This window comes from Marmota flaviventris, chromosome 14 (genome assembly GCF_047511675.1).
Source record: "Marmota flaviventris isolate mMarFla1 chromosome 14, mMarFla1.hap1, whole genome shotgun sequence".
NCBI lineage: Eukaryota > Metazoa > Chordata > Mammalia > Rodentia > Sciuridae > Marmota > Marmota flaviventris.
In genome coordinates, this window is record NC_092511.1 from 20,666,315 (window position 1) to 21,715,438 (window position 1,049,124).

The following is a 1,049,124-nucleotide window of genomic DNA, read 5'->3' on the forward strand; positions in this document are numbered from 1 at the left end:
ACCATCTTATACCCTATTTTTAAAATTTATTTTGTTTGCTATTTTTTCCTATCAGAATATAAGGTCCATGGTGGCAGAAATTTTTTTGTGTATCCCCAGCACCTAGAAGAGTATCTGGCATATATTGGCACCTACTAAATTTTTGTTGAAAGTCATAATGAAGATGGGCACAGTGGCACATGACTATAATCCTAGTGGCTCGGGAGGCAGGAGCCAGCCTCAGCAAAAGTGAGGTGCTGAGCAACTCAGTGAGACCCTGACTCTAAATAAAATACAAAAAAAGGGCTGGGGATGTGGCTCAGTGGTCAAGTTCTCCTGAGTTTAACCATTGGTCTCCCCAACCCTCAAAAAAAAAAAAAGGTCTAATGAATGTCTCAGTAGGCTATAATCTATTAAGTCAGAAAAAGACTTTGAATGCTTATCAATATATAGCTTTGCTTAATAAATATTTGTTGAGAAAGCTATATTCTTAAGGAAGAGGACATTTTACAAGGGGACATGGTATAAGAGCAATGGTACAGAGGTAAGGAAGAAATATTTGGGGTGGGAGGAGATGTCATTTGGATTATTGTAGAAAGTTCACTTTAGGATGATAGAAGACAGTGAGTTTAGAAACATAAGTTGCTATCAAGTTGTAGAGTTCATTGACAGATTTCAAAGGCTGCTTTGTATCCTGTAGGCTACAAGAAGAGTGGCTTTAAGGAAAGGACTACTTAAGATCACTAATCTGACCAGGTCATAGTGGCATGTACCTGTAATCCCAGCCACTAGGGGAGGCTGAGGCAGGAGGGTCATAAATTCGAGAGCCAGACTCTGTCTCAACATTAAAAAAAAAACAAAACCAAGGGCTGGAGATGTAGCTCAATGGTAAATCACCTCTGGGTTCAATCCCCAGTACAGAGGGGAAAAAAAGAACAGGAGTCTGGTAGCAGGATTCCAGATGAGACTGGACTGGGGAAACAGGAGGGGAGGATCACAACTGTTATGATCTGGAACTCCCTTTAAGATTTCGAAAGGAAAATCTTAAAGCTGTGAGAGCTGACAAGAAGGGACAAATAAAAGAGCCATTTTGGGGAAAAAAAAACTAATCAGACCTTTATAATCTGGATTTGGGGAAAACAAATCCACAGCCCAGTGATGCTTGGGTTTTGAGTTTCATTATCTTGGAAGTAGCAATAACATTAACAGAAATAGCGAAACTAAAAGTTAACAACCCATTTACATCAAGATTATGAGTTGAAGGGGCTGGGGATATGGCTCAAGCGGTAGCGCGCTCACCTGGCATGCGTGTGGCCCGGGGTTCGATCCTCAGCACCACATACAAACAAAGATGTTGTGTCCACCGAAAACTAAAAAATAAATATTAAAAAATTCTCTTTCTCTCTCTCTCTCTTTAAAAAAAATGATGAGTTGAGATTTTAGAGTGTGGTTGTGAGGCGAGTGGATGACATTGAGGCGTAGCTTGACAGCTGAAGCCAGGGTATAGACTGGACCTCTGAAGAAGAGAAGAGAGAGCACACACAGACCAAGCATGCAGAATCTCTGCAGTCAACTGTTAGAGAAGGAAGAGGTGCCAGGAAGCGACCAGGAAACTCATATGAGATGTAGGCGAGCCAGAATAATGCAGACCCACAAAATGAGAAGGCAGGAAAGTAATGGGGTTAAACAGGAAGGACAGAGTGATGATCTAAGGCCAAAGTCTCCTCCCCAAGCCTAGCCTGATGATTTTCACTTCACTTAGCCATTCTACCTGAAACTCTAGTTATTCCTCTTGTGTTAGTAAGAATCAAGAGGGTGAGGTATGAGTTGCCTTTCTCGCTATAATCTAAATTCTAGTGTTGATTCTGATTGCTTTCCACCTAACCTTTAGGGATGAGATCATCTATGCAGCAATGTTATTTATTAGAAGCACTGAAAGGAAAGGAAGTGAGAGAGTTAATTTTGGAGTTCTGGCTGCTTGGGGAGGACTATGGAGATCATTCTGGATAGCCAGAGGATAGCACTGGGTAGGGGAATAAGAAAATGAGGTTCTAGAGGGCTGGGAGAAGGATGCAGAAAGAATGTGGAAAAACATCAGTGAAAATTTGCAAATCGTAGAGGAAGGGCTTACTTTTCCCCTTCTTCCTAAAGACAAAGTAAAAAGCAGCATCTCTATTTTGGGCAGGGCGGGTATTGGGAATGGAAGCTCTCTGCTACTGAGCCACCAGTTCTTTTTACTTTGCTAAGCTGTCCAGGCTGGCCCTGAATTTGACAATCCTCCTGTCTCAGTCTCCCAAGCAACTTGGATTACAGGCATATGCCACTATGCACAGCAACTTCTCTCTGTAAAATTGGGAGGATACCACACAGAAAGAATTATTCCAATATAATAGTGATAATTATTATACTGCAGAATTCCTATATACCAGGCTCTGTTCAAATTAAGAAGCTGGTAACAACCCTAAGAGGTAAGCACTGTTATCTTCATCTTACAGGTGAGGCAGATGTGCTATTATCTTGGCCTCAGGTCTGCAGCTTCTAGGGTTGTACATTGGAGAGGACAGAGAAAAGAAGTAGCTTCTTTAGCTAGAAGCCTTCCACCTCCCACCCCAACATAACTGGCCTGGGAAGGACAAACAAAACTAAGCTGGGGGGTTTCTGTCACATGGAGAACACAAGCCTTCCTGAGGGGGCAGGGAAAGAGGGACATTCCCTGACATCACCCATGAGAGAACATGAATATCATCTACGGCTTTGGTCTGTCTCTAGCCATAGATTTTAAACTGGAAGGGAGTTGGTGTGTATAAGGAAGAATCATGGTATAGACACTGAACTTGGAGTCAGGAAACTTAGGTCTGGACTTCACAGGTGACCTTGAGCACCTGTAAATTCCTTTGGGCCGCACTGGGCTCAATTATAAAAATGAAGGCATTGGGGTAGAGTTAAACCTCTGAGGTCCTTTCCAGCTTAAAAACTGTATAATTTCCAGAACCTGGTTGTTGGGTGTGACAAATTATGATCTCTCTCTCCCACCACATATGTTCCAGAGCGTGGTGTTTTGGGTATAAATATGCCAATGTCTGCTGTCTGTACGTGTGTGTTCCAGCTATATGACTACAACTTTTTGTTTGTGGGTAAACAAGGGATGCTTCATGGTTTTCTTCAGGAAAGACCAAATGGCTCTGGGAGGCAGAAAACTCTACGATCAGTGATTCAAGTCATGGTGAGAAAGCAAATGATTCCAAAAAAGGTTTGAATCTGTAATCATTCATTGTCAGTTATTTTTGTTTTTCTATTATTTTTGCAACCAAATACAATTAAATCTTGACATTAGTCCTGTAAGATGGCACAGGTTTTTACAGAAGAAGCAAACGAAACTCAGGGATTAAAGAACTTGTTCAAGATTACACAGCTCATTAGAGCCAGAGCCAGAACTGAGATCTCATGCTGTTGAAACCTGGCTTGTGTGTTCTTCTCAATACTATGTGGGGTGTGAGAAGACAGTCTACGCACGGGACACAGTTGGAGGGGCCGTGGTTTTTAGAAGGCAGAGTGGAGGATGCTCCAGCCAGTAAGCTGCAAAGTGGATGCCAGGCTGACTTGCCTGCTATGTTCCCACTCTGCACTTACTGGCTGTAGCATCCTTTCATTCAGAGCAGAGCCTCACATGACTTAAAGATAAAGGCCATTTTTAGGAGCCATGAACTGGGATTAATTAGAATGGCAGAGGGCAAGGATGAGAAGCATTAACTTTCTAGAGTTGACTAACTTTCTCCCAGGGCTCCCGGCTATAAAATAGGGATGTGATCATACCCTCACACAGAGTTGTGAGGATCAAAGGCAATGATTGGGTTGAAGTGCCTCTGAAAAGTCACATATACATTTGCTCTTTCATTCAACCAATCAACATTGATTGAGCACCTACAATATCCCAGGGATTGTTAGGAACTGGAGGAATATATATATATATATATATATATATATATATATATATATATATAAATATACATATAAACAGCTCAGAATCACATTACATATTATCTCTCTTCTCATCCTCTTTTTGTCCCTTCTTGTCTAGGACCAGATAATGGGAGATGGGCCCCGTTGTCCTACCCAATCCCCCAGCTTCTGTCCCAGAGAATTGCAGCTATGGCTAAGCCTCCAGGTTTAAATTCCATTGGCAGAGAAATCCCTCAGCTATAGCTCACTCAACAAATCATCCATTCACTTCCTCTGAGCCAGGCAAGGTTATAGGTGCTGGGGATACATGGTAAATGAACAAAGTCCTGTCCCTTGTAGAGCTGTCAACTGGAAAGTTGGGCCTTAAATCAACACCCAAATAAATATATACTCACAAATCATAGTGAAGGTGGCATGAGGTGGGGAGGGAGGAACAGAACCCAGTTTAAAGGCCTCTCTTTGGAGGCATGAGAATAGTCTGTGGAGGAGCCCTCTGGGCAGAGGAAACAGCTCTCTAAGTCAGAGGCCCCTGAAGTAGGAAGGAACACAGTGTCTTCAAAGATGTGACAGGAAAGAAGTGGGGCAGAGCCCACAGCAAGCAGGACGGTGGTTCTCCATGAGATTGGAGTAAGAGGTAGGGGCAGGCCACTCTGGGTCTTGGGGACAGAGGTACGGAATCCACTGTAAGTATACTCTGCTTTGAATGCCTTCTGCTCTCTCTTCCCAATGCAGTGAAGAAATGAGTTGGCTTGTTCAGTTCGATTTTACTGGCCTTTGCTTCTGATGAACAGTTAGAGATTACATGGAGAAATCTGGCATAGCACTAACCACCAAAAATAGTCAACATTAGGTCCTCCTCATTTGCCAAGTCACCTTGAAACTCATCTGATCCAGAGCCAATGGAACTGGATGGGTGTAAAGGATTTCACCCCCACTCCTTGTACTGATCACAGATCTATAGCAATAAATTCACTAATTCACTGTCATTGTGCCTGCTGCATAGGGACTCAGTTTGCTTAGATGACCTATGTCAATGGGGGTAGTGTATTGACTTACCACTTAAAACCTAGAAGAGGAGGTAAATACGTGCAAATAACTGTAATAAATAGAAGAATGTCATAAAAGCCACAAGAGTAGTAACGGGCAGTTATTATGGAAATAATAAGACTCTTTCAGCCACTGTGCTCTCCTCTGCAAAGGAAACCAACACCACAAACACTGCCTCCCTTAGGGGATCACAGGACATGAAGCCAGAGAGAGACAGGGGCTCACTGCCTGCAAGTGGTGATGCAAAATGGTACTTTTGGTGCTTGTCTGGGAAGAAAGTTAGCAATATGGAATAAGAGTTTTGAAAAATATTCTATTTGACCCAAAAATTTCATTTCCAGGAATCTATCCTTAGACAAAAATCAGATTTGTTCAAAGATTTATGCATAATTACATTATGGTACATCATCATGATGGAGTAGTATCTGAATAAAGTTTCAGAAGCAAAGTGGTGACTTTTGGCAAGTCTCAAGATATCATTTTAAAGAGTTGTGCCAACGAATCGTTACAATGTAATAGGATAAATGTTTTGCCAGATGACGATGAAATGGGAACAACTGGGGGTGAGAAGAAAGAAGTGTCTCAGGAACTGACTTTCGAGGTGACTCTCAAATGCTGTGGAGGGGGTTCCAGGTGGAAGGGAAAGGACCAAGTGGCCACCCCCACATTCTGAGGAATGGGAATGTAATACACTTCTTGAGAAGGCTTGCAGCAGCCATACCTCTCATCCGTCGCCTTGCCAAGCCCGTTGTCTTCCTGTAAGTGAGTTGGAGCACCAGGGTGGCCATCAGTATGGGTGACGCCCTCCCACTGGAGGAGGAATGCGGCAGCAGGCTGGGTCGCCAGGGGCTAGAAGCAACGCTCAGCCCAGGGCCTGCGGGTCAGGCCTCCCGCGAGCGAAATAAGTCTCACGGCCAACGTGGCCTCTCGGTGTAGCTCTTCCTGCAGCGCCAAAAACCACCCGCAGTCTACTACCCAGCGCGCAAGCGCAGTGGGCCGAGGAACGGGCGGTGTGAAGTTTCACACCTAGAAAGATGGAGGGTGAATGAGGCCTACCTGGTTTAAAAGCCCTACTGGGAGGTAAAGGGCCAAACCCAGCAGGGAGAGGGCACAGAGCTGGAGCTCCCCTTCTGCTTGGTTCTCCCTGCCACAGGTCTCCCAGGCCTCCCGCCCTGCTCTCTTTGGTCCTGTCCCTGGCTCCCTCAGTCGGCCTCCCCCGCAGCAACCCCTTTCGGATCCCCTCTCTAGCCCCTGAGGCATCCTTCTGCTCTGTCCCCTACCTGGTTTCTAAGGGGCAGAGATGGGGTGGTTTGAGGGCCAGTGGCTGCGGGTGGGGGCGGGGGAGGACAGAAGTCCCTGGCCTACCTGCAAGCCCCGCCCTCTGACCCTGCATTGGGACACCTGCCCTCCTTAAACAGTGGAGGATTTGGTCTGAATTGTTTCTTCCTTGGCTGTTGTGGATCTTCCTGATTCTGGACCCAATCTTTAAAGGGGTTGGGGCCACCCTGGTCTTTCAAACTTAGTCATCATGAACTTGGACATGAGTGGGGCTGTTTACTTAAGGTAATAGGAGCTCTAGACAAAATCAGGTCCTTCCATGGCTTCCTCTACTTGCTTATGCCTCTATAGTCTGTGGGGTCGCTGGAGGTCTGGGTAGATGGGGGATCCTGAGAAATGTAAGGGAACGATGTCTTCTCTTTAAAATTCCTTTCTGATCACTTGCACTCTCCTGGTAGTCAGAGTATCAGCTCACTACTGTCTTATTCTTGTCCCTTTGGCCCAGAGTATGGCTCATGTGGATGAAGCAGCCCGCAGGTTGTCCAAAACTGGGACAAGTCTCTATGCAGTGCTGGAGCTTAAGAAGGGTGCCTCACCTGAAGAGATCAAAAAGGCCTACAGGTTCAGACCCCAGCTCTTTATTGAACCTTGAGATTTCCCCCACTTAATCCCTGTTCTTTCTACCTTGATTTCTGACCTATTTGTAAACCCCCCCCCCAAGAAGTCTTTTTTTAAATATTTTTATTAGTTGTTGATGAAATTTTTTTATTTAACTATTTGTATATGGTGCTGAGAATCGAACCCAGTGCTTCACACAAGCTAGACAAGCACTCTACCACCGAGCCACAATCCCAGCCTCCCCAAGAAATCTTTATTTGAGGGACAAAGGAGGCTATCAGCCTCTTTAACATGACATGAGAAAACTTTTAGACCTTGACTACTTACCTCCATCCTTCATACCACATCTCATGCATTCCTCTGCACTAGCTAGAAACCTATCCCTGCCATTCATCCTAACCTTCCCTTCCCAGCCATTCCCTATCTCCTCCCTACCCTCCTTTTGGGTATTGCCTGGGTAGGAGACTGGCCTTGCAGTATCATCCAGACAAGAATCCAGGGAACCCTCAAGCAACAGAAGTCTTCAAAGAGATCAACACAGCCCATGCTATACTAAGCGACCCTAAGAAGCGGAAAATCTATGACAAGCATGGCTCATTGGGAATATACCTGTATGATCACTATGGGGAAGAAGGAGTCACATACTATTTTACACTGAATAGTTGTTGGTTCAAGGTACACAATTTCTTCCTAGTCTCTGACCCTCTTATCAGACAAAAGTTTCTATTGTCTCATTTTCTGGGTGTGAGGAGGAAGGAAGGAGGGGAGCTTGAGTGAAATACAGAAGAACTGCTGGATTGAGGGCTATATTCTACCTTTTAGACACTTGTCCTCCTCTGTGCACTGCTCACTTGTTGTTGTTGTTGCTGCTGCTGCTGTTTTTGCTGTGGAGCCCTACAACCACCTTCTGAGGAGACGAGTAAGAGGAAATATCAAAAGAATGTCCGTACTCAGCCTAGGAGAGCAGGTGAGGACCATAGGCTGGGACTGAGGTCAGATCTGGATCAGGAATGAAAGAAATGGTTGGGGGTAAGAAAGACCTGTGAAAATGGCAGGTCAGCCTCTAAATATGGCAGTTTCGAGTCTGGAATTGAGGCAAAGTGAAGAAAGGGAAGGCATTTGATATTTTTCTGTGGACCTCATGCCACAAACTGACAGCTTGAATATAATGTTGGCCTCTCCTGACTGTTAAGCTAAGGAATGAGGTGGGAGAACAATAGCTGAGGACAGGTTCGAGGTTGTAGTTTATTGTATCTGCTCAAAAGAAAGATGAGCTGAGGTTGTAACTCTTGTGCAAAATGAAGAATGACATGTCTGAGATGATTCCTACCCCAAATTGTTGAAACTTTAAAATGGTGGATTGGCTGAGGTTTACACCAGTGCCACCTTGTGATGCTAATGAGTAACTGCAAGGTAATGGTTTTCTCATCTGTATATTAAAAAATCGTTAATAGGAGGACACGGTGGCGTACCCCTATAATCCCAGCAGCTCAGAAGGCTGAGGCAGGAAGATCGCGAGTTCAAAGCCAGCCTCAGCAAAAGATAGGTGCTAAGCAACTCAGTGAGATCCTGTCTCTAAATAAAATATAAAATAAGGCTGGGGTTGTGGCTCAGTGGTCAAGTGCCCCTGAGTTCAATCCCCTGTACCAAAAAAAAAAAAAAAAAAAAACAAACAAACAAACAAAAAAAACCAAAAATGATACTAAATGTCTACATATATAAATATGTGTATAATTCCATCATAGGAGCAAGAAATAGCTCTTCGGATGATGATGATAGTGATGATTAATAAAATATGAAGAAGATTGAGGTATGTACACTGAAAAGCAGCAATAATTAAAGAAGAGAAGCATATGAGCTAATTTGAGATGAGTCCTTGGTGGAAAGTTTATATCTTTATAGCATGGGCTCCAGGTGTTTATATCCTTACATAGAGGGTTTGCTTTAAATTCTGCATGATTTTTCTTTGTGATTAATAAGGTGCCAACTTCTTCTGCCATTAGGTGCTGGCCCAATTGAGGGTGCCCTCTGCTACCCAGTCCACTGGACATTGAAGAGAGGAGCAAGTAGCCCTGTCCTGATGTTGACCCCAATTTGACTCCTCTTATAAGAACCTCTACATTAAAAGCATTGATAATGTCCATCCCAGTAAGAACACCATTGCTGCCCTCTATGGTACCACTAACTCTGGCCATATGGGGTCTCTCAGCTACTCTTCATTTTAGCCCCAGTCCTACTTTTAATCTGTGAGAGAGCAGCCCTCCCTTCCCTACCTGTATGAGGTCTCAGGCAGTGATGGCAGACTTTTCCTGAGGATTCTTTTCCCAATGACTGCCTTGGCATTTAAGCCAATGTCAGGCAGGACCCTGAACCACTTGCAGCATCTTCACCAAGATTCTGATAGTAGAGCATGGTGGGTCCTATTCCTGGAGCTGCTGCACCAGTTAATCCTTCTTTGCTGCAACTCGTAGCATCAATCAGCCTCCTTTCTAAGCCAATACATTCTCTGAGGCTGGTGCCCATACCATGGGATTGCAGCCTCATCTATGCCACCAAAAGTCAACTTGGGAAACACATGGGTGCATTTGAGACTTATGGGTAGCCATCCCATCATGGATTCTCCCTGACATCACTTACCAGCACAGCAGCCATTGTTAGCCCTGGTTCATGGGGTTGACTGCAGTCCCCATGACAGTGCCTGCTTGCCTCTGTCCTTCACCAAATCTTGTGCATCTTATACATTTTGTTCTTAAATCAGGGTCTGAAACATGATGGGAAAAGCTTGTGCTTTACAATTGTTCCTTCCCCACTCTTGCCTCTTTGGCATCCTCTCCACACCACTTATTTCTCATCCATGCAGGGTCAGGGGCGAGGCACTTCTCTTCTCTCCCTTACTGGGGAATATCAGTAAGGGAATATTAGTAAATAAAAGAACTTTTGTGCAATCCCAGTGCATGTGTTGGGCCCGAAAAAAGACAAGTTGTGCCTGTAATAGAGAAAACGGCCAATTGCTGAAAAAGACAAGACTGGTGCTTGCATCTGGGATGAGCCCGGCATGGGAAGTAGAGTCCAGGACAGCGGTGGAGTTGGGGCCAAAGTTTCCCAGAACCTAGTGACTCCGACTTCGTCAGAGCTCTAAGATTTCCCCGGAGACTGATTCCCTGGTGCCCAAAATAGGTCCCTGGCATTCGGATCTCCCAGCTTCTCTCAGTTTCCAAGCAAATTTAAAGTCTTTGGAGTGGCCTTAGTGATGTGTTTGTGGACCAGAATCACACTTCTCCAGGGGCATGCTCATATGACCTGGTGCAGCAGCCACCTCTAGCCTCTGTAGCTGCTTTCCTAGGGTGACATAAAAAAAGGGCTGGGCAAGAACAATCACAGGCCTGAAGTTTGGGACAAGAGGCTATCTCCCTAGTCTCTGGTGCCTCTCTTCTGAATCACACAGTCTTGCGGAGGAGTGTCAGGGTCACTGGCTAAGCCTGAGGAGAAGACTGTAGATCCAGCCAGGTCTTTCCTCCCACCCTGAGCCATGTGTGGTGCTTCTCCCACAACCTGATTTAGAGACTGCCACTGACTGTATGAAGGGGCCATGCCAGAGCATAGGGGTCCAGGGCTCACAGGAGCCTTCACAATGAGAGCCAGTGAGGAACCCACACCTTTGCTGGTCACTACAATCAGTAGTGACACTTGCCCCGGTTGTTGCTCCAGGGAGTCACCCATTCCTGAGTGAGTCAGGGTCACTTACTCGGCTGACAGCTGTGGCTCGCCTTACATGAGCTAAATTGGGAGTAGGAATGTCACACAGATGCCCCTTGTCTCCCCACCCCCACGATAATATTAATCTCCTCTCTGGGGAGCAAGGGACAAACAGTGCTGCCCAGAGTGAACGAGAGTGGTTTGGGGAACAAAAGGAGAATCACCCAGGGAGGGAAGGATAAAGCTACATGTGCCTGGCAGGGACACCAAGCAAAGAGCAGACGTGTCTGGAGACAGCCAGGACAGGACGAGTTTCAGAGGAAGGGACAGAAGATAGAGCTGCACTATTTTAAGAGGGAGCACCAGAAGGGAGCATAAGAACCCACAGATAGTCTGAGGTGAACAAGGGAGTGTCCAGAGGCAGTAGAGAAGGCCAGGACCAGGGCCGCAGCCAGGGCCAGCAGAGCACTGAGGGGATGAACTTCACCGTGGGCTTCAAGCCGCTGCTCGGGGATGCGCACAGCATGGACAGCCTGGAGAAGCAGCTCATCTGCCCCATCTGCCTGGAGATGTTCTCCAAGCCCGTGGTGATCCTGCCCTGCCAGCACAACCTGTGCCGCAAGTGCGCCAATGATGTCTTCCAGGTGGGCTCAGGGCAGGGGTGGTGAGGAACCCCAGAGGGTGCTGGGCAGAGTGCTCTGGGAGGTGGGTGGGGCCATGGTGGCTGAGGAGCAGAAGAGCTGGGGTCCTAGGATCCCAAAGTAAGCATGAGTCAGCATTTGCCCTGCAGGCTGGCAAGCAGAGCCTGTGCCATAGTGGCTAGAAGGCTGGCATCCACAGGGGACAGCGTACCCAGCACAAACTGGGTAGAGGTGGTCTCACACTGGCCTCTGTGGGAGCCGCACTAAACTCTGCATTCAGTTTGGGGTTTCAGATTTCGAGATCCTTGTGGAAACTCCAGAGAAGAAATCAATGAAATGCTGAAACATTCAGAATGAAATAATAAATCCTGTGACAAAGCCCCAAATAACACCAGAATTACAGTAAAGCCCAAGGCATCAGTTTTGGGGGACAAAGTTTGACCTAATGACAGGATGCTGGGATTTCTCCCCAACTTCAGCTCACACCTGTGACCCTTCTAGAGGCCTAGAGGCTAACAACTATTGAGGTCAAGACTTACCACACAGACAGAAGGCAGAGAAGAAATTCCCCAAAGTGCAGCCAGTTTTGGTTCATCTTTGGTCATAGAGCATAGTTGAGCAAAGTCACAGATATCATTTTGGTACTGATTTCAAAAATAAAAGCAGCATATACCAGAATGGTTTATAAATGGAGGTTCAAGTACAGATCAGAGGTTGGGGAGAGTGATGGGCAGTTTATGTGTGTGTGTGTGTGTGTGTGTAGATGCATGTGTACACCCAAAACTTTGAAAATGAAATGAAAACTCTTTTCTAGATAAGAGCCATTTGGCTTAGTATGCATTTCAGTGATAAAAGCATCATAAATAAGTATTCTTTAATATTGTTAGTATGAGGAAATGTGCCAAGCACACAAGTAAATTTTTTCTTTTTCTTTCATTCTTTTTTTTTTTTTTTTTTTTTGTGTGTGTGTGTGTGTATATTGTGAGTTGAATTCAGGGCCTCAAGCATGCTCTATCATTGAGCTGCACTCTAACCCCAACACAAATGATTTTTTTTTTTTTTGTATCAGAGATTGAACTCAGGGGCACTTAACCACTGAGCCACACACACACAGCCCTTTTTATTTATTCATTTATTTTTATTTATTTTTTGAGACAGGTTCTCATTAAGTTGCATAGGGCCTCCCTAAGTTGCTAAGGCTGCTCTCAAACTTGCAACCCTCTTTTCTCAGCCTCCTAAGTTGTTGAGATCACAGGTGTGTGAAGTGATTTTTTTTTGTAATTTATTTTTTAATTTTAGATGGACACAATATATTTTTTATTTTTATATGGTAGCTGAGGATCGAACCCAGTGCCCCATGCATGCTAGGCGAGTGCTCTACCTTTGAGCCACAACCCCCGCCCAACCCAAGTGATTTTTAACTTAACTAAGAAAATACTTATCTTTTAGGTTCCTTGGGGCAGATGTTTGGGGAAAAAAATGGACTAACAAACCAGGCCGTCACACATTGTTGCCATCTCCACTGGGTGTCCACCAACCTGAAGTCTCTCCTGCTATCTTCCTGTTGAGACCCCTTCTCATCTCCTTTTATTCTGAGTGTTCAAATGTGGCGTCATTTAGCTCCAGAGCCATGCCTTTCCCTCTCGGGGGGCCTAGACTGAATGCTATGTCCCCTCACCCAAGGCTTCAAGTCTTGTCCACCACCTTGGTATTTCCTTTGGTCTAACTAACTCTCTGAACATTCTTCAGGCTGAGATGCCTGGGAAGGAATTGCAGAAAGACTTTGTCACCCTTTCTTAGGAATTTATAGTGAAACATCCTCTCTTCTAATGAACCTGAAATATATGAACCAAAGAGAAGTTTGGAAAGTTAACATGTCCTCTAAAAAACTGGCCAGCATGTTAAAATACAAATCATACAGTATTATCTGACAGTAGGACCCATGAAAAGAACCTGTATACAGAGGCAAGAAGAAGTTGAAGTGTCCTCCATTATTGGAGGCAATCCTCTGTATAAGGAGCACTGTTTGGGTTCCAAGAAGCTCTAGAATACTGATATGGGCCCAGAGAGACTCGGAGATGGTCTGGGTCAAACCCTATGCAATATCAGGACACATTGGTTTGCTTCTGTAGTCCCAGCTACTTGGGAGGCTGAGGTGGGAGAATTGCTTGAGCCTAAGAGTATGAGGCCAGCTTGGAAAACACAGCAAGACAGTGGCTCAAAACCAAACAACCAAACAACCAACAAGCAAGCAAACAAAACTTGTGCTGACTCTTTGGGAAGTAACATGATTCCTAGGACTCAGGAATGGTTCTATGGGTCTGGAGTGGTATACAGCATTGGAAATGCAGAGCACCCCTGGACCCTCCACAGAGAGCAGAGAACATCTGCCTTCCTTGCTGCTTTATTTGGGAGGGCTTGGGGGAGGCTGACCCAGTTACCCAGCTGCAACTATGTATATGCCTCCTGGCAGAACTCAGCAGATCTCTGTCTGAAAGATGAGCATATTTAGTTTTTTCACACATTGCCTCCACATTTTGACAACTCCAGGCATAATCAGATTGTTTTCTAAGTATGGCGACAAGAATAGGACTTTGAGTTCCTCTATCTTCAAACCACTTAGGAAGAAAACCTTTAGAACATTGCCTAGAAAGTTAACAGTTATGAAAGTGACACCAGTACACCATATTTAAACTTTCATATGTACATTTCTTCCAAGCACCATAGGAGTTTATATCATGAAAAATGAATCTGCTACTTACCTCAGTCCCTCAGTTCTCTTCACCAGATAGAAGCAACCATTACCAACTTTCTTGGGAATCCTTCCAGGAAATGTTCACACTTAGGTCCATGTTTGCACATATAAACATACTTACACTGGACTAATGGCCTTGTTCACTTTGCCATGTTTGTTCCATAACCACACATTCAGCTCTCTGCTTTCCTCTTTTTTTAATATTTTTTTAGTTGCAGATGGATACAATACCTTTATTTATTTGTTTATTCATTTTTTTATGTGGTGCCAGGGATCAAAGCCAGTGCCTCACGCAAGCTAGGCAAGTGCTCTACCACTGAGCCCCAGCCCCAGCCCTCTGCTTTCCTCTTGAATAGCTGTCTGATGTTCCATTGCAATGACTGGACCACGGTCTATCTAATCCATCCTCTAGAGCCTGTAGATGGTTTTCAGCTAAAAACTTCTATGATAGACAACAAATGGGAATTGGGGGGAAATGTGACCTTGTGAAATCAGGTTTGCTAGACAGCCAGGAAGAAAACTTTGAATAAAACATTTAGTTGAAAATGTTGAACAGGATTAAGGATTTGGGAGAAAATCAGCCATAATCCCCCTTTAACGAATCTAATTTTCTTCTTCTCCTTCTCCTTCTCCTTCTTCTTCCATATTACTTTCAAGTCCTTATCCCCACACATATTTTCACATAGTTACCATTATAATGTGACTACTTCTCTTTAGAGCTGTAACACATCTCTCTTTCTCTCTGAACTGAAACAGAAAACAGTAAAATATGACATTAACGCTCTCTAATTTCTCCCTCCCTCTTTCTCTGCACTTGCACCCACTCAGCTACCGAGAATTTTGACTACAGCAAAGCTGTTGGTGTGGGAATTTGACACAAACATCTTCCCATGTGTTTCTGTATTTGTAAACTCTATTCGCGTCTGAACTACTTTAAAGCAAGCCTTCAGTTTATTTTTGTATCTGCCCCCACTTTACTGTGGGCACTTACTTGTTTGAGCTACAACCTGTTGTAGCTCAGCAGAAGGTCTTGTAAGAAGGTTGCAGCTTTTATGGAGGAGGTTCTGCTACAGAGGGACTTGTAGAGAGGAACAGCAACGAAGAGACCTCCTTCTCCAGAAAAGGGTGGTCCAACAGAGAGAAGACCTCGGTTTCACTCCAGTCCTCTTCCAGCTATCAGTTAATTGTCTGGACCTGTTGTCACCAGGTAGAAGCCTCCGGTGAAAATCCCACCAGCCTGTCTCCTGGATCCCACGTACCTGCTGCCCAGGTCACTAGGACTTCTTAGCTCTGCCTTGGGCAGGTCTCTTGTATGAGAAACTGGTTCACCAAAATTTTGTAGTTGCGTTAACCCACTAGCAGTGCTCTCGGTCTAACTTCTGTAGGGAATAAGATTGGTTTCATGGGAACAAAAACCTAGACTGAAGTTTAGCACTCCTGGCACCACTGTCATTGGCAATTTGACACATGACACAAAGCAAGAGGCTAGCTGGGCACAGTGGCATACACCTGCAATCCCTGCTACACAGGAAACTGAGGCAGGAGGATTCTAAGTTCAAGGTCAGCCTGGGCAATGTAGTGAGATCCTGTCTCAAAATAAAAAGGGCTTGGGCTGGGGTTGTGGCTCAGTGGTAGAGCACTTGCCTAGCATGTATGAGGCACTGGGTTCAATTCTCAGTACTGCATGTAAATAAATGAGTAAAATAAAGGTTCATCAACATCTAAATTTTTTTTAATAAAATAAAAAGGGCTCAGTGGTAGAGTACCCCTGGGTTCGATGTCCAGTACAAAATACAAACAAAGAATAGCCTGTTTACACATCTTTAGATTAAAAGGGTATTTTAAAATGATTTTAACAACCCTTGTAATTCTACCAATCTGCTTTCACAAATTCAAGAAATATGATTTTTTAAAGGATTTTCCATTCTGTACCCAGCATTCTCACTTGGCCTCCTTTTCTGCTTGTCTGTGGTCCGTTTGGTAGCAGGATTCAGTTTGTCACCCTGTGAAGGGGCAGAGGCTCTTCCCTAGACTTCAGTCATGGCTAGCCCTCTTCTCAAAATCCCTGTTAAAGCTGCTGCTCAGCTTTTACTGAAACCTGGATTCTTCCAAGGCTTTGCAACTTTTCTCCAAATGTCTGGACTTCTGCCCACCACATTCCTGTAGTTTCTCCAGTGTGTTCTGAGGTCTGACTCACAGAACCTGCCTGGTCCACCATTCCTCACTGGCAGATCATCAGGTTGGCCTTGCATCCTGGGCCTGTGTCCCACATTAGCCTCTCCCTGGTCAGGTAGAGAAGAGGGAAAACATTCTGAAATAAGTATGGATTTCCCAAATTAGTAGCAGTTACAGAGATCTTCCTGGATGGAACATTTCTACCAGAGGTTATGGAACCTACAATAGAAGGCACCAAGTAGCCTACAAGAGACAGCTAATGGCATGGATGCCAGCTAAAGCCTGAACAGAGCTAGAATTAAATTCACTTGTTTCTTATTGGGGGTGGTGGTGTTAGGGATTAAACCCAAGGTATCATACATGGTAAGCACATGCTATGCTGCTGAGTTGCACCCCCATCCCTGTTCCATTCCATTTTATCCTTCACAGTGAAGAACAAACAGTTATTTCATGCCCTGTGGTTCTGTGTGATCTTTATTGTTAAGGTCTAGATTAGGATTGTTACTATTTCCTTTGTGTTTACACAGTGATTTATAATTTATAGAGTACCTTTGCAGACAGGATTCCATTTGAATTAGATAGAATGGATCAGAGAGAGAACACAGGAAGCAGGTTACGGTCACACAAACAAAGAGATAGGGTAGGGACATAAATCTAAGTGTTGAGTTCTGTTTCCTAGAGTGATAGAATTTCCTCTAAACATCACATTGTTGGCACATAAAAATTTTACTTTCTGGGGCTGACTCTCTTGTCTAAAGGTAATATTTAAGGAAAGAACATACACACAATAAAGCTTATCAGTTATATTTTGTCTTGAAATAGGAAAATAAACAGAAGCAAAATGTAAGATTTTGCTAACTGGAAATTAGTTGGCAGAGAGATTTTTAGCCCAGAGTAGAGACTGTTGACTATGAAGATATAGTAAGGAGATTATCATCACTACCCTAGAGCCCAAGATTCCTATTTGTGATGAGAAAACAGACTTACAGTCAGAACAGAGAGTAATTTCTTTTTCTTGCCATGGAACTATTCGTCAGTCTATGAAATCTACGGATCCATTCCAAGACCGATGTTTTTAATTGCATATATATAATATGGTGTTTATATGGGAAACTAGTTGCATTAGAATGCAGAAGCACCCTCAACAAGGGTGATATTGCTGCCAAAGAGGCAAAACAATCTTATGCTGTTATGTATAAAGCACACAAAAAAACATGCAGTATATAACCAGTGGATCTGTGGTGTAGACATTTAATGGGGCAAGAGGAGCTATTAGGAGAAAAATGCCTAGCTGGGTGTGGTGGGAACACCCCTGTAATCCCAGCAACTCAGGAGGTTGAGGCAGGAGAATCACAAGTTTGAGACCAGCCTCAGCAACTTAGCAAGGCCCCAAGCAACTTAGTGAAAACCTGTCCCCAAAAAATAAACAGAAAGGACTGGGGATGTGGCTCAGTGGTTAAGCACCATGAATTCTATCTCTGGTGTTTAAAAAAATGTCTAAACAGAATCTTAGAGAGGGCAATAAAGAAGGAGGTTTGGAAGCAGGTGCAGTGGCAGATACCTATAACCCTAGCAACTCAGGAGGCTCAGATGGGAGGATCACCAAGTTCAAGGCCAGTCTCTGCAAATTAGTGAGGCCATAAGCAACTTAGCAAGACCCTATCTCAAAATAAAAAATAAAATAGGCTGGAATGTGGCTCACTGGTAATGTGTCCCTGGGTTCAATCCCAATACAAAAAAAAAAAAAGGAGGAGGAGGAAGAGGAGGTTTGGGAATTACCAAATTGTTTATGTGCTTCTTTTTAAAATTTTTTTTTAATTGTTGATGGACCTTTTTATTTTTATTTATTTGTATGTGGTGCTGAGAATCGAACCCAGTGCCTCATGCATGCTAGGCAAGCGTGCTACCACTGAGCCACAACCCCAGCCCCTGACATATGTGCTTCTTGATGAACCCATTAAATAATGAGATTTGGCAGTGGCCTAATAACTACTGTAATTTAGAAGTAGTTTAAGTGTAAACTGCTTTTTGAGATTTCAGCAACAACTGTAACATGATATGAAAACAACTGTGATTTCTGTTGGTGACAAAGTCACAGGTGCTGCTAAAACTCCTGTTTTGCGCCTGCATTCATCACTGAGGGAAATGCTCCATTTCTGCTAAAGATTAATGAAAATAAAGATGTAATTCTTCTCCCACCCAAGTTCATAAACTCCCTGAACTCCATGGATCTTTTGGTGTCTGTGGCACCCAAGTTAAGTACACCTGTGTTGGGGACATCAGTGTCTTCCCAAGTACCCTGGCTTGCAATTCCAGAGTTGTCTTTGACTCCCTCCTCTCCCCAACACCCCAAATCCAAGTGACTGACCATTCCCACTGATCCCATCTCTAGCCTCCCTCATCTCTCTAGTGCTGCCATCCCTCTAGTCAGCCCTGTGGCTGACCTTGACCATGGCACTTGCTTCCTAGCTGATCCTTGCCTTTAGCCTCTCTCTGTCTCATCTATCCACATTACTTCTGTTTGATTAATATTTACCACCTTTTCACTCCCAACTTAGAAACCCAGCCTACAAAATCAAGTTCACGTCCTCACTCTGTTCAAAGTTTTCCACGATAAACCCATCTTTCCAGCTTCCCCCATGCTCCTCTGTTTGTAACCTGAACTTCTACAGTCCGTCTGCTCCTGAAACTCTTTCCAACCTACCATCTCTTGCTGTCTACCCTGATTTCAAGTCCGTTACAAGTGGCATCTTCTCTTCATACTAATATTCTTCTAGTTGTGTCCCCTGAAGTATTTTGTCCTGTTGGCACCGTTAATATGGCATTCTAGTGCCCCCTTTTATTTGTGTCACGTCTGAGCATTGCATTTTTTGTTAAAGGAAGGATTTTTTTTTTTAAATACCTTTATTCTATTTATTCATTTGTATTTGGTGCTGAGGATTGAACCGAGGGCCTCACATGTGCTAGGTAAGCACTCTACAGTTGAGCTATTGCCCCAGCCCCGAGTTTTGCATTTTTTAAATTAAGGGAGACCCCACCCCAAATCCTCATAGAAAATTTTGAAATCATAAAAAAGAAAAAAGGGAGAAGGATGAGACCCACAACACTACTACTCAATAACAATTACTTCAAAACTATTTAGTTTTTGTTTTATATACTTAGTCATTTGTAGCATATACAGAGAAACTTGGGAAATGCCAATGAATACCAAGAAGAAAAAATTGAATCACATGTAAATTTATACTGTATATATAGATTTGTATCTTTATTTTAGTTTTTTAATTTATTACTTTTATTTTTGGGTACTTGAACCCAGGGGCATTTAACCACATCTCAGTACTTGACTATTCTATGTACATTATATAAGATAAATTCCACGACAGTTGTCCTTTTGTATCTGGTTTATTCGCTTAGCAGAATATCTTCAGGGCTGGTCCATGTTGTAGGCTGGATCCTGATTACTTTTCTCTCTTAATTTCTGCTATAATCGATATGGCTTTTAATAGCATCATCCATTCTACTGTGCCAGATGTGGGAGGATTCTCTGTTAAAAATGTTGTTTGATTCCTCTCCTTAATTCTGTTACCTCTGTTTAACTCTCCAGCTGCCATCACTTAGATCTCTTCTTCAATTAAATAGACTAAGTTTTCTTCATTTCTTTACAAACATTAGGTTGAAGTTGTATTGATCCTTGAGAATTTCTTCTTCTGGAGGAGTCCTTTGTCCTTTGGGCTCCTCTTTGAATAGGGGGTTGTTTTATCTGCTCCCCCCCCAACCCTGTGAATTCTTTTTTTTTTTTTTAAGTGAGAGTGAGATTGAGCTGGGGATGTGGCTCAAGCGGTAGCAAGCTCGCCTGGCATGCGTGGGCCCGGGTTCGATCCTCAGCACCACATACAAACAAAGATGTTGTGTCCGCCAAAAACTAGAAAATAAATATTAAAAAATTCTCTCACTCTCTCTTAAAAAAAATAAGGTGAGAGTGAGAGACAGAGAGAGAGAGAATTTTTTAAATATTTATTTATTTTTTGGCGGACACAGCATCTTTGTATGTGGTGCTGAGGATGGAACCCGGGCCCACGCATGCCAGGCGAGCACGCTACCACTTGAGCCACATCCCCAGCCCAACCCTGTGAATTCTTGACTCACCCTGAGTGTTTACCTTGTTTCTTTTGCTGTTTCAAATGCAAACAGGCTAGCTGGCCGGATATTGTCATCAGTTTGCAATCTCTGTTTAGTCATTTGGCTTCTCTGGTCAATAGAGGATATGACCTGAATTAATAGGTAGCTGAGGTCCCATTTTGGCTATGTTGTCTCAGAATGTTTTTCACAGGGAATCCAGTGAACCGTCTCATGCACAGATCCCTGGGAAGTGGTCTCCCCCATGAGACCTTTCCTTTTCTTCTCACAGACAAGCAGGTCATTCTGGTTGAAATCTCTGCCCTTGCATGCAACACGGTACCCAAGGTTTTGATTTGATGGGTCATCTTCTGTTTATATAACTTAAATAAGTATGCTTAAATAACTTCAATCCACAGTTGCATAGATGATTTTCATCTTGTGATTTCTTTCCTCTGTGAAGGACAGCTATTTAATTCTTCAGAGTTCCAGAGTGCCTGAGTTCAAATGTCATCTCTGCCACCTTTAGCTGATATCCACATGCAGTTTATCTAACTTCTCTGGGCCACAGTTTTCCCATCTTTGAAATGGGGCTAGTAGTAATGCCTGCTTCAGAAAGTTGATATGAGAGCAAATCTGACATAAAGTAAGTCCTCAATAGTTGTTAGTCACTGTCATTACATTTCTTGTAGGGGTAAATGGGTGAATGTTCATCTTTTCACTATCTTTACAAGAAGCTCCACAGGATGAAATTCAATAACATTGGAAAAGTCCAGGGCACGGTGCTTGACACATACAAATCCTCAAAACAATGGTAGAATGTTAAGTAATGAGTCTCCTGCACCTGTGTCCCAGGGAGAGGACAGGTACAGGGAGGAATGGAGGTGGAGAAGAGAAGACATTCCAGAGTTTGTCTTTGCTCTAGGCTAGATTGAGGTCCCTTTTCCTCTCTTCCAACACTTAGTGAGCACCCCTATATCCAACTATGTGCAAATCAATTGTGAGTAATATCTTCCCAGGAGCTTGCAGCCTTATTGTTCTTTCAATACCTCCTTATCCACTTGGATTCTAAATATTGATAGGTAATTTTATTAGGCAGACAAAAGTCTGTGATCATACTCTAACACATTCCCTAAATTAAACTCAACAATAGTCATATAATCCTAGTTACTGAGAAGGAAAGATGCACAATTCCAGCCTTGGATAATCTCAAATTCCAGGCTTATGATGGCTAAAGTGTTAATTTCTTATAACTCTCAAGAAATTCTAAGAAAAATGTTGAATGCATAGCACGTGTCAGTTACTCTCCCCAAGCTAAGCTGTCCACTTCACATGTTGGGGCCATGTTTCCTGCCTATGACCCTTGCCACCGAAGGAGCAAACAAGTCTCCTGACTTGGGTACACCTTGTGTGTGATGGGGTGCTGCTGTGCACACCAAAGAGGTCCTTCCAAACTGGTCTTCCAGTGGTGAGTTAGGATTTAGAGAGTTTCAAGGAACACATTTGTAAGAACTACATCTAAATATGCAAAGTCAAAGGTGATTATTTTCTCCATTTCTCTCTAGGAGTGAATGGCCTTCCAGCTGGTCAGGTTGAAGTGTAGCTCAGTGGCAGAGCATTTGCCTGGCATGCACAAGGCTCTGGATTCAATCCCCAGAACCAAACCAAAACAAATAAAGTCAGGCATGCTGGTACGTGACTGCAATCCCAGTTATTCAGGAGGCTGAGGCAGGAGGATTGCAAGTTGGAGGGCACCCTGGGCAACTTAGCAAGACCCTGTCTGAAAATACAAAAAATAAATAAAAAAGACTGGGGGTGTGGTTCAGTGGTAGAGAACCCTGGGTTTAATTCTGAGTACCAGGGGAAGAAAAAAAGAGAAGAAATAACAGTGGCTTGAAGAAGGAAAAATATGGATGGGTAGTCTAGGACTGCTTCGTCAGAGACCTGCTTCTTGATTTTTTTAATATTTATTTTTTAGTTGTAGGTGGACACAATATCCTTATTTCATTTTTATGTGGTGCTAAGGATTGAACCCAGGGCCTCACATGTGCTAGGCAAGCGCTCTACCACTGAGCAACCCCAGCCCTGCTTCTTGATTTTGTTGTCATTCTCAACCTGTGTCTACTACCTCATGGCTCAAGATAGCTGCTTCAACTTGACCCATCCCATCTTCATTCCAGGCAGCAGGGAAGAAGAGGGAAAGTAGGACATGCACCTCCCATTAAAGATACTTCCTAAAAATTGCACCAAACATTTCTACTTACCTCCTAGAACACAGTCACTGGCCACATCCAGCTGGAAGGGAGGCTTGGATATGCAGACTTTATATCACTTATCTTGCTAAAACTCAGGGGCTCTATTGAAGAAGAGGTGAATATGGGGGAACAATGTGCAATCTCTGCCAGTCTTTCATCTCTACTTCTCTCCACAGAGTGATTCTTTTCTCCTTCCGGTAGACCGGCCTACTCTATTCATAGTTTCTGACTATCACACTTTCTGGGATGGCCACAGTGTACACTCTTAGCTCCACCCACAAGCCTTCTTGGTTCCAAAGCAGCACATGATGTAGCTAGCTCCGTCCCGGGTCTTAATTCCAAGTTTCTGGGAGAACAGTTGATTGGTCCTCAGCTCTGAGCCAGTCACCTCTGGTGGGCATGGCAGGGCACTCCCTTTTAGAATGGGATGGAGCAATTCTCTGGTAAGCCTGCTTTCCCTATGATCATGCCCCTTGCACTAGGTGCAAGTTGTCTGCTTGTCCTCAGGGCAAGGGTGCATTGTTGTTGTTGTTGTTATTATTATTATTATTATTATTTTGGTACTGGGGATTAAACCCATGGGCACTTTACCACTGAGCTATATCCCTAGTCCCTTTTATTTTTTTTATTTTGAGATAGGTTCTCACTAAATTGCTGAGGTTCTTGCTAAGTTGCCCCAACTTGCCACACTCTCACCTCAGCCTCCTGAGTCACTGGGATTACAGGTGTGCTCCACCTCACCTGGCTAAGGGTGCATTTTCTTCACATACTTAACCCAGAACATAGCAACTACTTGGCATACTCCATATATAATGTAAAATGAATAATCCAATTTAGTTTTTAACTACACAGGTTGAATGCTTGACAAATTTACAGAGTAAAAAAATAAAAAAGTGCCAGGGGCAGCCCAAGAACCAGGACTCCTGACTCCCAATGCCTGAAGTGACCTTCCAGAATGACCTGGTTAATTATGGTTTATCTGCCTCATTGTTCAGCACTTGCATTGTGTGCACCCCTGCCTAAGACTGCAGAGACTCTCCCCAGACATGGCCCAGAGGGTCCTAGTCTAGGGAACACTGGCTGCATGGCTCAGCCTTCCTACCAAAGCTTTGAGCTGAGCCCCTCTGCAGAGATCTCATCCTCACTCGGCCCTAGCCAAAGCTGCAGGGATGTTCAAGGAGCTGGGCTGAGTAATGAGACAAAGGCCAGAAACCAGCTTCCTGGCCACCTTTCCCTGAGCTGCTTCCAGGGGAAGCTCAGCCATAGTAAAAAAGAGCTAATGCCTCCCCAACCACCACTGTCCTACTCCCCAGCCCCCAAGACCCTTCTTCCTTCCTCCTCCAAGTTCCTGCACCCTCACTGTCCTGTTCTCTTGTGCCACCTATCTTCACAGGCCTCGAACCCTCTATGGCAATCCAGGGGCTCCACTGCTGTGTCTTCAGGAGGCCGTTTCCGGTGCCCATCTTGCAGGCATGAGGTGGTCCTGGATCGACATGGTGTGTATGGCCTGCAGCGAAACCTGCTAGTGGAGAACATTATAGACATTTATAAGCAGGAGTCTTCCCGGTAAGCTGTTAGGGACTCTTGCCTCTCACCTCTCACAAGATCAGGGCCAGGGACTCTGCCAAGGAACCCATCAGGGCCAGAAGGGAGGGAAGGGAACAATCAACTGCCTCTTCAGTTTAGAGAGGAGAGGCCTGGATCCACAGAGGGGAGGGACTTGGCCCAGATCATGCTGGGATGGCAGACTCTGATTCCCTGGTAGTACTTCTCCTTCACCCTCTCCTCTTGGGGTGGGGCTGGGAGTCTACCAGCAAGACCCTTGACCTTGCCAACCCTCCATGACTTCCTGTCCTATGGGACAGTCTTGCCCCCTGGAATAGAGACTTGTCTTGGATCCAGGTCTCCTCTACCTCTTAGCCACATCCCCTCCCCAAATTGACATGGAAACCACTTACCCACCCACAGCACAAGCTGCAGGGAGATAATGGCAGTTGAGTGGAGACTCAACACTCTGGGCTCACCTCCCTGGCCCCTGACCCTCACTGCCACCCTGCTTGCTCCCCTCAAGGCCACTGCACTCCAAGGCTGAGCAGCACCTCATGTGTGAGGAACACGAGGAGGAGAAGATCAATATCTACTGCTTGAGCTGTGAAGTGCCTACCTGCTCTCTCTGCAAGGTCTTTGGTGCCCACAAGGACTGTGAGGTGGCTCCACTGCCCACCATTTACAAACGCCAGAAGGTATCAAGCAGGGAGGGGAGTTTGAGTGGGAGCTTAGGACAGGGTCAGCCTTTTCGCTCCACTTGCTTGTGCAGTCTAGTGGATCAGGCTAACGGCGCAGTTCTAGGCCTGACCCTGCTTGGCCCGGAGTAAGTTACTTGACCTCTCTGGACCTCACTTTCCTCAATTATAAAACAGAAAGTGAAAATACCTACTTTTGAAAGCTGTTATAAGCATAATATTAGATAATGGATGAAAACAGATTTCAGTGTGGTAGACTAGATATGCTCAAGGTCCCCTCCCTATCACACATCTAATTTCTGCATAAAGCATAATTTTAAAATTAGATTGGTTGGCACATAGGAAGTGAAAGGAACCTCCAAGTGGAGTGGGGCAGGGTGAGGAGGAGAGAGTCAGATGAAAACAGAGCCCTTGGCAGCCAGCAAAGAAAAGACACCATTTCCCAGAGGGTCGATGCTGGCAGTGCCACTGAGCTTGACAGAAGAGACGATGCCTTCAAATATCTAAAAGGTGGGGGAGCTGCCTCTAAGACTCCCAAGACCCCAGGTTAAACTGAAACCCTGGAGCTAACATCATCAGCTGCCACCTGGCCTTTGACGGGAGCAAATGCAAATTCTGCCTGGAGGAAAATATCCTCAATTTAGCACTTAGGTTTTGTTGATTAAGATCAACAAAATATTAGTTTAAAATTGAAGATACACAGAAGAATGTACTCCATGAGTGAAGTCAGCAGAAACAAAAATTATAATTCAGACCCTTGAGAAATTCAGATATTGGAATTATTTTTATAAAATATTTCTTAGTTGTTAATGGACCTTTATTTTATATGTGGTACTGAGAATCAAACCCAGTGCCTCACATATGCTAGGCAAGCGCTCTGCCACTGAACTACAACCCCAGGCCCAGATGTTGGAATTATTAAAGAATAGAAAGTCACTATGAATAAATGCTTTTTAAAAGATGGGATATTTTTAAAAAGCAATTATAGAACATTAAAAGTGACCATGCATATCTGACAAAGCACCAAATAGAGCTTTTATAAATTAAGTTACAATTATTTAAATAAAACATTCAATGGATGAATTGAATGAAATCTCTCTGAAGAGAGAATTAGTGAATATGATAAAAGGACTGAAAAAAACGACTATAATGTAGCACTGGGAGGTGAGAAGGTTGAGGATGAGAAGGCTTAGCATAAGTCTTATCAGAGTCCCAGGATGAGATAATAAAGAGACTAGAGAAGAGGCAATATTATCTGAAAGGATATCACAGATTTTTTTTTCAGAACTAATGGAAGACATAAATCTACAGATTAAGCACCAAGTCAGTGCCTGGCACATGGCAATATTAGGAGAATGTTTATTCCTTTTTCATTTGGTGGTGGGACTCTCCTCTCTACCTTCTTCCAGATTTCATAGAATGCGTCTCCATACTTCTTAAATAGTTTCAAGCCTCCTAGATCTTTGATGTAGAGAGTTCAGTCTTCTAGGCAGCACTGGCTGGGGGTGACAGGGATATGACTGCAGGACAGGTTCTCCAGCTCTAAGAGCTGACCCTTGTGTGTGGTAGAGTGAGCTCAGCGATGGCATTGCAATGCTGGTGGCAGGAAATGACCGTGTGCAAGCAGTGATCACACAGATGGAGGAGGTGTGCCAGACCATTGAGGTGAGCCTGGGCTAGGGAGGGAGGAGAGGACGGAAAGTGGCTGGCCTGGAGACCCCAAGCTCCAAAGATAGTTTTTCCTCTCTGATTGCTGGTCAAATTGGCAAGACAGATTCTGGGCTCCTGGAAGTGGTGGAGTGTGCTTAGGCTGCTGGATTGAATCCCAGATCTGTTGCTCACTAGCTCTGTGACTTTGGCCCAGTTATTTAACTTATCTGTGCTTTGGTTTTGTTTTTAATTGCATAAAATAGTGATGATGATAATGATATACTGGCTGTTTCATTGGGTCTTTTTTTTTTTTTTTTTAAGTGGTGCTGGGGATTGAACCCAGGGACTTGTGCATGCAAAGCAAGCACTCTACCAATTGAGCTATATCCCCAGCCCCTGACTGGCTCTTTTGTGAATTAAATGGAATAATGCCAATCAAAACCAAAGCCAGGGATATAGATAGCACCCAGGGAAGCTACTTTGAGATGTCATGTTATCTAAAAGATCTGGGTTGGATACTGGCCATGCCCCTAACTCAGGTATAGCCATGGTCAGGTCACTTTAATTCTTGGCTCTCTCTGAGTTCCGTTAAGTGGGGAGCAGACGAATATCCAGCTCTCCCAGCTATAGGTCTTAGCCACACCTTCCCTCATGCTCGGGGTCTTTCAGGACAACAGCCGCAGGCAGAAGCAGTTGCTAAACCAGAGGTTCGAGACCCTGTGCGCGGTGCTGGAAGAGCGTAAGGGCGAGCTCCTGCAAGCGCTGGCTCGGGAGCAGGAAGAGAAGCTGCAGCGCGTCCGCGGCCTCATCCGTCAGTATGGAGATCACCTGGAGGCTTCCTCTAAACTGGTGGAGTCAGCCATCCAGTCCATGGAGGAGCCGCAGATGGCACTATACCTGCAGGTTGGCCCCGGGGGAGGGCGGCAGCCCGGCACAGTGGCTGAAGTCAGGGGGGCATTGGCACCTGGAAACCCAAATTCAGGTCTTATCTCTTGTACCTATTTGCCCCCACGAGCCTGGCCAGGTCACTCCCTCTGCGGTCGCTTTCTCCTAACGACTTGTGACATGCACTAAACGACTTGTGATATGCATTCCCACCTACCCTACAGGACTGTGGTAAGAATCAGAAACTGGGCTTTGCCGGGGCTGGCCCAGCACTTACTCTCACCCTCTTTTTTCTTCCCTGCAGCAGGCCAAGGAGCTGATCAATAAGTAAGTAGGCTCCGCGGGAAGGGAAAGGAAGTGGCCCAGCGGATTCCTCTGGCACTGGGAGGGGCTGAGGGTACCTGGGCGTTGCCCGCTGAGCAGCTGTGGCCACCGCAGGGTCGGGACAATGTCGAAAGTGGAGCTAGCGGGACGGCCGGAGCCAGGCTACGAAAGCATGGAGCAATTTTCCGTGAGCGTGGAGCATGTGGCCGAAATGCTGAGGACCATCGACTTCCAGCCGGGTGAGGGAGCCAGGGAGGGAAGGAGGGACTGCACTTCCACAACCTCAGTATGGGGGTGAAGTAATATGATCTCCAGAACAGCAAGGACTCCACCTCAATGGCTTTCTTTCCTCCCAGGCGCCACTGGGGAAGAAGAGGATGAGGAGGTGGCGCTGGACGGGGACGAGGGCAGTGCAGGACCAGAGGAAGAGCGACTGGACGGGTCAGAAGGTGAGAGTGGCGCAGAGGGGCTTGGTGCGAGGTCTGGCTGGCACTCTCATGTTCCGTCCTCGGGTGATTGCCTTCCCAGCCACATCAGGGCTCACCGACAGCCCCCAATAAAGTGCCATCTAATCCCAATGCTACAAAAGAGCTCCCCCTAGCGTGCAGAAATTAACGCTCTTTCCCCCCATTCATTCTGGGGCTCTACGAGATCGGGTTGAGTTTGCAAGAAATCCGGTGACTGCGAAAGGCAGTGAGCCGAGCTTCGGGGCTACCATTGTTCTTTGAGACACCCGCCCATCGAGCTTTCTTTGCCTGGCACAGGGCTGCACTGACCCGAGCCCACGCGCACGGAACCTGGCGCACGGAACCTGGCGCCAGCGTCCTGGAGTATCTGCACAAAGACCACCGCCGCCACCCACTTTGGCGCCAGGCGCCAGGGGAGGGCCTCAATAAAGGAATTTTGCGTCCCAGATGCGTATCTCGTTTCGCTGCCTACTCCCCCATTCAGGGCTCTGGAGGCGACCTCGCCACCAACGCGCCCTTCCCCGCCTGAGATCACTTGCGGGGCAAAAATGAAATGAACCTCTATTTGAGCACCTCCATGATGCCCGACGCGGACTCGTGAGCCCAATGACCTGGGGAGAGGGTCGAGGGTAGCATGGTGGTTGCGGGATCTCTGAATTTAGGAATTTGGGGGAGGGGGAGGTAATGGGACCCCCTAGAGACTTGACTGAAAACAGTTCTCCCTGACCTTCTCCCCATCAAGATTGGGGCCTCTCCTGCCTCTCCCACGGATTCCCTTCTGTGCTTGCCCGAGCCCCCACGACAGGAGTCAAAGGCTCTTAAGCACTTTTATTAAAAAATAGACAAGCAGAGGTGCTCAGAGCGTCTCTGGGCCACTCTGCATCGCCGGACTGGGTTAGTTCCGGTCGCGCACCTTTCAGCCTCGGGGTGGGGGAAGGGGTCAAGGTTTTCGCAGTCCGGGACTGGGCGGCTCACTTGCCCACAGAGTCGAATATGATGCGGTTTTGCTCCGCACGCTCACGTTGACTCTGCGTCCGGGCCAGCTCCAGCAGGGTCCGCAGCAGGTGGAATGTGAGGTCGATGGACAGTGGAGGGTCGTCGCGACGCGGCCGCTCGCCTGCAGTCCCAGATCCCCATCGGGTGAGCCCAGTGCGGCGCGGGAAGCGCTCTGCCAGTAGCAAGAGAAGAGCGCGAGCCCCACCACCCTGGTTCCGCGCCCCGGCGCTCCATCGAAGACTCGGGTCTTGGACCTCGGTCCCAGCTGCAGCCGCCGGGATCCATTGGCTGCCCCCGGGACGCAGCTGGGCCAGAAGCAGCAGCGCCACCAGCAGTGCCGCGCGTCCCGCTTGCTTCATGGTGCCACCGGCCCTAGACACACGGGTTGCGCAGGGTGAGGTGCGCCTGGGACAGCCGCAGGTGGTGTGACCCTTATCAGCGCAAGCCCAGCATCCCCGCCAGGACCCTCCAGCTTCTGCCCAGTGCCCCAAGTCTGCCTCCCAGCCCCAGCCGCTGCGCCAATCCAGTTCCACCCCTCTCTCCCTTCTTCCCCGCCTCCCGGAGGGCCGCGGTTGGTGGGCTGAGCACTGAGTCTTGGTGCTCAGAGAATCTAGACGGTCGCTCCCATTCACTCACAGGTTATCGGAGAGTGTCTGCCTGATACAAGACGGAGCTCCAGTCTCTGTCCCTCGGGCTGGACTGAGGGCTCCTTGGGGAGCACAGGGTCTGTCCCGGGACTGCCGCCAGCCTTATATAGCGCTAGGACAGCTCCGACTGACGTCAGCCAAGAACATGAACTGATTGTAGAAGCAATGACAGCAACTTTGAGTCCAGAGGTTTCGAGCCCCCAGAGCGGTGCATTTCTTGACATTTGACTTAGTGTCCCTAGGGCTAGCACTGGAAGCAGCATTAGATAGAATTGGAAGAGTGAGAAGCCGGCTCCTGAAGTCTGGGCCATGAAGATTGCTCTACGACTTCTCCCTGTCTAGAACAGATAGCAGAGACTAGAGCTGGTCGCCACATCACACTAACCTGGGTTCCTGGCCTCTGGCACACAGAAGGGAGGTGGGACCGTGGAGCTGTCTATGGTGCTGACCCTGTCTTTAGACGCGAAGAAACTGGCAAGAAGCCTGGGGGAGAACTCTGGGATGCTCAGATCCAGCCCCTAGCCCATTATCAGGTTGTAGACTGGGGGAATCCAGAACCAGTGCTGGCACTCAGCCAACACTATAGGCAGCCTGCCACAACTTAAGTATCCCCGGACTCTTGACCTTATTACAGCCCTGGAATCTAAATTCTACAGCTGTCTGAGCACCAAATATGAGGATTTCTGGCTGGGCCATTTGTTTCTGAGTTTCTTCAAAGTGGAAGTTTAACAAATACCAGTTTTTCTCCCAGAAATCATAACAGCAGTATTATGCCTTTGCCCCTGTAGTTAAGATCAGTAGGCAGGAAATAAGAAAATTGGGTTCTCTTAGACAGGTTACCTCACTTCCACAGACCTTAGCGTCTGCATTTGTAAAAGACTTGGAGGATGTAGGCTTCTTTCCATCAATAGCTATTTTTATAGTTTTCTCCTGGGTCTTACTCCTGACCTCTGCATGTTCCAGATTATGTATTTAAAACATTTACTGAAGCACAATAGAGTTTGAAGGGATCCCAAAGAGCACTAGGGTTGGGAAGGGCTATAGTAACAGACATGTCAATGAAAAGTTGGCATGAGTGGGAATAAGACTATGTCATGTGCCATAAACAATGTTTCAGTCAATGACAGACCACATACATAATGGTGACCCTATAATATTGTAATGGAGTTGGAAACTCCTATCCTACCACCTAGTGACATGGTAACTGTTGTAACATCACAGCACAATGCATTAATCCTATGTTTGTAGTGATGCTGGTGGGAACAAATCTACTGCATCACCAGTTGCTTTAAAGTATAGCATGTATGACTTATGTGCAGCACATAAAACTTGATAATAATAATAAAGACAATATTACTGGTTTATGTATTTACTCTACTTTATCATTATTTTATGACTCAAAGTTTTTTTTGTTGTTGTCTTTTTGGTACCAGGGATTAAACCCAGGGGTGCTTAACCACTGAATCACATTCCCAGCCCTTTTTATTTTTTGACACATGATTGCTTGCTGAAGTTGGCCTTGAACTCCTGCCTCAGCCTCCTGAGTTGTTGGGATTACAGGAATGCACCACAGAACCTGGTTTTTCATTATTTTAGAGTCTTCTCTAATTTAGGAAAAAAACCTTTATGTGGTGTTAGACGGGTAGCAATCCTCATACATCTCATATTTACCATGTCTCTTCTCTGCATCAAGAGGCCACATCAAGTGACTGATCTATACCACCTAGGTTTGTGTAAGTACACTCAATGATGTTTGCATGACAATGAAATTGCCTAATGATAGTTCTCAGAACGTACTGTTGATAAGCCTTGCATGAATGTATTATAAAGGGCTAGTGATTTTCAGAAGCAGTTTACAGTTTAAAATGAAATGTCCCATTTCAGAGTGCTCATCTCATCAAGTTTTGACCAGCACTTCCACCCCCATGGACATTGATATGCCCATTTTGAGGAGACTGTCTGACAATCCCGGGATCATGGTGAATCATTGCAGGTGGCAATGATGAAGCAAGGCAGGCTAGAACTGATGTGCTTTCCACGACAGGTAGGAGTTCCAAATGACAGCAACACACTGGACAACAGCCAACCTAGGAACAGGAATGCATTGTGAGGAGGGAGACTAGGAAGCATGGAAGGGGGAGCAATGGAATAGGACAGGGAGAGTGCAAAGGAAAAGGAGGCAGCATTCTGAGAATTTCCAGATTTGAGTCTTCTTCCTCCAGCCCCTATGGAGGGACTACGTGGCTCAGACCAGAACTAGCTTAGATTCTCATTCTCTCCCAGGGCCCTGAATTCCAGATGAAGGTCTCAACAGTTAAGAACCCAGCAGTTCTTGTCAGGCACAAGTCTGTTATTCATAACCTGTCCAGGCCCCCTCTAAATACATTTATCTGTCCATCTTGTACCAACTGAGGAGAGTCCACCTTCCAAAAAATTTGCTACCTGTGTATAAAATAGAACCTTTTCTTGTTTGCTTTTTGTAGTGCCAGGGATCAAACCCTGTGCACACTAGCCAAATGCTCTACTAGTAAGCTACATCACAAGCCTTTTAAATATTTTTATTTTGAGACAGGGTCTTATTAAGTTGCCCAGGCTGGCCTCAAGCTTGCAACCCTCCTGCCTCAGCCTTCCCAGTCACTAGGACCTTCTTTATTTTAACTTGACTTTGCTCTAGTTTCAAAGACTGCTGCAAAGGACACTTATGTTTAGGAATTGGTTTGTAAGTAGGTATTCCTTTAGCTATGCTATCCATGAAAAATTTGACCATGTCTTCTCGGAAGAGTTTCAGAGTTTTTCTGTTTCCAAGATACCTCACCTGCAAGCATTTTTAACAACTCATTTTGAGTTCCACACTATTTTTTATTGTCTCTCAGCAATGACCTTTATTATTAAAGCAAAATAATGCTTTGCAGTAAACTAACCTGACAAAGCCTTTAGGTCTACCTTTCTGTCTAACCTAGGATGCAGCACCCCAGTGAGGCACTGTCTCTGCAGATATGCCATCAAAGGTGGAGAGCTCAGGTGGGATGGAGACAAGAGTTGTAGAAGCAGGATCCTCCATAGCGAGATGATAGAAGGTCAGTGGGGGACACTCTGGAACAGTTTCTGTAAAGGGCCAAAGGTTATGAATAAAATGCTTGGAAGTCTGAAGAGTTATGACCAGAGCAAAGTATACTGGTGGAGATCTAAAGGAGGTGAAGGTTGAAATGAGAATCATTTTTTTTCCAATTGTTGGTAACATGGATCTTCCCTGAAGGGTGGGGTGGGGGTCTGTCATACCTGTAATGCAGGGGGACTAGGTAGAAGTTGGCTAACTGCACAGCAGGCCAGAGCTACAAAAAGAGAAGGCAAAGGTTGAATGGCTTCCTCCCCAACAGGACTTCCAGACTCACTGCCTCACCTGGCCCTGCCCTGACTGCTGCACACAAGAAAAGACTAGAAGTTAGTGTTTCTCTGAGCATGGGGCCTGCAGGGGGAATGAGTAATCCCAAGGGAGGGATTCCTATGCCAGGTGAACCCCAATCCCAGGGCATTTCTGGACTTAAGGGAGCAGGAAAACAGACAGAAGGGGTCAGTTCTTACATAGTAGTTGGTGAGGAGGGCATCAGGATAATCCTGAGGAGACAAAGAAGGAACAAATTCACACTTGCACCTCTAAGTGGCTGCCACCCCCCCAACATGAATATCATACACAAACTTCTGTCCCAAGAGCACACCTCTAGCCCCACACTCCCCTCCCTTCCTGGCTCTCCCTGCCTCCACGTTTTCCTGGGGTTGCCAGCCTACTAGCCACAGACTCACTTACCCTCTGTAATTTGGCCCAATTATCCTGGGCTGACAGTCCATTGAGTGTCCCCATCAATGGGAGGAAGCAGCCTAAAAAACACGGGGCAAACCCCCCCTAGGGAAGAGAAATTAAAGCTCTGTGAGTACCCCATGTCTTAACCCAGCTCAGCCTTCCCAACACCCTTTTCCTTCACTCACCTGATCCAACAACATCTTCTTTAGTGCATCCACCTTGGTGGTGCCAGGGATGAGCCGGTCCAACACCTTGTACCAGCCTCCTAGTACAGGGGCCTGGAAGTCAACCCCAGATGGGGCCACAGGATGCAGTGAGGGGGCACTTGATTTTTATACCACAAAGTTCTTCCCCCAAGTATCAGAAACCAAATCTCAGGGGAAGCATACACTGAGACACTACGAGGGCTGCAGGGTGACCTAGGTGTGACAGGCCAAGGGAAACTACAGGATGGCAAAGAACTAGACCTCTAGTGAGTTCAGTGCAGCCTTACTGTGGGCAGAACTTACCACAAAGCCACAGCCCAGGGACACCATGGTTAGGGTTCGGCCTGTCTGGTGTTCCTGCAGACCCCGCCTCTCCACCAGCTGCTGTGAGATAATGTCACCTAGGCCCATCAGGGACCCTGTGCAGGGTACACAGATGTTGTCAGGATAGCTCCAAAAATTTAAGTCTGCTGACAGAATGAGGCTCTGGCACTCTGAGCCCCAGGACTTCATTCTGGGCAAATGACTAGCCCCACCTGCTACCACAAAACCGCCTATTCTTCAAGGATGGTGACACCTCATGTATATCCTGAGTAGGCCAGAACCCAAGAACTCTGCACTGAGAGGCAAAGGGAGGTCAAGTCAGGAAACAGCAGATAGAAGAAAGAGAATTTAAGGTCCTAGGACTGAAAATCATAGACAGAATTAAAAGGGCCTACTAGATCATTTCTTTTCCTTTCTTTCTCTTTTGGTACCAGGGATTGAACTCAAAGGCACTTAACCGCTGAGCCACATCCCTAGTCCTTTTTTTAAAAAATATTTTTTAGCTGTAGATGGACACAATACCTTTATTTTGTTCATTTATTTTTATGTGGTGCTGAGGATCAAACCCAGTGCCTCGCATGTGCGAGGCAAGCACTCTACCGCTGAGCCACAACCTCAGCTCGGTATCCCTAGTCCTTTTTATTTTTATTTTGAGACAGGATCTCACTGGGTTGCTTACAGACTCATTAAGTTGCTGAGGCTGGCTTTGAACCTATGATCCTCCTGCCTCAGCTTCCTGAGTCACTGGAATTACAGGAACGCACTACCACATCCAGCCTAAAAGATCATTTAATCCAAACTCCTTATTTTATTTAATACTTATCATTTGCTAAGTTTAAACTGAGTTAAAATAACATTACTTTATTGTGTAAAGTTATTTTCATCTATATTTTTTATTTTAAAGTAAGTATTAGCAAAATGCAACATGGGAATATAAAATAAAAGCCACCCACCTCATGGTCACCTAATAAAACCCATCTGATCCCAAATCCATTATTTTAGAGGTAAAGAATCAAAGGTCTACCATCTCAAATAACCTGTAACTGAAGAGGCAAGCCAGAACGAGGAGGCTTATATGTTCTTTCTAGGACACTGTACTACAAATAGATCATGTATAGAATAATAAAGAACCCTGTTTCTTTCTCCCTCTGCCCAATGCAAGACTTAGCCCACAGCCTTCACCTTGGTCTTGGGATCTCTATTTGCAGAACACAGCAAGGATAACTCTTTTCTAAGACATTAGTGCTCAAATGGTCCTGGGTGGGAAAATGATTGAACTGAAGGAGTTCCCAACAAGAAAGAGTCCTGGCCACCTTAGCACTGTCAAACCCAGACTTCTCCATTTGTACCCTCAGACTGAGTTGGCAATGGGTATTAGAGCCATTTCTCCCCAGGCCTCTGCTTCTGCTTCCCCCTTAATTATACAGACACTCCGATCCATGCAGCCCCAGTGAGACATCCACACTCAAAAACCAAGACAGAATCATCATTGTTTACAGAGCCCCCATCAGTTATGATGGCGTGATGGTTTCTAGCAAACACACACTTATAGGGGCCGCTTGGGATTGACCATCTGATCTCCAGCTTGCCCATCTCTCTCACTGAGTAATGAAAGTCCCCTCCAGCCACAAAGCCACCACTGTCTCTATGCCCTCAATTAGCACTGGGCAAACACATCCTGCAACCCTGTTCCTTGGCCTGGAACTGGCTCTGACGTCCATGCTGGCTGCGTGCTCAAGGCTCTGCTCTTCTCTACCACCCTCTGCACAGCCCTGCCCTAGCAGCCTGGTCAGAGGCAACAGGGGAAAGCTGGGGGCTAGGGCTGGGGACAGGCATCCCTAGATGATCTGGGCTGCTGACCACTGAATACCTCTGGTCCCCAAGGTACAAACTATTTCAGATCAAGGCACCCCTGAAACTTTCAGTCATTCTTCCCAGAATACTGGTAGACATAACCTCCTCAAGGGCAAGCACAAAATCCTAGACACTTTTGTTTTCTTATTCCTCACCATACTTAACAGAATCCCTGGCAATTGTACAGAAATAAATAAAGGAAAAACGTCAAAAGCATGATCCCAAACAACAGGACTGCTCTGGGAAAGGGCATGAAGATCCACGTGTTGGAATCAAGGTGTAAAAACCACAGGGAAGTGAGGGCTTGCTCCCTGCTCTCAAGTAGTGAGCATTTAATTCACTATGCCTTCCCCCAATGTGGGGGCACTGGCTGTGCTCCCAGGAAGGACAGGGAGTTTCTGCAGCCATGCATAAAGGGAGAAGTGACCCTGGGAAGACCAAAGGCACTTCTTCAATGAAGGCACTAACAGTCTGACAGTGGACTTTGGCCAGATGGTTACAGATAACAATGAATGCTCACATAAATCTCACAAAAGGTCTGGAGGTAGACGGTCACACATCCAACTAAGGTGTGTGACTCAGTAAGGAATAGAACTGGGACAAAGCCAGGCCAGGAGAGCAAGGAGGCCAGCATTCCAAGTAGAAGCTGAGACAGGCTTGGAGGTCAATGGGCAGCCATGGGCTCCTGTGGCTGCTCCTCTGCAGTGGTTCCTGTCCAAGCAAGGTCCCAAAGAGTTTACATATAAGAAATGCTTCCTGGGGCTGGGGATGTGGCTCAAGTGGTAGCGCGCTCGCCTGGCATGCGTGCGGCCCGGGTTCGATCCTCAACACCACATACAAACAAAGATGTTGTGTCCGCCAAAAACTAAAAAATAAATATTAAAAAAAAAAAAAAGAAATGCTTCCTAAACGAATGCATTTCCTGTTCTTACTCTCCAGTATTCAGCACCTTTGTTCCTTGTCACCTTGTGGGGAGGGCAGGCAGCAATGCTCCTGGGGAAAAAAATTGTTAAAGAGAGGTATATATTTCCACTCTTCATGACTTGCTGACAGTCATCTGACAAGCTAAAGGCAGAGTTGGAATGAAAGTCCAAGTTCCTGAGCCCATAATCATGGGAGCCCACAGCCATAGAGAAATATGGATTCTAGGCCCCAAACTGTGCACATCAAGTCCGAGGGACTACCAAGCGACATGGCAACAACAGAAATGAGTAGGCACTATGGCTGTACAGCCCCTTCCAGGTCTTTCAAATAGAACAGCACCCAGAAATTCATCTTCTGCCCACAGATGATCAGGGACCTGGACCTACCTACAGCAACTCCAGCATGGTCTAAGGCTTTGGTCCAAACAAAGAGAAAGACCTACATTTATGGCTCAAGTGACCCTTTGAGCAGGAAGGAGTCAGATATTCAGATTCCTCATTTCATCCTTCTCAACCCAAAGCCCCAACAGACCCCAAAACCCCAGGCTCTGGGAGACCCGAGACATATTTTGCTAGTTTTGAGCTTCTATGATCTGGCTCCCTACTCCTTGGTCTTGGGATTTGGGACTAGAGGGCTGCAGGCACATAATGCCCAGAGCCCTGATGGGGCAGGGCAAGGGGCTGCTGGGCCGTGATGCCCAAATGCCAGAGCTGGGCACAGAGCCCAGCTAACAGATGCTGGTGCAGGTGTGACATCATGCCCTTGGGTAAGTGCCAGTTCTCATGCCGTCACTCCCTGCTAGAACCAAGGGAAGGAGGTAGGAGAGCCTATCTCTGGGCATAGATCTACTTGGGGTCATCCCCTGCCCATTAGTAAAAAAGTCCCAACTTCCACACCTTCTTCCAAGGTATATTTTGTTCCTCCACTGGCTTTTGTGTTGAATCTTATGTACAAGAAAATAAAGCACTAATGGAAGATGAGAAGACAGGGGGACAGGAAGTAGCTTCTTGGAGTGAAAGTGTGCCCTTGAGCACAGGAGGCTGGGTTGGCAGATAGACACTACTGGCAGGGGGCCAGCAGTACTGCCTACTCAAAAGCTTCCTTAACTACCTCCCTGGCTGGGGTAGGGACTTGACCCTGGGTAGGACAGAGTACATCATCTGGGATGGGTCTGAGGGCTCTCCTCACACCTGGCCTTAGCCCACCCTTCTGCTGGAAAACAAGACAAAGTGGATGGTTCTGATGCTTGCCAGATGTCTAAGCTCAGACCAGCTGGGACAGCACTCAGCATCCTAAGGACCCCATAGTCTCAAGTGCAGGGCAGTGCAGTAGGTAGTACTCTAGGTTCTAATGACAGCCCTACAGTGACCATATAAGACCTCAGCACATGTCACTCCCTACTCTTGCCTTAATTTCCTCTTCTGTAATATTGTGGGTAGGAATGGTCTTTAAGGCCTGTTGAGCTCTCACATCCTGGCTTAAGTCAGACTTCAGGGAAACCAGGGTCTACAGGAGCTCAGTTGCTCTCATAGTAGTACTAGGGTGGCCTAACATGAACAGAACTGGGCCCCGGGCCCACTGGAGACTGGAAGGGCCCTCAAGAAAGAAAGGGATAAGGCTGACTCAGACTCTACAGAACATGCAGCCAACCTTTCCCTAGGCTGCCCTGTTCCTGACTCTGGCTTGGCCAAAACTGGTGTATTAGACACTTCCGTTGAACTATTTCAGATCTTGGCTCACCTATCTCTTGGTCCAGCCATCACTGTAGTTCAACCTAACAGACCCTTGCTTCGGGCCCATGCCATACCTGGGGACTCACTGTTAATGTCTTCAGTGACTATGCTTGTGTAACCTGGTAGTGGAAGGGGAGCTAACACTTCCTAAGGTGACACTTTGGCCAATGTGAGATTGGAGCTAGGGAATAAAGTTCTCTTCTTTTCTCCAAAAATGACTATTCATCCAGACAGTCCTAAGAAGCATTTCAAAGAGGTTCTTAGTTCCAAGAGATTGAGCCACAGTGAACAGAATAGTGGACAATTTAACAATACATCCTTATTCTGGTTCTCCCTCTTTTCCTCTGTGGGATTACTTTCTACTCCCTAACAAAGTACCTGCACATAAGTTTTCTGCTCTGCTTTTTGGAAAACCAAGGCTAACATACTATTCATGAACAGATTTATGGCAACTGGGACAAACTCAACCCACTATAAAAAGAATGGCTTGTTGTGCTTGGGTTGACTCATAGAAAGGATCAAACCCCTTGAGCCTTGAAGTCTGTTGTGGATTTTTAAAAGAATTCCACATTGATAATCCTTACACTGACCCTGTGAAGTCCTAAATCCCTTAAAAAAAAGAAAAAAAAAAAAAAACCAACTCTGTGTTAAGGGCTAACTTTAAATAGATCAACTCAAGTTCTAAATGAGGAAACTGAGGCCCAGTGAAGTTTATTGGCTTGTGCTAATTAAAGCAGTTATAAAGTACTATGGTTCTGATTTTCATATCTTGGTCTTTTTAACTCCAATTCTGAAATCTGTTTTCCAGTGTGATGAGCTAGTCCATGGGACCTTAGGAACTAATTGTGCTGGGGTCCAAATATGGCTCAGTGAGCTAAACCTACTTCCCATCTTCATTTATAATTTGGTCCCAATATACCTAGCAGCAGGGATAGACTGCAAGTTTGGGGAAATTTAAGAAAAGTGCTAGGAAGCTTCAGATTGTTTCAGGAATGAGTTGTCAGCATAGATTCAGGAAGATTGAGGTTGTGAAGCCAAAGGACTCTAATACCACCACATTTTTGCATTTGGGACCCTTTTCAGCTTTAGCTCCTGTCCTTGTCAGCTGAAAATTCACTGGGTATGGAAACACAAAGGCTATCATTCCTTCCTCTCTATTCTTGATGACCACAAGGGGGAATCTTCTATCTGGCAGTTATGGGACCTGAGGGAATTTGAGGCTGGGCAAAGGGCCCAACGTGTCAGTTCCCATCACAGCCACACAGTCCAGCATGAGTCATGCAGGCTGATGGACACTCTGAGGACAGGACAAGAGGTCTTTGGGCAGAGGAGGCTGAAGAGAGGCCCAAGGAGGGGCAAAAGAGTCCATCCTTCTCTTGGTCAGTCACACAGAGAAGTTGCAAATTTTTATTTGAGTAATAGGATACCAGTTCCATCTTAACTTTCAGTAGTGCCCTATCCCTTCTAAAACTCTTTCTTCTCAGAATCCCACAGTCCTCACATAGGCAAGGCCTCATCTTACCCTGATCACTGTTTGCACTGCCTGATATTTTCCCTTCTAAAGCTTATCTCTGTGTTATCTCCTTGCGTTAGCTAATCTGCAGAAAGAAGATAGTAACAAATGTAGGGATATCCTTGGGTTACCTTCATGAAGTTGCTATCCAATCACTGGATTAGAGTAAAAAATCCTTGGTTAGAACGGTATTTGGGGATATACACATAGGTAATAAACAGTAAGAAAAGCAAAAGAATGATATAAACAAAACTCAGAGTTCTCATGGAATACCTGAATTAGGGAGAGTGCCACAGAAGATGCCAAAGCTGAGTACTGATACAGGAGTGATCAGTTTTAGTATAATGTAAACTTCAAATGTATATATTTATTCTGGCGCATATTTCACAATAAAAATGCTAAGAAAAATAAACTGGAGTCTTGATATCAGCACTTACTGGGTATGTAATCTAATCTGGAGTCAAGTAATTCTAACTCTGAGCTTTATGGAGCCCCTGTGGTACGATGCATATGAAAGTGCTTTGCATTCTATAAAATGTTAAAGGAGGGGCTGGGATTGTGGCTCAGCTGTAGAGAGCTTGCTTAGCACGTGGGAGGCCTTGGGTTCGATCCTCAGCACCACATAAAAATAAATAAAATAAAAATATTGTGTCCAGTTACAACCAAAAAATAAATATTAAAAAAAATTTTTTTAAATGTTAAAGGAGTGTTTTAGTTTTCCAAGCGGGTTTTCCTGTAGCAATGTTTTTATCCTTGAGATCAACTGCTCAGCTTTTTGAGAACTTTCGTATCCTACTTTACAGTTAAGCCAATTATGCATAACCCGTTAGAATAGCTTTGGGGACTCGTACTGACAGAACAGATTGAGATGAGAGTCAACACTTCCGGGAGGCTAAACAGAAGCAGGAAATAAGGACAGTACCTTGGAACGCACCCTTCTCCCTAATCAGCCTGCTCTGTTCCCACTTTGGTTCCCAGACACTCACCAGCCGTCAGGACCTGGACTTTCCACGGGTGAGCAGCCAGGGCCCTTTGGTACGCCCGCCAGAGTGCCATGCCTTCTGTCAAGTCAAGAGGAAAGGGTCACTCCCACTGCCCTACCCACGATGAGAAAGACACCTGACATTTCCCTCGCACCCACTCCCTCTTTCCACTTCTGATACATCGGGAAGGGGCAGAGGCTTCCGAAGGGATGATTCCTGACAGTGTCGCCTTAGACAAGTGGAGAAGAGGCAGACTGTGCAGCTATGGACACCTAGTGGCAGCCAGCCCTAGTTCTGAAACAGGGCTGGGTGGGTGTCTCCAGCCCCGGCCGAAACACTCAGAGCAGGCTTTTTCTAGCTTTCACTTTGAGCCAGGGTCCTCCGAAAAGGAGACCCGACAGACTCCAGATTCAGACTTAATTGAATTAGCCCGCATTCCTCCCGAGTGCAATTCCAACTGGAAACAGGACCCGTCGTTGCCTGGGCCTGGAATGGTCACGTGCCCTATGGGGCACTGCAGGTGCGCGGCGCTGGGAACCAGCGACTGTAGATCACCAGCCACTCACCTGAACCCTAGCTCTGCGCGCCGCAGGGCCTCCCGCGTCACCTGAGACAGCAACTTCCGCCGCAAGCACCGCCCCTTCCGCTCGGCGTCCTGTGAGCCCTTGCAGCAGGCGCAGGACTGGAATGCCACCGGGCCACGGAATCCCATGGAGAGCATCTCTGCTGGGTCACCCACTCTGTGAGCAACCCCCTCCGGGGGACAGCGCCGAGCGTTAGCATGGGGTTCGCCAGCCATTCTGCCCACGAGGTTCGACCTCTGCCTCGTCTCTCAAGCCCCGGCTTCTATGGGGTCTTGAGGGACCCCGCTTTACCGCCCACAGGGCTTTCGCAGAGCTGGCCAAGGTCCTGACGTCCTTCTTAAATCTCAGGAGTGGTATTTTGGAAACAAGTATAGTTCAGTGCGAACGTGCGTTATTTTTTGTCTCTAGGTTCTTCATTAGCCTAGCTCCTGAGTGGGGAGAACTAGAACTGTTCAGATTTGTCGTCTTCATAACTAGTTGAGTGTTTTGATCACAAAGTCCCTTTTGGAAATGCTGCGTAAGGATGACTTCCATGGAAAGCACGGGAATTACAGAACTTCTGGAATTAGTTTAGGTACTAACACGCCTTGATCCTTACTAGACTTGCACTTCAGTTTCATCATCTGTAAGAATGATGGGGTTACACTGTTTGAATCAAACTGGGATCCTCAGTTCTAGGGGATGTTTGTGGGGTGGGGGATGGGAGGAAGATTATCACTAGATTCTTCTACCTAAAATGTTTTGTTCTTCAAAATATATACTTCTAGAAAGTTATTTTTAACAAAGGGATTCATGACTATTTGGAAACCAATAGGGAAGGTGATCTTTTAATCCCCTTCCAGCTCTAACATTCTAAGATTTTGTGAAAGTAGTGTAGAATTCTTCCTAGGGTGGTGGGAATTTCTACAATATGCCTGGCAGGGAATTCAGCAGGCTGTGCCTTTGCTTATCTCCAGGTAGCTCACATTTCAGGAGGCAGACTTGCAAACTCTCTACCTGCCTACCTCCAGGCCCGGTTTACTCAATTCCTATGATTAAAGCAGGGGAATCCTCTCTCAAACACCGGAGAAACAGAGTAAGGATGCAAGAAAACTCAATGTTACAAACATTTAACCAAAAGCTTTCTATATACAAAACACCATGGTAGAGTGAGCTTACACTAGCAAATTTAATAGGAGACTAAATATGGTAGTTTGGGAAGTTATATTCTCAAGTCAGACTGACTGAGTCAAAATCTCAGCACAAGTACTTTGTAGTTACCTGACTTGTTCAGATTGCTTAACCTCAGAAACTAATTTTTAAGTAAAACAGCAATACCAGACTGGGGTTGTAGCTCAGTAGTAGAGCACTTAGCTAGCATGTGTGAAGCACTGGATTTGACCCACATAATAAAGCCATTAAAAACAAAAACAACAACAAAACAGCAATACCTACCTTACAGGACAGAAATATGCCAAGTACCCAAAATATGAGTGCTTAACATTTATCTTTTTTCCTCCTTTCTTGGAAACACATGGGAAGAATGTTTTTTGTTTTTTTAAACGGAAACTCCTTAGTCAGGGTGAAATTTCAACTTTTTTTTTTTTCCAAGCAGTACTGGGGATTGAACCCAGGGCCTTGCACATTGCTTAACTCTTGCTCCACCCCCAGAGCTACACCCCTGAGCCAGGATCTTGAAGGATGAATAGATTAAGTTGGAGACAGAAATGACAGTACTAGAGAAGGCAATAATGTGAACAAAAACACGAAGATAAAAAGGTGCAGGAATGGAGTATAAACTATATATATTGAAAGGATAGGTTAGAAATTAAGTGGCCTAGAGACAGTGTTTATGGGAAAGAAAAAGATCAAGACCTGAAAGCATCATTCTTATTTTCTTTTGGAGGTTGAGATTAGGGCTGACACTCAACAGCAGGAGCAACTATGGCTGGCACCAACCTACAACCTAACTGTATGTATCACCACGTCCCACATTTTCTATTACTGGAAATAGAAAAGGGGCTGCTGAATAGCATCAAGAGGTTGCTCTGTAGAGCAAAGCTTCTCTTAGTGCAAGGCACTTTCCTGTCAGCTCAAAAAGCAAAACTGGTACAACTTGAGTTGGGTTACAATAGGATGGTGCACACTTGGTGCCTCTGCACTGATGTGAGTTATGATTCCTTGGCTGCTAAGGAACCTGGGTTTTCTGTTTTTCTTTTGTATAGGACAGGGACTGAATTACTCACTTGATTGCCTTCTTAAAGGTTTTCTGATATATGATAAATTGACTAAATTAAACAGGAAGAAATTTGTTCCCAGATATATGACCAGTTTGGAGCATCAGAGGTCTTTGTTTCAGGAAGACACTAAGCTCTACTCCTTCCAACAGGCTTCCCCCTCCCCATTCCTTTAGGTCATCTAACTACTTCCCTCCAAACCACAGCCATTATTCCTATGCATCTTAAGTCTATGGTTTTCCTATTCTACCTTGCAGGGATCAATTCGTGCTTAGGAGGCAATATCATAGTCACTACAAGTCTACAGTATCCCACAAGAGGACTCAATATCAAGATAATACATTACTGTACTTATTATGTTCTAAACACTTCCTATACGTAAAGTTTAAATAAACGTTTTTAATAAGTCAACAATGTGACCATATCATGAAGGATCAAGAATCATGACGTGTAAAAGAATGGTTGAAATAACTGAAGATATTTAATCTAGAGGAAAAATACTTGGGAAACACATGATAGCTATTGTTAAATACTTAAAAGGGCAATCACAGGGAAGAATGTCTAGATTTCCTAATACCCATAAGTAAAATTAATAAGAGGTATACTCTGACTTGATATAAAGGAAGATTTTTAAAACACGACTGTCTAGGAGTGTTCAAGTAGGGTCAAGTGACCAATGATCAGGAATATTTCATAAGCAGGAGCAAGTAAGAGCTAAGCCACTGTTCTACTGGTAGGGTGTTTGTGGTGTTCTCCAGTTAAAGAAGTACTATGAGCAGCTTCAGTCCAATAAATTACTGTCACTCCTCTTGGGCTTATGTGTTGGTTACTCTAAAGAGGAAGTTTGGGAAGGCAGTAACATTGGATCCTCGAAGACAGACAGAAGCCTTCATGCAGATAAGTCTTTGTGATTCTCCAAACACCCACTCACAAGTGGTCTCAAAAACACCCAGTACCTTTACTTAGCTTTACCCACTTCACAATATGCTCAATATGAGCAATTGGACTCCCAAGCCTATGTTAGGCCTGAGTGTTACTTGTGAGCCATAGTTTTAGGCTTAAAAGCCTTTGTGGGGGGAGAGCCCCCCTGCCCGCAGGGGACTGTGACCATAGAAGTCAGTAGAAGGAGAGGGATCTAAGGAGTCCTGGGGAAGCAGTACTAAAGGTCCAGTCCTAGTGCCATCACTGTCCAGGAAGGCCCCAGTTCCTATGGCTCTGCGCATGGAGGCCATTTGTTCTTGGCAGATTTCATTCCAAGGGTCCTGTGTGGACTAAGACTAAGGATTGGACAGAAGGCGATGACTGGCTGGAGGGAAGCTGGGCCCTTTAGTTGGGGAGGATGATTGGAACATAGCACTGAAGTGTGCTCGGCTTTCAAGCTGCATACGGTGGCCCAGTGGGGAGGTGAGTCCACGGACAAAATGGATCCGAACCAGCCCTGACTGCCCCCCAGATACCAGCCATCCATAGGAGTCCAGGTTTGGGCTGAAACGTACCTATAAGAATAGAAAACAAGAGAGAGGCTCACAGGTGATGTTTTAGGGCAACTCTTAGCTCTGTAAGCAAAAAAAAAAAAAAAGTCACAATCTGAGAAGGCAGGACTATAATGGGGTGAGAGAGGTAGGAATAAGAAGCCAATGAATGAGGTATGTCTACTATATTCCAGAGGAGGTTGCCAAAGCTACTTCTCCTCATTAACCATCTATATTGCCTTTTTATTTCCCATTTCATTGATCACAGACCCAAAGTTGGGGAAGAATGAGTGGAGGGTGGGGAAGATGAGACAAGGTTCTTACCTTATGAATAGCCTCTAGCTGCAACCTGTCCAGGCACAGCTGAGAATGCCCTTCTCCTTCCTGCATGCGCAGCATCGGTTCTCTATGGAGCAAATTGTGGAAGGAACCCTGGGGATGGAAGTGGGACAGGAGAGAGAAAGCAAGCAGCTCCTTAATTTTGCATGTTTGTGATGGAACTCCTTAGGATTTCCTATTATACAAGGACTAAAGTTTTCTACCTTTTCTAATACTACACCCTATTTTCCTGGACTTGACTTACCAAATCTGTGTCTTGAAAGAGCAAGTAGTGATGGTTGACAGTTTCAGCATAAGTTCGAGCTGTGGGAGGATTGGGGACCCCAGATAAAGCAGAAGAGTGGTCTTGACCTTCAGGACTGTCCTGATATGGCATCAGATCAGCTTTATATATAGGCTAAAAAGGAGACCATAAGATTAAGTTGTATAATGCTGAAGACAGAGCTGGCAGCAGTGGCACATGCCCATAATCCCAGCTACTCAGGAGGCTGAGGCAGGAGGACTACCAAATTTGAGGCTAGCCTGATCAACCTGAAGAGACCCTGTCTCAAAATTTAAAAAAGGGCTGTGAAGTAGTTCAGTGGTAGAGTGCTTATTTAGCATGTGTGAGGGCCTGGGCTCAATTCCCTGTACCAAAAAAACAAAACCCCCAAAAATCTGAAGATAGAACAAAAGTAGAGGAAATTGGTTAGAGGCAGGAAAGTCTTAATAATGGAAAAAAGTAGTATGTTTAAATATATGCTCAAAAATAAATAAATAAATGCTCAGCTGAAATAGAATAAAAAAGATTAGGGCTGGGGTTGTGGCTCAGCGGTAGAGCGCTCGCCTAGCACGTGCGAGGCCCTGGGTTCAATCCTCAGCACCACATAAAAATAAATAAACAAAATAAAGATATTGTGTCCAGCTACAATTAAATAATAAATATTAAAAAAAAAAAAAAAAAAAAAAAGATTGAACATAATTCTGTGCCAAGACTTTCAGGGACAATGTCAGGGCTTGGAGACTAAGTACTAATTTGTATTCTACAAGGAATTGGGAGGGCAAGTGGTTAAGATCCAACAGACGGTGTTGCTGTTAGATGTTCATATACGTACAAATCTTCGCTCTGCAGGTCGCTTGACATTTATTGGGTTCGATGCCATATCAGGCAATATAGCTGCAATGAGTTCCCCAGATATATCTCCTGCAGCTATTGTCCCAAGCCAGTCAGATCCTGAAAGACTCTAATAAGAAGAGACAAATTTCATTAACTTACTCATTTCTATGAACTGATAATAAGTCTACAGTCAGAGGACAGAGAGAATGCAGAAACAAAACTGAGTTTACCATAACCCATGTCCCTGATGATACAGTTGCCATATATCTGAATTCTCCTTCTCCCCAAAACCATTGTCACTTCCTGACTACCACTAAGGAATAATAATAATGACTATCCTTCTGTGTAATGAAGACTGCAGAAGACAGGCTCACCCAAACAGTGCCTTTTCGAGGAGCTGTGAAGTAGGCCTTGAAGCCAAGATAACCAGCATCAATATAATGAATTCCACAAAGTCCATAACTGTATGAGAAAGAGAAATAAAATAAAACCTTCCTTTTTTAAGATTAGATTAATATCTTCTCAATTCCTTCCCAAAATCAAACTGCCTCAGCAAACCAGCTCAACGTATCTCTCCCCACAACAATCTTGCATGCCATGCAGCCCAACCCTTAGGGTCTGGCCCCAGAGTTCTTCCTATCTCCATCTTGCCGTACGAGGCATAGCAGTTGTCCTGAGCCACAGTGACACCATTGTAGGGGACCAGCCAGGCTAGCTCTGTACTCAAGAAGCGCTTGATAGAATTTATTGGTTCATAAGGTCGTCGAAGGTCCCAGAATTTGATTTTCCGATCACTTCCCGCGGAGACTAGGAAATGACTGTAAAGATGGGAGAAAATCAAAGCTAAACAAACCTGGAAGAGTTAGCCTGCCACAGTTTTCATCTTCCCCCTCCACAGATCTTCTATTCTATACCTGTTAGCTTTGCACCACTGAAGTGTACGTACAGCTTGGTCATGGGCTAGGAAACACTGGAAGGGGTAGAGCTTTAAGGAGCCATCAGAGAGCCGTATCCGCTGAAGGGGCGAGTTAGTGGGAAGGTTCCAGAAAACCACCATGCCTGAAGTAGGAATAGAATGGGTAGGCATTAAAGGCACTTTCTCACTACTTTGTTCTAATTTCTTTCTCTGGGGTCCTAGGACCCTGGTCCTCTAACCTCAGATGCAAACTGCAATGGAAGAATGTAAGGATCATAATAAGCTATTCAATACTAAAACTCTATGGTTTTAAGACTCAGTCTGACATTTTTGTTGCAATTTTCATCAACAAAAAGTAATAGCATAGCCTGGAATCTGCAGTTGAGAGATAGGCTGAATGTTCTTAATAACTCTACTGCCTATTAAATCAAAGTAAAGAGTTTTTTTTTTTTTTGGTTGTAACTAGACACAATATCTTTATTTTATTTATTTATTTTTTATGTAGTGCTGAGGATCGAACCCAGGGCCTCCCACGTGCTAGGCAAGCACTCTACTGCTGAGCCACAATCCCAGCCCCAAGAGATTTTCTTTAAAAGAAGCATAAATACTCTAGGAAAGGGTTGGTATATTAGAGCTCAGGGGTCAAATACAGCCGGCTGCCTGCCTGTTTTCCCTAACAGTTTTTTTTTCTTTTTTTAAATATGTTTAGTTTTTAGTTGTAGTAGTTGCACACAATATCTTTATTTATTTATTTATTTTTATGTGGTACTAAGGATTGAACCCAGGGCCTTATATGTGGTAAGTGAGCGCTCTACCACTGAGTCACAATCCTAGCCCCTTCCCTAACAGTTTTACTAGAACAGTCACACCCATTAATATACCCAATGTCTATGGCTGATTCCATGTTATAATTTGCAGAGTTGAGTTTCTAACAATGGTCAGCCTGTTTACAAAGCCTAAAATTATTACTACCTGAGTCTTTACAGAAAATATCTGCCAGCCAGGCATGGTGGTGCATGCCTGTAATCCCAGCAACTTGGGAGGCTGAGGCAGGAGGACAGCAAGTTCAAGGCCAGCCTTAGTAACTTAGCAACCAAGAGCCTATCTCAAAATAAAAGATAAAGAGCTGGGACTGTAGCTCAGTGGCAGAGTGCCCTGGGTTCAATCCCCAGGAGATATATATATGTATATATATATATAAAACATATATATGTATATATACACATATATGTATATATATACACGTTTATATATATACATATATGTATATATGAAAATTATCTGCCAACTCTGGTCTAAAACAAGAATAGACAAGGAGACAAAAGCAACAAAATGTGGAGGAAAAGAAAACAAATAGACAAACAGAAACTAATTTGGCAGACCCCAAATAAGCTGACCCTTGACAATGCTGGCAAAGGAAAAGGTACTCAAAAGTATAACTCTGATAAAAATAAAAGACAAAGAAATAAAAATCGTGAAAATAAAAACTGGGAAAAATATTGGTAATTAAAACCCATTTTATATGTAAACTCAGGGAATGTAGCACCCACGAATCTTTCTCAAGAAAAAATTGACAGTGATTTATAGGTAAGTAATAAAAATAATTCAGTAATGACAGGGAGACAATCATTAAATCACTTAGGAATTAAGATACAGAATAGCATGAAGCAAGTTCATTAACAACTTAAGAATACTTTCACAGAAGAAAAACAGAAGATGGAAAGAGGGATAGTAAAGGAAGTTCAGTGCTAATTTTCTTATCTTCCTAGAAGAAAGTATACTGAGGATGTCTGAATAGGAAATTGTTATTTAGAAACAGCTAATAATTCCAACTTAATGTTATTCATCATCTTTTTTCTTCTTTTTTATTTTTATTTTTTTGATACTGGGGATTGACCCCAGGGTGCTTAACCACTGAGCCACATCCTCAGCCCTTTTTACATTTTACTTTGAGACTTGCTAAACTGCTGAGGCTGGCTTTGAACTCTCCATCTTCCTACCTCAGACCTCCAAGTTGCTGGGATTACAGCTATGTGCCACTGTGCCCAGTATTTTTTTATTTTTTATTTTTAATCTTAAAAATAACTTTGAGGAACTAATGTCTCCTGTGGTGAAGAAAGATTTATTAGGAGTTAGCTAATCTTTCAGCTCAATTTCAGTGTCTTTTTTAAAATAAACTGTAGTTAAATTTAATACCTTCAAATTTAAAGTAGCTTATATAGTATGAGCTCATTTTTTATAAAATCGTCTTTCTTTTAATCTTTGTATATGCATAAAGAACTGTATGAAATTATGTTCATCTACTCTTATTTTTTTCTGATTAGAAAAATTCTATTCAAAAATCTATCTCTTTTTTTACATTTCTTGAATATTTGTAATTATACATAAAATGCCCAGTTCTGAACCAAAAAGCAAGCATATATGACAAATTTAAAGAGCAATAGCACGCGCGTGTGCGCGCTCTCTCTCTCTCTCTCTCTCTCTCTATATATATATATATATATATTTTTTTACCATTATAATATCCAGCAGCCAGGTGGTGGTGGGGCCTGGTGGGCATCCAGGCCAGGCTAAGGCACTGACCACACTCAGAGGGATCTGAAGCTTGCATAGATCCCACCTGAAGGGTTGCCACACATTGTACCTGAAGGGACAGAAGAGAATGGGATTAGGGTTAGGGGTACCTACTGTTTATAACAAGGGCTCAAATTAGTGTTTAATTTAGCAGGAGGGGGTACTTTTCAGAAATAGGGGACACACTGTGGAATTAATAAGATAAGGCTTTAAGAAGATGGAGTTTCAGCTAAGGTAGCAGGTTCCTCACTCACCTTATAGATGGCGGGCTTCATCGCATCTGTGAGGGAAGAAGAGCAGTAGCTGATGCTTTGGATCCACAAGTCTGAGCTTCTACTCAAGCCTTGCTCTGAGATCAGGACCCCATCCATGCTTTGGACAATGACCTTCCCACGTCATTTATTCAGAAATTTCTTTTCCCACCATCAACTTTCTGACCCTACCTCCATCTGCCCCCATCTTCTTTCTTTCTTTCTTTCTTTACAGTTGACAGTACCCTTCCTCCTATCAAAACCATAATCCTTCCACTCTGGTCTCATCCTCTCTCACCATTTCCAGAACTTTGCTCATTTGGTTATTCTTCCTTTCTTCTGCATTATCCACTTGCTCTCCACCTACTGGGTCATTCCCACATTCCCATGTAAATGCCCTATAGCCTCTTCTATAAATAAATAGACAAAACTTTCTTTTACCCTTTAATCACCCCAGCCAGCACTCTCAATTTTTTGTTCCCCTTCATAGTCAAATTTCCTAAAGGAATTGTCTACAATGACTATCTTCATTTACTCACTTTATATTTCCTCCTCAACCCACTTCTCTACCAGACCAACAAATATGGGACCTTCTCAGGGCTCAAACCTAGGTGCCTTCTTCTTTAAATACTCAGTACTATTGAAATACAAATAGAAGCTATCTTTCCTTGACCTATTCCTCTGCTTTCTCAGCTTTAACTCTAATTCTTTCCCTCTCCTCACAGTCAAAACCAGGCTGTGCATGTGTACGTGTGGGAAGTGGGTGGTAGTGGTGAGGGCAGGAGGGATGAAGTCAGAGGGGAGATGAGCCCCATCTGTCAGCCTCAGCTTTTAGCAGCTCTTTACACAGCCAATTAGGGGATGAAGCAAAAGGGGGAATAGCCTAAGGATAAAGAAGAATAGCTTAGAGGGTAAGAGAGGAGCTAATGTGCTAAAAGACTGCAGTTACGAGCCTGAAAAAGGAAAAGCAAGCTCAAGAACAAATGAGAAGTCACAGTGGGGGTTTGGACATGAGTAAGTAAGACTTTGTGCTAGAGACTGAACCCAGAGGAGTTTCAGGGGAAGTGGGTATGCCCTATGAAGCTCTGGCCATTGCTACTGCAGCCCCATTCTCCTTGCTGAATTACTTACCTGGGGGTTGCTGAGCCAGCAGGGCCTCAGGATGCGGCAGACTGAATAGCAGCACCTTCCCATCTGAGCAGGCAAGAGCCAAGAGACCCAACCGAGGCAGGAGAGGAGCCTAGAGGGCAAGACCAGATCTGTGCTGAGGCTTGCTGCCTTCAGGAGCCTCTCAGAAAACTTTTGAGGTTCTGGTCCCTGGGATACGACACAGAGTTGCTGGAAAAACACTGTCTACCACACTCCAACCTTCTTTCCTCCAATGCTGAGAACTCCCAGAGTCCCTATTTCCTAGCTACAAGTCCCATGGCCAACTCATAGTCAACTGGGAAGTACCTTTCGAAGGGTGCCTGGAAGTTCCCATGCTCCACTGGGGCAGAATTTGAGGTCCCAGATACAGCCGTGATCACAAGCAATCCCATAGACAAAGTGGGCCCTGTTGCCAGGACTGGAGAGAGAAAGCACGTGGAGACAGTAGGTAGGAAGGAGGGGCCTAAGGCTGCCAGAGCTGTTTGAGCCCAATTCAAGCCCTCCGTCCATCCTTCTCTCTCCCTCACATACCCACCCATGGCAGTGTCCCAGCCCCACCTCACCAGCTTTCTTGCTGCAAAGTCCCAAGGCCCCAGAGCTGCAGCAACCCAGGGCCTGAATGAAGCTGACTCAGTGGGTGTGTCTCATTCATATCAGGGCTTGAGAAAAGGGCAACATATTGCGAAGCTGCTGACCCCTCTGGCACTGGGCACCAGTCTAGAGCCCAAAGTGGTCCCCCTGTGAAGAAGGACACATCCCAGCGCTCTGGATGTGCTGTGATTGAGCTAAATCTAGAGAAAAGTCAAAGAGAGAATGGAGAAAAAAGTTAATAAAAGGTAATGACAATAGAATGGGAGCTCTACCTGGAGTATGACCTGGCTTAAGCAAGGACCTGAAAATCAAGAAGGTAAGCACAGTACTTAGCTACCACTTGTACCTCCCTCCTTTCTTTCCCAAACTCTTTATAGATCTAGCTCATCTTCAAAGATGAGAGGCTGTTGATTCTGGTTTACTGCAATGTTCTGTCAAGGACTGAATACTTGTGACCTTGTAAGCTGGCTTGACTCTAAGTCTCCTTAGCTTCTCTCAGTCTGGCTGGCAGCACTGAGCACTAGAAATTAGACAAGATTGATCAGCTCCAGCTAGAACCTCTATTCTTAGGACCAAGTAGACCAACTTCAGGGAAAGGGAAGGGCTAATGTGTCATCCCTTTCAAAAATTTATCTTCCCTGTTTCCCAAGAATCAGAAAAAAGGTTGAGCTGCAATCATCACCTGTTTATTCGGTACAGTGTGCCATCCTCAGGAAGCCCTTCACGTTGTACAGAAAATAGCGGAGACTTCTCCTCCTGGGGCAAGTAGGGAGCTGCCTCACTGGGGCAAGACAAAGGAAAGAGCCTGAATTTGGATGAGTTTCACCCATCCCAGGATTCCCACCATAAACCTAGAATCCTCACTCTTCTGTCTCCAGTCCTTGTCACTCCTCCTAGGCTTCAGAAATGTCACTTCAACTTACAGTTCAGATAACAAGTGCCACTTCCAGGCTAGAGGAATCCATTCAGCAAACTCCCAGAATGAATATTTCTGTTCTCGGCTGGTGAGAGAGAGAAGTATCAGTGGAGGAAGAGAGAGATTCTCTAGCAGCAACTCTAACACAACTCTCTTAGGATCAGAAATGATCTGTTGTCTGTACTGTCCAATATGCTAGCTGCTAGGGGCAAGTGGCTACTGGGCCCTTGAAATGTGTCCAGTGCAACTAAGAATTGTAACTTTCCAATTCATTTTGTTTATTTATTTTTTTGTGGTGCTGGGGCTTCATGTATGCTAACCAAGTATTCTCCACTGAATTACACTCCTGGCCCCTCATTTCATTTTAATTGAAGAGCTCTAGAGCTCTTGCCTTTGTAGTAGTGCTTTTTGGTAATGAATATCATCACCATGCTCTGCCCATGAATGCTTCTATCTTTTTAGATCATCTTTGCATTCCTCTGTCACCCCTCCCCCCACAGCCTCTGTCCCCAAGTCTCACAGGTCCTTGGTGAGATGGAGGCACTTCCAAACAGGGGCCATGATGTAATTGGGTAAGCCATTGGGAGCCACTCCCCGGCAGTGTGGCTTCTGCTTCTGAGGATGAAATGGGAGAAAAATTAAAGGGAGAGAATTTTCTAAGCTAGAAAAAGTCCCAGAAGGCAACTTTCTTTCCTAATTTTTGTTTTCCTGGCATTAAATACCCCACAACCACTGCCCTATCAGCATCTTAAAAGATTTGTGTTTCAACCACTAAAGGGACTTCTCCACTTCTGCTCCTACTCCTCTATTAGAACTGCATGTTGTGCTGTCTATTGTCTGTTCATCTTCCTTATCATCTCCAAGGCATTTGGATTCAGAGGACTCCCATATACTTCTTAAAACCTTTGCTCCATGGGACAGTCAGCCCCTATTCCCTCCACCTCTCTAATATATTCTTTTTAGGCTCTTCCTCCTCTGATGGAACTGGTCATTGAGGGTATTCTCTATATACATACTCTTGGAAACTTATCTCATGTTCCAGGGCTTAGATTCACCTTTATGTCTAATTATAAAGTTTACATCTCAGTAAACATAAAACTGGCTCAGACCCAAGTTTTCTATAAGTTCTAGATCTATATGATATTGGGGTAAGCCATATTAGCCTGCAGCAAAAGAAAAATCAGTAATCAGTTAACAAAGTTCTTGTCTTTCCACATACACAACTGAATACTCTTGAGGCCACTGAATTGTACATTTTTCAGTGGTTAAAATGTTAAGTTTTTTCTTATGTATATTTTACCACAATTAAAAAACAAACAAAACTCAGCATTATTGTTGGCTCCTACCAATTTTAATCCTATTATCCTCTCTAGTTTGATCTCCCTTAAAATTTTATCCAGGCCCTATCCTTCAGCTGCAATATATTTATGGGAAAACCATTATTTCTGACAAGTTTGTATTCACCCTTCAAGACCCACCTCATTATCATTCTTCTATGAAACCTAAACAGTTCATCACCCTCCCACTATATGCCTAAATCATTTTGTTCACTCCTGGTATAGCACGCACTGTCGCACTGTACTGCAAACCTTGTGAGACAGGGCTCTCATTCATGTCTATGCTTCCTAGCAGACAATATTCAGTTAAAAATAAACAATCTTGCTTACTATACCCCTTGTCCTATAATCTTACTAATAGCTCAAAGGACTTCCTAATAGTCCCTTTTCTTACCTATCTTGTCCAACATAATTACTATCCTTTTAGGTATCTGGCTAACCCCTTAAAAATCCTATTCTCCCATTCACTTTCTTGTCCATTCAGGTTACCCCTGAAGTGGATCCTCGTGGGTTGCTTCGGGGTGCCACAGGCTCAGGGTCAGATGAACTCTCACTTGGAGCCTCACTTTCTTCCCCCTCTTCAGCCTCAACCTGGAGCACAAAGTCTTCATCCTGTGCAGCAGTATTCTCCTCTCCACCTTGACAGATTGCCTGCTGCTGGCTCTTCTTCGGTTTGGTAGGGCTGCCCACTTTGGGGCTCTTAGGACAGGAGACTGAAGCAGGCAGGGCTGAAGAGAGTTCTTCAGCCAGTTCCTGAAGATACAGAAGTGCCCTGTGGGATAGGGCAGAGTCAAAGCCATTCTTGTAAACACTTAACTGCGAACCCAGAAATCCAGACCTGGTTGATTCTTATCTCACTGGATCCTCCCAGTAACACTATGAGGCTGCTATTAATTTCCCTTTCCATGTTGACAGATGAAGAAACAGTAACTCAGGAAAATTAAGTGACTTGGCAGAAAAAAGTCAGATAACAAATGTAGAATCTTAACTCAGATCTTCCAAGCCCAAATCCAGCGCACTTTTCATCTACTACAGTCAAAGAATATTTAGGGCAAGGGGAAAGAAAGGAAGGGCACATAAATAATGAAATAAGCTGGGTGGTAAACAGCAATGAAGAACTGGGTGAAGTCTGTGGAAAAAAAACTGTGATGGAGTACAAGGTACAGAAAGAAGCCTCTTGAATTAAAAGAAAAAAAAAAAAAAAGAAATCAGCAAAAAAAGCTGCTGTGCTGAGAGCTAAAGGATTGCCCGTGGGCTGGGGTTGTGGCTCAGTGGTAGAGCGCTCGCCTAGCACGTGCGAGGCCCTGGGTTCGATCCTCAGCATAAATAAATAAAATAAAGGTATTGTGTCCAACTACAGCTAAAAAATAAATTAAAAAAAAAAAAAAAAAGGATTGTCCATATTCCTATATCCCCGAGTTTAAGTACCACCCCTGCTTACCTGATACCTACTCATAGTCTTCCCATCTCTCCAACATCTGTCCCACTCCTATCCCTTCAATCACTACCCCCCTCCACCAAGCTGTTCCCCACAATCCTTACACTTGGGCAGCCCTTCGGCGGGGTCGTTCCCCAGAAGGGGTCTCAAAGTCCTCAGGGGGCCTCTTTGAAGGTGGAGACTCTGGCTGATCTAGGCCTTTTGACAACTTCAGCAGTAGCAGGTCTCCTTTGGACTTCTGACTTCTTTTCTTAGGCATGGGGGCAGATAGAGGGTTGGATTGATCTAAGAGACCGGGAACCAGAGGGGCTGATGGAAGTTTACGCTGTTGGGGCCTTTTGGGGCCTTTTCGTGTCCTACTACCTCTCTTCCGGGCAGGCTTTGAGGCCCTAGGCTTTGAGACCTTTGACATCTCTGAAGAAAGATCTGTAGAGAAGAATATGGGTTTGTGAGATGAGACCAGAACTCAAACCTCTTTGGAATAGATTATACTGCACTCAGATTTGTAAAATCCTATGAGCTCAAGCTGCTCTCTTTCATCTTAAGCTAAGTATAGGGAGATGAAAAGATGAAAGGAAAAGGTACACACCTTGCTGTTCCAGTCTGGAGAGGCTCTCTGGCTCTGGAGGAAGACTCCTCTCATCAGGAGAATCCTCAAATCCAGGCAAAGAGGGAGGCAATGACATCTCTATGGAAGCCTCCACACTGGTAGCTTCTGAGGCCTTGACATCAAGCTGGTTTAGCACTTCTCGTCCAGGAGAGTCTACCACAGTCATGCTTCCCACGGGGCCGGCCTCCCCCAAGGCAACACAGCCGACCCCATAGGTATCCATCAGCACCCCCCAAAATGGCTGCACCTACATACAGAGACACACCAATGAGCAAAAGGCAAAAACTGTTTGTATAGTCTCAGATTTTTCTCTTTTCCTGCCCTTTATTCCCTTATCCCACAACTAGAAACCCAAGCTCCCTGATCATTCATTCATTCAACAATAATTACTAAGCATCTTCTATGGCAGGCACTGGTTATATGACAAGACAGACAAGGTCCTTGCCCTCATGGAACTTTCATTCTGGTGAAGCAAACAATAAACAGTCTACCATTTATCAGATGCTTACTATGTACCATATATAAGAGCTTTATATACATTATTTAATTTAAAGCTCATACATTTTTCTGTAAGAACACTGCAGTGAATGCACAATTAATTAACCCCTCACCTTGAAAGCCAATAAAATGAAATATACATGCCCCACCAACCTCATGCCCAAATAGCAAGAAAATAATGATTATGCATCTAGGGAAGGGTAACAACTTTCTATAACAGACTACCAAGAATAGCTGCCACTCCAGGCACAGAGATACATACCTATAGTTCCAGCTACTTGGGAGGTTGAGACAGGAGGATCACTTCAGCCCTGGAGTTCAGGGCTGGCCTGGGCAACAGAGCAAGACCTGTGTTTCATAAAGCAAAACAAACAAAAAGTGAAAAGGATAGCAGCCAGACACTATAAAACTTGGACCAAACTGAAGGATGATGCCTAGAGCTAACATCCATTTCTGTGAATACTAGTGAAGGTACAAATTCATTTGAGAATAAATAACAGTTCTCTGGAGCCTGGTTATCAATCTTTCACTTGAAATGGAGAAGGGGGTTAGATTAGGAAACAATTAAGGAACATCCTATTACATTAAAAGACCATTTCCACATCGAAGAATGAACTAAAACTAAATTTTCATAAATATTTTCTTTGAGCCCAGAAAATCAGATGTGCAACCATGGCCCAAAGTAGGCTAAGCAGAGGGAGGTAATGACACTGACCACCAAACCAAAAACGTGAGCAACACAGAACTTTGCAGAGGTCCAGTTTTTTGGCAAGAATAACTTGCTTGCCTGTGACAAAAGGAGACATATAGTTTAGCTACATATGGACCTATGGACAGTCCTAAATGATGTACCTAAATGATATACCTAAATGATGAAGAATTCATCACCAGTAGAAAGTACAATATACAAAATAAAGTTCCTATTTGTCTCCTTTGAATAAGATAGTTTAAACAGATTGTAAACTATAACAATAGCTAACCCTCTAACTCAGCTGGTGAGGATATAAGGTAACACCATGTTCCAAAGATACTTTATAACAGTGTCAAGATACATACATACAGTGAGAATCAACTCATGTTGTAAGTAGAAGCCCTGACAGAACTAACCCATTCAAAATAAATAATTAGCAAAAAGGATCCAACTGAGACCTATGCACAGATCCTACAGAAAGAATTAAAAAAAAACACACACACACAAATAAAGGTGAAAAGTACTCTTTTGAAGAACTGCTCAGGCAAACAAAACAATTTCCAACAAAAACTTCCATACTTTCAAAAAAACCCCACAAGACTATGGAATCCAAGAAAAGAAATCAAAGAAGAGATAAAAAAAAAAACAGAAATGTAAAAAGTAACCTGGCAACCAGGTGTGGTGGTGCAGGCCTGTAATCCCAGTGGCTCGGGAGGCTGAGGCAGGAGAATCATGAGTTCAAAGCCAGCCTCAGCAACGATGAGGTGCTAAGCAACTCAATGAGACCCTGTCTCTAAATAAAATACAAAATAGGGCTGAGGATGTGGCTCAGTGCTCAAGTATCCCTGAGTTCAATCCCCGATTCACCCCACCCCAAAAAGTGTTTCATTTGTAGAACTAAAAACAGAGTATAGCGGGCTAGGGATGTGGCTCAAGCGGTAGCGCGCTCGCCTGGCATGCGTGCGGCCCGGGTTCGATCCTCAGCACCACATACAAATAGAGATGTTGTGTCCGCCAAAAAACTAAAAATAAATAAATAAATATTAAAATTCTCACTATAAAAAATAAAAACAGAGTATAGCATACACATTTTTAAAATAAATAAATTATATACATATAAATTTTAAAATATAGATAGATATATCTTGGTTGTACTAGGGTTTGAACTCAGGGGTTCTCTATCACTGAGCCACATCCCTGCCCTTTTGTATTTTTGTTTTATTCGGAGACAAGATCTCATTAAGGGCTGAGGCAGAATCAGACTTGTGAACCTCCTGCCTTAGCTTCCCAAGTTGCTGGGATGAGGGTATCTGGCTCATAGTGTAATATATTGCTTCCAAAATACTTTGCCACAGAAAGCTCAATTCGTGTGTGTGTGTGTGTGTGTGTGTGTGTGTGTGTGTGTGTTTGCTGGGATTTGAATCCAGGGCCTTGTGCAAGCAAGGTAAGCACTCTACCAACTGAGCTATATCCCCAACCCAGGAACCTCAAAATTTTTTTTTTTAAGATCACACAATAAAAGTCTGAAGACCATGCAAAAAAAGAACAGAAGGGGAGGGGGGCATGTTGGCAGGAAGCAGAAACAAAGATGACAGAAGCAAAATTTTTTAAAAACACATGCATCATGATAATAAATATGTATCAGTAAGTTCATCCATTGAAGAATAAAGATTCAAATTGATTTAAAAAGCCAAATAACTATATGCTTTACATGATACATCCCAAACAAAAGAACTCAAAAAGGTAAAAGTAAAATGATAAAATTAAAATATATAGGGCAACTGGGCATGGTGGTGCACACCTGTAATCCCAGAGACTCAGGAGGCTGAGCAAGATCACAAGTTTGAGGCCAGTCTCAGTAACTTAGGGAGACCCTGTCTCAAATAAAAATAAAAAGGTCTAGGAATATAGCTCAGTGATAAAGTGCCTTGGTTTAACCCCCAGTACCAAAATAAAAAATATATGTGTGAGCCAGGTGCAGTGGCGCACACCTGTAATCTTAGCAGCTTGGGAGGCTGAGGCAGGAGGATCATGAGTTTAAAGCCAGCCTCAGCAAAAGTAAGGTGCTAAGCAGCTCAGTGGTTGAGTGCCCCTGAGTTTAATCCCTGGTGTCTACCACACACACACACACACACACCCAAATATCTGTGTATGTATGTATGTATACATAATATGTGTGTTTACATATACATTATGTAGGGCAAATATAAGCATAGAGAAAACAGGAGTTTTGACGGTTAAATTCAATGGAAAAATATTAAATGGAAGAGAAAGTGGAATATTTTATAATGAACATAAATTCAAATCATATAAAAAGATAAAAATGTTACAAACATTAAATAACGTAACATTCAAATATATAAATCAATATCTTCAGAAACACACTAACAGCTTCTTTTAATTATTGACCAATCAAGTAGATAAGGACAGATAAAGGTGAATAAAATAACCATTGACCTTTATATTGCTAAGGTTCAATTGCAAAGAACAGAATTCTTAGGGTGGGGCTGTAGCTCAGTGGTAGAGCGCTTGCCTAGCATGTGTGAGGTACTGGGTTCGATCCTCAGCACCACATAAAAATAAACAAATACAATAAAAATATTCTGTCCATTTACAATTACAAAAAATAAAAATAAAAAATAAAAAAGAACAGAATTCTCTCTAGTCTGTTCAAGCAGAAAAGGATTCAGTATAGTCTATCAGTGTCTTCTCAATACCTCTCCCAGTGCCACTTCTATACCAACAGTCTATTAAGTGGCTCACCTGCAGCTGCAGCAGCAACACCTACTCTAGATTTATTGAGTCAGAAACTCTGGATGGGGCCAGCACTTTGAGTTTTAACAAGTGCTTTAGGGGATTCTGATGCATGTGCATTTCCAAATCCCTTGCATAAGTGACCACTGGGACAGATGAGGGAAAACACTAAGGAACAGAAGTGCTTGTCAAATTGGAAAGTTGTTTTTACAGCTTTGGGTTAAAAAAACCAGACAGCCTTCCCTGTGCCATGATGGGGAGCCACCTGCTGAACCAAAGCACTTGCCACAGCTGATGGCACCACAGACAAGCTGCCTCTACAATAACGAGAAAGTGACTAAATGAAGAAGCCACTTCTGTCTCACCCAGAACCAAGCACTGCCACAATCTGCACCAGCAAAATGCATGCCTCCTTAGCCTGCCTCTCCCTCCTCTAAACTCAGGTCCAAATCCAAGCTCACCAAGGACACATTTGTTTTGCGAATGATGAATCATATTCAGAATCTTGAATGCAAAAAAACTATAGGAAATACATTTCTAGGTTTCCAGGCTCTCAAGTGGAAGTCGTTCATTCTCTCAGATCCCATTTACTTCAAGGTAGAAAGCAGGATCAGTGTCTTCTCAATTCCTCTCCCAGTGCCACTTCTATACCAACAGTCTTCCCTCTCCTTTGAAACTCAAAACATTCAGCTAAACCACTGTTACTCACTCCACTATCACACCCTGAACTTCATCAGTACTCCATCTCTTAACCTTCAGAATTATCAAGATATCCCACTGGTGTGTGTGGGGTGGTCACAATCTCCCATCATTATACTAGACTACTACTACAATATCTATTCTTCAACTCTATCAAGACACAATCCCTTATCTCTCCAGTTTCTCCCTAGGTCTGCCAGATCCAATCTAGCTTAAATCCCTTCATTTCAATCAGATTCTTATTGATATTAAGAATTTCGTTTCTTTTTGTCTTTTTATCCCATAGAACTAGAAAAATTCAAGCCCTGGATGAGCCAAATCATCCTTTTTTCTCCATTTATACACCTCAGGCATTGGGTATTAGCAACCCCACTTTCTCTCATCAGTTCCCGTATGTACTCAATTCTGATTCCCTGGTTTTCCTCAATTCTGATTCCCTGGTTTTCTGCAGATGATGTTGCTTCTGATTTCTGAACAAACATCAGATGGAAAATACTTCCATGTCCTAAGTAATCTAATACTTCCTACACCTGATGTGCTCATCCCACTTGTGTTCTAGCCCTATTTCTCCCCCCCCCAAAGGAAACTTGAGTTAGTTTATCCTCTTCCTTTCCACTGGTTCCTTCCAAACAATGTTTAAGGATGTTTATGACTCTCAACTTACCACACACAAAAAGCTATCTTCAAAACATATTCCTCCCAACTAATATCCCTCACCTCCCTCTCTCAAACTTTTTTTTTTTTTTGGGGGGGGGGCAGGGAGTACAAGGGATGGAACACAGGGGCACTCAACTACTGAGCCACATCCCCAGTCCTATTTTGTATTTTATTTAGAGATAGGGTTTCACTAAGTTGCTTAGCACCTCATCGTTGCTGAGGCTGGCTTTGAACTTGTGATCCTCCTGTCTCAGCCTCCCAAGCTGCTGGGATTACAGGCATGCGCCACCATGCCCAGCTTCAGCCAAACCTTTTTTTTTTTTTTTAGTTGTTAATGGACTTTTATTTTATTTGCTTATTTATATGTGGTGCTGGAAATTGAACGCAGTGCCTCACACCTACAAGGCGAGCACTCTACCACTGAGCTACAACTCCAGCCCCTAGCCAAACTTTTAAGTTGACTGTCCTTGGCACTTTAATTTCCCTGCTTTATCCTAAGTAGGCTATTGCCCCTAGCTCATCACTAAAGCAAAAATTGTCAATAATTATTGTATCATTCATCCAATGAACACTTCTTAGCCTCTTTAACTTGACCTCAGCAACATTGACTGACTACTTAACATTTCTTTCTTGAAACAGTTTCCTTCCCTCTTCTTTTTCTCCTCCCCCAGCCCTTCTTTTCTTTCCTTTTCCAGTCTTGCTGAGTTGCCAAGCTGACCACCTGGCAGCCAACTCCTAGGCTCAAACGATCCTCCTGCCTAAATCTCCTGAGTATATGAGGTTACTGGCATGTACCACAATGCCAGGCCACCAGTCTCTTTTCCTTTGAAACAATTCAAGAAGAGCTACCTTCCAGATTTTTACACATTTTCCTCAATCTTTTAAAGTTGCTTCATTCACACCTGTTTGGCAGCTTTTTTGTTTGTTTGCCAACTCACCTCTTTTGTTTTTTCAAAATATTCAATTAGGCTGATTTCTTTTTTAGAATTGTTTTTTTTTTAACATTTATTTTTTTTAGAAGTAATTGAAAAAAAATGAAAAAAAAGAAGTAATTGAACACAATACCTTTATTTTATTTATTTTTATGTGGTGCTGAGGATCCAACCCAGGGCTTCCCACGTGCTAGAGCACTCTACTGCTAAGCCACAACCCCAGTCCCTAGAATTGGTTTTTTACAAAACTTAATTGATACAAAATACTTATAAATTATATGTGTAAAATATAAAGAATAGCAACAAAGCAAACACCTATGTATCTACCATGTTTCAACTTAGTTTTAATAGAAACAATAACTTTTTCATACTAAAATTTCCTTAAAAGCCTGGTGTGGTAGTGGCAGAGTCCTGTAATTGAGAGGCTGAGGCAGGAGAATAGCAAGTTCAAAGCCAGCCTCAGCAACAGCAAGGCTAAGAAACTCAGTGAGACCCTGTCTCTATATAAAATACAAAATAGGGCTGGGATGTGGCTCAGTGGTTGAGTTCCCTTGAGTTCAATATCCCAGTCCAAAAAAAAAATAATAATAATTAAAAGTCAAATATATTCAACATTTACATAAAGACAAATCATCTCATGCACAAGGCCCTGGGCTCAATCCCCAGCACCACCAAAAAAAAAAAAAAAAAAAAAGAGAGAGAGAGACATCATTTGACATTTTAAATAAAACCAATACAATGACTCTTGATAAGCATATAACTCTTTTTCGGGCAGCAAAGTAACTAGGCAGTCAGGAGAAAAGTCCACAAGCTTCAGAGTGCCTTAGACATCTGTCTCTAGACTTTAGAGAGGAAATGGAATGAGAGTTACCAAAGGAAACTAGTTAAATGAAGGGCAGGTTTTTTTAAATATTTATTTTTTAGATATAGGTGGACACAATATCTCTGTTTTATTTTTATGTGGTGCTGAGGATCGAACCCAGTGCCTCACGCATGCTAGGCGAACGCTCTACCTCTGAGCCACAACCCCAGCCCCTGAAGGGCAGTTTTTAAAAAATAACAAAATAAGCCAGGCACAGTGGTACGTGCCTATAAAATCCGAGTGGTTCAGGAGGCTGAGGCAGGAGGATTTTGAGTTCAAAGCCAGTCTCAGCAACTTAGCGAGGCACTTAACAACTCAGCAAGACCCAGTCTCTAAATATAAAAAAGGGCTGAGGTTGTGGCTCAGTGGTTGAGCACCCCTGGCTTCAATCCTCATTAAAAACAAAAACAAACAAACAAACAAAAAACACCTATTTATACCTTAAAGATTTTCCATATGAATACATACACACTGATCTTTTTTTTTGTTTTTGGTACTGGAGCTTGGGATTGAACTCAGGGGCACTCAACCACTGAGCCATATCCCCAGCTCTTTTTTTTTTTTTTTTTTAATTTAGATATTAAAATATTAATTTAGGGCTGGAGTTGTGGCTCAATAGTGGAGCACTTGCCTAGTATGTATGAGGCACTGGATTTGATCCTCAGCACCACATAAAAATAAACAAATAAATAAATAAATAAAGGCATGCTGTCCATCTACAACTACCAAAAAAAGAAAAAGAATTTTTTTTAAAAAAGCTAACATTTGAAAAAAAAAAAAAGAGAGAGAGAGAACCCACTTATATCCCACCACCAACTGTATATCAGTACCTATTTTATCACACCCTTGCCAATTCCCACCACCCCCCTCAGTACTGGGGATTGTACCAGCCCACTTACCACCTAGCTACATCTCCAGCCCACTTTATTTCTGATACAGGGTCTTGCTAAGTTGCCAAGGCTGTCCCTGAACTTGTGATTCCAATGCCTTGGTCTCCCCAGTTGCTGGGATTACAGGCATGAGCCACCATGATTAGCTTTGCCAATCTTCTTAGTGTTTGACAATCTGATAAGTTAAAGAATTCTTCTTCTTGTAATTATTTGCATTGTTCTGATAATAACTGAGGTTAGCAACTGGTTATTTTTGTTTTTGGAACTGAAAATTAAACCCAGGATCTTGCACATGCTAGGCAAGTACTCTAGCTACCAATAAGCAATGCCCTTTTTATTTTATTTTGAGACAGAGTCTCACTAAGTTGCCCAGGCTGGCCTTGAACTTTCAATCCTCCTGCCTCCACATTCTGAGTAGCTGGGATTACAGTCATGTGCAACTATATCTAGTTAGCAACTTATTTTTACATGTTGGACATCTATATCTTTTATGAATCATCTGTACATATAAATTTACATATATTCCTATAGGATTGTCTTTTCCTTATTTATCTGTGAGGTGTTATTTATGCTGCGAATGTGTTCCTCCTGTATAATTTTTACTTTTAACTCTGTTTACATTACTTGCTAAACTGGTTTTCAGATTTTATGTGTTAAACTCCTCAATCATCTCTTTTATGATTTTTTAAAAATTTTTTTTTTTAGGTGTAAATGGACACAACACAATGCCTTTATTTTTATGGGGTGCTGAGGATCGAACCTGGGTCCCACCTTGCTAGGAGAGCACTCTACCAATGAGCCACAATCCCAACCCGATCTCTTTTATGATTTCTTTTTGTGTCTTTAAAAGGCATTTCCTACCTCACTGATACATTTTCTTCTAATTATTTGTCTAGTTTTGGATGTTACATGTGTCTTCTTAGTCCATCCAGAATTTTCATATAAAGGTGATAGGAGTATGAAACATTTATACTTTAAAGTTTCACAACAAAAAAGAGTTTTACCAATCTCATTCACTACTGTATCTGCAACTTGGTGGGGTAAATGCAATAATTGTCCCTTAACCTCTGTCAGTTGAATGACTGACTCAACATTCTTCAGTTCTCATGAAGGCAGCAGTAGTGTGTAGTGTAATTTCCATTTATTATTTTACAATACAAATTTTGGACACACGGTAAAGGAAGAGATGTTTAGTCAATTCATAGTACAGTTTTTGCATCCCAACCTGTCTGGTTTTCTTGCTGCTCCAGGATGCCAAGCTGACCTTCCTTCCCCCCAGAGGAAAAAATAATTAGATAATACTGTACCTCAAGTATGGAAATTAAAACATACTAGTTTAATACACTGTTTACCAAAGTATTCTTATGGTGCAACTGGTGGCATGCAAGATGATTTTAATGGTATGCAAATTAACATTTTTGTTTTTTTTTAACTTGCATAGAAAACTGTAGCCCACGATTTCAGTACGTATTTAAAGTTTAAAAATAAACCAATTTAAATGAAACTATTATGAAAACAACAGTACAGCTGATAAGGATGGCAAAAACAGTGATGTTGGCAAAGGAATGACTTCAATTTGAGTAAAAATACGCTGGGGCCAAGAGGTTTGGTCATATTTTACACTCCTCCAACAAAGTGAATTACTTATGGTGGGCTAAAGTCACCACCTGTGTTCCCCCCAGCAGATTGCAACGTGCCACAAAATAAAAGAACTAGACAGGGAAACATAACTGGCCCTTGGCTGCGCCAATGGGGTTACAGCGCGCGGGGCACAACCCCCGGGGTTAGAAAGAGCCTCCTCGAGCAAGAGGCTGAGATACCGCAGGAAGAAGCGACGGATTGCAGCCACCATAGAGGCCGCCTACATCCCGAGCCCTGGCCGTGGCAGTAGCTTTCGCCACCTGCCTGTGCGGGAGGAGAACCCTGATTTCCCTAAGACTTGAGGACTACTGTAGGTCCGCTAGTCCAATGGACGCGATGTAAGAAAGCAGAGGCTGGGACACGGGCTGCAGCGTTACGCACAAAGCGTGAGGAAAGGGCAAGACCCGGGGCTTGCAGAGATGGGGATGCTCGATGGCCACAGTGGGCAAGGAGGTAGGCACGGTGGCTTTCTGTAAGAGCGCAGAGGCCGGAGGGCGCGCTGCCGTGCGCAGGGGGAGAGTAGAGTCAGGACTTCGTCCTTAATACCCTAGTGCTACCGCAAAAGAAGGGGAGGAGTAATCGCTGGGTCCCCCACACACCCCGCTGCGGTACACTCACCCCGCCAAAGTCCTTCCGGAAGTCCAAGTTCGAAGATGGCGCCGCCTGTCTGGTCGCGGTTTTATGACGAATCTCTTAGCGGCTCTCCCTCGCTACTACCCCCACCCCCCGTCCAGGCTCAAGGTAAACACGCGCGCTCAGCCAGGAGTTGGTGCCGGGCTAGGCTTTTCCTTAGACTTTGAGTTCCATAATGCAGCGCGCTGGTCGCCGAGTCCTCGGCGTGGGCGGGACTCCAGTGCGTCTTCCGCCGCGCAGGGCCGCTGCAGAGCCTTCTGGGAATTGCAGGGACAAGGGCCTGCTCGGCGCCTGCGCAGCCGGGCGGGCTCCCACGCCGCCGAGCTTCGCGCCCGAGCACTGTATCCGCCCCTTCCGCACAGACTAACAGGCCTGTGACGCGAAGCACCCGGCTGCGTCTGAGAGTCCAACTGCAACCCTACACCGTCCGAGCCTGGACAGAAATGCGGAGAACAAGAGACCCTCGCCCCCGGCCGCCAGCGGATGAGTCTGGTTTCTACCACTAGTGAAGTCAGGGATGCACCCGAGACAGGAAGAAAATGAAAGGGGGCTAGGAAAGAGGACAAAGAGGAGTAAGAGCAGTGAAAAGTCAGGCCTGGGACAGGGAGGCAGCTCGGTCTTGTGATTCAGAGGCTTTGCCCCACTCCCTCATTGAGTGGTGTAATGCTGTGGAAAAAGGTGTGCATCAAGTTTCTGTCCTTTCCAAAGCTATTTAAAGCCGCATAAATTTAACAGATGTCCACACACCCAGGAGAGAGCACAGGAGATATCGACATGGACAGGAAGAAGTGGAGTCAGCCAAACTTTCTCTTCCCAAATAATGTCGCCAATTAAATTTCCTTCCTTGCACAAAACATTTAAGAAAAGTATGGGAGAAGCTGGGCACCATTGCTAATGCCTGTTGTCCCAGCTACTCTTGAGGTCAAAGAGGAGGATCGCTTGATCTAGGAATTTGGGGCCATTCTGGGCAAAGTAGCAAAACTGGTCTTATTAAAGAAACAAAAAAATACTGCAGGTGTTAACTAAGATCTAAATAAGGAGACATCCGTTCTACTCCTGTTTCACTCTCTTAGAGGCCAACAGTCTTGAATGGGTGTCTTCTTTCTCTTAGGTGTTAGCTAGCTCTTAAACCCTTGTGTGATGGACAGCTCTGTTTCTAATATTTAATTCTATAATGAACAAATCTGTCTTTAAATCCCTGCTGCCTCAGATTTGGCTATCTTTGACTTAAACCATTGTGAAATCTTTTTAAAATGAATAATCATTTATTTTTAGAACAAAACAGTCATATGGCTAAAAATTCAAGATACAAAAGGGTATAAAGTGTCTTCAAACTGTCTCCAGCCACACAGGCATTTCTTATTATCTGTCCAAAGCGTTTTACTTTTATATGTATCTTTCCCCTTTTTTCATTCAAACAGCAACTAACTACCACATTGTCCTGTATCTTCTTTTAACTGAGTGTATTTTATAGATCTATTTCTGTACATTAAAACCTTCTGCATTCTTTATTACTGCCCAGGATTTAATTTTTTGAATGTAATATGGTTTAATTAGTACATTACTGATTCTAAGGGATATTTAGGTGGCTTCCAATCTTTTACTGTTATTATCAATGCTGCTGTAAATAACTTTGTATCTAAGTTACTTCAAACACCCAAGTATATGAGTAGGATGAATTCTAGAAATGAAATTGCTGGATCAGTTTTTTTTTAATTTATTTGTTTGGTACCAGGGATTGAATCCAGGGGTGCTTAACCACTGAGCAGTATGCCCAGTCTGTTATTTTGAGGCGATCTCACTAAGTTGTTGCTGCTAGCTTTGAATTTGGGCTCCTCCTGCCTCAGCCTCTTGAACTGCTGGGATTACAGGGGTGTGCCATGGCAACAGACTTTATTTATTTATTTATTTAAATATTTTTTAGTTGTCAAAGGATCTATTATTTATTTATATGTGGTGCTGATGATCTAACCCAGGGCCTCATACATGCCAGGCAAGTGCTCTACCACTAAGCCACGACTCCAGCCTGGCCTTATTTATTTTTTTGTGCTCTGCTGGCCCTCAAACCCAGTATCTCATGCTATGCAAGAGCTGTGCCACTGAGCTACACCCCCAACCCTGAAAAACAATCTTTTTTTTTGTTTTCTATTTTTTTTTTTTTTTTGTTGTTAGTTGTGTATGGACTTATTTTTTTTTTTAAGTTGTTTTTAGATGGTGTTAGCATTGAACCCAGTGCTTCACACATGCTAGGCAAGCACTCTATCACTGAGGTACAACTCCAGCCCCTGAAAAACAATCTTAACTAATATATTTATTTCTCTAATCTCTACTAGTATCTTTCTAAAGCATAAAACTGACTCTGCTTAATTTTGATGACTGATTTCACACTTGAAAAGAAAAAAGAAAGAAAACGGGAAGCCCCCCCCCCCAAAAAAAAAAATCAAGACATGCTCATTGTAAACCATTGGCAGTAACTAGTGACCAATTCCTGAAAATTGGCAAATAAAAGGAAAAACTTAAGTATTTATCCTGCCTTTCCAGTATGAACTGTAGTTCAGAATAACTAACTGATGAGAGGTAGTTCTTTATAGATTATCATCCAGTAAACAAGCAAAGAATGATAGAATAATCACCATTTTGCATCTCCCAAAGAAATTATTCAGGCAACAATCATCAGTGGATGAAACCACTAAATGAAAGGTTTGGGGAAAGCTTTAAAATGCCTGGACCCAATCATCACTGAACATGAAACAACCATTGTTTGCTTCCTGATGAGATACAATATAAAGCATACAGAACCACTTATTACTATCCTTACCCAAAAAGTTGAAATAGAAACAGAGCAGAGAATAAATTAATACTACATGAAAGCAAATAAATACAGAATGCGGAACATTTTATAATGATAACTGACTGGGTTTCTATAAGTCAATACCATGAGAAAAGCAGGACTTTTTTTTTTTTTTTTTTAATGCTACAGATTGAACCCAGGGCGCTATATGTGCTAAGCATGCTCTCTACCACTGAGCTACAACCCAGTCTTTTTGTTGTTGTTGTTCGTACCTTTTATTTTTATGTCATGCTGAGGATCAAACCCAGTGCCTCAAATGTGCTAGGCAAGAGTTCTACCACTGATTGAACCCAGGACCTCATGCAAGCTAGGCAAGTCTTCTAGCATGGATCTGTATCCCCAACCCTTTTTATTTTATTCTGAGATAGTCTTAAAGTTACCCAGGCTGGTCCTGAACTTGTGATCTTCCTACCTCAGCCTCCCAAGTCTTTGGGATTACTGGCATGAAATTGCACCTGACTCGGTCTCCTTTTGTGATGCTTGAAAATTTTTAATAAAACATGCACACAAATGGATAACTTTCCATTTTGAAGCTAAGCAGTGATTCAACTCACAGTCTAGCCTCAATTATGGAGCTCTGTCATGCTTAAGCCTGTTCTAACCTCCTTATACACTACTTGACTCTTAAATTGGCAACTTGTTATAAGGCCAGTTTTTGTGTTCAAGCAATCTCCTCCATTAATTTGCCTTCTGATTGTTTTCCAAATGGGAAATGACTTAACCTTTCAAGGATTGGGTTGAATGTTACTTGTCAAGTCTTCACCAACTTTGCTAGACCAAATAGCATCATATTTTGCTGTTTCCAAGGAATTTTGTTCATACTACTAGTAGAATTTATCTCACACTGTAGATATGATTTGATTATCTTCCTACCATCATAAAAGTTAAGTCTTTGGATTTAGACTGCCTATGATCACATCCTGGTTTAGCTGTTTGCTAGCTATACTACCCTGGACAAGTAACTTTCTATGCCTTAGCTGTGTTGCCTCCTATTTTCTCAACTATAAAATATCATTTATTTCTTGGCAATGTATTGATTTTTCTGAGTAGGTGATAAAGGACTCAGAACAATTTCTGATACACATTGAGTACTTAACAAATACTAACTTACGGGCTGGGGATGTGGCTCAAGCGGTAGCGCGCTCACCTGGCATGCGTGTGGCCCGGGTTCGATCCTCAGCACCACATACAAACAAAGATGTTGTGTCCGCCGAAATCTAAAGAATAAATATTAAAAAAAAAAAAAAATTCTCTCTCTCCCCCTCTCTCTAAAAAGAAAAAACAAATACTAACTTATTACTAAAGTTAGGACTCTTATTTGTCCATGTGTTTCTCTCCATACCTAGTTCAGTGTCTGACATGAGATGCTCAATATTAATGACTACAGATCATAAGGTTTTGATCTCCATAAGGACCCTCACCTTCGCCTCAAATCACTGGCAGTCACCTGAGAGGGTCTCTACAAAGGCCTAAAGTTATCAGCAGGCACAGATTCTTATCTTAAGTGTGGAAACACTAAAAGAAATACAAAGGAGCAGAGTTGTTGAATGTAGGGCATATACTATTTATTGAGCCAGTGTTTCCCCCTCATTGGTCACTGCTCTTGACTCGTAGGACAACAGGAACAGAACTGCAAGGGATCATGCCCAGCTCTGTGATCACCAGATCCACAAGCTCTGGGGGAGTCACATCATAGACCAAATTCAGCAGCCGTAGAGATGGGTGGTTTTGCCAGTTAGCCAGGGCCACATGTTCTCCCCGCTCACACTGCAGATCATCAGGGTCATCTGCAATGGGAAGTACACTCATTTTATCCATTTAGGAAAGAAGTTGTGGTTTAGTTTCCCCTTTACCTCTTTTCTTGGGTGCTTGGAAGCTTCTCTTATGCCCTGCTTACCTAGCTCATTAGAGACGAAGGCATCAGTTTGCACACGCTCACAGAACTTGTATGTTTCACAGCAGACCAGCACTGGGACGTTATGGGCTCGAGCCACCAAGGCCAGCTGTGCTGTCCCCACCCGTGACATCACAGATCCGTTGGCCAGGAGTGCATGAGCTCCCAATAGCACCTTAGAAACCTGTTTGTTTTCAACAGTAAGGAAAGGGAAGAGAAAAAATGCCATGTTATATCAATGCAAAAAGTTCCCCCATTTCTGCCCAGGACAGTAACAAATCTTAATGCTTGCTGTTTTTGGAAAACACCTAACTATTGATCCACCAAGCCTCCTACAGGAAATCTAAACCTTAAGGTTAGTTTTGTTCTGTTGGTAGCTGCCAGTTTAATATAATGTTCTTGTAATAGCTATATTATATTAGAGCATACTACATTATACTAGAGCATCTAGTAAGTATAAACAGGTTTATATTATTTTTTTGGACATAAAACCTTTATTTTATTTATTTATTTTTATGTGGTACTGAGGATAAAACTCAGTGCCTCATACATGCTAGGCACTCTACCACTGAACTACAACCCCAGACCTGGGCTGTGCTATTCTAATGTTTTTAAATAACTAAGTCTAAAGAAGGTGGGATTATGTCTATTTACTACACCATTTTACCTCCGACCTTGGAGTCCCTTTCCTCTACCCTCACCTCTGGGAGCACATAGGAGGCAGCAGGAATCAGCAGGTAGGAGGCAGGGACCCCAGCACGGACCAGAGAACGTAGCATGTGCCTTCCCTCTAACCGGGGCCGACTGTCCACCACTACCACCCGAAACCGCCGGCCATTGGACCAAGCCTCCTGAAGAATTCCTGATACCAGAGATGAGCTAGAAGGGATGCAGAAGAGACTCAGTTATAAAAAGTCACTAGTTTTCAAAGGCAAGAGGATAATCCTATCTTCCCACCATTCCACTCCCCGGTTTCTTAGTCATGGAATTGGATCATACCATCCATATACCAGAATCACATCTCCATTATTGATTTTCTTGTAGGCAAAGCGTGAAATTGCCTGAGCTGCAAGCACAATCTTCTCTTGCACATACCGATCAATGGCTGCTCCAAGTTCTGACTTGGCCTAAGTGGAGTATGATGTTTAGAGAACAGGAAATGGATACATTTCTTCCTCTAATTGTCATCTGGATGCTTGAATTTATGTATAATAATGGGCCTGAAGGGAGCCCACAGGTAGCACAAGTAAGAGATCCACCACCTCCTTAAGCCTTGCTTAGAGGTGGCCTGTGCTGGCCTTCCTGAGTGTTCCAAACATGCTTCTAAATCATAACTACAGGTGCATGCCTCTCCCATTCCTCCTGTTCATCACCTCTTCTTCCCGCTTGGAGCTGCTCACACTGGTGATTTCCTTGTTGAGGAACTTAATAGCATTGTACATGCTCGCAGACAGGGGGCGGCACTGAGTCAGGAAGCTGAAACAATAACACCTCAGTTTGTGCAACTCGTTAAAACTTAAAAAGCTGTCACTTTTTTTTTTTGGAAGATTCTTAGAAAATAAAACAGAACAGAAAGTGAAACAGAGTAGAAAAGCAAGAGAAAGAGGACCTGCAAAGGCCTGGATGAAATGGGAGTGGACTTGTAGTGGTTATCCTTACCTGATATAGGGTTTTAGTTTATTCACAAGATCCCTTGAGAGCTCTTCATTGGGAGGTGTTGTGTAATCCTGAATCACCTATAGAGTATACAAACTGATCAGCATAGTGTTCCTCAATAAAGATCTCTGAAAGGGACGTCAGGGTAAGCTTCACTGAGGAAAATGTTCTGAGGGTGGGAGTCATTCCCTTTTCATCTAAGAGATTACCTTGGGTGAGAGAAGCTGGGGTAGTTTGGGGGGTTATAAGAGAACAGGATGGGCATACCTGCTGTAAGGCACGAAGCAGGGCAATACACCGGGCATTGGAGCCACTGACCAGGCCCTGGGAGTACTGCAGGCCGAGTCGCACCATGGCTGGGTGGATCACAGAGGATGGGATGCTGATGGGATGGCGGTGTCACATACTTTGCAAGGGAACTTGAGCACCTATTGCCCCCTTGCCCCTGATGAAAAGGAACTTTCTTCGCTAGTAGACTCCCCCATTTCCTCTAGAGTTTTGTCTTGAGTTCATATTTCCAAATATCCCATCTCAAACTTCCAGTCTTTTAATGACTGAGTTACTAAACCTCAGATTTAAATGTTATGACACAGGATCCTACCTCATATACTGGGTCAGGAAGTTTTGTCTGCTGTACTGGGGTAGGTGGGAGAAGAGACTGACTTTGGATCCATAATCCTTTCGTGTAGGAACCTTGACAAAATAGGAATAGGACCAATGGCCCAGAGTTTAAAACAATGCGATGAAGCTGGGAAGCAAGTGAACAATGACACTACTTTGATCAAAGTACCCATCCCTTCTCCAGGGTCTCACTTTGCCCGGAACAATTTTCCTCCCTCAGCCCTATCTACACATACCAACCTACTTCTTACCTGTTGCCGCTCTGTTTTTTTAACAAGCCTTCTCAGAAGTGTGGAGTCCTCAACCTGAGTGTGCTCTGGGAGACGCTTTACTCCTAAAAAATAATGGCTGTTTTCAAGATATAATAGGCCTCGAAATGGGTAATTTACTCTTAGGGCATAAGGCACATCAAGAAAAATAGGATGTAGGGGCACGGAAAATAAAGTAGAAGAAGAAATAGGGAAAGGATGGGATTGATGGAAGAATTTTGAACTTTGGGTTCCAAGGTGAGAATGGGAGGAGAAAAGTGTTTTACAAGGGGAAGCCTTAGCTAGCACAGAATTAGGAGCAAGAGATTTTGAAATGAGGGAAAAATACCTGAGGGGATTTCTCCAGCTGTGCTGGGACAGGTCTGAGGAGGTGGCCCTCCTTGTTCCCCTTTTCTTGCCTGTTTCAGGGCCCGCTCAGCCTCCTGTTTAGCTCGCCGCTCAGCACGAAGTTCAGCCTTACTCCGACCAGCTGGAACTTTCTCCCCGGGAGTGCCCCCCAACTGAATGCCAGTTCCTGGCAGTTCTCTGGTTGTGCCTACTAAAGGTAGAAGGAAGAAGTGCCCAAGCCCCAGACAGGTGATATTTATATCCTAACCAAAACTTCTCTTTTAATTTATCTGAACCTTTTCACTTTGCATTTGCTCAAATCAATTTTGTGTCCTATCACATCACCACCTCCCTCTAACCAGTTTCATACCCCAGCCCATTAAAAAAGACCTCGTACCTTGACACTGTGCTGTAGATACAGCACAGCCAGTTTCTGGTTCTGCCCCCTTGTCCTCCTTCCGTCTCTTCTTCTGCTGTTTCTTTTCCTTCCGAAGCTGCAGCTTCTCTTCTTGGGTCATCTCCCTCCCTGCTGCCTAAGACACAGACATGGGACATTGCTCTTCACCCAACAGTTCCAATGATGAACCAACACTCTTGGATATTTAGAAGATTCCCACAAGGTTAGGTACCTAAACCTCTCTCACTTCCACAAGCTAACTTTTACAAGCTTACATCCCATTCAGGGATGGAGGTTTCTCCTCAACTATCAGACTGAAATACCATTAGGCTCTGTAAAAATTTCGCTGTTTTAACTGAGAAACTGAACGGGATGGGAGATAGGGCAGAACGAAGCAGACAGTCCTGCGTAGCATTTGACAGGCAGCTTGGAAGGGCACCCTCACTTACCCCAGGTCTAGGCGAAAGTTCCGCCTTCATTCCGGATCCCGAGTCTGAATTAGAAAACAGGTCACAAAGTGAGCCAGAGAGGCTCCGAGAGGGTTTGGAGGGACTCGCACTCGGCGCAGCTGGCTGCTGGGTTGGCATGACCACGGCTCCGCCGCCAGGCGCGAGGCAATCCAGGGATCCGCGTGGGGACGCACTGCGCGGCAGGATCAAAGGACAGACGGGGTGGGAGGAAGGAGGAGTCACCCACCCTTCTCACGGGAACCAGCCGGGACGCAGCGTGGGGCTGCACCCGAGACTAAGCCAGAGGCCGGCGCGGCACCGGAACGGAACGGCAGGGCCCAAAGGAGCTCAGGGCCCAGCACTAGCCGTCCGGAGCTCGTCGGCTTGCGTACCAGTTGGTGCGCCCGGCCCTTCGCTCACCCTCGAGAACTGCCACAGCCACCGCAGCCATCGCGGACCGTCCTAGGCTCCGCCCACCGCAGTCACCCGGCTTGCTTCGCCTAGCTTCGCCTACACTGGGACTACAGCGCCACCTGGGCTGGAGGTTCCACCACCGACACCCACTACGCACGCCGCAGACGAACTACAATTTCCGGAGGTGCATCGGGTCCCGCCCCGGACTACGGGTCGTGATGAGGGCCGTCTCAATTCTGGGCTCCCGGTCCTGACAGCCTCCTCCTGCCTATAGACTACAGTTCCCAGAATGCTGGGGTCTCTACGCCCAGAGCCGACGTCCTACCGTCTTACCACCAAGGATCCCAGGCCCCCCAAAATGGCGAGTGAAGCCGCGGGGACGTACTGACCAGCGGAGGCGAGCGTGGAGAGCCGCTGAGGCCCTCACAGTCCGGACCCCGGAGGGGCCCTGCCATAGGGAACATGCACTTTTCCATTCCTGAAACCGAGTCCCGCAGCGGGGACAGCGGCGGCTCCGCCTACGTGGTGAGGAGCAGCCAGAGCTGGGCCGGGGCGGGGATAACGGGCCGGAGCTCTGGGAGCGGCCTCCAAGGCCTGGCAGCCACTCTTCGGGCCAGATCCACGGTCGCTACCACACTGGGAGCGTTTGTCGTGTCTCAAATTCTTGTAGAAGTCGCCCCAGCTCCAATAGGTCCTTTGTTCGACCAGTCGCCTCCCCTTGTTAGGTTGTGGCTGCTCTGGTGGGCGTCTCAGGCCTGTGGGGAGGGAGACTGTAACACAAGTGCCCCAGTTTCCCCAGGCCCTTCTGCTTTCCCTGGGGAAAACAAACTAGCTAATCTTCAGGGGATCTCCGTGCGTTACTCTGAATGAGCTGTGCCGGACAACTTCCGGCTAGGGTTCTCAGATGTTGCCAGGACTGCCACCCTAAAATGCCTGCCTACTTTTGCGTCCTCAGGCCTATAACATTCACGTGAACGGAGTCCTGCACTGTCGGGTGCGCTACAGCCAGCTCCTGGGGTTGCACGAGCAGGTGGGACTAGCACTCCTGCCTGAAGGCAGCTTCCAGCTCTTGCCTGCACATGGACATCAATATCTCCATTTTTTGCTTCATCCGGTTCCTCTTTAATCACTGCCAAAGGGAGGGTGAAGTGCTTTATCTTTTCGTCTGACATTTTCTGGGAACTCCCCAAGGAACTTCATGTTTGCCACAATAACTGCTCCTCCCTATACTTATCATCCTGCTTCCTGCTTTTCTGTACCTTCTTTACTGTTCTTTTAGCCTTTGCCTCTGCATGAAAAAACAGAACTCTCCCTATCTACCAAAGCACATTCCTTCTGTCATCTGAGCTGCAATTTTAAATTCTTTTTCCTGCTTATACAAACCATTCACTGATTTCCTTGTGTGTTCCTTGGCTCATTTCAATGTGTATAGCTGTTCCAATTATTCTTATATGTGTGCTACGATGTATTTCTGCCTTCCTTACCAGATGGTGAACTCTGTATGTAACTCAGTAGAGTGGCCTGGTTCTACTGATAATTAATTGCACAACCCCAAGCAAGTTACCTAATTTCTTTGAACCTCAGTTTCTACAACTGAAACATGAATTTCTTGATCCATAAAGTGTCTTTAAGTTCTATGCTACTTTATGAACTTACTTAGTTATGGCATAACTATTTGTGCACATAAATGTCCCTGAAAAGCCCTCTGCTTCCTGTGAAGGTTCAATAAAATCTTGCTAGATAATAGAGGGGTTCCCTTTAGGACCTTTTTCCACACAAACCCTCCCCACCGTATGAAGAGATTGACTTATACACACTAAGATAGAAAAGAACTTGAGATGCTAATTCTGCCAAAGGAATTATTTCCCAGTTGACCAGAGTAGATATGGTGCACTCTGTCTCAACAGCTTCCTTCATTTTCTGTGTTTACAAAAGGGTTGTATCTCTTTCTCTATATAGCTTCGGAAGGAGTATGGGGCCAATGTGCTTCCTGCATTCCCCCCAAAGAAGCTTTTCTCTCTGACACCTGCAGAGGTAGAACAGAGGAGAGAGCAGTTAGAGAAGTACATGCAAGCTGGTGAGTGATTGGTGGAACTTTAGATTATTTTGAGATTATAGGGAGAAACTAAAAACAGCTGGCTCTGTAAAAGTCCTACATTAATTTCTACATGTGAGAAGCCTCTTGTCTGATATGTTATTTAATGTTAAGAGCAAAGTAAGGGGATTTTTAAGTGTATACTAGCAAAGCAATTTGGGCACTAACACCTATGAGAAATACAAGTATTACACTAAATAGTCTTAAGGCAGTTTAGTTTGGTGGGGAGAAATTAATTTCTATCTGATGTGCTTTAGATTAACATCATTGTTATTTCCCTAGTTCTATAGACTGGACTCAACTAGATGGCAGCCAAGGGTGGGGCAGGTGAAGAATTTATGCAAACATTGAGTGAGGTGAGGCCAGCTGGGGGATGTGGCAGGCCACCATCAGCCCAGGAAATGGGGTCGGGGGGGACCTACTAAGAAGAGGATTGGGGGAAGCCAATGAATCCTAAAATACTAGAACATCATTCTCTTGTTCCCACAGTTCGACAAGACCCACTGCTTGGGAGCAGTGAGACCTTTAATAGTTTCCTGCGTCGTGCACAACAGGTAAGGTTTTAAGTGAGACCTAGATTTAAGGGAAAGATTTGCTGGAGGGCCATGTCATTTTAATGGTATGGTTCAGAGGAGTCATTCTGGAACTTTGATAATGGAATGGAGTGTCTGCTGTACCACTGAAGTCAAAGTCAAGGAAAGCTCAACCTTTGTTTAAGCAGCTGAGAATGAAACACAAAAGGGGACTAGAAATAGAGAGTTGCAGATGGAACAGAGCTGGTCTGGGGACAGGTGTTAATAAGGCAGAGCTTCCCAACCTCATGTATGCTCACACAGGAGACACAGCAGGTCCCCACAGAGGAGGTCTCCTTGGAAGTGCTGCTCAGCAATGGGCAGAAAGTTCTGGTCAACGTGCTAACTTCAGATCAGACCGAGGATGTTTTGGAGGTAAGGTGCTTTTTCAGCACTGCCCCTGCACCCTCTGCACCCCAGGTCCTGGGCTTGGGGAAGACTGGGACCAGCCAATAGGATGAGCTGTATTTCCTGTCCCCAGGCTGTAGCTGCAAAGCTGGATCTTCCAGATGACTTGATTGGATACTTTAGTCTCTTCCTTGTTCGAGAAAGAGAGGATGGAGCCTTTTCTTGTGAGTCTTTTTAGACTTTACTACTTCATTGTGCTTCCAGTAGTGAGTTTCTGCCTCCCTGTCACCCCTTAGAATGGAACATTTTCTCATGGTGCTTCTTTCTTGTTTCCTTTTTTTTTTTTTTGAGGTTCATCACATTTTTCCTTTTTAATCCATAGTTGTACGGAAGTTGCAAGAATTTGAGCTGCCTTATGTGTCTGTCACCAGTCTTCGGAGTCAAGAGTATAAGATTGTGCTAAGGAAAAGGTCAGGGCTGGGCCTGAAAGTGGGGACAGTGCTGAGTGTGATTATTGGGCCATATATGGAGACAGAATAATCCAGACAAGGGAGTAGTGCCATGTGTTTATACCAGGCCTCCCAAACTTCCTCTCACTATCTCACCATTAGCCTGAGAGTTCCAGATTGCTCCTGTTTTGCCCCATTTTTCCATTATATCTATTGCCTTACCCCAGCTTAGCCCCATTACCCCTTTCCACCCCTTGGCCTCACAGTTATTGGGACTCTGCCTATGATGACGATGTCATGGAGAACCGAGTTGGCCTGAACCTGCTTTATGCTCAGGTGAGCTTGGAGCTGCATCAGAACCCTTGCCCTGAAAATGATTCTAGTGTCCTACTTGCCTAAGAAAATATTTGTCTTTGTTCTCACTTCTTAGGGATATTCCTAGAATACTGTCAGGGCTCTTGAAGCAATCTCTAATTCTCCCTACTTTTATTATAAGTTGATAGGGTCAAGGTCTCTCTTTAAAGAGGTCACTCAAGTGTGGGGCTAAGGTCAGACTCAACATTTCTAACTCAGGACACTTTCCTGGGGGGTGGGGTCACTGACTGGAGCCCCCACCCCATCCCTTGTTTCAACTGTAGACTGTGTCAGATATTGAGCGTGGGTGGATTCTAGTCACCAAAGAGCAGCATCGGCAGCTCAAATCTCTGCAAGAGAAGGTCTCCAAGAAGGAGGTGAGCTCTTCCTGGCTGTCCCTGCATGGGATTGCATAATCTGAGCCTCCACTCCCCCTTCTAATCCAGGACACATGCTGACATTTTTCAGTTCCTCCGGCTGGCTCAAACCCTGCGGCACTATGGCTACCTGCGCTTCGATGCTTGTGTGGCAGACTTCCCAGAGAAGGATTGTCCAGTGGTGGTGAGTGCAGGCAACAGTGAGCTCAGCCTCCAGCTCCGCCTGCCTGGCCAACAACTTCGCGAAGGCTCCTTCCGGGTCACCCGCATGCGATGCTGGCGGGTCACTTCCTCTGTGAGTAAGGTGGGAGGGAAGGCTTCCCTGGGTCGGGGTACAGCAAGCCTTCAGCTTCAAGGATGGGCTGCAGTGGTTTGGAAGAGGTAGCCTAATTCTCTTTCCTCTCCTAGGTGCCACTGCCTAGTGGAGGTACAAGCAGCCCAGGCCGGGGCCGGGGTGAGGTGCGCCTGGAACTGGCTTTTGAATACCTCATGAGCAAGGACCGGCTACAGTGGGTTACCATCACTAGCCCCCAGGTGTGAGACTACCCTCAGACCTCCTCTGGAGCCCCTTAGATAACCATCTAGGGCTTCCAGGACTCCATATGAGTGGGAGCCCTTGTCTTAGGGTGCTGGGCTCAGGATGAACACCTTAGTCAACAAGCTCTCTGCTCTCAGGCTATTATGATGAGCATCTGCCTCCAATCAATGGTAGATGAACTGATGGTGAAGAAATCTGGGGGCAGTATCAGGAAGGTAAGCAGCAAGCAGGGACCAGGCAGCAGAGTGTGGGGACAGCACTGAGTGTTATGCTCTCCCTACCTTTTGTCCTGAGGTTTCTCTTGAGGGGATATAATTAAGATTCTGACAGAAGTGATCCTGACTTCTGTGACGCTGATCAGCATATTGAATTTTTGTCCCCAGATGCTGCGCCGGCGGGTAGGGGGCACCCTGAGACGCTCAGATAGCCAGCAAGCAGTGAAATCCCCACCACTGCTCGTAAGTATCACCCCGGGTCATTACCCTGGCTTCCAGACTTGCCTTACCTCCCCCAGTGAATCTGATACCTCTGCCTCCTCTTCCCCAGGAGTCACCTGATGCCAGCCGGGAGTCCATGGTCAAACTCTCAGTGAGTTCACAGGGTTGGCGAGGTTGGTGTCTGTAGGAGTCCTTCAGGCTCAAGCCCTCTGACCCTCACCCTGCCTTTGTTACAGAGTAAGCTGAGTGCTGTGAGCTTGCGGGGGATTGGCAGTCCCAGCACAGATGCCAGTGCCAGTGACGTCCACGGCAATTTCGCCTTCGAGGGCATTGGAGATGAGGATCTGTAATCTCCACTGCTTGGATGTCTACCCCAGAGGAATTTACAGAAATGTGCCCTGTGCCCCCAAGCTAGGGGGAGTTTTTTCCTTTTCCTTTCCTATCTCTCCTTTTCCTTCTTGGCCAGGGGCCTCCTAACCCATTTTCCCTCCCTGCCGGGCTGGCTGCACAAAGAACTGCCCTCTTTTTTCAGAGCAGGCCCTCGATGCCAAATTAACATTTAGTATTTTGCACAAAGTCCAAGGGACCATGGCTACCTGCCTTGGGGAGGAGCCAGAGCTCCCCCTGGTCTGCTTCTGGCTTCTTAGGGCCATGGGCAAGGGGATGGGCAGAGGTCTATGTATGGTCTGGCCCAGCTCCTCATCATTAAACTCAAGCCTGACTGCTGCCTACCTCTGGTTCCCTCTCACTGCCCCTGCTGCCCCCATTGCAGCATGGACTACTGTGCAAAGGACAAGGCCAAATGCTTGCCATTGCCAATTCAGCATAGACATGGCTTTGTTAGTGTTTCCTTTATTATAAAGCACTGAAATAAGTTAAATAAACAGGTGGGAGGCTGGGCAGTCCCCAGCCAGTTCTTCCACAGCCCCTGAGAGCAGTGGAGGTGAATACAAGGCCCTTCTCACTGAGCTCATGAAGTGCATCAGTCAAGGCAAGGCCCCCTGGTCCATATGGGCCCCTACCCAGAGAGTTTGGGCTGGTCCATATAGTGCCTAGGTTAGTCTGTGGAGCCCCTGGCCAGCGGGGGAAAAAAGGAGAAGTTGGCTTCTGTTCCATCTGTATAAAACGCAGGAGGAGCAGGGCTAATCCATAGGGGCCCTGGGGAAGGACCTAGTTCAAGGTGAGTCTGTATGGAGAGCCCGGCTACCAGCAGTGCCCAGGGCTGTTGGACCCCGAGTGCTCAAAACAGAGGGTGGGCTGTGAGGTGGTGCCCATCCCTCCGTGGCAGAGAGGCCAGGCCCTCCTGCCCCACCATGGCCATGCACCTTCTGGTGGCGCTTGTAGTTGTCCCAGTGGCCTGTGGTATAGGCGCAGGTGGCACAGCGGAAGGGTTTCTCGCCTGTGTGCCGCAGCATGTGGCGTTTGAGGTTCATGCTCTGGTTGCAGCTGTAGTTGCAAAGGCTACATCGAAAAGGTTTGTCGCCAGAGTGGATACGACCATGACGTTTGAGGTTGGCCAGGTTACCACAGGCATAAGGGCAGAGGGGGCACTTGTAGGGCTTCTCTCCTGTGTGGACACGCTGGTGCCGTTTCAGGTTATCCAGATGAGCAGAGGCATAAGGGCATCGGGCGCAGCGGAAGGGCTTCTCACCACTGTGTGTCTTCATGTGCCGGGCCAGGTGGTTGGGATAGTGAGTGGCAAAGGGGCAGAGGCTACAGGCAAAGCCTTTGTCACTGGGGCCCTGGGGCACCCCACTGGCACCCCCTCCAGCCTCTCCTCGCATGCAGCGCCCACACATGGCAGATCCCAGCCGACTACCCTCACCCTCCTCCAGCTCTTGTCCACAGCCCCGGCAGGTCCAAGGGAACAGCAGCTCTGGCAGTGGTTCTGATCCAGTCCCACACAGGCCCTCCCCTTCACCCTGCAGCTGCCCACAGTCTGGCAGGAAACTGGCACCACCTGGTGGCACATGGAGACTCAAATCTGGAAGGAGCAGAGCGTCTGTGGGAACAATGAAATTTGAGCTATTAATCTAAGTACCACTAGTGCTCCCCACCACATCCTAGGATCTTTAGTCTCTGGCTTTTTACCTTCAGGTCGCCGGGGCACTGCTCCCTCCTGCTCTGTGGGACTGGGAGGCCGGGTTGGTCGTGGAGCACAGCAGCGGAAGCCACAGGTCGGGCAGGGAGGAGTGGGGGGCCCTGCATGGGTACGCTGATGCCGCCTCAGGTTGCCCAGGCTGCTGCAGGCAAAGGGGCAGTGGGGACAGCGGTAGGGCTTCTCGCCAGTGTGGGTGCGGGTATGTCGTGTCAGGTTGACGAGCTGGGCGGAGGCGTAGGGGCAGCGACCACAGCGGAACGGCTTCTCCCCGCTGTGTGTCTGCATGTGCCGCTTCAGGTGGCTCGAGTAGTGGGACACGAAGGCGCAGAGGCGGCATGAGTACAGTAGCCGTGGGGGCAGCGGGGGCCCCCCACCCGGCCCTCCTGCCCCACAACACGGCCCCTCACCTGTCAGCCCCCCACACAGCTGGCAGGCTGGGCCTGGCCTCTCACCCCTGGCCTCCCCTGGACCCCTGGCTGGCTCCTCAACTTCACTCTCAGCACTTAATGCTCGGCCGCCCCCAGACTCGTCGTCGCTCAGCCCGTAGGGAAGCCCAGGCCTGGCCCCCAGAGAGTCTCCTGGCAAGAGATACATAAGAAAAAACATCAGTATGGGGTAGGACCAGTTCCAAACTCCCTTTTCCACCTATGGTCTCATTTGCTTAGCCCCACCTTTCTCTTGGCTTTGATAATCCTTTTAGTTCTCTCCTAGGGATTTAAGGTCTCCCTTATAATGCCTCCAGAAAATTCAAAATGAATTGTCTACCTCTGAGTCTGCACTAACCTAATGTCAATAGAGTTGAATTGAATGGAAAGATCAAGGGCTCACAGTAGATTGCAAACTGAGATGATTAAATAATGTAATTAATCCTTGAATAAAAAAGTAAAAATAGGTCTCAGGCAGGACCTGGGACCTTTTTCTACTCTATTAACTTCAAGTACAGAGTTAATTATAAAATAAAACCAAAAAGAGGCAAAATTTGGAGAAAAGCACAAACAAAGAAAGTAATGTGCATTATACTTAAGGGATAGGTTCTCTTTTACATGTGTTCCTTGAACGATTTTCAAAATATCCTTCATAAGTGAGTGGGTAATGTAATGTTAGGGTAGGGTGAGGCTAAGATCACACAAGGAGGAAGGGTACTTTAAGGGCAGAAGCTAAGAACTCAGTACAAAAGGAGCTTGAGCTGCAGGTGAAACAAAGTTAAGAGCAGACCTAAGTACTAACTAAAATGATTATTAGAGAGAAGGCTTTCCCAAACCTCTTTACAGTACCCACACAAGGAATGGGAGGATATTAAAAGAGTATTTACCACCTTCCTCATACTATCTTTGACCAGTCTCCAGAACTTCTCAGCAAAGGGATGGAAGTAAAGGAAGTAATAGCTCCAAACTAAATCAGCCTTGGGTTGTGGCAGGAAATGGTGTTTTGGTCGCTGACACTAAACCCTACCTAACCTGTCTCCTAAAGGGCTACTGGCCCCAGCGGCTACTAGTCCTTAACCAAGTCCCTAAAAAACCCACCTTCTGAGTCTCTCTCAAAGCCCATGAGCTGGTCGCTGTTGCCGTCACCTTCCTCCTCCTCTTCCTCTTCCTCCTCAAACTCCAGATCCTGGCCTAGTAGCAAATCACTTTCCAACACCAGTGCCCCGGGTCCTTCGTCGAGAGTCTCTTCTGTATCCACTAAAGAAGGGAGGGGGCTTATGGATCTTCTCTCCCAAGTGGTGCCCATCGTCCGCACCCAGGGAACCAGCCCTCGTGGACGGCGCTTCCCGTACTCGTTGACCCTCTTGGGTTCCCTTAGTACCTGAGTGGGAAGCTAGGAGCCCAGATCGCCCGCCCCATCCCTGAGGAGGCCCCCTCCACCCTGACCTGAGCCCACTCCACTGACCCCACCCCCGCTCCTCCCCCCAAAGCCCCTGACCCCTGACCTTTGACCCCCTCGCATTTCACGGGCTGCGGGTGGCTTTGCTTCCTTCGGGGCATCGTGACCGGCTCCAGCCCGACGCGCCTCCGGCCCCACGGCCACCCGGCCCCGCCCCTCCCAGCTCGGCCCCTCTGCCCGCCCCTGCTCTCAGGGCCCTCGGGCCGCCCCCATGCAGAGGCGCAGGCCCTGGGCAGCCCCCGGCCCTGGCCCCGGCGCCCAGCTCAGGCCGCTCCCGCCGCCGCCGCCGCTTCCATTCATGGAGCCCCCTACCCCCCTCCGGAGACCAGCTGGTACCTCCGTACCGGCTTCCGCTTCCGCTGCCGAACAGCCGCACGGGAGGCGTAGTCCGCGGGACGCACAGTGGCAAGGATGGCTTGGCGTGACCGGGAAGTGATTGTGACGCGCCGCGGACCAGCCAATCAGCGGCCGCAGAAACCGGGCCGGCCAGCCGGGCAGGAAACGCCCTGCCTCTTCCCGGGAGAAACTGGGAAGTCATTCCGACTCCAGAAGGCTGTTGGGGCGCGCGACGTCAGACAGGCCTGCCAGGCAGGAGCTGGCTCCGGAGTTAACGCCCGGCCCCTGTTCCCCCTACCCATGCGCGCGACACACAAGCACGCGCGCAAACAGGGAGGAGCTCGCTAGATGCTCCGGGTGCGGCCGTGTCTCAGGCCATGGCAGCAGGAAAAAAAGGACACCAAGGGCACAATTAGGTTTTGGCCTTTAGTCTGAAAAAGTGTTGATTGAAAGTGTACAACAGAGAGCGGGTGCAAGCGGCTGGGGGCCATGGCGCCGCCAATAAAAAAGAATGTCCTTAAATAAAGTGTTCACAGAGTAAAAACCAGAACCGCCAGTCCTTCCCTCCAACACAACATGAGCACAGGCACAGAACCGGTGATGAGCCCGAAGGAGCAAGGAGGCTGGGGAGGACAGCAGAGGCTCCCGGACTGCTGTGCGGAGGGAGAGCCCTCTTTGGAACAGGCTGGCCGAGGAAAGCTACCCAGCTCCCCCTGCACACCTCATACCCACTGCTAAGGCTAAAGGAAAAAGACAAAACTCAGTCTCAGGTCCGGAGGGCTCAGAAAACAGTCTAGATGGGCAGGGATCTAGATGACTGCTAGTCCCGCTTGGCCTTCTTCTTGTCACTGTTGCCATTCTCTTCTGCTCCCTCAACAGAGAGCACCTCCTCAAGTTTCCGCTTGCCACTCTCTGGCTGAAGCTCTGCTGTGTTTCGGGGCTTGAAGCAAATGATGATGCAGGTCATGTTGTCACACCCTGTACCATCCCCAGAAGTGTCTGGTGCCAGGCACTGATCCAGCAGCTACAAAAGGGATGGGGCAACTCAGCCACAGGATTTGAACACCTTCCTGGGAACCTACAATCCCACAAGAGGGCTGGCACTGCTAAGACTAAGGTGCCAGAAGGAATGGAAAGGACAACAGATGTCATGAGGTATAAAGCTAAGTCAGGGACGTGAGGGAAGGTAGAACTTTCTAGTCAGGATCTGGTGCCTATCAGTAATTAATAGTTCTCCCAGGGTCTGGTCTTAGCCCAAGTGAAAAAAAGAAAACCTTGGCTGTGCAGATCAGCACCTTCTCTTCTCCACCCTTAGACTCACCTCTTCCACGATAGATGACAATAACCGAAGCTCCCCATTTTCATCACGCTGGCTGATCTTTGATTGAATAAAGTCTACAACTTCCTGGCTGCTCATCACATTCCTGGGGTCAAAAACAATAGTCAAAATCTTCTTTGATCCCACCAAGGCAGAGTAGAGGAGTGTGGACAGAGGCCAAGACCCAAACTAATGTCTACAACTAAAGAAATTCTCCTCAGCTCTGCCTTGTCTTGGTCTTGACTCACCGAGAGATCTCCTTACAGCAGCTCTGAACCCTACAGAAGTATCGCTGCAGAAAGAGCATGTGGAGGGCATTCTGCCAGTGCTCACCAGATTCCATCACAGGCAATGACCATAAATTCATGGTCATCTGTGAGAGTCAACACCTTGATGTCTGGAAGGGCTGAAATCATCTGTTCCTCAGGTGGCAGGTTCTTGTTTCTCTTGTAGAAATGGTCTCCTAAAGGAAAAAAGGGTTGGCTGGCATGTAATTTGAATACTTTCCACAAACTTGTGTTTTGAATGTTAAACCTGTCATTACCATTCATTGTTTTCATAGTTCTACAATCCAGTGAAATGGAGAACTGGGTTCTAGTTTTTCTAGTTCCAGCCTTATGGTTGCTGAACTCTTAATTCTCACTTGTCTTTTTCATCATCCAGAAAGTATCAAGATAATGATATCTCCCTTAGCTATTTCACAAAGAAAAATTTAAGGACAGAGGTAGAAGATGTGAAACTACTTTGAAAGATCCAATGGCTATGAAGATTAAATAAAGTTCCCTACTAGGTAGTCTGAGACTGAAAACAAAACCCCAGAAGTCTTTCCCCAGTTTCTTGGTCCTTACCAATAGCTCTGGAGAGGTTCAGGCCCCCATTGACTCGTCCATCCATGGTGACCTTGCCACCAGCATTCTTGATGCGTGCTAGTTCCACTTCATCCTCTGGTTTGTGATCATAGGACATATCTAAAGCTTTGCCAGCCTCAGACACCACACAGCGAGAGTCTCCTGCATTGGCTACAATCAACTGCTTGCCTCGTATGAGAGCCACCACCGCTGTCGTGCCACTGTCAGAGCCAGGCTTAAGAGGAAGAAAGGAAGCATTATTGGAGCTTTAGAACGACAGTCCCTCCTTGGTGCACTCCTGGCCAGTCACCTATGCTATAGAGCTTTAATAAACAGGAGAAGCACAGATTTCATCTCTCCAGAGATAGCAACATGTTCCCTCCCCTTTTTTAGATAATTCTGCCCAAAAGATTTTACTACCTAGTTCCCCTTGAAGAATAAATCCACTTGACCACAACTGAAGATATCAAAGACATCATCTCAAAATAAATATTAGAGGATCTGCATCTGCCTCTTGGCTTTTCCAGACTCACTGGTCCCCTCCCCACACACCTCCTCTTTGCCTTCCATCCCAGGCACCATCATTTCTTCTTCTTCCTCCTCCTCCTCCTCTTCTTCATCATCATCATCCTCTTCAGCCTCCTCAGTGTCATCTTCTTCTTCCTCATTTTCTGCCTCCTCACTGCTGTAGCCATCCTCTTCTTCACTACATTCCTGCCAGGAGGAGGATCCCAGGCTGCTGAACTGGGATGATGCCCTGCCCCCCTACCCCCACTCATACACAAAACACCAAGAGGCCCTAACTCAACATAGACCCTCAAAACACTGAAAAATACAACTGTATGATCAAGCAAATCTGTGGGGGAGAGGGGGCCCTCAGATGAATGTAACTGATATCCTGAAGTATACTCAAGCAGTCACCACCAAGAAGTCCTAGGAAAGGCCAGGGCTGCCAAAAAGCACCTTCCAGGCAATATGGCCAGAATATAAATTATCCAGAGAAGGAAACACCTAAATATCCAAAGTAACAACTACCTTCTTGTTCTCTCTAGGAGACAGACTCTGAAAGGCCAGAACTAGATCTTTCTTTTATAGTATCAACAAAGGAAGAGATAAGAGGGCTAATGGTACATGCCTTCAAGGGTAAAGCTTAGAATACAGTGGGTCTTGGGGGAAGAGTTGAAAGCTACAATGGTAATCGAACAAGCCCTCTCTTCAACTTCATCATCTGCCTGCCCTCACAGGCCCTTACCTCACTGTCTTCCTCTTCCTCCTCCGCCTCATCTGACTCATCCTCACTGTCCTCAAAGAACTTGGACTTAGCAACTCGAGGCAGCTTGTCAGAGGCTGAAGAGCAGGAAGGCCCAGCCTCACCAGTGGGAGTGCCAGGCTCACCAACTTGGCCTGCCTCAGTCCCACGTTCGGAGTTGGAGGAAAGGCCTGTGTGGGCCTTGGCTGTGGGGCCATTTTCCTGTGATGGAGTTTCCCTAGATGGGTCCTCAGGTCCTGCCTCCCCATTGAGGCCCTGGGACCCTGGTTCCTCGCCTGTCCCAGCTCCAGATTTGCTGTGGGGAGGGCCCTTGTGACAGTTCTGCCCGTAGCGTGTCAGCAGTTCTTCAATAGTCATGGTAGCCTCTTCATGCAGCAATGCAGCCTCCTCATTGTCCACTGCAGGGAAGAGGCTATATCAGAGCCCCCATGCCAGACTTCTCATGGGATAAGTCTCTCTCACTACACCAAGATATCCTCACAGCCTGAATTTCAACTTCCCCACAACCTCCCACTCCTGAGGCTCCTTTCACTTATCAGGTCTCAGAAGAACATCTCCTAGCTTCCTTCTCCTCCACAGACCTCTTTTGGTCTTTGTCTTTTATCTGCTTCTTAGTCAAGGGAATACTAGTTACTGTATTTCCCCTCTCATTTTCGTTTGTTATTGTTAAGCTGAAACCCCTACTATTCTGTCTGAGAACCCAATAAGCCCACGATGCTACTTTAGGCCTAGAGTCCAGGCTTAATTACTGGCTACTGGGGCTAATGATTACTCCAGTCTTAGAAAAAAGGTCACATAAATAACAACAGGAACCATGAAGACCCATCACAATGCCAAAAGATAATGTATATAAAAATGCTTAGAATTATGATACTAAGCACAACAAGATTAATTCTCTCCCTCCTTTTCAAAACCACATGTAGAACAGGAGAACACCATAGGGTTCTTCATTGTGAGGACTCCCCAGATCCCTAGGAAGCCATTCTCTCTCAGAATTGATAATGAAATGCTAATTTCCTTTCAAACAGAGTATGCCACACTCACCATCATCTTCATCAGCTACTTTTTCTTTTTCATCTTCATCCTCAGTGGGTCTCCCAGCAATCTGTGCCAACTCCTTAATGACTTCCTCAGTGGTCAATTTGGCATCAATAGCCAAGAAGGCATCTTCTAAAGCCTGAATATAAGCAAAATGTTATGAGGCAAGTACACACTGGGAGACACCCACAGATATAAAATAATTCAGAGACCTAGGAATAAGAAGGCAGACTGAATAAGACCCAAGTGGGAAAAAACTTCCTTTAGGTAGGCACATAATTCTTTAAATAAGCAACAGGTAGAAGTCAAAGAGAAAGGGAAAGCCAAGGGTTAGAAAACAAGGAAAAATCCATACAAGTGGCAAATGAACAGTGTAAGAAGACAGACCTTCTGTAGCTTGCCTTCCTTATAGGCCTTCTGATCTTTGATGATATCAGGAAGATATTTGGCACAGTACAAGGCAACTTCCTCCCCTAGAAGAAAGGTTAGGTTATCCAAAGTACTGCTTACCAAACACAAAGTGATATAAGTCACACATGATGGCACTTGCCTATGATCAAACTACTTGGGAGGCTGAGGCAGAAGGATTGCAAGTTTGAGACCAGCTGGGGCAACTTATAAGACCCTATCTCAAAATAAAAAAAGGCTGAGGGATGTGGCTCAGTGGTATAGCACTTTCCTAGCATGTGCTAGGCTCTGGGTTCAATCCCCAGTACTACCACCAAAAAGAAAAAAAAAAGTGAGCCAGGCACAGTGGCACACACCTGTAATCCCAGTGACTCAGGAGGCTGAGGCAGGAGGATCGCAAGTTCCAGGCCAACCTCAGCAACTTAGCAAGGCCCTGTCTCAAAATAAAAAATAAAAAGGACTAGAGATGTAGCTCAGTGGTAAAGTTCCCCTGGGTTCAATCCCCAGTACCAAAAAATTTATTTTAAAAAATATATATTTATATACCATACTAAAGTAAACTCCAAGGGTAGAGGGGAACCAACATCTTAGCAAACCTAAAACCCATTTGAAGAACAACGTTTGGGAAGTTCTGACACAGAAAATGAATTTCACCAACACTGCTCTCAGGGGTACATTAATATAGCCCCTGTCTTTTCTTACCTGTACACTTAGTTCTTCAGTTAAAAAAAAAAAAAAAAAAAGATAAATGATAATTTAGGAAGAGGATATTTAGATGAATTCAAGAGTGGGTATATTATTAACCAAACAAATACCCTATATGGGGAAAGGAAATGGCAGGGAAAAAAAATACCAGGCAAGAAATGTTATCAGGGTTAGAACCCTGGAAATAAAAAATATAAAAAGCTCTTCTTGCCAAGTCAGTCTGCAAGTCTGGGAATTGGTGATCCTACAATGTTACCAATATGATCTGCTAAAGTTACCTCCATGTCCATCGTAGACAGAGAACATGGCTGTCTCACTATCCAATTCAGGTATACAGTTGTGAGCATCCTAGGAAAAGAACATAATCAGCATGTCTCAAGATCAAAGAACATTCTTCCTCATAAACCTCAGATCATAAAAATTGCCTTTACATCTTATATCATGAACCTGGCTGGCCTAAATGGCCTAGGAAGAAGGAAGATGTAATGATAAAATACGAATACAAAAGAGAGATTGGGAAGGAGGAAAAGTATGGAAGGGGAAACAAAGGAAGGGAAACAGAATCAGATCACTGTTTCTACAATCTAGCAGCCTCTGCCTAAGAGATCACAGTCCAAATAAGAGAATATTTAGCTCCTCTAACCAAGACCTAACCATTTTGGATTTGTGAGAATTATAGGAAGAATCAGGGGGGGAAAAAAAGAATATTTAAAGTTATTTCCAGACTCATTCTTTGAGAAATCAGTGACCTTCAAGGAAGAAAATATTAAGTCAGCAAAAACAGACAAGGCCTTACCAACTGAAAAGTTTCTAAGAGAATCCTAAAACACTAAAAGTCAAATAACTAGAAATTAAAGCTATACACATACTTACACACACACACACACACAGAGTTATCAAACTGTTTTGCTGGACACAGTGGCACAGGCCTATAATCCCAGCAATTCAAGAGGCTGAGTCAGAAGGATCACAAGTTTAAGGTCTGCCTCAGCAACTTAGCAAAACCGTGTCTCAAAAATTTTAAAAATGAAAAACTATACTATGTTTAGTCCTTGTCAACTAGAATTTATAACACCCCCTACCTTCAGCCTTTCCACCTCCTACCCTTGGGTATACCACCTAAAGAGAAGCTGGTAATGGCCTTGCCACACTAATGTTTTGTTGGAAGGCAAAGTTGGATGAAATTCTAAGATCTACATAAAAGTATGCGGCAGCTTACTTTGCCCTTTCCTGAAAACAATCCAACCAGGCTGGAATATGGCTCAATGACGGAGTCTTGCCTAGCATGCATGAGGCTCTGGTTTAATCCCCAGCACCACTTAAAAATAAAAAAAAAAAGGTAAAGAGTTCACAATATATTGTGATAAAAAGAAAAAAAAAAAATTAAAGGTATCTGTATGTGTATATCAGCATGGAAGCTCATATATCAAACAATGGAGAATAAGATTTTGGTAATAATTATTATTTTCTACTTTTCAACATGTGTTTTCAGCTTTTTGTAAAATAAGCCACACTGTTCCATTATAAATAATCGTAAAATGAACCTATGAACTGGCCTTGAATCACCATTCTACTACATACGATTGGTTATCCCTTAGTATCCATGTCAGACTGATTTCAGGATCCCTTATGGATACCAGAATCTGTAGATGTGCAAGTCCTTTATACAAAATGGCACAGGGGATGGGGTTATGGTTCAGCAGTAGAGTGCTCGCCTAGCACATGTGAGGCCCTGGGTTCAATCCTCAGTAGCACATTAAATAAAATAAAGATATTGTGTCCAACTACAACTAAAAAATAAATATTAAAAAAATGGCACATAATTTGCATATAGCCCATACACAACCTCCTGTTTACTTTAAATCATTTCTACATTACCTATACTAACAATGTAAATGCTATGTAAATAGTTGTTATACATGTTCAGTACAACCACATTTTTTTCTGAATATTTTTGATCTAAGATTGGTTGAATCCACAGATGCAGAACCTATGGATATGGAGGACAAACTATTCTGTATGATCTCTGGCCAGCTATCTGTGGTGTGCCTTAATTTTATTCTCTGTAATATAGAATAACAACATCTGCATTTCTTACGTTATTGTAGGATTGTTGTGAGGATGATCAAAAAAACATGTAAAAACCTTCTTAAACTGGAACTTGCTTTTAAAATATATATCCTACTTTGAAATTTAGCACCTGGTTCACAATTTTTTCTCTACCATTTTTCTCAAAGAGAAATGACCACAATCAAGATTCATCTTATATAGAAATTTTCTCACTTCCTAGAACTATTCCACATTACTCTCTCTTTTACTTCTTGGTGAGGTTTTATTTTTTAATTTTTAGTTGTAGACGGCATAATACCCTTATTTTTATTTATTTTTATGTGGTGCAGAGGATCGAACTCAGTGCCTCACACATGCTAGGCAAGTGCTCTATCACTGAGCTATAACCCCAGCCCTCTTGGTGAGATTTTAATCTATATTCTCACTTGGAACAATTCCATCTTCTCAGAGCACTTCAATTTCCCTTCACATCTGTGTTTATGACCTTTACCCTTGGCTTTCTCTGTCTCTTTCTGAGCCAGAGCCAAGTACTTCAACACTGTCACTTAGCAATCTAGAATAACCCCACCAACTGCTTTCTTTACCCTTGAATCAGAAGGTATTAATCACTAAATATTACTACTCATAAAATGCATGAGATCATGTTGACTGTGACCACCACTTCTAGTCAACATTTTTTCTTATTCTGTAGTGACTCTTAGTATACACAGCCAGTTGCAAACTTTTCCCACTCCACTGAAGTTCAATGGTATTATACTCCAGAACTACCTCATCTTCCCCATTCTACCTCAAAGCTACTTTGTAGATTTATCTAGCCTATCATTTACCTCTGGCTCCTCTCTTCCTAGATTAACATTTTATACCTCTAATCTAAAATTTTTTTAGTCAAGATCTTACTTTATGAGAAGGTAATAATCATAACAGTAATCCAAATAGCCCTTTGGCCTTGGATTCTAGGAGAAACTGGTTATATATCTCCAATTGCCTTTTTCTACAGGAAATCTCTTCTCTACTTCAAAGTTCCTATAAACTCAGAACTCAAACCAGTTCTTTCTCTACAGCTCTTCTTCCTTCCAGTGGATGGGGGTAATACCTAATAACAGTTATCCTTAACTTCCTGGCTGTCATTCACCATTCATCACTGAGACTTCTGAATTTTCCTTGATAGATTTCATCACATAGTTTCTGAATTACTTTCCTTTAAGGCACTTAAGCATGTTCCTATCCATTTTATAAACTAATCTCTTAATTCCCAAACACTCCCCAACTACTGCTTTCTTGACACTGACACTCTCTTCCCTCCCCAGCAAAGTAGAAAGCAAGTCTACCTAGTCATTTCCTCCTATCCCTCCAAATATTTTCTTCTCCCATTTTTCTATTATACTCTTTTCTTACATCACCACCTCCAAGAGACCTTTCCAAATCACACTAATGCTTTAAACCCTTTTTGTATTTCTTGCCTCTCCCAAAAATGAGCATTCAGTAGATGCTACCTTGTATTGTCAGCTAATATTCCATGGGGGAGAGAAGGAGTCCTAAGTCCAAAACTGGATTTAAATCAACATGAAAGCAAAGGCTATATTTTAAATCTATAACTCTGGGGCCCTTATACCACTGCAATACAGCAGACTTTCTATCTCTGCCCAGGATGGGGCCATAGTTTAGGTATGGTTTGCTGCCCAGAAGTTCATACTGAAGGCTTAGACCCAGTATAGTGGTAAACCTTAAAGAGGTGGAGTCTAGTGGAAGGTAATTCGGTCATGGGGCTCCATTCGCCAGCAGGAGTGGGTCAAATCTGGTAGGAGTATATTAGTTCCTACAAGACTGGGTTGTCATAAAAAGAGGGAGCCTAGCTAGCCTCTCTGATCTCTTTATTCCTGTCTTGCCAAATGATCTCTTCTACTTGTGCTCCTGCAAGCTGCCTCACCAGAGCCAGGCAATTCAAGCACCATGGTCATGAACTCTATAACTGTGAATTAAATAAACCTCTTTCTGTGTGTGGAGAAGGGTACTAGGGATTGAACCCAGGGTGCATGCTAAGCAAGTGCTCCACTATGAGTTACATCCCTAGCTGTCCTTTAAATTTTTATTTTGAGAAAGAATCTTGCTAAGTTGCCCAGGCTGGCCTTGAACTTGCAGTCCTCCTCTCAGCCTCCTGAGTAGGTAGGATTACAGCCAATGCACCTGGGTAGATCTTTCTTTATAAAGTATCCAACTCCAGGTATTTTGTTGTAGTAACACAAAATGGACTAAGACAGATGATGAGTTCTCAACTGTCCTAGGACAACTACCTTAATGAGGCCCGCCCCTTCATTTCCTAGCTATATCCTTACACAATAACCACTATGATGGTCTAGAAGAGACTCACCTGAGTCAAGGCTATTAGGCCTGGCCTTGATGAATCATATCCCACAGCCCTTCTAATCTCCTATGCAACTAAACATCCAGGTTATATTCCCTAATGCCAATCTCCTCAAGTTACAAAAAAAAAAAAAAATGCTCCTGTTTTCTCAGAATCAACCACTTTGATTTATGACACATACATTTATCTAATCTTTACATATCAAGATAAAAGACTTGAAGACAGTTGGAAAGGGAACTACGTTTTTGATTTAAAAAGTCTTCCAAAAAAAAGTTATGTGAGGGCTGGGTTTGTACTGTTTGGCCCTCAAAAAAGAAAAAAAAAAAAAAAAGAAAAAAGTAACAACAATTGTTAGTGAGGATGTGGAAAAATTGGAACTTTTGGAAACTGTTGGTAGGAATGCAAATTGGAACAGCTCCTGCTGAAAACATTGTGGCAGCTCCTCAAAAAATTAAAAATAGAATTATATTATGATGCAGCAATTCCACTTCTGGGTAGTAACCCCCCCCCAATTTGAAAATGATATCAAAAAGATTTTCTACACCCGTGTTCATAGCAGCTTTATTCACGAGCCAAAAAGCAAAGGCAGCCCAAGTGTCCAACAACAGATATGGACAAAATATGACATAGACATGTAATGGAGATTATTCAGTCTTTGTTTTTTGGTACTAGGGATCGAACCTGGGGGCCCTTAGCAACATCCCCAGCCCTTTTTATATTTTATTTTGAGGCAGGGCCTCACTAAGTTGCTCAGGACCTTGCTAAATTATTGATTCTGAAATTGTGATCCTCCTGCCTCGGCTCCTGAGCAACTAGGATTACAGGTGTGTGCCACTGCACCTGGCTCTCATTCAGTCCTAAAAAGGAAGGAAATTCTGACACAGGCCACAATCTGGTCAAACCTTGAAGAGAGTATGCTATATGAAATCAACCAGCACAAAAAGACAAATACTGTACAATTCCACTTATATGAGGTAGTTAGAAAGTCAAAATCACAGACACACAAAGTAGAATGATGGTTGCCAGTGGCTCAGGAAAATGGGAAAGGGGAATCATTTAATGCGTACAGTTTCAGTCTTGCAAGACAAAAAGTTTTGGAGATTGGCTGCACAATATCAATGTACTTAACACTACTAAACTGCATATTTTTTTAAGTAATGAAGGTGCAAATTTTGTTATGTATATTTTTACCACAATTTTAAAAAAACTAGCCAGGCCAGGTGATGCAAGCCAGTAATCTCAGCAACTCAGGAGGCTAAAGCAGGAGGATCATAAGTTCAAGGTCAACCTCAGCACCTTAGCAAGACCCTATCTTAAAATAAGAAATAAAAAGGGCTGGAGAAGAAGCTCTGTGGTAAAATGTCCCATGGGTTCAATCCCCAGGACCAAACAAACAAAACCTTTTAACAAAGAGAAGCCTACTCAGATAGCTTCATTGGTGAATTCTTCCAGATTAAAAATAATAATAATAATAATAATCATTAATATAGTTGGCTCTCTACATCTACAGGTTCCATATCCCTGGATTCAAATGACTGTGAATCAGAAAACTATTCAGAGAAAAAAAAATTCATCTGTACTGAATATATGTAGACTTACTATATTAGGTATTATAAGCAATTTAGAGGTGATATTTTGGTATCGACAGCAGCTCCTGGAATATATCCCTTTTGTGAATATCAAAGGACAACTATAGCAGTTCTTCCAAAACAGAAAAGGAGGCAACACTTTTCAATTCATTCTATGAGGCCAAATTATCCGGATATCAAAACCAAACAAACATATCATAAGAAAACTATAGACCAATATCTCTTATGAATATAAACATAGAAATTCTCTTCAAAATAGTAGCAAACCAAATCCAGGAACACTTAAAAAGGATTACACACAATGACCAAGTAGAATATGTAAGGTTGGTTTAACATGCAAGAATTAATATATATCATATCAACAGAATAAAGAAGAAAACCACATGATCTCTCTTTTTGGCAGTTCTAGGAATGGAACAACCCCTCCCCTCCGCAACACACACACACACACACACACACACACACACACACGGGCACTCTACCGCTGAGCTATATCCCTAGCCCTTATCATTTTTCATTTTGAGGGTCTCATTAACTTTCAGAGGTGGCTCCAGAACTTGCAGCAATCCTGCCTCAACCTCCCTGAGTCACTAGGATTACCACATCATCATCTCAACAGGTAAAAAACATTTGACAAAATTCAATGCCCACTCATCACAGGAGAATAAAAGGGAATAAAAGAGGACTTTTTCAGCCTGTTAAAAAGAGTTCATCTACAGAAGCCCATAGTTAACACACTAGCAAAAACTTTCCCCCTAAGATCAAGAATTTTATCAAGGATGTCAGACTTTCACCACTGTACTTGGAGGTCCTAACAAGGGCAATTTGGAAAGAAAAATAAAAAGCATTTATTTAGATTGAAAAGAAGAAAGTAAAAGTATTTGCAGATAACATGATCTTGCATAGAAAAAAAAAACAGGAAATCATGTAAAATCAACTATTAGAATTAATAAATAAGTTCAGCAAAGTTTCAGAACATAAAATCAATATACAAAACTCAATTGTGTATCTATCCACTAGCAATGAACAATCCAAGAGGTTAAAAAGCAAATTTATTTATATAATAGATCTGAAAAATCTAACCAAAAGATCAAAACACCAAGAAATAAATTTATATGGGCTGGAGTTGTAACTCAGTGGTAGCGTGCTTGCCTAGCATGTGTGAGGCCCTGGGTTCAATTCTCAGCACCACATATAGATAAGTAAATAAAATAAAGGTCTATCAGCAACTAAAAAATATCTTATTTTTAATTTTTAAAAATATTTATTTATTTATTATGTATCTTTAGTTTTAGGTGGACTCATTATTTTGTTTTTATATAGTGCTAAGGATCAAACCCACGCATGCTAGGCAAGCACACTACCACTGAGCCACAACCCTAGCCCAACTAAAAAATATTTTTAAAAAAGAAAGAAAGAAAGTTATGTCCATCACCACAAAAAAGGGAGGGGTTAAATTTAACAAAAGAAATAAACATGAACTCTGAAAACTATAAAGCATTGCTGAAAAAATTACAGATCTAAATAAATGAAAAAACAGTTCATGTTTATGAACTGGAAGACAATATTACTAAGACAATAATACTACCCAATTGATCTACAGATTCAGTAGAGTATGTCAAAACTCCAGGTACCTTTTTGAAAAACTGACAAGCAAATACTATTGACATGAAAATGTAAGGAACCCAAAAAAGAAGAAACAAAAATAAATTTGGAACACTCATACTTCCCAACTTCAAAACTTTCTACAAAGACACAATGATCAAGATTGTGTGGAATTTGCATAAAGCCATATAGATCAATGAAACTGAATTGAAAGTCCAGAAATAAGCCCTCATATATTTATAGTTGATTGATCTTTTGACAGTGATGCCTCTAAAATCCAAAGAGGAAAAATAAGTCTTTTTACCAAACAATGCTGAGACAACTAGATATCCACGTGGGGGGCGGGGGCAGTTGGATCACTTACTTACGCCATACGCAAAAATTAAATCAAAACAAGATCATAGTTGTAAATGTAAGAACCAATAATACAAAACCGTTGGGAGAAAACCTAAGAATAAATTTTTGTGACTTTGGTTTAGGCAAAGCTTTTTTTTAGATATATATACCAAAAGTACATAAGACAAGGTGGGGGGAACAGTTAAGTTGGGCTACATCAAAATTTAAAACTTCTGTGCTTCAAAGGACACTATTGAGAAAATGAAAAGGCGATCCAAAAAATGGAAGAAATATTTGCAAATCATACACTTGAGACTTGTAACCAGATATACTCTTACACCTCAATCCAATTAAAAATGAACAAAGACCTGTAATCTCAGCAACTCGGGAGGCTGAGGCAGGAAGACCAAAAGTTCAAAGCCAGCCTCTGCAACTTAGCGAGTCCTTAAGCAACTCAGCGAGACCTGTCTCTGAATAAAATATAAAAAAGGGCTGGGAATGTGGCTCAGTGGTTAAGCACCCCTGGATTCAATCTCTGGTACCAAAAAAAAAAAAAAGGGACAAAAATCTAAATAGACATTTCTCCAAGGGAGCTATACAAATGGCCAATAGGCACACTAAAAAACAATGCTCAAACATCAAAACCACAATGAGATTTCACTTTATATGCACTAGAGTAGCTATTATAAAAAGACAAGTATAGGTGAACATGGAAAAAATGGCACACTCATATATTACTGGTGGGAATATAAAATGGGGCTGGCCACTTTGGAAGTTTAGTAGTACCTCAAAATGTTAAATGTGTGCTTACTACATGGCTGTCAAAGGGGTAAAAAAATGAATTTTTTCTCCTTATTTACTCTACAAGGCAAAATAATTGTGACCTCAAGGTTTTTCCCACTTACCAAGCAAGTAGTCCTTAGGCAGTAGACATTAGCTGAGTGTTCTCTAAATCACCTCAATTCTGACACTGTCTACCTAGATGGAGATGGCATCAGATCCCTCAGGGTGAGGGCACAGTCCTACAAAATTGCCCCCCACTCCTAAAACCAATCACAAACCCCAGGTTGTTTTACTTGTGCTTCAGATAAACTGGCAAAAAATCTAATTTTCTACTCTCCCTTCCTTGGATTAAAATAATTTGCTAAAGTGGCTCACAGACCTCAAGGAAACACTTATATTTGCTGGTTTATTATGAAAGATAATACAAAGAGAACTTGTGGCACAGTGATGCACACCTATAATCCCAGCAACTTGGGAGGCTGAGGTAGGAGGATCACAAGTATGAAGTCTGCCTCAGCAACTTAGCAAGATCCTGTCTCAAAATAAGAAAGAAAAAGGACTGGGGACTAGCTCAGTGGTAAAAGCTCCTGGATTCAAGCCCCAGCATTAAAAAGAGAAAAAAAGGGGCTGGGGTTGTGGCTCAGCGGTAGTGCGCTCGCCTAACATGTGCAAGGCCCTGGGTTCGATCCTCAGCACCACATAAAAATAAATAAAATAAAGCTATTGTATCTAACTACAACTAAAAAATATTTTTTAAAAAATAGATGAAAATACGTATAAGACACTGATGTGGGAAGGTGAGCATGCCACCTTCAAGAATCTCACATTCAGGTACTCAGAAGCTCCCCAAAGCTCTCCTTTCAGTTTGTTGTTGTTGTTGTTATTTTTAAGAGAGAGAGAAAGAATTTTCTTTAATATTTATTTTTTAGTTCTCGGCGGACACAACATCTTTGTTTGTATGTGGTGCTGAGGATCAAACCCGGGACACACGCATGCCAGGTGAGCGCGCTACCCCTTGAGCCACATCCCCAGCCCTCCTTTCAGTTTTTAATGGAAGTTTCATTATATGGGCACTGTTGATTAAATCACTGGCCAAGGGTGCTCAACCTGGGGCTGGGGAGGTAGCTCAAGCGGTAGCGCGCTCGCCTGGCATGCGTGCGGCCTGGGTTTGATCCTCAGCACCACATACAAAAAAAGATGTTGTGTCCGCGGAGAACTAAAAAAATAAATAAATATTAAAAAAAAAAAAAAAGGGTGCTCAACCTAAGTGGTAGTAGCTCTACTTGGAGGGTAGTCACCAGTCAATTCATTAGCATATAAAGTCACTTTGGTGACTTTAAAGATTTTAATGGTTATATGTCAGGAGACAGGAAAAGACCAAATATATATTCCACAATATTACACCCGGCAATTCCAGTCTTAGGTGTATACCCAAAAGAAATGAAGATATATTTTCACAAAAATTTACTCATTAATGTTCATAATATCATTACTCCTAATGGCCAAAATATGGAAATCCAAATGTCTCAACTGTCATATGGATTAAAAAAATTATGTACACACATGCAGATACGGTGGTGTATACCTATAATCCCAGCAGTTTGGGAGGCTGAAGCAAGAGAATCACAAGTTCAAAGCCAGCCTCAGCAACTTAGGGAGGTCCTAAGCAACTTAGTGAGACTATATATATATATATATATATATATATATATATATATATATATATGGCAGGACTGGGTATGTGGCTCAGTGGTTAAGCACCCCTGGATCCAATCCCAAGGGGAAAAAAAAAAAAATTACACATGAACACACACACCCACACCCACAAAGTAATATTATTCAGCAATAAAAAAATGAAGTACTAATCAAATCATGATACAACATTGACAACCCTTAAAATGCTTAGTAAAAGCAGTCAAGTATTAAAAGTACATATTGCTGGGTGTGGAGACACAGGCCTATAATCCCAGCAAGCAATTCAGGAGGGTGAGGCAGGAGGATAGCAAGTTCAAAGCCAGCCTCAGCAACTTAGGGAGGTTCTAGGCAACTTAACCAATGGCACTGATTTCAATTCCTGGTACCAAAAAAAAAAGGGCTGGGAACATGGCTCAGTGGTTAAGCACCCTTGGGGGTTCACTTCCCAATATCCAAAAATAAATTTTAAAATTAAATAAAAAACAATAAAGCACATATTTATCATTCCTTTTAGATAAATGTTTAGAATAGGTAAATCCACAACAGTCTACAGAAAGCCATCAAACATCACGGATGTTTTAGATTTACTTCCAAAGATTTGTTTCCAGAGAGCACAAATGTTAAGAGCAGCTTCGGGGACTGGGGATGTGGCTCAAGTGGTAGTGCACTCGCCTGGCATGTGTGCGGCCTGGGTTCGATCCTCAGTACCACATACAAATAAAGATGTTGTGTCCCCCGAAAACTAAAAAATAAATATTAAAAATTCTCTCTCTCTTGCTCTCTCTTTAAAAAAAAAAAAAAAAAAAGAGCAGCTTGGGAAGCTGAGGCAGGAAGATCAAAGTTCAAAGACAGCCTCAGCAATTTAGGAGAGCCTGTCTCAAAAATAAAAAGGACTGGCGATGTAGCTCAGTGGCAAAGACCCTGGGTTCAATTCCAGGTACCAAAACCAAGAACAACAAAGACTCACTCCAGCCCATATAAATTTTTGTTCTTTTTGTTAGATTTTGCAGATCTATTATATAAATAGATTTGTTTTTCTAACCTCTTGGATTGTTCATTGCTAACGGATAGATACACAATTGAGTTTTGTATATTGATTTTATTTCCTGCAACCTTGTTGCACTTATTTATTAATTCTAACAGTTGATTTTACAAGATTTCTTGGGATTTTTTTTCTATGCAAGATCAAGAAGGGATGGAGAGAAGCAGAAAACACATAATGCCAGCTATGGATGGCTGCCTCAAGAAAAGGTGTAAAACAGTTCTAATACTGAATCTATGCATCAGTCAGAATATTAGAAACCTTTGTAAGGTGTACTGGTATGATAATTTTACCTTAACTAACTCATTAGGACCAATATATACAGTAAACAGACTTAATTAGTGGAATTAAGTTTCTATAAGTTAGTAAGAAACGGAGCACACTGTATGTATGGTTAAAACCATTGAGCTATATCCCCAACTCAAAAGTATACTTTCTGAAGAAAAGATTCACTTAAAAGGATACAAGTCATAGTTATTTTCTTACAATAGCAAAGAAACTATGTTATACTTTAGGGAGAGAGAAAAGGAAGCCAGAACAGGATCTCAAACTACTTCAAAAGAACATAATTAGGTATATTTAACTATTCAAACAAGGGTGGGTTCAGAAATATCACATTAGAAGATTTAATGCCATCAGTTAACCCTCAGAAGGAAGACTAGGATCCAAGAAATAGTCTAACAAGATCTCTCTCTACTCACCAGGAGAAACAAAAACAAATAGAAATGGCCAGCAGAGAAGCTGAAGCACAGAAACCCTGGGCACAGGACCTAGAAACAGAATATCCATGCAACTCAATTCATAAGGAAAACTAGGGGGGTGGGAGGGAAAGAGCTCCAAAGAAATGGAAAAACCATTTCCATTCCACAGAAGGAAGTGGAAAACTTGAAGAAAAAGCCTTGCTGAGGATATTCATCTTGAATCTCAAACAGAAAATGCCATAGAAATGGAACTTGCAGACTTCCCACCCAAACCTCAGCCTTACATTTAGGCTTTCCCTTTTAAGCTATATCTGGACACTTTAACTCAATTACATTTACCAAGCACCCCCTTATACTGTGCTGGCTGGGAAATATGAATTTTATGCTTCAGTCTGTCACATATGATGTCTAGTAAGTGGCTTGAACAATTTTGATCCTTTAGACTCTTTCCACCAAGGCACAAGTGTCCTAATCTTTCTGGGACTCAATTTCCTGGCTGTAAAATGTGGCAACCAAACCAGATGGGAAGAACTATAGGATTCCCTCCATTCTTGAAATTTTATACCTAATGACAGAACTATTATCAAAGTCTATGTGGGTATAAAATTTTGAGTCCAAGAACAAACCATTTAAGTCCACACTGTCATTCCAGAGCTAACCACAGGGAGGAGCGAGGGACTTGGAAAAAAATTCCCAAGGGAGTTGGTATTTGACTATTACCTGAAAACTAGTAAATCAATTCCAGAGAGAGAGCATTTCTCTAGCCCCTCTACCTAGACCTCACAATGCGCTCCACAAAGGTATGGATTGTCCGTCTTTCTCCCCCTTCGTTTCTACCAGTTTTTCCTGTTCTTTGTAATTTGACATCCATTTCTCCAACACTACTCTTTTTTACGTTTCATTTTTCCAAAGTGAAATTTTCTTAAAAAGAAAGAAAGAAAATTTGTTTTCAGTAGGTCGTGACGAAAAAAAAAATTAAATAATTTAAAATCAAAGAAACTGAACTATAACAAATGCAGGCAAACGACAAGTACTGAATAAGTTTTAGAGAAATCCCGAGAAAAAGAAAATTCCCAAGAGTAATAAAAAAGTAAGTCTAGTGATTGACATAATTTGTTTTCCAAAGGTCCTAAAAGGCACCCAAAACAGAGTACAAAAAAGTGACAAGTCTTGGAGGTCAAGCTGAGTGTCTGAAATTAACGTGCGATGCCCAAGGCCAGGCGATTTAGGTGTTAATAATGAGAGACTTTTGCCCGGCTTCCTTTCACTGTCAAGTTCCTCGCCCAAAGAGGCCTCCACATCACATATTTTAAAAATAAAAAATAAAGTCATTCCCATCTATTTGGCTCTTCCTGGAAAAACAAACGAATAAAGAGTCCCTCTTTCCATCTTTACTCTAACACAAATCCTCACACCACTCATGAGCCTGGAAGGCTGGGTGGCACGAGAGGATGGCGCGAAGACGTGGGAGAGAGGGCAGTTCAGTGAGCGGAAGGTGCCTCTCCCCACATGGCAGAGCCCTTGCCTCCATTGGCCACCGGTCCACGGTCCCCAAGCACGGAGGTCCCTCTCGGCCCCGATCTTACGCGCGCTACCGCTCCCCAAACTGCCGCGGCCGCAGACTCTCGACTGGAGACCCTTTCCCGAGGAGGACCCCATCTCCCCGACTCCCTTTCTCCGTCTGGTTCCCGCCGTGCAGCGGCCAGCCTATGGGCCCCTGCCGCCTCACCTCCATGGAGACGCGCCAGCCTTGCATGGCGGAGAAGCCATAGGGCAGCGGAAGGCGCGGGGCGCCGACCCCGTCCCCAGAACACTTCACCGTGTTGGGCTGGGAAAGGTAGGCACCCATGGCGGCGGCTGGCCGGCGGCCTCGGGGACAGGCGAATGGGGCGCGACCCGAGCCGGCGCTGGAGCCGGAGCCCCGGGGTCGCGCGTGGCAGAAGCGGGCCCGGCTGCGGGGCCGACGCAGGGTGCCGGTGAAAAGCGCGAGGCCGGCCAGGAGGCGGTAACGGGACGGGAGTAGTGAGGGAGCGGAAGCGGAAACGGCCCCGCTCCAGACCCCGCCCGGCCGGCGCGGCGCGGCGCGGCGCGGCGCTGCAGGCAGTCATTTCCTTAGCAACTCGCCCCGCCCGCGGGAACAACGGCCCTCCCAACCGTCGCTCCCGCGAGACTAGCGCGGCCACGCCCGCCAACGGCCGCGGCCCGCCTCTCGCGGTTAGGGGAGGGTGGCTTGTCTCATCTAGCTGCCACCCAGTTGCCCCCGCCTTGTTCCCTGGTCTTGGCCCCTCGGCGTTTTATGTGAAGCTTCTTTGTGTCTGATGCGGCGCTTCCGGTCCGTCCTGCAGCGTTATCAGCCTTGTGGTCCCCGCCCCTGCGCCCTCAGCCTCGGCAAACCCCGCCCGATTCGGTTCAATTAAAGTTGACTAGTGTTTGTTCCGAGCTTACGCGGTTTGGGGCCAGGCCCTGTGTGAAGCCTTTATGAGAAGAATGTGAGTCTTCTGACAAAGGAAGATGAAGACCTCGATCTGTGTCATAATTCGAGTTAATACAATATAAAAATATTTGGTGCAGACCTCTGGGTGAGAAGAGATCAAAGAAGGGAGGAGGAGCTGTTCCTTGGCGGATTAAAAAGATTGAGACCCCAGAGAAAGCGCCTCAAGATTGCCTTATGCCAAGGGGAAAGGGAGTAATGTTAGTGTTGAGGGAGTGAGGAAAGAATATAAACTTCATTTGGGGGGAAGCTGACTAGCCTTTGGAGAAGGCTAGTAATATTAGATAGGTCTAGAGATGGTCATAAGCGCCAAAATAGGTAACTTGGACTTCATTGTCATCCATGCGCAATCTTTTAGGATCCTTGGTCTAGTCTTTGTGCATAGCGTACACTGAAGAGAGAATCGGGACTGTAATTGGTTCAAGGGCTTTTAAATGTGAGATGAGCTGGGACTGGGGTGCTGGCAGTTTGCTGCTGGAGTAGATAAAATGAAAGGAATAAATTAGATAATAAATCTAGCTGATAGTAGATTGGATTCAGGGGATGGAAAGGGAAAGGAAAAATTCTCCAAACTATGAGAAGATCCATTTATTTAAAATACAAAACTAATCATGGCCTCTCCCTCTTGCTCTTAGATAATCTAGATTCCTTAATTACTAGCAAATCACTAGAATGGACCTTCTAATGAGATTTCTTAACATGGTTTTACAAGATCGTTTATGCTTGAATGGATTCTATAGTATGTCTCTCCTATTTCCATTTCCCTACAACTTAGTGCTTCAGCACTTCTGCTGTGGGTGCCTTCAAACCCATGCTTTCTCTTCTTTGCTTTCCCCCTTGGAATACACCTCTTCACTGACCCTACTTGGCCATCACTTTCTCCAGTAAGTCTTCTCTAATATCTCTATTAGTTTAGATCCCCACTTCTCTTTCCTGATAGATCAGACCCTAGTGTCCCAGTATACCTAACACAGTTCTTGTATATGCTTAATAATAGTTGGGTGAGGTATGTATGCTGGAGATTGAACTCAGGGTCCCATGCATGCTAGGCAAATGCTCTACCACTGAACTACACCCCCAACCCATCAATAATATTTAAATATTTATTGAATTAATGAACAACACCAAGGTTTTGGCTCTGACAAAATTTGGAGGAGCCATTAACAGAAAATAGTGCAGTTGTGGATGAGTGTGTTTATTTCAGGAGAAAACAGTGGGTTCAGTTTAGGGTAACATATACAAATATTGAAAATATTAGATTGGGGCTGGGATTGGGGCTCAGCCGTAGAGCGCTCCCCTAGCATGGGCGGGACCCAGGTTTGATCCTCAGCACCATCTAAAAGGCATTGTGTTAAAAGAAAATATTAGGTTGGAGTTAGGCCAGGAGAGTAAAGTTTTGTTTTATTTTGTATGTTTTGCCACATTCCCAGTACTTTTTGTTTTTTTTAAGACAGGATCTCACTAAATTGCATAGGGCCTGGCTACAAAATCTTTACTGTTGGTTGTGATGTGCTGAGTCTGACATCAAACTCGCAATCCTCCTGCCTCAGCCTCCCAAATAACTGGGATTAGAGAGAAAATATTTTAATGAAGCTTACAGGTGTCATGAATGGGGATAAAATCTCTGACCCAAGCAGGAAATTTCTCTGCTGCTGCTACTTTTTCTTTTTTGGTTTTTGATTTTCCCTAAGAATGGAATGCGGCATTGTGAAAACAGCATGAGTTTTGCCATGGATCACCTATGAGACCTCTTTAACAAATTACTTATTCCCTCTCAGGCTGAGTTCCTCATCTGTAAGACAACATCTAATTATCAAAATGGCTTTAAAGATAAGAGCTTAATGTAAAGTGCCCAGTTCTTCCTAAATGTCATATTGTTAGCAAATGACTACCATTTATTAAGTAGCCATGAACACATGCTAAATATGGAGTAGAAATCACATCAGATTATTCTCTCAAAAAAATAGGAGACGGCTTGAAACAAAATGGAAGAAAAACAGACAAGAAAAAAGTGGAAAAGAAAATAATGATGAAAAGAAAAACTAAGACACTGGAAAAGTAGGGTGTCAGAAACTAAATAAATACTAAGGGGGCTCATGAAAAGCTGCGGGGGGAGACAAAAAGAATCAGATGATTATCCTCCTACCCCTAAACCCATTCATTTCTTCCTAAATCACTACAGAACACTTGCCAAAACACAAAACAGATTTCATGTATTGAATGGGGTATGGGGGAAGGGGCACAAAATGAGACATTACACACAGATTGATAGTCCTTTAAAATGAGCTGCAAAAATCTAACTAATCAAATGTTCTTAAGGGGCTGATCTGAGAAAAAAAAAAAAAAAGTATATCTACAATATATACCATATTTGATCAACAGCAAAGAATGAAGACATGGGATTGATTTGTTGTGGATAGGAAATAACCAATTCCTACACGTATTCACAATATTATCTGAGTATCACTTTTGCTTTATTAAAATCACTAGATAGTTTAGTAGCCATTTCTTCAGACTGATCGTTCTATCAGGTAACTGACATACTAATCATTTTAAAAAACCTTTTTTGTCTGTTTCCATTTGCCTCTCATGAGAAAAAGGAGAAAAGATGCTTTAAGACAGTGTTTTTCAAACATAAAGGACTGGGAATTTAGCTCAGAGGTGAAGCTCTTGCCTAATGTGTGAGAACCTGAGTTTCATCCCCAACACAACAACAATAATAAAAAAAAAAAAAGCAGAAAAGGAATCATGAAAACTTATAACATACATTTTCATATCCCTTGGAATTCAGGGGACCCCAATCTAGACAATAGTGCCTTTAAAGCTAAAAGTTTTAGCTTTCAAGTATAAAGTGATACCAATTCAATTATAAATGGAAACAGACATCAGGATCACTCAAAAATAAAAAATGTTAGTTCACATGATCCAAAATATACTGATGTGCTTATATTTTATTTATTTCTATCATACTTACATTTGTATTATAAAAATTAAAACATCAACCAGACATGAGGGTGCATGCCTATAATCCCAGCAACTTAGAAGGTTGAAGCAAGAAATTCAAGGCCAGCCTCAACAACTTAGCAGACCCTGTCTTAACATTAAAAAAAAGGGGGGGGCTTGGAATGTAGCTCAGCAGTAAAGGGCTCCTGGGTTCAACCCCAGTACCACAGACACAAAAGTTAAAAGCTTTTAAATTCTCATGGAAAATTCAAGGTGTCTTGAAAATACAAGACCCTCAGTGGGCAATAAAACAGATTGAGAAACATGACCTGCATATGAAAAATGTTATCCGAAGAGTGAGAAAAGGGTGAGAAGGTGAGATGGTGATTCTCCCTAGCTAACCCCAACTCCAGGCTTTTCTTGGGATTCCTACTTTTTGTTGTTGTTGTCGATGGTGTTACTGGGCTGTGAGCCCAGGGTGTTGCAAATGCCAAGTATGTGATCTACAACTGAACTACATCCCCAGCTCTACTTCTGTTTTTGATCCTTCCTTCACATACTTTCATAACTGATTACACTATTCATAATATATTACCTTTGGAAATTCAGCAGTTTGGTTTGGTCTAGTTTAGTTGGTGGCATTGCTGGGGGTCAAACCCCTGCACACTAAGCACATGCTCTACCACTGAGCTATTCCTCCAGACCTCAGCAGTTTTTGTTTGTTTGTTTTATAACTTTTCCTCAGAGAAATAGCAATTTTGATACTGTATCCCTCCCTGGAATGATTAAAGGTGAAAGACTGATCACAGAGTCCATTTCTTAGGTTTAGGGCTAATCTTATCTTCCCCTTTGTATTTACAAATTTTAAAGAGATGGTGTATTGCATATATTTTTACATTTTCTGTATTCTGTAACAGCTTTGAAAACCCTTTGAGAGGGAGAAAGACTGCCCCTCCCAGGGGTAGACAGTCCTTAGAGATAACAAAGAACTCATCCAGGAGCATGCCTTTGATATACAATTTGACCAATCTGGAGCTAGACCTCCTTTATCTGGTCTTTACACTCCAGGAGCCAATATTCTTCTTCCCTAATCATCCCAGGCAATTAGGGAGTACCCCAAATGCTTAGAACCAGTCCTATAAAATCTTTGCCTTGCCCTGCCTTGCCTTTCCCTTAGAACTGCAATAAAGGCTCTGGCCTATACTTTCCCCTTGCTACTGTCCTTCTACCTAACCAAACTGTGGCATTTTCCCTGTAAGACTGCATGGCATGTGGCACCTCCTCTCTAGTACCTGTGGGTATAGAAGACTTTGTTTTCTTGTGCCTCACCTGTGTCTCCTCTTGTGGTCACACCTGACTGACAGTCACCTAAAAGAACATAGAACAGGTATCCCAAAATTGAGACTTTGAACTCAGAGAAATGTTATATTTTATAGTTGCATTGTCATATTTCTAGAAGATGAGACATACATCTTGAAGCAGTCTGTTTACTCAGGGAAATCATTAGAATGGACCCTGTAAAATATATAAAGGAAATACCTTTTTTAATATTTATTTTTTAGTTTTAGGTGGACACAATATCTTTATTTTATTTTTATGTGGTGCTGAGAATCGAACCCAGTGCCTCATGCATGCTAGGCGAGCGCGCTACCACTTGAGCCACATCCCCCACCCAAAAGGAAATATTATCCTAAAGAAAACCATAAAAGGATCATTAACCCACATTCACATATGTCAGCTCAATATGCTGGAGTGTTATCCATTTCAATAACATAAATTTTGTCCATAGCAGGATTGTGCCCTTGCGGGGAGACATCATTTTTTTTTTTCCAAAATAGGGACAAAGACAGAAATGTTTTTTTAAAGTCTTAATTTTCTCTTAGGTATCCTATGTATTTTTTATCCAAGTTTGTGCACAGGAGATCACATGTTATCTGAGAGACTGAGAAAAGGGTGAGAAGGTGAGATGGTGGTTCTCCCTAGCTAACCCCAACTCCCGAGGAGAGTGCCAACCTAATTCCCACACTTCATGCAAGAAGACAGACTGGCTTGGACCACTAGTCTCTCACAGGAGGCATGCTATAAAGTCAGATTATCCAAACACTGGAAAGTGTCAGCAATTCATAGGATTGCATTGGCCAGGCCAAGGTAGAGATAAGTGTTCCCCCTAAGGAAAAGTATGGTCCCTTCATTAGACACTGTAGAGTGGAAATAAGCAAATTATGGACTGAAAAACAAAAAAGTATCTTTCAGATGGCTGGCTGTCACTGGCATTAACTTCCAAGGTGTACCACAGTCTGGAGATTCCTGGTGGGAGTAGCAGGCAGGGTGAGCCAGCTCTGTTATCAGGAATCTGAAGAACAGCCACTTCTAGTGGCAAAAGTGAGCTATTCTTTGCTTGTTGTGTCTGGCCTCTATGTGTCCCTCTCCTCTCATCCCATACTAAGTAGGAATTGAACCTAAGGGTGCTTTACCACTAAGCTATCCCAGCATGCTCTCTGTCTCTGTCTGTCTCTCTCTTTTTTTTTTTTTTTGAGACAGGGTCTTGTTAAATTGCCCAGGCTGGCCTCAAATTTGCAATCCTCCTATCTCAGTCTCTCAAATTGCTGAAACTATAGGCCTATGCCAGCCACCACACCTGGCACCTTTCTGTCTTGTTAAATGGAACAGCCTGAACTGAGCTGAGTTTTGGGGAATAAGGTGAGAAGATGGGGGCTCAGTGATAGCATGTGCAAAGACTTGGATTCAGTCCCTACCACCAAAAAATTAAAAAGTGAGATCTATGTCCACTGGGGTAAGGAAGAGTTGGTATGAAGCCCAGGAGAATCAGTGGTCTGGAGCATGGCAAAAGTGAGAGTAATTTCCAGGGAGGATCTGTGGTCCACTTAACCATTTCCTAGGGACTCCTCATAATCTCTGAGTAAAAGTATTCCTTTGCTGTATAGGCCCGTGAGAACTGAGGGCATATAGGCTGAATCTGGTGGATTGGCCCAAGAGAACCCTATTGTGTTACCTAGCAAAGTTCTGTTGTTTTTTAATGGTTATCACTAGGGCAAAACGTCTTAAAACTGAGGGTCACAGTGAAAAAAAAATACTATAAAAAGGTCTGGGGTTGTGGCTCAGTGGTAGAGCCCTTGCCTAGTATATGTGAGGTACTGGGTTCGATTTTCAGCACCGCATTTAAATAAATAAAGTCCATTGACAACTAAAAAAAAAAAATGACCTCTGAAGCCAATGACTTGCCTCTACAATCTGCTAAAGACTAAATAATAGTGATGGAAAACCTGTCAGCTGGAATCCTCTACTGGGTCTACCAAATGGCTTCTTATCCACTTCACATGTCAGTCTATCTCCTGGCTTCTGTCAGTGATGGCAGACTGACCTGCCACTCTGTGTGTTTTTAACCTTACTGGTTATAATTTAAAGTTATGTAATACAACAATGCAGCTACACTTTTAGAAAATCCAACATGAAAGTTTCTTTTAAAGAAATTAATTTCTTAATATCTATTTATTCATTTGTTATTTTATTTATTTTTGCTGGTACCCAAGAGTGTTCTACCTTTGAGCTACATCTCCAGTCCTTTTTATTATTTATTTATTTATTTATTTTTAAAATTTTGAGACAAAGTCTTGCTAAGTTGCTGAGAGTTTTGTAAAGTTGCTGAGGTTGGCCTTGAGCTTGCAATCCTCTTGCTTTATCTTCCAAGTCACTGGGCACCCTATATCAGACCCTTCTTATTTATTATTTTGAGACAGAGCCTCACTGAGTTACCTAGGCTGGCCTCAAACTTGCAATCCTTCTGCATCAGCCTTCTAAGAAGCTGGAGTTACAAGTATGTGCCTCTCTGCCCAGCTACCTCTCACAGTGTGTGTGTGTATGTGTGTGTGTGTGTGTGTGTGTGTGTATACATACTATTAGTTGTAGATGGACACAGTACCTTTATTTATCTTTATGTGGTGCTGAGGATCGAACCCAGGGTCTCACCCACATGCTAGGCAAGTGCTCTACCACTGAGCCACAATCCCAGCCTCCCCCTCACAGTTTTAACGTTCACATTTACTATAAATATTATAAAATCTGGAGTTATCAGTGTTTGTATCTGCATCTTGAAAAGATCTCAGCTTTAACTACCTCTCATCTCTCTAATCTTATTATGATTATTTATAGATGTAATTTCAACTTTTAAAAATTTTATTGTGCTAAAATATAAATAACAAAATTTACTGTTTTGTTGTTTGTTTTTGTTTTTTGTTTTTTTTTTTTTGGTACCAGGGATTGAACTCAGGGACTTGTCCACTGAGCCACATCCCCAGCCCTATTTTGTATTTTATTTAGAGACAGGGTCTTACTGAGTCACTAAGAGCCTCACGTTTGCTGAGTTTCTGGCTTTGAATTCACAATCCTCCTGCCTCAGCCTCCGGAGCCACTGGGATTACAGGCATGCACCACTGTGCCTGGCAAAATTCACTGTTTCAACCATTTTTAAGTGAATGGTTTAATGACCTGAAGCATATTCCAGTTGTAGTACAACCATTTCTGCCATCCATCTTCACACATCTTCAGAACACTTTCATTCAAATGGGAATTCTGTACCCATTAAACAATAACAGACATTATTATTACTCTGTGTGTATATGTGAATGCATGACCAATGTGATTCTGCAACCTGTATACTCAGAAAAATGAAATATTATATCCCATCTGATTCAAATGTAAGATATGTCAAAATCATTGAAGTGTCATGTGTAACTAATTAAAACAAATAAAAATAAATAAATAAATAACAACTCTGAGCCAGCCACAGTGATACACACCTGTGATACCAGCAACATGGGTGGTCGAATCAGGAAAATTGCAAGTTCAAGGCCAGCCATGGCAATTTAGACCCTGTATAAACTTTTTAAAAATATTTACTTTTTAGGTGTAGTTGGACGCAATACCTTTATTTAATTTATTTATTTTTATGTGGTGCTGAGGATCGAATCCAAGCCCTCACACGTGCTAGGCAAGCTCTACCGCTGAGCTACAACCCCAGCCCCAAGACCTTGTATAAATTTTTTTTTTAATTGTTTCAAGAGCTGGGGATGTAGTTCAGCAGTAAGGCAACCCTGGGTTCAATCCCTAGTTCAAAAAAGAAACAACAATGACAACAACAACAACAAAACCCAACCCAAACAATAACTTCATTTCTCACTCCCGACTCCCACAAGCAACCACCACTATCTTTCCTTCCTCTTTTCCCTCTCTTTCTTCCTCCTTCCATCCTTTTTTTCTTGCTTGCTTTCTGTGCTGGGGATCAGACTCAGGACCCTGCATGCTAGGCAAATGCTCTACCACTGAACCACATCCCCAGCCCACCATGATACTTTTTATGAATTTTACTAATCTAGGTACCTCATATAAGTGAAATCATACAATATGTATCCTTTTGTATTTGGCTAGTTTCCACTTAGCATACATCTTTAAAATTCATTTATATTGTCCATGTATAAGAATTTCATTCTTTTTTTAAGACTGAAGCCTGTGGAAGTTCATCACACCTGTAATTCCAGTGGCATATTAGACTGAAACATTGAAGGATCATGAGTTCAGCGCCAGCCTCAGCAACTCAGCGAGGCCCTAAGGTACTCAATGAGACCCTGACTCTATAAATAAAATGCAAAAAAAGGGCTGGGGGTGTTGCTCAGTGGTTAAGTGCCCCTGGGTTTAATCCCTGGTAACAAAAACAAAAAGAAAAGAAAGACTGAATAATGTTACAGTTTCTCTCTCTCTCTCTCTCTCTCTCTCTCTCTCTCTCTCTCTCTCTCCTACAAATACACACATGTGTGCACTAATTTTTTATCTTCTTTTTTTGTTTTTATTGGTGTTTTACAGTTTGTACATAATAGTGGGGTTCATTTTGACATAATCATAAATGCACATAGCATAGTTTGCTCATTTTCAATCCCCAGTACCTCCCCTTTCCCTTCCTTCAACCCTCCTGACCCCTTCCTCTGTTCTACTGGTCTTTCTTCTATTATTTAGTGTTTTTTTTTTTAATTGGTGCATTACAGTTATACATGAAAGAGGGAGTCATTGTGATGTATTCATACATGCATCTAGCATAAATTGGTCACTTTCATTCCTCAACTGCTCCATTACCTATCCCTTGTTTATACATTTTATGTATGCCACATTTTGTTTATCCATTAATTTTTTGATGGCCATTTGGGATATGTCTACCTTTTGGCTATTGTGAATAACGCTTCTGTGAACAATGGGATACAAATATCTGCTTGAATCCCTGCTTTCCATTGTTTTAGGTGCATAGCCAGAGTGGAATTACATAGATCATATGATGACCATGTTACTTTACCAACTCCTCTTAAGGAACTCATTTTTTTAAATATACTCTCACTTATTTATTTTTATGTGGTGCAGAGGATTGAACCAGGGTCTCGGACTTGCTAGGCGAGCGCTCTACCACTGAACCTCAGCCCCAGCCCTAGTTCTCCCTTTTCAATCAATATTTGTTAAAATCTTTTCATTAATCTCTATATTCACAGTTATTTCTTTAACCATACATCATCTTCCCTTCCTAATAATAGTTCTTCCTCCCCTCGAGGTCCCAATGTCTCTTGATATCTATCTCCCCACCCCCCCTCACTCCCCCCACCCCCCCTCACTCCCACCCTCACCCCATCCCCCATGCTGGGCACTGAAAGATTTTTCTCTTAATCTCTTATTGTTTTCAACAATTTCATTATTATGTGCCTCAATGTGGTTTCCTTCTTTGTTTCTTCTGTTTGAGATGCATTGAGATTCCTGAAACTGTGTGTTTCTCAGATTTAAAATTTTAAATTTCTATTTTGTGTGTGTATGCTTAGGGTTGAACCCAGAACCTAGTGCATGTTAAGCATATATTCTGTCACTCTCAGTTACACCCTCAACCCCTCCAATTTTAAAGTTTTTGACTACTATTTCTTCAACTATATTTATGACCTTCTCATCACTATTTCTGAGACTATAGTTGCATGTAGGTTAGAAAGCTTGATATTGTAGCATTAATACTCCGATGATTTTTTTCAGACTTTTTTCTTAACCTCTGTGAGTTTCATTTTGGATAGTTTTCATTGTAATGTCTTTGAGTTTACTAATTTTTCACTCTGTAATATCAAATCTGCTGTTAATCCCATTCAGTGTTATTTTCTTTCATTCTGTGTGTGTGTACACGTGTGTGTATGCATGTGTACATGTATGGAGATGGGTCCCAGGGCCTCACAAATGCTAAGCATGTTCTCTACCATTGAGCTACTCCCCAAGCCCTTTCATTTTTGATATATTAATCTCTAAAAGTTCAATATGTGTCTTTTTGTATCTACCTTTTTTGTTGTTACCATGCTCATGCTTTCCTCTATCTTCTTGAATATAAAAATATGTAATAGCCATTTTTTAATCCCTTAGTTGTTTCTGGAATTTTATTTTGTTAATTTTCTCATCTGTATAATTTCTGGGTTGATTCCTTTTTTCTCCTTGTTATGTATTATATCTTCCTGTTCTTTGCTTGCCTACTAATTTTTTTAAAACATCTTTTTAGTTGTCGATGGACACAATAACTTTATTTTATTTATTTATTTTTTAAATGTGGTGCTGAGAATCAAACCCAGTGCCTCACACATGCAAGGCAAATGTTGCCACTGAGCTACAACCCCAGCCTCCTGCATAGTAATTTTTTTTTAATATTTATTTTTTAGTTTTCAGTGGACACAACATCTTTATTTTATTTTTATGTGGTGCTGAGGATCGAACCCAGTGCCCCACACATGCCAGGCGAGCGCACTACTGCTTGAGCCACATCCCCAGGCCCTGCCTAGTATAATTTTTTATTGAATAACAGATATTGTGAATTTTTCCTTTTTGCTCAGAAACAGTACAATCTTTTTAAGGCTTAGATTTAAGTTTTGTTAAGATTTGTTAGGTTGATTCACACTAGAACAAATTTTACTCTTCTACATGGGCACTACCCTTCTGAGGACTCCATTTGATGCCCTACGCATTAGGAAGCCTCTGCTTTCTGGCCAATGGGAACACAAATTATTCCCTGGCTTTCATGCATTCTGGAAGAGTACTCCACCTACTCTTTTTTGTCCCAGACTTTGTAGTTTTCTCACATGTAGGTTTAGCTCAGTACTCACACAAAATCTTGAAAGGATTCTTCTGTGGGTCTTCATAGTTCTATCTCTGTATAGCTCCATCCATTCTGGTAATTCTCCCCTGAAAATTTTAGTCACCTGAACTCCAGAGTTGATCTTCTCAACACAGTGAGTTTGTCAGGCTCTGTTAGGGTTGTTAGGTTTCCCACTTTCAACACAATGGAAATGGTGGAGGGAGGGGAGAAAAGAAGGAAGGAAGAAAAGAAAGAAGGGGGTTGATCCCAGGGACACTCTATCACTGAACTTCATACCTAGCTTTTTTTTTTTTTGAGAAAGGGTGTCACTAAGATGCAGAGGCTGGCCTTGCACTTGCAATCCTCCTGCCTCAGTCTCTCAAGCCACTAGGATTACCTGCCTGTGCCACTTCACTCAGTTTACAACCTTATTTTTATCCTTGAAGTTGAGCAAATATTCCTTTCATGTGCTGCATTGTGTGTCTTAGTCCATTTTCTGTTGTTATAACTGTATACCCAAGACTGGGAAATTTGTAAAGAAAAGGTTTATTTCTTACAGTTCTGGAGGCTGAAAAGTCCAAGGTTGAGCAGCTGCATCTGGTAAGAACCTTCTTGTTAGAGCAGATTGTATGCTGAATCCTGAGGTGGTGTATTGCATCACATGGTGAGAGGCCTCATCCAAAAGAGGAAGCCAAATTGATTTTTAAGACAGATTCACTCTCAAAATAACCCATAATGAGGCGTCATTACTTAAGCCCCTTTAATAATCTTACCTAGTGCCATCTCTTAATATTTCATAATGGGGATTAAATTTCAACATGAATTTTGATAGGGACATTTAAACCATAGCAGTGTATATTTGTATTATTAGTCCTAAAGGCTTACTTTTAATTTAATAACTTACATTTAATAACTAATGTCTTTTGTCAAGTGTCCCTGAGTTCAATCTCGGGTACAAACAAAACAAAACAAAACAAACAAACAACAAACAAAAACAAAAACCCCACAGATGTATTCATTTACATGGGGAACAGATAGTTGAACTTGGTCTAAAGTGAAGCTACCTACAGCTCTGTTTTCTTCTGGAGACGGCATGGAAGAATCTGTTTCTTTGCTTTTTTCCACTTCAAGAGCTACCTGCATTTCCTGGCATCACTTCAATCTCTTGCTTCAATGGTCACATATTCTTTTTTTCTGTAGGCAAAATTTCCCTTTTATATGGACATTGGTTACTTTTATTTATTGATTTTATTTTTTTGCCACTCAGCACTAAACCTAGAGGAGCTTTATCACTGAGCCACATCCCCAGCCCTATTTTGTATTTTATTTAGAGACAGAGTCTTACTGAGTTGCTTAGCGACTTGCTTTGACCAAGGCTGGCTTTGCTTTGACCAAGGCTGGCTTTGAACTCATGATCTTTCTGCCTCAGCCTCCCAAGCTGCTGGGATTACAGGCATGTGCCACCATGCCCAGTTCCCAGTCCTTTATATTTCTTATTTTGAGACAGAGTCTTGCTAAATTCTCAGGCTGGGATCCTCCTATCTCAATCTCCCAAGTTTCTGAGATTATAGAAGTGTGCCACCACACTTTTGTTTGTTATTATACTGCCTTCCATGATCAAAACTAAATCAATATTTGTTTAATAAAATTATCATTTTATTCAGGGCAGACTCTGATCATCCAGGATAATCTCCCTGATCTCAAAAGTCTTAATTTAAACATGTGCAAATCTCTATAAGTAACATTTACAAATTTCAATGATGAAGGCATGGATATCTTTGGGGCTTATTATCCAGCCCAACATACCTTCCCAGGTATTTTTTGTCCATGAGGTCAATCAATCCTTTATTCATCTTATGTATAGATGCTCCTCCACTTATGATGACATTGCATCCCAATAAAACAATTTAAGTTGAAAATATTCATAAGTAGAAAATGCACTTAATACACCTGACCTATCAAACATCAGTTTACCAAAACTGCATGTTGTCTGCTCTCATGATTGCATGGCTCACTGAACTGCCCAGCAGATCACTACCCTGGGAAAAAATAAAAATTCAAAACATGAAGTACTTTTTTACTAAATGTGTATTGTCATTTGGTACCTTTGTAAGAAAATATAAGGTGAGCCAGTGTAAGATGGAGACTATCTGTACTTCATATATCTGTTGTTGGGTTTGTCAAGAAGTTACACAGATATATTTTCAAATAAATATGAGCTCTTTAAGGAACTTTGTCATATTTGTTTGTTATTGTACTGCCTTCCATGGTCAAAACTAAATCAATATTTGTTTAATAAAATTAAAATTTGCTCTTTGATTCAGGCCTGGCAGGACAGCTGTAAATTGTGAAATAATGGAGTCTTAGACTACTAATGATAAAAGGAACTCCAAAGCCCTTTCCTTAAAGTCTGAATCTGTTTTTTCAGTGAACCATTTTAGATTTAGGAAAGTTGTCTTTATTACTACAACAAAGGTAAGTTAAGTATGTAAAGCAAATTAAAAGGTTTACATTCTGGGTTTTCTTTTGGTTTGGTTTTGGTTCTGGTGATTGAATCCAGGGCACTTTACCACTGGAGTTACATCCCCAGTCCTTTTTATTTTTTATTTTGAGACAGGATCATTTGACTGCCGAGGCTGACCCTTGAACTTGTGATCCTTCTGCTCCAGTTTCCTAAATTGCTGGGATTATAGGCCTGTGCCACTGCACCTGGCTGCATTAGGGTTTTTAGCCCAGAAAAAACTGTGGAATGACCTGATAATTTTTTTAAACTTACAACATTCCTGTGAAGCAAGACAGGTGTTACCTTTATGCCTATAAAATACAGAAAAAAATAATAAATGATTTTGAGTCTAACATAATGGAACACAATTAGGGAAATCATATCATCTCAGTGAATTCTTAATTTAGATGGGACGTGTTTATGAGATTTTTTTTTTCCTCTTCAGTGACCCTATTTATGTTTATCTTGGAATTTGGCTCAAAAAGAAAGAAGTTGGCTCAATTCTTTATTAAATATTATGATATGACTACCATAATAGAGCTAAACATGTCCCCACTTAATAACTTAAAATATGAAGCTGAGAGGCCTAAAAGATGAGGCAGTGCCCTAAGGGATCATTCCTAGACAGGGATCAGGGGTGGAGTAGGTGATGGTTATGACCCTTCAAACTAATAGAGTCTGGCTACCCGTATCAAATAATTCGTAGACAGAAAGCCAAGTCTCTTCCCACTCCCACTCCTGAGATTCACAATTATTTGATCCAGGGAGGGTCTTGGGGATGTGTATGCTTTGGAGCACCTTAGATAAATTCATAATTATTAAGAGATCTAGGTTTCTCTAAGTTGGATGTCCTATAGGAATATAAATGCCAAGCTTGAAGTAAGGAGCATTTTGATCATGTTTTCAATTTGAAGATACTCTTTTGAAAGAAAGGATCCACACCATATCCCTTGAGGGATGATTAGATGAAGATATAGTTATTGAGTCTCATATTTAAAAAGAAAAGCTTAGGGGCTGGGGTTGTGGCTCAGGGGTAGAGTACTCACTTGGCACCTGCAAGGGCCTGGGTTCCATCCTCAGCACCACATAAAAATGAATAAAATAAAGGTATTGTGTCCAAATACAACTAAAAAACCAAATATTAAAAAAAAAAAAAAGAAAGAAAAAAGAAAGGAAAGCTTAAGTGCCGCAGTCTGGCTGGGCACAATTCAGGAGCCTCTTGTCAAAAGAAACAAACTTTATTTTTAGAACACACACACCACACCACACAGCTCCTCAGGAAAAACCCTCAGAGCCCAACTGCCACCACCGGCTTCCCACAAGCCTCTCTTAACTGCTTCACTTTTTTGAAATTTAAAGCATGGTGAATTCGCTGCCCTCCTGCCTGCTCAAATACAGGGCATGTTAATATTTGAGATCCTGTCTCAGGATCCCAACTATCAACTGCGGGGGTTGGGAGCCTCCCAGCATATGGAGGTGGCGCTGTTGGCTGGACACTTACGCTCTCTGGTGATAGAAAGGTGTTAGTAGCAGTCTCCTGTTGTAACTTTTCCCCTGATGGCTTTTTCTGCTCTAAACTTTCTTCCTCTGTCTGACTAGCTCGAGAGACCTTCTCTTTTACTTGAATCTTTTCCTCTGTCTGACTAACTTGAGAGACCTTCTCTTTTACTTGAATCAATATGTCTTCTCCTTCCTCTACCATTGTCTGAACTGAAGGCTTTGGACTAAGCAAACAAGATACGAACGTCCACAATGGCAATGTGCCAACTGGCAGAGTCCCTGGGCTTTTCTTTTCTATTCTTTTTAAATCTTCACCATGATGGTTCCATTGTGATATATTTAACAACTCCTCCTTAAAAAGCCATGGGCTACATTTTTGTATTGTATCAACGTATGCCCTGACTGCTCTTGATTTTACTGGGACTTAAGTAACCAGTTTTTGCAATTACCCTGATCTATGGAAACCAAGACCCTGAAAGAGTCTGTATGGTTTTATTGGTGCATGTGATTTTCACACCACCAGATTTACTCATTATTAATTTAATGATTTGCAGTAAAAGACAGGTATTGTGGTGTATACCTGTAATCCCAGTGACTTGGGAAGCTGAGGCAGGAGAATCTCAAGTTTAGCAATTTAGCAAGGCCCTCAAGCAACTTAAAAAAAAGACCTCTCAAAAAAAAGAGGAGCTGGGGATGTGGCTCAAGCAGTAGCGCGCTCGCCTGGCATGCGTGCGGCTCAGGTTCGATCCTCAGCACCACATACAAACAAAGATGTTGTGTCCGCCGAAAACTAAAAAATAAATATTAAAAAAAAAATTTAAAAAATGAAAAGGAAGGGAAGAGAGAGTTTTAAGTCAGAACTATTCACTGGTTCCAAAGCTATGAAGATCATAGAGAATAAAGAATGAGAAAGAACTGGGCAAGGTGGTGCACACCTGTAATTCCAGCAACTTGGGAGAATGAGGCAGGAAGATTGCAAGTTCAAGGCCATCTTCTGAAATTTAGTAAAACTCTGTCTTAAAATTAAAAATTCAAAGAACTGATATGGCTCAGCTATAAAGCACCTCTGATTTCAATTCCCAATACAACATACAGGCCAAAAAAAAAAAAAAAAGAATGAGAAATATCTTTTGGAGTAGATCTAATAAAATTAGAGTAAAATTTGAGGATCAATAGGATGAAATTCACATTGTAGGGAACTGGGAAAACAATAGGATTTTCCTAATATATATAATCAGTTCTTATAAGCCAGTCAGAGGGGAATCAACTCAGTATAAAAATATGTAAAGAACTTAATTTTTTTTTAATACTTATTTTTTAGTTTTCGGCGGACACAACACCTTTGTTTGTATGTGGTGCTGAGGATCGAACCTGGGCCGCACGCATGCCAGGCGAGCGCGCCACCGCTTGAGCCACATCCCAGCCCCATGTAAAGAACTTAAACAGGGAAGGAACTGAAGGAGGAAATATAGTTTCACAACAAAAACATGAAAAGATATTTCACTTCACTTATAATTAGCCACAACCCCAGCCCACATATTGTTATATTTTTTAAAAACTTTTTTAGTTGTAAATGGACAGAATACCTTTATTTTTTTATGTGATGCTGAGGATTGAACCCAAGACCTCACACATTCTAGGCAAGTACTCTACCATTGAGCTACATCCCTAGCCCCTCACATTGTTATTGGACACCTTTTGAACAATTTGGCAATATCTATTCAAATTTAAGAAGTTCTTAGTTCATACCCTGTCTCCTCAGGAAGTGAAGATTTCATTTTGACCTTTTAATATCTCCTTTTAATCTTCCTCATTAACTTTCAAACAGGATGAAGCATTTTGGATGGGGGATTAGGGGTCCTGATTGGGTTGTTATTGATCTGATAAATGCACACATTCCAGACACACACACATACACACATACACACACACATTAACAAGCAGGGTGCTCAGTACAAGTCAGCATGTATTAGCTCTTTAATTTTGTCTTGTTTTTAGGTTATTTTTTAGAGAAGTTTTAAGTTCACAGCAAAATTGAGAGGAAGATACAGAGATTCCCCATGTACCCCTGCCCCTGAACATCCGTAGTCTCTACCATTACCAATGGTCCTTATAAGAAGGTACATTTGTTCCAATTGATGAACCTATATTGACACATCATACTTAAAGTCCACAATTTACCTTTGGGTTCTCTTTTTCACATTCTATGGGTTTGGATAATATATAAGCGTATAACATCATTATGGTATCATACACAGTATTTTAACTGCCCTTCAAATGTGTTCTGCATATCATACCTCCTCCTATCTCCAAATCTTTGGCCACCACTGATCTTTTTAATGTCTTCATAGTTTAGTGTCTTCTAGAATGTCACATGACTGGAATTACACAGTATTTAGCCTTTTCAGATTGACTTCTTTCACTTAGCAATATGTTGTAATTGGGATTTCTCCATATCTTGATAGCTCATTTTGAAAAAAATCAGTGTATAATATTCCATTGTCTGGATATACCACAGTTTATTTTTCCACTCAACTACTGAAGGACATCTTCACTGCTTCTAACTTTGGGCAATTATGAATAAAGTTGCTATAAACATTCATGTACAGGCTTTGACGTGAACATAAGTTTTATCTCTTTTGGGTAAATAATAAGGGGGTACAATTGCTGGATCATGTGATAAGAGTATGTTTAACTTTTGGTTTTGATTTGGTGCTGGGGAATTGAACCCAGGGTATTGCATGTGCTAAGCAACACTCTACTGCTGACCTGTGCCACAAACCCTGAGTATTTGGTTTTGTAAAAAATCACCAAACTGAACATAGTTCAACTCCACATTATGTACAATCACAAAAATGGAAAGTTATACTCCATGTATGCATGATATGCCGAAATACATTCTACTGTCAGGTATAAGTGAAAAGAACAAATAAAAAATTTAAAAAATAATGATAATAAAAAAAATCACCAAACTGTCTTCCAGTGTCTATCATTTTGCATTCCCACCACCATAAATGAGAGTTCTTGTTGCTCCACTTCTCCACAATTTTTGGTGGTGTTAGTGTTCTGGATTTTGGTCATTCTAATATGTATGTGTTTTTATCTTTTGACTCAGTAATTACATTTGTAAGAATGTACAAAAATAATTTTCACAAGCAGGCAAAGATGTATGTAGCAGAATATTTCACTGCAGCTTTATTTATAATAATAAATGTTGTAAATTACTCCAATATCCACTAGTAGCTATTAAATGTTGGCACATATGGGCAAGGGATTACTTTATTAGTAGAGTAAAAGTCTTGAAATACTTTTTAGCGGTATTTGCATTGCACTGAAAAAAGATGAAAATATAAATTGAAAAAAATGATGTAATATAAGCTTGTTTTCATTTTATATTATATATATATATTAATATGTACATAGAAAAAGAAATGGAGAAAATATATATCAAAGTTTTAATCATTTTGAAGAATTAGTATTACAAAAGATTTCACTTTCTATAGTAATTGTTAATATTTATATGATTTTTGTGAGGATTAAATGAATTGATACATCATAAGGCAATTAAAACAGTGCCTAGCTCACAGAAGCTACTGTCTAAATATTATACTGAAACATATATATTTGGTACTGGGGAGTGAATCCAGGGGCACTTAACCACTGAACCACGTCCCCAGCTCTTTTTTATATTTTATTTAGAGACAGGGTCTCACTGAGTTGTTAAGTGCCTCACTAATCTGCTGAGGCTGGCTTTGAACTTGAGATCCTCCTGCCTCAGCCTCCAGAGTTCCTGGGATTACAAGTGTGCCTGGCTGGTAAATGCATTTTTAAGCCCGTTCCTTGCTGTCCTGGCTGTTCCCAAGTCTGCCCTACTTGTTTCAGGAAAAAGTTATGGCAGATTAACTTCAAGAACTACATCACTACACCATTATCATCAGAGATAGCACAGTTGAAATTCATGCAGGGAGGATGCAAAAGAGCAAAATTCCCATGGTACATCTTTGTGGAATATCAGTTTTACTGCAAGATTTGGAAGACATGAATTTACTTGATTTCCAGGGTGGAGACTTTCAACCCTGGAGATGAACTCTCAGAGAATTCAGATGAGACAGTGGCAACAGAAAAGCCAAGAAAACATCAGGAAAGCACAGAATTGTTTTTGAGAGCTAGAAACATGCTTCCCTAATCATAGCTATCATCCTATAATGAATTTGAGGGAAATGAAGAATATGTCCCTTGTACTCCAGGTGCCTGAACTGGTCCATTGGGGCCCCTTGCTTCTAGACATCACCCTCTAATGCATGAATGTAGAATTTTTTTCTTTTCTTTCTTTCTTTTTTTTTTTTTTTTTTTGGCAGTGGGGCTTTAACCCAGGAGCACTTTACTACTAAGTTATGTTCCCAATCCTATTTTTTTTTTTTTCATTTTGAGACAGGGTCTGGCTAAATTGCTGAGGTTGACCTGGAATTTGGTATCGTCCTGTGTCAGCCTCCTGAGTCGCTGGCATTACAAGTGTGTGCCACCATGCCTGGCTTGAATGCAGAATTTTAACAATAGATTTAAGACAAACTTGAAATTCTGTAATGTTGGAAAATATATTCAAGTTTTCTGTTGATGAGATTTCTTGAGCTGTTAATGCCCTTATTGATACAAATGGCCACATGTCCATTTTGTTTATAACGTCATGTTTCCGATCTTTCTGGGAAAAAAAATGCAAAAGAAGGTCCATAACTTTCATTATATTTATAAATAGACGTTTTGAGTCCTCTCAAAGGTAAAAGAAGGAGGAAAGATTATTATTATAATTGATTTTAGTTGTAGGTAGACACCGATACCTTCATTTTATTTTTGTGTGGTGTTGAAGATGGAACCCAACGCTTCACGCATGTCAGGAAAGTGCTCCACCACTGAGCCACAGCCACAGCCCAGGAAAGATTAATTTTTAAAATAAATACTTTGAGGTGAAGAAAAGAGAAATTAAGTGTTTGCCAGATTTCCTTTCTCCCGGTGAAGTACCATTAGAGATTCTCTTTAAGGACGTGAAATTTAGTGATTATGACATTCCCGAGTTCGGATGATTGATTCATCCTCCTCCCTTCATAATACATTTCTAATGGCAGAACCAACTTCCATTCCTCAGGCACTGCGTTTAGTTTTCACAGATTAATGACTCACGCAGAATCTATCATCTTTTCATTCCATTTTCGCGCAGCTAATCAAAATTCTTTCCAAATAGCTTTTCAACGAAGACTTTGATGAATCTGTTTCGTATTCTCGGTTTATTCTCCACCCTCCGTATCAGGGATTGAAATTAGTGGCACTCTACCACTGAGCCACATCCGTAGCCCTTTTTGAAACAGGGTCTCGCTAAATTGCCAAAGCTGGCCTCGAATTTGCGGTCTTCTTGCCTCCGCCTCCCGAATAGTTGGGACTACAGGCGTGGGGTACCACTCCAGGCTACATTTATCAATTTAATTTCTTAAATACTATAAGGCCTCTGATTCTTCTTCTTCTTCTTCTTCTTCTTCTTCTTCCTTCTTTCTTCTTCTTCTTCTTCTTCCTTCTTTCTTCTTCTTCTTCTTCATTTGTCAACTATCAATAAATAATTTCAAAGATAACTTCAATGAATTCATTCTTGTGAGGACCAAATGAGATAACATCTGTGAGAACCTCTTGCAAAGTTTTGGCAAATAGTGTTATGCAGAGAGTTAATTATCAATTTTCAACGTTGTGATTTTTTTTTAAAGCTTCCTGAAGAACTAGTGTCCAGTTGCACTGTCCCCAAATAGTGAAAGTGGGTGGGCTCTTCCCTCCGATGAAAGCTATGTCTTTTGATCCTTTTGTCTTTCCGTGAGATTAGAACTGTCATGGCGCCTTCAAGAGGAAGAAGGCCTTCCCCTAGTCCAGCACAATCACTGGGGGGCACCTGGACTGGGCGGAGGGGTGGACAGCGAAACAAGCTTCGGTTGGGACTGAAAACACCGAAACCTCGGCGAGGCTTCTGCGGGAGCGACGCAAGGGGAGGAGACCCGGCTGAAGATCAACCTGCGAGCGACCGTCTGGGGCACCGCCCCCCACCGCCCTGTCCAATGGAAACCTGGCGGCGGTGCGGCACCGCCCATCTGTTGGTCCGGACGCCGCGAGGGCGGGGCCCGCAGTTCGGTTGCGCTGCGGAGCGCAGCTGTGAGGGAGTCGCTGTGATCCTGGGCCGCGGAACCCGAGCTGGAGCTGAAGCGCAGACTGCGGGCGCGGAGTCGGGAGGTGAGCGCCCGGGGAATGAGGCCCGGGAGGGAGGGGCTCGCGAGAGGACAGAGGGGTCGACCCCGAGCCCCAGGACCGCCGTGCTGCAGGCGGCCTTGCTCACTCGGCAGCCAGACCCGGCTGGGCCCGGCCCTCCTGAGCGAGGGGCCGCCTCGGTCCCACTGTCGCTGCCCGCCCGCTCGTCTGCCCGCCCGTCCTCCCTGGTGTGGCGCCGGCGGCGGAGGCGGCGGCCCAGAATTCTGCGGGCGCGGGTCGGGAGACCCCAGCGTTCGCTTGGAACTCCGGCTGCGAGAGGCGGGGCCGGCGGCGGGGGCGGGGGCGGGGGCGGCAGTCGCGGCCCCGCGGCCTGCGGAAGGAAGCGCCGAGTCCCGGCCTGGCCTGCTCGCCGGGCGGTGCGCCGACGGCGCGGGGGCGTGGCCTGCGGCCTGACGGCGCTGCGGGGCCGGCCTTTGATGAGGTGGCCGCTGCGCGCTCCCCGGCCCTCCAGGCAGGACTCCCTCCCCGGCCGCCGCGCGCTTCCTGACCCTGGCGGGGCGACCTGTTGGAGTGTGAAATTCTGAGGGCCATCTTCCACCTCGAGCTTGCTTTATTTCCGACCGTACGGTTCTGCGGGCCTCAGAGGTTTTCTGCAGTCTGCTCAGGGTGAGGACTGCTAAGGGGTCTGTGGCTGAGGGCGTTGGAGAAGTTGACGTACCGAGAGCTTGCAGTCTAGTAATGAAAGGCCCCGGGAACAACTTTGCAGGACTGCCAACGCTGAGCGAAGTGAACGAACCGTGTGCCTCAGGGTGGCTGAAGGCGACCAGGAGAGCCTTGCGATCCGCCTGTGATCTTACTGAGCCTCTAGATACCCCTGAGCAGAACCCCAGTGTTGCAAAGGTTTCTTTATCAATAGGAGGGGCACTGAAGGATCTTGGGGTTTTGCCCTCGTGTTCCTTACAGGGGCAAGACTGGGAGGAAGGAGACAAGCACATTCCTGGGGCATCTATTTCTTTGATGACGGTTTGGTTCCTCCTCTGGTGAAACCCAAGTGGATTAGTTGTCTGTGCCCTGGGTCCAGAAGTTTCTTCAGATCCCATTGGCTGTATACAGCCTTTCTGTATTAAAATTCCATTAGTATCTCCTATTGTAATCTAGTAATTTTACTAAAAGATAGACACATTCAGCTGCTTTAGGAAGTAACTGATACAGATGTTCTTACTGTTTTCTTATTTTCTGGGGAAGAAGAAAAACGATCTCTAGCCCAACTTTTCTAGTTGATTACTAAAACAACAGATACTATAGTAGCTTTCTAGGCTGACTGAGTTGAATCTCTCTAGGATAGGCAAGGACCTAGAAATTAATATAAGAATATCTTGTCAGATTGTTTTTTTCTGTAGTGCTTTTTTGCTCCTTGGTATTCGCTAGAATTTCATCTTATAAAAGTCTCCTGACTTGTGCTAAACTTCCTTGTACCTTGGGGGAGAGAATGGACAGAAGTGAGAATCATTATATCTTTATTTTATATTTATATTTATATTATGCTGAGGGTCGAACTCAGTGTCTCATGCATGCTAGGTGAGCACTCTACCACCTAGCCACAATCCCAGCCCTAAAAGATTGATGTTGACTGGAGGCTTCTGGCATTCTGAAATGACTTTGAGGTGCAGATGTACTTTCCAGGATATTACTTTCATACAGGACAGCAATCCCTTAAGCCCACAGATTCAACAGCCTTTGTTCTTAGAGGTGAAGAATAATATTCAGTGATTGTCCTGTGACTTTTTGCATGGGTAAATGACTATCTTTTTCCTTCAAGTACTGTACCCCTGAAGAAATGTTATATTGTATAACACTTTTTCCTATAAAAGTTAGGTCTTGAGCTTTTTAAATTTTTATTTATTACTTTTAGTTGTAGATGGACACAATACATTTTATTTTATTTTATTGGTGGTGCTGAGGATTGAACCCAGTGCCTCACATGAGCCACAACTCCAGCCCTGTCTTGAGTTTTTTGTTCCCAAAATAAATACCTATGTTAGATCCAGTGCCCAGAGAATGGACACTTCAGAACCTTTGAGCAATGTGAATGAAATGAAAACTAGAAGTTTAAAGTCTTAGATCTGCCTTGAATTTGTGGCTTCATAACTGTAGACATCTCATTTATTTTGTTCACTGTTGTATCTAAAGCACCTGCCCAGTGTGTGATCCACACTAAGTGCTTACTAAACATTTGTTGAATAAGTAAATTTTTTAAAATGTTGCTAACCAATACCCATTTGCCATACTCTCACATCATAGGGAAGGTCAGGTCATCAGGGATTCAGTCACCACTGCCCTGGTGAGGTCATCAGGGATTAAATCACCTGACCTAAAGGTAGTCTCACCATGAGCCAGCAGGCTTGTTCTGTGTATAGGAGGGTTTGGATAGTGGATGCCAAGGTTAATTCAGCTGGCTAAATCAGCTAAGGGTTTCAGCTGGATATGTTGGCTGGGGGTGGTACAGGTTTAGCCTTAAGGATGGTTCAGTAGAACATTTTGGAGTCTGGAATCATCTGTCTGAATATCACCTATGTATCCTGGTTCTTGAGCACAGGGCAAATAGGGATATATGGGAATTCAAAGGGAAGCCTGTTGGATGAATATTTGCTGAGAAGGAATGGAACATCTGATTCTGCTGTTCTTTTGGACCTTACTAAGTGGGGTTATGCTGCCATAAGTCTTGTGTTTGTCACTCCTGAGTGAGTCATCTTCAACTAAGATAGCTCCCTTTCTGTAGACTGGAGTTAGAGTAGTTAATTTTTCAGTGTTTAGATAGGAGTAATTCTGATTTTGGATTTAAAGGAGACAAGGGGAATTACTTGTTTTATATTTCTTTGAACCTGCAGATGAGATTATTAAGGTTATTAAATGTAGATCCATCTTTTTTTTCTTTGGTACCAAGGATTGAACCCAGGAGCACTTAACCAACAAGACACATCCCCAGCCCTTTTTTTTTTTATTAGAGACAGGGTCTTGCTGAGTTGCTGAGGGTCTCATTGAGTTGCTTAGGGCCTTGCTAGGTTGCTGAGGCTGAGTTTCAATTCGTGGTCTTCCTGCTTCAGTTCCCAAGTCACTGGGATTACAGGCTTGCACCACCATGACCACCTTGTAGATCTGTCTTGACCTTCTCTGCCTTCTCCCTTTGTCCTCAACCAACCAATGCAGGCCTGAGTGTTTGTTCCAGCATGTCGGAGGGGGAGTCCCAGACAGTACTCAGCAGTGGCTCGGACCCAAAAGTAGAATCCTCATCTTCAGCTCCTGGCCTGACATCAGTTTCGCCTCCTGTGACTTCCACAACCTCAGCTGCATCCCCAGAGGAAGAAGAAGAAAGTGAAGATGAATCTGAGATCTTGGAAGAGTCACCCTGTGGGCGCTGGCAGAAGAGGAGAGAAGAGGTACGATGATAATGTTACTCTTGGGATTGTAAATTCTAAGAGAATAAGGACTGGTGGAGCAATCTCAAAGGGGCAGATCAAACTTTAACAGGGATTAGGGGAGGATCATATGGAGTATTAAAATAGAGAAGTCATGGAGTAACTTGAATTCTATTTGAATTGCTTCTCAGGTAAATCAGCGGAATGTGCCAGGAATCGACAGTGCATACCTGGCCATGGATACAGAGGAGGGTGTGGAGGTTGTGTGGAATGAGGTACAGTTCTCTGAGCGCAAGAACTACAAGCTGCAGGAGGTAGGTGATGGTGAAAGGATGCCACTGAATGGTGCTAAAGAGGAATAGATGTCAGGCAGCTGGCTATGAGGAGAGCATGTTGGGGGTTAGACCATTTCTGGGGAGGAATGGGAACTGGCTTTTTAGAATTATTACAGTGATTTGTGAGCTCCATTATCCCATTGTCTCCCTTGTTCCAGGAAAAGGTCCGTGCCGTATTTGATAATCTGATTCAGTTGGAACATCTCAACATTGTTAAATTTCACAAGTATTGGGCTGACATTAAAGAGAACAAGGCCAGGGTAAGAATGTTTTCCTGGTATTTCCTGAGTTTAACTGCAAGATTCTAGCTACATTTATTGTTCTTTTTATGCTCAGTGATTGAAACTGAGTAGTTTTGAAACAACTGGAATCAGCTGCTGTGGTGGTGAGAGTAGGGCTTCAGCTGCCACCCATGCCGGTTATCTGGATATAGATGGAGCAAAAAGAGTGAATTTTTGCTTCCTTCATCCCATAGGTTTTATTGCTGAGTAGTTTTCATGGTGCTATTCAATCTAACTAAAGAAACAATGCTAAGAACAAAAGGAGAGAAAGTTGGAAAAAAATTACAAATTTAATATATATCTGTGTAAATATTTTCAGGTAAGAGATCATTTCTACTGTAAAGCCTTATAATGAGTGCTTTTCTTCCCCAGGTAATTTTTATCACTGAATACATGTCATCTGGGAGTCTTAAGCAATTTCTGAAGAAGACCAAAAAGAACCACAAGACCATGAATGAAAAAGTATGAAGGGAGGGCCAAGTTTTAGGCTGGTTGGGGTTTTAAAAGATTGTATTAATTATAAATCTGATTATGGAGGTTATGGAAAGATGGAAAGACTGGTGGGAGGGTTAAGAGAGGGGGTTATTGCTGACCTTTCAACCAAATTCTCTTCCAGGCTTGGAAACGCTGGTGCACACAGATCCTTTCTGCTCTAAGGTAAGTAATATTTGCTTAGTTTCTTTCCCATATTTCCTAATGTAGTTCCTCCAGATTGTAGGGTACTACTCTGATGTTCTATTCTGCCTTTCCCCACTTTGACTGATACACTGTCAAGATTAGGCCCCCTACAAGTTTTGTAAAGGGTTTCTCTTATTGTCCTAACTGCAACACTATCTCCTGCCTCTTTCTCTTAATGCTTATACATCTATTTAAATCATCAGGTATAATCAAGATTCAGAGTTTGGGGATTATCTTTATGGTGGTCAGCAGGAAACCTGGCCCTTGCTTCTCTTAACCCTTGGGTTCCCCTTGCCCTTAATTTCCCAGTGGCCCCTCTAACAGCCCAGTGCCCCCACAGCTACCTGCATTCCTGTGACCCCCCCATCATCCATGGGAACCTGACCTGTGACACCATCTTCATCCAGCACAACGGACTCATCAAGATTGGCTCTGGTGAGGGGAGGGAGAGGTTCTGGGCAGGGGAGCCTCGGGAATTTGGGAACTAGGGGGTAAGATGAAAAGAATGGGAGAGAACAGCAAAATTCTGAGATGTGGGCTGGTGATAATAGATAGGATCTTGCTAGAGATACTACATAGAGAGCAGCTAATTAGTGGAGATGGGATAGAGTATATAATTTTGTACTTTTTTCGGAGGAAGATTGGGGTTAATACAGAAATATTGATAGGAGGTTGGGAAAAGGCAAGAAGTGGATGTGAGATCTGATTTGAGCCCCTGGGCCCAGACCCAACCATAGGAGGTTCCGGGCTGTGCCTGCTGTGAGTGCTTTCATTTGCTGTGTATCTGTGTGCAGTGTACATTTCCGTGTGTTGTGTTTATGTATCCATTTGTCTGGGGCTTGGCTGCTCCATCGCTCACAACTTTTCTCTGTTTTCCTCCCTCCCGCTTACGGGCTGCTCTGTTCCCAACAGTCTTTCATAGGATTTTTGCTAATGGTGAGAGCTCCCTCTGCCCCACTTGGGGCTCTGTTTGTGCTCCCTTTGCTCCCTGTGCGGCTGCCCAGTGCATGCAGTCGTGGGAGCAAGGCCTGGTCCCCTATCTCCCCTGCCTAATTTTGCCTGCTTAGCTTCTGCCCTGTCAGCCTTCTACCTGCTTGCCCCTCCATAACCTGCTTGTTTCCTGTGGATTCTGCCTGGCTGGACACTTACTCCTAGATTCATATTCCCCCTCATCATCAGGCTGGTTCCCCAAATCATGCTGTGCTCCCAGATTCTCTGTGACTTGTAATCATTGTTATGATTGGAGTGAGTCCAAATCAGGCCTGGCCCTGGTTCCTCGTGCAGCCCTGTAGCAGGTAGCGTTGAGAAAGAGAGTAGAACAGGAGTCTAAAAAGTTTTGGTGGACTCAAAGTAAAACTGATTCAAGGGTATTGATTTAATTCTGATTCTTGAGTTTCTGGCAAAGGTGGGTAAGAAGGAGGCTAGCTCCTCCTCAGTTATATTTATTGCTTCTTCACCATTTTTATCCAAGTTCCTAAGGTCTCCAATCCTCTCAGATTAGGAAGGGCTGCCTGTTGTTTTATGTTAAATTGAAAGGTGGATGAAAGAAATAAAACTGAATATTTTCATGGTAATCAGAGATTAGATAAATTTGGGACTATGGGAAGATGAACAGGTCACAAGTGAAAAATTTCCCTTAGATATGTTACTTCTTGACTAGCCCCAAACTAGTGTCTGTTAATGTTATCTGAATCCTTTGTTGTTCCTGAGTTTGGGTCCTCAGATGTGAGGAAAAAGGGGGAGGTAGGTAGAGTCCATGTATGGTCTGTAGTTCAGGATGAGAAAGGGGATAGGTTTGTGTCTGCTAAGGGTTAGAAAGGAGACTTCAAAAAAATTTGGCTTTTGGGGGCCTCTCTCTCTGGAGTGAGACTATGCTTTGTTGATGGTGGTCAGATTATGGGTATCTTCCATACTCCCAGTGGCTCCTGACACTATCAACAATCATGTGAAGACTTGTCGGGAAGAGCAGAAGAATCTACACTTCTTTGCACCGGAGTATGGAGGTGAGGCATCCTGGCTTCTCTGTCCTGTCCTCATGCCCTGGTGTTTTGCACCTTATAACCTGAGGTACAGTGGTAATACAACCAAAACTTATATAGTCTACTTTACTAGCATACAATTATGTTTAAAAGGCCTATCTGCCACCCCTTGTCCTCAATCCTCTGTTTCACTAAGTCCTTTCTGTTTTCTTAGAAGTCACTAATGTTACAACAGCAGTGGACATCTATTCCTTTGGCATGTGTGCACTGGAGGTGAGGAACTAAAGAGGGAGGGGGGCAAAAAGAAAGGGTGAAATTAGAAGACAGAAGAGGGAAATAGAGGACAAGGAAGATGCTGATCTTGAGGGAGTGACTGTGGGAGCACTGAGGTTCTTAGGTCTCTCCTTTTCCTTTGGATTCCTCCTCACTGCAGATGGCAGTGCTGGAGATTCAGGGCAATGGAGAGTCTTCATATGTGCCACAAGAAGCCATCAGCAGTGCCATCCAGCTTCTAGAAGACTCATTACAGAGGGTAAGGCTCTTCAGGATTGCTGCCTTCTTAACTGACTTTCAGGTGTCTTCATATTTTTTCTTCACTTAGACTCTTTGAGCAGGAAAACATAAAGCAGAAAAAGACAAAAATGTAAAATTTCCCTAAGAGGTGTCTACCTTGTTTTTGTATACATACAACAGGTTAGAGCTTAAGATGGTAATATTGGGGTTAAAAATTTTATGTTAATTGAAGTGTGTCTAAATGGAGGTAAACTAATTTGATGGTTACTGTACACAGTTGCTAAATTCTCTTGACATTTGAAAGCAAAATAATCACTTTAAATTAATCAAATCAGTCATTTGGGGATTTCATATTTATAGTTTTAGTTAGAAGGTTCCTGGAAATAATGACCTATTGAAAGGACCTAGGGAATACGAATCTGTAGATAGACTGACTATAATAAGTAGAAGCTGGACAAGAAAGTCCAAACAAGACTAGTTTGTAACTCATTAGAGATAAATATAACGGGGAACAGGAAAGGAAAGAAGAAAAGCTAGAAGTCTTGAGTGCAGTGTGAAATAAGTTTCTAGTTCACATTGTGGTAGAATATTCAAGTGAAAAATTAGGTATCAGATCTTATTGGCCTTTAAGACTGAAAGTAAGAAAGGTTATGTCATGGGACCTCCAGGAGGTAAAAAAGGATTAGCATGGTTAAAGAAAGCATGGGAAATCCAGTGGATTTCAGTGATTGTAGTAGACAAAAAATTGTGATACTAGGCCTGGGAAATAAAGTGAATATTACCACAATAGGTAAAATTTGGGAAGGGAAAAGTTGAAAAATATTTAAAAGATTGTGGTTCGAGAATAAAAAATAATTAAGACCAGAAAGACAGTGAATGATATCTTTTGATATACTATCTTATATTTTCAAACCCCTTTCAAGTACATTTGTCAGTGTTTTCTCCACAAGTGCTGAACACCTAGTGTGTGCAAAGCCTTGTAATGAGAGCTTTAAAGATGAACTTGGTGGGGTGTTTGCCAGATGCCTGCTCCAGTTCTTAACTCTTTTTTTTAGGAGTTCATTCAGAAGTGCCTGCAGTCTGAGCCTGCACGCAGACCAACAGCCAGAGAACTTCTCTTCCACCCAGCACTATTTGAAGTGCCCTCACTCAAACTCCTTGCTGCCCATTGCATTGTGGGTCACCAACGTGAGTCCCCTTGAACCCTACTAGGAATTTTCTTCCAACTCTCACTGGCATGCTCTCTTTCTTCTATTTCCAAAGAGATTCTTTGGCCCTGTGCTTCCATTCCACTATTCATAACATTCTACTCCATCATGCCCTCCAGACATGATCCCAGAGAACGCTCTGGAGGAGATCACCAAAAACATGGATACCAGTGCTGTACTGGCTGAAATCCCTGCAGGTCCAGGAAGAGAAGCAGTTCAAACTTTGTGAGTAACCAACTGAGAGGGTCTAAAAGGGACAAATGGGTCACTACCACTCTGAGGATCTGTAAAATGCTCGTTCTCAGGGAAAGGTTGAGTCTGCTGTTTTGCTTGTTCCCTTACTTCCATTATCTTTCTTTTCTTCTTTAGGTATTCCCAATCACCAGCTCTGGAATTAGACAAATTCCTTGAAGATGTCAGGTAAGGGAAGAGTGAGGCAGGCTTCCTTAAGGACGCAGGGGCAGGTGTCCTAAGGTACTCCAGAGCCCCATGTAACCTGTCTTTACCTCTTTCCAGGAATGGGATCTACCCTCTGACAGCCTTTGGGCTGCCTAGGCCCCAGCAGCCACAGCAGGAGGAGGTGACATCACCTGTAGTTCCCCCCTCTGTTAAGACTCCAACACCTGAGCCAGCCGAGGTGGAAACCCGCAAGGTGGGGGCTATGTAGGTGTGAATGTGTCCATGGTCACTGGGGAAGGGGCAGCTCAAATAAGCCTTACCCATTAGAGAAAAAGTGTGTGTTTCTGTCCTCTGGTCATCGTGTCGTGTGGCCTATGAAGGCTTCCAGGTGTGACTGCTTTCTATTCCAGTAATTTTCCTGTCTTGTTGTGTCCTAGGTGGTGCTGATGCAGTGCAACATTGAATCAGTGGAAGAGGGAGTCAAACACCATGTAAGGCTCAAGGCCAGGACTGCACAGGACTGGGTGGGCAGAGGGTGGAGGAAGAGGAGCCTTATTTATTTATTTATTGGTCTTGTTCTCTAGTTAACACTTCTGCTGAAGCTGGAGGACAAACTGAACCGGCACCTGAGCTGTGATCTGATGCCAAGTGAGTCTCTCCTTTTGCTTGGAGGATGGAGGGCCTGTGAGCTTTATCTTTAAGGGACATATTCAGGGGTGGGAAGATGACAAGTCAGTAAAATATTGCTCCCACAGAATAACTGTCTTAGCCCCTAAAATTTGAAGAGCTCTGTGTCCCTTCCTACTATACTCAGCCCTCCTGTTTCTTTGTCAGATGAGAACATCCCAGAGTTGGCAGCTGAGCTGGTGCAGCTGGGCTTCATTAGTGAGGTGAGGTTCCTGCCTACCTTCCTCTACCCTGGCTGCCTCCCTGCCTTCTCTTATCTCAGCCCACCTCACTGAGCTCCTCTTCCCAGGCTGACCAGAGCCGACTGACTTCTCTGCTGGAGGAGACCCTGAACAAGTTCAATTTTGCCAGGAACAACACCATCAACTCAGCCGCTGTCACCGTCTCCTCTTAGAGCTCACTCGGGCCAGGCCCTTATCTGAGCTGTGGCTGTCCCTGGACAAGCTGCAGCCCTCCTGCCCCTCCCCCCAGTCAGTATTACCCTGTGAAGCCCCTTCAGTCCTTTATCATTCAGGAGGGCTTTAAGGGCTCCCTGGTTCTGAGCATCGTGCTCCCCTCCCCCTTTCTTCCTCCCCTCTGCACTTTGTTTACTTGTTTTGCACAGACATGGGCCTGGGCCTTCTCAGCAGCCGCCTTTAGCTGGGGGCTAGTAGCTGACCTGGCGGCTCCGCCCAGCCTGTGTGGACGGGAGGCCCATGGGCACTGGGGGAGCCGAGTTCTACAATCCCGCTGGGGCGGATGGGCGGGAGAGAAAGGTGGTGCTGCAGTGGTGGCCCTGGGGGGCCATTCGATTCGCCTCAGTTGCTGCTGAAATAAAGTCTACTTTTTGCTAAAACTGTCGTGTGTTTGCGCCTCCCAGGGACAGTGCAGCAGATTGTGCAGCCGCCCATTGGGCGGGCCTCAGGTGGAGGGGCGGGGCCCAGGTAGAGCTGCCTTGGGGCTGTGGAGGCTGGGCGTCAGGTGGGGGGGCGGGGCTGAACTCACGGTTGGCGGGGCGGGGCCAGACCCAGGTAGAGCCGCCGGGCGGCTACGCAACCCACGGGATGAAGTGCTACCGCCTCTGCGTGTTTGGTAACTTCCGCCCCTCCCCTCGGTCCCTGAGACCCCTCAGCCTGTCCTACAGGCGACAGCTGGCCCTACGTGCCACCTGCCCCTCCGGGTTCAGGTCTGCCCTCCCCCTGCTTTACAGATGCAGCCCGCGGGCCCCGGCGGCTGATGCGCGTGGGCCTAGCGCTGATCCTGGTGGGCCACGTGAACCTGCTGCTGGGGGCCGTGCTGCACGGCACTGTCCTGAGGCACGTGGCCAACCCCCGTGGCGCTGTCACACCGGAGTACACCACCGCCAATGTCATCTCTGTGGGTTCAGGGCTGCTGGTGAGAGCCTGGGGGGGGGGGGTCGGGACAGGGTGGGGGGCGGGTAGGGAGCGACATGCAGAGCGCCTGTGGGCCAAAGGCTTGGTATCTTCCGCAGAGTGTTTCCGTGGGACTTGTGGCTCTCTTGGCATCCAAGAACCTTGTTCGTTCACCACTGGTGAGAGGGGACTTCTGGAGCTTGAGAGGGGTAGGGCGGAGGAACTGTCTCAGCTTTTTCAATGTGAAGAAGGAGCCTCAAATAGAAAACTGTCTAGTTATTGGCAGACTTTGCTAGGCCTAGGCTGCTCACCATTATTAATCTTCTGCTCTGCCAGCACTGGGCCCTGCTGGCCCTGGCTCTAGTGAACTTGCTCTTGTCTGCTGCCTGCTCCATGGGTCTTCTCCTTGCTGTGTCACTCACTGTGGCCAATGGTGGTCGTAGACTTATTGCTGACTGCCATCCAGGACTGCTGGATCCTTCCATCCCACTGGACCAGGGGTCTGGTCACACGGACTGCCCCTTTGACCCCACAAGAATCTATGTGAGTGCTTTCTTGCCATTCAGAAAGCCTTGGTCTTGCCCTTTTAATTTCCTCATTTGCGGCTTATGTCACATTTCCTTTTAGCCCTCATCCTTGCTTTCTGCTTTTAGGATACAGCCTTGGCTCTCTGGATCCCTTCTCTGCTTATGTCTGCAGCTGAGGCTGCTCTATCTGGTTACTGCTGTGTGGCAGCACTCACCCTGCGTGGAATTGGGCCCTGCAGGAAGGAAGGGTTTCAGGGGCAGGTAAGGAAGAGAAACCGGAAGGGTTCACTCAATACAGCCAGTCTGTGTTACAAAGGAGTTGATGTATCATTCAGGGCCATGGTACAAACTCCACCCTCTCCTGCAGCTAGAGGAACTGACAGAGCTTGAACCTCCTAAATGTAAACAGCAGGAAAATGTGCAGCTACTAGATCAACATCAAGAAATCCAGGAGTCACAGAAAACCTGGGTTTAGGACAGGTAAAGGGCCCTGAGAGTGGGGGTCTGGGTTAGAGAGGGGACATGGAAGTGTTCTTGGGACCAGGGCTAGTTCTTTACTGTGCTGCTCCTCTCTCTGACCTGGATTGGTTCTTCCTTTATCAGGCAGGTGATGTTCCAAGGCTCAGTCCACAAGTGTTTTCCACTAAACAAGGGGCCCTGACACCAGGATGGTATCGATAATTGTAATAAAGAACTTCTCTTTTTTCTACTTGGTTATAATTCTTTTTTTGGGGAAAGGGTACTGTGCTGGTGTTGGGGGTGATTCATCAAAGAATACAGTGGTATCAATTTCTTACAGAACTTTAATGAGGGAGAGGCCCAAACCCTTCCTCAATTTTACCAGTCACTGAAAGGAAAAGCTGGTGCTGGGGAGCCCTCCACACCACTGACTGATGAATTTCAGCACATCCTGGCATACTGGGCTGTGGGAGGTCTGTGAGTAAAGGGAAAGAACATCACAGAAACTCATTAGAGCTGGTACATTGGACATCAGCTTCATCTCCGTGTCCTGGGGAGCAAATGCAGGGTCTGCACCTATCTTCTGAAAGAATCCCAGCCTTTCCCAGCCCCTCCAGCAATGCTGTTCTCCCTGCCTGCTTTCAAGTTTCCCTCTCTAACCTTAATAGCCATAAGAAACTTATTCCAGTTGTCCTTGTTAGCAGCCTTCCCTGGACGCTTAAATTCAATTTTGTTCCTCAGAATGGGGTAACCTGTGGGAGAAGAGAAAAAGAAGAACTAGAGTTTGAGAGAGATTGAAGAGGGTGGAAATAAAGAGAAGCCTGGGGATAAAGATGGCTATCATTTGTCTTAGGTGCCCTTTACTAAATTAAAGTGAAATGATGCTTTTTTTTTTTTTTTTTTTTTGGTTCCAGAGATTGAACTCAGGGGCACTCAACCATTCAGCCACATTCTCAGCCACATTTTATATTTTATTTAGAGACAGGGTCTCGCTGAGTTGCTAAACGCCTCGCCGTTTATAATTTATTTATATGTGGTGCTTTAAACTCGCAATCCTCCTGTCTTAGCCTCCAGAGCTGCTGGGGTTATAGGTGTGTGCCACTGCGCCTGACAAAATAAAGTTTCTTGATCCTTCTACTTTCCCCTCCATAGGATAAGGGGGTGCTGTGGGGTTCTATACCTGTGATAAGGCAGGGAAGTGCCCGAACTCCAGTGCTTGCTGCCACTAGGGAAGCCTCATAGGCACCACGCTCATCCCGAGGCAGAACCTGCTCCAGCCGCTGGTCCATTGAGACTGTGAGTACCCAGTCTCGAACCTCTTCTCTCTGGGCTTCCTGGTGGGGACAGAGGGAGCAAGAGCTTCACAGAGGGTAGGGCAAATGGCTCGGGGGATGGGATTTCCTATACCCTCATCCTGTACACCAGCTTTTCAGCCATAAATGATCCTCCTTGAATTGAGGGACAATAATGAGAGCTGAGGTCCTACTAAAGATGGCAACCCAAAGCTGTCCTCCTTTCTTCTATACCCTAGCCCGTTTTTATTTTTATTTTGAAATAGGTTCTTGCTAAGTTCCCCAGGATGGTCTCAGACTTGAGATCTTCCTGCCTCAGTTTTCCAAGTTGCTGGGATTACAGGTGTGTTGCTGGGATTACAGGTGTGCGCATCCCTGTAGCTTTTTTTTTTTTTAATATTTTTTGGTTGTCCATGACCTTTATTTTATAATTTATTTATATGTGGTGCTGAGAATTGAACCCAGTGCCTCACACATACTAGGCAAGCATTCTACCACTGAGCCACAACTCCTGCCCCTGTCCTGCCTTCTTAATGCACTCCTTTGTTGACACCTTCCCATTTTCCAACCTTGCACCCTTACCGGTATGTGCTGCTTGGCTGGTAGTGGCACCTCAAATGGAATGTCTGTATCCTGAAAATCAGAGTGGTCAAGGGCATCCAGAGTCCCTTCTTCGATAGCCTATGGCACAGTGGACACCATGACATAAGTACAGCTTGTGACAGGCAAAGCCTCCCAACCTCTGCACATGATTCCTTACATCGGTAAGATCCAAAAAGCGGTTGAGGAAGATGAAGGCCATGTTCTCCCAGCCAACTGCCTATGGCAAAAAAAAAAAAAAAAAAGCAAATGGGAAAGAGCAAGCTGAGCTTGGATGCCACTGGATACAGGGACACACTGCAAGCAGATATAAGAGACCTGTATCTACCCCACACTCAGTTTAGCTCAAGGGATATTCTCTATCTTCCGACTCTGTTCTAGCTTCAGCCCCACCCTTCCTTGTTCCAGCTCACCTGGGCAGCAATGCCTGCTTCATAGAAGGCCTTATCTGCAGGTAGTAGCTGGGTGTGACGCAAGAGTGAAACAGAAAGCCTGGCAGCCACAGTTTCCTAGAGATTGAAAGCAAAGCTTTAGGATCTTGGCACTAGTGGCTGAGCTACCAGATGAATGATCCTGTAACTAATAGCCACAAAACTATAAAACCAATAATCAGTGTTAAACTGATCTGTATCTCAAGCTGTTTGGCTCTTAGTTTCTTTCACTGGCACAACAGAACTGGGCCTAGATTATTTCTAAGCTTCCTTCCATTTCTAGAATTCTGTCATCCAACTATATGAAATAAATACACAGCAAATTATCAAAAATAAGTCAAACGTGTGTATACATGGTGGGGATGTAGCTCAGAGGTAGAATGCCCCTGGTTTAATCTTTAGGACTATAAATAAATAAATGAATAAGTAAATAAATAAAATAATGTGTGCATTATATGGGTTGAATAAAGAAATCATAGAATTTGAAGGTTTAAACATACTAAAACTGTACTGGGGATGTGGGTCAGTGGTAGGGTGCTTGCCTAGCATGGGTCGGATGCTGGAGATCTAACAAAAAAATAATCTGAAGCTGTATGGGTCTCAAGCCCTAAGAAGGTCAAGACAGTATGGGAAGAATACCCACTTCAGCAAAGGTTGAAGACTGATTTATATAGAAGAGGGGAAGTCCAAGAATCTAAGCTCAGGAATCCAGAACTTGGATTCATTCAGCTTCATAGGTTTGAAGATCCCTGCACCTCATCTCCCCGCACTGCATCTCACCAGCTGTTTGATGCTCTGGGCTGCAGAGCGAGTGGCGTAGTAATGAGCAATCAGCAGCATCGTTTCAAACTCCTCATGAGCTGGAGAGTTGGCCTCACTGGATTTCACCAGGTTTTCACACTAGGGAAGGAAGAGAGTGAGGCTGGCTCAGGGGTCAGAGAAGGGCCAGTGTGACAGAGAAGTCACTGATGGCTACCTGGACAGAGGGGGGTAAAATACATCTTGAGAGTAACAGTTTATGGTTTATGTGCATGAAAGAAGAGACTGGGATGGGGACAGGTGGAGGAGTTTTGGCAGTATTAGGTAGGGATTGAACCCAGAGCCTTGCACATGTTAGGCAAGTGCTCTACCCATCACATCCCCAGCCCAAGAGAAGCCCTTTTACTCCATTGTGGACCCAACTTCCTCACCAGGTTAAAAAGGACATCCCGAAGATCGGCCCAGCTATGATAGGCCTCAGCACTGTTGGTCCCAGGAGAGCTGACCATGTCCGTGAAGATTCTTTTGTAGATGTTGAAGTTCTAGAGGTTGAGGGAGAAGGGGGATCAGAGTGTGGGGCTCAAGCAAGAGAGAAAGTCAGTGGAAGTGGAGCCAAATGGAGGAGAGTGTTTATGTGTGGGGTTTTTCTTGGGGGGGGGGTACTAGGGATCAAGCCCAGCCAGAGGTGCTCTACCACCGAGTTATATCCCCTGCCTTCTTTGCTTTTTATTTTGAAACAAAATCTCACTAAATTGCTGAGGCTGGCTTGCCTCAAACTTCTGATCCTCTTGCCTCAGCCTTCCAAGTTGATAAGATTGTAGGTGTGCCACTGTGCCCAGCTGTGTGTGTAGAAGCAAGGGGACATTGATAGAGAAAAGTGCTGATTATGTTAAGAGAGAGAAAGTAACTACTTATAAGCTGGAACTCTTGAGTTTGGGAAAATACATGAATGAAAATGCAGTCATAATATTAATGGACTAATATTCTAGAGAGCTGTGTTTCTCTGATAGGAGGGCAGTGTTTATTCTCTGAGGAAAGTCAATAAGTAAGCCTTGGAGGAGTGTGCAGGACTCCTCTGAAAGACAGGTCCTTGGGTACAAAGAGCACAAATAGCTCATTGGATGTTTCTTCAAAGGGTAAGTCTTCTTGAGAGGTTACACATCAGGAGAGGTTGGATGGGGACTCTGGCCATGATGTTCTCAAAGGGCAGAATCCTTTGAGAAGACTAGTCCCTGAAGGGATGGGTAATTCTAGAGGAAGAAAGAATCCCCTGGTGGAAACATTTGCCTCAAGGAGAAGGCTGGTACCTGTGGATTAGCAGGAGCTCCATGTTGCACATAGAGAGCCAGTGCCTGGGCAGAGCCACCCTCCCGGATCAGGTGAGTTGCATACAAAGCCACGTATTTGTGCAAAATCTTGTAGTTCTGTCCAGGGATGGAGGAAAAGCACAGGTGAGGGTAGGAATTGGTAAGACAGGCAGGGAGGAGGTGGTAACTTAAAGCCATGGACTTGTTTAGGAGGCAATGGGCATATGCAACTCTGACTCCAATATCAGAATATGAGGCAGCATCAGACTGTACTCTCTGGTTCTGATTAGGATCTCTGGAGATTAGATTCTGGTAGAGGTGAGAGAGGCAGCTCTGGAGCTGGCAGAAAATCAAGGGAATATGTAGAGAGGAGCTGGAATGGGGAGGAGAGAGGAGCACCTGCTTGGTAGCTGTTTCAATGCATTTGTCCCACTGGCCCTGCTCCACATACAGGTCCAAAGCAGCAATCACGTCCACACCCACCAGCTAGAGAGTAATGCAAAAGATAGTTCAGAAGAGATGACCAGAGGGAGAAAAGAAAACTTCTCACCCACATTCTGCTTCTAATCTTTTTGTTGATTTTGCAACACTGGGGATTGAACTCAGGCCTCACATGCTAGGCAAGTGCTCTACCACTGAGCTAACCCTCCAGCCCTGTTTCTGCATCTTGTCTCTCACTAACTCTTCAAGTCTCACCGAGTCCACTTTGCCCTGGTTCTTGAGGAATTCCTTATAATGCTGGTCCACATAGTCTTCATACCTGTGAAGATGGGAAATGGATAGAGATCTCAAGCTTCATTATCTTGGGATGAAACCCTCCCCCAAAGAATGTTTTCCCTGTATTTACAAAAAAAAAAAAAAAAGTAAAACAATTTCCCAATGAGAAGGGGTCATGAGCTTACCGGGGATCTAACTCCTTGGCCACACGCTTAGCCTTGTTCCACTCTTCACCCTCAATGAAAGCATCGATTGCTTCCTTGACAAGGTCTAGGTTCAGATAGAGCTCTGCAGCCTAAACAGTGGGACATCAAAGTGGAGACCATCTTTCCCCTGGACTCCCTAGTTTCTTCTTGGTGAACTCTCCCTCATTGCCCCAGAACATTGCTGCACCTGCCAGGAGGCCCACCTCACACACCTGGGTGTGATGTCACCATTCCACTGATCTCTGTGGACCTGTTTCTTTTCAGTCCTAGCACTCTACTTACTGCACTGTGCTTTCCAATTCCAATCAGCTGGGGTCCTACTGCCCGAATTACTTCCAGACTGCGCTGGGGAGGCAGAAACTTGATGGAGAGTTCAGCTGCCTGAGTGGTTGAAAAGAAGATGGAAATGAGTAGGAGAAACAAACACTACTAGGGCTCCTTGGTCTCACCCCTTTCATACATTTTCCCCTCCAGATGCCAACTTTCTCTCTTGTGTTCTCCTTCACCTTCTACCTTCCTGGGCAAAGCCTGGTTCATGACTTTTTGGTTGGCCATCAGTGTACTAATCTGTTCTGTTCTGTTCTGCCTACTGTAACTCTTCCAGACACTTCCTTTGCTGTCTGAGGTCACTGCATTTGGTGCTGGTACCTGTGATAAAGTGGTTTCTCAAGTTCTTTGTCACAAATAGAATCTTGGTATTATGGTATAGAGGGAAATAACTTCTGAAATGAATAGTCCAGGCATTCGGCAATTATTTGTGTTGGGCTTTTACAAGCCTCAGTTTCTTTACTTACATGCACTAGATTTTGAAGATAGTACAAAAAAAAAAAGAATTAAATCTCTTAACAATGTTAAGCTTGATGAGTATATGTTGAAGTGGCAATATTTTAGATAAATTTGGTTAAATAAAATATATTATAATTATTATTTTTTAACATGGCTTCTAGAAAATTTAAATTATATATGTGGCATACATTTGTGACTTACACATTTCTAGCAGACAGTGCTGGTCTAGATGATTTTTTTTTTTTTTTTAAGAAAGAGTGAGAGAGAGAGAGAAATTTTTTAGTGTTTATTTTTTAGTTTTTGGCGGACACAACATCTTTGTTTGTATGTGGTGCTGAGGATCGAACCCGGGCCGCACGCATGCCAGGTGAGTGCGCTACCACTTGAGCCACATCCCCAGCCCCTGGTCTAGATGATTTTGATGATTCCTTTCAACACTTAAAACTCAGTCATTCTATAAATTCAAGCATCCTAGAAGGTCACTCTCTTTTCAGTGTGAGATTGATATCTTTCCCAGATTTTAATTTCCACAAGATGCAGTTTAGCTACAGTCTACCCCCTGCTCTTTCCCTCACCTATTCTTGCCTTTTTTGGCCTCACAAACCCTTCAAAGTTTAAACAGTATTTCCCTCCCCCACCATCCTCTGACTAATCTGAAGAAGGGCAAGTCATGAAAAAACCCCATAAACAGTGCTCCAGAGTAAAACACAACAGATATTTATAAATACTTGCAGATTAAAATTGGCTAGACTCTCATAACTCATCTTCAGCCATCTTTCTACTTCCTTTGTTCAAATTTCTAGGGGCTATTCAATGATGAGACCTCAGAAATCTAAGAGACATCTTGCAGGGGCATCATCACACCAACATTGAATTTAGAGGGACAATCTCAACTGTCCATGACTCCTAGTACTATACTGTACTGTATCTGAGGTACATTCTTTAAACTAAACATGCATCCTGATTGTGATTATATGTGTGATGGTTATTTTATGTGTTACCTTGGTATACGCAGTGTCCATATCTGGTCAAACATTATTTTGGGTATTTCTATGAGGATTTTTTTTTTTTTTTTTTTTTCTGAATTTGTTCTTTTATAGATAGTAGAGTGTATTTTGTAGAGTGTACTTTGACATATTATACATACATGGAGTATAGTTTCCCATTCCTATCGTTGTATGTGATGTGGGGTTAACTGGTCATGTATTCATATATGAACATAAGAAAGTTATGTCCAATTCATCTACTGTCTATGAGGATGTTTTGGGATGAGGTTAACATTTACATTGTAAAGCTGACTGCTCTTCCTAATGTGGAAGACCACAATGAAGTGAAGACCTGAACAGAACAAAAATCTTGGTCCTTCCCCATGTAAGAGAATTCCTCCTGTCTGGACATCTTTGAACTGGGAAATTGGCTTTTTACTGTTTTCAGACTGGAATTTACACACTGACACTTTCTGCATCTGGAGTCCAGACACCTTCAAACAGGAACAACACCATCTGCTTTCCTGGGCTTCCAATGTGCCTACATTGGAAGTCTACCCTGCAGACTTGCCTACTTCCATAAAATTGTGTGAGCCCATATCTTATCTCTCTCTCACATACACACACCCTATTGGTTGTTTCTCTAATATTATTTGTCTTAGAATTAGGGAAATGTACTGGACTGGCTTAATCTGCTGGAGGGTTCTTTTCAGGAGCTCTTGGGGAGAAGAGGCGGAACCCATGTTTTTGTCATGGCCTCTCTCTGGCCATGAGTCTGGACTTGATTTTCCAGTTCTGGCCCACAGAGATCTCACCTTCCCTGAACTCTACTTTAATTCATATCCTTTAGTCTCTTCTCAGGTACAATATTAATTAATTGAGCCATGTCTTCCTCTAACTTCTAATTTCTGGCTTTCAGAGCTCTGTCTCACACCCCCTCTTTATCATCTTTATAGGTTCTGGCTCTAAGATACAGCAGGCCCTCAACAGATATCCGTTATCTGACTAAAAACAGACACAGGAGGATCAAGAATGTCTGAGAAGGTGAACTGAGCACAAAAGGACCCAGGGAAAGGAGAGCAGGAAGGTCTGGCGCCCTCACCTTCATCCAGCACTTCTCCATCAGGCTGCTGCTCCCAGAGTCCCGCACTTTGAGGTAGCAGTCGACTGCACGGCTATACTCTCCAGCCTGCTCCCATTGTCGAGCTTGTTCCACAAGTCCCTCCACGCCCCTGTGGAGATGAGAGGGCACGGTCTATCCTGTGCACCTCATGACCTCTATCATCCAGCACTGCCAATGTTGCAGGGACTTCATGCCAATGTTGCCAGGCTTCATACCTGGTCCCCTTCTTTGTAGCTTCCCTTTCATATTCTTCCTGCAAGGCCTCCAACTGACCAGGTACATAGTCCTTGCAGATCCGAAGAGCATCACTCCATAGTCCAGCTTCCTATTCAGAATTTCAGGTATCAGGAGGGCAGAGGGAGGTATGGAAGCATCCTACTGTCACACAAGGACCCACTGATTTCCTGGCCCTCTCTTGTTATTATTTGTCTTCCCACTTCTCCAATCTTTTAGTACCAGGGCCAGCATGGTTCTCTATGGTCTCTCATACTCTTTCACCCTCCCTTCGTGGCCCCAAATCCAGTATCCCACCTTATAATAATTGAGGGCAAGGCCTGGTCTCTGGGCCCGAAGCAGCAGCCCTTCTGCTTTCTGAAAGTCCTTCTCTTCCAAGGCTCCCCGGGCCTGTCCTACAAGCACCTCCGCAACACTGTCTGGGTCATGGGCCTCGGCCACACGCTGAGCTGCTTCCCAATCCTGGTTGTGGACAAACCTGCCCCATGGGGAGACAAAAGAGATACTGAGTATAAGACTGAGGCCTTAATAGCAGGATAGAAACAGCAATGTCACTGAGGGGGAGTCAGATTTTTTGGTACTGTTTATTGGTCTGAATGAAGGTGAAGATGACCTGAAAGATCCTGGGGCTATGACTGGGAGAACAGGATAAGGAATTTATGGGGTAACTTACATGAGGACTGCCTCCTTGGGTTTACCAGCTCTGATGAATTCCGCTTCAGCCTCTTCAAACTTACCCTATGGAAAAAGAAAGGGTAGCCACATGTGATGAAAGGATGGCTGGCATTATAGGTAGCCAGGAGATAGGAGTTTGAACATCTGGCATCAGTGGCTAGGGGCAGAATAGAGTGGCAAAATCATATCCATGCCAGGTGTGGTGGTGCATGCCTGTAATCCCAGTGGCTTGGGAGGCTGAGGCAGGAGGACCCTGAGTTCAAAGCCAGCCTCAGCAACTCAGCAAGGCCCTAAGCAACTCAGCAAGACCTTGTCTCTAAATAAAATGTTTTAAAAAGGCTGAAGATGTGGCTCAGTGATTAAGTACCCCTGGGTTCAATCCCCAGTATAAAAAATAATAACATCCATACCTCATCCTCCAGGTACATAGCATATCTGAGATGAATCTCGGGGGTTTTATGCTTGAGTGCTAGCCGGGAAAGCTCAAAAGCAAACTCAAAGGAGCTGAAAAAGAAGGTACAGACAGGGTTTGCTTACTTAATACTTATAAAAAGCAAGAGAAAACAGAAAAAGACCAAGAATTGACAGGAGAAAAAGGGATAGCCTTTTAAATAACAGATATGAAGTGATAAGAGAATCATGGAGAGATATAAAAGAAGACAGACTGGCAGCCCTATGATGATTACATCACTGTCACCATGGATCCAGAGGTACCTGGACAAGTCTATGCTTTCCCTGAAATCAGTAGGAGGGTGGGTAGACAAATAGGAAAGGCAGAGGCAAGGAGGGCTCCTGCTGCTCCACACCCTCTCCTGAGCCCCGTCACATTAGCAAAAAAAAAAAAAAAAAAGATGGCTTCTCCAAAGACAAGCAAGACTACCCTCAGTGATCTGATTCTGTTCCTGGCCTTTGTAACTTTTGCTTAAGAAAAGCTCATTTTGGGACTGGGGTTGTGGCTTAGTGGTAGAGTGTTTGCCTAGCATGTGTGAGGCACTGGGTTTGATTCTTAGCACTGCATATAAATAAACAAAATAAAGGTCCATTGACAACTAAAAAATATTAAAAGGAAAGAAATAAGCTCATTTTTCTGGGCACAGTGGCACATGCCTATCTATAATCCCTGCAACTCGGGAGGCTGAGGCAGGAGGATCATGAGTTCAAAGCCAGCCTTAGTACGTTAGCAAGTTCACAGCCAGCCTTAGCACGTAGTAACTCAGTGAGACCCTGTCTCTAAATAAAATGTAAAAAAGGGCTGGGGATGTGGCTCAGTGATTAAGTGCCCGTGGATTCACTCCCCAGTACTAAAAAAAAAAAAAAAAAAAAGAATATTTCATTTTGCATTTAACAGACTCACACTTCCATTATCCAGAACTAAGTTACTGCTCAGTGCAGTCCCAGCTTTCAAATTGCTCCCTTTCAACCCTTCTTATAACAGCCAAAGATGAAACACTGAGTCCCCAGAAAATGGGAGCAGAGTTACTAATTTATTCTTATTGTTTTATTGTATCCTTCCAAGGATCTCTCCTTACCACATTTCTTCATTCTTGCCTCAGCTTTTGGAAATATTTCTCAGTTAAACATCTATTTTCTTTCTCTATGTAGGGGCTCTGATTGGGATGGGGCCAATGGAGGATAAACTTCAGGCCTTACCAATTGTCAGCAGCATGGTCAATAGCAGCCTCCAGGAGTCCCAGCTTGTTAAGCAGTCTAACTGCAGCCTCTCCTCCCAGGCTCTTTGCCCAAAGGTAGGCCACATGTTTGTGGGCATTAGCTCCACCATGAGCCTTGGCCACCTGCAAAACAATGTCACTGGACAATCCCCCACTGCGGAGTATGCTCCCTTCTCATCTCTGACCTCCTGACCTCAGCTCTAATGAGGATAAGGTATATATTCTAAACCACCAAAAAAAAAAAAAAAAGGTCTTTTAACTTGAGTTGAAGTGCTTAGGGACCAAGGTTGGGCTTTAGGAAGTCCACAAACCTTTAAAATTGTAAGTGAAATTTTGTGTATACAGATGTGAATATGTTTCTGGCAAAAGAGGTTCTGGTCTTCATTATAATTTCAAAGATGCTATGACCAGTTTAGAATTAGTCACTTGAAAGTGGAAAAGAGGAATGGTGGTATCCTGGTGTGGCATGTACTCCTTACCCGGTAGGCCTCTTCCCAAAGCCCACTGGAGCGGTACATGTTCACTGTTGCCTTCCATTCCTGGGCCTCAAGGTAGTGGTACTCAGCTTCCTGCAGTCGGCCTTCAGCCTCCAGCTCCTGCAGGAAGATAGATCAGGATAGAGAGGAGGCAAGGAAGCCTGGCTGGAGAAGAGCTGGGCAGGACCAAGAGAAGGGCTCACCTTGCCCAGATGGAGGTGTGTGTCACTGAGTAGATCTGGGTGGTGCTTCCCTACCAGGCGGATCATGTCATCATACAACTTGTGTTTTTTGAACATGGTGATGGCAAGATCAGGCTCTTCCACTGTCACATACAGCCTGGGGACAGGAGATACACCAGTGGCCTCCTATATAGATGCCTGCTGCCACTGCTTTTGGGCAGAGGGCAAGTATCCTCAGATCCCATCATCCCTTTCTCTGGCTCTGATGCCTCACCTCTCGGCCTCACGGTACTTGCCCTGCTTCTCCATTTCCTGGGCTTGTGTGATGTACAGCACAGACACATCTTCTGGTCTCATGCACTTCATTGCTAGCTGTGCAGACATATAGATCCTGGGTAGCCTCAGGAGCCAATTCCCAAGGGAAGCAGGTCTTCGGGGGAACCTGTCTGCTCAGGAACTCTGAACTCTACCCACAGTCACAGGAGTTTGGTTACCATTCATTCTAGTCAATTCAGGGAATTCCAAGTTCATAAGAAGCAGAAGCAAACTATATTCTGCTAAAATACATTTTGAGATCTTTTCAGGAGAGTTTGTGAGGCTTTGTACTGGGGAGCATGTGCTCCAAATTTTATGTTCCAACTGTCCCCACTGAGCTCTAGAGTACAGGCAAAAAACAAAGTTACAAGTGACCAAAGCTCAGATCCCAAATCCACCTGCTCTCTTATGAATTATACTCAGGGTCAGGAGCTTCTCCTCATCTCTTCTTTCCCCTTGATTAGGGAATAAAATTGTCCAGACTATATTTTGGAACTCTTTCTCAACTTTCCAGGAATCTAGTGAAGGAGGGAGATCAAGTGAAAGAGACCTAGTGAAGGAAATCAGGGACCAAGGAATGAGGCAACAAAATCACTAAGAAGCCTTCTCTCATCATGGATTTCACCCATTTTCTACCTTGTGGGCTTGCTCCCAGCGGCCAGCCTGGGTGTACATGTCTATGGCATCTTTGGTCCGGTCTCCCTTCGTATAGAGCTCCTCAGCAATCTGCAGTTGGAGAGACAGATGCAAAAGGTCAGAACAACAGAGTTAAAGCAGCTTTTACAAAGAAGAAACTAACTCCAGATGGGTTGATAGAAAGACTTGGATACTATCTTATAATAATAGAGAAGAAAGAATAAGTATAGATGAATTGTACCACCTACTATTTAGAAAAAAGACCAGCTCAAAGCAGTATGAGAACAATGCAGTGGAATTTTAAAGGGCCTCACAATTCTGCAATGCAAGGCAATTCTTTGTAGCTATGCTGAGTTATTCATAAAGAATACTCATGCTGGCACAGGAAGGGTTAGAGATCACCCTGTACATCTGGAAGGAAGGTCTGTGTATGCTGGGATGAAACTGGGGAAGTGAACCATTTTTCTTCCTACTTATCATGGTAGTGCTGTTTGGGTCCCAGAAAGAAGGATTTGGCAAACTGGACTCTACTTCCTGTTCTGGGTGCTCCTCTTGTTCCCCTATATTGCATTACCTCAAGCTACAGAAAGGACTCTCCCTTACTTCATACTCCTGCAGAGATGCATAATGCTGGGCCACGCGAGGATAGTATTTGGACGCAGTGTTTCGGTCCTGTAGATCTAATATATAAATTGCCTTCTTCCACTGGCGGGCACCCAGGGCAGCTTCAATTGCCTTAATGGAGCACCTGGCATAGTAGGGAAAGACATAAATATGTATGAGGAAAGAGGAAGATGAATGGAAGTAAAGAGCCCCCTCATTTATTTGCAGTACTAAGCACTGAACCTAGTGGTACTTTACCACTGAGATACACTACCAGCCCTTTTTTTGTTTTTATTTTGAGATAGGGTCTCATAAGTTGCCAAAGTTGGCCTTGAACTTCTAATTCTCCTGCCTCAGCCTCCCAAGTCACTGGGATTCAGGTGAGTGCCAATATACCCAGCTAAAGTGCCCCTTTAAGCACATGCCAATCTTTTTTTCCCCCCTGCAGTGCTAGAGATCAAACTTTTGCACATGTTAGGCAAGTCTTCTACCACTGAGCTACATCCCCAGTCTCCAATTACATTTTGAGATCTTTTCTTCTAGACTGTGGTATCCTCCCCTGCCCCAGTGCTTCTCACTTCAGGCCCAAATCTCTATTATACTTCCATGCTACCATACCTGGCTTCAATGTAATGATTAATGGCTGCATCAAGCTGCTTCTGTTGCACCAAGTGGTCCCCCCATGCCTCCTCTAGTCTCACCACCTCCACTGGGAAGGCCAATCGAGCCAGCTCTACCGCTGTCAGGGACAGAGACACACTGGGCTCAGAATTACAGGGATGGAACACAGAAAAATAGGACAGGGAAATGAAGCATGGAGAATGGGTAAGAAATGGAGAATTGAAGCCAGTCAACATTAATAGATACTCCAAAAGAGGTGCAGGAAACTGGGTGAGCACAAGTGTACAACAGTAAGGGACAGCTTATACCTTTCATGAATGCATTGCCTTTACAGTAGCACTCAAGGGCCCGCTGTGGATTTCGAATCTTCTCAAAGAGGTCACCTGCCTATTAACACATAGGAATGTGTTAATAGAAGGAACGCACCCCAAGACTCCTCTGGGTGGGAGATGTGTACACAGTGCAAATGATAAGGTCTAGGAAAAGGAAATCAGCCCTACCCTTTCATAGAGCTCCCCCTTGATGAGAGCTGTGGTGATGTGCTCCACCAACTCTGTGTTGGCCAGTAGCTCCTCCCGGGTCAGTACCAGCCGAGCAGCTTTGGCAGGGAGTCCAGCTTTGAGATATAGGCTGATGGCTGCTAGTCCATCCCCTTGGCTCTCCTGTAGTTCACCGGCTCGCTCCTCTTGCTGTGTGTCCATCAGCCACTGGTAGTAATCCCGGCGTAGTTTCTCCAGGGCTGGGTGTCCCTGGATATACACAGAGGAAAACTAAAAGTCACATCCCTCCTTCTTGCCCTTCTGCTTTTCTTGCCTCCCCAGTCCTTCTGTAAAAGTGGAAATCTTCCCAAGTCACCCATATCTTTATTTGGAGGGTAGGGAGGATGGGGTACTTTGCCACTGAGCTACATCCTCAGCCTTTTTTGAGGCAGCATCTCGCTAAGATGATGAGGCTGGCCTCAAATCTGCAATCCTCTTGCCTTAACCTCCCAAATGGCTGGCATTACATGCATGAGCCACTGCACCCAGTCCCATGGGCCACCAGTATCTCAACTTCTTACCTTGTCAGGTCCCAGCCCCAACACTATTCTAGTTCCTACAGTCTCCTTGACAAAAGGAGGTTTCTGAAATTGGTGGGACCAAATTCTGAACAACTGTGGAGAGGACAGAATAATACCTTAGCCTCAGCCACAGCGATACACTCATCCCAACGATGAAGCTCCTGGTACATGTCCATAGCCTCCTCAACCGCATTCTAGGGGAACCAGGCAGAAGAAGGGACACCAGAAAGATATGAGGGTCAAAAACCAGTGTTCCCTGGTCAGCCTGTTTAAGATGCCTGGCCACGAGGACTAAGAGCCTCAACCTTTACTTATTGAATAAACAGAGGTAGATTTCTCTTTCTCTCTGTTTTGTTTTTATTTGTTTGTTGTGGGGGTCAAACCTAGGACCTTGTGCTACTAAGCACATACTCTACCACTGAGCCACACTCCTAGCCCCAGAGTTGGATTTACTATGAAACTAAAAGAAACCTAAGTTTCTTGTTTTTACAGGACTCCTTATTTCCACAGAATCTTCAAAGGCAATTTTTCTTAAAGAGGGCTCCTCAAATTGTATAAGTTGGGGCCTCACAAAGCCTGACACTACTCTTATACATAAGAATTGCACAGAGAAGCTCTTGAATAGAGGGAACATTGTAGATTGTTTATGAAAGGAAGAAGAAATTGAAGACCTAAGGAGGAAGTCTGTTGAGATTAAAGACTAATACAAAAGAAGGAAATAAGGAAGGAGGGAAATTAATTCTATAATCCTCTAGAAGTTCTTCCTCAAACCTCTGGGGAATGCTAGTCAGTCAGTTCTCTTTCCTTCTCTGATTTTGCCTCCCCTTTCCCCCTTAGATTCTCTCTTCTGTCCTGTTCCTCTTTTCCTGTTACCTGTTCTAGAAAGATCATTTCAGCCAGTTTGTAGTTCTTCTCCAGCATGGCTAGACGTGCTCGGACCTGATAGAAATCTGTTCCTTCTCCACCCTGCAGGGAAAAAGAAGGTTTTTGTCGTTCTGTCTGTGTGGGTTGAGACAGGAAGGCAGGAAAGACACAGGATGATACACTTGAGGAGCAGTTCCAAAATGGTCCAATTGAGGGTAGAGGAGGGATGGACAGGGTGAAAGAAACTAGGGATAGCTAGAAAGTTAGGAATCACGGGAGTGAATATTAAGAAATCTCAGCTTGGGAAACTAAATGAGTCAAGAGAATAATACTTGCATATTCCCTGGACACCTGATCTGCAATCTCATTGGTCTCATGCAGGAACCGGGCTTTTGCTACATGGCCCAAAGCAGAAAAGCACCTACAGCATGGAGGCAATAATATTAACAGTAATGTTATCACACAACTATCAGTAAGCCACTGGTTCAGCAAATACACACTGAGCATCTACTATGTACCAGGCACTCTTCTTGTCACTGGAGGCCCAATGCGGGAATAAGGAAGATGAAGGCCCTACTCTCAAGAAACTTCCATTCTAGTATAGACAAATAATAGTAAACAAAAAAACAAGGAAAAGATGAAAAGTAAGAAACACCAGGGTGATTCTGTCTTTAGTAACTGAGTGAATGATTTAAGTTGGTAGTCAGAGTCTGAAAAGCTAATTTTTGAGCTGATAATTGAGTATGAGAAAGAGCTAATCATGGCAAGATGGGGAAAAATCATTTCAGGCAGAAGGAATAACTAGTGAAAAAGTCCCTAAGAATAAATATGGATGCCAGTGTGGCTGGAGACTAATGGGCAAGTAGCTAATAGGCACAAGAAGAAAGCAGAGGCTGAATATTTGCAGGGCCACAGAAGTCTGGTTTTTGTTTTGTTTTGTTCTTTATGGACAGCATACCTTTATTTTATTTGTTTGTTTATTTATTTTAGAATTTTTCTGGCAGTTGTAGATGGACAGAATGCCTTTATTTTATTTATTTATTTTTTATGTGGTGCTGAGGACTGAATCCAGTGTCTCACAAGTGCTAGGCCAGTGCTCTGTACTGAGCTATAGCCCCAACCCCAGGAGCCTGGGTTTTATACTAAGTATTAACAGTAAGCCAGTGGATCAATGATGGTTCCTAGCCAAAATAGCAGCTGACATTTATTGAGCACTTATAATACTATAAGCTCTTTGCAAGATTCTCTCATTTGTTCTGTTGTTACCATTCTTCTTTGCCATTCTATGAGGTAAATATTATTATTATTTCTATTTGACATATAGAAAAATAAAGCACAGGTTTTGAAAGGGTAAATAACCTCTCTAAGGTTACACAAGCTGGTAAGTGGAAGGGAGGTTTGAACTCAAGGAGGCTAGAATCTAAAGTCTTATTAACTCCTCTCCTGGAACATCAACATACATGGGACTGAAGGGTTTGAGTGTTAAAAACTCTTAAGGGGAATCCAGTTGCAAGAAGGGGAAGCAAAAATAATAAAAGGTATTCCCTTATGGTCTAGGATGGTAGGGTGTTGGGAATAAATGCCCCACAGAAGGGCTCTCGTACTTGTTGGCAACAGAGAGAAGCAAGCCTACACAATGGGCAGGAGCAGCCCATGGGTAAACTGCTCATGGGGTCAGTCCCTATGAACCCCATATCAGGCTAGCTGCCAGGCACCTCAGTTCTACACATCTGCATTACCTCTCAGCAATGTGTAGCTGCCTTGCCTCTAGGGCCAGTTTACTCAAGGTTTTCCACATTGCCTCTGTTTCTGGGGTCATTTCCAGGGTCTCCAAGAAGGCTGTTGCCCTGAGAGAAAAGAAAACACAGGATAAGGAAGGAGGGCAGGATCTAGAAGACACAGAGGAATACTGGTGCTGGGGCATAGGGAGGGAAGAGGCCAGGTAATTATTCACCCTATTTACCCTTCTCAGACCCAGACTCTCCCACTACCACATTAGTTATCAGTAGCCTCTTACCGGGTGTAATTGCCATCATCAATTGCTGTTCCAAACTCAATAAGGCCCTCATCCAGCGTGTAGGCAACGGTAGTCACACCTTCTGTCACCATCACCTCTGTCTTTCCCCCGCCCCGCTCCAGACCTATAACATCTCCCTGTAAAAGTTCATAGCCCCATCCCCCCAAATTCCAGGTTAGTGTTTCCACCAAATCAACTGCAGAACAGACCCACCCTCACCCAATTGTAGTCCTCACACGTGGAGGGAATTATACTTGTCCTTGTTTTCCTAATCTTTTAGTTTCTACCAATCAGATAAAAATGCCTTATCTATGCAGTATCCTTGGGTTCAAAGTGCACTCACAGATGCAACAGCACCAAAGCAAAGTCTGGAGGTAAGAAGACAAAGTATGGTATCTGCTTCTTTAGGAATACCACAGACTAGGTATTCTGTTTTATTTTTGGTACCAGAGATTGAACCCAGGGGTGCTTAACTATCCCCAGTTATTTTTCTTTTTATTTTTTATATTGAAACAGGGTCTTGCTAAGTTGCTTAGGGCCTCGGTACATTGCTGATGTTGGCTTTGAACTTGTAATCCTCCTGTCTCAGCCTCCCAAGCCATTGGGACTATAGGTGTGTGCCATCATACCTGGGTTGAAATATACTTTTAATGGAATATACTTTTTAATGCATTGTTGAGTTCACCTGAAGAAATCACTAAGAATATTCCCTACCTGTATCCTACCTAACCCTCTCAAAAAGAGATCAGACAGGAAAACAAAATTTGATATGATAAAAGTCTGAGCAGGAATAATGGAAACTGAGCAAGGGGGAAAGTGAAGTTGCCCTGAAGGCAAACACAGTATCAGGAAAATAAAACTAGAGCCCTTCAGTGGAACATGGAAGCTGAAAGAGACCTCTCCTTAAATGTGGGGTCCACTCTTTAGTGAAGGCAACAAAACCAAGTGGTACAGATAATTAACATGCTGATTCCTGCAAAAGCAAACGTGAATTATTTCTGATAGAAAACATGTCCATGAGTCCAAAAACTTGTCTCAAAATCCCAAAAGATTACACTGAATACATGAGCTCACAACTAAAATATCACCAAAATACAAAAAAAATTATGAAAGAGCAAATGGTAATTAAATAGCAGTTTTAGACCTTCAAGAATTTTAGATATTAAAAATAGCAGTTATAGATAATGCATTGAAAAATTTTTTTAAAAAGTTACAGATTATAAAATAATTATGAACTAAGTATGAAATGCTTAAAGACCTAAAAGACAGAATGGAAAATTAAGCAAGAAATAAGAGATTAATGCTAGATATGGTGGTGCACACCTATAATCCCAGCAACTCAGGAGGCTGAGGCAGAAGCACTGCAAATTCAAAGCCAGTCTCAGCAATTTAGTGAGGCCCTAAAAAACTTAGACCCTTTCTCAAAATAAAAAACAAAAAGGGATGGGGATCTAGCTCAGTTATAAAGTGCCCATAGGTTCAATTCCCAGTTTTAAAAAATAGAAATAAGAGACTATCAAAATAGTAAGGCAGATTAGAGAAAGAACCAAACAAAATTTTATGAAATATTTAACTTCTGAAGTAAAACTTCAATAGATGGTTTAAATAATAAATTAGACAAGAATGAAAAGTGCATTAAAGAATTGAAAGGTGGGTAGGTCTTAAGAAATTATCTATAATGTAGCATGGAGCTACATTCAGAAGAAAGGAACTATGAAAGAGAAGTTAAAAAAGGAAAAAAGATAGAATAAGAAGGCTAACATATGCCCAATAAGAGTGCTGATAAAGAGACTAGAGAAAGGGACAGAAGAAGCAGTGTTTGAAGAGATAATAGCTAAGAAATTTCTAAGACTGATGGATAAAAATACATATATTCACAAATACACGAAGCACAATATATATCAAGCAGAATTAATTTTTAATAATTTATATCTAGGTGACTCAGCAAGTAGAGCTTGTACTTAGCATGAATGAGACCCTGAATTCAATCCCCAGCACTGTGGAAAAAAAATTGTATTTAGCTGGGTGTGGGGTGCATGCATGTAGTCATAGGTGGATCATTTGAGCCCAGGGATTTGAGGTTAGCCTGGGCAATATAATGAGACTCTGCCTCAAAAAAAGAGAGGAGCATGGTGTCACATGCCTGTAATCTCAGAAACTTGGGAGGCTGAAGCAAGAGGATCACAAATTCAAAGCTAGCCTCAGAAAATCAGAGAGGCCCTATCTCAAGATCAAAATAAAAAGAGTTGGGGAAATATCTCAGTAGCAATGCATCAAATTCAATCCCCAGGAACACCCCCCACACACACACACAAAATAATAATAAAATAAAATAATAAAAAGGGCTGGGGATTTACTCAGTGATACAGCACCTTAGGGTCTATCCCTACTACTGCAAAAAAAGACAGTGGGAGAGAAAAAATTTGTATCTAGAGACGCTGGAGTGAAACTTCAAAATATCTAAGAAAAATAAATAGAAGATTTTAAAAGCAACTAAAGAGGAGCTGGGGCTGTAGCTCAGTGGTAGAGGATTTGCCTACCATGTGTGAGGCACTGGATTTGATCCTCAGCACCACATAAAAATAAATAAATAAATAAATAAAAGTCCATCTACAACTTAAAAAAAAAAAAGCAACTAAAGAGAAAAAACAGATCACCTATGCAGAAATGGCTGCTAATAAATCTGTCAGAATGACAATGGAAGTCAATCATTGGGATAACATATAGAAAAGGTTAAGAAAACTTAGAACTGTCAACCTAGAGTTGGGTGCTGAGTCCAAGTGTCTTTTCCAAATAAAAACAAAATAAAAACATTTTCAGATAATAAAAAACTGAGTACTTCTCATTTTTAAAAAATTTCTTGTCTTTTGCTAAAGAAATTTTCACAAATTTCTAAATGATATTCTTTAAGAAGAAAAATAATTCCAGAGGGCAGACTGGTACTGCAAAAAGAAAAGGTGAACACAAGAAACTGATACCAGGATGATAAATCTATATTCTACCTGTACAAATAATATCTAATTTGGGGATTAAAAAAAAGATTAGAACTAAAATACTGGACAATAATTGCAAAAGCAAGATAGGTTGAAGTTAAAGCCTTTTAAAATCCTTGCATTATTTTCAGGGGGGAGAGGGTTACATGCTGATTAATTTGCGACTTTAGTGCTGATTAACTTTATACTTTCAAGGGTAATCTCTATAGTACTAGGATGTATAATCCCCAAACCCCAAAGTGAAAAAAGCGTATTTTTTTTTTTAAAAAAGACAAATTTTAGATTTCCAGTCTGAAATGAGGCAACAAAGTAGAAAAACAGAGAGATAGAAAAAGAACCAAAACAAAGCATCAAGTCTCTATCCACACTCACACCATCATACATACTAGCCTAGCACAGGGTCCCATGTCTCTTCTCTGTTCTCATAGATTCCTCTCAGATTTTGGAAGATTACTGGGTGTATATGATGTTTTGATGGGACAGCAAAGAGAGTTTTACTTGCAATCTGAGATAGAAAGGAATTCTGATGACTTAAAACATTGAATGAACACTAAGGGAACAGCATAGAGCCACCCTTCCCACCAGGGATCTATCTTCCAGCCTAGAGAGAACTCAGTGAAATCCCAAGTCCACTATAATGAGGAACCGTATACCAAGGGTCTAACATAATATCAGGAAACTGAATAAGGATAGTTTTGGAAGCCAGTCCATTAATGGGGATACCTGCCAACTGCATCAGAGATTATGGATGATGGGCAGAGAAAATCAAGTAATCTTTATAGTCTCCTCAGGGCTCTAATTAATAAGCCTGACATAATGTCTGAGGTTCCCTTAGTGTCAACATACCCTGATAGAGGACATGGTAACCCTTTCAGGTGCCTCAATGTTGTACCACACACACAAGCTGTTTCGGTTCTGGGCTACCAGCACATCACTCCCAGGAACCCACTGCACATAGGAGCAGAAGTTGAGGATCATTGTCTTAGTGCAGCTGTCAATATCATACAGATGCAACTGAAAAAGGAAGAGGCAAACAGCATAGTTAGAAGGGGCTATAGGGGAATCTTTTTCCCTTATGATAAAATGATCTGACCTACCAGTCAGGTACATGCTGAATTTCAAAGTTTATTGATCTATCCCTTAAAGTTTATGCTGAATTTGTATATCTTGACTCTGGCCAAATAAGAGATGACCAAAACAGTAAAGATATACATCTAAGGAGTTAAAGTTCGGTGAAGATCAGATTTTCATTCTCAGAATAACTCTGGGCCAGAATTACCAAAAGGAAGGACACCAGACAAATTAGGTGATATGGAAATTTGTAATGTGACTTTCACTGAAATCAACAATCACTAGATTGTTTCTTTGACTCCAAGGTTGAATACCTTGGTGATGTCATTCAAATATACATACACATACATAAAATTTCTTGTCTTTTGCTAAAGAAATTTTCACAAATTTCTAAATGATATTTTTTTTAATTCCAGGGATCAAACCCAGGGGTGCTTAACTAATGAGTCACATTCCTTTTATATTTTGAGACAGGGTCTCCCTGAGATGCTTAGGGCCTTGCTAAGTCACTAAGTTGCTGAAGCTGGCTTTGAACTTTCGATACTCCTGCCTCAGCTTCCACAGACACTGGGATTACAGGTGTGCACAATCGCACCCTGCTGGTAACATCATATTGAGAGGAGAATCAATAAGGGATTAGGAGGAGACTCAAGCCAGCTTCAATGTCTTCTGGAACGTGTGGCTGAAGAGCACTAGAGCAGCAAGTCTAGGCAAAGATCAGCTAGGCACCAGGAGGAGGAAAGCAGACAGGGAGGTTTCATGAAGACATAAACTTGTGACTAGTAAGAGAGAAATCAGCTCTCAAACTCCCCTCTTGATTTGGTTACCATCATAATACAGTCTCCTCGAGGGTAATATAGGACAGTCTGTGATTCTAAATACAGAGAATATTGATTCCTCTATACCTTTTGCTATGCTAATGGCAAACAGAACAAAGAAATTATGCCCCATCTTGCCCCCACCCAACCCTGGAAACAGCTTATCTCACACCCTCTATGGGCCAGCCAAGGCCTAAGGCCAAAGTAACCCTTCTCACACGAAGTTTCCGGTCCCTGAAGAGGAGTTTGTGCCCAGTTTCATTAAGTTCCAGCCAATCCACACGGCTCTCATGGCTGATGGTACCAATGTTATAACCACCAATCAGATCCACTATAGAGTAAAGGAGAGAGGGGTAAGAAAGATTCCGCATAGTCATATACCAGGCAAGAGGTAGTAGGTAAAGGTCTGGTCTTAAAATCATATGTTGGGCTTTAAGAATGTTACATCATGGCTGGGGCTGGGGCTCAGTGGTAACACTTGCCTCGAATGTGTGAGGCACTGGGTTCCATCCTCAGCACCACATAAAAATAGATAAATAAAGATATTAAGACATGTGTGTGTGTGTGTGTGTGTGTGTATATATATCTATATATCTATATATATATATATAGATATAGATATAGATATAGATATAGATATAGATACATACATACATATATATATGTGTGTGTGTGTATGTTAAAAAGAGAGAATATTACATCAGTCTACAGTGTGTCACAAGGAAATGCAAATAACCAATACAGTAAATTGTGCTAGGATGCTTGAAAAATTATCTAGTATTATAGATGGTTTTGTTTCACTCTATAGTTAACTCAAAAGGTCCAGATCTATCAAGGAATGTGATTCCTCTCTGGAACTCCTGCATTTTGCCTCATAAGATCAGAACTACTGTGTAAGCAGTTTCTACTGCTTATGAAATCTTCTGGAAGGCAGCACTGAGCACATTAAGGATAAGCCAGTTTTTGTATACCAATGAGAGAAAGCTAATGAATGAAATGAACTGGATGACCAGATTTGCTCCAACAAGTTACTTGCACATTTGTGTGCCTATGGTATAAGAGCTCTGAAGGGTAAAGAATGGGAAAAGCACACATACAAAAGTAGGAGAAGCCTGTGACTAAAGTTAGGCTGCTCAGTGCAGAGGATTAATATTTTAGTTTTATCTGAGTATTACAAACAATATTAAAAAAATGATCACATCTAAGGCAGACCACTCAGGGTTGGCTGAGATGCTTTCAGAGTCTCCTGATCAAAGCCATTCACATCTCCTACTGATATACATTATTAATGAGCAATGTGCCTGCTTTTGTTACATAAAAAGACCAAATGTCAGCTAATGTATATTAATGGGAAGATCAATTTAAAGGAAATTTTCTTTTAATTAAAAATCAAAATGATCAAGTCATGTTTTAATGCCCCAAACACAAGTAAATCATAGAATGCTAGAACTTCATGAACCCTGATATCGTATACAAAATTACGTGTGTACATACATTTTTCTCATAGAGGGTCATTATTTTATTAAACACTCAAAGGGGCTGGTGACCCAAATATGTAATAGAAGAACTCTGTTGTTTTACATACATTGACAATGAGAACTAAAGAGTGACTGGATTTCTATAAAGTCTCATAGCTTATTATTATCACTAGAATATTGGGCCTCTTGAACTACATTATTGTTTCCATTATAGATATTTATATTTCTGAGCTCAGGAAGCTGATGTGAAATATTCATGAAATGTAAAACTACCTTATGAATAGGCCCACATGTATATGGAAACTTGATTTATGAGAGAAATGGCATTACAAATTAGTGGGTGAAAAATGGACTTTCAATAAATGGTTAAACATATGGAAAAAAACAAAATTAAATCTACCCACATTATACATAAAAATAAATTCCAGGTGGAAAGCAAAATTTAAAAATCTTAAAATACAGGAGGGAATAGGGAAGAATTTCTTAAATAGGACCTCAAAAATCACAAACTATTTTTTTAAAGTGATCAAATAGACTACATTAAAAGTGTCTGAATGCTAAAACACTCAAAGGAGAAGAAAAACAAGCCACAGTGCAGACAAGATATCTGCAATGCAAATAACCATCAAGGGTTACATATGCATATTCAAAGAACTTAAAAATCATTAAGGAAGAGACAACTTGATTTTAAAAATGGATAAGGGATAGGAACTGGCAGTTCACAGACAAAGAAATCCAAGTGATAAGTTAATAAATGAAATTAATAGAAGGAGATATTGTTTCATATACAGAAGTGAGCCAAGTTATGAAGTCAGGCAATTTCAGTATTGGGGAAGAGACTGAACAATGGCAACTCTAATTGCTAGGGTGAGAATACATTGGTACAATCTATTTGGAGAGCAATTTGGAAATATTTAGTGAGTGAAGATACATCTCCTCTATGATTCAGCAATTCCATTCTAGGTATAGATCTTAAAGAAATGAATCACTGTAATAGTGAAAAATCAACAACTTAAATGCCCAACAATAAGAGAAGAGATAAAAGATATAAGGCAAATGTAACAAAATGTTAGGATTTGACAGAACTGGGTATGGGTAAATAAGTAATAATATCATTACTATTAATAGCTAAAACTTTTATGTGCTTATTGTACATCAGTCTGAGTATTTTTCATATGAAGTAGGCACTATTTTTGTCCCCATTATTGGATAAGGAAGTTGAGGGACAAAATGGTTAAGTAACTTAGGTAAGATAACACAAGTAGCAAGCAGAGAAGTGGGATGGTTTGATTCCAGAGCCCCATTCTTAAATATATATTGTATAGGTATGTTATTCTCAAATTATTCTTGAGACATTTCATGACAAAAAAATATAAAGTAAGATTTATAATTGCAAAATATAAAAATATAAAGTAAGATTTATAATTGCAAACACTTATGAAATGCAAAAAAAAATTCTGTCATTATTAGTCACATGGCAAACTATACAAAAAAAAAAAAAAAAAAAATAAGGACTTTTCCAGTTCTAAAAAGTCTATGATTCTGGGGCTGGGATTGTGGCTCAGAGTGAGAGCGCTCACCTCGCACGCATGAGGCACTGGGTTCAGTCCTCAGCACCACATAAAGATAAAAATAAAAATAAAGATATTTTGTCCACTATAACTAAAAAAATAAATATTAAAAGAAAGTCTATGATTCTGTAAAGTCTAAACAGGAAAACTTATAAATTTTCTAATAGTTCTTCTTTCCAATTTGCAGGGTCTAAGATATATCTCTAGAGAACACAATAGTTATATGGGCAGGTTTATGCAATAAGTACCCAATTGTGTACATCTAGACAAGGTATAGAGACACACATATGGACTCAAACATTTCACACAATCTCTGTAAGAATGGGATTACATATTTACCTGGTGCCTTTGACTCCTGGATTCTCCACTGAATACAATCCTGTGATATGGAAGTGTAATACAAACATCTCTTTTGTTGTTGAAAGTATGATAGAATCTTACCTATAGCAATAGTCTTAATATCAACAAGATAAGCCAGTTTCTTATTATCTTCCATTCCTCGCTGGTGCCTCTCATTAATACGGACACTGAAACATAAGGGGTGAGGTAAAGCAAAATGGGCTTAGTTGGGGATTTTATTGAAGCCTTTGAAGTACCACATGGGATGGTTTTTAGAGTAACCCGAGGACACAGAATTTAGAAGTCCAAAAGAAATCCTTTTGGCTTGTAAGTATTCAAAGAACCTCATGAGATTACCTGATGAGGTGAGGGTTCATGAATTCAGTGCGTACAGAACCTAAGGTGTCATTACTCCCATATTCTACCAGGGTTAGCTCTCCAGCATTGAAGATCATGCATACCTAGGAAGAATGGGAAAGGAAGCATGAAGAAAAACAGTGGAATTAGGTGTACTGTATTCACAGTGACTCCCACTTTTCTCCTTGCTATCTCACTATCACTTGCCCTTCTTCTGACACAGGACCTAGAAGGGGGCTAATCAAGATGGTAACAGTGAAATCAAGCTCTACTCACATTCTCATTTTCAAAGAAATATTTCTCATTGCCACCAGATCCCTGCCAGGCTACCTGTGAAGTGGAGGAGAAGACATAAGAATGTAGATAATTATCCAAGGTGAGGCTGAAAGAATGACAGGTGGGAAGCAGGGAGGTCAAATTTAGAGAGGCTTTGGAACCATGCAAAAGATGCTTTGTCAAATTTTGCTTTGGTACCTATGTTTCTGAGAAATGGTATAAAAATAGTCCAACTGTGGAGATTCTTAATCACTCCAGAATTCTAAACCTCTCATTCCTGAAACCAGGTCCCCAGAATATTAGAGTTTCCTGTGGAGTTCCTACACCAAGGGGCCTGGTCCCCAGGAGGAAAAAAGCCAAGATGCCCCATTACCCACCCTTCCATTCTTGGTTCCTACCTCACTGAGGCGATTAGTGTTCAGGTCTCCCAGAAGCAGTGTGTCTGACGTGTGAGCCACCAAGTAACGCTCCTTTCCCAGGATTTTCACTTCTTCCACCTCATAGCCATAGTGTGACTTGAGCACCACCCGTGTTCCTGATGATAGGTTCTTCACAATCACCTTGGTAAGGGACAGGTCCGAGCTCCTTAGGCTTCCCCAGGCCAAAAGAGGTGTGAATGTGTTGTGGTCTTTGCCCACCTCCATAGTGCTGAACATAGCTAATACCTTGTTTCTTCACCTGGCCTAGGACATTGTTGGCAATGATGATACCTTACATTTACACAGAGCTTTAATATTCATGAAATGCTTTCATATATTATCTCTTTTGCTACTCATAATACATATAATTCTGAAAGTTCCATTGGGTAAAACCTATCACTATGTTTATATAGCATTTTGTGGAAACTTTTATAAGAGTTTGAGAGTACTGTATTATATTCTCATATAATAAGTTATAAGAGAGTACTGTATTACTTATTATCATTATTAGGTACTAAGATTTTAACCCATGGGCACTTTACCACTGAGTCACATCCCCAGCCCTTTATATATTTTTTTTAATAGTTGTGGATGGACATGCCTTTATTTTGTTTATTTTTTTATGTGGTGCTGAGGATTGAACCAAGTGCCTCACACATGTGAAGCAAGCGCTCTGCCACTGAGCAACAGCCCCAGTCCTTATTTTTTATTTTGAGACAGAGTCTTGCTAAGTTGCTAAGGGAGTCTTCAAACTTGCAATACTCCTGCCTCAGTCTCTTGAGTTGCTGAGATTATGAGTGTATGCCACTGTGTCCAGCATGTACTTTTTTTTAATATTATTTTTTGATACATGTCCTTTGCTATAATGATTTTTTTTTGAAAGGCTAAAGAATTGCTAACATTTTGGCACATACTATCACTCAGCCTTCATGTACATATAAAATATTTATTTATTTATTTAGTTGTAGATGGACACAACACCTTTATTTATTTATTTTTTTATATGGTGCTTAGGTTCAAACCCAGTGCCTCACAAATGCCAACCAAAGTGCTCTACCCCTGAGCTACAACCAGCCCTACAATGATCTCTTTAAGAGAAAATATCTTACAGATAATTATATTTATATTCTCAATGCCTAATGGTGCTAATACATAGGATAGAAAGAATAAAATGTTTCTGAGACACTAAAAGAAAGAGGGAACCAGTGAATAATAAATGAAGGAAAGAACAGAGGTAAAGAGAAAAGTAGGCTGGGGAACGACAAATTAACTTGCAACATCATACATGAGCATTCATGGGCCCTAAAACAACAGAGTTTACTTGTCCAGTTTATAATGGATAGGCAGCAACTATTTTAAACAAGGAAGATGGAACTGGCAATCTCTGTACTTCTTAAGCCTGGTGCTTAAACCTCTTCTTACAATATGGTGGTGGGAGAATTATAGCAGGAAAAGTTGCTAGTGAGTTTCCCTGACACATTCTATCCCTCAGAATAGCTCTGTCAGATGAGTGAAGCTTAAATTTGACACTGTGGTTGAGGCTAGCAGGCAGGGAAGTGTTAAAAAAGTGAAAGAGCCAAGCAAGATCTTGGTGTTCACCTGGCTAGGTCCCACATATGTTAACTCGAACTTGTTCTTGTAAATACTCCTTCGAAGACAGCAGTCAAACTGTTCCACCCCACCACAGAGTGTGCCCTAGAAAGGAAAGTGACAGTATAAAACATAAGACACACAGTACACTGGCATGGAGAGGCTATCTAGAGACATCCCCCAAATCTATGCTTTAGAATCTAGAAAAGAGTTGTTACAAAAGGGTTGGTGTGTTTCAGAAGTCCAGAAGAAAAGAGGCAGCAAATACAGGCCTCCAGGACATCATACATGCATGGAATAATGAGGGAGAAATAAGCCCTGCCTACCAAACTCTGTCCTTTGGAGCCTCTGAAAAAGGATATCTCTCTCTCTCTCTTGGCTTTAACACCAGATTTTTAGATTGGAATCAAAAGGAAAGACGAGATTCTCTAGTGCCAAGGGAGAGTGTTTTAGGGTAGGCAGGATTTTTTTCCTAGTTTGGAGAAAATCACCAATCCAGAAAGGGGCTACTAGTAACATACTGCACAAAGTCTTGAGCCATCCCGCTTCCAGGCCAAGGCAGTGACAGTGTACAAATTGGCAATCTCCTTGGGCTTGGCTTCTTCCCAGATGCTTCTTCGAGGGCTCCAGTTGAGTACCCGAAGTCTGAAATGAAGTATGTGACTTTTAGAAGAGATGAACTTTGAGCAAAAGGGTGAAAATAAACTAGTAACTGAAGGAAATCAATCTTGCTATATCAGAGAAGAAAGGAAATCAGAGAATAGACAAGCTAGGCAGTCTACTGAGGGAGGACAAAAAAGTGGTAAAGGAAGTTGGGAAAAATCAAGGCAAAATGTAATGGAATAAGAGTGATGGGAGTGGAGAAAACAACAGATGAGGGTAGGTAAGAAAAATGAACAGTCAGTAGTACAGAAATATAAAAAGGGAAATGGAGAAATGGTAGGAGTAAGGGAAGAAAGAAAAGAATATGAGCAGTTACATACGATTGAAGGAGATAGAAACCGAGACTGACAAAGCCAGGGTAAATCATGCTCCCAAGAAGTGATTGGTCCCAGACCCTAGCTGTTTATCTAATGTTAACATTTACTATATTAATTCATTCATTTCTTCATTCACCAAACATTGACTGTATATCCTGCACTAGATGCTAATCTAAGCACTGGAGATAAGAGGGTAAGTAATAAGCCCTTCTCTCAAGGATTCTTCATTATAGCCACAGACACAAGCAATAAACTATAATATAATGTGATAAACTCTAAGCCAGTGGTCTGAAAGGAGCAATGGAAACACAAAGAAATAGGAAATGATTCTGCTGTAGAATCCCAGGAAGAGGCACAGAGACAAAACACAAGAATGGTACATTTTAGAAGTGCCAGTATGCCAAGGCATGATAGAAACAGGAAGGGGAAAGAGCATGATTTATAATCTGAGAATCTCCTTCAACATATACTTGATTCTGACTAGTCTCTTACTCTGGTTCAGAATAATTTGACTACAGCAGAGGGTTCACAGGAAAAGGAGGCAGAAGATGACACCAGAAAGCCGACCTACCTGTCATAACTTCCAAGCACAACGGACTGACCCCCAGGACTTGCTGCAGCTGTGGTGAACTCCCGCTCTTGAGGGTCACGGCTATAATCAAAAGTCTGCAGCACATGGCCTTCCTTTCCATAGGCCACAATCCTCCGATCACAGCCAGCAGCTACAATGCTGTTGGTGGCCCAAGCCAAGGCATAGGGTGGGCATGGGTGGTTAACCAACTTCCCCTAAGATAGAAGTAGAGGGTTCTGCCCTGAAATTCCTCATTCTCAGTACCTCATAACCCATTTGACCATCCTACCCTGTAGAAATATTTCTTCCAATATTTTCCCACCCCAACACATCTTAATCCTGAAGATTCCACAAGTTACCTTTCTGTCTCACATATATACACACAACATATAAAGTTATGGCCTTGAGTTCTAGGCCATATTCACAAAATAGTGACATGCTGGAGATCTCTAATATGCACCTAGTAAAGCCATATAGGGGAGATGTCTTACACATTAACCAATATAGTCTAGGCCCACAGAGAGCATATGGTTCCTCCTTTTTTTAGGAGGGCTAAATTTAGTTATTATACGAGTAATTATAAGGTAAATGATTCAAACAATACTGAATTATACAGAGCAAAACATCCATGTTGTCCTTTTCTAAACAGTTAACTTTTTTCCTATGAATTTATATATGTAAATGAGGATAATTTTCATTTTTCTTTCCCCTCAGAGTCTTATTTCCCTTTGCCTTAAGGTTCTCCAGACCTGAATCATCCCTTCTTATAAATAATAAACTCCAGCTTTCTGAACATGATTCTTCTCTGTGGCCAGATCCAACTCTTTCTCTCCCTGAGATCCTGAGATCTCATCCTCCAGCCTCTTCCCCTAGTGCTTCAATCTTAGTGCCTTAGATGTCCAGTCTCCTCTAGGAGGGCTCCTGAAACTTCCTTTAGTCCTATTCCAGGGCATCCTTTATTTATACCTGTGACTCTCCGGAGCCTTCATCATCAAAGAAATACCTAACGATGGTACCATCTGCATGACCAGAGAGAATCCCTTTCCCAGAGCAACTAAAAAACAAAGAGAGAAAAGGAGTAAAGGTAAGAAGTAGAGGAAGAGGTTATTCTGTCTCTCCAAGAAAGTTCTCTTCTCTGTCAAACCCTATTCTACATGTGGTTCCATATTTCACACTATGATCTCCCAATCTAGACCTCCAACAGCTTTATCCTGACATTTCTAAGCCCTCATGATATTCTCTTTCTTACTCACTTTGTTGTCAGTGACACAACATAAGAATCCGTCCCATAGATAGTAGATGATTTATTAGTTTTAGTGTTTGCTAAACGAACCTGAAAATGGAAGAATGGATACAAGTCTGGTTAGGCAACTTTCAATTTCACCCAGGCCCTAAGAAAAAAAACAAAATGCACAAAACTGGTCCCTATGTATTCTCCACCCCCAACACACAACTTGGTCTGAAGGGAGAAAATGAATCATATTTCTCTTTCCAGACCCATTATCTCCACCTACCACTTCTCTCGTGTCTCCCTTCCCTCCTTTACCTTGCCTTCAGCCAGTCCAAAGACAATGATGTATTCTGCAGGCCACTGCAGACAAGTAACAGCACTCTATGTGAAGAAATGGTGAAAAGGGTAACCCTGCTTTTGTGGCTTAGCACAACCTGGCCACCCCACCACACACTACCATCCCAGTCTTCCACAGGGAAGGAAAGAAGGGGATACAACTGGGCTCATAAAAGGAAAGCAAACGAGCTGCCAGGCAACCTTCATCCTTGCAGTAGGAAAAGTCATATTGACATGTTATAAAATGCCAACTCCCGGTTACATTTACAAGCAGATATATCAATATGTTTTACTCAAGTTAAGCTCCAGGGACTGGTCTGAACTTTACCGTCTGGATGAACTTGTTGCAGATGACTTTCTTGTCACCCCTGCCAAATAAAATGAGAAAAACATTAAAAACCACTTCGATACTGGGTGAAGTATGGAAGTGACCCATACCTGTAATCCCAGCAACTTGGAGGCCGAGGCAGGACAATAAGTTCAAAGCCACCCTCAGCAACTTAGTGAGGCCCTAAGCAACTTAGCAAGACCTTGTCTCAAAATAAAAAATAAAAAGGGCTGGGGATGTGGCTCAGTGGTTAAGTGCCCCTGGGTTTCATCCTCAGTACCAAAACAAACAAACAAACAAACAAACAAAAAAAAAAACACAAAAAACCCACCAAAAACCCACTTCCATATATAAATTGCCAAAAATGATGCTGAAGCAAGGAAGGAAAGACCAGATAACTTTCCTGGTCCTAGTGTATCCTGCCCTCCCTGGAGGAGTTCTTAAAGGAGGCATGAGAGAGACCCTGAAAAGCTCTGGAACAAAACAGCAAAGAAAAAAACATCACACTGGGTGTCAGGATCTCATGGGGCCTTCTGGTGACCTTAGACTCATTACTCCAGGATAGGATTGCAGAACACACAGGACAAAGGTACTGAAGCAATAGCAACAGACTCCAGAAAGTCTCTGCCTTCCATGCCTGGCTTTTGCTCCCCGTCCTCTCTATTCTTCCCCAACTGAGGCATTTTTCATGCCTTCCCTTTCTTTTCTGGGCCATCCCATGCCCCAATCTCTGCCCTCACCAGTCTTCTCCAATCTTGTAGACATAGATGATATTGTCAGTTTGTCCTATGGCAATTTTAGTGGAATCAGGAGAAAAAGCCATGCCCTTTACCATATAGCTCTTCCTGCCATACTAAAAGTAAAAAGAAAAAGATAATGAGTATACATGAAAGAGATAAGGAGAAAATGTACATGTTTGCTCCAACAGGCTCGATTCATCTTGAGAAAAAGAAGGATAGGCCATTTCCCAAGCCGACGGCTAGGAGGTAGGTTAAGAAGTTTTCCAGGTTTGTAAAGCTACCTCAGTGGGTTAAGGTATACACAAGTACTCTTCACCTTCATGTCAGCTGGTTTGGTGGAGAATTTATCTCTCCGCTCCCCATGTTCATCATACAGCAATACCACTCGGTCCACTGTGCAGACAGCAAATTTGGCATTGTTCTGGGACCAGGCCATGCAGGTCACCTTTGCAGCTCCATCCTGTAGAGGCAAAGGGATAAAAAATAAACACCAGGTGCTAGTCTAGAATGCCAAAAGTGTTTCCCATTCCCTTAGTTTTATTATGATTTTGGTCCATTTTCTTCCCATCACAGTGTTTTCCTTAAAATAAAAAGACACATGTGTTCCATTCTGGTTTCCAAGGCTGTCAGATCCTGGACAATGTGCTTTTTTTTTTTTTTAATGGATACAATACCTTTATTTTATTTTTATGTGGTACTGAGGATTGAACCCAGTGCCTCACTACTGCTAGGTAAGCACTCTACCACTGGGTTACACCCCCAGCCCCAGCAATGTGCTTTTAGACTCATAATACAAAACATTAAGTCACCTATACCAATCTATCCCTGCAATGGCCTCCTTGTTCCCTTATATCCCAGGACTGATACTGAAATAAATTTAATTGGTCTAATAAGTTTAGTCTTTAGCTACTTATTAATTAATGTTTTTGAGCACCTACTGAGAAAAGTAAAACACACCCAGCCCTAGGATCTCATAAGATGATATGAAATGGAAAAGTCCCATAAGAGAAGTACATACAGAATGCAGTAATAATTTGGAGAAGCCCAAGATAATTTTATGCCGAAGTGGTCAAAATTAACTTTGAAGAATGAATGTAGTTGAAAGGGAAATTACCTGGAATAGAATGAAGAGCATGAGCAAAGGTGAATTCTGGATGAGAAAAAGTAATTTAGTTTAGATGAATAGAAGAGACAAGGCAGGAAACAGACTGAGGCCAGATCAGAATGGATCTTTGAGGCCAGGCTAAGGAGTTTGAGTTTATTTTACAGGAAAGGGAAAGACAGAGAAAGTTTTGGAATGGGAAGTTACATAATTAGAGTTGAGACTTAGGATGAGCAATGCCACTTTTCCCCTCCTCAACCACTTACTTCACAGAAGCCCAAGTTAGAAGTGATCAGCACCTAATGGATTATTCTTTTCATGTCTAACCCTCCCACCACCAGCTCTGGTCTTCTATTTTTCTATCCCTAAGAGTTTTCCTCCTTGAAATAAAAATTAAAATAGGGCTGGGGATATAGCTCAGTTGGTAGAGTGCTGAGTGCCTGCCTTGCAAGCACAAGGGCATGGGTTCAATCCCCAGCATCACAAACAAAATAACCTAACTTTGGGGCTGGGGTTGTGACTCAGCAGTAGAATGCTTGCCTAGCACATGTGAGGTCCTGGGTTTGATCCTCAGCACCACATAAAGATAAATAAAATAAAGGTATTGTGTCTAGCTACAACTAAAAACAAAATTAAAATAATAGCTTCAATCCTGTTGTGATTAATTACATGGAATCTAGATCTCTGGCTTAACACATTGTCAATTTTTATTCCTAACCCACTTACATCCAATATTAGGCTTTTTTGACCAAACCCCAAAGTAGAGCCAGAAAATAGTTACACCACCACCACCACTGTCATCCTCCAACTCTTCATTACATTAGGTTAGAAGTGCTGAGGACAATTCATCAACTTTAGCTGATTATCCTGCTCCATGGCTGTGCCTGATCCTGGGCATGTGGCCCTACCTGCATCATGACATCATCTTATTTTAAGAGATTGAAGGAGGAATCCATTTCCAATTTTTCCATTAGGACAAAGCAATTTTTAAACTATAGATTCTGGGGCAACTTACTGAGTAAGAAGCACAACTTTCTTTTTTTCTAATTTCCTTTTTATTTTCCAAATGCCGCATTCTCTGTGAAGTACCATAATCAATTAATTCTCCTTCCTCTCTCTCCTCCTTCCTCTCTCCCTTCCTCCCCTGCCCCCTCTCTCCCTCTTCTTCCCTACTAGAGATCAAATCCTGGGGTTCTTTACCATTAAGCTATATCCCCAGGCCTTCTTTATTTTTGGTACTGGGGATTGAACCCAGAGATACTTCACACTGAACCACATCCCTAGCCCTTTTTATAATTTATTTACAAACAGGGTCTCACTAAATTGCTGAGGTTGGCTTTGAAATTGCAATCCTCCTGCTTCAGCCTCCAGAGCTGCTGGGATTACAGGTGAGCACCACCACACCCAGATCCTTTTTTATATTTGACTCACTAGGTTGCCCAGTTTAACCCTGAACTTGTGATCTTCCTGATTTAGCCTCCCAAGTAGTTGGGATTACAGGTATGCACCACCATGCCTGGCTAATTCTTTTTCCACATTTTGTACCCCACTGGACTGTTGTAGGATTAAGGGAGATAGAGAATAGAACAATAGCAGCTAACTTGTGTGTGTGTGTGTGGGGGGGGTGCTGGGGATTGAACCCTGGGCCTTGTGCATGCAAGGAAATATATTTCCCAGCCCTAAGCAGCTAACTTTTAACAAGCACTTCCATAGAGTAGCATTTTAATAAGTGCTTCACACACATTATCTCATTTTACCTCACAATTCCAAGATAGATGCTGTTAATGCTACTTTTACAGATGGGAGAAATTGAGGCACAAAAAGGCTAAGTAATTTTCCCAAGTTTATATACACAGTTTGTAGGTGGCAGAACCAAGATTTAAATCTATGTATGTCTGACTCTATAATCACAATGCTAACATCTTTAGTTATGCTGCCCGGGTGTATATTGAGCACTCAATTATGACAGATATTCTTACTGGCCTTATGGTAGCCCTTTCAATTCTGAATGTTCTCTCTTGTGCATCAATTTGCACACTGCTTTTTTTTTTTTTTTTTTTTTTTTACAGTTTGCAATGCTCTTTTGTGTATATTACTTCATTAACTCTCACCCAAGTCCCTAAGTTTGCTAGTATTGTAAGCTGGTGGAATGCTCAGAAACTGCGTGATAAGGCCTAAAGTCAGAGGTCATACGGCTAGATTAGTAATGGAACTGGGACTTGGATTCTGGTCTCTTAACTCCAAAACCCACCCTTTGTCCACCTTGTTCAGGGTTCCTTCCCTAGTGCCCAGCCTCTATGAATTGGAGGCGACGAAACTTCATGATCAGAATGAAGGTTCAATCTTCCACCCTTCCCTCTTTCGGGTTTGCACCTAAAGCGCTTATTTCCTTCTGTGTAGAATTATGTTCGTGGCCTACACGTGCAGATCTCCCTCTGGAATGAGGCTCTTGAAGGCAGGGGCAGCAGGGCGCGTGATCATGGATTCCTTAGAGCCCCAGCACCGAGCCTGCTGTACAACGGATTATGAAATGTACGGAAAGCTACGGTGATTAGCGGTCCACCTCGCCTACTGAAGGCTGTACAAACGGAGATCGCTAGATCCTTTACAGTCTTCTGCGCACGGCAGGCGCTCATCATTATAAACTTCAGTGCCCCGACTTTTATCGGAACGCACTGCGTCCGGGGAAGGGAAGAGGCACGCAACTCCTCACCTGAGGGCTCAGCAGGGTCCTCAGGTGCTTCAGCTGCATGACGCACACCTGTCTCTCAGAAGCTACAGACAGCGACAACTCCAGCGGTTACCTGGACAACCCGCCAAGCAGCCGAAGCGACTACGCTGACGCGTACGCGACCGGAGCGCCGCGCACGACGCAAGGTCACGAAATGGATTCTCGGCGAAGCAAATAGCGTGCGCAAGCGCAGTGAGCTCTTGGGCGGGTCCGAGAGGAGTCTTGACGAATCCTCTCCTCAACCAATCCCGTTGCTGCATGCAAACCAAAGACCAAGTCCCACCCACAAGCCTTCAGCAAGTCCCCGGCTCGCAATCATCTTGCTCTTTGATGCATTTCAGCGTGGCTGAGAGTGTTTTCCTCAAATTCTCGGGGTGGGTGAGGCGGGCGGGTGGTGGTGGGGGCGAATAGGACAAAGGGCATTCGATGGAACTAAACACAAATAAGTAACCCGACTTGCACAGGATGTGTCTGCATGGTACTGGGCAAAATATTAATCATACATTATATTGTTAAAGCTCAAAGCTACCTTTTAAATAGGATCGCATTATTCTATTTTATATACCCGGAGACTATTAGGGGTGTCCCTTGCTCAAGTTAACACAGCCAGTAAGGGGTCGGACTGGGACTCAACCCAGAAATGGAAGATTTAAATACTCTTTATATTCCTTCTGGAGTCTTAGCTCACTATCTCCATGCGAGGTCACTCTAGCCTGTAACACTCCTGTCCCAAGAAATGATGGTTTCCAGAGTCTGAGGGAAGTGTTTTAGAACCAGTGGCCAGGGAAATGAAAGATGCCCTACTTGGGCACTGGATAATGGTGAGTTCAAGATTGCTGCTTATATAAGGATGTTTTATGTGTCAGACCAGAGCTCTCCTGATAGGTTAAAGCTTGCACACCTGGGGTTGGAGATTGGTTAAGTACAAAAGGTACTGATTTCTTGATCTTTGTTAGGATTAGGGTGCCTTTCAAAATTTTTGGTTTAATTTCTTATAACACATCAGAGAGATCAAAATGCAGTAAAGGAGTTGCCTCCTGTGGAATGATACAAGGTTGAGTAGATTTATAACTCTCCTGAAAGTGTCACATGTTCTCTTCAGACATATTCTGGGCTCAGAAGCCTCTCCTCCACAGTGGTCACCTGTGTCAACAGGTATTTCTCTTACTCCCACCAACTCCTTCTTGGAAAATAGGGAAGAGTAGAGGATAGCCCCTATTTTCACAGGAAACAAATGCATCATAGAGCCAAAATTATAATTCTTTTGGCATGGAACCCCCCTCAATTTTATTTCTAAACTCCTCCTCTGAATATGGTGGCAGGTTGTGTAAATTTATGCATTACAATTATTACTGACTTTGAATGAACAAAGGTAGAGATGGAGATGAAAGGAAAGACAAAGGCAGGAAGAACAGGCAAAAGAATGTACAGGATAGGAGAATGCAACACAGAGGGATCCATTAGTGTAGCTGCTCTTTCATTAGTCCCCAAGACACTGCTCAGTCTTTTATAGGGTTGACAGAGGAGTAAACAGAATTATGATGTAGAGATGGGCCAGCGATGTAAGCAGTGAAGATGACAAGGCTACTGGCTCTGTCATATGACATAACTTAATTTCCATTGGCACAGGAAGAATTTTGTCTTTTCTAGTATTCTCCCTTCTCATTCAACAAAGCAAAGAAACTGGGGCTCTAGTTTTCTATGCCCCTTCTTCCTGGTCTCTCTGCACTCATTTCAGACCAGAGAATTAAAGCAAATGCCTCACAATACATCTGCCCCTGTCAAGTTGGTGATGGTGTGAGATGCCCATGTACAGTCAAATATAAGTGACGAGGTGTGGAGATTGTCTTCAGCATACCATAGAATATAAACTGAGCTCCAGTTTGTTCAAGAACCTTTATTGGAAAAATGTCAAAGGAGTGAGGTCACCAGCAGCTGGAGGGGCTGCCAGGTGAGGAGGGAGCACCAGAGGCTCCATGGAAGACATTGGAGTAGTGCAGTGCAGCATCTGCCTCTAGTCCCAGGCAATTCCTGTTATTGGTTGGGGGAGGGCTAGTACCCACAGAAACACCCCTCTCTAAGGCCCAGAGGCAAGATGTGAGAGCAGCTGGGGATGCCAAGAGTCCTGATGCAGGTGAAATGGGGCCCCTATTTGGGACCTAATGGGAAAGGATTGAATAAATGACTCTCCCTGGGCCTGGGGTATAGGAGATGCTTCATCTGATATCCGCTCTCTAGGTCCGGAGGTGCAGACTCTAACCGACCTACCTTCTGTCCCTGCTCACGGTGGAAAGAGGATAGGCACCAGCTTGAGATCATGGGAGTGTGTTACCCTCTAGAGTCTTGGTTAGATCACCTTTATATGCTCTCCCTGACCTCACCCCATCCCCATCCCCAGGTTGTTACTGCATCTTTCTTCTAGTTCTGTATCTTCACTCACACATCTTCACTCAAACGTCAATGGTGTTGATGGATGATGATTTTTTCTGTGAAAGAAAGTGGCCTGGGTCTTTAATTTCAGCAAGGTAGTAGATGCCATCCTTTCTCTTTGGCCTCCTCCAACCCAGACCTTCCATTCTCCCCTTTTTCCTGCCCCTCTTTGGTCTCATCCCTTTCCCTGGCTGCTCCTCTGGGCCCATATTATCCTTCCCACCTTCATTGGCCCAATATCACCTGTCTTGTTCCCACTGGCCTTCCCTGAGGACTCTGTTCTGGCCCCTTCCCCTTCTCCTTGGGGTTGTTGTTGGAGTCATTGTCCTTGATGATGTCATACTGACGGCAGAACAGCCCGATTACAGCTGAAACACAACAATACCATCTAAGCCTTGATGGCAACCTCTCCACTCACAACCTTGAGAGTAACAACATACCCATACAACCTCTAGAATATCTTTGGATTCCTGGTGTCCAGGCAGTCTTTGTCTCTGGGCTCTCAACAGCCTCCTCTCATTCTCTTTAAACTTGTCCTGATGATCCTCCCTCAAACAAGCATCTCCCCATGTCACTTTTCCCATTCCATTTTCTCCTAACAGAAAAACCTTCACCACCTCCCCCCTTCACTGAGTCCCACACCCTAAGTACTTGGTCCTCCAACCAGCAGCTTACTCACCGGCCCACATGAGCAACACCACCACGATGATGACCACTTCACCTGTCTGCAGTGGTCGCTCTCCATCCAGCCCCTCCACTGTGATGTCACCTGAGAAGACAGAAAACAGACTCCAGAGTTACAGAGGAATCACTAAAACTGCAGAATGGAGATGCTGGGGATTAGAATCAGTTTGGACCCATCATAGTGTGGACCCTGGAGTTGTAAGGTAGCCTATCCCTGGGAGGAAGCCATTGATGGACAGGTGGTTAGAGATCAATAGTCAGGAGGGCTGCAGGTCAGGTACAGAACTCACTCAAGCAGGCTGCAGCTGAAATGACACGAGGTTGGGTGAAAGGAAGCTTAGAAGCCCTTCCCCCAAAGAATTCATTAGCAGTGCGTCTATACCCAGTCCCCTGCCCACCTGCTTTTCCTTCCTTTCCTGGCAGTACAATGAATAAATCATCCCTCTATTCATCTAAGCTAGATGATTGCTTGCCTTGGGGAGCAAATATGAGGTTATAAGCCAGGTAAAAAGCCAAAGAACTCATTAGCCCAGACCCTCACCTGGGCTGGAGCTGTTGGAGGGCAGTCGGTCAGAACCCTTGAGAGTTCGGAAGTGCACCCGGGGCCCTGGGGGGCTCTCTCCCCGAAGGCCAATGCTCCTGACCTGCACTGTGTAGTCGCTGTCTTCAGCCAGGCCCCAAAGGGCACAGGCCCTAGTGGTGGTGTTCACCTCCCGGATCACACGCTGCCCAGGGCCATTCTGCCGCTGCAGGGAGATGATGGGAGAGGAGGGCAGCCTCACCCCAGTTCCTGGCCACAAGGCTTAACCAGGGCCTCCGGACTATCCAAGCACTCCAAGGGAGTAGGGTGGAAACGGCAGCGTGAGCCAAGAAACACCAGCTCCCAGATTCCCCCACCTCTGGGAGGGGATTTAAAGGGTGGATATAATGAAGGAATGTGCAGAGATCCAAGGACACAGGTCGGGGAAGCTGAAGGGTGATTCATACTTGCTGGGAAATGGAGTAGCCAATGACGATGTTGCCTTCCGGGACGTCCCAGGACACAGTGGCCGAGTTGGCTCTGAGGTGAGTGACCGTCACATTCACAGGAGAGGGAGGTCGGTCTGTGGGTGCCCAGTGTTAACAGGTTAACAGGTTTCACTCACTCACAGCTCCAGCTGACCTCACCCCCATTGGTCTTTACTCACCTGCTCGCACAAAGCCCAGGTCACAGCTGACCAGCAGGAGGACCGTGGGGCTTAGATATGGGGAGAGAGGCATCAGCGAAGCCATGGTCCCCATAGTCTGTTGAGGGGGCACTGGAGCATCCGCTTAACATCCAGGCGGGGCTCCTGGAAGAGGCAGGAGTTGTGAGGGTCAGAGGCTGCCCAGAACGCATGGTGGGCAGCAGCTCTCCTAGGCTTCCCACGGCCCACAACAGCCCGGTTTTCCGCTCGCCTTCCCCGCCCCCGCATAACCCGCGGCAACCCCAGTGCGCGGTTCTCCCTGCCCACACCCACCTCCGCCGGTCCTCGCGATGGGTCAGGCCTCCGGGGGCTGCTCGGTGCCCAGGGGGCGGCCCATCCTCCGATTCTGGCGTTGCCCCTACCCCATTCCGGCACTGGCCCTGCGAGGCCGGCAGCGCGAGGCCGAGTTGCCGGCAGAGGACAGTGGCGGAGTAGGCACGGCTGCCGGTCTGCGGACCCCAGAGTCCGCGCGGGTCGCGCGGTCTGTCCCAGAGCTGGGGGCGTTGCCGGCGCGGCCTGGCCGCTTGCCTGGGTCCCCGGTGCGGAGGGCAGTGCGGCTCCCTCCGCCGGCCCCTGCAGCGGGATGTGACCGTCCCGGCCAGCCAGCCAGCCGCCGCCTTCTGCAGAGCTGGCCCCGCGCGCTCCGCCGCAGCCCGTCCGGGACGTGCGGGCCCGCCCCGCCCCGCCGGGGTTCTCGCCGCCGTCATCCCCCCTTCGGCCCCCCCACCCCGGTTCTCTCGGGGCTCCTCCCACGACCCTCCCAATGGCGGCCTCCCGGGCCCCCAATCCCTCCTCCCCGGACTCAAGCCGATGATCCGGCGGGGGCGCGGGAAGAGACGCAAGTGCGAGGGTCTTGGGCACCTGGAGAACCCCTCCTTCCCGGGGAGGAATTAGCCAAGTTGGGAGGAGAGATTCCACCTCCGGTGCGGGCGGGGACTGAGAAGAGCAGTGATGGAGATAATTGTTTCAACAATCTATTACTTGTAGACTGCGTCAGCTTTTTAAGTCTCATTCATAATCTTATTTGATTCCCTTCGCTTTCTCATTCATTCTTTCATTTATTCAGCAAATATTTACGAAGTATCTCCTATGTGTCTGGCATTATGTTAAGACCCAGAGATGAAGAGATTGGTCTTAGAGGGAGAAGTAAAGAGCAAAGACTTATGGCTGGCTGGCTATCTCTGTCTCTGTCTTCTCTCTCAAATCTTCCTGTCTCTTAGTTCTGCCACTTTCTGTGTGGTTTTAGAGAAATTGGTTAATCTGCATCTTAGTTTTTCCACATATAAAGCAAAGCATATGAAACCTAATGGGGTTGTTGTGAGGATCAAATGAGACAATATTGGGGAAAGATCTCTCTAAATCTTATAATAGTATGTGAGTGAGTGTTTATTTTTGATTTGCACCCTGTTAGTTGTTTCATTCATTCAGGAAATGAAAGTCCCTAAATTATTTCATTCTTTGGCCTAGTATAATATCTGGAGATTTTAGGTGTATCAGTTCAGCCAACTGTGTGATTTTAAGCAACTAACTGTTAACTGAACTTCTCTGAGTCTGTTCCATGATTTGAAAAACAAGGATGTCAAACAATATTGACCTTTTTTTTTTTTTTTTTTTCCTTTTCCCAGTCCTGGTGATTGAAGCCAGGGACACTACACCATTAAACTACACCCCAGCTCCCCCAGCCTCCCCCCACACTTTTTGACAGGGTCCTGCTAAGTTGCCAAAGCTGGTCTCCGACTTGTGATCCTCCTACTTCAGCCTCCAGAGCCAATGGGATTACAGGCATGCACCACCATGCCTGGCTTAATATTGATTTCTTAGTGTTGATATATCCAATGAGATACTGTATGTAAAAAGTGCATGGCTCAGAGTAAATAAATGTTGGATAACATTGTATTTAGGGCAGAGTCTTTTGTTCTCATTGCAGTATTTCTATTTCTGAAGCATTCCCCCCGCCCCCATACTCAGTTCAGTTTGTGCACACCTGGGGCTCTGAAGCTTCTGTTGCTTTCCTTTCTGAGAGGAGAGGTAAAAATGGGCTAGTAGAGCAGGAAAGAACAACAGAGTGCTGAGCATGTGATCAAGCCATGGCCCAGGTCCTCTGACTTCTGCTGATCCAAGGACCCTGACCTCTGGCCTCTTGGGGCATCCAGAGATTGCCCAGAGATTCTCTCTGGACTGGGTATTGTCCTGCTCTCCCAAGCTTGAGGTCTTCTAAAGAAGACAGCATTGTATCTAAAGGGCAAGAGTAATGAACCTCTGCTCTTCCTCTTCTGAAAATATAGAAGGGGCTGGCAAGTTTTGGGTGCATACAAAGAGGACCCCAGAAGCTCCCCCAGAGTGCTCGGAGCCTAGTAACCAGGAAAGAGTGGTGTAGCCAGAGATGCTGGGGGAGGTGCTCAGAGAGGCCAGGGTTCTTGGGTTAATCATCTCTGTGGCTCAGATAAAGCCCTGCCAATTGGAAGCAGAGTCATTATGACCAGAGGGGTTTGTGTGGCTGAAGAGGCAGGCAGAACAGTGTGTCCATATTATAGGACCATGCCAGGCACAAAACGGTTTCAACACGTGATTGAGACCCCAGAGCCTGGCGAGTGGGAGGTGAGACCCTTCTTGATATTGGTCTTCTGCACTGACTCCTTTCCCTCCACCCTGGGTTTCTGCCCGCTCCTTTTTCCTTCCTATTTTCCCTTCTGATCTTCCTTCCCTAATAGGCTCAAATAATCAAGAGAAGGCTAAGGTCCTGGTGTGTGAGTGTTGGGGGTGTGTGTGTGGTTCAAACACTGTCTGCTGCCACTCCTACCTCCAGCGCAGCAGGCATGAAGGAGGCATTGGCTTCCTGCCCCATCCTTATCCCCTTCCTCTCTAGTTGTCTGGGTATGAGGCAGCTGTGCCAATCACAGAGAAGTCAAACCCACTGACCAGGGACTTGGACAAAGCAGATGCCGAGAAAATTGTTCGATTGCTGGGGCAGTGTGATGCTGAGATCTTCCAGGAGGAGCGGCAAGCCATGCCCACATACCAGGTGACCCAGCCCCAGCCCCTGGACACAGTTGATAAAGATGCTAACCCCAGCCCCCTCTCAGCCTCTGCCCTCTCAGACAATGGCTCCTGATTTTGGAAACCCCGAGAACCCTCTCTTCTTCCATCCTGATCCACTGACCTCCCTTTCTTGGCTTCTGATTCCTGCCTCATCCCTGTAGAGACTATACAGTGAATCAGTTCTGACCACCATGGTGCAAGTGGCTGAGAAAGTTCAGGATGTGCTGAAGGTACTGATGATTTGTTTGTTCCCTGCCTACGCTATTCCGTTTCCCTCTTTCTCTTTCTTTGGTCTCCATTTCTTATTTTATGGATCTTAGTTGTCCATTCTTTCAGTCCTCCCTCTTGGATCCTTATTGTAATCTTATTAATCAATAATAATAATAATAATAATAATAACTATTAACTGCATAATACTTTATAATTGACCCTGAACTTTCACATCCATTATCCACACAAAGACTTGTGAAGTTGGTATTACTGTCTGTTTACTTTCAGATGAAAAAGAAAAGACTTAGAATAATCACAGTAGTTTGCCCAAATGCTAATAATTATTGGATAATACTGCTTTTAAGTTTTTATTTGAATGATAAAGCTGCTCTCAGCCCCTTCTAGAATAAATTATGGACTGAATAAATAGCTATGTCAGAGATGGGAGTCAAACTGAAGTTTCTTTCTCCAATCCAGTGTTCCTTTGACTATACCACATAGCCAATGTTGTGTTCAGTTTTGTGATACAAGGAGGGATAAGGAGTCCCTTGAAGTCCTCTTTCATTAATGACAAAGAAAAGAAAGTGCTTCCCTATATTCCAGCTGGGTCCTGGCAATCTAGATATCTTTCCTTCCTCAGGAGCCAGAGGAAGCGCTGGTGGTACTTAGTGGAGGGGGCACCTCTGGCCGGATGGCATTCCTCATGTCAGTGAGTACCCCGTTCCCCAGTTTTCCTTCCTCTCTCTCCCTTCTGCAGATGATTCCCCAGGTCCATGAAGGTCATCATAGCTAAGTTTCTAGGTGGACCCTTCATTAGACTTGGGCTGCATGCCTCATTCTCTCCTCCAAAAGTTAGATCCCACCATGGAGTCCCATTTCTCCTGAGCCCATTGGAGACCCACCATTCTATTGGTAATGTCTCTACATCCCATGCATCCCTAAGTAATCATCTCCAACTAGCATCTTTAACTGGCAGATTCCAAGTAGGAATGAGCTAAGCACTGGCCTAGGAGATAATTATACAGTTTTTACCCTTTAGGAATTGAAAGTCCAAGTTACTTGTTCCTTCACTGTCTTTACTTCTTCACATATTCTCCCTGTTGACAGGTCTCCTTTAACCAGCTAATGAAAGGTCTAGGACAAAAACCTCTTTATACCTACCTCATTGCAGGGGGTGACAGGTAAGTCACTTTGGCCTATAAATGTTTCATTTGGCCTGAATATGTGTTATTTTAGAACCTGAATTTGAATGACTTTAGACAAAGATTATTTCCAAAATACCTCAGTCCCCAGCATTCTTTATTGCCTTACTTTTGGCCTACTTTACATACTTAGGTTACCTGACTGACCTTTGTAGGTATTTGAGTGTTTCAACTCTATGGAGTGTCTATCATGGTGCCCAACAAACAGTAGGTGTTCATTCAATGATTGTTTTCCTTCATTCCCTTCTCTCAGCATAACTTGCCCTAATAAGCCATAGACTTCTGCTTTACAACCAGTGCCTCTGACCTTAAGTCTGCCCTTATAGGTCTGTGGTGGCCTCTAGGGAAAGGACAGAAGACAGTGCCCTACACGGGATTGAGGAACTGAAGAAGGTCTGTGCTTCCTACTAATATTCAACCAGAGACCTCTGTCTGTTCCTTCTCATGGGGACATAAAAGCCCCAACATTCAGATCAAGTCTGTCCTGGCCCCGATAAGTAATATTATTATTGGGTGGGCCCAGGAGTCCTCCCAGTTATTTACCTTGCTCATCTTCCTGCCTGCCCTAGGTGACTGCTGGGAAAAAAAGGGTGATCGTCATTGGCATTTCAGTGGGACTCTCTGTAAGTGTGAAGGCAGGTTGAGTGGATCAATTTTACAAGAAGAAAAGGGATGGGAATGGAATAGTATGGAAGGTAGACAATGTGGGTGCTAGAAAACAGAAAATTTGCACAAGGAATTTTAATTAGTTTTACTAATTTAGATCCAGTTGTATGAATGTGGGAGGAGGGAAAAGAGATCCTATCTCAGAATAACTGTGTATTGATCCATCATCAATCAAAATATATGGACTAGTCCAGGGGTCAGCAAACTATGCTGGCAGTCAATCTAACTAGCTGCCTGTTTTTGTAAACAGCTTAACTGGCACATAGCCACTTGTGTTTTCATACAGTTTACAGCCTCTTTTGTGCTATAGCACTAGGGATGACTAGTTGGACAGAGATCATAGGGCCCACATAGCCTAAAGTATTTATTCCCTGGCTCTTTTCAGAAAAATATGTCCCTTGGGCTAGTCCTTTGCTACATGAACATTAGTCCTTGTACCAACAACATCATCACCTGGAATTTATTAAAAAATTCAGGATCTCAGATTCCAGCCAGGACCCACTGAGTTCAAATCTGCATTTTAACAAGATTCTCTAATAGTTTGTTTGAGAAGCACTGAACTAGGGACCCCAAGGTTCCTGTCAACTCCACAGCTCTCAATCAGAGAGAATTCAGTGAGCAGAAATCTAGATCCCAGCAGTGCATGCCATGGAGGGAGGCATACAAGGAGAAGAGGATACTGACTTCCAGAAGCTTGCAGTTTAGTTCAGTAATTTCCAAACTTTACAGAATAGAAAATTTCCTTAGAAAAACTTACTAAAAATGTAGGATCCTTAGGGTATCTGTTAAAAATGTGCCTCTGCTTTAAATTTGGATTTTTTTCTTTTTGTGATACTAGGGATTAAACCCAGGGCCTTGTGCATGCTAGGCAAGCACCTTCCACTGAGCTACATCCCTAGCCCCCAATTTAGGATCCTCTTAATCACTAGGAATCTCCCTTTTGAACAAGCATTCTGGGGGATTCTGATGCATAGGGGCCTTGGGGCAACACTCAGAGTAACCCCCTCCTCATGTCCTCCTCTCTCACCACCATCAGGCTCCCTTTGTGGCAGGCCAGATGGATTACTGCATGGACAACACAGATGTCTTCTTGCCTGTCCTGGTTGGTTTCAATCCAGTGAGCATGGCCAGGTGAGCCTTTTGTAATGACTGGCCAGCCCTGGGGGAGGTTGGGGCCGACATGCCAAAGTCTATAGTACAATTACAAAAGGAGGACAGATGGAATAGTTTTGTTTGCCAAATCTCAGAATACTAAAGTAAATATGGGGTACCCCTAAGTTTATGAAGTTTTTTTGTTGATTGGTTGATTGAATTATTCTCCCCTGATTTCAGAGAGGATTGAAGGCAGTTTACAAAGGTTACATAACAAATACAAAAGTTGGCATACATTCAAAAGAAGGATTGAAGAGTTAAGGAAAACAAGGGCGAGCAGAAAAATTGGGGTGAGGAGAATGCATACCACAAAGATCTGTGCTTTTATTTAGGGTGAGCACCAAGGGTCTTTTCAAAGTTGCAGATGCCAAGTGGCACCTACTCCTGTTTATTCAGCTCTCTTATTTTCATTCCCAAAATTTCTCTTCATTCCAGGCACCCTTTTGTTCCTCTCTGGCTGTTCAAATCCACCCCCCTCTTCCTTCCCTGAGAGCCCTGTGCTGTCAAACAACCTCCCTCTTAGTCTTTATCTAAATGGCCATTTTGTCTGATATCAGAGAAAGTTAACTAATAGTGTGCAGATGTGGTTCCAGACTTAGGGTGCCTGGGTATTAACAAACGAGAGGGAAGAAAATTCTTAGCCCCTTGTGTTAGAGATCTGATTTTATTGATTTGGAGGTAAAGCCCCAAAATGTCCATTTTAAACAAGTGTCCCTGGAGATTCCACTGTACAGCCAGTTTTAGAGGAATCTGCTAAATAAACTCATGGAGTGGGCCACCTGATATGACTGAGGGCTTCCTGTCACTGAAAGGATCACAACATTGGCTTTTTGATTATTTTAGAGCAGCTTTGCATGTTTTGTGGTGGTCTTGGGGAGGCAAATGAGTTGGGTACTTTTGGAGGTATTTTTCCAAGTTTCAGACTCTAGATTCGTAGTATAATTCCTACAAAAGGTGTAAATGAGTCTGAGATACTCCTAACCCTGATCCTTTTCATGGAGGACTTTCCTTCACCAAAAATATATCTGCTGCAGTGGATGCTAATTTCAGGTCCTGTGACTAAGTGAAATGAAGAATTTCAAACAATGTAGGCGTGGAGATCTTCCAGTTGTTCCTTAAATCAGTGACTCCCAAACTTGGCTGATCTTCAGAGTCATCTGAGAAGCTTTTAAAATATACTGATTTTTGGGTTCTGCTCCAGAACTGTTGGTTCTGAATCTGAGGGTGAATATGACATCCAGAAATGGATAATTATTAAAAACAAAACTCCCCTGGTGATTTCAATATCCAGCCCAAGTCTAGGAGTTTGAATTTTAAACCACACGATATAGACATTATTTCACTTCTTTGCTTAAGTCTCCTCTTTCTTAAAGATTCTAGGAAGTTTTAGAAATAGCCTGAGGATAAATGATTGATAAGAAATAACTTTATGCAATGGATATGAAATACGTAAAACTTGTCTGCTTTAGAAGTCACAAAAGAGGTGCAGGAGGCAGGAGGATTACAAGTTCAAAGCCAGCCTCAGCAATTTAGCAAGACCCTAAAACCCTAAGCAATTTACAAAAGTCCCTGGGTTTAATCCCTGGTACAAAAAAAAAAAAAAAAGAAAAAAAAATTGAAAAGAAGAGAAGGAGAGGAAGAGAGAAGGAGAAGAAGAAGAGGAGTTATACAAAAGAAAAAATATATCAAAATAGTTCAAGAAGGAAGGGAATCTTTGCAGGGATTGATGATAAGGGGAAGTTAGGGATGCAATGTGCAGAAGTGACTTTTTGAGGTCCTGTCACAGTAGGTGATTCACAAATTGTTCCCTAGCAAGTAAATACAGGAGATACTCATTCTTTGACATTCTATGATTTGTAACTAAGCAGATAACAAGCCTGTAGCTCTCTTATCTCATTAACACATTGCTTTGTTCTTGATTAATTTATTCAAGGAATGCCTGCCAATTGTCAGGTGCTATGTATGCTTCATACCTTGCAGCTAGCCAAGCATGGTGGCGCTTGTCTTCTACCCCAGTGTCTTGGTTTGTCTGGAGAATCATAAGTTCAAACCTAGCCTGACTCTGTCTCCAAAAAAAAAAAAAAAAAACAAACAAAATTACAGTCTTATTGGCACACACCTGTAATTCCAGCAACTCCAGAGGCTGAAGCAGAAGGATCTCAAGTTCAAGGCCAGCGTCAGCAATTTTTCAAGGCCCTAAGCAACTAGCAAGGTCCTATTGCAAAAAAAAATAATAATAATAATAAATAGCTGGAGGGCTGGGGATATAGCTCAGTTGGTAGAGTGCTTGCCTTGCATGTGCAAATCCCCAGCACCATCAAAAAAAAGAAAGAAAAGGGGGTGGTGGGGGTTTGGAGATATGGCTTAGTGCTTAAGCAGCCCTGGGTATAAATTCCTAGCACCCCCAAAAAAACAAACAAACAAACAAATAGTGTCTTGTAGCTTGGTTCCCTCACTATGGACTTATCCCTCCCTCCTCCTTTGGAAGGATTTCCAGAATGTATTTCCAGCAACGGGAAGGGCTGCTAAAGGACCCTAAGATAGAAGGCAATTCTGACATTTGGCGATGGGCATTCCCCTAGTGGGCCACAGAGAGCAAGGTTAGGGTGGCCATGGCTGTGGGGCTTATGGCAGTGGGGCTGATGCTAGGGCCAGGATACAAGGTTCTTGTCTCCTGCTAGAACTTTAAACTTGAGTATTAGCTTTGCTCTGCTAAAAACTTTGCTGAAAGTATTATTAATCCTATCCTTGGGGTTCAAGGACACACTACCCCATGAGCTCCAAAGCATATCTCTCTACAAAGTTGTTGACCTCTGACTCCAATCTTAATGTGGTCATTGACCCTGACTCCCAATGGAAGCCCTGCCTTTAGATCCTCACAGACAATTCTTCTACCTCTGTGTCTCTCTGGACTCCAGAAATGACCCCATTGAAGACTGGAGTTCAACATTCCGGCAAGTAGCAGAGCGGATGCAGAAAATGCAAGAGAAACAGGAAGCTTTTGTGCTCAATCCTGCCGTAGGGGTATGGCCTCTCTCTCCTTTTTCTATGCCCTCCCTCAAGCATCTGGGAATTGCTGCTTAGGGCCTCTGATTTGTGGTTCAGTTCATCTTGCTCAAATTCCTGAGGTATCGTGTGTCATCTAGCATGTTTTAAATGAAATCCTATTTTCATTTTGAGGTGTTTTATCTTTATTCCAACTCTGATTCTCAAATCAATAACTATTAAACACTTCAGTGATCTAGGGTAGCTTTTTTCTATCTGGGTACAGACAGCCTGGTCTAGCCATTGTTGTCTCATTTAGACTCTTTCATATATTTAAATTTCAAATATGGGATGCTGTTCCAGTCCTGTCTTTCTGCATCCTCTCCAGGATGGAGCAGGCCTTAGCCTCTGGGCTCCTATTTAATTTTTGTCTTTGATTTGTTTTCCTCTTTTCTGGGTTGCGGATGCATCCTACTGGTACCATCTACCCTTATTCTGGCCTTAGCCAAAGCCTTGCCATTGCCTCCCTCTGCCTGTGGTGGGCACATTTATGACATTCTCCTTGATCTTCCTTGTGTGAGATAAGAAGAGGAAATTCCATACCACAGAAGATTTCCACCACTTTCTCTCTTCCATGCTCATCTCTTTCCTCCACTCTACGGGCTCTCAATCTTCTTTTCTCAATCACTGCTTTTTAAATTATCTTTGCTGTAGTTTTTGGAATGCTGTGTTACAAATCGATACTATTGCAATGGCTGCTTCATGGGTTTGTCCAAAGCATGGGAACTGTGACATTTGGGTTGACAAACTACCACAAAACATGGTAGTGGGAGAAGTGGGGAGAAAGTTTCATAAAAAAAACATCCTCTGAAAAAACCCTTGACTCAATTCAGAAGAGACCTCCTCCATGAGAATCCTGAAGCACCACAAGGATGACCAGAGGTAGCCTTTTCCCTCTTTCTTTCAGTTAAGCCTACCCAAGCATTCCTCTCCACAACACATTATTGAAAGCATGTTCAGGGACACTAACCAGAGTGCATCCCCAAGGTCTTTAACCAGGATACATGCTCAGAGGTCACTAACCAGAGTGTATGCCCAAAGTCATTAACCAGGGTACATATCCAGGGGTCACCTACCAGAGTTCATGCCCAAGGGTCACCAATCACATTCCATGCCCAGAGATCACCAACCATATTCTGTGTCCAGGGTCACTAACTGGTGGACTCCAGGTTCCTTCCTCTATCAATCCCTTCTGAGTATCATTGCCTCCTCAGCCTGAGGGTCTCAGCGGTTCCTCCCGGATGAAAGGGGGAAGTGCCACCAAGATCTTGCTGGAAACCCTGTTGTTAGCAGCTCATAAGACTGTGGACCGTGGCATTGCAGCATCTCAAAGGTATGAAGGATCTGGGCAAGAGATAGATCACAGTCAGCTGGACGATGGAGGGGGAAATGGGAGGACCAGGTCCAGAGGTTATTAACTTGGGCATGATCCAGGTCATACGGGCTGGAGACCATCCCGTTATGGCCTCCTTCCCTAGTCTCTAGTCTAACTCCCAGATGGTTCACTTACTTTCTCATCTACTCTCTGATCCCATCCTCCCCCAAAGCTCTCTTGATGCCCTTACTCCTCTCTCTGCTCTTTAGTTTTGTGCCCACCTCACCATGGACCAGCAGCTTTAGTTTTATGAGAATTGTGCCTTTCCCTAGATGGGGTGGGGAGTACCTAAATTTTCTTCTGAGATGTTGGGCCCTCCTGGGAACTGTTGACTTTTCTTCTAGATGCCTCCTGGAAATCCTCCGGACATTTGAGCGGGCTCATCAGGTGACCTACAGTCAGAGCTCCAAGATTGCCACCCTGATGAAGCAAGTCAGCACCAGGTATTTGGATTTGTGTTTCGAAGGGTCATCCTAGGAGCAGGGGAGAGTAGGGAATCTGTGAGATATGCTAACATAGGGAGGTGAATGGATCTACCCGAAGGGTCGTGGTTGACTCTTGTTTGTTTACACCTATGCTCTTCCATGTGTATTTCTGACCTCTGGTGATCACTCATGTCCTGATCTCTGATGCATTGTCAGCCTGGAGAAGAAAGGCCGAGTGCACTTGGTTGGCTGGCAGACCCTTGGCATCATTGCCATCATGGATGGAGTAGAGTGCATCCACACTTTTGGCGCTGGTGGGTTCCCAGTCCCAACATTCTTCCTGATTCCACCTGACTCCAACTAATTTGTCCACTATCCAGATATTTTCCTGTCAACCCATGGAAGATCTCACAGAGGTTCCTCAGTGTCCATCCTGCCCTACCTAAATAGGCATTTCAATCAAATTATTCGTCCTTTCCATCCCATCTCAGTCCCTGATCTCTCAACTCCCACCTCTGCTCATGACTATGGCCTCCCACATGGGTAACTCCTCACCCACACCCCACTTTCTGCTTTTCTCCCAGCTCCTAAAGCCTAGAGCCTTCCTTTCCTATAAACCCCATCACTTCTCTTTGTCTTTAAACTTTCCAGATTTCCTAGATGTCCGTGGCTTTCTTATGGGTGATCATAGTGACATGTTTAACCAGAAGGCTGAGCTCACCAACCAGGTCAGAGGAAGACAGTTGGAGAAGTTGTGAATTTCACTGGTGTGCAGGGGGAGGGAGAATAGGGGAAGGTGAGGGTGGAAGTGAGAATACAATGGGATAAACTGTCCAGAGAAGGGAATATGGATTAGAGGTCACTAGGCTTTGAGGCAGCTTGGGAGGTGTGGACGGCTCTGGTTTTACTTCTTAAAACCTGGCTCCAGTCCACTGATTTGCTACATCATCTTGGGCAAAAACACTACCTTTTTGAACCTTGATTTTTACATCTGTAGTCCAAAGGGCTGCACTCGGTGTCCTCTAAGTCCTTTTCAGTCTTGTGCTCTAGAGTGTTCTCATGGAAGGGACTCTCCCATCATCTTCTGCCCCAGGGTCCCCAGTTCACCTTCTCTCAGGAGGACTTCCTGACTTCCATCCTGCCTTCTATCACGGAAATTGACACTGTGCTCTTCATTTTCACCCTGGATGGTAAGAGGGGAGGTGGGAGTGAAAGGGTGAAGGGCTGGAAGTGGTAGGGTAGCAGAGAAGCTGTCATTTCTCTGGATCTTAGGACACCTGTTAAGAGGGAGGGTTGGGGTGAGTGTCCTGACTGGAGCTCAGGGTGGCAGGAAGGAGAGTAGCACATCTTTCAACTCTGATGCCCACCCCTAGACAACCTCATGGAGGTGCGGACACTGGTGGAGCAGGTGAAAGAGAAGACCACTAACATCCAGGCCCTGGCACACAGCACTGTGGGGCAGTCTCTGCCGGTGAGGCTCCAGCCTTGAGGAGGGGACGTTGGGTGGCAGTTATAGCCAGGCCTTCCTGGACATGCTACTCACTCCTGCTCCTCTCTGTTTACCTTCAGACCCCTCTGAAGAAGCTCTTTCCCTCCATCATCAGTATCATGTGGCCACTGCTGTTCTTTGAATATGAAGGAAACTTCATCCAGGTAAGGGGGATGAGAAAGTAATATCCACAATGAGGGGATAAAAGAGGGAAGGATTCCAGAAATTGAAAACCCAAAGCAGGAGGAGAGCAATATCTAGCCCCCCTGCCAATTCAGCCAGGCAATTCTTGAGTTACCAGGTCACTAGACAGAGTTTCCAAGGCAAAGAGCTACTGGGTTCAGCTCCCTCTAGGAACATGCAAAACGGGCAGGATTACTTAACAGATGCTCATTTATCCTTTGGGACAGGTTAATTGTGGATACTCTAGTTATCATCACAATCTAAAAACCTTTAGGGCATGGCTTTTTGGCAAAATATTCTATGCTGGACTTAGTGTATATATTGCATTGATATGGTCCCCTGCTTGATAATGAAATTATAATAAAAATTATAATCAAGGACAAACACTGATAATAATCATAGAAATAATAATCAGATTGTGTGTACTTTGCATTTTAGTTTAGAATGGGCATCAGGAAAACTGGGTGCTAGTCCAGCTCTGCTGTGTAAACCAAGGAAAAAAGCAATTTTACATCGCTGGGTCTTAGTTTTCACACTCACCATCTGCCCACTCTCCATGGGGCAGACCCAAGACCTTGGTGGGTTGCCCTGGAGGGATGTGGTCTCTCATCCATTATTTGAACCATCTCCTTCAGGAAGTTTCCCCACTTGACCAGACACAACTGGCTGCTGCCTCACTGGACGAAGAAGTCTATGGAAACTTTTTTCCCCTGAGCAGTTCTCATTCTAATGTACATCTTTGTCATCTCCTCCAAGTGGTGTGCATTTGTTACCTCTCTGCTTCTTGTCATGCTTCCCACATTCATTGTCTCCTGTGAGATTTGCCTGTCTTCTAAAAAGTCTTCTCTAATTGATCTCATGTCACCTTGGCCTTCCTTCATGTTCTGTACCTCTCCACACTTCTAGGCTCCTTGATGGCATCATAATCCCTAATACACAAAGTGCAAAGTTTCTTGTTCCCTCACACCCTTTGAACATTGGGTAGCATATCTAAAGATATGTATTGGCCATTTGATCCTTTTTCTTTTAGTTCTTCTTCTCTTTCTAGTATATTCTCTCATTCTTTTTAGGAGTTGTTTATTTTCTTTCTGATTTGTAAGGAGATGTATAGACCAAGTAACTATTTTTTTCTGTTTTAAAGCTTTCCAGCTTATTATGTTTCTTTGATTTCTATGTTTTTGATATGGAGATAAGTTATTTAAAATTTTCTGTACTCAAATCTATCCACTTTGTCTTTGTTAGTTTTTATCTTTCTCTAGATGTTGAGTTTACCTTTCTAAATGGATTGGAATTGTTTAAAAGAAGGAGGCTTCCATTAGGGCTTGTGAATCTTTAGTAGTAGAAATATTTTTTTATGTAAACTACACTCAGATTTTTATTTTGAAAATTTCAAACTTGGAGAATAATTTGCAAGAATAGCTCAATGAACACTCACAGGCTTTTCCCTAGATTCACTAACTCCTCTGGCCACATTTGCTTTATCTCTTTTCCCTGAATTGTTTGAAACATAGCTGGAGCTATGAGGGCACGTCACCCCAATTACTTTGGAATGTGTCCCCCAAGAACAAGGACATTTGCAATATAAATATGATACAATTATCCATTCAGGAAAATGACCGTTATTGCACTTCTATTAACTCATATCCAAGCTATATTCAAATTTCCCCAATTATCACTGTATTGTTTTTATTTTCTGATTCCAGGATCCAATCAAGGATAATGCGTTGCCTTTATTAATCAGGTCTCTTTGGTTTCCTTTGATAGTCCTCAGTTTTTCTCTTTTTTGATTCTTATGACAACGGCATTTTAGAAGTCTAAAATGTCTTTAATGTCATTTCTCTCTCTTTTTTAACTTATTTACTTATTTATTTAGTTTTTGATGGTTTTTATTTTATTTATTTATATGTGGTGCTGAGAATCGAACCCAGTGCCTCATACATGCTATCCAAGTGCTCTGCCAAGGAACCACAACCCTAGCCCATCATTTCCAGAACATGCCTCATTTTGGATTTGCCCAACTGTTTAGTCATTATATTCAGGTTGATAAGAGTACCCACAGGTGGGGTTGGGCCCTGTCACATCAGAAGCAACTGATATCAGTTTGTCCCTTTACTGGTGAGGCTACATTTGATCATTTGGTTAGGAAGATGTTCATTAGATTTCTCTGCATCCTGTTGGTCAACAATCTTCACCAGTAGTTTTAGCATCAACTGATGATTCTTGGTTGAACCAACTATTGTGGTTTTAAACTGGTGACTTTTTATTTCTATCCCTTCTAGGTATTTTCATTGGTTGGCATTGTTCTGTAAAGAAAACTTTCTCTTCACTTTGCACCCAATCTGTGTGTGTTTAGTGTCATTATGGACTCTTAAATTTTTTGTTTGTTGTTGTTAAATGCATGTGTATGTGTGTCCATGTGTGTTGAGGTACTCAGGGCCACTGAGCTACATCCCCAGACCTTTTTATTTTATTTTGAGACAAGGTCTTGCTAAGTTGCTCAGACTGGCTTCAATCTTGGGATCCTTCTGCCTCAGTCTCCCAAGAGGCTGGGATTATAGGCATGTCCCGCATTAAATGTGTCTTAATACATTCCTGTTGTTACCTGTTGGTTTGTGTGTGTGTATGTTTTATTTTGTTTTGATTTCGGTACCAGGTATTGAACTCAGGAGCGCTTTACCATTGAGCCACATCATCAGCCCTTTTCATTTTTGAGACAGGTTTATGCTAAATTGCTTAGAGTCTTGCTAAGTTACTAAGGCTCCAACTTGTGATCTTCCTGCCTCATCCTCCCAAATTTCTGGAATTACAGGGGTGTGCCACCTCACCCAGCTCATTTCTCTCCTTTTTTTTTTAATTGGAGTGAAGGGCACTGGGGATTGAACTCAGGGGCACTTAATCACTGAGCCACATCTCCGACCCTATTTTGTATTTCATTTAGAGACAGGGTCTCACTGAGTTGCTTAGCACCTCACTTTTGCTGAGGCTGGCTTTGAACGTGAGATCTTCCTGCCTCAGCCTCCTGAGCCACCGGCTTTACAGGCATGTGCCACTGCACCCCGCTCATTTCTCTCTCTCTCTCTCTTTTTTTAACTTATTTAATTATTTATTTAGTTGTTGATGTTTTTATTTTATTTATTTATATGTGGTGCTGAGAATCGAACCCAGTGCCTCATACATGCTATCCAAGTGCTCTGCCACGGAACCACAACCCTAGCCCATCATTTCTCTGTTTTTTTAAAAAAAAAATATTTATTTATTTTTTTAGTTGTAGCTGTCAATACCTTTTATTTATTTATTTATATTTTTAAGAAATATTTATTTTTTAGTTGTAGTTGAATACAATATCTTTAATTAATTAATTTATTTTTATGTGGTACTGAGGATCAAACCCAGGGCCTTGCATGTGTTGGGCAAGTGCTCTACCTCTGAGCCACAACCCCAGCCCCCATCATTTCTCTCTCTTATTTATTTATTTATTTATTTATTTTTTATTTTTCAGCAGACACAACATCTTTGTTTTGTATGTGGTCCTGAGGATCGAACCCGGGCCGCACGCATGCCAGGCGAGCGCGCTACTGCTTGAGCCACATCCCCAGCCCCGTCATTTCTCTTTTTAATGCTCAAAATTTGAGCTCATTCAGGTTGGTTCCCTGGGGCATGTTTATATCCATATTTGAACATTCTTTGTTGTGTTTATTTTTGCAAAACAAATACAAACTGCCACCACCAACAACCAAAAACCTTTCTTAAGCCAAGGGTGGCATACCTTTTATATCTTTCCTGTTTTGCTTAACAAGATATTCTGAAAATGATTCCACTGCAATTAAAGCTCTCTTTCTCGTTGGTATTTAGCTTTTTGGTATGTGCCCATGTATAATAGTTTGCCCAGCCAATCTCCTGTATAGGGCATTTAGGTTGTTTACAGTATTTTGCTATTGCGAACAATGATGCAATGAATGTGCATGTATTTTTGTAGTCTTACAAGTCTTTGGGGGGATAAATTCCCAGAAGTATTAGAACTGGGTCAAAGGGTAAATACATATGTAATTTTGTTAGATACTGCAAAGTGATCCCCTATAGGAGTGTACCATGTTGCTTTTCATGCCAGCAGTGCTTCTTCCATGTAGCTTCTCTGAGAGTGTTAGTCAGATTTTCATCCCTGTGACCAAAATACCTGACATAAACAACTTAAGTAAGGAAAGGTTTATTTTGACTCACAGTTTCAGAATTTTCAATCCAAGGTGAACTGGCTCCAAGGCAGAAATCTGTGGAAGAATTTGGCAGAGGAAAGCTCATAGCAGGGGGAATCAGATAAAGAGACAGAGGGAAGACTCAGGGACAAGATATAGTCCCCAAGCACACCTCCAGTGACCTACTTCTTCCAGCCATGCACTGCCTGCCCACAGTTTCACCTCCTTCCAGTAGTTCATTCAAATTATTAATCCACCCAATGGATTAATCCACTGATGAGGTTAGAACCTTCATGAGCCAGTCATTTTCTAAAAGTCCTTCCTCTGAATATTGCTGTACTGAGGACCAAAACACAAGAATTTGGGGACTTTTCAGATCCAAACCATAATAGAGAGTACTATCCAGATTTTGCCAATATGATAGTTAAGAAATATCATTTCTGTGTAGTTTTCATTTGTATTTCTTTTATTATGTGTGAAGCTAAGCACTTTTCACCTGGTTAAGGGTCTTTAGTGAATCTTTTTTATTCCCTTTATGAATTGCATGTTAATGCATTTTACCTCTTTTTCTGGTGAGCTTTTAATCTTTTTTGGAACCCGACTTTGAGATAGATATATATATATATATATATATATATATATTTTTTTTTTTTTAAGAGAGAGAGAGAGAATTTTAATATTTATTTTTTAGTTTTCGGCAGACCAACATCTTTGTATGTGGTGCTGAGGATCGAACCCGGGCCGCACACACGCCAGGCGAGCGCGCTACCGCTTGAACCACATCCCCAGCCCAACTTTGAGTTCTTTATAAAGACATTAGCCTTTAAAAAATATATATTTTAGTTGTAATGGGCACAATACCTTTATTTTATTTGTTTATTTTTATGTGGTGCTAGTCATTGAACCCAGTGCCTCATGCATGCTAGGCAAGCACTATACCACTGAGCCACAACCCCGGCCCCAAAGACATTAGCTTTTTTTTTGAAAAAAAAATATTTTTTTTTAGTTGTTAAGGTACCTTTTATTTTTTTATATGTGATGTTGTGGTTCGAATACAGTGCCTCACATATGCTAGGCAAGCGCTCCATCACTGAACTACAACTCCAGCCCAAAGACATTAGCCATTTATTTCTGATATATATTGTAAATATTTTCTCTAGGTTTTAACCATGCAAAAATCTTTAATTTGGGGGGAGGAGGCTGAGGTTGTGGATCAGTGGTAGAACACTTGCCTAGCATGTATGAGGCACTGGGTTTGATCCTCAGCACCATATAAAATAAATAAATAAAATAAAGGTATTGTGTTCATCTACAATTAAAACAATGTTTTAAAAATCTTTAATTTTTTTGAGGTTGACCTGATTAATCTTTATTTTAGTCTATCCTTTCCTGAATGACTTGGGATACTACCTGTATCACATACTCAATTTCCATATTAATTGGTCCATTTCTGGACTTTCTGTTTTGTTCCAGGGGTCAGTCTATTGAAGTGCTGGTACCAGCACATTATATATTTAATAATAGAGACTTTATAGTATGTTTGTTATCAACTAGGGATACTCCTCCCTTCATTACTATTTAAAGATTTTCCCAGTTATAATTACAGATTTATTGTACTTTATAAACTTTAAATGAATGTATATCTAAATTATGTAAAGTTTAAAATGTTTTTGTGTTAATCATATAAATGGTTAGTGGTACAAATGGCTAAGAACATAACTCACAGTTAGCTGACCTCTGTCCTACAGGGCAGTGTGATATGTAGCCATAGCATGAATGCTAAATAATAGCCAGCCTTGTGTTGATTGGTCAGAATGGTCAGATTTCTGTTTTTGTATTCAGTGTCCTTGGCATGCACTTGTTAAGTGTTTACAGTATACCCTCTTCCAGGATTTTGTGTGACTAGTTATTTTAGGGGTTCCAGAATAAAAAGGAAAATTCGTAGTGATGTCTTGTTTCCTCAGCCTTCTAGTACTGTGTGACTCCTTTCAACATGTTGGTTGGATCCCTGTTGCAACAAGTGCAGTAATAGATAAGGGACACAGCGTGAACAAGATATCCGGGCTAAGGTCAAGTAGCAGTTGATACAGTACCTGTCCATACGTTTTAATTTTCAAAATGCTTTCACATGCACTCTCTCATTCATCTAGGAGATGATTGTGGCAAAGTAGGAAATACCTTCATCATTGAATCACAAGACCTGGATTTAAGTCCTGATTCTGTTTCACTATCATATAAGCTTATCCAAGTTAGTTTACTTTTGACTTCTAGTTTCCTCATGGGTAGAAATGGGATAGAAATACCTATTCCAGCCAGGCATAGTGGTGCACGCCTGTAATCCCAGCGACTTGGGAGGCTGAGGCTGGAGAATCAAGAGTTCAAAGCCAGCCTTAGCAAAAGCGAGGTGCTAAGCAACTCAGTGAGACCCTGTCTCTAAGTAAAATACAAAATAGGGCTGGGGATGTGGCTCAGTGGTCAAGTGCCCCTGGAATTCAATCCCCAGTTCCCCAACTCAAAATAAATAAATAGATAGATAGATAGATAGATAAATAAATATCTATTTCCTAGAGATAATGTAAGGATTAAACGAAATTCATTTTTCAACAAACATGTATTTATTAGGAGCCATGTGTCAATCATTATCAAAAGGTCTGGGGCTCCGGAGCAGAATTAGACACCATCTCTGCCTTCAGGGAAACTGTGGCTTAGTGGATGAGTCCCAGGACTTATATCCTCCCTTTTCTGGTACTCAAGGAGCAAAAAGAAATTTTTGGCAAGAGCAAAACCTACTATGGAAGGACTCAGAAAAAATATTTGCCCAGGGTTTAAAAACACAAATGGGTACAGCTGTTAGGTTTGCCTGAGATGTTCTGGTTTACACCCATTATCCTAGTATTTAAACCCTGTGCTGCTTAAACAAGTGATGTCTGTCTTTTAGTTCCTGGTTTTCCACCCTTAGGTCTTGTCTAGTAATGCAGCCCTTTCTATCTTGCAGCTCTCCCATCTTCTAATTTTCCATTTCCCCATGTGTCTGCCATTTTTAGAAGTTTCAGCGTGAGCTAAGCACCAAGTGGATACTGAATACAGTGAGTACAGGGGCCCATGTTCTTCTTGGGAAGATCCTACAAAACTACATGTTGGACCTCCGCATTGGCAACTCCAAGCTGTTCTGGAGGGCACTGGCCATGCTGCAGGTAAAGTGATGGGGTCGGCCTGGCGTTAAAACCTAGGCTGCCATTGGAAGGCATTTTGCAGAGGCAGAGAGATGTGTAGTGGTAAGGGCTGATTTTTCTGCTTTGTGCCTTTCCTCCTCCTTGTGTCAGATGCATCCCCCCCCTCTGAGTGTGTGTGCACACATTGGTTCTTGTTTGTGAAACAAAAACTAGTAGGCAAGATTCTTTTAGCTACAAGTATGTAACACAAACCCCATTCATACTGGTGTAAACTAAAGAACGCAAATGATTGCTCCTATAGATGGAACAGTCTAGGGCAGCCAGATTCTCTGATGGTGGGACTGAGAAACTTCACCTCTTACCTCTACTTTCTTCTGTTGCTCTCATTCTGGGACAGATCTTCTCCAGTAGGTGGCAAATCGACCATAAGTAGTACCAGCCTGATATCCTTGCCAGTTTAGCAACCCCAGCAGGAAAAGACTCCATCTGTCCTGTGAGACCCACAAATGCCTGGGGGAATGCTCTCATTGGCTTGTCTTTGGTCCCCTGCACACCCCTGAACCAATCACTGCCCAACCTTATTCGTGTGCTTTCCCTACAACATGGTGATGGAGGAAAGGGTGGGAGGTGAGCTTCAATCAAAACTTCTGGCCTGAGCAGGGGAAAACCATAGTTCTCCAGAGGAAAACAAGATGCAGATTCCAGAAGGAGGAGGAACAGACGCTGAGCAGCTAGCATGAGGGATGACCTTGAAAGTAAAGTTGCCAGTTTTAGCAAATAAAAATTCAGGTCAACCAGTTAAATTTGAATTTCAGATAAATAACGAACACTTTTTTTTTTTAAAATAAATGTTCCATGCAGTATTTGGAATGTATATGAATTTTTTTCCCATTATTTCACATATAACTGAATATCCTATATTTCTGTTTGCTAAATCTGGCAACCCCATGTGAAAAAAAAATCAATATATCCAACATTTAATGAGCACCCATTAGGGTCCTGAAACAACCCATGGACCTACTGAAGTCCAATAGAACTTCAAAGAAGATGGGGTTGGTTTGCACTGTAGCCTCAGAAGGCTTCATGGAAGAGGTGATATTTGATTTAGACTTGGTGGTTTTGACTTGGATAGTTGAAAGGCAGAACTTATTCATATTAGTAAACACATTAGCCAAAGGTCAGAAGGAGGACTAGGTGTGCTATGTAGGGAACACAGACATGACTAGAGTGGAGAGTAACTTTACATAGTAATGAGGCATTACAAAGGAGCAGGAAGAGAAGGGATTGTGAAAAGTTAAAGCCAGACAGGAATTTGGACTTGCCAAATATTTGTAGATTTGTACTGTCCAAAACAATGGTCAGCAGCCACGTATGGTTATAGAACATTTGAAATGTGGCTAGTGTGAATTTTTAATTTTATATAAAAATTAAAGTAGTGAAATTTTTCTTTCTTTTTTTGGTACTGGGAATTGAGACCAGGGTTGCTTAGCCACTGAACTACATCCCCAGTCCCCCCTTTTTTGTAAGTTTTATTTTGAGACAATGTTAGGGCCTTGCTGAGTTGCTGAAGTTGGTCTCCAAGTTGGAACTCTCCTGCCTCAGCCTCCCAAGTTGCTGGGATTACAGGTGTGCACCACTGCATCCAGCTGAAAATTTTTTTCATTAAATGTAACATTATTGTGTTTGTAGGATTGAACCTCACTTTTTAGCCTTGCATATCAAGCACTCAAATTGAGATGTGTTGTAATTGTAAATAAACCCCAGATTTCATGGGGCTGGGATTGTGACTCAGTGACAGACCACTTGCCTAGCACGTGTGAGGCACTGGGTTCAATCCTCAGCACCACATAAAAATAAGTAAATAAAATAAAGGTATTGTGTCCACCTACAACTAAATTTTTTTTAAATAATAAAAAATAAACCCCAGATTTCAAAGATTTATTGCAAAAATATCATAAAATATCTCATTCATAGTTTTTAATATTGCTTACAAGGTTGAAATAACTTTAATATGTTGGGTTGAGTAAAATGTATTAACAATGATTTCACTTTTTTTTTTTAACGCACCTATTGGAAAACTTAAAAGATTCATATGTGGCTTGCATTTTATTTCTGGCAGTGCTAAGCTAACAGAAGGATACTGACAAAATGGAAGCATTATTTACTGATCGCTAGACAGCAATGTGCAGGGTGGATTTTATTATGAAAGAAACTGGAGGGAGGGAGTTCAGTTTAAAATTGCCTATCTGTGGGGTTGCTGGGACGTGATCGCAGAACTAATTCATCATTAATTCCAGTTTAACCCAACCTCATGGCCCACCACCAACTTCTTTTTTTATTTTATTTTTTAAAATACATGACAGCGGAATGTATTACAATTCTTATTACACATATAGAGCACAAATTTTCATATATTTGTAAAAGTATGTTCACGCAAATTCTTTGTACATGTACTTTTTTTATTACAATTTTTATTACACATATATACCACAATTTTTCATCTCTGTAAAGTAGGTTGACACCCAATCCGTGTCTTCATACATGTATTTTGCATAATAATGTCCATCACATTCCACCATCCTTGCTAATCCCCTGCCTCCTTCCTTTCCCTCCCTCCCCTCTTCCCTATCTAGAATTCATCTATTCATCCATGTTCCCCCTCCCTACCTCATCATGAGTCAGCCTCCTTATATCAGAGAAAACATTTGGCGTTTGTTTTTTTGGGGGGATTGGCTAACTTCACTTAGCATTGTTTTCTCCAACGCTATCCATTTACCTGCAAATACCAGGATTTTATTCTCTTTTATTGCTGAGTAAAATTCCATTGTGTACATATGCCACATTTTTTTAATCCATTCATCCACTGAAGGGCATCTAGGTTGGCTCCTAGTTTAGCTATTGTGAATTGTGCTGCTATAAACATTGATGCATCACCCACTTCTTTAGCCCAGTTTTTCTTTACATTTGGGGATTTCAGGATTGCCCAAAGGGACAAGTTCCCTGTAACCTCTATAGCCAGTATTTAGGATCCTAGTCTCCCAATTCCCCAGTTCTTTCTTCTCTCCATTCTTAGTTCCCTTGGTCTTCTAGCCGACGCTGATCTTAACAACTTCTTCAACAGCGGTTCTCTGGGCAGTCCAAGGCCCGATGCATTGAGAGTCTCCTCCAAGCGATCCACTTTCCTCAGCCACTTTCGGATGAAATTCGGGCTGCTCCCATCTCCTGCCACATCCAGGTTGCACAGGAGAAGGAACAGGTAGCCTGCCCTCTGCTGGTGACTCAACAAACACTGAGTACTTTTAGTATGTCAGGAACTTTGCTTAATATTTGGTTTACAAAATTCAGTGATATTCTGCTGAGCCTTCTCTCCAGGAGCTCCCCATTCATGGGGAACATGACAGTGACAAGTGATAACAGAGGTGTGAAAAATATACCAAAAAGGAATGCTCCCTTCTGGCTTGGAGGGGAGTCAATAAGAAGAGTGGGGTCTTTGAGCTGGATTTTGAAGGATGAACAGTTTACTGGGTTAAGATGAAGTTTTCTTTCTGCTCTTTTTTTTTTTTTTTTTTTGTGGGGTGGGTGGGTACTGGGGATTGAACTCAGGGGCACTCAGCCACTGAGTTACATCTCCAAACCTATTTTGTATTTTATTTAGAGACAGGGTCTTACTGAATTGTTTAGCACCTCACCATTGTTGCTGAGGCTGGCCTTGAACTTATGATCCTCTTGTCTCAACTACTTGAGCCACTGGGATTACAGGCATGGGCCGCCACACCTGGCTTCCCTCTGCTCTTGAGCCACCTCATTACCATTCTCTAGTATTGAAAACAACCTATTTTTGCATCCAGCCTGATGGATGCTCTAGCTTCTCCAGGGTTCTTCCTTAGATGATTTCACTTTCTCTATCTTTACTTCTCCTTGCCTCTTCCCCACAGGTAATCCCTGTAGCCTTGCTGAGCCTTCTCTTCAGATGCTCCATCCCTGAGGCTCAGGCACACCTGGCTGCAGCTCCCTCTGTCTGTGAGGCTGTCAGGAGCGCCCTTGCTGGGCCAGGTCGGAAGCGCAGGACAGACCCCCTGGAGTCTCTACAGCCTGCCCTGCAGTGACCTGGCATTTTTGGGTGTGAGGGAACCCAGCCCAGCTGAAGGGGACTTGTGCCAGCAGCACATGTGGTAGGAGGAAGAAATCCAGTTTCCAGGGGCACCAGCAGCACTTGGTGGGGAGAAAGATTTTCTCCATCTCAGGGGAGAAATTCTTGCTCTTGACTCAGTGTCTCTCACTTTCACTGGCTTTTTCTGATTTTAGAAATAAAACTAAATTCCTGTTTTGGAAAGTTATCCATCAAAGTCAGTAAGTCAGACTCAGTAGACAAGGGTGGGACAGGATGACTGGCTTGAGTTGGTCCTAATGGCAGATTTGATTTTTTACTGATTTGTCCCATTCCTTTGCCCCCTAGTCCAAACCTCTTCCGACATCCCTGTATTCCCATCTGCAATAGGCAGGCACGCCTGCACACGTTTGTGACAGACACACAAACAAGGAGAGGTGGGAAGTTTTAGGTAATTCCAGGGAGAGAGGGAGGGAGTTGAGTCCCTAGCATAGGTGTCGCGATGGGGCAAAATTGCGATGTATGCAGTCGAGGGGAGAAATAAAGAAGGTCCACGTGCTTCTGCCCCTTTCAGTGCTTTATTCACTCAAACTACTCAATGCAATTTCACTCTATAGGTTCTTTAATATATATATATATTAGTTTTAGGTGGACACAATACCTTTATTTTTTATTTTTATGTGGTGCTGAGGATCAAACCCAGTGCCTCATGCATACTAAGCAACACTCTACCACTGAATGCATCCTTGTTTCAGCTGGCTGAATCCCTGTTCATCAGCTCTATTATTTATACTAAATTTGGGGGCTTTTGACCCCCTTTCAATCCTTATCAGCTACCACCGGGTTTCTCCATGACATCATTTACCCTGGGGTCAGAAACATCTGGTCTGGTGGTCTCCTCCCTGATCTTTCCGCCTTTCCCTTTTATCAGGAGAGGACAGCCTGCCAGGGGCTTTACTCTGTTTATCAAGGTGAGCGGAAATAACTTGTTTGAGGTCATACTGGAGGGCTCTGTGGGTATGCCTGGTGAGACTGCAGGTTTCAAACTGCAGTTTTTAAAATGGAGTTGCTTAGGCTCAGGCCTAAGGCAATCCTCACAATAGGTCACCCAGAAAAAGGCAATCCCAATTAACGGGGTCCTTAATACTGGAATGAATTCGGCATCCTCACATGAGACCCATTGAACACTAAAAACCTCTGTAGTCTGTATTTTATTTTAATTAGTTTTTTTTTTTTAGTTGTTGACAGACCTTTATTTTTATTTATTTATTTATTTATATGTGGTGCTGAGAATCGAACCCAGTGCCTCACATATGCCGGGCAAGTGCACTTCCACTGAGCCCCAGCCCCAGCCCCTCATTCTGTATTTTAGACTTCAGCTGTTGCATGTTTTGACAAATCAAAGGTCCCCCTTTCCTTCCAGATCTATGCCAGCTCTTCAGTACCTGTGACATATGGCTCCAATGGCAGAGAGCTGGCTCTCCCTTTTGGCAGAGAAATATCCACATGATGGACACCCAATAATGCTCCTGAAGATAAAACCTCCCCTGAGGTCATCAGAGAAGATATCCAGATTTCTAGAGCCCCAGGAAGAGCATGCTTGATCCTATAGATGATGCCAACATGTACAGTAGCCCACTCCTACTTGTGGCTGGGAGATAGTACAGGATTAGATTTCCCCCACACTGGATGCAAGAAAGCTCTAGAAGCCTCCAGTTCTTTGACTTGCCAAGTTCTTGGATAGAAGAAAGATATCAAGTGAATTTAATTCTTAAATAGTTGGATGTGATATTCAGGTATTATGAACAAAGTAGAGTGTGTGCCTTAACCTTGGGAGACATTGGAGGCTAGACATATTCTGGCATTGCAGAGGACAAAAAGATGACTAAGCTCTGATCCCTATCCCCTTAGAAACTCACAAGCACTATAAGCAATTCTAATATAAGACAGTTGAAGTGGATTGGAACAGCAGGGTAAGTACAGAGAGCTGCCAGAATTATTTTGGGAGATTACAGGGTAATCCAAGAATCACCAAAAATTTTGGAAGAAAGGAGGTTAGAGTGGGGTAAAGAAACAGTCAAAGAAAACCTGGGAATGTTTGAGACTTCCATTGGAATGTGAATCCTGTATCAGAAAGTCAGATCATTGTCAATGGAATTTGGACTCAGAAGAGCTAAAATAAAGATTCAAAGATTTGTGGGGGCTGGGGATATAGCTCAGATGGAAAATTCAAAGATTTGTTAGAATTGCTTAAAGGTAAATGGTAGGGTGACAACTTTTAACATGATTTGGAGAAAACAAACATCTGGCTGGGTGTGGTGGTGCATACTTGTAATCCCAGAGGCTCCAGGTGGGGGGGGGGGGCGCTGAGGCAGGAGGATTGCAAGTTCAAGGCCAGCCTCAGCAATTTAGTGCTTAGTGAGGACCTAAGCAGCTCCACAATGACCTAAGATCTCCACAATGATTGGAATATGCCAAAGGGTCATCAGAGCCAAGGAGAAAGAGCTCCTAATGGCTAAAGTTGGAATGATGGAGCAACAATACAATATAACTTTGTGGACTATAACACAAAGTTATAAAAACAAATACACACAGCTTCATACCCATAAAATAAATGACGGAATAAATAGAGTGTGGTGAACTGAGACAAACCTTTCCTGCACAAGAATTCCAAATAATACAAGAATCTATGCCCCTTTCAGGAAATGGAGCCTAATCACTCCATACCCCCCACACCTCCAGTGTGGCTTAAAGGAAAATAGTGGAAAAACCTGGCAAACACTACCCTCACTAGGTAATCAAGATGAGCATCACTGCTGATATTGTACCTCCTTATATGATGTAATGAGACCATCATGCCACCCTGTGGTATTCTTCCCCCCCCAAAACACATAACCTCAGTCTCTATGTATAAGGAAAACATCACAGAAATCCAAATTGAAGGATATTTTACAAAATATCTGCCTGAGGGCAGGGGATATAGCTCAGTGGTTAAGCACTTACCTAGAAAGTGCCAGGCTCTGGATTTGATCCCTAGTACTGGGGGGGGGGGGGCGGGGAGGGGAAGGACTAAATGCAATGTGGTAGCCTGCAGTAACCCATACCTGTAATCCCAGTGACTTGGGAGGCTGAGGCAGGAGGATTGCAGGTTCCGGGCCAACCTGAAAAAGCAGGGGTGGGTGGGATGCAGCTTAGTTGCAAAGCGCCCCATGGGTTCAATCCCAAGTACCACATACATATAAAAAGCAATGTGGTACCCTTTGTTGGTTCCTGGACAGATAAAGATATTAGTGGGAAAATATAAAATCAAAATGAAGTCTGAAGTTCAATTAATGGGTAAATGTCAACATCATAGTTTTGACAAATGCACCAAAGTTATGTAGTATTAGCATCAGGCAAGAAAGGTGAAAGGGATGTAGGGACTGACGTACTATCTCCATAACGCTTCTGTAAAAAAAAAAATACTAAAATTCCTGACTACATTAACATATAATATATGGGAAGGGGTAAATGGAGCTAAAATATTTTAAGGGCCTTGAATTATCCATCAGAGGATAAAGGTTGGATGGGCTTGGCAGCACACGCCTGTAATCACAGTGACTCCAGAGGCTGAGACAGGAGAATCGAGAATTCAAAGCCAGCCTCAGCAACAGCAAGGTGCTAAGAAACTCAGTGAGACCCTGTCTCTAAATAAAATAAAAAATAGGGCTGGGGATGTGGCTCAGTGGCCAAGTGCCCCTGAATTCAATCCCTGATACTTCCCCCGAAAAGAGGATAAAGGTCTTGATTAAAACTTTGATAAATTAAGTGTGCATATTGCATTTTTAAAGAATAGCTACCAGAGTGGGTCACAATGGCATATACCTGTAATCTCAGCTACTCTGGAGGCTGAGGCAGGAGGATTACAAGATTAAGGTTAGCCCAGACAATTTATCAAGACCCTGTTTCAAAATAAAGCAAAATAAAAAGGTTTGGAGATGTAGCTCAGTGGTAAAGCACCCCTGGGTTCAATCCCTGGTCCTGGGGGAGGGGGGAGATTTCCACTTGGATTTGTGTAGGCAGAGTACTTGCCTAATATGTGGGAGGCCCTGAGTTTGATCCCCAGCACCATGGTGGGGCGGACAGGAGAAAAAGAAATAGCTGGGCACAGTGGTACTTGGCTGCAATCCCATCTACTTGGAAGGCTGAGACAGGAAGATCGCAAATTGGAAGTCAACCTTGGCAATTTCATCTCAAAAATAAAAATTAAAAAGTGGCTAGGGATGTAACTCAGTAGTAAAGTGTCTCTGGTAAAGTTCAATAAGAGAAAGAAAGAAGGAAGGACGAAAGAAGGAAGGAAAAGAAAAAGAAACCCATTAATAGTAGCATTGGCAAACTTTTTCTATAAAGCAATAAATAGTGAATAGTTTGGTCTTTGCAGGCCGACAGCCCTGTGTATCTACTTGACTCTGTTGTAGTATGAAAGCAGCCATAGACAATATATAAAATGGGCATGATGTATGAAGATACGGCTTTGTTTGCCAAAACAGGCAGCAGGCTAGGTTTAACTCACAGACCATAGTTTGTTAACTCCTACATGAAAAGAATAAAACCAGAGTGTCTAATTTCCAATTAGTAAAGGGGAAAATGGAGTAATTTAAAAATAGTCATCTAAATACAAAGCAAGAAAGGAGAGAAAAAGAAACAAAACAGGACAAGCTAGAAAGTACAAAGTAAGATTTTGATTTGGTATTATAGTAATTGCATTAAGTGTACATGGATTACATGCTTTAATTAAAATCATTTTTGTTCTTTTTTTTATTAGTTGCTCATGACAATACAATGATCTTGACATATCATACATTTGATTCAAATGCATTTTTTGTTCTTGATATGTCTCTTGTAATTAGCATATATTTAGATTTTGTTTGTTTTATATCCAGTATTTAAAGGATATAGAAAGATTGAAAGTAAATAAATGGAAAAAAGAGCCAGGTGCAGTTGTGCACACCTATAATCCCAGCAACTCAGAGAGGTTGAGGCAGGAGGATCACAAGTTCAAAGCCAACCTCAGCAATTTAGCAAGTCTCTAATTTAAGACAAAGTGTTTCTAGAGAGAAAGAGGGTCTTCATAGTGATAAAAGGTTTAATTCACCAGGAACATATTATAATTTAAAAAATAATTACAAATAAATAAAATAAAATCTAAAGATATCAAAGAAGAAATAAATCCATGCAAATGATTTTACATATCTGTCTTAGTAATTGATGGAAAATCAGACAAAAGCTTAGGAATAATATAGGCTTGAGCATTAAGATGAGAAAAATTGAATAAATGGACACATGGAAACATTATTTCTATCACCTGCAGAATATAATTTTTAATCATGTAGATTTTTTTTTTTTTTTTTTTGCTACCAGGAACTCAACCCAGGGGCATTCAACCTCTGAGCCACATACCCAGTCCATTATATTTTTTATTTTGACACAGTGTCTCACTAAGTTGCTGAGGTTAGCTTCAACTAAGATTACAGGTGTGCACCACTGTAACCAGCTAAACGTGTAGAATTTTTAAAATATTTTTATTAGTTATTGATGGACCTTTATTTATTTATATGTGATGCTGAGACTTGAACCCAGTGCCTCGCACGTGCTAGGCAAGCGCTCTGCCACTGAGCCACAACTCCAGCCCATAGAATTTTTATTTTTAATTTTATTAGTGGTACTGCGGATAGAACCCGGGACTCCATGCCTAGTAGGGAATCCACAACGAGGTACATGCCCAGTGTGATAAGTAAACATTTAAGACATAAATAAAATATTTTAACATATATATTATATTGGCTCATTTTGTATTACCATAACAAAATACATGAGGCAGGCTACTTCATCAAGAGAGAGCTTTATTTGGGCTCACAGTTCTGGTCCGAGGTTGAGGGACCATGTATCCGGGATGGCCTTCTTTCTAGCAGTTCTGATGTGGTACAGGGTATCACATGGCAAGAGACAGGGAGCATGTTTGTGTGTGCAAGGCTATTTTGGCCTCTCTCTCTATTCTTGAAAAGTCACCAGTATTCAATGGGAATTAAATTTTAATGCATGGGAGGAATTATCCTTTTGGGGACACACTTTAAGCCATATCCAAACCATAGCACATATGTAGCAAGGTACTGGTCAAACTGCACACATATGTCTAAAGAACCCCAAACTATACCTTCAGACCTCATCTTCTATTGAACTCCAGGCTGCATATTAACTAGTACCTGCCACATTTTTTTCCCCTCCTACAGTGCTGGGGATCAAACTCAGGGACTCTCACATATTAGGCAAGCACTCTGCCACTGAGCTCAGTTTACATAACAGATCTCATTTATATATATATATATATATATATATATATATATATATATATATATATATGTATATATATATATATATTTTTTTAAAGGAGAGGGAGGGAGGGAGGGAGGGAGGGAGAGAGAGAGAATCTTTTTTTGTAGATGGACACCACACAATGCCTTTATTTTTATGTGTTGCTGAGAATCAAACCCAGGTCCCGCCCGTGCTAGGCGAGTGCTCTACCGCTGAGCCACAATCCTAGCCCATCATTCTTATTTATTTTTAATTGATTAATTATTTTTTTATCAGAGATTGAACCCAGGGTGCTTAATTACCAAGCTACATCCCCAGTCCTTTTTATTTTTTATTTTGAGACAGGGTCTCTCTATGTTGCTGAGGGTGGCTTTGCACTTGTGATCCTCCTGCCTCAGCCTCCTGGGCTGCTGGGATTACAAATATAGCACCATGCCCAGCTCATTCTTTAAAATTATAGTTCTCATACTGACTGAAGAGTATTTTTTTTAAAGAGAGAGTAGGAGAGAGAGAGAGAGAGAGAGAGAGAGAGAGAGAGAGAGAGAGAGAGAATTTTTTTTTTAATATTTATTTTTTTAGTTCTCGGCAGACACACCATCTTTGTTTGTATGTGGTGCTGAGGATCGAACCCGGGTCGCACGCATGCCAGGCGAGCGCGCTACCGCTTGAGCCATATCCCCAGCCCTGAAGAGTATTTTAAGACCATATTTATTTAATAACTTTCTTCATGATGGGCTTTCAAAGAATATTATTTAAGTTGCCTTTGTAGACTGAAACTCTTTAAGAGACCATGTCTGAATTCTCAAACAGTGTGTTAGTGGTTAAGCATCCCTGGGTTCAATCCCCAGTACCAAATAAAATAAAATAATGTCTGCTATTCAATAGTTCATTGGATTGATTTTCTAAATTAATGTTCTCATAAGAAAAGAGAATGTTCAAATCAGTTTTATTAATCTTAATTATAATAAAAACTGATTCCTTATAAATTTTGTTTGCAGTGCATTAACCTTAGAGAAGCCAGTCACCTCTGAGGGTAAAATAAGTGATGGTAAAATAAGTGATATAGACTTGAAAATGAGACCATACGTTCTGGGGTAGAATGATCCTCTAAAATTATTTCATCTCCCTCTGTGACATTTCTTCTGTTTTGGTACAACAGCAGCTAGGAAATGTGTCAAGCCATGGACTCAGGAAATCATGTTCTTCAAATTTTCTGAAAGTACCTACTTCAACTATCCTAGCTTTCTTAGATTTATTTGACCCTGCATTTTTGTTTTGTAAGTTTTATTTTAATTAATTAATTAATTTATATTAGAGCATTAAAGTTGTGCATAGTAGTTTGGAACATATGACCCCACACCTGACTCTTTAGGGAGTGATTGGCTTGAGAGAAAATGTCTGTGGGGAAGAACAAACCACTTGGAAGATCTGCTCCTTTGAAACTCTGCCTCATTATACTCTACATAATGACAAGTTGTCCAGCCTAATCCTAGGAGAGTGGTAAATGAGTCCTTCCCTGTTCTTTGACTGTCACAGCAGAGCCCTGGGCAGTGCAGGAAGGGGCAGCAGATGGTGTCAGAGCATGCACATTGGCTGGATCCTGTCAGATTCACCTTGGAATTCCTATTGTGATGTCATATGGAGGCCCAGTCTTGAGGCAGAAAACTTTGGTTGAGAAGGGCATGGGGTTGAGTAATGGCGCCAATTTGGGGACTGGCTATTCCACTGCCACCATATCTCAGCCTTCTACTATTATTTAGTTTCCTTGTTAGTGGGGTCTGGGTACTGTTTTCTAGGTGCAGGGGTTGGAAGCAGGTGGCAGCTGAGACAGACTCAGAGGTATGTGATGTAACTCTTCCTTGAAACTCACTGCTCCTTTCTGTGGGCTGTGGGAGGAATTGGATAGAGGGGAGAGGGGAACTGAGACAATGCCTATGAATGTCTTCCCAGAGATTACTACAGAGCCTTTACCCTTCGATTCATTTTAACAAGATAGTGCACCTTTTATATATGGCCATGTGCTAACATTGAGGAAAAATAAAACACCATCCCCACTCTCCAGGAGCTTGAGATGAAGTGGGGGAGACATTTAGACAGATACATGACTTCAAGGAAATAGAATGTTACAAAAGAGAGGGTGCTGGGGCCCTAGCTCAGCAGCAGAGCACTTGCCTTATATGTGTGAGCCACTGTGTTCAATCCTCAGTACCACATAAAAATAAATAAATAAAATAGAGATATTGTGTCCATCTACAATTTAATTTTTTTTTTTTAAAAAAAGGAGTAAAGAGGGGGTGAGGGCTGGATGAGTGACTCACACCTGTAATCCTAGCAGCTGGGGAGGCTGAGGCAGGATTGCAAGTTCAAAGCCAGTCTCAGCAATTTAATGAGACCCTAAACAACTTAGCGAGATTGTCTCAAAAAAAAAAAAAAAAAAAAGAGAAAGAGAGAGAGAGAGAGAGAGAGAGGAAAGAGGTTTGACTATTGCTGAAGACATGGGAGGTAGGCTAATCTATAAAATCCCTTCTGGAAAACCTCAGGGTGAGTTGTGCTTCAGAGGAAAGGTAGCATTTTGAAGGTGAATGTTGTGGATGGAGGAGGGAGGAGGGTGATGTAAGACTCTTTTCAGGAGGGAATAGACTGGGGAAAAGCGTGGGAAGGAGAAAAAGATTGATGTGTTTTAGAAGAGATGAGGACACTAAACTGAAGGGCATGTTGAAGTTCAGAGAATGCAATGAGAGAAAAGGGTAGAAAGTGGACAGGGTTTTAAATGCTGGTTGAATATTTTGCACAAACATGATTGTATATACAATTAAAAGAAATTTTAAAGATTTTTAAAGCTAGGTAAAAATGCACTTAAATCTGCATTTTAGAGCAGTGTTTCTCCAATTTTAATATGCATACAAATCACCTTGGGGAGGGCTTATTTAAAAAAGTATGTTCTGATTTAGTTATTCTGGTGTAGGGGGTTGAGATCCTGAATTTCTAACAAGCTCCCAGGTGATGCCGCAGCAGTTGGACAGAGGACCAAACTTTGAGAACAAGGCTTTAAATATCTCCTGTAAATTTATGGTAGTTTTCTGACATAGATAAGTTATGTTAATGGTTGGTGGGAAAGAGGGAGGAAATAAAATGATCAGAGCAGGAAGAAGACATGGATTCATTTCCCAAACACTTATCGCCCACCTCCACCACCATATGCACTCCTCTAGGCATGATGGGTACAGCAGTAAATGGAAGACACAAAAATCTCTGCTCGCAGGAACAAATGAAAGGGAATGAGGAAGAGAGGAGAGTGAATGTTTGGTTGTGGGAGGTCGGAGGTGAGGCAGAAGGAGAAGGGACTAAACATTTTCCTGATGCAAAGAGTTAATTATAAATGTTATCATTTCTTATAAGAACTGCATTAATTTAGTGTATGGCTTGGTGTGTATAGTAAGTGCTTCACATATGTTAGGAAATGAATAAATTGCTTCTCAATTTTAACCCTGAAAGATTGTCAAGATCATGACATTTTAATTTTTGTTTGTTTGGGTTTTTTTCTTTTCTTTCTTTTTTCCTTTTTTTGGTATCAGAGATTAAACCCAGAGGTGCTTAACCAGTGAGCCACATCCATAGACCCCCTCCCTTTTTTTTTTTTTTGAGACAGAGTCTTGCTAAGTTACTTAGGGCCTAGTTAAGCTTCGAGGTTAGCTCTGAAATTGTGATCCTCCTGCCTCAGCTTCCTGAGCCGTTGGGATTATAGGTGTGTGCCACCATGCTTGGCAAGATCATAACATTTTAAACATGGGAACATTAGGAGTGCAGTGGGGTGCAAAAAATGATCTATAGGTTGAGTATACTTTATCCAAAATGCTTAAGACTATAAGTGTTCTGGAATTTGAAAGTTTTGGGGGATTTTTGAAATATTTACATAAACATAGAGTTATCCTAGGGATTGGACCCAAAGCTAAATAGGAAATTCACTTATGTTTCCTATACATTTTATTCACATAGCCTGAAGATCCTTTTATACAATATTTTAGATAACAAAAAGTTTCATGGTGTGGAATTTTCCACTTGTGGCATCACATTGGCTTTCAAAAAGTTTTATATTTTGGAGCATTTCAGATTTGGGATTTTCAGATTAGGGATGCTCAACCTGTATGACATTGGAAGTGCTTATAAACTTTAGGAGATACTCATCAGGTGTCTCAATTAATCATTTAGACCTCTGATGTCCAATATAATATCCTCTAGACACATTTAAATTGATTAAAATTGAATCAAATGCACTAACTATACTTCAAATGCTCACATGTGTCTAGAGGCCATAATATTGAACAGGATGGACATAGAATATTTCCATCATCATAAAAAAGGGCAATACCAGCATAGATTGTAGATGTTGGAGATAAAGATGTATTGAGTCCCACATAGTGGTGCTGTCTGTAATCCCAGCAGCTCAAGAGGCTGAGGATCACAAGTACAAAGCCAGCCTCAGCAATTTAGCAAGGCTAAGAAATTTCGTGAGACCCTGCCTCAAAATAAAAAGGGTTGGAAATGTGGCTCAGTGCTCAGTGGTTAAGTGCCCTGAATTCAATATCTGGTATCAAAAAAAAAGTATTAGATTGTTGCTGAAAGCTTGATCCTTGTCTCCAATGCCAATCCAATAACAAAGACACAGTTTTGAGAAAAAGGAGAAAGAAGGTTTATTGCTTTGCTAGCAGAGAAACACAGAGGATGCCAGTCCCAAAGGCTGTGATTCTTCTCATCAGCAGGAACAGGGAGCTTTTATAGAGGTGACTAAAAGACTACATTCCCACATGTCTCTGTCTGGAGTTGTAATTCACTTGTTTATTTGGGAGATAGTCATTTCTGAGATCTTCTGGTATCATCCCCAAAGTCTGGATTACTTTGTTCCTATGGTAGGTGTGTACTCAAGGAGAGATAAATCTGCTTAGGTTGGTAAAGAAAGGTAATCCTGTTTCCCTTAAGATTAGGGAGGAACAAGAGAAAGAAACTTTCCATTTTAAAAATAAGTTGAAGTGGCAGAGCAGCGAGGGCTATATTCAAAGCATAAAGTGGACCACTGTTACAGGACCACAAAGTCTCAAAGTCTTTTCAATTTCCTTCTCCAACACATCTCTCAAATACAGCAATCCAGATCTAGTGTTACTCTTTTTTTTTTTTTTTTTGGAGGGGGGGAGGTGGGGGTGGATAACAGGGATTGAACTAAGAGGCACTCAACCACTGAGCCACATCCCCAGTCCTATTTTGTATTTTATTTAGAGACAGGATCTCACTGAGTTGCTTAGAGCCTCACCATTGCTGAGGCTGGCTTTGAACTCTCTCCATCCTCCTGCCTCAGATTGTTATACCAGATTCATGGGACCTCAATAGACCTCCAAGGAGCCGAATCAGATGCAGTCACACAAGAGTCTTTATTGCAAATTCGAGCCTGGACTCACAACTGTTTCCACGCAGCGGTCCCGAGGAGTGAGTCCAGGCCTTAGTTCAGTGAGGATTTATAGGTTTTGGGGGATACTCTATGCGTCACAGTATCACACAGCAAATCATTTCACACCGCAGGAAAATCAAACAACAACTCTTAACATTGATTAGCACATTCATTGGCAAGAACAAGTCAGGTAAGGGTGATTGATTAGTTCAAATGGTGGATATGTTTAAACTGATTGGTTTAGGCCTCCAGTGGTTGCAAGAGTGGATATACTAAACTGCAGGGTTTCCTAATCATGTTATCAATCACCAAAACTACTAGGAGGGCTGCCTGGCATTCCAGATATCTTCCCTGTCTCACGCTGATTGGTTGTTGCTGTAGGTCATTACAGTCAGAACTTAGGCCTCAAGCATTCTTTGGTCTTTCTAGGAACTTGCATTGCTGAGTAAAGAACCAACTTCTGGCACTGCAGTCAGAGATATCTGGCTCCTCAGGCCTTTCCAGTTATTCACGGATAAATGACTCAGCAGGGTAACTATGTGCCTAGTAACACTGTGGGTTTTCCAAGAACAAGGGTCCCCTCAGTTTCTCAAGATCATCGCCTCAACCTCCCTAGCCACTAGGATTACAGGTGTGCACCACCATGCCTGGCTTTAGTGTTACTCTTAACTAAGACTTTATTCTTTAACTATTTACAGTTCCCTAACTGGTTTCCTGTGAACTTTTTTTTTTTTTTTTTACAGCTTAGGTTAGACCCTGCCCTTACAAAACAAAATGACATACACAAAATCCCCAAAGCCAATACTATCACTCTGCTACAAGTAACTAAGTCTCTTAGTACCTCACTGCTTACAGTAGCATTTCTTAACTTTTTTTGGCAGTACTAGGGAATGAATCCAGGGATGCTCTACCATTGAGTTACATCTCTGTTTTATTTTTTACTTTATTTATTTTTTTTAGTTGTAGATGAACATGCAGTATCTTTATTTATTTTTATATGGTGCTGAGGATCGATCCCAGTGCCTCACACATGTGAAGCAAGTGCTTTACCACTGAGCTACAGCCCCAGCTTATTTTTTACTTTTGAGACAGGGTCTTGCTAAATTGCCCAGGCTGGCTTCAAACTTGTGATATTCCTGTCTCAACCTCCCAAGTGACTGGGATTATAGGTGTGTACCACTATGCCTGGCCTTGAATTTTCAATAATACTGAATAATACTGAATTAAATATTGTCTTGATTACTCTATCTCAAAACAAAATAAAAGAGGACTGGGGCAATAATAGCTCAGTTGGTAGAGTGCTTGGCTCACATGCACAAAGCCCTGGGTTCAATCCCCAGCACAACATACACAAAAATAAATAAATAAAAATAAAAGGACTGAGGATATAGCACTCTATCCCATCCCTTTCCTCTAGCACTATCTATTGAAAAGATCAGCATTTTCTCATTGAGTTACATTGGTGACACTGTCATAAATCTGGTAAATGTATATGTGTGGATCTATTTCAGGACTTTTTTTTTTCTTAGATTGGTCTTTATCTTTTTACCAAAACCTCCCTGTCTTCAATATTGTAGCTTTGTAGTGTCTTGATATTTACTCCTATAAGACTTCCAACTTTGATCTTTTTTAATAGGTCTGGCATTTCCATAAACATTTTGGTCTTGTTAATTGTCACACATAGCATGTAGGGGATTTTGATTGAGTTGCATTGAATTTATAGTTCAGATTAGGGATAACTGACATCCTAAAAATGAGTTTTCCAGTTCATGAATGTGTTCGTCTTGTTTATGTACTTCTTGATTTCTCTCAATAATATTTAGCTGTCAATAGATGGTTTCTGTAAACTATATAGCAAATGATTTTTTTTTTATTTTTAAAATATTATTTATTTATTGGTGGTGGGTGGGTACTGAGGATTGAACCCAGGGGTGCTTTACCACAGAGGTACATCTCTAATTTTTTTAATTTTTTATTTTAAGACAGGGTTTTGCTAAGTTGCCAAGGCTGGTCTAAAATTTGCTTCAGCCTCCCAAGAGTCTGGGAATACAGGCTTGTGCCACAATACCCAGAAATTTTTTTTTCATTTTTAAAGGAAATTTTCAAACAAATCAAAAGCACACGAAAGTGTATAAATGAATCTCAATGGCAATTGTCCAATTTCAACTCTTTTGCCACATTATTTTGAAGCAAATTTCAGATTATAAAATTTCATTTATAAATGTTATAGTTTGTGTATCTAAAAGATAAAGGCTCTCCAAAAAAGCTTGATCAAGTCAGATGTGGTGATGCACACTGATAATCCCAGGTACTCAAGTTCCAGGCCAGTCTATGTGACTGAGTGAGACTATCTCAAAATTTTAAAAGGTGTCAGGGGTGGGGTGGGGTGGGGTGCAGGGGTGGACAGAGATGAAATTTAGCTCACTGGTAGAGCACTTGCTTAGCATGTGTGAGGCCCTGGGTTCAATCTCTAGTACTTCAGGGAAGGGAAAAAAAAAAGTACCTAATAAGTCAGGTAATGGTTGGTACCTGTCTATAATCCCAACTACTTGGGAGGCTGAGTCAGAATGATCTCTAAAGGCCAAGAGTTTAAGGCCAACCTGAGTAACGGTGAGTGTCTATCTCAGAACAAAACAAAACCCTGAATTGTAATACCATTATTACATGTTAAAAATTAACAATAATTCTTTAATATCATCAAAACCCATCAGTATTAAAATTCCAATTGTCTTATAAGTGACATAAATTATTAGAGTCTGTGTGACTCAACACCACATATTAAGATTGTTTGGTGCCGGATGTGGTAGTACACATGTGTAATCTCAGCAGCTTTGGGAGACTGAGGCAGGAGGATCACAAGTTCAAAGCCAGTCTCAGCAATTTAGCTAGGCCCTAAGCAATTTAGCAAGAAATTGTCTCAAAATAAAAATAAAATAAAATAAATAAAAATAATAAAAAGGGCTGGGGATGTGGTTCAGTGGCTAAATGCCCCTAGATTCAATCCCCAGTACCAAAAAAAGAAAGAAAAAAACTATTCATGCATTTCTTTCTTCTAATTTTTAGATACTCCATTTTTCTATTATTCTTTCCATCAAAGTGTTGAGGAAATACATTGTTGGCCCCTAGATTTTGCAGTCAATAGTTTACTGGTCAAATGTCAAATGCACATGTTGTCATTTGACAGGTTCTGTTGCTTTTTTTTTTTTTTTCTAATTAGGTGGTATGGTTAGGATGTGGTGTATTCCTGCTTAAATATCTGTTTTGAAATTTGGTTAGCAAAGTAGCAGCATTGGGAGGTAGGGCCTTTAGAGAAATTTATGTCTTTCTCACTAGACTGGATAAATTCTCACAGGAATGAGTTCTCACTCTCTCAGGACTGATTAGCTATCAGGGGAGTTACCCACCCCCATCTGCTCTGTGTTTCTTTTCTACATACATCCACTTGCTCTTCTGCCGTGAGTTGAAGTTGTATGAGGACTTCACTGGAAGCTGAGAAGATGCTGACACCATGCTCTTGGACATCCAGAACTGTGGGCCAAAATAAATCTCTTTTCTCTATAAATTAATCAGTCACATTTATTCTGTTCAAGTAACAGAAAATGAAGTAAGACAGTGGGGAAGTTGTATCAAACATATCAGAATTAGTTTTTTGGGGGAAGGATTAGTTATCTGAAAGGTGATGATAACATCAGGAGGTGGTGTGGATTGGTGTGGATTCTTAAATGTCATTTTCTAGATAATGCTGAAACTTGGAAGTACAATAAATTTTTCTATGTTGATCTTCTACCTAGAGGTCTTGCTAAATTTGTTTATCAATTCTAATTATTTATCTGTAGGTTTTTGAAAAATATTCCATATAATTGTATCACATATAAATAACAATTTTATTTTTCCTTTCCAATCCTTATGCTTTTTCTTTCTTTCACCTTGTTGAATGATTGGGACTTCCAGTACAGTGTTGGATAGTACTGGTATAGTGGAGATCTCCTTTTTGTGTGTAAAGGAAAGTTTTTAATAATTCCCTATTTATATATAATGTTGTTATACATTTTTTCAACATTGTCAAATTAAGGAAGTTCCTTTTTCTATTTTGCTAAGAGTTTTAGTATGAGTGTTAATTTTTTCCTTTTTTAAATTTTAAAATTTTAGTGCACACCCATAATCCCAGTGACTCGGGAGGCTGAGGCAGAAGGATTACAAGTTCAAAGCCAGCCTTTAGCAAGGCCCTAACCAACTTTGCAAGACCCTTTCTCAAAATAATAAGTACAAAGTGTTGGGGATGTTGCTCAGTGGTTAAGCACTCTTAGATTCAATCCCTAGTACCAAAATTAAATTAAATTGACATTTTTATCACTTTATAAAACGCTTATGTTTTATTAAGTACTTTTCCTACCTCTATGGAGATGGTCATATGGTTTTCTTTGTTAATTCTATCAATTTGCTGAATTAAACAGAGATTTTAAAATAATAAACCGGTGCGTGTAGTGGCACACGCATGCAGGAGAACTGTGAGTTCAATGCCAGCATCAGCAAAAAGCAAGGCGCTGAGCAACTTAGTGAGATCCTGTCTCTTAACAAAATACAAAATAGGGCTGGGGATGTGGCTCAGTGGTCAAGTGTACCTGATTTCAATCCCCAGTACCAATTAATAATAATATATAGATAAAATAAAATAACAAACCAACTGTGGGCTAGGTAGTGGTTTACACTTCTAATCTGAGCAATTTGAGGCAGAAAGATCACAAATTTGAGGCACCTAGATCAACTTGGAGAGACCCTAAACAACTTAGTAGACCCTGACTCAAACTAAAAAATAAAAAGGGCTGGGGATGTAGCTCAGGAGAGTGTTGCTGGGTTTTAGTCCCCAGTATCCACCTCCTGAAAACAACAACAACAACAAAACAACAACAACAAAAACCCAACTGTGAATTCCTAGAATAAATAAAACACTTTCTTGATGTCATTCATAATATTTTTTATATGTTACTGGATTCAGTTTGCTGATATTTTGTTTGGGGTTTCTGCATCTATGTCCATGAAAAAGATTGACCTGTAGTATTCCTCTCTGGTAATGTCTTCATAAGATTTTAGAATCAAGGTAATCCAATCCTCCTAGGAGCAGAAGCAATCCCTCTTTTTCATCTCATTACAATAACTGATATCTCTAATCATTCATTAAATTCTAAGTTTTTTTGACGTTCAAAGAAACAAAAATTTTCCATAAAACACAAGAACATGGACACAACTCAGCCAAGTTATTTGCCACCTTTTCATCTTTGTCCAATAATCTGTTGCTCATTTCTATCTGAGAAATCATCAAGAATGGTCTTTACTGTCCATATTTCTTTCTTTCTTTTTTTTAAAGTTTTACATGAAGTTTAGTATCTTTTTTTTAAATATGTATTTATTTTTTTTTAGGTGTAGATGGAACAACACAATGCCTTTTATTTTTATGTGGTGCTGAGGATCGAACGGGGTCCCGCCCATGCTAGGCGAGCGCTCTACCGCTGAGCCACAATCCCAGCTTCTAGTGTCCATATTTCTGTCAGCATAGAAATATGATGCTGATGGAAGCTTTCTCTACAACTCTTCTACTTTTTCTTTCTGAACTCTCAACAGAATCACTTTTGTAGGTCTATTCATATCAAAGTGGAATTTTTCTAGCAGGAACTTCAGAACTCTTCCCACCTCTTCCTATTACATACTTTCAGGTATTCATTACCCTGGTACACCTACTTGAAAACCAATTTCTGTCTTTGCATAAGTTCCTATAACAAAATGCTAAGTGGCTTACAAGTAACAGAAATTTATTTGACATACTGTGGAGTCTGGGAAGTTCAAGATCAGGGTGCCAGCATGGTGAGGGCCCTTTCTTAGTTGTTGACTGCCTACCTCCTAATGTCTGTACATGGCAGAAAGGGTGGGGGATAACTTTGGAATCCACTTTATAAGGACACTAATCCCACCTCATGACCTAATCACCTACAAAGGACCTACATATTAATAATATTACCTCAGGGCTTAGGACTTAAACATTTATTTGGAAAGCAGGGTGGGGAAGCATAAACTGCTGATCCATTGCAAAGTCGTCCATCATGTTGAGGAAATTTCTTTCTATTCCTAGTTTGTTTACTATTTTTATGTGAATGGGCCAATCATATTTTCCCATTTATATTATAATATTACATTGATTTTTTTTTTACTTGTCAATGGATCTTTTATTATTTTATTTATTTATTTATATGCGGCCCTGAGGATTGAACCCAGGGTCTCACGCATGCCAGGCAATCGCTGTACCATTGAGCCACAACTCCAGCCTAGATATTTTTTTTTTTTTTATGTTGCATTCTTGGAGTAAATCCTGCTTTCACAATTTCTATTCAACATTTTTCTGGAAGCTTTAGCCAGATCAATTAAACATACTATGTAGTTTGCTTTTTATTCTATTTCTCTTTGTTGTTGTTGTTTATTACTCTATTTCACCTTCAAATTTGAAGGGTAATTTCACTAGTATAAAAGTCTAGCTGGGCATGGTGGCATACACCTATAGAATACCAGCAACCTGAGAGGCTGAACCAAGAGGATCACAAGTTCAAGGCTAGCCTCAGCAATTTAGCGGGGCTCTCAGCAACTTAGCAAGAACATGTCTCAAAAAATTAAAAAAGGAATGGGGATAGAGCCCAGTAGTAAAGTGCCCCTGGGTTCAATCCCCAATACCAAAAACTTAAATAAATAAAATTAAAATAAAAGGGGATTGATGGGGATGTAGTTCAGAGATGAAACACTTGTTTAATAAAAAAAAAAAAAAAAAAAGTCTAGGTAGGTATTTATTTTCTTTTAGCACATTAAAGAATATAATTCTGTTGTTTTCTGTCTTTATTTTTTTTTTAATTTATTTTTTTAGGTATAGTTGGACACAATACCTTTATTTATTTCTTTTTATGTGGTGCTAAGGATTGAACCCAAGGCCTCACATGTGGTAGGTGAGCACTCTACTGCTGAGCTACAACCCCAGCCCCTGTTTTCTGGCTTTATATAAATATAAATTATATACACACATATATACATATCTATATATACATATATACTTCACTCTCTCTCTATATATATGTACATATACATTTCACATCAGTGGTAAAGAGTTTTTAAAGAGGTGGTACAAAGGTTATATAAAGGCATATATGTAAAATGTATATATCATATATGTGTGTATGTATATACTCTAGTATATGTATTTCATACATATATTCATAATTTTTAAGTATATTAATCTGCATTGATGAACCCAACCAAATTCCATCTTAAGCTTGGGAATCATCTTGTTACAAAGTTATAAAAAGTTCATTTCTTTTTTACTATAAAATACTAAGATTTCTATTTGGCCTGACAACCTGATGTTTAAACTTGTTTGAAATTCCTGCCCATGCTCTGAACTCACCCATGACTGGGTCTCCTTGACCAGATAATAACCCTCTCTGAAACCTCAGCAGTGCCTCATAAATTCTCATGTTGGGATCTGAATTTACCCCTACCTTGAAATATCATGCCATGTAGATCATTAATCTGCTATCTGCCCTTGTATTGTTTGCCAGAACCCTGTTAGTTACAAGTTCCCAAGACACCCCCCTTTGTAACTTTTTGTGCTATATAAACCTCTTCTTCCCTGAGAGCTGGGCTGATCTCTAGCCTGGTTTTGGGAGACAGTCGCTGGCCAGCCTTCTTTGTGTACACAATATAAGCTTGCTTTAATTTGATCTAAAATTGGAGTTGGTGGTCTTTTCTTTGCCTCGTGGTTCAACAGCATTTCAAAATTGGTTTTCCTTTTGCCTCTTATTTTTAATCAATGGTCCATTGTGGACATAAGTTCTTAAATAATATATTAAATAATATATGACTAAACAGAAAATCAATTAAAAACTGTCTAAAGGTTCAAAATTACCATTGCAGCCAGAAGGTATTTGGCTGAGTGATAAATTGTGTTATTAAGTCCTGAGTGTTAGTGAAGTCCCCACTAAATGTTGTGTAGGCTCTTTTGATACTTTCAGGAGACTGATGCCTAGGTTTAAAGAGAAGAAATAAGTGCTTTATTTAAAATGGTAATAAATGTTATTACTGTCTTTGAAAAGACCTGTATCACCTTTGCAAAAAACCTAGAATTTACCCACCACTCTTGGGAAACTATGACCTGTAGAACAAAATTAAAATTCTACTATTAGGCACAATCTTGCTTCTACCTACCTTTTCAGCCTTATCTCCCACAACTTAGCAAAAGTGCACCTGACAACTGTGATATGTTGATCTTTTCAGTGATTTTCCCATTTGTCCGCAGTGATCTTTTTTCACCTAAAAATCTTCTGCTGATTCTTCAAACTCTACTACAAAATGGAAATTTATTAAGTAATTTTTCCTTTCTCACAAGAAGCTAATCACTCTTCTCTGCATTCCCTAATTTTTATATTTCTGTTATAGCACTTACACATGGTATTTTAACTTATTTGCTTAGATGTCTATTTTCCTTACTAACATAAGTTAAAAAAGTATAGGAATTATATTTATCTTTGTAGTTCAACACCCGGCTTAGCAAGTACTCAAAAGTCATAATTAAATAAATAAGGTGGTAATTAATTATATGGTTATAGATGCCAGCTGTATCAATATCTGATATATAAGATATATTAATATCTGCTATATGTGAGATGTGCTGTCAATAAATCTCCAACCTAGAACATAACCCAATTTTATTTTTTTTCCTTTTGTGCTTCTCTAGACTTCAAACCAGCATAAATTGAAAAAGATCCAGAAACCCACAGGTCAGAAAAGTCCTATCCTTTACTCTTCAGTTCAAGGCTAATGATATATCAACTGTGGATCTGCTTTAAATAACAGATAGAGGGAGGTTGAAAAAGAGAATGTAAACGAAAGGAGTGTGCCTATTCTTTCTAGCATCTCCACTTCCAATGAGACATAAACAACTCCATAATTCCTTCCATGATGGCTTTCCTCTTGCTTCCTTTTTTCATCTACTTTTATGCAAAGCCCAGTATGGGAAAGAAACTTGGTCACATAAGAGAATGGACAAAGACTCACTACTAAGAGTTTGGTGAGGGAAATTTCAATATATTTTTTTTACTAAAAGTTTGGTTCTTGTTCTGGATGCCAATCCAATGATGAGAACACAGTTTTGAGAAAAAGGAAAAAGAAGTGTTTGCTACCAAGGAGAAACACAGAGACTCCTATCCAAGAGGCTGTGAGTCTCCACATCAGTGGTAACAAAGAGTTTTTAAAGAGGTGGTACAAAGGTTATATTTCATGTGTTCCCTGTCCTGGGTTGTAATTCACTTGTGAATTTGGGAGACAGTCATTTCTTAGATCTTCTGGCACTATCCCAAATCTGAATTACTTTGTTCCTGTAGTGGGTATGTGCTCAAGGGCAGATAATTCTGTCTAGGATTGGAAAGAAAGCTAATACTGTTTCCCCTTAGATTATGGATGGGAGTTTAGGAATGACAGACAGAGAAAAGAAAGAAACATGTTTTTTAAAAATAATCCACTGGTGGACATGGTAGCACAACCTGTAATCCCAGAAATTTTGGAGGCTGAAGCTGGAGGGTTACAAATTCAAAGCCATTTAGCAAGGCCCTAATCAATTTAGCAAAAACCTTGTCTCAAAAAAAGAAAAAAAAAAATGAGCTAAGGATGTGGCTAGGAACCTAGGAACCTAGGAACACCCCTAGGTTCAATCCCTGGTAACAAAAATAAATAAATAAATCACAGGTGCAGAGCAGCAAGGACTGTATTCAAACATGAAGTGGACCTGTTAAACCTTTATTTCCCTACCATAGATGCTGGGTAGACTCCTTTGAAGGAAAAGACATATCATCAGGACCTCTGTTTTACCACTCCAATGTCCTATTCCCATGGCTATTCCTCCTCTTCCCAATGGCTGACATCTACTACATAATGAAGGCAACATCTTTTTTTTTTTTTTTTACTTGAGATCTGATCTCTACCACTCATTAACTTTATAACCTTGGGCATGACTTCACCTTTGTTTCCATATTTGCAAAATGAGGAGTTGTGCTAAATGATATAAATAGTCACTTTGCTAATAGATTCTTCACTCCTATTCCCAGTTCCACAGTTGGAAGAAAACATCAGGATGGATTGCATTGAAGCTAATCCAACATGGTGAGTGAGTGAAGCCTGTCTTCAGCCTGTACTAATGATAAATTATCTTAATCATAAAATTTAGGAATACATACCTGAAATGCTAACTTCCTTCATTGTAATCGTTGTCTCCTTTCTAAGTTGTTTCTTATTGTTTTGCTTACTGGTATTTTAATATCACTTCAATTATACTGATATATTCTGTTACATCTAGTGTTTCAGAACTCCCTGTGAGCTGGACCCAGGAATATATACTCTGGTCAATGGGCAAGAGTCTTCAACATATCTTCCAACACTTGGAAAATGCAAGGTCAGGGAACATAGTTTCTGGGTGGGGGATTGAAGATGGTAAAGCATTTGAAAGGATTTAAGAGGGAGGAAGGAAGAGAGTAAAGGCGGGAGGCAAAAGGGAAGGAGAGTCTTAGTTCTGGCAGTGAGCAAAATTCTGGGTTCAAACTAGTTTAAGGATCATATCTGAGTAGAATGGGAATGTTGTTTCTCTTTGTCCTGGTGGAAGAACTCTTTGCACATGTAAATGATGTTGGGGAAAACAACTTTTCCCCCCAAAATCCCCCCTGAAGCCAAACATATTTTTCATTTTCCTCTTCTGATTCCAAAGCAAATAATTGGAAACTTGTCTCTTTATTTCTTAGATCAAGTCTTATGGAACTGGATTTGCCTGAACCCCAGGATGTGACTTCTTCCTCCTCCTCCTCCTCCTCTATCCTTGTGGCTCAGGAGGCTGTTCTACCCAGTTGTGACTGTATGAAGGCAGAACTTTCTACTGACAATGTTATCTCCTCTGGATCATCAAGCACCAGCTCCAGCCTGTCTTACCTTCCTATCTTTTCTGAAGGAAGAACTTGGCAATTCCAGAGCAAAGGTTTACCTGTTTCTCCTCAAAAGCAATCATCTGTATTCAGGAACCAGGACACATCCCTGCCCCCTTTTTGGCTATCAGAGCCTGAGAAATCAGAACTTTTTCAGAATTTGGCAGCTCTTTCATCTCTGCAGCCTCAAACTTCTTTTATTAACTCTATTTTTGAATCCCAAGGTCACTGCAAACAACAACAGAAAACAAAAGATAAGAAAAGGAGCAAGAGTCATTTGGTAGCAGATGAGGGGCCAAATTCGGTTTCAGATGAGAGACCACAACTCCCAGGTTGGGCTCCACTCCAGCTTTCTCCTTTGGCTAGAGGAGAGCTAGAAGGGCATATGTCTTGGAAGGTCTGTACTTTGCAGGAACAAATAGTGCCCTCACCTGTGAAGGAATCATGGGCAATGCTGAATTATTTAATACAAGCAGGAGTCCCTGGACCAGAGAATACCCAGACTCAATTATCTATGCCTATTCATCAAAGCACTGAGCAAAGTACCAATAATAAATCCCCAGACCTTCCATCATTTCAGCTCCATGTGAACATTGGTGTGGAATCTGGATTAAATAGGACAGAAACAAAAATTTCACAGTCATTTATCTCAAATAAGCAGTTACAACCTGTGGATGATCCCCAAATTCTTGAATCTAAGCATTTAGTTAGGTCAATGGGCTCTCCACCTCCCAGAAGTTTAGGAGTTAACATAATTCAAGAAGAAGCCACTTTATTGAAGAAGGACCCAAAGCATGTGCTAGAGCTTAGTATAGAACAGAGAGTCATAGGTCTTCCAGAAAAAAGGATACAGCAGCATAAGACACAAGTGACTGATGTGGAGCTGACCCCAAGGTTACCATATCAAGTCACAGATAACCTAAAGGTAACTCCATTGGCATTGCTTCAGGTCATGAATTCAATGGGAATGATCCCAGAATCACATTCAGATGTGATAGAATCTATGAGTTTGTTTCCACAGCTGCCAAATCAAGTTGTAAAACCAATCCAGCCCAAGGAAATAATGAGTATAACCCCCAAATCACCAAATCAATTAATCAAGTCAATGGAGATAACCCCAAGTCCTCAGCAACAAGATGTGGAATCAGAGAGGATGAACTCAAGACGGAATCGGGTCCCAGACAATGTGAAGATAACTCCTGTAGCATTGCTTCAAGTCATGGATTCCATGGGGATAACTAGCAAATCACATCCACATATCATAGAATCCATGAGAACGATCCCAAAGCCACAACATCGAGTCATAACATTAGAGAAGATGGACACATTGTTGGACCAGAAAACCATAAAACCAGAAGAGATGAGTCCAAGGCCACAACAGACAGTGATGCAAACTGTAGAAATGAGTCCAGGGCCACAGCATAAAGTCATGGAGTCAGTGAGCATGACCCCGGGGTCACAAAGTCAAGCCATGGAACAAATGAAGATTACTCCAGAGCCAGTACATCAGTACACAAAACCATTGGAAACTGTCTCAACACCATTACATCAAGTCATGGATTATAAGAAAGTAACTCCAGTGGTGTTATTACAAACCATGAATGCCATGGGGATAGTTCCATTAGCACAGCCACATGTTACAGAATATGGGGGTTTGACCCCAGATTCACAGTCTCAAATTACAAATTTGACCCCAAGGTCAACTCAACCAGTTGGTTTAACTTCTTCCCTTAACCCTCCTACAACTCTTGCCCCACTAAAAGTTGTAGAATCTGTGATTTTACCTCCAAAGCTACCACCTAATATCACAAAATCAGCAAGAATGATTCTAACACCATCATATCAATCTGTACGTTCTGTAAAGGTAACTCCCGTAGCATTGGGGTTGCCCTTTGGAATGATCACAGTACCACAGTCACAAGTTATAGAATCTCAGAGTTTGACCCCACAGCCAATATCTCAAGTCAAGGAATCTTTGGAATTGACTTCTGGGTTACAGAGCCAAGTGCAAGACTCAGTGAACATGACTTCACAACCACAGCATCAAGGCACAGAATCTGTGTCGTTAACTTCAAGAACATCTCATCAGGTCATGGATCCTTCAAGGTTGAGCCCATGCTGTCAAGTCCTGGAATATTCAGAGATGAGCCCAAGGCAAAACCATAAAGTAACAGAAACTATGGGGTTGACCACTGACACATGGCTAAAAATGAGCAAGTCTATACAGCTGACAGAGTCACACCATCAAATAATGGAATCTTTGGGGACAATCCCAGGAAAACCAGGTCAAGGTACAGAATTTGTAGGAATGAACCAAAAGCCACTGCATCAAGTCACAGAATCTGCTGTAATGACTACTACATCATTGCTTGAAGGTGTGAAATATATGGAGGTGAAGCCAGTGTCACAAGTTAAGATTGTGGAGTCTATGAAATTATCCCCAGAATTGCAAGATTTAAAATCTGAGAACCTGGTCCTAGGACCAAGGTTGCAAAGTATGAAATCTGTAGATACAACCACAGGTTTAGTTCCGCAAGTGGCAAAATATGGACAGCTGACACCAACTATAAAATCTACAGGCTTGATCCCAGAGTGTCAATGGCAGAGTATAAAATCTGAAGAGTTAACCTCCATACCACAGCTGCAACAAGGTGAGAAATCTATGCAGTCAGCCCTAGAGTCTCTGCCTCAAGATATGGAATCTATCCAACTCGCTCTAGGACCACAACTGCAAAGTGTAAAATCTGCTGAATTAACCCTAGCACCACAGTTGATAAGTAGGAGATCGATAGATTTGAGCCCCCATTCACAGTTTCAAGATAGAGATTATGCTCATTTGGACCTACCACCAGAGTTTAAAGATACAAAAACTGTGGAATTGACCCTAAAGACACCACTGGAAGATATAAAATCTATGGAGCTGACCCCAAAACCATCAGTACAAAATATCAGCTCTGAGAAGACAGCCCCAGTAGCATTGTCTAAAGATGTAAAAACTCCCCAAATGGTAGAATATAGAAGAGTAATTCCTGAGTCACAAGTGCAAAGTGTGAAATTTGGGGAAGTGATCCCAGGTATACAACTTCAAGCAGTGAAATCTGTAGAGTTGAACCTCAAACCAAATTATCAAGCCCTAGAGCCTGAAAGATTGACTCCATGGCATCAAGTCTCAGAATATTTAGGAATGACCCCAGAGCCAGAACATCAAGGCACAAAGGTAAAACTTACCTCTGACATTTGTCACCAGGTAGGAGAATCTGTTGGGTTGACACAACCATATTTAGAAATTACCCCAGTGCCATTAACAGAATCTATGAAGATGAGTCCAACATCATTCAAAGACACTTGTAAGACTGTGTTCCAACTTGTAAAAGTGATGGAGGAGACTCCAGAACCACAACACACAATAAAACAATCTCTGGACTTGATACCAGGATCAGAGGTGCAAAATGTAAAATCAAAGGTGTTGACCCCAGAGCCACAATCCCAAGGTAGGAAATTTGTTCCTCTAAATACAAAATCACATTCAGAAGTTACCAAATTGTCAGAGATACCCTTAAAGGCAGAATCTGAAGATGCAGAAACCATGGGGTTGGTATTCTCTCAAGATGATAAGACCCAGAGGGCTGTCCCAGAACTATATTCTCTGGGGTTGACTCTAGGATCAGAAATACACTATGAAAAATCAGGGTCATTACCACAAAATTTGAAATCTGTTAAATTAAATTCTGAGCCACCCCCACTAGTGGTTGGATCTAAAACTTCAATTACAGGAACAAAACCATATCTTAGAGATTTGATCTCAGGGCCACAACTCCAGGGAGTAAAGTCTAGGCAAATTGATCCAGAGTCTCAGTGGAAAGGTGCAAAATGTGTGTATTCAGTCCAACAGTCAACTACCAGAGTGGCAGAATCTGAGAAGCCAAAACCAGAGCCAGGGATACAAGGTATATTATTGGAGGAATTGACTAAGGGGGCACAGAAACACAGTGTGAAATCTGCATATTTAAATCTAGGCCCATGGCAGCCAAGTGTCAAATCTTCTGGATTGACTCCAGGTCCACAGTTGCAAAGTGTTAGATTTTCCAACTTATCTCCAGATACACTTCTTCAAGAAGAACCTATGGATTTACTCTCAGGGGCCCCACATTATGGTGTGAAATCTGATGAAATGACCCCAGGTTCCCCAGTACAAGAAATCAAATTGTCAGATTTTATCACAGGGACAAAGCATCAAAGTGTCAAATCAGTACCACTGATTCCAGAACCACAGCCTCAAGGTGTGAAATCTGTGGAACTAAGCCCAGGACCAAGCTTGCAAGATGTCAAATTTTCTGATTTGATCCCTGAGCCAAAGCATCAAAGTTTCAAACGTATACAGTTTATACCAAGGGATGAGCTTCAAGATATAAATTTTCTAGGGTTTGTACCAGAATCATCTTTGCAGTTAAGCCAACAGCCACAGGTTGAGGATATGAAATCTGTTATGTCTACTGAAGGATCACAGTTTTACAGAATGAAATCTATGATATTGACCTCAAAACTACAAAGTGAAAAACCTGAGGAAGAAAATCTAGAGCTATGGCAGCAAGATGCCAAATTTTCTGGATTGACCTCAGGGCCAAAACTTCAAGGTGTCAAATTTGGGAAGCAAACCCCAGGGTCAATGATTGAAATGACTCCAGAGTTAGGGCTGCCTGATTACAAATTAGCAAATGTGTCTTCAGGGCTTCAAGACATTAAACAGGTTGGGCTTAACATAGGGCCATGCCTACAAGATGTTAAATTTTTGGATACAACATCAGGAACTCAACCTCAAAGAGTGAAATCTTCACAGTTAATCTCAGGGCCACAGCCTCAAGGTGGGCAAATTTTGGAGTTCACCTCACAGCCAGAGAGGCAAGGGTCTAAACCAGAGTTGTTAGTACCAGAACCACTGCTTCAAGATGTAAAATACGTAACAATGAACCAAGTGCCACACTTTGAAGGTGAAATTTCTTATAAATTAGTCCCAGAGCCACAAATAGCATATGTAGAATTTATGGAGTTGATTCCTAGGATGCTGTTATCAAGTGTAAACCATTATGAGTTGGCCAGAAGACTACAGTCACAAGGTATAAAATCTGAATTAGTCCAAGTACCACAGTTGGAAAATGTAAAACCTGTGGAACAGACTCCAGTCTCAAAGCTTCAAGACTTAAAATCTGAGAAACCAATCCCAGAAACACAGCTAGAAGATAAGATATCTGTGGAACTAGTCCCAGGGCCACATTTGGGAAATACAAAATCTGTGCAGTTAACACCAAAGCCAGAGCTGGGAAAAGTCAAATCTATGGTGTTAACTCCAGGGCCACAGGCAGAAAGTGTGAAACCTAAGGAGCTCACCCTAGCTTCAAAGATTCAGGTTTTAAGATCTGCATTACTACCTTCAGGACCACAGTTGGAAAATATAAATTCTGTGGTCTTAATGCCAGAACCATGTCAGGAAGGTATAAAATCTATGGAGATAACTCCAAGTTCTCAAAAGGAAGGTGTGAAACCCATAAAGATAACCTTGGGACCACAGACAAAAGATTTCAACTCTGTGGAATTTGCCCCTTATTGCAAGGTTGAAGATGTGAAATCCATGGAGTTGACTCCAGGTTCAAAAATTCAAGATTTGAAAACTGTGGAGTTGGTCCCAGGTATACAGAATCAAGATATAAAAGCTATGGAATCAAAACATGGCTCAAAGATGCAAGATGAGAATTCTGTGGCTTTTGTACCTGAGCCATTGCTTCAAGGTGTTAAATCTATGGAGATTTCTCAACAACCTGAACTGCAAGGTATTAAGCCTAAGGAATTGGCTTTAGAGCCACAAATGCAAGATTCCAAATTTGTGGAAATTACTCCATGTTTTAAGATACAAAATTTTAAATTTGTAGAGGAGACTCCAGATTCACAGCTGCAATATGAAAAATCTGTGAAGTTGACTCCAACAGTAAAAAGGCAGGTGAATGTAACCAGAAGAGAAGGAGTTCAAGAAGTAAAATCTGTGGACTTAGCCACAAGGCAACAGTTTCAAGGGATGGCACCTGTGGATTTAACTCTTGAGCCTGAGCAGGATGACCAGATATTTGTAAATTCATTGGAGAGAACATGTGTGGATTTAGAGCAACCAAAAAGGGGATCTGAGTCAGAAAGTATAATATCTTTGAATTTAAAAGGGCCCAAATCTAAAGGTATAAAATCTCTAGACCTCAACTCCGAGCTACCACTGAAAGATACAAAATCATTTGAACTGGCTCCAGAACCAATTATTCAAGATGTAAAAGAGAGAGAGTTCAAATGTGAACCTCAGCTGCAAAGTATAAAATCTTCCAAGTTGACCCCAGGACCACAGTTATACCAAGTGAAACCCTTGGAGTCAACTTTAGAGCCACTGCTTCAAGATGCGAAAATTGTGGAGTTAGACAAAGAGCTGCAGTCTGAAAGTATAAAATATATTAACTGGATACCAGAACCAGAGTACCAAGGTGTGAAATCTGTAGAATTAAACTTTGGGTCACAATATCAAAGTGTCAAACCTGAAGAATTAAAAACTTCAGAAGTGATGCCATCTGAATTGTCTATAGGGCCAAAATTTCAAGGAGCAAAATCTGTGGAGCTTAATCATGAGCCACAGTTGCAGTGTATAAAAACCTCTACACTGACTCCAGGACCAGAGGTACAAAAAAGGAAAATTTTTGCATCAACCTCAGAGCCACAGCTTCAAGGTGTGAAAACTGGGGAAATACACCAAAGGCCACAGCTTAGAAGTAGGAAATCTGTGCAGTGGATACCAGTACCTGAGTTCCAAGGCCTGAAAGCTGTAAGATTAAATCTTGGGCCACTATCTCAACATGTTAAATCTGCAGGATTGAAAACTTCCATAGACTTGAAAAGTACAAAAGTATGTGAACTAACTCTAAGGCCAAAACTTCAAGGTGCAAAATCTATGGACTTTAACCTTGGGCCTCATGGTCAGTGTCTGAAAACTCCTGAGTTGTCCCCAGGACTAGAGCTGCAAAAAGGAAAAAAATTTTCAACCTCAGAGCCACAGCTTCAAGGTGTGAAAGCTGTGGAGTTAGACCAAGGGACACAGCTTGGAAGTAATAAGTGTGTTCAGTGGATTCCAATATCTGAATTCCAAAATATGAAATCTGTGGTAAATCTTGAGTCACAATCTCAGAGTGTCACAGCTCTAGAGTCAAAATCTTCAATACAGTTAAGAGATGTGAAAACATCTGATTTGACTCAAAGGTCAAAGCTCAGAAGTATACAACCTTTGGAATCACTCCAGGAGTATCAGCCTCAAGACTTCAAATCTATTGATTTGAGATCTGAGCTGCAGTTGAAAAGTACAAAATCACGTGACCCAACCTCAAGGTTAAAACTCTGTGATATAAAATCAATGGTGTTCAAATCTGGCCTTCATTTGCAAAGTTTAAAATCTTCAGAGTTGACCTCAGGACAGCTGCAGGAAGTGAAACCCTTGGAGTCATCCCCAGGAACAGAACCTCAAGGTGCGAAGTCTCTAGTGTATACACAAGAGCCACAACTTTCAGGGGTGAGATCAGAGATAAAATGTCAAGGGCCACAATTACAAAATGATAAACTTGTAGAGTTGAACTCTGTAATACACTTGAAAAGTATGAAATCATCAGAATTGGCTCTTCAGACAAAGCCTCAAGGTATGAAATCTGAGGAATTCAACTCTGGGCCCCAGAGGCAGAGTGTAAAATGTTCTAAGTTGACACCTGAGACAAAGTCCCAATATATGAAAGGTACTGAGTTAAGCCCTAGTTCACAGTTGAAAGGTATACCATATTCTGATTTGACAGAGAGAACCAAGATTCAAGGTGTCAAAGCTATAGACTCCAAACCTAGGTCACGTTTGCAAGGTCTAAAATCTAATGAGCCAATACTGAGGACAAAACCTCAAGAAGTAAAATGGGTGGAGTTGAACTTGGGCCCACAGTTGCAAGATGTGAAATCTTCTAAATTGATCACAGGAATAAAGCTTCAAGATGTAAAATCTATGAATTTCAGTTCCAGACCACACTTACGAGGCATGAAATCTTCTGAAATGATCACAGGGAGAAAGCTTCAAGATGTGAAATCTGTAGAATTCAAATCCACTCCAAAGTTGAAAAGTGAGAAATCTGATTTGACCCTGGGGAGGAAGCTTCTAGGTATGAAATCTGTAGCACTAGACTCAGACCCCCAGTTACAAGATATGAAATCTTCTGAGCTGATCATGGGTATAAAACTTGGAGGTATAAAATCTGTGGAGTTCAGTTCTAGAAAATTCCTTAAAAGTATAAAATCTTCTGAGATGATACCAGGGACACAATTTCAAGTTGTTCAATCAGTGGACTTCAACTCTGGATCACAAATACAAGGTGAAAAATCTTCTGAGTTGACTGAAGGGATGGAATTTCAAGATGTGAAGTCTGTGGAGTTTGACCATGGTTCAAAGTTACAAGGTGTGACATCTGAGTTAATACCAGAAGCAAAGCTTCAAGGCGAGGAATCTGTGAAATTCAACTCAGGCCCCCAGTTGCAAGATGTGAAATTTTCTAAGCTGATCCCGGGGACAAAACTTCAAGATATTAAATGTAGAGGGTTCAGTTCTGGACCATACTTACAGGGTGTGAAATCTTCTGAAGTGATCCCAGGGTCAAAGCTTCAAAAAGAGAAATCTGTGGGATTAATTCCTCAGCCACTGTGGCAAGATGTGAAATCTCTTGAATTGTGTCTAAGTAAGGTACAAGATAGGAAATCTTTGGGGTTCAACTCATTCCCACAGTTCCAAAATAAGGAATTATCCAGGTTGACACCATGTATGAAATCTATGGAATTTAACCCAGGAGTAAAGCTCCAAGGTGTGAAATCTGATTCCATAAACCTTCCAATAGAGGTCAACCATGGCTCAGAATTACAGGTTGTAAAACACTCTGAACTGCCATTGGAATCAAAGATTCATAGTGTGGTATCTTCTGAATTCAGTACCGGAAATCAGCCAAAAGATGAGAAATCTCATAAATTGAGTCAATGGCCACAGTTTCAAAGTGTAAATTTTATGGTTTTCAATCATGAGCCACATTTGCAAGGGGTAAAACCTTCTACCCCAGATGAGCAATCTCAGAAATTCAAGCATAAGCTTAAATTGAAAGGTGAGGAATCTTCAGAACTGAATCAAGGGTCACAGACTCAGTATAAAAATTTTATGGCATTTGACACTGGGCCACAGTTAGAAAGTTCAAAATCTTTTGAATTTATACCTGGGTCAGAGCTTCAAGGAGTAAAATCTCAGATGTTCTGCTTTGAACCACATTTTCAAGGTGTGAATTCTGTATCCCTTCCAAAGCCCAAACCCCAGTGTGAAAATTCTACTGGGTGCCACCCTGGGCCACATTTTCAAGGTGTGAATTCTGCATCCCTTCCAGAGCCCAAACCCCAGTGTGAAAATTCTATTGGGTGCCACCCTGGGCCACATTTTCAAGGTGTGAACTCTTCTTCTATTCCAGGGCCCAAACCTCAGTGTGTAAATTCTATTGGGTGCCACCCTGGGCCACATTTTCAAGGTGTGAATTCTGCATCCATTCCAGGACCCAAACTTCAGTGTGAAAATTCTACTGGGTGCCACCCTGGGCCACATTTTCAAGGTGTGAATTCTGCATCTCTTCCAGAGCCCAAACCCCAGTGTGAAAATTCTACTGGGTGCCATCCTGGGCCACATTTTCAAGGTGTGAACTCTTCATCTGTTCCAGGGTCCAAACCTCAGTTTGTAAATTCTATTGGGTGCCACCCTGGACCACATTTTCAAGGTGTAAAATCTTCTGAGTTAACTCCAATTGCAAAATTTCAAGGTATAAAGCCTTGTGAGTTGAATTTAGAGAGGGAAAAAACTATGATAGTTAACTCTGGACTACATTCACAGGATTTGAAATCTGAACTGACTCCAGGGTCAAGGTTGAAATCTGAACTGACTCCAGGGTCAAAATTTCTAGGTTTAGCACCTATGGAATGCAGCCCTGGACCACATGTACACTGTGTAAATTCTTCTAAATTGAATTCAGAGCCAAAATTAGAATTTATAAAGTCCATGGAATACAAACATGGGCCAGTATTGCAAGATATTACAACTTTTGAATTGACTTCAGGAATAAAAATTCCAAGTATGAAATCTGAATTTCACCTAGGGCCAGAGCAACAAGGCATAGAATCTGTTGTATTCAACTCTGTACAACATGTACAAGATATAAAATGTGAATTGACTTCAGGGACAAAGTTCCAAAATGTGATACCAATGGAGTTCAACTCTGATCTTCAACTTCAAGGTACAAATTCTTCCAACTTGAATTCAGAATTTGAATGCATAAATTTTAAGTTTAGTCCAGGGCCACAGGTGCAAACCATGAAGCCCTCTGAACTGAATCTTGGGTCAGAATCTCAAGGTACAAAATCTGTTTTGTTCAACTCTGGGCCCTACTTGCAAAGTATGAAATCATCTGAGTTAACTGCAGAAACAAAGTTTCAATTTTCGGAGAACCAACTTGAGTCAGGGCAGCAAGTTGTACAATCTCTGTTCACTTTGGGTCCTCAGTTAAATGGTATGCAATCTTTACACCTGCATACAGATGTACAGTCTACAGAGATGAGTAAACAGCCATTGCCTTTTGGCGAGAATTCTGTAAAATTGATTTCAGGCCCTGGGCTGCAGGACTTGGAATATGGGGTATATGCGGTAGAACCACGTTTTCAAAGAGTGAAATCTGTGGAATTAAACACAGAGTCACATCCTCAAGGTATGAATTCTGAGAAGTTGCCTTTACACCTCAAGCATCACAATATGTTTGCACCAAAGCCATATTGTCAGGCTATGACATCTCTGGAGTGGAAACCAGGGCCACAACTTCAAAGTGTAAATTCTTTAGGGTTGACATCATGCCTCAGTTCTCAATGTGTTAAATCTGTGATCTTCACACCGAACTCAGGTTTTCAAAATGTAAAACCTGTGAATCTGAGGCCAAGGTCCCAGCAATATGAAGATATGGACTGCCAAGAGTTGAGTTTAGGTGTAAAATCAGTGATGTTGACACCAAAACCAAATAGTGAGTTTCTAACAGGACCAGCATTGGCTAGTGTCAAATTTTCAAATTTGTTTCCTGAATCACAGCAACAAGATGTGAAAACTTTGGAGTTTACTCCAGAGCCAAAGTTGCAAAGTATAAAACATCTGAAATTGTCTTCAGTGTCTCTGCAGCAAACTGTAAAATCTGTGGAGTTAGCACCAAAGTCACTGCCTCAAAAACAGAAATCTGGTAACCAAACTCCAAGAAGTGATCAAACCACAGAATCCTCTGAAGTTATCTCTGGCCCAGGGAAACAGATTGTAGAATATTCAGAGATGATCCCAAAGCCAAAGCAGCAAGTCCCTACAACTGTGAATTTTAATTCAATATCAATTTACCAAGCCCCAGAATCTTCAGAAATGACACAAGAGTTGGCACAAAAAGACACAGAAACTGTGGAGAAATATGTGGGACTGATCTCAAAGCCAACAGATAAAGCCACAGAATTTTCAGAAATGCCTCTACAGCTAGATCTTCAAGTACCAGAATCTGTTGATCTGGCTTCGGTGCTAAGGGATCAAGGCTCAAGATCCTTAAAATTAACCTCAGAGAAAAGCTACCAAATCCCAGAAACTCTGGGGATGCTCTCTCAATCATGGCCTCAAGTTAAGGATTTGGGGGAGTTATATATAAAACCATTACAGCAAGTTATAGAACCTGAAGGAATGATCCAAGAATTCAAGCATCATGCTACAGAAGATATAGGGTTGATCTGTGAAGCAAGGTTGCAAGGGAAAGAATTTCTTGGAACAACCCCAAAGACAATAAGTCAAACTACTGGATATGCTGAGAAATCTCCAAATCACTATCCTCAAACCTTAGAACCTGTGGGGATAATCTCTGAGAAAAGAATGCAAAGGGAAAAAACTGAAATATCATTGCCAAAGCCATCATATCATGTCCCAGATTCTGCTTCAGGGATGACACCATGGCTAGGACACATTCAAGGTCCTGAATCTGTGGAGCTTACTTCTGAGGAACCTATGGAATTGACCCCAAAGTCACAACATCATGTGGGATCTTTAGGAATAACATTAGGGTTAGGAGATAAAGTCCCAGAATCTGTAACTCTGATCTCTAAGCCATCACTGGAAATGGAGGAATCTTTAAAGTTGGCTCCAAAGCAAAAAAGTCAAGTTGTGGGACATGCAGAATCTATAGAGCTCAACTCTGAGACATGGCAGCAAGATAAGGTATCAATTGGGCTAACAAAGTCACAGAATCAAAGAAGGAAAAATTCAGGGATAGCTCCAGCAGGACCACCGAGTCAAATTATAAAAGGTAAGAAGATTAGTCCAAAACCACTGGATCAAGTCACATCACAGATTCAAGTTGCTCAGTCAGTAGGGGTGATGCCAGCAGCTCCCCGCAAAGTTGTTGAATCTGTGAAAGTGACCCCTAGGCCACCACTTCAACTTGCGGAGTCTGTGGCAACACCAGGGCCAAAACCTCAAATGGCAGAAAATATTGAGTTGACTCCAAAACATCAAGATGTAAGATCTTCAGAGTTGATCTCAAGCCCATGGTTACAGAATATGAAATATAAGGAATTAATCACAGAGCCAACACATCAAATTTTGGAAAAGACTGTGTTAACCCCAGGGCCATTGTATCAAATTGTAAAATCTGAGGAATTAGCACCAGGACCAGTTCCTCAGGTTGTAGGCACAATAGGAGTAGCCAGGGGATCAGAGATTTATGTAATGGATTATTTGGATTTAGTCCCAATGCCATATCTTCAAGAACTGGCACAACCTGTAAAATTAACTCCCAGGCCAAGTATTCGAGTGATGTCTGCAGAATTAGCCTCAAAACAAACATCTCCATTTGAGGAACCAACAATATTGAATCATGAGCAAAAGTTGACGCCTGCAAAATCCACAGAGATAAAAACAGAGTCTCCTAAAGTTATGAAATCTGAGGATTTGAATCAAGGACAGATGTGTCAAAATTGGGACTCTAAGGAATCAATGTCAGAAGAAGAGTCACAAGTAAGTGATTTTTTCTTAGAGTCCCTAAACAGCTCTTCAACCCCACTCATTTCAAGTTCTGTCAAAACATCTGAATTAGGAAGCCTTTGGGGTTCTGGGATCTCAGAAGTATCAAGAGCTTTGGATATGAAGAACCTTGGGACATATATTTTGCAGCCTGAAGAGTCCTATTCTGACTCTGTTATGATGCAGTCATCATCTCTTCTCTGGGACCTTCAAAATGAACCCTCTGATAATACAGTGGACATTGTGGAAACCCCACATCCTGAGACTGTGGGAGTGGATATTACATCTAAGAATAAAACTAAGAAGAAGCAGATGGAGAAGTCAGAGGACTCACTCCAGAACCATTGCCAACATCCATCACGAAGCCGGAGATCACCATCTGGGACTTTCCAGGGAAGATCAGGGTCTCAAAGAGGTTCTGCTCGGCCTTTCTTGGGCAGACAACAGAATGTCTGGGAGAATCATGTTAATAGGCAGCGACTACCTAGAAAATATCTCTCTGCTATGCTAATGCTAGGGAATGTCTTGGGGACGACTATGGAAAAGAAGCTTTGTTCTCGAATATGTTTAGCAGAAAGAGCCACTACAGATATCTGTAAGTCTATTCAGAATTTATTTGGGGTTCCAGCTGAACTGATGGAATTTTCCCAGAGCTTGCTAGAGAATGGTCCATGTACTATTTCACAGCCTTCAGTGGTCAAAAGTTACATTCAGAGACATACTTTATGCCACGGTCCTGATCAAAGAGGGACTCTAAGGATGTGGACACGTGGCTCCATGGCTTCCATAATACGGCAATACTCTGGGACCAGATTGGGCACAAAGAAAACAGATTCAAAGCTCAGTAATATATCCCAGGAAGTCACTCAGCATATGCCTATCTTATGTGCCGAGGGCCAGCTTCCTGCCCTAGCAAAGTCAGAGTCTTCTATCAAGATATATTATAATAGGGAGGATCCTATTTCCCAGGAAGAGAGTGAAAACACACAGAGTGATTCACAGAGAAGAATTTTTAAGTCCCAACACTCCTTCAAGCCAAGTTATCTTTCTCCAGTCAAGACTGACTTTTCAGAACAGTTTCAATTGCTACAAGAACTGCAGCTAAAAATAGCAGCAAAACTCTTAAGGAGTCAAATACCCCCCAATGTGCCTCCACCTCTAGCTTCAGGTCTTGTCCTAAAATACCCTATCTGTCTACAGTGTGGCCGATGTTTAGGATTTAATTGCTGTCATAAAATACATACCACTTTTGGGCCTTATCTTCTTATCTATCCACAGATCCACCTTGTAAGTACTCCTGAAGGCCATGGTGAGATTCGGTTGCATCTTGGCTTTAGGTTGCGGACTGGAAAAAGATCCCAAGTTTCAAAGTATCATGGAAGAAGCAGACCCATGACACCAAATAGTCCTATAGCACCATCAAAAAGGAAAGCTAAAATTTACACTCCAGTTTCTAAGAATCCTACTCCCACGAGAGATTTCCAGTCTAGAGCTTTCCAGTCCCCTGCTCCTGTACAAGTCTATAGCAAACAAAGGCAATGGGGTAGCCCTGGTCTAGTAGGAAAGACAGAAATTGGAGAGTTTGGGCATTATGAATTGTCTCATGTGCACTCCCTATCAGAGAGTGACTCTGTAAGCTGCTATCAGGATGAAACATGGGCTCGAGTGAGAACCAAAAAAACCTGGGATTCAAAATTTCCAGTGAAGAGAATCAACAAAGGAACACCAAACACAAACAGTGGAACCACAATACAGAGTCCCTCTAAGGAATCCCCAGCCCCTTTAAAAAGAAAGAGGACTGTAGTAGCTCATACAAGTTCTGCTTCCTTAAAAAGACCAATTAAGAAATCCCCCCAGCCCAAGTTCCTGCGACTGCTCTTTCAGGGCCTCAATCAGGCATTCCAAACAGCATGCAGAATGATAGCTTCTTTTGGACAGAAGCCTGAGGACAGGAGCAGGCCAGATGATTTGTGGTCAAGCAAAAGCTATGATTCAAAACAAAAAGCCAGGGACTACTGTTTACCAAAAGATAAAAAAGGAGAGAGGACACCAGTTGTCAAGCAAAGGCCACCTAGTCCAAGCACTAAGAAGGAGGACATATTGTTGGAGGACACAAACCAAAGCAAATCAGCTCAACAGCCACAAACAGAGAGCCCTTGCCAATCCAGACCTCTCCAACTGCCCAAGCCCACAGTGTCCCAAAGAGAGGTCACTTTACAAACTGTTACTGTCAGGCAGACTTTGGGTGTAGTTCAAAATGACAGCAGCAGCAGTGCCAAGAAAACCCTCCATAAAGATGAAATTTCCAGTCAGAAGTCGAAGAATTTGCTCAAATCCGAAAGCGGACTTCAGGTGAAGAGAAACGCGCACAGTTACCATAACGGGAAAGGCCCTCACAAGGAGGCCAGCTGCCACCAGGGGGACAGAACCCTGCGGAACGCCCCTGAGAAGAGCCAGCGCAGCCCTTCGGACAGAACCCTTTCCAGTGTCTCTGAGAGGAGCCATCAGGGACTCTCAGAGGGGACACATCGCAGTCCCTCGAAGAGGAGCCATCACGATGCCCCAGAGAGGAGACGTCACAGTCTCTTAGACGGGAGTCATCAAAGCTCCTCAGAGAGGCCACCTCACAGTCCCTCAGAGAAGAACCATGTCAGTCCCTCAGAGGTGGTATGTCCCAGTCCCTCAGAGAGGAGCCGTCCCAGTCCCTCAGAGAGGAGCATTTGCAGTCCTTCAGAGAGAAAGCAGCATAGACCTTCAGAGAGGAGCCATCGCAGACCCTCAGGGAGAAAACATCACAGTTCCTTAGAGAGACCTCGAAGTACCTCAGAGAGGAGTCATCGCACTCCCTCAGAGAGGAGCCGTCGCAGTACCTCAGAGAGGAGCCATCCCAGTACCTCAGAGAGGAGCCGTCGCAGTACCTCAGAGAGGAGCCGTCGCAGTACCTCAGAGAGGAGTCATCTCAGTACCTCAGAGAGGAGCCGTCGAAGTACCTCAGAGAGGAGCCGTCAAAGTACCTCACCCAGGAGCCATCGCAGTTCCTCAGAGAGAAAACGTCACAGTCCCTCAGAGAAGAGGTGTCGCAGTCCCTCAGAGAAGAGGTGTCGCAGTCCCTCAGAGAGGAGACTTCGCAGTCCCACAGAGAGGAGCCGTCGAAGTACCTCAGAAAGGAGCCCTCGCAGTCCCTCAGAGAGGAGCCGTCGCAGTGCCACAGAGAGGGGCCGTCGCAGTCCTCGCAGTCCCTCAGAGAGAAGACGTCGCAGTCCCTCAGAGAGGAGCTCTCGCAGTCCCTCAGGGAGGAGCCCTCGCAGTCCCTCCGAGAGGAGCCGTCGTCGCAGTCCCTGCGAGAGGAGCCGTGGTAATTTCTCTAAGATATCCTTTGGCAGTCCCCCTGAGATAAGAGGACACAGTCCTTCTGGGAGAACCCATCACAGTCACTTTGAGATGAGGCAACACAGGCCCCCTGAGAGGAGCCAGTATCGCCACCCTGAGAGAAGTGATCACAGTACCACTGACAGGACCTGTCACCGTCCCTCTGAGAGAAGTCAACGTCGTCATTCCAAGAGGAGACACCGCAGTCATTCTCAGAGAAGACACCGTGGTCACTCTGGGAGGAGACACCGCGGTCACTCTGGGAGGAGACACCGCGGTCACTCTGGGAGGAGACACCGCAGCCACTCTGAGAGGAGACACAGCAGCCACACTGAGGGAATCCATCAGAATCTCCCCAAGGAGAGGCTCAAGCACAGCTCCCCTAAGGAGAGGCCCAGACATAGTTTGTCTAAAGATTCCAAGAATTACTCAGCCATGCCTCCCGCAGACCAAAACGAGAACTTCAAAAGCAAGACGAGTTTGGAGGCCCGAAGCTAGTAGATGAGGAGAGCTCTGCCCCTGTTATAAATCGTCTTCCTTAAATTTTCACCCTTTCCTGGCTTCTTTCCTGCTCAGCCACTGCCTCCAATTCCTGCACCCTCAGCAATGAAAGGGCTGCTTGATCTCTCTACCTGGGGGAGGGGGACAGAGAATGAGTCTGTAATTTCTCTAAGATCAATAAAGGGGCAATAATTGATCTCCATGTGCATCTACAGGACCACGACCGGGGTGGGTGCGGAAAACTGGGACAAGTGTTGTCGTGCAAAGGGACTGAGCACCGGGCGGGAGGCCCGGGGCCGGCTGGTCTCCAGACCCCGCCCCCTCGCTCCAGCCCCGGGCCCGCGTTCTCCCAGGCCCCGCGCCGCAGTGGGGGGTGGGGTCTCCGGAACCGAGGGGGGCACGTCACATGACTCTCCAGCCGCAGCCCCCTCGGAAGCTGCTAGGCGGAAGTAGACGTTCAGAACCGGGCTAGGCGGCGCGGAGGCCACATCCGGGAGAGGCGAGGAGAGCGGAAGTGGCGTTGGTCTGGCCGGAGCCCTTGGGTGAAATTGTTAGGCGTGGAGAGGGAGTGATGTCTTCCAGACTCGGTGCAGTCCCCGCTGTGAGTTCCTTGGGGTGACCATGATGCTTTAGAGGGAGCGCTGTGGAGCCAGGAGCACGCGGCCCCTCGCTTTTGTCCTGTGCTCAGAGTTGGTTTTTATCAGACCCCATCGTAGGCCCCACCCTTTTAGATCACATCCACCTGCCCCCCTCTTCTTTCCCCACTTTTTTTGCTTGTTCCCCACCTCCCTGGATTCAGTTCCTCTCCAGATTGCCATTAGTTTCTGTTTCTTTTACATCCCACAATGCCTCCCATAGCCGTTGTCTTTTTTCGCCTCCCTGTTAGAGCCTCTGCCTGGGACAGAGCTTTGGGAATGGGGGAAGATGAAGGCGCAGGTATTGTCACCCGCCTGTGCGTTGTAGGAAGGGAGCACCGTATACTTTTTCTGAAAAGTGCTGCCTTTTTCCGTTTGAGGTAGTTGCCCCGGGAGAGCCTCATTTCTTCTGGGCACAAGGGGGAGTCATCTCTTTGTGGTCGAGGTCCAGAGGACCCTAGCCCTCACCCTGTGCTTGTGATTTGCTAGACCCCGGGACCCACGTCCTTTAAGCAGCAGAGGAGCACCAGGATCGTGGGAGCTAAGAAGTAAGTGAGGTTTTTCTGAGGTCTTTTTATAATTGTGTCGCCAGAGCTGACAATTGGATTGATGAAAATATCCTGTATCCGCACTGCCCAGTATCATAGCCACCAGCCACGTATGACTTTTAAGCACTTGAAGGTGTAACTAGTGCAACTAGCAAATGGATTTTAATTTTTATTACATTTTAATTAACCAAATTTAAATAGCCACCTGTAGCTAGTGGCTACTGAATTGGACAGTGCAGGTCTAAACCTAGTGTAGTGTAGTGGAGGAAAACAGCTTGCAAAAAAAAAAAAAAAAAAACCAAAACCAAAAGAACAAATTATAATAAAACTAGAACATATGATTCAGTGGTAGTCCAGCATTTCTCCCCACATGAAATTCGTGCTCATAAATACATTGATGATCTTGGAAGGAAGAGAAAATATGGTTGGGGGAAATTCTTGTATTTTCAAACTATTTGGCTGCAAGTCTGGCTTATTATTTTGTATGCTGAATGTGCTAAGTTTTTCATAGTTAAAAGAAAAAAAATTGAGACTCTCATTAGATGGATTAATTCATTCAGATAACATTGACTAAATGTCTGCTTTTTTGCCAGCTGTGTATTTAGATATACAGAAATGGAAAACAAAAGTAGAAATCCAAAGAGGGGATTTGCAAAAAATCAACAAAATACGGTGTAATAACTAAATATTTTAAAGTGAGAATTTAATATAGCTGTTAGGAAAAGGGAGTGATAGTCTGAAAGGGAGCAATAACCACAATAGATCATCTGTAAGCATAGGCTTGAAAGTGGAGGAATGATGCAGTTAGCCAGGATAAAGGATTTTTCTGAAGAGAGAACAACATTTGAATAGGTAAAAAGTAAATGGGATAGCAAGGTGTTCTATATGACTGGAATGGAGAATGGGGTGGAGTGGTCATTCAAAGAGGTTAGCCAGATCATGAAAGGTCTTTTTTTTGGGGGCGGCGGGGGGAGGATACCCGTTATTGAACTCAGGGGTGCTTGACCACTGAGCCACATCCCCAGTCCTATTTTGTATTTTATTTAGAAACAGGGTCTTACTGAGTTGCTTAGCGCAGGCTTTTGCTGAGTCTGGCTTTGAACTCGAGATCCTCCTGCCTCAGCCTCCCGAGCCCAGCTTGAAAACAAGCCTTTTTTAACAGCATGCTCAGGTGTTGGACTTTTATCCTGGAAGGGAAAGGTCACTCTGGTAACTTTATGTAAGATGGATTAGGAAGTGTGTTGGAAAACTGGTTCAGAGGCTATTTTAAGAACAAAAGAGAGGAATGAAGAATATGTGGGGAACAATACATAGGAAATATACATGATGATATAGGCTAGAGCTAATCAAAAGAAAGACAGGATGTCTGTGGGTTTCTGGCACTGGCAAACAGCTGAAGGTTGGAGTAATTCACTGAACTGGGAATTTCTGAATGAGGAGCAACATTTGGAACAAACATAAATGGATATGGACCTCAGGTGAAGGGCTGGTCTGAAATGAAAAATTGAGAATTATTCGCTTTAAAAATTAACTGAAAACATATTTTCTTCTACAAAATGAGTATTCATGATATCTTCTAGGGAATGTGTTTAAAGCAATATTTCTCAGTGTGTACCTTGGTTCACCCAGGGATGATTCTTAAAAAGTATAAACATGGATGGGCTTCCATCCATTAATCAGAATCCAAATCATTGGGATTAGGGTGTGGGAATCTTTATTTAACTAGCTTCTTTAGAAATTGTGAATTTGAAGAAACAAAGGTGAGAAGAGACTAAAAAAGAGTAGAGGATGAAACCATGGAGAATATTAGCCTTTATTTTAATTTAATTTTTTTGGATTGAACCTAGGGGTGCTTAACCACTGAGCCACATCTCCAATCCTTTTTATTTTTTGAGACAGGGCCTTATTAAATTGCTGAAGCTGACTTTGAGCTTGAGATCCTTCTGCCTTAGCCTCCCAAATTGCTGGAATTACAGAATTGCTGAGAATACAGGCATGCACCACCTGGCAAACCAGCCTTTATAAAGATTTTGTAGAATTAAAGAAGTCTGCACACTGGGTGCAGTGGCGCATGCCTGTAATTTCAGTGGCTCTGGAGGCTGAGGCAGGAGGATCATGAGTTCAAAGCCAGCCTCAGCAGAAGCGAGGTGCTAAGCAACTTAGTGAGACCTTGACTTTAGATAAAATACAAAAAATAGGGCCGGGGATGTGGCTCAGTGGTTGAGTGCCCCTGGGTTCAATCCCCCTGTACCAAAAATAAATAAATAAAAGTCTACAAAGAGTACTGGGATGAACTAAAATACTTTTTTTAGTGAAATCTAAATATTTACATGTAGAAGAATGAACTAGAAGGTCTTAAAAATTCTTATAGATCAGAAAAGGGTTGAAAATTGGCTTAACTTTTCATCTTTGTAATCAGAAGCAGAGACTTGCCACATTGGTGATAAATTATAAAATCACCATAATTATGATAGCCATTATATCATAACAAAGCTTTTTCTTGTTATGTTTATGGAAAGGGAAGTTTGAGATTAATCTGGTTTCAACAAATGGTCAAATGTTCTGAATTGATAGTATAAAATATTTAATGGTTTTTGTTGAGTCCTTTACAAACAAAAGACAGACTTAGAGACAGGGATTCCCTAGCCATCATGACTTAATCTCCAGTATATTAATCAAGTTGATCATATGATCAACTCTGGATCTTTTACTGTGTTCATGCTTATTCATGAGAAAAGATATATGTATTTCTGTGTCTTACACTAAGAAACTTGTATAGATGGGGCTGGGGATGTGGCTCAAGCGGTAGCGCGCTCACCTGGCATGCGTGTGGCCCTGGTTCGATCCTCAGCACCACATACAAAGATGTTGTGTCCACCAAAAACTAAAAAATGAATGTTAAAACTCTCTCTCTCTCTCTCTCTCTCTCTTAAAAAAAAAAAAAGAAAAAAGAAACTTGTATAGAGTTTCCTGAGAGTAGTCACATGGGACTTGGCTGTTAATGGCTGGTTGGTACAATCAAGTCTTTATTGAGTAGTGATTGATCCCAGTGTTTAGGATGGTGGGTTTCAGCCCTAAAGGACTGCCAATTTCCATTTGAAGTATAATTGATATAAAATAGACTGTACTTATTCAAAGTGTACACTGTGAGCTGGGGGAATATCTTGGTGGTAGAACATTTACCTAGTGTGTGGCAGACTCTAGGTCTAGTCCTTACAAATAAATAAATACTACCTTACAATCAGTTTGTTTATAAAATGCATCTCTGAAACCATCATTGTAGTCAAGATAACAAACCTTTCTATCTAACCCCAAAGTTTTTTTTTTGTTGTTTCCCTTTGCAGTCCATTTCTTTCTCTTCTCCCATCCTTAGGCATTACAGTCCTATTTTCTGTTTATGTACAGTGGTTTACATATTCTAGAATTTTATAAAATGAAATCACAGTGATTCTCTCTCTCTCTCTCTCTTTTTTTCTTGTACCAGGAATTGAACCCAGGGTTGCTTAACCACTGAGCCACATCCCCAGCCTGTTTTTACTTTTAAATTTGAGACAGGGTCTCACTAAATTGCTGGGGGCCTTGCTAAGTTGCTGAGGCTGTCTGAACTTGAGATCCTTCTGCCTCAGCCTCCCAAATCACTGGGATTGTAGGCTTGCGTTGTTGTGCCCATCTCATATGAGTCTTATATGGACAAATATTTCCATTTTACTTGATTAGTACATAAAATAGTATCTCCCATCCTAGGTTGACTGGATTATGTGGCAGAGTATGTTTATCTTTTTATGAAACTGCCTATGCAAAATAGTATCATTTACATTCATACCAGTAGCATAAGAATTGATCCTTTTAATTTTAGCTAATTTAATAGTTGTATAGTGATGTGATTTTAATTTTTGCTTTTTATTCATTTTAAATGATGTTGAGCATCTTTTCATGTTCTTGTTGGTCATTTGTTTATCTTCTTTTGTAAAGTATTTACATCTTTTACCCATTTTTAAAAAATGGGGTTGTCTTTGTTTTAATATTTTAAAAAATCTATACTGAATATAATTCCTTTGTCTAATAAATGTGTCTTGACAAACAAAATCTGGTTTGTTTTTCATTCTCTGAGTGATGTCATTTGAAGGACAAAAGTTTTAAAGTATCATTAAAAAATTGTTTCATTTGCCAGGCATGGTAGTATTCGCCTGTAATCCCAGCCACTCAGGAGGCTGAGGCAGGAGGATTGCAAGTTCTAGGCTAGCCTCAGCAACTTAGTGAGGCCCTAAGCAACTTAGTGAGACCTTATCTCAAAATAATAAGTAAAAAGGGTTGAGGATGTGTCTCAGTGGTTAAATGCCCCTGAGTTCAAGTCCCAGTACCAAAAAAAAAAAAAAAATTGTTCATTTATGTTTCTTGCTTTTTTATTCGCTTTAAGAAACCTTGCTTCCCCTAATTGCAAAGATTTTCTCCTATCTTCTAGAAGTTTTGTAGGTTTTTATACATAGGTCTTTGACCCATCTAGAGTTAATTTTTGTGTGTGGTGTGTGGTGAGGGTCAATGTCAATATTTTTACATTAGTATATTCAACAACTGTTGAAAAGACTTTCCTTATTGAATTGCTTTGATACCTTTATCAAAAATCACTTGAAGCCGGGCATGATGGTGTACACCTGTAATTCCATCTTCTTGGGAGACTGAGGCAGTAGGATCACAAGTTTGAGTCCAGCCTGGGCAACTTATCAAGAACCTCTTCCAAAAAAATTTTTTTAAAAAGGTCTAGCTACACCACACACATACATAAAAATTCAGTTGCATAGAGCTGGGGATTATAGTGCATTGGTAGAGTGCTTGCCTGGCATTTGAGAGGCCCTGGGATCAGTCTCCAGAACCTAAAAGAAAAAAAAAAAAAAATCAGTTGAACATGTATCTGTATAGGTCTGTTTCTGGATAGTTCTTATTCTGTTCTGTTAATGTTTAGAGTTAAGTCTTGAAATTAGATAAGGCAAGTCTTATCTCTTTTGGCATTTAAAAAAATAATTTTAGTTATTCTAGGTTTTTTACATTTTTATATAAATTCTAGAATCAAGTTGCCAGTATCTATAAAAAGAAACATGTTGAGTATTGATTGGTATTATATTGGATCTAGAGATTCATTTGAGGAAAATGCCATTTTAACATTTTTCTTATTTATGAGCATGAGGTACTTTGCCGTTCATTTAGGTTTTCTTAACACTCTTGGCAATGTGTTGTAGTTTTCATAGTAAAAGCCTTTGGATGTCTTTTGTTAGATTTGTTAGTATTTTATGTTATTGTAAATGGTATCATTTTTACGTCACTTTCTAGTTGCTTGTTGCTAATATATAATAATTGACTTTTTTTTCCTTTCCTTTTCTCCCCCTTTGTTACTGGGTATTGAACCCAGGAGCACTTTACCACGAAGCTATATCCCCAGCCCTTTTTGTTGTTGAGGGTCTTGCCTAGTTGCTGAGGCTGACTTTACATTTGTGATCCTCCTACCTCAGCCTCCTGAGTTGCTGGGATTACAGGCCTGTGCCACTGTGCCCCACTTAATAATTGACTATTGTATCTAGCTTTGTATCTTGCCACTTGGTAAATTCCCCCCCCCCTTTTTTTTTGTGGTGCTGGGTATTGAACCCAGGGCCCTGTGCATATGAGGCAAGCACTCTACCAGCTGAGATATGTCCCCAGCCCTGCTAAATCCCTTTATTAGTTCTAGTAATTTTTTCAGATTCCTGGTATTTTTCTTTGTAAACAGTCACATAATCTGAAAGTGTGGACAGTTTTACTTTCTTCCTTTTGATTTTTTTTCCTTTTTGTAACCTTATTACAGTGTGTTTCAACATGAAATAATCTGATCCTTGAGGTTTTTTTGTTTTTTTTTTTTTGAGAATTTGACAATTTCAGTTTAATAGCTGTAGGACTATTCAGATTTCCAGTTCTTTTTTTTTTTATGTCATTTTAATTTATTGGCAAAGAGTTATTCGAATTATTCTCAGTACTTTAATGTTCATATGATATGTGATAATAACCTCTTCAATTTCTGATATTACTTATGGTATCTTTTTTAAAAAATTTGATCAGTCTAGCTATAGGATTCTCAATTTTATGATCATTTCAAAGAACCAGATTTTCCCTATTGTCAGTTTCCATTGTCTAGACCATCGATTTTTCATCTTTCCTTCTTTGTTTTACTTTGTTCTTCTTAAGTTATCGTAAAGTTAAAACTTTAGTTATTAATTTTTAGTCTTTCTAATACAAGCAGTCAAAACTTAAGTTTCCTTCTAAGTACTTTAGTTTCAGCCACACTTTTTTTTTGTACCAGGGGCACTTTACCACTGAGCCACCCCAGCTCCCCAGCCCCCCAGCCCCCTCCCCTTTTTTTAAAAAAATTTTTAAATTATAGATGGACACAGTATCTTTATTTTTTTGTGGTGCTGAGGATCAAACTCAGTGCCTCACATGTGCAACGCAAGCGCTCTACCACTGAGCCCCAGCCCTCCCCAGCCCTTTTTTTACATTTTATTTAGTGACAGGCTCTTATTGAGTTGCTTAGTACCTTGCTGAATTGCTGAGGCTGGCTTTGAATCCTCCTGCCTCAGCCTCCTGAGCTGCTGGGATTATAGGCATGGGCATGCGCCACTGTGCCTGGCTCAGCCACACATGTATATAAATTTTTCTTGTTTCTCCAAATATTTTCACATTTCTCTTGCAATTTAATTTTTGACCTCTAAATTATTTAGGAGCAGATTATTTAATTTCCACATAGTTTTATTTTTTAAGTGTTTTTCTTTTTTTTCAGTAGTTTACTATTATTGGTTTCTGTTTTCATTTTGATGTGGTCAAAGAATGCAATGTTATTTTCATTCCTTTAATAAAAGTTTAAAGTTTATGGCCCAGCCTGTAATCTTTCTTGGTGTGAATGCACAATGCATTCACTTGAAAAGAATGCATATCCTGTATGTTGGATGTAGCATTCTATGAATGTTAGTAACTCAAACAAGGTGGCTACTAATGTAGTTTAGTTCATTTATGTGTTCACTGAATTTTTGTCAAAATTCTACCAGTTGCTGAGAGGAGAGATTAAAATTTCCTAAAATTGTGGAATGTCTATTTTCCCCTTTAATTCTGTCAGTTTTTGATTTGAGTACTTTGAGGCCCTATTATTAGGCACTTACAACAGGTAATTATGTCTTCCTGATAATTTGACATTTTTGTCATGAAGTGTCTATCTCTGGCAATCCTGTCTGTCTTGAAGTCTGTTTTATATGAAATCAAAATAGCTACTCCAACTTTCTTATGTTTGCTGATTATCTGGGATAGGTTTTTTAATTAATTTACTTTCAATCTGTCTATGTCTGTATTTAAAGTGTGCCTCTTGTAAGCAAATATATTAGTAGGGTCTGCCTTTTTATTGATTATTTCAATCTCTGATTTTTACCTGGAATGTTTAGACCATAAGCATTTAAATTAATATCGGTATATTTGGATTTAGGTCTGTTCATATATTATTTGTTCTCTTTCTTGTTTTTTTCCCTTTGTTGTTCTTTCAGAGTATTTGAGTGCTTAGTGTCCCATTTAAATGTATTTACCATAACTGGGTTTTTGTCTATGTCTCTTTGTATTTTTTTAAGTGGATCCTTTAGGATTTATAATATTCATATTTATCCTTTAACAGTCTATTTAGATTTTATATCTAACACTTTGCTTAATTGCAGAAACCTGGGCTGGGGGTGTGGCTCAAGCGGTAGTGCACTCGCCTGCCATGCGTGCAGCCCAGGTTCGATCCTCAGCACCACATACAAACAAAGATGTTGTGTCCGCCGAAAACTAAAAAAAATAATTATTAAAATTCTCTAAAAAAAAAAAAAAATTAAAAAAAAATTGTAGAAACCTTACAGCCATATAGATTCTTTTAATCTTTTGCCCACCTCCCATTATAGTATAGTTGTTTTATGTATTGTACCTACATACCATATATTGAAAAACTCTACAAGATAATGTTAAAATTTTGCTTTAAAATTTTAAAAATATTTACCCAGTGTTTACCATTTCTGTTGCTTCATTCTTGAAAATCCAAGTTTCTCTCTGGTATCATTTTTCTTTGGCTGGAATTTCTTCAGCTTTAGCATTTCTTAAATCTCTTAGTTTTTATTTATTTGAAGAAATATATATATATATATATATATATATATATATATATATATATATATATATATATTAGATAACTTCATTTTATTTGTTTATTCTTTCTTTTGTGTGATACTGAGGATCAAACCCAGGGCCTCACATGTGCTAGGCAAGCATTCCACTGAGCCACAACCCCGACGCTGCCCCCCCACCCCCGAAATATTCGTAAGTGTATTTTCACTGAATGTAGAATTCTGAGTTGACAAATCTTTTCTCTCAGGATCTTACAGATTTATTTATCTATTTATTTATATTGGTTCTTTTTAGTTATACATTGCAATAGAATCCATTTTGACATAATTATAAAAGCATGGAATATATCTTGTTCTAATTCAGTCTCCTGTACCTCTCCTTTCCCTTCCCTCCCTCCACCCCCTGGGATCTTACAGATATTGTAGCATTGTCTTCTGGCCTCCTTGATTTCTGTTGAGAAATCCATAATGGTGTGAATCTCTGGTCCCTGTAATGTAAGATGTTGCTTTTCTGAAGCTTTTCTCTAGATTTATTTTCAATCTTTACTTTTAAATAATTTTGTTTGATTAAGATGTGTCTGTGTGTGTTTTCTTTGAGTTATCCCACTTAGTGTTTGTTGAGCTCCTCGAATCTTTTAAACTTATGTCTTTCATTAAATGTGGGAGGTTTTTTATCATTAGTTTTTCCAAATTATTTTTCTTTCTCCAAGGAGAAGAGAAGGTATCTCTTCTCCTTGAACCGTAGCTACACTTAAGTTAGAACTTGGAGGTTGATCCACAGGTTGTTGGGTCTGTTCTGTGAACTGTTTTTTTTTTTTTTCAATTTCCTTTTTCTCTTTGTTCTTCAGATTGGATCATTTCTATTGCTCTGTCTTCAAGTTCACAGACTCTTTCCTCAGTCATCCTCATTCTGCTACTGAACCCATGCAGTGAGTTTTTATTTCAGATATTGCATTTTTCAGTTCTGAAATCTCATTTGATTCTTTTTTATGCTTTCTGTTTGTTGATAATTCCTGCCTTGTCTTTCATTTCATGTGTATTTTCCTTTATAAGCAATTATAATAGCAGCTTAAAAGTATTTGACAGTTCTGGTATCTGTGATGATCTATTCCTTTGAGAATTACATTTTTCTGGTTTTTTGTGTTGCATGATTTTGGAACTTATCTTTAATATTGTGAATATTATTTATATAAACTTTGGATCCTATTGTAATCTTTTGTAGGAATCTTGCTGTTTTTCTTTTAGCAGGCAGCCTGTTTAGGTTCAAGCCCTAAGTTCTGCCTTACCTTCTGAGAGCAATGGTTAAAAATCTCAAGTTTTGTCCTTTACATTTTTGCTATGATGTAAATGGGGACTCATCTCATTCACAATAGCCCAAGAGTTAGTTTGAGATTTCTTCAGGTGTCTCAGATTGTCAGTTCTCTAGGCTTTTGCTGCATTGTTTTGGGTCACTTAGTTCAAATTTTATTTCGGTTTTCAGTCTTTACTAGACTGATTTTAATATGCCTCTCACATATCTTGCTAAGGTTAGGCTGTGATTTGTATGGCTTCAAATGCAGAATTATGGAATCGCCTTCTGTGCCTTTCTTCTCTCCAGAATTTTCCATACTCTTGCCAACAGGGACTCCTTTTCCTGATTATGTAACCAGAAAGTTGGGGTTTCTGTTGGAATTTAAGCTGCCCATACTGCTCTGCACATAGGCCCAGCATTGTTGCAGAGTCATGAAACAACTGGGAAACTCATTTCACATAGGTAACATCTCTCAGTTTTTACTCCCCTGCATAATCCACTGCTTTTGTTTAATATCAGAGTCCAAAGTTTATCAGTGTAATCAGCAGGAAGGATGGGCTGTAGTGAGCTTATGCTACCATACCAGAACCAGGACCACTCTATTGAATTTGTAATACGGGACCTCGCGCAGAGAACTGAAAATTGTTCTTCCCTACTCATAGGATACTGAAGCCATCTTCTTTTATGTTTATGCTGATTTCCATCCCCTTCCTCCCAAAGGAAACCATGTAAATAGGTGTCATGTTTGTCCTTAAATATTTATGAATCCTTTTAAAACTGGAAGAGCTGCTTCATATATGTATTTATTTTTAATTTACTGAGATGACATTGTAATAGATTCTGTTTCTTTTTTCATTCATCAGAGAATGCCTTTTAGTTAAATTCTGTGTGTAGAATTGGCTTATTGTATCTGACAACTACATAGTATTTCATAATTGGTATCTATCACATTTTATATATTTTCCTAAGGAAGGTCACCTGGGATAATTAACTTTCATTTTCTACTCTTACAAATGTAAGGTATGTGTGATTTTTTTTTTTCTCCTCCCCAAGATTGGGGATTTAACCCAGGGGTGCTTTACCACTGAGCTACTCCTTAGTACTTTTTTTCTTAATTTATTATTTTGAGAGAGTCTAAGTTGCTATGGGTCTCACTAAATTGCTGAGGCTGGCCTTAAATTTGCAATCCTCCTGCCTCAGCCTCTTGTCACTAGAATTACAGGCATGTGCCACCATGCCCTGCTTATTAATTTTTTAGAATATTTTTAAAATTTTTGATGGACCTTTATTTTATTTATTAATTTATTTATTTGTGGTGCTGATAATTGGACCCAGTGCCTCAAATATGCTAGGCAAGTGTTCTACACTGAGCTACAGCCCCAGCCCCTCAGTAATGCTTTTCAATTGATATACTCACTAGTCTTAGATTTAGGAATCTAGATCTAGCTTTTTATCAGGAGTCTCTAAACAGTGTAACTCAGGTAAGATAGCATTTTTTTCTTCAGCTGCAGAAGCTAAGCATTGTGTTGCCAAGTTAAGACAAGGCAGCTCTCATTATGGTTTATAGAGGAGACTGAGCAATAAGGAAGATGGATCAGATTAGTGTCTACAGACTGGTTTTTTCCCTTTCTATTCTCAGAGATATCCTTTAGTTACTGTCCCTCTAGCAGAGAGAGAGGGAAACTTGGACATATCTGGTTACTGATCTAGGGGATCTGAGAGTCACAGAATACCCAATTACATTGCTTAAAATTTCTTTTTCTTAGATAAATCCAGGAAAGAATTTCTTCCTTCTATTGCAGAATGGACTGCTTACTCTTTTTGATTATAATGAAGTATAATAATAATTATATATGTTGTGTTAGACTGATCAATGTAATTTTTAGATTACAATTTATAATTTTTTTAAAAAATTAGCCTTCTTTATATATATATTTTAGTTGTTGATAGACCTTTATTTTATTCATTCATCTATGTGCAGTGCCGAAAATCGAACCCAGTACCTCACACATGCCAGGCAAGTGCGCTACCACTGAATCACAGCCCCAGTCCCAAAATTAGCCTTCTTAATAAAATAAAATTAGCTGCCTTAGTTTTTTGCACAAGTAACCGACTTGATTATCTTCCTATGATAAAATAATTAATAAGGGTTTTACTCCAGACCCTCGTTGGTACATGATTTTTGTGTCGTGTTAGTAGCAGGACCCAGTGCTCCATAAAGGATAATAGTTTCCAGTACACTATCCCTCACGATGACTCCTTAAGCGGCTCATCATCTGCCTCTTCATGTGAACCAGTGAGTGATTTTCCAGCATCCTTCCGAAAATCTACCTACTGGATGAAAATGAGGAGAATCAAACCAGCTGGAACGTCTCGTACTGAAGGTATCAGAATTAATGTCTGTTTCCAAAGGCAGTGTGCTCTGAAGTTATATTTTGAGATAGTTGCTATAAGTGATTCTTTTTTTTTTTTTTTAGTTAGGCACAATACCTTTATTTTGTTTATTTTTATGTTGTGCAGGGGATTGAACCCAGTGCCTCACACATGCTAGGCAAGCGCTCTACCACTGAGCCACAACCCCTGCCCTATAAGTGATTTTTAAAGTATTAAATGCCACAGACGTTTAACCTCATTAGTGATTAAAAGATTTTAACGTGGTAGGCTATTGTGTACTGTTAGCTTCATGAATTGTCTAATAGAGTAAAATACTGCTGACTCTACTCTTCTAGTTTAAACTTCAAATCAGCCTTCTTCTCTATGGGATTTGAACTTCTTTCCTGTGTTCTGGTTTGCTCTTTTTTTGCGGATGTAAGGGCTGGATAAAGAGTCATGGTAGTATATTCTAGAGAGTCACAGTCACAAGTGACTGGTAGTAGCTCTCTATCTTGAACAGTTCTTCTACTTCAGTGATAGCCTCAAATCAAGAAACAAAATATTTCCTGAAGACTTTTTTTACTCTTAGGGTAGAATTGATGATTCCAGAGTGGAGGGTCAGTCAGTTAATTAGAAATTACACCAGCTTTCCTAAAGATACCACAACACTTCTTTGAGGCCTGCATTCACTAGTGATCTTTCTCTTTCATAGTCTTGTGAATGATGTCTTGAAGACAGGCCCAGAAGTTCATTTACAAACTGTACTGAGTTGGTGTTTTGTTTTTGTGTGATATTTCAGGGTCAGGTGGAGCATCAGCAAAAGGAAAAAGGAAACCCAAGCAGGAAGAAGATGAAGATTATGGTGAATTTCCTCAGAAAAAGCATAAGCTTTATGGTAAGGGGTTCATTTTGCTACTTTTTCCTTGGGTCACTAGGCTTTATTCTTCAAGGATAAAAGAGAATGAGACTTTGGGGGCTGGGGTTGTGGCTCAGTGGTAGAGTGCTTGCCTAGTATGTGTGAGGCACTGGTTTGATTCTCAACACCACATTATAAATAAGTAAATAAAACAAAGGTCCATCAACAACTAAAACAAAAAGAGGGAGGTTTGGGCCTTTGTTGTCTTTAGGACCCTTTGAATTTGGGGGTGGGAGTAGCCTCATCCTAACTTTTGTGACTTAAAGGAGGCAGGCAGTTGAATGAGTGGGGTTTTGTGTCCAGGTGAAGGGAAGGGAAGAGATTTTGGTGTTAGGGAGGGGTTAGTAAAGGTAACATGTTGAACTCCATGTCTCCATCTTATGTCAGGGAGGAAGCAACGGCCTAAAACTCAGCCTAATCCCAAATCCCAGGCTCGTCGTATTCGGAAGGAACCACCAGTTTATGCAGCAGGTATGCTTTCTTTTGGAAGCTTTGCGGGATGTAGTATAAACTCTGGTTTATTTTTGTTGTCCATGAGGAGTGATGTACTCAAGCATTTCTTAAGGAGGCATTTGTTAAGTGTCTGTTTTGGAAAAAGATAACTTTTAGAAGTTATATACAGGAAGAATCTGTATATAATAGCCAGGAAGGGGAAAAACCATTTTATGACACTTTTCCTAAATTGTGAAATTATGATTTTTGTTTCTTGAGAATACTGCAGATCACAAAGTGTCATTTTTCTCTCCTTTGTAGGCAGTTTGGAAGAACAATGGTACTTAGAAATCGTGGATAAAGGCAGTGTTTCCTGTCCTACCTGCCAGGCAGTGGGGAGGAAGACCATAGAGGGTTTAAAGAAACACATGGAAAACTGCAAACAGGTTAGATATCTTGTGGCATTTCATAATGGTTAGGACTTTTTCCCCAAAATTTAGACCTGGTACTGTGTATAATATGTTGAATACAGAGGGTTAGGGGGAAGCGTTGTGTGGCAGAGAGAATGTAGACTTTGCACTTGACAGACTTGGGTTTGAATCCTCACTTAGTTATTTGTTAGTTGTGGCATTTAGCTTTTTATATGTGGACTTTAGTTTCCTCTTTTGTAGAATGGAGAAAAAATAACTACTGTGGGTATTCCATGTGTGGATAAGAAAGAAGTAATGCATGCTAAGTGTTTAGCCCACTGCATAGCAATTTGTGGTATTCTGTTTCTCTGTTGAACAGTGGGGTACTGAGTACTATGTTTTTCTTTTAGGAAATGTTTACTTGCCATCATTGTGGGAAACAACTTCGTTCACTGGCAGGGATGAAGTATCATGTCATGGCGAATCATAATAGTTTGGTAAGAGTGTCTTCTCTGTGAGCTCATGTGGTGTATGGATATCTTTTATTAGGTGAGTGTACATATCTCAGTGCAGGTGATTGAGGTTCTGGGACCTCATAGGTGTGTAAGAAGACTCTATTCAAGATTTATGCACAATGAAACCATGGAGGTAGACCGTAGATACTTGTGTGGGTAGGTTATCCCCAAAGGCTCATATCCTGGGAGGAAGAGGCTCAGACTCTTATTTATATTCTCTTTACTTCCTTTGTCTGTCTAGAAGATGGAGAAAGCTAGATCTTGGAGAAAACCAGAATATTAGCTTAGCTGCTAGTCCAGTTCTTCATTTTCTGTGTTTCTTTTGCTGTCTGGCATTTCCATGAATCATCTACTTATTTGCTTCTCTTGATTTCTAGCCCATTTTGAAGGCTGGAGATGAAATAGATGAACCAAGTGAGAGGGAACGGCTTCGAACAGTCCTAAAGAGACTGGGAAAGCTCAGGTGCATGCGTGAGGTAAGAGCTCAAGGACAGCAACTCGTCCCTGGAGTCCCAGGTCATTGTCTTTCTTTTGTTGTTCTCCATTTCTCCTTCTTTTCCTTTATGGACTTCCTAGTTCTTACAGCATATGATGGCCCCTGCTTCTCTAGGTCTCTTGAATTCATTTATAGTTCTTTATTTTCTTTCTCATCCCCCAAAGTGCCTTCCTCTTTGTTTAGAGGGATTTCTTTACCAACTTTTTTTTTTTTGTGTGTGTGTGTGTGATGAAGTAACCTCACTGTGATGAACAACTTTAATGTTGCTGGCTGTTTGATATTGGGGTGGGGTTGGATCACAGACCAAGCAGGAAACTATGATACAAAGTAGGTGCCTGGTTATAATTCAGCAAATGCCAACTTTATTAGTCAGTTTTTTACTGCTGTGACTAAAAGACCTGACAAGAACAATTTTAGAGGAAGAAAAGTTTATTTGGGGCTCACCATTTCAGAGGTCTCAGTCCATTCCTTGGGGCTCAATTAAGGCATGGTGAGTGTGGTGAAGGAAGGTAGCTCACATGATGATCAGGAAGCACAGGGAGACTCCACTTGCCAGATACAAATGTATACCCCAAGTGCATATCCCTAATGACTGTTCTCCTCCAGGCATACCCTATCTGCCTTCAGTTCCCACTCAGTTAATTCCATCAGGGGATTCACTGGTGGGGTTAAGGCTCTTATAATCTAATCGTTTCTCCTCTAAACCTTCTTGCAATGTTTTACACGTGAGCTTTTTGGGGCACACCCAAATTACAACACTAAATAAACTGATTGAATATCATGGCTCACAGATAGGACATCCAGGGAAAAGGAAGGATTGTACCAAGGGGAAATGTTGGAGAAAGTCTTATAATATCACAGTGTTTTTTTGTATTTTCTGGTGGTGAATGGTTTATAGCTTTTTATAAATTTAGGGATCATGTCAAAAGATGTAAGATTCTAGCTGGGTGGGACAGCATGGCAGTTGCCTGTAATCCCAGTAGCTTGGTAGGCTGAGGTAGGAGGATCACAAGTTCAAAGCCAGCCTCAGCAACTTAGCAAGGTCCTAAGCAACTTAGTAAGACTGTGTCTCAAAATAAAAAATATAAAGATCTGGGGACGTGACTCAGTGGTTAAGCACCCCTGGGTTCAATCCCTGGTACCAAAAAACCCCAAGATTTTAGATTCTAATGTGGGTCTGTTTCCTGTGTTCAGAGTTGCTCCAGTACCTTCACCAGCATTATGGGATATCTATACCATGTTAGAAAATGTGGCAAAGGGGCTGCAGAGCTGGAGAAGATGACCCTGAAGTGTCACCACTGTGGAAAACCATATAGATCGAAGGCTGGACTTGCGTATCACCTGAGGTCAGAGCATGGGCCTGTGAGTATTGACTCCTCTCTAGACCCTTTTTTGGGGTTGTACTTGGTGGTGTGTACCCCTGCCTCTTTCTGTATATCTTGGTTTGTCCTTTTGTGTCAACTTTTAATCTTTGAATGCTTTTGTTTTCTCTTTCTAATTCTTTTTCTCATTCTTATTTCTGACATTGGGACATTATTAGGTTAGGGAAATGAAAATTCAAAGTATAGTCCAGAGCTGGAGATGTTGTTGCTCAGTGGTAGAGTACTAGCCTACCATGTACAAGGCCCTGAATTCTACCCTGGTACCACAGAAAACAAAACAAACCAAAAAAACTAAAGTATATTTAAGGAAGAAGTGAATGTTTTTTATTTTTCCTTGGTACTGGAAATTGAATCCAGGGGGCTTTTTCTATTGACCTGTAGTCTCCTGCCCTTTTTATTTATCTATTTATTTTGAGATAGGGTCTCATTAAGTTGTGGAAGCTGGCCTGGAACTTATAATCCTTCTGTCTCCCAAGTAGGTGAAATTACAGGGATGCACCACCGCATCCAACTTTATTGTTGCATCTTTTAAACTAAAAGCATTCCCCTTTAGTTGGAAATTTTTTTGGACTCTGACCAGCTTGTCTCTATTCTAATTTTTGTTTTGTGTAAATGTGTGTTGACTTTTTTCCCCAGATTACATTTCCAAGCTTCCCTGTTGTGTGTTTTTGAGAGTCAGGTTTATTAAGATATAATTTACATATGGAATATTTGCCTTTTTTTTTTTTTTTTTTGTGATGCTGGGGATTGAACCCAGGGCCTTGTGCATAGGAGACAAGCACTCTACCAGTTGAGTTGTATCCCCAGCCCAATATTTGCCTTTTTAAATGTACATTTAGGAGTTTTGGCACCTGCATTCATGTAACCACCACTGAACTACAGGTCCAGTGTAGTTTTTTGGTACTGGGGATTGAACCAGGGTGCTGAGTCATATCCCCAACCCTTTTTATTTTTTATTTTGAGACAAGGTCATACTAATTTGCTTAGGGCCTTGCTAAATTGCTGAGCCTGGCCTAAAACTTGTGATCCTCCTGCGTTAGCCTTTTGAGCCATGGGATTACAGATATATACCATGACTCCCAGCAGCCCTTTATTTTTCATTTTGAGAAAGGATCTCACTAGTTGTCAAGGCTGGCCTCAAACTTGGAATCCTCCTGCCTCAGCCTCCCGAAGTCACTGGGATTGTATACATATGCCACAGTACTTGGAGATAGTTTGTGTTTAGTGAAGTGTCTGTTCAAACCCTTTGATCATTTTTTGGGCAGATTTTGGGGGATTTTTAAATTGTTTTATTAAGTTGTAAGTATATTTAGTTATTCATATATTCTGAATTCAAGTCCCATCAGATATATCATATTTTACAAGTTTTTCAAATAACAGAATTTTACATTTCAATAAAGTTCAATTCATACTTTTTTTGTTTTTGTGGGTTTTGTATTTGTTTATCTAGAAAATCTTTTCTTTTTCTAATTTGTAATTTTCTGCTGTTGCTGTAATTCACCACAAACTTAGTGGCTTCCAACAACACAAATGTTTTACATTAGTTCTTTAATTATTATTATTATTATTTTTGGCATTGGACATTGAACCCCGGGGCGCTTAACCACTGAGTCACATTGTCAGCCCTTTTTTTAATATTTTGTTTAGAGACAGGGTCTCGCTAAGTTGCTGAGTCTAGCTTTGAACTTGCAATCCTTCTACCTCAGCCTCCCAAGCCATTGGGATTACAGGCATGCACCACCATGCCTGGGTCCCCTGCCTCTTCTGCTGTATCTCTCCTACTTAAAATCAACTGATTATGGACTTGAATCACATTTATATAGAATTCCCTCTTATCATCACCTAGATTAGTTTGATTGATTTATGACATTAGCCTAGCCAAATTGACACTTTATAATCACAAAAATTGTTTCCCACAGTTTCTTCTAGAATTTTTATAATTTAATATTTTACAGTTAGAACTGTGGTCGTTTTGAGATAATTTTTGTATATAGTGTGAGGTATGGGTTGAAGTTCATTTCTTTGTATATGAATGTGTCTTGATTTTTGACCACTTTTACTTAATACAACAGAATAGATTTATTTTATCCTGATAAGAAACTTTTTTTTACCAGTAAAGTATGCTCTAATCTGGTGGGCTCAATGTTAGTGGTAAAGTTAGTAAATAGCTCTTTTGCTACTTAAGGCAGAATGGACAATTTTTAATTGCTGGCCTGTGTTTTGTGTGTCTCATTCTTGCAGATTTCCTTCTTTCCAGAGTCGGGACAGCCAGAGTGCTTAAAAGATATGAGCCTGGAGTCAAAAAGTGGGGGGCGAGTTCAGAGGCGTTCTGCCAAGATAGCTGTATACCACTTGCAGGAGCTGGCCTCTGCTGAACTGGCCAAGGAGTGGCCTAAGAGGAAGGTGCTTCAGGACCTGGTACCTGATGATCGAAAGGTGTGGTAGAGACTTGTATTAATTTTGGAAACATGTTTAATATTGTGTTTACTGTATAGAGAAAATCCAGTGTACTTAAGTTCATGATAAGCAACATTTAGCTTCTTTACCCCTGGAGTTGGAGTATATCTGATTCAGCTTAAGTGTTTGGGGTCAGGTAAGGCTTAGCATAATAGTCTGTTTCTGAAGTTTCTCAAGTAGCCCTCTTAATTTTGTATTACTTCCAGAGAGAACCTGAATTCTCAGATTAGATTTTTGCTTAATCTTTGTCTAGTATGTTTCTGGTTTGTTAGTTCAGATGTAGTAGTTTATGTTTAGTTTAGGTAAGTGGTTTCAATTTGGTTTTGTAGCACTAGAACTCCCTGCCCACCAAATAAAAGTTTATGCAAAATACCAGTATATAAGCCGGGTGCAGTGGTACACACCTGTAATCCCAGAGATTTGATAAACTGAGACAGGAAGATCATAAGTTCAAGGTCAGACTCAGCAATTTAGTGAGGCCCAAAAGCAACTTAGTGATACCTTGTTTCAAAATAAAAAATAAAAGTGTTGGGGATATGGATCAATGGTAAAGAACCTCTGGGTTCAATCTCAGTACCCCCATCCCCTGTCCCCCCAAAAAAAGAAAGAAAGAAAAACCACCAAAGCAGTCCATAAAATAACTTAAAAGCAGATCTGCTCTGGATAAACTGAGGGTCATGAGCCCAAAATTTATCTATTTGGCCTTCCCTTTTATACTTTCATTATTCCCCTACCTGACCCCTAATATCCTTTTGAGGGATGCTAACCTGTTTGAAAGTCATTGGATTAGAGTAGACCTTAGAAGAAGGAGCATCAGTCAAGAGGAGACAGAGGCCATAGACTCTGGGATCATCAGGGAACAGTTTGAGGGCATGTACAATATACAGTTAAGGTCTTGTTACTCTCCAGAGTATCATGAACAGTTTATATTTGGCCTAGGACATTGACTTATGTGACAGGAATGTTATGTCTTAGAAGAAATAAAGTCAAATCCTAGAATCTAACACACCTCTGTTTTGGTCAAAAAACCAGTCCTGTCCAAGGAATTGGATCTTGTTTTTAATATCAGAGCATCCTTTTTTGTTTCAAACTTACTTCTTTATTTTTTTTCCTCTTGCTACAGGCTATCTAAATTCAGTTTAAATGTGAACTTTGCACAGTGATGTGTATCTTGTGATATTACAGTCAAGTTTCACTGAACCTGGTATGTGGTAGGGAATTTGAAATAAATATTTAATTCATTGATAAGATTTAATAGTCTTATTTAGCAGATACTCTCCTAAAATCACAAAACAGTTTTATATTTTTGACAGTTATGGGTAAAGGGCATTATTTTATTTTATAGCATAAAATTTAATTTTGAATAGATAATATATATTCTACTGGTTCAAAAATTAAAATGATGATAAACATTGAGCTATACCACTCTCACCCTCTTCTTGTTATGATTACCTCTTCTGATTGGCTTCTTGTGAATATTTCTAGTGTTTCTAAATATACATGTAAGCAATATGTATTTTCTCAAAAAAATTATTTTTTGGTACCACAGATTGAACTAGGGGCACTTAACCACTGAACCACATCCCCAGCTCTTTTTTTCTTTTGAGACAGGGTCTTGCTAAGTTGCTGAGGCTGACCTTGACCTCTTTAAGTTGTCTCAGCCTCCAAGTTGCTGGGAATATAGGCGTGTGTCACCACACCCTGCTCAAAAGTTTTTAGTTTTGAAATAATTTTTAGATCTATAGACCAGTTTCATAGTATAGAGTTCCCATGCACTCTTTTTTTTTCATTATTATTTTTTAGTTTTAGGTGGATACAATATCTTTATTTTTATGTGGTGCTGAGTATTGAACCCAGTGCCTCATGCATGCTAGGCGAGCACTCTACCACTGAGCCACAACCCCAGCCCGCCCCCCCCCCCCATGCACTGTTTACCCAGCTTCCCCTAATGCCAACACCTTAAATGGCTATGCCACAGTATCCCACATTTTATTTAGTTATTATATCACCTTAGTTTTCTTCAATTTATGGTTCCCCTCTTTGTCTCTATGTCCTTGATGCTTTTAAAGAAGACTGACTGGCTGTTTTATAGAATGTTTCCCCACTATGGATTTGTATGCTGATTTTGAAAGATCAGCTTGAGGATTATATTTTTGGCTACAATATCACCCAGGCAATATTGGCCTTCTTCATGCATCATTTCAGAAGGTACATGATATTGATATGTCCTTTTTTTGGTTCAGGGATTAAACCCAGGATCTCATAACCACTGAGCCATATTGCCATCCCTATTTTTTAGGTTTTATTTTGAGACAGGGTCTCGCAAGTCTGTAGGGCCTCAATAAGTTGCTGAGGTTGGTCTCGAACTTGCAATCCCCCTGCCTCAGCATCCTGATATGTCTTTTTATTGACAATAGTAACTAATCAATTGGGTGAGGTGTGTTTTTCAGATATCTCCAGGGTTAAATTAAATAATCTTCTCCTTAATTAGTGGCTATTTTGTGGGGAGATTGAGAATATGAAAATAACCTGTATCTTATCATACTGCCCACTTATTAGTTTATACTAATGATTTTTGCCTGTAACAAGTATTATTATAGTATTTACCTAACGAAGATTTTTTTTTGTTTCCATAATTTCTTCTACAATTATTAATTAAAATTTATATCATTATAGTCTTCATTCATTATCTCTGGGGGATTGATTCTGGAACCTCTCAGTTACCAAAATCCTTGAATGCTTAAGCCCCTTACGTCAGGTGGCATAATATTTGCATAGAACCTATGTACTTCATCCTATATACTCTATTTACTTATTTGTTTTTTAATTATTTTGGTGCTGGTATTGAGCCCAGGGGCACTTAACCACTGAGCCACATCCACAGCCCTTTTTAATTTTTATTTTGAGACAGGGTCTCATAAAGTTGCTAATACCCTGGGTAAATTGCTGAGACTGGCCTCAAACTTGACATCCTTCTGCTTCAGCCTCCTGTAAGCCCCCTTGCTGGGATTACAGGCATACACTACCTCACCCAGCCTCCTATAACTTTAAATCATCTCTAGACTAGTTATAATACCCAATACGGTGTAAGTGCTGTGTAAATAGTTGCTATAGTATGTTGTTTAGGGAATATTGACTAGAAAAATGTCTGTACATGTTCAGTACAGATGAAATATTTTTCTGAATATTTTTAATCCATAGTTAATCGATTCAGCACATGCAGAAGCTAAGGATGTGGGGGTGCCAGCAATATACTCATAGATACTTAATTTATTATTTTGTATAATTCAGTGTATTATTTATTTTGCCGCTCAAATCGTCCCAGATTTAGGTACTTTTGAAAGATATTTCAAGTGGGCCCCTGTGTTTCTTTGACATTCCCCTATCATTTTTTTGAACAGTTTTAAACTTTTTATACTATGCTCAGCTTGCATTTTTCCTGCCCCACATCTGGAATCAACCATTTTCCAAGGAACACTCCTTCCTTTTTAGAGATTGTGTTTATAAACTAGACTTTAGTGTTAGGTGTGCTCTTTCCTACTGGGCTTTCATTGTTTCTGGGCTTTCTTGGTACCTAGAGCTAAAAGGTATATATGTTTGTATATTTGTGTATGCACAGAAAATCCATGTTTATTTCTATGCCTATCTGTATGTATATTAAAAGTCATAATACCTTTAATTCCAGTCAACACCTCAAATTTCATTCTAGTTTTCCTCTTCCTTATTTGTTACTCCTTTGTCCAAAAGGAGTTTTTATGAGATGGATGATCATATGTCTATATTTCCCTCTTTTTTGTTTTGCACTCTGCTCAGATCTGACTCTTGTTATGTCCAGTATCATTACACATTTTCTCAAATCTAGTATGACATCCAGTAGTTTCAGAATTGCTGACACATTCCCCTGTAGAGTAAAAGAATTACTGGAGAATGTTTACATGCAGTTTTTTCACCCTTAGCCTTATAAAATATATAGTAAAAGTACAGTTTTCCAAATTTGCTTAGCTTGATTTTTTTTCTTCCTCACCCCCTTCATTATGCTACTCATTTGTAATAGGTTCATGTTTTATTCTATTATATTTGCGTTCTCCCACTTTTCCCCCTCTTCCTCAATTTAAATCATTTATTTTTGAAGGTTTGTGTAATATTACCATATTTCTAAGTCAGACTTAAAAAAGATATACTTCAAGGAGAGTCACTACTCCTTCCTCCAACTATTCCATTTCCATTTTCCTTTTCTTTCTGTCTGTTCCCACCTACCTTCAAAGATAACCAAACCCATTAGTTTCTGCTTATTCTTTCTAAGCATTTTAATGAGATGGATGATCATAAGTCTATATTTCCCTCTTTTTATTTTTCTGTGTCTCTTTGACATTCCCCTATCATTTTTTTGAACAGTTTTAAACTTTTTACACTTTTTACACTATGCACACTATGCTCAGCTTGCATACCTACTCTGTGCTCTGGTTTTTTTTTTGCACTCTGTTCTATTTCACTCTATAATATATTCCTAGAAATCACTCCATGTGTATTCACAGAGATTGTCCTCATTTTCTATTCTTTATTTCTTTTTTAGTTGTAGTTGGACACAATACTTTTATTTATTTTTATGTGGTGCTGAGATCTAACCCAGGGCCTCGCATGTGCTAGGTGAGTGCTCTATTGCTGAGACATACCCCAGCCCCTCATTGTCTATTTTTAAGTGCTACTTAGTACATAATTTTTATAACTAAGGTCGTTTATTGTATAAAAGTAATACTTATATAACAAGTATTCCCCTTTCACCATAAAAGAATTTTAGATGGGCTCATTTGTACTAGCTGCTGAGGAGAATAAATGCTTATAAATAATACCTACTCTATGCTCTGATTTAGCTTTACCAGGGCCTCTTTCAGCTACCTTCTTTCCCCCATTACCTCTCTGGGCTTTGATTTGCTTTTCTCAGAGTTCCAGTTCCTTTTAAGATACTTTATTGTTGAATCATGGAGACTGCTTGCCAGAAGTAAAGCTCTTACCCAGGTGGACTGTGCAGGAACTGTCTCTGCAGGTGCTGTCTCTGAAAGCTCCACTTGCAGTTGTTGTACATGTAACTCATGTCAAAGTATGTGAAAGGAGGTCTAGAAATTATTCTGCTTTTGCAGATAAGCAAAGATTACATGTTATGTTTTCTGGTTTCTTTGCATCTTTTAGATTGAACTTCAGTTGTTTTGTTTTAGAATTTAAAAAATATCAAAATTCAGCATGTTATAATTGAAGAATAGAAATACAGATTAAGGGCTGGGGCTGTGGCTCAGTGGTAGAGTGCTCGCCTGGCATGTGTGAGGCACTGAGTTTGATCCTCAGCACCACATAAAAATAAAATAAAATATTGTGCCCACCTATAACTAAAAAAAAAAGAAAGGAAATACAGATTAACAGAGGAAAACATTAAAATCATCCCAAATTTGATTACCCAGAGAATACTACTGTTAACATTTAAAAGTTTATGGCTTCTTTTTATCATCTACATATTTTTCTGTTGAAAGACTATATGAATACATCTTTATAGTCCTGTCTCTTTTTTCCCTTCTTTTTCGAGGTACTGGGGATTGAACCTAGGGGTGCTCTATCATTGAACTACATCCCTAGCCCTTTTTATTTTTTGAGATGGTGTCTAATAAAGTAGCCTAGGCTGGCCTGGAACTTGGGATCCTTCTGCCTCATCCTCTTAAGTAGCTGGGATTATAGGTGTGCACCACTGTGTTCAGCTCCTTGTGCGTGCGCTCTCTTTCGCTCCTCCTCCCTTTGTCGTCCTCCCTCAAATATTTTATTTCTATGTATATGCTCTGCAGCTTTAAAAAAAAAAAAAGAACAGAAAAATGTTTTAACAACAGTGAAGCTTTATATCCAAAAGTCTTCTAAGCCTAAATAAAGCCACTTATATTTGTCAGTTTTGGGAACTTTAGAGGGTCTTAACATCTTAGATGTTTTTCTATATGAAGATAAACGTGGATTACTGAAATATATAACCTAAAGAGGTGGGTGTGAAGCTTTTGGGATATTTTCATTGGGAGTTGCAGTCCTGCAATAAAATGCTTCTTATCTTCTAGTTAAAATATACTCGCCCTGGGCTACCTACCTTCAGCCAGGAAGTACTACACAAATGGAAGACAGATATCAAGAAGTATCATCGTATTCAGTGTCCTAACCAGGTAGTTCTTTCTCTTTCATTAATTCAGTAAATGTTTCTGAAGCGTCTGCTCTTGTTTTCAATTATTTATTCCTTCATAACAAAGCCCTTGAACTGTAGTGGCTTAAAATAACAGTTATTTTTATTTCTTCACAATTCTGTAAATGAATAATTCTTGTCAGATGAGCAGGCCAGTGCTTGGACTGGAATGTCCCAGATGGCTTCTTTGCAGTTGCATTCAGCTGGGAACCTGGCCTTCCATCTGGCCTCTCTTTTTAGCAGGATAGTGGGACTACCAGCAGGGTACACAATGACTATTCTAAGAACAGGAAAGCAGAAGCTGCATATCTCTGAATGCCTCACTTTAAATTTTCACAGCATTACTTTCATGGCATTGTATTGGTCAAAAACATCACAGGGCCAACCCAGACTCAGAGGGAGGGTAAATAGACTGCACTTCTTGATGACAAGAGGGGCAGAGATTTTTTTAGCCATCTTTAAGATTGTAATCACAACTATATAAGCAATACTTAGAAAGAAATAAATAAAAGGAGTAGGAGACACATTTGCACTACATAAAAAGGATTTTTAAAAAATCTAAACATGGAATTTTCTGTATTTCTGTTAAGTATCACAGAAAATACTAGGAAAAGAAATGGATTAAACTTTCCTGAACAATTTATTGACTTTCTTTTCTTTTTCCCTTTTTTTGGATCCACCTGTAGTCTTGGAGATTATATCCAGGGCTTCATGCATGCTAGTCAAGTGTTCTTCCACTGCACTATATTGGCATTCCTTGTTTTCCTTCATGCTTTTGTGACTCACATGTGGATTCATTTTGTGTTTGTTTTGGGGCACTGTATATTGATCTTCTAAATGTACAGTTGATCGTATAAATGGCCAGATTGCTAAGAGAAGGATGTTTTTGGTGTAGCCTTCACCTTATTCTTTTCTTTTTCAGGGTTGTGAGGCTGTCTACAGTAGTGTATCTGGCCTTAAAGCTCACCTAGGCTCTTGTACATTGGTTTGTATTTTTTAAAATTAATATTTTAATATATCCTTTAAAATAGTCTGACATGGAAGAGAACTCAGTTTAGGTGAACAGCTAGTCATCCTGTTTACTGTTATCTTCAGAGGCTGCTTTAAAGGCTTCTGTGTTGCAAAGATTCTTGGTCTCATATTGGATGGGATTCCAGGGTATGCCCAAGACACAGAGAAGACATAGCTGTACGCCATACTAAATAAAGGAATTTGGAGAAAAATACATGAGTTCTGAGTCCCTACCAGAGATTCCCTCTGAGCCTCTCCCACACTGGACCTGTTCTGTCTTATTGGACCTTAACTTTCTGGGGAAAAAAGCTACATGTACTTATCTGGATTGGTGAAGATCTTCCAAACCTATTTGAACTATATGGCCTCTGGGGATGGGAGATGGGATAGGGTGTCAGACTAACAGCCATTCACCTCACTGAATCTTTTCCATGTTGACCCAGGTGTCCTACAACCCACGAGCCATGGGAAATGCTGCTACTTTCCAATCTCATTCAGAAGTATCTCCTCACACAAAATGAGCACCATGGAAACCTGAAGCTTCAGGAGGGGAGAGAAGTCTCAGTTGAAGCCAATAAGGGAGTTGTAGGCATCCCAACCAGATCTGTCCAGGAATGCTTAGGAGTTTGTCATCTTGATCCTAGTTTTTGAGTCCTTAAACTAGGCATTATGGATGGTATTCTTCTAATTCTGGATTTCCAAGGCACTCTTTGCAGCAGTGGATTATAGTGGGAAGAATTGCATATTGGTGCTTCTGGTGAACTTGGGGAGTTTGCTCATTTGGGGGAAGAACAAAAGAACCTGAAAGTGAAGTGAAAGGAACCTGAGAAAGTACAAAAATGTGGCATGGTACATAATATAGACATCAGGTCTTGTTGAAGTTGGAGTAGGTGTTTGTATAGAATTGCATTAGTTCAGATTTGCATTGGTGAGAGTCTAAGTTGGTTTTCCTAAACATACTGCTGTTTTGGATCTTTTCCTTTGCTCTAATAATATCCCCCTTTTCATCTCTAACAATCCCTGCACATAATCCAGGTGTGTGTTCCTGATTTTACCAATAACTTTATTTTCTTTCTCTTTTGGAAATAGGGAAACTTTGTGGCTGGAAAATACAAGTGTCTTTTATGTCAGAAAGAATTTGTGTCGGAGAGTGGTGTCAAGTATCACATCAACTCTGTCCATGCTGAGGTGAGGTCTCTGCTTTCCCATAGTGGTTTTGTAATCCTATGGACCTGATACGTAAGCCGCAAGAGAGGTGGACTTTGTCCCTGATTTTATGGTCTAGGAGTGTCAAAAGAAAGTAACTACGGTACCAACTGAGACACTAAAGCTAAAATACTCTCTAAAATTAGACATAATTGTGTTTTTCTATGAAAATATATGAAATCACTATAATTGAGAGCATCCTTAAGCTCTTCTCTTAAATCCAGACAGATCAGGAATTGGGGAACTATGTTGAATTCACATGTTTGACATTATTGTTTCAAACAATCTCCATACATACTGTTATGCTTTCTGGTATTCTAATGTCTATTGGCAGCCTATTTATTTATTTACTTTTTTTGTGGTGCTGGGAATCGAACTCAGGGCTCATTCATGCCAGGCAAGCACTCTACCACTGAGCCACATTCCCAGCCCTAGCAGCCTATTTTTAATGCTGTTCAATATACTGCATAAAACAGCTATAAAGGAGGGCTGGGGATGTGGCTCAAGCGGTAGCGCGTTTGCCTGGCATGCATGCGACCTGGGTTCGATCCTCAGCACCACATACAAACAATGATGCTGTGTCTGCCGATAACTAAAAAATATTTATTAAAATTCTCTCTCTCTCTCTCTTTAAAAAAAAAAACACAAACCAACTATAAAGGATTATTGCAGATTCCATATATCATGTTAAGTGTAAATGATTCTTTTGATATGTATCTCTAAAAGATAAAAATTTTTAAAAACATATATCCACAAACATCATTATGCCTAAGAAGAGTTACAGTGATTCTTTAGTATCTTCATATATTGAGTCATTATTTAAATTTCCCGTTAATTGTCTTGTTTTTTCCCTTCAGAATTGGCTTATTCAAATCAAAATCTAATATTTGGTCCATATACTGCAATTTTTTGCTTTTATCTAGAGCATTTGCTATTGTAATAGAAATGGAATGTGAGCCATGTATATAAAGTTTTTTAGCAGCTGCATTTAAAAATATATAATTAAAACAGGTAAAATTAATTTTAATCCAGTATATCCACAATATTATTTTTAATATGGCCATCAATTAATAAATTATGAATGAGATATTTTCAGTTTTTTCATGTGAAGTCTTGAAATTTGGTGTTAATTTTTCATTGAAAGATTATTTCAATTTGGACTGACACATTTCAAGAGCTCATTAGCTACATGTGGGCAGTGGCTGTTCAACCATGCAGGTTTAGAAGCTTTTTTCTGGTTGCCATTTACTGGTTGGAGAAACTAGATCATTCATATTCTGGATTTTGCTGATTGCATCTTCTGGTGGTATTCTTCTATCCTAGCTGTTTCATATAAATTGATAGTTAGTTCTGGAAGATTGATGACATCACTGATTAGATTCAGTTCTTTTTGTATTCTTTTACATTTTTGGCAAGAATACTTTCTAATTTGATTTCATATCCCTTACCCATTAATTTTTTTAATATTTATTTTTTAGTTACAGGTGGACACTATCTTTTTTAAATTTTTTATTCTAATTTGTTATATATGACAGCAGAATGCATTATAATTCATGTTACACTTATAGAGCACAATTTTTCATATCACAATATCTTTATTTTATTTTATATGGTGCTGAGGATCTAATCCAGTGCCTCACGCATGCTGGATGAGCTCTCTACCTCTGAGTCACAACCCCAGTCCTACCCATTAATTTTTTAAACTGAAGCTCAGAGAGGTTAAGTAACTTGCCTATAGTTAACATAACTAAAACAGAACTGGGAATTGCACTGAGGAGCACTGGCTGCATAGTTCATGTTCTTGGCTGGTGTGGTGGTGCATGCTTGTAATCCCAGTGGTTTGGGAGGCTAAGGTAGGAGGATTGCAAGTTCAAAGTCACCTCAGCAATTCAGTGAGGTCCTAAGCAACTTAGTGAGATCCTGTCTCAAAAGGAAAAATAAAAAAGGCTAGGGATGTGCCTCAGTGGTTAAATGCTCCAGAAATTAAATGGTTAATTTCTGGGGTCATTCCTCTGTGGCCCACCCCACCCACACCACACAAAAAAATCATGTTCTTGTTCACTACACTGTCCATGAAATAAAAATCTTCTGTGGCTCAGTGCTTTACATCTCATCATGAGATTTATATAAAAGAATGAAATGGATGGGATGATGCTCAATAAAAAGACTTTGTAGATCATTTATTAAAAGTACCCAGAATTGGGGCTGTAGCTCAGTAGCAGAACGCTTGCTTAGCACGTGTGAGGCACTGGGTTCGATCCTTAGCATGGCATAAAAATAAACAAATAAAATAAAGGCATGCTGTCCATCTACAACAACAACAAAAAGTATCCAGAATCATGTATTAGGTTTCTTCAATTTAAAATATAAAGTTCTGGGGTTGTAGCTCAGTGGTAAAGTACTTGCCTCCCACACATGAGGCCCTAGGTTTGATCCTCAGTACCACATAAACATAAATAAATAAATAAATAAATAAAAATAAAGTATTGTGTCCATCTATAACTAAAAGAATATTAAAAAAAATATATATAAAGTTCTAAGGTATGACTCTGTATACCTGTTTCTTCCTTACTATTTTATGCCCTAACCACGCTTTTTCTTTCATTCTTCCTATACCCCTTCTGTATGTTCTTTCTGTGTTTCTCACTAGATGACTTTTCTGTTCTGCCTCTCTAGGATTGGTTTGTTGTAAATCCAACAACCACCAAAAGCTTCGAAAAGCTGATGAAGATAAAGCAGCGGCAGCAGGAAGAAGAAAAGCGGAGGCAGCAGCACAGGAGCAGAAGGTCTCTTAGAAGGCGGCAGCAGCCTGGCATTGAGCTTCCTGAAACTGAGCTGAGTCTTAGAGTAGGGAAGGATCAGAGGAGGAATAATGAGGAACTGGTCGTGTCGACCTCCTGTAAGGAATCAGAGCAGGAGCCAGTGCCCGCACAGTTCCAGAAAGTAAAGCCCCCAAAGACGAATCATAAACGAGGAAGGAAATAGGCAGTCAGTGAAAGTGCTCCTAGGAGAGTGAATGTGATGCTCTTGTCACAGGGAACTATGTGGGGAGGCCTGAGTGGTGGGGCTGAGCGAAGATGCTTTCAGCTATTCGTGTAAGGCTGTGACTTTCTCAGCTCCTTTCTCCTGTGTAAATTTCATTGTCTTCTCTACTAACTCACTTTCATTCTCCCTCTTTCCCCTTTTAGTAGGTTTTCCTACTATTCCTCTTTGGAGTCCTCTTGTTTTTCTCTTCTCTTGCCCAAAGAGCTCCCTCTTAAGGCCAAGTATATGCCCCTCTTGCCCTATTCAAGATTAAGAAACCTGTTTGGTTGTCTTTTCCTTCCTGGGGTTTGAATGTTCTTGGAAGCTCCATTGATTTAGTAGCCATTCCATCATCTAGCTTATAAAACAATTCCAAACTAATTTTTTAAAACCATACTGGTTTATCATTTTGTATTTGTGATATTGTTATAGAAGCTAGAACTGTTGTCACTTATATAGTAGGTTACCCTGTCCTCTTGGGAAGCAAAACTTTATGGAGGCTGTTGTGTGTCCTCAATATGGTTTTAGGATTGAAAGTAAGAAAAGGACTTAGCAAGAAAAAGCTAGAACCTCCCTCCACTGGTTATACTGGGAAATCTTTCTACCAGGTAGCAGTGACTACTAACTAGACCCACAGGCATGAAAAGCAGCCTTAGGAGTAATGTGGCTCAAACATTAAAATGACTAGAAAGAAAAAAGTAGAAGCAATAAATACTGCTCCAAACTTTCTGGGGCCTGAAGTCTCATCTGTTGCAATGATGCCCTCCTGAAGCTTGCTTTTGCTCCCTTGATTCTAAGGATTGAGAAATGTCACAATGCCCCTGACACAGTAGCCTACTGCTCCTGGTAATGCCATTAAGATTGGAAATCATGGTGCACATTCCTTCTGCCCTGGATTTTACCTCACTTGTTAGTCTATAATCCTGCTAAGTCCTCATCCATTCCTTTAGACAACCCTGTGTCTGAATTTTCTGAGAATATTGTCCTTCTACCCTCTTTTATATATGAAGTTCTATCCTCTTTATATTCTGACACTTTGACACCAGATGTAGATATTAATCTGGAGCTGGAAAGTAAAGTTCTTTTTCTGTACCTCATACTTACCTGGTAATGTTTAATGGACTCTTCCCCTTTGAGGGTGGCTTTCTCTGGAGCATTGGTTAGAGCAGCATTGTCGTGTTTCTGGATTCTCTTTCCCCTTTTGCATAAAATGTTGGTCTTATATATTCTTGCCTATTTTGTGGCATATGCCACTTAAAAAATTAGACTTGATGTGGATGAATACTACCTTTCAAATTCTGAAGGCTATTACCACCCTTTAACTCTGTTGTTTGTGCTCCTCTGAATAGCTTTAACATGTGGGCTTTTGTGAAGACCACTTTCAAACAAGGAGCATTGAAACCTGAATTAGATACTGCCAGAATAGGTAGTTTTGAAACAAGTGAAGGAAATGGAATGTCTACACTACATTTTTATCCTTAAAACCTTTCAGTAGATGAGGGTTGTCAGGGAGGAGAAATGAAGAAGCTATGTTAATTTCTGGTGAGTAAGACTTGGGGAATGTTTGGCAATGACAAAAGAAATAAATGGCTCTCACTTAGAATGATGTTTCCAGTTGTTTTTTGATTTCGACCTGGACCTGCTGCTTGACTCTTTGCTGGTGCTGTATGTGGGGCTAAGAAGATGGCTGGAGGTGGGGATGAGTCTGAAATAAGTCCATATGCAATTGTCTCAGTAGTTCTATAACTCCTCAAATGAAGAATTTGAGGCTAAAGTGAAATGATACAGGAAATATATTGTCCTGTTTCATCCAGGCCCCTTGTTGCACTCCTATTCTGTTTGCTTTTCAAGGTTGAGGATCAGCAGGAGTCAATATAGATCATCCTCATTACACTACTCAGTTTTTTAAAAAAATTCATTACAGTAACTAAGTTTGGCGGTATTGAGTATATCTAGGATGTTTAGTAGTATAAACTTTCATGCTCAATTTTGGAGTGTTAATTGGCCTAATCACTTTGAAAATGATTTGGCAATATCTAGTAATAATATAATCCTGAGGCTGAACAGCTTCGGTCCTGGGTATATATAGAGAAATTCGTTTTGCTCACTTTAGCAAGAGAGTTGAACAAGGTTGATTATTGCAGTACTGTTTACAATAGAGAAATATTGAAAATGTGTATCAGACTACCTATCCACCTAAATCTGCTCTCATCTTCTGAAGTTATAGGCCTGTAGGACAAATGGCTAGACTGCTTTTTCCACTTTCCTGTCTTCTGGCAGTAAAGGGCTTGCCAGTTGAGTTCCCTCTGTGGAATTTGAGTGTAACCTTCCAGGCTAGCAGTTTGAAGACAGTAAGTGTACCTCTAAGCTCTCTTCCCCCTTCTGCTATCTAGACACAGATGATGTTGGGGAGAGCACAAAATGGAAGATAGTTGACTCCCTGAGTCACCCTGTGAAGGAGAATCATTTGCCAACCAAGAACATTTATCTGAGACTGTTATGTAAGCAAGAAATAAATGTGTTTTTGAGACATTATACATTCTTGGGTCTTTTTGTTAGTCTACTATAATATATAACCTTGTCCATCAAGAAGATGGATAAATTGCAGGGCAGTTACACAGTGGAATGCAAGCTATAAAATTAGCAAGGGCTTCTTGTTATTATGAATAATTATCTCAAAAGTGATGTCTGGTTAAAATAAGTTACAGATACTTTGTACTGATTACATAAGGTTTAAAAACATGGAAAACAATGTTCTACAGTATTTATTGCTATAAATATGAAAACATGCACAGGAATGTTAAACACTATATTTGGGATAGTGTTTCTGGAATCTAGAGGGACTTCAACTGAATTTGTAATTTAAGGTAGTGACTTGCAGTTTTCTATATATATTTTTTTATATTTCTGTAATATTTAAAAGATAGTTGATACCAAAAAGAATACTGTATTCTACCTCCTCTTTGTTAATTTTTTTTTTTTTTTTTTTTTTTTTGTGGTGCTGGGTAATGAACCTTACCACTAAGCTACATCCCCAGCCCTTTCTTTATTTGTAATTTTTGAGATAGGGATCACTAAATTACCTAGGCTGGCCTTGAACTTGTGATTTTTTTTTTTTTTTTGATACCAGGTATTGAGCCCAGGTATTGTAGCTTAACCACTGAGCTACATCCCTAGCCTGTTTTTTTTTTTTTTTTTTTCGTTCGTTTGTTTTTTTAATTTTGCAATAGGATCTCATTAAGTTGCTCAGGGCCTCACTTAAATTGCCGAGGCTGGCTTTGAACTTATGATGCTCCTGCCTCAGCCTCCTGAGCTACTGGGATTACAGGTGTGAGCCACTGCCCTGGCTTCTTGTGATCATCTTGCCTCAGCCTTCCAAGTATTATGGGATTATGGACAGTGCCACTGTACCCAGCTTACTTCCTTCTTAAAAGGGAACCCTTAAGAAATTTTACTTCCGTTTTACCTTAATCTTTGATTTTCTTTCACCCTCTAGTCACTTCTTACCCAGCAAAAGGCACCACTGTGTATCCAGAAGCTGCAGTCCAAAACATACTTTTTGTCTCTTAATAGCTTCATCTTCTTTTGCCTATATTCTTTAATCATTCCCCAACTATACTTGGGCCACATGCACCTTTCTGTTCTTTGTACTTAATAAGATTTTTCTGATTTTAGGGCCTCTACACTGTTACCTCTGCCTGGAATGTTTTCTTCCCCAGTTGTTTGCACTGTAGACTTTGTTTTATCATTCAAGTCAGCCTAATTTTTATCTTGGACACTTTGTATAATATAATCACCCTGTTTAATTTTCCTCAGATAAAAAGTAGATTGACATCTTAGTTGGCCAGCCTACTGCTCATATTGGGGTATGAATTTCAAAGTATTTTACTAGGTTAGATTCACCCTTACATGTCAGACCCTTGTTCTGAAAGGAATGGCCATGAACAATATATTAAATCCATTCTCTGGAATGATAATAAAATACTGAGATCAGATGGAAGTTACCCACTCCTGAATGAAGATACTCAGGACTGCAATGGCAGAAATGAAATTAATAGCAGAATAGTATAAATGCAAGATCCTAATAAGTATTTTCTAACTATCAGCCTGAGAGATATGTCTTCCTTTTTTTTTTTTTTTTAATATTTTCTAGTTGTCAGTGAATCCTTTCCTTTAAATGCGGTGCTGAGGATCGAACCCAGGGCCTCACATCTGCCAGGCAAGTGTTCTACCAGTGAGCCACAACTCCAGCCCCTTCCTGGGGTTTTTACATCCACAGAAAATAGAGCTTTCAATTTGTCTTGAATCCCATGCCTACAAGTTTAAACTGTCTGTATTTTGGCTCACAAGTAGGGATATTTAGGTGAAGGCAACTACATGTGTCTAAAGTCCTAATTTCTGAATTAAAACTAGTTTTATTATTTGCAAACTAGTATAAATAAAACATAGAAGTGGAAAATAAGAGTGATGAGGGAAAAAAAGTCCAGTTATTGGAATAATAAAAATCAGTGTATAAATTATAAGTAGGCTTTTATTTTTAGTAAAAACATTGTTTAATAATAAACTACATACTTAATAAAATGTTAAAACCAGAAGTTAAAGGCATATTGAGGAAGAATTTTTAAAAATTTAATTTTAAATGAATTTATTTTACATATGAATGAACCCGAAAACTCAGAAATTTTGAAGTTTTTCTGGAAAATATAAAGTTGATTATATTTTCCATTAGAGAAGCAATGTTAAAATATGGGATCATCTCCTATATGTGCAAGGATTCACATTCCAATAAATCACTGGTCTAGCCTCAGTCAAATGCAAAAAATACAATTCCTCTAAATGAAAGTCTACACTAATTTACAATAAGAGTCCTAGTTCTAAATGAGCATAAATATATGGAACATACACATTACGAAGGAACTTTGTGTACCACAAAGTACATATGTAAGAGAAAACACATGACCTGAAATACTTAGAATTTTTGTCATCTTAGAATTTCAAATGCTGCTACAGAAAATAAATGGAACAAGACTCAAAAAAGAAAAAAGGTATCCAAATATCTTAACACTTTTAAAGCAGTATTTTAAATTAGTCTTTTAAGGTAGTTGTATTTTTTGTATTTATGACAGACTGAGGCTAGACCAGTGATTTATTGGACTGTGAATCCTAGAACAGAGTATGATCCTATATTTTAACATTGTTTCTCTACAGGAAAATATATTCAACCTTGTTTTAGAAATTGTAGTGATGAGAAATCTCAAAATGATTTTCCACAACGGATATTTTAGCCTAATAATCTGCAATCCAAAAGCCTTCCTAGTACGTTTATGTAGTAACTAAGAGTATTTGCTCCAATTCTTATTTCATGTTATTTTAGGAATTACTTTGGATTTAATTATTGCTTTGGTGCTGATAGGGCTCAATGTGGTCTTTGTAGCACCTTCTTCTTTTGGGCACCAGTGAGGCTTTGCTTGCAGTCTTTGCTTCCCCCTGATTAAGCATTCCTGATACCACTGTTCCTGCTCCAGCTGCTGCTTCTGGTTTTCTAACTGGCTTCGAGCAGCCTTCAACTTCTTGGATACCTCAAGTAGCTGCAGTAATTCCTCCTGTAACTGTAGGTTCTCTTTGTAGACCCCACGGCAGAACTCAAAACTAGACTTCTGTGCTATGGACTCCAAGGTCTGTGCCTTAATAAATTTTTTTCTCTCTCCTGACTGCTTCTTGTATGGATTAGTCAGTTGCTTCTCCAGGAGTGCTTTTTGCTGGAGGAACTGCAAGTGTGCTTTCTGGTCCTTTAGTGGTGTTTCAGCTTTGATTTTCTCTTTCTCCTTTTCTAAGGACTCTATTCTCATGTCCTGTTTCTCCTTTATTTTTGAAATGGCCTTCAACTGCTCTTTTAAATTGGCTTGTGTCTTTTCCCCCTGCAGTTGTTGTGCTTTAAGGTCTGAAGTTTGCTTTGCATATTTGGAGGATAATTCTTGTCTCCTTTTTTCTATTGCCCCACATTTTTGGAAATACTCCTTCCAGAGGTCTTCATGTAGCTGTCTACAGTGCTTATTTTTCTGGGCTAGGTATTCCAGAAAGAATTTGCTGTCAGCTTCAACAAGTAACTTTTCCTTGTGTAGTGCTCTGCATTCCTCCAGTACCAGGTCCCTGTGAATTTGAACTTCTTCCGTTTCCTTGTTTAGCTTCTTCAGTGCCAACACTGTCTTTCCTTTAACCCTTTTCTCCCACTTTGTTAGCTTGTCTGGTGTGAAAAATTTATGTAACATACTTAGATACGCTGATGTATGAGGACTCATGTGGGTCTCAGCAAACCTGAAGAACAAATGAGACATTTGTCAGTTCTTAGTGACAATTTAGGAAATAAAAATAAACAAAACCCCCACAAAATTGTCCTTTATTCCTAAAAAAAAAAAACAAAAAAAACTCTTCCAGCTCCTATTATATTCCAGACACTATGCAAGTTATGGAGGAAACAACTAAGTGTAGAGATCAGTAATGTAGCTTATAATCCTCAGAGATGTATTCCCTACAGTCCCGGGAGGTATTAGGTCAATTTTACAAAGGAGAAAACAGGTTTAGGAGTGTAAGTGATTTGCCCAAGACTTAATGCTGTTAGCAAGTGGCAGAGCTTGGGTATGAAATATTGACTTTAGGAGTTACAGAACACTGTAGAAGCTACAAAGGGTCAAAGAAACAGACAGGTTGATGGGACTATGAATAATTTTCTCAGCTCTTTGATCATATTTCCCGTTTCCAAGAGCCCTTCCGTGCAAACGAAGCTACCTCTCTGTATACCTACCTGCTCCCGGAATCCAAGTGTTCACTAGGGCAACTCTGTAATTCAGTGAGGGTGACTGCGGAAGATCGAGCACTAGTGTCAAGGGTCCGGCGCGGTTCGAAGCTTTCATATACTGGAGGTTCTCGTGATCGTTTCTTTCGGTGGTCAATGAGACTCTGCAGTACCCGGCAACTCCGGAGATCGCACACTGCCATACTTGTGGCTGGTACAGATATTAGCAGTTTAAGCACCTCAGGGGACAAATGAGGCCTAGCAGCCGCCCCTCTAGCAGTTTGGTATCCCGCTGCTTTGGGGCAGACAAAGAGGTGCTCGCTTCTCGTTTTCGAACACCGGGAGTCCTGCCCGTGAGATGCCATCTCCTCTAGCCCTCCTGGGACTAGGGCTGTGCCCCTCTCAGTTCCTACTCGACGACGTCAGTGCCCTCCTCCTGGCTACCTCCAGTCCTCCTCTAGTTTGTCCAACGTCCCCACCTCCCCGCCACTGTCATTAGTTGGCTCCAGCAGGGTCGGACGCACAGAACACGCCCTCACGTCGGCCCAGCACCTCAGCCCTCGGTTTTCTGCGAATTGGATTCTTTGCACAATCGCAGTCTCGAACATCGCGGAAGACTCTCTAGGAGGGCACCGTCTCTATGGTGGGGTGGGCGGGGCCAGGGGAAAGATGGCGGCGCCCGTGGCAGCGGCGGATTCCGGGACTTCGGGAACTCCTAATCTCCCTGTGTGTCTGTTGGTGCTGGGAATGGCAGGTTCCGGAAAAACCACTTTTGTACAGGTGACATATATGGCACGGTCTTTGTAGGGGCGCACGTGAGGTTGCCTGTGGCGGGTGGAAGGCCAGGGAAAAAGGGAGGTCTCTGGGTATTTGGAGGGTGCTGGCGCGTGGCTTTCAGGGGACTTCCTATCTACTCCATTTCTTTCTTCTGCGAAGTCTCAGACCCTAGCCTCCACCTGCGTACCTCAGTGCCTGATTGGTTCAGTTTATCATGTTTTAAATTGTCCTGCTCATAAAATTGCCAACTTTTTGAAGGCCGGAACTTATGAGTAGCTAGAGATTAATACACAGCTAGCACAGGTTTTCAGTGAAAAGTTGCCAAAGCATTATTTCTTGTGCACCTCATGTTCTAAGCAGTGAAAATGAAGTTGACAAGGTTCGTGCTCTCATGTTGTTAACGTTTTTATGAAGAAGAAAACCGTAATGTGCATCCATAAGTGATCTAGAGCATGGGAGGCACTGTTCGATGGGTGATAGGGTAGCATTTGAAATGAGAATTGAAGTTGTGGGGTGGACACAGCTTGTGGATATTTTAGGTAGAAGGAAATAGTGCCGAAGTTTTCAGGTAGAGTGGATGTAAGAGTGGAAGTTCTCTCTGGTTCCCCTTACCCCTTTCTTCATCTTCCTCCAACCCTCTGCATATGTCTGCAGAGGCTTACGGGACACCTGCATAGGCAAAGCTGTCCACCTTACGTGATCAACTTGGACCCAGCTGTGCACGAAGTCCCCTTTCCTGCCAATATTGGTGAGTAGACCGTCCCAAAACTTGTATGAAGTGCCTCAAAGAAAATTAAAAGCTTCCATCCTGAAAATCTCAGTGCCTTCAGTTTCCTTCCTTCCTTCCTTCCTCCCCCCCTCCCCCCTTTCTCCTTTGACTTGATTTCTTGGAGTCCCTAAACAAAAAAAAAAACAAAAAACAAAAAAAAAAAATTTTTTTTTTATACTAGGAATTGAACCCAGAGATGTTTTACCGCTAAGCTATATCCCCAGCTCTTTTTGATACAGGGTCTTGCTAAGTTGCACAGGGCTTTGCTAAATTGCTTGGAGCTTGTGATCCTCCGGTCTCAGCCTCCAGAGTTGCAGGGACAACAGGCTTGTGCCACTGTGCAGGGCTAGGCTTGTTCCTTATTCACGTTTTTCTCTGTTTACTCCTTCCTCTTTCCTACATTTATTTGTGCCCTTCCCATTCATCTTTATCCCTCCCCTCTTTCTAACCCTAGTGTGCCAGGTTATTGTAATTTGGGAAAGTGAAATGACACAAAGTCAGTCCATTGGAAAAAAAAAATTCAGTTTAATAGACATCTATATCATAAACCTTTCAGTTGACTTTAGTACATAGACCTTTTCCACTTAGTTCCTTTTCTCAGTTTATCAGAGTGTACGAATTATTTTGCTATTGTTCACTCACTAATCTGTAGGACCTTTTTTCCACTCCCAAAGTTACATGGGAAAATGTGTGTATATATGCATCTGTGCATTGTTCTGAGGAGAGGCTCCCAATATTCATCAGATTTTTAAGAGGAGTTTGTGACTATACAAAAGATTAAGAATAGATGTTGGATGTGGTTGTGCACACCTTTGAACTCTGTAACTCAGGAGGCTGATGCAGGAGGATCACAGATTTGAGGCCAGCCTGGGCAACTTAGCAATAACCTTTCTCAAAATAAAAAATAAAAAGGGCTGGGTAAGTAGCTTAGTGTGGAACACCCCTGGATTCAAGCCCAGTACTAAAAAATAGAAAAAGAAAAAGAAAAAAAGAGAATGGGTGAGTGGTCCAGTGTGATGATTCTTGATAAGATCCAATAGTTCTGATTTTTAAGCTATTATTGTGTGATAAATCTAATGCTCTCCCTTCTGATGAAGCCAGAATTTGACAGGCTGGTAGGCGAGGGTCAGATCTGAGAACAGAGGAATTGAAATGTTAATTCCTTCAGAGCCCTTCCTCCACCCTATCTAGATAACCTACCCCTGCTCCAACCTGTTGCTAAAGTAACCTGTCCCAGGAATTGCCCTTCCCTACAGGGAGTTATAAATTTGTAAATTAATGTGTCCTGGGCTGTTCCATCTGCTTCTCACCTTTTGGTCATCCCACCTAGAGCATCTCTTGGGCCTAGTTACTTACTCTGGAAAGATAGAGATAAGGGAAAGAGAGCAGGAGAACAAAGGAAATCTAGGACATATAAAAAAGGCAGAACTGCCTGGCTTCTTGGGAAGTGGGATACCAGTATACCAGCTATGGCCCTCTTCTCCCTCTTGGGAAAAGTCTGTGTTACCACTTTTTAAATAAACCTTGTATTATATGCTTGCCTTGGCGTGCTTCTCTAATATTTTACTTCAACATGTGAGGGAGCAGTGAGGCAACCAAGGTATCACTGTCACTTCTTAATCCTATTAAGCTTCTTGACCCCAAACATAACGTATAGAGGAAAACTTTATATTAAAAAGCAGATATGATTTGGAGAAGAGTTGGGGAAAACATTTCTTATCTTCTCACTTAAAGGGTAGAATTTTAACAGTTGATGGGAGAAAACTATAGGCTGGTGGTTAGGCTTAGGTAGTTATTAGTGGGTTCATTTTTAAAAATCTTGTCTGTATTGTCTTTGTCACCAGGAGGCAATTAATTAGTAACAAATGTTTTTTTCTTGACTTTAGCTTCTCTTTTTCTGGGCATAGGATTACTGATATTTAAATCATATAACTTTTCACCTTGTTTAAGTCTATCTCTACCATAACTTGAGAACTCCTAGGTAATGTTTTTCATGGGTTACTTGGCAGTTGTCTTTTGTAAGGAAGGAAACTAGGATAGAAGTAGAGAAATTAAAAAAAAAGAATGTGGAAGAAAAACTCAAAAGGTTAATTTTAATTTCTTGCTGGTAGGGAAGGTGCTAATAGGGCAACTTTTGTCCTTGTATTTTATCTTCTTATGGTCTTCTTTTCTAATCACAATTCGATGATCTTATCTTTAAAACTTAGAAAATATTTGAGAGAAATTTTTTTTTTTTCAGAAATGACTTGAGAGACCACATTCACTTTTTTTTGTATTAAGTTTCAATTAATTCTTTTCTTCCCCCCATTCAGATATTCGTGACACTGTGAAGTATAAAGAAGTCATGAAACAGTATCCTTTTCTGTGGCTACTATGGTGTTGACCCATTCCTGACTCCTTGCTACGTGTTTTATGGTTTTGAGAGTTTTTTTTACATTTTCTTGTTGAAATATATAAGTAAAAGCATTGATTGTTTCAAAGTCATTTATTTCCTTTCTTCGTCCCTCCCTCCCTCCCTTCTTTCCTTCCTTCCTTTTTGAATCCTGGGGCACTTAACCACTGAGCCACATCCCCAGCCCCCCTCCACCTTTTAATATTTATTTTTTAGTTGTAGTTGGACACAATACCTTTATTTTATTTTTTTTAGTTTTTTATATAGTGCTGAGGATTGAACCCAGGGCCTTGCACATGCTAGGTGAATGTTCTTCTGCTGAGCCCCAGCCCCAGCCACTTTTTATATTTTATTTAGAGACAGGGTCTCACTAAGTTGCTTAGGGCCTCATTAAGTTGCTGATGCTGGCTTTGAATCTGCAATCCTCCTGCCTTAGCCTCCTAAACCACTGGGATTACAGGCATGCTACTGCACCCAGCTAAAGTAATTTTATTAGGAAGATGATTTTTAGGGTTTTTGTTGTTGCTGTTTGTTTTTTGCAGTGCTTGCAATCAAACCCAGGACCTTGTATGTGCTAGGCAAGCACTCTACCGTTGAGTTATATTCTTAACCCCTAGGAGGATGGAAGATGAATAAAGGAGAGGTATTGTAGTTGATTAGAAATAACATTTAATCTTATGATTTCAGTTTTCTTACCATCTCCGAAGACCACAGACTATTGTAATTAGAACAGAGAAAAATGAGGGGCTAGCTAGCACCTCCTTGGGTCCCACAAGGTGGCTTTTGCCTTGGAGGAGAGATACATTCATTGATTACTATCTCTTCAGACTGGAAGGCTCAAAATGAGTATGTTTAGTGGAATTAATTCTTAGGACCTTGCTGTGTGAAATGTGTACTCTCCTTATAAGTAAGTCTAGGTAGGAAGATTAATTCTAATCGTCTTGATTAGTTGCTTGATTAGTGAGGATCAGTGCAAGGAGTGTTATGGAGATGGTTTTAATGGCCAAAGACAGTAGGCTGTCACTGCCTGATAAATATGTTTATTACATTTGGATCACTTTGCTTTCTTCATCTTTCCTGGCCATCCCTAAAGTGATAAATGAATGGGAAAACCTTGATAGCAAATGTTTACCTGTTAGACTAAGGTTATATGATCATCAAGGATTACCTTGCCAGCTTTAATTAATGGAACACTAATATAATGCTGCGTAGGTAAATAATGCTCTGGTTATGAACTTTATAATCTAATCTGTGCATTTGAAATCCTCAACTGAGTGTCTAGATATGGCCTTGGGCCCAACGGTGGCATAGTGACCTCTCTCAATCTCTTTGCCACCAGATTTGATCAGGTATGTCTGTCTTTACATTTATAGACATTGCTGTATAAAAAAAAAATCCTGACTCTTACATGCCTTATCTAGATCACATTTCAGCAAACTTGAACAGAAAAATAGAAAATAAGTTAGCGTTTTGGTAGATAGAGAATTAGTCTATGAGAGAATGACAAGTATTGTGAGACAGTTCTCATTTAATATTTGTGACAGCCAGCAAAATAGATCTGACACCTGGGTTCTTTTCCTGATCTTATTGGCTTATTGTATTACCCTGAAGATGAGATGAGGTCTGGGGAGTAGAATGGGCTACCAGGCATGGAATGGCAGATAATGATGCTTTTTACTTGTGACAGATGAGTTTTTTAATAATCATTAGGTTTTTTACTCTTATGAGATAGGCCATTGACATTTGACCAGAGCCACCTACTATTAGTCTCAGATACTCAGGAAGCTGTGGCAGGAGAATTGCTTGAGCCTAAGAGTTTGGGGCTAGCCTGGGTAACACAGCAAAACTTTCTTTAAAACAAAAACTGTTTTTTTTTTTTTTTTTTGGACCAGAGTGCCAAGATGTATAACTTGACCGTGACATGTCTATAATTAAGCCTCTCAGGTTCCTTGTGTTGTGCCCAGAATGTTGTAGTGCTGGTGATGTGGCTGTGTTTCTTTGGCTCAGTGAGTTTATTAGTTGGTGTCCTAAGAATGAGAACAGATTCAATAGGGATGTTTCCTATGAGGTGTGTCACCCTGGAAAGGCATATGATTTTGTGTTGAAATCAGTTCCTGTTGTAATTGGTATGTCTTCCTTTTAGGTGATGAAATTTATTGAGAAGGCCCAGAACACATCTAAGTAAGTGATTTCAGTTGAACACCTATTTATTATTCTTTAGTTGACATATTTCTAGGCTTTTGAGAGGATCTGGGCTACCATCAAGCTCTGAATCGATCTTAAGATGAAGTCATTATAAGAGGGGAAAAATAAAAAGATCTTGGAATGCAAGAGAGGCACACTGTCCCTCTCTTCTCTAAGAGGACTCACTCCCTTAAGAGTGTTCCCTTTCCCTTTTCCTATCCCTTCAATAAATTCCTGCCTGTTACAAGTAAATAGGGCTGGGGATATCACTCAGTGGCTAAGCAGCCCTGGGTTCAATCATCCCTGATGCCAACAAAATAAAACAAAGGGCTGGGGATATAGCTTAGTTGGTAGAGTGCTTGTCTCATGTGCATAAGTCCTTGGGTTCAATCTCAGCACCACAAACAAACAAACAAAAAAATAGCTTTATTGGAATACAATTCACACATTACCTAATTCATCCATTTTCAAGTGTATAATGCAGTGACTTTTAGTACTCACAGAATTATGCAGCCCTCATCATACTCAATTTTAGAACACTTTTAGCACTTCAATAAGATGCCCTATATTGTGCATTTCTGTTTCTGCATCCTCACTCTCTCTCCCCAACAGTCTCCCATTCCCAAGCAACCAGATGGTTTCCCAAGAGATTTGCCTTCTGGTTTGAGTCTCTCATTATTAAGTGATGTGTTTCTGTAATTATCAATTTCCCCTGTGATCCTTTGCTGCACTTCATAGTCTTTTGCTTCTGTTCATGTAGCATGAATATTAGACATGGAACAAAGTCTGGAGGAGTGTGGTATGCCTTATTAGTTGAGGACTGTGGCAGGAAATTAAACTTTGTAGTGTACAAAGGTTATTCCAGTCTTGGATCACCAGATATCATTGGTTTTTAATTTTTATTTTATGTGATGGAATATCTTTTAGCAATGTGCAAGTACAACACTTTATTAATGGTCTTTCTTGGCATAGATATGTCTTGATTGACACACCTGGGCAGATTGAGGTGTTCACCTGGTCAGCTTCTGGGACAATCATCACTGAGGCCCTGGTGAGTATTCTGGGTCTTGTTGATGAGAATAGCTAGAGGGCTAGACTGACTTAGCATCTGTTTAATTGCCTGGGACTGTACTTGAGGAAATTGCAGAAGCTCTGAACGCTAAAGTAGTTCTCCCTCACTGAGATAGGTAGGGAAAGAGCTCCCATGCCTATTCCCAGCCACTTGGGAAGATGAGACAGGAAGACAAGATGAGAGGATTGCAAGCGTGGGCAACTTAGTGAGACCCTGTCTCAAAAAATAAAGTGGGGATGTAGCTCAGTGGTAGAGCACCCCTGGGTTCTATCTCTAGTAATGCCATAAGAAAAAAAAAAATATGGGAATAGGTCATGAACTCTTTGACGAAGCCTTTAATTATTTTGTGGCTTTAGGCATCCTCATTCCCAACAGTTGTCATCTATGTAATGGACACATCGAGAAGTACTAACCCAGTGACGTTTATGTCGAATATGCTGTATGCCTGCAGGTAACTGATTATTGGTGGGCATAGTGTTCCATCAAAGTATGCGGCCTCCTCTTCCCTTCTGCCTTTTTTGTTTTTTAAGTCCTGGTTGTTCACTCCTGAACTTGTGCTTATTTAGATTTTTCTGCTCAGTTGAGTGGCTGTGAATAGGGGCCAGGTCAGAGAAGAAAAAAGGTACATGTGCTATTGGCATTCTCTCTCAGCTCCTTTTTATCTTCCTCCCTTAATTGTTACAGAAATAGGTGCTGTATCTGAAACTCATGGTAGTTGTTCCAAACTTTGTGGTAGTTGCTCCCAGTTGAATGAAATCCAACTCTGAATAGATATGAGCCTTTTGGTCTGAATTATGCTCTTGTGTTTTATAATAGGTACAGGGAAATGGTAGCATTAGGTGATACTATAAATGAAAAGGTTTTTCTATAATTCAGAGTGCAAGGTTTGCTGCAAATGTTGTACCATTAGGAGAGGAAGGATTTGCTCACTAGACTATGTCAATGCATTAAGGCTGAGGAGCAAGGCAGACTGTTATGAAAGCTTAGAGAATTAATTTTGGAACTACACAGAAGCCATCTACCAACATTTGTCCATCTGATATTGAGTAGAAATGTCCATTCTTGTTAAATGCTAGAAATCTTAGAATTGACAGTATTATTTCATTTTCATACTAATTGTTTGAAATACAACCATTTGATTAGCCTAATTGTGATAATCTGTTCACAATGTATATGTAGATCAGAACAGCACAGGGACTGGGAATGTAACTCAGTGGTAGAGCACTGGGAAGTCCCTGGGTTCAATCCCCAGCACTGCAAAAATAAACAAACAAGTAAATAAATAATAAAGATCTGCTCTTTCCATGTATTTTATTATTTGTACATCTTAAATATATATAATTTTAATTGTCAGTTATGCCTCAATAAAACTGGTAAAAATATTTAAAAAATTTTAATGTGTAATACAATATTTGTAAGTTTCTCCCTCAGCTTTGAGATATGAATAACAATTAAAAATTGTATATATTTCATGGCATTGGAATTAAAGGAGACAATACATATAAAAGTACTTAGCATAGGGCCTGGACCATAATAAGGTATTAATAAATGCACATTTGCTCCCCTGGAAACAAAAAAGACAATTATCTGGTAAACAATTAAAACCAGGATCAACAGCAATGCATTATTACTCTGAGAGTGAGTGCCTTCGTTCGTGCGTGTGTTGTTGCTGTTTGCTTGACATTGCTGGTTGTTTACCTCTGCAAGAGACTATGTGAATGCCTTGTTTTTACATCTGCATCCATTCTCTTTCTCTTTATGTAGTCCCAACAGACTGACACCAGGCAAGCAAGAATTTACGTGCTTTAATTAATTCTGTCTCAATGTTTGATTTTCAGCATCTTGTACAAAACCAAGCTGCCTTTCATTGTGGTTATGAACAAAGTAAGTGAATCTTCCATATTTTGATTTCAACATGTCTTTCATTAGAACCTTGTGGATTTTAGGTTTAGATGGGTGAGAAGAAGGATTATTTAGGTCCTGGAGGACAGATTCAGGTTTCACTGAAACTGGGTCATAGGCACTTCTAGGAAATAGATTCAGTCAAATGGAATGAATGTTTATGATATTGGCTCTTATCCAGAGTGATTTTGGGATAGAGTAGCCCCTCAGAGCTGTGTAAATAAGGGAGACACAACCAATCTATTGACGTAGCAGCTTGTTTTACTAGAAGAGGAAATGGGGAAGGCAAAGAAAGAAAATGCATGAATGATATGCTCTTGCGATCACCACTTGATTGAAGAAATGATTTTGCCATTATCTAGTATATAACCTCATCTCTGGTTGCTAATAGTTGACTTCTTTCTGGTACAGACTGACATCATTGATCACAGCTTTGCAGTGGAATGGATGCAGGATTTTGAGGCTTTCCAAGATGCCTTGAATCAAGAAACTACATATGTCAGTAACCTGACCCGTTCAATGAGCCTGGTGTTAGATGAGTTTTACAGCTCACTCAGGGTAAATTTTTTACCTCTGGATCTTACTGACATTCTCTTCAGATTATTTCTAGACCTATAGAACTGTCTTTGAACCTAGCTTAGAAAAGAAGTTCATTACTTTCTGAAAAGTAACTTTTAAAGCATTGTTCATTGAAAACTGGAAGTTGTGGGCTGGGGAAGTAGCTTAGTAGTAAGTAATTATAAGTAATTCTACTTATTCCATAGTAGAATTCTTGCCTAGCATATGGATTCATGAGGCTCTGGGTTCGATCCTCAGCACCACAAAAACAAGACACAAAAAACTGTGGAGGTTTACAAGATAAATAAGAACCCTACCTTCAGAGAGTTTTGGGTCTAGTTTAGGATAGAAGACTTTATATAGAATTAAAATATTGTAGTAGATGCCTTGGAAAGTTTAGCCTGATTCTTGTGAGGACAGATCAAAATGAGAGACTTTGGAGGGTATAGAAAGGATAAGATTTATGTAAGCTAAAGTAGGTGTTGGTTGCAGAGTATGTTGATTGCCCAAGCAATCAATCAGTGGTTTGATTTGGTTTGTTAGGGAATAAATCATAAGTCCTGGTCCTTGTTATGACAGTTTTATGATATTTGAATGAAATAGGGCACACCATTTAAAAGTATAAAGTAGTTTCCTCAGTGGTATTTATGATGCTTTTTGGCAGGTGGTGGGTGTCTCTGCTGTTGTGGGCACTGGCTTCGATGAACTCTTTGTGCAAATTACCAGTGCTGCAGAAGAATATGAAAGGTGAGAACAAAGGAAGGTTCTAATGACGACATTTTTTAAGTAACCCACAAATCTGATGATAGCAAGTTTTGCCAGGTAAAGCTTTTCATCATGTATGCAGTATGTTTGCCTTGCTTATGTGTACTGGACCTGACCATACCTAGGAGTAACAAGTCTCCATTAACCTCTTTGAAAAATAGAAGTATAATATCTTCACTGTATTGGCTGATTAAGAGGCAGGGGTCGCCAGTCTTTTTCTGTAAAGAGTCAGTTAATAAATAATTTAGGCTTTGTGGGCAACTAAACACTTCTGCCATGGTAGGACAAAAGCATCCAGAGCTAGTTTATAAATGGTCAGTGCTGTCTTCATGGAAAACATTATTTATGAAGTCAGGCATTGGGCTGTGTTTGGCACTAAAGTCCCTGTGAGATTTATTTGAGGAAATATGTGTAAATCCTTAGCACAATTTTTGACACATATTTCCTAATAAATGGTTGTTATAATTATTGTCATTGTTAATAGTTGAATTTCATTTACCTGAAAGAAAGGGAGTGGTCAGAGCACCTGTACACATAAGGCTGTGGCTTGATAGGCTGCTTGTTAGCATTCTCCTTTGGCTTCATATATTGTAATATACTGACAACCACATAACCACATTGTCAGTTTCAGACATATTTTCATTTCAATCATCAGACAAGGGTGTGTATGTTACCAAAGCCTCAGGATAGACTCTTTTCTGTATCCTTTCATGTTGTGATTCAGGTACATCACTTTGTTATACATTGAACTTCTCGAACAAAACAGGCCTGTCGTCTTTTACACATCTCACACATTTATCTCAAATAAATGTTAAGCTCCTCAGTCCTGGTCTTCTCAGTGCTAAGCTTTGCAGCCCAGCAGTCAGGAGTTCATTTCTTTCCTCAGTTTTCAGCATGGGGTAGTTACCTTGGCTTTAAATTCCATAGGGATAGACTCAATGACTTAAGACATGGTACATTGGATGTTCAGTGATGTCAGATCTTAGGACAGAGTCATAGGAAAATACAAGTTATAGGGGTTGGGGCAGGCAGGTTGGATTATTAAGCAAAGAAATTTAGAGTGTTTTTCTTTCCAGGGAGTATCGTCCTGAATATGAACGTCTGAAGAAATCGTTGGTAAGAAAAGATGCTGTTGCACATGCCTATAATCCCCAAGCTTGGGAGGCTGAGGCAGGAAAATTGAAAGTTCAAAGCCAGCTTAGTGAGGCCCTGTCTCAAAAAATAAAAAATGGGTGGCTGGGGTTGTGGCTCAGGGATAGAGCACTTGCCTAGCACATGCGAGGCACTGGGTTTGATCCTCAGCACCACATAAAAATAAATAAATAAAATAAAGGTATTGTGTCCAACTACAACTAAAAAAAATTTAAAAAAATAAAAATAAAAAATGGGGGACTGAGATTGTGGCTCAGCAGTAGAGTGCTCACCTAGCATCTGTGAAGCACATAAACCTTAGCACCACATAAACATGAATAAATAAAATGAAGGTATTGTGTCTAATTACAACTAAAAAAAATAAATATTAAAAAATATTTTAAAAATGGGCTGGAGATAGGGCTCAGTGGTTAAGCACCCCTGGATTTAATCCCTGGTGCTGAAAAAAGAAAAAGTGTATATTTTAGGGCCATTAAAAAAAAAAAAAAGAAACAAAAAACTGAATCTGAGTGCCTTGGTACATACCTGTAGTCCCATCTACTGGGGAGGCTGAGGCAGGAGGATTGCTCAAGCTCAGTAGTCTAGGCTAGCCTGGGCAGCATCTTTTTAAAAAACACAGAAAAAAAAAAAAAACTTTAATCCTCCTGACATCAATGCCACTTTTTTTCGGGGGGCGGGGTGGTGGTGCTATCCTGTGTCTCTTATTTAACTTATTTTTCCAACTTTATTGAGGTATAATTGACTAATAAAATTTCAGTGTATCTTTTAATCCTTGTTAGTCCTTTTTGGTTGTATTGGTTTTGTTTGAGACAGGGCTTCACCATGTTGCCCAGCTGGCTTTGAACTTTCAATCTTCCTGCCTCAAACTCCTGGGCTCAAGCAATTTCCCGTCTCATGTAGCTGGGACTATAGGTGTAGGCCACTGCATCAGGCTTTACATACTTAAGTTGGTAAATTTGTGTTTGTTTGTTTGCAGAAAGTTCCCTTAGTTATTTTTGTTTGTATTGGAATTTTTTAAAATGAGATTTTTCCTGTTGCACTACAAATAAGCCCTTCTTATACCCCACCTCCATCCCTACTCCAACATAAATTTAAAGGCTACTTGTAGAATTTTGCCTTTGAAAAGAAAGGTGGCTCACAACTCTTCTAAATGGCCAAATATCCTGTCCTAAGAGACTACCTGGGGTCCTTCTTGCTAGGTCTACTAGGAGGTTCTTTGGATATGTTTTTGTGTCTTAATTTCTGAATTCTCTAATCCAGCCTGAAGAATAACCTACTCTGAATTTATGCTATCCTCTGGGCTCACATTATTCAGTGTTTCTGCCCCTATGTCAGCCATCCCTATTTGCTTCTAGAATTGTATGATTTTCTGTCCTCACTTAGAAGTCTGGCGTCTAATTTGGCTCCTGTTGTGGTTTAGATTAGGTGTTCTGCAAAAGTGTGTGAGTTTAGAGGTGAAATGATTGGGTTAGGAAAGTTTTAACATAATCAGTGCATTGATTTGCTGATAGGAATTAACTGTAGGCAGGAAGGGTGTGGCTGGAGAGGGTGGGTCACTGAGGGCATGCCTTGGGGGTATATATTTTGTCCTTGTTGAGTGGAGCTCTCTGCTTGCGAGTTGTAATGGCCTAAGTAACTTTCCTACATCACACTCTTCCACCTTGGAATTCTGCCTCACCTTGATCCCAAAGAATGGAGTTGGCCTTCTGTGGACTAAGACCTCTGAAACTGTGAACCCCAAAATAAACTTTTCCTCCTTAAAATTGTTCTTGTCAGGTATTTTGGTCACAGCAATAAAAAAGCTGACTATAACAGCTCCTTTTTAATTTCATTTTTTGGTGCTAGGGATTGAACTTCTTGTACATTAAGCATACACTTTGTCATTGAACTTCCACTTCAGCAGGGATCCTCTTTTAATGTGATGACATTTTCCCCTATGTATATAGGCCAGTGCACAGAGTGAACAGCAGAAAGAACAACTGGACCGCCTTCGGAAAGATATGGGCTCTGTAGCCTTGGACACAGGGACTGCCAAAGGTATCGGAAGAGCTCTTGGTATCAGAAGTAAAAGGAAAAAGGAGAGTGGACTTATTTTTTCTATTCTGCAGGAATATGCCTATGTGAGAGGGAGAAGGTGAAAAGGATGATGGAAATATGGAGATAGTTATTTATTTACAAATGGCTTGGAAAGGCAAATACCTGAAAATTGTATTAGAAGCTATTTCAGATCTCTACCACTTATAGCACTTAAGAGTTTCTCCTTTAGGAAGTTGTTATTTCTTGATTTTGCTTTTCTTTGGCATGATAACTGATGTTTGCTGTGACTTTTTTTTTCCTACAATTTTAACCACTTTTCCCAATTCTTTTTCAAGTTTTTCTTCTTTTTTTAAAAAATATTTTTATTAGTTATTGATGGACCTTTATTTATTTATTTATATGTGGTGCTGAGATTTGAACCCAATGCCACATACATGCTAGACAAGTACTCTACCACTGAGCCCTAGCCCCAGCCCCTCCAGTTTTTCTTGATATAATTTTAGATTTATAGAAAAATCGCATGAATAATAAGTAATTGCCCTAATTCTTCAATCAGATTCCCAAAATTTAACGTTCTACTACATAACTTTTTATTATTTTTCTGTGTGTGTATACATATAGCATTATATATTATTATATATATTATATATAATATATATATTATATATATATATATATATATATATATATATATATTACATATATATATTACCTTTTCCTGAATCATTTAACTTACTCTTAAAGATGTGATGCTCTTACTTTAAATAGTATCTGTTTCCTAAAAACAAGGATACTATTTCATATAACATCAGCACAGGGGCTGGGGATGTGGCTCAAGCGGTAGCGCGCTCGCATGGCATATGTGCGGCCCGGGTTTGATCCTCAGCACCACAAATAAAAATGTTGTGTCCACCAAAAACTAAAAAATAAATATTAAAATTATTAAAAAAACAAAATAACATCAGCACAGTAATAAAAAAATTAGGAGATTAATATTGACACAATACTATTATTTCATATATAGACCTTATTTAGATGAAACCATTTTCTCTTTCAAGCAGGAGAAAATCCTACATGTGCATTGCAGTTAATTCTCATGTGCCTTAATCTTCTTTAGTCTAGAACGGTTCCCTATTCTTTCTTGTATTTCATGACATTGTCTTTTTTTTTCCAACATAAAGTATCAAATATAGGGCCTGATCCACACTAGGCAAGCACTCTATGGCTGACCTACATCCTCAGCCCTGATAGTGATAGTATTTAAGTATATAGGACAGTTGTCTTATGGAATGTCCTTCAATTTGGGTTTATCTGGTATTTCTTAATGATATGATTAAGATGGTTAATTAATGGCAGAACCTTATAGTAGTGAAGTTGTGGGGTTTTTAATGTTTTCATTAGTGCATTGTAGTTATACTTAATAATTGGTTTTATTTTTTTTGGTTTTTAAAATAATTTTTATTTTTTAAAAGTAAATTGTACATTACAGGAAAAAAAAAAACACACACACACACAAGCAAAGAACAAAGTCATCCAGTCACAAGAAGCTTAGTTGGACGTGTCCCTCTAGGTTGTGTGCATATACACACAATATCCCATTTTGTGTGATTGAGATTGTGGTGTGTGCTTTTCCACACATCATGAATATTCACCAATAATTGGTTTTATTTTGACATAATCATAAATGTATGTAGTTTGCTCATTTTCAATCCATGGAAGTTGTGTTTTTTAATATATCATGTGAGGACTCACATGTTATTGTAGGAAGTAGAGTCTACCAGGTTTTCTCATCACTAAGCTATTATTTTTTCCGTTTTTTTTTTTTTTTTTTTTTTTTTAAGAGAGAATTTTTTTTTTAGTTTTCGGTGGACACAACATCTTTTTTTTTTTTTTTAAAGAGAGAAAATTTTTTTAATTTTCATTTTTTAGTTTTCGGTGGTCACAAATCTTTATTTTATTTTTATGTGGTGCTGAAGATCGAACCCAGAGCCCGGCGCGTGCCAGGCAAGTGCTCTATCGCTTGAGCCACATCCCCAGCCCAATTATTTTTTCCTTTGTAATAATAATTTTTGGGGTAATGCTTTGAGACTATGTAAGTACTCTTAATTTTCAAATGTTCACCCATTAGTTGTTTTTCTTTGTTTTTAATATTTTTTAGTTGTCAATGAACCTTTATTTTATTTATTGATATATGGTGCTGAGAATCGAACCCAGTGCCTCACACATACAAGGATTAGTTTTAATATTACTGTCATCTGTGACATGTTGCAAGTACTTTGACTATCTTTAACAATTATCTTTTGACTTTTTTCATGGTATTATTTTATCATGTAATAATTTTTTTTCATGGTATTATTTTATTATGCAACAGTTTTTGTTTTGATTTGATGGAGTCAGATCTATTTCTCTTTATTGTTTCTGGATTAAGTCCTAGTTAGGAAGTCTTTACTTAGTCTACACTAAAGGAAATTTATCCATGTTTATTGTAGTATTTAGATGGTTTCATTTTCTAAATTTGATTTCTTACTGGTGATGGTATGAAGCACACCTCTCTGTGTATTTTTTCATCAGTAGGTATATCTGCACTATTGATTTAAAAATCTACCTTTTTTTTTTTTTTTTTGCCTGTGATTTGAGATGCTACTTGTATAATATGCTGAAGTGTGATGTGCTCTTGGCTGTTTCTGAACTCTATATTTTTTCCAATAGTTTATTTACTTATATACCTCTACTATATTGTTTTAACTATGTAGCAAGTTCCCCATGTGTTTCCCTAGCTATTTATTATGTTTTTTTTTTTTTTTTTTTCCCATAGGCATTTTAGCTTATGGAAACTTGCCTAGCTCCCTAAAAAAGTTTTTTTTTTTTTTGTATTAGTATTGTATTATATTCATTATTTCAGCAAGAACTTACATTTATATGATCTTTAGACCTACCTAAGAACAAGAAATGTTTTCATATTTGACAGACCTATTTGTGTCTTTCAAGAATGTTTTAGTGGTTTCATCAAGTATGTGTTGGATATTTCTTGTTAAATTCATTTCAAAGGTTTTGTCTTCTTTGTTACATTGAAAATAGGATTTTCTGAACCATTTTGTCTTCTATTTGATGTATGTTTGTGTATAAGAAGGCTTTTGATTTCTGAATATTGGTCTTTTTGTCCTGCTACTTTTATTGAGTTTTTTGCTGTTTGAGTTAATTTTAGTTTTATCATTGACTCTCTGGGGGTTTCTAGGTTGGTGCTTAGCCACCTACCAACAAAAACTCCTGGACCACCCTCTAAGTGAGTGTGGTACAATGTGTTGAAGCTCAGTGGGATCAACTTGGGTTGATTTTTTTTTTTTAACATTATGCTCCATTTAACATTTATTTCGGTAATAAGTTGGATGTACTTTTATTTTTTCTTTGCACTAGCAATACTGGCATTTTTTCCCCCCTCTGGTATATATTTGTTAAAGCAGTGCAGTTTCTGTTTGTGAAAGTATTGGTTGATGTCTGGTAGAAAAAAATCAAAGCTGGAAATTGGGTTTACCAGTTAACATGAACTCACCTGTGCCATCCTTTGCAAACACCTCAGAATCACGAATTTCTGTGTGTCAGGGGCCTTCAGAATCACTCCTGAGTACATGAAATGGCAAATGATACATTTGTGGCTACATAGGATCTGCTGTATTCAGCTAAGCTGTTCAAGGTTAAGAGAGTTTCAGTGGGTCATTTGAGGAAAGTCACAGTATAATTGGATAACTCTCAGTTGGGCACAAAATGAGCAATTTTTAAAAAAATGTTTTAGATGTTGATGGATCTTTATTTAATTTATTTATTTTTATGGGTGCTGAGAATCGAACCCAGTGCCTCACACATGCTAGGCAAGCACTCTGCCACTGAGCCACATCCCCAACCCCAAAATGAGCATTTTTTGTCAGCCCATCTTATCTTCTTTTCAGGGCCATAGGCCCCTTGAGATTTGTGTCCCTCAATATTGCTGCCTTCAGCCACCCTTATTCCCTAGTTGAGCTCTTAAAAGCCTCATAGGCTCCTGAAGAGAGAATGATTCACCCCACAGGCTGAATCCCTGTCAACATACTTAATTAACTAGACTTTCTTCTGATTATTGGGGCTCAGCCCTTACTAGTTTCTCTGAGTAGGAAATTTTACCTCTATTAGTATATTTGATTTTCCATTGTTTATTTTCCCTGCCTTTCTTGAATAATAGCTAGCTTCTCTTCTCTGTATCATTCTGCCCTGTATTTTCTTCAGATCCTCTCTGAACTTATATTCCACCAGGAGACTTCCTTAGCACTCATATTTTCACCTTGAGTTATCAGCACTGGATCTGCTCACATGTCTTTAGCCTTCATAGGAAAAATCATTACCCTCATCCAAGCTGTGAGCTAGTGATAAAAAACACTGCTGCTCCTAGGAAAAGTGTCTTGGGTTTTCTTGAACTAAAAAAAATGGAACTCCTTGCACTCATGAAAGTACTTGGTGAACTAAACTACTATAGAAATGTTAAGTGTGGTTAATAGTACATTTAGGAGGAGCATAATCCTGCATTTATGTTTATCATGAACACTTTGATCTTATCATTATAATCAGTTACTGACTGGGCATGGTGGTGCATGCCTGTAATCCCAGTAGCTCAGAAGGTAAGTTCAAAGCCAGCCTCAGCAACTTAGTGAGGCCTTAAGTAACTCAGAAAGACCCTGTCTCCAAATAAAATATTTGAAGGGCTGGAGATGTGGCTTAGTGGTTAAGTGCCCCTGGATTCAATCCCTGGTACCAAAACAAATATATATGTGTGTGTGTGTGTGTGTGTGTGTGTGTGTGTGTGTGTGTGTTACTGATTCAGAATCACTCTTTTTTTAAATTATTATTATTATTATTATTTAATATATTAATTTTTATTTTTACGTGGTATTGAGGATCGAACCCAGGACCTCACACATGCTAGGTGAGCGCCCTACCACTGAGCCACAACTCCAGCCCCAAGAATCACCTTTTTGAAGAGACACTTATACTTATCAGTAGGTGTTTTCACTCTAGAGAGCAGATCTCCTGTGTTGGACCCCTCTGACTTAATCCTGACTCGAGGAACCTTGGATGAAGAGGATGAGGAAGCTGACAGTGATACTGATGACATTGACCACAGAGGTAAGAAGTGGCTGAGGTGGCTCATGAAAAAGAATAGCTGCATTGTTTGCTCAGGAGTTTTTCATTGTTAAGAGAGGTTGCTAGTAAAGAGGGAAAGAGGAGACAGTAACGGATGCAGTACTAGCAAAGTTTCCTATATTAAGTCTAGGAAACTTTAGCCATTCCTACTGAATGGCTAAGATAGAGCTGACTTCGTACCTTTTATTTGTGTTGTGTCTTCTTATCCTTATGTCCTAATTCAGTTTGAAGAATTCAGGATTTTGGCTAGGATTGTGGCTCAGTGGTACAGTGTTCGCCTAGCATGCATGAGGCACTGTGTTCTTTCCTCGGCACCACATAAAATTAAAATAAAGAGGGCTGGGGTTGTAGCTCAGTGGTAGAGTGCTTGCCTTGCAGGTGGAAGGCACTGGGTTCAATCCTCAGTACCACATAAAAATAAAATAAAGGTATTGTGTCCATCTACAACTAAAAAATATTTTTAAAAAAGATATTGTGTCCACCTAAAACTAAAAAATAAATATTTAAAAAATAAACAAATTCAGGATTCCTTTTGGTTGCTATTAGTTTCTTTTGTTTGTGGTGGAAACCAGGACTTTGTACATTCTAAGCACCCACCGTACTATATACCCAGCCCCACGTTTTAAGAATACATAAGGAAGTCTTAGCAGAGACCTGAACAGTCAAAAGTACTCTTAACAGTGAGCATAGAATGGGTCTAGAAGCCCAGTTCCACTTGGTATAGTTTTTAGGATTGTTGCAGGATATAATTTGTTAAACAGCTCCAGGATGTAGGTCCTAGCTCCGACAAAGAGCAAACCTTTTTACTCTCAAACTGGGAGCTAACATGAACACTGCTTTATTAAATCGGATTTATTGAGATGGAACTTACAACCAGTAAAACTAATCCCTTTAAGTATATAGTTTGATGAGTTTTAGCAAACATTTGTCATTACTATGATAATTAAGATACAGAGCACTTTTCTCTCCCCCAAAAGTCTTCTCATGGCCCCTTCCTTATATTTAGTCTCCTTCCCGAATACCTAGTTCCTGGCAACCACTGGCTAATTTCTGTTCCTATAATTTTCTTTTCCAGAACATTACATAAATGGAATCACAATAGTCAGTCTTTTGCAATAAATTTTTTCCACTCAGCATAATAAATTTGTGATCTTTTCATAATGCTGCATATATCAGTACAGCAGTATGTTCTTTATTTTATATATATTTTTTGATACCAGGAATTGAACCCAGGGGTGCTTAACCATTGAGCCTCATCCCCAGCCCTATTTTGTATTTTATTTTGAGATAGGGTTCACTGATTTGCTGAGTGCCTCACAAAGTTGCTGAGCTTTGAACTCTCAGTCCTCCTGTGCTGCTGGGATTATAGGCATGTGCCACTGCACCCGGCTATATTTGTTTATTTATTTTGCTGAGAAATATTCCATTACTTGAATTTACTACCATTTGTTTATCCATTTGGGCCAACTGGAGCTATTATGAGGTAAAGCTGCTATAAATATTTTGCCACTAAGTGTGGTAGTGAACACTGGTAATCTCAACAATTCAGGAGGCTGAAGCAGAAGGATCCCAAGTTTGACGTTAGCCTCAGCAATTTAGCGAGATCCTCAGAAACTTAACCCTCTCTCAAAAATAAAAAATAAAAAGGACTGTAGGTGTAGCTCAGCTCAGTGGCAAAGTGGATTCAATCCTTAGTATCAAAAAGAAAAACAAAACCAACCAACCAAACAAAACAAAACACCATTTTACAAGTAGTGTTATGTGGACATGAAATACCTATGAAGTGAGAGACTTCATTTAGCCACTAATATATAAGGGAGCTCTTTTCCCTTCCCTCCTTATACTGAAGCTATACATTTTGGCAACATGGTAAGTAGAGCATGCTTCTGGGAGACATTTTCTTATTGTGAGAAGCGAGCACCTTAGTTTCTTAGAAATGAAGTATTGTTTTTAATGGGTAGGTGACAGGAGCTCTGATCCACTAATCTACTCAGAGTTTTAAAAGAATCATCCTTCTTTTTCCCTTGCAGTTACAGAGGAAAGTCACGAAGAGCCAGCATTTCAGAATTTTATGCAAGAATCAATGGCACAGTACTGGAAGAGAAACAACAAATAGGAGATTTTAGGAAATTTCAGTTGATTCTAGAAGTCCCAGATTCTGGGACTCCATATGAAGAAACTATTCTTATCGCTGATTCAGGACTAGGATGAAGAACAATTTTCTTCAGAATAGCAGAATTTTTCTTTTGAGAGAATCTTATGACTCAGAAGAAGTCAGGGAGATGATTCTTGGAGCTGGCACGTAGATATGTCAAGTCTGCCTTGGCCTTTCACTTACATTTATGCAAGGAAGGATATACTGACTGCTTTTGGAAGCTGACATGCCTTCAAGCCTAAGTTTTATCATTTGAACTTACATACTTCTGCTGGTGATAGAATACAGAGAGAACTTATCCTGGCAATCACTTTAGATCTTAGCCTCTACTTCCCCAGCACCATGTCCTCAACTTATAACCTGAGTTGTTCTTTTAGTAGAAAGGGAGAGGGACACATAAGCTTGTCCAGGGTAGCAGTGGAGTCTTCTTGGCAAGTCAGTGTTGTTATGAAATATGTCTCACACTAGTAGCTCATTAGAGGACACCAAGTTTGTTGAAAATGGGTAGAACGTAAGATTTCTGAATAAGAATTCTCTTAAATGGTAACTTGGATAGAGTTTCTAATTATAACTTTATTCTAAGCCTGCCTGCCTGTCATGATTTCAAATTAGAAAATTGTATAGTAACAAATAGATTCCCTTGTAATTAAGGCTTAAATTCACATGTCTAAACCTGCCTGTTAAGGGGGTGATATTTACTGAAGCTTCCCACATATGCATAAGTGGAAACCAGGTACAGAGTCAGGCCCTGTTTGTATTGACTTTGAAGTTAATGCAGAGTATCCTTGGAGACTTATTGAAAGGCTATAGACTTTAGTCAGGTGCACATTCCATGCATAACAACCATTATAAGGGTTTGGCTGCTGACTCATTGGTTCTCAAGAGCACAGTCTCTGGACCACAAGCATCAGAATCACTTGGGAAATTGTTAAAGGCATCTCAAAACCTACTGAATTTGAAGCTCTGGGAGTGGGGCCCAGCAACTTGTTAATAAGCCCTCCAAGTGATTCTGATGTACATGAGTTTGAGAAACACCTCTCCAATTCAAACAGCCTGTGGTAATTTCAGGCTGGGTGAATCAGGTACCATCTTCATATGATTTACTTTATCAAAGTAGCCTAATTTAAACAATAAACCAACAAAAGTTATCTTACCATTAACTACTAAATTTAACTACTAAATTTCAATATTCTGTTCTTAGCAGGAACCATTGGTCTAAAAATTTGACTGGTTCTTTCAGGGGAAACCATTAATAATAAAACAGTCTTGATTTTTCTCTGTAGTGCCTTTGATCACATTTTCTTCCTTAAAAACTAACCTGTTTCCTTTAGGCTGTCAGCTCTATAAAGGCAAGGACTGTCTTAATCATCTTTGTATCCCTTGCATAAGACCAACATATAACAGGTGCTCAATAAATGTTTGCTAAATGAATGAATCAAGTACCCAGATGGCAATGTGATTAATAAACAAGGGGAAATGAAGTTAAGACTAGAACAGGAAGGCTTTAGTTGAGTGTACTGACTTATAATTAGCAATAACTTATAAATTATTTAACAGTTAAAATATAACCACATTTTCTTGGCATTCACATCTTATTCTCTGCCTGGGACACTTAAGGCACTTAATATACTAATGAAAGCTGTATCTTAATTTTGGTCTCTTAAAGGAGTGGTCTAAATTTTATAAGATTTGTGTTCTGCATTAGATAACCAAAGCAGTTTATTTAACATGCTGGTATCCATGACCAAATTATTTGCTTTTATTCCTAATCACTTCATTGCTACATCATTGATAAATATGGGTTGAGACAGCAACCATATGTGTTGGATGAGTAATATCAGTAAAGTTCAGATTTGATGTGAAGTTGAAAGGTATATATTATTTTTTTTCAAGGCTGCCCATCTTTATTAGCAGAAGCACAATGTGTAAGTTTGGAACTCTGGCAGTGCAATGGACCACTGATGACCAAGCAGATAGAACAAAGGAAATAGGCAAAGTCAATCCTATTCAGCCAAGTTTGCTTCATTCACAAAGGAGAAAATGAAAGGAACAACTGGAAAATAAATGGTGAAAATACTGGGCTGGGTGATGAGAGCCACAGCCGAAGGGGCCCCAGCAAACTTCCAGCTGCCAGCTGATGATTGGCTCACAGCAGCCCCAGCAAACTTCTAGCTGCCAGCTGATTGGCTCCTCTGCAGTGATGCTCATTGGGCTGTTTCCCCGCCCTTTCAGACCAGGGAGCTGCTCATTGGGGGACTTTTTTTTGGTTCCGCCCATGCAACCCAGCCAATCGGCCTCAAGCGCAGGAGGAGTGGGGGGGTGGACATTGAGAGGCTTGTGGGAAGCCCGCGGTGGCGGTTGGGCTCTGAGGGAATTCCTGAAGAGCTCATGTGGTCTGGTGTGTGTTCTAAAAATAAAGTTAGTTTCTGCTTGATAAGTGGCTCGTGAATTGTACCCAGCCATAAAATAAAGGTATTTAACAACTAAAAAATATATATAAAAAAAAGTCTTGAGTCAGTAGAAATATCAAAATAAAGGCAAAAAGGATGAGAATCGATGGAATAGGCAGGTGAGATGATAGGGCTATTTGAATAAATTAAAACGCTGTTACATTACCACAGACCTCTGATTTTATAAAAGACTTCATAGACAGCAAAATCACTTTACAAAGATTAATGATAGATAAGTTTTGCTGTGTTTAGTTTCCTATAAGGAATTGGTACTGGATTCCCAATGACTTGAATCAAAAGAAAAAGTGACATCTGATATTGGCATATATTCCTGAGTCTATCCAAGTACAGTGTAATAAACATCTCAGTATTCCTCTGTGCAAGGTAGGTCAAAGTGGTATGAGTTTTCTCAACTGTGCAATAGAAATGGCTGCAGAGAAGCTAAGAAACATGTAGTTACATAGTAAAGACAACAATCGGGGTCAGACTTGATATATATTACCATTGTGATCCATGTGTGGCTTTGTTGTAGACGAAAACTATAAAACATGGTACCAAAATAAAATGCAACCTTTTTTTTTTTGGTGAAATCCTGTTTCTCTGAAATGAGGAAAACCCACTGTGTTTAAGAATCAAATCACTGTTTATAGAAACAAATTAGACTACATCAAGGTTTTCTGTTGGATGTTGTATGACTGGACTGAAATGTCCCTCTTTCACTTTTATATTTTCCTCATCCTCTTCTTGCAGTGCTGGTTGAAAACAGGGGAGGACCCCATGAGGCTGTCAGTGGAGTGGGAACCATAGCTGCTGTCTGAGTCATCAGGGCTCTGAGGTATTCCAGCTTCACTCATGCCTGACATGGGCTCCTCAAAGACATCACTGCCCAATACACCATGGCCAGAGACATTGCCTTCTTCACTCTCTTGGGGCTCCATTTTCACATGAGCCAGGTTCCAAAGAGGAGAGGCATTTACCTCTGCACCTAGAAATGTAGGCAAAAAACACACACCTAGTGGTAAGCCACCAAACAAAGGAGAATGAATATCCCACCAAGGGTCCACTAATGTACTTTGAGCTCAGTTTTTTCACTCTAATTGTGTACTTGGCTGGAGAATGTGGTTGTTATTCTCTGCTTCAAAATGTCAAAAATATCTTCCTTTCTTATTCTTCTACCTTACCTTTATCTAACCTACTTGCATTTTTCCCCAAACCAAGGAAGTAAAACAATACAGGTGGAACAATCCCCTGCCTTGTCTCAGTGGCACGAAGGCAGACCTTGTTCAGTTCATTACTTTCCCTGTCCTTCCTTCCTTCCTTTTATGGGGCTGTCTTATGCCTCTTCCTTTTGTTTGGGTGCCTCTGATGCTCTCTAAGACTATGAAAACTTATTGATCACTACAAAATGCTGAAAGCAGTTCCCTTCCTCTTTCCACTGACAAGAGACATGCTCCCTGTGTCTTTGCCTGTCTCCCACCCCATGTATTCCAGCAATGCTGTTCTGTGATCATTACTTCTTCTATGGTGAAAGGCTCTCTTCCCTATATTTTCATGCTTGTATGTTTGTTTTTATTTTGTGGTACTGGGGATTGAACCCAAGGGCACTCTACTACTGAGTTACATCCTCAGCCCCCCCCCCCTTTTTTTTGAGTCAGGTTTCACTAAGTTGCTGAAGCTGGCCTTAAATTTGTAATCCTCCTGCCCCAGCCTCCTGAGTTGCTGGGATTATAGTTGTGTGCTAGTGTGCCCAGCTATTCCTGACACTTCCAACCAAAAGTATGGTCTTAATTCTATTTGGGCCACATTTGAGGATTTGTTATTTGAGTCAGTTGAGCATTGATAAAGTGACTGTATTTGTAAATAACTGAATGCCTAGATTAATTTCCAATTTAACTGACTCAAGTTATGGTACTTAAGGTAATCATAGCATTTATTTGGAAGAAGAGGCCATCTGCCTCTAGCTTGGTAGCCCTGTTTCAATCTCCAATTTCTTGGAGTATTCTAGCAAGGAAACTCAAGTTTATCCATCTATCTGGCAGCCTCCTGATTCATAATTACAAGCATCAAGAAGGACTAACACAGAAGACTAAAGAAGGGATATCTACCCAATCAGTAGGATCAGCTAAATCCACCTTGGTCAACAGGACAACACACATTGCATCCATACTCTAACTGGATGGATTTTTTAAATTTTGGTTTTGATGTTGAGGATTGAACCCAGGGGCACTTTACCATAGTTACATCTCCAACCCTTTTTGAGTTGGGGTCTTGCTAAGTTGCCAAGACTGATCTTGAACTTGTAACCTGTCTTTGGGATTATGGATGTGCACCACTGTGCCCACCCTTGAGATTATTTTATAGAATACCTATAAAGTTGTGCTAGTCCTCTGCTCACTAATTAGAAGAATTTTGCTATCTCTAGATCACTGAAGCTATATTTGTTTTAGGACTTTCCATTCTGCTCACTCCTATTTTTGTTCTCCCACCTGATTCCAAAATGCCACTAAGTTCTCAGATTGGCAGATCTCCTAGAATCAAAATGAGTATGTTGATTTCTCTTACTTGAAGCCTGTGGGGAAGCTTCCACTTCCAGATTAGATGGGAAGCGCTCACTCTGAGCCCCGAGGACTCCCATGGGCAGGGACTGGTCTCCAGAAGCAAGGTCAGCCTCCAGTTCCTCACTGACAGGAAAGGTGATGTCACTCACAGGTTCCTCCTTGATCTTCACGGGTTTAGTGTCCTCTGTGGCCTTCTCAGGATTGACAATCCTTTCATATTCTTCAGAGAGTTGCTTACTAATCTGTTGGCAAGCAAGAGTTAATTTTCCAAGGATATGTTAGAAGCAAGTTGGAGAGTCAACTTGCAGCATCCCATGGAAAAGCCAACAGAATATAAGTTAACAGATGAGATTTAAATTTCCGCTGCTAGGCTGGGCATGCAGCTCAGTTGGTAGAATGTGCAAGGTTCTGGATTCAGTCTCTAGCAGAGTATAACAGTTAACAACAAAACAATTTCCACTGTCAATGGAGGGAATCTATTTAAAATAGTAAGTTCCAATTTATGTGGCAAAGATGTATGTAGAAAATTTGTCAGAAAATTGTGTATCATTAAATGGAAGTTATATAAAAGCAAAACACTAAACAGACTGTTTTACAGGTAAATCAGAACTAGGATAAAAGATTACATTTTTGTCTACAAAAACTAACAATTGACACTTATACTCTGGGTAGATAGTGAACAATGTGGGAAATCTGTATTGCTTAGCTAAGTCTGTTGATTAGTGTTAATAATTAACAATTAAATTTTAGATTTGGGGAAACTTGAAACAATGCTTAAGGCTCTAGGGGTTGGAGAAATATCTGTAGTCTAATAAAAACTGGTGCCCCCATTCTGAGGGCAATATCACCTCACCCTGTCTTGTTTTTCATAGCACTTAATGTTACTGAAATCATTAGTTTTTTGTTTACCTGCCAGATTCAGGAACTTGTTAACTGCCATATTCCACAATGTCTGACTCACAATAACTTCAAGAAATTTTTGTTGAATAAAAAAATGCTAACCACATTCTCTCAGACTCCATATCCTTGTGTATAACTTCTTCCAGAGGAATTATCAATGAACAGGGCCATCCTTGATTTAAGGAGGCTGCTGGTACCTGCCAGGTCAGTGATGAGGCCAATGGAACACAGTGAGGGCCATGAGAACAGTGTAAGTTCACTGTTCCCAGATCCTGTGCTCTATACTCCAGAGCAAATATTGTGGGATCCTGCTGAACACCCCTAAGCTGGACCTCTATGCCCACTTCTCCACCATGTCACCTCACCTGTAGCATATAACTGTGATAGTCCTTGATGCGGTGTTGCCAGAACTTCTGGAGGGAGAGTACACTGCCAATACCCACTTCATGGAATACCTGCTCCATAACATCAGGGAAAGGAGTGTGTCCCAGCCGGGCTTCCCGATCCACAGCAAAGCGCAGCAACTTGGTGAACTTAAGGCAATACTCATGTGCCACATCAGTTAGTGTTTCCAGGACACTTTCATTAGCACATTCAAAGCCTGCATGAGCCAGGATTGTAGCCACTGCCTGGTAGAGGAGCTGCCGACAGGACTGCCAGCTGAGTTCAGTCACAGGTTCCCCTTTCCCACTGAAAGTGAAGACACAGTAGTGTTACAAGTGACCTATCCTGTTTTCCTGGAGGTTTTACAATTCTAGTCCAGTCACTAGCCTACATTTCCAAGGAAATTCCATCTAGGTATGCAGCTCAGTTTCATCCTGCTCTCAGGGCATGTCTCAGCAACCCTATTACAAAGTTTGAACAGGGAATACACGTTTATGATAAGCAGTTCAAAGGTTATCTAGTAAAAATGAAGCTTCTTCTCCTACCAACTGCTCAATTTTGATCACTTCTAAGATTCATTTTAATAGTACAGTTCAGATACTGCTCCATGAAACTCCAATTATTTCACCACAACGTTAGTTTCCTGGGTAATATTTGTTTTTGTTTTTGTACTGGGGATTGAACTCAGGGATACTTGACCACTGAGTCATATCCCAGCCCTATTTTGTAATTTTAGAGACAGGGTCTCACTGAGTTGCTTAGTGCCTCACCATTGCTGAGGCTGGCTTTGAAATCACGATCCTCCTGTCTTAGCCTCTCAAGCCACTGGGATTATAGGCGAGTGCCACCACACCTGGACGTTCTGGGTAATATCTGAACTTTCAGAAGTGCATAGTTCCAATTAGAAGATTCTTAAACAATTATAAGAGAAGCTCTTTAACTGAGATGTCAAATCAATTTTATAAAACCAATTTAATACACACATACCTAAAAAACGTTTTCAACCTATCCTATGCTATGAAATGGGTAGGGTCCATATTATTACATTCCTATTTGTCAAGTACGGAAACTAAAGTCAGAGAGGATGACTTGCTAGAGGTTGTTTAGGTATTGTTACTAAAATAGTGGAGCTTCTGATTCCAGATCCCATATTCTTCATATATTTGCCCCTAACCATTATGGCAAAAATGTTAATTTTTTCCCCCCAAAAAAGCTGTCTACTTGACTAAAAATAACTTTTAACAAGCTTTTAATAAGTTACTGACCCCGAAATTTCCCATCTTGCTTCTGTCCCTCTTTGACAAAGGAATTTTTTGTATAAATAAAAATAAAACACAGCATAAAAAACCATTAGTTCTTTGTCCATACCTGGCATATGTACATTGTGCCTGAAATATCCATTTTACTATTTTCTCTCTAGTAGCAACTACTGCAATTCACATAATAGTTTTTTTTTTTTTTTTTTTTGCGGTGCTGGGGATTGAACCTAGGGCCTTGTGCATGCAAGGTAAGCACTCTACCAACTGAGCTATATCCCTAGTCCTCATAAAATAGTTAAAAAATATAAGACAACCAATGGCCAAGTAACCCATTTAATATTTCCATTATCATCCCCATAACCAGGCTAAAAACCTCAGGAATGACTAAAAAACAGCTAGACCAGTATCACTTTACTTGATTTACTTGATTTACATGAACTTTTTTCAATAGAAAAAAATTGGCACCCTATAGCTGATGCAAATTATTTTTGTTATATAGTTTTTCCAAATATGCATAAAACAAAAATAAGTATAAACTTTTAACAATTACAATTCTCATTAACGATTAAAATAGAAATTTGACACACAACTACAAGAGTAATGGTGCACACCTGTAATCCCAGCTACTGGGGAGGCTGAGGCAGGAATATGGCCGGTTTGAGGCCAGACTCAGTAACTTAGTGAAACCCTGTCTCAAAATAAAAACTTAAAATGGCTGGGGATGTTGTTCAGTGGGAAAGCATCACTGGGTTCAATTCCTAGGACAAAAACTAACACCCCCCCCCAAAAAAAAAAACCCAAAACCAATAACAACAACAACAAAACTCTACAAAATTATAAATGAAAGCATCAATTTAATATGATGGTCAAGTAGAAACTACATTGCCTTCAAAATGTGAATTTGGTACTGATTGCTACATAGCAGGTTTTTTGATAGTATTCATGTTAGTTTGTGCCATATATGGAATAACACAGTTATCCCCCTCCCACTTTCACTATCCAGTGATGACTGGCATATGTACATTGTGCCTGAAATATCCATTTTATTATTTTCTCTCTAGTAGCAACTACTGCAATTCACATAATAGTTTTTTTTTGTGGTGCTGGGGATTGACAGAACCTTTAATTACACAATGTGTTTTGCCATCATATGGCCTGACTGCAATCCTTACATATTTATTTCTGTTTTTTTTTCTCATTAGTTTGGGACAGTTAAAATAGTAACTATTGGGCTAGGGCTGTGGCTCAGCAGTATCGCGCTCACCTAGCACGTGCAAGGTCCTAGGTTCGATTCTCAGTTGAAGTAAACAAAATAAAGGCATTGTGTCCAACTACATCTAAAAAATTAAAAAAATAAATAAAATCCCCCCTCTTCTTCCTGATGGGGAGAGTCACAGCCTTTGGGACAGGAGTCCCCTGTCCCACTGACCCAAAGGGGACTGTTTCTCCTTAGCTAGCAAAGCAATAAACCTTTAAAAAAAAAATAGTAACTATTGAGCTGGAGTTGTAGCTCAGTGGTAGAGTGCTTGCTTAGCACATGTGAGGCCCTGAATTCAGTCCTCAGTACCACATAAAAATAAAGAAAGAAAATAAAGGTATTGTGTCCATCTACAACTAAAACATATATTTTTTAAAAAAACAGTAACTATCATCACGAATAGGCATATGTAATAAATGATATATGTAATATTCTTGTCAAACATCTTTAACCTGAATTCAAACTTGAGGATATAACCAGCAAATCCAGTAAAGAGGACATTCTACAAGACCAATGACCTGAACCTGTAAAGATAGTAAAGAGCATAAAAATCATATGCAATGCATGAATCTTTGAATTGGGGAAAATATATCTATAAAAGATATTTTGGAGACAACAGGAGAAATCTAAATCCGGACTTTTGAAACAACATTATTTAATGTTTATTTACTTTGGTGTGGTGATAGTATTGTGCTTATGTAGGAATATTCCTTTATTCTTAGGATATGCATGCTAAAGAATTCAGGGGTGAAATTATTGTGACATGTAAAACTTTAAAACGTTTGGCATAAGCAGTATGTGTATGTGCATAACATGTATTTATTGTGTGTACATGTGTGTATACAAATGTATACATACATAATGTGAGAAACTTAATATAGTAAAATATTAATCATTGTTGAATGTAGGGAAAGAGTATTTGGATGTTTGTTGTACTACTATTTGAACTTTCCATAGGATTGACAAATTTAAAATGAAAAAGAAAAAAATTTGAAATGAAAAGAAAAAATGTAACTGGCATTCTGAAATCTAGTAGTAATGCTAGATTACAAAGCAGTCATTCAGAGGATCTGGACCAGAACTTCTCAAACTTAAATGCCTATATCAATCTCATGAGAATCTTGTTAAAACTGCAGATTCTAAAAAAAAAAAGAAAAAAAAAACCAAAAAACTGCAGATTCTGATTCAGTAGATCTGGGTGGGATCTGAGCTTCTGCATTTCTAAAAAGCTCCCAGGTGATGCTGATGCTCCTGGTCTTGGACCAGATTTTGAGTAATAAAGATCAAACATTTTGGCATTATCGTTTCTTAAACAATGTTATCAAAATGAAAATACACAATTTAAAAATTCTTCTATAGACTTGCAGATTCCTAATAATACGAGAATAAGTCCATAAAATCCAATTTGAAGCTAAACCCATAATATTCATTTTATATTAAATAAACTAGACTCTGAAGTCTACAAGGCCAGGGCCCTTTCTACATACCAGTGTATTATCTTGCTCTTAGTAAAGCGCTTGGCACATAGTAGGCACTCAATAAATTTCTGTTGCGTCGGAAAGTCTGTAACTACAGACTCTGGATTCTGAAGATACAGGTTCAAGGTAGACACTTCTCACTAATTGGAGGAGCAACCTTGGCCAAATCAATCACTCTTATCCTCAGTTTCTTCATGTAGAAATGGAAATTCTATTATAGGCTTAACAGCATTGCTGGGAAGATTACTTGAGAAAAATAAGATACAGCAAAGTTTTGCCTTACCGATAAAAGTCACTCTCTGGGTCACTGTGCCGGATCTGGAATGGTGCATTGGGATTCTTACAATCTAAAGGTAGGAGATCATCAGGTAGAGGAGGTGACCCAGGGCAGGAGGGAAGAGGTTCACTCTCCTCAGTCTTTACACCTTCCATCTGCTGTTGATTCTGGGCTTGAGCAGCAGCAATAAGGTTGCGAAGACGTCGGTTATGTTGGATCAACTGAATGGTATGGATGGTGAGGCTGCATGGCTCTGAGGGGATGTCTAACATAGTGGGGGGCTTGGGTTTGTTGGCTGAGGGTTGGTGCAGGGGTGGGTCATGTACTTCTACCAGACGGAATTCCCGTGGGAGCAGATCAAAGGAACTTCTGTTGGTCTGGCTTGAGGACATTGGTATCTCTCCCCAGTATCTCAACATTTTTGGAATAAGATGGGAAGAGCTCTCAGGTTTAATGTAGAAGCTATCCTAAAAATAATGTTTAAATCTCTGGCAACTGTAGGTTATAGGCTTCTATAGTGAAAGATATGAAGTCTAGCCAATTATTTACATAAAAAGCAAGTTAAGAACACTTCAAAAAATGTCAGTATTGGCAAAACTGTAGGACCAAAGATGTTCTCCCTGGAGAAATGAAGAGAAATAAAACCATTAGATGTAGACAAAAGACAATTCCTACTAGACTGAACCACAAGGTAGAATCTGAGTTATTAGTAAATTAAGAGCTGCAATGGTGTCTGGGACTTAGTAACCATGTTTTCTATTTCATTTCACTAACTCATTACCAGAACTACCATCATGACAAATTCTAAACAATTTGCAAGGCATGATACTTAAATATGAAACCTGGAGTATTTCTCAGAACATTTTTGACACGCTAGATCAATAGGAGGAAGGAAGTAGTAGGAGGGGTTCTTTTTGTGTGTGTTAAGCATGGTAACATTTAACTGATCCTTGTGGGAAACTCTGTGAACATCTAATCTAGTCTCATGCTTTCAACTTTTGACATATCTAGGGAAGAATGTAAGATCTCTCTGCTTCTCATTGATATCCCTTACTCTGGTCTCTCTTTGTATTTAATAATCACACTGCAGCTAGAAAATCTTTTAAAAACTCAAATTTAATGACTTCCCATTGCCCACTGGAAAAAGTCAGAATTTTTTTGGCTTACCAATCAGCAAAATTCACAATCTGGTTTCAACCCACCTTTCTAGATTCATTGCCCATACGTCTCTTCAAGTTTAACAAATATTTATTGAATGTCAGGCATTATGTGAGGAAATGAAGACCAATAGTGCAAGTTCTCTGTCCTGAAATGAGAGAGAGAGGAACAAAATGATTGTGTTAAGTACTGTTCTAAAGACATAGACCTGTTACAGTAGAAGCCAAAAGAAGGAGCTCCCTGAACTAAATGGCCACTTTAATTCTAACAATATCATACTACTCAGTTTTTTTTGAAAACGCTAGGCATTCCCACAGTTTTGACCCTTTAAACTGTGATCTCTCGCAGAAATGCTCTGCCACACAGAATACAAGTCCCTAGCAGACTTGTATTCACCCATTAAGTTACCACCTTCCATCACTTCCCCAATACATATCCCTAATACATATGCTAATGTTCATTGCATGCCTCTATCACAGCCTTTATCCCTTAATTTTAATCTGTATTTAATCAAATTTGTTCTCCCACGTATGGGAGATTATGGCTATAATTTGGGTACAGTGTCTGGCATTTATTGATACCTTATTATGTGCTGGACTTCACCTTTATTATTTACTTCAATTCTCCCTAGAACTCTACAAAGTAAATGCAAATATCCCCATTTTTCAGATGCGGAAGTTGAGGCGGAGTCTTGTGCAATGTCACAAATACGGAAGGTGAAAGATCAAGACAGTCTCCAGAGTCGGCACTCAACCACTGAACTATGCTATCTCAATAATTCATTTCGGAAAGGAAAAAAATGAATAAACGAAACAACCACCACCAAAAATCACCCTCTTCCCTAACGTCACCGAAAAAACTAGGAAGGACAGGTACCGAACCTAAGGAATGCCCAAGTTCCTCCGGGGGGGCTCCTCGGTCACCGTCAGCAGGCGCAGGCGCCAATCACAGGATCCGGGGGACGCCTGACGAGAGGGCCGCCGGGAGATGGGCAGGTGGGGGTCTGAGCCCAGACGAAGAGAAGCCACAATTCACTGTCGTGTTCCAGGAGCCGGCTGGGTGCCTGTCCGACTCCGAGAGGTTGAGCGAGGGTCGGGTCAGGTCCGGAAAACTGATTTGTTGCTTAGCGGTCCAACACTGTGCCGGAAGTGCTTCTATCCTATCAGGCTATGCCACAGGAAGTCATTACAATCCTGTTGCAACCTCTAAAGATGTCCCCATTCTGTAAGGCACTACGACAGCCTTTTCCTGTCATTATGACCTGCCTGGGCCACGCACCCCTTTACAAAGCTCTGGGACTTGACGGAGCAACCGAATCATCCCTGCCCAGAGAAACCGCTTCGAGTTGGGACGAGGGCGACACGGTCAGGAACGTAGAGAGCGAAGGGTGAGGATTCCTAGGAACATATTTCGACATCGCACTCGGTTAAGGATGGCAGATATTCCCTCTCTGTCAGAGCCTCCAGTGTCGCTAGAACTGAGTGGCGACTTTAAAAAGCCAGCCCTGCCGGCGACCCCAGCAGTGCGGAGTAAGGCTCCGACCGCCAGTCCCGCAAACCCTGAGGAGGTGAAGAAGGAATGGCCCACGGAGCCGCGGGACTCTGACTCTACGGAGCCCGACGTTCCGCCTCGGCGGGACAGCGGAGAGACTAGGAGTGGAGAGACTAGGAGTGTCCAGGAAGAGCAGCTGCGTCCCCCCACCGCGGTTTCCTCCCCTGGCGGCCCGGCTCGAGCTCCGCGGTACCGAGAGCCGCCGTGGGGCAGCCCAGCCACGGCCCCCTATAGCCTAGAGACCCTGAAGGGCGGCACCATCCTGGGCACCCGTAGCTTAAAAGGGACAAGTTGCTACCTTTTTGGGAGGCTGTCTAGCTGCGACATGTGCCTGGAGCACCCTTCGGTGTCTCGGTACCACGCGGTGCTCCAACACAGGGCGTCCGACCCGGACGGAGAATGCGACGGCCACGAGCAGGGCTTCTACCTCTACGACCTGGGAAGTACCCATGGCACGTTCCTCAACAAAACTCGAATCCCTCCCCGCACCTATTGTCGAGTCCATGTCGGGCACGTTTTCCGCTTTGGTGGTAGCACCCGGCTCTTTATCCTGCAGGTAAGTAGAAAAACCTAAAATTGAAATCTCGAGTCTTCACCATGCTGGAATCTTGAGCTTCGTAAGCTTTGGTTGAGGAAGGGTATTCTCCCAGTCAGCAGTGACAAAAGTGGAGAAATCAGTCTGCATCCTTATTTCCGGACCTTTCAACTTACTGCCTTATTTCTGAAAGTAACTCATTCTTGAACTCTAAAAGTTTGTTTTGTTTTTGTTTCGGTGTGGTTCATCAGGGACCAGAAGAAGACCGAGAGGCAGAATCCGAGTTAACAGTAACACAGTTGAAGGAACTGCGCAAGCAGCAACAGATGTTGTTGGAGAAGAAGATGCTAGGAGAAGATTCAGATGAAGAAGAGGAAATGGATAACACGGAAAGGAAGAGGAATACTAGTAACCAAGATGATGAGATGGGTTGTACCTGGGGAATGGGTAAGAAATTAAAATTGCTGCCTGAGGTTAATATTTTGAGTTACTAGTGGTGCAAATTTAATTTTTTTTTTATATATATGACTTTTCATTACTCCTTGAACTAGGACAATTTGCACACCAGGTACCCAAATTCCAGAGAGTCATTACATTTACTGATGTTAAAAAGGATTTAAATCAAAGACACTAGGATGTATATATACACACCCCTCCTCCTGCCCCACTCCCTTTCTGGGAATTGAACCCAGGTGCACCAAGCTATATTCCCAACCCCCCCCCCCCACCCTTTTTTTTTTTTTTTTGGTGTTGGGGATTGAACTCAGGGGCACTCCACCACTGAGCCACATCCCCAGCCCTATTTTGTATTTTATTTAGAGGCAGGGTCTCTCTGAGTTGCTTAGAACCTCTCCATTGCTGAGGCTGCCTTTGAACTCATGATCCTCCTGTCTCAGCATCCCGAGTGGCTGGGATAGCAGGTAGGTGTGGTGACCCCTTTTTATTTTTAGATAGGCCACTTGTTTGGAATCCTCCTGCCTCAGCCTCTCTGAGTAGCTGAGATTACAGACATGTCCCACTGCACCCTGCTTCTGTGGCTATTTTAAAAATGTGGTTTTTTTTATACATCTTTTTTTTTTTTTTTTTTTTTAATTTTTATGTGATGCTAAGGATCAAACCCAGTGCCCTGCGCATGCCAGTTGAGCACATTACTGCTTGAGCCACATCCCCAGACCCTGAAAATGTGTTTTTAATTCACTTTATGTTTGAAACTTCCAGAGCATACAGTTATGCTCAGGTGAAAATTACATTTTTCACCATTTAAAGATATATATAAAGTGGGCTAGAGTTGTGGCTTAATGGTAAAGCACTTGCCTGGAATGTGTGAGGCCCTGGGTTTGAGCCTCAGCACCACATATAAATAAGTAAAATAAAATGAAGGATCCATTGACCAACAAAAAATATTTAAAAAGAAAAAAAGATATATATATTAATTACTGACCTCATTGCTATTCAATTATCACTGGAAGAGGTGTAACTACATTCAATCAAATAAAATAGAATGTTATTCAATGTAGAATATTCTCTTGAATTTTTATAGTTTGTTAAAATACCCCAAAAGGTAAACCATCATTAGAGAAAGCTGGTCCCTTAGCCAAAGGAATGAATTGAATTTCCCACAAACACTGTCATTTTAGAGGATGGATATTCAGACAATAGGACTATAAAAAAAAGAGAATATGTCCTTAACGTGTAGGACGGAGCACAGGGTAAATATTCTGAAATTATTTGTGCTAAGTGCCAAAGTTAGGAATCACTAAGGGAGCAGTTACTGAGACTTCCATATACCTTTGCTATCTAGCATGGTAGCTACTACCATATGTGGCTGCTTGTAACATGTAACATGGTTAGTACAAATTTTCAAGTTTTGTAAGTGCAAAATTACACTGGATTTCAAACACAGTGTGAAAAAAGAATGTAAAATATCTTGGTCATGATAGTCTTGTTACATGTTGAAATGACAGTAATTTAACCTGTTTCTTTTTATTTTTTCAATATAGTTAATAGAAAATTTAAGATTAACATATGTGGCTTTCTGTTGAACACCACTGATTTCTTAGCTTCTTGGAAGACTTTATAAGTTTATAAGCAGAAGGGTTTTTGAGCTGGAACTTAAAAGAAAGGAAAAGTAGCTCCTATGAAGCTGAGTGTTAGAATTGGTACTCAGAGTAAGGACTGAGGATTTTAAGGTAGTGAGTCTACCAGTCTATTTGACAGATAGGAGAAGTACTTAGAAATTATATTAGAGATAAAAATATTAGACCTGAGTTTGAGAGAAAGAGAATGCCAGGCTGAGGAACTCAAAGTGTGGTAGGTAAATTTTGCCTTTAAAATAAGTGATGGAAAAAAATTAAGGTGCGACGGAAACAAGCTTTGACTTGTCATATAATTTAGAAAATCTGAAGATACTCATAGTGCTGGCTTTGTGGCTATTTCACTTCCCACACCCAACTAAACTTTCTTTTCATCACATATAACTATATCTTTATGTAGAATAAAAGAATATTGGGTATATTTCAGACAATGTCCTCTCATGTCTCATTATTTTTCCATTCTTTCTTATATCCTGCAGGAGAAGATGCTGTAGAGGATGATGCAGAAGAGAATCCCATTGTCTTAGAGTTTCAGCAGGAAAGGGAAGCCTTTTATATAAAGGACCCAAAAAAGGCTCTCCAAGGTTTCTTTGACCGAGAAGGTACGTAAACAGTTTCTGACTTAACAGTAAAATGAACTTCAAACTTAGAAATGCTTTATTTTATTTGCTGTCTTCCTTGTTCAGTTCTTGCCCTTATCGTCAGTTGCTTCAGGCTTATTTTTGGTTTATTGGTTGGTTGGTTTGTGATGCTGGAGATTGAACCCAGAACCTCATATATGCCAGGCAAGTGCTTTACTACTGAGATATACCCCCAGTCCCAGGTTTATTTTGAAAATAATAAAAAATCTTGTTAGTTTTTCTTCCAATCTTAGAAAAAGAAAGTACTTTTTTCTTAACTCATTTCATTCTTCTTAAAAGATCTTGGACTTTGTTGATAGGGAAATTGAGCCAATCCCTTATAATTTTTTGTTTCTAATGCACCTGATCTTCATAGTTCTTAACATGGATTTCAACTTAATGTGATTTTAAATGTTTCCACAGAAGATTGTTTCAGTAGAGGTACTTTAAGAGAACATCTAGGGGCTGGGGGTATGGCTCATCGCTAGAGCGCTTGCCTCGCATATGCAAGGACCTGGGTTCGATCCTCAGCACCATATAAAAATAAATAAATAAAAGTTATTGTGTACAACTATTAAAAAAATAAAAATAAAAAGAGAACATCTGTGTATATTTATATGTGTGTTATGCATATATGTATATTATTTTACATGCACATGAACACACATACACAGAGTCATTCCTGTGCATCCTCAGGGATTGATTCCTCCTCATCAGGATACCAAAATCCAGTGATGCAAGTGGCATGGTATTTGCATATAACCTACTCCCAGCCTCCCATGTACTTTACATCATCTCTAGATACATACAATATCTAATATGTGTAAATGGTTGTTATACTTATTGTTTAAGTAATAATGACAAGAAGAACAAGTCTACATGTTCAGAACACAATTTTTTTCCCTCTGAAGATTTGCAATGGATTGAATTTTAATAATATGATATATAATCGTGTGTGTGAGAGAGCGAGCTGGTTGCTTTCTATACTTAATATTTATGCTTCTAAAAATGAACTGCAACAAAAGAACTTAAATCTACAACTTATAGAAAGTGTGAAAACTACTATGGAGTGAACAAAACTGTGTATGGAGAATTGGTTTATTTTTGTTTGATTTTTAGTGGTACTAGGGATTGATCCCAGGGCCTTGCATATGCTTAGCATGTCATCTATTGCTAAGCTGCCCACCCCCCTAGCCCAAGTTGATTGTTTTGATATGAGTTTTCGTTCCTCTGTATCATGCTCATTCTAGTTTTATTATCAGATGGTAATCCCTAGGAATGAGAAGTAAAATGTATTGAAATTTAGTATTCAGTGTGATATGGAAATTTGATTTCCTCATTTAACCTTTGCCTCTCTTATTGTATCAACCCCTAATTTTTAGATCCTATTTTTAAAATTATATTTCTTCCACAGGAGAAGAACTAGAATATGAATTTGATGAACAGGGACATAGCACTTGGCTCTGCAGGGTGAGGTATGTTCTTTTTTAGTAATATCTATTTCTGAAAAAGGGCCAATTTCAGGTTAATTTATGGTTGTAGATAACAACCCAAAGAGTAACTTTAGTCTGAATTTTAGACTATTCCTAAATTTGTGCCTTGATACTATAACTACACTTATGATATTGGAAGGGGGATGAGATTTGTAAGAGGTAGAAGGAAAAAAACTTGAAGTCTAACCTTGGCAAGATAGAACAAAATTGAGAGATTGAAAAGCCATCTAAAAAACATGACTGTCATCACAGCATATTAATTGTTTTCATATGAATTGGAGCTTTAATTCCCTCAAATTCCCCCAATGCAGATTACCTGTGGATGATTCAACTGGGAAACAGCTGGTGGCTGAGGCCATTCACTCAGGAAAGAAAAAAGAAGCAATGATTCAGTGCTCACTGGAAGCTTGCCGGATCCTTGATACTTTGGGATTGCTGCGGCAGGAAGCAGGTCAGCATATGGGGGTCATTTTTCTTTAAAAAGGAAAACTTAAAAGGCAATAAAATCTCTTTTCAGGAGGAATATGTAAATTGTATAGAATGTTTTAAAGAAAAAATTCCCTATCTCAGTATCCTAAGGTAGCTACTGTTTATGTTCTTCCAAACATATTCTATACATATGTGTTTAGAACTAGAGCCTGCTGAGGTTATAACTCAGTGGTAGAGTGCTTCCTAGAATGTGCAAAGCCCCTGGGTTTGATATTTAGAACTTAAAAAAAAAAAAATTAGAACTAGACTCTCTAATAAGAAACATACACTTGTCATCAATGCAGTCTTGTTACTTGTGCTTTTTTTTTACTTTCTTAACATAAGAATGTGTCATGGATTATTTGTATCAACACAGTAGATTTTCCTCATTTAAAAAAAAAAAGTGGCTAGCTGGGTGCTGCGGCACACTCTTGTAATCCCAGCGACTTGGGAGGCTGAGACAAAGGGATCACAAGTATGAGGTCAGCCTCACCACTTAGCAAGGCCCTCAGCAACTTAGTGAGACCCTGTCTCAAAAAATAAAAAGGACTGGGAATGTAGCTCAGTGGTAAAGAGTCCCTGGTTAAATCCCCAGTACCAAAAAAAAAAGTGGGGGGCTGGCTATACAATCATTTATTAATGAGGTCTATATTATATTTTCAAATATCCTAAAATTAATTAATTTTTTTTTTTTTTTTTTTTGTAGTATTGGGGATTGAAGCCAGGGGCTCTTAACCACTGAGTCACATCCCCAGGCCTTTTTAAATGTTTTATTTAGGGACAGGGTCTAGGTGAGTTGCTAAATTACTGAGGCTAGAGATGAACTAGCTGTCCTCCTGAGGCTGGTGATGAACTCACTATCCTCCTGTTCAGCCTCCCAGCAGCTGGAATTAAGGCATGTGCCACTGTGCCCAGCTTCCAAAATTAATTTTCAACATTGCCAAGTAACTTATGGCTGTCTTTATTACAATAAAATGTACCTGTTCCCTGCCCTAATCCTGTTCATTTGTCGAGTTTTTCAACTTTTTTCAGTCATTTCTTCTGGCACTTAAAAAATACCTGTATTTCCAAGAAATAAGAATATAGTGTTTTATTTTGAGTCACTTATTTTAGACATTACCTATTGACTCCATTTAATTATTCAATATTTATTTGATTATGTTGATACAAATAATAGTCAGAGCTCAACAGTTTTGTTTTCCCTAAAGATAATGTTTATGTTTTTTTTTCCATGTGTTTGGATTTGTTTTTGTTTTTTATTAACCTCTTTCCCATTCTTCTCATACTTTTCAATAGGCTTTCAATATATTTTTTCACATTGTTCAATCATATTAATTATCAGTTCTGAGTATTTTTTGAGACATTCCTTCTGAAGAGTACTACTTTCCTTCTTTTAGACCTTTAGGCATATTGCTTTCTAGATCTGCTGCAAGACTGTCACCTGAGACTTTGACTTGCTATCATCCTTGAGGATTTCCTCTAGGATTGGATTTTCTGTTACTTAATTCTCATATTTCTTGGCTTATTCCTTTGTTTTAGTGGTCTTTTTCTCATTTATCTTTTTCCTTTTTTATGCTGATTTTTTTTTCATTACTCACTGATTTTTAAGAGCCTTTTGCTCAGTAAACTGACCATTTGTTTTAATTTTTTTTAAACATTTATTTTTTAGTTGTAGTTGGACACAATACCTTTGTTTTATGTATTTATTTTTATGTGGTGTTAAGGATCAAACCAGGGCCTCGCACACACTAGGCGAGTGCTCTACCACTGAGCCCCAATCCCAGCCCTGTTTTATTTATTTTATTGTTGTAAAATGTACATAAGAGGGCTGTATCTTAGTGGTAGAGTACTTGCTTAGCATGTGCAAGGTCCAGGCTTCAATTTCCTGCCAAAAAGTAAAAAAGTGTATGTGTATATACACGTGTATATGTGTTTGTGTGTGTGTGTGTGTTTGTGTGTGTGTGTGTGTGTGCACGCGCGCACGCGCACACACGCACATATATATATACGTATATATGTATGCACACACATACACAACATAAAATATACCATTTTAAATATATAATTCAGTGGCATTAGGCGTATTCACATTACAACCATTACCACTGTTCATCTCAGAACTTTTTAATTATTTTGTGTTGCAACTGTACCAAGTTCTTTTTCCTCTCCAGAACCTTGAGAACTACCATTCTATTTTTCCCTGTGTGAATATGACTACTTTAGGTACCTTGTATAAATGGAATCATAGAATAAGTGTCCTTTTGTGTCTGACTTATTTTACTTAGCATAATGTTTTCAAGGTTTAGCCCTTTTTTGTTTGTTTGGTTGGTTGTTGTTTTTTTTTTTTTTAGTGTACCAGGGATTGAACTCAGTGGCACATCCCCAGTCCTGTTTTGTATTTTATTAGAGACAGGGTCTCACTGAGTTGCTTATCATCTCATTTTTGCTGAGGCTGGCTTTGAACTTTTGATCTCCTGGCTCAGCCTCCTGAGTCGCTGGGGTTACAGGTGTGCACCACTGTGCCCAGCTAGCCCTTTTTTGTGTGTGTGGGTTGGCAGCTTGTGGAAATCCTGTTTAATCTGCTTGCCTTTTTTCTCTTTATAAAATTTATTTCATTATTATTATTCATTATCATTCTTTCATTTTATGACCTCTAGTATCTCGGAAAAGGAAAGCCAAGAACTGGGAAGATGAAGATTTTTATGATAGTGATGATGACACATTCCTTGATCGCACTGGCCTTGTGGAGAAGAAGCGTCTTAACCGAATGAAGAAGGCTGGGAAGATTGATGAGAAGCCAGAGACCTTTGAATCACTGGTAAGTTTTACTTATAAAATTAGCTGTGGTAGCTTGTTTGTTTTGTTTTTGTTTTATAATCAATGCATTATAGAAATCTCTTTTGTGATAATTATAATTTTAAAGTAGTGTCATTAAAATCTATAATCTATAAATTTAATGATAACAAACACTAGTCTTATCCAAGATGTTGGAAAGAAAAATATGACTTGCTGCTAGAAACTTTGCTCCAGGATTATATTAATCCATTAATGAACATTTTTTTGAATATGATATTCCCCAAAAAGAAAAGAAAAAGTTCCAAATTAGGGCATCCAAGGTGAAATTGACTTTAGGACTGTGGTAGTCAAGAGGAATCGAAAGGATTTTGAGAAATATAGTATAGTGTCAGTCTGGAACAGTATATCTTTCATGAAATTATCATAAGGTGTGGTATGCATTTAACACTGTGTAGTAGAATTCAGAGCTTAAAACATTATCCAACATCTATCTGTTCTTTCGATTCATCAATGAAAACAAATGCCTAGAAGTGCTTCTTTTGAAGTAAAATCTGAGTTACTTATTCTGTTTAATTCTGAATTCTTTCATTTAAAAATTAATTCAGCTAGAATTAAACCAGTAAAAAGTAATAAGGATCAGATTTTGCTGGCCTTTTGAACTAATCCGCTTAAAGCTTGTAGTAACAATAGTGAAAATAGGAGGATGATAAACAATTGCAAAGAGGGAAAACATTTGCTAACCCTGTTGATCTGGATGTTACAGGTTGCAAAGTTAAATGATGCTGAAAGGGAACTCTCTGAAATTTCTGAGAGGCTCAAGTCCTCAAGCAAAGGTAAGGCTGTCATCAAATATTATTGAGCACCTAGTATATATACTGCATTGTGTTAGGCTCTGGTTAATAACATATATAGAATATGAAGGTTTTCTAAGGAGCAGTATAGTATAGCATTTTGGAGCTAGAAGGAACATTGTAAATCGTTTGGGCTAACCTCTTTATTTAACAGTTGAGTAGAATGAAACTCATTCTAAGTCACTTCCCAAGGTCACATAGCTATAATCTGTTTTCTTATTCCTAATCTCAGTAATGTTCTCTAACTAGCTTTATATAAGTGATTTTTCTCTAGAAATTTTGGCTGAATTTAAAAGTATTTGGAGTAATCTGCCTAAATATGTATTATCCCTTTCTTGGACAGCTCTGTCAGAGTCCCCACCTCAGGATTCTTTAGATGCATTCATGTCAGAAATGAAATCAGGGAGTGCATTAGATGGTGTGTCCAGGAAGAAACTTCATCTCAGAACTTTCGAACTGAGGAAAGAACAACAGAGGCTTAAAGGGTTAATAAAAATTGTAAAGCCAGCAGAGATTCCAGAACTAAAAAAGTAAGTAATCCGTTGATATTTGGAATTTTAAATAAATGTGGTGTTTAATACCCTGAATTTCTCTTTTATCTTCTTAAATAATTATTATAATTATAGAATTTTTTTTTTTTTTTTAAGCTGTGCTGGAGATTGAACCTAGGACCATCATGCATGCTAGGCATGTGCTCCCATATCCCAGCCTAGCACAGAAAACCTTAAAGCATTGGTCTTATAGAGTAACTAAAACCCCATTTAATTTGTGAACTATGGATTGTTGGAGGATTTTCAGAAGAAACTATGTAGATTCCTGATTCACTGGAAGGCTCTAAAGTTTTTTACTTCATCTTTTGCTGCACAATAAACTTTTCATAAAAACAACATGCACAGAAACCAATTTAAGACCTGTGAGCCTTACACATAATGCACACCTGTAACCCCTATTTGGGATACTGAGGTAGGAGAAGTTCAAGTTTGAGGCCAGCCTGGAAATTTAGTGAAACCCAGTTTCAAAATTAAAAAGAAAAAAGAAAAAAAAATTGGGGAGGAGGACCTGGGGATGTGGGGATACAGCTTAGTGTTAGAGCAGTTGCCTAGCATGCACAAGGCCCTGGCTTCAATCCCAAGTACTGGAAAACAAAAACAAAACTATGAATAATAAATAGATAACCAACAACCCAAGAGAAAAATAGGGAAAGGATATCAACCAGCAGGCCTCAGAAAAAGAAATACAAATTATTCCTAACTATATGAAAATATGTTCGACCTCACTTGTTGTAAGAAAAATATAAATACTACAATGTAACACATTTTTTATCCATGAAATTCACAAAAACTCAAATATACTGTGCCAGTGAAGCCATGACTAAAAGACATTTCTTGAAAGGCAAATTATTATTATTTTGTTATTTTTTTTGCTTTGTTGAAAGGCAAATTGTGATTTTCCCTATACAGGGCAAATTGGCAGTTTCTATCCTGGTTACAAATACATATGACCTTTGAGTTAATTATTATTAGATGTAATTATAATTTCTAGAAATTGGTTCTTTACATTCTTAGGAAATGAACAATATATATTGTAGCATTATTTATAGTAGTAAAAGATGAGAATCTACCTAAATATTTATCAAAGGGAATGGGCTAACTAAATTATAATATACATATATAATTGAATATTATGTAGCTGTAAAAAAATAGGCAACTAAGTAAAATGTGGAAACATTGTCAGATATATTAAGTAACAGAAAAATGTGCATCAAGGATTGTCTGTGGTAAAGAAAGAATACATCAGTAGGCCATTGCTTGATTATATATGTATGATCTGTTTAGGTCAGGTTCTCTAAAAACAGACTCTGAGATAGATATTTGTATGCAAGTGATTTACTGAGACAGTGCTCTTGGGAGAAATTTGTAGAGGAGTGAGGGAGCAGGATAGGTAGAGGAAGAAGCTGGGCAAAGAAGTAGTTTCAAGAGCTGTAATGGCATCACAGATGCCTTAGAGACTAAGAGCTTGGGCTTTTATACCCGCCACCCAACCTTTTATTGACGATGGATAGTTGAGAAAGGACACACAGGAATTCTGAGAAAGGTGCAAGTGTGGACCTTTAGCCATCAGTGTCTGCAGTACCTGGTTGTCCTCATTAAGAAAATCTGAGAAGGATTCCAGCAGCATATGCTACTGTATATCTGGCAAGATTTATAAAAAGCTGATAACAAGGGGTTGGGGTTTTGGCTCAGTGGTAGAACACTTGCCTAGCATGTGTGAGTCACTGGGTTCAATCCTCAATTATTTATTTTATAAAAATAAATAAATAAATAAAGGTATTGTGTCCACAACTAAAAACATTTTTTTAAAAAAGCTGATAATATGCAAATATGGTACAACAAAGCCCACTATTTTGAATAATTAATATGCACCAATAAAGAAAAAAAGGTTTCAAGTGCTTTGGTACACACCTATAATCCCAAATACTCAGGAGGCTAAGGCAGTAGATTACAAGTTTAAGTCCAGCCTGGGCAATTTCGCAATAAAAAAGTATTGGAGATGTAGCTCAGTGGTAGAGCACACCTGGGTTTGATCCTCAGTAACTCTCTGCCTCCCCTCTCAAAAAACTTTTTTTTTTTTTTAAGAAGCTGATAACATAATTGACTCCTGGGAATGGGAACTACAGTGGGTGGGGGTCAGCAAAAAGAGAGAGACTTTTCACAATATATATACCTTTATATACTTTCTGAGTTTTGAACCAAGTGAGTATACTTTCTATTCAAATATATTTATTTTAAAAAGAAAATCCTATGTCAAATATCCATACTGCTGTAGGTCTAAATTTATTGTAATGTGGTTACAGTTTTAGTTTTAAATATTAAATAGCTGGAAAATTAAATATCATACTAACAACTGGAGATGTGGCTTAGTGTAGAGTGCTTGCCTAGCAGGATTGAAGTCCTGAGTTCCATCTCCAGCATTGCCAAAAAAAAAAAAAAAAATAGTATTATCATCATATTATCAGTTTTGTTGTAGTGAAACTATTTCTTAATAAAAGCAAATCTATCCCTTGGGGGTGGGGAGAAACATCTCACTATAGATGTGTGAATATTTCTTTGGGTACATTAGGCATATAGTAGGCAAAGGTTTAGATGCCCTTTTTATTAGAAAAACCCCAGTTCTAACAATGAATGTGGAGAGAGAGAGAAGAGGGAGATACCTATGATGAGGGACCCCAGGAGCTGGACCCTGATTTACTTCTGAAACAAATGGCTGGAAGTTGTGAAGTAGGATGTAGCTTGCCATCTTTCTCGTTTTTCTTTTCTTCTTTCTAGTTGTAAATCTGGGGTTAAACCAGCAGAGCTAGGTTAGAGCTCACTAGATTAGCCTGGACAAGGGCTTGACACAGCCACTTTTCATAATCAGGAATGATGATCTTGTAAAATAGTTTTACAAAATTTTTTTTTCTTCTAATGTTGGGAATTGAACCCAGGGCCTTGGGCATGCTAGGCAAGTACTCTACCACTGAACTATATTTCCACCCCCTCCCATAGTTTTAAATTGAGTCTGTACATGTCATTCTTGACATTCTTTTCTCAGGAGTGATAAATCTTGGACTTGGATGCTTCTAAAAACCACAGAGAAAAAGCCAAAAGCACAAATTGGCTAACATTTACTAGACATTGAACTCAGTGGCACTCAACCACTGAGCCACATTCCCAGTCCTAGTTTGTGTTTTATTTAGAGACAGGGTCTCATTGAGTTGCTCAGTGCCTCACTTTTGCTGAGGCTGGCTTCAAACTCGTGATCCTCCTGTCTCAGCCTCCCAAGCCACTGGGATTACAGGTGTGCATCACCATGCCTGGCTTACAAATTGTCTTTTAATTCCTATATTTATCATTCTTAAGAACCAGTTGAGGGGCTGAGGTCGCGGCTCAGTGGTAGAGCACTTGCCTAGCATGTGAGAGGCACAGGGTTCGATTCTTAGCACCACATATAATAAATAAAGATCCAATAACAACTAAAACAATTAAAAAAAAAAAAAAAAAGAACCAGTTGAAAATTGTTCAATTTGTGTGAATTTTTTTTTTAAAGAAAAATCTCTTCCTTTAAAGGAAGGAAGCATAATCTAGAAGTGAATTTTGTTAACTTTGCATTTGGGAAAATTATTGGGTTAGATTAATTCAAATTCATTTGGAGACATCTAGAAGATTATCAAGTCATTTCTAAGTCAGATTTTGAGGATAATTTATGAGTGAGAGAGTATGTATAGGGGCTGGGGAACGATCCAGTCTTTCAACTTGACAGTATTTAAAATTTTATTCTATATGGTCTCATTAAATTTTGAAAATGTAGAATAGATTGTTATAGAAATAAACAACCCCCAGGAGCACAGTTCAGGTGGGATCTCAAAAAGTAGTACTAGCTACATGGGTTCATCCACTTCTGAAGGTGGTTAACTGCAGGAAGTTTCTTGTTTTCATTAGTTAATACTATTCAATATAGCACCCAATAGGTAGGTACATGTATTATTAAAGCTAAAATTTCTTTTTTTCTTCTGTTTTTTGTTTGTTTTTGTGTGTGGGTTTTTTTGTTTTTTTTTTTTTTTTTTTGGTTTTGTTTTGTTTTCAATACTGAGATTGAACCCAGGGGTGCTTTACCTCTGTGCTACATCCTTGGCCCTTTTTTTTTTTTTTTCAATTTTGAGACAGGGCCTTGCTAAGTTGCTGAGGCTAATCTCAAATTTGTGATTGTCCTTCCTTAATCTCCCAAATTGCTGGGATTATAGGTATGTGCCACTGTATCTAGCTAAAATTTCTCTAAATAACATTAATTGTTCAGTTTTTCAGTTATACTAGCCACATTTCAGGTGCTCAGTAGCCACATGTGGCTGGTGTCTACTGTATTGGATAGTGCAATATAGAAAATTTTCATCATTGCAGAAAGTTCTGTTGGACTCTACTTTAGTTTGTCAGTAAATACTTAAGTCCCTCATCCCTGTGTATGAAATTTGTAACCTGATGGCATTATATAGGAATATCTACATATTAAAAGGTACCTTCTCAAGCCAGGTGCTATGGTACAAATTTATAATCCTAGCTACTTGGAAGTTTAGGTCTTAAAGTAAAATAAAAAGGGCTGGGGATGTAGCTCAATTATGGAATGCTTTCCTAGCATGTATGAGGCCCTGGTTCAGTCTCTGGTAACATACCCACACATACAAAGATGGAAAGACAATAAATTTGTGAATGTATGTATAGGAGAAAATAAATAAAGAGCTTAGTGTTATCCATAGATTTAGGTATCTACTGGAGATCAGAGAGGACTACTGTGTAGTGATTCCTAATCCTAATCACAAATGTCCAGTTAACCAGTATGACATCTAAATTACCTAACTTAATGATGGTGAGAAATAGGTTCCACAGAGTTAGACTTCCTAGGTTTAATTCTCAGCTCTAGCAATTACTTTTTGGGTATTTTGAGGCAAGTTAATTTACTTCTTTGGTCATCACTTTTTTCATTTGTAAATTGGAGGTAATGAAGATGCAAAGATTAAATGGATAGCACTTAAAGTGCTGGTATACATATATTATTGACATGATTGTCTTAAGTTTTACTATTTCTGTTGTGTCTAGCAACTATTCATAACATTGTTTTTGTAAATAAGAACTCAGGGGACATATGCAGGGTAAACAAATTACTTGTGAGTTTAATTTCACCTTGATCATCCTTTAACTTGTTAAGTCAGCCCCTTGGGTGGTGTTCTGAGCTAAAAGACATGTTTCTGCTTCCTCTGGAGGCTCCCTTCTTGTTGGTGGTCTGTGTGGTTGCCTGATTTCTCTTTTCTTTCCCTTCTTGGCTACTGGCCTAGATGCTCTCTAACTTCTCCCTCCACTTCTCTCTTCAGAGTTGAATTTCCAAAGTTTCTACCTAACTCTGCCTCCCAGACTTATCCTCCAAGCAACTCCTAGTTGTGATCCTCTCTCCTGCTCTTTCACTTCCTTTGAGCCAGTCTTTGCACATCCTCCAGACTAGCCCAGTCATTTAATAGCTATTAAATATCTGCTATTTAATGTAGTAGAAAAACATCTGTGTTATTACCTTTCTCTGTCTATGAGGCTTATAGGGATGGGTGCAAAGGGTCATGATTTAGCAGAGGGTATTTCAGGGTCAGGCAGGCAGGATTTTTCTGGTGGTCATAAGAAGGGAATGGGTTCTGACTCTGATAGGGAGAAAGGTGGTGAAGCTGGATCCCAAGAATGCCACTAGGGAAGGGGACAAGACTTAATTCAAAGATGGCAGGCAGCAAGTGAGCTTCAGAATAGGCCAGGGTAGTCAGTTCCTCATAAGGTCTAAAAGTGTCAGTCCTGTCCTTATATTCCAGTTTGCAGGAGTGTCCCATGGTCCAGGTGAAGGCAACATGGGGCTTTTTTCCCTGGTCTAGTTTGGTTCTTTTAAGTTTTCCTGTTTCCTTAAGCCATCTCCTCATTGCCTTTGTGACCTCTGCTTACTTTCCCCTGTGTCTTCATACATCTTCTAATTATTGCCTTTGCCTACCTCTCATTGTCACCTTTGCTACTCTGACAAGTTCAGTGTCTTGTTAACTGCTGTCTTTTTTGTTTTTACTGTTCTCTTCCTTCTCTTTTCTAATTTCTTCTTTTTTATTCTTTTTCAGCTTTACTCTCTTGGGCTTGGCTTTTATAACCATCTCTAGCCAATTAGAATGTTGACAACCTCAACAGTTGCACTCTCTTAATTATGCAAGCTATCCTACCTACCCCCAACCTATGCACACACTTCCTTTTTTTTTTTTTTTAATGTCTTTGCTCATAGCACATGGTTATGGTTAAGTGTGAACTCTGGATAAGTAAAGTAAGTCACTTCAGAGATTGGTGGGAAATAGGGCTTTACACCGTAGATCCATCTCCTGCCACTTAATGGAAATGGGGTCATGCTTAATGTATTCTCCTTTACCAGTGACCTTTGTACTGTAGTCGTCATTTGATGATGACTGTAGCATGTTGTAATTTATTCATCTAAGGGAGCAGTATCATCTTGCCCTTAATAATTCTGTTCATGATAGTCAGCAATGTCATTGTCCATTCAAACTCTGCTTGCCTGAATACCTCCTTCTTGTTGTATGCTCCAGATACTCATTTTGTAGTCACTTTTGTTTTACCAGCAGTTTCTTTGTCAGTGTTACAATATTTATAGATAAAACCTTGGACTCACCAGAATAGATATGTATAATTGTTCTTTCTTCCTAGGACTGAAAGTCAGACTACAGATACAGAAAATAAAGCTAAGAAACTTACACTGCCTCTCTTTGGTGCTATGAAAGGAGGAAGCAAATTCAAGTTAAAAACTGGAACAGTAGGGGTAAGTTGTGAGTCAAGGTAGAGTGTTATTTAACTGGTGAGTTATCCCTGAGCTAATTTTTATTTTACAAGTGCAAATGACTCATTACACCAGTGTGTTAAAAAGGGTTATGGGTTTGGTATAGTCATATCTTTCCCAGAATTTGCTTGTTAGCTTTTTCTGTTCAATTTAGAATTATAAGAATTGGCAAATTAATTCATACCAGTCAATTTGTAAGTAACTGATTTGTAAATTCAAGTAATAGTTTGTTAATTTCAAATGAATATTGGGTTTAGAAATAGATCTCTTACACTGAATGCTTTTTTTTTTTTTTTGGCGGCGGGGGGCAGGGGGAGTAGGTGCAGTAGAGATAGGGTTTTGCTAAGTTGCCTGTGCTAACCTTGAATTTGTGATCCTTCTGCCCCAAATTTCCAAATACCTGGGATAACAGGTGTGCACTACCACATCTGACTCAGTTAAATGTTTTTAACCTGGTGAATGGATGTAATAGTCAGACTCAAATAATATTTATTAGGAATGTAACGTATATGCTTGTCTCTGCCATATGATTTTCCATACTCTGTTTAATCCTTCCAATACCTTATAACTTGTGGGAAATACTATGTCTTAAAGAAGAAAAACCAGGCAAAATACCATATAACACTATCAGATCCATCTTTTATCCTAAGTTTTATGATCTTTCTACTCTTCTATAATGTCTCACTGATGGTTGTTTTTGCTTTACATATATTCCTATTTATAGATTTAGCTTTTAAAAGTTTTTTTTATCACTCTAAAGAACTGAACCTGTGGGGTATTAGTTTGCTAGGGCTGCTATAACAAAATGCCACAAAATGGGTGGCTTAAAACACAAAAATTTATTTTCTCACAGTTCTAGATGCTGGAAGTCTTAAGATCAAGGTGCTGACAGTTGGTTTCCTTCTTGACTTGCAGATGGTTGCCCCCTCTTGCTGCTCTTTCACTTGATAGTCCCCCTGTGCATTTGCACTTTTGGAGTATCTTCTAGTGACACCAGTAATATTGACTTAGGGCCCTGTCCTAAATGCCTCATTTATTATGTTTAAATACAGTCACATTCTGAGGTCCTAGGGATTAGAACTTCAAAATGTGAATTTGCAGGATATGGAAGTAGGGAGGATTCAGCCCATTAATACCTTGTATTGGGATATACTGCCCTCTGGTGGCAGAGATGAAGTCTCAGCTATGTGTACTGAATGAGTTGTGTGGTTTATGGAAGAGGGAAGCTTTGGGGTAGGGGCAGTGTTTATGTTTTAAATAGAAGAAAAATGCTTTCCTAAAATGACTTTCTTAGAGGATTACCAAACTAAGTTATATATTTTTTTAAAAAGATATAAACAAGGTATACTTTGAAACTTCTGTTCCACAAATATGATCAACTTTTCCTAATAAGTGCTCATATTGAAAGACCTTGATTTAAACGTGCTTTTCTGGATATGGTGGCATATGCCTATAGTCTCAGCTACTTGGAGGCTAAGGCAGGAGGATCACTGGGAGCCCAGGAGTTCTAGGTCAGCCTGGGTGACATAGGAAAACAGTGTCTTTAAAAAAAAAAAAAAAAATTATGTTGCTTTATACTTTAAGAAATGTCTTCCTATTCTTCAGGATCAGTTTTACTGTTTTACAAGTCTTATTTCCTTGAAATTACATTAAGTCTAAAAGGAAAAAACAGTACGATGACTTCTTTCTTGGGAATGTGTGTCTGATTTACTCCCTAGAAGATTTTGTAATAAATTAGGGTCCTTTAATATTAAGAGGTCAAATATGATAGAATTCCTACAGCTATTGCTCCTCTGGAATAAATGTTTTAATTCCCTCCAAGCTGTTTCAAATGTTTGGTATTTAATAATCTTTAGCCTGTTCTCTCCCCACCACTGCAACCCACATTGCTGGGAATCAAACCCAGGGCCTTGTACATGCTAGGCAAGCACTTTACCATTGAGTTACACCTCAGTCCTAAAAATGTTTTGATCCTATAAACTAATAAACATACTTGTTAAGGGTCCATATATGGATACCATTTTATGTGAAAATTTCACTTCCAGCCTGCTTTTGCAGGATTTATCAACCTAGAGAGTTAGACATTCTATGCATTTAGTTTAACCTCCTGGAAGAAATTTGCCTCTTTTTTTATCATTATGTAGAACTACACATTTGTGGTTTTGTTTCCCTCATAGAAATTGCCCCCCAAGCGTCCAGAACTCCCTCCGGCTCTAATGAGAATGAAGGACGAGCCTGAAGTAGAAGAGGAGGAGGAAGAAGAAGATGAAGAAGAAGAGAAAGAAAAGGAGGAGCACGAAGAGAAAATGGAGGATGGAAACAGCAGGTTGCCACAGGAGATAGAACCAGAAACTTCAGTGCAGGAAATGAGTTCTCCCACAGATCTCACATGTTCTAAGGAAACAAAAAACCATGGTAATATCTTTCTCCACCTGGTGCTATTCAGAGGGCCAGTTGTATTACTTATGGATAGGGTTAAAAAAGCAAACTAGTTCTTGTCTATGAGTTTTGACGTTATATATTTGAGACACTGACTCTGTACTAAGGAAATGTAGTTAGTCCTCTTCCTTTGATTGCCAGTCATTATTTATTCTATTGCATATTAAAGGGAAGTATTTCCAGTGTGTTCCAGAATGATAGAGGATTGAAATCTGTAGATTCTGTCATCACGGCTGCTGAGGAATGACCCTGAGCTGATGCCACTTTAGAGGTGGAGGGCAGGGGAGAAGTGTGAGTGTTGGGGCCTGATTAGGTGATCTCAGGATGAATCTCCCCTTACTCATTTTTCTCCCCACCCTTAAACGAGGCTAAGCCTAATGAACTAAAGTTCTCAACAAGAATCATGCCTTATTCATTTTTTTGTCTATAGTATCTAAAAGAGAATCTGGCACATAACACTCACCCTCATGAGAAAAGATTTAATGAAAAATATTGAGAGAGGGAATTGATTAATTTGAAAATAATTTTTGTGATTATGAAAAGAATATTTATGCATTTTAGAAATTTTAGATATAAAAGTCCAAAGAAGAAAAAAGAAATCTTTCCAAATCTCATCTCTAGAAATTACTATTTATCTTTTAGTGCCTCTTATTCGTTATTAACTGTAGGAGTTATTTTCCTGCAGGTTGCCAAACTGTTTAGCAAGATTAAGATCTCACAAAAAATAGGGAATGTGAGGAAAAATAAACACTGGTGTTAAATGTGTGTGGGAATGTGTGCATATCTACTTCAGAGAGACTACACTGGTGTACTTACAACAGTAGGCCTGGGGTACAGTCTTCCTCTTGAGTCACCTTCAACTGTGTCTGAGGAACAGAAAAGTTACTGTTTCCTCACCTATTTGCCTTCTTTGTTTAGTTGTTGGCAAAATACTTGCCTTTTTAAAAAGATACTTATATGTAGTTTTTTCTGCACCTGGGACTTTGGGCCATACCAGTAGGAAGGGGAGCAATAAGTATTATATTTTGTTGTTTAGGGACCAAAGTATACCTGTGTATGAAAATGGCATAGGTTTTAAAATCTGGTTTATAAATTTAAATTGGTAAATCCGTGACTGCGAGGGATTGTTCCAGGCCTTTTTTTCCTCTAGTTTTTTATTTTTACAGCATGAGGATCCTATTTTACATGCTATTTTATAGCCTGTTTTTTCCCTATCTTAAAATGTTTTTTATTTAATTTTGTTTTGTTTTGGTATCAAGGATTAAACCCAGAAGTGCTTAACTACTAAGCCACATCCTCAGCCCTTTTTCTTTTTTGAGACAAGGTCTTGCTAAGTTGCTTAGGGACTCAGTAAATTGCTAAGACCATCTTTGAACTTGTGATCCTCCTGCCTCAGCCTCCCAAGTCACGGTATGGCAGGCATGTGCCACTGCACCTATCTTAAAATGCTATTTTTAAATGTTGTACTTAGGGGTAGGGCATCACTTGGATATGTCATAATTTATTAACTTTTACTTATTAAACATACAAATCACTTCTTAATGTTTGCTATTGTAAACACTTAATCTTGGTGCTTGACACTGGTTTTTTAAAAAAAAAAAAATGTTCCTGGGAGTACAATTTCTACACCAAGAAATATGTATATTTTTAAGGCTTTTGGTAAGTTTTGCCAGTAAGTTTACCTCAAAGTTGGCTGGGTTTTTTAAGTGGAAAATTGGTCCTGTTAGATATCTAGAGAGATACAACTAACTCATTAAAGTTAGTTGAAGCTGCCAGGCACGGTTGCACATGCCTGTAATCCCAGCAGTTTGGGAGGCTGAGGCAGGAGGATCTCAAGTTCAAAGCCAGCCTCAGCACCTTATTGAGACCCTCAGCAAATCAGTGATACTCTGTCTCTAGATAAAATACAAAAAAGGGCTGGGATTTGGTTCAGTGGTTGAGTGCCCCTGGATTCAATCCCCAGTACCGAAAAAATAAAAAAAGTTAGTTGAAGCTAATGACAATAAAACTAGATTATCATATATAGGCATAGATTCTTTTGCTTTTTGTTTGTTTGTTTTGTTTTCTTGTCTGTCCACCATGAATTAAATAATAACAGTAGGCTTTGGTACTGTTTTTTGTAGAAAACATGTCTCAAATCAGCCACATGGAACAGAAGAAAAATTATCAAGAGATTAATGAAACATCTTCATCATGCAAAGAACCATCAGGTAAGTAGCATAGCAGACTCTTTTGCCTCTCTGTGCGCAGATACATCCTAACTTTAAAAAGAGGGGTTGGCAGCTGACCCTAAGGCAGCATAGGAAATGGCCATATAGATCCTAGGTAGGTGCAACCACCAGCACCCTGAATGAAATTGGAGTATGTGAAAGGTTTGTGTTTGGTGCTATCTCATGTGCCTTTTACTCCTCTTCTCCCTGTCCTACAAAGCACCTGATGTCTTGATGCTTCCCTCTAGCCATACAAAGCCTACCCCAATTTTACATCTCCCAATTGAATATGTCTTACTATGGAAATGATTCCCAATCTATTAAATTGCTTGAAAGGTTGGCAGTGCTGAGGATTTTTGTTGGGAATTGATCACATAGACATTCCCTGCCTCACATATACCCAAAATCCAGACTCCTAAAAAGAAAGCAGGTTCAGCATTAACCACACTATTTGTACAGTAGAGGCACAGTGAGCCTGGTAAAGTAGGATTGCTTGCTGGGTGCAGTGGTACTCACCTGTAATCCCAGCAGCTCGGGAGGCTGAGGCAGGAGGATTGGGAGTTTAAAGTCAGCCTCAGCAACTTAACGAGGCCCTATGCAACTTAGCGATATTTAATATTTTAATGAAATATTAAAAAAGGACTGAGTATGTGTCTCAGTGGCTAAGCACCCTTGGGTTCAATCCCTGGTACAAAAATAAAAAAAGGGCTGAGGATATAGCTCAGTTGCTGGAGTGCTTGCCTCACATGCACAAGACCCTGGTTCAATCCTCAGCACCACAAAAAAAAAAAAAAAAAAAAAAAAAAAAAAATTAAAAAATATCAATAAAAGAAAAGGGACTGCTTTTATCTGGTTTTACTTATAATGGTTAAAATGTGGAATAATAGAAATAGCCTCATCATCCTCATCATACCTCAAGCTTGTAGCCTTGTTTTAAAAACTAGGGATATCAGTGAAAGAAAAATGCTCTCCTTTTAATGTTTTTTGTGTGTATGTGTGGCAGGGGGATGGGTACTAGGGATTGAACTCAGGGGCACTTGACCACTGAGCCACATCCCCAGCCCTATTTTTTATTTTGTTTAGAGACAGTGTCTCACTGAGTTGCTTAGTGCCTTACTTTTGCTGAGGCTAGCTTTGAATTCTCTTGCCTCAGCCTCCCAAGCTGCTGGAATTACAGGCACAAGCCACCATGCCAAGCTCCTTCATTTTTATAGTAGTAGATTGTCACTGATGTTTTCTTCAGTAATTTTAACACTGTCTTAGGAGAAGATCTTTCTTTGTCTATTACTTTTTCAGAAAATAGTTATTATCATTTTTCCCCCTTAAATTAGCACCAAAGAATGAATATGAGAAAAGCAGAGATGAATTGAAGAAAAAGAAAGCTCCTGGTCCAGGCAAGGTAAGTACTTTTCTTTGAAAGTTGAAATGAATGCTCTTATGACAGACCACATCTAGGAGTGTGAATCTTTGGAAACTGACAGAGTTCCCAACAGCCTTAGCCTCCTCTCCTAGAAATCTGAACTCTTTAATTTTTATATTTTTGAATTCTGTATTCTTATCTCCATTCACCCTATTCCCTATAACTGCTCATATACATGCTACTTTTTTTTATATTAATTTGTGAATTTTTCTTCATATCCTAATATGCTATACAGACATTTGAATAACATGCTATTTTCATCTTTTTATTACACAAAAGATATAAACACACTCCATTCTGTATCTTAATTTTTTTTTTAATCTGTCATGGAAATCATTCTTTATCAATATATCAAGAGCTTCTTAGTGCATGAATATACCCTGTTTAGCCAATACCCTTTAGATAGACACTTGAATTGTTTCTAGGCTTTCATTACACCAGTGCTATAGTGAATAATTTTATGAATACATAATATTATATGGATATGCTAAGTTCCAAGAAGTGCAATTGCTGGGTTGTGTTGGCAGGCCCAAGACACCTCTCTGTAATTCACAAGAGGTCTCACAGGACTCAACATATGGTTGTATTTGCAGCTATGATTTCCTACAGTAAAAGGATACCAGGCACAGTTGGCAATATGAACAGGGTTGGGGTGGAATCTGGGGTAAACTAAGTATAAGATTTGAATGGTCCTTTTCAGTGGAGATACACAGGACATGCTTAATTTCCCAAGCAATAAGTTGTAACAATTGTGAAATCTTGCTAACTAGAGAAGCTTGTTAGAGACTCAGTACTATTTTTGGTGGGAATGGATCATATAGGCATTCCCTGATTGGCATGTACCACAAATCCAGACTCCCAGAAAGAAAACAGATGTTCAGCATAAACCACATTGTTTGTATAGTAGAGACACAATGAGCCACCCTTATCAGTTAGGGTAATAGTAATAATCCTCCAGAAGCTGGGTGCAGTGGCACGCGCCTATAATTCCAGCGGCTCCGGAGGCTGAGGCTGGAGGATCACAAGTTCAAAGCCAGCCTCAGCAACGGTGAGGCGCTAAGCAATTCAGTGAGACCCTGTCTTTAAATAAAATACAAAATGGGGCTTGGGATGTGGCTCAGTGGTCAAGTGCCCCTGAGCTCAATCACCAGTACCAAAAAATAATAATAATCTTCCAAAAACTCAAGTTCCAGACACCAGCCAAAGATCAATCCTATAAGCAAGCTTTCAGAGAATAGCAGTTATTCTTGCTCTGTTAATTCTTTTTTACACTTAGGTCAAAAGGCAAATGCCAGATTTCCCTCTCCAGAAGTTATTTTGTTAAGCACTTATATCTGCCGTGTGTTTACTGCCCCTTTTAAAAAGCATGACATCACTCTCACTAATGAAAGCTCAGCTTGTTGAGGCTTTATGAGGAAAAAAAAAAAAAATCAAGACTCAGACAATGTTCCCCCAAATGGGTTATTAATGGCCACATCATTAATGAAAACTGTGCTTAGTTTTTGTTTGCAAACAGGCAACTATAAAGCCAGTAATTTATCTTAGAGTTAAAATTCTTTTGAGTAAAATAGTCCATATTTTTTTTGCAGTTTCCCCCCACACTTTCTTCTAAATATCCCGAAGATGACCCAGACTACTGTGTGTGGGTTCCACCTGAAGGTATAGTTTTTAAATTTTTTTTTTCCTTTCCTCTTAGATTTCTTTATGTATTTGAATAAGTCATACATGTTTAAGGTTCAAAATAATAGTTACAAGAGTATGTAGTGAAGGTTTCCCTTCTGCAAGAATAGGTAGATTAAAAGATCTGAGAAGACATATCAACTAAATATAATCTGTGCACCCTGTCCTTACTTTAAAACAGCAAATAGCTGTTTTAAAAATTATGAACCAGCTAGATAATTTTGAACACTAACTGGATATTTGATAGTAAGATACTAAGAAATTATTGATTTTTTTTGTTTTAAAAGTGAATGATATTGAGTTACGTTTTTTGGAAAAAGTCCTTATATTCTAGACAAATATACAAAAGCATTTGTAGATGGAATGACATCTGGGATTTACCTTAAAATAATCCAGATAAGCCAGGCACAGTGGTACACACCTGTAATCCCAGTGGCTTAGGAGGCTGAAGCAGGAGGTTCGCTATTTCAGAGCTAGCCTCAGCAAAAGCAAGGTGCTAGGCAACTCAGTAAAACCCTGTCTCTAAATAAAATACAAAATAGGGCTGGGGATGTGACTCAGTGGTGGAGTGCCCCTGAGTTCAATCCCCATTACCAAAAAAAAAAAAAAAAAAATCGAGAGAAGGTACTGAAGGGGGGGGGGTAAGAGATAAAGCAGGATTGGCCACATATAATAATTATTAAAGCTGGATAAGAGGTAGATGGGGCTTATTATATTTTTCTATTTGCTTTTGCATATATTTCAAATTTTCTTTATCAACAGAAAACAAAGTCTTCTGTCTGTGCCTCAGCTACTCAGTTTTTTCCTCTAAAAACAACAAAATATTATCAGTTTCTTAATAATTCCTATATATTAAACAAAATGCCTATATAGACAATAAAACACATATTTCACCACTTTGCACAAGTGGAAGCATCTTCTACTCCTTGCTATTTTGTGCTTAGCACTATATAGAAAGCCTTCCATAATTACTTACAAATTTATCATTTTCTTTTTACATGGCAGCATAGTTTTTTTTTGTTTTTGGTTTTTTTAATGGTGTGGCTATACCTTTACTTATTTAAATACTGTGTTTCCAGTCTTTTGCCTTTATAACAACTCTGCAATAAGTAACCGCTAATATAATAAGTGAAGTATAGAGGTCCATTTATAGAAAAAACTAATATAAGTTAACATACTAGATCACAGTTATTTTTAAGATATTATAAATTGTATTCTATAAAGACTACCAATTTTGTGTTCATACATGCACACCTAGGGCAATATATTAGATGCTTATTTCTTTCTTTTTTTTTTTTTTAAATACCTACCATTTATTTATTTATTTTAAAGAGAGAGTGAGAGAAAGAATTTTTTAATATTTATTTTTTAGTTATCGGCGGACACAACATCTTTGTTTGTATGTGGTGCTGAGGATCAAACCCGGGCCGCACGCATGCCAGGCGAGCGCACTACCGCTTGAGCCACATCCCCAGCCCCAGATGCTTATTTCTTCATATGCTGATTATATGTTGTGTTTTTTATGGATGTTATTTTTGTTTATTTATTTATTTATTTTAGTTGTGAATGGACACAATACCTTTATTTTGTTTATTTATTTTTCTGTGGTACTGAGGATTGAACCCAGTGCCTCATACATGTGAAGCAAGCGCTCTACTACTGAGCCATAACCCCAGCCCCTATGGATGGTATTTCTAAGATACTATAATCAGAAGAAGTTTAGTTACTAGAATGTTTGCTTCTTATCTACTAACAAATGTTAGGGTAGACATGAAAAAAGGACTATATTCCAAAATTGTATACAAAATGTAAAGTTTCTATCATGGAAGGAAACCTCAATATTTATTTTACTTAGGCCTACAAATATATGAATATCTTTTTTCCTCTCAACTTTGAAAGAGTAAATATCTTTCTTTTTTATACTTTGATTTAGGCCAAAGTGGAGATGGCAGAACCCATCTTAATGACAAGTATGGCTATTGATTACATCAGAGTCCCAGAGGAAGATCTTGTGGACTATGTGACATAGAGTATTTGGAATAATATGTGAAGTTGAATGGCCAGAGAAGTTCAGATGATCTTATGTAAAATCTGGTGACTGACTTTTTCTTCCATGCTCTTGGCTTCTTGAATTTATCTTGTTATCCAGTTCTCCTGATTTGGGAATTTATGTTTAAAAGTATTTATGTTTGTATGTATATGTGTGTGTGTGTGTGTGTGTGTGTGTGTGTGTGTGTGTGTGTATGAAGGGAACCATATATTTTGAGAAATAGTAAAGTGAGAAACAGGGACGCTATTATAAAATGAAAAGTCAAAGTGCCCCTAATACTGATTTAAGATGATAGCCTGTTTGATTTAAGATTTAGGGACTGTGGGTTAGAGTTGTAGCTTGTCTAGCATGCTTGAGGCCTGGGTTCCATCCCCAGAAACACAATTTTAAAAAAAGATGGAGAATTGTGCTTTCCTAAGCATTAGGCTATGTCTGGCAGTTAGGGTGTAGAATTCACTAATATTGCTTCCTCAGATGTGAAATATGAATATTTCATGGATCTGACTCTGGATGTCCTTGTCATTCTTAGAACTAAATTTAGATTGACAGTGAAAGTTTCCTACTGCCTCCAACCCTAATCCTCCCTCTACATTTGAGAATAGACCCTGACTTATCAGGACAAGGTTAACCATAGCACCATCTCATATACTCGGGCCCCAGTCTGATAAAAACTCAGCCCATTGAATATCTTGGCTCTGACTAATCAATTAGTCATCCTCCTCTTACAGAAGGGTGCAAATATTGTTATGGAATGAAAAGTTGAATGTGTTCCGCCCAATGTGTGTTTTCTCACCTCTGTGTTTTCCTCTTGGGAACAAAGAAATGTAAAAAGATGTCTTACTCCACCCCTTTTCCCCATGATTAATGCCTCACTTTACTTCCATAGATAGAAAGCGGGAAAGTGAAGGGATGCAGCAAGGTAGAGAGCATTTGGGTTAGGCTTAAGGCAGACATTGGGGAGAAATGCTGTGGCCCAGCCAGAGAGTGAATGAGACTGGTTGCTTTTTTATAATGGATTACGCAGTATATACAACAGTAGGCAGGAAGAAGTAATGAGCCATTCCAGTTACCATGACAGATGGGGGAAGTTCTGGTCTATTAAAAATAAGTCCTTCATCTTTCAAAAGGGAGTGTTGGTACTCTGAGAAACTTACTTTGGACTTCATTCAGACCAATAGGGAGAACTGATTGATGATAAGAAGTGTCAGGAATTTGGGGGCAGTGTTCGTGACATTTGGATTAAAACAATGGACAGAGGTCTGAGCCACATCAGTGGTCTTTGCATATGAAATTCTATTCAAACACAGTTGTATGTGTGAGCCTAATATTTGAATGGTAAAAATATATCTGCTCTGGGTGAAGTGAAGGTGCAGGGATTGGAGCTACTACACACACACATCCTCTCCTCCAGTGACCCTAAGGAATCCCAGGAGCTATAGGAGGATAGACAGCTTTAGGAGGACAGATTTCTAAGGTTCTGGGAACAGCAGGTATGCTTTCGTGTCTACAGACACTGAAAGCAAGTGGGATTCCACATGCCAAAATAAAATCTAAATATGTAATTTGTGGGCAGTGGACTTGATTTAAATGACCTACACATGTTTCTTAGCTGCCTTTTACTAAATAGAGACTGGGAATAGGACTAAATTCTCTGAGTCTCAATTTTGTTATCTCAAGCAAGGCTAGCAAAGCTTCCTGCTCCTAGAACCTCAAATGTACTTAAGGATTGGATGAGATGATGGAGGTGGATTTAGTAAGGGACTTTATAGATGTTAGTAGTTGTTATTTTAAAAAGGGGACACAAGCCAGGCATGATGATGCACACCTGTGTAATCTCAGCAACTCAGGAGAAATTTAAGTTTTTAGTTACAGTACTTGGATCTTAACTGCAGACCAGTTGAAGCAGAATCCCTGAGGTGACCCCTTCTACAAGGGGTCTCTGATGTACAACCCAGGGTGACAAACCTCAAGAGTACTTTTTTCCTACAGCCAATTTTCTTCTGTAAGGGCCAGGTATTTTAGGCTTCGTAAGCTGTATGATTTGTTGCATGCAACTACTCAGCTCTGCTTTTGTAGTACACTTGTAAATAGCATTAACAATATATGAGTGAGTGTGACTTCTTTCTAATGTGTTTATTTATAAAAACAAATAGCAGGCTGGTTGGCAGACCCCTGGTCTAGACTGATTCATCTTCAAGGTCTTATTTGGTTCAAAATGTTCCCTTATACCTTTTTTTTAAAAAGCGTGTCCCAGTTCATGCATATTTGGAAGATTTGTATTCAGAATACCAATTATCTCCTCCTGAATATATGGGTTGCAGTTTATGGTTACCAGAAGTTAAAGTAAACCAGTCTCTGCCACGCGACCAGCGCGAGCTTCATGAAAGAAGGTTCGGTTCATAAGAAATTGCTAATGAGTTTTAAATTAAAGAGACAGACTCTCATTACCTTTAACACAGCTCCAAGATGGCTTCTCCTAGCTCCCGCCTCTAGCCACCTAATGCGGTGGTGAGGTTTACAGAAGAGACTAGTGAGAGAGGGAGAGCATGCCAGGGAGTGAGATTTTATTGGAGAACAAAAAATTCCAGGGAAAATCCCATCCATTGAAGGTTAAGGGGGGCAGCATCCCAAGGTCAGGGGCGGCGATTGGGTCTTCAGGTCAGTGGACAGGCACGTCTCTGCACAGACAAGCCCTCGGACCTGGGAAAGGGTGGGGAAGGCTTTTAACACTGCTGTGTTTAAGCGCCTCTCACCCTCCCTCTTGCCAGGGAGGTAACTCAAATGACGCGCAAAGATCGCCTCCCACAAGTCTCCTTTTCTCAGAAATAAAAGTAAGGTTATTTAGTCATTAGAAAAAAATACTTGGTCGCATCAGGAACACAATAGTTAACTGCAAGCAGGGTGTCCCTAGTCAGCTGTCCTGGACAGGAATTCTGAACCTTGAATTCTCCACACTCAACCTATAGTGTGGAGAAAGAGTGAAAAAAGGTGAGAAGACTCGGGGACCAGTTAGGAGCCAGTGGCAGCAGTCCAGTTGAGAGATTATGATGGCTTGAATTCAGTGGAGATCGAGAAGGAAAGAGAGACATGGATCTTAGCAATATTTTTAAAAGTAGAATGACTTAAGTTGAGTGGTGGGGGGGTTGTGTAGGGTAAACGAAAGGAATCCAGGAAGATTCCTAGGCTGCTAATTTCCACATCTGAGTGGATGATGGGTCATTCATTGAGGGGGGAAATAAGAAGGGCTGGTGTAAAAGTGGAGGGGTCATGAATTCAACACTTTGAGGCACCTAAATAAAATGTCCACCAGGCAGTTGAATACATAGGCCTGGATCTCAGAAGAGAGGGCCTAGGAGCAGTTATGGCTGTCCAACAAATGAACCTCAGCATTGGGATGGGGAGATCCAGTAGGATTCATTAGAATCTAGGTGACCGACAGGAATTATGCAGAGAAACCACTGTCTTGGGCAGCTGATCTTCCTATCTTGGTGCAGGGAACAAATTTTTTTCCTGGTTATAGGTACTCATTTGTTGTAAGAAAAAGATAAAGTGTGGTACCATGTGAACAGTGGAGAAAAAATGTCAATGTATGTATTTAACATCAAAATAAGTCTCTTGATTCACTATAGGAATTAGGGGCCTAAAACTTACCTAAAAGGTCAAAACTTTTCTTAATTGTTTTTTATTTAAAATTTCCAAAAATAGCTAAGATTTATTTAATGTCCCCAGTGTGTCAACACTATGCTAACTGCCTGTATGATTCATTTAATCTTAGATCACTGAAGTAGTTCTATAGTTGAGGAAACTGAGGCCCTGAGAGTTAAGACTTGTCTAAGGCCACTCAGTAGTCTGTGAATTAGACTGAAGCCCAAACAGTCTAATATCTAAGTCCGGCTCTTAACCCTCCAGTACATTGCTTTAACATTTTTAATATACTGTATTTTAATTTTTTTAAATATTTATTTCTTAGTTTTAGGTGGACACAGTGCCTTTATTTTATTTTTACGTGGTGCTGAGAATCGAACCCAGTGCTTCACACATGCTAGGCAAGCGTGCTATCACTTGAGCCACATCCCCAGCCCAATATACTGTATTTTTTACAGAAGTTTTAGATTCACAGCAAAGGTGAACAGAAAGTACAGACTATTTCCATCCATGCCCTGTGCCCCACACATATAGTTGTCCCAGTCCCCACCAGAGCCTGCATTTGTCACACTCAAACCTACACTGATATGTTATCACCGAAACTCCATAGTTTACTTTAGGGTTCTCTCTTGGTGATGCACATTCTGTGAATTTTGATAAATGTAAATGACATGTACCCACTATTACAGTACCAAACAAAATAGTTTCACTGCCCTAAAAGTCCTGCATGATCCACCTGATCATTTTTCCCTCCCCACCAATCCCTGGCAACCACTGATCTTTTTACTGTCTCCATAGTTTTGCCTTTTCTAAAATGTCATATTTGGGTATTACCTTAATTTTTAAAAATTCCCTGAATAATTAAACAGGCCTCACAGAACATTCTTTAACCTTTTACTAAGAATATTTTCTTTTCTGAAATAATATTTAGTGAAGAGGTGCTTGCTTCAGTACCATATATACTAAAATTGAAATGACACAGAGATTAGTATGGCCCCTGCACAAGGATGACATGCGAATTTGTGAAGCATAGCCGATGAATTTGAAGACATGGTGGCTGAGAAGTGGCTCATTCCTGATGACTATAGGGTCAAATATATCCCCAGATGTGGTCCCCTGGATAAATGGTGAGCTCTGCATTCATGATGGCTTCCACTGTGTTATCCCTTTCTTAATCATACCAATAAATAATTGTTGTAGCCAAGAAAAAAAATAGAGAAGAAAGTATTAAAAGAAGCATAGTCATTTTAAGGATATTTAGAGAAAAGAGAAGAAATGAAGCATGTGTAAAGAAAATTCAAGATATAAAAACCTTAGCATCACTGGGCACAGTAGCACATGTCTGTAATCCTAGTGACTCTAAAGACTGAAACAAGCAGATTGCAAGTTCAAGGTCAATCTCAGCAATTTATGAGGCCCTAACCAACTTTGTGAGACCCTGACTCAAAAGGTGCTAAGGGTTATGGTTCAGTGATTGTACATACCCCTGAGTTCAATCCTCAGTTCCCCCCACCATATGCACACACACAAAAACTTAGCATTGCCATGACGTGAATACTGGTAAGGTCCATTTATTTCAGTGGAAAATTGGGATCTCATCTTGGGAATGGATCACTTCAAGTCCCATCTTCATATCATAAGCACAGACTTTGTCATTGTATTGTAAAGTAACCCCTTTCCTAATTTAGAGACCTGTTCTGTGTGGCTTCACTGCTTAGTAGCCTCTTGACCCAGAGCACAGCGTGAGAATAGGCTGGGATGATGGGAGGGATCTTTAGGATCACTCATCACACCACCTTGGTCTGCAGAGGAAGAGACCTGGGCTCTGAGAAGCTGTGGCTCACTCACAACTGCAGTCCCCATCTACTCTCTCTAGCGTAGCTGGAGCTGGGTCACAGTAGGCTTTCCCTCACCCAGAAACTGGAGATTAATGTGTGCTATGCTTGTCTACTAGAACATTTGAGAGGATCAAATAATGTACATGAAGACACTGAATACCATAATTTGCTGTAAGGTGTGTCTCTTGCATTTGCCCTCCCCATCTTTTTCTTTTATGCCTTTCCCTGGGGGTTAGGAGTGATTTTCCCACTGCCTTCCTCAGTCCTCCCCTCCAGGTATATACAGGGTTACTGTGGGCATTTGAGGTCTCTTTTGTAATTGTAATCAGAGTACATTTTCAAAGTATTTTTTAGAGAGAGAAGATCTTACGTGACATTCTTTTAGGGCTATGTTCAAATATATAGTCCCTTAAAAGGATCACTACTACGAGGTTTTTGTTGATTTGTTGTGTCTAAATTTTGTTTTCTTGGACACAGCACTCCTCACCAAGTGGAGTGGCTTTGGGTGACTTCAGGGCAGGAGTATCTAATAACAAAAACATTAAGAAACTAGTGAAGTAGAAAGGCATTACCAAAACTTTGGGAAGGGAAAAGCAGAGTAAAGAGATCAGCTATAAGACTCTTGCTAGAATTAAAACACCTTGAGAACAGGGACTCTTGCTAGGTTTTTTGCATTCAATTAATGTTTCTTGAATGCTTGCTGTGAATATTTTCCCTGGAATTGTCCCAATTGTTTAGGAAATATGAAGCCTAGCTATCTCCTTGAAGTCCACACCCTTACCCATTACTACTTCACTGGAACTGGAACGAGTTAGCCATTTTTAGAAATATGACACAATTCCCAACTGACTTTGAAGCTGTTAGCCACAGTCTAAGGATCTGTTGCTACTATTGAAATGCTGCCACCTCCCGGATAGGGTGTGACAAGTGGCCAGCAGCTGTGGACGGATTCCTGAGAGAGGGAACCAGAGGGACGCCTGCCAGCCCTGTGGCAATCAAAAGCAGGAATCAGTCTTGGGTAGGGTGAGGGCTGAGTTCCCATACAGGATTTAGTCCAACCAAATGCTGGACTGCTGGGAAATGACACAAAACTCTGACTTTTGGTGTTAGGAAGATGGGTCATAGCATCAAATTGGTATGGTCCCTTGTGACTGGCTATTCAAGTCCTGAGAATCCTCACTTGATGTGGGCATTGACAAGATTTTTCAAGACAACTTCTGGTGCCTGAGCAGACTTTGCTCTGCTTTGGGTTTAGGTGTTTGGTACACCATATTCCAGGGTGGAACTGAGACTAATTCCATAGGAGACCAGAAATTTTTCTCCCCACTATGACCTGGCATTGATGATGATGCAGGTCAGAGGACTCAGCACATGATGGGACAGTGATTCTCACTAAAGGTAGCTCTGCCTTCATCTCTCAAGTCTATTTTAATTTCTCTATGTAGAGGTTTTACATTTCTTCCTTTGCATTGCCCACTCTTCTAATCCGAGCTCCCCTCACCTCTTATAGGTCTTCCTTCCTGGTCTTTACCTAATTAGCTCTCCTCCACATAATCTTAAATACAACCCTGAGTATAATGCCACATTTTGAAATCTCTAAAGGTTTTCTAGTATCCAAAGGGTGAGATCTAATTCCCTTGTGGCTTTAAATTCCCTTATAGAGTTCCTGTCCCTTTGGGTTCTATCCTTAGCACCTCCACCCCCAAAAAACAAATGGAATTAATACATTGATTCTTAAATCTCTTTCCCAGTGATTTTGGAATACGTTGAGAGCAGAGTTTTAGGTTTACAGCAAAATGGAGTGGAAGGTTGAGAGATTTTTCCATGTATCCCTGCCTTCACACATACTTAGTCTCCCATTATCAACCACCCGCACCAGAGTGATACATTTGTTATAATTGGTGCACTTACACTGACACTTGGGGTGATGACCCGAAGTCCATAATTTATATTAGCGTTCACTCTCAGTGTAATATCCTATGAGTTTGTACAAATGTTATGCCATATATATACCATTATAATATACAGATACAGTTTCACTGCCTTAAAAAATCTGTTCTATTCTTCCCTCCCCCAGATTTCTTATTTTAAAAATGTTCAACCTTGAGTCTCACTTCCTTTAGGAAATTTCCCTGATCCCCATGGTTGTCACCAATCCCTCTCTCCTACCAGTCCTGTAGCACTTTATTTCTACTTCTATAATAGTCCTTACTCTAATGGCTTCATATCTGTTAATTATGTCTGTTGCTGGGCATGATGGCACAGGCTTGTAATTCCAGCAACTCGAGGCTGAGGCAGGAGGATCACAAGTTCAAAGCTAACTTCAACAGCTTTGCAAGATCTCTGTCTCAAAATTTAAAATAAAAGGGTCTGGGAATGTAGCTCAGTGGTCAAGTGCCCCTGGATTCGATCCCCAATACAAGAAAAGAAAAAAAAAATACATTTAAACACACACATGCACATATAGTTTGTGTATGTACGTGGATTATTTACATTTGTAAGTTTTATGAGTTCTTGAGGACAGGACCACATATTTCATACCCCACTCTGTGAAACCTAGTAGTTTACAAATAGGCCCTTAGTTAACTGTTGGTTTCAATGGGCTGGGGAATTGGAGGACAGGTTCTAGTCCTTTCCTTTCCTTCTCTTGGATTTTCCTATCAGAGAAAAGACACATCACAGTTGCCTTCAACTCTTTCCTGGACAATTTAGGAACTGACTGTTTTAGCAAGATAATCCAGAGGCCTGGATTCTTGTCCTACTTGGGGCAAGGAACTATTACTTCCCATCAAGTAGTTCTGGATTTCAGCATCTAGCTTTCACTTGGGTTTTAAGTCCTCTGCTCGCCCTGGGAAATCTTGATCTTTGGCTTGGGTCTCCTCAGGTCTGCCATTGTCACATACACCCCTTCAGAAGACCATGCAACCATGGCAGAGAGTGACCATACGAGGGCAGTAAAGACCTGTTACTGTGCAACGAACTTGCACATGTGGCTGAAAGATGATAAATAAATGTTTGAAAATGGAACAAAGAGTAAAATAAAATCAGAAACACAGGATTCCGAAGGAGTCAAGGGCAGCAAGCTGATTCAGCTCAACAATGTCTCCCTGGACCCAAGACCTGAAGTAGCAAGGTAGCCAGGGACATTGTTAAGGTCTAAAGGCTGCTTTCCAAATCTCTTCCCAACCTGTTGTTACTGTGATTAGTTACCCCTTGAGAAAGTCGTTCTCCAGTTATGATTCAAATATTTTGTGGAGGAATTAGGATATCACCTATTTATTCCTTATATCCTATATTGCAGCTTTATAGTTTACAGAGCATTTTTAAACACACATTTTTTAATCTGAATCTCTTTTATCAGTTTTGAATGGCAGAAAGAAGAGATATTATCACTGAAGGAAAAGGGGATTGGGAACATGAATTGACTTGATCAAAGGCATACTGAATTTGTGGTAGAACCAAGTCTAGATGAGTTTCTTTAACTGCAGAGCATCTGCTTATTCCTTCTAGATTTCAGTTGTCCATGTTTGGAAGCTGAGGTTTGCTTGTTTTATGGTGCTATTGCTCTACCACTAAGCTACACTTCTAGCCCTGTAAGCTGAGTTGTTAAGAGCAAGGACTTCATCCCTGTCTGGTACCCCTTAATCTTTAGGGCTAGGACTGAGTGTGTTACATAAGGTCTGTCCCTTAGGATTCTGATCCTATGATTTATGTCTTGTCCTCCATAATTCAATGATTCTTTGACTTTAAGGCACAGCTCTGACAAAGATAGCCTTGGCCTTTAGTGATACTACCAGCTGAGCATTTCAACAAGGGCACCCATTTGGCTGGTAACCTTTCAAGATCCATCCTTAATGATGCAGGGATGGTGATGGAATAGAACATATTAAATATATATCAAAACACACACACGATTGCTAAGAATGAGATCAACTTTTAAAGTGAGTCTATTTAAGGAAAACATTAAGTAAATAATAGTATGGTGATATGCAAAAGAAGAAAGCATGAACTTGCCAATGACAAATTCAAGGAATTGTGATGAAGTAGGAAGATACAACAAAACTAATTAGTCACAAAAATAATTCTAAGTTTGGCTCTGTCATACTTAAGCCATGTAACCCTAATGAAGCTGCTAACCTTAAATGAGCCTGTTTCCTCATTTATGAAGTCGAGAAAGAATTCCTACCCTCCTTCCCTTGGAATGTTGTGAAAGCATGTTAAAGCCTGGAATGTACCAGGCTAATGTCTGGTGCTACTGATATCCTAAGTCCTTTTTACCCACATTTTTCCAGACCTCCTCTCTGCCACCACAGATTATGCCTCCCACCCAGCCTCAATTTCCTGGAAGCCCAAGGACTGATTCCAGTTCAGTTTGTTGTCTACACCTGGGTTTGCTATTCTGAAGGTGGGGAGGAGGGAAGGGCTGGAGAAATGCTGGAATCAGTCTGGGAACAAGTCCCAGCACATGTCACTGTTTGCTTTGTCATCCTGATTCAATGACCTCATACTAGGAAGGGAGGAGCAGCAGGAGCTGTTCAGTTCCAGATACCTAAGGCGGCTTCTGACATCTACTGTTTTCCTTGGCATGAAAGAGCAGGCACTGGGCTGTGATTTTTTAAGGTCTGAGCTAATCTGGGAAGTGAAGAACAGTACCTCCTGCAGCTGACCAGACTCCTCTTCTTGGGAGTTGCTTTGAACAAAGGGGTAGAGGGCACTGGAGAGGCATCAGAATCTGTGCTGTTGCTCCTGCCCCTTGGAGGGACTCCAGAACACAAGGTCTATTCCTACATTTTCATCCGTCTTAGTACTACCTGAGGTGAGTGCTAAGAATGGGCATATTGCCCAGTTAAAGGAGAAAGAGCCTGGGGCTTGGACAGCTACTGAATTGTTTCTTAGCCTGATCCTTATAGGATAGCCAACAAGCATTCACAGAGGCTCCAAAGCCCTTAGAGGCCAGAGAGCATCCTCATCCTCATGGGCTCACACATTCACTGAGCAATTTGACAGCATTTACTATGTACCAGGCCTTTTGGAGAAATGAGGCAGTCACGGTTTTACCACCAGGATCCCTTATCCCACCCCACCTGGCACCCTGGGCTTAATTGAGGTTTAAATAATTTTGTTGGCTGAACAATTTGGCTTCGTTAATTATTAATTTCCAGGTTTTTGATAATCAAATATTTGCATAACTAAAAATAAATGTTTCAGATCAAATTTTGTCTTCATTGGATTTACCAGCTATTTTTAAAAGTAGCTGGCAAGCCAGGCTTGGTGGTGTATGTCTGTAATTCTAGCTACTTAGAGGCTGAGGCAGGAGGATCTCAAAATTTGAGGCAAAAAAAAAAAATTGAGGCTAGCCTGAGCAACTTAGTTAGGCCCTGTCTCAGGAAAAGAGAGAAGGAAAAAAAAAAAAAAATCTGGGGATGTAGTTCAGTGGTAGTGCTCTTGCTTAGCATGCATGAGGCCCTGGGTTCCATTCTCCAGTACCACACACACACACACACACACACACACACACACACACACACACACAGAGCTGGTAGAATACAGGGGAATGAGTTCAAGGTTTTAGAGTCTTCAGCTGGATTTTGAGGGGTAGATAAGAGTTCATAAGTAGAAAAAAAGAGAACACTACAAGCAGAGGGAGCAGAATGATCCAGGTGCTAGTCCCAAAACCTGTCCCAAGGCCAATCTGTTGTATTGGACTGTGTCTTGAGCTCAAAGGCGTTGAACATTATATAATGTATTTTGTACTGGAGATCAAACCCAAAGCTTTGCACATGCTAGGCAAGAGCTCTACTACTGAACTACATTCCCAGCTCTTTGAGCTTAGTGATTTAGAAACCAGAGTTTAGAATAGAATTGATGAGGGTGGAGATGAGAACTGGAAATCTTATGGTTAAGTGTTCCAGTTTTTCCACATCATCGTTTTGAGAAATGGAGGCAGGAAATCCCATTGAAGTCCCTTTGGTTCCCAAGGGCAGAGGCGAAAAGAATATAGCAAAGGGTAAGCCAAAATTTTGCCCCAGAGCTGGCCTCAAAACCTGTCTCCCATCTGACTGCCCCACCCCGTAGCTCTAAGAGCAAACCATTTATTTTGTATGATTTTAAAAAACTGGCTCATCTCATAAATGTTCCAGAGTCAGAACAGGCTGTGCCATGGCTGAAATAAACCTGCTGAACAAATAAACAAGACAGGCTGTGGGCTGGGGAAAGCACTAGACATGGGCCCCATCAGATCCGGACCTCAGCAAGGCTCTCCTGAGTCTGGGCCTCTGCTTCTTCCCTTTAACAGAAAGGGTGAGATTTTGGGGGTCCCTCCAGCTCTGTGCTCTAGGCAAATCATAAAAAGGAGAGAACTATGAGCCTTCTTCAGAAGCCTCCTTCCTTCCACATCAGGAGGCTAAGGGCTGAAGAGGGGAACTCTTCATGAGCAAACATTGGAACCAGAGCTCAGCCATTCTCTTGTTCATTCATCATATACTACCTGAGAGTCTAGTCCCTGCTAGGTGCTGTGCTGCCCTGTCTCTCAAGGTACATACAAGGAGTCATAGTTGGGTTAGCAGAAGAGAGAAGACTGATAGTTCCTTACACACACCTACCTCTTGCCCCCTGTCCCCGTGCTTGTTCCTGCTGTTCCCACTGCCCAGATTGCCAACTCCTCCCTTCTCCTTCAATCTCAGTTTAAATGTCATTTCCCTGACCACATTATATATGGTAGGGTACCCCATCTCCCCCGTCACTCTCCATCACCCTTATAGAATTTGCAGAACTTTGTAAGTATATATGTCTGCCTGTGTAGTTTGTCACTTATTTTCCATCTTTCTGGCTAGAATATAAGTTACACAAAGGCAAGGATTCTATTGTGTTTATCACTTCTGGACTCTAAGCAGCATACATTTATAGAGTACATGAACAATTTCTTGGCAGATACCATGTTTTTTACATAGACTTCTTCATTTAGTCTTCTTAACTCCAAGAAAGAAGCATTCTTTTATCTTCTTTAGAGTGAAGTTCATTAGAAGCCTCTGGATGGATCTTGCAGTTAGAAGATTGAGAGATTGGGTTCAAACCTCCTCTTCAAGTTGGGACTGTTTTTACTTCACCAAACTGCAGGGACAGATAATATGAGGCTCTGAGCATGGCATCTGAGCTCTATTTTTTTTTTTAGAAAACAAAATTTTTTTTCAAACCCAGGGGGCACTCTGTCACTGAGCCACGTTCCCCCACCCCCTTTTTATTTTTATTTCTTGGGACAGGGTCTCACTAAGTCGCTTAGGGCCTTGCTAAATTACTGGGGCTGGCCTCAAATTTGCAATCCTCCTGCTTCAGCTTCCCAAGTTGTTGGGATTACAGTCATGCACCACCACACCCAGTTTATTTTAACATCATTTTAATTTACCTAAAAGCTGCAAAACCAGTACAAAGAACTCTAATGTATTCTTCACTCAGGTTTACCAAATGTTCACATTTTGCTACATTTGTTTTAATAACTGAGTGTATATATACATATTTATACTTATTTTCTTTCTTTTTAACCATTTGAGAGTAAGTTGCAGACTAGCAATTCTTCCCCCTTAAATATTTCAGTGTGACTTTCTCAAGAACATGGATACTTTCTTACATAAATCAGGGAACTTAACATGGATATAATGCTATTACTTAATATATAATGCATAGTAAAGTTCATTCAGTTTTCCAATAATGTTCTTAACAGAGATGGTCCAGGATCCAATCCAGATCACACATTCCATTTAGTTTCATATCTCTTGAGTTTTTACCATAGAACAGTTAGTTCCTCAGCCTTTCTTTGTCTTGCGTGACATTGATATTTTTCATGAGTACAGGTCAGTTCTGTAGTATGCTTCTTGGTTTGGTTAGTCTGACGTGGGCTCACAATTAGATTCCAAGTTAGGCATTTGCTGGCAGGAATCCCACAGAAGTGATGTTGTATTCTCAGTGTGTCATATCAGGAGCCATATGATGTCTCTGTCTTGGGATTGATGATATTAACTTTGATCACTTGATTTAGGAGATGTCTGCCAGGAAAAGTTACTCTTTCTTCTTATAATTAGTAAATAATTGGGTGAAGGATTATTTAAGGCTGTGAGTATCCTTTCCTCATCTAACTTTTACTTCCATTGATGATTCTTGCTTGAATCAATTATTAGTATGGTAGTTGCAAAACAGATCTTATTTCTGATTTTAAGGCTGATGTCTATCAGGATAAATGGGTAGGATGGAAGGGAGGAGGGAGCAAGAGACCTAATTCTAAAAACACCTGGTTTCTCAAATGTCTACTGAAATAGGAAGTGACTGATATTAATTTCCTACCTTACTAAGTAAAAAGTGAAAGAATGACATGGGATTTTTCATGAAAAATAAAAGATGTTCATTACTAGCCAGGTGCTGTGGTACTCGACTGTAATCCTGCTGAGGCAGGAGGATCATAAGTTCAAAGCCAGCCTCAGCCACTTAATGAGACCCTAAGAAACTTAGCAAGACCTTGTCTCAAAATAAAAAAAGAAAGCGGGGCGGCCGGGATTGTGACTCAGTGATTAAGTGCCTCCTGGGTTCAATTCCTGGTACCTCTCCCCTGCAAAAAAGAAAAAAGTTCATTCCTAATGGAATAATGATTTCCAGTTTTCAAGCACAGAATAACTCCCACACACCACACCAACCATTTAGAATTCATTATTTGTCTCAGTCCTCACAAAAACTCTAAGAGACTGTATTGTTGCCTCTGATTTATAGACAGGAAACTTAAAACTCACTCAGAAAGTTTTAAGTGAATTTACCTAAAGTCATACGGCTAGAAAGTGGAAGAGTCAGGATTCAAATCAAGATCTATTGGGCTCCAAAGCCTTTACTCTTTTCCCTAGGAAGAAGTCTTTTTGTGTCATGGTAGTCAGTCTCCATACATTCCAGGCAATGCCAGTTTCCAACTGTTTTCCAGCCTAAGGGTGAGTTATGCTGCAAAAGGGAATGTTAAATATGGGGGTCTGAAGCCTGCAAAGAGGCAGGTGAGGCCCTCAGTATAGTTAGTTATGGCATCAGCCAGGTGGCTCCTGATTTACAGACATCACTGCTCCCTGAGCAGCCCCATGGCTGGCAGTGGTCTGAGAGGACCTCCCACCAATTCAGCTATGACCCCCTGTAGCCCAAGTGGCAGAGCCATCCCTAGACATTGACTCATCAGTTCCCCTTGCCAGGTACTGCTGCATCTCCTGTGCTTAGAAAAGCAGGAAGCTGAACTCTGACATTTTAGAAAGTCTTTGAACAGTAACCTTGATTGAGGGGATTTTCCAGTTAACCCTGGAGAATTTCATTTAACCAAAGGCTTACTGTATTCTTGTTCTTTGAAATGTGGTAATTCATGTACACTGCGTGTTTATGATAATTCTCATTAATCAGTCAAGTCAACCAAAAGTGATTTCTTCACCAGTTAGGATACACCATAGAACCACAGAAATACCAAATTTAAAAGAGCTTTGAGACTCATTTAATAGGACTCTTCACTGTATAGGGGGAAACTAAGGCCCAGAGAGGGGATAAAATTCATTCACATTTATATAGCCTATTACTGGCACAACCAGAACTAGAAATTCTCAGTTCAAAGTGCTTTCTGCCACATCAAAAAAAATTTTCTTTAAAAAATGTTTTTGTAGTTGTGGATGGATTGACTGCCTTTATTTTATTAATTTATTTTTTTATGTGGTGCTGAGGATCAAACCCAATGCCTCCTAGGCAAGTGCTCTTCCACTGAGCCACAACCCCAGCCCCCCCCACATCAAAAAATTTTAAGTTCAGGGTTTCCTGCAGGTTGAATTTAGACTGCAACCATGTTTTGTTTGGGTGTCATAGTATTTTGGAAATTGGGAGGTTTCATGTAAAAATCCAAATTTCGTGAGTTTTTGTTTTGTGTTAAAAGTAGGAAATATGGCCACACTGGGCCTGATGGCAGTGGAACTACTCATTCCCCCTCTAGACTGAGGCACTAGAGTCTAGAAGCCACTTCCTATCACTCCCTGTCATCGTGCACCTGATCTATTTCATGACCCACCTGACCTACTAAGCACTGGAATTTGGCTTCTGTGCTTTCTGGTGAAGGGTGCTCTTTGGTTAAAAAAAAAAAAGGAGGGGGGCTAAAGTGAGTCAGATTGAAAAACAGGGAAGATAATAAGAAATTAGAAGCTCTTGATATGGAAGTGATCTATGTTAAAGGATGGAGAAGCTGTGGGCAGAAAAAACATCCAGGGAGCTACTGGAAGGAAGAGATGGATGCCAGAGATCCCAAAGGAAATATAGACAGGATTTGATGCCTGCATGCAGGTGGGAAGAGAGGGAAAGAGAAGAATCAAAGCTGATGGAACCTTTGTGTTGGATGATCAGAGGAATGGTTATGGCCCAAACAGAAAAGGGAAACCAGGAGGGAAAGCTGGTTCGGGAAAAATAAGAAACTCATTTTTAGGTATGTATTATTGGAGATGACAATAGGGCTTACATTTAAAGTTGTGCAGTGGGCAACTGAATTTGAGACTGGAATTTAAGAGATCAGAGCAGGTAACCTAGAGGATCTAGCTGAGCCCATCAAATTCAGTGTGATCTCTTCTGAAAGGCAGAAGGCCAAGAACAGGGAACTCAGTGCAGCATGATGAATACTGGAAAGTGGCCACTGTTTAAAAAATCACAGAACAGCAGGAGGAGCCAGCAACAGATAAGGAATCCGTGAGGCAGGAAGAGATTGAGGTTGGGGTATCACTGTAGAAGACATAAGGCAGAGATAAAGAATAGAAACATAACCAGAGAGTATCCTAGAGAAAATGGAAGATCTAATTAAGGTGGGAGGGAGGTATGTTTGTAGGTTGTGCTTTGTAGGAGTCATGGGGGGCAGTGAAGTGGCCCTCTTTTAATAACTATGGAAAAATGGGGGAATCAAGATCAAGTAGATTTCAAAGGCTGATTCTCATATTAGCTACTCTGTATGTGCCTGGGAATGGGCTCCTGACTTCTCACTCATTATTCCAGAGATAGCTCATCTCACATCATTTCCTTAGTTTGGACTTAACTCTGTCCATTTTTAAAAACATTTACTTCTTAGTTATAGGTGGACACAATATCTTTATTTTTATGTGGTGCTGAGGATCAAACCCAGTGTCCCACGCATGTGAGGCAAGCACTCTTCCTCTGAGCCACAATCCCAGCCTCTGTTTTTGTCCATTTTGACAATGAAACAAAATGCTTTATACTGGGTCCTTTATAAACCACAGAAATTTACTTCCCAGAGTTCTGGAGGCTGGAAAATCCAAGATCTTAAGGCACCAGCAGATCTGGTGATCTGGTGAGGGGCCATTCCTCATAGATGGTACTTGCTACGAGTCCTCCTATGGTAGAAAGGGCAAATAGGCTCCCTCAAGCCTTTTTTTTTTTTTTAATAGGAGCACTAATCTCATTCACAGAGGGAACACTTCTAATCTGATCACCTTCCAAAAGTTCCCTGCCTCTTAGTAATGTGGGGGTAGAAGTTAGGTTTTAATATGTGAACTTGACAGTGGGGAGGGTGAGGATGCTCTCATAGACCATACAGCTTTAACTAAAATATGCTTGCGCGCGCACACACACACACACATAAACACACACACACACACTGGATGTTGCCCATTCTGAGGGGCAGCAAATTATGTGTAATTTAAAAGATGCAAACTAGGCCTCTTCCCTTGATAGAGGACAGTTAAAAGATGCCTTCCCTTGTACCAAATTAGTCATGTGATGAAGCTTTATTATTAGAATTTCCATTGCCGTAAACACAGTAGAAGTTCTGGGATGTCAAGATAGGTGTTAAATTTGAACCCAAGTCTCTTGGAATCCTAATGTAGGGTCCTTTCCACTACTAGATGCCAGCAGGACCCTGGTAGCAAACTAGCATGGAAACCTGGATATGGCACTACCCTTAGGAAGCAGTGTACAATCTAATCTTCACTTATCCACTTGCATGTGAAATGCTTGCCCATAAAAATACATCTTTAAAAACACACATTGATTATAATGAGGGAGATCAGAGGGTAGGGAGAGAAAGAAGAGAGTAATGAATCTGGGTGGGATGAAACTCCCAAGAAGAGATAGATGTATGCAGTACCTGGGACTGAGCTGCGGCTTTTAACCTGGAGCCTCGGATCCCCAGGGTTGGATGGTCCAACTTCAGGAGTTGCTCACACCCGAAATTACAAGCATCATTGTAGTGACTTGTGTGCATGTGGGTTGCTGTGGTCATTTTCTAGGAGCAGGGCGCATACTTCATCAGATTTTCAAAATGGCCCTTGCCCAAAAAAGTTGAGAACCACTGATGCGGAAGCATGTACAGCCCCTTCCTGGATTCAGAACACAATGGCACAGTTTATACCCGGTGCCTGTCATTTTTTTCTAAATTCTCGCCTAGAAATCTATTCCAACTAGACTCTTTCTACCCAGGGGGGAAATCCCTCCTCCTGAAAGCCTATTTTTAGGAAAGCCTAGCCGAGTGACTCCCCGCAGTCGCAGGGGTGCTGTGCAGGCCAGAGGGTGCCCGTGGCCCTGGAAGGATCAGCAGCGCCAGAGGGGGCTGCGGGCGAGCGGATGTCACGGCTTACCTCAGAGCCCGAATTAGAAGCCTGAAAAAATCACAGCAGGAAATAATGTGGTGCCTAAAATAGAAGCAGCAACTGGGAGAAAGGCCGGGGAGTAGGTGGCATTTGAGGCTCCTGCCGCGTCCCCCCAGCGGCTGCCTGACGAGCAAGCGCCTCGGAGGCGTGAGGATGTCACCCTGCTAGAGGAGGCCGCCAAGGCCCAGCCGCTGTACTTATGGCTGCTGGAGGAGGGGACTTATTACAGTCACACTGGCAGGTGCCCCGCCAGTCTCCTCCAACCTTTCCCGCTCCCTCCACCCCTCCCCCACCGTTCCTCCCACTGCCTTCTTCCTCCCACCACCTTCCCTTCAGCCCCTTCCTCCTCTCAACTTCCCACCATTTCCTCCTTCCCCTCCCTACATCAAGCCCCTCCCTTTCTTCCCTGTCTAGCCTCTGCCCCCTCTGCTCTAGGCTGCCAGGAGGCCCTTGGTGCACCCTAGGCAATCAAAAGTCACTTAGCAGCAGCTTCACCAAGGTCAGCCTCCTCTCCTGACTGGAGTAATTCCTCCATCATCCTGCCCTCAGCACTCTTGCCACCTCTTTGGGAGAGGCTGGCAGGGCTAGTATTCCTTCCCTGGGCTCTTGCTTCAGGAAGGAAGAGAGAAAGCCCAAGCTTGCCTGCTGACCTGGGCTGGCCACAGGATATCCCTCAAATAAGTACACTGGTTGGGTGTGAGGTTTGCTAAGCCAGAGGCACTCTGTTACCAAGCTGTCAAGGGCAAAGGGCAGTGGACAAAAATAAGGAGGGCCAGCACTTAAGAGCTTACCCATAATTCACTTCAGTTACTCCTCAGGACACTATGAGTTAGGAATTTCTATCATTCCTGTTTTACATATGAAGAAAGGGCGACACAAAAAGATGAATTAACATGGCATGTTCATAAAACATGCTGGTGGCCAGGGATGTTTGACTGCAGCATCCCTAAACATCCTACTGAACTTGAACAGACCTGTCAGCTTAGTGCTTGAATTAAGCTTCTCCACTTAGTGTTCTGCTACTCAGCTTTTCTAAAAAGTAATTGATAGCTTGGAAATTTCAGATTTTTTTAAATCCCATATTCCTGTATTCTTATTTTTACCTCCTGAGTATCCCCCTGCACCACCACCACCCCAGCTGTTTTCTACTGAAAACAAGCTCTCTCGGTTTTTGCTAGTTTGAGATGCTGTGAGTCCTCGGTACCATCTGGAATGGAATGGGCATTCATTTGTGCTTGAGTGCACTGCCCACACACATGTGTTCCACTTGTTTCCTCTGCCTCATGCCTTTCTGTCACTCTGGGGTTAGTGGTTTATGATTTACCAAACATTCATAAAGAGGTATGTGGCTAATGTGGCATCACACAAGCATTGTTCCCTGGAGTCTAGATATTATTGGGATAAATGGTGAGAAAAAATGACTGAGATTGTGGGTAAGGGTGCAGGGACCTCCAAAGACTAAAAGAAATGCCAGAATAAAAAATATAGGGCTAGGGTTGTAGCTCAGAGGTAGAGCACTTGTCTTGCACATGTGAGGCGCATTAAAAATATAGTTAGCATGCATTAATATGTCCTGAATGCAAGGTTTTGTTCTATATATTTTATAAGAATTATCTCACATAAATGATAATAAGAATCCTGTGACATGAGTATCATCACCATTTGACAGAAAACTCAAGTCATATAAAGCTTAGAGCTAGGATTCTGATGCATTTAATCAGCCCACTAATTGCAAACAAAAACAGGGTGCTGTTTTTTTCGTTTTTTCCCTCCAAAATAGAAATATCTTTGTCTTTTTGCTAGCTTTGAAAAGGTTTACATGCTCACTGTGAAGAATTAAAATGATACAAAGTACATAAAGAAAAAAATAAAAGCCTTTCTCCATAAGCCCCCTCCTCATGGACCCACATTTAAAGGTTTCTGATATTGCCATTGTATTGAATCGGGGGATCAGAAAGGTATAAACATAAACATTTTGGCCATATACTGAAATAGACAAGTTATTTTATTTCAGCCTTGTAAAATGAAAGGTAAGGATGTAGTAATAGGCTTCTGTATTGCTGGTGACAGTTTAATTAGTACAATTTTTTTTTTTTTTCCTATACTGGGGATTAAAACCAGGGTTGTTCTACTGCTGAACTACAGCCCCAGCCCTTTTCATTTTGAGACAAGGTCTTCCTGAGTTGCCAGGCTGGCCTAGAACTTGTGATCCTCCTACCTCAGCCTCCTACCTCAGCCTGTTGCTGGGATTACAGGCATTTCCACCAAGCCCTGCTAATTAGTACAACCTTAAAGCAATTTGTTAATATATATTGAGTGACTTAAAAATATTCATACCTTAAAAAATTCATACCTGATACTTTATACCAATTCTACTTATGAGAGAGAGCCTATCACAAAGAAATAAATAAATGAAAAGCTAATATGTAATATTTTCATATTCAAAATTTTGGCATAACTTCAATGTCCTTCAAAAAGAGAATGGTTAAACCAGGTGCAGTGGCACATGATTATAATCCCAGCAGCTCAAGAGGTTGAGGCAGGAGGATTGCAAGTTCAAGAGCAGTCTCAGCAACTTAGCAAGGCCCTGAGCAATTTAATGAAGACTGTCTCAAAATAAAAAATAAAAAGGTCTAGGGGATATGGCTCAGTGGTAAAGTGCCCCTGGGTTCTATCCCCAGTACCAGAGAGAGAGAGAGAGAGAGAGAGAGAAAATGGTTAAATATGTCATAAAAAAATTAGAGCCCTCTCCTTGCTAGAATAACATGCAGTCATTTAAAATGATGTGTAAAGACTCTAATAATATGATGGAAATGTTTAGAATATAAAGTCAAATAAAAAAATACACAGCCTGGTACTGTGGTAATATACCTTTAATTCCAGTGACTTGGGAGGCTGAGGCAGGAGGATCGAAAGTTTGAGGCCAGCCTAAACAGATTAGTGAAGCACTGTCGTAAAACAAACATGAAAAAGGCTGGGAATGTGGAAAAGTGCCTCTGAGTTCAATCCCCAATAACAACAGCAACAACAACAAAAATACACAGACACACAGAAACACACACACATATTTATACTGCATGATTAAAATTGTATAAAAGGAAATAACAGCAAAATGTAGAGTCTAGGGCTGGGGCTCAGTGGTAGGGCACTTGCCTGGCATGTGTGAGGCACGGAGTTCGATTCTCAGCACCACGTATAAATACATAAATAAAATAAAGGTCTATCAACAACTAAAAAAAAAAGAAAAAGAAAAAGAAATAATAGCAAAATGTTACCAGTGATTGTATTAGTATATGGAGACTAATGTGGTTTTCCTTTTTCATTCTTTCTGTAATGTGGTTTATTTTTGTAATAAAAATTATATCTGCTTAAAGACTGGAAAATAGATGGAAATTATCAAAGAACTCTTATTTCTTCTCTCCTCTCTGAATCTGAGATTTACTTCTAAAATGAAACAGATTAGAATTAGATGACTTCTAAATCATGCCAGCTCTAATATTATAGATTTCCTGATAGTCAAGTGACTCCCTCTGTAATTGATTTAGAGTCAAAATTCATCTCACCATTATGTACAATAATGCACCAATAAAAAATATTGAAAAAAAAACAAAGTCAACATTCAAGCTACGTGCAGTGGTGTGCACTTATAGTCCTAGCTACTTGGGAGGCTGAGACAGGAAGATCCCTCGAGCCTGGGAATTTAAGACAAGCTGGGCAGCATAACCAAGCCCCATCTCTTAAAAAAATAACAAAAAGCCAAAATTCAGTCACCACACTGAAATTGAACAGAACAGAGTAGAACTTGTTCTGTGACCATTAATTTAGGCTCTGCCTACCTTTATCAGAGTATCCATTCATTTAAAAAAACCAGAAAGTTGTTTGGATCTGCATAGAGGCTCAATCTAGGTTCAGTGTTCCCACTAGAAAGACATTTTTTTTTTCCTTAAAAATAAAGATATCTTTTTCATTCCCCACTGGGAAGGAGAGACTCCCAAACTTGGCAGTCCCAGAACTGGATAATTGGGGCAGTGACTTCTCAGCTTATCCTCATTTTGAGGGACTGTGTCCCAGCTTGGCTCTTTCATTCCTCATTCTATGAGCTGGAATACCAAAAAAAATGGTATGTGAGGCTCCCATGGCCCTGCCTTGCCCACTCCTCTGCAGTGGCAAGGGATGGATGGAAACTGTTTACTAGGTGGAGAGCTCCTTGAAGGTAGGGACCAGGGTTTTATTCTGGCACCTGAACATGGAATGAATGAATGGGTTATCAACTAAGTGTGAAGAAGCCCATTGCATGGGAGATCCAGTAGGAGTTCCATGTATCTATGAAATAAGTAAGGCTAGCAGTCAGAAGAAGTATATTATGAGGTCACTGATCTGGAGGAGTTGGGGATGGGAATGTGTTTGGGAAGGCACAAGGCTGGCACAGACTTCGTCAGAGCCCTGAAAGGGGCTGAGTGGGCTCTGACTCAGCTCCATGAGTCACTCACTGTACTGCTGTCTCCATCCTCTGGGCACATCCTCTGGACCATTGAGCTCAGCCTTAAGTGGAGGAGGGTGAAATTTGGGCCTGCACTTCCAGATGAGTCACCTAGCTGAGCTGGAAGGAAGGGGTTGAAGCACCACCCTCCTGTCCCCCATCAACACCTGTGCTTCCTCAGGGGTTCTCATGCAGACTCAGACCTCATGAGTAGGTTCTAGTTGCTCCATTAATAGCCTACCTGGCTCTGTCACACTCCCCTGCTCAATCTGCATAATTTCCATGGTGCCCTCACAGAGTTGACTCCTGGGATTCTCGTGGGCATCTCAAGGGAGCTTATAAAGAACTTTACATGGCTGCCTCATACCACTTGTCATTCTATATTCTTTACCTCCCCCCAAACCTTTTCAGTTTGAAAAGCAGTTTTATATTCCTTGTCTCATTGATTCTTCTGAGACCCTGGGCAGCAAATACCACCATTCTACAGGGAAGAACATGGAAGCTCCAAGAGGCACAGGAACTAATGAAGGGATTCATGAAGGGCCTTGAAGGGCAAAGGCATGCCACAGAAAGGGCAGAGCTGGCCAGTGGAACTTCCAGGCATTGGGTTGGGCAGTGGGCTGGGGAAGAGGGACAGTGCTGGCCATTCTGTGTCATGACAAAAAAGATAGCTGATTGGGAGCAAAAGACAGATGAGGTACTTTGTCTTTTCCTTATGATGAAAGGGAAGCCATTGCAGGGAGCAACATGGGTTTTAAAAACTTGTCTTGGGTGGAGTGTGAGCAGGGAATTGGAACAGGGCCAGCCAGGAGCTGGCTCCACAGTTCAGGGAGGGGCTGGCCTGGTCTGCCTGTGGGCAAGTGCAGAGGAGTCGGGAAAGGAAGGGGGAAGCACTCAGAGATCTTCTGGAGGCTGGCCAAGAAGGCCTCTAGGCTGGTGTCACACAGGCAATTGAAAGTAGGGGTCTAAGGCTGTTACCCCTGAATAAATTATATATATTTATTCCACTATAAAGGCCCTGGCATGCTAAGTAGGATACAGTCCACATGCAGATGTGATTGTATTCAGTCAGGGGATGACAATGACTCAGGGTAGAAGGATGGTCACTAGGGCCACCAACCCCAAGGAGCTGAGCAAAGGCAGGTGCAACCTCTGTGACAATGCTCCTAATAGGGGAAGTCCTTTTGTAAAGTTAAAGCACCTGCCCACCCATTAAAAGCCCTATAAAGGAGACAGGTGACTCTTGCCTCTTGGTGGCTCAAGAATGAAACTATGTTCTTGTTCCTCCCTCCACCCAACGTTGGGCTCCACAGATTACCACCCAGGAATGAGGACATAGCCCTGGCAGATAGGCAGGCAGCCAGGAAGGGGCCTCTTGGGAGAGTTCCTAGAACTTCTGGTGGAGTGTGGCTCTGGATGGTAGAGATAGGTCTGGGGTCCTTGAGCCCTTTAGCCCAAGAGGGTTGGGGAGGGGTTAGTATTTCCAGATAAGACCAATAAAAATAAATAAGGCCAATAAAAATAAAGAACAGGGCTGGAGTTGTAGCTTAGTGGTAGGACACTTGCCTCACAAGCATGAGGCACTGAGTTGGATCCTCAGCACCACATAAAAATAAATAAATAAAAAATACTGTGTCCATCTGCAGCTAAAAAGAAATATAGAACAGACACCTAGTTAAATTTGAATTTCAGATAAACAACAAATAATTTTTATAAGTATATCCTAAATATTCCATGGGATATACTTATATCAAAAATATCTGATGCTTATCTATCTAATTAGGTATGTGTCCTTTATTTGTATTTACTAAATTTGGCAACCCATAAGGGATGCCTTACTACTTCTGCATCCCAGGGCCTTGGGAATTTTTCTCTGTCTAGACCATGGAAATAACTAGCTTATGCATGTCCTGGAACTTATGTGGGCTTCAAGGTCACATTAGGAGACAAGCCTGTCTCTGATGGCCTTTCAGTTTCTGGCTCAGCCTAGCAGTCATCTTGTAAACAGCAGTCCACTTCACGCTTTGACTATAACCCTTGCTGCTCTGATACTGTGGCTTATTTTTAAATTAACATTCCCCCCATCCTTTTCCCTCTCCCCCTCCCTACCCACAGGGGAAGCAAGATTAACCTTCCTGTACTAGGCTGAGTTATCTGTCCTGCAGCTCACAAACCACAGGAATGAAGAAATCCAGACTTTGGGGCTGGCACCTACAGATCTAAGAAACAGCTATCTCTCAAGTCTACAAATGAATTATAACTCCTGACAGGGTACAGCTGGAGTGTAGCCTTTGTATCCCCTCTTTAAAAGCCCACTGTTCCCCCCAATACTTAGAATCATAGCCTCTGGGAGAGAAGCCCATTTTTTTTTTCTTCTTTTGTACCAGGGATTGAGTCCAGGGATGCTTAGCCACTTAGCCACATCCCCAGCCCTTTTTATTTTTTTATTTTGAGACAGGGTCTTGCTAAGTTGCTTAGGACCTCGCTAAATTGTTGAAGCTGGTTTTGAACTTGCAATCCTCATACCTCAGCCTCCAGAGCCATTGTGATTACAGGTGTGCGCCACTGGGCCCATCTAGAAGCCTACTTTTCTAGCAAAGCAATAAAGCTACTTTTTCCTTTTTCTCAAAAACCTTGTCCTTGTTATTAGGTTGGCATCAGGGACAAAGACTGAGCTTTCGATATCAATCTAACCCATGCTACTGTGGCCTTCCACAGTAGATGGATGAATAGCTGTCACCTCTGATCATGATCATGTGACCTAACAAAGAGGGGATCAAGGTTCTCTTTCTCTAGCCAGCAGCATCTGCCAACGTGTCACATCCTGGCCCTGTAGGTGGCCCAGAAGCCTGTAGCCATCATTCAGTCAGAACTTATACCAAGGTCCAGTTCAGAGGGCTGTGGAGGAAAAGGGAGCTGGGCTCTGTCCTGAGTCTATGCAGTGCAGATCATGGAATTCATTTGTTAAGAGGCTAGCTGTCAGGAAATAGCAGCACCACAGCTTGGCTAGACCCCGCAGAGTTCAAGGAGTTTGCGTTCTAACCTCATTTGGATCAGACCACATTGGATCCTCACCATTTCATTGTCCCATGAGCAAAGATGATATTCCAGTTGCATGATGCATGATCTGAGACTGACAATAGTTAAGTCTTCCCCTGTAGTCACAGATCCTAACACATGTGAGCACTGAGGCTTCACCCCTACTCAAAGGAAAGTGATTAAGGATGCTGGAACTCCAAGGAGCCAGTTGATGCCCTGGGTGGAGTTTCTTGGTTTCCACGGTAGGGTACAGCCCTGAAGTCCTGCCAAATGGGGTGGCAGACCTGTAATCCTAGCAACTCTGGAGGCTGAGGCAGGAGGATTGCAAGTTGGAAGCCAGCCTCAGCAACTTACTGAGACCCTGTCTCAAAATAAAAAATAAAAAGATCTGGGGTATGGTTCAGTGGTTAAGCATCCCTGGATTCAATCTCCAGTACCCAACAAGCAAAACAAAGAATCAAGCTGAAAAACCCTGCCCTGGCTACCTGCAAAAGACAGAAGGCCAGCAGTTCCTGTGTGTACATCTGATCTCTACCTGTCCCACAGGTGAAGTGGACAGCTGAATCTTGATGAGGACCTGCCTGGGGCAGCAGGACAGAGTGCTATGAGAGCTGTGAGTGGGGAGGGAACCTGGAGTAACTGAGAGGAGGGCACCAAACCCACATTCCTCCTGCTCCCCAAGGGGAACCCAGGCTTTCAGTGCTAAGCGCAAGAGCAGGTCAACCACAGCAGAGTCTGTGGATGTTAAATAGACTTTGAAGAGGAAACAGAGGAGTGCGCGGCAGATATTGCAGAGGTAGAGTTGTATGTGTTCATTCCACAAATATTTCCTGAGCATCCGCTACATGCCAGACACCATTCTAGATACTATGGAATCTAGCAATGAGCACTGATGTCTCACAGACAGTCCTCTTGCTTGAGAGTTGACTGTTTTGACTCCAGCCAATGTAATGTAAAACCCAGACCCTTGACAATCTTCCAAAAAAAGTATTTTCTCACCAAACATGGAGCAGAGGGTTAATTTTACTGAAGATTTACTGGGTCATGATGACAGGCAGTTGCTCCTCTCACAGCCTGGCTATGAGGTCCTTCTCCCAAGTCTCTCTTGGCCAAGGGCAGGGGGGAATCACCTCCCCTCCTCCAGCTCTAGCCCCCCTCCAGCAGTTTGCTTCACAGAGGTCTGGTGGTGTTCAAAGGGGAAAACATTCCTCTCTTTGCTCTCTCACAGTTGGAGTCAGAAGGACACAGCTTCTTTCCCCCACACTCCTCCTTTCGGATATAAGGCCATTGATCATATCCCATTTCTGCTTCTGGGGTGAAATGAGTTCACACCTAAGAATGGTTGTACCCATAACATTCTAGAACAATGGATTACATCAATCAGTGATAGCACAGCTTCTACCTCACAGTGTTAGGTCAACCAGAAAACCAGGCTCCATGTTTTAGACAGGTGGGGCGGGGGAAGTGTTGAGCTGCTGCCCTTTTATTTTGGATTGGATATACTTTAGCACCTCCTTCTCACTCTTTTGTTAATAAAATAAAACAATAAACACACACTGCAATAGAAGAACACTGACAGCCTGTGTTTATGTGTTTATGTTGCGTCTGTCTCTAAGAAGCTGCAACTGCTATGTAGATTTTCAACAAAATGAGTTTTCCCTCAGTGTTGGGGGGTATGATAATTAAGAACAAAACAAAACAAAAAAAGGAGGGCAGATTCTTTCAAAATATGTCTTTTAATTCTTGCTCTCTTCCTTTTTCTTTCCCTTTCTCTCCCCACTCCTCACCCCGCCACCCCTTAAAACAGGCATTGACCTGCTTGCGGCCATCTCTGACAAGGCCTAGACAGAGAAACCAGGTTCTGAAACTCTGTTCCCCGTAGGGAGATTCCATCAGAGTCAGCACACTGCTCTTTCCATCAGTTGTTCCCAGTGGCTTTGTTCTTTTGCTCTGCTCTTCTCTCCCAGAAAAGAACCTCAGGGTGAGTAGAACCCCCTGAACACAGCACCTGGGGGAGGAACATGTAAATTAGGAGACTAAACTAGAGAACAGGAGATGAAAGAAAACTAGAGAATCTGTGTGAATCTGGAAACAATCCTCATCTATACATTTTAATCAGAAATTCAGTCTCTTGGCTGAAAGTAACAGAAACACAACTCTTATTAGCTTGAGCCCCAAAGGAGAAGGTGTTGGCTCACATAAGCTCACTATGGACACAGCAAGGAAGGAATGACCAGGTTCAGGACCCAGCTGTCCTCTGATGTGGCAGTATCTAATCTGACTTTAAATGTGGAAATGTGGATACTAATGCTACTTCTCAAAATCCAGACTAAGGAAACATACTGGAGGATGTTACTTGAAGTATTATTTATAGGGAAAAATTAGGAATAATCTAAATGTTCATGTTTAAGCCATGGCACATTTTGTACTCTGAAAATGTGGAAATTGTTCAAAAGAATGAAGTTATGTACTAACTTAAACCCCTAAGACATCTTGGTAAATGAGAAAAGTAATTTGTAGAATGATACATACAATATGGTCTTGCTCAAGCATCAGCAAAAACAAAAACAAAACCTTGAAATAGTACTAGATATATCTATATGTGTGCTTGCAACATATATTTTTCTTTTCTTTCTTTGTACAGTGCTGGGGATTGAACTCAAAGCTTTGTGTGTGTTAGGCCAGTGCTCTACCACTAATCTATATAATTAGACTTGTATTTTATTTTGAGACAGGGTCTCATTTTGTTGCATAGGCTGGTCTTGCACTTGAGATCCTCTGCCTCAGTCTCCTGAATAGCCAGGATTATAGGCCTATGCCACTCCTCCTGCTTGCAAACATATCTTTCTAAATGAATGCAATGCACAGAGAAAGGTCTGAATTCACAGATCTTCATTTCCTCCAAACAGGTAAATTTAAGGGGTTGGGACTGAAGCAGACTGTCAGGTTAATTTTTATTTTCTTTTAATTTTTTAAAATATTTATTTTGTTTTAGTTGTAGTTGGACGCAATACCTTTATTTTATTTATTTTTATGTGGTGCTGAGGATCAAACCCAGGGCCCCACATATGTTAGGCAAGCGCTCTATCACTGAGCCACAACCCCAGCCCTCTTTTAATTTTTTTTTTTTTTGGTGCTTGGAATAGAACCTGGGGCCTCGTACATGTTAGACAAGTGCTCTACCACTGAGTTACATCCCCATGTCTTTGACTTTTTTCAATGATAACATATCCATTTATAATTTATATACGTAATTAATTTTTAATTAATTAATTTTAAAAAATTTAAAGGAAAAAGATGTGGAAACTTTCTGACTGGATCGGCTTGGGTCATCTGACTTTTCCTAGACCAATCAACTACAACCAAAGGGCCACTAGAGTTTGTGATTGCCCAAGCTGTTTTATAAGCTGTGAACTCTGGTGCAATACACAGATTGGCAGCTCCCAGTGACATGCTTGAGTGAGTGATATGAGAGCAGTTCCCCAAGAAAGGGAATAAATATCAATAGGGAAAGCTTTTGGACATCATTGTTTTCATAAGTTTATGCGTCATCCAAATCCAAAGTATTTTGTTCAATATATTTCTATTACAATACAGGTGGAGCATCTCTAATCCAAAAACTTTTAAATCTGAAATATTCCAAAACTCTGAAACACATCACAGATTGTCCACATTGGTGGCCCAGTGACTTATGACTCAATGGTGCTTCCTTTCTAGGTGACAGGGAGTTTGCAAATGCTCCCCTAGCCCATGTCAGAGCCACTGGGCAGCAGTGGGAGACCAGCCACTATGCAAGAGAAGATGGTGAGAAGGGCAGTTCACCCAGGGCTGGTTCATCAGAGTCTTCTCTCATCCGCAAAGTCTGTCCCTTATCTGGGGGTGAGCACGTCCTCTACTATCCATCACCTTGTAGTTGTAGAAGTATCAGTCAAAACTTTTCTGAGGAGGCTCACCATGAAGAAGAGCAGAGTCCCAGGGACCAAGCATTGGGAGCCCCACAGAAAGCGGGGCAGGTTTGTAAAGAGTCCAAGAAAGGAAGAAGGGTGGTCTGAGGGAAGAAGAGAGGTTGAACCCAGGGTCTCCCACATGCTAGGCAAAAGCTCTACCACTGAGTGACATCTCCAGTTCTTAACTCTGTGCTTTCATTCTCATTCTTGCACCAGCCCCAGTGATCACCAGAAACCAGGCTGCATTTTTCAAGTTCGATGGGTTTTCTAGTCAGAGAAACTGGGGAATTTTAGGGCTGGGGATGTAGCTCAGTGGTACAGCTGTTGCCTAGCATATGTGAGTCCCTGAGTTCAATCCCCAGCATTGAAAAGAAAGAAACAAACTTTGGAATATTAAATGCAACAACCAAACCCATTTAGGTGCTGAACCTTGGGCTGGGTTTGACTCAGTTGAATTTCCCACAGGGAACCAAGGGGAAGGTGAGAGGTGTATGACCTTAAACTGCAGTCTCCAAGCAGAGCAGATTTCAGTCTGCATTTTTAGATTATACCTTCTCTTTATTCCCCATCACCTAACCCCTTACCAGCCCTGTCACTGAGCGATTTCACTCCTACCACTGAGACCCTACACCAACATCCATCTCCATCCCTCGCTGTAGTCATATTTCAGCATTTATGAGTGTCTTCATTCATTTAATATCAAATACCGACTATGTGCCACATACTATGCTGTACTGATGTTATAAGACACACCATCACCCTCAAGAAGCTTCCATCTACCCAACACCCAACTCAAGGGACCACAGAGGTCACCTAAACTCATCTGGGTGACCTAAAGATAGCGTTGCACTCCTTTCCAGAAAAAAACACACATGCACAGAATATTGCCTACACTTAAGGGTGGCACCAATGCCCTGGAGCCCATTTATGATTGGAGGGTCTGTGTACTCCACATTGAAAACACTTGATATAATTCAACCCTCTCATTTGACATAATCAAAATGGACTTAATTATCTGACAGAAAAAAAACTTAGACCTAGAGAGGAAAATGTCCAAGGTCACACTGTGGGTAAGGTGCTGAGTGAGTCCCAGAAGCCAGGCCTCCTGGCTCCCCAGATGCTGCTCTACCAGGCTTTTCCCATCCCTTGTTGGTTAGGAGAAACTGGATGGGGGAGTGCGAGTGCCCTGTGCCAGTCCCCTTTCCAGCTGCCATGCCTGGGATTGCCAAACCTATAGCCTCCCTTTTCCAGCACCTCTCTGACACCTCTGGGAGGGGCCAGTGGCCAGGAACTCCCTCAATAGTGGCTTTGACCCTGACCACCCCAACTTGTTACAGACGTCAGGGGAAATGCTCTAGAGTGAACAGGATATGTTTTCCTACAAAATCATTTATCTCATCAGATAATTTGCATACATGTGGGGACATAAATGTCATTCCTTGCCCATTTCCTCCCTAAAGAAAAGGGTTCCCATCACAGCTTTCTTCTAAGAGAGGAGGCCACCATGCAGGCCGAGCTCCAGCTCTGGAAGATGATGCCTTCCTGATGGGGGTGGGGACTGGGGGATGAGTGCAGAGGTGGGGCCAGAGGTTAGTCAAGGCACCCAGAAGTGATCTGTAATAAGGCTCCTTTCTCGACCTCTCTTTTCTCAGGGCTTGGCTCCTAGGAGAGTCCCAGCTTTAGCTCTGGCAAATGACCTGCTCCTGTTACCCCAGGACCCTGGGTATCCCACGTTGTTCTTTATTGCACTTTCTTGGGGCTTAGTTATTGAATATTCAGTTGCTACCAAGGAGGATTGAGGCTGTGCATGGTGGCATACACCTGTAATTCCAGCTACTTGGGAGGTTGAGGATCCCAAGTTCAGGGCCAACCTGGACAACTTAGACCCTGTCTCAGGGGGAAAAAAGAAAGAAAGAAGGAAGGAAGGAAGGAAAAGGGGCTGGGTTCAATCCCTAGTACTAGGTGGAAAAATAGTAGGAAGTGCTTGTGCTATGCTTCAGACATTGATTTAAGTATGCTACATGTGCTGAAAATTCACTTAATCCTCACAGCAATCTATAGAAATTGACTCTTATTTTTCCATTGTCCACATGAGAAACTGAGTTTTAGAAAGGGTAAGTAATTTGCCCAAAGTCACACAGCTGGTAAGAGGCACTGATAGACTTTAAACTCAGTCTTTCTGGCTCCAATATCTAGGACTCTAAGTACTATGTCATAAGAGAGATATTTCGAAGGTTGCAAGTCTCTTTTAACCCCTGAAGGCAGTGTCGTACTGTAATGTTGGTGTGACATTTAAGGTCCCTTATGATCTTCTTCCATGATCCACTTGTGGAAGCAGCAACGAACATGCGGGGCTGGTCCCCACAAAGTTTCATTTGCTCCAACAGCACTTTTTCATTTCTCTGTTTGAAACTTTTCTTTAGCCTCTGAGCTTCTAACATGTTTAGTTTGAGCAGGGCAGGCCCTTCTTTTCTTCTTTCCCAAGGTGGCTTTTATCAAATTGTCCCCTCTAATTATTGGTGAATAATAATTAGAGGGGATAATTTGATAAAATTGTCTCTTATTTCTAGGTTTCACTTACTTCCAAGGGTTGGGTGTCTATCTTACTCATGTCAGAATTCTTAGCTTTAAGTCTAGCGTCTGACATGTGGAAAATACTCAATAGATGCCTGTTATGTACAGTAAACAAAATATGTTACAAAATAATGTGTTCATATGCTAAATACTGTGTAACATATACTATGTATACTGTACATAACCCAAAATATTAGTTTATTAGTGATTTTTTTTCACAGAATTTTAGGGGTTACTGATTTTTACTTCTTTGCTTATATAAGTATATTTTCCATCATGAACATGAACTACTTTTGTAATAAGAAACAATGCATTATTTAAAAATTGTTGGTATATGAATAATAGCTAAGATTTATTGAGCACATACTACATAAAAATTAAGAGCTTTGCCAGGCACAGTGGTGCATATCTGTAATCCCAGCAGCTCAGGAGGCTAAGGCAGGGGGATTGCAAGTTTAAGGCCAGCCTCAGCAATTTAGCTAGGCCCTCAGCAACTTAGCAAGACCCTATCCCAAAACAAAAATCTAAAAAAAGAGTTGGGAATGGCTGGTACAAAAAAAATACATGTGGAAAATACTCAGGAGATGTGGCTCAAGCAGTAACAAGCTTGCCTGGCATGTGTGGGGCGCTGGGTTCGATCCTCAGCACCACATAAAATAAAAATAAAGATGTTGTGTCCACCAAAAAATGAAAAATAAATATTTAAAAATTTCTCTCTCTCTCTCTTTAAAAAAAATCTATTAAAAAATACATTAAGAGCTTAATGCATACTGTCTCTAACCCTTACAAAAGTTCTCCTAGGTATGTACTATTGGTATTATTACCATTTTACAGATGAGGAAACTGAGAGGTCAAGGTTATAGGATTAGTAAACAGTGAAGTTGAGTCCTGGTCTGTCAGACTACAGAGATGTACCACAACCTCTCCATAGACCAGCCTCTGGTGGAAGATGGGTAGATGACTAAGTTTCTCTCTTTTTAAATATCATCTTTTAAATTTTGAAATAATTTCAGATACAAGAATAGTACAGTGAATTTCTGAATATCCTCCCAATTTCAACAGTGGTTAATATTTTTTGCCACATTTTATCTCTTACTTTCTCTGTTTCTCCATGTGTACATATTATTATAACAGCTTGATTGAGGTATAAGTCACATGCCATATAGTTCACCCAAATTATATAATCCAGTGGTTTTTAATACACTCACCCAAATATGTGCGACCATCACCACAGTCCCATTTAGAACCTTTTCATCACCTCCAGAAGAAACTCTGTACCTTTTAGCTATTACTTTCCTACACCCCTCCACCTGAGCCCTAAGCAACTGCTAATCTACTCTGTCTTTATAGATTTGCCTATTCTGGAAATTGCATATAAATGGAACCATATGTCATCTTTTATGACTCACTTTTTTTCACTTAGCATAATGTTTTCAAGATTCATCCATAACGTAGCATGTACCAGTACTTTATTCCTTTTTTATGGCTGAAAAACAGTCCCGTATATGGATATATCACATTTATCAGTTGATGGACATTTGCGTTGTTTCTACATTTTGGTTATTGTAAACAATGCTGCTCTGAACATTTGTGTACAAGTTTCTGTGTGGACATGTTTTTCATTTCTCTTGGGTATATAAATGCTGGGTCACACAATATCCATGCACACTTCAAGCCTTGTCCATTGGCGGGGTGCTGAGGTCAAGTCGCTTGGCTGCACAGGTAGGGGAGAGACAAGCCCTGGTCTCTGCCCACCTTCTGCAGCCACAGGATCCTACGGCAGGACGCAGGGAGGGGACACGGGCTGTGGAAAATTCCTCACCTGGAAGATTCACTGGGAAGTGCCAAAGCAAAGAAAGAGGTTGTATGGGCTTCTTCTGGGGCCTTTCCCAGGGACACTAAGGGGCCAGCCATGCAGGAGGGAATGAGCCGGCGCGGACGCAAGCGTTTCCCGAACCTTCTCTGAAGACTCCAGGCCTCTCCAGACGAGCGGGCCTGGGAAAGCCGCAGCGAAGGGTGGGGGGTCGGGGGTCGGAGGGTGGCGAAGGCTGGTGGAGCCCGGAAGGCGCAGCCTGGCTGGGAAGGGCTGGTGCAAACGCTGCGGCTGCGTTTGCTGCAGGACACACGGAGAGGCGGCGAGGGAGAGGCGGAGGAGAGGCCTGAGGGGGGAGGCTGCTGGCTCCCGGGCTCCCAGCTAGAGGGAGTCCCTTCCAATGGGGCTTTGGGGGTTGCTGGTGGTTGGGGAGAAGAGCCCCGAGAATCTTCCTGCTGCCCCCCAGCTCCTGAGCTCTGCCCGAGGGAGGCCGGAGGCTCCTTGGTCCCTCTGTGGCCTGGCCCTTGCTCCTCTCCCTTGCAGGTGACAGCCCTGAGCCCACTCCTGCCCAGTTTACAGTGTAGGTGACAACGGCCACCTTCAGGGAAGGGCAGGACCTCCATGGTCCAGCCATCCAGATGTGAAATGGGCATGACAGGCAGTAAAGGTGAAGTGGCACCCCTTTCTCCACAGAAAAGCCCTCTTCACCATGGCTGATTTTAGGACTATCAGCAAAGAGTTTCTGCAAAAGAGTTCAATGTAGATAAACTTCCTATTTTCCTGTCGCCCTGTTTACTTGGCCACTGGCCGGGAAGATACCAGCACTCCAGGTGCTGGACACCCCCTTACTAGTCTTTCACAAACATATCCAGTATAGTACTTTGTAGAAATGTGCAAACAAGGCCTCTGGCCTTGAGCTGGGCTTCACCGAGATGTCTACATTTTTAAGATAAGTTACAACTGGGCTCCATGGTAACAGCTGGAGGGGGAGGAAAGAAGGAGAGAAGAAGCTCTCCCCTTCTCAGGTGTTGTCCTTGAAGGGTTAACTTGCCCAGAACAGTGAGAGAAAAAGCTGCTTTTATGTGAACTTCTGCAGACTGTGAACTTCTGAGCCCCTCCCTTTACATGCTGGGTATAAAACTCTGAAACTCCCTGAACTCGGGGTTCAGGGGATTGATTGATTACAGCAAAAGCTGTGTCCTCTGAACCTGGCTGCAGCCAAATAAAACTGTTTCCTGCTGTCTTTGGTGCCTTGCCTCGTTTGTCCCCACAACAAAAGGAGCGTGTGCTCCGAAACCTCTGGGACCCGTGGCCATGCACACCCCCACCTGATGACCTGCAGACAGGTTTTCTTCTGCCCTCACAGGGTTTTGAAGTTTGGAAAAGTTCACATACAAATCAAGATTTCTGATTTTTCTGGACAAATAAAAAGATTTGGTAACATCCAGCTTGTGTTTCACTCGGCAGCCATTGCTGAGCCAGGAAGCCTCCCGGCACCTGGCAGTTCCCACCCTCCTGTTTGTTTAAACTCTCTGGTCCAGGGCCTGTGAGCTCCCTGGGTCCTCACCACCGCCCTGGGGGACGACAGAAACATTAACTCCAGGTTATACCGGAAGAAAGCAAGGACAGGTAAGCCACTTTGCCCAAGTCACAGCCAGGAAGAAGCAGGGCTGGACTCTTCATCATCCGCCTCCCTGGTCCTTCCTCTTGGCACTCCCCTCTGCTTTTGCTTTTCATTTTCTCTCTGAGAGCTGGTCCTTCCAGCAGCAGTTGGATGGACTGCAGATGTGACCAGCAAATGACAACGCCTTAGTGTCAAAGTGTGGGGCCTTCTAGGCCATTGCAGAGTCCTGAACTAGGCCAAATAGCTCTTAACTGAGACTCTGGAGAGGCACTTTCCCAAAGCATGAAGCAGGAAGGCTTAGTCAAGGAACCCACAGTAAACTCAAGCAGGCAAGAGGAGCTGGGCACCTCTGTAAGGAGACCCGGGCTCTGGTCAGCCTCAGTGGTGTTCTCCCTTCCTGGCTTCCCTCTTCTCATGGAAACCGAGGGAGAACAGAGCCAGGACCTCCTTAGTTTCTAATCACAGTTCAGTCCAGCCAGGCTTCCTTGAACAAACTCTGCTGGTCACTCTTTCTTACTTTCTCTTCTTGGAAAGGCTTGCTAATTCATTTCCTGTGTGGGTTTATCAATACTCCCTAGCAGTTTCTAGAAATGAATCAAGGAACAGTATCTTAGGTCTCAGAAAGTTGGTGGGAGCCGGTGGAACTGCTTTCTAATAGTTCAGCCATCTACGGCACTCTACAGTTTATAAGACCCTTTCACATCCATGAGTATTATGTAGTTCTCACAACCTTCTGAGCCAGATAGGAGTAATTTGTAAGCATGGTTCATATAAGTTAGGGCACAGAATTCTCAGTTCCTCTCAGTCCTGCTACTTACCTTGAGCAAATTCAAGTCATCTTATTTTTCTTTTATTTCCTCATTGATTAAAACAACAACAACAACAACAAAAAACAACAACAACAAAACATAGCAATCTACCTGAGGCAAGTCCACTGTGTTTTGTATTTCCAGGGAGTGCTGTTCATATCAGATATCATGTGATTGGTTCCCTGGGATTGTGCCATGGGTGGAACTCCTCTAATATATATCATGAGGATTAAATGCCATAATTTATGCATTAGAACAAGGCATGGGAGACAGTAGGTGATCAACAAATGCTTATCAGGTGAGTGAACTCACTCAGTCATGATGGATTCTGAGGGACACTCACAGGAAGAAGGAAGTAGTACTGGCTCCCTGCGGCTGTTGTTGCTTTTCCTGCCCACTTTTCTGTTTCTTGCCAAGTTGCCCTTTGTCCCAAGTCTCTGGATTCCCAGCCGGCTGGAGGCACAGTTATCTGTGGAGCCTGGAGTGCTGGGTCTGGGCTGTGTAATGACCAGCCTTCCGCTTGCTTGAAGTTTCCGCTGGGGAGCTGGAAGCCACAGAATCCAGATGGCTAATTGCTTTGTGCCTGTTTCTGCAAATCACAGTGATTCACTGTCCCTGCTGAAAACATGCTCTCTTTTCAAAGATTTAATGGTTTCCAAAATTAATTTAGCCTCATCTGTTATCCCCCTGCCCTTCTGCACTGTCCCCTCCCCCCAAAGCTCTCCTTCCTTTCTCCCTGCCCTCCCCCCAGGATGGAGCTTTCTGTTCCACAAAGCTGGCTTTGACTCTGAGGGCCCTTCCAGGGTCACCTGAGCACAAGCCCAGTGTGGAGCAGTTGGCTGGAACCCCAGGAGGGAAGGGCTGGTGCCAGTGGCACACTTACCTCCCACCATCCTACGTGCTCGGGCCACCCAGACAAGATACCCCCAGACAAGAACTCTAGCAGCGCCCTGTTTGCATTGCTTCACTCCTAAAACTCCCAAAGAATCACCTGTGTTTTTACAAGTGAATTCTTGTTTGTTTTTTTTGGAGACACATTATGTGTCCAGGAGACTTTGGCCAGAGCTCGACTAAGAGGGCAGAGGTTCAGGGAGTCTGCCTCCTCTCATACTGACTCGCTTCCTGATCATCTTGGGGCTTCTGTTCTTTCCCAGTAGCATAAATATTACCTTCCTCCAACTTCTGCTCCCTGTTTATGTATTTGATAAGCATCTATTAAGCCTCTCTATATGCCAGGCATATGCTAAGGACTGGGGATACAGTGGTAAAAAAAAATGTAATCCTGGTCCAGTGACTCAATCTAGAGAAAGAAAAGGCTTGAGATCTACAAATCTTTCTCTCTGTTATTCTACTGGATTTTGCTTTATATATTTCAAGGCTGTATAGTTAGTTAAGCACATTGAAATTACCAATTATGGGGCTGGGGTTGTAGCTTAGTGGTTGAGTGCTTGCCTTGCATGCGTTAGGCACTACTGGGTTTGATCCTCAGTACCACATAAAATAAATAAATAAAACAAAGATATTTTTTAAAAATCCCAATTGTACCTTCTTGGTGAATTACTGCTTTTATCAGCATGAAGTGTCCCAAATGCTTTTTACCTTAAATTCTATTCTATTTTGCTCATCAGCAGGGGGCTGGTTAGATCAATCATGATAGATATCCACAATGGAGTAGTATACAGTTGTGAAAAAAGAAGAGATAGCCCTATGTGCTATTTAGAATGATTTCCAGCATGTTATTAAGATGAAAAACAGCAGGGTGGAGAAAATATGTATCATATTCTACTGTTTAATTTGTATGTATGCGTATATTTGCTTATATACCAAAAAGCAGAAAAAATCATAATATCAAAAGAAAATTGTGAACCCAGGGTTTTAGGAGGCTGGGGCAGGAGGATCACATATTTGAGGTCAACCTCCACAGTTTTGCAAGGCCCTAACCAATTTAACAAGATCCTGTCTCAAAATAAAAAATAAGAAGGGCAGGGAATGTGGCTCCATGGTAAATCACCCCTGAATTCAATCCTCAATACCCGCCTCCAAAAAAAGCAAATAAAATGAGAGGGTGAGGAAACAGGAAGATGTTGGTTAAAGGGTACAAACATTCAATTATAAGTTGAATAAGTTTTGGAGATCTAATGCAGAGCATGGTGACTATATACAGTAACTTATTAGTTTTTGTTGGTGGTGATGTTTTAGTTTTGGTACTGGGGATGGAATCCAGGGGCACTTAACCACTGAGCCACAAGCCCAGCCCTTTTTATTTTTTATTTTGAGATAGGGTCTCACTAAGTTGCTTAGGCCTTACTAAGTTGCTGGGGCTGGCTTTGAACTTATGATCCTGCTGCCTTAGCCTCCCAAGCTATTGGGATTATAGGCATGCACCACCATGCCCATCTAAAATATTGTAGTGTATACTTGAAATTTGCTAAGAATAAATCTTAAAGGTTCTTATCACACACAAAAAAGGGTAATTGTTAGATGTTAGTTGTGTTAACTTGATTGTAGCATTCATTTCAAAATATATATGTAATTATGTATATATATATATATTTTTTCACCACATTGTGTGTGTGTGTGTGTGTGTGTGTGTGTGGTAGTGGGAATTGAACCCAGGAATGCTGTACCACTAAGCCATATCTCTAGCCCTATTTTGGGGGGGGGCATTTACTGGTACTGGGCATTGAACTCAGGGGCACTCGACCACTGAGCCATATCTCCATCTCCAGCCCTATTTTGCATTTTATTTAGAGACAGGGTCTCACTGAATTGCTTAGCACTTTGCTTTTGATGAGATTAGCTGAGAATTTGTGATCCTCCTGCCTCAGCCTCCCAAGCTGCTAGGATTACAGGCATGTGCCTCCACACCCGGCTCTCTAGCCCTTTTTATCTTTTATTTTGAGACAGGGTCTTGGTAAGTTGCCTAGGCTGTCCTGGAATTTGTGATCTTCCTGTCTCAGCCTCCCAAGTAGCTGGGATTATAAGTATGTGCCAGCCTCAAATCATCATTTTATTTACCTCAAATAGATACAGTTTTTTGTCAGTTATGCCTCAAATAAAATTTGAGGGGAAGGGAAAAAAACATAAAAAAGTTGCTCAGGAAAAATTTTTTAAAATTTAGAATTTTCACTTTGAGAAGTGGCAGACACTGGACAGAAGAGTCAGGGATAAAAGACTGTTCTAAATAGATAATTTTACAGATTTGACATTGAATTATGTGTATATTATATATGACTATAAAATAAAATGGAAAAATTAGTTCTTAAAAAAGACAATAATAACTATGTAAGAACTTGGTTTCGAAACTCAGAATTAAATTTTAAGAGGTTCTAAAACACAGTACTTTGATTGTATGACTATTGAGGGATATACCCTGTGGGACAACAAATAACCCAGCAAAAAAATTTCTCCTTTTATCCAGGTGCATGGGGCATACTTGTAATCCCAATGGCTCTAGAGGTTGAGGCAAGAGGATCGCAAGTTCAAAGCTAGCACCAGCAACAGCAAGGTGCTTAGCAACTCAGTGAGACCTTGTCTCTAAATAAAATACAAAATAGGGCTGGGGATGTGACTCAGTGGTTGAGTGTCCCTAAGTTCAATCCCTAGTATCAAAAATAATAATAATACTCCTTTTAAAAATCATATTTTTAGAAACATTATTGACATTATAATTCTGAAACTATTATATACGGGGCAGATGAAACAAATAAGCAATTATTTTAACATTATGAGGATCCAAGATTTTCAGTGTAAAGAAAAAGAGATATAGGGCTGGGGTTATGGCTCAGCGGTAGAGCGCTCACCTAGCACATTCAAGGCCCTCGGTCCAATCCTCAGCACCATATAAAAATAAACAAAATAAAGGTATTGTGTCCAACTACAACTAAAATAAATAAGTAAATATTTTTTTAAAAAATGAAAAAAGAGATATAGAGAGAAATCAAAGTGAAGTGAAAATCTCAAATATGAATAGGAAATATAAGTGTGGACTTGGGATCAGTTTAAAATAACCTATTTCCTAGCAGAGTCAATTGAGAAGACCTGGAAACAATCATCAGTCTAGTAATAATGAGCACTCTCTAGCCCACAGATTGTGGTTTCTAAATTCCATGTCAGATAAAAGGACCAGGGCTCCCTGGGGAAAATTTTCATGCTTATCTGATGTATTATCTTATCCTGTGTGTTACAGGATACAAATGTGAAAATTTTGTGAAACCAGATAGAAGGAAGTTGCCAAAGACTATTAGGATCAAAAGAACCTCGCACCAACTTGTAGAGGCTCCCATTGCCCAAAGATGTGATAATTAAGCATCGATAGAATGATAACTATTGCATTATTCAGAATAGCCAAGATATGGAATGAACCCAACTGTCCCTCCACTCCTCCCTCCCTTTTTTCAGTCTCTTTCTCCATAGATTGTTACTTTAACTCTTTTAGCTGTTTTCTTCTGATAATTTCTGCTGGGTATCAAACTCAAGGCCTTGCACACCTTAGGCAAGTGCTCTCTCTACATCTGAGCTGGACCTCCAGGCTGCATATTTCAACATATGCTTATACTGATATATTTCTCCATACCTCAGGAGCACAGCTCTACCATGGTGTCTGATGACCTTGCATAGATATCCAAATAGTCCTGTTTGTTAGTCAGCTTTTTGTTGCTGTGACCAAAGTGCCCAACAAGAACAACTTAGAAGAGGAAAAGTTTATTTTGGCTCACAGTTCCAGAGGTGTAGTCCCTTGTCTGCTGAGTCCATTGCCCTGGGACCAAGGTGAGGCTGAACGTCGTGGAGGAAGGGCATGGTGGGGGGGTCCTGCTCCCTTCATGACTGCCAAGAAACAGAGGGAAGGAGAAAAGGACCACAGGGAAGATGAACCCTTCCAGGGCACGCCCCCAGTGGCCCACCCCTCCAGCCACGCCTCACCTGCGTACAGTTACTACCCAGTCAAGTCAGCCCATTCAAGCGAGGATGGACTGATTTGGGTATAGCTCTCATCATCGAATCATTTTACCCATAGACATTCCTGTATTAACATGAGAGTTTGGGGGGACACCTCATACCTAAACCACAATTTTTATCAGGGGCAAAGAACTGAACACAAATAATGTGAGACTTGGTGAGATACCGTGTGATGGTCTCAGAACACAGGAGGGTAGGAGACTAGTTAGGAGCTGCTAAGAAACCATGTCCCACCCACCTCCTATCTTCCCTTCCATTTTCTTATTGCCTTCTGGATTTTGAAGAGATATGAGACTTTCTGCCCTTCCTCTCCCCACTTTAGGTAATTAGTTTTTTCACATTCTTCATGTTCTCTAGTTTCTGTTAGGAAAAACTTGACACAGGTGATGCTGTTTTGAAACATGTCCTCCATCTTAGAACAAGAGTCCCCTCCTGGTCACTCTGACTCAGCCTGACCTAAACCCCAGACAATACTCTACCTTCATACAAAGAAAGGAAATTGTTACCTGGGACTGGAATCCTGAAAACACCGGTTCAGCATGGAACAGTGATCACTTCAAAGAATGGAGGTGATGACCATAGGACCCTTCCCTGACAACCGCCTAACCACAAAAATTCCCCCACCCCCAATAACCACTCCAGGCCAGAAGCAAAAGACAGTCTCGGTCTCTACTAGGCGCTCTGCCACAGGTTTGTCCTGAATAGACCTAAGTCACTGTTGAGCAGTCTCCTCTCTCGTTATTTCTTTCATTTGCTTCTTTCCTTACCATTTCACCATTAATGATTTTATATTTCCTCATTCCTTGAAAATTCTCATCCTTTATCTTTTTTTTTGGAAGAAATGGCTTTCAGACAACCTTTCTACTTTCTCCAGAATTTTGTTTTGTTTTGTTTTGTTGTTGTTACTAGAGATTAAACCCATGGGCACTTCACCACTCAGCTACTTTTATTTTTTATCTCCAGTTCTTCAAATTTTTTTTTTTTTTTTTTTTTTTGGAGACAGGATCTTGCTTCAGGGCTTGCCACATCGCTGAGGCTGGCCTCAAACTTGTGATCCTCTTGCCTCAGCCTCCGAAGTTCATGGGATTACAGACATGACTTCTGGATCTCCAGAATTCTTATTACAGGAATCCTGAGGGCTGGGGTGTATGTTGCTCAGGGTTAAGTGCTAATCTAGTATGTGCAAGGCCTAGGGTCCATACTCAGAGCTGAAAAAACAAACAAACAAACAAATCTTAACATTTCCTTTTTTTTTTAGTTGTAACTGGACACAATATCTTCATTTTATTTATTTTTATTCTGACCAATGGTACAGAATAGAGGACACAGAAACCAATCCACAAAACTACAACTATCTTATATTTGATAAAGGGGCTAAAAGCATGAAATGGAGGAAGGATAGCATCTTCAACAAATGGTGCTGGGAAAACTGGAAATCCATATGCAACAAAATGAAACTGAATCCCTTTCTCTCGCTATGCACAAAAGTTAACTCAAAATGGATCAAGGAGCTTGATATCAAATCAGAGACACGGCATCTGATACAAGAAAAAGTTGGCTACAATCTACATACTGTGGGGTCGGGCTCCAAATTCCTCAATAGGACACCCAAGAGTAGCACAAGAGTTAATAACTAGAATCAACAAATGGGACTTACTCAAACTAAAAAGTTTTTTCTCAGCAAAAGAAACAATAAGAGAGGTAAATAGGGAGCCTACATCCTGGGAACAAATCTTTACTCCTCACACTTCAGATAGAGCCCTAATATCCAGAGTATACAAAGAACTCAAAAAATTAAACAATAAGAAAACAAATAACCCAATCAACAAATGGGCCAAGGACCTGAACAGACACTTCTCAGAGGAGGACATACAATCAATCAATAAGTACATGAAAAAATGCTCACCATCTCTAGCAGTCAGAGAAATGCAAATCAAAACCACCCTAAGATACCAACTCACTCCAGTAAGATTGGCAGCCATTATGAAGTCAAACAACAACAAGTGCTGGCGAGGATGTGGGGAAAAGGGTACACTTGTACATTGCTGGTGGGACTGCAAATTGGTACAGCCAATTTGGAAAGCAGTATGGAGATTTCTTGGAAAGCTGGGAATGGAGCCACCATTTGACCCAGCTATTCCCCTTCTCGGTCTATTCCCTAAAGACCTGAAAAGAGCATGCTACAGGGACACTGCTACATCGATGTTCATAGCAGCACAATTCACAATAGCAAGACTGTGGAACCAACCTAGATGCCCTTCAATAGACGAATGTATAAAAAAAATGTGGCATTTATACACAATGGAGTATTACTCTGCATTAAAAAATGACAAAATCATAGAATTTGCAGGAAAATGGATGGCATTAGAACAGATTATGCTAAGTGAAGCTAGCCAATCCCTAAAAAACAAATGCCAGATGTTTTCTTTGATATAAGGAGAGTAACTAAGAACAGAGTTGGGAGGAAGAGCATGAGAAGAAGATTAACATTAAACAGGGGTGAGAGGTGGGAGGGAAAAGGAAAGAGAAGGGAAATTGCATGGAAATGGAAGGAGACCCTCATGGTTATACAAAATTACATACAAGGGGAAGTGAGGGGAAAGGGAAAAAAAAAAAAACAAGGGGGAGAAATGAATTACAGTAGATGGGGTAGAGAGAGAAGATGGGAGGGGAGGGGATGGGGGATAGTAGAGGATAGGAAAGGCAGCAGAATACAATAGACACTAGTATAGCAATATGTAAAACAGTGGATGTGTAACCGTCGTGATGCTGCAATCTGTATACGGGGTAAAAATGGGAGTTCATAACCCACTTGAATCAAAGTGTGAAATATGATGTCAAGAACTATGTAATGTTTTGAACAACCAACAATAAAAATTAAAGGATAAAAATCTTAACATTTCTTTTTTTTCTTTTTTTTTTTTAGTTGTAGCTGGACACAATATCTTAATTTTATTTATTTTTATGTGGTGCTGAGGATTGAACCAGGGCCCCGCACATGCTAGGCAAGTGCTCTACCACTGAACCACAATCCCAGCCGAACACTTCTTTTTTTATCCTATTTCTTTTGTCTTTCTTACTATGACTTAGGAGGCTTCTTCATTTTGATTTGGAAAATCACTTTGATCCCATACCTCAGAAGAGCTGAAGAATATAAAAGTGCTTGACTACCCCAAAACTGTCTCCTCAGCAAAGATACCCTAAACCCATCTTTCAGTCATTGGTTCCTTTTGTTTTAGTGGCACCCTTTTGTGGTGTGTGAAAAGGATCACAGGGAGCTGGCTCTTTTGGCTTGTTCTTATTTTTGCTCTCTGTATAAGTAGGAAACTGCCTAAGTCTAGAAGTGGTTCTTATCTTTGCTGGTTGAATCTGCCAGGCCTTTCCTTGTCTTGAATGCATGAGTTTGACAGATAGTATCTATTGATTTCCTGCATGATAATTAAAATTTTAGTTTCTTACATTTTCCCTTTTTCATAGTCCTATGTAAGTGTAATATGATTTTTTAAATGAAATAACTAGTCAATGTTTATGTTTTCATGACTTTAAATATTATTCACTGCCAAACAATGGCATCGTATACCTGTATTCCTTCCAACTTTGTGTTTTTCCTGCAGTTAATAGTTATCACAATTTTTCTTTTGCTTCCCTTTAAAAATAGCTATTGATAATATATTTGAATTCTCTAAGTACATCTGTTAAATATCTAGCAAAGTTTTATTTGTTCATTTGGTACTGGGGATTGAGTTCAGAGGTGCCCTACTACAGAGTCATATCCAGGGTCTAAGTTGCTCAGGCTGGCCTTGAACTTGCAATTGTTCAAGCCTCAGCCTCCAGAGGAGCTGGGATTATAGGCATGCACCACCATTCCTGGCTTCTAGCAATTTTTTTCCCCCAAATGTTCAAATGTGTCAAAAAATCTATCACTATCCCGTCCCCACACACCCCATCACAGGCACACAGCTGGAGGCCTCCTTTCCAAACCTACTGTCATCTTGATCCAATTTGCATGGGTTACTCTACACCTGGGGCTCAGGTGTCATCTTAGGACTTCTCATCAGTGTTCCCTTTGGGTTGCCACTTCGTTTTCTGGAGCACCTTTGTTCCTTGTTCTTGGCTTAGTCTTTCATTTCACTGAATCATATATCTCTTACTATCTTCCTAAGAAAAGCTGTGTGGGAGGTAAAATTTTTGAGTTCTTACGTATCTGAAAATATCGTTATTCCATACTTATCCTTTATTTGGCTAAGTATAGAACTCTAGGATAAAAGTGATTTTCCCTCAGAACTTGGCGTGCCCAGTACTACTTTCCCCAGCATCATGCACTGCAGTTAAGATGTTTGATGCCCCACAGATTCCTCCTCCTTCAGACATGACACGATTTTGCTCTCTAGAAGTTAGGTTCCCATTATCCTGGCATGCTGAATTTATTGCTTTGGTATTTTTCCCCATTGTATTGAACATATAGTGGGCACTTTTAACTTGGAGATTTATATCTTTCACTTCTGGAAAATTTTCTTTTTTTTTTTTTTTTCTTCAGTGGAATTGGAGATTGAACATGGGATGTCTTATAACTGAGCCACATTCCTAGTCCTTTTGATTTTTTCATTTTGAGACAGGGTCTTTCTAAATTGCTGAGGCTGGCTTCTAACTTGTGATTCTCCTGCCTCAGCCTCCTAAATCACTGGAATTATAGATGGGTATCCCCACGCCTGGCTTTTTTTTTTTTTAATATAGAATTTTCTATAGATGTTGGAACTCCTTGAATCCTAACACTCTTTCCTAGGTTTCATTTTTTTTTTAATTGTTTTATTCTGCTTTCTGGGAAGTTTTTCAACTTTATTTTCCTACGGTTTTTTGAATCTTTTGTTTTAGCTACCCCATTTTTAATTTCTCAAAGGTTTTTATCATCTTCTAATCATTCCTTTTTCCCCACCAACCTATTCTTTTTACTTTTTTTTATTTCCTTTTTTCTTTTTGACCACTGAGTCACATTCCCAGCCCTTTTTATTCTTTATTTTGGGACAAGGTCTTGCTAAGGACCTTGCTAGGACCTTGCTAAGTTGCTGAAGCTAGCCTTGAACTTGCAATCCTTTTACCTTGGCCTCCTGAGTTGCTGGGATTACAGGTGTGTTCCACTGCATCTGGCTTTTTTCTTTTTCTTTTGGTACTGGGGATTAAACCCAGGGCGCTCTATTTTTTGAGACAGGGTCTCATTAAGTTCTTAGGCTGACCTTGAACTTTCAATTGTCCTGCCTCAGCCTCCCACGTCTCTGGGATAATAGGTGTGCTCCACTGTGCCTGGCCATCCTATTCTTTTTCATAGATGTGCATCTTCTTTTAGATCTCTGAAGCTATTAGTTAAATACATACATAAAACTTTGAAAATATTTTCTTCTCACATCAGCTCTATCTCCTTTGAATTCTTAATTTTTTTTTCCTGTTTGCTTGTTTTGGTATCTCTCTCTCTCTCTCTCTCTCTCTCTCTCTCTATATATATATATATATATATATATATATATATATATATTTAACTTGTAGGTGAACACAATACCTTTATTATTTTTATGTGGTGCTGAGGATGGAACTCATGTCTCACACATGTGAGGCAAGCGCTCTACCACTGAGCTACAACCACAGCCCCTGGTATCTCTCTTTCTGTGGGATACTTTTTACCAATGATTGGTGATCCTGTATCTATCCAGTCATATGGAATATGATTGGCACCTCTGTGTGGGGGGCATGGTTTTGATTGGTGGGCTTTATACTCAGTCTGGTTCATTGGGAAACCATAAAAATTAAAAACTTAGAAGAGTTTTATCTGGGGTTAGTAAGTTTTTTTCCCTCCAATCTGACAAGAAATGTACCCACCACAGGCGCTCGGTGAGTGACAACTTCCTGATGTGTCCCAAGTGGTTGGCCAGGAAGTGTTTGCCTTTGGTAGGAGAGAGGAGTGTGCTCTCCAGGTTCTTCCTCATTTTGGACAAAGTGCTCAGAAGCCACTCTGGCTGCAAAAAGAGATAGAAAGATTCCTTCAAGGGTGGATGTGGTTAGTACTTGTCTCCTCATCACCTAGTTAATCCAAATGTGATGGAGACTTGGTAGGAAGAAAAGAAAGCAGAAAAACAGATAAAACAAACAGAAGGAAAATAATAGGGAAAGAGTGGTGATGATATTAATAAGAAGGGTTATAATTAATGATGATAATAATTACTTGCATTAGCAAAGCACTTCCACATGCTCCATCTCATTTATGCAGTATGTATAACAACCTAAAAAAGTTTATATTTTTAAAAAATGTATATGTTCTGATGATTTAAACTATCTATGGTTAAATTGACTTTAGTAGGTTCTAGAACTTGCTTATCATCTGCAGCTTTGGTTTGGAGAGACTTGTTCCAAGTTTCAAATAACAATTTATCAATGGAAACCTAGACCATGTGGAAGTTCAGGACTGCCTGAGAGGGTAGGGCCCACCAGGGCTTCTCTGAAAAAGGAGGATTGCTCCACAGGCCTTGGCATGACGTCTCCTCTGCGCCAGCTGTGGCGCTGAGTGCTGGGGCAATGTGAAGACAAGTCAGGATGGCCCCAGCCCAATGAGAGGATCTAAGAAGAGTGCACTTGGTGCTGCCAGCTGGGTCAAGGGGAGGAATCTCAGAGAAGGCATTTAATAAGGCATCTCTCCAGCAGAGAAGGAAGGAATGTCAGCTCACAGTCTGAGGTTCAGTTCCAAGATTGGGTGGCCCCTCGGATTTGAGCTGTCATGGCAGAGCAAACTGCTCACATCATGAGTCACGAAACAGAGAGGACTGAAAGGCTCCCACAATCCCTATGAAAGGCGTCTCCCTAAGGAAGAGGCATGGTCCCACCTCCTAAAGGTCCACAGATCTCCCAATGGTGCCATGTGGGGAACAAAGTCTTTAACATGTAGGCCTTTGGGGAACACACCTCATATTCAAATGATTATAATAGCATAGGGCATTTAGTGCACAGAACATCATGGGCAAACACACGAAGGTATGATGAATAATCTGATATGGACAACTCATAGTGACATTCCTGTAGTGGACATGACAGTTGTTACTACCCAGCAAAGAGTCCTGCTTCTTTGGGTATCAATAGACTGACTTTCTGTGGGGGACCCATTTCTCCCACGATTTGGGTGGGAGCGGGTGCATAACCCAGGTCTGACAATTCATCAGAGAAATTCACTCAGGGATAGACACATGGCCCAAGCTGGGCCAATGAGAGGTGGACTGGGACTTCTGTTGGAACTGTTGGAAAAGAAGCATGTTCTCTCCATGTCAGGATTGTAAAATAATTATGGATGGATGTGAAGGAAGTATCCCAAATGTTGACATCAATTAATTCTGGGTGGTTAGATGATTGGAGATGTCTCAAGTTTTCACATTTACATATTATTTATATTTTGTATAAAGTAGGCTGCTGTTGTTGTTTTTGGTTTTGGTTCAGTCTGGGGATTGAACCTAGGATGCTTTACCATTGAGCTATATCCCCAACCCTTTTTATATTTTATTTTGAGAAAAGGTCTAAGTTGCTTAGGGCCTCATTAAATTGCTTAGGGCCTCACTAAGTTGCTGAGGCTGGCCTTGAACTTGTGATCCTCCTGTCTCAGTCCCCCAGCTAAAGTAGTTTATTATGCTTGTGTTAAAATAGATTCTATGGGCTGGGATTGTGGCTCAGTAGAGTGCTCCCCTAGCATGGGCGGGACCTGGGTTCGATCCTCAGCACTACATAAAAATAAAGGCATTGTGTTGTGTCCATCTACACCTAAAAAAAGAAATATTAAAAAAATATATTCTAATGTTATAAATGGTTATTTTAAATATATTTTTATAATCTATTATGAATAGTATAAATATGTGATAGTGTATGCTTATGCTTATATTATTACAGAAATAATATTAGTGTAATTTTTATGTTAATATAAGACAGAAGTATTTTAACCATCAAATGTCCACTTTTCCTTCCCTTGGTTCCTGAAACCTGTCACCCTAAGCCTGGCAGGGCATGCATTCTTACTCAGGGAGATCCAATTTTTTATGACAACTTGTTCAAAAGAAAGCATTTTATCTTTTTACAATAAAGTATTTAGGAAAAAGAAACAATTCAAAGTAAAACATTTAGAACCCAAGAGTTTATACTGTCAGCTTGCTTTGGGAAGGAATGGCATCTGGATAGGGTTGGTGCTGGCCTTCCCCCCTCACAGAGTACAGTGGGAAGATTCTGCTCTCATGGAGGGCTGTGGCAGGGACCAGAGATGGCTAGGCCAGTGTCACCTGACTTTGTAGCCTTTTGAGAGGCAGCTCAATGGGTTCTTTTTTTTTAATATTTATTTTTTAGTTTTAGGTGGATACAATATCTTTATTTTATTTTTATGTGGTGCTGAGAATCAAACCCAGTGCCTCACGCATACTAGGCGAGCACGCTACCACTTGAGCCACATCCCCAGCCCCCTCAGTGGGTTCTTGAACTGGCTTGGATGCTCTTGGTAACCCTGCCATGGAGAGGAATAGAGTATAACTCCCATCCACCTGTTACCTGCCTTCAAGGTCTAGGTCCTTCTAGTTACCAAACAGGAAGAGCCCCAGCACTGTCCTGGCCTCCCTGGGTTCCTTCTCCCGGGGTTTGTGAGAACTCCTGGATATTCGAATACTGCCAGTCACTCCTGCTGGCTCCTGAGGAAACAGCCCCTGCCTGAACTCCCCATGGCACAGCTTGAACAGAACTTCCTACCTGTGAGATGCCACTGCTTCCCACAGCACACCACCTTTCACCAGACACCAGAGCCCTGCTCCACACCTCCTCACACCACCTTGCCTCCTTCCCAGAGGAGGAGGTTCCCATTTTATCCTTGTATAACCCAAAAACCTATTAAAATATTTTCCTAAAAATAAAAGGGATTACTCCCTTGAGCAAGTTACTTCCACCTCTACAGGAGACAGGGGAATTAGAATAAAAATCCAAATCCCTGCAGCTTCTCATAGCAAGCGGTTTGTCCCCCTTTTGTACCACTGTTTTATTGTTGATGTTTTGTTTTTTAAAACAGCAGAGGCCACTTTCTGCTATTTACCTATTTAGAATCCAGAGACAAAGCTTGAAAAGGGGGCAAGGGCTGGTTTGGGGGGTTATGGGAGACACTCAGGAGGAGGGAATGAGGTCAATGGGCACAGGAGTCAATAGCTTTTTTAAACTGGGAACTTTCCTTTTGGGGTCAGATGCAATGATTAAGGTCCAGGTGTCAGCTAGCTCTGGGATCATGAGCAAATCTTGGAAGCATCTGGAATAGGTGGACTTTCAAGCCTCTTCTAGTCTGAAAACTGTACACTTTGTGAAGCCTTTGCTCTCAGGTGTGGTTTCCACCTGCCTCTTCCTGGATTGCATCAGTGCTGCACGAAGATTCATTCCCCACCTCCATGGCACCCACGCTCCTTCCTCCCCCTCCCAGAGCTCTAGATAACATCCTTTTGTTCTCCCTGTGACTCCACACCCTTGGGGGCAGGGAATGAGGAAACCTCCAGGGAAAGTGCTGCCATATCTGATAGAGGGAGGAGAGAAGAGGGGCAGCCCTGTGCTGTGTGCCTTCCAGGTAGCTTGTTCCAAGGGCCACCACCAGTTCAAGAGGCTTTTATGGGCTGCCCTTCCTGCCAGCCGGGAGGGCAGATTTTTATTTTGGGGATTCAGTAAGGATTTTTTCCCTAAGGAATTCTCCAGTGAGGGGTTGGGTACCTTACAGTAGCTTCATAGCAGACTCAAAATTGGGCTCAAACTCCTTAGGAGGGCATCCAGGATTCTGCAGAATCTTGTCCCAACCTTCCTTGCTAATCCTCTCCGCAGACCCAAGGAGCTCTGCCTACATAGAACCACCTACTATTTCCCTGGATATGTCATTCATTTCCATGCCTCTGTGACTACTTTGCATATGCAATTTCCTCTGCCTGGAGTGCCCCCTGTCACTTCTTGTCTTAAAGAACTCCTGTTCAGCTTGGCATGGTGGTTCCTACCTGTAATCCCACCTACTTGGGAGGCTGAGGCAAGAAGACCACAAGTTTGAGGCCACCCTGGGCAACTTAGTAAAGAAGCCCTGTCTCAAAGTAAAAAATAAAAAAGCTCTGGGGGAGGGGCTGGGGTTGTGAGTGCAGTAGAGCACTCACCTAGCACGGGCGAGGCCCTGGGTTCCATCCTCAGCACCACATATAAATAAGTAAATAATTAAGATATTGTGTCAACTACAACTAAAAAAAATAATTTTTTTAAAGGTCTGGGAATGAAGCTCAGTGGCAAAGTGCCCCTAAGTTCAATCCCCAATACCAAAACAAACAAAAACGTTGATTCATGCTTTAAAACCCTGCTTAAAATTCAGGTCCCTCTTCAAAGCCTTGCTTGACTCCCCAGACTGGGTTGATTGTTCTGTGCTTCAAGGAATAGGGTTCTTTTCCTGGATCATTACCCATTAGGGCAATTATTAGGATTTGCATGCTTATCTTCCTCCTAGTTGCTCCTCCAGGGCAGGGACTGTGTCATTTACCTTTTGCCAACCTAGTACATAGTGCCAGGCCCTAATAATTCCTTAAGTAATAGTTATGGAAGGATAAACACTACTTCTTTTGGATTTGTTTATTTTTGAGTAGCATTAAGAGAATGCTTCTGTCACTATGGATAGTCCTTGGCTTACAGTGCCATCCCTCCAGATGAGTCATATAATCATGAGTCTATGTACTCACACAGTATCAGTATGGTACTCCTCAGGTAATCCTACATCTAATTTCTTTTACACATTAATCCTATGGGTAGTTGTTGTTACCATCATAAAATAAGAAGACTGAGATGCCAAGAGATGAAGCATCATGCTTAGGTAACAGGACATGGTCCCCAATGATGGAGGCCAAGTATTTTGGCTCCAAGATTAGTGCTCTTTTGCCTACCCCAGAGATTCTCAATAATAATCTGCCTTTGAACCAGCAGATTAGCATCACCTGGAAACTTGTTAGAAATGCAAATTTTAGGTGCCACCTCAGACCTATCAACTAAAAAACTCAGAGGGTGGGTCCAGTAATGTTTTAACCAGGCTACAGGTGACTCTCTTGCAAATTCAAATTCAAGAATCTTGGCCCATATCACAGGTGCACCAGTGGTTGCCCAGAGCCAGGGGAGGGCGCTCCAAGGCAAACTAACACCCCCCGAAACAGTCCTGGCAGCCAGGATGGAACTTGTTGGACAGGTTGGAAGGGGAGGAAAAGCATGGACTGAGAGTTAGGAGCCAGAGTTCTGGTCCCACCAGTTCTGCAGCTATTGCTTGGTGATTTGAGGCACATTATTTAATATTTAACCTCTCTTAACCTCAGTTTTCTCATCTGTAAAATGAGGATGTTGATGGAATGTTCTTATTTCTAATTTCCCTTTAGATTCTGATATTCATTTCTTGCTTGGAATAATATATTGTCTGTACCAAGAATGGAATGAAGAGAGAGTGTGGAGTGTGACTATTCATTTTTTATAGATTTCCACTCCTAGGCTTTTTTTTTTTTCCTCCCAGTATTGGGTATTGAACCCAGGCCTTGGGATGTTGGGCAAGTGCTCTACCAACTGAACTACACCCCCATACCTTTTTATTTCATTTTGAGATATTGTCTCACTAAGTGGCCCAGGTTGGCCTCAAACTTGGGATACTCTTACCTCAGCTTCCCAGGTAGCTGGGATTACAAGTGTGTGCCACCATGCCTGGCCGAGTTTTTCCATTTTTGGAAATGGACAGTCTGGGCAGGCTGATGCAAGCTAGCTGGGCAAGTCACCACTTCTTTGGGCCTCAATTTTATCATCTATAAAATGGAAATATTGTTTCAGAGGTCCTCTGAGATCTCCCAGCTCTAATGTTCTGAAATTCTAGGGTCCATTCTGGCTAAAGTGGAAGGCTCAAAGGTTTTGCTTGTCACCCCACCCATGCCTAGGAGGTGGGAGGGAGTACACTCTGTCAGGACAGTGGGGTGGACTCTGGGGCAGTGGAGGACTTTTCCTTCATGGACTTGAACTTGAGGACAGCCTACTAGGTGGAGCCTGGCTGGAAGGAGTGAGGTAGCTTCCCTGAGACTCTGGCCTCCCTGAGTGGTTGCCTCACAGGCTGTTAACTAACCCTCCTTACCACTTCCTGGGGTGGGGAAGGGCAGGGCAGATGGGTAGCAGCTGATGCAACAGGCACACCAGGCTTGTGTTGTTCTTCGAGGACAAAGGCAAGGTCAGTAGGGGCGAGCCAAGGAGGGCTGCAGCTGCAAGGCCCTGCACTTAGCAACTTCAGCTTCCTCTTCTGTCCTTGACCTTCTTCTTCTCTCCTTATTACTGAAATGGGGCTCACCCTCTGAGCATCAGAGCTGATACATGATATTTTATGTTAGGATTTGCCCTCATTCATCCATTTGCGCTCTTTAACCTGCAGCCGCAAACAACAGCCTTGCCCGCTGGGAACATAGGCTGTGGGGGTGCCCAGAGTGGGATGATAGTTTTCAGAATCTGCTCCCACCAGACCATGATTCCCATGAACTCTTCCAGGAGGAAATAGATCCAGCCAGGAGGATCAGAGAGTATCACAAGATCCAAAAATGCTCTCTGTATGGCCAAAGCCTCAAAATATGCCCAGGGGGATGGCCATTTCCATTCAGGCCCAGTCTCTCCAATAGAAAGGACACTCTAGGCTACTTTCCCATCTGCCAAGAATTAAGATGCCTAGAACATGTAAAGTCTTCTAATATTTTAAATTAAAATAAATTCTGTAGTAGGGAAGACATAGTGCATCAAGTCCCTGACAAAAGGCAAGTTGCTAAATATCACACTGGAGCCAACTGGATAATAAGAACTATTCTTTCATCATAAATTACAGAGAACTTAGCTGAGGCAGGAGGATCACAATTTAAATGCCAGCCTCAGCAACTTAGTGAGACACTGTCTGAAAAAATAGAAAGGACTGGGGATGTAGCTCAATGGTAAAGAGCCCCTGCATTCAATCCCCAGTAACAAAATACATAAAAATTATAAGCCAATTACAAAAAACTTTATCTTACTAAAACCATACTTTATTTTTTATTATTTTTTTTAACATTTATTTTTTAGTTTTCTGTGGACACAACATCTTTCTTTGTATGTGGTGCTGAGGATCGAACCCGGGCCGCACGCATGCGGTCTATTTCTATCTCCATTTTACAGATGCAGAAACTAAGGCAGAGAGATTTGAGTAAGTTGCCTAAAGATGTGCTAACCTGTTCCCTGGAGCCTGGATCCTATTCTCACAATCATCAGAGAAGCCCACATATACAAATATGTGGGATACAATCCTCCAGATCACAAAAGGATTCACCAGAATATTCTCTAAACCCTAAATCTCCTATAACTTTAATAAATAAAAACACATAATTTATTTATATTTTTATTTTATTTTTATGTGGTGCTGAGGATCGAACCCAGTGCCTCATACATGCTAAGCGATAGTTCTACCTCTGAGCCACAATCCCAGCCCCCATAATTTATTTTTTAAAGTTTCTTAATGTCCACCTTTTAAAGGATATATATATATATATATATACACACACACACACACACACACATATTTTTTTTTACTATAACATACAGAATTTTGCTCTTCATGGGAAATCTCACTCCTAAGCTTTTCACTGAATCAGTTAATTTTGATATGATAATTCTGGCAATAATTAGTTAATGATTAATTTTTTTATTGGTATTGAATAACTAAATTTAGAAAGGTGCCTTCGGCAAGGTAGTTTATAATTTAAGTATGAATTTTATAATTATACTTTCATTCGCATATAGTCATACATAATCAAATTTAATCAAATGGACAGCCTGAAAGAGTCCAATTATAGTATTAGTGTGATAGAGCAGGAGTTAGGGGCTTTCTTCTTGCATCAGCCTTCAACTTGATTTATAGATGTTTTATCTCATTAACCTTTAAGTCATAGAGGTAATTAGTGACTCTGGGAACAGCAAAATGCACTGAAGCAATCACGTAGCTCTTTAACTTTACCATGCACCAGATTAAACCGGACCCAATTATTCCAAATCATGGAAGGCATCTTTTGAAAGGATTTGCTTCTTTTTTTTCCAAATGGCTCACTGTATCAAAAATCAAACTTGATGTAGACCCTGATTTCCTCTCCTAACTGCATACCATATTGCATTAAAACCATTTAAATCCTTCAAAAGTACCTGCTTTACAGAGAGAAGAGATGCAGAGTGTTGTGATTAACCCTGTTTGGATCAAGTTTTTCCAGGACCCCATGGAGAGTGTCACTCTGAGGACAGCATTGCCTGCCTTCCACCTGCAATTAGAGATCAGGGAAGCTGGATGGGACCCAGCTGCTCAGGAGGCCTCCATCTTGAGGTTGGAAATATCCCTTGGGTACTAGCAAGACTTGGAGGCATTCTTTCCTCTTCCTTTCCCTGTTCCAGCTTCTGAGACTTAAACCTTCACACAACTGAGACAGGGACCAAGACCCTGAGGTCTGAGTAAATACAGCCTTTCTTCTCTCCCAGCCTTTCATGGGAGGGTTCTGAACTGCTTGGCTCCCCACTTTTTGTGGCTGGATTAAGATGATGGTTAGTATGGAATGTTGATAAAAATCTACCAGGCTAAATTAATCTGCAGAAGGAAAAGCAGGACCCTACTTTCTGGATTGAGGATGGGATAGGTATATCTAGCTGCCAAGGGGACTTTGGTTCCTAAAAATGGCCACCTCTTCAAGGCACTTACTGAAAACTAACATTATTTTAGGGCATTTGGAGTTAACTTTGTTTTGAGTAGAATACCACATGAAAGTGAACCTTCATAAGGGAGAAAGAAGGCTCCAGTTTATTCAAGTTACAGTTCTAATAATTTTCCAAGACAGGAAAATGATTTGGGTAGAAAAACAAAACAATGGCTTATAGTGTGCTTCTCAGAATTCTCGTGGTCTTAGAGTAAGTCTATGAAGTTAGGGAGTAGAAGGATGTGATGTTATCATGGTGGGGGCTTTGCCTGCCCCACACTTTTGGGTGAAGCTGAGATTTCTTTTGGGTGATTCCACATGAAGAGCAAACTCCAATGCTGAAGGCAGGTGACACCAAATTTTAATTTCTTTTTTTGGTTTAGTTTGAAAATGATCTACGTTGTTAACATATAGAAGAGTTTTTGTGTGGGTTCTTGCTCTTTAAGTGCCAAACTGCTGTTCTAATGCCTTTTGACAGATCTCCAGCTGAGTGACTCAGCCCCAGTCTCATGGACCCTCCACAGGCTCTCCCTCCCTCAGGGATGCAGGTGTGTCCCCACTTGGGGCAGAGGCCAGGAAACTAACCACAATCTCCTGGCTATGAGACCAGGCTCCTGCCTTGAATGGCAAAACAGGGTGAAACACAGGCAAGAACCCAAACCACAGAAGCTCAAGTTAGGTCACTCTTGTGAACACGACAACTCCTTGTCTCTTTAGGTCAACAAAGTAAAACACAGGCCTATTTGAAAATGATTTTAAAGGACTGAGTGCATGACTGTGGCAACTTGCTGACTGAGGAAATTAATTGGCCATTCTTTCTCACAAGCCAACAGAGGTACTGGGGTATATTCACATGGGTCTGTAGCAGGAGAGTTGAGTACTTGGCACTTAAGTCACTTGTTCTATAAGTAACGAGCATGATGTTGATTTCTTGTTTCCTAATCACATGCACCTGGCAACTTGGGAGAATGCACCCTCATCAGGAACCATCTTTCAAAGTCCCAAGAGAAGCTGCAGAGGATTCTTTTTTTTTTAATATTTATTTTTTAGGTGGACACAATATCTTCATTTTATTTTTATGTGGTGCTGAGAATCGAACCCAGTGCCTCACACATGCTAGGCGAGCACTCTACCACTTGAGCCACATCCCCAGCCCTGCAGAGGATTCTTTAGGATTGTCCCTCTGTGGGACCAGGCTTTTGGGGACAGTTAAAAATGAAGTGAGGCTGGTCGCAGTGACTCAGGAGGCTGAGACAGGAGGATCATGAGTTCAAAGCCAGCCTCAGCAATGGCAAGCACTAAGCAACTCAGTGAGACCCTGTTTCTAAATAAAATACAAAATAGGGCTGGGGATGTGGTTGAGTGCCTCTGAGTTCAATCTCTAGTACACTCCCGCCACTCACCCCCCCAAAAAAAACTGAAGTGAGGATCAGGCCAGTGGAGAAGAAGAGTAGTGGAAAATAATTGTTTTTAAATGGTTATTCTTGGGAACCCTGTCATGGCTGGAGTGGTAATTTCATTTTATCTTAAACATGGGATCCAGCCCAAGGTGGAGGTAGATGTGTCCTTGGGAATGCACAATTACTGTCTCTTCTGTTCACTGTGGGAACAGCAGTCTTATATTCACAGTATATTTTTCAAAATCATTAGAAAAAAAGACCTAGTATTTTGAAGAATTTGTCAGAAATCTATGGCCCTATTTTTTCTAAGGCATGATGAAAATGGGTATAATTTGGCTGAAATCCTAAATTTTTTCAAGTTTATCCAGAGAGTCTGCATAATATAATATAAAGAAAAAACAGAGATACTTCCTTTTCTAGACTGGAATCCCTGAGGTCTAGGAATAACGATTACTTCAAATACATTCCTCCAAGGTTAGTTAATAGTAACACTGTTGTTCTTTGTAGGATTTAACATTTGCCCAACTCACTTATTTTTTATTTTTTGGTATCAGGGATTGAACCCAGGGGCACTTATCCACTGAGCCACACACCCAGCCCTTTTTTATTTATTTTTTTTTAATTTTGAGATAGGGTCTTACTAAGTTGCACAGGGTCTTGCTTAGTTGCTGAGGCTGGTCTTGAACTTGTGATCCTCCTGTCTCAGTTTCCTGAGCTGCTGGGATTATAGGTGTGTGACTGACTCAACTCACTTATATCAAAAGGAATTTGGACTTAATCCACAAGAGCCATACTGGTTGGCTTTGACCCTTATATTGTTATATTGACATCTATTTTGAATGCAGGGGAGGACAAGATTATTCTGAGTGTATCGAATTCTACCCAGTATAAACATGATTTAGGCAGGGTTCATGGAATCACCCTACAGACCATATGAGTTATTTCTTAGCCTGGAGCATCTCTGGCCACCCACTTTTTCACTGGTTGGCCACCCACTTTTTCACCTGGTCCTTATAGCAGAACTGCCCGAGAAGGCCAGTTTATTTATTTATTTATGGCAGTGCTGGGAATTGAACCCAGGGCCTGTGCATGGGAGGCAAGTACTCTACCGACTGAACTATATCCCCAGCCCCTAGGCCAGTGTATCTCTGTGGCTGCTTTTCCATGTAGCCTTTTTAAAATAGTTTTTCATTTTCCTTCAAACCCAGAGCTTTGTGCATGCTAGGCAAGCGCTCTACCCCTGAGCTACATTCCCAGCCTCTTGTATGTAGCCTTTTAATATTCACAGATGAGATGACATACTCTTGCCTGTCATGGCCAAGAGTTCTGTTCTCTACAAGCATAAGGACCAAGCTTGTCTTAGACGGGGGCAGGAAAGACTTCTGTTCTAGTGGTTAGCATCAAGCAGTGGTGATTTCTGGCCCTTCACTTACCTCAAGCTCTGGCTCTAGAAATTGGACTCTTGTCTATTTATTTGACAGATATATTTAGCACTTATTATGTACCAAGCACTGTATCAGGCTAAAAAGTATAGTGGTAACTAAAACAGATACCCTTCTCTTATATTCCACATTAGTGAACTGAGGTTTGTTCTCCCACTGCCAAGTTTCCATCTTTGTTAGCTAATCAGAAAGCAACTTCTTCCAGCCAGGTGTGATGGCACAAGCCTGTGATTCCAGTGACTTTGGAAGCAGGAGGACTGCAAATTCAGGCCCAGCTTTGGCAACTTGGTGAGAATGTAACTCAGTGTAAAATAAAAAGGGCTGAGAATGTAACTCAGTGGTAAAGTGCCCCTGGGTTCAATCCCCAGTACAAAAAAGAAAAAAAAATAATTTCTTCCATAACAATACTTCTCAAACTTTAACATGTGTTCAAATCATCTGAGGGCTGTTAAAGTATAGATTCTGATTCAGCAGGTCTAGGGTGGAACCTGAAATTCTGAGTTCCCGGAAAGATAAGAAAGAGTTCCCAAAAGATACTGATGTTGCTATCTGAGATTCCCCTGGGATTATACTTTGAGCACTAAGGAGTCACAGCCAGCAGCATGGGCAGCATCTACTAACGTTTTTTTTCATCTACTAATTTAATGGAAAAGCAGAATATCAGGTCTCACTTCAGAAACCACTCATGGTGACCCTTTAACAAGACCCCAGGGTTTGAGAAACCCTGATCTAGAACATGATTCCCAAAGCACATAGCATTATGAATTGTCCCCAGACCATCCCAACCTGACTGAATTGTGTCATCTGGAGATGAGACGCCAGGTGATTCTGATGGGTACCCAGTTTGAAAACAAAAGCATTTTAAGAGGAAACTTTTCTTGGTTTATGGGACCTCACAAAGTAAACAGCCTTAGAAATGATTTGATGATGGTACTGGGGTTGGGGCTCAGTGGTAGAGCACTCGCCTAGTACGTGCAAGGCGCTAGGTTTAATCCTCAGCACCATATAAAAATAAATAAATAAAATGAAGGTATTCTGTCCAACTACAACTAAGAAAAAAAATTTAAAAAGAAATGATTCAATGATATCGTGAGCTCTTCTGAAGTTTCACAAATCCCACTCTAAAAATGAAAGGCCAGGGCCCCCACTCAGCATCATGGGGCTAGTAAAAAGTGGCATCAGCCTTTAGGTGGTTTTTAGTTTTCATTGGCAGCCTCTCCTGCTGCTGAGGCCCAGCCTCCCACCCACAGCAGGAATGCCTCTCCTTGACCATGACCCCAACGTTTTCCTCCTTGGGTTGAGCAATACAGGCCATTACCTCTAAACTGCCACACCCTCACAGGTGTTTTATTTCGGTACCCACATGCTAGTCTCTCTCATTCTTGTCACTGACCAATCAAGCCACATGTTCACTTGGTTGACTTTCCGCAAAGACTGATTCTGTCAGCCTTTGATAGTGTTTGCGGCTCTTCCTGAAGCAGGTGAAGCATGTAGGTGGGAAGGGTGTCTGATGAAATTCCATTCATCTTTCCAGAACGCAATTACACTTCCTGCTTTCGGTCTTCTGTCTCAGAACTTCTTCTTTTGCTAAGGGTTTCGTAGCCTTTTAGAATATATGTGAGTACTACTCTTTGCTTACAGCTTCAGGTCTTCCTCATTCTTTCAAATTGGCCACTTTCCCCACTTTCCTCCCTTCCTTACCCAGATAAATTGCTGCTCATCATGCAATGTGAATTAAATGGACACACCTGGAACTTATGTTGTATGATAGTGGTCTTAGCTTGGAATCCATGAATCCCTGGCTCAGTACTTTTTAATCTTGCCTATACTTTTGAATCTTCTGGGAAATTTAAAAAACTCATGGGGGCTGGGGACATAGAGCAGTATAAGATCACTTGCCTCGCTTGCATGAAGCCAGCACCACAAAAACAAACAAAACTGATGTCTAGAATTCATTTATATTAATTGGAGAAGCCTTGGGGTTAGGAAGCAGGCATGAATAATGTATAAAGTTGCAGTCAAGGTTGAGGACCACTGGAAAGTGCAGGTGCCAGGCATGTGGTGCACGCCGGTAATTACAGTCACAGGGGGAGCTGAGGCAGGAGGAGCACAAGTTCAAAGCTAGCCTCGGCAACTTAGTAAGACTCTGTTTCTAAATAAAATATAAAAAAAGTCTGGGGATATGGCTCAGTGGTTAAGTGCCCCTGGGTTCAATCCCAAGTACTGAAAAAAAAAATGCAGGTAAAATTGTTTGTGAGTGGCTTTCTGGAAAAGCTGACCTAGAGCTTTTATTAATTTATTTTTTGTGGTACTTGTGATTTAATCCAGGAGCATGCTACCACATCCCCAGCCCTTTTCATTTTTTATTTTGAGACAGTGAGTGAGTTCTGCCATTAACATAGACCACTTGTTTGTGTCTTTCCACATGTCAGAATTGTTTTATGTAATTTTTTTGTGGTGAAGGGATCAAATCCCAGGGCCTTATGCAAGCTAGGCAACCACTTTACTGTGGAGCTAAGTCCCCAGGTAACAGTGGTCTACTTTATGTGCTTTGAATAAGCCCTTGCTGCTCTGCCACAGCAACTTATTTTAAAATGGACATGTTCCTTTCTCTTCCCCTCTCCTCCTCCCTAAGAAATAGAATTACCTTTCATCCTGGGCAGAGTTGAGCACAAACCCACCACAGGAATGAAGTAATTCAGACTTTGGGAATCGCACCAGAAGATTTCAGAAATGACTATCTCCCAAATTAACAAGTGAATTACAACTCTGGACAGAACCCGTGGAATGTAGCTTTTGAATAACCTCTTTAAAAACCTGTTCCCCCATGAGGAGAATCACAGCCTCTGAGACAGGAATCCCCTGTGCCTCTCCTTTGCTAGCAAAACAATAAAAACTTCTTTTTCCTTTTTCTCACATTGTGTCCTTATTATTAGATTGGCATTGGGGACAAGGACCAAGCTTTTGGTGACACCCAGGTCCATAACTTATTGAATATAAATTCACAAGTTATTTTCAGTGGTGGCAATTCATTGAATAATTGCGGGTCACCTGATAGTCATAAGCTGTTCTCCAGTAAAATACACACCGTTAGCGCAAAAGGACCAGGCCAGATGCAAACTTTATGGATTGGCTCAGCCCAGCTTTTATTTAGGAATGAAATGACGCCTCTGATGGACCACTTTCCTGGTGGAAGATGAGCCCCTGGCTAAAGGGGGGTTTAGGGCCAGTTTAGGGTGGGATCAATGCTTTGGTCTCAGAAACTGTCATTTCAGACTTGATGGAAATTTCCTCCTTAGGGCCTGTCTTGTCACTGGGAAAGAAAGTGACCCCTTCATTCCTTCTCCCTGGGCCACATTATTTGGGGTTTGTCTTTTTCCATATCTAACACACACACACAATTTGTACCTTAAGGTTGTGCCAGGCAGATGGTGGTTGTTTACTTGTACAAACAATGTGTAGTTATTCTATCTTGGCATTTTTGCTCAAAATGGAGTAGCTTGTGGCAAAATACTGCTTTACAAAATGGAGTCACCTAGGGTAGGAACAGCCTGAGAACTACTTACTGTTCTATATATCATGGAGTAACTCAGAGGAGGGCATATCCAGCTATCCACTTGTAGGATCTCATTAAGTTTCTGAGACTTGTCTCAAATACAAGATCCTCCTGCCTCAGCTGCCCAAATCCCTTGGATTACAGGTATGCACCTCCACACTCAGCAGGAAGAAGTTACTTTCTGATCAAATAATGAAGGTTGAAAAGCCAAAGCTTTTAGCAAATTGTCAAAGGCATCTGCGACACAACTCTCCATCCTTTTCTCCCTCTCAAAAAGGTAATAAACATGAAGAATTTGCAAATTGTTAAGGAAACACCAAATAAATGTGTTAACTATTAAACAGTCATTAATATGCACAGCAGGGAAATGACTATGGGAGGGGGGCCTTTGGGTGAGATTGGAGAGTCACTGCCTCCTTCCTAATTAGGCAAGAAAATGGCATGATCTCAGATGCTGCTACTACAGAGTCTGAATGCATCTCCTAACTCTTAAGGCTGCACACAGAACTAAGGCCTGACTCCCAACTCTACAATCCTGGTTCCCTGATTACCTGGTCCCGGGCCTTCCTTTCTAGTTGACCTGCTTCACTTATTCCCACTCTACAACAGAAAGATGCTCACAGTCTATTTTCTAGGTCTGTCTGTACTTTTGCTTTTGTCCTGTCTGTTCTTCCCACTAGGTATGGTTGAGGAGACAAAATGACCTGAGGCAGAGTTCCCTGGTGTAAAAGGTGGCCAGTTCCTACTTGTCAAAATTGTGAGTAGGACAGCATCTTTGTCTTAGGAGGTCCTGCCTGAGTGGAGTAGGAAGTGATATACAGAAAATCAGAAGGCCTTAGATCCCAGAGTAGGGAGCAGACTGGTGACCCCAGGAGCACAGGGAAGCCAAGCAGGTACTCTGAGGTCAGAAGGTACAGGGTCAGAAGATTCCCCAAGGGTACTGACACCCAGCAGGCCCCAGTGAAGAGAGATGGGCCAAATTGGGAAGGGGGCAGATGATGAGAGCACTGAATGTCCACTGAGGACATCTGCTACACAGAGATTGAACCGGTGGGTGGCCCCAGCTTTCATCCTTATTCCTTCAGGAAGTCTTTGCTGTAATACTAAACAATTGAGGTAGAGGATCTAATTTTGATGATACCTGATCTGCCTGGAGGCAGCCGAGCTTGTAAAGGTTCAACTCTCTGCAGGAAGCCTGGGCTTCTCCCACAAAGTCACTCTTCCATCACTACCCATGTTCCCAGGTCCCTGGGATAGGTTAGAAAACCAACATTACTAACACTATGGCAAGAGCATGGATATGCTCCCTGACTACCAGGCAGGCAGGATGTAGGGGTGACAGTGGGCTGGACAATGGGCAGTCAGGGTCCTACCAGCACAGCAGAGGGAAAAGGCACAGGCTCCAGATCCCTGGGCTTGAATCTCATCACTAAGTGATGGCAACAGTGTCTGACAACATAGTGCAGATGCCTGGCCCCAGAGTGGGTGTTCTCTTCCTTCATCTGCTTCTCTGGGCTGGGAATCCAGGCTGAACAGCTACATCTTTTCCTCCCTTTGGCACCCCATCTCCCAAAGTTGGTGCTCCTCCTCTAAGGCCTGCACCTTTTACCTCTGGACCACCACAGTACTGTAATGGTTCTGCACTTTTATAAGGTACAGAGGGCTCATTATGTAAGTTCAGGTGAAAAAAATCATGAATTACATTTGTATTAATAAACATTTTAATTAACACTTACCAGCTGCCAATAGTGTGTTAGGTGTAAGTAGCAGGTGGATGCTGCATGAACTAATGAAACTAGAAAGCCATCACCTCCTTTCCACTTTATTCAAGAATTTAAACCTGGCATTGTGGTGCAAGCTGGTAAACCCAGTGACTTGGGAGGCTGAGGCCAGGAGAATCACAAGTTTGAGGCCAACCTCAGCAATTTAGCAAGGCCCTAAGCAACTTAGTGAGACCCTGTCTCTAAATAAGATATAAAAAGGACTGAAAGCTGTGCATGGTGGTGCATGCCTTAATCCCAGCAGCTCGGAAGACTGAGGCAGGAGGATGATGAGTTCAAAGCCAGTCTCAGCAAAAGCAAGGTGCTTAGCAACTCAGTGAGACCACTTTCTCTAAATAATATACAAAATAGAGGGCTGGGGTTGTGGCTCAGTGGTAAAGCACTCGCCTAGCACATTGGAGACCCTGGGTTAGATCCTCAGAACCACATAAATGCACAAATAAAATAAAGCTATTGTGCCCAACTACAACTAAAAGATAAATATTAAAATAAATAAATAAATAATATACAAAATAGAGCTGGAGAGGTGGCTCAGTGGTCGAGTGCCAAAAAAAAAAAATAAAAAAATAAAAAAGGACTGGAGATGTGGCTTAATGGTTAAACATTTTTAGGTGCAATCCCTGGTACCAAAAAAACAAAAACAAATACAAAAAACCAGTTCACATGGTATCTTTTTTTTTGTAAGTATTTATTTTTTAGTTGTAGATGGACATAATACCTTTATTCTATTTATTTATTTTTATGTGGTGCTGAGGATCGAACCCAGGGCCTCCCACATGCTAGGCAAGTGCTCTACCACTGAGCCACAAGCTCAGCCCCAAACATGGCATCTCTTTTAAAAGTATTTCCTGAACTATGAAACTATTAACAGTATAAAATATGTATCTTGTGTGCCATTTAAATGTAAATATTAATAACTTAATATTTGATGCCTCTCATCTCAGATTTATTCATTTATTTGTTTGACAAATATTTGTAGATGTGGCAGACATTGTTCTAGGCCCTGGAGATACAGCAGTGAGAAAAAAATAGACAAAGCTTCTAATCTTAAGAAGTTATGTTTTGGGCTGGGGTTGTGGCTCAGTGGTAGAGCACTGTGAGGCACTTGGTTTGATTCTCAGCATCACATAAAATTAAAGAAATAAATAAAATAGATTGTGTCCATCTACAGCTAAAAATATTTTTTAAAAGTTCTGTTTTGATGGACACAGACAAAAAGGAAACCAACAAGTACACAAATAAAATTAAATGACAGTAAGTGCTTTTGAATAAAAATATAAAGCAGAGTAAGTAGAATAGGAAGTTGGGGGTAGAGTTCAAGAACTGCTATTTTACGTAGGGTAGGTAGAGAAGTCCTCACTGATGAGTTGACATATGAGTGACAGGACTTACTGATGGATGTGAGATAAAGAGGTGACAAGTTGTTTTTTCACTAGAACTAGAATAGAATTGTTACATAACTGAGGTGGAAGAAGCAGTAGAGGATGCAATACAAGTTTGAAAAATTGATTTTGGACACGAAAAAATCATAGGTGATGCTCTAAACTTCATATGGCAACATGTTGGGACCATAGTTATAGAGAGTATCTCTTTCTGTGAGTCTGTCCTCATGCTTTTGCCTCTGCCTTTCCATGGAAACCACTCTTGTGAAGACCCCCTGACAGCTGCCCTGCCAAATCCCATCTCAGGACTCATATTTTACTTGATATTCATCAGTATCATTTTACACAGTTGTCCACTCTCTTCTCTTTGAAACGTGCTCTTCACTTGGTGTCTAATATTCTTTCTATGGTAAGGCAGTGTGGGAAGGAAGTTGCCCAGAGTGGGAACTATGGCAGGGGTTGCAGGACCCTGTGTGTGTGTGTGTGTGTGTGTGTGTGTGTGTTGCCTAAAACTTTGAACTAGAATCCAGGGCAATGGGACTAGAAGAGAGTGTGGCCATAATGTATTGTAGAGCTTTTGGCAACCATGGAGTCCAGGATTCTGAGAATATCTCTTCAGAAGTGTAGCTTCATTTTATTTTTATATTTGGTATCAGAGATTGAAGGCAGGGGTGCTCAACCACTGAGCCACATCCCTAGTCCTTTTTTAAATATTTTGTTTAGATACAGGGTCTTGCTGAGTTGCTTAGGGGTTCACTAAGTTGCTGAGGCTGGCTTTGAACTTGTGATCCTCTTGCCACAGCCCCCTGAGCTGCTGGGATTATAGGCATGCACAAGCACAGCTGGCTGCAGCTTCATTTTATACTGTAAACTTCTGAGTTAGATTTAATAAAGATTCCATGATTTTATTTTATTATTATTATTTTTTAAAATATTTTTTTGGTTGTTGATGAACTTTATTGTTTTTATTTTTATGTGGTGCTGAGGATCGAACCCAGTGCCTCACGCATCCTAGGCAAGCATGCTACCACTGAGCCACAACCCCAGCCCCTCCACGATTTTAAATAAAGTTTAAAATCAACTAATCTAGCTGGGCACAGTGACACACACCTGTAATCCCAGCAACTCAGTAGGCTGAGGCAGGAGGATTGTTAAGTTTGATGCCAGCCTCAGGAACTTAGCAAAACCTTAAGCATTAGCGAGACCCTGTCTCAAATAAAAAAGGGGTTGGGGATGTGGCTTGTGGTAAAGCACCTCCAGGTTCAATCCCAAGTATACCCCCCACCCCACAAATCTACTAATTTAGTCCAATGGCTGTGTATTAGAATGTATCTTTGAGAAGGAGGCGGAGGGAGGAGGAGAAAATAGCACACCTTGGGGAAATAACTGATTCCAGGTTTGGTTTAGGGGAAGAAAGGGAACATGTCAAAAGAACATAGGATTAGCTGTAAGAGGCTCCTAATGATCAAATTTGGGGAAATCTGAGCATCAAAAAGAATAACATTTTGGATGATTATAAAACAATGAGTAAAAATCTACTAAGATGATACTAAAACAAAGTTAAAGGGGAAGAATATTTTTGTCACCATTGAAATCAACTGTTCATACTCTAATTATTGATAAAGACAAAAAATAACTTACTTTGCCTTTTTAGGAGGATCATTCAGCCTCAGGTAATGGTGGAAAGTTTTTCTCTACAGAAACAAGCCAACTAATAAAGAAGAAGGAATGATAGAAATTAAAAAGTCGCCATTGTGCACCCCCAAATGAAATTACAGAGTGAAGAAAGGATCATAAATGAATGCTTAAAGCCATGAGATTAAAATTTGTTGTGGAAGAGAATATTCTTATATACCAAGGTATTACTCCAGAGAAAACAGCAAAGAGAGAAAGAATTGTATTGGATAGCATCTCCTATTAAGTCCCCTTATTCTAAGCTGAATTTTCTTTTAAATAATTTCATTGCTTTCAGTCAAGATAATCCATGAAATAAAATCTTATTTTATAGGTCTGTAAAACTTAATTAATAAATTAAAACAGATTAGAATAAAGCCCCAAGTCCTGATTATTAGTTGGGAAATGAAGTTACTGATGAGGTCCCTGATGTTGGAGGAACCCAGTTCCTTGCAGAGACACGAAGAATTAATGATGACAAAGTGGTAGGTCTCCATGACTAGCAGGAAAGGCACCGGTGTTTGTAGTCAGGTCTAAGATCTGGGTTTAAATTCTGACTCTACTATTTACTAGTTTTGTGGTATTAGGCAAGTTATGAGAGTGCACCCGATCACAGTTATTCAGCCCTATTGCCACGCACTGTGCTCGGTGTTTGGATACGGCAGTCAAGGATGCACAGGGGCCTGCTCTCCTGGAGACCCGACAAGTAATTCAGGAATAGAAGGTACTCAGGTGCGGTTCCTGACTCCAAAGGGACTGAGAATAGGTCTCAACAAGATGGATGGAGATAGAGTTGAGTAGGAGGAGGCTTTCTAAAAGGGGAAAACATTTTAGTGAAATACGTGGGGGCTGTTGGTCTGCTGATAGTCCACGTAGCTACTGAGGCTCTAAAGCAGGTGGTTCCCATTATTTAACGAAACAAGTAAGGAAAGCGCCTAATTCTGACTGGGCGCGAACTCTGAATGCTAATGAGGGCCATTTCCAGACAGTGGTTCGAACTTCTACTAAAACACGTAAAGAACAATCAGCCTGGGCTGGGGTTGTGGCTCAGCGGCAGAGTGCTTGCCTTGCATGTGTTGAGGCACTGGGTTTGATCCTCAGCACCGCACAGAAATAAATAAATTAGCTTAGTTTCCATCCGAAATTAAAAAAACCCAGCTTTTCCCCCACATCTTGGAGCCTGTGGAGGCCTGCTGGGAAAAGGACTTCTAAAAGGCAGATATGTCTGGAAAGTTGTGGTGCTTTTGCTGGCTATAAGCGGGGTCTCCGGAACCAAAGGGAACACACAGCTCTTCTAAAAATTGAAGGTGTTTATGCCAGAGATAAAACCGAGTTCTACTTGGGCAAAAGATGTGCTTATGTGTTCAAAGCAAAAACAAAACACAAAAAAACACAGTGACTCCTGGTGACAAACCAAACAAAACCAGAATAATCTGGGGAAAAGTAACTCGTGCCCATGGAAATAGTGGCATGGTTCGGGCCAAATTCCGAAGCAACTGAAATGCTGTGTGATGCTGTACCCCTCAAGAATGTAAACTAATGGAAAATAAATAAAGATGGATTTGTGCTCTTGTATTTAAAAAAAGAAGAAGAAGAAGAAGAAAGAAGAAGAAGAAGAAGAAAGAAGAAGAAGAAGAAGAAGAAAGAAAAAGAAGAAAGAAAAAGAACAGTTAAAAACAAACAAACAAACAAAAAAAACAACAAAAAACAATCAGCTAAACAATGTGCGGGTTCCAGGTGGGGGCGTAGCTTCAGGCAGCTCCTGGAAGTCCTCTTCCGGAATCGGCCCATGCCCCGGAAGCAATTGTTAGTTGGGCGCTTTGCGCGTCACGGAGACCCCAGGGGTGCGGTCGCCATGTTCCTGTCGGTGGTCTCCTGTAAGTGCTCCTGGAGGTGGCGGCGGGGGCCTACGGCGAGGGCGAGGGGGCCGTGAAAGGGCCCCGGGAGGATGAGGGGCGGGGAAAACGAACCGGCCGGGATGTTTCTGGTTCGCGGCGGCCTCACTGCGCGGCTGAGTAAACTGCTGGGGTCTGCGGGACTAGTCTGGATTCACTTAGCGTTTGCGGGACTTTAGAGTCTAGTCAGGAGGCGTGGGGCGCTTTCCCTCAGGTCTCTGTAGGGATGTGTCAGAAGAATCACAGGACGTCCCGGTTGGGAAGGACCTCAGAATTTCTAGCTCACATATTTCGTGCCCTAAAGGTGAGGAAATCAATCCCGAGAGGGGCAGTAGATGGCCCGAAACAACACACCTGGGCAGTGGAAGCAGGCTCCCGAGTCAGTGCTCCCCTGCACCTGGCTGGCTTCTTGTTTAGACTTAGTTTACCAACCCACCTAAAATGACAGTTGTTGCAGTTGCACAGGTTGACTTGTCAAACAAGACGCTTGTTCCATGCAAATAATTTAAACTTTAAAAGGGGGGAAACAATGAAGTAGATGCGACCTTGGAAAGATTTAAAACGTTTCCAGTCCATCTGAAATGATGGTACAAAGCATTATATTCAGAATAGCGTTGATCTGATTGGCTCTTTTACTCTTTCAATAAAATGCTGTCGGGTTCTCAATATCTAGGGTGAAAACGATGATATACTTCATGAATTAAATGTTTTTGGTTATTACTGACGTTTGCATTAACTTTGCATAAGATAATAAATTTGTGTTTTTATTTTCTCTTCCAACCTTTTCTCTACACATACACAAAAAAGTTGCCAAGAGCAAGTCAAAGTAAGTAAAAGTTTTAAAATTGAGCTTTGCTTGTTTATGTTAGTTTTTTTTTCAGTTCAGTTGCTGCTAATGTATCCATATATTAAACATTTAATCTTGATTTTTCTAAAAGTTGTTTTAAGGGTTATTTGTTAGATTTTTGTTCTTATGAGCTCTTTTAAAAAGTGCAGATGTTTCTGTATTTATGATGTTGTTACCTCTGGACAAACTTGTTGTTAGTGGAAAATATTATAGCCAAAAATGGATTTAATACACCTCACCTACAGAACACTTGTGCTGCCTGTGTGCTGTATCTTGCTGCTTATTGCTACCTTAAGAAATGATCAAGATTTGAAGTTTGGCTTCTACTGAATGCTCTTCTTTCATATCATGGTATAGTTGAAAAACAATAAGTTGAGAACCGTCTTTATTTCCCTCCTGTCCAATGAAGCAGCTTCTGTGAGCATTCCTTTTTGCTTAAAGCAGCTTTCATGTCTTTTCTAGGCCCAGGGTTTATGAGCTTATTTTCTTGTTTCTAAATAAACCATTGGTGTGCTGTTTGGACTATCACCATGTTTTCTGTTTCCTCAAACTGGAGACCAGGGGCCATTTGTCTGAATCTAGCAGAATAAGTTGTAATCTGGTTAAATCACAGGGCCTGTTTTATGAGTTTTGTAATCTTTAGCATTCATGGTATAAGCACTTTAAAAATAGTAAAGAGTAAAGATTCCATGATACCACAGAGACTAGAAATAACAGACTGGTATTTTAAGATAAATTTTGTAAACAATAACTGAAGGTTTTCTTTTAAAAATAAAAATTCTAAAGGCTGTTTTAAAACAGCCTTTTAAAACAGTAAGATGTTAGCTGAGCATGGTAGTGCATGCCTGAAATCTCAGCAATTTAGGAGGCTGAGGCAGTTAGGATTGAAAGTTCACAGCCAGGCTTTGCAATTTAGCAAGGTCCTAAGCAACTTAGCAAGAACCTGCCTCAAAATAAATAAATAAATAAAAGTAGCTGGGGATGTCTCTCAGTGGTTAAGTGCTCCTGGGTTCAATCTCTGATTTAAAACACAAAGCAACTCTTAAAATTAGTTTTTTAAAAAAATTAAAGTTAATGAAAAACATGTATCTAAGTGTTTTTCCCCCCAGTACTTTTTATTTTTTTTATTAAAAAAAAATTTTTTTTGTAGATGTAGTGGACAGAATGACTTTATTTTATTTGTTTTATTTTTATGTGGTGCTGAGGATTGAACTCAGTGCCTCATGCATGCTAGGAAAGCGCTCTACTGTTGAGCTACAGCCCCAGCCCCCTTTTATTGATTCACAAAGTTTTTCCTACAGTGCTTCTTATTGATTCACAGAGTTTTTCCTACAATTCGTTTATGTCAGAATTTCCCACTGCTACATTCTGTAAGAGTCCCATGCCTTTGGTTTTTGTTGAGGTATTCCCTGCCTCTTGCGTTCTTTATATCTTGTGACATTTGCCATATATGTATTGCCTTTAGACCCTATACACCAACTCAATTTTCATAGCATACCTTTATTTCCTGGAGGACATAGACAGATACAGCTTTATATTTTCCATAGTGCTTTTCTCAGAGTAAGCACTTGATTGAGATTTATTGTCCATCTTAACTATAATCAACAGATGTATGCCTCTTTGGAAGTACCGTGTTGAACTTTGAAAGCAATGCAGTGATGTGGAACGTAGTCTAAAATTTATTTTGAAATTATATGAGAAATGACATGGTCTACATAGGGAGACAAGACACATGAAAAAGTTAGTATAGGAGAGTTAAAAGGTCTTTATTGCATGGACTTCATCCTTTGGATGACTGTAACTTAAAGTATGAAGGGACAAAAGGTTTGCTATGTAAGTGATATAAAACTTTCTGTTTCTTTATTTTGTTCCTTCCTCATTGTGCTCTTATCACTCATACTCTAGAAGAGAGGGCTTTTATGAGACAACCATTTTTACAATTGCCTCACTTGGTAACTGTGATCATCAGTACTTTTCTATTAATACCCCCTCCTCATGTGTTCCTCATGAGAGGTGGATGTCTGAGGTTAGTTCCCCAATGTGGCTTGATTGTTCTTACTATTTTCATAAGTCATTACCAAATCACTGTGTTAGATCAAACCCCCCAATTCAAACCATTGAAACTGCTCTATGGGAAACATAGGCTGTGTTAGAACCAAACTTTCTCAGGGTCAACTAATGTCCACAACTGATATAACTCCTCAAGCTTCTCAAAATGTGCCATCCACTTATGACTGAGTTTAGTCCATTTCCTCAGCTTGTAACAGCTTACTTTTTAATCTTAGAACCCTTCTGGTGAAAATGGTGAGCCAAGCTGGGACAGGTTTCTCCTTCAACGCCAAGAGAAGCCGACTCCGGGAGAAACTGACTCTTTTGCATTATGATCCACTTGGTAAGATTCAGAGAATTACTGCACCGTAGATTCAGATGCTTTTAAAGTCTGTTGCCTTGGAATATACCAGGACACAAAGCCAGATTAAGCCCTTGTGCTCTTGACACTAGATTCAAGTTTAAATAGAATATGTCAGGGAAAATCTCCAGGAGGAGATAATTAACTAAAGACATGAAGGTAGGAAACCATCCATGTAAAGAGAATAGGCAGTATCCTGCTAGAAACAAAGAGAGTGTCTTGAGAAGGGGAAGGTATGGTCTGACAGTGGCAAGTTATAGGGTCTAGATGTAAGTTAAGGGAATGTAGTATCTTTTTTTTTTTTTTGATTTTGAGAATAGGAAATGTTATTTTCCATTTTGTGCCATCCATTAAAAGACCATCATGCAATTTTAAATGGTGTGTATTTGTCTAAAACAGACTTGTATTCCCAAAGCCAGATAATCTGCTCAAACCTGATTGCTGTTGGTGGAAGCCCATCCTGTTTCTGCATTTGATGTGAAGGTTTATGCCAAAACAAAAGCCAAAACCTGGCAAGCAAAAATTTTTTTTGTTTGTTTGTTTTGGTATTGGTTATTGAACCCATGGGCACTCAACTGCTGAGCCACATCACTAGCCCTTTTCTTAATTTTTAAATTTATTTAGAGACAGGATTCTCATAGATTGCTTAGGGCCTTGATAAGTTCCTGAGGCTGACCTTGATCTTGTGATCCTGCCTCAACCTCCCAAATTGCTGGAGTTACAGGTATGTGCCACTACATCTAACCATAATTGCTTCTTAATAATATTGACAAAGACTATGTTAATGTCAGGAAGTGCTTTTAAAAAGTTCTGAGAAGTCCATTTGTCAGCTTAAAATTGCTTGAGTTCCATTTGTTAGTAGAAATACAATTTCCTGCTCATATTGCTGATCATTCATTAACATAATAAAAAAGGAATTCTAGTTTTATACCTGAGAATTAGGAGTCTGAATATCAGGATGATTCCTCATGTGGTAGAAAAATTAGTAGAAGAATAGTTTGATAGCTAGATTAGTGTTGTGTTTTTCTGCCTGATTTCTTTGTATTAGCTGGTGAAAACTCAAAAGTGGTGAACTTTATACTGAAGTAATTTTATTGTACCATGTTAACTCCTTTAGAGTTTATTTTTTAGGAACTTGCACACTACTAATAAATATTGATTGAAAAACCTTTTGCAATAATAGGATGAGAAGGTTTTGGAGTTTTCATCCTTAGTGTGGAATAGGTATCGGGAACTTATTTGTCACATTGATTTTAAGTTTTAAGATTGGGAAAGAGGGCTGGGATGTAGCTCAGTGGCAAAGCATCTCCCTTGCATTCGCAAAGCCCTGGGTTCGACCCCAGTTCCAAAAAAGACAAAAAAAAAAGAACCCCACCAAAAAAAAAAAAAAAAAAAAAAAGATTATAGCCATAACTAGTTTTGATCATAAGTTCAAAAAATGGGAGAAAAGACTTGTATATAAATTTTAGATACAATTAGGACTTTCTAATAAGGAATGGTTTGAGCCTTGATAGCACAATTTTTGTCTTTTCTGAAGAAAAGTATGTTCTGGGATAGTAGACTACCTGCCTTTCTGTCCACTTATTGGATCCTTTGCAGACTTTTGTGATGAAGATGTTTGCCTTGGAGCCTGTCCCATTGCCCAGGGTACCTAATAGCTTGGCAATTTTCCTAGCATATTTTACTGACATGAGTTAAGTTAGTTTGAGGATAATGTTTTGTTAGTTTTATGAAGGAAATCAGGTAAGGAAATAAATATTCCCAGTTATTTGAGCATTTTCTAGTAAACTCTTTGGCAAGAACCAGCTGTATCTGCTCCTGTCCTTTCAGACTCAACTTTCCTAATGTAAAACTAGATGCTAATATCCAGGGAGGAAGGATTAAAGCTGAGGCCTAAGCTTATTAAACTTTGTTTATCATAAAGAGAATGAAAACTTGTCAGTTTTAATTCCTTGGTTGACTAAACAAGACGATATAGACTTTAATTGAAACAGAATAGATTTAGGTTAGCTGTAGGGGAAGAACTTGACAGATTCATTCTTCTATGAATTAAGCAACAAATATTTTGACAGAAAATTTATGTTTATGGTTGTGGATAGCATTGTGTCATTTCAGCTCAGTTAACACATATTGAGTCCTTCTGTGTATCTGGAAACAACTCTATAAGTGAGTTGGAGTTCTCTCTCAGGGAAAGAAATAGGATAGAGTATTTTGGGAAATTTGTCCAGGGACTCAGAGCTACAAATGATGGAGTCAAAGTTTGAATCCAATGATTCTAACCCCAATTCCCTGTTCTTTCTGTTATAGGGAGCCAGTTTGATCTTTCTAAACGTTTAATTTTTTAAAAAATCAGAACTTTCCCCTGTGTTCAGCCTAGTATCTAAGATCATGAAGCCTCACTGTGATTCCTGCCACCTATCACTTTTCCTGCTTTAGTCATCCAAATGCTGCTGCAAATGCTGCTCCTTTAAGGGCTAAGTTTTACTCTGTTGGGCCTTCTGTCACTATTACTTTCACCTTAATCTTTAGGTTCTTAAAGGGTTTATTGGAAATTCATACGGGTACCTCATGAGTACTAAATCAGGGATTCTTTTTTTGTGTGTGTGTATGTTGGGAATTGAACCCAGGGACTCTTAACCATTGAGCCACGTCCCCAGCCCTTTTTATTTTATATTTTGAGACAGGGTCTCACCAAGTTGCTTAGGGCCTCTCTAAATTGCTGAGGCTAGCTTCAAATTTATAATCCTCCTGCTTCAGTCTCCTGAGCCACTGGAATTACAGGCGGGCACCACTGTGCCTGTCTTTTTATTTATATATTTTTCCTAAGACAGGGATTCACCCTCTTGCCCAGGCTGTCTTTGAAAATGCAATCCTCTGGCCTTAACTTCCTGGAGGGTTGGGATTATAGACAAGTGCATCTCATACTTTTGTAAACTTTGCATTGTCTAGCACAGTTCCTTGGAATAAAATGTTTGTTCTTTTGAATTAAAGGAATTAGTACAGTGAATGAAAGAATTTTCCTGAATAAAACCTTGTTGTATTAATCTTATTTGTTCCTTGCCTTGGTCATTTAAATAATCTCCTGATTGCTTCTCAGTGAGATAAGTCCCCTGCCTCCCTTTGTTTTCTTTTTTGGTGGTGCTAGGGATTGAATCCAGGACTTTGCAGATGCTAAAGTACTCTTATCACTGAGCTACAATGCCAACCCTCCTTTTAGCTCAACTTTTGCCTCCGTGAAGAAGAACACACAGAAAATATTTCTAAACAGCATTATTTTGGAAAGTGTGTTGTGTCTTTACTAATATCTTGTAGTGCTTTGTAGGTCCTCCTTAGAGGAGTGGAGTCTTAGGAGGAGCAGTTCTACTTATATTTTAGATGATATGAAGTATGCAAAAAATATCCCATATATACAATGTCTGTATTATGTAGTATTCTTACTCATTTCTTAGGTGAAGTTCTGTTGACTGGTTAATGGTTTTTAAATTCAGCTGCCTTTTAGAATTGTCTAAGGAGTTTTTAAAAATGTTGTTTTCTAGTCCAATTCTAGCTCTACTGAACCAGAATTAGTGTAGGGGTAGAGGTGAGAAACAAGAATGTATTTTAAACAAGCTACTTAGCTATATTTTTTTATAGTTATAGGTGGACAGTATGTCTTTGTTTAATTTTTTATGCAGTGCTAAGGATTGAACTCAGTGCCTCATATGTGCTAATAATAAGCAAGTGCTCTGCCACTGAGCTACAGCCCCAGCCCTATTTGGCTAATTCTTAGTCACACTTTGGGAATCTCATATACAGAGATTCTGTCCATTGTGATAAAGAAGAAGAAAATACAAAGCTAAAATTATTTTGTATGGTAGAGACTATTCGGGAGTTACTAGGTCACATTCCTTGAGTTCCTGAATCTTCCTTGGGTGCATTGCCTTTTTTGGCAAAGAGGAATCAAGTGGGGTGAGTGTAGGGGGAAGTGGTTAGAAGTTAATGGTGGGTTCTAGGGCATTAGGGGACTCTGGAACCCTTATTTTCCTAGCATGTAGCGTGTGCGCACGCGCCAGGTTTCTGTTCTCGCAACTAAAAGGCTCAGGGGTCACTCCAGTTAAACTGGGCTAATCGGGCTGCACAAAATAACCATACAAGAGACACAAATACCTTTTTCTTTGGGGTCGCTGTGATGGCTCCTCTGACCTTAAGGGTCTGCAGAAAGAGAGAGCGCACGCGCTGACCCCTTTTATTGAGGAGAAGCTATTCAAATGAGGCAAGGGGTCAGGTTTCAGGGGGCTGAGTCTATCTTCATGATGTCCACTGTCAGCAGGTTGACTGACACCTGGGTAGGCCATACCCAAGGGCACAGTAAGAGAAGGGGACACACACAAGGCACTTCCATGGAAGATTCTATCCTAAACAGGACAAGGGGTAATATTACAAAGGAACAGGTGAGCGTAGCTTCACCCATGGGGCTGTAGCAAGCACACCCATGCACGATGACAACGACCCTTGTACCCAAGAAGGGTGGGGAAAGCTCTGCCACATTTCTGTGACTGAGCCCCTCAGCACCCAGCCGGGGAGTGTAACTCAGTCACTTGTAAGGTTGGTCTCCCACGTGTGTGTGTGTGTGTGTGTGTGTGTGTGTGTATGTATGTATGTGTCTCACTGGGTATGAAATCTAGGGCCTTGTGTCTGTTATGCAAGTGCTCTACAACTGAGCTACATCCGCAGGTAGCTACCTGTCTTTTATCCAAGAAGATAGGGATCCCCCACCCCAGGGAACTATATTCTTGTCATATTTACAATGTTGAGATTTTGGTTATAATACTTCATTACTAAAGTAAGATGTTCCTATTTGGGTTTATTAGAACAGCTCTGGAAAGTAGAAGTACCGTGGTATTTACTCTTTCCATTAGGCTGCCTTTTCTTCCTTGTCCTGCTCAGTTCTTGCTGCTCTGGTTCTGAGTCCAGCTCCCAGCCTGCTCTTGCTTACTTCCTCCTGGAGTGGACCTCAGCTGGTGAAGACATTGAGTGTTTCCCATGTTTGTCACTTTCTTTTTTAATGTGAATATTTCACACTGATTAAAGTATGACCTTGTGGAATACTAAGGAAGCTACTAATTTGCTGGTGAGTAGTCTTTCCCTCCAGTCATTTCTTGACTCTGGAATTGAGGAACTGAGTTCGCAGATCACCTTCAAACTCATGACAGAGGAATAGTAAAATGTGAGAGAGGAGAGGTCTTAATGGCCTAATAACATATTTTTATTAAAAATGATGATGATGCTTTTTAGTTTTCCTCTACAACCCTTTTTTCTCCCCCCACAGTGAAAAAAAAAGTCCTCTTCACGGAACAGAAAAAAATACGCTCTCTCTGAACAATGGATTGAAAATGAACTTGATTTATAAATGAGAAGACTGAGGGCGGGGATACTGATTCAGAAATCCCACAGCTTGTAATAAAAGAAGAGGAAATGGCGTGGCATCACTGCCTCCTGTGATTTCAAGGCCATTGTGAAGGGAAACAATGCATTGAAAGAAAGTTCTTCATATTAGGACAGACATCGTTGCTTCACATTTATTTATCTTTCTGGATATTTTTATAGCCCTTAATAAAAAATATTAAAATAGCCTGTGCCATTGTGTCTTAGTGATGTTTTCCCCTCCCATTTGAAAATTTAAAAAGCAACCACATTCTTAAGAAAAAAACCATTGTTTCATTTAATAGAAGATATTTTTCCATGGTGAGACTTATGCAAGAACTTCTAGATTGTTTCTTGTATTTTATAGAATAGACAGAGCAGCACTCCAGGTGATCTTGAAGACCCCCCCTCCCCGTATAATAATGGAATTGGGTGACAAGGATGAGCAGGAAGGACAACAAAGGAAACTAAGATAACTTCTGTTTGTGATTTGTGCTTATATAATTAGGAAAAATGCCATTGGTCCGTATTCTCAAGTCCAGATCACCAAAGCAGTACCTAGGATTTTTAGACAGTTTCAGACTCCTTTATCCCCTAGATCTCTTTTCTTGCTTTCCTTTTTTTTTTTTGGGTGATACTGGGGATTGAACCCAGGGCACAGTGTGTACTAGGCAATTGCTCTACCTCTTGAGCTATGTTCCCCAACCCTAACCTCCCCCTTTGTTTTTGGACTGGGGATTGTACTCGCGGACACTTTACCACTAAGCTATATTCCCGGTCCTATTTATTTTGAAACAAGGTCTTGCTAAATTGCGAAGACTGGCCTCCTGTCTCAGCCTCTTGAGTCACTGGGAAAATAGGTACGCACCACCATACCTGGCCATTCCAGATCTTAAAATTTTATTTTGGGACAGGGACTCACCAGGTTGCCCTGACTGGCCTCAAACTTGGTAATCCTCTTGGCCCAGATCCATATATTTTCTTGCATAGGCTACTGTTACCCTCATATTTTCAAAACACTCCAGTTTTCTCCTTTATTTCTCAAAATTCTGGCTGAAAGGATTATTATTACTTTTTTTTGTCCCCTCCTTTTCTTTGAACTTTGCTGGTTCATATCCTGTCCTATCTTAAGCACTTGTATGGGAGACAGATGAGTGCCTGCCCTGTCCACAGCATTGAGAAGCAGTGCTGTTCCAAAGTAGCAGGTGTTCCCTCCCTATGGCCCAATCTGTCTCTAGAAGAAAACCAGGCACAGCTCTCTGGAAATGGAATTGGATGTGAACAGTTGTTGAGTCTTAAGGGCTTGTGGCATTATAGTCAGTCAGCTATTTTATGGCATCTTTTGTTAAAGCTGTGGTTCAAAGCAGTAACAGGTGAGATCTCAGTTATATTTAGATTGAAACTGTACACAATAGAGTCTTGGGTTACAAGAGAAATCTTACATGATCCTAACTAAGCCATGTGAAGGATTTGTGTCATGCATGAATTGCTTTAAAAAACAAAAAGCCTTAACATCTGACCTAACAAATGTGTATTCAGCCCTTAAGCTGAACGAGGCCCACAGGGTGTTTACATTAAAAAAAAAAAGTTGCTGATATATAAACAATATTTCAATAAATATGGAAACTTTTGGTTTATGTAGAAAACCGGAAGTTTGATAATACTTGAGCTAAAGAATGAGTATCGGCCACCTCTTTTAAGTACTTGGGAGATTGAATCCTTATGCCTTTTCTCCTCATTGAACATTCTGTTCTCTGGCTCTAGAGGCTGGTATCCACCACCCCTGCTGTATGGTGCCACAGAAAATTATCAGTCTACAGGCAATAGAATATGCTGGTCCTGAGTAGCGATAAGTTTTACCCAGATCCTGATTGTGGAATCTAATTATAGTTGGTTCTTGTGAATGTATGAAAAGCAAAGGATCATCCTTATAAATAAGTAAATGAAAACTTGAATGTGATTCCTAAATGAACATAATATTTACAAAGAAGAGAGAGGACATTTTCTAGTAAGTGTTAGCTAGGAATGGTCACCTCAGGTACATTTTATTTCCAGGTATCTTTACTTGAGGGATAACAGTAATCAGAACAGAGTAGGAGGAAGGTCTTTTTTGTATGGATAAGATGACTGTGTTCCTGCAGCTTGGACACTGACTGCTGCGATGAAATTGGATCTCCTGAGCATTTCTTCCAAGGACAAATTTGGGTAATAAGCCATGTAGAAGGCCAGAGCTCCCACAAAGCTGTCACCAGCACCCTGTAATGAAAAACACAGTTGTGAAGATAAGCATGTAGTCAACCTGTTGCCCACACTGTATAGTTTAAAAACGTAATTTTAGAATAGTTTTAGATTTATAGAAAAGGGACAAGGACAGTGGCGTTTCCATATATCCCGCACACAGACCTGTTAATATCTTAATGTGGTACATTTATCACAATGATGAAATGGTACTGATATATTAACTGAACTCTATTAGGATTGTGTTTTTGCTTCATATCCTTATTCTGTTGCAGGATCCCATTTAGTTGTCATGTTAGACTCCTATGGGCTGACAGTTTCTTAGGTGGTTTTGATGACTTGGATAGTTTTGAGGACTGATTAGGTTTTGTAGAATTTGTCTCATTGGGATTTGTGTATTTTTTCCTCATGGTCAGGCTGTGGCTATAGTTTTGGAAGGAAGACCACAAGAGTAAAGTGTCATTCTCATCGTATCAAGGGTAGATACTGTCAATATGGCTTACCACTGATGATGCTAACTTTCATCACTGGGCCAAGGTTTTGCCACTGTAGTCACTTTGTTCTCTCTCATTATACTTTTTTTTCTCTCCCTTTCTTCCTTCCCTTCTTCCTTTGTTTCTTTTTGTCTGAACTGAGAATCAAATCCAGCTTTGGCTAAGTTGCTGAGGCTGGCCTCGAACTTGCAATCCTTCTGCCTCAGCCTCTCCAGTTGCTGGGATTACAGTCATGTGCCACCACACCCGGCTTAAAACAATTTAGATGTTATTACTTGATGATATTAATATCAATTTAGATGATATTACTTGAAAAATTATTCTGGTATTCAACAGATTCAGGGGGCACTTTCCAGTTTTCCCATTTGCTAGTTCTTTAGACCCAAGAGTTTTCATGACAAATCCCGAGGCTGTTCTTCAGCCTTTACAAAGAGCCTTGATTGGCATGAGATTGTTTTAGTTGCAGCTGAAGTATTCAATGAGCTATGTGCCCAGCACAGTGATGGGTACTAGAAAAGAAGCAAAATCCACTGTGGATCAAACACTAAACAGTGGCAGAGCTTATAAATGCAGTTGGATTTTAAGAAAGGATTTGAATAAAGCCTCCCTGAAGGGAGTCCTTATAGAATGAACCAGATTTCTAGATAGAAGGCAGGCCTTGAAGAACAAAGACCCCAGAGGCGGAAGGAACAGAGTGAGCTCAGGGAGTGGCTTTAAGGAGAACCACATTTCCCTTTGTTTACATAAAGCAGTCAATATTACACTTGCCAAGGAGTCATAGCAAAGCTTACATAAGTGTTTCCTGCATGCCTCAGTGCTGCACAGTGTTCACCACTCTTGTCTGAAGGATGCAGTGAAAAAAGATATGATTCCTAACTGACCTCCATTTCAGCATAGCAGTAGACATGAGAAAGGTCTGAAACCAGAGGAACTCTGAGCTGCATGGAGGATATATTATGAAATACCATTAGAAAGTCTTTGACCTACAAGAGATGGACAACACTACAAGATATGAATAGGAGTGGCAAACTCTTAAGATTCTAAGACTTTATTTCTCCTCCTTAAATTATACACAACTAAATTCCAGGTAGTCAAAAGGTTAGATATAAAAAATAAAACAGTAAAAATAATAAGATGAAAGTTTAGGTGAGTATTTGTATAACTCTAGGAAGCAAGGCCACAAGTAAACTAGTAAACCCCAAAATTCATAACAAAAAAGGGAAGTATTTTAAATTAAAAATTATATGTCCTAAGACACTAAATAAAGTCAGACGTACAAAAGCACAAATTTGATGAAAATTCTTCCAATACACATGACATCTCTAATGGTCAAAGAACACCTTTCAACTGCTTGCAAAAAGATACAGACATGCAGATTCAGAAAAGGAAATGTAAACAGTAAACAATAAACACATGAAAATGTGCTCAATGATTAGGAAATGTGTACACCCTTTAATTTGGCAATCCTGCTTTGGGGACTTTCCAGCAGAAGTAAAAACTCCTGTATTTGGGGCATAATTAGGGGTATATGTACAAATATGCTTATTGCTGCACTGTTTTCCAAGGAAATCACTGGAAATAGTCAATGAAACAGGAGAATGGATGAACAGACTAGTAGATTTTTAATTTGGAAAAGTATGCAATTATTAATAAGAAAATGTCAGCAATTTGGAGAAATGTCCTTTAGTTAAGCCAAAAAAGATATTTGAGCATAAAAGATATTTTCCCATGGAGGGAAAAAAAAAAAGGAAAAAAGTAAAAAAAAAAAAAAAAAAAAAAAAGTCTTATGAGTATGTATGTATTTAAGAATATAGAGAATGAGGACAAATATGTATCAAATTATTGTATTTTTTCTTATTTGCAAGGTATGGGGGCAGTATTTTTCCCCTTTATATTGTTTGTTATAAGCTTGTACATTTTTCAAAAAATTTTAATAAAAATGTTTAATGACTAGGTAAGCCATGCCTCTGTGCCTCCCTCACCTTGACCTTTCAGCCTGATCAGAGAAGAGCACAGGGCCGAGGGGAAACATTCTAGCATCATGGACAGGAATTAGTTTTAAATATTTAAAACTAATTGTTAGATAATGGGATATTTATTTGGCTATAGAAAGTTTAAAAATGTATAATACCACATGTTCTCACTCATTTGTGGATATGAGTAAGTCAATCTTGTAGAAGAAAGGAATGGAATAAGTGGTCACTAGGGACTGGAAGGGCAGTGGGGAGGAGAGATGGATAGAAGTTCAGTAGGGGTTCAAATAACAGAATGGAGGAATTACTTCAGGTTCTTCTTTGGCATAGTAGGGTAACTAATCATTAAAACAATATATATTTCAAAATGACTAGAAGAGTATCACATTCCCCAGCCACAACAATGATGCATAGTGGAAGACAAGGCAAGCTTATTACCCTGATTTGACTGTTACACATTAGGTACATGTATTGAATCACTATAAAATATCCCATAAAGATGTGAAAATGTTATGTCTCAATAAATCAGATTTTTTTTTTTCTTTTTTTGGAGTGTACCAGGGATTGAACTCAGGGGCACTCAACCACTAAGCTACATCTCCAGTCCTATTTTGTATTTTATTTAGAGACAGGTTCTCATTGAGTTGCTTAGTGCCTCACTTTTGCTGAGGCTGGCTTTGAACTTGTGATCCTCCTGCCTCAGCCTTCTGAGCAGCAGGGATTACATGTGTGCGCCACTGCGCCTGGCTCAGAATAATTTTTTTAAAAGTTAAAAAAAAATTACATCAGTATCTGAAAACATTCTGTATAAAACATTCAATTGCTTTTCACTATTGCTAATGCCAAGGAAGCATAGTGTTTAGTGGAGGTGTATGTGCTGCAAGCATCTTTAGACAACAAGGATTTTTACAACTTGATTTCCCTTCATTCTCAGTGCTACACAGTGCTGATATAAATTGCAAAGATAAATTCTTCCTGTCTTAAAAATGAGGGGTTTTCCCACAAAGAAACTCTAGACTAGATGTTTTTACTGGAGAGTTCTTGCAAACATTTAAGCACAAAATAATATAAAGTCTATGCAAACTTTCAGAAAATAGAAGAGTCAAGGGAATATTTCCCAAGTCATTTTATGAGGCCAGCATTATTACTGTGATACCAAAATCAGACAATGGCATTGCAAGAAAAAAGAAAAAACAAACAAACAAAAAACCAGATCAATATCCCTAATGAACAGAGATGCAGAATCTTAATTTTTTTTGGCAAAATGAAAAAAATATGTGTGTATATAGATAGATATAGACATATATGTACTTATATGTCTATATATAACTATATGTAACACATTATTATTAAGTAAAATTTATCCAAGGAATGCAAAATTGATTTTTAAAAAGTCAATATAATTCAATATATTAAAAAATTAAGAGTAGAAAAGGCATGTGACAAAATTCTACATTCATTCATGAAGATAATTCAGGAAATTTAGAATAGAAGGTATAACTTGATATTCTTGACAGCACTTATGAAAACCTACAGTAGATCATATTTCATGAGAAAGACTTGAGTTTTTTTCTCCTTCATATTGGAAAAATTCCAAGATGTCTGTTCTCACTACTTCTACTGATGTTATACTGTATTCCCTAGGCAGTGCAAAAAGACAAGGAAAAAAGGTGTACAGACTGGAAAGAAAGAAGCAAAACTTTTTTTTTTTTTTTTTTTAAGATGGCATAGTGACCTATGTAGAAATCCTAAGAAATCCAGTTAAAAAGGTACTAAAAATAGTCAGTTTAACAAGGTAACAGGGTACAAGGTGAATATAAAAAGTCAATTCTGTTTCTGTATAGTGCACAATAGATCAAAATTCTCAAAACTACCATTTACAATAGCATAAAATATGAAGCATTTAGGACTTAATATAAATGAATATGTGCAAGATAGAGAAATTAGAGAAAATTTAAATGAATGGTGAGAGATTCAAGGATTGGAAAATCATGGATTTAATAGATCAGAAAGCCTGGGGGTGGAGCCCAGAAGCCTGTGTTAACTAACAAGCCATCCACACAATTCTGACCTCTCTGCTCAAGTTTGAGAAACTCCGGTTTAGAAGACATGGATTGTTATTAAGATGTCAGTTCTGCTCAAATTGATCTGTAAGTTCAACACAGTTCCAAAATAATTCCAACTGACAATTGTTAGAAGTTGAAAAACTGATTTGAAAATTTATATGGAAATGCAAAGGACCTAGAAGAGTCAATGTTGAAAAAGAACAAAGTTGGAGAATGTAACATTGATTTCAAAACTTAACAGAACCTACAGTAATCAGATAGTGATATATTAATGTAAGGACAGACATGTTGATCACTTTGACCAGAGTCAAATATATCCACAGATTATTTGATCAGTTTATTTTCAACAAAGGTTTCAAGGTAATTGAATAGAGGAAAGGACAGTCTTTTCAACAAATGGTGCTGGAATAAATACATACCTACATGTAAAAACACAAACTACTCAAAATGAATCCATAGACCTAATGAGTAAACAACAAAACTTTTAGAAGAAAACAGGACACAATCTTTGTGACTTTGTGTTAGGCAGATTTCTTAGAAAACCAAAATACAAAAAAAATTAAAAAATGATAACTAAAAGATAAAAAAGTTTGAGAACCTGTTTCATATGAAAGGAGACTAAAACAACAAAGACAATTAAATGTAACATATAATCTTTGATGGGATCTTGGAAAAAAAATCTAAAGAATACAATTGGGACATTATGGGATTATGCACATAAAGATCATTTCAGTGTTAAATTTCCTAAATTTGATAACCACATTGTGGTGCTGTTATGTTCTTGTCCTTGGGAGATATATCCTGAAGTATTAAGAGGTAAAGAGTCATGATGTCCACAATTTACTCTCAAATGGTTCATAAAAAAAAAAAAAAAGTGTGTTTATATATTTTGAAAGACAGTAATAAAATAAATGTGGCAAAATGCTAACAACTAGTGAAACTTGGTTAAGAGTATCTGGGATTACTGCAACTTTTCAAGTTTTATCTTTTAAAATGAAAAACTATTAAAGAATAAAGAACTAAAAGAATCATCATCAGTCATTCTTTGTGAATTTGCAAATGGGCTAATTTTTGTCTCTGAATGATTTCTCTCTTTTTAAAGATCATGTGCATATCTGCTACAAGTCAGTGTGAAACGAACTGAGAAACCTCCTGCTCATTTGGGACTAGCCCATCTCACAGAGGAGTCTCCTCTGCAACTCAGGACCAGGCAGTGGCACCCACCTGCAAGTTGAGGGGACTGAGAAGAACACTTCCTGCTGTGACAGTGGATGCAGAAAAATGAGATTAGAGCTATTAGTGGCAAGTACAGCTGTGATGGTAGGAACATGCCAGGACTACAGCTAGTTTCTTTTGTTTTTTACCAAAAAAATGGAGGTGAGGCAACCCCCATGTGTTAAACTCTTAGGAGAGATCAGACATCTTGTCTCTATCTTTCCTTGATGAATCCTTAGAGTTACAATGCCTTATCAATACTGCACATTCAGTTAATTCTTGCTGAGGAATTACTCCTAGTTGCCTGGTCTTGACCTCACCAGAACTGAAATGCAGGGGGTTCCATGTTTTTTTCACAAAGAGGCAGCAGTTGGACCATGAAATTTCCAAACACAAAGATGTAGAGTGGCACCTGGTTGACGGGGCCATCAGGTCAAAAACATGAAGGCCCATCTGAAAAGCCCCATTATATCTAATAATGGAAAAGCTCCTTGAAACTGAATCATGAAAGGAATCGAAAAGTCCTTCTACTCCTTGCAGAGGAGTGGAAGGTAGGTAACTTTTACTCTTTGCTCTGTAGTAGGAAGCAACCTAGGTGGTGTGTGTGTTTGTGTGTGTGTAACTTCATTTCTTCTTTATGACAGTCCCACTTCCCCTGAAATGACACTAAATTATTTGTCCAGGATCACATCAGCTAGTTAATGGCAGAGCTGCAACCTGCATCCAGACCCAGCTGACTCCATGCTCTGTTAATATTATACCACCTGTAAATGTTTGTTGGAGGCAGGCAGCAGGGAGGAAGGACTAAGGGAAGGAATCACCAATCTCTTTAAGTATCTTGCATCTCTTAATATTTCTCAGGATCCTGAATACCTTGTTCTGTGTGTTTTTTGTACAGGTCTGTGACATGAGACAGTTTGAAAACTCTCTGTCCCCTGTGTCTCTCCCACTGCCTTTCCCAGTGCTTTGAGTTGACCTGACATAGTGGTTCTAGTTCCTCCATGTGTTCTTCCCAAGATCTCTTCCAAGGTGGCCCAGCTTGAACCACATGTTACTTTTCTGTTAGTGAAAATGGAGGTTAGGTTGTCATGGCCCAGAGTTCCTTGATAGTCCCATTGTTGAATCTATTTATACCACAAGGCTTTCGAGTGCTATTGATTCACATCTTCAGTATAACTATTTTTATACATTGGTATGATTTTTTAAAATGGAAAGTGCTTTAAAAGTGGAAGCTGTATTGTATCACTGTGATTTTCTTGTAAGTAAAGTACTTTCCAATCAATCATTCTTGGAATAATGGAACGGTTCTCATTGATACAACATGATGGTTTTAACCTTTTACTGAAAATTATTTTTGTGCCAAAAGGGGTAATGGCATAATCCATTTTCTTTCAAACAATTAACCATGTGGCTACTATTCATCACCTTCTCAGAATGATTTCCTCTTAAGGAAGAGCTGCTCTCACAGAATGGATTCTGAAATCCTTGCTTTCCTGAGGCCTTCATACTCCTGGGTTCTGAGAAGCTCTGATCTGTGGTACTCATGCAGGCACCTGGAAAGGACAGCAAAACATGCCCCATGGCATGCCAAGCCATCTAGTGGGGTGAGTGGAGAGGCGGGTTGAGGCAGTCACCAGCAATGGTGGGGCAGGGATGACACTCAGGAGCAGCTGGAGAGATGACTCCAAGGGTAGAAGCTAAGAGATGGGAGCTCCTAAGGATAGCACCCCAAAGCCAGGGTGTGGGGTTAGGTGGGTATCCTCTGCTGCTAGCCCCCAAGATAGTGTTACCATGGAGATAGGACATTGTCCTGCCCTTTCTTCTTCCCCCTATTAGACTATCAGTGCCCACCTCCCTATTCCCCCTCATTGCCCCTTGCCTTTCTGGGGCCCTTGTCTATGACCATGGTCTGAGCTCTCGCTAAAGGGACCATCCCTTCTTATCACTCAGGGCTTGGCTCTCAGGTGAAAGAGAGAAGCATACTGGTGCTCTGTGGAGCTGGGCAGTAAATGCTTGAAAATAGTGGAATGTGCTACCTAGCATGGCATGCCCACGTGTTAGTCCAACTCCCAGTGGTCTGCGGTGGCTCTTTTTTCTGAGGCCCTACTCAGTCAGGCTCTCCTCTGGGTGCTTCCCATGTTATTACCTTTATTTTTCACAAGGACTCTGTGAGAGGAAGAATTGTGGTGAATGGTTCTGCCAAGTGGCACTATAGGAGGGTACCCAGCTGAGGGGGTGAGCGTGTGCCTGTGGGACATGCTTTGCTCCCCAAGCTGTGAGCCTACACAGGAGTGTCTTCTGATGGGTACAAAGTGCTATGGAGGCCAGCAGCACCCCTGTGGGGTCTTTATATTAAAGGCAAGAAATGAAATCCAAGGTTAAACAAACTGTCCAGTGTAAAAGAAAAGGTAGTAAATGGCAGTCAAGATTTGTACCAATGTCATCTGTGAAAGTCCAGCAACAGAGCAGGCGGGAAAGCTATTTTGAGGATAAGAGTTTGGGATTTTGGGCTACTGATCAATTTTTCTCTCTTCCTCACTTCCTCTCTTTCCTCACTTCCATGCCTAAAGCCTTTTCAATGTTTCTCGTCTTTCTTAGGATAAAATTTTAGTTCCTTAACATGGCACACATAGCTCCCTGAACCACTTTTCCAGTTCCACTTCTTACTTCCTATTCACTTGTGGGTCTTTGTTCATGGAGATGGCTCCACACACTCTTCCCTGGACTAACTCCTATACTTGATTTCTAAGACTCAGGCATTAGCTTAATCATTACATATTTATTACTTGGCACTGTATTCAAGGCACTGTGTTTTTGCTGATCCCACCAGTCTAGGTTAGTTACCCATTTCCATGTTCTCTGCCCTCCTCTCCAAAGGTAGGAAAACAGACAGTCTTCATCACCTCCACATCCCAAGACCCACTGCCATCCAGCCCATGGCTGAAATACGTGCTGACTGAATTAGACACTGTCAGGAAGGATGCCAAGTGATCAGATGAGAAGCACACTCTGTCCCAAGAACGCCCTGTAGGAGGGAGGGCAAAGGACAGGCTTGTGAAAGTCCTGGTTGGCCAATTCCAGTTGATAGAAACTGGATGAGTTGGAAGGAATGATGGGCATCAAGGGTAGCTGGGAAAAACCCCATGTGATGAAAATCCCCAAGGTGAGATGGTGTCAGGCGGCACAACAGACCCCAGACGATCTTGCAGGAGTGATGTCATCGCCCAGGCTTCACTTGTTAGGAATCTGAGCCCACGCGGCATGATTCAGAGCCCACACTGCCAAGGGACCCTCACAGTTAAAGCCCGTGCATTCCTCCCTGATGTCTTCACACATTCCATTTGACAAGCAGACACCACTTTCTTTTCTTTTAAGAACCTCTCCCTGCACAAAGCGATTCAGAGCCTGCACTGCGGGCCATGGATTGCTCAGCCAGCCTTGTGGTTTTAGAAGTCAGAGGAAAGCAAATGATGAAACATGACTAAATCCCAAGCCAACACACTGTTTTTTCTTTAAAAAGGATCTTGCAAGGGGTTCAGGAAACAGGGAGAGAGTGAATGTAAACTGCCAGGGTCTCTGGTACCCTCCACCACCATGCTGGAGCCTTGGATCCCACCTAGAGGGTCAGCCTTGCTGTCTACACTGGGTTTGGGTTAAAATTTCCTGAGGAAAGAACAGTTCATGGAGGGTTATGTCAATTGCTGCCATAGCTCACCCTTAGGCTACTCTGGTGGCCAGTCCTGCTCTGATATGGTGTCCAAATTCTAAGAAGGGTGTCTGCCTTGTTTCTGGGTGCAGGAGGCTGAGGCATGATTATCTTGATTGGGCCTGAAAAGTAAAAGTCACTCTTTGTCCTCAAAGGGTTCATTCCTCACTGGCAAGAGGTATGGGAGTCATGAACCTTGAGGAGGTGGCAGAGAAAGAGCTTTTAAATCCTGTTTCTGTCCCTTTTTGTTAGCTCTGTCATATTAAGAATGGCAGATTTGGGCCTGGGTTGTGGCTCAGTGGTAGAGCGCTTGCCTACCACTGGTGAGGCACTTGGTTGGATCCCTGGCACCACATAAAATAAGAATGGCAGATTCCCTGCAGTGAAGTCCCCCTGTTATTTATTATTATTATTTTTTAACGAGGTGCTAGGGATCAAACCCAGTGCCTTATGTGTGCTAGGCAAGTGCTCTACCACAGAGTCACAACCCCAGCCCTGTCATTTTTAGTTCTATTCACACAACTGGGAAGATATTTTCTCAACTGGAACAATGTTGCAGATGGTTTAAGGACAGACAGACCTGGTTTAAGTCCTGATTTTACCACTTGCCAGCTGTGTGACCTCTGGCAGGTTACTCAACCTTTCTGTATCTGTTTATCAGTACAATGTACCTTAGAGGGCTGCTGTAAATACTGAATTAGATAATTATGTCAAAGGGCCCAGCACAGAGCCAGTGTGCAACAGGGGTGGGGTAGACTAGGTGGTACCATCTCAGAGGCCCCTTACTTTGCTCACAGTTTTAGAGTGAAGGCCTAGGTCTGAAGGGGCCAGACAGGGTTCTAAGGAACACAGGGGCTACGATCCTAGGACACCATCTGAAGGATCCTAGGGCAAGGGGACTGGCTTTCTGTTCCTGGCTTGGAGGAGAACAAGGGTGGCCAGGGAGAAGCGGAAGACAGTATCCTGTAGCCTTTGATTATAAGGGAGGCCAGACTCCTGAGAGGTCCATCAGTGGTCCTCTGTATGTGCTTGGATCTCTGAAATCCATTCCCTTATAGGCCAGGGGACATACTCTGGGGACCTTAGAGGTTGTGAGGAGGAGACTGAAGTCATGTAAGGTAAAAAGTATAAAGGTTCCTTTAGTCAGTGTGAGACTGGGGAAGCCTGGGAAGTTCTTGCTTTCGTTTGGGGACAAGGAGCAGAGAGTGAGCAAAGAGAGGCTCTGAGCAGAGGCACAGAGCTGGGTTGGGTGGGGCTGGGGACTGCCTGGGAGGGGGGTCACCCTCTGCTAGGAGCCCTGCACCTGCCCTGCCCTGCCCTGTTCTCTACTGTCAGGCTGAGGGCTAACACCCAGGGAGGGGTAGTGCTGAGCCCTGAGGGTCACAGGCAGGCTGAAGGGATGGTGTGAAATCAATGTGATTTTGGAGGGAGATTCTTCTAGCAGTACTGGAACCTGAGGTCAGGGCTTTTCCCGGTTAGTGATGGACATCAGGCTATCTGATCCACCTTTTCCATGTGACCAGCCTCACCACTCACCCCAGGGGTGAGCAGGAAGGCCCTGCCTACTAAGGCCTTTATTTCATCAAGGGTGTGCATTTTCAATTGAGGCCACATCTCCAAGGGGGCAGAAATCGGTAAGAGGGTGAAAAATTTTTTTAGTTATTACAATAATTTGTGGCTTTCAAAGAGTCACAGTATACAGCTGTATGTGCATGCCTCTCTCTCTCTCTGTGTGTGTGTGTGTGTGGTATTTGTGGTATTAATATTTATGGGGGAAGAAAGAGGGCAATTGGAAAAAAATCTTAAAAGGCTCTTTGGGGTTGGAGTGGGATAATAATGGTAAAAAAAAAGAGGGGGGGCTAGGAAACACTGAAGTAGAGTCTCTTGTTCCAAAGAATTGTCAGTGGCCCAGTCAGGTCTTCTGGCACACAAAGAGGTCCTAACCAGCAAGCTCTGTGTTGCAAGGCATACAGGGCAGGTGCTAGTGGCCCTTGCTTTCTTTCCACTGAGCCTGTAGTTCCCACATCTCCCAATCAATTCTTCTCCTGTTTGTCTCAGTTTATAGTCTCCACCTCCCTGGGCAAGGCCCAAGCCCCAGTGTGAGGAATTTAGCAAGAAGATGAAGACCAGGGTGGCTGAGTACCCTCCCAAGGCAGGAAAGGGCAGAGGATGCCTCCTGTGCAGATATGACAGAGGGTTCGCTGGTGAACAGACAGGCGACGCTGCTTACACAAGAGCCCAGTTCCACAGCTCACACCTGAATCTGTCCGTCTTATCAGCATGTATTTATCTCATAAAGATGAGATCACATCCTTCCCCAACCTCCACCTTCCCAAACCAGCATAGTTTATGACCATCAAGATGGACAGTGAGAATCCAGATTTCATATCATTATTGTGTAAGTGCTGCTGATTTTCATTCTAAATAAATCTGTAGGGAACATGACAAACTATTATGTCACAATGTCCATGACTTTGCCTTCTACTGTCAGCCACTTTAATTATGATAGTTAAATTTCAATTATTAGGCTGAGATAGTCCATTTTTAAAAGTATTCTAATTTGGGCTGGGGATGTGGCTCAAGCGGTAGCGCGCTCACCTAGCATGCGTGCGGCCTGGGTTCGATCCTCAGCACCACATACAAACAAAGATGTTGTGTCCGCCAAAAAAAAAAAACACCTAAAAAATAAATATTAAAAAATTCTTTCTCTGTCTCTCTCTCTTTTAAAAAAAAGTATTCTAATTAATAGAGTAAACATTCTCTGACTTGATATATTTTAAATAATCAGTATTTCAAATTAATCAAGTATGAAATATGCAGCAATGTTTTGGTATTATTTTCATTTGTCTTTTCAGTACGCATAATTTTTTTTCCTTGCTATACAATTTACTGGTTATTAGGTTTTTTGTTATTGTTGCTGCCAGTTCCAGGGACTGAACCCACAGCCTTGTGCATGCTAAGCACATGCTGTACCACTGAGCTACATCCCCAGCTCCCTCCAAAAAGACAAGTTGGAGATATAATTCAGACCATACAAGTCATCCGCTTAAAGCATACAATTCGGTGTTTTTAGTACAGTCACAGGGTTGAGCAACCATCACCACAATCTATTTTAGAAATTTTCATCCCCCCTAAAAGAAACCTCATGGTCCTTCATTCTTCCCTCTACTCCCAGCCTAGCAACCACTAATCTACCTGCTGTCTCTACAGAGTTGTTAAATAGACATACATTTTTGAGTAAAATCATTTCATATTTTAATTCTAGAGTTAACCAATAGCATACTATGCCACAATTAACCAATAATTTAACCCTAATTAACCAATTATATTCATACCTAATCTCTTGATTTTAGCTGGCACTTTGTGTGAAAAGTGAAGCTGATACTGGCCCAGTGGGAACTGCTCCGTGTTACTGAAACTTCATTCCTAATAAGCACCGAGGCAACAGGCTTAGCTTCCTTCTTGCTCAGAAGTGTTCACCAAAGTTTTCAAATTAAATTATAAATGCATCAGGAGCTTGCTGTTTAACAATTCCTATGGTGAAATTGTTTGTAAAAGCTAATCTCTGAGGTAAAAATCAACCCACATTCTTCCCTAACAGACACATTAACTGGTCTGGTTTATAAATCTCAGTTCTATAGATTTGGTTGGCTCGAGGATTTTCTTTTCAGTTTTCTGTAATGATTAATGTGTAGCAATAAACTTCCTTCTTAAAGGTCAAGATTCCCTTGCACAGCCCTGTAGTAGATGGTTTCTGGAGAGACCATTCCAGGGCTGCTATGAGCCATGTATTGGGCACGAGAGCCTCAGCATTCACACAACACTGTCTGCCCTCACTGATCCTCAGAGCTTTCCTGAGACTCAGAGAAAACAGCATGTCTGATCATGGCTATATTTCCTAGCCTCTTGCAGTCACTACTCAGGCAAAGGTTTTCTCTCAACTGGTGAGCTGAAATGGCCGAATCTGAGACCCATCATGTCCAGGACACTATGGAGACAGAAAGGTGGATCTGGCTGACAGGCCTTTTCCCACTCACATCCTTGAATGTGATGCTGGCACCACAGAATACTGCCTGCAGAGTGATTTGACTTTCACGTTTACAGAGCACTTTCTGGTTTACCGGGCATGTTTGCAGATGTGATTCAATTTGAATCTCATTACAATCCTGTGAGGTAGAAGGGTGAATCTTTCATTTTCCAGATGAGAAATCAAGTGTAAGAAATGGCTTGAAGACATGGTGAGATGGCACAATTAGGGTGCCTTTGGTGGAAGCATAGTCCCATTAACTGTCCTCTGGGGAGGCCATAAACATGTCTTCCATGTTTGCCAAAAAATATTTTGAAACTTTTTTGGAATACCATCAAAAATTGTAGCATATCTTTGAAAATCCTTCCTGGAAGCAAACCTATCTTCTAAACCAGAGTTTCTCAAACTTAAGCAGAGAGGTCAGAATTGCATGGATAGCTTGTTAGTTAACACAGGCTTCTGGGCTCCACTCCCAGCCTTTCTGATCTATTAAATCCAATGTGGGGCCCAGGAATTGCACTTTTAATGAATTCTCAGGTGATACAGATGCTGCTATTCTGGGGTGTCAGGGGCCATACTTTGAGAACCACTCTCCAGAGGAATTTATTTCTGGAAAGACTGAATCACTTGAAACCAAGTCTAGTGATGTAGAATCAAGCTAGGGAGTCCACCACTGACCCCAAACAATAGGCAACTGTAAGGAGCAAAACTAGCCCTGGTGGAAACCTGAATAAGGAGCTTCAAACAGGTTCTGAACAAAGGCAGCTGGATAGAACTAAATGTGAAGCTCCCGGGACTGCTTTACAGGGAAGGACACTGGTGGATTTGTGCCAAAGGGTTCCTGTGAACCATACACAACAGTACATTGTTCATATCTATTTTTGATTTTCCAGCTTTGGAAAAAGACACCATGGAAGCGACACATTAGAGAATCAGTATCCAGGGGAATCAACAGCTCATGACAGCAGATAAGCAGGCAGAGGTCCTTCCTCGACTGCAAACATGAAGGGAGTGGAGCATGACGGGAAACCAACTCTTTTCTCCCCTGGCTTTTGCTGTTGTGATTAAGACTGGAACGAGTGAAAAAGTTCAAATTCAGATGCCATTGATAAACATGTAACATTTTATGGGGAAAAAATCCCAGTGGAAAAGAAAAAAATGAAATACATTAATACTTAGGCTGGGAGAAAGTCAATCTTTCATGTCACAGCAGGGAAAAAAGAGGCGGAGGAATGCCTAAATATTGGTTCTATTTTAATTTCAACTCTACATTACATTAAACTCTCCTTGTACTCCTCTTTAATTTACAGCAAATGCTGACACAAATTGGTGTGCCTTTTCTTCTTTGACATCAGTATTCCTCTTGAATTATGTATTTCTATCCAGAATGAGGTTTATGGGGCTAAAGTATTCTTTCATTTAGATAGATGAGAACAGAGAAGGATCAATGGGAGGTCAAGTGTAAAATCAAAGTAAGGTGGGGCTGAGGTATGTTCAGGGCACCATTTCACTGCCCACAGAGACTGTAAGTGGTATTAAAAATGACAGTGGCCTTTCCATTTTCAATATATTGATTAAATTTCAACTACTGTAGAACAAGAAAAACTCTGCCAACCTTCATCCCAGAGCTTTCAGATTCTCATGTATTAGTGCCCTACTAGTATTTAGTAACCATTTGCAAGAGTACAGGTAATCACAATAATCGCCCCACTGGGATTTAATCTAAAATTGAAACAAAGACAAAAAAACTTCCTGTTGGATACAGTGTGTTTGGCCACCTCACACTTCACACATGGGGCACGTGGCTGTGGTGTTGACTGCATCAGAGATCTGGCCCCACTGTTGGTGAAATGGCTCCTGATCCAAGTTAGCCAATGGTTCATACTGACAGAGGCCATTTGCTGGCTCCATCTGGGCCTGCCTATGTCCACTCAGGTCCACTCTCAGCTTCATCAGCTGGTGATGGCCTCTGAGCTGGTCAGTCACACCAGCACTGATGTAGAGTGTTGTGATGAAGCTGTTTTGAGCTAACACTTGAATGCTAACGACTTCATAAAAAGGCAGACGCACTGTCTCCTATCACTGAATGATATGCAAAGCAGACATGCCTGAGTCAACTCCTTTCTTCACTTCATTTCCCCTCAGCCAAGCCTGGGTTCCCCACTGTAAGCCATCCTCAGTTATCTCTGAGAGTCCTCCCTCCATTTAAAAATTCCACCCATCACCCACTCTATTCCAGGAATAGGAACTGAGGAAAAGCTGTTTACATGCTGCCTGATAATTTTAAAAAGGAGCATTTCATGTTTTACTTACAATTATATTAGCATTGTAAAAACCTCCCTGTCAATAAAACATTAAAGCTGAAACGGGCTATGCCCAGCAACCGTGTCATGATGTCACTTCCTCACTGGTTCATTCCTAGTTGGGCCAGTGGTTGGCCAGCTCAAAGAACATATGTGGGACACTGTCAACCTGGAGTGGGTAGGCCACACATACTCTGCCTCCTCAGGTTCCCAGGCAGGGCCTGAGTGGCAGTGCTGGCAGGCGCTGCCCTCAGCCACAGCCCTTACTCTCTGCTGTATGGCTAGCCATAGAGGAAGATGGCCCCTGGAGACTGAAAACTGTCTCAAACCCCCATTCTGCCCAAAATGTCTGTGGCGGATTAATTTATTCTATAATTAATGAAAGAGAAATGGAATCTTGAGTATGAGCTAAAAATGGAATAAAAAAGGGCCCATTCTTCAGGCAACATTAATGAAAGCTTTGTGTATAAATAACTTAATATATCGGTGAATAAATGGCACTTAAAACTAAAAGGTCTGTTAGTGATTCACTTGTTCTAAAGACTGGCCTTGCCTTCTGTGGTCAGCAATCTTTTTTCTTTGTGACTCCACTCTTTAGACAGAAAATAGTTAATCCAATATGATTTAGTGTCTTACAAGATTTGCTAGAACATCTTCTGCCAAATGTTCATCTTTTAACAGCTGCTTTTTAATTTCAGTGAGAGGTACTTGAAATACAATCATTGTTTTCTGTGAAAATTCCATGCTAGATAATATAAAGCTACAGATTATTAAACAGCAAAGGCATTTGATAACATTAGCACCAACCGCAGGTTCCACTTCTGCTGATGCACAGAGTTTTGAGTAATTAGTCATTGCACAATATTGTATTTATATCCTTTTCTGCTTGAGCTGTTAGGCCACAAAATCAGCAGGCAGTTGCTATTATAAAAGGGTTCTTTGGGTTATTTATAATGTTTCTGCTTTCTTAAAGTTGCTGCTTCACTCTTGGGTCTGGAGCCAGGTCCACACTGTGAAAATGAAGGAAGGAACTGAGCAATTGTTCTGTGACTCTAACTGTCCTGAAAGTTGATGTGGGTGATTCACAGCAAACTGTATGCCTTGGCTGGCACACCTGGTATTTTTATCTACACAACCCAAATTCATCACATGCTGGCCAATCTGTCACTTCATCGGGAAGGAAGCATAGTTACGTGAGGCCATGTTTCTATTGACAGTAAGCTAGCATCTAAAGCGTGTGTGGTACGGCACAGTATCTGAACTGCGTCACACTGCAAAAGCTTCCTTCAAATGTTATCACTTTATGTATGTATGTATGTATGTATGTATTTGTTTATTTATTTATTTATTTGCTTGCTTGCTTGCTTGCACTGGGGATTGAATTGAGGGATGCTGAACCACTGAGCCACATCCCTAGCCCTTTTGTAATTTTAGGCCTTTAGGTCCTTGCTAAGTTTCTGAGGCTGGCTTTGAACTCAATCCTCCTGTCTCAGCCTTCCCAACCTCGGGGGTTACAGGTGTGTGCCACCATGCCTAGATTGTTACTTACTTGAAATGAAAGCTATATTTCTGCTCCAAATTCTTGTCTGTTATGCAGATGAGTGATTCCCCCAAATGGGGAGGCATGTATATATATATGCCCAGTGGAAAGGCATGTGGAAATTGCCTGAGATTTTTATCTTTTGTAAAATATATGGGTATCTCCCTGTGCTACCTGCAACCACTGATGATACTCACAATGGAAACAGTGGTTCAGGAGGCTGAGACAGGAGGATCATGAGTTCAAAGCCAGCCTCAGCAAAAGTGAGGCTGCCAAGCAACTCAGTGAGACCCTATCTGTAAATAAAATACAAAATACGGCTGGGGATGTGACTTAGTGTTTGAGTGTCCCTGACTTCAATCCCTGGTACCCACTTCCTCTCCTCAGCGCCCCCAAAACAAAAATGTGGAAAAACACTGAGACTGCCAGAATATTTGTTTGTTTTTTTAAATTTTTTTTAGTTGTACATAACACAAGACCTTTGTTTTATTTATTTCTTTTTATGTGGTGCTGAGGATGGAACCCAGGGCCTCACACGTGCAAGGCAAGCGCTCTACCACTGAGCCCCATTCCAGCCCCCAGAATGTTTGTTTTGAACATGAAATGACCACCTAACTTAGTCTCCCTCCTCCCACTTTTTTTTTTTTTTTAAAGGAAATGAACTACTGTGCATCTTCTAAATTCTTAAGAGCTCTCATACCCTCTGCTCAACATGCCCATTGCCGCTTCTCCAGTCTAGGCTGCCATCATTTCCTACCCAGATCAATACTGAAGCCTCTGGCCTGTTTTCCCCGCCTCCAGTCTCATAATTTCCAATTTCTTCTTTATGCTACAGCCACATTAATCTTTATATGAAGTTTAAGTAGGACCCAATCTATCCCCTGCTTAAAATCTTCAATGGTTCCCCCTGCCCTTAGAAGAAAGCATTAACCCCTAGTGTGGAGGATGTGTGGACTGAAGGCTTCACAACCCATCCCTGTCCCCTCTCCACCTCACCCTTCTGCATTTAAAAAAAATTTTTTTTTAGTTGTTGGTGGACCTTTATTTTATTCATTTATTTATATTCAGTGCTGACACTCAAACCCAGTGAGTCACACATGCGAGTCAAGTGCGCTACCACTGAGCCACAACCACCACAGCTCCTGCATTTTTTTCTTGTATTCTGAACTCATTCCAGTTAGAGCTCCTCCTACCTTCCAGGTGTGTGATGAGCTGCTACCACTCTTCCCGGCTAGCCCCTACCAAGCTGCCTCTGGCATATCCCTCTGCCCACCCCTTCCTTTCCCCTCTCAAGCAGCTTCCCTGGGCTCCCACAGCACCCAGGGGCATCCCCGCCTCTGCACTTCTCATTCTGACCCTGTGGGCTGCATAGTCTTCTAGGTTCCAAGCTCTCTGTGGCTAGGGGCTATCTTACTACACCTGTTACACCAGCCTGTGTCCCACGTGTGGCGTGCAGAAATTTCAAAGTGCGCCGAATAAATGGGTTCATAGTAGGAGCTCATCACCAGATTGCCATACTTTCCTATAGAGGAACTTCTCATTTCATACCCCCCACCAACCCTTTTCCTTTTCTTTTATTTCTTTTCTCTCTGTTCGCATTACTGGGAATTGAACCCAGTGCCTGGCACATGTCAGGCAAGTGCTCTACCATTGAGCTACAGGCCCAGCCCTTATTTTAAGAGTCTTGCTAAATTGCCTAAGCTGGTCTTAACTTACAATCTTCCTGCCTCAGTATCTTGAGGAAGTTTCCATTTCTTTTATTTTATTTTATTTTTTAATCTGTTTGATGAATTTTTTTATTAGTTACACATGGCAATACAATGATCTTGACAATTCATACATTTGAATCAAATGGAGTATAATTTCTCATTTTTCTGATTGTACAAGTTGCAGAATCACATTGGTTATACAGTCACCTATAAACATACAGCAATAATAATGCCTATTTTATTCTGCTGCCCTTCCTATCCCCCCTTCCCCTCCCATCACATCTCTCTACCCAATCTAATGTGACACACTTCTTTTTTTTCCCTTTTTTTAAAAAATATATATTTTTAGTTATAGATGGACAAATACCTCTGTTTTGTTTATTTATTTCTATGTGGTGCTGAGGATCGAACCCAGGGCCCCTGCATGTGCTAGGCGAATGCTCTACTGCTGAGCCACAACCTCAGGAAGTTTCCATTTCTTAAAAAACTGTTTCCAGCTCTAGAGGCACATTTTGTTAAATGAATCCTGGAACTCCCATAATGCTCTGAGAATAAGATGACAGGCAGCCCAAGAATCCTGTCTGTGGTCATTGGATGCGATGAGACCCCACTTAACCTCCTCTTTCAAGCAACGTTGTGGCCTAGAGACCTGAAAACCCTCCAGATGCCCAGGATGAAACAGAAACCTCATCACTGTAACTATGCCTAACTAGAGGATTTTTCCAGAATCCAAAAACAAATATGGAACCAAGAGGCAGAAAGCTAAGTGCATGAACTATGGCTGTCCTGGGGGGTTGTGGTCTTTATAATCTTAAGGCTTGGGTTTTAATGCTCATGGACAGACAGAGGTGGGTTTCAAGCAGAGTGAGATGCTACAGTCAAGGTTCCTACAGAAGCTGGTTCTTTGGGACTAGTGAGGCAAGCAGTAAATATATGTATTTGAAGCAAATTATAGTCACTTATAATGAGGTCTAAATGATTAGATTTCTAAATTCTAACACTAAAAGTTAATACAGAGAAGGACAAATAGAGAAGGAGGATTTTTCTAACTAGGAACAGGAAAGTTATTTAGTAGTTATAAACATAGTCTTTCTTTTTTCCAGTTTTGGTTTGTTTTGACCAAGAGAAGAAAGGAATATAAAGATTTTAATTTTTAGAGAATCTCTCAGGGAAGATATACTCTGGACTCCTTCTATTCCCAAATCAAATACCCTTTTCAGGGGTGGACCATTGTATAAAGCACTTTTCTTTATATATTTTGAAAGGAATAGAAGTAGTACGAGGAAAGCAAGAGAGACTCGCTTTAAAGATTTAAGCTTTTAACTCTATTCCACTGTATTCTGTGCACATACAAACCACCACAAACACACACACAAGGTATTTGTGCCACTAACAGGTCATTCAAACACAGCACATGTCATCAGGACAATTAACACACAAAGTGCACGTCACCAGCCTACAACCTGCACCGCTAGGTTCATACAAAGGGCAGGCTGATGTCCAGCAGGCTGTGAGCCACATACCATTCTTCCATTCCCTTGCCTACTTCCACCAGCAGTGATGGGCACTGGGGCCAAGGGGACAGTTGGATTCCAGGTAATTTTCTCATCTCCTCATAGTTTCAGGTTTCCCCAGGAGACACCTACTCTGTGGAAGACACTTGGAAGACCTACAGCAGAGTCCTGCAGGTCTGTCTCAGGAAGACTACTTGAGCAGCCTAGGAAAACAGGCAAGGAGCTGACCAAAGGCTCACTGCCACGCTGTCACACTGAGAAGTGGGGCTGAGGTGTAGGGTGCGAAGAAAAAAAGCCCGATCATGGATGAGCAAGCAAGCTCTGCCACATCATGCCTTCCTGTTGGGCAGAGGGACTACTTCCTGCCCAGGCCCAACTCTTATCTAGATTCAGATGTTTCTCTCTTGACTTTTGCTAAGGCTTAAATTATTGTTCCTTCACTTCCATGCCCCCTTCTCCATGGCCACACGCTACCTTTAGTTTTATGTCATATCTGAGTCTGGAAGTAGGACCAGTGCCCACATCTCTTCAGGGAGCCCTAGAATGTAGGGTACTGGGGACCTGTAAATGCATATCCAGTCCTGGGGGACAGTACTTTGGGAAAACAGAAAAAAAAAATACCCTCACATTTGGCCTTGGTTCAATTCTTCCAAGTGAAGATGACATTTCTGGTAAGCAATTACAATTAGATTTTTAGAGCCCTGGGTTTTCAACTGATCACATGCAGGAATAAGAAAGATAATTTCAAACATTGAATTCTGCCTGATTAGCTAATAAATGAGGTGATGTGCTGATGTGGAAGTAATGTAATAGAGCCAGCACGGCCCCCTGGGCATGGCAGATGTCTTGTGCCTTGTCTATCGCCTCCTTGGCAATTACCTTGTCCTCCACCCTTTCTTTACAGTCAGTGAACTTCTCTTTGCCTTCTTCATCTTTTCTGGCAGCCAGTGTGTGCAGAGTTTGCACAGAGTTTTATGATATTATTCCCAGGGCTGGGAGGGCTATTCCAGAACCTCAGTTGAGTTTTCTTTGTTCTCTGATGCCAAGTTCAGAGGTGTCATTCATTTTCTCTAACTTCTTCTTCTTCTTTTGGCCTGGCCTTTATAAAACTGCAGGTAAAACAATCTGAAGATATGTTTTCAAATGGAAAATGGGGGAGAATTACTTCATTTTCAAATCACTTAAAAAGAGTGTTTGTACCTCAGATTCTTCTTTCTCTAGGCATCTTAAATGTGTAATGTGAGGAATGTAAACAGCCCTGAAGATTCTAATCCACTGAGAAAACTGAAAAGTGACTCTTGTGCTCAGACTAGTTATTTTCCCAGAAGGAAATAGAACTCTTTCTTTATTTACAGAGAGCCATTATTGTAGACTAAGCATTGTTTTCAGCACTGAATTTCCCCAAAAGACTCTCCAGGCTAGGCTTTGAGGATGGGTAAGAGTTTGCTAGACAGGGTAGTGTGAGTATCCCCCCCGCCCCCCTCCCCCAATTAGAAAGCTAGTTTGGAAATGTTAAAAAAGAGGATCACATTGTCACTAGGCTTTATAGTTAGCAGTTCAGGTTCCTAATTAAAGAAGTTTAGTGAAAAGATTATTTGATTATAGTCTTTCAAAGTAGTGTCTCTCTCTCTCATCCAGTGACAAGAATGAATGGAGGGGCTGGGGCTCACGAGTAGAGGGCTTCCCTAGCATGCTTAAAGCCCTGGGTTTGACCCCCAGAACCACAAACAATTAAAATACATAAATAAAACAAATGAGTCCTGGGCTGGGGTTGTGGCTCAGCAGTAGATTGCTTGCCAAGCACTTTTGAGGTCCTGGGTTTGATCCTCAGCACCACAGAAAAATAAATAAATAAAATAAAGGTATTGTGTCCAACTACCACTAAAAAAATTAATATTTAACAAAACAAAACAAAAACCAAATGAGTCCTGTCATCCATTGATGTACCTAATTAAAAAAAAAAAAGAAAACAAATGGATGTGAATTGTGCCAGAGTCTTTGCTCTCTGGAATGGGCACAATCCTGCCACACCACTCCCAGGTATTCCAGCCCTTTCCCTGTGGAGAGAGAGGCTGGAGTGGAATGGTGATGGGACCTGAGTGTTCTCTGGCTCAGGTAATGTCCATTCTGCCAGACAGTGGGTGGAGCAAGTTCCTGGTACAAGTTATCTAGTAACCCCAAATGGTCCACATAAAATAAATAATGAGATATCGCAAGACACACTGATGAGCTAACATTTACTGAGTGCTTACGTGAGCCAGGCACTGTTCTCAGGGTATGCGTGGATTATTTAAGTGAGTTCACAGGGTACCGTATAAAGTAAGCAAGGCCTTTTCAAGATCTGGCAGCTTCTGAAGATCTAGAGAAAAGGAGCAATTATAGAAGCCTGTATCATGACAAGTGACAAGAAAGTCAGTGCTGGAATGTCAAATCAGAGAGAGTGTGAAGGCTAGGCAGACTGTCACCAAATCAAGAAGCAGAGCAGTGAGGTAGAAAGTACATGGCAGTTGGAGTCAGTCAGACAGACAGGTAGACCTAAAATCAACCCTGGCTCTGCCACTCACCAATTGTATGTCCCCAGGCAGGTCATATAACCAGGAGTCAGTTTCTTCCTCTCTAAAACAGGCAAGAACCCATCTTGCAGGGTTGTTCTGAGAATGGGAGGAAATGCCTGAGAGTCCAGCCTAATTCCTGGCAAGTAGTACCCAGCTTTTATTATCAGCCCAAAGAGTCCTTGTGTTCCAAGGATGAAGGAATTTTAGAGGTCACCCACTCCAGAGAAGTCACGTTTGGAGGCAAACATGAACCCCAAACATAAAAAGTCATTTGCCCAAAGCAACCTGGCTGGTTAATGTCTAAGTCAGGATTAGCACTCAGGACACCATCTGTCCTTAGCCACAGGGCTGATAATTACAGCTGAACCATTTCAAACCCTTGAGACATTTAACTAAAAAGGTGACTAGGCTGATCCTGTTGGTGTCCCTCTGATTGTTTTCTCCTTACAGGATAGGTGATTTTCCAGCATTCACATTAGTCACTTCCAAATGGGTTTACTTGCTTCCATTTGTGCATTAGTCTGTTAGAGCTGCCAAAACAAAATGCTATTCTTAAGTGGCTTAAACGACAGTACCTTTTTCCCTCACAGCCCTGGAGGCTGGTAAGTCCAAGATCAGAGTGCTCATTCTGAGGCCTCTTTTCTTGGATTGCAGGTGGTCACTGTCTTGCTCTGTGCTCACATGACTTAATTGTTTATTTTTCACATGTGTTTATTGGACCAGGATGCCACCCTATGACCGCATTCAACCTTAATTACCTGTGTCTAGCCCCTATCTCTGCATACAGTCACACTGGAGACAGGACTTCAACAAGTGGATTTTGGTGGGGGCACAATTTAGTCTATAGCATTGTGTCTTGTGTTCTCCCTCCCTCCACAGCCATTCCACTCAGGACTGTTTCAAATAGGAGGGAGCTGAAAGGTGAAGCAGATGTACTATTAGGTGCCTAAACATGAGGTACCGAATGCTGGGCATGGTGGCGCACACCTGTCATCCCAGCTGCTTGGGAGGCTGAGGCAGGAAGGAGCACCAGATCAAAGCCAGCCTCAGCAATTTAGCAAGGCCCTAAGCAACTTAGACACCCTGTCTCTAAATAAAATATAAAAAAGGACTGGGATATGGCTCAGTGATAAAGTGACCCTGGGTTTAATTCCTGATACCCAAAAAACAAAACAAAACAAAACAAAAGTACCTAAAATTTAAGTACTTAAAAATGAGGCATCATCTCTGGGCTGATCCCCTTATCAACTCCTCCTGGTTACCTATTAATCAAATCCAAGAGGTGTGGCAAAAGCCAAAGTTCAGATGGTTCAATATATTATTAATTGTGAGAATTCGAGTTGAAGAGTTAAACTGAGGTATATAAGTAGATTCATTCAGAAGGAAAATTTGAACATGAGGAAAGTTTCTCTGAAGATCAGTCATACATCTGAATGATGAACAGAAACAGTGAAGCTCTGACATTTATTCTGATATTTCCAAGGGGAACTGTATATAGTAACATATTTTTGAGGAAACGTCTTTCTTTAGAAAGATTAAGGGGAAAAAAAACTGTCAAGTATGTAGTGAAATATCCAGATTTAAGAAGCCTCCAGGGTCCTGAGGATGAAGGTAATGCAGATCAGTTTTTTTGGTATCAGGAGTCTTTCCATTTTAAGTTGTCCTAAGTCAAAGGGCTACTCAGTCCAGTCACAGAGAGGTTTTGGAATGCTTGAGAGGTTCCTTGTGAGACCAGGAATAAACTGTGACCAGTAACTAGCTCCTTTGTGAAGATAATTTGTGAAGATAATGCTCAGCACACACTTGGAGAAATGATCTCACCCATCTTGTTTGGCTATGTCCCAAAGTCATATTTACTCCAAGTTACAAAGTAATACATGAGAAATACAGGCTTATAGAAAAACTCATAGAAAGCAGAAGTCCTCCTTTATCTTTTCTTCCCACCAAATTATTCCCCTTCCCATGAAAAATGATCAAAACAGTTCAGTGAGGTTTGTTCTAGATTTTAAAATATGCATTTACTTTTAGATATCTGGAGAGTTGCTTTTAAATAAATGGCACCATACTATGAATATTTAACCTTCTCACACTGATGATAATGTAGACCTATCTTCTCAGTTTTTCCTTTATTACAAAGTTGAAACCAACATTCTTAAGCAAATATTTGTATATGTGAACATATCTGTATGATCTCTTAAAAGGGGATGTACTAGGTCAAAGGGAAAATATATTTTAAAAAATTATATTCTCAAATTGCTTTCTGGAAACAAAATGCTTTCTGGACCTATATTTGCATTAGAATATATGATATGAAAGTATGTGTTTTTGATCTATTTGCAATTTGACATTATCAATCTCTGACTTTTAAATTTCTATTTTCTTGTTTATTTTTTTGTACTAGATTGAACCTGGAGGCACTTTACCACTGAGCTTCATCCCTAGTTCTTTTTATTTTTGATTTTGAGATAGGGTTTTGCTTAATTACTCAGGTGGGTCTTAAACTTATGATCCTCCTGCCTCGGCCTCCTGAGTCACTGAGATTACAGGAAGGTGCTGGTTTAGCCTTTAATTTTTGCCAACCTTTTGGGCATTAAAGTGGATCTCACTGTTATTTTAATTTGTATATTCCTGATTTTTAATAGTTCAGCTGGCCTCATTTCTTTACAATTTTATATTGATTTTTCTGTGAATTGACTATTTATATTATTCTAGAGAAATATTTGATTTTTTTGAGTTGTAACAGCTTTTTGTAATAACACACATTAATCCCTTAATGTTGTAAATATCCAAATCTGTTGTTAGTAGACATTAAATGACAAGTGGAAGTGCATAGAAAAAAAAAGGAAGGATTTAAACCAAAAGGTTAACAATGATTACATCTAAGAGATAGGACCTGATTATATGACTTTCCTCTTTTTTTTTTTGATTAATAAGCACCTTATTACTGTTTTAATTTCTTTCATTAAAATGGCTATTTCTATTCTAATCATATTTCTAAAGATGAGCAAATTGGTTGAATCTTTATTTTCCTGAAGGTGTTTCTATCTAAGATACAGTTTCATAATGCCCTGTAAACATCACATGTATATGTAGTTTGATACGTTTTTTGCATTTGAAAATATTCTGTATTGTAAGTGGTTTTACACAAATACTGAGTAGTAAAAATTTTACAATTACGATAATGCAATTAAAAGTTTTAACCAAACAAAAAGTGACTTGCACAAGTTAAGCAGTGAGTCTTCTGAGATATTTGTAATAATATAACCTGATGATTCCATAATTTTCTCTATAAATAATTTTCAGGTTTTTTTCCTTCATTAAGACAAATTTTCTGAAGTTCCCTCTCTTTCAATTTATATTCCTTGTTTAAAACCAAATATTAACTGTCTTGGTTTCCATACCTTCTCTTTATCAAGTTTTGCAAAAAATATTTTATTTCTTGCTCTTCTGAAAATTCTTGGTTTTGATTAGAAGCCATACCAATAAAGACTAGGTTTCTATAGATCTCTAACATCACATCTCCATATAAAGTCTGCTGAGAAGGGTCCAGGCATTTCCATTTCTCTTCAGAAAAATCAATGGCCACACCCCTTAATGTCAATAGTTCCATTTCTTGGCTTTCCTGCTTAGTGTTCCCCGCTATAGTCTTTTTCAGCTCCTGTGTAGCACAGAAACCTGGGGCTCCAGATCTAGGATAGTAAACAGAAATGGATTCATATACGACTTTCCTCTTTATCTCTTTTGTGCATGTGTTTCCTTTCCTCCCTTGAACACAAGAATACATTAATTGCACAAGCAAAAAAAAATTTCAACAAAGCAATTAGTGTGGTAAAGGAAATGGTGAAGCTTTTCATGACAATTGTAAATGCAGATTTATTAAGAAACTTTGAGTGAGGTGGTATCGATGGAGTAAGTATTCTAATGTAACAATAGTTACTTCTTTGACAAAAAATTGATATGGCAGCTAAAAATTAGCCTTACTACTTGTAGTTACCTATTCACATCCAAGATTCTATCATTGTTTACCCATGTCATTTTATTCTCCCCCCCAAGTATCAGTGATCAACAGTGAGGGACACCCAAACATCTTGCCAAGTTTCTGGACAAAAATGTGCACAGGCTCTATACAAAGACAAAATGGCTTCTGAGTCACCAGCAGCCTTCAAAACCCTATTAATTATTAACAAATGCAAAGAAAGTGCATGCTGATCAGAAAGAAGGAAGTAAGAGGGAGGAAATGTGGTCTGCTGGGGAGACACAGTGCCCATGTGAGATCTCAGAGTTAAATACTATTTAATATGGAATTAAATAGTCCTCCCAGCAGACAGGAATGCCCCCAATTGCCTGGGTTGGGAAACACCTCCTAAGATCACTTAAGGTTATCAGTTCTTATTACATGAGGCAATACCAGTTTGACCTTCCACTAGCACTAGTGGCACGGGTGCAGGGTAGGAGAAAGGTTACACTGAGATGGGAATAATGAGCCAGGCATGTTGGCACATGTGATCCCAGCAATTTGAGAAGCTGAGGGAGGAGGATCACAAATTCAAGGTGGCCTGGGCAACTTAGTGAGGCCCTGTCTTAAAATAAAAATGAAACAAGGCCTGGTACTGTAGCTGAGTGGTTGAGCCTTTGCCTAGCATGTATGAAGCCCAGTACTAGGTTCAACCCCCAGTACTGGGAAAAAAAAAAATGATGGGAATAGTGACCCCTCAGATGTTGGGCTTTCACAGACTAAATTGTTACTAATTGTTACTAAGAGGTGAATCCTTGGGAATCTACCCTTAAGAGCAGCCTAGATGGCCAAAGGCCAGACCCCAGGGAATACACCAAAAAGGAACTAACTTGGAAATCTGTAGGTAACCTGCCAACCTGTGATCATCTCATAAAGTGCTTTCCCACAACTTCAACAGAAACTGTCTCCACTTCCTACTGGTGGAATCTCTAAAGCAAATTCTCAACCCTGACTATTCCTCGGAGGCAACCAGGCAGCTCAGCTGATGTTCCTAGAGCCTCACCAGCAATTCTGAATACTACAGGACTCAAATGTAATGGATAGAAAGACAGGTAAATAAATAGGGAAGATGAATCCCCAAAGCTCCTAGCTTTTGTTTACTTTCAGCTTATTTATATATCCTGAATTATGTTGCATTACTATAAAGCAAGCAACACTTGAGAAGGCAGATTTAGCATATGGGTTGAATTCTTGAAAGGACAGTGTTATTGTAGATCCTAGGACTTAGCCATTTACATATAGAAAAGCAATTTATATATCATGAATTTTACAGAGCTTATAGGGCAATATAACTAATACTATATTATACTACCATGATAATCCTAAAATATTATTACCATGCCTAAGTCTGTATGGTAATGCATACAGAATGTACATCCAGTATAATCCCAAATACAAGAAGGTAAAGCCTTTAGGTTAGAAAGAACAGAGTGAGGACATGAACACCCTGTCACTTTGAGGCGAAGATCCAGATAACATATAGAAATGGGAAAGGAGATACATCTGTCATGTCTTCCAAAATGAGCTGAGGACATCTGCAGCTTCTGCCATCATCTCACTGTAGCACAACGGCAAAAACAGATGTAAAAATAGAAGTGATATATTCAACTATTAACAGTGAAGCAAAACTGAATATAGCAGCCTGCAGCAGCACTGACGTAAAATGGGGAACAGCTTCTTCTGGGGCAGGCTGTCTCGAGTGGACAATGTGCCAACAAACTAATGATGTTCTCTCCATCCGTGTCATCCCTGACGTCTTCAGAAGGGATGAGGAGGAGGAGACAAGCGAGAAGGTCACAAACTGACTGCAGCAAGTGATATTCTCCTGACTGCAAAGTGAAGGAGCCCATTTGTTGGGAAGGAAACCCCTCCCCCTGGGAGTGCACCACCCACTGCAGCGCCTCCTAATGAAGTTCATGAAAGCTGTGTGCAGCCTGCGGGAGCTGCAGTAGGGAGAGTGCTGGACACGGGGACAGGAGAGCACAGAAACAGATGAGGGAGATTCTAGAGCCAGGAAGTGACCACGCTGGTTTCCTGTCAGTGTCACCTCTGCTCCACTGGGGAGGAAGCTGGGAGCCCATTTGGCAGGTTCTGCAGAGCAGTTCACAGGAAGAGAGGAAGACCCTCTATCAGGAGAATATTTTCATTAACGGAGCACCTGGAGCTTTCTGGTTGTTTATTATTACTTGACTTTATTTTTTTCTAAATTGAGACATCATTCATATATCATAAAACATGCTCTCTAAACATGTATACTTGAGAGTTTTTAGCATGCCACGAGACTATTCAACCATCACAGTAATTGCAGAGCATTTTTTATCACCACAGAAAGGAACCCTTACCCATTAATAAGTCACTCCCCCAACCTCTCTAGCTTCAGTTTACTTTCTCTTTCTATGGATTTGCCTATTCTGGATAGTTCATATAAATGGAATCATACTGCATGTGGCCTCTTATGCCTGTTTCCCCCACTTATCATGAGGTTTTCAAGATTCATCCATGCCATAGCATGAATTAGTACTTTATCCCTTTAAAGATAATAACTTATTATCTAATAATTTAGCCAATAGACACTGGCATCTGGCACATTCACAATGTGGTACAACTTCTATATGTTTTAAAATCTTCCCATCACTCCAGAGTAAAACCCCTTACCCATTAAGCAGTATCTCCCCATTCCCTCCCCTAGCCCAGAAACCACCCATCTCTGGGCTTTACCTATTTGGGGAATTTCATATAAGTGGAATCATATAATATGTGACCTTTGTGTCAGATTTCACTTAGCATTACGCTTTGAAAGTTTATTTTTTTCACAACACATGTTAGGTATTCCTTTTAATTGTCAGTAATATTCCATTGTATAGCTATATCACAATTTGTTTATCCATTCATGTGTGGGTGAACACTGGATTGTTTCTAATTTGGAATAATGCTACTATGAATATTTGTGTACAAGTCTTTATGTGAATACATGTTTTCATTTCTCTTGGGTATATATCTAAGAAGTAGAACTGCTGGGTCATATAACTCTCTATATTTTACTTTTCCAGGTACTTCTGGGCTGTTTTCCAAAGTGACTGTATTATCTTACACTTCTACCACTACTGTATAAGAGTTCATATAAATGGAATTCTCCAAATCTTTTTTTTTTTTTTTTTAAAGAGAGAGGGGAGAGAGAGAGAGAGAGAGAGAGAGAGAGAGAGAGAGAGAGAGAAAGAGAGAGAGAGGGATTTTTTAATATTTATTTTTTAGTTTTCGGCGGACAACATCTTTGTTTGTATGTGGTGCTGAGGATCGAACCCGGGCCGCACGCATGCCAGGCGAGCGCGATACCGCTTGAGCCACATCCCCAGCCCTCTCCAAATCTTATATAACATTTATTACTGTCTGTTTTTGACTTTGGCTTTCCTAGTGGGTGTGAAGTAGCCTCACTGTGTGTTATTTTTTTGTTTTAAAATCAAAGCCACCCCTATACATAGTTTAAAAAGATAAGGCTCAAGTATAGATGCTCCATTCCTCTCCATTTCCATTTCCACAAGGCACATACTTAAAATTCTTTCAGTGGTTTCTTCTGGTATTTATCTTATATTTCTTGTATTATGCTTCCACTGTTATTTTTAAATCCATTTTAGATACTATCTCTTGACTTCCAACTATGAAAGATGAGCATTTATTTTACATGCACAAAAACACATATACTCATTTTATCCTTCCTTCTTTGCAGTATGATTATAATCTTCATTTTTGGTTAAATCAGTAATTGGCATTTACATTGTTATGATTATGCATTTATAGCCATGTGATGTACAAAGATTCTACTGTACTTAATCATACTTTTTCCCCCTTAGATTTCAGATGACCTAGGAGGAAAAATCTGCCTCATGTTTTCTATTTCCTCAATTTTCTACATACCAATTACAAATTCATTTTCAAATTCTGCAAGAAGACTAAAATCACTCTCTATATATTCAAACACATTGGACGTTCTATTTCTTTCTTTTTGGGGTGAACATGTAGCCAAAGCTCATTAGTATTTGTTGAAGGAATGAATGAAGATAACTAGCCAGAACAAAGACCTAGAGCCAGAAAACAACAACAACAACAAAAAACTTAGACATTACTTCTTCCCCCCCTCCTTCTGGGTTACAGTATTTACAAGATGGGTTCACTTTAGAGGTGAGAGATATTCCAGGCCCATAGAAGTGACTGGACTTGCCAAAGCGTGAGAACAAGAGTTCAGAAGGAGCAGGGCTGGAACATCAGTCTTCTGGGCCTTAGAGCCCCTACATCAGGTTGCTTCCACAGAAAAAAAGGGCATTTATCCTGAAGCGGATGTGGACTTTGGATCTTTATCCTTTAAATATATTCAATTTCCTGAAACCTAAAAAGTAACTGCTTGTGCTAAGAATCCAAAAGAAAGGGCACAAAGAGTATTTTCATAATTTGTAAACCCTCTTAGTGCTCATTGCTTCATTTAATATCCTCAAAGCTATAATCAGTCAAGATCTATGAAATCCAAACTTTCCACATGTAATTACTCTGAGGATTATTACTATTAATTTGAATTTGAATATTGCCAAGTCTAGTTACTTCCTAAAAAAGTCCCATGCCCAAGCAGTGCTGCGCATGATTGTGGCAGGTATGAATTGCTTTGGTCTGACCAGCATCTACTTCCCCATCCTCGGATAAGAGTTCTTTGATTTTTATTTGATACCAGGGATGGGGTATTTGATACTGGTGTGGAACATGATGTCAGCATAGAGCTGCCATGGATCATATTGGGAGAGGATCTGCCTGAGCTCAAGGGCCACTACAAAGAAAGAAGAACTGACAGGGATAGCACATGAAAAAGTCTCCATACCCTGCTGCGTCTTCAAACTTTCCAACAGTGTGCGCAAATAAAATCCTGGATTTGGATTGTGCTTCTGCTGCTTACAACCAAAAGGAGTAATGACTTACACAGACACTGTAAGGAGAGGCTGAGCCACTTCTGTGTATCAACCTCCCAAACTCATGTTTTGAGACAACTGGGACATTAATTTCATATTGATTTCTTGTACTTATATTTTTCTAAGTGTATTTGTTTCTAATACATCATCTGCTTCCCCAGGCTTTTTTTTTTTTTTTTGGGTAAATGATCCACATTTTAAAGTTGTGTCTCAGCATAAAAACAACTCAGAACATATTTTATAAATTATCACATATAACTTCCTTACAAATAAAAACCCTAACATTTTTCTTTTTCCTCCACTCTAGTTTCTTATCCCTAAATTTACTTACTTTTCCAAGTCAGCTCTTTTAAATTTTAATACTAGACAATTCTTATTTCCGTAGCTATAGGGGAACCACACATCTTTGTTCTAACTGGTTTCATTCCTACTTTGTAGCCATGACTTTTCCACTCAGCATACTTGTCCCTCCACAGTGTCTTATACAAAAAATGTCCGGGTGGATTCCACAGACTGTCTTTGGAACACCTAAGGCCTATGATTAAAGTAGGGGTGAGGGGCTCCAGCCCGGCTTTCTCATCCTCCAGGCACTATCCAGTCATTGCCAATGATGTAGGATTATACTTACTTATAAGATACAGCTATTTGTGTACTGTCCAGAGTCCAAGCTTCAGGATAGAATTCACCTGTTCATTACTAATGCTGAGCACCTAGCATATGACTGGCATGTGGTATTCAATAAACATTTATTAATTGAATAAATGAAAATAGGCAATACAGGTATAATTTTACTGATATTCTGATTTTATGGATAAGGAAACTGAGGCGCAGAGAGTTTTAGTGACTTGTATAAAGTTCCACAGTGAGTTAGAGAGGGGTTAAGATACAGTTCTCCTGCCTGGTTGTTCTTCTCTTCTACCACATCACTTCCTGAGCATATATCCCATTATCAAAAAATTCAGGTATAATATCTTAGTTATTAAATAAACGAAGATTTTCAAGTGCCCAAAATGATTCTTAAAGTTTAAGACCTACCGTGGTATCCACAGCCTTGACCTTTTCTGTGGGAATGTGCTTTGGGACAGGTTCTGTCTGGGACAGCAACACACATCCTTTGTCCCCCAAGGTGATGATTACAACCTTGCAGCCCCTTGCCAGGAGTACCATTGCAGCTTTCCCAGCCTCTTCTGGGTTGCCCACCGTGAGGCCTGTTAAAGTCTCAGCCTGGAACACACAAAGGAGAAGAAACAGTGGTGAGAATGAGTAACTCAGATCCACTTCCAGATTTGCTTTACTTAACACAAATGCAATGGGAACCTTGATGGATACCAGTACAGGAAAATAAACAAGACAGAACAATAACAATGACAACCAAAACTAGCTAAAAGACATTCTTGGGATAATCAGGGAAATATGAATGTGGCTCAGATATTACATGACAGTATAGAATTATTGAGAATTTTTTTAAGCGTGATAGTGGTATTGTGGCTCCCTATAGGAGATGCATACTGAACTTACTCTCAATGAAAACACAATTCTTGTTTTTAGTTACTTTTTAATAAAAACAAAACCCAAATATATCCTGGGGAGGGAGAAGCAAACAGCAAAATGTTAGTACCTGTGTAGGTGGAGTGTTCACTCTATTACTCTTTCAGCTTTTCTGCTCATAGAATAATTTTTATGAAAAAGAGAACAAAAGGAATTCTACAAATAGAAGAAGGAAAGATGGGAAAAAGAAAGAAAAGAAAGAGTCATTGCCAATGATGTAGGATGAAATTGTACATATGTACATATATATATATATATATATATATATATATATATATATATATATATATATATTTTAGCATCTAAGGATATGATTCTTCCAGGTGTCTCCTGGGCCATGATGCCTTTCTCAGTTACTAGTTAACTGGTTACTAGCCTTCCCTGGCTGCAGACGACTCACTATTTTTGCTCAGTTGTTTCTACTGGAGCTGCTGAAGGCAGAGAAGAGAGGCACCGATGGCAGAAGCCCTGGCATTCACTGACTCTGTCTGTGACCTTCCCTGGTCACTGACAATCTGCAAAATGGAGGGCAGGGGTGGGAGGGCTTACACAGGATCAGTATTTCTCTCTCAGAATATAAAAGGCCTATGATTAAAGTAGGGGTGAGGGGCTCCAGTCCTGCTTTCTCAACCTCCAGGCACTATCCAGTATCTCCAAGGAATCTCTCTGGTTCTGAGATAGGCAGTTTAAAAACCACTAGAGGAATCACATGGTACTTTTTGACTCAGAAAGTAGATAACCAAATTCTCTGTTTTTGCTATTACAATTTAACCATACACTACCTCTTCTGGAGAATGGATCTGTCTTCTTTGGGTTTGCTCATGTCCAAATCAATGCTTTTTGTCATCTATAAATCATTCCACAAGTGTCTGCTCATCCTGAGTTTGCATTTTCCCAGTAGTACAGGTTAGCACACGCTTCACCAACTTGACCATGGACCCCCCTCTTACCATCTTTTGTGTAGACCTTTTTAGTCTGGGTTGGTTATACTTTGAGGTCTTCCTTTCTCCCCACTACTGGGGACCAAACCCTGGGTCTTTTTTTTAAATAACTTTTTTTAGTTATAGTCAGACACACACAATACCTTCATTTTATTTGCTTATTTATTTTTATGTGGTGTTGAGGATCGAACCCAGCACCTTGCATGTGCTAGGTGGTAGTGCTACTGTTGAGCCACAACCCCATCCCAAATCCAGGGTCTTACATGTGCTACGCAAGTACTCTACCACTGAGCTACATGACCGGCCCTTTTTGTTTTATTTTGATACAGGGTCTCACTAAGTTTCCCAGATTGGCCTTGAATTTGTGATCTTCGTCCCTCAGCCTCCTGAGTAGATGGGATTATAGATGTGCGCCACTGTGCCCAGCTTCTGATACTATTTTTTTTTTTTTTTTAATAAATTTTGCATTGGTTTTCCTTACTGGGATCACTTACATCTATTGAGTTGGATGGTCTCTTTTCAGAAATACCAACTTGTGTCTTTAAAAACTTTTTTTTAATTTAAATTTAATTTTTGCAATACTGGGAATTAAATCCAGGGACACTCTACCCTTGAGCTATATCCCTATTCCTTTTCATTTTTTGTTTTGAGAGAGGCTGTTGCTAAGTTGCCCAGGCACGTATCCAACTTGTGATCCTCCTGTCTATCTCCCAAGTAGTTGGGGTTATAGGCAGGCACCTCTACTCCTAGCCTTCTAGAAACCTTTTAAAAAAACTACTGTTTAGGGCTGGGGTTGTGGTTCAGTGGTAGAGCATTTGCCTAGCATGTGTGAGGCACTGGGTTTGATCCCCAGCACCACATTAAAAAAAACTAAATAAACTAAATAAAGGCATTATGTCCACCTACAACTAAAAATATTTTTTAAAAACCAAAAACTATTGTTTAATGAAAAAAATCTTTTAACATAGGAAATAATGCAACCAGCATCCATTTACCTACCACGGACTTTAACAAATCTTAACATTTTATTTGATTCAGATACATTATTATTATTATTATTATTAGGGATTGACATGCTAGCAACCAGGGCCTTGCACATGCTAGCAAGCAGTCTACCAAGCTACATTCCCAGCCCAAGACAGTTTTCTTTAAAGAAATTAAATTATCTCTCACATAATATTGTTTAACAAATATTTTTCTCTTGTGTTGATGATATGATTATTCTTGTCATTTACATTTAATCTCTTTTTCCCTCTGATCATTTAAAAATATTTTTGTTTTTATTCTCAGTTTTATGCAGTTCCATTAAAATGTACCTGAGTAGAATCAGATTTGTTTATTTTACATGGCACTTTTTTTATATGTATATATATATATATTTTGGTTGTAGGTGGACACAATACTTTTTATTTTTCTGTGATGCTGAAGATTGAACCCAGTGCCTCACACATGCCAGGCCAGCGCCCTACCACTGAGCTACAGCCCCAGCCCTCCATGGCACTTTTATACACTTTTGACCTGGGGACTTGTGTCTTTTCTCAGTTTTAGAAAGCACCTTGCAGGTTTTCCTCCAGTATTGCTTTTCTTGAGTTCCCACAGTTCTCCTTTTACTCCAATTAGATGCAATGGGACCTCTCAAACCTCCATCTCTCTCTCTAATATTCTTCTTTAATATTTAAAATATTTTTCTTTCTGCCCTGCTTTCTTGGTGAACTGAATTTTCTATCTCTAAGTGAATGGATTAAGAATCTTCCAATTCACTATTTCCTTATTCCAATGTGTTTACTTATTTATTGCAGTTCTGGTGATTGAACCCAGGGCCTCATATATACTAGATAAGCGCCCTATGACTGAGCTACATACCCAGTCCTAATGTTTGTTTATTTACTAATTTATTTGAATAATTTTTAGTTGTAGATGGACACAATACTTTGTTTTTATTTGGTGCTGAGGTTTGAACCCAGTGCCTCACACGTGCCAGGCAAGTGCTCTACCACTGAGCCATAACCCCAGCCCACCTAATGTTTATTTTTTCATGAATGATGTAAAATTTTTTTCAGTGACCACTTTTGTTTTCAAGATGTCTAATGAGTTGTTTCTCATATTTACATATTATTGCTTTGATTCTGTTTTTCTTTCACAATTTCTTCTTCAACAAACGTTAATCATGTTTACTTTACAGTCTTTCCTTGCATTGTTTTATTATTTGAATTTCCTCTTCAGACTGCCGACTCTGCTGGTTGCTGGTGTGTCTGCTGCTTTGTGCGCAGGCTCACTCTCCTTGCTGTCAGAAGGAGAGTCTTCATAGTTCACCTCCCACCTGGCCCATCTCTACCTTTCTAGAGGTTTTAGGGTTCTATTTATCAGGCGTCCAAGGATCTCAAAACCAGAGCAAGGTATTATACTGGTCATAAAGAGTTCCTGCTTTTCAGTGATTGGGACATTGACAATGAAAACTCTTAAGTCATTGTTGGTTTCCCTCCTCCTCAGAGGCAGTGTCTCTGTCCTCCTGTCACCTCTGGTGGGAGCCTTAAATATATTGTAGCCTTGTGGAAGGGGTAGCAGCTTCTTCCACCTCTTATTGTTCACAGGCCAGCCAGGCCAGCATGTGTGGTTTCCAGCTATGGGCACCACTCGTCTCCCCATGTGGTCCACTTTTAGTGCTGGTTACCTAAGGATGTGAGATGCCCATCACTCTCCCAGCTTCCCGGCTTCCTGTACAGCACACCAAGGGCTGAATGCTCTGTGAAGCTGTTATAATTTGATCTGTAGAGTTATTTAATCTTATTTTGAAGCTTCTGAGTATCTTTTTATTGTTTTTGTGTGTGTGGTGCTGGGATTAAATCTAGTAGTACTCTACTATTGAGCTATATCTACCCTTTTTAATTTATTTTGAACAGGGTCTTGCTAAGTTGGCCAGGCTGGCCTCTAACTTGCAATCCTCCTGCCTCAGTCTCCAGAGTTGCTGGGATTACAAGTGTGCCCACTGTGCCCAGCTCGTTGTTTCTTCTCTTTCCTTTTTTAAAAAATATTTTTATTGTAGATGGACATAATAACTTTATTTATTTATTTTTTAATGTGGTATTGAGGATTGAACCCAGTGCCTCACACATGCTAGGCAGGTTCACTACCACCGAGCCACAACTCTAGCCCCATTTTTAAAAAAATACTTATATATCAATGATTTAGGTTTGAAACAGAGGCAATATCTTAAGCATGAATGTACATTATTAGTGAGAATTATTTGAATCAATCTATAAGAACATTAAAACTTTTAAAGTTTTTCTTTTTTTTGATAGAATTTTTGAAACTAATTTTCTTAAAGACCCGTGTTCATGCATTTAATAAGCATTTACTAGGTGCCAACTTTGTAAGGTACAATGTAGCAGATGTTATTTTCCAAAGATAACCATATGAATGTTGTGCATGCACTTTTTACACTAATACAATGCAGTCTTCTGTTTTGAGAGGTGGGGTACCAAGGTGAACCTTCCTTCTTCAACCAACAGAATGGGACAGAATGATGCTGTGGGACTTCTGAAGCTAAGTAAAAGGACATCATGACTTCTGTCTGTTGCACTCTCTCTTTCTCAATGCTGGGATCTGGGAAAACAGCTACCATATTGTGAGGAATCCCAGGACACAAGGAAAGGCCATGTATAAGTGGCCCACAGCCCCATCATGCCCCCAGCTAACAGCCAGCACCAAACTGTCAAGCATATGTGTGAAAAAGACTTCAGATAATTCCATCCCTCAGCCTTTGAGTCTCCCATGGAGGGCCCAAGCATTATGGAGCAGAGATAAACCATACTGTGTTCTGTCTGAATTCCTGATACATGGAAACTACGAATGACAATAATTATTGTTATAAGCCAATTCATTTGGGGGGGTAATTTATTACTCAGCAATTGATAACATATACACATAGGGATGGCTACCGGGGATACAAGTGAATAAGACAGGTGCCCTGTCCTCATGGAACTTGTAATTTAATGGAGAAGATAGGAGGACTGAATAAATAAATTTAGGCCGTGATGAGTGTTTAAAGAATACCTAGAGTGCTGTGTAAGTATCTAGCAGGGAAATCTGAGCCAGTTTGGCAGTTGAGGGTAATGTAACCTCTTATTGTGAAATGGTCACTCTCTCCCACAATTCCTTTTTCTTAGTCCAATGCCTCGCTATGGTGGTTGCTCGAAATATTGCATAACCTATTGTGGTTTGTTAAATTAGTTTCCATGTAGCAGTCTTCTTTTTTGTGTCCTCTATGTTCTAAAAGATGAAATTATCAAAAAAGCAGGTCAAGAAATCCTAGAGACTTTCATTCAGCCTTTGAACTAAATGGCAAATGACCTTACAGTTCATTAATGACGTTCTCTATGCGCATGTCGCATTTGCCAATGTGTCTGCAGGTCCTGCATCCCAATCATGGGAGAGAGCTCTGGTCTAATGCTGTCTAACCTATAAAAAGGAGGAAATACTGAATTTTCTTCCTAAAAATACTGACAATAGCCTCATATCAACATACTGGGAGAGATTTTGTGCAGATGTGTACATTATGACCCTCAGATGGACTCAGAGGCTGCTGCCCTCATGCAGTGGCCCCCAAGGACTTTGCTGCGGCATCATGAAGAACCTTTGTCCACCAGTGCTGTCATGGGGTCTCACCATAGAAGGCAGCAGTCACGCCAGGAGTTGTATACTAACTAGGGTCATTAGATAAAATACAGGAAGCTCAGCTAAATCTGAATTTCAGATAAACAACCAATAATTTTATAGTGTAAGTATGTTTGGTATATTATTCACTGACTATCTGAAATTCAAATTTATCTGGGCATCTGTATTTTTATTTGCTCAACCTGGCAACTCTAATGCTAATTAGTTCACAGAATATGAAATAATTAGAAAAGAAAACAAAACACCAGAGTGTGAGGGCAGGGAGGGGACTAACTAACGGGTTTGATAAGTACCACATTAAGGAGGTGACTCAAAGAATTCCCCCAACCCCCAGAACTTACTGATTTCCTTTTCTTCACACCCCAGCAAACTGAAAAATCTGTGATCATTATGTCTAAGACACTTGTGATCCAATCGACGTAGTTCATCCTGCCTCTGCTTTATCCCCTTACATGCAAGTCTTCCAGTTTCTCAAAGAATGGCCACCCCAGTTCATCCTTACCTCGCTTTCATTGCAGCAGAACACGTCCGAGAGGCTGTAGAACTTCGGATCCAGGTCAGCAATGGCAGGAGCTGGATTGAACAATGTTTTCACTACAAAGGAATGGGAAAGAGGTTTGATGGTTATCATTTTTAACATGGTGCATTTACAGACATTTGGTAGGACAAATCCCTGATTGCAATCATGTTTGCATTCATCTGATTAAATATCCATTTAGTACAGATGTGGAGAAGTCTGAAATCTCAGTCTCCATGATAGTTGAGCACCAGTGCCTTCTTATTTCTATTTCCTCTACTTTTTTACTTTACTTTCAGCTTCAAGGGCAAACATCAATATTTACAGCCAAGGTGATCACAGAGTTAAGGTAAGGGCAGGGAAAACATTAAAGAGGAATAAAGATGTTGTGGCATGAAAGGTTGTGTATGAGTGTGAACAGGTGGGTGAAGATTTTTGTGGGTTCCTGTAAGTGCTTAGTTGCAAGGCTAGTTCATAAATCCATTTTCTAGGAAAGAAAAAAGAGATCACAGAAAAGCAACAATGAAGAGTTCAAAATTTTCCTGAATTGAGTAGAATGAGGAAACTCAGGTACACATGTATATTTTATATACCCCTGTGTGCTTCCCAAATATGTTACATCACACAGACACACAGACACACACACAAGCTTACGCTTTTGGCTTTTGTGAGCAATCTGGGAATGTTAAAAAAAAAAAAAAGGATTGCGAAAGGAGGAGAAATTAAGTCAGAGGCTGAGTGGTGGCTCAGACTAGGAGGTGACTCGAGAAGGATGGGTGGAGATAACTATAGTGGGCAAAGGAGAAGGTCACTGCTATCACAGTGAGAGAGAAGTGCATTTTTTACAAGAGGAAAACAAGGCCGAGAGATGAGATCCTGTGTGGAAGGCCCTCCCTGGGATGTCATCTGGCAGGGCCCCTACCCAGGGTCCTCTGACTTTAAGTTCAGGGTTTGGTCCTCTCTAAAATAGCTTCTGTAGGCCAGAACTCAACTCTAAGAACTCTAAGCAATACATGCCTCCAACCCCAATTCACCATATCTTGAAATAGCCTTTGGTGTAAAATTTTAAATTATTTTAAAGTCTTCAGAAATTATATTTGCACGAAGAACCTTCTTTGCCACAACTCAGGTACATATGTGTATTTTATATGCCTCCCATATATATCCTGCAGTACACTAAACTGGACTGGCTGGTTTTCTTTTCCTCAACCCAGGTCCACTGTCTATAGATGGGTAGAGTAAATTCCACTAGTTGCGGTTCTCCAAGATTCTTCCAGAACAGTGGCTTAGAAACCTGGCTGCCTATCAGCATCAGGGAGAGCTTGCTCAAGTGCATGATTTCTTTTTTTTTATTTCTTATCAGCTTTATTAAGGTGTATTTAAGAAATGTACATTGTGTGTATTTTGGTGTACAATTTGATGTTTTTATTTATGTATATATTGTTAAGTGTTTATATCAGGTTAATTAACATATCCATCATCTCACATTTTTTCTAACAGTGAGAACATTAGGATCTACTCACTTAGCAGTTTTCAATCATTAAAAAAATGACATACTTAGTTAACATGCTATGCAATTACACTCCAGAATATTCATATCTTTTAAAAATTTTTATTATTTATTCTAATTTGTTATATATGACAGCAGAATTCAAGTGCATGATTTCTGGACTCCACTTCAAACCCACTGAGTCAGAATCTCTGGGGGTAAGAACACGGTCTCCAGGTGGCTCTCACAGAGCCGCTTGGAAGTGACCTATCCCACATTCCTGGAAAGATGCTAATGAGCATGTGGCTGATGGAAAGAGTCCACCACTGCAGCCCCATGAGGCTGCCTAGTCTGCACCCTCCTAGGTCTTATATGATGTTTTGGTCCAGCCAGTGATCTTGTCCTGTATGGGCTAACACTATTTCCACATTTTTGTTATTGTAGATTCCATAATGTCCACCCACAGAAATCCTATTGTATATTTTTGGCAGTTCAAATTTTTGCACATGGCTATTGTGCAACTTCAATTAGAAAATGGACATGAAAGCCCTGGATAAACTGTAAAGTGTTGTACAAATGTAAAGGATTATCACTGTTATTATGTTGTCCTTTACACACAGCCCAACACCCCCGCCAGTCCACCCATCCCTCTGCCTTCTGTGTAGCCTGGCAACAATCTCGCTCATTGGCTCTCTGGCTTCTGCGATGTCTTGGAGATGTCAGTTATGCATAAAGGTCCTCATTGTCCAGCATTTGAACACACCCACTTACTTTTTAGGTTTTCTGAACAATATATTGTTCCTTATTTGCCTCACAACCACCTAGGGTGATCTTCAAATTGGTACTCATTAGCATCAGAGCACAGGTTAGAGCAAGGTACCAGTATGGAACAGCAGGGTAGAGTCATTTCCTTTTTCTTCCCCTAAAAGATGCCTGATCTAGCAATTCCTTTTCTTCCTTTCTTTCTTTTCTTTGTACCAGGGATTGAACCCAGGGGTGCCTAACCACTGAGCCACATCCACAGCTCTTTTTATTTTTTGAGACAGGGTTTTGCTAAGTTGTTTAGGGCCTTGTTAAGTTGCTGAGTCTTGTTCTCAAACTTGCAATCTTCCTGCCTCAGCCTCCGGAGTTGCTGGGATTACAAGTGAGTGCCACCACACTGGGCTAGCAATTCCTTTTCTAAATCTATGCTCACAGAAATCTATAGGTATTCAAATATGATACACAGTGATGCTCATGGAGCTCTGTGCTAGAAAAATACAAAAAGAAACCTACACATCTATCAAATGGATTGGTTAAAATTATGACATATTCACCTGATGTAATTCTCTGCAGCAGCTAAAAAGAATGAAGTAGCTCCTTCCTTTGTGAGAGAAAGATTTTTATAATTTATCCGTATGTGAAAAAGGAAGGTTTCTACCAACTATTCATTTTAAATAAAACACATAAAAACATAACTACATGGGGCTGGGGTTGTGGCTCAGCGGTAGAGCGCTTGCTTAGCATGTGCAAGACCCTGGGTTTGATCCTCAGCACTACATATAAATAAATAAATAGAATAAAGATATTCTGTTTAACTACAACTAAAAAAATAAATATTAAAAAAACAACTACACACGTAGTTACATTTCTATACTTGCATAAAGAGAAAAGTCTGAAGTAATTAGTTATAAAAGGTTAATTGGAATAAATCTGACTGTAGATTAAATGTTGTACATCATGCAGTTAATCTTCCATCAAAAAACAGGTACACTGTTAATGAAATGATATAATAGCTGTGTTGTGCAGTGGAGGGTAAAGAGTAATGAGTTGGGGTACAGATGAAAAAAACCCTGGTCATGTCTTGACATTTGTTGAAGCTAAATGAGAGCACATATGGACTTACCAATATAGTATTCTATATCCTTACATATTTGAAATTTTCCACAATAAAAACAATTTTAAGCTGGGCATGGTGTTATACACCTGTGGTCCCAGCTATGTGGTAGGTTGAGGTGGAAGAATCACTTAAGCTCATGAATTTGAGACCAACCTGGCTACCACAGTAAGAACCCCATTTCAAAGAAGAAAAAAATATTTAAAAACCTCACAAATTTTATTTTATGTTATTGTTTTGTTTTTAGTTATATATGATAGTAGAATCTATTTTGATATAATTATACAAGCATGGAATATGTCTTTTTCTAATTAGGACCTCATTATGTGGATGTACACGATGGTGGGATTTACTGTGGTGAATTCATATAGGTACATAGGAAAATCATGTCAGATCCACACTGTCTTTTCTTTCCCTATCCCCCCATCCCTTCCTTTCATTCCCCTTTGTCTAATCCAATGAACTTCTATTCTTATTCTCCCCTACTTATTGTGGGTGAGTTTCTACATATCAGAGAAAACAAGTGAACTTTGGTTTTGGGTTCTGGCTTATTTTACCTAGCATGATAGTCTCCAGATCCATCCATTTACTGTAATAAAATGTAATAAAGTCATTCTTCTTAAGGGCCAAGTTTTGTGTGTGTGTGTATGTGTGTGTGTGTGTGTGTGTATATATATATATATATATATATATATATATATATGCATATATATATATATATATACACACACACACATATATATATATATATCTCACATTTTATGTATCCATTCATCTGTTGAAGGGCACATAGGTTGGCTCCATAGGTTAGCTAATTGTGAACTGAGCTGTGATAAAACATTGATGTGGCTGTGGCACTGCAGTATACTCATTTTGTTTATTTTTATTTATTTATTTTTAATTTTTTTTTTTTTTTAGTTGGAGATGGACACACAGTATCTTTATTTATTTGTTTGTGGTGCTGAGGATCGAACCCAGTGCGTTATACATGCCAGGCAAAATGCGCTACCACTGAGCTACAACCCGAGCCCCCAGTATACTCATTTTAAATCCTACATTTTAAATATATACCAAGAAGTGGGATAGCTGGGTTTAATGGTGATTCCATTCCTAGTTTTATGGGAGATCTCTATGCTGCTTTCCAGAGTAGATGCATCAATTTGTAGTCCTATCAGCAATGTATGAACATAAATTTTTCACCATATCTTCACCAACATTTATTGTTACTTGTATTTTTGATAATTGCTATTCTGACTGGAGTGAGATGAAATCTCTGTAATTTTAATTCTCAATTCTCTCTAGAGATGTTGAACACTTTTTCATATATTTGTTGACCATTTACACTCCTTCTTTTGAGAACTGTCTGTTCAGTTACTTTGCCCATTTATTGATTGGGTTGTTTTTTGGTGTTAAGTATTTTTAATTCTTTATATATTCTGGAAATTAATGCCCTGTCTGAGATGCATGTGGCAAAGATATTCTCCCATTCTATATGCTCTCTCTTCACATTCTTGACTGTTTCCTTTGCTGTGAAGAAGCTATTTATTTTGATGCCATCCCATTTATTGATTCTTGATTTCACTTCTTGTGCTTTAGGAGTCTTGTTCAGGAAGTCAGATCCCAATCCTGACATGGTAGAGTATTGAGCCTACATTTTCTTCTACTATATGCAGGGTTTTTGGTTTAATTCCTGGGTCTTTGATCCACTTTGAGTTTTATGCCCCAATAGTGGAGAATCTTCATACAACCAACAAACTCTTCTCGATATCAAGAACCAAATAGAGCACACACAATAATACTGATGACTTTAACATACTTCTCTCATTACTAGACAGAACTTCTAAACAAAAAATTAATAAAGAAGCTACAGAACTAAAAAATAAAATTAGTTTAGAGACTACAGAGAATATTTCATCCATCAATGACTGGTTACTTTTTTTTTTTTTTTCAGTAGTACATGGAACTTTTCTAAAATAGACCACATATCAGGCCACAAAATAACTCTTAACAAATAAAAAAAAAATAGACTTAATACCCTGCATTCTATCAGATCAAATTGAATAAAATGAAAAGATAAAAATAGAAACTATTCTAATACCTGGAGGCTAAATAATTCACTATTGAATGATGAATGGATAGCAGAAGAAATCAGAGGTGATATAAAAGAAAATACTTAGAGGTAAATGGGAACAGAGAACACTATGAAAGCAGTTTTAAGAGGAAAGTTCATAGCACTGAGCTCATACATTAAAAGAATAGAAAGACAAAAAAAAAAAAAAGAGAAAGATTAACTAACTAATCTAACACTTATATCCCAAGACCCTAGAAAAAGAATAAGTCAATGCTCAAATCATAGAAAACAGGAAGTAATTAAAAACAGTGCTGAAATCAATGAAATTGAGATTTTTAAAAAATTAAAAAAAAAAAAATCAACAAAACAAAAAGTTGGTTCTTTGAATAAACAAAATTGATAAACCCTTAGCCAAGCTAACCAAAAGAGAGAAAAACTTCAAATTATTAAAATCCATGATGAAAAAGGAAACATGACCACAGACACTAGTGAAATAAGAAGATAATCAGAAACTGTTTTGAAAATTTATAGTCCAATAAGCTAGAAAATCTTGAAGATATCAACAAATTCCTAGAGACATGGAGGAAAAATTGAACCAGGAGGACATAGAAAATTTAAACAGACTAATTTCAAGTAAGGAAATTGAAGAAGCCATCAAAAGCCTACCAACAAAGAAAAGCCCAGGATCAGATGGATTCTCAGCCAAGTTCTACCATACCCACAGATTTTAAACAACGATTACAATGAATTTAAGTATCAATAGCTGGAATAAAGAACTTTATAATTGTCCATAAATATGTATAAAAATCGATCACATCTTATTTGCTTGTATTTTACCGAGGGACAGCATTCTTACCCATAGTAACTGGATACACGTGCTTACAGTCTGATACACAATTTAGAGTAACTAAATTTAGGGGAAAAGTGGAGATACCATTAAAAAAAAAAGACTCCTCTTGGCTCCTGCTTCCATAAATGAGCAGAAATACTTTACTATGATGACGAAGCATGAAGAATCAGTAGACGTGAAGTTAATCAAAGAGGAATGCAAATTTGTAAGACAAGATAGAAAAGATGATGTCATTCTGGGACTAGGCAGAACTAGAGAACACACACTGTATCATGGAGTGACCTGGAGCTGCAGAGGTGACTTGACAGCATCCTACAATAATTATTATTCATTACAATGTAAGATGGACTAAACTCCTGGTTATCTTGGCCACATGTCAATGGCTGACACAGCAATGTCAACAAGGAAGAGGTGAAGCCCGGAGGAGCAGTTGGTAGGCTAAAAGGCAGGGTAACAAGGCGGAATCTATTATTGGTTTTGGGGGGTGGGGTAGGTGAAGGTGTAGGGTTGGACAGTTGATGGCTCTAAGAAGTAGCTCAGAGAAATGGGTATAAAAATCACCCTAATCAAAGAAACCACTAGAAGGCTGGGATTCCCAAAACATGGGCTTGGTTATCTCTTTTTTTGCAACTTGAGTAGCAAAATCTCTCCAAACTTGAGCCGTGTGCTGGACAATGTTATTGTGAAAGTCTAGGTGGCCAGCCAAGGAGTTGTGTTTGCCAAATGGAAAAGGACTAAAGTCGCATTAAAAGATACACTGTATCATACCTAGGATTTAATCTTGGCGATCTTACAATTTCAATTATGTATAATTGTTCCTGTAATGTTCCATTTGCTTTGAAATGGATATAAAGACCAGAACCAACATGCATAATTTCATCACAAGCAGCTCTGCAGTGGCCCCCCTCACTGCACTGTGACCTTGCGGGGATGGGTGCTATTCAGGGGTACCGATTTTTTTGATGTTGTAGGTGATGCTGTGGTGAAGACAGGAGAGAGTTTTCAGACAGAATATTCAAAGATGGAGGGAACATTTCCTTTGTATTTTTTAAAGAATATTTTCAGTTGTAGATGAACACAATACCTTTATTTTATTTTTTTATTTTTATGTGGTACTGAGAATCGAACCCAGTGCCTCACATGTGCTAGACAAGTGCTCTACCACTGAGCCATGACCCCGCCACTACTTTGTATTTTAATAATTGATAGATAATCTAGTCATACAAGGTATATAATTCAAATTTTACTTCTTGGAAGCAGTGATGCTATGACAATAAAGTCAGACTATGACAATGAGAACTTTACCATCTTTCTTGAGGTGGCATAATGCTGATCAGCACATATGCCCTGGGCAAGACACTCAGAGCTCGGCAGATGATTAACTTTGCCTACTTTGCTCTGTGATGAGTCCATGGTGACATCAATGAATTGAGAACTCTCAGTCCAGTTCTCTTGTTTCACAGAAGAAGAACTGGAAACTCTGGGCAAGAAGTTGCTTTCTTGATTGAGGTTCCCTATTTGCTTGTGATTGATTCTGAATTAAAAACCATTCCACATGAATTACCAAACCATCACTCTCCTTTTACTATACCACAGACTAAGTGCACACACATGCTAAATAAACATGCATACACACATGTACACGCACACACACCCCATTCATAGTGTAGAATCTAAGGTGCACTTGGCTGTTATCTACCAAACAGTGACCAACTGACTTGGTCAGAGAAAGGTGCCCGATTCGGCAGAGTGCTTGTGTGTGTGTGTGTGTGTGTGTGCTGTACTGCAGTGTGTGGCAATGCATTGATGAAGCTCTAGGGCTTCTTCACTGTTTTTTTTTTTTTTAATTTTCTTTATTTTTTTCCACATTTTTAAAAAATTGGTTCATTAGACTTGTACATAATCATGGGATTTGTTGTCGTAAACTTGTACGTGTGCTCTTCACAAAAATAGCAAACACTTTCCATACTTAGGCTGTGCACTGGACAATTAAAATGTATGGATTTTACTCTTCTAGAGAAAATTCTTCATAATGGCTTAGTTCCTTAAAGTCAATGGCATGTGGCACTTTCTTTTTAAAGTGTGGTCTAGGAGACAGAACTTGGGTCTTATAGTCTGAAATTCTATTTCCACACGTACTAAAAGTGTGATGTTGGTTGTACAACTTCCTAAGCCTCTTTGAGTCTCAGTCTCTTCACCTTTAATCCTGAGAGAACAATGGCTGCCAAATTTCTGTCATAAGGTTTTTCTGAAGATCAAATGGGCAAGAAAGAACCTTATAAGGTATAAAGTACATTTAAATGCAAGGTATTACTACTTCCAATATTATTACACAATCACCCCCCCCCCCCCCCCCCCCCAGCCATCTGTGGTTTTGCTGTCCACAGTTTTACTCAAGGTCAATCAGGGTCTAAAACTATTAAATGGAAAATTCCAGAAATAAGCAATTCATAAATTTTAAATTGTATACCATTTTGAGTCGTGATGAAATCTCACGTCATTCTATTGCACCCCACTGGGAATGTGAATTGTTCCTCTGTCCAGCCTCCCCACACTGTATCACCTGCAAGTTAGTCATTTAGGAGCCATCTTGGTTATCGAATTAACTGCTGTGGTCTCATGGTACTATACTGTTCAAGGAACCCTTTTTTTACTTAATAAGGGCTCTAAAGTGTAAGAGTAGTGATGAGGTAACTTGATATTTGCCAAATAGAACTTATAAAGTGGTCCCTTTAGGTGAAAAGGTGAAAGTTCTTGAGATAATAAGGAAAGAAAAATTTTTATGCTAAGATCGCTAAGCTCTACAGCAAGAATGAATCTTCTATCCATAAAACTGAGAAGAAGGGAAGAGAAATTACCACAGGTTTTGCTTTTATGTCTCTCAAACTGCAAAAGGTTTGGTCATAATATGTGATGAGTGCTTAGGATGGAAAAGATTACATGATAGAGCTTGGTACTACCTAAGGTTTCAGACATCTTACTGCGAATCTTGGAATGTATTTGCCCCAGTTAAGAAGGGACTACTATACGGGAAAGATCATGTAGGTGTAATACTTAGGCACACTGGCTCTTAGCCAAAGTGTGAAATAGGCTGGGTGGTCATAGCTCACTTTAACCTATCCCTCTTCCTAATATCCCAGGACTTCCAGCTCCTCAGATGGAACAGCTGCATGGCAGGTGACAGAGGAAGCATTTCTGGATCCCACCCAGTGACAGCCTGAGGTTAGGCTGCCTGCCCAAGAGGGTTACTCTAGCCTCACCTGTGAGAGGTAAGCTCACTGTGGCTGTACCTTCCTCTCCTCCACAAGATGGGTGGGCAACAGGAATTCAACTAGGACAGAGGAAACAGTGAGAGACATGGGACAGTGGAAAAGAAAGAGAAGTTACTTGAGAATATGTTTTGATCTACCCAGAGACAGGAGCAGGGTGAAGGGCACACTGGATTCACATCTCCTGAGAGGAGCGCCGTGCAGAGAATGCCTACCAGGAGCATTAGCCTTTATTTGTGACACTTCCAGAAAATGCAACCAAACGGGTTTTGGCTTAGAATTCTTTCTGACAGCTTCCAGTCCATTAAAAATACAGTAAATGTCAGTGAGAATTTGCCACGGCACATTGTTTTGCCAAGAGGAAAATTTGTTAAATCAGGACATATACTTTCTTCACAAAATCATTTCAGTGGTTTATTTTCCATTTATTGCTATATAGAACACCACACACACACACATGAACACACACACACACACACAGTTCTTCTTTTAGTTTTTTTACCTCGCTGAGAAAGTCTTATCTGGGAAAGTCAATGTGAATCTCTATTTTATTCTTATTATAAATCAAAGAAATAATGTCACCACATCAAACTGAAGCCACTGTCTTAGATTGGCTACTTTTTATTTTGATTTTTTTGACCAAATAGTGCTAGATCAGGATATTATCTTAATTTTTAATGTAAAGAGAGAAGTGAATGGAGAGAAGAAAACTGGGATTTGTTGGCTTGTACCATCCCATGGTTGGCATCACATTTAATTTTATTCCATTCTTAGAATAATCCTGTAGGCATATTTCCATTTGCATTTTACAGACCAGTTCAGAAAAAGCAGCAAATTCTGCTAAGACCACAAAGCTTACAGGGACAGAAATGGGATTCTATCTCAGAAGATGCTCTTCTCATAGGCAGTGGAGAAAAGGGAGGAGGAAGTATAAAAAACCTGTTTGTTATTTGCCAGAGGAAGAGGAGTGGGTGGGAGAAAAGATGAAATAAAATTAACCTTAGGTTGATAACTGTTGGGTGACTGGTTTCATTATGCAGCTTTGCCTTTTTTGGTAGGTTTAACCATTTCCGAATCAAAGATCAAAGAAAACAGCTGCTTTATACACATTGACAACATAGAAAACATTACATACAAATAATCTTTGGTTGCTTATTGAGAAAATGATAGTTTTACAAAAAGGAGAAAGAAAAAATCTTTGATTCCTTTTGAGGTTTATTAAAGTGTAACTGGGTAGTGACTGGACATGACAGACAGCTTAACTGCTGCTCCTCAGTGACTTGACATGATAGACAGCTTAACCGCTGCTCCTCACTCCTCAGGGTGTACCTTAGCCAATGCTCCTTTAGAGATTAATTAGTCCCTGTATCATTCTGCTAACAAGACTGCAGATTATACTGTGGGATGTTGGAGATGTTCCTCATGTTGCTTCTGCCCTATTTGTAAGTCTTTCTAACGTTATCAAGAACTACAAGACAGTGAATCTCACAGATGGAGGAACGAATATTTTACTACAGAAAAAGTATTGCTTTGCTTAACTTAAAAGGTTAACTTTAATTAAGACAGCGATAAAAGCTTTTAAAGAAAGAGTGACAAATATGTAAAATTACCTCCATTGCTACGGGCCATTGTCAGAGCTTCCAAAGAAGTTGCTGGAGTTATTTCTAGCTGGCAGATCATGACTTTGGCTTGGCTAATGACACTGGCTGCTTCCTTCAGGTCTTCAGTATTCAGAAGTAAATTTGCTCCTGCCACTATGACGATGATATTCTGGCCTATAAAGAAATCCTACATATTTATATTAAAACCAAGCAAAGCCAAGCAATGATATTCTGCAATGTTACAATCATCTTTATAAAGTTATTATACAAAATGTATTGTAAGTATTAATTTTGACATTTTCAGGACATTCAGGTTAAATTTTGCGTTTCAAATGTATCTTTTAGAATGTCTCTTGAGACTCATATTATTCAGATTACTTTTTTTAGGAGACACAGTTTTGCTATGTTTTCTAGATTGGCCTTGAACTCCTGGGCTTAAGCCATCCTCCTCCCTTGGCCTCCTGAATAGCAGGGACTACAAGTGTGTGCTACCAGTCCTGGCTTATTCTGATTACTTTGAAAAATTTTTAAAAGGTTTCCCTTATTAATATTCCTATGTATAAAGAATGCTAGTTAATACATTTTATAAAACATACTTAAAAATTTACTTAATGGGAAATGCTAATAAATATATATGACAAAGATTCTGAATTATAAATGACAGATGCCATATAGATGAGTATAAATAGGAATAAACTTGTATAAGCTTAAAACTAATGCTCTATTGTACGAAAAAATAGTTGATGTATGAACCCAATGGTATTCTAAGAGGTAATTCTGTCAATCCAAACACATTTTATTCTATCTAGCAGATAGAAAATTGTACCAGATAGAAGACTATCTAGCCTATGCTATACCAGAACAAATTGAGGCAACAGGACCAAGGAATTGATACATTCCTATCACCTGGGCCCACTCTCTATAATCCCCCAACATGGTGGAGGGGCAGTGGTGCATTTCTCTCAGGTGAACTCTTAAGAGCTGTGTTCTCCAACACAGTATTACAGTAGCACATGTGGCCATTAAACACTTGGAATGTGGCTAGTCTCAATTGAAACTGTGCTTTAAGTAAAAAATACACACAGTGGATTTCAGACAGTACTGAGAAAAGGAGGTAAAAATCTCAACTTTTAAAACATTAAAAAGGTTTTAAATTTCAAATGACACTTTTGAATACATTTTGAAATGGTAATATTTTGGATTTTGTGGCTAAGTAAACAGTGTCAAAATTAAGTTTACCTGTTTTTTTTTTTAACTTTTTAAAATGTGGCTCCTGGACAATTTAAAATCCCCCCTGTGGCCTGCATCTTCTTTTTGTTGGACGGCACTGATCTAGGGGAATGCGTTGCAACAGGCATTTTTTGTGCTCCAGGCTGCTCGTGATGATCTTGTATAGACATGACCTAAAATTACCTCTCAGCACAGAACAAATTCTAGCCTATCATCTTACCACAGATGTGTTTGTTGGCCAGGAGGAGGAGGACTTAATAAAGTGGGGATGGTTTAGCACAAACCCAACCTCGGTCCTGGAAAAAATCAAAGTACCCACTTGCTGAAAGACAGCATCTCTGCTTCCTGCACTGGCCTCATTCTCTCTGTTGGAGGCAACTGTAGCCTCTGTGTTCTGACCTCCAAATCTGCATTTCAGGACTGGCCTTAGCTACTGAGCAACAAGCTCAAGACTACAGCTGTCTATTTTGTGGCTCACTCCTTCATCCCTCAAGTTGAACTTTCAAAATGCAACTCAGGATTTTATCTTGCGTACTCAATCTCTGGACGAAAGGAACCAAGTGTCCCATTTTTGCATTTGTCCTAGGTCTTCTGCAGTCCCTACTCTTTTTTTTTTTTTTAAACATTTTTATTCATTGTTGATGATTTTTTTAATGTTTATTTTTTAGTTTTAGGTAGACACAATATCTTTATTTTATTTTTATGTGGTGCTGAGAATTGAACCTAGTGCCTCACACGTGCAAGGCAAGCGCCCTACCACTGAGCCCCTGCCCCAGCCCTTGCAGTCCCTACTCTTAAAGGCACTGCCACCCTAAGAACCAGGCAAAGTCTACCATAATAGGCACTGATACATAATGTGAAATTATACCTCTGCATGGAAAATGCAGGTTTTGTTTCACAGGTAAAGAAAAGAAAACTTGAAGCTATCCCTGGAACAAAATAAAAGGTTTAAGACAAGGAATGAGCTGATGTTGGCAGCAATAATTACTTAAGAGATAGCTTAAAGTAATGAACACAGACTTTCTATTGTTTGAGTGAAAACTTTGATCTACTGTCTTTAAATGGAATTTTAAAAATTATTGAAGCTCTAGGATCACTTGAGTTAAAAATCCCACACCTTCTATGCAAAGTGATATTGTAAAACTGCGTCACATTAGTCCCCTTTTCTCTGTGGTTTTACTTTGCATGGTTTCAGTTACTGTGATCAAACATGGTCCAAATATATTAAATACAAAATTCCAGAAATAAACAATTCATAGGTTTTAAATTGCATGTTATTCTGAGTAGCATAACGAAACCCCATTTCACTGGGCTCCAGCCCATCTGGGATGTGGATCATCCCTTTGTCCAGTGTCTTGCCCATACATACTACCCACCAGGGTAGTGTTTGATTTTCCTATGAATTGTTGAGACCTTGCAGTGGTCAAATAACCTTTACACAGTAGCCTAAAGCTACAATGCCTACGTCATTCATCTCACTTTGTCTTATCACGCAGGCACTGTGTCATCCACATCATCACCCAAGGGGTGAGTATAGCACATAAGATTTTGAAATAGAGAGACTACATTCATATCAATTTTATCATAGAAAATTGTTATACAATCTCTGTTATTTTTAGTTATTCTTGTTCATCTCTTGCTGGTCCTAATTTATAAAATAAATTTTATCATTGGCATATATGTATAAGAAAAAAAACATGGTCTATATCGGGCTCAGTACTACCCACAGTTTCAGGAATCCACTGGGTGTCTTGAAATGTATTCCCCCACAGATAAAGGGGGGTGCTGTGCAAACAAAAGAAATATCTTGATAAATCCTAATCTAACACAAAACACACTAACTGCCTATAATGTCTAACTAGGTCTGTCCTAGGTGCCCATGAAATGCTTGGTCTTTTTAAAAAATCTGTGTAGGTGTTTTATACTTAAAACAGTTGGCAGAAATTATGAAAACCTAACTTGAAGGCAATCACTTTTTTTTTGGTAGTCACTGTTTTTAAAGATTAATGTTTTAATTGTGGTAAAGCCTCGAGGTGCACTTACTTGTATAGACTTTTGAAATCTGATTGCTGTTTAAAGAGCAGACAAAATTGAACACTAACGATAAGTTAGAAGTGATTAGTTGCTGCCATTTACTCAGTGAAGATTCTATAAATATGATCCAGCAAACTTTCTTTTGCACCTATTTACATTTACTTACTGAGTGTAATGGAAATAACAGATGAATACTTGACTGCTTTTAGAGACAAATGTCAATTCTGAGTTCACATGAAGGATGATGGGAACATAACGGAATTCAAATATTTGGGGGAATTATAATGCTTCGTATGTGTCAGATGAGTAATGACATATTTAAGCAATCAATATGGGGAGTATAAAAAGGAAAACATATTTGGATTGGAAAATTCACATTAGGCTGTGAAATGGTGGGTGGGTAAGAGGTCCATAGGACTGGAAGCAGTGAGTGCTTCCAATCTAGCTCTGGAGATGAACTATCCGTTTTAGGAAATGACGCTCTAATATGCGAAACACATACCTTCATCATTGACAATTATAGAAGCAGCTCCTGTAGCAGCATCTTTAGTCTGATATGTAAATTCTACAAGAAAAGAAAAAGAAAATTACAATCACGTACATACAGCCTGGCATGGATAACTTATTTTAACAATTTCAATGCAACACTAATCCTCGAAAAAAACTTTTTAACCTTTAACCATCTGGAATGAGTTAAAAAATAAGTAATTAGTGCTAATTTATACCCATCACCTATACAATGAGGAAAATAGACATCTTTACATTTAGCAGCACCTTTTCTGTGCATTAATAACAACCTATCAAACCAGCCTCACTTCCAGTTCCCCAAATTACTCATAATTGTATACATATGCATTTTTCTAGATCAACACATTTCTTTTCTTCACTGAAAAAACGAGAGACTTGAGATAAAAAACCAAAAGGTCGAACATATAAAATGAACTTTTTTTATTTTCTTCATTCTCATAAGCTTTCATCTGGTCAAGAATTGTGGTCTGGCATGTAAACATAAATGTTGATCAGGCAGCCTCTGGCAGTAGGAAAGAGCTCAGAACTGGAAACAGAAGACCTCCATTCTAGATCTGGCTCTAGTTCCAACTTGCTGCATGCTCTTGAAAAGCCAGAGAACCTCTCTGACCTTCCATTTTTCCCTTCTGTGATCATGGGTTCAGCCTTGATGATATCTGTGATCGGTTTCAGCTTTAACAATAACACTTTTCTTAAAATATCTTTTGTGAACTTATCACTTGGTTTTCCTTGTCATTTGTCCATGAGATGAAGGTTCATAACCTCCCACCTGATTCCTGTCTGGAGGAATGTACGTTAAAGAACCAGGAGACATTTAAATAAGACCAGACAAAGCTGTGCATACAAATTCTATGGCCACCAGAGGAGGATGTAATAATTCTATTCCATGTTCAATTTTATTGAAACAAGATCACAGAAGAAACTTATAAAAATTCACTTTTAAAAAAGATGAAAATTTACCTGTAGAAATATCATTCTGTTTTAAGTTTTCTATATAATCATTGCCAAAAGAATCCTTGCCAACCTGTGCCAAAGAAATGGTGAACGTTAGATCTTTTACATTTAGTAAAATGCTATAGTGTAGTTTTTAGAACACTTAGCATTTTAAAAGGGCATATCTGCACAGTACTTTATAAACATTAACTAATTAATCTTCTTAATTTAAGATGGGAGACTTGATTTCAGCCCAAAGAATTGTTATATACTGTATTAATGTTTCACTTATATCCCACCTAAAATGTGACATATTTAACGTGAATCACAAGTTCTAGAGCTTCCTTCTCCTTTTGATCTGTTCATCTGACAATTCCCATTGAGACAGAGCCATCCTCCATCATCAATCTTCAATATTTATGAGAGTTTACTATAAATGAGGGCATCTTTGAAAAGACTTGCCTGATATTCTAGAATCTCTCTATCTTTTCCCTGACCTTGACATGGGAGACAAAGAGAAGGGAATTTTAATAGCTCTTGCTAAACTGGGTAACTTGGTATAGTGGAATACTATTGTTTCTACATGCTACTTACCATCTCTCTATTAATGGCCCTTTGATTTTTTTCTTTACACCTCTATTTCTTTTTCATTCATAGACAATCTAAGAAGGTTGTCCAAGGGTCCCAGGCCTGATTAAAAAAGCAAGTACTACTACTCTGAGTGGGTGTATGACCCAAATTAGTTCACTAAGAGTCAATCCTGGGGATTTTATGGAGACCTCGAGGGAAGACAAGTCTTCCTCCAGTGGGAATGCTAACTATGAGATACCGTAATCCTGGAGCCCCTGGCTCACCATGTGCAGCCAGCCTACATGGAAACAGACACATAGCAGACAGGGGAAGGTGAAGACACGGGAAGATACAAACTCCTAATAGACTAATGGGCGCCTAAGCTGCCCTAAGCCAGCTCTGCCACGGGGCATTTCAGTTATATAAGCCATTTCACTCCTTTATAGTTTTTTTTCTTAAGCTATTTTGAATTGGTTGTTTATTGTATTGTCCAAAAAGTCCTGACTAGTCTAGAGGGCTAGTCCGCTTGCTCTGACCCTGAACCATAACTCGAGTGGTTGTGCTTCTGTCGGGATCCTCAGACCAACCTACTGCTTTGTGGCCCACTTTGGTCACTGGGTCTCTCTGTCAGAATGAGTGTGAATCCTAATCATCTGGTTAGTTCCCTAGCTCATCTGCCTAGTCAACCATCCCCAGAGGCCAGGCCTTTAGGTCTAGGCTCAAGCCCAGAAGACACTGCAAGGCCTGTGACATCAGCTACTTCCCATTCACATCTCTATTGCCAGTTCTGGCTTCCTGGTGCTGTGATGGCTGCATGCTCTGGCATCCCCTGTCATGCCACTCTGATATACAGCCACTTGTCTGACTGCCACCTTGGCTGGATCTTGGCCTGACTTCTAAGTTGAGTCCATAGCAGAAATTATAAACTGGTGGGTGAGAGTTGAATCTGACACTTAGATGCATCTTGCTGGTCCTACTATTTTTTAAGATATACTTTATTTTTAAAGGCAGTTTTAGGTTATTAGCAAAAGTAAGTGTTAAGTACAGAAAGTTCCCATGTACCTGCTGTCCCTCCCATCGCCCGGTCCTGCATCCCTTGTCATCAACATTCTGCACCAGAGTGGCATCTTTGTTAAAACTGATGAACCTACACCAAAACATCATTATCTCTCAAACTCCACAGTTTACATGGGGTTCACTTTTTGTGTTATATACACTCTTTGTGTATCCTGTAGGTTTGGATGAGGGTATAATGACAGATACCCACCATTATAGTATCATAAAGGATAGGGTAAGTATCATTCCCCTAAAAATCCTCTGGTCTCTGTCTATTCATCCCTCCCTCTCTCAGCCCCTGGCAACCAGTGATCTTTTCACTGTCTCTGGAGTTTTGACTTTTCCAAAATGTCATATTGTCAGAATCACACAGTGTGTAGCCTTTTCAGACAGGCTTCTTTCATTTAGTAATATGCATCTGAGGTCCCTCTGTATCTTTATGTGGCTTATGCGCATTCCTTTTTAGAGCTAAATAATATTCAGTTGTCTGGATGGACCATATTTTATTCCTCATTTACCTGCTGAAGGATATCTTGTTAGCGTCCAGGTTTTGGCAAATATGAATAAAGCTGCTGCAAACTTCCACGTGTAGGTTTGTGTGTGATTGCCTTGCTATTTAAAAAATTTTTTTTTAAACCTGGTGCTGTGGATTGAACTCAGAGCTTGTGTATGCTAAGCACATGCCCCATCACTGAGCCCCTCAGTCCCTTATTTTAAATTTAATCAGCAATCATATTTAAATATTAAGAGATTACACAAAACAGATTTCCAGGAGGTCCTGAAAATCCAGAGATTCTGGTGACACCGGGTTCACACTCCTACAAGGCAGGAACTAAGAGGTGATGGCCCCCAAAGTAGGCACAGGTTCTCAAGTTCACTCAGCCCTACTTGGCCTACACAGCTCCTGTTACCTGCCTGGTTCCCCAGGCCCTAGGCTTGCCACCTCTTCACGGTACTTCTAGTTTTCTGTTCTGCAAGCAGCACTAAGATTTCCTGGTGAATATGTTCCTTCACAGAAAACTGTTTCATTTTGGAGCTATCAAGAAACACGGGGATTTACTTAGGTTAAGATCCTAGGGAGTCAGATATTGTGGCGCACACCTATAATTCCAGCCACTTGGGAGGCTGAGACAGAAGGATCGTTAAGTTCAAATCCAGCTTTAGCACAAGCAAGGCGCTAAGCAACTCAGTGAGACCCTGTCTCTAAATAAAATACAAAATAGGGATGGGGGTGTGGCTCAATTGTTGAGTGCCCCTGAGTCCAATCCCTGGTACCAGCCCCCCCAACCCCCCCCCCCCCCGAAAAAGATCCAGGGAATGTGGATAAAATGGTCTGAGCAAACTTTGGGATCACCTAGACCAGGGGGTTGGAAACTCCTTTAATGAAGGGCCAGGCAGTATATATTCCAGGTGTTATGGGCCACATGATTTCTTTTGTAAGTATTCAACTCTCTGTTATAGTGTGAAAGTAGCCAAAAGACAATCTGAGACAAATGGGTGTGGCTGTGTTCTAATCAAGCTTTCTTTACAAAACTAGGCAGGTAGGTAGGATTTGCTCTGTGGGCTACAGTTTCTTGATTCCTGACTTTTGCTGAGGCTGGTTCTGAACATGCAATCCTCCTGCCTCAGCCTCCTGAGTCACTGGGATTACAGGCGTGTGCCACCGTGCTCGTCTGATTCCTGATTTAACTGCCATATCTGATACCTTCTTCCTTAAAGAACACTCTTCCTTTTGATCTTTTTCTGGCCTAAATGCTGTTTAGGCAACAATCTCAAACAATGTATAATAACTTCTTACCAGCAGAATTCAATATGTACAGGGAAGTACAACCCATATAGCAAGTACTGTCATGGGGAGGGTTCCCTGTTGGAAGGAGCTCATCTATCAGAGGTTTCCCTGATGGAGGCCAGTTATTTATTTGCTAGGTGAATGCAAAGGGATCTCATTCAACAGGTTAAAGATTCATGCCAGAAACTAAATCTTTGTTCTCTCATCTTACTTTATATAATAACTCTCTCCCGTGGGCAATCAAGGTGTCACACAGCTGGGAAAAATGTCCCTATAAAAACATGGCAGGGATTAGGAAAAGGCCATTCCTAGGCATGAAGAGCTTGATAGAAATTAGAGCAATGAAACTTTTCTTCTCCTTTTTAACAGTTTTATGCAAGCAAACTCTATTAAAGGTGAACATCAAGGGCAGCCCTAGCAAGTGGAGGTGATGATACAGACATTACGGAGTTTAGGGGATTAGGAAGAATGTTTCAGAGCAGAAGGAAACCATAGAGCCTGCAGCTTTGCCGTCAAGAAACTGATCATCAAGGAATAAGAAATACAGAGGCACTGTACAGGTGGCATAGCATGTGCATCAGAGGTGTAATTAGGAAGAGATTTCATGCTCAGGGTGCACTTTGGAGGCTTGCTGTAACTGAATCTTACTTAGAGGCTGCCATCTCTGTCTTCTTCCTGCTCAGGGAATGACTTGATTTCTATATCCCTTGGTGATGGTTATCATTTCTGATTTATTCCAACATGGATTCCCTGACAAATCTGTTTGGCTGGTCTAGTTTTAAACTCTTAAGTGAAACAAAACATTTTGCTTTTGCGGCTTAGTGGTAGAGCTCTTGTCTAGCATGTCTGAGGCACTGGGTTCGATTCTCAGCACTGTGTATAAATAAATAAAAATGAATAAAATTAAAGTCCATCAACATCTAAGAAAATATTTTTAAAAATTTTTTGCTTTTGTTTCTTCGATATTCCATTGTTAAAAACAGAAATCAGATAACTAAAAACATAGTGGAAAAGTAATGACACTGCTAAGGATTAAGAGAAGTCAACCCTAGTGCCATTAATTTTGCATCTAGTCATGGTGACCCATTATAAAATAAAATGAGGAATAAAAAGCCTAAAAATAGGAAGGTGATTTTTTTCATTTGTGTTATGAAAACCAGAATCCTTTTCCTGCTAGCTGTGTGATTTGGGGCAAGCCAATTTAATTCTCTCTAGGCCTCAGTTTCCTTATCTAAAAATCACAAGTTTGCTGTGAGGAGACAAGAAAAAAAAACTATATGAAAACATACTTAGAATTGTAAGGGATTAGGGAAGGCTTCTGTGCTACTATCCTCCTCCTCCTCCTGAGGGCAGTGAGGCTGAGGCTGCTTCTCTGGGGGTTGGGGGAAGGGGACAGGACTACTGTTGCTTGATTTTCCTCCACTCCCAGTGCTGGGGATTGAACCCAGCACTTCATACATACTTGGCAAGTGCTCTACAAACAAGAATTCCACCAACCCTGAATTCTAACTTAAAAACCACTTTCCCTCCATCTGGTTCCAATTCTTCCAGTTCCCTGTTTTCAAACAGAAGAACACTTGGTCATGGAAACAAGTACTTATGAGGTTACATTATTATTATTATTCTAATAAAAACACAATAACTGCTATTAATGATTTGGTGTAATTAATACTGTTCAATGCAATCACTTATCTTTATTTTTATGAGAATAATATCGCCAACTGGCAGCATCTGTGCCTTGGGCATCAGGAAAAATCTTTAAGTGTTAAGTGGATCGAACTCACACATTAACATGTGGACAAGAGCAATGGAAATCTGTGTCCTTTTTAAAATGCTCCTTTTCCTTTCTGCATTATAGGGTTGCACAGATAATACATGTAATGTTATATTGAAAGAATGCCCTCTTCCCTAATTCTTTACCTTCAGAACCTTTTACACATTTATTTACTCATTTATACTTCTGGAATTACTATTTTAAAAAAAGTTGAGAGAAGGGTATACCTCCCTATCCCTTTTGCTTCCTTTGACTCAAATTTAAGCTTCTTTCCCAGTTATTGGAAGTTGATAACCAAAAGTCAGAGGAGTAGAATCCAAGCAAAGGCTTTGTTTCCTGCCAACGAGAGCTGAGAGTATCTTGAAAAACATGGTGAATATCACAAATGGGAGTTCTGACAAAGGAAGCTGGTATTAATGAACTTAATATAAGATGATTTTAAAGAAATCTTTGGAGGGCTTCTTCTGTTTCCCCGGTCACACTTTGGCCATCAAGTTGATAAGAAAACTTTAAATGTAAGCATCTTGGCCATGAGGCAAATGGTGCATATGGGAGTCAGGAAACTTGGAGTCTAATTTCAGTTCTGCCATTATCAAGCTAATTAAAATTCTTTGCATTTTGCCTCAAATTGTTCTGTCTGAGCCAGGCTGTAGGGTGGGGGACTGGTGTGAATTCTCTCTGGCAGGCAGGAAACCAATGGTTCTCAACCTTGTCTGCACATTGGCATGTGTCCGTCTGGGAACTTATACAAGTCCTGACGCTCTGGTTACACCCCAGATCCATTAACTCAGACTCTGCAGCTGTGACTGTGGCAGGCTCCCCAGGTGATGATACTAGGTGGTCCAAGTGGAGGACCACTGGATTGCAGAAAGCTGAACAAGTGTCTCTAAAGCTTTTGTTTGGAATAGATGATGGAGGAGCGTTCAGCCTGGGTGGTTCTGTGCTGGTAACTCTGCTAAGTGGGAGAGGGAGAAGAGTGGCTTTTGGAATCTGCTGGGGTGAGGGGCCCAGCAGGCTCCAACACTAGGATCAACATATGGTGCAGCATAGAAGTTTCCTTAGCTAGTGTTTGCTGACCCAGGTCTCAATTTCAAGTAGCCCAGGTGTGCCACCCCTTGCTTCTTTTGCTTCCATCTTTCTAAAATTCATATTTATCACACTCCCCCGGGGAAAAAAAAAGATTTCTGTTTTTCACAGTGGTCCACGGAAAGGAACTATGAACTTGACATTATCACTTGATTGTGTTAGAATACAATGTGAGTACAAAGTCACGTTTATTTCCTTGTCTTCACTTCTGAGGACTCAGGAGTCATTTCTTTTCTCCTTTACCTACTCAAGCCTGACTTGTTTTCAAGCAGCAATTGAAGGTCGACCTTCCTCCCTATTTTGGCTCTCATTAATCCTCTCATTTCTGGTACTCCTACAGCATTCTTAATCAGTGCCATAATTTATTCAATGCCATCAGATATTCTTCGCAATTTCGTATTTGTCAGTTTAGGCTTCCTAAACCTTGCTGAAGACCCTAGCCTGAAATATTGGGATCCCTTCCCAAGCCTGTATACTAGAGGTGTTCCTATTAGGAATGGACCATCTTGATTACCTTTCTGTTCATTTTTCTTGGACCCATCTTGTTCCTGAAGGGACATGACTACAATTACTCCCGTATTCTAGTTGTGGCTGCAGGATGTTCTACAAGGTTCTGTTCCTACGGGCCCTCTTGAAGGCACCCTCACACTCTTTTGGCTGCAGCAGTGAAATTCTGTTGGGCAGAAAGATTCTTGAAAACTCATATAACCTGAGGTAGGTTATCTGTGTATGGCTGTTCCAGGCGAAAAAGGCTAGATCATCTATGGTTTCTTCTGTGGACAAGGATTTAAGCCAAGGCAACTCACAGAACCTAAGTGGCACCTCAGGAAACCCTAGGCCCAGCTCTGCTCTGAGTACTATAGAGCAGCGTCAGCCAATGGCACTTGGTATAGTGGTGATGTGCTCTACATCACAGGCCCTAGAAATACAGCCTGTGTGGTTGAGACATCCAGCTTTTAGTTTTGTTTTAATTACATTGAAATCTAAATGGCCACATATAGCTGGTGGCCACTGTACTTGACAATGCAGCAAGGTTCATGGAAGACAAAAGAGCTGTATTTACAGAAGCAAGGGTGCTTCCTCCAGCAGAGCTGCTTCTTTCAATCGACCACTGCAGGTTCTCTGGCAGTGAGGCTGGGCCTCAGTGTGGCTTCTGCCTTCCAGAACTATGCTCAGTACTGAGGAGGGAAACTTCAGTTAGCTCTATGATACTAAACTACTAAACATTTCTTCTTTTGGTACTGAGACTGGACCCAGGAGTACTTTACCACTGAGCTATTTCCCTAGTCCTTTTTAATTTTAATTCAATACAAGGTCTCACTAAGTTGCTTAGGACCTAAGTTATTGAGGCTGGCCTTGAACCTGCAATTCTCCTGCCTCGGCCTCCGGAGTTGTGGGGATTACAGGCAAATGCCACTGTGCCCAGAAAATTTCTACTTTTAAAATGATTGAAAAAATGGTTCTTTAGGCTGCTTGGAATCCTTGAAAGGCAGACCCCATCTAGTAATTCCATCCTTCAATAAATATTCAAGGTAAATAAAACAGAAAGGACTAAGGTATCTTGCCCAAGGTCACATGAAATTGAATACTTTGCTGAAGAAATTATCATGGATATTAAAACAGGTTATAGATTTTCAAAGAGCATATATGAAAATATTAACAATAAAACAAAGATAAATGTCATTTAACCTTTATGATTCAAGACCTTTTGTGACTTTTCAGTGCCGGTGGGGGGGTGGTTATGACGATCAGCCAATTAAGGAGATGATTGTATTGTTGCTATACAGCAAAGCCCAGAAGTTTTTTTTTTTTTTTTTTTAATAAGTCTTTCAGATTAAATTTTTTTACTTGTCATTTATCATCATAAAAGATAAAAGAAGTGCTGGGTGAGGTAGTACATGCCTATAATCTCAGCAACTTGGGAGACTGTGGGAGGAAGATCTCAAGGTCAAGACTAGCCTGGCAATCTACTAAGACTCTGTCTCAAACTGAAAAATAAAGAGACCTGGGATGTAGTTTGATGATACAGAGGCCCTGGGTTCAATCCTTAGGAACACAGATGTACACACACACACACACACACACACACACACACGATACAAGAATATATACAATATCAGTTATTTAAGCTGCTGGTTGTTTAAATCCTGGATATAGGAGGGTTTACCTTAATAATAATCTTTAGTATATAAAGCTAATGTAATAATCACCATTATTAAGCCTGATCATCTGGGAGTAGTGGTAGGTTTGGGTCATCCCATTATTTTCTTTCATTTCCGTCACTTCTTCCTATGTAAGATGACATAAGGTACATACTATTTGTTTTGTTGGGGTCATAAGATCCCCTGTGTTTGGAACTCCAGTCAGCACAGCCAAGTGGTTTTGGCCCTGTTGCCCTTTTACAGAGTTCAGGAAAGGACAGATTTTATTTCATTATATATTACCTGAAAGGACCTGATTACTAATTTTTGATCTCTGAAGATGAAAACCTCAATGTGCAGCCAGCTGATGCTCCCACATCATCTAGCACAGAAGGCAGCTTGTAGGGTAAGCTGTGGGCACTCTCATGAACTACTTTTCAAGTGCTCTGTGGTGAATGTCCATTTTTTTTTTTTTACAACCCATTATGAATTAATAATTTTGTAAAATATAATAATAGTGAAATAAAAACAAAAGGAACCCTACAAAATATAAGGTCTGATTTATTATTACTGTTATAGTCAACAACTACAACATTACCATGTCAAATTGCTATAAATGATTCTCTGCAGACTTTCAAAGCCGTGACAGCCTGTAGTCTGGTACAGGCCTGAATGAACTTGGAATAGCATTGCCCTAACCTACTGCCTGACCTTTCTGAAGGGAAAATAGATGGCTACCTGTATTAGATAGTCTCAGGTTTGTAGGAGGGAAGACCAGGCAATGTTTGAAGGTCATTCCAGTTTGCTGATTCCTGACCTGGGTCATTTGGGTCCATTTCTGCTCATGGCTTCCATTCACCTATAATGAAAGCAGGGCTTCTGGGCTCATTTGTGTCTCTGTGTCTTGGGCTCCTTGTTCAACACGGTTCTCCTAAACTGCCAGTGTTTGATGCTTGGAAATAACTCCCTCCTCCCCAACATTTAGCTTCAATAGAAAGGAGGAGGAAACATTTACAATATCTCCCTGGATTTTTAATCTCAAAATACCATCTTCAATTGTCATTGGACTGTACAGTTTTAGCCCATGACACATTCCTTTTTTTTTTTGTACTGGGGATTGAACCCAGAGGTGCTTTACCACTGAGCTTCATCCACAACTCTTTTTATTTTGAGCAAGTGTCTAAGTTGCCGAGGCTGGCTTTGAACTTGGGATCTCCTGCTTCAGTTTCCCAAGTTGTTGGGATAACAGGCATGTGTCATTGCATGTGCCACCTGGTCATGACATAATTCTTAACTACTTCAAGTGTTTCATTACATATGTATCACTGTGCAAATTTTTTATTTTATTTTATTTTTGCTTTTTGCAATGCTGGGTATCAAACTCAAGGTCTTTTTTTTTTTTTTTAAAAGCTTGGTCGAAAGTATTTGAATGGACTGAGACATGCACATAACACCTTTTAAAAATAACCACCTTTTAAAAATAATTTTTTAATACTTATTTTTCAGTTTTCGGTGGACACAACATCTTTATTTTATTTTTATGTGGTGCTGAGGATCGAACCCAGCGCCCCGCACATGCCAGGGGAGCGTGTTACCACTTGAGCCACATCCCCAGCCCCAAACTCAAGGTCTTGTACATGCTAGACAAGTACTCCACCAATGAACTGCATCCCCAGCCCCTTACAGTTTAAATGTTGATGTGACTCATACTTTTCGTCACAATATCTTGACAAATAATTCTCTTTAGCAATATAAGCATTTTTGCCTGTGCCACCAAACAATCTTGCTTCATTAGAGCTTGACTTCTAACTTTTTATAGAGTAGGGATAGGTAAATTAATGTTGCTAAGAAAGAGGGAATTTTCTAGTTTTCTTTTCTCCTATCTGTTCATTTTTATCTTGATTAATTTTATGATTTTGGTTTGTTTTAATCAGTTTTTTTTTTGTTGTTGTTGCTGTGAATAACCAGAACAACTGTAGAGGAGGAAAAGTTTATCTGAGGTCTCATGGTTTCAGAGGTCTCAGTCCATAGGAAGTTGGTTCCATTCCTTGGGGCTCAAAGTGAGGCAGAACATCATGGTAGAAGAGTGTGGCAGAGGAAGGCAGTTCACATGATGATCAGACAGCAGAGAGAGTGACTCTACTTACCAGATACAAATATATACCCCAAAGCCATGCTCCCAATGCTCCATTTTCTCTAGTCACACCCAACCTGCCTTCAGTTACCACTCAATTAATACCATCAGATGATTAGTCCATGGATTGGGTTAAGACTTTCACAACCCAATCACTTCTCCTTTGAACCTTCTTGCATTATCTCACACATAAGCTTTTGGGGATACCTCACATCCAAACCATAAGAAGGTTTCTAATTTGAATTTATCATCTTTAAAAAATTTCTATAATCTGTGGTGGTGCATCACTGTAATCCCAGTGATTTGGGAGGCTAAGGCAGGAGGATGACATGTTTGAGGCCAGCCCCAGCAATTTAGTGAGAACCACAGCAACTAGGCATGACCCTGTCTCAAAACAGAGAATAAAAAGCAATGGGGATGCAGCTCAGTGGTAAAGTGCCTCTGGGTTCAATCTCCAGTATCCAAAATAAACAAATAAATGAAAATAAAAAATTACAATCTGCTATAAAACAAGTTTAGCCAATTTGCTTAATAAAAATATAATTTACGGGCTAGGGGTGTAGCTCAGTGGAACAGTACTTGCCTAGCATGAGTGAGGCACTGGGTTCTATCCTCAGCACCGCATAAAAATAAATAAATAAAATAGAGGTATTGTGTCCATCTAAAACTAAAATTTTTTTAAATCAAGAAAAATATAATTCACAGTGGAAAGACTTCATGATGAATGGATAGATAATAACTTCTATTATAAAAATAGTTTTCTTTTAAGAAGTCTAAGAATATTATACAATTTGGTCAAACTTTTAAATAAATCCCCATCTAAGGGTTCCAGAGCAGCTAAGCAAAGTTGCCCTGCAGAGGTTTTACCTGAAGTCATGTTTTCTTATTCTTTACTGTGCGGGCTAAATTCCACTGTGGGACAAGTATGAGATGACTATGCTGGAGCCACAGTAGATGTGAAGAACTTTTGAAACTGTTGAGATGCTAACATAAACCATCACACTCCAGAAGAAGACAGACAGCACCTGTGCTTCACAACCAGCCTCCTAACTGGAACATTTCCCAAAATACAGCTCCCTGCCATTCCTCTCACATCCACTCATCTGGTTTCATGATTCATTTCCCAAGTTCAGTTCTACAATTCAAATATTTCTATTTTGTGTTTCTCTCTTTGCCTCAAATTCAACAAACCTAAAATAAAATCAATCTCAAAATCTCAGTGTTGGATGAGATCCCAGGGGACATCTAATCTTGACTTCAATGGCTACATGAATAGTTTCTATAAGGCTTCCAAGAGGGAAGTTTCTCTAATCTCTTATTTCACACCTCCAGCTCCAGGGAACTCCCCTCTTCCCAGGACAGCCATTTTGGGAACCCAGCTTCCAACACCAATTCTACGTCCTGGGTTTTCCTGCCAGGAAATTATATCATCCTCTTTCTAGCTCTTCTGTCCCCTTAAGTCTGCAGTATCTGATTACTCCTAGACTATACTATTTAATCAAGTATGGGATGGGTAAGGCCTAAAGCTTTTCCTCAGCCCCTTCTCAGAGACCTTTAATTCCTAGAACACAATTAATTGTGGATTAATTGTACTGATAATTAAAATTAATCAAGAAATCAACCTTAGCAATTAAGGATTTCTTACTTTGAATGTTGTACTTCATGTGATGTTTTTGACCAAATAGCCACATGAGAATTATATCATGTAGCCATAAATTAGAAAGAGAGATGAAGTGATAATTGTGTAGTTTATATATCACTTACAGACTCCTGCTGAGAGAAAAGTGTTGTGTACAATGGGAAATGATATTTCAGAGACGTTGGCAAAATCTGCACAGTTCACAGAAGAGGGCTCATTTTTTTAAGTCATGTTTTTTTTATCTGCTACTCTGTAAACCTAGCCTGTTATTTCCTATATAAAACAACAACAGTGAATAAATACATTTTTACATTTAAAGGTAAAAAACCCAACATAATCTACTTTTCCTGTTATACTAGTAATGCTAGCACTTCAAATTACATGAAAGATGCAAAATTTGAAACTTTTCATTGATTTTCAAATTATTTCAGTAGGATGAATAGAAATAGAATCCCTGAATGTTACATATCATTTCTCTCCACACCTGAACACAGACGTGTGCCAAAGGATGAGTTATGTGTAGTTCATTAAGGCCCAAATTCCTTTCTAAGATATGGCACTGGAAGAAAATGACTTCGTGATGAGTAAATCACCAGTTACTGGACTAATTTTCCAAAAGCTGTGTTGCTGCAAAGAGACCTGCTAAACACAGGGTGAGTCATGCTGCTGTTTAGAAGCCCACCAAAGAAGGCTATTCCGTCGCATCTCACACTTGAGTTAAAAACGTGTTCCACTCAAGGAGGGCAGCACTAAGTTATTTGAGGACTGCTACTTCCTAGAGGATCCAGCGAGGTAGAAACTAATAGAGAGGACAAGGAGGATTACTCTGTCTTGTTTAGATCTTTAATAATGAGCCCAAAGACTTTTGACTTTAATAATGAGTCAAAAGACTTGTGAACAGGTGCTCTAACAAATGCCCATGCTGGCGTGTTCACAGCACACTATTCACAACAGCCAAATGGCGGACACCGGGCAAGGGTTCATCCATCAATCACTTGGCTATGGATGGATAGACAAATCGTGATATAGCCACACAATGGGATAGTATTTGTCCATAAAAGAATAGGATTACTGATAAATGAGGCAAGGTGGTTGAACCTCAAAAACAGCATGTTCAGTGAAAGAAGACAGTCACAAAATGTCACATATTACATATTCCACTTAGATGAAATATTCAAAATAGATAAATCCATAGACATGGAATGTGGATTGGTGGTTTCCAGGGCAGGGATGGGGGTGGGGGGAGGACAGGAAAGAGGAAATGGGAAGAAACTGCTTAAAGGGTTTTACTTTGGAATGACCGTGATATTCTGGAACCGGATAGAAGCATAAGTTGTACAACACTGTGAATATCCCAAATGCCATTGAATTATTCATTTTATAATGGCTAAGAAAAATAAAAGCAACAGATTTGTCTTAAAGCCAAACTGTTGCTTTTAGAATCCTCACCATTGGGCTTACCTTGCACACCATGGACGTCTTTGCTCCAAGCTTAGCAGCTTGGACACACTGGTTGGCACCTTTCCCTCCAAAGCCAATAAAAAACTTGTGTCCATGGATGGTTTCTCCAGTTTTTGGCAAACGAGAAGTCAGACTATTATAATTTAAAAAGAGAAGAAATAAAGCACATTGGTAACTACAATAAATTTAAGTTCTATAGAAGCTACCTGGTGCTGCACTACATAGTCTTATCATTAAAACTGAGAGCTGACACAGGGGAGATCGCCTCCCCCTCAGGGTGACATTCAGAGTTCCTATCATTGCTGGCATGGCCTTGACAGAACTGTCTCTCTATAGCCCACTGATGCAGCTGGACTTTGGGGGACAGCTGCTGGGGTACACTACATCAGGGTTAGTCACAGGTACTTCTGTTTCATACTCCCTCCCCAGTGGCTAGCACAGGGCTTTATTCACAGTGGGAGGTACAAAACTGGGATGAAGTCAACGTGTATTTCTGTACAGGATTAGTAGGTCACTTCTATAAGAGGGGAGAGGTGTACTAGGATTCTAGTGATCATGTACAGGACCTAAGGAGAAGAGGGAAAGTGTAATTCCAGGCAGGCAGGAAAAAATTCTATTTGTTGCTGGGTGCTGGTGCAGTGGCTCACACCTGTAATCCCAGCGACTGTGGAGGCTGAGGCAGGAGGATTGCAAGTTTCAGACTAGCCTCAGCAACTTAGAGAGGCCCTAAGCAACTCAGCAAGACCCTGTATCAAAACAAAAATCAAAAAGGGACTCAGGGCATAGTTCAGTGGTTAAGTGCCCCTGGGTTTAATCTTCAGCACCATCTCCCCCCAAATTATTAATTTACTTGGAGGTAGAAATAGGAGCAAGGTATTGAGGGGGCAGGATCAGATTTGGATCCTAGTCCATCATGCATGCCACATTATTCCATGCATTGACTAAAAAGAACATCTATTTAAAGCAATGGATCCTAAAGAGCTATTTAGTTTTTAATTTTTATTATGGAATTTTCCAAACATTAGAGTAGAGAAAGTAGTGTATTGACTCCCCTCACTCCTGTCACTCATCATCCAGACTCAGTAACTATCCACCCACGGCCAATCTTCTTTCAGTCCCTACCTTCACTGACTTCTCCAAAAGCTAAGAACTTTTTACCATGTTATTGCCTAATCATGTTTGTTCCAATATAAGATTTTTAGCACCTTAAAGATGGAAGATGTGAGCTGGGGTTGTAGCTCAGCAGTCGAGTGCTTGCCCAGCATGTTCGAGGCCCTGGTTTTGATCCTCAGCACCACATAAAAACAAAGTAAAGGTATATATATATATATATATATATATATATATATATATATATATATATATATATATATAAATGATGGAAGATGTGAGGAAACAAAATATTTGGAGGAGGACAGCAAATGATTGACTATAAAATGGAGGAGGAGTTCTGGGTATAACAGTGAATGGAGATGGGCTCTAATGGCAGGAGGACTGGGTGCCTGGTCACATAGAAGAGGTCCAAGGGCCAGATGGAGCAGTTGGAGGAGGGTGGTGTGACCAGAAAGGTTAATTTAGGTAGGAAAGAAAGAGGTAAATTTGCAATGGTACACCTACTGAGAATAATGAACAAATTATAAATTCATATTAATTTTTAGGCTGTGATGTATCTGAAGTCAGTATCTTATTACATATCATTACATTAGAATAAAGAACAACGCCAGTTCCTACAGGTCACTAACAGCTTGTTTGCAAATGGGCTGACATATAGTTGATGCCAAGAACACATAATTTCTTCAAAAGACGAAGCTCAACCTGTGAACCTTCTTTATGTGATTCTAAAAGTGTCAATAAGTTGGGCTAAACTATTCCATTCCCTAGCAGTATGCTGTCAAATATGGTTGAAATTCAAAAAAGACTCATCAATAATTTGAAAACATCCCACTCCTCCCCTTTTCAATTCTATTTTTACCTTGGATTCTAAATGCATTTATAGTACTGATGAAAAAAATATACATCTAGAAGGTTCACTTCTGAAAAAGGTACTCAATCAAGAGAAAAATTGTTTTAATGTAATGTTATTATCCTGTCATTTAATTTAGCAATGACAAGCGATGATGAGATTTTGATTTGCATCAGAAATCTTAAACATTTTAGGATTCTGTTATGAACAGGCAATGATGAGTAATCTGTGTGATTGAGTAACTATGTGAATTCTTGGCTTATTGATGCTGCTACAAACAACACTCATAACAACCTTATAAAGAAAAAATATCCAATGTGGCTAAAAACAGGCCAAATAACTTAATTAGCAAGACTGTCACTAAAGAAACTTATGGCTCTCACTATATTTATACTTATATCTGGGTCACAATTTGCTGGTTTGAATAAAATATCTTTTATTATTAGCTGTGGGAAATCATGAGAAATGTATCACCAGATTATTATTGGGATGTATATGTATGCAGGGGAGGGTGGAATCAGGGTATAGTGGGTGTCTGATGTGGAAGCAGATGGCTGGAATTTAAGCTCATTTCTAAATAAATGATATTAACACAAGCACTGTATTAATTCATCAATCACTGAAATTCTTCACTCCTTTGGTATTTTACTATTTTCGCTTCCTTCTGCATCTTTCCCCTGCTCTTGCTTCTTTCTATTTCCAGTTGTAGATTTTCCCTATACAAGGACAGGGATAGTTTACTATGTTCTCCATTTTATCCAAAGGGACTGTCACTTAGCAGACATTGAACAGATAATTGCTGATAGAACAAAATCATTTAAGAGTCTCCCTTTGTCTCTTTTCTATGTCCCCCCTGTATACCATCCATTCTTGCTTCTGAATCGAGGATGCTGAGGTGGTGATTAGGGGAAGGAGGAGACTGGCAGGGATGACTGTACAAGTGTCTGGCAACAACAATTCCATGTTTAACCAGATCTTGCCCACTGCATTCCCAATTTTAGTAGCATCCCCTTCCATAAGCAAAAACTGTCTAAGTCATATTATTATTCCTTCATTCATGCAATAATCCAAAAATGTTGATTCAATGTTTCCTGATGTACAGGACAAGATCAACTTGCTAACAATGGGATAAAATCCAAGCCTAATGCAAGTAACAGATGAGTGAAAAAAAAATAACAAACTCTTTATAGAGCAAGGAACTTATCATGATCTGGTTTCTGTCTTTTAAAAGGAAAAATATATCTACAGTCATGCTTGGCCTAACCAGAGGATTTGTTTTGAGAAATGTGTTGTTGGGTGATTTTGTTGTTTCTGTCACAATAAGCTTTTGAGAGATCACCTTTGTATATCAGTCCATGGTTGACAGAAATGTCATTATGCACTGCATGACTGTATATGTTCTCATATGATATGTAAATGCACAAAAAATGAAATGTTTATGACAGAAATCCTGGTGGGTCTAAAATTTTCATGTTTTACTTTATATAATTATGCACATGTAAGTGTATACAACAAGAATATATTTGTGTATTACGGGATACCATTCATCACTACTAATTCATTGTCTTTCCTTATTTTCCAGTCACCTCTTCTTCCTGTGCACCAATTGGCTTCTTGCAGATGAACCTCATGGAGCTCTGCCAGGGCTACATGCTTTCTACTCTGTTTGCTGTGGCTCTTTGGGCTGTACTGAAAGACTGAACAACCAGTTACTTGGAGGAATGTCAACTAGAGCATGTCAAATATCTTCATATGGGCTCTTCCTGTTTCCCTGCTTCAATTCCATTGCCCCCTTATTCTTGCTTCCTCCATTACATTGCTGAGTAGAGTAGGTGCACTAACCGTATCTTGTATGCTATGCTTCTGTTTAACATAAACTAAAATATTTTATTGCATATTTTTTTATAAAAGTAAATTTAAAGAGTAAAGAATGGAATAGAGAGAGCAATTGGAAAGTTAATTATAAACAGGCAGAAGCATTTCTGAATTTTAAATCCTAATTTACTTTGAATTAAGCTTTCCTAATTTTTGCCTTATTGAAATCATGAAATTATGCTGATGTTTAAGAAAGGAGCTGCATAGAGCACAACCCCCTGGATTCAAGCATTACTCTTCTATCTAGCAAGGTGTTGAAGACAAATTAAAGTGCTCAAAGGGTGGAGGGAGGGCAGAAGCAGAAAAACACTGTTGCTACCATTTAAAAATTAAAATAGTATACATTTCTGAAGGAGGGAGAAATCCCACACAGAAAAAAACACCCATAAGAAATACATTTGAATCCGAAACAAATTCAGAGTTTTAAAAATGTTATAACATTTTTGAATTGGACAGAAATGACCAAGTGACACATGGCCCTGTGCTCTTCCCTGCCATGAGAGGTCTCATGCTTAAGCCTGAGTATTTGAGGCGGGAGGCCTGAGCCTCTTGTGATGTATTACTTGACAGCTTTTCCCTCTTTGAACCAGCTTCTTCTCTTGCAAAACAGTTTAATAATACTTGTCAACTCCTGAAATGCCTGGGTTTTGTGCTCTGAGTTAATTCACTGACAGGTGTTACCAGAACAATTTATCAATTGCTTTTAACTTCTTGACAATGAAGTAGTTGTTTCAGATTCTCAGAGATTATTCAAACTGAGGGAAGGAATGACCTGGTGATAGGGGATAAGTTTTTCAACCAAAGAGTCATGCTCATAATGGCTTCAGCCCAAAGTCAAGGAATATGTGGCCTTTTGGCTTTTGCATGGGTCTATTCTTCTGGCAGCAAGCTTCTGACACACTGTAAGCCTCTACAATAGGAGATCATGCTATTAGTTAATACCCAATTAAAATTCATCACACTAATTTATTATTCTTACTGCCTGTATTCTTCAACCATATCTGTCCTTCTCAACGTTTGTGTATGTCATATTTAAAAGGCTGAGAGTAATTTCAAAATCAAGTTGTCACTTGCAACAACATGGATGAACTTAGAGGACATTATGTTAAGTGAAATAAGCCAGGCACAGAGAGTTGAATACCACATGATCTCATTTGTTCTCAGAATATACAAAAGTTGAACTCACAGGAGTAGAAGTAGAGTTGAATGGTGATTGGAGGCTGGAGGGGAGAGGTGGCAGGGAACAGGGGAGACACTGGCCAATGTATACAGTTACTATCACATGGACAAAGCAATGATTCACATCCCAGGTGGGATGGAGTAGGACTGCATGGGTTTTCTGGTTGTAAATTCTTTCAGCTATTTTCCTGAACAAAGTCTATTTCTGCTTCATATTTAAAGAGTGTAGAATTCTATGCTTTTATTTTTAAAGCACTTTAAAGATTTTATTTTCTCCTAGTTTACATTGACAAGAAATCAAATCCTTGTTCTTCTATTATATGTCCCCTCCAAATGCTTGTATTTTTTTTTTTTTTAATAATGGACTTGCACCTGAATTTGATTAGAATGTGCTTTAATGTAGTTTACATTGTATTTATCCTGCTTGGAAGTCATTGAAATTCTTAGACTTATGTTAACCTCCAAACTAAAACCTTTATAGCTTTCATAAAATTTGAAAAAATTTCGGTAATTATTTCTTCAAATATTTTTGTGCCTCTAGCTTTTGCTTCTTAGGCTCTAATTATACTTATGGCAGACCATTTGTCCCCCAGGTCACAGAGGCTCTATGCAGTTTTCCCGTTTCCATTTAGATCAATCTTTATCATTATGTCTTCAAGTTCACTTACGCCTTCTGCCATTATATTCATTCTGCTGTTAGGTCCATCCAATTTTTAATTTTGATACTGCATCTTTCATTCCTTAAATCTTGAACCAGTTCTTTTTTGTATTTTCTACTTTTCTTATGTTCATGTTTTTTTTTGCATTTGTGAGCACATTTATAATGGCTCTTTTTCCCCCTGTTACAAAAGAGCACACTACCATTGAGCTACATCCCAAGCCTTTTTTTTAGTTTTGAGACAGGTCTTGCTAAATTGCCCAGGCTGGCTTTGAACTTGTGATCTTCCTGCCTTGGCCTCCTGAGTAGCTAGGATTACAGGTGTGCGCCACTGCCTCCAGGTTATAAAGGCTCTTTTAAAGTCCCTTTCTACTAATTCCACTACCCCTACTATTTCTGCCACTCTTTTGATTACCATTTCCCCCTCCCTCTTCATCTAGGATCAAATTTTCCTGATTATTTGCATGTCTAGTAACTTTTTATTGTTGTAGTGAGGACTGAACCCAGGAACTCACACATGCTGGGCAAGCATTCTAACAATGAACTACGTCCACAGCTTTATTTTATAATATTTACTTATTTAATCTATTTTTAAAAAAATTCTCAGGAGTTGTGAGCTTTGCAAAATTTCTCTCTATGCCGGCCCATTTAATATCTAGCAATAGACTCCAGGGAACTTTGAGGCAGATTTTTATTTAAATTTCCCTTGGTCAGCTCCTTCTGCACTAGTACACTCTCCCACACATTCCAGCCTCCTTAGCCTCCCTCAGTTACGAACTTTGTTTTCTCAAGCATCAATGAATCCATGCTTTCTCTGAATTCTTCCTCTTTATGGCAGTGTCAGGAATATGACTTCAGGACTCACCTTGCCTGTTTCTTCTGTCTCCTGAAACAGTTGTTTTCTAGTTGTTAATGGTGGGAGGATACATCTGGTAGAAGTTACTACAAATTGATCAGGAGTAATATTTTTGAGTGAGTAGCCTATACCTTACAATTACGTTATGTACATAATAAAAAATTCAATGAAGTAAAATCAGGGAAAAGCTGTGTACTACTGTAGCCCTAGGAGAAAAGTAAACCAGTTATTAAATTTCCAAGTTGGAACAGTGAAAATGTGGTGGGAGCCCTTATAATCTTTGTCCAAAAATAATGGTCTGAATACTTTATAAAGAGGGACATGTTATTTTTATTTTTCCAACGTGAAATGAAGGACTGAGTAGAAGAGGCATATAGTTAGTTCAAAATATTAAAAACATTTTTAAAATAAAAAATACTATCTAATGTCAACAACTATTTTGGATAAGCAAGAGAAGGCAGGAGAATTACATATGTGTGCACAGGGGAACAGGCAGTGGGGACTGGCAGAAGGTATATATGGGGCACTACAAAGTGGGAAAACCAGGATATGGAGAAATACAGCAGAAAGGGGACTGTTGACAAGACATTTGTCAAAGTTCCTAATGAATAACTTTTAAATTCATTGAAGATAAGAAAAGTAGGAATTTATGTAATAATAAAAACGATAGTGACAAATTACAGAACCAATGTTTTCTTTTCAATTTTGCCAATTAATTATAGTAAATTTTAAATTCCAAAATGACTTCTGTTACCACATTATAATTATCTGGGCTACATCTTCCTGCCATCTGCTGGTATACTTTAAAGAAATAGAAAACGGATTTTAATTTTATCCTAAACAAAACAGAATTAGAATGATAAATCAGCATAGGAAAAAATAATATATGCAGGAATTAATTATTAAATTTTAATTTATCTACTATTCTTGGTCTTTGGTGATCACGACTCTTACATTCCTATCATGAATAATCAAGAACTGATTATATTATATTTGCACTTAATACGCTTGTAAAATAGATTGGGGTAGGCATTAATATCTATGTTTTAGGGAGAAAGTGAGAATTCAAAAAAGAAATGGCTTATGAAAAATCTCTGAGCTGTTAGGCAGTTGAACTCGATTTTAATTCAGGTCTTCTGAGTCCACTGCTACAGTCCTTAAAGTATGCTGTGCTACTTTCTTTGAAAATTTATATTCTCTCAATTTTGACTGTAATTGTGGATATTCAGTTCCTATAACAAGTATTTTTTAAATACAGAATTTGTAAAAGAGCATTTCAAAAACCAGATTCTGTATCAAAAAACACTCAAAGTTTATTCCATCCCACCACTCCCTTGACTTGAGCACTAAGTGGTGTTAAAGGAGAGTGGCAGCTTCCACTGCAATCTCAAGATAGGGTTCGATCCTGAACTCTTCCTTGTATTTCAAATCCTTTGCAAATCCTCTCCTCTGTGCCTGAAAGTTCTTTCCTTGTTTCTTAGCTGAGCTAAAACATTCTCATCCTGTAACATTCAACTAACCCATCACTTCCTCCAGGGGTCCTAACATAACAAGTCCAGGTGGGGTTAGGTGCCCTGCCCTATTAATCCACATGAGTTTCTCTCATGGCATGGTGTTTACTTTTATCATCATGGCTTAAGACTGTGCACACATCAATAAACATTTGCTGAAATGATACACTGTGGTGGCAGATACTATTTTTTGAATGCATATTGTACCATAAATACTGACCACCAATTCATTTAATCATTACAATAACCCCAAGGAAAAGGTACTGGTATTTTCATCTCATTTTACAAACAAGGAGAATAAGAATCAGAGAGATTAAACAATATACCCTCAAATAAACAAAACAAAAATATACCCTTATTCACTTACTAGAAGGTAGCGGAACTAAGGCTGGTCTGACTCTAACAATCATGGTAAGACAGTATTCAAATGTATCTATGTGTCCCTGAACCTGTTTATATTTCAGATTCTTTTTATTTCTTGTGTAACTTCTGGCAATTATAATTCTAAAGAACCTAGATACTGGGGTGGGAAGGCCAAATAATGGTGTTCCTGTCCTAGAGTTCAAAAGGAGATAATAGACAACATATTATCATATATAACTCTTCTTAAACTCTTGGATATACTGCTTTTTGTAAAACTACAATGTAACAGAAGAGAACATGCAATTTCAGATGAAACATGAAATGTCTTACTTGTACTCTACAAGTTTGAAAAACAATGTTCTACAAAGCAGTTTATGTAAAATAGTATGTTTGAAATGAATCCAAATACATTGGAACTCAAAATATATGTGAATGAATTACATTCTCCAGTGAAAAGACAACGTTGTATTTATAAAAAAGTAAAAACAAACAAAAGACTAATATCTAGCTATGTATTTATAAGAGACACATATATAAAGGTTAAATTATAAAAGGTAGGAGCTGGGCACAGTAGCACATGCCTGTAAACCCAGTGGCTTGGAAGGCTGAGGCAGGAGGATGGAGGCCAGCCTCAGCAGCTTATCAAGACTATCTCAAAATAAAAACAAAAAAAGCTGGGGATGTAGCTATGGTAAAGCAACCCTGCATTTAATCCTGGGTGGCAGTGGTAGAGTGGGGAGTAGGAAAAGATATATTGGCAACCACCAAGGAAAATAGCTCTGGATAGATTAAATTCAGCAGGAAAAGGCAATAGTTCCAGACTGAATTCAACTAATAAAATTGCCTCAAAACATATAAAACTCAATTTACCAACAAATGCCATAATCTCATTTTTCTTTAAGGCTGAGTAATATTCCATTGTATATATGCCACAGTTTCTTTATCCATTCATCTGCTGAAAGGCACCTAGGTTGGTTCCATAGTTTAGCTATTGTGAATTGAGCTGCTATAAACATTGATATGGCTGTGTCATGTAGTATGCTGATTTTAAGTCCTTTGGGTATAAACCTAGGAGTGGGATGACTGGGTCAAATGGTGGGTCCATTCCAAGTTTTCTTAGGAGAATATTATGCTAAGCAAAATAAGACACTCCCAAAAAACCAAAGGGCCAATGTTCTCTCTGATATGCAGAAGCCAATTCACAATAAGCAGGGGGGATAGTGGTATTTTGGACTAAATGGAGGGGATTGAAGGGAGGGGAGGGGATGTAGGGGTAGGAATGATAGTAGAATGAATCTCACATTATTACCCTATGTGCATGTATGATCACATGACCTGTGACTCTACACCGTGTACAACCAAACTCCCTCTCTTGGCATTCTGCCTTCTACTGTGTGATCATGTAGCGCATGAAAGCCCTTGAGAGATGTGGGTCCCTTGATCTTGAATTTTCCAACCTCCAGAACTGCTAAGAAATAAATCCAAGCATTTATTAATTCATGCCACAAACATTTACTGAATAACTCTTATATTTTGAAAAGACTTAAACAAATGCTTAATTCTGTTAAGTACAAAAAGGACCACTAATTTTCTAATTATCCTTAACTATTCTAGATAATACCTTGCTTATTTCTTTATGGTCTTAACATAAAACCAAAGAAATGTTTATAACTTTAATTAGGATAGCCTAATGGACTTTAAAATTGAGTTTCTAAATGGGGTGTGGTGTCCTTGGTTGTAATCTCAGCAACTTGAGGCTGAAGCAGGAGGATCACAAGTTTGAGGTTAGCCTCAGCAATTAGATGAGACTCCCAATAACTTAGCAAGACCCTGTCTCAAAAAGTAAAAAGGACAGAGGATGTAACTCAGTGGTAAATTGCCCTGAGTTCAATACCGAATACCCTTCCTCCATCCCTCATAAATTGAGTTTCCATAAGATTTTTGGTAGAGTATTTGGCTGAAAATTTCGGTAATTGAAAATTAGATCTGTATTTCTTATTTTAAAATGAAGTCCTTTAATGAGAAAAAAATCCCAATATTGTTATCACAGTGTATAAATTGTAACTTTTCAAATCATTGGTAAAAAAGCAGATGTAAAATCTAATTAGTAGGTGGGCATGGTGGCTCATGCCTGTAGTCCCAGCTACTTGAGAGGTTGACAGGGAAGGATCACTTGAGCTTATGAGTTTAAGACCTGACAGGGCAACATAGCTAGATCCTGTCTCAAAAAATTTGTAAATGGTACTTAGGAACGGTTGCATAAATTACTTTGTACAATATTACAGAAGAATTGCATTGGAAACAATTTTTTATTTTTTTTGGCCACAAGGAAAAAAGCCAACACCTAAAATGTGATGCATTTGGGAAACAAACAAAACCAAACTAAAACACAACATCCCAAAACAAAAAAACCCAAACCTAAAACAAAACAAACAAACCCCTCAAATTTTATTTAGAAAACAAGTCAACCATATGCATACAAAGATAATTTATAGTTGCCTTTGTAGCTATACAAGAAACATTTCAAGTCAAGCTAGTCATAAAAATTGTTAAGAAAATAAAGCTGGGCAGACAGAAATCTTTTAAATGCTTATATGAAGACTTCAAGATCTCAAAGTGCCTTCAATCAACTGTTATAAAAACCTTATACAATTCAAAGAAATCTTATCTTTGGAGATCATATAATAAACCAGTAATTTATCAATACATAGCAAATACTAAAATGTGATTGAATTTATATTCAATGGGGCAAATTTGGATTTAGCGTATCTACGGAAGGAATACATTGGAACTGTCAGGGATCCTTTTGGACACTCACTCTGCTTTCAGCACTATCTCCTTCAAGAAGTTTCCTTATGCTTCCACAGAGCCTGCAGGCACTTGCTACATCAGACTACAATGGTATCTTTTTGTGTTGGCCATCTTCCTTGGGCTCTAGGTTCCTCTAGATCATTTTACTAATTGCAGCATCCCTAGCACCTAGCACATTCCCATAGCTCAATATTATACACAAGGTATCAAAACACTAGGGCAAAATTCATCACAGATGAAAACGTTGTTTTCCCTAGAATAGACATGAAGAGTCGGGGCACAGACTTGGCAGAGGGATGGATTGCTAGACTGCTTAGCAGTAGTACCTTGTAGGTGCCCTTTCTTTGTCATATGTTCATATTCACTTTTTTAAACATCTATTTTCATTGAAGAGATCAAAATTACCACCTATCTCATGGATGATTTCTTTGATGTTAGGCAGAAACATATTTACCAAAATATTATTTAAAATGGTAACTGATGAGCAACTTTCACGATCAAATTAAGGAGCAGAAATAATGAGAGGGGGATATATTTCTCTAATATTGGGAGGGTATGATAAGTTTGGACCTTCATTCCTATGAATTTTATTTTCCTACAACTGTGATTGTAAAACAGATTTTTCTGATCTAAATAGAAAGAGGCTTCTGGAGGGACCCAGGTTAGAGATGACTATGGTAACCTTTTCTAGGTAAGGAATCAAATTTTTTTTTAAAAAAAGTAATCTAGGGGCTGGGGTTGTGGCTCAGTGTTAGAGTGCTTGTCTCACATCCATGGGGCATTGGGTTCGATCCTCAGCACCACATTAATAAATAAAAAAAAGGTATTGTGCCTATCTACAACTAACTAACTAACTAAATAAATAAAAGTCTTTACAAAAAAAAGTAATCTTCATCTGTTTTATCTGTAAAGGCTTCCAAATTCACTAATTTCACTATCAAATCTTTTGATCTTTTGAGAACTAAGCAATAATTTCCTGATTTGCCAAGGATTAAATTTAAATGCTCGGGAGAACATGAGCCTTCTCTCTAAAACCATTACTTTTAATTGACAGTATGTTAAAGGATAACATGAGGGTATTAGTTGACATTATAGTCTATTGCAATGGAAATGTGTTTGTAGTAAGATTGTCTCAAACAAGTTTTAGGGGTACAGAGACTTAAAGGCAAGAAATAAATCATATGAAAAATGCATCCTCTAAATGTTGAAGTGCCACATGAGTTCAGACTCTCAGTGAGCTCATCTTGCTTCCTGGTTTTAAATACTATCTACACACTGATAGCTCTCAAATTTATATCTCCAGGTCAGTCCTCTCCTCTGAACTCCAAACTCACACATCTGTCTTCTGGATCTTTAATAGGTACTTCAACCCTAGGATGTCCACCCTGAGCTCCTGACACAGTCCTCTCCCTGCCCAGTTCTGCTCACAATCTTCTGCATCTCAGGAAAGGTCAACTTCCTCTCCCAGTTGCAGAGGCTGCAGAAATCAGGAGTAATCCTTGACCTCTCACTCCTCAACAAATCTTATCAACTCTACCTTCAAAATATAATCAAAAGATGCTCATTTCTCCCCACCGTAGAGCTTTCAAGTTACCACCATTTCTTGCCTGGATCACTGTGATCCATCCTGAACCCGTCTCCCTGCTTCTGCACTTGTCTTCCTTAGCTTTTTTTTCTAACATAGCCCCCAGAATGATCCTATTACAATCTCAGTCAGATTATGTTACTCCTCTGCTCAACTCCTCCAGTGATTTTTCATCTTATCGAGTATGACCCAATGTCCATTGGTCACTTATTGCCCTCCTCTTTTCCTCCATGCTGGACTTCCTGCTGTTTACTGCACAGGGCCTTTGCATAAGCTATTCCCTCTGCCTGGAATGCTCTTTCCTCAGGTATATTTATGGATTGCTTTCTTTCTTCCTTTAGGTCTTTATTTAAAATCATCTTCCCAGTGAGGCTTTCTGTGGTCATTGATTTATACTTAGTACTTCCATCCTCTTTTCTTGCTTTCTCTCTGTGGCATTTGTTTAACATACCATATATTTTGCTTATTTTTACTGATAGCATCTGTCTCGCCTCTAGAATATAAGCTCCATAAGGTAGAGATTTTTTGACTGGGTATCCTTTTCTCCTAGAGAATTGCCTGATACTTAGTGTAAATGTAATAAAAATGAGTTGGATAAATAACTTTAAAAAAAGGTGATGTATGTCATAAGAATTAAGGTCTATTAATGAAATCATGATTAATCAAGCTATGAACCTAATTTCTAAAAATGTATCTTATGTTGTTAGGTTTTCATGGAAATTTGTCTTTGGAGCAACTTTTGTCTTTATTTTCTATGAGAACAGGATTGATTTATCTTTGCAACAAGAAACTTTAGAGATAAGTGTTCAAGAAGGAAGAGGATGGTGATAAATATAGATGGATATTAAATAATGCCTATTGTTTGTCATGTTGGATGAGCTAATGATTTTTTAAAATTATTATAACATAGCACTTACTATTCATAGCAATCTGAAGTTAGAAATGAAAAAAAAAAGTTGCTCATTGATTGAATTAGCAGTGTCTGGCACACAGTAATGTAATATATAAAGAAAGTTGACTTGGATACAATCCAAACAGCTTAGCTATTGATGTAGTTTTATTTCCGAAGTGATTCTACAGTAAAGGCATGGCGTCCAGGTTGGTTACAGTTAAACTCTAGAAGAAAATAAGGGTTAGGGTAATGAAGATACTATCTTTAGACACAAGAATTATAAATACTTAGTTGTTATTCTTTATCATATTATAAGGGAAACACTTAGTGAATACACAGACTAAAAGCTTTCATGTTAGGGTCTGTAAACAAGTCAAGATGGCGCCTGGCATTTTGCCAGGGGGAGTGGTTTGTGAGGTGGCCCCAGAGAGCCATTACGTGTGGAGATTCCTTATTGGTTGACTTCTGTATCTAGTTATGTTAATTAAGAAAAACTATGTGAAATATATATATATACACCCCTCCTGTCCTACAATAAACGGCTCCCACTCCTGCTGTATCAATGTACACAAGCTGCAGCCGGACTATGGCACTTTCATATGAACCAAAGATGAAAAGGGCAATGTTACTAGTCAGAATTAGAGGTAGAATGACAGAATGGAAAGATAAGGGGTGGGAGACCTGAGTTTCAGCCTTCACTATGCCATTAACTGGCTATATGACTTGGGGTGGGCTGTTTAAGCTTTCTTAGTTACCTCATCTGCAAAATGTGAGGCTAGACTGATCAGATTCAAGGTTCCCTGAAAGTTATACAATTGTTTGATTTCAAAAAGAAACTACAATAAAGTAAGGAGATTATCCTGAATTATTGGCACCCATTGTAACCTCAGGGTTCCTTTAAAGGCAGAATGGTGAAGAGTGAGAGTGATGCCACATGAGAAACAGACGAACCACTGCTGTCTTCAAGGACAAAGGGGCTATGACCAACTGAGGAACACAGGCAGCCTCTAGAAACTGGAAAGAGAAGCCAACAGTCATTGCTAGAGCTTTAAGAAAAGAGCCCAGCCCTATTGACACCTTGATTTTAGCCCAATGAAACTTGTATTAGACTTCTGATGTTCAGAAGTATGTAAAGGACAAATCTGTTAAGATTTTAAATTTGTGATTTATTTCAGGAGCATTAAAAAATAATACAATAATGATATGCATTGTAACCAGCAAAGTTGGCCCCAGGTTTATCACAGATGCAGGATTTTTATAAAAATCCTACATTCAGGCTGAGCATGGTGGTGCATGACTAATTTCAGTTCTTCAAAGGCTGAGGCAGGGGGATAGCAATTTGAGGCCAGCCTCAGCAACTTAGTGAGACCCTAAAACAACAGTGAAACGGTCTCAAAAAAAAAAAAAAAAAAAAAAAAGAAAAGGGATAGGGATATGGCTCAGTGGTTAAGTGCCACTGGGTTTAGTGCCTTGTACCAAAAATCCTATATTCAGAAATTTTGGAAAAATCTTCCTTATGATGAAAGGGAAGCCATTGCAGGGAGCAACACAGGTTTTAAAAACTTGTCTTGGGTGGAGTGTGAGCAGGGAATTGGAACAGGGCCAGCCAGGAGCTGGCTCCACAGTTCAGGGAGGGGCTGGCCTGGTCTGCCTGTGGGCAAGTGCAGAGGAGTCCGGAAAGGAGGGGGGAAGCACTCAGAGATCTTCTGGAGGCTGGCCAAGAAGGCCTCTAGGCTGGTGTCACACAGGCAATTGAAGGTAGGGGTCTGAGGCTGTTACCCCCGAATAAATTATATATACTTATTCCATTATAAAGGACCTGGCATGCTAAGTAGGATACAATCCACATGCAGATGTGATTGTATTCATTCAGGGGATGACAATGACTCAGGGTAGAAGGATGGTCACTAGGGCCACCAACCCCAAGGAGCTGAGCAAAGGCAGGTGCAACTTCTGTGACAATGCTCCTAATAAGGGAAGTGCTTTTGTAAAGTTAAAGCACCTGCCCACCCATTAAAAGCCCTATAAAGGAGACAGGTGACTCTTGCCTCTTGGTGGCTCAAGAATGAAACTATGTTCTTGTTCCTCCCTCCACCCAACTTTGGGCTCTGCAGATTACCACCCAGGAATGAGGACACAGCCCTGGCAGACAGGCAGGCAGCCAGGAAGGGGCCTCTTGGGAGAGTTCCTAGAACTTCTGGTGGAGTGTGGCTCTGGATTGTAGAGATAGGTCTGGGGTCCTTGAGCCCTTTAGCCCAAGAGGGTTGGGGAGGGGTTAGTATTTCCAGATAAGACCAATAAAAATAAGTAAGGCCAATAAAAATAAAGAACAGGGCTGGGGTTGTAGCTTAGTGGTAGAACACTTGCCTCACAAGCATGGATTTGGTGACTTATTTCTACTGTTATCCTTTGGCAAAACAAGATTTAGGGACAGATGAGGTCTTACTGCAGTATGCCTAATAATTTTTTAATGATATAAACCCTCATTATAATAAAACACTGTTCACCCACACATTAAACTGAAACAATCTGAGAAGTAGGATTTCCTTAAAATATTTGATTTTTTTCATACAATTAATTTTGTAGTTAGAAAATCAATTTTCATTAAAAAAAAGATGACAAATCAGAAGGATCTGTTCTCCAAAGTCATGGACCTAATTCGTCTATCTTCATTTAGCACGTTTTCGGCTCCTGCTTGATTATATATTTTTAGTGGTTGTAAAGATTGTTTATGGATTTTTGTTTTGACTCACACTTTGGTTACCATAAGGTAACCCGTGATTACAACAATACTGAAAAGCAAGCTGTAACCGTAAAATACGGCAGGAATGCCAATAATCAATACAGTGAACGGTGTCTTTTTGACCCCTGCTTAACTCATTATTTTACACAACAAGCTCAGACGAAGAATACCCAATTCAGATAGTGTTTCGGCTGACAAAATACTTAATTTAGTCCTCACAACAACCCTGTGAGGTGGGCCTATTCTAGGAGGTAGGATGACGTGGCAGTCACCTGGCAGGTCACGGGGAAGGCGCAGCAGCCTGGCCAAGGAGACAGGCGTAGGTCTGGAGGCGCTTCTGATTATACTGGAGCCTTCACTAAACCCTGCCCTCTACATCCCTCCCCTGCCATGTACCTTTTCAAACCCGAATTCTCCCTTTTCCATATCAGAAAGGCGGGCTGCGGGTTGGGGAAACCTGTAGCTCACACCCAGGGCGACCCTGTCGGTCCCCAAAATCCCAGCGCTGAGCACCGTCCACCCACTCCCGCGAGTCGCGTGCCGGCGACAGACTAACCTGACCAGGTCGGTCACGCAGGAGCCCACCACTACCACCGCCGCCACCTCCTCCTGCCACTGCCTCCGAGGCTCCCCAGACGCCGCCATGGCTAGATGAGGTGCTGTCCAACCTGGCCTCTACCCTTTGCACTTCGCCCGACCCTGTAACCAGAGATGCCGCTCCTACCCTCTTATCGAAGCGGGCCTTTCACACGCCTACGCGGGTCGCCCACCCGAATGCCCGAACAACCCCGCCCGACAACGGCCCCCAGTTCTTTCAGGAATTGTCTCCCGCACCGCCTCATATTCCAGGACCCTCCTAATACTACGAGTGCCAGGCTCCTCGCCACGCGCGAGGCAGGCGCTGACCCAGAGCTTTCAGGCACTGCGGGGACGCCTTTCCGAGCGCCAGGCAGGAGCGGCACGGGGGCGCGCACGCCGCCAGACTCCCGAATGGGGCGGGGCGGGACGTCCGGGAGCGCGCACGCATCCGGCCCGCGGTGCGCGCTCAGGTCGGTGCGTCGGTCGGGGGCGCGCTCGGGTAACCTGTACCCCACGTAGTCGCCGGTTACCGATCGGACTAAGTTCCAGGTACCAGGACTGGGGCTGGTGAGGGGAGGTTGGATCCCGAGTCGCACAGGTGGTGCAGAGATCGATGGCCAGAGGGCTTGCCTACTCTTCCTATAGAGAAGGCCCCCTGTTTCAAAGATGCCCTGCTCACCCCCATCACGCTAGTCCACTCAAGAACGAGTCCCCCAAACCTCAGAGTTACCTGTCTCCCTTTCTGGCCCACCCCCTTGGTCCCTAATGAGCCCTCAGGGTGATCCCTCTTTCCGCTTGATGAGGGGATCATACAATTTGGGAGAAGGGGGAGCGTCCTCTTTTAAATGTTCTTGGAGTTGGGTGGTCATTCTTTGAGTCTGAAACGATTTGTTTTTCCTGATTTTGCCCCTTGGAGAAATTGCTTCCCCAGTGTGACTTCCCTCGTGTGCTGTATGACGTTGATGTGACGCAGCAAGGGGGGCCACCCCTTTCCGTTCCATGACGTCAACCGGACACGTGTTTCCGTGCTTGTCATCCTATCCTAATTGCAAGAGCCTGGACAGTGCTTTAGACGTCTTTGTATTCCCCAGGCAGCCTACCAGAAGACCTGATGTGACCTTATTTTGGGGCAGGAGATCTTTGTAAAAATGTATTTTTGCATTTTCCTTATGCAGTACGTCAAAATCAGGAAATACAAATCGCAGAACTAGCATTCAAAAGAGGCTGGCTACCCCAAATTTCTGGCTATCTGGAATCTGTTACAATATTGCCATTGTCTCATTTGTCTTATTTGGGGGGAAGTGGACCAACCCATGTCCCTGCACACTGCACCAAAGGACCACCTTGTTTGGTTATTGTTCAATGACCCGATTTTGGAACCAGTATTCTTTCCCTCTTTCTTAGATAAGTCACACCTTCTCATGATTGAAAAAGATGTTAATCCTGCATGGGATCTAGCACTATCAAAAAAAAAAAAAATAGTACTATGACTGTTCCAGAAATAAAGACAAATTCATTCCCTCAGTGTCATCCTAAAGTCATGATACTTGCTGAATTGTTCACTGTTAGTATGGTTAGCTTCTGGTTCAGGTTTAGAATTTAACTATTGAATCATTCAAGCCAACTTCAGCAGTAGGTCCATAGTAGTCTAGTTTGTCTCTGGTTTTGAAACAATCATTTATTTAAATTCTGACTGAGTCTTGATGTCAAGAAAAAAAAATCACCTTGATGTTTTTTAATTTATGTGATTTTTTAAAAATTTATGTTATTTGATAGGAAGACAGGAATAGTGGATTTTGAGAATCCTCAAAATTCGAATTTGAATTTAAATTCTAATCTGTTTGCCATGTTTGTGACTCTGAATAAGTATCTTGCTTGCAGAGCTTCAATTTTCATGTCTGTAGAATGGGGACAGTATTCACCAGGGAACAGAGTTGTAGGGGGAAGTGAATAATTTAGGAGGTGAATAATTTAATCTGTCAGTAGTCGAGATTGAAAATTTGTTGATTCTGTTACCCCCCTTTCTTTTTGTAGAAACGAGAGGTAAAATAATAGTAGGTACTGTGGGGAAAAAAAAAAACATGGAAGAATAATATCTATGAGATCCTTATGCTTTTTTTTTCTGAGGTGAATATTTGTGTGTTTTGCTTATGATCTAGATAAGCATCCTTTCAGGAACTGTGACATCAGTGGATAGAAATAAAGTTAGAAATGTTGCAGAATAGGAAGAAAAGCCTTCAAAATGATTATGTGGATTAATATACTGTACAACCCCCCCCCCCCCCCCCGTTATCCATATCATCTGCAAAATGGGAATTAAAATACCTGCCTTACTACCCAGGTTGTTAAGAGCAACTGTAATAATGTATGTGAAAACTCTTTGTAAGTGATAAAATGTTATAAAGTAAAGGTGATTTCTATGGTTGATAGTATAATGCGTAAATTTTTTTTTCCTTGTGATGACAGTGGTGAAGGTAGGTCATCTGCTAAAGAGTTAGAATAGGAGCTTTTTAAATATTTGCAGAAAAGATCATTTGGGAACTATACACATAAAGTATAAAGCTTTTGCTACCCCAGAGGTACTTCTTGGTTTCATCACTAAAGAGTGTGACAAAGTTCTTATTTTTTGAAAGATCACTGCAGCCCTTCCCTTTATTGCTGTCTGAAATGAAAAACAAATACTAAATACCGAAAATAGTATTTATTGTAATTTTTTCAACATTTGTATGTTCTCATGTGGCATAATACATGAAAAACTAGAATGAGAATATCAGTTTCTTGTAATTGTAACTGGATGGAAACTTAAATGTTTTTGATGTGGGATTATTCTTTCATGTGGAGGAAGAAAGTGATCATTTAAATTGAATTATTCACCTCGGAAAGTAGGCTTTCATTTAGAATTCTATTAAGAGGAATTCATGTACTCCCTCTTTAGCCCCATGAGTTTCCAAGTAATTTAGATATGATTTATTGGTTTTGCTTTATATTTTCAAGTATAAGGACTTCTCAGTGCCTTAAAGTCGAAGACTGAAAGATTTGTATTAGTCTGTGTTGCTTAGCATCTACATAGGTGTGTGTTTTCATGATTTAATTGTTATGTAATTTTTTCCTCTCATTTTGTTACATTTATTCTCCTGCCAAAATTTTTATGGGAATATTATATTTTTCCTATCCCTAAATATTTTTCTAGCATTTGTCCTCTTACTCATTTGTAAAATGTTACTGAATGCTTAGTGTTTGCCAGATACTTTTGTTAAAACACTAAAGATTCAAGTCCAAGTAGGGACAAGCACACATAAGCAGGGGGTTAGAATACACTGTGGAGGAAGGTATAATAGCTGTAAATAATTTCCGGTAAGTAAGAATTGCAAGCTGATTGTGCTTGTTTTAGAATTTAAAATATTATTATAAATTTTTTACTCCTTGTGGGGATACCAAAGAAGAGCTTCTTAACTGAGTGGAGTATTTTTTTGTATGCTGGGAAATAATTGCTAGTGAATGCTTCTTGGTCTGAACTGAAGTGGGAGAGGCAGTAAAAAGATAGAGGGGGACAGCTTGTTGTTGTTTTGAGATAGGATCTGTGTTGTCCAGGGTGGTCTTGAACTTGTGACCCTCCTGCCTCAGCCTCCTGAGTAGCTGATATTATAGGTACACAGCACTATGCCTGGCTAGAGTGGAATAGCTTTAAATAGAGCAGAGCAAGAATCATCTTCAGAAAGGAGGAGAGAGTTGTACTTCAAGGGTTCTGTCTCTAAAAAGCAGTGGTGCAGTCTATGTTCTGAGTGGCTGAGCAACAGGGAAATGATTTCTTTCGGAGGGTCATTGCAAGAGGCTCCTTAGAGGGGGAAATGAAGTATTTACTCATGCAAGGGAAAATTCTGAGGGCTGTGCCAGCTTTTAGGAAGCTTTGTTGTATCTAATTTTTTGTTGTTGTTGTTGACTCTGATCATCATTCTTTCCTTTTGCTTTCAGTGGTAGCTTATAAGTCAAGTTAAAATGTCCCCAGAAGTGGCCTTGAACCGAATTTCTCCAATGCTTTCCCCATTCATATCTAGTGTGGTCCGGAATGGAAAAGTGGGATTGGATGCTACAAATTGTTTGAGGATAACAGACTTGAAATCTGGGTATGTACCAGAACTGATTCAACCTTTACCTAATAATAAAAATTTCTTACCAGAGTCATAAAAATGAATACCACAAACATTCCTCAAGTCATGAACTCATCATGTGCTGATTCAATTGCTTTTTTTTAATATTTATTTTAATTTTACTTTGTGATATTGGGGATTGAACTCAGGACCTCCTCCATGCTAGATCAGCACTATGCCACTAAGCCACATCCCCAGCCTGATTAATTGGTTTTGTTTCGTACTTCACTTTTTATGTTTCATGTATTTTTTTTTTTTGTGTTGTGGGCCATTGTATGACCAGAATGTTCATTTCCCCCCCACCCCTCTGGCTTATCTCTTTGTGAACAGTGTACCATGTAGGTTTTAGCAAGTGTGTTTTTCATTCATTGGCTTGCTTCCTGTTTACTGCAATCCAGAATACATGATAAGAATTGGACTTTGAGATTTGGCATCTGACATAATTTTATAACCTCTTTTAATACAGAAATTATAATAGTAAGTCAAAATGAGTTGTTCCTCATACTGGGGTTCTTACACCTAGAAATGTTGTATTAAAAAGGAAACACAAAATTTTATTTTGAAATAAAATTAGATTTACCAAAATGTTAGAAGAATACTATAGGAAATTAGCATCATTTCAATATTATTAATTATTCTACAGCTCTTATTTGAGTTTTGCTGGTTATCCCTTTCATGTCCTTTTTTGGTCGAAGAATCCAATTCAGAATACAAATTGCATGTGGTTGTCAAATGCCTTTAGTCTCTCTGACATGTGACAATTCCTCACTCTTTCTTTGTTTTTAATAACATTGATACTTTCAAAGAGCACTGATTATATATGTTGTAAAATGTCCCTCTATGTGGTTTGTTTAATGTTTAATATTTTCCTTTTATTAGTGTGAGAAATACATTTTTTTCTCACAGAAGAATATAGATGTATTGCACCATCTTAAGCCTCAAAGTAGGGAATACCTGATGTTCATATCTTTTTACTGGTATGTTAACTTCAATAACTTGATTAAGATTGTGTCAATGAGGTTTTTTTGACAGTGAAGTTATCTGATTTTACCTTTGTAGTTGTGAGTACCTGGTGGAGCAATGCCTTGAGACTCTGTAGGTAGCTTGTTTCTCATCATATCTTCGTCCATTAATTTCAGCATCCAAAGATGGTTCTTGCCTGCAACTATTACTCTGGTGATTTTCTAGTTCCTTCATTCTTTTCATATTTATTAGTTTGAATTCCACTGTAAAGAACCATTCACTGTCCCTTCTCTCTCAAGTGTTTGTTTATTCAATTTAAAAAAAAATATTTTTCAGTTCTATGTGGACACAATAGAATTTTATTATATTTTATTTATTTTTACTGAGGATCAAACCCAGTGTCTTACATGCGCCAGGCAGGCACTCCACCACTGAGCCACACCCTAGCCCTATTTATTCGATTTTTATATTATGTCAGTATGAATTTTTAGATATTTATTTCAGTGGATGGGTTATAATTCAAGCACAGATAGTCCCTGACTTATAATCATTTAATTTATGATATTTTTATTTTTTTAATATTTATTTTTTAGTTGTAGTTGGATACAATACCTTTATTTTATTTATTTATTTGTATGTGGTGCTGAAGATTGAACACAGTGCCTCGCATGTGCTAGATGAGTGCTTTACTGATGAGCCACAACCCCAGCCCCCATGTTTTTTTCCTTACTAGAAATGTTATATTCTTGATTGTCTTTTGGTTTTCCATGTTAGACTTTTTTGCCTTTTACCTTCTACAAATCTTACTATATTTTGACCAAGGTGAATACTTGGATATAAAGACATAGACTTATGTTCTTCAGTAGTAAGATAAGAAGACTGGAGTTAGATACTTGGAATAGTAGGATGCTTTTTTCAAGACTTGGCATTATCTTCTATTTCACTAATTAAATACTTGTTAAACATTTACTATTTGTTAGTCTTTTTGCTAATGTTAGGCATGTATTACTCCTTTCTTTGTTGAGGAAAAAGAATGTGGTAGATAGAACTCTGGAGGAGTTGATAGGAAGAAGGTTGTAATTTTTTTGCTACTTCAAATCTAGAAGTTATCTATATACATTAGAGTATTTAAAAACTGTCATCCTTAGAATAGTCAATGATTAGAAATTGACTTTCTGTTTTCTTGTTTAGAATTTTGTGCCATTTAGTCAAGCAACAGGCCAGGTACACAGGCTTCTCAACTTTCACATGGCAAGGATGTGGGGATTGTAAATCGGAGGCTATGTGTAGGATTCATTCAATCTGGATTTCCCAGATGATTATAGACAAGCTAGATACAGATCAAGCCTCCTAGATTACTTCCTTTAGATGAACTTTATCTCTGAAGTCATTGGGATTAGATCTCAGGAGGGTATTTTCCAGTAGCTTATACTGTAATTTTTGGCCTATAGAAAGTAGAGTGATATACTTCATTTGCTGTGTGTTCATATCTTATCATTTATGTTGCTTTGATTTCATCTTTCTGGGATCTTTAAATCAGTTATTGTTACTTCTAGGTCTGGGAATAAAGATTTTCAGATGAACTGTGGGGCACTTTATAGAGTAACTCTTTAGGTTTTACCCTACTTTGAATTTCTTTTTCTGATTTTCCTTTTAAAATTTATGTTTCTGCTTTGTGCTCATTTCTCTCTTTCTGTGTGTTTTTGGAGGTCTGGTCTTTTCTTAAGTTCCTTTGGTTCAATGAGATGATGAACAATTCTACTTATTTTCTCTTCCTTTCTGCCGCATCTCTTCTCCTGAAACCAGCATATCTTGCATTTTACTGCTCATATCTCACACATTAAGGATTTTCTTCTTTTCTAGGAAGCGGGTAAGCTTGGAGAACCAAAGGCATTTCAGGTGTGGATTGAAAGCTTAGGTGTGTGTAGTCAGAGGTGGCTCCCATTTTCTGACTGGATCTCAGTTTCTTTATCCATAAAATGAGCAATCAGATTAGATGACTAAGGTTTTTATGGGCCAGAAATTCCCATGAAAACAGTCCAAATGTCCATCAACTAATGAACAGGTAAACAAATGTGAAAGAAACTTGTCATAAAATGTCACACATTATATGACTGCACTTCCATGGACATCTAGTATAGTCCAGTCCATCAAGACAGAAAGTAAATTAATGGGGGAATGAGAAATACTTGATAATGGGTATGGAGTTTCTTTTTTGGGGTGAGAAAAATATTCTAAAATCAGATAGTTGGTGATGGTTGCACAATTCTGTGAATATACTAAAAACAACTGAATTGTATACTTTAGAGTAAATGTTATCACATGTGAATTATATTTCAGTAAAGCTATGTTGTTAAAAAAAGCAACCTGTGAACCAGTGATGTTTAATGGCTGTTTGCAGATAGGATATAGAAATAAGTTTTTCTTTTTTAGTTTGTCACAACATTCTTCTCAGAGGTGAAGACCTGGCAGGGAACTGATGGCCGTGGGCTGGAGACTGCTTTTTGTCAGGTGGTACAAACCTGAACTTCTCACTTTTTATGCCTATCCTGAGAGACCATTTTTATCAACATTAAGTCATGTTGCTTCTTTCTGCAGATTCCCTTTTGGGTGCTCCCAAATTGCTGAACGTTTAGTTGAGTGTTTAAATGCAAATGGTTGAGCTGATGAAAAAAGTCTAAAATGAATCCACTAGTCCTGGCCCTGTCTGGACTAGCTTTGCCTGAAAAATATTTGAAATGGCATTTAGTGATATTTACTATTGTGTTAACTTTCTGTCACGATAATAAAATACCTGAAATAATTGACTTTTGAAGAGACAAGCCTTTACTTGGGTTTGCAATTTCTGTGACCATGTGGACACATTGCTTTTAGCTCTCTGGTGGGGGTGCTGGATGGCAGTTGTGGGGAAGCAGGTGATTGAGCAAACTGCTTACCTCATGGCCAGGAAGCAAAAAAAGAAAGAGGTTGGAGTGGGGTCCCCTAATCCTCTCTGGGGACATGCCTCCGTAACCTAAGGACATAATGGAGCTTTCACAAGGCCCCTCCTCCTAAAGGTCCACAGCATCCTTCAGTAATGCCACCCTGGGGACCAAACCTTTAACACAGGGACCTTTGGGGAACATTCAACATCCAAACTATAGTATTTATGGAATTTGCTTTCTTTAGTTTTAGAAAAAGAAATAAAAATATCTCAACTAATTTTAGCAAAATTGCTCTGCTGAAAATGATGTGAAAAACCTTGTTAATTCAGAGCATTGTTGATGTTTTCTTAAAATGTCTATTTTTTTATTGGTGCATTATAATTATACATAATAGTGGGAATCACTATGCCATACTCGTACATACACCTCACATAATTTGGTCAATTTTATTCTCCAGTACTTTCCTTTTTCCTTCCCTCCTCTTCCCTCCCCCTGATCTGTTTGCTCTGCTCTACTGATCTCTCTTCCGTTATTATTGTTACTATTACAATTAGTGCATTATTTCACACATACATAGAAAGAGTCATTGTGGTATATTTGTACATCAACATAGCATAGTTTGGTAGGTTTCATTCCCTGGTACTTCCCATGCCTTTCTCTACTCCCTTCCTATCCAACCCCTCCTTATACTCTAATTGGTCTCCCTTCTATTTTCATGGGATCCCTCTTTCATTCCTCTCCCCCCAGCTTCTACATATGAGAGAAAATATTTGACCCTTGGCTTTCTGAGACTGGCTTATTTCACTTAGCATGATATCCTCCAGTTCCATCCACGTACCAGCAAATCACATAATTTCATTTTTTTTTTTTTTTGTGGTTGAGTAAAGCTCCATCGTGTACATACCACATTTCCCTCATCCATTTGTCTGTTGAGAGGCACCTGGGATGGTTCCCCAACTTGGCTATTGTGAATTGCAGAAATATCTAGTTTTTATTAACATTAATTATGCAGATTAATGAGATCCACTGTGATATTTCCATACATGCATACAGCATACATTGATCATATCTGTATCCACCGTCTACTCCTGCACTCTCCCATGCTTCCCTGTCCCTGGTGATCATTATTCTACTTTCAGGTTGACATTTTTTTTTTGTTTGTTTTTGTTTTTTCAGTTTTTGCACAGGAGAGAGAACTTGTCTTTCTGTGTCTGGCTTATTGTGCTTAGCATGATGTTTTCCAGTTCCATCCATTTTGCTGCAAACAAAAGGATTTTATTATTCTTTATCGCAAAATAATTCTGATATATATCAGTATTATTATAAAAATATTTTCTTTATCTGTTCATCTCTTGATGGGAATCTAGACTGATTTCATATTTTAGCTATTGTGAATTGTGAATAGTGGTACAATAAACATGGGTAGGCAGGTATCATGCTTTCTCTTTCTCTTTCTCACTTTCTCTTTTTTTTTTTGGTACTGAAAATTGAACCTAGAGGTGTTCTACCATGATGTTAAATCCCCAGTCTTTTTATTTATTTATTTTGTGATAAGATCTTTCTTGCTAAATGCTCAGGCTAGACTTGAATTTGTAGTCCTCCTTCTTCATTCTCCCAAATAGTGGGATTATAGGTGTGTGCCACTGCTCCTGGCTCAGGTGTCTCTTTTGTGCTGATTTCATTCCTTTGGATGTATAATCAGGAGTATTTCCTGTAGAAGATGGATCATATGGTGGTTCTATTTTTAGTTTTTTGAGTTCCTTTTTCCTTACATCCTGTGAGTATTTGAAATTTTTTTTCTCACAATTGCCATTCTAACTGGATAAGATGGTATCTCATTGTACTTTTGATTTGCATTTCCCTGATGGCTAATGACATTGAACATTTTTTTCATATACTTACTGGCTATATGAACTTTCAATAAGTGTCTACTCAGACCATTTGTCCATTTTTAATTTGGATTATTTGGGTTTTAGTTGTTAAGTTTTTTGAGTTCCTTACAAAAATATTTTGGGGTATTACCCTCAGATGAATAGGTGTAGGTCGTTTCTTTACTCCATTGATTATTTCCTTTGCTGTGCAAAAGCTTTGTAGTTTAACATAATCTCATTTGTCAATTTTTGCTTTTGTTTCCTATGCTTTTGGAGTGTTATCCAGAAAATCAGTGCCTCTACCCATAGGTTGAAGTGTTTTCTCTAGTAGTTTCAGAGTTTCAGGTCTTACCTTAAGATTCTTGATCCATTTTAAGTTGATTTTTGTTCAGGCTTAGAGATGAGAATCAAGTCTCAATCTTCTACGTGTGGATATCCAGCTTTCCCAGAACCATTTGTTGAAGAGGCTGTCCTTTCTCCAACGTATGTTTTGGCACATTTGTTGGGAATCAGTTGGCTGAAGGTGCGTGGGCTATTGATGGCTTTTATATAGTACTTGTCTGAAAGATTCACAAAAGTTCTTTAGAAGCTTATTAACAATTTTTCTTCCATCCTTCTGTCAATCAAAGCGAATTCTTCAAGTTTCCATAACAAAACAGTGTCAGAATGAAGGAAAAGAATAGCTTCTTTTTGATGTCTCCCTTTTGGCATTTCTCTTTCTTGTTGTTTTGTTGTTGCAGGGCACCAGGCATGCTAGTGGTGGGAGCTCTCTTCCACTGAGCACTATCCCTAGCCCTCCCTTTCTGTTGATCTGTAATGGTCAGGGTTATGAGAGTTGGAGACTTTTTTTTTTTTTTTTTAGTGCTGGGGATTGAACCCAGGGGCACTCAACCACTGAGCCATATCCCCTGCCCTTTCTGTTTTTTATTTAGAGACAGGGTCTTGCTGAGTTGCTTAGTGCCTTGCTAAGTTGCTGAGGCTGGCTTTGAACTTGGGATCCTCAGTCTTGTTACTTAATATATGTAGCTGCTTACCCTGAAGAGATAAGGCCTAAGTACTGGTATAGTAGATCTGGTTTATAGGGGGATAGTAATCAAAGCAACAATTTTTAAAAATATTTTTTTAATGACATTTAAATTTTTCTACCTTATTTAAGTCTATGTATCTTTCTAAACTCTGTTGCTAGGGCATCAGTATTTTTTTAATATTTATTTTTTAGTTGTAGTTGGACATAATACCTTTATTATATTTATTTATTTTTATGTGGTGCTGAGGATCAAACCTAGGGCCTCACACCTGCTAGGCAAGTGCTCTACTTCTGAGCCACAACCCCAGCCCAGGGCACCAGTATTTTAAGGACAGAATTCTTGTTTATTTTTGTGCCTTAAGATCTGCCATGGTACCTTCCTCATGTAGTATGTAGAGGAAGTCGAATGAGGGAATGGATGGGTTAGGGTTTTCCTAGAGAGGTAGTGTGGTTTGTTCTTGTCTTGGAAGGCTGTTTATTGGCTTGGTAATATGTCACTTAAATTCTGTTAGGCATAATTCTTAAAAATGGTATTCCCTGACAAATGAGTTGATGTTTTGGAAATGAAAGTATGTTCCAGAATTGGGTTTATTCATTTAGGTAAAATATATACTGAGATCTGAAAGGTCCAGACTATTATTTTTAGGGAATTATTCCATGAGTTTACTGAGTGTTTATTAATTCTCTGCTCTGCATTAAATTGTTCACAAGCATGTGCTATTTGTAGGATGCCATATTTTGTCATTTTCAGTGATTTTTGTAATCTTGAAGATGTCTAAGTGTCTGTTCAGCATTCTGGAATGATGCCTGGCAGCTATAGCAGGGAAGAAAGCAGAGAGGGCTCATTGCAACCTGTGGCAGCTGAGCCTTCATATCTTTTTTCAGCATATTGCAGTGACTCAACCTTACTGGCACATGGCTGTGTTTGGGGCATCTGCTGTGACATCTCATCCACCCACAACTACCTGTTGCATTTTTTTTGTCCATGTTCTGAATTTCATTACTTAGTTAAAAATAGATGCTCAGTGTAAGTACTTGATTACTAACTAGAACAATTTAAAACGATGAGTGCTGTAAGCTTTGAAGACGGATCTCAGTCTGGCTGCATTAGTCTCTGTAGCCGGCAGGCTGAACCTTTCTATATTAGTCTTGTGTCTGGAAGAAAGCTGCTGTCCTGGGTGTCAATAGTTTAATTTTGAAGTTGGGCAGTTTTTAATACTTTATTATATACATGCCCACTTGGCTTTTCCACATCACTTTCTTTTCTTTATTCTTATTTCATCTCATTTTCCTTTCTTCCTATGCATTTCTTCATACTTTCTGAATTCATTACACATAAATGTATCTCTAAGCAATATATGATATTATTTTGTATGTTTAAAAAGTTTACAGATGATATTATAAAATACAAATTCTACATATTCCATCTGCAGCTTGCTTGTTTTGCTTTCCCTTAAGTTAGAGACTTATCCATGTTAATACTTATAGTTTTAGTTCTTTCATTTGTACTATTATATCATATTTCATGTATTTCTCCTATTTTTAATTCATTGTTTTATTTTTTTTAACAGAATGCCATAATTAAAATTCTCTCACATAAGCATAAGGAAATATATATGAGATTATTTTCTGGGGCAAAGTTTCTAGAATTGGGTATGTTTACCCATTAGTGGTTGTAAAATCAATTGAGTGAGTCACCCTCACATTTACGAAATGAGTAAGAACAGAATGGAAAGTCTCAGAATGTGTCACACGTAGTAAGAATAAGCACTGTTTTGTGACTTTCATTTTAGTTAAATAAGTAAGTGTGTGTATAGTGGATGACAATGACAAATATGTGTGTGATCAACAAAGTTTGAAAGCTACCCCTCAAGGGTATATTCCTAAGAGTAGAATTACTGGCATAAGGTTGAATGCATCTTTTTAAAAAACAAATACGGCCAGATTGTGTCAACTTCCTCCCACCACAAATGAATGAGAGTTCCCATTCTTTGTAGCCTCACCAATGCTTGGTATTGTCAGACTTAAATTTTTGCTAAGCCGATGAACGTGAAATGGTATCTCTCTATGGTTTTTAATTTTTTATTTTTTTAGTGCATTATAGTTATGCATAATAGTGGGGTTCATTTTGACATATTCATAAAGACATATAACATAGTTTTTCCTCCATTTCAATTCCCAAAACTATATCCTTCCCTGTCTTCCCTTCCTTGATCCTCTTCCTGTATGCTCTATTCATCTTCCTTCTATTTATTTATGTTTTAATTGATGCGTTATATATATAATTGGAATGCATTGTGGCATATTGATACATGTACCTAGTATAATTTGGTCAACTTCAGTGGTTTTAATTCATATTTCTCTGATTGTTAATATGATAAAGAATCTTTTCATATGCTTATTGCAGTTTGAAACTCCTCTTTTGGGGATATCCTTTGTTCATCTTTTAAATGGATTGTTTGTATATTTGTTTAGATTTTTAAAGTACTCTGAATTTTGGCAGTTAATGTATTATAAATAACTGCATGCAGTCTATGACTTTGGTGTTATTAATATCCAGGAATTTTAATTTTAATAAAGTCAAATTTATCATTATTTTCCTTTTCAGGTTTGCACATGTGTGTGGTGGGCAGGAGAGAGAGAGAGTGAGAGAGGGAGGGAACAGGGAGGGGAGAGTTTTAAGAAATCCTAGCATATCTAGAAGTCTTATATCTTCCTCTAAGAATTGTAGTTTTCATTTTTAAATGGAAATTTGTTTATTCTATAAAATGTGGTGTAAGATAAGGATAAAGGATTTTTTTCTATATGGATAATTTGAACTTGTGATCCTCCTGCCTCAGCCTCTTGAGCTGCTGGGGATTACAAGCATGTGCCACCATTTTGGGCTCCTTAGTGTCTTAACTATTACAGCTTAATAGAATGTCATGATAGCTAGTAGGACAATTCTCTTCATTCATTTTGTTTGAATTTTTAAAAGTTGTCTTGCTTAACCATACATTCTAAATGCTTAACCATATATTGTAAATACTTTTTCAATAGGCTCATTTAAATAGATGTATTCTTTTCCTCCAGGAAACCTATCATAACTCAGTTAACAAAAACCACTTTTTAATTCAGTGAGAAAAGTAAATGAGAAAAGTAACTGACTTGGTGAGGTGCTGGTTGAGAATTTTTGGTCAGGAAAGTTCTCTCTGAGGAGATGACATTTGAGTTGAGTCATGAGAGATGGGAACAATTCAATGTGAAGAGTTAGGGGATTTGATGTAAAAATAATCATGTGCAAAGGCAAGAAGAATCATGTGGTTGGCATGTGGGAAATTAATTGAGAGGGAAATGAGATGAGATTCTAGAAGTAGTCACCAGCTAGGTTATGTTAGCCTGGTGGACTGGATTTGGAAACTTGTGTTTTCTTTTGGATAGAATGAGAAGTTATTGAAGGATTTTTTTTATATTTTAAAACAAAATAACTGGTTGTTATATGGAAAATGCCTTATGTAGGATATGGTATTCTAGTTAACTGGCCATTACGGTATATATACATTTTTTTGTTTTTTTGTGGTGCTGGGGCTTGAACCCAGTGCCTTATGCATGTGTGGCAAGCACTCTACCAACTGACCTATATCTCCAGCCCTGGCCATTACAATAGACTGGGTGAGAGATGATGAAATCTTAGAAAATGAGGTGACAATGGGGCTAGAAAGAAATGAATAAATGGGTTAAAAAGCTGTTTAGAAGGTAAAATAATAAGGATATTGAATTTGGGTTTAAAAAAATTTTTTTTTTAGTTGTTGATGTACCTTTATTTTTTGTGTATTTATATGTGGTGCTGAGGATCGAACCCAGTGCCTTACACATGGTAGGCAAGCGCTCAACCCCAGCTGAATTTGGGTTTTGAGAAAGAATCAAGAAGGGTTTCCTGTTTCTTAGCTTGAGAAAGTGGGCAGATAATCATGCCATTTGCTGACCTGGGGAAGACTGGTGTAGGAACTGCTTTAATCTGGGTTGATGACTCTGTGGGTCCGCTACTATTGTCATTTTAGGTGTTTTCTTTGTCTTTCTTGTTTGAGTCTCATTTCTTATTTTCTTGTTTTGTCTTCTTGCTTTATTGAAGCATATACTCCTGTAATAGCCAAAGAAAGGGAGAGGAGGAGATAAATTTTGGAGGTTCTTGAAAGTTTGAAAATGTCCTTATTCTTCTTTTAAACTTGATTGATAACTGGAACAGGTGTAGAAGTCACGTGCAGAAGATTGCAATTATTTCCTCTTCAAATGAGAGACCCCCAACACATGTACTTTCATAGTTCCATGGATGCAGAATCTTTTCTTATGTTTGTAAGGATGTCAATTATAGTAAAAAATTCTTCTGAACCTTGTGTTATCTCTTTTCTGCTCTGTCTTGTCGATGGCTTTCCTTGGATTGATGATTCTTACTTGTATGTGTTTATTAAAGAATGAGGCTCTACAATGTGGATTAGAAGCCACTTGGCCATGGGTTGAGATGATAACTACTGATCTTTTCTGTAGTACGATCAGGCAACATCCAGGCCTTTTTTTTTGGGTAATTGCCAGGTTCATTATCTGGAAGACTTTCTCTGGGCTATGAAATAAAAGTCATGTAGGTGCATATATTCTATGCATCAACAAAATTTCAATTATTGAGCCTAAAAGCATGCAAATTTTAAGATGACATATTTAAAATACTAGAACATTATATTTACTTACATATAAGGATATATAATGAGAGTGCCAATTCCTCTACATTTTTAATAACATTAATATTATAGATTTTGTAAGCTTATTTTCTAATTCAATAGATGGAAATGGTATCTAATTGCTCTTTTATTTCATCTTATTGCTGTGTGTGTAACAAATTCATGCCATTTGTTCATGTTTTTTTGGTGGGGTACTTGTCTTTTTCTTATTCATTTGTAATACAGTCTTTTTATGTATATGTTATGAAATTTAACTTATTCACAGTATATTACAGATATTTCTTCCCAGCTTTTAAATGTTTTTCAATTACTTTATTTAAAATGTAGAAGCTCTTAAATATTTTTTTTTTTATTTTTGAAACAGTAATAAATTATTCCATGTAAAAAGAAAGATATAAAAGGGTGATAAGTGGACAAAGTCTCCCATCTACTACTTTTCTCTAATTTTCCTCTCTGGAATTACCTTTTTCTTCTAAGGGTATTCTTTGTATATATAGGTCCTCTTTTTTTTTTTTAACCCCCTTTTCTTTCTGTATAAGCAGTAGCAGTGCTAGATTGTTATAAGAATGGCCCTGGTAAATTCTGCCTTCGGATATAATGTTGCCATTCCTTTCACCAAGATTTAGAGTTTCTTACCTCCCTTCAAGAGTCTGGACTGGCTTTGTGACTAGATTTTGCTAATGTAGGATGTGGTGTGATGTGGGATTTTTGAGTCTAGGCCTTAAGAGGCCTTGCAGTTCCATTTCCACCATCTTGGAATAGCATTATTGCCATGTCAGTGTAGTCTGTGTGAGAAAGAACGGCCTGCATCCCAGCTGTGCTCAGTCCCACAGACATCCTGTCTAGCAGGCCCTCTTTAAGACAGTGTGCAGGCTGGCATAGGGACTTCATTCTAAGATGAGGATCTCTGCTGCTGGGGGCAGTGAAGGAGTCATAGATGTTACAAGGCAGAATTTTGGCTAGAGCTCAGGGGGTTTCTGTACGTACCATAAACATCTGAAACTTAGTGACAGTATATGGTGTTTATATTTTGAGAAATCTTACTGAGTTCAGTTTGTCCTTCAGAAACTATTTCTCGAATGTTTTCAACCAGAAGAAACAGGCTTCACTTACTCTTTATGTCCCAGCCCAACTTTTCAAGGTGCTGTTAAATGGGGTCTTCTGAGGTTTTTAATTTTGCATTCTGTACTTAGGATTTTAAATAGGGTTATTGGTTTTGACCCAGTAAACCCTGGAATTACTGACCTCAGGAACTGAATTTGGGGTAGTAAGTACTAGGATAAATCTGGGTCTGGGATTTTAGGTGATTTTGAATCACCTAAAAGAAGTTTTTTGTTTTTTTTTTTATGGGCCGTAATGACCTTATTTCAGGGGAACTTGGTTTGGTATGGAGGCTGGGGTTGGGGAAGAAGTGAAGGGAAGTAGCCAGTCCAATGTATGAAGAAAAGGGAGCGGAAAATTCATAAAGTCTAGGTCTAACTGTACTTCATATTGTTCAAGGCAACAAAACAAGAATCACCCCACTGTTTATCTTTTGTTTCTTCTATATAGTTTTAAGTTTGTATTTTGGGGCTAGTTCTTGTTTCATTAGGATGAAAAATTTGCAAGCTTCCTTGAGTTTAGAAGATAGGTAAGGATCTTTTTAAAAAATTATTTTTGTAGTTGTAGGTTGGCAGAATGCCTTTATTTTATTTGTTTATTTTTATGTGGTGCAAAGGGTTGAACCCAATGCCTCACACATGCTTGGCAAGTGCTCTGCCACTGAGCCACTGCCCCAGACCATGGATCTTTTGGTGTATATTTTATGCACATAAATTTGTTATAGCATTCCAAATTGATTATTCCTGTACCATCACTTACATGTTAAAAGGAGTCTTATGTTCAAGTAAGAGAGATGGAATAGCCCACTTTTTAGCTTCCATGTTGCTTGAATAATATTACTTTTTGGTGCCATGGTGCTTGGGAAATAATTTTATAACCTTCCTTCTCAGGGCCGCATTTCCTGAGTAATTTGGTTATCTTTGCTGTGGCATGTTATGAAAGTTTTTATCCTACTGACCTTGCTGCTCTTGACTTTTTGAAAAACATATCCTTTTTGTTTTCTGAAAAAGATTTTTATCTTAACCTTTGCTCTTGCCAGTTTATGGATAACAAATCTTGAATCGAGTGGAAGTTTTGGAGGACATTTTGAGGTTCCACTTTTAAGTGGGTATAATGCCTTCAGAATATTTTTTTTCCTTTTATAGCCTTCTAAGACTTTTTTTTTCATTTAAAAAGCATTACATAAATTTTTTTTGTGGCTAAGTAAATTATTAACATATTGGTTCAATTTTGAACCTAGCACATACTTTTTAAAAAACTTGGTAAAATATATGTCACATCACGTTTACATTTTAGCCATTTTTTAATGTACAGTTCTATGGCATTAAGTACCTTCACAAATGTAGCATGTGGCTATGCACATGTCTGAGACTTTTTTCATTTTTCAAACCATACTATACTTATCAAATAATAACTTCCCACACCCACCATTCTACTTTCTGTCTCTATGAATTTTACTACTTTGGGTACCTACATATAAGTGGAATCATGCAGTGTCTGTCCTTCCATGACTAATTTTACTTAGCATAATATCTTTAGGGTTCATGTATATTATATCATGTGTCAGAATTTTCTTTCTTTTTAAAGTAAAGTAATATTCACACGTGTGTGCTCATGTGTGTGTGCACACGTGTATGTATATAAATAGTAACACATTTTGTTTATGAATTCATCTTATGGTAGACATCTGTCTGTTGCATCTACCTTTTGACTGTTGTAAATAATGCAGTTGTTAGTAAGGGTGTACAAATGTCTGTTCAAGCCTCTTTTTAGTTCTTTCAGGTGTAGAATCAGAAGTAGAAATGCTGGATCATATGGTAATTCTATGTTTTGTTTTTGGAGGAATTGCCATACTGTTTTCTATAACAACTACACCATTTTATATTCTTAACAATAATACACAAGGGCTCTAATTTCTCTGTATTCTCACCAACACACTTGTTACTTTGTTTTTTTGTTGTTTGTTCATACACACACACACACACACACACACATCGAACTCAGGGGCGCTTAACCACTGAGCCATATCCCCAGCCCTTTTTGTTATTTTGAGACAGGATCTTACTAAGTTGCTTAGGGTCTCGCTAAGCTGTTGAGACTGTTGGACTTGTGATCCTCCTGCCTCAGCCTACTGAGCTGCTGGGATTATAGGCATGTGGCACTGTGTCCAGCTGTTTTTGTTTTTGATAATAGTCATCCAAATGCATGTGAAGTGGAACCTCACAGGGTTTTGGTTTGCATTTCTCTAATGGCTAGGAATATTGAGTATCTTTTCTTGTGCTTATTGGCTATTTGTATATCTTTTTTGGAGAAGTGTTTATTCATTTAATTTAAGTACCCTTTGGCCACTTAAATTTTTTTTTTTTTGTTTTTGAGTTATTGGATTTAAAAAAAATAGATTTTATATTTCAATTTCTTGTCAGATAGATGCATGATTTGCAAATAACTTCTTCCATTCCACAAGTTATCCTTTTACTCTGTTGATAGTGTCCTTTAAGGCATGAAATTTTCACTTTGACAAAGTCTAAGGTACTTAATATATATTCTTCACTTGGTAAATTGAGCCTTGGGGAACAACTTCTCAGGCCGGCCCCTTTCTTAGTACTTTTTGTGCTTTCTTCTCTTTAAAGGCTAGAAAAATCTGTGCTAAAAGGGAGAGGAAAGCCATTTATGAATGTACCTACTTCCCCTGGAGAGAATTAGTGATTCATAATATTTTATATTGTTAGGATTATGGTAGTAGTGCATAGAGTATGCTAAGACATCGGCTGACTCAAGCAACTCTATATTCAGTAGTAAGGACATAATATATAGCTGTTGCAAGGAATAATGTTATCATTGTAATATAAGTGTAACGTAAGTGTTCTGAAAGATGTTCTTGCATATAATCCTTACACAACAGTAGTCTCTCGCTTATCTGCAGTCTTGCTTTCTGTGGTTTTACTTATCTGCAGTTAATCATAGTCCTAAAATGTTAATATTTGTCTTGACTCTTGAGAGTGACCACATTCACATTACTTTTCTTGTGTATATTGTTATAGTTGTTCTATTTTATTATGAGTTATTGATGTTAATCTCTCACTGTGCCTAATTTATAAATTAAACTTCTTCATAGGTGTGAATCAGAAGGAGAAAACAGTATATATAGGGTTCAGTAGTATCCATGGTTCAGGTATCTACTGGGGGTGTTGGAATGTGGCCCCCAAGGATAAGGGGGAATACTGTAATTGTTGTCTTATAGAATGAGTTTTTAAAAATCTTAGAGAAAGTAAAAAAGTAAATCAATTAATATTGGTATAAATAATACCCTTTTGTATATGTATAGATGTTGTATAAATCCAAATATACAGTGAAAGATTTGGAAAAATTTTTAGCCAATTAATATAGTGCTTAACGGGGAAAAGAAAGGAGTGTGAATGTTGAAGGGGTAATTGGTGCCTTCATTTCTATATTATTAGAATTTTACTTTTTTTTACAATAAGGACATTTTATTATGATTTGTATGAAAAAAGTGAATATGGCTTAAAATCAGTGTCTGCTATAGGTCAAGTGAGAATATAAGTTGAAATTTGTTTGGTATTTGGAGAAAAAACAGATTTTAGGATAGAAAATAAAAGAAATGGATTGGAGGAGAAATGAAATTTAAAAGAAAGCATTTATTTTTTTAATTAGTTATATATGACAGCAGAATGCTCTTTGATTCATTGTACACAAATGGAGCACAACTTTTCATTTCTCTGGTTGTACATGATGCAGAATCACACCATTTGTGCAATCATACATGTATCTAGGGTAATGATGTCCGTCTCATTCCATCATCTTACCTAGCCCCATGGCCCCGCCCCCCACCTTTGCCCAATCCAAAAGAAAGAATTTTTGTCACTTCTTTGTGCCCTTCCCAGTGTAGGTTTATCTGTGTGTGAGTATATAATCTATTTTGTAGAAATGGTAAGACATTGGCTAACATCCTTGGAAAGAATGTAAAATTTATTTCACTTGTGAATTGGGTATGGATTCGGACCAAGGTCCACAGTGGATTCAGAGCCCTAAATAGACTTAATGTCCATTATTTTTTTTTCTAGAAAGAAATGAATACTATTAGCACTCACAAATAGATTAAAATTCTTTTTCTTGTGCTGTATTTGCTCCCAGTAAATTTGTGAGGAAGTTTAATAATTTTCCCCTTAAAATTTTTTTCAAATACATGAGGACCTAAGAATTTGAGAGGTTACTAAACTCATTCATGGTTACTTTTCTGATAAGTGGTGGAGGGCTGGACTGGATTCCCAGACTAATCTATCAAATGTTATACATGTTTTTTTTTCTCAAGAAAATATTGGCCAGGAAAAGATAGGTATCACTTAATAATTCAGTACAATCTAGAGTGGGTTTCCCTGACATCTACATTTAGGAAACATCTTTGGGTACAACCACTTAAAGAAAATCTAGTTACTGTTTAGAATTCAGATAGAGATGAAGACTAAAAAATCAAAACTAAAACTAGCTCATTATTAGAAATGATTTAGAGGAAGGATGTGTCAAAAGAATACTCGGAAAGAAATAAGTTTGTTTCTAGGCAATAATTTACCACACCTGGGATAAATCTCAGAGCACTAGATAATCTGATAAGAATCTGTTAATGTCTAAAAATTAAAGAATAAAGGGGAAGGAATACAATATAATCATTGAACCTGGGGCATAATTGGAATGCATGTAGTTATGTTAAGAATGTGATTGATTTACTTTTTGACCTAAAGTCTCAGTCTCTTTTATTCTTTTTGTTTGTTTTTTTCCCTACCATTATACATGTTATTGAAGGGCTAAAAGCTTGGATGATGTTGCAGATCTTAATTAAAAGTATGATGCAATTATTGGCATTATGGAATAACTTCTTACAGCATAGTACTGTGTATTTAATTTTTCCTTAAAATAGTGTTCATCATATTTTGTGTAATAAAAATATTTTTTGGAGTTGTCATTGGCAGGTTTTTATAATTATATTTATTATGTACTTCTTTGCACACATTTATATAAGAAATTAAAAGGAATTTGTAAGTCAGCAAAGGATTCCAAGAACTAATATATAGTTCAAATAGAAGATTGCCAGTAGAGGTAGATTGGCAGAATTTAAGGTACCTCTTTAATTCTTTTGAACCTGAATTCAGGATGTAACAGGCTATGATTCAAAAACAAGTTTTGAACCTGAATTCAGGATGTAACAGGTTCACTTCAAATGATCACTTCAAATGTGGATGCCTGGGATTTAAAACTGAGCTATAGCCAGGCATGGTGGCACATGCCTGTAATCCCAGCGGCTCGGGAGGCTGAGGCAGGAGGATGGTAAGTTCAAAGCCAGCCTTACAACTTTGTGAGGCACTTAGTAACTCCACGAGACCCTGTCTCTAAATAAAATACAAAATTGGGCTAGGAATGTGGCTCAGTGGTTGAGTGCCTCTGAGTTCAATCCCTGGTAACCTGTCCCCCCCAAAACAAAACAAAACAAAACAAAAAAACCTGAGCTATACTACCTTTAGAATTTCTAAAAGCTTATGAGTTACTTGCAAGGATTATGCTAGCATTCATCTTGCAAGGTTAGGTGACCCCTCTGATCTGAGTCATCAGATTTGTTAATATTATCATATGAAGAATAAATTCAAGAATATGTTGAACTATATCTGGATGAAAATGAATTAGCATGATAGGTTCTGAGTAGTCAGATAATCTGATGATAAATTTTAGGCAGTGAACTAAATTGATATTGCTCTTAACTTATATGAAAAGAATACTCAGAAAGAAATAAGTTTGTTACTGTTTGGAAAAACTAAGATGAATATGGAGATTGGGGGACATCAAAGTAAAGCAGTTTATCTTCATATCCAAGGACCTTCAGCATCTAAAGAATCATTAGTGAAGTGTTTCTCAAATTGTCTTTGATGAAAGACTAGAGTTTAAAAAAAATTCCAATTGGTCATGAACTGATACTTTATAAAATATCATAAAGATGAATTGAAAAATACAGGAAACACCATAAACTTTTTTTTTTTTTTTTTTTTTTTTTTTTTTGGTACCAGGGATTGAACCCAGAGGCACTTAACCTCTGAGCTACCCCTTTTTAAATTTTTTTATTTTGAGGCAGAATCTGGCAGAGTTGCTTAGGGCCTCCATAGAGGCTGCCTTTGAACTTATGATCCTCCTGCCTCAGCTTCCCAAGCTTGTTTTTGGATTCATTACACTTAACATATTGATAAAAAAGTTTAAAAATTCCTACACTCAATTTCTGTACTTTTCTCATTGTGGGTTAATAATAGTTCATAGGCCAGAATTGGTCCATGGACCTCAATTTGAGTAGCACTTGTATAGAAAGATTTTAGCATTCTGACAGTCCAGGAGTTGGCTTTTTTTTTTTTTTTTTTTTTTTTTTAAGAATTCTGTCTCACAAGTGAGACAATAGATTTTGGATAATCTAAAATTAAACAAATATGATAGATGATTAGAAGAATGAAGACGTCTCTCAATATTCCCCAAATTTTCAGTTAATTGGGTCAATAAAACTCAAGGGATCATCATTACTTTGCATTTGCCATTACTGAAAAAAAACATGACTTTTGAGTAAAGAGAGAATGTTTACAATAGTTTTTTTTTTTTTGGTAATCACTGTCTGTAGTGTACTATCTGTATTGCTCAAATTTACTTTTTATAAGAAAAGCACATACTGGGTGCCTGGTAAGTGTGAGGCAGTATGGAAATACCAGTGTAAATAAAGTGTATAGCTTGAACATCAAGGGAAACACATTGAAGCTCAAGATTCCCTTGGGAATCTGAGGCATCAGAGCATGCCAAGGTACCTACTCTCCAGTCTTTTCCTCTATGGGAAGGAACTTAGATGAGAAGTAGGTAAATAGTGTACAAATGATACAAAATATAAAGCTCCCAGAGTTCAGAGTATAGGGGTATATTCTACTTAGAACATGTTTTGGGTCAAGCAGCAAAAATGATGCTTAAAAAGGTTACAGGAGTATTTTTACTTAAAGTTAAGAGTGTTTAGTGTAACAATTTTTTATAAAATTACATTATATATATTAAATGTAGAAAAATAGCATGTTAGTTGACTTTGGCCCTTATAACTTTTATTAATGTGAGAATTACCAGCATTCCCACAGTTGGAATCACTATCAATCCACGACATTTATGTAATTTGCTTGACTTTGCAGTGATCTTGGAGCGTGCTTGTCCACTCCAGGCCTATCCTGCTCACCAGTGCTAATTCTGAATGTTAGCAGGTGCCTCCTGTGTGCCAGCAGTTGCTGTGAGAGACACTAAGAGGTCTGGGGCTTAATGCACCCAATTTCTTTTTAGAGCTTCCAATCAAACAGTGTCTGATTCCTAGGTTTTGCAACTGAAGGGCAATTATGGGGAATGTTTTTCCTTCCACTCTCTTGACCAGATCCAGCTCATTCTTAAAGGCCCTTTTCCCCAATAAGCCTTTCTTGATTACTCCAGTAAAAAGTGTTTCTCTGCTCTCTCAAATGCAGTTGCACTTATATTCTTTAACCACTAATTTGGCAATTAATCATGTTAATTGCTTTGTGACTTGCATCTATTGTTGTCTTGAATTGTTATTTAAGTGGTGTCTTGACTTTCATGGTTTGTTTTTTCTCTTCTGATTGTGCAAATTTCTTGAGAATGGCGATTCCTTTCTGTAACTCTAGTGCAGTGATCTCCAAACTTTTTTGATTATCTACCTGTCTTTGTCCCTCATGGCTACTATAACAAAATACTTCACAATGGGTAATTTATTAACAACAGAGTTTTATTGTTCAGAGTTCTGGAGACTGGAAAGTCTAAGACAATAATGCCAGCAGACTCAATGTCTGGTGAAGACCCATTCCTCATAGATGGTGCCTTCTGTGTGTCCTTTTGTGGTAGAAGGTCAAGGGGGTAAACAAGGTTCCTCAGGCTTCCTTTATAATGGCACTGGAACCAATGAGGCTTCTCAAGACTTAATCAGTTCCTACTTCTTAATACCACACATCAGGAATTAGGTTTCATTATGTGAATTTTGGAGGGACACAGTCTATGGCACATCTCAGACCATTTGATTAGGATCCCTAATACATGTACTTTTATTTAACTATGAAAATATATTTATATATTATAAAAATACATAAAATTTAAATTTTATGTATTTTCCCCATATATTTATTGAATCCCCACTGAATATCCAACATCATGCCAGGCGCAGAGTATCTGACAATGAATTAGATAGACTTGGGCTTGCTTTCATAAGAGTATGTGCTCATTTTTCTTTTTAAATATAAATGAAAAAAGTGACATTAAGATGAAAGAAGCAATATTGTTCCCTCAGGGCACTTGAACAACTGTATAGCAACCAACCCCAAGTGCCAGGATCAACCTGTATGTCACATATTGGTGAGGATGAATTTCTTTTATTCACAGCACATGTATATTCTGCTTTTCCTTCCTCAAGTTTCTTTTCTGTACTCTAGTGTGTTGTCTTCCATATTCACCTGAAGATAGATAAGTCACCTGTAGCATTTTCTATCACAGATGTTCAGTAAATAGTTTGAATTTACTGAACATCTGTGACTGGTATAGAAAATAAATGTGTATCCCCAATAACAAACTTCTGGAAAACTTTCTAGTTCACTAAGAGTTAAAAAGAGTTCTAAAACAGAAGATCCTGAGAATGGACTGAGAATGGACTCCTTCAAAATGACTTATTGTCACTGGAAAGGAAAATGTGAACCTGCATATACAGGTGGCTGTGTTGAACCAAGAACCATAGAAAATCCAGCTCAAATTACTGTGATCATGGCTAAGCCCAGAAAGTGGTTTTCACACTTCAGTGTGCGTTAGATTGCCTGGAGGGCTTGTTAAAATACAGATGGGTAAAACATACATTTACATTGTAATAAATATTAAAATGTGAACATCTGAGGTTTTTCAAGTTGGTGGTCACTTTCCTGGCTGCTCCGTGACATGAAACCAAGAAAGCATACAGTCAGCTTCTCAGCAGGGTGGATGAACAAAAAAAGAAGGGGGCAGTGTCTTTGCTGGAATTTAAAACTGGACACTTAAAACAGATGAGGGATTCATGGGCTTGGATATAGTAAAATAAGGAAGAAATCTCAAGTGACATAGCTATTGCTGCAGCCAGGCTGGGAGCATCAGCCAGAGTGATTTCTCTGTGAGCAATGTGGAGGGATAAAGGAACACGCACTTTGAGGAGGACAAGGCATGTCTGGGTATGGAGCGTTTATAGATCAAGGACGTTGCCCAACAAACCTGAAAGGTGTGCTGCACAATAACCTTGTTCAGAAAAGAAGCCACCATCTCTCTAGGCAGCATGCTGCAGACAAAGAAAGGAACCAATTTTCAGCTGCAGCATGGGGACCAGCAGCTGAGGGAGCTGATTCCTAGCAAACCCATGTTTGGCCCCAAATACAGGTCTAGTAAACACACGTTGTACAACATAAAGTGTGCTTAAGTGATGAGGTGAAAATCAAATGTGGAGAGAGGGCTACACAGACTGGTCATGGAAACCCTCCTAGCTCTTCCCCTCCCCATCCAAACTGGCTGTTTGCAGGACTGGGTTTGGGGAGAGGCATCTGGCCCAGAACTTGGAAGGGCGGGGGTGGGAGAGATTGAGTTTGGATATTGAACCCAAAACCAGGACATGGGGGTCTACAGGTGATGTAGGGGGACTAAGAATTGGCTCCTCTATCACATGAGTAGAACCTAGGGGAAATCCCTGGAGTATAGTCTTCTAGCCTGGAAGAGATTCTGAAAAACAAACAAACAAACAAACAAACAAAAAACCCAGCAGAAATCATCAAAATAAAGGAATCAAGAAACAAAATTAAAAATTTGATTGAAAGCACCCCCAACAGACTAGATCACTTAGAAGACAGAGTTTCAGACAATGAATGCAAAACATATAATTCAGAAAAGAAAGTTGATTGTGGAGAAAAGATGTTAAAAGAGGGCTGGGGTTGTGGTTCAATGGTAGAGCACTTGCCTAGCACTTGTGACACACTGGGTTTGATCTTCAACACCCCATTAAAAAAAACCGCATAAAATAAAGGTATTATGTTCATCTTTAAAAATAAAAGATGTTAAAAAACCATGAACAAAACTTCTGAGAAATATGGGATAACTTGAAGAAACCAAATTTAAGATTTACTGGAATAGATGAGGGCTTGGAGATACAAATGAAAGGCATGAGCAATCTTTTCAATTAAATGATATCTGAAAATTTCCCAAACCTAATGAATGAAATGGAAAATCACATGCATGAGGTTTAGAGGTCCCCAAATATACAACATTGTAATAGACCCACATTAAGACACAGTTATAATGGAAATGCCTAATATACAGCATAAGGATAGAATTTTAAAGGGTGCCAGAGAAAAACAACAGAGGGAAACCAACCCTGATCTCGGCTACCTTTCAACTCAGACCCTCAAAGCTAGGAGGTCTTCGAATAATACATACCAAGCTCTGAAAGAAAATAGACACTAGCGAAGAATAGTATGCTCAGAAAAATTTTAGTTTCAGAATTAATGATGAAATAAAAACCTTCCATGATAGGCAAAAGTTAAAGAATTCACAACTAGAAATCCTGTACTACAAAATATACTCAATAAGATATTTCATGAAGAAAAAATGAAAAGTAAAAGTGAAAACCAACAAAGGGAGGAACTATACTGATTTAAATTAAAAATAGAAGTAAAGTGATAGGGGATAAAAGCTGTATTTCAATAATAACATTGAATGTAAATGGCCTAAACTTATCAATCAAAAGACATAGACTGGCATATTTGATTATAAAACAAGATGCGACAATATGCTGTCTCTAAGAGACTCACTTTATAGACAAAGACATCCACAGACTGAAGGTAAAAGGATAGGAAAAACCATATCATTCACATGAATCTCATAAACAAGCAGAGGTTTCTATCCTCATATCAGATAAAGTGGACTTCAAGCCAAAATCAGAAAGGACCAAAAAGGACATTTTATAAGGCTTAAGGGAATTAAATATACATCAACAAGACGTAACACACAATGAGGGGGAGGGAAGAACAGAAGTTCATTGGATTAGACAAAGGGGAATGAAGGGAAGGGAGGGAGGATGGGAATAGGGAAGACAGTAGAATGAATCAGACAAACTTTCCTATGTTCATATGTGAATATTTGACTAGTATAACTCCACATCATTTATAACCACAAGAATGGGAAGTTATACTCCATGTATATATGATATGTGAAAATACTGTCATGTGTAACTAAAAATAACAAACAAAAAGTAAAAAATAAATTTAAAAAAATGTGAACATCTGTGTCAGCACCACTCAGGTTAGAAATAAAGTGTTGGCAATACCCAGGAGTCCCCCATGTTCATCTTCCCAGTTACCACTTCCTTCTTCCCCCACTGATTAAACCAATGTGCTGATTTTTTTTGTCATAATTTTTTTTAGTTGTAGGTGGACACAATATCTATATTTATTTATTTATTTTTATGTGGTGCTGAGGTTTGAACCCAGTGCCTCACACATGCTAGGCAAATGCTCTATCCCTGAGCTACAACCCCAGCCCCACTATGTTGATTTTTATGGTAATCACTTTCTTGCTTTTGTATAATACTTTTATCACTTAGTACACAAAATGCTACAGTTTTTTTTCTAGTTTTGAACTTTAAATAATAATAGAATCATAGTTATACATTGTTTCATCAATATATTTGTGAGATAAATCTATATCATTTCACATAGGTATGGTTTATTTCATTGCTGTACATCTTTATTTATTTCCCTGTTCTAATAGTTGATGGGCATTTGTTGCTGAGTTTGAAATTACATTTTAATTGTTCAGTGTTTGAGGTTATTTCAAAGAATGGTCAGGCTGGGGATGTGGCTCAATCTGTAGCGCTCTTGCCTGGCAGGCGTGCGGCTCAGGTTCAATCCTCAGCACCACATACAAACAAAGATGTTGTGTCTGCCGAAAACTAAAAAATAAATATTAAAAAAAAGAATGCTACTGCTGTGTGCATTTTTGTCCATATCTTTGGTGAGAATGTGTATACATTTTCCTGGGGGGGGGGTTTGTCTAGGATTAAAATTGCTAGATCATAAATGTGCATGTATTCACCTTTAATAAACACTACCCAACATTTTTCTAAAATGGTTTTTCCAATTTATTCTTTCATCAACAGTGGGTAAAGTTTCTAGGCATTTACATCCTTTTCAATAGTTGTTATTATCAGTCTAATTTTAACCATCTTGATGGGGTTGTGGTTCCTCATTGCAGGTTTATTTTGCATTTCTTGGTACTAATTAGATTCAGCACTTTATCATATGTTTATTGGCCCTGGATCCACTTCTGGGAAGTGCTTCTTTAGGTCTAGAAACTTGTCTACTTCAAGTTTTTGAAGACATTATTCTATTTAGTCCCCTTCCTCAGATGATCTTCTTAAAACATTTTTCTTTTATTTTCCACCTGTACTTTATTGTTGTGGATGATGTGAAGCAAAGGTTATTTTATATTTTCCTGGGATCCAGTTGAACGAACACCATTTAAATTAACACCCATAAGTAAATTGGGTATATATACCAATAATGAATCCGCTGAAAGCAAAATTAGGAAAACTATTCCATTTCATTCACAATAGCCTCAAAACCAAAACCAAAACCAAAAAGAATACTAAAACAAAATTTGGGAATCACTCCCCTTGAAAATACTTTCTTTTCTTTTACTGTTCTGAAGAGTGGCCTTTACCATAAATTAAGTATCCAGGCTTGTGAGACTGTGTTGGGTCTTTTTATTTTGTTCCACTTGTGTATTCGTCTGACTATAGCATGATTATATTTTGATAAATAAAATTTATGGTAATTTTTGATATCAGAGGTAACAAATTTTTTCAAATTTAGCATTTTAACCATTTCTTAAATGTTAAAATAAAAAGTTCTGTGGCAATAAAAATATTCAAAATGTTCTACATCCATCACTGATATCCCTCTTAGTAACTCTTTAATTTTCCCCAACTGAAATTCTATCCTATTTTTTTATACCTTTATTTTATTTATTTATTTTTATGTGGTGCTGAGGATCAAACCCAGTGCCTTGCATGTGATAGGTAAGTGCTGTACCACTCAGCCCCAGCCCCAGCACCCTCTATCCTATTTTTTTAAAAATATTTTTTATAACTTTATTTTATTACTTTATTTTTTGTGGTGCTGAGGATTGAACTCCGTGCCTCACACATGCTAGGCAAGTGCTCTACCACTGAGTTACAACCCAGCCCTGAAATTCTTTTTTATTAAATACCAACTCCCTGTGTTTACCTTCCCTCAGCCATTGGTAACTGCCATTTTACTTTTTGTCAGTATAAATTTGAAAATGGAAGCATATAGTATTTGTTCTTTTGTGACTGGCTTATTTCATGTAGCAAAATGTCTTCAAGGTTTATCTAGGTTGTGGTGTCAAAATTTCCTTCCTGTTTTAAGGCTGAAGAATATTCCATTGTAGATATGTATGTATACCACATTTAAAAAAATTATATATTTAATGTGTATAATTTGATGGCTTGAAATACATATATATTGTGAAATTGTGTTATATATGTATACTATACCACATTTTGTTTACCTGTTTATCCATAGGTGGGCCTTTTGGGTTCGCTTCTATCCTTTGGCTGTTGTGAATAATCCTACCACAATTTTCAGGAGAATCTTGTCTATGTTTGGTTCTTGGCATTCTATTTATGTATTAGAACTCTCTTTTCAGGTTCTAGATCATTCTGAGAGAACTGACATCTTTTCAAGATGAGTCTTTTAATCCGCCAACATGGTATCTCTATTTGTTTTCTTTTTTTAAATGACATGACAGTAGAATTTTGACATATCCTACATACATGGAGTATAACTGCCCATTTTTGTGATTGAACATGTTGAGAAGTTACACTGGTGGTGTATTATTTATTTTATTTATTTTTCTTTTACACAGTAATAGCTTTCTGTATAAAGATCTTGCACATCTTTTGTGACATTTATTTTTATATATTTGATCACTTTATGTTATTTTATTTTTCTGAGATGCTGGTGATCAAGCCCAGGGCCTTGCATGCTAGGCCACCTCTCTACCATGCATTACATCCCCAGCCCATTTGATGTTATTTTAGATGGCATTTTTTGTGAAAGTTTATTTTCTAATTGATTTTTAATGTTATATAGAAATGCAGTTGATTTTCTGCATGTTCTTTGTCAAGCAACTTTGCTAACTCACATATTATTTCTTATTGTGCATATGAAGATTTAAAAAATTTTCTAATTGCATGTACTTTCTGCAAATAATATGGTTTTATTTCTTCCTTTTCAGTGTTTGTACCTTTCCCCATACTCCTCTATCCTGGTTAGGACCTCTAGTACAATGTTGAATGAAAGTGGTGAGAGTAGGTATCCTTGTTTCATTATCTCCAGGAGAAAAACCTAATATTTTGTTATTAAGTCTGATGTTGCTATAGGTTTCTTTTCTTTTCTTTTTTGTAGATAGTCTATCAGATAAAGGATACTCCTTTTTATTCTAGTTTACAATAGAGTTTTTTTTAAAAAATCATGAGTGGATATTTAATTCTATCAAACATTTATTCAAATTGGGATAATCCTACTCATTTTTTTCTCCTTTATTCTATGAACAGAGTGAATTAAATTTGCATTTTAGAAAAGAAGAAAGGTTAAAAATTAATGGGCTAAATGTCTATCTAAAAAAGTGAAAGGATTTTCCCCATCCTAGTTAACTGTTAAAAATAGTATTTGAGCCATCATTCTTACTTAAATTATATTGTAATTGAAACCACACTTTTGTTACAGGAACACCTACTGACATTTAAAAATTCTTGCTACTCTAAAATTGAAACTTACCATTTGTAAATGGAGATAGGGCATAGAATCTTGGGATAACTTGATGCCACATGAACTGGCAAACACGTTTTCTTGAACATTTTAATTTTGTAATTTTTAAAACGTTCTGGATGAGTCATTTATTTTGGTAATAGAATTTTGGAATCTAGTGCTAGGAATTAAATACATCATTTTCTAGTAGGGTCTAGGAATAGTTTTTAGACTTTGGAGATATAAGGTTATATTAGGAATATTGTATGTCATAGGTTGATAGTCCCATGTCCCTGGAGAACAATGTAAAAAATTCTGCTTTTTTTTTTTTTTAACCAGTTTTAATTCTTGCCTTTCCTTGGAGAAGACTCTTAAGACTTGACTTTGTGGGATTTGATAGAGTCAACTAATTGGGTTATAATTTCCTTCCAATGTTGTCTATGTAATATTCCTTGGATCAGAAGTTCAAGTGCTTTGCATTTTGTAGGTTATTTAGGTAGATGTCAGGGTAACCTATGTCAAGTTTTTTATATATATAAAATATTTTTTAGTTATAGGTGGACACAATATCTTTATTTTATTTTTTTTATGTGGTGCTGAGGATCGAACCCGGTGCCTCACACATGCTAGGTGAGCACTCCACCTCTGAGCCTCAACCCCAGCCCGGTCTTTTAGCTTTTTCACTGTCTGGAAACCATGATGATTTTGAAACTGATTTGGTCAGAGTCAAGTTATTGATATTAGATTTAAACCAAAAACCAAAATTAATTCTATAAAATGAAAATGTGAATATCAGCTAACAATTATTCACCTCAGTTTGTGACTTAAAAGTTTCCAAGGCAATTATTGGTCTTCTAGCCTATTTTATTTCATAGGCACCTGTTATTTTAGGTTGCCAAAGCTGAAAACTTCCTTCTCAGCTGATGTTAAATATTGGTCAAGCACAAACGTCACTATCAAGAAAACAGGAAGCTGAGTTAGGAGAGCATGCCAAATGGTAAATGAATAGCCAGGGTAAAGGAAACTGACGCAGACTCAGGGAAGGAACCCTGGATTTGTTCTTTTTAGGTGGCTTAAAGAATAGAAATGGTCTAAATCACTATTTTTCCAGAGAGTGTCAAATAATAGGTTTAATCTTAAGCCAGAAAGAATGTATTTTCTTGTATTTTGCATTGTCTTAAGAATACTAATTTGGGCTGGGGTTGTGGCTTAGCGGTAGAACGCTGGCCTCACACGTGCGGGACCCTGGGTTCGATCCTTAGCACCACATAAAAATAAATAAGTGAAATAAAGGTATTATGTCCAACTACAACTAAAAAATAAATATTAAAAAATAGAATACTAATTTGTTAAAAGTTGTAGAATACTTTCATATTGCTTTTTAAATCCACATTAATTATTTTTTAAAAATACTTATTTTTAATTTTAGGTAGACACAATATCTTTATTTTATTTTTGAATGGTGCTGAGAATCGAACCCAGTACCTCACGCATGCAAGTCGAGCATGCTACCACTTGAGTCACATCCCCAGCCCCACATTAATTCTTGATTGTCACTAAAATCCTACTTAGTGAAATTGCCAACTTTCCCCTTTTATAAGAAAAGCTTGATAATTTGAATCATGGCTCAGTAACTAGAAACATAAAATTTCTTTCTTTTTTTATGGTATTGGGGATTGAACCCAGGGGTGCTCTACCACTGATCTACACCCCCAACCCCTTTTAAAAATTTGATCATTTAAGTTGCCAAGGCTAGCCTCAAACTTGCAATCCTCTGTCTTGGCTTCCTAAGTCTCTGGGATTAAAAATAGCTATGAACACATAATAAGTATAAGAGGAATCAAATCTAACTTTACTTTTCACCATTTTTAAAGAGTTTATTTAAAGAGTTTTCTAAATCAACAAATAGAGGCAACATTGTAGATCCTAAGTAATCAACTTACAGGACTTAATTTTCTCTTTTGCATCATTGATTTACATATAGACAGTTCTTATACTTGCTGATAAATAATTTTCATTAGTGCATATAGTAAAGAACCTCTTTTTGGCAATGTTTTGTGAGCTTTTACTTTGCATTATTATGGGTACTTAACAAAATATAATTTAAGAATGTATAATTCACATTTTTCACTAATTCTGGTGATCTTCTCTTTAATTATTGAAAGATGGTTTAGTGGAATGATTAAGAAAATTGACCCTGGAACCAGGTTTGTTACTTACTAGCAAATTACTTCTCATCTAGGTGCCTCAGTTGCCTCTTTTGCAAAACGGAGATAGTAATAGTACTCATCTTGGAAGGTTACTCTTAGTTTAAGTAGTTTAATCTAATTAAAAAACTTAGGGGGCTGGGGATGTGGCTCAAGTGGTAGCGCGCTTGCCTGGCATGCGCAGGGTGCTGGGTTCGATCCTCAGCACACATACAAATAAAAAAAAAATAAAAGATGTTGTGTTCACCAAAAACTAAAAAATAAATATTAAAAAATTCTCTCTCTTAAAAAAAAAAAAAAAAAAAAAACTTAGGGCAGTATCTGCCACATAGTAAATGTCAAAAAAAAAAAAAAAAAGTTAGGCACTATTATTCTTTATTGTGAACATAGAATAATTTTAGTTAATGTCTTCAGGTTAAATCCTGGTTGCATGTACAGCTCTTCAAAGGGAAGCCCCTGTACAAATAATCACACTTTGCCTTTCTCAGAAGTAAGGATGAGAATATCATTTCAATTCTGGTTAAATCATCAATTTTTGTCATAAAAGATCACAAAACTGGAGTCAAGTCTTAGGCATTCATAGAGGTCAGTGTCTTCCTGTTGGATACCAGTGCTAGATGCTGGAGATTTAAAGATCATTGTAAAATATGGAGGCCAAGGAGATTGCAGTGTGGCTGGAGTGCCCTGAAAGTGGCTTATAACTCAGTGCTCTTACTGAGTGCTTTTACAGAAGCCTGGAGGTTTCAGTGTCATCTTTTTAATTTAGTTGATGATTATTAGTATGTTCTAAAATTTTGCCAGTGCTGCACTTCACATAAGAAGAAATACTATTGGTCAACAAATATATGAAAAAATGTTCATCATCTCTAGTAATTAGAGAAATGCAAATTAAAACTATACCAAGATTTCATCTCTTTGTAATCAGAATGGCAACTGTCAAGAATACAAGTAACATAAATGTTGGTGAGGATTGGGGGGGAAAAGCTATACTCACTCATTGCTGGTGGGTCTGCAAATTGGTGCAACCACTCTGGAAAGCAGTATGGAGATGCCTCAGAAAACCTGGGATGGAACCACCATTTGACCCAGTTATCCCAGTCGTTGGCACATACCCACAGGACTTAAAATCAGTGACGCAGCCACATCAATGTGTATAGCAGCTCAATTCACAACAGCTAAGCTATGGAACCAACATAGCTGCCCTTGAACTTATGAATGGATAAAGAAATCGTGTACATACACACAATGGAATATTACTCAGCCATAAAGAAGAATGAAATCATGGCATTTGCAGGCAAATGGATGGAACTGAAAAACTATCATTCTAAATAAAATAAGCCAGTCCCCAAAACCAAAGGCCGAATGTTCTCTGATAAGTAGATGCTAACTAACCCACAATAAGTTGGGGAAGGGGGAAGGAAGAGTAGAAGTTCATTGGATTAGACAAAGGGAAATGAAGGGAAGGGAGGGAGGATGGAAATGGGAAAGACAGTAGAATGAATCAGATACAGCTTTCCTATGTTCATATGTGAATACATGACTACTGCAACTCCACATCATGTTATACTCCACGTATGTATAATATGTCAAAATACATTCTACTGTCATGTGTATCTAAAAAGAAAAAGTAAAAAAAGCAAATTAACAAAAAATTTTGCCTGTGTTAGATGAATAGCACTGTGCTATATGCTGTGTTGGTCTTTTTATTTTATTTTATTTTTTAAATTACAGAACAATTATTGGCATCAAGAATTTTATAATCTGGTTGAGAAAACAAAGCACAATTAGGAATTAGATAATAATACTAGGAATTATATGATTAAATGTAAAATAAAAACCTGTAGAGATGAGAGTGTTCAAAATTTATTATGCTTATTTATTTTATCAATGGTCAACTGCAATTTCTATAATAAAGTTCTAGAGTAAACTACCTCCTTTGATATCAAGAATTCCCACTTGTGCTGGGGTCTAGGCTTAGTGGTAGAATGCTTGCCTAGCATGTGTGAGACACTGGGTTCAATCCTCAGTACCACATAAAAATAAATAAATAAAATAAAGTATTATGTCCAATTGTGTCCAACTTAAAAAAAATTCTTATGTGATAATTCCTATGTGCATAATCTATAGAATGAGTTTAACTCCCTTGGTTCTCCCACATATTTAAGTTTAAAGTAGTGCATTACTAGTATATTGAGTTAAGTTAAAATTTGCAAAATATATTTAAAATCCTTTTTATACTCTGATACCAAAATATGATGTCACTGCTGTATTCTCAGATCTAAGCACAGTGCATGGTGTATAGTAAGCACCCAGGAAATGGAGTTGAGGAACAAATTTGAAATTACCATTTAATTGTCACCAATTTAAAAAATTATTTTAAAATAATTTTTGTTGTTGAAAGTTTATTGAATTTTGGAATATTGCCATTTTTCTTTTTCTTTTTTCTTTCACTACTGGGGATTGAACGAAGGGTCTTGCACATGCTAGGCAAGTGCCCCAGCCCTGAAATATTGGCTTTTAAAAGCTTGGATCTAACTGTATGTGAGGATAAGTTGCCATTATACAAACATAATTTTGATAATGCCAGTATCTTTTTTATTTTTTATTTTATTTTTTTTTATTTGGTTGTTCAAAACATTACAAAGCTCATGACATATCATCTTTCATACATTTGATTCAAGTGAGTTATGAACTCCCATTTTTACCCCAAATACAAATTGCAGAATCACATCAGTTACACATTCACAATTTTTACATAATGCCATATTAGTGACTGTTGTAAGGAAATGGATTTCTAGGTGTATGAATTTCCCTTCCTAATAATTATCTGTTACCAAATTCTGATTACAGCTGCCTGGGAGACTTTTAGCCCAGCCCAGCCATTCCCAAAATTCTGACCAAAGAGATTAAAAATGTTAGAAATGTGAAGCTTTGTGGGCTGGGGTGTGGCTCACTGGGACAGTACTTTCCTAGCATATATAAGATACTGGGTTTGACCCCAGCACTGCAAAAAGAAAAGAAAAAAAAAAACAGAAAAAAAGAAATGTAAAGGTTTTCATATACTTTACTTGAAGACTCTTATCAATAAATCACCCTGTATTCTTTCCTTCTGAAAAGGAATGAGGTATTTTAGGAGAAAAAGATAAATATGGCCAACATAACATAACTTGTTTCCATCAGTCAAATATAAAAAGGATGTATTTAAATTAAATATTTTTAAATTAAAAATTTAAATTGTTAAATATTTTTAAATCTCCCTAGTCAAATATGAGAGTATATTTAAATTAAAATATTTAACAATTATAAAATATTTCATATTCATTATAAAGCTAAGAACAATGTGAAAAAAAAACAACAAAAAAACTAAGAACAATGCAGAAAGCTAATCAGAAGAAAGTTGTAAAGGCACCCAAATCTTGGCATGTTTTGGTGATTCTCCTATAATCTACTTATGTGTGCAGACATAGATACACACACACACACACACACACACACACTTCTTCTTTCTGTAAGTGGAATTACACAGTTCCTGTGTGGTTTTTTGATCTTTTCTAACCCATGCTGGTTTTTTTTTTTTTTTTTTTAATTGTTGTTGTTGTTGTTCCTGGTACTGGGGATTGAACTAGAACTTGTGCTTGCTAAAGCCTATACTCTACCACTGAGCCATACCCCCTACCCCCCCATGCTTTTCCTTGATTACCAAAAAAATGAGTGCTCACCTCGACAGTGATTTGGTTTTTCACAGTAAATTAAATAATAGGATCCAAACCAGTTTTAGACAAGAGTAATTTAAGAGGAAAGATTTTCCTTGATCTTAAAAGAATCTTTGTGTATGTGACATTGGCTTGTTTTTCATAATCCCTGTTCATCCCAGTAACATGGAAGATAGAGTATAAGCAACATTTTCAATAATGTCTCAACATTTATTGGAGGAGAAGCTGAGTACTGCTCAGGAGAAAGAGACCTGCTGATGGCAGCTTCCTTTGTCATCCCTTGGCTCCAAATCTGTAAATTCCTTTCAGCAAATCAGAAGCTCTGCAGCCTACTGGAGATTATACCTTTTCACTTGAGTGTGCTCTTGTCGTGTCCCCCCACCCCACCTCTTTCCAGGGAGCGATCTTTCCAATATCATATAGCATTTTTTTTAGGTGAGTTTTGGTAAATTTTTTTCTCATACCTTTTCTTCAGTGTTTAATTGACTTTTGTAGGTTGGCCCACCCGTCTACCTGACTCTGTTACCATAGAAGATTTGGTTGCCATCTTGCACTTCTCACTCTTGGCTTGGCTTCCCTTTCCCCTAAACTTGCTCCTCTCTTGCTCCCTAGGTAGCAAATGTGTTTCTCTTCATTCCCCTTGCTGCCAGCCTGGTCCTGGTATTCCTCATCTTTCTTGCTTTCTACGGTCCCCTCTCTGGTCTTCTTTCCATTTTTTTTTCATACAGTCTTTTTTAAAACTTTTTTTTTTTGTAGTTGTAGATGGACAGCATGACTTTATTTGTTTATTTTAAATTTTTTTTAGTTGTAATTGGACACAATTCCTTTATTTTGTTTATTTATTTATTTATTTTTACATGGTGCTGAGGATTGAACCCAGGGCCTCGCATGTGCTAGGCGAGCGCTCCACTGCTGAGCCACAACCCCAGCCTTACCGTCTTTTCCTTTTTTTTTTTGTACTGTAGTCAGTAATCTCTTAAAAACGTTTAGACAAATGTTACTCTTATGTTAAAAACCATCATATGTGCTTGGCATAAAAACTGAATTAAGGTCTGGGGATGTGGCTCAAGCAGTAGCGCGCTTGCCTGGCATGCATGGGGTACTGGGTTCAATCCTCAGCACCACATAAAAATAAAATAAAGATGTGTCTATCGACAAAAAAACTAAAAAATAAATATTAAAAAATTCTCTCTCTATCTCTTTTAAAAAAAATCTGAATTAATTGTCACCGCTTGCAAGACCCTGCATTATTGACATATCCCTTGCTTACCTTTTGTCTTCATCTTTTGCTGTTTTCTCCCTCATTCACTGTTCTCCAGCCTCATTGCCCAGATATGTAAAGATTTCTTCCTAGACATATCAGACTTGATTGTGCTTTCACACCTTGCATCCTCTGTTTCCTCTGCCTGGGATGCTCTTCCCAGAACTTTTCATGGTTGGCCCCATAGTGTTATTCAGGTTTGGAATTTCTCTTCCTCTAGAGGTCTTAGTTGATTTTCCATTGTAAAGGATCTCTTTTTTTTTTTTGATAGCACCCTGTTTTATTTTCTTCATAACATTGAGCAATCTTAAACTGTCTTTGTCTCTTGTTTTATCATTTCTTCTTCCCTTAATAAAGTTGAAGTACCTGCTGTACTTCATAGACTGTAGTCCTGTCGATCATGGCCACCCATATTCCTGATACCTAGAACTATGCTCAGTCTGTCTTATTTAATTAGCAAGCAAACATACAAATAAACAAAAAAACAAAACCCAACAAGGGTGAATGAATCACTCAGATGGAGAAATGTCCTTTTCAACACCCTGTTCTTTCTAGAACCACCTGTTGCTGTGGTAAGGGAGGAAGGTGAAATAGCAGGGCATAGAAACACTTTCCCAGTCCTGGTGAAGCATAAAATAAATAATATAAAGTATGGCCCAGCAGGGAATATTTAGCAATTTCACATGGAAGGAGGCATGAAATTTGGTCCTTGAATTCAAACAAACTAGAATCAGATTAATCTTGAGGATTTTCTGTACTACTGCTGACTTCAGTCTTTAAGCCATATAGACAGATGAGTTTATCTTCAAGCTCCAAAACACCGTTGTCAGCAGTGTTTTCCATCACTTTAAAGCACTGCAGGTTGGATGCTTGTAGAGTCATTACTATCATTTGATTACCTTGTATATTATATGATGCTGGAATCTTTGTGTTTTCCATAAATCCTTTAAAATAACTTTTGTGTTGTGGCAAGAAAACATTTTACTATAAGTTGTGCATTCCTAATCTGAAAATGCCAAATCTAAAATCTTTCAAAATTTAAGACTTTTTGAGTGTCCTCATGATGCCCCAATGGAGAATTCCCCCTTCTGCCCCGTCCTGTGACAGGTTGCAGTCAAAATGTAGGTGCACTAAAATTACTACACAAATTTCACCTTAAACCTATGATGTAGAAGGCATATATGAAACATAAATGCATTTTGTGTTTAGATTAGGGTTATATCCCTAAGGTATTCCATTTTGTATGTGCAGATATTCTAAAATATGAAGAAATCTGAAATCTAAAGCACTTAGAGAGTCCCTAACATTTTGAATAAGTAATACCCAACCTATAGAAGGAAATGTTTTGGTATCTTTTTATAAAATATTCCCTGAAGAATATTTTATACTGACAGTAAATGAAGAATGTGTTTTAAAAATCTGTGAAAAATTAAAATATGTTACTATTCAGTTACTAAACTTTGTAACTGAATAGTAAACATTTTTTTGGTCCTTGAATATAAAGAGGAATAATCTAGTGTGTTAACTATATCTGAGGTAAGTTTCTTTCTCATTCTTTTTTGTTTTATGTTCAAATGAAAGAAAATTTACTTTTTTTGGGTAAAAGTAAATCTGATAGGAGACCGAGATAGTTTCTTTAAAGCCAACATTTCTTGAATTTATCTTCATATGATCTTTACCCTTCAAAGTGACCATCTATAGAAGTTGTACATTTATTCCATCTGTGTTTCCATTCCTTAAACAACTTTTTGTAGGTTCATTTTCACAATTGCTTCAGAGTCAGTTTTGGAATTAGGAGGGAAAATTAGTTCCTTTGCTTTACTCAATAAATTGAAAGCCTCACTTATTTTTGAAATGAAGGGCAACCTCTATTGGGGTCCCCTCCTGCCCCTGCAGGAGTTCTGTTTCTATTCTTCACACTTGAATAATTCCTACTCTTTCCACTCTTAAAAAAAAGAAAGATCTAACTTCCTAAGTTGGCTTTGTGATAGCATTTTATTAGCTTATGAGGCCAGTACTGTTGTTATGCAGCTGAGGTTTTGACTTATAAGATCATAAGAAGTTTTGTAAAGTAGATGTGTGTGAAGAACAAAGAACATTGCAGAACTTTGTGAAGTAATAGATTAAAAAAAATAACCAAAACATTGCGTCCTTGATGATTAACTCAACTACCTCCCTTTTTAAATTTACATTTTACCCGAAACCAAGTATAATGCATTGTGCTTTCCTGCAGATGAAAGTTGCAGTGTGCCAAATCTAGATGAAGCATCGTACCTTTGTGGAAAGAAAGAAAACCATCTGGTCCCAGAAAAAAGGCCAAAAGTGGGCTCTTTTCTGTTCTGAGAGAGCGAAAGCTAGGAGTCTAGTTTAAAATATGACCATAAAATTACTCTTATTTTATAATTCTTGGCAACAAAGACTAGAGACCTGTTTTGGATCATATATATAGTTTTAAAAGTCAAGATATACTTCTTTGAGGGAAGTAGTTGAAACTGTTGATGTTATTAGAAGGCATGTAAGTTTTCTTGTTAGATAAATGAATTACTTGTTTTAGGTGAAGACTTGTTGTTTTAACCTCTGTGATTAAAGACTTATTTTGTTCTGTAAACCAGTATTTTTAACTTTTTGTCTATAAAGTTCACTTTTTATTTACTTTACTAAATGTTATAAATAGGTGAGCTTTTAAAAAGTTCATTTAAAAAAATCTTTTCTTCTCTCTCTTTTTTTTAAAAGCTGTACATCATTGACTCCCGGACCCAACTGTGACAGATTCAAACTGCACATTCCATATGCTGGAGAAACATTAAAATGTAAGAAAATTATGACTGTTTTGATCAAAGTAGAGTTGTTAGTTATTGGACTTTGCGCTTTAGTTTTTATTTCTAGCCATTAAGTGTTCTCTCTTGCTTCTGATCAACTGACATATACAACTTTTCTTATCTGTCATTCAATCCTAGCTCTGTTAAAAAGAAGGCAGTTGGCAGGGAATAAGTTGTAGGCAAATGGGCATGTACAAATATTCTTTTTAAAAATATTTTTAGTTGTAGATGGACACTATATCTTTATTTTATTTATTTATATGTGGTGCTGAGGATCAAACCCAATGTCTCACATGTGCCAGGCCAGCACTCTGCCACTGAGCTATAGCCCTAGCCTCAGATATCCTTAATGTTTAGGCATGCACAATAATTCTTACGTGTGTGTGTGTGTGTGTGTGTGTTGTGTATGTTTTTTCCATAAGTAGCTCTTCTGTAATACCCCAATAAAGAGATCCACTGCTTTAAAATACCTATTTAGAGAGTTTTTAGGTAGGAATGGCTGCTATTCACCAGTATTTCTAAGCTTCTGGAGCTACTGATGCCAGGAACCATTATCACTGATATATTTCCAGTTGCCTCCTGACTGTGAGAGTTCTTCCTCAAAGATCTTGGCATGGCTTAGGCATGTTAACATGTTATCTCTTTTATAGTAAGGGTCAGAAATGCAAATGTCTTGTGATGGCCAGAGTTGTAACATGAATGAGGGAAGCAGACTGTGTTGATAAATTGGGGCACCTTGTCTCTGAGGGGGCTACCTCTCTCGACCCAGAAAGTAAAGGTCACAATTTTCGTATGAATTCAGTTTTAGATGTTGGTTACTTTTTCAAAATTAAAAATCTGGTGGGGCTAATATTATGCAGGCTAACCTGAATGTGATGGGACCATAGGTTTCTTACCTTGGCTAGATAGGGTACAAGATGTACCACTGGATTTAGGTTACCCCTTAGAGCATCTCACCTGGGTAGCATCAGCCTTCTCTGCCACTATTACCAGTGATAAAGTGCTATCCTAGTGTAGAACTGACAAGAGCTTTGGTTGGTTAGTATCAGTAATCTCACCAGGATTTTTTTTTGTCTTGAACCTACAGTTGTGGTGAACAGGGCATTAAAATCTCTCTGTTCTTAAGGAGGAATATAGTGCGTAGACATTAAAGATGGGCCAGGTGGGTAAGCTGCTTTTTGGATTCTGGATATGTTTTACCACTATATACCATGAGGGGCCACATCTTAGCATTCTCTAGAATCACTTTGTATTAATTTACCAAATGTAGCATTGAATGAAAAATTTAGGACATGCTGATTTGTTAACTTTGCATTATTTGACCATTCTTTAAAAAATATTAAAATATAAAAAGAATTTCACCTGTTTGAGGTAGTAGGACAATATTAGATTGCTACTTGTTGTGAAAATATATTAACTAAATTTAAAAGAAATGATCAAAGTAGATTACTCATATAGTTAAAAATGGAAATAGTGGCTCAGTGGTAGAGTACTTGCCTAGCACGTATGAGGCACTAGGGTCTATCCTGAGGACCACATAAAAATAAAGAAATAAAGGTCTTGCATCCATCTACAACTAAGAAAAATATTTAAAAAAATGAAAATGGCACTGAAATTATTTTGTGTAGGAGAGCTATAGTCTTCTGTCCTGTGACTCCCTCTCCCAGTCCTGTTTTCTGAGAGAACAACTTATAATTAAAACAAGAAAATTGTTTTAGTTTAGTTCTTCTGAGTTGGTCTCCATTTCTTTAAGTAATATGCTTTTGCCTCTGTTTTTTGATTTACATATTTGAGACATTATTACATTTTCACTTCCTCCCCTGATAAATGAAGCATCAATTTATTTTCATCCTAACCTTTATGTCATTCTTCCCCTTTAATGTAATTATATCACTGTTGACGTTCCGGTGTTTGTTATCCTGTAACTTAATAATTTTTTACTTTTTCTTGCTGTGCTGGAATTGAACCCAAGGCCTCTCACATACTTGGCAAGTGCTGTACCACTGAGCTACTTTCTTAGTCCCCCAATTTTTATTTTATTTTTCCAAAGATCACCTTAAACCATATATTTTATAGTTAAATGAACAGACCCTAAGAGTTCTTAGTAAGTGCAAGGCACAGAGTTAGCGTTGTTACTAGTTAATGATAATTGCTGTGCAATAATGACACTTATTTGGTTTCCTACGAACCATAGATAGTGTCTTTTGGTTCTTATTCCTCTTTCTTTGCCTTCCTACTTTTGTCTTCTATTATTTTCCTTTTGCATTTAAAAAAATCGCTTTAGTTGTAGATGGACACAGTACCTTTATTTTATTTTTATGTGGTGCTGAGGATCAAACCAAGTACCTCATATGTGCTAGGCAGGTGCTCTACCATTGAACTACAACCCAGCCTTCCTTTTTTTGCATTTTCATGATTGATAATTTATTATTTATTCTGAATCTATAATTTTCATCAGTACTTCATTTGTAAATTGCTTGAGTGATTACTCTGTAGGCTTGCCCCTGCATAATAACCAACATGAGATTTGTCTTTATTATTCACTTCTATTTTACCTTCTTTTGTTGAATGTAGGTATCGTGGGTTCTGTGTTTTGTAGAATTATCTCTTAGTAAACAGGTCACCTACTTAACTTGCTGAAACCCAGTCTCAAATAACTTGCTCAGATTCCATACTTCTCTCTCCCTTTTCTGTAGCCCTGATGATCATGTTTTATTTCCATGTTCACAATTTAGATATCGTATGTTCAAAGAGCTTTTTCTTGCTCTCTGTTCCTTTTTTATAGCATCTTGTTCTAATTTAATATTTACGTTATATTTTAAAATATTTCAGAGACTAAAAAAATTTAAAAAATTTTTGTTACCTGAGTTATTTTAATTTTTCACAGGGAGTATATTTTTGTTTAACATCTTTTTTCCCTCTCTTATTCTGTAGGAATAATAAAAGATATCCATATTTATTTGAGATAGTCAATAAAATACTGATTAGGGGTTTTTATTAATTAGGTGAGCAGGGCTTAAGGAGAGTATAATGAATTATGGGCCAGCTAATAGTATGAGGGACCCTATGTGTCATATTTTGTAGTTCAACTGTTTTTCCAAATAATTGGTTCTGTTTATTCAGGGAGTCTCTCGTATTTTTGCACTGAGGATACGTAAGTGGCTACCATTTTTGGGGTGCTATATAGAGTATTCTTTGAGGAGCTTTTAGTTAATATCCTTGTTTATAGCCCAGTGCCTTACTCTTGCCTCCCTTTAAAAGTTGGTAGAGGTTTACCAGTACATCTGGCTTCCTTCTTATCAATAGCCTACTCCTCACATATTGCAGGACAAGGCGTCCTTTGCCTTGTCTTGTCAATCACTATGTTTCATCTGCATTCTGCCTTCCAGAAATTTGCTGAAATTTCTCATCTACTGATTGCTACTTTCTCCTCTTTCTCTTTACCCTCCTGTTATTTTGAATTTTTATCTACCTATCTTTTCAAACAGGATGGGGGAACTCAGAAGAAAGAAGAAATAAATGTATGTGGTCAGTTCATGGTTTTGAGACAGAAGTAGTGTGATTTCATTGGCATCTTTCTAGCTGTATGAGTTTCTGTTAGGAAGCATTTGCTAATATTCTGTATCTTCTCATTACTATAATATTTTCACAGGAAATCTTTTATAATATTTATGATTAGTCCTATTGCTGGCATTCATTTTATTGTAATTTTGTTCTATCATGATATCACTTTTTTTAAGGACTTTTTTTTAGGCCATTGGGTGCTCTTTAATGAATGAATAGCTATTATATATTGGGGTTCTTACAATAAAGTGAGTTGAAAGTAAGTCCTATTCTTAAGCAGACCAAATAAAAGAAAAATGTAATTGATCATGGAAACTATGTTTCAAGTTTTCTGAATTAAATGGATGACATTATTTTCTCCTTCTGAAAAACTTGACTTAATTTAGGAATGCTTTCTGAAGAATGTTGACCATATGTTTCAGTGTCAGGGAGTGCAGACCCAGAGGAAGATTTTATTTATCAGATTAGTAGAAGGTGGTGTTATGTATAAATTTGTTGGCAAAATTCATTTCTTTGTGAAGTTGTAGTATGTAAGGTAGCACTTTGCCTTTTGTTTGAAAAAATTACCCTCTCAAATTTGTATCCTTTGGGGCACCCCTGTGCTTTAATATGGAGGCCACCTCAATAAGCTTATTCAAATTTCCAGACCGAATTTGTTTGTTAAAATTTGTTGAAAATATGATAGATTCATCAAAATAAACAAATCAGCCACATAAATTATGAAATATAAGTCATTGGTCTATGATTGTAAACATTGTGAAATACACATTAACTTAGAAAATCGAAACACACCCTTTGAACATGTAGTTAACACTCAAGTAAAGTTCACTTGAGTCATCTTTATTGGGCTTGTGTTTTTCTACCTGCCCACATAAATTTGTTCTCGTCAGCGCTTACAAAGCAAGATTGTTTTATGTTCCTTAATTTGTATGATATTTAGGTCATGGTCATTTAAGATTTCTTTATTTGTAACTTATATGAAAATTATTTCAAAATTAGTTCTGGTTATAATCTTTCACAAACATTTCTAGGAGGGTTTGAGTCATGGTGTGTTGATAGTAGTTGTAATGTAGGACAATTAGATATTTTATTACCCTCAGTAATTAGTATAGTTTCTCTCTTTATAATTTGAAATTCATGGAAGTAGAAAATTTACTATATTAACCAGAATTTACTGTAAAGAAAAATCATAGCGAGTCATGAATGTTTAAAAATAGTAACATACTGCTGCATTGCTTCAAAATTATGTTAGCCTCACTCATTTTTTTTCTTAAGTCATTCTTTTATTTTACTTAGAAAAATTTTTACAAAGATGTAGACTTAGGTATGTTTCTACTCCATCAATTTTTATAACCTTAAATTGATTATATCCAAGATCAATAATGTCATAGTGGTTAATTATCATAAGACTTGTGATTGAATCGAACCTCTTATAACCAACATAATATTCATTCATATTTAGATGAACAAATACAATTCTCAATAACAAACATTTTAACAAATGTGGTTTGCTAACACAAACATAGTTAAATGTAAGGTTATATAGTTTTACAGTCCTTGGACGATAACTATCATAGCAAACAGAAAAGCTCTTTGACTTTTAAGAAACAGGACCTAGAATGAAACTTAATTTTATGTAGAAGAAAACGAATAAGAACAGGTTTAAATTGTACTATATGGAAAATAATAGATAAATCTTTTCTTACTTTCTCCTTTTTTATTTCTAAGCAAAATTAGTTCAAAATTAGTTCTGGTTATAATCTTTCACAAACTTAGTTCTTTACACTCTTAAACGATTTCTTATTTAAAGTTTCTCATTAAATTCCATTGAAAACTTGTGGCATGCAAGTTAAACTATAATTTTAACCAAGGTTCAATCAACATATTTGGAATTAATTGAATTTTATTTCATAACTTTAAGCTTAGTGAAGTTAGAGATGGAGGCTGTTTTGTTTATTTAATTGTATCTTCAATTCCTAGTGCAGTAGAGATATGCAGCTAAATATTTGTGGAAGGAATGGAGTGAACACATGCATGAATTAATGAATCGTAGCGTGCAGGTTTTTGTTGATTGTAGTGTTAAAAGAACGCAGCATTCTGTCACTTGTATCAGCCTTTTGCCAACAGAAATTCAGTCTTTAGAAGTTATTTATTATACAAGGAATTTGTAATTGGAACATTGCTCTTAACAATTCAGAAAACAGGAAGGACATACAGTACTTTGCAAATTTGGATTCTGAACCAATTTTGTCTTTATATATTTTGCTCTGCCCTCTGAAAGCAGATTAATGAAATAGCATATAATTAAAAATTTATATTTCAAAATATTTTGTATATTAGAAAACACTCCTTGTCCAAATCTGTTTCATCTGTGAATAAAGGAAACTTTATGCAGTTAATGATGAGAATGAAAGGTGAAAGAGAGGGCATATTTCTACCCATGAATCCGTGAACTGATTCCTGCAGAATTACCCATATTCAAAATTAAATAATTGAAATTTTAAAAGCCAGAAGATTATAGTACATTAGGAATGATGGTATTATTTCCTCAGCTCTTTTAATGCGAAGAGACAACTGCTGGCTAGAGAGAGAGTTGCCAATTTGTATAAGATACTCTTGGAAAACGTCAAAGGATAGAGCTCTTAACTGAAGAGAAGTCCTTCAATCTCACAGTCATAGAAGGTACAACTTACACTTACTTAAACAGGAGTGGAAATGTGGATCTTCAGTGATCAGGATTGATGTGAATAAAATACACGTTAAGGTCTAAGACAGCACCACTGAAGTGGAGAAAATTTACCAGCGACAGCAAAATTCACAGAGGCAGAGCCATAAGCTTCATATAAACATGTATTTGTAAAAATAGCCATCCTATCATGCTCTGTAGAATTTAATTCTAGAAGAAATTATTGAGTTTGTTTTTTGTGTGCATATCCTATTTAAATAGGGCAGGGAGTGAGGCTGTTTTGCTCATGTTTTTTTTCCATTCTCTAGCTTGGTGCCTGACATTTATAGAGGCTTAATAAGTGTTTGTGGAATGAACAAACCATGTTCTTTCTTTGGATCTGGCAATGATGAGGTTTGATGAGGAAGTGACAAAACTTAATTCTGCAAGTTCTTTGAATAACACTGTTTATGCAACTATGAAGAGAGATTATTGAAATATTATAAGTTATATTGAGCAAGTCTGTGGCCAGTAAATCAGTTTGCTAACATTGGTTTCAAATTTGAAATTATCTTTTGTTTAAAATTTCTGTATTTCATACTAACAATTTATTTTAATCAGGGACTGTTTGGTTATAAGAAACCCATTGGAACGAACCTAAATTAAAGAATTTGTTTATTTATCTTTATAAGTAATCAAGCAAATTTTATGGTGCCCAAAGGCAGAAAGAATAGCCAAGCTTCACAGGGATCAGAACCAGAGTCTGGAAGGCCAGTAGACACCATAGTGGCTAGTCAGCATCTGTGTCCTGTTGTGCAATATAGTCTATTGTCACTTTATTTTTTTCCCCCCAGATTTCTCTTTCTCTTCACATTGGATAAAAATGACTTCCTAAGCTCCTACATAGTGACTTGATTGCAGGCCATCAGAGAGGAAGTCACTGAGTCTAAATTCCTAGGAGAGGGGTTCTGACTGGTGGCTTGGGCTAAAAAGTGTCCACTTGTGTCACAGTCATATGGCCAGGGGGCTCTGGGTCATTTATTATCAGGCTGGTTGCTAGAGGTCAGCTTTAACATAAGGTAAGCATGAATTGGGCAGGTACTTTGTTATAGGAAATCATTCTAAAGCACTTCTAAATGAAACTACTGACATTTCTCTTTGTCTTTAACAATAGAGCAATACTGTTGTTTATCATCTGAGAGGAATGATGAATATTTATCAAAACCATTTGTGACAGAGTGAAAAAGTCATGCCAAAAAGTTCTCCCCAAAGGTTTCAAAGTTGAAATTCTTTCCCTTCATAGGACAAAGTATGAAAAAAAAAAAAAAAAGATTCCAATTTGGATAATACATTTCTCTCGTGTCTTCAGAGGTTCAGCGTAAAAGTACTATTCACTTCCAAGTATTCAGTTCTGCTTTACTAAATTTAAATATGCAGTTTTTGGAGAATGAAACCAATTTCAGAACTGCTATTGAAATGGAATGCACTATTTAATTAAACAGTAGCCAAACATAAATGCAAAGATTTTTATAGACAAGTTGCAAATAGCATTTTAGAATTCTCTTTTACTAAATCTACTCAAATTCAGCTTTATTTTTGATCCTTACCTCCTTGAAGGGTTTTCCTGTTACATGTGTGCATGTGTGTGCATGTGTTTGTGTGTGTTAGCACAATGCTTATTGGCATCTCAGGTCTATTACATATTAATTTTTTCTAAGAAAATAGTGTAGTAAGCTTAGAATGTGCTTCTTTTTCTGTCCCTTGCCCTCTAAAAACTTGCTGATACAGCACAAAGTAGAGGCACTGAGGGATGTGGAAATGATGGCTGTCACACAGAAAATGGTAACCAATCTGATGGCACCAAAGGACCAGTGGTTCTTTGGGGAAGTTTGTGCATCAGCTGAAAAAGATACCAAGGCTCTATTGATTTCATCTCATGTATAAGAAATTTGTACTTTGCTTTGTTATTACACCTTACATTCTGAACTTTGACCAGTAGGTCCCAAAGCTGATTGGTGTGGCTATAGTTGCTGGCATTTTTGTTGGGATGACAACTTATTGTACTGTTTAAAAGAAACAATCTATTTGGGAAATGTTAACCTAGTAATCTTTCTGCTTCAACCTCTCCTTCTTCCCCTCCAGTATTTAGTGGGCTGAATTCCTTAGCTTGACATTCAAGGCCAGTCAAGTCTAACATTCTGGTTTCCCAGTCCACCCCAGTTGGAGCTCAGCTAACAATTTAATGCGTGTCAAAAGCTATGGCACAATGGATTTGCTCATCGTGCTTCCCCGAGGCCTTGCTTTTGCTGCTTCTGCTTTTGTTCACACTGTTTTGGCTTTAGTTGGACAAAACAAGCAAATAATAAAATAGCTTGTTTTGTGACATATGTATGATGTTTCATTTGCACTTACAAATCAGCCATCGTGATGGATGTACTCTCCATTTGGGAGCCTCCTTAGGCTAGTACTTTTCTGTCTCTTGCAAGGAGAGTAGGAGTTAACTGTTTTTACTATGACTTGCAGTTGAGCTAAGTGAAAAGTTGGGCACTGTGTCCAGGGACTTAGCATTTTGCATCACGCTGAGAGGCACTGTAATTTTCTTTAGTAGCATAGTCCATTTTACTTTTATTTTTATCTTTTAAAAAAGATTCACTTACTTAAAGATTATTATTATCTAGCATTCAAGGTATTTTTAGAGGCTAATTAGGGAGGCAGGTCACCTTTGATTTAGTGACTGTTCTAAAAAATGCTCACTGAAAGGCAAGTAAAAAGTGCTAATTTTGTGGATTAGACATTCTCTCCCTTAGATTTTCAGGATTCCTTTGCCTTGCTCTTTTGGAATATTTTATTTTATTGGAATTCATGGACTATTAGAAATACCTAGAGTAGCAACTAATATTATTTATTTAAATTTGTAAAATCAGATTAGTTATAGTTAATAATACATATGTAATCTGGCTTTAATGCCAATAATGGTTTATTAAGAAGTGACTGATATCATTGCTAAGCTAACTTGTGGAGCATGATTTTAAAGAAAATAGAATTAGCATACATTAGTTCATTTAATCAACACAACTTGGAAGTGGAAATTTATATACCACTCTTTTATATCTTTTTGATATTGTGGTATGATTTACATACACTAAAATGTACCCATTTTAAGTGTAAAGTGCCATGCATTTTGGCAGTTGTAAAGACCTGTAACCTAGACCACAGTCAAGATATAGAATGTTTCTTTCCCTCGACAAATCAAGTTGGTCTTCTTCAGCACCCTTCCCCTAACTCCTGAGTCTTAGCTTTTCTCTGAAACTATGCAACACTTTTGCCTATTTTAGAATTTTATATAAATGGAATCATATACTGTGAATTTAGGGTTTAGCATCTTTCATGCAGCATAAATGTTTTTGAGATTCATCCATATTGTTACTTTTATCAGTACTTTGTTTCTTTTATTATTGAATAAAAGAAAGTATACAAAGTATAACATTGTATAGACCTACTGTAGTTGTTTTTGTTTTTTTTTGTTATTCATTCATCTATTGAAGGACATTTGGATTGTTTCCAGGTTTTGGCTATCTATTGTGAATAAAGTTACCACTACATTTTTATAGATGACTTTTTGTAGAAATATGTTTTTATTTTTCTTGGACAAATACATAGAAGTAGTCTGATCATGTTTTAAGCTTTATAAATATGTGGTTAAACTGTTTTCCAAAGTAGTTGTGCCATTTTACATTACTGATAGCAATTTATTGAATGTTCTAGTTACTCCATATTCTTGCCAATTTGGTATTGATCCATTTTGACCATATATTTGTCATTAAACCATTTTAGGGTGGTTCATTTTTGGACCTTCCATTGTATTTCCTTGGTATGTCTGTCCTTAACCAAAGAACATCCTCTCTTGATTCCTGTAGCCTTATAGGATGTCTTTAAATAAGATTGTGTAAATCCTATAACTTCTTTTTTAAAGCTCTTTGTTGAAAGTTACAGAAGTCCTGCTGAATAGTGCATTGAATCTGGAGGTCAACTTGTGGAGCGTTAATATCTTACTAACATTGAGTCTTCCAGTAGATGCAAATGGTAACCTGTCCATTTATTTAGGTAGTAATTTTTTTCAGCAGTATTTTGTAGTTTTCAGTGAACATATCTTAAACAGATTTTGTTAAATTTACTTCTACATATTTAATATTTTTGTCAGTTAATTATATGATTTATTTACTTTGTTTAATTCTATTTGTTTTTTTACACATTTTTTTGGTGCATTGTGGTTATACATAATGGTCGGGTTTGTTACATATTAGTACATGTATATAATATAACAATATAATTTGGCCAGTATCACTCCCAGCACTTCTCCCCTCCTTCCTTGTCCCTTTCCTTTATTCTATTGGTTTCCCTTACTTTTCATGAGATTCCCCCACCTTTCTTTTCTTTTTTCTTCTCTAGCTTCCACATATGAGAGAAAACATAAGACTCTTGACCTGAGTTTGAATTATTTTGCTTAACATAATGACTTCAAGTTCCATCCACTTTCTTGCAAATGACATAATTTTATTTTTTCTTTATGGCTGAAGAAAGTTCCTTTGCGTATATACACTGCATTCTTTTTATCCATTCATTTGTTGATGAACATCTATGCTGTTTCCATAGTTTGTCTATTGTAAATTATGCTGCTGTAAACACAAATGAATGTATCACTGCAGTATGATGACTTTAATTCTTAGGATAAATACTAAGGAGTAGAATAGCTGGATCATATGGTGGTTCCATGCCTCATCTTTTGAGAAACCTCCATACTGATTTCCTTTGTGATTATACTAATTTACAGTCCTATCAGCAGTGTAAAAGTGTTTTTCTCCTCATACTCTACAGCATTTATTATTGTTTGTATTCTTGAAGACTGCCATTCTTACTGGTATGAGATGAAATCTCAGGGTAATTCTGATTGGCATTTGGCATTTATTTAATTGATAATGGTGTTGAACTTTTCTTATATATTTGTTGGACATTTGTATTTCTTCTTTTGAGAAGTGTCTGGTTTCATTTGTCCATTTATTAGTTGGGTTATTTGTTTTTTTGGTGTTAAGTTTATTGAGTTCTTTATATATTGTAGATACTAATTCACTCTCAGAAGAATAGCTAGCAAAGATATTTTTTCCCATTCTGTTGGTTCTCTCTTTCCATTCTTAATTGTTTCCTTTGCTGGACAGCATTTTAATTTTATGCCATCCCATTTATTAACTCTTAGCATTATTTCCTAAGCTTTAGGGGTCCTATTGAGAAAGTCATTGCTTGTGTCTATGTGCTGGAGTGTTGACCTGACATTTTCTTCTAGGAGTTGCATAGTTTCTGGTCTAATTTCTAGGTTTTCAATCCACTTTGAGTTTATTTATTTATTTTTTTGTTTGTGTGTGCAGGGTGAGAGATAAGGGTCTAGTTTCATTCTTCTACACATGGATAATCAGTTTTTCTAGTACCAATTATTTACAAGGCTTTTTTTTTTTTCCTCCAGTGTATGTTTTTGGTACCTTTGTCAAGGATCAGGTAACTATAGAAGTGTGGGTTTTTTCTCTGTGTCTTCTCTTCTGTACCTTTGGTCTATGTTTCTGTTTTTTTTTTTTTTTTATACCAGTATCATAGTTTTATCACTATATGTCTATACTATAACTTGATATCAGGCATTGTAATGCCTCCAGTGTTGCTTTTTTTTTGGCTTAGAATTGCTTTGGTTATTCTACGTCTCTTATTCTTCCAAATGAATTTTAAGACTGTTTTTTCCCAGTTCTGTGAAGAATGTCATTGGTATTTTGATAGAGATTGCATTGAATGTATATACTGCCTTTGTGTAATATGACCATTTAAACAATATTAATTCTGCCTATCCATGAGCATGGAAGGTCTTTCCATTAAATACTTAATATTTTTTGATCCTGATTTATAGTGTAAGTTTTTTAAACTTTTTTTTTTCTGATTGTTGCTAATATATTGAAGTATATATACTCAACTTTGGTATATTGACCTCATATACTGCTGTGTCTCTAAATTCTTTGTGATTCACTTGTTAGTTCTAGTAAATTTTTTTTGGAGATTCTTTAGGTGTTTTTTCTAAAAATAATCATGTCACTTGTGAAAAAGACAGTTTTGCCTTTTCCTTTCCAATGTGTATTTTTTATATTTCTCATTCTTGCTTTATTGCAGTGGCTAGGACTTCCATTACATTGTTAAGTAAAGTGGTGGAGTTAGACATCCTTGCCTTGTTGCCATTCCTGAGGTTGAAGGAGTTGAGTCATCAGGCTCAGGTGTTCCTTTTTCAGTATGCGAAAGTTCCCATGTCTTTTAATGTGCTGAGAATTATTATTATGAAAATAATTTTAATATGTTAAAATATTTTTTTCTCTGTATACTGGGATATGGTATTCTCCTTTATTCTAGTAATATAATGAATAAACCTATTTTCAAAGGTTAAACATTTGTTGCATTCTTTTAATTAGCCACTCTTGATCTTTGTGCATTGTTCATTTTATGTATTGCAGGATTCAATTCGATTCACTCATTCTTATAAAGTGCTTTGTGTACCTGTATTTGATACTGTGTTTCTGTTCTTGGAGTTTTTTAGATTAGTTTTGTTATCAGAGTGATGCTGGCCTCATAAAATGAGTTGGAAAGTATTCAATCCTTTGTTTTCTGAAAGAGTTTGTGAAGGGTTAATTTTATTTCTTCCTTAAATGTTTGAGAAGGTTCACCAGTGCAGTCATCTAGACCTGGAGGGAGAGAGCGAAAGAGGGAGAGAGGGACAGAGGGACAGAGGGAAGAGAGGGAGGGAGGAAGGGAGGAAGAAAGGAGAGAAGGGGGGAAGGAGAGAAGGGGGGAGAGACACAGAGGGAGAAAGAGAGAAAGAGGGAGGAGGAGAGAGAAGTTTGTAACTATGAATATAATTTCTTTAACACATATAAGGGTAGCAAGTTATTTGATTCTTTCTTTTTTTTTTTTGGTACTGGGAATTGAAATAGGGACACTCAACCAGTGAGCCACATACCCAGCCCTATTTTGTGTTTTATTTAGAGACTGGATCTCACTGAGTTGCTCAGCACCTCACCGAATTTGATTATTTTTAAGTGAGTTTTAATAGTATTGCTTCTTAAGGAATTGTCCACTGCATCCAAATTGTTAAATTTTTGGCATGCTGTTATTCATAATGTTCCCTTCTTATGTTTTTACTGCCTGTATGATCTATACTCATGTCCCTTCTTTCCTTTCTGACATTGGCAAATTGTGTCTTTTCTTTTTCTTTTTTCTCTTGGTAACAGGGATTGAACCCAGGGACCCTTAACCACTGATCTGCTTCCCCTGCCTAACACTGTTACCATATGTGAAAACAGTGCCTTCTCTCTTCTAAAAATTGCGCTTGTACCTTTGGCAAAAATTCATTGATATGTGCAGCTCTTGGACTTCATATTTTATTTTGTTGATCTACATGTATGCCTTTATGCTGATATTATACTGTTTTGTTTAGTGTACTATTATGAAATCAAGTCATATGAATCCTTCAGCTTTGTTCTTTTTTCCAAAATGGTTTTGGAAATTCAAGTTTCTTTGCATTTCCATATAAAAGCTGGAATCAGCTTGTTTTTTAGTTTTGTGTTTTTTAGTATTTGATGTACTGGTCTTGCACTTTTTTAAATGCTTTTATTTCTAATTGCTATTATATAGAGATATAGTTTTTTTTTTGGGGGGGGGGTCTATTGATCTTGGAGCATCTAAGTATGGTAAGCTCATGTCCGAGTTATATTTTTTTTTGTAGTTTTCTTGAAACATTCTATGCAGAAAATTTTGTCATTTGTGAATTCCAGTTTTGGTTCTTCCTGTCTAGTCTCAATTCCTTTTATTGCCTTAGTCCACTGACTGGAATCTTCCAATGTGTTATAGACTGAATATGTTCAAAATAGACTCTCTTACTTATTACAGATTGTAGGGGAAAAGAGTTCTTTTTTTCACTATTAAGTATAATGTTGGCTGTATGTTTTTCAGAGTTGCTCTTTATTAGGCTAAGTTTCCTCTATTCCCAGTTAATTGAAAATATTTTATTTTATTTAGTATTTTAAAATCAGGAGTGAAGTTGGATTTGGGTAAATACTTTTATTCATCTACTGCAGCATTTTTTCTTTTTTAATGTTATGAATCTAGTGTATTTCATTGACCAGTTTTTGAGTATACAAACTACGTTGCGTACTTGGGATAAACTCCAGTTATGATGTTTAAATCTTTTTACATGTTGTTGTTTAATTCAATTGAAGTTTTGGAAAGTTTGCATTTATGTATAATTTGTGAATTATACTGGTTTATAGTTTCTCTTTAATTTTTCTCCCAGTTTTTGCATCATAATTAAAATGATGTCAGAGCTGGGCATGGTGGCATGCTTGTAATCTCAGTGGCTTGGGAGGCTGAAACAGGAGACTGGCAAGTTCAAAGCCAGCCTCAGCAAAGGTGAGGTACTAAGCAACTCAGTGGTCAAATGCCCCTGACTTCAATCCCTGGGACTCTCCAAAAAGGATTTCAGAATAGAATGAATTGATAAGTAAACGCTTTTCTTAATTTTTATGAATGTTTATGAAGAATTTGTGTTATGTTTCCCTAAGTGTTCAGTGGCATTTATCAGTGCAACAGTCTGGGCCTAGAATTTTCTTTCTCTCTCTCTCTTTCTTTTTCTTTTTTGTGGCACTGGGGATTGAACCTAGGGGCAACTTACAATGAGCCACTTCCCCAGCCCTATTTTGTATTTTATTTAGAGACAGGGTCTCACTGAGTTGCTTATGGTCTTGCTAAGTTGCTGAGGCTGGCTTTGAACTGGCGATCCTCCTGCCTCAGCCTCATGGCTGCTGGGATCACAGGTATGCACCACTGCACCTGGCTAGGATTTTCTTTTTGTAAAGGTTTTAAAGTGCAAATTAAATTTCCTTACTAGATAGCACTACTCATCTTATCCACTTCATATTGCACTAGTGTGGCTAGTTTGTGTCTTTAAAAGAAATTATCCATTTCATCTAAGTTGCTGAATTTTTTGGCATAAAGTTTTCATAATATTCTTTTATTTTTACAAATATATGTAAAATCCATAGTGATATCACCTCTGATTTCCTAATTTTGGTAACTTGTATTCTCTTCCCATTTTTTTCTTTAACTTCCTGGTTAATAATTTATCATTTTTATTAATGTCCTCAATCAGCTTTTGGTTTCATCCATCTTCTTTGTTGTAATTGTCTTTTATGTTTTATTGATTTCTAATCTTTTAAAAAATCTTTTTAATTGTAGATGAACCCAATATCTTTATTTTATTTACTTATTTTTAAGTGGTGCTGAGGATTGAACCCAGTGGCTTACCCATGCGAGGCAAGCGCTCTACCACTGAGCTACAACTCCAGCCCTCCATTCTAATCTTTACTATTTCTTTTTACTTTTGAGTTTTACTTGCTCTTTTTTTCTAGTTTATTAAGGTGGCAGCTGAAGACACTGATTTGATACCTTTCTTCTAATGTTGGTGTGTAGTGCTGTAAATTTCCATCCTAAGTATTGCTTTAACTACTTCCTACAAATTTTTTTATGTCGTGGTGTTTTCATTTATTACACTTTCTAATTTTCTGTTAGATTTTTTCTTTCAACCTCTGGCTATTTAGAAATGTGTTATTTAGTTTCTATAAATTTCTGGATTTTTCTATTATCTTTCTTTTATTGATTTTGAATTTAATTTCATAGTGGTCATAGAACATACTTTGTATGACTTCAATCATTTAAAATTTTTCAAACTTGTTCTATTTACCATAATATGCACTGTCTTAGTAAATGTTCCATGTGCACTGAAGAATGTGTTTCTGTTATTCTTTATGGAGTGTTCTGTAAATAAGAATTAGGTCAAGTGGGTTAATAGAGTTGTTTAAATATAACATTGCTTCTTATTTTCTCTTAACTTGTTTTCACAAAGAAGGACATTGAGATCTCTGAGTATATTAGGGGTTTATGTTGTTTAAGTGTGTACTCTATTGATTTCTGTCTAGTTGTTCTATTGCTTGTGGAGAATGATGGGGAAATTGCAGACTATAATTTTAGATTTGTCTACTTGTTTTTACTTTTCTGTCAGTTTTTGCTTCACATATTTTAAAGCTCTGTTAATCATATGCATAAACATTTAGGATCATTATATCCACTTGACTTGATTCTCTTTGCCCTTGGGTAAAATCTGCTTTATTGATATTAATAAAACATGGTACAACTTTTTCCATTCTTTTATTTTTAACCTATATTTGGGGCTTTACATTTAAAGTGGGTTTCATAAGGCAGTATATGATTATGTCTTGCTTTTAATTCTGACAGTCTTTGTCTTTTCATTGGTATGTTTAGATCATTTACATTTAATGTGATTATTGATGTGCTAGGTTGATCAATGATTGAGTTATAGATAGTATCTTGAGACAGCATATATTGTCAATAAATACTTATATTTCTAATATTTATCTTTGTTTTTCAGGATGATTTTCTTTTTTTGTAAGACTGTAGCACTGCCAATAGTGTCTTCATATTAGAAAAGAAGGGACATGAACTTTTTCAGAGTAGGTCAAGCAGAGATTTTAAAATTCTAGTTTGACCTCAGAATGAGGGGTGTTTACAAAACTAGGTTTTTACTGCAAGTATCCAGAGGGATTTGATATCCTTCTCTATTTTCAAGTAGTCCTTTTTCTTTTTTTTTTTTTGCCTCTTTAAGGAATTAAATTGTTCTTATCTCTAGGATATTTCAAATAGAAATTGGCATATAACCTTTTGGGGCATGTTATGGCCACTTCAGATGGTGTAGATACTCCAGATGGATTCTTGTTGCATAGCAGGCTTTACATGGCGTCATTTGATCTCCCTTGATTTTTGTTGGGGAATATAATTGAGATTTCATATTTCATTCTCCTAAAAGAAACCATGCTTTATTTTCCAGTATATAACATTCATATTTACTCATATATATTTAAACTTTAAAAATATTTCTCTATACCTGTGTATATATGTAGATATTTATTTTTGTGTCAGATGTGACTCTTCCATATCTTGAAATTAAAAAGCAAAACTTTTGTGTGATTTAAAAAGTCTAATTCTTGATTGAATAGTTCTTTTAATACTATTTTAATACTATTGCTGTCAAACCTCCAACTTAATGAAATCCTTCTTTACATTTCAGATTTAGACAATATAATCATCTTTTGATTCTTTAGCCATTTATATATCAGCACATGGAAAAGAAAACCATGTGGCTTTGCCCTTCATTATTTCTCTTTTGATACAATTCATATTAATATCTTTAGTGACAACCCCACAAATTTCTTGTTTTTCTTCTGTCACTGGCAATTGGCTAGCTCCTAGAAGAAAAGGAACAAAATGTTTTGGTATGATTTATATTTTAGTAGTGGAGAATTATAGCCATTAAAAAATAAGCAACTTAACCAAAAATATGGTTAAAAAAAAGAAGGTAGATAAAAGAGGATTTGGGAAGCTCCAGGGAATTTTGTAGATGTGGGATTTCAGATGAGGATCAAGTACATCTAATATGAGGGGAATCAAGGAATAGGAAAGGGAGATGATGGGAATAGACCTAGTTTGAGGAGAAAGAGAAAGGGATTTAAGAAAAAATGTTATTTTTGCCTGAATAAAATTTATGTTTTCCCCTGTTTTGAGCCTTAGATATTGGAATCTTCTCCTTTATTGTCTTCCTGTGTGGGAAGCCGGTTAGATAGTGGCTACATTCAGTGTATAGAAAAGTTACAACTCATTTCTAGTTAGTTCTTCCTTTGTACTTAATGCCTAAACCTCTCCATCTGGAGAAATGCCAGTTTGCCACTAAATTTAAATAAATAAGAACATGTCTCATCAATAGGGGTGGCAAATTTAGCCCCTCTTCAGAGCACTGAGCAATTTATGACCATATGTTAAATACCATAAAACAGCTTTAAAGACTTGGTCCCTGGCCATTGCCAGATTGTACCGTAGGAGTGCAGCATCACTGCGAGGGACTGGGAATGTTTCCTCCGGCCCTTGGAGGCCTCAGCAACTCACTGATGTCACAGCCAGAGAGGCCTGTTTTCAAACATTCCCTTTTTAAAGGTGAGATACTAAAAGATTCCATTTTGGCATTTGGTGCAAAGAAGGCAAGACTTCTTTTTGATTCTTCAGGGTCAAAATTAGTATGGAAAGTGTTGTGTGGGAGAGTGAGTAACTTGGCAGCAGTGAGTGCAGAAGGCAAGTCTAGGAATAGGTAATAGATATCCTACTCATTCTTTTTCTTGGAGCATGAACTGGACTTTTACATGGCATAAGCCAACCAAATACCGCATTTCTCACTCATTTTCTTTTTGCCAATTTTCATGGAATTAATATTAATATTAAAAACATTTTTTAAAATTTCATACCAAAGAACTGCCAATTGTAAGGTTTTCTTTTCTTCCAGGAGGATGACTCATTATTTGGTGAACTCCAAGTATTAGTTTTTCTTCTTACCATCCTCACCGCCCATGACTCATATATGGCATTCAGTGGGCCCACCACTGACAATATGAAGGTGTGTGTCAGCTAGCATGTGATGTGTGGTCAAGCAATGCTCTCGGACCTCAGATGGGCCCTTAACAGATGTGAGGAAACCACTGGCTCCAGCAGGGAGCAGTGCTATTCAACAGGAATAGTCACCAAAAAGCTTTGTACAAGTTTTTTCTGACTGTTCTTTTGGAAGGGTAGCTCTTCCTACAAAGGAAGATGATGAAATTTGGCTGTCAAAGGTCCAGGATTCCTAGCCTTCTTCAATGTGTAAGTGCCAGCCCGAGGGCTGATTTCCTGTCAGTTCCTGTGTAGTTCGCACTACATCCTCTTTGCAGTATTTTCAGTCATCCATCATAACTGCTCTCCTGTAAGTTTTTGGCAATGTGATCTCAGCTAGCAGAAGGCAGCTGGCATATTTCTCTAGGAAGGGCAGCTGGAGCGCTCCTGTCTCACCCTTCGTACGTCCAGGAAGCACACCATTGTTACTTGTTGCTGCTTTCTTCCTTTGAAAGAACAAAAAACTTCAAACTTGGGTAAATTCTGAAGGTGCTGGCTGGCAGTTTGAAACGACCCATCCATTTTGTTGGTGTAGGACACATACTTGAGTGATGTCGTCTGGTTTTTCCATAAGGTAGAGGTTTTCTAAACTCCAGTTGTTAATGAAGTCATACTTGAATCTTAGAGTCACAAAAGGATTTTTTGTTTTGTTCTAGGCTTTAATTTTCAAATTCAGTCTAATTACTTAGGCCATACTATTGCCCAGTTACTTCTCTTAATTTTTTCTTCCCTTTAACACTGGAATTTTTCTGTTCATGTTATCAGCATCTGTTGGGTCTGTTCACTTGGGATATGCCTTGGGTATTTGCATTGGATTTTCAAACGATATGGAACACAGAGATATTTAAAGCACATTTCTTTGCTGTTGAGTGTTAAAATGAAAGTATCATTTTAGTTGCTCCAGGTTATCATGCCATAGTGGGTGAACCATGTTGTGACTTAGAAAAGTAAGCAATTTTCCTCCTTTCTCATGACTTAGAGGTCACATCTTAGCATCCTGATTTTCTTTCTGAGGAATGGGAATTACCTTTAGCCCATTTCATCTACGAGAATAACCCATTTAAAAAGGGAATTCAAACTCAGGCATGGATTATTTTAAATGGTATCCTTAATCATATGTGATGGCACAGATCTTTTCTACTTCTGAGTCTTCTTTTTATCTTTAGAAAAAGCCTGATTTCAATAGGGTTCACTAGCATCGGCTCTTGTTTTTTTTTTTTTTAATGTTCTGACTCATATGAATGAAGTGAAAGGAAAGATAAATTTTGCTGCTTTATTTAAAAAAAACTGAACATTCTGAAGGTGGATTTTATGTTAGATTTGGGAACATCAGACAATTAAGCAGACCCAAATCTTGATAATGCAGTAGAGATGGCATGAAGGAAGAAATCTGGATTTGAGGTATGGGAAAATATGATACTCAGATTATTTCTATCAAAACAAATCTGTAGGGGCCGGGGTTGTGGCTCAGTGGTAGAGTGCTCGCCTAGCATGCACGAGGCACTGGGTTCGATCCTCAGCACCACATACATGTAAAATAAAGATATTGTGTCCACCTAAAACTAAAAAATAAATATTAAAAAAAGCCAAATCTGTAGTCTTTGAAATAACATGTTGTTAAACTCTAGGCGCAACCCTCCACCTGTGATGTCTAAGGTCTCTTGCAGTGTATAACATATGTAGTAGACCATCAGAAAGTATTATAAATGAGTAAAATAGTAATACTAAAACATTGTTTTTTTAAAAAACATTTGCTTTTTTTAAATCTACATTTTTTTACTGATGCATTATGATTGTATATAATGGTGGGATTTATTAAAATATTAGGTCTCATGTGGAAAATCTTAATTGAAAGAACACTGATTTGGGGACCCATTAGTGGGACAACGAAGTATCTAAGGCTTTAAAAAAAAAAAGCATCATTTCTGTGTTGAAAAAGGAAAGGAGAACTGCAAAGGTTGTATAGACCTGCTAGGTTGATATGCATAGTAATTACAAAGCACTCAGAAAAGGAACTTGTCAAAGTAGTTTGCCAGCATTTGGGCTAGAATGGGGCTAACCAGTTTGACCTTCTAAAGGACAATTTTTTTTTTCTTTGAAGGATTTTTAAAAAATTTGTTCTAATTAGTTACATATGAAAGTAGAGTGCACTTTGATACATATAAAGGACAGTTCATTTTAAAAAAATATCTTTATTTATTTATTTTTATGTGGTGTTGAGGATTGAACCCAGTGTCTCATACATGTGAGGCAGGCACTATACCACTGAGCTACAACCTAGTCCCTAAAGGGCAATTCTTAACAGGTTAGTCTCTTATTTTAGGGTGATGAATATAGTACATTGGGAAGGAAAGGATAAGTTGAATTTGTCCTTAGTGTGGCAGGGCTTTTGATTTTGTCCTTGGGATGGATCTGATAAGCAGATCATGAAATGATTAGATATAAAATGTGTTGTTTGACAATATGCCTAAGATTTGTCATGATGAAAGAATGAATAGTACTTAATGTTGAAATCAGGCAATTTAGTCATCTCGGTATAGAGCAAATTGCAAAATTTTCTTCTTCAGCTAATTTAAAAAATTCTTCTTACCTCCTTCTTTCTCCTTTAAATTTTTTTTTCTAAATGTAATTTTACTACACATGGGTAAGACAAATTCCAGCTAATTGCAGGGGTGACCATCTCCTGCGTTAGAGAAAGAAAAGTCCATGGATCTCAAAGCATTATGGTTCATATATGGGACAAGGAAGTATCTAATGCTTTTTTTTTTTTTTTTAAAAAAAAAAGCATCATTTCTGTGTTGAAGAAGGAACTGCAAAGTTTGTATAGACCTGCTAGGTTGATATGCATAGTAATTACAAATTACTATCTGTCTGCCCATCTAATTATTATCGAGACCCTATTTAGGGTGAGTTTTGAAGCAGTGTTTGAAACCTTCATTGTTTGGTACCATCATAACTTTTCCAGCATTATCTTTCTCTTTATCCTGTATTCTACTAAACCAAATTACTCTGACAGTCTGTCCCTAGCCTTCCTTTTCAGCTCTCTTTGCTGTTCTCCCTTTTGAACATTTTGTTCCTTGGTACATAATTTGCTAAGTTTTGCTAAGTATTTTTCAACTGCTCGTAAGTAACTTTTTATTATTTCTTTGTTTAAGCATACTGTTCTAGTCTGTTTTCTGTTGCTATAACAGAATACCTTACTCTGAGTATTTTATAAGGAAAAAAGAGGTTCATTTCACTAATAGTTCTGGAGGCACAGGAGCATGGTATAGGCATGTCTTGGCTCTGATGAGGGCCTCATGGCAGATGCCATCATAATGGCAAGAAAGTATATTAAAATGATGAGTGGCAGATACAGAAGAGGGATTCAAAAGAGGTTCCAGGCTCACTTAGAGCAACCCACATTTGTAGGAACGAATTGAGTTCTGTGAGATTTGACCCATTCCCTCAAGATAGAGTTAATCATGTTGCTGAGGGTGGGCCGCATGACCTAACTTCCACTACCACCTTAACACTGCCACACTGAGGACCAGGTTTCCAGCACATGACAAACCATCCCTAAACCATCACCTCTACTCTGGAAAATGCTAACAGTAGATATTTTAAAATGTTGAGCATGATTTTAGACTGAAAGGAATTTATCAGTCAAGTAGGAGACTGGGAAGTTGTATTTTCCAAAGATGACTACAGCAGAATCCCCTACCCCCGAGTTCTTTTGTGCCACAAAAGGACCTCTTGCTGTACCTTCTTTATGGGGTGGAGTAATTCCTCTTGAATTTGGGTGGGTTTGTGCTTGTTTGACAATGGAGTATGGTATAAACGATGCCATATGGCTTCTGAGGCTTGGTCATAAGAGGCACTGGGGCTTTCATCTTGCTAGTGGGAACACTTGTGTTGGAGCTCTGCACTACTGCATAAGAAATCTGACTACTTTGAGGTGGCCATGCTGTCCAGTAGCCAAACCACATGAAGAGGCCATATGGAGGTGCTGCACTGGGCAGTTGTCTTGGGGTTATCCAGCCCAGGCACCAGACATGTAAGTGAAATCATATTGGTCCTTTCAGGCTAGCTGGATCCCACCAGCTAAATACAGTGCTCTCAGTGCTGCGGGGAGCAAAAGAATCATCCATCTGCATTCTGCATGTTATTTCTGTCCCACAGAGTCTTGTGAGCGTGATGAAATGGGGGTGGCTTTAAGCCTCTTAGTTTTGGGTAGTTGGGTAGGTAGCAGTAGAGACTGGAACACAGATACTGGAGAATAGGAGTCGAACAAGAGCCTGTCTATGTGTAGGAGAGATGAGGATGAGAGCAGAGGCACAGAGGGAAGTCTTCTGAGGCAGGGGAGGAAAACTAAAAAGCAATAGATAAATTTTGAGGTGTGGGAAATTCATATTTGATGACCTATTACTGTCAATTTTATACTCATACCCATATTCACTCCCTGCCCCCACCATGAAGTTGGAGTTGAGGTCATTATCAAGAGGTAGAAGGTCTGCACAGGGCCTGACTGCTTAGTGGAGAGTATCAAAGATAGCACAGAATACTGACCCTCAGCTTTCTGCCTTTAACAGATAACTCATGAGGAAAGACACAGCGGTGACTTTTCATTATTATGTGTGGTATGGTCTGCCTTCCTCAAAATTTTGTGTGCAATCTAAACTATCAGTGTGAAGTACTTTGAGTCCTGCAGAAGTAGAGGGGATCTTCCCAGAGGAGTTCTTGGGCCCACTTGTAGCTCTGTGTTGATGGGTTCTGAACCTCAAGATGACTCTTGAGGATTATGAATAACCAAGAGCCACTTGTGGTTTTGTGAGATGGAAGGATCCCACTTTTTGAGCGGGATTTGTAAATAGGAGCTTTCTTGAGAGGAGAGCGGACCAGATCTACAGTTTTAATTCTGAAGCTTCAGAGGGCTTTTGTCCAAACGGAGGACTCTCCAAGTGCTGTTAATTGAGTGGCAGAATTGTTTCTATGAAAGTTAGAATTGTTTTCTGTAGTATCCAGCAGTCTGGTCACCAGCCACATGAAAGGCCATTTATTGTTTCTGTGGAGGGTGACGTGCTTCATGTCTGAATGCAGTCCCAAGAGCTTGGAAATCCTGCAAGTTTTAGACAGTTTTCATTTTGTGAAACGAGACATCTTTTGTTGAAACCTTGAGGAGAAATGCTGTATAGCCTCATTAAACACTGTTACTGGGTGACAGAATGGTGCTTTCGTGACAGGATAACCACAGTGTGCCCAATCCACTTCGTTATTGTGGTCCGCGGACAGGCTCTGCCCTGTCTTGTAAGGGTAGTCTACTATATTCCAGTCTTGAGGCATGTGAGGTGCCTCTATTTCACTGTTTCTTAATGCTTTATCTTTTTTTCCACTGTGTTAGGGTGACCTTGGCACTTCTGAGATGTTGTGACTTGTGTTTTGCTCCTTTCTCCACCCCTTCCCTGAAAATTGAAGCACATGGACTTACTTGCTCTTGCAGACCCTGCTTGATTTGTTGCTTTCTGACTTGCGCAATTTTCCTGGCAGAAGCTCGACTGTCTCTGTCCTTTATCATCAGCTTAAATTTAAGTTATCAGAAAAATTGCCATTGCGATACCATTGCTTTTGAAAAAACTGCTTGTTTTCTGTTGCTTTTTTTTTTTTCCCCCTTTTTACTTTCTATAAAGTACAGACAGCTTATGTGACTGTAACTATTTTTTCTCAGGTAGTAGTTTTATTTATTCATTTTAATTTTTTCATTTGTTGTTTCTGAAAAGTGTTTTCTTAAATTTCAATATTCATTCTTGTTTTTCAGCATCTTTATTTTTCATTCCATTTCAATAGACTTTTCCCCACTTTTGGACTCAGTTTTGTTCATTGTTTAGTTTATTGTTTAGATCTGTGGTGTGTGAACTCTAAAGAATCCTTCATTGCCACTTTTTTTTCTTCTTTTTTCATCTTTCTTGATCCAGTTACTGGACCTTTCAGAGTGATTTGACAGTAGAAAGTATTATTCAGTTTTGTTTTTCATGAATTCCACAGGCTAATGCTTGGTTTTTGCAGCTTGTGAACACGGGTCGACTGCATGATCTTGTGGACACTGTGTGGTGGGAGTTGAAGCCCAGGGCCCAGTCCCAGATTGTCCCAGATTGTCCTTGGTGGCAAGTGTGATTCTGCTGCCACTGCTCTGGTTTGTGCCTGTGTGTGCAGTCAGCAAAGACTCATTGTTAAACAATGAAGTCACAATTGAAAGAAAGATCAGTGTGGTTTCTCCCCCCACATTTAGCATTCTGTGGTTATTTCTCCTGATATTTTGGTAAGTGTTGTTTGGGTCAAACTGTGCCACATCAGCCTTAAATTTCTGCTTTGTATGGTTCAGCCAGGAATTAGAAAGAAGTATTTATAATCAAACAATATTCTCTGTTTTCCAAGTAGTTTTACTTAAATGATCTCCTTTAATCTCCCAGCAACTTTCTGAGGGACAGCTGGCTATCTTGGTTTGCATGTAAGAGAAGAGTCACAGGGTCTGAGTGACTCGACCGATTGATGCCCATGTAGCTGGACAGTCAGGGACCCAGAACTCAAATTCAGAACTTCTGAGTCCCAACTCATTATTTTTTCTACTGTAGTGTGTTAGAAAATAAATATTATTTATTACCATACACTTATAATTGGCTTTGCAGTAGAAATAATTAAGAGCAAATCAATGTGAAAAACCAGTAGTTTCAGGTGAGAAAGTTATGCAGGAAATAAGAATAAGCAGTGGCTTTGCTGAATAGAAAGTAAATCCAGCATTAAATGCCAATGGCTTCTGCCACACATCAGCTGGGAAAAGTGGTGGTTAGTTGGCCTGATTGGGAAGCATATTGGTCAGCTTTAGTCACTATACCAAGTACTTGAGATAATCAGTTTACAAAGAGAAACGGCTTATTTTTGCTCCAGTTTCTCAAATGATTTGGGTTTTTTTCCTTTAATATGGGAAAGATGAAGGAAGAAAACTTAAAGGTCAGGACAATTTGAAGGTTAAGATAATAAGGTGGATGAAATATGTGTACAGTTAAACCAAGCATTTTGGGTGAAAAAACTGGGTTTTCATTTTAAAACATTTAAAAAATTTATTTAGAAATGAAATTATCAAAAGACTTTAGCTTTAACATATGCTAAAACCAGTTTTATTATATGAATCATAAGGGATCTGAAAGAAATTAGATATGATCAAAATAAAATTTAATTAAAATAGAATATTCTCCCCCTCAATCTACTAGTCTTGCTGCAACACCTCTTAAGACATAGCTTTGTCAGAACTTATGTCATCCTTATAATTAACTGATGCCAAAGAACTATATATGTATGTTTTTTAGAGCTGAAGACCTTTTCATGTCATGTAATTTACTACTTTATTATAGCAATTTCTCTAGTAGTATCCTTGGCAAGTGGCTGTATAGCTACAGTCATTAATTGGAATCTTATTATCCATGAGACAGTATTACACTGGTCATTCAAAAAATATTTTTGTCCTAGGGACAAAAGAATTTTCTCATCCGCATGGAAGTCTCATGGTCTTGAAACTTGTTTCTTGTCTGAATTAGTTACCCACACCAATTGATTACCCGTTCCTTTTGTTGTGGTTATCTTTTTGACACATGGAATTACTAGTATTACCACAAAAATCATCCGGTGAAGAAATTTTAGGTAAGGACAGCAGCCTAACACAAATCATGGTCCCAATGTTTAAAGAAAGGGGAGATGTATTCTTAAAGTCACTGTTTTATCTTTATAATAGTAATAGGGTAAGACAAGAGTTACAAATGGAGAACATTTAAAAAGTGTTGTATCTTTAGTAGACAACACAGGTTTACTTAGAAGTAGGTTATGCTAAACTAACATTTTCTCCCCCATGGTAGATCAGCTGACAAAGCAATCATTTCAGCTGAAAATTAAAAACTTTTCCTGTGATGTCTTTCTGGATATTTTATGTATTGTAGAGGAAAAAAAAATGGTTGACTGCAGTAAGTTGAACAATCATTGGAAAATCTCTAGGGTCATATTTTTTTACTATGTTTTGTTCAGCTTTTTAAAGTGCAATTTAATTAAAAAGAATAATGGGTTTGCTCAACATTTTTGTGAATGATATAGACATACTTGATTAAATTGTGAGGGTCTCAAGTTTAAGTGTCAGCTCCTTTGATATTTGACAAAATTTAAATTTATCCTAGTAGTTTAGTATGTTGGATCAGAAATGGCAGGTTTTGATAAATGTAAAGTTCATCATTTAGGTTTCAAAAATTAGTTTATGAGTAGAGGAAAACAGTTACATTAAAAAAAGATCTGTGATATATGGTATGAACCAATAATGAAATCTGACTGCTGAAAAAGCTATCACAATCTGTGCTGGATTAGTGGAAACATTGGGTTCACAGCATGGAATGTGGTGGTTGTGCTATGCCTATGACATAGCAGCCCATACGTGAGTATTGTGTTGAGATTTGGGTGCCACAGTATAGGAGCAACATTATCAGACTAGTGTGTGCTTGACAGAAATCACGACACATTAGACAATGCTTAAAGAAAGTAGGAATGCTAGCTTTTCAAGATGGAAAGTACTGGAAATGAAGGCTCAGAGAGGTTAAGTGAATTATCCAAGGTAATTTTCTTGGCTGATGACAGAGCCAGCTTTCTACTCTTAGTTCAGGGTTGTTTCTGCTTGTCACATTTGGTTCTTCCAGAAAGGAGAACCAGTACTATCAAGGTAAAGATGTAAAGAAACTGTTTTTGACTATGCATAAGGGTGTTTAATAATTGGTATTGTCCTGTAATTGTAAGGAACACATTTTGAAAGTAAGGAGGCCCTTGTTGCAAATGAATTGAAATAGACACCATGTAACTTCTTTATTAGAGATGCATGTTTTGAGGGATAGTTCTATGTCAGAAACAGCTATAAGACATGTAGAGAACAATTCACCACAAACTTTTTAGATATCTTGACTTGGTTAATTACTAATAATGCCCACTTTCTTACTCTACCCATTTTGGGTTATGTTTCATGTATTTTCCATCAGTCTTTACAAGATAGTATTGAAGCAAATCCAAAGTATCATATCATGTCATCCATAAATATTCAATAAGTCTGTTAAAAATAAGGACAATTAAAAAAATAACTGTAATACTGTTGTCACATTGTACAAATTAATATTAATTTTTAAACCTTCCATTACTACTCAGTATTCAAATATTTCTGGTGCTGTGTATGAACAGACATACATGTATGTATATATGCAGATATATGTACAATGTCAAATGTGTGTTTTATAGTTCGGGTATTTGTAGTGTATATGTTGTAATAGGTTGACAGGTCACTTAGGTCTCGACCTACTTATTGTCATCTTGCCCCCTCTACATGTTCTTTTGTTTTTGCCTTTTTTCCCTCATATCCTTTTTCCTATTCTTATTTTTGCTACTTATTTTCTTTCTTTTTCTTTGTTTTAAATTTATTTGTGAAGACACAGGGCCATTATGCCACTTATATGGTTCATTTCACTGTGCTGTATATCCTGTATGAATTTGTAGTTTGATCTAGAGGCTTAGTCAGGTTCAGGTTTATTCTTTTCTTTTTTGTGATACTAGGGATGGAACCCAGGGCCTCACACATGCTAGGCAAGTGTTCTACCACTGAGCTACAACCCAAGGCTTTTTATTTTAGTATGAGACAGAGTCTTGCTGAGTTGCTCAGGCTGATCTTGAACTTGGACTCCTCCGGCCTCTTGCCTCAGCCTCCTGAGTAGCAGGGATTATAGGTGTGTGCCACCATACCTGGTGAGGTTTATTCTTTAGGCAAGAATATTTCACAGGGTAACCTGTTCTTATTAGGAGGCCTTCTGTCTGATTGTCTCTTTTTTGATGCTGAGAATTGGAATTCAGGGCCTTGTACATGCTAAGCATGTGAACTCCACCCCCGGCTTGGTTCTCTTTTCATGTAGCAGCCTTTAATGGTCTTTGCTTAGATTCGTTAAATTGCTAAGAGTTGCAAAATGATGATATTCTGTCATCTCCTCTTCATTAATTAGCTGAAATACTTCTATAAAACGATAGTTTTCCTGTTCAAATATTTGGTAATCTGAGTATTGTTTCTTTAGGAAGAATTGCTGTTTTCCTTCATTTTTGGGTTTTCAAAATAATGAGGTTCCTTTGCTTCTTGCAAAGGTACCTATTGATTTTTAAAATATCATTAACTCATGAGTTTAAAGTGATTTAATATGACTCAATCAGTTACACTTATTATTGTTATTGATACTTAAATTAGCCCATCTTGGGCCAGTGGAAGCTTCCTGTTGATGGCCTCTGAAGCCTTGTTGGTATGATCCCTCCAAAGCCTTTGATAGCTTTTTGCTTCCTGGCATGACCAGATGTTTCAGGCTCCTCTTGTACTTTTTATTCTGGGCCTTGGGCCAGCCTTTCCACTCTTCTTCTCCCTGTTCCCCACCAGTTATAACTCTCATAAGAAATTGCTGTACTTTGCAAAAATATCTGGCTGCTTGTAGTGAACTGCTGAGCCAGGCTCTCCCAGGGCTCAGACTCTGCTGTCGGATTGATTGTTGGTATGTCAGGCAGCTTTTATAGCTTGAACTATTCTCCTTCATTTTAAGTTACTTTTTTTGTTTAGTTTTTTTCTTTCTTACTTGTCTTTTGGGCCCAGGTATACTGCCTTCCTTTACTAGTTATGGGACAGAAATAGAAGCATTGAAGCTCTCTCATGGCACTGATCCTTGGTGGCCCAGACTGAGTGCTGGCTTATTGTGGGATTGTCATTTAACGAGCAGAACTGTCAGCAATGTGATTTTGAAAAATCACAGAGGGCCCTGGTGAGATATTAAACATTTTGTTTCTCTAGGCAGAACATCTATTTCATCACTGAACAGCCAGACTTCCTTCCATAGCTTGGATTCTAGAAACAGCAGACCCAGAGACAAGGATTTGGGCATGTATAGTTCATTTGGGTGGTGATCCCTGGAAGCACAGAGAGGGACTGGGGAAGAGAGACAGGGGAGGGAGAGTCGTTTATTGCTGTGGGCAGGTGTGCTTAAATCCCATCAGCAACCTCCCAGCTGTGGAGAATTCTCCTTGGTGTTGTTCTAAGGAGGGGCAAGGAAGTTGTTCTGACAGCCACTCTTATCTTTTGTTCTTGGGGTCATTGGCTTTCAGCCAGCCCAGCATTTCCCCCCCCACATTTCCAAAGCACCCTAATTTGTCCATTTCTTATGTTACTACTCCGTTTTTGCCTTATACTGATTTTTTTCCTCTAAAATTGCTTTTTAAAATAACATGTACCTATAAAATTTTTGAAAGAGTTATACAATGAACATCTGTCCTTTATCTAATTTGTCAATTGTTAAGTGATTTTTGCCATTTTAAAAAACAATCTCTCCTCAAAAATGTGTATGTATATACAGATATGGGTATATAATATCTACCTATACCTAAATCTTTTTTCTGAGTAATTTAAAAGTAAATTGCAAACATGTTGATACTTCACCCCCTAAATACTTCAAGGAAAGAACACTTTTATTCTTTAGGACCTCAGTGCCATTATCACGCTCAAGAAATTTAATATTGCATGGGAGGGAAAGGGGAAATAAGGATGAATGATGTTGGCCAAATTATATTGTTATATTGTGTGCACGTACCAACATGTAATAATGAATCCCACCTTTATGTACAACAATAATGCACCAATAAAAATATGAAAAAAAGAAATTTAATGTTGACACAGGAGTGTCTTGTAAGTGGCCAACATTCCCATTTCTTCAGTTTTCACTGATGTCCTTTTAGCTTCTCCCCATCCCATTAAAGATTATGGTATTATATTTACTGCTCATATCTCTTTAGTTTCTTTAATATAGAACAGTTCTCTTAGCTTTTTAATTCATTTTTAGTGGCACAGATGATTTTAATACTTAGTTATTTGAAGACACTGAGTTGGTAAGTCTTTATATAAATGCTATGATAACAGAAGTAGTAAATCTTGCATCTGCTCAAGAATGTTAAGCAGGTCTACATTTTCATCATTTAAAAAAAAAAATTTTAAATTTGTTGTTTTTAGATATACATGACAGTAGGGCGAACTTGGCATATTATACATACATGGGGTGCAACCCATTACAATTTTGTTCCCATTCTTGTGTTTGAACATGATGTGGAGTTACACTGGTCATATATTCATATATGAGCTAGGAAAGTTCTGTCTGATTCATTCTACTGTCTTTCCTATTCCCACCCCCTCTCCCTTCCCTTCATTCCCCTTTGTCTAATCCAAAATGAACTTTTATACTTCCCTTCCCTACCCTCCCTTGTTATTTTTTGTCACTTATGACATGAATGGTTTAGAAGAGTCCAGACCTGTTGCTTAGTAGAATGTCCTACAGTTTGGTGTGTGGGATATTCTTTGCATGATTGCATTGAGGTTTTAAAACACCTTTGTTAAGCTCTCTAAGTAGGTGATGGTGTGGCCTCGGTGTAGTCATCAGACGATCTGTGTCCGTTTTCCTGTTGTAGCTGCTGCTGAGTTTGACAGCTTGGTTTAAATTAAGATATGGGTATATAATATCTTCCCATGCAGATATGGGTATATAATATCTACCTATACCTAAATCTTTTTTTCTGAGTAATTTAAAAGTAAATTGCAAATATGTTGATACTTCACCCCTAAATACTTCAAGGAAAGAACACTTTTATTCTTTAGAACCTCATCTGTTAGATTTTTCCATCATAAAGATATTTTTTTCTCTGTTACAATTAATTAGCAATCTATGGAGTGATGCTTTGTGACTGTATTCTGCTTCCAAATAACATTTCGCCATTGATGATCTTGTTTTAAATAATTTGTTTGTTAGTATTTATAGTTATTTTCATAATGTCATCTCAAAGGTCACATCTCCTAGATTGAATCCTTTATTGGAACTGAATCTTTCTATTACTGACACCACTTACAATGGTATATATGTTTAATATTTTTTGAAGGAATCGAGTGAATTAAGACTATGTCTTTTAAAAAAATGAGAAAAAAAATCTATTAACCCAAACCTCTTACATGTGAGAGTGTTTAGTACTTTACCATTTTTTTTCTATTGCTTCACATCTCAGAATTTTTTCATAATGTCCTCTAAATGGCAATGTCTCCTTTTCTTCTCTATAAGTGCAAAACTACTTATTTTGTACATTTAAGTCTATCTTTTAACCTAGGTCACTATGATAGTTAGCTTATAGAAAGTGAAGTGTAAGTGCATGGTGCTCTAGAGGCCACACCTGTGTCAGGTGTGTGAGTGTATGGCTGTGTATAAAATCAAGCTGGGCTGCTAAAGTTTATTTTTGTTTTCCTGCCTTTTTAATCTTTCAAAACAGTGATCATTACTGACTTGCTTTAAAATTATATTCAATTCTTAACCACTTTTTAAAGCTGCAACAATCATAGAAAAGTTGAGAAGGCTTTCTTTCTTTTTATGATATAAGATTTATTGTGGCCATTAAAAAAGAATTGATAATAAATTGCTCTAATGAAACAGCTTGTGAATATGCATTAGAAGATTATTAGGATTAAAACTTTCTGCAGTAGAATATTTATTGCTCAATAAAGGAATGCTAATTTATAGAATTTGGCTTAAAATATCATTATTGTATGCACTGAAATAAATATATGAAAATACAAGTTAAAAGTTCATTTAAAACACATTATAATGTCTGAAGATGGGACATTGTACCCTTTTCCTAATTAGTCTAAGTTTCTACGAATCAGTCACAAAGTAGAGTCCCTCAAATAAACAGATTAATCATGTAGCTTAATTTCCTGAAAGCTGTCTTATTAAAAACCACTGAAAGAATTGGGCATGTTTAACCTGGAAAAGACCAACTGAAGATGTGATCATCACCTGCAGATAATTGAGGGTCTTTTGTGTAGAAAACTGCTTAGAGCAGACTAGCATTAATGGGGAAAAGTGGTTGGTGGGTGCATTTTCTTTTTTTTTGTGGGGGAGGGGGTACCAGGGATTGAACTCAGGAGCACTCGGCCACTAAGCCACATCCCCAGCCCGATTTTGTATTTTTTTAGTGACAGGATCTCACTGAGTTGCTTAGCACCTCGCTTTTTTTGAGGCTGGCATCAAATTCACAATCCTCCTGCTTCAGCCTCCTGAGCGGTGGTGGGTGTATTTTCTTTTTCAATATAAGAAACAACTTTTCCTAGCAACAGAATGTGCTGCATAATGAAGGCATGATCCCATTTTACCTGGAGATGGTCATGGGAACCTGGATGACTTTCCTTTCTTCCCTTTGCCTCATTCCCTCTGCTCCCTTCTTCCCTAATCAGTGTTTCCGCTTGGTCTATGCTGTCTGGTACTGTCACTGTTAGCCACATGTGGCAATGTGGTCAGACATGGCTAGTCTGAATCAACATGTGCTGCAGCTGTGAAGCACACATCAGATTCTGAAGTGTTAGTATTGGAAAGAATGACATTGCTCACGAATCACTTTTATACTGATTATAAGTTGAAATGGTTTGTCTGTTGGCAATGTAAAATACATTATTAAGGCCAAGGAATTTGATTAATAATTAATCATTAAAAGATGAATTATCAGTTTCAGTTAAGGAGAAATCCTCTCTTTCTCACTGGTTATAATTGAAAACCCCAGAATACCAGAGAATTCATGCAGCAGAGTGCCTGAGGACTCTGAAAAGGACCAAGCTGTTGATGCATTTGGTTGGATCTCAGATATCTTATGCTAAGTGAAGGAAGCCAGTCTCAGAAGTTACATGACTTCTGTTGTTTGATGTTCTGGAAAGGCAAAACTGAAGGGACAAGGAACAGATCAGAGCTCGCCAGGGATGAGAGTTGGTGGGAAAGCTTAAATACAAAGTGATAGCATGAGGATATTTTGGTGGTGTATCCTAATTTTGGTGATACCATACTTATATATATCTTTGTGTGAGATATAATAATCTTACATACAAAAGTAAATTTTACTGTATATAAAATTTAAAAAGTAATTACAATTTAATTTCACATTTTTCTTTTTACTCTTTCAATGTGGATAGAATAAGTTTAAAATTGTGTGACATGCATTATTATTTCTGTTGCACAGTAGTATTTTAGATTTTAGAAATGCAAAGGATTTGGGATGGTCTAGTCTTGAGTGAAAGCTATTGTGGAATGAAGTCTTATAAGGAAAACAGGCAACCTGAAATGACCTAAGTTTAGCTCCCACCCGACTTCCATCCTTTTTTCTACAGATGTTTTTTGAGAGTCTAATCCATGCTAATTATGCCAGCTCTCAGCTATGATATTTCCTTATGGTCCCTGTTTCTTCATATTGGAAAAGAAATTCTGCCTCGAAAGACAAAAAACATACTGTTCCATGGAATCACTAACACATTAACCATTGATGATGTCCTTGAATTTGTAGGCAGAATGGCACTTGACAAGTTCCTCAACAAACTTGTGACGATATCATTATGATGAATGTTTAGGTCCATAGTACTATTGAGTAGATTTTATTGTTTAAATGATTGCACCCAAGAGGTACTGATTAATTGGAACTGTGATTGCCATCAAGGGGGTTTCTGGCGCATGCTTAGCCAATTTGGTTATGATTTGAAGTTAGAGGCAGTGTCAAGCCCAAATTGGAATCGAATCTCAGAATATAATGATGAACTGTAAATAGGTAACTCTAACAAGAATGAAATATAATAGGGATAAATTTAAAATCCTGAAATGAATTCTGAAATTCAGCTGTCCCAATTAAGAATGAAGGATATGTATGTTAGCAATAGTATATATGGAAAAATCTTGGGGGCTTTAGTTGTCAGCAGCAGAGTCACCACTGATGTGGCTGCCAGAAAAGCTACTTCAGTTTGTTGTTGTGGTTTTTGTCAGTAGGAATTGAGTATCTAAAGCAAGGTATGGATTTTATTGTTTCCATGTTCTCTAAAGCACACCTGGAATCTTATATTTAGTTCTGGGTATTATCTTCTTAAGAGGGTGATGGACAAACTGGTGCACATTCAGAGTGGGGTGAGGAGGACATTAAAGGAACTGAGACCAAATCAGATGAGCAATAATGAAAGAAACTGGGACATTTACCCTGGTCAAGGGGTGACTTCATGGCGAGGTTGAAAAAGAGGTCACAGGCACTGCCTTCAAATAATTGGAGGATTTTGATATCAAAAAGAAAGTATATTTGTTTCATGAATTCTAAGAACCAGTGAGTGGAATTTTTAGAGAGGGGTTGGGGGTGGAGAAACTATTAAACTTCTTTGTAAAGAAACACTAGGTGTTTGAGCTAACTCTTAGGAATGAGTCACCTCTCTAAGGTCTTTTGTAAAACTCCATTGCTTGAACATACCTGTCTTTTGAGAATTTTGTTGAGCTTAGTATTTCTGTAAGATTCTGGTTTCTACTTCCCAGAATCTTGGAATTTCATTAAGTAGTCATTTAATCCAGCAACCTGTAAGAATAATTTAGTTTCTTCGAAACTGTTTTTCTGAAAATTATTTAAACCCTAAATAGAGTGGCATGAGAACATTTCATTGTGGTAAATAAAGGAAGGAGCCTGTGGATAGGCTGTTTTTGATATTGGGGGGTAGGACACAGGGTTCACTTGGCAGCTGCGTTGACTGGGTCTTCCTGAGATATGGCTGACAACTTCTGATACAGCTGACAACTTCTGAAGTGTGTCCTCTGGCAAGGCACATGCACACAGACTACCTCATGCATGGAATTTCTGAGATTGCACGTATGTGCCTGTAGATATGCATTTGGAAATAAAGGAACTTACACTCCATTGGTTCTTCTAGTTTAGCTTGTCAATTTTTATGGGAATAATGGAAAATAAGATGCAAAACTACCATTTTGTTGTTACGTGGTCATAATGCTTCTAGACATTCTAGGAGTGTGTTTTTTTCTTTAACATTGCTTTATATCACCTAAGATCCTATTTTTCTTTCTTTGAACTCTTGCCTACTCTTCCCTTTTTAAAAATTTATATATATATATATATATATATATATATATATATATATAAATTTTAAAAAGTATATGTGTGTGTAATTTAGTTGTAGTGGGCACAATACCTTTATTTTATATTTATGTGGTGCTGAGGATCGAACCCAGTGTCTCACACGTGCCAGGCAAGTGCTGTATCACTGAGCCCCAGCCCCAGCCCCATGCCAACTCTTCCTTTTTATGAAAAGTTGAAGTAAGCAGTATCCAAGTAACCTGTACTCAGGGTTCACCTCATCTTCTCCAGGGTGAAATAAAGGAAATGCGGTATTATTGTCCCTCCCTGTGATTTGTGTTGGTCTTTTCTCCACCATCTCTGCCTGGAGGTCAGGTGCTCTGTTTCCTACTTCCTATATAACTCCCCAGGTGTCTAGTGTGCGCATCTGTGCATGGTGGGTTTTTAATAAGTGTACTCGACTGATTTACTGACTGTTCTCCATAGCAAGAAAAAAATGCCACAGTTTATTTCAAAGAGACTATATAGAGTATTGAGGCAAAGTATTTCAGGTTTTTTTTTTTTTTTTAAGTTGAAGGTAAGAGTTTGAGAATTCTGAAGGGTAAGAGTATAAGATTATGAAAGACATCTAAATTTCTTTTGTTTTGAAAAATACTCATATAATGTTTAACTATATACAGTATAGCAAAAAATTCAGTTATTTTGGCTGCCTAAAGTTTTTCTTTTCAAATCAACTAAAATTTTTTTAAAAATGCATCTAATAACTCCTGATACTTTCTCTTAAAAGGACACATTTGAGAATATTCTTGAAAAGTAAAAGATTTTTTTCAATATTCATCTGATAAGAATATTCTCTGCAGTTTCTTTGCAGAGTTCCTTTAAATGCAGAATTCTTAAGATTGCATTTCAAGACAATTTTATTTATAAAAAAATAAATTTACCCACAACCATTCAGTAAACACTTTGTAATTTATTTGTGTTTAAGATCAAATTTCTTTAAAGTGGGTCACATTTTTGCATCAAATTAAAAAAATAACAGCTTATTGAATATAATTCACATACTATGCAGTTCGCCCTTTTAAGTGTGCAATTCAGTGGTTTTTAGTACAATGTTGTACAACTATCAACACTAATTCCAGAACATTTCCATTACCACAAAAAGAAAACTTGCACTGGTTAGCATTTACCCCCATTTCTCCATCTGCAGCTCCTGGCAGTCATTAATCTACTTCTGTCTCTGTGGATTTGCATATTTTGGATATTTCATATAAATGGAACCATATAATAATAATACAACAAATGACCCTTTGTGTCTGGCTATTTTCACTTAGCGTGATGGTTTCAAGCTTCATCTAAATTGTAGTGTGTATCTTTTTTTTTAAAAATTGTAATTGAATACTGTTCCATTGTATGTATATATTACATTTTATTTATCCATTCAACATTGGGTGCATATATTACATTTCATTTATCCGTTCAACACCTGATGGACATTAGTTGTTTCCATTTTTTTAGCCATTTTGAATAATGCTGCTACAAATACTCATTTGCAGGCTTTTGTGTTTTCAGTTTTCTTGGGTGTATACCAAGAGGAGAATTGCAGAGTCAAATGGTAACTGCATGTTTAACTTTCTGAAGGACTGCCAGACTGTTTTCAAAAGTAGCTATATCATTTTACATCCCTGCAAGCAGTATATATAAGGGTACCAGTTCCTCCGTATCTTCACAATACTGTTGTTATCTTTTTTATTATAGCCATCCCAGTGGAAATGAAGTGATGTCTTTGTGATTTTGATTGTACTTCCCTGATGGCTAATGATGTTGAATGTCTTTTCCTGTGATGATTGCCCATATTTATATCTTGGAGAAACAATGAATAATACTCTTTGCCTGTTTAAAAATTGAGTGATGTATTTTTTGATTCAGTTGTAAGAGTTTTTTTTTAAATATATATTCTACATACGAGTCCTTTATCAGATGTACGATTTGCCCAGTTTCCTCTGATTTTGTGGATTTTCACTTTTTAGGTAGTGTCTTTGAAGGAGAGAAACTTTTAATTTTGGTGCAGAATAACTTACCTTTGTTGTTTGATTTTTTAAAAATGTCTAAGAAGCTATTAGGGTTCTCCAGAGAGAGAGAGAGAACCAAAAAAAAAAAAAAAGTATAAAGATATATGAGAATAGATTTATTAGGGGAATGACTCCTGTGATTATGGAGCCTGAGAAGTCTCATGATGGGTCCTCTGTAAGCTGTAGGCCCAGGATGCTGGCTTGTAGCATGGTCCTGATCCAGTTGAAAGCCTGAAAACCAGGGAAGGCAGTGGTATAATTCTCATTCTGAGACTAAAGGCTAAAGGACCCAGGGGTCAGCTGGTTTAAGTCCTGGTGGGTCTTCCCCACTTAGTTCACTCGACTCACATGCCACTCTCTTTTGAAAATATGCTCATATACACTGGTAAAATTATGCTTTAGCAGTTTTCTAGGTATTTCTAGATATTTAGGTGTCAAGTTGACACCTAAAATTAACCATCTTAGAAATGATTGCCTCATCCAAAGTTATGAAAATTTGCTCTTATGCTTCCTGAAAGATGAATGTAGTTTTTGCTGTTACATTTTGCTGATCCATTTTGAGTTTGTTTTATATATGGTGTGACTAGTTGGGACCGAAGTGTGTAGCTATCCAGTTGCCCTAGACCCATTTGTTGAAAAGATGCTTTATAAAAATAAAATTTTTAATTATGTAAAATATATATAACAGAATTTACCATCTTAACAAGTTTTACATGTACATTTCAATAGTGTTAAGTATAGTCACATTGTTGTGCACCTATCCCCAGAACTCTTTTCATCTGGCAAAACTGATTCAGTACTATTGAACAAAATCTCCCTATCCTTCCCTCCCAAGACACTCCACTTTATCTCCATGTCTCATGTAAGTGGTATGATGTAGTATTTGTCTTTTTGTGACTTATTTCACTTTTCATAATGTCTTCAAAGTTCCTTTATATGGTAGCATATGCAGAATTTCCTTTAAGGTTGAGTAATATTCCATTGTATGTGTAGAATACATATTTTTATCCATTCATCTGCTATCGGACACTGTGGTTACTTTCACTTTTTGGGTATTATGAATCATGCTATTGTGTCCAAATATCTCTTTGAGACCTTGCTTTTTCATTTTTGGGGGGTCCATGGCCAGAAGTAGAATTGCTGGATCATATGGTAATTCTATTTTTAATTTTTAAGAAGCTACCATTCTGTTTTCCATAGCACCTACAACATTTAACATTCCCACCAATACCTGCATTAGGGGGTTCCAGTTTTTCTACATCTTCACCCACATTGGTTCTTTTTCTCTTTTCATTTCTTTTTGTTAGTAGTAGCCATCCTAGTAGTGAAAAAGACTCTTTAGCACCTTTGTCAAATATCAATTAACCATAAGTGAGATTTATTTATTTATGGAAGATGAATTCTATTCTATTTATCTTTATGTCTATCCTTATGCTGCTATCCCACTGTATTTATTGCTGTGACTTTGTAACAACTTTTGAAATTGTAAAGTAAAAATACTTGAATTTTATTCTTTCTTTTTCAGGGTTCTTTTGGCTAATTGAATTCCTTGCATTTCCATGTGACTATTAGGATTGACTTTTCAATTTCTGCAAAGAATCCAGCTAGGATTTTGATATGGATTGCATGGAATCTGGGTAGTGTAGCCACTGAGCAATATTAAGAATTTTGATACATGAATGTGAAGTGCTTTCCCAATTATTTGATCTTCTTTAATTTCTTTCAACAATGTTTTCTAATTTTCAGTGTATAAGTCTTACATGTCTTGTGTTAAATTTATTTCTAAGTACTTTGCTCCTTTTGAAGCTATTGTAAGTGAAATTGTTTCTTAATTTCTTTTTTGGATTGTTAATAGTATAGAAGAAATGCAATTTAATTTTTGCACATTTATCTTGTGTTTGGCAACCTGCTGAAACTGTTTATTATTATAAGTATTTTTGTGAATTCATTAGGATTTTTTTATATGGAAGACCATATCATCTCTGGATAGAGTTAGTTTTGCTTTTTCTTTCCAATCTGGAGGCTTTTTTTTTTGCTCTGGCTAGGGTCTTTGATAATGCTGAATAGAATCGGCAAGAGTGGATATCTTTGAATCAGATTTTTAATATTTACTGCTCTGGAAATAGTCATTACTGCTAGTGTTGTTTTGAGAAATTGAAAATCCACCTTCTGATCCTCTTATTATAGTAAGTAACTAAAGTAATAAAAATTCTACTGGAACATGTTATTTATTTTTTAAACATAAGGCACAATAGATTCCAGTTTGGCTTTTCCAAAACTCTCATGCCTCTGCTGTTTTTTTCTAAAAGTAACTAAAGTAAATCAACTGAAGGAATTTTAAAAATGTATTTTTAAAGAATCTCATGGATAAAAAAGTCAAATGGATTTTCTTAAAGAATCATACTTGCTGTGTGTGTTTGAATAGATTGAGTAATCAGGACATTCATGTTGTCTCTGCTAGTGCTTCTTAGCCATGGCTTGTATGAATGCCATAATTGTTAGTGCTTATCATTCATAATAGCTAGAGTTGACAATCTGAGATGATCGTAGTAGAAGGAGAGGTGGTGCTTGTACTACTTTTGATAATTGAATTCTACACCTAACTTCCATAGGGTATATTTTTTTGCTTAAGCTTATTCCTAAGCTCCAGAAAGCTCTGGGAGCAATCTTCCTATCCTTTTTTCTTCTTTTTTCTTTGTTTCCTTCTTTGTTCTTTTTAGCGGTCCTTAGGATTTTCATTACAATGTTACTAGTCTGAGAAATAAAAAGTTGAAAACCATGAGACTGGCAAATAACAAGTATTTCAATTATTTTAATGTCATGCTTTCTTTATTCTTTATTTTAGATTTTCTTAGTATTTAGATATTCAATTCAAAGAATGAATTTCATTCATGTTTTGAACAGTTTTTAAGTATAATCTATAAGTATTTTGCTTTGCTTTCTCAGAGACGTGAGATGAATGTAAGAATGCTTGGTTTTTGGATGGTTACAGTATGTTTAGGAAAACAAAGTAAAAGTATTTACCTTGTAGTGCTGTGTATGTTTTTTTGTGGTGCTGGGGATTGAACCTAGGGCCTTGCTCATATGAGACAAGCACTCTACCAACTGATCTATACACCCAGTCCTTGTGTATATGTTTTATTTTCCTCAATAAATATAAGCTCTTTGAGCAATAAGTATCTTTGTATTTACACAGTGTGTATCACAGTTCCTCATATGTAGCTTGTGCTTATTATGATTTAAAAAATCAATTCAACAGTAAAACAATAAAAGAGAATTTATAATCAAATACTCAATTGAGTGGGGTATGATAAAACTGTTTATTGAATTCAAGAAGTAACAATGATCAGTGTTTTCCAGGTTTCTTAGGGAAGGCTTTGTGCAAGAGAAGGTAATATGAGCTGGCTCATAAAGGATGGTAAGAACTGAGCAAGAGGAGAGAACATTTCTCCTGGGTGTTTTAGCATTTGAAGGGCATTCAGTGAAACTTACCAACTGGAAAGAAGATTTGTTATGGTTTGTTGATTGAGAGAAGGGTGGATAAATAGATAGGAACATATTTTGGAGGTATTAAATACAAGTTTGAGCCGGGCTTGGTGGTGCACACCTGTAATCCCAGCAACTTGGGAGGCTGAGGATGGTGAGTTCATAGCCAGTCTTAGCAACTTAGTAAGGCCCTAAGCAACTCAGCCAGACCGTGTCTCTAAATAAAATATTTAAAAGGGCTGGGGATGTGGCTCAGTGGTTAAGTGCCCCTGAGTTCAATCCCTGATTAAAAAAAAAAAAAAAAAAGGTTGAGAAGTTTGCCTTTACTTCATTTGCCATTAGAGAATCATTGAAGTGTTCTGAGTTAGGAAATTTTGGGATAAAATAATACTTTAAGAAGACTTACTTGGTGATAATGTATCTTATAGGCTGGAGGGCAGCTAGTACTAGGATGCCATTTAAAGAGAATATGATTGAGTTCTTTTATTTGCCAGCTTTTTAATAGCAGGGTTCTTTGATCTTTAGTGTCTTTCATAAGTACTGAAGCAAAGTTTGAGTCTTTATAGGAAAAAAATCCTCATTTGGGGGGGGAAGTAAAGAGATAACTTGTTTTATTTATATATATGTGTGTATGTGTGTGTGTGTGTGTGGGTGTATGTGTATAGATGTTGTGTGTGTAAGTTTCAGCATGGGTCATTAAGGAATAATAGTGCTCTCCGTGGCAATAGGGTGAGGGTAGTTGGCTAGAGTAAGAGGGGTGGGAACAGGGACAGATATAATCACGTTTTTATGCTCGCTGAGTCTGACATTGAAATGCCTAGTACATAGAGATTTAAGGGCTCAAATTAGAACTGAAGTCTGAATGTTTAAATTTGGATATAATTATGTAGATTTATCATTCGAACAATAAAAATGATTGGACTTATAAACTGTAGTGTGCACGTGTTCAGAGGTTTATGTGCACTTATACAAATATATATACCCTGACACACTGAAACCCCAAATGGGTATTAAATTGTCCATAAACTAATCTTAGTTTTAGCAAAGTGATGAGGACTGAATCTTCTGATGAATAAAGGGAAAAAAGTAGTTAAGGAAGGAGACAGGAAAGAAATAAGAGGTAGGAGAACACAAATTTGCTAATTAGAGTTTGAAATTAGTCTTACATTTAAAATACTACTGCTATCAAGCATACTAGTACTCCTGTTTCACTTGTTGAGTACTTATTCTAGACATAAACTAGATATCTCTTCTCTTCTCATAACAAATTTGTGACATCAGTACTATTGTATTCCCCTTTCACTGATGAGGAAACTGAAGTCTAAAGAAGTTGAAACTTGCCCAAGATCTCTGAGCTAATAGATAAAAGAGTTTTATTTACATTCATTTTATTCCAAGACAAGTATTCTTTCCATTATACAAAGGTATGAATGTTTAATTTTTTGTAAGGCATGGACTATGTTTATACCAAATCGGTTTTTCAGTAAAAGCTTCTTAATTAGCAGGCACTGATTGGACAGTAATGTTTCCTATAAAAAGAATCAGCATGTATTTTGGATGGGGCGGCTTCAACTTTTTTACTTGGGTATTTATATTCACAGTGTATTCAACTTTTTTGATTGTGTGTTATGAATGTTAATTTAAAAGAAGATACCAGTTCTTTTATTTGAAGAATTAATCTTTCATAAGTATTGGTCTTATACATTTAAATTTCTTTAGGAAGTTTTTCTGGTACATTCTTCAGAACATCCATACGTTAACAAGGAAATAAGAAAGGACTTCCATTTTCTTTTATTTCAGGGGATATCATTTTCAATGCCCAATACCCAGAGCTGCCCCCCGATTTTATCTTTGGAGAGGATGCTGAGTTCCTGCCAGACCCCTCGGCTCTGCACGTGAGTACTTAGGCTCACTCAGATGTTATTTTTTGGTTGAAAAGAAAACAAAATTGGCTTTCAACAGTTGCCTAACAGATAACATTTGTCAAATGTGAATTTTTTGCCCACCCCACTTTTCTTTATATCATGAAATAAGTATAACTCTTCAGGTGCCAAAATAGTTAAAGAAGAGATTTTTATTCATTGAAGTTTTAGTTTCAGATGATTTCAAATCAATGAAAATCTCCAGCATATTGGTTAAAGTACTTTTACTTCATTTTAGAGAGACATATTGAAAACATTTTCTTTGTTTCAACGTGGTATTTTATGCCTGCAACCAATTTTCTAATGTTTACTAACACTTCATCCCAGGGCTGGTTTGGAGAGTATTTCTTGGCTTTTAAAGAGGCTCTCTCTCTCTCTCTCTCTCTCTCTCTCTCTCTCTCTCTCTCTGTAGAAGTGAAAGTGGCAAATTTGGATTTGTATGTGTATTATCTCAGTTTCATTTATAAAAAGGGTAAAGACCAGTTTCAGTGGTCTTTACTAAGCAAAACCAAAATCTTTGTAATTGAAATAAAATGTTTCTGGAATTAAAGCAGCAATATTCCTTGTCAGGATAAGGGGTGGTGGCACTTAGCAGAGCACATGAGGTTTATATAAAAGTTGTGTTTTGCATGGCTGATGGAGGAAGACACGTGCCATTTTGTTTAAAAGGTTCTAACCAGACAAAATGACTGTCTTTCCCTTGTCAAATTCAAGTTTGTTGTGATATCTGTACTATCAGAGGTTTAATTGTTGTTTATAACTGTGTTCTTAGTTTTGTTTTCTGGAATTTTTTTGTGTCATTAAAGTTGTGTAATCAAATATTTTGATGACTTTAAAATCTTTGCCCTTCGTCATTCGTATTATTAAAGGGCAATCATTAACCAAAACTTGAAGAATGATTTTAAAATTTAGAACATAGCTATAAAAATGTCATTGGCTAGAGTAGGATGGGTATGTTGTAAAATTTCTAATAATTGAATATAAGATCTTATTTTATTTGATTTTAAATAGACTGTAAGTCAAATATGGCCCCTTTAGAGGCCATGGGTCATATATTCACTCCATATTAAGGTTGAGATGCTTACCTGCCAGAAGATGAGGCAGAAGTATCACTATCAACCTCTCTTGCCTTAAATCTGCCCAGTGGAGGGAAACATATGCTAGGTGCCAAAGATGTATCACAGGCTAAGTGCCCCTGGAATTTAAAGAAGGTGGTCAGAGAAGCTTTGCAGTATAGGTGAGGTTTATACTTATTCATGAAAAGTAAAGGGAAAATGAAAAGTGGCAGACTATTTCAGGTAGGGGGACGACATAAGAAAATGTGAAGAAGCCATGGTTTGTGTAATGTGTTGCAGAAAAAGGTACTGACAGATTGGCTGAAATGGAAGTTGATATAAGAAAGGGCTAAAAAGGGTGAGATAAATTGGGACAAGATTGTGGAGTACAGTGAATGCTGGACTAAGTGCCACTGAAGGAAATGATAGGAGACTCTCCTAATGGCAGTGTGGTCAATATGATGGATTAAGGAGCGATCGAAGACTATAATTGAGGATTGTTATAAAAATCCAGGACAGAGAGAAGGGGCTTTGAGCTAGAATGATGTAGGAGGGAACACTATGATAGAAAAGATGTGAAAGATGTGTTTACAACTTCTTTTTTTAGAATTGTCTTTATAATTTGTAGTGCATATCTTCAGTATTGGCAAATATTGTGGGTGTAGAATTTAAAGAAAAGACCTTAAGATTCATCTTATTTCACTCTTCTATTTTAGTGCTGAGGAATTTACATGATTTATATAATTCTGTGTCAGAGCTGATATTGTAATTCTACTCTTTTGATGTTTTTGTCCCTGAGTATGGTTATCACATTTAAAAAAAAATTAACTGAAAAAGAACAGCTGAAAAATCAGAGCACTGGATCAAGAGACAGATTGTAAATGTAGGGAAACACTTACTCTTTAGTGATAGTTAGTCTAAGGCCTGAGGTAGGATTACTTAAGGCTTCTTTGTGGGTCAGTGGGCTGGGCAGGCCTGGATAAGCAAGCAAAGTACACCCCCGCTAGCTGGGTGATGTCCAAATAGCCTGGGAAGTTACTCTTGATATCTGTCAGGTTAAAATGCCATGACAGGTTTAACCATTAGGCCTCCTCCCCAGCAGACACTACCTGAGCACAGCTCACCTTGGAAGAGACTGTTCATTCAACTCTCAACAATTATGGTTTAATTCTTGGATTTAGTTCATACTTTCCTCCCTTTCTTGAAGTGCTCTCAGCACAGTGATTGATAACCTGCTTTTATACATATGGTTCTGAATAAAGAGGGATTACATATTTCATCACCCATGGAGAGGGAAATAGAAGGCCTTAGACATTTCTACTGAACTACACATTGCAGAAGGGAATGAATATGACCCTTAGAATCCGGGAGTGTCGTCCCAAGTAGTTCTGTGGCAAATATAGGATTTCCTTGAAGTGTCTGGATTTTATCTTGAAAATCCATGAAAATTTGCATTTGATTCTGAAATATTTATTAATAATAATACGATATTTTACCTGCATTTAAAATTTTTTTTTTAGACATTGATGGACCTTTATTTTATTCACTTATTTATATGTTGTGCTGAGAATTGAATCCAGTGCCTCACACATGCTGGGCGAGTGCTGTACCACTGAGCCACAACCCCAGCCCCTACCTGGATTTTTTAAATGTAAAATATGCTATTAAATTATAAATATTTGAGAAAAAAATGGATTCTCCAGTGTGGCCCATTGTGAGAAATATAGTTTTAGAGAATATATGTGATCTCTTGTATAGACCAATTTGTTTAAACCTGCTGTTTCTCCCTGGGAAAAAAAAGAAAAAAAAAAGGAAGAGGATTTGAAATATTATAAGTAAAAGGCATGCATAAGGTTTATAGAAATATGTGCAGGGTTGCGATGTTGAATGAAGTCACCTCTTTCTAAACTCAGAATCATTATCAAGTTCCACTGAGGAACTCAAGATTTTCAGATGAATGTAAAACACTAGACAAATACCTAATGTAGAGATAATGCCTCATAGCCACCAGAGAATCAAAAAATCATAGAATAAGGGCTTAGTGGTTCATTGATTCCTTATTCTGGACGTATATTGGAATAATTTGGGAAGCCTGTTAAAATAAAGCTTCCTGGACTCCACTGGACCTGGAATTAGATCCTTTGGAAATCCAAGGACTATTAAATTTTTTTGGCTATTTTTTTTGAATATTTATTTTTTAGTTGTAGTTGAACACAATACCTTTATTTTATTTATTTATTTTTATGTGGGGCTAAGGATCAAACCCAGGGCCTCACACAGGCTGGGCAAGCACTCTACGGCTGAGCCACACACCAACCCTTCTTGACTGTTTTTATGTTCTAGTCTGTGAACTGTTAATTGGCAACCACTGATTGAATTATATCTTTTGTAGAAACTTCTCCAACAGAAGACTGTTCGTCTTTTTGTTTTTCCTTTCTTTTTGTGGTGCTGGGGAGCCATCCCAGAGCTTTGCACATGCTAGGCAAGTGCGCTGCCACTGAGCTGCATCCCTAGCCCGGGTGGTTGCCTTTGCTTGCCGTTATTTCCAGTGAGTATCACTTTCCATTTGGAGGACAGCCCTACTTTAAAAAAATAACAGTTTTAATGAGACAATTTATATACCTTACAATACACTTATTTAAAGTGTCTAATTCAGTGGTTTTTAGTATATTCATAAAATTGTGCAACTGTCACTACAAATTTAGAACATTTTCATCACCCCCAAGAGAAACCCTAAACCCACTTTTCCTGTCCTCCCCACCCTAGGCAACAACTAATCTGTATGCTGTCTCTGTGGATATGCCTATTCTGGGAATTTTGTGTAAATGAAGTCATATCATATATGATTCTTTATGGCTGACTGTCTTCACTTAGCATGATGCTTTCAATGTAGCATGTAACACTTATTTTTTTTATTGCCAAATAATATTCCATTGTATGCCTGTACCACATTTCATTTTCCACTTGTCAATTGATGGACATTTTGGGTTGTTTACTTGCTTTGGTTATTATAATTACTGCTGTTTATGGCATGTTTTTATTTCTCTGGGTTATATCCTTCAGGCTTGCAATTTACAAGTGGCTACCCTGTTTTAACATTTTGAAGAACCACCAGAACTGTTTTCCAAAATCGTGTCTCATGGGGCTGGGGTTGTGGCTCAGAGGAAAGTGCTCGCCTAGCATGCATGAGGCACTGGGTTTCATCCTCAGCACCACATAAAAATAAAATAAAGGTATTGTGTCCACCTACAACTAAAAAATAAATATTTAAAAATGGTATATCATTTTGTATCCCCACCAGCAGTGCATTAGTTCCAGTTTCTTTACCCCTCACCAACACTTGTTTCCCGTGTGTTTAATAATACTGTTCTTAGTGGGTGTGAAGCAGTATTCCGTTGTGGTTTTGATTTGTTTTTTGCCTTGATGGCTAATGATGTTGAGTATCTTTTCTTGTACTTATTGGCTATTGTATCTTCATTGGATAAATGTCTATTCAGGTGCTTTGTTTATTTTTAAATTGAAGTTTTGTTTTGGGTTTTTTTTTTTTTTTGGTACCAGGGATTGAACCCAGGGGTGCTTAACCACTGAGCTACATTCCCAATATTTTTTATTTATTTATTTTTTTATTTTGTAACAAAGTCTTGCTAAGTTGCTCAGGACCTTGCTAAGTTGCTGAGGCTGGCTTTGAATTTATGATCCTCCTGCCTCAGCCTCCTGAGCCACTGGGATTACAGGCATATGCCACCATGCCCAGCTTATTTGTGCTTTTAATTATTGAGTTTTCAGATTTCTTAATAGATTCTGAGTACAAGTACTTTATCACACATATGATTTGCCAAGTTTTCTCCCTATCTATAGGTTTGTTTTTTTTTTTTAAGGGAGTGTCTTTTAAGTGTCAAAAAATACTTTCAATTTGATGAAGTCTATTAAGCTAAGTTTTGCTTTTGTTGCTTGTGCTTTTGGTTTTATATCTAAGAAACCATTATACAATTGAAGATTATGGAAATTTACTCTTATGCTTTCCTTTAAAAGTTGTATAATTTTTGCTGTTATATTTAAATCTTTGATCCATTTTGAGTTAACTTTTTTTTTGGAAACTGGGAGAAAATGAGGTGTATCCCTTTTCTTAAATTTTTACAAAATTTTTAAAGTAGTTATACATGACAGTAAATGTACTTTGATACATCATATATAATGGAGTATAATTTCTCATTCTTCTGGTTATATATGATTAGACTCCCATCTGTCGTGTGGTTATGTATGTACATAGGGTAATAATGTCTCATTCATTCTACTTTCCTTTCTACCTGCTCCCTTCACTCCCCTCTATCTAATCTAAAGTAACTATTCTTACCTACCCCAACCCCACATTTGAGTTAACTTTTTGGATGTGATTGCGGTTGGCAATGAACTTAATTGTTTTGCAAGTGGATATCCAGATGTCCCAGCACATTAGAAAGACTATCTTTTCTTCATTGAATTTTTTTGGCATTTTTTTGTCAACCCTCTATTATCAAAAATGGTTATACATGTGAGCATTTATTTTGGACTCTCAATTCTATTCCATTGATCCCTCTGTGTACACTTATAGTTCTGTGACTTTGTAATGAGTTTTAAAATTGGAAAGTGTGAATTTTTCAACTTCTTTTCAAGATTGCTTTGACTTTTATGGGTCCCTTGCATTTCCATATGAATTTTAGGATAAACTTGTGAGTGTTTACAAAACATCTAACTGGAATTTTGATAGGAATTATTTTGAATCTATATTTACTTTTTAAAAAATATTTTTCAATTGTAGTTGGACACAATATCTTTATTTATTTATTTATGTAGTGCTGAGGATTGAACCCAGTGCCTCGCATGTGCTAGGTGAGCACTCTACTGCTGAGCTACAACCCCAGCCCCTATATTTACATTTTAATGATGCTAACCCTTCCTCTAATCAGAACATGAAATGTCTTTTTATTTATTCAGGTTTTCTTTAAATGTTTCAACAATGTTTTATAATTTCCAGACTGTGAGTTTTACACTTATTGTGCTACATTTATTCCTAAATATGCTACTCTTTTTGGTGCTATTATAAATGATTTTTATTTTAATTCTCAGTTTTTCATTATTACTATATAATGAGTTGATTTTTGTATCTTAATCCTTGTATCTTGTACCCATATAGTTCTAACTTTTAATGTGAAGTTTTTCTACTGAGCAAGAACATCTTTTTACAGTCATATGTTCTTTATTTTTTTTCCTGCTTATTGAAAGGAGATACATTTGTTGAGGAAGCTGGATTACTATATATTTTGATGTTCAGATGTGAGTATAAAATGGTGATATTTTAAAAAAAACTTAACTGATCTTATAGCATTTCCCAAGCTAGAAGTGGAAGCAGCTTTGCAGTAAGCTTATAATATTTTTGAAAACTAATTTTAAAGTCAACACTACAAACTCTAGATTTTCTTTATTGCTTTATATTATATATGCTAATAATTCATTCATCAAACTGTTTACTTCAATCCTAATTGAATGTTAGAATGGCACTAGGCCATGGAGATGAGACCTGGACTCTGCGCTAGCAATGTTCCCTGGATAGTAGGGAAGAGACAGATGCAGAACTTTAACAGTGTGAGACGATCATGCAGATGCAACATTGCTACATAGAGGAGGGAACAGTCATTTTGTTTTGATGGTAATCATGGAAAAATTTTAACAAAAAACATGAAAATGATCCACATGTGTTTAGAAGTATTTTTCAGGGCCTCTTAGAGTTGATTCTTGATTTAAGAGGTTGTTATTTGTAGAGCTTTTTTGTTGTTTGTACTTTTGCTCTTAGCTTCAAGTCTTAAGATTTGACTGACTGAAAAGGCGCTCCTGAAGTATAAGTTAGTGTGTTAGTGGTTATTTGTCTACTGAATCCTATTCTATCTGTTGTCCTACTGTTTGGGGTATAATATTATGAATAAGGCATAGACTTATTGGTGTCCTCCTTTACTAATGCAAAAGCATACAAGTCAACAAAAGACAATTGAGAAAACTCCTATCCTTTGGTATTGATTGTACACTGTATGACCATTGTGTAATGTAGGATTTTGCTTCAAGGAGGCTAAATTTTAGGGGGAAAGATACAGATACATGAAAAAAAAAAACATAGATATTATGTAATTAGATGTTGGAATAATTGCTACAAAATGCTATGAGATAGTTGAGTAGTGTTTTAACATATACTATATGACGCAAGAAGAAAGGATGCTCCATAAATGAGGCAGAGGCTTCATTATAATGAGAAATAGAAATTACTGTAGGTTGGAATTATGGGATTAAAATCACTTTGAAGAAGTTGGAATTTGTGCTGAGCCCTAAGTGATGGGTGGGTCATGCTCTGTCACCCAGTTGCTTCTCTCACCTTGTCTCCTTACACTGTGCTTCTTGCTGACTCCTCTCTAGCCACACAGGCCTCCAGACATTTTAAGCATGGCCACCTTAGGGCCTATCATTAGGAGATCTCCAGTTCCATTTACTGCCTGAAACTCTTGTTCCAGTTATCTGAATGGCTTGTTCCCATCCTTTCTTTAAGTGTCATTATATTAGAGATGCCACCTCCAATGTCTTTGTATAAAGTGGTAGCTCCTTCCCATTATTCTCCAACATTTATCATATTTTATTTTCTTCAGTGCAGTTATCGCTATTTGATGATGTTTACTTATTTATTTATTTGGATGTAGGGGCCTCGTAGGAGGCAGTTAGATCATTGGGGCTCTTTCCTTGAAGGGAACTTTGGGATGGTAGTCTATCTCTATCTCTTTGCTTCCTGGTTCCCATAAGATGAACAGGTTTGCTCTACCACAAGCTCCCCTCCATGATGTGTTCTGCCTTACCATAGGCCCCATGTGATGGGCCAAATGACCATGAATTAAAACCTCTGAAACCATATAAGCTATTTTTCTCAGGTATTCTGTCACAGTGATGGAAAACTAACATATTTAGTGCCTGTCTCTGCTGGAGTGACCAACTGCCTGGCTTTGCCTGGGACTAAGGGTTTTGTGGGATGCAGGGCATTCAATGTTAAAATAGGATAGTCGCAGGCAGACTGGGATAGTAGATCACCCTTGTCTCTTTACTGTAGTGACAGCTTCATTAGAGAATGGATTGGTTTTGCTCACTGCTAGTAATCAGAAGAGAGCCTGGTATGTTAAGGGGCAAACATGTATTTATTAGATGAACATGTTTCCTTTCAAGTTCTGTCTTCCTTAAAGGACTTGCTGGTTTTTAAGAAAGAAAAATATACTTCAGATTAAAATTTCAAAACAGGAGCAAAAAATTTAATGTTGGAAAAATTAGGGGGATAGAAATCAGCTCACATAACCTCCAAAGCAATGATTTTTGGCCTCTGTTTTGCAATACCCTTGGTAAGTTCAGCTGCTTCAAAAGGCATTTTGAATTTCTTTCCCCCCAAATAATGATAATTCATTTTAATTCAAAATAAACTTGCATCAAGGAGGAAGGGTGGATTATAATTTAAATGAGAAGAGCATGTTGCAATCTCACTATGAGACTGGAAACCACTGCTACCTGAATTTCTAGCTTGAAGACAATAAGGGCTATTTAGTGTTCAGGACAAATTCTTCAGGGTAGTGCCACTGCAGCTACTACTCACTGGTGGATTGAGTCTTTCTTGACTCTTCTCTGCTTGCATGAAGTGTGAGTGTACTGACACTGTCTCACTTTTCCTCCTCTGCTCTTTACTGTGCTATCTACATCAAGACACCCTTTGAATGAATTCTTGCAAAGTAGTTCCCATCCCCTGTATACATGAAATATATGCTACAACTGTACTAAGCTGAAATTGACTGACTGCATGTCACACTATTGAAAAATGCCATCCAGACATGTGGTTCTCCTATTTCCCAGACACTTCCAAGTGTCTTGGCCTACAACACATTTTAAAATAGAATGCTTTCTCATTTTTCAAATTCATTTTGCCTTATTTGAGATCTATAAAAGACTTATCTATGGTTTTAAGCTGAGCATAGTGCTCAAGACAGATAAGTAAGAGAATTGCAGCCTCAAGTATAAGCACTGGGATGGAGGCGCATGCATAGGGTCCTATGGGAACACAGAAAGGAGCACTTTACCGCAGCCTGCTTGTTTACTAAGCATGAGGGCCTTAGAAACATTCTGGTTATTTGTACATAGCATGTATTTTAGTGTGTACTATTAATGAATAACATAACATACGGAGGAATGAGTACACAAATCACAAGTGTATGCTGTGATTTCCCAAAGTGTATATCGTTTTCTTTCCCCAAAGTAACACATCCATGCAACTAGGTCCTTGATCAAGAAAGAGACCATTTCCAGCTTTGGGAGGCCCCCAATTGTACCCACTTCCATCTATTTGATCTCCCTGCCTCAGAGGAAATGCTATGTTGACTTACATTACCATTATTAATTTTACTTCTTTTTGATCTTTATACAAATGGAATCAAACAGATGTACTTGTGTGTCTGGCTTCTTTCATTTAACATTTATTGATAGTTTTTTTTTGGTTATTATTCATGCTCATTGCCAATAATATTCCACTGTATGAACGTACCACAGTTTATTTATTTATCCATTCTACTATTGACTGACATTTGTGTTATTTTCTGTATTTTTGCTGTTGTGAATAGTGCTACTGGGAACATTTTTGTGCATGTCTTGGTGACTATATGTATGCATTTCTGTGGGGATTTGTTGAGGGGAGAACTTGCCAGGCACACATGGTATAGAGGGTAAGTCAGTTTGAGATATCTGGTCCAGCCAGAATACAAATCATACTGGTAATTTGAATAGGGAAAATTGAATATAGAGAATTATTGACTACTTAAAGGACTAACAGAACTAACTTTAAAGAATGAAGATGAACAGTGTACAGAGTAGCAGTACCTAAGAAAGAACCAACTTGGAAGACCCATTCTCCATCCCTCAACCCCGCTCCCTGCCCCAAGACTGAGATTTCTATCTGCTTGTTGGAGAGGGTATGGTTGCAGCCCACTGGAAGATGGGGACCCTCATTGGGGTGCTGGGAGCCAGAGCTGGTGCTGGTGGCCTACTGGATGCTAGTAACCTGGGGCTGTTGAGTAGAAATGAGTTGTATAGAGAAATAGGCTGGAGGGTGGGCACTGCTGGTGTCAGCATGCTTCTGGCAACTTCACCCAAAAGTACCCCAGCTTCAGTGTGAGAAGTTCTTTCTTCTGCTGTGACTTGCACTATCCCTACATCACATGGCAAGCTAGACATTATACCAGGTGGCAAAGGAAAATATTTACAGGGTCCAGCCCCAGTTTCATAAACAGGTTAAAGAAGGGTGGATTGAGAAGACGAGAATCAATAAATGAGTAAGCGACCCAAGTGGTAATGCCAAACTTATTTTCCAATTTAGTATTTTCCTCTCTTAAACTCACCTAAGGAGTTCTTAACTTTGGATAATGTATTATTCAATTCTCTAGTTCTCTTTGGTTCTTTGGTTCTCTTTGGTTCTATAGGTTTTCAATTCTCTGGTGAATTTCTTTTATCTTTTTACTTATATTCTACACAGTTTCTTCATTGTCTTGCATATCTTAACCATGTTCTTTTTTCAAGTCTTTATGAACTGATTCTAATATCTGGACCACACTTGGATCTGTTTGTTTTGCTTGCTTTTGTTTTTAGTTATCAGTCACATGGTTCTGTATTTGGTATTTCAAGTAGTTTTAAATAAATGTCAGGTATTCCAGTTAAAAAATCCAGAGATTGGGCTGAGAATGTAGCTCAGTGGTAGAGTGTGCACTTGGCATGTGTGAAGCCCTGGGTTTGATCCCCCACACCAGAAAAACAAACAAACAAACACACAAACCACTCCAAAACAAAACAAACAAAAAAAATTAAAGAGGCTCAAGGATGCCAGTTTCTTCTGGAAAGAGGGTTCATTGTTCTCTATGATAGGCACACAGGCTGATCATCTCCTCCAGATGGGTACTTTGCTAGTTGAGGCTGTTTTATGGCTTTGGTAAGGCCACGCCTGTTCCTGTAGGAGAGCTCCAGGGGTTATTGGGAGCCTGGAATGGTCAGTGTTGGCCCATAACACATCTTCAAACAGAATGCCGTGCTATTTATCAAATATTTGAACACATAAATAGTGTGGATCTTCACCCTCATGGAATCCAGATTCTAAATTTTGTCTTGCAAAATAGCTGTGTTCTGCTTTTCAGATGCGTTTTCTTAAATTTTAGCCTCTCATCTTGGACTGTGCCAGAATTCATCAAAGTCTTGAGGGCAACTGGCTGCATGTTTGAGGTCTCTCAATACTCTGCCAACAGTTCCCATGGTTTTTTTGAGCCTCAGCAGCAGCTCTGTGACTGGATGTGGACTAGATTCCCAGCTTTCCTGCTGTGCCCAGAATTTGCAAATATTCACAGGGTGAAAGCAGCTGCAGAAGTCAGCTTCTCTGAGGTTCTCTCCATACTGGATTTTCTGACCCTCCAGTTCTTATTGTTTCTGCTGAGAGCAGATGCCTTCCAATTGATTTCTGTATTTTATGTTGCTTTTGAGTTGTTCTTATTGAGAGTGCTGGTCTTTACAAAGCTGCTGTATCCCCATAGCAGCATGTTATTTGTATTGTATTTGGAAAGCATATGATTTTTATCCTTTACTTTCAAAGCAAAAGTACAAAAGTCTTTAGTGAACCATAAAATCCCATATACTTTTTTGGTAAGAATACAGAATCAATCAGAATTAGTAATTAATAAAATGTTTGATGCTAATAAAAATGGCCTCTAAAATTAATTCATAAAAATTACACAGCGTTCCGTAACTACTGCTTCTTAAGAAAGCCTAGATTTTCCTTTAAGGCAAAATTGGCTTTAAAGGACAATGGCTATTCCAGCAGATGGCTTTCTGGGACTACTATGAATGCCAAGGCCATTCTTGTCAAGCTCATACTGTCCTAGGTTCTTCAAGAAGTTGTGAAAGGTCACTACTAATTAATCTCAGTTATTGAGTGTTTACTGCATCCCAGGAATGTGCTTAATATATAATATATATTACTTCAATCTTCTTTACACTTCTTGAAATATGTATTACTTTTCTTCTTTTAAGAAAAGGAGACTGAAGCTTGGAGAGGTTAAGAAAAGCACTTAAGATCATATGATTAATAAATGAGTGTCTGAACCCTTAGTGCACACTTTTTTCGTTTTGAGACAGTTTATCCCTATGTTGCCATCTGGTCATCCACCTCTGTTTTCTGAGTCCTGGGGCCACACACCACCACACTCAGCCCTCCTTCTCACTGCTACCTCTAGTGCCTTCAGTGTTTTCTTTGTCTGAGAATCTGGCTCAAGGGAGAATGCAGGAAGCTCATTAGTGTTTTGTTTTCTGATGTTTAATCAAATCAATGTCCATTCAATCAATAAATATTTATTGAACATCTAAAAAAAAAAACCTGGATTTTTAAGCTTCAGTAGATTTTCCTAGTGTAGAATAAGAATTTTACTTAGATAGGGTGACTCTGGTTCTCTTAGTCAGATGCAGCTTGTAATCAAAGGATGCATCAAAAAATGACCCAAGAGAATATGAGAGAATTACTAGAAATTTTGATGGAAAATTGGCTTATGCATTGATAAATTAAAAACTCTTACTTGTATTTCCACCATCGTCTATTTTAACTTATCAGTCATGGAAGCATTTTATGAAGTGGGAAGGAAGTCGATGTTATTCTTTTTTTAAAAATGTGTTTCCTAAAGGGAGGCAGTGGAAGGCTTCTGATTTAAAAATGATGATTTATGATTTCATCTATTTTTCCAAAATTGTTGCTATTATAGCCAATTGTGGATTAAGGAGAAGATTATTAATATGCATACACACATATAATTTTGAAAGCATGTGGTATAAACAAGGCTTTTAAAAGCATAGTTGTAGAAAAACAGAACATCTTGAAAGTACAAACAAGGTACATTTAAAATGTTCACACTCATAAGACAAATGATAAAAAGGCAAACCAAGTTATTTTTTGAAATCCAATGGCAAATATAACATTTAGCAGATGTTGCCAGTTTTGATTTACATGACTGAATTTGTAAAATATGCCTTTGGGAAAATGAGGCACTGAGTTGAGTATAAACCATTGCAGTTCAAGAATATGCTTATCTAGAGGAGCTCTATAATGATTGGTTGCAGAGATGATCCATTACCTTTGGTTGGTCCTCTGTTTTTGTCATCCTCTCATTATTATTTCCTATTCTCTCCACCATTCCCTTGGAAGAGCTGGATTTTTAAGTTATAATAATGAGGGTTTTTTTGGGGGGAGGGTACTGGGGATTGAACCCAGAGGTGCTTAACCACTGAGCCACACCACCAGGTGCTTCCCCCCGCCCCCCACCTTTTTGAAACAGGGTCTCGCTAAGTTGCCGAGGCTGGCTTTAAACTTTCAATCCTCCTGCCTCAGCCTCCTGAGCTATTGTGATTATAGGTGTGCACCACCATGCTCAGTGTATTTTCATTTTTAACATCATGTAAAATGCAAAGACGTACTGAGAAATACAGCTTCATTTAGAGACGAGTGTTACCCTTTTAGCTTACTTCCACTCAGTGCTTTTCTGTGTCCTGCCCATGCACTTATGTCCTCCACATTTTTCAATGTATTTTTACTTGGTGGATTACCATAGATATTACAGATTCACCGGAAGCATCTTTTAAAATTGGATTCTATCCTTTTGTCCTGCCCCTGATTATTAGTACCTCCTCAGGAATGTAAAAAATTTATCTCAAACCAGCCCTTTCTCTTAAATGTTGTTACTCATAGAAAACAATGAGCACCATTTAACACTGTTGACTTAGTAAAATGGTGGTAACTTGTGAATTTGTAACCCTATTGTCCCTTACTGTGAATAAGTAATAGTTGGCTATGGTTAATAACTTACTGACAAGCCATCTATTAATTCATCATTTTCAGTCTAATGTCTATGAACAGAGATTTTGCTGGTGTTTCTCTCTAGAGAAATGTGCAAGTGTTACTAAACTAACGTCAGAATTGTTTCTGGTTAACTTGTTAGCATTGAGTAATAGAGGAAGAACTACTTTTCAGGAAGATTGTGTTTTAATTGGAGAAACTGGACGCAAACATTAAAAGAGAAATGTTGTACAAGTTGTAGTACAGTGTATTGTCACAGTACAGTCACACACCTTGCTACTGATTGCTTATCTTTTAGTCTTCTCTGTAATTCCAAGAGCATTTTTTTTTTTTTGGAAGGATGTTCAAATTTTTTTTAATTGGTTGTTCAAAACATTACAAAGCTCTTGACATATCATATTTCATGCATTTGATTCAAGTGGGTTATGAACTTAACTGTAGTGTAACTTCAATTGACTTTTAATTCTTCTTTGCAAGTTTTCAACTATTTGACTTTTCTTTTTAAATGATAAGAACATGTCATTGAAATATTTTTTACACAGACTGAAAAGGGAACCAAATTCCTAGGCTACCTCATTTTAAAGAAGCTTTTAGTAAGAATTACATTTGTGCTGTCATATCTGATCCCTTGTTTCATAAAAGAGATTACTGGTTTTTCCACATTGCAAGGAATGATTTTCCAAAGGTGAGGAGCTGATTCCAAGAGCATTTTGAAGACTGAGACTCTTGTATTACTGATCTTTGCTTTTCCTAATACCTCTGATAGCAGGTACCAGTAAGTACACACTAAGGTTTTGTATTTTAATGAACGAATGTATTTAGTACCACATCAGTGGTGCAGGAATCCTGCTAACGTCATGATTGTTGAGCCTTGGGTGATTTGAGGCTTTATGGAAGAAAAAGGGTTTTAGCTGGGTCTTCAAGCAGGAGTAGGATTTAGAAGATGAAGAGAGGAGAGACTAACACTGTAGGCAGGGGGACAAGCTTCAGAGAAGGATGACATGTTGGAAGCACTGAGCAAACCAGTTTGCTTAGAGTAGAGTTTGCTGTCATAGGCAAACACTAGAAAGTACAGTTATAGAGGTAGGTCGAGGCAGATTCTAAGAGGTTTGGAATACAAAGCTAAGGGATTATTAATTTCTAGTTTATGCTGTGATTTTAAGAAACTATTCCAGACATGGGTTTTGTTTTCCTTTTTTCCTTCCTAATATGGTTTACCAGCATGTTAAAGCTTTTGTGAGCTGCTCATGAGCTGAGGATCATAGTTTTCCCCTTAGGGTATTGAAGATTCCAGGAATTTTTGATGGTATGACTTTTTAGCCACCTACTGTTAAGTATACATGTAGAAATAGTTATGAACTTCATGTGGATATAATAGTTTTTCAAAGTCAATTATTATGCATTTTTTTAAAAAAATGTACAGTTGATTATTGATTATATTTCCTTAAGATGTCTAAATTCTCCACTTGCTTCCAGGTTGGTCTTATAACTAGCTTGTTCTGTGTGCTTTTGGTAAATAGGGTCTTATAAGAGAAGGGCTACTTTAAAAACATTTAAAAAAATTTTAATTTATTTTTATTTATATATGACAGCAGAATTGCATTATAATTTGTATTACACATATAGAGCACAATTTTTCATATCTCTGGTTGTATACAAAGTATATTTACACAATTTATGTCTTCATACATGTACTTTGGATAATAATGATCATCACATTCTACCATCATTTATAACCCCATGCCCCCTCCCTTCCCCTCCCATCGCTCTGCCCTCTCTAGAGTTCCTCTGTTCCTACCATGCTCTGCCTCCCTACCCCACTATGAGTCAGTCACCTTATATCAGAGAAAACATTCAGCATTTGTCTTTTTGGGATTGGCTTACTTCACTTAGCATTATCTTCTCCACCTCCATCCATTTACCTGCAAATTCCATAATTTTATTCTCTCTTATTGCTGAATAATCTTCCATTGTGTGTATATACCACATTTTTTTTTATTCATTCATCTACCAAAAGGCATCTAGGTTGGTTCTACAGTTTAGCTATTGTGAATTGTGCTGCTATAAACATTGATACGGCTTTGTCCCTGTAGTATGCTATTTTTAAGTCGTTTGGGTATAGACCGAGGGGAGAGAGAGCTGGGTCAAATGGTGGTTTCATTCCCAGTTTTCCAAGAAGTCTCCATACTGCTTTCCATATTGGCCACACCAATTTGCAGTCCCACCAGCAATGTATGAGTGTACCTTTTTCCCCACATCCTTGCCAACACTTATTGTTGTTTGTTTTCATAATAGCTGCCATTCTGACTGGATTGAGATGAAATTTTAGAGTGGTTTTGATTTGCATTTCTCTAATTGCTAGTGATGATGAACATTTTTTCATATATTTGTTGATTGATTATACATCATCTTCTGAGAAGTGTCTGTTCAGGTCCTTGGCCCATTTATTGATTGGGTTATTTGGTTTTTTTGGTGTTTAGTTTTTGAGTTCTTTATATACCCTAGAAATTACTGCTCTATCTGATGTGTGAGGGGTAAAAATTTGCTCCCAAGATGTAGGCTCTCTATTCACCTCCCAGATTGTTTCTTTTGCTGAGAAGAAACATTTTAGTTTGATTCCATCCCATTTATTGATTCTTGATTTTAATTCTTGCACCACAGGAGTCTTATTAAGGAAGTTGGGGCCTAATCTCACATGATGGAGATTAGAGCCTACTTTTTCTTTTATTAGACTCAGGATCTCTGGTTTTATTCCTAAGTCCTTGATCCATTTGGAGTTGAGTTTTGTGCATGGTGAGAGATAATGATTTAATTTCATTTTGTTGCATATGCATTTCCAGTTTTTCCAGCACCATTTATTAGTTTTAGAACTTTCAGTTTTAGATTTACAGAATTATTGCAAAGATAGTACAGAGAGTTCCTGTGAGCCCACATCCAGTTTCCTTTATTGCTAATTTCTTTGATTACATTAGTGACAAATAATGAACCAGTATTGACACATTTTTATTAATTGAGTCCAGATTTTATTCATACTTTCTTAGTTTTTCTCTTATGTTCTTTATTGGTTCCAGGATCCCATATAGAATACACGTTACATTTAGTCCTCATGTCTGTTTAGGCCCCTCTTAGTTGTGACAGTTTCTCATACTTTTCTTGTTTTGATGACCTTGACAGTTTTGAGAAGTAGCTGGTCAGATTTTAATTGAATGTCCCTCAGCTGGAATTTGTCTGGTACATTTCTCATGGTTTGACTGTGGCTATGGGCTTTTGGTTGGAAGACCTCAAAGTTACAATGCCGTTTTCATCATATGATGTCAAGGGTACACACTATCAATGTGAATTTTTACTGTTGATATTAACCTTGATCACTTTTCCTGAGGGACTATACTGTTTGAAAGGGAGTCAGCTCACACAGCTTCTATTTAGAATGTGGAGAGTTAAGTTCTCTCTCTTTGAAAGAAAAGTTATCTATAATAGGGGCTGGGGATGTGGCTCAAGCGGTAGCGCGCTCGCCTGGCATGCGTGCGGCCCGGGTTTGATCCTCAGCACCACGTACAAACAATGATGTTGTGTCTGCCAATAACTAAAAAATAAGTATTAAAAAATTCTCTCTCTTTGAAAAAAAAAGTTATCTATAATAAATTATTTGAAATTCTTCCACATGGAATATTTGTTTATTCTCCTTTGTTTTTCAATCTTTTTTATATCAGTGTCTACTTATAGTTATTTATTTTGTGTTTTATAACCCAAACTTATGTTGTTGATTTTATTACTCAAAATTTTCCAGTTCTGGCCTATTGTTACAGTTAGATTTTTGTTGTTATTGTTGGGTGGCCTGCTTTGCTTTGCTTTACTTACCACCCTTCTCCCCTGCCTCACTCTCTCCCTTCCTTCCTTCTTTTCTTTTCTGAGCACTTTCTTACTTCTGGTGCTGTGAGGTACTGTAGGCTCATCTACTGTAATATTACCTGACCCAGTCCTGGAATCAACCATTTCTCCAAGGAGTCCTGCTTTTTTTTTTTTTTAATTGAAGAAAGATATTAGAAACCAAGGTCCATGCTGTAGGTATGCTTGCTGCTTGCTACTGGGGTGTGATTGCTTTTGGGTCCTCTCAGCTAACAGAACAAAGAAGTGTGTGTGTGATGCGCACACACACACACATACACATGCATATATATATTCATATATACAACCATTTGTATATATATTATATGGATTTATCCAATTCCAATCTTCTACCACATGGATTGTTCTAGGATTATTTTAAGATCCAACTTGTTTAAGTGCTGGTCTCTGCTGTTTGTAATATTATTGCCGTCTTCTCATTGATTTGCTGATTCCTCCTACAAACATGTATCAAAGCCTTGTACTAGCTGATAGGGATGCAAAGATGAGTGACTCATTGATGTAATCACAGTTTCTTCGTTACCTGTTTATTGAACACCTCTCATATTTTAGGCACAGTGCTCCATTCTCACAGTTCAGTGGTGGTGGAAATCAGGCTATTGATGGTTATAAGGCAGAATGTGACTGTGATATAAACTAGAAAAGGAAGGTCATAACAAAATTCAGATGGAGAAGAAATTACTTCTGGAAGGGAAATCACATGATGAGTTGTAGTAGTTGGAACTTTTTGGGATAGTATTGGCATAAAATGCACCCATATTGGTTCACATAATAGAAAAGAACCAGTTTATATCTAGCTTGGCGCATGACTAATTTTAAGGCTCTAACATTGACATCTGGGACTTGCTCTGCCTTCTGCTCATGCTGGCATTGTTCTCAGTCTCATCATAGCATTTCCCAGGATCTTTAGGCCAACATCATAGGTGAAGAAGACAAAGTCTTAGAATTGGGACTCATGTGGGTTATTGTATTCATGAACATTGTTGCTCTGGGGGATAGAATGTTCTGATTAGCTTAGTTTTGTGCATGTGTTCCATTCTTTTCATAGTTATTAGTTTTGTGATTATTAAGTTGTACATCTTTATTTTGTAAACATCTATTTGCCTGTTATGTTTTATAAAATAATGGATATATCTCACATATGAAAATTAATCATTGTAATTCTTCAGGTTCAGGAAGTTCAGTTGATCCTAACAGGCTACCTTTAAAGCAATTCACACTAGATACAACATGGCAAAATTACAAAAACAAAATACAACCACAAAATATCTGAAAACAGCCAGAGGAGACAAAAGGCAGCCACTAGATTGTTAGCTGGCTTCTTAACAGCAGCAATGGGAGACAGAAGTCATTTTAATAATAACTTCAATGATAAAAGAAAATAACTCGCACTTAAAATTCTATATCTAGCAAAAATATCCTTAAAGAATTTAAGTGAAATAAATACAAATTCAGGTAAACAGGAGTTTGTCATCAGCAAATTTTTATTAATTCTTCAGGGAGAAGAAGAAAAGCCAGTTGGAGGGTCAGAGATGCAGAAAAGAATGAGAAGCAACAAGATATAATTAAGGGAGATAGCTGTAAAGATGGCATAAATTTGTACATCATTCAGAGGGCATTTTAGTTAGAGTTGTTTTATACATTTTAGTGGGTGTATATTACATTCCCAATATACTTCATGTAGGCATGAAATACAGTAACTTTTTTCTTGTGATTTCTGACTTGGGAATGGAGAAGTGGGTGACTGGGGTGGGGAAAAAATGACATTTAAACTTGGTTTTACAAGCAGATAATTGAAGATTGACTATGTCTGCCATCCTACCTACCTTTCTTTTTCTTTTTTCTTTTTTGTAGTACAAGGGATTGAACCCAAGGATGCTCTACCACCTCCCCCTGCTCCCCTCCACCCTCAGGGTCATAAGTCTGTTTTTTATTTTTGGAGACAGGGTCTCACTAAGTTGCCCAAGGCTGGCCTCAGACTTTTGATTCTCCTGCCTTAGCCTCCAAAGTCCTTGGAGTTACAGGTGAATGCCACTGAGCATTCTACTCTCTGTTCTTGTATGCTGCATATAGTCTTATGATTTTTTCATGAGGACATCTGGAATATATTGATGGCTGAGTCCTATCTCCCAAAGATTTGAATTTAATTACTTAGTCTCGAGGAGAGAGACTGGGCAATGGCTGTTTTTGGAGAGCCAATAGTAGTATATAACCAGAATTGAGAACCACAGGTAGTGAAAATAGTATGGGTGAAGCATAGATGATTCTAGTCTGTTTATGGGATACCGGATGCTGGTGGTTATACTGCTCAAGGCACTTAGCATCTGTGCCTTATTGATAAGACTGATAATATTTGTACCTTTCTCACAAGGCTTTTGTGAGTAATGAAGAAGATAACATTTGAATGAAAAAAAAAAAGGAAACAAAAAGAAGTTTGGAGACCAAAACGACCAAGGGCAACACATAATCATAACAAGAAAGAGCTCAGCGAATGTCTGTGTGTACAGAGAAGTCTTCTAGTTCTCCTTTATAATGGAAGCAACTTATTTTGATTTTTAATCTTATATTTAATCTATTAATACAAATGAGTTGTTGTACTTACTAAAAGTTTTTAGTTGGGGATTATTATGCTGTACTTGAGTTAGCTGCGGGGATGGGAACATTAACAAAGAAAAAAGGAGTCTTAAAATTTTGAACTTGGTTCTAATATATGCTGTCTCCAACATTTTAAAAGACAAAAACCTTAGCCATTAAAAAACATTTTTCAGAGAAATTATCTGCATCCGACTGAGAATTTTATGCCAAATTGCAGCCCCCACAAAAGCTTTGGAGAGCCAAGATATTCAAACCTGTGAAGTGAAGTGCCAGCTCTACCCTTACACTGTTCTGATGTAATCCTTTAACCACAGAGTGGTTTGTAGCCTAGCATTGACAATGACTCAGGAGACCCTGTATACATTTAACAAAATGTTTTAAAGTTGTTGAGATTTGAAAATACCATAGAAGTACAATATTATTATAAGCAAAACATTCAACACATTTACTGCATTTTCTTGAATGTGTTTCAAGAACATTTATGAAGAAACCAGATTGAAAAGTAAAAAGTCTGAATTATTATAGAATTTTAAAAAGAAGGGCAACTAATTACTTAGAGTATCTAAAGTAGTCTATCAGAGATCTTCCGTCACTTTTTAAAATTAAAGGAGTCCTTTAGGATATTAAAATATTGATTTGTAAGAGGAGTGAGTGATATAACAATTACATATAATTGGTATAAAGGTACATTTAAAAAAGAACTATTTGTTAATTTGGAGATGCTTACAGCTAACATGTTTAGCTTAGCCAGTCCCTATGTGAATAATTTAAAAATAGCAAAATTTATCCCAATGGTATTTAATTTTAATTTAAAAACATATTTGTTGTATTAAAAGTATAAAGTAACAATTCATTTTAGTTTCAACCTCTACCTCAGTACTAATCCTAAACCCAAATTCACTAAATCTACTCTTTAAATAAAAAATATAGTCAGGAAAAAGAAATGTTTATTATTTCAAAGTGAGTTTGTTATATTTATACTGATATATTGAACTGAATAGAAATGATTTGGGAATTAGCTATATATTTATGATATATATGTATTTTTCCAGTATCAGATAATTGGTAACAGTAATTTTCAAACTTTTTAAACAATTGAGATGTTGTTTATTGAATTAATGACTAATTTCCTGAAGAGAGACCAGATACATCCATTATTTTTCTTCCTTTTTTAAAATTTATAACTATAAAAATGGAACTGTAAACTTTTGTGTTAATTTTGCAACATGCCCTATGAGAAAATTTTTGTTTTCTAAGAAAACAATGTTATATGTTTATAACATTTAGAATAAAGGATTAATGAAGGTTTTGAGAATTAAGGAATTATTTAGCCAGATTGAAGACTTTAGATTAGTATAGTGACAGAGCTTTTTTAAAAAATGTGTTCAAATTAGTTATACATGACAGTGGAATGCATTTTGATACATTGTATACAAATGGAGCTCAACTTCTCATTCCTCTGGCTATACATGGTGCAGAGTCACACCAATAGTTATTCATACATGTATATAGGGTAATAATGTCATTCTCATTCCACCATCCTTTCCATCCCCATAGTACCACCCTTCCCCTCACTCCCCTCTGCACAATTCAAAGTTCCTTCATTCTTCCCTCATCCCCGCCACTGTGGAGATTAGCGGCATCCTCTTATCAGAGAAAACATTGGGCAGCCTTTGGGATTTTGGAATTGGTTTTTTTCACTTAGCATGATAATTTCTAGTTCCATCCATTTACCTGCAAATGCCATCATTTCATTATTTTTTAAGGCTGAGTAATATTCCATTGTGTATATGTACCACATTTTCTATATTCATTCATCCGTTGAAGTGTATCTAGATTGGTTCCATAGTTCAGCTATTGCGAATTGAGTTGCTGTAAATACTGATGTGGCTATGTCAGTGTAGTATGTATTTAAGTACATTGTATATAAACCAAGGAGTTGGATAGCTGGGTCAAATGGTAGTTCCATTCCAAGTTTTCTGAAGAATCTCCATACTGCTTTCCATAGTGGTTGCACCAATTTGCAACGTATGAGTGTACCTTTTTCCCCACATCCTCGCCAACACTTTTTATTGCTCGTATTCTTGATAATGTGACAGAGCTTCTTTAACATTTTAGCATCATGCCATGTCTATAAGTTTGTAATTAGCCATTTTTAGAAATCTAAGCATAATGCTCTGTTATAATTTTTATAAATCAAATTAACTACAACTATTATATATCTTCATTTGAAAAAGCTTCCTCTTTTGGAGATTTTTAAAATCATGTTTAAAAGAAGGAAGTGTTGTGTATGAAACCCCATGGACCTGTCACCTGGTTTCAGTAATTGTCAAGTTATAGTTTTGTTTCATCTATACTCCTGTCCACTTGCTGCCTAAGATAGTATTTTGAAGCAAATCCTAAAATTATGCTGTGTAATCTATAAATATTTCAGTGTGTTACTCAAAACAATAAGTAATCTTTTTAAAAGCATAACCAAAATACAATTATCTTTTTTTTTTTTTTTTGGTACTGGGGATTGAACTCAGGGGGACTTGACCACAGAGCCATATCCCCAGCCCTATTTTGTATTTTATTGAGAGACAGGGTCTCACTGAGTTGCTTAGTGCCTCACTTTTGCTGAGGCTGGCTTTGAACTTGCGATCTTCCTACCTCAACCTCCTGAGCCTCTGGGATTACAGGCGTGCACCACCACCGTGCTATTATCTTTTTTAAAAAAAATTAATAGCAATTCCCTAGCATCATCAAATAACCATTGTTTGGATTTCTAATAGTTTGAATTAAGGTCTATGCATTGTGATTGTTATATTTTTAAAGTCTCTTTTAATTTATAGGTTTTCTCTATCTTCTTTTTTTTCTTTACAATTTATGGTTGAAGAAATAGAGTCAGTCGTTCTATAAAATACCATAGATGCCATTTTGCTAATTGTGTTCTCATGGCATAGTTTTTTTTTTTTTTTAATTTTTTATTGTGGGTTGTTCAAAACATTACAAATTTCTTGACATATCATATTCCACACTTTGATTCAAGTGGGTTATGAAGTCCCACCTTCACCCCATACACAGATTGCAGAATCACATCAGTTACACATCCATTGATTTACATATTGCCATACTAGTGTCTGTTGTGCTCTGCTGCCTTTCCCATCCTCCCCCCTCCCCACCTCTCCCCTCCCCTCCCCTCCTCTCTCTCTACCCCCTCCACTGTATAACCCTGAGGGTCTCCTTCCATTACCATGCAATTTCCCTTCTCTCTCCCTTTCCCTCCCACCTCTCATCCCTGTTAAATGTTAATCTTCTTCTCCTGCTCTTCGTCCCTACTCTGATCTTAGTTACTCTCCTTATATCAAAGAAGACATTTGGCATTTGTTTTTTAGGGATTGGCTAGCTTCACTTAGCATAATCTGCTCTAATGCCATCCATTCATGGCATAGTTTTTAAGACACTATGTCCCAGATATCTTTCATCTTCATTCACCTGGTACATATCACAAACCAAAAATAATTCCTGGCCTCACTCCACCCATAATATTTTGAATTTTTGAAACAGTTGTGATAAGGACTGTATGATTTATTTATTTATTTATTAAAAATATTTTTAGTTGTCAATGGGCCTTAATTTTATTTATCTATATGGGTGCTGAGAACCGAACCCAGTGCCTTGCACATGCTAGGCAGGTGCTTTACCACTTTGCCACCACCCCAGCCCCTGCATGCATTATTTTATATATGAGCCGTATACGCATCTTTTGTTTGTATTTAGACACTGTTATAACTGAATTAGAATTTGTAATAATACTAGTTATGTCAAAATGAGATGAATATGCTTAGGAAGTAGAAAAGAACTATCCAAAGCAACAGAAGGGCTGTAAGATCCAGTATCTTGGAATCATTTATTTCAAGGACAGGTAGCAGCTGTATTCACTTAAATCCCCTGAATGATATCACTCATTTTAAAAAGGGCAGTATTATATATTCTTATAATAATGACCTTGATTCATCAGGATAGGTTAATTATATTAAATATGGTTTATTTTAAACAATAACAATAGCATCTAGAGAGTTGGTATTTTGGCACTTGAAGGATTAAAGAATTAGATACCAAGGTTGAAACATAACAGTGTTATGGTTAATCTATAATTTCTGTTAATAATATATGTAATGTTTACTTTTTAAAGATGAGAATCATATATAAAATTACAAAAGTTCTACTTTATCAATGAAATAAGGTATGCTGATTAATTAAATATTCATACTCATAAAAATTTACTGTATATGCTATACTTGAATCAACATTTTAAACATAATTGAATTTTGATAAAATACCCTTTACCCTAAAAATAGAACATAATTTGATCTTTGATCATCTTCTTTGATGATTCAGAAGCATTTAAGGAATTGTTTGTTGCATTAGGATTATTATAACTAACCTTAATAATCATTGTATTGTAGCTGCATAGCAGTTGATTAATGCAGAATCCCAAAGTAATGTTAGATAGCTTGAGTGAGAGTCACAGAATCACTTAAAGAGATCTAACAGGAACTAGTATTCATGTATATATTTATGTTTGGCTGCATATGTAGACTTATGTTTACCTGTGTACATAGGTATACATATTACTGTTACATTTATAATGTATATTGTTAAACATACACATATATATTGACTTGTGACATGTGCAGCCATTACCACTACTAAGGAAGCTGCAAATGGAAGGAATTTGATCAGAATTTACCAAGAGGAAATTGGCTCCAAAATATAACGATTTTGGCTGGAGAAGATAGTGATCCTGGCACAGTATACTCTCTATTTCCTTGTGAGAGCTCCAAGATTAAAAGAATTAGCTACATAGAGGCAGATGCTTGGTAGTTTTCTGGAAGCACAATTATAAGGTTTATGAAAAACAGGAAGATCAACATCTCATGCAGGTTTTTTGAACTGAGAACTGATTTTATGTGCTATTTTGTATCCCATAGACTTTGTCTTTTGAGCCATGATAATTGTACTTTGTTTTTGTATCTGTTTTTTTAAAGCATTCTTATTTTAAGTGTGCTAGCCTTTGAAAAGAAATTATATTTTAGAATGCATGTGAGATACTATGTTTCAGACTGTTCAAACTTTTAGTGATTGATAACTGTAATTAGTCATATTTCAATATTGCACTTTTAGAATTACTGTGTAGTTTTCTTTTGTCTACTTCTGTTCATAACCATCAGATAAATTTTGACTCCCAATAGCCAGTATCTTTATTGACCCTGTATAATTTTGGGATCCTTTAATATACCTAATTTAGTTTATATTGAAGTGTACTGATGATCAGTTGAAAAATAATTTGAGTCCCCATGTTTTAGTCTTTAATGTGTGACATAGTATTTTGTAAAAAAATGAATCAGATATTGTCCCTGTTATCAGATATTTTTATAGTTACCCAGAAAAGCAGTCATTACTTACGTGTATTAGTAGGTACATTGAATCAGAGAACTTTCTTTTTATCTTTAATTTTCAGGGACTGAAGAACTCTAACTGCTGTCTCTGCTGCATTTTGCTTATGTGACACTGATAAACACCTGATGCATGTAGCATACATGAAGGAGCCATGGAAGGAACTAAACAATCTCTTTAGGAAATGCCTTGAAGTCTTAATTCAGAGGTTACAAACAGATGTTTGAAGGAGCCAGTCAAATCAAACAAATGAGTGAAAAAGCCAGATATAAAACAGCCAGAATTAGTGGGGATTGTGACCTACTGAAGTGTGTATGCCTTGTCTAAAGATTTTCAAATAAAAATTTTGTGGGGGTCAAAGAAAGCATGTCTGCAGGCTGAGGCTGCCAATTTGCAAATGCTCCATAATTCCTTAATATTATTGGCACCATCACAAAAACCTTGGAGAGAAAAGATGATATTTAAAATTAAATGCAAATAAATATGTCCAATTTAAGAATGATCACACCATTTAGAAGGGTGTTTGGTGCTTTTTCCTGGGTCATAGATGACTTGAAATCAAGGGTGAAGGGATCCTAGGAGGAACTTGGAAGATATTACAGATCCAGGCACATAAGGGAGTCAAGCTTAGTAAAATTCATTGCGGTAGGAGAAATAAAAAATGAGCACAAATGATGTAGGCTCTCTATTGTTGAATTTTGTCTAGTCTGTTTCCCCTCCCCCATCTAGGGGCAGCTCTGGATTCTAGGTGTTAATCATTGTTAGAAGTAGGTCAGACGTCTCAGGGACATTCTCATACTTCCCAGGAAACATGGTGGCAACCAGTGGAAAGCTCTAGTGAGGGTGGGGGGATTGGTTATCGTTAACTCATTGGATCTTCAGTGGAAGGTCTAATGAGTTTGTGTGAAATTATTTTGACCTTTAATCACAAGGAGAGTATCTGTCAAAAAGATGGTTAATTTTTTTAGGATTCAGCCTTGCTGTCTAATCATGCCTAATCATGCCTCCAAAAATCACAACACAGATTCTTTAAGGCCAAGGAGTAGATCATACCCCAGGCTCTTTGAATCAGGGTTTCCAAGGGTAGGACCTGTGAATAAGCGTTTTTAAGGTGCTTTCATGGTTGTTTTTGGGATAGCCAGTTCTGGAGGTGGAAAGGTTCATATACTTGCTGCAAGATTGCATTCTGGCAAGCTTCTGTTGAGGGATTTTTTTTTTTTTATGTTGTATTGATTGAGAAGAGGAACCCTATTCTGTTTGATGGCAGTGGGTTAGTGGTGATAGAAATTGGTAGGGCTTTGTAAAGGCTCCTGAAGCACATCATTGGATGAGGCATATCCTTGTGATGACTTGTGAAAACATTGGAATGGATGCTTTTCTTCATTTGACTGTGAGGGTACCAGTTTTGAAAGAACTGGGAAGGATTGGCTTTGGGGCTGGAGAGGTCTGATGAAGTGAAAGTAGATGGAACAGGGACGGATTGCTAAGTTGATATATGGTTCAAGGCAGCAGGCACTGTGGCCACTTTGTGGGGGTCCATTTTAAATCTCTTTGGAAAGAGAGAGTATGTGCAGAAGATGTAAAGGTTTACTGGTCTAAGGCACACATTCCCAGCTTGGAATGGAACCAGAATTCACGTGACTGCTTGCACATGCTCAACAAGTGAAGGAAAGGTAACAATGTCTCCTTTAAGGGACCTCGAAGCTTAGGGATGATGAATGCCTGGGTACTGCTTGTTGTATTCACCCCAAGATATACATCAATAATCGAAGTGTCTTTATCTGGCCTGGACTGCTTGTTCTCTTTCCTTTAGTGGATCTATTGGCTTCTTTAGCAGTCTCATGTTATTACCCAATCAATTTCCTTACTAGTGTTTGAAAATCTCTGGGATGGGGAACATTTCAGATACCTGTTTCAGATACATTTGAATTTAAATCCATTACATGAGTTGTAATCTACAAATGTCTAGTTCTCCATTTTTTTTTTTTTTTTGTTTTTCATTAGCAGAAATCATCGTAGTCACTGTTGGTAGAAATGCATTAATTTTTTTGGGTAGGTTTTCCTACAGATTAATAAAAGGTATTCAACTTTTTTCTGTGGCAGAAAATATAAATATCCAAACTGAATATATACCTTAACTTATAAGGGCTCTTACAGCTGTGCTTAGTAAGAATTTCTGTAAACCTCTTTGTCCTAGAGAATATAAAATGGCAGTAGGTGTTACAATATATCAGTATTCTTTCCTTCTCCTCTCCCTTTCTTATTCTTTCTTTAAGCAACAGAAACCTGAATCTAAGTGGCTTCACCAATAAAGGGAATTCTTTGGCTTACAGAACTTAGAAGCCCAGAGTTGGATTCAGATAAGGTTTGGTGCTGTGGCTGACATAATGCCATTTAAGGACCCAGTTTCTTTCCATGTCTTTTCTTCTCTGCCTTCCATTATGTTGCCTTTTTGTCTCTTTAGCCACACAGCAGCTCAGGCTTCTTCTCTTTTGAATATAAAACTGTTATTCCGGTTCAGATTGTATATTCTCCTTCTATGACAAGAAGGCAAACCTTTGTTTCTCAACAATCCCAGCCGACATCTTCATTTATCTCATTTTGGTTTGATGGGGTATGTGCCCCCAGTTGAATCAGTCATTGAGGCTAGGTATATGGGAAACATTGGTAGGGTTTGCACTCAGAACTAATGGAGCTTTGCTGGAGGTTCTTACTCAAAACCCATCCTGAGAATGGGGAGGGGTTGTTTCCCAAGGGAAATTTGGGCTGGTGTTATAGGAGGGAGGAATAACAGACGTTGGATATTAAACAATGGTTGCCTTCTAAATATAGGTCAAGGTCAAAGACATTATGTGGGCCTGGGTCAAGGGGGTGGAGTTTTTAGGGAAAAGAGTAAAGGCACTGAAAGCTCCTACTACTATATAAAGTGCTCTGTGGATAACTTTTCCTTTAGTTAATCGTCTATTTCTCATTGCTTTTTCTTTCTTGCTCCGGTGGCTGCCCATGGCTGTTACAACAGGAAGAGCTGAGCTAGCCTCCTTTCTATTGGAGTTTCCTCTGTCCATTTACACACAATGGATGGCATTACTACATTGGTGGCTTTAAGGTCACTGGCCAAGAAGGTCCTTAACTGGGAATTTTACTGAAAGGAGGAGGTTCTGGCAAATACTGCAGGTTTGGAATAAAGTCCTGGGATGTCAGCTAAGATGAAGAGAAACAGAAAATATAAATCATTATAGCCTGGGAGCCTAGTCTGGCTAGGGAAATCATACAGGGCAGGGGTCAGAAACCAGGTGTCCGAGCCTGCAAGTGTTTTTCTAGTTATAAATAACAACTTGGTTGAAGCTCTTTGTTCTGTCTTTTTCCGTTCTGCCCAATGGGTCTCTGTGATTACCATAGGTGAAGGAAATGAGGATCTACCATGAGATCTGGTCCTGATTGAGACAGGAAGTTATTATCTTGCTGTGGGGAAAGGCTAGGAGTCCTATGATGTCTTGATTCACCTGTGGGTATAAAACACTCAGGACCAGCAAAGGATCGAGAAGTTTGACTGATCTTTCCTTGAAACTTTTGTTTGTTTGTTTGTTTTTGTTTTGAGACAGGGTCTCTCTGTGTTGCCCAGACTTTCCTCAAACTCCTGGGCTTAAATCTCAGCCTCGGCCTTCTGCCTTAGCCTCCCGAGTAGCTGGGACTAAAGTTGCACACAGCTGGACCCAGCTCTTCACTGTGATCTAAGTAATTTGTTCCAACTTTAAAATCTATGGACAGAATTAGGATTCTTAACTTTCAAAATTTGAAAGCCTCCTGAAGACATTTTCTAATGAAAAGTGAAACACTAACAAAGTGTTTGCTTTAACTAAATGATTGCAGTTAATTTCTCGTAAAGAAACACAGAAGCACACATTAACTTAAAATAAGCTCACACTGTTGTTTCTTGTAGTACAGCCAGGAAAAACAGTAACAAGCTGTCTCCTTCAAAATCACATCCCTGGATGATATTCGAGCAACCTGGAAAATTTAAATACATCCCCAGGAAAAACAATTTGAATTAAGTTGAAATCATATTTGCTAATTTCCTTTCTGCCATTGCAGTATTGTCACTGAAAGTCCGAGTAGCACTGACTGAAAAAAATGTGTGACTTCAGTGGTCCAGGTAAACAGCAACATTAATGTCAGAGCCACAGCCAGCCTGGGCTGCAAAAAGATTTTTAATATAGAGAGTTCAATTTTCAAATTTTAGTTTATACTGGCGTTTTGATCTATGTTGAACTTACTTGTATTTTTTTTAAAAAAATATTTTTTAGTTGTAAATGGATCTTTTATTTATTTATTTATTTATATGCGGTGGTGAGGATCGAACCCAGGGACTCACACATGCCAGGCAAGTGCTCTACCACTGAGCCACAACTCCAGCCCCTATTCGTACTTTTTTGAGAAATAATAGGTGTAAAACTTGAGCATTTTGGTATCAAATATGGTATTTAAAAGGTAGCACCTTAAAATTATGTGGATTAAGACAACACTTATGGAAGAAATAAGAGTAGATTCAGGTATTATTCAGTCTGGAACTCCCCAAGCTACTTACATTCAGTAGTTTCTGTGTTTTTAGCATTAGTTCTCTTATACATGTTGTAGGAAGGACATTGTTTTTCTCAAGTGGTTGTAGTGTCAAGAAAGACAGGAAGGCTAATGAAATTTCTTTTCCTCTGAAGGTACACTTTCCTTTGTTTTCCTATCCCATTAGGGGAGTTTCCAAGAGAGAAAGAAATGTACTTACTTTCTTTCTCTTAATATATAAGGAAGGCTGGAGCAAGGGATGTGCTGTAAGGTTTCTTCCCTCCTGTATTCTCTCCCACCCTTGTTTCCTCCCATCTATTCATCAGTTCTAAAGACAGAAACATTGCTTGGAAATGAGCTGGGTGATCCTCGTGACTCAGCTGAAGTGGGAATTAGCATGGAGTGGGGCTGTGTCCTTCTCTAAGAGCAACTGAAAAGTAGTTTGTAAGAGCAGCTTCTGATGGGCAAGAAGAGATATTATAGGCTTTTGAATTTTTCTAAATGGAGTCATAGGTTTACTTTTGGAATACTTTTACATATTTGGAGTTTAAAATATTGCTTATGAATGGGAGAATGGGAGAAGCTCTAGTGATTCTGATACTCTAGCACAAAATTATCATGATAGAGAAATTCTGGGGTGATTTGCCAATAGGTTCATATCTTGATAAATATTTGAAATTACCCCAGAACTCCCCTGTTAGTTGGAAGTTTGGCATACCTAACAATTGGGTAAGGCTGCCTACTGTTCACACTTAGGATTTCTTATTTTACTTTTTCTCTTTCACGAGTTTTGTCATTACTATTACAAAAATCACATTTTTCAGCTACTAAGGTATTTGGGTATTTTGTCCAAGAATTACCCTTGTCCTTCTCAAGGATATATAATTGTCATGATCTATATTGACAGAAGAGTCAAGATCATATTACCACTCATAGCTAGAAAATTTTACTAATTATAAGCCAAGGAATGGACTGGTAGATTTTATCCTGAAAGTCAATTAAAAACAACAACAACAACAACACATAACACACACACACACACACTAGGGAGGTTTGAGGGGCAGGTCAGAACCTTGGAGAGCTCTATATGCATTGTCTGAAGGAAGGCTTAGAAGGCCTGGAGTGCCTCCTACTTAAGCTAATTCTGGCTCTAGCGTTACCACTGAATACAGGTCACAAATCACTATGTTTCATCTGTACATTCGATTTAACAGTTTGTTATAATTCCCAAGTTGGTGTGAGGACTTAATCTAGCTTTATTTCTAAGACAACTTTTCCTGGCCCGCATTAATCCCAGAAATGACCTTATATTTGTGTCTACTTTGCTATTCATTTGGATAATAGAGATTTGCATTTTTTCTAATTAGGTTCCTCTGGGTTTTTAAAGACTGTAATTATCAACTTCAAACATCACAACAACCTCAGATCTCAGACTCAATAAGCTCTGCTTGCACTAGTCAAGAGAATTATTAGAATATTTGAAAATAAAGCCACTGAGGATCACAAAGCCACCTTGTTTAATTTTTTTGCAATATATTATTATATTTTACTTTATTTTTAGTTAATTAATTTATTTAAGTTAGGTATATATGACAGCAGAATGCATTTTGATTCATCGCAAACAATTGCAGCACAACTTTTAATTTCTCTGGTTGTATACAATGTAACATCACACCATATGTGCAGTCATACATGTACCTAGGGTAATGATGTCCATCTCATTCCATTATCTTTCCTGACCCTATGCCCCTTCAAATTCTCCTTCCCCTTTTCTCCATCAAAGCTCCTCCATTTTCCCCATGTCCCCCCCAATTATGGATCAGCATCCACTTATAAGAGATAACATTCAGCCTTTGGTTTTTTAGGATAGGTTTATTTCATTTAGCATGATATTCTCCAACTCCATTCATTTACCTGCAAATGCCATAATTTTATTCTTTTTTAATGCTGAGTAATATTCCATTATGTATATATACCACAGTTTCTTTAAACATTCATCTAATGAAGGGCATCTAGGTTGCTTCCATAGTTTAGCTATTATGAATTGAGCTGCTATAAACATTGATGTGGCTGCGTTACTATAGTATGCTGATTTTAATTCCTGTGGGTATAGACCGAGGACTTAAAATCACCATAGCTGGGTCAAACGGTGGTTCCATTCCAAGTTTTCTAAGGAATCTCCATACTGCTTTCCAGATTGGCTGCACCAATTTGCAGTCCCACCAGCAATGAATGAGTGTGCCTTTCCCCCCACATCCTTGACGACATTTATTGCTGTCTGTATTCTTAATAACTGCCATTCTGTCTGGCATCTTAAAGTAGTTTTGATTTGCATTTCTCTAATTACTAGAGATGTTGAACGTTTTTTCATATGTTTGTTGATTGAATGTATATCTTCTTCTAAGACGTGTCTGTTCAGCTCTCTAGCCCATTTATTGATTGGGTGGTTTGTTTTTGCCTTACTAGTATGTATGTCTATGAGTGGACCAAAGAGTACATGTAGTTCTCTTCCCTCTGGCAGCTCCATTTTGTTCTTAATGATTGAATTTAAGAATAAAATCCAAAAACAATAATTTCAAGTTAAAAGTGTAGTTGTAGGGGATGAGGTAGGCAGTGCTATGTTGTTGTCCTTGTGAGTCACGTGACTATAAATATTTGAAGTATGGTTACATGGAAGAGGAGTAGACTTACTCTGTGTAGTTTTAAAGCTGGTTTCTCTTAATCTACTTCTTTTCCTCCCAAATTCACATTATATTATTTCTACCTTAAAAAGTAGAAGTTGCTATATTTAGAGAAACTATGAAAAATAGGTTTTAAATAGTTACACTTTAATTATTTCAGATGATATGTTAGAGGAGTTCAACATGCATAACTGTGCTAATGTATGGTATAGATTTTCATTGCTGATAGTACTCAGTGCTCTTACAAATAGGTCAGTAGCAAATTTATTTATTTTTTTTGTTATCTTTTGTATTCTCCGGATGAAGTGACATTTAAAAAATTCATGCTTGTTCAGTTACTGTTCTGTTAGAAATGTAAAATGTCATTGGTCATTTCCTAAGACTTCCTATTCAAATGAGTATAATACAAAATAGTAAGAGTTTTGATTTAGAGAAGCATAAGAAATTACTACAACTGTGACCACTACATTCTAGCATATTGCATTAGCTTTAGGGAAGTATTCTGTGAGGCTTAGAATTTAAGAAATAATGAGTTCAAGGTTACTTGAAGCATAATATTTTAGAGTTAAATGATGCAAGATTTATTCTCCAGAAGACTGTGAAACCAGCTAACTTTTGATAGGTTTGAAGAGACAGTTGAAGTCTTATCTCATAAAATGTATAAATGGCAAATGGAAGAGAATTTCTTAAATCTTGAGGCTGAAAAATAGATTGAAATTAAATATGTGAATATGCTATTCTGTTTTTTAAAAATTATTTTTCCATTATGAAAGTATGTGCATGTCTTATATATACACACATATAAATATACCCTCAAAAAATTTGGAAATATGGAAAAATAGAAAGGAGGAAAAAATCCTTCTAAATTTCTGGCAATTTTTCTGTGCATAAATGATTTTTGCTGTGGTGGCTTGGAGGGAATGGAAGTAACCAAAAGTTGTGATCATAATATATATATGTATGTGCAGATGTAAATCTGTTCATTTAATATTTTAACAAAAGTATTTTCATGTTAATACAATATGTGCTTAGAAACACTGGTGGCATCTTATTCCTTCTGATGACTTTTAACAGTTTTTGAGACATTTCATGATATTATAAGTGATTCTGTGTTCATTTTTGTTTATAAATGACTTTTGTACATTTTCCTCCCCTTTATCTTGAGTTGTTTTCTTAGATTTTTAGAAATGGTATTGAGAATTCTAGAGGTAATGAGAAAAACATTTTCAAGATTCTTGAATAGGTATTGCTATGAAGTGAAGCTACTTATACCAGTTTTATTCTTATGTGTAAAAGTACCCATTAAACTATACCCTCACCAACATTAGCCCTTTGTTGAAAAAACAACTTGAAAAATTTATATAACTGAGTTTCTCATAATTTTTTCCCCTCAACTCTCCTTTCTTATGGGGAGTGCTGGGTGAGGGGTAGGACAGATCAGGATTTCCATGGAAGCAAGAAATAATTAGTAGAGCTTTCTGGAAGTGAAAGTCAGGCTAATGAGTGCAGTCAGATACTGATTCGGGGGTGAGTGATTGATTGAACCCTGAGAGCAGGTGATGGAGTCTGAAGGAATAGGGGAGGAAGTCCAGAATGGGAAGGCCACAGTAATCTGTAGGGGTATTCAAGAAAGGTCAGACATTGGTGTCCTGTGCAGTCCCCATGGGTAAGGGTAGTCTTCTGGGGAGGCCATCTGATCATTTATGTTGGGAGAGAGACTATTTTCTGTATACTCTTTTAAGCTATTTGAAAAAAATTATCATGTGCATATATTATTTTTTTCAATGAGAAATTAGCTTTTGAAAAAGGGAAGATGAGGAAAGTTACATTTCTTTGATTACTAATAAGGTGGTACACTTTCTATATGTTGTTAATCAGTTTTGATTTCCTTTTATTTTATTGATATGCTAGACAGTTGAACAAAATTTTATAGTAAGAAGTTTAAGATACTTTTCTTGTTTTATTTTTAATCTATTCCTATACTTTATCCTTTAATTAATTGAAAATTTTATCAGAAGATTATTTTGTAAAAGAAAAAGTTTTCTTTGGGAAGATTTTCTTCCCTTCATTAGGCAGTGATGGTTCCAAGTCTTCTTTGTTCATTTGCTTATTTTCCATATTAATCTCCCCAAAGTAATGAACTACGGATACATTGTTTCCCAATATTTTCCATTTATTGACATCCCCGTGTGTGTCTGAATTTGCTTTGGTGTAGCTGAAAAGCTTTGGTTTTGAACAAGTGAGTCGAGGGTGAGCTAGGCCTCTGAAAACATTACCAGTCCCTGTCTTTCTGATATAAGGAAGCTCAGATGAAGAGCTATGGATTGGATTGGCCCATTGGAGTCTTTAGGATCGCTGACTTGGGAGTATACAGTGTAGTTGGAGTGTAATTATGACAGAGAAATGTGGGAAGGATGAGGGTCACATGAGCTGGGGCATTTCTCTGGTCAGGCAGCCTGGGCAGGGGAGTCATAGTAGGGAATGCACAACTACTGCTACACAGGAGATGGTCCTGACAGCTAGGAGGCAGGTGCTGATTCTTTGGATAGGAACTGGTATTTTAGTAAACTTAATGGGGGGAGGGTCCAGATTTAACATTTACATTTTCTTGTTATTGTCTACACTTGAATATCAGCAGAGTTATTCGACCTCTACAAACAGAACTAGTTTACCTTTAGTTAACAAGTCTCTAAAAAGAGTCTCTAACATAATACCTTCTCTGAACAACATCGCAGGTGTTTTAGTGAGAATGAATCAGTTTCTACCTCAAGATACTAGTTAATTATTTTTTCCTTCTGTTATATATTTTAATCCTCATTTTAAAAATTCACATTAGTTTTTAAATTTTTATTTGTTCGTTTTAGTTGTACATGACAGTAGAATGTATTTTGGCATATCAAACATACATGAAGTATAAATCTCCTCCCATTCTTGTGGTTGCACATGATGTGGAGTTACGCTGGTCATGTATTCATATATGACATGGGAAAGTCATGTCCTTCTATTGTCTTTCATATTCCCACCCCTACTCCCTTCCCTTCATTCCCCTTTGTCTAATCCAGTGAACTTCAATTCTTCCCTCTTATTCCTCATGTTTGGATTCTCTTTTTTACTCCCTTTCCTTGTTAGTATGTATTGTGTCCTAGCTGATGCTCTATGGCCATCCTCATTTCAAATTTCTTGGTTTACACGTTACCCAAATTAAGAAGAAAAAGAACTTTGTGAAGAGAGAAACACACTTATTTCTCCTTTCTTTGTAAAGAGGTCAGCTAAGGTTTTCTTCCTCCTGTCCTCTCCCTGAAGGAACTTTGGGCATCTTTCTTTATGTCTACTCGAGAGAATGGAAAGTTGAAATATTCTGTATTTCTCGACTTGTTTTGAAAGTATGTCTAGTTTTAAGGAGTACAAAACCCTTGATTATTTTCTGTGTTCTCCCTTTCTAGGTAAAGTGGTTCAAACCACAAATTACCTAACTAATCAAAGTGGTCATGTAGCAACAGTAAAGGGATTGATGAGGTTGTGCTTTGAATGGCCAAGAAGGTCAAATGAATTTCTAGGTATTGGGAGATTGTATTTTAATGGAAAAGGAGGGGCAGGTTGGCATGTCTTTTCTATTCATTTAACAATTAGATTGAATCACTTGAAATGAATTCAAGTTGGTAGTGATGTTTGCCAGCATATATGTTTTGATGATGATGATGATGATGATGGTATGTGTTTGTGTAGGTGGGTGTGTAGGCTTGTTTCTTGCCAAGCTGCTGAAGTGGTAGTAGTTAAAAAATATAAATGGAGGTAACTAAAAGCTTTTTCTTTTTTTCACTCTAATACTGCAGCAAGAACTTGGCAGAATATTTGACCAAGAAATGGAATATTGTATATTTTTCCTATTTATCAATGTTTAATGATATCTGAAGGAAAGTCATAGCCAGCTATGTAATGATCATTTTAAGTCCTATACTTCCTTGTTATATTTTGTTAACACTTTGAATGGTGTCTTGCATAGCTCAGAAGGAATTTCAGGCAGTGGTAGTTGAGGTCAAAAGGTTTGCCAGGGAAGACTTTGCCCTCTTTTTATCAAATCGTTTTTATATCAAGATGTTGCTTTTATTCATTGTCCAATGCTGAAAGACTCACCTTCCTTCATTCAAGTCTTTATGTGAACATCTGTGAAGGTCTGTGTTTCCTATAAATGCAAGAGCACTTTCCCCACTGTCATTTAGTTCCTGTAAGTCAACCCAGTCAATAAAGTACCATTGTTCTTTGGTATCTGTGGGGATTGGTTCCAAGAGACCCCATGGATACCAAAATCTGAATATGTGCAAGTCCCGTGTGTAAAATAATGTAATATTTGCATATAATCTATGCACATCTTCCTGTGGATTTTAAATCATTTCTGTTGTTTAGATAATAATGACAGAAAAAAAATCTGTGCATGTTGGTACAGAGGCATGTTTTTTTCCCTTAGTGCTTTCAGCCCATGGTCGGTTGACCTTTGGCTGCTCTCCTTTTAATGAACGCATCCTTTTACTTTTCGTTTGGTTTCTTTTGATAAAAGCCATGCTTATATGTGTTTAAGCAATATGATGTAGTCTCATGGATCTTAAAGTGTGGTCTGCAGACTCCTGGGGACTCCTGAGACCCTTTCAGAGGTCTACAAAGTCAAAACCATTTTCAGAATCACATTAAAATATTATCCACCCCGCTGCTGTGCTAGTATCTGTACTTACACTACAGAAGCAGTGCCAGGTACAACTGATGCCTGAGCCCTAATCAGGGCAGTGCATACAGTGACACTGCAAGTAGTCACTCTGTTCTCTAATGCTGCATATTCTTGGGGGGAAAAAGTCAGTTCACTTAAGAAGGTCTGAAATGAAGTTCTAAAAATTACAATTTTTTAAAGTCCCAGTCCTTGAGGAAAACCCCTGTTGTGTTTGAGTTGCAAGTTGAATTAGTTGCTTTTTGTTTGTGGTGCTGGGGATTGAACCCAGGGCCTTGTGCATGCTGGACTAGCGCTCTACCAACTACGCTATATTCCCAGCCCCCATGTGCTTTTATTCCTTTGTCCTTGAAAGAATGATTGATGGATGAACTATAGTTATTCAGACTTGAGTAGTTGACAGACATTTTCTCAAAAACAAACTGAGAGGGCTGGGGTTGTGGCTTAGTGGTTGGGTGCTCTCTTAGCATGCGTGAGGCACTGGTTTGAGCCTCAGCACCTCATAAAATTAAAAATAAATAAAATAAAGGTATTGTGTCCATATACAACTAAAAATATTGGAAAAAAAAAAACCAAAGTGAGGTTATTACTTCAAGGTAAACGACTTGACAATATTTATTGCCAATGACAATTTTTTATCCTTCAAGTGAAACTTAGTGCTTTGGAAAACTTGTGTTTACTACCCTGAGGTTAATATTTTTACACTGTTTAAAAACTTTTCTGATGAGATTGGTGTTAGTATAAATGAATATGATTTATTTTACTTTTTATTTTTTTTCTTTTTTTATAATTTTTATTGTTGGTTGTTCAGAACATTACATAGTTCTTGATATATCATATTTCACATTTTGATTCAAGTGGGTTATGAACTCCCATTTTTACCCCATATACAGATTGCAGAATCACATTGGTTACACATCCACTGATTTACATATTGCCATACGAGTGTCTGTTGTATTCTGCTGCCTTTCCTATCCTCTACTATCCCCCCTCCCTTCCCCTCCCCTCCCCTCTTCTCTCTCTACCCCATCTACTGTAATTCATTTCTCCCCCTTGTTTTTTTTTCCCTTTCCCCTCACATCCTCTTATATGTAATTTTGTATAACAATGAGGGTCTCCTTCCATTTCCATGCAATTTCCCTTCTCTCTCCCTTTCCCTCCCACCTCTCATCCCTGTTTAATGTTAATCTTCTTCTCATGCTCTTCCTCCCTACTCTGTTCTTAGTTACTATCCTTATATCAAAGAAGACATTTGGCATTTGTTTTTTAGGGATTGGCTAGCTTCACTTAGCATAATCTGCTCTAATGCCATCCATTTCCCTGTAAATTCTATGATTTTGTCATTTTTTAATGCAGAGTAATACTCCATTGTGCATAAATGCCACATTTTTTTTTTATCCATTCGTCTATTGAAGGGCATCTAGGTTGGTTCCACAGTCTAGCTATTGTGAATTGTGCTGCTATGAACATCGATGTAGCAGTGTCCCTGTAGTATGCTCTTTTTAGGTCTTTAGGGAACAGACCGAGAATGGGAATAGCTGGGTCAAATGGTGGTTCCATTCCCAGCTTTCCAAGAAATCTCCATACTGCTTTCCAAATTGGCCGCACCAATTTGCAGTCCCACCAGCAATGTACAAGTGTACCCTTTTCCCCACATCCTCGCCAGCACTTGTTGTTGTTTGACTTCATAATGACTGCCAATTATTTTACTTTTTATTTTCTTGTGGTACTAGAGATTAAACCCAGGGGCTCTGTACCACTGAGCTACATCCCCAACCCTTTTTAAAAATTGGATTTTGAGAACTTCCTAAGTTGCTGAGGGTCTCATTAAGTTGTTGAGGCTAACCTTGAACTTGCAATCTTCTTGCCTCAGCTTCCTGAGCTGCTGGGATTACAGGCATGTACCACTGCGCCCAGCTGATTTGTTTTTTATATTATATGAATGAAATTTGTTAGCAATGGGAAGATATGCATAACTCAATGAATCAATATTTACTAAATAACCAATGCAGGATGTACAAAGTCATAAATGAGTAAAAGATTCATTCAAAGGATAGGATAGATGAATGGAATTTAATGTAAGAATATAAAATATTTATTGATATAGTTTCAGATTCTGCATTGCAGCTAACCTTTAAGAAAATACCACTTGTTGAGTGTCTTAATTTTTTTATTGCTTAGAAATGGTCTTGTTGTTTTGCCCAGGCTGGCACTGAACTCCTAGACTCAAGTGGTCCTTCTGCCTCAGCTTCTCAAGTGGCTGGGCCAACAGGTGTGTGCCAGTGTGCCAGGCTCTACTTGTTGAATTTTGGGGTGGTATCAAAGAATATTTGAAAAGTCTATTTAAAATACTCCTTTTCTCAAACTGCCTGTTAGATTGAGGCTGGATTTTCTTCATATACTTCAGCCAAAATAACATACTGCAACAGAATTGAATGCAGAAACAGATATGAGAATCCAACTTTTATTAAACCAGACATTAAAGAGATTTATAAGAATGCAAAACAATGCCATCTTTGTACTGTTTTTGAAAATAGAGTTATTATTAAAAATGTCATTCATATTAACATGGGTTTACTTTTAAAAATGAATTAAATATTTCAGTTTTTATCTGTTTTAATTTTTAATACAGTATATATTAATTATAGTAAATATGAATCCACATAACTCACAGAAGTTTTATGAGCTCTTTATGTAAAAGTTTCCTGAGACTAACATGTTTGAGAACCTATGGTATAGTTATTTAGAGCAGGGACTTGGAGACAAATTGCTTATGGGTAGAACCCAGCTTTATTGTTCAATAACTTTGTGACCTTAGGCAAGATACTACTTTTTGCCTCAGTTTCCTCATCTGTGAAATGAGATAATAATATAACTTACAAGGTGTCCATAGTGATTAACTTGAATATATGGAAAGTTTTTAGACTTTTTTATGATTTGGCAAGTATGCAGTTACTACCTGCTGAACATTTGTAATGTATTGGTGTTTTTTTTAATAGATGTTATAGTTCTAGATTTGTAGAGTAGGTGTTTTTAGATATTTCCCTGGCCTGTTAATCAGTAAAGTCCCTGATATCTTCAGCCCTCCCCTCCCCGCTTTCCTGTAAGTTTTTGGTTCTGAACCTTTGTTGCTTGTTAGAACTTTTAGGAAAAAAATTCCAGTACACAGGCTACACCCTGTTTGACCCAGTGAAACCAGAATATGTTGTGTGTGTGTGTGTGTTCGCGCGTGTGCATGCATGTGAGTGGTAGGGGGTGGCAGGGTAGGGTCCAGGCAATGGCTAAGGCTCTTCCGTGATTTCTTTGGGAAGTTTGAGAATCCCTGTTCTAAAGCCTGGCCCCCTCTCTGCCCTGAGATTCTGCCTCCTTTCCTGTTTCTCAAATAAGTGGTTATTTGAGAAACAAATAACATATACATCAATAGTTGTTTGTACTAATGTCTGTCTTACCCCTGTGACTCAATGCTTGGAGACACTTGCCTTGCTCTTCATACTGCTATCAAGGAAATTCCTTTTCCTTCACCCTCAGCTCGAAACTTAGCCAGCAGCCTCAAGGACCCTCTGCTCTCTCCTTGTTATTTAAAGACCCCTGAGTCCTTCTCTTTATTACTTGAGGGTTTTAGCATGTTGCTCCTGGGCACCCTCTCAGCATTACTCTTGTCATGATTCTGGGTGATTTTAATGTTCATATAAATGATTCTTCTAATACCCCTGCCATTCAATCCCTGACCTCCTCTCCTGTCATGATCTCATCCTCCACTCTGCCTTAGCCATGCCAACCCTTTTTGGGGGTAGTACACCAAACCGGGTTATACCTATTATACTACCTCCATTATCTCCAGTGGCTAGCATCCAGTCTCTGAGCACATCCTTCTGTCTTTCCAGTTCTTTCTTTTTTTGTGTCTCAACTTCTAACAATTCTTTTGACCCACCACCAAGACCTGCAGTCCATTGGTCCAGCCACCTTTTCATTAACTCTCATTTCCCTTAAGAACTTAATTTGGCTTTATCCTGGCTAAATGACTGTGGTTCATGATTATAATCATTCTTTTGCAGCCCCTCTAAGATCTCTTCCCCTAGAAAGCTCCCTAGTACTTGTCTGCAAAATCCCAACCTTTGTTGAATCCAAATCCCCCCTCCTCCACATCTATACTGAGGCAGTGGATTGTAGGTTAGCTGGTCTCACTTACAAATCACACCTCCGACCTCAGTGGGCTTTTGGTGCTCTCTGGACTTCCAACTGCATTTCTCCAGTTCATTTATTTTTCTAAATGACTATTTCATACTTTTGTTTTGAACTTCCAGTATCCTATCCTGCTTCCTCACTTTCAGAGATCATCATCTTCTTCCCCATCTCATGGAGAAGATGTCAGCCATCAGAAGAGAAGTGCCACAAGCTCCTGCCAGCAGGTGGAATGGCCTGCCTGCTTGTGTACTTGTTCAGTTGGCCTTTCCTCTGTTTTCTGGGGATAGACTCTGCTCCTTTCTAAGGCCAGCCCTCTTGGAGATCCAATCCATCGCCACCCGCCCCTGGATCCCCACCTGCCTCACTATCCTCTGTTGGTGTTCGCATCTTCTCTCTATTGTGTCATCAGTTTTCCCTGTCTGCAGGAAGACTGTGTCAGGCCAGGGACCTCCATATAAAGCATACCCTTGACCCCGCATTCCTCTCTAATTTCCAGTTTGAACTGTTTGTACTAGCTGTCTGCAATTTCTTTCTCTGCATTCTCTTAAACCCCTGATGACCAAGCTTTACTCTACCAAATAGTATTTGTCGGGGACACTACTGACCTGTGTGTACTAGAGCCAGTATTGACTCCTTAGACTTGTTTTACTCATCAGCACCATTGGACACTTAATGATCAGTTCTTTATCCTTGAAGAACTCCCTTTACTAGGCTTCTGGAATAATATGCTCTATTTTTCTCAGTGTCATTTATCACATCTACTATATTTATTTATTCTTAATTTTCCCATTAAAATGTAAAATCTTAAGAGTAGGAACTTGAACTGTTTTCTTCCTTGCCTTGAACAGTGGCTGATACATGATAGGAATTGATACATATTTGTGTAATTAATGAATGTGAGCCTACAATTACTGTATACTTCACAGAGTTTCACCCATTTCCAGAAACTTTCCTGGTCATAAAATGTCCTAGTTATTTCTTTCCTTTTTTTCTGTTAGATATGCCTTTCTTAATTGTATTTCCCCTTGTTTCTAATCTGTTCCTCTCTTTTTCAGGCTGAACCATCACCTTTGTGTTTATAGTTCTGTGAGACTCTCATGTTTACATCTGCTGTTGCTGATGCAGATGGCCTGTGGATCTGGAGTTAAATTACTGTAGCATATTATGCTGAATTTTAGTGCCAATTGAAAAAAACGCTAAAATTGTAAAAGAATAAGAAACAAGTTCTGTCTTCTGGGATATTTAGGTTTCTTATTTTGTTAACTACCCTTCTTGACATTTTTCGATTGCCTCCTATTCATGGCCAAACTCCTTGATTTTTCTGCACAGAGTTTTGGAAAGTGGAGAAATCACCAAGCTCACAAGACCCTTCTAACTTCATCTCTGGGGTCATGGCTAATTAAGAAAAGTCTATCACTGTGAGATTTTTTTTTTTAATATTTATTTTTTAGTTTTTGATGGACACAACATCTTTGTATGTGGTGCTGAGGATCGAACCCGGGCCGCACGCATGCCAGGCGAGCGCGCTACCGCTTGAGCCACATCCCCAGCCCCACACTGTGAGATTTTTATATCTCTTTTCCTCTGTATTGATGTGACATGGGATTTATTTATTTATGGCTCTGCAGAACCTCGCCTCCTGGAACCCTTCAAACCCTGAGTGCCTCTTGCTGGTGGTGAAGGAGTTGGTGCAGCAGTACCACCAGTTCCAGTGCAGCCGCCTCCGCGAGAGCTCACGCCTCATGTTTGAGTACCAGACGCTGCTGGAAGAGCCTCAGTATGGGGAGAACATGGAAATTTATGCCGGGAAGAAAAACAACTGGGTAAGGTGTTCAGAAAATGGGGGAGAAGTTATTTCATCTGTAACAAAATAAAACAAAATGAACTAACCAATTTAGATGTCTATTCATGGTAAACAACAGTCATTTCTTTAGGTAACCTGTGCACTTTGTCATAGTTTAAAGGGACCTTAATGTTTATCTGGGTTATTGTTTCTCAAAGATATCAACTGGGAACTTTGTAAAATTCAGAATGTCATCCCCAGTCCCTGATCTTCAGAAGCTAGGGGCAGAACCTGATGCAGGTGACCCATGTGCGCGATCTCTCTCTCTCTCTCTCTCTCTCTCTCTCTCTCTATATATATATATATATATCTATATCTATATATATATCTATATCTATATATATATATATATCTATATATATATATATATAATTTTTTAAAATTTAGCATCAGGGATTGAACTCATGGGCACTCAACCTCTGAGCCACTTCCACAGCCCTATTTTGTGTTTTATTTAGAAACAGGGTCTCACTGAGTTGCTTAGTGCCTCACTGTTGTTGAAGCTGACTTTGAACTTGCCATCCTCCTGCCCCAGCCTCCAGAGTGGGCCACATTTGGAGATGTTAACAAGTTCCCCTTCCCTTTCAAGGAGGGATTTCTCCTCTATCCCAGTCAGTTAAGGGAGGTCAGTGGTTCTGATGGCAGAGTCTTTAATATTTCCTTTACAAGAGCCTTTAATACTTCCTTTTTATAATTTCTTGACATCGTATAATCCTTTTATACTACAAGTCAGATCATGTAACTCCTCTGCCCAGAGTCTTCAGATACTGTTCTTTTTTCTCTCATGGTAAAAGGCATAGTCCTTCCAGTGGTGTGAAAAGCATGATTGCTGTTGCCACTGTCCTCTGTCCATTGTTCTTTTGCTCGCTGGGTCTCCTCCTCTCTCATGTTCATCTCTGGTTGCTCTGGCATCTTTGCTGTGCTGCAGACACACCAGCTATTTTCCTGCCCTGGGCTCTTGGCATAAGTTCTCTGTTCCCCGGTACGGTTCCCCTAGATATTCACCCGGCTAATCCCTTCTTTCTTCAAGTTTCTACTAATGTGTTTTCAGTAATGCCCTATTGACTCTCCCACCCCGCCCCCCACCTTTTTTATTTTGAGATAGAGTCTTGCTAATTTGCTCAAGGCCTTGCTAAGTTGCTGAGGCTGGCTTTGAACTTGTGATTCTCCTGTCTCAGCCTCCCAAGCTGCTGAGATTACAGGCATGTGCCACTGTTCCTGCCTCCCCCAATTGAAAAAAAAAAAAGAAAAAACTTTCTTGAGGTATAATTTAGATACCATAAACTTAACCTTAACCTGTTTTAATTGTACACGTGAGTGATTTTCTTTGTAATTCATTCATTCATTCATTCATTTATTTTTAACTGATTTTTTACAAAATAAACAACAGTGGAATGCATTACAATTCTTATTACACATATACAGCACCATTTTTCATATCTTTGGTAGTATATAAAGACACCAACATTGACACCAATTCGTGTTTTCATACATGTACTTTGGATAATGATGTCTATCACATTCCACCATCATTGCCAACCCCCTGCACCCTCCCTTCTCTTCCCACCCCTCTGCCCTATCTAGAATTCATCTATTCCTCCCATGTTCCCCTTCCCTACTCCACTATACTAGTCAGTGATTTTTAAAGTAAATTTGCTAATTAAGCAGCCACCTCCATGTTCTAGTTTAGAACAGATCCATCACCCCAGTAAGATCCTCATGCTTATTTAGTTATTCCTGTTCCTACCTTCAGTGCCAGGGAACCACCAAACTAATAGATTTTCTTTTTTGACTATTTCATGTAAGAGAATAATATAGTATTTGGTATTTATGATTGGTTTCTTTCCTTCTGTGTCATAAGCTTGAGAGCTATTCATGAACCACATGTCAGCCTTTCATTTCCTTTTATGGCTGAATAATATTCCACTGTTAGACATACAACATTTTGTTTATGCTTTCACCAACTACTGGGCATCTGAGTTCTACTTTTAAAAAAAATATTTTTAGTTGTAGATGGACACAATATCTTTATTTTATTTATTTATTTACATGTGGTGCTGAGGATCCAACCCAGTGCCTCATATGTGCCAGGCAAGCACTGTACTGCTGAGCTACAACTCTAGCGCAAGTTTCTACTTTTTAAATTTTATGAATAATGGTTTATAAACATTCATATACAAGTCCTTATAATACCAGTTCTTAAAATTCTCTTCCTTAAAAATCTCTACTCTTCTTTTTAAGGTGTATCTTTTTAAAAAGTTATATGTTGCTGGGTAAAATGATCATTCCAGAACTTTGTGGCTTAAAGTGATAATATTTACCCTTGTAGCTTTTGTTTATCAAGAATCTGGGTGGACTTTCTATTAACCCTCCCAGGATGCACTGGGGTATTGGCCAGAGCTTTAATCATCTTGTGGCTCCTCTGGAGAGGGATTTTACAAGCTTATTTATGTAGTTGTTGACACAATTCAGTTCCTTGTGGACTGTTGAACTGAGGGCCTCAGTTAAGTGTTTTCTGGAAGCTTCTTTGAGTTCCTTGCCTCTCCTTAGGGCTTTCCACAGGACAGCTCATAAGATGGCAGCTGGCTTCACCAGAGCAAGCAATTAGGAGACAGCAAGAATGTGTGAGCAAGACAAAAACCACAATATTTTATAACCTGACCTCGGAAGTGACATGCCATCACTTTTTGCTATATTCTGTTTATTAGGTCCAGCCCACACATAGGAGAGGAATTACATAAGAGTGTGAGTGCCAGGGACCATTGGGAGCCACTTAGAGGAAGCCTGTTACACTTATTTATTATGTTTATGGTTTGTCTCTCCCCATGGGAATTTAAATTTCTTGAGGGCAGGGGTCTTTGTTTTGTTCACTGATATATCCTAAATACCTGAAGCAGTACCTACTATGTCTTTGGTATTCCATGAAAATTTGTTGAATTAATTAATGAATAAACTCTAGTTAAGCATAGAATAAGTTTAGGTACTCTTTTCTTGTTAATACTTTTAGATTTCACTTAGTCTTTTCTTAGGTTAAGTATGTTCTCACATTTAGTCTTTAGCTTTTTCTTAAAAGATATAATTTCCAAGGTCTTCCACATGATTAATACCTTTGAATTGGCATGACTAAAATTTAAATTTTAGTGACTAAAATTTAATTTTGTTACAAATCTTTTTAATTAAGTTTAAAAATAAAGGTTTTTTTCTTTTGTAAATTATTTATATTATAGGAAAAGATATATAACTCTAAGCCATGGTTCATTACTATTAAGTATGATCTTCACATTGCTAGGACAGTTGATCTCTAGAACATTTTCTTCCTGTGAAACTGAAATTCTGTACCCTTTAAACACTAATTCCTCCTTCCCTTATCCCTTGGCAAACACTTTTCTATTTCTTTGATTTTGACTCCTTTAGATGCTTCACCTGAGTAGAGTTGTGTAGTATTTGTCCTTTTGTGACTAAGTTATATCACTTAACTTGATGTCTTCAAGACTTATCCATATTGTAGAATGTGATGGAGTTTCTCAAATTAAGGCTGCACATTATTCCATTGTACACATACATCACATTTTGTTTATCTAGTTGTCTCTTGGTGGGCCTGAATTGTTTCCACCTATTGACTATTTTGAATAATATTGCAGTGATCATAGATGTACAAATATCTCTTTAAGATCTTGCTTTTTTCCGAGTGGGGGTACCAGGGATTGAACCTGGGAGTACTTAACCATGAAGTCACATCCACAGCCCTTTTTATTTTTATTTTTATTTTTTTTCAATGAAGTCATTCTCCCTTAGTATTCCACTAACTATGTACTCCTTTCTTAGTCAGAATCTGTGTTAAATGATTGGGTTTAACTCCTGTTAGCCACCAGGTGTCTTATTATATGTCACAAGGCTTTTCCTTCAGCCCTGTTCTGTGGACTATTTATTTATTAAGAGCTTACACAGATGACATAAGGCATGAGTTTCAGTTTTTGTGGTAGTATAGAGCTTGAAAAGATAGCTATTATGTAAAATCATGAAAATTTCTTATTATAAAAGATCACAGAATCTAGAAAATTATTTTTGTGTGCTGGAATGTTGCACTAAACCAACAACATTCAATATAACAGGGTTAAAAAGCTAGTATAGGACCAATGTACATTTATGGGAAGTGTACTATGCTAGGTTTTGGGTAAATAAAGATGTGTATCAGATATTTTATGCTTATATCATGGCTTATGCTTCAGAGGGGATAAAGTTAAGTTGAGAAGATTCAATGCGTATTTGTAAAAAAAATGACATAGCAAAACTAGATTATTTTTCAAATGTGTAAGTGTTCAGCAATACAGCCAACCGCTGTGGAATAGAGGGACCAAGGAAAGTATTTTCTGGTTACCCAAAACTGACCTAGGTCCTGAAGAAAGATGGACAAGGCACTGTCAGTGGAGGAGATGAGTGGGTCACATGGTTGGGGAAAACCTAGAGGCATGGTGTGGTGTACATGGGGAACAAGAATTAGGAGCTTATTGAAACTGGTTTACTGATTGATAAATCACATCTATTGTTGTAGTAGCATGTTGAGGCCTGAGGAAATTTTTATGTGAAGTAAATTGATGTTTATTAATTAAAACATGAAAATTAATATGCTCTCTAAATAAAATACTAAAAGAATCAATGTGTTCTTCCTGGCCTGTCAGTCCATGTATTTTGGTTTCTCTGGTCCAGGGTCCTTCTGATGAATGCTGTGCATGATTACCTAATACCTAATTACCTAATACCTCTGCACATACACAGCTCTCTAGTCATTGTAGAGGATGCTCTTCACTGTGGTCATCATCAAATCCTCCTGTCACATAAGTTTATACTCTTAACCTTCCACTTCTGCTCTAAAAGTATGAGCTTTTGAAAACCTGAGGTGCCTCTGTTTTTTACTCTCAGATAGTACAAGAAAAAATTTAAATTCATGTAAACTTCAATTCCTTGTCAGCCCTCTGACAAGCCTGCTAATTTGAAATACAGTGTTTTCATTCTTTGCAAAGTCATTCTTCTTTTTTCTCCCAAACCACCTTTCAGAGAATTTTAGCAAGTTCACATTTGATAGTAAGCCTTAAAAAAAGGGCGGGGGAGAAAGAAGACCCCCCAAAAAACATTCCACTCTTTATTGCTTAATTGTTTGCCTTTGTCTTTTTATGAAGTCGTTTCTTTTTATTGCTTTGCCATTTCTTTATTGAGTTTTCTGAACATTCTATTCCTTGTCTATGCTGGTTTTGTAATTTTTTGGAAGCACTCAATTTTTTTAAACAGGTGATACATTTGGATGTAAGCTTATATATTCAGAATGAAAACATGTATTATATGCCTGCATGGTAGGAGTTTAAAAAAAATTTTTTTTTTCCAGTACAGGATATTGAACCCAGGGCTTTGTGCATGTTAGGCAGGCACTTTGCTATTGAGCTACACATCCAGCCCTGTGGATATTTTCTTAATACTGATTTATGCTTATACAGTGGAATAGAAAGCAACCCCACCCCCCTTTGATGTTGTATCTGACCTAAATCCTGCCAAGATTTTAAAAATCTGAAGCTTATACACTTAAGTTCTTACAGCATCTAAAAATACTATACAGAGAGGACAGGAGCCATTTTGTGATAGCACCTCATTTGTGTAATATCTTATGTTTCTGTCAGCCCCCCTTGCTGTGATATTATACTTGAAGGGGAAGATCTGAGCAGTGGCAGAGGGCGAACTCCTCCAGGACAGAGTCCATTCAGAGATGTGCTGCATAAGGTGATCTGAGAGGCAGAAGCCTTGGATTCTAATTCTGTTCCTAGCTCTTTTTGTGTGACTATAGGTTCTTTATGGGACATTCATGGAGATAACTACACTATTGCCCCCAAAATAGTGCAGAAATTAAATTAGATCTTGTATGTTGGAAACAGAGTTAAGCTCAACATGGAGTTAAATAATAGAAAGTATTAATATTATTATCATCATTAGTTTTTTTGTATACCCTTGAAAAAATTGTTATATTCAGTGCCCAATGAATGACAGTCCAATGATTGTTCTTATATTATTCTTCAAAATACTGTTAATCATGAAGTTACCATATGTGGATCAGCAGAAGGTATCATCACCAAGGTGTGAATAAAGTATGAAAGACAAGGTGTAAATGAGTTAAGAAAGAAAGTTGCTTACTTTGGATGGACTTTTAAGGATGGAAGAACAAATTTCATAGCTTCAGGAAAAGAAATGGAGAAGTAAAGCCAGAAGGTTTAGATGACACATAGTTGGAAGAAAAAGAAAAAAGACCTATTAGTTGGAAGAGGCAGTGGGATTCCGTGGTCATGCCCACTGACCTGGAGGTATGTATCAGTCTGCCTGTCAGGAATGTTTTAGGTTCCTGTCTTTTGGTAGCTTAAGTATCTCTTTAGGTGTTTGTGGCAGGGAGTATCGACTTTAACGTGGGGATTAATGTTAACGAGAAAATGTCTAGAACCATCTTGTTCACCAGAGAAGCCCCAAGCCATACTGTGAGCACTGGGGAATTGGCTAGACCGAATTGACATGTATGTACACGTAAGCTACACACAGGAATTTTGAGAGTTAGTATGAAAAAAATATCAGTTTTTTATGTTGATTGTATGTGGAAAGGCTAATGTTTTAGATGCATTGGGACATAAACATTTCAACTGTTTCTTTTTACCATTTTAAATGTGGCCATGAGCAAATGTTAAATAGTCTTAAATGATCTATGTGGCTCACGTGTGTGCTTTTCATTATTTTTCTCTTGGACAGCACTGGTCTAGCAAGATGGGAGAAGGAGAGCAAGAGTGCAAAGAAAAGGATCAAAATATCTGGTGGCTGGGGAGTGGATGGCCTTTTTCTTGCTGGAAAGTGTTTGTAGTAGGTGTTCTGGTGATGCCAGCCAGTCTCAGGTAGAAGGATGTGCAAAGGTCTCTCATAATTCCTCTTGAATTTATGTTGCTTCGGGGGTTATACTCTGATGACATTTGACTTGTTCTTTAAAAAAACTCTAGTGTGATGGTCAAACATGCATACTCTTAGGAATTGACCAGAATCATCTGTTTTGTTTTTTAACTACATGGAACCATTAGGATTTGGTTGTTATTTGAAATAAGGGGACCCATTACAGAGGCTCTCTTTTTATTGTTTTTGCTGAGGAATTTGCTATACTGAATTGACCTGTATGTCAGCAAGACATACAGGTCAATTCAGTTTTTGGTTATGGTTCATGCAGCTTTTATTACAGATTTGGTGGTTTATTACTGAATTCCACTAAAAACATGCTGGGCAAAACAGCAAAATTTAAAATGTGGTGAAGTCATTTTAACAACTAGTTTTTAAAAATCATTTTTATTTATTTTTCTGTTCATTATAGTTGTACATAATGATGGGATTGGTTGTTACATATTTGTACATGCACACAACATAAGAATATAATTTTTGCCAATATCACTTCCCCCGCACTTCCCCACTCCCTCCTCACCTCCATTCTCTGGTTCCTTTTCTTTACTGATAACCCTTTGATTTCCATGAGGTCCACCCCCACTTCATTTTTCTTCTCTAGGAATGCTTTCTTAGAGTCTTGCTCACCGTGGTTTATATATCGGCTTTTTTACATTATTTGTAAGATGTGTACCAAAATTACCTTATATGTCAGGGCATTAAGGTAAAGATGATAATTTCTTCAATCTGTCTGACACTTAAAAGGAAATTCATTATTTTTTTTATTAAATAATAGAGATATCAGTAGGAAATTTAAGTTTCTCTTAGCTGCAGGAAACATTAAGTGGAAAAGACCTTGTTTTACATAAGCATATGAAACACACAGGAAACCTTTTCAATTTCCTTTACACACTTCCAGAACTGCTTGTAAGGAAGGGCTAGAATTGTGCCACCTCCTTATGTTGTGAGGCTGCTTGCTTGTTGGAAGTCTTGGGTGCTTTACCCCATGTCCCCCGCGGCCACTCAGATGTGGTGTATACCTTGCTGTCCACACCAAGGGCATGGACAAATGCCTGTAGCAAAAAGCAAAAGATGAAGAATCTTCCTTCTATACAAAATGTCTTGTTTTGGAAATGTACAAATGACTCAATCTGCTTTCCCCTTCAGAAAAGAATTTCCTAGTTTTTCAATTATTTTCAATGAACCTATGGTACCATTAACTTACTAATTGCAAGGAACTGTGGGAATAGAGTTGATTAGATCTGGGAGGCACATAAACTAAACAGAATTCTTCCCTAGGGATTTGGAGTTAGTACTGAAATGGGGAGACTTGTTTCTTTATGAATTAGCTGGTCTTTGACATGTAAATCGAGAATCTTTTTTCTCATGTCATCTAGTCAAAATAATCCCAAACTGGCACATAGGAATTAAAATGAAGCACAGAGACTGCAGAGATAAGAGATAAATAGAAAATTTGGAGGCTATTAGAATCCTTGGAACTAAGACTGGGCTGTATTTTTATTTGTAGGATACCTCATCTCCTTTTTTGGAGGGTAGAGGGTACCAGGGATTGAATTTATAGGCACTTGGCCACTGAGCCACATTCCCAGCCCGATTTTGTATTTTATTTAAAAACAGTATCTCACTGAGTTGCTTAGTGCCTTTGCTGTTCCTGAGGCTGGCTTTGAACTCGAGATCCTCCTGCCTTAGCCTCCTGAAGCTACTGGGATTACAGGTGTGTGCCTCTATGCCTGGCTACTTCATATTCTTTTAATTATTTATTTTTTATTTGCTTAAGTTATTTTAAATTGGAATTCTGTCACATGAAACTTAAGAGTCCTAACTAAATTTCTCCCAAAGCATCCTATAAACATCTCTGTCAAAGCACTTATCACGCCATAATATTTGTTTGACTTTCTAGTCAAAATTAACTTTAAGGTCCTTAAGGACTGCTTTAATCTGTCTTAAGGTCTCTATTACCTAGCCTACTTCTCAGTGCAGTACGTTCTCAGTAAATGTTTGTGGATGAATGAATGGATGAGTGAACACATGAGTTGTAAGCATTTCCTTACATACATTTTATTTCTAATTTTTAAATTACTTAAATTTTTTCTTGAATTGATAATATATTCATATTGTTTAGTATTCATTATTTTCTGTATACTCCCAAATCATTCCACTTTTCTTTCATTCTTCCACTTGCTAAGTACTAATACAATTTTTTTCTAGTATAGCTTTACAGAATTTCTTTTTACATGTATTGGCAAATACAAATATATTGTGCCCCTTTTATACATATTATTCATTATTTTGTGCCTTACTTTTGACTGACTTAGTATTGTTCAGAGATTTTTTTCATTTATGTACCAAGAGAATACCTTCATTCTTTTTTACAATTGTATATTGTTACTTTGCATAATTGAAACATAATTTATTAAATCTGGACTCTGTTCTTGGCCATTGTTTCTGATCTTTTCCTTACAAACAGTTCAGTAATAAGTAACATTGTATCAATGTCATTTGCCTGTCCACAAAATAAGTAACTAGAAGTGGAATTACTGGATCAAAGATTATATGTGTTTATATTTTATCACCAAAAAGCTCCATAAAGTTTATACCAGTTAATGAACCCAGTAGCAATATATGAAAGTGGTTGTTTCTCCACACTATTGTCAATAGTGTATTGACAGATTTGTAGATTGCTGTCAGGTTGCACTTCTTTTAATGGCCAAGTAGCTCTTGCTGACCTAACCCTTCCACAGGTAACGACTTATAGCTCTGGACAAAAAGTAAAGCCACTGCCTGAAACCGCTGTAGAGTCAAAGCAGGCAGATCATGGGTGGGGCCTGTTACTTGGAAGAAGGGAAATCGGGGCCTGGGTTATAAGACAGTAGCAAAACATTGTATAAGACTATGGAATCATAGGATGGTAGAGAAGAAGGAGAGAGAGCAGGAAACCACTTGTTGAAATAGTGCCCCTAGAATTCCAAATATGGTGAAAGACATATATTTACAGATTCAAGAGGTTCTACAAGCTTCAACTGGAATAAATGCAGGGGCAAAATAAATAAGGCACATTGTAGTCAAAATACTGAAAACCAAACAAAGAAGAGATCTTGGGCTGGGGTGTAGTTCAGTGGTGGCATCTTTTTATGTAGTTAAGAGTCATTCATATTTCTTTCCTGATATATCCTTTGCCTGTTCTCATAAGCTGATCAGCTTTTTCATCAAACTCTTATCTTTGTGATAGAGTCGCACATTTTCTTCAGTTTGTCTATTGTTTTTTGACTTCGCTGTTGATGTTCTTTTGCTATTTGGAAAGGTTTTATGTTCTGGAGCCAAGCTTATCAGCCCTTTCCTTTAGGACTTCTGAGTCTGGAGTCCTTTTAGAAAGGCATTCCCTGGTACGAGGTTATACAGATGTTTGTCGTTTCCTTTTTTATGGTTTTAGTTTATGCTCTGAAATGCTTTATTCATTTGGGCTTTATCCTGATATTTTTTTTCCAATTACTTACCTATTGTCAATTATATGCCAATCATATACTATCATCTTATACTGAGTGTATTTGAGCTTGTTTCTTGTCGTACTTTCTGTTCCATTAATCTGTCTGTTGATTTAACACCCATACTAGCATGCTCTAATTCTTACTTTTGAAATTCACTTTACTATCTGATGTAGATATTCCTCTCTCTTTGCTTTTCTCTTTCATACCTTTCCTGGTCACTTTTTTTGTGTGTGTGTGAGGTGGGGTACTTGGGGTTGAATTCAAGGGCACTTGACCACTGAGCCACATCCCCAGCACTATTTTGTATTTTATTTAGAGATGGAGTCTCTGAGTTGCCTAGTGCCTTGCTTTTTCTGAGGCTGGCTTTTGAAGTTGTGATCCTCCTGCCTTAGCCTTCCGAGTCTCTGGGATTACCGTGTGCGCCACTGCACCCAGCTCCTGGTCACCTTTATTGTGTATTTTTCCATGTGGTGTTTTGACTTGGTGTTTTAAAGATTTCCTCAAAGTCATGAACCCCAAACCCTAAATTGGGTCATATCTCCAAGAAATTTGCTCTCAGAGCACTCTGCCCTTTCACATCATTTATTAAATGTTATAATTTATAGGAGTGATTATTTTGATTAATGTCTGACTCATCCACTGGACTGTAAGCTTCCCAAGGGCTGCGGTCTTGTCTCTTTTTACTCATTATTTTGTGGTACCTAGCATAGTGCCAACACGTTTTAAGTTGTTAATTCATGTCAAGAATGCACAAATACACCTTGATTCTTAAGGTTGAGCTCTGTGACTCATTATTCTCTCAGTGATTATAGGCAGAATTCTTGACTATACTTGGCTTCAGTTTTCTCATTTTTAGAGCAGGTGTAAATGAATTATACCAATTGAACAGAATTGGGGGGGATAATTTAATAAAATATCTTAGAAAATTTTTATATAATTAAACTAACTATGGCTTTCCCTTTCACAGTTACGCATTTATGTATATGTCAAAGAACAGTCTCCAGAATTAGGCTTATAAGTTGTCAGTTTGAAGAATCACTCTTACCAGATTGTCACCCAACTAAAGTTAAGTCACCCTTTGCTGTATCTTAGCTTTTTAAAAATTTATTTATCTATATATGGCGCTGAGGATCGAACCCAGTGCTTCACACCTGAGAAGCAAGTGCTCTGCCACTGAGCTACAGCCCCAGCCCCTGTATCTTAGCTTTTAACTTATCTGAGTGGTAACAGCCAATTGCAGCTAAAGGCTTATTTGTTGACAAGAAAAATGTCTCTAAGAAAGGAGGCTTTCCCCTTATAGGACAACCTGAGCGTGGAGTACATTCAGCAGGAGAGGTCTACCTGTCACTTCCAAAGGAGAAAACCGTGCCACAGCTACTCCTATCAAAAGAAAAGCTTAGGCCTAATAAATTGCCAGCACCCAGAGCCTTGTTAGTTGAAGTTACTTGCCAGCGTACCATAACTTGATAAAAGGAAGGACACACATATTTATTGCTAATGCTGGGGAGATTGCCATTAAGGCAGTTGGCAGAAAGACTGACATTTTAACAGTCATAGGTCAGGTAATTTTCTGCATCTATCCAAGAGAAGATTTAACCAAGCACTGACCAAAAAAGAAAAAAAATCAAATAATTCTGTTCACTTGGCTGCATCTAAATGTCTCATTTTCAGCCTACAGGAAAGGTTGCTGTGGAAGCAATCTTTGACGTTACAACAAAGTGACCATAAATTACTTGAATAACTGTTGAAACGTCAAAGACGCACAAAAAGTCATTGTCGGAGGTAGAAAAGGATTTTTTATTTATGGTTTCCTTTTTATATAATGTTTGTAACTTAAATTTTACACGAAAATATGTTTTAAACTGTCATTTGCTTAGTTTCACAGAGGCAGATTAGCTTGCGGGCTACAAGGAGACTCAACAGTAGAACCAAAAAGTGAATTCCCAGCATTACCAGTGTGATTAGAGACCAGCGCCGAGTCCTCTTTTCTCTTTCGACAGCAAAATGAATCTGGTGGGCTTGGAAGTTGGAGATCATAAAGTGCTTTTTATGGTTTCTAGTAGAACAAATTCCCTTCATAGACCTAAGTTTCTTTTATTATGACTTTAGTTTTGTACATCAGCCTCTTGCTGATAAACACAAATTTATATCAGTCCTGGGACCAACATTTCTTTTATTATGACTTTAGTTGTGTAAATCAGCCTGTTGCCAACACACACAAATTTATATTAGTCCTAGGATCAACATTTTGAGAAGGGATAAAGTAGGGATCATCTGAGAGTTTTTAAAAGAATGTTGGTTTAAAATAGCTAGGAGAATAAAAATACATTGTACAAACTAAAACAGGGCAAAAGAGCTAAAATGCAGTTTGTGGACAAAAATAACTAGCAGTTCAGATGAGTCCAAGTGCTAAATATGTAATTATTTTTCCTATTACCTTATATGTGCAAGAGTTCTTTTAATTTACAAAATCCTACATTTCATTTGTTTTTTCCAAATATGCATGTGTGTGTGTGTGTGTGTGTGTGTACACACACATGAGCTATTGAGTTTAACAGAAAGTTTTGAAATTGCCACTTGAACCTATAGATTGACATTTTATACTAATAGTTAGAAATGGATATTTTTTATTTGTGTGTAGTTTGCCTTTATAAACTGGAAATGAAAAAGAAATGAGTTTGATTTATTATCATCTCTCTAGTTCCCTTCCTCAACCACTTTGAAGCTCATAGTGCATTTTAAAGAGCTGCCTTTACACCCCCAGAAATGACTTAGGAAATGTTCCACATACTTGTAGTCGCCATTTTAGTGTTCACAAATTTTATGAATGGTTGTTGGCACAGTCTGGGGGGTTTCAGAAATTGCTCACACTAGGGAGGAGTCTTTCTGGGTGACCTTTAATCAGTATTAGTGCTTATTTGCTTCAGTAACACTAAACTTCTCGTTGTTCCCTGCACTTGCATCAACCCTCCTGACACTTGCTGTTCTCTTTCTCTGGGATGTTTTGCTTCTTCACCTCTTTTGCATCTTTGTTCAATTTTTCCTCATAGTACTCTATACAGAAGCCAAATCTCTATCATTAGAGATTTTTGAGCAAATGATCATGATCTGACTAATGTGTTAAAAGAATCATTTTGCCTCTTGAGATGAGAATAAACTACACCCAAACAAGAGCTGAAGCAGTGAGGGGCATTTGTGATTGTCCAGCCTTTCGATCTTGGTGGCTCAGACCAGGTGGTGGTGAGAACTGGTTGGCTTCAGGATGTGTTTTGGAGGTGGAGTAAGTAAGATTTGCTGTCTCTGAATGTGGGGTAAGAGAGAAAGATAGAAATCAGGATGATTCTGGAATTTTTTGCCTGAGATATTAAAAGATTGGAATTCCCATTTATTGAAATGAGGAATAAATATCAAGGGAAGAGCACAAAATTAGGAATTTGATTTTGTTCATGGTAGGTGAATAAATGAAACTTGGATTAGGAAAAGGTTTGAGACGGAGATCGAACATTTGGGAGTCATCAGCACATATTATTTAAGTCATGAGCCTGGATGAGCTCTAATACAGTAAAGTTGTCTTGGAGTTAAGCCCAGGTGTATTCCCATGTTTAGAAGTTGAGGAGAGTGCAAGTGGAGTAGAGAAGATGCTGGAAACCAACTGAAGGAAAGGCATGGTCAACTGTCAAAATGGTACTGACAGAACACTAAGACGAAGATTGAGAAGTAAATGACCATTGGATTTGGCAGTGGGAGGCCATTGGTGACATTTTGAGCTGTTTTGCTGGAGTGGTAGTGAGGAAAGGCTGGTGGTAGAGAATAGTAAAAGAGGAAATGCAAACCTCAGGATAGACTCATTTTTTTAATAAGAAATTATTTATCAAATATAAGATAGTTGTAATTTTGTGGATTGGTTTCTGTGTCCTCTATTCTGTACCATTGGTCCACCCGCCTGTTTTGGTACCAGTACCATGCTGTTTTTGTTACTATTGCTCTGTAGTATAGTTTGAGATCTGGTATCGCTATACTGCCTGATTCACACTTCCTGCTTAGAGTTGTTTTTGCTATTCTGGGTCTTTTATTTTTCCATATGAATTTCATGATTGCTTTATCTATTTCTACAAGAAATGCCGTTGGGATTTTGATTGGCATTGCATTAAACCTATAGAGAACTTTTGGTAATATCGCCATTTTGATGATGTTAATTCTGCCTATCCATGAACAGGGTATATTTTTCCATCTTCTAAGATCTTCTTCTATTTCTCTCTTTAGGGTTCTGTAGTTTTCATTGTATAAGTCTTTCACCTCTTTTGTTAGGTTGATTCCCAAGTATTTTTTTTTTTTGAGGATATTGTGAATGGAGTGGTTGTCCTCATTTCCATTTCAGAGGATTTGTCGCTGATATACAGGAATGCCTTTGATTTATGCGTGTTGATTTTATATCCTGCCACTTTGCTGAATTCATTTATTAGCTCTAATAGTTTCTTTGTAGACCCTTTTGGGTCTGCTAGGTATAGAATCATGTCACCTGCAAATAGTGATAATTTAAGTTCTTCTTTTCCTATTTTTATGCCTTTAATTTCTTTCGTCTGTCTAATTGCTCTGGCCAGTGTTTTGAGAACTATGTTGAACAGAAGTGGTGAAAGAGGGCATCCCTGTCTTGTTCCAGATTTTAGAAGGAATGCCTTCAATTTTTCTCCGTTCAGAATGATTCTAGCCTGGGGCTTAGCATATATAGCTTTTACAATATTGAGGTATGTTCCTGTTATCCCTACAAATGGTGCTGGGAAAACTGGAAATCCATATGCAACAAAATGAAACTGAATCCCTTTCTCTCGCCATGCACAAAAGTTAACTCAAAATGGATCAAGGAGCTTGATATCAAATCAGAGACACGGCGTCTGATAGAAGAAAAAGTTGGCTACGATCTACAGTCGGTGGGGTCGGGCTCCAAATTCCTCAATAGAACACCCGTAGCACAAGAGTTAATAACTAGAATCAACAAATGGGACTTACTCAAACTAAAAAGTTTTTTCTCAGCAAAAGAAACAATAAGAGAGGTAATGGGGAGCCTACATCCTGGGAACAAATCTTTACTCCTCACACTTCAGATAGAGCCCTAATATCCAGAGTATACAAAGAACTCAAAAAATTAAACAATAAGAAAACAAATAACCCAATCAACAAATGGGCCAAGGACCTGAACAGACACTTCTCAGAGGAGGACATACAATCAATCAACAAGTACATGAAAAAATGCTCACCATCTCTAGCAGTCAGAGAAATGCAAATCAAAACCACCCTAAGATACCATCTCACTCCAGTAAGATTGGCAGCCATTATGAAGTCAAACAACAACAAGTGCTGGCGAAGATGTGGGGAAAAGGGTACACTTATACATTGCTGGTGGGACAGCAAATTGGTGTGGCCAATTTGGAAAGCAGTATGGAGATTTCTTGGAAAGCTGGGAATGGAACCACCATTTGACCCAGCTATTCCCATTCTCGGTCTATTCCCTAAAGACCTAAAAAGAGCATACTACAGGGACACTGCTACATCGATGTTCATAGCTGCACAATTCACAATAGCAAGACTGTGGAACCAACCTAGATGCCCTTCAATAGATGAATGGATAAAAAAAAATGTGGCACTTATACACAAAGGAGTATTACTCTGCATTAAAAAATGACAAAATCATAGAATTTGCAGGGAAATGGATGGCATTAGAGAAGATTATGCTAAGTGAAGCCAGCCAATCCCTAAAAAACAAATGCCAAATGTCTTCTTTGATATAAGGATAGTAACTAAGAACAGAGTAGGGAGGAAGAGCATGAGAAGAAGATTAACATTAAACAGGGATGAGAGGTGGGAGGGAAAGGGAGAGAGAAGGGAAATTGCATGGAAATGGAAGGAGACCCTCATGGTTATATAAAATTACATACAAGAGGAAGTGAGGGGAAAGGGGAAAAAACAAGGGGGAGAAATGAATCACAGTAGATGGGGTAGAGAGAGAAGAGGGGAGGGGAGGGGAGGGGGGATAGTAGAGAATAGGAAAGGCAGCAGAATACAACAGACACTAGTATGGCAATATGTAAATCAGTGGATGTGTAACCAACGTGATTCTGCAATCTGTATATGGGGTAAAAATGGGAGTTCATAACCCACTTGAATCAAAGTGTGAAATATGATATGTCAAGAACTATGTAATGTTTTGAACAACCAACAATAAAAATTAAAAAAAAGAAATTATTTATGAAGTAGAACAGAGAAATGAGATGGAAACTGATGAAAGATATGAAGTCAAGGAAGACCTTTTATTTTTTTTTTATGATCTTTTCATGCTGATGGGAGCAAATAATGAAAGAAAAATGGAGTATAGAGGAGAAAGAGAAGGGGTCAGTGGTTGGGAGTATGTATTCTTTGATGTGTTTCTTCATAGCATTGTATATGGCACCAGGGGGAGAAGAATTTTCTGTTTTCTCTTCTATATCTTCATCTCCCACTGGGTTAGGTGGTGTTCTTATGAACTCCCATTTAACTCCATGGTGTTCTATGTTGCCTTTATACTTACTCCTTTCAAAGTATGATCCTTGTTCTTAAAAGCAGACTGAGGTCCAGCTATGTCCTGATCTAAAGAACCACACTTGCTAGAATATGTTAGCTTTAGAGTCCTCTAGGAGTTATACATAACACCAGAACCACACCTTCTGGAAATCTTCAACCAGAATTATATCAGGATCTTACCAATCTTCTCTGAAACACCAGAGCATAGGTCTTTAGGTGGCTCTTAAGTATTCTCCCCTGCCCTGGGTTGTAGGTAACTGACACATAATGACACTGAATACTGAGAGTAGCTGCTCAGCTCTGAGCATCAGTTCTGTTTCTCACCATTGACATTCCCGGTGGTACAGTGGCATCTGGGACTCTATCAGGCTTCCCTGGGCTTTGGTATTGTAGATTCAATTCTCATTTCTCCTTTTTCTGTCACAAGTTTAGGCTTGTTTTGTTTTGTCCTTAGCCCGAGGTTGATGCAAGTTAAAGATGTTGTAAGAGGTAAAACAAACAACTAGGCAGATGTTAGTTATCATTGTTATCTTCTGAGCTCAAGGTTTATATTTCTGCCCGCATTTTCAAGGTTTTAGGTCAGAACTTTAAAATTGGGGCCAGAACCTTGAAGCCAGTTCCTGAGGGGCTTGTAGAAAGAAGTGATGACAGTGTGGAATTGTGTCTGTAAGGGGTGTGCATGGGTGCCTATTTGGTTCATCCTTTCATCCATAATAAATATTTGTAAATGCTTGGTCTGTTTAAAGATGTGTTTTGGGAAATTGGCATGGCTCATTTTTTAAGGTGGGAAAACAGAAGATACCAGGACCTCTTTAATAGACACAGTATGAAGAACATAGAGGATATTCTTTAGAGTAGTTCTCAAGCATCCCTGGAGTTCTTTGTTGAAACATGTAGTAGGGGAAAATCCCAAGCCATGCTGCCTGTTTGCAGTGAGAAAAGGTGAAGAACCAAACCCTGCCACTCACACAAATTCGTTGCCACTGGAAGCTCCTCTTCAAGACCATGACAAAGTTAAAAAGAAATATCACTTCCTAGTCTTTTCCAGCATAAAAATTAAGAAGGAAACTTTTTTTCTCTTACTCAATTTTTTCTCTTAGAAAATAGAAACAAGGTTGGGATGCAGCTCAGTGGTGGAATGTTTGCCTAGCACACACAAGGCCCTGGATTGGATCCCTCACATAGCAAAAAATACAAAAAAAGTCGCTGTTATTTATAACTTAATTAAATGTTTTAAATAACTAAATCTCTGTACATATTTCTTTTAGAGGTGAATTTATAGATGGAATTACTGACAGACATTAGTTGATGATAACGATGTTAATGGACATTCAAGAAATTGGCAACTTATTTGAAGGGTCCACTCAAGTACTTAGCACACGTTGAAGTTTGACCTTTGTATGTTTTTCCAAACAGACTCTAAAATAAGGTGACATATGTCTTAGCCTTGAGAGATATAAATATTAGTGATGAGGCTGCATGTTTTAATAAAAGCAAATTAATCTAAGGGATAGGACTGTTCCTATTGTTTAAATTTTTAAAAATAATAATTGTACATTCATGTATTTTCATGCTTTTAAGAAAAAGGTAATACTGCCATATTATTGTACATTTAAAATGCAAATTTTAATACTTCAAATTATGCTTTTTAGTAACTAATAATTTCAGATTTCTTTTTGACCCTGTCTTGCCTTTCCCACTTTCTTTGTTTGCCTGGTGTTGGGAAATCCAAATTGAAAATGCAGGCATTTTGAACAAGTTGAATGAATTGTGGCCTTGGCTATAATTGTCACTTCTCAAATTTTAAAAATCTTATATCTTTCTTTCTACAGACTGGTGAATTTTCAGCTCGTTTTCTCTTGAAATTGCCAGTGGATTTCAGCAACATTCCCACATACCTTCTCAAGGTAAAAATATATGATTATAAGCAAAGGAATACAAATGATACCACTTAACTCATTATTTGTATAAATGGTTTGTCAGCATTGTATTCAGATGATAAATTCTACTAAAAATGTTTATAGGAAGATTCATTGAACTATTTGTTTACCTAAAAGTAAACTAGTAACCTTAAAAGTCATTTAGACATGAGTTTTTTGTATAAGGTAAAATTATTAAACTTTGGAAAGATCAATTTAATTTTATGGGGGTGAAAGATTCTTAGAAATTGTCTAATGCGTTCTTTCTTTAAATACGATTGCATATTAACCATGCTTTGTAAAGGACATTTCATTTTATGTCAGCAGGTAAACTCAGGAACTTTCAAAGTTGGGTTGTCTCAGAGACTCACACTGCAGTTAGACCAGTGTATCTGGCTTTCTTTAAAATGCGATGCAGGCAAAGTATGACCTAGGGCAGCTAGTTTCGGGGAGGGGTCTATAATGTTTTACAGAGAAAAGATTGACCACAAGGCTGTGTTTTGCAGAGAGACACTAAATGGACCAAGTAGCAAGTTCTGAAAAGGAAGCTCTAAGTCATAGGCCCAGGTTCATTCCAGATGAAGATTTTGGTGGTGGTTTAAGATTTGGCTGGCTGTCCTCACCCCCTATTTCAACCTGAGGTTATTTAATTTCAGTATAATGTAAGAAAAATTTCTGCCTTCTAATTTGATGATGTTCAGAGAGCTAATGGCATTTATAATCATCTAGTGAGAAGACAGAATCCTTGTAGAAGTTTCCCTGCATATTATAGTAGTCAATAAAAAATAAGCAGTTATTAAGCTTAATAATGGTTAAAAGTATGGTTTGGTAGAATATAGTCTATAACCATAGAAAAGACTAGGGAACCTGTTTTATACATTCCATTGAAGAGAGAAAATTCCCCCTTTTTCCCCTTAAGTAAAACACGAGATTTTTGTGCCTCATTAAACTTTTATTTTTAGTTTCCAGTTGACTGGTTTTCCACTTGGTATCCAGTGGTTGTGAAGTCCAAGTGACATTGGAGGTCAGCAATTTATATCAGTCTTTCCACATTGGGAAATATACATATTAAATCGGTGATTACCAAGAATAGTTAATTTGATTCCAGTAATTATTTTGCTCTATTGGAATAGCAAGCAGTCTCCTTAGAAATCCCATTAACAAATATTTAATGACCTCTTTCATATATTCCAGTTAAAGTCTACTTCAGCTCATTTTGAACCAAATACAACAGTTTATACAAGTACATTGTTCATACAAGCATCATAATCCATAATGTACAGTTCCAGTATCTTTGTTTAGATTTGTTGGTCCTTCTCTATTTGAGTAGTCTTCCTGTTTATTTGACATTGATTTTGCTTCTGCTCATGTTCTTGAAGGTAAAAAAAAAAAAAAAAAAAAGAAATGCATTAGCCTGTAATCTGCTTTTTTCTCTTTAATATCATATTTCATATTTTCTGTTTTAACTTTATATCAAACTCTACTTTTTCCTTGTCAGTCAGATAAGAGAAAGCTGGAACCTATATGCCAAAATTATAAATTCTTTTTCTCCCCTGAATTATTATGAAGTGATTTTTCTCCTATAGATGAAATGCCATCATTGCAATGTTAATGTCTTTCTGGATCTTTAGTTGATGCAAGGAGAATCAAACAAGTACCAAAAAAGGAGAAGCTTTTGAATAATCCAAAGCAACAAAATAAGTAAAACCCTTACTTTAAAAAAATACAACAACAACTGCTTAGGAATTGCTTTACATGTACTTTGCATTTGGATGCTCCTGACCTAATTACTTGTCCTAGAATTGATAGTCCAAAAGTAAAATAAGCTTCCCCACTTCTTAGGGTTAGGATAGTCTTTACCAGCATCAGTGTGGTTTCATCTAATCATTCCAAGCAATTAAATGGTAAAGCAGAGCTCTTAAATATAGAGATAGCATGGACTTTGACTATGTTCACAATTTATTTGCTACAATGAATTTTCATTTCACTATGATGAAGCCATCATCTATTCAGAAGTTTAGATTACCAGTTACATCTATTTTACCTACTAACAGGAATGTAAGAATGAAAAAAAAAAACATTAAATATTCAGTGATGTGATTTTGCCTAATATTATACTCCAGGTATATATGGTTTTTAAATGAATAGAGTGAATATATTTAAAATGAAGCCTGGCTTCAGAGACTGAATATTATTCTTGGTTGAGTTAAGTCAAAGGGTTAGATAAATCATTTACATAAAAACTCAGTAAAAAAAAAATTTCTGTGTTCATTAGGATTCTTTATTTGTGGGTGGTATAAATCCAGCATGAACTTGTGTAAACCAAATGGGAAATGTACAAATCCTCTGTTCCCATAGTCCAAGGAGCAGGAAACAAGACTCACTGTTGCATAGTCTAAAGATCAAGATAGACCAATCTTTCCATGTCTGTACCACTTTGGCTCAGTTACATACCCTTGAACTTTTCAACTGGTCTCTTTGTTGGGGAGAAAACATGATCCACAGAATAAAAGGGAGATTACCGAAATCATTAAAGTGTAAGTATTCATTACAGTATTGAACCAAAGAAAGATTATTTTATAATTATATGCAGTTGGCCCTCCGTATTCATGGGTTCTGCATTAATGGATTCTGTATCTGTACATTTAGCTAACCACAGATGACAAGTTATTTGGAAATAAAAGAATTGTGTCTCTACTAACATGAACAGGCCTTTTTCCCCCCCTGGTTGTTATTTCCTAAGTAATACAGCATGATAATTATTTTTTAAGTTGTTGATGGACTTTTATTTTTTATTTTATTTTTTTAAAGAGAGAGAGAGTGAGAGAGAATATTTTAATATTTATTTTTTAGTTTTTGGTGGACACAACATCTTTATTTTATTTTTATGTGGTGCTAAGGATCGAACCCAGTGCCTCATACATGCTGTGTGAGTGCTTTGCCACTGAGTCACAATCCCAGCCCAATTATTTACATAGCATTTACAAAATTCTAGAGATGATTTAAAGTACATTGGAGGGTCTGCATAGATTATTTGCAGATACTGTGCTATTTTATATAAGGGACTTCAGCATCTTGTAGATTTGTATATCTATGAGGGATTCTCTAATCCCCTATGGATACCCATGTTTCTGTTAAAGAAGAGCCAATCACTAGAAACGGTTCCTTTTAATTTTATTAAGGTGAAAACTGGCATTCATATTCTCATCTTCATTTTTGTTCTGAGAACCACTGAACCTAACAATGTAATGCTAATTTAAAAAGAGCCCTTTTCCCCTGGGAAGCCATACTCCATAGTGAGGGACCTAAATAAAAGGTTCTAATTTGTCTACTAAAAATTTTATCTAAACAAGAAATATTCAGAAACTAACTAGTATTTTAGTGAGGAAAGAAACATGATACTCATAAATGTGTTTGTATCTCTCAAAATAATGAGCCAATTTTATACAGGATATAATAAAGTTAAAAATCCTAGAGTTAGGAACCCCTTCAGTAGAATCATACAGAAATATGTAGGGAAATTACTCCATCCCACTGGACTGGATGGTTAAATAGGATTTACTTCTTGCTGGTGGTGGATATGGCAAACATAACTTTGCAAAAAAATCAGTGGTAACTTTTTCTGTGTTGGATAAGAAAATATGATCATATTTCTAGGTAGTCTAAATAGTTCTGGAGTGTCTCTGAACCAGGCCAGAAGCAGGGCTGTAACAGTTTACTGTGACTGAGTACTTAGACTTCTGGTTTCTGCAGTAATCTTATTGGCACCATTCGACATGACATAGTGAGCCTGTTCATCCCGATGGAATGCTTGCTGAAATTTAGTCCCACCATGGAATCTGAATCATGCCATTTGATAGAAATGAATTTCGGGTGAAAAAGCTAAAATAGATCATCTATGTCAGGAGGTGAGGCAATCATCCTCCTGAAGCCCCTGTGTCAATACTGAACAGTCAGGGCGCAATCAGTGCCACATGTAAGTCATACTGCCAAGGAGAAGCAGAAAACAGGGTTAAGGTCAGATTATCAAGATGCATTGAAGAGACTAGGTCAGGCAGAGAATTATAGTGAACATCCACGTTGTTAGTTGGTTCACACCATCACTGATGTTGGGGAGGCATGCGAGGGTCCCTCTGTGCTGAGATGATCTTGTCAATACAGGAGCAGCCTCTTCAGCCTGAAATTGGCTAGCAGGTTACATACTTATAGTCAGTCTGCTTTCAGTCAAACCTAGGAGAGCAAATGCTCCTGGGACCAGGCAGGTACAGAGTCACGCCGGCTTGATAAATATCATATAGTAGGACTTGGTGAGAACTGTAATGAACTTACAAGTATGTGCTGCATCCAGAGGCAGCAGCTGCTGTACAGCTGCAGAATTGTTTTCCATGTGAGAGTATGGGCCTGGCGTTGCCAGATCTGCAGATGTTATTATAAGGAACTCAGAAGCTTGGGGTTTTTATTTTTCTAGTATGAAAAATGCCGCCTTTTAAGTGATGGCAATGATAAATATTTTTTTAAAACATTTTATGGGCTAAACGGAGCACCTCTGTGTGTTTGTGACCCTTGCTCTGAAGCCTTACACTCTGATAACCAGCTGGGCAGCAAAAGGCACTTCTGCCCTTTCCTTGACTTATATATTCAGTATGACAATAAGGGGGATCTCACTATGAATGACACAGCAGATGAAAGGAGGAGGACCTTGAACTAGGGTTTTACTCAATATCCTGAGCCCCACAGTGTCCTGTGCTGCTTGCAGTAACTGTAGCAGAGTCCCTTAAATGGGCAGGGTTTGTTTTCTGTGTGCAGTACTATGCAGGACACTTAAGTGTTGATTTTGACTCAAACTGACACTAGGATTAGACAAACCAAACAACCACACACACAAAAAGAAATTTTAAGCTTAATCATTATTGTCAAATATCTTTTAAGATATTTGGTAAGCTAACAAACATTAATTAGAAAATAGTTAAGTACTAACTTGAATGCTACATGTACAGCAGGTTTTTAAAAAAATAAAAATGCATTAGAATGGTGAAGGAGATGTAGGACCAAGTTTGGGCATAAGCTTGACCTGTGAACAGTGTGGCTTTTTGAAGCTGGAAGGGGTAAGGGGACGGCTCAAGTGTGGGTGATGATGCAGCCAGTGGTGGGACTGTTGGATGTATTTAATTTGGACACTGTGTAGTAATCTAGAATGCAAGAGAAATTTCTCACAAGAGACTAATGAGGGATAAAACTGGAAAGATAAAATTGTAAAGGTCTTGAATGGTAGGAGATAATTCAGACTTCTTAGGCAGGTAGTTTTCATTCCCTTATGCTGGGATTATCAGGGTAATTACTTCCTATTTTGTTTTCTTGGATTCATTCTCTCCCATGTCCAGGCTCCCTACAGTATTGGAGTAGTCTATTTTAATCTTCTCTTGAAACCAGTTGAATGCTCCTTTGAAGCCTGCCTCCCATGTAGGGCAGAATCAGACACAGGAGCAGGCAGCCATACTCACTATCCTGCCAGTGCTGCATGATTTCCAGAGGTACTGCTTTGCTTATGCTCTTCCCCCCTGCTTTGAAGCCCCCATTAAAAAAAATCTTTTCTTAGAGAATTTATTTAATTGACATAAGAATAGAGAGCCCCAAACCACACATTAAAAGTAGTTTAAATTTCTCGCCCAAGACTGTGTTTATTTGAAACTTTTGACTTAATATCTAGTTTGAGTTATTTGCAGCAAGGAGGGGGAGGAGCACTAAGAGGTCAGAATGAAAAAGAGAGATAATAAAACCAAAGTGAGCCTCCTGAAGGAGGAGGTTCAGCATACACCTATGGGAAGCTAAAGCCTGAACCTGGAAGATCCAGTGGAAGAGAACTGTCATAGAGGCAGAAGGTCAACATGAGCCCAGAGTTGTATAAGCCAGAGTTTTAAAAATATTCATAGAGGGCTGGGGTTGTGGCTCAGCGGTAGAGTGCTTACCTAGCATGTGTGAGGCCCTGGTTCGATCCTCAGCACCACCTAAAATAAATAAATAAAATAAAGATATTGCATTCAACTACAACTAAAAATAAATAAATAAATAAATAAATAAATAAATAGAATAGAATAGAATATTCATAGAGAAGGGAATGGCCAGATGCCATTGAATGAACCAAGAACATTTGAGAGTGAGAGTAGAGAGAACACTCTCAGAAGAATGGGCAGGATAGAGGCCAGATTATTGGTATTAATAAACTTGTAACTGATTATTAAAATATCAGTAGGTATTTAACAAAAAGTATTATGGGAAAGGAAAAGAAACTTAAAGAGCTGAAATGATCAAGTGAAATTGTCTAGAAGAAAGAACTGAAATGATAGTTTCAGATAGATATACTATCCCAAATAATTATACGTTTTTTTTAAATGAGTTTGTTTAAATTCACAATATTCTTGAACATAATAATCTTATTGATGTTCTTCCTTTGGAGAGTTTAAAGAAATGTCACTGGGCTACTTCTATTTCAAGTGGTGCTATCATTCTTTCATATAGTTAGTAAAGCTAGGTAATGACATTGGTGTCTTAAAGTGTGTGAGTGATAGTCACGTTTTGTGACTTCTCATCAATGATTGAGTTTTAGTAAATTGGGAGTTTAGAAATTTCTCATTCTTCTCACCTTCCCTTATGATCACTGGAGGATTTTGCATATTTTTTACATTAAGGAGGAGGCCCTAGAACTTTTTCTGGGGAGTTATCATTGCATTGTCCTTCTTAATTTAGAATTGTTTGGAAGTCCATTTGGTTTCACCTATTTCCTAGGAAGGAAATTGGTGGTTTCCCCAAAATATTCCCTTTTATTTAAAATCAACAAGCTTCTTCAGGTGATAAGTGTTGATTATAATTATTTCTCAGCAAGCAGGAGATAGAAAACATAAAATACCCTCTGATCCTCACAAATGAGTGTAAATTCAAAGGCTGACCTCACAGAGATTTGTCTCTTTACCACACATTAAATGATCCCTCCGAATTTGAGGTCTTTTAGTTGAGACAATTGTTTTGGGATCCAGTAAAGTCATGATTAATAAGCAGCTTTTAGGACGAAAGACTGCTTTAAGTCACTCTTGTGCAATCTGTCTTTAAAGCAAAGCAGTTGTCTGGAACTTGAAAAAGCATAAGAGATTCCTGGGGCACCCTCATTATCTTATTTTAAAGGAATAGTTTCTGCCTAATCAAATAGGAATAGACATGCTTTTAAAAAAAGTAGGAATGTACACCTAGAAATATGTTCTAGAAAAGTTGGGTTGCATTTATTCCTGAAATAAGCCTGATTTATCATTACTAAATCTGACCCAAAATTTGCATGTGACATGGTTTGAGCATTTACTGAGTGGGGAAATGTCCTCTGTTCCTGCATCAAGGAGGGGACCCATGACCTTCAGTTAGTTGTCCTTGTCCCACCTCCTTTTCCAGAAAGAGAAGCAGGGTTTAGAGAGCAGTTCTCTCTGGCTGAGGGGCCAGCAAGCTTCTCTAAAGGGCATGATAGTAAAATTTTGGCTGCTGTGCCATATGGTCTCTGTCATAACTATTCAGCTCTGCTGTCATAGCACGACAGCAGCTACAGACAATATGTAAATGGAAGAGTGTGGCTGGGTTCCAATAAAACTTTATTTTCAGAAGCAGGCATTGGACTGGATTATAAGGGCAATAGTTTGCTGATCCCTTTACGGATTATGGAAGGGCATATTTCTTCATAAAGGCACCTGGTGCCTCATAGATAAGTAAAAGGATTTGGTTCTTTGAGTGGTTTTTTACCACGGCTCTGTGTTAGCTTTCCATCACAGTGATGAAATATCCGAGATGATCAGTTTATAGGGAGGAAAGTTTATTTTGGCTCATAGTTTGAGTCCTTTGCCACTTGCCCAGGTTGCTTTGAGCCTGTGGCAGCATAGTGCATCATGTCAGGAGTGTGTGGCAGAGGAGGCTGCTCACCATATGATGCCAGGAAGCAGAGAGAGAAAGAAAAGAAGGGACCTGGTTTAGTCAGCTTTTTCACTGCTGCAACTAAAGGACCCTACGAGAACAACTGTAGAGGAGGAAAGGTTTGTTTGAGGGCTCATGGTTTCAGAGGTCTCAATCCACAGACATCAGGCTCCATTCCTCGGGACTCAAGGTGAGGCAGAACATCATGGCAGAGGGAAGCAGTTCACATCATGATCAGGAAACAGAGGGGGGTGGTGGAGAATCTCTACTCTTGAGATAGAAAATATGTACTCCAAAGCCACACCCCATCTGTCTCTAGTTCATCCAGTTATTAATTCAATGATTAAGTTAAATCTGTAACCCAATCATTCCTTCTTTTGGGGGACACCTCACATCCCAACTATAACAAGGCCTTAGTCTAAATGTCCCCTTCAATGTCAGGCCACCAGTGACCTAATATCCTAATTTCGTTAGACCCCACCTCCTAAAGGTCTTACTGCCTCCCAATAGTGCCGCAGGCTGGTGGTCAACCTTGGGGGGACTCTTAAGATCCAAACTATAATAGTATTTTAAAAAATATTTTACTAGCACCTTCAACGCTGTTGAAATCTTCCTCCCTCCTTTCTTCTTCCCTTTCTTCCTTTCCTTCTTTCCTCCCTCCCTTTATTCTCTTTACCTTCTTACTTTTAAATAATTTGTTAACATGATATAATTTACTCATTTCTTTTTCATATCTTAGTTTCCCCAACGGTTAAAATAAAGTCAGCTATTGCTGTGGTATGAAATTTTGTGTCCCCCCACCCCAAATTCACATGCTGAAATCCCAACCCCGAAGGCAGCAGTATTAGGTGGAGCCTTTTGGGAGGTGATCAAGTCATGAAAGTGGAATCCTCATGAATGAGATTATTGCCTATATAAAAAGAGACCACATAGAGCTGGCTAGCCCTTCTACCATGTGAAGACACTATCTGTGAATGGAACACCAAATCTGAGGGTGCCTTGATCATGGACTTCTCAACTTCTAGAAATGTAAGAAATAACTTCCTATTGTTTATAGACTGTTCCATTTAACTAGGCTATTTATAAATTTATACAATTATAATAATCAGATCTAAGACAGCTAGGCACACCACACAGGATGGTTGGGCATGTCCATGAGATAACAAATATGATAGTACTTAATTTACTTTTGTTATAGTTTGGATCCTGAATGTGTCCCAGAGACCTAGGTGTTAAAGATTTGGTCACCAGGGTAGCACTATTGAGAGGTAGTGGAATCTTTAAGAGGAGGGACCTAGTGTCGGTAGGTCTTTAGGTCATTGGGGTTGTTCTCTTTAAGGGGATTTTGTGACCCTTGTCCTTTCCTTGTCCTCTCTTTGTTTCATGTCAGTGAGGTGAGCGGTTTTACTCTGCCACATGCTTCCACCATGGTGTGCTGCCTTGCCACAGGCCCAAACCAAGGGGCCAGTTGATCATGGACTTGAATAAACCTGAACTGAAAGCCAGAATTAATCTTTTCTGTTTTTAAGTTGATTTTTTAAGATATTTTATTTTAGTGTGAAGAAGCTCATGAATGCAACTTCTGAACTTAGAGTAGATGTGGAGTAGAAAAGATTTCAATATTACCAAGTAATTTAATTTTATTTCAAGCATTGAATTTATTCTGGACTAGAAAGAAAGAATTTAATTAAAATTAAGATACTTTTAAATTTACTACTTCACTTTTCCTCTCTCCTGATTTCCTCCATCTAGAATTCAAAGTTCAAACTTTTACTTGTCTCAGATACCCAGATGTCACTTAGAATAATTCTACAGTTTTCCTGAGATGAAGAGCAGTCACAGGCAGCTCTGTGAACTTTCTCCTTTTGTTCTTCTTTTCTTGTTTTACAGTTTATTTTTGTGATGTGCTTGTGTTTTCGTTTCTAAAATTTCAGTTTTAGAATGTATCTATCTCAAATGATTATCAATTGACTATTCTGTTACTCTGTCCCCATGTAGTGGTAGTTTTTCAAGTGTACTCTATTCTGTCATAGAGCATGCTTCAGTAATGAATCACATACAAATTAGTCCATATGTAATTGATAAATAGAAGTATGTCAGTAAAATGCAAAACTTGTCATAGTTTATAGTTGATCTTTTAGCACATCAGTATTTTGACTATTGCATAATAGCAGCTGGATGCAAAGTACACTAATATGAATGACACAGAAAGCTGTGGGGGTACATTGTATTGCACAGTGCCCATTCACCCCATATCCTCATGCTTGGCTCAGTTTGCCATATGCCCTGTAACTAAGTATTTATTGCACCTTTTTTTCCTTATCTTGGTGGAAAAGAAACAAACACAAGACAGTGAGCCAAAGCTGTCCTTTATGGTATCATCATATTGTCCAGAATCTGCTTCCCCACTGTAACTTCAGATGACCATGTCCCTCTATTTTTTTCCATAACTCAGCAGTTTCAGTCTTTCCTTGTAACTGGTTTTATCATGTTACTTTTATGCGAAAAACTTCAAAACGTTGTTGAGAGAAACTAAGAGATCTAAACAGATATATCATATTCATATGTCTGAAGACTCAAGATTGTAAGATGTTCTTTCTAAATTGGCATATGGATCTGACACAATCCTAGCAAGTCAAAATCTGAGCAGGCTTTTTCGTAGAAATAGACAATCTGATTCTGAAATTCAGTTTGAAATACCAAAGATCTGGAATTGCTAGAAACAACCTTGGAAAAGAAGTGAAAAACTGGAGAACACACTGATTTCAGGGCTTATTAAACAAGTCCAGTAACCAAGACAGTGTGTTAATGGTCTAAAAAAACCAAAAAAATATCAGTCTAGATCACTGGAATCCAATAGAGTATCCAGAAATGGACCCACACATATATGGATGACGGATTTTTTTATATATATATATAAAAGTGCAAAGGCAATTCAGAGGAGAAAGGATAATCTTTTCAACAAATGGTGCTGGAACAATTAGATATCTACCAATAATAATAATAATAATAACAACAAAAACAACTTCAGTCTATACCTTTGTAAAATTAACAGAACCCATCATAGACCTAAATGTGAAGCCTAAAACCACAAAACTTCTAGAAGAAAACATAATAAAACCTCAAAAAGCTGTTATTTTAAAAATATGTTTTAATTTTGAACACAGTAAATAGCAACAGAGTTGACACAAATGAAAGTTCTTTGAAGAGTTCAATACTTGTGAAAAGGAGAAAAAAAAGTTTGAGAATCACTCTGTGGACATTGTAGCTTATATTTCCCTGTGGGCTCAGAGCCAAACCTAAACGTTTCCAGGATTGTTACATGCTAAATAATAATAATGCTAAACCAATACTTAAAAGTTGTAATATTGTCAGCTCTTATCAACAAGAGTAGAGCTGGTATCTTCATAAATTGCTCTTGGAAATCAATCCTACTCATAAACTACTAGCATCAAGGATTTAGCGACAGTATCATCCATTTAGTCACATTTGATGAACACGAAAGTGTAGAAATGTGAACTGCTTGTCCCTTGGGCTTCTGATATCTGCTATTCTGTGTCATGACTCACAACCAGCTACTTATTCAAGGAATGTAAGGCTTAATGTCACTGGTAGCATTTCCAGAAGGACTTTGATAAGAATCTTGTCATTGTTAGAGAGGACTATGGTACATATCCCTAGGAAGTGGCACAGTAGATGTTTGTAGTGTTTGTTGGCCTAGCATCTCTCTTCCTGTTCTTCTAAAAATAGTATCCCATGTTCTTTTCCCTACTCCATCTGTTATAGTTTAGATTTGAGGTGTCCCCACCAAAGCTCACATGTGAGACAATGCAAGAAGGTTCACAGGAGAAATGATTAGGTTATGAGAAGCCTTAACCCAATTAGTGAATTAAAACCCCCCAGGGGATTAACTGAGTGTTAACTAAAGGTGGGGAGGGTGTGGCTGGAGGAGGGGGCATTGGAGTTGTGGCTTTGGAGTATATATTTTGAATCTGGCCAGTGGAGTCTCTCTCTCTGCTCTCTGATCATCATGCGAGCTGCTTTTGTCTACCACACTCTTCCGCCATGATGTTCTGCCTCACCTCAAGCCCTGAGGAATGGAGCCTGCTGCCTGTGGACCAAAATCTCTGAAACCGTGAGCGCCTACATAAATTTTTCCTCCTCTTCAATTGCTCTGGTCAGAACTTTTAGTCACAGCAGTGAAAAAGCTGACTAAAACACCATCTACTTGATTTTGGTGGGACCATTCATCACAGTTCTCCTGCGTAGTGGGGATTAATCTAAGAACTGAATTACATGATCCAAGCTTCCCTAGTCAGAGTCCTTCTTAGGACATTTGGAAACTGAAATAGTAAGGGAAAGTCTTTTCCTTTGCTGTGACATTTATAAGCTGGAAGAGTTGAGTCCAGGACAGCAGGCAGCCGTGTTCCTCCTCATGTGGGAAAAGCCTGTAGACACACTGTCTAGTGGAATCATGTAAGCCACATATATAATTGAACATTTTCTAGTAAACACATTAAAAGAACAAGTGAAATTAGTTTTAATACTGTCTTTCTTAACCTATTATGTTTAAAATATTATAAAATGTTAATATGTATAAATAAATATATAAAATATACCATATTATTTAAACATGTAATCAAAATAAAATTTATATATTTGTATATAGACATATATAGTGCCAAGTCTTTGAAATCTTGAATTTTATCCTTTATTACCTCTTGATTCAGAGGAGTCACATTACAAAATGCTCAGTGGTCACATTTGCTTAGTGGCATCCATGCTGGACACTGCAGCTCTGTGTAGTGGGATAAAGGAAATTGACTTGGACAAAGAGGCAAAGATGAGAGATGAAGATTGAGTAAGAGAGAGAGAGAGAGAGAGAGAGAGAGAGAGAGAGAGAGAGAGAGAGTGAGTGAGTTAGTTCTGTCAGTGGTGAGGTTTTTGGTTTCAGTTCTTGAGGTCTGAGGAGCTAATTTGGCTCAAGCTTCTATAACCAAGCTTTTCTTTGGAGTCTTTGAGCCTCTTTCATAGGTTTCTAATAAATACCACTTTTTTTTTTTTTTGCATGAGTATGAGTTGGGTTTCTATCCATTATAATCAGAAAAATCTTGACTCATACAGTAAGACATTGTTATCCCCATTTTTTTAAGATGAAGAAACTTAAACTGAGGGAAATGAAGTAGGTTGGTTACCCCGAATTACCCTGTGTATGGCAGCCAGTGTGTGGCAGCCTGGTCTCTTTCAGTCCACTCTCACTCTGCCACCATAGATTATCCTGGAAGCTACTTGAGGAGCAGGCCTTTTCTTTCTATGAAACATGAAATCAATACCTAACATAGTTACATGTTTGGTGCCTGATGTAGTTCTTTTAGCCTCTGATTTAATGAAATTGTGAAAATGTTTGTTTTATGGTAGGAACTTTTTGGTGGAGTCTCAGTACTCGTCCTGTTAACATTTCTTAAAGAGTAACTTCAGCAAGTCACTTGGCAGTGACTGGAACCTAGTTCAGTATCACACTTCTTGTGATCACATGCATGCTATCATAGACAAAATGGAGTAATCCAACCCCGTTTCATTAAAAATATAGCCCATCCAGGGAACTTTACTAGCACCTCTAAACAATGACGTCATTAAAGAATGAGACTTATGAGAATTGTTAAGCCTGCATAAGATCTGTATTCCAATCTGAATAAAATTAAGCAAGTCTTCAAACAATTTCAGAATGATTCAGTCCAATAGTTGCCATGACTGAAGGTGCAGTAAGCTGGATATCGACAGAAGGCTATTGTTTTCCATTGTTCAGAATCCTCCTTTTGAATGATTCCAAAATTCTAATTTTGAGTTTATAGTCGATCCATTTTAGAAAGGTGTCATAGATCCATATCCTTGAGAATTAACACAAAGGAGGCTGAGCTTTCATGCTAGGGCACCCAGGCGACCTATAATTGCAGTAAAACAATTTATACTTGCTGGTATGCAGCTAAGAGTTCAACTTAATTTATTTGCCTCATTAGCACACTATCAAAAGTTTCATTATTAAACAATAGCATAACAAATTAAGGCAGTTTAATTTTAGTTTGCAGTGTAACAAAGCTGTGCAAAATTAAAATCTACAAAGCAAAAATGCTGGCTTGTTTATAAGTGTGAGGTCTGAACCTGCTGCCACTGTCACAATTTCTCACTTGAAAATTCCATCACTGCCTCTTTTATGCCATGTATTATTTTTTTAAGATAACTAGGTTTACACTGAGTCTTCCTATTTGTCGTATCTTCATACAACTCTAGCTTTTCGCCCATAGGTATTATAAACTGGCAGTCAAATTTCAGTGTCATAGAAACTCTACCAATGAGATTGTGGCTGTGACAAGAGCTACTCCTTTGGTCTGGTTCTTCTTTCATCTCCCCTCTATTTTTCTGAGCACAAATAATCTGCTTCTTTCCTTTCTAAGATGAGGGAAAGGAAACTACATCTCCACGTTCACACACGGCTTGAGAGACTGTGGGGTAGCTAGCAAAAGTTCTACTTCTTGCCCAGGGTAATTCTTCTCAGTGGTCTTTGTTTTTTACTGATTTACTAAGCTATAGATATGTTTTGTGTTTTTTGCAACAAAAAGGTAATTTTAAAAGGAAACAGATGTAGAGGGTACCAAGGAATTATATGTTCTCTTCATTTGTTCTATTTTTGCCTTTTACCTAGAAACTCAGGGCCATGGAATCTATATTATTGTGAGAAAATCTCCTTCAATCATCCTTTGAAAGGAATCCACTCATCCCTTCAGCAGTATTTATTGAATTGCTCTGTGAGTCAGGAGCTGTACTGGATCCTCAAGATAAATGTGGTCTATATCCTTACTTGATTAGTAGTCATACCAATAATACCACAAGTTAAAAGTCTACTTATTCTTTCTGAAGCCATTACTAAGCCTTGGTAGACATTTATTGTTAGGTAGTATATTAGTTATTGATTGCTGCATAATAAATTAGTCCAAAGCTTAGTGACTTAAAACAGTCAACATTCTGGAATTTTCTGTGTTATGTATTCAAGATTCATTTAGCTTGGAGGTTCCAGCTCAGCCTCTCATGTAGTTACAGTCAGGATGTTGTCAGGGTCTATAGTCAGTCACCTGAAGGTTTAAAGGGTGAGTGGACCCACTTCCAAGATGTCTTACCCACATGGATGTTGGCAGAAAGGTTCGATCCCTCATCACATGGACCCCACTGTAGGCTGATTGTCTGTCTTCACAACATGGCACTTGACTTCCTCCAGAATAAGCAATCAAAGATGGAGCAAGGAGGAAGCTGCAGTGCCTTTTATGATCTGTGTCTGAGCCATGTACTCTCATATTCCCTTTATTCATCTACCTCTAAGAAAGTCCTAGGGGTAGGTGACCTTGAATTCTGATCAAGGAAAAATGAGATGATTGAGTGTAAAATGGTGGATTGAAGGGTTTGAACTTTAAAAGGTCATTTAAGGTTTTAAAACAGGCAAGATACAGAGTGGAACATTAAGATGTCACTGGGGAGGCTGCATGGAGGGAAGGAGCATAGGTTAAAAGAGACTGTAAAGGGCCAGGAGTGAAGTGATAGACTGGTGCAGTCCAGTGGAAAGGAAGGACGGGCGTTTGTTGACGCTCCTTGTGGTAGAATGGGTCTAATTCACCTCTGGGCTTCCTTGGATTCAAGCACAGTGCCCTTTACACAGACAAGACAGTCATCCCTTAGTATCCTCAGGGATTGGTTGCAGGAGCCCCACAAATACCAAAATATGCATATACTCAAGTCCCTTATGTAAAATGATATATTATTTGCATATCTTATTCATATACTCTTGTATACTTTGAATTGTCTCTAGATTAATTATAATTCCTACTATTATGTAAATGTTACACAGATAATTGTTAAATTGTATAAGGAATTTACAGGAAAAAGTCTACGTGTTCAGTTCAGGTAGAGTATTTTTCTTTTCCTTCTTTTTTTTTTTAGAGTATTTTCAATTCTTGATTAGTTAGATTGAATTTTTACATGCAGAACCTTCAGAAACAGGACTGACTGAATATACTCATTAAGGATTTTCTTTTAAGAAAAAAACATCGTGTGTGTGTGTGTGTGTGTATGTGTGTTTACATATATATGTACATATAAAATGATTTAATGATAATATAGTTGAGTGGACCTTTTTCTATGGTTTCTTTTTTTTTCCTAAAGAAACATTTTGATTCACAATTATAGCAATTAAAATCTTGAATCTAAAAGAAAAATAAAAGGAAATATAATTCTAGAAACCATTCTGTTTTTATTCAGCACATATATTTTGCTTGGTATGATGAGACTAACCTAATAAAGAACAGAAGCAGACTTCTGATTAGGTAATACCCTGCAATTATTTTTATGGCTATTGCATTCCAATCTTCTTATGCAATATTTACAGTGAACATGTGTAACAAGGGCACAAAATGCAAGTTCTAACAATCTCAGCCATAAATCAGAACTAAGTCACGCAATGTAACTTTTCTCTTTGTGAACTCCTTTAGCTGATGCAGACGACCTTTATTAAGAATATATAAAATGCTACATGTACAACTTTATGGTAGATTTGGGATTTCAAGTTCTAAAACCTGATTACTCCTACCCCGTAATTAAAGATTCTGCCAAGATCAGATATTGGTTTAATTGTGAATATGGTGAAAAACTTACATTACATTTTGAAAAAACAAAATGTTTTAAATATTGTATGAGTGTGATGAGAATTTTAGCAGATTATGACTACAAAAGATTATGATTCAGCCTGCAAACATAACCTATGGAAGATCATCAACTGTGCAGAATGAGCTCTGCCAGATGACAGATCTTACCAAGAAAACCTGCCAATGAAAGATAGAGAATGCTAGAAGAAAAAGAATCCCGTTGACTTTCAACATATGGCCCCGACACTGACATATCTTATAGTTTTTAGTGAATAGCAACTCAGAATAACTGGGTTGATAAAAACTAAAAAAATGAGTACATGAATTTAGAAAACTTCTGCTCTAAATTTTTTTTTCCACTTTTATTTCAGAGGATGTTTTAATGCAGAGTATGTGTGTTTGAGAGAGTGACAAAGGGTTACATCTTAATTCCAGTCTCCCCTTTCAGGATAGAAGAGACTCTTAGTAAACTGAAAATGAAGGCAGCTAACCATGTCCCCATGAGGAAGTTCCACATGTCTTGTGTCCCCTTCATTGGTCTTGTCCTTACATATACTCATAGAGCTTATTCTCTTCCTCTGCAGGAATCTCTCTTTTTATCCCCTTTAAGTTTTTTAATGACTACTTAAAAACAAAGAGGCCACTAGAGAACACCTGATTAACTTTCTTGGTATTAGGTGGATTATGCAGTATATCTGAATGTTCTGTAATTGTCATCTCATATATTTATTTTCACTTTTATTCAATATTTATTGAGTACCCACTGTGTATCAGGCATTCTACCAGAGAAATCTCTAGTTGACAGATCAAATCCTATCTGGTTGTATTTCCAGATCTCTTTGGAAAGTTACAGAAGTTAAGCATACAGTTCAAGCCCACTTTTAACATTTTCTTCCCTGGAATGGAACCTATTCAGATAGGCATTTTCTCTAGAGAACTCTTAATTCCTCCTAAATGCCATCAAGTCTGTCCCTCCACCATGGGAATTGTGGTATTCATTTAGAGCAGGATTGGCCAACAGGAAGGTTGGCTGTTAAGTAACTGCAAACAGTGGATAAGTGCAGACACACAGGAAGTCAGTATTCCAGCGCTGTTGCTTTCAAGTTGCATGCCTTGGCTTTCTTGTCTGAAACAAAATGAGGCCATCACTACCTACTTCTGAGAGGGCTTGCTAAATGAGTTAATACATGTAACTGGTTAGTCTAATGACTACCACAAGTGTATCTGTTATCATTCCTGTGACTATGATTGTTATAAAAATTAATTCTGAAGTAATGGCAGATATTTACTAATTACTATGATTTACACAACAAATCCAAGCTTAAATGTTACATGGGATATACTTATGCGTTAAATGCACCCTTAGATACAGTACCAGATAGCTTCATTAAACTTAATATAATCAAGTTTTTTTTTTTTTTCATTCTAATTTTCCTTACTCCTCCAAGAAAATTTTAAATTTGTATAAGAGCTTTCTAGGGTCTATTTCTGCCTGCTCTGGGGTGCTGTGGGAGCTGTCCCCATTAAGTTTTATTCTCTTTTTCTTTGAGAGAAGCTCCTTGTCATTGCCTACCTCCAGTGGCCTGAATCTTAGCTTAAAAAAAAAAAAAAAAAAACAGGGAAGTTTCCATTTTGTTCAGCAGAAAAGGAGCATCATTCTTGATTGTCCTATCTCCAACTCCAGGAAAAGCCCACTTACTACTGCAGTCCTTAAAGTCCTTTTCTTTTTAATCTTAGATTGTCAGCAACTAGGCTTTGCACTGAAAGATGTTTTCCTAAGGAGGTCACACATTCATCTCTTTATATGGACACTTAAAACCTTGAGAACAAAAAATGTTTCATATGTAAAGTTCGTCTCAAGTAGAGAAGTTATACTCAAGACTTGTGCACTTAGGTTTTTATAAGCTATACCAAAAAAAAAAAAAAAAAAAAAAGATGTGAAATTTCAGTGAAGCCCTGGGTAAGAGTTCATGCTTATAGTCAGCGTCTGACCTGCACACCCACCACCTGCTGGGTATTCTTGACAAGTCACTCCACAACCTAAGCCTCAGTTTCCTCAATTATAAAATGAGAATTGTAGTATCTGTCCCAGATGTCACTGAGTCAAGTGTTCTTTCTTGACTCCGTGTGCACTATTCCAATCAGAACCTTCCTCCTCCCGCAAGAGTGACACTGCACTGACTGCTAGGTCGTTTTCATTTCCTCAGTGTGTGTCCCTCAACTAGGGTAAAGTCTTACCTGTTGTTTTCAGTTGGGTATGTCTTTTCATCTACAGGGCTTCCCCCTCTATTCTTTTCTTTTCTTTACAAGTTTTTGTTGATAAACTCACATTATTTACTTATAGTTTCTTACAGTCTGGATTTTGCCAGTTGGATTTCATTATGTTCCTATGGATTTGTTGCAAATTAGCAGCTGAATGAAGGGCTTCCTAAGACATGGATTCAGTTCCTTTGGCAACACTATAGGTGTGGTATGTTCTTTTATCCAGACACATATAATATGCGGTTGTCACTCTTTCTTTGATGTTTGTAGCTGTTAGTGCTTAATATGTAGATATGTTAATTCATCCAAGGGTTTCAAATGGTGATACTATAAAATGTGCTATTTTATCATTCTCTTTTCATTTACTAGCTTGAATAATTTTATAAGGACATGTTCCCCCTTTGTCTGCTATTTGGTTACACAGTGGTGCAGTTCCTATAGGAAAGGTGGGATGAATGCTTGACTCCTGTCCTGTATTTGCTCAGTTTTCAAGGTAATGAATTGGTGTTTCATCCTTCAAAGCAGACTAATTATTTATATATTTAAATTCATCTTGAGCTTATGACTTTAAATACGTTTGATGGGTTTCAATTTATTGTAATTCCTACCCCTATTTAAATTAAGATCGCTTCATCTTTGGCCAACTGTGGCCTCTTGAAGTTGGCTCCTGAGTCCTTTTGACATGACGCCAGGAGACTTTGATATCTGGGATTACAAGATGTTTGAAACTCATCTTGCGTATTTCCTGACCCAAATCAGAAGCCAGCTATTGCCCCTGAAAATCCTGGCTTCCTTTTAATGGGAAATATTTTACTCTCCCAGTCTAGGCTTTTGGAATGCTCATTGCTCCTAATTTGATTTTAGTTTTATCTATGTCTTTTTGTAGTGCAGAGCTAGGAAATACTTATTTCAACAGGCTTAAGAAACTTTTATTATAGAAAAATTTGAATGATACCATAATGTAACCTGTTATCTAGTTTCAGTAATTATCAAAATGCTATTCCCTTTCAGCCATGTCCTCTCCTTCCTCTCTCCCATGCCTATGGATTATTATCTTTTTAAAATATTTTTTTAGTTGTAGATGGATACCATATCTTTATTTATTTTTATTTGGTGCTGAGGATTAAAACCCAGTACCTCACATGTGCAAGGCAAGTACTATACCACTGGGCTACAACCCCAGCCCCCATGAATTATTTTGAATCAAATCCCATATATCATTTAATTCTATTTATAAATACTCGCTCACGTTCAAATTTTAATGCCACCCTCTGTTTTTCTTCTTCTGCACCACTGAGGTTGAGTCCTCTGTGGCAGACCTAGCTCTGCCACTTATCAGGTAGGACTTGAAGTGTCTCTAGTCCTCCTCTTCTCATCTCTCAAGTGAGGGGCTGTTCTAGATGATTTTCAATGCTTTGTATACCCTTAACCTTTTTACCTTAACCTGTTTACTTTTCTGTTTTTTATAAATAGATGATCACTGTAAAAAAAGAAAAAAATGTGTAAATGTGCATAAAATGGAAAGGGAACAATCCGTGAAATACTACCCCATAAAAGTGACCATATTAATACAATGATACCTAACATTTCAAACTTTCTGGGTAATTTTCTTCATTGGCTTCTTTGAGTGAACCGTGTATTGTGGACCTACCTCTTCTTTTAAAAAAACAAAACAAAATAAAAAAGGTTGTATAGGATTCTAGATGTTATTAAATGAACATGTCATAATTAAACTAATGGGTCCTAGTGCTAGATATCCAGATTTAAAAATTTTTTTTTTGAAGGGAGAAGAGGGACTTTTATAAAGAATACTGCAGTAAACAGCTATGAACACACATGTATTTAATTGCCAATTTATAGTGAAGTCTCAGAAGTGGTGTTGCTGGGTCAAGGAGTATCCGGGAGTTTTTATACAGATGTGCTTATATGTATGAAAAGCATATATAAATATATGTATATATATTGACATATTTTTTTTTACTCCTGGAAGATTTTATTAGTTTATACTTCTTCTTCTAAGTTTATGAGTGATGCTTTAAGTCCTGTATACACTTGTTGGTACCTTTAGGGGTTGGATGGTGGACAACTTGGAGCAGACACGGATTTAGTTGTGTGGATTGCCATTCCTCTCCCCAGGGTTTTTTAACCTCAGCAATACTAACATTTTTGGCTAGGAAATTTCTTTTTAATTATTAATTATTATTATTATTATTTTGCAGAGATCTGTCCTATGCTTCATGGGACATTTATCAGCATTCCTGCGCTCACCCACAAGATGCTAGTTGTACTCTACCTGCCCTTGAGTTGTGAAAAACCAAAATATCCCCAGACATTGTTAGATGTCTCCCAGGGGACAAAATTGCCCCTAGTTGAAAACCATTGACTCTTTCTTTATTCAAAAGATACCAAATACCTTTATTCTGAGAGAAAGGGGTTAAGATCATGACTTAAAAGCACAAAATTGAGATTTAGCCCTTTATAGATTTATGTGTTTGTGAATAAAGGAGGATTTTTACTTCCCTAATCCCTACCAAAGAAATAGTGCCATAATATGCTATGGATAAACCTTAGTGGATGATTTCCCATTCTGTGAGCTTTTTCATATTCTCTTTCTCTTCTTTTTTTACTGCCCCCATGGTATTAGTTGGAGTGAGGGAAGATAAAAGCTTGAAGTATTTATGGGAATAAAGCACAACCCAAAGGCTCTCTCTCTGTTGATTTAGGTACGTTTAGATTTTCAAGCTCTTATGTGAGATATAAATTTAAATAAATATGCATTTAGTTAAAGAAGTACATACTTCTGCCAGTATTTTGGGTGGGGGGTGGAGAATGTGAGGTTTGATATAGACCAGAATAAAGGAGGGAAATATTTGAAGGAGCCCCTCCCTGTGCCTAGAGTTAGCCACAGATTTTTACCTGTTCAAGGACCCTTGAGACCACATCTACATTGAAGATTTAAGATTACAAAGTCTTAAGTCCATTGTTGTCCTTCCTGCCTCCATATTTCTTTCTTTCTTTTTCTTTTTTAATGGTGTTGGCGATGGAACCCAAGGCTTCACGCATTCTAGGCAAGAGTTCTGCTGCTGAGGTGGACTGCAGAACCCTTTCTAATACAGAGTGCACCCAGTGCAGCTAATACAAGTTCTGACAAGAAAGCCCTTTTCCTGGATCACAAGGAAACCTGGGTCTAGCAGAGTATGTTAGGACACACAGTTATCTAGATTAGACAAAAGCTCTGTTTAAAAGCTTAGAGGATTGTTTTGTTTTATTTTGTTTTAAAATGCAGATTAACTGGAGCTTCAGGCTCCTAACAAGTTGTAATGGAGCTGTATTAGTTTGGCACCCCACCCCTAGAGTAAACAGTGGCTACTGTACTGTAGGCATTCTCTACTAGAGAAAGAGAGTTTGCGCTTTGGATAAAAGTTGGGTCATTAAAATTGACATCTAAAATGTTTTGAGTTTATATTCATACAAGCATTATTTCCAGTCTACCATTAATGAATGTTATATCACATTAAATAAAAGTTAGGTTAGATTTCAAATTATAGACAATATAAAACAAAGACTGTGTATGTGTGTTTGTACATACATGTACTGCATCTTATGGGATATCACCTGCTTTTGCTTATTGTGCAAGCTTTGTGTTTTACAGTTTGTGATTTGGAAAATCATTTTAACCAATATTCAGATGCTTAGTAGACAGTATTTGCTATGTACACTTCAGAAGTCACTGCAAGTAGGCAGCTAATTAGGATTGAATTTTTTGTTTTTTTAGAATTAATCATTTCTGAAACAATAATAGAATTATTTTCACTTCAATTAAATAAGATTCAGAACTTCCCCATTATCTCATGTATTTTTCTTTTATATGGTTTACTTTATATTGTACACATTGTATATTGTAGATTATTAGATTTAATTAATTTTTTGAGGTAGAATATTTCATCTCTGCTTTTGTAAAATTTTAGATTAAGAACTTTTGTGGTAATAACTTCTGTTTCAATAATTTAACCTTTAGTGTGAGATCATTTAAATCATAGATGACCACTTAGCATTTGTTTGGTCCTGAGGATTGAACCCAGGGGTGCTTTACCACTGAGCCACATCCTCAGCCCTTTTTATTTTTTTAAAGTTTGAGATAGTGTCTAAGTTGCTGAGGGCCTCACTAAGTTGCTGATGCTGGTCTCGAACTTGTGATCCTCCTGTCTCAGTCTCCTTAGTTGCTGAGATTACAGACGTGCATCACCACACTTGGCCCACTTATTGGTTTTTAAATTAATTAATTAATTAGTACCAGGGATTGAACCAGGGCTGCTTGACCATCATTGAGACACATCCCCAGCCCTTTTTATATTTTATTTAAAGACAGGGTCTCACTGAGTAGTTTAGGGCCTTGCTAAGTTGCTGAAGCTGGCTTTGAACTCGCCATCCTCCTGCCTCAGCCTTCTCTGATACATGCCTGTAATCACTAGGATTACAGGCATGTGCCACCACACCTGGACCACTTAGTGTTTTTTTTTTTTTAAATTAATCAGTCTGTTTATTTTAATTAGGTATATATGATAGCAGAATGCATTTTGATTCATTGTACACAATTGCAGCCCAACTTTTTATTTCTCTGGTTGTACATGATATAGCATCACACCATATGTATAGTCATACATGTACCTAAGGTAATGATGTTCATCTCATTCCACCATCTTTCCTGCCCCCATGCCCCCTCCCCACCCCTCCCTTCCCTGGAGGAACTTTGATTGGGCCACTTAGAATTTTTAATGAAAAGTTTTATCATCTCAACTTTTTTTGTTTGTTTCATACGAAGGTATCTGTGCTCTGCACTCTTCAAGGGCGGACTCTAGGCTCTATTAAGCATGTGTCATCAGAACCTAATTTAGGTAATCAACAAGGTTTTATCAACTTGACAAATTCTTTGATTAATTGAAAATCGGCAATAGGAATAAATGACTTAAAATATAAATATTCTTATTTATTTATTTTTTGTGTGCATGCTTATGCATTTGATACTGGGGACATAACCCAGGGATGTTCAACTGCTGTGCTACTTTTAAATTTTTATTTAGAAACTGGGTCTCACTAAGTTGACAAGACTAGTCTTGAACTTGTGATCCTCCTGCCTCAGCCTCCAGAGTTGCTGGGATTACAGGCATGTGCCATTGCACCAGGCCAAAATCTGTAAATGCTCTCTCTGGTGGTATTGTCTTTCATTTTAAGAGTTTCACGAGACTTTTCAGCCTTTGGGTCTTAGAAACAAACACTAAAATTACCCAAAGCTTTGCCTACTTATTGACAATAGAATTAATTATAATTAATAATTAATGGGAAGGAGAGACTAGTTAGTTATAAAATACATGAGTGTTTGTTACAACAAAGCCCAACCTGCTGTATTTGAATATCTTCTTACAGAATATTTAACAAAAGTTTCTTTCCTTTAAGGACTAAAGTTTTAAGAGAGGACTGCTGTTCTTTGTTCCTATATCTTTTATGAATTCAAAATATTTTTATAGCATGTATAAGATGCTATTAAAGTTGTGTTAACTTTTGGCTTTTATTCCATAGCATAATTATCCTTGATTACAGACTTCAGAGAGGTAGTATACAAAGGCACTGTTTATTTCATAAAAATTTCACATTAGGTTCTAGAACTTAGATTCTGAGAATAAAGGCTGTTCTTTTTAAGATAACTTAAACCTAAATAAATGTAATTTCAAAGAAAGATTAAAGTAAATTGTGTGTGTGTGTGTGTGTGTGTGTGTGTGTGTTTGGGCTAGCTTGTCTTAGGTTTTGAAGAACAAGTATTGACATGGGCTGTGAATACCCAGAATATCTAGCATTTTATTATTTGACCATATCTCTTCTATTTCTTTCCTAAACTCCCTTCCCAATCCCTTAATCCCACCTCAAAGAAAATGTCCAGGAAATAGAGTGCCATATCATGCTATGAGACTGCCTTTCCTTTGTTGTCTAGAGTGCCAGTATCTTGGGAAGATAGGGCAGTGTTCAATGTAGTTTTCATGAAACCATTTATATGTCCAGAAAAGGAAATACTAATGGAAAAGAATCAGGATGACAACTGGGTTTGTGGCTTGAGTAACTATGTGCCTTTTACTTAGATGGAAGGGTAGGATTGAGGTGGGGTACAAATTTGGGGTATGGTGAGCAGTTTGAGGAGTTGGTCAAAAATTATGGCTTGGAAATGTTCATTTGGACTTGCAATTTAGACATCTCAATGGAGATGTCCCATAGAAAGGATATATAAATCTTGAGTTCAGTGTAATAGAATTCAGAAGGGAGATTGAGATAGAATTATAAACTTTGAAGTGTTTGGCATAAAGACATTACTTATGTCTATTGAAATACCCAAGGTCACCTGCCTGGGGAGATTCTATATAGGAAGAAGAGCCCCAAATCCTCATCACTATCTAGAGGTCAGATACAAGAGAAGTCAACAAAGGAAATTGGCAAGGATGTTTGATGAGATGGTACAAACCCAGGAGAGGAGCATTCCAGAAGCCAAGAGAAAGCATGTTGCAGAAAAGAGCCGGCTTAGCAGTGTTTGGTGCTGCTGAGCACTGTCTCAGAGGAAAACAAGGTGTGCAGTATGGCAGCCAACTTGCTAATTTGTTTATTTGTTCATCATTAAACAAGTGGTCCTCAAATTACATTTAGCTTACAGTTATTAATGCTTAGATCACGAGCCATTTCATCTCTTATTTTCATGTCAGTTAAATAAATTAACATTTTCAAATAAGTTGGGGAATATTGATGTCACCTCCTCTAGTAACTTTCAGTCTAATTTTAAATTTGCAGGGAGGAAAAAATGGCAATAAAAATAATTTCTTAAAAAGCCCTCAAGTGGGGGCTGGGGTTGTGGCTCAGCGGTAGAGTGCTCGCCTTGCACGTACGAGACTCTGGGTTTGATTCTCAGCACCACATAAAAATAAATAAGTGAAATAAAGTTATTGTGTCCAACTACAACTAATATATATATATATATAAATTATTTTTTTAAAAAAAGAAGCCCTCAAGTGTGCCAGTCTCCTTAAAACAAATTTCAGGATGGGAAGGTAATAGGTCAAGGGATGTGAGGGGGCAGGGGCTGAACAGGCACTTCCTTTGCATCTAGTGTTGTATTTCCTTATCTGCACGGGGAGAGATTGGCATTCATTATGTCAGGGTCTGGGGGAACTTCATCTGAGGAGAAAACAAACTCGCATATGTTCCTCAAGAAAGTCTTCAGAACTTGATGACTCCAAGGACAGAATTTATTCATTAATACGAGTAAGGCAAGAATTAGAGATAAAAATAAAAGCCCTTTGTTTCCTTTAGTCAGGTATGTAGCTTACTAAAGAGCAGTTTTATGCATATTGAATTGCATTGTTTTGTTGATGTATACTTGATTCTATGTAGTAAATGAGCACAGCATTTCAATGTGGAGAAAGGATGACCATTGTATATTTTCTTAAGTAAAACTTTGAGCTCTCTACTTAGTCAGGTATCCTTTCTTTTTATGGGAAATTTAGAGTCTAATTACATTGTTTGGATTTACAGTGCATATTAAGGAATGTAATTATCTGTAAATCTGAGCACTACCTTTAATTTGAAGTAAGGGTGGGTGGATTTCATTTTATCGATTGAAACAGTATCCTAGACACTAGGAGGTAAACTAGTTGTGCTTATGTTTTCACATGAGCCCCTTCAGAAGAGCCAGAATATATTTTTAAAAAATATATATTTATTTTTTAGTTGTATTTGTACACAATACCTTTATTTCACTCATTTATTTTTTTATGTGGTGCTGAGGATAGAACCCAGGGTCTCGCGCGTGTGAGACGAGCGCTTTACTGCTGAACCACAACCCCAGCCCCAGCCACAACCCCAGCCTCCAGAATATCTTAATGTTTTGATAGCAGTCTTTTGTAATTAAAATTATTTATACCATTTTACAAATACCTTACCTAAAAAAATCAATCATTAATTTTGTCTAATAGTGAACTTTATACTATAGATTCATAGGTACATAATTTTGCATTGTGAATTCTTAAAAAGGAAGTGCAGGACTCATTATTCAAGCAAACTTCAGCCAATCCTTTTATAAAATGAATAGTCTTTTGTAAATTAATGTTTTAGATTACCTTTTTTTAAAGTAGTTAAATTTGGATGCCATTCACCATATTTGTCCTTATTTAAGTGGTGAGAAGCTGGGGAAGTTAAGAAATATCTTTGCGCTTCAGGCTTTCTATCTCTAATTCCAGAATAAAACTAGTTATAATCTCTGCAGTTCAGCATTAAAATTCTGTGATGCTCATTTGAAAAATAACAGTTCAATGTAGCATTTAAGGAAAAGTGTAAGGGACCTGTGTATCCTTAAATGAAAACAACATTGGAGGAGTATCAACAAAAAAAAGAAGAGAGTAGGTTTGGTCTCAGTACCTATATTTGTTTGTGGGTAGATTCAGAATCCATATATCACCTTCATCAGGAGGGGAAAAGCATCTCTGGAAGTAATGGGAGAGATGATGGTTACTGCTTTAGATGAGATACCATCAGATGATGACTCGTTGTGGTGATGGTTATTGAATAATGAGTAAATAAAACAAGTATTATGTTATGAGAGATCAATAATTGCCCTGGGTTATCAGTTCCCTATAGACCATGCTGTTAAGAGCATGGTTCAGATAATTGAAAGAAAAAAAGAATATTGCTTTTAAAACTCGTTAGAACTCTTCAAATCAAAACTACTCCAAGATTTCATCTCACTCTAGTCAGGATGGCATCTATTCAGAATACAAACAATAGTAAGTGTTAGTGAGGATGTGAGGAAAAAGATACACTCATACATTGCTGGTGGGGCTGCAAAATGGTGCAGCCAATATGGAAAGCAGTATGGAGATTCCTTAGAAAAATGGGAATGGAACCACCTTTTGACCCAGCTATCCCTCTCCTTGGTCTATACACAAAGGTCTTAAAAACAGCATACTACAAGGACACAGCCACATCACTGTTTACAGCAGCACAGTTCACAATAACTAAACTATGGAACCAACCCAGATGCCCTTCAGTGGATGAATGGATAGGGAAATTTTGGTGTATATACACAACGGAATATTACTCAGCAATAAAAGAGAATAAAATCATGGAATTTGCAGGTGAATGTATGGAGTTGGAGAATATCATGCTAAGTGAAGTTAGCTAATCCCAAAAAACCAAATGCCAAATGTTTTCTCTGATATAAGGAGGCTGATTCATAGTGGAGTTGGGAGGGGGAGCATGGGAAGATTAGACTAAACTCTAAAGAGGGGAAAGGGGTGGGAGGGAAAGGTATGGGGGCAGGGGGGTAGAAATGAGGGAGCAATGAGATGGACATCATTACCCTAAGAATATGTATGAAGACACAAATGGTGTGAATATACTTTGTATACAACCAGATATATGAAAAATTGTACTCTATATGTGTAATATGAATTGTAATGCATTCTGCTGTCATATATAACAAATTAGAATAAAAAAATTTTAAAAAGTTAAAATTACCTTAGTATTCTCATTTTAAGTAGGCATCTGTAAACATATTAATTTTTATTATTTCAATGAAGTCCCTATCTGATTAATCAGTGACCTGATTTAGTAAACATTTGTCAGACTTTGTCTTTCCTGGAAATATGTTAAGCTTGGAGCATGTAAGGTATTTTTTCCTCTTCTAACAGCATTCAGTTAGGAAAGTGTCATGGTAATATTGTGAGCACAATAGTCTAAGAACACGAAGAACCTTCATCTGGATCTTCTGTAACCATAAAAGGCAATGTGTCATGCTTTCCTGTTTTGTATGGAAGAGAAGGGAGTAAAAAACACCAAAAGAATTTTTATTGCATAGAAATATTTCCTTCCTTGCAGTTGGTGAAGCAATAATGAGCCTACAAAACAATCTTCCTATAGCAGGGGAAGGGAGGGAGGGAAACATAGTGAAATCACACAGCTGTGCAGGCTGGTCACAGCTCCTTCCTCCAGCCAGGGTCCCTTCTACATATCTGCATGACACCCTCTCTTTGCTCAAGGGCAAAGCCCCAATTGTGCTGCTTCTCACAGCCCAAGACAGTAGCTGCCACTTTTCTAAAAAAGGAGCTTGTCCAAGTGTGGTACAGATAATTAGTGACAAAGACTAGAGCGACACTCACCTGGTTTCCCATCTGTGGTTGAGACCAGACACGTGCCCACTGTGTTGAGAGGGTGCTTTCTGTGAGGAAGATCACTCAGTACAGAAAATGATGCTCTTCGTATATCCCGCAGTAACTTCAACTGTATAGACCTTGCACTAAAAAAGATTGATTCCCTGAACTGTGCATTTGATAACAACTAAAAGCAGTTGCTGCACTTTAACATGACCTAAGAACCCACCTTTCCACCAGCCTAATTTACGTGTAAAGAGAAAGAAATGTAAAGAGAAAGAAAATAGAGGAAAGAATTTCTTTTTTTGTGCCCCCCTTTCTTTATTCCTCCCTCTCTCCTACCTTCCCTCCATTCCTCCCTCTCTCTCTTCCTCCGTCTCCCTCTCCTCCTTCCTTCCTCCTTTCTATGCGGGAGCCCAAGGCCTAGCACATGCTAGACAACACTCTACCCACCCCAGCCCCTGCTCACATTTCTTAATGCTCTGCTACTCCTACTTCTTTTTCTGTTTCTTTCATTTTGGCTTTAAAAGAATTTAGGTTGATGACCAGAAATGACCATGAATCCCTTTTGAACCAAGTTAGGACACTCAGGATTTCTTGTTTCAGACCCCATTCCTTTTCACAAGATTGGGATTGGATGGAGGTGCTGAGCTCCCTAAAATGCACACAAATGTTGTATCAAATGTTCTAAAGATGTCATTTCATGCAATTAATTTTTTAAAATGATTATGTACTATGTATAAGAATTAGAGTAATAATGCATAATACATTTTATGCTTTTAATAGTAAATTAATAGTAACAAAGTAGAGACAGCCTAGATTCATTTGTGTTCTTTGGAAGACAGGAAACATACTGAGATGAACAGCTGCCTAAGATTTTGTGATATGACCATGGCACACTGCTGTGGGGAAAAACAAACAATAACACAAAATAAGCCATTCACTGTGTTATCAGTAAATTGAAAGTGAAGAACAATGGGTTTTTTTAGCATAATACATTTTGCAGTTTGAAGTTCAACATGTTTCTGGGAAGACACTACAGTGCCTTCTCGGTATTATGCAAATAAATGTGGGGTGGTAGATCTCTGATGTGGTTGAGAATTGATATCACATAGCTTAAAAGAAATATTTTAAAGATAAAAGAAGGAAGAACAGGAGTAGTGGAAGAGGGGACACTATGTCATCTGAATTCTGTTAGTGATTAAGAACAGCAAGGGCTATCAAGTTGCACTTGAGTTCTAGTCTGAGCTTTGTCACTGACTCTGACCTTGGGCAATGTTATGGTTTCTATATGAGGTGTCCCCCCAAAAAAACTCCTGTTACTGCAGGAATATTCAGAGGTAAACAATCAGATTATGAGAGCTGTAGCCTAATCAGTCCATCCTAGTTTGAATGGGCCAATTGGGTGGTAGCTATAGGCAGGTGGGGCAAAGCTGGAGGGATGGGGTCACCATCCCTTGAAAGGGTACATCTTCCCTACATCTCCCCATTTCCTCTCTGTTTCCTGACCTCACCATGAGCTGAGCAACTTTTTTCCTCTAGGCCCTTTCCCCATGATGTACTGCTTCACCCTGGGCCCGGAGCAGTGGAGTCAATCCTCTGTGGACTGAAACCTCTGGATCTGTGGGCCCCAAATAAAATTTTCCTCCTCTGAGTTGTTCTTGCTGGGTATTTTGGTCATAGCAACACAAAAACTGACTAAAACAGGCAAGTTATTTAACTTATTTATGCCTTTATTTTCTCTTCTCCAAAATGAATATAGTGTCTAGAAATTTCTAAAGTCTGGTTCTGAGCATGAAACAATATGATCATGTAAAGCAGTTCCTATAGTGCTTAGCATATAACTCTCCAGATGATGATTCAATGATTGTTATTTTGTGGTACCTTGATTTAAAAGCTTTCAGAGTATTTTACTAGCAAACTCATACTGGATTAACCCAGGCAACATAATAACAACTGTGTTCTTTCACTTGGAGACATAGTCCGTCATTCTCATGTTTATTTTTTCTTGCTCCTTTATATTGATTTACTCCATCATCCTAAGTGGAAATTGATTCTTCCCATTGCTATGTTGGCTTCAGCTTTTCTTCCTTTTCCTGACTCTTGTTAAAGTACTGAAAACATAGTCATTTGTCCATCTGCACCACGCTCTTCAATTAATCATTGCTGATTCCATCAACCCTAGGACTCATTTCCACTTTGCTAGAAGACCTGGGTTCCCTCTTCTGTCCTCTGCCAGCATCTTCACCAAATTGTCATGTAAAGAATGATCCATTCCTCTCTTCCTCCCCCGCAACCCCCATATCCCTGAGAGATGCCAAACAAAATGTTACACAGCCATATTGTGTTCCTGAGATCTGACTTAGCCTTTAAGTAACCAGACATGTAACTCTTGCCTTTGTCCTGTCTTTATAAGGTGTCCTTGAAAGATGGTGTTTCTTTACTCATATGAATATATGTGGTCATTCTATATATTCATATATATTTATTGATACAGTGCATTTATTGGTACAGTGACCTACACTAGGTAGGTAGTAAGGAAAATTAGAAAGAGAATAATAAAACACATAGACCACCTTTCCTTTCTATAAATTGAAAAGGTAGGCGACAAACATACCTAATTTCAGTAAAGCTTTATTATTATGTACTTGGTTTTAACCATGAATTTGGTTACCTTAAAGGCATTCTGCTCTTTCTTGTGATGCAGGAGTTAAGATGTGCCTTGATAGTAGCATGGCTCTTTTTCTTCCGTTGTAGGGCTGGGATAGTTGTGGCTACACACACACAGGTAACAGGGACACACAGTAGCAACCAAGCAGAACTTTCACTTGTATAAATGACTTGAAGGGGTCAAAAGGTCTCTGAAGACTGAAGAAAAAAATCAAAGCAGGCTGTGGAAAGGGAGAGGTGTCATTTGGTGAACTAAGGACATCTCAGGGATTTGAGTGATAATTTCAGCCAGTATAGCTTGAGACCAAGTCTTGACACTGATGTGAGATGAGGGCAGGTAGGCATTTCTCTAGAGGAAAATGTATATGGCAACCATTGTAGAGCTTATAGATAAAATTTGCCCATCACATTTTTTTGTTTGTTGAATTGTATTTGAAAGTAGAACTTGGATGTAACTGGCTCAGTTCTTTTCCTTCTAGAGCTGTGAGTATTGACTCAGGGGCATATGGAAGAAAAAAAAGGTTTGCCATGCAAGTGCCCATGTACGTCTTTATTTTGAGTGATTTTTCCAAAGAGAGTGTTGATGGCTTCTACGTGAGCTGTTGGCATTGCGTCTGCTGCTGGGGAGAGTAATCATGGGGGTTGGATGCATTGAAGGAGTGCAGAGAGCCAGGCTGTGGACCCTGACAGTTCTAAGACAGTTTAGGGGCATGGTCCATGAAAATTTTATCTGAGGAGCTTTTCTTCCTTTTCACAGTCTTAGGAAACCATGATAGAGAAACTTAAGGCAACCTTTAGTGTCCCCATTTTTGACATTTTCCCAGTTCTGTGTGATTTATTTTAAAAGACAGAATGTGTATTCAGGCACTCCTGCTATCATTTTAGTGTATCATTGGAAGCAAATAAAACTAATTTATTCTTTATTTGGGCTTCAAAAAATTAAAAGAAGATAGGGACTAGTACTAGAAACAATAAAAGGAAAGTATTACCATTCCAATTCTACAATTGTATACTTCTGAGCCTTTCTGTTTTGTGCCTTTCCTCACTCAAATGCCACTCTAAAGTGCTCCCCCCCACTTTTTGTCAGACATAATATAATGTTTTAAGTGCCAAATATCAGTTTGAGATGAATAGAACATTACCCGTTTTATGTTAACAAATACACAAATGTAAATCGTTTTAAGGTGCGTATTAAGCTTTATTGGGCACAGAGTTAAATATTTTGTCTCTGTTAATGTTTAACTCCAGTAATAGTAAATCTTTTAAATCCACCAAAACATGAAGTCATTGCACAATGAATGGTACCTTATAAATGTATTCCTCAGAAGTGATTTATGCATCTGACTTTTATGGCACTGAATTTCAAAACCTCGTAAAAAAGTCATTTTAGAGAAATGTCATGCTGACCTATGTTGCGAGAGGTAAAATTTGGCTATGTGATCAACCTCAACAATTTGAGTTTTAGCTACAGATGTACTTGAAGTACTTACATATTATAGGTACTCAATGAATGCTTGTTAAATGAATGAGTGTTACTTAAGTATTAATGACCTTTTTAAATGTTGAGATTTTTTAGTTTCAGGTGACTGAGAGTATTTCTTAGGTGTCATGCTATTGATTCTTATTGTGCTGCCCTTAAAAACTTCAGCATTTCTAGGGTAATGCCTCAGAATCAGCATAAACTACTTGTATTTAGTTTAAAAATTCTTATAAAATCATCCTTAATATATGGCAGTTTTAATATTTTGGCATCTCCTACACATTGACTTATCACAGAAGATTTTGTCTTTATTTTACTTTAAATGAAGTACTGTTTTCAGAGATGATTTCCTTAAATCCATCTGCACTGAAAAAATGTAATTAATCTGACATTTTGTAAAGGTTTCATTGAATTATATTCTTGTCTTATGCTGTACAGGAATAAGTACTTATACATTTTCAGCTAAGATTAGCTTTAGGATGTGTTAAGGAAAAAAGATAACTACATATTTTGTGATCAATATATTTTAATTAGTCAATCTTCAGATGAACTTGTCCATCTACAAATTATAGACAGGACATGCCCAAGTGTGGAGAAAAAAAATAAGACTTCAAGCTTAAATAAATAGAAGAAAGAATTTTGAATATATCTGTGAAAAGCTCACAGAGTATGCCGACTGTGTGTGACCCAGTGTACTGACACATTCACATGGGGAGGAGTTGATTTGGGCTCTAAAAACAAACAATTCTCCTTTGAATTCATAGAACAGGTTTTTTTCCTGTTTCTAGTTAAATTAATTTTATTTTGTTATTTGTTTATTAAACAGAGTGAGTTAATTAAGACCCCAAAGAAAACATGCCTGCATCTTGTAGGAATTTACGATTTTTCACTTTATAGAGGGACAAGTTTGTGTGTAAATACTTGTTTAATGCATGTGTTCACCTGTTTCAGGGCTGAACAAATTTTATTAAGTCTGCCATGGCCTATAGTTACTTTTGTGGGCTGATTAAAGTATTCTTTTGCCTAAAGGAAGAAGTATGTTGAAATATGTTTTGAAGCGCCTTTATCAAACTGGTCCTATGATTCTGTTATTTGACTGCCATAAAACTTAGAAATAAAAATATAGGAACTTAGTAAAGGTGCACTTTCCCTCCCTTCCAGTTAATAATTTCAAAAGTTCTTAAGACAAGCATGAAAACACTCCTATAAAACTAGGGTACATCTTCCTGATTTCAATGTAGATTCTTGAATTGTTTCTCACGGCTTCATGTGTCTTCAGCATATCTGTATAGTCATCTCTCTGGCTTTCTAACTTAAGAAAAAGAAACATTTATCTTGTTTTGGTTTTCTTCTCATCTGCCATCATACTTGGACAACCTCTGATCTCTTTTTGTTTCAAGAATGCAAAATTAATTTTAATATAAGATTGTGCAAATCTTAATTAGCAGGAAGCAGTCTCATTAACTGAGGGCTTAACTCTGAGAATACCAGGTGGTAAGCCATTTTCTTCATTGGAGATCCTCACATGCCAGGCTCAGTAGGTCTTTTCTGAAGGAGTTTTCAGTTTTTCCAGAAAATAAGTTTCTGGTCTTATGTCTGGGTCTATAGGTTGGGTTAAGAACATACAGGCCTGGCTGCTGCCATGCTCAGGATCAATTTCTGGTTTCAGCCATGATGTTAGGAACTGGAGTAACACAAGCCCCATCTTTACCACAGCTGGACAGATTTTCATGATTCATCAGATAGCTAAGGTCACAGAATAAACCATTTTTCTAAAATCTGACCAGAGCCTTTAGTAAGACCCAGGACATAAGACTTGCTCACCTAAGGCAGAATCCACTGGGTGCTTGTAGGAAGATTAAACTAGAAATTTTGATGAATTGTTGGAGGCTGAGGTTGATGAGAATGTCAAGTTTCTGGGGCCCATAGAAACACAGGGGTTCTCACACTTTTGAAAACATTTATAGACTTTAAATCAACACCCCTCTCTTCAGCCATGCCTCTGACCTCAACTTGCACAGAACCTGGGAGCTCTGTCTTGCTTCGTGGGGACGTTATCAATATCAGCTTTTCCTTCTCATCAGCAATGCTTTCTGCAGTTTAATCTGTTGTCTTGACAGAAGCCTCCATCACAATATACTGTTAAATGAAACTAGCATTGCAAGAAAGAGGGTGCAGTATAATTTTAAAATTTGGTTTATATTTATACAAAGAAAATATAACTTATAGAGATTAAGTCCTAGTTTGTGGGTGATGTTTTCTATTTGTATTTTCTAATTTTTCTATAATGCTGAGTAAAAAAGCACTTAAGAAAATTTTCAGAAAACAGAAATATAGGGTTTTTTTTTCTTATCTGTTTTTTGGTGTTGGGAATTGAACCCAGGGGTTCGTGTGCACTTAGGCAATCACTCTACCACTGAGCTACAGCCCTAGCTGCAAACATGTACTTGTAATTAATCGCTGCTGCATAAGAGTCTCTTCAGTATGTTTTTGTCCAGCTTGTTCTCATCTAGGTGTTCAGAATCCTAAATGACTAAAATCAGAAATATGCTCCTGGCGCTTGCCATAGATCTTTATAGCAGGACTTCAGTGATAACCTTAAACCTCACTGTCAGGATCCCTTGCCCAGCCTTCGGGCTTCAAGTGGAACTGCTCTGTAGTTGCAGATGTGGCTGAAAGTGGCCCTTGGGCTTCTGCAATTATTTACTCCTTCCAGGTGAGGAGACTTTTGTAGGACAGGTTGGTAATTTAATTCCCAGGAGATTTCAAGCTGCTTAGAGCCAATGGTGCTCAACCTTGACCATTCTGGGAAGCTTTAAAACCTCCCAGTCAAGGCTGCACCACAGACCAATTAAATCAGAGCCTCTGGGACAGGGCTCAGCAGCTATAGTTTTTAAAGCTCTCTGTTGATTTCCATGTACTGCTAAGACTGGGAGATGCTGCTGTAGAAGAGACATTTTTCATTCCTTAAGAGCCCTTTGGAGTCTCAGGGCCAACCTGGAAAAGTCATCGCTGTACCTACTGTCATCTCAATATGGTTCTTGTGGGGATTTTGTAGCCACTACAGGGTGTGCTCACTCTGGTTGTGTGCACAAATATGTCTCCATGTAACAAATCTTAAGCATAAAAAGGAAAAGCCATCTTTCGTTTTCCATTGTATTCCAAATCTCTAGAACAATGCCTGGCCCAGTAACTTGTGAAAAGATATTGTAAAACTAGTGCATTCAAGTTTTTCCCCCTTTTTATTGGAAAGGGACACAGACTTAAATGGTCATGACATTATTTTACATTCCTTGATTTTTATATTTTTAAAACTGATACATTAAAATAAAAATTGTAAATATTATGATGTACTATATGCTCTTTTAATACATGTATACATTGTGTGATGTTTAAATTAGGGCAAACATATCTATCTCCTTATACATTTCTCATTTTTGATGAAAACATTCAAAATCCTTTTTGATATATACACTGCATTATCATTATCTGTAGTCACTACTGTGCAACAGCACACCAGAACTTCTTACTCTAACTAGAACTTGGAGTTGTTTGGTCAACCAGTTTCCTTGATTTATAAGAACTCTGCCAGCCCCCAATGACTATGATTTATTGAGGGAAGACCTCTTCTTAATTCCTGTGACCTGCACATATTGAGTACCCATTGTTTGCACAGGGCTGTGTTGGGTGTGACAAAGCCAATATCCTCAGGCATGTACCTAGAAGGAAGAAAAGTGCAGAGAGCCAAACCTATGGAGAGATAACAAACATCCTGATACAGAAGTGCAAGTCACTGTGAACCAGATTTATTTTTCCATTGACTGACTACAGCTTGGCTACCCTTTCCTGTCAGCCAATGTTCTAGATAGCAACGGTCCTGAAGAAGTTTAATTTCTCTGATATTACCAACTTATTTAAAATTCAGCATTAGTGCTTGCTTTTCATTCTTTTCTTCACAAATGTATTTTGAGCTAGAGCTCAAATGATAGATTTCTAAGTATTAAAATAGATGATGAAACCTATAATTACTTTTGAAGTAATGATAAACAACCTGATGAGGAGAAAAATGGATGGTTATTTTTATTATCCTCATTTTACAGGTGAGGAAACACTTTTAATGCACTTTAAGTGACTTGCTCAGACTCATAAAACAGTCCTAGCTCATCTGGGGCCTCAGCCACAGTCCTGTGACTTGAAATCCTATGAGTAAGGTTTTCCACTCGCTACATAAGGGCAGAGTGGGTCTGGTTTTGTACTTAGTTAAGGTAAATACTATGAAAAAATATGGTCACAACAAATTATCTCCAGTGCTGCTATTAATGTTTGTTTTGAAATTACAGTTAGCATTGTTTAACTTTGTGCTGGTTTTTTTTTTTTTGTGTGTGTGTGTGTATGAGAGAGAGAGAGAAAGAGAGAGAGAGAGAGAGAGAGAGAGAGAGAGAGAGAGAGATATGAATTAGAATTATTTTACAGAAAGATGGGGATTTGGATTTGGACAGTCTTTTGGTGTCTTCAGATGAGTTGGCAGAGCTACAGATTGAATACAATGTAGGCAGAGTTTTTCAGTCTCCAGTGGTCACATAATCTTAAAATAATTTTTACCTGTCTCTGTTAACAGAAATGATACTTATAACTTCTTAACTTCTAATACATGAGTAAAAGGTAGTAATCTAGAGATGGCCAAATGGCAGAGTGCACATATCAACCACAAAGAGCTTAGGTCCTTGAGAAAAGTAAATTACCTCTTGTAGTTTCTATTCTAGAAGTTGTTTTCAATTGCTATTGGTTTTCGTGTAGATGTCACCTATCAGAATATTTAATTTTAGACTTGAAATAGATAGGTATGCTTCTAGCTCAGGATCACTCCAAGGAGGTGTAGTTCTTTAAGATCTCTCCATCCTTTAAGCTACAGGTCTCTTCTAATTTACCTTTGGAGAAATTCGTCTGTGGATTGTATGTATAGCCAGCCAAAGGGTCTGTAACTGAAATAAAAGTTCTCTGAAATAAAAGTCAAAGTTTCAAGTTCCAGATTTACCATTGCTCTTAGTGGAAACTTGATCAAGTTATTCAACTTTTGGAACCTGTTTTCTCACCATGAAAATTAGGTATTATTATTTATCTTTCTGTTTTCCTGGATTTTGGAAGAATCAAATGAGATATTTGAAAAACATTTTCTTAATTGCCAAATGCTATGTAAAATGTTGGATGTTATTGTTTTTTTACTTAACATGATGATTTGCTTGAATCATGACACTTAATATTTTCCCCTTGTTACACTTCCCTTACAAATTGAATTTTTAATATCAGGTTTTATATAAAGTCAATTTGTTTTCACACTTGAAATGTTTTCCATTAGAACCTCTTGTTTTCTAGTCCTAAAACAATGAAAATGGGGGTCTGTGCCAACCAAGACCCTGTGCTGATTTAAAATGATATAAAACAATAGTAGCTCCTTTGATAGTCTTTTAAACAAATGGATAGGTGATGCTTAGGTGTCATTTGTTCAGGTTTCAAAATCTGTATTGCACTGCATAGGAAATGCCAGGAAAGGTCCTGGGTTGGAGGAGAGCGGGGAATTTGGATGGTGGGGGTGAGAAGGAGTGCATCTCTGCCTGTGTTGCTAATGGGCTGGATGATGTTGGACAAGTCATTTCTCATTTCTGGACTTGAAAATATTGAAGATGTTACAGTTGATGATCTCCAGAGCTTTTCCCAGCTTTAGACCTTGGTAAGCCTGTGTTGAAATATCAAAATATCAAAATAATGTGGGAGAATTGTAATTGAATTAAAGATAATAAACCAAGGCAGTTTTCTTTGAGTCAGAGAGGTATGAAGATGAAAGGTAAATAATTGCAAACATTTCAAACAGGGACTCTGGATCTAAAATGAAATATGGCTTAATTTTCTCTTTAGGCAAACTTGGGGAAATATATTGTCAACACATACTTTGCATATAATATACCTATGTAATAAGTTCTCTAATTGTCTTACACATGAAATTTAGCAACCATTTTCTGGGTTTAAAATTTTCATTCTTCCATGTTGCTAAAATCAGCTATGAATTTCAGTCCTTCAAGGTAGTTCAGTAAAACTGGTTACTCTGAGCTCAGAAAAACTTCAAATTATGAAAAAATTATTAAAAGATGACTCTGGAGGAACTTATAATTGAATATCTAGAAAATATAATTAAATTTATAACAAAGTTTACCAGAACAAAAATTGAATTTAGCAAGGGCACAGCATACAAGGCTAGCATGAAAAATAATTTATAAAAAACTTTAACAAAATATTAACAAAAACTGAATATTAATTTTTAAAATATAACAAGATATCATGACCAGGTAGACATTTCTCTTAACATATAAGGTTGATTTAACCTTTAGAAATCAATATACTTAATGACATTAACAAAACAAAGGAGAAAAATCACATGGCCATTGAACAGAAACGAGGAAAAGATTTGGCAAAATTTCATTTTATGTTTTTTGGTACTGGGGATTGAACTCAGGGGTATTTGACCACTGAGCCACATCCTCAGCCCTATTTGGTATTTTATTTAGAGACAGGATCTCACTGAGTTGCTTAGTGCCTTGCCATTGCTGAGACTGGCTTTGAACTCGTGATCCTCCTGTCTCAGTCTCCTGAGCTGCTGGGATTACAGGCGTGCACCACCATGCCTGTCTTTTGGCAGAATTTAATGTTCATTCATACTTAAGAAAAAAAACACCTCCCAGAATTTATGGGTAGAAGGGAACATCCTCACTTGATGAGTGACATCTATGGTAAGTGATTGATTTATATCATATTTAATCATGAGATATTGAACTTGTTCTCTTTCAGATCAGGAAAAAGGCAAGGATGTCTACATTCACTTCTTCTATTCAGCATTGTACTATATGTGCTAACCAGTGCAATAAGGCAAGAAAAAATAAACAAAAGTCATAATAATTGAAAAAGATGAAGGTTTTAAAACTGTCTTTGTTTACAGACACTATAATTGAATATCTAGAAAATATAATTAAATTTATAACAAAGTTTACCAGAACAAAAATTGAATTTAGCAAGGGCACAGCATACAAGGTTAGCATGAAAAATAATTTATTGTATTTCTATATAGTAACAGAAAAAGTCAAAACAATTTCTGTATACTAACAGAAAAATAATACCATCTAAAATAGCATAAAATAGATACTTAGGAAAACAAAATATAGATGATTTACAGACTATAAATCTATAAAATATGAAATCTACAAAATATAAATTACATTTTAGAAGATCTAATAAAGAGATATATATCATGGGGTTCAAAGCCATTGCTGAGGCTGGCTTTTGAACTCATGATCCAGGAACCTTCAGAGCACCTACTGGATGCTTTGAAACAGAAGCTTGTCTCCAATTTCCCTTTTTCATTTTCCCTACCCTCTCTTCTCTCCCTCCCTCCCTCCTCCCCCTTCCTCCTTCCCTCTCGGTCTGTCACACACACACACACACACACACACACACACACACTCATAATGCAAACACAGTATTCTGATTATTTGTATGTAATTATTCCTTCCACCTTCACTGGACAGTGAGCTCTTACAGGGTCAGGATCATAGGACTGTGCTGTCTTGTCTTTATATTCTTAGCATCTGGTCCCTGGGTGCATGGTACTGAGCGTGCTATGTAGGATCATTGTCCTTTTTGCTGGTATTGTCTTCACATTTTTCTTCATGATTACCATCAAATTATTAAAAGATGACTCTGGAGGAACTTAATGCTTTAGCTAAAATATAATTTCCTCTTATTACATTTAGTCTCATTGAATTTTAATCATTATTTTGATCCAGATGTGAAGAGTAATTATCCTTGTTCTTTAAATATGTATAATATTTTACTATTACAAAATTCTTTTATGAAAAGTGTTTTATTTGCTTATCCCAACAATTCCTTGTGGTAGGCAAGATAGGAACATATATATGTATACATATACATATATCTATATATATATTTTTTTCATTATCAGAGAAGGAAATTGAGGCTCACTTGTTCAGGGTCCCATAGCTAGTAAGTAGTAAAGTGAGATATAAACCCATAGCTTTCTATTTCAGAATCATTTTTCTTTACCGTACCACTCACTCCCACTGAGTTGGGACACTTGCCCCCTTTTGGAAGATGACAATATGTCAGCATAGTGTTGGCACTCTGCTATCTTTATTCTTTATGTGGCCACACCTAGCTTTGGGCTGAGAGTCAGCATCCATGAGTCCTGTAATGGAAACAAATATAGAATATTTGGGTGTTTTTTTTTTTGGGGGGGGGGGGGTTCTTTTCAGCTCTTAATTTAGCCTGAATTAGTTTTGTTGTGATTTAATCTTTCCTTTGTTCACGTGTTCTATTCATTTATACATCCAGCAAATGTTTATTGAACATCTACTTTGTACTTTAGGTATTGTATAAGACTGGGTCTAAGCCCTCACAGTACTCATAGTGAGGGAAGTAGGTAAGAAATCAATTATTATAATAATTAAGAGCAAAATACAGACTCCCATGTAAGATATTTAGACCCAGTATAAGAACCATTAATATCGCTGAGAAAGATTGGGAACATGAGTATATGGGAAACAAACGGGGAGAAGGGGTAGTTTATAAAATGATAGACCAATTCTTACCTGCTCTGAGCCACTTGAGGGACTCATGGTAATAGCTAGAAGTGTTTTCTAGCCTGTTTCCACTGGCAGGATCTACTTCCAACTCCACTGGCAGGTCTGGGTTGGATTATCAGAACAATGGGCTAACTTCTGCCCCAATTTCATTTAAAACATGTAAATCAGATTTGAGAAAGTTTTCCATAAAAGTTTAAAGTAATACAAGTATCTGTTTTTATGTAGAGAGGTGATCATATTTAAATGTAGTTTTAATGTGTAGTAAGGATGATTCGTGGTCACTACAATAAATGCTTTATTAATTCAGAGGCTTTTTTGTTAATGTTCATGACTGTACCTGGCCCAGGGGAGATGCTCAATAAATGTTTATCGAATTACAATGAATTTTGAGGGATTTAAATAATTACAGATAGGTGGCAAAGACTGCATTAGCTGCAAAGTTTAGTGTTTTAAGGTATTTATCTTGTTCTGCCCTAAGTATCCCATCTTAAGAAACTGTAAGCTTAAGCATCCTAACAAAAAAACAGAGTTTGATGAATACTACCTTATTACAAGTTAAATGTGGGTTAAGCCATATGATTATGAAATGTTATGAATTAGTAAAGCTTTGCAAATCATCTAATTCAGCCTTAAAATTAATGTAAATAAGTAGGTAATACATTTACATGACTGAAAGATACATAAAAAGGCATACATTGGAAAAAAAAAAACTCACTCCAATCTCATTTCCATCTATTCCATTCTGCTTTCAGTCCTCGATAGTTAATCACTTTTGTTAATTTCTTGTAGATCTTTCCAGGATTTCTTTATTAAAATACAAGAGTATATATTTTCTCCCTTACTCAGAAGATGGCATACGATATACACTACTCTGTATCTCCATTTTTCACTTAATAATCTATCTTGGCATTCTCTTCATACCATCATGTAGCTCCATTTTTTTCTTTTCTAGTTTTTTCACAGGTGCTTAGTAGACTAGCAGAGCTTCTTTAATCCTTCCCTGTAGATACCTGAGTCGTTTCCAGTCTTTAGGGATTATAAATGGTGCTGCAAACTAATAGCCTTGGATGTGCATCAACTCCTCTATATGCTGATACATTTGTAGGACATATTCCCAGTAGTAGGGTGCATGGATGTGTAATTGTGATGGCAAGCTTCCTCCATGATAGTCCCTCCATTTTATATGTGAGGAAGCCAAGGCATTGGAAGTTACCCAACCATTAGGAATGGCAAAGCCAGAACATCCCTCTTGGCCTCCCCAGACCAAGTCTGGGTCAGGAACCTTTCCTCCATGTTGCATACTAGTCTGTACCCCCTAACAGAGCTTTTGGCACAGATGTTGGAATTGTTGGTCTACTTATGTTTTCTTGCTTTCTATAAATTTTGTGTGTGAGGGTAGAGGCCATGTCTGCAAACTCACATGTGATACCCAGCACAGGGCCTGATCAGAGTGAGTGCTTAACAATTATTTGCTGGATGAATGATGAATGGAGACAAGTTAGGTCTTCTGATTTGTAGTACAGTGCTCATTATATTCCATTCCATACCTGTATTCATCTTTAAAATCCACATCAACCATACACACAAATACAGCATATGGGGAGACATATATTTAGAGCTGTTCATGTGAAAAAGACTATAGAGTCCAAACCTCACATAGTACCATGCTTCATTAATGGAAGTGCTGTCTCCAGAACAAAGGAGACTATTATAGCACAGCTGTCTCTGAGGCTGTAAGTAGTATAGTCCTGGGTGCTACATCCTCAGAGGCCTGTAGGTAAAGAAGCCTAATAGTGGAAGGTGATTAGGCTATTGAGTGATCTGAATTTCTACCAAGACTGTTTAAAGAACCAGGGCTGTTTATGTAGGAAAAGAGGCAATGTAAAGAACACTTCAAGATATTAGGTTTTAGGTATTTTGAAGAGTTTTTTTTTTTTCAGAACAGAAGATTATTTTTTATATTTCCAGAGGGGAAAACTAGAACTCCTTTATTAAACTTACAGATAGACAGATTTTAAGCCAATGTAACTGAGCATAAACATAAAGTGTTATAAATATAAAGTGTTATAAATCATTTGGCCTTTGGGTTCTCTTCCCAAGGAGGACAAAGGCAAGTCAAGACTGACAATGAGTGGGAAGTAGCCCAGTAACACAAGGCCTGGGCCCTTTTAAAGAGAGAACTCCTCTCCAGGGGAGACCAGCAGAAGAAAGAAAGCTGCTGTTGATTTCCATGAGGTTCATTTCAAGGGGTTGCAATGTCAAGAGAACATTTCTGAGGCAATGCAAGAGATGTTAGAAACAGGACTGAGGCCTGTGAGGAATTTAGCACCCTAAGTCAAGTGATCTGAAGTTTAGAACTCAACTTCAGTTTCTGTGGGTAACTAACAGGAGAACTAGTTGTGCAGGTGATCACATATGCTAATGCATAGGGGGACTGCAAGTCTGATGGTTATGAAGATAGTTCTTTTTTAATATTTATTTTTTAGTTGAAGTTGGACACAATACTTTATTTTATATATTTATTTTTACGTGGTGCTGAGGATCGAACCCAGGGCCTCACACGTGCTAGGTGAGCACTCTACCGCTGAGCCACAACCCCAGCACATTATGAAGATAGTTCAAGGGCTATTGAATGCTAATCATAAGAGCAGTAACTAAGAAATAATGTCACTAATTGAGTACTTATTACATGTTGGGCATTTTATGCTCCCAGAAAGCCAAAGTAGATATCAGTCCTCTTTTTAAATGAGAAACTAAGGATCAGGGAACTCTAATACATGTTAGAATCAGACATTAAGTACTGGAATTTGAATTCAAACTCTGATTGAATTCAAACCAAAGCCTCTCCTCTTCCTTTCTGACTTATTGCCTTTTTCTAATTGTTCACTAGAGGGAAAGAGTCTCCTGAAATGCCAGGCTGGGATTTTGGTTCAGGACCTGGATTGGTTTGAATCTAGCATTTGACATCACAGCTGGGTGACCAGGGATTGGAAGGGCCTCACAGGAAGAGATTTAGGCTAAACAAAAATTGACAATGGCTGAACCTTATCAGACATGCCATTATAAAAAAGAAGAAGAACTATATCTACATCCTGAGTTGTGCAAATCTTAGAAACCTGTTGATACACATTTAGATTCCCATTCAGAAACAGGAAGTTTGCAACAATTTTAGGTATTATGGATCTGAAAAAGAAAAAAAATTAAACTATGGTAGAAGAAAATAAAGGATAACTTTCTGGGGTGGCGACAGAGTTGAGAAAAGGTATAGAAAAAACACTAGATCTAGGCTTTGGGGTGGTCTTGGTGGTTGGAGCCAATAGTTACCATGTCCTTTGAGTTCTAATATCTGTAAACTATCTCCCCAATATTTTTCATAACCATTTCCACGTATCTGTGGTTTACACAGTTACCATTTTTTCAGTAGTTACAGAACATTCAGTTATGTTGACATTTTATAGTTTTAAATCTGCCCTTCTTATTAGATATTTAAAATTTTCCTTCCCTCCCTACCTCTTGTTTGCTTCTTTCCTTCCTCTGTCCCTTCTTCACCCAGTCACTCACTTTCTTTTCTTACTTCTAATAGTACTGCTCTAAACATCTTGTACTAATTCCTATTTTTTTTTTACCTTTGGATTATTTCCTTAACATAATTCCCCAAAGTAGAATTATTGAGTCAAAGGATAAAGACTGCTTGTTAAGTATTTCCTGGTTGCATTCAGCAAAGTTTAGATTAACTTATAGGATTCCCAACAACGTGAAAATGTGTCTCCATGTTTAATCAGGACTGTTCTCAATTGGATGAGTCAGGCCAAAAAAGGTGCCCTGATAAATAAACTGACTCATTGGGTTGGATGATGAATCCAGGAAGGTAACAATGCCTGGTAATGGGAAGGGGTTTGAGCTGGTAGAAGGAGAATTACAGTAATTGAGCATGGTAAGAACCAGATAGGGCCATAATTGTAGAGGTACTGAGATGGCGGGCAGCAGAGGACCTGGGGATGGGGAAATAAAACTCAAGATTCACTTACCAGAATAGTAGAGAGTGAGGTCTTGTCCATAAAGACCTCACGAACCCACGAACATAACCAGTACCAAAATATGGGACCAACTGGGATATGGGCTGGAATGTGAGACAGGGAGCATTTTATCTTCTAATTTTCTCCTGATTGGGTTTCTGATGTTTTTATTTATTTTTGCTAAGTTAATAGCTATACAATAATAACTTCAAATGATATCTCTTTGCCTTGTCAAGTTGCACCTTTTTCTGGGTTCATCTCCTTGGACTGCTTGTTCAAGTAAATGTGGTTATCCATGCTTTTTAATTATTTGCCATCTCTTCTTTTGGGTCTTCTCTGTTCTTTTCCTTTTGATATTTAATATTATATTTGATCTACTTGGGGGTGTAGAAAATTTTCTTTTTAATAGTGTATGAAAATATGTGTGATCCTCTTCTACTTTGGAGAGGGCAATTATAAAGTTCTTTCTCTTCTGAACAGAGTAAATACACTCGTCTCTTTTCTTCTCCGCCCATCTCCACTCTCGATCCTGCACATGAGCTTGTTCTTGGCCCATTATTCATGCTCCAGTTGCTCATGAGTACTTTCTCCCTTAGTCATAGGATTGCTTCTGGCTTATCACATTCTACCCTTCCTGCTTATTTCTGAGTTATATTTTGAGTTTTTTTTTTTCTATTTCAACTAATACCATATCTTTTAAATTTTTAAAAAATTTTCTTTCTTTTTTTTTTAGTTTTAGGTGGATACAATATCTTCATTTTACATTTATGTGGTGCTGAGGATCAAACCCAGTGCCTCATGCATGCTAGGTGAGCACTCTACCACTGAGCCACAACCCCAGCCCCATAATACCATATCTTTTTTAAGAAATATTTTTTTTCTATAAACTTAAAATTTGATTGCTTGAAACCACTATTATAACTTCAGTGTTTTTCCTTTGGTATATTTTGCCTACTTTTCCAAAATGCATTTTAGTACCAATATCGAGTTCTGTAAAATCAGTATTTTATTAAATCTACATAATAATTTAGGGAATGTTGTCATCTTTACTATATTTAGTTTTCCCAGCATGGAACAAATTATATTTCTCCATTTATCCATCTTTCTTTGATTCTGCTGTCAGACTTTATGTCATCTTTGAGTAAGCCTCCAATTTTCTGATTTAAATTAATACCCACTTATTGAATTTTTTTGTCAGTATTATAAATGGGGTCTCTTCCATTGCATTTCTAGTTGTGGCCCATAATATGTAGTTTGTAGTAGTTTCAAATGGATTTTTACATTGCAACTTTGCTAAAATCATTTTTGAACACTAATTATTTTAAGTTGATTTAAAAAATTTTAGTTACAGATGGACACAATACCTTCATTTTATTTATTTATTTTTTTATGTGATACTGAGGCTTAAACCCAGTGCCTCATACATGCTAGGCAAGTACTCTACCACTGAGCTATGACCACAACCCCTTAAGTTGATTTTATTGAGTTCTATAATCACGTAATTTTATAACTTGATATAAACTATGTCATATATAAGTTTTTCTTTTCTTCCTATATTTATACTTTTAAAATTCTTCTTTCCTTTCTAATATCTATTTATTCATTTACTCGTGTGACTACCCTTGCTTTCCTAAGAACTAGGAAATAAATGAATCAGATTACCCTGTGAAAGTTGCAGCCAGCACATAAATGGATTGAGGTAAAAACATGATATTCTCTTTGAGAAGAAATGGATCCCAAGTGAGCAACATTGGACTTGTTTGAATGTGTTCTTGTACTTAAAGAAAGAAAAACCAAAGCTAGGGAAAGATTAGGGAAAAAGAACATCATAGAGTCAAAATTTGGCAGTAACTAATTCAGCATATCCAAATAAAGGATGGTTTTGCCAGTGCACTTAGAATAATCTGAAAGTAGAGATGGATGCAGGAGGATTTATGTAGCTCACAGAGTTTAAGCATTCTTGGTATTCCTATTAGTCCTGTAATACTAAGGTCACCTCTAGGGTGAGATGGGTGCATCAGGCTCCATTAAAATGCAATTCTCCTATTTATCTTGCCTTTTTCTGACCTGCTACTCACTCAGAAAGGGTTTCTCTTTCTTATAGAAAGAGAATACACTGAACTTATAATACATATGAACTTAGATTATTTTTAGTACCTAATTACTTGTTACCATAGTAAATTATTAAGTTATCATTCTGATTACATAATGTCACCTACCTATGGACCATGGCTCTGCAGTTAGTGAGCAGATGGCATAAAGTTTCTGGGGCCAGAAGCTTCGGCCCAATTTTTAATTCTACCAAGAACACAAACTGTCCCTGGAAGTCTCTGGGAGAGTCTGATGTGTTTGCTCTAACAAAGATCTTAGAATGTGTGTTTTACTTTTCTGTGGGCACTTTATTGCACTAATGATATGATTCCTATATTTTCTTCATGCGATAGATTATATTATTTCCCTTGTGTCCATTCTTGCAGTCCAAGAATAAACTCTGCTTGTTCAAAATGGAAAATTATTTTAACATGGTCTTTTGTTCTGTTGATTAAGGTTTTTATTTAGTTATTAAAGCCATACTCATAAAAATTGTACATATCTATTTTTGGAAAATAAAACTATATTTGTCTTATGAAGTACACTGAAAAGAAGAATGTTCTCATCTATTTATGGAAAGTTTAAATCATTCTCCAACAAACTCACTGGCTATTGACACCTTTTAAAGCAGTTAATTCTTAATAACATTTCTTTTGTTGTAAATTACCCATTTATGTTTGCTATTTCCTGATACTGCTTGCAATTTTGAATTTTTATCTATTTCCACTTAATCATTAGATTTATAGCATATAACCCAGATTAATAATGACCTAATTAAAAAAAAAACTGTTTTCTGGACACAATACCTTTATCTTTTTATTTTATATGGTGCTTAGGATTGAACCCAGGGCCTTGCACATGCTAGGCGAGCACTCTACCACTGAGCCACAACCCCAGCCCCCAAACCTGTTTCCTAACTTACTTACTTACTTGATTTAATTTGAATTTTTCTCTTTTAGATTGGTGCTTATATTTATTTTGTGTCTTTTTTTTCTTTTAGTTCTTATTTGTTTGCCTTTCCTAATTTTAGTTTGATATGGATTCTTGGCTCTTTTTCTTAACTCTCTTAGATAGCCCTCCCTCCTACCCCCCTCCACCACCAGGGATCAAACCCAGGGCTTTGGACATGCTAGGCAAGTGGCTGAGCCACATCTCTGTACACTAGATAGGGTTTTAATTATTTTGATTTTTTTTCCCTGATTAATATAGACACTTGAAAAACTGTCTGATTCTTCTTAAGATGGCTGTCTGATTTTTAAGTCTTAGTAGAAATACCCTCCTGATGGGCATATGTGTGTGTGTCTTCTTGCATCTGTGATTAGATCCTTTTGAGTATTTCTTTCCAATTTTCAAACTCAGTAAACAATTTCATTACCTGTGACTCTTTGAATAATAATAATAACAGGAAGCACAAACAAGTGACACTGGAAAGGAGACATGGCTAGACTAGAGAAGCTGATACCTGTTGAGGTTTTGTGCCTGCAGAAACGAAAACCAGGAAGTTAAGTGTCAAATGAGGGCAGAGAGGTCTATTGGCTTTTGTGGTGGACCACTGAATTCAAAGCCCAGGGATGTGTGCAGGCCTGGCCAGGAGGGAGCAGGTTCCCAGGAGGCCGCAGTTGTGGTGCTACTCATTACCAGACAAGAAATGAATCCTGCACAGACAGGCCAGGATTTGCCAACAAAAGTTATATGCATAGAAGGTTAATGAATAGTATCATTTCCAGGAAAATGGGCCAGGCTCAGTGTCCACAGCCAGGAACAGGTAGGTCAGATAGTCTAAGATGATCTAGGATAATAATGACAATGATGGTAGTTGTAGGAGTGGCTAGTGTTACTGATAACAGCACTTTTATAATTCTTCCCATCTTACAGTTGAGGAAACAGGCCAACCAGGTTTTAAGTAACATATCCAGCCAGGTTGACATAGCAAGGAAGCAGTGGAGCCATGATTCTCACTAGGCTAACTCCAAAGTCTGGGATCTTTCTACTGCACCACATTGCCTAAGGTCTAACATGTATGGACAGGTTCACGCGATGAATCAAACAAATGACACAGCAGGGTTATCGCTGCTGAACCTAGGACAGAGGTTGTATGTTTTTCAGATCAGGTTTTCCATACTTGGTGTGTGTCAGCAAGAACTGGCAGGTATACAGTGGCAGAGTGAGGCAGGGTCTCCCAAATTCCTGCCACTGAGACAATTATAATTCTAATACTTTCTGACTAGTTCCCTGCACCTGTGTTAGAAGTGAGGCGTGTAAGTTTATGGAGCAAAATGAGGGCTGAGATAGAGCCTCTCTTATCAAGTTGTGAATCAGGGGGCCTTTCTGGTAGTTGTTCTACTTGGTCTAAATGAGGAACCTGCAGACCTCTAGCATGCCCCAGATAGTGAGCAAGCTACCTAATTTGGGGGAAATATTTTGCTTTATATTTATCTTTCTCTTACCTGCTTAGAAGGTACATTGTTTGTGCATGTTTTATGCTAGTCATAGTACATTGATGAATGTATATAGCTTATGAATAAATATATAGAAGCATATTGATGTGAAGCTCAAAAATTTTTTACCAACAGATAAGATTTAAAATATTTGGAGGTGAGTATTCTAGGACAGTAAACCCCAAACCTGGCTTGTCAATCCAACTGCCAGCTAAGTTTTAAGAAGTCCATATTTCCTTGGCTGACGTGACCTTATTGAATCATAATCCCCAGGAGTAGGATCCAGGAATGTGTCTCTCTTTTTTTAAACAAGCACTAGAACTTGAACGACTGCATTAGGTAGGGAATGGCCCCTAAAACCTGTCTCACTACTTTGTAGTTGCTGGAAAAAAATCTTGGTGCCAATTGTTGTAAATAGATCATTGGAAGCAAGACAGCAACTCCTGGAATAATTTGAGGACTGCTAATGAATTGGCTTACTCGTTTAATGTTTGTGATCCTGTGTTGAAAATAAGCTCCCAGAGGAAGACCCATATCTAGTTTGTTCTCTACTTGTTCCTAGAACAGTACCTAACACATAGAAATGCTCAGAAAATACTTGTTGAATGAATGAATGAATAATAAAACCCTTTTCCCACTGTGTTTTGGTAGTAAATTTCCCTTCTTTCCTCAAATACAAAAGAACAAACTGGTTTTATCTGTGCTGCTGCAAATCTGAATGACCTGATAAAGTCCTTGGTTGTTCCTCTGAACAGATTGTACTTTTTTAATGCCCCAAATTACATTCATTTTCTTATTTTATTGTATTTTTAATACCACTTAAGAAAGTAGTGGAAATTGGAAGATGATATGGAGATTCACTTTTATTCTACTTCTCATTTCAAGTCCCTGTGTCTTTAAGGAAAGGGCTAAGCTCTAACTTGGTCATTCTCCAGATCCAAGAGGAAATGGATTGTAGCAGTTGTGCCTTTGTAGAGCAGATGTTTTCGTTGGAAAGGCTATCAGCCATCTGACTCATAATAAATCCTCAATTCCAGTAAATTCCCAGTTTTCAGTTACAGTAGGTAGGATGCAGGAAAACAGTGTCTTCCACTTTGGGATCTTTGAACTTGTTTCACATATTACCACTGTTCCCGGTGCAGTACAGTGTGTGAGAAGAGGGGAGGCCAGAGCAATTCCAGGAATAGATTCAGTCAGTTGGTGTTTTTGAGAGAGGCCATTGGAGGTAAACCAAAGCCACTACCCTCCCTGACCTGGTACTAACAACAAGAAACATAACTGCCCTGCATTTTCCTTTAAGTTCCTGGGTTAAAATCATTCCTGAATTATATTAATTTGACTATACTAATTTGAATAAACAAATTGCTGTCTTGATTCTTGTGATTGATTTGCATACTTTAGGTTTTAGTTTTGTTTTCTGTTACCCCTTTTCTTTTCTTTAGACTTTGAAAGAAATCATATGTCCTTATATGATATCTTTCATTTTAGAGTATTGTTTTATGGGAAAGTCTACTCAATACATATAAGCTTTTCAGACTCCTAGTAAGGCTTCACAGCCAGTGTTACTGATGAATAAGTCCAAATTACAGATGGGATGTTGAATGTGTCCCGTTTTCTATTGTAAGCTTGATTGAGAGATTTATTATTGACTTAGTGGAGTAGCTTCTCTTCCTCCTCCTCTGCTGTTGTCTAGCCGTCAGTTTCTATTCCCACCATCACTGAAGAGGGAAGAATGCCATAATTTCATGAAAATGAAGGATTCAACTCCCATTGCTTCTTTGGTCCCATTTCTCCATTCAGGGGCCTGGCTTTCATTTCTGAGAGCCTCTTAGGAGATCTGTTTCCAAGTGAAACATTGGAAGTTTTGGAATCAGTTCACTTGTCTCTGCTCCTAGTATTTCCCAGGTTGGTCTTTGGCTTTTCTTACCCAACATCAAGTCATTTGCAAGTAGTAACTATTTGGTTCCATACACCTCCCGAGTCATTTGTTCTTTTCATTTTTAGGTGATTAGTGGTCATTGTAAATTCCATAAACTCATTTAACATAGAACATTTAAAAAACACTTTTTTACTTTTGTATTCTAACGCATGTTTGTAAACATTCAGAACTACTGTGGCATCTCTTTGATGAAATAGAATAAAAGGAAGAATGAGTAGTGACCCTTATGACAATTGGTATGTGAGAGAGTCAAGAGAGGGAGGCACAAGATTCCAACTGCAGCATAGCAAAGGGAAGGTGGAGCAGATGGTTCCCTGGAAACTTGTCTTATTCTTTTTTGTCTCCCCTGTGATGAGCACCAGGGTGGCCTATACTAGGGAGGTCCTGGTGGAGTGGGGAAAGCACGGGCTGGGAGTTAGAAGACTGAATTTGTTTCTTGATGCTCTATTTACTGGATGAAGACTGGACATTTTGCTTAATATCTTCGGGGGAATTTTTAAGTTTGCACAATAGAGATGATAACAGTGTCCATCTTAACAGGTTGTTGGGATGTAATTTAATGTGTGACATATAGCACCCAGCCAGAAATAAACCTGTGAAGCAATGTCTGTGAGAAACACTGCTAACCTAGGTGTGTTGACTTTGAACGTCAGATCCCGTTTGCAGAATGCAGGGAGGCCGGCCATACCCTCTAGATTGCTTCAACTAAACCTGATAGGATTCTGTATCTGGGGAAAATAGCAATATTTGGGGAAATTACTAAACCCATGTAGTGATCTAAGAATTATACATATTATGCAATTAAGTATGTGTTCTGTGAAGCTTTAAAGCATGAGTAATGTGTTTCTGTTTTATATTCCAGCTTCTCTTTCCTTTTGGTCCTCTTTAAATTCTTTTTTTAAAAATATTTATTGATTGATTGATTGATTTTTGTAGTTGTACACAATAACTTTTTAATTTATTTTTTATGTGGTGCTGAGGATCGAACCCAAGGTCTATGCACATGCCATGCGAGCACTCTACTGCTGAGCCATAACCCCAGTCTCCTCTTTAAATTCTTTTAAAAAAATTTTTGAAACAATCTCAAATTTATAGTAGAAATATAAAAACAGTAAAAGCACTCTTTTTAACAAACTATTTAAAAGTAAGTTGTTGACATAATGGCTACCACTTCAAAATGCTTTGGTATGTTTTTCTCATTAGTAAGGACTAATAAGAAATAATTGCATAAATGACTAAGTAATTGTCATAAAAATATATTTTACATATAAAATATATAATGTGTACATAATATACTTTATATATGATACATTTTATCTATTAATTTTATATTCTGTATATTTCATATAAAATGTATATTTAAATGTATATAAAATTACTGTTATTTTATATCATCCAATTCTAAGACCCATTCAGATTTTACCAAGTGTTCCAGTAATTTCTTGGTCACAGAAGCATTCTGTCTAGAATCACATGTTGCCTTTAGTTGTAGGTCTCTTAAATATAATAGATCCTCAGTTTTTCCTTGACATTTGCACCATTTTTGAAGATGAGCCTGTTACTTTCTAAACTGTCTCTCAGTTTGGGTTTGCCTGGTGTTTTCTCCTGACTGGATTCCGTGCATACATGGGCAAAGAAATATCTGTGAAGTGAGGCTGTGTTTTCTTCACGCCTCCTCTCAAACAGCACACCGCAGCCATTTGCCTTGTTACTGATGATGTGTTTGTGTTCAGCACTTGTTTAAGGTGGTATCTATCATAGTTCGGATATTTAATGTCCCCCAAAGGCCCATTGTATTACAGGCCTAGTCCCCAGCCCATGACACTATGGGAAAGTAGTGGAACCTTTAGGAGGTGGGGCCTAAGGGAAGGAAGTTAGATCACTGGGGCGAGGGATCTTTGGAACTCCAGCTCCTTCCAGTTTCTCTTTTTGCTTCCCCGCCACCATGAGGGGAACAGGCCTCCACCACCACACACGCCTGCTATGATATATTATGTTGTCTCAGGCCTAAAGCAACAGGGCTAAGAGGCCATGGACTATTGCTATGAAACTATGAGCCAAAGTAAGCCTTCTTCCTTATACTTTGGTTATCTCAGGTATTTTATCACAGTGACAGTAAGTTGAGTAACATGGTGTCTACTAGGCTTTCTACCACAAAGTCACTTTTCTCCCTTTTTCATTGGTACATGTTTTGTGGTAAGGTCTTTTGAGATTACATAAATGTCCCATTTTCACCCAAATTAGCTGTACTAATTTATAGCAATATGGATTCATAATTTTCTTATTTCATGGGTTATTGTTAGTTGTTATCTTTTTTTGAAGCTAAGCATTGCTTCTCTATATATATGTATTGAAAAACCATTTTCATGTAGATGCCTCCAATTGCAATTGAACTCACTGGGTTCTATTTTTCCTTCTATGTATATTTGTAACTTCTTCCTCTGAAAACAATGAATCTGATTCCCTTAGCCTCAATATACTATTATAACATAAGGTATAGGTTACATGTATGTCCATTCCTCTGTGTGTGGCCGGTGTCCCATTGTTGCTGCTGCCACTCCTCAGGTGGGCACACTCCTCCCTCTGCCTGGGTTCTGACATGTTGCACCAAGTTGCTTTTCTGGGTGGACCACTGTAGATCTCCCTCCTCACCCCAAAGTTATCCTTGCCCTCCTTCAACCCAACTTTCCAAAGCTCTTAGGATATTGTAAATGATCTGGTGATGTCACTGCCCACCTGTAATCTCTTTCCATATGACTCTTAAAATGAGCTCCTCAACTAAAACATATCAAGGTTGTTCATAGTCTGGCCCTTGAACTTGTTCAGACTCAGCTTTTACCACTTCTCCCTAATATCCAGAGTTTCACCTTCCTGTATAGCACTGTGGTTGTGTTCTGTGCCTTCCACCTGTTTTCACTTTTTAAACATTTTTTTTGGTACCAATGATTGAACCCAGGGGTGTTCAACCACTGAGCTTCATCTTCAGCCCCCGCCCTCCGGTTTTAAAAAAATTTTTAGTTGTAGGTGGACACAATACCTTTGTTTTATTTATTTATTTTTATGTGGTGCTGAGGATCGAACCCAGTGCCTCATACGTGCTAGGCAAGCGCTCCACCACTGAGCCACAATCCCAGCCTTTGAACCACAGCCTGAGCCCCCTCTTTTTATAAATGAAGGGGTCTCACTGAGTTGTTAAGTGCCTTGCTTAGTTGCTGAGGCTAGTTTTGAATTCATGATACTCCTGCCTCAGCCTCCCTAGCTGCTGCAGATTATAGGCGTGTACCTCTGCACCTGGCTCATTTCCACTTTTTATTCCCTGGGATCACTTGGCTTCCTTCCAACTAACAACATTGCCTCCGAAGCCTTACATGACACCCCGTTTTGCCCTCTCTTTAGTGTACCTGCTTTGTCCTGCCATAGGGGAACCCCTCTCTTGGAATGCACCTTTATTGTAATAGTTTTAACCCAATGGTTAATTTACTAGCATACTTTTCCCACTCAACTGTTAAGGTTTTCAGGGAATATATTCTCAGTTCATCTAGGCAGTGCCCAAAACATAGGTGGCACATGTTTGTATAATGAATGAATAAGTGAATTCTGTATTAATGAATTCTGGGGCCAGCCCCAAGGGCATCCTCAATGTGATAGGAGAAAGGAAGTGACTAAAACCAGAAGATTAATGATCTGCAACATATATTGGGTCTAGCCATAGTTTATCTGGAGAAAAAGCCCAGAATTGTTGTATTGAGGCATTAGAAAGGACTTTTTTTTTTTTTTTTTGTTATTGTTAACATAGTTTTGTTTTTTAACACAGTTTGTGAAACCTGCTTTGGATTGTTCACAGGTTTTCTTGTGTCTTTATCAACATTTAATTAAGTAATAGACCCCAAAAACCCAGCTTAGGGGCCCAACCTATTCTGCTATTCTAATTACATTCTTTGATACCTATTTAGTGTAAACTTTTTTCAGTAAGTTGAATCCACGTTCCAAGTGAATTAGAAATGTTAAGCTGTTAATCGCTTCCCTGGAGAATTACCACTTGCTAGGAGCCTTCGTTACTTTCATCATCATTTATGCATCGTGAAATGTCACAATTTCTGCTCATAAGCACAAAACTGCACATGTTCGTCAATTGATCTATCTTAAACCTGCTATTAGTTTAGAAATTAAAGAAATATTCTTCACTAACCCAGGCCAATGATAAAGCCTAACTCAATTTATAATTCTTCTAAATCTGGCATCAGCACTTCTATAATTAGTAAAGTTCTTACAAATCCACCTACTCAAGAGTTATGCTAAGTCCAATATTTATAGTTTTTCATTTATGGAGCTATTAATATAGTATGTTTTCCCTCATGAATATTTTAATTCTTCATAATTAACTGTAGAGACACTTTTCATCTATTATTCCTCTATAGGATCTTGCATTTCCTTTTTGATTCACAGAGACCTCATTTAGTAAGTAGCAAAGAGCTTTCAAAGCAAATTTGGATCTAGGAGAATGATGTAGTGGAAAACAGCACTGTGCCTGGGTTTGGGTTCCTGCCCTGTGACTAATTAGCTCTGCACATGGGAGAAATCATTTCTTTTATCTCAATGTCTCTCAAAGTCAGTGTGTTGGAATCAATGGTTTCAAAACTTTCTTTTTATTTTATTGTATTTTTTGGTGGTGCTGGGGATTGAACCCAGGGCCTTGTGCATGCGAGGCAAGCATTCTACCAACTGAGCTATATCCCTGGCCCCTAAACCTTTCTTTCTTAATATGCTGGAAACTTTTTTACAAGCAGAATCTTTCTGCCAATACCTGTTCTGTTGAACAGAACTGTGGCCACTGCAGCTAAAGTGGGGCCAGAGACCCCAAAGCCTGCCCATTTGGTTTCCCCTGGGTTGCTCTTAAGGCACATACTCTTAGAGAGTATGTGTGCTCCCTAAGTTCTCAGAATGCAGGATATAGATTGTGGACCCTGATTTTGAAGGCCCTTATTACCTTTAACATTTTCTATTTTATTTATTCCTTATCCTTGTCAGGACCGGTGGCACAGATTCACTGTTATCATTGATCCCAAGGGGTTGGTCTCACCAGTGCCCCGTCTTTTTACCTGGGCCCCTTTCTCTGACTCATGCAGACCATGTGGATGTGACTGATTAGAAGAATGTTGGAAAAATACCTTATTGTAATTTCAATTTCCACTGTGATTCTTCCTCTGTTTTGGGTTTTTGAAATATGCTATAAAATCTTTTTTTCTTCAGTTTTTAAGTTGTACATTGCATATAACATTAAAAGTCTTTCATCTGAGCCATTTTCAAGTGTACAATTTGGCAGTACAAAGCACATTCATAATGTTTTGGAACCATCACCACCATCCATTTTTATAATTCTTTTCATTTTGTGAACTGAAACCCCAGAACCATTAAACAACTCCCTATTCTCCTTTCCCCACCACCAGTCCCTGGTTACCATCATTCTACTTTCTGTCATTATGATTTTGACTGTTCTAATATTGCATATAAGTGGAATTATACAGTATTTGTTTTTTAAAAAATAATGTTGTATTTTTTATTCCTTTATTTTATTTATTTATATGTGGTGCTCAGGATTGAACCCAGTGCCTCACACATGCTAGGGAAGTGTTCTATCACTGAGCTACAGCCCCAGCCCAAGTATTTGTTTCTTTGTGACTATCTTATTTCACAGAATAATGTCCTCAGAGTTCATCCATGTTTTATAAGGATCAATTATATGTCTCTGTGCCATAATTTGCTAATCTACTTATCTGTCAATAAATACTTGGCTTTCTTCCATATTTTAGCTATTGTAGTAATGTTACTATGAACATGGGTGTGCACATGTCTTTTTGAGACCATGTTTTCAATTATTTGGAGTATATGCCCTGAAATGGTATTGCTAGAACATATGGTAATTCTATTTTTAATTTTTTAGGAACCATTGTACTTTTCCATAGCACCTGTACCATTTTACACTCCCATTCATAGTTTATAAGGGTTTCAATTTCTCTACATCCTTGCCAACACTTGCAACTTTTGTTTTTTATTTTGTTTTGTTTTGGTGGCTCCCCTAATGGTGTCCCACTATAGTTTTGATTAAAGCAGAGTGTCTCATCATGTGTTTATTGGTTATTTGTAAATCTTTGGAGAAATATCTACTCAAGTTCTCTACCCATTTTTAAATCAGGTAGTATTTTTTTGTTGTTGTTGAGTTTTAGGAGTTCTCCATATATTCCAGATATTAATTCCTTAGAGGCACATGACTTGCAAATATTTTGATTTGTCTTTCTATTCTATTGATTTTGTCTTTTTTTTTTTTTTTTTGGAGGGGGCTGGTACTTGGGATTGAACTCGGGCACTCAACAACTGAGCCACATCCCCAGCCCTATTTTGTATTTTGTTTACAGACAGGGTCTCACTGAGTTGCTCAGTGCCTCACCGTTGCTGAGGCTGGCTTTGAACTTGCCATCCTCCTGCCTCAGCCTCTTGAGCTACTACCACACCCAACTGACATTGTCTTTTGATGTACATTTTTTTTTAATTTCATGAAATTTGATTTGTCATTTGGTCTTTATTTCCTGTATACTTGCTTTTAAATCCTAAACTTTGTCTATGATACCTTCCACTCTCCTAACCCAGTGAAGCATACCATTCATCTGTATTCTTTTATTACACATCACAGTCCATTACTTCTCAGTTCTCTCTTCATGTTTGGATCTATTTTCTTTTCTTTAGCTGCCAGTCCTTTAAGCCAATGCTTCTCCAATGTTAATGTAAGCACAGATTACCCAGAAATTTGTAAAAATATCTCCAAAGTACAGCAGTGCTGATAGTCTGAACACCAAAGCTCAGGGTAGGTCATTCATTCACAGATGTTATGCCACTCCTTCATTGCGGGGCTGTTCCTGGTACTCTGTCTCTAGATGTTTTGAATTAGATAGTCTGAAATATGAAAGAGGTAGAATGATCTTCATTGGAAAACATCCACAGCTTTTAACTTATCATCCTGCAGCCTAAGAAAGCCAGAATCCTTCCTTACTTCTTACCACTTTGGGAAGTTCTCTGTCGTTCTTCTTGGGGGTACCCATTACTCTTCTGCTTTTTTAATTGCCTTTCTTGTAAAAACCTACCTGCCAGACAGAAAGTGTGTCAGTCTGATTAATTCATTCCCAACACCTAGAAGTAGTGGATGAGTTCTTTAGCCTCTCCTCATGGGGCTCCTGACCATTAATTTTGCAGGATCTCTTACTGAAGACAAGAAAACCTTCTCTCATTTTCATGTGTTTATATCTGCTGCTATAGGGGAAAACTGATTCTTGCAAAAAATTTTTTGACCTTTTTTATTCTTATCAGTGTCTTGCACACATGATTGGTAAATCACAAATGAATATAGACTTAGTGACATATATAGCATGTGGCATCAAAGTTTATTAACTTTGATTCAGAAGTCAGATTATAAATGGCAAAAATATTGCTTTTGACTTTCTGTACTATACAGTTTGACCATTTGGTTAGGGTTTAAGTCTGAAGTTTCTTCTTATCCTAGGGGATAATCTGAACCTAGTAGAAAATTACTTATTCTCCCCAAACTCATACCAACTGATTATATTGGAAAATCAAGTTAATACTTTACATAGATCTCTGCTGCTTCTGATAGAGATGCCCATTTGTGAAATTCATTTTTTAATCCAGTCTGTGCACTCATTCATACATTTATTCATTAAATATTTATCACGTGCTTCTTTCTGTGTTAGGCACCATAGTAGGAACTAGGTATATAGAAATTAATGAAGCAGTCACTACTCTTAAGGAACCCAATCAGATTAAATGATGAGTGCTTATGTAAACAACCTTAAGACACAAAAGAAACAATGAAATATTACTGTAGAAAGGGCGCAAAGATCTGGAGTATTTCAAAGGAGAAACCATTAGATCAGATGATAGTGTCAAGGAAGTCTCAAGAGAGGATGTAACATTTGAATTGGACTTAGAAGAATAGAAATTTTTTGGATTAGACAAAGGGGAATGACAGGAAGGATGGGGGGATGCGAATAAGACAGTAGAATGTATTGGACATAATTTTTCTGTGTTCACATATGAATACATGACCAGTGTAATACCACATCAGGTACAACTATAGGAGTGGAAAGTTATACTCCATATATGTATAACATGTCCAGATACACTCTGCTGTCTTGCATATCTAAAAAGATCAATTTTTTAAAAAATAGTAATTAACACAATTAAAAAAAAATAGAATAGATCCAATTTGAAGATTGGGGTTGGGAGATGCCAGACTGGGAGAAGGCATTCAGGATGGAATGGTGGAGTAGAGACCTAATAGAAGGACAGCTCATCACGGGACCCATGCTAGGGGTAGTAGAAAAACAAGATAGCTTGGAGGAGCTTGAATGTCAGCCAGGTGTAGACAAGGGAGGGCTTTTGAGGCTGAGAGAAAGGCCCAATATTTACACTGCTTCTCAGAGCTTATTTTTTACACAGGACCTTTCCTGTATTCAGTTTCCGAGAGAGATGGCTCAAGCCTCTCATTGTTTCAGAGCTCCAGGGTGCCCTTTAGGTTCCACAAATAATAGCAATATGTTCATCCAGAGATCACCAGTCACTTCAAAGAGGGAGTTTCTAGTAGACTCCATTCTCTGTTTAACACCTGTGACTTATGCTGGTCTCCAGTTAATGAGGATGCAGTGCCAGGTGGCTGAAATAACATAAAATAACCAATTGCTTAGTTGTCATGTGCACCAGACAGTCTGAGCCAAGTGACCTGCTGGGTGCGAAGGTGTTATTAGCTTCTAGAGCCCGTCTGTTTTCACACACAGAATCGTTTGGGAAGGATCTTCAAACCCCAGAACTCCAAAAAAAAAAAAAAAAAAAAAAAAAACCCTAGGGAGGATAAGACTGAGTATAGCTTTAATGGTAGCAAGAATGGCCTGGTAATGGAAAGCAATCTGGAAGGAGTAAGAAAAGCGAAACTAACATTTAATGAACATCATCTTCATGCCTGCTTCTGTGCTTGGCACTTGCACATACATTTGAAAAAGCTGTGCAAGCCTATTGCTTCCCATAATGCCCACATTTGGCATATCATATGGAAAAAACAAAAGCACGCAATCTCTTAGGGAAAAAAAAATTCTATAGCTGAAAGTTCACCATATTTGGGCAGCTCTTAAGTTGCAGGACACATTTGCGAAACATTTCATGTATTCAAATGGCATGCCGCTGTGGACCATCTGCCTTTAGCATGGTCACATCTTACACCTTTTTGTTCTTTGGGTGAAGAGAAGCAGGGAATGTGAGATGTTCGGAGGTCCAGGATGGGTCATGGTACTGCTTCAAGTCTTACCAAGGTGAGAGGCATCGAGTCCAGAGACAGCCTCGTAGCAGCCACAGGCTGGCGCTGCGGGAGATGGCTTTAGCAAAGTTTTCCTCTGGCGCTCTCTCATCTTTGTCCTGAGGGTCTTTTCTAGGTTCTGATTAAAGCCCAGCATTCCATAGTGTGTAATAAGTATTCAAATGACCCTGGGATAAAAGCCTTTTTTTTAATCACTCAATTCTATAGATTTTGATTTACCATGGTATCATCTATTACCTCAGTTTAATAATTTACAAGAGAAAAATGTTGGTTATAACTGAAGGAAAACCACTTCAAACCCCTTAGGCATATAGGGCAATTTATTAGCTTTCTGAAGCCAGAAACCAATTAAATAGCCAAACCACAGCAAGAGCAGGGACACAGCTGGACAGAGACCCACAGGAACCAAGGATGTAGATATTGCCAGGACTCTGGCCTCTCTGTTCTCTGCTTTTCTCAGCTGAGTTGGCTTTATTCTTCCACTGCAGCCCAGCCTCTTCCATGTGTGGGAAATATGGCTGCTGATTTTTTTTTCCTCCCTGCCTCTGCAGAGGAGCTGGCCCACCCTCAATCAAAAATCTTGAAGAAAGGACTAGCCTTGCCCTAAACTCATCAGCTGTTCCCAGGGGTTAGAAATGGACAGCACTTTCAGGAGCTATAAGGATCAGGGTTGTCCAGAGGACTGGGCCAGGTGGACAGAATTACGGATGTCCACTCGATCAACTGCCACCTTAAAACTTTTTCTATCCTTTACAGAGCGTTATGTAAAAAATTTAGGAAAGAACTTGACCTAAATCCATCTCACAAAAATTGAGGGAGGTCTGTAGAGTAGAGGAAAGGGACCAGGGGAGGGAGGGAAAGGGCCAAATATTGGCCAAATTATATCGTGTTCCTGTACAAATACATAACAAAAAATCCTACCATTATGCAAAATTGTAATGCACCAACAAAACATAGGAAAGAATAAAAATAGACTTGACCTTTTCTCTAAGTTATGGAGATGTACTAAGGATGTGGGAAATAGTGTCCATCACTATTCCACATGTGGTCAAATAAAAGCTCACTAATTGTTTTCACTTGTTTTGTTGAATTCTTGGATAAAAGTCTGGCACAAGGTTCATTTCAGTAGGTCTGCATAAAATCACAATTCAGAGATATTCCCAAATGTAGTTCAGTATGATTTATAAAACAATTAAAAGAACTGATGCTTTAAATTCCAAAGACTCTTTCTACATTCATTAAGAGCACAGTTGTTAGAGCAATTGGGGGAACCCTGAGCTCTCTATTCTTTCTCTAAAAGCTTTGGTGTGTAGAGAAGTTGGCAGGAGTGAGGAAGTCATTCGCTGCCAGTGAGGACCCTGGCTGTGCTGCAGGGCTTTCCCCCACCTAGCCTCTCTGGCCTCCTAGAGAAAAAGGCTCCACTGTGCACACTTGCAGAGTAGCACCTTGACCATTCAAAGAGATCCAGTGGCTGTGTCTGTTAAGTGTAATAACTGATGGGACAGTATTTGACCGACAGAATCTTGATCATCATTATTTTAAAAGAGCCAGGATTTTTCCCTCAAAGTTTATTTGTACAACATGTGTTTCAATTTAGCTTTATAAACAGCAGCTACAACTAACATATTAAGGGAAAGTACAGCTTCACAAGCAGATTCCTGAATAAATGAAAGCCACAAAATGATCTTTGCTTATGAAAATAAACAAGATAAAAATTTTAGAAAACCTAACTCCAAACTGTATGGTGTAGTAATGCACTCAGAATGTCACTTTTGGAAGACATGGGCAGGTGGCAACAGCTCTATGGTGTCCTGAGCTTACCCTGGAAGAGCTGGCTATTTCGAGAACATTGCAGTTATCCCTTCCTGACCTGACAATCAGCGCTCCTTATTTTCACTGAGTAGAGTTAGTTAATCATAGAATGTGCTTAACCATACATTATTGAAAGAAGGTTGATATTATGGCCTTAGAACTCCACGGTCCTCATGGATGTCCTTGGAGAAGCTATTCTCCTTCCTGGAGTCTGTGTAAAGATCAGATGAAAACATTTTATTTGGCAGATGACCTCTAGCCTTTATTCTTTATATATTTATGCCTTTATGAACTTCAGTTTCTTATAATGTTTAGCAATAAGCATTAAAATACATAAAGCATATGCTTTTTTGTTTTCAGTACTTTCTCAGTGCCTGTTGCATTCAGGGTAGTCAATTCTGGATAATAAGGAATAAGAAATGGTTGCTCATACTCTTTTGGAGCATATAGGATGTAGACATTAAGTGGAGAAAAAGTAAATGTGTAGTAACTCTCTGATACCGTTCCTGCACGTAGATTTTTGAATTTCTTATACTTTATTTTTTGACCATTGATACTGAGTCTTTTCCCTGTGCCCAACAGTGTGCTGGTGGAATGAGATATGGTATTGTGTTTGAGTCCAGATTCTGAGTCAACATACTTGCGTTTAGTACTTATCTTCTCCATTTAATCTGTTTCTTCATCTGCTAGTGAGAATAATAATATAAGGTTTTTATGAAGATTATGTAAATGTATCTAAAGCACTAAGCAAAGTGACTGCTGAATAAACACTGAATAAACGTTAGCTCTTGGATAGGAAAGAGAATATAGATTTCTACCCTGTCCTTAAGAAATTCAGGGTATTTAGAATTTAAACCTACAGTGCTCAGACAATATCAGGAATTCATGAAGCAATATGGTGGAAACTACCATGGATTAGATTGTAATTAAAAAGAATCTTAATGGAGCTAGTGAATTTGCAATCAATTAAAGAAACTAAAACCACTGTGATTAAGAAAAAGAGAGAAAGAGCTTTTGACAAGGGGAATGGAAAATGCAAAGATCCAGTAAAACATAAGGAAAGTGGGCCCAATTAGGCAAAGAGAATACTCCTATTTCCATTTGGAGAAACCAAACCAGAAGTGACTCTCATAAATGCTACCTTCATAAGGGATATCAAAATACTAAAATAGTTTTTTAACCATGAACTCAGTATGTTGTAGAGATAGGCTACGACTGAGCCTCCAGAACCCCTAGTCCAGGGCCTGGAAAGAGCCAGCCACAGCATTGCTCCTCCTCATCTGTTTGGCCCAACCTGACTCCCTCACTTTTGGGTTTGTTTTGCTTTCTGACTATATTGCTTTCTCTGGCACTTGTACATTTCCTAGCACTTTTATGAAAAGGAAATGACTTGATTTCTACAAGGACCAGTGTCATCGTGGGGCAGAGACCCCCTTGCAGGGAGGTGAAGTTTTTAATGTACATTGTTTTCCTTATTCTTAAATATTTCTTCCGCTTAGATTTAATTCCATTCTTACCATATTCATTAACATGTCTTAATGCCAGCAGAATCTCAATTTAAATTTTGATTGGGGCTGCTGTTTTGATACACACAGTGAGTTAAGAGGATTTTTTTTTTTAATCTTAAAGCTCTGTCTCAAGAAATGAAAGAGCTGCTGCTGATTCTCTATAAGGCCCTCTATTACTGCCTTTCTCAAACTTTCATTCCATCCTCCCTCCTCATCTCCTGTCTCTATTTTAATTTTTATCTAGAACATTTGTAGCATATTATATACTATACTTGTTAAATGCTTGAGTGAAAGGTAGCACCGTAAGAAAGTCTTATTTTCTCACTTGAAAAAATTGATGTGAAAAATCTAAATTTATGTAACCTGAGGGTGACAAATCTATATTATCTAATACTGGAAACTCTGAAGTACAGAACTCACTCAAAATATGCTTCAGCTTTAGAAAGTTTTAGTTTGCATACAGCTTGTCCAAAACTCATAGCTTTTGTATAAAGAGATACTTACCTACACCTGGCTTTTGGTTACCCTAGGATCATGGTTAATCCCATGTCTCTTAATACCACTTAAAATGTAACTTAAGTAGTGCTAACCAGAGTTTGATATCATATATAGCAGCTTCTTTATAGTCATTTTTATAGTCATTTATGCCCACAGACTGGTTTTACTAGTAATGGTTATATATTTGTTGTAAGTCCTTTTGAATTGAGAAATACAGTGGCTTTTTTATAGTCTTATGTGACCTTGCAACATTTTGGTTCACCTAATGTTTATCAGCAATTAGTTAATTGGTAGTTTGTGCCTACATCGACACTAATGTTCTCAACTTATAAGAACTTATTTAATGGCTGCTATCTTTATTTGGAATAATTAGCATATCAAAGGAGTGTAGCATAATGATAGATTAGACTTGTATTTATTTTCATTTCCAAGGTAAAGTGTCATTTTCCTATACCCTTTTGATATCTGCAAGGAGCCTCTCTTGAGAATATTTATATAAAGAAATCATTATGATCCAAGAAATATTGACTCTTTTGAATAGGTGTGTCCTCAGCTGGTACCACGGTTCACATTTGAGTGTTCTTTAGTAAAATCTTAAGTAGTCATAGACTTAAGGAACTACAAAGATAAATTGTCAAATCTTCCTAATTGAAAGCATTTTCTATTTAATTCCACCAGTTTGAACCTTAAAACCCAAATTATTTCTCCCATTACAAAAGCAAGCTCAGTGGTTAATTTTCATTCATTTACTCATTCTTTCCATCATTCTTGCATTTTTTCCAGCCAATTTGATGTACTGTGTTCCAGACACTAGGGATGCAAAAATGAACAGGAAAAGCTCCCAGACTCCAAGGGGCTCATCTATCGTGAATATTCACAAGAAACCACAGGAACCCCTTTCTGTTGTAGTCAAGTCAAAGCCACTGTTACATCTCAGCAGCTGAATATCGTGGCTATTATTGCCTCCCCATATATAAATATATGAGTGCCTCGACAGGCTTTTATAAAGGTGGAAGGCAGTATTCTTTAGCTTTAGCAGATTCGGCATCTTTCCCTGCATTTTAGCCTGTGGCAGTTTCAGATGGCAAAGATAGAAAGCCCTGAAAATGTATACTTGTACACTTAAAAATGTCCCTTACTACGTTATAACCATCCTCTGTTTTTCAAATGCTGCCATTAGTGGTTAAAATAATCATCTGTAATGTTAGCTTCTAAGAACCATGGTACAAGGACTTCTTTTCTAATTTCCCAAATGGGAGGGAACACATGTTCAAGCCTGTTAGAGCTGCAGAAACTGGAAACAGCACTGTGTGTATTTGTATTTTTGGAACTCTTTAGGCTTATTTAAGCACTCAAAATCAAACTTAGGTATCCATTAGGAATCAAATATCAATTCAGGGAAACCTCATGTACTACACTAAGAAGAATAAAACATATTACAGAAATTCATGAAATGAACTCCTGGAAACAACTAGATTTTTATTCAGACCAATGTTTCATGTACTTTTTGCAGGATGTCAGATGATAAATGTTGATGATGTAAGCCAGGGTCACTCCTTTTCTGTGGATTATTAAAGCATTTCTGTTCTTTCCTGAAATAATAGTGAGATAGATAGGGAGTTACAATGTAGGAAAAGGAAATAATTATAAATTATCCATAGGTATATGGAATAAAGCTACTAGTTAAAAAAAGATTTCAGGCTGGGTGCAGTGGCACACACTGGTAACCCCAGATCCTGGGGTGGCTGAGGCAAGAGGATTACAAGTTTGAAGCCAGCTTTTGTGATTTAGTGAGACCCTGTCTCAAAATTAAACCAAAAAAAAAAAAAAAAAGAAGAAGAAGAAGAAAGAAAAGAAAAAGGGCGGGGGTGTGGTGCTGATGCTGGGGATGTGGCTCATCCCCTGGCTTCAATCCCTGGTACCAAAGAAAAGGTGGGGGGGGGGGGGGGGGCGGTCAGGGGGAGAGGAGGGGAGGGTGGATTTTAGTGGCCCCTGGATTTTTGAAGTGTGTTTTTTACAGGGGTTGGCAATTTGTCACCATAGTCTTCAGCCTCGACCTTCCATAAGGAAACTTCTCCATTTTCTCCCTCATTTTGGGGGGAAAAAAATGCCAAAACCAAATAAAAACCCAAAGTGGTGCTTCTTATGTAAGAAGGTATTACATATCTACATATAAAATTAAAATAGTGGTAGATGAAAAACTAGAGAAATAGTTATATAACCTCAGGGTTATTGACCACATTCAACTCTGTAAGAATCTAATAATTTTTAATAGTTTTTTTTAAGTTGTAGATGGACACAATTTTATTTATTTTTTTATGTGGTGCTGAGGATCGAACGCAGTGCCTCACATGTGCTAGGCAAGCGCTGTACCACTGAGCCACAACCTGAGTCCCCAAAATCTAATTTTTTGTAATGACAGAGAGCCCCCAAAGTAAAAAATCAAAAGCTAGACTGAGAAAGAGCATTTGTAATAGCTGTGTTTGCAAAGGGCTAATAAGCCTACTAAATAACAATAAAAGAACACATATATTAAAAACAGGTAATGAACTTGATGAGGAAATTTACAGAAGAAATTTCAGTGTCCAAGAAACATGTGAAAAGTTGTTCAGCCTCATTCTTGAATCTAAATTGTGATACCATTTTCCAGGTCTCAGATTTCCAATACTAAATCTAAATAATAATGGCCAGTGTTATCTAGTTTTCAAGATGAAGGAGATTAAACTCTCTCATACTGATACTGAAATTTATGGTGCCAAATGTGAATTCCTGCAAATTTTTCAGAAAATAATTGTTTTAGATTCTACTGAAATATAAAATGTTCATATAATCTTTAATCCAAAGAGCTCAGTTTTAGTTGTTGATTAAGAAATAGAAGGATACATACATACAAATACACACAGGAGTATTTACTGTAACGCTCTTAAGTGGCTAAGAATTGCAGACACCCTGAAAGTCTGAAATCCATGCCACAGAATGTCATGTGGCTATTTAGAAAGCAGTTGGTAGAACAATGTGTACAATATAACTCCATTAGGGAAAACAAAACAGAAGGTTAAAGAGCTGTTTACATGTAAGTTTTTATGAGCACAGACAACTGACCTACATATGGTTAATACTGCTTACCTTGAAAAGTGGTGGGTGAGATGAGTGTGGAAGAACTTTTTCTTTATAAACTTATATATGGCTTGATTTGTTAAAACCAGCCTAATTTTTGTAACTGAAAAAAATTTAAGAAGTTAAAAAATAAAGAATGGAAACTGAAGGAAAGGCAGCCAAAGAAGTAGGAAAAGACCAGAATATCATTTTTCAGAAGGAAAAAAATTTAAAAAAAAAAAGTGTCTCTAGAGGCAAGTGATCATCCATGCCAAATACTGTGTGGAATATCAAGTAAGAAAGGACAGGGGAACTCTGCTGTGTTTAGTGGGTACCCTTGGAAATCTCAAAATGGTAGAGTCATTGGGCTCTTCCCATGATGTAGTGGGCTTAGGCCTGAGGGGGTCAGGGAGCAAAGACAACTCTTTCTAGGAGAAAGACAAGAGAATCTGGGGGACTTGAGAAAGTCCAGCATGCTGCCTTTTTAAAAGTTCTAGTTTTTAGGATGGGAGAGACTTTATGGTCCTTGTCCCTGTGTATACATGTCACACGTGTGTATCTTATGGGCACAGTAGGAGGCAGAGCAAGGAGACTGACCATGTCAGAGCTGAGTCAGGTGAGTGTGCTGACCAGCTTCCCAGGCTGCAAGGAAAGAAGGGCTGGGGTTTTAGACAGATGAAGGACATTGTGTCTGAAGTTCTCAATGTTTAGGGGCAGCCCATCTTAAAATCCAGGTTGGGACCCCCTGCCTGGTATAGCTGCTGAACCTACCTGCCTGAGGACTGGTAAACTGATCCAGAAATACAGATCAGTTCTTTCTGATCCCTGTGGGTGGAAGGTAAACAATTCTATTAAGTATTTAAAATTTTTATATTCGAATTGAGGTCTCTACCAAGTTATTAAGGGTTGCTAAAGCTCTGTATGCACAAATTAAAATCAACATACAGTTCAGTATCTTATTCAGAACCCTGGCAGCCACTTGGTGCTTGGCAGTAATCATAAAACCATGCATGTAGTTATAAGTTGCGCAGCTCTGATTCAGGAGACTTCATCAGTACAACAGTGTTGGCTTAAATTGGTTATGATACTCAATTGCTGTTATTCTCCCTCTTTAATTAAAAATTATAGTAAGTTTAGCTTTATCATTATCGGTTTAGCTTGTGGTGGTCCAAGTGTGCATTGGCACATTGATCAATAATAAACATATTTGGATCAAAAATGTTTTGTCCTTTAAGATTCTTATAACTAGCCATTTAAAGATATGTGTCTTGGGCTGGAGATGTAGTTCATTGGTAAAGTACCTGCCTAGCATGAATAAGGCCCTGGATTGATCTTCAGCACCATAAAAAAAATAGAAAATATGTGTGTGTTTTGTGGTTCCCCTGTCAATCATCTATGGTCACTTTGCTGAAGTACATGTGTACCTAGCCCCCCTGCTGTTTGCTTTTATGGTGATAAACTTCAGGGTGATTCTTCCTGGGAATTTCTGCTATTTAAATAACTTACAAAATACTGTAAAGGTAGAAGTAATAAGATTACTGGGTATTGTAACCTTTTGTTCATGTTTTAGGCTATAAAGCATGTTTATAGCAATATGTTTACTACAATTTGTTAATTATGGTTTTTTGCCAATTCTTCGTTAATGCCGGATTTGCTCCTCTCCTCTACCTGGAATGTGGGAATGAGTGAAATAGGTGGGGGTCTTTTGCCTCTCCAATGGTGGCAGGCTTTGGGCAGAAAGTTTGAGAGCCATCACTCCAAAAAAGTTATGAGGTATGTGGGAAAGGATGTGCTGAGCTGCTCAGTTGGAATATGGGGAACTCACAACCACAGCTTCAGTGCCAGGGGACTGTGAGATGATATTCAGAGAGCAGGTGCTCATGGTGTTGTCTTTTTCACTTCCTATCTAAGGATGTAAATGAAGATCCTGGAGAAGATGTGGCCCTCCTTTCTGTCAGTTTTGAGGACGCTGAAGCCACCCAGGTGTATCCAAAGCTGTACTTGTCACCCCGAATTGAACAGTAAGTGTCAGGGTCATTAAAGTTATGTAGTCTGATGCTTCTATTTGCTAACCAATGTGTTTCACTCTCTTTTGCCACTTATGAGCTCTTAAAATTATTTCTCTTTATTAACCTTTGATTCCTTAAAGACTTGTTGCATTAGTTGTTTTGATTGAAGAGTATGCAACTGTAGTATTTTAATGAGTCTTATTGTATTCGTTGTATGAATATCGTGCCTACAGATACTTGAGAGAAAAGTAGGTAGAGTCCAAAATTGTGACTTCCTCCAAGTGTTCCTTAAAGTTCAAATAGTTGTAACCTAAAGAGGACTTCTAAACAATATCTGACTTGACTTTACATTGTAATCATTAGAGTTATTTGTAAAATAAAACTAGTTGCTTTAAAAAATTAAGCAGTTCATTCAGAAATTAGTAAAGGTAGTATTAAAAGCAGATAGTTTTAAGTTGGGCATGGTGGTATATTTCTGTAACCCCAGCTACTTAGGAGGCTGAGGCAGGAGGATCACAAGTTCAAGGCCAATTTGGTGAGACACTGTCTCAAAATAAAATTAAAAAGGGCTGGGAATGTAGTTCAGTGCTAAGCACTTGCCTGGCATGCATGAGGTCCTGGGCTCCATTCTCATACAGAGGGGGTAATGGAATAGATAGTTTAAAAAAGATGATTTTTGATTATTTCTTTTTAAAAAATAGCTGTATATAATTTTATCTAATATTCAACTACATGGTAGAAGTAGTTTGCTATCTCACTTGTGTTCTAACCAGTGACTTTACTCATCAGTATTGAGTTTTATAAGGACAGGCTTCACAATGTGCTTATTGTTGGCTAAATGCTTTAGAAGCTTATTCTACTTCAAAGGAAGCTGAGGTTCATTGAAAATGGATTATAAGCAGATTTGGTTGGGAACTTCTGACGGGACAGATTTTTCATCAGCAAAGAGAGTTTTTATAGACTCTGACTGAAATGTATTATTAAAGTTCTCTGTAAGTCATTTAGTCAGGGTTGACTGATTTCTGTCTGTGAGTAGATGTGGTCACCATCCAACATTCATATACTGAACCATTTCCACCCGCTCTGACCTTAGCTGCTCTAAGTTATGACTCATGGATATCCCATCTTACTAATATGATATGGCTGCTTATGCTGAAATGTGGGAGATTATAAAGATCAATAATCTACAGGCACGCTCTCATTCATTTATATATCTCACAGCATCAAAACAGGATTTTAAAGTAGCAGTGCTTAATGATTGTTTGGTTTTGAATTGAAAATACTGACCCATGTTAGTAAGAAGCCATGTACGGGCTGCCGGAGGCAGTGCAGTAAAGTGGGACAAGGTAAGGGGTCTGGAGTAGGCAGATCTGGTTTAAACCCAGGTTCTGCCACTCACCAGCTAGCTAAGTATTCAACATCTCTGAGCTTGTTTCCTCCATCATAAAATAGGGATAATAATACCTATTTCATAATGTTGTTTTGAGGATTATATTAAATACTGTTCATAAAGCATTAACTGCAATACCTGGCAGTCTAGCAAACACTGAGCAAATAGTAGCTATTAGTGTTGTTATTATTACTGATACAGTTCATAGCAGGAGAATAAGTGAGTGAGTATTTGTCAGAGACAAGCTGGGGCAGAAAAGGAGAAGATTGGTAAATAAGTGAGCAAATACTAGTTCTCCAGGAACCTCTCAGTATGTTCTTTTTTTGGGGGGTGGGGGTACCAAGGATGAACTCGGGGACACTCACTCATCTACTGAGCCACATCCCAGGCCGCTTTTGTATTTCGTTTAGAGACAGGGTCTCACTGAGTTGTTTAGCACCTCACCTTTGCTGAAGCTGGCTTTGAACTCGTGATCCTCCTGTCTCAGTTTCCTGAACTGCTGGGATTACAGGTGTGCACCAAGCACCCAGCCTCATTAATGAGTTAAATTAAGAGGATGTTTTGGTGGTGAGAAAAGAAAGTTAATGAAACAATCTCAAGATGCAGGGGAAATGAACAGATTCATTAATTAGTCCGCAGGCAAGAAATTTCCAACCCAGAAAAACATTTTTGCCAACAGCCAGATTATTTTTCTTCGAAGATACTATACCTTATTTGCCAATAAACCCGCTAATAAAATATTCTTACTCTAAAAATATTTAGATACAATGAAATAAATTAGTAAGAAAGGACATATTATAAAAGTCATTTTTCTTATTTTTAAAATCTACCTTTCTATATGTTCTCCCTCTTTTTTATGTTAAGAAATGGCTTCAGCATATCTTTCCAGATCAATTGTCTGTTACTTCCCCTCAAAAAGACTGTCCTTTTTAGCCGGGCTCATTTGAAGTTTTCTAGTTCTCTTCTACTCTCTTGCCTCTGTGCCTTCTGCTAAAGCTGTTTCTTCCATGTACCAGGTCCTTCTCTAACCTACTCTTCTTATTGAAATATACATTTTCTAATCCTTATTCAAATGCTGTCTCTACGAACCATTTTCCCTGAGCACAATTAATCTAGCCTTCCCTGGAGCCCTTTGTAACACTGAATTTATATTAATCTTATAATCTACCCACATTGCTTTAGTTTGTGACATACATTCTTAAAATCTTTTGCTAAACTACAAACTAGTACTAGAGTATGGAATGAGTCTTGTCCGTCCTTTAATGCCTTCCATAACTGTGGTGCATGGTAACAATGGCCTCATTGGCAGCCTTATAGGTTTCTAAGTATTTCTCACACACAAAAAATTAGAAAGTGCTGAACTGAAAGGAAAGGTCTTAAACTTTTCCTGGTTTGACACAACTTCAATTGGTATAACTGTACTTGTAATATCAAAGTAAACAACCCAAAGTTCTTAGTATCCTTAAATAAAGGTTTTCAAAATGAGATTTTTAGAGAAGGGGTAAAATAGAAAGTAGTAAACTTAGGGTACAACTTTGTAAGGGCTTACGTATTTGCTAAAGTTATTGTAGCAGTTTCCCCTTATCTGCAGTTTCACTTTCTGGGGTTTCAGTTACCTGTGGTCAACTATGATCTGAAAATATTAACTAGAAAGCTCTAGAAATGAACAACTTACAAGTTTTAACTTGTACAACACTCTCAGTAGCATAATGAAATTTTGTGCCATACTGCTCAGTTCTGTTCAGTTCTGTATGTGAATCATTCCTTTGTCCACCGTTTTTATGCAGTATATGCTACCTGCCTGTTAATCACTTAATAGCTATCTTGGTTACCAGATTGGCTATTATGGTATCAGTGGGTGTGTTCAAGCAACCCTTATTTTAATTAGTAGTGGCCCCAAAGTATAAGAGTAGTAACACCAGCAATTCAGAGATGCCAAAAAGAAAAAAAGGTGAAAGTTCTCAAAAAAAAAGAAAAAAGAAAAAAAGAATTAAAAAGCTGTATGCTAAGATTGCTAAGATCTACAATTTAAAAAAATCTATTTGTGAAATTGTGAAGAAGGAAAAGGAAATTTGTCATAGTTTGTCTGTTGTAACTCAAGCTATAAAAGTTGTGATCTGTCATGTTAATTCTTATTGTGTCTTATTAAACTTTATCACAAGTATGTATGCATAGGAAAAAGCATAGTACATTTAGGGTTTGGTACTGTCTGCAGTTTCAGGCATTCTACTGAGGGTCTTAGAACACATTCCCCATGGATAAAGGGGAAGGACTGTAATGCAGAGTCCAGAGCATAGAACAGAAGTAATGACATTTCAGGAAGGCCTTGGCCATGGGATAGGTTTTAAGAACTGAGTCAAGAGGGGTTGGTACCATCTTTGATAGTGTTAAGCTCTGTTCTGTTACCTGGGTCTCATACTATCTGGTCAACTCTCTGCTATCCAAGCATTAGTTGTAGACTCAGATGTGGAAAGTTCTTTTAGGAGTCATGGGAAACATATCCCATGTGTACCTGCCCAAAGCTGATGCCCACCTCTTGCCTTCACTGAAGTTTGTGCTTCTTTTGACTTCTGCCATGGCTCTTTCTAGGAAGTCCCAAGCCCTGTGCAGCAGGAGGACCAGTAACCTAATCCACATTGGTAAAAATTATCAGGAGAAGGCTTGCGTTCCCATGTCACAGTGTCCAGGCAGAGACTGAGGTCTTGAACTGGGAGGAACGCCGTTCTGGTGTATCTATTAACGTCTTCCCCAGCTTGTCTCTGCAGTGGGTAAGGACATTATACTCATATTAATTAGTGCCAGAAATTGGAAAAGAAAAAGACTTTGGTTCTTGTCATCACACATAAGAAAAAGGATCAATTTGTCATATCCTAAAGATTTCTAAAGACACGAACACCAAATGTCCCTACATTAGACAATCTCAAAGAAATGGAACATATGTTGGATCCATTGGTAAAAAAATTCCCCAGTGTATTATGATTTGATGAAACTGAAATGCAGTCCCACTTCTGAAGTCTCTGTTCATCCAGGGTCTAGGAATAGCTGTCTGGTGCCCGTGGCAGCCCTGCTGAACATGGCTGCTGCCCATGTGTTGAGATACCTGTTGTTTTCCATTCTCCTACTGCACATGTGTATGGCTTGCGAAGTCAGTGGTTCTGAGAAGAACTTTGTGTTCTTCATGCACAAGGGACATTTATGAAATAAACATATTTCAGGCTTTATACATTTGTTTTTCAAGGAAACAAAATTATCCAGTTGAATTAGCCTCTGAGTTCTGTTCACTGAAAATAATAAATTGTGAGTTATGCAAAACAGAAAAGGAAGAAAGAGAGAAAGAAAATAAGGAGCTCTAGTAGTCAGTGATGCAAAGTAGATTTTGGTTGACTATTAGGAAAAAGAAAAATCTAGTTTCTAAACCAGTTGCCTTTTCTTTTTCCTGGCAGAAAAGCTGTGGATTTAAAGGTTACGCCAGCAGAGCTGGCACTAAACATGCCCTACCTTTCCCTTGTTCCCAGACTGTTGGCAGTTCCCACAGTGAACCCAAAGGTTAAATGGGCATCAGAGACTATGCAGTCCTCCCCTGCCTGCAAGGTGTGGGCCCTCTTGGCTCCAGCCAGCTGGTGGGAGTGGTTTGAAGAAAGCCAGCATCGTCACTCCCTGTGCTGTTCCCACTCAGTGCATAAAAAGACGACTTCAGCCCCTGAGGCGGACCAGGTGGCATCTTTCACAAGTACAGAATTTGTTTTTAGAACTTTTTGTTGTTAAGTTACGGTCTGCCTTGGAATAAGTACTCAGTTTACCAGCCCATAAATGCTCACCATTAGCAAGGCCTGCGTGCTGCAGGCATGTGTGTGCTCCTTCCTGAAACAGCAGCAGCCCAGCGAGAATTGGCCAAGTATAAGGCCCTTTACTAGGTGCTTTGGAGACTGTCAGCATACGTGCAATATGGCCCATGGCCTTAATTTGTTTATTGTATAGCAAGGGGGATAAGAACAAACTTGCAAGTTGCAACTTTTCATTAATAAAAATGTCACAGAAAAATTTGGCATCAGAAGCCTCTGTCCCTCCACTGAATGGCCGGCCATCTTGGTTCAAGTGACTTAAGCTTTTTGAGCTTTATTTCTTCTTCTGTAGAGGGGACTACAGAAGCTTCAGTTGTATGCCCAGTGCTTCTTGAATTATGTGGATACTGAAGAAAATAATTATTCTGTAAGAGGTTGAGGGAGGAGACATTTTCTTTTGGCTTGGTGGAGAGGGACCTTTGGAAGCTTTGGAAGCCTGGCTCTGCCAATGTAATGTGGCTTCTCTAGAGTTAATTATATAATTCTGTAACCGTAATAAAGATCCATTTGTTGAGTACTTTAAAATGTTTACATTACTTTTCATTCTATCCTCCTCTCTGATCCTCATGATAGAGTTCCTAGCATGTGTGTCCCTGTTCACAACATGGTGTTCTTAGACCCTTCCTGGTTCTTTTACTGCCTTTACTTCCTTTTTTCAATTCATTAAATTATGCTAAATTGTTTCCCCTGGTTGTATTCCCGAGCCATTTTCATGGACTTACTTTTTTTGTGGATGACCCCCAACTTCCCCTTTCTGCTTTCTAGTCACATGATCAAATGTCCACATGTTCAGTTGTCCCTCCAGTTTAAAATGTCTAAAGCTAAACTCATCATTCCCCCAATGAGTTAATAACATTTCTTCTTTGCACCCTGTTTCTTTTTATGGATTTAGAAAAGTTTATCAAGTTTTCATTAGTGAACTTGGCCCTTTATTTTCCCTGTGCTTCCCAAAAGATCAAGAGCTCAGCCTTGGCCTCAGCATCTCTTCTGCTCAGATGCTGTACCTCAAAGTCACCCACCACACCCCTCCCACTCTGAGCTGGTCAATAGTTTTGTATTAGAAATCCTCTTCTCGTGCTCCCTTTCATTCTTCATCATTCCTACTGGCATTACCTGGCTCAGCCCTTCATTGCCCTATTTCCTGATGGCCTTTTAACTTCCCATCTCTTCCTGTTTAGCTTCCAATCAACTCCCAGTTTTAACTTCCAGTTTATTCCTTTCCAGCACAGAACTGATACTCTTCCTGAAGTAAGTTCTAATCATGAAATGTCCTTGCACAAAACTGTCAATGCCCACTGGACTGGTACGCAGCTCTCAATGTGACTCTCCTGCATCCTTTCAAGGCTTCTCAATGACCATTTTCTACATGGACTCTTCTTGACCACCACCACCTGCCTCCTGTATAAGACAACAATTTTCCCTCCTGTGTTGGTGCCGCTTATTATCTTACTGTCTCCCTGGACTGTAAATTCCTCAAGGGTTGGGCCTCTGTTTCCATCAGTTGAGGGCCAAAGAACTTTAGCCCATCTCTAGCCAACCTGGCCCTGCCCAGGGCCCTACTAGAGCTCAGCCCACTTCTCACTGATGGGACTCCTCACAAGAACAAATAGCTGAGATCCATGTGCAGGAAAGGCAGATGGTCTCCATGGTCATCTCTTGTTGCTGGGCCTTTGACTCACCAGCAGGTTAGTTTCCTTCATGGTCCTCTGGTCTTGTTTCTGAGAAATGGAACCAAATAGAACTTCATTTGGTTCAAGTGGGTCCTCAGCTGAGTCCTGGAGGTGGTGAGTGTGGTTTTGTTCTCCTGTGACCTCTCATCTCCCCCTATTATGGCCTCTCCTGCCTCCTTTCCCCTGCTTTTAAGCCACAGTGTCCCTCTTAGGACATTTGGGCAGCCTGTAACCCACAGAGGCTGGAATAAACTGAAACTTAATAAAGAGCGTGCAAAAAGATAAAGGGAGCTGAAAATTAAAATAATACTAGAAATTATGAGTGAGGATATTAAATTCAGATAAATAAAATAGTTTTTAATGCAATAAGCAAATCTAATATATTATTTTACTGAAATGTACTACTGAATTCAATATTTAACATAATGGAATATTTTCATGTTCAATGCTCAAAAGAATTTTAGAAAAATTTTATAACTGAGTATAGATAAATTTGAAAGAAAAGGTAATTCTTGTCTTAAAAAATTCCTCTATTAGTTGTTGCAAAAAAGGAGACCCCTAAATCTCTTGAGGTGATTTTGTGTCAGGATATAAGTAATAGAACATCATAGTAAACCTGGTTTAATTTAGCCTTACTAATGTTTACTTGAGTCAACTCAGATAATCCTACAATAAATGTTGTGCTCCTGGAGAGTTTTTTTCTCTTTGATAAATATACAGTCCAGAATATGCTAAGACAACCAGCTGTCAGGAGAGAGGCATATTTAGTTTTGGTGGAAAGGAGATGTCTTAGCCTCTAGGGACTTTAGATGTTCGTTTTACTAGTCTGGGAGCAAGGCCAAAAGGGTTCTTCATGACTTAGAATGGATTTAGAAAAGTTTATCAAGTTTTCATTAGTGAACTTGGCCCTTTATTTTGCCTGTGCTTCCCAAAAGATCAAGAGCTCAGCCTTGGCTTTGAAATATTACCAAAAAAAAAAAAAAAAAAAAGTAGAACAGAATTTAGTTGGGGGAGAAAAATCAGCCCCCAAATATCATATTTTTGGGAACATTCTCATGTAGAACTCCCACCTCACCAGCCGCTTAACTTAGTGATAGCTCAGTATTTTTATTTAGGCTTCTTCTCAGAAAATACGCATGCGATAACTCTGATCTCATTGGTACTTTTTTCTTAAACTCACTTGACCTTTAAGTTCAGTTTTGGGGTTATTTTCTGTCTAGAGGCAGTTCTGTGCCTTATTTCTCTTAAATACTGTCCTCTCGACAGTATAATGATTACTGAAAGCTGTAAGATGTATTGTGTCTTCATTTAAAATATCAGGCCTAACATTTTTCTTCTAAACCTCTCAAGGGTTTTTAGCAGTTTTTTCCTATAACAAAGATGAGATTTTTATGATTTTCAGTGTAACATTATTTTTTAACAGCAAAACTCTGAACAATCATAACTATTTTATGCAGTCACTGCTTACTTGTATTTATTCACAAATAGGAAAATGTCCTTTGTTGGAGAGTCCGAGATGTAAAGTGGCAGTTAACAAAAACATTGTGCCAGAGTGTAGGTAGGAGCAGAGAATTTAGAATATGGAAGAAGAAATGCCCTAAAATGTTCCCAATCTAATGGAAGATACCAGCCCTCAGAGGGAGGAATACAGTGAATTTCAAACAAGCTAAATAAAAGAAATTGACACCTGGATGCATCATAATGACACTGCAGAACACCAAAGATTGAACACAGAATTGATGCATGTTTAAAGGAAGAGAAAATTGACACAGACCTCTTTGAAAATCTGATGAGAGCAATGAACTTCACAGAAGCAAAATGTTTAGTTGTGAGAACAACATACCTACCTAAAGCCAGTTTCTGCAATTCATTTAAGGATCATTGTTCTAGATTTCTTCATCTTTGCTGCTTCCTATACTGTCTCATGCTAGAATAATTAGTGTAGCTTCAAATCTAATATCCAAAGTACAAATTATCATCTAATGGTTCCTGTCTCCCCTGCCCCCCAGATTCTCCTATGTTCTTTATTTTCATTAGTGTTTTTTTTTTTTTAAATCATCCTTCTAGTGACTCTGACCATGAAACCAAGGTATGTATTTTGACCTTCCTCTTGCATTGTTTCCTATCTTAACAGCCACCAGTTGATTTTGCTTCCACATTGACCTCTCCCAACCTTATTTCAGGCCTCTGTATAGCTTACTTTTTGCCAGATTGATCTTCCTGAAGTAGAGCCTAGGTCCTGTCATTCCCTTTATGCCCCATTGCTGGACAGGTCATGTTTGCTTGCCTACCACACTCATGTCCCTGTGTGCCAACCAGCCACCTGAACCTTGGGGTCCAGCCAAGGTTTGATGCTCTTGGGGATTCCCCTTCACTTGAGGGGAATGTAACTATCTTTGTTTTAAAGTATTGTGTAGCAGAAGATCTCTAGGTTACCTAGTCAGCCATGTTGTCTGCCAGCATTGTGTTTCAATTGTTCTGCTTTTCCACAAGGATTGAAGACTGGGATTATAGACGCACTCTGAATGGTATTCTAGGAAAATTCTAGCTGCATGGTTATTGAAACACTTTCTGGTTCTTCTTGTGCTTTTAGATTAAACTTGTGTTCTTTGAGATCACGTATCTGAGTTATTGTTCTCTCTAACTAGACAACTGACTGGTTTACTGGCATCCACTCCTTCCCCACTTCCATCTAGTTCCTATATTGCAAAGAAAGGGGTTAGGGGAGGGAGAGAGAGAGGTTTTTTAAAAAACCCAAATCTGGCAGGGCATGGTGGTGCACATCTGTAATCCCAGATACTCAGGAGGCTGAGGCAGGAAGATGGCAAGTTCAAGGCCAGCCTCTGTAATTTATCGAGACCCTGTCTCAAAAAAGTAAAATAAAATAAAAACATTTCCATCATCCTAACAATTGGTGCCTATTTGTAGTTAAGCCATCCTGCCACCTCATGTAAAAGGTATTGACATTAAAAACAGGTCATCACACTTAACAAGGACTGGGATAACTGCCCCACAAAAATAAAATAATTTTAGCTGGGCACAGTGGCACACACCTGTAATTGGAGTGGCTTGGGAGGCTGAGGCAGGAGGATCACAAGTTCAGAGTCAGCCCCAGCAAAAGCAAGGTGCTAAGCAACTCAGCGAGACCCTGTCTCTAAATAAAATACAAAATAGGGCTGAGGATGTGGCTCAGTGGTCGAGTGCCCCTGAGTTCAATCCCTGGTATTCTAAAAAAATAAAAATAAATTTAAAAAGCTGGGATATATTTTGTGGTGCAACACTCCTGGGATCAGTCCTCAGTACTGCCAAAAGAAAAGAAAAGAACCACCATGAATCTGATCTCATCATTATGTTACTTAAAAGCAAAGCTCCTTCTTTTTCTTCACAAATGATCACTCATCAGTGTGTCTAACCCAGTGTTTCTTCAGCGTCTCCCAGCATATTTTTTTCCTACCTATATTCAATCTGTCATCAAATTTTAGTACCTTATTCTTCATACTGTCTTTAAGTCTGACCTCTACCAGGTCTTTAATTGCTCCTAGCCTTTTGTTTCAGTTCCCTTCCCCTTTAATCTTTTATGTCAAATACTCAATGGAACAAGAAACCAGGATATAAAAAAGGTGGCTTAAAATTATGAAACAGTTGGTCATCGACACTGTGAGGCAGTTATCCCAGTCCTTGTTAAGTGTAATGACCTGTTCTTAGTGTCAAAACCTTTTATATGAAGTGACAGGAAGGCTCCCCTACAAAGAAGTAGCAATTTTTAGGGTTATGGGACTGTTCTGTGCCATGATTGGGGTGGTGGGCACAATTCTAAGCATAGAGCTGTACCTCATCAAGAGCAAACTGTATTGGGAGGTGGAAGATAATTTTAAAAACAGTTCATAGACTCCTAGAAATGAAAGTCATACTTTAAAAAAAGAAAGTCATACTTTTTGTATTTCATTCTAAATAATTGATGACTTCATAATGCCTTTTAAAATATGCTTTTATTAATACCAAGAGTGTGTAGACATTTGAAAACGGATACATATATGTGCACATTATGTATATGCTCGATGCATGTGGATGTGTGTATATATGCATGTGTGTGCATGATACTTGTAGCTGTGTGTATGCATATGCATAGATGTGTATGTACACACACACACACACACACACACACACACATTGTCTTAGTTAGCTTAGACTTCTATAACAAAACACCATAGACTGGTGACTTAAATGACAGAAATTTATTTTTCACATTTGTAATTGTCTAGAAAGTCTAAGATGAAGGTGCCAGCAGATTTGGTGATGGCCTCCTTCCTGGTCTGCACATGACTACCCATGGCAAAGAAAGGCACTGGTATGTCTTCCTCTTCTTATAAGGATCCTTATCCCCTTGTGGGGACTGTACCCTCATGACCTTTCTAAACCTTATTACCTCCCAAAGGACCTTGCTTCTTACTACCATTACATGGGCATTACGGCTTCAACATGAAAATTTTAACAAGCATTCAGTCTTTAATGACACATATATGTATACATAAGTGCATGGCCTACACACGTACACACAGCATTTATTCTGTCTTCAGATCATGCTGAGTGCACAATAGATTAGTAAACCTGCTCTGTCAACTCCAAGGCCCCATGGTGCCATAAGACAATAGACTGGGAACATTTTTATAGGGGATATACAATAAATGATCATTTTTTCAAGAATACTTTGTTTGGATTTATTGATAGTTGCTTAAGTAAGAGCACATTTTAACCTCTTTCTTTCAAAGTAGCTAACACAATTACTATGTTAGGAAGGAATTTGTAAACCCAGTTGTTTTGTCTCATAGTGGGACAGATCACAAAGAGCCCTGCCACTCTCTAATGCCTCACTGCCCAACACAGACACCCAGGTTTCTTAATTTAGTTAGTAGTAGGGACTGAAGAATCCCAGAAAGAGCAAGACTCCAGGGTATTGAACCAGTGTTTTGGAGCTTTCCTCTGATGTTTTGGCCTTGACCTCCATGAAGCTTTTGTGGTTCACATCACTTCTCCCAGGGCTCCTGGCTCTCAGGTGGTCTATCTTTTCTCATGTCAGTAGATTTCTTTTGACACAGTGATCTGAATTGGTCTATTATGAGAATAAAGTATTTTATTTAGTTTTCAGAACAGAATGTGAATGTGGACAAGGGGATGTATGTCTGTCGAGTTTTAAAAATGAAGTTGTTCATCTTCTCCATAAAAAGTATATGGTGTATTTTGTCCACAGCTTGGTTTCAAAGGGTAATTATTTAGTCCCTAAAGTAATGGCCTTGTTCCTGATTACAAGTGTTTGGTCTAAGTGGGTAATGACTAAGGCTCTTAATGTGTAAAATTCATATATAAAGTGGAACTCCTTATACTGTTGTTGGAGGAGGAAAGGTTCTAATACCAGTGTTGTCAGATTTTACTGTGTGAAGTTTTATTAGAAAGCATGTAATTTGATCCTGGTATGTCTGATTTTGAGTTCCATAATAGAGGGCTAATGATTATATTGGAGTTTTTTTGTACTTGTTAAAATTCAGACACGCTGTCTTTTACTAACAGCACTAATGACTTAATGAATGGAGTAGCCTTTGGTTGAAAACAAAACAGATGATGAGTTAACATAATATTGTCAATAGGGCTGTAAGAGGGAGTGAACATTCCATCTGTGAATATTATCTTTTATAGACAGTTTCGACAAAATAGAGGTCATTCCTGAGAAAGTCTGAAATCTACTTCCTCGCCAGATTTCAGCTGAACCAGACCATTAATTTGAAGAAGTTCTATACATCAGTGGAAAATTTATTTTACTGACAGTCTTCTTTTTCCGACAGGCATAGAACTTTCCCCTCCCGCCTTTTAATCCTTGCCTCCCTACTCCACCCCAATCTTTTAAAAGTATGATGTAAGATTGAGCTGCTTTGTGCCAAGTTTTCATCCTGGAACAGATTTTTATAGCCATGTTTCTCTGAGAAAAGGAGTTTATGACCAAATGGTGATAACACTTCCATGTTTTCATTTCCTCCTCTGACCTAGTATTTTTTTCCTAACTTAAACTTCGTCAAAGTTTAGTGTGACTAACTTAATGTGTTTAAAGCTAAGGAAAACTGTTTTAAAAACTTTTAAGGATTTATCAACTATAATGTCATATAAAATTCCTTGCAAATAAAAAAACAGTTTGTAGACATTGTCATTTTAAAATTTTAGATTTTTCTGTTCACCTAGAATAATAATTTAAAAAAAAAACCCTCAGAATATTCGTGTATAGATGCTAGTTATTTTGATGTTTGGTCTTTGTTTATTTCTAATGTTAGGGTTATTTACCAGAGACTATGCATTTACTTCTTGCATATTTCTTTTTTTATTTTATTTTTGGGGTACTGGAGATTGAACTCAGGGGCACTAAACCACTGAGCCACATCCCCAGCCCTATTTTGTATTTTATTTAGAGACAGGGTCTCACTGAGTTGCTTAGCACCTTGCTTTTGCTGAGGCTGAACTAGTGATCCACTTGCCTCAGCTCTGAACTCATGATCCACCTGCCTCAGCCTCCTGTGCTGCTAGGATTGAGGAGGCATGTGCCAACATGACTGGTGCAGACTTCTTTTTTAAAAGAAATAAACTGGTACAGTGAAAATGGTGGAAACAACCAAAATGGTTAGGAGTGTTTTAATAGGGAAATAACCTTGATGTCTAGCAATTGATGAATGGATGAAGAAATTGTGGTATATACAGAAAGAGAGAGAGAGGAGATAGAGAGAGAGAGAGAGAGAGAGAGAGAGAGAGAGAGAGAGAGAGAATATTAGTCAACCTTAACAAAGAGCATTATGCTTAAAAAAAAAAAAAAAAAAAGCCAGACACAGAGAGAAAAATATTGCAGGATTTTACTGATATGTAGAATCTTTTTTAAAATGTCAAGTACATTGAAATAGAGAACAGAGAGTTGAAGAGGACAAGGAAGTGGAGAGAAGTAGTTTAGAGACTACAAATTTGCAGTTATACAGAATGATGAATTTTGATATCTAATATGTAGCATGAGGACTATTGTTAATAATATCATATACCAGAAATTTTCTAAGAGTATAATAAAGAAAAAGTAAAAAAGTAAAAAGCTAAGCATCAAAACCATGTTTTTTACTTCTGTTAGGAGAATGCATCGCATATGTAGATATCCTAGAACACTACTGAACACTTTTGTCACATGTTTTAAGTGTTCAGCTTTTTTTAGGGTTGAACATTTTATTTACATTAAGTTTTAAAAGCTTTTCATTTGTTTTTTTAATATTTATTTATTTATGTATCTTTAGTTTTAGGTGAATACATTAGTTTGTTTTTATGTGGTGCCGAGGATCGAACCCAGTGCCTCATGCATGCTAGGCGAGCACTCTACCACTGAGCCACCACCCCAGCCCAAAAGCTTTACATTTATGATGCACAAAGATATGAGTGCTGCTGCTAGAACAAGTTTTCCTTTAGCGTTCCTTGGTTTAGAAGTTGTGGAGCTTTACTATTAATTCATTTGGTCCTCACAGCAACCCTGTGAGGTTGGTTACTACCGGTGTCCCCATTTTATGGATGATGGAACCAAGATTCAGAGAGGGTCAAAAAGTTGCCCGAGACATACACCTCCCAAATACTGGCACTGCCATTTGACCTGGACAGTTTGACTGTAGCAGGGTTGACAGTAGAGATCAATGGAACTTTAGTCTTATTGGTAATATTTTTTAATTTTTTTCAGGGTGAATTGGCATTCTAATTATAAAATTAAAAATTAATTCATTAAAATGTAAAATAACCAGATTGGAAGAAATTTACTAGATATTTACAAAGTCATTGATGACTGACATACTTTTTGATGGAATCTCTGTTCCACATTCCATGAATAATATTCTTTGCGGGGCAGCTGAACATGTGCAAATTGGCTGACATACTAGCGTATAATCCCTCTTGTCTACCACATACTTTCTCGATCTTGGCATTGTTGACATTTTGGACTGGATAATTCGTTTTGCAGGGATAATTCATTTTTATTCAAAGACACTTAGCAACATCCCTGGCCTCTACACACTAGATGTCAGGAGCATCTACCAACCTCTTGGGAGTTGACATTCAACATTGTCTATCCTGGGCAGAAGAGAGGGTTGGGGGCTGGGGCAAAATCATACCCAATTGAGCACCAATCTGGCTATGGAACTTTGAAGAGCCTAATTTTACCTGTGCTAATGAGCTTCAGGGAATCCTTCATTCATAATATTGATGCTTTTCCTTTAATATGTTTAAAGATTGTCGTGCACAACAATTAGAAATTAAAATCAAGCCTTGGACCTTCAGGACTCTCTAGTTACTCTGCTCTTGCCACCACCACCCCAAACTCCAGCACTCAAGACACTCAGAGCCAGTGCGCCATGTCGCTAGCCTGCTTTTCTGCCTTCCTCCTGTTCTCACTTAATCTCAGAAAGGAAGCCTGCAGGTCTCTACTTGGTACCATATTTAAAGTGTGTTTCTCCATTTGTGTCTTTGATCATTTTGCTACTTTCCATCCTACAGATAAGTATTTCTTAGTTCTGTCGTTCACGTTTGGTTGGTCAGGGAAGTTTTGTGTGTTTACATTTTTGGGCTGCTTTTTATAACCTTATCAGAAAGTGCCCCACTCCCAGCCTTTTAGTTCCAGTTCCAAAGACTGACATATCTTGAAGACTATCAGGGCACTGAGCCCAGTTCTGCCTTTTACCCAAATTCTCAGTCCTCGGAAGGTAAATGTAGTTCAGCCAGAAGTGGAATCTTCATCTCTCCCTTAGGGGCCGCTTTACCCTCTGTGCTGGCCCCCCCTCTCCTCATAAAGATGAAATATGTAGTGATAGGCAAAGCACACACTAGTTCAGACATGGCTTGGTAGTAAGATGGGCTTGGAGGTGAGCCCTGACTTCCACTTTCAGGCTGTGTGAAGTAGTGTAAGTTACTCTTGTAACTCAGTTTCTTCACCTACAACCCTCAAAGAGTTTTGCAAGGATTAGATGAAAGAATGTGTTTGAACTATTTAGAAATGTGCGTGGCATGTCATAAACACTTGGTACTTGGTAAGTTGCTGTTCTTATTACTGTGATCACAGCCAGCATCACTATCTTCTTCCTCCTCCTCTTAAAATGTTCAAGGACCTCTTTTTCAAAACTCCCCTCAGATGCTGAGCATGGAGACCTTAGGTCACGTCAATGACCTGAATTCATTTAGTGTAAGCTAGTGGGAAAAATGGAAGAGTAGATGTCTGAAATGAGGAACTGAAAATTTCTATAAAGGAGCAACTCTTTGAGTTTTGGGGGGAATCTCATGAGACTATCCATGGTCCCCCTTGCCCCAGATCATTTTGCATATTCTGGGGATTCACAGACTTCCTGACATATAATCCCATACCCTTTAGGGATTCCCTGACCCTGAATTAAGAACCCCTTCCCTAAAATTTCTAATTGAGAGAGCAGGGAGATGTCTGCTGGCCACAGTGGTGGGCAAGCTGGCCAAGAATGAGAATCACAGACAAAAATAATCCAGAAGCCACTGAGCCCCAACAGTGACAGCACATTACAAACATTACTTTATTCAATCTGCATGATAACCCTGTGCTATAGAAAGTACTGGCCCTCTTACACATGGGGATGTTATGGCACAGAGGTGTTAAGTAATCATCAAAGGGCAACACTGAATATGTGGCAGCAGCAGGATTCAAAGCCAGATCTGTTTTTTCTATGCTACTTGCCACTTCCCTGGAGGGCATGCCAGGGTGTTGGAGGCAACAGATCAGGGCTGGGTGTCACCTGCAACAGTACAACCTTGGGATTTGGTTGAAATCAGATTTCTAGGGATGCTCACATTCTGAATCTTAAGTTCTAGAGGTGGACTCAGGAAGCTATGCTTTTATCAAGTACTCTGGGTGATTCTTAAACTCACTAAACCTTTGAGAATCTCTGATCTTTCTTGTGTGACATGGCTTATGGAAAGTGTTGGCCAGAATAAGAAGACAGAAGAGGAAGCACAGAAAGAGCTAGGAGAATGCCCTCCAAGTACTTGTTCCTTTAGACACTAACCTCCTCTCCTCTATCACAGCCCTCACTGTTTTAATCCAGGCTCATGTTTTAAGTAGTTATCATCAAAGGCAATAATCATCAAATACAGACTTGGGTCTCACCTTTCCCTTGCCAGAATCCTGGCTTCCTATTTTACTCCTTTCCTGACTTTCATCACCTTTTACAGGTTGTCTTCTGCTCATGTTTTAGTGACCCCTACCTCCAGAGGCCCAGAGAAAAATACACTGGCTGAAATCTGAAATTCTTACCCTAAGTTTAAGGCATTCTGTCATTCTTTCCCTGTTCTTTACTACTTTGCATCAGACTACTCTTAATTTTCTTAACAAAACTTTCATTAAGGTGTAATCCATATGCAGTTGCCTAATTGAAATGCACAGTTGAGTAGTTTTAGTATATTCACAGAGTTGAACAGCTATCACCAAAATCAGTTTTAGAACATTTCCATCACTCCCCCAAAAGAAATCCCACTCCAATTAACAGTTGCTCTTCATTTTCCACCAACCTTCCCAGCCCCTAGCAACCACCAATCTACTTTCTGTCTCCATGGCTTTGCCTATTTTGGATATTTCATATAAAGTGTAATCATACAATGAATAGTCTTTGGTGACTGACTTCTTTGTCTTAGCATCATTCATATTTTAGCATGTATCAATGCTTCATTCCTTTTTGTGGTGGAATTCTCCTCCATCATATAGATATATCAAATTTTTTTTATCTGTTCATCAGCTGATGGACATTCCTGTTTCCACTTTTAATCTATCATGAATAATACTGCTGTGAACATTCAAGTTACAAGTTTTAGTTTATGTGTTTTCAAATTCCTTGGGAGGGATGCCTATTCAGATCTTTTGCCTATTTTTAATTTTTTTTCTTTATTATTGAGTTATAAGAGTTCTTTATATTTTCTGGGTACTAGACCCTTATCAGATATATAATTTGCAAATATTTACTCTCATTTTCTGTGTTCTTTTCACTTTTATGTTGTCCTGTGAAGTCAGTCAACTATTTCTTTAAGCTTACTTGTTGAAGTTCCTTTTAGCTATTGTTTCTATCAACTTCCCACTACAGTCATATTTGAAAGTATTCCAGTGTGCGTATTCAACATTTCCTACATTAGATCATTCATGCCTCTGATCAAAGATCCAAATTGCCATTTCTTATTCCCAGAACATTTAAAAATACAAATTACTAGAATAAGATATATTCCATGCATGTATAATTTTATCAAAATGGATTCTACTGTCATGTATAACTAAGAAGAACCAATAAAAATAAATAAATTTTAAAAATTCTGATTACTAACCTAAAATAACCATTACAGGATTCATATTTGGATTGAAAGACTCTTTAAAATTAAGAAGATGGCAAATAATTGGGTAGAAAGATGGGCAAAAAACATGAACAAACTTCACAGACAGAGAAACATGAGTGGCTCCTTAAGTATAGACAGTTATATCATCCAGGGGCCTTAAAATATGGAGTGACTGAAACTACGGAGTGAGTTTGGATCATTGCTCAGACTCTGGGATCTTAAGGCTGAACTGGGTTTTTGATCAGAACTAGCAGGCCTAGGCAGTTTTCAACCCCCTGGTAAATCAGTTCTCATCCTAGTTTGGATCTTAATTTCCAGAATCATTACATGTATCAAATTTCCAGCATTTCTAGGAATTTTAAGTAAAGTCAATGTGGGACTTTTCCATTGAGTTCAAATATGAACTAAATTTTCTGATTTCAGTAGATTTTTCTAGACCCAAAATTGGACTAGGAGCAGAACATGGCATTCTAAAGGTTTTGCCCATTCCAGATCTAAAAATTTGGGCTCTTTTTAGAGATCTGAAATGAGGAATTTTTTCACTTTCTTTTACATCATTTGCATTTTATCACCTTTATGATCTAATGTTCTCTTCTCCAAAGAAATTAAATTCTTTAAAAACATTTATTTAGATATTTTGCTCAATCTTTTTATTTATTTATTTTTATTTTTAAGGAAGAAAGGACAAATGGCAAGAAATACATTAAAATTTATCGTTTTTCCCATTAGGAAATTCTTCCAATAGTGTGCCAAATTCCATGTGGATGTTACACTTGCTTTGTTTTGTGTTTCTGTCTGGTGCAGCACAGGGCATTTGGCTTCCTTGGTCCTTGCCTGAGGGATAAGTTAACTCCTTAGTAATTGAGACCACTTGATACATCTCCATACATTTCCATATGCCCCATAAAGGGAGTACTATCCCAATTGAGAAAGAAAGTAATCCACAGTTCCAGAGGGTGGGCTGAATACCTTCTTATTTTATTTGAGAGTCTTATTTGTGTTCTTAGAATAGATTTCTAGGAATCACAGAAATGCTTCACACTTACTCTGTGGTTGTCTGGTCTGTTACTTTCAGATCAAGATCTCCTCTGTTTTAATGTTGCATATTACAGAAACAATGTCATGTAGCCCAACCTGGCAAGCTTTAGGTTTGGCTCTCCCATTCTTCTGCCCCTTATGTGATATGGTGCCCTTCAAATGGGCTCCACCAAGGTGTTCTGCTTTGATGCCATAATATGGTTACTAAGATTGTTTTTTAAGCTTACTAATTTTTTAAGTGTGGGCAGCCCCCCACTAATAAGTTACATTCCAAATTGCATGTGTAGGTTGGTTATTTGGACTCTGAACCATGTTTTGCCATGGAAACCATTTAGTACATAGTTAGGTTACCAAGGAAACTGGATGTACTGAAGGAGTCCATCGAGCCACAGTGCTGCCTAATCACATTTTGTGGGACAGAACCCAACCCTTTTTCTTTCTTTTTGGTGGTTTTAAGTTGGATAGCTTGCACTGTTGGGGGATGAGCCAGCCATGAGCCCCTAAGCAGACTGAACCCACTCAACTCATCCTACGTAAGTTCATCTACCGGAAGACCCCAAAGCCCAGTCAGATCTTCTATCTATAAAGTAAAAGTGCAAGGTAAACATCAGCTGAGCTGTCACTCAGTTCTGGATTGTTACCTGGAATAGCACTGAGCAGCTCTCCTTGTTGCTTATAATACTCACCATACATCTCAAAGCCAAGGGAACTGGTATCAGAGTGAACACAGTGCAGAAGAGGGCTTTCCTTTCTCCCTTGTGTTTCCAAGTGTCCTTGCAATAAATGATTGTCTCTCCAGGTAGTCTGTGTAGACCTGATGTCATCCAGAGAAAGCTAACTAGTTCAGACTGGATATGGGGCTTATCCACAAAAGCTTGTTCCCCTATGATCTAGATTCTTGAGTATTATAGCAAGGCATTTCCCTATTATATAATATGTCACTCATCACAGTGAAGATTGGAATTGCGAGAACTAAGACAAAGAGTGGAAATTATTAGAGCATATTATTGTGATGTATTTATTGAGTCTTTTTCTCATTATTTTGTTTAATTTTTTATTTTTTATTTTTGGTACCAGGGATTTACCCCAGAGGCACTTTACCAATGAGCTACATCCCCAGCCCTTTTTATTTTTGAGACAGGGACTTGCTAAATTGTTTAGGGACTAAGGTACTGAGGCTGGCTTCCAACTTGTGATTCTCCTGCCTCAGCCTCCTGAATTGATGGGATTATAGGTATGCACCACCATGAATGGCAAGTCTTTTTTTTAAAAAATTAAACTGTTTATTGTACCTGTTTATACCAGAGCTTGCCCTGTTTCCTCGGCATAATGGGATCTAGTTGACATACTGAGTGCTGGCCAAATAGTCCTCTGTCAGCTCTTTTGTGTCATGTCCTAGGACTCTTCATTTGGTATCCTCCCAGTCAGAGTGATGGCTTCCTTCCTCCTGTCTTATAATCACCCTATGGGCCATCCTTATTTTCGTCTTTTATTTCCCATTTTTGTATGCTTAGTAACAAAAATCTAACTTTATATTGTATTCCCTGCTTTCCAAAATGTTATCTTAATGATTATCTGCAAGCTGGATAGGATAGGCATCGCCAACCCTATTTTCCAGAGTTCAGATTAATACTCAGGTACTTTAAAGGACTTGCTCTCTCTCACAGACAGTACTAGTAGAGCTGGAGTAAGAGCCCGAAACATCCGAGGCCAGGCTTCTCTTACCGTTGCTGTCTCCCTTGGTTCCATTTATTCCTTGCTGGATGGTTGCTGGCTCTCTTTGGATTCTTTCTTTAGTGCTCATCCTCTCTAGGGGAGAGCTAACCTCCCATGGCTGGCTGCTATAGTCAGTGTTCTGGGTGTTTAGGCCATAGCACGCCTCTCTCTTCAGCAAATTGGCACCTTAGGACAAGCTCTGCTGTAGCATATTTATTAGTGAATTGGTACCTTTGCATATTTTATAAATGCCTTCAGGTATTCATCTTGATGGTTAATAATCATATTTTGTTTTATATAGTGTCTTTTCATCCAAAGCATATATTATCTTCCATTATATAGGGAAGGCTGCTTAAATTACTTGTCTAAAATATTAACAGTAACAGCAAAAGAGGAAAAGAAGGAAACAAATTTCTTTGAGGAGCTCATGTGAACTAGACACTGGACTGTATATTCTTTGCATATATGATCTCATTTCATCCTTGCAAAAACTGTATGAAGTAGGTGATGATTTATGTTTTACAAGTGAAAAAAATGTGGTTCAGACCAAGCTAAGTAACTTACACTACAAGTGCAAAGTAGAGGGATATTGAAGCCTAGCCTTCTCTGACTCCAAGGACTCCAGTGTCCTTGCGAATTACAGTTTTTGATAGGGGACTCCATGATAACCACTCTCAGAGGCCTGGCTATATCCCCAGCCCCAGTCATATTTTTATATAGTTCTTAGTTACTGAGCTATAACTAACAACTATCTACTAATATACAATAAACATGAAAACAACTATAATTTGGCACAAGATAGAAATACTTTACTAAAATTTGGTCCCTTCCTTAATAAATTAAAATTTTTATTATTGGCTACCTAATATATTGCTGGATTTTTCTAAGTAGAAAATTCAGTTCAAACTTTTTCTTGGAAAGGAGAGCTTTCAGGCCCTTTTTGAAACTTTGGCCCCTTTGGTTGTCGGTAGTTTTAAAATAGAGATTTCTCCTCATTTCATGAACACTGATGCCTCCCCAGAGAGTGGTCAGGTTTGCTTGGTGTGGCAACCAGATTATGTACTCAGACTACGAATAAGTGATAAACCTCATCTGCCAGTAGCTGTTTTTATTTTTTAAAAATGGCTTTAAATGGAGTAATCTAAATGAATTCATCATGCTAGAGCACATGAGTCAACATTCTGAGTGTCGTGTTTTCCATTTAAGCTCTAACAGTGCCCATAGCTCTGCTCCTCCATGCTCAGAAGGTCATACCTGAAGCCCAACAACCTACCTCATTAATAAAGAGCTATGTGCCCTTATGTACCCTCAGATAAGGGCTTTAAGCCCCTCTGCCCAGGTCCCCTGGGACTTCCAGATCATTCACCACAGGGCTTTAAAATATTTTTGCCCTGATCACAGATTTGGTTTCCATCTGAGCCAAACCTTCCCCAGGGAGAAGGTCACTCAACTTTAAGGAATCTTTTTCCTCTCTCAAGTCTAGCCTCAGCATTTTTGTTTGTCTTTGTTTTTGGTGTATGGAGGGGAATGCAGGAGTTGAGAGGTAAGGAGGGGCTAGAGCCTTACTGCTTGACAGTGAAGGTGTCTGGGTGAGTGGCTAGGGAGGCAGGAACAGGCGGGGGAAGAATTGGAGAGCGCCATGAACTGGAGAGAGCCAAGGAAGAGCTGCTCACCCACTCTGAAATCGTGCTGTCACACCAACAGCAATACTAATATGTGGGCTTATAAAAATAGAATGGTACCAGAATACCAAAACCAGTATAGTCATCACTGGTGAATTTCTCTTGTGGAGTTGAGGAAGGGAAGGCTTCATGGGAGAGGTGTGATCTGAGCAGAATCTTAAAGCTACCAGGCATTGAGTCTAATTACAGATCCACTTCTTTTGACTAGTGATTTATGCCAGGAGTTTGACATAAAGTTTATGAGCTGTTCCTTGCCAATAGCTTAGTCTTTAATTTAGTTGGGGAATGAGGGATGGATAGTTGTTCTGCAAAACCATCCTCTTCATTCAGCTACATCTCTCCTATCCCTATTTGTAATAAAACCTTGCAGTAATCACTTGAGCAGTTTTGTGTGTTATTCTTAGTGGGTAACACTTTGATACATTAACACCTCATAACATTTTGCTTCAAGTTTTTTTTTTTTCCTCTCTCTCTCCATGACTTTAGCATTTAAGAATGCAAAAACACATTAGGATTTTGGATCCTATTCCTTGGATGCTCCTTCTTACAGAGGCTTATTCACAAATTGCTTTTTTTTTTTTTTTTTTCTCGTTTGCTTTCTTTGTTGGGCATTGTTTGCTACACCTGTTTTCTGGGCTGCTGGTTGGTGTACTTGAAAACACAGTATAAAATAGGTAGCAGCTACTTTTGCTATCTAAAAGGCTTTTCTTCTGTTGCATTCTGATCATAGGCATGGGAATTTCCTGATAAGGCATTTTGGGAAATAATTTCTCATTTTGACTTGGTCAAGAATTTGGAATTTGTAGTTCAAGACATAGCCTATAGTTGCTATTTAGTTGAATCTGTGTTTAAAAGTAATGTTTCACTTGGTGTTGCTGTCTTTCAGACTAATAAATCTTTGTTGACATGTTTAGTCAGAATTTTTCTGGACCCAAAGCAATGTTTCAGGTGGGCAGTAAGTGTACCTGAAGATCAGCCTTGGGAACTTGGTAGTAGTATAGATTCCTTGAACCCATCCCAGTCCTACCAAATTAGAAATTTTGGAGCTCAGAAATCAACATTTTCACACACTTCATAAGGAATTGAATAAATAGTAAACTTTGAGAACATCTGCCTTGAAGTTGGCTCAGTTCTTATTTATTTGGAAGTTAGTACCTGATTTTCTCCAGAACATTCAGTTTTGGCCTTTCTTCAAGTCTGCCTTTTATTTGAATTCTCAAAAGACCACTCCTAAGAAAGAGAAGGGGCTAAACGTTCCCTGGGATTCAGCAAAGTTACAGAGAAAGACTCCAGCAATATCACCAAAGCCCAGGTCACAGGTCCGCCTCATGCCTCCTGGGCCTGGCTCTTTAGAGATATGTAAAGACAACGGACCTACGCGTGACACTTGGAAATCACCTTTCTGGGTCATAGATGACTACTTAGTACATTAGACATTAGAATATAGCTAGTCTAAGCTCTGGAGCCTTATAATAATAGTAATTAAGATAATGATACTTTGTACTTCTCAAGTGTCTTTAAACTGAGGCCTTAAAGTGCCATATTAAACAAAGTATGCAGCACCTTGGCAAGAGAGGTCAGTGTTAAGTTCCTCATTTTATAGCTTCAAAATCTAAAGCTGAGTATGAAAATTTAGCTTAGACACTTCTCTTGGATAGTAACACATTCAGCTGGAGAAATGGAATCTTTCAGAGGGAACCTTTGTAATTGGGAGCATTGGAGCAGTAGGTGTAGGGGGAGTTCGCTGTTTTGGCAATGCAGAATATCCTCAGTGCAAACAGCTATATCTGGTTACTATAATTAATGCCTTAATAGCTAGAGGTGTTTGTCTGGAAAACACCATCATTTTTCTTACTAGCATTTCTGTGTATTAAATCCTATATTATTCTGGCTTCTTCATTCACCTTTCTCTGATCTTCCTTACTTTTTAATCATTTCTAGACTCAGTGTTCTAAACAATAAAAACTACAAGTGTCTTAAAGATCACATGGACAGGCCATGTGATTGTTTTACTGGACAAGGTACTTGTGATAGTAGTGAAAGTTTAAATAAAAGAATTGTTCAAGGGGCTGGGGTTGTGGCTCAGTGGTACTGTGCTTGCTTAGCATTTGTGAGGCACCGGGTTCCATCATCAGCACCACATATAAATAAATAAATAAAGTTATTGTGTCCATCTACAACTAAAAAATATATTTTAAAAAGAAGAATTGCTCAAAATGGCACTGAACATATTTATGGGAGATGTGACAACAATTGAGCCATGTGTAGAGTTCATATATTTGGGGCTTTACTTCCTTTCTCAAACAAGTATATATTAAATGAATTAAATAGAATTGAGAATCAGTTGAGATACTTCACAGACCTTGTTTTAGTTATCACCATTTTTTTCTTCTCAGTTTTCTTTATTTAATAAAACCTAATTTTTGACCCTATAGTATTTCCTTGCTATTCCTACCTTTTAAATGTTCTCCCATTTGCTTTCTCTGTATTCTTCCTATTACCTCCTTTCTCACTCTTTTACTTTTATAAGCTAATACAACTTAAGTATTTAAATTTTACAGAAGAATAAAATTGAATCCATTTTTAAAAATTTTTAAGGTAGAAAACTTTTGAAAAAGCAGGCTAAATCAAAGGATAAAGTAAAGGTACTTGGAGACTTCTGGAATATTGAACTTTTTGTTTTAATCACTTCAGCAGCTGTAGAAGTGGATGGTTCCTTATTTTCCCAGTTTTTTTGTTTGTTTGTTTGTTTTTTAAGAATTTTTCTTCACAACACCTTTATTTCATTTATTTGTTTCTATGTGGTGCTGAGGTTTGAATCCCAGGGCCTCACATATGCTAGGCAAGCATTCTATTACTCAGCTACAGCCCCAACCCGCTATCCTCATAGGTTTTTTTTTTTTTCTTGGTGACTTGATTTATTTCTCAGTATCTAAACTTTTCATTTCAGGGTTCAAGCAAATATAGGTATTTTGAAAGGCTGGGACATTCTGCACCTCTCTATCCTCACATTTAGCTTGGTCATCTGAGCTAAAAACTCAGCTTCAAGTATATGTGTAAATAGTGTACCTCTTATGCATGATTTTTGGTGTCGCCAGCCTTACAGATAAAATGAAGAGCAATTCCTAAGATAAGAGAAGAAGAATCTGAAGAGAGAAGATAGAAAATTTATTTACTTTGTTCAGCAAACAATTGAACAGCACACAGGGGTCATCTCCTATGGAGCACACTGTATTTTGATGCAAGCAAATGAGAATCCTGGTGGTTATGCATCATTTCCTCCCCTCTTCATTCTAAGATGACTGAGCTAAAGGTGCAAGATAATAGATGTTAAAGTGCTGGGGTAACATGGCAGGGACCATACAAAAGCCTTGTGTTAATGAGTTTTTATCAAAATAGCTTGGTTCTACAAATGGCTACTGAGAATCTATAAACAGATATTTGTTTGCTAAGGGGCAGGTGTTGGAGATACTGGAGAAAGTATAGACAAAAGATAAAATGCTTTCCTCATTCTTCTAGAAAAGAAGTATTGGGAAAGGAAGACCAAACTACCAAATTCCACAACCAGATTCCCCACATCAACCACCAGATGGGGCTGTCAGCCATAGGTGGCTCGGTTGCTGTTCCAGGGGATTTCCTGTTACATTATCAGAGGCAGAGGCAGAAAGTGTGCAATTATTGTTCCGTGTATAAAAATTTAATAATGTGGAATACCTGCATTTAGGCAAAATATTTATCTCTATGTTCTAGGTCACTTTTTTATTGTAGGTCTACCTGGTTATCTGAGAAGAAAAGTAGAGTAATTCAATTAGATTTATTGGTGAAATGATCCTGCAAATGTATTTTCATGAGTACCTATACCCAGAGTTAAGACAGTTAGCGTGAGAAAAGCTATTTTGTATTTTCTCTGCTCATAATTCTGCCTTCCTTGTTAACTTCTACTCCTCCTTTAAGATTGATCTCAAGGGGCTGGGACTGTAGCTCAGTGGCAGTGCACTTGTCTAGCATGGGTGAAGCACAGGTTCCATCCTCAGCACCACATAAAAAATAAATAAATAAAATAAAGTTATAAAAAATATATTAAAAAAAAGATTGATCTCAAATGTCACCTGCTCTTGATCATTTCTTACCACTCTTCTACCATTTAGTTTTAGAAACACCTTTTTTATGCTTCTGTTTGGCTGTTTATGCTCAATAATAGTTGTTGTATAACCTATTGAATTAAAATTATTTTTCTACCTATCTGTGCCACTACTTGGGAGATTCTTGGGACCACATATTTTGATATGTTATTTACATTTATATACCCACTTCTGACTATAAAACTTGGCAGGTAGTAGTCATAGAATAACCAAGTTATAAATATTCATGAATTACAGTCTTTCATAGACCATTTAAAGAAAACTAAGTTATTAATAGTTCCTGAGTAGTCTTCTCCTAGAATGTAAATAAGCTATCAGGAGTGATCCTACTAAATCACTGATTTTAGAAAACTTTTAGAAAAGAGAATTTATGTAAAGAGAGAAGGATTATAGGGTGAATTTCAAAGACCATCAAGGCAAAACTTACTATAGGTCTGCTATCAATGCAGCAGACGTATGGGATTTTTTTTATTTGGAATTTTAACTTTGTGTCTTATTTGAAATATGTTTTTATTAAATGAATTTAAAGTAGTTCAGAGACATCTGTGAGTAGTAGGCCAAAACTTCATTCTATATTATACACTTTTAAGTGGAACTTAATGGGAGAATATGATTCATGCCATTCAGTTCAATTGATAGAAATGTGTTTCATAGCCTGCTTTACTTTTTAAGTGAATTATGAATTTCTTTTTAGAAACAAATGTATTAATCTATAATTTTTAGACTTTTGTGAGAATGAAAATAATATGCTCTTTTACTTAAAGAAAACTGTATGATTTTTTTCCCTAATAAAAATAATACCTCAGTTATTTCCCTGTGTATGGAAAATTTCCATCTCTGTAACTTGGCTGGAAAAGTTTCGCCTGAGCAGTTTAGAAAACTGGAGAAAAATATTTCATCATCTTCAACAAACATTTATCAAGTGCCTCCTATGGGAAGGGAGTATTGCTAGTCCCCTGGAAAAAACCCACTTAGCCAAAGGTGAGACTCTGGCAACCCCTGGGAAAGAGCTTCAATCCCTGGACTCAAGGAAGGGAATCTGAAAGCTGAAGACCCTATTTTAAAAGCACAGTCAGCCATTTTGTTTTACACTGCCCTTGGAAAACTTAGTTTAGCTATTTGATTTTTACACATAGCATATGTGAAACAGTAGGTGAAAAGTGGTGGGCTCCTATGATAGACATGCTTTGCTAGCACAGAAAAGCCCATCTCTGATGAAACCAAAAAGAAAATACCTTAACTGGTGTTCCCAATTATGATCCCTTCTCATCAATCAAATTTGCACCCAAATTTATTAATTTTGTTCAGTAAATTACTTAAGGACATGGGCTGTGGCAACAGATGGGGCTGGGTTCTAATCTCAGATAGGCCACTGCTGATATATAATTGTGAGTAATGTATCCATTTATTTAAGCTGAGCTTTTCTTCTTTGTTTCAGATATATCATGGAAACAATTAAAAAGCAAGCTCACTGGAAAAATATCTATCAAAAATATAAGCAAGGCTGAGCACCATGGCATATGCCTGTAATCCCAGTGACTTGGGAGGTGAGGCAGAAAGATCGTGAGTTGAAAGACAGCCTCAAAAACTTAGCAAGGGTCCTAAGCAACTTAGTGAATTTATAAAAAGGGGGTGGTGGTGTTAGGGATGTGGCTCAGTGGTAAAGTGCCCCTGGGTTCAATGCCCAGTACCAAAAAAATTAAAAAATAAAATTATATATCTATACACACACACACACACACACACACATCCATATGTATGTGTGCATATATATGTATCTGAAAGTTAGTACCCTTTCTGTATAAATCAGTCAGAAGAACATTTAAAATCCAAGCAGGTAAAAAGACAATAATGTCATTCCAGGTACAAAAGAAGAAATAGAACTATTGATGAATATGGAATGATATTTACCCTCACCTATGAGATTGCAATTCAAAATAAAAAGAAAATATTTGGGGCTGGGGATATAGCTCAGTTGGTAGAGTGCTTGCCCCGCATGCACAAAGCCCTGGATTCAATCCCCAGAACCACCCCTCACCCCGCCAAAAAAAAGAAAAAAATTTGTGTCAGGTTTAAATCAACAAGATAGTAAAACTACTTAGATTAACTCAATGAAAAGCCTCCCATAGGAAGAAAGTACAGAGATCTGAAGGAAAAACAGAAATGAGCACTTGTATAGCATTCATCATAACAGGAAAGTTAAAAGAACTGTCTTGCTAAGCTAGCTCTACTGTCTGCTTCAGCATGGCCCTAATGCAGAGTCCTGGTATGGCCCTCTGCGCCAACTTTCTGGATCTCTGTGCCTTGTTCCCAGTAAGAGTTCCTAGGAGCATTCATCTCTTATAACTGGCAATGTCCACACTTAAATTTGCACTCTGACTTGACCTAATCCTCTGTTTCCATCATTATTTGAAAGTCACATTCTTTCACATTCATTCTCAGACCAAAATAGCTTGGGACTTCTCTTCTACTTATTGATCCTTCTTGCCTAATACAGCTTTGCCTACATTCATATTATTTATTATTGGATAATTTATGTTTTGAATTTTTACATAAGGTTTGTGGGAGGGTTTTTAAAATTAAAAAAAAAAAACAATCTATAGTTGACAAAGTAGAACATTTTTGTTTGTTCTCATTAAAGATTTTTTTTCTTTTCTCTGAAGTTATTGCTGGTGATTTAAGCTATCTGACAGACACAATTATGCTTATAGTTTATGCCTTGGGAATTTTTTTGAGCCTTAACATCATCCATAAGGTTCTCTTTTCACTTGAATGGCTGAAATCAAAAACAATTTGATCTGAAATTCATACATTCTGAGGGAATTAATCTATGTCAAATCATCTTATGGGTTTTGTTTGTTTGTTTGAGAGGAAACGTGAAGTATAGATATTCATTCATTCCAGCCGCATTTCTCAAGTGCGTCTCCTGGCAGTCTTTCCCTAGCATCATTTAATCTCCCATGCCAGGTGCTCTATTGATACTGTTTGGGAGGGGATCAGGTAATGGAATAAGGATGACCATGTCCAGTCTCAAGAAGAACTTGGTCTACTGCAGAAGTAAGCACAGCAGTACCTAAGTGGGACTATGCACTGATTTCTGACTGGAGATGTGCACCCAGAGCCACCCAGTAGAGAGAGTTAGGAACCCCATCTTCTAGGGGGTCCAAGAGGGACTCACATAAGGGGCAACATCTAGATGGAACCATGAAGGAGGTGTAAAAATTTTCCAGTAGGTGGAGGAAAGGGTGAACATTCCAGGCTGAAGGGACGGGTGAACTAGGAACGGAGGTAAGAGTTCCCCTGGCATTTTTCAGGATATCATGAGTGGACTAGTGTGTTTAATCAGGAGTGATTCTCACTGAAATTCAATAAATTCTGCCTAAAATTTAAAAAATGATTGTTTTCCGTATATTCAGTTTCGACTAGCCCCCGTGCACAGAGCTTAGGTGATTTGTGCTCTCTGTGTTAGAGTGGCAGCCAATGCCCCTCTGTGTCCCTCAGACTCTCACCCACCTCTATTAACATCTCTTGCCACATGCTATATTGAGAGCATTCCCCCCTGTTCTCAGCTACCATGTTGGACTGACAGGCAGCACTTCCAAAATGCCTGTGCGTACTCACCTTCTCATATTGTGTGGGGCACATAGTCCTATAGATGTGGGGTTTCATTTTTTGTGGGATTTCGTTATTTGCATTTCGTTCCATTATTCCCAATAAAAAGTTGAATCCAAAGGAAAGACTTTCTGAATGCTTGGTAACTTTTTTTTTTGGTGGTGGGGGAGCAACAAGCAAAGCACTTGCACATGCAAATTATATATATATTTATATACATATATATATTTTTTTTTTTTTTTTAAGAAAACTGAATTACGTGAAAATGGAAAGGGACACATAACTATTTCATTTTGTTCTTTTTTTTTTCCCTCTAAGAGTAGGGAAGTGGGACATAGTAGTAAAATAGTGTGGGCAGATGAACAAAGGATGTGATCGGGTGGGTGTTAGAAAGAGAAGTGTTAGAAAGAAGTAGAGTCTGGAAAGTACAGAAGTTTGTGGTCTGCATACAAGTTGTCAGAATCCGATACATGAAAGATTTCTACTTTCCACACTTTTTTAAAGACATAGCATAATTTAGTTAAACTTCTCAGGACTACTACAAAGTTAAACTATGAAGCAAGGTTCTCTGTCCATTTATTAATGCTTACTTGTGATGGTCCCAAGTTTTCCAGTTGTGCAGAGCCAGCTTTCCAACAGATTCCCATTAGAGGAAAGGCACATAACTGAGAAATTGTTTAATCCAGCCAGACATCTTCAGGGAATTAAGGGTAGGCAGTTTTCTTTTTAAGTGGCTTATAAAGCATTTAAAGAATGTATTGTGGAGCAGAGAGCACATGCTCAACTGTTTCCCTTTTGGGGAGAGGAACACTGGCTGGCACACTCAGGGTTTGAATTGCCAGAACCTGGAGGCTGCTCTATGACTCTAGGGTTCCTGGGTGGCTCCAAAGGGACTAAGAGCTAGAGGAAGCTGGTGGTCCATTCAGAGCCGATGTTAGGTTTTCATTATTGGGTTATCACAGGTTTATCTATCGTTAGCCAGCTCCATCCCTGTGAGCCAAAGGTGTGGCAGAACATCATGGCAGAAGGTCATGGTGAAAGAAAACTGCCCAGCTCATGGCAGCCAGGAAGAAGAGAAGGAAAGGAGGAGCCAGAGGGACAAGAGACAATCCCCAAGGGTGCACCCCCAGAGAACTATGTCTTCCAGCTATGCCCAACCTGCCTATAGTTACCACTGTTGCAACCCTTTCAAATCCACTGATTAAGTTACAGCTCTCAAACTCTAATCATTTCACCTCTGAACATTCCTGTATTAATACAGGAGCTTACTGGGGGTCTCCTCATATCCAAGCCACAACAGAGCCTGAACCTGTTTCTGATCCAAAAGACTCCAGAGGTTGGCACATTGCTGGTAGGACAGCAAATTGGTGCAACCACTAGGTAAAGCAATATGGAAATTCCTCAGAAATCTTGGAATGGAACCATCATTTGACCCAGTTATCCCAGTCCTCAGTTTATATCCAAAGAACTTAAAATCAGCATACTATAGTGATACAGCCACATCAATGTTTATCGCAGCTCAATTCATAATAGCTGAACTATGGAACCAACCTAGGTGCTCTTCAACAGATGAATGGATAAACAAACTATGGTATATATACACAATGGACTATTACTCAGTCTTACAGAATAATGAATTATGGAATTTGCCAGTAAATGGATGGAGTTGGAGAATATCATGCTAAGTTAAATAAGCCAATCCCAAAGAACCAAAGGTCGAATGTTTTCTCTGATATGCAAATGCTAACTCACAATAAAGGTGGTGGGTTAGGAAAGAATAGAGGTATTTTAGATTGGACAGAGAGGAATGAAGGGAGGGAAGGGGGTAGGGGGATCAAAAGGATAAATTGGACATTATTACCCTATGTATATATGTGATTACATGACCAGTGTAACTCTACACCATGCACAACCAGAAGAATGAGAAGTTATACTCCATTTATGTATGATGTGTCAAAATGCATTCAATTGCATGTATAGCTAATTAGAACAACAACAACAAAAAAGACTCCAGAGCTTGGTACTGGGGAGTGGGGGCAAGAGCTAGGCTGGGAGTAGGTGGAAAGCAGAAATTAGATATAGGCCCTCAAGGAAATTTTATTTTATTTTCCCCATTTTCAGAGTCTCTGGTTTGGCCCGACCTTCCAAAGTATCTCAAAGATCCTTCTTCCTTTTATTCTGGAACTCCTTCGAATCCACACTCTCCTTCCACTTTTCAAACCAGGGATAGCTAGAGCTCTGTGGTGGAGCTGGGCAGGATCTTACCCTGAAACTTCAGAGCAGTGCTGAGGCCCTGCACACACCGTACAAAAGGGAACACAAGTGGTGCATGTGTCCTTTTTGGCACTTGTCCCCCTCCAGATGGGTCTTTTGTGGTCAAAATGTCCTGTACAGCAGTTACATATGCCAAGTTGGCACAACTGCAGCTCATTCTATTTCCATTTTGCAGTTGGGGTAAACTGAGGGATGAGATCTTGATTTGATTTGGAGCCAGAGATAAACTCTGATAGGCCCTGAACTAAACATTTGGACATCCTTTTGTTTGCTTTCCATTTAAATGTAATTCACTAGATGATACTGTTTCCTGTGTCTCAATTAGTATAAATTTAAATTTTATTAACTGCAATCATCTCTTCAAACCAGTTCCTAATTCCTAGAATGAAGACTAGTGATTTCAAAGGAAACCTTTTGAATGTATGGCCAGGCAGCTTGGAGTTATAATTATTGAAATGGGAATTTAGAAACTTGAAATGTTATACTTTGGCTTTTGTGTGTCCTCCAGTAGGCCTAGGCCCAAGAGGGGACAGTCTTGAGGTTCTGAAGTCCATGACTCATACTTGGGCAATAAATGTAAAGGGCGCCCAAAATGTACTGTTTTCTGTAGAAGGATGCTTGTGAGAAACTATATTCTTGAATGAATGGTTAAATCAGACTCCAAAGCCAGACAGACCTGGTTTTGAATCCTATCTCCAGTATTTAGTAGGTGTAATTCTGGGAAAGTTCCTTGACCTCTCTCAGCCTTAGTTTTGCAATCTGTAAACTGGGCATGAGGATTAATTGAATTAGAGCATGTATAACTGGAGAATAGAGTCTGGCATGTTCTATTCCACAGAGTGAGTACCTGGGGACTGACAGCTGCTCTACCTGGCTTGGCAACAAGGTGCCAGGCTCCTCACGTGGTGCTGTTACAACACATCACCTCATTTCATTCCCCACCGACAGCCAGGTCATCTCTTCCTTGCGCAGCTAGAACAGTATGAGTAGAACATTTGAATTTTTAAGCATCTTGACTGAATATGACACTGCATTGGTGACATTTTGATAGCTGTCATTGCATGGTTTAGTTCCAGCATCTTTCAGCACATTCAGAAGCATCAACCTTTACATGTTGGGGCTTCTCCAGCAGCAATTATAGCCACAAGTGAAGAAAAGCTATACATGTTCCCCTAAAATATCATCGAGATTTGTGTGATGGGCCTCTGGTGACAAAGATTTGTTTAACTCCTAGGTGTCAGCACCGCCCCCCCTCCTCCAGATAAAATTAAACTGTAGAGTAACCATTCAATCCATAAGTGTAAGAATAAATTGGTTTTTCAGTCATGATTCTGTAGAAAATCAAAATGTGTCCTTAATGCCTTTATTTATACATACTTCTTATTGTGGGCGTGTGGACAGACAGAGTGGGGTGCCCCAAAGACAAAATGTTGGAATTGTCTTTCTTGGCCAGTCTGGTGAGATCCTTGCTCATTCCAGATGCTCCTCGGCCTCAGCCACTCTGCATTCTTCATGACTTTCTTTTGAGTGGAAGGTTTGTGCCAGTTCTTCCTGTGGCCACCTTAGCAGGTAGACCAGGAGAGGTTTTATAATTAGCTTTCCTAACAGCCCCAACTGGACACTCTGAAAATAATTCTGTCAAGTGTAGTCTCTTGTGTTATATGGGATACATCAGTTGCTGGCTGTCCCAGAGGCTTTGGAGACCCAGAGAGCTACATGCCTGTGGACAGGGAGGTGAGGGGAACATTTTTCTGGACTTGAGGCAGGGCCTAGAAAATGTGTATCTGAAACAAATCACATGTGACTTAGACAGCTAGGGCACCGTGGGTATCAAGGCTATAAAGTCCTTGTGTGGATCACATAGGGCTAGGAACAAAGGTTTGGGAAAGAATCATAAGGTGGTTACCCCTGCCTGATATTTACAAAAATGCCAGTTAGACATTTCACCATGGGAATAATGAAAAACTTCTAGAGTTGGGCCTTAGAAAGAAAAAAGAGGTAAATTGGATGATATAGCAAGGGAAGCTATGAACAAAACCAGAAGAAAGAAAGAGGTGGAGTCTGCCCCCACGTGTGCTCCTACGGGTGGGCTGGGCTGAGCAGAGGACACTGGGTCAGAGGCCTTGAAAATGGACCTACATTGCCCAAGGCTCTAAGATGGCCTGATCTGGTTTCATGAGGATGAAAATCGAGGCCACCAACCCCTTGCAGGTGTTTCCCTAAGGACACTCTTACCCATTGAAAATTTCTATCTCATTCCTACCCAGCTTCACCTCTAGGCTGAACCTACATTCCTCTACTCACTTGGGGAAGTGGAAACCAACAGCTGATGTGGAAAATTGTAGAATTTTCCGGGGAGATCTTTTCTTAACAGAATCTCCTGAACTTGGTGGTAGAACGCAAGGGTCAACAGACCCCTTCAACTTGTACTTAATATCCTGATAGCAAGGGTCATAGGGTTGGAGAGTAAATACCAGTCCGCCTAAAAGTCTCATGTCTGGTCACTTCCATGTACTGCAAAATATAGCAGTGGTAGAAACCTGTACAAATAGAACAGGGCAGCTCTGCACATACACACATTTGCTCGTCCCTTCCATGTGGTGTTTGTTGTGTCAAACACACCTGAGTGAGAGTTACCCACCCCTCCCCCTCACTGGTGTCAGCAGAGTGCATCCTGGCCGGGAAGAAGCCTCTTTCTGGGCTGTCTGAGCTGTGGAAGCACAAATAGCAACCTCGGGCACATGAGGACACAGACAGGCCGCAGAGCCTGTCAAGGGCTCTGTCATGTTCCGAATGAACAGATGTTTATCCCACAACATTTTTTTCTCTCTCTTTGGGGTTTGTCCAATGCATTTAAAAAAAAAACAAAAACCTAAACTGTTTACACTAATTATTCCCTTTTGCTGCCTTTGCTTGTTTTGTTTTGCTCTTTTCTTTTTCCCATACATTAAGGAGGAATATTCGTGTGAGGAAATTCTGCCCAGCTGCTTTCTGGAACAGACCCTTCCATAGCTTAAACTAGGAACCCTTTGTTCTTGGACCCAAGTGGAGCTCAGATTGCCTCGTCACGTGTATCTTGGCCCGACTTCCCTGAAGTTTATAGGCTTTTTAAAACCTATTTCCTTTTTGCCCCATAGATAATCAGCTTCCATGACTTTTCTTCAGTAAATAACTCCAGATCCCTCCATTGTTTCGGGTTCTCTCCTGTGGTTTAATCAGAATTTTATGCAGCAATCGGTTATTAAGCATTATTCAAATGTGGGTGGGTATCATACCATTGTATGAGGTATTAAAAGAGAAGTTAAGCCCTTTCTTCTTTCATTGGCTCATGTTTTCACTTATTTTTTCATTTCCTTCACTCAAGAAATACTTTTTCAGCTCCCACTGAGCATCAGGTACTGCTCTGGGTACAGAGGAATCCATGATAAGCAAAAACATACGTGGTCTTTGCCTTGAAGTAGTTCACATTATGGCGGGGGGTGCATATAAAGAATTAATTGCAATTCAGAGTGATACATGCTCTAATAGTAGAGTGTTCAAGGTTCTTTAAGGCATGGGAAGGGTGTAATTGGCTCTGCCTCAGGCAATCAAAAATAACTTCACAGAGTACTTCACATGTGCATATTCTAGAAGAGAGAATGGCATATGTAGAGACAAGGAGGCATGAAAGAATATGTTTAGAAAATGGTAATTGGTTCAGTGGGGTAAGTATCTAGGGTGCAAAGACAGGAGACGCAAGAGATGAATCTGGAAAAGTAATCTGGGCAGCCAACTTGTTAAAGTCATTTCGCATGTATTTGGAACTGGGGAGAGGGGTGGTGAGGCCTTTTAGACAGAGGCAGTGCCTACACAGTGCCATGGGCTGATGTGTTTGTGCAGAATCTATATATCACCATGCCAATCCCTAGTACCTTGTGGCTGCATTTAGAGATAGGGTCTCCTGCAGGAAGCCACCCGTGAATTACATGAGAGTCTTCTCTCGGTATGGTAGCCAGGGAGATTTAGGTTTGGCATTGCGAACTATCCGTGGCTCTCCCACGACAATATATTGCCTAATGCATGTGACCTTTATCTCTGCTCTGCTAGGAAAATAACTCATAGTAGCTCTGGAGATGGACATAACCTGTTGGGAACTGAACAGCTCACCCTTAGCCTTTTTTGGTGAAGAACATTTTATGGAAAGCCTTTGATGTTTCTTGATATAAACAAAGCAAGTGCCTGCTCCATTTTGCCAGAGTCTAGAAGCTCAGTTCGTCTGATGGGCTTGCCTATCCTGTCCCTGCTTTTGAAACTATTTTCTGTGTCGTGTGTGTGTGTGTGTGTGTTTTTTTTTTTAGAGAGAGTGAGAGAGAATTTTTTAATATTTATTTTTTAGTTTTCGGCAGGCACAACATCTTTGTTTGTATGTGGTACTGAGGATCGAACCCGGGCCGCATGCATGCCAGGCGAGCGTGCTACCGCTTGAGCCACATCCCCAGCCCCTGTGTCCTGTGGTTTGTCATTCTTTTTTTCCTAGCTTTTATTTCTCAGCCAGCCCATTCCACTGAGGGGAACCCCATTTCTACCGCCCACATGGGACACAGGTGAGAGCCTCCCAGGGGTCATTGAGTTTAAATGAAGTCATTATGATGGGCCTTACAAGAAGAAGAAATTAGGACAGGTACACACAGAGGGAAGACTATGTGAAGACATGGGGAGAAGATAGTCAGCTATGAGCCAAGGAGGCCTCAGAAGAAACTGACCCTTGTCAATACCTTGAGCTCCCACTTCAGCGCCCAGAATTGTGAGAAAATAAATTTGTTATTTCAGCTACCCATCTGTGATAGTATGGCAAACTAATACACTTGGGTTTATGTTTCATAGAAGTTAATGGAGTTCAGCTGAGAGAGGAGGGTAACTTGAGGTAGGAGGAGAAGTAATGGGAGGCTGTTGCAAAGATCTAGGTAATGATACAGGGGTTGAGTACTGTACTAGAGACTTAGCCTTTTAATTAAGAGAGTGTCTACTGTAGAAAGGGACACTTTGAGGGGAGTAAGGGAGAGGAGCAGATGCCAAAATAGTGAATTTGGATTTGGATCACTTTGCTTGTGGCCTTGGTGGCTCACCTGTATTGTCTACATCAAAATGCTCTTTCTTGTCTTCTGGCCTTTGGTTGGTTCAGTAACAGGAGATTAGAAGGTGGGAAGAGACAAAGGAGGGATGTTTTGCACTGACTCCCTCCTACTGTGCACTGGTGTAGCTGGTTGGAGCCCAGAGATAAGTAATGTCTTCCTGCTGTCGCTAGCCCTGGGGTGCTTCTCTTCTCTTTTTAGCTTCCTTTAACCCTGTTTGGAACTTCACGAAGAATAGCTTCATTAGACTCTGTTCAGCCTCCCCTTCAAACACATCATCCATTCCTTGCCATCATGGTGAGTTTTATGTGCCTGCTGGATCTCTAGGTGGAGATATCTAAGAGACAGTTGGAAGTTTAGGATCAGAGACTTGGAAAGAGGTTGAGGCTGGATATAGATTTAGTATCAACATGTAGGTAGGAGTTGAAGCTATCAGTTGCCAACAATATAGTACAAAAAGAGAAGAAAGGGTCTTGGTTGGAATGCTGGAAAAAATAAACTTTTCAGGAATTGGCCATTTTTTGTAGCAAATGTATCACTTATGCAGTTCTTCATTCTGATTGTGTGAATAAATCCAAATGAATCATTCAGACTGAATATTCTCATTAGTCACTAGTTACATAGAAATTGAAGTTTGACTTTGTCATGAAAAAAGGAATTGATAGCCAAGGAGCAGTGAAATCAGTTTCAGAGAGAATATTTAAGTGGTGTAACCAAGGAAAGCATTTTAAAGCATCCTTAAGAATTTCAGAAATATATTTATTTATAACTAATTCATGCATTTAATGACAGGTTATTTTAAAATATCTGTTTAAGCAATTTACTAAATCCCATTGGAAGGCAGTACTTTGATGGCTGAGATTTAGTTACTCCATATATTCCAAAGCAGTAAGCCTAATATCACCTGTAAAATTGAGATAATGATAATGTTCAGATGCTACGTGTTTTTCCTTCAGTCTCATTTAATCTGCATTTATGCACCATGAAGTAGGTACCATTAATATCTTCCTCATTACTGATGATGAAACTGAAGCTTAGAGAAGTCAATAATTTTCCCAAGACCACACAGCTAGTAAATGTTAGAGTCAAATTCTTCTATTTATCCAATGAGTGAGCCTTTTCCCTAGTACTTGGAAAGATTTTCTTGGACTTCATCCAAGGGCTTTTTGTTACAGAAGAACTTAAGGAGCTCAGTGCAATGAACTTTCACCTAAAAAGTGCTCCTGTGGTCTAGACTTGGAAGATGCCTTTAATGAAGGTCTAGCACACACACCGTTGACCCACTGTATTAGAAAGGCCAGAATTTCCTGTTATTTGGCTAGTTTAAAAGTTGTTGCCTTTGTATCAAATTAAATATTTTAGTCAGATCTGATTTTCTTGGATGGCCATGTCTCATTGGCCCACTTAGTATAATCAGAGTTTATCTGGTACTTTTATAAGTCACAGTCTGCTACTTCTGGAAGTCTGCTTGTGGCTTGGTATCATGGGAGTGTGCCCAGTCTGTTTTGTGTGATCATTGTCACTCCTGGTGGCTATGAATTTTTTCCTCTCATTAATTCCAAATTTTCCCTCTTTTGAGGTTCAGAAAAGTGAAGAGCATGAAAAAATTAAATGCCTTTTTGGCCTGAGGTCCTTATTACCTCTTTGTCCAGTGCCTTGTTAAGTGTTATCAGCATATTTCTCATTCCCAGAAGACATGAAGTCTAGTTCTGAGCAAGTTTCACATCTCCAAGCCTAAAACTTGAATGGTTTCATGTCAGCCCCTTGAGCAAGGTGGAATGATCTTCAGGTTGTTTTCCTTCATGGCCTATCCAAGTGCAGGTCTAGTTTCAGATCTGCTCCCCAAATCAATGAACTCCACCAAAGTTTCAGAAAGGCATCTGCACTGAGAGAAGGGGCAGACGTATTCCTCAGTCATCCACAGGTTGGACACTAAGGCCCTCTCTTGTTCTTCTGAGCCTCCGGCTCAGCTCCAGTTATGTGGGCGGCTGCTTATTTCACTGCTTACATTGAACATGGACTTATTTAAAACTTCATTATTTTCAAACTCCAGTAAGGATTGTGGATCAGTTTTTAAAAGCACTTTTCTGAACCACATAATAGGAATTTATTTCAAGATGTGGTCACAAAGTAAGCCTGAAACATATTACTTTAATTATTGTTGTAGGTGTCTTTGATTAAGAGGGAAAAAAATCACTTTCTTTCTAACAACTTTTTAATTTTACTCTATGACCAGACAGTATGGATAGCATTGTTCCTTGTTAAAACCATTCTCGATAGTAATTTGACAATATGTCTTCTAAACTTTTAAAAACCACATACTTACTAGTCCAGGTTGATTCCAACCTAGGTGGGGTGCTTTTTAGCAGACAAGCATTTATTTACCTATCTTTCTGTTTTTTATGACCTCTTCAAAGGAATGATATAAACATTCAGCAATAATGGGTTAAGTTAGTATTTGATGACACAGCAGCATAACAGAATCTTGGCAGCCATCTTAAAAGTATAACTAATGACCTGGGAACATACTTCTAATATAGGGCATTCCAAAAGTCTTATTTTAAAAAAAATTATTTTTTAGTTGTAGTTGGGTACAATACCTTTATTTTATTTATTTATTTTTATGTGGTACTGAGGATCAAACCCAGGGCCTCACATGTGCTAGGCAAGTGCTCTACCCCTGAGCCACAACCCCAGCCCCAGTCTTTTATTTTTAAGCTTGAATAACTTCAGAAGTATAAATGCTTCAAACTTTCAAAATGCATTATTTGACAGTTTAACTTCTATTGTACTTTGTGAATTTTGGATGAATTTTGTTTTGCTTAACATCAGAAAGATTTAAACAAAAAAACCCTGAAATTTTAGTTGATTTTATAAGTATATTCTATAATCTTAGGCACAAAAATTATAAAACAAAAGATAAGTAGGGGTGGTACATTATTAAATTAGACTTTTAAACAATAAGTACAGCTTGATTCCAATTATGTAAATACTATGTACTTGTATGCATTGGAAATAAAAAATAAGGCAGCTTTGTATCACAATAAATAGCAATTCTCTCTGGGTTGATGGGATTATGAATTGTTTTTATTTTCCTCTTTGCTTTCCTATTTTTCAAGTTTTCTATAATGAATGTCTACTTTCTCTTCAGAAAAATATTTTTAAGTAGTTTTAAGGATAAAGCTAATATTTTGACTTACTCTGATGCCCAAAGTATCATAATCAGCATGTACAAAAAGCTGAGATTATCAGCTTCTACCAGTTGCCATTAAAGTAATTTAACTATTAATGCTGAAAATAAAGGACAATTAAAATATTAGAAATCTTTCTTCCTAAAATAGCTGAAAGCTATGCTCCATATCTTTAGGTTTGATGGATATAGTACAACACATTTAAAAAAGTTATTTTTAGATGTTTGCAAACTACTATAGATTCAGATAAAATAAAGAGCAATAAAGGGATGTTAGAGGGCTTTCTGTTGTTGTTATTGTTTGCATTTTATCATTCTAAGAGAATAAAGATTTATAAGAAGAAGCTCTAGAGGAAAAGAATTTAACTTTGCAAGAAATTCCTTTCTCACATTTTTAAATATTTTTGAAGTAAAGAAAAATTATTTTAAAATATTTTGAAGTAAGGAACATGATAAAAAAGGAATGATATGCACTGCAAAGTGACTTTCCTCCAATCTCCGCCCCCCAATCTTCCAGTTCCCTCCATGAAAGCAACCAGTTACCTGTGTCCTTCCACAAATGTACAAGAATATACAAACTGTTCTGTGGCTTGTATGGTAGTAAACTGCTTTTTTTTTTTTTAACTCAATATATCTTGGAGAGTGTTCCACATCAATCCATGCAGATTCATTGCATGGTTATAGTGTAATTTGTTTAACCAGATTTTACTGATAGACATGAGTGTTTTCTCTCGGTGGTACACAACTAACAATGACTATCTTTATATGTGCACTGAGGGCTGCTATTCTAACAGTCACATCTATGCACTGGTGAGAAGAAACGATGGGATTCTCATATTCCCGCAGTATTTGGTAGTTACCTTACTTGAACCATGTGCTTTAGAATGGTCTCATTTTAGAAATGGTTAATTACCTACTGCTCGAGGTGGTCAACCACGGCATGCATTTACAAGGTTGCCACAAAGACATGATCAGTCCCTGAATGAGCTTGCCCTCTCCTGTTTTCCTGTCCAGGAGCTCTTCTCATAATAAGGATAAATAAGTAAATGTGTGTGTGTGTGTGTGTGTGTGTGTGTGTGTTTAGCAGTTGGTTTTTCTTACTAATATTATCTGAAGACAGAGTAAGGAACGAAAATCTCATTGTGTTCTAATTTTTTTCATGTTTAGTGCCTTATGCCTATTTAAATTCAGACTGTTGTGGTTGATATTTTTATTTACCCTGTGCTTGGAGAACCTTCTAATTCCATATTAATTAATAAGTGATGTCATTGATGCGTGTGGGCCTGATCTTCTAGGCACATGTAGCACCTGTAATGTATAGCGATTGCTAAAAGACATGTCAATGAAGATTAAGATTGGGGCCTTATTTTCTTCATATTGTAAAATTAATTTTATTTTCTTCTTGTTAGCTAACTTAGAAATGATGGCTATTTTATTTCTTTGTGTAATTTTAGAACAAGAAACTTTCTTAACATGTTATATGTTATTTTAGTTCAGGGTTGTGATTAAAAGGGAAGAGAAGCCAGAGGAATTCAGGAAATATAACCCTGCTAATAAAAATTACTGACTTTTTTTTTTTTGATACTGGGAATTGAACCCAGGGACACTTTACAACTGAGCCACATCCCTAGTCCCTTTTTATATTTTAGAGTCTGGGTAGCGCCAAGTTGCTTAGGGCCTCACTAAGTTGCTGAGACTGGCTTTGAACTTGCAGTCCTCCTCTTTTGTGCTCTGTATGTGTATGTGTGTGTGTGTTTACATTTTCCAGCATATGATCCTTAATAGATCTAAGCATTCCTTTTTTTTCTTGATCTGATAGCATGATCAGATGAGTATACTCGTTCAGGTTTTATGAAGATTTAACATCTGCAATAACATACATGGGTTTTGTCCTCGTTTTTAATTGTTTCTTTGTCATTGTATTGATTTTTCTTTTTCCTTCCTTTTTTATTTTTACTTTTTAATTTTTATTGTATTATTGATTTTAAACAATGACAGCGAAATGCAGTACAATTCTTATTACACATATACAGCACAATTTTTTATATCTCTGGTTGTATATAAAGTATGTTGACACCAATTCATGTCTTCATACATGTACTTTGGATAATGATGTCTATCACATTCCACCCTCCTTGCTAATCCCCTGCCCCCCTCCCTTTCCTTCCCACCCCTCTGTGATTTTTCTCATCACAAGGATAAGAACAAGTTCTTATAAGAGTTTGGTGATGTCCTCTGAAGGGTTACGGAGCAGGCTGGTGCATGTGTTTCATGGCCTTCGCCCCCTCACATACACCTTTAGCCCCAACACACCCTCCCTGCATATTCTGCTTTTGTGGCTCCTTCAGACAAGCAGAGCACTATAGGAACACTGGGCCAGAAGTCCGGGGCTGTGGGACTCTGCCCAGGCATGTCTGTTTTCCCCAGGTTATTCTGGAGGTGCCCATTCTATCAGCTTCTGCTTCCTGCAGAGAAAACCTTGTCTCAGCAAGGTGTGGCTGTTCTCAGAGCACTGTGTGTGTAATGGTGTGTAATGGGGATCGACAAGTGTTCCTGTACTCTCTTGTTGAGTAGAAGAGATCAAGTTAAAGTATCATCAATAGACCATTCCAAGTATCATTCTGGGACTTAAGCTTAAAGCAACTTTAAAAATCTATAACCTCTTGAATTAGTTGGCTCAGGCTGCCATAAAAAAATACTGAAGATGGCCAAAAACAACAAAAATTTACTTCTTATAGCTCTGGAGGCTGGAGAGTTCAAGATCAAAGTATACTTGATTATTTTTTGGTGAGGCCTCTCTTTGTGACTTGCCCAGCCACCTTCTCCCTGTGTCCCACATGGTGGAGAGAGTGAGCTCCTGGTGACAAGGACATTAGATCCCATCAGATCAGAACCTTACCCTCAAGGCCTCATCTAACCCTGGTTACCTCCTCAAGGCCCCATTTCCAAATAGCATCACATAAAGGGATAAGGCTTCAACATTTGAAGTTTGGGGACACATAGACGTTCGTTTTATGACATTTCCTTTGGATTTGTCTTGTGGAAGTTGCCCTGGTACAAGTTACCATTAATTTTGACAAGTCTTTAAAGTGAAAACTGACTAGTGCTGTACAAATAAGTGGCTTTATTTACCTTTTCTCCTTGGGTGCATGAAAATCACCATGTAGTCCAAGACTTTAAGCTTCATAAGACTTGGACTCAGGACCAGGTCAGCTGCCAGATCCCCAGGATCCAAACAGGCCTGGGAGGAAGTGAGGAGTGGGTTTTTGAATTAGGTACTTGGGCTGCCCTAGTGCTCAGAGCACTGGAAAGTATATTTGTACTCATTAAAAGCAACTGCAGTACCCCAGCACAGCTCCAGTGATCTGGCTGCCAGGTCTTGGGCGCAGCAGGGGGCAAGACTTCTGGATCCCACTGAGTGTGGTTTTAATATGCACAGACTGACTTCACGCTGGGCCCACAGCATCCTGATCTTCCCTTGCTGTTTTTAGACTTTTAATTCCGTTTAGGCCTAGATGTTGGATTGATGTGATACTGTCCTTTCTGTTTATCAATGCATCATTTGACAATGTACTGCCAAGAAATCAATGACAGCTCTGTATTACCAAAGAAAATTTCTGACAGCTTAAAGCATTCTATGATACAGGTTGGTACATGACCTTTGGGTTTGCAAGCCTTGGATGTAATCCAGAAGAAAACAAAAAATGAAGACAAGATTGAGAAATAGGATTTATGAAGGTTAAGAGAATTAGGAGGATGAGAAAAAGAGAAAGATTAACCATAAATTCTCTACTTATATAGGTTTCATGTGAAAAACAAAAGAAAAAAATGTTGAGGAACTGGCTCTTTCTTAGCCACTTTGTCGGAAACAGCTTCTCTCAGGAATTTTAATTTTCCCATTAGTCTTCATAATAAAATCAGAAATGTGATTCTCTAGAGGATTGTGTTCCAAGCCTTTGGAAAGCCATTTGTTCATCTAGTAAACAAAAGGGGATACAGGAGTGAGCCGAAAAGACAAAAAGCCCCTGTCCTCGTGGAGATTCCGTTTTAGCTCATGGAGGTAGACCAGAAATAAACAAACCATATGGAGAAAAATAAAGCAGGGAGGAGGGCCGGGGAGGGGCAGGGAGGGCTGCAGGATGAGGTTGCTGTCTTGGATAAGATGATCAGGGAAGAGCTGCACTGAGAAAGTGACATCTGAGCAGAAGGAAATGCCCATTGAGCTCCAGGGAGGAGATTCAGTAAGCACCCAGGCCTGGAGTGGGAGCTCACTGAGCATGATCAAGGGCCCGCAAGCACCCCAGTGTGGCTGGAGAGGCGGAGCGGAGCCGGGAGGAAGATGAGGCAGCAGAAGTGCTGATCACGTCAGGCCTTATGGGCCCCTCTGAGGACATTGGCTTCTACTCCGGGGGCTTTAGGAGTCATTGGGATGTCTTAAGCAGAAGAATGGTGTATCTGTCATTGAGCAAGAGCACTCCGACTGCTTTCATGAGAGTGGATGAGGGGGCAATGGTGAAAGCAAGGAGATCAATTAGGAGGCTCCTACAAGAATCCTGGTGTTGTGGCTCAGTGGTCGAGTGCTTGCCTAGCAGGTATTGAGGCACTTGTTTCGATCCTCAGCACCAGATAAAAATAAATAAGTAAAATAAAGGTATTATGTCTATTTACAACTAAAAATTTTAAAAAAATTAAGTACACTGGTGGGAGGCAATGGTAGCTTTGAGCTGGGCTATGGCACAAGAAATCATGATAATTGGTAGGTTTCTGGAGATACCAAGGTGGTTGAGATTTGCTGATAGATTGAATATGAGGCGAATTAAGGCAATATCAGGGATTTTGTTTGATTAGTTTTCACTGGCTCAACTAGTAGAATGGAGTTGCTCTTCACTGAAATTTTTAAAAGTCCATGGGAAAGCATGTTTTATCAGGAGTTAGGTTGTGAGTGCATTACGTGAAAATGCCTGTTCACCCTCCAGTTGGATGTGCAACACACGCCACTGGATTTGTGAATCGGTGCTTGGGGAGAGATTGGCCTGGTGAGGCACAGTGGGGAGCTATTGGTAAATAGGTGGCATTTAAAGCCGTGAAACTGGATGAGGTCATGTTGTAAATAAGTGTAGTTGAAGAAGAAAGAGTCCCAGAGTTCCAACATTAACCAGTCCAGGGCCAAGGTCAAAGTCAAGGGTCAGCAAACTTTTTCTGTAAGGGTTATATAATAAATAGTTTATAATCTGTGGGCTGGCTATTCAACTCTGCCATTATGGTGCAAAAGCAACCGTAGATGACGTGTAAGCTAACGAATGCGGCTTTGTCCAGTAAAACTGTACAAAAGCAGGCAGCAGGTCAGATATGGCCCATGGGCCAGAGGTGGTGACCCCTTGGTACGTGCTAGCACTTGTCTTCATACCAGGACTTTTCCTCCTCTTTCTTAGACTTCAGAACTTTCTTTCATTCCAAGAGTCTCTTCTATTTAGTTAGTCATAACGTACAATAAAACCAGACTAGAATGTTGTATTTTACTATTAAGTTTGTCTAGCTTATTCCAGCAGAAAAGTCCCAAATTTTAAGAGTTTGCTTTTAAATTCTGTGACTTTTTATTTTTTAATGCATTTGTATGAGAAGAATTACCTAATAATTACTGTAGATATGAAAATATGCAATCAACAGAGTTACAGAAAAAGAGACAAATTTGTATCAGGAGACATTTAGGTTAAATATAAGTAATATTATTTTGATGGTAAAGGTTTGTGAAATAATTTACCCAAGATAGTTCATGAGATAACTATCTTAAAAAATGTTAGTTTTCTTTTGTTTTTTTAAGGGTTATTTATACAGAGGTAACTTGTATGCATTTTATAGTCAAAGAACAAAGACATAAATATATGGCACTGAGTTTCCTTTTGATCAATGAATTCAAGTATCTGATGATAGGTCAATTATCAGATGATAGTTCAAAAGAAACCTCTGCTGTTGGTATATCAGGTGGAAGTGAAAATATATATTTTCAAAGACTTGGCATAGATAGAAGATCCTTGTAATTAAATATTGAATAGTAAACAAGTTTGCTAGAGGCCAAAAAAAAACAAAACACAGGATTTTTGTCCTTCAAAGAAAGTTTAACTCTAATTAGAATAGGTTATACTCCATGTATGTATAATATATCAAAATGTGCTCCACTGTCCATGTATATCTAAAAAGAACAAATAAAAAAATGGCGGGGGGGGGGAGTATACAGTTTTGTCTCATGTCACTTTTGAGAAATTAATTCTTTAAGATGATGACTTTGACATAACGAAGTTTATCACTGTGTTACTTGCCTAGAAATATATATCTATCAATTGATAGCATCTCAGTGTACTAATGCCAATAATAAAGTTCCCAAATATCATGAAGACCAACAGTTGGTCTACACTTCTCCTTGGGGCCTCATAACTTTAGCATCTCAAAGGATTCAGTGATATTTGGAACCTTGGGCCTTATTCTGAACTTTTGGAGAAAGAGTCACTGTAAACCTTCTTTGGTTTGTACAAGCAGGCCTCCTTTCTGCTCCAGTCAGCCTTCCCTCCCCCACCCACAGATATAAGTTTTCTGGAAAAACCAAGTATGGACACCTTCAGATGTTATCTGACGTTCAAAGAGTTGTTTCCTAAGAATTAATCTCAATTTCTCTTTCTCTCTCTCTCTCTCTCTCTCTCTCTCTCTCTCTCTCTCTCTCTGCTTTTGGGAGGATGGAATATATCAGAGGTTATGACCTTATACTCAGGATGAAGGGTTCACCTTCTGTAAGTTCTGGGTTCCAGCCTTTGTACTGAGCACTGAGTTGGGGTGGGGGATCAGCTACAGAGTTATTGCAAAGACTCTGCAAATTCATATGTATACCAACTGTTGTTTATAGACTAAATCATGTCTAACATCTGTGTACCATTACTTTAAAAATGAATGTTGACTCTGCTGTGATTAATAAGTTGGAGTTTTATTTTCAACTGTCACTGCATCCAAATTTCTTTTTGTCATTGTATTTTCTCATTTCACAGATAATTAAAGTATAACTGCTATCATTTGATTAGTCTGACAGAGGCTTTGATGTATAAAATGTCCCTTGTTCTTGAAAAGGTCGGGAAGCACAAATTTGGTGCATACTTCCAACTTGCTTGATAGGTTAGGAGACCAAAACTTGAGGAGTTACTTTCTGCCTTAGAATTGTGGAGATTGTATTAAAGCAGGAACTAGCTCCTGGTTCTTTTGGAATCCAAAAGTGAGTGGTTCTTCTCCTCCTCCTTCTCCTCCTCCTCCTCCTCCTCCTCCTCCTCCTCCTCCTCCTCCTTTTTAAGGTATATCATCCTAATGATTCCCAGTCATCCCAGATATCCCTAAGAATTAGGAAAATTCTCAAAACATACTTCTTCCCTGAATGTAAATGAGGCATGAAGTAAGCAAACGAACAATAGCTGTACAATGCCACCCATGCTGGCGCTTGGGCTTGCTTTGCAGAGATTGAGCATTTCTCACGTCCATCAGCCACCTGATCATGGAGCCCGTCACCAGTTCTGCTGGACAGGTGTTCACTCCGTTATAATTCTTAAGCAATTTTTACACATATAGTCAAACCATCCATGTACCGTTTCATGTTACTCTGGGATAGAGGATGCTACACACAAATAATATACATTGATTTGTTTGCAAGAGCTGAGGGCAGGTGACAACAACTGTTGGCCATGGTAGTAGTGCACAAAATGTATCTCCTGTGTGTGTGTGTCCTTTTCTTGTTTTTCTTGTTTTGTTTTAAGAAAACAAAAGGGAAGACCTCCTATCATGGAATCATGGTATAGTTGTTTGCTCACAGGTATGCACATAGGACAGACACATGTAACTCCTTCCTTCATGCTCTTCTTATTCATACCAAACTAACTCCGAGTCTGTTGAGCAATCAGAGTTTGCATTTGGGCATAGGGGATAAGTGTGTACTTGCTCAGTTGGATCAGTAACACCATCACTGTTATTAGCCTTCTTTTGTAAATGAAAGTAGTCTCTGGCTTACTTGACCAAAGATCCAGGACCATTGTGGTATCCAGAGCCAGGACTGCCTTCTGTAGTTCACTTTTCCAGGTGTGTGTGTGTATCTGTAACTGTCAATGTCTGTCCTTCTCTCTCTCCAAGTATTTTTAAATTCTCGAAACATTTAATGTATGCTATTTATATATGAACTGTGAAATATTAAATGAATCTTCAGATTAAGTATACACACATTGTTTTGCGAGATGACTTTAAATAAGCCACTTATTTTCTTGGTTTATAATGAAATGGAAAACATTTATACTTCTACTGTCCTAAAACTTTATACACTCCCATGTTTATGGAGACTGAAAAGAGTAAATAAGGTTATTTAAATTATAGGTAACTCTAATCCTATTTCTCAGGTCTTTAAAGAGGTTAAAAATAACATAAAGGCAGGTGTAAAAGATGCTTGTCAGCTGAAAAGACACTCCCCGCTTAAAGAAACATTAATATATTAAAACTCCATTTCTTATCAGAGCATACTTATATCAGAACAAAACTTTACAGATAAATTCATCTGCCTGCAGACAGAGCTATATAACAGAACCCCAGGTGGATGTTTGTGTTTGGGTCTGTTTCTAGGTAGAGTGATCTCATGTTCTCTCTTACCACAGAATTGTGCAACATTGATACACACCTGTGTTTTGATCTTTGAAATCTGTCGTGGTAACATATCAAGCAATTTTAAATAGCTTCATAGATGATCCAGAACGCACGTCTGCCAGAAACGTCCTTGGGCACAGTTTCAGAGCTGACTTGCATTCCTGTAATACTAAACTTAAGTCATTTTGTTAAAAAAGAAAGGTCTCAGGTGCCGTCTTTCCCTGTCTTTTGTTTGAAGGTATACTGGTGTGTGACTAATCACCTGGCAGGGGTCAGTGCCTGGATTCTCCCCAGTTGAAAGAGAATGAGACAAACTATATAGAAAGTAAAGCAGATGTCCTGGATCACCAGGCTTCTTTTATTTTACAAATATTTGAAGTATTTTTTTTTTGCCCTTTGAAATATATCTTTTTTATAAAAGTTATTTTCAAAATGTGACTGTTACAAAGAGTGCCTGTTACAAGAGTTGGTCTTAGGAGTAATATCACTCAGTTCTTTCTTTAAAAGTTGGTGAATACCCAGCTGACTTATAAAGTATCAGGGTTGGATGTCGTGTGGGAGAGGGTACAGAGAATGAAAGAGTTGAAGCCATGATTCCTTATTTTAAACGAGAGTGACTCATGCATGCAAATTAATGCAGTTCTGTCGCACATTCAAAGCCCTGGTTAATTCCTACCTTAGCTTACCATCAGATTTTCAGGGCAAAATATTGATGTATGTACTTTTTTCCACCATATTTATTTTGTTTTAACTTTCTTTATGGACAAGTTCAAAAGGAATAGAAATAAAGAATATAGAAACCTCAGGTACTCCCTACCCCACTTCTTTATCTGTGGTCCATCTTGTACCCTGCACACTTCCCAGCCCCAGTCGCCTCCACTGGATTTATTTTGAGGAAGTGCAGAAATCTGTGATAAGAATTTTTGTCTTCACAGGGACATTTTAAAGGTTTTAACTGTCACACACATAGGAACAAAAGCTAGGGAGAGGAACATTTTAAAGAAGAAAATGGAGAGGAGAAGCAAGGCACATGGAAACAGTGTTAAGGAAGGGTGTAGTCTGACCTAGCATTCTCTACTATTGGATGTCACATCCTGGATCACAAAGAACTAAACATTTTTAATAATGGGGAGGCAGGTTTTTGACTGTGTGTCACTGGCAGCTGTGCCCTGTTTTCTCTCAGGTGTACTCCCCAGTCTCAGATGCACCTCTGCAGCTCAGCATGTATCTTGCCTGTAAAAGTGGAAGGAGGGCAGGAAGGGAGCTCATTTAGACCTATAGAGAGTGGCCACTAGATGAGCATCTTGAGGGCAGGAGTCACATCTTGCACAGTACTCGGCACCTAGGTGTTGAATGAGGGAACTCATCCATCTGTAGAGCTCTCGTTGGATAAGTGGATGCCATAGTTTGGATCTGGAATGTCTCCTAAAGGCCCTTGTGATAAAGGTTTGGTTTCCAGTGTGGCATGATTGGGAAGTGGTAGAACTTTTTAAGAGGTGGAATCTTATAAGTTGGGAGGAAGTTACATAGTGGAGGTCATGTCCTTGAAAGGGTTATAGGAATCCTGGCTCCTCCTCTTCCTCTTTTTGTTCCTGGACATGAGGGCTTCCTCTGCCCCACATTCCTGCTGTGATGTGTGGCCTTGCCACAGACCCAAAAGCAACATGGACTGTGAGCCAAAGCAAACCTTTCCTATTTTTTAACTGATTATCTCAGTTACTTCGTTACAGTATTGGATAGCTAACATTGAAGGGAGGAGTTATGGGTCTCTTTTCATGTACAGTTCCCCATAGGAGTGCTTGAAAAACACAGCAGAGTCATGGAATTTTTTAAAGATGCTTTGATATTAGTTTATAATTTAAAAGAATACAACTCTCCCTCTCCTTGACTCAGGCAGTCAGTATATATGAGTTCTTTGGAGTTGAACCTTAGGATTGGTTGCTTGGTTGCTTGGTATCAGAAATAAAATGCAAGTCTACCATCAACTGTTCATACCATTAGATTCATAAATATCACCACATTGTACAATGAAACAGCTGATTTTAAACTATTTTTTCTGAATTGTGATATAGTGACAGCTTTATATACCCCCCTCTTGTTTTTTTGCCTATTACTAATGATTTCTGATTTCATTTTCAAGAACATACTGGATAGGAGATCCCTAGCATTCCCTTTAGTGAGTTTGTGTTAAGCAGCTATCTGTCAATTTCAGTGCTACATATGGCTGTCCCAGCCATTAGCTTACAGTTTCTGTTAACTACAGCCTGTGATGTGGATTGAGATGAATGACATGGAGACAGTCAGAAATGTTGAGGCTCAGTTAAGAAGACTGTGTAAATTGAAAACATGGACAGGAACCTCAGTATCTTATTTTCCAAGTTGAGGATTGTAATCTCTGAGATATATGCCACTACACAAGTGACACCAGAATACCTGCCTTATTTATTGGTTCCTGATGCTTCCTGTGCTGTTTTTTCGTGGGCAAGCGTCACTACCTACATATTCATCTCTGTGACAGTGGCATAATGTCCCATCCCTCACTACTAGCTCACTACTTTAAAAATGTTGTTGATGGCTCCTTTAACTGTTTTCTATTCTTTGTGATGGATAAACTTGAAATTAATTTGCTCTGGGGGAAGGCTTATGAACAGGCTTATGAACAAGCTGACTACAAGCTTAAATTGTACTGAGAAGTGCGTAGGACCAGAAACCAACAATGGACCTGAAATCACTGGAAATAATTCTTGGATATCCAAGGGTAAAATTTGGCCTATGTCTTATAAACAGCAGCCTGCATCTTGTAAACAGACTCAGTCAGATACTAACAGCTATTTGTCAGAATCGTATGTGCCAGAGACTGAAATGGAAAGTGGACAGAAGCCATCATTGAACAGGCTTCCCCAGCAACAGGCTCAAGGCCCTTTGACTTCTTCCCTTTAGATACATAGGGGATGGCCTCTTCAGTGACTTCTTCCTTGTGAGCTCCCTGAGGACAAGGAAGCAAGCCACACAAAGTTCCTTGAAACCCCTTACTCCATGTTGAGTGCAAAAAACACACCATCAACATTTCAATATTTGTTTCTTATTGCTTAATTGTAAGTTAGTATTGAACACACACAGAATAGAATCACAGACACAGTTTTATTGGTTTAACCTTATGGGTCCCTTTATTTAAAAAAAAAAAAGATTTATCTCCTGTTTTCTTATTAACATCCCAAGCATTATGGATTTATAAATAAGTATGAATCATAGTTTTTACTCCTAAGGGGCTTACCATTTAGTTGGGAGGGGAAGACACAATCAAGAGGCAAATAACACAGTAATATATACAATAAGGTGTTGAATCATATGATGCAGTTCAAGTAGATGGTACTGATTAGGTATCACAGGCAGTGAGAGCCAAGGGAAGACATCAGCATGGGCCGATGATGTCGCTCTTCAGATCCTGGCACTTGGTAGTTGCATAGAAAATGTTTTCTGAACAGAAGGATGGAAGATTACAGATAGGCAGAATAGAAGGTCAAATTTGCATCCTTTCTGCAAAAATGGGTTGTTTTTGTTAAACTAAGTACATCCAAAATATGAAGTGCTCAAGGATAAATTTGATAAAAGATGTATAAACCCTATATGCTAAAAACTCTAAAAGTAAAATTAAAGCAGACCTAAATAAATGGAAAAATATATCATTCAGAAAGCTCAATATTAGGATGTCATTTCTTCCCAAATTAATCATTGATCTAGAGATGCAAACAGTCAAACATCTCAACAGATGTTTTTGTAGGAATTCATAAGCTAATTCTAAAATGTATGTATAAATACCAAGGACACAGAAGAGCCAGAGCAAATTTTAAAGAACAAAAGTTAGAGGAAGGACTTACACTACCTGATTTTAAGACTTTGGGCTGGAGTTATAGCTCAGTGGGGAGTGCTTTCTACACACATGTGAGGCACCATATAAAAATAAAGGTATTGTGTCCATGTAAACTAAAACAATTTTTTAAAAGACTTATATAAAGCTACAATAATCAAAGCAGTATTGGCATAAGAGAAAGATAGATAAATGAAACAGAATAGTAAATACCAAAGTAGACCCACACGTAATTTTGACAAAAGTGTCACAATAATTCAATGGAGAAAGAATAATCATTTCAAGTGAAGCTGAAACAATTGGACAGTCATAGCCAAAAAGTTGAGCCTCAGTCCTTTGCCCACATCATCTCACAATGGATTTGTAGACCTAAAGGTAAAAGCTAGGATTGAACTAGCACTGCATTAATCCACTTAGAATGTTATAACAGTCCTATAGACTGGGTGGCTTTTGAACAACAGAAATTTATTTCTCATGATTTGGAGGCTGGGAATTCCAGCCTCAAGGCACTTGCAGATTGGATTCTGATGCTGGCTGCTTCTGCATAGATGAATGTCCTTTCATTGTAACCTCACATGGCAGAAGATAGCTAGTTGTAGCTAGCTCTCTGTGTTCTCTTTTAAGAGGGCTTTAATCCCCCAAGAACCTTCATGATCTAATGCATCACCTTAGAGGTAGGATCTCAACATTTGAATTTGGGGGAAACCATAGCAAACATCTAGAAGAAAACATTAGGAAATAATCTTTGTGATCTGGGACTTAGCAAAGATTTGTTAGGTATTATACACAAAAAGAACGTGTAATGTAAAAGAAAAATCAATAAATTGTTCTTATCCAAATAAAAATGTGGGCTCTTCAAAGGCACTGTTATCAGAAAACAAAACAGTAACCCAGCAGACTAGAGAGAAAAAAAAATTGCAAAACATTACCTACTTATCTATCTGCCACAGATCTTTCCTCTAGAGTATACAAAGAACCCTTACAACTTCTGAATAAGACAAACAACTCAATAAAATTTAAGCAAAATATTTCAACAGATATGTAGTCATCGGGGAAGTTCAAATTAAAGCCACAATGAGATAATACTATACACCCACTAGAATGGCTAAAATTAAAAAGACTGACCAAAATAAGTGTTGGCTAGGATATAGAAGAACTAGACCTTTCATGGGAATGTAACATGGTACATTACTTTTTTAGAAAAAGTTTGTCAGTTTCTTACAGTTAAACATCCTCCTGCCGTATAACCCAGCCATTTATTACTAGGTACTTTTGTCAAAGGAGATGAGGGTTTATGTTCCATCAGGTGAATATCCTTAATATCTTTATAGTAGCTAAAAGGCAGAAACAACCCAAATGCCCATCACAGAGAATGGCTAAACAAATTGTGGTACAGCCATAGAATGGTATATTATTCCTCAGGAAAACTGAATGTACTGTTGATACAAACAATAAAGTGGATGAATCTCAAAATAATTATGCTGAGTGAAATAAACTAGACCAAAAAGTGCATTTTGCATGATTCCATTTATATAAAATTCTAGAGAATGCAAACTAATCTATATTGACAGAAAGCAGATCCGTGGTTGCCTGGGCCAGGGGGTGGTGTAGTTGTGGGAGGGAGAGATTACAGAGAGGAAAGGAAACTTGGGGGCATGCTGGATATGTTCATTACCCTGATTGTGGTTTCTTGGATGTAAACATATGCCAAAAGCCATTAAAATTGTGCATTTTGAAAATGTGCAGTTTACTGTACATCAGTTATTCCCAAAAGCTGTTAAGATTTTTTTTAATTATTATTTTTATTTGCATAATGTCAAATCAAAGAGCTGTTTCCAAAATGAGCTCAGTGTGTCCTATTGATATTGTCAGAAGATTGTACTTGAAACCAGGTAAAGAAGCTAACATCATAATTTGTAAGTCTTTGTAATTTGAATGGGTCTGTTTTTAGCTTGAGTTTGCATTCGTTTGAAGAAAATTGCTCTTGAGCAATAGTTTTATTTATGGTGCCCATGGAGAATGAATTGGGCACATCATTAAATTAGATTTTGATTTGTGTTTAATTTGTTTGAGATAAAGGTTAAATTCTTCTGCCCTCTCAAGACCCTGCTCCCCAGGTAATGGGCAAGGTGCTGGGTTCATACACTGCTACTAGGCCCAACACCACCCTCACCCAGAGTTGGAAGGCCTAGTGTAGGGCTCTGGTTCTGTCACTCAATGAATATGTGACCATGGCAATTCAGAGTCACTGAACCTCAGTTTCCTCTTGTATAAGATTCTGCCTCCCAGAATTGATAAAAGAATCACAGAGCCACTCTTTAAAAGTTGTAAAGTGGTTGAAAAACACACAGTTATTTCTGTTGTTAATCCTGCTCAGGAGCTCCGAATCTACTTATCTTTTGCTCAAGCAAACCAAAGGTGCATAATTTTATATTTTATGTGAAGGAAAATAAAACTATCATGATATAACCTCTGTGTAAAAACACATCGCTAAGCTGGGTGTGGTGGCACATGCCTATAATTCCGGTGGCTTGGGAGGCTGAGGCAAGAGGATCGCAAGTTCAAAGCCAGACTCAACAACTTAATAAGGCTCTAAGCAACTCTGCAAGATCCTGTCTCAAAATAAAAAATAAAAAAGAGCTGGGGATGGGGCTCAGTGATTGAGCACCTGGGTCCAATCCCTTATACCCAAAACAATGACAACAAAGTCATTGAAATTTATGACACTAGTGCTATGAACACCACCCTGCTCCTTCAAGAGCAGTTCCCTCCCTCTTCCCTCTCTTCTCTCCTTTGCTTCCTTCTTTTGTTTTGTTCATTTAATCAACAGATATCTCTGATCCCTGCCAAGTATCAGTTCCTTCAGGGCAATAGAAAGAGAGTGGGGAAGAAGACAGATGAGTCACTGCCTCTGAGGAGCTGGATTCCCATGGGGGTAGAGTGCATTTTGACAACTGATCTGAGAGGAACATAGGATTTGCCCTGGAGCATCTGAGAGGACCACTGACCCAGATCTGGGGAGTCAAGGGAAAGAGACCTGAGGAATAAGTAAGCGTTGCAAGAAGGGAAAGAATGTTCTAGTCAAAGGGAACAGCATGTGCACAGGCATGGAATGTGCGGTGTGTCTGGAGTTAAGTGTGAAGGCAGACAGGCGGGAGAAGGGTAGGCAGGTATGCTAGGACAGATGGGCTGGGGCCTGCTGAGCCGGTGAGAGCAGCCGGAAGTGGACATGATGGACTGGCCATGTGGCCGACTCTTGCTCACAGCTCCCAGTTTCTTGTGAAACCCTCTGGGTGGTCTTTAGGATTAAGAGGGTTGCTGACCTCTTTCTAGGTGAGATTTTCTTGGATACAATTTAGCTTACGATGACCAAACTGGCTTTGTTTACATTGTTTTCTGAAAAGACAACCAAAACCTCTCCAAATAAAGTGACTATTACACTGGTTAGTGAAACCATAATTTTCAGTGTTTCCCTCACAATTTGTCGTATGGTTCCAACATAGACATTTTAAAGGGAATCCTATACCAGAGAGAAAATTTGGCACTAGCAGAGATGAGAAAGGTTTGAATACAGGGAAAACTCTGAGATCAATGCAATGAGGTTTCTTTTGCTTTTATTTTTTGTTGAAGAGATGGGATCTCTTCTTGCTTTGATGCCCAGGCTGGCCCTGAACTCCCTTGAATGAACTCTTAGGTGATCCTCCCTCCTTAACCTCCCGAGAAGCTGAATTACAGATGCACAATACCACACTCTGAACTCTTGGGGTTTTTTGTTTCTTTGTTTTTTGAGGGGGGAGGATGAATCTAGGGCCTTGCACATCCTAGGCAAGAACTCCACCTCTGAGCTATACTGCCAGCCTTCTTGATTTTAACAGTAGAATAAATAATTTGGTTCCCTTCCCCACCCAATGCTACACTTGCATTTGAACAAAAATGACAAAAACAATAAAAAACTTTGGAATAGCTATGCCAGCTTTTGTAGGCCACAAGAGCCCTATTAAGAATGTGACCTTGGCTTTTGCTTGTTTGTACTTGTGTTGGTCTTTCCTTGATCTTTCTATTTTACTGCTTTAAATTTCTTTGGACAGGATCTCTTACTATACTTTTCAGATGCCTTGGTCTTGTGTGGGCAATAATAATATAAAATCTATACAGAATTTCCCCAGTTATTGGGGTAGCTTCTTTTTGATTTTATATGCAATTTTATATCTGGGAAAATTTTTCCTATGATGTGATAATTCCAAGGGGTAAAGGTTATGAACCTTGAGGAACAAACTTGTGGACTCTTTCTTTATCAACTGAGAGCACAGTTTCCATCCTTGGGGTACAGATGTCCATGCAGAGGACCAGGGTCTTTATGGACACCAGAGAATTGTTGTTACAATAATTGGTCTGTTTTGATATATTATATATACATATGTGTATGTGTACACAAATAAAATAAGATGAAAAAAATGAAACCAAAAAGTAACATAATCTCAGAGGCCAGAAATCATATTAAGTAGGAATCCAGAAGTGTAGGCTGTCACTAAAGATAGTTCTCAGAAAACCCAGAGCCAGCTTCCTAACCAGATATCCTCAAACTAAACTTTTGATAGCACTTGGGTATAGGGGACAAGAACCAAATCCAAGGTTTGCCCAGGACTGGGAGTTCAATAAGAGGGTTCCATATAAAATTGGACCTCAAAAAAATTCTCTCAACACAGTTGTGGAGTGTTGGTAGAGGTACCTTCTTGCTCCATTTTCAAATACCTGCTCCGTCCTTCCCTTCCATCCCTATAGCTCCAGTGATTAGGTGCCCCAGAAACCTGAGTTGTGTCTCTGACTTTCAGATATTAGAGTTTGTAGTCAGCTGAAATGTTTTTCATTAATATCAATCTCACCTCAGCCATTTAGGTGAGCAAAGAACCACTATGGCATCAAAACTCTTTGGTCTAGCTGGGCACAGTAGAACATGCCTGTAATCCCAGCAGCTTCAGAGGCTGAGGCAGGAGGATCGTGAGTTCAAAGCCAGCCTCAGCAAAAGCAAGGCACTAAGCAACTTAGTGAGACCGTCTCTAAATAAAATATAAAATAGGGCTGGAGATGTGCCTCAGTGGTTGAGTAAGTGCCCCTGAATCCAGTCCCCAGTAATAAACAAAAAAAATAATAAACTTTGGTTTTGACCTGTAGGATATAAATAGGAATAGAAAAAAGAAGAGAGCCTTTTTTAAAAAAATGCCCTAACAGGCTAAAAGCATGCAATGGAGGTAGGAGAAGGATAGCATCTTCAACAAATGGTGCTGGGAAAACTGGAAATCCATATGCAACAAAATGAAACTGAATCCCTTTCTCTCACCATGCACAAAAATTAACTCAAAATAGATCAAGGAGCTGGATATCAAATCAGAGACTCTGCATCTGATAGAAGAAAAAGTTGGCTCCAATCTACATATTGTGGGGTCGGGCTCCAAATTCCTTAATAGGACACCCATAGCACAAGAGTTAAAAACAAGAATCAACAAATGGGACTTACTCAAACTAAAAAGTTTTTTCTCAGCAAGAGAAACAATAAGAGAGGTAAATAGGGAGCCTTCATCCTGGGAACAAATCTTTACTCCTCACACTTCAGATAGAGCCCTAATATCCAGAGTATACAAAGAACTCAAAAAATTAAGCAATAAGAAAACAAATAACCCAATCAACAAATGGGCCAAGGACCTGAACAGACACTTCTCAGAGGAGGATATACAATCAATCAACAAGTACATGAAAAAATGCTCACCATCTCTAGCAGTCAGAGAAATGCAAATCAAAACCACCCTAAGATACCATCTCACTCCAGTAAGATTGGCAGCCATTATGAAGTCAAACAACAACAAGTGCTGGCGAGGATGTGGGGAAAAGGGTACACTTGTACATTGCTGGTGGGACTGCAAATTGGTGCGGCCAATTTGGAAAGCAGTATGGAGATTCCTGGGAAAGCTGGGAATGGAACCACCATTTGACCCAGCTATTGCCCTTCTCGGACTATTCCCTGAAGTCCTTAAAAGAGCGTACTATAGGGATACTGCTACATCGATGTTCATAGCAGCACAATTCACAATAGCTAGACTGTGGAACCAACATAGATGCCCTTCAATAGATGAATGGATTAAAAAATGTGGTATTTATACACAATGGAGTATTATTCAGCACTAAAAAATGACAAAATCATGGAATTTGCAGGGAAATGGATGGCATTAGAGCAGATTATGCTAAGTGAAGCTAGCCAATCCCTAAAAAACAAATGCCAAATGTCTTCTTTGATATAAGGAGAGCAACTAAAAACAGAGCAGGGAGGAAGAGCATGAGAAAAAGATTATCATTAAACAGGGACGAGAGGTGGGAGGGAAAGGGAGAGAGAAGGGAAATTGCATGGAAATGGAAGGAGACCCTCATTGTTATACAAAATTACATATAAGAGGATGTGAGGGGAAAGGGGAAAAAAAAAACAAGGGAGAGAAATGAATTACAGTAGATGGGGTAGAGAAAGAAGATGGGAGGGGGGAGGGGAGGGGTGATAGTAGAGGATAGGAAAGGTAGCAGAATACAACAGTCACTAGTATGGCAATATGTAAAAACGTGGATGTGTAACCGATGTGATTCTGCAATCTGTATACGGGGTAAAAATGGGAGTTCATAACCCACTTGAATCAAATGTATGAAATATGATATGTCAAGAGCTTTGTAATGTTTTGAACAACCAATAAGAAAAATGCCCTAACAGTATTTGAAATTGATTTTAATGATAACACCACTGCTACCACCCCACAAAGTGCAAAAGACCTAAAGCCAACCTTTGTGGACTCCAGGGAGGAATGTGGAGGGTGCGGACCAAGAGGGTGGCAATTGGGGCAGCAGAACAGAGCAGGGAGCATCCTGACCAGGGCAACACAACCTCCAGAGCAGCCAGAGGAGAAAGTAGGCCACTGACTTAGGGATCCCCACAGGGACACCCTGGAAATGTGGGCTCAGGAGTACCCACTGTTTACATAAGATTATTAAAATGCAGTATTTGTGGTTTGTTGGTGAATTTGTGTAGCTGTTACCATGGTTCTACTCCAGCATACCTGTAATGCCTTGTTTTGCACTTCTTGGATCTGTTTTTAAAATGAATGTTAATCCCTCTGCTGGGTCAGCATTGAGGGCAAACAATTGATTTCAGAAGCACTTTGCCAGCCGGTGTAATCCTAGAAGCAAGGTGGCATGTGTTGCATTACATGCTGAGTTGACTTCTTGGCTGACACACATCCTTTGCTCTTTCATTATGTGCTTGTAGCAAGTTGCATGTTTTACGTGCATACACTTGGCGAGGCTGGCACAGGTAAATGCCACCCAGCTCTTCCTGTTCTCAGCCTGTATTTGCTGTTTGGGCGGCTGTGAGTTTTTCTGGCAGATTACAGTCTTTGTTGTTAAATTTTAAGAAATCATGAATGACTTTGCTTGTTTCTGTACTAGAATTGTGCTTGGCAAAATAGTAAGTGCTCAATAAATTTTTGAACAAATTAGTATGTTGTATGAGCGGCAGTGAGTGTGCAGAAGATACAGCAGAGACTAGCTGAGGCTGAAGAAGCATTCAAGAGCTGTATTGTTCATAAAGCAGGTAAAGAATAGAAAACCAAGTCTCATGCTCTGGGTCAGGTCAACAGAGGGTTTTATGAAGATAGTGGGCAGTGATTGGCAGGTTGAAAAGCCCAAAGACTGATTTGTTTCTGGCCATAATTCAGTTGCCATTGTTAGCAGGTGTGGAACAAAATACCCTGAACCAAAGACCTAAATAAATGTTCTTTGTCTAGGATTGACACTAAGGCGGAGTATAGGTGGAGCTGGACAGTTCCTAACACCCTGTTATTTTGTAAATTAAATATTAGGAAGTCCCTGTTCGCTCTCTATGTGCTAATCAAAGTGAACTGCTAATCGCAGTTCGCACTTTTATCTCCTCTACCAAATGTGTGAAATGTGCCTTTTAGGGAAATACAACACGTTTTCATTTTTGTTTACCGTCTTCATAGCTGGCTTAACACTGACTTTCCAAAACAACTTTTCCCACCTTTAGACCACTAACAGTGAACGCCACTGTCAAGAAGACGGGACATGAAACTGAATCTTTTCATTCAGTTCTTCTCCCTCCCTTGTCATTGCTGGGTCTCCTGCTCTTCTTTTTCACAGATCATCACCATTTGCACTTCACTAAATATCTCTCTGTGGAATATGTCTGTCCCCTAGCACCCTCTACTAATAGAAGGCTAAAAAGGTTCATTTGTTAGAGAAGTGAATGAAATACGGTACACCTATAGATACCAACCCTCTTCTTGACTCCCCATTAATAAAAACAGTATATCATTTCAGAGGGAAGAAAAGACCAAGAGCTGTCCATTCGTCACCATACCACACACACACTCAATTAGCCACAGGGCAGAGTGCACATTAGTAGGCAGCTTGGGAGTGTGCAGTGGCAATTAATCGGCCTTGTCATCCATAAATAATAGTTTAAATAACTTCCTCATCTTGCTCACTTGACTGAAATAGCCAATCAGATTCAAACAATAGATAGCATCATTGACCTTTCCAAAAATAGGCTTAATAGTTTAGTGTTTGTCTTTTGTTATCTAAAACTCTAGGCTGTCTACAAGGTTGCCAGGGTTTTGTGGATTGTTCTGTTTTGTTTTATGGGAAGGGAGAGGGACATCAATTTCAGTACTAGGAGTTGTGTCCTATATTCTATTTTTTAAAAAAGCATTTTTTAAAATTAAAGAGGAGCTGCTTCTTTTTGTACGGGTTTAACTACAAAGAAAGAAATCCTAGTATATATCGCAATAGCAAAAATTGCCAGATTTTGTAGATTAATATGTATTTCATAGTCTTTGGTTGTAAAATCACATAATGATTGTTTTTCACAAAAATACCAGTCTCTTCAACACACTCAGCCTCACACATACATTTTCATGTATAACTCTTTTACTGTATGTGAAGCTCTCTGCAGAATGCTGAGCGTGATGCTGTTTAGGGAAAGCCAGTGTTCACCTAAGGAGGAGGTGGAACTGGCCCAGGTGTGGCATGGTGTGCTAACACTCTGTGTGCTGAGGAGAAGCCTTTTGTTTGTGGTTTTAGCTGTCACTAAGAGACCATTGTTAATTTTGCCCAAAAGCTCTTCTGCTGGTTGAGGTAGATTTTTAATATAAAGAGAAGAGGAAAAAAATTCAAGAACGAATTTAGCCAAACTCTTTAACATTTGGCTGTATCAGGAATTTCATCTCCATTTTGAAGCCTCAACTAATCCCCCACAGCTTCTTGCCAGAGATTTCTTAAGTCTTGGGACTTACAAAGACGCTGGCAAGAAACTATAGTCATCAGCAGGAGCAGGTTGCAAAATGAAGACAGAGCCTCTGTCAAGACACGGGAGGATTAACAGAGGCCAGGCCACCAAGTGGAAATGCAGCCCCGAGTGGGGAGAGATCACTGTGGTCACAGCAGACACCCGCATTCCTTCATTCTGGGAATCATGTGGGGTCAGCTCTGGGCCCAGTTGGCTAGAAGACAACAGGTCAGGGGCATCTTTGCCAGAGGAAGTTAAAAGCTTTTAAATTGAGAGTGCTCCAAGGTCCCAGGACAATCTCTGGATACAGTCCCCACCTCCACTCTGATGTGTATGAGACTAGCTAGAAAAACTACTGAGAATGAAAATAAATCTCAGAGAAGATACCAGAAGGATTTGGTCAAGTACTACTTTCTAGAATGTAGTTCCTCACCAGGGGTCCCTTCTGCCTTCCTAGTACTGGCTCATTTTAGTCTTACCCTATCAGTACTCCTCAGTTTGGGCCTCTCCTTTCTCCTACCCTGCCTCCTCCCACATCCCACCTTTCCCCCTTTTCTTTCCTGTATTCTCTTCCCTCCTTCCCCCATCCCTGTCTTTTCAGGTCCTTTTTCTTTTCTCCTCCTTTCATTTACAATGTAGCTTTATCCCAGTGTATCAAGGATTACTTATATTCTTACAATGTTGAATAAGAGGTTTCCCAGAAAATCTACTTTCACTCCATCATTTAATCATTGCAGAAAAGCTGGCTAACTTGGTTTTCCAAAGCCGAACTCAGGAATGTTGCTGTAAGATATATGACAGGAACATTTTAGTTGGGAGTTTTTGTTAATTCAGTACATGCAGCTAGGGGAAGAAATGGCGTTGTCTAACTTTTCTGCAAATTTAAATTTGCAAAAAATAATGAATCTCTGAATATAAATAATCAGAACTCCCATCCTCTCTTTAAACTTAACAACAGAAAAAGAACGAATAAAAAAGACCAACAGTGCCACAACCCAAATATATGCCTAGAGTATTTCAGTCATGGAAGTTTTCTTCTGGTTTATACTGTGGTAAATTATGGCAGAGCACCAGCGTGGATCTGGTCCCTGAACCTCACCTGTGTCCCCATACGCCCCCATGGAAAGAATACATTCTTATTGATGAATCATTGAGGGATACATCCTGTCTCGTGTCTAGGGTAATGGTGTGCCAAAATTAACTCGTACTAGAATTAAGAAAGCCGAAATGAAGTGTCAGTGTGACTTAAGATGACAGATTTTACTTGGACCTTTGTAATGTATTCACTTTAATTTATTTCTTTTAACTCTCTATGAATATGGTCTGCCAAACCTGTCTTATATTTTAGGATCCAGTTTCTCATTCTAAAACATTGATCAATTAATTTCACAAGAAAAGGTCTCACCCCTCAAGACTACTGAGAAACGGTTTTGATCTTCACTAGCAGTTAAAAATCTCTGTGCAGGTCACCAGCACCCCATAGCCTACTTTGTGTCATCAACCAGGAATTTTAGGAAGAACTTCATGGATGAACATCAGCTAATTTCTGCTTCTTTGTGTAGGTGTGGGGTCTCTGGAACCTAGGGTTAGAGATCTGAATTCCCTGTGCTGGTCAGCCAGTGGCTGTCATCCTCTCAATCTGTATAAGGCTCTACTGTTGCCTTTTTTTTTTTTTTTTTAACTTCTCACCAATCCCCCATTTCCGTTCTATTTCCAGTCCCATTAATATGGTTCTTAGTTATTTATATGCCCATAAAAATATAGTGTGCTGTTGGGTGGATTGATATGAGGTGCTTTTCACCGAATGGGTATATCTTTTTTAAAAATATTTATTTTTTAGTTATAAATGGGCACAATATCTTTATCTTTTTTTTTTTTAATGTGGTGCTGAGAATTGAACCCAGTGCCTCACGCATGCTAGGTGAGCACTCTGCAACTGAGCCCCAGCCCCAGCCCCCAGATGGGTATATCTCAATTCTCATTCTGCTTCTTACATTCACTTGAACCCTGTATTCTTAAGAGCTTTCCTTTTACATTTAGGTTGTTGGAGCTCATTGCCACATGGGTCCCATAGCCAGCAGCCACTGCATTTTTCTTTTCATCTCTGTGATAATGAACATCTGAGCGTTTGGCTTGCTGTGGTGAGCACCCTTACAGCACCTTGCCGGATTGCCCTTCCAGAAAGGCCAGCACAGAATCCCACCAGCAGTGCTTAAGGACGCTCGTTTCCCCACTGCCCTGTTAATGCTTCGTATTTTTCAAATTTATGGTTTTGGCCTCTCTTTACGGCATCTTGCTTTAAATTGTATCTCTCTGATTACTGGTAAGTTGCTCATCATTTTATTTATTGACGCTCCTTCTGTGAATTGCTTGTTCATGTTTTTGACCCAGTTTTACATTTGTCTCTTGTTTATTTGCTGGATTTCCTTATACATTCTGATGCTAGTCTCTCTTGAGTCTTTGTTAGTATCTTCTCCCTTTAAGTCATCTATGTGTCTCTGATGTCCATGTTTGAACAGAAATCCTTATTATTTATCCTATACTTAAATTTGGTATCTTTCTGAAAAAAAATATAGTTTTTTATTTGCCTTGAGCTAGAGACTGGCAGTAGAAGATATGGAAATTGAATATTGGGCCAAGACCTTAGAGAACTCCAGAATCAACCTGATCTCTGAAACAGAAAAAGTTCAGAATACATTTTCTAAGAACTTTCAGGGAAAGTCTAAGCATGGGGACTTAATAATTACCAATTATCTATACCAGGACTCAAGTCTCTGTGGGAATTGTACTGCCTCTTTGGAATACGTTTTCTCTTCACACTTGGGGACAGGATCATTTCAAACACTCAGATAAGGGCAAAAAGGTCACTCATGCACTGAGTTATAGTAACTGAATCCGAATTTTGATTCAGTGGGAAATATTTGAAGATAAATATCTTGTGCCTTAACAATAATAGTGACCATATTTTATATTTTTAGCAAACCTATAGTGCTTACCATGAATCATGTATATTCTGAGATTTGTACATTTATTATCACATTCAATCTGTATATTAACCTGACGAGGTAGGTATGACAGAAATAATGTTTTGAGTTTACCAAATCCCATCTCATATTCCTCCACGTAAGCACAAAGTATATGATATCTCCAATCACCCCAAAGTTGACCTGGTCATGCAGATAACTCATTCTTATCAACATGACATGAGCAGAGTTGACAGTTATTCTCAGGTTGGATTGGTACAAAGGTACTATTCATTCCAGTCACTCTTTTCTTGGGCCAGCCTGGATCACTAAATCATAAAAAAGAGGTGTCCAGGACAGTCACTCATTTGTGCAACAGGCTTTCCATGAGCTTTTGCTGTGATAAGATACTGATGTGAGAAGGTGGGAGGAGTTTGTTACTGCAGCATGTCTAGCCTTTCTTAATAAATTAGGAACTGTCATTACCCTTACTTTATAGATGAAGTAAGCACAGAGTGTTTAACTTGCCCAAGTTCCTTTGGTTTAAGTCTGCTGTCTTAGCTTCAGCACAGTTTTTCCTGTAAAAATTAATATGATGTTAAAAGGTTCCAATCTTTTGTAGAGAATGGAGTAGCAAAGCTAAATAACATTCCTTGTTTTATTTAAATAAAGATGATGACCATTCAGTGATGTATATGGGTGTGTGTGTGTGTGTGTGTGTGTGTGTGTGTGTGTGTGACTTATAACAATAATGGACAAATATAAATTAATCCTCCTAGAAGATACTAGAACAATTTGGCTAGTTCTAGAGAAGTAAATTTTTTGCCAACACTAAAACTTTTTAAATGCTTAATAAGATACTGTTACTATCTTTTTCTAATTGGGCCATTTATTCTTCTGGGTGCTTGGGATAGGTTTGAACAATACAGACAGAAATCTAAGCCCTCATATTACTCATCTTCTAGCCAAGGAGGAAAGGATGGGCAGGTATTGGCAAAGCTGCCAGGTTGTAATAGAGAAGGTAAAGCTTAAAAGTAAATGAGTACCCTCGGGAACCTTGAGTGCCACTCTGAGGAATTTGCGTGTAATTCAGCAGGAAGTAGAGCCAGGAGTCTCCTAAAGAGGGGGATGACACACTCAGAGCTATGGACTGCTTCCAGTAAACAATGGAATTCAGGAACATTAGAACGATTAGTAATGGAGAATAATCAGAATTGTCATGTTTCTGAGCCTTAGTTTTCCTTCCAATGCTTGGTGGTGGTGGTGACACAGCCATGATGGTGACACTGACTGGTGAGGTGGTAAGTGGGGCCAAAATCTCCCGGTGCTCTACTTGCTCAGCTATTCTTGCCAAGCCGTGCGCCCTTTGCTACGTTCCTCAATCCAGAGGAAGAGCACCTCTTGTCCTTCATCTTCCAGGGGTGGCATCCTTTTATAGTTTGCATAAAGATTCCTGTAGCAGCCCTCCTTAAGGGGCAGCACTAGGATTTGACTCCAGTTTTACCTAACTACAGATGCTGTGTGACTTTGCCATCATTCATTCATCTTATAGTGCTGTTTGCCATGACTCTTACAATACTCTTTGCTACTATTTACATCTATTACAACGGCCACCCCCACAACTACTACTACTGGGAAGGAGGAAAGGGAAAGAATTGGCATCTGATGTTCCTTGAGTGCTTGTTTTGTGCAAGTCCTGTGTTCAGTGACTGACACATGTTTTTTCATTTAATCTTTGCGATCTCCCTGGGAGGTTGGTACTGTGACTTCTTGCTTAGGGACAATAGGAATGGAAGCATTTTTCAGACTGCATATTTGAGGACTTAACCATTATTCTAGAATCTCCCCTGGATATTTAAAGATGAAACAGCTCATAAAATCAAACAGTTGTGCTATTACAAGTCAGATAAGGCAAAAACAAGAGCAAATGTGTAAAGCAAACTTGAGGAAGGGATAGTACTAATCTAGCTCCTTGTCATGCTGGGTGCTCAATGACTGTTTAGCTTTATTTGTACCTGCAAGCATTTTGAATCCTTGAGGGAAAGAAAATAAGGTTAAATCAGAGGAGGTTAAAATAAATGGAGATTTTTGTGCAACATCTGATGGTTATTTCTAGATGCTTGTAAGGGGTTTTAAATTCAATGTAATGGGCTGTTAACCAGGTCTAATTTCAATTCTTTCTCTTAAAACAATTATGTCTAGTTCACTGCTAATTACTCTGATGCTTCTCTGTGACTTAGTACCCTGATCTCTGCTAGTTTAGTTTTGTTTGTTTCTGTGCTTCACAAGTGGAACAAAGAGAAAGAATACATTTTTCCTGAACATGTCATTATTTCATCAAGAGCTGTGAGAGGGGGAAGTGCTAAAGGCTGTGTGTGTGTGTGTGTGTGTGTGTGTAAGAAAGGGATTGATCACCTGAAGCAGATCTCAGTGGGCTGTGAGAGGAATATACTCAAGTCAGATAGTTAACTTCCAGTTCAGCTCTTTAGAGTTCTTTGCTTGTCCAGAACAGCCTGGTCACTGTCAGAACACATGGGTCAGAGGGATCCCAGCTTAAACTATAGTGTCTAGACCAGACTGTTTAGTTTATGAAATATTTCCTTACTAGATGTTCCAGTAAAAGGAAAAATTGAAAAGCTAGATTGCTGATTTTAGTTTATAATTACTATAGGACTGAGGTTTTAAAACTTTGAATTGTAGAGAGTTTCTAACCCTAACTATGCAACTTAGTACCCAGCCCAGTGACCCAGTCTTTCCCATATTTGGAAGGGGCCTCCTAGGCACTGCCTTCTTGGCAAATTCTTCATTGTGCATTTCCTACAATTTCTGTTTATTTATTTTTTCTCTTGCACATCTACTTGAGTGCTCACTGTTACCTTCTGTTCTTCAGAACATTACATAAGTTCCTAAGCAGTTGTAGCCTACCAAAAGTTAGAGCCTCTAAATGTTTGCATGGGATTTGGCAAACCTACCTGGTTGGGCAGGGGCCCTGGAGCTGACAGGTGGAGGATTGTGGTAGCAACTTCTAACCTAGTGTTTCTAGCTGCAGCTACTCCTAATGAACTGAGGCAGGCTTCATCACCCCTCTTTCTCCTTTACTCCTTGGTACCTTTCTCCTGAGAAACTGGATCCCCTGCCAGCTCAGTTGTCCACAGTTTGGTTGCTGGCACCATCCATTCCCACAGCTCAGAGACTGCTTACTGGCTAAATGTGACAAGGTGGGTGTGTTGTGTCCGTATCAGGAAGTCAACATCCCTCTCAGCCTCCTGATTCCGCCGTCTAGTGGGGGTGGAGTTGGGATGCTGATTATTCTGTTTGTTTCTGGGGTGACATTGTTTTCTAGTAGCTACGTTGGGTGGAGAAGTTTATGATTACCTATTAGCAATCTGCTAGGGTTGGCATCCCACAAATTGGAGGTGGGAACCTTGTCCATAACAGAGACTTTGGACTTTAGCCTGATCTTCAGAATCCTTCTAGAAGGTGTGGCCTGGGGAATAAGAGTTACCTTGATAAGAAATAGCAATAATTTCTAAGTTTCTAGATACTGGATTAGAAGCATTGCTAACTGAGGAAGAGGAAGGTGGGCCTGTCAGACCAGTAGAACCCGATGTATGTACTATAATTGGACTGTTGTTGTCACATGACTCATTGACGCATTCAGCATACATTCACTGAGCACCCATGTGTCAGACACTTGTCCAGCCACCAAGGGTTCTTTATTCCTCAGGGCCGTAACTGGAACTGTTTGTTTTTTCTTAGACATTTGGCCTGCAATTATGGTTTCCTGCCATCCAGAGGCAGTGATTTTGTTGATCCAGCTGCATAATCCAACCCCAGGGACAGGAACACAGACATGTTTTACCTGAGACGGAGATTCTAGTGTGCTTTTCCTTTTTGGAAATCAGAATGTTTAAAATAGTTTTATTTGGGGGAGTAAAATCATCCCAAACTTTAAGGCTAGGTATCTCTATCTTAAAGAAATGGATACAGAGAGAAGTCTAAAAGAAAGCAAAGGTCAAGGTATAATTAGACCTTTGCTATTGTAGTTGTTAACCTGTGGCTCCATTTCCACAGTGTCTAAAAGAGAAACTCCCCATTCTTGTTTTGCACTTCTGTCCTTGGATATAGAAATCCCTGGGTTTATGTACGATTCACAGGCACTGTGGCTCCCTAAGTCCTTCCGCTTGTTTAGTATTTAGCTTCTTGAAGAAAAACAGGGGGCAGAGCTGCTGTGGTAGACAGGGGAGGGCCTTCCTCTCTGGTTCTCCTACCTGCTTTCCTGCCTCTTATGAATTTTAGGCGTGCAGTACCTAAAGGTGTATAGGAACCTAGTCCTGTAGCTGCAAATATAAATTAGAAAAACATGTCTCTACCCTTAAGCTGCTCACAGTTTGGGGAGGGAAAACAACATATGAAATAGTACATTTCAGCACCGGTGAAAGTGCTGTGTTTGAGTTAGGAGCAGAGTGCATTAGAAGAGCGAAGAGAGTGTTGGTAACTTCCTGGAAGGCCAGAGAGAGGGTTGAGGTGTGATGATGGTCGAGTCTGGATTAAACAAGGCCTCAGATCCTGCCAGGTGTCAAAGGTGGTGGCAGGAGATAGGATTTCACCTTCACAACTCAAGAAAGGAGCAAGATACCCAAAGCATGAGTTCCAGGGACCCCCACCCCAGTGAGAAAAGAATCATTTCTATCTTTCACTTGAGAGAGAGAGACTGATTCATAAAATGTGAGAGGAAGGAAAATCAAAGGCAAGCAAGCAGGCTCCCTCCTCCACACCAGCAGAGCCAGTAGAAGCTCCTGAATTAGCTGTTCCATGAGGCAAAGTACAGTAGAGGAACTTAAGTCATGAAATACTTTGGGGTCAGTCCCTTATAAATAAATCTCCGTAAAGATAGGAGAAAATGTGCTTCTTCAGAGCAAATGTACTGAAATAATTATTTTTCTTATAAATAAGATGTTTTAGACATTTAAGAAGAATACCTTACAGAAATTTTGAAACACATACAGAGTGATTTCATCCCAATGTTAATTCTCAGTTCCATATGGAAACAAAGGACAGTGGCAAAGACATCACAGATATTTTAAATCTGATTTTAGAATATAATCCATATGATTGGGTTTTCCAGGTTTACTATATACTTTTATTGGATCAACATTAAAAAGAGTTTTAACGTTGTGTTTTTACGTTTGTGTATCCTGAGCTAATGGTAACCAAAATCTTCAGAGTGGACACAGAGTATCATTCTGATTTCCTAACTGGTCACCAAGAAAAAGAGAATATAGTCAGGTGGCTTTTAGAAACTCCAAGAGATCAGCTGCTATCTTTATACTGAATTAAGTTGGAACTTAAAATATTTTTTTAATTAAGAAAGTTTTCAAGTATACATAAAATCAGAGAACATGTATAATTGATCCCCAAAAGTCATCCTCCATATTTAACCACATTTGGCCATACTTATTTATTTATTCTTCCTTCCTTGTTTTTTTTTTTCTTTGAAGGAGGGCTTATTAAAATCTAGCATTTTTATTTCACTTTAAATATTTCCATATGTATCTTTAAAAAGTAAAGAAAATGTTTTGCATATCAAATACCATTATCACAAATATAAGTTAACAATACCATAATTGTTCAATGCCATTTAGACTCAATACACATTTAGATTTACTCATTTGTCTCACAAATGGGTAAATTTGGTTTGTTCAGAGCAGCAGCATTTATTGTTTTATCCCACAAGTCTTTTAGTATAGAACAATCTTATTTTTTTCCCCTGATTGAAGAAACCAGGTCAGTTTTCTTATAGAAGTGCCACATATCCTATAGATACCCACTTACTTTCTCATGGTGTTATGTAACTTATTTCTCTGTCTTCTGGTATTTCCTGTAAATTGGAATAGCTTGAAATTTTTGAAATACCTGTATTTTTAGAAAATGTTAAAAGTCCACAAATTTAATTTCAGTCATGTGATTTCTTTTATATTCATTTATTCAAAAACATTTGAGTGCCTCCTTTGTGTCAGGTACAGTTCTAGGTGCTGTATTTATTGGGTCATACTTTATACTTTATTTTCCTTTTGCTCTAGTAAAAATTAACTCAATTCCTAGGCTTCTTTTTTTTTCCTCCAGTACTAGGCTTAGTGTTTGCCAGGCAAGTGTTCTACCACTGAACTACATCCCCAGTTCTTTTTCTTTTTCTTTTGAAAAAAGTTCTCACTAAGTTACCAGGGCTGCTCTTGAACTTATGATCCTTCTGCCTTGGCTTCCCAAGTAGCTGGAATTACAATGTAGACATTTATGTTTTAATTTAAATCAGCAGATACAGTGAATTTTTCACCTTTGTTCCCTATCAAGCCAAATCCCAAATAATTATATTTTTAATTTTATGTATCCTTTAGAATTTTCTCTACATTAACAAGATAACATGAGTTCCAAAAATGTCATTTTTTTCTAGTATATCTTTCATATCAACATGAAAAGTAATTTGCAAGACCAGAGTCAGTTGGTTGATAAGTACATCTTCTTTGTAATGTTGAAACTAAGCTCTTCTAACCTACCTGCCTTTTTTAAAGGGAAAATAATGATAATTTAACTTTTAATGATAAAATAAGAGAGATTATTAAAAATTATAGAACACATTGCCCAATGTCACCTGAAAGCAGTGTTATTGACAGTACTATTAAAATTAGTAGTGTTAGCCAGGTGCAGTGGCATGTACCTATAATCCCTGCAATTAGGAAGCTGAGACAGGAGGATCGTAAGTTTGAGGATAGCCTCAGCAATTTAGTGAGATCCTGTCTCAAAATATAAATAAATAAATGGACTTCAGATATAGCTCAGTGGTAAAGTGCTCCTGGATTTAATCCCCAGTACTAAATAAATAAGTAGTAGTAGTAATAGTAGTAGTAGTAGTAGTAGTAGTAGTAGTAGTAGAAGAACAGTGTTCCTAAAAAAGGACCTACTGAAAATTGTAATTTCTTACTACTTTTAATTTGAGTGACAGCCTAGAGGCCTGCCAGTTATTAAGCTTTTTTATAGAGATGTCTATTTAGAACTGAGAAGAAATTGAACACCTAAAGGGGTGACTTAGAACTCAGTAGGATCTTTTCTTGATTTGTGGCAGTAGTTTGCATAAGAAGTAGAGATATTAGACCTACTACTGCTTTGGAATGTACATGCAGATTGTCAGAAAATAAATGGAATTTCACTAAAGTATTATATTTGCAACATAGCACATTTAATGAGACCAAGAAACAAAGCTATGTTTATGTGTAACATTAATAAGGAATGTAACTAGCTTCTTGCTAAATCAGAACTAATTAATTTCCACTACTTATTTAAATATTTACTTTATTAAAATATATCTATATTCTGTTCCTTTTCAAATAATAATTGAAATGACTTAAATAAGATACATATTATCTGAGTTTGGAAAATAGGAATAAGCAAGGGATATTAAAATTAAAACACACTTTGGGGGGTTTTGTTTATTTTTATTTTTACATTTCTCGTTAATAAGGTTTTTGTTATTATTCTTCCATTTAAGAAACACAAAACCTTCATATTTTGACATAAAGACTCTTAAGAAGCTAATAAAAATAGTACAAAGAGTATCATGTATCCTTTACCTGGCTTCCCTGAGGGGTGTCATCTTACATGGCTGTGCTAAAATATCAAAAATCAGGAAATTGGCATTGCTACATTACTAATAATAAAACTACAGATCTTATTCAATTTTTAACAGCTTTTAACCTGCATTAATTTTATATGTGTTAATGTGTATGTAGCTCTGTGCAGTTTTATCAATGTATAGATTCATGTAACCACCACTGGTTTGCATTGTTTACATAGTTCTCTTTCCTTCTCTCTGGAAAGCAATTGAAAGTGGTACTGTGGTATTGCATTTTTAATTTTGGTTTCTGCATATTCACTGTTAGTGTGTAGTAATACTTCTAATTTTTGTATGCTGATCTTGTATCCTATAACCTTACTGAAATCATGTTAATTCTATGAGCTTTCATTGTAGATTTCTTGGAATTTCTGCGTAGACAGTTATGTCATATGCAAATAAGGACAGTTTTAATTTTTTCCTTTTTGATCTATGTGCCTTTTCTTTTTCTTGCCTTATTGCATTGGCTAGGCCTTCTGATACTATGTTAAATAAAAGTGGTGAAAGTAAACATTCTTGCCTTGTTCCTGATACTAGGAAGCAAAAAGTTCAGTCTTTTGTCATTAAATATTACATTTGCAGTAGAATTTTTGTCGATGTTTTTTATCATGTTTAAGAAATTTCCTCCTATTCCTAGTTTGATGAGAGTTTTATCATAAGTGGTTATTGGATTTCATGAAATGCTGTTTCTGCTTCTGTTGATATGCATATATGATTTGCCATCTGAAATCCATCCTGTAACTGCTACCTTTCCCAGTTACTCAAAGCAGTTCTCAAATTGCTAATTCTAAAATGTGATAATTTAAAGAAAAGGAAGATTCCAGAGAAGACAAGAAAACATTTTTGATGGGAGTCAAGAAGAATTGATTAGATATTTGTTAAGGTCTAAATTTTGCAGTTCTTCCCTTTCTTTTCATTCCTATAATATTCATTGAGGTAGGTGTAGTGCAGAGGTGTTAAGAACAGGCACTTTGGAGTCAACCTTTGTTGTAATGTGGTTCTCCTCATTTAATAGGTATAAGCAAATTACTTATCTAAATTCCAGTTTTCTTACCTGAAAAATGGGGCTACTATCTTATGTTGTCTCAGGAGATAAATGGAGATAATGCATGTAAAATGCCTTGCACATGATAGGGTTTTGTTGTTAGCCATTGTTGCAGCATTCACGTGTTTAACAGTAATTTATAAACTCCCTTACATCCAAAGCATTGTGCTAGACATGTGGGATAACATTATTATATGAAGTACATATGTAATATTTTTTTAAATATTTTTTTTAGTTATACATGGACACAATACCTTTATTTTATTTATTTATCTTCATGTGATGCTGAGGATTGAACCCAGAGCCTCATACTTGCGAGGCAAACGCTCTACCACTGAGCCACAATCCCAGCCCCAGATGCAATCTTAGAAGAATTTAATTTCAAACATCCAATAAGATTGAATAAGTAAGTGAAAATTTTCTTCTCTTACACCCACCCAAGAACACTTAGTCTTTGGTTCTACCCCTCTTCTCCTTTCCTTTGTCCTTTATCTTCTCTTTCTTTTGCCCACTCCTTTTTCCTTCTCTCCTCCACACCTTTCTATATTTCGGTAGTAATCATCTGTTGCTTGCTCTCATGGATATGTTCTCTTTCCTTTTCTCTCTCATTTCCCTTTTTAAATTTTAATGTGCTTCATAATATCCTTAATCTCTTTCATTTCCAAGGAACCTCAGGACAGCCCCTTCCCATGTCTTACTCTCCTGTTTCTGAGGCAAAAGTGACTATGATCATGGCTAAGCTATCTGAGACACCTGAATTCAAAATAATAATAATATTAATAATAATAGTAATTAATGGTATTAGTCTCTAAGAGCCTTGATGATGCCCAGAATCCCTTAATAGCATCTCCACTAAATTTGCCACTTCTCTTCTGATTATCTTCTAATTAAACTTACTTTTCTTCAAATAACAGCATGAAGATTAATTTTTGTTTAATTGTCACATGTTCAAAGAATTCATTTCTATTATTTTCTCAATGCAAATTTATAGTATTTCATCTGTTTTATGAATTTTTAAAAAGCTTTCGTGGGTTGGCCTAAGAGTCTAACCTCCTTTCAACATAATCTCTAAAGGCAAATGCATTCTCCAGACTCCTAACAAACAAGCCTTTAGGGACCCACTTTGTTGGTAAATTGGGCACTCCCTATACTAAATGTTCAAACTTGCAGAGGATTGCAATCCTTGCAGGTATTTTAAAGAACCAAACCAGCCCGTAACTGCAATATTTAGTTCATCTCCTTGGAAAGAAAACCATCTAATTAGAGTTGCCATGACAACTCTGTTTTCCCGCAATATAACAGACCTATTGATCTGAAGTTAAGGTTGATGGAGCAAGTGTATGTGTTAGTGACAGGAGCCACCATTCAAAATCTTAGAGAGTCTGGCTCCATTTCCTGCTAGTTTCCTTTCTAATCTGTGTAACTCAGACATTTAGTAAGCACTTATTGTGTTGATAGACCATGAAATAGTCATCAAAATAAGAAACAATACAAAATCCTCTTGTGGACATAGGATAAAATCCAGACATCTTGCCCTCACCTTCAGAATCTTGCCCTTGCCTGAATATTTGATCCATCTCCTCCTACTTCCTCTTGTACCCTCCACTTTGGCCACATTTGTCTCTTTCTGTGCCTCAAACTCAGCTCCTTAATACCTCAGGGCTATTGTACTCCCTTTCCCCTCTGCCAGAATTTTTTCCTGGATGCTTACATGTTGGCTCTACTTTATCATTTGGGTCTCAGTTTAAATTCATTTCCTTGAGATGCTTTTCCTGATTGCTCTAAAGTTGCTTCCTACCACCTCCCCACATATTAGTCATGCACTTTGACATTCTGATATTTTATTTTCCTATTTTAAATCATTTTTAGTATTTATTATCTCTTACTAGAATATAAATTCAATAAAACCAGAAACCTTATTTGCCTTGTTCACTGAATGAATGAATGGGGAGTAGAGTGGTTGCATTTCCTGGTGGTCAACAAAGGCCTTGTTACTTTTCTTCAAATAACAGCATGAAGATGGGCACCTATTGAGGTATTTTAGATAAGGTGATAAACATGTTTGAGCATACTGGTGGTCAGAAGGCATTTTATATGTTAGGAATGAACTATATACTAATGCTATATAGTGGTCAATTATCCTTTGTTTAACAAGAGGCTTTTTAAGCATCCGGCTGAACTGTGGGATGAGACCACTTGAAGACTCAGTGAACATGAAGGGTCTCGATGGGTGGGATTCAGAATGTGAAGGAAGCAGTTCATATTTGAGCAGACAGATAAAGGAAGCTGTTGTAGATTGAAGAAAATAAACAGTGGGCTTAAAGCAAAAAAAAAAAAAAAAAGTAGAAAATCTAGCCAGTTTTCTATTTAAAGGAACATATTTAATGTTAGTGTCTGAGGGTAGCCGTGGTTGGCTGGGGTAGGAAGGGATATGTAAATTGGTCAGTCAATTAGACTAGAATGTTTTAATATCACTTTCCTTCAGGGCAAGTACTTTTAAGTTAATTAAAACTATGATTGTTTTCAAGCATTTGGCAATGAGTACCCACAAAATGAATTTATTTTTTATTTAGTTTGAGTATTGTTTCTCTTTCTTATAAAAGAAACAATTAAGCAAGTACAGAAGCATTAAAACAATTAAGCAAGTACAGAAGCATTATAACATTTAAAAACTATGTTTTTTTAATTTTTTTTTCTTTAGTTTTAGGTGGACACAGTATCTTCATTTTATATTTATGTGGTGCTGAGGATCGAACCTAGGTCCTCATGCGTGCTAGGCGAGCACTCTACCACTGAGCCACAACCCCAGCCCACTTGCTAACTATCTTAAATGACTGATTCTGGAATTTAATTTTCACAGTAGCACTGTGAGAGTTAGTATTATTATCCCCATTTCACAGATGAACGGACTAAGGCTTAGGAAAGTTTTAAAGTACTTGTCTCAGGTCAGCATATTAAGTGACCAAATTGGATTTTAAACCTATGTGGCCAGTCCAATTCCAGAGCAAGGACTGTTAATTGTCTTATTTTTCGGGATTATTCATACTTGGCTAATTTTTCAAGTTTTTATTTCTTCTTATATTATATATCATTTTGCTTTCATTTGGGATGATGATTTCCTTACTAAAAGTTAGTTACTTGATGTTCAGTCTGTAGATATTTACTATTTGCCTACCATGAAGAGATCTTATAGCACACCATTAATTGAAAAATCATACTCGTTGCATTACATTAAGAGAAAATGGGACCGGGGTTGTAGCTCAGTGGTAGAGTGTTTGCCTAGCATGTGTGAGGCACTGGCTTTAATCCTCAGCCCAACATAAAAATAAGTAAAGAAAATAAAGATCCATTGACAACTAAAACACATTTTTAAAAAAGAGAGAAAATGAACTTACTGAACTTGTATTTTCTTTTCCTGAAATTCTCTGTTTGTGTTATATAACAGGAGATCTACTCTAAGTATGAAGATAATTTGCAGAGTTTGAGGGATAACTTTTTGCACTGATATTTATACTTATAATAAGAAGTTGCTAGAACGAGGACCTTCCTTATACCTTCGACCCAGAATTTCCAATTGTGCACATTTGGCCCACTTGCCTTATCATTTTCTCTCTGTGTTTGTATTACTCTATTATGCCTATGTTTTTCTGAGCCATTCAGGAGCAAGTTGGGGACATAGTGCACTTACACCCATAAAATGCTTCAGAATGTATTTCCTGAGAACACAATCTCTTACATAACTACAGTGCAGTTATCAAATCAGGAAATGTAGCATTGACACAGTACTATTATCTAATCCACAATCCATATTCTAATTTTGTCAATTGTTCCCATAATATCTCTTTTTGCTATTTTTTACCCTGGTCCAGGATCCCATCCAGGATCACACATTGCCTTCAAGTTGTCACATCTTTGGGTTTTTTTAGTCTGGAACAGCTTCTTAGGCTTTATCTTTTTTGACTTTGATGTTTTTGAAGAGTATAGGCCAGTTATTTTGCTCCTCAATTTGGGTTCACTTACTGCTTCCTCATGATTAGATTCATGTCACAAGTTGTTGTCAACGATGCCACAGACATGATGTTTGTCCTGAAAACATCATACCAAAAGGCATGTGATGTCATTTGTCCTGGGCTTGACGATGTTAACCTCAATCCTTGGGTGAAGGTAGTGTCCACGAGGTGTCTTTACTCTTATGTGACGAGGAGCTCACTTTCTATTCTACCAGAGAAGACCTCAGGCAAACTGTAATCATGGAGTCCTACTATAGTTCCCCCTTACTCTTGGGGTCACTCTGCAAGATGACTTTCTCCATTGCCAAGTGGGAAGTGGAGTAACAACCCCCCTCTTTGTGGGGTTCCTGTTACTCTAGAGCTTCTATCCCCTGCAGGCAGGCCCTACTCTCTTGGTTTCTCCCTTCCCTGCCTTTCTGATTATATTTCAGGGGATGTGCCCACCTAGTACTGTAACCCTCTCTGCTTGTGCTTTTCTGACCTGGATGGTAAATCCTCTTCCTCTTCCTTGGGACAGTGAGCTTCAAATCTCAGCTCTGATGAAAGGACAGAGGGGAAACAGGATTTACTGAGAAATGCAAAATACATATATTTGGTATTTAAGTCAGTTGGGAGTGTTTCTTAATTTTTGTTGCTCTAGACACAAAAATATATGATGTAGCACATACTATTAAACAACTTGCTCTTTTCCTTTAACACTGTAACATGGCCATTTATGTAAGCCTGGAGCTGCAGGTCACTCTAATTGTTTTTGGTGACTGCATGTGGCTTCATTGAAAGATTTCACTATGATGTGTTCAGTTCCCAATCCACTTACTCAAGTTGCTTTTTGAAATTTGTTGTTTACATTTGTGATTGGCCCTACCCTTGTGGACTTGTCATTTATTCCCTCCTACACTTGGCCTCCCCCTTCCCAGGAGGCAGAAGATACTCAGAATAAGGCAAGTGGTTTGTTGAGTCTGCTAAAGGAAGAAGCATAATAGTGGGAGGATGAGATATGAGTGAGCTTGAGGGTTCTCTTTGTTCCAGTGTGACCGTGATCCCAATTAGTCCCTAGTAAAATGAGGAAGCTTCCAGAAAAGTGAGTCACTCTGAGTTAGCCCCAACCTGTATTGAGAAACAGTCTCAGTCTAGCTGGTGAAGGGAGGTGCTGGTGTGAGCCTGGCCCCTGGATTCCCTCCTGAATGGCTGGAAGCTCTGAGGTAGCCCCTATGTATTATAATCCAGCAGCCCAAAAGTTGTGGAGTCATCCCTGCCTTTCTCCTCAAAGACTGTGTCTATATGGAATTCTATTCTTTTCATTGCTGTGACCAAAATACCTGACCAGAACAACTTAGAGCTCATGGTGTCAGAAGTTCAGTCCATGATTGACCGATTCCATCACTCTGAGAAAATTAGATGGAACATCATGGCAGAGGGCATGGTGGAGAAGAGCTGCTCCCCTTATGGTAGCCATGAAGCAGAAAGACAGAAGATCTGATTCCCAAATGCACACTCCCAATGACTACCTCCTCCAGCCATATTCCATCTGTGTAGAGTTACCACACAATAACTCTACACAGATGGAATATTATTAATTCATCAAATGGACTAAACCACTGAAGATTATAGCTCTCATAATCTAATCATTTCACCTCTGAACAATCCTGCATTGTCTATCGCATGAGCTTATTGGGAGACTCCTCATAAAGAGTACTAGAACTGCGGAGAGTTAAGAGTGTGTTGAATCCTTATTCTAAGAGGTCTATTCAGCATTTCCTTCCATATGAGTCTGGGTGACATTGCTTCATGTCCATTGATGTCACCTATGCAGTGTTGAGGCATTCACATCCCACAGAGGTGGGACTAAGAGCTATGGATCAGCCTGCCACCTTTTTAATGTCTTGTTTACATTCCCTTTTATGCTATATAATATTGCTCTTTTAGTAGATTTTGAATGTTTTGGTTTTGAAAGCTTAAGAAAATAGTTGTAATCAAAATTCTCAAGCAGCCAAGAAAATGGTTTCCAAAAAAGTTATTAGATCAGCTTCAGCTGTATCTGGCCAATTCAGTTGGCCTTGACCTCATCTCTATTTACAGAACCCCTTCCCTTCCCAACTAATCCTTTCTTCTTCTGTTGTATCCTATGCCACTGGTCTACAGAAAGTAAATACAGCCACTACTGGAGTGGTCAGGCCCTATACATAGCCCAGGTTCCCCTGAGCCCTGAGAACCTGGACTCCCCAGGCTTCTCCCTGCTGCATCCAGGGGGTGTAAGCCCTTGTTTACTGCCATAGCTGTTTCAAATCATCTATTTTAGAGAATCAGATAATAATATACTTAAAACAATAGATTTTTTTAAAATAAAATATATAGGTAAATAAATTATGACATTCAAAAACAGGCTCCCAGTTTTGCACAGATGGCTATTAACAGAACTGAACTCCCACTTTCTCCATTAGTAAGTAAACAATTTCTTTAGTAAGATAAAATGTTTGCTAAATGACAGAATCTACAGAATACCTCTTAATTTTATTAAAATACTAACTTAGAGCCTCCTCAATCCTCCACCCCTCCAGATTCCCAGATGTCCTTTCTCATCATCTTTTCCCTCAATTTCCTCTTCCCAGTTTGTTCCAGAAAATGGCTTCTCTTGCTTGCCAGGTGGTTTTGGAGCATACTCTCTATAGAGGTGTGGTGGGTCTTGGAGAGGAGCCTTACCCCTATCCAGTATGTGTCCTACTTCAGCAGCACAACAAACAATGTCCTCACCTTTGAGGGCATTTCCTGGGCAATGGCTGGCACCAGTGCCTGGCCTCTGGCCACTGAACGTGTGTATGTGTGTCGGGTGTGTGGCAGGGGGACTTCTGAGCAAGCACCAGCCCGCAGTCCCCATGTCCCCGATCTGCACTTACCTTGATTGTCCACCCCCTTGACTTTATCATACTCTCTGTCCTGCTGGGCAGCTCTGGTATATGGGGCTGGGGATGGGAAGGGAGTAAGGGGGAAAGGCAGAAAGATCCATGGACAGCTGAAATGGGGTGATTTGGCTTTTAAAGGTGGAACTGGGGCCAGGCTGATTGTTGCCAAAATTGGGACATCAGCAATTTTGCCTATTAGCTAAGAAGATCTTTAACTTTTAAGGACAGAGAACTCTTCCACCCGTATGTTTGGCACCGTGTTTCTCACACTGGGGTGGGCCAGTTGGAAAATCTGTTAGCCGTTATCTGGACCAGCTATTGGGGGTTTGTTTTTGTCATTATTGTTTTCAACTAGCACATTTCTCCACCCTGAGATTTTTAATAGACTACTTAGTAGAACAGGGGAAAGATGCTTCTCCTCCTGCCCCTTCTTTTTTCCAAGAGAATCTCAACACAGTACTTGGGTGTGGAGAATCCCTGCCTAGTATGTTGGCCGTTGATGGTTTATATACTCTAAAATGTTCGAGAACAGCCTGATTCCAACATTAACCAAACTGGCATGCAAGCTAAACCAAAACAATGTAAAAACACTTACCTTCATTTTATGAACCACTTAATTTACCAAGCTAGTCACAAAGATAAAATCACTAAATTGAAAGTGCTCTGCCTGTAACTGGTGTTTTCCTTAATGATGAATATTAGCAGGTGCTGTTAAACACTAACTATAACACTCATGTCCTGAGGACATAGAATGAGACTTCTAAACATTTTGGTTTGAAACCATGGCACCTTATTTTAGTCTCTGGATGGTTTATGTGGTGGACATGTGTTCTTAATTAGCAAAGAAGCAAAACAACCACTTTACACAAGCCCATTTGTAAATAGCTGTAGATATCCTGAGTGTCACAGAGCCAGACCCAGGTGATGCTGCCAGTAACATGAATATATCTAAAATCGTTGCAAGCAGATTCAGTCTAAACCCTTCTCTGGCTTACCAAATTTGGGGTTGCTCATGCTTCAGCTTGTGGTACTTGGAGTGGTACTTGTGGTACTTGCTTTAGAAACGTGCCTAAATGGTGGTCAGGAAGCTGCCTTAGGCCTCTGCTGATGACCTGGAGCTCACACAAGACCTTGAAGTTTTGGCCTGGGTACCAGAGAGGAGCAAAATTCCCATCCTAACTACAGGCCTGGCCTAAGGTTAGCAGCAAGACCAACATTCTGTTGCTTCATTTTCCTATTAAGCTCTGGGTTGCTGATGGAAGCAGAATTCCAGGGTTCTGACACACCACCACATTGTTAACACGATAGGGAGGATTTGATTATGGGAGAACAAGTCCAAAAACGGTAAATTGACAAAAAAAAAAAAAAAAAATGGGGCCTTGCTTCTCGAGGCAGCTTTTGTGGTTGCATTCCTTCATTTGATGTGGTTCTTCCTTCTGTGCCAAACGGTGCAATGTGGAAAAATGATGAAGTTGCAAAAAGTAGGGGGAGGGGACAGGGAGAGATCTGTTTAGTAAGAAGAGAAAGAAAACAGAGTGTAGGGATCAAAGAATACCTGTTTCTCCAAGCAGGAAGAAGGAAGCAACCCAGGAGTCCTTTCCTGTGCTCAGGGGAAGACTGAGCCCTGCTGTCCGCTGGCGCCTTTCAGGCCCAGCCGGGAGAAACAGGGAGGCCATGGATGCCGGTGGGTGAGAGGATCAGCCACTCGATAAAAGGCGAGGCTGAGCGCGTGGGCTCCCCAGAACAGGGGGCCCCGGGAGGCGGGAGGGGAGCTAGGGCTGCCTTCCAGGCTCAGATTGTGCAACTGAACGTGTTTTCACATTTGATCATTTTAACACCAGCCAGCCTTGGAGGCGAGTCCTAAAGAAGCATCGCGATCCAAACGAGGGAAAAGGTTTCCACACAGGAACAGGGTTTTATTTATTTACAACTTTAAGGCTGGACAGCTTTTCTATTGTGTGGTTTGTGACTTCCCAAAGTGACATTTTCTGAGTTTTAAAATTATCTCTTTTTGCACTGTGAAAAGAGCATATATGATTCATCTTAATATTTCTGAAGATCAGTCACCAACTAACAGCTAGCATTTTGGGTGGGTGGAAGGCTTTTGTAGGCAGCTTTTCACCTAACATAGAAGTAAAAAGCACCAGAATATGCCTCGAGCTTCGTTCAAAATCATAAAAATAGCTCTCTCTTGCACGGTTACAATCCAGTACCATTGTGAGAACTCCCACGGTTCACACACTGCCTGATGTTCACCTCGCCCTTGCCTGAAGAAGCCCAGTGATGCTTGTGGCTACAGCCTGGCTCCCAAGAGGTTCCACCAAAGCACATGCTTTTCATTTCTGCTAATGACCTAATCTAGGTCTTTTTGCCTGAATTTTTCCTGGATATGTGTCCTCCTTTCATAATCTGTACAACCATCAAATAATTCTGTAATCCTAGATCAAGAAGCAGCAAGCAAAGGCCCCCTGGGCAAATCCAGCCTGCAGCCAGTTGTGGATGGCCTGTGAACTTCGAATGATTTTCACGTTTTCTAAATGGTTAGAGAAACGTCTAAAGAATAATGTTTTATGACTCGTAAAAACCATATGGAATTCGAATTTCCATATCCATAAATAAAATCATATTGGAACACAGCCAGGCTCATCCACTTACATGTTTTCCATGATGGCAAAGCCAACATTTGACCCTTTTCCAATCCCTGCTCTAGACCCTTAAGATCTTCCTCTCCACAGTGACAGTTTCAGAAAAGACATATCCATCTATTGATTTTTAAAGTCCGTTTTGTAGATTCAGTTCCCACTATCTCTTCCCTATATTCTACTTTAATACAGATTTAGTATCCCTTATCTTAAATACGTGGGACCAGATGTGTTTTGGACTTTTTTTCAGATTTTAGAATACTTGCATATACATGAAGAAATATCTTGGGAATAGGACCCAAGTCTAAACCCAAAATTTATTCCTATTTCATATAGACCTTGTACATGTGGACTGAGGTTAATTTTACATGATATTTTCACTGCACTCATGTTTTGACTATGACCTGTTACATGAGGTCAAGCTTGGGACTTTCCACTTGTGGCATCATATCAGGACCCAAAAACTTTCAGATTTCAGAGCGTTGTGGATTTCAGAGTTTCAGATGAAGGATGCTCAACCTACACTATAATGTTTATTGTGTCTTAATATAGCTTGGCATTATTCTTGTTTCCAGGGTTATAGAAGTCAACAAAATAGGCAAAGATTCCCATTTTGGAAGAGTTTACATTCTAGTGGTGGGTGGTGGGGGGAGACAGTGATCAAATGTAATATGTAGATATCTTATGGAGGTACAGATCCTGAAAAGAAGTCTACCAGAGAAGAAGGGCACCAGAGGCGGCAGAGGGTATGTTCGGGAGCATAGGAGTAAGAGCAGGTGAAGAAGCAAGTCCCACAGACGGCTGGCTAGAGAATTCTCAGCAGAGGGAACAGTGGAAGAACTGGGCCAGTATCCAGCAGCCTTGGCCTCTCCATGGAGGAAGTGATCTAGATGGGCAGCTCTTGGTGGGTTGGGCCAGGCTAGTTGAATGTGGGGTGGGAGAAAAGAGGCAAGATGGCTGGCTGGGGTCTGGGTCTGGGAACCAGGAATTGGGAACTGCCATTACTGAAGTGGGATGCATGGAGGAGTGCTAGGTTTTGTGGGTAGGGTTTGCCTGTAAGTGGGTTAAGTTCGAGGTGTTTTAAATCTCTAAGTGGAACCTGTGAGTAGGCAGTCAGATAGGTAGGCCTTCAGTTCAGAAAAAGTCTGAGCTACAGATGTAAATTTGGAAGTTTTCAGTGTAACGGATAAATTTTAAGGAAAAAGACCGGTTGAGATTCATTCTTGAAGCCCAGCCTTTTTTTTTTTTTTTAATCTCCAGTACATCTTTCACTATGTAACCTAATAAAATTTCTTTCTGACCTCACTTTGTTTTCCAGTTCACAATTGACTCTACACCAGGATCTCCCATCATCCTTCTTGTTCCCCCTCCAGGCAGATGCCCTCTTACCAGGAGATATCCTAGGCAGCCTGAAGTACTAAATATGCCTTTCTCAATGGGCCAGAAAACTGCCCAGTGTGGCCCATGACCACAGTCTGCTATCCACACTGAATTCCTGGCCTGTGATCCTCAACCTGTCTTGCTAAGAGCTATCTGTGTCCTCCTGACTTGACCCCAGTCTTGGTTTGCTTGCTCCTTTTCCCTGCTTTCTGGTTATCTGAATATGATCACACTTCATTTTCCTATGTAAACACTTAGCCAAAAGCACTTTTTCTAGTCTTTTCCATTAATGTCTCATCTCCCATTCCAGACCTTAAGAGCATGCCTGTTTCTTTTACCTCCCTGTTGTTTACAGTGCCTTTCAAATAATCAGTGACCTGACCCCTAGGAATGGAAGGCAAATTTGCTTTTACACTCCTCTCCCTGTCCCCAGCCCATGTGCACTGTCAGAGTGAGGAGCAGGGCAATATTCAGAAGGTGGTGTGAGGACCACCTGCATCTGCATCGGTGGTTAAAATGCAGATGTCCAGGCCCCATCTCAGACCTGCTGTACCTGATAAATTGCCTTCTCTTGGGACGGTCCTGGGTTTATGAGTGTTCAACAAGCTGCCCAAGTTATTCCTAAGCAAACATGAAAACTGCTGGTGCAGAGAAATATTACAATCCCACTTTCATTTCCATTTTGGGCAAGTCATCCATTCCCAGCCTCAGTTTTCTCCTCTCTGCGATATTAACACTTGCTATGTGCTTTGTAAAGCTGTTGTAAAAATCAAGCAAGGAGCACTTTGGAAACAAATTATAAAGTGCTGAGTACTAGTTCTCTGGCTAATCTCATCTTCTGGTGTCTTTTTCATTTTTGTGTGTGAGCCAAACTCCAACTACGTACAGAATAGTCCTTTGAGCCCAGAAACCGGCAATGTCTGCATGCTGTTCGTGTGCCTAGGCCTTCAGCAAATGCCAGCTAACAGGAATCGGGTGAATGCCTTTCCCTGCCCTGGGAAGACCAAAGTATTTTTTTCTTATTCTCTGCCTCTGCCTTTGGCCATCATTAAAACCTGTGTGCAATGAGAGGGAGGGATTTAGAAAAATGTTCGTAAGTTTAGTTTAGGGTAACTATTGATTTCTTTAAACATTGATTTTTTTTTTCCAGAAAAAGTGCTTTAAAGGTAATTCATAGGAAAAGTAACCCATATAATAGTAGAGTAGTAAAGACTTTCAGTGGAGCTTCAAAATTGTAAATTTTTAACAAATTTACAGTAAGTCACTTGTTTCCGACCACTGGTATTTGAAAATAGTTTCATTCCTCAAATAGATTGCAGTGGAATTAACTGCAGATCACAGGCCAAGGATAGAGATGCAGCAAAAGCTCTTCTTTCCCGTAATCTGTTCATGTCCTGAGTGGCTGGGCATCATTCTAAGTAGTTCGTACCAAATCTTAGTATAACAACATCTGCTGAATCCATTGTTGTTGGGGGGGTGCTTACTTAAACTGCTTTTCCACATGCTAACAAAATCCTGATGGTGGACATCTGTTAAGATTACTGCCCCTTAAAGGCTTTTGTGAGATGTTAACAAACTTAAAAAAACACATCTCTGAACAAAGACTTGGTTCGTGTTCATGTTGTTAGACATACTCTGTTTGCAATTACAGTACTCGCTTCTTTTGTATTTCTTAAAATGTAAAATTTCCTTGCTTCCATTCCACCTCTTCTCTACTGGAAGGTGTCCACCAAGTCCTCTGGCCCCCAGAGTTCTTCCAGGTTTCCAGGAGTTTCTTTTCCTAGAATGAAAAGGGCCCTAATGGCTTCATCTCATGTACTTAAATAAGTGTTCCTGGAAACAGCTTTAAGGGCTTGGTCAGCCCACATGTAGAACCAGATGTCACGTCTGCAGATTGGGATGTAGAAGTCCAAAAGTGCTAATCAAAAACCTGAGAGTGGGCAGATTTAGGTCCGAGAGACATGGAGTTAGATGTGTCCTTGCTGTCATCATCTGCATGACCTTAGAAAGGTTATTTAGCTTCTCTAACTTCCAGCCCTCTCATCCATGAAATGGAATGACACTTTTCTTGTAGGTTGGAGAGATGGATAGATGATACCATATAGGAGAAGCACTTGGTCTAGTGCCTGATCAATAGTTAGTGCTCAGTAAATGGAGACTTTGTTCTATGGAGAATTCATTTACCAACCAAGTCCCCTTTATCTGCCGTTTAAATTATTTTTGTTTATTTTATCCCTGGGTAGAGAAAAGCTGATGAAACTCACCCTTATAGTATACCTTCATATTTTATTTATTTACTTAAATATTTTTTAGTTGTAGTTGGACACAATATCTTTATTTTATTTATTTATTTTTATGTGGTGCTGAGGATTGAACCCAGGGCCTTGCACGTGCTAGGCAAGCACTCTACCGCTGAGCGACAACCCAGCCCTGCCTTCATATTTTAAAATTACTCTATTTAATAATTCCATAACCCTCTAAGTATTTTAACTTAGCAATTTCAACTTCTGTAGACTTTGCTCCAAAGAGGAACATTTTCTGAGCATTTAATCATACTGTTGTCTCAGAACATTTCCATTTTTATATGTCTCTCTAAAAATGGGAAACAAGAAATGGAACACAGTACTCTAACAAAGACCTTGCTTATGAGAAGTGTTATTTAGTGGAGTACTAAATCTATCACAAACATGCCATGGCCAGGTCTGCACTGATGCTTCCCTGGGCCCCTGTCCAGTGTACCTCCCCAGACCTCCTCCCCATCCTGATCTCCTGTCTGTTATTTCCCTCTTCTCTTGTGCTCCTTGAGATTTTTCCATACTGGACTATAGTTTGATTTTGTTTAGCTGAAGGATTGAGAGCCTCTGGAGATGGTTCACAGTTGAATCTATAAAATGATAAGAGAGGACCGATAAGAAGTCTAGAAAATTCTTTACTAGAAAAACAAATCCAGTTGGAAAACCAGACCCTCTCCTCAATTTATTATTTATGTCCTTCTGGGTTTTTAGAATCTGTAAGTAACTTTTAAAAAATCCCATCAGATTAACTTGTTGCAAGATATGTTATCTTAAGATAATAGAATGTGAAATGACATGGTGATGAATTTTATAGGTAAAAGTTTTGAAGACAATGAACAATCACTTAGTCCACTATTCCACTAGTTCCACACCACCTTTCTGTGAAAGAATTCCTAATGAAAAAAGGACACAGGCTTTGGAACCAGAAAGATCTGAGTTCAAGCCCATCTCTGAAACTTATTTATTAGGTTATCTTGGACAAGACACTTGAACTGTTAGAACTTAAGTTTCCTCATCTATAAATTGGGATAATTAGATCTACTGAATAGGATTGTCATATGATTTAGAGATTATGAATACCTAGTAGAGCACCTGGCCAAAGTAGGTACTCAGTAAATAATAGGGACTTGTTTTATTGCGGTGGCTCTCCTGGCAGGCCCCCAGGAAACATACTCTTATATCATACAGTGCCCCAGATCCTTGAGGTCCCTGGCATTTGTCTACCTTGAAGGGACTTGACAGTGGAGTCCTAATCACATAGTCAGAATGGGAAACTTGAGTCCTTAAACAGAGCTGGGCACACAGTGGATGTTTGTTGATTGGAGTGAAGGCCTTGCACCTTCCTCTGGCCTTTCCCTTAGCTTGGGGGCTAGAGGCAGCTTGGGTATATTTACCACCTTGAAGTTCCCCATTTCCATGCCTCAGCCTCTTACACTCCCCTGAATCATGCTGTGGTAGAGGAGCCAGGCCAACTTTCTGACCCTTAGAACGTAAGTCAAGGGAAAGAGCAGGGCACTAAGGCTGACCCAGGTGTCTCTGAAAGTACCTTGTCATGACCCTTAGACTCAAACCAGAGGCATTCTAGAATAAAGTTTCTTTTCAAGTGCTTGGTGTCATCTCTGTATCAGTGTAATTCTCATCATTATTCTGACCCTCTTTCAATGCTTTAAGGGATTGGTATTTTCTTTTTTGCAAGTAGTATTAGCCTCAGCTGCACTGGTGAGAAAGTTGAGTAGAACTAATGAGACAAAACTTGACAGAAGTAGGAATGATGATGGAGAATCTCTAGCCCTCTGGTCTTCTCCAGTCACAATTATGTTTTGCTTATTTTATTTGGGGAGTTGCTCTTTTGCGATGGTCAAAATCAAACCCATTGACCCAAGTCAGACTTTCAGACAGCCTGTCTCCCCTAATTTTTCCATGTCGCAGTACTCAAAAATGATTCCTTCGCACCGTCATGCTGCCGCCAAGTCAAGACTTCGATATTTGCAGACAGAACCAAGTTAATAAAGGTCTCTGTTAACTTCATCTGCATGGAAAAGAATATATTAATACCTTCCACGGAGATAGTTCTTAATGTTTATCCTTTAGAGCCCATAAGGCAGAGCTGGAAGTGCTTTTCTGGTTACCCTTTGGTCTAATTAATTAACTCCATTGGTGGAAAAGCTTTTCAAACTGACTTTATCCTTATCCTTATTCATATCTACAGATTACTTTCATTTCTAAGAATTATTAACTCATTTCATGGTTCACATTAGTCCATGAAATCATAGAAGGCACTTTCTATCAAAACAGCCCTCTTCACCCTTTTCTCCTCCCAAGTTCAACCTAAAACCCTTGACACCCCGATTACTTTTCCTCACCTTTTTGTCCCTGCCTGCTCTCTGCCCCGCTCTAGAGATCAGAAGCAGTAGCACCAAGTGATCCCTTTCATCTGCTCCTCACCCCGCCCCAGCCCTGGCTCAGCCAGGAGAGAGTTAGTCAGGCCCTGGGTCTCCTGCCAGCTGCATTCCTGGGGGCATCTCAGTGAGCCCTGGAATCTCTGCACAGGTGAGTTTTCTGTTGTACATGCTCAGCCTGGTTTTTTTTTTCCCCCTTCATCAGTATTAACTAATTAGAGATCACAAGACCTTACCTCCACCTTCCACCCTTTAAAAATATAATAGATCTTTTATTTCATGGCACTTGACTTTGTTTATTCAGTATGGTTGGAGCAGCATTGGAGCTATAGCAAGCCTGTTAAATATTTACCCATGAGGCGGATATTTATACATGAATCAGCAGCACATATCAGTGTGTGACCCTGAATGCTAGGTTTTGTACCCTTACAAGCTAAGAAACTACTGAGTTAAACAAAGGGTGAAATAAGCATCCTTTAAAAAATAAACTCACCTAAAATAGTCTGTCATGGGTCCTGAAGTGCTTCACACAAGGAGGCCTGCCCTGCATAACTGGCTGAGTCACTCAAAGTAGACATGCTGGAGTGGTTGGCCCATCACATCCAAGATCAAGTGAATCTGATAGTTGAGGGTGGGGCGGCAGTGGGGGTGGGGATACTGGTGCGTGAACAACTGGAGGAGGAGAGCTCCCCTGGCTGCTGAGCAGATGACTGCAGAAAAGATGAACTGTGCCTCAGGGTCTGCCTTAGCCTTGGTCTGAGTGCCCCTAGGGACCCTTTGTCCTAAACCAGCTCAGCACTCGCACACAGCCCTGGACAACATTCCCAGCACCCCCCAAAAAATTAAATAAATAAAAATCCCCCTCCCTCAAGGAGGCAACCTATTTCATCAGAAACAGCATGGACCCTGGCAGCAGGCAGCAGGTTGGGATCCCATCTTGGTGCTATTACTCACTGGGTGTGTGAAGCTGAGACAATTCCTGTGCTCTCCAGGCCTTTTCTTCACCTGTGAAATTATAATGGTAATTCCCACTTCATTGAGTAGCCGGGGGATTAAGTTAGATAATAAGATCGAGCAATGAGTACCAGGGTAAGGTCTTAGTCATCACTGGAGCAGGGAGCAGAAACAGGGGCCTGGCAGCAAAGCGGTGGGCTTTCTTCGTACTTCTACATCTTTCCTTCATTCTAGGTAATTTTTGCCTCATGGCTGTCTTTCAGAATGACACAAATCAAGCAGAGAGAGAAACAGAGAGATTCAAGTTCAGAGGATTACCCACAGACTAGTTTCCTTCCTGGTGTGCAATTCAATGAATGATTAAAGACTTGCCCTATAATATGTTATATAAGTCAAAGCCCATTACAGTCAATTCCAAGGAACCACCCAAATTATTTCTTTTTTGGAACAGTGTAATGTGAAAGATTGGTTCTGTAAATAAGATATGAGCAGCCTGGAGCTTGGCATTGTCTATGTTATATGGATGTTTAATGAATAGCCACAAGGTATAAATAATGGATTGATTAATTTATTTTTGTCCTGTAGAATCTTCTTCTTGGTCAGTTTTCCATCCTAATGGAATCATTAGAACCTTCTACTGAAATGTGTGCCTTCTTGCATCTTTCCTGCATGCAAAGAGAGGACAAAAAACACGGCTCTGGTTCACAGGAAGTCATGGGAATTTTCCCAGAGTTTAGGTTACATCTCATGCAGCATCGACTCCAACAGTAGCAAAAGGCAGTGATAGTGCTGCTGATTGTGTGCAGTTGCAGTGCGCAGATGATTCGTTAATGTCATACTGAGGCAAATGCTGTCTTATGGTGCTCTCCGTTGTCAGAAGAGCTGCACTTTTAGTTATCATCTGAGTAGAAAAAGTCAGTATCGAATATTTACACTCGAATACTTCGACTCCTCACAGTACCTGGACTTTTGCTTGTTGGAATTTTTCATTCCCATAAACAAAGCATAAAATTTATCTTTGCCAGAAAAATTAATTTCAGAAATCCACTCAATGTAGGATGGGTCTGGAGTCCTTTTAGTAATTAGACATGTTCCCTGTGTCACAAACCCTAGACTCAGCGAATCCGCCCTGACCTCTTTAGGAATGATTTTTTTAGGCAGTTCTTGTGGCATGCTTGTTTTCCATTTATAACCTTGTAAGTGTGGGGACTTGGATAATGAGTAATCACAGAATTAAAGGATTTTAAAGTGTTTTTTTTTTTTAACATCCCACCATATTACAGAGAGGTTTTAAGGGACTTATAGAAATATGTATATTAAAATAAAATTAAGAAAAACAAATGAGGGCAAAAGGAAAAATTAAAGGTGGTAAAAGAAATGCAAGCTATAAAGTTCTGAACAGTTTCTTCTAATAATTATATGCTGGGTAATTTAAACTGAAAAAATTTCAGCTCCATGAAAATTCTGGAAACTATTTCTGAATCATCGTGTTTTAGCATTTGGATCAATGATTGTTGACTATACCTTGTTTAGACCATACATTCTCCTTATATGCCTTTAAAAACAAGATAACACAGCTTATAAGCTGGAGAACTTTAATATACTTTTATAATATTATGTTATATCTTCATCTTAGTATAGTACAGCTGTTCCATGAATAATTTTCAATGAATTGGGCATAAAGAAGAGTCTAAAAGTATGTTTCAATAACCTATTGGTAAGCCAGTTTACCTGGGCCAATCAAAATTAGCTAATTTGTACTGTTGGGTGAGAAGACCCTCAGTTGTTTTTAATGATGTGCCACATAATGTAATATAGAAATTTAATAGTAAAGTAAAGCTCATTTCCCATCATTATTGATTCAAAGCAGTTGCCAGCTGGGCTTTGATTGAAGAACCCACGTCTGCTTGGCAGTGTCCCTGCCTGTGTTGCTCGAGCCCTAAGAACAATGTCTTGTACTCTTTTCTTTTCAGTGCGCTTGGAGGCTCCTCAGCTCTCCATATCCCAGCTTTTCCCGGAGGAGGATGTCTTATCGATTATGTTCCTCAAGTATGCCACCTGCTCACCAACAAGGTAAAAAAGCAAGTACCCTGTCTCCTCCAGCTGTGACTCCTCCAGCTGTGACTCCTCCAGCACGGACCCAGCACCATCGTGTATCACCCACCTCAGACTGCCTTCCTGGTTTCGTCTTCCATGTGACACTTTCATTCCTACTATGAATTACAGTTCATCTGTTTCTTGTCCTATTTCTTTGACTTCTAAGACTGCTGACCTCATATTCCAGTCTTATCTTTATCCCTTAACTCACACTTGGAAATTTAAGTCACCTTTTTCATGAATTTCCTTTATTCCCTAAGTTTTTGCTATATCTTGTATCTTTTTGTGGTTTTGAATTTTTGAACCCCTTCATTTCCCAGTTATCTGGTGCATGCATACATCTATGCATGTTTGCCAAAAATTACTATCAGAATAGTTCTTTAAAACTGCCTTCATTTCTTTCTGATTTTTTTGGTAACTCACTTTTTAATAGTCAGTCCTTGGTGCTTCCTGTCAGGTCTGGAAGCAGTTTGCTAGACTCTTCCTCCTCAGGGCAAGATTCCAGTTCAGCTGGTCTTCTACACAGGCATGTCACTGAAGCTTTATCTTAGGTGCATTAATGAGCTATAACATTGCCAAGTAAATGATTTTACCATAATGGTGGTCGTCAACTATTTCCAAAAAATATAAGAATATATTTGTTAATGTCCAATCAACATATTTAGCTGAAAACTAGAGGTGTTAATGCATAATCAACTCTCTCTTTACCCTCCCACATGGATTGTGACTCAGTTTATTTAATTGCCAAAATACTTCTCTCTCTCTCTCCCCCCCTCCCTCTCTCCCTCTCTCTCTTTTTTTGTACTAGGGATTAAACGATTAAACCCAGAGGTGCTTAACCACTGAGCCACTCCCCCGCCCTTTTATTTTTTATTTTGAGGCAGGGTCTTGCTAAGTTGATGAGAGCCTCGATAAGATGCTGAGGCTGGTTTTGAACTTGTGATCCTCCTACCTCCCCCTCCGGAGCCTCTGCAAAGTGCTCTTTTCTTTACTCCTGTTGACTTGTGTATATTAGCTTGGAAAGAGATCTTTTGTTTGTTTGTCTCTCCTGGTTCAAAACATTGTTCTTCTCTATATAGAAAAGACTTTAAAAGAACAATAATATTTCAGAGGCTTCCATATTATTTTTCAAATGTCAGAGAAACTAAAATCTGGCAACTCTGCAGTCTGTGGGCCTGGCCCAGATTCCAGGGCATTCAACTGTCTTGGAGCGGTGGCTTCTCATGAGACCAAATTCCCCTAGCTGCTGCCCCCCTGCAGGACTGAGGGGAGGGCAGGATTCTTATTTACATTCTGGGCTTTGCACTGCTTTCCAATCTGTGTCCCAGAATTATAGAGAAAAATGCAAATTGGGTCTTCCAGAACTGAGAAGAAAAGCCTTTTTAAAGCTCTCCAATTGAGATTAATTTCTAGTCATATATTTTCCTCAAAAAATTTTTTATCATTTTCCCAGAAATATAAGAATCAGTCAGTTTTTCTTATCTGTTTCCCTTTCATTAATTTTACTTGTCTTTTGAAATTGGTGTTCTTCTGTTTGCTCCAAACGAGGACAGTATGGGCTGCTTTTAGGAACAATCTCTTCAAATGAATTTCCATAATTACATTGGAATCTATCTTTGTAGCCAGTTTTGTTGTGGGTTTCTGTTAAAATGGTTTTCTGTTTTTAAAACCAAGTACACAGAACTGTTTTCATCCCCTTTTTAAACAAAGCCACTTAAGCAAACTTATCATCTGTTTTTCTTTTCCGAAAATAACATTTCTGATCCTGCATTAAGCCTGCAAAGTAAGCACTGTTTTTATAAATTGACATAAAACCCCTATTGTATAAATAGAATTGTTTTACTTTTAAAGGGTGCAGCATGGCTATCAGTACCAATTGTGTCAAGGTTATTCCAAGCACTTTATCTTGAGCTTTCATTAGCCAAGGAAATGCTGTTTGGCTATAGCCAGTATAAACAATTTTGGGGGTCTCACTTTCCCACTGTTTCTTTCTACCATTATGAAGACATTACAAAAAACATATTTTCATGTTGGAGGCTGGTGCATAAATGACTGACTTTCAACTACCTAGCTTAATGAGTTCACATTTTTTAAATAGAAACTGTCATTTGATGATAACAAGGAAATATAAAAAGGCAAAATAAAATCTCCTATTGTAATATGTCTTATTCTGAACACTTATTTCAATTTAAAATCTAAAGGATTTTAAAAAGAAAGAATAAAGCATTATATTGCCTTTTCAATAGGAGTTCAAGATAACCAAAAAAAAAGAGAGAGAGAGAAAAAAAAAACCCACCCCAAATTAGTGAGAAAAAGGGCTTCTTTGCTGAGAACATCAGCTTATAAATGCAAAGGGAATGATAAAGTTCAAAAATCACCATTTTGCAGGTCATTATGAAAAAAATTGATTCAAATAAAAATCTCCCAACAGATACCAAAACCATTCAGTGAATGTTTGATGATGATGATGTATTAGGTGGTCACCTGGGGTGGGGGATATATTATGGTTGATACTCACTGTGACAGGGCAAAAGCCCTCTACAGTGGCGTGATCTGGCTGTCATCTTAATCAAGTGATCCATTGATGCCCCATTTTACCTATGAAACTTTCTTTCCAAAAATGTTTAACCTGAGTCTAATCACACTCCTAGCTTTAAATTTCAATTTATAGGAAATACATAAGGTAAAGGAAAAAGAAAGGAAGCAGTTAAGAGAATTGAGACATTTTCTAGGCAGCTAATCCAGTTTCTTTGAAAAGTCAGTGTCTTGTGTGTGCACACATGGACACACACAGACATGTACACATACTTGAGGAGATGCTATTATTCTTGATTAAAAGACTTGAAGACATTAAAACATTAAATATCTCATCCTTGGGTTGTACACTGCTTTTTAAAAAATGTTTTGGGAATAGTTGGGAAATTCTGAAAATGGACAGGGAACTAGATGATATCAGGAAATGACTGCTAAATTTGTTAGATATGATAATGGTATTATGATTATGTAGGAGAATATCTTAGTTTGGGGGTTACATACTGAAGTATTTAGGGGTGAACTGTCATGATGTCTCTAATTTCCTTTGAAATGTTTCAGCAAGATTGATTGATAGGTTGATAGGTAGGTAGATCCTTGGATAAAGCAACTAGGCAAAATATTCATAGTTGTCGAGTATGGATAGGAATCTTTGAAATTTTTCATAATAAAGCATTAAAGTTTTTTTTGTGCTAATTCTCAGCTTTGGGATCCTATTCCAGGTGCAGTATGTGATTCAAGGATATCACAAAAGAAGAGAGTACATTGCTGCTTTCCTCAGTCACTTCGGCACGTAAGTTCTGCTCTGTTTAAACCCATGTACCAACCATGCCCTCACTTGCTCATGAGTCTACTATGGAGACTTGATTAAGAAAATAGCATTTAATTATTACATATGAGATCTTTGCAATGCCATTTTGATTCTTTTTGGCATGTTGTTTACACTAAAGTTCCTGGGGTGACATTTTTTAAAGCATTCTTTAGCAAATAATAGAATCAGATATCTCCCCCACCCTCGCAGCAGCATGTCTGCCCCCTACCCCAGCAATAAGCAATAATGGTAGTACTGCCTACAGTAATAATGGGAGCAAAACCTGCAGTAATAATGGTAGTACTGTCTGTAGCAATAATGGTAGTGATGCCTGCAGTAATAATGGAAGTAAACCCTATAGTAATAATGGTGTTAATGCCTGAATTAATAATGGTAGCAAAACCTGCAGTACTAATGTTAATAGTGCTTATAATAATAATGGTAATAATGCCTGCAGTAATAATGGTAGTAGTGCCTGAAGCAAGATCCGCAGTAATAATGGTAATAGTACCTTCAGCAGTGATGGTAGTAATACTGCTTCTTGTTCAGCTTTTTGTAGTTCATACTGCGCTTTCACCTCTGTCTTCTCACAGTACCCATGAAGTGAACCAGGCAGGCATTTTTGACACATCTGTGAATCTGTTGGAAGTTCAGTAACCTGATAGAAGTCACACACCTAGAAGAGGGGAAGCTGGGCAGAAACTGAAAGGACAATACTGCCAATGGTGCCACACAGATTTGCAAAGAAAATCTAACACTATGGGCTGGGGTTATGGCTCAGTGGTAGAGTGCTCCCCTAGCATGCGTGAGGCACTGGGTTCAATCCTCAGCACCACATTAAAAAAAGAAAAAATTGTGTCCACCTACAACTAAAAAAAATAAATAAATAAATATCTAACACTAGACACAAAAGTGAGTTGGAAGGCCAGGCACAGTGGTGCACTGTTTTGATCCCAGAAGCTCAGGAGGCTGAAGCAGGAGGATCATGAGTTCAAAGCCAGACTCAGCAATGGCTTAGCAACTCAGTGAGACCCTTTCTCTAAATAAAATACAAAATAGGGCTGGGGATATGGTTCAGTGGTTGAGTGCCCCTGAATTCAATTCCTGGAACCAAAAAAGAAAAGTGAGTTGGAAGAAGGTACCATGTGGGAAAAGGGAAAAGTATGTGACTGTAGGGACAGTGGTACCTCCTGCTGCTGCTGTCCCATGTGTCTGCCCTTTCCTCCTCTGCCAGAGGCCATGGTACTCTGTGGCCCTATTTACTTTTATGCTGTTGGCGCCTTATCAAGCTTCTGCTGAGGTTCAGCTCCATGGAAGAGGCAGTGCCTTTCCCTCGGGTCTAAAGAGATAGAGCTTTCTGCCCATTGGGTGGAACTCAGCACTAAGGATTTTAATGGTCTCATTATACCCAGCCTTATTCCAGAGAAGTTGGATAAATTTTATACACACACATGCACACACATATGCACACACACACATGTACACACGTATGCGCGCACACACACACACACATAGTAACAAAATTTAAATTTTAAATAATAGAAGAAATTAGGAACTTGGGAATAGGTAAGAGAGAAGGAAACCAAGAATAAGGCTGGCAGCTCCCTGGGGTATCATTTTCAAACTGGCACAGTTAAAGCAAAGCGTCTGACTCCCCAAAACAATGTTAAGCAATTTTCTTATTATCCATTATGGAATTTTCCTTACTCCAAAATAGAAATGTCAGTATCCAAGCAAAATGACTGTCTTTTACATGACTCTCTAATAATTGAGATTTTTTTCTGTTTTATTTATCAACATTTTGAGGAAGTATTTTTGATATAGTGACTACGAAATGATACCTTTGATCTTCTAATTTTTGAGTAAGATTATCTTTAGTATATATAATTGAAAATGGTAGAAGCTAGCACAGTGCCCTCCAAAGGACACAACTTTCCTGGGGTACAAGAAAATTATGAAAATTGCATATGTATTTGTTTTAAAATATCATTCTTTTTTTTTAATATTTATTTTTTAGTTCTTGGCGGACACAACATCTTTGCTTGTATGTGGTGCTGAGGATCGAACCCGGGCCGCACGCATGCCAGGCGAGCGCGCTACCGCTTGAGCCACATCCCCAGCCCCAAAATATCATTCTTTTTTAATGTATATGTTTGTGTATGTTTTATGCACATATTACAATAATATAGTCGTACTTATATACAATTAGTGCTAAATTATAAATAAGTACTACTGTGTTACTGTATTGTGAGCATAATAAAAAACTGTGTGCTTATTTTTGCCTTTGGGTACAGGATCTAAAAAGTTTAGTTATAAGTTTTATAATATTGGGTTAATTATAAATAAATTTATAAAGAAAAATAAAACTGGTCAACAGAATAGTTGACTTCAGGCACATCTGAGTGATATACCAGCCATCTTTTGAGCAAATCCCTTAGCCCTCAGGATCCTTGTTCCTTTACCTTTCCAAGCAACACAACTATCTCTTCCTATGGGAGATCATCAATATTGATGGTCTGATTGGACTGATTTGGCCAGGGAAAGGGCATTTCTAGGGACAACAAAGATCTTCTTGGGAGGATGAATCACTCCCTTTCAAAGATTGTGGCTGATATTGTCACATTATAGTAGTGATACCCCCTGGCACAGTCTGCTCTTGAAAGAAGTAAATGGGGCCAACAGACCAGCACTTTGCTGGCCCCTGCACTCACCACTCTCCCATCTGACATTGCTACTATCTTGAGTCCATTGGGGAGGGAGGGCAGGGCAAGAGAAAGGATTCCACATACTTTGGAAGAAAAGTAATATATGATCTCAAACGTAATAATATTGTCATCGTTCATTGCTGTGTAGTCCCAAGTGAAAGTAAGACTTTAAAGATCATTGTACAGATAGCATGGTGACATTTTGGTATTATGAGGTCATTGCTGACCTGATTTCTCAACTTTTCCCTTTAGTGGCTAATATTTGCATTTTATGGTTTGTTTTGTTTTTCACAACCCTGTAATGAAGTTTACAAATATAAGTATACTCATTCTACAGATGAGGAAACTGAGATTCTAAAGGTTAAGCGATTTGCTTATGTTATAGCAAACAGTAAATAGAAAAGCTGTGACTTAAACCTAAAGGCAATGCCTTTCCCATGATCCTATTCTCTGGAATCCACAAAAGATTAAGAGAACCTGAGCTCACCAAGATATTCTTCACTTGGCTCCATCTCTTCTATACTTTATTTTTATGAGGGTTTTTGTGTGTGTTTGTGTTACTTAGAGGAGTCGTGGAGTACGATGCAGAAGGCTTTACAAAACTCACTCTGCTGCTGATGTGGAGAGATTTCTGTTTTCTTGTGCACAGTGAGTATACTTTTGCTCTCAGCATTTCCGAATACTTTTTTAAATGTCCAAATCACATGTAATAATCAGTATGAGATCCTTCAGTGTCTGACTTGGTCCCTTTTACTTTAGCATATGTACATAATGGTATGATCACTAGGGTGATTTTACCCTTCAGGGGACATCTTTGGAAGCGTTTTTGATAGTCATGACTTAGGGAGGAGTATCATTAGTGGTATTCAGTGGCTAGAGGTCTCTGATACAGCTAAACATCCTGTAATGCATAGAATGGTCCCACTCAACAAAAATTATTGAATCTAAAATGAGGATATTGCTAGGTAGGAGAAGCCCTACCCTAAACAGATTTCCTTTCTTTTCTATTCTTCTTCTTCTTCCTTTTCTTTCTTTCTTATTTTTCATTTTATTTTATTATTTATTATTTTTTTTTATGGCACTGAAGATAGAACCCCATGGTGCTTCACCACTGAGCTACATCTACTGCCCTTTTTTTATTTTGAGACAGGGTCTCATAAGTTGCTGCGGGTTTTCCTAATCTACCAAGGCAATTCTCTTGCCTCAGCCTCCCAAGTTGCTGGGGTTACAGGCATGCACCATTGTACTTGGCACTAGACAGATTTCTATTTCAGAATATCTTTCTAGTGGCAGGTCTCAAAACTTTCAGAATTACTCAGAACCTACTTGCTTTGATTATTTGGTTACCATCCTTACTAAGTGAAAAGTCTACAACTGTGATAATGAGTAAAACATAACTTAAAGCTGGGCAGCATTTTAATACAATCCCAGCATAACTTCTCAGTGTTTTTCCACAGAGGAGGCAGATTTAAGTGGTTGTTATGTTGTATTAATCAATCAGCCAATAAGCATTGTACAGCTTTCTCTAAGCAGATAATATCTTTTAATCTTGTTCCCTTTGTTTCTTTTTTTGTTTAGTTTATTTTTCTTATAAATATGTCAGGTTCGAGTTGCAAGTCAAGGACACCTTCATTCTGTAGTAATTTGATATGCAAAATGCCTAGTCTTCAAGGCCAAAGTGTTCCAGCTTTCTCAGCCCAAATGAGAAAAAAGCAGTGGGTTTGAGTCGGCTTCACTCAGTAGGTAGCACTTCCCCTGTCCCCAGTGCACCATTAGGAAGGAACACTTTTTAGCCCCACATAGCCCAGACATCAGATAGTGCCAGGATACTGACTTCGGAGATTTTTCCTCCCCTGAAGACCTACCTTCCTGGTTGTAATTTACTAGATTAAAATAGTTTCTAAATCCTTCCTTTTTTTTTTTTTTTAACCTGATTCCACACCACCAGATAGTAAGAAGCTCCTAAATGTCTAGTGTCAGAGGGAAGAGGGCCTCCAAGTGAAACCTTATGTGGCATTCTCCACCTGGAGCTAGCTGAGAGCTGGCTGTTCCCGGGCAGCTGGCCTCCCTGCCTTTCCATGTTGCCTGACAACCACCAAACTGCTCCTGTCATGCAGTGCTTTGTGTTGAGTTCCAACTCTAGTTCATCAAATGTTGGGGCCATCTTTTCAAATGCATCTGAAAATACAAGCATGTTATTTAGAATTACTTATATGTGTATTAAACAGAGGGTTGGGGAAAAGATTTTCACCATGGGTCTACCTGGTTCGATTCACCAGGACAAGTCTCCATTGGCTAGGTCTCCTCATGTGGACACGCAGAACCTGGCTGTCAGGTCTCATGGAAACACTGGCATATGGAGCTTAACCTACAATATGGGTCCAAGTGGAGGAGGATCTTCACACTGAGCTGCTCACCAGCTTCTCTGGCATTACTGATCTTAGCCAAACATGATGCTTCTGACCACCACTTTTAACTCTCACTTCATATGTTGTTGTCTTGGTTTGTGTTCTGAGCCTTAATTCCTTTGTGAGATCTAACTTGCCATTTGCCACATCCACTTCATGTCACCCCCTTGGAATTAGTGATTCTATTTCTAATCCCACCCCACACCCTGACTGCATCCTTGATATATTTCTGATGACTTGAGATAATTGTCTGATTGTCCTAGCCCAGCTCAGCCAGAGGAACCTGTACCCTGTTTCAAATGGTGGTGGCAACAGTCAAATGCTCCCAAGTGGCTTTGGAAAACCCTATCATGTCTGGACATTTACACATGGTAACTTAGAAGAATGCTTCAACCATTCCTTTCCCAAAGTGCCACAGATCATATCAGATATAAGGAAAAATATACATTCTTGACATTGTTCAATTCTAACCTGTGTTGGCAACATACAACTCAAAAATTACAACTCTGGTGGTGATATATTAGTCTGTTTTCTGTTGCTATAACGAAATGCTTAGCAGGCTACTTTATAAAGAAAAGAGATTTGTTGAACTCATAGTTTTAGAAACTATTATTCAAGATCAGGGGCCCGATATGTTTGGGTCCATTTGTCTGGGTCACAACATGGCAGAGGAATAGAAAGGGAATCAGCTACATGCAGAAGGATCCAAGTGCATTGGGTGGCCTCACTTACTAACAATCCATTACCATGAGAACTACATTAATCTCTTCCTAAAGCAGCACCCCCAATGACCTAATCACTTTCTACTAAGCCCCACCTCTAAATGGTTCCAACACCTCTGATATCTCCACACTGGGACCAAGCCTCCAGCACATGAGCCTTTGGGGGCAAACTATTTCCAAGACATAGCAGCTAGCAAGAGGAAATTGTAACTTTCATTAAAGTTCAGGAATAAAACAGCATTCACCTCTCAGCCCCTGCCAGCTCTCTTGTCAGTACATTTAACATTTATAGAATTGCTTTTGCTTTTGAGTTTCCTACAGAATATTGTCTCTGTGATATTGTGTATCCAATATTTCTTACAGTTTCTTCTTCATTTCACTGTCTTAGTTTTCCCAAGTTAGACATGCAGAATTAAGTCCCAAAGTCATATTTTTACTTGGTTTGGAATTACCTTCTTCAGAAACACAGAATCCCCAAGCCCCCATCAGAACAGCTACAGTGACCTTGGGATTTTAATTTGCTGTTTCCAAAGTATTTCCTCAGGCTGCCATTCCTTTCCTCCCCAGATCATTTGTTCCTTGTCCCCTAAGGTCACTGCCCACACTCTTGGCTCCTCTGGCGGATAAGACCTCATATGAATCAAGGGAGTTTGATGCAGTTTCCTGCTCTACCACTAACTCACAGTCTGTCTTTAAATAAATTATTTCCACCCTTTTGCTTCTTTCTTATCTAAAATGTAGGACTTGCTGCATCAGAGTGCAGCTTGGTTAGATAATGTGTTTTCCTCAGTCATGTAGTTACGCATCTGACACTTACCTTCCTTTGGAAGCATCTGCTTGCTTGGTTACAACGCCCAAGGGACCATTTGTTCCTTTTTTTCTTCCATAAAGATGGGGAGGTGAATATGGGGTGGCAGAGACTTGACAAAGAACACTGCAGTGAATTATTCTGGGATCTCAAGATGTGAAAGAGGAGGACGGAAATGCCTGGAGATGGAGCCAGTCTTCTGGCTGTGGGTGGCTCCACTCCCTTGTGGAGGCTGGAGACCTAGCAGGACATGAAATAGCATCTCTGCTCCCCCTTCCCCCTGCCTTCTCCCTGGACAACAAGATAGCTGCCACCTGGGCAGGTGTAGGTGGTCATTCTGAGCTTTTTGGATGCCAGAGGAAAAAGGCACCCCTGTCTGGAGGCAGGTGGCTCTGACCTCAGACTGCACGGGTGTGGGCAAGCAAGAAAGTCTCAGGGAAAGCCATCGTGCATATTTCAGGACTCTCAGGAGGCGCTGCGATATCCTGACATTCCAGTGATTCCAGGAGTGGGGACTGTGGCCATGATGATCTCCATGGAGCTTCCCTATCCACTTATACCTTCCTGCTTCCGTCATCTACTACCAATATCTCAAGAATGGGAACTGTGGCAGGTTCAGAAACTTGCTCCCATCCACAAGCTGTTTTCAGGAGGGTTCCTGGCTGTCATCTGAGCAGTGCTGGTAGCAGTTGAGTAGGTAATTCCATATTGGCCAAATTCTTCTTCCCTCTGGAGGCAGTAGTTACCTTTTGACAGCATTTTCAGAGTGCTAGATGGCAAGAAAGTCTTCCTAACTATCAAGGCGAGAGAGCACAGCACAAGAGCACCTATGGGGAAAGATGGCTTCTTTCCAGGGCCCAGCCAGCTACACTGTAAATAGGAGCAACAGGAGCAGCTGCCTGGAAGGGGAGAATGTCAGGAGCTGGGACTTCCAAGGCTGTGGGAGAGGACCTGTGGTGTGGGAAGTTCTTCTCATTACCTCTAAGTCCTTGGGTCATCAGCCTGGGCCACAGGCCATGTCTTCCTAGGAAACACCTATTACATCAAACCTGGCCTCTTTTCTCTGCCCCCAATTCCAATCAATTTCACTGAGTTCTCCTTTACTGAGAATACCTACTATGTGCTCAGTACTATGCCTGGTATAAGGGAATACAAGTAAAAAACTCAGGCTTGGACTTAAGATGCTTACAACTTAGATAATGTGTTAGTGTATAGCACAGAAGTTGGAAAACTACAGGCTGTGGGCCAAACCCCACCCTCAGCCCTTTTTAGTACAGCCCTGGAGCTGAGAATAATGTTTACATTTTTAAACGGGTTGTTAGAAAACAGAAGAAAGAAACAATGTGCAACATTGTATACGGCCTACAAAGCCTAAAATATTTATTATTTAACACTTTACAGAAAAAGTTTGCCAAGGCCTGGTCTGAAGACCCAGCAGGGATCTTGAAATAGCATCTCTGCTCCCCCTTCTCTCTGCCTTGTCCCCAGACAGCAAGACAGCTGCCACCTGGGCAGGTGTTGGTGGTCATTCTGAGCTTTTTAGTTGCCTGCTGGGTCTAGTTATGAGAAAAGAGATCAGGTAAAGGTGAAGTACAATGCTGTGCATTTTAAAACAATTATTTTGTGACTGGCCTATTACCTGCAAGGCACAAGGTGATGTGTGAAAGAGAAAGAAAGACCTTCCTGTTACATAATGAGAGAGAGTAAAGAAGAGAGAGAGAAGCCCTCTCTAATGGAGTCTAATGTGAGAGATGACAAAGAAGTACATGAAAATATATAAGTTGCAAGTTTATGTGATGAAGGGCTATGCTGGGGGAGACTGTTGTTAGGATAGTTAGGAAGACTTCATCTGAGACCTTGAGGGGCACAGGGAGCCAGGGAGGAGGTGGCAGGGACAGGAATGCACTTGTGCAAAAGCCCCGAGGCAGCCACACCTTGCCTGAGACTGCCAGGCCTGGGGCACAGAGCCAGGGGAAAAGCTTTCAATGATTTTTTTTTCTTTAGTATATTTTTTAGTTACTTTGTTAGCAGATTGTTGTGAGATTGCAGTGCACATCTTTTTAAAATATTTTTTATTCTAATTTGTTATATATGATGGCAGAATGCATTTCAATTCATAGTATACATATAGAGCACAATTTTTCATTTCTCTGGTTGTACACAAAGTAGAGTCACACCATTCGTGTCTTCATACATGTACTTAGAGTAATGATGGCCATCTCATTCCTACCCCATGACCCCTCCCTTCCTTTCCCTCCCCTTTCAGATCTAAAGTTATTCCATTCCTCCCATGCTCCCCACCCCACCCCCATTATGGATCAGCATCCACATATCAGAGAAAACATTTGGCCTTTGTTTTTTTGGGATTGTCTTGCTTCACTTAGCATGATATTCTCCAACTCCATCCATTTACCTGCAAATGCCATGATTTTATTCTCTTTTAATGCTGAGTAATGTTCCATTGGGTATATACACCAAAGTTTCCTTATCCAATCATCTATTGAAGGGCATCTGGGTTGGTTCCACAATTTAGCTATTGTGAATTGTGCTGTTATAAACACTGATGTGGTTGTGTCCCTGTAATACACTGTTTTTAAGTCCTTTGGGTATAAACCAAGGAGTGGGATAGCTGGGTCAGATGGTGGTTCCATTCCCAGTTTTTCAAGGAATCTCCATACTGCTTTCCAGATTGGTTGCACCAATTTGCAGTCCCACCAGCAATGTATGAGTGTGTCTTATTCCCCACATCCTTGCCAACTCTTATTGTTGTTTGTATTCTTGATAACTGCCCTTTTGACTGGAGTGAGATGAACTCTTAGAGTAGTTTTGATTTGCATTTCTCTAATTGCTAAAGATGTTGAACAGTTTTTCGTATATTTGTTGATTGATTGTATATCATCTTCTGAGAAGTGTTTGTTCAGTTACTTGGCCCATTTATTGATTGAGTTAATTGTTTTTTTGGTGTTAAGTTTCTTGAATTCTTAATATATCCTAGAGATTAGTGCTGTATCTGATGTGCTTGTGGTAAAGATTTGCTCCCATTTTTCTGTAGGCTCTCTATTCACCTCACTGATTGTTTCTTTTGCTGAGAAGAAGCTTTTTAGTTTAAATCCATCCCATTTATTGATTCTTAGTTTTAATTCTTGCACTATAAGAATCTTATTAAGGAAGCTGGGGCCTAATCCTACATGATGAAGATTTGGGCCTACTTTTTCTTCCATTAGGCACAAGGTCTCTGTTCTAGTGCCTAAGTCTTTGATCTACTTTGAGTTGAGTTTTGCACAAGGTGAGAGAGAGATGTTTAATTTCATTTTGTTACATGCGGATTTCCGGTTTTCCCAGCACCATTTGTTGAAGAGGCTATCTTTTCTCCAATATATGTTTTGGCTTCTTTTTCTAGTGTGAGATAATTATATTTATGTGGGTTTGTCTCTGTGCCCTCTATTCTGTACCATTGGTCTATACGTCTATTTTGGTGCCAGTACCATGCCATTTTTTTTTAAGAGAGAGAATTTTTTAATATTTATTTTTTTAGTTTTCGGCAGACACAACGTCTTTATTTTTTTTTTTAAATTTTTATGTGGTGTTGAGGATTGAACACAGTGCCCCGCGCATGCCAGGCGAGCGGTTACCGCTTAAGCCACATCCCCAGCCCACCATGCCATTTTTGTTACCACTGTTCTGTAGTATAGGTATGGTATAGTGAAGCCTTCTGCTTCACTTTTCTTGCTAAGGATTGCTTTGGCTATTCTGGGTCTCTTATTTTTCCAGATGAATTTCACGATTGCCTTTTCTATTTCTATGAGGAAAATCATTGGGATTTTGATTGGGATTGCATTGAATCTATATAGTGGTTTTGGTAGCATGGTCATTTTGACAATAATAATTCTGCCTATTAAAGAACAAGGTAGATCTATCCATCTTCTAAGGTCTTTTAATTGTTCTGTGGTTTTCATTGTAGAGGATTTTCACCTCTTTCTCTTTGAATTGATTCCCAAGTTTTTTTTTTTTCTTTCTTTCTTTTTTTGTTTGTTTGTTTAGGCTATTGTAAATGGGGTAGTTTTCCTGGTTTCTCCTTTAGAGGATTTGTCACTGATGTACAGAAATGCCTTTGATTTATGGGTGATGATTTTATATCCTTCTACTTTGCTGAATTCATTTACTAGTTCTAGAAGTTTTCTGGTGGAATTTTTTGGATCCTCTAGGTACAGAATCATGTTATTGGCAAGTAGTAATAGTTTGAGTTCTTCTTTTCCTATCCGTATCCCTTTAATTTCTTTTGTCTGTCTAATTGCTCTGGCTAGTGTTTCAAGAACTATGTTAAATAGACGTGGTGAAAGAAGGCATCCCTGACTTGTTCTAGTGTTTAGAGGGAATGCTTTCAATTTTTCTCCATTTAGAATGATTTTGACCTTGGGCTTAGAATATATAGCTTTTATGATGTTGAGATATGTTCCTATTATCTCTAGTTTTTCTAGTGTTTTGAACACTAAAGGGGTGCTATATTTTGTCAAATGCTTTTTCTGCCTCTATTGAGAAGATCATATGATTCTTATCTTTAAGTCTGTTGGTGTGATGAATTACACTTATTGATTTCCTTATGTTGAACCAACCTTGCATCCCTGGGATGAATCCCACATGATCATGGTGCACTATCTTTTGATATGTTTTTGTATTCGGTTTGCCAGAATTATTATTGAGAATTTTTGCATCTATGTTCATTAGAGATACTGGTCTGAAGTTTTCTTTCTTTGATGTGTCTTTGTGTGGTTTTGGAATCAGGGTGATATTGGTCTCATAGAATGAGTTTGGAAGTGTTCCCCCTTTTTTTATTTTATGGAATAATTTGAAGAGTATTGGTATTAGTTCTCCTTTGATAGTCTTATAGAACTCAGCTATACATTCATCGGATCCTAGGCTTTTCTTGGTTGATAGGCTTCTGATGGCATCTTCTGTTTCATTACTTGAAATTGATCTTGTTTAACTTGTTTATATCATCCTGATTCAATTTGGGCAAATCATATTACTCTAGAAATTTGTCAATGCCTTCAATATTATATATTCTTTGGAGTAAAAATTTTCAAAATAATTTGTAATTATTTTATGTATTTCTTTAGTGTCTGTCATGATATTTCCTTTTTCATCACAGATGTTAGTAATTTGAGTTTTCTCTCTCCTTCTCTTCATTAGCATGGTAAAGGTTATCAATTTTATTTATTTCAAAAGAACCAACTTTTTAGTTTATCAGATTTTTCAATTCTTTTTTGTTTCAATTGCATTAATTTTAGCTCTGATTATTTTTTATTGATTTTTAAAAAAAAAATAAATGACAGCAGAATACATTACATATACATATACAGCACAATTTTTCATATTTCGGGTTGTATATAAAGTATGTTGACACCAATTCATGTCTTCATACATGTACTTTGGATAATGATGTCTATCACATTCCACCATTCTTGCTAATCCCCTGCCCTCTCTTTTTCCCTCCCACCCCTCTTCCCTATCTAGAATTCATTTATTCCTCCCACGCTCCCCCTCCCTACTCACTATGAGTCAGCCTCCTTATATCAGAGAAAACATTCAGCATTTGTTTTTTTGGGATTGGCTAACTTCACTTACATTATCTTCTCCAACGCTATCCATTTACCTGCAAATGCCATGATTTTATTCTCTTTTATTGCTGAGTAAAATTCCATTGTGTATATATGCCACATTTTTTTAATCCACTCATCCACTGAAGGACATCTAGATTGGCTCCACAGTTTAGCTATTGTGAATTGTGGTGCTATAAACATTGATGTGGCTATGTTCCTGTAGTATGCTGTGTTTAATTTTTTTAATTGTTTTTTTTAAAAAATGATAGCGGAGTGCATTACAATTCTTATTACACATATATACCACAATGTTTCTTATCTCTGTTTATATATAAAGTATGCTGTTTTTAAGTCTTGTGGGTATAGACCGAGGAGAGGGATAGTTGGGTCAAATGGTGATTCCATTCCCAGATTTCCAAGGAATCTCCATACTGCTTTCCTATTGGCTGCATCAATTTGAAGTCCAACCAGCAATGTATGAGTATACCTTTTTCCCCACATCCTCGCCAACACTTACTGTTGTTTGTCTTCATAATAGCTGCCATTCTGACTGGAGTGAGATGATATCTTAGAGTAGTTGTGATTTGCATTTCTCTAATTGCTAGAGATGATGAACATTTTTTATATATTTGTTGATTAATTGTATATCCTCTTCTGAGAAGTGTCTGTTCAGGTCCTTGGCCCATTTGTTGATTGGGTTATTTGTTTTTTTGATGTTTAGCTTTTTGAGTTCTTTATATACTCTAGAGATTAGTGCTCTGATGTGTGAGGGGTGAAAATTTGCTCCCAGGATGTAGATTCTCTGAGATGTAATGTTCAGTCATTTATTTGTTGACTTTTTCTTTTAAGGAATGAACTCCATGCAATGAACTTTCCTCTTAGTACTGCCTTCATAGTGTCCCAGAGATTTTGATATGTTTTATCAGTATTCTCCTTTACCTCTAAGAATTTTTTTAAATATTTATTCTTTAGTTGTACACAATACCTTTATTTTACTTATTTTTATGTGGTGCTGAGGATCGAACCCAGGGCCTCGCACATGCTAGGTGAGCGCTTTACCGCTGAGCCACAACCCCAACCCGCCTCTGATAATTATTTAATCTCCTCTTTGATGTCTTCTGCAATTTAGTCTCCAGGTATTGGTGTAGCTTTTATATTTTATTTTATCATTGATTTCTAATTTCATTCCATTATAATCTGATAGAATGCAGGATAGTATCTCAACTTTTTTGTATTTGCGAAGTTGTTTTGTGGCATAATATATGGTCTGTTTTAGAGAAGACTCCATGTGCTGCTGAGAAGAAAGTGTATTCACTCATTGATGGATGAAATAGTCTATATATGTCTGTTAAGCCTAAGTTATTGATTATATTTTTGAGTTCTGTGGTTTCTTTGTTTAGTTTTTGTTTGAAAGATCTATCCAGTGGTGAAAGAGGTGTGTTAAAGTCACCCAGAATTATTGTGTTATGGTCTGTTTGTGCAATGCACATCTTTAACCTAACAATCTACTTCAGGTTAATAGTGAATTAATTTTGGTGAAACATAACATCTTTTGTTTCTTTTCCTCCCCCTAATTTGTGCTATTAATTTTTTATTTGGTAGCTACATCAATAAGCACTAGAGTGTAAACACAATAGGTATCTATTATTTATATAAAACATCTTATATTTTTAAAAGAAGAAAAGAGAAAAATATTCTTTTTATATTTTATATTTCTATTTTATATTTCCCAGCATTCCTTTGCAGGACTTGGGTTGCTCTGACACTCTGTCTTACAGCTGGATGCAGGCTCCCTGAATTCTGAGTTTCTTCCTCTGATTTTTTAATTGATTTTAATGATTAATATTGACACAGATTTTCTTAATGTTCTTTTTGTATCTGTCTTTATTTTTCTCTCTGTTCATTCTCTTGTTCATTCGTTCTAAGTTTACATTAAGAACTGCAAATAGTTATTTTGTTTTTCAGAGGGCTCAATTTCTTGTAGGACTTTTTTAAGCTAGAGGAAATGGACAACTTCAGACTAATTCTGCTCATCATTTAAATAATTCTTTCCTTAATCAAGGCCAATAAATTAGAAATCAGGACAGCTTTTGAAATTTTAAGTAAAAATCAGAGGCTTCTGTTTATTGCCGCAAATGCCCCTTCCAAGCTCCAAATTTGTCAGGCTCCATGATTCCTAGTATAACCCAGGAAATTATCTGCATTGATGTTCTACCGTCACCTCAACCACTAAGAGGCAGGCCATCATGACAGCAGCCACTCAATTCCTGGCAAAATGGTGTGGCCTTTCGTCTCCTTGCCACTGCAACAATGTTCTACAACAACCTTGCAGCATATTAATAGTCAGCAAACAAGAGTGCTACTAGATAATCAGTAAAACCAAAACTGTAATGTTTCTCAAAACTCACTTTTTTGGATACAGATCACTTTTTAATGAAATGAATATGTTTGAAGAGCACAGCAGAATTGGTAGCGATTAAAATTAGGAACACAATGTGGGTATTGAAGTTTGTTTTAAACCCAGTCTGTGAAAAGTATAAAGGGCTGGGTTCAAGGTAGACCACTTGCCTAGCATGTGTGAGTCTCTGCCTTTTGATCCCAGGACAGCAAAGGAACACACACACACAAAAAGGCAAAACAAAAAATTAATATTCTAGTACTAGTATCTTTACCTCATATCAGGGATACAAAAAAGATTCTAGTATTAATATTAACTATCAAAGCATCAGGAACTAAAATTGATTATGAACAAGAAGTGAAACTAGTCAGTTCTCTTTATGGTTTAAAAATGATAAAGAATATGGAAAAGATAAAAGATGATCTTTCCAAATGTCTTTTTGCTCTGAGTATAAGAACTACTGGGTTCTTTTGATATTTAAAACACTTTGGTTAATTTTTATTCCTTCCTTGAAGGTGGTTAACCCTACTAGGCCAAGTGGTTTTCATTTTTGATTACATACACCGGCACGCCCCGCTCAGAGTTCACAGCTCAGAAGAGTTCAGATCCTTTAGCAACCAATACCAGTGTTTTGATTCAAACTGAAACTTAGTTTTCATCTTTAGAATTTACTTTTTAAAAGTTTGCTTTACGAGTTCTGACATGGGGATGAAAATTTATTTCATTAATCTTCATTGGGGATATTTTCTTTATTATAATACCTTGGATTTACTTGGCATCTTTTTAAAGATCTTAAAGGATTTCTTCTGGGGAAGGACTTGTAAATCACATGCACAATGATGCAGTGATATCGCCCCCCCCCCCCACGTTCTTATGTTGTGTGAGTCTTTTCAGTTGTAATTATGCATTAAAGTAATCACAAAAGTGAGTTTTTATGATTAAAAAAAAAAAAAGGTCATGAAAACCTTCAGAGATTTTGACTTTAAAATGTAGCTATCCTGTAATTACAGGCACTAAGGGGACAGGGTTCAAGGCCAGCCTAAGCAACTTAGTGAGAGACCCTATCTGAAAATAAATAAAAAGGACTGGAGATGGTGCTCAGTAGTAGATCACCCTGAGTTCAATCCCCAGCAAATTAACATTATAATCAGAGAAGGCATCTTACTCAGTGAAATAAAGTATAATTTACAATATTGATGTAGCTCAGGAAAACCTTTTCTTATAATTAATATTAAAGTATTACTGACACTGGTGAAGAATGAGCTTTTTTTTTTTTGCAGTCCTGAGGGATTGAACCCAGGGCCTCACGCATGCTGGGAAAGCTCTCTGCCACTGCACTACATCTCAAATCTTTTTATTTTGAGACAGGGGTCACACTAAGTTGTAGAGGTTGGCCTTGAACTCCTGCCTCAGCCTCCTGAGTAGCTGGGATTATAGGCACTCATGGTATAGAAGATAATGGTGATGATGGTTAACAGGTATTCATTGTATACTGTGCCCCAAAACACTGTTCTCCATATTTTATATATTATTATTTAATCCTTCCAGCATCTTTCTGAGGGTAATAACCAGATTACCTCATGTTACAAAGGATAAAACTGGCACAGCAAGATTGAGTGACACTTAGGATTTAAAATCCAGAAACTAATTCCAGATCCCATGTGCTAAACTGTATTCTGATACTACTTCAGATAGTTGGTTGACTGCAAGCCAAGTGTGTGTAGTGATTTTCAAAATCCTTAGAGCATCACAAGAGAACCTGTAAGCCCCAAGAACAAGAGCAGAGGGTCAATGTGGAACCACATACAGAGATGTGGAGACTATCCTCATCTCTGAAGAATATGAGTAGACATCTCATCAAAGACATTACCAGCCAAAGACAGTGAGACGTGAGGCTGGATTTTTTCCTCAGTGGTGGTAACAACTAGTTCAGCTGTTATCCCCTGCCCCTGTTTGTTTGTTTTTAAGTAGAATCCAAACAGTTTTGTGGACTGGATCTATCTAGAGTGCCTGTGGATCTTTCTAAACAACAAACCAACAATAACAATAACACAAAACCTTTTAACATAGAAATTTGAAACTAACACAAAAGTAGGGAGAAAAATATAATGAACCCACATGTGCTTATCACTCTTATTGTAGTTTTATCTACCTTGTTTATTTGCTTCTTCCCTCCTTTTTAATTTAATTTAGTATTTTTATTTTCTGGAATATTTTGAAGCAAATGTGAATATCATATCATGTCACTTATAAATACTTTAACATGTTTTTCTAACAGGGAAAGTTTTTTTTAAAGGATACAGTATATCCACAATAACATTGTTACATTTCGTTTTTACTATCACCTAATTCCTGTCTGCTTCAAACTTCCCTGTTTGTCTTAAATGTGGTTTTTAATGTAGATTTGTTCAGTCAGGATACAGTCAGGATTCAAAGAGCTATGGTCCCAAATAATGGACATCACTACTCATTTTCCTTTCCCATAGTTTAATTAAGGAAATATGGTTAAGAAACTATTAAGAACATCACTTCACCCTAGACCAATGGAAGTCAACATCTTACATCTATATGTTATGCTTCCTTTTTAGTAGAATTCTTAGCACTGAAATAGGCAATTAGAAGACATCTATCTCAGGAGTTAACATTTTTTGTACCAAAGGCCTCTTGGGTCAATCCTATAGATTCTTTCTTTCCTCCTTCCTTTTTTTCTTTGCTTCATTCTTCTTCTTTTCTCTTCTCTTCCCCTTTCCCTTCTTTCCCTCCTACCTGCCCTCCCTAGGGCCTTGTGCATGCCAGGCAGGTGCTGTACCACTGAGCTACATCCCCAGCCGTGGATCTGTTCTTCAGATTTTTACATGCATAAGGCCCTGGGTTTGATCTCCAGCTAGCACTGCAAAAAATATAAATTACATATATCATATGACAAAGAAACTCATTATATTAAACACTTTTAGCATATCTTTAAAAAGCTATGATGTGCTTCTAATTTCAGAATTTCATGGGCTCTATTGTTCCTTTAATTTGAAAAACAACTCTTAAGACACTTTGAAACACCTTCTTGGGCTAGGTTGTGTGGTTCTCCATAGTTCCCTAGGTTTTATACTTAGGTTTAAGGCCAGTTTTAGAAACCAGTGAATTCAGGAAGATTAATTCAGAAAAGTTTTATAAACAGAACTGTTTGTTTTAAACCTAGCTGGAAAGGTTGTAACTTCTCTCTAAATTATCCAGAAAGCATGCATCACTTTTCTTCAAGAAAGACAAGGTCAGAACATGGCATTCTAAAATGATCTCTCAGACTACATAGATTATCTTCTTGATTATAATTAAATAAGAAACCTCAGCAAAGCAGTATTTTTATCCCATGTATGACAATTGTACATACCCAGGATAGGACATTAAAATCAACTGGATTGTAGAATGGAACTAAAGGATAATTTTCATAGTCAGCTACTATAATACACTGTTGGTTTAAATTTCAAAAACAAAAGCACCAGCACCCCCAAGGATCCCTCATCTATACATATGTAAGTAGGAAACAAATACCTGAAGGGATTAATGCTTTAGCTTTGGCAGTTTTTGAATACAGTAAAGCTTCATTAATTTGGAATTTGCAGGACTTCAGTAAGGAAGAAGGGATGGACTAAGGAAAATCCATCCTTTCTAATCAGAGTCATAAATGATATACATTCAGGGTGAATACATGCCACAAATGCTGTTTACTCAGCATTCAACCCTGCAAATGGAGTCATTTTTTATGTACATTGATTACTAATGTAGTCTTGTCTAACTTTTTAGGTTTGGTACATGTATATTATTTATTGATTTACAAATATATGATTTATTAAAGGTTTATTTATTTATTTTTATGTGGTATTGAAGATTGAACTCGGTGCGCCACACATGCTAGGTGAGCGCTCTACCAAGGAGCCACAACCCCAACCCTTATTAAAGGTTTGATTAAGAAAAATAAGTTGTAATAAATGAATTCAGCAAAGTAGCTGGATATAAATAAAATCAACACCCATAAATCCTCTGAAAGAGAAACTAGGAAACCCACCTCATTTACAATAGCCTCAAAAAAAAATAAAATAAAATACTTAGGAATAAACTTAACAAAAGAGGTGAAAGACCTCTATGATAAAAACTACAGCACACTAAAGAAAGAAATTAAAGAAGACTTTAGAAGATGGAAAAATCTATCTTGTTCTTGGATAGGCAGAATTAATATTGTCAAAACGACCATGCTAACAAAAGCACTATACAGATTTAATGCAATCCCAATCAAAATCCCAATGACATTCCTCATAGAAATAGAAAAAGCAATCATGAAATTCATCTGGAAAATAAGAGACCCAGAAAAGCCAAAGCAATCCTTAGCAAGAAGAATGAAGCTGGTGGCATTACTATTCCAGACCTTAAGCTATACAAAAGAGCAATAGTAATAAAAACAGCATGGTATTGGCACCAAAATAGACTTGTAGACCAATGGTACAGAATAGAGGGCACAGAGACAAACCCACATAACTACAGTTATATGAGATAAAGGCACCAAAAACGTTCATTGGAGAAAAGAGAGCCTCTTCAACTAATGGTGTGGGAAAACTGGAAATCCACATGTAACAAAATGAAATTAAACCTCTCTCTCTCACACCATGTGCAAAACTCAACTCAAAGTGGATCAAAGACTTAGGCACTAGGACAGAGACCTTGCGCCTAATGGAAGAAAAAGTAGGCCCAAATCATGTAGGTTAGGACCCAGCTTCCTTAATGAGACTCCTATAGTGTAAGAATTAAAACCAAGAATCAATAAATGAGATGGATTCAAACTAAAAAGCTTCTTCTCAGCAAAAGAAACAATCAATTAGTGAGGTAAATAGAGAGCCTACAGAATGGGAGCAAATCTTTACCACAAGCACATCAAATACAGCACTAATCTCTAGGATATATTAAGAACTCAAAAAACTTAACCCAAAAAAAATAAATAATCCCATCAATAAATGGGCCAAGGAACTGAACAGACACTTCTCAGAAGATGATATACAATCAATCAACATATACGAAAAACTGTTCAACATCTCTAACAATTAGAGAAATGCAAATCAAAACTACTCTAAGAGTTCATCTCACTCCAGTCAAAAGGGCAGTTATCAAGAATACAAACAACAATAAGAGTTGGCAAGGATGAGAAGAATAAGACACACTCATACATTGCTGGTGGGACTGCAAATTGGTGCAACCAATCTGGAAAGCAGTATGGAGATTCCTTGGAAAACTGGGAATGGAACCACCATCTGACCCAGCTATCCCACTCCTTGGTTTATACCCAAAGGACTTAAAAACAGTGTATTACAGGGTCACAACCACATCAGTGTTTATAACAGCACAATTCACAATAGCTAAATTGTGGAACCAACCCAGATGCCCTTCAGTAGATGAATGGATAGGGAAAATTTGGTGCATACATATAATGGAACATTACTCAGCATTAAAAGAGAATAAAATCATGACATTTGCAGGTAAATAGATGGAGTTAGAGAATATCATGCTAAGTGAAGTAAGCCAATCCCAAAAAAGCAAAGGCCGAATATTTTCTTTGATATGGGAATGCTGACTCATAATGGCAATTGCAGGGAGGAGCATGGGAGGAATGGAAGAACTTTAGATAGGGCAAAGGGGAGGGAGTATATGTATGAAGACACATAGGGTGTGAAAATAGTTTGTGTACAATCAGTGACTTGAAAAATTATGTTCTATATGCGTAATATAAAATGAATTGCATTCTGCCATCATGAATAACAAATTAGAATAAATAAATAATTTAATTTTAAAAAAGAAAAATAAGTTGTTATGTAGAGATATAAAACTTACTTGTTAACACCATTTATGAACATGGTATACGTTTCCATTTATTTTGATCATCTATAATTTCTCATAGCAATGTTTTATAGTTGTCAGTATATAGGTCTTGTACATCTTTTGTTCAATTAATTCTTAAGTATATTTTCAAGCTACAGTGAATGGAGTTTTCTTAATTTTCATATTCTCATTGTTCATTGTTAATATATAAAAACACAGCTGATTTTTGTGTATTGACCTTCAGTAGATTCCTTAGGATTTTTATGTATGTGCTCATATCATCTAGAAAAAAAATGGTTCTACTTCTTCCTTTTCAGTGTGCCTGCCTGCTTGCCTGCTGCCTCCCTCCTCCTCCTCTCCTTCCTTCCTTCCCTCCCTCCAGTATCCTCCAGAACTGATCTATACCGGGGGTCTATTCATTTGTGTGTCCATTTATCCCTTTGTTCACTATGCATTGAGCACTGCTCTGCATCAGGCAATACCAGACTCAAAGATACCAGGTGATATCTGCTCTGAAATGCCTCACAGTCTAAACATATCTAAACAACAATGCACTGTTATTTAAAGTACTCAAAGAGTTTTGGGGAGTGGCTTCTAGACTACAATGATCTTTGGCTAAACTTCAACCCTTTCCCTCCATTGGAAGGAAAGTGAAGGGGGTATCTAAACAGTTCATCTCACCCAAGGACAAATGCAGTGTAGCTCCACTTATATGAGGTAATGAGAGTTGACCAGTTCATAGGGGTAGAAAGGAGAATGGTAGAATGTGTTTTGGGGAGCTGGGCAGAAGAGGAATGGGATATGGAATTTCAGTTTGGGGTGGTAAAAAAGTTCTGGGCTGGGTAGTGGTGATTGTTGCTCAACACTGTGGATGTACTTCATGCTACTGGTTAAAATGGTAAATTTTATTATTTTAACCACAGGCAAAAAAATAAAAAACCATATTTCGTCATCAGGAAGGCATCTTACTGGCAGCACTTCCTCAGACCCAATTTGGTTTTTTCTCATTTAATTAATTCTCACTCACAGGTCACTGGAAAGATAAAAAGTGACTTCCAATAAAAGTTAATATCATTGATATATATCAATAATACCACTTTATTCATTATGTGCAGAGTCCTATGCTAAGTACTTTACATTTCATTCTCTCAAGAGCCCCATAAAGTCGAGCTGCTTGTTAGTCCCATGTTACAGAAGAGGAAAGTAAAACCCTTGCTAGAAGTCCAATACTCAGAAGTTGAAACAGCATTTGAACAGAGCCCTGATTCCAGATCTCTCGTTCTCAACAGTTCACCAAAGCCCCCTAGTCCATGATCTGGGGCCCACTGCTGGGTTAAGGATAGGCTACTCTCTCCTGTCAGTCCCTGGGGGAGCTGGAGCCCTCAGTCAGTATCCTGCCAGCCTCTCATTTTTCCTAGTGTGCCATAAAATAATATCACTTCTGGTTAAGTATCATGATTTGAAAGAGGTTGGCAAGCACCGTACAGCCAACACTCCCTCTGCCCGGTGAGAGGGTCCTACATAGAGATGTGGTCAGGAGAACCCCAACCTCTATATATATGCTGGGTAGGGATCCTCAGTTCCAGTTCCTTTCTTCAAATGAGGTGCTCTGGGGCTTCCCCAGTGCTGGCCTCTGCCCATCCCCAACCCCGCCTCTGTGAAACTGTCCCATTGTACTGTCAGTCTTTTGAACTCTACAGTGTTGAAAAGGTGGATTAAGGATTCCCTGTCTCCAGGGAAACCATAGTACCTGCCCAAGATCAGCAAACTTTGCATACAGGTGAGCCTAGTAAAGATAATTGCCCAAAGGAATCTATCAGTGTGACTGAGGCCAGGCAACCAGCAATTACATTCGAATTTTGGATGTCAAGGGCCGTGCAATCCTGATGTAGACCATTGTCTACATGCAGCTTTGTTTCCCAAGAAGCTGTAAGTTGAGTTCCAAGCATTTTCTCAGATAGTCTTTCAGGTATGAAATTGAGCCTTCTTTAGTTTTAAAGGCCTTGACTTTTATAGCGATGGGTTGCCTTCTGCACCCTCAGGTGAAAGCAGAATTGAACTCTGAACATTTAAACCTATTCTTTGTGTCCTGTGTCCTACTGATCACTAAAGATGCTGAGCTGGATGAGAGTCCTTTCCTTAGAGACACTCACAGCCTAACATATTCCAAGGCCCTGAGGCTTTTCCCAATGAACATTGACCCCCCTCCCCCTTTAATCTCTTTGGCTGAACTAATATTCTTCATTTTTCATCTGGCTATATGCTTGGAAACCTCATGTATTGTAAACTGTCTCCTGTGTCAGACAAGTTAAAAGAATTTGCAAAGTTTATCCTTAAGCTCTTGTTTGATTGAGACCTCAGAAATGAATTGTGGTCTCAATCAAAAGCATCTCCAAATGACATTGCCTTTGTTTTATGTTGGAAGACCTGAGTGGGTCAAACCCCTCAATTCCAGTGTTCTACCACAGCCAGTCAATGAGAAGGTAGAGGCCATTTCAGTGGCACGGGGCTTGAACACTGTATTTATAAGATGAAAACAAGCTCTGTTGGCTTCTCACCAAGGAGACACAATACTTCAAAAGCTTCGTTCTTCTGGGAGGTGAACAGCCCAAGATTGCAGACTCAGTGGACTCCACAGAGAGTAAACAGAAGGAGACCATACACCCTCATGTTCAAAGGCAGTTTATTCCAACACCATACGTTGTTTTCATCATTCCAGAGGCCACGGGGCTACAGAAAACCAACCAAATCAGAAAGAATTGCTTCTTGATTTCAGCTTTTCAAGTTTGATTCTTTTAACCACTAGAAAATCCTTTGAAACAACCTGGCTTTAGCTTTGATATTCTGAGAGAACATTGTTTTTTAAGCCACATATGACCCAAGTATGTGCTACATAGTAGTCATAGCAAAGAAGACCTTAGCTTCTGTTTCTTTTGCTCTGTCAGAGCTCCACCAGCCTCATAGATGGTAATAATACAATTAAATGGGTTGGTATTCTTAAACAAGGTAACCAGAGAGGCAGAAAAACTGAAAAGCAGGGTAGTTACTGCAGTGTCCTTTCTCCAAGAGTCCTGGATCTCTGTGACATTGAGGGACAAAGAGATAGTTCATAGCCATGATTCTCTGGCACATGCAGGTTTATTCATGCACACACATAGACGTACACACACATTCCCACTCACATGTGTACACTCTTGTGATAATACTCAGCTAACTTTTATGTTCCTAGAACTAAGAAAAACAAAAAAGTAGCTGTCCTTCTCCTTCCCACCCCCAAATATATGGGCTCTCCTAAGAATGTTCCTTTTTATATTTTTTGTATATTGAACAGCAGTATATTCACTTCAGTGTTTATAATGCACAGTGTCCCTTCACTCTCACCCCTGTCCCTTCTTCTCTGTTCCTTTTCTCATCACTTTGTTCTTTCTAAAATTTAGCCTTTCAGATGAGAGAAAGCCAAGCATATATTGTTAGTTTTCTTCTTTCTTATATGAAAAGTAGCCTAGGACACACCCCACCTGCACCTGGAATGAGTCCTTTCCATGCTTTGCTACGTCTTGTGTGGTTCCTAACCTCCCCTCCACAGTGGTGCTGAGATAATAGAAGGCCAGAACCTTCAACTTTACACTCTTCACTAATAAACTTATATTTATGACATGCTTCTGTTGTTTCCCAATTGTTATTAGAAATGTCTCTTAATATCAGTAATAAGACCTTACACATTTCAAAGTACTTTCCCATTTATCATCTCATTCCATTTGATCTTCCCAAACCCCATGAAGTGGACAGGGCGGATATTGTCCTTGTTTTTAAGGGAACAAACCAAAGGTAACTGTTGACATTGAGTCAGACATCTAAGTCTTAAGGCTCCTCTTGTCTTGATGCCACTTTCTGTTTTTCAAAAACAAGGGAGAAACTGCCCTCCATAGTTTTGTTAATATTTCTTGGTATTTACCAAAAAACATAGTAAATGGTTTTTAAAAAACTTTTTATTTTAAGGTAATTACAGTTTCACATGTAAGTATAAGAAAATAATACAGAGTCTGTGTACCTTTTACCTATTATGTCAACAACCGTGACATAATATCAACAAGCAGGATATTGACACCTAGGCAATCAAGAGGCAGAACAACTCACCACTATAAGGATTCCCTCCTGACGCCATTTTGTCACCACAGCACGTCATTTGCCCTCAATACATGAGGCAGAGACCTCCCTGACCACCAGCTCTGACAACATCTTAGACAAACACACACATACACACATACACAGACACACACATATTTTGAAATGGAGGTTGTATTAGGAAAGTCTGTCAGCGTTAGCAAGCAAGCCCATCCTCTGCAGCTAACACAGTAAAGGTTTATTTCTTGTGATATCAGTTCAGTGGTGGCCAGCAGGGGGTCTGCTTCCTGCAGGACTTCTGGGGCCCAGCTTCTTCTCTTTAGTGGTCCCCCCAGCCCCTGTGGCCTCGGCATCCTCCACCACTCCCTCTGCTTCAGGCTGGCGTGTCAGGTGTGGTAGGGCGAGGATGAAAGCGGCATGGATTCCTCCCACACAGTCCATCAGCCAAAATTCAGTCATATGGCTCCACCTCACTGAAGAAGGCTGTACCCAGGAGGAAAAGGAAGAGATGTTGATGAGCAAATGTTCAAGAATAATCAAGGAAGCCTCATAAGTTGTGGTTAAAAACTAGAGGAAACCCAGATGTTACCAGATGGGAAAGGATAAATAGTGTTATCCAGTCACAGTCTTTTAACAACTGTGAAAATGACAGACTATGTGTACTCACAATGAAGACGAACTATTAGAAACCAAATGTTAACTGAAAAGAGGAAGCTAGAGGAGACATTCAACCTGGTAGAATTATTATATATAAAAAGTCCAAAACAGATAAAAATCTAACAATTTATTATTTAGGACTCCAGAAATCCTCATTTAAGTGATGTGTATGTGTGGGTTAAAAGTAGTCTCTGATATGTATCAAATAATGCACAGTGATTTTTGAAAGAATTAACTTAAGCAATATAATTAGTAGTGATAAAAATAAATCTGTATCAGTTGTAAGAATGTAGCAAGGAACAGCCCCATCACTGGAAAAGATGATTCTTATTTATTGATTTTCCTAAAGCTGTGGAAGGAACCCACTCTGTTGCTGGACCTAAGATCAAATGCTAGCCCCAGTGCCCAGGTCATAATCCTGTCTAGTTCTGCAGTTTGCATGAATCATTTACACTCATCCATTGATTCTGTTGCCTTCAGGGTCTGTCGTGATATCTACTGTGGAGATCTTTTCCCTGCAGAGGGGTCCTGCAGAAACTGTATTGAGATCCTTTCTGAGGACATGCAAGTCTTACCTATCTAGATCCACTCAGTAACCATCCCTTAAAAAGTGTCTCATATCTACAAAGATGCAACCAAATCCAGCATTTCAGCAGACCAAAGTTGAGGCTTGTAACAAACAGAAGTAATTGCTATACAGATATCACCAGAGGTGCATGCCCAACTTCCAGAGTAACCAAATAACTTAGTAAACATGCAAAATCTCTTTTATCTTAAAGTGAAAGACCTAAATGACCCACCACTCTAATAGTTGCCAGCAGTGATCTCCCTTAGCTGGCTGCGAGCAACTGTCTGTAAATAATCAATCTAGAAAGCCCTGGGGTTTGCTGCTTTTTCTTATCCTCTCCCCCCTTCTCCTCTGGTCTTGGAAGTTTGGGCCTTTGCATTCTCCACCTCTGTAGGGGATTCTGTGCTTTCTGCACCCGGAATGAGTCAGCATCTGGATGCATACCCACATTTCCATGGAAATGGACTGAGGTTATCAAAAAGCCCAATCTGTTCGACCATAGATAAAAATCAAGGCATTTTATGGCAACCCAGATAGTTAGCTCAGCAACCACTCTCTGGAACATACAGTACAAGTCCTTTGGGAAATACCTAGTTGGGGAGTGACTTTTGGTCTCCTGGGTAAAATGTTCACTTCACAGACAGCAGACCCTTTGTAAGAGGGAAACAGGCTCCGTCAAAACTGGGTGGTGACGAGATAAAAGGCAAGCCACTCCTGTTTGAATGTTTGTCATTTTGGTGGGGATTTTGTTTAACAAGGTTCCTACCTTATCTATCTTTTTTCAGATTTATAGCTCCAGAGCCCATAAAAGGGAGGCCACAGATGTGAGCTATGGAAAGATTAAAAACAAACCTGGGCTAGTCAGTAAAAATTATCTTGAGATATTTTGGATTTTTGTTTTATGGTCTTTTTCTTTTCCCTCTTCTTCTCCTTCTTTAGCATTGAAGATCACTCAGGGGCTCCAATTGTATTTGACTAATAGTACTCATCGTACTTGGCTAACTGTCATATTATGAAAATGCTGGAAGGGATATTGCCTTGGCATTATTTATAATATGTATGCAGTTTTCCACTCTCTTCTGGGAAACAGGGTTAACCACTATTATAATTCAATTAGAAATTATTTTATTGTACACCTGTCTTGGGCAAGGCACACTGTCGGGTGAATGAATAAGATATGGGCCCTCCCTGATGAAACTTAAAGTCAGAAAATCATTATGTCTTGCCATTCTGGAAAATAATTTTTAAATTATCTCCAAAATAAAGGGGACCAGATCTAGGAAGAAATGCTTTAAATGGTGGTATCTGGCACCTTCATCCTCACCCTAAGGTCTTTATGAGTTGGAGAAGGTTTTAGCCACTACTGTATTTGATCATATCTGGACCAGATAACTACCCTTGTCGGACCCAAGAGCCAGCCTGTTATTCACCCGGATGTCATGAATCTTTGGTCTGTTGATATCTTCTGCTACTTCTGTGGAAGAGACAGAATCTTGGCCCTCAATCCAATCGTACTATTAGCTGTCATTTATGAAACACTTCAAGATAAAAATCATAATTGCCATTCTACAACTGGAAAGGTAGAAAGCAAGGAGGTTTAGTAACTCACTTAAGATCCCACGGGTGATAAATGCAGAACTGGATTTAAACCAGGTCCCAGATGTCCTAATTCAAACTCAAGTCTTTCTGTTCTGCTTACCTTTCTGTTCTGCTTACTCACTCAACAATGCAACACTGTTATTTCTCGATCCTTTAGTGTTATGATCTTGCCCTATTTCTCTGGGATTCGGGAATCGGGTCTGCAGGGGATGCAGGCTCACTGAGTTGACATGTACAGATTATGTTCCAGAAAGTTGGAGACAAAAGAGGATATGGAGTATCTTACTTAGTTTTCCTAGTTGGGAAGATGGACATCCATAAACACAGTTAGAGCTGCATGAAATGCTTGAATGGTCTAGCAGAGTTGGCGATGAGGCAGCTGCCCTGCATATGTGGACTTCATTGGAAGAACATGGGCCCAGCAGTCCTGAGGGGACCCTTTGCCCCGGGAGGTGATTTTAAGATTTAGAACAGTTTATTCACCCAATACCCCAATGGAGGAGATTTTGGTAAATGCAAGGTGATTGGGTGTATTTGATTTGGTGGGGCTTGAAGCTGGACCAGGGTAACTTCCTGTCGCATCAGGGAGTTGTTCCTTCAAGTCTCCCCACCCAGGTAGTGACCCAGCATGACCTCCTCTCCTCAGGACACTGCCCTCACAGGGACTGTTGCACTTGCAACTCTAGTGACATGACTTGGTCACAATCTTCAGGTAGTTTATTGTTGTTTTAAAATAAATTTTGAGAGATATATGGAGGAAGCAAGCCCCTTCAATATCCTTTACAGGGAGTAGTCCACTGACATATCAAATCAAAAGAATCCCATGGTTTTAAAAAGTATTTTAGATAAATACAGAAGGCATGTATCACTCTAGATCCATCCTTGATGGAGCTGTTAGTTAAAAAAGAAAGGGCCATCCAGACAGATTAGCTAGACGATGTAATATCAGACAACTCCACATATCACTTTGAACATGGTAGGTTTAAAATGGGTTCTTAGATTTCATTGTGTGTATTTGTGCTCCATCTTGATAATTATCTTAGCTTATGATGTTTATGTGACTCAGTCACAGTTAACCACCTCAGATGATCACTCAGTCAGTTCAGGCAATTGGTAGAATCTAGAGGTGGTTTCTACTTTCAAGGGCACTAACTTCCTGTTTGCCTGTGTGTAGAAAGAAGGAAAGTACAGGTACAGAAACATTTTGGGAGGGGATGGGTAGGGAGAGTTGTGTTGGCTGGTAGAAAATTGTGAGAATTCTTTTGGGAAAGTATCCAAGAGGAGGTGATTTTAAGATCCCGCTTTGAAGGCAGAGTATGGTGTGATGAACAGAAGATGAGAGATTCTTTCTATGATTTAGACCAGTTTACACACAAAAGGAGCAACATGGGTCTAGGGCCACACCATGTTCAAAACTGTAATTGAAAAGCCTGATAGAAATCATTTATCCACAATAAAATTGTGAACACTGAAGGAAATGTCAAGGTTTTCGTTTGGGGTTTGGAAATGTGTCAGCTGAGTTTAGTAATTTGGATAACCCATGGGAAATGACCATTAAGGGAAAATCCTCTCAAACTTTTAGCTTGAGGGAAGGAAAGTGGAGCAGAGGCTGGAACCCTATATAATAAAAAGTAGCACCTTTTTGCTTAGAAAAAGGCTCAAGGTAAGAACACAAGTTTGGCCCAGCTCAAGAATTCAGACCTCAGTATAAGTCAGAACAGTCAAATGCAGTATGGTTTTAATAGAAGTTTGCATTTCTCCAAAGGATGATAGAGTAGCAGAAAGCTGAGAAGGAGGCATTGAGATTGACTGCAGAGGGCTCCCCAAGATAAACAAATAGTTACAGAGCCCCTGTCATGTAGAAAGTACAAGATGATCCAAATGGTGTCACGTTGCTCATTGTCTATCAGTCCTGTGGGGACCAGAAGGGACCTCTCTTTGCTCCAGGAAGCTGGGGATGACTTCACAGATGTGCCATTTGATCTTGAGTGAAATGATTAACACAGCCCCTGAGACAGGAGAGCTGGGGAGAGGGCCCTGCAGCACCAAGCCTCTCCTGGAGTGGGGAGAGGGCAGCGCCCTTGCCTCAGGAAGTTGTCCTCACAGCCACAGTCTTCTGGAACGCCACACGATTGCTCTGCTCTGGCTGGTGAGGAGAAAAGAGAGCTGACACAGGCTCGTGGAGCTGGTGTGGGAAAGAGCTCTCATCCAATTCCCTAAACTGAACCTCTGCTCCACCCAGCTTTTAATGGCAGGACTGGACTCCTGGGAACCGAGGCTCTGAACCTTGGGATGGTATGTTGTTTCTCCTTCCCTCCTGTCCGTCTGTTTACTCAGGCATCACTCGGTGCAGTGTGGTGTCATGCAGTGGCTCCTGCCCCAGTGCTGCATCAGAACCCCCCAGAGCCTTGAAAAACTCTGACCCGCTTCCTCCCCTCCCCTCCACCATGAATCCAAAAGGAGTGGGGGGAGGTTAGTTGCCAAACTTGCATGTTTTAGAAACAGCTTCCTAGTCAAGGCTGCTGCAAAGCTAGTTTTGAGAACTGCACAGATGGCAGAAAGAACACTCATCCCACAGTGAGAAAACTGGGTTAGGCTGGCCAAGGTGGCGCACGCCTGTAATCCTGACTCCTCAGAAGGCTGAGGCAGGAGGATTGCAAGTTCAAGGCCAGCCTCAGCAACTTGGTGAGGGCCTAAACAACTTAGCAAGACCCTGTCTCAAAAAAGAAAAAGAATCAGGGATGTAGCTTAGTATAGCCTAGCATGTATGAGACCCTGTGTTCAACCCTCAATATAAGAGGGGAAAAAGAAAACAAAAAACAGATTAGGTTCTCAGCCTCATCACATACTGTCCCTGAGATTCTGTCTCTTCATCTGTGGAATGGAATTGCAACTTATCTTGACTGATATAATCATGAGAATTATATCATGAAAGCAAATTGGAACCTATCACATGCTTTAGAAATGCAAGGTGTTAGTTATTCTTGTGTTTGCAACTCCCATGGCAAACACACCAGTTAATACCCAGTCACTCACTCCAGGGTTATTTTTACTGGCTAGCTCTTGTATTCTGCCACTATATTTATCCTATCAAGATACCACCATCATCCCTGGCCCCTCAGGAGACCTCCCCGGCCCAGCAGGCTTCTCTCCTGCACAGCTGCATCTTACTCTGACCCTCCTTGTGTCTCTTTGACCTCCTCATCTTTCTTGAACATGTCTCCAGTTTTGTTCTTTAACCTGAGCACCTTCCCACCCAGTAACAAACACTTGATCTGAATACCATAATTATGAGGTTCTAGCATACATCATCTTGGATGGTCCTTTAGTTACCATGTGTGTTGGCTTCATTGTTCTGGTTCATTTGCTCACTGAGATCCAAAAGTAAGTCTGAATCATGTTTTAAGGTATTAGTGTGCACCATGTTGTGCACCATGGTGAGCAATTGGCAGGGTCACAGCCACTGCTTGCTGAAGATGGAGAGCTGGGGATCCCAGCACCTTGCAGTCTACACAGCACCTAGATGCATAGAGTCCTTTCACTATCGCAACCCTGAGATGTACATGGTTCTCCCTGTTTTGCAATAAGAAGCTTAGAGAGGTTACAAGCCACCAAACCTTGTGTCCCCATGGGGAGTGTGGCAGAGCACACAGTGGAGCATGGACATGAGGTGAACTGCTCCTGGGTATGGTGAACAGGCCACAGCTGGACTGGGGACCAAGGCTAAATCAGCAAAGACCTTGCAGAAGTGACCAGATGCAACATGCTACAGTAGGTGCCACAGCAGGGGTGCTACTCATGCTGCTGAGGAGCTGAACTCAGGTGACTCTGACTGACCTTGTTGGATAAAGTCAAGTGAACAGGAGTTGGAGGGACTTAGGTGACTCCTCCTATACCCTGGCAGATGCCAGACAGTAGACTCTGCTGCCCACTTCCTGGGGGATTTTCAGCAGGACCCATGATTTCATCTGTGTATTCTTAAGCACACCAGTAACTGGGAAAGACTGTTCACATGACCATCTGAATGAGTCCAGAAGTTCTGATCCCTTAGAGGAGAAACTGGAACAGCAGTGCAAGTTTCTAGGCTTGGTGGTATCAGTAATTCCATTCCTGGCTAAACACGAATGAGAAACCTTGCCAGTTTGCTGTCACTGGAGCCAAGTGTACATTAACACTGTACATGAACAGTGCTGTGATATTTTGGTATCACTCCCTAATTTATGAAGGTATAAGCCCCATGCAGGTAACCAGCTTCTGCCCCAGATTGTACTTATTGCCTAACTAGGACATGCCTGGGGTGGGGCTGGTGAGCGCTGGCAATGCCAGGCTCAGAAAGGCAAGCTGAAGGCCAGTGGGCAGGCCTGAGGGTTGGAAAGCTACACAGTAAACGGGTGGAGTACCAAAGCTTAGTTGTATGTCTAGAGAATTCAGGGTGTGGTGCGGGATCAGCTCCTGGGACAGCAAAGATGAATATTTAATACATATGCATTTATTAGCGTGGCTAGGTCTTTTGTCCAAAATGTCATAAATTTACAGTTCAGGATTTTAAAGTAAACAGAATTACTAATTCTTCTCTTTCAATAGCCAGGATGTACTCCTCACTGAAATGAAAGTCTTTGATTAATCTTTGCCTGAAAATATTAAAATTCTAGTTTCCACAAGCTGTTAGGAAGTACTTTCAAAGAATTCCTTCCTCCACTCGAACCCCATACCCTAGTTCATGTCAAAGGTTAGGAGTAAACCATATTTGCTTTAAAACATCGATGAAATCTTTTTCCCAGTCAACCAAATTTTTATTACAAAGAAAAGAAAAAGGACAGAAAAATGGGGGCTAATATGACAACAAGATTTGTACCTTCACAAGTAAATATTACAATTTAGCTGGGTAACTACTTGTGGAAGCTTGTTAGGTCAAAGTGACTCACTTGCGTAGATGAGGTTATTTTTAGAGATGTAATTTGTACTGTTTAGAAAAGAATAAAGAGATGGTAAAAGGCTAGATCGCTCATTATAGTTTACAGAGCTCATGAACCCAGCATCCATGCAAAAGATGACTAAGCAAGGGGTCGGTTGGTACTTTCTCTCAGAATTTTACAGACATGAGTCATCCACTTTAGTCTGCAGACAGAGCATCAAGGCATCGAGGTACCTGTGACTCAGCTCCCATTTAAAAAGAGCACTAGAATTCAATTCTGATATACTTTTGCAGTTAAGTAGTGAGGAAATTACATACCAAAGCAAAATGTGCCTTTGTACCACACAGCCATGAGATGTTTTTAGCAAGGATTGATTGATCTTCATCTCTGGCCTTTGTGATCCGTGCTGGGCAGCGTGGCCATTCATTCTGCTGCTGCACATTGTAGTGCCGCCCTCTTCCCATTGACTGCACTGACCCAAGTACCCCATGGGAAGCTCAACCTCCCCCTTCCCCACTAAGAGGTCCAGCATGAAGGCCCACTTCCTTCAGCAAGAAATGTGTAAGTGTACATGCGTGCACACATGGAAATCCTCAGCCTGCCATATTTTTTTTAAGATTTTTTTTTTTAGTTGTTGATAGACCTTTATTTTATTTATTTATATGCAGTGCTGAAAATCGAACCCAGGCCCTCACACATGCCAGGCAAGTGCACTACCGCTGAGCCACAACCCCAGCCCCCCTCAGCCTACAATCTTGACATTCTGAATTTCATAGACTGGCAAAAATAGCTTCCAGGGGCTTCTTCCAGAGGCTTCTTTACATATGTCAACGATTAGAAGGAAAAAATTCTATTTTCCATTTTTTTTTTAAGCAGCACACAAATACACATACACCTAAGATTTCTTCTCATAGCAGCCTTGTCAAGGGAAATGCCATCTTTCTGCAGGACTGCCACTTTGTTTTCAGGGCAGGCCTCTGCTGACCAGGTGACCTTAAGGTGCAGCTTCACATGCAGATCTCTCCCTTGTCATTTCGCACACAGTGATTATACACAGCCTATTCAGAGTTAAGCCCTCAGAATATAATCTGTCCTTTCAAATATGAAGATCTTGGGGCTGGGGTTGTGGCTCAGTAGAGTGCTTGCCTAGCACTTGCAAGGCCCTGGGTTTGATCCTCAGCACCTCATAAAAATAAATAAAATAAAGGTATTGTGTTCAATTACAACTAAAAAATAAATATTTAAAAACAAAACAAAAAAAGAATATGAAGATCTTTTGCAGTTTGCAGACAAACCCATTGATTATTCATAACCAGCAAAGATTTCATTTATTTATCAAAAAAACACAGGCATGATTATAAAAGCAAATGCTCCAGAATGAGATACAATGAAAAACAAGGGCACTCTGCCCCCTGCCTGCCCAGTGACAGCCACTTTTAACCATTTCTGTCACTTGGCAGTTGCCTCTGTGACCTCTGTGACCAGCTGTGTCTGTCACAGTTACTAAGAACGTCAGGGTGTGCAGAGGTTGAAGTCCTATTGTCAAGGAAAAAAGCCTTGTGTACATGCAAGTCAACTCAGCAAACATTTGAGTATCTACTCTGGACCCAGCCCTGTGTCAGGCCCTGTGTCACAGAATTGGGTGTGTCCACTAGGAGTTTGCACTCAGGTGGGAAAGACAGACAGGCAGACCCAAAAGTACAAACACCATGTGGAAACTGCTATATCACAGGTGCATAATGCAGATGTATAAAACCCCTTCTGAAGGGTTCTACAGAGATGTCCTAGGGCTCAGACTTTGAGTGCATATGGAAATTTTCTAGATAAAGGGGAAAGGATGTCCCAGACAAAGAGAACAGCAGTCTCATGGACTGATGTGGTGCATTCTGAAGAATAGAAATAGTGCAGAAAATTGAATTTGGAGGATACGTGAGTGAGTAATGGGGAGATGAGGCAGGAAAGAAACGGAGCTGATGATGAAGAGCCTTATGCGTCAGTTGTTGAAAATATATCCCGTTACTGATGGGAGCCCTGGAAGTATATTAAACAGGGATGTGGCATTCCCTCAGTTACGTTCCAAGTCTGAGGGCAGAGGGAAGATGAATGCAAGTGGGAGGAGGCCGGGGGTAGAGAAGCCACTTTAGTAACTAGTTCAGGCAGAAAATGTGAGGTACCAAAGCAGTGGGAGTAGGGAGAGAGCGGAAAGGCCAGATTCTAGAAATACTTCAGAGTGGAATCAGGACTCACTCAGCACTCACATTTGGGGTGAGGGGAGGGAGAAACTGCAGACTGCTGTGTACTTCCCAGCTCTGGTAGCTAAGGAGGACCAAGATCGGGAAGAAAGAGAATGAGTTTAAATATATTGAGTCTGAGGTGGTGGATGTGATAAGCAAATGGAAATATTCAGTAAGTAGCCAAAAAATGTGAGACTAAATTTTGTGACCCACATAGTGGTGGCAGTTGAAGTCTTGGGGCTGGTGGAATTCCCATAGGACTAATCTGTGACATGAGGAGACTGGACACAACTCTGGGGAAGACTAGCAGCTGGGAGAGCAGGAGAAGATGCCTGAGGGAGACCAGTGAGCAGGAGACGGGGGACATGAGGACCAGGAGAGAGGGCACCAGGAAGGCAGGAGGGGCAGAGTTTGTGAGGGAGATGAGAGGGGCAAGCATTTCTTCAGTCATGGTTGTGGTGAAAGAAATGTTCACGTGTGAGCACAGGTGGAAGCCAGGTGTGACCTGATAGCTGATGATGGAGTTCACTGAATACCAATCCTCTTTCGAGAGTTTGGGGAGTTGAAGGAAGAGTGAATGAGCTGTAGCTGGTAACAGTGATAATCAGGGGGACTCGTTTTGGGGATCATAGAATCTTCAGCCTGAGGAGAAGGAACTGGTGAAGGAGAGGTTAAAACTTCTTGGCAGTAGAGTTCAGCCTTCCTGAGAAAAACATGGTAGAGTGAAGCACATAGGTAGGCCCACTACCAGCCACCCCTGAGGACCACTAAGGAATTTGTGCTTTGCTTTCTCTGCCATTTGGGAGGCAAAGAGTAGAGCTGTCCCTGGATTCAAGGTGTAGTTGGCACTGAGTATGGCCAGGCCAGATCATGGGTATACCATCTACAACTTGTTATGCTGGAGAAAATTGTGGCATTATGAAACGGATGAGAAGTAGCTGTTCTCTCTGCCTCAGAACCTAAGCAGCATTTAATGCATCCCCCTGTTTAGTTCTACTTACACTGTATTGTGATTAGTTTTGCTTACTGACTTTGCCCAGTGATCAACCTTGTGAGGCAGAGTTTATTTTTGCTTCATCCCAAGTTCCCTCCTGTTAGCCCAGGGTTAGTGCACACGGGGCAACTCAGAGGCCTTTAAGTGAACACACAAACTCACATACTCTTTTCTTATTTGATTTCTAATAATGCAATTAGTCCTAAATAGTTGAAATCCCATAGGTCATTCTATGCTTTGCTAAATGAGGCTTTAACACTCACTGGTCAAAAGTCCTATGGTCAAGAATGCTCAGACAAGTAACTTGGAAGGTTCAGACAAGTAACTCTCTTGTTTTGTACAATTCTTAGACTACCCTTTAGCCAACACCCTCATGCACACATTTAGATACAGGTATGTGCCTGTGTGTGTGTGTTTGAGTGTGCACGCATGCGTGTGTACGTCTTAGTAAAGCATTCTTCTAGGCCCAGGGTTCAGGCATCTCTCCACCTGACAATGCTGCTGCCTCTTTAGGTACTACTTTACAGATATCAGTTTAATTTTTTTTTTTTTTTTTTTTTTTTTTTTTTTTTAGCTAACGTTAAGTGATGACTTAGCAAGTTGAACAAAGAACCAAACCAGTTTTTCCATGGAACCAATTAATAACATACCTAAAATGAACCACTTGGTATCTAGCAACAAAGAGATTTGCATCCCAGAGTGTTGGTGAGGGGTCACGGGTGAGGCGGGGCAGATAAGAGCACTGTCCTATTGTAAGAGCAGCAGTCAGGCTTAGCAAGAAGGAGTTACTGTTGAGCCCACTGCTGAGTCCCCTGAGGAACACTTAGGTTTATGGTACTTTATTTTAAAGCCCTTTGGACCTAGGTTCCTTTTTACTTCAAATCTGATCATTTCACCTGTCCTCATATGCTCTGTGTATATGAACTTCAACTTGTCTATTCAGATCTTGGTCTTTTGGACTGAATTGTAAGGGCTGTGTTACATTCTTTAGCAAGAGGCTCAATAGGTCTCAACGAAACGCCCCATCAGCATTCAGGAGTTGTGTTTTTATCCGGAAGACCTTGCTAGTCCCTATACCTCGAACAATGGGTGGAATTAAGACCATTAAATGGGTGTCAGTGTGTAGGACAGATTGGAAGCCAATTCCTGCAGGCAGAGGAAGCTTTCAAGTTACTTCAGGTCCTCCCTGATTAGTATCTGGAGGTGACCTCCCATGGTGGTGTGGGAGGCATAACCAGCTGCTCGTAGGTTTAACCGAAGGTGCATCTAGTGGTAGAGAGTAGGTTGATTTTTTAAAAATATACATTCCCACTTCTGTTTATCCATGGTGGAAGTAAGAGGAACCTCCAAGCCCCACCAATCCCTACCAGCATGACAGTGCCCTTTGGGCAGTCCTCTCCAGGATGTGGGCCCTTCCAGAGATGGAAGAAGAATGAAGAGTCAAAGGCGACTCAGTTTTTGTGCTTAGTAGAACATGAGACCCAACTTGGCATATGGTGAGTGCAGAATAGGCTGTAGCTTTTATTTCAGGTCTGCGGTGCCAGTCTTCCCCAGTTGGTAGCAGAATATTCTAGTGGCATCACAACCTTAAGATTTTAAGTCTGAGGGCTTGAATTCAAGGTGAGCTTAATTTTCACAAAACTGATTATAAACAAGCTACTCTGTGTTTCTTAGGATCAGAGTTCCTGACTGTAAGAGGAGTAGTAGGCCCTAGAAAGCTACCAATTAGATGATGTTGGTAAAAGTAAATTTAAGCCATAAAGCTTATATTATGACATTCTCTGGGCTTCCGGAATGATCAGAGTATAGGTGAGCATTCAGGGAAGGATATGGAGATTTTGAACTCATTAGAGGGTATTTTTAGATGGGATATTCTGAAAGAAGAAAGCTGAGGGGCCAAGCCTTCAGGGTTAGCAAGTCCCTCACTGGAGCTTTGGGTGAGAAGGGGTGCTGAGCAGAATGAGAAAAGAAGGCAGTAACAATTTTGAAAGGAAGAGAAACAGCAGGTCAGTGCAGTGTTATGGAAACTGGGAGAAGAACAGGAGTGAGCCACAGTGTCAGAGGCCATTAGAGCCTCCTAGATAGGACCCTAAAATGTTTTACCAATCAAAAGGAAGAAGACAAGGAAATGGAAATGTCCAAAATAAAATTATTAAAAATCTGAGATCACTGTACCCTTGAGCTTAACTTGTCTGAAAGACAAGTACACCATGACCCTCCTCCCTGTCTGTTCTGACTGTTCATGTCAGTCTCTGTCTGTTAGACTTTTGTGCTTTCTTGATCAAAGGCCAGAGAATTTGCTTGCCTGTAGCAACCCCTGACCAAGATGGTGGATGAGCCAAAATGCCCAAGGAGAAGCTCCTTCAAGAATGTTGGAGGCAAGCAGTAAATCAGATATGCAGCACTTGTGCAAGAGAGTGCATGGGCTCCAGACCCAGGGGACAGAGATTGAATCCTGGCTCCCTCTCTTCTTCACAGCATTAAAGCCGTTCTCTGGCTTGCCCCAGGGACAGGCTCACCCCCTGGTTAGAAGGGGCAAGGCAGAATCATACAGAAGAAAGCACCCAGCACAGTTGTAGGCATTCAATAAACAATGACTTCCTGCCTTTTTCTTATCATTTAAAAAAATTCTTCATTAAAATAAAAAACAAAACCCACCATGAAGGGATTTTTCAGATTTGGGTGAACAAAGAATCCAAAGCCATACTATAAAAACATCATTACAAGATGGTTATTTGGCTAGTAGCCAACTACAATGTACCTTACTGGACTCAATGTCAGGACCCTGGTGTCTTCTATAGGGCTGTTCATGCAGTTGAGGCAGATCACACCCCTGTAGAACAATCTCCTCATTTTAAAAATGTATATGATTTCCATGCCCCTGCTGAACTGCAGTTTGGGTGTGTCTTCTGTTGTGACAAAACATGGAGATTTGGAGATTTACTGGGTGTGGTGGCACACACCTATAATCCCAGAGACTAGAAGGCTAAGGCCAGGAGTATAGCAGGTTCGGGGCCAAACTCAGCAACTTAGCAAGGCCCTAAGCAACCTAGTTAGACCCTGTTCCAAAATTTAAAAAATTAAAAAACAGCTGGGGATATAGCTCAGTGGTTAAGCACTCCTGGGTTCAATACTTAGTACCAAAAGGGGGGGGGGTGCGGGGGCAGATTCCTCTCTACAACTCAGCTGGGACTCTTGAGCATCTCTGTCAATAAGCAACTAAGAGGAAGTAGACTGAAGAGGGTCCCAAAGTCAGTGTGATTCACTCACAGGGCACCCCAGGCCTCTCACCTTCTATTAAGCCTGGTGGGCTAGTTCCCAAGTCTCTGGAAGTTTAATCACTCGGAGTTCTATGGTACACAGGTATGTTACCATTGGAGGAATTCCAGGTGGATAACTGAATGGCCCAGGGCCAAAAGCTGGAGAAAGCTAAGAGCTTGGTTTCCTGGAGGAACCAAGAAACTACAAATAGCAGGTGCTAGTCACCTGGTTGAGCCTTGGCATCATGACTATGTGGCCCACTTTAGGAACTGATATTCATAATTTTGACTTTGAGCCATTTAGAAGGGGATACAGGAAAAGTAAATATGAAGTCTACTTTAGAAAGATTTCTATCAAGAACATAAACAAAAAACTTTTAGAACTTTCCATAACAGACCCTCAGTTATCTGGAAAGCACAACTATTAGGACTAGTTTGCTGAGTGGAAGTGTACTTTTCTTAGGATGACACTGAGCCCCAATGCCTTTGATAGAAAATTATATAATTCCTTTAAATTTGATGTACAAGTCAAACAGCTCATTTACACAGGGACTTGTCTCAACATGATCACCTTATGTTTACAGTGTATTCCCTTTGAGTTATGGATGAGAATAACATGACAGCTCAAAAACCTCATTTTAGGCAACAACCATTCCTTTATCTCAAAGGAAATTCTCATTGGAATTTCTGTCAAAGAGAACATTAATTTCCACTCCCCCATTCCATTCCCCACCTGTTCTTTTAGGAGAAATAATGACTAAGGAGCTGGCCAAAAAACAATGACAAAACAAAAACAAAACATGGGTAACTCAAAGATCTAATAGGAAGTTCTTAAATTTACAAAAATTGATTATATTTCTGATCTTTTCTGAGAAATAGGATCACTGACCAGTAAGTGTGCCATCCAATAAAGAAAAGCTTAAAGGAAGCACCCACAGAAATGGGGTAAGCACTGGCACAATCGAAGAACAAAGAAACTGGCCAAGTTTCCAATGGGCTGCTTCTCTATTCACATGTTTTCTGGTCTGTGGCAGCTTTTGCTACAAGACCCCATGTGACCTGAGATTCTCCAAGGCTATGATTTTTTTATTTGAAGAAAGAAGACCATAGAATTAAAAGGGAAGAGTTCCTAAGGACTACAGCAGTTTCCTCAAATAAAAAGGAAGCCATTACTAAGTTGAACGCTGAGTCAAAAAAGCATGACTCCTTTTGATCAATTATTGTATTTTTTCACATCTGGTTATATTTTCCAAGTGGCTAAAAAAGATTATATAGACTCAAATTTGTTTGTTTTTAAATTACTTCTAGAGAAAACAAGTAATAATAGGCATCATTTATGAATACCTGCTGTGTGCCAAGCAGTCTACACATATATTCATCACAACATGTAAACTACCCAATAACCTTCCAAGGTAGGCATTATCCCATTTTAAAGATGAGAAAACCTAGACTCAGAGGGTTTAGTAAATTGCCTGAGGTTACCCAGGTTATAACTGGCAGAGTAGGAGTCAAGCCCAGATATGTCACATTCCAAAGACCATATTCCTTCCAGTACACCATCCTGTTCTGACATTCCTTTAGGTCCCAGCCTTTTTCATCCAGCACTTTCTGTGTGCCAGACACTGTATAGCATGCTTCACATGCTTTATTTTTAACCCTGAAGTTTTAACCCTGAGTTTTTTCCAGTTTTATAGATGGGAAAAGGGGCTCAGAGATGTCAGTTAATCTGCCAAAGCTATGCCACCATTAAGGGGAACTTGAGTGGTCCTCCTCCAGAGCACACACCTTCCTCTGGACATTTGACTTCACCCAGAGAAGCTTCTTTAATAATAAATAATAACTTATTTTTGATTTGTGCATTATACCAGGCTTCTCCATTCTGGAGGAATTACACTGTGTTAGCCACTGGAATGAGTGGCATATGAGTTTCCCTAGAAATGTCCAAGGGCATTTGCTCACAGAAGAGTGTCCACACTCCTTTGCTCTGTTCAGAGTACTCCACAGGGTGGCTTCTTTGTCTAGGGCCCTCCACACCAGACATTTGCTGCCAACCTGTGTCCTGTCCACACTGATCACCCACGTTCCCTGGCACGCTTGTCCTCGGCCCTGACTGTTCAGTACCGTTCCCTCTGCTTGAATTCCTTGCCTTTCTCCCTCCCTTCCCAGTCATTCTCCTCCTGAAACTTCTTGTCAGAATCCTAGCTGTCTTTCAAGGCCCTGCTCTAAGCCTTGAAAGACATTTACCAGACCTCATTTACCAGACCTCCTATCAGCCCCTCGGTGGGATCCATTTCCACCCCAGTCCCATCCCGTGCTGCCAAGCTCCTCTGCTGTTCCCCTTCCCATGGCCTCCCTTCCCAGGAATGGTGGATGTGAGTGTGTGCTAGCAGGGTGACAAGAAAGAGCCCTCCTTGGTTTGACTTCCCTTGAGCTGGTTCATGGTGGATGTGCAGGGGATATTTGTCAAATTGGATACACACTGATTTCTCTAGAATATAAAGGTCATAACTAGATCCTTTTTTTTAAATAAAAAGACTAGATTAGTTTGAGGAATTTTATTTTCTTCTTAAATCCACATTAGTCATCCTTCACATTGGGGTAGTCACAATATTTGCAAATTTATATCTAGCTAGTTTGTTCCAGTTTTGTAAGATGCTATTTAAGCTGACCAGTGTCAGCCCCCCTGCTTCAACCAAAGACACTGCCTTTGTCCTTTTCTTTCTAATCATGTACATTTGGTACATTGTCCATGAATTTTTTTTAAATTAGAAGCTTATGACTTTTTAGAGATTTTTGCCTAGCTTTTAAGTGCTAAGGATTTTGCAGTTGAATATATTTTAATTTATTTAAAGATTCTTTTAATCAAACTCTTCCCTAATTTAGCCAATCTCTTTTTTTTAATACTCCCAGGCCAGGAATTTATTTATTGTGATTAAATTCTTTTAAAAATAGAAGTTAAAACAGTACTTCATGCTATTTCTGGTGTGGCATTCTCTCTTGCTGGATTTCTTACTGCCAGTCATAATAACATGCTCCTTGCCCATATGTCTAATGTACACCTCACTGTGGTGTTTTGTGCCAGCCAGTTACTAAGTGTATATTGACAACCTACTGTGTGTCTACCCCAGTGGGGAGGAGAGCACATAAAAATAATATGCTGAAATGGTCAGCAGCCCAGCTGAGAAGTGGATTATGTGAACACAGAGGTTGGAGGAAACACTGACTGAGCAGGCATGGAGGGCTTCCTGGAAGAAGGTGCATCTTGGACTGTGTCCAACAGTTAGAAGAAATAATAGTCCAAAGGGACTCAGCAAGGAGCCAGGCCTGAGGAGGCAGTGTCAGAGCAGTAGAGGGGCCTGGATCCTAGTGGGGAGCACGTCTAGTGGACACCACACCCAAATGGCATGGCCTGCAGGAGGTGCAGAATTCAGCACATGGCCCAGCTCCAGTGTGTGGACCCTCTGTTCCAGTATGACCTGGCCCAGGGAACATACCCATGAAGTGAGTGAGAGATGAAGCAAGGGGACAGAGAGGCAGACGGGAGTGGAAAGGGTTTCCATGCTGGGGACTCCTTGGTTCTGGCCTCCGCCGCTGGAACTCTTTTTTTCATCCTGAGTGAGCACTCCTTGGGAGCACAGGTTGGGAGCATGCAGAGTTCTAGGACAGAGGCCTTTCTTGACACCTGTGCCTTGATGAGAGGAACCCAGATGACCCAGAAGAGCAAGGAGGGGTGGCCCGCTTGGCCTGTGAGCTCCTGAGACCAGAGGCCCCTTCCTTCAGGAGAGTCGTGGGAAAGCAATGAAACTGGTGAAATAGAGCAGGTTCTGCTGCTCTGCAGCAAATGTATGTGGAGACCAAGAGAATGAAATGCAAAGTAGGAAATTATTAGTTTACACAGTACTGAATGCTTTATTGACTTCTTCTTATTCTATGGAATATTCCCCAGACTCCAATTCTGAATCATCCTTTAACCTTCTAGAACCGACTCAGAGTCCATCTCCTCTGCAGAACTTTAATTCAACCTCAAGCAGAGTTCCCCTTTTCCTTTGCATGTGCACCATGTGTGTGACCCAGCTGTTGCCTGCACGTGCTAAACTGTAGTGAATGATTGACCTTTTCCAGATCTCCTTTCCAGACCAGAGGCTCACGGGCATGGACACCCTTGTTCTTCCTGGCATACTGCCAACTTTTGTTTCCTGAAGACCATTGTGTTTTCTTGACCTTCTTAGTATATTATAAATGCTCCCATTTTTAAAAGTTGTATTTGTTTGAGAAAAAGAAAAAATAGAGTCACAAAGATCCTATTAAACATACCCACATACTTCACAGACTAATAAGACACACCCAACTTTGGAAGCAGAAGTAGTGCCAGTGTCTTAGCAGCCCTGAGCTCCCGTGAGCCTCACTGAGCTATCCCAGTGAGTTCAATGTTAAGTACCCCTTAGTTCCTTTTTTCCCCCTTAGTTTCTTAACAGCTTTACTGCCTAGTGAATATCCATGAATAGCTAATCACTTTAAACATCATAGTATATCATTGATAATGTGTCTGTTTTTGAACTTTATATAAATAGAATCCCACTGATTGTTTTCTGCTGTTTTGACTATTCTTGTCTTGGGAGGTGTGGCTGAGTGGTAGAGCATGGGCTTAGCAAGCCCAAGACCTTGGCTTCCTCCCCAGCACCAAAAAAAAAAAGAAAAAGAAAAATTAATTAATTAATGTCCTTTTTCTTAAAAAAAATAAAATAAAAGGTTAGCTACTTAAAGTTTGCATGTGTATACAGAGTACAAAAACAAACACCCATGTACTCACCCTAGTCAAATCTTAATATTTTACTGAAGCTGATTTTGATCTTCTTTTAAAGAAATGGCACAGTCTGTTCAAGCCCACTGTTTAGTTAAAGTCCCTTAAATGCCCCTCCCAGATGCATCCCATTCCTTTCTCTTTCCCCCTTACTCCCAGAGATAAGCACAATCTTTTAACTTGGTTTGCATGTTTCTATACTTGAACTATGTAGGTATTTATAAATAGTATATAATAATACATACATTATTTGTATTTTATAGTTGCATTTTGAAGTGTTCATCTGTAACTTGCTTTTTTCACTGAACATCGTGTCCTCTAGATTTACGTATGTTGGTGCATGTAGTCCCAGATTATTCCTTTAAACTGCTCTAAGGCATTCCATTGAAAGAACATACCACGATGTATGTGTCCAGTCTCCAGTTGATAGACATTTAAGATGGCTCCAGTAGTTGTTATCACAAATGATGTTACAACAGGGCTCTGCCAGATTCTGGGTGTGAGTCATGGAGTACATGCATCTTCATTTACTGTACAAGAGGTTCTAGCACTCACTTGCCATCTGTGAGTGGGAATTCAGTGTCCCATACGGGACATTATCTGGTTTTTACACTCCAGTAGCTATGAAATGAAATCTCATTGAAGTTTTCATTTGCATTTCCCTTATATGTTCCTTGCAAATATATGTTCCCTTACAGTTCAGCAAATATTTATTGAGTGTCTCTCATGTGTCATGCTCTGTGTTAAATGCGAGGAATACTAAAATAACTAATTCACAACCCCTGTCCTTAGGGGCACACAGTCCTCCATGGTAATTTCTGCCTAGGGAGGCATGGCAAAAATCTCCTGAGGTCTGGATAGGACCAACCAAGCCTCTGTGGTGTTCAGTTCCATCCATGGTGATCTTAATACCAACTCACAGTTCAGAACCTCTGATCTGGTGGGAGAAAGAGCCTAGTGAAGTTGGTCTAGATTCATTTCATTGGGCAGAATGAGAGAACTTGGATCTCCACCAGTCAATACCATGGCACCTCTTTGGTCTTGAGAGTTTTCTTATAGATTTATGTGAATGTCTCATTGGGTATTAGAATGATTAATTTGTATCTGTAAATTACCTCAAAAGCACATGCCAGTTGAGCATGGTGGCACACACCTGTAATCCCAGCTACTTGAGAGGTTAAGGCAGGAGGATTAGAAATTGGAGGTCAACCTGGGCAACTTAGCAAGACCCTGTCTCAAAGTAAAAAATAAAAAGGGACTGGAAATGTAGTTCAGTGGTAAAGTACCCTTGGAGTCCTATCTAGTACCACCAAAAAAAAAAAAAAAGGCAAATAGCAAGCAAAATGAAGGGGCCAGATGTCCTAAAACTTCAACTATCCAGGAACTGCTGTAAACCTGGAAGCAAACTAACAAATGACAGAAGCAGCAAAGGGGATGGGGGGGGTAACAGTCTAAGGTGCCCAAGGATGGCAACAGGAGTTCACAGTACATCACCGCACATTAGCAGAGCACCTGCTCCCCACCAGGTGTGTCCAGGGACGTGTGGCTAGGTGGAACTTGCCTTCAGAAACAGAGACACATGCACAGTGAAGTGGATGAATGAGAGACAGTGCTGAGACAGAGTTGGCTTTGGGAAAAGGGATTGACTATGAAAGGGAAACAGAAATAAAGAAGAGAAATTCCGTAGTCAGAGGTCAAAAGTGTGCCACATTCTCCAGCCTTGGGGACCTCAGTGTGCCACATTTAACAGCAGACAGTTGTGGGGGCACCTGGGAGACAGCAGCCAAGTCTTCCTTAGACCTCAAAGCCTTATTAGCCTGTCTCTTGTCATCAAGAAAAGGCTAAATTATTTTTAGTATATTTACTGGGATGCAAAAGTATGTACAAAACTTAGAAGAGATTTCCATCAAAAGAGTTCAAATTTAAGCACCTAATGGCTTATGCTGTAGTGACCACAAATTTCACAAATATGGAATAGTGTGTAAAGCTACACAAAAGAGGGGAAGAAACCCAAGGAAAAAGGATGTAGAGGAAAGGAGTTAACATTTGTTTAGAACATGCCCAGTTTTTGTTTAATCCTACCAATAAACACAGTGAAGAAGGAATTAATATCCTCATTTTACAGGCAAGAAAAAGGGTTCAAAGAGGCCAAGTATTTTGCCTGTGACATGACCACTAATAAATGCTGGGGCCTTTTTGATCCAACTGCAAGGGTATATAATGGATCTTCTTCCATAAGAGGATTTTTAGCATATACAGCAGAATTCAGGAAGCATTTAGGCTTCAGTTCAGTAATATGAAAACCCCAAAGGTAGCCTGTTTATAATGATCAGATCATACAAAAGAGAATGAAAATTTGAAACCAGTTTAAACTAGTAAAAAGTAAAACCAGTTTAACAAAAGTTGTTTAATATCTTCACTCCTCACCCCTGAAATGGAAGGCAGTGATAAGAGGAGACACCATTGGTTTTTTAGTGCCTTGAATAGGGGTATTTCTGAACTGGAAAATTTTACTTTCTTATTTTTTGTAGGAGAGTTATTTTGGTTATGTGGTGTTTAATTTCATTGTGGTTGGAATCTGTGCATCTCAAAGATCTTGTGTGTTAGTAAGACGGAGATGGTCAGTAATAAATGGCAGTTTGCCCAAATTGGTTGCAGGATAGCCTGGGAATGAGATGTGTTCAAACTGCTCTTGGGAAGAATCGACCTCAAAGGGAATCATCATTGTGGGGCAAGCTTACAAGTTAACAAGGGGTTAGAGCTGCCTCAGAACGAGGCTTCGAGGAACTGAGGAGGCCGAAGAACTCTGGCCACCCCAAAGTGGATCCAGGAGGATCTTCCCTACCAATCTGAGAACACAGGGGAAAGCTAAGGAATATGCAGTTTGCAAGGTCTGAGGAAACAATTGTGTCTTGTGAATAATGATAAAAATATTTGATGATGTGACTTCCAGAGAAGCAAGTATGGTTAACCCCTCATTTGTTTGGCATTTTCAAATTGAACTGTCTCACAAAACTGAATTTTCCAGACAACTAAAACTTTCCTATTATGTGCCTTAAATGTTTTTTTAGCCATTTTTGGTGGAAATATATCTGAAATAGATTATACAGTTTTCCTGCCTTCTTAAACAGAAGCTATAAGTAATAACATTTCCTTAGATACCTTGAGTGGTATTAGACCTGGTAATACCGGACTGGTATTAAAAGAGATTTAAATAGTAAAGATTTGTAATTGTCTGGCAAAGCAAGAAATCAAGAGCTGGGAAGTTCCAGGGATGATGAATTCAGTACCCATGATACCAGACTGACCTCCTCCTGGTCACAAGATGAGTGCCACATCTCCAAGCCTCAGGACCTTGCACGATGGGATTAAGGCTAGAATGAAGTGAGAACTTCTCCTTACACGTGTCTTTAATTAGAGAGGAAAATATTTCTCAGACGACCCCTCACCAACTTCCTCTCAGGTCCCACTGGCAGGAGTGAGTCACATTTCCATGTCTTGGCTTTTGGGAGTCCAAGAGCAAATATCCAAGTGCTTTCAAACTCTGGATGGGAGGAAAGGCTCTGTCCACAAGGAAGAAGGTGCAGAATGGCTGTTAGGTAAGCAGCTAAGGATGCCTGTCACAGTTACCAGGAAGGAGTCCATGTCACTGACTGGTGACAGCTTCAGGAGTGACTGGGACATATAGCACTTTCTGTTCCTGTACAGAGAATCCCCAGGTGGATTCTTTTATTTCTGCTTTTATTTACTATTCTTGCCCCTTCCCTTGCACCAGACTGCTAGTTATCACTATTTGATGTCAGAGTGCCTTGTTCTCATCTTGCCATGGCTAAGATATGCTTTAGTCTTTTCTGGAAAAAAAAAAAAGAAATCATATAATCAAATTTGTCAGAATGATGCCTGAAATGTGCTCAATGGCTGACAGGCTGCCCTGTGAATCAGATGCATAACATGGTGTTTCTTTTGGTCTCTTGGGTCCTTTTTCCATTGTTGAGGTATTTGGAGAAATGAGGGGTTTTCTAGAGTTTTGCAAATTTGGATGCTGACTTTCCTGGCATTGTCTTATGGTGAAAGGATTTAGGGACAGATACGCTTGTTTTCTAGGGAGGGTGAGCTGCAGCTGCACACCTGAACCTCAATGGGGCTTAAGAGAGGCACACACTTTATCGGTGCATTGAAGTTTCTCTCAAAGCTGTGTGACTGGTTGTCACCTGGAAAGCACCACTAGCTCTGGGACTCTGTGTGACCAGTAGAACCTGTCGTTGCAGCAGCTGTCCAGAATGAGGCTAAATCATTCCTTCCTTTTCCCAGGGCTCTGTGGATAAGTCTGGAAACTAACTGCTCAGTTTGTGCAGAATTAGGTATGTTTGGTTTGACTGATTTCAACAAGTTTTTTAAATCTATTTATTTCTTTAATTAATTAATTTATTTTTTGCAGTATGTGTGGTTGAACCTAGGGCCTCCTGCATGCTAGACAAGTGCTGAGCTACCTTCCCCCAGCCGTTTCTATTTTGAGTCAGGGTCTCTCTAAGCTGCCCAGTCTGGCCTTGAACTTAACATCCTCCGGTAGCTGGGATTATAGGTGTGCACCACCACACTGGGCTTCAAGTTCTTGAAGAAAGAAGTTATTGAACAAGTGAGGACCATCCCGTATGTGGATAGAGAACTGACCAAAATTCATTGTCTGTGTAGGAAGGAGGAAAGAGGAAGCAGCTGTGGAGACAGTGGTGTCAATAAGTAACTGAATCAAAGGGAATGATTCTGCTCCAACCGTCAACTGAGCTAGCAGGTTCTGAGGAAGCTCGCTGTTAAAGTGTTGGAATTTGGGCAGGGGATATAGCTCAGCTGGTAGAGTGCTCGCTTCACATGCACAAGGCTTTGGGTTCAATCCCCAGCACCATCAAGAAAAAAAAAAAAAAAAAACATGTTGGAATTTGATATAGTGGATACTCTAAGCCCAGACTGCTTGGAAGCCAGCAGCTTCCCCTCAGAACAAACAAGCCATTTAAAGGCCTCAGGTCATTATTTTCCTAGGCATCAGAAAATCACAAGTTAACCTATAAGCAAAAGTGACAGAAACATTTGAGGGTAAGGAAGACAAGTTTTGGGGTTTTTCAATTCTTATGAATTCAAATCATTCTTAGAAGAAAAATGCAAAGAATTTCTCATAAATATTTTAGTCATTAACTCATGCACAAAACATTTTTAAAGAAGCCACCCTTTGGTTGACCATTAACTGATATAGATAGGATATAACTTAGTCTAGCAAGATGTTTGTATTTAAAAAATTTTATTTTCTCATACATGAACTAACAAACGTGGATTACTAGTTTTATCTCTGACAAGACTCTTTCTGTTCTAATAATCCAGTTACTGCATGCATAGAGAAAATATTCAAGTTTTATTTTTGGCTTCTACTACACTTTGTTAGACAAATCTCCATGGAGAAACAAAATATAATAACAAAATAACATTTAAATTTTAAAAACTGAAAATCAATGCTTTTGGGAATTCATAGTCAGGAGATCTTGCTGGATTAGGTAAATAAATCGCATTCACATTTTAACTTGTTGCTGATACCAGCTGGGCATTTGGGTCAGAGAAAATGGTTCAGAAATAGGTGGAAAATGATTTCTCAGCATATCAAAATACTAATACCAGCAATTCATTTCTACAAAATAAAACAAGAACCAAAAAAGTCTGCCAGCCAGATAGGATGGTGTACGCCTGTATTCCCAGCTACTTGGAAGGCTGATGCAGGAGGATCACTTGAGACCAGAAGTTTGGGACCAGCCAGAGCAATTGAGCAAGACCTTGTCCCTTAAAAATTTTTTTTCAAGCCAGATGCAGTGGAGCACACCTGTAATTCTAGCAGCTTAGTATGCTGAGATAGGAGGATTGCAAGTTCAAAGCCAACCTCAGCAAGGCAGAGACACTAAGCAACTCAGTGAGACTCTGTCTCTAGATAAAATACAAAATAGGGCTAGGGATGTGTGATCAAGTGTCCTTGACTTCAATCCCTGGTACCAGAAAAAAAATTTTTTTTTTTCAAGAGAGAATGCATTCCCAGGCCCCAAAAGTTAATAGCTTGAGAATCTCACTGCCTATGATACTATCTACATTGTTCTTGATTTTGAGTAATGACTCTATTTAATTTAAATTTATTAATTATTGCCATTAGATTCTGTTATTTTAAATCATTGCTCTTTTGGATTTTTATTTGTTTGTTTTGGTACTGGAGATTGAACCCAGGGGTGCTTTAACCACTGAGCTATGTTACCAGCCCTTTTTTTTTTTATTTTGAGACAGGCCCTTGCTGAGGACTCGCTAAGTTGGTGAGGCTGGCCTCAAAGCTTGTGATCCTCCTCAACCTCCAAATTGTTGGGGTTACAGGCAAGCGGATGCAGCTGCAAAACTTCTAAATCATTGCTTTTTTATAGGCCAGCTTGAATGCTAAATGCTTTTATGTTATTAATGATAGCTTTGGAGGTTAATCTGAATCTCATTTTTCTTTGGGAACTTGTATGTAATATAATAACTACAGTTGAAGTCAAAGTAAAGTATATATGAAGGTATTTTTCTAAAATTAATCATAGGAAATTAAATGAATAATTAGAAAAGATATAAAACATTTAGAAAGCAATATTTGTTCAAAGTGATGAAGATGTTACAGGTCAAGCTTTGTAATATGAAAGGGTCCAAAGGGCTTTTTGAATTGAGTCATTTATCATTTCTATTAGACTTTTTCATATTTTGCTTTGTTCCTATGTGCTGTGAAATCTCTGCTTTGGCATGGACCGACATGTATTGAGACTGCCCTATTGTGACTCTTGAAAAATGTGACTAAAAAGTGGACATTCACAGTCCTGCCACTGTTGTTGGGTTGCAGCGTGATTCATCTGTAGAAACCCCCTGCAGTGCTGAGTCAGACATCTTCAGGGTCAAGTGCACTCAGAGTTCTGAGAGACCCTACTAGCTGGATAGTTTTTTGTTTCTTGGGATTTTTTTGTTGGTTTTTCTTTTTTCTTTTTTTTAAATTTTGCTGTGAACCTAACTTCCTTTAAGAAATCATGTCGGGTGCTTAGAGGGCTTTGTCCAAGTTGAGTGTCACCCACGCTGGGGTGACAGATGCAGAACTGTCTAGTATGTACCTTTTCATATGCCTGCCTCAGGTAGCCAAAAGACCATCCACCTTCTTCACAGTGGAGACTTTTCTTACTGAATTGTAATTGTGACATAGTGAGTGTAAGCAGGTGATTCTCCTGTCCTTCAGAGCAGGAGGTGGCCTTGTCACATAGAAGGAACCTGGGATTTGAATCATGGTTCTGGATTTGACTCTTGTCCCTTCCTGCCTATGACATTGAGTCTCAAGTTTGCTCACCTATTAAATGTACATGGTCAAAATAATGTCTCTTTCACAAGGTTTTAAGTAACAAATTAGACAAAGTATGTAAAAAGTACTCTGTGAGGTTAGAAAACTCAATACAATTTTTTGTTGTTTATTTTCAATGATGTGCCTGTTAACATTTCACACATTTACACATCATCCACCTTAAAGACTATGCTATAGAAACAGTGTTTTTAATGGTAGTTTATCTCAACCGAAATTGGCACGCCATTTTATTTTTAAAAATTGAGTTAAAGAACCACAAAATGAAAAGAATAATATGTGTTAACAGTGAGGATTAGAATCCGCCATCCTGCACCAGCAGGCGTATGCAGTGCTTAGATTGGTCCCTGTTGTGTTCCATTAAGGAGCCCCCTCTGATTTAGGAGATATAAATAAATGTCATAACACATATGGAAAAAATGGAAACTGCTGAGTATCAAAAATCACTGCTTGATTGGAAGTAGCGTGATAACTTTATTTTTTCTGGTCTAGTTGCCATATATAGTTCCTACGAAAGATGATCACCTGCCCTCTTTATCCCTTTTCTACATCCATTCTGTCACAACAGCCTCTGTCCTACCTCCCCCACCAATTGACAGATGAGGAAGACCCTGCCTGGCCCTTGAAGAGTTGATGGTGTGGTAGAGACTTAGAACAGTTTCACAGCAGCCTCTGCAGTGAAAGAATGGACAAGGCAAAGGCCAGGGAGTTCAGGGGGCAGGGGGCCTGCTAGCCTCTGCCTGGCCTCTGCCCAGCCTCTGCCTAGCCTCTATGCCATCTCATGTTGTTTCTGCAGCACCTGGGCCTCGAGCCCCATATTGCTTACACTTGCCCTCACATGGGACTCACCTCTTTCACTAGGTTTTGAACTTCTTAAAGTCAGGGAGGACACCTTGTATTTCTTGGTCCTCCCTCCACACATTTTATCTAAGCCTCAGCCAGAATTTGTGGTTCCAATAGTCTTGGACCCAACATTCTTGATTTAGCCAAAACAGTGTCATAAGATGTGTTTATATCTAACTTGCTTTTCCTCTCTTCTGTCTTTCCAGTTGACCTGCCTTTGTTTTTCCCTCGAGATCAGCCAACTCTGACATTTCAGTCAGTATATCACTTTACCAACAGTGGACAGCTTTACTCCCAGGCCCAGAAAAATTATCCTTACAGCCCCAGATGGGACGGAAATGAAATGGCCAAAAGAGCAAAGTAAGTGAATCCATTATTATTTACTACAGAGAGGAACATTTTGTTTATCGTATCCAGGGGTTGCAAAGCTACTAGCCACTGGCTAACTCCTACCCTGTGCTTATTTTTTTTTAATATATAAAGTCTTATTGAGATACAAAAAATGCCCTTTTTTTTTTAACCTGTTGGCAGTGGCTGCATTCATGCCACGTGGCTGAGTAAACAGTTGGAACAGAGACCTGCAAAGTCAAAATTATTTACTATTCAGCCCTTTATAGAAAAAATTGGCCGATTCCCTTATCAGGCAGAAGCCATCCTTTGTCTGCAATATTTCCTTGCTCCACTGTTTCTCCTGGTCTCTAAAATTAGCCATACCTTTTTTCAAATGGGTTATAGGATCTATCAGAAATTAACCTATTTAGATTGGAGAAGAAGTACTAAACAAGAAGTAGGGTTGTGGGTAAATGGTGTCAATAATTCAGATGTTTACAGCCACTTTCATATTTTTTTGAAAAATGGAAAATTTTAGCTGACAGTAAACAAGTAAAATTATCACTAGTGGTCAATTCATGAATGCAATAGCTACTTTTTTTTATATAGAACTGAATCTCTCTGAATTATATATTTAATTGCATTTCTGCAGTGCATTTTACAGGCATTGCCCAAAGTGGGGCCTGCACATTTCTGAATAGAGTAAACAGATACAGAGATTCCTTAGACTTGTGGATGTCACTGTACAAGTAGCAGTTTGATGGAGGTTGAAGTTAACTGATGTTTGGGGCTTAGAGGTACAGCAAGGCACTTAGTCATATGAAATAGGTAAATACTGAAATGTGTTTTTGTGTAGGTAAGACTTTAGTATCTGAAACATCAGCTTTTGTGAACCCTGGCCTCCTAGATTGAAATGGCAGTGGATTGAAATGGTAGTTTCCAAAAATAAATCCTAGAGTGGCATGTGGTTATTACTTTATCACTCTGAACAGCCATATGCTCACACCTGTGATCCCAGCTGAAGGATGAGCAGATCCAAGGAGTCACACAAATGAAGACTACCTATTAAGCATCCTGTTCATTTGCTCATCTGGTATTTATTAAGCATCTACCATGTTCCAGGGTTCATGCTCCATGCTGGGGACATAATGATAAACAAATTGGAAATTGTCCATGGCCTCATGGAATTTGTAACCTAGCAAGGGAGATAAATCATATCAAACTTCTGACAGTTTAAAAGTACCTTACTAACAAAGCCTGACCTTCCAAGCCGAGAAGGTTCTCAATTTCCCCTGATATCCCTTTCCCTTCCAAGGAGCTCCTGGCATCGCTCATACTCTCTATGGTAAAAGACCTTTACTGGTAACAGGCTTGGGACTCCTTTATGGCAGAGTGGCTTGCTCTAGAAATCCAGACCACCTAGATTCATGTGTGGAACCCAGTGTTGTTAATGAAACCTCAGTATACTCTTTCTCCCTGTGTTGTCCCTTTTTAATCCTGACACCCAGTCTGAAATCCTATTTAAAAGGGAAGAAAGCAGCATCTGGAAACATCACTAGTACAATCATTAAGATTTCCATGTCTTGAAATAAACTTGAAAAAAAGGAACCATAAAGTGAGTCCTGTGCTGGAGCATGGCGGCTGTTTAGTTCCTGGGCTTCCCCTGTGTGTGCCCGGGATCTGCCCTTACAAGACAGGCCGTTATTTGTGGTATGTGCTGTGGAGTCTGAACCAGACGTGTCTTTGTGGTTTCCATGGCAAAGCTATCTTGGTGTGTGCATGTGTTTGTGTGAGTGTGTTTCTTAAGTAGATGTTTTAGCATGTATGAATCGAGTCTTAAAGGAGCTACAGACCACAAGCCTGTGATTTCAGTATAGAAATATCATAAGTGAAGCCTGTTTATCTTAACAGATTGGTTCAGACTTTCAAGAGACATTTGCTTTATGTTAACACCAGTCTAAAGAAAACATCTGAAGAAACGTTACAAAATCTGCTTTCTACTGTAGTGAAGATGGATCCATTTTAAATGCAGTCAAAGAGAAAGCCAGCAGCCCATGCTAGCAAGAAATAATTTAAAGACTCTCATCTTCAAGTGAGCTGAGTATCTGCACTGGGCTGTGTCAGAGGCCAGCTGATGGGTAAACAGCCAAATTGCTGTCCTGTAGTACAGGCGGGAGGTTGCTGGAGAAGTTTGGAGAGAAAGGATAAAAAGGGAGAAAGGTCAACTTCAGCATTCCATACATGCCCTGTTTCCTTCTCTTGTGAAAATCCTGTACACAGTACATAAAAGGCTATAATTCACTTGGAGATCTCTGCCTATGACATAAACACTCTCACGGTTTATGAACAGCCCTGGAGCCCATTGAGTGAAATCAGCTGTTTATTCCCTCCTGTAGAGCATAGTTCTAGACATGTGAATGCAGAAAGGATATTACCTGGCACTGACCAGGGCTTCTGCCACAGTGCTTGCCCTTGCTCATGGCTATCCAGCAAATCCTTTCTTCACAAGTCAGATATCCTTTGCTGGAAGAGCACAAGCTCTAAGGTCATGCGTGTCCCTGTTCCTACTGCAGAGTATAATCCTGTGAGCACCCTTGGGCAAGGTGCTTAACCTCTCAGAACTTCATCACACGATTATAGAGCTAGGAATTTAGCTCAGTAGTAGAGCATTTGCCCAACCTGTGTGAGGCCCTGGGTTCTATCCCCAGCACTGGGAAAACAAAAAACAACAACAACAACAAAAAAGGAGAATTATACTTCCTCCTGTTGGCTGGTCCTGCTGTGACTAGTCAAAAGAGTTAAGCTATGGAAGGCCCTGTGGTTTAGCTTCTGCTCAATCCCTCAGCGCCTCTGCTCATCTTTCCTCCCACCCTGTTTCTGTCTCCTCAGGCCTATTCATCCTCTAGCCTTCTTCCTTGTGGGTTTTCTCGTGTACTCTCAACTCCCAGACAGCTCTTTCCCTCTTCTTCCCACTCTCATTGGACTACATCTTTGCATTACTTTTTGTTTTTGTTTTGTTTTTCACATCTTTTTATGTGTTTCTATGTATATGTGTGTGTGTATTATACTATATACATATATATAGTATAATTCACTTGTAATTTATAACACAGTAGACAGATTTTATATAGTTTCCAACTTACAATGATTCAACTTAAAATTTTTCAACTTTACCATGATATAAGAACAAGAACATAGAAACCATACATCTAATTTTTAATTTTATATTTTTTCCTGGGTTAGCAACATTTAGTACAACTCTTTCTTCCCCTCAATAAATCAGCCCACCCACTCACCCACCTCCCAGCCACCACTCCCTCCCCTACCCCTTCCTGGACAACAGCAAGGAATTGTAGCTCACAGTCAAAACAACTGGTACTCTTAAATGTGCGTGCTGCTAAGCTGTGATGTCCCAGAGGTCAGGTATATGAATGCATTTTTTACTTGTAGTATTTTCAATTTACCATGTCCTTATCAGGAAGTTATCCCCTCATAAGATGAGGAGCATTTGCTGCTTATGTGGATAAGATACACACATATTTAAAATGCTAATGTCTTCTTAACAAAGTGATCATTATGAAATGACTATTTCTGGTAATATTCCATGACTTGAAGACTGCTTTATTTGATGTTACAATGGTTCCACCATCTTTCTTCTGAATATTTTTACATGTTTTTTTAATTTCATCTCTGTGTCATAAATATGTCAGGAAAACTTTTTTGTAGAACTTGATCTTTTTAATCTAGTCTGATAATCAGGAAAACTTTTTGTAGAACTTGATCTTTTTAATCTAGTCTGATAATCTCTGCCTTTTAATGGGAATATTTGTCTCATTTACACTTAATATAATATAAATGAGCTCATTAGGTTTAAGTCCTACCATCTTGCTATTTGTTTTTTAATTTCCTGTTCTTTCTTCCTTTGCTCCTCTCTTCCTGTGTCCTTTTGCTTTACTCAAGTACTTTTTAGTATAGAATTCTTTCTCTTCTATTGACTTTTTAGCTATTTTCATTATTTTATACATGGACAATACATCTTTAAATTGTCACAACCTAAAATGAATTAATATTACAAGGTTTTACATATAATGTAAAAGCCGAAAATAGCATGATTCTCTTTATATCTTGAATTAGACTTTATGCTATTGTATTTGTATATTTTACTTTTACTTTTACATATCTTATGACTTTTAAAGATTTTTTTAAAGAAAAAATTGCATTCCATCTTTATTCTGTAGTTTCCATATAATAGATAATAGGGAATCATTTCCTCTAGAGAAAATTTATTTTTCACATCTTCCTGGCTTCTAATGAAGATGACTTCTGACCTTTCTTCACATTCACACCCAGGCAACAGATACAGTTTCCGAGTCTATCATTTGGCTGAGGCCCCTTCCTCAGAGACCTGGTATCTGAGTAACATGCCTATGGAGAAGAAGTGTCCGTAGCAGTTGAGAGCACTGACCCTGAAGTTAAGACAGCTGGGTTTAAACCCATCTCTGCCTCCCACTAGCTATGTGACATTGGGTAAATACATAATCCTCCTGAGTCTTTGTCTCCTTGTCTAGAAAATGGTGAAGGCTAGCTCAGTGGATTACTATGAATATCATATATGGCATATAAATTTCTGTGTTGCTAACAACCACCATAAACTTACCATCCTAAAACACCACCAGTTTTTAATCTAGTTTTTCTGGATTAGAAGTCCTACACAACATTCCTTGGTTCTCTGTTCAGGGTCCCAGATAACTAAAATCCAGTTTTGGGCTAGGGCCATGATCTCCTTGAAGCTTAGACTTGTCTTCCAGGCTCATTCAGGAGGCTTGGCAGAGTTCAGTTTCTTGTGGTTGTAGGACTAAGGTTCCTGTATCCTTGCTGGATGTCACTGGAGACCATTCTGAGTAACTAGAGGCTGCCCTCATTCCTTTCCATGTGGTCCCCTCCATCTTTCAGTCAGTAGTAGTACATTGAATCTTTCTCATGTTTCCAGTTTCTGACCTCTGTATCTCTGACCCCTGTACCCAGATTTTAAACATCCAGTTGATTAGGTCTCTTTATCTCTTTCTTAAAGTCCTCTGTGCCATATAAGAAAATCTAATTATCAGAATGAAATCCCTTATATTTGCAGTCCTGGGGATTTTACAGGGAGTGGAGAATCTTAGAATGCTTCCCACTGCCTAGAGTAACGCAGGTGAATTGTCTGGTGCAGTCTGGCATGCATTGAGTGTGTAGTCAATGTTAACTATCAGTGTCATCATCCCTTGGAGGAAAAAAATAGATAATTTTAGTTAAAAGATAACAGAGCCAACATAGATACCTTCACATATACCCTAGTAAACAATTCCCCCAGTCCCAGGGACTTGGCCAGAGATTTTCAAGTTCTAGACTGCCTGTCCTCAAGCTGCTATCCTCAGGAGTTTTATCTTCTTGGTACCAACACAACAGTTTGAAAAGTGGAAAAATTCCATCCTTCACTTGCTTGATCTACATAAGAGCAACCATCACTTAAAAAAGAAAAAAGATCTCAAGGTATCTTTTACACAGCTTTAGACCTGCCTAGAAGGGAGCAGATGACTTTTTATAATTCTTTCCAGTCTAAGAAATCTATGAATAGCTGGAGTAGTTTTGTTTGTTTTCTTCCATAACTTTCTTTGTATTAAGTATTAGGTTGATCGTGGAGGCCGGAGTAGTATCTTAAAATAGAATTTAACCCCCAAACCACCTACAGTATAATGGCTTGGCACACATAAAAATATTATTTAGAAGGAATCACTAAAGAATATTTCAAAAAATAGCTCCTTCATCAATACATGGAAGCATTCATCTTGAACCTCCTAAAGTCATTTGTTATTATCCCGTCTCACCTCAGAGTCAGAAAGGGATGTCATTTTCTTATTTAGAAGCCTATCCAGATGCTCCAAGGCATTCTATAACTTCCCATATGTTACTCTTCACCAAGCAGACTTATTATTTCTCATCCAGTTGTTTTTCCAGAATAACTTTCTCTCTTAAGACTCTTTTTAGAAATTCTACATTCTTGACTTTTTTGGTTATTTTTCATTGTCATTACACTAAGATTCTAAGAGACACCATTTTTTTTCAAACTTTTCATTAGCTGCCAAATACTTTAATCCAGTCTCATGTATTATTCCTCTAAATAAAACAACTCAAAATAGAGCTCCTCCCCCTGATTCAAGAGATGGGAGTGGATGTTCCCACCTGATTTGCACCCTATCCCTTACTATGGCCCCTGAGGGCCCCTTTGGTCCCCCTGGGACTCTGGAACACAGTGTAGAAATCCTAATCCTGACAGTGTCTTCACCAAATGGTCATAGGAGTCCTGAGCATGAGAATTCTTTGGGGACAGGATGGTTCTGGAGGGCTATTCACACTGTGCAGTGGTTAGAGCGTGAGGCTGTGCGTGTATTTGTTTCTCTTGGAAGAAATCATTCCCTGGCTCCCTGTTGGGAGTTCCTTAGGGCGCCCACACTGTGCCTTGCTTCTAGACTGGGCTGCAGAGTCAGGCCCATCTCTTCAGTTCTCTCATGCCTTGTAAGCTGGCTGGCTGGAGTCCAGGCTGGACCTGCTCCAGAACCAGAACCGGTAGTTCTGCACCTGTCTTCATTCCTTCTCATCCAGACCCAGCTCAGTGTTAGGGAAAACCCTGTGGAGATTTGGTAATTCACTCTTTCTCTGACATCCCAGAGTTGTGGGGGTCAGTCAGGAATTTTGGCTCAAGAATTTTGGCCATCTGTAATTGCTCCCTCCCCTCATCCCCTCTGCAAAGAGGAAGCTGCTGTGAACTGAGCCACTCTGGGCAGGAGGGGTGATTGCCAAATGGCAGAGCACTGAGGTAGGCAGAGAAGCCCAGCCTGGCTCCTGGGAAGCTCGGCCCCGGAGGCCCATCTGGGGTCACACTTCAGTGACAGAACCTGCAGTCCGACCTGCCTGTGATTCATGGGCTTTCTCTTTGCCTTCTGTTTACTGTGAGTTTCCTATGAATAGTTCCCTTTAAAAATTCCCAACCTCGTCCCAGCCAAACTCCCCCTGGGAGAGAAGAGGGAATTTTTCAGGCCCAGGCCAGCACAGCCTGGGCCGTCCAGGCACCCTGAGAGGACAGTAAGGGAACCAGTGCTGATGAGCTGGCAGGGGAATTGGGGAGAGCTGAGGCCGCCAAGGCCTCCCCTTCCTGTCACCCAGGTTCCTATGTGAGCAGCTCTCCTGTCCCTCCTGGGCTTTTTCCCTCATGGGGTTTAGAAATACAGAAGCTGTGGAGAGAGAAGTAAAACAGATAAATAATGTGGAATGATTAGTTGCTTAAATTCTGAAAAAGAATCATTTTGAAAAGTATCTTCAAGGGATTTGGTCTGTTTTCCTCTTAGAAGAGAGCGTAACAGGGATGGGGAGGAATCCAGATCTGCTTGACATCCAGACATCCTCTCCAAATCGCGTAGGTCAGAGAGAGCGTGTTATTTATTCGAGTCTGACATCTGTTGCTGTGAAATGATAAGCTCCATTAAAAAGCCTGGCCATCAATTACCACTAACACAGCCTCAGCCCCCTGTGTGGTCAGTCGGCTGCACAGACCCGGCTGTACCAGGCACAGGGCTGAGCCCAGCCCAGCCCCTCGCTCTCCTGTGAAGCGGAGCAGATCAGTCCCCTTGGCAGGACCCCTCAGACCATCTTTTCCCAGGCCCTCCATCTTTGTTCCTCCAAGGGCTGTTTCGAGGACTGAGCCGCCATTCATCCTGCCTTCTCAGTGGGAAGCAGAGCAAGCGTGTATGTCCTGGCTGCAGTCACACAAACCCAAAGAAGCTGCACTGAACTTGTTGACCAGGAGAGTCACATGAAGTAACTGGAGTCAGCACATCTTTGTGGGAGAAATTCACTTAGTTTTACCATTATGAGAAGATCTGGGTGCTCAGGCTTGGGTTTCAATTGTATCACCCACCCCTCCCTACCGCTCCTCACTCCCACATTAGGAAGGTGTTCTCAGTCCCCAAGTACAGTCACCTACTTGTTTTTGAATTGTTGTCACTTTTTTTTTTTTTTGCTTTGATTTTGGGTTTATTTTGGTTTTTATACAGGGGATTAAACACAGGGATGCTTACCACTGAGTTATAGTCCCAACCCTTTTTATTTTTTATTTTGAGACAGGGTCCACTAAGTTACCTAGGCTGACCTCAAACTTGTCATCCTCCTGCCTCAGCCTCCCGGGTCGCTGGAATTACAGGTGTATGTCAGCGTGTCTGGCACATTATCTTCTTTCTTACGAAATACACAGGTGACTTAGAGTCAGAAAGGAAAGGGTAGAGGAACTAGTTTTAGATTTCTATAATGCACTAAAGAGAACATACTTTTATTAATAGAATCAGTTGCCTTTGAAGAAACATACAGTAAGTGAAGATAATGTAAAGAATAATGACCTGAGAATTAGGAGACCTGGGTCTCATATGAGCAATACCATTAATTTCTTGTGAGATTGTGAGAAAGACACATCACTTTTCTGGGCCTCAGTACCCTTGTCTGAAAGTACTAAACTAGTGCCTACCTTATCTGATCCATTTCTGAGATTTTAAGTGAAAAGTATGTTTAAGGTAGCTTAGCATGCTCTTATTCCTGTTGAGAAACTTGTCTCTGTTGCCAGAGGTCAGACATAAATCGAAAACCTTACTAAATGGAATTAAGGACACCCTGTACGTGATGCTTTTTGTACAGCCTGCATCTGATATTTATAGAACACTTCAGCTGTGGAACGTGCACACATATGCCCTGAACACACACCCTGTAAAATAATTCTAGATGCAGTACATTTTCAGATGTCAAGTTAAAACAGCTTCTTGGGAATTAGGCTTGACTGTTCAGATGTGCGTGTTGGTTTCTGACAAGTGCCGCCAGGGCTGCTCTGGGCTGTCATGGGTGATGTGGAGTCCAGCCAAGGCAGGAGGGCCAAGCCTCTTGTTTCTATCACTTCTCATTAAGGCATGAATTCTAGAAAAAAGGGAAGCATCAAAGAACGATCAGGGCAGTCATTCTGTGCAGATCACAATAAAAGCAGAGGCTTTGCTTCTGCAGAAACAGGATGCTGTCTTCTCTGTTGTCAGATCATTTAGCACAAGGGCTCTGTGAAAACGAACTAGATCATGCCTTGCTGAAGTAGAGGATTGATAGAAGTGAGCAAAATGGCAACTAGATATTGGGGCTGTTACACTTACTCAGGAATTTCTAAAAGCCACAGCATTCCAGCAGGAATGCATCCTAGGAAGGTAAACTTGACAGTGGGGGCCAGCTTCAGGGCATGGAACACAGAAGGAGCTACAGCCAGGTATGATCGTGCTAAGCATTAACCATTGTGGTGGAAATTAAATGAAGTCCTTAACTGATATAAAACTGTTCGCACAGTGATTGGCAGAGAGTTGACATTCAATGCATCATTTTCATTTCCTGGAAGAACTTGTTCAAGGCATACAGTATGAAGATTCAAAGCCTGTGCCCCACGCCTGCTCCAAGGCCCAGCCCAAGCAACCTCTGACCTCCTGACTTTTCTCTGCCTCTTTCCTGCTCTCTTGCTCACAGGGGTGGCATTAAGGGCAGGAGATTTGTGTGCCTAGATGCTTGTTTTCATCCATCCACCTACAGAGGGGCCCAGAGAGCTTCTGCTTAATGGCTCACCGAGGAGGCTGAAGACCTCCATGCCTATGGAGAAAACCAGGGTATTCTTGGCAGAAACCATACTTCAGAAATGCTTGGCACCAGGTACCTTTAAGAGAAGGTGAAATGTTCCTGTGGCCAAACTTAATACCAGGGTTCACAGCAAAAGAAGGGAGCGTACTGTCATGGAGCAGGCTACAGGCAGCACGTTACTTCACAGCTGCCCCCGAGCCAGTAGGGAAGCTACACAACGTGAGGACAGAAAGCTCCAGTGTCTCCTGTCTTCCCAGACAGACCCTTAGTCATGCTGATGGAAAATGGAAGCCAAGAAAGCAGAAGTGAGGCTAGGGCCACCTCGGGTAGTCCAGAGTCACTTCTGAGGGGGGGAAATGTAGTTGGCTTCCTTTTATGCCATGGTGGGCAGAGCCAAGCTTCCAGGTAGAGATGCTATACTGTTGGGAGAGCAGGTTACTTATGTATTTATTTTGGAATCCAGAACCACCTACTTTGTAACAGGGTCTCACTAATTTGCCCAAGCTGGCCTTGAACTTGTGATCCTCCTGCCTCTACCTCCCAAGTCACTGAGATTACAGGAGTGCAACACTGTGCCCAGCCAAGACCAGGTCTTAGAGCAGCTGTGATTTTAAGAAGCAGGGTGTGACAGTGGTTTTCTGGAGCTGATCAAAATGTACCTAATAAGGCAACACCTCTGTGTAGCTGCAGCTAAGTTATTGTTAGGTCCATTTAGCAAATATAAGAGCTCACCACACATAGAGAATACGCAGAGCCCCAGGGATCGCCTCCCCGCCCCCCACCGCCAAAACTCAGACCCCAAGTACAATGCCTGCTAGTTTATTTCTGGAATGATCCATCACTGCTTGAGATTTCATTCTGGCAATGGGGCAGTGCAGGGCATTAAGCTGACTCTCTTCCTCAGACTAATAGCCTGAGTTATCCAAATTCACCAGGCAACTGTGCCCAACTGCCTTTTTAGGGCTGCAGAGTGTCTAGCCTGCCTGCCTTGGTTGACACTCAGGTTGGGTACTGCAGTGAGGATTTATAGTGGCAAACATTTGGATTAGATTTGACCCAAATCACCAGCACATTTCCCACTCATTCATTCAGTCATTCACTCAGCAAATTCCACATAATTAACTCTGTTTAAAGGAGTAACTTGCACCACATTGCAGGTAAAGAACATATTCTGTAGAATTAACTAACCAGAATTCAAATCCTTGTCCTACAGCTTTCTTGTATTTTTTCTTTTGCTTTGTTTGTTTTTTACCTGTGTGGGCCTTGGTTTTCTCATCTGTACACGAGGGTAACAATCCTCCCTCACAGAAGAATATGAGTGTTAAATGGGGAAATGATTGCAAAACGCCTGCCTTATTGGGCTTCAAGTAATGGTAGCTCTCAGTACTGACTGTCATGGTAAGACATTCGTAGTTAGTAAGATAGTAAGGACTTTTTTCTTACGGTTAGAAACTGCACATCAATACAATTGTCTGCCCTTGGTGTAGACAGGTAAATTCTACTTGATCCTTCTTAACCTTGGAAATATTAATAAAGACAGTGAAAACTTCAGTTCTCAGCTCACACTCATGCAACATTATAAAGGAACGTTTGTCTTGGGTCCTCTCACTTCTTCTTTGCCACCTCAATGCTCAGGCTTCCTCAAACCCATTGTGGAGTTTCTTGCCGATACAGCAATTAAAAATGCAAGATGCCTAGGGACTGGGATTGTGGCTCAGTGGTAGAGCGCTTGCCTAGCATGCATGAGGCACTGGGTTTGATCCTTAGCACCACTTTTTAAAAAATAAACAAAATAAAGATATTGTGTTCATCTACAACTAAAAATATTTTTTTAAATGCAAGATACCTAGTTAAGATAAAAACTTAGATAAATAAATAATTTAGTGTGTGTTCCATCCAGTATTTAAGACTTATTCCTCCACAGGGGGGCTGGGGTTGTGGCTCAGCCATAGAGCACTTGCCTAGCATGTGCAAGGCCCTGGGTTTGATCCTCAGCACCACATAAAAATAAAATAAAGATATTGTGTCTAACTACAACTAAAAAATAAATATTAAAAAAAGACTTATTCCTCCTATACATTATTTGTTGTTTATCTGAAATTTGAATTTAGCTAAACATCCTGTTTCAAGGGACAGTTCAGCCTGCCAGCCAGTCTGCAAATTCGAGGAGGAAGGTCACATGCCTGCTAGGCCCCCTCAAGTCATAACGCCTTCTCCACACAGCAGGCTTTGGGCAGAGGTTTCATTCACTTCCTGGGAAGAGACACAAAATGCTTATGGTCCCACTTGGGGATGGGAGTGGGGGTGCCGGCCTTCACCTGACACTGGCCCTCTCTGCCTCTGGGCACTGACACACATCAGCCTTTACTTCCCCAACTTATAGACCTGGTGGAGGATTTTCTTTTCTTTCTTCAAAACATGTCTCACAGAAGTGAAGACATCCTCTGTGGCCTGGTAACTTGTCTATCAGGGTAAGAACAAGCCTCAGAGTAGGTTCACCTTCCACAGTGTTTCTTCCAGGGTTTGGGACAGTCATCAGGCGTGATGCTAGCAGAATAAATGTATGCTGCTCCATGAAGCTGAGGGTTACAGCATCAGGCTGGAAGGGCAATCCAGTGGGAGTACTCTGCCTGGCATCGTTAGCTCTTCTGTCTACAGCCTCAGGTTCTTTGGTGACCATTCAGGGGATCTGAGAATCCCCAGGACACTTGTTCGTTGATTTCTGAATCATGTCTCTGGATTCCATGGTAAGTGGTTCCCAGACTGTGCCTGGCACTGTGCCCTCCACACCCCACACTCGGCTCTGCTTTAACTCTCTCCTGCAAGAGAGAGTTTGTTAAGCCCTAAGAACAGACCAGTGCTGGCGGAAGCTAAGGGCACTTTCTAAGGCCAGCCTGGTCCTTGCCCGCCCAATCATGTCTCCTTGCTGCCTTCTTGCCCCACGCTGACCAAGAGTTCTATGGTTGAGATGGAAAAATCCACCTCCAAGCAGTTAGCTTTTAACCTCAGTTTCAGGAGAAGAATCTGTGCACGTAACATGAGGTGAAAATTAAAACAAAGCAGGGTGTGGGTTGGAGCAGAACAGCACCCTTGGGCTTAAGAATGACTTTGACCTCTTAGTCCTCCCAGACTGGAATGATTATCCAGCTGCCAGATAGTTCTTAGAGGAATCATTTTATTAAATGGTGTCACTGGCAAGGTGGTATTAACCCTAAGACCAGCTTTATCTGAACACTGTAGAAGCAAACTTGACCGTGCAGGCACAGCCAGCCCACGTGGAAGCCCAGAGCAGCGATCATGGGATCTTCCACTCTTTTTATTTTCTTGTTCTTGCCACAACCTGTCATGAGACCAAGAAAACTTGTTTTGAAAACGCTTGACAGCCCAAACAACCTGTCCTCAGCCCTGGACCAGAGGGCCCGTCCTCTCTGGCCATTTATGTGCTGTTAGGTGTCTGGCCAGCCGCTGACTGGAAAAAATGAATTTGCTGTTTTCTTCTCATATTGTTCACAGGCAAGTGCCAGTGGCTTTCCAGTTCCTTTTTCCCTTTTTTTCCCTGCCCTTCTCCAGACACACTTGAAGACTGTACCTGAGTCTAACTGATGAGTGAACAATGGCAACATCTGCCCAGGAGGCTCCAACCTGCACGTTCTAGCTCTGCAAAGCCAAGCTTTGTCCAGGGTCAACTTTCCCAATCCCATCAGGTTTATCCTGGACAAAGGTTTCAACCCATAATTTCCCACTCGCTTCATGGTTCTCAGTGGGGGGAGTTAAGCATCTTGGTCAAAATCTCCAGTTATCCAAATGGTCATTTTGTCCTCTACTTTGGTGGCTCTCAGCCTGCAGTGTGTATCTCTGTTCCTCCCTCCATGCCTTGCAAGCCCAGTTCTGGTCTCCAGAGGGACCTGAAACGGCCCTATGACTGTAGGCCCTGTCACTTCACCTCTCCTCTGCACAGGGAGGGGTTAATCTGGATAAAGGACTGGCAAACAGCTCAATGGCAAAGCTACTAGTACACCTATTTTTATGAATAAAGTTTTATTGGAATACGACACACCCATTGATTTACATCTTGTACTTCGGCTGTTGACACTACAGGACAGGCTTGAATTGTTGCAACAGAACATATGGTCTGTAGAGCTGAAAATTTTTATCTATTATCTGGACCTTAATGGGAAGTTTGCTGATATCTGGACTGGATGGTCTCTGGGTTTCCAAATCCAGTATTCCAGGCTTTTGCTCTGCAGCCGTTCTCTTACAGGAAGAGATCCCAAAGGTAACTATTTAGGGACTAGCTACAAAAAAAAGGCCTCTTTCTTTTTTTTCCCTGTGGTAGCTGGTGATACAGAGCAGGCTTTGACATTGTTGAACTCTGAAAGGGTGAGGCTTATTTTGCCGTATGTCTGTATTTGTTTATTGGTCTGGTGACTCTGGCACCCATGGTATCCACCAGTTTGGGAAAAAAATTCCACCAGCTATGTAGATTTGACTGTGCTCCTTGGCATGGTTCAAAGGTAGGGCATGCTTTTGGACCCACGTGAAAGGGCATGCTGATCTGCTTGGTTAACATGGCAGGAAAGGGAACCAAAGGCAGCCTTTGAGAACCTGTTCATCTACCCAAACCTTGTCTTACCCCTGCTCTCTCTTAGCAGTAGGAGGGGGAGCATAGCTAAGTGGTGGGCAATTGGAAGACAAGCATTAAGAAAAGCAGGAGTAGGTTTAAGAAAATGCCTTCAAATGCAGCCTACAGAAGGAACTTCTTCCCCCAAGGCCAAGCAAGATTCTAGCTTACAGAATTTGCATCCCACTGTTGTTCCCCATGTGTCTGTCTGTACCAGATACCTAATAGAGAACCAGAAACACAGAATAATCTAGAAGAAAAGAGACCTGTGTGCAAATTAGAAAAAGGTCCCCCTTTGGGTTAATACAGTTTGACTGGTAGCTCCAGGTAAAGCAAAAGCTGTCCCTTTCTCTGGGCACACGTCCCTGTGCAAACACACAGCCTAGCAAGCTGAACACAGGCTAGATTTTAGCTCCTACTTGCTCCTAGGGCCCAGATGCCACACTCCCAAATGCAGCAGCTCATGGGACCCTGCCACAGTACCCTTGCCAGCAATAGTAGGTTAACTCTAATTGGCCTTGGCCTTGGAGACCACAGCACACTGGGCTGGCCCCAGGCACACCCCCTTCATACCTGTCCCCTGCAGCAGGGCTTCGGTGCCAGTGTGGCTCCCAGGCTCAGGGCCAGAGGATGAGTGCCCTGTGACTGGGAGCTCTGTAGGCCTGATAAGTTCAGGTGCTAATGTTGGAGAGCCCAACCCCTGGCTCTTCCCTGCCAACTTCTGACCTAAAACTGGCTTAGCTTAAGGAATGCACATGATTTTCCACGTGGCATAGTTCCATCTCCAGGGCAGCACACTAGCAGCACAAAGAAATGTTCTCAGAGGTCCAGAATAGATGGATTCTTGGTGGGGACAAACTGACCTCACTCCCAAGGCATTGGGTTCCATGCTGCTCAGCACGTGTAATGACATTTCGCTGGGACACCCTCCTCTGCAGGATGTGTTGTCAGAGCAGTTTTGAGAAGGCTTTGATGAACTCTCGGTGGGTGACACAGCATTGTGAACTCCTCAGCTCATGCTGAGAACTGTACTCAGGCTGGCCGTGTGAATGAATCTTGAAAGATTCCTCTTCCACCCTTCTCGCCCCGCATCTGTCAGCAGGTTCCAGACATCAGAGGCTAGAGGAGTGGGAAGAAGGAGACTGAGAGCCTGTGGTAGCTGAGGACTTAATGTGAATCTCTGTCCCTATCTCAGTTTTAAAAGACAATGAGAACACATAGGAATGCAGTTTATCATGATCATGAGCCCCTGAAATGTGCAGAGCACATGCTTAGGAATGGTGCCTCTTGTGGGCACAGCACTTCCTTCTCTGTGGCCTTGAAAGCTGGAATTGGGAAGATGAAGGATGGACATGTACACCAGCTTCCCCCATTGGAAAGGGGGAAGGTAGGCCAGTAAGGTCAACTTGGGATTGGCTGTGTACAGTAGCATGGGACCATAGCTCAGGGCCCGAGAGAAAGACACCTGCCTATTGACAGATGTTCCTAATTTTAAAAACAACTGCTGCTGGTTATCAGGCTATGATGTTACCCCTGTAACATTTAGCTGCAGCGAGCTATGGTCAGACGTGGGCTTGGAGCAGTGCCTAGAAAGGCCCATGTGACGGAACATGGAGACACCCATGCCACACTCTTCCTGCTCAGTCAGCCCTCAGTGACCACAGAAGGCCCAGAAGACACTCCTGAACCAGCAGTGTGCTGATGGCCGGGCACTGACTCCCTCTGTCTTTCCCCTGTGCCTGGCCTTGGGCAGGTGACTTCCCCTTGGAATCTATTTTACATGCATGATTTATTGGATTAAAATTTGCTATTTTACAAACATATTATAAACTGCAAAATACCAAGTGTCAAGTTAGTTCATTCGTGTATTCAACAAATATTGGAAAGCTACTAGGTGCCAGGCACCAGTTAGACAGTGGCTGTGGGTGTTTCAGGCCCTTGGCAATAATGCTTGTTGAATTGAAATGAAGCAGGAGTTCCTTGGTGTGTGTGTATGTCTGTGTGTGGCTGTCTGCTGGCAGTAGAGTGGGGAGGAATGGAAAGTATGGTTTGAGGTCTTACCATGTGCCCTGCACTGTCATCTTACCACAGCTGCAGTGGCGAAAGAAATACTTACTACCTGTGACTTCCCCAGACACACAGGTAGTAAGTATTGGATCCAAATTTGAATTTTGTTCTCTCTGAGACAAGATCCATGTTCTCTCTGCAGCAGATAGGGAATAATTACAGGGTGTTCTCCTTGCCCCAGAATGATACCAAGAGGTTCCATCTGTAGTCTTCTCCCAATCATCTCCCAAATTAAAGGCCCAGGTCAAATCCAAGCCAAAAATGATCAGCCCTGATTGTAGATCAGAAAGTAAGAATCATGGGAAATCAAAACAGAATAAGGCTGTGTCACCACAAGCCAAACCTCCTGCTCATATGTGGTGCAGGTTTTAGGAAAGCAACAGCCTTTAACGCATGCTCGAAATTCCTTCCACAGTAAACCACTGTGAGAAAAATCTCACCCAAACTCTGTGCTCTTGGCAGAGTGAGGGTGGGTGTCTTTTCAAGAAAACTAGTGAGGACCCAGAAATCACTCTAGGGAGCTCTTGGTTTCCCCAGAAGATCTAGCTGTTTGAAGATAAACTTATCAAAGGATTTCATTTGCCCTGTGCCTCCAACCCCACTCTTGACACACCCCTTGCCTCCAACCATCTGGTGCGGAAGATCATGGCATTCCATGTCCTTGTATCAGTTGCCAGCTCAGCACTGATGCATCCTCTTCTCATGTTTAACCCCAAGTATTTATTCTGATAATGTAGGGTTAAAAAAGAAGAAAGAAAACAAAAAACTAAAGAGATTATTATCTGGCTTGGTCTCAATAAACTAGTCTCTGGAATTGACTGTTATTTATAGACTTTAAGAATAGATCTGTGGTAGCTCAGTGGAGGAGCACTTGCCTAGCATCCGTAAGGCCCTGGGTTCAATCTCCAGAACCCACATACGCACAAAGAATAGATCCTTGGAAGGAAGAATATTCATTCAGTCAGTCATTGAACAGAAAGTTAGGGTATGTCTGTATCACCGGGATGCAGCTCCCCAACATAAACCTGAGTGGGACAGGGTAATCTGAAAAGCTACATTTAAAATCTGGGCAGACGTAGAATCCAGGGACAGTGACACCCAGGGCACTTCTTGCACAGTGCTCAGGAGACAGCCTGTCTTCAAGGCCCAATGTGGAGCCTCCAGCTGCCCCACCACTCAGTTCTCGAGGCCTTGCTGCATCTTGAAGTCTGAGCCACCAAGTTCTACCCAACGTTGACCACAGAGGCAAACAGCTTCTATGCCAGAGACGTCTACCCACACCCCCCAGACAGTTTATGTAGCAAAGCTGTTGCAGAGAGTGGAAGCAGGCCTGTGGGCAGGATTCCAAGGGACCCGATTGCAGTTCCAGAGAAAGAAGAACATTCTTAGATATGGCTGGAAGTACTGAGCTCTCTGTCACAAAAGGTGCTCAGGAAGATCACCCCTCAGAGAGCTGCTAGGGCAGGCCCTGCCTTGCACAGCCTCCTGAGACCTCTCCCAGCTGTGAGTTTCTCTAATTAAAGCCAGATGAATGGCTCAGCAGTGCACACTGGGGAACTTGGAGACAGGAGGAATGGTTGGCCGCAGTAGGCTCCATGAATGCTCAGGCCAGGCCTTAAGAGGGTAGCTTTTGCATAGGTGGAAAGGCCCCCCAACTTGTTTCATGGCCCAGGAAAGTACCCTTTACCTGCAAAATAAAGGGGCTCCTACTTAGCTGGCTCCCAGACTTGCAAAGGAAAATTAATTATTGTTTGTGATGCACTTTAAGATTCCCCCGATGAAAGACCTTGTGTAAATGCAAATTATTATTATTGTCATTAAAGGTGCTAGACGTCTGGCCTGCTGCATAATGCCCTGGCATAGCTATAAGCAGAAAAGAAAGCAAACTTGAGGCAGAAAGTTTGCTCAATATCAAGCACTGAGTGGGCCAAGAAGGGCTTGGCCTGTTACAGGATCAGCCAACCTCCTTGGCTCCTTTCCAGGGTTAGGTTAGCATGCAGCTCTCTGCCCTGGGAGTCAAGTGTCTGTGTGTCCCCTGAGGGCCAGGGCCCTGCTCACATGCATTCCTTTAGCCTTGCAGGAACCAGCCCATTCCTAAGGCGGGAGCTATCCATGAGTCTGTGAATGTTTGCTTGTCTGCAGCCTTGAAGGATGGAAGAAAATGACCAGGATGGATACTGACCATCATTCTTGGAATCCTAAGTCAGATTGGGAGACAACAGAGGCATATTTAGAAACCTCAGATGTGTACAGTGCCTTGCTGAGACTTATTAAGGCTTTTGAGGGAACCCCTCTAGCAGAGCACAGGGAGAGGTCACTTATTAAATTACTGCTTCTACTTAAGAAACTGACTTGGATTGATACCAAAGTGATAATCAACATCAACAATAATGGGTAATAGTATACTGAATCCAGCATGGTCTCCAAAACCATCCCTTCCCTCTACAGTTGAGACATCTGGGGCACAAGACAGGTGAAGTGGCTCATCCTAGGTCACATAGCCAATGACAAGCAGAGCTGCAGTGACTCAGTATTCCCAGTTCCTAGTCCCTACGTTGATCATGTTGGGACAATATGTTCCATTTAGAGCCCTTTGCAGAAGTTTTACTTCTCAGCCAACCTAGGGGATTTTATGATGCCAGATGACTTCCAAATTAAAGGAAGCTTCCACATACCCTTTGCCCTTCTGGGACTTATTACCTAGAGAACTTTCATGATGCCTCCCATGTCACCTGGGTGGGCTGCATGTGCCCTTCTTGATCTTTCTTTTTCTCTCCCAGACATTCAGAGTTCACTAGTCCCAAGAGCCAGATGGGCAAGCAAGAGGGAGGTCAAGTTCATCCCTTTGTCCCTCATTATCAGAGTAATAATCCTATTTAGAAACAGCTTCCCAGTGCAGGTCCCAAATGGGGGTTTAAGGTACCAGTCAACACCTCTAGACACACAGACCTACAAGAAGAGGAAGGGCCATTTAGAGAGTTTTTCAAGAGCAAATGTGGGTATAAGGGGGGTTGGCAGTAAATAGCTCCTGAAATTCATCACTGGGTTATTGGCAATTCTAGTGAAAATGTTAATGGAGGAGGCCAAAATTCAGCTAAAATGATGTTAGGGAGGGAAAAGACCACCAAATCAAAATATCTTAGGAATCATATATCTTACTCCCTCATGTAGATAAGAAAATGGAGGAGTAAGTCACATGACAGAGCCAGAGACGGAGCCCAAGGCTTCCATTTCAACTGCCAGCCAGTTTTCCACTGGAAATTATGGCAAGGTGGAAAGAATGTGCTCTTTGAAGTCAAGCAGCTCTGGATTCATAAATAGTATTGCTCCCTCTTAGCTGTGTGATCTTAGAAAAGTCACTTGTCATCTTTAAATCATAGATTTCTCACTAGCAAAGGTAGACGCTGACCCTGTAGTGGGCCTGTTAGAAGAGTAGGTGTCAAGGAGTACAGATGAAAACCAACTCAAGGCCTAGCATGTAGTGACATCTCCTTTCCTTATATTACAGCTTCCAGACTCTTCTACCATAGTCCACAGGAAGATATGTATATCAAATCCTAAGTCAGTGTATTTAACTCAAACAAAAGTTTCACAAACTGTATTTCTCCCTGCCAGCGAGGTGTACTCTGACCTGACCTCACTTCATTTCAGCACTGATCAGGGCCCACAAAATGGATCTCACAGCCCTCTGTTTAAACAAGCCCACTTTTCTACCGTGTGTGGATATCATTTATCCACACTGTTTGCCTACCCTTTCTTTCCTGCCCTCTTTCTCTAATGAACACCTGGGGCCACAGAGCTACTTGTTGATGTCAAATGCAGAGACACCATGTGCAGGGCCCTGCGCTGGGGCTGAGTGAAATGAGTCCTGTGGACCCACAAAGCAGGTGGTTGGCCCTTCCCCACCCATCTACTGTACCTGTCATGATTTGAGAGGACCCACAAGGCCTCCACCTGCCAGAAGTTCAGGTCCCCCTAGCCTATGTGGATTTGCCCCACACTTACTCCAGCAGAGCCTACCTCCAGTTCCCACTGTAAGAATAACCCTTTTCTCTAAAGATCTTTGTCTCCAGAAGACCATTGCACCCACCCCAGCAGGGAGGGTAGCCCTCGGCACACTCTCCTATTGAATAATCTCATCTTTTGGAATTGTTGCTTTTTGGTCTAAAGCCAGAGAGCCAGACATATGGGGATATTATTTCAGCCACAGGGTGAAGGGTTGATAGTGAAAGGGGATGGACCGCGGCCATCTTGCTGTTCCTCCCACTACATCTTTGAGGGCCATCTGTGAACACCTACCCAGGAAGATGAAGATACAGACTGCTAGGCTGACCAGAAGCCAACAGGCAGGGCCCCAGGCAGCTGAGGAAGATGTGAGCTACATGCTGAGATCTGATGGGAGAAGCCAGGCAAACAACACCTGAGATCCCCAGACTAGCTCTGTGGGGAGGAGTTTTATGCCCCATTGAGTTGAGGTCCTAGGTAATCTCTCTGTCCTTTGAGACTAGGACTAGACCACGGGTCTAGACTGATCCCTGGCAGGGCTAAGCAGAAGCCTTGAGGCATGGTCCCTGCCGGAGTGTGACTTGGGGCCTGGACCCCACACTCCACATGGTCAGCCCTACTGGTACCATGGGCACTTCCCCTTGAGGGCCTTCCTTGGTTTTCCCCCTTTTGCTGACTAAAAAGTGGAGGGTGATCTGTGACCTCGGTAGTGACTCACTGCCATCAGACAGTGGCCACTTCTGCCCAGCAGGTGAGTCGCCTTTCTCATGGCCACAACTGTGGTTAGGTCCTGCATTCTCCATGGGCATCCATGTGGCCACCATCATGGCCTGTGCTGAACTCCTGCTTGTGCAGCCGTGGGCAGAGCAGGCAGTGGACCTGACACCCAGACACACAATACAGGTGGAGACGGGAAGAGCAGATGAGCACAGGACTGGGGCTCTGCTTTGGTCCCCAGGGCCTAGGCAGCACCATGTTCTTTAGCCTCCCATGCCTACTACCTGGCCTCCACCCCAGCCCAACTAACTATGCCTCATTTTTCCCAGCCTTTCTCACTGGCCATGTGGCCACACAGCCACCATAGCCTGTCACCAAGCAGATTAGGATGGAAGCAGTGTCCACCTGAGAGGAAGGAGATGGAGCCCACTCTGCCTACTAGCTCTGGGCCAGGGGCAGGCTGCATTGATCCACGTACCAGATTGCAGCTCACCTGCTGTGAGGCCCTCAAGGGGAGCATCAGGGACACTGAAGATGAACTGTTCCCAGATTTGGCCCTCTATCCAGGGACTGCATAGAAGGCCTATGTGACATAGAATTGTTACCTGCCATAGTAGGGGGACCATTGCAACCTGTCCTCAGTTTTGCACCCAGCCCTCAGTTTTCCCTTCCCTGTCCTGATTGACTGTGTGGAGGTTTCCTTCTGTTATAGAATTCTGCCATTCTAAAGTATATCTTCAAATAAGCCAAATATTTGCATTTGTTTGAGAAATCTGCATTGAGCTACTATGTGTTGGGTACTAGGCTTGAGGCTGGAGATGCAGAGATGGGCATATGTGACCAGCGGTCTTATCCTGCAGAGGCTTGTAGGCGTGTGTAAGAGGAGGTTCGTATGTGACAGATATATGCACACTGAGATGGAAACCCGAGGAGAAGGCCATTCTGTGGCCAAGTAGGCTTAGGGGCCCATTAGGATTCCCTGTCCCTGTCCTAATGGAATTCGGCCAGCTGGTCCTGTGTTTTCCTCCTTCCCTGTCTCAAACACTGCACCAAGGAACAGAGAGACCTGCAGCCCCTGGGAGCAAGTCCTGGCCACTGCAGTTGCAGAAACTGGCTGCAAACTGTGTTAGCCCCCAAAGAACTGGCAAGCTCCAGACAGCTTCAGAAAGAGAGAACTTTAGGTAATTTTGATCACTTTAATATTTTTAAATACTCTGTGATTTGGCAGAAACCAGATTTCATCCCAATACTTTGATATCTAGAAATGGATCTCTGAAAAAACATATTCACTTTAACTCAGCACATACTGAAAGTATAGTCTCAGCCTTCTCACAGCAAAAGCTGTGTAAAGCAGTCTAGATAGGAATCTAAATATCGCAAACCAAGGCAGACCATGGCTAGGCCAAAGTTAGTGCCCAGTGTGCCGTGGATCCAGTGGAGGGGAAATGGAGTCCAGCTGAGGGTGAGGGTAAGGCCTTGTGCAGGAAGCTGTAAGCTGTGATCCAGTGTGATATCAAGCCTTCGCCTCTCAAGTGTGTTAATTCCTCACTTGACAAGCTTAGATCCCCTGCAAACAAACCAGGCCTACTCACAGGTGTATGTGTATGGGGACTGTCACAACCATTTGTTTGTTCCTAAAGCCAGAGAGCCAGGCTGCCATCACCCAGGGCACTACTACAAAACAAGCTCCTCTCATGCCAGTCACTTGCTCACCAGGGCACCTGAGTCGAATGGGTAGTTGTGTCACGTGGGCCTTTGGAGAGTTTGGGGTGGGGGGGCACTGAGATAACACCAAGTCTCTTTGTAGAGATCCTATTGTAGGGACGATGCTTTGACACGAGGCGAGGACCCCGAATGAGTCAGTATTTACAGTGGCGGTTCAGGACAATGAGGACAAGGCAAGACCACGAGGCATGATTAGCGGGACTTGTCTTACACTATTTACAGGACTGCTTTGATTTTCAGACCACAATCGGTTTTCATATGACTGATTAAAAACATGTGCCGGTTGAAATCACAGCTGCAGAATAAAACTGGAAAAAGCAATGAGATTTAGATGTTTGGAACTTGCCTCTATTTGCAGAAATGACCTCTGACTTGATTTATATGTTCTTGATTTCCTGACAGTGAGGGTCATGTCCCTGGACCACTTCTCCCACCACCCCTACCCCCCAACTACATTGGCCTGGCTCTAGCAAACATCATATGTCTCATCTTACGATTGCCCAAAGAAAAGCATTTTTGAGTTGCAGAATTCAAGTCCTGTTTTGGAAGAAGACAATTGTTTAGGCTTTGGCAAAATGAAAAGGTCTGCCCAAGGACCAGGCTGACTGACATTGACCTTTTTTTGGCAGCCAGAGCCACATGATTCTTAACATCTTTCTGGCCAATAGCTGTGACCTCCTCCCTGATCCAATCTTTGACTGCACACAAGGAGATGTCCTGCACGTGTGGGCAGAAGACAAGGACCTGTTGGTGCCTCTGACTGCAGTTTGCCCTTATATACCAACAGTATGCCACAAGCAGCTCAGGACTAAATTTTAAAAGATACACAATATAGCAGTGGCTTTGGCTGAGTGACCATCTTTGTGCCTCTCGCTACCAGTCAATACAATAAATGAGAAGGGAGGGGCCCATCCAAGGAGCCCCAGGGAAAAGTATGAACTGAGGCAGGGACCTTAGGACCTCTCTCCACATAAGTTTCTCTCTTCTGCAGTTGCACATGCTTGTGGCTGTTTCTAGAATTCCATTAGATCCAACTTGGTACCCATGGTAACTGTTGGCATTATTGATCATCTGTATGCCAGGTACCATGCCAAGTATATACTTGGACCATCTCATTGAATCCTCACAAGAACCCTCTAAGGCTGGCACAATCAATTTCCACTTTACAGATAAAGAATCTAAAGCTACAGTCACTTGCCTAAGGGATCCAGCTAGCAAGAGCATGACTAGGCCTGCAGCTCAAGTCTGGCTAGCCCCGGGGCCTGTGTTCTCCACTCTTGTCCACATCCAGCAGCATGTGGCATGGAGATCCTCCACTCAGTCCTCAGCTGTGTAGATGAGGGAATGGAAGCCCAGAGAGGGACAGACTGATGCTGGGCTCCAGGACTAGAAAAGTGGAGCCTTTGAGCATCCTGACTCTGGTCCAGGGACTCTGCTCCCCTCCCTATGCTGTGCCTGTGAGATGAAGCCTAGGCCACCTCCCCTCCTGCTCTCAGTCTGTGCAGAACCCACCTAGCCTTGGCCTTGGATTTGTTCTCTAGGCTTTATTCTCCTGAGACTTGAAGTGGACTAAGTTATGATTTTCTGAAACCCTGAGTAAAGCAGCTGAGGTCAGTGAAGAGGGTAAGAATCTTATTTGTCCTCAAGCATACTGAGCTCTAATTTGGCCTAAAAATAGATTCCCTTCCAGTGTGAGTACAGTGAGGGGCTTGGCTAACTCCAGGCCTCTCTCCTGTGGGCCCCCACTTGGCTACCTAATGAGAAGACACCAGCACGTATTTCCAAAGCTTACCATACATTTTGCCTTTGGGTCACAGATTTTTTTAAAAAGATGACAGATAACTAGTGCCATTAGCAAGCTTCACTCCGGGAAGCTCTCCATTTTCTCTGATAAAAAGTGAAATAAATGAAAGCAGTGCTTTACAAACATCTATAAATGGTGGGAGCCAGTTGTCATTTTTCCCCTTCTCTCCCCTCCCTCCCCCTCAACTGACTTGACAAGGATCCAAGTTGAGAAGCACCCACTGCAAACAGCTGGTAGCACCCTGCCTTTAAATAGCCCTCACTGCGCTTCCCTTTGGTGGCATGCAGTTTGCCCTGGCAGGGAAAGCCCGGGACACACAAGAAACTGTGGAACTTTCTGCAAATGAGAGTCTGCCTGTCAAGCTTGCTCCCTCTTGCCAAGACCCTTTGGTGTAAGGAGCTTGCAGCCCCTGTCCTCAGAAGTTTCCAAGGAAAAACTGAGCTGGTGGATTAGCTTCAGGTCCCATGAGGGGCGGTGGAGAGCGCCTTGGCTGATGACTGCCAGGCTCAGGCCAGTACCCCGGGAGATCATCGTGGCCAGAACCATCCACTCATCGGGAATGTCAGGGGCCTTGGTGTAGATAAGCTGCAGCCTCTCCCTTCCAGCCCTCACCTGGAACATGGCCAGGGTGGGGGCCATCCCATGGCACTCTTGAAGCAGTAAAGCAAAAGCGCAGAAGCGGACAGTGACCTGTCCTCCTCTGACCCTCAGAACAAGGACCACCAGACTTTCCCCAGACTGCTGGAAAATCAGCAGCTGAAACGTGTAAGGAATGGAAGGCTGTCACATCTGGGCAGCAGTTGACAGTCGCCACACATTTTTCCAAGCAAGGATCGCCTCAGGGTGAGCTTATCACCCCTACTCACCATAGGGAATGAAGACCAGGGCTCCCCTTGGCCCACCCAGTCTCACTCCAGGTCGAGGGTTCCTTCTGCCACCATCATAGTTCCCCTGGTGCATTAAGGATAATTATGGCCGGCTGATCACAGGCAAGGGTTTTTGGGTCCTAAGTATCAGAGAAGGTGACAGCTCAGCTGACTGAGTGCTTTCCATCAGGAGTGGATGGAGGAGGGTGCCTTGTCTGTCTTTCTCAAACAAATTAAATTTTTTTTCATTGGTACATAAATTTTACATTGACTGCTTTCTAGGGTTGCTATCTCTCCCACCTTCTTAAACAGTGTGTGATGGACCTACTTTATCGGCTTCTTGCAAACTAGTGCCATCATGAGCTACATTAATTAGAACCACAAAGCCAGACTGAGTGCTTTCCATGGGCAGCATGCTGAGCCAGGCCTGGGATCCCTGAGAGGAGGACACACCCCACCCCAGCTTTCCATGGGCCAGCAGTGTAAGCCAGTGAGAAGGACATGAATACATGGGACCAGGGCCCTGGAAGAAGAACAAAGAGTGTCTGCATGCAGAAGAGAACTTTCTGGTGGCCAGGGAGGACTTAGGGAGCAGGGGCATCTGGCCTGAATATGCATAAAGCCCAGAGATGAAAAATGGCACATGTGAGCAAGAGCAGGTGGCCACAGTCAGGGGAAGATATGTAGACCTGGGCTCCTGTGCTGGACCATGGAAGGGCTTCCGGACATCCTATAGTGGCATGTGGGGGTTCATGACACCCTACAGTGGCATGTGCAATTGGGGGCCCTCGCACTTTTTCTGGGGAGATAATCCTTTACTTTATTAGCTTTTAAGAGGGGTATGAGACCCCCCAAAACATACTAGAGGTCAAATCTTTTTTTTTTTTTTTTTTTTTAATGAGTTGGAGTCGGTAATTGTCACTGACAGTCAGGCTGAGAGTTTAGAGAACATTAAGGTCTTGGTCAGGTTGGTGCAGAGACCACACTCCAGAAAGGGGGAAGAAGCTTCTACAGCAGTTTCATTGAACAGTAACAAGACCAGAGCCAGAGATGTCACCCAGGATGGAGGGACATGGGATAAGAGAGGAGATTCACCACAGGGATTTAGGGAACTGGGAGCTCCATTGCGGAAGTATCAATTGGACATAGCACTGTCAGCCCTGTAACAGTGATGAAGGTGCCCTGTGGGACAGGCTGGTTTGAATGCCAGAGCAATTTCCAGGTCAGAATGTCCCACAGGTGGTTGGGAATGTGGGACTGGAAGTTCAAGAGGGGAAGGAGGACTGGAAACCAGGCTGAGGAGTGCTCTGCTAAGGATGATGCAAGCCTTCGGTAACCCAGCAACCATGATCTTGACCTTGCTCTGCACGAGGGGAGAGGAGAGCAGGGAGGGACAAGCTCAAGGAAAGATTCCATCTGAAAGAGAGGAAGGAGATCGGTGACGTTCAATGTCATGGAAGTTCCAGGGAAAGAGAACTTCCAGAGAGAGGAGCCAACATTTAACTGCTGCAGAGAAGCTGTGTGGCAGCTAGGATTGAGAAAGAGCCAGAACATTCACAGAGGCCCAGTTGGAAAGAGTCTCAGTTGACTTGGTGGGGAAGAGGCAGTGAAGTAGCATCAGTAACTTCATTCATTGGTCTAGAGATGCCCCCAGGCCTGTTGAGTGATGGAGGCCATCACCCCCCACACAGGGGATCCCTGTTGAGCTAGCTGTCTCCTAGGTAGTTTTCTGTTGTCTTCTCGCAGGCAGTTTGGTATACATTGTTGCTTCTCACTACTGAGGCAAACCTGCTTCCTGCCTTTAAGGTAGCCTGATTTGATGCTTCTGATCTTCTGGGAGCCAGAGGCCGGTAGTCAGGCTTATTAGAATCATATTCTAAATAAAACAGACTGTGTGGTGACAGGTTTTCCTGGTGGCCCTTCCCAGTTCTTGTCACTGTTCTAGAGGGTGAGATTGCTGAGTGAGCCACCTCTGTGTATGTAAAGCGTCACCATGGTTGTGTGGGAGTTGGTGGGGGTCTAAGAGGTAAGTCTGGGTAACCAGGGCCCCCGTCTCTGCAGCTCCCTCCTACCAACAAGCCTCGGTTCTTGCTGTGTCCTTTGCCCATAATGCCCACTCCTCCCTCACAGACCCGCCCTTGCCACAGCACCTCCAGAGATGCTCTTGCCACCTGGCGTGGTATTACTTCTATGCCTGCTACCTCCTCTGAGTGTTCCCACATGGCAGGTGCCATGCCTGGGCCATCTTACGCCCCAATTCAGCACATGGCACAGAACGGGCTCAGCTCATGCACACCTCCTGGTGTGGAATGTGGCCCCGTTTCTATATATCAGACATTGGGTATCCAGAAGCCCATATGATTTGCCCCAGATCCTGCCACATCTTTGGAGAAGTTTCTTTTAAAAATACACAGCCCCCAGGCTGGATATAGCTCAGTTGGTAGAGTGCTTGTCTTGCATGTACAAGGCCCTGGGTTCAATCCCCACACCACCAAAAAAAAAAAAAAAAAAAAAAAAATAGCCTGGCTTTCTTTCCAGTGGACCAGACTGCTTATGTGTTTGAAAATAAATGCAGACCCTGTCTCTATTATAAATTCTTATTAGGTCCTCTTTGTGTATATGAAGGCAAGGGTCCAATTGAGGGGAAAGTGCAATCCCGCTGATATTTCAGACTGCTGAAATGATAGGGTGGTTGAAACAGACACTCTGTGTTATGGCTTGGATCAGGTCATTGTCTTAGTTCTGGGAACGGACAGCAAAGCCTGAGTCCTGATGTGTGTTGAATCCGCAGCCAGGAAGATCTGTGTACCTGCCCTTAAAATATCCATGAGAGAGAACACAGCAGTGAGCTGCATGTACCTCCCTGGGAAAAATCCAGAGGGCTTTGCATTGGCAGAGGAGGAAAATCCACCCCAAGATGCACAAACAATAAATAACAACTGTTCTGAATTAGAGTGAAAAGCTCTGAGTTGCACTTTTTTTCAAGTTGTACTAACCACAATTTTTTTTCTCCCTTCTTTCCCACCAGGGCTTATTTCAAAACCTTTGTCCCTCAGTTCCAGGAGGCTGCATTTGCCAATGGAAAGCTCTAGGAAACACCAGTGTTGAGAGGGGGCCAGCCAGACTGCTCGGCCCACATGCGTGTCAGCACCCATGGCTGCTTCCTGGAAGCCACTTGGAATTCATGGCAGTTGTGTCGCTCGCACGGCAGCTTTGCGTGCCCCAGACGGCCCCGCTTGCTGGAACCCAAACTTGAGCTGGCTGGTGGTACCCCGAATCCTAGCACCCTCCATTGCTGGTTTCTCCCTCTCTCTCCCCTTCTTTATATTTCTTAGCTGGAAGAATAAACTCACAGACCACGATGCAGTAACTTTCCAGGGAGAGTTAAGACATCATAAATGTACCTACCTTCTTCTAAAGTCTTTGTCTCCGAGACTTCTGTTAAGCTATGAGGTTGGCCAGCCCTTGGCTTTTTTTCCCCCCTGAAATGAGCATCTTACCCATGTGGCCCTTGGAGTTGTTTTACCAGGGGACCCCCAAAGGGAACGGGTTCTGGGCCTGTGGGGCTGGTGAGGCTGCTTCTCCTTTCTGTATTTCCAGTCCAGGAATATTGTCAGGAGGCTGGAGAACAGCCCTCCTCGCTGGGCTGCCAGATGAGGAGCTGCCCCGCTCTGGGTTCGCCAGCGGGCACTGCCCCCCACCTGAAACCTTGGAATCCCCAGGACGCAGAGCAGTCTGTGTTCCCCTCTGTGATACAAGGAGGGGGCTGGACCAGACCTTGGCCTCGGCTCATCAGAATTCCCTGGGAGGTTTCTAGTCCCTCCTGTAGGCCTCTTGAACCATACTCTCATAAACTGGGATGTGGGTGTCTGGATCTTGGTGAAACTCCCCAGGTGACTGTCCTGGGAAGTGGCCCTGACCCACTAAGCCAGCTGGCCATCCTGGATTCTCTTCTGACCTGTCCAGCAGCTGCCCACAGGAAGGTGCCTCTCTACTCAGGGCAGTTGGGTGCCAAGCTGCAGATCCCCTGTACAGCTCCATGGCACAGTCCCTTAGGATTGTTCTGGCCACTCTCTGCCTATGGAGGCACACGCATTGGGCTCTGCTGTCCCCTGAGCCAAGAGCTGAGGGAGCCAGAGCTTGTACTGCCATCGGTAGGCATTTCTAGCTCTGGTTCTAGTAGAGGGTGGCCTACAGCATGGAATGGGTGAGCTCACATGGACTGGACCCTCCACATTCCAATAGCCACTCAGCCCTGGCAGTAGACTATAGCAGGCGATGTGATCTGTTGCCCTCTGCCCCTGCCAATTCCTAGGGGTCCACACATGCTCAGGCTGGCGGGATAATTAACAACTCCCTCACGTACCAGCAAAGCTCGTGCACTCTAAGTCAGAAGTGCTGTCACAGACATGGGCCCAGTGCATCCTTACAGCAGACCTGAGATATCAGCAAGTGAAAAGAGTTGGCCCTGTCCCCCAGATAAGGAAAGAGGATCAGAGAGGTTAAGTGAGTCACCCAGGATCACCAACCAGGCAGTGCTGGCATCAGGACTGAGCCCAAGCTCCTGGCTTCCAGTCCCATGCCACCTTTCACATACTTCACTGCTCTGAGGCTTATTTTTATTTCCCAGAAAAAAATGAGGTAGTATATGTTGGTTTGTGGGGATTGGAGATTATATGATTTTTGAGAGGACTTAGAAGACTTTCAGCAACCGTACCCCAGGGGGAGGGTTTGAGCTGGTTTTCTTTGGGGAAACTAAATGACAAAAGAGACAATAACCATTTTTATGTTTCAAATGCCAGTGATTCAATCATCAGGGTTTGTGGGATCTCTTTCTCAGCAACATAAGCAAGTGGCACTTGGAAATGAGCAAGGGTCACCTGCATGTTTTCGAACACTTCTTGCTGGTTTCTCAGTCATCAGGGGTTGTACCTGCAGAGTGCAGCCCAGGACTAATTAGTAAATGGCTATAAATGCTTTGAAGATGAGAAGTGCCATAGAGGAGAGCACATTATTATTACCTCGTAAATCCTGTCTCCAGCTTCCTCAGCCCTTGTAATTTAAGTCGAATCTTTAGCTCAGCACAGATAAGGACAAAGGCTCAGAGGTGTTTACTAATAATACTTGGATCTGATAGGGCATCCCCTGTGGGGCCAGGGAGGAGGGACAAGGGCCCTGGGCAGCTAATGTTCTTCCCAGCAGTTCGGCCTTCAAGGGCACCCCCACCCACAGGCTGATGGTGTGCTTTTAGGGGAAGCTCATTTTCTGGGCCATGAACTAGAAAGAACATGAGCTTCAGGAGGAGACTTATATTTGACTCCTGGGTCTGTCCACTTAGGATCTGGTATATATTTAACAACCAGATGATCGTGGTTACAAAAGGGGCAGGGGTAAGAAGACTTCTTGCCAGTTTTCCCATTGGTACTTCTTGCCAGTTTCCATGGTATAAACAAACGCCCCCACCTTGACCAATTTCAAGCCACCAAGGTGAGGTCACTGAATGCAGAGGAGGAGGGTCATCGTGGTGGAAGACCCAAGGGTGGGGAGTAGGCTTTAGCACAAGTCTGCTTAATTTGATTTCTGCCATCTTTACCTGTGAAGTGGGAATAAATACCTGCCCTCCAAGGCTGTGAGAAGGACGTAAAGCACCAACTGCTCAGCCTGCAGTGACATTTGGTAAACAGTGACTATTACTGCAAACCAGAAAAAAGATTTTCTGATGTTGACTTTGGCCTTTTTCTAAAAAGTCAGAATGCCCCTGTTAGAAAGTCCTGCCAGCGAATGTGGCCTTTGGAAGCGTGGCCCTGTCTGGATTACCAGGAAGACAAAATGATGAGTCATCTTGAGTTTGAACGAATGAGAGATGAGCCACATTGTGGGACCCCCCCACACACACACATGCTCTCTAACTCAGCAGGATTCTGGGCTGCACTGGAGAACAGTGACCCAGTGACCTGCTTATCCTCCTGGCCCCTGCTTTCTCACAGCAAGGACATCAGAGCAGCACAGTTCACTTTTGCCTCTTACTCAGTTTTGGTTCCTGACGGTGTTTTGGAGTTGCGGCCTTGCCAGCACAGTGACCACACTGGCTTTGCCTTGTGCTTGAGCCTATTAATAGAACCACCCCAGAACCTGCCCCAGTTCCTGGGGACAGGCCTGACCCACAGTTCTTAATGTGAATGTTTGGTGGGATGCTTTTTATTTCTACCAATAGCATCAGTATTAATTCTTCAGTCCTTAAAAAAAAAAAAAAAAAAACAAGAAATACCACCTTTGGTTTATGCATCTATAGCTCTTACATGCAGTGACAATAGAAGAAAATTAAGTGCCAACTAGAAATAGAGGATTGGTGGATACATGGTCTTTTTGAATCCTTACAACTAAATGAGGCCATTATTACTACCATTTTTTAGATCAAAACTGAGTCTCAAAGAGGTAAATAACCCACCCAAAGACATGAGGTCAGGATACCTACTTCTTGATTTGCCCATTCCACTCTCTCCCCCAACCCTGTCTCCTTTCCCTCCACCCATCCCTTCTCCTCCTCTCTCTTTTCTGTTCCTTATAACACAAGGAATTGTCCTAGGGTCTCTGTTTCTTTCCAATTCTGCTATCCAGCTTCCCCCAGTTCAAAACATTTATTGAGCATCTACTGTGTATGGGCCCTGCATGTGACATTCACATACAGTCATGTGCTGCATAGCAGCCTATTGGTCAGTGACAGACAACACGTATGACAGTTTCACAAGATTATATTCCTAGTGACACTGTAGCCATCTTAGTTTGTGTAACCACACTCTGATGTTCATACAGCAACAGAATCACCTAACTAAGCATTTCTTACAATGTATCCCCATTAAGCAATTTGTGGCTGTACTCATTTTTGCGCTTTCCCACATGAGGAGAGGGGCTTGGAGTGGGGGACCAGACAAGGTCCCATGAAACTGGAGTCAGGCTCAGGTATCCTGGTTCCAAGGCTAGACTTGCCTTAGGGTATTCTGTGTGTCTGCATGCCACCAACTAAAAGGTACTTTGAGGTAGTCTTTGCATATGTGGATAGATTATCTATGTGGCTACATAAATATCTATAAATGACAACTTATCTTCAGATGGTTGAGCCAGGGCCAACCCACAGGTGGAGGAAAAGAATTCTGACTTCAAAGTTTGTGCAATATTTGCAGGTTAAAGTCCAGAATGCACTTGTTGAAATAATGGCCTACTTGCTGATGAAAATATTTGTTACAGTTATTGAGGAAAATTACCAAGGTATTACCAAGATGGTAGAGTCCATGAACTAATTTCAGGTTAAGTATGAAAAAAACTCCAAGAGACCTAACAACATGTTTTCCATCTCTAGGGTTCTTGTGTTTATTCCTTCGTTATTCTCTAAACCTCTTGGAAGCACCACTCTTTACAAATCGGGGAGGTCAAGCCTGGGGTCATGATAAATGTTAATCCTGGCAATAAAAGTAGCCCCCAAAGCAGCTGAGGAATGTTCATCCTGACCCTCCTGCTCTGGGCAGCTGCGGTGGTGTGGCAGACCCATCTGCTCCTCCCAGACAGCCACTACTCCCTTCTCCAAAGTCCCCGTGGAACACACTCCTCCCTGGAAGCCTCCTCACACCAGAGGTTCCCTCTGGAACACGCCCTTTGAGCCACCCAAGAAAATCGATCTCTTTCAACTCCAGGACTTCATTTTTGCCCCCAAATGGAACACCCCAGCTCCTGATGATCTTTGGCTGTTTGCACAGGTGCCAATAGAGTCACAGTGAGGAGGGCACCAGGTGTCACCTAGAAATGAAGTGGTGACTGAGGGGTATTAGTGAGGACAGCTGCCCCCTGCCTTCCGTAGCACCATGCCTAGTATTCCAGACCCTCTTCCAGGTGGTTCATCTCCATCATCTTCTTGGTCCTCAAGGCTTTGGAGAACTGGAGCCAAAGGAAGACCCAAATTCCCTTGAACAGGGCAGTGTTCACAGGTGAGTGCCACTTCCCCAGGAGCAGCTGTGGAAGGTCAGTGAAGTAGGTGCGTGGAGGGGTTTTATCAGGGGTTTGTTCCATAGTCAGCTGGGAACTGATGTCATGCCTGAGAACACAGGGTCAGGGTCAAGGATCAGCCTCAGACTGCCAGATTGCTCTGGGGGAGACACCTCAGGCTCATTCCTTCACCACACACAGGTACGCATGGTCAGGGCTTCGAGTGGCTCTGGTCCCCTTCATCCTGCCTCAGTGCTCTCTCCTGGGACTCGAATGCTTGCCAGGTGGGAGGAGGACTCAAGACTCTGTGCCTCTCAGCGTGCGTGGGCTGCTGATTGCACAACCCAGACAGCTGCCCGCCGGTCTCTCCCGCCTCTGCCTGTACTGACTCTCAGGCTGTCCCTGGGGCGTTCCTCTGGCTCACCTGCCCTGCCACAGCCACCCAGGCCCAGTGGCTTCCCACTCTCATTCACTGCAACTACCACCAGGACTTGACCCTGTCACAAAACTAACTGGAGCCCTGCTGCAATGAAAGCCAGTCGGAGGCTAATTGGCTTTGTCAAAATTGAGGCCCATGGGCTCTGGAGCCAGCCTGCCTGCCTGAGTCAAATCCTGGCTCCACCACTTACTAGGTGCATGAACTTGAACAGCCACTTGACCTTGGTTTCTTCTGCAACATGGGGCTCCTACAACCTCATGGGACAGACAGAAAGGTTCAGTGAGTCAGAACAAGCAGTGCTCAGGGTCTGGCACGAAGAAATTACAGTCGTCTCTTGGGATTTAGGGATGGACACACACCAGGCCCCACCCCACCCCCCACAACAAAATCTGCAGATACTCAAATCTCTTGTATAAGATAGAATAGTATTTGCATATAAGCATGCTATTGTATAAACTATCTCTAGATTACTTACAATACCTAATTCAATGTAAATAAATCATTGCCATATTGTATGATTTAAGGACTAATGACAAGAAAAACATCTGCATATTCAGTACAGATGCAATTTCTTAATATTTTCAGTCTGCAGTTGGTTGAATCCACAGGTGCAGACCCCCCACCTTTATTACTAGTGCCCTGGAGGTCTGGTTCAAATTGCTCCTCGCCCCTTCCTTCCTTTCCCTTTCCCTGTGCCTAAGCATCAATTGACCCCATCCCCACATCCACTCGCTCGCGCTCTCTCTCTCTCTCTCTCTCATGCTCTTGCTCTCTCTCGGTATTGAGGATTGAAACCAGGGGTGCTTAGCCCCTGAGCCCCATCCCCAGCCCTTTTTAATATCTTATTTAGAAATAGGGTCTTGCTGAGTTGCTCAGTGCCTTACTAAGTTACTGAGCCTGTCTTTAAACTTGCAATCCTCCTGCCTCAGCCTCCCCGAGCCACTGGGATCTTAGGTGTCTGGCTTACAGTCCTCATGCAGGTGCTGCCTCCTCCTCTCTAGGCCTCCAGTGCCCTGCTGCCAGCTGTCGCAACACCATGAGCCCCCAGGCCGGCTGCCCGAGGCTCTTCATGTGCTCACAACCCCATCTTTTCCTGAGGCCCTTCCAGAGACTGTGCTGACCAGCTTGACCTGCGAGCCCCACTCCTGGTTGACAAGCTCCTAGGACCTCCCATTTGCAAACGTTTTGTTTAAGCCACCTTAACTAAGTAATCAGTCAGTTCCCTCCCTTAACCAATGATTCATACACCTGCCTACAAAGGTTTCCAACGAACAATAGAGATCCCCCCATATTCCCCCACTGAGTGGGCATATTTCCTGTCAAATCGAGAACGCTATCACCCAGGGGTTCCTGCTCGATGATGAACATACAATCAACATGAGTCTTCTGTAAAATCTTGACCTTCAGGCCTGGAGCCCTGCTACCACCTTAGACCTGAATGCCCTGGGAGGCTCTTCCTGACTTTTCTAAAGAAGCAGGATGAACGCACAGCGGGGAGGGTTCCCCAGAGCAGTGTCCTCTCGCTCTTATGTGAGCCACCCCAGGCTCACAAGCAGCTTGTTGTGAGGAGTGGGTTTCCAGGGCTGGACAGGGTGTCATCAGACACTAAGGGGACTGTCCCACACCCACAGGCACCAGCCAGGCTTGCAGAGGTGATAGGAAGAGATATTGGCTTCCTGGAACCAAATAGCCTTGACTGAGGCAGGTCCAGCCTGATCAGGACTCAGGAGCCCACAGGTCTGGACTCTGACGGGTTAGGATGGGAAAAGCAGTGCCAAGCCAGGCAGCTTACTAAGCACTTCCATGCACTGGAGGAAGGAGAGGCAGGAATTAAAGTTCTTGGACACATTCGACTGCCGTCTGTTGAGAACCCTCTCTGTTCCTGACTCTAGACCATGCTTCCAGCTGTGGTAAATCAAGGAGGGCTTCTTGGAGGCGAGGCCAGCTGGACATAGTTCTAGCCTTTTGGTAGTTCCATATCTTACACTTTTGCTTTGCTTCCTTGTGGCGGTTTGGCTTCCTGGTGATAGGGCTGCAGGGTGATGCCTGGTTCTCAGGCATTTGATTTGTCTATTAAGTAACCATGAGATGCCAGGTCTTGCACTCCTTTAGAGATAGAGAGGCAGAGTAATAAAATGTAGCAATCCCAGCTCTCCTGGAGCTTCTGTTCAGACATGGGGAAGAGCATCAAGTAGATACATGTATGTTAGCAAGTAGAGTAGGGAAAAGAAAATTAAAAAAAAAAAAAAAAAGGCAGAAGCAGCAGGAGGGCACTTTGAGCCAGGTGGGCACTGAGACCCAGCTGAGGAAATGACATTTGACACTTGAACCTAGACTGGATGGGAAGGAGGTGAGTAAAAGGGGCAGGGTGTGGCTCTTCTTCTCCTCTCCAAAGCTGCCCCATGCCCAGGCTGCAGGTTCTGCCTTGGTGCCCCACCCCCAGAAACCCAGTGGAGTTTGTCCCCACATCCAGAAGTGGCAGAAAGCAGAGAGCAGGTTGGGCTGGCTGCACAGAGGGGACTTCCAGGAGCCCCGGCTCCCTCACCTGTATGACCCTGAGCCCATTGAGCAACCCGCTGATGGGAATAAGCAGACCAGGTCTGTGGATGCTCTAAGGACTTCAAAACGTCACAGCTGCGTTAAAAAGTAAGCTGATGCCCCCACCTAATGCAGTAACTGCTGCCGCCAGGGCAGGGTAGAGGCCTGGTGGATGTGCCTGGAGGAGGAGGGGAAAATACCACGAACTGCAAAGGAAACGCGTGACGCCCATCCTGCCCGCCCGCCCTCCCCAGCCCAGCCCTCCTCCCTGCCCTGGCTGACCTGCGAGGTCTCAGGGAGAGCAGGGAGCAGGTGCCCCAAGGCAGGCCACCTTCCCCTTCCACTCAGCCCTGGAGGCCCCAGCTGCCTGAGGTGAGCAAACAGCCCCCTTGAAAGGGGGGTGCCCTTGAAGGGCCCATCACAAATCCCACCTTAAAGCTCTGCCACTGGGTTCTGGGTCAGCTGGAGGTGATATGACCTGGCCCTGGATCTAGACAGGTGTCACAGATGGCAACCCCCTTCCACCCTCCCATCTTTCCACCAAACATCAGTATCAGTGTCTTTTCCCCCTTGAGGAAGGAGCGGAGAACAGAAATCACCCATAATCGCATTCCCCTGGCATAACCACATTTATTGTTCAGGTGTTTAACAGTGCCAACACATATTTTGTACCTATTCTGAAACGGGAAATGCCACCCCAGCCAGAGCCTGAGGAATAAAGAGGCTTCCTTCCATTCTTCTTCTTCCTATTCATCTTTAACATGTTTCAAAACAAATAAAACCATTCTGGAGCCTGTTTTGTTTTTTGCTTAACATTATTATTATTACATGTTTGCAATCTTGCTACATCTTCACGCCCTCTTTGGAGGTCTCTGCTTCACAGTTCATATACTATATCCTGTGGTTTTGGTCATTTGAATTATTTCTTAATTATTTCCCTATTACACATATGTCCCATGAATAATTATTTGTACCTTACTGGGGGAAAGTGCTTGGGCCAGACTAATATTGGGAGATCAGGTGGCAAAAAAAACAAGGTGCCAGTTCATGCCTCAAAGACTGTAGAAACTGAGACAGTGCTAGAATATTCTGGCAGGATTTTCCAGAATATTCCTTCCAGTGGAGGAAGCACTGAGATAGGTGACTTCAGTGAGACAAGGAGGGGGCTGAGGCTTCCTGCTGAGCGGAGGGAGGATGAGGAGAAGGGAGGCAGTCATGGAGATGGAGATGGCCGGTGGGCAGGCCTTCCCAGGCGGGCGGAGGGGCCCAGCTGCTGCAGAAAGAAGTAGACAGCAGCTGAAGGCAGGGGAGCAGGGGAGGCCAGGACATGAGTGACGTTAAGGAAAGCTGGCCAGCGTAGGGGTAAGGTCAGCCAGTACAGGGAGAGGGAAAAGGCAACTTCTGAAGGAATCACACCTTGGGGGCGTGATTGGCACTGGAGCAGGAGAGGATGTGGGGAAGGGGTCAACAGGAAGAGATGGAGTTAAGAAACATTTGGAAGACAGCTCCCCAAACTCTGAGACCAGTGAGCATGGTACCCAGTAGGGGCCACGTAGCCAGGGAGCTGGTGCCCAGGCTTCGCATCTGGGAGGACACAGCCAGTGTGGGGAGTCTGCCTCCTTCTGCATTTTGCCACCTGATTCAAGCCTTGGGGGTGGAGGCAGCCTGGAGACTGGGCATGGGCTGGCCTGGCTTGGTCCTGGGAGTGCCCGGAAACCTGGGTCTGTACAGACATGCAAGGGTGGGGAGTGGGAGGGGCTTGCTCCTGTATCAGAGTTCAGAGAATGGTGAGAAGGCTCTCCCCTGCCAGCCAGGCCAGTGTAGACTCCACTGGCCAGAGGGAAGGCCTCAAGGAGTCAGGATGGTGAGTCCAGGACTGGAGCCATGAAGTGAAAACCCTCGCTCAGCCACTCACCAGCTACCTATTCATCACCTATCCAGACCTAGTTGTCTCTAACTGGGAATGGTGGCAGAACCCACCTAACAAGCCTGTGTGACTACCATTTTGCTTACTATTAACGAGCCCTCAGGTCATCCCCAACTCTAGCCAGCCTGGGGACACATGGGGGGCAGCTGGAGATTTTAGTGCCAGTGGCCAGCTTGGCTCCCTCAGGGTCACCACTCAAGGCCCTAGTCACCAACCTCAGCAGGGTGCTGTGCTGCAAAGGTAATTGGGGCCTCCCTTCTGCCCCCTCTCCTCTGGAAACCTGCTGGTCACTGAGAAACCACCTCCAAGAGATAGCAGCCCACTGCCCACACAGGGAAGCTAAGTTCCAAGGAAGTTCTGGGTGCCAGAACTGGAGAACCAGGGGATAGAAAACTGGGTGGGAGTGGCAGGGGAATCAGTGGGGCACCAGGAGGTGGCACCGATGGTGATCAAGGTGACTGCTTGCTGATTGTCTGCCATGTGGCAGCCACAGGTCCAAGCCCTTCCCCACATCATCTCTTGCTCTCACAATAACTCCAAGAGGTAAAAAAAATATTATCCCCATTTTACAGACAAGGATATAGGAGCTCAAAAGCAACCACACAGTTCCTAATACACGTTGCAGGTGGAGGGGGGCAAGCCACCTCTCAGCCCCCAGGTAGGAATGGTGGGGTCTGAGTGGAGGAGGAGATGCCTGAGTGGGCAGGCCTTGGGCCTCACCACACCATCCAGAGTTGTCACTGTCACTCTGGGAAGAACAATGGGGTCCCCAGAGTGTAGGCTCTTCCTGAGTCATCTCTTTGGGACCCAGAAGAAGGCCTGGAACCCAACCTTCTACTTCCCACTCCCTCAACACCCTCTGCCTCTCCCTTGGAATTTGCTTCACTTGGATGGCTCTATCCCTGTTGCTCTGAGCAAAAGCAGGCAGGCAGTTTTATGGGGCCACCCTAACCTTTACTGTGGGGCTTATCAATGTCCTGAGTTTCTTGGCTATCAAGACTGTCTGCTCCCCAGATAGATAAACTGAGTCCCCAAACCAACTGTTAGTTCAAGACTTTTTATTTTTAATGTGGTACTGGGGATTGAACCCAGGGGTACACTACCACTGAACTATATTCCCAGCCATTTTATTTATTTATTTATTTTAATTTTGAGATAGAGACTAGATGTGGTGGCACATGTCTATAATCCCTATGACTCAGGAGACTGAGGCAGGAGGATCTCAAGCTCAAGACCAGCCTCAACAATTTAGTAAGACCCTATCTCAAAAAGGACTGGGGGTATGGCTCAGTGGTGAAGTGCTCCTAAATTCAATGCCAAGGACCAAGCCCAAAAGCAAATAAATTTTGAGATAGGGTCACACTAAGTTACCCAGGATAGTATCAGACTCACAATGTTCCTGACTCAGTCTCCCAAATAGCTGGAATTGCAGGTGTGCACCATTGCCCCCAGGTCTAGTGGAAGGCTTTTTACCTGGCTCTTGGACTCAGCTGCAGCAAGACCCAAACTGGATGCCCCATGGTGGATGGGGCAGGGGCAGAATGGAAAAGATCTCAGAGATCCCATAGGAAGGCAAGAGGTCCTGGATCTGGAGGGGAATTTCCAGGGCAGGAAGACCTGTGCAGCGAGAAAGAATGATTGGATACAGGCAGCCTGTACAAGGGGGGAGCAAGGATGAAACACAGCACCCCATCAGCTCAGTGAACCTAGGCCTGGGACTGCAGCTGCCCAAGACACACTTTTTTCTAACATGCTCACAGCCTTTAGAGGTCACCAGGATCTCTGATTCACTTCCCCTCTATCAGAATGGATCCCTGGCTGGCCAAGGTGGTGGATGCAATGTAGACTATTGTAAGGCCCCTTGGGCCAAAGAGGGAGGGCATGAGGGTGCTGCCCACTGGGAGTGCCAGCCTTGTCCCTGGACTCTTTTCCTTCCCAGGCCTAGTGCCTGCTAGGTACCAGTTTTCCTAGGGGCTCTTCCCCCACATTGTCCCCATTCTTCTGAGAACCACTTATACCTGCTCTTGGCTCTTATCTCTCTGCTGCTAGCCCCTGGCCCACACAGAGCCCCACTGAAGCAGCCTTAACCTGTATGGGGCTGCTACACCTGTTTGGCCACAGTGGGCCAGGGCCACTCTCCAGGGCCTCTGACCCTGCTTGAGTCCTAGTGAGCCTTGTGTAAAACCAAAGCGGTTTGACCTCATAATGTGCATGCAGCATGTTCCAGGGCCAGCAGCTAGCAAGGCCCCACATGCATGAGCCAGAGCCCTGGCACTTCCTCCCTCTGGTGGGGTATGTGGACTAGGGCCAGACCATCCACTTGAGTCCCCGTGCTGGATCCAGCCCACCTCATCATTGATAACAGGAACTATGGCCATATTGGAGGTGACTATCGTCTGCCCATGTCAGGGCTGACCCCAGGCAGGCCTTGAGATGGATTCCAAAGCCATGTCCACCCCCAGACCACCTTGGCCAGCCCAGAAGGTCCCAGAGGAAGGGGAATATTTTTCAGAACAGCCAAGACTACAGACAGGTGCCTCTGCCAGCTTCCTGGCATTGGGCAACCCCAGGCCACCAGATAGTCATCCATGACTGATCCCAACACTCATTCTGGGCCTGGGCTTCCTCCTTCTCCTCCCGTTCCTCCATTCTAAGACTCAGAGTTACTCTGGCCGCCTGACAGACTGACCGAGGGCTCGGGGATGGAGCTTTGTGTTTGGTGCCTCCTTTCTTCCAGGGGCTCAAAGCATTTTTATAAGCGTTAATCTCCTTCATCCTCCCGGCTGTTGTCTTGTTTGCGCTTTATATTGTGTTATTAGCTGAGGTGTTGTGTTTAATCCGCAGCATCCAGCGAGGGGGAATTCCCCAAGCCAGCCATGGAGGAGACAGGATGCAATCCTGACCCGTGGCTGAGACCTGAGGCCAGGTCCCACCTGGACTTGCCCCAGATCCTCTTTTCCAAGGGGCAGCAGGGCAGGAGTCCCAGGGTAGACCACCAGGAAGTTGTAAGGCTGTGAACCAGGGGCAGTCAGGGCAGGACACTCTCCAGGAAGCCAGGGAGCCCAGGCTGCTGTGTGACCTTGGGGAAGTCACTGTACCTTTAAGCCCTGGCTTTATGAAAACATAGAACAGGGCTGATGAGACTCTCCCAAACATGAAACCAGAGTCTGTGGAAGTGCTTTGTAAAACCTAAAATGCTGCTGTGCTAATATCCTGGGCACTGTCCCCTCCTCTATGGCATGGGGTGGTGGATAGACAAGATGACCCCGTATGGATGCCCAGCCCAGACATCTCACTCTGATTCTGCTTCTAAGATGTAAGGAACTTGTTCCTTCTTCTGATACCTTCCCTGAGCCTGAGCCCCTTGGCCCAGGAGAGCAGAAGAGAGGGTGACAGAGGAAGGTGGTTTAGAAATCATGGCCCAGGGAGCCATTTGTTCTCGTATGTCTCTGGATGGATGGCCAGAGCTGAAGGAGCTCCATCCAGAGCCCCATGCCGGGGGCAACCTGGGTTATTCATTACCCTGTGGCTACAGGCTGGCCTTCAAGAACAGTGTCAGCCCTGTATCCCCATCAGCCTCCAGTGCCACACTGCTTGGCCTGTGGTTCCTCCAGAGGAAGGGACCCTTCCTCAGCACACAAGCTCTTACCGTCTGCTCACTAAGCCTTACCTCTGGGGGCTGAGCCTGCGGGGAAGGTCACACCTCTCCACAGGGCTTACCCCATCCCTTCTGGCAGAAGAGACAGCACCTTGTTCCCAAATAATAATAATATAGGTCCCTAATTGATTATCCATAATTCCAAACTCCCCCAAACTCTGAAAAATCCAAAGATATTTCATGACTTATTTAGTAAAACCTGGCCTAATCAGATACGAGATTACCCTCAGACTTTATTATCCCCACTTAGGGTGAATATTCACACTTCAGTGAGGAAATGTTAATGTGTTCGATGGTGGGCACTGTCCCAGACCCCACTGGATTATACATGATATTAGAACATGTGTAATCTTACCTTTCTAAAAAATCTAGAAACGGGTACATTCTGAAATAGGTGTCAGGTTTCTGTTTAAGACAGTGCTGAGGGCTGGCATAGTTGTGTCCTAGACACCGCTAAGCACTTAGCAGGCTTCAGCTCACGCTGTGCCAACAACTCTATTTCCACGTCACAGGTGAAGGGACTGAAGCCCAGGAATATTAAGGAACCTTGTCAAAGTCACATAGTTAACGAAGGGGCATTGTCAGATTTGAACCCCGGTAGTTGGGGACTTTGGAACCCCCAGGCCGTGCCCTTTCCTGCCTATCGGGGCCTCTGGTGTCCCCATGCTGTCTCCCAGGAGCCCAGAGCCTGCTCAGGTTGAATTTGTCCAGCCCATTAGGGAGGAGCATAAACGAAATGAAGTTCCCATGGAAAGTTTTCAGACTTCACTGGATTGGAACCAGATGACCCTGTGCAAACAGACCCCACCAGCAGACACGGAGGCTGGGCGGGAGCTGTGTTCTCCTTGCATGTTCCCAGCCTGTCCCCAGGAGGGAAACTGCCCTGGGGGTGCAGACAGGCCAGTGGGGAAAGGAGCCCGGGGACCAGGACTCTAGCCGGGCAGGGCTCAATGATGGGAAAGGGCGGGAGAAAATTTCCCTGACGGGAGAGAATCGAGAATCGTTCCCAATACTTTCACTGGCTCTGTTTTCCAGTTTCTGAAGATGAACAGAGGACTTTGGGGGAGTATCCCCCAACTCCACCGTTTTCCCTCTGTTTATCCATTTATTTGTTCTCTCCACAGTTCATTCTACACTCTGCCACCCAGATGTGAAACACCTCCTGAGCTGATCGCACCACGGGCTGTGCTGTGACCTGGTGCTACAGTCTCCCCTGACCTAGAAATTAAAGCCACTCTGCTCCTACACGGGCAAGATCATCAGGGAAATTTGGGTCTAAACTAGGTTTTATATGATTTTGAGAAATTATTGATTTTGTTAGCAATTGCTAAGATTCGGCATTGTACTTATGTTTTAAAGAAATTTTATTAGACTGGAGTTAAAAACTCAACTATTTATGGATAAAATATTATGATATCTCAGACTGTTTTAAATGTGAGAAAGGTAGGGAAATGTTGATGAGCCTTGAAGCTGAGTGATAGGCTCACGGGGGTCTTGAGAGTCCCTTTTCCTTCTCTTGTGTATGTTTTAATTTTTCACCATTTGATTTGCAAGTAGAGACAGATGTGTGAGTTTCTAGAGGGCTCATGGTTTCCTCCTCTCCCCCACCTTGGGGGTCCGTGTGCTCAAGGTGTGCACAAGATGATGCAGATGAGAGATGAGTGACAGGCACAGAGTGGCCCTGGGTCCAGATAAGCCACACAGGAGGATGAGCAGCCTCAGGCCTCTGGCTCAGATGATGGCCCCTCAGCTTATATAAGAGATAATTGCCTGCTATCTTTAATCCCCACATCCAACCAGTCACCAGTTCCATTTCTTGTCCCTCCAAAGTCTCTCTCAAATCTTCTTACCTTGCCCTGTCTCCTCAGTCACTCGTTTGTCCTACCATGTCTTTGCCCCACATATTCCAGCAGCCCCTGGTGGATGCCCAGGCACCCTGTCTCCACAAGTCCTCCCTACATCACCCACTCTGCTCACCCCAGGCCTTCAGCAGCAGGCAGCGACACTGAAGACAACTGAGGACACACTTGGCACTTGAGGGCTTTTGAGGTAAACAGACCTGGGAGCCCTCTAGAAACTCACACATCCTGGTCCAGCCCCCAGGTGTCCAGGCTGGGACACTGGAACAGAGAGCAGGCTCTAGGGATGGCCCCACCTGGGCATCATGCTCTTGGACCGCAGACCTTGAGCAGCACTTTGCCTTGGATTTAGGGATCTGTGTTGGATGTCTTCCAGGGGAGTCCTGGCTGGGTGTTGGTTGCTGACCCTTACTCTCCTGGCCACCCGGAGAGGTCACTGTGGTCACAGCTGCCACTGCAAACAAGGTTTCTGAGGGTCCAATCCCAGACAACTGCAGAGACGACAATAGTGTCCTGGGGGAAGGGGTGCTTGGCTCCTTTCAGATTCCAGAGCCAGGAACTACAGCTGGACAGCCAGCAGCTGGACAGCAGGGAAGAATGCCACCCCTCCCCCACCTCCAGATAAGTGCCCAGAGCTGATTCCCCCAGCAGCGGGGAGAACCCTAAAGGACTGAGCAGGCAAACCTGCTTCTCCTGGAGCCCGGCCACCAGCCCAAGTCTGGATAATTGGCAAGGCATTCCTATTGATTCCATCAATCTCCACCCCAGCCTTAATGAAGAAAGGGCCTCTCCATGTCTCCCCAGTCGCCACACACAGCCTGGGCAGCCCCACAGGGCCAAAGGCCCAGCGACTTGATTTTCCCAGGCCCCTCCCACCAAGAGCAGGACCCAGGAGGCAGCTACTCAGTCACGAATCAGCTTGTGAGGCCGGCTCTGAGCCTGGGCCTGCTGCCAGGGGTGTGAGGCAGGGGGAGCCGGGTTCAGACACCATCCCCAGCGCCTCTGGCTCATGGCTCACTGTCCTTGGCAATGCCTCTTCTCCACCTCCAAGTCACCCTTGGGCCTCGGGGCCCAGCTCAGGGCTTATGGCCCAGCTCAGGGCCCTGCCTGCTTCTACTCTGAGGCCCCAAAGGACCAATTAGCCGAGGCCTAGCTCCTGAAGATGGAGGATGGAGCAGGAGTGTCGGCTGATGAAGGAAAGGGTGGCCTGTGCCTGGGATGGAGAGCTGCCAGGACTGTGTGCAGGCAGCTGTGGCTGTCTAGATGTGGCTCCTGATGTCCAGGGATGACTGGGGACAGTTTCAGGGGTTCTGGCCGTCCTGCCACCAGCCTAGCCTGCAGCATGGATGGGCCTGTTCCAGCTGAGCTCCAGAGTCCCAGCCAAGGACAAGCCAGCCCTGCCTGTTCCTCCCAGGCTCTCCCAGAGACCACCCACGTGGGCTCTATCTGCTTGGATTAGTCTCCACATCTCCAGTTCAGCACACAAACCACTGTCTCCGAGCTGTTCCTGCCTTTCTCTCTGGACTGCTAAGCCCCACAGCTGACCCTGGCAGGCATCAAGGCCACAGGGAGAGAGGTTCAAGGATGGCTTGGAACAGAGGAGGGGGGCCTCATGCTGGGGCAGCTCCAACTGGACTGGCAACTGAGGACACAGGCCTCTGAGAGGAGCCCAGGCTGAAACTGGAGGAAAGAGGGACTGCAGCTAGCACCGGCTTCATCCTGGTCTTCATCTCTCTTGGCTCTGTCCCAGTGACACTACTTGCTGCCCCTCTCACAGGACCAGGGGTTCCTCTCTTGAACCATGGCTTGAGCTGGTCTTTTTCTTGAGGGTACCCTGCCAGTCTACATTCTGCCTGCTCTCACCACCCAGGGCCTTGGCTCTGCAGGGGCACACAACGCATAATTTGGGAACATGCATCTCTCTGCCTCAGGCCCTGGTCCCCAGTGCACAATGGTCAGGACCACAGGCCCTACCATTGGACAGTCCCAGATCCAAATTCTAGTTCCACTCCTTCCTAGCTGGGTGACCTCAGGCAAGAAACTAAAGCTGAGTTGCCTCATCTATAAAATGGAAATAATAGTGGCCACTTCACAGGTTGTGTTTTAACAAGGACTAAATGAGAAATGTGTGACTTGCTTCGTCCGGGCCTTGGTGCATGGTAAAGCTCAGTGATTATTCAATGCTGCCGTGATGGTGGCTGTAGTCATTGCCCATAGCATCATCTCTGAAAAGAGAATAGTTCTCTGAGGACAGCGTCAGGTCTTTTTGTGTTTTCTATATATTCTTTCCCCACCTGCTCCACCCCTGCTTTCCTGCCAGTGTCGTACGTGACCAGAAAGAAGCCCAATAAGAATTTGGTTCAAGGGAAAAGAAATGCCTCCGCAGCCCCTGGGCAGAAGGCAGAAGCATTATCACTTTCCCAGGAGTGGACACAACTGAAATTGAGATGATTCTGGGTTGCCGCCCTGACCCCAGCCTGCCATCCAACGTCCTTCTGAGGAAGCAAAACTCACTGGCTTCCTAGAAAGAAGGATGCAGCTCTGTGGGGCCACACAGTTGCCAAGGGCTTATCTGTGCTGGGAACAGTGAGCCCCAAAGATCCCTGGCTATTCCTCCTAGCAAAGGTAGCATTTTCTTCCTATCCACGGAGAACCCACTCCATATGCCAGGCCATTGCTAACTGTGTTAGTCCTGAGAGAGGTTTGGAAATGGGGCTCTATAAAAAGCCCTGCTTCAAGACTGTCAGAATAGTTAATGAGATAATAAAGGTGAGTATTCAACAGCTCTGTCCCTGACCCCTGGCATGCGCCATCCCTCTACTGGTTGGAGGCAAAGAAGCATTGGGAGGAAGGACTGGTCAGGGAAGAGAGGTCTCTCCAATCTCAGACTGCTGCTACCTTCCTGCCCTTCCTGTAGAAGGTGGCTCAGGGCCTGGTGCTGTTCAATGGGACTGAGAAGGTCTACCCCCCCTTGTGTTGGGCAGGGGTGGCACCTGGGGACTTCAGGACAGGGTCTGGCTGCTGTAGCTCCCTGTCCCTTCTCCATGAGCCTCAGCAACCCCTGGGCTGTACCTGAATGCTACACTTAGAGAATACTGATCACCAGTGACCTGGCTGCCTGAAAACCCCCTTCAGCCATCCCAAGTCACCCTGAATCTTGACTAAGTCTGGGGATCACTTTTCCCAGCCGAGCCATGGCCAGCTGCCCCCTCTGAACCTTCCACAATCGAGTCAGAGCAGGCGCCATTTCCTCACGGCTGCTGAAATTCTGAGCTGTAAGTTTCTTCTGGTTTATCTAGAGGAAGGAAAGTAACGTCATGAGGTAAACCGCACAGCCTGACACCACCAGCCTGGGTGCCCCGGCGATGTTCGCTTTTCAACAAAAGTCACTCGTGTGCTTGGAGGGACAGGGAGCCTGGGGCATTCTGGTTAGAGAGTAGCTGGGGAAGACACGGGATTTTCAACATGGAACTCCAAGGAGAAAAGGTCACCCACAGTGGATGAACGTCAGAGGCCAGGCAGGGAGGGCAGCTGGTGCTGTGGGAGCCACATCCTTCCATGTGGAAGGTCAGTCTGCTGGCTGCTCACGAGGTCTTAGGCTGGGCACCTGCGGTATTCAAGACCACATTTACCGTGGGGAGCATAATACTGCCAAGGAATAATAATATCAACAATACCTACCATTTATGTGTCTCTGTTACCCTTTCACCTCTTCCACGTGACGCCACGAGATGGCATCTCTTGAGGTGCACCGTCCCCATGGATTGATGGTGGGGGTGGTGAGTGCTGGTGGCTCTCTGGTCTGTGCTTCTAACTCTAACTACAAAGCTTGCTTGCCAACAGGCTGGACATCTATCTGCCTGAGGTCTGTGTGAATGGTCCCCTGGTTCAAGCCCCAACTCCCACCTACTAGCTGTGACCCTGGAGAAGCCCCCTGGCCTAGGTTTCTTCATCTGCCAATGCCCTATGGGTAAGAGGTTGTAGAAGATGAAACTTGGTCCCTGTATAATTTCATATTCTTGGAAGTGCTTTGAAAAGGCTTCTCTGGAGAAATTGGCTCCGCAGTGGGCTGGCTGAGGTAGGAGCTCTGTCTGACAGGAAAGGGTAGCAGTGGCAGGTGGAGTGGTGGCTGTCTTCTGTGGAGTGGGGGCAGCTTGACTGAGGGCAGAGAGAGCTGTCCGGGAAGCTGGATGGGCATCATTGTCCTCAGGACTCCTGGAGTCTCCACACCCCCATTCCATGCTTTGGGGGTTGGTGCCTAAAGGAGATTCTCCCTGTCTGCATATCTGGGTGGGAGCTTGGGGCAAGTGTGATGTGACAAGGGACCAAACAGCCTGGACTCTCCATGTGCACTACCTGCCCTGGCCCCAGGTCCTCTATCTCAGGGTGGGCCCCCAGGCCAGCTTTGACTACTCTGAGGGCCTGCAGGACTGCAGTGCCAACACTGGGCACATGAGGACCCACCTCAAGGGTTGCCTGGCTGAAGACCACCCAGGTCCTCTCACGGGAGCCCAGGCTCACCCGTCAGCTCCTTTTCTTTATAACAAACCCCACATGGGAGAGGCAGTTCCTCCTGCCCCAGAGTGCAGAGTGATATCTAGACCCCCAGCCCAAGTCCCTCGCTTTGCAGGGGACAGCTGGGGCCAGCGAGAGGAAAGGACGGGCCCAGGGCCACACAGCTGAGGGCAGTGCAGGGGCAAGAACCTGGGTCTCCACTTTCACTATGGGGGGTTCTCTCTCCATCACTGCTGGTATGTTCTGTCTTAATCTATTTTCTGTTGCTAATAACACAATAACAGACTGAATACGTTATTTAAAAAAAAAAAAAGGTTTATTTTGGCTCATGGTTCTGGTCCAAGGTCTAAAGTCTGCCTCTAGTGATGGCCTTCTTGTTGGCAGAGTCCTGAGGCCTCACAAGGTACCACATGGCAAGAGAAGGCAGCACGTGACAGACCTAGCTAAACTGGCTTATATAAGCAGAACTACTCTAGAGATAACCCATTAACCAATTAATTCATCGATCCATTAATCATATGAATTGATTAATCCATTCATGAGAATAGAGGCCTGATCACATTTTTTTTTTTTTTTTTTTTTTTTTTGGTACCAGGGAATAAACCCAGGGGCACTTAACCACTGAGCCACATCCCCAGCCCTTTTTCACATTTTATTTAGAGACAGGGTCTTGCTGAGTTGCTTAGGTCCTCGCCGAATTGCTGAGGCTGGCTTTGAACTTGCGATCCTCCTGCCTTAGCCTTCCAGCCTCTCAGGGAATTATAGGTGTGTGCCACCGCACTCAACTAATCACCTTTTAAAGGTCCCACCTGGTCCCATCTCTTAATATTTTATAATAGGGATTACATTTCAACATGATTTCAGAGGAGGAAAAACACATTGAAATCACAGCATCACCCTAACAGATCTTCTCAAAGATGCCACCAGCATCTAGCAGAGGGCAAGTCTGGGGCTGAGGAGCTTTGTATGGGGTGGGCTGGACTAGGGGGTGGTCCTGGGAGGCAGAAGCCAGAGGATCCTGTCACACAGAGATGGCCTCTTTTGCCACTTTCCCAGGGCTGACTGGGCTCTTCAGGCATGTGAATTAATCATAAGCAACTTCCTGACCCCAAATTCATCGTTCACTGGGTTGATGTCCCCATGGTGCTTTGCTGACTCGTGGCCCAGGATGACACGAAGTCCCAAGGGACAAGCTTGAGATCCTGCTGGCCCAGCCAGATGCTCCCTAATTTCTCTTGCCTGCAATTCAGAATTGGTTCACATCCTCCTGCCTGGTTGCTGGGTCTTTGCGGGGAAAGAGCAGGGGGCAGTGGGAAGGTTTGGCTGACAGGCAGGGCTGCTTACAGGACCTGCAAGTTTCTCCTCCCTTCTCTGAGCCTCAGTGTCCTTGTCTATAAAATGAAAGTTCAGATCAGATGGTCTCTGGGCTTTTCCCCAACTCTTCCACCAGATTCTTCCTCAGCTGTTCTTGGGAAGCCAGGGTAAGCAGGAGCCGGCATGGGTTTGAGGCCTGTGCCCTCTTTGTGCTTCAAGAACTTCTAGAGCTTGAAGCTCACCCACCCTGACATCCCATCCTTCCAGGCCTTACTAGGGCCTAGCTGCCTGACCCTCAGTTCACTCTCTGCACGGAGCATGAAAACCAAAAGGCCTCCCAGATCCTTGAATGCCACTAACCATTTCCCAAGTGAGTGGAGTGAGGCCAAGACCTCTCTTGGCTTATCTAAGACCTCCCAAGGGCTTATCCAAGGCCACATAGCAAGACAGGGACCAGGAGCCTTCCCATTGCTTCCCACTGCCTCATGTTTTCCCCTGAAGGAACCCTCTCACAGGGACCTGGACACGGCCAGGCGAGGAGGACATCCATCAGCCCTTCATTGCCAGCGTCAACCCTTTAGTTTCTTGACTGTGTAACAGGGACACTACTACCATCTTCCTCAGAGAACTGTTGGGAGCTTAAATAGCTCAATCTCAAAAAGTGCTTAGAGCAGGGTCCCACATGAGAGGTGCCCAGTAATTCCTTCATTCATTCCTTCACTTATTCTGTCTTGCCTGGTTCCAAAAAGATTTGAGATGTCACACAGAGGGAGCACAGACGTAACAGGCTTGGAGGTAAGCGTAGGATTGAGGGGGAGAGTGCTGGGCTGAGTACGCTGTTGCTCCTAGGCAGAAATTCCTGCCAGGCTCTTCTAAAAGGTAAAGATTTTGGTATTAAATTCTCCTTTTCTGATAAAAAGAAGCCAACCAACTTCTCAGGAGACAAGAAGATTTTTCTGGTTCAAATTTATGAATGATCTGAAACAATGGGCAGGGTCTCCTGCTCACATTGCCCCTCTTCCTCCAAATCAAACTCTGAAAATCTGGGGTTCTCCTCCCACCTCCAGACTTTGAGGAAGATTGGGAAACTAGGGAAACCAAGAACCGCAGCCCACAAAGCAAAGCCTTCCAGGAGACGGGTGCTCAGGGAGCCAGAGATGTCAGCTTTCTGCACCCGTGGAAACTGGGAAAAAGCCAAGTCCCTGAGACCAGGAGGGTCTTCCCTGTGATGGGGAGAGGGAGCCTCTTTCTCAGGGGCCACTTCCCAGCAGCCAGAGCTACTGCCCCAGGGAGGGCAGGGACTGGAAATGGTCACTGAGAAATCCCAGAGTTGCCACACACTTCCCCTTCTCTCTCCAATGCAGCAGACACCAAGAGAAAGGTGAGCAAGGTGCTTTGCACTGAGTCACCTGAAAGATTAGGGGACCCAGCAGGGAAGGGTCTCATTCCTTCTCCTTCAGAACCCCTGGGGAGTGGTGTGGTTCTGGGACCATCTCCATAGACTTCTGGAGAATGTCATCTTCACTGGAGAATGGAGCCTTCAAAGGCCCCCTGTACAGTATGTGTACACAGATGCACGCACGCTTCCTGGCTCACCACTGCAAGATTAAGGGGACAGCAGGAATCTCCCTTGTCCTGTGAGGCTCTGCCTCATTTTCTAAAGACTCACAGAGTCCCCATTCTCCAGGAGGAAAGCTGGCCCAGTGGCTGGCCTAGCTTTTGGCTTGAGTGGGGCAAAACATGGCCAGCCACGACTCTGGCTCACACCTGAGTCATGAGAACAGTTTGCCAAGAGGGGTTCTGAAGGTAGTGCTAGACATGAGTGTGCAGGAAATCCCCGCTTGTCCCTGGACTCATCCTAGAAACCCGACATCACTGGGGCAGGGTGGGGGCTGGGGTGGAGCGCGTGCTGGGGCCAGTGGGCGGATTTACCAGTCCCACCCCCACCCCCGCAGCCCTCTCAATCCTGCCACCTCTCACCTGAGTGCAATACATTCCTCTCTGCCCACAGCTTTGCCTTGCTAATGACCCTCCACGCCTGAGCTTCTGCGGCTTCCTGAACAACACTCAGACGATGCACTCTGAGCCCACCCATAGCTGAGTCTCCCTGGCTCACAGGTTGTCAGGGACTCTCCACTGCCCATGGAAACGAGAAGGTGACTAGAATTTGTACCCTTGGCCCCACTCTCACCCCTCCCCCAAGAGAACTCTTTACTTCCAACCCAAAGCCTTGGGCCCTGCAGGCTCCAGGCGCCTCCTCCAGGGGGGCCTCCCTCCCTCTCTCTGCTCCAGGCTCTAATCCAGTGCCTGGTGTCTCTGGAGAAGAAAGAAATCTAGATACAAAGCCACCCAGGGAAAAGATCACAATGACAGACACAGAGGCTGGAGGGAAGCAGCCGCAAGCCAAGGGATGCCAAGGACTAGCATAACAACCAGAAACTGGGAGCAAGGCGGGCCGTTGCCTCTGCAGAGCCTCTATCGAGGTTCCCCACTGATGTCCACGGGAGACGCAGGTTTCTGACACTAGGACATCACTAGGATGCTCCAGCAGCTGAAGCAAACCATCTAGTGGACTTTCCAGTTACCAGAATCAATATATTCTCTATTTTACTTCAGCTGTTTCAACGGGGTAATTATCTGATTTAACCAGGAGAGGCCTGACTATCGCTGAGATATGGGATGTGAAATGGATTGCACGGTGTCTGCTGTTAGGAGGACCTCTATAAATGGGAGCTATTGTTATTTTTTTTTTTAAGAAAACTCTTTTTTTTTTTTTAATATTTATTTTTTAGTTTTCGGCGGACACAACATCTTTGTCTGTATGTGGTGCTGGGATCGAACCCGGGCTGCACGCATGCCAGGGGAGCGCGCTACCGCTTGAGTCACATCCCCAGCCCGGGAGCTATTGTTATTGACGTTGCTGTTGTTTTCATTTCCAACCAGATGGAACATTCCAGGGTAAGGGTGTCAGAGGCTGGGTTCCCTGGAAAGCAGACTCTGAGAACAAGAGGCCTTGGGATATCCCTGTGGACAAGAGGCAAGGACACATGATGGGACAGAGGGAAGCTGGGTTTGGATGGGGCCCAATGGCAGCCTCTGACAGTCCTGCCACATCGGGCCAAGATTGTCAGGCCTTCCTGCTTTCACAGCCAGAACCTTGAAGAGGTCCCAGCCCTGAGAAGAGTTAGGATCCTGGGAAAGGCTTCCTTCTGCAGCTGAGACCTCCCTGAAGAGGCAAGTGGCAAGTGCCCACCACACTGTGCACACCTGGCACCTAATAAATATGCACTATTGAAAGCATCACTCATTCACTCAAAACCCAAGGTTGATGGGGGCAAAGTCAGGAGGCCACAGAGGTCTGAGTTGCAGGAGCCATTCAAGAATGGTGTCCTGGTGGTGACTGAGGGTGGGGAGGGATGAGAGAGCAGGGAAATACCCTGACAGGGCTGGAGGGGAGGTAGCCAGGTTGGGTGTGGTGGGGCCTGGCCTTGTCCAGTGACTGGCCCTGAAGAGGTCCCAGTGGGAAGGTGCTACAGCTGAGTGGGTGCTTCTCCGTAGAAAGGCAGGCTCCTGAGGCTATAAAATTTCTCTTCCTTTCCTGACAACTTCTTTGTGTGCAGGGTGGAGGCTGCAGGCTGTCTAGCCCTTTTAGAGTCTCCTTTTGTGGGGGGTCCTCTGCCTCCCTGGGAAGCTCTTCCTTCAGCTCTGGTGCCCCCCGTATCCCAGCCCCAAATGAGCGCCTCTTGTCAACACTCCACAGACTCAGGACCCACATCTGTGCCAAACCCCACCCTGGCCAGACCAGCCCCTGGCCCAGCCCTACCACAAAGCAGGTCCCCTCTTATCAGCTGAGAAACCATTATTCCGAGAGAGGAAGCTAGTTGTTCAAAGTTAACAGTCGGTGGTTGAGCCAGGAAGCGGGACCCACTTCTCCCTCCTCAGCCTTCCCCTGCACAGTGCAAACCTCTCCTCGAGCCCCCCCTCTTCTGTCTAAGGGTGGCCAGCCCCTCTGTCTGCATCTGGCTTCACGCACAGGGCTGTCCTCCCCACATGGTGTCCTAAGTGCTGGGCCTGCCAGAGAAAGCCACAAGGACTGGAGTGTGGACCTGGCCCAGGATGAAGTGGGGCCTGTCACCCCTCCCAGAGCTTCCCCAGGAAGTGGGGGAGCAGCCAGAAGGGCTCCCTGAGGCCACGTGGTCCTATCCTTCTCCAATCACAGGTAAATAGAGAGTTGTGTCCCCAAGGTGAGGAGGACACACAGTGAGTTGTCCACGGGGACAGAACAAATTTCACTAAAATTGTTCTCACCAAATTTACATGGAGCCCCTGTAGAACTATTTTTAAAAAAAATATTTTAGGTCCAAATGGTCTTAACAGAGCAAGATGCAAAAACAGGCTTTATTACCTTGACTAGACTATAAACTTCTCAATGGCAGGTGGAGGGTGCTGGTGGCGGGAAGCCAAATCACTTCATTTGTGCCCCCTTTAGTTTATTCACTCATTTATTTTATTTTATTTTTACTGGTACTGTGATTAAGCCGGTGACCTCCATGAGGACCACATTGTTCTGTGGGGGTTGCATGTGGCAAGGTTCTGAGGTAGGGATGTTGGGAAGGGATTGGATCACGGGGGCTCTGACCTCATCAATGAATCCTCTGAAGGATTCAGAGCTGATGGCATTATTGGGAGGTGGTGGAAACTGTAGGAGGTGGGACCTCTGCTAGTGGGTCCTTGGAGATGTGCCCTTGGGGACTATATCTTGTCCTTGGCTCTTTCCTGTCTCTCCTTGCTTCCTGGCTGCCATGAGCTGAGAAGCTCTCTTCTGTCACACCCTTCTGCCATGCTGTTCTGCCTCACCTAGGACCAGAGCAATGGGGTCGGCCAGGCATGGACTAAAACCTCTGAAACTATGAGCCAAAATGACTCTTTCCTCCTATAAGTTGTTCTTCTTGGGTATTTTGTCACAGTGACAAAAAGCTGACACAGATGTGCAGGGACGGGTCTAAAGGAGTCAGACTAGGAGCGGGGGAAGCTGGGCCAGCTGCCTGGCAGGGGGAGAAGGGCAAGGGGAAGAGGGGAGAAGGCAGGGAAGGACCAGGCTGTGAGAGGCCCAGGCCTGGGGCCTCGTGGCCAGGGCCTTTCAAGGGGAAGGCAGGTGGGAACTCTCCAACAGAGGAGCAATTGCAGGGCATCCTAAGCACCATCTGTCCTCCCATCCATCCTGCAGCAAAGACCTCCTCCAGAAGGACAAAACAGAGAAGGGACAGATGCCAAACCTAGGTCATCACAGGTGGCACAGAGAGAGAAATGCAGAGGCAACACTCCAAGGCTGAGGGGCCCCTCAGAACCTAAGCCCCCTCCTCATCCCCTCTCCAGTCACCCTGTAGGTGCTGGGCACGTGGTGTGGGGTTTCACACTGATCTTGCCCAGACCTTAAAGGGCTGGAAGACCCAGGCGGCGTTCTCTGATTTATTCCTTTCTATATCTCTCTGAGAAAATTATATTGTCCTTACTTTCCACCAGAGGCTTCTGGTGAATAATTCTCATGAGACCCCACCCCCAACAGTTAATAGTTAAGTATTTGAAGGTCTAGTTTAGCAGGAGACCACGATCCTCTGGCTCTACCTGGCTCTGCCACACCATCTGGGGAGTGCTGGGCTCACCCAGACCCTCACCAAGTACTTGTGCACTGTATGGGGAGTGATGGCCATGTCCAGGCTCTGGGCTTCATAGATCTGGGTTCAAGTCCCGCTCCGACCCTTACCACCTCTGTTACCTTTGGGAAGTTAAGGTCTTGGGGCTTCAGTTTCTTCCTCTGTAAAGCAGAGGTTTGCGCTGGACAAATGTCAGCTGCACCATCAGTATAACATTCTTCCGAGCCCCTGGACGGCAGTCCTCTCTGATCAAGCCCCGTCTGCTGAAGGCATCCCTCACCCTTCCTGCCCTCTTTCCCCTCCTCTGCTCTGTGATAAGGGTTTTTTAAAAAGAATCCAAGCTCAGCCTGACTTTTCCTGCAGATCCTGTCCCTTGAGGAGTGAGGGTCCTACCCCCTGACAATGGGAACCTTAACAGGGACCCTGAAAGGGGCAGTTACCATACAGGGCCCTGAAAGGGGCCTTTGGGACTAGGACCATGTCCAGAAATGGGCCAGATGGAGGTGTATGGTAGTGCCTGGTGGCTTAGTTCCCAGTTTAAATGAGGAAGTGCAGAGGCCACCAGCCTAACTGCAGGTGTAGGACCTCAGCCTTTCTGTGCTCCTCTGCCTTGGAATTCCCAGTGTCTGGATCACATTCCTGGATCTTAAGGCATGGCAGGTCACCACATGGATGAACTGGGAAACCTGCTTCCCATTCCTTCTCCTTCCTGTTCCTCTGTCAGGGCTGTGGGAATCTGGGCCCTGGCTAGAGCCCGCCCCCTTCTCTCTCCCTTCCCTTTTCTGCCCCTGGGATCTGCTGAGCTCTGAGCACAACCAGCCCTGTGGCACTGGGTGGTCCTGGGCTCCAGGCACTGTAGGACTCAGGTGGCCTGCATCATAGCCTACCCTTTGCTAACCCCATGAGGCCTCACACCATCACCCATTTTATAGAAGATGCCGGATTTGCCAAAGTCCACCCTGAGGAGAGGTCCCCAGCATTTCATTCTCCTTAATTCCTGACCTTAGAAGCGAGGCCTTCAGCTTCCCCTGGGCGAGGACAGGGTTCCTCTCTTCCAGTTCCTCTTTGGTCTGTATCAGGCTATTTCACCTTATTTAAAAGAAAAGCTGCCACCTTTTTGAGGTCTTCTGGCCAGTGGGCCACCTCTCCTCTCCAAGTCACCATCTCTACTGGCTTCCAACCCTGGCCCCACTCTTCTTGGCAATGCTCAGGTAGCTTCTTTGCCTCCACCTGGAGAGCTTTTCACACCAACTTGGGCAGCCCCTCCAGCACCCTGGCCTCAACTTTCATAACTTCTGCAATTGCATGGCCTTTCAAGTTTCCTTTGGCAAGCTACATACTCCTGGCTGAAATCTGACCCTTAATCCCACTTGGAAAACTCCATTCTCAAAATCCCCTTCAGATGGCACCTGCCTCTGCGTCTACCTCTCCCTGTGCCCTACAGGAACTCCTCCCTGCCCCGTGTCTCCTCTTTCCCCTGCTCTGTGCCCCCAGGACTTGTCACTCTGCTAAACTCAGGTACATCTACCTTTCTACAATGCCAGCATCTGACCAAGACAATGAATGAGGACACACTCCATGCACTCATGCGTGCACTCTCTCTCTCTCTCCATATATATATAAACGCACCAAATCAAACATTATATTATAAAAATACACCCTCCTCAAATAGAGTAGATTCAAAGAAAGCAAGAATGGCTTAATACTGCTGAACTGTATACAATAATTCATATAAATAGGTCAAAGGAGGAAAAACAACCTCTCTAGATAGAAGCCTCAAAAGCATATTTTTAAAAGTCCAACATACATACTTACTACTTTATTTTAAAAAATTCTTAGATCAAAATAGCAGGATTCTTCTTTAACATGATTAAAGAAAAATCTATGTCAAACCAATAAGCAGCACCACATGGGATACTGACACACCCGGACACCGCTATTAAAGTCAGGCACAAGAAGATGATGCTGATGTTGGCCACTATTATTTAACAATGTTGTGGGATTGACAGCCAATGCAACTGGTTAGAGGAAACTGCCTAGAGGCAATGGCACCCCAGTAGCAATAAGTTACCAAACATCTAGGTCTTAGTTTAGTTTTCTTTTAGGGGAGACTAAAAATAACCAGAGCTTGGAGACATTGTTGACCCCAGGGCTGGAACAGGGAAAGTACACAATGAGATTGAAACATCTTTTTTTTGTGCCAGAAAGTGAGGAAATACTCAAAGAAGGATGGAGACGCCAAATGACATAGGAGTCTGCCTGAAGCGGCTCCCACTGGCTAAATCTGGGACAATTTGGGCATCAAAATAAATAATTATAGTAACAAATTATAGTCCTTTGGCTAAAATAGTCATCCATGAGTAATATGGACACAAATGAAGAAAGGAAGGAAGGAAGGAAAAGAGGAAGGAGGAAGGAAGGAAGGCATTCCTTACAACGAAATGCCAGAAAATAATGTAGGATGAGTGACAACCCCCATAGTGGTGGTCAAAGCTGGAGTCACCAAAGGATGCGAAGGCTGGTGGGCAGAGATTTGAGGAGGGACAGAGCATTGGTGTGGCCCTGCAGTATCCCTTCACCACCTACTTACCAAGTACAAAGGGAAAGTTGGTGAGTGTACAGTGGGGAAACTGGCAGACACCAAACTGACCTGGTGTCAAGGTGCACATCACGTGGTGGGCAGTCCAGTAACACACGCCTGGATGTGAGGCCCTCGGAAGAGCATAGTGTCTTTCTATGGTATTCTTGCCAAGAATGCATGCTTGAGAGTGGACAGGAAGAAACCATTCACAAACCTTGGGTTGGGGGACATCTAATGACAGAACGAATGGCCTGTGCTCTAAGATTGTCAAAGTCACAGACAGAGAACGATTGAGAATCTGTTCCAGATTGAAGGAAACTAATGAGGCGTGACAGCTTATTGCACGTCAGAACCCTGACCAGGATCCTGGACCGAAGGCAAATGAGGCATCACTGGGACAGCTGGAGAAATTTGCATGAAGTCCATGGGTTGGATAATGGTGTTAAATTAATTTTGATTTCCTAATTTGGAGAGTTGGATGGTAGTAATGAGGAGAGGCTGTTGTTTGGAGGAAATAAACATTGGAGTATTTAGGAATCAAAACAAAGGTCTTTCTCTGCCTCTGTTTCCGTGTCTCCATGTCTGTCTCTCCCAGCCCCCCAGTCATCAGTCAAGACATACAATCTTCTCACTATTATGTGTAATTATAATGCACCAATTTAAAAAATTTAAAAATTAATAAAAATAAAAGGCATAGCATCTTATGCCCATTTCCTTAACAACGTGCCTGCTGCTTCATAAAGAAACTTCCAGAGAAAGAACCCAGCCCAAGGGAACAAGAAACTCAGCTCTCCATTTCTCTACTTATGCCAGGCCTTTGTCAAGGACTTTAACAAGGAGTTTCATAGGAATTTTTGGTAACTGAGAAAGAGCAATGAAGGAACCCCTCTGAGTGAGAGGTACTTCCCCGTCTCTTTCCTGTGGTATCAGTAAGTCCCCTCCTTGGGGAAACACACCTCAGGTGATAGCAACATGAAGAAGCTGCCTTAAACCAATGGCAAAGACAAAGTTTCAGGAATTCAGTGAGCTGACTGATTGGTAGCTTGAAATCAGCCAGGGTGAAAGGACACTATGGAAATTTTCAAATGCTATACATCAGATTGTTGTTGTTATGTGTGTGTGCTTGTGAGTGTTATTATTGTTGTTTTAAGAGCTGGTTATGAAACGTTCACCAGCACACCACTGAACACCAGTGGCCCTCATTCTGTGCTCTGGCTCCTGGGGAGTGGGGCTGAGCAGCAGGACAAGTTCCTGGAGTTGTGCCACATGGCAGCTCTGGTGGGGATGCTCTCAGGCTGGGTTGCTGCGGAATACCTCTGCAGTTGGCTACCTTAATCAATTAACTTTATTCTATGTACTTAGAATGGTGCCTTATTGTGTGAATAAGTACAACCTATCTTCAAATTATTACCTCTGGGATGCTTTGTTCAAAAAAGTTATCACATAAAATATATGCATGTATGAAAATGTCATAGTGAAACCCATTAATTTTTGCAATTAATTGGAGTTAATATTTATAATTAAAAAATAATCATGGTATCCACATGGCAGACTACCAAGGAGCCAGTCACAAGCACTAGGGGCTCCTGACTGTCTCCAGAAAGCAAGTGGCCTCCTTCAGACCAGGTGTATCGGGACTGTCTTGTGCACTGAGCCCTTGATGGGGTCCGCAGCCTGGTACCTGCCCGCCCCCACATCTCCTGTCTTGTGGCCTCATGTTTCGCCCCCTCTTGGATGCTCCTATAAGAATTGCTTGGGAGTCTGGCCTTGGTTCACTGCAGCCTGAATGTGACCCCATATAAGGTGACCAGAGGGGTCAGAGGAATGAAGAGGAAAAAGAGAACCTGTTCCCTGAACGCTAGAGCAATGGGGCTGCTCTGGGTCTCAACTCCCTGCTCCTTTGTGCTCTGTGCCTCCATCTCCTGCTGCCACCCTCCTTTCAGGTCCCTTGGAGTCACCTTCTGCTGGACTGGGCATGGGCTGCCCTGAGCACTCTTCCTGGGGGCAGTGAGTGGGGAGGGAAGAATCTGGGAAATAGGAGGTGAGGTGCCCCCTCTGAGTCTCTTACCAGCCAGCCCCTTGTGGACCCTGGGAGGTGAAGGTGAAGAGCCAGGGCTGCAATAAATTCTAGGAATACTAGGTTGGCTCTTATTCCTCTGCTCTCTTCTGACTTAACTTGTGTCTGTGCCTTGGTTTTCCCATATGTGAAATGGAACTAATCACCCTCAAAACACCCCTGCAAGGTACTAATTACTGTCTGTGAGAGGCTTTGAGATCCTTGGATAGAATAGAACAGTTCTAATAATGGATAATAACACTCTGTCCTTCTCCAAGGTCTTTCATCCGTGGATCTCAAAGTCTTTTACAAACCTTAATTAATTCTCACAACACCCTGGTGCAGGAGGCTGATGGTCATTAGCCCCATTTTACTGGTGGGGAAACTGAGAGAAGCCAGGAGACTGGCTCGAGGCCACACAATAAGTTGGCAGCCCTGTGAGGGTTAGAACTCACAGCCCCCGGCCCCTGGGAGGGGCTCAGATGATACAGGCTTCTGCCCAGCTCAGCGGGGGGTGAGGTTGATGGAGTGGCAGCCGCTTCTCCCAGTGCCCCAGGGTGGCTGTCAGAGGGAGTCTCAGCCATGGAGCTCTGGGGAGACTTGGGGAAATAGGAGGAGGCCCACAGGCACGGGGTTTGCTGGCAACTGAGAAAAGAAGTCACATTTATGGGGCACCCAGTGTATGCTGCCCCTGTAAGAGGCACTTCTCTGCTATTTACTCTTATCCTGTCTGTGAGGAAGGACCTTTCACAGATGAGGAACCCAACTTGTCGAAGGAGCCACCAGTTAATGTCTCCTACTGTGGACCAGACAACGAGCTTAGCCCTCGTTAGCAGTACATACCACGAGCCAACGAGGCAGCCACTACACATTATTCCCCATTACTTTAGAGATGGGGAAACTGAGGCACCCAGAAGAAAACTGACTTCCTTGATGGTGTGACTGCGGACAAGCCAGTGTTCTTCTCCAGCCCCTGACTCCTCTAACCTCATGCAGGCAGGCGAGGCCAGATGAGATCATTCAGGAAGGACTTTGAAGTGCTTGCAGGCAGCAGATCTGGGTCCTCCCAGGGGAAGATGAAAAGCTTTGTGTCCTGGACTAAGTGTCATCCCACAGGGACGTTCTCAGAAGAATGGAAACAGCAGGGTCACCCAGGATGACTGGGGATCACTTGGGGACAGACTATCCATGGACTGTCCCCCAGGCCTCCAGGGCAGCTTCCCATGTCCTGCCTGTGGAGAGGACCATCCTTCCTGGGACAGAGGTGTGAGTGACAATCCCCCTGTCCCCATTACCTGTGCAGGACCAGGAGGACCTGAGGCCAGGGCTGCATTATAACTGCTCCCCTGTCCTGGGCCCAGCATTCTAAGGTGATTGACACAGGAGACCTCTGAGGTCCCTGGCCACTCCTACAGTCCCTGATCCCCAAATGTAGAGCCACACACTCCACAGTACTGTTTTTAAAGACTGCCCCTCAGAAAGCTTAAAGAATTTGTTAGAAAGCAAATGCATCCCAGTGACAGCGGCAGGACCTTGAGGACTGGGCAGGTGTCAGGCAACCCGGCTCTAACCCCTGGCCATCTCTCCAACAAGCTGTGTGGTCTGGACAAGGGCCTTCCTGCACCCTGTCTCAGTTTCCCTGTTGGTAAAAACCACAGTGGAAAACACCAGGGCACTAACTCCTGAGAGGACTTTTGAAGCCCAGGAAAGAAGTGCATGGATGGCAAGGTCAGCTCCTGTCTTGGCCAGGGTGAGAGTGTGCGGAGAATATAGAGCAGAGGAGTGGGGTTAGGAATCTTTTGGAGAAAAATGCTAAAATCTCCATTAGAATTTTGCTCACAGTTTGCTCAGTCTGGATGGAAGTAATATTTAATATTTGTATAACATTTGGCCTAAGTTAGCAAAATACTTTCTCTCCTATGGTATCTTTTTCAACCCATTTGTACCCCCAACTTTCAGATAAGAAAATTTGAGGCTCAAAAAGATGAAATAATATCTGCTGGAGGTCACATAGGATGGTACTGGGCAAACCTGGGACTCTAACTGGAATCTATTTCAGAGACATTTTCTAGAAAGTCTTGTGCCAACAAGTCCCTCTGAGGGTTGGGAATGTGGTCCCCACATGTGCAGGTGGAGGGTTTGGATCACAGAGCCCACTTACTGGGCCCTTTTCCTTCTCTTGAGGGCCCCGGAGAGGCGGGCGAGGTCCCTTGAGGTAGGGAGCCTGCCACACAGAAGGACCCTCAGGATGGTGAGACCAGGGTGTGGCCAGCAGTGGGCGAGAGGTGCTGGAGGCTGCTGGCTGGCTGGGCAGGGCAGGGCAGGGCAGGGCAGGGCAGGGCAAGGCACTGAGAACAGGGTGACCTGGACAGCCCGACCTGTGATATTTGAGTACAGCACACAGTGGTGGTGGCAGCAGAGGTGGGGAGGCCCCTCTGTGCCTGGGGCCCCCTCCAAGGGGGCCAGAGCTGGCTCTCCTTTGGGCTGCTGCTGCTCTGCAGCTTCCAGGAGGCACGTTCTTTCTTTCTCCCAGCAGAGCCTCCCCAGAGCCTGCTCAGACCTGCCCTCCCCACAAAGCGAGGTAGCAACTCCCTGGGGCAGAAAGTGTCTCTTCTGAAAGCAAGACAAGAGTTTAATTAAGCCCTAAATGCGCACAGTTGAGCCTGAAATTAGGGTGGTGAAGGGAGGAGGAGAAGGCAGTTGAGGACAGGGGGGCTTCGGCCCAACCCTGCCCCAGCTGAGCAAAACAACCTGCAAGCAAACATTCACCAAGCCCCAGGGCGGCTCACAAGACATCTCTGACCTAGAAACAGTTGAATGCCCTCTTTTGCCCCCCGTAACTTCTGTTTGGGGATGGGTATAGGGGTTTAATGAAGAATTTGGAGATTGGGAAGAGAAAAATCAGGAAGCACCTAGAGGCCACTTCTGAGGGTAGGCTCCCAGGTCCCTGGGGGTGGGGCTTGTGTCCCTCCTGCTGGCCAGTGTCAGGGAAACTCCGAGGGCCACTGGGCTCAAGGTGAGCCAGTCAGACTGCCTGGGGCTCCTGCTCAGATCACCCGCTCTGCTCTCCCAGGTGGGCAAAGCTCATTCTACTCTACCAGGAGGAACGCATTAGCCAGCCCTTATTTGCTCTCCTGGCTTTAGGGACAAAGCAATAAGACTTGCTTTAGTGACCACTGCAGGCATCTGGGCCATCTGTAGCTTATAGAGGGGTGCTGGCTCACCCCTCTCTCTGCTGTCCCCAGGTCTCCCCAAACTGAGGCTGAGACATGTAAACCATAGCCTCTTCCTTTACCTGGTAATTGATCCTCTTTTGCCCTGCAACTTGGGTTTGGTCTTAATTTGCCAGGGACTAAAGGCAAGAAGAGACGGGCAGGCGGGCGAGTTATCGCTTGTCTCCGGGCAGAGGCTGTTGGGACAGAGCTCTGGGGTGCGTGTGAAAGTGCATGCGTGTAGCAGAGGGAGGAACAGACTGTACTTGGGGGGGTGGCTACCCTCCCTTAAGCAGGTGTGTGTGTGGTGGGGGGGGGCGCTTATTGGACTGAATTCTGCTACTGAATCAGGGGACCCAGGAATGAGAGCAGACAGAGCTGCTGCATGGAGCTGACCCACCTCCTAGTGTCTACTGACTGGGAAACTGCCTGCCCAGCTTAACTCCTCACCCAGTGTTCAGGGCCACCAGCCTGGCAGGCCACCTGATGATCACCTCGCAGAGAGCCTCTGAAACTCCTGGGGCACAAAAGCAAGCTGTAGGTTCTTTGACTTTAAAGAAACCAAAGTGGGTGACTTTGCTGGTGGCCACGGCAAAGCTATGGGAAGCCACAGCGGTCATGAAGTTGCGTTCACTTGCTCTTCCTGACTTGGGTCTGGTACACCCATGATTTCCCTTCCCCAGACAGACTGGAAATCCCGGTGCAGCTTTCCCATTACTGAAGGAAAGGCACCTCTGTCCAAGTTAGTTCCTTGCTCTTCAGCTCCTAAGGGCTGTGGCTGGCACACTTCAGCTTGTCTGTCTGTGCTCATCTTCCTGTCCCCCTCACCCTTGCCTCAATCTTATAAGGACTTTCGCCACTGAATTTAGGGACCACCTAGAGGATCCAAGATGATCTCGTCTTGAGAGCCCTAGCTTTATTACATCTGTAAAGACTCTTTCTCCAAATAAGGTCAGATCCCCAGGTTCACATACGAATGTGAACACATCCTGGGGACCACCATTCAACCTGCTGTACCACCCAGTGATCAGTCGCCTGCTTCTCTCCAGTGGTGGCAGTTTGACTCCAACCACATCCAAAGAGGTCCAGTGGTTTTTAAGTTTTTACTTGGGTAGAGTTGAAATTATACCCAATAGAAACCTCTGCCCATTGGCCCTAGTTCTGGCCTTCACAGGTGAGTAAATAAACCCTCCATTCTCACTACCTCTGCCTCCGATTACAATGAAAAAACAAAATCCGGAAAAGGATGAACTGGGTAATTTTTTTTTTTTTTTTGCAGGGGGCAGGGTACTGGGGATTGAATTCAGAGGCACTCAACCACTGAGCCACATCCTCAGTGCTTTTTTGTATTTTATTCAGAGTCAGGGCCTCACTGAATTACTTAGGGCCTCACTGTTGCTGAGGCTGGCTTTGAACTCGAGATCCTCCTGCCTCAGCCTTCCGAGCCGCTGGAATTACAGGCACACGCCACCACACCCAGCCTGGCTTCGTCTTGATGTTAGATAAAGAGCACAAGCCCTGGACACCATGGTGGCTCTGTCCCTAGGATCTCATGCCTCAGTTTCCTCACCATAATGCCCGAGGGCTGCAGAATCACTGTTTCATGGGACACTATTGGGTAATGCACCTGGAGAGTCACAATTCACACTGGCATTTTAAAGACTCTGAGAAGAAACACCCTTTTAGCTTAGTATTTTCCAAATGTATTTGAAAAATATTTCTTTTATCAACTACCATCTTTTCTTATCGCCCTGCAGAACTTCTCATTATGTTGGGAAATGCTGGCCTCTGTAGCGCCTGAAGGTTTTTTTCAGCTGTCTGTTGAGTCAAACCAAATGGTTGAGTTCCACAAGGTCGGTTCCCATCTCCAGTATTGTTACCAAGCATTTTGCTGGAGGTAACAAAGTATCCATCAGAAGATGAGGTTCAAGATTCTGGAAATTAGCCCGGTCCAATGCCTGGTGGGGAGGCTGAGGTGGAAGGATTGCAAATTCAAGGCCAGAGCTACTGGCAATTTAGCAAGACTCTGTCTCAAAATAGAAAATCAAAAGGGCTGAGGATGTAGCTAAATGGTAGCAGGTCCCTGGGTTCAATCCCCCAAAATAAACAATCAAACAAGATTCTGGAAATCATTGGCTCCTCCCTCAAACCACAGAGAGCTAGAACAAGGAAGCCAGGGCCACTGTGGGCCCTGCAAGAGGAAGCCAGGGGAGGAAGAAGCATTTCCAAGGCTCTGCTCCCTGGGGACTCGACCTCAACCCCATCCTCAACACTGCCACTCAGCCCTCCCTCCTTAGGTAACACTGCCTATGAACCTGAGTTTTCTGGGAACTTTTTTCTACTAAATCTTTTTACCTTTGCTGGGGGGATGGGGGGCGGGGAGGGGTGGAATCTCCAGGAAGTTGGATCTTATGAAATGGGAGCAGGAAGAATACCTGGACCTCTGGGGAAAGACTGCTGGGGAGGAAGAGAAGGGTGTGTCCCGAGGGGGAAGGGGAGAGGCTGGGATGACTCACGCAGGTGATGGGTGGGGGTGGGCTCCAATCTGGGGTCAAAGAGAGACGGAAATGTTGAAATGAAGGCTGACCTGGAGAGCAAATTGACTCAAACAGGCCACCAAGTTTATCCTCCCTGTCCCCAAGTGAGATTATGCCTGAGCTATGGCCTTCTCCTGTCCTGAAGACTCCAGAGGGGCTGGCCACCCAGCCTTAGATCAGTCTTCATGGAGCAACCGTGACCTCGCTGTTACACAGGGGGTTCTCTGTGCTGTAGATCCAGTTTGGCGCTATTCATTGAGCACCCGTGTATCAGGCACCATGCCAGATGCTTTCACAGATAGATTATTTAATCCTTACCACCTCTAAAGTTTTACAGGCAAAGGCACCAAAGCCTAGGGAAGTTTAATATCTTGTCAAAAGTTGAGAGGCCAAGGAGGAATTTGATCAGGTCTCTCTGGCCCCCGATCCTACACCACCACAGCTTCCAATGTCAGTCAGGCAGCCCCTGGGTCCTGATGGTGTGGGAAGTTCTCCCTAGGTCTGTCTGACCTGAGTCTCTCTTACCCTCACCCAAGTTGGATCCAAAGGAAGAACCATGTAAGGACGGGCTCTGCTCCCAATCCAGCCTGGAGGGGCAGCACCCATCCTCTGGAACAGGTAGCAGTCTTCCAGTTACTGGGGTGGAGAATGTTTGCCCTTCTGTTAATGAAAAGAAATAAAGTGATAATAAATAAATGCCCTACCCAGTGCAGTGATCGGTGTCCCTAACAATAAGGCTCTGTGTTTACTCTTGGCTGTGGGTTATATATTCATTGGCTATAAGCACTGCACAGGAGCCCCTGGGCATCTCAACCAGGGTGGTGCCCTGAGCATACTTACCAGGGGAGGGGACCCAGCTTTCTGCCTTTCTCCCAGAATTCACCCTGGGAAGTGAGGCCCCTGCATGCCAGCTTCCAGATGCCCCAGCCACAGAGAGAGAAAAGTGCACAAAGTCCAGGTCCATGGGCATTGGAAATGGCGTCTTGTACTTGCCATCAGGAAATGAATCTGGCCCCAGCTCTGCCTCTGCCACCCAGATGACTTGAAGCGAGCCCCTCCCCACACTGGGCTTCAGTTTTCATTTATACAATGGTGTATGAGGGCGTTGCACCCATTGAGCTCCTGGGTCCCTTCCAACTCTGACATTAACAGGACCCTTTAGACATGGCTTCCCCTGTTGCTTGTGCTTCTCATGTCAAATAAGCACAGTGGGCAGTTAGAAGATTGAGAGCTCCAAGAACCCAAACTCTTTCTCTACACGGTGACTGACTTCTCTTCCGACCTCGGCTTCCTTTCCTTTCTTTCCCACTTTCTCTAGCCTTCCTGTGTGTGGAATTTCCCAGTTTGCAAGACATTTCCAGAAATATCCCATTTGAGCCTCACCACAACCCTGTGAGATAGGCAGTGCTGTGGGCATCAACCATGTGCCAGATTCTTCCCCATACCATAAAAACCCTTTCAGGAATAAGGCAGTGTATATGTAAGACAGATGATGTCTATTTCAATACAGAGGCACATGCACAGACCTCACCATGGCTCTGAGATCCTGGTGTTACTATTGTCAGCATGTCACGAGGGAGGTAAGTGAGGCCCAGAGGGGTCCAGGAACTGCCCAGAGTCCTTATCAGGCAACAGAATCAGGACTGAAACCCAGGCCCCTGGCCCTTTCTGCTGCTTTGAGCTAAGCATAGAATCAGCATTCTTTGCCCCACTCTGCAAGTAAGTGATGAAGTTTAGAGATGTAGTGACTTTGTCAAGGTTTTTATATAGCAGCAAGTGGCAGAGCCAGGAGTCAAATCTCTGTCTTTTGCCTCGAAAGCTGGGGCTGTTTCTAAAAACATCACACACAGCTGTGTCAGAAGAAAACCAAAGGACTCCCTTCTATCCTTCCTTCCTTCTTCACTTCCTTCCTTCCAGGAAATCCCCTCCCCTCTCAAGTGCTCACGTGTCTGGACAGGAAATTGCATGCTGTGCTCATTGGTGCAGATATCTGAGCTCCTGCTCCCCAGGCCCTGTGCATCTGAGAAGGCGTGGGGGTGCCCCACAGCAACTAATCCATGGGCTGCCAGCATGGGCAGTGCCAGTCCTACTGTGTGTGTGCTGTACTTGGGGTGCCTGGCCAAGTCTGTGAAAGTCTGCCCTGTCCTTCTGAGCAGACCCCAGACAGATGGAATGGGGCATCGGAATCGGACTCTTCCTCTGAAGTGCACTGGCCTTCCCCTTCCCCTCCAAGCTCCCTCCCTCCCTCCCTCTCTCTGGGACAGTGGCAGCAGCCACTATCTCCCAGTCTCCCCTGCGGGCTATTGCCATTTCCTTCCTTCTCTACCCTGACACCTGGATGACCAGCTTGAAGCTCGATTTTCATCATTATATCTGTCCCTTAGGACATGAAAGAAAAGAGAAAAAAAATCTCCCCCTGGAGGGCAATATTCAAAATTGTTTGGAAAATGTGCTCAAAGCCTAGTCCAGGTCATGTCTTCTCCCCTCTTCTCAAGAATTGGTGGAGGAGTCCCGTTGGCTTCACAGTACGTGTGTGTGCAGGTAGAGGGTGGCTCTGGGGGTAAATGTACTGAAGCATTAAAGCATACCTATCATGTGCACAGCTTGGTGAGTTTTCACAAGTGTGCACACCTGTGCAAGCCTCGTCCAGTCCAGAAATGGAACTAGGTCAGCACAGAGGCCCTCCGGCTCCTCTGTCTCCACCCAATCCTAACTTTATAAGGTCAACCTCGTTCTGACATCATAGATTCATTTTGCTTTTAAAACAAAATTCATATAATGGAGCAATATGTATAATGTGTCTGGGTCCTTTTATTCAACTTTCTATTTGTTAACCAGCTATGGAGATGCATGTAGTGTATACACATACATATATAATATACATGTATGACCTCAGTCATATACATATGTGTAGGAATATATATATATATATATATATATATATATATATATATATATATATGCACTTGTATATAATTTGTCATGTCCCAATTTTGCTGAAATATTTATTTATTTAAAAAATTTTGGTGATACTTGGGATTGATCCCAGGGGCTCTCTACCACTGAGATCCCAGATCTTTTTAGTTTTTGTTTTGAGTCAGGGTCTGAGTAAGTGACACAGGCTGGCCTTGAACTTGTGATCCTCCTGTTTCAGCCTCTGAAATTGCTAGGATTTCAGGCATGTGCAACTGTGCCTAGCTGAAATATTTTAAATCAAAAACCCAAACACAGGGTTATAGTTCAGTACTTTGAATGCACAAGATTCTAACCCACCCAAATAATAAAAAAAAAAACACCCAAACATTATGTCATTTCATCCTATATCTCTTTAATATGCATCTCTAAATGATACGGATATTATCTTGTGTAACACAACTAATGTTATCCCACTGAACAAATTAAAAACAATTCTAAGCATCATTTATATCTAGTATATATTAAATACACATTCCCAAATTGTGTATTTATAAAGGAAATTCACAGGTGCCGGTGAAGCTCTGCACCCACATTGTCACTCCTACCTTCCTTCCTCTGTCCTCAAGATGGCCTTGCCTTTGGCATTCAGTCCAAACCTTCTGACTCTTCCATGGTAGATTCCCAAGTCTGCAGGACACTCACAGAATTTTCAGGGTCAGCTGATTCCAACCCCATTGGGTTTCTTTCTGTCTTTCTTTCTTTTTGGTACTAGGGATTGAACCCAGGGGCGCTTAACCACTGAGCCACATTCCCAGCACTTTTTTATATTTTATTTAGAGACAGGGTCTCACAGAGTTGCTCAGGACCTTGCCAAGTCATCGAGGCTGGCTTTGAACTCCCAATCTTCCTGCCTCAGCCTCCTGAGCCGTGGTGATTATAGCTGTGTGCCACTGCAGCTACCTACTCCCCCCATTTGATTTCTGAATTCCCTTCACAAGCTCCATCTCTTTTTGAACATCTGCCCCAAACTTTCAGGTAGAGCCATCTTCCTTAATTTGAGGTCAACTCTACCTCCCTCAACACCAGCACCCTTCTTGGTCCTAACCTTGTCCTCTGGGGTCATTCCAAATAGGCTCAGTTCTTTTTCTTTCTTTCTTTCTTTTTTTTTTTTAGGAGAGAGAGAGAGAGAGAGAGAGAGAGAGAGAGAGAGAGAGAGAGAATTTTAATATTTGTTTTCTTAGTTTTCGGCGGACACAACATCTTGTTTGCATGTGGTGCTGAGGATCGAACCCGGGCTGCACGCATGCCAGGCGAGCGCGCTACCGCTTGAGCCACATCCCCAGCCCTCAGTTCTTTTTCTACAAGAAACATCTTCAGATATTTGGAGTTACCTCAGGACCGTTCTCTCCCCACCTGGCCCCCAGACTAGATTTCTGATGATTCTTCTAATCTCAGTCAATACCTTCAATTTGTTCTTGTTCCTGGAACCAGTCTCTCCTAGACCTGAGCCCTTCTTAATGCTGTCTGCTCACCTTCCTACCTTTGCCTGTCATGATCCTACAGATTGCTGAGGCCAAGTGCACTGCTATTATCTTCACAAGGAGCCCTGGGACAAGCAACCAGGTCTCTTTCTTCTAACACTCCTCTGAGCCCCTTTTATTCCCCTTTTATGCAACTGTGGATCCATGACTTACCTGAACCTCAGTTTCTTTATTTGAAACTTGGGGCAATAATGTGGGCCCTGACTGCTGTCCAGGCTGTTGAGAAATAAGATGAAATCCTGCTTGGGTGACCTTTCTGAATACATAGAGATGGTTTCTATGTAATTTATCAATGTCATGCTAATGTGAGAGTTCAGTAACCTGGTCTGTACCAAGACTTAGGGGCCAGAATGCTGGCACTGAAATCCCAGCTGAGTTGCTTTTTAGCTCTGGAAACTTGAGCAAGTTTGCCTGTCTTGACTAGTTTTCTTTATTGTGGAATGAGGATGATAATTGTTACTACCTCATAAGGTTGTTGCAAATATTAACTGAGTTAATATGTATGACCCAATTAAAATAACATTTGGTACAAGGTAAGCCCTGTAAAAGGTTTTTATAGGTGTCCCCATTGTTATTGCCTTATGGCCCCACTATTTTGTGTGCTACTCTGTATTATTCTCAGCTAGACTGTAAGCTGCCTGAGGGCAGGGCCCACCCAGACTTCCACCTTCCTCAGTAAACACTGAACAAACCCCTGGGTCCAGATTGACTGGTGGCTGAGAAACCACCAGAAATCATTTCTGATGGGTTTGGGCCCACATTATTGCCCCAAGTTTCAGGTAAAGAAACTGAGGTTCAGGGAAGTCATGAATCCGGGGGAATAAAGGGAGCTCAGAGGAGTGTTAGGAGAAAGAGTCCTGGTTGCTTGTCCCAGGGCTCCTTGTGAAGATAATAGCAGTGATCTTGGCCTCAGCAATCTGTAGGATCATGACAGGCAAAGGTAGGAAGTAAGCAGACAGCATTAGGAAGGTCTCAGGTCCAGGAAACACTGGTTCCAGGAACGAGAACAAACCCATCAGAAATGAACAGAGCCTGTCTGAGCCTCCTGTTCACCAGGGAAAGCTCAGCTGGGGGCCTGATAGCATGCTCCCCCTTAATTTCCCCAGGTCCTCAGAATAGAGGGCTGAAGAGTGGGATTTCCAAGTGGGCTTTGGAGACACTTGGCCGGAGACTCATCCAGATGGATAAGTAGAAGAGAAAGCTTCACCCTCTAAGGGACTTTCATTCCTCCTTTGCCGTATGACACACCTTGAGTGAAGTCTGGTCTTGTGGTGCAGATGGGGAAGCAGAGGGCTGGAGATGTGAAGGGGTTCAGTCCAGGTCACATGAGCAGACAGAGCCAGGGGCTGTGCTTGGGCTCTGTTTTCCAGGTCACCCTCAAACCCTGGGTCCCCTCACCTCCTGCAGATCTGAGAACAGAACAAGTAGGGAAGTTGGCCTGTTTTTCTCCCAACAAACATTCCTTCCAGGGGTGACTTCTGTTCTGACTCACAAAGATTTCTGTGAATAGCAGCACTGGTTACTTTATCTCTGGAATGTATCTGGCTTTAAAAGAACAATAAAGAAAAAACAAAGTTGCTGAGAAGGACCCTCTTCTGCCTTCTAGGACAGCGATTACTCAGTCTTCATGGCCCCTGGTGGTGGAGGTGGCCAGAAATGCCTAATTTGCATAGGTTTCTGAAGTCTTTCAAGAACTTCAGCACACAGTCACATATCGCTTAAGGAAAGATCTCGTGTATACATTCTGAGAAATGTGTTGCTAGGCAGTTTTGTCATTGTGCGAACATCCTAGAGTAAGCTTACACAAACTAAGATGGCTGAGATGGTTGTGGGTGACTGGGACATTATTATGGAGTGCATGGCTACAATTCTAAATGTGGTCCCCAGCAACAAAAAGACTGTTGTTTGCTTGGTATTTTAAAAATTGAGGGCACCATAATTCATCAAAATCAATAAAATACCATAATGTCCAGGGTTTTGTTGATGATTTTATACATACATATAGGCCTGGGTAACCCCCACCAAGACAGAGAATGTTCCATTAAAATATGATTATTATGATTGCCTGTAGAGCAACAGCTTCTGGACTTCTTTATCACCTGTTCATCTTGGTGAATATCCCATACATGAAATGGGATTCATATTGGGAGAATTCTGTGTGTTACCTCTCAGGAGGCTGAAGCTGCCGGATCCCCCTGGGACTTAAGAAGGTGATATAAAGCCACTGGAGGGAAAGTCACCCTTGCTCACTCAGCTTTTGCCCCCAGATGCAGCCCCCTCTAGATCAGCGGTTATTACCTAGTGTTTCCTTGGTCCCCCACCTGAGATGCAACACTTCTTCAAGGTTAGTGGCTCAGTGAAGTTTAGGGGTGGCAGGAAGTTTGGCTGAAAGAAGCTATACAGGCTATTCTGATGTTCACCGCCACTCTAGGTGAAGCGTGACACTCAGTGATTTCCCTCATTCTGAAATCCTATTCATGGTAAGAGACCCTGAGTGTTTAATAGTATCTATGTAGGTTTCTCCCATTTGTTTAGTTTGTTGAATGCCCCTCCCCACATCCTGCCAAACCCACTTCCACCAACCTTCTTTGCCCTTCTCTGTGCCCTGGAAGGCCAACCTCCCTGGACTGCATTGATCAGGTCCTCTGCCTTTCAGACAGAGATGGGGAAGGAGGTGGGAGAGATGGGTCTGGTACCCACCCCCACCTTCAGTGCTCTATTTCAGGCAGCAAATGCTTCTCTGCTGGGTGGGGGTCCTTTTTCATGGCCCCTGTGCTCACTAGATTTGATAACACCATTTCTTCCCCATGGATGGTCAGTTTCCACCTGCTACTAGACTCCAGATGCTTCAACTTCCCTTGTTCTCCAACTCTGCCCAAGGAGATTCACCACTGAGGATGCATTTGGACTGAAACCTGCTTTTTGATGACTCTCTCCCTGATACACAGGCCTCTGGACAAATAGGAACACTGTCATAGCAGTTATCAATTACAAGATGCATCTGGCTTTCAGAAATGATAAAACACCATCAAAATCTATGATTTACTTTAAAGAAATAATGGCAAATTTGCTCAGGCATGATGGATAGGGGGCAGTTTATTATTAAGCAGTAGAATTTGCTCCTAACCTTTTAAGGTTGGCAGAGCACTGGGTTTAAGGTCTGGGGAGATGGCTTTGTGTTCAGGTTTAGACGCCCACAGGCTGGGCAATCTTGAGTAGGCTGCTCAGTCACTCTGTTCTCTGGCTAACCAGAGTCAACCTGACTGCTGTCCTTATCCCTGGCAGGGATGTTGTGTGAAGGAACAAGTGAGGCCACACATAGGGAAGGGCTTCATGAGTGTCCAGCGCTCAAATGTGTGGGCCAGTATAGCTCAGAGGGCGCAGTCACTCTGAATACCAAGTCACCTCTCAGGAGCCAAATGGTGGGCTAAATGGACAAAGAAACTGGCAAAGGAGGGGAGGAAGGTCCTAGAAATGCACTGCGAAGACAACCGAAGTTTACCTTCTCCCCTCTCTCATTTGACACAACCCTTTCTCAGTGCAGAGTGATGAGCTGGAGCTGTTTATTTATTCAGCAGAGTTTTAAGAAGATTTTCTAAATTAAAGCCATGTGACTGTCCATGTTTTTGAGACCAGTAAGAGACAAAGATGTCCCAGTAGAAGACAGGTAACCCCACAACCTGAGTAAAACAAAGAGCCTGGTGCCCTGCAGGTGTGGTGGTGCACACCTGTAATTTCAGCAGCTCAGGAGGCTGAGGCAGGAGGATTGCAAGTTCAAAGCCAGCCCCAGCAATTTATGGATGCCCTAAGCACCTCTGCGAGACCCTGTCTCTAAATAAAATATAAAAATGGGCTGGGAATGTGGCTCAGTGATTAGGTGCTTCTGGTCCAATCCCTGGTACCAAAGGAGGAAGGAAAAAAAAAAAGAAAGAAAGAAAGAAAAAAGGGAGCCCGGTGGCAGAGAATCCCAGCTGCACTTCCACTGGTCACTACCCACTAACCAATTGCCCTGAACAAGTTACTTAATCCCACTGCAATGGGGGGAGTACAACCGGCCTCAAATGTTGTGAGGGTGACTTGAGACAGCCCTAGTTTTCAGCACCATGCCTGACTGGTTAAGCGCTCAGTAAAAGTTTCCCCTTAATTCTTCATAGCATCTGTTGCTCCAGGGAGCCAGAGGACCCTTCCTAACTGGGCGACCCCTGTAGGATTTCCCAAGAAGTGGGACACTGAACTGGCTTGAGGCTGTGTTCTCCGTTGGGCAGGCAGTTTTCACCCAGGTACCAGCTGCCAGGGGAGGCCAGTCCTGCGGCAGCACTAGGGCGCACGCAGCTCGCGGCTTTGTCTGGAGCTGAAGGGACTGAAAGGTGAGGGCAGGCTGCGAACGCAGGCCTCCGGCGGGCAGAGAAGAGCACAAATTCTGGAGTTGGACAAGGCCGGGATCAAAGCGCTCAGAGACAGGCCGGGGCGCACCAAAGGGAGGCTAGCGACTTGCATCAGCACAGATTCCGTGATGCTCTGCAGACGTCTGGGGGCTGCTGGGCTTTACGGGAACCCACAAGAAAGGAAAAGGACTGGGGGAGCGGGCAGGGAGGGGGCGGGCGAGGGCGCGAGGGTGAGCTCGCCCGCAGGCGCGCTCCCGGCGGCGCCTGCCAGTGGCTGGGCGCGCCCGGGACGGCTGAGGCCGTGGAGGAAGCTCCTGTTCCCCTTCCCCCTCCTCCTTTTCCCCTGCATTACTGGAAGGACTGTGTGGGAGAGACCCAGAAGCACCCGGATTTCAGAGTGTAGGATGGGGGAGGGTCAGGCAGCCGCTGCTGCTCAAAGAAAAACCAAAAGTGCGTCTGATAGCGCCTCTGCGACACGCGGTTGCTCCTGGGAGGGCTCTGCGCGCCGCGGGTCGCACCTCCCTTTGCAGCCCCCAAGACCTTCCTAGGGCAGCCAAGGCCCCGCGTGGGGCGGGGAGGGGACTAAGAAGAGAATGGGAAAGTGTCACGATTTCTTCTTACGCGCCCTGCCTCCGTCCCCACCCCCAGTTTTCTGGGTTTTGCTGCTGCCGCTGGGGAAGGGCTGATCCGTTTTGCGTCAAAGGACTGCATTTACTCAGTCCTGCTGGGAGAGGCGCGTAAACACCCCGGCAGGCCTCGACGCAGGGAAGAAGGCGGGGGGGAGCCAAGCACCCACGGCCTGTGTGCGTGTCCGCCTACCCCACACCCCTCATCTGGGCCGGCGGAGTTGCAGGCTCTGAGGGGCGGGCAACCGCGGAGGTGCGAGGAGTCTGGCCGGCCTCGCCTCGCGCACACGTCCTTGGGGATGGAGCTCAGGACAGAATGTGTTTAATAGCTGTAAACAATGACCCCGAGTATTGTTTGGGATTACCGTATCTTGGGGCCCTTGGGGCGGCCAGATGCCGCCAGCCGTCCCGGAAACGCCAGCGCTTTATATAGAGCCCCGGGAAAGCTTCGAGTTCCCGGCTCTGTTTTTCTTTCCTAGTAACGCCCCCACTTCACAGATAAGGAAACTGAGGACTAGAACACACGGTGTTTAACAATCCGCGATGGACCCCCATCCACACATCTCCTCGTTTGGTCCTCATAAGGACCCTTTGGGATAGAGACAGCACTACTTAAGAATTGGGTAAACTAGGGCTAAGGCAGATCCTGGACCAGAAGTCCAGATACAGCGCTTCTGGCCGCACCACATCATCTCCGTAGGATTAGTGCTCCGGAGCAGACAAGGGCCTTAGAAGGTCATCTGTCGTAAACCCTTCATTATACAGGAGGAAACTGAGACCCAGAGAGGTTGAGGGACTCGCCCAAGATCTCACAGCTCGTAAATAGCAGAGCCTGGCGTTCGTACTCCAAGCCCTGTGCTCTTTACCCTGCACCCCGCCCCGCCCAGCGAGGCGGGAAGGCCTAGGAGTCTGGCTACGCGTGCCTTGAACTTCACTCCCAAACAGCTGAAGACAACTCGGGGCACACCCTCTCGCTGGCCTCCCCCTCTCCCTGGTGTTCCTCTGTTTAATTCTTAACAGTCTGGAGTTTGCTTATAAGGCCCGATTACTCCTATTGGTTACGTCCTGATTGCCTGGCGCAGAGGATCGCTGGAATGTCTTGACTAATTTCGTCTTCAAGGCTACTCCTAACAAATTAATTGTAGGACCGAAAACAAAACAAAACAAAACACAAAAACACACAAAAAGGGAAGCAGTAGGCCGACCAACACGCAGGGAAAGATAGGCAGGCCAGCCCCGCCTGGCGGCGCCGCGCCGCGCCCGGCGAAGACCCGGCCGCAGGGCGGCGCGGATACCCTGCGCGCCCAGGGTTCCCGCTGCACCCAGCGGCGCCACGGAGGGCGCGGACGACCGCGCGCGGCCGCGCCCTCCCTGCAAGCGGCTCTGCGAGCTAGGTTCCCGGCCTCGCGGTGGCGCCGCACTGAGCCGCCCGTCTGGTCTTGAGGACTGTGATTGTTTTCTAAAACCTAGAGCTGAGGCCCTCGCGGCCTCTGTCGGGGCCCCGCCCCAAGCCCCTTCCCGGGGCGGGGGAGGCCGCGGTGCGCAAGAGAGCGGGCGAGGGAATCCCTCTCCCTCCACGTCACCCGAAAGCGAGGAAACCCGCACTCGCGTCCTCTAACGCAAATGACCATCTTTGGCAACGTGCGCCAATGGAACAGACCAAGGGCGCTGGGCCCGGGGGGTGGGCGGGGGTGGGGAAGGGCCAGGGCTGCCTCGGCTCCCCCAAACCCTGTGGGCTGCCTGCTCCCACCCTGGCCACTGCCTTCCTTCCTCGCGCGGGGTGTTCGGCTGGCGTCAGCGCTGCGGAGAGCCGGGCCAGTGAGGGGAGCGCTGCGCCCGCCTCCTCCCCTCCCGCGCCTCTTCCTCCTCCTCCTCCTGGGCCTCCTCCCCCCGCCTCCTCGCGCGCTCCTCCCTGCAAGGTGGAGTCGAGGTTGACGTGAGTGAATCCACATGGTACGGAGCTGGAGAATAAAGAGTGTGGAGTTGAACTCGTGCCATTGTAGTGACTCATCTCGGGCCGAGCGCAGGGGCTCCAAGCGAAGCGGGGAGCGAGCAGCGCTCGGCAGGGACAGAGGGAGAGAGAGGGCGAGGCGCGGACGCGCGAGGCGGGCTAGTCCGGGAGCGGGCGCCGGGCAAGGGGTGCAGGTCGAGGCGCCGGAGTGGGGCCACGTCCCTCTCAGCGCCGGCTCAGCTGGAACCCCACCGGCCGCAGTTCAGCGGGCGCGCTCTGGAGCGGGACGGGCGCACGCTGCTTTCTCCCAGTCAAGTGTCCGAGCCGCTCAGAAACTCAGGCAGCGAGTCGGCCACAGGAAGTTTATTCTCGGGCTCATTTTCTAAAAGGAGGAAATAGAAGTTTCTCCAAGCGAGCAGCCTTTCTTTTCGCCTTTTTTGCCCTGTCTGAATTCGGGGGTCCCCGGAACTGACAGGCGAGGCTCAGCCGGTTCCTGTTCTTTAATTTCCAATTTTTCTTTGGGCCGCCGGTCCAGGCTGAGCTCCGGCAGAGCGCGGGGGCGGGAGGGCGCGCGCAGGGGAGGGACCGAGGGACGCGCCGACTTTTTAGAGGGAGGGACCGGGTGGACAACTGGTCCCGAGGCGCTCCCGGAGCAGGAAAGAGCTGCCGTGCTAGGCGCGCGGGGACACTTCCCGGGTGTCACCGCCTCCTTGTCCGCGCCGGCCGCCGTGGGGGAAAGGCAGGGAACGAAGATTAGAGCCCGCGGCGCGGCCGGCGGACCAGCGAGCACGCAGCAGCCTGTGCGCGGCCGCGGCGAGGGCGGGGAAGAAAAACACCCTGTTTCCTCTCCGGCCCCCACCGCGGATCATGTACCAGGATTATCCTGGGAACTTTGACACCTCGTCCCGGGGCAGCAGCGGCTCTCCTGCGCACGCCGAGTCCTACTCCAGCGGCGGCGGCGGCGGCCAGCAGGTAGGTGTGGGCCCCGGGTGCACCTGGCGGCGCGGGAGGACCCCCGCGCTTCTCTTAACGCCCTGCCTCTCTCTCTCTTTTTTCCTTGCATTTCTTCGCTTGGTGAGAAAATACCTACGGGGCACAGTTGTAAGTTGTGGATTTTTGTCCTGTCTGCCCCACCCACCCCACCACTTTTATTTTTTAAACTGGAGCAGGGAATGGGCTCGAATAGTCAACAGATCCTTCCCTTCTCACTGCCTCTTATTCAGAAAAGCTCCTGTAATTGCAGGTCTCCCGAAGACTGCTACCTCCTTCCACCACCTCCCCCTTCCCCTCTTTTGGTGGTGTACGGACAAGGAAATCTTTGCACCCACTAACCCCTCCCAACAGCCAAGTCCCTGATCCTACGGGAAAGCCCTCTTCCTCACTTCTGTTCTCCATCAGTCTTAACTCATTTCTGAAAAAGGCTGGGTATTCAAAAATACAGTTGGGCTCCTTCAAGTACTCCGGAGTGAGGGCGAGGGTTGCCTCTGGGAATCAGGTGCGAAGGTCAGGAAGGAAGGGGCCGGCCTTGATTGGCTTCTGCCGCTGCTTGTGTGCCCTGCGCGTTTCCTGTAAGGGTCGGGGCAGAAGCCTGTACTGCCTCTGAGGAGCTCCTTGAGGGTCTTGGGGTACCTGGTGCAAGGAGACCGGCAGAGAGAAGTGGGAGAAAGAGACATCACTTGGGCTCCTGGGTGGTTCTGGAAGCAGAAAAACAACCTGCTTCTAAAGCAGCCAGACTGGTTTGCTCTGGAGGGATTGTGCCTGTGTTTCTGTGCCTATAAATACCAGAGAGGTACTGGTGGGGTATCTGCCCTGGGCATCGGCTCCCCACCCCCTCAGTCTCTTTGAGCCTGCAGGGTTAACACCCAGGCTTTTCTCTGCAACCTGAAGCCCACCTTGGTCAGCATCTGTGAAATCTCTAGCCAAGTCGTTCACAGCAAGAGTTGCTCCATAAAGTGGTGGCCTTGGCCTCTAGAAGCCCTCCAGGCAGCAGGGGCTGGGGTGGGCTTCCAGGGTGCACCCAGCTGGAGAATGTAATGGAAACTGGCTGTCTTTTGGATCTGAAGAGGGACACCTAGTTCAAAGTGAATCCTCATACCTGGTGAGTTCCCCAAATGGCTTTTCTGTGTCTTTCCTCTACCTTCTGGGTACTCCCCTAAGCACCTACTGTAGAAAGACTAGTCTGTGCATTGAGGGTGCAGTCATTGCACTCTTAAAATTAGCATGAAGTTGATGAGTTTAAAATCTTACCTGAAAAGTTTGTTTGCTTCCTAGCCCAGTTGGAGGTTTGTGTTGACTCCAATTATCATTAATTAACCAATGGGATGGAGTCATTTATACTTAGACCCATTTCTTTGCTTTCCAATTCAACAAACCCCAAAACACCTCTTTCTATTCCAAATCAGGAAGGGACCTTTGGATTTCTTCTCTGTTCTTTTGCTAATGTGTCTGGGACATTGATCATTGAAATAGTGTAACCTCCCTGCTTGGCTTTGCTCCGACCCTGGGGCCTGGATGGGAAGTCAGACCGGACATCAGTGCCCCAACTGAATAATCTGTGTCACTAGGGCTTTGAGCCCAGGATGTGAGTGGAGGCAATTCCCTGTTTTGGAAGCAAATCAGACAGGAAACCAGTGTTAGGAAGAAGGAAAAGAACTCAGTCCAGCAGAGTGTAATGGGGCCTCATTACCGAAGCAAAAAGCAGCTGTTGGCTAATTCCTAGCATGCTGTAACACATGAGGATTTTGCAATTAGCAACAACCAGTGCATGGGGTTCTCGCGTATGCCTGCCTGTTGGACCCAGCAGCGTGAGTGAGACGCCTTTCAAACCAGAGTGATTGGAGAGGTAGTGCCGCTTCCTTGAGTTTCTCTGCTGGTTCCTCAGTGGTGGTGGTGGCTAGGGGGACAGGGTAATGAGAAGCAGCAGGGGGAAAGTTTTTCCATCATCACTGTGACTTTGAGCAAAACTGTTCTATGGCCCTAAGGACTGACCTCAGAGGCTTTTGTTACTTTGCAAGTTTGTGGCTATGACCCCGCCCGAGCTGAGGCTCAAGGTAACTTTATTACATACCAGATAAAACCTGTAATCACTTTATTTCTCTCAGCTTCCTTTATGGGGAGACTTTTCTGGCCGTTAGTGGATGGGCCTTCCTCCTTTATGGCAGTGCAATGGACCAATCAGTCCTCTGGTTTTCCCTCGGGCAAGTGAATATTATGTTTTTCCGGTCTCCTTGTTTGCAGGGTCTAGTATTTCTGATAAGTGTTCTGCCGGTTACTAAACTCAGAGCTTTCCTCTCCTGTCTAGCTGCATAAGATTTGATCTTAACACAAGGCCACGGGTTCCAGTGACTTGGGGGATGAGGGGGCAGACAACTCTTTGTTAAAGCCTCCGTTCTTATATATGGCAGGAACTTGAAACATGAAAAAGATTTCCTGTCACAGTTAAAGTTTTAATCTCAAAGGTGGCTCGTGGGTGATTCAGTTTTGTTAGGAATAGTTGCACCTATCTCCCTCTCCCGGGTTTTGCTTTTTGTTGTTGTGTTCTCTCTCCTAACTTTCCTAGGATAACACCTCCCAGATATATGCCCTGCCTGGCTGCCTGGCTGTTACGGTTTCAGGGCCTGAGCATTACGCAATCTAGCCAGTTACACAAACATAGGTCATTTCATAACTTGTTTTCATCAGCCAGGCCCCCTTTTAATGAAAGAAAAAAACAAAACAAAACAAAAACAAGACACAGAACTTTTCCAAGGCTACTATTTGCCTGTTTCTCAGATAACTTGTGAAAATAAATCAATTGGGGTATTTCCTTTTTGGAATCAAGGAATACCAGGCAAGCTCTCTCCTTCTCAGCCACCCTTTCCCAAGACACACACAAACACACACACACACACACACGTACACACTCACAAAATTCCCCAGAGTGAACTTTTGCCAACTGTACCAGGCTGGGACATTCCTCACATCAAAGAACTTTTACCAGAAATGACTGTGATTCCCAAGTCAGCCTCAAGCATACCTCTCTAGTGCCCCCTACAGGACATTTTTGGTAGAACTATCTTGGAAATGTATTTTTCCAGCCCCAGAGTGTTAACTTGGTTGGTTTTTGGAATTCTTAGAATTTTTTCTTTTTATTTAGAGACAGATAAATGTAATATATTTAATAGTGGTTATCTAGGACCTGCTTGATTTCAAAATGAGTTTCTTGCCTGGCACAGTGGTAATCCTAGTGACTCAGAGGCTGAAGCAGGAGGATGGCAGGTTCAAGACCAGCCTCAGCAACTTAGCAAGACCCTGTCTCAAAATAAGAAAAAAATAAAAAGTACTGGGAATATAAAAACACTCCTGGGTTCAATCACCAGTACCAAAAAAAAAAAAAAAATTCCTTTTAATCCCCCTACCCCCAAATAAAACCTAATTAGAAAAGGATTGCTTTTTTTTGCTAACCCTATTTTGATGTCTATCTGTTTCTTAGGGTACTAGCATGATGTTTTCAAATTCCCAAGGCTTGCTTTCTTGCTATGTTTGTATTGGGGGGTCGTAGTTCAGAATTGGTGGGAAAGTAGAAGATGTACATGAAGTGTTTGGGTGCTTTTTTATTTTAAAACTTTTTTTCTTTTTTGCCTTGATCTTACAGATGTTGTAGATTAGGATCAAACAAAATGTTATCCCAGGAATTTGTCTGTTCCGCTGATTCTTGGTGGTGGAAGTCAGCTTCAGTTTTTCATCAAAGTGGATGGGGTGAAATAGCAGTCACGTATTGTCTGAGTGGTCCTTGAATTTCCCTATCCAAAACACTGAAGGCTTTTCCATTGCTGTATTTTATCCTGTCTTCTTATTCAAGATGAATGTAAAATTAGGAGACTTCTTTTCTACCTTAATACAAACAGCAGAACTTAAACATCCAAATCCCTGTTGTCCCTTTCACTCTTGTTCTTTAAGGAGGCTAAATACTCATTTGAACGTTGTAGCTATTGGTTAGAAAGGATTTGCAGTGACAACTCTTTTGGAATTGCTTTCAATACATTCTTCTGAAAAAACCCTCCCTGCTAAACAAAAGTTTTGTTTTTAAAGGGTGAATTTGATATTGGGAAGTTACCAAAAGATCTTTTTTAAAAAAAAATAATTAATTTTTATTGGTTCTTTTTATACATGACAATAGAATATATTATGACATAATTATTAAAGCATGGGATATAATTCGTTCTATTTCAGTCCCCTTTCGAGCAAAGTCTGACACACAAAGTCTAAGTGATCAGGCTGGGTCCACTGTAGAGTATGTCCCTGAGTCCTGTTGGCATTAAGTCTCAGGAATCAGCCTGGGAGAATGTGCCCTAGGACAGAGCACACCAGAGCAGGCGCCGTTGGTGACAGCATCTTCATTGTCATCTATACATTGGGTTTTATACCCTCCTGTTAAACAGGAATAAAAATACTGATTTTGGAAATTAAAGAAATGAACCTTCTGGTTTATATGTTGAAAGAAAAAACAGCACCATTACTTTGTGGATAATGTCTCATCCATGCTGTATGTGGTAACTTCTGGTGGCCACTGGATTTCAAAATGATGGCAGCTGTTCTGACTGAGGTAAATATGTCTGTGCCAAACCCCATTTGGTAATTCTACCCCTCCTCAGCTCCCTGGGCTGGAGAGGGAAGATTTCAGATTTCTCGTGGCCAGTGCGGTCTCAGCCCTGTCACGTGGCTGATGTCACCAGGCTCACCCTCCTGTGGTCCTCAGGCAAGTCCTCCCAGTGAGTAAGTGCGAGCTCCAAGGGTTGGTGGTAGTGGTAAAGGGGTGCAGTGGAGTGAACCCTCCAGGGCTTTGGGGTGGGGCTTCGCTGGAAGGGCTCTGGGAGCAAAGAAACCCGGGAACCTGGGGTGACTCCAAATCAGCCACGGTCATTTTCTCGTTGCTTTTTCTTTTCTTCTTTGCTTTTCTTTACCCTGGTAGTAAGGTGGCAGAAGTTTGAGTCGCTCTTTCAAGTGAACCTGGGAAGGAGAAGAGGCTGTCAGGAGGCAGATCAAGGGAGATGGTGTTTGTATACTGTAAAACTTTGGAAAATTATGATTTATTAGCAATGATTTCCATTCTGACTTAAGCAGCATTTCCTCAGAGAAGAATGAAGGGTCAGAGATCAGAGTGATGCCCAGTGCAGAATCTTGTGAAGACTGGTTGAATTCCATTCTGAGGGTTTTGGAGGTCATCCCAGGTTTAGTAAAAGCAGAGTGTTTGCATTGTCTTGGTAAGGGGCCTGCCGGGGTGGCTTGGGAAGTGTTGAGAGAGCATTTGTCCTTGTCCTTTTTCTTCCCCTGAGCCATCCTTCTGGGATGTTGGAATTTTCCTTTCCTAGACTTCACGCCTGCCTTCCTGATGGGACAGGTCACAGAGTCCAGGCTCATGGCCTTAATACTTGGGGACCCTGACAAGAATCAGTCTGGAGGAGAAATGCCAGGTCCAGGCAGTGGGCGGCCAAAAATACCAACCCTGCCTTCTGTCTGCCGGGCTTAGGAGTCCCTGGGATAAGCCCTCTGCTGCATCCAGTCATGTGGGAAATGTGTTCCCAAACCCTTATTTGGAGACCAGCAACAGACTATGGGTGTGGCCTCAGTTTTGAATCCAAACCCCTGCTCTAGCGCCCCCAAAGGCTGATTTTCCAAGTCAGCAACTTCTGGGCTGAGGTTTTTCTAGCCTGCTTGAGTGGGTCCTGTGATCCTAGCTCTTATCCTCCATGGGATACTCACTGAGGAGCCCATGGCACCCCAGGGACAGGGTGCTGCAGGGTGACACTGAGGTTCCCATGCCCAAAACCCACAATGAGGCTCATAAGGGCTTCACCTTAAGGTTGGGGTCTGGAGATCCAGTTATGGCTCCCTGGGTTAGGCGGCTATCTCAGTTCTGATTTTGCTTTCTTATTTCCTCTTTATTCTTATGCCATCAACCTGAGCTGAGATGAGAACAATCCTTTAGGATTAGGGTCAGCAAACTCTTTTTATAAAATGAAGTTGAATGAAACCCAGGCACTCCCGTTTGCTTACATATTATCTGTGGTTGCTTTCATGCTAGGATGGGGGAGTCGAGTTGTGACACAGATCGTGCGGCCCACAAAGCCTGAAGTATTTGCCAAACTCTGCTCTTGGAGGGCAGTGGGGCCACTTTGTCCTTTTCTAGGCATGCATCTAGAAGTCAACAGGGTTACGCATCTGAAGTATTTGGAGGCTGTGCCAGGCTGGAATGCCACAGCCACCCAGCATCTTCAGTCCTGTCCCTAAAGGAGGAGCTTCCTAGGGGCCAGAGAGCCCCAAGGGGAGCCAGGTTCCTGGCTACCTCCCAATCCTCACTGCCACCACACACCTGGGAATGTGGCAGGTCCCGTGGCCCTAAGGCCTGCACCTGAGAAGCTTGACTTTGATTCCTATTGAATGTTAACTCATTTGAGAGAACCATGATTTATCCCCAACAGGACATTTGGCTGATTCTGGCCACAGAACGATGCCAGGATAACTTCTGGGACCTCAGACTCCTAGCCTCACCTCCTCTCTCTACCCTAGTGTCCCTTTCTGAATAATACCTTTGGAGTTGAGACAAGACCCATCTGCCAGATCTAATTGAAACTTTTGTATGTCTCCCAGAGAGGCTCCTCTGGAGACAAAGGCTTCTTTATCAGGCCCCATTCCCTCTGGGGAGGGGACATTGTTTTCCTTGCAGTTTGGAGCCAGTGTGTTATCCAGATGGCTTTACCTCCCGTCTGAAACAAGGTGTACATGCGTTTCAGAGGCAGTCATTACCTCCCGCCTTGTTTTTATTGCTGTCTTGTTTTGTCTAGACCAAGCCACTGCTGCAAGTATCCTGGCTGTTGATTCCGGGAAGCACATTCTGTGGGCCTGCCATCCACAGAGGGGAGGGACCAGGAGGGGCTAAGAGGCACCCCCCCATCCCAAAGGAATCTTAGTCTCCAGCCTGGCTTCAGGTTTTCCGCTTGCTTCCCTAAGCCTTAAGCAGGTACACTTTTGGCTGTTGGAATGAATGGATTTCTTGGGTGCTTTCCTGATAGGAAATCTGACACCTCTCTGGTGGAGAAGGGGGTCACATTAGACCATTGGCGCTGGGTACCTCTGGTGCATTTCAAATCTAGAAGCTGATTTGGGGAGAGAAGTTAATGCAAAAGTTGGGTGCTTCCCAGGAGTGGGAACCTGGCAGTTCTCCCTGGAGCTGCCCTGTGCAGAGTACACACAGCCATGTAACGATGATGACATGATAGTGGTGGTGGTGGTGATGACAATGATGACAGTACCTTCCATTTGTTTGGAGCAGTGTTTCTCAACCCTGACTGCACATTAGATGTCCTTGGGAGTTTAAGGAAAAAAAAAAAATCCCTTTATCAGAACTCTGCCTCCAGCCAGTTACTTTAGAACTCTAATCATGAGGTTATGACATTGTTTTTTTTAAAAAATATAATTTCCTCAGAACATTCCAGTGTACAGCAAAGGTTGAGAAGCACTGGTGTGCTTTGTAGCCTGTGATTACGAGTAGCTGCTTATTTAATCCTTGTGACAGTGTAGGGAGTTGGGGGTTAGTGGTCCCCTTTACACCCTGGAATTGAGTCCGCAGCAATGCGCCCAGGGCAAAGCTCTTTGAGGCTGAGCCAGGCCTCTTGACTCCAAGTGCTGACTCCCTGCCCTTCCTGTCCAGCACCCTGAGAGAAAGAGCTGCTGTCTGGGACTCTGTCTTTGCTTCTCACACACTCAGACGAGGTCACCCTCCCATCTCTGTCTCGTCAAAAAGGCCAGCCCCTTTTTCTTCCATGAAGGTCATTTCCCACTTCAGTCCTTCCTTGCTACCAGACTTTTCCCTCCTTCACACACACCTGCTTCTTTCCAGTCAGGTCCTGTTTTAGCTCAGTTATCTTTGACTTGAGAGTGCGACTCCAAGGCCATGGCCCTAGGTGGTTGTTCTCTGCAATCCCAGAATCCTCTGCACTGGTAACCTTTAGACTCCCAGAACCCACTGGGTAGCCTTCCTCATAGAATCCCAGAATCCACTGCATTGGGTAGCCTTCCTCACAGAATTCCAGATCCATTGCTCTGAGCAGCTCTCTTCCTGGAGGTCAGGTTTTTCTCTTCACTGAATGCCCTTGGCCTGGGACCCTGGGACGGTCAAGTTCCACGTCTGGTACTGGGGTCCAGGTGGGTGGCGGGGGTGTGGGTGGCAGGAGTCCCTAGCTCTGTCAGCTACAGTGAGGTAATCTAAGTTTCATTTTATTTACACAGCAGGTATCCAGATGTTGCCACCAGGGGCAAAGAGCGGAGTGGTAGCTGCTAGTGGTTCTAATCTTGGTCCGTCTGACTGGGTTGGAACAGAGGATACTGGAGCATCTGTGCTAGGTGCTAATGATAGGAGGAGGTCATCTGGGGCCAAACAGATCTGTGGGACCTCCTTGGGGAGAGGGAAAATCTATATGGACCCTTGGCCTCTGCTTTTTAGGAGGCATCTATCCAATGTGACCTGACACTGTCTGAGGGTGATGAGGCCCGACGTCAGCGCTTATGGCTGGATTTTGAGGAAGAAAGAAGTCATGCTAAATAAGCTTGTCATGGCCTCTCTGTCAGGTTGAACTGGGTTTGAATCCTGACGCCACTGCTTGTTAGTAGTGTGGCCTAGGATAAATTACTTAATCTCTCTCTGACCAAATTTCTGCTCCTAAAATAGAGATAATGGCTGTTCTTACCTCAAAGGGAGAATTAATGAGATAATCTAGGTGAGACATTAACATGGCGTGGGCCATTTAGTAAGTTAACTGTTATTATTTAAGTCATTTCATCAACCATTTTGGTGATGTGAGGGGAAGCTGGTGAACATTTTTTGGGGTGTATGTGGGGTTAGGGGGGTACTGGGGATGGAACCCAGGGCTTCATGTGTGCTAGGCAAGTGTTTTAGCACTAAGCGACCCCCCTGCCCTTTTTAGTTTATTTGAGACAGGGCCTTGCTGAGTTGCCCAGGCTGGTCTCAGACTTATGAGCCTCTTGCCTCAGCCTCCTGAGGGATTACAGGTGTGCACCACCACCCCTGGCTTGGAGATCTTTTTGTGGACAAAGAAATAAGCTGAGGATGAGGATTCACCTGGGTTCCATTTTTTTTTCCCCCTGAAATGCTGGAAATAGGGCTCTTCCTTCCCACACGCTGTCCAGTAGCTGCCTTGGAGAGAGGTCAAGCCCAGTTCCTGAGGAGCTGGCCCATTTTCATTTTTGTACTCTGTCATCATCTTATATTTTAAGTAGAATGCTTTCTGCAGCATGTTCCAGAGAGTTCTGCAACGTGGTCTAGGTATAAATTAAGAGACAAGGAGAAAACTCTGAGCTGGCAGCACTGAAGTTTACCACAGATAATGTGTGAACCCAGAGAGACAAAGATGTGTCGATAGGTAGAGCTAGACACAGCGTGTCTGCCCTAAGCAAGATGCAGATAGTGGGAAATGAGGAGGGACAAGGACATCAAGAGGAGGTCTGGCTGCAAATGCCAGCCTCATATGAGTTTTAGTCTAATGGGTTGCAGACATCTTCTCATGGACCTGGCCTTGCCTGGATGGGGTCATAGCTCAATCCTGAACCTCTTTGGGAAGTGACAAATGTAGACAAAGTATGCTTCTTGGTGACCTTTCTTGTTCCAAAGCTGCTGGTATGCACATTCCAAGTCAAGGTGTCCTGAGCCAGTACCTCAGGGATTAATTGGCGAGTGACTCAGAGGCTTGGGAGGCCTGGGTGTCGCATCCTGCAGATGTGTGCCCTGGAGGGCTGCAGGGTGAGTGTGGGCAGCCAGGCATCACATGTGTCCTAGAAGTCATTTGGGGGTATGACACTATCCTCACTGAGCCCCATGGAGATGGAGTCCTGAGGACCCCAGTCATCAAGCAGATCCAGTGTGAGGCCCCAGGAATGGTTAGATCATCCTGATTCATGGATGTGTGGGACTTTCCCAGGATTTGTCCAGAGATGCCCACCTGGGGTCCTGACCTTCCCCTCCAAGTATTGACTCTGCTATCTGTGGGCTTTGGCTTCAGTTCGGCTTACTCTGTTCTGCTCAGTATCTCTTGATTCAATCATGCCTTTCTCCTCATTTCAGAAGTTCCGGGTAGATATGCCTGGCTCGGGCAGTGCCTTCATCCCCACCATCAACGCCATCACCACCAGCCAGGACCTGCAGTGGATGGTGCAGCCCACAGTGATCACCTCCATGTCCAGCCCCTACCAACGCTCGCACCCCTACAGCCCGCTGCCTGGCCTAGGCTCTGTCCCTGCGCACATGGCCCTCCCAAGACCTGGCGTGATCAAGACCATTGGCACCACCGTGGGCCGCAGGAGGAGAGATGAGCAGGTACAACTCAGGCCAGCAGAAAGGAGCCACTTTGGTGGCTTTGGGTGCCTCCTAAGCACAGAATGCTTTTCTGCAGACTGGTGCAGAGCAGAGTGAATGTTCTAGAAGCACAGGGGAGACAGGGGAGCTAGGCAACGAGCTAGGCATCAGAAGTAGAGCTGGAGACCCGAGACGGGTCTGTCCCTGTCATCTCGCCCACGTCCCTCAGAATCTGAGTCTGTTTCCTTAGCTGCCAAATGGGAATAATGGTTCCTGCCAGCCAGGGCTTGTTGGTGCCTGAGGGAGATCATACATGGGAAAGCCTGTCATAGATGTAACCAAAGAAGGGGAACTGTCATGACCTGAGCCTTGACAGAGGGCCACAGGATAAACACCAGTGAACCCTGGCTGTGTTGGATTCACCATTAGCCCCCTCCCTGTGTCAGGTGCAGGCCAGGCACCCAGCTGTCCTAAAGAGCCCCACTCAGGGCTGGTACTGGCCACATGCTTTCATTCCTCTTCAGTGGCCCAGGCCTTTGACTTAAAGCAGGGGTCCATTTCCAGGGCCTGGAGTGTACATTCTGGAAGTACAGTGACTCTGGGGCCTCAGGAATCTGTTCAGCTGCTTTAACTGATGGGACAGGGGAGGTCAGACATAGATTTTTAATTTTTTCCTCAAGGGTCTCGAGAGATCTATTTTGGCTGGAGAGAAGTCAGAAAATATGGGGCCTCTGCTTTTTAGGAGGCATCTACCCAGTGTTCTAAAGGCCCACCACCTGCATTGACAGTGAGCCAGGGCGGTGCTGAATTCCCTCATTTCTGAAGGAGAAATGAGAATCATGTGTAATACCCCAAAGAAGGAACTTAGGCCTTCAGACAGCCCCATCTGCCCGCTTCACAGATGATACGTCCTAGGCCTGGACCCACTTGCTTATTCCCACTGGGCAGTTGAGAGAGGAAGCCTGGACTGGTGCTAAACCAGTTCCCTGGACTTGCTGTGCAGTGCTTCTCCTGCAAGGCCAGGCCACTGTGAGCCCAGCAGAGGCACGATACATTAGCAGTGGAGTCCCCTTTTCAAATGAAATATGAACCTGGAGAAGTATTCCAGGGAATACTGTGGCACAGCATTGGAACCCCTCACCATTCCAACCCCCATCCAGTTCCACTGTGGCATCCCCAGGGAGGATATGCCAGTACAAGGCCTTTAAATATGGTTCCCAGTGGATACTGATGGATCTAGGGCCCGTCGTCCTCAGGATACTTAGACTTACAGGGCTTACCACTCCAAGGAGCTAGAAGCTTCCTGGGGACACTTGCTCCTCCCAGGACAAAGCTGGGCCTGTATCTAGAACCTGTTGAAAGTAGAGCCACAATCAGGGTCCTATGGGGGGAGATATGAATAATAGATGCCATAATAGTGCTCACGGTTGCAGGGTGGGCCTCTGCTGCTGGGGTAGGAGGCGGTTGTAAATATTGCAGTCGTGATCATGTGTCCTTCCCACAGAGAGTTCAAAGTGCAAAGCTTTAGAGTCACTGATGAGCCAGATTCTCTCAGGATGTAAGTGACACCACATGAGAGCCAGGCTTGTAAGGAGCTCTCCTGGGCTAGAAATTCAACCAAGCAAGATGTGCCCAGCACTCTCCATTCTCTGCTGGGCCCACCTCATAGCAGCTTTAGAAGTTTGTATCCAGAAGGCATTTTGGAGACCATCTTTTCTTATTTTCCCTCTGTACCCATCTTATAGATAGACCAGTGGAGGCCCAGAGAGAAGGGCCCTGTTCAGCCACACAATGAGTTAGTAGCAGATCAGGGACTGGAATCCACCACTTTGACCTTCGCCCTGTGTTTTTCCCACCACACCACCTAGGCGTGCCCTGAGACAATCTGTCTGGAGAATTTCCTTCCTTTTTTGAGAGGGAGGGAGAGAGCCAGGAGCATTTATTCCCCCTTCAATTGGGACTTGAAACAGTCTTGCTCCAGTCTTGGGGAAGCTGAGAAGGGCATCCTAGCACCTTGGCTTTTAGGTTCCCAGCCCCAGGGTCTTTCTCTGAGGCTTACTTTTGCCTGCCCCAGCCTCCCCCTGCGGAGGGCCTGCTACCTGGAGCCTTATAGCCCTCTTCCAGGGCTGGTCCTGGAGGCTCCCTCGGAGCCCAGGGGCAGTGACTGAGGAGCTGTGGAGGAGAGGGTATGTGGGGCTTGTGGGTGAGTCCTGGAGCTGCTGACACACTCAAGCTGTGGCCAAGTTGATCTTACCACCCCTGAACACTTCCTATGTTGACAACTCCTGCTAGTTGTCCCTTACCTCCCAGACAGGGGAGAGGTTTCTGAGGCCAAAAGTTAACAAGGGGGAAGGAAGAGTTGAAGTGGATCAAGGCCAGCCCTTCCTCTTTACTCCTCCACCTTAGTAAGGGCTCTGGAGGGAGCATGTTAGGCCTTCAGGGCGATCCTGGTGGGAAGCTCCAAACCCAAGCCAATAAGGCCCTTGGCTCTCTTGGTAACCAACGCTATTGGGCTCAGGTGGAGGCAGTTTTAAGGGTAGCCAGTGTTTGGAGGCCTTGGCCAAATGGACTTGTGACCTCCACCAGGCCTTGGGGTCACCTCTGGGTAGATGGGCATGGGATAGTCTTTGTGGATACTGTGCCCTGCTTTGCTGTTCAGGACATCACAGCAGTAGACTTCCAGGTTGCCTGATCTGGGACTAGCCAGGACTGTGGGGGTGACCAACATTTGAGCAACATTCTTCCACAGGGAAGCTTCTCTTTCCTTCCCTAAGAGTGCCTTCAGCTTTTTCTCCACCTGTCCCTTGATAGCAGGACTCAGGTCTTATTCCCCTTGATATCTCCTAAGCTCCCTGTACAGCACTGGACGCGTGGTACATGTGCGTCAGTGTCTGACACCTGAATGGGGCATGGGAAGCGCTTTTCTTTGCCTTGCTTCTGCTTTGGCCCACAGCCATCTCCTTGGTCCCCTTTGCCTGAGAGGAGGATGGGGTCATGGCTTTGAAGGGCTCTCGCCTGCCGAGCAGAGCAGGCTTCTTGTCCTCTAGTGTGAGTACTGAGTTTCATGGCAAGGAGCTAGGTGCTGAGTTCTTTGCAGGGAGATCTTCTGGTTCACAGAAAAGTCCCAAGCTCCTAGAACTGTGTCTATTGGCGGAAAAGGTGGGCAGCAGGACTGAACGAACTTTCCGTGCAGCCCAGTGCCGTGCCAGGCTTCCTGGGGAAGCTGTGAGCGGCTGGCACTCTAGAGTTGGCAGCGGAAGTCAGAAGTGGAGTGGTACCTGTGTCCTCCCACTGGCAACAGAACATTTCCCTCTGGGCGAGTCTTGCCTGTGTGGGGACTCTGGGCCCAGCTACTTAACCAAATGGGAATAATGAGGCTGGCAGAGCAGGCAGGGTAATGGGGAGGAGTAATTAGCCCAGGTTTGGAAGGAGCTGCCTGAGTGGGTGGGGCTGGGCCTGGCTAGCTGGAGGGGCTCCTCTTGGCCTGGGCTATGCTCCAATCCGCTGACATGACACATGTAGCCATCGTGCAGGGGCCAGTGAGTCCCAAACCCACTTCACCCTGCTCTCCCTCTAAACATCAGATGTCACTTTCCAGGGTAGATTCCAGGGCAACAGGTGTCCCTCAGGCAGCCAGGCCGCCAGGCCGCCATGTTCTCTGCCCACTACACTCCTCTGGCTCTGCCTTCTCCCCTCCCAGGCCCAGAGGGCTGTTTTCTTTACTTAAAATACAGTTTTTTAAAATGCTGTGAACTACTCACCCCATTCTAATCATGATTCTGGGCTTCGGCCTCTAGCTGTCTCCCGAGGAGGAGGAGAAGCGTCGGATCCGGAGGGAGAGGAACAAACTGGCCGCTGCCAAGTGCCGGAACCGCCGCCGGGAGCTGACGGAGAAGCTGCAGGCGGTAAGGACCTCTGTGCGCACGAGGGGCATTCTGGGTGGCTGGGTGAGGGCCCAGGGCTCAGGCCCTCCGTGCCCTCCCCTTGCTTACCAGTCCCCTAGGGACGAGTCAGTGGAGCTAGAGCACCCTTCCTTTGGGCACATGGGTCGACATGTAGCTGAATGAAAAAGTGATAGCAGGAGAAACTGGTCTTCTCCACCTGCCTGGGCCTGGGGAGAACTGGACAGCCTTCTTGGGCCAGCACCTTTTTTCACTCCCTGTCTCAGAGCTCTCTCTCTGCTCTCTCGGCCCAGCTCCTGGGTGAGGGGTGGCAGGGATGTTGGTATTGCTAGTCCACAGGAGTCCGGGCAGATCCAGACCTGCCCCTCCAGGGCTAATTCCCAGCTAGAGGCCGAAGACAACCCCACTGGGCTGGCATAACCTGGCTTAAGCACTATGGTTTGAGCTGGGTCAGTGTCGGGGGGAATCCTGATGGAGAGAGGTCACATGCCAGCTGAGTTGCTCTTTCTTGGGGTTTTCTCATATCCCCAATGGGCAGGAGGCTTTCCCACCATTATCACAAGCCTAGAGCCCTGGCCTTGGCACCTGAGTCTGTTCTTGTGAATCACTCTCCATGCTCCCTAATTGCCTGGACCTGGGGGCCCATGGTCCTGCAGAGTCTGGCCCCACAGCAAGGGCTGTGTGCCACGTGGAGGAAGCCCCAAGCCAGGGCTGACTCTCCTGGGTGGAATGTTTGCAAAGTGAGGAGATGAGAGAGACTCCGTCAGTGGTCCTCACAGCGACCAGCCAGGACGGGGCTTTGGCAAACATTCCTTCGGTTGCTTTTGTCCTCCTGGATACTGTCTGTCTGCTCAAGCCTCCCTTTGGCCGTCCTGCAGCCTTTGACCTTGGGCATCAACTGTGTGCTGTGTGAATTCTGTGGTAGTTGCAGTAGTGTCCCGAGGAGGTGTTAGAGCCAGGGAGGATGGACCTGTGAGTGACCAGCCCATCATGGGAGACTCCTTGAGCAGAGCCCTCCCCATCGCCAGCCTTTTTCTGGTCTGACACTTCAGGGAGCCATGCCCTGTGTGTCTACCTGAGGCGTTCCTCACCACCACCCCAGAATAGATCCTCCCCTCTTCCCAGAAACCTCACACCTGCTCCCCCGCCCCCTGACCCAGCCGCCCAGGCCCTGAGCCACATCCTCCACAGGAAGCCTTTCATAAGCTCATGACGTTCATCAGACCATTGAGACAGATGGAAACTTTTTTTCACTGCAGAATGTGCCACTCTCCGCTTAATGAAGCTCTTGCCCGAGTCTCCTTGTTCATGAACGGGAATCTGTGTTAGGGACAAAGTGGGGAGGAGGCTGGTGACACACACCTCTCCCCTCCCTCTGCTGCGCTTCCACATGCATTTGCTCCCTTCTGCTTCTCTGGCTTTATGTGAAAGAAGGGGGCTGTCACACAGAAAGCCTTGCAGGATGGTCTTGGTGTCCTCACAGGCTCATGCAGGTCTCAGGTGCCTCTTCCATTGAGCATGTGGCTGAACTGAGTGTTCTCTGCTGTTCCGACTGTCCTGAGACAGAGGCTTCAGAAACTGGAGCAAAAAAGGGGCGGTCCCACAGGGATTGGGTGAGCACTTATCCAAGCCAGACACTGTCCTGCTGCTGGAGAAGACCGTCCCCCCTCTCATGGGCTTCAGGTTCAGTTTCCCTGCATCCACAGGTGGGCTGGCAGGAAGCTGAGGAGGAGGAGCCAAAGGGGTAGGGCTCCATCCTGTGCTTCTTTCTCCATGGAAATCTCGCTTACCCCTTGAAGGGACCCAGGGACAGTCCTGGCACCAAAGCAGTAGAATAGAGTAGAATGTATCCCACGTGAGATGCATTGAGATTCAGATCTGGGCTACCCAACAGTTAGCTCTGTGACTTTGGGCATGTTATTAAGCCTCTTCAGATCTCAGTTTCCTCATCTGCAAATGGGTTGATGATAACATCTGCTTTCAAAAACTTTTGGAGAATTGAATGAAATAACCTATGAAATGCTTAATACAGTGCCTGGCACAATTAATGTTCAATCATGAGAGCTACAATTGCTACTTCATTTCTCCTTCAAGCCAGCTTTCCTTCTATAGAAATAAAAGAAATCAGGAGCCACCATGTGACTCAGAACCAGTAAGGTCTGTGGCCAGGTGTGTAGCCTGGCTGCTCTCGTACAGGAGGTAATCTGAGGACGTTGCTGGTTCTCCCTTTCTTGTCTGGCTTGGAACTGTCCCCTAGTGGGTCCTTGGCAGGTTGTTGTTCCTCACACCCCCTGCTTTCCCCTGCAGGAGACAGAGGAGCTGGAGGAGGAGAAGTCAGGCCTGCAGAAGGAGATCGCTGAGCTACAGAAGGAAAAGGAGAAGCTGGAGTTCATGTTGGTGGCCCACGGCCCTGTGTGCAAGATCAGCCCTGAGGAGCGCCGATCGCCTCCAGCCCCCGGGCTGCAGCCCATGCGCAGTGGGGGCAGTGCGGTGGGCGCTGTGGTAGTGAAACAGGAGCCCTTAGAAGAGGACAGCCCCTCGTCCTCGTCAGCAGGGCTGGACAAGGCCCAGCGCTCCGTCATCAAGCCCATCAGCATTGCCGGGGGCTTCTATGGGGAGGAGCCTCTGCACACCCCCATCGTGGTGACCTCCACGCCTGCCATCACTCCGGGCACCTCGAACCTCGTCTTCACCTACCCCAGTGTCCTGGAGCAGGAGTCGCCCGCGTCACCCTCCGAGTCCTGCTCCAAGGCTCACCGCAGAAGCAGTAGCAGCGGGGACCAGTCGTCAGACTCCTTGAACTCCCCCACTCTGCTGGCTCTGTAACCCGTGCTCTCCTCCCCAGCTCTGGAGGGGTCCTCAGCACTGCCTCCTCCCAGGGACCAGCACCTTCAAGAGCTCCAGAGCCCTGAGGGCCAGAGGAAGCCCTGCCAGGGAGCTTCCGGGCTCTGGGGGACCCAGGTGGGACTTGGCAGTGAGGCTTTAGAAGACTCGGGTTGATCCTTGTAAGCCATGGGACCTCCTCCCTTGCTCGTCTTGCAGAGAGTTCTCCTCCTCGAAAGCCAAGGAGAGCTTGGTTTGGCAGACGGGACCTGTCTCTGGCTTCTGAAGAGCCTGGAGCTTCCCCGATGGTCCCGCCCCTTTGTTACCTGTTGTCTCTGGAGTGATGCTGTCCTCCCCACCCCACCAAGCATGCTCAGTGCCTTTTGGTTCACCTTCCCTCGACGTGCCCCCTCCCTCCCACAGTGTCAGTCTCACTCCCTCTTGGTTTTTATCAAATTTGCCATGACATTTCATCAGGGTGGTCTGGATATTAAAGCTCTTCATTTCTGGAGGCGTGGCAGCAGGTGACTCTTCCACGGGGGCTGACTTGTCCAGAAGGGGACAAAGTGCAATACAGAACCTTCCCGCCAGGGGTACTCCCCAGTGCACCACTGCCTCCAGATCTCTCAAGCAGGGGCCAACCTCACTGGGAGTCTTGAAAGACCTCTTTCCTCTGCACCCTCGGAGGTGGCTTGGGACGACCGGCCTGACCAGAAGAGGGGGTGTGAGACAGCCAGGGCACGGGGAGGGGGGGGGGGTTGCCAAACACCTAATTATCAGGCCAGGGGTAGTGCCGACAAAGCCACCTGGGTGTCCTAGCCAGCTTCCCTTCACCTGGTGTCTTGAGCAGGGCGTCTCCTGTAATTACTGCCTCACCATTCTGCCCCTGGACCCTTCTCTCCAGACCAGGGAGGCGTCCCTCCCAGGAACCACACATCACTCCAAGGCCCTGCTGGGCTCCACCCTTCCCTGGCTCTCAGGGTGACGCCACCCACGGAGATTTAATGAGCGTGGGCCTGGACCCTCCCCAAGGGAGGCTCCTCTCTAAGCCTCAAAGGATGGAAGAGCCAGGCAGGAAGGAGGAAGGCGGTCCCTGGGGGTGGTGTCTGCAGCAGCAGCTGCCACTGCCCCAGTGCCCAACCTTCCCTGCTGTGGCCCTGCAGCATAGGCCCTGTCTGCCCTCTGTGGTCATCTGCCATCTGGTGGCTCCAGTGCTTTCTCTTTCATGCTCCCCCTGCCCCATCCCGGGGTGCTCTTCTGGCCCAGTTGACAAGCTGTGAGCAGCTGGCCCATGAGCTTTTGCTTGGGGGTCGTGCGCCATTTCTAGTTGTTGAATCTTTCCAGCAGCTGAAATTGGAGCTAGGATGTGTTGCTTTCCACCGCAGGAGAGCTGCCCCCTCCCACGGGTCCCCTGGCCTCCACCCCTCTCAGCTTTTTCTCCCTAGAGCATGTGACACATGTCCTTGGGAAGCGGCTTCTGGTCAGAACTGGCCTCTGTGGAGCTGATACTCTGAGGGAGTCTCACTGTTGGTGACTCAGCTCCAGAGAGATCAGTGTCCATCCATTCAAAACGATGTCAATGCTACTTAAATCCAGTGGCAGTTACATTTCTGAGTCCGACTCTGGAGAGAGCAGGAACAGCTTTACAGACCGGTTCCTATTATACCTGAGGTCACAGGTGTTGGCCATTATTTAATTCCACCCCCAACTCCCCCTTGATGCCCTAGACACGCACGATGGAAGAGACTTAGGCTGAAGATACGCGGCCCAGCAGGACCAGAAGGAACGTGCACAGGGGTCAGCCACAGAGAGAGGAGATGAAAAGAAAAGGATTTTGTTTAAACACTTTAAACGTGTTCTTTCCCATGTTCCCTGGCAGTGACGCTGTGCTCTGGTTTCCCAGGGTCTTTAGGAAAGTGCTTCTAAGAAGAAAGGGCAGCGGTGTTTCTGGTCTTAGATTAATTAATCAAAGAAGGAGGGCTAGCAGGCGATGGCCGAGGAAGCTGGGTGCTCTCAGCTTGGAAAGGCTTTATCATCTCAACTCGTCTTGGGAGCCAAGTGGGAGCTTGTGCATATAGATATTTCTTAAATGAAGCTGCTTTCTGGTCTTTTATTTCTAAAATCCCCTTTTGGCCCCAGTCTGTATAGCATGGACCCCAACACCGGTCATGGTCTGTGACTTGGAGCCACGCTGGACGTTCCTGAGCCAGAGTTTGACTTCTGATTTCAAGCTCTGCTGGCATCGGAACCTGCAGGAGGCACGGCCCCAGGGACTTCAGAAGCCTATGAGGTGTGACCTTCACGACTTTCTTGCTGTGTCTTAGGAGGTTGTTTGGCTTCCCCAAAGCCAGAGGTCTTTTGGGGAAGCCCGAACATTCACTCCTGAGTCATGAGCCTGTCCTAGGTTACTGCCTTCTGGCTTGCTCTCCAGGTTCACTCCTGCCCGCCACACACACGCACGCACTTGCTCTGGAACCACCAGACACCCAGCCTTTGCTCCCTCCGTGGCTCCAAACAAGGGGACAGCTGCAGCGGAGATGCCTTTGTGCTCAGGAGAGAAACTGCTGGGCCTCCCCTTGTCTCCAGCCAGGAGGCAGCTGGTGTGGACCTGGGTGGGTCTGCAGGTGACTGGGATGGCATGTGGAGACACCCCTTGAGGGGCCAGTGTGAAACACACAGTCCTTGTGGCTGCCTGGTTGGCCTTTATGGGAACGGTCCTGCCCCTGGCTGGGTTGATGGGGACAGTTGCTGACCTAGGAAAGAGGAGATGGTAGGTGAAGCTTAGGGAATTGCTGGAGCCAACTCCAAGCTGAGAAGTCCCTGGGGAGGTTTTTCAGAATGAGTGGAACATTCTGTGTGGAGGCCAGGTGGGCCCGCTGAGGACAGTCGCACAGGCATCTCAGAGCTGAGAGCCATCAGAGCTGGCTGCTGCTTCTCTCTCCAGCTTTGGGGAGAGGAATCTCCCTCTGCTCCTGATGGACTCCAGTGGAAGTGGGAGACGAACTCTGGAGCCTTGGGGGGTTTTCTCCCGACCCACAATGCACCTTGCTATCTCGCCATGTAACTTCCTTCCCTGATCAGACATCCCAGGCCCCTTTAGGGACAGAAAGAATAAATACCTACTATGTGCCAGGCACTGTTAGGCACTTTTCTATTTATCCTCTTTGAAACGAGGGCATCCCATATAAAGGGCCCCCAAATGATGGCTAAAAAGAAACAGTTGGAGGTGAGAAGTTTCCAAAGAACGAGTAAGATCGGCTTCAATCTGATGTTTGTTCTCAAAGACCCACCCCCCAGAGCATCTGCCCACCTCCAGACCCTCCTTCTCCTTGGCCTGTGCTCATCTGCACCCCTCAGATGTCTGGAGGGGTAACCGAGTCCCTACAGAGTTGTGGGCCCATAGAATATGTGCTGTGCATAACTTTCTTTTTGAAACTTAGGTCAAGGGGTCTTACTGCATTCTGCTTATTGATTCTTCTTGGCATTCATCTTAAAAGCCAGCATCTCACTATTTATTGACAGGTTGTGGAGTGCGCGTGTGAGAGAGAGAGAGAGAGAGAGAGTGTGTGTGTGTGTGTGTGTGTGTGTGCACGCATGTGTGCGTACATATTTCCAGGAGTGCCTGAGTCCTCCTGCAGCTATTTAGAAGGAAACCCAGTCACCCCACTACTAATTTGGCATCTTCTCGTGCTTCTAGTGTCTTGGCCATGCATCAACAAAGCGTTTTAATAGCTGACGACATGTTCCGGAGGGGCTGAGTCAAATTTTGACAGGGGTGGGGACATGGAAAGGGAGGGGGAGAAGAAATTGACACTTATTTTATTATTTATTTTAAATGTTTACATCTTCTTTGTGTTGTACTAAGCCTGAATAGAAACGGATAGCATTAAAATACTCAATTCCTCTCTCTCTCTCTCTCCCTTTTTTTTTTAAACTTAGGATAATGATGCTTTTTTGTTTCTAAAGTGATTTGTGACTTGTGCTGTATAAACTGTATAAAAAGGTTCTGTTTTTAAAGATGGATTGTCATTCCTCTGGGACAGTAGCTGCCAAGAAATCTATATTGTAAGAGAACACAATGATAGATCCAGCCCTGTCCCTCAAAATTACTTTCTCTGTATTATTAAAAACCTATTCCATTTATTTTACTTTGTGGTTACTTGATTTTGAGGAGAAAAATATTCGACTGTGTATAAAGAGTAGGTATCAGGGTGTCTTTTTTTTTTTGCAGTGGGAGATGTATATATAGTATTTTGGTATTTAGTGGAAACTCATGAGCTCTGTGCATCTGTATTTGAGATATGTCAATGAGGTGGAGTGAAGTCTTCTACTAGACCCTGGAGGCAAACAAGTCATACAAGGTTTTTGTCACTCTATGGGGGAACTTAATGACCTTTCTGGATATCTTTTTCTGTTTTTTCAGTAATGGTGAAATGGTCCCCATTGGAGGATCTCGTACATTGACCTCTCTAGGCAGGACCCTGAACTCAAAAATCTTTGTATAGTTTTGAAAATTGAGGAGTATCTGTGCTCTGAAGCATCTCTGGTGTGTTCGTTGCTGTTGTTATTTTGTCCTGTTGTTTTACTGTATGTAACACAAGCCTACAGTATTTGCACTAAAGAAAGCTTGTTAGAAAAAGCTTGCTGCTATGGAAGAAAGAACATATTACAACTTTTTTTCCCTTGCGGTTATTTTTTGTTGTTAGCTTTTCCACTTTCCGTTGAGTAGCATTTTGTAGAATAAAATGAATTAAGATTGAAGAGCCTGTGATGGTTGGTTTATTCCATCTTTCCCCCCATCTCTTCCTGTGGCTTCTGTTTTTCTTCTGTTCCTTTCTAACTCTGGCCCTGGCGGGCGAGGGTGGTCTCTCTGCTGGGGATGGGGCTCACCTCAAACCTCTTTTTGCAAAACTGAGAGGTGGATGGGTGGGCTGCTGAGAGGGCATTAGAGCCCCCTGCTATCCCTTCTCATTCTTCCCCTTTTGACCCTCTCCCAGTCCCTCCGTACCCTGTGGGGGCCTCATTCTCAGCCAGCTGCCAAGTGTGAGCCAATAAAAGTTTAAGGGTATTTTGTTTGAACAGGTTGACTCTGGAAACCCAGAAATCTTCAAAGGACAAATTAAATGCATGCCAAAGTTGTCATGATGGTCAGATGGGATCAAGCCGCAGGAAAGACTGAAAATAACCGAAGCATGCAAATATGTGGTATGGATGCAGCTCTGGACTTTGTTTTTGAAAAGTCACAAGTTGTTAGGTGCCCCATTGTCCTGTCGACCAGGAAACCTGGAGTGACTGAGCAATATCTGTTCTGGGGGGCTCTTTCCTCACAGTGTAAATGGTAGGGAGACAAAACTGTCATCACTTAGTGCCCAGAGCTCGTGCAGCTGGCTGAGAATTAGCCCTAGAAACACACACTGGTTTCAGTGTGCTGTAGACAAGCTCAGAGTGCAGGTCTCATTCTCTGGAAGACTGAAAGCCAGAGGGTCCCTGAAACCGAGGCCTGTCCGCACTACTTTTTGGCTGTTGAGGTTTGAAGAAAGCCATTGAACCTCTCTGAACCTCAGTTTCTTCATCTGTGAAGGAGGGGTCAATGATAGTATCATAATAGCACCCACTTAGGGATAACAAGATCCCCTCCCTTGTCTTTCCAGTGAGCCGGTGGTGTGGGGGAACAGGACTGCTCAGAAGTTGCAGTATCAGACCTCACTGTGACCGCTTCTGCCTGGATGGACAAGGGAACACAGAGTCCAGGGTGTTTCAGTAGTACCTGTAATTTCCTGAGCAACTGATGTGTTTTCTTGGGGCAACTGTCAAAGAGGCAGATGCTCAGAGTGTTTACATCTGCTTCTCCAGGCTGTGGGGGTGATGCTGTCCCCAGAGAGGCTCCTGCTCACATTTCTGTGCTTACATTTCTGTGATCACATCTGGGCTCGTCCATACATTTTTCATCTTCCAGCAATGCCTCAGAATCTACTTGGCTTGCTTGAATTTGCAACTCTTCACCCATATGGCAATTAGAGCAGCTGATGATTGCCAGGTACTTATTAAATGGAATCTAAGTTTCTTTGTGCAGCTGCAAATGCGTTAAGAACATCTGGACAGTTGATCAATTTTTTTTTTTTTTTTTTTTTTAGTGAGGAGGGGTACTGGGGATTGAACTCAGGGGCACTCAATCACTGAGCCACATCCCCAGCCCTATTTTGTATTTTATTTAGAGACAGGGTTTCACTGAGTTGCTTAGTGCCTCCTTTTGCTGAGGCTGGTTTTGAACTGATGATCCTCCTGCCTCAGCCTCCTGAGTTGCTGGGATTACAGGAATGAGCCACTGTGCCCAGCTTGATCAATCCTTTATGGAAAAAAAAAAAAAAAAGGGTGACCTCCACTGGGTTCTCAGGCCTCCAAGTTGTCTGCTTGGGAAATTTTGCAGTCACCTGTTAGGTCTAGGCTGAATTGGTTCAAACCAGTTCTGTGACCTGGGTTGATGATAAGCTCTTGATTCCATTTCCTATAAATACAGACTTTCAAAGATTAAGCAGATGATAAGTGTAGTGGTAAACACGTGTAATCTCAGCGACTTGGGAAGCTGAGGCAGGAAGATGGAACGTTTAAGACCAACCTCAGCAACTTAGTGAGACCCTGTCAAAATAAAAAGGGCTGGGGATGTTGCTCAGTGGTTAAGCATTCCTGGGTTCAATCCCCAGTACTAAAAAAAAAGCAGGGTTCTTTTTTTCAGCAAAGACATCTTGGTGGAGATTCCTGGGATAATTCCCTTTTCTAGTACATGAATTCCCTAATTGAACACAACTCTGTCCCTAGACTTCCTTTGTTCATTAAACCCACCACTATGTGAGAGAAAATTAATTTCTTCTGGAGTTATTTTCCAACATGTGAGCAACAAGGCCATTTATGTGAAGGTATATGACAATGTCTGAATGCTAAAATCAGGAGGAAACAAGTCTTTAAAACCCATATACCTTGATGCCTGATGCAACTTGATTATGGTACAGCCATTGGGCCCTAGGCTCCAGGGCCATATTTGAAATGAAGGATGTGATTTTCCTTTAGCCCTGTGTTTAAAGGATGGATAGGATACTTGTCCATAGGCAGCCCAGCCCTGCTGGCCACAGAGCCCCCACCAGGCCCCATGTGGAAGGCCATAGTGTGGAGGGGGGCCAGTGGCCTCTGGGATGTGCACCTGAGCTGGGGCATTCCCTTGGTGACAGAGGTTCTGTTCCTTCCTGATGAGATGACAGAAGATGGCTTCCCAAGAAACTGTGAGCTGTTGGGACTAGTCCACTCGGCCTTCTTTATGATCAGGCCTGTCTGGAGTGGGGAGAAGCTCTACTGGGACTTTGCCCGTTGGGCAGGAGCCTCCTCCCTCTTCTCCAAGAGGCCCCCAGAGGACAGATGTGAAACCTGTTACACTCTGCAAGTTGTCTCTGGAAAGTTCCACTCACTTAAAGAAAGAAAAAAATTTGCTTTAGGCTCCACCTCTGAGCTAAATTAGTCAAACTAAACACCTTAACTAGTACTTACATTAGCCAAGACAGGGAACAAGCAAAAATACAGATACAGAATGATGGTGGTTGGTAATGGTATTCAGTCGAGTGGCTCTGAGGACACTGGGACATGGCCCTGAATGTACAGAGGGACCCCACTCCTTCCCCAAGGGCCAGGTGCAGGCCATGGTGGGAACTGAGATCTGGTGTTCTTCCGGAACACAACACTGCCTAGTCCCTTACAACACTTAGGACATAATTTGGCATTATTTAAGTGATAAGTATATTTTTATTTAAGTGATATGTATTTTTTTAAATTGAGGTTCAATTCAACATAAAATGAGCCACTTAAAAACAAATAATTCCACATCATTCAGTTCCTTCATAGTATTGTGCAACCACCACCATCTAGTTCCAAAACATTTTCATCACCATGAAAGGAAACCCCGTACTGCTAAGTGTGTGCTCCCATCATGCCTTTCCCTGGTCACCTGACAACCACCCATCTGCTTTCTGTCACAATGGATTTAAGTTGGGGTGGTATTTTTGGAGAATCCCAATGATTCTACTTTCTAAACAAATAAACAAAAATAGTTTATATTGAAAATAAACTAATTGCTACTAGTAGTGCGGTTCCCTCTTTTCCTAACTTTTCATATGCCTTCACAGACATGGTCTCCTCAGTGGCCCAAGAGACAGATGTTACTGAATCTGTCAGGAAATATCAGCTCCGGGAAAAATTCCTTTTCTCTTACGCAGTGGCGTGTCTGGTACACTGGCAGTACAATCGCTACCCCCATCCCGTTCATGAGGCATGCATTCATTTCCTAAATAAAGAAAGATTAAACCTGAGAAGACAGATTTTGTTCACTCATGAAAACACACATTTTGGGCTGGGGTTGTGGCTCAGCAGTAGAGCCCTCACCTAGCTCGTGCGAGGCCCTGGGTTCAATCCTCCGCACCACATAAAGATAAAGGTATTAAAAACCCACACATTTTCATGTTGTAAACATAAGAGAAGCACATTTTAAAAAATGAGTGTGTACATGGGGACTCTCCTTCCTCTTCTCTCACGTCTAAGGGAGAAAATCTCTCACTCATTGAAAAATATTCTTTTGTCCCTATTAGGTGCATGTCATTACACAAGGCACTCTTTAGGACATAGTTGGACGAGACACTCTTTGTACAAGCGTGATATAAGGTGTCTCTTTGCTTCACAGCCAACTGTTTTCATTGTAAACAGAAATGAACTTCAAACTAAAGTTGCTCTTGAGGAAGTTACTGTCTGATCAGGGTTTCCATTCTGATCTTGGAGATAGAGAACCTAAGACATTTTGGCCTCTGGCAAATGGGAGCATTTCAGAGAAGGTTCCCTGGAGGAAAGCACCTGGCGCTGGAGCCTGGGAGGCCAAGTGGGATGACCACAGATAAGATGGAGTGGAGAGCGAGCGTGCCTGGTGGTGGGAATGATTTGAGCAAAGACTTGGGGGAGGAAGGAAGGCGTGGATGACTGCCAGGGAGGAGATTAGAGCATACACTCCTTTGGGAGATGATAGAGACTGAGGCTGTAGTCTTGAGGACCTTGAGTGACAGGCTAGACTCTTTCTCCAGGTACTGAGTACCTATTCACGTCAGGCATGTTCTTGCTACCAGGGAAGCAGGGATGGGGGGGTAAGGAAGCCCGGGTGCCACCACCCCAGCCATCATCTCATGAGAGTCTCAGAGAAGATGTATAAGGTGTCAGGGGGGCAGGTACAACTGGGAATGTCCCTAATCTGGGGAGGTTAGGAGAGGCTTCCCAGAATCAGTGACATTTAAACAGACCCCAAATGTAAGTGGAAATGACAGCCCTACTTCTAGGTATTGGAAGCTGCAGAGGGTGCAGCTGAATAGGAGGTGACAGAGCTGCAGTCTTGCTCTAGACTGACCAAAGTGGCAGGTGCATGGGACAGATGGGGAGGGGAAGAGACAAGCAGGGAGGGGTGAAGCCTGTGCATGGGACAGATGGGGAGGGGAAGAGACAAGCAGGGAGGGGTGAAGCCTAGGGGAGGCCCACACACAGCCTGGAGAGTTCCAGTCACATAGTCAGGATGGCCAGAAGGTGTTGCTGGAGAGATTGAGTCCTAGACATACATCTGGTTTCAGAAATAGAAACTGGGGGGCAAGAGGATGGATTGGGGGGCTGAGAGGCCCAGGCCCCAAGTTCAGTTTTAGGCATGCTAATTTGAAGGAGCTGGGAGATTTGCAGGGGATTTGCAGGGGTCCCACCGCTGCAGGGCTGCAGGCCTGAATTAGAAATTTCCTTCTGGGGAAAATCACCCGACCTTGTAGCCTGGTGCCACCATCGATTCATGTTTCCAGGCTGCCCTGGGCCTTAGGTCTTGGTGCTTTCCTGCCCAGGTCTCTCTCTTGTTCCTCAGAAGGGAGACTCCAACTGCCTCTTCTCTTCTCAAACTGTCCCCACACACTTTCCACAGATGATGTCACCTCCCACTTCACAGAAAACGGACACCCTCACAGGGGATCTCCTCAATTTCTTATCACTGAGTCCACAAACCTACTGGCTTCTCTCCCGCCTCCCCTGCTTCTGCTTTAACAAAGGGTCCCTCCTGCTCCCGAATCCCCACCCAGCTCTGGGGACCACCATCTTCCTTCCTTCCTCTCAGGGACCCTCTTCAACCTGGTCCCTCCTCTACTTGTCTTCACATTGGCCTCTCCTGCTACAAGGACAGGATTAAATCTTGCTTGTCTTAAAAATGACAGAAGCCCTCCCTGGACCCACCTCCCATTTTGGCTCACTGTAGAGTCCTGGAAGAGTGATCTCTACCCTTGGCAGCCACTTCCTCACCTCCCACTCTTCTCTCAACCCACTGAAGTCTGGCTTCCACCCCCTCTGCCTGAGACTCTGCACTTCCCTGCGATGAAATGCTGCAGACACGTCTCAGCCTCTGCCACCCCTGACCGTGGCACTGCCAACCATGCCTCCTATGAAATGCCATTGACCTTGACTCCTCTATTCCCACAACTCTCCCTCAAACCCCACGACATTGCATCCTGCCACCACATCCTGTCTGTTGACAGTGGAAATGTTCCGTCCAGCCCCTCTCCCATTATCCCAGCACAGTCCTTGCATCCCTCAGCTGGATAGCACAGCCATCCCCAGTCCCTGCTTTGGAGCCAAGACATCACACCCATCATGAGGGCTCACAGTCTGATTCCTGCTGCTGCCGGTTCCAGGACCCTAAGCCCACACTGTCAGTGGAAGTCTCCTGTCCAAAGCCTGCTGCAGAGGGACATCAGCTAGAGTAAAGTCCGTTGGCTGTGATCTAGAGCCCACATAAATAGAACCTCAAACATACCAGGTTTTATTCTCTTATATCAAAGTCTGGAACCAGCATTTAAAGGCAGCCCCTATTTTGCTCCCCCAAATTCTCTTGTTCACTGTCGGTGTCTCTGGGCTTTTCCTTCTGGGAAGTTCTTCCTGGCCCACCCTTCCCCACAGCCACCCTTGAAATTGGCACTGGCCAGTAGATTTCCCTGGGGACTTCAGAGTGTTCCAGTCTACCTTCTATTGCTGCAGTTTGGGGACCCAAAAGCTGTTTTAGGATGTACCTCTTAAGACTATGACAGGCCAAGGTCATTTGTTTTTTTCTTCAATGTATTGTCTTTTAAAACAGTCTTGGGCTGGGGCTGGGGCTCAGTGGTAGAGTGCTCGCCTAGCACATGCAAGGCCCTGGGTTCCATCCTCAGCACCACATAAAAGTAAAATAAAGATATTGTGTCCAGCTACAACTAAAAAATAAATATTTTTTAAAAGCTTGGCAGTCTTTCAATTTGTCTCCTTCTATTCAGTTTCTTAAGCAAAAACCACAGCTGAAGATCTCACGGAGATATCATTTGAAACCACATGGGAACCCAGGGTGGCTCAAGAAGGTTAATTTCAAACCCTCCCTGTGCCTAGTGACACAGAGCCACCACGTTTGCCCTCTGGGTAGATATTGGAGGACATCTCCTGGGCCCCAGAAGGCCCCCTCCCCCCATTTAACTGCTCCCTGGGGCTTAGCTGGAAGATGAGGCTGCACATCTGACTTCCTCTCTGGCCTCCTCTCCACCCTCCTCTTTTTTTTTTTTAGTTGGACACAATATCTTTATTTATTTATTTTTATGTGGTGCTGAGGATCAAACCCAGGGCCTCGCACATGCTAGACAAGCACTCCTCCACTGAGCCACAGTCCCAGACCTCTCCACCTTCCTCTTGACTAAGGATCAGGGTGGTTTTTCTTTCTTTTCTTCTCTATGTAAATCACCGTCAGGACCTGCTTCATGATATCTTTTTTTTTTTTTTTAATTTGTACTAATTATTTATACCTGACAGCAGAATGCATTTCTATTCATTGTACACAAATGGAGCACAACTTTTCATTTCTGTTTGTACACAATGTGGAGTCGCACCAACCCAGCAGTCATACATGTACCTGGGGTAATGATGTTTAGCTCATTTCACCATCTTTCCTGCCCCTCATGATATCTTAAAGCAGATATTTTAAAGACATACAGAACCTTCTTTTTCTCTTAAGACTATTGTCTGGCTGGAAAAAAAAATCTCATTGGGGGAAGTCAGAAACTAAGTGTTACCTCTTTCTCTTCATTGTTTTTCTCTGATAATCCTGATTTCACTCCCCAGATATGTAGATCTGTGACCAGGAAGGCCACACGTATAGAAATGTAAAAGAGAAATACAATTACCCTATTTTTCAAAACAGGATCCTGTTTACACATTTGAGGACTTCCTGTTTTGCTTAGGGTAAGTCCAAAATGTGTAAGAGGGTCCTTGGTCTGACCCCTGCCTATCGTCCCACTTCAGCTGATCCAACTACAGTCCCCCACTCTTCACCACGACTGCCCTGGACTTTTCTCAGTTCCTTCAACATATTTTGCTCAGGATCTGAAAAGCTGTAGTGTAGTCTGGAAAGCTCTTTCCCTCTGTAACTGACCAACTCCTTTTCACTTCCAGGTTTCAATTTAAAGCTCAGTCATTGTCTTGAAGAGGATTTGCCTGATCCATGGCATCTGTCAAAGCACCTTGCAACCCTGTGATGATTGAATTCATGATATTATTATTATTATCATTATTATTACCACTATTATTATTATTTGATACCAGGGGCAGTACTTTACCACTGAGCCACATCACCAACCAAATATATATATATATAAATTAAACATTTAATTTAGATACAGGATAGGGCCTCGCTAAATTGCCGAGACTGGCTTTGAACTCACCATCCTCCTGCCTCAGCCTCCCAAACCATTGGGATTATAGGTATGCGCCACTGTGCCGGCCTATTGAGTTCATGATTTTAAATGACATATTAAGCCCCTCTGTTCCCTGTTGGAACCTCAGTGCAGGAGAGCAAGAACAAAATCTGTTTTGACTTCCTGAACTCTTCTTAGGTCATCTTTGTCTCTAATCTGGATTAGGAAGATGAGTTCTAAAATGCAAATCTGCTTTAAAATTTTCAGTTGTTCCTTTTCCCACTCTGGTTAAAGTCCAACTCCTTTCTGCAGTTTCCAGGCCCTGCCTGATCACACCCCATCTTTTCTCACCTGTCACCCCCTCTCCTACCTTCAGACTAAAACGTCTATCAGTCTATTAGAGGGCAGAATGTCTTGCTTGCAAATCTTCAGATCTGCTTTCTCTTTTTCCAGTGTAGATAACGCACTCTCCTTCAGCTCTTAGCTGAGAGATGGATGGCTTGATTGCTTGATTGACTGATTAATTGACGTCTTCGTCCATTCCTGTTCTAGGTGTTAGAAATTGTGCTAAGTGCGGAGGTGAAATGGTGGACAAGACAGGCCTAGCCGCAGGCTCGGCATGTTATCATCCCTGACCATCTGCACCCCAGGCTGAGCTAACTGCCTCTCTGTTGCCTTATCAGTTTTAATGGCCGATTACCAGTCTGTCTGTCCCCTGCCGGCCCATGAACTTTTTATTAAATGAATCTATGAACTCTCAAAGCACTCTGCTAGGGGTAGTTAGAAGAATAGGAAACAGCATCAACTGGATGAACCAGGCCACATGTGCTGTGGGCAGGGACACGGGGCAAGGTGACTAGGGACAGGGAAGGGGCAAAGGCAGAAGGGGCCCCCACTCTTCCTCCTTTTTCCTAAGGGAGTTATGGAAAGTTTGGTCCAAGGAAAGTGCTTGGAACCAGACACAAAAGGCCACCAACAGCATGTTCCATTACTAGAACAGGGAAACCCAAAGAGACGGAGGGCAGATGGGTGCTGGCCATGGGCTCCGGAGAAAGCAGGGAAGGGGAGAAAGACTGCATGATAGGAAAGCGGGGCTCCTTAGGGGGTGATGCAAACATTTTGGAGCTAAATAGAGGCGATAGTTGCATAGCATCGCGAAGATACTAACGCCACTCATCCGTTCACTTTATCATTTGATACTATGTGAGTATCACATCAAAAGGAAAAAAAAGAGAGAGAAAGGAAGAATGAAAAAACAGAAGAACAGAAGATCAAAAGCAAGCAAGCAAGCCTGGGGCTGATGCTGTCCCAGGTCTCCTCACTCTCAGGGCCTGGCTGGCTGCTTTGACAGGAGAAGGACCTTGCAGATGCCCCCTGGTTCTTCTCGGGGTGCACAGAAGCCTGGAGTCCTGGACCTGTGTGGGCCAGGGCCCTAGGCCGGAGCATTGTGAGCTTCTCTGTCAGGGCTGGATGGGGACAGGAGAGCCTGGCACAGGGACTTGCTTTGAACACCAGGCTGAGTAAGTGTTGGTGTTTACGAGGGTGTGAGCCTGCGAGGCTGGCTGAGGGGACAGCGTGGTCAGGCAGAAACCACCCAGAAAATGGAAGCAGGTCACTTTCCATCTCTGACTAAAAATGAAAGTCTCGTTCAGTGCTGGAGGGCATGCAGAATGGCACAGCCACTGTGGGAGACAGCTGGGTGGCTTCTGATGGCACCTTCTTTGTCTCTTTGGGTTGGCGGGTCCTGGTAATAGAACATACTGTAGGTGGCCTTTTGTGTCTTGCTCTAGTCCTTCCCATAGGATTCAACTGTCGTGATCCTCAGCGTGTACCCAAAGGAGAAGGCAGTTTACGTCTACCCCAAAATCTGCACCCAAGTTTTATAGCAGTTTTTTTTAAAAAAATATTTTATTAGTTGTCAATGAACCTTTATTTTATTCATTTATTTATATGTGATGCTGAGAATCGAACCCAGTGCCTCACACGTTCTGGACAAGAGCTCTACCACTGAGCCACAGCCCCAGGACCAATGTAGCAGTTTTATTCATATTTGTCAAAACTTAGAAGTAACCCAGATGTCCTTTGGATAAATAAATATCCCAGACAATGGGATACTATTCAGTGCTAAAAAGACATGAGCCATCAAGCTAGGAAAAGACCGGCAGGAAACACAAATGCATATTACTAAGTGAAAGAAGTTAGTCTGTATGATTCCACTATATGACATCCTAGACAAGACAAAACTAGGGAGACTGTAATAAGAGCAGAGGTCACAGGGATGGAATGGGAATCTGGGGAAATGACTAGGTGGAGCAGGGAGAGCTTTTAGGACTGTGGAACCTTCTGTATTCTGCATCATGGCGGACGTACATCATTATACACTTGTTAAAACCCATGGAGTATCCAAGTTCAGGGGAGCCCTGATAAAGCTTCAGACTGTGGGTGATAATCAGGTGTCAGTGCAGGCTCGTGGATCATAAAAACCTCCTCGGGCTGGAGGTGGTAACAGTGGAGGATGCTTTGTGGGGGTGGGGGAAGGGGTATGGGAATCTGGATTTTGTGCTCCATTTTTTCTGTGCACCTAAAACTGCTCTAAAAAAATAATAACTATTAAAAATTGGACCTGAAAAATTAAAAATAGAAGCTATTGTTTTTGAGGGCTTCATCTGCCGCCGTCAGTGGGAAATTTTGCGTGTCTGCTCTGCGTCTGGTTTTTGCAACAATCGCCAGATCTTACGTGAGAAAGCTCAGGCTCCCATGGTTGGATGACTTGTTCAAGGTCGCCCAGCTGGTCATGGAGGAGCCTCAGATGACTCTGCAGTGCCTGCCCTTGGTCGCCTTTTTGCCTCAGTTGACCATCAGAGGGATGATAATAATCATCTCCCCTGCCTGGGAGCATTAGATGAGCCCTGGGTGAAAGGACTTTGCAGACTTCTGTGGTAGTTATTATTTTATTAAATGGAAGATAATGAAGTCTCCATGCAAAGGACTTGTGCACTAAGCTTGTGCACAGAAGAACCCAGGGGAGACTCAAGGCTGCATGCTGTTGCTCAGAGAGAAGAAAACTAGCAAAGACCTCAGGAGGCCTGCGAGAGCAGGGGACAGAGTGGGTATGGAGGTGGTCGTCTTTCACTTCTCCTCAGTGGCAGGCCAGAGCCATCCCTGCCCACCCCTGCTCACCTAGTTCACAACCCAGTCCTCAAAGAGCAGCCAGGTGAAGCCCAAAGGAACCCAGACAGCTCCTCCCACTTTTTCACGCTGAGGATGGAGCTGACCCAGAGGGATTTTGCTGGGATTTCTGCAGGCCCTTTGAAACTGGACACTCAAGGGTTTAAATCCTTTTTTGGCCACTCATTTGCTGGTGATCTTACACAAGTTACTTACCTTCTCCGAACATCCATTCTCTCATCTGCAAAATGAGGATTGTACTATCTACTTCAGAGGGTTGTCATAGATTACGTGAGATAATGTCCTTAACATAACTCAAACCTCCTAAGCATTGCCTAATGATTTACACTATTATTATGTAGCCATCCTTCTCTAGTCTAATGAGAGGGCAGCAGAACCCAGAGGATCCAGGCAAATTGTCGGGCTGTGAATCTAACTAACAGTGAGGCTGAGCCTCCTCTGTGGCCATGGTTTCTACCCTGCCGTGCTCAGGCCCTTTCTGAGAACTCACAACAGATAGATGAATCGATAGCCTGCATCTGGCTCTTCTATCTTTGTCTTCCAGGTCCGTGTGGCAATGACACTAGGTAACCGCAGGCTCTGTCCCAGCTCAGCCACTACCTTGTCATTTGCTGGTGACCTGGGAGGGTTTGTGGAGTTGCGCCTCCGAGGGAGGGGGCCTCCCTGTGGGAGGGGACTGTGCTCCTGCATGGATCACACCCTCTTCCTCTCCACTAGCTGTTTGGAGAGGCCAAAGCCCCTGGCCTGCTTGTCCTGCAGCCAGAATCAGTGTCCAGATGCTCCCCCCTGCTCCTGCCACCTGCCCTCGCAGAGTGGACCCAGAGTGTCAGTATCTCTTCAACGTTGTGACCTCTGTCCCCTCTGTCTCAGAAGAGCTGCCTATCGCACAGGTCTCTTCACTGCAACTCCTGAGACCCTGTCAGATGCCTCTGCAGTGTGCCACAGGGCTGGGGAGCGCTGGCCCACATGAAGCATCTCTGATACCCCGACCCTGGGCATTCAGTGACTGGCAGGTGTGCCAGCTCTGCTACCCTGGAGCCCTGCCAGAGTTGCCACCCCATGAGCACCACCTGTAATGTCACTTCTTCCCTTGCTTGTGCCACAGGCCACAGGCCATACTGTGGGCTCCAGGAGGTATGAGCAGGGGACTGGTTGGGAGTGGAGGCCTTTGCCTGCAGGGCCCAGCTGGGAGACCCAGGGATAGTCCACAGGCATGGCCTCAGGCTGTTGCCCTGTGTACCAGGAGGGGATATGAGTCACCTGTGAGGCCGGTGCCGTCATGGTCCCCACACTGCAGGTGGGGAAATGGGCAGAGAAGGGTTGAGCAGCTTGTCCAAGGCCACACAGCTTGAAGCTGGCACTCAGGGATTCGAGCCCATCAACTGGCCAGCCTGTAATCCAACCCTGCTAGTGCCCTGTGTCCAACCCTGCTGACCCCACCGCCTCTCCCTGTGCCACTGTCACATACCATCTCAGCCCTGCAGCTGAACCCTCAGGATTGGGCCGTGTCCTCTCGGCAAGTAAGGGACTAGCACCCGAGGAGAGGGCTGTTGGTGGCAGCCCCCGCTGCTCCCCTGCTGCTGGCCCAGCCCACTCCTTCAGGGTTCTGTGCATAGTCACCTTGCTGCAGGGTGTCCTGGGCCAGGCCTGGGGCTGGTTCCCTTGAGTACCACTTGGAGACCATCAGGTCTGGGGTCAGCCACCTGGAAGTCCCCAGGCCCAGCCCTCTAGGCTGTGGAGTCCTTTTTTCTGCAATCTGGACCTTCCCTGGGGTTGAAGTAGAAGATGGGGCCGTGGGAAGCCCAGGAGCCAGGAGAAGCCTGGGGAGGGGTTGCCTCCTACTCTGGCCCTTCCTGCTTCCTTCCTGCCCCTCCGCTGTCTGCCTGGGCTGCTCCCACACCTTTTTGGTCCAGAACAGCCCTCTTTCTCAGCTTTGGCTCACTTATGTCTAACCAAGACTTGCCTATGCGACCGCTGGGCCCAGGCCTGCCAGGCGGTGGCTGGGCAGGTGTGGGCTGCCCATCCCTCCACCCCCATCTCTGCCTGGGGCTGGGTACAGCTGGCCCTGGTGCAATCCCAGCCTCCGGCCTCCACTGCGTGGCACACCCTGCTGCTGAAGGGCCTGCTGCTTTTGGCCAGTGTCAATGACGTTGTTCTTCTCCTTCCCCTTGACCTGGAGAACTCCTTCTTACCCTGAAGAACTCTGCACCAACATCGCCCCTGGAGCCTCCAGAGGTCCCCCTGCAGGGAGCCCCTGCAGCCGCCACAGTGCTCTGCACACACCCCTCAGAACAGTTTGGGGGAGCTTTTGGTCCTGTTGATTTGTCTGCTGTCCCTAGCCTTAGTGCCACAAGGATGGGTAGATGTCTCGTCTTCTTTTTATGTTTTTTTTTTTAAATGACACAAGTAATTCGTGAAGATCTGCATATTGTGAAATAATAATTTTCTTATTGTGAAAAAGTTTTTTTTGTGTGTGAAAAAGTTTAAAACTGCAGAGTGTAAGCCCCCCGACTTGCTCCCCAGAAAGCACCACAGTCAATTTTGTTTCTGCCTGTGTTTTCTCTTTGCACAAATCTATTTAGTATTTTTATATAAACGAGATGAATCTGTATGTGCGGTCCTGTGGCTTACCTTTTTTACTTATTAATATACCACGTGTGTGATTGATAGACAGAATGATGTTTTCCCAAAGATGTCTACATTCTAATCCCCCAAATCTGTGACTATGTTGTCTTACATGGCAAATTCATTTTACAGATGTGCCTGAATTACAGCTCTTGAGATGGGGAGGTAATTCTAGATGATCTGGTGGGCCAACATAATCATAAGGGAAGAGTGCTGGGGGGGGGGGGGCGAGAATACATTTGAAGATGCTACACTGTCGACTTCGAAGTTGAAGGAGGGGATCATCAGCCAAGGTCTGCCAGCAGCCTCTGCAAGCTGAAAGAGGTAGGGGAGTGGATATTCGCACTTAGCCTTCCGAAGGAATAAAGCCTGATGACACCTTGCCTTCATCCCAGTGACATTTCTGGCCTATGGAACTGTAAGGCAATAAATTTGTGTTGTTTCAAGCCAGTAAGTTTGTGGTAATTTGTTATAGCAGCAACAAGAAACTCATACAACAGAGATACTGCTGACATAAACAATATGGTTTATGGCAGTAATTAGCATTTCTTGAGTGTATACTATAGGCCAGATACTGTTCTAGTGCTTTGTATGGCCTATTAGTGTGCTGGAACTGTCATCACCAAACGTCACAGACTAGGTGGCTTAAACAACAGTCATTTATTGTCTCACAGTTCTGGAGGCTGGAATTCCAAGATCAAGGTGCAGGCATGTTAGTTCCTCCTGAGGCTTCTCTCCCTGGTGTTCAGAGGGCTACACTCTGGCTGCCTCTCCCATGGCCACCCCTCTGCACACGCATACCCTTGGTGTCTCATGTGTGTTCTCACATGGTCTTACCTCTGGGCAGGTGCATTCTAGTGTCTCTTCCTCTTCTTTTATGAGGACAAAAGACAGAATTAATGAGCACTGCCAATCCCCTTGGCCTAATTTTAATGCAATCATCTTTTTAAAAGTCCCATCAATACCATCACATTCTGAGCTGTTAAGGGTTAGGATTCAGCACATGACATGTATATTGTCTTATTTAATTTCCACAATAACCTAGAGAATTAATATACATAAGGAGGATTGGGGATCTAGCTCAGTTGGTAGAGTGCTTGTCTTACATGCACAGTGCCCTGGTTCAATCCCCAGTACTACAAAACAAACAAACAAACAAAACAAACAAAAAAACCCCCCAAAACAAACACAAGGAAACTGAAACAGAGGGGGCAAGTTACTGGCCCAAATTAACACAGCAAGTAAGTGTTTGAGTCAGGTCCAGGAATTTCCTGTTCCTGTCCTTTGTCCATTTTTCTTTGAGATAGTTGTCTGTTCTTTGAGGGTGTCAGGGACATAGGTGCTCTGTCAGCATTTATGGAAGGAGGGAAGGAGTGGGAATGGCTATCAGGACTCTTAGATGAACACAGGCCAGGGTGGGCAGAGCCCCAGCCTCACCCTAAGTTGGTTGTTCATACCTCCAGGAGAGAAACATAAACCAAGCAGGTGGTGGGCAGGGCTGGGTGGGAAAGGGCAGACAGTTTGGGAGGAAGGGGGATGTCACCTCTTGTCACCAAGTGAGCACAGCCCTGGGGGCTTTCTGAACAGGGGTTGATCTGGTCCACTTTGCCCTAATCCTAGCTCAGGGTGCCCCATGGAGAGTGCGGGGTGCTACCATCAAAGCCCGCCACCAGAAATTCCAGGTTCTGGACTCTCCAGCTGAACTCCTCCCAAGTGATCCGCCCAGGACAGCTTGTGAAGCAATGGCGGCCAGGGACTCAGCCAGCTGTCTCCTGAACGCAGGTGGCTGGCCAGCACCCACTGTCAAGTCGGGGCTTGCGTCACCCAGCCTGACAATTCATTATGGTCACTGTGGCGAAGGGGACAGCTGCCCATAGGGCCCAGGCAGTCTCTGGCTGGCTGCCCACATCAATACGGATGCCCCAGTTACCTTCAGAGAGGGCAGAGAATGATGGCCTTAAAGAACCCGGCTCTCCAGAAGCACCTTCCACGACAGACCTTCTGCTTGCTGTCATCTGGACACACACACACACACACACACACACACACACACACAGACCCTGTCCTGCTCTGGCCCTCTTTCCCCAAGTCCATCCCAGGCTGTAAGAGCAGGAGGTGGACACTCGTGACAACTCTAATTGATCCAATATGGTACCAGAGGAGGGGCATCAGGGGTCCATATTCTCTTGGGATGAACAGCATGCTTCCTGTTCTTCCTTCTCAGCTCTCCATGTTTGACTTTCCTCTATAACATTCTCAGGGAAGACTGTTTCCCAGTTTTTGCCTGAATTCCTCCAGCAACGGGGAGCTTACCACCTTTCAAAGCAGCCTGCAACAGCCCAGGTAGTTCTCATGGCTGGAGAGCCCATCCTCACACTGTCCCGGCTGCTTCCGGCTTGGTTCCCCTAGAAAGACCTATTCTAAGTGGCCTTTCAGACGTTCGACTTCATTCCTTGAAGGGGAATATCGTGGAGTTTCACAGGAGGAAGAAATCCAGCACTTCCAACTCCCAGGAAAGGTTTAGCCTAGGGTTCAGGCCCATTTCCTTCTCTCTGGACTCACACATGGTCCTGGGATGACTGCATGGTTGGTCTCTGGGCCCTTCTAATTGCCAACCACAGAGCCTGTGGAAGGGACTCAACCCACATTCTGGGTCCTGGTGAACCATTTTTGGGTCTCTAATCCTGGAGAGAGGGACACAGTGTGCTGGAGAGAGTTCTGTTCTTGGAATCTGACCATCTTACAGGCCTGGTTTTACCACTTTCAAGTTGGGATCCCTTAAGCCACCTGCTTAAACTCTCTGAACTTTAGTTTTGTCATCTGTGAAATGGAGAAACACCTATTGTGTTGTTAGGCGGTTCGAATGACATCATATATGGGAAAAATGTTTTTTAAAGCAAAACACATTCTGTAAATAATTAACCAATTCAAATGGCAAATAAAGGAGCTTGTGGAACTCGGGACTTCTTTATCCTGGGTCCTCCTAGGGGGTGAACGTGTGGAGCATTAAGAGGACCCTGGACTCATCCTCAAGCACTTTGGCCTGTTCTTGTACCCCAGGGCTCTTGGGCAGTGTCCACAGACCTCCATCTTGCATGACCCCTGCAGGAGCTCTCTGTCCACAGCTCCAGAAGAGGTCTCTGAGCTCAAGGGTCTTGGCCCTGGCTTTGGAGATCTGGGAGCACAGGGTTGGGATGGGGCCTCTGCTCCGGGTTGTCAGTGGGTTCCTCTCTCTGACTCCTCTTCTTTCCAGAGGCCCCAGGCCCCAGGGCTGCTCCTGCACAGCCTCTGCTCGTCAAGGGCACCATCACTCCCTGCCCAGCCTCTAATTTGTACTGAGGTTAATTCTAATCCCCAATTAGAGTGGATTTTATTGAGAGAAGCAAGGAGAGATTGAGAGCTGGGGAATCCAACCCAATGACAGTGGAGGACTCACGAGGTGAGAGGGTCTCATTTAATTCGGCCTCCTCATTGAATGCAGAGGCCAGGGAGGGAGGCTGCCCTAGCTGGTCAGTGGATGGGCTGGGCTTGCTGCCTGGGAGTCTCTGATCTCAGGCAGGACTTGCTGCCTCTTCCTGGCTCTCTGTACAGACCCTGTAAGTCCATCTTGGCTCTCTGTGTAGTTCCGTGCCCAGGGAAACATGGCCGCTGCTCTCACCTCCTATGTCACGGGAGCAGAAAAGCCAGGAGCAGCACGTCACCACCTGCCTAACCTCAATCCGGTTTATCCTGAGTTGGCAGAAGCGTCCATGAAATGTGGGGCTGGGCCAGGCAGCCTGTCCTTCCTCATGCCACACAGTACCTCAAGGGTAGCAGCGCTGCAAACAAGGGGACCCTGCCCAAAGGACCTTGGGAGACAGGTGGCCCTGGCAGAGGGCGGGAGCAAGGTCTGGATTTTCTGATGTGTGTGTGTGCACGTGTGTGTGAGTGTGCGCATGCGGGGTGGGTGGTGGGCAACAGGCAGCCTGCCTCAGTCAGGGCACTTACCACCTCCAGGGGGCAGCGGCACTGGCCAGCAGGGCTTTGCCCTGGTTCAGGGCAGGTGCTGGCTCTGCCTGTGGCCTCCTCTCCATCTGCCTCATCCTCTCTGCTTGGGTTCCCCAGCTATAAATCAGGAACAAGTCCCATCCCTTACCTGCCTGGGGGGACATTGAGCAGGAGTGAGATAATGTCTGCTGACGCTCACCTGCCACAGAGGGAGGCAGTCTCTAGACAGAGTCTATTTTTACCACCTAGAGCTCAGACCAGCTCACCCTTTGGGGCCTCTGGCTTCTCCGGGTCCTCAGGGAAATGAGAGCAGGGCCTTCCTGCCGGGACCCACAGGCCTGTTCTCAGCATGGTTAGGGAGGATCCCCAGGGCCAGCTCGGAGCTCTCTGGAGCCCAAAGCCTGGGCCTGGATTAAGTCCTGCACACCCCATTGTTGAGGGTTCCAGGGACCCCGCCAGCTCCCGGCATTCTGGTTCAACCAGGAGTGGGGCGGCTGGGCGTGGCGGGGCCTAATGATCAGGGTGTGCCTGGAGGAGTTGGGAGCCGGGTGACAGCTGTGGGCAGATCCCCACCCACGCAGGTGGGCAGGCGGCTTGCACAACAGTCACCTGTGTGCTAGGGCCGCACAGCATTCTTGCCATGTGTTTATTTTTAAAAAAACAAATGCTCAACTTTGAAGGCAATGGTGGGGCTAGTTCTAAATATGTAAAGACATTGCGTTACCACTTTTGAACTCCCAATCTATTGTATCAGGAAAGCAGGTGCAAAGAAGGCAGAACTGGAAACCCTAGCAGGCCCTGGTCTCCCTCGGTTCACCCCTCCCCCACCATTTTCAAGGAAGCACCTTGGTGGTCACTGGAGGGTAATGGGCAGGTGGGCCTCCAGCCTTGCCTCTGTGGAAGATGAGCTCCTTCCCCCAGGTGCTCTGCAGGCAAACAGAACTGTGGCCCAGCCGCCTGGGTTCTTCCAGGGCGTGTCGACAGGAGGCAGTGTTCTGGACCTGCTCAGTTGCTAAGATCTCTGGCAGAGTTTGGAACCAAGTGAGTCCTCCAAGCAATGACCAAGTGAGCTCAAAATACTGTGTGCGAATCGCTGCATCTCAAGATCAAGATCAGAGAACCGATCTCGGTGGATCAGTTCTCTATTTGAGAGAAGCCGGCTTCCTCTTTTGCAGCACATTTTAGTGAGGTTGGGACTGGGCCGTGGAGTGGCTTTTGCTGTTGCTGAAATGCCTGTGCGTGACCTGGGTGGAGACTCGCCTTTCGGGCTGTGTGGTCAGTTGAGAGGTTTCTAGCATAGAGACATTGGCTCCTGGTCATCAGAGGCCTTGATGGGAAAACTGTGGAGAGAAACCGGGCAGGGGTCCTGGGAAGAAAGCTGAGATTGTAAGACAGTGTGGCTGCTATTCAGGTCTCACAACGTTCAGGGAGAACCAGAAGCGCCAGACTTCAGCGTGGGGGTGGGACCTGGAATGGAGGTGGTTCTAGAATCCTCGAGAATCTCCTTCCAGTATCATAATCGCTCAGGCCACAGCAGGGCATCTGCTAATACTCATGCTGTCCGTCATTTCCTTCACAGAACGGTTTGCAGCTCACTGGCAGGAGCTGTGGGCACCCATCCACCCTTGTGAGACCTCTCTTCTGAGCCCCAGAATCTCAAGCTACCCACCTAACATCACTAATTCAGTCTCCACAGGGCAGCAGGTGGTGCCATTTCACATAAACGCCCTTGGAATAACACAGTCCCTTCCCCGTCCTCACACTGTGTCCAGTCAGAACAGCCCCTTCCGGCTCTTGGACAGGCTAAGCTTCTCTTTCCTCAGCCGTACCCTGCAGTGCTCTGTGATTGCTCTTCTCACCCACATTTCTCCAGTTTATTTCAGAAAAATGAAACCCCTCTCCCTCTGCTGAAGAACATTTTTCCACTTTTCCCTTAAAATGTGACCCAGTGGCAGGGCCCATTTGCAGGAATCCAAGGTAATATTTTTGTAACAGGGAATTAGCCATGAGTGGCTTGGTTTAAAAACATAACAGTAAGCCAGGTGAGGTGGCACACACCTGTAATTCCAGCAGCTTGGGAGGCTGAGGCAGGAGGATTGCAAGTTCAAAGCCATCCTCAGCAAAAGCAAGACCCTAAGCAACTCAGTGAGACCCTGTCTCTAAATAAAACACAGAATAGGCCTGGGGATGTGGCTCAGTGGTCGAGTGCCTCTAAGTTCAATCCCAGTCCCCCCCCCGCAAAAAAAAAAAAAAAAAACATACAGTGAGAATCTGGAAGCATCAGATTTTAGGATTGGAATAGAACCTGGAATGGAGGTGGTTCTAGAATACTCTAGAATCTCCTTCCAGTATCATGATGGGGCAGAGGAGAAAATCTGAGTCTTTTTTAGTTTTGCAAGTGAGACATTATATATGGTGACAAAGGGACTGAAGCGCGGGTGGGGGCCGAGGCTACGTGTAACTTAGTGTGAGAACGTGGGAGACTCCACTCCCCATTCTGAGCTTCTATTTCCCCTGTCCGTGAATTGGGAGTGATGACTCCCTGTCTCAGTGTCCTGAGGACCCAGTGAAGTAATCCTTAGGGACACTTAGGAGGGACTCGGCCCATGGGAGCTTCATCACTGCCAGGGCTCCTCCCCCTCCCACAGGTAGCAGGCCAGCGGGAGCCTGTCAGTGCCCCCAAAGCCCTGACTTCCCCCGGTGTTCTTAGACCAAGGAGGAGATGGACGGCCTGGTCTGCAGGGGTGACGGAGGCTGTGAAGATGGTGCTCACAGTCTCCTGGATAGAAGTCATGATCGGTCATGATCAGCTCTTAATTGGCCTGAGTTGGTCCATTCATGGTTTGCTGCTTTGCAGGGATACAGCCCTTTCTTTTGCTTTCCTCCCACCTGGGTCTGACGGCCGCACCCCATTCCACCATCTACATTATCCTTGGTCCTGAGGCAGGCTTCAGTCCACCCACCTGCGGGGTAGCTCTCCTCAGTCCCCTGAGCCCCCAGCTCTGTCCCAGCCTTGGTCCCTGGACTGGCAGAGCCAGAGGAGAGGAGAGTCCCATTCAGGGCTAAGAAACTCAGTGTAGAAAGGCCTGAGCTAGTCCCCTCCTTGAGTCCCTCTTTAATTTAGGCTGAGAACTTGGCAAAAGCCACGAGGAGTGTTAGCCACAGAGCCCAGGCCCTGGGCGAGGCTCCACTGCAGGGGGTCAGGAAGATGGGCTCATCCCTGCCCATCCCTCTTCCTCCCCTGCTTCCTTCTCTCCACCCAGCACAGACACACGGCTGGACAGTGAGGAAGGACTGACCTCCTGGTACTGGCAACCTCCAGGGACTTACTGGGCTCATGGGAAGCCAGGTCCTCAGAAAATGGGCTCATGGGGTAAGATCTCATCCTTCCAGATTCCTCTGGTAGACATAGACTTCAAAGTTTAAAATGGCCCATGACATTCTCAGTCTGAGAACCAGGTGGTCTCACAGAGCCAGAGGTCTATGCCATGTCCACCTCCACCTTTCTCCACTCTACTAGCTCCGTCCTCCATGTCCACTCTTTAACAAGTCACCACAGCGACCTGGGGAGGGATGGGGGATGCTGCTGAGTGGAGCAGGTAGAGGCTGGGTAGGGAGCAAGCCCAGCTTCTGGAAAATTCAAGACCTACCCCACCCCAGTCCTTTCCTCCACGTCTTTATTTTCTTCTGAATTGTCTGAAAAGAGAGCAAGACGTCCAGCATGGTAGCCAGACACTTACGAGGACCTTGTCCTCACCTGGGACACAGGGAAATGTGGGTCAGACCCAGCCTCACTGTTAGGGGGACTCCCAAGGCAAGCAGGCCCAAGCCACTTCAGCGCTCGCATCCCTGAAGGCCATCCCTTCACCTGGGTCTGTAGGACCCAGAGGCATGATGGGGAGGATAGGAGGACTTTGACAAGCACCTATTGGTGTTTTTACCTGGGGAATGCTGGGATCGGGGCAATGGGAGAGCAAGGGTGGAAAAGACCCAATGTAGAGCTGCGTGCAGCGGCACATGCCTATAATCCCAGTGGCTCAAGAGGCTAAGTTAGGAGGATCACAGGTTCAAAGCCAGCGAGGCTATAAGCAATCTAGTGAGACCCTGTTTCAAAATAAAATATGAAAAGGGCTAGGGACATAGATCAGTGGTGAAGGGCCCTTGGGTTCATCAGGGTCTATTTCTGAAACATCTTTCTCCCAATTAGTAGCACCAACTAGGCAGGCATTTGACCACTTCTCCCTGACAAAAATCATTACGATGTCATATAGAAAGTCACAACACTTTCAGGAGACACTGAGTGCCGGCAGTCGGGACAGAGCCAGGACGTGGGTGCCCTGAGAGCAGGAGCTTGGTGGGCTGTTTCATTTTGTTTATTTTATTTTACGATATCATGGTAAAATAAACCTGACACAAGACTTACCTTGCCTCTGTAAGAAATTACATAAATATTAAGAAATCAAATTGTTTGTGTTTCAACTCCTCATGAATAAGCTTTGCTAGATTTCGAGTGGTAGCATATTTTGTTTTTTTATTTTTGTTTTTCAAGTTCTGGCAAAATACACACGAGAATGTATCATCTTAACCATTTCTAGATGGTACAGAAATTCTACATATATTCACATTATCGTGAAACCAATCTCTAGAACATTTTTAACTTCAACTTTCTACCCATTAAACAACCACCTCCCATCTTCCTTCTGTAACCTAGTAACCGTTTTTGCTTTTTATTGAGGTACATGCAAGAGATGGGTAGATCTTACGTGTAAAATTGCATGAACTTGACAGGCACATACACCATGCGACCACAGCTCCAACCAAGATATCAAGCATATCCACCAGCCCACAAAGGGGGCCTTCTTCCTTTTTCTGTCAGTCTCCATCCTCATCCTCAGGCAAACAGTGTTCTGATTTCTATCATCATAGATTAGTTTCACTGTTCTAGAGTTTGTATAAATGAAATCACACATTACATACTCTTTTTTTTTTTTAATTTTTTTTATTTTTATGTGGTGTTGGGGATTGAACCCAGGGCCTCGCCCATGCTAGGCAAGGCTCTACCTCTGAGACACAACCCCAGCCCGACATTAAGTAACTCTCGTGCTGGCTTCTTCCCTTCAGCAAAATGTTGAGGTCCGTCCACGTGGCTTTGATCAATCTTTCCTTTTCATGACAGAGTAGGATTCTATTGTATGAGGAACTACAATGTTCCTTCCACCTGTTGATGAACATATGGGAGGTTTCCATTTTTTTTCTCTTATGAATAAAATTGCTATGAACATTTTTAGAAAAGTTTTTGCGTGAAATGTATTTTTATTACTTTTTGGAAAACACTTGGGAGTGGAACGGGTGACTCATAGAGTAGGTATGGGTCTAACTTTATAAGAAACTGCCAACAGTTTTAAATAATGGTTGGACCATTCTATACCCCCACTAATCTTATGTGAGTCATAGTTGTTCCATGTCCTCACCAACTTTTGGGATTGTTGGTCTTTTTACATTTAGCCATGCTAGTGGGTGTGAATGTTTTTTGTATTGTGGTTTTAATTCGCATCTCCGGATTGACACATTGATGTTGAGCAATTCTCATTTGTTCCCTGGCCATTTGTGATCTTCTTTTGTGACATGTCTGGTCAAGTCTTTGGCTTTCTTTTCTTTTGCTTTGCATATTTTTATTATTGATTTGTTGGCATTTTCATATTCTGGATATGAGAACTTTGTCAGATATTTGTTCTGTGAATTATTATTTTTTTTTCAGAATGGCTTGCCTGTTTTCTATTTATTTATTTATTTAGTTGTAGATGGACACAATATCTTTTTTATTTATTTTTGTGTGGTGCTGAGGATCGAACCCAGTGCCTCACATATGCTAGGCAAGCATGTTACCCCTGAGCTACAGCCCCTGCCCTTGTCTATTTTCTTAATAGCGTCTTTTGATTAAAAAAATGTTGACAAAGTCCAATTTTTCAATCTTTTTTTAATAAAAAAGGTTTGTGTTTTGGGGGACCTATTTAGGAAATCTTGGCCTTCTGCAATCATGAAGATTCTTCCTCTGTTCTTTTTTTTAGAAGATTTATAGTTTCAGGTTTTTTGCTTAGGTCTGTATCCATCTCAAAATGATTTTTGAATAAAGATGTGACATAGAGTCAATGCTCATTTTTAATATCCAATTGTCCTAATTGCCTTTAAAATTAAAAAAGACTTTCCTGCTGGTGGCACATGTCAGTAACCTCAGGGACTTGGGAGGCTGAGCAGGAGGATCACAAGTCTGAGGCCAGCCTGGGTAAATCAAAGAGACCCTGTCTCAAAAACAATTTTTTTTTTTTAAAGGACTCGGGTGTGGCTCAGTGTTAGAGCTCTCCTGGGCCCAATTCCCAGTACTGAGAAAGAGAGAAAGAAAGGAAAGGAGGGAGGGAGGGAGGGAGGGAGGAAAAGACCAGACAAGACTTTCCTTTCACCCCTGATTGACATTGTCCTTCTGATCACTGGTGGAGCTCGTGTGTGGATCTGCTTGTCCACTCGGTGGAGTTTCCTTGATTGCACTGACTCTTATCCAATACCATAGTGACATTATTGCTACAGCTTTACGGCTGGTCTAAATCAGGTGGTGATAATTCCCCATGGGGCAGCATATGTGGGAACTATCACCCCATTCCCCAGCATTTCCATGCCCTGCGCTGATTGCCCAGGGGAGAAGGACATGATAGAAGGCAGTGCAGGGAAAAACAGGACTTCCTGGCTTCCATTTTCAAAGTCAAGTCCTTAGGGGAACAGAGACACGTCTGGGGAAAGAGCATGGCAGAAAGCAGCTCCCACTCCCACTTCTAGCCAACAGCCCTTCTGAGACTGAAGAAGAACCCCCAGGATTGGGTGGAGAGGGGAACAGGAGAGCAGTTATGTGTGTCTCTGGGGTTAGGATCTTGGGGGTCAGCAAGACTCAGGGAGGTGATGGGGCAGTCTTAGAGCCTCCCCATGTCCCCTAATGGTCCTGGAGCAGCAGAATGTATCCTGGACTCTCAGTGTGACCCAGAGAAAGCTGCACCCTGAAGGAACCATAGGGTCAGAACAGTGGCCATCCCAGCAGAGGCCAGCATGGATGGGTGGCCCTGAGGAATGTTACCCCAATGCCTTGCCTCTGTGAATCTCCTAGAAAGTCAATCGCCTCGGTGAAGGGTGTGGAGGATCTTCAGATGACTGATTAATTTTTTTTTTTTTGCCACTCTGGTGACGAGGGATCTCAACTGATTTCAGGAAGGGAAAGAAAGTATTACTTCTTGAACACGGGATGAGTTGCTTAAGATTTTTTAATCCCCATTTTTTATGGAACTTCTAACAAACCCAGTCTGATGTTAATGAAGAGGGGAAAGTGGGGAGGGGACCCAGCCCTCCTGATGGGATAGGAGCTGGTGGCAAGGTGGCAGGGAAGCCCTGGCCAGTGGATTTGCTGTCTCCCTCCAGTTCCAGCCCTGTGCTTGAGATACCAAAGTGCCATCAAACACTTCACCCTCGTAACCTGCTCTTTCTGACTTCTAGTTCCTGGGTCCTGAGGGCTTCGATCTGGTCTTTAGTGCATTGCTGTCATCTTGAACACTCAAAAAGCAGATCCTGTAGGTCCCCAGCAATAGGCCTTAAGATCTGTGTGCAGCCAAGTTCGGAGCAGTGGCTGTCTAGGGGAGCTCAGAGCCTCCCATGAAGACATCATCTTGTGCCACTGGCCACAGAGAACATTGAGGTGAGGCTGCCACATGCCTTGAGGTCCCTGAGTGATTTTCCATACCCACCCAGTCCTGACTCCGCCCGTTTTAGGTATGGGGAAACTGATGCCTCAGCCCTATTTATCAAGTGCCAGGAAAGTCTAGCTTGCATGTTGTTTTGCTTATTTGAGCACGTTCAGCTTGCACTGTGTCTCCAAGAATGTTAAAGAGACATTTCAAAATGCTCTGAATTAATACATTCCTTTGCTGTGATCCCATGTCCACCAAATGTTCTGAAATGAGACACGTGGAAAATGGAAAACAGACCAAAAATATTTGCTTGACTGACACTATGGATTAGGGTGTCCCCAAGAGTATAAACACACACACCCACTGCACGCACGCACCCTGCAGGGTGGGCCCCAGGATTAGGGCCCTGCCAAAGCAGCTAAGGCTGGGCTGCCAATTTCAGGGCTGCCCCTGGGCCAAGCTGTGCTGGGGTGGAGCCAGGGTGCCTGGGTCAGAGGAATGCAGTCTCTTGGAGCTCGAGGGGGGTCCCTGTGCCTGCCCAGGCAGCTGTTGGGGCTGCCACTCCATGCTGAGAAGGGTACCCTCACTCAGGGTCTTAGAAGATGGAAGAGTGGATCAAAACTTCTACTTCATGACAAATACAGCCCAGCTCCCCCTGGGGTCCTGTGGCCTGGACTCCTGGTGCAGGTCTGCGTGGCCGTGCTCAAGGGAGCACTGAACTCACTCACCCTCTTGGCAGTCAGACTGTGACGCGCATGAGCCTCTTACTCATCCTCAGTCATCAGTTATGTTTGCAGGAGTGAGTAATTTGGGGAGGGTGGGGTGGGGGAGGACTCCAGGCTGGAGGTGGGATGAAGTTGAGGAGGCGATGTGACCCAGAAGCAGCCTTCAACCCTCTCTCTCCAAAGAGGGATCTGCTCTTAGCTCTTAGTCGGATCCAAGTGGGTGCGCATGCGTGGAGTGCTGGCAGCCTGCGGAGGCAGGGAAGCCATGCTGGCCTGCGGGAGGATGCCAGCGGGTCTTTTCTTGACTTATTAATGAAATGTGAATTCACGTCTCTATAGTGTTTCATCGCTTTGAGAGACAGGGGTGAAAGATTGTCTTTTCACTATTTGCTACTATCCCATTACCAGGAAATATCAGATCAGGGATTAAACCCAGGCCCTTCGATGACTAGCCTGGCCCCTGCACCTGGGGACTGTGGGGGCTTCCTCTGAGCCGAAGGCCCTGCCAGCTTTTGGACTCGTCTTCCCTTCACGATCCACCCTCCGCGGCTGGACTTAGCACAGTTCTGCATGCTTTCCTATCTTGCTAGGCTCACGAGGTCTTGGCAGTGGGTGCTCCTGGGTGAGGTTCAATTCCAGAGCATTTTCCCTTCAGGGCTCAGGAGACATGGCTGCCTTCAGAGTAGAGGATTTTCCAACGAAGTACTAGGTGGAAGAGTCAGGAGGCCGCAGGAAGGCTGGAGTGTGCTGAGTGGGTCTCCTGGGACTGGATGGTGGCCAAGCATCCTTCTGGCCCTAGGCTGAGGACTTAAGTAAAGTGCCAGCATTTCAGCTATCGACTTGCAGAGGGACCTGACATCTTGGCTCTGTGCCTTCGTTTCTCGCATTTCCCAGTCTGCTCCTCCCCAGAGAATCATTAGCACGCATCCTTAGTTCCCCGCAGGAGGAAACCCAACAGGAAACATGCCTGGGAAAAGAACTCATATTTTGTTCCACGTGGATGGTCTCTCTCTGGAGCTTTGCAGACATTTCCTAGGAGGCAGCCATTCCCATTCTCATACTGCTGAGGAAATTGAGGCTTCAAGGTTATGGAGCTTGGGTTCCATCACCCAGCTCATCAGTGAAGGGGGCTGGGTGTAAATCCAGAGCTGATGACGGGGTGGCCATTGCCTTAAGCCATCCTTCTGTAGAACATGGACCCTGAGACATCTCCCTACACTACCTTGTCCCAATTTCTAACCTCAGACAGTGATCAAAGAGAAGGAGGAGGCACAGGAAGAGGACTTTCGCAGATAAGGGGCCATAATGGGCTGTGTTGTGCCCTCACCCCTCCCAATGCATATTGAAATCCTAAGCCCAATACTTCACACTATGATTGTATTGTATAAAGAGATAATTAGGTTAACCTGAGGGGTCCCTACTCCAATGTGACTGATGCCCTTATAAGAAGAGGAGATTTAAACTCAGACACACACAGGGAAGACACAGAGAGAAGACAGCCATCTTCAAACCAAAGAGAGAGGCCTCAGGGGAAACCAGCCCTGCTCACACCTCCGAGGACCTCCAGCCTCCAGAGTGGTGAGAAAATAAATTTCTGTTGTGTTACAGCGGCCCCGGCAAGTGAACACAGAGCCCCTTTACGAAGTCACTTCTGTGTTCCCAGACCCTGCACACAGTAGGCATGGAGTCTACATTGGTTGACTTTCTGAAGGAAGGAAGTGCCACCAGCCCTGGGCCTCTCCAATAGGCAGGGACGATTCAAGTGTTGATCTCTGCAACCAGCCTCCTTCCTTCTGTTGAAACTTCCTGTTTCTGAGGAACAGAGATTTTTTTTACAGATCCCAGAGGGCATCCAGTAAACCCAGCAGCTCTTACCAAATCATTCTGGTTTTGATGAGCTCAGCGGGTATGAATCAGAAGTGGGCAGACATACATTTCCCTTGAAATATACCCAAGTACCCAAGGTTAAACATTAGAGGGAGAAGCAAAACTATGTTTGGGAATGTATGGCCGGCAGGAAACAGGGGCAGTGCTGGTGTCCAAGGCCAGGTGGAAACCATTCCTCCTTCCTTCTCTGTGGAGCAGAGGTGATGGCTGAGGCTGCTGTCCATGCAAAAGCAGCTTCACATCCGCCGACCTCTCGGTGCTCACTGATCTCCTGTTGCAAGAATTCCAGGGCTCCTTCTGAAGCCTGTCTTCCTGGTGGCTTCTGTGGCCTAGGGGAGGGCCTGGCTTCTCTAGTAGGGAGCACTGGTGGCTTCCTGGAGACAGACCGAGAGTATTGGGGTCTGCACAGCAAGGACCCCCTAACCCCCAACCCAAGCTCTAGGGCCCAGGTCTTGCAACAGGATCTGTCAGGGCAGGGGTGAGGAGGTTGAGGCTGGGCAGGTGTCAGGTCACAGCGGGCCTGACTGTTTTTAAGGATATCCTGTGATACTGGCAGGATCTGCTCAGGAGCTGTGAAAAACTGGTGACCATGCCATTCTAGCAGGGGGTCCTTGTGGTGGCAGGGAGGGGTTTGGAGGTATTTAAGACCCCAGGTTTCTGGTGGTGCATGGCTATAATCCCAGCAGCTCTGGAGGCTGAGACAGGAGGATCATGAGTTCAAAGCCAGCCTCAGCAACCTAGCGGGGCCCTAAGCAACTCAGTGAGACCCTGTCTCCAAGTAAAATACAAAAAGGCTGGGGATGTGGCTCAGTGGCTCAGTGCCCCCCCGTTCAATCCCTGGAACCAAAGGTGGGGGGTAGATCTCAGGCTTCTTATTCTGGCTCTGACACCTGTCAGTCAAGGGGCCTGGTGATCTCTGTCCTCTACCGGACCTCAATTTGTCCATTTGTCAGCTGGTGCCATAAGCCACCCCTGAGGATTGATGGGGGTGGTAGGGGTGAGCACAGACTGTAGGCTTGATAATGGAGCCAGTCCTGCCTCCTGAGCAAGCTGGGTATGGTCCATCAGAATCACACTTGCCAGCCCCCATGCTGGGGCTGCTCTCAGAAGAGGAGGGCCTGGCTGTGCTTCCCAGTTGGATCATGTTCTTGCCTCTCTCTTCTCATCTCAGGAGCGCCTTACAGTCTCCCCAACCTCCCCATGCTCCCACCTCTGGACCTTCCAAGCTGGTGCTCCTCCTGCTCCCTGGAGTGCCCTCCTGCCCTTATCTAGCTCCCCCTTCTCCTTCTACCAGACTCCTCTCAGGCAGCCTCTCCCCACCCAGCATCCCTCCAGCGGAATCTTTCCTGGCCACGCCCTCTGAATGGAGCCTGTCCATCTATCTACCAGGCCCCTGTCCTCCTGGGTCTTCCCTTCAGGCATTGAGCTCTCAGACTCTGGTACTGATCTCTCCCTCCAGGGGCCTAGTCCTGAATCTGAAACATAATAACAGCTCAATAAATGAGTGTTGAAACAATTAATGGCTTGCTAAATGAATGACTTCTCGTGGATCCAAAGCCCATTCCTATAAATGAGTCATACCCTGAGCCACTGGGCCCTGCCCCCACCCACTGACCCTGGTGAAACCCTCCCCATGATGATGTCATTACCCTTGATTCTCAGAATCACCCCGGCCTCCTTCCTTCTTCTCCTTTGCTCCTATCTGCTTCTCACCACCCCCCTCCTCCATCGTCGCTTCCTGCTCCCGGGCAACACATCTAAATAAGGCAACCTCTACTGACTGGGAAATCCTGAGATGGGATCAGGAGATCCATCCCCAGCTGATAAGGAGAACAGATAAGACTTCTGTGGAACGTGGAGGTGTGGACTGGAGACTGTTGCCAGAGGGTGGCCTTGAACTGAAAACAGGAGGCCCTGTGTCCAGGAGGATGAGAGGCTCTAGTGAGAAGGCCCTGGTTGAGGAGAGTGGGGTGTGGGGAGGTGGCAGAGGCTTGGCCTCCCACAGCCTGCATATCCCAAGCCTCCCTGCTTCTGGCCCAAGGGCGGGTGCTTGGCTGTCTGTGTCCTTTGGACAGGAACAGCCATCCTTTCCCAACCCAACTCAGAGGACCTGGCAGGAGCCCCAACCCCCCCAGTAGCAGGCCTCTCCTTCCCTCTCCTTTTACTCCTCTTCTCTGCTTCCCTAAATGTCACAGAGGTGTTTCTGGCACAGGTGGGCAGGAGGGGGCCGCTCGGTGTGTGCCTCCACATCACTGCCACTTGCCTATCATGCACTTTCCAAGAGAATGAAAAATAAATGAGGACCTTGCTTCTGCAAAATTGATGTTTATCAGATCCTGAAGAGAACAGATGGGATTTTAGTGATTCTTTTTTTTTATGCCACAAATATCTGAATAAAAGGCAGGATCTGAGAATATTACAATGAATCAAAGAACCATAACTTCATGTATCAGGAGGAAAATGTTTGGCAGGAATTAACCCCAAAGTGTTTTGTAAATCCATAGAAGTAAATGAACCCCAAATCTCCAAAGGTGTTTCTGGACAGGTTCTCAAGGGGCAGAGGGGCCATGGCTGGCCACCTGGCAGCACATCCAGCCCTGACTTCTCACTGCGTGTGCGTTCCTCCTCGTCTGTCTCCCACTCATTGGCTGGTGAACCCTGGAGGGCTTTGGCTGCATATGCCATCTCTCTCTCAGTCCCCTGTGCCTAGGACAGGATCTGGCACATAGTGGGTGATCATATAACTTATCATCCAAACTGGGACACTTCAAGAGTGAAAGGAGCTCTTAATAATTGTGTCAGCACAGGGTTGTAATAAGGGACACTACTGGACAAACAGGTGTTTGTTCTCTATCCTGTGCCTAGGTACCTGTTGAGTGAATGAATGAATGAGTGATTCTTGAATGAGTTCAGGCTCTGCGTTGAGGTATCCGTGACTTTCTACATTCACTGGTGTCGCCGTCAAGAAAATTCGTCTGTCTGTATGACGCACATCATGGGTTTCAGAGTCCAACTTTGTTCATATCTTGCAGACAAGGACTCCACCAGAGACACAGCTGGGGCTTCCTCACCAGGAAGGCTGCTCCCCCGAGTGCCAGCGATGGAGCTGTGTGCTTTGTGTTCTTTATTGCGTTAATCCTCATGCCTTGTGAAGTAGATACTCTTGTTACAGGTGAGTCAGCTGAGAGGTAGAGAAGTTAAATAATGTGCCAAGGTCAAGCAGCCACCAATATCAGAAATACAACCCACATCCAAGTCTGCCGGATACCAAAGCCCAAGTGGAACATGCCCCACTGGAGAGGCCGGGGAAGGGCAGGCAGGGGCTGGCCAGGCTGAACTTCAGAGAAGGGTGGCCAGGGCCAGGACTCCTCTTCTCCCTTGGATTCCCAGGGTTGGTTAGGCCCTCTTTGCTGGGCAGAAGGAGGAGGGGAAAGGAGGTGGCCATGCCAGGTCTCAGCCAGAACAGGGCTTAGCAGGGCTCTGTAAGGAAGCAGAGGTTGGACACTTGCCCCAGCTGGTCTCCACCTTCCCTCCTGGGGCCCCTGGCACCGTCCAAGGTAGAAAGGTCCCCGCACAGCTCACAGGCGCCCTCTAGTGCCTGCTTCTTGCGACCCGGTTGACCCTCTAGGGAACAGGACACCTGACACACAGTTGTCCCCTTTAAGCTAAATCAGTTAGGTCCCCAACCTAGATTAATCTTCTAGATGGGGCCACTTCTTAGCCCGAGAGCGGACTTTGTTGATAAAGACCATAGACATAAAATGGGACTGTCCCAGGCAAGTGGAGGCATCTGGTAACACCACCCAGGTCAGAAGCACCCCCTCCCTCTCCCCTCACCGCCCCCTGAACCGTCTCTGGGAGCCGCACCCTGAAGTGAGTGGGAGAACACACGTGAGTGAAGTGCTAGTGGAGGGATGGAAGAATAGGTGACCGGCTAACGTGGTCGGTGAACAACCCTCAGCCCCCTGTGGTGGTAGCCGTCGTCTCCTTGGTCTGCTGCTGGGAGTCCACTTCAGATGAGGAGAGGAGAAGCTGCACCCAGAGCTCCTGGGCCTCAGGAAGAGGACTCCAGTCTGCACTTAGGGTGGTTTGTGGAGCCGAGTGTGTGTTGGCTCAAAGACCGAACCCAGAGCACCCGCCTGTGATTAATCAAGACGTCCCTCCTCTGGCAATTTTGGGAACTGCCGGGGAGTCCAGAAGGGAGACACATCTTCAGCAATAGAGACAAACGTCTGACACCAGGCCTTCTCCCCCTGGCTCTGTGGAGGCCTACTGCTCCCCAGCTTTGGGGATAACCTCTGCCCTGCTGGGTGCCCTCAGTGACTAACAGGCAAGTGTGTGGGCTGCCACCTGCCTGGCTTCCAGCCCACTCTTGGCCCTCCATTTCCTCACCACTGCCCTCATGGCTTCTGGGGGGAAGTCCTCAGGAGGTTTGCTAAGCTGCCCTTTCCTGGGGCTCCCTGACAGGGGTTGACGCAAGGCTGCCCGTGTCTGACTGTGTCTGCACCAAGGGACCAAGGGAGGTCCCACAAGGGCCTCAAGGCTTGCCCTGGGGGCTTGCAGTGCCAAGCAGACAGCCACATCTGCACCACCAGTCTAGTGGAAGGCCCCCGGGGGCAAGGCCAGAGCGGAGCCGCAGAGGCAGCCTTGGAGTACAGAAGGCAGAAGGTGCTCAGGAGCAGGAAAAAGAGAGACCCTGCGGAATGGGCCAGAGGTCCCCACAGGTGGAGGTGGGGTGGGGGAATGATGGTGTCATCGGGGCTTCTGGGCAGAGTCTGTGGGTCCCAGGCTGTGTGTCTGTGGCAGGGTAGAGATGATTCAGAGAGACATGTAAATGACCTTGGCAGATGGTGGAGATTTGGGACTAGGCAGACACGAAGAGTTCTGTTTGCGAAGGGGCGACAGGGCAGGGCTGGTGCCTCGTCCAGGAAAAGGGAGAAAGCTCTGAGTTGACTTTTGTGTTCCTCAAACCAGTTTGTCCACATCTTTGGCATCTGTGCCCTGTGAAGGACCTGCTGGGAGCTGGACCTGTCTGGGCCCAAGGGTGGCCGTGCCTACGTGGGGTCACCTGGTCACTGCAGGAGCAGAGGGGGGCCCGGACCTGCTTGCCCACTGCCCTCTGCTCCTCATTCAGCTCAGGCAGTCCCAAGCCACACACCCAGGTGGGGGCTCAGCCCCATCTGTGCTCAGTCACAGCAGGTCTTCTTCCCTCTGCTCAGCACCCTAGCTCTCACAGGGGGTGTCCTGCTCTTGCTCCTGCTCAGAGCTTTGCTCGCCCAGCAACACGTAGATGCAAGGTGCAGCACTAGGTCTGGAGTGAGAAAAGCCGGCACTGAGATCAGGCTCAGCCATTCACCAGCAATGTGGCCTTGGGCAGGTCGAACTCTTTGAGCCTCAGTTATCTCATCTGTAATTGGGAATAATAACACTTAATGGCATTTATCTCATGGGGTTGTCACGGGGATCCAGTGAGATGATGTAGGCACCAACACCTTGTGGAGGCCTCGCGATGGAAGGGGCTGTCGTTGCTGTCTCAATTCCACGCAGCGCTTACCCAGGAATGGAAATGAACGTGCCAAGTGCTGCTGACCCATGCTGCTCCGTCCCTCACCCAGGGGCTCTTTGTTGTGTTCCACACACTTGGCCGCAAAGATCAAAGGGACCTGAGATCCCTGTCCCCTTGGGTTGTCGTTCTAGGGGAGGAACACCCACAAACCCCATTCCACCCAGCACATATTCTGGCCTCCCTCTTGCATCTGCAAACCCCAGTCAGGAAGGTTAAGCAACGTCAGCTCACTAGGAATTCTCCTCCTCAGAACCTCCCAGCTATCCCCGTGGCCTGAGAAGCCCTGGAATAGAAAAATAAGGTCATTCTGATCCCAGCTAGAACACTCAGAGCGTTGTGGCAAGAGCACGCAATCATTAAATGTAATTGCCCATTTTACAGATGAGGAAATTGGGGCCCAGGGAGGTTGACGTCCTTGCCTTTGGTCATGCAGCTGGTCAGTGACAGAAGTGTTCATTCAGCCAACACAGATTTACTGAACTCCTGTTGTGTGTCACCCACAGCTCTGGAGCTCTATTCTATTGGGGTCGGGGGACAGAAAGCCATATAAACAAGCTCATTTCAGTTGATGCTGCATTTTAGGTAAAAAGTCCTACAGGGAAATGGGAGAGAGAATGACCGGGACAGGTTTGGTCAGGGGAGGTCCAGAAGAGGTGGCATTTAAGCTAAAGAACCAAGCAGAGGACTGATTCTGCAAGTTACTCCAAATGGGGGTTCAGGGAAGAGACTTGAGGGCTTCCTCCCACTAATATAAAAGAAGAGAATTAAAGGGGCCCTGCACTTTCCTGGGTAGGGGCCTCTGAGCCCCAAGTGACTGCGGCCTGAGAAGCCAGCTGGCTTTCCTTGTTACAAAGAGCCCCTGGCTCCTTATTTTTTTATTTTTTATTTTTTGATAGACCTTGTTTTTTAGAACAGTTTTAGGTTCATTGCAAAGTGGAGCACAAAGTACTGAGCGTTCCCAAATACCGCCCCCAATGCCTGCATTGGTTACAGTCAGCGAACCTGGGTGGAGGCGCCAGGATTAACCAAAATCTATATGTTATTTAGGTTAGGCTTCAATCTTGGTGTGAATGTTCTTTTTTTTTTTTTTTTGGTACTGGGGATTGACCTCAGGGGCACTCAACCACTGAGCCACATCCTCAGCCCTATTTTGTATTTATTTAGAGACAGGGTCTAACTGAGTTGCTTAGCACCTCGCTGTTGCTGAGGCTGACTTTGAACTTGCAATCCTCCTGCTTCAGCCTCCGGAGCTGCTGGAATGACAGGCGTGCGCCACCACACCGGCTCTTAGTGTGGACACAGCATAACTTGTGTCCACCGTGGGGCAGCACAAGGGTAGTTTCACGGCCCTAAAAATCCTCTGCTCCATCTGTTCATCCTGCCTCCCCCAAGCCCTGGACTACCCCTGATCTTTTAACTGTCTCTATACTTCAGCCTTTTCCTGAATGCCATATAGCTGGGATCAGATACTATGAAATCTTTTCAGATGGGTTTCTTTCACCCAAAACATCCTTCTAAGTTTCTCCATGTCTTTTCATGTCCTGATGGCACTTTTCTTTCTAGTGTTGAATAACATTCCCCTTGCTGGATGTAGGGAGTGTTTGTTGATGTTGTCTGTTTCGGTTCTCATTTGGCTTTTCCTGCCAGATTTCACTCTGCAAACCTTTTTGTCCCTCAAGGCTGGGGTGACACAGGGATGTGGTCAGAGTGGTATACTCTCCCCCAAAGATAAGGTCTTTCTGGGCCTCAAGGCTGCACTACCTCTAGTGTCCAACAGGTGGCCAAACGACCTTGTTCTCCTTTTTTAGAGACTATGACTGTGTGGGGCAGGGGTTCTTGTGGGGATTACATGAGGGAACAAGATAGAAATAGAGGCTATTTCTCCACACCCTCTCTCACCCTCCCCTAGGCAATGAGCAGATGTCATTCTTGGTTTGGGAAAGGACAAGGATCTGGAATACTTTGTCATGTCTGTTCTTCAAGGAAAGAAGAGTTCTGATATCTTGTCCTCTTACAGTATTGTCTCCTAGAAGACTAGAAACTTCCAGGAAGTTGCCGCGACTTGAGAGGCTGAGGCAGGGGAATTGCAAGTTTGAAGCCAGCCTCAGCAACTTGGTGAGGCCCTAAGCAACACAGTGAAACACTGTCTCAAAATAAAAAATAAAAGGGACTAGGGATGTGGCTCAGGGGTAAATGGCTCTGAGTTCAATCCCTAATATAGGGCAGTGGGAGACACTTCCAGGGAGTTGTTCCTCACAAGAGGATCTGATCTCAAGTAGGAAGTTTCCTGTGCATATGGCTCCAATGAGTCAGGAGAGCCTTGTGGGATGAGGAGACAGGGTGCTGGGGCTGGCAGCCTAACGAACAAATAGTTCAGGTGAAGGAAGCTGCTACTTTTTGCAGCAAGATGGAACTGTATCCACGGTTAAATGGATAAACAAAATGTGGTATAATGTGGTATATCCATACAATGGAGTACTATTCATCCTTCAATGGGAAAGAAATACTGACACTTGCTATAACATAGAAGAACCTTGAGGACCTCAGCTTGTAGTGGCATCCCCTTCTCCAAGGGAAATCTTAATTAAGCTTCTCAGAAACCCTCACCATAATTGTTCTCAGACTCTCAGCAAAATTTTTGCAAAAGAATTTTCTGCTATGCTTGCAGAAGCCAAGTACAATAAAAAAGACTGACCCAAGGCCTTCACAGAGGTGTTTCATTTCATAGGACAATAGTCAGGTCCTGTGGAGCCAGCAGGAAGAAAGAGGAGGGGAACTCTCCCTTTCTTGGGCACTGATTTTTGCAGAGTGTCCTTGATTTTGTATCCAGGCCTGGTTGATCTCCCAGAACAGTGGAAAAAGATGCTTTTGTGTGGATTTCTGCAGATTGTGAGCCTCTGAGCTCCTCTCCCTACACATGGGGTATAAAGTTCTGAAACTTTCTGAATTCGGGGTTCAGAGGGATGATTGGTTTAGTTGAAAGCCCCTCTGGACCTGGCTGCAGCCAATAAACCTGCTTCCTGCTAATTCCTCAGTTTCTAGCCTCATCTGTCCTATAAGAAGCCAGTCGCAAAAGATAAATATTTTTATGATTCCATTTCCCTGAGGTGCCGGAGGTAATGAAATTCCCAGAGATACAGAAAGGACAGATGCTCCTTGACTTCCAGTGGGCTGCAGCCTGATACGCCCATTGAAAGTTGAGAATGTGTTTAATACTCCTAACTATGGAGCACCAGAGCTTTGGTGCACAGCACACTATGGGCCCTCCGTCCTTTCCCCTATGACCTTGGAATTCACTGGAGCTGAGATTGCTGCCTCTGCCCAACATTGCAAGGGAGGATCAGACTACATAACGCCAGCCAGGGAAAAGATCAAAACTCAAAATTCTAAGGATAGTTTCTACTGAAGTTTCACACTGTCATAAAGTCAAAATATCATAAAGTAGGGGCTGGGTTATGGCTCAGTGGCAGAGCACTTGCTTTGCATGTGTGAGGCACTGGGTTCGATCCTGAGCACTGAATGAGATGAATAGATAAAATAAAGTGTTGTTTCCATCTACAACTAAAAAAAAATATAAATTTTAATTAAAAAATATAAGTAGGAGCATTTTAAGTTCCTCTGTGGGACAGATGTTGCTGGAGGAAGAGGGGAAGAGGGAGAGAGGAATAGTGCTTTAACAGGGGCAGGTTTCAGTTAAGATGATGAAAGAGTTCAGGAGACCATGGGGGTAATGGTTGCTTAACACCATGAATGTACTCAGTCTATTGAACTCTACACTTCTTCAAAGTGGTTAAAATGGTAAATTTTATGTATATTTTACTACAATATTTTTTTTTAAAGATTCTTTTTTTAAAAGAACTTTGTAGTCCACAGAGCTGATCATGTCATGTCACGTCACCGGGCTTCACAAGAGCTGTCTACCTGGAATCCCTCAGCTTCCACTGAGCACTACAAGGGTTGTCATCTCATTCCTTAGAAAGGAGAGCATGGAACGTCGAGTGGGAAGACCTAAGAGCGGAGCCTGAGCCTCCTCAAATATAAAATGGGGGAAATGAACGCTTGTCCTACCTGCCTCCAGAGCTGTCACAGGTGTGATGTATGCAAAAGCAATTAAACTGCACTCTATGCAGATAAGGGGGCATTAGCATCCCGGTTCTCATTGCTGATCTAGGTCACAGGCTCATCTGGGGACAGCTGTAAAGTTGCAGCAGTGCCCAGCAGTAAGGGCTCTCTTGGTATCACATCATACTCACACATCTTGGTATGCCCTCCCTCCTACCAGCTCCCCACTCCATCCCTGCCTGTTGCTCCCTTGCCAGTGCTGACCTCTCACCTACAAGTCTGGAAACCCAGACATCACTTCCCCCAGGAAGCCTTCCCAGAGACTCCCTCCTCTGGTGCTCACCTGAGCCAGTGGTGTCTTGAGACCTCTGTCTGATGCAACAAATAGATAAATAAAATCATAAAGACCTGGTTGAATTCTGCTGCTGTCATTGACCATCCACGTGTCTTTGACAAAACACTAAACTTTGTTGGATCTTGATATTTCCCTGGAAGTTAATGGTAATAAATCACTTAACAGGATGGTCATGGAGATTAAATAATATAACGTAACCAAGAGGGCTACAACGTGGTGGCTACTCAATAAATAATAGTTTCTCTGCTCTTTATCTGATTTTTTTCAGTCTCAAATTTTAGATACCTGTGTCATTCCACAAGTGTTTAATTGACGATGAAGGTGATATGTCAAGAAGAAAACTAAGAAAGAGATGGAGAATGTGTTGTATTGCGATTTTATTTAGGGTGGTTAAGAAACCACCTTTCCTGCTAAGGCCTCATTTGCAGAAAACAGAAGTGAGCCAGGTAGTTATCAGGAAGATATCAGGACAAATGCCAAGTCCTGGGGGCAGGAACAGTGTGTTTGAAGAATGGCTGGAAGCCACAGAAGCCAGATCAGAGTGAGCAAGGAAGGGAAGAAGCAGCCTAAAGGAGACAGGATCAGAGAATCACATGAGTGTGTCTCTCGTGTCCTCAGTGAGGTGGGAAGCTCATGAGAGTTGAGCACTCCATGAAGGAACTGGCACACGTTTTTTGCCAGAGTGAAAATGGGGAGACCAATTCACAGTGAGAGTGATCCAAGCCACTGTCATCTCTTGCCTGAATTACCTCATTAGACTAAGAATTGATTCCACTATTTCTCCTTTATAGTGAACTTCCATTGAAAGTTTCCCTTTCAAGACCCACATCAGTCCTCTTGTTCCCTTGGTCACTCTGAGCTGGCCACCCAGATTCCTTATTGTTTTTGCTTTGAAGGTAGAGCCAAGAATCCATCCTTGCTGGGGTGTGAGAGAAAGAGCAAATAGCAAGGTTTGCCTGGGGGACTGAGCGGTTCCTCCCTCCCCAGGGAGGCAGACCTATGGGGAGGGCAGGTGTGGCTGGGGGTGGGGTGGGAACCAGCATTTTTGGTTTTGTGTTTCCATTTCCCCATTCTTCATTTGTTTCCAAGGATCCAAATTTCCCTCTTGTATTATTTCCCTTCTGCCTGAGAACTTTCTTTAGCATTTCTTATAGTAAGTATCTGCTAATGGTAAATTCTTTTTTTTTTAAATTAAGGATTTAAACATTTTAATGAGAACACAAACATAGACCCTTGTTTAACCCTCCCTCCTTACACAGAACATTTGCGGAACAGCTTGAAATATACAACATTTGTGAAGGATAAACATGATTTGGATCCTGATCAAAGGTTTCTTACCAATACCGTAACAGTCCCAGTATTGGTTGTTTTTGCTGGCAACAGTTCAGCCAGCTTAGCGTGTTGCTCTTGGCAACTTCCGAGGCCCCCCAAAATATGCAGCATACTGAAAGCCTAATGACTTGAGGTTGTGGTTGGTGTACATGCTAGAAGTTTCCACTGCTAGTGGAAACAACTGGATACCCTCCTATTAAACATCAACTGCCAACATGTGAAGATAGGAGAACCCAAAGAAAGGACCAGCTCAGAATCAGAGTGGACAAGAGTATCCGCACAACTCGGAAGCAGCCATACCTGTGCACTGTCACAAGGTGCACACTCTCAAAATAACCATACTCACAGCAGAAAATGAACGCCTTACCCATGCAAGCTTTTCTTTCAGTGCAATTCTAATCAAATAGACTAACACGTCATACTTCTAAATTAAGCTTCAAGTGATCTTTTTCTGTGAACGTGATGTGACTTGGTGTCACACAGCTAAGCTTTCTCTACCTAACAGCAGCAATGTCATCAGCCATGGTAGAAAAGAAATGTTAATTCCTGACAGCCCATGGGCTCCCATCCAAGCACCTCCATAGAGCCTGCGGATACCTATTCTGGTGAAGTTTCAGACGAGTGAAAATGACCATTGTGCTTTGGGTCGCAGTCCTTATGAAGTATGCATGAATGGTGACAGCTAAAGGACAGCAGCTCCTTGTTTACCAATAAAATCCTTAGGCAGAGGGTTGGAGTGGAAAGAAAATGTTTAAAATGGAACAGGTTGCAGAAGGGGGCTGGCATTCACAAAGAAGGCCATGCCAAGATCAGATCCATGTTGACTCAATGTTCAGCTACAATCTAAAGAACTCTGAGCCCGAAGGCCCACACACCAGGCAGAGGAAATACAGGACTCACCTGATGATGTCTTCTTCAGTGCAGAACAGTAATTTCTCACAGGGGCAATCACAAAAGGGGAAATGAGATGCCATCATGCTTTGGAGAAGGTTCTCAGGGCCACCCTGACTTTTATATCATTGAGTTGCCCCTGTGTGTTGGCAGAATTCCACCTCCTCCCTTGAACCACATTTGGTTCTGTATGGAGCTCGCTGAATTCATTCCACAGATAAGGTCCCCTGATCCTCCCTGAGCATGCTTACGATTTGTGAGTTGGTCCATCAGTCATGGCCTTTCCCTCCCTCTCCCCTTCCTCTTCCTCCTCCTCCCCCCCTCCTCCTCTTTCTTCTTCCTCTCCTCCTCCTTCTTCTTCCTCTCCTTCTCCCTCTACCCTCCTCTTCTCCTCCTCCACCCCCCCCCTCATTCTCCTCCTCTCCCCCTCCTTCTCCTCCTCCTCCCCTCCCCCTCCCCCTCCTTCTCCTCCTCCTCCCTCCCCCCCTCCTCCTTCTTCCTCTTCCTATTCTTTTTCTTTGGGTGGGTACTGGGGATTGAACTCTGGGGCACTAGACCACTGAGCCACATCCCCAGCCCTATTTTGAATTTTATTTAGAGACAGGGTGAGTTGCTTAGTGCCTCACAGTTGCTGAGGCTGGCTTTGAAATCTTGTTCCTTCTGCCTCAGTCTTTATAGCTACTGGGATTACAGGTGAGCATCACAGTGCCTAGTTCTTCCTCCGCCTTTTCTTCCTTTTCCTCTTCCTTCTCCTTCTTCCTATCCTTCCTCTTCCTCTCCTTCTTCTTTGGTTTGTGGTACTGGGGATTGAGCCAGGGGTGCTCAGCCCTTTTTATTTTGAGACAAGGTCTTGCTAAATTGCTCAAACTTGCAAGTCCCCTGCCTCAGTCTCTCAAATCACAGGAATTCAGGCGCAAATAAGGGTCCAACAGATTTTTTTCCCTTTCTTTCCTTCTGATTTCACGGAGACTCCTTTATGAACTGATAGACTTATTTATTAGCAGGAAGGTGTGAGCACTGCTGTCTAGACCCAGGGCCTATAGCAGGTCTTCAGTCCTGGTCAGAAGAGCCACTTTCTCAGCTGTCTGCATTGAAAACACACCGCAGTCTGCATTCAGATGACTCCGTAGGCTCATTATCAGTAGAAGTTGCTCCTGAAGGTTTCTTCTTGTTTGGGTTCTGATCAAAAATCCACACACTCAAAACTGGCCCTACCATTTTGGCAGCCTGCTCTGGCCACAGCTGCTGGTCTCTGGTGTGGTGGGCCCTTAGCATACTGCCCCCCCCCCCCCCGCCAGTCATGCTTCAGTGAATTCTTTAAGTTTTCTTTTTTCTGGGAGTATTTTTATTTTAACCTTAATTTTTGAAAGAAAATTTTGCTGGATATAGAATACTGGGTTGAAGGATTTTACTCTCAGTACTTTAAAGATGTTGGGTACTGGCTTCTGGCTTTCACCCACCCTTCCTTCCTTCCCTCCTTCCATACTGGGGATTGAACCCAGGACCTTGCACATGCTAGGCGAGCTCTCTACCAATGAACTACATCTCCAACCCTTTAAAAAGATTTTTTATTTTATTTTGAGACAAGGTCTCCCTAAGTTGCTCAGGCTGTACTCAAACTTGTGATCGTCCTACCTCCTCCTCCTGAGTCACTGAGATTACAGGCATATGTCACTGCTCCTGACCCGCCATCATTTCTAATGAGATCTAATTCAAGGCAGCAGTGGCTTGAATTAGATCTCCTGCCTGTGTATGATGTATCTTTTTTCACCTGGTTGTTTTCATGATTTTTCTCCTCATCTTTAGTTTTTGGTGATCTGTGTCTAAGGGAGGTTCTCATAGTATTTATCTTCCTTGGGGAACACTGGGTTTCTTGAATCTGTAAATGCCTGTCTTTTACCAAATTAGGGGACATTTTGGCTATTTCAAGTATTTTTTCCCCCTTATGTCCTGTAGCTTCTCCCCCTTTCCTTCCTGGATTCCACTTCTACATGCTAGACATTTTTAAAAAAATATTTATTTATTTTTTAGTTTTAGGTGAACACAATATCTTTATTTTGTTTCTATGTGGTGCTGAGAATCGAACCCAGTGCCCCACACATGCTAGGCAAGCGTGCTACCACTTGAGCCACACCCCCAGCCCCTAGACATTTTGATATTGATTTTCAGGACTCTGAGGCCCTACTCCTCTCCCCCATCTTTTTTCCTCTTTATTCTTTAGACTAAATACTTTCTGATATTTTCTGTTATCTGCATTCTCTTGTTAAGCCAATCTGATAATTTTAAAATTTTAAATATTATCTTTTTCATTTCTAGAATTTCCATTTGGTTTTCTTTTACACTTCGTTGATTTCTCTGCTGAAGTTTCCTGTCTTTTATATTTTATTTGTTAAAAACATATAATCCCTTACCTAAACAGTTAATTTAAAATTATGATCTGTTAATTTCAACATCTGTGCCATCTCAAGGTCAGTCTTTACTGTTTTTCTTTTCTTTTAATAATGGGTTACATTTTCCATTTTCTTCAAATGTTGAATAATTTTGAATACTCTGGACATTATAATTGTTTAGTTGTAGTGACTTTGGATCCTGTTATTATATAGGTCCTAAAATTATGATTTCATTTTAGCAGGAAATTAACCTGGTGAGATCAACCTATAAGCTGTCTCGGATAACAGCTCAAATCCTAGCCTGCACGGATCAGAACTTGGCCAGAGGCTTGGACAGAGTTTAAACACAGAATTTATCATCTCTCTTTTCATAGATTCCCCCTCCTTATTTTCTTCTTTTTGTGGTGCTGGGGATTGAGCCCAGGGCCTTGTGCATGCAAGGCAAGCACTCTACCAACTGAGCTATATCCCCAGCCCTCCCCCTCCTCACTTTCAAATGGCCATAGCTGCCTCAAACTATTCTTCAGGCCAGGATGACTGCAGGTTTTCTGTCATCATTTTGCCTGTTCTCTTTGACCCTACTGAGGCCACCTTCAGGCTAAAAGCCATTAAGAACGGGAAAATTGCCTAGCACAATGGCAAGTGCCTGTAATACCAGCAATTTGGGAGGTTGAGGCAGGAGGATTGCAAGTTTGAGGCCAGCCTCAGCAACCTAGCAAGGCCCCAAGAAACTGTCTGAGATCCTGTCTCAAAAATTAAAAAGTCTGGGGATGTGACTCAGTGGTTAAGCCTCCCTGGTTCCATTCCCAGTACCAAAACCAGACAAAACTGGGAAACTCATCCCATGCCCCATGCATTCCCCTTTTCCAAGGATTGACTCTTCTCTAGAAAGTGTTGTTCCTCTTCAAGCCCCCTGCCCCCGCCCCTCCCTCCCTTTCTCTCTCTTTCTTCTCTGTGCTGGGGATTGAACCCAAGGGTTTTCTACCACTGAGCTACTGTTTTTCCTTTTAAGACTGGCTCTCACTAAGTTGCCAAGGCTGACCTCGAAGCCGTGATCCTCCAGCCTCTGCCTCCCGAGTTGCTGTGATTATAGGTGGGCACCATCATGCTTGGTTTTCTTCTTTTCATATTTTGTTCAGAGTTTAGTGTTATTTGCAGGGATTTATGCAGTACAGCTTATTGAGCTGCTCTGGAAGTAGAACTTCCAGCTTTGTTTTGGACTCATTCCGTTTGAGATGTCCAGTAGATATCCAAGTGAAGAGGCTCACTGGCTGGTTGGATAGACGCACCTAGTATTCTGGAGAGAATCCATTTAACCTTTGGCAGGGTATAGATGGTACAATTGAAGAGGTATCCTCACTCAGGGTGAGTGTCGCTGTACAAGAGAGAGGCCCAGAACCAAGACCAGTTCACTCCAGCATTTAAAGATCAGCATGGTGAGGAAGAATTAGCAAAGCAGTCCAAGAAAAAAATGGGCAACGAGGGAGGAGAAAACCCCCAAGAGTGTTAGCTTAAAGTCCAAGGGAAGAAAACATTTCAGTAAGAGAGAGAAGGGTCAGCTGTATCCAATGCTGCTGATCTAAGTAAGGTGAGGATTAAAACTTGATCTGGGCTTAGCAACATGAAGGGCCTTGGTGGCCCCAGAGCTGTTTTGTTCAAGTGGTGGAGACAGAACCTGCTGCCATGGACAACTGATTTCTCTAGGAGCTTGGAGAAATCTTCCAAGGAATTTTAGCATCAAAGAAACTGGGGAAATGGGTCTTGAAGGGAATATGACATTTCAAGAAAAAGTTTGATTTTGATTTTTGACCTTGAGAAAAATTCTACTGTGTTGGTGTGCCAAGGAGGGAGAATGGAGAAGGAATCATGGGTGGGTCACGAGAGGGCAGGGGGCCCTGTGCACAGGCAGAATCAGCCTCTGATGGACTCGTGGGCAGCTCATTTGCAGCATCTGACAAGGCTGCCCCCTGTTTTCTGGGGCAGATTATGTCTGAGATCAGCTGAGTTACCTGTTTACTCAATTAAGAAATTCAGGCATCTGGAAGAGGGGCGGTGGACTTGCTGTCGATTCATTGGCATTGCTGAGGCACATAGGTGATCCCAGGGGAGAGGCGCCAGGGACTGATGTAGAAGGATCCAGAGAACGGATGAAGCCCTGGGGCTGACTCCAGAGGCACAGGGGGCGCAGAAGCCTCTGGCTTCCTCCTAGAGTGGAGTGAGGAGTCGGGGCGTTGTAGAAACGTCAAGGTGGTGCTGTCCTTGTGTAAAGGTGAGTCTACAAGTGGCAGGACACAGATCTCATTCGAGATTAGTAGCATCTCTCTGAGGGTAATCTGGGGTCGCCTCCCTGACGGGGGATGGAGCCCATCAGGGGACAGGCCCAGGCCTGATGTCATCATGCTCCAATCAGGACTGGGCATGGTCGCCATCTTGCCCTAGCCTGACCAGAGGAGATTAATCTGAGACAGGATTTGGGCCACAGCCGGGTAGCTCCATTTCTGATCTAGTGACTTTCAAACTTTCTTTTTACCAAATTTTCATCATAATTCAGCACACACTTGCAGAATATTAGCACTTTAATGAAACAATTTGTACTTGACTTGTGATTTTGCTATGATATTTTCTCTTTTTAATATATTTTTTTAGAGAGGGAGAAGGGGAGTTGCACAGAAGATGGGAGGAGAACCACATTGTTATACAGAATACATATATGATGTTGTGATGAGAAAAAGAAAAAAAAGAGTGTGTCACATTAGATTGGATAGAGAGAAAGGATGGGAGAGGAGGGGAGGAGTAGGGAGGATAGGAAGGGCAGCAGAATAGAATAGACAATATGATTGATGTATGTACATTCCATTTATGTATTATATATCAAAATGCATTCTACTGTCATGTATGACTAAAAAATAAATAAATAAAAATTTAAAAAAAATATATATTTTTTTAGTTGTCAATGAACTTTTCATTTTATTTATTTATATGTGGTGCTGAGGATCCAACCCAGTGCCTCACACATGCTCTGCAAGTGCTCTACCACTGAGCCACTACCGCAGCCCCTCTTTTTCTGTTTTTTTATTTTTTAGTGTGAGTTAAAACCAATCAAATGGTTCTCATAGTCCACTAGCGGGTTCTAACTTGTAGTTTGGAAAACACCACTTAAATCACATAAGTTAATTGGGCCTGATATGTCTCATTCTCTCAGGGTGGTGAGGCCCACGGAGCCTCATACACAATCCATTATCTCTGTGTAAGCTCTCCTTTCCATAGAGAAACACATACAAACTTGAGGGCACATTTATATAAATACACAGTTTGCCCCTTGACCTGACGTTGACTAGACTCACCTTTTTGTGAGTGGCACAGCGCTGAGCTCACCACTTCGTTCCCTGGTTCTCTCCTTATCTCATCTCCTGCACCCCACGCTTTATGTTTCCCTGCTCAGTCCCGTGGGAGGCCCCTGAAGTTAAGTTAGTTGAATCATAGAATGTCCAGGGTGAAAAAGACCTTAAGGATCATTTGACAGGATCATCCCTTTGCTGCATCTCCGTGGTCTCCGATTCCTGTTTGATTGCTCCAGGGAGAACTCTCTACTCACCCAGGTGGCCCCTTCCGTCTTTGGACAATTATTTGGCAAAATGTATACTCCCATGGCCTCTAGTTACTGGGGTTTTATTTTCTTTCTTAATACTAGTGAGATAATTGTGTGCTTGGAACATTGCCAGGGGCATAGTAGGCACGAAGTAACTGCTTTCTGGTAGCATTATTATGGCTATATTAGTGCTAGGAACCAGTAGTAACCCATCCCGAACAACTTTTCTCTCACGGCTGTTCTTTGTATGTTTAAAGAAGCAGTCACACTGCCTGGCTCTTCTCTTTTCTACTCTGAACATCCCCAGTTCCATCAGTCTCATGCAGTTAAGTGTCCTTGTCCCCTCATGTCCAGCTCCCTGCCTTCCTGAAGCAGGCAGGTTTCTAAGCAATTGATGCTTCTCTGAAAATGTCGGCTCCTAGAGTTATACGCTAGCCTCCTGATGCACAGGGCCAGGGCAAAGAACAGAGAGGCTCTCACCTGCCATGACCTGGATGCTCTGTGGCTAATGATGCTGCCCACACTATTAATAGCCCACATCAGAGCAAGTAGAGGCATAGAAATGCCATCGATGGTGGAGTGGGAGGATGTGAGCTCAGAGAGTGCTCCCTTGAGGCAAGTTCACAAGTTGGCATTTGGGCAGGGGTCAGGCCTGCAGTATGCACAGCCCACCCAGGAAGAACTAAATATCCAATGGCTGCACCAGGGAGTCTCAGATGCAAATAGGATTAGGGTCCGTGCAAGATCTGGGAACTTGATTCTCAACATCTCTATCAGGAGACAAGAGAGGGCGACGGGGACTTGGATGAACTTGGACAGTGCATGCCCCATCTGAAGGGAGGGGCCTGGCCTCAGCTCAAGCCATTTATGGCCAAGCAGGAATGTGGGCCCCAAGGTGTCTAGATCATCCACATTTTCTTTTTTTAAAACTATTTTTTTTTTTAGAGAGAGAGAGATAATTTTTTAAATATTTATTTAATTACTTTTAGTTTTCGGCAGATACAACATGTTCTTTTGTATGTGGTGCTGAGGATCGAACCCGGGCTGCACGCATGCCAGGCGAGCGCGTTACCGCTTGAGCCACATCCCCAGCCCTAGATCATCCACATTTTCAAAAGAAGCCAGAAACCTGCATTTTAAAATATAGACTCATCCCATTTTAAACTATCAATGCATGGGCCAGCAGTGTCCAGGCTGAAGGAGAAGCCTGTGGCTCAGCTGTTCTGTACCCACAGGGCTGGGAGCTGGCTGTGGGAGACTCCAGCTTTTACTCTAAGTCTTTCCAAACAGTTCTGAAGTCCCTGCTGTAGCCAGGGCCAAATTCAAGGAAACAGGTACTTTATTCAAAGAGCCAGGGAAGCATGCTTGAGTCTCACACTAGGCGATCTCTTTGGCAGGTGGAAGAGAAGTACAGAGTCTAGAATATGATAAGGTGGCCAGAGGGCTGAGGAGGGCTGAGGAGGGAGTCTAGTCCCCCAGCCCAGCAAGGGCATCCACTTCTTTGGAGGAGAGGAAGCTTCAGTCTTTGCTTAGCCTCTGGCTTCCTGAATGAGTTTAAATTCTTCCAAGGATTCTGGGTGTCTACTTGCAAAGTATTTGAACATCATCCTGCTTTAGTGTACTTTCAGAGGTAAATCCTGCTTATCATTAAAGTTTAGCATCATCATGGGCTCATCATAGATGTTTAGAGCAAGAAGAGGACATTCAACCTGCTGACTGGTCAGATGAGGCAAACTGAGGCAGGGAGTGACTTGCCTAGTCTCACTGCTTGTTCCCTAGTTCCTCTACAAGATCAAGTGATTTTTCCCAGTGCCTGGGAAGATGAGTTGCAGTTTCATCTCACCCATCCCATATACTTTTGAGATAGCATTTGCATAAAATATAATTTAAAGATTTGTTTCATTTAAAGGTAATATTAATAAAATATTAAAAAATACTCAATTTATATGCAACATATAAAATAAAATGGGTCATCAAAGGTTTAAAAAATTCATGCTGAGTGCAGTGGTGCATATCTGTAATCCCAGAGACTCAGAAGGCTGAGGCAGGAGGGTCACAAGTTTGAGGTCAGACCCAAGAATTTAGCGAGGCCTTAAGCAACTTAGTGAGACCCTTTCTCAAAGTAAAAAAAATAAAATAAAAAGGGCTGGGTTTGTGGCTCAGTGGTAAAGCTCCCCTGGGTTAAATTTACCCCAGTACCTCCCTATCACGAGGTGGTCAGCACCTCACCAGGGTAATTTTTCCTGCTCAGAAGGAGAGAAGCCACCTGAGGAAAATAAAGTCCAAAGTAGTTAGTGAAGAAATAAGAGGCAGAGTCAAAGAATAGGTTTTATTTTATTTTTTTGTTTAATTTTTTTTTTTTGGAGTGACCAAGAGATCTTTATTGCAGCAGTGCAAAAGAGAAGGAGGAGGAGGAGGAGGAGGAGGAGGAAGAGAGAGAGAGGAAGAGAGAGAGAGAGAGAGAGAGAGAGAGATAAGAAAGAGAGAGCAAGGGAGAGAGAAAGCAAGAGAGGGAGACAGAGAGAGCAAGAGAAGGGGGGCCTGGCAGGAGGGAGTTTTTATAGCCAAAATCTATTGGGGTCTCTGGGTCTGCAAGTTGCCTTGTTGACGTACAATGATTGGACCACACAGTAGTTGCTAAGGGTGTCATCTTCTGCCTTCAGGCAGATGGGGCAGGGGTCAGATGTGGGTTTCTTTTGCACCAGATGGGTGGGGGTCAAGTGTTCAGCCTTGAGTGGGGTTGAGTGTTCAGACTTGATGCAAACAGGTGATAAAGGACCAGATAGAGGGGGGTTTGAGTGCATGGGTTATCCTGCAGCTAACATTCGTTCAGCCTGCCCTGCAGACAACATAGTTCAGCCTGTCTTGCACCTAACATTCCCCCCTTTTTGTTTTTCTAAGTGACATGGGGACAGCGTAAAGTCCTCTGTCTACTTCCTGCTTAATGGTGGGCGGCGTGGGACCTAGGAGGGAAAGTGGAGGAATGTTCAGGGACAGGTCTGGGAACACCAGGCAGCCAGAAATAACACCCAGGGGCTACAGACAGTTATTTCGGCAGGTGTAAAGTCCATAAAAGTTCCTTGAAACCACAAGTTGTCAATGGCATCAAATCAGTCCTGGGCGGAGAAGATCCTTGGTATCAGCCATTGGTCCTGCCATAGGGACTCTAGGAAGTATCAGAGGTGGCTTGGTTGAATCCAGTAATGTTAAGGGTGACAGCCTGATTTCAGCCAGTGGAAGGGCAATCGCCTTGACCCATAAATTGAGAGTAGGCGGTGTCATCCTGGTGTCATGTGCCTTGGATGTTAAAGCGCCATCTGTGGTTGGGATAGAAACTTGAGAGAGATTAATGATTAGTAAAAGAAGAAGAGGATTGGTGAGAAATCTTGAGTTTGGTGGGCGTGATGGAAGTCCAGGACTGGACATTTGGAACAGATGCCTTTTTAAGGTGGGAGTCATGGAACCAGGGAAAGTGTCTCAAAGCTTGGTCACCATTGGGGTAGTAAGTATGACTGTATGGGGTCCCGTCCAGCGAGGTTCCAATGATTGAGAATGCAGTTCCTGAAGTAAGACTGAGTCACCCAGTTGAAGAGGGTCCAATTCGGTTTGTGGTTGTGCTGGGATTGAGGCAATGAATGGCGCAGGAAGGCACTGGTCTGCGTGTTCCCTGAGAAGTGAGGGCTGGACCGTTGTCTGACTGGGTGGAGGCGGGAAATCTGAACCTGGGAATGATCTCCTCAATGAGGATGGAGGCAATGGTGTCAGCAGTTTCCCTGGATGTAGGGAAAGCTTCTATCCAACCTGAAAAAGTATCAACCAAAGTAAGTAGGTAGCGAAGCTTTTTGTGCTAGGCATGTGAGTGAAGTTGATCTACGAGTCTTCATCTGGCTGGTGGCTCCTCTTCTGATGTGTGTGGAGTTTAGGTTTGATGCTTCCTTGTGGGGATGCTGTAGAGCAGACAGAACAAGCAGAGTGGACCTGCAGGAGAGTAGTTCTCATTCCTAGGAAGTGAAAGAGGGGTTGTAAAATCTGGAAAAGGGGTTAGGGAGGGTTTTAGATGGGGGCAGAGTCTCTGGAGCTAGAGGAGTTGATCATGAGTCGTAGGTCTCCGTCTTGGGCATCAGGGCTGGTAGTCTTAAAGAAGTAGTTGATTGACCGGCTGGTTGGTGAATTTGTGTTCTGATCTTGCAGGAACTTCTGTAGGCAATTTAATAGACATGGTCCTATTAGGAGAAACATAAAGAGGACTAACAGGGGTCCTGTGAGGGGGGAGGAGCCAAGGCCATACTTGACTGAACATTCCCCATGGAGCCTGTTGGCCTAGTTGCTGTCTCCCCTTTTTTAGCTGTTCTTGTCCTTCATTACTCCTAGGAATGACTGTGTTTTAGCTTAACTGTTTTTGGTAGGTGTTTAAGATCAAGCTGGTCAAAATTAACTTTTTTTCTATTGTTAAGAGTCAGCCGAGTTCCCATGGGGGTCACTCATGGGGGAACTTGAGAGTAGCTTCTTAGTTCTGCTAGTGCCATTTGCGCTAGGATGGGTCCAGGTCTTGCTTGACCATGTGGCTTCCCTTGGAAGCATCAGGGATGTCTCCTGTCTCCAATGACCCTCCTATTCATAGCAAGTGCTCTGATTGGCTTTTCATTCTCCAGTGGTCTCATTAATCTCTCTGATCAGGAGGTTATGTGGCCCAGAGTTGCAAAGCTCTTTAGAGAAGTTCCCTGTTCCCTGGATTCAGACTGACTCAGAGGGCAAGAGCCAAATATTGGTTTTCTTGGACATTTTAATTGACCTTTAAGTCTTGATCTTAAACATCCAGCAAAGTCAGTTTCACCTTAAATTAAGAGTACTGGGCTTTAGCTGAAGTCTGGCCTACTTTGGAGTCATTCTGACATGTAGTAAGATGGGAGGCAGAGCCTTATCTCAGGTAAGGCAGGGCTCTTTATAAATCTTAGGTATTGAAGTTGATCTTTGTTTCTTAAATATCATTTTATAAAGTTTACATATATTGTTGCTTGATGTTACGTGAATACTAGCTAACACAATATGATGTTACATTTAAATTGTACCTAGTGTATAGAACTTCATATTTATCTTATTGATAACAGGTTCAGTTATAGAAAATTAAATGATATAAATAAATCTCCAATATGTTATTCTTATAAGCCTAAAATTACCATGCAACTTTAGTTTGAAGAACACAAGCTTGATATAATTTTTTTTAAAGCTTCTATCTTAAAGACTTATATACCTGGAAAATATGAACACATTTAATATACAAAGAAGAGTAATAGTACCACAATTACTATTGATGGTTTTATATTAATCAAGTTTAGCTCTTAAAGAAATAACATATTACAACATTGCAAAATAACAGTTGTTATTTAACCATAGTTGTGTAATGCTTAATTCCTTCAAGATTACTTGCTCAAAAAACTTACGTATATAACCAACTTACGCAGACCTTCTTTATCACTTACTTAAACCCTCTTATTTACTTAATCACATAGACTGTCTTATCCAGAAACACATTTTCCTTCTATTAAATCCATACTTAGAACCTTCTAATTTCTCTTTCCCATCTGTTAACTCCTTATTTATTCACACTTTGAAACAATCCTTGTAAATTTCTGAACTTAGGCAAATTATTCCATTTTAATAAGTGATATTTTGTTATTTGAAGTACACAATTAATCACATCTGTTTACCATTTCATGAAAACATAAACAATGCTTAAGTGTGTAGAATTATACTGTTGTAGGGATGGACAAGGCAAGGCACCTAAGATAGCACTGAGGATAGGGAAACAGTTTTATTTGGTTGCAGCCAGATTCAAAGGGCACCTAACAGGAAGACCTTCTGGGAATTGGACAAATGGTGTGGGAAAAGCCTGTCCCAAGGAACTCACATACCATGCCGCATCCAATTTCAGAGCAATTCATCCAATTCCAGACACACCCTAGGCAGCCCCACCGGACCGAGGGAACCAGCTGTGAGCACCGCTGGGAGAAGGACCAGAGGCAAGGAAGGGGCACAGGCCCATCCAACCACGTCCCAGCAGTGTGACTTTGGGCAGGTCAAGCATGGAAGCACACAAGTGAAGTGCCGGGCACACAGCAAAGTGGTGCTGCCATGGCCAGAAGCGCCAACCCTGCCACCCTGGGAAACTGAGGCGGCCCTGAGGTCGCACCCAGCGCGAGGACTGACTAGCCAGGGGGACTGGCCCACGGCAGGCAGGGACCAGGCGACACTGCTGCAGCGGCAGGGGGTGCTGGCTTGCCTAGGAGGACACGGGCCACCCGCCTGACCCCCTCTCCTTGCCCCGACCTCCGTATCTGCCACTCTCAACCTCCCCAGCCCCCAACAGAGGCCACCACCACCCGCCGCTCACGTCTCGGGCCCCCGCCGCCACCCGTTTAATTATTTTTATTTGGTAAATTACCACAGCATAAAATTTATTTTTCATGTAAAATTTTTTATTTATATATCACAGCAGAATACATATAGAGCACAATTTTTCATATCTCTGGTTGTATACATAGTATATTCACCCCAATTCGAGTCTTCATACATGTACTTTGGATAATGATGTCTGTCTCATTCCACCATCATTTCTAACTCCCTGCTCCCTCCCTTTCCCTCCCACCTCTCTGCCCTATCTAGGTTCGTCTATTCCTCCCATGCTCCCTGCTCCCTACCCCACTATTAATCATCCTCCTTGTATCAAAGAAAACATTCGGCATTTGTTTTTTTGGGATTGGCTAACTTCACTTAGCATTATCTTCTCTAACTCCATCCATTTACCTGCAAATGCCACGATTTTATTCTCTTTTATTGCTGAGTAATATCCTATTGTGTATATATGCCACATTTTTTTTGTTTGTTTTTTATCCAAAAGAATAGGTTTTAAAAGCAGAGTGCCTGATAGGTTCTCCAGTCCAGATAGGAGCTGGAACCAAACAGCTAGAAAATGGCTCCAGTGGTTTTTAAAAAGGGGTACATTAAAGGCAAGATAAGGTTTCAGTGGGAGGAGTCTTGCTTCTTGGTGTGGCAGGGCACTTGCAGCAAACAGGTTGATTGGCATCTTGACAAGCCACACCCATGTCTGAGAGGCTGTGTTGCTATGTGGCTGCAGCAGGTGACCCCATCTCTGGTGCTGTGTGGGACCGTGGGCAGAGCGTCTCACCAGCAGGAGTGCCTGCTGGGAGTTCCCAGATACCAGATTTTTCCACTCAGTGGCTACCGTGCTGGTCTGGTCCACACACAGTACACAGGGATGGTTTCTGACACCCCTACAAAAAAATTCTACATAAATTGCAAAATTTTTGGCAGGTGAATGAATTATAAACTATTTACACTATTGCCACTTGGTGATAGAACTTTATCAGGAAAATGGAAACTACTATCATCTCTTGTCAGGATTGGCCTTCATATATGTGGGTTCTCAGTTGTGCAGGTTTTCAGAAAACATTTGTCATATGAAATGAGATGCCTGGCTTGGGTGCAACCTGTTCTGGCAGGAGAGCTCTTGGTGAGCAATGCTGGGGGAAGGGTGGGGGACAGTGGGGGATGGCTGCTGCACCCCCAGCAGAGTTCCTCTTTTCCTCCTTGTTATTAATCTCAAATTTGTTAGTCATTGATCAATAGTGTGCTTGGGGGAGGTGGGACCTGCCCTAGGAGATGGGTCCTGCTGGGTCTAAGCAGACATAATAATCTCAATGCCCTTTGCCAATGATTGCTTAGGAGTAGCCACATAACCCAGAATTGCTCAGTGACAAATGAGTTGACTGCAGACCTCTAGGGAAGATTTCTTTAAAAAGAAAGATAATATGAAGAGAAAAGAAGAAAAACCAACAACTTTGCTTTTTCTTCCTATCTTTGGACTCCATGATTACTACTACATGAAGATAGGATGCTTGGAGATGTGGCAGCCATTTTTCAACCATGAGGGAAAGCAAAGAGAATCATAGAGAAGACCAAATAGAGGCCAGGTTGAAATATGGATTTATGGTAGCCATAAAGGGACAGAGAAAAAATACCCAGGCACAGAAAGGTGAGGCATAAATGGCAAAACCACCCAGGAAGTGAGGAGCAAAACTGGAAGGAGCTCCCAGGCTCGGCTTTTGCTTTCTCCTACACTAGGAATGTGGAAGAAAAAAGTGCACATGTGGTGGGAGCAGTGGGTGCTCACAGGGTGTGGGGAGGTGGGAGACCAGAGCGCCTGTGCATGCGGAGGTTTGTGTGTGGAATATTGCTTGTGCCGTACACGTGCACTGGAGAAGGCCCGAGGGATTCCCCAGCCCCTCAGGAATATATGGAGCTGGGTGATAAGTGGATCCCTCCTTGGAATCTAAGCCATTCCCACGCAGTCATTTCACTAATTTACAGAATTCTGACTTTGGGCCACATTCTTTGTCTCTTTCTTGGCGGGTGGAGATGAGCAGAGTCCAGGCTGGCTGTCTTTTGGGGACTTACAGTCCTAGGTAGAGGATTCAGTACTAGCAAAGTACCAGGAGTGGAGTCCACGCAGCAAGGGCTTGGGGGTTCAGATTTATGGTAGCCATAAAGGGACAGAGATGGTTGGGAAGAGTTTTGTGGAGGTGAAGGGCAAGAAGGAGAAGGGATCAGATAGAGGTTTGGAGCCTGGAAGATAAAGAGAATGGAGACACTCAGACACAGTTTGGGAGGGGAACAGAAGTTCAAATTCTAGGTCTTCGTCTGCATTCTAATTCATGACTCTGTTCATGGCAACACTTTCATTGAGAAACTACTTTGTGCCAGTGTACGTTGGCAAGAGGGGCTACAGAGAGGCAAAGCTCTCAAAGAGTTCTGTGTCTGTAAGAGAGTCCCATGATCAACCAAAGACTAGGAATCAATGCTGTTGGGGTGGGAGAGGGTGGAGCATAGGGTGCTACCAGGTCTGGCCAGAGGAAGAACACCCAGACGGTTAGGGAAATGGCGGAGTGGTTTATCAGGCGGCACAGGTTATGGTTTTAAGACAAAGTAAGAGATGTCCCAGTGGGAAAGGAGGAAGGAGGAGAGAAAGTGTTCTCTACTGAGAAAATACCACAAGCAACGAGAGGCTCAGAAATGAGCACTTGTAGTACTTGGTACAATGGGGCAGGGGGCACAGGGGCACAGCATGTGTAGAAGGTCGGAGAGGGGGCTGGGATGGTGAGCCCCAGAAAGCCCTTTCCATTTCTTGGGGGCTCTAGGAACTTCTTAGGCCGGGGCGGGGGCTGGCTGATAACTGGCCCTCCGCTGAGCTTTCAAGTGAGGCCCACTCCCCCAGGACAAGAGCTCACCCTCGTGTGTGTGTGTGTGTGTGTGTGTGTGTGTGTGTGTGTGTGTGACAACTCCCACCAGTCCTACCGTCCTACCAGAGGAGGTGGGTGACTGAGGAGGGACCCTGCTCAGCCCTTTGAGAGGATTCTCTTTGCTTTGAGTCATGTGGATATGGGGGAGTAGACACTTGCTGTCGTGTCCTTTGTAGGGGATGGCATGAGGGGACAGTTTGCCTCCTTTGTAGACAGAGCTCAAAGATGACTGGGGGGAGGAAGGTAGAATGCAGTGGCCCTGAGCCACCTCCGGAGCCTGCCTCCTGCTCTCTGGGACCACCAACACTACCATTTAAAGGAATGGAGGCAGTCCCTTCTGTGGTCATCTGGTGGGAGGGGACACCAGGGGCCTTAGGAAGGAAGTGTCCCAGGTTAGCCCAGGAGGCTACAGGAGGGCTTCACTCTGTCCCCATCCTTGGAGGGTTCTGGCCAGATAAGACAGGTAAGGCGAGACGGTCTTAGTCACAGTGACAGCAGGACATAGGGGACAACATTGGTAGTGTGATTCCACAGCCATCCACCAGGCATCAACTTGTAGACGTCTCTCAGGGGACGAGTCTGGAGATGGCTAACCCTGTACTCTGAGAAAGTCCCTCGGGGAAGCTGGGTTTACAGAGAGCAAATTCCTGCAAAGACAGAGTCTAGGCTCAACCCCTTTGTTCGTTTCCTTTTTTTTTTCCACACATATTGTCTTTACCTGCTTTAAATAATACCACATCTTTGAAACAATTTTAATCAATACACGATCTATAAAAGCCATAGATCTTCTCCCTTGCCCCTTCTCCACCCTTATTTTTTTCTTTTCTTTTTGGTACCAGGGTTTCAACCCAAGGCCCTTAACCACTGAGCCATATCACCAGCCCCTTTTGTATTTTATTTAGAGACAGGGTCTCACTGAGTTGCTTAGGGTCTGCCTAAGTTGCTGAGCCTGGCTTTGAACTTGCCATCCTCCTGCTTCAGCCTCCCAAGCCGTTGGGATTACAGGCATGCGCCTTAGCACCTGGCTCTCCTCCACTCTTGCCCTTCTGGGAGGACCATGGAAGTTGGGAGGATGTCCTAACGAAGTCCCTGCTCTGTGCATACAAAAATATAAACAGCATTTGGTTTTGATGAGCTTTGCTTTGATTTTCTTGACAAAAATGAAATCATTCCATTTGGACAATTCTAAATCTTGCTTTAAAGATTTAAAAAGATAAAGTCTCAGTAATGTTGTCTGGGCAGGGTCTGAGGACACTGGGCTTCTTACCCAGTCAGAACCTGCAAATTCACCTGGCAGTCTCTGGGCACCTTTCCTGTGGCAGAGCCACATGTGGCCCAGCTGGTGAGGCTGGATCCATCACTTATGCACGGCACAGCTCCCTCTTTGGACGCATGGAGGGTCGTCATCTCTGCTCAGCCACATCCTTCCCTGGCTGCAGCCATTGTGCTGGAGGGACAGCAGGAAGCAAGGAGAGGCCCAGGTGGTGTAGGGCACTGGCACAAGGTGTAGACAAGGCACAGCACAGGTCTCCGGTTGCCGAGGCCTTTGGTGGTCGTGGGCAGCTTCAGTCACAGGCAAGTGTAATCAGGACCGGTGGATTCTCATTTTCACGTGACAAATATCTTTTGTGTACAAAAGGGGTACTAAGAAGAAGCCCTGCATAGGGGTGTTGGCCACCTATAGCAGATAGCAGATTTGGGTGCTGTCCCAGAGCTGGGCTGTTCAGGAGCTCAACAGAGGCAGATCACCGCTGGTGAGGGGGCCTGAAACAAGCCGCAGCAGCACGTGCTCCTGAGGACCCCGGGGCAGTGGAAAGCTTGTGTGGCTGTGTTTCCTCCTGGGCTTCTTGGGAAGGGATGGTTCCCCGCTTTCATTAATATTAAGCTGAGTCGTATGTGTGTGTGTGTGGTGCTGGGGTTTGAACCCAGGGCCTTGTGCATATGAGGCAGTTCCCTGCTTTCATAAAGGAGAGATGGAAACACAGGAAGCAGCTTGCCTGGGGGTGCCCTCTGCAAAGGGGCCTTGTAGGGATTAGGTCAGAGGCCCCTGACTTGCATTTGGCGTTGTTGCCACCTGAGATAGGTGGGGTTTGGCATGAACCTGGAGGATGGGAAGGAACTTGTCAGCTGCAGAGAGGCGGCAGGCACGCCCGGCTGGAGGCGCATCTGGAAGAGCTGCAGAGAATGGCCTGGTGAGTGAGCCCCAGGGACTCTTTGAAGGTAAGACCAGATGACGGGGATGGTCCTTGAGGAAGGCCTCCAGGGCCTGGTGGAGGAGCCCGTGCTCCTGCCAGAAGGCCACAGGCATCACAGAGGGAAGGGTCAGGGGACTCCCACTGGAAGCACCAAGGAGAAGCCCCATGAGGAAGGCGGGAAGGGGGACAGAGAAGGGGTGAGGGCAGGGAGACACAGCAGGAAGCAGGCTTGGGGGGGAGGAAGAGGGAGCAGCTGCCTCCTTGTGTGGGCAGCGGGACTTTCTTGGAGATGAGTCGCCCGGAGGATCCTGGAGGTACAGCAGGTGGACCTAGGGAGAAGGCCATCAGCACCTGCCACTCGGGGGAAGGTAGGAGGAGAGCCGAGGCTGCCAAGAGGCGTGGGAAGAGGAAGACGGGCTGCACGTGGTCAAGGTGAGAGACCAGCCCCGACGGACCTGGTGGGAGGGTGAAGAAGGGCGGGGTCTGAGGACACTGTGGCCCTTAGCTCTGGTGTGCTGTGAGTCTGCGTGTCCCCGTGTCTTGGTCCAGGCTGCAGTGACCCTCTTGCAGAGCGAGTTCCTGAGGATGGCATCCGTCCCATGTTGCAATGAACCTGCAGTATCAGCCACGTCCTGGGCCTGGGTATGTGGACCTGATGGAAGCAGCCACACCCCTGTCACCCTGTCTCTGGAAGTCCCCATGCCACCCATTCAGAGCTGCCAGGTTGAGCTCACACCTCCCTGCTTTGGCAGAAGCTTCTGCAGTCCCCTCTTCTGGACCAGGCTGGAAGTCAGCCGTGCCTCGCTGCGTCCCCCAGGGCCCCTCTCGCTCACCCTCGTGGCCCTGTGTGGCGTCTACGCTCTTTCCTCTTACTGGACATTTCTAGATGTGACTATAGTCTGTGAGTGCTCATCTTCTCTCCTAAAGAGATGGCGAGGAAGGACTTTGAGGGCAGGGACTGTGTCTCCCATCTCTTTTGACTCCCTCGTAACACCCAACGTGCGGTTGACTCACAGAAGGCCAACAGGCCCAGAATGCCGAGTAGGAAATGCCCTCTACCCACACGTGGGCCCCGTGGCTCTGGGAGCGTGACCCCAAAATGTACAGGTGTGGAGCAGGGGCAGGGAGGACCCGAAGCTGCCTCCGCCGTGATGCTCTCCGGAATGATGGTCAGCTGAGGAGGGCCGTGGCGAGCTCCAGGCCTCCTACTGTACTGACAGGCGAGACCCAGGAGGGGGACAGATGCCCTGGGGCCCTGAGCAGAACCAAGCTCCAAGGAACCCCACCAAGGTCAGCAAGGGTAGACCCTCTGCTAGAACCCCACCTTCCATGCCTCAGGTCCTTGACTTCCCCACTTTGGAAACACTGTTCTTCCCCTGACCAGCCATGGAGTGCCCACCTCTCTGCTGCGTCGGTCTTCCCCTCTGCCAGGCCACCACCTCTGAGCACCCTGTATCGTCTGTCCTTGGCGTCGTCTCCTCCCTCTAGTTTGTCCCCACAGGCTCCTCCATTCCACAGCTCGAATGTCCACATCTGATTCCCAAGAAGCTCTGGCCCTGAACCCTCTTCTGAGTTTCTGCCTCTGTGGCATCTCTTGAGTGTGACCACCAGGCATGGCACATGATGTCCAGTCTGATTGTGCACTTCTCTAGAGTTCTCCTGGAATGCTCATTCCAGCCCAGTGACTCCTACTCAGGTCACGAGCCAGTGTCTATGACAGTGCCCACGCCAGAATCTGTCCCCCAACCCTTACCGTCTATCGGTTTTACTTCCTGAACATCTCTTTACCTGCTTCTTCCATCTCCACCACCATGAGCCTCCTCCAGCTCTTGCATGGCAGGCAGTGGCCTCCTGGTGAGGCCCTTGCTTCGGTCTTTGTCCCCCACCTCTCACACTCCGTGCAGTCAGCAGTCAGCTTTTTAAAGCATGAGGCAGATCTGGTCACTTTCCCACTGACAACCAGTTTTTTGTTTCCTGGGGATAGTCCCCAGGTCTCGGGGCCCCGCCTGCCCCTCCTTCACTCTGCATTGCAGCCACCCTGGCCTTTGCTGGAAGAGCCCCAGAGGAGCAAATGGAGTCACAAAGGGACAGCAGTTGATGGGAGGCACTAAACTGCCATTCGCGTGACACTGAGGCCCACAGAGGTCGCAGCTCATCTCACTGAGACTTTCGACAATGCTCAGGGAGGGTGCTCTTCCCATTTTAGAGGTGAGAAAACTGAAGTTCCCCAAGGCAAGGCACTCAATCCCAATACTATGCTAACAAGTAACAAGATTATGTGTCATCCAAGTTAATCAATGTATCACCTCATCATCTAGAAGGTTCCAAATTTTCTCTTTCTACCTAAAAAAAAAAAAAATGTCTAGTTGTTCAAGTGATACTGGAATACATTCTCCATGTAAAAAAATAGATATAATCCCACAGCACTGCACCAGCCGTTGGGAAGGAGCCCCCGGGTTGAATGCACTTGTGATGAAGTCAAGCCCACTTCCCCTCTTCTGGCCTCAGTTTCTCTTTCTTTGATACCAGTGGTTCTCAACCCTGACTGCACGTTTGAAACACCTGGGCAGCACTAAATAAACAAAAACAAAGCAAAACAAAAAAATCAACAACACCGTGATTGGGCCTCTGTCTTGGAGGTTTTGATTCGATGGTTCTGGGACAGGGTCCTTTCTGTTTTTTTTTTTTTTTTTTTTAAATTTTTAATTGAGTTTTTAAAAAATAAATGACAGCGGAATGCTTTACAATTCTTATTACACATATACAGCACAATTTTTCATATCTCTGGCTGTATATAAAGTATGTTGACACCAATTCATGTCTTCATACATATACTTTGGATAATGATGTCTATCACATTCCACCATCCTTGCTAATTCCCTGCCCCCTCCCTTTCCCTCCCACCCCTCTGCCCTATCTAGAATTTATCTATTCCTCCCATGCTCCCCTTCCCTACCCCACTATGAGTCACCCTCCTTATATCAGAGAAAACATTTTGCATTTGTTTTTTGGGGGATTGGCTAACTTCACTTAGCATTATCTTTTCCAACGCCATCCATTTACCTGCAAATGCCATGATTTTATTCTCTTTTAATGCTGAGTAAAATTCCATTGTATATATATGCCACATTTTTTTTTATCCATTCATCCACTGAGGGTCATCTAGTTTGGCTCCACAGTTTAGCTATTGTGAGTTGTGCTGCTATAAACATTGATGTGGCTGTGTCCCTGTAGTATGCTGTTTTTAAGTCTTTTAGGTATAGATCGAGGAGAGCAATAGCTGGGTCAAATGGTGGTTCCATTCCCAGATTTCCAAGGAATCTCCATACTGCTTTCCATATTGGCTGCACCAATTTGCAGTCCCACCAGCAATGTATGAGTGTACCTTTTTCCCCACATCCTTGCCAATACTTATCGTTGTTTGTCTTCATAATAGCTGCCATTCTGACTGGAGTGAGATAATATCTTAGAATAGTTTTGTTTTGCATTTCTCTAATTGCTAGAGATGATGAATATTTTTTCATATATTTGTTGATTGATTATGTATATCCTCTTCTGAGAAGTGTCTGTTTGGGTCCTTGGCCCATTTGTTGATTGGGTTATTTGTTTTTTTGGTGCTTAGCTTTTTGAGTTATTTATATGCTCTAGAGATTAGTGTTCTATCTGATGTGTGAGGGGTAAAAATTTGGTCCTAGGATGTAGGCTCTCTGTTCACCTCACAGATTGTTTCTTTTGCTGAGAAGAAACTTTTTAGTTTGATTCCATCCCATTTATTGATTCTTGGTTTTATTCTTGCACTATAGGAGTCTTATTAAGGAAGTTGGGGCCTAATCCCACATGATGAAGATTAGGGCCTACTTTTTCTTCTATTAGTCACAGAGTCTCTGGTTTAATTCCTAGGTCCTTGATCCACTTTGAGATGAGTTTTGTGCAGGGTGAGAGATAGGAGCTTAATTTCATTTTGTTGCATATGGATTTCCAGTTTTAGGATAGGGTTTTTTCATCAGTCATTTTTGAAAATGCCCCAGGCAATTAAAACATGCAGTGAGATTTGAGAACCACTTCTCTAGGTCAGGGAATTGCTCCTAAATGGCACTTCCTGATTCAGGAGGTCCTAAAGTCCCACTCTCCATAGGTTCTAAGATCCTATATTTCTAAGCTGCCGATAGTGCCTAAGCCATATTTTGCATAGAAGACCAGACCCTCTAAGCCGACCGTAATTCCAATTTCCTCTTTGACCATCAATTTCCATATTGATCATCAGCCAACTAACACTGGGTGAGGATTTTATAGCTAAAGTGGTTCTGAGAACCAGGTACAAGACAGAATGATTCCCCAGGACACTGCAAGGCAACCAGGGAGGCATGTGGCTTAGTCCCAGCCATAGGTGCATTGAGCCTAGAAAGGAGTGGCAGAGGGTCAGCAGGGCTGGTGAGGCCTGGCTTTCAAAGTGGGTGCTGCTGTCTCTCGTAATTTCTGCAGTGGCTGGCCTAGAAGCTTTTAGGAGGAGGTGCTAGGCCATCTGAGCATAGTGGCAGGAAACCCAGGGTGGGCAGCAATCATTTGAGAAAAGGTGGTCCCCTGGACACCTGAATTAGATACCTGGAAGCAGTTTCCCCCAAAAGACCAGCTGGCAGAACCCTAATCTTTATTTGCATTTTTTAAGCCCAACTTTCCCCAGTGTTTCTGTGTTGACAACATTTACAGGCATCTTTATCTACAGGGAGCAATTGGAATTAGGATCACCTCATTATTTTATCTGCAAAACCATATAGTTATCTTGAGTTTTATAGCCAAATAAACATTGCAGAGTCCTGTCCAAGTGTTCAGTTAGGTATTTTAGTTCAGACAGTGGGGCGATCTCTGATTGTACATTTTGTTTGCAAACCGGGTCTCAAATTTCAGACTGAACCCCATTTACAAAATTATTGAGAGAGTCATGTTAGGTCGGCTTTGGGATGACTCTGCGTTTTGGTGAAAGGCAATGTCTCCCTCTGAAATCTCCCACCGGTTCATCTTTTTTTTTGCTTACCAGACTGTAGCAAAGTCCAATCAATGTTTGCTGCCAAGGTCCCAGAAATTTCTTTTAGTAAATTCTCATCTATTTTCTGTATCCTCTTCCTTGCCCTTTGATATATTGTGCATATAGGGATCTCCAATGTGAACCCAAATTATCTAGTCTGCTTTTCCTATTGAAAATTCAGCCTCTGATATTCTTACCAACATGTGAATTCATTGGAAAAATTCCTGGATATGACCCCACAGGAGATTCTGAATTAAAGAGATGGTTTTCTTGTCAGAATTTTTGACAAGAGCTCTTAGGCCAGGGTTTAAAGTGTATGGTACAGGCATATCTAATTCTTGAACAGGGTGTTGTTGTATTATCATTGTTGTATTATGGTGAAACTCACATAAATTTACCATCTTAGCTAATTTTTAATTGTACAGTTCAGAGGTATTAAGTACACTCACAGTGTTGCATAACCATCACCACCATCTATCTCCATAGATCTTTTGTTCTAGAAATGTCAGTGTGCCAATCAAAAAAATGCCACTTGTTGGAACTGAGAAATTTCATTCTGATTTTGTTCTAATGTGCCTCTCAGATGAGCTGTTCCAGTTACATTAAATGTTCTACCAAATGTCCACAGAAGGCCTAAATTATCGTTGCTGAAATTCTGCTCTTTAGATAGAGATAGCAGGTATAGTGGTCACATGAACACCCATGAAGACTCCTGCTGATGGCCAGTTAGAAGTGACAGTCAGTTGCTTATCCAACTCCATGTCCCAGACCCTTGACCTAATAGGCCTCTCCAAACACAGACTCAACAATCTGAGGTCCCCCACAGGTGGGATATATCAGGGAGACTCTTCTCTCAGAATCAAAACCATGTTCTCAAGACAAATAGCCAGAAGAGGACAATCTCTTTAGGGGTGACCCACAGCAGTACTTGTCCCCACAGAGGGCTCATTTGGGGAGGACTGCCAATCCTCTGGTCTGTGAGGCCTGCTCAAGCAGCCAACTGCTGGGAACTGGGCCTGCATACTGTTCTACATCTTCCTCTTCATGACAAAATGATGCTCAAGAACACAGGATCAAAATCAAGGGACAGGTAGCAAGTCACCGAGGACACAGTTCCAAAGGGCCACATTAACCAATTAACTAACTAATTAATTAATTAATTTTGGTGTGAGGGATTGAATCCAGGAGTGCTAAACCACTGAGCCACATCCCCAGCCCATTTTTTAAAAATATTTTATTTAGAGACAGGATCTCACTGAGTTGCTTAGGCCCTTGCTAAGTTGCTGAAACTGGCTTTGAACTTATGACCTCCTTCCTGCCTCAGCCTCCCGAGCTGCTGGGATTATAGGGGTGTGCCACTATACCTGGCTCACCCTAACCAAATATAACCCCCCCCCCCAGAACTGAGAAGTAAATAAATGCCAAGGAACTCAAAATAAAGAGAGGGGAGTTGACGCCTATACAGATTTGCATCACCAGCAGACGTTCCATGAGCAGCTAGGCTTACAGGACCTTGGTGGGCTCTCTGCCTGGTCAGGAGCCAAGATCCACAGTGACAAGCAGGTCAGGCTAGATCCAAATCACAGCTTCAGGATTACAGTAAAAAATTAAACAAACCCCGAGACAAAATTAGCAAAGGCTGTTTACTTACCGACTTACAGACACAAGGGAATTATCTGCATGATTTCTGCTTCACAGGGGGTTCAAAGGTGTCTGAAAGGAGCGCGCATTTTATAGAGGAAAAGAGAGGAGGTCCTGAGACAACCTCTGATGGGCAAGTGTTCTATTAGGGTGGAGATTTTCTAAATGAGGGGACCCTAATTGACCTCGCAGAACATTTGGCACCTTGAGGAATCTCTCCGGTTTTCCTGGCTTTAAGGAGGACAGTTTTAGGAGCTCTCTTCACTCTGGGTAGGGAGGGAGGCATATTGGGCCAGGCAGAGGCCAAGCAGAGCTCCCTTGCACTGTCTAGTATTTGTGGCACTAGTGGGGGCAGAGCCACTGAATCAGGAGCTGTGCAGGCAGTTACAAAGATGTCTGAGAGCTGGGTGTGGTAGCACATGCCTGTAATCCCAGCAATTTGGGAAGCTGAGTCAGGAGGATCACAAGTTTGAGGCCAGCCTGAACAACTTAGCAAGACTCTGCTCAAGAAATAAAGAGGACTGTAGCTCAGTGATAGAAGACCCTTGAGGTCATTCCTTGGTATCCACACCCCAACACCAACACGGTGAATGCCAGCAAAGAACACAACCCAGTTGGCTTGTTTTTGATCCCAACAAGGTGAAATAAGTGGTGTAATGGAGCTGTGAGCCAGCTGCCAGAGAGGACAGGGTAATTAAGCCACTGTGAAGTAGAATGTGATCCCGTTCACCAGGGCCCCAGAGGTTTGACTAGAGTGGGTCTGGATTTGTACATCTGTGCAACAATTGTTGAGCACTTACTTATGTCAGGCCCTGTACTAAGTTCTGGGGGCATGCAATGAACCACAAAGTCCTTGTGGTCCTGGAGCTTAAGGTCAGACCAACAGGATAGACTTTGAATAAGCAACTACAAGTTCAAAGACATGTTCAAGGTCATGAAGAAGCCCAGTGAGCCAGAGTGAGACAAGGATGGAGAGTGGAGCTTGAGTCTAGAGAAGAGGATGGTACACAGGACATCATAAGCCACAGAGGCACTTAGTCTTTGTCCAAAAGGAAGTGGAAGCTGTCAAAGGGTTTTTGTACAAGAGTGTGACATCAAGTGTGCACATTGACAAGATCATTCAGGCTACTGTGTAAGAACTACAACAAAGAGTTGAAGCCACTCTTTGGCTATTTGTGTTTTGGGGGCAGTCATGGCAGCTGAGCTCAGCTTGGGTGGTGGAGGTGGAGAACAGAGAGATGTTTCATGAGGTTATTCAGGATATAAAATTGATGGGGCTCAGCAACTGATGACCTGTTAGGACTGAGGGCAGCGAGCGTCTAAGGATAGTTCCTGAGTCTGTCTTCTGCCGCCATTGCTGTTCCCCACCATTGCTGTTCCCCATAAGATAACCAACAATGGTGGGAGATGACCCGGACAGTCCTTCTGTCCTGGAGTCTGAAGAGCCTATGAAACATCAAAGTAGGGACGTCAGGTCAGTGAGTGAGTTTATGGGGTCTGAGGCTCAGAAGAGAGGTCTGGCTGGAAGTTGAAACGTGGCAATGATCAGCACACAGGTTTTAAATGAAGCCACAGGGTGCATGTGAGCACCCTGGGAGACAGGAAGAGGAGGAGAAGGATCCAGTCCAGATCCTGAGGAACTCTGGCAGCAGATAAGGGTCTGACAAAGGAGTCTGAGGAGGAACAGCCTGAGAGAAGAAACCAGGAAGCCAGAAGTCTGCAGGCCAAGGACAGAGTTGTCCAAGGAAAGGGGGAGAGGGCAGCTTGGAGGCCTGAGCGCTCACTGAGGGTTGGATTGCACAACCTGTTGACCTTCATGTACTTCCGGCAGAGTGGTGAAAGCAGAAGTCATGGGGACAAGAGAGTGTAAGGTGTTTCAGAAAGTCCACCTGGTGGTGGGTGGAGATGATGGATGGGTGGTGAACTGCAGGAGTCCTTACCGGAATCCAGGTGAGTGGTGCCAAAGTGCAAGAACTTGGAGCCTCAAGACAAATAAGGAAACCTGGGTCTTGGTGTCAACAGAGGGGAACAATGGAAACCTGGCCAAAGGTGGCTCTGTCCCAGAAGTAAAGAAGAAAGTGAATGGAAGGACACACTCTGAGATTCCAGCCACTCTGGAGAAGCATGTCCCTGCGTGTCCTGTTCCCACAGGCCCCAAGGAGGCCTCTGAGGGTCAATAAGGACCATACTCAAATGAACAAAAGCCAGGAGGTGCCATGTCTTAGATTAAGTGATTTGGGGCTTTTGGAACACAAAAACCAGGACTTAACATCTGGCTTTTATCATCTGCTCTCTGGGTGACAAGAATGTAGATATTTCTATAGATTAAGTGATGGCATTTTCAGAAATGCCATATGACATTTTCAGAAATGTCATAATATCAGGATGGAGAACATGTAGAATTTGAAAACTCAGTTTCCTCTTCTGAGTATCAGCCTCCAGTTACGAATAGGCTGATCCTGAATCCCTAAAGGAAGAAAGGAGCCTGATGTTGACCAGTGGTGCCGGGAAGCAGAGGTGCATGGACAATCGCTCGTGATGGGGTCTGCAGGAAAACAGATCCTGAGGGGGCCAACTCCTCAGCAAGGTGCCCAGTCCAGCCCTGACATCCCAGTGGCTCAAGCTCGGCACAGAACCGTCTGCCCAGCCAAGCCTGGTAGCTGGTCTGCATCAGGGCCCTGGGGACAGAAGTCCGGGGCCCCAGCCTCGCCTCACCTTCTCCCCCCCCTCACACCACAGCTCTCTCCCCAGGTGGTGCCATTAAACGTAAACAGTGACTGAAAGGGAGCTGGTTAAGCAAACAAGCTTGAACATCATTGCCAAAGCCATTAACACCCACATGCCATTCAGTGTCTAGTGGTGTCAACAGCCCAGCTCTGGCCCAAGCTGTGACGCCATGCCTCAGCAATCCCTTGCCCCACAGCCAAAAGCCCAGAGGCCCCACTCCACAGCGGCTGTGCGTGTGGTGCAGATGGAGTGTTGTCCTGCAGGTAAGCTGCCCCAGGTGGATCTGGAGAGTCTCTTGTTCCTGCCCAGGCCCTAAGACCAGGAGAGCTTTCCTGGGCAGGCGCTGTGTTCTGAGCACAGGCCAGGGAGGCAGGTGAGATCAGCGCAGGATGTGGCTTGGGGCTGTGGGAGCCAGGACCCTCTCAGCATGATTCCCATGGGAAGACAGGGAGTCTTGCTTATTCCCTTTGGATTTGAAAGACAGATTCCAGCTCCCACGGATGGGATGCAAAGGGGATGGAGGAAGGGAAAGATTAGCTGTAGGAGCTCCCGCAGGGTCTCCCTGGCAGATGGAGCATCAAATTCTACACCATTTCTCTCCCCAGGGCTCCCCCTGGCCCTGCCACCCAGGAGCAGGATGTGCCAAGTGCAGATCATCTTGGTTCTGGAGCATCCAGGGGAGAGCTTCCCATGTGCAGGGCCCACTATACACACCATCCTATTTCCAGGAGACCCCTGTCCAGAGTGGAGATGGGAGTGGGCTCTGGCTTTAAAAAAAAAAAAAAAAAAAAAAAAATATATATATATATATATATATATATATATATATATATATATATGTAATTGGACACCATATCTTTATTTATTTATTTTTACGTGGTGCTAAGGACCTAACCCAGTGCATTGCACGTGCTAGGAGAGCACTCTACCGCTGAGCCACAACCCCAGCCCCTCTGTCCACTAGCACAGGGTCCATGCTGAGTGAGTCTCCGTGGCTCCAACTTAGTTCCCCTGGGCTGTGATGAAGAGGCAAGAGCTCTGGGCCCTACCTTTCATAGCTGAGCAACTTTGGACAAGTTACTAATCCTCTCTGGGTTTTAAGTTTCTTATGTGCAAAACTGGATTAAAGATACCATTGCTGCAATGCTCCTGGTGGTTCAGCCCTGGGTGATGAGTGGGAAAGAACATTGGGCTTGGATCTGGGAGTCCTAAACCCAGTCTAGGCTCTGAGTCACAGAGTAGCTCTGCTTTTCCTTGCCTCAGTTTCCTACCCTGTGTAATGGGAGTAAGGAGGAATGGACTAGGTCAAGCGCTCTCTGGCAAGTTCTGCCCCAGTCCTTGTTGTTTTCCTGCCACAGGGTGGGGTTGTCCCCAAGAAGAAGGGAAGGGGGGGACACAGCTGGACATCTATCCATCCATCCAACTGTGGTGGGTCAGAGGGTCCTGTCTAGTTTTCTAGTCCTTCTGGTATGGGACCAAGGAGGACATTGTTAAGGGCCTTCTACCAGCAGAAGTGGTGCTTCTTTCCTAGGTTTGCCAGGGCCCCAGTGCCCAGGCTGCCCGTTGGTCACCTGGATGGGTCCCTCAGACTCAGGATCCAGGAGAGAAGGGTCACATTGCCAGACTTTGTTACTGAAGTGGGCACCTAAGCCAGAGGCTACCAGTTCAGGATCTAGAGCCTTCCCTGGGCTTCCTCCTGAAGGGCTAAAGCCACTCACCACGCAAATCTTCCAGTCACCCTGGAGAGGACTGAATGGATGTGGAGGAAGAGACTTGGACCAGAACCTTCTTTTGAACTTCCTGTTGGGGGACTTTAGTCAGGACTTTTAACCCCCGAGGAAGGTAGATGCTATTCAATGAGACATTCATTAGCTCGAAAAGCTGAGGTCTGGCACCTAGTAGGTGCTCACCAAACACTACCTAAATCTGAACCTGGTTGTAGGTGCATTAAGGTGTTACAGATGGGAAAAGACACTGACCCTCTAGCCCTCAGGACCTCCAGGAGGGTCCTAGAGCAGGTGCCTCACATGTCCCCATCTGTAAAGGGCAGCCAGCCAGTGACGGTCCCCTTCTCAGAGCTGATGGCTGGGTAGGAAGTGGGCCATGCAGTGAGAGGCTCACCTCACCCCTTCCCCAATGCCGAGAGCCTACTCTTCACATGCCCATTGGAGATGGAACTTGGGCTGTCAGCTAAGGAAACCAGGGCAGAAGGAAGAGGAAATGACTACAGGGATAAAAAGCATCATCTGATGCTCCATGCCTGGGCTTCCCTAGGCACCTGAGTCCAGTTCTTTCCCATTCCTCCTCCTGACCTCTGAGAAATAAGTCCGAGCATCTTGCCCCATATATTTCTATGGATTTCCTCTCTAGAGGGGTCACAGGTCAGCCTGAGCTTGCCAGCTGTCCATCGCCTGTTCTGGCATTGGTGAACTTTTGGTTTGTAGATGCAGCAGAGTACTGGGTGCTGGGTGGTTCCCTGAGAGCTCTGGCTGAGTTGGGATCGCAGCCCTGATGGACACCAGAATCTTTATAAAAAGAACCTATGCTTAAGTTGCACTCTAGGCCAACTAAATCCAAATGTGAGGGTGCGTCCCGGTGGATATAGGTACCTTTAAAAGATCTTCCCAGGTAGCTCCAACATGTAGCCACCATGTGGAGGAATAACAGTTGCCTTAGGTCAGAGCCGTGACCATGAACCTCAGTGTTTTCCACTGTCTATTCTCGTCCTGCTTCATGGTATTGAGAGCAATGTGCTTCTCTTTTTCTTCAGTTCTCTAATCTAAAACATGATTTGTATTCCTTTCATTTTTTTTTTTCTAGAATGTTCTGTAAGCGAATCTTCTTGTAATAGTCAAAGCCTCTGTCCACCAGGGCTCACCCTCACATTTGGATTTAGTTGGCCTAGAGTGCAACCTGAGTGTAGGCTCTTTTTCAAGATTCTGGTGTCCATCCAGGCAAGCACTCCTTCCTTTATTCTGACTTTAATTCATTTATTTATTCATTCAATGCTAGCTGCTGGAGATATAGCAAAGGTCAAGGCAGGCCAAGTGTCCTCTCTCAGGGGGTGACCATCTTTTCTGTAAGTATTTGCTTTGTCAGTCTTTCTCTTTTCATTTACAAGAATATAATATTTAAAACTTGTGGTTTCTTTTTTTCTGGTCTTTCTTTCTTTCTTTATATTTTTGTTTTATTTATATTTTTATTTATTTATTTATCTATAAATTTATATTTATTTATTTATATATTTATAAATATATATTTTATATTTTATTTATTTATATTATTTATTTATTTTATTGGTCCTTCTTTATTTTCTCTCTTACTTCTTCACTCCTCAACGAAGCGCTTCTGGTCATTAGTATCTTGATTGTAAGCAAAGCCTCTGCCCATGGCCAGCCAAGCCAGTCCCACTACTAGGATGCTGTGCCTAGGTCCTGTGCTAGAAAACAGGCACCAGTAGGTCCCTATCCAAGATGACAGGCCACTGCACACTTCCTGTCACATGGTTACAGCTTGGCCAGCATGAGGACCTGGGTTTTCCTTGTGGGAGGAAGAGGATGAGAGGTTCCTTTGACCTACACTCTGCTCATATAACCTGCACTTACCCTTCTTCCTGATGCCCAGAGCCATTAGTGGGCCTTCATTCTAGCTGTTCCCTAGCACAAGGGAATTGTGCTAGTTATGCCTTTAACCAGAAGAAAAACAGATCTAAGTCTTATTTTTATCAAATTCTAGAGATTTCTTTGTATTTCCACTAGTAAGATAGTTGTTTTCAAATATTTTTGACTATGACCCTCCTTAGGAGATGCATATGCCCTCACTACATGGGGCTGTAACAAGTTTCCCTAATACATTACTTACCCTCAGATATTGTGTTCTATTTCATTTTTCCCCCAATGGGCTGATCATTTACCAAGTTAAATTCTTTGGATAAAAATGAGTTCTAACCCTCTTTTCTAAGGCCCATTCTGTTTTAAACCACAGAGGCCCTGAGCTAGAGGCTTGGTCTCGCGCCCCCTTGTGGATTCTTGGGAAATAGCAACTCCTTAGCTTTTTCAACCCCCTAGATGCCTTCTGAGCAAGGCATGCACTGCCACCCCTTCACGGTGGGAGTTCCTGAACCTGTGTCTGTCCCATAAATCTACAGTGGAGTATCTTAGCTTCTCTGGGAACTGTTCCCTTCACAGAAAATCAAAGAACAAAGTTTATGGACAAGTGACAGAGTTTATCTCTGGTTTTAGATGACTACTTTTCCCCTAATTTTTCCCTCCCTCCCTCCCTCCCTTCCTTCCTTCCTTCCTTCCTTCCTTCCTTCCTTCCTTCCTTCCTTCCTTCCTTCCTTCCTTCCTTCCTTCCTTCCTTCCTTCCTGCTGGGAATTGAATCCAGGCCCTTGTGCATGTGAGGCAAGCACTTTACCAACTGAGCTATATCCCCCACCCTCCTTATTTTCATAGACACATAGAGAGGCAGGTGTCATTCAAGCTCTTTTGTCTAAAGGGGCCACCATAGTCCCTGGCAGGAGTGTCCATGAAGTGCTGCTGCTTTCCCCGCCTCTCACAGCTGATGAGGATTCCTGGATGTATTGATGGGACTCTGAGCTCCTTCCATCTAAAAGGCAGTTCAGCCTGGTTTATACCACATTGCCTCTCAGAGATTAAATACTTGTTAAAAAGGCATTTCTCGTTTTTTCTAAATGTAAAGAGGTTAGAGTCTGGCCATGCAGAGGGCAGGAGTGAGTGCCTGGCAGGTAGAGTTGTAGGGACAGACCAGGCAAGGCACTGAAGATAGCAGAAACAGTTTTTATTTGGCTGCAGCCAGGTTCAGAGGGTACAGCTCTTGCTATACTCAATCAATCCCCTGAACCCCAAGTTCAGGAAGTTTCAGAGTTTTATACCCAGCATGTAAGGGGAGGGGCTCAGAAGTTCACAGTCTGCAGAAGTTCACATAAAAGCAGCTTTTTCTTTCACTGTTTTAGGCAAGTTAACCCTTCAAGGACAACGCCTGAGTAAGGAGAGCTTCTTCTCTCCTTCTTTCCTCCCCTGCCAGCTGTTACCATGGAGCCCAGTTGTAACTTATCTTAAAAATGTACACATCTCTGTGAAGCCCAGCTCAAGGCCAGAGGCCTTGTTTGCACATTTCTACAAAGTACTATACTGGATATGTTTGTGAAAACCTAGTAAGGGGGTGTCCAGCACCTGGAGTGCTGATATCTTCCTGGCTAGTGGCCAAGTAAAACAGAGAGACACAAAAATAGGAAGTTTATCTACATTGGACTCTTTCGCAGAGACTCTTTTGCTGACAGTCCTAAAATCAGCCATGGTGAAGAGGGCTTTTGTGTGGAGAAAGGGGGTGCCACTTCAGAGTCAGGCTGCTTCTGCCCTTGCCCAGCATCCTCCCCACCCATCTCTAACTGGACTAAGGATGAGCAGGGAACCTGTGGATGTTCACTCCATCCAAGCAGGTGCAGTGATGTTCCTTAAAGTGGCTGGTGGCATGAGCTGGTTCCTACCAGAGAGACAGAACTGTCGGTCTCTCATTGAACTTGTGGGCAGTTAAGTAAAGCAGACAGGTGTCCAGGTACTTAGAAGCATCTGTGCTCAAATGATTCCTCTAGACCTTGACCTTAGGTACATTTTATTCTTCCTTTACTGTGAATGCTGCCTTCTTCCACGTCCTGGGGCTAGTGCGTCAGAGCTCACATCCTAGCATGACCCAACAGCATTATGCAGAGGCTGAGGCTCAGCCTGTGACCTGGCTACATCATGTTTTACCAAGAAGCTGAGAAAGAAGGACAATAACCTAAAATCAGGGCTGTAGGGATAAAGGGCTGCCCACTTCAATAGAACTATAACTGTGATTTTTCAAATATGAGAAAAGTGTCCAGGTCAGCCAGAACAGCAAGATCTGGGATGGATAACAGGGACCAGCTCGGGACTCCAAACTAGATCCTAGGAGTCAGATTTTGGGTCCTGCTGTCACAGGGATGGCCACAAGTCAAGGACAGTTTAAATATATTTGTGCATATTAATCATTTTTTTGGTGGGGAAAAATGACAATTTCACTCTTAAGGGATTTTGTCACTTGGGCTTTCAATTCCAGTTCTGTCTGCACCACTTAGATCCCATCCAACATTCCCAACTTCGTGTACCCAAAGGAAACTGCTGATTGTGTCCAATTCAGTTCAGTGGCTCATCTCTCTGGCTCGAGACTCCCAATTCAACACTCAGACAATACATAAGTGGTGTGTGCATGGGCCCAATGCTCTCAGCCACCCATAGGTTTGGAGGTGTGGGGGACAAACAAACCTGTTTGTGTCATACACACCAGAGAACCGGGTGGCACTCCTGAGATATGGTGGGAATATATTTCAGACTAAGAAGAGAATTTAACCGCCACTTGGAGGGGGCTTTTGTGGTTTACAGTTGTCACAAAATACCTGTATTCCCTGGGTCTTTTATCCCCTGGCTTGCAGTGGAGAGGGTTGAAGCCAAGTTAAGGGACATGCCCAAGTTCTCATGGCTGCAGTGGATTTGGAATTCCAGTCCA

The 1,049,124-nt window shown here is 41.2% G+C and overlaps 24 protein-coding genes, 1 long non-coding RNA gene and 2 other non-coding genes across 48 annotated transcripts; 16 read left to right on the top strand and 11 right to left on the bottom strand.

The window, feature by feature from the left end:
• Positions 1–6,772: 6,772 nt before the first annotated feature.
• Positions 6,773–8,980, top strand: Dnajc5g (DnaJ heat shock protein family (Hsp40) member C5 gamma). Its single transcript, XM_027933376.1, has 4 exons — positions 6,773–6,885; positions 7,296–7,557; positions 7,705–7,849; positions 8,886–8,980. Exons 1-4 carry the CDS (start codon positions 6,773–6,775, stop codon positions 8,978–8,980), a joined length of 615 nt encoding a protein of 204 aa, XP_027789177.1.
• A 2,074-nt stretch (positions 8,981–11,054) lies between these two features.
• Positions 11,055–28,618, top strand: Trim54 (tripartite motif containing 54). The gene is made up of 9 exons (XM_071601984.1): positions 11,055–11,222; positions 23,914–24,086; positions 24,592–24,763; positions 26,333–26,428; positions 27,083–27,316; positions 27,603–27,625; positions 27,737–27,861; positions 27,979–28,102; positions 28,387–28,618. The coding sequence occupies exons 1-9, from the start codon at positions 11,055–11,057 to the stop codon at positions 28,616–28,618; spliced, it is 1,347 nt and encodes a 448-aa protein (XP_071458085.1).
• A 302-nt stretch (positions 28,619–28,920) lies between these two features.
• On the bottom strand, positions 28,921–31,419 carry Ucn (urocortin). Its single transcript, XM_027933467.2, has 2 exons — positions 29,722–31,419; positions 28,921–29,457 (listed from the first exon to the last, which is right to left on the bottom strand). Exon 2 carries the CDS (start codon positions 29,442–29,444, stop codon positions 29,061–29,063), a length of 384 nt encoding a protein of 127 aa, XP_027789268.2. The 5' UTR covers positions 29,445–29,457; positions 29,722–31,419; the 3' UTR covers positions 28,921–29,060.
• Positions 31,420–31,526: 107 nt separating this feature from the next.
• Positions 31,527–41,720, bottom strand: Mpv17 (mitochondrial inner membrane protein MPV17). 2 transcript variants are annotated; one of them, XR_003582460.3, is made up of 9 exons: positions 41,635–41,720; positions 41,072–41,146; positions 34,041–34,156; positions 33,717–33,809; positions 33,538–33,633; positions 33,315–33,347; positions 33,012–33,064; positions 32,654–32,837; positions 31,734–31,819 (listed from the first exon to the last, which is right to left on the bottom strand). XR_003582460.3 is itself a non-coding variant. In XM_027933505.3 (8 exons), the coding sequence occupies exons 2-8, from the start codon at positions 41,139–41,141 to the stop codon at positions 31,750–31,752; spliced, it is 531 nt and encodes a 176-aa protein (XP_027789306.1). In that variant the 5' UTR covers positions 41,142–41,146; positions 41,635–41,720; the 3' UTR covers positions 31,527–31,749. The 2 variants fall into 2 exon arrangements, 1 of the variants encoding a protein (XP_027789306.1); XM_027933505.3 differs by lacking the exon at positions 32,654–32,837 and having other exon boundaries at positions 31,527–31,819.
• Positions 41,721–41,724: 4 nt separating this feature from the next.
• Positions 41,725–44,269, top strand: LOC139701777 (uncharacterized). The gene is made up of 4 exons (XR_011704323.1): positions 41,725–41,810; positions 42,061–42,226; positions 43,538–43,603; positions 44,126–44,269. It is a non-coding gene; the product is annotated as an uncharacterized lncRNA (long non-coding RNA).
• Positions 42,101–67,056, bottom strand: Gtf3c2 (general transcription factor IIIC subunit 2). 2 transcript variants are annotated; one of them, XM_071601447.1, is made up of 20 exons: positions 66,800–67,056; positions 57,318–57,403; positions 56,537–56,804; positions 56,052–56,373; positions 54,999–55,281; positions 53,693–53,787; positions 53,180–53,257; positions 52,939–53,037; positions 52,229–52,456; positions 51,972–52,083; positions 51,648–51,756; positions 50,520–50,545; positions 50,206–50,335; positions 47,690–47,834; positions 47,432–47,593; positions 47,150–47,237; positions 46,774–46,902; positions 45,924–46,076; positions 45,665–45,772; positions 42,101–42,275 (listed from the first exon to the last, which is right to left on the bottom strand). In XM_071601447.1, exons 3-20 carry the CDS (start codon positions 56,778–56,780, stop codon positions 42,201–42,203), a joined length of 2,586 nt encoding a protein of 861 aa, XP_071457548.1. In that variant the 5' UTR covers positions 56,781–56,804; positions 57,318–57,403; positions 66,800–67,056; the 3' UTR covers positions 42,101–42,200. The 2 variants fall into 2 exon arrangements, with proteins under 2 accessions (XP_071457548.1, XP_027789224.1); XM_027933423.2 differs by lacking the exon at positions 42,101–42,275 and adding an exon at positions 44,331–45,364 and having other exon boundaries at positions 66,800–67,054.
• Trnaa-agc (transfer RNA alanine (anticodon AGC)) lies at positions 55,770–55,838 on the top strand. The gene has a single exon. It is a non-coding gene; the product is annotated as a tRNA-Ala (tRNA).
• A 4,149-nt stretch (positions 67,057–71,205) lies between the features above and the next one.
• Positions 71,206–75,781, bottom strand: Eif2b4 (eukaryotic translation initiation factor 2B subunit delta). 4 transcript variants are annotated; one of them, XM_027933390.3, is made up of 13 exons: positions 75,699–75,781; positions 75,279–75,322; positions 74,830–74,965; positions 74,434–74,640; positions 74,088–74,170; positions 73,817–73,908; positions 73,483–73,597; positions 73,219–73,295; positions 72,933–73,035; positions 72,559–72,686; positions 72,261–72,438; positions 71,563–71,743; positions 71,206–71,452 (listed from the first exon to the last, which is right to left on the bottom strand). In XM_027933390.3, the coding sequence occupies exons 1-13, from the start codon at positions 75,727–75,729 to the stop codon at positions 71,253–71,255; spliced, it is 1,575 nt and encodes a 524-aa protein (XP_027789191.1). In that variant the 5' UTR covers positions 75,730–75,781; the 3' UTR covers positions 71,206–71,252. The 4 variants fall into 4 exon arrangements, with proteins under 4 accessions (XP_027789191.1, XP_027789190.1, XP_027789192.1 ...); XM_027933389.2 differs by having other exon boundaries at positions 74,434–74,643; positions 75,699–75,779; XM_027933391.2 differs by lacking the exon at positions 75,699–75,781 and adding an exon at positions 75,526–75,588 and having other exon boundaries at positions 74,434–74,643.
• Positions 75,782–75,906: 125 nt separating this feature from the next.
• Positions 75,907–81,593, top strand: Snx17 (sorting nexin 17). 3 transcript variants are annotated; one of them, XM_027933392.2, is made up of 15 exons: positions 75,909–76,217; positions 76,648–76,722; positions 77,652–77,769; positions 78,277–78,341; positions 78,624–78,734; positions 78,841–78,931; positions 79,090–79,177; positions 79,423–79,492; positions 79,795–79,887; positions 79,979–80,182; positions 80,296–80,421; positions 80,563–80,640; positions 80,809–80,883; positions 80,972–81,013; positions 81,099–81,593. In XM_027933392.2, the coding sequence occupies exons 1-15, from the start codon at positions 76,155–76,157 to the stop codon at positions 81,210–81,212; spliced, it is 1,413 nt and encodes a 470-aa protein (XP_027789193.1). In that variant the 5' UTR covers positions 75,909–76,154; the 3' UTR covers positions 81,213–81,593. The 3 variants fall into 3 exon arrangements, with proteins under 3 accessions (XP_027789195.1, XP_027789193.1, XP_027789194.1); XM_027933394.2 differs by lacking the exon at positions 80,563–80,640 and having other exon boundaries at positions 75,907–76,217; XM_027933393.2 differs by lacking the exon at positions 76,648–76,722.
• A 105-nt stretch (positions 81,594–81,698) lies between these two features.
• On the bottom strand, positions 81,699–85,402 carry Znf513 (zinc finger protein 513). 4 transcript variants are annotated; one of them, XM_027933382.3, is made up of 4 exons: positions 85,184–85,402; positions 84,487–84,645; positions 82,954–83,541; positions 81,699–82,864 (listed from the first exon to the last, which is right to left on the bottom strand). In XM_027933382.3, the coding sequence occupies exons 1-4, from the start codon at positions 85,383–85,385 to the stop codon at positions 82,038–82,040; spliced, it is 1,776 nt and encodes a 591-aa protein (XP_027789183.2). In that variant the 5' UTR covers positions 85,386–85,402; the 3' UTR covers positions 81,699–82,037. The 4 variants fall into 4 exon arrangements, with proteins under 4 accessions (XP_027789183.2, XP_027789185.1, XP_027789184.1 ...); XM_027933384.2 differs by having other exon boundaries at positions 85,192–85,212; XM_027933383.2 differs by lacking the exon at positions 85,184–85,402 and adding an exon at positions 84,894–85,009.
• A 193-nt stretch (positions 85,403–85,595) lies between these two features.
• Ppm1g (protein phosphatase, Mg2+/Mn2+ dependent 1G) lies at positions 85,596–104,981 on the bottom strand. Its single transcript, XM_027933386.2, has 10 exons — positions 104,683–104,981; positions 91,049–91,118; positions 90,045–90,130; positions 89,664–89,796; positions 88,602–89,017; positions 87,902–88,063; positions 87,350–87,584; positions 86,835–86,964; positions 86,505–86,607; positions 85,596–86,207 (listed from the first exon to the last, which is right to left on the bottom strand). The coding sequence occupies exons 1-10, from the start codon at positions 104,800–104,802 to the stop codon at positions 86,004–86,006; spliced, it is 1,659 nt and encodes a 552-aa protein (XP_027789187.1). The 5' UTR covers positions 104,803–104,981; the 3' UTR covers positions 85,596–86,003.
• Positions 104,982–126,690: 21,709 nt separating this feature from the next.
• On the top strand, positions 126,691–137,107 carry Nrbp1 (nuclear receptor binding protein 1). The gene is made up of 18 exons (XM_027933421.1): positions 126,691–126,800; positions 129,984–130,213; positions 130,384–130,506; positions 130,686–130,787; positions 131,181–131,270; positions 131,425–131,465; positions 131,827–131,921; positions 133,406–133,489; positions 133,680–133,738; positions 133,899–133,997; positions 135,034–135,166; positions 135,306–135,411; positions 135,556–135,606; positions 135,703–135,838; positions 136,023–136,076; positions 136,170–136,233; positions 136,420–136,475; positions 136,562–137,107. The coding sequence occupies exons 2-18, from the start codon at positions 130,004–130,006 to the stop codon at positions 136,664–136,666; spliced, it is 1,608 nt and encodes a 535-aa protein (XP_027789222.1). The 5' UTR covers positions 126,691–126,800; positions 129,984–130,003; the 3' UTR covers positions 136,667–137,107.
• Positions 137,108–137,315: 208 nt separating this feature from the next.
• Positions 137,316–138,860, top strand: Krtcap3 (keratinocyte associated protein 3). The gene is made up of 6 exons (XM_071601986.1): positions 137,316–137,343; positions 137,384–137,646; positions 137,744–137,803; positions 137,961–138,167; positions 138,278–138,412; positions 138,519–138,860. Exons 1-6 carry the CDS (start codon positions 137,316–137,318, stop codon positions 138,624–138,626), a joined length of 801 nt encoding a protein of 266 aa, XP_071458087.1. The 3' UTR covers positions 138,627–138,860.
• Positions 138,861–138,936: 76 nt separating this feature from the next.
• On the bottom strand, positions 138,937–175,242 carry Ift172 (intraflagellar transport 172). 2 transcript variants are annotated; one of them, XM_027933461.2, is made up of 48 exons: positions 175,084–175,242; positions 171,585–171,728; positions 171,269–171,381; positions 170,529–170,568; positions 170,180–170,245; positions 169,887–169,966; positions 169,600–169,687; positions 168,634–168,848; positions 167,604–167,727; positions 167,092–167,187; positions 165,472–165,633; positions 165,074–165,127; positions 164,798–164,901; positions 164,543–164,628; positions 161,271–161,383; positions 160,010–160,177; positions 156,171–156,307; positions 155,893–156,000; positions 154,490–154,574; positions 154,163–154,255; positions 153,406–153,483; positions 152,730–152,978; positions 152,538–152,616; positions 152,227–152,347; positions 151,609–151,753; positions 151,006–151,095; positions 150,329–150,426; positions 150,076–150,211; positions 149,876–149,992; positions 149,377–149,519; positions 148,137–148,230; positions 147,725–147,789; positions 147,349–147,529; positions 147,033–147,142; positions 146,797–146,926; positions 144,205–144,303; positions 143,902–144,011; positions 143,696–143,759; positions 143,399–143,485; positions 143,000–143,116; positions 142,124–142,234; positions 141,714–141,833; positions 140,916–141,011; positions 140,663–140,722; positions 140,485–140,583; positions 139,791–139,944; positions 139,271–139,362; positions 138,937–139,085 (listed from the first exon to the last, which is right to left on the bottom strand). In XM_027933461.2, the coding sequence occupies exons 1-48, from the start codon at positions 175,120–175,122 to the stop codon at positions 138,996–138,998; spliced, it is 5,250 nt and encodes a 1,749-aa protein (XP_027789262.1). In that variant the 5' UTR covers positions 175,123–175,242; the 3' UTR covers positions 138,937–138,995. The 2 variants fall into 2 exon arrangements, with proteins under 2 accessions (XP_027789262.1, XP_071457549.1); XM_071601448.1 differs by lacking the exons at positions 167,604–167,727; positions 168,634–168,848; positions 169,600–169,687; ... (4 more) ...; positions 171,585–171,728; positions 175,084–175,242 and having other exon boundaries at positions 165,472–165,664; positions 167,092–167,181.
• Positions 175,243–177,365: 2,123 nt separating this feature from the next.
• Positions 177,366–180,116, bottom strand: Fndc4 (fibronectin type III domain containing 4). 3 transcript variants are annotated; one of them, XM_071601223.1, is made up of 8 exons: positions 179,715–180,114; positions 179,403–179,546; positions 179,203–179,318; positions 178,757–178,961; positions 178,506–178,520; positions 178,211–178,300; positions 177,775–177,899; positions 177,366–177,587 (listed from the first exon to the last, which is right to left on the bottom strand). In XM_071601223.1, the coding sequence occupies exons 2-8, from the start codon at positions 179,494–179,496 to the stop codon at positions 177,552–177,554; spliced, it is 681 nt and encodes a 226-aa protein (XP_071457324.1). In that variant the 5' UTR covers positions 179,497–179,546; positions 179,715–180,114; the 3' UTR covers positions 177,366–177,551. The 3 variants fall into 3 exon arrangements, with proteins under 3 accessions (XP_071457324.1, XP_071457325.1, XP_027789283.1); XM_071601224.1 differs by lacking the exon at positions 177,775–177,899 and having other exon boundaries at positions 179,715–180,116; XM_027933482.2 differs by lacking the exon at positions 178,506–178,520 and having other exon boundaries at positions 179,715–180,113.
• A 1,863-nt stretch (positions 180,117–181,979) lies between these two features.
• Positions 181,980–204,062, top strand: Gckr (glucokinase regulator). Its single transcript, XM_027933488.2, has 19 exons — positions 181,980–182,039; positions 182,308–182,463; positions 182,642–182,710; positions 183,331–183,399; positions 183,798–183,871; positions 184,219–184,285; positions 184,462–184,515; positions 185,595–185,689; positions 188,629–188,734; positions 189,970–190,088; positions 190,475–190,573; positions 190,772–190,869; positions 191,207–191,283; positions 191,649–191,745; positions 191,929–192,026; positions 192,125–192,208; positions 199,462–199,611; positions 202,712–202,846; positions 203,526–204,062. The coding sequence occupies exons 1-19, from the start codon at positions 181,980–181,982 to the stop codon at positions 203,694–203,696; spliced, it is 1,878 nt and encodes a 625-aa protein (XP_027789289.1). The 3' UTR covers positions 203,697–204,062.
• A 7,682-nt stretch (positions 204,063–211,744) lies between these two features.
• Positions 211,745–243,610, top strand: Spata31h1 (SPATA31 subfamily H member 1). Its single transcript, XM_071601987.1, has 9 exons — positions 211,745–211,888; positions 224,257–224,335; positions 225,623–225,677; positions 225,871–225,966; positions 226,310–228,157; positions 228,974–228,981; positions 229,306–236,094; positions 236,338–236,850; positions 237,319–243,610. The coding sequence occupies exons 1-9, from the start codon at positions 211,745–211,747 to the stop codon at positions 243,507–243,509; spliced, it is 15,723 nt and encodes a 5,240-aa protein (XP_071458088.1). The 3' UTR covers positions 243,510–243,610.
• Positions 243,611–243,942: 332 nt separating this feature from the next.
• On the top strand, positions 243,943–276,178 carry Znf512 (zinc finger protein 512). 4 transcript variants are annotated; one of them, XM_071601449.1, is made up of 15 exons: positions 243,943–244,113; positions 244,637–244,695; positions 253,706–253,786; positions 256,345–256,532; positions 257,321–257,416; positions 257,825–257,908; positions 258,191–258,315; positions 258,690–258,776; positions 259,172–259,270; positions 260,485–260,652; positions 262,914–263,108; positions 269,216–269,317; positions 270,257–270,319; positions 271,435–271,533; positions 274,228–276,178. In XM_071601449.1, exons 1-15 carry the CDS (start codon positions 244,084–244,086, stop codon positions 274,534–274,536), a joined length of 1,785 nt encoding a protein of 594 aa, XP_071457550.1. In that variant the 5' UTR covers positions 243,943–244,083; the 3' UTR covers positions 274,537–276,178. The 4 variants fall into 4 exon arrangements, with proteins under 4 accessions (XP_071457550.1, XP_027789229.2, XP_027789230.2 ...); XM_027933428.3 differs by lacking the exon at positions 253,706–253,786; XM_027933429.3 differs by lacking the exon at positions 253,706–253,786 and having other exon boundaries at positions 256,348–256,532.
• A 2,902-nt stretch (positions 276,179–279,080) lies between these two features.
• Ccdc121 (coiled-coil domain containing 121) lies at positions 279,081–281,983 on the bottom strand. The gene is made up of 2 exons (XM_027933466.3): positions 281,378–281,983; positions 279,081–280,890 (listed from the first exon to the last, which is right to left on the bottom strand). The coding sequence occupies exons 1-2, from the start codon at positions 281,731–281,733 to the stop codon at positions 279,936–279,938; spliced, it is 1,311 nt and encodes a 436-aa protein (XP_027789267.2). The 5' UTR covers positions 281,734–281,983; the 3' UTR covers positions 279,081–279,935.
• Positions 281,984–282,026: 43 nt separating this feature from the next.
• Positions 282,027–304,737, top strand: Gpn1 (GPN-loop GTPase 1). The gene is made up of 14 exons (XM_027933458.2): positions 282,027–282,148; positions 282,800–282,893; positions 285,227–285,266; positions 286,589–286,655; positions 287,450–287,487; positions 288,463–288,541; positions 288,919–289,013; positions 290,401–290,446; positions 290,876–291,022; positions 291,687–291,769; positions 292,864–292,903; positions 294,886–294,976; positions 300,020–300,127; positions 302,176–304,737. Exons 1-14 carry the CDS (start codon positions 282,038–282,040, stop codon positions 302,259–302,261), a joined length of 1,125 nt encoding a protein of 374 aa, XP_027789259.1. The 5' UTR covers positions 282,027–282,037; the 3' UTR covers positions 302,262–304,737.
• Positions 304,738–304,907: 170 nt separating this feature from the next.
• Positions 304,908–315,176, bottom strand: Supt7l (SPT7 like, STAGA complex subunit gamma). 3 transcript variants are annotated; one of them, XM_027933367.3, is made up of 6 exons: positions 314,904–315,176; positions 314,067–314,170; positions 312,871–313,484; positions 308,574–308,898; positions 307,313–307,550; positions 304,908–305,735 (listed from the first exon to the last, which is right to left on the bottom strand). In XM_027933367.3, the coding sequence occupies exons 3-6, from the start codon at positions 313,281–313,283 to the stop codon at positions 305,473–305,475; spliced, it is 1,239 nt and encodes a 412-aa protein (XP_027789168.1). In that variant the 5' UTR covers positions 313,284–313,484; positions 314,067–314,170; positions 314,904–315,176; the 3' UTR covers positions 304,908–305,472. The 3 variants fall into 3 exon arrangements, with proteins under 3 accessions (XP_027789168.1, XP_027789169.1, XP_027789170.1); XM_027933368.3 differs by having other exon boundaries at positions 314,899–315,176; XM_027933369.2 differs by lacking the exon at positions 314,904–315,176 and adding an exon at positions 314,604–314,700.
• Positions 315,177–315,220: 44 nt separating this feature from the next.
• On the top strand, positions 315,221–343,734 carry Slc4a1ap (solute carrier family 4 member 1 adaptor protein). Its single transcript, XM_027933366.2, has 14 exons — positions 315,221–316,129; positions 316,360–316,555; positions 318,681–318,803; positions 320,236–320,296; positions 320,626–320,765; positions 323,440–323,600; positions 324,342–324,411; positions 324,773–324,959; positions 331,689–331,800; positions 333,996–334,233; positions 336,381–336,467; positions 337,799–337,866; positions 339,477–339,546; positions 341,501–343,734. Exons 1-14 carry the CDS (start codon positions 315,455–315,457, stop codon positions 341,548–341,550), a joined length of 2,238 nt encoding a protein of 745 aa, XP_027789167.2. The 5' UTR covers positions 315,221–315,454; the 3' UTR covers positions 341,551–343,734.
• A 2,466-nt stretch (positions 343,735–346,200) lies between these two features.
• LOC114091167 (U6 spliceosomal RNA) lies at positions 346,201–346,304 on the top strand. Its single transcript, XR_003582470.1, has one exon. It is a non-coding gene; the product is annotated as a U6 spliceosomal RNA (small nuclear RNA).
• A 64,465-nt stretch (positions 346,305–410,769) lies between these two features.
• On the top strand, positions 410,770–419,603 carry Mrpl33 (mitochondrial ribosomal protein L33). Its single transcript, XM_027933426.2, has 4 exons — positions 410,770–410,863; positions 411,689–411,707; positions 414,014–414,120; positions 419,447–419,603. The coding sequence occupies exons 1-4, from the start codon at positions 410,776–410,778 to the stop codon at positions 419,494–419,496; spliced, it is 264 nt and encodes an 87-aa protein (XP_027789227.1). The 5' UTR covers positions 410,770–410,775; the 3' UTR covers positions 419,497–419,603.
• Positions 419,604–421,554: 1,951 nt separating this feature from the next.
• Rbks (ribokinase) lies at positions 421,555–508,231 on the bottom strand. The gene is made up of 8 exons (XM_027933424.2): positions 508,049–508,231; positions 491,057–491,189; positions 477,434–477,497; positions 476,448–476,510; positions 472,691–472,855; positions 461,511–461,602; positions 454,881–455,069; positions 421,555–421,797 (listed from the first exon to the last, which is right to left on the bottom strand). The coding sequence occupies exons 1-8, from the start codon at positions 508,135–508,137 to the stop codon at positions 421,624–421,626; spliced, it is 969 nt and encodes a 322-aa protein (XP_027789225.1). The 5' UTR covers positions 508,138–508,231; the 3' UTR covers positions 421,555–421,623.
• A 298-nt stretch (positions 508,232–508,529) lies between these two features.
• Babam2 (BRISC and BRCA1 A complex member 2) lies at positions 508,530–904,258 on the top strand. Of its 2 annotated transcripts, XM_027933462.2 has the most exons (12): positions 508,530–508,620; positions 512,044–512,195; positions 549,641–549,717; positions 592,915–593,009; positions 636,725–636,919; positions 655,781–655,855; positions 726,425–726,534; positions 819,670–819,769; positions 823,048–823,118; positions 826,407–826,489; positions 875,227–875,380; positions 903,868–904,258. In XM_027933462.2, the coding sequence occupies exons 2-12, from the start codon at positions 512,068–512,070 to the stop codon at positions 903,929–903,931; spliced, it is 1,152 nt and encodes a 383-aa protein (XP_027789263.1). In that variant the 5' UTR covers positions 508,530–508,620; positions 512,044–512,067; the 3' UTR covers positions 903,932–904,258. The 2 variants fall into 2 exon arrangements, with proteins under 2 accessions (XP_027789263.1, XP_071457552.1); XM_071601451.1 differs by lacking the exon at positions 875,227–875,380.
• Positions 904,259–952,565: 48,307 nt separating this feature from the next.
• Fosl2 (FOS like 2, AP-1 transcription factor subunit) lies at positions 952,566–975,358 on the top strand. 3 transcript variants are annotated; one of them, XM_027933355.2, is made up of 4 exons: positions 952,566–953,497; positions 963,642–963,893; positions 967,670–967,777; positions 970,082–975,358. In XM_027933355.2, exons 1-4 carry the CDS (start codon positions 953,393–953,395, stop codon positions 970,598–970,600), a joined length of 984 nt encoding a protein of 327 aa, XP_027789156.1. In that variant the 5' UTR covers positions 952,566–953,392; the 3' UTR covers positions 970,601–975,358. The 3 variants fall into 3 exon arrangements, with proteins under 3 accessions (XP_027789156.1, XP_027789157.1, XP_027789158.1); XM_027933356.2 differs by lacking the exon at positions 952,566–953,497 and adding an exon at positions 954,100–954,623; XM_027933357.3 differs by lacking the exon at positions 952,566–953,497 and adding an exon at positions 954,912–955,367.
• Positions 975,359–1,049,124: the final 73,766 nt, after the last annotated feature.

Coding starts and splice junctions, on each gene's coding strand:
- Dnajc5g (XM_027933376.1), top strand. CDS start 6,773: ATGGCTCATGTGGATGAAGCAGCCCGCAGGTTGTCCAAAACTGGGACA. Junction 7,558..7,704: donor TGAATAGTTGTTGGTTCAAG/GTACACAATTTC, acceptor TCTACCTTTTAG/ACACTTGTCCTCCTCTGTGC. Junction 7,850..8,885: donor TACTCAGCCTAGGAGAGCAG/GTGAGGACCATA, acceptor TTCTGCCATTAG/GTGCTGGCCCAATTGAGGGT.
- Trim54 (XM_071601984.1), top strand. CDS start 11,055: ATGAACTTCACCGTGGGCTTCAAGCCGCTGCTCGGGGATGCGCACAGC. Junction 24,764..26,332: donor CCATTTACAAACGCCAGAAG/GTATCAAGCAGG, acceptor TGTGTGTGGTAG/AGTGAGCTCAGCGATGGCAT. Junction 27,317..27,602: donor AGATGGCACTATACCTGCAG/GTTGGCCCCGGG, acceptor TCTTCCCTGCAG/CAGGCCAAGGAGCTGATCAA.
- Ucn (XM_027933467.2), bottom strand. CDS start 29,444: ATGAAGCAAGCGGGACGCGCGGCACTGCTGGTGGCGCTGCTGCTTCTG.
- Mpv17 (XM_027933505.3), bottom strand. CDS start 41,141: ATGGCACTCTGGCGGGCGTACCAAAGGGCCCTGGCTGCTCACCCGTGG. Junction 33,348..33,537: donor ATTGGGCCAAATTACAGAGG/GTAAGTGAGTCT, acceptor TTGTCTCCTCAG/GATTATCCTGATGCCCTCCT. Junction 31,820..33,011: donor CTAGTCCCCCTGCATTACAG/GTATGACAGACC, acceptor TCCTGTTCCTAG/GTTGGCTGTTGTCCAGTGTG.
- Gtf3c2 (XM_027933423.2), bottom strand. CDS start 56,780: ATGGATACCTATGGGGTCGGCTGTGTTGCCTTGGGGGAGGCCGGCCCC. Junction 45,773..45,923: donor TCTTTCAAGACACAGATTTG/GTAAGTCAAGTC, acceptor TTCCATCCCCAG/GGTTCCTTCCACAATTTGCT. Junction 45,365..45,664: donor AGCTAGAGGCTATTCATAAG/GTAAGAACCTTG, acceptor CTATTCTTATAG/GTACGTTTCAGCCCAAACCT.
- Eif2b4 (XM_027933388.1), bottom strand. CDS start 75,416: ATGCCAACCCAGCAGCCAGCTGCGCCGAGTGCGAGTCCCTCCAAACCC. Junction 73,296..73,482: donor TGCTTCGTGCCTTACAGCAG/GTATGCCCATCC, acceptor TATACTCTATAG/GTGATTCAGGATTACACAAC. Junction 73,036..73,218: donor AAACTAAAACCCTATATCAG/GTAAGGATAACC, acceptor TTATTGTTTCAG/CTTCCTGACTCAGTGCCGCC.
- Snx17 (XM_027933392.2), top strand. CDS start 76,155: ATGCACTTTTCCATTCCTGAAACCGAGTCCCGCAGCGGGGACAGCGGC. Junction 76,218..76,647: donor GCGGCGGCTCCGCCTACGTG/GTGAGGAGCAGC, acceptor TTGCGTCCTCAG/GCCTATAACATTCACGTGAA. Junction 80,641..80,808: donor CTGGGGGCAGTATCAGGAAG/GTAAGCAGCAAG, acceptor TTTTGTCCCCAG/ATGCTGCGCCGGCGGGTAGG.
- Znf513 (XM_027933382.3), bottom strand. CDS start 85,385: ATGACTTCCCAGTTTCTCCCGGGAAGAGGCAGGGCGTTTCCTGCCCGG. Junction 84,646..85,183: donor AAGCGGAAGCCGGTACGGAG/GTACCAGCTGGT, acceptor TCCCTTCTTTAG/TGGATACAGAAGAGACTCTC. Junction 83,542..84,486: donor CTTTGAGAGAGACTCAGAAG/GTGGGTTTTTTA, acceptor ATCTCTTGCCAG/GAGACTCTCTGGGGGCCAGG.
- Ppm1g (XM_027933386.2), bottom strand. CDS start 104,802: ATGGGTGCCTACCTTTCCCAGCCCAACACGGTGAAGTGTTCTGGGGAC. Junction 90,131..91,048: donor TGTCTACGATGGACATGGAG/GTAACTTTAGCA, acceptor CCTTTCTTCTAG/GGGAGGAAGTTGCCTTGTAC. Junction 89,797..90,044: donor AGGAAGGCAAGCTACAGAAG/GTCTGTCTTCTT, acceptor GCTTATATTCAG/GCTTTAGAAGATGCCTTCTT.
- Nrbp1 (XM_027933421.1), top strand. CDS start 130,004: ATGTCGGAGGGGGAGTCCCAGACAGTACTCAGCAGTGGCTCGGACCCA. Junction 130,214..130,383: donor GGCAGAAGAGGAGAGAAGAG/GTACGATGATAA, acceptor ATTGCTTCTCAG/GTAAATCAGCGGAATGTGCC. Junction 130,507..130,685: donor AGAACTACAAGCTGCAGGAG/GTAGGTGATGGT, acceptor CCCTTGTTCCAG/GAAAAGGTCCGTGCCGTATT.
- Krtcap3 (XM_071601986.1), top strand. CDS start 137,316: ATGAAGTGCTACCGCCTCTGCGTGTTTG. Junction 137,647..137,743: donor CTGTGGGTTCAGGGCTGCTG/GTGAGAGCCTGG, acceptor TATCTTCCGCAG/AGTGTTTCCGTGGGACTTGT. Junction 138,413..138,518: donor AGGAAGGGTTTCAGGGGCAG/GTAAGGAAGAGA, acceptor CCTCTCCTGCAG/CTAGAGGAACTGACAGAGCT.
- Ift172 (XM_027933461.2), bottom strand. CDS start 175,122: ATGCAGCTGAAGCACCTGAGGACCCTGCTGAGCCCTCAG. Junction 168,849..169,599: donor AAGGCTCCGGAGAGTCACAG/GTATAAATAAAG, acceptor CTTCTATCTTAG/GGGAAGTTGGTTAACCACCC. Junction 142,235..142,999: donor GAGCTCCTGCTAATCCACAG/GTACCAGCCTTC, acceptor CTCAACCTCTAG/AACTTCAACATCTACAAAAG.
- Fndc4 (XM_071601223.1), bottom strand. CDS start 179,496: ATGGGGACCATGGCTTCGCTGATGCCTCTCTCCCCATATCTAAGCCCC. Junction 178,962..179,202: donor GCTACTCCATTTCCCAGCAA/GTATGAATCACC, acceptor ATCTCCCTGCAG/CGGCAGAATGGCCCTGGGCA. Junction 177,900..178,210: donor GGTGTTGCTCATGTGGGCCG/GTGAGTAAGCTG, acceptor GTTGTGTTTCAG/CTGTAATCGGGCTGTTCTGC.
- Gckr (XM_027933488.2), top strand. CDS start 181,980: ATGCCAGGCACAAAACGGTTTCAACACGTGATTGAGACCCCAGAGCCT. Junction 182,040..182,307: donor CAGAGCCTGGCGAGTGGGAG/GTGAGACCCTTC, acceptor CTTCCTCTCTAG/TTGTCTGGGTATGAGGCAGC. Junction 199,612..202,711: donor GGGCACTGGCCATGCTGCAG/GTAAAGTGATGG, acceptor CTTCTTCAACAG/CGGTTCTCTGGGCAGTCCAA.
- Spata31h1 (XM_071601987.1), top strand. CDS start 211,745: ATGGCGCCAATTTGGGGACTGGCTATTCCACTGCCACCATATCTCAGC. Junction 236,095..236,337: donor CCCTGGGCCACATTTTCAAG/GTGTGAATTCTG, acceptor CACATTTTCAAG/GTGTAAAATCTTCTGAGTTA. Junction 236,851..237,318: donor CTCTGATCTTCAACTTCAAG/GTACAAATTCTT, acceptor CACATCCTCAAG/GTATGAATTCTGAGAAGTTG.
- Znf512 (XM_071601449.1), top strand. CDS start 244,084: ATGTCTTCCAGACTCGGTGCAGTCCCCGCT. Junction 258,316..258,689: donor ACATGGAAAACTGCAAACAG/GTTAGATATCTT, acceptor TTTTTCTTTTAG/GAAATGTTTACTTGCCATCA. Junction 259,271..260,484: donor AGCTCAGGTGCATGCGTGAG/GTAAGAGCTCAA, acceptor TCCTGTGTTCAG/AGTTGCTCCAGTACCTTCAC.
- Ccdc121 (XM_027933466.3), bottom strand. CDS start 281,733: ATGGCATCTCACGGGCAGGACTCCCGGTGTTCGAAAACGAGAAGCGAG. Junction 280,891..281,377: donor CACTTGGATTCCGGGAGCAG/GTAGGTATACAG, acceptor TTTGTTCTTCAG/GTTTGCTGAGACCCACATGA.
- Gpn1 (XM_027933458.2), top strand. CDS start 282,038: ATGGCGGCGCCCGTGGCAGCGGCGGATTCCGGGACTTCGGGAACTCCT. Junction 286,656..287,449: donor TTGCCACCAGATTTGATCAG/GTATGTCTGTCT, acceptor TCTTCCTTTTAG/GTGATGAAATTTATTGAGAA. Junction 287,488..288,462: donor AAGGCCCAGAACACATCTAA/GTAAGTGATTTC, acceptor TTCTTGGCATAG/ATATGTCTTGATTGACACAC.
- Supt7l (XM_027933367.3), bottom strand. CDS start 313,283: ATGTTGAGATACTGGGGAGAGATACCAATGTCCTCAAGCCAGACCAAC. Junction 308,899..312,870: donor CCAGAGAGTGACTTTTATCG/GTAAGGCAAAAC, acceptor CTTCACTTTCAG/TGGGAAAGGGGAACCTGTGA. Junction 305,736..307,312: donor AGCTTCCCCACAGGCTTCAA/GTAAGAGAAATC, acceptor CTACATTTCTAG/GTGCAGAGGTAAATGCCTCT.
- Slc4a1ap (XM_027933366.2), top strand. CDS start 315,455: ATGGCAGATATTCCCTCTCTGTCAGAGCCTCCAGTGTCGCTAGAACTG. Junction 320,766..323,439: donor ATTGCTGCGGCAGGAAGCAG/GTCAGCATATGG, acceptor TATGACCTCTAG/TATCTCGGAAAAGGAAAGCC. Junction 336,468..337,798: donor ATCATGCAAAGAACCATCAG/GTAAGTAGCATA, acceptor CCCTTAAATTAG/CACCAAAGAATGAATATGAG.
- Mrpl33 (XM_027933426.2), top strand. CDS start 410,776: ATGCCCCGGAAGCAATTGTTAGTTGGGCGCTTTGCGCGTCACGGAGAC. Junction 414,121..419,446: donor TTTGCATTATGATCCACTTG/GTAAGATTCAGA, acceptor CTCCCCCCACAG/TGAAAAAAAAAGTCCTCTTC.
- Rbks (XM_027933424.2), bottom strand. CDS start 508,137: ATGGCGGCGTCTGGGGAGCCTCGGAGGCAGTGGCAGGAGGAGGTGGCG. Junction 476,511..477,433: donor ACAGAATGATATTTCTACAG/GTAAATTTTCAT, acceptor CTTTTCTTGTAG/AATTTACATATCAGACTAAA. Junction 461,603..472,690: donor AATGGCCCGTAGCAATGGAG/GTAATTTTACAT, acceptor ATTCCTTTGTAG/TGAAAACATTGTTCAATCCA.
- Babam2 (XM_027933462.2), top strand. CDS start 512,068: ATGTCCCCAGAAGTGGCCTTGAACCGAATTTCTCCAATGCTTTCCCCA. Junction 655,856..726,424: donor TTCCCACATACCTTCTCAAG/GTAAAAATATAT, acceptor TTCCTATCTAAG/GATGTAAATGAAGATCCTGG. Junction 819,770..823,047: donor GCCACCTGCTCACCAACAAG/GTAAAAAAGCAA, acceptor ATCCTATTCCAG/GTGCAGTATGTGATTCAAGG.
- Fosl2 (XM_027933355.2), top strand. CDS start 953,393: ATGTACCAGGATTATCCTGGGAACTTTGACACCTCGTCCCGGGGCAGC. Junction 953,498..963,641: donor GCGGCGGCGGCGGCCAGCAG/GTAGGTGTGGGC, acceptor TCCTCATTTCAG/AAGTTCCGGGTAGATATGCC. Junction 963,894..967,669: donor GCAGGAGGAGAGATGAGCAG/GTACAACTCAGG, acceptor TTCGGCCTCTAG/CTGTCTCCCGAGGAGGAGGA.